Consider the following 1,065,197-nt stretch of genomic DNA (forward strand, 5'->3'; position numbering starts at 1 on the left):
TTCACCAGTAGGTGGCAGCAAGCATTGCAGAGCTACATTTACATAGAATGGAGCTTTCCATTCCATTCTAACACCACCTCTGTGGTGTGGTGGGTATGTAACGCTTGCTGCAGGAAGGGTGGAGTTCTAGTTAGGAGAGAGTCTAGCTTACCCCCCTGTTAGGGGAAGGGAGCATGTGCACGTCCCTGTTGGACGAGCCCTGTCCAAGCCAGCTGGAGCACCTTCAGCTCCGCTGGACGTGGAGGCAGAAGCTTGAAGCCTCAGAAACCAGGAGTAACGTTTTTCCTAGACAGATCTAGAGACAGACCAGATTACAGAGCAAAGTACAGCATAAAGAGGAAGCTGAGTTCTATAGCCAGCCTGATAGCGCAGCAGCGCCAATGAGCAACAGACATAGCAGGGAGCAGTTTGCCTGCCAAAGCCTGGTGGGAACCAAGACAAAGCCTGTAAATTGTTTGGAGGAACGTTTATGCAAAGTAAAGCTGTTATCAACTTCATCACAAGGTCTGGACTCAATTTATTTCATCATCCCCTTCATCAACTACCACCCTTTGTCTGCTTCAGAGCCAACGCCTGGGGTTCCAGCGTATCCAGGTAGGAGCACCGTGACACATGCACAACACTTAAAGGGACATTTAGGCCACCCTACACCACTCTGGCATTCCTACACCTAGGTACCATCCACAGTATCACTAAAAGGGACCCTGTGCCCTTGTTGCTTCACTGCAACTGGCGTCACAAAAAACAAGCAAACATCTCTTTCCTTAAAGGGACCCAAGCACGTCCCCTGGCCTCTGTTGCACATACATAGCTGTAGTGAGTGACTATTTCAGAACAGCATCAGGTGAGCACCCCCTTTCCAATCTACACATTTGACAATTGTCAAACAATATTACCTTACATAGTGCTCATGTTCTTTCAATGATAGAAAGGTGACAGAACACAAACAGCATCATAGCTTTCTGAGTATGGCGGTGCATAGCCACTGTCTATTGGACCTCATCCACCACCAAACACACCTACAATAGGTAGGAGAACATATGAACTGGTCAATGGATGAAGGTGTACTGGTCTGAAATCTTTGACATCATGTGGATGACAGGTACATATAAGTTGCTTACTGGGGAAGAGATAACACCAGGGTATTCATGCATATGTTATTTTCACATGTACCACCTATATGAATATTGTACACCCCTTCATGGCAGCTTTATTCCCTAATGGCAGAGGTTTATTTTAGCAGGAAAATGTACCCTGGCACATTGCAAAAATTGTTTAGGAATGGTTTGAGGAACATGACAAAGAGATCAAGGTGCATTGCTGTGACATCAGGGGAGAGGGGAGACAATCCCTTTGCCACTGAGGAAGAAACCCTTGCGGTTTTGAAACGCGTCTGGCGACAAGAACGACTGCATCCTTTCAAAGATCCTGTGTTATACGACCAGAATACCAAATTCCAGATTGTTACAACTATACAAAGAAGATACAATTTGGCGACTGGAAAATCAAAGTACGCATGCGCGAAGTTTCGATACCAGAGAGAGACAACTCGTGGAGCCGCGAGCGTCTGGAAACTCATACTGCGCAGGTGCATAGTGCCGCCATCAGAGGGAGACCACCTGTGGAGCTGTCGGCGTGCAGCTTGGATCTGAACAGGTACTACTCCGCAGACAGTCACAAGTATCCGGTAAGAAGCGCATTGAGCTAAACGCTATGTGAAAGGAAAGATATCCAGTATACTATATCACACATAAGGCGGATGAGTTGGCGCACACGTGAGTGAACTTGTACCGTGTTATATCAATCCACCACTAACAATACTAGACGCACAGAATATATGTGCGCAGACATACTGGACACTAACCCAAGTCGCATAGAATTTTGTATTTCCATCTACAGTCTAGTTTATATAAAACAGGAAATTGCAACTAAAACTACAAAGGATTGCAGTCATAATAGGAAATTGTGAGATGGGAGAGCTCCGCAGCCTATTATAAAGGAGGGACAGTGACCATTGTAGGATTATTGTTATTTTATGCTGTCATATGTGTATATGTATACGATTATCTTTTAGTGCACCATTTATATATATATGGTTTGATCCATTATAGGTGTGGTTTTACAGTTAGGAATAAATAAGCCATATTTGACTTCTTGTGAGCTGGCCATTTGTTATCTATTATGTATCAATAGCTATGGGATGGTAGCAGGTCGTGCTCTATTCTGGTGAGCTTCCCATCAGTTTGTTTATTTGAGAGGGGAGGAAGCCTTGGGAGGGTAGGGCAGGAGCAGACTGAGGGGAAGGGCGGTGGGCTTGGGCACTTTGAAAAGCAAAGGCTCTGTATACATCCCCTCTGCCACTACTCTGTCTAGGGGGAAGGAGGCTATACTAAAGATGAGCAAATTTCCCAAAATTCATTTTGGGATTTAGTTGAACTGGCCATCATCATAGATTCTGTCAGAAAAAATTCATCCTGAATTGAAGGTGTCCTAACAATCTGAGGTCTCCTAGGACTGTCCCCTTCCCTTTTTAAGCTTTTTAAACACCAGAATAAGATAAAAAAAAAAAATAATTCAGTTAGTTTCCAAATTGATTCTACCCGACTCAGAAGTTCTCCAATTGGCCTGAAAATGAGTATATGACACGCTGAGGTCTCGTAGGGCTCATATTTTTTCTCTCTTGTCTTTCTTTTTTTTTCTTACCCAATTTTTGCTTTCCCCCCTTTCCACGTTCTTTAACGTCAAGACAGCATTAGTAATCTCAAAGTGACAGTGACATATACAGGGAGTGCAGAATTATTAGGCAAGTTGTATTTTTGAGGATTAATTTTATTATTGAACAACAACCATGTTCTCAATGAACCCAAAAAACTCATTAATATCAAAGCTGAATATTTTTGGAAGTAGTTTTTAGTTTGTTTTTAGTTTTAGCTATTTTAGGGGGATATCTGTGTGTGCAGGTGACTATTACTGTGCATAATTATTAGGCAACTTAACAAAAAACAAATATATACCCATTTCAATTATTTATTTTTACCAGTGAAACCAATATAACATCTCAACATTCACAAATATACATTTCTGACATTCAAAAACAAAACAAAAACAAATCAGTGACCAATATAGCCACCTTTCTTTGCAAGGACACTCAAAAGCCTGCCATCCATGGATTCTGTCAGTGTTTTGATCTGTTCACCATCAACATTGCGTGCAGCAGCAACCACAGCCTCCCAGACACTGTTCAGAGAGGTGTACTGTTTTCCCTCCTTGTAAATCTCACATTTGATGATGGACCACAGGTTCTCAATGCTGTTCAGATCAGGTGAACAAGGAGGCCATGTCATTAGATTTTCTTCTTTTATACCCTTTCTTGCCAGCCACGCTGTGGAGTACTTGGACGCATGTGATGGAGCATTGTCCTGCATGAAAATCATGTTTTTCTTGAAGGATGCAGACTTCTTCCTGTACCACTGCTTGAAGAAGGTGTCTTCCAGAAACTGTCAGTAGGACTGGGAGTTGAGCTTGACTCCATCCTCAACCCGAAAAGGCCCCACAAGCTCATCTTTGATGATACCAGCCCAAACCAGTACTCCACCTCCACCTTGCTGGCGTCTGAGTCGGACTGGAGCTCTCTGCCCTTTACCAATCCAGCCACGGGCCCATCCATCTGGCCCATCAAGACTCACTCTCATTTCATCAGTCATAAAACCTTAGAAAAATCAGTCTTGAGATATTTCTTAGCCCAGTCTTGACGTTTCAGCTTGTGTGTCTTGTTCAGTGGTGGTCGTCTTTCAGCCTTTCTTACCTTGGCCATGTCTCTGAGTATTGCACACCTTGTGCTTTTGGGCACTCCAGTGATGTTGCAGCTCTGAAATATGGCCAAACTGGTGGCAAGTGGCATCTTGGCAGCTGCACGCTTGACTTTTCTCAGTTCATGGGCAGTTATTTTGCGCCTTGGTTTTTCCACACGCTTCTTGCGACCCTGTTGACTATTTTGAATGAAACGCTTGATTGTTCGATGATCACGCTTCAGAAGCTTTGCAATTTTAAGAGTGCTGCATCCTTCTGCAAGATATCTCACTATTTTTGACTTTTCTGAGCCTGTCAAGTCCTTCTTTTGACCCATTTTGCCAAAGGAAAGGAAGTTGCCTAATAATTATGCACACCTAATATAGGGTGTTGATGTCATTAGACCACACCCCTTCTCATTACAGATATGCACATCACCTAATATGCTTAATTGGTAGTAGGCTTTCGAGCCTATACAGCTTGGAGTAAGACAACATGCATAAAGAGGATGATGCTAATAATTCTGCACGCAGTGTATAGCTATGGGTACCTATGGGTAAATGGATGGTAGCCGGTGGTAACAATCAGCCTGTTTAATAACACTCTGCACTGTCTGATTCTTATTTTAATGAAAACTGGTCTCAAAATTATCACTTTCTAGTGGCAGAAGCCTTCCTTGTTTTCTGATCTGTAAAAAGGCAGTGCAATTCATGTTGGACAAATCGCGAAAGTTTTGGATTTGCCAAAATTAAAATCTTTTGGGGAAATTTTCAACAAATTTGATTAGTGTACAGTTGTGGCCAAATGACACAAATATTAGTTTTCACAAAGTTTGCTGCTAAACTGCTTTTAGATCTTTGTTTCAGTTGTTTCTGTGATGTAGTGAAATATAATTACACGCACTTCATACGTTTCAAAGGCTTTTATCGACAATTACATGACATTTATGCAAAGAGTCAGTATTTGCAGTGTTGGCCCTTCTTTTTCAGGACCTCTGTAATTCGACTGGGCATGCTCTCAATCAACTTTTGGGCCAATTCCTGACTGATAGCAACCCATTCTTTCATAATCACTTCTTGGAGTTTGTCAGAATTAGTGTGTTTTTGTTTGTCCACTCGCCTCTTGAGGATTGACCACAAGTTCTCAATGGGATTAAGATCTGGGGAGTTTCCAGGCCATGGACCCAAAATGTCAATGTTTTGGTCCCTGAGCCACTTAGTTATCACTTTCGCCTTGTGGCACGGTGCTCCATCGTGCTGGAAAATGCATTGTTCTTCACCAAACTGTTGTTGGATTGTTGGAAGAAGTTGCTGTTGGAGGGTGTTTTGGTACCATTCTTTATTCATGGCTGTGTTTTTGGGCAAAATTGTGAGTGAGCCCACTCCCTTGGATGAGAAGCAACCCCACACATGAATGGTCTCAGGATGCTTTACTGTTGGCATGACACAGGACTGATGGTAGCGCTCACCTTTTCTTCTCCGGACAAGCCTTTTTCCAGATGCCCCAAACAATCGGAAAGAGGCTTCATCGGAGAATATAACTTTGCCCCAGTCCTCAGCAGTCCATTCACCAAACTTTCTGCAGAAGATTAATCTGTCCCTGATTTTTTTTTTGGAGAGAAGTGGCTTCTTTGCTGCCCTTCTTGACACCAGGCCATCTTCCAAAAGTCTTCGCCTCACTGTGCGTGCAGATGTGCTCACACCTGCCTGCTGCCATTCCTGAGCAAGCTCTGCACTGGTGGCACTCCGATCCCGCAGCTGAATCCTCTTTAGGAGACAATCCTGGCGCTTGCTGGACTTTCTTGGACGCCCTGAAGCCTTCTTAACAAGAATTGAACCTCTTTCCTTGAAGTTCTTGATGATCCTATAAATTGTTGATTGAGGTGCAATCTTAGTAGCCACAATATCCTTGACTGTGAAGCCATTTTTATGCAACGCAATGATGGCTGCACGCGTTTCTTTGCAGGTCACCATGGTTAACAATGGAAGAACAATGATTTCAAGCATCACCCTCCTTTTAACATGTCAAGTCTGCCATTTTAACCCAATCAGCCTGACATAATGATCTCCAGCCTTGTGCTAGTCAACATTCTCACCTGAGTTAACAAGACGATTACTGAAATGATCTCAGCAGGTCCTTTAATGACAGCAATGAAATGCAGTGGAAAGTTTTTTTTGGGATTAAGTTAATTTTCATGGCAAAGAAGGACTATGCAATTCATCTGATCTCTTCATAACATTCTGGAGTATATGCAAATTGCTATTATAAAAACTTAAAGGGTTTCTACCACCAGAAATACTGTTATGTAGCTGACTGACATTAGCGATGCGCTAATGTCAGCACTACATAACAGTATGTTTCTAACATTAGTCCCTGCAGCCGTTTTTGTATAAAAAGCACTTTTTTAATATGCTAATGAGCCTCTAGGTGCTATGTGGGCGTAAAATCAGCACCTAGGTCCCCTGTTCTGCCCGCCCCGCTCCTCTTAATTGATGGCACGGTCCACCGCATCGTTGATGAAATCCCGCGCCTGCGCCGTTCATTTCTGTCTTCGGCGCAGGCGCAGTGAGTGAATAATGCGCTCCTGGTGCCGGATTCCTCACTGCGCCTGCGCTGACTACGTCACAGTGAGGAAGCCAGCATCAGGAGAGCGGCCTTCACTCACTGCACCTGCGCCGAAGACAGAAGTGAACGGCGCAGGCGCGGGATTTCGTCAATGATGCGGTGGACCGTGGCATCAATCAAGAGGAGAAGGGCGGGCAGAACAGGGGACCTGGGCGGGATAATGGGTGAGTGGACGGAGCCTCTAGGTGCTGATTTTATGCCCACATAGCACCTAGAGGCTCATTAGCATATAATAAAAGTGCTTTTTTTTACAAAAACGGCTGCAGAGACTAATGTTAGAAACATACTGTTATGTAGTGCTGACATTGGCGCATCGCTATATCAGTCAGCTACATAACAGTATTTCTGGTGGTAGAAGCCCTTTAAGCAGCAACTTTTCCAATTTCCAATATTTATGTAATGCTCAAAACTTTTGGCCACGACTGTAGATTCAATTCACTCATCTCTAGGCTGGAGACTGTACTACAACACTATCCTCTCCATTTTATTCCAGGTGTCATAAAGGACATTGACCTTTTCTGCACTCGACGCAGAAAATAAGGAAGAATGTGCCTCTGTTTTTTAAATTAACCCATAAAAATTTTATACATTTTAAAGCATAGTTAATAAACTCAAGAATCAATGATTTGTATTCTCAACTGAAATGCAGGAAAGCAGTTTCTATTTATTTTATTATTTACAGCTATGCATTTATCACAGATATTATATGAATTATAGAGTATTAAAAACATGTAAACCAGTGTAAGAAATAAAATGCACCACTTTACTCAGCATACAGACAACTGTACTTGTATTCTGTGTAGTTGTACAGTACACTTGAATGTTTTTTTTTTTTATTATTTGTATGTATTTTACATTCTGAAAGTATATGTCTTCCTTCACATCAAATTAAAAAAAAATATATATTCAGTTGCATACACTCTTGATTCATCACGTTACCTGTATGTTTGTGGAGGTAAAAAAAAAAAATACCCACCATCCATACTGAAAACACCACTTTTCAACAGATCCATTGGTTTCATGCTACAAAGAATAGAGAGAAAAATGTACAAGTGTCTCCAAGTGTCCAGGTAACTGAAAGAATACTGGAAATCATAACCATAAAGACAGTACGGGCTTGTATTGTTGCATTATCAGAAGTCAACCTCCTGAATAAAATGTTCCCATTCACAATGAAAAATCGGTGACAGTTCCTCCATGGTACTTCCGTGGTAATATTGCAGAAACTTGATTCCTTTTCATGTCACTTATGCCGACCTAAGGGGGGAAAAAACACATTCTCAGCGTTAGATAGATAATTTTACAGACCGTGACAGTAAAATAATTTTAACACAGTATCAATGGGACCTGACAGGTGGTGATTTATCAAGTATTTCATTGTGCAGTCTGCATGCACTCCTATTATCTGACCTGCTTATGATTAGGGGATAGATAGAGATGATTTGGCTCTTCCTCTCACTGGATGCCTGAATGCACACAGAGGTACCAAGTAGCAACATAGTATATGAGCAGGTTCTGCCCTCCTGAATATAGATGCCCAATGGCATGAGATAGGTATTAATAGGCATCTGTCAGCAGATTTGTCCCTATGACACTGGCTGACCTGTTACATGTGCGCTTGGCAGCTGAAGGCATCCGTGTTGGTCCCATGTTCATATGTGTCCACACTGCTGAGAAATATAATGTTTTATTATATGCAAATGAGCCTCTAGGAGCAACGGGGGCGTTGCCGTTACACCTAGAGGCTCTGCTCTCTCTGCCACTGTCACATCCTCTGCACTTTGACAAAGTATGCAGTGAAAACGTAATCACGCCTGGTCCTGTCAATCAAAGTGCAATGGCAGATGCAGAGAGAGCGGAGCCTTTAGGTGTAAGGACAACGCCCCCGTTGCTCCTAGAGGCTCATTTGCATATAATAAAACATCATTTTTCTCAGCAATGCGGGCAATATATGAACATGGGGCCAACACAGATGCCTTCACCTGCCAAGTGCACATGTAACAGGTCAGCCAGTGTCATAGGTACAAATCTGCTGACAGATGCCTGGACTGAGGTCACATTGCGGGGTAGGTGGGCTCAGAGGTGTTTGGATAAATATATCTGCTAAAAACTTCAGACTTATTAATCATATCAAAATGAGGTATTAGTCCAAATATGACCTTTGTATTCAGTGCTAAGTGAGTGCTATTATGTTCAGTATTTTCCTTTACATGTGGCATTGCACATCTGTATATTTATTTATTATATCGTGCAAGATGTTTTTATCTTTTTCTTTCTGTCAAAAAGCCCAAAAATAAAAGTTTTTTACTTGTTATTAATTAGATTTTGGAGCAGAAAAGTTTCTAATTGGATTTCTTTTCTCTCTGCTTCTGGTCTTCTTGTAAAATTCCATATTATATTCTGATTCAATTTTGGAAATCACTGCTGGATAACTGGATTTTGTGGATTATCAGATGTGGAAAAAGTTATGTCCATCTTTAGGAAACACTGTTTCATAGCATGTAAAATGGAAAAGGGAATCACTTTTGCAATCTGATTTCGCTTTGTGTCTGAAAGTGACCTGACAACCAGCAGATTTGTTGCCGGAATTTCTGCATCTAAAATTTCTGTTCAATATATCGGAATGGGATTACTTTGCTGTCAAGAACAGTGGATCTCTGCAAGCCCCCTTCCGACAATGTGACATTTGCAGAAACCTCTGCAACAAATGTACCCCATGCAAATTTCACCTTTAGGCCCCATTCACGCATCCGCAATTTCGTTCCGCATTTTGCGGAACGGAATTGCGGACCCATTCGTTTCTATGGGGCAGCAATTCCGTTCCCGAAAAAAATAGAACATGTCCTATTCCTGTCTTCAATTGCGGACAAGAATAGGCATATTCTATTAGTGCCGGCGATGTACGGATCCGCAAAACACGTTACGAATGTGTGAATGGAGCCTTAAAGGGGTATTCCGATCCCTGCCATTCCTAGTGTCATTAGCAAGAGTTGGGTGGCGTTATGGAAAGAGCCGAGCAAACTGTGCTATACTGTTTCTATAACTCCCATTCACTTCTGCTGGAGTTATGGATTTATGGATACACCAAAACACAGCTTTCTCACCTGCCTCTGTAACCCCACCAACTTTGGCCACCACATAAAGCCTCATTCACACGTCAGTGTTTTGGTCAGTGATTTCCATCAGTGATTTTGAGCCAAAACCAGGTCTGGAGCCTCCACAGACATCAGGTATAAGGGAAATATCTGCACTCGTTCTGTGTTTAGAGCTGCACCCGGTTTTGGCTCACTGACGTGTGAATGAGGCATAGGCCTCATGCACACGACCGTTGTTTTATTCCGTGTCCGTTGTTCCGTTTTTCGTGATTTTCTGCGGACCCATTGACTTTCAATGGGTCCGTTGAAAACTCGGCTGATGCACTGTTTGTCATCCGCGTCCGTGATCCGTGGTTCCAGTCCGTCAAAAAAATATAACCTGTCCTATTTTTTTTCACGGAAAACGGTTCGCGGACCCATTCAAGTCAATGGGACCGTGAAAAAACACGGAGGCACACAAGATTGTCATCCGCGTCCACGCGTCCGTGTGCGTTTTTTTCCTATCATTTGCATGGCAAACTTGACTTAGACTTTTTTTTACTTTCCTTCATGTCTGGTGATCCTTCAAAAATAAAGGAAGACACACGGAAACAAAAACGGAAACGGATCACGGAACAACGGAACCCCATTTTGCGGAACCGAACACAACAACTGTCGTGTGCATGAGGCCATAGGATGGGTATTTCAATCTGGCGGAGATGCAGACGTATAGATCTCTATGTACAATACTAATGATGTAACCCATTGCCATTTCCAAAAGTAACCCCTGCTTTTCAGGGTCTGAATTCCCAGAAGGCATTAGTAGAATAGACACATTTTACAGACAGTAATTGTTTTGACCTCTACTATTTCAAGTAGAAGGTAAATAGCGAAAAAGTAGCTAAATATCATCTAAAGTTGTGTCGTGCCGCTTTGCCTCTACTGATGACATACCGGGTCTTGGTATAACGAGGTCTGTGCAGTATTCCTGACTCCTGAGTACATGATAGTTTTACTGAGCAGCGCCTTGGCTTGTGTCCGCATGGATTTATGTGCTTGTTTTAGAATATTACACGATGAAGGACTTTTACTGATTTATTGATTCACTTGAGGGATCTGTTTTGCCTGTAGAGCCAGATAAATCTTCCAGTATAAAAATCTGTAGGGAATTTCAAGTAACTGTCTCCAATTTTTCAGCTTTTCATCTAGAATTGTCTGTGAGCTAGAGTCTAGAGAACAAGAAGAAAAACTTCTGAAAGTTCTTCAATCTTCTTACATGTCTAACGCCACAATTGCAACAATTTTTCTTAAAGAGGGCCTCCTGCTATCACTGTATGGTCCTTTATACAGCATCACACAATGGAACATGCCACAAGACATACACTGGTACAGTAGGGAACCTAAGATTTTTGAGGGTCACATATTACAGATAAGAACAGATCCATTATATACATAGCTGTGTGAATGAGGCCAAGACCACTTTACCCTGCATGACCTAATGACAAACATTTGCAAAGCGCTTTTCATACAGGATGTGTGGTGGAGTGACTTCCTGAGAAGTCAGTGCCTCTTTCACACGGGCGTCAATTGTGAGGGCCGGACAAGATGAGGGTGCGTTGCAGGAAAATGCGTGATTTTTCTGCACGAGTGCAAAGCGTTTTAATGCGTTTTGCACGCGTGTGAGAAAAATCGGCATGTTTGGTACCCAGACCCGAACTTCTTTACAGAAGTTCGGGGATCAGTGTTGTGTAGATTTTTATATTTTCCCTTAAACCATGGTTATATGGGAAAATAATAGCATTCTTAATACAGAATGCAAAGTAAAATGTCCATTGAGGGGTTAAAAATAATAAACAAATTTAACTGACCCCATCCACTTGATCGCGTAGCGGATCTCCTCTTCTTTCTACTTTCTTCAGGACCTGGGTAAAGGAACTTTGATGACATCACTGTGCTCATCACATGGTCCATCACACGGTCATCAACATGACGATGGACCATGTGATGAGCACAGTGACATCACCACAGGTCCTTTTCATCAAAAAAGAAAGAAGACATGCCAGGCTGAGCGTTCAAGTGGATTAAGGTGAGTTTATTAATTGTTTTTTATTTTTTAACCCCTCCATCACTATTTTACTAAGCATTCTGTATTAAGAATGCTATTATTTTCCCTTATAACCATGTTATAAGGGAAAATAATAAAGATCGGGTCCCCATCCCGATCGCCTCCTAGCAACCATGCGTGAAAATCGCACCGCATCCGCACTTGCTTGCGGATGCTTGCGATTTTCACGCAGCCCTATTTACTTCTATAGGGCCTGCTTTGAGTGAAAAACACACAATATAGAGCATGCTGCGATTTTCACGCAACTCACAAGTGATGTGTGAAAATCACCGCTCATGTACACAGCCCCATTGAAGTGAATGGGTCCAGATTCAGTTCGGGTGCAATGCGTTCACCTCACGCATTGCACCCGCACAGAATTCTCGCTCGTGTGAAAGGGCCATATAGTTGCTCGACCTCAACATACAATGCACACTAGGGTCAATTTTGGAGAAAGCCAATTTGCCTATTTGTACATTTATGTAGCTTTTCTTGTGCTTTAATACTGAGGAAAAAAAACATTTTTTCTTTGCATCACCATATTCTAACCCCCATAACTTTTTTTTAATATATTTTTACCTAAAGAGTTGTATGAGCTCTCATTGTTTGGGGGGTGATCTATGTTTTATTGATACCTTTTTGGAGTGTGTATGACTTTTTGATCATATTTTATTGGGTGATGAAGAAATGGAAAAGCAGCGTTCACTATACAAGATAAGTACATTTATATTTCAATAGTATGGGCGTTTAGGGATGTGGCGATACCTATGATCTTTATTTTTTATTGCTTATTTTTAATATGGGCAAGGGGGTTGATTAAAATTTTCATATTTTAAATTTTTTTATTTTTTAAAACTTTTTTTTCATTTATTTTAAGACCCTCTAGGGGACTTTAACATGAGATCATCTGATTGCATCTCCCATAGACTGCAATGATTAAACATTGCAGCCTATGAGAGATTCATTGTGTTCCTATGGAGGAACATCTCTGTGGCAGCACATCACACCTTCAGAAGGCCGAGGCTTCCATAGCAGCTGAATGGCTCCCTCAATCTCGGCCACTCAGGCCCTAGGAGCGCAGTGCAAGTGCTTGTTCCTGGAAAACGACGTCACAATATTGCATAATGCTTAAAGATGAGAGAATTTCCTGAAATTTGTTTTGGGTCCAAATTACACGAGTTGGATGTCAGATTCTATTTTGTCCGAATAAAGTTGATCAGAATCAAAAATGCCCCAATTGCATAAAAGTTGTGTATCACATTTTGGCGTCTCCTAGGACTGTATCCAATTAGTAATGTCAAAGTGTCAGCAACATATGTGGCTACGAGTAAACAGATGGTAGCTGGTGGTAACAAACAGCCTCTTTAAAAACACACTGCACTGTTCGATTTAAAAAAAAAAAATTTTTAGAATGAAAAACTGGTCACTGGTCCTAAAATTATCCTTTTTTGGGGACAGATGCCTGCTGGTGTTTATACACACACTGTGGTATCAGAATAAGCAATGGCTTTTTAACAAGTTTTGCATACATTATCTTTTTTGGGGGCAAACAAATAGTCGCTTGGGCACAAACTGACGTATAATGGTACTGTATAAATGTTTGACACAGAAAAATACATACATTTTTGGTAGCACTATACACTATTCAAAATTATGTAAAACAATGAGTGACGTGACATCAATCACCTCTGTATCAGCAGGCAGCAGAACGCTATCAGCACTAGGATTAATATATTATTGTAGAATATTTGTGATGATGTGATAAAGATTGGGGTGATTCACATTAATAAGAAACTGAATTAGGATTAGCTGTAGCAGAACTCCCAGCAATGGCTGCCAGCCTGTGCCTGCTTGACCCTGCCTTTGCCTGCTTGATCCTGCCTGTGCCTGCTTGACCCTGCCTGTGCCTGCTTGACCCTGCCTGTGCCTGCTTGATCCTGCCTGTGCCTGCTTGACCTTGCCTGTGCCTGCTTGACCCTGCCTGTGCCTGCTTGATCCTGCCTGTGCCTGCTTGATCCTGCCTGTGCCTGCCTAAGTAACATACTGACTGAGTCTGACTTCTATCTCCCTCTATCAATAAATAAATTGTAACTCTATCTATTCTACTGCTCCTCACTGTGAAACACACTCACTAACACTAAACTATCGGTGCTCTGTGTTTTACTAGATTTACTATGTCTCTCTGTCAGACGTCCTATCAAAAAACACCATCATTTCCTGGTTAGGATGTTTTATAGTGGCTATGACACATCCACTCATACCTATAGTCCATCATCATTTGCTATGCTAGAGGGGAAGGCTGCCAGCAAGGCACTATGGGCAAGCTCGCCAGTTTGCCGCCTGAGGTCATGATCCTTCCTGTCTTCTGATCTGTAAAATGGCAGCCAAATTTGAAAGAAGTCACGCGGGACAAATCCCAAAAGTTTCAGATCTGCTGAAAACCCAAGCTTTTGGGAAATTTGCAGCAAAGTCAATTAGTGTACAGTTAATTAGTTCATCTCTAATTGTTACCCAATCCTCATTTGTTTCTCTTTTATAACATGGGCTACAGCAGTGGTGGCCAAATAGCAGGCTGTGATCTACTAGTAAAGCTCAAAGTGTTGTAAATTCTGGATTCTAGGTTACCAGGCTTTTCTGAACACAGAAGTGACACAAGTATATACTCATAGGTTCATGTCCCGGTCAAATCAACCTTTTTCTTGTGAGTGCCTCAATGGCAAATAATTTAGGGCCTTATGTCTTCCATGCCATTAGCTGGTGTGGGCCTTACACACCACCTGTAATAGTAGACACTAAGATCCCTTATTTCAGACAGAAAAAAAGTCTGCAGAACTGCGTTTAGTCTTTAATTTTCTGTTCTTTTGACGGATCAGAAGAACAGAAAAATAAACACTGGTGTGAACTCAGCCTTACTCTCACATAGTATTATATCAAGGGGCAGAAAAGGGGTTAATAAATTAAATTGAAAAATTATTGCATTTCACTAGGAGTCCAGATACAAATTCCAACCAGGAAGATCCTCTTTCTTTTGATCCACAAGCAAAGTTGACAATTCACACCAGCTAATTCAAGTTCTAAGCACCACACCTCTACGAGAAAATTTTATGGGGTTGTCCGGGCTACACATATTGATGACCTATTCTCAGGATAGGTAGTCAATATCAGATTGACAGGGTCTGACTCCTGGTCCCCCACCAATCAGCTGTTTGAAGAGACCGTGGCGAGCAGAAGGGACCTCAGAACCTTCATTCTACAGATGAACAGGAGTCCTAAAGGTCAGGCCCAAATGAATGTTATCAGAAGCGAGTATCCCTATAATGGACCATTTTTTATTATTTTATGGAGTTATTTAACCAAATCAGATGCTCTGAAGAGATACCCTAATGCAGGGATGGCCAACCTGAGGCTTTCCAGCTGTTCCAAAACTACAACTCCCATCATGCCCGGACAGTCTACAGCCATCAGCCTACAGCAGGGCATGGTGGGAGTTGTAGTTTTACAACAGCTGGAGAGCCGCCGGTTGGCCATGCCTGCCCTAATGTGATTGTCAGGCTGTATTGATAGTAAATGGAAGATGCTAAAGAAGCTTCAACAGGACTAATTGCAACTGATTATTACTAGCAGTATATACCCTATATTCATCTGCAAAAATGACCATGAATATTTCAGGATGAGGAAAATATAAAAATTGGAGAGAAACATAAGTAAAATAAATAACAACAACCATACTGTAATAATGAGATAATAATAAAGAATAATTATAATTATAATATAAATAGTTTGTAACAACGGTAATAATATAAATAATAATAGCAATAATTATAATATGTAGTGTAATAATAACAGCAATAATAACAGCAGGGATAATGATAATAAAAATAACAACAACAGTAATAAAGATGATAATACCCATAATAATAACAGCAATGCCATAATAATAACAGCAATGATAACAGGGATAATGATAGAAATAATAACACAGTAATAAAGATGATAATACCCGTAATAATAAAAGCAGCAATGATAACAGGGATAATGATAGAAATAATAACACAGTAGTGATGATAATAACCGTAATAATAACAACAATAAAAAGAACAAGAGGGATAATGCTAATAGCAGAAATAATAACAGTAATAATGATGATAATAACAACCGTAATAACAACAGGGATAAGGATAATAGAAATAATAATACTATTAGCAATAATAATATTAATAGCAACAGCGACCAGAACAGTAATAATGATGATGATAATAATACAAACAATAGCAAAATACTTACCCATGCATACCCCGTTGCAAATCCTTCCCCACTGGCTGTTGTCAACTAGCAGCAGTTTGACCCTTCTAGTCCATAGCTTAGAGAAACTGCTTGTGTTCTGTTAGGGCTCATGCCCACGAACGTAAGGGCTCCGTGCCTGTGCTGTGGACCGCAAATAGCAGTCTGTGTGGCTATGTGCAGTCCGTGCTGTGGATGCGGACCCATTGACTTAAATGGGTCTGCAATCTGCAAGATATGGCAAAAGATAGGACATGTCTTAACTTTTGTGGTACAGAAGCATGGACCCGAAGGCCACAGAATCGCTTCGTAGTGTTTCCGTGGGCTTCCGATACGTGCCTCTGCTCTGCAAAAGATAGGACATTTCCTAACTTTGGCCGTATCTTGTATTCAAGTCAATGTGTCCTCATCCACAGCACGGAGTGCACACGGCCAGTACCGGTATATTGCGGACCTGCCGTTTGTGGTCCACAATACGGGCATACAGCTCTTGTGTTTCGGGGCATGATCCCTTACAAGGAGCTCCTAGACAGATCACCCATTAAGGTCCATTTACACGTCCACAAAATGGGTCTGCATACGTTCCGCAATTTTGCAGAACAGGTGCGGACCCATTCATTTTCAATAGGGCCAGAACGTGCTGTCCGCATCCGCATTTGCGGATCCGCACTTCCTTTACGCAAAAAAGTAGAACATGTCCTATTCTTGTCCGCAATTGCGGACAAGAAAAGGCATTTTCTAGGAGAGTGCCGGCGATGTGCGGTCCACCAAAATGCGGAAAGCACATGGCCAGTGCCCGTGTTTTGCAGATCCGCAAAACACATACAGACGTGTGAATGGACCCTTACTGGTGAAGGAAGTATCTATTCTGATAGTAGAGGCGAGATTTATCAAAACTGGTGCAAAGAAAAACTGACCCATAGCAACCAATCAGATTCCAGCTTTCATTTCTCAGAGCTCCTTTGGAAATGAAAGGTAAAATCTGATTGGTTGCTATGGTCAACTGAGCCAGATTTCCTTTACACCAGTTTTCATAAATCTATCTCAAGGAGTATATTAGGGAAATGATATACAGTCAGGGCCGGTGCTACCATAAGGCAGACCAAGCGGCTGCCTTAGGGCGCACCCTGGGGGAGGGCGGAAAAATGAACCTTTTTTATCACTTACTTGTGAGTTGCGCCGCAGCGCCGCTGGCCTCCTGTCCCAGCCTGCGTGCGCCGTGCGGCCCCGGCCCTCACTCACAGAGCGGCATGGGCCCGGCAGCACGGTCACGGGGTCAGACCAGGGGGTGTGACTGGCGAGTGGCGCAGCGGCGACGGGTGGCCGCAGGGACTGGAGCTGACTGTGTCTGTGAGTCAGGACAGGTGGGTAGGTGATCACTGATCAGCGCACTAGCGCCAGAGTGCACGGCATAAATGTGTTTAAAAAAGATTATTACACAAACAACAATCATAAATGGAGGTTGGGGGGTGGTGACCGTGACATGATGGGAGGGGGGACAATGTCTGTAGTCTGTGACATGGGGAAGGGGCCAGGGCCGGCCGGGAGGGGTGGAATAATGTGCCATGGGGGGGCGGGGAGAAATGTGACACAATAGGGGGTAATGATGTGATCATGATGTGACACGAAGGGGGTAATATGAGATGGTTTGGAGGGGGAGAAATGTGACATGGATGGAGGGGGAGAAATGTGACACGGATGGAGGGGGAGAAATGTGACATGGATGGAGGGGGAGAAATGTGACATGGATGGAGGGGGAGAAATGTGACATGGAGGGCTGATGACTGACATTGGGGCATGATGGCTGACATGGGGGGCTGATGGATGGGGGCTGATGTCTGACATGGGGGTCTGATCTGAGGTCTGATTAACATTGGGGGTCTGATTTCTGATTTGACCTGAGGTGTAATGGAAAATATTTTTTTCTTATTATCCTCCTCTAAAGCCTAGGTGCGTCTTATAGGGTGAAAAATACGGTCCTCAAACCAGCGATTGTCTGAAGCAAAGAGAAGATACCAGGACCACACAGAGGAGAAGCCAGCTGCTGCAGACGGGACCAGGGCCAGGGGGGGTGCGAGGGGCGTCCTTCTGCGTGCGTTCTGTATTTTTCTCACACCCATCAATTGCAAGGGCTGTTATCTTCTGAAAGTATGAACAAGAATAGGACTTGCTCTGTAATTTGCAGAACAGTTGCAAAAATTCTTCCCCATAGAAATTAATGGATCAGAAAATGGCGGTTATTTGCCTTCTTATGGTTCTTTACATTGATTTTGGTTTGTTTGTTTTTTAATTGTGCCTTTTATCTTGCTTATTTTTAAGCCATATTTACATAAAACATGAAAACCTCTCTGCTTTCACATAGCCGGACTATTGGAGCATTTTAGCGTCTGTATTACGGCTGCAACAAACGGACAACAATGGGTCAACTAAACCATAGAGTTCAACTTCTGGGGTGGGGTGGGGGGGGGCACCAAAATGTAGCTTTGCTTGCAAAAATCCTTGCACCGGCCCTGTGCGCAGTATATGTAATTCCTTGATATTCAAGTAAAGTTTTAGCACAACAACCTATGCTTCAGGATAAGGCCTCATGCACACAACCGTATTTTCTTTCCGTGTCCATTCCGTGTTTTTTTTTCGCAGACAGTATGCGGAACCATTCATTTCAATGGGTCCACAAAAAAAACCCTGGAATTTACTCCGTGTGCATTCAGTTTCCATATGTCCGCATGTCCGTTCCCCAAAAAAAGAGAGCATGCCCTATTATTGTCCGCATAACGGACAAGGATAGGGCTGTTCCGCTCTGCAAAATACGGAATAGTGCACATGGAAGTCATCCGTATTTTTGGCGGATCCATGTTTTGAGGACAGCAAAATACATTCGGACGTGTGCATTAGCCCTGAGGCTAAACTGTGATTTTTCGTAAGCCTACTGATTGAGTTTAACCACGGATCCAGAATACCTTGGGTTGTACAGTATGTAATGGACAGCAGCTGTCACTCAAGACGTAGCGGTGTAGCCCAGGTCTTATACTCATTGCCAATCTTTGACCAGTTAGCGGTAATGACAGGCTTTGCTTCCCCAAGTGCTGCAGAGCAATCCACACAACATTACAGTAAACTGTCTCATAGTAACAGTAATTTCGCTCTGCATTAGGACTTCTGATTGAAGCTATTTCTGCGCCCAGCATAAACAATCATTTACTCTGCGGCCCTGATTTACAGACCCACACCGTGGGCAGTGCACCACCAGGACCGCTGCCCCGTAACATCCATCCGAACGACGTCTAATGTTATCGTTTTCTTTTTATCAGTTGCAATTTTTGCAAAAGCGTAAATGTTTCCAGCCGTATAGCATTAACATTTAAAAGCGCTTAATGCCGGGAGCGGTACAATCATTATTGCTCTGCGGAATGAGGAATTTCTGTTTTCCCGACTCCTACCTATGCGTCGAGCTGAGCGACATAAATCCGAATGTTTTATCGTTTTTACTGTAAAAGGGCCCTGAGCACATCTGACTTTAACACAAAGACTAAACAAGCAAAGCTGATTTTTATGGGTTGTGGAGCCAAATTCAGCAGCTCTACAGACAGGTAAAGCAGAGCTGAATTTATCATCTGGCACAGCGCATTGTGATGTCAGAAATGTCGCACGAGAGTTATCTCAAAGCAGATCAAAAACCTTCAATTCAGTCTGTAAATGGCTGTGCCTCCAACACCCCTTTAAGGATGGGTTTGCATTTGCGTTTTAAATTCTGTTGTACGGTTCTGTTATAGCAGTTAGTCTGCATTCACACAACCGTATGTATTTTGCAGTCAGCAAAATGCTGATCTGCAAAAAATTCGGATGACGTCCGTGTGACATCCGTGTTGCATCTGTTTTTTTTTTTGCAGATTCATTGTAACAATGCCTACTATCCTCAAAACGGACATAAATAGGACATATTCAATATTTTTCGCGTGGCTACGGAACGGACATACGGGTGCGGACAGCGCACGATGTGCTGTCCGCATTTGTTGAGAACCCATTGAAATGAATGTGTCCTCATCCAATCTGCATGGAACAGACGGACACGGAAACAGAATACGTTTGTGTGAATGTAGCCTTATAACGGAATATAATGGAATTTTAGGACAGAATGCAAACCCGAACCCTTTAAGAGGAATTAAATTTGTTCCACCCAAATACATGTCTATGGGGACAAATAACGGTTCCATTTGGTTCCATTATACGTGTACGGGGGGAAAAAAAGCCCTGTTGAACCCTATAACGAAATTTTAAATGCGAATATGGATATGTCATCAATATCTGATCTGTGGGGGTCTGAATCCCGGCACCCCCTCCAATCAGCTGTCTGAAGCGGTGGACAAGAGCTGCAACCTCTTCTTTGTATACCAAGCACAGCGCCATACGTTTTATAGTGGCTGTGCTTGGTATTGCAGGTCATCCCCATTCCCTTGAATGTCGCAGACCTAGGAAGGGTGCCACAACTTCTTCAAACAGCTGACTGGTAAGGGTGCTGGGAATTTGAACCATCAGAACTGAGAATAGTTCATCAATATTTCAATTCTGGACAACCTTTTTAAGTTTGATGCTGCGATCTTGTGATCTGGTGGTTTAAGACGAGCTTTCATGTACAGCCTGTTGTATATTGGTTTATATCTGATTCATGAGCCTGTATTTAGGTGGTGCACCTAGAGGGGCTGCAGTGGTTGCACTAAGGCTCTGGAGTCTGAGGAGGCGCATAAGGTCCCTCTGTCCCATATGAGAAGACCATTGCTACAAATGAAATGTGACATTATAATTTACTGTGCAGCTTCATTCCACCGCCATGCTGTTCCTCAACAAAGCTTCCAAATATGCTACTGCCTATGTACTGAAGGTGATATGTGGGACACATTCTCTAATGGTTTCATTAAATATACTAACATTAAAAGGGTTTTCCCAAGACTTATTCCACTTATCCACCAGAGGATAGGTCATCAGTATCTGATTGGTAGGGGTCTAACACCCGGGACCCCGCTGATCAACTGTTCGAGACATGAGTAGCACCGCGGCCTTCTCTCAGTTTTCCCTAGGCCAAGTAACGACACATTCATTGGTGACATGGCCTAGGCGCAGCTCAGCCGTTATGGGGCTGAGTTGCATTACCAAGGACAGCCGCTATACAATGTACGGCACTGTGCTTGGTGGGCAGGGAGAAGGCTGTGGCACTCACAGGAGCAGCTGATTGGCGGGGGTCTCAGGTGTCGGACCCCCACCGATCAGATACTAATGACCTATCCAGAGGAAAACCTTGGATGTCTAGGAAAACACTTTTAAGGTCAGTATTTTAAACCTCATTGTAGGGAAAATCAGTGCCCGGCTGGGGTGCCAAGGGCCTATCAGTAAGGGTCCATTCACATGTCCGCATAATGGGACCACATCCGTTCCGCAATTTTCCGGGATGGGTGCGGACCGTTTCATTTTCAATGGAGCCGCACAAGATGCGGACAGCACACTGTGTGCTGTCCGCATCAGCACTTCCGTTCCGTGGCCCCCGCAAAAAAAATTAAAATAGAACATGTCCTATTCTTGTCCGCAGCCACGGACAAGAAAAGGCATTTCTATTATAGTGTCGGCGATGTGCGGTCCGCAAAATGTGGAACACACATGGCAGGTGTCCGTGTTTTGCGGATCCGCAATTTGTGGACCGCAAACCAGTTGCGGACGTGTGAATGGACCCTATAATACATTCTGGGGGCCCACTGTGCAGCTTACATGCAAGTATTACCTGACCTCCATCTGCAAATCTCCAAAACTGCAGAAAGTAGCCTGCTGCCTAGCCTGTGCCAGGAACCTGCTGACTGGTTCTTGCCTTGAACACATGCCCACAAACCGGAGTAGGCAGCAAGGCAAGATGACTGATTATGTGGGTCCCCTTAGTGCCTTTGAGAAGGTTGGACAGAAGATACTGGCTAGCCTGCTTCTGTAGCTAGACGTCATGTCAACCAACCAATTTGTCTATAGTAATAAACTTTGGTTTGTTAAATAATCTATCTAGTTCTTATATGGAGGCATAGGCTGCTAGAGCTGCTGTATGCTGCCTGTCTGTATGTAGTACAGTCTACTTGTGCAGACAGTAGGGGACCAGGGCCAACCATTGCTCAGGGGCTCCCAACCATTGCTCAGGGGCTCATCAAGGGGTTCACCTGTTCCCTTGTGGGCCAGTCCTGTCCTGGGGGAAGAGTTTCTAACTAGTAAATGTAATAGTATATAATAGGGGCGCACTCATTTCCTATTTTATAGAACTTTTACATCTTGTGCGGAGCTTTGGAAATGTATCCACTGCTGCTGCTTTTGTACAAAGAATTCTGAAAAATGATGCATGTGATGCTTCAAATATTCCTCATTATTACAATAATGGGCATGTATTAGAGATCAGCAAATGGGTTGTAAACTAATTGGATTCAACCATAATTTTGTAAAAAATTTGAGTTGCATCCAAATTTTTGAAGAAATTTTTTTTTTAGAGACTAGAGAGAAAAAACACGAGTCCTAGGAGACCTCATTGTGTCAAACACAAATGTTCGGGCCAATTGGGTCACTTTCGATTTGGGCAGAATTAATTCAGTCGAACCTGAACCGAATTTTGAGCAATTTGCTAATTTTGAATATGTATCAAACAGCAGATTACTGGCAAACCTAGAAATCAGTATTATTAATGACACTTAGTATGTGGGAGTCTGTAAAAGATTTTATGTTGGGGCCCAGGAGCTTCAAGTTATGTCTCTACTAAAAGTCTCACAACACTGGAAATAATACATTGTAAATAGGTGATTTGTAGTCATTTCATACTATATTTTTACATGGTAGTGATATTATCACAGAAAAGTGACAATTTAAGAGCTAAGTGACATTGAGAAAGAATATGCAGTGATTTACAGGAAATGCTTCTGTCTCATTGTCAGGTCAATGTGTTACAAAGGATCAGAAAAGAGGTAACTTTTTTGAGCCCCTGTCATGTTTCTTTACTCTCTTAATAGAAACAGTCAACATAGCGTTTTGCAGGACAAATTTTGTGAACTTTTTGTCAATAGTGAGGGCTATATTACCCAATATCTGAATGTGGTGTGCGGGGCATTCAGTTCTCACTGAGCTTCCCACCCTTGGCCGGCATAGTATAGGTACTGAGATGTGAGAATTTAGACACCGAATGAGACTGATGAGAATTCGAAGTTTTACTGACTGTATATCATATCATATATTTTGCAGAGTTATAGGTGTAATGAACATGTAAGGGCACTATCACTATGGTTAACATTGTTATTGGCAATTCAGAGCTGCAATGTCTTTCACTTTATAGGGGCAGGGTGAATGGTTCAGGTAAGGAGGGAGTGTAAAAATTGAGCTATGGCACCCTTTCTCCTGCACAAAGTAATAAACTCTGTGTTCGCAGTGTGGTTTTTATGGGGTTTTAGGGCTCGTTCACAATTTGCGGTCCACAGCACGGGCACCGTCCATGGGGCAGGCGCATGGGGATCGCAGACCCATTCACTTGAATGGGTCCACGATCCTTCCGTTCCGCAAAAAGATAGAGCAAGTTCCGTAGTGTTCCGTTGTTCCGTTCCGCATCCGTGATGCGGAATGGCCACGGAACGGTGCTCGTGTATTGCGGATCGGTAAATGCGGTCCACAATACGGCAAGGGGCATCACACATTCGTGTGAACGAGCCCTTAGGTGCAGAATTTCTACAGATCTTACATTTCCATTGAAAAGGGTGAAATTCGCACGAAAAAACGCAAAAACAATTGACAAGCTGCAGATTTCAAAATCCGCACAGCAGGTTCATAGTGTCCATGACAATTGTCTAATCTTATTCACTTTGCTGGTGCTGTATAAGGGCTCGTTCACACGAATGTGTGCTGCCCGTTGCCGTATTGCGGACTGCATTTGCGGATCCGCAATACACGGGCACCTTTCCGTGTGCACTCCACATCACGGATGCGGACCCATTCACTTCAATGGGTCCGCAAATCCGGAGATGCGGAACGGAAGAACGGAACACTACGGAAACACTACGGAGTGCTTCCTGGGGTTTCGTTCCGTGCCTCCGCACCGCAAAAAGATAAAACATGCTCTATCTTTTTGCGGAACGGACGGATCGCGGAAGCCATTCAAGTGAATGGGTCCACGATCCCAATGCAGCTGGGCAATTTGCGGTCCACAGTACGGGCACGGGCTTCACACGGTCATGTGAACGAGCCCTAACACTGTGGATTTTCTACCCGAAAAGCTGTATGGAAAAAAACGCATGTAATCCGCCAGGGCTGTGGAGTCGGTAGATAAATGCTCTGACTCCAACTCCGACTCCGACTCCTTAGTTTTTGGTACTTCCGACTCCTCTGTATTTAATATGCGAATGTATTTTATACATTCCTTGAAGGAAAGAAAGGCAACACACATGTCATTACCACAGAACTACTGGCTAGGAAGCTGCTGCCTTCTCCTTTGTGCTGATCTTCTGCTGGGGATCCAGGAAGGGGCATTTATTGTAAAACCTGATTTCCCTAGTAGAATCCTATAGTCATGTTTAAAGACCGGAGTGACATCACCACAGGTCCTTTTCCTGCACACAGCAAAAAAGAAGACAGAAGAGATGCCGGCTGCGCGAGCAAGTGGATTAAGGTGAGTTAAATAATTTAAAAAAAATTTAACCCCTCCAGCCCTATTGTACTATGCATTATGTATTTAGAATGCTATTATTTTCCCTTATAACATGGTTAATAATACAATCTACAGAACACCGATCCCAAGCCCGAACTTCTGTGAAGAAGTTTGGGTTTGGGTACCAAACATGCGCGATTTTTCTCACGCGAGTGCAAAACGCATTACAATGTTTTGCACTCGCACGGAAAAATCACGCATGTTCCCGCAACGCACCCGCACCTTTTCCCGCTACGCCCGTCTGAAAGAGGCCTAAGAGACCTCGGCTCTCCTCTAGGTGTCTTCTTTCTTGCTGTGATGCTGTCTGATCAATGCGGACCTCATGATGCAGAAGACATGCTGTTCTTGCTAGATTTAGCAAGTGCACTGGAATCCTGAGACCAACAGGAACAAAAGGTATCAGATTATTTTTTTCATGACATTACCATTAAGCACTTTAGGCACCCGGCCCCTGAATGTATGTGAAATACTGGGAGCTGACAAAATCAGAAAAGCGCCTGGGAATATTCTCTTCACGTGACCATGTGGAGTTTTTTTTGTGCCCAACTATTTATTTCCCGTGTAATCTCAGAATCATTCAAGATATAAGCTTAATGAAGGGCACCTTGGTCCTGAAAGCTTTTTTATGTTTGCTAGCCATTAAAATATATGGCACTCATGGCACATTTTCATCAATTTGACAACAAGCATAGTACACGTGAGAGAAGGTTCTTCACTCATTTCTAGTAAGTGCTACTATCTGTAAGTTCCCAAGCACGTTTCCGAGATTGACCTTCTAGGAGCAAGCATGGGGGTGACGACATCATTAGGTGGTGTTATCTTATCTGGGTGAAACTCAGACACTGACGACTGATGTTCATCATCGTGGCAACACAGGGCTTCAAAAGTCATAGAGGCAGCTTATTCATATTGCGGATCCGCAGAACATGAGTACCGGTCATGTGCATTCTGCAGTTTGCAGAATGCACACGGCCATCCCTATGATAGAAATGCCTATTCTTGCGATTGCGGACAAGAATAGGACATGCTCTTGCGGCCCCTTAGAAATGAATGGATCCGCATCCATTCCACAATTTTGCAGACCCAATTTTGCAGGGGTTTTTCAGTTTGCATCAATATCCTTTATTTCCTGTGATGTTATATCCTTGGGTGTGCCAATCAAGCAACAGGGGCAGTGCTATAGGAGTGTCTATGTAACTAGTTGGGTGGGAGGACCTAAAAACTAGCTGGGTGTTGTCAGGGTTGGGTGAAAACGGGTCAGGGGGTACAAACTGAAAAAAAGAAAAAAAAAAGAGCATGGGGAACATGTACATGAGGTAAGCAGCTACATAAGCATATCTATTAAAAAAACTAATAATCCCCAAAAAAACTCCTTTAAGGAGTGGGAACCAAACTACAGAGTGAAGTAAAACTGGTACTGAGTAGTTTAGGATAATTTGGATTATTAATACCAAACATAGAATAGTAAAGTGATTTGCAAATTTAGTTGCCTTTTATGTTGTATTTAAAATGGTCCCTCAAGTTACAATGTTAATTTGTTCCAGGACGACCATTATATGTTAAATCCATTGTAAGGGTACTTTCACACTAGCGTTTTTGTTTTCCGGTATTGAGTTCCGTCCTGGGGGCTCAATACCGGAAAAAAACTGATCAGTTTTATCCTAATGCATTCTGAATGGAGAGCAATCCGTTCAGGATGTCTTCAGTTCTGTCCTTCTTACGTTTTTTGGCCGGGGAAAATACTGCAGCATGCTGCAGTTTTCTCTCCGGCCAAAAATCCTGAACACTTGCCGGAATGCCGGATCCGGTATTCATTTCCATTGAAATTTCCATTGAAATGCATTAATGCCAGATCCGGCCCCAAGTGTTCCGGAAAGATGGATCCGTTCTTTCCGTCCGCGCATGCGCAGACCATTAAATCTGTGAAAAAAATAAAATACCGGATCCGTTTTTCCAGATGACAACCAGAAAGACGGATCCAGTATTGCAATGCATTTGTGAGACAGATCCGCATCCAAAGCCCCAAAATGTCATCCAAGATAAAACAAGTCCTTCATATAACAGTCAGGAATAGCTGCTACCTAGCACCTAATCCAGCTGTTGTACCAGAGAAGTGGCCTGGATTGGTTGGATCAGAGTCTGAGACATTGTATGTTGAGTCTGGTTTCAATTTACGATGGGTCAGAAAAGACCATTATATAGGCCTCATGCACACGACCGTTCCGTTTTTTTCGTTCCGCAAAAAACGGAAGCCGCCCGTGTGCCTTCCGCAATTTGCGGAAAGGAACGGGCGGCCCATTGTAGAAATGCCTATTCTTGTCCGATGGTTCCACATCCGAGCCGCAAAAACGGCGGCTCGGATGCGGAACCAAACAACGGTCTTGTGCATGAGGCCATACTGAAAATATTGTATCTTGAGGGATCACTGTATGAGGTCATGTTCTCTTTGCGTTTTGACTCCATTTTTCATGCTGTGTACGCTGATGCAGTAGAACGTAGAACCCCCAGACAATAAGTTGGAGAGGATAGGTCATCAACATAAATTCCCGGAGAACCACTTTAGTGGATACCATGGTCACCGATGGACTGCCATGTTAAAAAAAAAAAACAGTATGTTTTAACATGGACACATTTAGGGTGTATGTTGGGAACTTTCCCAGCGATAAATAAATATAATTTAAACACAATGCATCTATCCCAAGAAGAACTTTATATTGGTGAGGCTGGATTCACCCACTCAGTTTTGCAAACAACATCAAAATCTGTGCCAAAAACTGCATTTATGAATCCAGCTTGAAGGGTAAGGATGCAGACACCCCCACAGAAGCTGGGTGGCATACTCCTTTAGCTCCGATGGATTAGACATGTAAGGTACGGCTAAATATTTTCAACATCTCTCTGAAGATAGCTAAATGCTGATGGAAGCTGAACAGGCACAAGACCCAGCTCAGGGGTTCTGGTTTCAAAGAAACCTATCTGATCAACAGTCCTAACTTAATACAGTAGTAGTGCAGTGATCATGTGGTTAAGAGTTAATGCTATAATGTACCATGGTTAACTATGGTTTAAAAGGGTTAAAGGGGTTAAAGGAAATATGAAGAAGGAGGATCACATGACCCCAGGCGGTGAGTGTGTATACACTCCAGCAGGCATTTGCTGGCAAAAAGCAAACATTTTTCTGACAGTGCAGCGTGTTATTAAACAGGTTATTTACCCTTGAAATCTATGTCCCTGTCACTTTAAGATTACTAACGCTAGCTTGGCGTTAAAGGGGTTGTCTCATCATAGACAATGGTGGCATATCACTAGGATATGCCCCCATTGTCTTATAGGTGCGGGTCCCAACCCTAGGCTATTTTCGCCTGCCCATAGAAAATGAATAGAGGGCGGCTGTGCATGGGCAGTGCGCCCTCCTTCGCTTGCGGGGCTCTGTTGTCGATATAGGTGCGGGTCCCAGAGATGAGAACCGCACCTATAAGACAATGGGGGCATATCCTAGCGATATACCCCCATTGTCCATGATGAGACAACCCCTTTAAGGACCTTTAAATCAGTTGATACAGTCCTAGAAAACCCCATAGTGTGTTCCACAGGTTTTCAGGACAATTGGAGTACTTTCGATTATGGTCGAATTTATTCAAACCCAAATTAAATCACCCACATAAAAGGTTAGTATATAAAATGAGAATGCTCGGACTCTGAGAAAACGTCTGTAAGTGGGTAAGTAACTGGCTCAATGATAGAAAACAGAGGGTGGTTATTAATGGTACACACTCAGATTGGGTCACTGTCACTAGTGGGGTACCTCAGGGGTCAGTATTGGGCCCTATTTTCTTCAATATATTTGTTAATGATCTTGTAGAAGGCTTGCATAGTTAAGTATCAATTTTTTCAGATGACACTAAACTATGTAAAGTAATTGACACTGAAGAGGACAGTATACTACTACAGAGGGATCTGGATAGACTGGAGGCTTGGGCAGATTAGTGGCAGATGAGGTTTAACACTGACAAATGTAAAGTTATACACATGGAAAGGAATAATGCAAGTCACCCGTACATACTAAATGGTAACACTGACATGGAAAAGGACCTAGGAATTTTAGTGAACAGCAAACTAAGCTGTAAAAACCAGTGTCAGGTAGCTGCTGTCAAGGCCAATAAGATAATGGGTTGCATCAAAAGGGACATAGATCCCCGTGATAAGGACATATTCCTACTACTTTATAAATCGCTAGTCAGACCACACATGGAGTACTGTGTACAGTTCTGGGCTTCTGTGAACAAGGCAGACATAGCAGAGCTGGAGAGGGTTCAGAGGAGGGCAACTAAAGTAATAACGGGAATAAGGGAACTACAGTACCCTGAAAGATTATCAAAATTAGGGTTATTCACTTTAGAAAAAAGACGACTGAGGGGAGATTTAATTACTATATAAATATATCAGGGGTCAGTACAGAGATCTATCCCATCATCTATTTATCCCCAGGACTGTGACTGTGACGAGGGGACATCCTCTGCGTCTGGAGGAAAGAAGGTTTGTACACAGACATAGAAGAGGATTCTTTACGGTAAGATCAGTGAGACTATGGAACACTCTGCCTGAGGAGGTGGTGATGGTGAGTTCACTAAACGAGTTCGAGCTGGGCCTGGATGTATTTCTGGAGTGTAATAATATTACAGGCTATAGCTACTAGAGAGGGGTTGTTGATCCAGGGAGTTATCCGATTGCCAGAATGGAGTTGGGAAGGAATTTTTTTCCCCTTAAGTGGCGAAAATTGGCTTCTACCTCACAGTTTTTTTTGCCTTCTTCTGGATCAACTTGCAGGATAACAGGCCGAACTGGATGGACAAATGTCTTTTTTCGGCCTTATGTACTATGTTATTATGTTGCCCAATCGAATTAAACCCAAATGAAATTTCAAGAAATTTGCTCATCACTAAAATTTCCTTTTTGTCAATATATTTTTACATAGTCCATAATCGGGTAGTATGCTTGATACCTGATAGTGTCATTTCTTAATTGTCTGTTGCCATAGTATTCACATTTCCTTTTTATTTAATGAAATAACGTGCAAGAATAGTTCCTGCTTAATTAAAAAATTAAATAAATTAATGTTTGGCTTTAACAGCTTAAGGAAACCCTCAAGATTTTTAGTGACATATTTGGAATGAAGTACAGAGGACTGAGAATGAGAACAGTCTTACACCATCTGGCGTAAAATAGAGAAAGTGTTTACAATTATGATATGGTTCATCAGCTTCTTGCTGGACCATAAGATTTTATTTCACTTCACCAATGAAATCCTTAAGTCGCAACCAAATTCAGTAAAGCAGATCATTATTTATTGTCATAAATGAATTCAAACTTTGTAATGCTACTGTACCAGTGATAATCCATTGCTTAAGGGTATTCTAGTCGGATATTTGCCCCTTCATAATTATTTTTGGTCATTTTTCTGTGTCTTAAAGTATTTAAACTATGACATACACAAAAAAAATTGGGATATTTGGCTTGTGGGTAAAATTACAGGATGAAAATAAAATGCACTCTAACCTTTACAGGTGAACTTAATGTGACCTTCTCTAAACTTTTGAATGCACATTTCCAACTGTTCAATGTTTCAGTACATTTTGCACAACTTGTAGACGGATCCGTCTTCAAAATGCGTTCAGTGTTACTATGGCACCCAGGACGCTATTAAAGTCCTGGTTGCCATAGTAGTAGTGGGGAGCGGGGGAGCAGTATACTTACCGTCCGTGCAGCTCCCGGGGCGCTCCAGAATGACGTCAGAGCGCCCCATGCGCATGGATGATGTGATCCATGCGATCACGTCATCCATGCGCGTGGGGCGCCCTGACGTCACTCTGAAGCGCCCCGGGAGCCGCACGTACGGTAAGTATACTGCTCCCCCGCTCCCCACTACACTTTACCATGGCAAACAGGACTTTAGTGTACTGGCAGCCATGGTAACCATTCAGAAAAAGCTAAACGTCGGATCCGGTAATGCGCCGAAACAACGTTTAGCTTAAGGCCGGATCCGGATTAATGCCTTTCAATGGGCATTAATTCCGGATCCGGCCTTGCGGCAAGTGTTCAGGATTTTTGACCGGAGCAAAAAGCGCAGCATGCTGCGGTATTTTCTCCGTCCAAAAAACGTTCCGGTCCTGAACTGAAGACATCCTGATGCATCCTGAATGGATTTCTCTCCATTCAGAATGCATTGCCCCGACGACGGAACTCTATGCCGGAAAAGAACAACGCAAGTGTGAAAGAGCCCTTAAACATTCCTCCTCATCATGCTGTTCACATTTTGACATCATGAGACCAAGACGACAACTAACAATTGATCAACAGTACCTCGCCATTGTGAGGCTTCGAGCAGGATGTTCTCAGACAGAAGTTGCCACTGATCTTAGAGTGTCACAGAGTGTCATCAGCAGGATATATCAGGGATACAGAGAGACTGGAAGAGTCACAGAAAGACACAGAGGTGGACATCTTTGGCCACATCCCACACTAATGACCACTTCATTGTGAACAATGCCCTGCGGAACCGGAAGATGAATGCAACACAACTACAGGCACATTTAAGGGAGGTGAGAGACACCCAGTGTCATGTCAGACCATTCAAAACCGTTTATATCAGCGTGGTCTGCGTTTTAGACGACCTTAAATGGTACCTGACCACTATGGAGGGGAATTTAACAAGCCCCCTCACTCCATAATCCTTGCTTCAAAAAGTCATAAAATAAGGCCTTACAGCTTTTGGGGATTATTTCAGCAAACATTTTGCTTCGCTTGCAAGCTTTTCAGCAGTGAGTTGCTGCCATTCACGTCGCTTTGGCGGGACGCCGCCGCGACTATTTGAATAACTGCAAAGCATATGACTGTTGTCTCAATATGAAAGTAAAAAACAAATAGACTTATTGCAAACAAGTCTTTGGATGTTCACAATAATTGGATCCAAGATTTACAATATTGGACTATTGAATATTTGCTGATTAAACGAATAATAGCCTTTGCTCTGTCGAATATTCATTATATTTATTTGTTAATAACCTATTTATTCTACTGCATTCTTGATTGTTTTATGCATCAAATATATTTATATTATCAATAAAGCTCATCTTTGCTTAAAATACACGGTCGCAGCTATCCTTGAGTGCCCTGTTCACCTATATACGTATGTACTAACGTTCAACGACAGTTTTTTGGTGCAGTCACAGATTTTCTTGTAAGTGCTGTTTTGCGACAAAATATGTGAATTTTCGATTTTTTTCTGACAGGCTAATCAAGTATGGACGGGAGGAGGAAGGCCATGGGCTAGAGCACCACGGCTCAATTCATTTAACAACGTGGACCAGAAAACTGTCATATTTCACCAGAGGTCTGCTCCACCTCCTGGCTGGAGCAGATTTCTGTTCTGGCACACAGACAGCAGAAGATGCAACCAATTTATTAAAAGGCGTGCGCGTCTTAATAAATGTTAAACTTAAAGGGATTTTCCATCTTCGAGGGCCGTCTCGGTCAGACAACACCCACATGGCCGGACCTGTGGAGGGGAAGCATACTTACCTGCTCCCTACTGCTGGATTCCAGCTCCTTTGCTCCCCCACTGCTTCTGAGGGTCCCCGTGTGTCAACATCCAGTTTGATGGCCACTGCAGTATCCCCCTTGTGTCACTTTAAAGGATGCTTCCCACCGCAGGTCTGCCCACATGAATGGGAGGGGGGGGGACCAAATTTGTCAAGCATTCTGTGATATTTGATAGATTTGGCAGAAAATTATGGCAATACTGGATTCTGCAAAATTAAGGCTACTTTCACATTAGCGTTTTTTTGCGGATCCGCTTCAGTTACAATAATACAGCCGCATGCATCGTCATGAACAGATCCGGTTGTATTATGTCTTATATAGCCATGACGGATCCGTCATGAACACCACTGAAACTCAATGGGGGACGCATCCGTTTTCTATTGTGTCAGAGAAAACAGATCCGTTCCCATTGACTTACATTGTGGGTCAGGACGAATCCATCTTGCTCCGCACCACATCGAGGACAAAAAAAAGCTGCTTGCAGCGTTATTCTGTCCGCAACGGGAGTGCAACCAAATGGAACGGAATGCATTCTGGAGCACTCAGTTTTGTTCAGTTTTGTCCCCATTGACAATAAATGGGGACAAAACTGAAGCGTTTTCTTCCGCTATTGAGATCCTATGACGGATCTCAATAGCGGAATTGAAAACGCTAGTGTGAAAGTAGCCTAACTTCTCCCCAATATGTCCAAATTTGCATGTGTGTGCATAGTTATTCACGTGTCTGTGTCCATGACAAGGAGCAAGATACAGTAGATAAGAAGATCCAGTGAAAGGGACGTGGCGCTGCAGTAATATCACCTCTGCTGGCGGGCAAGTATAAACTGTGCAACGTTTCCACATGCAGCAAACTGATGACATTGAAAAGGAACTTCTTATACAAGACAACAAATGTTTTAAATTTTCTTCTGTGAGCCTTAGTTAATCATTTATTTCTTTGAGGTTTTTTTTTCTAGTCATTTTGATTTCAGATGTTCTCTTGAACTATGGGCATATTAGGAGGGGGGTGACTAAACAGTGGAAAAAACTAACTAAAAAAACGTTCTGCCTTAAAAATGCTACTTGTATCAACCACCTCTACCACTTCTGTCTGAAATCCACTCAGACGGAAAAAAAGCCCACCCATCATTGCCAGTGATGTCACCGGGCTCACTGCTAGGTGGGAGCCTCCACCTAGCTTACCCATGGAGAGCGCGGTACGTCACTGGATCTCCAAAAAAAGCTTTTGCCCTGTGCGATTCAGCGCAGGGCAAAGGAGAGCATCAGAGCAATAAATGCCCCGATGCTCATGTCAGAGAGACTGCATGGGGGAAAACAGGGATAAGTCTGATATGAACCGAGATAACCCATTTAAACTCTTAGGCTACGTCTACACGCACTAATGTCGCGCGACAAATTTTATAATGGCAGTCTATGGTGTCGCACTGCAACATGCAACATGCTGCGACTGCGACGCAACAGTCGCAGAAAACCCATTCGGGATGGATTTTTCTGCGACTGTTGCGTCGCAGTCGCAGCATGTTGCATGTTGCAGTGCGACACCATAGACTGCCATTCTAAAAATTGGCGCGCGACATTAGTGCAACAAAATGTTGCGCTACAAATGTTGCAGTGTAGTTGTGCCCTATCTGTCGCGCGACAAATGTCGTCGTGTAGAGGTAGCCTAATAACTGGTGTGTATGGCAAAATAGCCTGAAGCAACAAAAAAAAGTTATGGCTGTTATGGCTATGAATGCGAGAAAGGGTGGCGGAGGGGGGCACATAGTTTGCCTGATGGCAGCCCTAGTGGGGGAGATTATTTAAAAACTAGTAGTAAGGGAAAGTGAAGAAGCGCGACCTCCGCGCGAAACGGCCGACGCACATTGTGGCCATCCCGCTCCCCTGCCTGCGCAGTATGCCGCTCGATTTGCAATAAAGCAACCAGCAACAACCATCGGTGAGTGCCGCGTCTCCCTCTATCTTCTCCATGTGAACACCACTCATTACGCTGAGCACCACTACTTACATGGTCTCCACTGACGACTGCCATCCCTGGATTTGACACGGACGTAACATAAAGGTGTACCTACGTAGTGCCGCTGATTTTTCCTTTTTCTTTTCTCCCGTGCCACGAAAGTGAAGGAGTTGCCCAGGTAATTTTTTGACCAGATTTTTTGTCATTGGTAACTCGTGTTTTGCCTTTCTCTAGCTTTTATAAATCTCCCTCAATGTATAAAACGCACAGTCAAACCATTTAGTCAAGGGTACTTTCACACTTGCGTTAAACTTTTCCAGTATTGAGTTCCGTCCTAGGGGCTCAATACCGGAAAAAAACTGATCTGTTTTATCCTAATGCATTCCGAATGGAGAGCAATCCCTTCAGGATGCATCAGGATGTCTTCAGTTTAGTCACTGTACGGTTTTCGGATGGAGAAAGTACCGCAGCATGCAGCTGTATTTTCTCCGTCCAAAATTCCGGAACACTTGCAGGCATTATTTTCCATTGAAATGCATTAATTCTGGATCCGGGCCCCAAGTGTTCCGGAAAAATTGATCCGGTTTTGTGGTCTGCGCATGCACAGGCCTTTAAAAATGTGGGGGAAAAAATGAATACCGGATCCGTTTCTTCAGATGAAAACCGGAGATACGGATCCGGTATTGCAATGCATTTGTGAGACTGATCCGCATCCGGATCCGGAAACAAATGATACCCGTTTGCATACAGATTGCCAGATCCAACAATGCAAGTGTGAACGTACCCAAAGCTTTATATTTCCATATAACTATACACTTAGTTCTGCAGAAAGTAGAAAATAATATTCCTCTGTATTTATCTTTTTGAAAATGAGGCTTTTATTGTAAAATAAAATGACACTGCCTTTTAAATCCATGTTCTTAAAATGGAAATGTGCTGTTTAGTATTCCATAGGAAATGACTTAGATTATTTTGGTAATATCTTGTAAGCTTCCTGTATGATTGGACATGCATAAATTATGTAGTCGTACTGCTGTTCATTCTTGGCACTGCAGATGGGCATACAGCTCTGCCTATTACTATCATAGCGTCTATTATTACATCCGCTATTATTATAGTTATTATGCATTTGTTAGTAATATTCTTCTTGCATTTATTTTGGAATATTTCCAACATACTTTACCATACACAAGAGATTATTAAAGACTGAACATACGGTAATATATTTTATTGCAAAAAAAAAAAAGTTAATTAAAGCAATTATACTATCTAATTGCTGCAACCTAAATGGAGCATCCAATATACAGTCAATTGGTGCAATATGAGTCTATGGGACATTTATCCTGAAAACAAACTAATAGTCCCAGTCACTAGTGGAGAACTGGATGTGCATGCACATTTCCCCTCTATTAAAATGAATGGTAATAAGGCTACATTGACATGACCGTATGAATGAGTCCACATCCGTTTCAATGGGGCCGTAAAGACGCAGACAGCACACTGTGGGCTGTCTACATCCGTAGTTCCGTTCTGCGGCCTAACAAAAAAATAGAACATGTCCTATTCCTGCCCACAACTGCGGCCAAGAATAGGCAATTTCTATGATGGCAGCGGCATGCGCCTGTACCCGTGTTTTGTGGATCCACAAAAAACACTGCGGTCGTGTGAATGCAGCCAAGAGAGAATCGAGTGATGAGATATGAGAAACTTCTCGTTGGGGTCATGGCACACACTTAAAGGGGCTGTCCCACCAAAAATATTCAACATTTTTCAAACCAACACTTGGGTCTGAATACTTTTGCTATTTTATGCAGTTAAAAATTCGGTATAGCCACCGAGTTATTCAATACAATCTATCTGTATAGCACCATTGCTGAGGTGGTCGCACATGCTCATTTCCACCCTTCAACTGCCACCAGCCATATTTACTGTTAGTAGTTGCGACAATTACAAGGAGCCAGCGGCAGCAGAAAGGACATGCCACGTGGGAGAAGAGCAATTGGAGCAATGAATGGATGAATGGCTTTGTTAGACAAGTACTATACAATGTCTGATCTTAATGTCTTAATTTCTTACATTAATCATTGTATAACCCCTGTAATTGCCCATTTGCATGTAAAACTGATATGGTAGTAATAAGGTGGCCTTTATAAAGTTATCTCCCCAAGAAAATGGGTGCTCTGCAGTGTCATAGAGTGTCATAGACATTGTGACCAGGGGGCCCTGGAGGATGAGGCCCACTTCCTGCTACACTGTAGCAAATACGCACCTGTGAGAACTGCCCACTTCCAGAGACTCTCCACCCGCATCCCGGATTTCACCTTCACAGATGAGAAGAGGAAACTCTACATCCTAATGGGGGAAGAGGAAACAACCGTGCAAATAGCCGCACGATACGTCACTACCTCACTACCTGCCACCAACGGAGAGGAACATGATACCCCATGGACTGTATACCCCTTATACTGCCCCCTATACCCCCCCTCCCCTATGGACTATATATCCCGGCCGCCATACTGTCCCTTATATCCTCCACTCCCTTATGGACTGTAATACGCTAACTCCCTATACCCTTCCCTTATTCCCACAAACGAATCCCCCCCTCCCCCCTTGTTAATGCTTTGTTTTGCCAAAAAAACTTTTGGATTTGGTATGTTAACCTTGTAGAGCTGCTACTTTGTCAGGGGCAGACATTTGGGGGTCTTATTGTTCCTTTTATGTAAAGGACAGAAACATAGAGAGCTAAAGCAGCCCCCTGAATTTGTAGTGGAGTACCGTATTTTAAGCCCCTAAAGTGGGGGAAAAACATCACTGCCTCTTATGGGGTGAATACTAATGAGCGCTTCCATTATGGAAGCGGTGAACGCAGTGCTCCCCAGGCTCTGTACTCTCCGCTTCCTGGTCCTCGGCTGTCAGCTGTGCTGTGGCTGCGCACAGTGTGAGGGCGCTCTGTGACCGCATGCTGAGCGCGTCGGGTTACAGCACAGCCAACGGCAGGAAGAAGAAGACTACAGACGCTGGAGGTCAGGAGCAGAGGCGTACGTGCAGGAGAGGTAAGCAGCAGAGGCTGGGGGCTGCTGAAATGAGGCTGGTGGCTAATATGAGGCTAAAGGCAGATATATAGCTGGGGGCTGATATGAGGTATGGGGGTCTCATCTGAGGTCTGAATGGGGGGTCTTCTTTATATTGGGCTCTGATCTGAGGTCTGAATCGGGGTCATTCACATTGGGGTCGGAGCTGAGGTCTGAAGTCTGTAAGAACACTATAAGGGTTGCCTGTAAATTCCTGGACAATCTGCAAAAATAGACTTAACTCAGTGTCCATCATAGAGAATGGGTGTACCTGTGATGTCTTTAAAGCTGGGGAGCCTGTATAGCAGGGGTGTCGTTAGGTCAAAACATTCAGGGCTTGAGCCCCAGATGTTTTGTCCAGTGCTCCGAATGTTATGCTGGCCTGGTAGTAAATTTTTTTATTTTATTTGTCTATTCCAGGGCCCTTTAATATTGATTGGACCTGGGCAACCCACCACAGATCATCCCCCCACCCCCCTTGTACTTGTTCCGCTGATCCGCTACTTGCACGGGCATAAGTTCAGTCACGTCGGTGCGCAATCTCGTCCTGCGGTGCGTGATCCCGCGGGACCTGCCGCGGGAGGTCACGGGTCTCACGGGATCACGCGCCGCAGGACGGGATTGCGAACCGAAGTGACTGAACTCATGCAGCCCGCAAGTAGCGTATCAGCGGAACAAGTACAAGGGGGGTGGGGGGATGATCTGTGGGGTTGGCCAGGGTCCACTCCCATCAATATTAAAGGGCCCAAGAAAAGATTTCTGCAGTGGTGAGGAAATGAAACCGAATGTTGTATTATATAATGACTGCAGTACTGCACTTCATTTGCGTAAACCAGAACACCCCTTTAAAGCATGCCTTTGATGTGCAATTTCAATACAGTGGGCTTGTGCCCCGGATGTTTTCAGACCCTAGCAGCGCCAATGCTGTATAGGTTATTTTGAGTGTAATTATTGTCATATGATATCACAATCATCACAGTAGATGCTGCAAATGTGCTATATTGCATATGCCAAATGTAGCCATAGTCAAATATGCTTTTCAATGAAGAGGTGTTTAACAAAGAAATATATTCCTCAGAATTTCTCAGTGTAAGCACTGGACATTAACAAACATCGTAATGTGAACAAAACCGTAAAAGAAATTTGTAATCAGAAAACAACCTATTGTAAACCCTTCCTGACATAGTGATTTTCCGTTTTTGCGTTTAAATTTTTTCGCTCCCTGCCTTCCTGGAGCCAGAACTTTTTTAATTTTTCTATTCACATAGCCGCATGAGGGCTTGTTTTTTTGTGGGACAAGTTGCACATTCTAATGGCACCATTTAATATTGCACAGCATATAGCGGGAAGCTGGAAAAAATGTCCAAATTGGGTGAAATTGGAAAAAAAAATGCAATTCCGCCACAGTTTTACGGGTTTTGTTTTTACGGCGTTCACCATGTATGAAAACTGACTTGTGTCTTAATTCTCCAGGTCAGTATGATTACAGAGATACCACATATGCAGGGGCGTTGCTAGGGTCTCAAAAGATCCCAATACATATGTGCCATATTCTCAAAGTATATGCCCTAAACACACACACAAGCTCGCCCTAGGACTAAAGACACTAACAAACATACAGCACTATATACCTCTCACATCCAGTACCTCCCAGGTGATGTCTCCTCTGATGTAGACGTTTTCTTTCCCAATATTCTCCATTCGGGCCAGGCAACTTCTTTCAACCGCATCTAGTCTCTGCAGAGTTTACCAAACAGTCATCTTAGGTTCCTCACTTTTCTAATATCATCATCCTCCCCACCCTGCTACCCCAACAGTATTATCCTCTTGCTGCCCAGAATACTGTGCCTACTGTTCTCCCCAATGCCCCTAAATACTATACCACAGAAAATATACTGCTATACAGATTAGTCCACCTATAGTAATATAAAAGTCCTACTTATAGCAATAATTCCCTCCCAGAGTACCCTTCTTAGTAATACTTCCCCCTACAATGCCCATAATAATGATACTACTCCCCAAGAGTGCCCCTGTTAGTGATAGTGCCCTCCATATTGTGCCCAATAATAATGGCCACCATAGTGCACCCAGCAGTAATAAGGCTCTCTATAATATTAATAAGGCCCCCCTGTAGTACTTATCTACCATTACAGTGTCCCCAGTAGTTATAATGTTTGGGGCACCACAGGAGGGCATCTCTGCACGATGCGCGTGAGTGAGAGATTGTACAAGTGTGCAGTAAAACTACAAGAATACAAATAACATGTATAAGTATTAAGCATAGCGTATCATGTACTATAACATTACATTAACACTGACGAACATGGTAAAATAGCTGCCTGTACATGAGATTGCATGTCTAGGCATGTCTGCTGGGCAGAACATATAATGTCCCCTATAAGACCCCCAGTGGTTACTGTCTAATGCCCCCTATAGTGCCCCTGTAGTTATAGCGCTCCCCTGTAGTGCCCCAGTAGTTTAATGCCCTCCTGTGGTGCCGCCAATAGGTATAATACCCTCCTGTACTTCCCTAGCAGTAAGAAGGCCCTCCTGTGGTGCCTCTATAGGAATAATGCCCTTCTGCAGTGCCCCAGTATTAATAATGCCCTCCTGTGGTGCCCCCAATAGGTATAGAATCCTTCTGTAGGGCACCAGTAGTAATAAGGCCCTCCTGTGATGCCCCCAATAGGTATAATACTTTCCTGTAGTGTCCTGGTAGTAATAAGGCCCTCCTGTGGTGCCCCAAATAGGTATAATATCCTCCTGTAGTGCCCCAGTAATAATAAGGATTTCCTGTCGTGCCCCCAATAGGTATAATATCCTCCTGTAGTGCCACAGTAACAATAAGGCTTATCTGTGGTGCCCTGTATAGGTATAATGCCCTCCTGTGTAGTGCCCCAAAAGGTATAATGCCCTCCTGTAGTGCCCTAGTAGTAATAAGGCCCTCCTGTGGTGCCCCAAATAGGTATAATATCCTCCTGTAGTGCCCCAGTAGTAATAAGGATTTCCTGTCGTGCCCCCAATAGGTATAATATCCTCATGTAGTGCCCCAGTAGGAATAAGGCTTATCCCTGTATAGGTATAATGCCCTCCTGTAGTGCCCCAGAAGGTATAATGCCCTCCTGTAGTGCCCTAGTAGTAATAAGGCCCTCCTGTGGTGCCCCAAATAGGTATAATATCCTCATGTAGTGCCCCAGTAGGAATAAGGCTTATCCCTGTATAGGTATAATGCCCTCCTGTAGTGCCCCAGAAGGTATAATGCCCTCCTGTAGTGCCCTAGTAGTAATAAGGCCCTCCTGTGGTGCCCCAAATAGGTATAATATCCTCCTGTAGTGCCCCAGTAGTAATTAGTCTCTCCTGTTCTGCCCCTGTAGTTATAACCAATTTCCCAGTGGCTCCAGCAGGTATAATGCCAACATTTAGTGCCCATAGCATTCACAAAGCCCCCATTGTGAACAAGATATAAAAAAAATACTCACCTGACTTTCCACTGCCGGAGGTCCAAGTTGCAGGATTCTGGATTTAGTCACCACATCGTCTGTGTTTTGGCGCAGGCATGCGCGATAACATCATCACGCCGCCTGAGATCCGGCACAGGCAGTTGCTTGGCGACTGCCCGCGCCGTTCTACAAGCAAGCAGCCACAGTAATTCAACCGTATCGCCGTCCTTAGGTCGGCGCGGCAGTTGTATAGCTACCAGCCGTAACATTCGGGGCCCTAGACAAAATATCAGGGGCTCAAGCCCTGAATGTTTTGACCTAGCGACGCCCCTGCACATATGTATAGTTTTTCTTCTGTTTTAATTTTTAAAAAAATTATAAACTTTTGAAAAAATTACCTTTTTCTTTTCATTGCCATATTCTGACTCCTTAACTTTTTTATAGTCATGTATACCGAGATGTGTGAAGGCTAATTTATTGCAGGCCAATCTGTAGTTTTTTGGGGCATGTATGACTTTTTGATCACTTTATCTAAAAAATTTGGGGGGAGGTAAAGTGATGAAAAACAGCGAATGAGCCATTTTTTTTCCCCATTACGCCATTCACCATATAGGCTAATTTTTTTAAATCTTTATATAGTACGGGCGTTGTCGCACGCAGCAATGTCCATGATCATGGTTTATTTTAGTATTTTGATTTGGGGGAAAGGGGTCTGATTTGAACTTTTATATATTTTTTCTAAAATCTTTTAAAAACTTTTTTTTTTACTTTTCTTTATTTTTTTTAGGTCCCCAAGTGGACCACAACATGCAATCATCAGATTGCTATGTATATAGGAATAGTCATATTACAATACAGTGCTGCAACCTGCTGGCCTGAATTGTAATATACAAGTTATGAGCCTGGAAGCTTAGTACAGGCTCAGGCTGATTACTGCAGTGGAACGCTTTCCCTGATCTCCGCTGTTTCTGCTTGTGAAGTGTGCGCTCTTTTGACCACAGTTGACCACAGCATCTGAGAGGTTAAATGTCCGTGATCGGCATTACCAACGGACGCGGACATTAGCAGTGGGTGTCTGCTGTATGAAACAGCAGGCACCTGCTAGCTATGGTGCTCACTCCACAGCGGCACTGATGCCATCTTTAAAGACCCAACATCCACCGTACATGTACTGTGGATGTAGTGAAGGGGTTAAATCATGTTTTTATTTTATACACATTTTAAAGAATTTTTGGTGGTTAATTTTAATTTTCCATATCACAATCTATATTTAAACAAAAACCATAAAATCCTTCGGTTTTCGCCCTGGCCACTAAGCCTAATAATAGGCACAACTTCTTGGTCTGTACAGATCACTTCACTGCAGTTATCTGCTTATCTGTCATTCTAATGCTCCCTGTATTGATATCACCTCTGTGTATAGATAAGACAGGATCCTCCGATCACAATAGGCGATTGTCAAATCTTATCTATTTTATCCTTGTTCAATGACCTCTTCACAGGTCACAAAGCATGCCTAGAAAACTCTCTATAGAAGTCAATGAGGTCCCCTCCTGTCCATTGTGTCTATGGACTATGGGGCTGCCCTAAAGCAATTTTCTTAATGCTTTCTACATGGTGTTAGGAAATAGAATAAACAAATCTGCAATCAGAAAATTTAAAGAAATAAAAAAAAAAAGGGTAGGTGTTACTATCTGGTTTTAACTGCCAGAAAAAAAAAATTGTTGACACATTTCCGGTAAGGGGGTAGTCCGATGAGGGAAATTTATGGCATATCCACAGTGGGGACCAGCACCTATTGGACTCTTATGGTATATACTGGGGATATGCTATACATGTCCCATATGGAATACCCCTTTAATCAGATCATTCAGATTCATAAAATGATACCATCATGCATTCAAAGTACTAGGGACAAAAGATCCGTCAACAACAACCTATTGAAAGTTTTCAGGTGGGAAACTTGTCTTCACTGTACAGAGTAAAGAAAGGGTCAAACAATGAAATATTTTTCTAAAACAGTGACGCGTAGGATGTATTCCCACATTACGTTTTTTTGCATTTTTGCAATGATTATTGCAAAATTGTAACATACAATGCTGCAGCTTCATGAAACCACAGCAGCTATGGAAACGGACTTTGATAAAGCACTTAGAGATAATCATGGCGAAAATCCCCCACAAAACAGTCGTGTATGAATATACATAGCTGTACTGTACTTAAAGGGGTCGTCTCACTTCAGCAAGTTACATTTATCATGTAGAGAAAATTATTACAAAACACTAATGTATTGTGAGTGTCCATATTGCTTCCTTTGCTGGCTTGATTCATTTTTCCATCGCATTATGCACTGCTCGTTTCCATGGTTACGACCACCCTGTAATCCAGCAGCAGTGGCCTTGCTTTCACACCACAGGAAAAAGTGCTGGCCTCTCTGGTGGACAGGACTGTGGGAGCTCACATATGTTGGTGTTTTTTTCCATAGTGTGCACTATATATGGAAACGAGACGTGTATAATGTGATGGAAAAATGAGGAGGCAATATGGACAATCACAATACATTAGGGAGTGCTTCTATTAACTTTCTCTACATAATAAATGCCACTTGCTGAAGTGAGACAAACCCTTTAATACCTAGTTTGTCAACCTGTGATACATGTTCTTTTTCAGATGCTTTTTGACATATGAAAATACCAACTGAAATGGAGTATTAGTTACTATATCGAAAAAGCATCTGAAAAAGAAGGACAGATGGAAAAAACAAAAAACAAAAAAATACAAATGAAGAAAAAAAAAAGAAAAAAGGATAGAGGAAGAATAATATCTTAATATACATACATTAAGTATACAGAATTACTTAGATACTTGTAGGGGTGTCTGAAGAACTTATATGCCATTATTTGAGGAATGACTCTTTGCCCATTAGGAAATTATGATCATCGTGTTTAAAATTTGTAATCATGAATTATTTTATAGATTGACACCTTATTATGTATTTAATTATTAATAGGATGAGGGAAATCCATCTAGCAACTTCTAAGTAGCCTAAATGCAATAATTGCATTTAGAACGCACTAATAACGCAGGTGAGTTTTTAGTTTTTTTGTGTCTTTGATTTTTTTGATTTGTAGATCAGTTCCCTGCATTCAAACTACAGGGAGTGCAGAATTATTAGGCAAATGAGTATTTTGACCACATCATCCTCTTTATGCATGTTGTCTTACTCCAAGCTGTATAGGCTCGAAAGCCTACTACCAATTAAGCATATTAGGTGATGTGCATCTCTGTAATGAGAAGGGGTGTGGTCTAATGACATCAACACCCTATATTAGGTGTGCATAATTATTAGGCAACTTACTTTCCTTTGGCAAAATGGGTCAAAAGAAGGACTTGACAGGCTCAGAAAAGTCAAAAATAGTGAGATATCTTGCAGAGGGATGCAGCACTCTTAAAATTGCAAAGCTTCTGAAGCGTGATCATCAAACAATCAAGCGTTTCATTCAAAATAGTCAACAGGGTCGCAAGAAGCGTGTGGAAAAACCAAGGCGCAAAATAACTGCCCATGAACTGAGAAAAGTCAAGCGTGCAGCTGCCAAGATGCCACTTGCCACCAGTTTGGCCATATTTCAGAGCTGCAACATCACTGGAGTGCCCAAAAGCACAAGGTGTGCAATACTCAGAGACATGGCCAAGTTAAGAAAGGCTGAAAGACGACCACCACTGAACAAGACACACAAGCTGAAACGTCAAGACTGGGCCAAGAAATATCTCAAGACTGATTTTTCTAAGGTTTTATGGACTGATGAAATGAGAGTGAGTCTTGATGGGCCAGATGGATGGGCCCGTGGCTGGATTGGTAAAAGGCAGAGAGCTCCAGTCCGACTCAGACGCCAGCAAGGTGGAGGTGGAGTACTGGTTTGGGCTGGTATCATCAAAGATGAGCTTGTGGGGCCTTTTCGGGTTGAGGATGGAGTCAAGCTCAACTCCCAGTCCTACTGCCAGTTAAGAAAAACATGATTTTCATGCAGGACAATGCTCCATCACACGCGTCCAAGTACTCCACAGCGTGGCTGGCAAGAAAGGGTATAAAAGAAGAAAATCTAATGACATGGCCTCCTTGTTCACCTGATCTGAACCCCATTGAGAACCTGTGGTCCATCATCAAATGTGAGATTTACAAGGAGGGAAAACAGTACACCTCTCTGAACAGTGTCTGGGAGGCTGTGGTTGCTGCTGCACGCAATGTTGATGGTGAACAGATCAAAACACTGACAGAATCCATGGATGGCAGGATTTTGAGTGTCCTTGCAAAGAAAGGTGGCTATATTGGTCACTGATTTGTTTTTGTTTTGTTTTTGAATGTCAGAAATGTATATTTGTGAATGTTGAGATGTTATATTGGTTTCACTGGTAAAAATAAATAATTGAAATGGGTATATATTTGTTTTTTGTTAAGTTGCCTAATAATTATTGTGAGAGAAGGATTTATTATTTTATCCATATATAATTGGAATATTCTGTAGTACACATTTTTGTCCACTAGATGGCCGCAAACCATATGTATGAGAAGGTCAATAATGGAGGGGGAAGAGGGGAGTACATTACAGTCTTCAAATACACCTATAGACTCAGTGAAACCACTCCTATCAGGTTAAGGAGCCAATAGTCTCTTCTTAAGGAACACCCCTTTTGTGATGTCATGTCTGCTATTTAAGTGAATGTACTGTGAATAAAAGGCTCTCGCCCCCTCTTCCACCAGGGCTCAAGGAAGATGAGAAGATGCTTTCATGAAACCACCTAGTTTGTCTGGTCTCATTATAAAGCTGTATGGCATGCACATACTTATTCTTCTAATTGATTTGGCACCACACAAAGAAGAAGGAGAAGCGCATGAATTGCGTTAACAAAATGGCGCCGAGCGTGAGGCAGATAGCTTGCGTAACTTCCGATTCAAACGCCACGAGAGCGACTTAAACGGAACCATCAGACGAGATCACATGCCGGCAAGGTAAGAAAGCTTTATTTCTTACAAATCTCCTCTGTAACTTCCGCTTTTGTGGGTTCTCAAGAGTTGAATTGGTGTTATCGCGATAAAAGGGTTCAAGTTATAGCTGATCTGTCCGTTAGAAAGAACCTGTTGAAATATTCCTTCTTTGTGTGGTAGAACATCCTGAAACTAAACGGAAATTGTTAGACAGCTGAGCCGGATATCCTGTGACGTAGAATTAGTTCCCAGCCAAGATTCTGACGAGAATCTGGAGATAAGGGTTAATACCAATTGCCATAGGCAATTGGAAGTTATTAAGATTTTGTATCCCGGTGAATTGACGAGGGGTCTTCACTTTGAGAGATTGTGGGCTCAATACTATTATATCATTTGATCTTTGTGCAACTGCGCTTAAGTTTGTGGGTTCGGTGGCGATTACTTATAGTAATCGGATTCCGTTTGATCTTTGTGCAACTACGCTTAAGTTTGCGGGTTTGATAAGTAGCAATTGTTTGATCTTCGTGCAACTACAATAATGGGAAATTCTAATGTTGCAGGACAGAGTAAAGAGATATTAACAGCGACTCAGTTGATGTGAGAAAAGAAAGGAAAAGTTTCAGTTAGAAATAAAAGTTGAAAGCATTTTGTCATACTAAGTAGCAGCGATTTCCGGTATTATCCGGAAATATGCAGTTTTGTGCAAAAGTTCCCCCTAGATGTTGCAAATGCAGTAGGAGATAGATTAAATTAAAGTTTGTGGAAAAGTGTATATGGAAAGTTGAAAGTAATTGAGGAGAATGGACAATACTGCTATAGTAAAATGGAGGGTTTGGGTGTGGTAAGGGAACAAAGAGAGTTGGCCATGCGGCATTCCCTTCCCCCCCCCCCACATGTGTTGTAACTAAGTAATCCTGGGTCTTGTGGTCCATCAAAGAAGACTACCTATTGCTTTTTCTGTCAGCCCCTCCTCTACACCAGGTGCTGGAATGTGCTAATCAGCACCACCCACTGTGCCTTCTGCTCCCTCTAGCCCTTCCCCATCCCCAAAAACTCTTTCCTTAGGCCTTATGGGGGATGGGAGTGTGTGTGCGAGTAACATGTTGTTTGTTTGAGGACACTATTTCTATCATAGTTCCAACACTGGATTATATCCAGTGATGTCTGAAAATAACCCTTCCCAATTGTATGTCCCATCAGTTAAAAATGTACCTGCAGTAATTATTCCCATGATGCTAGTTGGAAGTGGCCAGTCTACTCAATCTAGATTGCACCCATTCTAAGTCCTTATTCAGGTATGAGTGAAAGTGTAGGGATATCTGCATCATTATATGATGTATGACATATACCACACCCAGTAGTAACATCAATTTTGCCATGATGAATAGAATTCCCAATTCAGAGGACTTACTTATGCTGCTTTATAGAAAATTAGTTAAAATATGGAGAGTTTTCTCATATTATTTATGAGATTTGGAAAATTGAGTCCAATGTAGAGCTGGGGATTTAATGCATAGTGAAGTTTAGTGAGTCTGTAAGGAGGCGTCTAGATCATCAGTCAGTCACATTGTCATCAGGACAGAGTGTGTGGAGAAAGTTTTCACTAGACTCCAGAAAAGTTGGGTGGATTTGGATTTTTGAGATTACCTTAGCTATGCATGAGAAAATCCTAAGTACTGCCTTTGTGTATCATCTTGAGAATTATCTAGAAAGGTCTAGTGTTGGCTAGGCTTGAGAGAAGTTGTTAAAGTTAAATCGAACAAAGACCTAAGGCGGGGGTGGCTGCCTATCAGTCCTCCCCACAAGGGGGGGGGGGGAGACTTTGTAGGTACTTGCCCATTTCCTCGCCTGTGGGAGGAAGACAAATGTTCAGCCCCTTCAAATGAAACACCCTTAGGAAATTAACAACCCAGAATCAAATGCTGGATCCCTGTTATCTATACAGTCCTTAGGATCTAATTACATTGCCTCATAGCAAACATGTTCCATGATCTCTCATGACTGAGGGTAGTATCACATGTGTAGGAGCATCTAGTAATGCAATTCCTACTCCTCTCGCCAATTAATCACCGTCTTAAGGGTGTGCAAAATTAGATCCGATCACTCTGCTGCATCTGGAGGGGGGGAGGCTGGGAGTAGTAAATACAAATACTTTCCCACCTCTGTAAATAAAAATAAAAAGTGCTTTCTGGGAGTAGTAAATAAAATATAAAAATTCAAATTTAATGTCTCCATCCAATTAATAACCACATTTTTGAGTTTCTGGTAGATCATTTCAGGTTCCTGGAAGATGGATCATCTCGGACAGGATATACTGTTCCTACTTAATCTGATGTTGTCAAGAAAGAACCACTCCGTCCAGCAATGGTAGTGCAGGAGACAGAGCTGAAGACACTCACTGAGGTTGGTAAGATGGCTGAGGGTAAGACTGCTAACATCCAGGTATGCCTTCGGTATCACTCATTATTATGGTCTAATCTAGTGAAGCAGAGATTTTGTTTGATCCATGGCTAAGCCCATCAATAATGAATGCTAAGTGTATGAAAGATGTTTGATGCCCTGATGCTGCCTGAGGAGGTAGAGGCTACATTATTACCTGAAGTCTACGCTAAGTGGAAATCTGTGTGATACAGGATGGCTTAAGGCCAGTGGACTTCCAAAAAGTTTGCCTTTTTCAGATACAGGTTACAGAGGCTGAAAGGAAACATCAAAGGATAAAGGTAGAAGTGATAATAGGACTCTGGAGAGTTGGTAATAAACTCTTCCTTCAGAGGGCACTCTACCTAAAGAGGATGGATTTAGAACATGGGCAAATCGAGAGAGAGAAGGTGTGATTGGGTTCTGTGGTGGATGGCTCCGGGGTTCAACAATGCTGCCACTAGGTGAATGCTGTAATAATGATGGGAGAACTATGGGAGTTCCAGGAAGGCATATGCCAAGGTCATCTTACCCATTTCAGAGACTGCGGATTGACTACATTCAGAACAAAGGTGGAACAGTGTGAATATGTCTGTGTCTATATTGATCTCTTTCCAGGATATTCGGAGATTTGGCCTGTAGCGAAGGCTACAGCTAAAAGATACTGACTGAGGTGAGAGTACCTATCCCTGGGGTTTTTCTCCCTCCGATATACATCTAACCGGAAGATAGGCCTAAGGCCTTATGAAGTACTCTTTGGGAATGCTCCTGGATTAGGTGTCTATTTCCCCAATAGTTCCAGGTGCAGCATAGTAGTTTTCCAAATTATGTTGTCTGTTGCACAAGTTATTGTCTAATGTGTATTTCCAAGTTTTAGTTGTTTCCTAGAATCCAGACTGTATAGGAGCGATTCATTCTTCACAATCAGGAGATTGGATAGTGGTGAAACAAGAGACGTGTGGAAAGTCCTAGAGCTACGGTTTGAAGACCTACATCAAGTCCTGATAACCGCCGCCACTGCTGTCGAATTGCAAGGAAAAACTGATCGTATTGCAATCAAGTGCCAGGACTATAAGAGCCATAATGTTGTTTCATGCCTTATTGTTTGTTCCATATTGTACAAAGGGGAAATCACAGTCAAATCAAATTCCAACGGTGTTATATTATCAAGATGAGTCAGGAACAACTAAGTTGACTTTTGCAGTATAGTGGACTGTAAGACAGATGACAGATAGGACACTTGGTTTTGGTCTGATAAGTACATCTGTGTGACGGGGACTGACCCAGTCTATGGTAATTGTATTTAAATATGACCATACCAACTGTGGATATTGGAAATTAACAAGAATGGAGTACTAATCTGAAGTGTTGTGAATATATACCCGTGGAAACTACCTCTAGAGTCAGTAGAGGTGAAGGTATGTTGCAAAGAATGACTATCCTGAAGGGAACATCACCAAACAGTTGTAAACATGATGAGTGTAATCCTCTGTTCCTGTCCATTAGAAATCCTATCCAACAGGATTTGGGGATATATGTGTTAGGAGCGTGTGTAAGTGACAAAGATCCCCTAGGCAAATCTAGAATGTTGGTAAGAGAGAAACCTCAAAGTTCAGTAGCATCTGTGGCTCCTACATCCTTACCTATAGTTGGCATTAAATATTTGGCCAAATTTAAAATATAATGACAAACTGACCTTAGAGACAGGATTTATCCAGGAAAGCCCTTTGGTGTTTTCCCTCCAGGATATTGTTCTTACATAATTCAGCTGAAGAAGACAAGTAGTGACTCTAACGTTTACTCTGACAGTTGGTTTATCAACCAAAATGATCAAAACGCAGATATCTGGTGATTGTGTGGAGATTTGAAACTCCGACCCGGGATGCAGGTGGAATGAAGTGGTCAATGTACCCTGATCAAGTCCTGATCGGGTACTGATGCCATTTGTTCTATTCTCACCTCCTGAGTGGGATCAAATCAGAAAACATTGTCCGGTCACGACTAAGGAGGTCACTGCCTACATCTTTTGACTCACATGTATACATGGATGCCATAGGAGTCTGTAGAAGAGTTTCTGATTAATTTAAAGCAAAAAGTCAGATAGTTGCAGGATTCGAGTCATTAACTCCCATGATTAGTAAAAATAAAAAAATAAATAATTTTTTTGGATTGGATTAACATATCTATTGTCATCAACAGAGATTTGTGAATTATATCTGTGATGCTGTGCAGAGAATGGTGGAACAACTGAGCTCTTTTCCAGTGATGACTCTACAGAACCGACTGGTCCTTGACAGCAGAAAAATGAGGGGTCTACAGGAACTGCTGCATCTACATCCCGGACAACACTGCCCCTGATGGAAGGATCACCAAGGATCTGAAGAAACTGATGGAAGGATCACCAAGGATCTGAAGAAACTGATGAACTTTATCAAATGAACTGATGGGAAAAATTCTGAAATTAATATCATGGCCAGAATAATGTTTTGGGAACTGGTTCAGCGACTACAATGTTATTAGAATTTGGTTTTAACAGGCTGTCATATAGTTCTACATTTTAGGAAGATTGTTTTGGAAAATGTATAATACATCCATGCCCACACTATGTATATGTGCTGTGCCCCTGTCAAAGACACAGATTATTCCATCCTTAAGTAAATAAAACCTTGTTGATGGTTGCGGGGTAAATAGGACAAGGTGAAGGCAAACCCGAAAGGGAGTTGAGGGGACCTGGTGAAGCAATAAGGAAAGTCCAGCTCTTCGCTGTTTAGGGCGTTGGGAGAGTACCTCACTTTGCCTGTTCACCTCTGGTCTATTGCCCGCAAAAGGAGGGATTTGTGAGAGAAGGATTTATTATTTTATCCATATATAATTGGAATATTCTGTAGTACACATTTTTGTCCACTAGATGGCCGCAAACCATATGTATGAGAAGGTCAATAATGGAGGGGGAAGAGGGGAGTACATTACAGTCTTCAAATACACCTATAGACTCAGTGAAACCACTCCTATCAGGTTAAGGAGCCAATAGTCTCTTCTTAAGGAACACCCCTTTTGTGATGTCATGTCTGCTATTTAAGTGAATGTACTGTGAATAAAAGGCTCTCGCCCCCTCTTCCACCAGGGCTCAAGGAAGATGAGAAGATGCTTTCATGAAACCACCTAGTTTGTCTGGTCTCATTATAAAGCTGTATGGCATGCACATACTTATTCTTCTAATTGATTTGGCACCACACAAAGAAGAAGGAGAAGCGCATGAATTGCGCTAACATTATGCACAGTAATAGTCACCTGCACACACAGATATCCCCCTAAAATAGCTAAAACTAAAAACAAACTAAAAACTACTTCCAAAAATATTCAGCTTTGATATTAATGAGTTTTTTGGGTTCATTGAGAACATGGTTGTTGTTCAATAATAAAATTAATCCTCAAAAATACAACTTGCCTAATAATTCTGCACTCCCTGTATTTGAACTTGAAGCTCCACTAAATCCACACTTGTGCGTATGGTATATTAATGTTTTATTTTGACTGCTTTGCGGGACATTAAGGTGTATGACCATTTAACTTGAGAAATCCAGCCCATGTTTTCCATCTGCAGTGGATTGTTGATATCACCTCCCCCCAATTTAAAAAAAACATCCTTTAAAATGATTCACAAAGATGCTCACTGCTGACCACTGAGGAAGGAGTCAGTGACTCCGAAACGCGTCTGGCGTGTAACATACAGGCAGTGAACACAAGAGCGGATATTAATTGGCTGCAGTCTTCCATATTATTGGGATCGTACCTTTGCCTTTATATAATCAACTACCTCTGTGCAACAGGAGCAATTTATACCAGCTAATAAGCCCACGCTGGTTTCCCAGGGTTAAGTACTCACACCAAGGTGCAAGTACGTCGGTTCTCCGCGGCTGATCAAAGCCACAGCTCCTGAACACGTGGGACGCCGGAGAAGTAAAGCCGGCTAGGCTCAGTGGCCATTCCAATACAGCTCTACCCCGGCAGCAGAGGCGGTTTGTAACTAAAAGGATCAGAAAAGTAAACTGCCAAAGTGTTACAACTACTGCATAGTGATCAATATTTGCTATAAATATATAAACTATACTATGTTACTGTCATAAAGGAGACATAATTAATATAGTTTTGATACATATATCAGTGGAACTATAAATTCCAAAAGGTGTTCTAAGCGCTAAACTGGACATCTATTTACAGGGGAGACAGTAATCATCTCTGACACAGTATCCATATACATAATAGTGGAACTACAAACTATACAAAAGGTGTCATAAGTATAATATTGGACATGTATTCATCATTACTACTATTATCAGCCGGTCAAATATCAGTTGAAGCATTTTGCTAATCAAATATCCAACCATCATAATTCTGAGTTACAACCATATTTATATCTATAGTGTTGTTTGAACAATTATGGACAGTTGATTTATATGGAATACATTGTCGATTTGCACCTTCATCACTATGAAGCTGTAAATCCTATGATATATGGTCATCATCAACTAATCATTGTGACAATCATGCTATACTGACTTCTTTTTTGCTATGGTTGCATTCAGATAGATTCCACATTACATGTATTTTATAGATATTTTTCTATGTTTTATTGGTTTTATATTGATTTTCTATTTGTTAATTTTAGAACAAATTATTTAAGCATGATCACCTATTAGATGATTCTGTGCAACATCAGATAATTAAGTGCCCTCCAAACTATATATCTTATAATTTTTGCTATTGAACCAACAGTGGGTGTGTCGTGGAGAGGGCACCTATACTATAGATTTGGGTTGGTAGAGCCACTGTGACAATTTTTATTACTTACAGCGTTCTCTAATACTATTGGTGCTTACAGCTGTCCTCTAATACATTGGTACTTACAGCTGCTCTCTAATACATCGGTATTTACAGCTGTCCTCTAATATATTGGTACTTATAGCTGCCCTCTAATACATTCATACTTACATGTGCCCTTTAACACATTGGTGCCTACAGCTGTCCTCTAATATGTTGGTACTTACAGCTATCCTCTAATACATTGGTACTTACAGTGTCCTCTAATATATTGGTACTTACAACTGTCCCCTAATATATTGGTACTTACAGCGTCCTCTAATACATTGGTACTTACAGCTGTCCTCTAATATATTGGTACTTACAGCTGTCCTCTAATATATTGGTACTGTAGGAGAGTCCCCGGGATAATAATGGACGGATGATACGTGCCACCAGAGGTCCTGGCCTCGGTGGAGTAAGAACCGGATCATTGTGGTTACAGCGGCGAATGCTGCTGGCGCAGCGTGTCCGAGACGGTTCTTACTGGGAACAGGTAAAGAGCAGGGTGGGTGCCTGTTCCCCACGGCCAGCCCAGGTTTTTGGTGGAGCTGGGCCTTTGAAGAACCCAGCCTGCTGAAGATGGGGGGTGGGGTGTGTCTTGCTGTGCTGGAGATTTTGACAGACAGAGTCGGTGCTGGTCAAGGAGAGACTGGGCGCAGCACAAACTGAAGGATAGTCCTGGGACTTGTGGTGCTACTACCCGAAGGGCCTCCGGCCTGAGGGAGACAAAGGCAGGTAGCCTAGAAGCCTGCAGGACCAGTGTGGTCCGTACAGAAACAAGGTGACTCAAACCTGCTGTTTGTTTGCTATGGAAGGACTTTTTGTTCTATGCTCTATGTGGATACGCCCCTGTGTGGTCTGCACATTGCCTTGTTATTCCTTTGTTGTGAATAAAGTGACTGTGTATCACAAAGACTGTGATTGCTTCAATACTGCCGCCACTACCGTAGCCTACCACGAGCACACCCCTACATATGGTGTCGGATGCGGGCATCTCTGCAGTGAGGCAGGCCTGAGGCAAAAGTTGTGTTGGACTGCATGTCATATATCAGGCCTGCAAGCTTTATGGTTCCCGACAAGATGGAGGAGGCCATTAAGCACCTGGTTCAGAGTAATCTACAGCAGCAAAAGGCTTTGCAGGCTCAGAGGGAAAGTAATGAGCTACACCAAAAATTACATGAGGAGGCTATGTGTGCACAGCAGCAGACAAACAATCTCCTAATGCAGCAGCTGGTAGCCATGCAAGAGTCCTTGCGAACATCCCTGCAAGGAGTTTTAACCGCGACAGCCCCGACTGTGTCTACCGCCAGGGACAAAGTCCGATCCGCCCTGAGGAAAATGAGTCCGGAAGATGATATAGAGGCATTCCTGACGGTGTGCGAAAGAACCGCGGAGCAAGCGAGGCTGCCATTGGAGCAGTGGACTGAGGTGGCGGCACCTTTTCTGGTGGGGGACGCACAAAAGGCCTATTTTGACCTCAGCCGCGAGGAGGCCAAGGCCTATGAGAGGCTAAAAGGTGAGGTGTTGGCCAGGTTGGGGGTAAACACCTATGTGCGAGCGCAGAGGGTGTATCAGTGAGTGTTTTCTGAGTCCCGACCCGGCCGGTCACAAGCCAATGACTTACTTCACCTACTAAAAAAATGGCTTCAGCCTGAAATGTTGAGCCCTTCTCAGATGGTTGAAAGGGTCGTTATCGACAAGTTCGTGCGTACCCTCCCGAGAGCCATACAGCGATGGGTGGGACAAGGCGATCCAGGCAACCTGGAACAACTGGTTAGCCTGGTGGAGAGGTATATGGCCACTCAGGATTTGGTGCGGGACTCAGCGGTACTACCGAAGTCACGTCAGCCCCCGTGGCCGACCTGGGATCCTGAAAAAAGGATCCAACCTCATAAGGGGGGAGTGGATCTCCAGTCCGTAGGAGGAATACCCTGGGGAGGAGGGAGGCTGCGAGGATCAGATGTTGGCATTGTCAGGACTGGGGACATGTGGCAGCCAACTGCCCTAGGGCATCCGAACCCATGGACTGCGTTTTCGCTCGCCGGTCCACTTTTTATGCCCAACTGATGTATATAGCTGACCCCCCGCTGGCTGCGGACACCTCTCCGGTGTGTGATGTCGTTGTTAATGGACACTCCGTGCAGGCCCTGCTGGACTCCGGGAGCCTGGTAACTCTGGTCCATGAGTCGCTGGTAACGGAAAAACTCCCAGAAAGGTGAACCCTTACCATTGTCTGTATACATGGGGATCGCCGGGAGTATCCCACCAGTAAGGTTACCCTGGCGGTGTGTGGGAAAGAGGTACCACATGTCGTAAGAGTGGGGAGACGGCTCCCTTATGCCGCAATATTGGGGAGGAACTTTCCCCTGTTCTGGACTTTGTGGAGGAACAGTTTGCCTACCTGTGAGGAAGAAAAATGTCCAGGACCCAAGCCCGAAGACCCTGAGGCAGGGGCACCAGCCATAGGGGTCACCGTAGGGGAGGTGGAGTGTAACCCCGACCGGTTTCCCCTAGATGGATTGGTGGGTGAGACAGTAGAAAGTTCGTCCATCCTGGATCTGGAGGTACCCCAAGAAACCTTAGTGACAGCACAGCTTCAGGATCCAAATTTTTGGTGGGCTAGAGAAGGTGTGTCAGTGATCAATGGCGCCGTCCTGGGGCCGATACCGTATTTCCTCACCTGGCCTATAACCAGGACCTGTTATACAGGGTAGACAAAGTGAGGCAGGAGGTGGTGGAACAACTGGTGGTGCCCCAGCCTTACCGGCGAATGGTCTTGGATTTAGCGCATGCGCATGTGTTGGGAGGGCATCTGGGGGTTCAGAAAATGCTGGAGCAAACTTTACAACGGTTCTATTGGTCTGGGATATATGAGGAAGTCCGGAGGTTCTGTCAGTCCTGTCCAGTGTGTCAGGTGACTGGCCCCCAACTTCAGTATCGCAGTCCACTGGTGCCTATGCCCATTATAGAGGTGCCCTTCAAAAGGATCGCCATGGATCTGGTATGCCCCATTATTAAATCAGCCCGAAGTCACCAAAACATCCTGGTAGTGTTAGACTATACCACGTGGTATCCAGAGGCGGGCCCAATGCCTCGGGTGGATGAGTTGATAAAGCGGCTGGGAAAAGCCAGGTATTTTTCGATCCTAGATCTCATGAGCACACCTCACAGGTATCCCCTGGTACAGTACTTACAGCATCCTCTAATATTTTGGTACTTACAGCTGTCCTCTAATACATTGGTACTTACAGCGTCCTCTAATACATTAGTACTTACAGCGTCCTCTAATACATTAGTACTTACAGCTGTCCTTTAATACATTGGTACTTACAGTGTCCTCTAATACATTCATACTTACATGTGCCCTTTAACACATTGGTGCCTACAGCTGTCCTCTAATACATTGGTACTTACAGCGTTCTCTAATACATTGGTACTTACAGCTGTCCTTCAATGTATTGGTACTTACAGCTGTTCTCTAATATATTGGTACTTACAGCTGTCCTCTAATACATTGGTACTTACAGCTGTCCTCTAATACATTGGTACTTACAGCTGTCCTCTAATACATTGGTATATACAGCTGTCCTCTAATACATTGGTACTTACAGCGTTCTCTAATACATTGGTACTTATAGCTGTGCTCTAATATATTGGTACTTACAGCTGTGCTCTAATATATTGGTACTTACAGCTGCCCTCTAATACATTAATACTTACATGGGCCCTTTAACACATTGGTTCCTACAGCTGTCCTCTAATACATTGGTACTTACAGCGTCCTCTAATATGTTGGTACTTACAGCTGTCCTCTAATACATTGGTACTTACAGCGTCCTCTAATATATTGGTACTTACAGCTGTCCTCTAATATATTGGTACTTACAGCTGTCCTCTAATACCTTGGTACTTCCAGCGTCCTCTAATACATTGGTACTTACAGCTGTCCTCTAATATATTGGTACTTGCAGCTGTCCTCTAATATATTGGTACTTCCAGCGTCCTCTAATACATTGGTACTTACAGCTGTCCTCTAATATATTGGTACTTACAGCATCCTGTATAACATTATTACTTACAGCATCCTGTAATACATTGGTACTTACAGCTGTCCTCTAATATATTGGTACTTACAGCTGCCATCTAATACATTCGTACTTACATCTGCCCTTTAACACAATGGTAATAACAGCTATCCTCTAATATATTCATACTTACAGCTGCCCTTTAACATAATGGTACTTACAGCTGTCCTCTAATATATTCATACTTACAGCTTCCCTTTAACACAATGGTACTTACAGCTGTCTTCTTCATCTGTGAAAACACTGATCACATAACAGGCATAGACAAAACCGATGAGCTGCATAGAGAAAGGAAAAGAGATCTCAGTTAATAGGGCAATTATAACACGGAATTCATAAAGTGAATAGTGTTGGCATTGTTTTATCTGAATCAAAAGGTATTATTAGGTCATTACACGTCCTTATGAAAGTACAGCAAAACGGCTGGTCTATAATAAACTTCTCTGATTACTTGAGAAAGTAGCTTTAACTAAAGAGGTTATTTGCTCTCATCATCAAGAAACCTAAAGAAGACATGACACAAAATGGATGTTGGCTATTTAACTACAACTATAATAGTATCAAGTTATAGTGTTAAATACATGTAAGTTAATTTGAGGATTGTGAATACACAAGGCTGAATTAATCATTAGTCACAGTAGGTTTTTGCTTATAGACAGATGATGTGGAGAGACGGACCTGTTTTCTCCTTGCATGCATAGTAGTGTTTTAACAGTAATTATAACTAAAACATAGAAATAAGCTTAAAAAGAACCCATCAGTAGATAAATGCTACCTTAAATGGAATGCATCAGCAGTAAACTACTGGCATCACTATGTAGGGGTAGGGGAGAGCAGCAGTAACACATCTTTGGTGGAGCTTTTATCATCAGGAGTAGAGTGAATATGAATGTTTTATTCTGCTAGATTCTGTCCCTTCCCTCTGCTCCAAGTGACAGATGTAGTATCCAAGCAGGAGACCACTACATCAGTCACTCAGCAGAGGGGAGTGGCTGTGAAGTAGCTCAATACAGAGAGCAATTCACGGTGAAGATCTACCTCCAGTGCACAAAGGATAATCTGGCAGAATAAACTTTCATATTAACACTACTCCTGATGATAAAGCTTCACAAAAAGTATGTTTGTACCGCTGTCCTCAGCTCATAACTAGTGCTGTCAAAAGTTTAACAAGGTCAAAACTGCTGACAGATTCCCTTTAACCATGGGCAGCATGCATGAAATGCTGATAGGCTCTCGTATTACAAAAAGTTATGGGGCAGATTTACTAATCCTTTCTAATATTTAGGTAGAGTAAATTTAGACCAAGCTGGTGTGATAGCTTACTTGCTGTCTTTCAAAAATGACATCTTGGACATGAGTTCACTCAGTTGGGGATATCACATACTTAAAGGGGTTATCCCATGATTACTCTCTTTCTAACAAAGCCAGAACCAGCCCTGTATGTCAGGATCTCACATGGATCCAAAGATCTCCCCATTCATTGCTCTGCCAATTTATATACAGGTGAAACTCGAAAAATTAGAATATCGTGCAAAAGTCCATTTATTTCAGTAATGCAAATTAAAAAGAATTGCATTAATGCAGCTTAAAATTAGAATTTTGTGAAAAGGTTCACTATTCTAGGCTCAAAGTGTCACACTCTAGTCAGCAAATTAATCCATACCCCCTGAGCAAAGGGTACCCGAGATTGTGACGTTGGGGTTTCATAAGCTATAAGCCATAATCATCCAAATTATAACCAATAAAGGCTTGAAATATCTCGCTTTGCATGTAATGAGTCTATCTCATATACTGTATTAGTTTCACCTTTTAAGTTGCATTACTGAAATAAATGAACTTTGCACGATATTCTCATTTTTCGAGTTTCACCTGTATAGCTTGTAGCTCCAGGGGAGTGTCTTTTCTGCTGCAGCTCAGGGGGCGTGTCCATGCTCTCCCTATCACAGCTCAGGGGGCGTGTCCATGCTCTCCCTATCACAGCTCAGGAGGCAATCAGAATGATACTGAGCATGTGCGGCCTTCTCAGTGAGCAGGACAAAGAAATAAGAAAAAAGAACAAACAGCAGGTGGAGCTATACAGATACATTTTATTAAATAACTCTGTGGCTATACATCAGGAATGGTCAACCTGTGGCTCTCCAGCTGTTGCAAAAGTACAATTCCCACCATGCCCTGTTGTAGGCTGATAGCTGTAGGCAGTCTGGGCATGCTGGGAGTAGTAATTTTGCAACAGCTGGAGAGCCACAGGTTGGCCATCCCTGCTATACATAATTTTTAATTACATGCAATTACAATCGAGGTGCTGGTTTGAAAACTGTAGAATATATTACGTGGGACATGTAAAATTTTGCATGGGTTAATACACTAATAATTTCCATAAGGAAAATGGAGGAAAAGACTGTACTTAAACCATAGGCTGTTGCAAAATGTAATGTTAATGTCCTCTCAGCTGGTACTGTGGATAATATTGTCAGCAACCTGTCTGGTGCTTCTCAGGTTATGTGGGCATGCCAGAGGGCATATATGATTTTACTCCCTCCCTAGATCTCTACCAATACTGATTGCAGTTTGAAATTGGAAGTATATACTGTAATCTGATGCTTTAGTAAACAGGAACCGGGCCTTGCTTTTAACAAGATGGAACTATCACAAGTTTCACAGAGAAACTTTGTTTAGGGAAAAGGGATCAGCTGATAACCGGAAGAAAAGACATGTTCTCTGTTAAAACATATTACAAAGTTTCTTATATTCACCTATACTATTGATTTACACAAAGTTGTGTAAAAGTACAGTGACCATTTACAGGGGTTGTTCTCCTTTGTGAACATTCTCTACAGACTCCAGCCCCCCACCCTCCAGGTTCCAGCTCCATTGTTGCCTTGTCAGCTCCACAGGTCTTAGGTCTCTACGTCAACATCCATTTGATGCTGGGTCATGTGACCACAGACGCCAATGACTGGCCGCAGCGGTGACATGTCACCGATGTCTTACATGATCCAGTGATATGACACATAAGTGACACATCACTGCTGTGGCCAGTCACTGACTGCAGTGGTCACGTGACCCAGCGTCAAACCGGATGTTGACGCTGAGACCCAGCGGGAATCAGGTAAGTTTGATTACCACTGTGGGTCTGGCCACACTGTGGGGTCTGTGGTAAATTTCCACAAGGGTGAACAACCCTTTAAAGTCATGAAGAAATTGCTTACACGCATGGGGTAACTACCAGGGTAGCAGACACAGCAGCTGCTATGGTACCCATATTAACTCAAACATTTGGTGCAGTTGGTAATGAAGTGTATGTAACATGACAATTTTTAATGAGGCCCCGTGGTTAGCTATGCTGTGTTGTGATATTGCTATATTATTCCTGTATTGTGAGTCTTGTATGCATTATACCTACATGTGACATCATTTTTTTGATTGTGTGATGAGGAAACGGTACATGATGCCATTTTTTATGCTGTTGCTGCGCTATGCAATGTTGTATGCCTAAAGGTGTATTCCCATCGCTAGGATATGCCCCCATTGTCTAATAGGTGTGGGTCCCACTTCTGGCATCTGCACCTACACCGAGAACAGAGCCCTGAAAACAGAGGTGGGTGCACTGCGCATGCCCAGTCGTCCTCCATTCATTTCTATGAGGTCGCCGAAAATAGCTGAGCGCTGGCTCGGCTATTTCCGTCGGGCCGATAGAAATGAATGGGCGCGGTGGCTACACATAGGCGGTTTTCTCCTATTCACTTCTATGGGAGCAGCGCTTGGTGGTGGCTAGACCCAGGTGAAACCTGGAGTCCTCCAGCCACCACTTTCCCTACTCCGTTTTGATATAGGTGTGGGTCCCAGCGGTGGGACCCGCACCTACCATATCAGACAAAGGGGGCATATCCTAGCGATATGCCCCCATTGTCTTAGATGGGAATTTCCCTTTAATGCCTGTACTATAACATCACTGTTTGTACAATACATGCGCTGTATCATCACTGAGTAGAATATCTCTGTATTGTGACGTCACAGTGTGCATTTTGCCAATATTCTGACATCACTCTGAGCATTATCCCTGCACTGTGACATCATTGTGTACCTTATTCCTATAATGATAACATCACTTTTACATTGCAGCTGTATCCACACACAGATGCATAAAGTATAGCTTGAAATGCCCTTTAAATCCTCCATTGTTGCAGCGTTATGTAGACAAAGGCTCAGGAGATAAGTTTATACAGTGAAAAACTTGGATGGTTAATCACAAATTTTCTGAAAGCAACATATGGCTTTTTGAAATATATACATGTGAAGTGAAAGTCAATAAAGAACATTGACTTTTTTTAAATATCACAATCAAAGGGAATAGTGAAGTGTGTAAATCTGGAAGGTTAATAGTGCCCTATCTAAAGATGTGACACTTTATTCTTCCCAGTGGGGCTGCAACATTTTACTTCTTTAATCCTTTCTAAGAGTCTGGAAATGGCGGAAGGATGTAACGCTAAACCGTTCACAGGGAAATGTGTGATATTTCATAGTACAAAACACCTGCACCTGAATAGCTTGATATATTTGCAGCTAGCAAGCCAATAAGCCTTAAACTTTTGTAAACTTTACTAAAGCTACTTTTTGCCGCGTGATACTGTTTAGTGGTATTTTCGTTACATTTGTGAAATGTCAGTTCTCGGGTTTTGCATTTTGTACCACTGATTACACTGTTTACAAGGATAACCAAGCACATCTCCCACCTCAGGTTAAAATATTTGGTGTGCTTATTTTATTTATTTATTTTGCAACATGTATATTGTGTTTCCATGTTATTTTTTTTTTGATTGAATCAAATGGAATTTAGTAAGAAATGGTATGGCCATGCTAATTATGCTCTAATGGTAATGGGAAGATGAGAAGGGTATCTAAGCTCAGTCACTGCTGCTGGATCACAGTGTTAGAAGCAGTGGTCAGTCACACCAAAGAGGATGGGCTTTTAATTGGCGCTGTCCCTGAATAGAGGATAGTCTACGAAAGATAGAGCATTCTTTTTTTACTTTTATTGTTGCAATAAAAATAATAAAATGTTTTATAAAAACATACAAAGTTATAAAAAAAAATTATAATGCATTTTGAGCTCAGCCCAAGCACTTCTTCAGGGATCTACTGTAGATTCTTGCACAAAACGTGTTATATGATTTTTGAGCTCTATGCATGGTTTTATAGCAGTTCCATGTTTTTGAGAGCTTTGCTCACCGGGACACCTCAGCCAAGTGAGTGCAGATAACACAGACTGATCATTTTAACTATTCTTTTTTTTTGCTGGCGATATTACACATGGCGCAATTTCAATTTTGTTCTTCAGTGTTGGAAGCAGTGCCAACTCCGCAGTGTACCTGGGCTCTAGGGAGACACACTCGCATACCTTTGTCTATCCTCACCCTCACCCACATAGACCCTAGTTACCCACATCACTATGGGCTCTAAAAGCCCTCTAGACCCTGGCAACTCTCCGTCTCTATGGTCCATATGCTACTCTGTTTGGCATCACGCATTCGGCAACCACCCAGTGCCAGTATGAACAATCTCACATGTCTACCATACAGAGGAGAAATGACAATCTGCCACAAAATCAACATTTTGAAGGAAAACCTTTAGGAAAGGTGGCATGGATATACAACAGGCAGCTACTGTATGTAATACATTTTAAAATGGGATCGAATGAATTAATTACATTTCATCTTACATTTACTACATGAATGCTCATAGGAATTAAATATTAATTATTGTGAATGGCTTTTTCTACACCCTTTAAGCCTTATTTTGCTTTTCATTAATATTGTAATAATCCATTAAATATGTCCACTAACCTTATTAATCACTCTGTTGTTCTACTCTGATGGGAAAGAAGTCTACATTTTATTCTAAGCCTTCTTAAAACAGAGCTTTACTGCGTGGCTTTAATGGGAAACTCAATTTTACCAACGTGTTTTTTTAAGCAGATAAGTTAAATCATTTCCTTCATTAAATATTCAACTTAAAGAGAAATTGCGCTGTTTAAACTACAAGTCTCAGCATTGACAACTCCTCTCATATAGGATATGGTGCAGCGATCAACTGATCACTACAGACCTGGCTCTGACACAACTGCCAACCAGCTAATTATGCCAGGGGAAGCTGCAGCCAACCAGACATGTTAGGAAATGTAGCATTTATGTGAAGGCCACTGAAAAGACTATGTAATACATGGTTGTCTTTAGACTGCCAGAGGGCAGATAGTGGGAGTGCCAGATGGTGCACCCTGCCGTAATAAGACATCGTGATAAGGGTTGTCTTCATTTAAATTCTCCTTTAATAAGCTAATGAGAAGCATATCATGCTCATAAACAGATTTTATTTTTGGGTTGTACATAAAAGTGGTAATATCATGATATGGAGCAGGACCAAAGCAGGAACCATAGAATTGTCCCGGCAGATGGCAAGAGTTTTGGCAGTATACCAGAATTCTAATAAATATTATATTCATACAGTCTTGTTTTAAGACTATTTTACTCTAAAAATTTTCATGGACTTAGGAGGGTTGCTTGAAAACAACAACACAAGTGTGAGAGTAGCCTGAAGGCAGTGAGAATAGATAAAATACCAGGCAACAGACTTTTTGTACCCCAGCTTTATCATCCCTTCTGCAGGTTTCTGACGTTAAGACATTAAGGAAATAACATAACTATGTCGCATTAAAGCACAAATTACTTGTAGACAAGTAAACAGTATATTTCACAGCAGGATGTAGGAGGGCATAAAATGATACCATATGTTATAGAAATTGTCAGTAATTTTCCAAGAAACTATAGACTAAAATTGATATCAACATTTGCTGAAGTAAACTAATCGGTACTCCAAACAATATTCAGAAATAGAAATCATTGGAAATATGAAACATATGCTGTGCTCCTGAACAAACAGTATATAGAAAGAAATACGACGCAGCATGCGCGCAAATAAAAGTGTCAGGAAACACAGGCAAGAGATCCAGCACCAATCTCCGATTAGTTATTGCAGCTTTTAAATGTAAATTCAAATGTGAAGTTTACAGCGCAGGTAATCACAGGCAGTATCATTTCGCCAAAGCATTACTTTGCTTTTTCTTTTGTTTCTTAGATGGTGCTTCCATCTAATTGAATCACATCAGAGAGAGAAAAAGCAGACTTCCACCAACACAGCATAACAATGTAGAAAATCATTTATTAAAACAATAAAATATTTAAAACCACGTATAACGCATTTCAGCTATACATACGTTTGTATCTGAGGAAGGAGGCAGCACGCCACCGAAACGCTTTATACATTATTTTACATATTTTATTGTTTTAATAAGGCTACTTTCACCCTTGCGGTTTTGCTGGATCCGGCAGGGTTCAGCAAAAACGCTTCCATTACTGATAATACAACCGTCTGAATCCGTTATGAACGGATCCGGTTGTATTATCTTTAACATACCCAAGACGGATCCGTCATGAACAACATTGAAAGTCAATGGGGGACGGATCTGTTTTCTATTGTGTCAGATTGTGTCAGAGAAAACTGATCCATCCCCATTGAATTGCATTGTGGGTCATAACGGATGTCCACATCCCAGGACGAAAAGGAAACCTCAGCATGCTGCGGTTCGCTCTCCGGTATGGGAATGGAACCAAACGAAACGGAATGCATTTTGGAGCATTCCGTTCTGTTCAGTTACGTTTAGTCTCCATTTACGATGAATGGGGACAAAACGGAAGCATTTTTTTCCAGTATTGAGACCCTATTACAGATCTCAATACTGAAAAATAGAAACGCTAGTGATAAAGTAGCCTTAATTATTTTACGTTGGTATCCTGCACTGGTGGAAGCCTGCTTTTTTTCTGTTTCTGCTGTGGTGCGACTATCGGGAATACTCTGGATGACCGGCAGGCGAAGCTGCGGATTACCCCGAGTGTGTGAACAGAATTGTGCCTGTAATGGCACAACACCCTTTAGTGAGGTGAATACTTACCCTGTATTTGTGTTTTTTATCTTTAATGGTCCTTCACTATGTAGCACCATATGGTTTAATCTAATTGAATGCAAAAGTTCAAAGATCCAGCTCCACTTCAGTAAAGGAATTCTTTTATTTTTGCTTGCGGTAAAAACACATCCAGTTTACAAAAAGTCTTGACAAGACTTTTTGGATTTATGTTTGCCCGGTTCCTGATATGGGCTTTCCGTGCTCACAGGTGAAGGTGGGGCAGGTGAGAGCTGCTGAACTTTCCTTTATCATAATCTAATTGAATGGTACTGGGGATTAATTACTAATTCCTGAAGCATGTGGCTGAATCATCTACATATGGAGCCATGACAGGGCTCCCATCTAAGTTGAAAAAGGGGTATATACTGTACCTCCATATGCCTCTGATGTCATACAAAAGCACATAGAGGGTTTGTAGCATTCTCCATCGTATTGCTGAGAACCACACATTATACATGTACATACTGTATGCATATATGCACTGTGACAGGTGAAGTGAGTAACAACAGTCAGTTCTTGAAGGTGAAGTAGCAAAAGCAGGAAAAATGGGCAAGTGTAAGGATCTGAGTGACTTAAACATGGACCAAATTGTGAAGGCTAAATGACAGGGTGGAAGTAACTTCGAGTTTGATAGTTTTGTTGGGTGTTCACAATTTATAGCGGTTAACAGCTACCAAAAAAGTGGACCCAGAAAAGACAACCAGTGAACTGTCAACTAGGTCATGGGTGTCCAAGGCTCAGTGAAGCAGGTCTAGCCTGTCTGGTCTGATTTCACAAAAAAGCTGTAGCTCAAATTGTGGAAAAAGTCACAACTGACCCTTGTCTATCACCAAAATCATCTACAATGAGTATGTCAGCATCAGAGCTAGACCATGGAGCAATGGAAGATGGTGGCTTGCTCTGATGTCTCAGGTTTTCTTTTACATCATGCAGATGGCCAGGTGCATGTGTGTCACTTAAGTGGGAAAGAGATGGCATCTGGTTGTACTAATGGAAGAAGGCAAACCAGTCCAATCCATGGAGGTCACACTTCACATAAAGGATCTGCAGCTAACGTCTTGGTGCCAGATATCCATGGTGGTGTCCATGTATTGACTGGTCACAGGTCCTTTGTCAATATGAGGACGAACTACACAATATTAGTCAGGAGGTTTTAAGGTGATGGCTGATTAGTATTTTTTTGTTCTAAATCCCCCCCTATTTCCTTTACATAATAATGGGGGCAGTGATCTTGCCTTATGGGGTGCAACTCATTGGTCAATTTATTAACCAATGTACGCCTGTATAGTGGCATCAAAAATGTGCAAATTTTTTTGTGCAAGCACCGTTTGCACAACAGTTTGCAACTTTTGGGGGTTTAACGTCCCAGTTGCCACTTTCCCAAAAGCAGATGGGCTTAGCCCCAACAAATTTACCATAAATTATGCCACAAATTTCTGCTGTCTCATAATTGGCAAAAATGGAGGGTAAGAGATGTGTCTAAGGTATTTAGAGGCCTGTGTCTCTTAATAAATTAGGGGCATCTCATTCCAGCACATAACTAGATCAAGACTGACCCATGAATGGCCAGTCTAAATAAATGTGTTATATTAAACAATTCTATAAGATGGGAGAGGGAGGAGGAGAAAAACTGTCTCCATCACCTACTGTCAATGGTGTGATCCTGTGTTATCTGCCTCCAGCTGTACAAGTGGAATTATCTTACATTGCAATTCCACCCCATGAGTACACAGCACAAGCAGAGTATTAAAAAATGACCAGCAAAGTAAGCTTGGAAATACAGACATATTTGGAAATAACACAGCCATAATTCTATCTACACTTTATGCAATAGCTAAGAGATTGTATACTGAGAGCTGTGACAATAAAGTTGTATTTCACATCACACTTGGTTCCTTTGCTATAAAAAGAATAATAAATGTATTTAGCAGATAATTCTCATTTTATAAAAGATGATCTCACTAAATATTACAGTAAGAGAGAGACAGCTGAACTCAATATCTGATCCACAGAATGTCATTCAACTTAATGAAGTGCATTATTACTAGCTGTCTAGGCAACAGCAGTTCTTATTGGCAAGTGCTTGCGCAGTTTCCTTATAACTGTATACTTTAGCAAAAGGCTTTCAGAACCTGCTGTTTACACAGCTATGTTGAGTACGTGACACTGTTCATCTCAGGGGCATAGCTATAAGGGATGAAGAGGTAGCAGATGCACCCAGGACACAAAGGCCCCTCTGCCATATAAACCTGCAAGAAAAAGTAAGCAAGCCCTTTGGAATTACCTGTATTTCTGCATGGATTACTAATAAAATGTGGTCTGATTGTTATATAAGTCACAATTGTATACAAACACAATGCAACTAAACTAATAACACAGAACACATGTACCATTCATTTAAAGGGTTTCTATCACCTCGTTTTGACATAATTAGCTATCAGACACTAGCGATCCGCTAGTGTCTGCTCTACCAAACAATGCTATTATAATACCTTTGTGTGCAGCCGTTTGCCTAAAAAACGAACTTTTATTGCTATGCTAATGAGCCTCTAGGTGCTATGGGGGCGTCTTTTCAGCACCTAGAGGCTCGGTCTACTCACACAAAATGCCGCCCCGCGCGTCCCTCCAGCCCGCCCATCTCCTCTGGAATGCGATCCTCCCTCTGAGCCAGCGGACGAATTCTCGCGCCTGCGCCGTGCGCGTCTGTATTCGGTGCAGGCGCCGATGACCGAGATGTCTGTGCAGGCAGCGGTCAGACATTCACTGCGCCTGCGCGGAATACAGACGCGCACGGCGCAGGCGCGAGAATTCGTCCGCTGGCTCAGATGGAGGATGGCATTCAAGAGGAGATGGGCGGGGTTAACGGACGAGCGGGGCGGCATACAATGTGAGTAGACCTAGCCTCTAGGTGCTAAAAAGACGCCTCCATAGCACCTAGAGGCTCATTAGCATATCAATAAAAGTTCGTTTTTTAGGCAAACGGCTGCACACAAAGGTATTATAATAGCATTGTTTGGTAGAGCAGACACTAGCGGATCGCTAGTGTCTGATAGCTAATTATGTCAAAACGAGGTGGTAGAAACCCTTTAATTGACAACATTAAGTAAACCTCCACAGTGCAGGGAAGAAAAAGATAAGTGAACCTCTGTATTAATGATTTCCCCAAGAGATATTTGGAAAAAGGTGTTTTAATCAAGTGGATGAGATTTGATTTTTTTTTTTTTCCTCCTTTTTTTTTAAACACTTTATTAACCGTCCAACAATTAACATTATATAAACATCTCATTATTAACATTTATTATCATATTTTCCTTTAACCCCCCCCCCCCCCCGCGATGCGTCTTCCTTCACCACCAAAGACCGAGGAGTAGTGGTAACGAGTGAGGAGCGGAGAAGTTCTATGAATTCCAGTCTCCCCAAATTCCAATCCATTTTTTCTCCGTATTTCTCTGCCTATACAAGATATATTCATATCTCTTAGTAGTATTCACCAGATTTTACCATGTATTCATAGTGGGACTGTTTCGTGAAAACCAAGAACGTGCTATCAAAAGTCGTGCCCAAAACATTATCTTAAATAAAAGATTTTTTTTATGTTGTTGACAACTCACCTTGGCCAACTCACCCAGTACCCAACATTCAAAGGAGAAAGGGATCCGCACCTTCAGTTTTCCCTCAATGTGTTTATGAATAGCCCCCCAATAATGTTTCAACTCTGGACAGGACCAGAACATATGCAAATAATCTGCTTCAGGGACATCGCACCCAGGAAAGTTAGAGTCTTTCCTAATCCCACATTTATTAAGCCAGAGAGGTGTGACATAAAGTCTATGTAAAATATTAAACTGCACCACCACGTGATTAAAATTATGTGAAACCAATTTTGTCTACTTCATGTTTGAGTTATTTTGGGAATGATATTTTATTTTTTGGAGATGTTACAAGGCTTAGAAGTTTAGAAGCAAATCTTGAAATTTTTCAGAAATTTACAAAAACCCAATTTTTAGGGACCACTACAGGTCTGAAGTCACTTTGCGAGGCTTACATAATAAAAACCGCCCAAAAATGCCCCCATTCTATAAACTACACCCCTCAAGGTATTCAAAACTGATTTTATAAACTTCGTTAACCCTTTAGGTGTTGCACAAGAGTTATTGGCAAATGGGGATGAAATTTGAGAATTAAATTTTTTTGCCTAATTTTCCATTTTAACCCATTTTTTCCACTAACAAAGCAAGGGTTAACAGCCAAACAAGACTGTATATTTATTGCCCTGACTCTGCCGTTTACAGAAACACCCCATATGTGGCCGTAAACTGCTGTACGGGCACACAGTAGGGCGTAGAGGGAAAGGTGCGCCGTATGGTTTTTGGAAGCCAGATTTTGCTGGACTGGTTTTTTGACACCATGTCCCATTTGAAGCCCCCCTGATGCACCCCTAGAGTAGAAACTCCATAAAAGTGACCCCATCTAAGAAACTACACCCCTCAAGGTATTCAAAACTGATTTTACAAACTTTGTTAACCCTTTAGGTGTTTTTTTTCCAGTTACAAAGCAAGGGTTAACAGCCAAACAAAACTCAATATTTATGGCCCTGATTCTGTAGTTTACAGAAACACCCCATATGTGGTCATAAACTACTGTACGGGCACACGGCAGGGCGCAGAAGGAAAGGAATGCCATACGGTTTTTGGAAGGCAGATTTTGCTGGACTGTTTTTTTTGACACCATGTCCCATTTGAAGCCCCCCTGATGCACCCCTAGAGTAGAAATTCCAAAAAAGTGACCCCATTTTAGAAACTACGGGATAGGGTGGCAGTTTTGTTGGTACTAGTTTAGGGTACATATGATTTTTGGTTGCTCTATATTACACTTTTTGTGACGTAAGATGACAAAAAATGGCTTTTTTTATTTTTTATTTTTATTTTTTTATGGTGGTCATCTGAGGGGTTAGGTCATGTGATATTTTTATAGAACCGGTCGATACGGACGCGACGATACCTAATATGTATACTTTTTTTTTATTTATTTAAGTTTTACACAATGATTTCATTTTTGAAACAAAAAAAATCATGTTTTAGTGTTTCCATAGTCTAAGAGCCATAGTTTTTTCAGTTTTTGGGTAATTATCTTGGGTAGAGTATGATTTTTGCGGGATGAGATGACGGTTTGATTGGTACTATGTTGGTGTATATGCGACTTTTTTGATCACTTTTATTACCTTTTTTGGGAAGTAAGGTGGGCAAAATTTCAATTTCCTCATAGTTTTTATTTTTTCTATTTTTATGGCGTTCACCGTGCGGGGAAAGTAACATGACCGTTTTATAGATCAGGTCGTTACGGACGCGGCGATACCAAACATGTGTAGGGAATTTTATTTTTTTCATTTTTAATCAGTGATAAATGTGTTTTTTGATTTTTACTTTTTTTTCACATTTTTTTACTTTTTTTTTGACCCAGACCCACTTGGTTCTTGAAGATCCAGTGGGTCTGATGTCTGCATAATACAGTACAGTACTCTATATAGTGTTTTGTACTGTATTTTACTTACACTTTGTCTGAACAGATCTATGCCTTTAGCGCAGATCTGTTCAGCACCATGGACAGCAGGATTGTGCTGACACCCTGGTATACCCACTGTACACCAACGAATTTTCAAGAGGAGGCGGGCGGGGGATCGCCCCCACCGCCCACAACCCCCCCCCTGCACCACCCGCCGGCAAAAAATCATGCAGGGGTGCAGGAGGGTGCAAAATTGATATTTTAGGCGCACTAAAGTTTCTGATCAGGGACCGCAGGGATCAGAAACTGCAGAAAGCGCAGCAAACCGCAGGTCTGAATTGACCTGCGGTTTGCGGCGATCGGCGATGCGGGGGGGTCACATGACCCCCCCTGGCGTTGTGACAGGATGCCGGCTGAATGATTTCAGCAGGCATCCTGTTCGGAATAACCCCCGCAGCTCCGCGATCTCGATTTAAACTTAGGACGTACCGGTACGCCCTGAGTCCTTAAGGATTTGGGAAATAGGGCGTACCGGTATGCCCTAAGTCCTTAAGGGGTTAAAGGGATTCTGTCACCAAGTTTTGGGCTAAAGAGCTGCGGACATGCACGGCTAGATCACCGCTAGCATGTCCGCAATATACCTGTCCCATAAAGCTGTGTGCTTTTATTGTGCTTAAAAAAAGATTTTATATATATGTAAATGAGTCTTGTATGTGTCCAAGGGGCTGTACTAACCTTCCTGGAGCCCAGCCACGCCTGCCTGTGAAGGAGCCCAGCACCGCCTATATCCTCCGAATCTCCTCCTTTCATCAACGATAGATTGCCGGAATCTCGCGATGCGCAAGCTCGCGCATGCGCAGTGACGGTATAGTGTTCCTTCCCTGTGCTGGCTTCAGCCTCCGGGAAAGAACTGCGCATGCGTGAGCTCGCTCATCATGAGATTACGGCAATCTATTGTTGATGAAAAGAGGAGATTCGGAGGACATAGGCGGTGCTGGGCTCCTTCACAGGCGGGCATGGCTGGGCTCCAGGAAGGTTAGTACAGCCCCTTGGACACATACAAGACTAATTTACATATATATAAAATCATTTTTTAAGCGCAATAAAAGCACACAGCTTTATGGGACAGGTATATTGCGGACATGCTAGCGGCGATCTAGCCGTGCATGTCCGCAGCTCTATAGCCCAAAACTTGGTGACAGAATCCCTTTAAATTCAAAGTTACCTTCTCCTGGTCATCCAAATGAATCATTGGACACTCATTTTGCCAAGTCCTTTGACCAGTAGAGGAAACACCTCCAAATCGAGTTATTAATAAATTTTTATAAAGGTGAGAGATCTTCATCTTCTGTTCCAAATTCCCTATCCACTCATTAAATTGTGTTGAAGTGTGTATTTGCAGCCTATTTTTTTCCTGTATACTCAAAAGTGACGATCTTAACTGTAAAATACCGAAACCATAATAATTTCTGTGCTTCTTCTCTCTGTGATAGTTCTACAAATGAAATAATATCTCCATTACTTACTACCTGTGTCAAATATATAATATTACTTTTTTGCCAATATTTTTCCTTAACTAGTTCTAGAGTTTGTAAATGCTGGTTATACCATAAAGGAGTACATCCTAGTGAACCTTTAACCCCACACCATAGTCTAATAGCCTGCCATGACAAATGATCAGACTCCAATAAAGTAAAACAATTATCATATGGAGATCTGTTCACTAAGTCCCTACAAAGTGGGCTATCTTTCCATTCACGGAGAAAACAAAACTGTGCAGTTAAGAAATACCCCTTGAAACAGAGGAGGTTAACTCCTCCCCTCTCCAGGTGCTTATACCAATGCTCTAACTTGAGTCTTACCCGTTTCCTCCCCCAAAGTAGATCATTAATAATTCTTTTGATTACCTTAAAATACCTATCCGGGATCCAAACTGGAGAATTCCTAAAGAGATAGAGTAACTGAGGGAGAATCACCATCTTAACTAAGGATATTCTATCCGCCTTTGATAAAGGTAATCGAAGCCACGTTGTTATTTTTAACCTTAACTTATTTATCAATGGCATCAAGTTGAGCGGAATAAAATCTTCCGGCCTAGGGAAGACTGTAATGCCAAGATACTCAAAAGAGTCTGCAATTTTCAGGATGTTCAGAGGACTATCCTTGGGAAGTGACAATTTATCTAAAGGCATAGTTGTTATATCTAGTGGCATAATTGTGGTTTTATCCCAGTTTACATCCAGACCTGAGACTTCTCCAAAAGAGTTTATCGTTTGCATAATAGTTAACAGAGTAGATTTTGTCTGTTGAACATAAAATAAAATATCATCGGCATATAAAGAAATGCGATCTTCCGTTCCCAATACCCCAAACCCTAGTATCTTAGAATCTTGTCTAACCCTGGCAGCCAAAGGTTCAATATAGATATCAAATAGAAGAGGAGAAAGTGGACATCCCTGGCGAGTGCCCCTGGTCATGGGAAAACTACTTGTAAGATGTCCATTTATATTTAGTCTTGCAGTAGGGGATCTATAAAGAAGTTTAACCATATTAGTAAACCTAGGGCCAAAGCCCATCCTATGAAGCACTCTCTATAGAAACCCCCACTCAACTCTATCAAAAGACTTAGATGCATCTATAAACAAGATAGATCTTGAAGGCCCTCCAGAAATCTGTATGTTAGAAAAAAGACGATGTACAGTCGTGGCCAAAAGTTTTGAGAATTACATAAATATTGGAAATTGGAAAAGTTGCTGCTTAAATTTTTATAATAGCGATTTGCATATACTCCAGAATGTTATGAAGAGTGATCAGATGAATTGTATAGTCCTTCTTTGCCATGAAAATTTACTTAATCCCAAAAAAAACTTTCCACTGCATTTCATTGCTGTCATTAAAGGACCTGCTGAGATCATTTCAGTAATCGTCTTGTTAACTCAGGTGAGAATGTTGACGAGCACAAGGCTGGAGATCATTATGTCAGGCTGATTGGGTTAAAATGGCAGACTTGACATGTTAAAAGGAGGGTGATGCTTGAAATCATTGTTCTTCCATTGTTAACCATGGTGACCTGCAAAGAAACGCGTGCAGCCATCATTGCATTGCATAAAAATGGCTTCACAGGCAAGGATATTGTGGCTACTAAGATTGCACCTCAATCAACAATTTATAGGATCATCAAGAACTTCAAGGAAAGAGGTTCAATTCTTGTTAAGAAGGCTTTAGGGCGTCAAAGAAAGTCCAGCAAGCACCAGGATTGTCTCCTAAAGAGGATTCAGCTGTGGGATCGGAGTGCCACCAGTGCAGAGCTTGCTCAGAAATGTTAGCAGGCAGGTGTGAGCGCATCTGCACGCACAGTGAGGCGAAGACTTTTGGAAGATGGCCTGGTGTCAAGAAGGGCAGCAAAGAAGCCACTTCTCTCCAAAAAACCTCATCAGGGACAGATTGATCTTATACAGAAAGTATGGTGAATGGACTGCTGAGGACTGGGGCAAAGTCATATTATCCGATGAAGCCTCTTTCCGATTGTTTGGGGCATCTGGAAAAAGGCTTGTCCGGAGAAGAAAAGGTGAGCGCTACCATCAGTCCTGTGTCATGCCAACAGTAAAGCATCCTGAGACCATTCATGTGTGGGGTTGCTTCTCATCCAAGGGAGTGGGCTCACTCACAATTTTGCCCAAAAACACAGCCATGAATAAAGAATGGTACCAAAACACCCTCCAACAGCAACTTCTTCCAACAATCCAACAACAGTTTGGTGAAGAACAATGCATTTTCCAGCATGATGGAGCACCGTGCCATAAGGCAAAAGTGATAACTAAGTTGCTCGGGGACCAAAACGTTGACATTTTGGGTCCATGGCCTGGAAACTCCCCAGATCTCAATCCCATTGAGAACTTGTGGTCAATCCTCAAGAGGCGGGTGGACAAACAAAAACCCACTAATTCTGACAAACTCCAAGAAGTGATTATGAAAGAATGGGTTGCTATCAGTCAGGAATTGGCCCAGAAGTTGATTGAGAGCATTCCCAGTCAAATTGCAGAGGTCCTGAAAAAGAAGAGCCAACACTGCAAATACTGACTCTTTGCATAGATGTCATGTAATTGTCGATAAAAGCCTTTGAAACGTATGAAGTGCGTGTAATTATATTTCACTACATCACAGAAACAACTGAAACAAAGATCTAAAAGCAGTTTAGCAGCAAACTTTGTGAAAACTAATATTTGTGTCATTCTCAAAACTTTTGGCCACGACTGTAGATTATAGTGTGTCCCCTTATTAGGAATAAAGCCGTTTTGGTCTGGATGTATAATTGTTGCCATAACACTAGATGGCCTCGTAGCTAAAATTTTTGAATAAAGTTTAACGTCTGTGTTAAGGAGAGAAATAGGTCTATAAGATCCCAGATCCCTAGGGTCTTTATCCTTCTTTAATATTACTGTTATCGCGGCATCTGTCATTAATTCTGGGAGGACTCCCTCTTTTATTGAATCAGAGAGTGTTCTCCAGAAACAATCTCCCCATATTTACGATAGAACTCATACGGGAGTCCATCCAATCCGGGGGAGGAGTTACCTGAACAGGTCTTCATTGCCTCCTCTATCTCTTGGGGAGACAAATCCATCTCCAAGCGTTCCTTTTGCCCATCTGTAAGAACCGGAAGGGAAATAGAATCCAAGTATGAGTCAATCGCTGCCTCTGGGAGGACACTCTCTGATTCATACAATTCACTAAAATATTTTATAAATACTTCTAATATTCACTCCTGATCTTCCACAGTAGTGCCATCAGCCATACATATACTACGGATCTCTTTCTTTGAATCCTGGCTTGCTATTACTCTAGCCAACATCTTCCCTGGGCGACCTGCCTCTGAAAAATATTTTTGTCCTCTAAAGAACAGCTCCTGTTGTGCTTTATCTAGAAGGAAGTCAGAAAAAGCCTGGCTTGTCCTCTGCATAATCTCTCTACCCTCCTCCGTTTTCCCCTTGGCATACCTAGCCATTCCTGCAGCGGCTGCTTCCTCTAATTCTTTCTCCTTCATCGCATAACGCTTGCTCAGATTTGCAATTGTACTGATAAAAATCCCTCTCATGAATGCTTTAAACGCATCCCAAGTATATTGAGATTTAGTTGAGGCATAGTTCCTATCCCAAAAGGAGATAATTTCCTTTTCTATCTGATTATGGTTATCTATTATTAATAGCCAGTGGGGATTCAATCTAAATGGGGGTTTTGCTCTAGAATCATTCCCTGCCATACCTAGCTCTATTAAAAAGGGAACGTGGTCTGAAACGGATCTAGCCTCGTATTTCATACATTTAACACAATTTAAATAGCCTTTATCAAGGTCAGGTCAATTCTAGACATGGAGCTTCCAGATTTACTAACACAGGAAAAAGCTCTTTTTTCTCTAAATAGATATTCCCAGACATCCACGAGGCCCACCTCTTGGCAAAAACGAGCCTGGGGGGACCCCTGGACCGAGGCACACCCATTCCCTCCCGCAGAGATCCTATCTACCTCTGGATTCATCACACAATTGAAATCCCCATTGACTATCACCAAACAATCAGGCCACTGATCCACAAAGGCCATAAAACAATTCAATACCTGCCTAGAAAACGGAGGAGGGATATATATAAACGCCAAGATACATAGCTTTCCATTAAGCCTACTGTCATGGGGTTCCGAAGGTGCACTTGGTCCCCCATTTCCCGCAGACCTGTTGCTTAGCTTTGGGAATGAGGATCTGTGCTTGACCTCATTCCCAGGGCGGCTTTGCTGTCTGGGTGGCTCCCTGCTCCTAGTCTGCCTTGAGCGCCGAGCTGATCACTCGGTGCTCTACTGGTTGGTCTGTCGGTCATGTGACGCTGGCCACGTCACATGACCCTCACTCCCCACTATAAATACAGGCAGCCTGCTGGTCACAGGTTGCCTGTTAATTTCTAGGTTCCTGGCTATCTGTTGGACTACTGAATACTTACCTGATCCTGTTCCCTGACGATCCTCTGCCTGCTCCTCCTGTACTGCGCATCCATCCTGGTATTGTGACCTCGGCTCCCACCTGACTACTCTCTTAGGACTCCTCTTGTACTTCGCTACTCTCCTGGTATTTGACCCCGGCTTCTCCTGACCATTCTTTGCTTAATCCGTTGTACTGCGTAGCTCTCTTGGTTCTGACCCGGTCCGTTCATGTTCCGTATTTTGTCTTGTCTGTCTTCCCTGCACATATCCTAAGTTAGGGACTGCCGTCCAGTTGTCCCCTGTCATCAGGACTCGTGAGGCAAGTAGGCAGGGCCAGGGGTGAGGGTGGAGCGCAGTGGTCACTACCCTTCCCCCTGTGTGTGTGTGGACGTGACCGTTACACCTACCATGCAGAAAAACATATCTCCCCTGTTTATCGATAGAGGATGCCAAACATACAAAGTGAATCTGTTTGTGAATCAATACTGTGACTCCTGTAGAGTAGGTAGTATATGTAGAGTTGTACACCTGTGTAGCCCACCTCCCCCCAAGTCGGGGTATCCTCTCCTGTGAAAAATGAGTTTCAACCAAACAGACAATAGCTGGCAAATGTCTCCTTATCAGATCTAATACCGCTTGTCTTTTTACCTTCTCCCCTAGACCCCGAACATTCCATGTCAGTATTCTTGTAATCATTAATTACTCCTACAGTCTCCAAGTACCATCCTCCTCAAACTTCACTCTGTTTCCCACTTCAACGTTGGGCGCATCGCAGGACACCCTCCCGTCTACCCCCCCATCCTACCCCCCCCCCCATCGGAGATACTTCTCTTGCACGCCTCAGGATCATGTCTCTATCACAGGCAGCTAACATCTTAATTATTACAGTCCTTGGGGTCTTCCCCGGAATCGGTTTGCCACCCGGAATTCGGTGTGCCCTTTCAATTAGAAACAAAGCTGAAAAATGTTCCTTCCCGAGATTATCAAAGATTATAGATTGTATCATTCCTGACATTTTTTTTTTTTTTTCATCGGGAGTTTCTATTAAGCCCATAATTCGTACATTAGATCTTCTTGACCTATCCTCAAGGTCTACTGTTTTTTTTTCTCAAGTAGTTATAGTCCTTTTTTAAAGTACTGTTCTCAGCCTTTAATATTTTCACTTCTTGTTCCAGTTTATTCACTGTGATTTCCAATTCCTTAATTCTATCGCGAATCTTTGTCAGATCATCTTTTATAATAAGTACATCCGATTGTACTGACCCCAATTGAACAGCAATATTTTGTATCGCTTTACCATTGTTTTTAACAATCAATAAAATCTCCTCTAATGGAGAGGAGTTTTCCACTTGCTTCTCCCCGTCTACAATATCCGGGTCCCCCTCAGGTGGATCCTCCGGTCTAAGCTCAGCGATATTTTTTTTTACATTAATATCTTACCTCCCTTTTTGTCCAGACCTAGTGCTTAAATTCAGTGATCTAAAAAATTTATCAATTTTAGCAGACTCTATTGATTTCTGTCCTGACTTAAATAAAGTTGAGTCCGTCGATCGTCTATTTAGCCATTCTCTCCCCCTTTTTTTTCCCTCTTTCCCGTGTTTTCTTCCTGTTTTTTATATTTTTTTTGGATTAAATTATTCCCCCTTTTTTTTCTGCCGTTAATGTCTTTCTCACTTTTTTTTTTCTTTCCTCCCTCCTTTTTTTCCCTATCATACCTCCCCCTCCCCCTATTTCCTTTTTTTCCAGTACACTTTTTCCTTTTTTTTTTTTTTCCTCCCCCCTTACTGGTGTTAAACAAAGGGGGAGAATAAAAAAGGGGGAGAAAAAAAAGGGAGCACAAACTCCAGAAGCCAATGGAGAAAAATATCAATCCAAACAGGGAGGGGGGGGGGGGGGGGGGCAAGGGTACATCTCACCAAGCCAAGATCTTCGGGGTCTGGGTCCACTGTAGAAGTCCAGAATCTTAGGAGAGGCACTCAGACAGACGGACACAGGAGTTCCAGCCAAGGGGTCCAAACAGGAGGTCCGGAAGATCCAAACAGGGGGTCCATCCAACCGGAGAGGGACAACCAGGCAACGCGTCAGCAGGGAGACCGGACAGGGGGACAGCCGCAGGCACACACAGCAGCAGACACATAGAGCGAGCCGCCACAGCAGAAAGACACGGGGGGAGCGCCCAGAGCACAGCGCTCTCACTCCTCCAAGACGGGAGCAAACCTCGATCTGTAATCCGCGATCCAGCTCAGCATCCTGGCGATGCAGCTCAGCGTCCGGGCGATGCAATTTAGCGTCCGGGCAGCATAGAGAGGTCAGTAGTGGTTTCAAGACCGCAAGCCAGGGAGGCGGTCAGAGCATGTTCGGAAGCATGTTCGGAAGCTACGCCGGCATTAGGGGAGGAGGGAGAGCGCAATGTTACACCATTACGTCATCACGTCCACCACCCGGGGAGATTTGAAGTTTGGGTTTCACAGATGCTATGCCTCTTAAATAAAGGTACACAGAGTCTGGTTACTGACACATCTGTTCTTCTCAAGGAAGATTGCTTAGTGTGATCCATGCCCTGATGCAAACTACTTACAGAAGACCTCAGAAGATATGTTATAGACATGCATGAAGCTGGAAAAAGCAACAAAACCATTGCTCACAACCTGGGTTTACAATTTATCTACAAATTCAGGATCGTTGCTACTTTCCCTAGGAGGGGGTGTCCTGTTAACATCCCTTTAAGAACACAATGCGCAATCCTGAAAGGGGCAAGAAAGAACTCAAGGGTAAGAGCAATCAACCCACAGAAGACTCTACAACGGTCCACCTGGATGTTCCACAGTGCTTCTGGGAAAATGTTTTCTGGACAGATGAAACAACAGTGGGACTTTTTTGCTTAAATGTACAAAGCTATGTGTGGAGGAAAAAGAACATTGCACATCAACACCAAAACCTCATCCCAACTGTTAGCATTGTGGAGGGAGCACCATGGTTTGGGGTTGCTTTGATGCCTCATCTTGTGATTACTGAGGGAACAATGAATACTAAGATGTATCAAAACATTTCACAAGACATTGTAAGGGCCGCAGTCCAGGACCTCAAGCTGAAGAGACAATAGGTTATGCCACAATGACATAAAAGTAAATAAACTAAAGAATAACTGAAGAAGAGAAGAAGAATATTTGTGTTTTGGAATTGCCAAGTCTGGGTACTTACTTTAACTCTACCCCTAAAGGCTTCTGTGGCATGACCTGAAGTAGGCTGTGCACCCAAGGCATCTCAGAATTATTACTGAACTGAAACACATTTGCATGGAGGAATTTGCGACTTTTCCCCACTTACGCTAGGTGTAAAAAAGGGTGTGTGGTGTGAGCGGGGAAGGGGGTGGGCTGGCATGCCTCTCTCATTTATAATTTTCTATGCCTGTTTTAGGAGTAGAAAATGTTCTAAATCTATGCCAGAAAGGGAACTGGCATAGATTTAGACTGTCGGTGGATGTGCCGAAGTTATTTACAGGCCGACGCCTCTACATAACTTTGGCGGATCCACCGGCAGCGCAGGGGTTATTAAGACTGGCATCTAAAACGCTGGTCTTAATAAAGGACCCCTAAAATTTTAACTATTTTTGGCATATTAGTTTAGTTAGATTGTATTTCTCTATAATTGTGACTTAGATAATCAGACCACATTTTATTAGTATTCCATGAAGAAATCCAATTGATTCCAAAGGGTTCACTGACTTTTTCTTGAAACTGTAAGAAGATACAAGGATTGGGTTCTCTTATAGATTTTACATAGGGACTCAGGAGCTTCAAGTGTAATTCATTTCCTAACATCACTGTATGCATTGTATTTTTCAACATCTAAGGATCTGGTGGAATGGCTGTCGGCATGTGGAGAAATGATACATTGAGATATCTATGCATTGCTATACTTTTACATTGAGCCATGAACTCAAAAGACTATATTAGCTAATGAGTTTGTAGAAGATCTTATGCTTTCAACTAACACTGAACTGATTGAAGTACAGTCCAAACGACAAGCGCAACAAAAGCCTTTTCCAGCAGACAAGACATTTTAAAAGCCCGCATATTACTTTTGTCAAGTTTCCCCTTAATTTACAACATCCTGCAGTGGATAATGGGTTTAGTGTCCGTAGGTAATTGTAACCATAAAACCTGTATAATTACCATAATTCAGATTTATGCAACTGGAGCACCAAGTGCAGGCTCTTTCTTCTCAATGAATCCTAAGAATAACTGCTACATCCTCTCTAGTGCTCACAACTTGTTCTCAACGTACTTGTACCAGAATCTATCACAATTTATTACGTATTGCTGTGCTTATCAGTATGAAATGTTTGGAATAGAAATTGTAAAAAATCTGCACTAGAAAACAGATTAAAATATGGTCAAAATGTTACTAGGAAACTTAGAAATTAGCCATTTACATTGCAAACAAATGTTTCATCTGGAACGCTAGTATGAGGCAAAATGAGCTTCAAAGCACTGCTTTTATATCCTGCTGTTACAAAAGTAGTTGATTATTTTACATGAAACCCTTTTTTATTTTAATTGTATTTGCTCCTGTGCACACTCATATATAGAGGAGTTGTTTCAGTGGAAGAATTTCTAAATCAGTTCCCAACCAGAAATGAATGTACAGAAATTTAATTGGAGTCTCTTAAATGTGTTTGTGGCTACAATATTGATGGTCTGCACTTAGGATAGGCCATCCATATCAGATTGGTGGTGGTCTGACTTCCAGCACCCCTTCCATACCTCCATACTTTTAGAAGGGGCAGATCCTGGCACTGCAGGTCACTGCATCTCAGTACCATTCAAGTAAATGGGACTGAGCTGCAACACCAAGGACAGCCATTACCTAAACTATAGATCTACAAATGGTAGTAAAGGATAGAGCTATGTCCTTAATGAATCTATTGTTTACACTTTAGTTCCTTTTGTAGAAACTTAAAGGGTACTGTATGTACACCGTCAGGGGCAATTTTTTATTTATGATTGCATTTTACTCATTTTCGTTAAAAATCATATTTTCAATTGGCCTTTATTAAAAAAAATTATTGAGCCTGTCACAAAGGGTTTACTGTTTTTCTAATCGTGTGACTGGTACTTTCACTTTCACTTTGTGCAGATTATCTAATAACCCTTATCTCTTAACTACTAAGAGATCATAAACACGTATTTAAGCCACATTCTTATCAGTAAGATAAGGATTAAGCTTTAATGTGTGTTTATAAGGTCAGAGAGCAGAGATAAGGAGCCCGTCAGCTCCCCAACTGACGGAGAAGAGAGAGAATCCAGAGGCTGCTACTAGAGGATGTCAGCTCTGTACAGAAAAAAAGGATTCCATGGGAAAGATTTATCAAACTGGTGTAAAGTAGAACTGGCTTAGTTGCCCATAGCAAGCAATCAGATTCCACCTTTCATTTTTCACAGCTGCTTTGGAAAATGAAAGGTGGAACCTGATTGGTTGCTATAGGCAACTAAGCCAGTTCTACTTTACACCAGTTTGATAAATCCCCCCCCCACATATTTTTAATAAAGACCAATTGAAAATATGATTTTTTAGCTCAAAATGAGTACAATGCAATAATAAAAAATAATTGCCCCCAAAGGTGTACATAGCCTTTATTGATAGAATTGAATATAGCAACTGTCACGGGGTTCCAAAGGTGCACTCGGTCCCCCATTGCCCGCAGAACTGTTGATTAGCTTTTGGAATGAGGTTCTGTGTTTGACCTCATTCCCAGGGCGGCTTTACTAGCTGGGTGGCTCCTTGCTCCTAAGTCTGCCTTGAGCGCCGAGCTGATCACTCGGTGCTCGACTGGTTGGTCTGTCGGTCATGTGACGCTGGCCACGTCACATGACCCTCACTCCCCACTATAAATACAGGCAGCCTGCTGGCTACAGGTTGCCTGTTAATTTCTAGGTTCCTGGTATTTGTTGGACTGCTGAATACTTACCTGATCCTGTTCCTTGACCATCCTTTTGCCTGATCCTCCTGTACTGCGCATCCGTCCTGGTATTGTGACCTCGGCTCCCACCTGACTACTCTCTTAGGACTCCTCTTGTACTTCTCTGCTCTCCTGGTATTTATGACCCCGGCTTCTCCTGACAATTCTCTGCTTGCTCCATTTGTACTTTGCAGCTTTCCTGGTATTGACTCGGTCCGTTCACGTCCTGTTGTTTGTCTGTCTGTCATCCCTGCACTTACTCCAAGTTAGGGATTGCCGTCCAGTTGTCCCCTGTCATTAGGACTCGCGAGGCAAGTAGGCAGGGCCAGGGGTAAGGGTGGAGCGCAGTGGTCACTTCCCTCCCCCCTGTGTGTGTGTGTACGCGACCGTTACAGATTAACAGGCCCAATAACCACTGTATTATGAATCCTCTGGTGACCCTGACTGACTATGTCTCTAATCTGACGCAGATGGTGCAGGAGTTAGGGGAAAAACTCAGCTCTTTTGAGTTAGGGCAAGGCTCTTCCACTCATCAGGCCTCCAGTCCACATTTTGAGCCCCAGATTAAGCTCCCAGAAACCTTTTCTGGAGACCGGAAGAAGTTTCTCTCTTTTAAGGAGAGTTGCAAACTTTACTTCCGTTTGCGCCCCGTGTCCTCTGGGCCCGAGAGTCAACGCGTGGGCATTATCATTTCCCGATTACAGGGTGATCCCCAGGACTGGGCGTTCTCTTTACCTGCTGGCGCCAGTTGTTTATATTCTGTGGAGGGGTTCTTTCAGGCCCTAGGTACCCTCTATGATGAACCAGACAGGGCTCTAGTAGCCGAGACGGCTCTAAAGGCACTGGTTCAGGGCAATTTACCAGCGGAGGATTATTGCACCCAATTCAGAAGGTGGTGTGTCCCCTCAGGATGGAACGAACCAGCCCTGAAGAGTCAGTTCAGGTCAGGTCTGTCTGATAAATTAAAGGATCTTCTGGTCAGTTATCAACTTCCAGAGACCTTAGAGGAGATGATGACCCTTGTTGTCCGACTTGACCGACGGGTTAGAAAGAGACGACAGGAACAACAGTTCTCTTCCCAGATGGTGGTCCAGCCAGAGGCCTATCCCAGAGACAATGCTGAGGTCTCCACCGAGGAACCCATGCAGGTTGGCATGACCCGAGGGAATCTTCGCCGCAGACGTGGAGAATGCTTTTACTGTGGAGATTCTGACCATTGGATCAACCAGTGTCCTAAGAAGGTCCTCTCTGTCAAGTCTCCTAAGGCAAGGCAACCTAAAGACCAGGTACACCCTGAATTTTCTAAATGTAAGCTTTCGGTACCCATTACGATTTCTCTGGGAGTAGATAAATGGGCGGGTAAGGCCTTTATTGATTCTGGCTCAGCGGCTAGCTTTATTGACTCTGAGTATGCTGTTAGATTGGGTATTCCTATGTTTGCCTTACCAACTCCTATCCATGTCATGGCAATTGATGCTACTCCTCTTATTGGTGGTACGGTGAGCTTATGTACCTCAGAGATTTCTCTAACCGTGGGTGTGTGCCACTCAGAGAGATGTTCGCTTCTAGTCCTGGAGAACCTACCTGCTGAGGTGGTACTAGGGTTGCCTTGGCTCCGACTACATAACCCCACTATAGATTGGTCCAATGGGGAGTTGGTGAGATGGGGGCCTAAGTGTGACTCGTGCCTGTCCGTGGTACAGGCTGGGGTCTCAGTAAAGTCTGATACTTTACCCTCTGTTGTTAGAGAATATTCTGATGTATTCTCATCACCAACCCCAGAGGTTCTACCCCCCCATAGACCTTATGATTGTACCATAGAGCTAGTAGAGGGGGCCAAGTTTCCTAAAGGACGAATTTATAATCTTTCTATGCCCGAACGCAAGGCCATGGAAGATTATATTAAGGAGAGCCTTGGTAAAGGGCATATTAGACCTTCTGTCTCTCCTATGGGGGCGGGGTTTTTCTTCGTTAAGAAAAAAGATGGTGGTCTTAGGCCATGTATCGATTACCGGAGATTAAATAAAATCACTGTCCAGAATAGATACTCCCTCCCATTGATTCCGGATTTATTTAACCAGGTCCTGGGGGCAACCTGGTTTTCCAAAATTGACCTGAAAGGGGCATACAATCTAATCCGAATCAAGGAGGGAGACGAATGGAAGACGGCGTTCAATACTCCGGTAGGACACTTTGAATATCAGGTGATGCCTTTTGGACTCAGCAATGCCCCAGCTGTGTTCCAAAACTTCATGAATGACATTCTTAGGGAATTCTTAGGTAAATTTGTTATTGTCTATCTTGACGACATTTTGATATTCTCTCCTGACTTCGAATCCCATGTGTCTCATGTTAGACAAGTATTAGAGGTGTTGAGGGAGAATCAGCTATCCGCTAAACAAGAGAAATGTGTCTTTGGTGTGCAGGAGATTCTGTTTCTAGGGCATGTTCTGACTCCTCACGCCTTCAAGATGGATCCTGGTAAGGTACTAGCAATTAAGGAATGGGTAAGACCTTCATCCTTAAAGGCCTTACAACGGTTCTTAGGTTTCGCCAATTACTATCGTAAATTTATTATGAATTTTTCCGTAATTGCTAAACCGTTGACCGACCTTACTAAGAAAGGGGCGGATTTGGAGAATTGGTCTACTGAGGCCATTTCTTCATTTGAAAAATTAAAAAAGGCATTCAGTAGCGCTCCTATTCTGATCCAGTCTGATCAGGAGAAACCTTTTATTGTGGAGGTGGATTCGTCTGAGGACGGCGCAGGAGCAGTCCTTTCACAAGGTCCTGCCAGCCTCACTAATCTGAGACCATGTGCCTTCTTCTCCAGGAAATTCTCTCCCACAGAGAGAAACTACGACATAGGGAATAGGGAGCTGCTGGCCATTAAATGGGCATTTGAGGAGTGGAGGCATTTTCTGGAGGGGGCAAGGCATTGTGTAACTGTTGTCACCTGCTAAGAGGTTGAATCCCCGTCAAGCCAGATGGGCTCTGTTTTTTACTCGTTTTGATTTTTCCATCACGTTCAGGCCGGGAAGTAAAAATGTGAAGGCGGACGCATTATCTCGGAGCTTCCAGGCTTTTCAACCTACCTAGGTACCACCTGAATCCATCCTACCAGCAAAAATCTTCTTAGCAGCTCTTACCCAGGATATCTCGGCTCGCATTAGGTCGGAACAACATCTGGCACCGGTATCCACCCCAACAGATAAGTTGTTTGTTCCCGTACAATTTCGTCTCCAGCTGTTGGGTGAGTGTCACGATTCTGCCTTTTGTGGACATCCGGGTGTTGAGGGCACTAAGGATCTGGTTTCTAGATCTTATTGGTGGCCCACTCTAACTAGGGATGTCAAGTCCTATGTGTCAGCCTGTGAGGTTTGTGCCAGGTCCAAGACACCTAGGACTCGCCCTGCTGGTAACCTACGACCCCTACCCATTCCCAGTAGACCCTGGTCCCATATCTCGATGGACTTTATAACTGACCTACCGCTGGCGGAGGGTAAGACTGTAGTGTGGGTAGTGGTGGATAGGTTTAGCAAGATGGTCCATTTCATTCCCCTGTCTAAACTCCCGAATGCCAAAACCCTGGCGTCTATTTTTGTGAAAGAAATTGTTCGATTGCATGGTATCCCGGAAAATATTGTTTCGGACAGGGGTGTGCAGTTTGTGTCCAAATTCTGGAGGGCCTTCTGTCAAAGATGTAAAATTTCGTTGTCTTTTTCTTCCGCCTACCATCCTGAGAGTAATGGGCAGACTGAACGCCTTAATCAGTCTGTGGAACAATTCCTGAGGTTGTATGTTGCTGATGACCAGCAATTATGGGTCAAATTCCTTCCGTTGGCTGAATTTGCTCTGAATAACAGTGTCAATTCTTCTGCTGGGGTCTCCCCTTTCTTTTGTAACCATGGTTTTCATCCCCGTTTTCATTCTGGGTCGTCCGTCTCCTCCTCTAACCCTGAAGCTGATAAACTCTCCTCCGAACTGTGCACAGTTTGGGCCCGGGTTCAATCGAACCTAGAAAAGGCTCAATGTTCTCAAAAACTCAAGGCCGATAGGAGACGTTCAAGGGGGGTAAACTTTCAGGTTGGGGATAAAGTATGGTTGTCCTCCAAGAATCTATCTCTCAAGGTAACTTCTAAAAAATTTGCTCCTCGTTTTATTGGACCATATAAGATCACGGAAGTGATTAACCCGGTATCTTTTAGGTTGGAGCTGCCTGAGTCATTCCACATTCATAATGTGTTCCATAAATCCCTGCTTAAAAAATATTTTGAACCGGTAGTACCATCAAAAGCCTCGCCTCCGCCAGTTCTTGTTAATGATGCTGTCGAGTATGTGTTGTCTAAAATAGTGGATGTCAGGAAGGTGCGTAATTCCTTGCAGTACCTGATTCACTGGAAGGGGTATGGACCTGAAGAGAGATCTTGGGTACCTGCCAGGGAGGTTCATGCTCCTAGACTTGTTCGTAAATTTCATTTCGAACACCCTGAAAAGCCATCGCCTGAAGTCTTGGGTCCGGTGGCCCCTCGTAAAAGGGGGGTTACTGTCACGGGGTTCCGAAGGTGCACTCGGTCCTCCATTGCCCGCAGAACTGTTGCTTAGCTTTTTGAATGAGGTTCTGTGTTTGACCTCATTCCCAGGGCGGCTTTACTAGCTGGGTGGCTCCTTGCTCCTAAGTCTGCCTTGAGCGCCGAGCTGATCACTCGGTGCTCGACTGGTTGGTCTGTCGGTCATGTGACGCTGGCCACGTCACATGACCCTCACTCCCCACTATAAATACAGGCAGCCTGCTGGCTACAGGTTGCCTGTTAATTTCTAGGTTCCTGGTATTTGTTGGACTGCTGAATACTTACCTGATCCTGTTCCTTGACCATCCTTTTGCCTGATCCTCCTGTACTGCGCATCCGTCCTGGTATTGTGACCTCGGCTCCCACCTGACTACTCTCTTAGGACTCCTCTTGTACTTCTCTGCTCTCCTGGTATTTATGACCCCGGCTTCTCCTGACAATTCTCTGCTTGCTCCATTTGTACTTTGCAGCTTTCCTGGTATTGACTCGGTCCGTTCACGTCCTGTTGTTTGTCTGTCTGTCATCCCTGCACTTACTCCAAGTTAGGGATTGCCGTCCAGTTGTCCCCTGTCATTAGGACTCGCGAGGCAAGTAGGCAGGGCCAGGGGTAAGGGTGGAGCGCAGTGGTCACTTCCCTCCCCCCTGTGTGTGTGTGTACGCGACCGTTACAGCAACTTTAGTTACCTCTACATCTCTGTTTCACTCACATGCAATATTTAAAGGCTATAAACACTTTTGGGGGCATTTCTTTTTTTAACATTTGCATTCTACGCATTTTGGGTTAAAATCATTTTTTCAATAGGTCTTTATTAAAAATGTTCATCAGTTTCTATTTTTTAGCCTTTACTTTCAGTGTATGTGCAGACCAGTGACCTGTGGTCTATGAGAGTGAGCAGCAGGGCATGGGGCAATTGACTCCCTTGTCCTGCAGGAGCAATTCAACTGTATTGTTGTCCTGTGGACGGCAATACAGTTGAACAGTCAGCCTTTTGGACAGTCAGTCTGGACAAAACACCCTGGGGCCAATGCCCCACATGTTTTGACCTAGCGTCACCCATGTGCCACACGGATTTCACTATGAACGGGACTGAGTAGTCTGTAATGTGAACACATTCAGGCTACAGAAGAAAATAATTTTTAATTAAAACAAATGACAAAAATGATTATATCACATAATAGATACAATTTAAAAAAGAAATAGCTTGGTTTGAAGAGGTTCATAGCCTTTAAATGTAGAACTAAAAAAATTTAATATTACTAGCTGTTAAAGTAAAGTTTTAATTGCCTACCATTCATGGGCCTAAAATACAATCAGCCTTTTGTCTGCCGCCATTCACCATACCTCTCCATTTCTCTACAGAAGAAAATCTTGCTAAAAATAATTTGACAGCTAGCAGAGCATTTCCTAGGGTCACAATGGAGCGCACTGCGCCTTTCAACTAAGCCTGGATTGAGCGGCGTAGCTTGGATATTGCTTCTACACTGGCTGTCTTTGAAAACACATTCGTTGTGACCATAGGACCGAGCATGCCTGCAGCTCTCTGGACACCATCTATTATTGGGCTTATAAGGGTGTTGTGCCTAGGTGAGCACCTTCACTCCACACCACCTTCAGTGAGTCCCCGTAGGGTCCTACCTATTTGCGTGCTTCTCTTTCTCCTAGGTGCATCTTGGCGCCTTTCAATAAGCATTCCTATTCACAATCCTCTAAAAATACTGTGAATATCCCAAAGGGGGTTATGTTTTTTCATGTATAATTTACAGTCACAGATAATAACATAGCAAATATGGATCTGAGGATTTCATTGTCCTTTCTTTTCTTTTTTTCTGGTCTTGCAGAGAGAAATACCTCGAGATAATAGTTAGGTCAAATAACCAAAGCCTACCTAAAACTCTTTGAGCTATTGTATCCGGTACCATGGTAGATCCTGTTCTGCTGGGAATTTCATGTGGTGCTGAAAAGAGGCCCCATTTATTCACACAATAGATGAGACGAGTGCGATACAATGTAAAAGTAATAATACATCTGCTGCACATCATGTAAGAGAAATGAACTGGAATGAATGATCTCTTCTACTTCCCGGTGACTATAACATTTACTCTTCACCTCTTCACATATTAAAAGTTGACCAGCCACTGGTAAATCTACCTACACTTCTCAATACTGAAATTGCAACACCAAAATTGTGGAATTATGGAAATCACAGGATGGATTGACATGTTAATGATATGTAAACGGTAAAAAAATGGAAACAAAATATTCACAACATTTCAATTTATTCAATATCCAGTTTTAGGGCCACACACAGAAATAAATGCACTTACACACCTTGACATGCTATCAAAAGACTATTAAAGTGGTTATCCGGGCTTTTTCTATTGATGACCTATCCTCAGGTATATGGGGATACAGCGCGAGCAGTGCGCACGTGCCTTCTCTCTTCCTGTCCTCTGCTGCTTTTCCATAGACATGCAGTAGCGCTGAGCAGGAAGGGAGATGGCACGTGCACACTGCACACACATGTACACACATTCAGCTGATCGGCAGGGCTGCCGGTTGTCGGACCCCTGCCGATCTGATATTGATGACCTATCCTGAGGATAGATCTTCAATAGAAAAAGACTGGAAAACCCCTTTAACCCTTTCAGGACCAGGAGATTTTCCATTCTTGTGTTACCATTTTTTTACTCCTTGCCTTCCCAAAGCCATAACTTTTTTATTTTCCATTCACATAACCATATCAGGACTTGTTTTTTGCAAGATAAGTTATACTTTTTAATAGCAACATTTAATATTGCTGTAATGACCGGCGTCACGCAAAGGGAGGGAAATGGGAAGGCCCTGTCCAAGGGAGAGGGAAAGGTGGTGACCCCTGACTCACCTTACGACTGGCACCTGACTGCCCTGACGTCCCTAGACGGGTTCCTCACCCGTACGCCGATCACGTGCCTAAACCCTCGCTTTCCCTAAGATGGGCCCTGTGTAGTGAACGGGGCAGTGGGATCACTAGTCCGCACCACTGACACTAAAGGAAAACACCAAGGAGAGGACAGACAATACAGACAAAACATATAATCCCAGGTGGGCGACAACAGCAGACCACCAAGGCCCAACAGGGATCCGGAGGGTAACGTTCTGGAACAACAACCAGGGAACACAGCTACACAGCTCCAGTGGGTCAGTATAGAAGTCCAGGCAGGAAGCTCTATATCTGGCAACCAGAGAAGTGGGAGAGGGGAATATAAGGAGGTTGGGAGTGCTGGACAAGAAACAGCTGAGGAGAAGGAGCTACGGATCCCTGAGTGAGCCAAAAAGGGTTGCAAGGCAAACCCAGAAAGCTACCATAAAGAAACAGCACTATGTTTCTACATAGAGCGCGCAGCCACCCGCTGCGACTTCCTGACCCCGGGTATAACAGAGTCAGGCGTGGCTCTTGACACCCTCATGACAATTGCATCAGATGTAGTGGAAGCTGTAAAAAATTCTAACTGAAAATTTTTTAGGGGTTTCATTTTTACAGCTTTCCCTACGTGGTAAAACTCACCTGATCCCTTCCATCTATGGGTGAGTACGATTACAGCTATACCACATTTATAAAGTTTTTCTTGTGTTTTAATACTTAAAAAAAACTGGCAAAAGTTTTTTTCTTTTCATTACCATATTCTAACCCCCATAACTCTAACCCCTAATGTAGACATTACAGAGCTGTGTGAGGGTTAATTTTTTTGCAGGGGCGATCTGCGGTTTTCAGTGATACAATTTTGGGACGTGTATGACTTTATGATAATTTTTTTAATACATTTTTTGGGGCGGTAAAACAAAAAAAAAAAACGGCAAATTGGCCATTTTACATCCCCTTCCCCCCCCCCCCCGGCATTCACTGTAGGAGATAAATACATTTATATTTAAATAGTATGGCTGTTTTGGGATGCGGAGATGCTTATGATGTTTTTTATTGTTTATTTTTTATTGTTTTTATTTTTATTAGGGTGAAAAGGGGGTGATTAAAATTTTTATATTTTTATAAATATTTTTAAAAATGTTTATTCTTTTTAAAACTTTTTTAAGCACCCCTATGGGACCTAAACATCTTCATATCGCTCTTGCCTTACAATGCCTTGACCCCAAAGGCGGTGAAAATGTTTTATAGGTAGACTAATATTTGGCACTGACCCCACAGACAGCGAAAATGTTTTATATGTAGACTAATATTTTAATAAAGGCTACATGGTAGCCATACATGTTGGTCATTCCAACAACACTTAAAGCATAGACGCTTCTGTCCACCTGCTTCTATACAGCAATGCTCCAGTCCAGCTCATAGAGGGAGGTCCCAAGTGAAAGAACTCCCCATAACTCCCCATTTAAAGCATTTCTGTCAGGTCAGTGCTGTCCTATCAATGCTGAGCTCAGTAATACAGTTTTCTATGATTTGATTTAGTTTTTACATGTGAAAATAGTTCATATACTGCCAGGACTTGTAGAGAAAGCCTGTGACTTCTCCCAACCACAGCGGTGGATGGGTAGGAGAGCTGACAATCAGTGGTGTGTGGGTAGGAGAGCTGACAATCAGTGGTGTGTGGGTAGGAGAGCTGACAATCAGTGGCATAGGCGTGCCACGGGGTGTGCCGGGTGTGCCTGGGCACACCCTAATCACACCCCTGTGCTCCACCTCCTGCACTGCCGCTTGAGCCCCGGCTGCCAGCCCCGCACAGCTTCAATGACATACATCTGCTCAGACTGCTCGACTGATGACTCAATACTATATAGGACTGCTCCTGTGCTCCGTCTCCTGGTCACTCACTCCGACGTCACGCACCTGCTCCGCCTGCTTCATTAATAAAGTGGGAGGAGCAGGTGCATGTGGCGTGACGGAGTGAGTGACGTCACGTTACGCTGCCGCCGGCCGGCTAGTTTGAATGTTTGAAGAGCCTGCTTGCCCGCCCAGTGCCCATGCCCAGGCAGCCCAAACTGTGAATCCTAGCTGAAGTCCTGTCCCAGTAAGTTGGTAATAGATTAGATAGTAGTACGTACAACTTGGCACAAGTTTAATTACAACATTTTACATAAGGAACTCGGCGGGGTCTTTCAATAGTTGCCGGCCTCCACCCCCTGTTGGGGGTCACTGTCAGAGACACTGTTATGGGGGTAAGATCTGTGGATGATGACACATATATAGCACAAGATGCTGCTATATATGTGTCATCCACAGATCCCCCCCCGGCCCCCCATAACAGTGTCATCCACAGATTCCCCCCGCATCTGTGTCAGATTCCACACAGATGCCCCCATAATAGTGCCATCCACAGATATCCCCTTAATAGACTGTTAAGGGGATATATGTGGATGACACTGTTATAGGGGCATCTGTGGAATATGACACTGTTATGGGGGTTCTGTGGATGACACTGTTATGGGGGGATCTGTGGATGACACTGTTATGGGGGGATCTGTGGATGATACTGTTATGGGGTATCTGTGTGGAATATGTCACCTTTTATGGGGGATCTGTGGATGACACGGTTATGGGGGGGGATCTGTGGATGATACTGTTATGGGGGATCTGTGGATGACGCACTGTTAATAACAGTGCGTCATCCACAGATGCCCCCATCCACAGATGCCTCATAACAGTGTGTTATCCACTGATGCCCATAACAGTGTCATCCACAGATGCCCATAACAGTGTGTCATCCACATATGTCCCCATAACAGTGTCATCCACTGATGCCAATAACAGTGTCATCCACAGATGCTCATAACAGTGCGTCATCCACAGATGCCCCCATAACAGTGTTATCCACAGATGCCTCATAACAGTGTCATCCACAGATGCCCATAACAGTGCGTCATCCACAGATGCCCCCATAACAGTGTCATCCACAGATGCCTCCATAACCGTGTGTCATCCACTGATGCCCATAAAAGTGTGTCATCCACAGGTCCCCCATAACAGTGTGTCCTCCACAGGTCCCCCATAACAGGTCCACAGGTCCCCCAATGTAGTTTAAAGTTTTTGTCTTTTATTATATTCTGGCTTTTTTTTTTTTTGTTATGTATGATGCTTTTTGATAATAAATAAATGTAGTGGTGCTATAATGTGGACCCCAGGCCTCTCTGATGTCCTGCAGGCTGGGCTGGCGCTGTGGCAGCATACGGTTGGTCAGGCAGCAGAAAGGCTCTGGGGCTGTCATTGTGCTCTGGAACTTTTCCCTTCACAGCCACTGCTATCTCTCTCTCGTACAGTGCAGACTCTGCAAGAGGCTTTCCGTTTGCTCTCCGTCCTCATAAAAGTCTATGGGAATCAAAACGGATCCATCTGGTTCCCGTTATGCAAGACGGAAAACAAAGTCCTGTCGACAGGACTTTGTTTTCCGTCTTGCATAAGGGGACCCAGACGGATCCGTTATGCTTTTTCAAACTTCTTTTAGGACAGAGCAAAACGGAATGCCTCTTAAAGGTTTCCGTTTTGCATTCCATCTGGCCATTCCGTTACATTCCGTTTGAAATGGAACCTATAACGGAATGGCATAACGCAGATGTGAACCCACCCTTAGGAATAGATTGTTTCTGAATACTCAAGCGTACTGAGGAAGAAAGGAAAACTCTTGAAAGCTTGTCTTTTAAGTATTAGGTTAGTACAATAAAAATTGACACAGTGTTATGGAGGATCTGTGGATATAATATATATATATATATATATATATATATATATATATGTATATATACATACATACACACACACACGCGCGTGTGTTTGTGCTTTAGGGTGCACACCCTAATGCAATAGGCTGCGCACGCCTATGATCAGTGGTGTGTGGGTAGGAGAGCTGACAATCAGCGGTGGATGGGTAAGGGTTCATTCACACATCTATAGTGTATTGCGGATCCGCAAATTGCAGATATGCAATACACTCGGCCGGCACCCCCATAGAACTGCCTATTCTTGTCCGCAATTGCGGACAAAAATAGGACATGTTCTATTTTTTTCAGAGCCGCGGATCGGAAGTTCGGGGCCGCACTCTGGAAATGCGGATGCGGACAGCACACTGTGTGTTGTCCGCATCCATTCCTGCCCCATAGAGAATGAATGGGTCCGCACTCATTCTGGATAATTGCGGAACGGGTGTGGACACATTCTACGGACGTGTGAATGGACCCTAAGTAAGTTGACAATCAGTGGTGTGTGGGTGAGAGAGCTGACAATCAGTGGTATGTGGGTAAGAGAGTTGACAATCAGTGGTATGTATGTAGGAGAGCTGACAATAACTGGTGTGTGGGTAGGAGAGCTGACAATCAGTGGTGTGTGTGTGTAGGAGAGCTGACAATCAGTGGTATGTACTGATGTAGTAGAGTTAACACTCATGCTTTCTGAGATTTCTGAGTTGTGTTATCTAAACTAAGCAAATACTTGCTTTTCAATGGCTTTTGTTTCAAGATAACATGGTGATTTAAGAAATTTGAGTTAAGAGTTTGAGTGCTAATCCTGCTACATGTGTGGGTAGGAGAGCTGACAATTAGTGATATGTATGTAGGAGAGCTGACAATCAGTGGTGTGTGGGTAGGAGAGCTGACAATCAGTGGTGTGTGGGTAGGAGAGCTGACAATCAGTGGTGTGTGGGTAGGAGAGCTGACAATTAAAGGTGGGAAGACAATGTAATAGGGCAGCACGAAATGCCAGCAGAATGCTTGGATGTATAGGGAGAGGTATAAGCAGTAGAAAGAGTGAAGTGCTCATGCCGCTGTACAGAACACTGGTGAGACCTCACTTGGAGTATTGTGCGCAGTACTGGAGGCCATATCTCCAGAAGGATATAGATACTCTAGAGAGAGTTCAGAGAAGAGCTACTAAACTAGTACATGGATTGCAGGATAAAACTTACCAGGAAAGGTTAAAGGAACTTAATATGTATAGCTTGGAAGAAAGAAGAGACAGAGGGGATATGATAGAAACTTTTAAATACATAAAGGGAATCAACTCGGTAAAGGAGGAGAGCATATTTAAAAGAAGAAAAACTACCACAAGAGGACACTGTTTTAAATTAGAGGGGCATAGGTTTAAAAGTAATATAAGGAAGTATTACTTTACTGAGAGAGTAGTGGATGCATGGAATAGCCTTCCTGCAGAAGTGGTAGCTGCAAATACAGTGAAGGAGTTTAAGCATGCATGGGATAGGCATAAGGCTATCCTTCATATAAGATAGGGCCAGGGACTATTCATAGGATTCAGATATATTGGGCAGACTAGATGGGCCAAATGGTTCTTATCTGCCGACACATTCTATGTTTCTATGTTTCTATATGTATGTAGGAGAGCTGACAATCAGTGGTGTGTGGGTAGGAGAGCTGACAATCAGTGGTATGTATGTAGGAGAGCTGACAATCAGTGGTATGTATGTATGAGAGCTAACAATCAGTGGTGTGTATGTAGGAGAGCTGACAATCAGTGGCATGTATGTAGGAGAGCTGACAATCAGTGGCGTGCTGGTAGTAGAGCTGACAATCAGTAGTGTGTTGTTAGGATAGCTGACAATCAGTGGTGTGTATATAGGAGAGCTGACAATCAGTGGTGTGTATGTAGAAGAGCTGACAATCAGTGGTGTGTATGTAGGAGAGCTGACAATCAGTGGCATGTATGTAGGAGAGCTGACAATCAGTAGTGTGTATGTAGGAGAGCTGATAATCAGTTGTGTGTTGGTAGCAGAGCTGACAATCAGTGGTGTGTATGTAGGAGAGCTGACAATCAGTGGTGTGTATGTAGGAGAGCTGACAATCAGTAGTGTGTATTTATGAGAGCTGATAATCAGTAGTGTGTATGTAGGAGAGCTGACAATCAGTGGTGTGTTGGTAGCAGAGCTGACAATCAGTGGTATGTATGTAGGAGAGCTGACAATCAGTGGTGTGTGGGTAGGAGAGCTAACAATCAGTGGTGTGTATGTAGGAGAGCTGACAATCAGTGGTGTGTATGTAGGAGAGTTGACAATCAGTGGTGTGTGGGTAGAAGAGCTGACAATCAGTAGTGTGTATGTAGGAGAGTTGACAATCAGTGGTGTGTATATAGGAGAGCTGACAATCAGTGGTGTGTATGTAGAAGAGCTGACAATCAGTGGTGTGTATGTAGGAGAGCTGACAATCAGTGGCATGTATGTAGGAGACCTGACAATCAGTAGTGTGTATGTAGGAGAGCTGATAATCAGTTGTGTGTTGGTAGCAGAGCTGACAATCAGTGGTGTGTATGTAGGAGAGCTGACAATCAGTGGTGTGTATGTAGGAGAGCTGACAATCAGTGGCATGTATGTAGGAGACCTGACAATCAGTAGTGTGTATGTAGGAGAGCTGACAATCAGTGGCATGTATGTAGGAGACCTGACAATCAGTAGTGTGTATGTAGGAGAGCTGATAATCAGTTGTGTGTTGGTAGCAGAGCTGACAATCAGTGGTGTGTATGTAGGAGAGCTGACAATCAGTGCTGTGTGGGTAGGAGAGCTGACAATCAGTTGTGTGTATGTAGGAGAGCTGACAATCAGTTGTGTGTATGTAGGAGAGCTGACAATCAGTGGTGTGTATGTAGGAGAGCTGACAATCAGTGGTGTGTATGTAGGAGAGCTGACAATCAGTTGTGTGTATGTAGGAGAGCTGACAATCAGTGGTGTGTTGGTAGCAGAGCTGACAATCAGTAGTGTGTATGTAGGAGAGCTGACAATCAGTGGTGTGTATGTAGGAGAGCTGATAATCAGTTGTGTGTTGGTAGCAGAGCTGACAATCAGTGGTATGTATGTAGGAGAGCTGACAATCAGTGGTGTGTGGGTAGGAGAGCTAACAATCAGTGGTGTGTATGTAGGAGAGCTGACAATCAGTGGTGTGTATGTAGGAGAGTTGACAATCAGTGGTGTGTATATAGGAGAGCTGACAATCAGTGGTGTGTATGTAGGAGAGCTGACAATCAGTGGTGTGTATGTAGGAGAGCTGACAATCAGTGGCATGTATGTAGGAGACCTGACAATCAGTAGTGTGTATGTAGGAGAGCTGATAATCAGTTGTGTGTTGGTAGCAGAGCTGACAATCAGTGGTGTGTATGTAGGAGAGCTGACAATCAGTGCTGTGTGGGTAGGAGAGCTGACAATCAGTTGTGTGTATGTAGGAGAGCTGACAATCAGTTGTGTGTATGTAGGAGAGCTGACAATCAGTGGTGTGTATGTAGGAGAGCTGACAATCAGTGGTGTGTATGTAGGAGAGCTGACAATCAGTTGTGTGTATGTAGGAGAGCTGACAATCAGTGGTGTGTTGGTAGCAGAGCTGACAATCAGTAGTGTGTATGTAGGAGAGCTGACAATCAGTGGTGTGTATGTAGGAGAGCTGATAATCAGTTGTGTGTTGGTAGCAGAGCTGACAATCAGTAGTGTGTATGTAGGAGAGCTGACAATCAGTGGTGTGTATGTAGGAGAGCTGACAATCAGTTGTATGTATGTAGAAGAGCTGACAATCAGTTGTGTGTATGTAGGAGAGCTGACAATCAGTTGTGTGTATGTAGGAGAGCTGACAATCAGTTGTGTGTATGTAGGAGAGCTGACAATCAGTTGTGTGTATGTAGGAGAGCTGACAATTAGTAGTGTGTATGTAGGAGAGCTGACAATCAGTGGTGTGTGTGTAGAAGAGCTGACAATCAGTTGTGTGTATGTAGGAGAGCTGACAATCAGTTGTGTGTTGGTAGCAGAGCTGACAATCAGTGGTGTGTATGTAGGAGAGCTGACAATCAGTGCTGTGTGGGTAGGAGAGCTGACAATCAGTTGTGTGTATGTAGGAGAGCTGACAATCAGTTGTGTGTATGTAGGAGAGCTGACAATCAGTGGTGTGTATGTAGGAGAGCTGACAATCAGTGGTGTGTATGTAGGAGAGCTGACAATCAGTGGTGTGTATGTAGCAGAGCTGACAATCAGTTGTGTGTATGTAGGAGAGCTGACAATTAGTAGTGTGTATGTAGGAGAGCTGACAATCAGTTGTATGTATGTAGAAGAGCTGACAATCAGTTGTGTGTATGTAGGAGAGCTGACAATCAGTTGTGTGTATGTAGGAGAGCTGACAATCAGTTGTGTGTATGTAGGAGAGCTCTCTGCTTGTCATTGAATGGGAAACTTCATGATTTACTTCCAGACAATCAAAATCTGCCCTGGTCATGTCATCTTCACTTTTTTCTTCATGGTACGAAAATGTGAAATTCAATAACTGCATAGAACTTCCCGTTCCGTAACGGCAAGCTGAGATCTTGAAAACAGTGCAGTATATATGTTTATGAGAAAAAGTATAACTTTTTCTTATATAGCGAATAAGTTGTATCTGGTGAAACAATAATGAATTTAAGATAAGGAATAGAAGGTGTCTCTAAGTATAAAAATCCTACTAAAGTACACATACACAGTGCTTCTTCATTCTTTCAAGCTGACAGCAATTGGTAATCTATTTTTCAAAAGTGGCTGTGGACATTTTCTGGCAGCCTGTTTAGCTTCCTTAGTCTTATGGTGACTTTCAGTGCATTCCAGCTCCAGTCAAAATAAAGGATTACAGCAATGCACTGCCATTTATTCTAGGAAGCTAGACAATGAAAGTCTGTCCGTGTAATCAGGTTCTCCTCCACCTTCACTGTAGTAAGTAAGTGTTCATTTCTACAGATGTAGACACTTTAAAATAGATGTAAGCAGCGTGATTTGTTTCCATGTGGAGGTGAAAATGAAAAGATATTTTTCTTATTCAGGGATCACAGTTTTAGCAGAAGTTGTGAAATAGTGTATAAAACCCTCATCGGGTCACTTCTATAAAACTATCTAGTATGTCCTTGTGCATTGATTATTAGGACTACAGTGGGGAAAATAAGTACCATATTTGATACACTGGCAACTTTGCAAGTTTTCCCACCTACAAAGAATGGTACACTTCAAATGTGAGAGACAGAATCTAAAGAAATAAATCCAAATAATCACATTGTGTGATTTTTAAATAATTAATTTGCATTTTATTGCATGAAATAAGTATTTGATTACCTACCAACTAAAAAGAATTCTGTCTCTCACAGACCTGTTTTTCTTCAAGAAGCCCTCTTACTTTGCACTCATTACCTGTATTAATTGCACCTGTTTGAACGTATTACCTGTATAACAGACAACTGTCCACACACTCAATTAATCACACTCCAACCTCTTCAGCATGGCCAAGACCAAAGAGCTGTCTAAGGACAGCAGGGACAAAATTGTAGACCTGCACAAGGCTGGGATGGGCTACAGGACAATAGGCAAGTAACTTGATGAGAAGGCAACAACTGTTGGTGCAATTATTAGAAAATGGAAACACAAGATGACTATCAGTCTTCCTTGGTCTGGGGCTCCATGCAAGATCTCGCCTTGTGGGGTAAGGATGATTCTGAGAAAAGTCAGGAATCAGCCCAGAACTACATGGAAAGACCTGGTCAATGACCTGAAGAGAGCTGGTACCACAGTCTCAAAGATTACTGTTAGTGGCACACTACGCCGTCATGGATTAAAATCCTGCAGGGCACGCAAGATCCCCCTGCTCATGCCAGCACATGTCTAGGCCTGTTTGAAGTTCGCCAATGACCATCTGGATGATCCAGAGGAGGCATGGCAGAAGGTCATGTGGTCAGATGAGACCAAAATAGAACTTTTTGGTATCAACTCTACTGCCCGTGTTTGAAGGAAGAAAAAGGGTGAGTAGAACCCCAAGAACACTGTCCCAACAGTGAAGCATGGGGGTAAAAACATCATACTTTGGGCTTGCTTTTCTGCAGAGAGGACAGGACGAGTGCACCGTATTGAAGTGAGGATGGATGGGGCCATGTATAGTGAGATTTTGGCCAATAACCTCCTTCCCTCAGTAAGAGCATTGAAAATGGGTCATGGCTGGGTCTTCCAGCATGATAATGACCCAAAACACTCAGCCAGGGCAACTAAGGAATGGGTCAGTTTCAAGGTCCTGGGGTGGCCTAGCCAGTCTCCAGAACAGAACCCAATCGAATTATTTGGAGACAGCTGAAACTCAGTGTAGCCCAGTGACAGCCCCGAAACCTGAAAGATCTGGAGAAGATCTGTATGGAGGAGTGGGCCAAAATCCCTGCTGCAGTGTTTGCAAACTTGGTCAAGAACTACAGGACACATCTGACCTCTGTAATTGCAAACAAAGATTTCTGTACCAAATATTAAGTTCTGTTTTTCTATCAAATACTTATTTCATGCAATAAAATGCTAATTAATTATTTAAAAATCATACAGTGGGATTTTCAGGATTTATTTTTTAGATTCTGTCTCTCACTGTTGAAGTGTACCTATGATAAAAAATTACAGACCTCTCCATTCTTTGTAGGTGGGGAAACTTGCAAAATCACCTGTGTATGTGTGGGATCTTAGCTAAGGGATTACTTTACATAAATTCACATCTTCATTATGCTTCTATAAATACATAAATCTCTAAATATTATGAACATAAAATGGAAGAGATTTATCAAAAACCGATGTTTTACGCCAGTCTTTGATATCCTCCGCACTGCCGGACGATGTGCCTAATTTATGAAGAGGAGCACCCCTTGTCATAATTTAGGTGCATCCTTCAGCAGTCCATGCTCCAGAATGAAATCTAAGGCATCTTGGAGCTGCTGTAGATTTCTGTCTTTATTTGCCCCAGAAAACTGGCACAAATGAAGATAAATGTCTTGCGCCCATGTCTCTGCCCCTGCCCACCCTCGTCATGCCCCCTTTTCAGGAAAGTTGCCAAGGCGACATAAAGATTGTTATGGTGCTGCCACACATAGGTTTTTGGTGGGTGTTGGCCAAGAAAGCATCTAAAAACACTTGACTCACGCAGCATTTTTGTAGCATTTTTATGGTATTTTTGGTTAAGTAGTGTATTTGACCGCAGGTGTTATTTAATGCCCTTTCTTTGCATGCTTTGTTGCATTTTTGTCTAGGAAAATACTTACCCCTTGTAATGTTGCTTCCTCTGTAGAGCACTATGCATAAAGTGCATTGGCAAAAAAAAAAACATAATTCAAAAACGCCCTTAAAAAACTGTACATTGCCACTTGGGATTTTTTTCAAGCAGGGAAAAATGGATGTCTATGGGCAGTGGTTTACCTCTAATAGAGGCAGTCCACGCATCGGCTAAGGGGCCCATGAAGGAAGGGGGCCCAGCCCTGCAGGAAAGCCCCATCCCCAATTACACTTACACTGTGAAAACCTAGCTAGCTTTGCAAAAGGACCTGCAATGATGTCATCAGCATGTGATCAGGACGGCCATGCAGATTACAGAGTCAGTAGTTTCACAGCTGAAGGACCTGTGATTATGTCATTGTCATCTGTCCAGGGCAGGGAGATGGAGCTCAGCAGTGGACAGGAAAATGTTGTGAAACTACATGAGGAGGAACTTCTGTGTGTGCCTGGAGGAGAAGTGGGATGTGTCCTTGGACAGTTCATAACTAGTGTTGATCGCAAATATTCTAATCGCAAATTTTTATCGAAAATATCAGCAATTTGAGAATTCACAAAGATCTAGAATATTATGCTATATCTTCGTAATCGCGAATATTCTAGATTTTTTTTCATCAGTCCCCTTACTGCTTCTAGCTTGTGGGCCAATGAGAAGGCTGCAATATCTTTGTCTGAGCTTAGCAACATCCCTAGCAACCAATAGGAATGTTGCCTACCCCTTACTATATAAGAAACTCCCCAGCAGCCATTTTCTGCAGTTTTATGCAGTTCTGAGAGAAAGAGAGAGAGCAGTGTCATTGCTGGGCTCTGTGCTTTGTTGAGTCATATGGATCCTTATTCAATTACATTAGATAGTTAGGTAGCTCATATATATAATACAGATAGTTAGTGGGAGACAGTCAGTGTAGGTTAGATAGTGATATAGTGCAGGTTCCAGTGCAGGGTGTTAGGTAGTGTGATAGGATTTACTGTGCTATGATAGGGATTAGGGTACTTTCACACTTGTGGCAGAGGATTCCGGCAGGCAGTTCCAGACCAAACGGATGCATTTGTGAGACAGATCCGGATGCGGATCCATCTCACAAATGCATTGCTATACCGGATCCGTCTTTCGGGTTGCTATCTGTAAAAACGGATCCGGTATTTCTTTCTTTCTCATTTCCGTTTATCCGGAACACTTGGGGTCGGATCCGGCATTAATGCATTTCATTAAGGCATTCCGGCAAGTGTTTAGGAATTTTGCAGCATGCTGCGGTATTTTCTCCGGCCAAAAAACGTAAGCGGGACTAAACTGATGCATCCTGATGCATACTGAATGAAATGCTCTCTATTCAGAATGCATTAGGACGGAACTCAATACTGGAAAATAAAAATGCTAGTGTGAAAGTACCCCTAGGCCCCTTTCACACGGGTGAGAATTCCATGCGGGTGCAATGCGTCAGGTGAATGCATTGCACCCACACTGAATCCGGACCCATTCACTTCAATGAGGCTGTGTACATGAGCGGTAATTTTCACGCATCACTGGTGCGTTGCATGAAAATCGCAGCTCTATATTGTCATTTTTCATGCAACGCAGGCCCCATAGAAGTGAATGCGGTGCGATTTTCACGCATGGTTGCTAGGAGACGATCAGGATGGGGACCCGATCTTTATTATTTTCCCTTATACTACAGAATGCTTAGTAAAATAGTGATGGAGGGGTTAAACAATAAAAAACAATTAATAAACTAACCTTAATCCACTTGAACGCTCAGCCTGGCATGTCTTCTTTCTTTTTTGATGAAAAGGACCTGTGGTGACATCACTGCGCTCATCACATGGTCCATCACCATGTTGATGGACCATGTGATGGACCATATGATGAGCGAAGTGACGTCATCAAAGGTCCTTTAGCAAGATCCTGAAGAAAGTAGAAAGAAGAGGAGATCCGCTACGCGATCAAGTGGATGGGGTGAGTTAAATTTGTTTTTTTATTTTTAACCCCTCAATCGACATTTTAGTTAGCATTCTGTATTAAGAATGCTATTATTTTCCCTTATAACCATGTTATCAGGTAAAATAATAAAATCTACACAACACCGATCCCAAATACGAACTTCTGTGAAGAAGTCTGGGTCTGGGTTTGGGTCTGGGTACCAAACATGCCGATTTTTCTCACGCGCGTGCAAAACGCATTAAAACGCTCTGTACTCACGCATTTTCCCGCAAAGCACCCGCATCTTGTCCGGCCCTCACACGCGACGCCCGTGTGAAAGAGGCCTTAGTGTCTAGCAGCTTGAAAAATTTAGCAAAAGTGAGTTACGCCTGTATTGCGCGCACAATACGCGCATATTACGGTACATTGCCGATTTTCACAATTAAGAAAATAATGACTGGAGATCACGAATTCTAGAATTTGCTAATTTATGGCGAACATTAGGCCGAAAATTTGCAAAATATCGCGAAAACAAATATTGCCTATGCTGCTCATCACTACTCATAACATCCTAATACTGGGAGTTGTAGTTTATCCCCCTAAATGTAAAGTTCACTGATTTCCTACAATAACAGTCTGGGCATGCTGGGAGTTGTAGTTCTCTCATCTTAGAATATCCACTGATGCTGTATAATAGAAGTCTGGTAATGCTGGGGTTTGTAGTTCTCTCCTCTTATATCTTCTCCCTCTAATGTCAACTTGTGTTCCATAATAATAGCCTGGACATGCTGGGAGTTCTAGTTCTCTTATTTAACCCCCCCTCCCCCACCCCCACCTCCATGTATTGCCCACTCATTTTCACCTGGTTACACTGCCAGCAGTAGTTCCAGCAAACTGTTCCAGCAGAGAACAGTCTGCTGGAGTTCTCTGGATCTGGCACTGCCTGCCAGCCCCACTGTACCCAGAGAGCTCTGGCAGGCTGTTCTCTGCCAGTACATGTTTTTGCTATTTTATAATTTATTTAACTTCCATGAATCATCAAGAACTGGTATTTTTGCCTAATAAATGGCTGCTATTGAAGCATCCTGGTCTTCCATAACACCTGAGCAGTGGTATAGGCTGATAGCATCTATGCCACGCCGCATTGAGGCAGTAATTGATGCAAAAGTGGCCCAAACCAAGTACTGAGTACATATGCATGATTATACTTTTCAGAGGTCCTACATTTTTTGATTTAACATCCTTTTTTTATTGATTTCATGTAATATTCTAATTTTCTGAGATTGTGAATTTGGGGTTTTCATAAGCTGTAAACCATAATCATCCAAATTATAACAAATAAAGGCTTGAAATATCTCGCTTTGCATGTAATGAGTCTATCTCATATATTAGTTTCTCCTTTTAAGTTGCATTACTGAAATAAATGAACTTTTGCACGATATTCAAATTTTTCGAGTTTCACCTGTATATGACATCAGCCTTAAAAAGGTATCATAGAGGGTGTACCCTACTCATAACCTTCCGCTACTAGCTAGAGATGGGATCTTCTAGAGCAGAGCAGCTCTTGCTGTGGCGGACCCTACCTGTAAATGTATGGGAAAATGTACTGCCCAAACAAATCTTTTCCCTCCAATAATAGCTAATCTTGGGTGATTCTCAAAGTTGGACCCATGACTTCAGATACCATGACTTTAATTTAATAAAGCGTTGACTTCATAAGGAAACTAGTGTTAAGCGAATCGAAGTCCAACAAATTGACTTTGATCTAAATTTCAGGAAAAATTTGATTTGCTGCGAAGCCGAATTTCCTCTCACTTTGTGGTAACAAATAAATTTTCCCTGAAATGGCTGTAAAAACAAAAAAAATACAAACATCTTAATTGAAGATACTGCACGAAATCTCATGCGGGCTGATGTATGAGGTCACCACGCCAGCATGCTGGCCGGGAATAGTGACGTCATCACTCCGAGATTCCGTGTGGTGTCTTCAATCAAGGTGGTGCAAAAGGTGGTGCAAAAGGTGAGTATTTTTTATATATTTTTTTATTTTACCCTGATTAACCCCTGAAAGGCCTAAATAGTAGCCTCAGATGCTGCGATCAGCGATGAACGCGGCATATAAGGGGTTTAATGATGGGGGGGGGGGGGACGTTCCCCGTTATTGCACCTAATACATACAAAGAAATGCGTTTTGTGACAAAGTAACTAGTCATGAATCTAATTTCTTTGTGAAATTCGGCGAAGCAGCTGAATTAAATTTTTCTTAACTTCGCTCATCTCTAACGGCAACGCACAGCTCCATTTACAACACTGCAGCAAGGCAAGGCACTCCCACTGCTAAGGCAACCATAAGACCCCCATTGTGAGTTCTACAGTTTGAGTGGGAGAGACGACATGCTTTATAAGTGGTGCTACGCTTTAAATATCAAGTTCTCATAAAGTATGGTATATAATAGCAGTTATGGAAATGTAATGTCCATATTTTGCAGTTTCTTCTTGTATTTGCAATGTTTACATTTATTTGATTATGATAATTTTGAACTATATTGTGAAAAATTTACGTTTTTACAAACTACTATTAAATAATTGATACATTATTCATATCTTCTCTTACAGACTACAGTCTTTTCAGATCTATATATTATGTACATTTGCTTATTTTCTGAAGTCTTTTGTTAAGCCTTCATAAAAAACACTGGATTTGCATTTCTAAATTGTATAATTAATACTAAGCGCACGCTTGATGATCATACTTGGAAGGCTAGATAAGCAAGAAACATTACATACTATTAAATCAAATAATCAAGTTTCTAGGACTTTGTGGTTTCACAAATGGAAATTAAAACCTCATTATCATACTCTGCCATTACAACACATCAAATGCCTAGCAGACATTAAGGACGAGCTCTGTAGAGAATCTGCGCTCCACGCTTATGACCTTTCACCTTTGTTCACATATTTTTAGCCTTGGATTGTACTCCCAAAAATGACGTTCAAAAAAGATATAAACAAGAACGTTTTTACAAAAGTTATTTTTCCACTTGGAAATACAAAATAATTTACAGAGGTTTCGAAATAGCAAGTCTATGTAGCATGCAGTGATATAGGAGCATGTACACTCACCTAAAGAATTATTAGGAACACCTGTTCTATTTCTCATTAATGCAATTATCTAGTCAACCAATCACATGGCAGTCGCTTCAATGCATTTAGGGGGGTGGTCCTGGTCAAGACAATCTCCTGAACTCCAAACTGAATGTCAGAATGGGAAAGAAAGGTGATTTAAGCAATTTTGAGCGTGGCATGGTTGTTGGTGCCAGACGGGCCGGTCTGAGTATTTCACAATCTGCTCAGTTACTGGGATTTTCACGCACAACCATTTCTAGGGTTTACAAAGAATGGTGTGAAAAGGGAAAAAACATCCAGTATGCGGCAGTCCTGTGGGCAAAAATGCCTTGTGGATGCTAGAGGTCAGAGGAGAATGGGCCGACTGATTCAGGCTTATAGAAGAGCAACGTTGACTGAAATAACCACTCGTTACAACCGAGGTATGCAGCAAAGCATTTGTGAAGCCACAACACGCACAAACTTGAGGCGGATGGGCTACAACAGCAGAAGACCCCACCGGGTACCACTCATCTCCACTACAAATAGGAAAAAGAGGCTACAATTTGCACGAGCTAACCAAAATTGGACTGTTAAAGACTGGAAAAATGTTGCCTGGTCTGATGAGTCTCGAATTCTGTTGAGACATTCAAATGGTAGAGTCCGAATTTGGCAAAAACAGAATGAGAACATGTATCCATCATGCCTTGTTACCACTGTGCAGGTTGGTGGTGGTGGTGTAATGGTGTGGGGGATGTTTTCTGGGCACACTTTAGGCCCCTTAGCGCCAATTGGGCATCGTTTAAATGCCACGGGCTACCTGAGCATTGTTTCTGACCATGTCCATCCCTTCATGACCACCATGTACCCATCCTCTGATGGCTACTTCCAGCAGGATAATGCACCATGTCACAAAGCTTGAATCATTTCAAATTGGTTTCTTGAACATGACAATGAGTTCACTGTACTAAAATGGCCCCCACAGTCACCAGATCTCAACCCAATAGAGCATCTTTGGGATGTGGTGGAACGGGAGCTTCGTGCCCTGGATGTGCATCCCTCAAATCTCCATCAACTGCAAGATGCTATCCTATCAATATGGGCCAACATTTCTAAAGAATGCTATCAGCACCTTGTTGAATCAATGCCACGTAGAATTAAGGCAGTTCTGAAGGCAAAAGGGGGTCCAACACTGTATTAGTATGGTGTTCCTAATAAGTTTTATAAGTTTTATCCTTCCAGGAGATCGGTAAACATCAATGACAACCTCCATCGGATCTGTGATGGCTGTGATATTTGGAAAAGACAATTATTTAGCCAATACATTACTATGTGTTTCCTCAATCTGATCTATAAACATATGGAGTATTTAGAGCAGTAGTCTGTCCAACCTGTACTACCGATCCAGCACCACTACTTTGGCCCCGGTTGCTGTGGTCCCAGTCAGCCCAACAGCAATGATATCATGACCACTGTTCATGTGACCACTGTGCAGTGGCCGGGTTTGGGGTAGCCCCAACACGTCGAGGTGTCACCACGTGTTGCTGCTCTACGGAAGGGATGGTAAGGCATGGTTCACCCCAATGTGAAATAAGTCCAAAGAGTCAGGGTCTGCAGTAAACCAGGGTGCTTCTTTATTGGAGGAATCCAGGTAAAATACAATACAGGTGAGGCATAAAGCTGTCTTCTCCAGTCTCCTCACTGGCAGAAGGGTTTGATGCTGAGGAAAGGCCTTTAGCTAGCTGTCCCTCTTTCTCTTCAGAAAGCTGGTACTCTGGTGCAAGGCTGGTGATCCCTGGTCTGTGGCAGCGTATCCCCGTCTCAGCGTCTTCTTCTGGTCACTCTGGCGGAGTCTCCTCCCTGGCAAAAGAAGGGTTTGATGCTAAGGAAAGGCCTAAGATAGCTCTCTCTCTCTCAGAAGGCTGGCTGTAGCTCAGTAGTCCAGGTGGGTCCTTGGTCACAGGGCTAGTGACCCATGGTCTGTGGCTCAGCGTCCCCATCTCAGCATCTTCTCCTGGTCACTCATGCAGGCTGGCATGAGTCTCCCCTCCAAGAACTGGTACCTAACTGTAGCACACTAGGGGCTTTGACTGCTCTCCTAATCTACACTTTCTAGCAAGACTAGAACCTTCTAGTGGGAGGGGTGGAGTGGAGAAACTCAGCACAAACAGATACATTGTTTCATCTCCCGTCTGATATAGACTTACATTAGAGCTTCAATGATACTTAATGGCAATGACACAACAGGTTTTTCTGACAAAAACAAGTTTCTAGACATAACAACATAGCTAAAACCAGACATCTACAAGGTCAGGCTGTCTGCTTTTTGGTGGTAAACAAGTCTGGTGATTTTCCTTCCAAAACATGGTGGTAAACAAGTCTGAGTGTTGGGCTGGCTGATGGCTTCACTTACTGTGCTCCACTGCCGCCAGCCTGTGCATCCATCTTACCAAGGAGCTCCTGAGGCCACATTTGGGCGGGCTGGCTGCTTCACTTACTGCGCTCTGCTGCCACCAGCCCACGCTTCATTAGTTCATTAGTTGATTTTGGTGAGTGCATCCTGCTACCCACACCTCCACCAATCAGCCGCTTTCCTATCTCCCGCCATACCAGCTATGCTCCTACTGTGTACGGTGGTTTTGTGGATCTAGTCCCTGGGTGAGTCGAGCTCAGGGGCTATAAATGTGTGTCATAAATTACTATAACTATAATACCTGCAGTATATGAATGGATTCCTATGGATGAGGGGGGGGGGGTTATAGTCATATTTAATATAAACACTGTCCAGGTACTGTTCTGTAATTAGCATGTGTTTATGTTAAATAAGACTATAACCCCCTCATCCATAGGAATCCACTCATATACTGCAGTACATGGGTGGATTCCTATGGATGAGGGGGGTTATAGTCATATGCCAATTACAGAACAGTCCCTGGACTGTGTTTATATTAAATATGACTATAACTCCCCTCATCCTTTAGAATACACCAATATACAGTACCTACAGTACATCAGTGTATTATTTAGGTTGATGGGCATTATAATCACATAACAGTGTCATCCACAGTTCCCTCATAACAGTGCGTCATCCAAAGATCCCCATAACAGTGTCATCCACAGATCCCAATAAGAGTGTCATCCAAAGATCCCCCATAACATTGTCATCCACAGATCCCCCATAACAGTGTCATCCACAGATCCTCCATAACAGTGTCATCCACAGATCCTCCATAACAGTGTCATCCACAGATCCTCCATAACAGTGTCATCCACAGATCCTCCATAACAGTGTCATCAACAGATCCTCCATAACAGTGTCATCAACAGATCCTCCATAACAGTGCATCATCCACAGATCCTCCATAACAGTGTCATCCACAGATCCTTCATAACAGTGTCATCCACAGATCCTCCATAACAGTGTCATCCACAGATCCCCCATAACAGTGTCATCCACAGATCCCCATAACAGTGTCATCCACAGGTCCTCCATAACAGTGTTATCCACAGATCCTCCATAACAGTGTCATCCACAGATCCTCCATAACAGTGTATCATCCACAGATCCTCCATAACAGTGTCATCCACAGATCCCCCATAACAGTGTGTCATCCAAAGATCCCCATAACAGTGTCATCCACAGATCCTTCATGACAGTGCATCATCCACTGATATTCTCACCTACAGTGTCCCCATGACTTTGAAGGACACAATACTGACAGTTCTTTTATTACTGTATTTTGTTGTAGAACAGTACTGTACTGTAGTCTCCTGCTGCATCCAAATTTAGAAAGTTGTCAAAGCAGAAAAGGCTTTCATATAAGATCCCTTTTAAAATACGCCAAAGAACATGGAAACAGGGCTGCTGAGAGACATTTTGGGCCACCTCCAACAGAAAAAAATGATACGGGAGTGGAGGAAACAGGAGGATCAGCTGCAAAAAGCAGATAAAAGCAAACACACTTTTCATGGGCGTACTGAAAAATGGCCACAGATTGACGTGGAAATGAAAGAGTGGATCACATGTCACAGAAACAATGGCTTCTCAGTTTCTACAAAAATGATCATATATGAAGCCAAGCGTCTAGCTGAAGAGAAAGGCATTGATGAGTTCACTGGATCCCCATCATGGTGCTACAGATTCATGAGGAGATATGGCCTTGCTATGCGCAACAAAACTAGAATTGAGCAAAGAATGCCAAAAGAATATGAGTCCAAGATTCTCTCTTTTCACAAATATGTGCTGGATGCAAGAAAGAAAAATGGCTATGAAACAGGCCAGATTGGGATTATGGATGAAGTCCCATTAATCTTTGATGTTCCATTGAACAGGACCGTTGATGTGAGAGGTGCAAAAACCATAACATTGAAGACCTCAGGACACGAGAAAACCCATTACACGGTTGTGTTGTCCTGCTGCGCAGATGGGACCAAGCTGCCACCAATGCTGATTTTCAAGAGGAAGAACATGCCAAAAGAGGCGATTCCAACAGGTGCAATTGTGCATATACACGACAAAGGGTGGATGGATGAGAATTGCATAAGAATATGGGTCGACAAAGTGTGGTCCAAACGCCCTGGAGGGCTTCTGAAGAAACCGGCCCTACTTGTGCTTGACCAGTTTAGGGCACATATCAGTAAACCCACAAAAAAGAGGTTCAAGGATGTGAACACTCATCTGGCAGTCATTTCTGGGGGGCTTACCAGTCAGCTGCAACCTCTGGATGTTTCAATCAACAAGCCATTTAAGGTTTTTATGAGAGAGGAGTGGAATAAATAGATGGCTGCTGGGAATCACGATCTTACACCCAGTGGACGGATGAAAAGGCCCACTATCACCCAAGTCTGTGAGTGGGTGAAGTCTTCATGGCAGTCAGTGAAGGATTAAACCGTTCTAAAATCCTTCAAAAAATGTGGCATCAGTAATGCCTTAGACGGTTCTGTGGATGGTGTCCTGTATGAAGACACAAGTGATAGTGATACCACTGATAGTGGGCCACTGAGCTTGAGTTCGGACAGTAGTGTAGAGTTTTTTGGGTTTCCAGATGACTAGCGGTGTATTGTTCTAAATCTTTCCTCATATGTTACCGTTAATTACAGTAATAATGGTTCTTAATGCTGCTGTTGGTAATGTTCAAACATTACATGTTATTTTATTAAAATATTTTAGCCCACCTTTTAGTTCAAACTATTTTTTTCACTATTTTCCTCCCCTGAAAACTAGGTGCATCTTATTATCAGGTGTGTCTTCTAAAGCGAAAAATATGGTATATAAAATGCAGTAACACAGTAATAAACAGTATAAGTTAACCCTTTCAAGAGAAATAAAGTAAGAAGTTTTAACTTTGCATAGAGGATATAGGCAAATGTCCACAAATGTCCAAATGTCAAAGTACTCCCTGCTGCAGGGCACTACAACTGTTGCCAAGCATTGGCCTGAGTGTGTCATTCCATTTGTGCACTGGCCATTGATTGGCTGCAGTGGTCACGAGAAGGATGAATGGCATAAGACCTGCAGCGGGGATTGGAACAGCGGTGCTGGAGCAGTGGAACATTTAAAAGGTTATTAAAGGTTCTTAGTTTATTTTATACTGCCCCTCTGCTGTGCAATTTAAAAAAAAAAAACAACTAGTAAAGGTGCCTCACATGGGCAGATCTCAGGGGCCACTGCTTAGACAGAAGCTGTGCTTCCATCGGTGCCTCTGCTACTCATCTAGGCAGAAAATAATTCATACATTGAAGGCTACGCACGTACCAAGGCATGACCTCTCTTCATGATTATGCGAGACTAATGTGGATATAAACAATGTCTGTGACCGTAGAGCTCTGTCAGTGTCTATGTCTGTGACCGTAGAGCTCTGTAGCAGAAATAGAGCACATGCTCCACATACCCTATATTAAGAAATGAATCAGCACAAAATGTTGGATCTAATGCTTCCATTCACATGGTCTTTTATATGGTGTTTTTTGGTATGTAAAAATGTGAGGAAATTCAAGCATTAATCATTTTTGACAAGTGCTTTTTTCAGGCTTTACCCAGAGTATGCTGAATATTGTGGAAAAAACTACTTTGAGCCAAAAAACACCCGGAAAGTGAAGAAAATTAGCACATTAAATACACTGTTTGTAGTGCATTTTGTAATATACTAATGAATTACACAAATGTGGCATTTAAAAAAACTATGGGTCACATTTACTAACACTGGCGTTTCATACCCCACTCTTAGTAAAGAGTCCGCTGGAGTAAGATGCACCATATTTATTAAGAGGCACAGATTGCAAGAAGGGTAAATGCTTGCAAACTATAGAATCAATATGGTATGCCTAATATTAGCAATTGTTTTACGCCACTTTTGTGGCATAAACTTCTGGTTAAAGAGGTTGTCGTGCTTGAGTAGGAAACCAGACAACACTTAGAATTTGCCTGTATTACCTATCTAGTAGATCCGGCACACACTGCTCCAGTTCTCCTGGCCGGACTCTGTTTACTTGGCTGCAGCGGTAATGTTAGGTTGATAACATGTGACCGCTGTAGCCATTCACTGGCCTTATCGGTGCACTAGTGACTGGCTGCAGAAGTGACATGTTGTAAACCTCCACAAATCCGAGATACTTAATATATCTATACCACATAGCACTGTATCTACATTGCAGTCTTCTTTCCCGTTTCAGTGGGCGAAGGGACACATTAAGTACCTGGGCACAGCAATCCCCTCATGATTAGCTGATCTTTACTCTACCAACTTCTCCCCCCTTAATGAAGAAATTAAAAAAGATCTCCAATCTTGGAAGAAAATCCCTTTGTCCTGGTTTGGTAGTATTCATACTCTAAAAATTAATGTCCTGCCAAGGATACTATATTTCTTTAGAACTATCCTTATCCCCTTACCGAATAAATTCTTTAGGGCCTTTCGTTCAATGTTCTTGGATTTTGTATGGGCAGGCACACCCCCTAGACTGGGTATACGTTTAATGACACGCCCCAAACTTAGGGGAGGAGTGGGACTCCCTAACTTACAAATTTATCACAAAGCAGCAATCCTCTCATACGTATGTTCTGGACTGGTTCCACTGCAGTTCATTGAAAAGATTAACTCAGTTTGAGAGTCAAGAAGTGGGCCGACCTGCTCAAGATCTGCTATGGATTAAAAAGTCAAATAGACCCCCACTTCTCCCCTCGCTAACATGAGGAATACTACAAGTCTGGGATAGACATGCAATGTTTTTGGGTCTTATTACCCTTCTAGGGCCTATGACTCCTGTGTTTGATAACCCAGACTTTCCCCTGGGAGAGGGACAACAGGTGATATTAGGACTTTGAAGGGAGGACAGTCCTCGGATACACCACCTTTTCAGGGACTCCACTATATGCCCTCTTGACTCATTCCCTGGGGGAAAGGGGGGCATGGTATCAATATGCCAGTCTCAAAAGCTTCATCTCTTCTCTGGACCCTCTTTTGGATCTTTCTAGAGAGCTCACCCCTTTCAAATCTACCTGCCTTCCGCCCACCCCACCCACACATCAGGTGTCTTTGGTCTATGGGCTGCTCCAGGAGGGTAGGGGAACCCTATATTCCCTGCCTTATGTGTCGGCATGGGAGAGAGAGTTGGAGAGATCCTTCTTCTCGGACCAATGGGAGAAAGCAGGGGCGTTGCTAGGGTCTGAAAACATCCGGGGCAAAAGCCCACTGTGTTGAAATTTGCATAATAAGAATTTACATACAAGCCAACGTACTTAAATAACAGATTTTATTCTTCCATATAATACAACATTTCTGCAACTTTCCAATATCTGTTATGTTTCATCTCCTCACCACTGCAGAAATCTTTGCTTGGGCCCTTTAATATTGAAGGGAGTGGACCCTGGGCAACCCCACAGATCATCCCCCCACCCTCCTTGTATTGTTCCGCTGATCCACTACTTGTGGGCTGCACAGGCATGAATTCAGTCACTTCGGTGTGCAATCCCTTTTCTGCGGCGCGTGATCCCGCGAGACCCGTGACCTCCAGCGACGGGTCTCGCGGGATAATGCGCCGCAGGACGAGATTGCGCACCAAAGTGACTGAACTCATGCCTGCGCAGCCCACAAGTAGCGGATCAGCGGAACAAGTACAAGGGGGGTGGGGGGATAATCTGTGATGGGTTGCCCAGGTCCAATCAATATTAAAGGGCCCTGGAATAGCCAAATAGAAAAAATAAAATAATACCAGCATAACATTCCAGGCACTGGACAAAACATCCGGGGCTCAAGCCCCGAATGTTTTGACCTAACTGCGCCCCTTAGAGAAAGCATTAATTTTGTCGCACAGGTCGTCCATTAGCTGTGACCTCCAGGAAAAGAACTTCAAGATCCTTTCCAGATGGTATAGGACCCCTGCAATCCTTCACTCATTCTACCCCTCATGCCCGAATCCATTTTGGCGTTGTAACAAGGAGGTGGGTACAATGTCCCACATCTGGTGGAAATGCGACCGAGTGACTCCCTTCTGGAGAGCCTTGAATGATTTGTACAACCAGGTGAGTGGCAGCACCTCACAATGGACCCTTGAAGAGTCTATATTATCTATGCTCTCAGGCTCCATCTCTACACTGAAAAAGGGCCTCCTAGGATTCTTTTTGCAAGCCGCTCGCCTGGTCGTACCTAGGTATTAGAAATCCTCTGATACACCACACATTAAAGATTGGCTAGATACACTCGGGATGATTCGTAGAATGGAAGAACTTTCAGAGGAGGATGAAGGAAGAGATGACAGATACCTCAAAACATGGACCCCTTGGATTATTTTTAAAGGATCACAAGCATATCACAATTGGCTAGCTCAAGCAGATGCTCGGTCATAAGACCCGTGCCCTTTTTCTAAGACACAATATACCAGGTAACATATTCCTCTTCCCTCCCATTTACCTCCCCCCTCATAACGTTGTGCTAACCTAACCACACAATTCTCTCACACACAATATTTACGTGAATTTTTCATGTAAGTTTAATATAATCTATCTTACTCTGAATAGATAGTACTCATACTATGCTGTGACATGCCATTGACTGGATTCACTCTAAAACGTTATATTTTGTACTTTTCTATGTATTTCTCAATAAAAGTATTTTGACAACAAAAGTGACGTGTTGTCGACCTGCCGGGTGAACAGAGCCCTGCCAGGAGCATCGGAGCGCCAGTGCGGGATCTGCTAGGTAAGTGATCATCTATTCTTTATTACTGGCACATGTAAAGTGGTGTCTGGTTTCCTCCTGAAACTGGACAACCCCTTTAATCTGTCCCTATGAGGGATACCGGCCTAAAAGTGACATAATGATAAAAAAAATAAAAAAGTGTCGATTTACTTTAAAGTATGACATCTATGTGTTCTTGGAGTCCTAATGCAAACTCTATTCTTCATCAACAAGGTATTATTCAGGAAATAGCAGTTATTCTGCATCTCATGGATCATAAAGAACCATAAATCTTTGTTCTTAAGATAAGTGATAATTTATTTTCTTACGTCATCTGAAAACCACCAAAAAACAGCATTTACAAGTCCACAGGGCCCATACTGATAAATAAGGGCTTTACTAAAAGAAAATGCACGGCATATAAAAAGGACTTTATCCTGGAATATACTATGTTCACAGTTCTAGACTAACTACAGTATCTAATATAGTAAGAATCATCAGAATAATTATACAGGCATATGATTATTAAAATCAGTGGGTTCATCACAGATTCTAGCCTTGGGAATTACACAATGACGGTTCCCACTGTACAGTGTGACTGCAGAGATCTTGAGAACCATAAGGAATTGCCACATAAAGTATATTAGAAAATGTTATAACTATACGACTATAGATCTTTCTTAAAGGGATTGACTGAAATTTTAAGAAAGTTCCTTTTTACTGACATTGCACATATGCAGCTACAGTTATATAGACAGTCACGTGTGCTGTACATTGCCATAAAGGATACTAGTTGGTGTCCTAACCTAAAAATGGCCTGTCACCTCTCCTGACACATTTGTTTTGTATATAACTGTATTCCCATAAAATAACAAGACTGGCATCATTTTCATATAACTTTATGTTGTGCTATTCCTCTATTATGCCTAACAAGTGTATGAATAAGTGTAAAACTGGGTGTTACCAATTAGAGGTGTGTCTCGCACAGTCTGACAGTGGCAGGGACACGCCCTCAACTGGCAATACCCAGTTGTACATTTATTTATAATCTTCTAGTAGGATTAATAGCTGAATGACACAACATGGAAGAAGAAAAATAGATAGTAATTTACTAAAACAGACATGTCAGGAGTGGTGAGAGGGTGGTCAGAACTGACTAATGTAGCACCACTAGTTAAAGGAGTTGTCCAGAATTTGAAGAAAGTTACCGTAGAGCAGGATTTGGTATTAGAAAATAAATTGCTCACTTTTTAGGTCTCCATTGATCATGCAGTGATGTCATCAAGTACATCATTTATGTGACTGTTGCAGCCAACTACTGGCCTCTGAGGTATGGCACATGACCAATGAGGTCCGTTATTGTCTGTAGTGGTCACAAAAATATTGTACGGTAGGTGACATTATTGCTATGGGACTGATGGAGATCACCAGAGCAGCAGTATTGGAGTGGCGGGGCATTTAACAGGCCAGTGATTTTTTATTTTACACTTATCCTGCTCTTAGGCATCTTTCTTAAAATCCTGGACTCCTTTAAACAGTACTGGTATATTGGCCATTTCTGAAAACACTTCATAACAAAGATTTGAATATTCAAAAATTCTTAGATAGGCACTCGGACATCTAGAGTACATGCAGCACACACAATTTTAATCACAATAATAAAACAACTATCTATAAAAACAATTAAAATGAAGAGTAAGATATGAAATAAATTATTGTATAAATATTGTACAAATATGAACAGTTCATCAAATTATAATTGATCCACCCTGGGATAGATAGTTGCTTATTTCATTATTGCACATAACTCCTCTTACTATTCAGTGCCTTTCATTATGTAGTCCGTCCACTATGTAATCAATGAAATAGTTCAATGGAATTGTTCAATAGAATAGTTCTCTTTTATGTATCTTGTTATATATAGTTTCAATTAACATGGCCCTTTTATTTTTTCTTTCGAAGTTATAGCGTTATATCCAAAGGGGTTAGTGGATCTTATCGATCTAACGGCATATACATAATCAGTATCACACGTTTGTATTCCAGAGGTACTCACTGTTCGGTCGGTCTCTGCGAGGTATATGCACAATAACGTTTCCACACTAATTTTCAGTATGGATGTTTCTCTCTTACCTCCGCTTCCAACCTTATTTTGTTGAGTATCACCTCTATTCTTGTATGAGCGATCGTGTTTTCCGTAGGAATTCGGCGTCCCTTGTGTTACCGACTCCTCCTCCAATCAATCATGTGATGGAGATCAGCCAATTGAGAGGCTCTTTTTTCCCTGCTTGCCGGCTAAGCGGGGATTTCAAATGCTAAATTGTCCGTTCCCACTACTGAATCAGCTGATTGTATAGTAATTTGATGTTGTTTATTCTCTCCAGCGCACACTAAGTACAAGTGTCATGTGGCAGTGTGCGCTGGAGAGAATAAACAACATCAAATTACTATACAATCAGCTGATTCAGTAGTGGGAACGGACAATTTAGCATTTGAAATCCCCGCTTAGCCGACAAGCAGGGAAAAAAGAGCCTCTCAATTGGCTGATCTCCATCACATGATTGATTGGAGGAGGAGTCGGTAACACAAGGGACGCCGAATTCCTACAGAAAACACGATCGCTCATACAAGAATAGAGGTGATACTCAACAAAATAAGGTTGGAAGCGGAGGTAAGAGAGAAACATCCATACTGAAAATTAGTGTGGAAACGTTATTGTGCATATACCTCGCAGAGACCGACCGAATAGTGAGTACCTCTGGAATACAAACGTGTGATACTGATTATGTATATGCCGTTAGATCGATAAGATCCACTAACCCCTACATAATGAAAGGCACTGAATAGTAAGAGGAGTTACTGTATGTGCAATAATGAAATAAGCAACTATCTATCCCAGGGTGGATCAATTATAATTTGATGAACTGTTCGTATTTGTACAATATTTATACAATAATTTATTTCATATCTTTCTCATCATTTTAATTGTTTTTATAGATAGTTGTTTTATTATTGTGATTTAAATTGTGTGCGCTGCATGTACTCTAGATGTCCGAGTGCCTATCTAAGAATTTTTTAATATTTAGTTACTAGTGACTGGGAGGGCATTTAGTCACGATACGAGCATTGGTATCATCCACTTGGAGGTAGAGCCACCCTAAGATTACATTTTCAACACAAAGATTTTAATAGTCTCTTTATGAATGAATACGTTTTAATCACAATTTACAGAGGTGAGGAGAAGGGAGTTTTCTTTCCGATGGAGAGTCCAACTATAAGTCACACCTGAGCACTCCAACAAGAGAGAAGGAGGTCAGACATCAGCTCTTCATCAGAACTGCTTCCACAGGGGTCTGCCTATTTCAGAGGGCTCCGGAGCATGCACTCTCTGCTGTCCCACTCAACTCTTGTTTCCTTCTCATTTCCACAATGTGGGCTCAGCCTCCTCCTTATGTGCCCTCAACTAGATTGGTGCGGTCACCTGATCCACACGCCGATGGTTGTTTCAGCGTGAACCCCTTCTAACATCTTGCTCCTCTCTGGGAACCTCAGATAACTGCCTATTGAGGCTCAGAATGCATCTTAGGGTCCATTCACACGTCCGCTGTTTCTTTCCTGATCTGTTCCGTTTTTTGCGGAACAGATCTGGACCAGTTCTGTACCCATTCATTTTCAATGGGTCCTGAAAAAAAATCGGACAGCTCAATGTCTGATTTTTTTTCAGGACCCATTGAAAATGAATGGGTACAGAACTGGTCCAGATCTGTTCCGCAAAAAACGGAACAGATCAGGAAAGAAACAACGGACGTGTGAATGGACCCTAATAGTGACAGCACATTTCTGCCTCCAGGACAAGGAAAGACACAGACAAGGGAACACACCAGGCATTGTGGTCCTATTTATAGGCAGTAGACTCATAGATATATTCTTCCATATAAATGTGTCAGAAAAAATTAAAGGGAGTCAGTCACCTCCAAAATCTGTTACAAAGTACAGTAAGCATACCAGCATCTAGGCTAGGTGCCCAGAGTCGGTAGCAATCATGTAGGGAAAGCCAGGTGCAACGAATGGATTGGACTCTCCCATGGTGCACCTAAAAAAAGCATTTAATAGGATTAAAGGGACAGATTTTCACAAGAGCATGGTTATACTTTGAAACTGTATTACTTTGAAGCCAAATTTGTAGGTGGCGGACTCCCTATTCTCTACATATCTGAATATTCTCCCCTCTAGAGCAGAATATCTTAGTATACATACAGACCCTCACAATTCCATACAGACTCCATGCCGGTGTGTAGGAGCCTAGATTACATGTCATAAGCTGTCTAATATATGAGTGGGACTCCTTCTAGAAACCAATGAGAGTGTTTCAACATTTTGAGAGTATTAATAGCTTCCGCTATGACACGCTGTAAACAGTCTCTGAAGCCGTTCTCCTACACTGCAAATTACAAAGTGTAATTAGAGCAGGTCCAAGTATGGTTTCTGAAAAGAAGATTTCATCCTAACAGGCTGTACTTACAGATTAATAATGACACAGAAGTCTGCAGGAAGTTAATTGACTATTGCAGCAGCAGCTTATATTTTTTAAATCTCCTTTATGTATCTGACATTCCCTTGATAAGGTTTTAGTTATTGTGTAGGAGACATTACTTTATTAGACCCATTTCTTACCAGCCTAAGCCATGGTATTGGATCAGTATAAGTGAGAACAAATCAGGACAAATTTAAAGGGGTTTTCCAGGATTGCTATGGTTTTGTAACAGATACGCTCATGTAGTTGATGGCCTCATGTACATCTTCCCAAGCGACTCTCCTGACCTGTTTTCTCCATGTAAACACATCACTCTGGTTTGTTTCCATCTTGTATGTAGCACTTCCTGTTCTTGTATCCAACCAAACCCATGATGCACTTCTCCTTTCTCTGCCACAGCTCCAGCACCGCCCCTAACAACATCCAGCTAGTTATAGCTCCTCCCATCCAGCTAGTTACATAGACACTCCCCTATCACTGACCCTGTTGCTGTTTTACACGCCCATGGACATAACATCACAGAAAATAAGAAAGACAGGGACAGGTTCATGTGATGATAGGCTACAACGAAAGAAAGGAGCAATACAAGTAAAAGAATACACTGCAAAATTACAGCTACCTTCATAAATGATTATTTTAAACCCTTCCCAACCTCATGTACGGCGGAAATCGGGTCTTCAAAGTTGGCGCCCACTCTAGAGCACAGCAGACGCCATATCCGCCAGGTTTCCCGATATCGCCAATCATGGAAATTTAACACCTCAGATGCCATGGTCAATTGCGACCATGGTGTTTGAGATAGTTCTCCCCAGAATCGATAAAATACCGGGCTCTGAAAGGATTCCTCACGCTGATATGGGTGAAGCGGTTTGTTCACTGTGGTAGCCTCGGTCTCTCTGAATAATCTGAGGCTACCACAGCAATAGTTCCTATGGAGCCCTGTGTGTAGCAGGGCTTCATAGGAATGTAACTGAACTTCCATATGCTGCAATATAGTTGCAGTCTATAGAACAAACTAATGATTGCATGTTCAAGTCTCCTAAGGGGACTTAATAAAAGTGTAAAATAATGTTTTTCAAAGCACCCTTCCCCCATAATAAAAATTAAAATAAATAAGCCAATAAAAAAAAAGATTTTCACCACCATGTACCAAAACATATTTAGCCCATACGGTGAATAAATGATCAAAAAAAGTCATACACACTATAAAATAATATCAATAAAAGCTACAGATCACCAGCAAAAAATGAGTCCTCAACACAGCTCCATAGGCGTAACTATAAAAAAGTTATGAGGATCAGAATACGGCCATAAAAAGCGAAAAAATTATTTTTGCCTAGCATTTTTTTCAGTATTAAAACACAAACCAAACTATATAAATGTGGTATCGCTGTAACCGTACTGACCCAGAGTATGAAGGTCATAGGTCAGTTTTACCACATAGGGAAATCCATAAAAACGAAACGGAAATGCATTTTGTTTTCTATTCCACCCCATTTGGAATTTTTTTCTAGCCTCTTACTACTTGTTTGCAATATCAAATGATGCTATTAGAAAGTACACCTTGTCCAGCAAAAAACATGCCCTTATACAGCGATGTGAATGGAAAAATTAAAACGTTTTAGCCCCAGGAAGGCTGTGAGTCAAACACAAAAATGCAAAAACGTAAAATCCCAAAGTTAAAGAATGTTAATGCAAACTGGAAAACTTGGAAAAGGCTGTAAGAGCTAATTGTATTTGTCATTTTTCTTTCCACTTCTATTACTATTAATACTGTAATTATATTATAACAGTACACATCAATGGAAATTTTTCACTGCCACGTCTGTAAATAATATTAATATAACGATCACACAAGCAGCACTATATAGACACTACAGAACCAATCTGCATGAGAGTGAAGTACAGTAATAGTGTTCTTTCCTCCTTAGGCTACTTTCACAATGGCGTTTTGGCTTTCCGTTTGTGAGATCCGTTCAGGGCTCTCACAAGCGGTCCAAAACGGATCAGTTTTGCCCTAATGCATTCTAAATGGATAAGGATCCGCTCAGAATGCATCAGTTCAGTCTTCATTCCGCTTTGGAGACGGACACCAAAACGCTGCTTGACGAAACTGAGCCAAACGGATCCGTCCTGGCACACAATGTAGGTCAATAGGGACAGATCCGTTTTCACTGACACAATCTGGCACAATAGAAAACGGATCCCTCCCCCATTGACTTTCAATGTTGTTCAAGACGGATCTGTTTTGTCTATGTTAAAGATAATACAAACGGATCCGTTCTGAACTGATGCATGCGGTTTTATTATCTGAACGGATGCATGCAGTTGTATTATCTGAACGGATGCGTGCAGTTGTATTATCTGAACGGATGCGTTTGTGCAGATCCATGACGGATTCGCACCAAACGGGAGTGTGAAAGTAGCCTTATGTGTGAGTGGGCAGCTAAACATGCACTTCAACTTCTATTGCAAGAATATGGTGAAACCAAGAACAGAAAGAGAACCTTCTTACTATCGTGAATGAGCTTGTGGCAATATGCAATGTAACACATTACAGTACCAAGCCATGCACAGACAGGTGTCGCAGTGTTACAGGTTACATAAAGCATGCCATATAAATGTGCATAAATATACATCCTGTAAGCAGTGGCGTACATAGAGAAGTAAGGACCCCATAGCAAGGATCAAACCAGGACCCCCACACAGGACAGAAGGGTTTCTGCCTAAACCCTTTTCAATGACCTGTGGGCCATTTTTCAATTGCTTAATTTGCTAAAAGTTGTTCCTTTAGAACAGGGATGCTCAACCTGCGGCTCTCCAGCTGTTGTAAAACTACAACTCACTCCATGCTCTTCTGTAGGCTGATAGCTCTAGGCTGTCCGGGAATTATCTGTCCGGAGTTGTAGTTTTCCAACAGGGCCGCAGGTTGGGCATGCCTGCTTTAGAAGGTAGAGTCCTGAACAAGTTCCCCCCCCCTCCCCCCAGTAGAAGAGAAGATGATCCCAACTAAGACTGGGCCCCCTCTTGCCCTGGTCTGCCGCTATGGTAGTTACACCGCTGCCTGTAAGGCTAACTAACACCTTAAAACGTACCAGCGATGCCACGTTACGTCTGGTGAGGATGATGATTACTGATGTGCTGCTTGTCCTTCAGTTGATGTTGGAAAAGATGACTGTTATGAGCTGAGTTGATGATGTCCCCAGGGTCATAGGTAATAAGACACAGTGTCTCTCAGGGGCCACACAAGGAAATAAATGCAGGCCAGCTAGAAACTATTTGAACAATTGGCCATTAGATGAAGAGCTAAAGTACCGTGAATACTAGCACAGAAAATGTACTATACAGCGAGTTTGCTGGAGGCATGACAAAAAGACCTCATGCACTAGAATGGGAGCCTTATTATATTGTTATATGTTGTGTGCATGAATCCAAATGGTCCGTGCATCACTAAATCCCTGCTTCAGTTGCTGGGAGCATTAACATGTCCACATATCATTGGTTTATGGCTCTTACTGACCATTAGCAGAAACAATTACAGCCATGCAAAAAGCATTTTGGGAAAAACAAAGAAAATATTTCTACATAGCACCAACACATTCCACAGGACTTTACATGTACAGACAAAATCAGACATTACATAGTAACAAATTAAAAACAATTCAGCCAAATGGAGTGAGGACCCTGCTCACAAGAGCTTACAATCCATGAGAAAATAGGTTGAAACGAGGTTAAAATGCTTGTTTTGCACATGTGGTAAAACGGCCCTGTTCCCTTCATTCTCTGGGTCCAGTACAATTACAACGATACTACATTTTATATCGTTTTTCTTGTGTTTTAGTACTGAAAAAAAGAAAAAACTTTGGAAAAAAATTTTTTTTTCATCGCCATATTCTGACCACCATAACTTTTTTTCTAGCTCTGTCTATGGAGCTGTGTGAGGGCTCATTGTTTTTGCAGGACGATCTGTAGTTTTTATTGATATAATATTGGGGTGTGTATGACTTTTTGATCATCTTTTTTAAAAAAAAATTGGGGGATGTAAAGCAAAGAAAAAACTGCGAATTTGCCATATTGATTTTTTTTTTCCTTTATGTCATTCAACGTATGGAATTAAAAAAAAAAATATTTTATTAGTGCGGGTGGTTTCAGATGTTTTTAATAGTTTGTATTAAAATTTTGGGAAAATGGGGGTGATATGAATTTTTTTATTTTTTGTTTATATATTTTACTTTTATTTTTGATAACCTTTTTTTTACATTTTTGTTAGGCCCCCAAGTGGACTCCAACATGCAATCATTAGATTGCAAATTGTATAAAGTAATGGAATTGAATCCATTACTATATGCAAAGATCGGTATATTCCAATGCAGTGCTGCCACCTGCAGGCTTGCATTGGGTATACCAGTAATAGGCCTAAAAGCCTAGTACAGGTTCTCGCTTATTACTTGAATGGAACACCTTCCCCATTCTCAGACATGGGGAGGCGTTCCTGCCTGGAAAGTGCGCACTTCTGGGTTTTTTGCCTTTCAGATGCCGTGGTCACATTTGACCACGGCATTTGAGGGGTTAAATGTCCTCGATCAACATTACTGCCAATCGCAGACATTAGCCCTGGTGTCTGTTGTGTGAAACAGCAGGAATCAGATAGCTATCAAGCTCTCTCTGCTGAGTCTTTAAAGACCCAACAGACCTCAGCTCTGTACATCATTTGTGGGGGAGCAGCTATCAGTTAAAGCGGTTATCCCATGACTAATGTAAAAAATGAAAATCAGACATCATATAGAACATGACAACCTTTTTCTAACACAGCTAGAACCAGCCCTGTACCTCACATGGATCCAGAGATCGCCTCATTCATTGCTCTGCTAGATTTATATCAAGCTGGCAGCTCAAGGGGAGTGTCTTTTCTGCTGCAGCTCAGGGGGCGTGTCTCAGCTCTCCCTATCACAGCTCAGGGGGCGTGTCTCAGCTCTCCCTATCACAGCTCAGGGGGTGTGTTTTTTCTGCTGCAGCTGTGTCCCTATCAGAACTCAGGAGGCAGTTGATGGATGATAACTGAGCATGTGCGGCCATCTCAGTGAGCTGGATCAAAGAAATAAGAATTTTATTGAATATCTCGTGGCTATGCAAAATTTTTATTGCATGCAATTACAAAATAATTCAGATCCAGGTGTTGGTTTGAAAAGTGTAGAATATTTTTCATGGGACAACCCCTTTAAGGGTCCATTCACATGTCCACAATTCTGTTCCGCATTTTGCGGAACGGAATTGTGGACCCATTCATTTCTATGGGGCTGCACAATGTGCGGCCCGGATTTAGAAATGCGGACACGCACTTCCGGGTCTGCATTTCCGTTCCCGAAAAAAATAGAACATGTCCTATTCTTGTCCGCAATTGCAAACAAGAATAGGCATATTCTATTAGTGCCGGCGATGTGCGGTCCGCCGGTGGATCCGCAAAACACTTACGGACATGTGAATGGACCCTAAGTGGGTCTACTTCCCCCACCCTTACACTGCGGTAAATAGGCCCAACTGTGCTGCTTTGCTTGTGCCCGTTCACTTCTTTATCCCATTAACCGCCTCCCGACCGCCTAACGCAGGGATGCGTCCTGCGGGCGGTCGGTTTGTTCCTCGTAGACGCATCGGCGCGTCATCTCGCGGGACAAAAAAGTCGCAGGAGAAGTTCGTCACCAGCCTGCCAGCCAATGATCACCGCTGGCAAGTTGGTGATTTTTTTAAAATCGAATCACAAGCCATTTAACACATTATAATTATAAATATAATGTGTTAAATGGCTTCTGTGCTCTCTGCTGTGAGTACACCAAGCACAACACATTTAGCCCCAGATCACCCCCCCATCACCCCAATTAACCCCTTGATCACCCCTGTCAATCACTAGTGAAAGGGAAAAAAGTGATCAGTGTAAACTGTCACTTTTTTTTCCCCACCAGTATTGACTGTTAGGTTTAGATTAGTTTAGGCCCCTTTGGTAGTTAGCTTCAGTTAGCGCCCAGCCCACCGCACCGCACCGCAGTCACTGATTCGCTGATTAGCGTATTGCTAATCAGCATTGGTACTTTTATAGTATCTGTAAGTGATCAGAACTGATCACAGTCAGATCTATAATAGTATTAGTGTCACCTTAGCTCGCCCTCCACCCAAAACGCAGTGTTTGCCCGATCAGGCCTGATCGGTCGCCCACACGTGCGTTCACCCACGCCCGCCCCGCCGCAGTGACAAAATTATAATTTTTTTTTATCACTGCACAATCACTACACAAGTGCTGCGGCGATAAAAAAAAATCAGTTTTGATATTTTTTTATCAATCGCAGCGGCTTCCTGTACTTCGCTAGCCTCCCATTTGTAAGACAGGCTTGCTTTTTTTCTTGGGTAGTCTCAGGGAATACCCCCTAAATTTAGTTGACCAAATGGCAAGTAAGGGGTATTCTTCTGAAGATGCCTACAGGCTTCTGACCCAGTCGGATGAGGAATAGGAACCCTCATCTGACGAATCCAGCGGGTCAGAATATGAACCTGTAGAAAGCAGTGGCAGTCTGACCCAAAGTTCGGACGAGGAGGTTGAGGTCCCTGATAGCACCAGGCGTACCCGGCCCTGTGTTGCTAGACCACAGGTTGCGCAGGATCCGTTTCAAGGGCAGCAGAGTGGGGCTGGCGCTGTCAGATTACGTGGTGAGGCATACATCAGCAGCGCAGCCCATCCTGGACCTAGTACCAGCACTGCCATAGAACATGGTGAAGTGGCGAGCACCAGAAGGGCAGTTGAAGCTGGTACGGTGGCGCGTGCAGTAGTTCCTCCGTCGCAGCCACCGCACAGACAGGCCAGTAGAGCCCCTAGAGTCCCTGATGTGCTGGCAAACCCTGATTGGCAGCCCCTATCTTCGGCCGCACCAATAGTTCCCCCTTTCACCGCCCAGTCTGGAGTTCGGGTTGAGACAGCTCAGATCGGATCGGCACTGGGGTTTTTTGAGCTGTTCTTCACTGCGGAGCTCTTTGACTTAGTCGTGGCAGAAACAAACCAGTATGCCACTCAATTTATAGCCGCCAACCCGGGAAGCTTTTATGCCCAGTCTTTCCGAATTTAAAACTTTTCTGGGCCTTCTCCTCAACATGGGCCTGACAAAAAAGCATGAATTGCGGTCATATTGGTCCACGAACCCAATTTATCACATGCCCATGTTCTCTGCTGCCATGTCCAGGACGATTTGAGACCATCCTGCATTTCCTGCACTTTAGTGATAATAGCACCTCTCATCCCAGAGGCCACCCAGCTTTTGACCGGCTCCACAAAATTCGGCCCCTCATAGACCACTTTAACACCAAATTTGCAGATTTGTATACCCCTGAGCAAAACATCTGCATAGACGAGTCCCTGATACATTTTACCGGGCGCCTTGGCTTCAAACAATACATCCCAAGCAAGTGCGCCCGGTATGGGGTCAAATTGTATAAGCTCTGTGAAAGGGCCACAGGCTATACACACAAATTTCGTGTCTATGAGAGTAAAGATCAGACCCTGGAGCCGGTCGGTTGCCCTGACTACCTGGGGAGCAGTGGGAAAACAGTCTGGGACTTGGTGTCACCCTTATTTGGCAAGGGGTACCACCTTTATGTGGACAATTTCTACACAAGTGTGCCCCTCTTAAGGCATTTGTTTCTAGAACAGATTGGCTGCTGTGGCACCGCGCGACCTAGTTGCCGGGGCTTCCCCCAACGGCTCGTTACCACCCGTCTTGCAAGGGGGGAGAGGGCTGTCTTGTGTAACAAAGAACTGCTCGCGGTGAAATGGAGAGACAAGCGTGACGTTTACATGCTCTCCTCCATTCACGCAGACACTACAATCCAAATTGAACGAGCAATGTAGTGAGCCGTCTACACGAGCGACATTTCCCCAGTGTCGTTTCTGGTACCTCAACCCAAGCGCCACCCCGAAAAAGATGTCGTGTCTGTAGCAGGAGTGGAATAAGGCGTGACACCCGCTATTTCTGTTCTGACTACCCTGACCACCCTGCCCTATGCTTAGGGGAGTGTTTCCGGAAGTACCACACACAGGTACACTTAGAATAGGGATTGCGTTCCACAGGACAGGCACACAGGGCTATTAGGGCCCTTTCACTCACAGCTGCTGCAAACCTCTCCTTTCACCTGGGACAAAGTGCATAATGTACTTCGCCACATCTCTGGCCGATTTGCGCTTTGCACATTGTCCCATGGGGAAGGAGAAGTTTGTCCTATAAAGGTAAAAAATAAAAACAAAAAATCACAGGTAAGCAAAAAAGTTAATGTTCCAAAAGTTCAATAAAGTTTATAAAAGTTAATGTTCTGTTTAAAATGTTATATAAAGTTAATGTTAATAAATGTATTGCGTTGCGGCCTGTTTTTTATTTTTTTATTTATTTTTTTACCTTCTAGGTGGACCAACCGATCAACCAGCTGCAGCACTGATGTGCATTCTGACAGAAGCATTGCGCTGCTGTCAGATTACACAAAAGTCAGTGTATGCGGCGGTGATAGCAGAAACTCCTAATGCTGGCCATACATGTAATGATTGTGGAGACCCTCAAATGCCAGGGCAGTACAAACACCCCAAAAATGACCCCATTTTGGAAAGAAGACACCCCAAGGTATTCGCTGAGGGGCATATTGAGTCCATGAAAAATTGAACTTTTTGTCCCAAGTTAGAAGAAAGGGAGACTTTGTGAGAAAAAATGAACTCGCCATGCCCCTCACTTCGGGGTGTTTTCTTTCCAAAATGGGTTCACATGTGGGGTATTTATACTGCCCTGGCATTTTAGGGGCCCTAAAGCGTGAGAAGATGTCTGGAATCCAAATGTCTAAAAATGCCCTCCTAAAAGGTACTCATTGGAATTTGGGCCCCTTTGCGCACCTAGGCTGCAAAAAAGTGTCACACATGTGGTATCGCCGTACTCAGGAGAAGTAGGACAATGTGTTTTGGGGTGTCTTTTTACATATACCCATGCTGGGTGAGAGAAATATCTCTGTAAAATTACAACTTTGTATAAAAAAATGGGAAAAGTTGTCTTTTACAGAGATATTTCTCTCACCCAGCATGGGTATATGTAAAAAGACACCCCAAAACACATTGCCCTACTTCTCCTGAGTACGGCGATACCACATGTGTGACACTTTTTTGCAGCCTAGGTGCACAAAGGGGCCCAAATTCCAATGAGTATCTTTAGGATTTCACAGGGCATTTTTTACGCATTTTGACAAGTTAGTGGAATATGAGACTTTGTAAGGAAAAAAAATAAATAAATAAATAAAATCATTTTCCGCTAACTTGTGCCCAAAAAAATAATATTCTATGAACTCGACATGCCCCTCACGGAATACCTCGGGGTGTCTTCCTTCCAAAATGGGGTCACTTGTGGGGTATTTATGCTGCCCTGGCATTTTAGGGGCCCTAAAGCGTGAGAAGTAGTTTGGAATCCAAATGCGTAAAAAATGCCCTGTGAAATCCTAAAGATACTCATTGGAATTTGGGCCCCTTTGTGCACCTAGGCTGCAAAAAAGTGTCACACATGTGGTATCGCCGTCCTCAGGAGAAGTAGGGCAATGTGTTTTGGGGTGTCTTTTTACACATACCCATGCTGGGTGAGAGAAATATCTCTGTAAAATGACAACTTTGTATAAAAAAAATGGGAAAAGTTGTCTTTTACAGAGATATTTATCTCACCCAGCATGGGTATATGTAAAAAGACACCCCAAAACACATTGCCCTACTTCTCCTGAGTACGGCGATACCACATGTGTGACACTTTTTTGCAGCCTAGGTGCGCAAAGGGGCCCAAATTCTAATGAGTACTTTTAGGATTTCACAGGGCATTTTTACGCATTTTGATTCCAAACTACTAGGTCCCCTAAAATGCAAGGACAGTATTAATACCCCATATGTGACCCCATTTTGGAAAGAAGACACCCCAAGGTATTCCGTGAGGGGTATGGTGAGTTCATGTAAAATTTAATTTTTTGACACAAGTTAGTGGAATATGCGACTTTGTAAGAAAAAAAAAAGAAAATCATTTTCCGCTAACTTGTGACAAAAAATAAAAACTTCCATGAACTCACTATGCCCATTAGCGAATACCTTAGGGTGTCTACTTTCCGAAATGGGGTCCTTTGTGGGGTATTTCTACTGTCTGGGCATTGTAGAACCTCAGGAAACATGACAGGTGCTCAGAAAGTCAAAGTGCGTAAATTAATTTTTTTGCACCATAGTTTGTAAACGCTATAACTTTTAGCCAAACCAATAAATGTACACTTATTGCATTTTTTTTAATCAAAGACATGTAGAACAATAAATTTAGAGAAAAATTTATATAGAAATGTAGTTTTATTTGAAAAATTTTACAAAAGAAAGTGAAAAATTTCATTTTTTTGCAAAAATTTCGGTCAATTTCGATTAATATCCAAAAAAGTAAAAATGTCAGCAGCAATGAAATACCACCAAATGAAAGCTCTATTAGTGAGAAGAAAAGGAGGTAAAATTCATTTAGGTGGTAAGTTGTATGACCGAGCAATAAACCGTGAAAGTAGTGTAGTGCAGAATTGTAAAAAGTGGTCTGGTCATTAAGGGGGTTTAAGCTAGGGGAGCTGAGGTGGTTAAATAAAATAAAATTACATTTTGAAATTTGCATGAGCAAGTAGTTTGGATTCATCAGAGACCTGTAGCATGGATAGAGAAAGAGCTTTTGAACTAATATGATTGAAATGAAAAATTCAGAAAAAAAAAAAATGTCTGCCCTCACACAAATGATTTTACAAGAATCCCCTGCATTAAATGTAATTAAATAGAAAGTCTTGTCATCTTGACTCACATTCTCCGAGTGTTTAAAGTTACATCCTGCTGCACTGACTGCTAGGAAATGCAAATGATCAAATGCCAAGCAAGATAGAAAGGATGACTGTACTGCATGATCAAGTCAAACTTGAGCTTCCGAGCCAGGTCTGTTTTAATGATACAAACTGGATAAAAATACTAGATGTACAATGATATACCTTTTATACGAGGTAATGATGTTAGTTACAAAGAAGCTAAAAGGAAGAGTACTGTATGTGGATATGTACATGTATACCAATCAGACGTGGCAGTAAAACCACTGACTTAAAGTGCATAATATTGCTTATCTCATTACTAGTGATGAGCAAAGTATTCAGAAATTCGATTCGGCTGCTTCACCGAATATTATACAAAAATGTCCACTTTGTGACGAATCACTTTGTCACGACGTGCATTTCTTTGTAAGTAGTGGGTACACCGATCCCCGTCATTGTACCCCTCAGATGTCGCGTTCATACATGATCGCGGCATCTGATATTAATAACAGAGTGTAAAATAAAAAAATAATAATACCTGATCCATTTGCTCGTGACGGGCCGGCCTCCACCATCTTGCCTGAAGGTCTGGCATGAATTCTTGCACGGCCCCAGATGACGTCATCACGCCGGCAGGCGTGGTGGCGTTATACGTCACTGCGTCCGGTATTTCGGGTGAGATCTTTAAGCAAGATGGCAGCGGCCAGCCCGTCACAAGCAAATGGATCAGGTAAGTTTTTTTTTTTTTTTACACTATTTTAGTTTAAATTGATTCACTATCGTGAACCACAAGGAAATTTGCCTTTGTGGTGAATCGAATTCATCCTGAAATTCGAATTCGCTCATCACTACTTATTACAATGCCACCTGTCAAGTAGTGGGATAAATTAGGGCAAGCATAAGGATTTCAGTGACTTTGAAAAGGGTTCTCTCTGCTCTCCGCCATCATTGTTAGGCCTGTTTCACACTCCCGGCAGGAGTTCGGGCAGGATGTCTGGATCTGGTGCAGCCGGATGTTACCAGAATGCCTGCCTGCCCATTAACTATAATGTGGTCCTGCGGAGATCCAGCTGGCATGCAGCAAATATGCCAGGCAAATACTGCTTCACAGAACAGTAATGTAACGGGAAGCCGAAGGCACACTCAGTCTCCCATCAGCCGCAGACCTGCTGCTTAGCTTCGGGAGCGAGGATCTGTGTTTGGCCTCGTTCCCAGGGCGGCTTTGCTAGCTGTGAGGCTCCCTGCTCCTTGGTCTGCCTTGGGCGCCGAGCTGATCACTTGGTGCTCGACTTGTCTGTCTGTCGGTCATGTGACGCTGGCCACGTCACATGACCCTCACTCCCCACTATAAATACAGGCGGCCTCCTATAGGCTGTGTACTTTATTGTTATTTAGCTACCTCTGGAATTGAACCTCGATCCGCCTCTTGACACCTCTTCTCCATGCTCCTTGTACCTTGACGCTACCTCTCGGATTTTGACCTCGGTTTGTTTACGGATTTGTGTTTGCCTCTTCCCTTGTTCTGACGTGACCTCCTGGACTGACCTCGGCTAGTTGACCCGCCTCGCCTTCCGTTTTTGTTCTACCTCTTGTCCACTTATTGTAACTTCTCAGTAGCTGTCCTCTTCCCTGCTGTCTCTTTCTCTCTGCTTGCTCTTAGTAGGTTAGGGACTGTCGCCCAGTTGCGCTCCGTTACCTGGGGGGGGGGGGGTGCAAGTAGGCAGGGACAGGGGACCGGGTGGCAGCTCAGGGGGTGCACCTCCGCTCTATCTTGATTCCCGTGACTCTACCCGTGACAAGTAAACGGTGCATCCACAATATCACAAAATATCATATCGTCCCATTTTCAGATAACAATAGTGTCAATGGACCCTCAATGGCACAATCCAATTGGCTGGCTAAACCAAGGTGTGGAGTCCAATGAGTTACCAGGTTTTCACTTTTTAACCTCTGTACAGGGATCTGGACTTTGCTGCAAGGAAATTCCACTGTGAAAATCCTCTGAGTAGCCTTGGATTGGCGACTGTGACACTGAAACAGAAGCAGAGTCAGGAACTAGCCATGGCTCGCAAACAGGAAGGCAAGCAGTAAGCTTCAGGCTTAGGATTATTTCAAGTGTAGTCACAAGTAAATAAGAGGTCAGAACTGGAGGAACACGACGATGATACATTAGTGGGGTGGGGGATGAGATCAGAATCCAGGACGCATCAGATGTATCAGGCAGACTAAACTGATGACTTAGCCAAAGATGAGGTCAGGAACAGGGCCAAGGTCAGGGGACAATATCAGTATAGTAGAATGCACATTAAAAAACTTAAACTTCAGGCAATGATTAGAAGGTCAGCTGAGTTGAAATGGTCACTAACTTTTCACACAGTTTTGCATAGTACAAATGAGTACAAGAAACTTTGTAATATGTCTTATCAGAAGAAAATTTATTTTTACATATCAACTCTTATGATCTAACTCATTTAAATAAATAATCTCAAAGATGGAGACAGACTGTCAGATCAGTCCTTGCTCCACTCTCCATAGACTTATAGGTGCAGCATATACAATAATCTGATCCTATAGTGAGCTGAACTTTGTTTCTCTGTCTCAAAGAATTTTAGTTTAAGTGGTGGGAGTAAAAGAGCTGTTATAGGGTTTTCCCAATACTATAAACTGCCCCCCCATATGCCGGGCCTCTCACAGGGAATATACTTACCCCACTCCCTGCGCTGCTCCTGGTCCCCGCACCGCTGCTGCTTCTCCCCGTTCGTGGATGAAAACATCCGGTGTTGGGGGGGAGCAGCCAATGGCAGGCGGGGACGAGCCTCTCTAGCGTCACCCGCGATGCCAGGGAGGCTCCCCCCCGGCCCCACCTGCCATTGGCAGCTCCCCCCGACACCGGATGCTTTTATCCACGCACGAGGAGAAGCAGCAGTGGCGGTGCAGGGAATGGGGAGCCAGGTAAGTATATTCCTGCGAGGGGCCCGGCATATGGCGGGGCAGTTTATAGTATTGGATAACCCCTTTAAGTGGAAAGAGACATTTTCTGTAATAAGATATATCACAAAGTTTCTTATACTCACTTGTACTATTGATTTATGAAAAGATGTGACTATTTACATAGCAAGCCCTGATAACATAAAAAACCTGCCCAGGGAAAACCATCATGTTGCATAATAACAAAGTACAAAACCAAATGAGCTAACACAGCTTCTGCTAAGGCTGCAGGGTGTGGTTGAGCAAGAGAGAAAGCACATAAGACAGTGGAGGAAATGGGCTCCGCCTCACCCACTTTAACCGAAATCTATGTTGGGAAAAAGTAGAACAGGCGCTTCATAAATACCGCGCTCCTGCTACCCTTCATTACACGATAAAACTGGTTGCCTGCAGCCACCAGTAAGCAGAGCCCAGCGCATAGGAATTTATACAGTTTCCATCCAACTTAATGTAAGCTTTAAAAAAAATCTCTATTAACTGAGCACCATCTAGTGGTGGCTGCCTGGAAATGCCATAGATTGATGTAATGGACAGAAGAAGTTCAACACTGGGTCCTCCTCTCCCCCAGACCTCTATGGCAGGTACTCATGACTGGGACCCAGGGAAGGTATGTTTATTTGAAAGGAAGTATCTGCCTGCTGAGTTCACACCAGTGCTACCATTTCCATTCTGCTCCATTATCTAATATATAAAGCTGAATGTATGTGTGTATGTCCACTAAAGGAATCCGTACCATCACATTTACAATCACGAAATTTGGCACACAGGTACATCAGGTGTCTGGAAGGTTTTAGACCAGGTCTCAGCTCTCTAGGACGTACCGTTCCTGAGATGTTCCCAAAAAATGCATTAGCCAATAGAAGCTTGGTCACATGACCCTTATCAGCCAATAGAAGCTCGCAGGTCCTCCAGCCTCCACATACACAGTTTTACCCCAGGTTTCCATAACAACCCAGCTATTTTTCTTCACTGCTGTAGGAGAGCTTTAAAGGAAATCTGTCACCAGGATAATCCCTATTGCAGTAAAGCCATGGCCTAATAGCACTTAGTACCTTATTTTAAGATGTGCCTTTGTTCCAGCAACAGATGTTTTTATCCTCTGAAAATACAGGTCCCGCTAAGCCACGCCCCTCCCACTCCTGAGCCGATGGGGATTGAAAAAATGAAGGTGGAAATCAACTTCTGTCAGCTGCAGGGGTGGGCAGGCCCGTCGCTAACAGACAGGCAAAACAAGCAATTGCTTGGGGCCCCAAGCTGGTTGGTGCCCGAGCTGGCCCGGGGTCAAGCAGAGCCGGTGCTTGTTTTGCTTCCTTTAAGGCTGAGTAACTCAGAAGATACGATGGTATATTCTAACCTGGGGGTTAGAATATACCATCGGATCTGAGTTTTACGAGCTCAGTGAGATCGTAAAAACTCAAATCCGATGGTATATTCTAACCCCCAGGCGTTCCCATGGTGACAGGGACGCTTGCCTGGGGGTTAGAATATACAGGGCCACGCCGCTCACAGCTGTATATTTATAAACTAATCAGTAACTACTTTAACTTTAATCATTGCTTATTGCTGAGCTCTTTACTTGGATTATTTGGATATCTTACTTTGTCTTAGCTCCGGTAATAGCAGGCAGTGCGGGGGGCTCCTCCCACTAGGCGGCGCAGGCGCGTGAAGTCAGTGAGTGAGCGCCGCCCCCCGAACTGCCTGCTATTACCGGAGCTAAGACAAAGTAAGATATCCAAATAATCCAAGTAAAGAGCTCAGCAATGGGCAATGATTAAAGTTAAAGTAGTTACTGATTAGTTTATAAATATACTGCTGTGAGCGTCGGGGAGGGGGATCTGTGGATGGCACTGTAGGGGGATCTGTGGATGGCAGTGCCCCCGCCCCTAAACAGTGCCATCCACAGATCTCCCCCCTAAACAGTGCCATCCACAGATCTGTGGATGGCGCTTTTTAGGGGGGGATCTGTGGATGGCACTTTGCGTGCGTAAGGTGGGGAGGGCGTGGAGGGGGGCCTCCATGTCTATTTTGTTTGGGGCCCCCAAATTCCTTCAAACGGCCCTGGGGGTGGGAGGGAGGGTGACTTTCTCTCTGTAGCTTACACTCAGACAGCACAGTGCTGCTGTCTTAGGCTCCATTCAGACGTCTGTAGTGCAATGCGGATCCGCAAATTGCGGATTCGGAATACACCTGGCTAGCACCCCTATAGAAATGCCTATTCGAACAAGAATAGGACATGTTCTATTTTTTTGGGGGAAAAGCTGTTCAAAAAGACACGCCTCTGATCCAGTTAGGCCACGCCCCCTCGCACTCAGCTGATTGAGATTGAAAAAATGAAGTAAAAAATCTACTTCTAGGTCGCGCTAAGCCTCCACTCCTCAGCTGACAGGTATTGAAAAATTTAAGGTAAAAATAAACTTCTGTCAACTGCAGAGATGGAGGGAGGGATGGTGACTTTCTCCCTGCAGCTCACACTCAGACAGTACAGTGCTTCTGTCATAGAGTGAGCTGTTCAAAAGGACACGCCCCTGATCCAGTAAAGGCCATTATTAAGGGGGTGGGCCCCTGTGGAGGTCACTGTCAAGGGGGTGGTATGCTGTGAAAGTCACTGTTAAAGGGAAGTCTGCTGTAAAGGTCAAAGTTAAGGGGGTGGGCTGGTGTGGAGGCCCAATTTTAAGGAACGGGGCACTGTTGGGGGCTGTGGAGGTCACTGTTTTGGGGCGGGGTGCTGTAGATGTCACTGTTATAGTGAATAGTGTTGATATCTTTTAATGACACACACAAGCATTAAATGAAATAGATTAAATATAGGATATAACAATGAAAATAGTGCTGGAGCCATGAAATGATGTAATGTATGGTGCCCATATGGAGCAGTCAGATTTCATTGAAAAATCTGCATTTTACCAGACCATACAACACAGCATGCTGAGCTATTTTGTTCCTGTACTTGTACCAGAATCTGTGACGGACAACCCTAATGGAGCCTCCAACTCACATGTGAACATTGCCTTAGTGCTCATGTTGCTGATTTTTCTGCCACCAAGTGGCTTTTCCTATCAGTGTTCTTTGGGCGTCAAACATAGTTAGAGAGTAAAATACTGACGGAGGAAGTAACTACGGTAGCTCCTTCTACTTGTGTATTATATTTTTAATAGAAATTAATATAGGTGAAAGCTTGGGACATAAATGCATGAAAACAAAGGTAAAACATGGGAAACAAATGTAGCATCAAGCCTTGAGATACAAACTCTAGTCTGAACATTTTTTCTTTGAATCTCTACTAATTTACCTTAATACTAAACACATTGTATTTGCATGCGATATGTTAGTGATACAAGTTTTATATTCTGGAGCACAGCTAGCAGCATTTAATAGTCATCATCATTATTCAAAGAAGTATGATTTATGCAAGCCTTTCCAAAGTTAGAAACCCAGGTTTAATCACAACCCTAATTGTGCCTGCCCTGCAGAGAAGATCGAGACCCCTAGCAAGAGCGCGTTATACCACAAAGAGCTGGAGGGAGATGAAAAGACTTTCTAGTAACTCAGAACCACAGGAACCGCTGGACTCTTATCAGTACACTGCTTAAAAATACATTGGTGCTGACCGTACAGAGTTCATTACAGGATCAGGACTCGGATAAACCACAGGAGGTCGCACATATAGGATGGAGCTGGAATTGCTCTGATGATACTCAGAGGATGCTATTCCTCACAGCACAGCATCTTCAGTATTACCATAAGCATATTTACAGCACAGTGTTATTTATCAGTTTAATAATGGCACCCGGATCTTTTCTGGAGTGGAAAATAATGTTCTAATATCTCCTTCATTTGGAAGATTACTAATATAACTGTGACCTATTATTGCTTGCAATATTGTTTCATTATTCTTAAAATTATATGTATGTGATTGTTTGTGCTGTAGGGCTTTGTATAGTTTTTAGATTTGTTAAATCAATGAAAATGGCACATTGAGTGTGGGACTGGACTACCAAAGTACTAGGGGGTCCACTGGTGAGCTCAGGCTGTAAGACAATATTGTGCCTCTAATACAAAGGCCATGAAGGTTCAGAAGTGAACATTGTGTCGAGTGAGGGTGCAGTGACCTGGAGGTTCACTGCTAAAGGGTTTAAATTGTATTTTATGTACTTTGTATCCCAAAAGGCTGTATATAGGAGAGAGGGTTAATAACCATGCCTTAGAGACAGTTGGCAGGTGTGGACAGGTCCTACCTTTCCTGCATTGTGCCTGAAGCTAAGCTGTAGTGTGATTCTGGAGAAGACGCAGCAGACAGGGATACACCTGTGATCCAAAAGCAGACAGAAAAGTGACTGTAACAAGTGCCAACCTCTTCAATTAGGGAACCTAAGAGAACGTTTAGCAGCCATACTTAGAGACTGCTAGAAAAATACATGTCAGTGAAGGTAACGCATGTGTCAGGCTGTGGACTGCACTGCATTTGTTTGGGGCTTGAAGCTTCAGGTTGTCCTGCCATACTTAAGAGACAGACTGGCTTTAACAGAAGGCCAGATTGCCCACCAGTTAAGGACTGCGCCCTGCAGCTAGGTAGAAATACTAATTGGACTGAAATACAGTTGCAAGAAAAAGTATGTGAACCCTTTGGAATTATATGGATTTCTGCACAAATTAGTCATAAAATGTGATCTGATCTTCACCTAAGTCACAACAATAGACAATCACAGTCTGCTTAAACTAATAACACACAAAGAATTAAATGTTACCATGTTTTTATTGAACACACCATGTAAATATTCACAGTGCAGGTGGAAAAAGTATGTGAACCCCTAGACTGATGACATCTCCAAGAGCTAATTGCAGTGAGGTGTCAGCCAACTGGAGTCCAATCAATGAGATGAGATTGGAGGTGTTGGTTACAGCTGCCCTGCCCTATAAAAAAACACACACCAGTTCTGGGTTTGCTTTTCACAAGAAGCATTGCCTGATGTGAATGACAGTGAATCAAATAGTCTTAGGGTGGTTCTACCTCCAAGTGGATGGTACCGGTGCTCGTATCGTGACTTACTGCCCTCACAGTCACCAAAATTAAATAGCAGATATATTGTAAATAGATAGGCACTCGAACATCTGGAGTGATGCAGCAAAAGATAGGGTTTTATTCACTAAAATAATTAAAATAGATCACAGCAATAAAAGTAAAAATAAATCACAGCAATAAAAATTATTGACTGTTAAAATACAAAAAATAAAAATAAGTGGTATATGTTGCAATAATTACACTCAATATAATTTTACAGGTGGTCCATAAAATTGAAGGTATCTTAATCCGTTATTGCACTTTAATCCAATAAATATTCAATATGATGGAATAGAGCAAACAGTTCATATACAGTGGCGGAAATAATTATTTGACCCCTCACTGATTTTGTAAGTTTGTCCAATGACAAAGAAATGAAAAGTCTCAGAACAGTATCATTTCAATGGTAGGTTTATTGTAACAGTGGCAGATAGCACATCAAAAGGAAAATCGAAAAATAACTTTAAATAAAAGATAGCAACTAATTTGCATTTCATTGAGTGAAATAAGTATTTGAACCCCTACCAACCATTAAGAGTTCTGGCTCCCACAGAGTGGTTAGACACTTCTACTCACCCTAGTCACCCTCATTAAGGACACCTGTCTTAACTAGTCACCTGTATAAAAGACACCTGTCCACAGAATCAATCAATCAAGCAGACTCCAAACTCTTCAACATGGGAAAGACCAAAGAGCTGTCCAAGGATGTCAGAGACAAAATTGTAGACCTGCACAAGGCTGGAATGGGCTACAAAACCATTAGCAAGAAGCTGGGAGAGAAGGTGACAACTGTTGGTGCGATTGTTCGAAAATGGAAGGAGCACAAAATGACCATCAATCGACCTCGCTCTGGGGCTCCACGCAAGATCTCACCTCGTGGGGTGTCAATGGTTCTGAGAAAGGTGAAAAAGCATCCTAGAACTACACGGGAGGAGTTAGTTAATGACCTCAAATTAGCAGGGACCACAGTCACCAAGAAAACCATTGGAAACACATTACACCGCAATGGATTAAAATCCTGCAGGGCTCGCAAGGTCCCCTGCTCAGGAAGGCACATGTGCAGGCCCGTCTGAAGTTTGCCAATGAACACCTGAATGATTCAGAGAGTGACTGGGAGAAGGTGCTGTGGTCTGATGAGACCAAAATAGAGCTCTTTGGCATTAACTCAACTCGCTGTGTTTGGAGGAAGAAAAATGCTGCCTATGACCCCCAAAACACCGTCCCCACCGTCAAGCATGGGGGTGGAAACATTTTGCTTTGGGGGTGTTTTTGCTAAGGGCACAGGACAACTTATTCGCATAAACGGGAAAATGGACGGAGCCATGTATCGTGAAATCCTGAGCGACAACCTCCTTCCCTCTGCCAGGAAACTGAAAATGGGTCGTGGATGGGTGTTCCAGCACGACAATGACCCAAAACATACAGCAAAGGCAACAAAGGAGTGGCTCAAGAAGAAGCACATTAAGGTCATGGAGTGGCCTAGTCAGTCTCCGGACCTTAATCCAATCGAAAACCTATGGAGGGAGCTCAAGCTCAGAGTTGCACAGAGACAGCCTCGAAACCTTAGGGATTTAGAGATGATCTGCAAAGAGGAGTGGACCAACATTCCTCCTAAAATGTGCGCAAACTTGGTCATCAATTACAAGAAACGTTTGACCTCTGTGCTTGCAAACAAGGGTTTTTCCACCAAGTATTAAGTCTTTTTTTGTTAGAGGGTTCAAATACTTATTTCACTTAATGAAATGCAAATCAGTTGCTATCTTTTATTTAAAGTTATTTTTTCGATTTTCCTTTTGATGTGCTATCTGCCACTGTTACAATAAACCTACCATTGAAATGATACTGTTCTGAGACTTTTCATTTCTTTGTCATTAGACAAACTTACAAAATCAGTGAGGGGTCAAATAATTATTTCCGCCACTGTAGTTCTTTAATCCACTAAGTACTCCATAAACTATCGGGGTCAATAATTCATATGAACATTTCTCCTTATTGTGTTTTTCAATTGATACAACACTGGCTTTCTTTCTCGAATTTAGATAATCGAGTCAGTATAGCAGTATGCGTATATTCGATATGTGTATATTCCATACCACACGATTTCAGAGGTACTCACTGTTCAGTTGGTTCTCTGCGAGGTATTTATGTGTAAAGCGTGACCACACTCCACATCAGTGAGGGTCTTTTCGCTTGTCCTCGTTTCCAGCCTTTCGTGTTGAGTATCACCTCTAGTTCAGTGTGAACAGTTTTTCGATCCACATTCGGCGTCCCTCGTGTTGTCGACTCCGCCTTCAATTGATCACGTGATGAGAGTCGACCAACTGAGAGTCCTTTTTCCCTGCTTGCCGGCTAAGCGGGGATTTCAAATTATGGATGTTGAATCAGCTGATTAAATGTTATTTTTCGTAGCTTTTTCTCCAGCGCATACTTGATATAGATATCCCGAAGCCAAAGTTCCTCCCAGACGCGTTTCGAAGTCTTGTAAATTACATTTTATAACGTATATCACACTCACAGTATTGCAAGTGAGATAGTCCCTTATTTTTAATTTGTTGGAGCTAGCAGGTGACATTATTTCAGTAGTTTTTTTCTCAAAAGTAGCATTTATAACATTATAATATTTAATCAGCTGATTCAACATCCATAATTTGAAATCCCCGCTTAGCCGGCAAGCAGGGAAAAAGGACTCTCAGTTGGTCGACTCTCATCACGTGATCAATTGAAGGCGGAGTCGACAACACGAGGGACGCCGAATGTGGATCGAAAAACTGTTCACACTGAACTAGAGGTGATACTCAACAAGAAAGGCTGGAAACGAGGACAAGCGAAAAGACCCTCACTGATGTGGAGTGTGGTCACGCTTTACACATAAATACTTCGCAGAGAACCAACTGAACAGTGAGTACCTCTGAAATCGTGTGGTATGGAATATACACATATCGAATATACGCATACTGCTATACTGACTCGATTATCTAAATTTGAGAAAGAAAGCAAATATACGCATACTGCTACACTGACTCGATTATCTAAATTCGAGAAAGAAAGCCAGTGTTGTATCGATTGAAAAACACAATAAGGAGAAATGTTCATATGAATTATTAACCCCGATAGTTTATGGAGTACTTAGTGGACTAAAGCACTATATGAACTGTTTGCTCTATTCCATCATATTGAATATTTATTGGATTAAAGTGCAATAACGGATTAAGATACCTCCAATTTTATGGACCACCTGTAAAATTATATTGAGTGTAATTATTGCAACATACTTATTTATATTTTTTGTATTTTAACAATCAATAATTTTTATTGCTGTGATTTATTTTTACTTTTATTGCTGTGATCTATTTTAATTATTTTAGTGAATAAAACCCTATCTTTTGCTGCATCACTCCAGATGTTCGAGTGCCTATCTATTTACAATATATCTGCTATTTAATTTTGATGTGAATGATGCCTCGCACAAAAGAGCTCTCAGAAGAGTTATAAAAGTATCTCCAAAAGTCTTGCTGTTCATCAGTCCACGGTAAGACAAATTGTCTATAAATGGAGAAAGTTCAGCACTGCTGCTACTCTCCCTAGGAGTGACCATCCTGTAAAGATGACTGCAAGAGCACAGCGCAGACTGCTCAATGAGGTGAAGAAGAATCCTAGAGTGTCAGCTAAAGACTTACAATAGTCTCTGGCATATGCTAACATCCCTGTTAGTGAATCTACGATATGTAAAACACTGAACAAGAATGGATTTCATGGGAGGATACCACAGAGGAAGCAACTGCTGTCCAAAAAAAACATTGCTGCACGTTTACAGTTTGCACAAGAGCACCTGGATGTTCCACAGCAGTACTGGCAAAATATTCTGTGGACAGATGAAACCAAAGTTGAGTTGTTTGGAAGAAACACGCAACACTATGTGTGGAGAAAAAGAGGCACAGCACACCAACATCAAAACCTCATCCAAACTGTGAACTATGGTGGTGGGGGCATCATGGTTTGGGGCTGCTTTGCTGCGTCAGGGCCTGGACAGATTGCTATCATCGAAGGAAATATGAATTCCCAAGTTTATCAAGACATTTTTGCAGGAGAACTTAAGGCCATCTGTCCACCAGCTGAAGCTCAATAGAAGATGGGTGTTGCAACAGGACAACGACCCAAAGCATAGAAGTAAATCAACAACAGAATGGCTTAAACAGAAGAAAATACGCCTTCTGGAGTGGCCCAGTCAGAGTCCTGACCTCAACCCGATTGAGATGCTGTGGCATGACCTCAAGAAAGCGATTCACACCAGACATCCCAAGAATATTGCTGAACTGAAACAGTTCTGTAAAGAGGAATGGTCAAGAATTACTCTTGACCGTTGTGCACGTCTGATCTGCAACTACAGGAAATGTTTGGTTGAAGTTATTGCTGCCAATGAGGTTCAACCAGTTATTAAATCCAAGGGTTCACATACTTTTTCCACCTGCACTGTGAATGTTTACATGGTGTGTTCAATAAAAACATGGTAACATTTAATTCTTTGTGTGTTATTAGTTTAAGCAGACTGTGATTGTCTATTGTTGTGACTTAGGCTACTTTCACACTGGCGTTTTGAATTCCGTTTGTGAGATCCGTTTCAGGGAAAACTGTTTATACAATCTATAAAAACTGTGCCTAACTTCACAATTGCCTGTGTGCACTATCTACCAAGTTGTTTCAGTAACGTGCATTTGACTTATTCCACTAAAAATGGCTTCATCATTTTTCTGCACCATCACCTACCCTGACCCAGCGCTACATTGTTTCACTGCTAGGGAACCCTGCATTACGCCCCCAAACCCACCAACACCAAGGACACTCCACCTACCATCAGGCAGGAGACCTCAAACCCGAGGGAAAGAAAGGACGTGTCCCTCCCTTCACTGTACGGCCTGGGAGCGCTACAGTAAGGACTGTCACTGTGAAAACTACTACTCCTTTCCTCCCCACTACCACCACTCTCATCCTCTTCCTGGGCTCGCTGCAATGGGAAAATCGTTTTTAGTGCACAAGGCAAGATCAGAAGAATGTGACCCTCTGCTTCCTAGATAACATGACCCAGCCAACAATGTCTTATGTAATGCAGTGAGGCCTACAGAAGCCATTCATTAAAATCCAAGAAGTAGAGATGGTGCTTTGTCTCTTTTGGTTCCCAATATAACAGATCATTTGTGTAAGCCACTGTTTCCAAAGAACAGGATTTTTGTCCCTATAGGGCCCTCAGGAGATTGTAACAAAAATCAAACCACGCTCACCTGACCAAAAACTCCTTTTAGGGGTCCTATCTATATGTTAAAACTTTAACCTTAATTATTTACTTTTAAAACAAAAATACTCAGAGAAACCAATACTACAAGGTAATTTAAAAATATCAGGTTGCCGTTTTGGGCTAAGTCAGTTAATTTATGTCTTTTTTGGTGCCGCTGTTGCTCGCTTTACATTCTATTTAAGAGGTGAGATTGTAAACAGTTTGTAAATAGATGAGATGTATTCCTATATCCCTATGCGACAGACATCCATCATTCATTCACACATCTCACACACTGGGAGATCAGGCAGTTTGCCTCCGAACATAATTACCCCAACTCCCCTGACGAAGCAGCATTGCGGCGAAACATGTCGGGTGGGGTAGTGACAATCTACAATTTTTAGACAGGTTGCAGTATAGGGCAAGATCCACAACCAGTAGGGTCGCAATCATTGTCCAGCTCAATACATATTGTGCAAATGTTCGGAGGCAAACTGCGTGTGAGATGTGTGAATGAATGAATGATCTCCCCCCTATGCCATATTTTTGACCTAACCCCTTTCTTCCAGCCAGAGAACTTTCTATAATACCAGTCTTCTTAATCACCACAAGGGTCTTTGGGCCCCTGCAGGGTCCTGGGCCCGGTAGCTACTGCTACCTCTGCACCCCCTATATCTACGCCCGCATCTTTTTTTTCACTGAAATGCGTCCATGTATATAGGGATGGGATGACGACAGATCAATTCTGCTGACGAGCACACAGGTCTAAGGCCAGCCTGTTCTAACGTGCGGGCTATCGGGTGACAGAAGCCCGTTAATACCCAAGTGCCCAAAGCATTTTGATCTATTCATCCAGAGCTTGACGTGAGGTGATGAGGTGCCCCGGTTGGTGATGAGGGAGGGGTGGCAGTTTTGACAGAAGTGAGCATATGCTGCTCAGACATTCCCATGGTTGCCCTAACTCCTTCTGTACTTTTTTTTTTACTATTTTTCTAGATTCATAAGACATTTTAAGCTAAATTAAGGCTACTTTCACACTGGCGTTTTGACTTTCCGTTTCTGAGATCCGTTCAGGGCTCTCACAAGCGGTCCAAAACGGATCAGTTTTGCCCTAATGCATTCTGAATGGAAAAGGATCCGCTCAGAATGCATCAGTTTGCCTCCGTTCTGTCTCCATTCCGCTTTGGAGGCGGACACCAAAACGATGCCTGCAGAGGATCCGTCCATGACGGATCCGCACAAAACGCGAGTGCGAAAGTAGCCTAAGCTATATTTTTAAATATTGGCATGGGATATAGCAAATGGCGAAGCCCTCACTATGTTCTCCCAGCTAAGGCGCAAGCAGAAAATGACTGAGATGCCCCACTTTAGACCATCATATTACATGCCGCAGTTGTTGCCACATAAGCCCAGTTTATGAGAACTGTTATGCTCTTAATCGATGTGAACGACGAAAGAAAACCAGTCTATAATACATTGTGAAATTGTTGTATTTCACACATAATTATCTGATTCATGTTCCTCATTATTTATGTATTTCACAAACTTCCATAAAATTGTTGCTTGTGGAAGAAAAGTCCACATTGGCCTCCGGATCGGTTTGAGTGTTTTATCCTTTGCCAAGAGCTGTGTAGCACAATTGATGAAAAAAAACAAAAAACAGAATATAGATTCTCTGCTTTTCATCCAGTAATCGCCCTCCTCTACCGCTTTCGGGCAGCGGTAATTGGCGCTTGTGTTTCTGGCACAATTGATTCATATACAAATGCAAATGGGCAAATCCATAAAGCGTACTGAACGTCGGTTTTGATCTTGCTAACAATTATTAACGCAAAATATGGATCCATAGATGCTATGGTATTGGGCTTGGGGAAAGTTCAGACAGTTTGTATTTTGCAAATGTGACAAGATGGGCTAAAAGGAGATCAAAAGTCCTTCACTATAAAGGCTTTACCGATATAATGTATTCACAGCAACAGTCAGAGGAATATCACAAGCAAAGAAATAGACGTCACTACTGATGGTGGGAGCATACACTGCAGGAACAGTCAGTTACTTCTGCCCCCTAATCCTTCTGCTATCAATGTATAGTTTTTCGGATAGAAGGCGTTTTCTGTATCGGCATAAAGCTGGCAGCCTGTGAGATGTGTTATGTGCGGAGCTTTGGATTTGGTTAACAATGCTCAAAGAAAAAAAAAATCTTTAAAGGAGCGCACATCAGTCAGAACCTTACCCCGACTAAACTGATTCCAGGACAAAAAGCTAATGCCCCCTCACATGATACCAACCTATTTATACCGCAGAAGAGCCGCACTACCGGTCCACAAATAATCATTTGTAATTCCTTTAACTCCTTTGTAGGCCTATGCACTTTGAATAGGAAGCACGCCCCGTGCTGAAAAGCACAGGTTTTACTCGAAGGCTATAAATATTTATAACGTACCATTCCAGCAACATTTCCAAATATGTGATTGATTATGCATCTAGAAAATCTGCCATGGCATAAATATAAGGGCCCATATATTCCTCATCAGCTTGCCGCTACCGCGTGTCTTTACCAGCATGCATGTGCAAAAATAGTCTTTAACAGCACAGTCAGCATATACCAATACATGGACATTAGAAATTTGGGTCATTTATCATGGATTTGCTGCTAACAAAATGTACAGATTTACTATAAGAATATTTTTTAATAATTCAAGAACTGTAGTATACTGTCATCCAGAGGGTACACAGATCTCATAGGGCCCCATAGCAAAACTTAATATTGGCCCCTCTGCCCCATCCAGTTTCCCAGTATGTGTGCATCAATCACTTCCAGTCAAGCGCAACCACCAGATTTCTGATGGATTTATGTGTTTGTTTTTTTTGTTTTTAAGCAAAATAAATTTTATTAAAAAATATGACTAAAACAAATGTCACCCTCTGCTTCACCCACTTTATCCAGCTGCTTTATAAACAGAAAACCAACATCTATTACAAAGCCGCCTGCCTGCAGCCACCACTAGGGGGAGCTCAGTGCATAGGAATTGATACAGTTACAATTGACTGAAATTAAATCTGTAATCCATTTGCACTGAGCTCTCCCTAGTGGTGGCCAGGGGCGGACTGGCCGTAGACCCTACAGGGAATTTTCCCAATGCCCCACAGGGACAACCGAGCCATCCTCCCTCTCGCTGGCCAGGTGCATACTACTGGGGTGTCACGGACGTTCCCGCGACAGGTGACAGGAAATCGATGAGACTGGTTTCCCTGTGGATCAATAGGCGTCTGTGTTGTTTCTGGTAATGGCCACACCCCTTGCCTCAGGTGTTGCTAATGTGGTCATTTAACCTTCCTTATTTAAAGTTGCTTCTTCCACTATGCTGTGCGGTTTATAGCTTCAGTTTCAGTTGTGGATAGCTGGTGTGTGGATCACGCCCGTGTTCCTGGTGCTTCCATAGCCCCTTTGAAGTCTTTCCCTTCCCTTTTTGTATTTTCTTTGAGTTCTGTGTGCTGCATTTCCCTATTGTTTGTATTAGGCCTGAAGGAGACTCCTGTTAGTCCTTACTTTTGGAGGAACAGGTAGTCTCGTCCCTGCCATTAGTACCAGGGTCCTATAGGGCTAGATAGGACTCTAGGTATTCCTGCGTATGAACACACTTACCACTGGGGTCTGTTTATACTGGTAATCAATCAGGATTTTGGTTAGGGTTTTACTAGGAGGTGTCCATCTTCCTTCCCTAGTTCTCAGGCCTGATTCCCTGTTCCCCTCTTCCCTCTTATGCTCAGTGTGGTGTTTCCCTCCCACACCGAAGCATGACATGGGGGCACTATAGCGGTCATTATTGGAGGATGTCCAGGCAGCATGCTAAATATAGGGCTGGCTTGGTGCTATGGCCCACATCTCACCTCCTAAGTCCCCTGCTCCATATCTTAATTAGAGACAACTGGAGGAAGAGGAGGACAGAATGTCGCAGCTATTGATGGCCACCACAGAGGGAAATGCTTCTGGGGAGGTTTTTGTGCTGCATTGTTGTATTTGGTTCTGTGGGATGGTATTCTGGTGCTGCACTATGGTATTGCTAACTCTGTCAATGTGTACTGGCCCCATCTACTTGTGTTGTCCCACCTTCTGTCAATTTGGACCCACCTACAACATTGGGGCCACCTCTAGTTTTTTCCAGGGCCACTTTAAGTTCTCATTCTGGCCCTGGTGGTGGTTGCAAAAAAAATGCAGTGTTTTCACATTGGGAAGAGGTGAAGGCGTTCAGAGCTGGGTTCGCCTTCCCCCAGAGCAGTCATATGGTTCATAGAATATTCATATTGCACACCATATTTCAAGTGCTCTTTCAATAAGGGCAAAGGAGAAAACACAACCAGGATATCAAATGTGAGTACAACTGTACTGCTTTCTGATATAATTTAGTTCCACACATTATCTCTATTACAATTGCTATACGGGATGTCGTCTGAACCCAATGGCGGATTACAATAGGGGCATTCGAGTTGGCAGCCCCGGGCCCAGCATCGCTGGGGGGCCCAACGCCAAACCGAATGCCCACATACTGCAGTGGAGCACATAGTTCCCTGCCCTGCTGCCGATCACCGCCATATGCTTCAGGCCTATGCGGTAGTGAAATCCCGGCGCAGGCTTGCGCGACGAAGTCATCGCGCGCCTGCTCCGGGACGCAGCACAGTGAAGTGTGCGCTCCTGCCATCGTGCGCCTGGACATAGGTGTAGGGGCAAATTATTATGGGAGGGATTACTATGTGGGTGCAAATTATTATGGGAGGGATTACTATGTGGGGGCAAATTACTATATGGGGCAATGTGGGGAAAACTACAGTGTGGGGGCAGTGTGGGGGAAATTGCTGTGTGGAAGCAGTGTGGGGGAAATTACTAGGTGGGGCAGTGTGGGGGAAACTACTGTGCGGCGACAGTGTGGGGGAATCTACTGTGTGGGGGCAGTGTGGGGGAAACTACTGTGTGGGGGAAACTACTGTGTGGGGGAAATTACTGTGTAGGGGCAGTGTGGGGGAAATTACTGTGTAGGGGCAGTGTGGGGAAAACTACTGTGTGGGGGCAGTGCAGGGGAAATTACTATATAGGGGCAGTATGGTGGAAATTACTGTGTGGTGCAAATTACTACGTGGGGGCAAACTACTATATGGGGCAGTGTGGGGGAAATTACCGTGTGGTGGGCAAATTACTATTGGGGGATTACTATGTGGCAACAGTGTGGGGGAAACTACTGTGTGGCGACAGTGTGGGGGAATCTACTGTGTGGGGGCAGTGTGGGGAATATTACTGTGTGGGGGCAGTGTGGGGGAACCTACTGTATGGGGGCAGTGTGGGGAAAACTACTGTGTTGGAGCAGTGTGGGGGTAATTACTGTGTGGAGGCAGTGTAGGGGAAATTACTATATGGGGGCAGTATGGTGGAAATTACTGTGTGGTGCAAATTACTATGTGGGGGCAAACTACTATCGGGGGATTACTATGTGGCAACAGTGTGGGAGAAACTACTGTGTGGCGACAGTGTGGGTGAATCTGTATGGGGAACCTACTGTATGGGGGCAGTGTGGGGGAAATTGCTGTGTGGGGGAAATTACTGTGTGGGGGCAGTATGGGGGAAATTACTGTGGGGGGGCAGTGTGGGGAAAACTACTGTGTTGGAGCAGTGTGGGTGTAATTACTGTGTGGGGGCAGTGTAGGGGAAATTACTATATGGGGGCAGTATGGTAGAGATTACTGTGTGGGGCAAATTACTATGTGGGGGCAAACTACTATATGGGGCAGTGTGGGGGAAATTACCGTGTGGTGGGCAAATTACTATCGGGGGATTACTATGTGGGGACAGTGTGGGGGAAATTACTATATGGGGCAGCGTGGGGGGCATTGCTATTGGGAAGGCACTGTAGAGGCAATTCTATTATTTTTGAGGACACTATACAGGGATTATTACCTGGAGCACAATAGAGGGTGTTATTATTATTACTGGGGCACTCTAGGGGACATTATAGCTGCTGTGGACACTATAGGAACATTTGGGGTAATTTATCAAACTGGTGTAAAGTAGAACTGGCTTAGTTGCCCATAGCAGCCAATCAGATTCCACCTTTTATTTTTGACAGCTCTTTTGGAAATCCAGTTCTACTTTACACCAGTTTGATAAATGACCCCAATTATGTCTACTGGGGTCACAATTTTTTCAGCAGTATAGTACCTGGGACATTGGGGAGCACCACGGGCACAGTATTGGGAGCAGCAGCAGGATGACATTGTTGGGACACCAGGATGGGGAGGTTGATGGAAAAATTGAGAAATCTAACGTGTCTGTGCTGCAAACTCTGTTCCCAGATTCAGGCTCTGACAGAGCTGCAGATGTGTGATGAGATTGTGATTAAAATGGCAGACAAGGGGGGAGCGGTGGTGGTCTTGGACTGGGCTATGTACAATAAACAAATGTTGGATATGTTATCTGATGCATCCACGTATAAGAGACTAGCAAAGGACCCATTAATAGAGTTCAACAGTAAATATCTGATATTGATTCATAAGGGACGTGACATGGTTATGTTTGGGGATGCTGAGTTTAGGTATCTTTGCGTGGATGCACCAGTGACTCCAATAATGCATGCCCTGCCCAAGGTCCACAAATCTGTCCACCCTCCCCCCCTGCGGCCAATAGTATCAGGAATGGGATCCCTGACTGAGCGCCTGGGCAATTGGTTAGATAACATCCTACAACCAATGGTCAGGCATGTACCAGGTTTCCTAAAAGATACAGGTGATGTCTTAAGAGCCATGTACAATCTCAAATGGCAACAAAATTTCAAGTGGGTCACGGCAGATGTAGTGGCGTTGTATCCTTCTATTCCCCACAGGGTCGCATTACTGGCCATGGAATTTCATCTCCATAAGTATACAGGACATAATGACAGCTTTATTGATTATGCATGTGAGATTGCTGAATTTTTGCTAGCACATAATTATTTTATGTTCGATGGTGTGTACTATCTCCAGACACGTGGGGTGTCAATGGAGGCGAAATTCTTGCCCTCATTGGCAAACTTGACCATGGCATATTGGGAGGAGAAACATATCTACAACTTAAACAATCCGTTTGGCCCTGGATTGGTCTGGTACGGCAGATACATCGACGACCTGCTCCTAATATGGGCGGGCGATGTGTCTGCCGTCCCAGACCTCCAGGGGTATTTGAACGACAATGCATACAACTTACGCTTCATGTGTATAGTGGAAGAATCCAGCATCAATTTTCTGGATCTGACACCTACTGGTTTTCCAAATGAGATTATACACACACGAACTTATAGGAAGGAGATAGCAGGGAATTCTATCCTGAATGCAAGAAGCCCACTACATGTCGTTAAAGCGATCCCTGTGGGTGAATATATACGAGCCGCTAGGAACTGTAGCTCTTCTCTTTTTCTTGAAGAGGAATTTAGCGTGGTAGATAAGAGATTGAACGCGAGAAATTATCCGGATTGGATGCTCCAGAGAGGCAGAAATATAGCAATGCAAAAAATTTGATTTCACATGCTCTTTGGGTCGAAGGAGGGTAGAAATAATAACACAAACTGTGTGAAGGATGTGAATGACCATGGTGACAGGGGGCAGGACTGTGTTCCCACTTTGACTTTAACATACAGCAAACAATTTAGTAAAATACGCAATATAGTAAACGGCTGTTTGCCGATTCTATATGACGATGAGATATTATATGATGCATTGAAATCCGGATGCAAAATAGTGCCAAGGAGGGCTCCCACACTGTCCTGCTCCTTGTCACCGTCATTATTCTCATCCAACACAAATGTCAAAAATAGACATAATTGGCTTAGCTACAAAGGTTTCACAAAATGTGGTGGTAGCCCATGTAAAACATGTAACTATGTGATTCCATTACAAACCTTTGAAAAATCTGACCATTCCTGTAGTTTCCCTATAAAAAGTTACATTAATTGCAATACCACAGGTGTGGTGTATATAATTCGCTGCACTGAATGTGACCTTATGTACATAGGAAGCACCATACAAAAATTTAAAAACAGGTTACTTGAACATCTAAATTATATCAGTAATCCTAATGCTGTAAACATCTCCAATGTAGTGAGACACTTTGTGCAGGTTCACGCCCGCAGGACAAAGGGTTTTTGTGCCTTTGCAGTTGAAAGGGTCTTTGCACCTTTGAGAGGTGGCGACCACCGCAAAAAACTCCTCCTTCGGGAGGCGTACTGGATATTTAGATTGAATAGCAGAGTTCCTGCGGGCCTGAATCTAAAAAAGGAGCTGATGTATATCTGACAATAACATGTATTTGAAGGCCAGCAAATGGTTGTCTTTCCAAGCTGGTCATAGTACCCCATTTGAGTCAAATAGGGGTTAATTTTGGAAGAAAGACCTGTGCATAGTGTGATAGGCAACTATAACTTGATTATGTGTGTTTAGGTGACAGGTGTTAATCATGATGGAGTGACCAATGGTGGAGGCCTTTCCCTCCCCTTGACTTTGGAGAGGAGGGATTAGGGCACACTTAAATTCATGCTCTCCATTATGATACTTTGTTACGACTAAGGACGTAGTATTTTGTTTTAGTCTGGAGATGTCATATGGCCTAGGAAGAGACTGTGGCACTCACGAAGCACCACACCGAGGTTCACAATGTTATTTCCTTATTACAAACAGACAGGGGCAGATTTGCCCACCATGCAGACCCCACCAATGTGTGGCATTAGGGGACCATCGGGTAGCGGCATCATTTTCAACTGCATCCATAGCCTCAGGACATAGATACAGATGAATACAGTGGTGAAGTCGGGAGCCATCAGGTCCCTGCTCTGTCATTCACCCTGTGACCTGTGGTCTTAGAATGGTAGGCACCATGAAGTAATATTATTACGCCTGCTGCGCCCAGCTGCCAGACAGACCAGAGCAGATCAGCAGTCATCTCCCCTGGCCGCCGTGGGAATGTAGGCTAGGTGATTATTAATTCTGGAGACACTAAATGGGTTCTATATTGTGTTGGAAGCAAAGTGTCATTATTCTGTGTTACGGTACGTACGGGGGTACCATATTGTGCTAGGGCATATAAAGGACTATGCTGGGGTGCACATAGGGTGCATCATACTGCATTGAAGGCACATGGGGATCATATTGTGTTGATGGACACATAAGAGGACACCATGTTAGATGTGTGATGAGGTGGAACTTATAGGTTCAACAGGGACCCATTGATATAACTGCTTGGTGCAAAGAGACATATGTATACGCATTGGGACCAATTTCAAAGGTAACTAGTTATACTACATATGTTTTTGGAGTATAGAAGGAAACCCGCGCAAACATGGAGATAATATACCAATCCCATGTAAATGCAGCTCAGTATAAATGAATGGGCCATACCAAGACTGTAATTCTGGAAACATAAATGTGCACAGGTTATGTAGCATATAATGGTCCTTGTTTATCCAAACTGTTTAATATTAAGACTGTCTTTGTTGGACATAGCAGCCAATCAGAACTCAGCTTTAATTTCTTAAACTGCACTGGAAGAATGAAAGTTGAGCTTTGATTGGTTTCTGTGGGCAACAATGATAGTCTTACTATTAGACAGTTTTGATAAATGAGGCGCAACTGGTTGAATGTGCTTCTTCTAAGTTGCCCAATAATGTGTCTGTCTTCTCGACTGTCAATATCAAACCTCCAGCTCACAGAAACCGTACATGGCTTCTTGAATTTACTATTTTTATACGATATGATAAATAGCATTTTTTTTACAAAATTGTGTTTTCAATCTTCTCAATTCCTCTAGAAGTGTTATATCTATTGACCACTGTACCATCAAACAACCATCATAAGCAAAGAAAACAGTTTTACGATTTGACAGGATGATAGAGAAAACCCATGAACTGAGAGATATGGTGGCTGTGCCTATGGGTGAACAGAGAAAACAAACTTTTAGTAATCTCACACTTTTAGGCCGGACTGCAGCACAAACTGTACAAAAATCCACAACGAAAGCGCATGTAAAAGCCAGCAGATTTCATCCTCTGGAAGTTGTGGAGTCTTGAAGAATAGTTGGGAGACTGGCTAAGCGAACATACACTAATACTTATCGACACCTAGAATGTTTATTTCTATCCTCATTAAATGCAAATACATTGATGTAATAATTTAACTGCTAAACAGCTCCATATCTGTAATAATTGTGTATTCTGCACTGCAAATGAAAAATAATAACAAGGCACTTACCTTCTCGGGGTTATTCATTTATCTTAACAGGATTGTCAACCTTATGCAACCCTTCTACATATGCCCTGTAAAGATGCCCATGCACCTCAGATACTTCACAGCCAAAAGGCTGCATTGCACCCAACTGCCCCACATACATGCATGCTTGCCCGCTTATAATAGGGAAGTGGTGATAACCACTGACAGACACTTCTGGCAGTAGGTGTATGGCCACCTTTACAGCAAATAAATGTAATAGAGGGAGATTGTTTCCCTTTGGAGGAGCCATCTTGTCCCACCGAAAAGCTTAATTCCAATTTAAAGGGGTTATCCCATGAAAATGCAATGAATAGGGAAATTTAAATTAACTATCACTGCAATATAAATGCAGTATTTCTTTTATGTGCACTACGTTTTTTTCTTTGGTAGTGCCCTCTGCTGTTTATCCTTCTGGACCATCTTCTCCTGCACTCAGTGGTGGACTAACTCTTTTAGTCCCTTCCTACTCTCAGTGCTGGAAACATATTGAGAAGCAGGTGATGTGGACCAGACACCATTCACTCCTTCAGCCCTACTTCTAAATTCAGAAAAATATATAGACATATCTATTAAATAGGTGACACTCCAGCTGTTGTGAAACTACAATTCCCAGCATGCTCCAGTTATTTCTATGAGAGTTCTGAGAAGGACAGAGCAAGTATGCATGCTGGGAGTTGTAGTTTCACAACAGCTGGAGTGCAGCAAGTTGACCACCCTAGACAGTGGAGAAGGAAAGTGTGGAGGTGTTTCATATCATACCTATCTCTGGGGCTTTATGTGAAGAGCTTTAAATACAAGTCAACATCTCACCATCAAAACAATAGCACACCAAAAAAGAGGAAACAAAGTGATGCTAGACCAGGGGTCTGCAACCTTTAAGACATAAAGAGCCACTTGGACCCATTTCCGAAGGAAAAAAAAAAACTGGGAGCCGCAAAACCATTGCGACATTTAAAACAAATATAACACTGCATATATTGTTTCTTACCTTATTGCTATATACAGGATCGTGCAGTCAGCTGTCAATCTAAAGAAAAAAAGGACTTTTTCACTTAACAATGTAAAATATATTTTTGCAAATTAATAGCTAATTAAAATATTTAATTTACCTTTACCAGACCCCCCTCCAATCATGTGCCAGTAATACCAGACCCCCCTCCAAACATGTGCCAGTAATACCAGACCCCCCTCCAATCATGTGCCAGTAATACCAGACCCCCCTCCAATCATGTGCCAGTAATACCAGACCCCCCTCCAATCATGTGCCAGTAATACCAGACCCCCCTGCAATCATGTGCCAGTAATACCAGACCCCCCTCCAATCATGTGCCAGTAATACCAGACCCCCCTCCAATCATGTGCCAGTAATACCAGACCCCCCTCCAATCATGTGCCAGTAATACCAGACCCCCCCAATCATGTGCCAGTAATACCAGACCCCCCTAATCATGTGCCAGTAATACCAGGCCCCCCTCCAATCATGTGCCAGTAATACCAGACCCCCCTCCAATCATGTGCCAGTAATACCAGACCCCCCTCCAATCATGTGCCAGTAATACCAGACCCCCCTCCAATCATGTGCCAGTAATACCAGACCCCCCTCCAATCATGTGCCAGTAATACCAGACCCCCCCAATCATGTGCCAGTAATACCAGACCCCCCTAATCATGTGCCAGTAATACCAGGCCCCCCTCCAATCATGTGCCAGTAATACCAGACCCCCCTCCAATCATGTGCCAGTAATACCAGACCCCCCTCCAATCATGTGCCAGTAATACCAGACCCCCCTCCAATCATGTGCCAGTAATACCAGACCCCCCTCCAATCATGTGCCAGTAATACCAGACCCCCCCAATCATGTGCCAGTACTAATACCAGACCCCCCCTCAATCATGTGCCAGTAGTAATACCAGACCCCCCCAATCATGTGCCAGTACTAATACCAGACCCCCCCCCAATCATGTGCCAGTATAATACCAGGGCCCCCCCCCCATTATGTGCCAGACTGGCAGTTAAAAAAAATAAAATTAACACTTATACTTACCTCTTTGGAGCGATGCGATGCAGGCCTCTTCCGGCCTGTGTCCCGACTCCAGCGCTGTACGGCATAGGCGGCGCGATGACGTCATCGCACCGCCTACGCCGGCCTCTTATAGGCTGCCGGCCTAGTAGTGCCGGCAGCCTATCAGAGGAACAGGAAAGGGACACACCTCCCTGCCCTGCTCCTCCGCACAGCCTTCTGTTTGTATCACTGTCCTGAGGACGGCAATACAAACAGATCACTATGGAGATGAGCGCTTCGCTTCCACAATGGAAGCGCTCATCTCAGTGCCTGCCCAGCCGTCGCCACACAGTGCCTGCCCCGCCGCACACACACTGCTCATGCCCATGCCGGAGCCGCGGCAAAGGTTCAAAAGAGCCGCATGCGGCTCCGGAGCCGCGGGTTGCCGACACCTGTGCTAGACCAAAAATGTACAAAAAATACAAACTTTTTTCCATATTCTATTAAAAAGCCTGCATGTGAAAAATGCAAATACGTCACATGATACAATACAGATCAGTTGAAAATCAACTGTCCAAATAATAGAGCAAAGCCCAAAAAGATACAGGTAATGTAAAAATATATATCATAAGGGTTGTGCAGTGTCATGATATTAATAAACTATCCTCAGGATAGGTCATCAATATCAGATCGGTGGGGGTCCGACTCCCAGCACCCCCACTGATCATCTGTTTAAAAAGCACAGCATTTGCATGAGCCCCGATGCCTTTTCAAGCAGCTGATAGATGGTGGTGCTGGGAGTCGGACCCCCACAAATCTAATACTGATGACCTATCCTGAGCATAAGCTATCAATATCATGACACTGTACTACCCCTTTAAAGGGCAATTAATGTACAGAGAGTACAGACATACCAGGCTCACCCACTACACCCTACATGTATTTTGCCAACATACATACTGTCCCCTGAAACCCACCCTTTCCAAACTGGTTAAAGGTTTTAAATCATGCTTCTTGAATTTCTGTTTTAAAATGGGGTGGTTTCCAGTTAACATAAAAATGGTTGTAACCTAGAGAAATCCATGGCCGACCATTTGTGAGGATTTTATACACATAGGGGGAGATTTATCAAAAGTGTGTAAAGGAAAACTGGCTTAGGGTACTTTCACACTAGCGTTAAAGTTTTCCGGTATTGAGTTCCGTCCTAGGGGCTCAATACTGGGGAAAAAAAAACGCTCCAGTTTTATCCTAATGCATTCTGAATGGAAAGCAATCTGTTCAGTACACATCAGGATGTCTTCAGTTCCGTCCCTCTTACGGTATTAGGCCGGAGAAAATACCGCAGCATGCCAAATTCCGGAACACTTGCCATTTTCCATTGAAATGTATTTATGCTGGAGAGACGGATCCGGTATTTTAATGCATTTGTCAAACGGATCCGGAAACAAATGGTCTCCGTTTGCACATGGATTTCCGGATCGGGCAGGCAGTTCCGGCAACGGAACTGCCTGCCGGATTCCTCTAACGCAAGTGTGAAAGTAGCCTGAGTTGTCCATAGCAACTTTTATTTTTCAGAGCTCTATTAGAATAGATTGATCTGATTAGTTGGAAACTAAGCCAATTTTCCTTTGCACGAGTTTTGATAAATTTCCCCATAGACTGAGATTTAAAAAAATGTGTGCACGATCGACAAGAATACCTCTTTGCATTGCATCTTTATATGGCCACGTGCACATATTGTAGTAATCAAATATACTAAAATCAAGCCAAAATTCATAGTTCACTGAAAATAAATAAAATAGAAACGGTTTTGGTCTTCTCCATTATTTGCAGAGTATAAACAGTACATATACAGGAGGAAGTGACTTACAGACAGCAGTATCTGAAAAGCGCTGTGGATGACCTCTAGGTACTGGAACTCAATGATGCATCCTGTCACCGAGATGAACGAGTGATCCCCGAGGTTCCTGCTGGCTGGAGCAGGCACTACCCGTCTCACACAGCCTGGCCCATGTTCTCTCCACCATGAGCGATGAATGGAAATGTTAAATGTCATAAGATCCGTCTCCTACAAGAAGAAGAAGCACAGAGAATTCATACAGAGCCTGCAGGATATACTGTTTTCTCCTAGCAGGGCATCAAAATACTAGGGTAAAAGTAAAAAGAGCAAATGGTCAAAAAAAACATCACATTCCAAATATTTCCTGAAGCTGTATTATGAGCATAGATGGCATCCACATCTACAAAACTGTGCAAAATAAATGTTGATTAATGGATAGAGAATTATATACTAGGGGATATACACTGTAATTACGCCAGTTATCGCAAAACTCACATCATTGAAATTTATACAGTTGCTTAAAGGGGTTGTCTAGGATTGAAGAAAGTATCTATGCTCTGTGATGGAAACCTGCTGGATCCCTGCCAGACCCCCTCATAGTCAATGGGGATCCGGAGGTGCTGTGCGGTGTCTGGATACGGTAATTACGGCAGTCTATTCCTCTGCCGGAACAGACTACTGGATTTACGAAACAGAGATGTGAACAAAGCCTTACAGAACAGCATCGCTCTTGAGAATGGCTATTGTCTGGTATTGCAGCTCATCTATATAGTACTGAGCTGCAATACCGCACACGACCTGTAGACAGGTGGGGTATTTTCTGAGAGAACAACCCCTCTGAAATAGTGTTTAATATAGTTACAGTGTGCGGTCATTGTCTAGACTAGAGGCTTAGGCTACTTTCGCACTTGCGCTTTCCTTTTCCGCTATTGAGATCCGTCATAGGATCTCAATAGCGGAAGAAAAAAGCTTCTGTTTGGCCCCCATTCATTGTCAATGGGGACAAAACTGAACTGAACGAAACGGAATGCCCCAAAATGCATTCCGTTCCATTTGGCTGCATCCCTATCGCGGATAGAATAATGCTGCAAGCAGCGTTTTTCTGTCCGCGATGTGGTGCGGAGCAAGACGGATCCGTCCTGGCACACAATATAAGTCAATGGAGACAGATCCGTTTTCTCTGACATGATAGAAAACAGATCCGTTCCCCATTGACTTTCAGTGGCGTTCATGACGGATCCATCTTGGCTATGTTAAAGATAATACAAGCGGATCTGTTCATAACGGATGCAGGCGGTTGTGTTATCAGAACGGAAGCGTTTTTGCTGATCCATGACTAGTGATGAGCGGCATGGGCAATATTTGAATTCGCTATTTTTCACATATTTTTGGCCGAATATTCGCCATAAATTCGCAAATTTGAGAATCCGTGATCTCCAGTCATTATTTACTTGATTGTAAAAATCGGCATTGTAATGTATTCGCGATAAAAATTTGTGATTAGAATATTCGCGATCAACACTAAGGGGTAGGCAACTTTCCTATTGGTTGCTAGGGATGTTGCTAAGTGACGATATTCACGATTAGAATATTCGCGATCAACACTATTCGCGAATACGAATATATAGCACTATATTCTAATTATTTGCGAATTCTCGAAGTGCCGATATTCGCGATAAAAATTCGCGATTCGAATATTCACGCTCAACGCTATCCATGACGGATCCAGCAAAAAACGCTATTGCGAAGGTAGCCTTAAAAACATAATGGTACTTCTATCAAAACCCCATGGGGGGAATTATCAACTTCTGTGCGCCAGAAAAGTGGCGCTAAAAATTCTGTAAGCACCGTTTGCACCAGGGTGGGGCTTAAAAGTCCCAAATATTGTTGGAAACAATGGATTTTTAGGAGCATCTTCTTTAGATAACATGTCTATCATCACACAATTTCCCTGTACACCAAGGCAAATCATACAGCTGGTATAGCTTAAAGAAGAGTGCTGCACCCCAGAATATGATGCTTAATATGAGTTCACATTGCATCACTATGAAATGCCTATCTGCCTTAACATTGGGCCTTTTGTTCCTGTTTATATTGACTGTCCTGGAACTGACTTTGGCTCTCCTCTGGATTAACTATTTATGTACTGCATTGAAAGTGTTTGTCTTTTTTCCTGGTTTTGACCCTGCTTGTTTACTTCTCTTTGTACCCCCCTAGTCATTCTGGAAGGTCTGCCCGCGGTAGTTTTCTATTACCAGATCTGCTGACCTATCCTTCGTTGTTAGCAGCCAAGTCCATCCTGGCTTGCAGCGAGCTCTGGTAAGTACCTAGGGCAGTTTCCTACTAATCTGCGAGCAGTTTTGGAGTTCACTGGTTGTGGTCCGAACGGTGACTCTAGTAGTTCCTAACATTGAGACCTTGTTAAGCATGCCTAAAACAAGATGTTTTGGTCTTCAGGGCTTTCCTCAGTTATGGATTCCCACACTGTGCAGAAAAGAGAACTCGACATGCATCTAATAGAACAATCACTGGAGGTCACTGATCCTCCAGCTTGTGCCGTGTTTTCTCTTCTCCACACTGCAGCAATCCATATCTGAAGAAGGTCCTGAAGGCCAACATATCATGTAGTAGTATTGCCTAAGAAAGTATCAAATTACGCATTAGTGGAGTGCCACTAAACCATTTACAACAACTGGTCCTGCAAACATCCAGAGGTCATAGGTAGTGATGAGCGGCAGGTGCCATATTCGATTTCGACAAAATTCGCGAATATTCGATAGAATATTCGTTTAATATTTGTTGAAATCGAATATTCGTCATTATTCTAGTTATCGCGATTATTATGCGATTTAAATAATCACGTATTGCGATTTTAACTTAAGGCTACTTTCCTATTGGTTTGATATCTAGAATTAGCGAAGATGACGAATATGACAAATGCATTCGTCATATTCCTCAAAACAAAGATAACGAAGTATTCTACATCTTCGTTTTAGCTACCTATTCGTCAACTTTGCTAATTCTAGCAATCAAATAGGAAGGTTGACTATAGAGACAGCTAAGTTTAATTCGCTATGCGATTATATTACTTTGCTTTTTTTTTTTTAATTGAATAGTTAAATACTACTTGATTATAATGATTCTATTTATATAAAAAAAAAGCAAAGTAATATAATCGCATAGCGAATTAAACACAGCTGTCTCTATAGTCAACCTTCCTATTTGATTGCTAGAATTAGCGAAGTTGACGAATAGGTAGCTAAAACGAAGATGCAGAATACTTCGTTATCTTCGTTTTGAGGAATATGACGAATATATTCGTCCTATTCGCTAATTCTACCAAGCCAACCATAGTAAACCAGGTCCAAGTTGAAATCGCAATGCGATTAATTCAAGTTATAATAATCGAATTTCGATTTTAACTTAGCACTGCTATATTCCATATTCGTTAATTCTAGCCTAATATAGAATATAGCAGTGCTAAGTTAAAATCGACAGCTGTGTTTAATTCGCTATGCGATTATATTACTTATTTTTTTTTTTTTATAAATAGAATCATTATAATAATCAAGTATTTAACTATTCAATTTTTTTAAAAAAAAGCAAAGTAATATAATCGCATAGCGAATTAAACTTAGCTGTCTCTATAGGGAACCTTTCTATATGATTGCTAGAATTAGCGAAGTTGACGAATATGGAGAAAAACGAAGATGGAGAATACTTTGTTATATTCGTTTTGTGGAATATGATGAATACATTCGTCATCTTCGCTAATTCTACCAAGCCAACCATAGTAAACCAGGTCCAAGTTGAAATAGCAATTCGATTAATTCAAGTTATAATAATCAAATTTCGATTTTAACTTAGCACTGCTATATTCCATATTAGGCTAGAATTAACGAATATGGAATATAGCAGTGCTAAGTTAAAATCGAAATTTGATTATTATAACTTGAATTAATCGAATTGGGATTTCAACATAATTCTCAAATCCGACAGTACATTCTAGTATGGAGACGTTCCCATGGTGATGGGGACGCTCCATGAGCACGGAAGTCGTCAGAAGCGGCAACGGGCACTGACTGGAGCAGCCAGGAAGCCAGGAATCCTAAGGACAGGTAAGAACTACTTTTGGAAAGTGGGAAAGAAAAAAATATAACAATAAAAAAAAAAAAAAAAACGAATATTCGAAATATCGAATTTATAGCACTATATTCGAAATATTCGCGAATTAGCAAAGTGCCGATATTCGCTAAAAAAATTTGATATTCGAATATTCGCGCTCAGCACTAGTCATAGGAGTAAACAGAAAATTTTTTGAGCTAGAGGGGAAGACATTTCTCTGTATGGGCCTCCCTGATCCCTGATCACCAGAAAAAATAGGCAATTTGACATTTTTCATTACTAGGACAGTAAATTAAATAAATCTTTGAGTAACAAAATATACTTTATATCAGTAAAGCTAAACAAAAATATATTATTTCCCACATTTAATATTCTGTGTGATTTAGGCCTCCTGCACACGACCTATTTTTTTCCCGTTTACGTATGCATTCCGTTTCCGTATTTCCATTTTATTGCCCGCAAATCACGTTCCATGGCTCCATTCAAGTCAATGGCTCCGCAAAAAAAAAACGGAACACATACGGAATGTACTCCGTATGTCTTCCGTATCCGTTCCGTTTTTGCGGAACCATCTATTGGAAATGTTATGCCCAGCCCAATTTTTTCTATGTAATTACTGTATACTGTATATGCCATACGGAAAAGCGGAACGAAAAAATGGAACGTAAATGGAAACACAACGGAAACAAAAAACGGAACAACGGATCCATGAAAAACGGACCGCAAAACACTGAAAAAGCCATACGGTCGTGTGCAGGAGGCCTAAGAATGCATCTAGTAAATGTAAAATGTTTATAGCAATATTCCTGCCAGGGGTGGACACAGACAGCAGAGGGTCCCTGTGCAAGGAATGTACCTGCCCCCCCCAAGCCACAAATACAAATATAAACATATACATGCATATAAAAAACATCTTGTTAATATGGGTCAATATGTTTACAGTATGTATATATATTTTTTCAATACTAGGTGACACCTCTAACTGTTCCCAAAGCATAACTATACACAACCAGTCCCCTTAATGCCCACACCTAGTAATTATTCCCCCTTTGTACCTGCACATAGTAGTAAGGCCCAGACTGTGCCCCCTTCACAGTAGCTATGCCCAGATGTGCCCCCTTCACAGTAGTTATGCCCAGAGATGCCCCCTTTACAGTAGCTATGCCCAGAGATGCCCCCTTTACAGTAGCTATGCCCAGATATTCGCCCCTTCACAGCAGTTATGCCCAGCTCTGTGCCCATTTCACAGTAGTTATGCCCAGAGATACCCCTTCACAGTAGCTATGCCCAGACATGTGCCCCTTTCACAGTAGTTATGCCCAGACATGTGCCCCTTTCACAGTAGCTATGCCCAGATATGTGCCCCCTTTATGGTAGTTATGCCCAAATATGTGCCCCCTTCACAGTAGCTATGCCAGATATATACCCCTTTCACAACAGTTATGTCCAGATATGTGCCCCCTTCACAGTAGCTATGCCCAGATATGTGCCCCCTTCACAGATGTTATGCCCAGATATGTGCCCCCTTCGCAATAGCTATGCCCAGATATGTGCCCCCTTCACAGTAGTTATGCCCAAATATGTGCCCCCTTCACATTAGCTATGCCAGATATGTGCCCCCTTCACAGTATTATATAGAGAAGCCACGGCACTCCAATAGATACATTTTCTGTTTCTTTATTACACCTCAATAAACAGCGACGTTTCGACCAGACGGTCTTTATCAAGCTCACATAAAGACCGTCCAGACATGTGCCCCTCACAGTAGTTATGTCCAGATATTGTCCCCCCTTCACAGTAGCAGTGTGATGTCTGACACTACATTGTGCTGATGCTGTGGAGCCAGGGCCATATTTAGATTTTATGCTGCCTCCCCCCACTGAAGTCCATATTTTTTAGATAGCTGACAGTAAAATGCTACCTAGGCTTTCAGCTATCCCTCAGGACTCCCTCATACGCTTGGGCTGTCCTGTTACATGTGCGATTGGCAGATGAAGTCATCTGTGTTGGTCCCATGTTCATATGTGCCCGCATTGCTGAGAAAAATTATGTTTTATTATATGCAAACGGTGGCGTTACTCCTAGAGGCACCACTCTCTCTGTAACTGCCGTGCCCTCTGCACTTTGACATGGCCAGTTGTGATGGCATTTTCACTGCCAGGCCCTGTCAAAGTAGACCAAAGCAGCAGTTGCAAAGAAACCGAAGCCTCTAGGTGTAATGGCAACACGGCAACTCAGGCTTTTCAAAAGCAGATGGAGTTTAGCCTCATCACAATTCACTTACTCTCCACTGAGTTCTACCTAGGGGTGCAAGTGATTAGAGTTGAGCGGACACCTGGATGTTCGGGTTCAACGGGTTTGGCCGAACTTCACAAAAAAGTTTGAGTTCGGAACCCGAACTTGACCCCGAACCCGAACCCCATTGAAGTCAATGGGGACCCGAACTTTTGAGCACCAAAATGGCTGTAAAAATGTCATGCAAAGGGCTAGAGGGCTGCAAATGGCATCAAAATGTGGTTAAGAGCATGGCAAGTGCTCTGCAAACAAATGTGGATAGGGAAATGACTTTAAATAACATAAAATACGTAAAAATAAAAAATAATAATCTTGATCTAGGAGGACGAGGTCCATATGGAGTAGGAGGTTGAGGAGGCGGTGGATGTGGCGGTGTAAGGTGGAAGCGGCGGTCGAGGAGGAGGTAGCCTACACTGCTTTTTGGTTTAAAATTAATTTTTATTTTTTTAAATTAGAGTACACCCCAAAACATTGGGAAATATAACCTGTGATAACCCCCTCCAGTCGTACTAAACTTATCCGCCTCCTCCTCTATGGACATGTTCCCGTCCCCAACAGCAGCTGAGCACAGGGTCACTTGCACTACCCCTCTTTTCTATCATATGTGTCAGGTCAAGCGTTATCACGCTGTGTTGGAGCTGATCGGCCTGAGAGAGAGTAGCCACACAGGTGAGCAGTTGCTCAGGTACATCAAGCAGCAAACATCCTTCTGGCTGTGACCCCGCCGACTCCAACTGGGCAACCTGGTCAGCGACAATGGCCGAAATAACACATGCTCACTGCATGGTGCAAGTCATCAACCTAGTGGTGCAGCGCTTTCTCAATAAGTACACTGGCTTACTCAAGGTGCTGGCAAAGTCCAGGAAACTGTCCAAGGTAAAACAGTGGCAGCTCATCCGAGAAGCCTGTTAGGTGCTGAAGCCCTTCGAAGAAGCCACAAAGTTTGTCTGCAGGGACAACTACAGCATGAATGTTATCCCTCTCATATTTATCTTAGAACAGATGCTGACGCTCATGCAGCAGGGGACCACGGTGGATAAAGAGCAGCTGATGCATTCTGCTGTCCGCCCTATAGCTGTGGGACACACACAAAGGGAATCTGTCATGGATGACGAAGATGAGGATGAAGAAGATGAGGATGAGGTGCTGCCACTGTAAGAGAAGGAGAAGTAGTTGGAGGTGGAGGAGAAAGAGGATGATGATGAAGATGGCACTGGCCAAGACACCCAATCGTGTCAGTGGGGGGTGGGGCTGGAAAGAAGTGTCTCCTCTGGCATGCTGGCCAGAATGGTGACCTGTATGCTTGCTTGCTTACACAGTGACAGGCATATTGTTGACATCAAGCAGTCTAATGATTACTGGATAGCCATGCTTTTAGACCCTTGCCACCAGGGCAAAATGGGGGAATGTTTTCCTCTCACAGAAAGGAAGGACAAATTACATTATTACCAGGAAATACTGTGAATGCAGCTTGCTGCAGCTTATGGTAAGCAGACGCCTGCTGCCAGCGTATCTGCAAGGGAGGTCCCTCTCCACCCACAGCAGAGTCACGCCCTTCTCACCGTCACAAGCAGCAGAATCCGCAGTAGCAGCAGTAGCCATTTCAGTCTCCTCAACATGATGGAGCAGTTTTTCCACGTGCCATGCCAGGCAGCAAACCAACAGCTCCCACCAAAAGGCCCAGTTCAGGCCTACCTAAACTATGGCCAGTCTCTGTTACATACCCTGTTCCCTGACCCCATGAATTTCTGGGCAGGTAGACTGGAACGGTGGCCAAAACTGGCACAGCACGCTCTCTATCTTATTTTGTGCCCAGCCTCCAGTGTCATCTTGGAGAGTGTTTTGAGCTGTCATTGTGTTCTAGAGCTTGGGGAGGGGGAGGGGGAGGGGGGAAAAATGTCATAAAAAATAAACGAAAAGAGATAAAAAGTTTTCCTAAATAAATATGACTCATAGTAGGCTAGAGGCGGTTACATACCAACTTTCAGGGCAATTGAAGCTACTTCGCTTCGGTCCGAACCTTTTAAAAAATGCAGTGAACCGGACCCAAAACGAATCCCGACTGGTTTGCTCATCTCTAATAGGCCGCATTATAAATGTTTGAGTTGTTTGTTCTTTTTTCCTCATTTATAATAGATAATTCCTCTGGCTTCCTTTAGATTGTCTATCAAACTATTGTTTGGTATCACTCTTATGCTAAAATGTTCAGGCCATAAGCCAAAATGTAAAAATGTCCAAATATTAGTAAAAAATAATTGGTTGTCACCTTTGACAAATGCAGGGGAAATATCTGGCCATATGCGGTTTTCCTTTTTGATAATAACTCATTGCTGAGGGTTAGAAAAGCTGGACCTGTGGCATTTGACTGATTGCCCAGCCACTTTCCATTTGAAAAGGGGCTCTCCTCATGAAGCATCCCCTTTAATTTTCACATTTCATGATCTAATAGCATTTGATTATTGTCTTTGAAACTGAATATTTTAATATTAAAAAGCATCAAATTAAAGTACACTCCATGTGCAGTATTTGACCTCTAACATCTGACTTAACAGAAAAGCATCACTAGTATTCTGTCTGCTGTTAAAAGCTTAGCCACAAATCAATACCTGCATACATCAAAATCAATCTGGTCCAAGAACCAGAGCTTGCCTCCCCTTTAACTTCTTGGAAACCTCTTTGTAGGACTGTAAGATGCCATCAAGAAATCTATTACCACATGAATTTATTAGCATTTACAGGAATGTATCTCCAAGAAATCTTCACAAAAATTAATGGGAAATGGCTACAAACTATCTCACAAGGTGGGATGACAATTAAGAAGCATCATAAGTAATTGTGAAAGGTTATAACCTCTGATTATGGTTCACACATTATGAAGAAATATCACAGTGTTCTGGTTACAGATAACTTTCTGGCAACTAAGCAACACCATGAAACTCAATTTATAACACTAGTTTTTACGTATTTCTCTTAAATTACAATAAGATTGAAGGATCTATAATTTCTGACCCTCAACTAGACCTTTACCGAACCTCTAAAATGAGAATAACAGATAAGATTTAATTGAATCCAGACTAGAGCTCGAACAGCCACTATTTCAAATTCCAACAGAAAATAAAGATGTACTTTGACACTCCCATTGTCTTAAAGAAATAATACTGTATATTAAAGCGTCAGTCTCACAATGAGAGATTTTTAAATGAAAATTTGCCTAATGATCATCTAATTTTAGTGGGTCTTGATTAAGAAAACCCTCATGATCAGCTGCGATTGCTGGGGGAGGAGGCTTTTGCTTGCCATACATTTTCTCTGCAGTGACCACTACAGGGAAAATGAAGTATTACATACTGGCGACTGGACTCTGCTGTGGCTCAAAGATGTCCTAGACTTCTTAACCTCTATGACGTCCATATACTGTATTATATAATAAGTCATATGGAGAGGAGTTATTTTCATGAGATTCCTGTAAGCTAATGTTATCTTTGGTTGACTTCTTTTACAATGTAACTTTTCCATATTCACATCCCATTCTATTCTTTTCGACTGTGATTATTTATGACTATCTATGATTTATGACTACTCATGATGAGGTTCCTATATACAGTATATATATATATATATATATATTTTTTTTATGTACTTTTTACATTTTTACAACTTGTTCAAAACTAAATCATCAAAAAACAACATAATCTGATATATAAGTTACCTGTTCTATGCTCCTACCCACCAGCCAGAATTAAGTAAGCTTGGGAAAGACAGCTGTTAACAGTTAAATAAGGTAAAGACTAGGACTATGAATGAAAGCAATGGTAACATGACAGTACAAGGTCATGAAACCTAAAGAAGATGGCACAGGTAACCAGAAGCTCAGGCAACACTCAAGAACAGTAATCCAACACATCAGGCATAAGGCACCGATTTGTTCAGATACATGCAGAAAGCAAGCAATGTTACAAAAAAAAGCAGGGGTCAAGTAAGGGGCCAACCAAGCCTATGAGTCCAAGCTGTTCTTTCAATAAATGGCAAATATAACATGTAAAATGACTCTGTATTTTATGCTCCAGGTACCAGGTAGTTTATTTGAAGTGAACTTTGACTTTATTCAGAATGTAATCAGGAAGAATGGCTATGAAACTTTCCCATAGTAGAAAAAAACTTTTTAACCTGAAGTTGCTTAAACCCAATCCATCTGAAATAAGAATGTGAGCTTGACCAAGAACAGTCTCTGTGGTAGGGCTTGTGGGTCTATCCATTTTTGTAGAATGGCTTTACGAGCTGCCGCAATTTTCTGGTCCATGGATCTCAACAATGTTGCTTCATGTCCACCCACCCAAACAACCCCAAAGTGCATTAAAAGGTACAAAGTTCTACATTTTCAGCAGTGTAGGTAAATCAGCACATTTGAACAGCTTTTCCATAGCCGTCACATAATCTTTAATATACCAGATTAGAATCAGACACGTCTTGTGCCTACTTCTTTTTTGATTTACCTATTTTTAGATGTAACCCACATATCATATCATTCGGAGTATATTTGTTATTCTGTTACCGCCCTTTGTCTTCACCATTCCCTGGCTATACGTCTAGTTTATTTGTCACTCCTGTCATTCTCACCATGTACCTGCTGTGCTTGCATTGAAAAGCAGCATGAGTTCTCCTAATAGTTACGTGTGCAAGTTATACTGTCATCAGTTACTGCAGACATTGACAAACAACCGATTCTGCCATGACATTAAAGGTTATTCTCTTGTTTTCTGGTTTGTTAATGCAATTCCATTGTATCCATGTTATGTATTATGTATCTATCTATCTATCCATTCATCCATCTATCTATCTAATTTAGGCTAGTTTCACACTAGCATTAAAATCTTTTCATCAGAGGAACAGCCTGCCGAAGATCATCATATCTGGCATAGCCGGATACTGCCTTTCCCCGCCGAAGCCCATAGACTATAATGGGACCCGGCGGAGATCTGGGCTTTTCTGGCATTAGTGCTGGGATTTGGCCAGACAAAGAACACTGCAAGCATCAGTTTTTGTGTGGCCGAATCCTGGCACTAATACCGGAAATAGATTGGATCCCCATCAGGTCCCAAATTCTTAGTGACATAGTTAAAGGCTCATATGCCCTGGTGCAAGAGTTCTTGGGGCCCCTTACCTCAGTGCTTTGTGGTCAGGGGTGGGGAAACACATAGCCTTCCTGCTGACTGAGGCAAAAATTTTAACGGCCCCCTCATGCCAAATTCTTGACCTAACCCCTTCCCTCCACGCAGAGGTGTAACTCGACCAGCATGGCGTATGGAAATAAATTTGGTGCAAGTGCAATGTAGTTACACCTATTTAGGTGAAAGTGCGCCTAAATAATCCCTGCCGTGGAGCGATGATTTTTTTCTGAGTTTTAAAAAATTGCACCTCATAAGTGGGACACAAAAATGTTCTACTCTTAAATCCTGACCAAATTTTCACCTTCACATATGTAGGTGGTACTGGTAGGTGTTTTGAGGACTCATGACTCTCACCTGATGGCGTTTAGCAATTACAGAGCAAATCGGAAATAGTTATTACTTTTTAGTAATGATTTGAATTTCTGGAAGTACTTGATTTGCTTTGCTGCAGGGTAAATTGAATGGTTAAAATGACAGGGACACATAGCATAGTAGATGATGATATGGGTTGATGCCAAGTTGGACAGCAAAATAAATGATCCCAATAGATGAGGATTGGAAGCTATGCAGTCCTATGGGATTTAATTAAAAATATAGCAAAGTGAGTTTTGCCAAATGCAGGGCAGCGAGGAGAGAAAGAACGCATAGTTCTTCACAAAGGGATGTCAGCAGTGACATCATAATTAGAGGTTTGCACAAGTCAATGTTTGGCTTGATTACCTAGTAATCAATGATACACGATGTGTCATACATACATGGGATACTGGGGAGGTGAAATCAATAAGTTGGGTTATAGCCAGTGTCATTTGTCTTCTTGGAAAGGATAGAGGTAAGTGAAGAAAATCATTATAAGAAGCAAGCACTGTATTCTTTGGGCAAAATACAAAGTAATGCAATGCAGTATAAGTTTCTCTTTCAGGAAATCCAAAGGGTAATTTTAGGTTTAATTCTAGAAATAGCATGGTGCAACGAGCGGTGGACAGATACTGTATATGTGCAACCTGTGCACCCAGTAGGTCATGTGGGCCGCTGCCAGCTTAAAAGCAGCCCCTTACTGTCTATTAGGGGGCATTCAACCAACTGTATTTTTGGTCCATATCCGCATTTTTTGCAGATTGGATGCAGACCCATTCTTTTGGGGCTGCAAAAGATGTGGACAGCACACCTAGTGCTGTCTGCATCTGTGTGTCCGTTCTGCGGCCCCACAAAAGAACATGTCCTATTCTTGTATGTATTGTGGACCTGAATAGGCATTTCTAACAAAAGGCGGGGCATGCTGATCCCCAAAATGCAGAACGCACACGGACAGTATCCGTATTTTTGAAATCCGCAACTTCAAGACTGAAAAATGGATCTGATAGTGTAAATGCCCCTTTAGACTTCATATAAGGATTGAAGCTGATGAACATCACGGCTCATAATTACTGCTGGATTGTGAAAGAGACATAAGGTGGTCGCCTACAACGAGCTGCGGTTTTGTGTCTGGTCATAAAAATTGAAAACAATCTACCGTAAGTCAATGGTGACGGATCAATTTTCTATGGGGCCTAAAATAAACGGATCCGTCACCCATTGGCTTTCAATGTATTTAGTGACTGATCAGTTTTATTCCGATATTGAGATCCTCTGCTGGATCTCAATACCTGAATTAAAAATGCAAGTGTGGAAGTAGCCTCACAGATACAGTAAAGCTGCAGCCCAGTCACCGGTCACTGTTTTTACAAGCCGGGTAACTCATGCTGCTGTCAGCACAGGACTTTAGTATCTAGCAAGTTTCAGCTATAGAAGCACAAAAATCTGGTAATCCTTTTTTTTCAAGTTGATTGAAGTCTACTCCTGCTCTTCCCATATTGAAATAGAGTGTGCTATTCTATCTCCAGAATGTGGCCCCCGAAGTGAAGAACAGCACACCAAGCATGCACCAGATGCTTCTCACTCACTGCTATGGGACTTCTGAAAATAGTCATCCAACGCACTTGGTTATTTTCAGATATCCCATTTCAGAGAATGGTGAGCAAGCCACATAAGGCTAATATCACACCAGCAAGACATCCTGCAGGCTGTCCCAGCAGAGAACAGCCTGCCAGAGATCTCTGAATCGAGCATAATCGGAAAACACTGCCTGCCTGCTAGACCCCATTGACTATAATAGGAACCGGCGGAGATCCAGGCCCCTCCCTGGCATATATGTTGGGATTTGGCTAGACAAAAGTTTTTATAGTCAATGGGGTGCGGCGGGCAGGTGGTACGATCCAGCTATGCCAGATCCGGAGAACTTTGGCAGCTGTTCTCTGACAAAACAGCCTGCTCAATGTCTCCGAACAATGATGTGAAAATAGCCTAAGGTAGCTTCTGTGTGCATTCAGTTTTTCTTCTCACTTCTATACTCCAATGGGCAATCCACAAAAGTGGACATAGGACATGCACTTCTATGATTCTTAGATTGGGCACATGGATCAGTGAAAAAACGAATGTGTGAATAGCCCCAGTGACTTGTATGAAAACCCTTGCCAAAAACATACAAATGGAGTTGGCACACAATTCACAGTACAAGCTCTAAAGCTTCCTCCCTTGGCAGCTGCAAATAGCCAGAATTGTATCATGTCCATGCTCCTAATGAGGGTCACAGCAAGAACTGTGCAATAAGTTAAAGGGGTTCTCCGGGCTTTTAATATGGATGACCTATCCTCAGGATAGGTCATCAATATCAGATCGGCAGGGGTCCGACACCCGGCACCCCCACTGACCAGCTGTATGAAGGGAAGGAGCTCCCTTCTCTCTTCCTGATCACCATAGACATAGCAGCAGCGAAAAGAAGACGGCACGCACTGCGCACACCTTCCCTTCGTACAGCTGATCGGCGGGGGTGCCGGATGTCAGACCCCTGCCGATCTGATGTTGATGACCTATCCTGAGGACCTATCTTTTGTTTGGTGCAAAAATGCTATTGTCAGATACCAAACGTTGGCCAATAGGAAATAATAAAACACTCTAAAAACAATGTATTTTCAGTACTGGTGCTTTAAGAAAGTTTCCTGGCCCTTTTTTCCTGGCCCTTTTTTAAAAAAAATTGCAGCATACTCTAGGTATCTGGAAAAAGCAGCAAGTAAAACATTGTGAGACTAAATAATGCCATCACAAAAAATGCTTGTACATGAATTTTGCAGCATTTTTTGCAAGCCCAAAATGCCAAGAAAATAATGTAATGTAGCGTGGCGGCATTCTAAGACTACTGATAAATCAGACCTATTCTCCGCCATGCTGCTTATTTCACATAGTGAGAGATAAAGTGAGAAAAATCACACGATTTCTCATAGCATCCGAGACTGTTTTCTACAGTAATATTGCATGCACAGTGTTCACTCCACACTTTCACTCTGCTAATATAAATGGCTTAGATTTGTTAATTACAAAATGCACTAAGTGTATTTTTTCAAGCAACATGAATATTTTATTATTTAATTAAAAAAATGTTAAAACCCTATCTCTCCGATTTACATACACTAGGAGACTACATTTAGACCTTGCCCAGGAGGACACAGGCACATTTTTCTATTCTGAAAGATGTCCATTGCATACGTTGTACTGGAAAACAAATACATTTGCTATCTTTTAGTAACTAGACCAGGGCCTCTTTAGCGTTCCTGCCTCTTTCTTACCTTTGTTTTTCTACTTTGTTCTTGCGTTTCTTTTCACTCTCTCTAAGGGACAATTTAAAATGGGATATCCAGGCAATGCATAAAAGCAGCTATATAACATTTGCATGACTTTTAACCACTTAAGGACCACAGGTTTATACCCCCCTAAAGACCAGGCCCTTTTTTACAAATCGGCACTCCACAACTTTAGCGGTTTATTGCTCGGTCATGCAACTTACCACCCAAATGAATTTTACCTCCTTTTCTTCTCACTAATAGAGCTTTCATTTGGTGGTATTTCATTGCTGCTGACATTTTTACTTTTTTTGTTATTAATCGAAATTTAACGATTTTTTTGCAAAAAAATGACATTTTTCACTTTCAGTTGTAAAATTTTGCAAAAAAGACGACATCCATATGTAAATTTCGCTCTAAATTTTTTGTTCTACATGTCTTTGATAAAAAAAAAATGTTTGGGTAAAAAAAAAATGGTTTGCGTAAAAGTTATAGCGTTTACAAACTATGGTACAAAAATGTGAATTTCCGCTTTTTGAAGCAGCTCTGACTTTCTGAGCACCTGTCATGTTTCCTGAGGTTCTACAATGGCCAGACAGTACAAACACCCCACAAATGACCCCATTTCGGAAAGTACACACCCTAAGGTATTCGCTGATGGGCATAGTGAGTTCATAGAACTTTTTTTTTTTTGTCACAAGTTAGCGGAAAATGATGATTTTTTTTTTTTTTTTTTTTTTCTTACAAAGTCTCATATTCCACTAACTTGTGACAAAAAATAAAAACTTCCATGAACTCGCCATGCCCCTCACGGAATACCTTGGGGTGTCTTCTTTCCAAAATGGGGTCACTTGTGGGGTAGTTATACTGCCCTGGCATTCTAGGGGCCCAAATGTGTGGTAAGGAGTTTGAAATCAAATTCTGTAAAAACTGACCAGTGAAATCCGAAAGGTGCTCTTTGGAATATGGGCCCCTTTGCCCACCTAGGCTGCAAAAAAGTGTCACACATCTGGTATCTCCGTACTCAGGAGAAGTTGGGGAATGTGTTTTGGGGTGTCATTTTACATATACCCATGCTGGGTGAGAGAAATATCTTGGCCAAATGCCAACTTTGTATAAAAAAATGGGAAAAGTTGTCTTTTGCCAAGATATTTCTCTCACCCAGCATGGGTATATGTAAAATGACACCCCAAAACACATTCCCCAACTTCTCCCGAGTACGGAGATACCACATGTGTGACACTTTTTTGCAGCCTAGGTGGGCAAAGGGGCCCACATTCCAAAGAGCACCTTTCGGATTTCACAGGGCATTTTTTACACATTTTGATTTCAAACTTGTTACCACACATTTGGGCCCCTAGAATGCCAGGGCAGTATAACTTCCCCACAAGTGACCCCATTTTGGAAAGAAGACACCCCAAGGTATTCCATGAGGGGCATGGCGAGTTCCTAGAATTTTTTATTTTTTGTCACAAGTTAGTGGAAAATGATGATTTTTTTTTTTTCTTTTTTTTTCTTACAAAGTCTCATATTCCACTAACTTGTGACAAAAAATAAAAAGTTCTATGAACTCACTATGCCCATCACGAAATACCTTGGGGTCTCTTCTTTCCAAAATGGGGTCACTTGTGGGGTAGTTATACTGCCCTGGCATTCTAGGGGCCCAAATGTGTGGTAAGGAGTTTGAAATCAAATTCTGTAAAAAATGACCTGTGAAATCCGAAAGGTGCTCTTTGGAATATGGGCCCCTTTGCCCACCTAGGCTGCAAAAAAGTGTCACACATCTGGTATCTCCGTACTCAGGAGAAGGTGGGGAATGTGTTTTGGGGTGTCATTTTACATATACCCATGCTGGGTGAGAGAAATATCTTGGCAAAAGACAACTTTTCCCATTTTTTTATACAAAGTTGGCATTTGACCAAGATATTTATCTCACCCAGCATGGGTATATGTAAAAAGACACCCCAAAACACATTCCTCAACTTCTCCTGAATACAGAGATACCAGATGTGTGACACTTTTTTGCAGCCTAGGTGGGCAAAGGGGCCCATATTCCAAAGAGCACCTTTCGGATTTCACTCGTCATTTTTTACTGAATTTGATTTCAAACTCCTTACCACACATTTGGGCCCCTAGAATGCCAGGGCAGTATAACTACCCCAAAAGTGACCCCATTTTGGAAAGAAGAGACCCCAAGGTATTTGCTGATGGGCATAGTGAGTTCATGGAAGTTTTTATTTTTTGTCACAAGTTAGTGGAATATGAGACTTTGTATGAAAAAAAATAAAAAATAAAAAATCATCATTTTCCACTAACTTGTGACAAAAAATAAAAAATTCTAGGAACTCGCCATGCCCCTCACGGAATACCTTGGGGTGTCTTCTTTCCAAAATGGGGTCACTTGTGGGGTAGTTATACTGCCCTGGCATTCTAGGGGCCCAAATGTGTGGTAAGGAGTTTGAAATCAAATTCTGTAAAAAATGACCAGTGAAATCCGAAAGGTGCTCTTTGGAATATGGGCCCCTTTGCCCACCTAGGTTGCAAAAAAGTGTCACACATCTGGTATCTCCGTACTCAGGAGAAGGTGGGGAATGTGTTTTGGGGTGTCATTTTACATATACCCATGCTGGGTGAGAGAAATATCTTGGCCAAATGCCAACTTTGTATAAAAAAATGGGAAAAGTTGTCTTTTGCCAAGATATTTCTCTCACCCAGCATGGGTATATGTAAAATGACACCCCAAAACACATTCCCCAACTTCTCCCGAGTACGGAGATACCAGATGTGTGACACTTTTTTGCAGCCTAGGTGGGCAAAGGGGCCCACATTCCAAAGAGCACCTTTCGGATTTCACAGGGCATTTTTTACACATTTTGATTTCAAACTTGTTACCACACATTTGGGCCCCTAGAATGCCAGGGCAGTATAACTACCCTACAAGTGACCCCATTTTGGAAAGAAGACACCCCAAGGTATTTCGTGATGGGCATAGTGAGTTCATGGAAGTTTTTATTTTTTGTCACAAGTTAGTGGAATATGAGACTTTGTATGAAAAAAAAAAAAAAAAAAAAAAAAATCATCATTTTCCACTAACTTGTGACAAAAAAAAAAATTCTAGGAACTCGCCATGCCCCTCACGGAATACCTTGGGTTGTCTTCTTTCCAAAATGGGGTCGCTTGTGGGGTAGTTATACTGCCCTGGCATTTTCCAGGGGCCCTAATGTGTGGTAAGTAGGTAAATGACCTGTGAAATCCGAAAGGAGCTCTTTGGAATGTGGGCACCTTTGCCCACCTAGGCTGCAAAAAAGTGTCACACATGTGGTATCTCCATTCTCAGGAGAAGTTGGGGAATGTGTTTTGGGGTGTCATTTTACATATACCCATGCTGGGTGAGAGAAATATCTTGGCAAAAGACAACTTTTCCCATTTTTTTATACAAAGTTGTCTTTTGCCAAGATATTTCTCTCACCCAGCATGGGTATATGTAAAATGACACCCCAAAACACATTCCCCAACTTCTCCTGAGTACGGAGATACCCCATGTGTGACACTTTTTTGCAGCCTAGATGCGCAAAGGGGCCCACATTCCTTTTAGGAGGGCATTTTTAGACATTTGGATCCCAGACTTCTTCTCACGCTTTACGGCCCCTAAAATGCCAGGGCAGTATAAATACCCCACATGTGACCCCATTTTGGAAAGAAGACACCCCAAGGTATTCAATGAGGGGCATGGTGAGTTCAAAGAATTTTTTTTTTTTTGGCACAAGTTAGCGGAAATTGATTTTTTTCGTTTTTTCTCACAAAGTCTCCCTTTCCGCTAACTTGGGACAAAAATTTCAATCTTTCCTGGACTCAATATGCCCCTCAGCGAATACCTTGGGGTGTCTTCTTTTCAAAATGGGGTCATTTGTGGGGTGTTTGTACTGCCCTGGCATTTGAGGGTCTCCACAATCATTACATGTATGGCCAGCATTAGGAGTTTCTGCTATTCTCCTTATATTGAGCATACGGGTAATGAGATTTTTTTTTTCCGTTCAGCCTCTGGGCTGAAAGAAAAAATGAACGGCACAGATTTCTTCATTCGCATCGATCAATGTGGATGGAAAAATCTCTGCCAAAAAAAGAAAAAGGAGGGGAAAGGCGTCTGCCAGGACATAGGAGCTCCGCCCAACATCCATACCCACTTAGCTCGTATGCCCTGGCAAACCAGATTTATCCATTCACATCAATCGATGTGGATGAATAAATCATTGCCGGGATTTTTTAATTTTTTTTATATATACAAAGTGTTTGCCAAAGTATATGAACACCGCCACCTCCTCAGCTCATATGCCTCGGCAAACGTATCTTTTACTGCAGAGGAGAAATCTCGTCTTGCAGCGCCGCATACACCGACTTGCGTGTAATCTGACAGCAGCGCAATGCTTCTGTCAGAATGCACATCAGTGCTGCAGCTAGTCGATCGCTTGGTCCACCTAGAAGGTAAAAAAAAAAAAAAAAAAAAAAACAGGCCGCAACGCAATAAATTTATTAACATTAACTTTAGAGAACATTAACTTTTATAAACTTTTGAAACAGAACAATAACTTTTTTGCTTACCGGTGATTTTTTTTTTGTTTTGTTACCTTTATAGGACAAACCTCTCCTTCCCCATGGGACAATGTGCAAAGCGCAAATCGCCCAGAGATGTGGCGAAGTACATTATGCACTTTGTCCCAGGTGAAAGGAGAGGTTTGTGGCAGCTCTGTGTGAAAGGGCCCTAATAGCCCTGTGTGCCTGTCCTGTGTCACGCGATCCCTACACTAATAGTGTACCTGAGTGTGGAACTTGCGGAAACACTCCCCTATGCATAGGGCAGGCTGGTCAGGACAGTCAGGACAAAAAACGGTGGTGTCACGCCTTATTCCAGCCCTGCTGCAGACACGACATCTTTTTCTTGGGGAACGTTGAGTTGGGGTACCAGGATAGACAGACGGGAAGTGTCTGCCATGTAGCCGGCTCACTACATCAGGGCCTTGGGGCACGGACCCTCCTGGATACAGGAGTTCCGAAATGATCTCTTCCTGGAATTTTAGGAAGGATCCCGTTCTCCCAGCCTTACTGTAGAGAACAAAACTATTATACATCGCCAATTGAATTAAATATACAGACACCTTTTTATACCAGCGTCTGGTGCGTCGGGAAACTAAATAGGGAGCCAACATCTGGTCATTGAAGTCCACCCCTCCCATGTGAAGGTTATAGTCATGGACAGAGAGGGGTTTCACAATGACTCCAGTTGCCCGTTCAATTTGGACAGTCGTGTCTGCGTGAATGGTGGACAGAAGGTAAACGTCCCTCTTGTCCCTCCACTTCACCGCGAGCAGTTCTTGGTCACACAAGGCAGCCCTCTCCCCCCGTGCTAGTCGGGTACTAACGAGCCGTTGGGGGAAGCCCCGGCGACTAGGTCGCGCGGTGCCACAGCATTGAATTCCGACTAGATGTAAGTGCCGAAAGAGGGCCACGCTTGAGTAAAAATTGTCCACGTATAAGTGGTACCCCTTGTGGAGTAAGGGTGACACCAAGTCCCAAACAATCTTGCCACTGCTCCCCAGGTAGTCAGGACATCCGACCGGCTCCAGTTTTGAGTCTTTTCCCTCATAGACCCTAAAACGATATGTATAGCCTGTGGCCCTTTCACAGAGCTTATACAGTTTGACCCCATAACGGGCGCGCTTGCTGGGGATGTACTGTTTTATGCCAAGGCGCCCGGTAAAATGTACTAGGGACTCGTCTATGCAGATGTTTTGATTAGGGGTATACGCATCTGCAAATCTGGATGACAAATGGTCTATGAGGGGCCGAATTTTATGGAGCCGGTCATAAGCAGGGTGGCCTCTTGGATGACAGGTGCTATTGTCCGTAAAATGCATAAAGCGCATGATGGCCTCAAAACGTGCCCTAGACATTGCAGCAGAGAACATGGGCATGTAATGTATTGGGTCTTTAGACCAATATGACCGCAATACATTTTTTTTTGTTAGACCCATGCTGAGGAGAAGGCCCAAAAAATTTTTTAACTCGGAAACGGTGACTGGTTTCCACCGGAAAGGCTGGGCATAGAAGCTTTCCGGATTGGCGGTAATAAACTGTGTGGCGTAGCGGTTGGTTTCTGCCACAACTAGGTCATAGAGATCCGCGGTGAAGAACAGCTCAAAAAACTGAAGGGCCGATCCTAAATGAGCCGTCTCCACGCGAACTCCAGACTGGGCGGTGAAAGGGGGCAATACGGGTGCGGCGGAAGCAGGGGAGTGCCAATTGGGATTTGCCAGCACCTCTGGGAGACTAAGGGTTCTACGGGCCTGTGAACGCGGTGGCTGCGACAGGGGAGTTACTGCACGTGCCACCGTACCAGCTGGAACTGCCCTTCTGGTGCTCGCCACTTCACCAGGGAATACGGCAGTGCTGGTAGAAGGTCCAGGATGTGCTGCGCTGCTGGTGTATGCCGCACCATAAACAAGATCAGCGCTAGCACCACTCTGCTGCAAATGAGGGTCATCATGCAGGGTAGGCAGAACCCTGACATGGGATCGGGTACGTCTGGCCGTAGCAGGGACCTCTACCTCGTCATCCTCACTAGCGGTTAGAGTGCCACTGCTGTCTACAGGTTCATATTCTGAACCACTGGATTCAGCGGGTGAGTCGTCCCCATCGCTTTCATCCATCAGGGCCAGAATCCTGTAGGCCTCTTCAGCGGAATACCCCTTGTTTGACATTTTGGGTTCACTAAATTTAGGGGGTATTCCTCTGAGACTACCCAGGAAAAAGAGCAAACCTACCTAGTAAAAAGGAGTGCTTGCGAAGTAAAGCTGCGACCGCTAATAAAGATCCAAAAAGCTCAAAAGTGATCTTTATAGCGGCGCAGCGATTTTACTGTGTTTTTGCAGTGATCAGAAAAAAAAAATTCGGTCACTGCGGTGGGGCGGACTGAACGCAAGTGTGGGCACAAGAACAGGCCTGATCGGGCGAACACTGCGTTTTTTGTAGAACCTAAGGTGACCCTAATGTACTTATATAGATCTGATTGCGATCAGTATTGATCACTTACAGATACTATATAGTACTAGTGCTGATTAGCGACAGCGATGACGCTAATCAGCGACTAATCGGTGACTGCGGTGCGGTGCGGTGGGCGCTAAACTACCTAGCAAGTAGCTAACTAACTGGCAGTGATAAGGGACCCTTACAGGGGGGGTGATCAGTGACAGGGGGGTGACAAGGGGGTGATCAGGGTGATCAGGGAGTCTAATATGGGCGATCAGGTGCTAAATAAGGGGTTAAATAAATGACAGGGTAATGTCTAATGTGTAGTGTGGTGATTTGGTGCTACTTACTGAGCTGCCTGTGTCCTCTGGTGGTCGATCCAAGCGAAAGGGACCACTAGAGGACCAGGCAGCAGTTATATCAGACGCTATTTTCAAAATAGCGTCTGATATAACCTTTTCATTCGTCCATTCAAAAATCTACAGCCTGCCAGCGAATGATCGCGGCCGGCAGGCTGTAGAAGAACTTGTGCACTATGCGTTCCTGTGAACGCGCGCTCCTGAGTGCGCGCGTTCACAGGAAATCTCGGCTCACGCGAGATGACGCCAATCGGCGTTAGCGTAGCCTGGGGGAGCCGCAGAGATGACGCCTTTCGGCGTTACAGTAGCGGTAAGTGGTTAAGTACACAATTGTGTTGTAAACGTATGACAGCAGATATCTGTCATACGGAAGCATACATCAAGAGACATTTTAAGGGTGTTCTGTGTACATATCATCCGAAAATGGCCTATTGTTTATTTTTTTAAACTCTTTTATTAACAGAAGAGAAATAACATCGACATCATACACTCCTGTTACATATCATAGTACAACAAAGATAAGGATTCCTTGTTCTCAATTTCTTCAATCTCCCACTGCACTGTTACGAATTCCATATTTCCCCAGTCGTCTCCATGACACCAAGTCCTGAGATTGACTTCCTTCTGATTGGACAGGAAAAACACAGAGAGGTTAAAACCCCCACCCCCTCCTCACATCACCAGTGTTTTTCCTGTCCCATCAGGATAGGAAGCAGGAGAGGTGCACGGAGCTCGTTTGGGCTCACCTGAAGTTATTTTTCATCTGCAGGCCGAGGTCGGATCTGCAGTGCAGCTCTCCCTCCTCCGTTCGGTTAGGCCTGGGCTCGGGCGCATATGTAGTGCCCCTGCGAAGATTCCCTCTGCGGCGGTCCCGGAGGGCTTGATGCAGAGGGAAGGAGGAACACGGCGGATCGGCACTGTGATGTGCCCCTTCCGGCCGTCAGGCAAATGACGTCAGATGCCGGGGGCGGAGCTAAGCGCGCTGACGTCATCCACATGCGCCCCAGGTCCTGAAGCCGGCACGAGGAGGACGCTATAAAAATGCACAGGACCTGTGTAACGGCGCCCTGCATAGCGTGGCTCTCATACTTGGAGCATCTCTGGAGCGGTCTGGAGTCAGGATGAGCACCCCCCTCACGCCGGGCTCTGGAACCGAGCCTACATCAAACCCTGGGACAGTGAGTAACCTGTTCTCAGGCACATGCTTTGTATGGTCGGTTCAGTCTGCTCATCCTTTCCTCCCTTACCATTTCAGGGAGAAAAGGATTCGGCTTCTGCAGCTAAAAAAACTAGAAAATGTGGTATTTGCTGCAAAAGATTGTCTAACACTGGATCCAAGCCCCTGTGTAAAGAATGTACCTCCAGTGTCATCAAGGCTGAGTCTTCTAGTTTAATTGAAGACATTAGGAAAGTGGTAAAAGAAGAGGTTCAGCTAGCCTTAACTGCCAGAGAACCTACTCCCCCCAAAGTTCCCCCCACTCAGGACTCCCGTAGTGTTAAATCACTTATCCTGGATTCCGACTCTGAGGGGCTGGCGGTCTCAGACTCCAAATCTGTGCAAAAACACCCGGTATCTTCAGACGAAGAGGGTGAATATAAGCGCTTCCTGTTCAATCCTGAAGATATTGATGAACTTATCAGGGCCACTATTCAGATGGAGATGCCTAAAGCTCCTACAGTCAGGTCCATAAATATTGGGACATGGACACAATTCTAACATTTTTGGCTCTATACACCACCACAATGGATTTGAAATGAAACGGACAAGATGTGCTTTACCTGCAGACTGTCAGCTTTAATTTGAGGGTATTTACATCCAAATCAGGTGAACGGTGCAGGAATTACAGCAGTTTGCATATGTGCCTCCCACTTGTTAAGGGACCAAAAGTAATGGGACAATTGGCTTCTCAGCTGTTCCATGGCCGGTGTGTGTTATTCCCTCATTATCCCAATTACAATGAGCAGATAAAAGGTCCAGAGGTCATTTCCAGTCTGCTATCTGCATTTGGAATCTGTTGCTGTCAACTCTCAAGATGAGATCCAAAGAGCTGTCACTATCAGTGAAGCAAGCCATCATTAGGCTGAAAAAACACCACAAACCCATCAGAGAGCTAGCAAAAACATTAGGCCTGGCCAAAACAACTGTTTGGAACATTCTTAAAAAGAAGGAACGCACCGGTGAGCTCAGCAACACCAAAAGACCCGGAAGACCACGGAAAACAACTGTGGTGGATGACCGAAGAATTCTTTCCCTGGTGAAGAAAACCCCCTTCACAACAGTTGGCCAGATCAAGAACACTCTCCAGGAGGTAGGTGTATGTGTGTCAAAGTCAACAATCAGGAGAAGACTTCACCAGAGTGAATACAGAGGGTTCACCACAAGATGTAAACCATTGGTGAGCCTCAAAAACAGGAAGGCCTGATTAGAGTTTGCCAAACGACATCTAAAAAAGCCTTCACAGTTCTGGGACAACATCCTATGGACAGATGAGACCAAGATCAGCTTGTACCAGAGTGATGGGAAGAGAAGAGTATGGAGAAGGAAAGGAGCTGCTCATGATCCTAAGCATACCACCTCATCAGTGAAGCATGGTGGTGGTAGTGTCATGGCGTGGGCATGTATGGCTGCCAATGGAACTGCTTCTCTTGTATTTATTGATGATGTGACTGCTGACAAAAGCAGCAGGATGAATTCTGAAGTGTTTCAGGCAATATTATCTGCTCATATTCAGCCAAATGCTTCAGAACTCATTGGACGGCGCTTCACAGTGCAGATGGACAATGACCCAAAGCAAACTGCAAAAGCAACCAAAGAGTTTTTTAAGGGAAATAAGTGGAATGTTCTGCAATGGCCGAGTCAATCACCGGACCTGAATCCGATTGAGCATGCATTTCACTTGCTGAAGACAAAACTGAAGGGAAAATGCCCCAAGAAGAAGCAGGAACTGAAGACAGTTGCAGTAGAGGCCTGGCAGAGCATCACCAGGGATGAAACCCAGCGTCTGGTGATGTCTATGCGTTCCAGACTTCAGGCTGTAATTGACTGCAAAGGATTTGCAACCAAGTTTTAAAAAGTGAAAGTTTGGTTTATGATTATTATTCTGTCCCATTACTTTTGGTCCCTTAACAAGTGGGAGGCACATATGCAGACTATTGTAATTCCTGCACCGTTCACTTGATTTGGATGTGAATACCCTCAAATTACAACTGACAGTCTGCAGGTAAAGCACATCTTATCCGTTTCATTTCAAATCCATTGTGGTGGTGTATAGAGCCAAAAATGTTAGAATTGTGTCCATGTCCCAATATTTATGGACCTGACTGTAAGTCTACCCAACAAGAATTTTTGGGGGTCTAGGTGAAAGGAAGAAGGCGGTTTTTCCAGTCCCTGATAGTGTCCAAAAATTAATTCGGAGACCGTTCCAAAAGTAGACGCGCCAGTGGCCAAGGTGGCAAAACATACGGCCCTACCGTTTGAGGACTCAGCACAGTTGAAAGATCCTCTAGACAGGAAAGCGGAGAGTCTCTTGCGAAAGACCTGGGAGACTACGGCGGCCCTTCTCAAACCAGGCGTCGCCTCTATATGTGTGGCCAGAACACTAAACCTTTGGCTAGACCAGCTGGAGATACATCTGGTCAATAAGACACCACGGGATCAAATTCTAGAGAGCTTGCCTCTATTAAAGATGGCAACCTCCTTTCTAGCAGACGCAGCAGCCGAATCAGTTAAACTATCTGCCCGTACAGCTGTTCTCTCAAATACAGCGAGAAGGGCACTATGGCTTAAAGCGTGGTCCGGAGATATCACATCTAAAAATAAATTAATCGCACTCCCCTTCCACGGTCAGTACGTTTTCGGAGAAGATTTAGACAAAATCCTAGACAACGCGACAAATAAAAAAAGGGGTTTTCCAGAGGAAAGATATAAACAAAAAAGACAGCCCTTTCGTGACCGATTTTTTCAGCCCGAGAATAAAAAAGATAAAGGGAAGACTGGGAGGTGAAGCTATGCGAAGGGAGGCAGGGGGAGAAGTTTCCTCTTCAACCCAAATCGTGCTGAAGCCTCCTCATCCAACAGCAAACAATGACGCCATACCAGTGGGGGGAAGACTCAGCTCCTTTCTAAGATCTTGGGAGCACGTAACAAACAGCCGGTGGATTTTAAGTATTATACAAGAGGGTTATCTGATAGATCTTTTCTCTTCCCCTCCACAGAAATATGTGATCACTACCCTTCCCCCATCTCAAACTACGACCTTAAAAAACGACATAAAAAACCTATTAACCTTGGCAGCCATAGAGCCCGTTCAAAAAAATCAGACAGGACTGGGATTCTATTCCCGCCTCTTCATTATAAAGAAACCAAACGGGAAATCCAGGGTAATTATAAATCTGAAACATCTAAACAAATATGTAAGATATCAAAAATTCTAAATGGAGACCCTGAAGTCAGCAGTGAAGCTCTTAAAGAAGGATGCAGTGATGGCCACAATAGATTTAAGCGACGCCTATTATCATGTCCCAATTCACAGGTCGTCAAGGGAGTTCCTAAGGTTCGCGATAGAATTGGAGGGAAGCATTCAGCATTTCCAGTTCAGGTGTCTCCCCTTCGGGATCTCTTCTGCCCCAAGGGTTTTCACCAAAATAATGGCGGAAGCCTTGACAACCTTGAGAGAAAAGGCAATTTGTGTGATCCCCTATCTGGACGACCTACTGGTAGTGGCAGACAACATAGAGACCATGGAAATCCATCTCGGGTTAGTCCTGGATCATCTACAGAACCTAGGTTGGCTCATCAATTGGGGAAAATCGGATTTAATCCCATCCAAACGGAAGGTTTTTCTGGGCATAACTTTAGACACAGTCTCCCAAAGATCCTTTCTGCCACCTCAAAAGATAGTAAAACTTTAAACAGCTTAGAGGAAGTTCAAGAAGGAGAAATTCTGTTCAATAAGACAGGCCATGAAGGTGTTAGGGAGTCTGTCTGCTTGCATTCCAGCAGTAGCCTGGGCACAGTTCCATCTAAGACCACTCCAGAAGTTCATCTTAGACAAATGGAACAGATCGCAATTAACCCTAGAGAGGAAAATATTCTTAGATGCAGAGACCAAAAAATCACTAACTTGGTGGCTCAGCAAATCCAACCTAGAAAACTGGATTTTCTGGGCACAAGATCTCCCTCTAGTCATTACAACAGATGCCAGCCTCCACGGTTGGGGAGCGGTCGTCCAGGGGAACTCCTACCAGGGAACATGGGGGAATTACGTGAGTCAGCAATCCTCAAATTTCAAGGAGCTGAGGGCAGTGTGGGAAGCACTGAAACACACGAGTCAGCTGGCAGAGGGTCGTCACGTCCTAGTCTACTCGGACAACGCTACAGCCGTGGCCTTCATCCAACACCAGGGAGGCACAAGGCATCGCCTGCTACAGAACCTGGCAAACAAAATCTTTTCCTGGGCAGAAGGCAACATTCAATCTCTTTCAGCGGTACATCTGAAGGGAGTTTTAAACATTCAGGCCGATTACCTAAGCCGGCACAGACTAGACCCAGGGGAATGGATGTTAGCTTCAGAAGCCTTCCACTTAATCACAAAGAAATGGGGCAGGCCTACGATAGACCTGTTTGCATCCAGGAGAAATCATCAGCTAAACCAGTTCTTCTCCCTCAACCCCAGGGATCATCCTCGGGCAGTAGACGCCTTCAACCAGAGTTGGACAACAAACTTAGTCTACGCGTTCCCCCCATTTCCGCTTATCCCCAGAGTGTTACAGAAGTTCCTAAAAGAAAATTGTACACTAATCCTGATAACCCCCTTCTGGCCCAAGAGAAGTTGGTTCTCCCTCTTGAAAGCCCTCAGCGTGGAAGCTCCTCTCCTTCTACCTCGGAGGCCGGACCTTCTAAGTCAGGGGCCCATTACTCACCCAGACCTAAAAATACTAAAGTTAACAGCCTGGATTCTGAAGAATCCAACTTATTAAACTTTGGTTTATCAAAAAAAGTAGTGAACACCTTACTCCTTAGCAGGAAGCAGAGTACCAACGACAAGTACCAAAAAATATGGAAGAAATTTGCTGATTGGTCTGGAACCTCCTTCAACCAGTTCAGAGCCAACATCTCACTAATCCTGGATTTTCTTCAAGAAGGGCTAGATTTAGGTCTATCCCCCAATACCCTTAGGGTCCAGGTATCGGCTTTAGGAGCACTGTATAATACCAAGCTAACGGAACATCCCTGGATATCCAGATTCCTTAAGGCAGCAGATAGGATCAGACCTACGATTAGAAACATGGTGCCACCATGGAACCTTAATACGGTAATAGGGGGTCTAACCTCCGATCCATTCGAACCTCTGGACTCTATTCACACCAGATGGCTTACCATTAAAACTATTTTTTTGGTGGCAATAACCTCAGCCAGAAGGGTCTGTGAGCTGCAGGCCTTGTCCATCCAAGAACCATTCCTTGCAATATTTGAGGACAAATTAATTTTCAAATTAGATCCGACTTTCCTCCCCAAGGTAGTCTCGACCTGCCATAGGTCTCAGGACATTGTTCTCCCTTCGTTCTGTGACGATCCGAAAAATGATCAGGAAACCACTTACCACACATTAGATGTCCGGAGAGCGGTCTTAAAGTACCTGGAAGCTACCAGTCTTTGGAGAATAGACAAAAATCTGTTTGTCCAATTTTCAGGTCCTAACAAAGGGAAGAAAGCGGCAAAAAGTTCCATCTCCAGATGGATTAAGATGGCAATCTCCGAAGCATATAAAGCTCAGGGAAAAGACGTCCCTGCTTCCCTAAAGGCACATTCTACGAGAGGCATGGCTGCCTCCTGGGCGGAAAAAGCCTCAGCCTCCTTACAACAGATTTGCAGGGCAGCAACATGGAAAAGAGTTCATACTTTCACTAAACACTACAGACTAGATGTAGCTGCTAATGATGACCTAAGATTTGGACGTAAGGTCCTGTCTGCAGTGGTCCCCCCCTAATTGTATCTTTGATATTGTCTCAGGACTTGGAGACGACTGGGGAAAAGAGTATTACACTCACCGGTAATCTGGTTTCCTGGAAGTCTCCATGACACCACATATATCCCACCCTTTTTTTCTGCTATTAGCTATTATCCTTTCATCCTGGGGTTCTTCGTTAAAATACACTGGTGATGTGAGGAGGGGGTAGGGGTTTTAACCTCTCTGTGTTTTTCCTGTCCAATCAGAAGGAAGTCAATCTCAGGACTTGGTGTCATGGAGACTTCCAGAAAACCGGATTACCGGTGAGTGTAATACTCTTTTCTTGGTTGAAATTGCGTTATACAATACCTCAGTTGGCCCCACTAAACCGACTGAGCCATGGATCCTCGAGCCGATGACAAAGCTTGCCGCAGTCTCGAGGGTGAGTAGAGTGTGGGCTGACCCACACCAAAGGCCCCAGACCTTGTCAAATTTTTGAGGTTTATTGCGGGGTTTAACCCCTTTAGAACACAGCCTTATTTCACCTTAAGGACCAGGCCATTTTTTGCAAATCTGACCAGTGTCATTTTAAGTGGTGATAACTTTAAAACGCTTTGACTTATCCAGGCCACTCTGAGATAGTTTTTTTTGTCACATATTGTACTTCATGACACTGGTAAAATGAAGTCCAAAAAAATATTTTTTATTTATAAAAAAAATACTAAATTTACCAAATTTTTTTAGAAAAATTGCAAATTTCCAAGTTTCAATTTCTCTACTTCTATAATACATACAGTAGGTGTTTGTGAGATTGTGCTTTTAGCACGACAGCGTCGCGCTGATACTCGGCAACATGGTGCCGAGATCTCGCACTCACTGGAATAGTGACAGCACATCCCAGCAAGCGCGTCATAGAAGCGACGGGAGATCCGACTTGGATTCCCGCCAATTCTACACGTGTGCGGCGTTTGTTATGAATCCTGAGGGGGAAGTCCCCGCCGGATTTTAAATAAAAATCCGGCCTGGGTCCCCCCCTCAGGAGCATACCGGGCCCTTAGGTCTGTTATGGGTTGTAAGGAGAGCCCCCCCTACGCCGAAAAAAACGGCGTAGGGGGTCCCCCTACAATCCATACCAGACCCGTATCCAAAGCACGCTACCCGGCCAGCCAGGAAGGGAGTGGGGACGAGCGAGCGCCCCCCCCCCCCTCCTGAGCCGTACCAGGCTGCATGCCCTCAACATGGGGGGGTTGGGTGCTCTGGGGCAGGGGGCGCACTGCGGCCCCCCCACCTCAGAGCACCCTGTCCCCATGTTGATGAGGACAGGGCCCCTTCCCGACAACCCTGGCCGTTGGTTGTCGGGGTATGCGGGCGGGAGGCTTATCGGAATCTGGGAGCCCCCTTTAATAAGGGGGCCCCCAGATACCGGCCCCCCACCCTAAGTGAATGAGTATGGGGTACATCGTACCCCTACCCATTCACCTGCAAGAAAAGTGGTAAAAACACAAATAAACCACACAGTGTATTAAAATATTTTATTTTTCTGCTCCGGAGGCCGCCCCCTGTCTTCATTATTAGCTATTTTACCAGGGGGGGCTCTTCTTCTTCCGCTATCCCGACGGGTCTTCTCCGCTATCCGGGGGGTCTTCTCAACTCTCCGGGGTTCTCCTTCTGTCTTCTCCGCTATCCGGGGGGGTCTTCTCAACTCTCCGGGGTTCTCCTTCTGTCTTCTCCGCTATCCGGGGGGGTCTTCTCAACTCTCCGGGGTTCTCCTTCTGTCTTCTCCTTCTGTCTTGTTGACTCGGCGCACCCCGGTTCTTCGTCTCGCGAGACGAAGAACCGGGGTGCGCCGAGTCTCGCGAGACGAAGAACCGGGGTGCGCCGAGTCAACAAGACAGAAGGAGAAGACAGAAGGAGAACCCCGGAGAGTTGAGAAGACCCCCCCGGATAGCGGAGAAGACAGAAGGAGAACCCCGGAGAGTTGAGAAGACCCCCCGGATAGCGGAGAAGACCCGTCGGGATAGCGGAAGAAGAAGAGCCCCCCCCTGGTAAAAGAGCTAATAAAGAAGACAGGGGGCGGCCTCCGGAGCAGAAAAATAAAATATTTTAATACACTGTGTGGTTTATTTGTGTTTTTACCACTTTTCTTGCAGGTGAATGGGTAGGGGTACGATGTACCCCATACTCATTCACTTAGGGTGGGGGGCCGGTATCTGGGGGCCCCCTTATTAAAGGGGGCTCCCAGATTCCGATAAGCCTCCCGCCCGCATACCCCGACAACCAACGGCCAGGGTTGTCGGGAAGGGGCCCTGTCCTCATCAACATGGGGACAGGGTGCTCTGTGGTGGGGGGGCCGCAGTGCGCCCCCTGCCCCAGAGCACCCAACCCCCCCATGTTGAGGGCATGCAGCCTGGTACGGCTCAGGAGGGGGGGGGGGGCGCTCGCTCGTCCCCACTCCCTTCCTGGCTGGCCGGGTAGCGTGCTTTGGATACGGGTCTAGTATGGATTGTAGGGGGACCCCCTACGCCGTTTTTTTCGGCGTAGGGGGGGCTCTCCTTACAACCCATAACAGACCTAAGGGCCCGGTATGCTCCTGAGGGGGGGACCCAGGCCAGATTTTTATTTAAAATCCGGCGGGGACTTCCCCCTCAGGATTCATAACAAACGCCGCACACGTGTAGAATTGGCGGGAATCCAAGTCGGATCTCCCGTCGCTTCTATGACGGCTCTGTCTCCATCGCGGCAAGCCAGCTCGGCGCTGGCTCCCGCGATGGGGCTCGTAGGTGCTCAATCTCGCCGAGAAAGAGAGCGAGATTGACACAAAATCGGGTTCACCTACTGTAGTAATACCTCCAAAAATAGTTATTACTTTACATTCCCCATATGTCTACTTCATGTTCGGATCATTTTGGGAATGATATTTTATTTTTTGGGGATGTTACAAGGCTTAGAAGTGTAAAAGCAAATCTTTAAATTTTTCTGAAATTTTCAAGAACCCAATTTTTAGGAACCAGTTCAGGTCTGAAGTCACTTTGCGAGGCTTACATAATAGAAACCACCCAAAAATGACCCTATTCTAGAAACTACACCCCTCAAGGTATTCAAAACTGATTTTACGAACTTTGTTAACCCTTTAGGTGTTCCACAAGAATTAATGGAAAATAGAGATACAATTTCAAAATTTCACTTTTTTGGCAGATTTTCCATTTTAATATTTTTTTTACTTTTACAAAGCAAGGGTTAACAGCCAAACAAAACTCAATATTTATGGCCCTGATTCTGTAGTTTACAAAAACATCTCATATGTGGTCGTAAACTACTGTACGGGCACACGGCAGGGCGCAGAAGGAAAGGAATGCCATACGGTTTTTGGAAGGCAGATTTTGCTGGACTGTTTTTTTTGAAATTTCAAAAAAGTGGCCCCATTTTAGAAACTACGGGATAGGGTGGAAGTTTTGTTGGTACTAGTTTAGGGTACATTTGATCGGAAATATACATGACGTACCGGTACGTCATGTGTCCTTAAGTACCAGGACAACATGCAGTACCTGTACGTCATGTCTCCTGAAGAGGTTAAACACCAACACTATATATGGTAGGATCTGGTTTATCTGAAATTTCCACATGGACAAGTTCGGTGTATTGGGGTTTTACCATCTCAGAGCAATACATTTACGTGCCATAAATAGTGACTCCCTCAAGAATGTTGTCATGTAATGATCCCAGCTATCTTCATTCAGTATTCCTAGAAGGCAAACCTCAGGGGTGCAAGCTACCTGAACTGGCAAAAAATTGGAAAGAAAGGCAGTCACCTCCTTCCAGAATGTAGCAATCGGGCTGCATCTCCACATCATGTGCCAGAAGTCCGCCTCCAGTTCCCCACACCGTGGACATGCCGTGAATGATGCCCTACCCATTCTATATAGCCTAGTTGGTGTGAGATATGTTGGATGAATGATGTAAAGCTGGATTATTTTGTTATTGACTGCTGATGATACTTGTAAATGTGATTCCAATAAAACCGTTATGGATTCTTCTGTAAGTGTGGGTATCAGTCTTTTCCATGTGTCTATTACTGTGAGGGGATTGGTACTGATCTTTGCATGTACTAAGTGTGAGTAGATTACTGATACTAGTCCTCTGGGGCCCTGGGTTTTGACGACTCCTATGAGTGAATATTTAGAGATCGTGGTGCTAGTGTTCAGGAATTTACTCTGTATGGCAGATCTGAGTTGTAAATATGAGAAGAAGTGGGTACGGGGGATGTTATATTTCTGTGATAGTGCCTCAAACGTCATTAACACTCCTTGATAATAAATATCTCCAAGGGTTTTGATCCCTGCCGATTTGTCTGCCCCCATAACCACCTGAATATGCGGCAACAATTGGTTGACTCACAGGGGTATATCGGAGACAACCTCTGTGAATTGGGACAATAATTTAGCCTCTTTCCAGAACTACAGGGAGTGCAGAATTATTAGGCAAATGAGTATTTTGACCACATCATCCTCTTTATGCATGTTGTCTTACTCCAAGCTGTATAGGCTCGAAAGCCTACTACCAATTAAGCATATTAGGTGATGTGCATCTCTGTAATGAGAAGGGGTGTGGTCTAATGACATCAACACCCTATATTAGGTGTGCATAATTATTAGGCAACTTCCTTTCCTTTGGCAAAATGGGTCAAAAGAAGGACTTGACAGGCTCAGAAAAGTCAAAAATAGTGAGATATCTTGCAGAGGGATGCAGCACTCTTAAAATTGCAAAGCTTCTGAAGCGTGATCATCAAACAATCAAGCGTTTCATTCAAAATAGTCAACAGGGTCGCAAGAAGCGTGTGGAAAAACCAAGGCGCAAAATAACTGCCCATGAACTGAGAAAAGTCAAGCGTGCAGCTGCCAAGATGCCACTTGCCACCAGTTTGGCCATATTTCAGAGCTGCAACATCACTGGAGTGCCCAAAAGCACAAGGTGTGCAATACTCAGAGACATGGCCAAGGTAAGAAAGGCTGAAAGACGACCACCACTGAACAAGACACACAAGCTGAAACGTCAAGACTGGGCCAAGAAATATCTCAAGACTGATTTTTCTAAGGTTTTATGGACTGATGAAATGAGAGTGAGTCTTGATGGGCCAGATGGATGGGCCCGTGGCTGGATTGGTAAAGGGCAGAGAGCTCCAGTCCGACTCAGAGGCCAGCAAGGTGGAGGTGGAGTACTGGTTTGGGCTGGTATCATCAAAGATGAGCTTGTGGGGCCTTTTCGGGTTGGGGATGGAGTCAAGCTCAACTCCCAGTCCTACTGCCAGTTTCTGGAAGACACCTTCTTCAAGCAGTGGTACAGGAAGAAGTCTGCATCCTTCAAGAAAAACATGATTTTCATGCAGGACAATGCTCCATCACACGCGTCCAAGTACTCCACAGCGTGGCTGGCAAGAAAGGGTATAAAAGAAGAAAATCTAATGACATGGCCTCCTTGTTCACCTGATCTGAACCTCATTGAGAACCTGTGGTCCATCATCAAATGTGAGATTTACAAGGAGGGAAAACAGTACACCTCTCTGAACAGTGTCTGGGAGGCTGTGGTTGCTGCTGCACGCAATGTTGATAGTGAACAGATCAAAACACTGACAGAATCCATGGATGGCAGGCTTTTGAGTGTCCTTGCAAAGAAAGGTGGCTATATTGGTCACTGATTTGTTTTTGTTTTGTTTTTGAATGTCAGAAATGTATATTTGTGAATGTTGAGATGTTATATTGGTTTCACTGGTAAAAATAAATAATTGAAATGGGTATATATTTGTTTTTTGTTAAGTTGCCTAATAATTATGCACAGTAATAGTCACCAGCACACACAGATATCCCCCTAAAATAGCTAAAACTAAAAACAAACTAACAACTACTTCCAAAAATATTCAGCTTTGATATTAATGAGTTTTTTGGGTTCATTGAGAACATGGTTGTTGTTCAATAATAAAATTAATCCTCAAAAATTCAACTTGCCTAATAATTCTGCACTCCCTGTATTGAGCCAATTTGTGAAGCGGCAACAGTGGTTTCTGGAATTTAGGGGGCATTTCCAAAATTGACCATAGTGTATAGCAATTTAGGTAAAGTTTTAAAAAGTACTCCGAGGTGGGCAGGTTTCAGTTTTATACCAGGTATTAATGAGCCTCAGCTGGCCTAATAGATAATATATATAATAGTCCCGTAGCGCCATACCTCCCTCTGCTTTTGGGCGTTTTATTGTATCTAGTCTAAGTTTAGAGCGGGATCTACCCCAAATAAAAACTCTAGCCAGGGAATCCATTTCTTTGAACACCAATTTAGTTATGGGTACCTCTGAGTGTTGAAAAGCGTAAAGAGCCTTGGGGAGTATAATCATTTTAATTAGGTTTATATGTCCTGCCACTGAAATAGGCAATGTCTTCCAGCTTTAAAGCTTGCTCCGTATATGATCAGTTAAAAGGTAGATGTTGAGTGACAGGGCCTGGGAATGTCGTTCGCCCTATGTACTTGAATGTGTCTACCTTTAGCCGTTCCACATAGAAAGGACCTGTCCAGTCTGCCTTGCCCAGGGGCATGTAAACTGATTTCTCCCAGTTAATTCTTAGGCCCGAGAACTCCCCAAATTCATCTATCAAAGCCACTGCATTGCGAAGAGATGTATCAGGTGAGGACAGGTATAGGATCATATCATCAGCATATAGTCCTATATGGACCTCTCTCTCTCCCATGGGCACTCCAGCTATGTTGTTGCTCCTTGTCACTCTAATTGCCAGTGTCTCAACCGCCAAGGAAAACAAGATTAGTAACAAGGGGGAGCCCTGTCTAGTTTCTCTGTGAAGAGGAACGTTTTCTGATAATTCCCCATTAATCAGTAACCTGCTTACCGGGCTGTTATACAGGATAGTAATCCATCTGAGGAACTGTGGACCAAACCCAAAACCCCGCAGGCAGCCAAGCAAATAAGCCCATTCTATAAAATCAAATGCCTTGGTGGCATCTAATGAGGGCAGGGCCCAATCCGCATTTAGGGAATAGTCCACCTGTGTAACCCCCTGAACCTGTCTGATGTTCTTAGTAGTGGACTTCCCTGGCATAAAACCTGTTTGGTCTTGGTGAACCAGTGACAAAATTACCTGATTGAGGTGAGTGGCCAGAATTCTGGTCAGGATTTTGTACTCCACATTTAGCAATGCTATGGGCCTATAGGAACTGCATTCTAGGGGTTCTTTATCAGGTTTAAGTAAAAGTATTATAGTGGCTTCCATAAATGAGTTGTGCAAGTGCCCCATTTCCAAGGCTGAGTAAAAGGTGGATAGCAATTGGGGGCTAGCACCTCCGCATATTTGGCATATACTTCTTTGGGGAGCCCATCTGGATTTTCCATCATTAAGGTCTGATATGGCTTGTATTATTTCCTCCAGGCAAATTGGTTGATCGAATTGGTCACTTTGTGGTATAGTAAGTTTAGGGAGGGATATGCCTTCTAAATATGTGGTTATCTCTGCTTCAGATGCTGTTATGCTGGATCTACAAACCGGATTCCAAAAAAGTTGGGACACTATACAAATCGTGAATAAAAACTGAATGCAATGATGTGGAGGTGCCAACTTCTAATATTTTATTCAGAATAGAACATAAATCACGGAACAAAAGTTTAAACTGAGAAAATGTACCATTTTAAGGGAAAAATATGTTGAATCAGAATTTCATTGTGTCAACAAATCCCCAAAAAGTTGGGACAAGGCCATTTTCACCACTGTGTGGCATCTCCCCTTCTTCTTACAACACTCAACAGACGTCTGGGGACCGAGGAGACCAGTTTCTCAAGTTTAGAAATAGGAATGCTCTCCCATTCTTGTCTAATACAGGCCTCTAACTGTTCAATCGTCTTGGGCCTTCTTTGTTGCACCTTCCTCTTTATGATGCACCAAATGTTCTCTATAGGTGAAAGATCTGGACTGCAGACTGGCCATTTCAGTACCCGGATCCTTCTCCTACGCAGCCATGATGTTGTGATTGATGCAGAATGTGGTCTGGCATTATCTTGTTGAAAAATGCAGGGTCTTACCTGAAAGAGATGACGTCTGGATGGGAGCATATGTTGTTCTAGAACCTGAATATATTTTTCTGCATTGATGGTGCCTTTCCAGACATGCAAGCTGCCCATGCCACACGCACTCATGCAACCCCATACCATCAGAGATGCAGGCTTCTGAACTGAGCGTTGATAACAACTTGGGTTGTCCTTGTCCTCTTTGGTCCGGATGACATGGCGTCCCAGATTTCCAAAAAGAACTTCGAATCGTGACTCGTCTGACCACAGAACAGTCGATTTTGCCACACTCCATTTTAAATGATCCCTGGCCCAGTGAAAATGCCTGAGCTTGTGGATCTTGCTTAGAAATGGCTTCTTCTTTGCACTGTAGAGTTTCAGCTGGCAACGGCGGATGGCACGGTGGATTGTGTTCACTGACAATGGTTTCTGGAAGTATTCCTGAGCCCATTCTGTGATTTCCTTTACAGTAGCATTCCTGTTTGTGGTGCAGTGTCGTTTAAGGGCCCGGAGATCACGGGCATCCAGTATGGTTTTACGGCCTTGACCCTTACGCACAGAGATTGTTCCAGATTCTCTGAATCTTCGGATGATGTTATGCACAGTTGATGATGATAGATGCAGGGTCTTTGCAATTTTTCGCTGGGTAACACCTTTCTGATATTGCTCCACTATCTTTCTGCGCAACATTGGGGGAATTGGTGATCCTCTACCCATCTTAGCTTCTGAGAGACACTGCCACTCTGAGAAGCTCTTTTTATACCCAATCATGTTGCCAATTGACCTAATTAGTGTTAATTGGTCTTCCAGCTCTTCGTTATGCTCAAATTTACTTTTTCCAGCCTCTTATTGCTACTTGTCCCAACTTTTTGGGGATTTGTTGACACCGTGAAATTTTGATTCAACGTATTTTTCCTTTAAAATGATACATTTACTCGGATTAAACGTTTGATCTGTCATCTACGTTCTATTACAAATAAAATATTGACATTTGCCATCTCCACATCATTGCATTCAGTTTTTATTCACAATTTGTTTAGTGTCCCAACTTTTTTGGAATCCGGTTTGTATATAGATCTTGGTGAAATTGTGTAAAAGTGTGGATAATTGTTTCCTGAGTGCAGAGTTCTTGCCCTGCAGAGTTCCTGACTGCTAATATTGCTGAAGAGTGCGAGTCGTAGCGGATTAGCTGAGCCAGTAATTTAGCTGATTGATTACCCAGTTCAAACGCTGACTGTTTCATAAAAAACAGTTTCCTATCTGCTTTGTCCTTAAGTATTGCTAGATATTGCCTGCCCGTCTGGAGCCAAGCAGTCCTGTTAGCATCTGTCGGGTGGCGGATATATTGCTGCTCCAGTGTAGTACACTGAGATTCCAGCTCCGTCTCCGAGCGTTTAGTGTCTTTTTTTATATAGGATATGCTGGAATGTAAGGACCCGCGGAGAAACGCCTTTAAGATGTTCCACACAAGGGCCTGATCATCTTCATGTGTTTTCAAAAACTCGTTCAGTTGATAGGGGATCCCATCCGCTGAGCCCAGATTCAGCCAGAACTGATGTATATTCATTCTATACATTATTGAGGAGGCGCTACGTATTAGAGTACCTAGTATCGGCGAGTGATCTGATATCCAACTAGGTAAGTATAATATGGAGTGAAGATTTAACATCGCTATCCCGTTGTGTAACCTATAGTCTATCCGGGTTAAGAGAGTTGTGACCACCACTGTGGCAGGAGTACACCCTATCTCTGGGATATTTAGCCCTCCAGAGGTCAAACTATCTAAATTTAGTTAGGAACCTGTTGAATCAGGAGGGACTCCCTACACCTGTCGGGTCTTCTGCATCTAAAAAGTGGTCTAAAGAAGAGTCTAACATCATATTTAAGTCTCCCATGCACCTTGGCATGTGGGTAAGTAGCCGCAAAGGTGGCTGCTAAATGTAAAACCTGCATAGAGCCAAGGAGGAGGATTATAAATGCCTAATAAAGTGTATTGTACATTGTCAATAAGAGAATGAACAAAGACATATCTGCTTTCTGAATCAATGGCTAGGTCTTTTACCTCCCAGTGTAATTGTTTGTGTATCAACAGGGACACCCATCTTGAAGAAGAGGTGTGATAGGAATGTGCGGCCCACTGAACCCAAGGCTTCTTTAGGACTCGAGAAGTGTTGGTGATAAGATGTGTCTCTTGGAGAAACAGAATTTGCGTGCTAGAATTTCTAATAAAGGCAAGCAACATAGATCTCTTTTGTGGCGTACCCAGTCCCCTGACATTCCACTATAAGATTTTTAGCTCAGCCATGGATTCCAGGGCAAACATATGTTGTCAGGAGTGGAACATATTGCAGTGGGTTTAGTAGTGTGTAACAGTGCTACATGAATAACTGTAACTAACTGATAAAACATAATTATCGTAAAACCAGAAAAACAACTTAGATTACCTAACAATGTACTTTGTGTAAATGTAGTGTTAGGTCTGGAGTAGCTTCTTAATTCAGACTATAGGCCAGTAAAACCGGGATGCCTCTGCCTACGATGATGATTGGCAGAAGCATGCAGGCTGTGGCTACAGTAATGGTGTATTTATTTAAATATATGTGTACAGGTATTAAGGCCTTATGTCATTAGCTAAAGTAGATATAGATATAATCAAGAGGCTGCAATTAAATATACAGTATCTGAAACATATGAACTAAACCAAACCAGTCCCTAGTTAATGCCGGGAGTCTCAGCGTCTTGGAGATTTTCACAGTAGGGCCAGCCATTCAGAGACTTCTCCAGGAGAGGTAAAGAAGACCGCTCTGTCGCCATCCACTACTCTGAGCTTTGCAGGATAGCCTATGGAGTAAGGGATGTTGGCTTCTCTCAGGCGTCTCTTCACATCCATGAAAGTGGCACGTTGTTTCTGTAATTCCATGGGAAAATCCGGAAAGATGGAGACTTTGACGTTGTCATATTTAATTTCTTGCCGTCCTCTGGCTAGAGCCAGTATCCTGTCCCTATCTTTGCAGTTAAGAAACCTTGCAAGCATGGGTTGGGGTGGGGTCCCCGGTGGGTGAGATTTTGCTGGTACTCTGAGACCTTTCACCGCATATGCCGGAGAGAAATCGCGAAACCGGGAAAAGTTCTTTCATCCATTTTTCTATAAACTCATCCGGTGTGCGGCCTTCTTCTCTTTCAGGCAAGCCGATGATTTTAATGTTGTTTCTACGGAGCCTGTTTTCTAGGTCATCTGCTTTCTGCTTCCAGAGCTCCGCTTTGGTGTTAAGATCAGATATGGATCTGGGAACAGTGGCAGTAGCATCTTCTATGCATAATATACGCTCTTCAGTGTGTTGAACTCTTTCTCGCAGGTTATGCAGGTCTTGGCGCTGTAGTCCCAGATCAATCTTGAATTCATCTAGTTTCCCTATGAGAGATGTCTTACAGGCAAGTATTGGCTTCCAGGACTTGGGCTGATACTTGTTTAAGAGTGAGCTCATCATGATCCTCCTCATGGGAAGTTATAGGGGCCAATGAATCTGATGCAGTGCTAGCCCTGGTGTGCATATTCCGCTGCGGTAGAGTTGACCGCGCGCACTCATCTGGTTGTCTAGCAAATTCTCACAATTTTTATGTGGCGCTTTGTGTTTTTATGTGGCCCCATTGTTATATCAGGAAAGTAGCAGGTATGCAATAGAAGAAACTGATTTCAGGGCTCTTGGAAGCGCAATGTATTTTCTTATACAGTCCTGATCAAAAGTTTAAGACTTGAAAAATGGCAAAAAATCATATTTAGCATGGCTGGATCTTAACAAGGTTCCAAGTAGAGCTTCAACATGCAACAAGAAGAAATGGGAGTGAGACAAAACATTTTTTGAGCATTCAATTTAATGAAAACAACGAATAAACTGAAACAGGCTGTTTTTCAGCTGATCAAAAGTTTAGGACCACACCTGCAAAAAAAAACTAAACTCCCCCAAAACAGAAATCCAACTTCCAAACATGAACTCAGTAATGAGTAGCTCCGCCGTTATTGTTTATCACTTCCAAAATTTGTTTCAGCATGCTTGATGCAAGCGTTTCCATGAGGTGAGTGGGAACATTTCTCCAAGTGGCGAAGATGGACGCACGAAGGCCATCTACTGTCTACTGTCTGGAACTGTTGTCCATTTTTGTAAACTTCCCTTGCCATTCATCCCCAAAGGTTCTCAATTGGATTTAGATCAGGGGAACACGCAAAAAGAGTGATGTTATTCTCCTGGAAGAAGTCCCTTGTCCTGCGGGCATTGTGTACTGTAGCGTTGGCCTGTTTTAAAAACCCAGTCGTTACCACACAGACGAGGGCCCTCAGTCATGAGGAATGCTCTCTGCAACATCTGGACATAGCCAGCGGCCATTTGACCCCCCTGCACTTCCTGAAGCTCCATTGTTCCACTGAAGGAAAAAGCACCCCAGATCATTATGGTGCCCCCTCCACTGTGGCACGTAGAAAACATCTCAGGTGGGATCTGCTTGTCATGCCAGTAACGTTGGAAACCATCAGGACCATCAAGGTTAAATTTTTAAAAATTTCAGAGAATAAAATTTTCTTCCACCTTTGAATGTCCCATGTTTTGTGCTCTCTTGCAAAGTCCAAACGAGCAGTTCTGTGGTGTTCAAGGAGACTAGGTCTTTAACTACGTTTTTTGTTTTTGAAGCCCTTTAGTCTCAGATGCCATCTGATGGTTATGGGGCTGCAGTCAGCACCAGTAAGGGCCTTAATTTGGGTCGAGGATTGTCCAGTGTCTTGACGGACAGCCAATTGGATCCTCCGACTCAGTGCTGATGGATTTTTTTTGAGTCTTCCACTTTACTTCTTTGTTCCATAACCCTCAGGATCATTTAAGAAATTCTGAATGACTGTCTTACTGCGTCCCACCTCAGCAGCGATGGCGTGCTGTGAGAGACCCTGCTTATGCAGTTCAACAACCCGACCACGTTCAAAAAGAGAGTTTTTTTTGCCTTTGCCATCACGTGTGACTACCTGACAGAAAATGACAATGAATCAACATCTTTGCACAGATTTGGCCTTTTAAAGGCATGTGGTCCTAAAATTTGGATCAGCTGAAAAACAGCCTGTTTCAGTTTAATCGTTATTTTCAATTAATTGAATTCTCAAAAAATGTTTTGTCTCACTTCCATTTTATCTTGTTGCATGTTGAAGCTCTACTTGGAACCTTGTTCAGATCCAACAATGTAAAATATGATTTTTTGCCATTTTTCAAGTGGTCTTAAACTTTTGATCAGGACTGTATAATAAAGCTGCTAGTGAGGTCAAAGGATATTTTCCTGGAGTTGTCTTGTGCTCCTATAGGCGAAACAATAATCTGTATATAGGGTCAGGCAGTCTGAGATTGCGTCTCTAGTGACCTTACACAGGAGGCTGTGGCTGTACTGTGTGATACAGGGGGGTTCTGAAAGCACAGTTAAAGCAGGAGCTTGCGTTGATCTGAGCTTCTTCACCCTTCCTAGAGCTATAGAGGAGCCGATAAGATGGCCAAATGGTGGGAAACTAAAGGGGGCTGCGAGTTTGGCTGGACTCTTTTTTTCTCCACTGCAATTATCTTGCCAGCTAATTCCCGATCCCCTCCCCCTGTTTCTCATCAGGTCAAGTGCGCTGAGCACTTCTCTAGTGGCACAGACTTCTCTAGTGACACACGTGACCTGGTTCCCGGCGTGGCTCCCTCCGTGCTCCCTGAAAGGTGAGTCTGCTATGCGCTCACTTCTATTTGCAGCAGGGCTCAGCCAGGGGTCTAATTTGGCATTAAATGGCCGTTGTTAGTCAGGAGTTGTCCTGTTCTGTAGCGCTAGCCACAGAGTTCCTCTCAAACACGTCCATGCCATCTTGGCTGCTGGCCACGCCTCCCCCTGTTGTTTAAATTTAAAGGCAATGGACACCTTTGGGTCAATTTTATCAGTCAGGCTACTCATTTTTGGGCTAAAGTCATTTTTCAGTTGGTCTTTATTAAAAACGTTCAACAGTTTGTGTTCTACAGCCTTCACTTTAATGTATCTGCAGAGTATCTTGCTTTCTGTTTTGCATAGAATCCATCAGGCAGCTGCTCTGATGGCAAGATCTTTAGCCCTTATTTCTGAACTCCTGGCAGCTCATAAACACTTATTTAAGCCATATTCTTATGAATTTGAATCATACCCACCTTACTAATCCCACGGTCTCTGCTTCCTGGTCCCTCTCGACATGCAGAAAATGACTTCACAATCAATCACTGGGTCATAATGGCAGGCAGTAAGTTTTAATGGGGTTGTCCAGCATTATAACTAGTGATGAGCAAAGTATCTAAAAATTTTATTCTCCTACTTCACCGAATTAAAAAATAAAATAAAATCAGTTTTGTGATGAATTGTTTTATCACGAAGCACCTGTCTTCGCGATTGCGCTGCTCCACGTCATTCTACCCCCTCAGATGCCGCATTCATAGCTGATCACGGCATCTGATATTGATAACAGAGTGTAAAATAAAATTAAAATAAAATAATACTTAACTGATCCATTTGCTCGCAACGGGCCAGCCGACCCCATCTGGTGTGAAGTTCTGGCACGAAATTTTGCGTGGCCCGAGATTTCGGCCGAGATCTTCAAGCAAGATGGCAGCCGAGATATTCAGACAAATGGATCAGGTAAGTATTTTTTTTATTCGCTACTGAGAAGCACGAGGAAATTCGGCTTTGCAGCGAATCTAATTTATCTTGAAATTCGGATTGAAGTTCACTTTGTGGACTTTCATTCACTAATAATTATAACCTCTTTTAAATTTGGTGAGTACTGTGCTGTAACAAAACATAGAAATGGACTCACCTGCTCTCCACCTCTCTGTTCAAGCGCTGATAATCCACACTCATTCTGGTCCACTGTCTGTAGACTTCTGGATGAGGTCACATGCACCACTGCAGCCAATCACTGGCCTCAGCAGTGATGTGTTACCAAGTACAGGCAAAATTTAAAAGGGATTATAAAGCTAGACGACCTCTTTATGATTTGCAGACAACCCATATAAAAATAATTAAAAGCAAATGTTTCAGTCTTTTTACATGTCTTCTTAACCCACACACCTGTACCTACCTGCGAAGAGCACAGGATGGTTGAAAGCAGCTCCACCAAATGGAACACTCAATGAGGTATTAGTAGTTTTGACTGTGATGTCATAAAGCTGACTTAGATTAGCACCAATCAGAGAGCAGCAATGGGTATAAATAGCATGCAGACAACTGTCCTGCTCTGTGTGAAGAAGCATACTATCCAGGAGCAGCAGAACATTCAGAGGCGGTCTGAAGTGCCCCTATACATTACATTCTGAGGTAAGGGAAATATAGCTTTTTTTTAATGCTATACTCAAGTGTTCCTGGTCTATGAGATGGAGTTTGTGACTGCACAGATGATGTTCTTGGCTTGGGTCAAAGCCCAGTATCAGAAGAGCCTACACAATATATCTGCCACCTACAACTGCGATTGCTTGCAGATGTCCAGTAGGATAAACTGCTAAAATGTCACCACAGCACAGGCATCATGCCCCATATCCTGATTCGGGCTGAGTTTCCCTGTTACAGAGCTAATACGTCTTATTGGATATGGGTCCAAGTTTAAGATGGTTGCTTCAATTTGTTTAACATTATGGTAGGGATGCAGACAGTGTTGGACTGGGGTGCCTAGGGCCCACTAGTAAAATTCATTTTGGGGGCCCACCATACGGATACATTCAAATATAATAAATAATCTAACAAGTTTTTAATATGAAAATAGTCTGGTTGAGGTGCTGTACATTGAATATATATATGTAGTGCAGTAAGCCTACTGTGTTATGTGCCACTTGTGCAAGGGGTGGGAGACTAGGGGCCCACCTTGCTCAGGGGCCCATCAGGGGATTCCCCTGTCCCCAGTACCCCAGTTTAGGAAAACTGTGGGCCAGTTCGAGCCTGGATGCAGAGATGTAAATGGTCCTATTAGCAGATCTAGACAGGATCCAAGACTTGATCCCCTCTGCAGGCAGATTTTGAACATTGTGAAGGAGGAGTATGCAGGAAACCAGTGAGAAGGCAGCATTGTGTTGATTAGTGTTGAGCGAAGCATCCTAAGTGCAATTCAGTCCGAAGTTTAGAAATACTTTCGATTCTAAACAAATCCGAATTTCCTCACACTTTGTGGTAACAATTCAGTTTTCCTAAAATGACGTGTTACAAAGCAAAACCAACTGTAGAGGAGAAAAGCCAGGGAACACAAGATCACCCATTATGCTGTGCAGCTAGCCAATCCACAGATAGCCATCCCCTGTGATGTCACAGCCCATTGTCCTATGAGCTGGGCATAGGGAGAGACGTGGCATGCGCTCATGTGCTAGGGACAGTGTTGTGTAAAATGATTAATTTAATAATGTTGGAGAGGGAGACTGCAGGGAGACTTATTCTGCGTCAGTTTTATTTATTTATTCATGCATTTACTTATTCCTACATAAGACGTAAACTAAGATATGTAATTCAATACCAATAAGATGGAAGTCTTTATTATTCCAGTGCCCGTATGCCAACCAATACCATCCAATCTGCAAAGCTTTGGGAGGCCAGGTCTTGATGACTAATCCGTCCTCATCTTTTTCTGGCTTTACTTCTCCCAAATCATCCTAGCCTCCATCTCCTAGAAAACTCAGCAAGATGCATAGAGAGGAGGAGCTGGATGTTCCTGATGACATATTCTCATCGATATTAGATGATGTGGAAAAGGAGGAAAAGCAGATGGCAGAAGAAGGACTCCCACCTGTAGGGAAGGAGAGCGCTGGGGTTGGAGAAGTGGGTATGCCAGAGCTGAATAATATTCAGTGTTTAATGTCAAATAACCTGCAGGAGATTGCAGGCCAGAACAGCAATAATATGCATATTGGCCCCCCCAACCTAACCAGCCAAACCCTGGACCAGCAATAGCCTGTTTAAAGGTGCATTAAAGGTGCCACGTGGCCATTAACAATGAATAAAGACTATACAGTGCGGTCTTCATTATTAAATGAAAGGCAGCTCCAGGATAATTGGCCGTGCAGTTCTTCACCGCAGCATGGCCGCAATCTGCCCACAGCAAGGCCGCTCCAGTGGCCTAGGTATACCTGATTTATAGCAATTTGCGACAAATTCATTTGGAACAGATCAAATCAAAAAGTTGCCAGATCAAATCAAAAACCTCACTCATCTCTAGTGTTGATTAGTGATGAGCAGCAGGTGCCATATTCGATCTCGACGAAATTCGCGAATATTCGATAGAATATTCGTTTTATATTCGTCGAAATTGAATATTCGTCATTATTCTTGTTATCGCGATTAATATGCGATTTAAATAATCGCGTATTGCGATTTTAACTTAAAGGCTACTCTCCTATTGAAATAGCAATTCGATTATTTCAAGTTATAATAATCGAATTTCGATTTTAACTTAGCACTGCTATATTTAATTCTAGCCTAATATGGAATATAGCATTTGCTAAGTTAAAATCGAAATTCGATTATTATAACTTTAATTTTTTTTTTTTTTTATTATTTATATTTTTTTCTTTCCCACTTCCCTAAAGTTGTTCTTACCTGTCCTTTGGATTTCTGGCTTCCTGGCTGCTCCAGTCAGTGCCTGTTGCCGCTTCTGCCGACTTCCGTGCTCATGGAGCGTCCCCATCACCATGGGAACGTCTCCATATACTAGAATGTACTGTCGGATTTGAGAATTACGTGAAAAATCGCATTCGATTATTTCAAGTTATAATAATCGAATTTCGATTTTAACTTAGCACTGCTATATTTAATTCTAGCCTAATATGGAATATAGCAGTGCTAAGTTAAAATCGAAATTCGATTATTATAACTTGAATTAATCGAATTGCGATTTCAACTTGGACCTGGTTTACTATGGTTGGCTTGGTAGAATTAGCGAATATGACGAATGTATTCGTCATATTCCACAAAACGAATATAACGAATGTATTCGTCATATTCCACAAAACGAAGATAACGAAGTATTCTGCATCTTCGTATTTAGCTACCTATTCATCAACTTCGCTAATTCTAGTAATCATATAGGAAAGTTTACTATAGAGACAGCTAAGTTTAATTCGCTATGCGATTATATGACTGCTTTTTAAAAAAAAATATATATGATTGCTAGAATTAGCACGGAAGTCAGCAGAAGCGGCAACGGGCACTGACTGGAGCAGCCAGGAAGCCAGGAATCCAAAGGACAGGTAAGAACAACTTTAGGGAAGTGGGAAAGAAAAAAATATAACAATAAAAAAAAATAAAAAAAAGAATATTCGAAATATTGAATTTATATCACTATATTCAAAATATTTGTGAATTAGCGAAGTGCCGATATTCGCGAAAAAAATTTGATATTCGAATATTTGCGCTCAACACTAGTGTTGATGAAGGAAACTAGGGCAGCAAGGCAAGCTACACAGACAAAGCGGGGAATTTATCCAGCCCTGCACTCCAGAATTCTGGCTTCAAAAATGAGCAAAATAGGGCTTTGCGACTCTAGGATAACTTGCACAGTAATTCTGCGACTTTTTGACCTACACCATTAAAGCCAGTTTTGAGAAGTGGATGGAAAACTGGTTGTGGTGAGCTATGTTAATAAATTAGTTTCACTTCAGATTTATTAACTGAGGCTTTTTAAAGAGTCACATAAAAATTGCAAACTTACTCCAGTAGGGGGGTAGTATAGAAAAAATGGAGTAACATTTCTAGACAAAAGTGTAAGGTTTAAAGACGCACCAAATTTAATAAACAACGTGCAACATTTGATAAATTTGGCAGTAAGCTAATGCAGACTCCAAGTATCTATAATAATAAAAGCCCTCTGTGCCGCATTGTGTCCGTGCGTGTGTGCCGATGTTAAACACGCATGCGCGGCGGCCAATCAGCACACATGCACGAACACCACCTGCACCGCTCATACCTGCGGCGTGTACAGGGGAGAGAGCGCCTGACGTGTAGAGCTGTCCGGAAATAAATGGCCACATAACTTGGGGGGAGGTGGCTGTGTGTACTGCACTGTCAGGGCTCCCCCAGTACCCGACTCTGGAGCAATTGATCTCTCCTGCTCGCTGCAGTCTCTTTGTGAGTGGTGGTGCGAGGCCACATCCATCCCTCTGTGCCGTCCTCTGTCATCCCGAGCTGCAGGCAGCTGACGCGGGGAAATAATAGTGCAACTTCCCTGCCCCCTCCCTACCCCCATTACTCTGACTACATCTGTACACTCGGGCCATGACATTAGAGAGAACTAGGGAGGGGGCTTCAGGGGATATATTATAGAGATGAAGGGGGATACAGGGATGTATGATCATAACATAGAGAGGGAGGGGGTATGTGATATACTGTAGACAGGGAGGGGATACAGGGATATATGATATATTATAGAGAGGGAGGGGGATACAGGGATGTATGATCATAACATAGAGAGGGAGAGGGTATGTGATATATTGTACACAGGGAGGGGATACAGGGATATATGATATATTATAGAGAGGGAGGGGGATACAGGGATATATTATAGAAAGGGAGGGGGATGAAGGGATATATCATAGACAGGGAGGTGGATACAGGGATATATGATATATTATAGAGAGGGAGGAGGTTACAGGGGGTATATGATGTACTGTAGAGAAGGAGGCGTTACAGGGATGTATGATCATAGTATAGAGAGGGAGGGGGATACAGGGATATATGATATATTATAGAGAGGGAGGGGGATACAGGGATATATGATATATTATAGAGAGGGAGGGGGATACAGGGATATATGATATACCTTAGAGAAGGAGGGGGTATATAACAGAGAAAGGATATATACTATAGGGAAGGAGGGAGATATATAACATAGAAGCCCTGTGTGAGTGCTCAGGGCTGCGTGTCCGTGCGTGTGTGCCAATAATTGAACTGTGCATACGTCGTGCGCCATGCAATCAACACGCCGCCAACACCAGCGTGCGCCCAACCACCGCCGCCCAAACCAGCGTGCACGGCTCACCAATCAATCATCACACGGCACTCCACGCACCGCCCACACCTGTACGTTGGCCAATCACTGCTGCCGCTCGCAGGTTATGGTGTGCTCTCCACGTTGGAGTGCCGCCATTACTGTTCGTACATCACACAGCCGCACAGTCCCAGCACTCTCAGCCACAGACAGCAGCCGATGCCAGCAGTCTCAGTCACCAGTCACAGTGCCAGCAGTCTCAGTCACCAGTCGCTGCCAGCCGTCTCAGCCATCATTCAGTGCCACCAGTCACAGTGCCAGCAGTCTCAGCCACCAGTCAGTGCCACCAGTCTCAGTCATCAGTCAGTGCCAGCCATCACAGCAATCAATCAGTGCCACTAGCCACCAGTCACAGTGCCAGCAGTCTCAGCCACCAGTCAGTGCCAGCTGTCTCAGCCACCAGTCACAGTGCCAGCAGTCTCAGCCACCAGTCAGTGCCAGCAGTCTCAGCACCATTAGTCAGTTCCAGCCGTCTCAGCCATCAGTCAGTGCCACCAGCCACAGCCACCAGTCACAGTGCCAGCAGTCTCAGCCACAGCCAACAGTCTCGCCCACTAGCCACAGCCACCAGTTTCAGCCACCAGTCAGTGCCAGTGCCATTTAATATAGACTGTTCCTACTAATGTTTATGCACTACTGTTCTAGCGCCCGTTATTGTAACTGGCTTAATGTCTAGTTAACTTCATAATGGAGATATTGTCTGACAGCAGCTTTCTCCCCTTTCGCCATTGAATACACATATACTGTACATTTAGCCAAAACAGGCATGTATGAGAGAGTCGGGAGGGAATCAGGAGAGATACAGTAGCTATAGTCAAATGGTCTTTTGCTATTGAAAGTTTATAGCAGCCTTAATAGGACACCATACTAGACATGAGGAATAAGGAATCCTCTGTAATGCAAATAATAATTGTGCTGCCAGTGTTGAAGAATGTGACATAAATCAGAATTGTTTTAGGCACTTTTTGCTCTCTGTCAAAATTATTTTAAGTTGAAGCTTTGCATACAGTGGCACACAAGAGCAGACTCAGCCCCTTCTTATGCAAATAATACTAGAAACTGAATAAAATGCATTGACAGGATGGGAACAGTGAAAAGAAAACATATCAAAGCTCCTTTAAAAAGGCTTTCACGCCCGGGGGAAATTATATTTGCAAATATATTCCTGGTGCTTTTGAAATAGATACAATTTTTATCATACATTGGTCAAAAATCAAGCAAGGTATTGATATGCAAATTCAGTTGAAAAAAAAAAGATATTATTTGAAATCAAAGTAGCAGGGAGCTTGTAATCTGGTCTAAAGACATGAAAGATATGATATAATGATAGTGCAGACATGCTAATTAGTCTTGAGCGAATTGAAGCTATCAAAGTGGAATTCGATACGACGTTTAGAAAAAATTCGATTTGCACCAAATTCGAATTTCCTGGAGCTTCGTGTTACAAAGGGAAAGTAAGAAGCCCAGCAATGAGGGATCACCCATAATGCCAAGCAGACAGCCAATCAGCAGCTAGTCAGCCCCTGTGATGTCACAGCCCTATAAAACCCTCATCCTGCTCAGTCTCTGCCATTTCACTGTGAACTGAGTATAGGGAGAGACATGACAAGTGCTAGGGCCAGTGTTTAAGAAAGCCTTTAATTGTAAGATATTGGATAGGAAGATTTCAGGGACAGCGCAGGGACAGTGTAGGAAGATCGTAGGGAGACTTTTTACACAGTATAGGGAGAGCATAGGGAGTGTGCAGGGACTAATTGAACAGTGTCCCCTATGGTTAGTAGATAAGCAATTCTATTACACCTTGATTCACTAACTGGGATGAAAAAAGCGATCTAATACTACTGCAATTGGGATTTCCACATTGTTTTATGGATAAGAAATTCTATTTAAAACAGTTATTTGGTTTTCCACCTTGTTTTATAGATAAGTAATTCCCTCTGGCCTTGATTCTGTAATTGGGGTGAAAAAGCGGTCGATTTTTACAGTTATTTGTTTTTCCACTTTGTTTTATACATAAGCGTTTTTTTTTATGAAAAAGCGATCAAATACTACTGCTATTGTGGTGTATTGTTATAGATTAGTGATTCTATAATGCCTTGATTCTGTAACTCGGGTGAAAAAGCGGTTTAATACTACTACCACTTTGAACTTACAGTTACTGTACAGTATGTCTGACAGATGAGTTCCAAGGCTTTCCATGGTAATGGGCAGTAGCAAAAATGTTTCTGAAGCTGGCAGAAGTAGCAGCAGAAGAAGGGAAGGGGGGTAGCAGCAGTCACAGCAACAGGCCGGAGCTTCCAGTGTCATCCAGCGGTCGTGTTTTTGACAAGCAACCCAGCTGTCCTTGAATGGCTGACTCAGTCTTCAACATAATCTCAAATTATATCAGACACCCACAGCCAGAAGTCAGTGGTTTCCTCTGACACCACGCTTAGTTGGCATGGCCCAGGAACAAGCTCTGTGCCCCCACCTTCCTGAACCTGCCTCTTTCTTTTTCTGCTCCTTTTGGTCGGGAAGTATTGTATGCTGCCAGCTTTGCTCTGCTTTTCAGCAAGGATAAACTTATTGAGGACAGTCAGCAGCTACTGCCCAGCCCAGATTTGAAGGATCCACTGCTCCTTCCTGCAGGCGGGCAAGTAGCGACGATGAGAGTCGCATGGGATGAGGTGTTGCGAGCATTCAGGCACGCGGCAATGAGACTGGTGAGGTTGATATAAGTGACATGCAGACAGCAGTAGACCATGATGTAACCAGTCTCATGTGGGAGCTGGATGAAGAGGGGGCTTTATCATGATCATCATCACGGGGTGAGGGTACATGCCCTCCTTGAGCTCCAAAGACAGAATGGTGTTCCCCAACATCGCCTCATATGCAATGTTTCCACACATTGGAACTCCACCCTCCACATGTTGGACCGACTATATGGGCAGAGGAAGGCCGTGAACGATTTCTTGATGATGCAGGCTGACAGGAGTACTCCCCTGTGTAACTTTGCCATTAGCCAGTGGCAGCTTATGCATGACACCTGCCGTTTGCACAGGCTATTTGAGAAGGCCACTTTATTTGTCAGTTGCCCGGGGTACAGGATGAATGATGTAATTCCACTCCTTCACGTCCTGGAGCAGATGCTGATAAATCTGGTTGGCATGGGGACAGGAGACCTGGCACCTACATCTTATGGCCACCTGAGCCCTGTGGGGGCTGAACTGGTGGATGAGGAGGAGGACATTTACGCACAAGCAATGTATACAGAAATTGGTGGCTTATCAGAACAAGTGATAGGAGAGGAGCAGGAGAAGATGGAAGGCGATGAGGAAGACCAGGCAGATAACCCTGACACACCGTGACAGTATGCAGTGGAGATGGAGGCAGGGAGTCCCTCTAATTCACTTGTACAAATAGCCAGATGTATGCTGAGTTGCTTACATAGTGACAGCTGCATTATCACCATTCGGCAGAGGGATGACTACTGGCTCTCCACCATGTCAGACCCTCGCCACTGGTCCAAAATGAGGGCCTTTATTCCAACTTCTGAGAGGGAGGATAAACTCAACTACTATCAAGACATCCTATGTAGTCAGTTGGACGCTGCCTATGTGCGCCATCGCCCATCCCCATGAAGGTCTGACAGGGGGGGCCCTCTGCGCTCACACTCCACTGCCTTAACTGCTAGAGGGAGGGCAGGAGCAGCACCCGCTCCATCAGCAGCAACTTAAGTTTTGAGTCTCTAATGAGCACTTTTCTTCACCCGGCTACTGAAGAAACCCCCCCAGCAGCAGCACATGGAGCAGAACCTGAACCAGCAGGTGGTGGGATACTTGGAATGCACCGTGGGTCCAAGCAGGAATGGGTCCAAGACATGCAAATACTTCCTTCATTTGTCATCTCTGTTTTGGACCCACTCCTGTTTTTTTTTTTTTTGGCCTTACCAATACTGATCAATTACTAACCAAATACTGACCGGATGCTCAAAAGACAGGATACATTTTTTGTTGGGTTGTTATTCTGATGGATCAGAAGAACGGTATTATAATCCCAGATCCAAGATCCCCTGGACTACTGGGCAGCCAAATTTGATTTGTGGCCGCAACAGACCAAGTTTGCCCTGGACAAGCTTTCCTTTCCAGCCAGTAGTGTGGCATCAGAGTGGGTGTTTAGTATGGCGGGGGCATAGTTGCCCCAACAAGAACTCGCCTTTCAACATAAAATGTTGAGAGACTAACCTTTGTAAAGATGAATCAGGTGTGGATCAGCCAGGATTTCCACATGCCAGTGCCTGTTGCATCAGATTAGATCATTCTGGCTGCCACACCAAAACATTGTGAAAAATGGCCCGTTACTCCTGGCCACGTGCTTTATTATTCTGATGCTGCCACCTGCCTGATGCCACACACCTGCTGCCTCTGCTGCCATCTTCTCCTACTGCCACCCTCTTGTGCTGTTACAGCCACTGCTGTTGCCACCTCACCACTCTGTCACTGGGCCACTATGATGAATCCTCATGCTGTTGCCACCCTCACTACTCTGTGACTGGGCCACTGTGTTGACTCCTCTTGCTGTTCCCACCCTCGCCACTCTATGACTGGGCTACTAGTGTCCCTGTTGGCCTTTTTGCCATCACAGTTTATTTTGATGTTCTCCTGATCCGTCAGAAGTACTGAAAAATGAAAACCACAACGGATCCTGTCTTTGGAGTATCCATAAGGCCTCCCCACTGTCAGTGTTTTCCATCAGTATTTGATCCTGATTTAGAAGCCAAAAGCAGGAGTGGGTCCAAAACACAGAAGACATGCAATTACTTCCGTCACGTGTCATCTCTGTTTTGGACCCACTCCTGTTTTTTTTTTGGCCTTAAGAATACTGATCAATTACTGACCAAATACTGACCGTGTGAAGGAGGATGCTCAAAAGACAGGATCCGTTTTTTGTTGGGTTGTTCTTCTGATGGATCAAAAGAAGGGAAAAATAAACTGTGACGTCAACACAAACTTACTGCTAACACCCTATTCACTCTGTCATCAGTCCACTACTTGTTTCAGTGTGTTACACACCAGCTTTTCAAGAAATCTATGTGGAAACAGGAAACAGTGTTAAATAAGACAGCACTTTCACTTTACAGCGGAGTTTAAGTGGGTAACACAATAGCTTATCTATCAACCAATGTGAACACCCCAACAACAGTGAGATGAGACCACTCTTTCCTAATTTGGAAGAATCATTGTGTAAAACACCAGGTTCTCTAGTAATCTATGTGGAAACAGGAGACAGTATAAAAAGAGACCGCTCTATAGTAGAATCTTGGACATCTGCACGGTTAAGTACATTATACCTGACGCAAAAATTGACCTGTAAAGGTCAGTTCACACTTCAGTCATTTGGTCAGTTAATTCCAGCAGCTACTGTATGGTGAGCCAAAATCAGGAGCCAATCCTTCTCTAAAATAAGGTATCATGAAAAGATCTGCCCCAGTTCTGTGTTTTGGACCCCTAACTGACCAATCAAATAAGAGAAGTGTGAACTGAGCCTAATAGTGACGCACGCCAATATACAAATCCATATACTGTATGTGACCTGCCTGTCATACTGATGCACAGTAACTATTTCACTGACAGAAAAGACTAGCTATGCATGTTGCTGCAATGCACAGTAATGTACACCAACATACTCTCTCTCTGTAGGCCGGGATATAGCTGACTTAACATGTTTCACGATGAATTAATTCGGAACAAAGCAAATTTTTGGGGAAAATTTGGCGAAGCATCTGAATCATATTTTTTAAAACTTTACTCATCTCTAATGCTATTAGTCCCAGGCATGTTCATTGTGTCTGCACTGTCTTGAGCGATGTCTTACTTGTCTTGTTAATCAAATTACCAAAAATAAATCTAAATACTCGATTTTGCAGAAATGGGTGAAGACGATCATATCTGGCAGAAAAATGTGACAACTAGTAGGATCATTTATCATTGTTAGAGTTGAGCGAACACCTGGATGTTCGGGTTCGAGAAGTTCGGCCGAACTTCCTGGAAATGTTCGGGTTCGGGATCCGAACCCGACCCGAACTTCGTCCCGAACCCGAACCCCATTGAAGTCAATGGGGACCCGAACTTTTGGGTAAGTAGGGCAGCAAAAGGCAGCAACATGTAGGTAAATCCCCTGCAAACAAATGTGGATAGGGAAATGAATTAAAATTAAAAAAATTAAAATTAACCAATATCAATTGGACAGAGGTCCCATAGCAGAGAATCTGGCTTCACGTCAGCAGAGAATCAGTCTCTTCATGCCATAGCAAAGAATCTGGCTTCATGTCAGCAGAGAATCAGTCTCTTCATGCCATAGCAGAGAATCTGGCTTCATGTCAGCGCAGAATCAGTCTTCATGTCATAGCAGAGAATCAGGCTTCACGTAACCCACCACTGGAACAGGCCACTGTCACATATTTAGGCCCCGGCACCCAGACAGAGGAGAGAGGTCCCGTAACAGAGATTCTGGCCTTATGTCAGCACAGAATCTGTCTTCATGTCATAGCAGAGAATCAGGCTTCACGTCACCCACCACTGGAACAGGCCACTGTCACATATTTAGTCCCCGTCACCCAGACAGAGGAGAGAGGTCCCGTAACAGAGAATCTGGCCTTATGTCAGCACAGAATCAGTCTTCATGTCATAGCAGAGAATCAGGCTTCACGTCACCCACCACTGGAACAGGCCACTGTCACATATTTAGGCCCCGGCACCCAGACAGAGGAGAGAGGTCCCGTAACAGAGAATCTGGCCTTATGTCAGCACAGAATCGGTCTTCATGTCATAGCAGAGAATCAGGCTTCACGTCACCCACCACTGGAACAGGCCACTGTCACATATTTAGGCCCCGGCACCCAGACAGAGGAGAGAGGTCCCGTAACAGAGAATCTGGCCTTATGTCAGCACAGAATCAGTCTTCATGTCATAGCAGAGAATCAGGCTTCACGTCACCCACCACTGGAACAGGCCACTGTCACATATTTAGGCCCCGGCACCCAGACAGAGGAGAGAGGTCCCGTAACAGAGAATCTGGCCTTATGTCAGCACAGAATCTGTCTTCATGTCATAGCAGAGAATCAGGCTTCACGTCACCCACCACTGGAACAGGCCACTGTCACATATTTAGGCCCCGGCACCCAGACAGAGGAGAGAGGTCCCGTAACAGAGAATCTGGCCTGATGTCAGCACAGAATCAGTCTTCATGTCATAGCAGAGAATCAGGCTTCACGTCACCCACCACTGGAACAGGCCACTGTCACACATTTAGGCCCCGGCACCCAGGCAGAGGAGAGAGGTCCCGTAACAGAGAATCTGGCCTTATGTCAGCGCAGAATCAGTCTTCATGTCATAGCAGAGAATCAGGCTTCACGTCACCCACCACTGGAACAGGCCACTGTCACATATTTAGGCCCAGGCACCCAGGCAGAGGAGAGAGGTCCCGTAACAGAGAATCTGGCCTTATGTCAGCACAGAATCAGTCTTCATGTCATAGCAGAGAATCAGGCTTCACGTCACCCACCACTGGAACAGGCCACTGTCACACATTTAGGCCCCGGCACCCAGGCAGAGGAGAGAGGTCCCGTAACAGAGAATCTGGCCTTATGTCAGCACAGAATCTGTCTTCATGTCATAGCAGAGAATCAGGCTTCACGTCACCCACCACTGGAACAGGCCACTGTCACATATTTAGGCCCAGGCACCCAGGCAGAGGAGAGAGGTCCCGTAACAGAGAATCTGGCCTTATGTCAGCACAGAATCAGTCTTCATGTCATAGCAGAGAATCAGGCTTCACGTCACCAACCACTGGAACAGGCCACTGTCACACATTTAGGCCCCGGCACCCAGGCAGAGGAGAGAGGTCCCGTAACAGAGAATCTGGCCTTATGTCAGCACAGAATCAGTCTTCATGTCATAGCAGAGAATTAGGCTTCACGTCACCCACCACTGGAACAGGCCACTGTCACACATTTAGGCCCCGGCACCCAGGCAGAGGAGAGAGGAACCGTAACAGAGAATCTGGCCTTATGTCAGCACAGAATCTGTCTTCATGTCATAGCAGAGAATCAGGCTTCACGTCACCCACCACTGGAACAGGCCACTGTCACACATTTAGGCCTAGGCACCCAGGCAGAGGAGAGAGGTCCCGTAACAGAGAATCTGGCCTTATGTCAGCACAGAATCAGTCTTCATGTCATAGCAGAGAATCAGGCTTCACGTCACCCACCACTGGAACAGGCCACTGTCACACATTTAGGCTCGGCACCCAGGCAGAGGAGAGAGGTCTTGTAACAGAGAATCTGGCCTTATGTCAGCACAGAATCTGTCTTCATGTCATAGCAGAGAATCAGGCTTCACGTCACCCACCACTGGAACAGGCCACTGTCACATATTTAGGCCCAGGCACCCAGGCAGAGGAGAGAGGTCCCGTAACAGAGAATCTGGCCTTATGTCAGCACAGAATCAGTCTTCATGTCATAGCAGAGAATCAGGCTTCACGTCACCAACCACTGGAACAGGCCACTGTCACACATTTAGGCCCCGGCACCCAGGCAGAGGAGAGAGGTCCCGTAACAGAGAATCTGGCCTTATGTCAGCACAGAATCAGTCTTCATGTCATAGCAGAGAATCAGGCTTCACGTCACCCACCACTGGAACAGGCCACTGTCACACATTTAGGCCCCGGCACCCAGGCAGAGGAGAGAGGACCCGTAACAGAGAATCTAGCCTTACGTCAGCACAGAATCTGTCTTCATGTCATAGCAGAGAATTAGGCTTCACGTCACCCACCACTGGAACAGGCCACTGTCACATATTTAGGCCCCGGCACCCAGACAGAGGAGAGAGGTCCCGTAACAGAGAATCTGGCCTTATGTCAGCACAGAATCAGTCTTCATGTCATAGCAGAGAATCAGGCTTCACGTCACCCACCACTGGAACAGGCCACTGTCACATATTTAGGCCCCGGCACCCAGACAGAGGAGAGAGGTCCCGTAACAGAGAATCTGGCCTTATGTCAGCACAGAATCTGTCTTCATGTCATAGCAGAGAATCAGGCTTCACGTCACCCACCACTGGAACAGGCCACTGTCACACATTTAGGCCCCGGCACCCAGACAGAGGAGAGGTTCATTCAACTTTGGGTTGCCCCGCAATATAATGGTAAAATGAAAATAAAAATAGTATTGAATGAGGAAGTGCCCTGGAGTAGAATAATATATTGTTAAGGGGAGGTAGTTAATATCTAATCTGCGCAAGGGATGGACAGGTCCTGTGGGATCCATGCCTGGTTCATTTTTATGAACGTCAGCTTGTCCACATTGGCTGTAGACAGGCGGCTGCGTTTGTCTGTAATGACGCCCCCTGCCGTGCTGAATACACGTTCAGACAAAACGCTGGCCGCCGGGCAGGCCAGCACCTCCAAGGCATAAAAGGCTAGCTCTGGCCACGTGGACAATTTGGAGACCCAGAAGTTGAATGGGGCCGAACCATCAGTCAGTACGCGGAGGGGTGTGCACAGGTACTGTTCCACCATGTTATTGAAATGTTGCCTCCTGCTAACACGTTCCATATCAGGTGGTGGTGCAGTTAGCTGTGGCGTGGTGACAAAACTTTTCCACATCTCTGCCATGCTAACCCTGCCCTCAGAGGAGCTGGCCGTGACACAGCTGCGTTGGCGACCTCTTGCTCCTCCTCTGCCTTCGCCTTGGGCTTCCACTGGTTCCCCTGTGACATTTGGGAATGCTCTCAGTAGCGCGTCTACCAACGTGCGCTTGTACTCGCGCATCTTCCTATCACGCTCCAGTGTAGGAAGTAAGGTGGGCACATTGTCTTTGTACCGGGGATCCAGCAGGGTGGCAACCCAGTAGTCCGCACACGTTAAAATGTGGGCAACTCTGCTGTCGTTGCGCAGGCACTGCAGCATGTAGTCGCTCATGTGTGCCAGGCTGCCCAGAGGTAAGGACAAGCTGTCCTCTGTGGGAGGCGTATCGTCATCGTCCTGTGTTTCCCCCCAGCCACACACCAGTGATGGGCCCGAGCTGCTTTGGGTGCCACCCCGCTGGGAACATGCTTCATCCTCATCCTCCTCCACCTCCTCCTCATCCTCGTCCTCCTCGTCCTCCAGTAGTGGGCCCTGTCTGGCCACATTTGTACCTGGCCTCTGGTGTTGCAAAAAAACCTCCCTCTGAGTCACTTCGAAGAGACTGGCCTGAAAGTGCTAAAAATGACCCCTCTTCCTCCTCTTCCTCCTGGGCCACCTCCTCTTCCATCATCTCCCTAAGTGTTTTCTCAAGGAGACATAGAAGTGGTATTGTAACGCTGATAACGGCGTCATCGCCACTGGCCATGTTGGTGGAGTACTCGAAACAGCGCAACAGGGCACACAGGTCTCGCATGGAGGCCCAGTCATTGGTGGTGAAGTGGTGCTGTTCCGCAGTGCGACTGACCCGTGCGTGCTGCAGCTGAAACTCCACTATGGCCTGCTGCTGCTCGCACAGTCTGTCCAGCATGTGCAAGGTGGAGTTCCACCTGGTGGGCACATCGCATATGAGGCGGTGAGCGGGAAGGCCGAAGTTACGCTGTAGCGCAGACAGGCGTGCAGCGGCAGGGTGTGAACGCTGGAAGCGCGAACAGACGGCCCGCACTTTATGCAGCAGCTCTGACATGTCGGGGTAGTTGCGAATGAACTTCTGCACCACCAAATTCAGCACATGCGCCAGGCAAGGGATGTGCGTCAAACCGGCTAGTCCCAGAGCTGCAACGAGATTTCGCCCATTATCGCACACCACCAGGCCGGGCTTGAGGCTCACCGGCAGCAACCACTCGTCGGTCTGTTGTTCTATACCCCGCCACAACTCCTGTGCGGTGTGGAGCCTGTCCCCCAAACATATGAGTTTCAGAATGGCCTGCTGACGTTTACCCCGTGCTGTGCTGAAGTTGGTGGTGAAGGTGTGTGGCTGACTGGATGAGCAGGTGGAAGAAGAAGAGGAGGAAGCTGAGTAGGAGGAGGAGGAGACAGGAGGCAAAGAATGTTGCCCTGCGATCCTTGGCGTCGGAAGGACGTGCGCCAAACAGCTCTCCGCCTGGGGCCCAGCCGCCACTACATTTACCCAGTGTGCAGTTAGGGAGATATAGCGTCCCTGGCCGTGCTTACTGGTCCACGTATCTGTGGTTAGGTGGACCTTGCCACAGATGGCGTTGCGCAGTGCCCACTTGATTTTATCGGACACTTGGTTGTGCAGGGAAGGCACGGATATCTTGGAGAAGTAGTGCCGGCTGGGAACAACATACTGTGGGACAGCAAGCGACATGAGCTGTTTGAAGCTGTCTGTGTCCACCAGCCTAAATGACAGCATTTCATAGGCCAGTAGTTTAGAAATGCTGGCATTCAGGGCCAGGGATCGAGGGTGGCTAGGTGGGAATTTACGTTTTCTCTCAAATGTTTGTGAGATGGAGAGCTGAACGCTGCCGTGTGACATGGTTGAGATGCTTGGTGACGCAGGTGGTGGTGTTGGTGGTACATCCCATGTTTGCTGGGCGGCAGGTGCCAACGTTCCTCCAGAGGCGGAGGAAGAGGCCGAGGCTGCAGCAGCAGAAGAGGCTGAGGCGGCAGCAGCAGAAGAGGTAGCAGGGGGAGCCTGAGTGACTTCCTTGTTTTTAAGGTGTTTACTCCACTGCAGTTCATGCTTTGCATGCAGGTGCCTGGTCATGCAGGTTGTGCTAGGGTTCAGAACGTTAATGCCTCGCTTCAGGCTCTGATGGCACAGCGTGCAAACCACTCGGGTCTTGTCGTCAGCACATTGTTTGAAGAAGTGCCATGCCAGGGAACTCCTTGAAGCTGCCTTTGGGGTGCTCGGTCCCAGATGGCGGCGGTCAGTAGCAGGCGGAGTCTCTTGGCGGCGGGTGTTCTGATTTTGCCCACTGCTCCCTCTTTTGCTACGCTGTTGGCTCGGTCTCACCACTGCCTCTTCCTCCGAACTGTGAAAGTCAGTGGCACGACCTTCATTCCATGTGGGGTCTAGGACCTCATCGTCCCCTGCATCGTCTTCCACCCAGTCTTGATCCCTGACCTCCTGTTCAGTCTGCACACTGCAGAAAGATGCAGCAGTTGGCACCTGTGTTTCGTCATCATCAGAGACGTGCTGAGGTGGTATTCCCATGTCCTCATCATCAGAAAACATAAGTGGTTGTGCGTTAGTGCATTCTATCTCTTCCACCCCTGGGGAAGGGCTAGGTGGATGCCCTTGGGAAACCCTGGCAGCAGAGTCTTCAAACAGCATAAGAGACTGCTGCATAACTTGAGGCTCAGACAGTTTCCCTGATATGCATAGGGGTGATGTGACAGACCGATGGGCTTGGTTTTCATGCGCCATCTGTGCGCTTTCTGCAGAAGACTGGGTGGGAGATAATGTGAACGTGCTTTATCCCCTGTCGGCCACCCAATTGACTAATGCCTGTACCTGCTCAGGCCTTACCATCCTTAGAACGGCATTGGGCCCCACCAAATATCGCTGTAAATTCTGCCGGCTACTGGGACCTGAGGTAGTTGGTTCACTAGGACGTGTGGCTGTGGCAGAACGGCCACGTCCTCTCCCAGCACCAGAGGGTCCACTAACACTACCACGACCATGTCCATGTCCGCGTCCCTTATTAGATGTTTTCCTCATTGTTCCCGTTCACCACAATTTTGAGGATGGCAAATTTGGGAATAGTTTTTCAACCCAGAACAAAAACTGTGCTTTTACGGTCACAAAAAATAACTTGACCAGCTAAAACAGTACAGATTTGGTTGAATAGAAATGTGAGGCCTGTTTTTTTTTGCGCTGTGTGACAGGTATAGGTTTAATTACAGAATTAGACTTGTATCTGCACGGTAGCGTGTGTTTTAAGTTTTTCTGAATGACACTATCAGCACCTTGAATCTAAGATATCCTTTTTGGGATAGATTTCAAGTAGGCCTGATATAGCAGAAACTACTTATTTTGAGAATGTCAAATTTGGGAATAGTTTTTCAACCCAGAACAAAAACTGTGCTTTTACGGTCACTACAAATAACTTGACCAGCTAAAACAGTACAGATTTGGTTGAATAGAAATGTGAGGCCTGTTTTTTTTTTGCGCTGTGTGACAGGTATAGGTTTAATCACAGAATTAGACTTGTATCTGTACGGTAGCGTGTGTGTTAAGTTTTTCTGAATGACACTATCAGCACCTTGAATCTAAGATATCCTTTTTGGGATAGATTTCAAGTAGGCCTGATATAGCAGAAACTACATATTTTGAGAATGTCAAATTTGGGAATAGTTTTTCAACCCAGAACAAAAACTGTGCTTTTACGGTCACTACAAATAACTTGACCAGCTAAAACAGTACAGATTTGGTTGAATAGAAATGTGAGGCCTGTTTTTTTTTTGCGCTGTGTGACAGGTATAGGTTTAATTACAGAATTAGACTTGTATCTGCACGGTAGCGTGTGTGCTAAGTTTTTCTGAATGACACTATCAGCACCTTGAATCTAAGATATCCTTTTTGGGATAGATTTCAAGTAGGCCTGATATAGCAGAAACTACTTATTTTGAGAATGGCAAATTTGGGAATAGTTTTTCAACCCAGAACAAAAACTGTGCTTTTACGGTCACTACAAATAACTTGACCAGCTAAAACAGTACAGATTTGGTTGAATAGAAATGTGAGGCCTGTTTTTTTTTTGCGCTGTGTGACAGGTATAGTTTTAATCACAGAATTAGACTTGTATCTGCACGGTAGCGTGTGTGTTAAGTTTTTCTGAATGAAACTATCAGCACCTTGAATCTAAGATATCCTTTTTGGGATAGATTTCAAGTAGGCCTGATATAGCAGAAACTACTTATTTTGAGAATGGCAAATTTGGGAATAGTTTTTTAACCCAGAACAAAAACTGTGCTTTTACGGTCACTACAAATAACTTGACCAGCTAAAACAGTACAGATTTGGTTGAATAGAAATGTGAGGCCTGTTTTTTTTTTGCGCTGTGTGACAGGTATAGGTTTAATCACAGAATTAGACTTGTATCTGCACGGTAGCGTGTGTGTTAAGTTTTTCTGAATGACACTATTTGCACCTTGAATCTAAGATATCCTTTTTGGGATAGATTTCAAGTAGGCCTGATATAGCAGAAACTACTTATTTTGAGAATGTCAAATTTGGGAATAGTTTTTCAACCCAGAAAAAAAACTGTGCTTTTACGGTCACTACAAATAACTTGACCAGCTAAAACAGTACAGATTTGGTTGAATAGAAATGTGAGGCCTGTTTTTTTTTGCGCTGTGTGACAGGTATAGGTTTAATCACAGAATTAGACTTGTATCTGCACGGTAGCGTGTGTGTTAAGTTTTTCTGAATGACACTATCAGCACCTTGAATCTAAGATATCCTTTTTGGGATAGATTTCAAGTAGGCCTGATATAGCAGAAACTACTTATTTTGAGAATGGCAAATTTGGGAATAGTTTTTCAACCCAGAACAAAAACTGTGCTTTTACGGTCACTACAAATAACTTGACCAGCTAAAACAGTACAGATTTGGTTGAATAGAAATGTCAGGTCTATTTTTTAGGCGCTGGGTGACAGGCTCAACTTGCCCCTGATGTAGTATATGGCCAAAAAATAACCACACTATTGATGGTTAAATGCACTTGGGTGACACAGGCTCAGCCTACACCAGATGTAGTATATGGCCAAAAAATAACCAGACTGTTGATGGTTAAATGCACTTCAGTGACACAGGCTCAGCCTGCAGCTGATGTAGTATATGGCCAAAAAATAACCAGACTGTTGATGGTTAAATGCACTTCGGTGACACAGGCTCAGCCTGCAGCTGATGTAGGATATAGCAAAAAATAACCACACTATTGATGGTTAAATACACTTGGTGATAGCTTGTGCTGGCGCACCACAAGCCACAAAATGGCCGCCGATCACCCCAGAAAAAAGTGATATAAAAACGCTCTGGGCAGCCTAAAAAAAGTGAGCAAGTCGATATTAGCACTTCAATGATCCACAGCTGGAGATCGATCACAGAATGAAGTCTTTTGGAGGAGTTAATCTGCCTAATCTCGCCCTAACGTCGCAGCAGCAACCTCTCCCTATGCTTGAATCAGCAGAGTGACGTGCAGCGCTACGTGACCCAAGCTTATATAGAGGCTGGGTCACATGCTGCACTGGCCAATCACAGCCATGCCAATAGTAGGCAAAGCTGTGATGGCCTCTTTGGGCAAGTAGCATGCTTTGCAAGCCTTTCAAAAAGCGCCAAGAAAGCGCCGAACCCGGACTTTTACGAAAATGTTCGGGTTCGGGTCCGTGTCAAGGACACCCCAAAACATCGGCCGGGACGGTTCGCGAACACGATCGCGCAAACAAATGTTCGCGAACCGCAAGTTCACAGCGGGCCCCAATCACTTTAATGCATCCACCAAATACTTAGTAGAAGTGTACAAATAGTCCCACAACATGAACAGTGACACACTAGAGGGGGATCAATGACAAAAATTCCAACAAAAAATATGTATCTTAACCACCTCAGCCCCCAGTGCTTAAACACCCTGAAAGACCAGGCCACTTTTTACACTTCTGACCTACACTACTTTCACCGTTTATTGCTCGGTCATGCAACTTACCACCCAAATGAATTTTACCTCCTTTTCTTCTCACTAATAGAGCTTTCATTTGGTGGTATTTCATTGCTGCTGACATTTTTACTTTTTTTTGTTATTAATCGAAATTTAACGATTTTTTTGCAAAAAAATGACATTTTTCACTTTTAGTTGTAAAATTTTGCAAAAAAAACGAGATCCATATATAAATTTTGCTCTAAATTTATTGTTCTACATGTCTTTGATAAAAAAAAATGTTTGGGTAAAAAAAAATGGTTTGGGTAAAAGTTATAGCGTTTACAAACTATGGTACAAAAATGTGAATTTCCGCTTTTTGAAGCAGCTCTGACTTTCTGAGCACCTGTCATGTTTCCTGAGGTTCTACAATGCCCAGACAGTACAAACACCCCACAAATGACCCCATTTCGGAAAGTACACACCCTAAGGTATTCGCTGATGGGCATAGTGAGTTCATAGAACTTTTTATTTTTTGTCACAAGTTAGCGGAAAATGATGATTTTTTTTATTTTATTTTTTTTCATACAAAGTCTCATATTCCACTAACTTGTGACAAAAAATAAAAAGTTCTATGAACTCACTATGCCCATCACGAAAAACCTTGGGGTGTCTTCTTTCCAAAATGGGGTCACTTGTGGGGAAGTTATACTGCCCTGGCATTCTAGGGGCCCAAATGTGTGGTAAGGAGTTTGAAATCAAATTCTGTAAAAAATGACCTGTGAAATCCGAAAGGTGCTCTTTGGAATATGGGCCCCTTTGCCCACCTAGGCTGCAAAAAAGTGTCACACATCTGGTATCTCCGTACTCAGGAGAAGTTGGGGAATGTGTTTTGGGGTGTCATTTTACATATACCCATGCTGGGTGAGATAAATATCTTGTCAAATGCCAACTTTGTATAAAAAAATGGGAAAAGTTGTCTTTTGCCAAGATATTTCTCTCACCCAGCATGGGTATATGTAAAATGACACCCCAAAACACATTCCCCAACTTCTCCTGAGTACGGAGATACCAGATGTGTGACACTTTTTTGCAGCCTAGGTGGGCAAATGGGCCCATATTCCAAAGAGCACCTTTCGGATTTCACTGGTCATTTTTTACAGAATTTGATTTCAAACTCCTTACCACACATTTGGGCCCCTAGAATGCCAGGGCAGTATAACTACCCCACAAGTGACCCCATTTTGGAAAGAAGAGACCCCAAGGTATTCGCTGATGGGCACAGTGAGTTCATGGAAGTTTTTATTTTTTATCACAAGTTAGTGGAATATGAGACTTTGTATGAAAAAAAAAAAAAAAAAAATCATCATTTTCCACTAACTTGTGACAAAAAATAAAAAATTCTAGGAACTCGCCATGCCCCTCACGGAATACCTTGGGGTGTCTTCTTTCCAAAATGGGGTCACTTGTGGGGTAGTCATACTGCCCTGGCATTTTCCAGGGGCCCTAATGTGTGGTAAGTAGGTAAATGACCTGTGAAATCCTAAAGGTGCTCTTTGGAATATGGGCCCCTTTGCCCACCTAGGCTGCAAAAAAGTGTCACACATGTGGTATCGCCGTATTCAGGAGAAGTTGGGGAATGTGTTTTGGGGTGTCATTTTACATATACCCATGCTGGGTGAGAGAAATATCTTGGCAAAAGACAACTTTTCCCATTTTTTTATACAAAGTTGGCATTTGACCAAGATATTTCTCTCACCCAGCATGGGTATATGTAAAATGACACCCCAAAACACATTCCCCAACTTCTCCTGAGTACGGCGATACCAGATGTGTGACACTTTTTTGCAGCCTAGATGCGCAAAGGTGCCCAAATTCCTTTTAGGAGGGCATTTTTAGACATTTGGATACCAGACTTCTTCTCACGCTTTGGGGCCCCTAGAATGCCAGGGCAGTATAAATACCCCACATGTGACCCCATTTTGGAAAGAAGACACCCCAAGGTATTCAATGAGGGGCATGGCGAGTTCATAGAATTTTTTTTTTTTTGTCACAAGTTAGCGGAAATTGATATTTTTTATTTTTTTCTCACAAAGTCTCCCGTTCCGCTAACTTGGGACAAAAATTTCAATCTTTCATGGACTCAATATGCCCCTCACGGAGTACCTGGGGGTGTCTTCTTTCCGAAATGGGGTCACATGTGGGGTATTTATACTGCCCTGGCATTCTAGGGGCCCTAAAGCGTGAGAAGAAGTCTGGAATATAAATAGCTAAAAAATTTTACGCATTTGGATTCCGTGAGGGGTATGGTGAGTTCATGTGAGATTTTATTTTTTGACACAAGTTAGTGGAATATGAGACTTTGTAAGAAAAAAAAAAAATAATTCCGCTAACTTGGGCCAAAAAAATGTCTGAATGGAGCCTTACAGAGGGTGATCAATGACAGGGGGGTGATCAATGACAGGGGGAGTGATCAATGACAGGGGTGGTGATCAATGACAGGGGGGTGATCAGGGAGTCTATATGGGGTGATAACCACAGTCATTGATCACGCCCCTGTAAGGCTTCATTTAGACGTCCGTATGCGTTTTGCGGATCCGATCCATCTATCAGTGGATCCGTAAAAATCATGCGGACATCTGAATAGAGCTTTACAGGGGGTTGATCAATGACAGGGGTGTAATCAATGACAGGGGGGTGATCAGGGAGTCTATATGGGGTGATCACCACAGTCATTGATCACGCCCCTGTAAGGCTTCATTCAGACGTCCGTATACGTTTTTGCGGATCCGATCCATCTATCAGTGGATCCGTAAAAATCATGCGGACATCTGAATGGAGCTTTACAGGGGGTTGATCAATGACAGGGGTGTAATCAATGACAGGGGGGTGATCAGGGAGTCTATATGGGGTGATAACCACAGTCATTGATCACGCCCCTGTAAGGCTTCATTCAGACGTCCGTATGCGTTTTGCGGATCCGATCCATCTATCAGTGGATCCGTAAAAATCATGCGGACATCTGAATGGAGCTTTACAGGGGGTTGATCAATGACAGGGGTGTAATCAATGACAGGGGGGTGATCAGGGAGTCTATATGGGGTGATCACCACAGTCATTGATCACGCCCCTGTAAGGCTTCATTCAGACGTCCGTATACGTTTTTGCGGATCCGATCCATCTATCAGTGGATCCGTAAAAATCATGCGGACATCTGAATGGAGCTTTACAGGGGGTTGATCAATGACAGGGGTGTAATCAATGACAGGGGGGTGATCAGGGAGTCTATATGGGGTGATAACCACAGTCATTGATCACGCCCCTGTAAGGCTTCATTCAGACGTCCGTATGCGTTTTGCGGATCCGATCCATCTATCAGTGGATCCGTAAAAATCATGCGGACATCTGAATGGAGCTTTACAGGGGGTTGATCAATGACAGGGGTGTAATCAATGACAGGGGGGTGATCAGGGAGTCTATATGGGGTGATAACAACAGTCATTGATCACGCCCCTGTAAGGCTTCATTCAGACGTCCGTATGCGTTTTGCGGATCCGATCCATCTATCAGTGGATCCGTAAAAATCATGCGGACATCTGAATGGAGCTTTACAGGGGGTTGATCAATGACAGGGGTGTAATCAATGACAGGGGGGTGATCAGGGAGTCTATATGGGGTGATAACCACAGTCATTGATCACGCCCCTGTAAGGCTTCATTCAGACGTCCGTATGCGTTTTGCGGATCCGATCCATCTATCAGTGGATCCGTAAAAATCATGTGGACATCTGAATGGAGCTTTACAGGGGGTTGATCAATGACAGGGGTGTAATCAATGACAGGGGGGTGATCAGGGAGTCTATATGGGGTGATAACCACAGTCATTGATCACGCCCCTGTAAGGCTTCATTCAGACGCCCGTATGCGTTTTGCGGATCCGATCCATCTATCAGTGGATCCGTAAAAATCATGCGGACATCTGAATGGAGCTTTACAGGGGGTTGATCAATGACAGGGGTGTAATCAATGACAGGGGGTGATCAGGGAGTCTATATGGGGTGATAACCACAGTCATTGATCACGCCCCTGTAAGGCTTCATTCAGACGTCCGTATGCGTTTTGCGGATCCGATCCATCTATCAGTGGATCCGTAAAAATCATGCGGACATCTGAATGGAGCTTTACAGGGGGTTGATCAATGACAGGGGTGTAATCAATGACAGGGGGGTGATCAGGAAGTCTATATGGGGTGATCAGGGGCTAATAAGGGGTTAATAAGTGACGGGGGGGGGGGTGTAGTGTAGTGTAGTGGTGCTTGGTGCTACTTTACTGAGCTACCTGTGTCCTCTGGTGGTCGATTCAAACAAAGGGGACCACCAGAGGACCAGGTTAGGGGTTAAAAAAAACACATCTCCAGCCTGCCAGCGAACGATCACCGCTGGCAGGCTGGAGATCAACTCTCTTACCTTCCGTTCCTGTGAGCGCGCGCGCCTGTGTGCGCGCGTTCACAGGAAGTCTCGGCTCGCGCGAGATGACGCGTATATGCGTGACTCTGCGCAGGGCTGCCACCTCCGGAACGCGAATCTGCGTTAGGCGGTCCGGAGGTGGTTAATCACGGGACATTTTTTTACATCTTAAAGGGAAATTCTCTGAAATGTGCCCTGTTGGAGTCTAGAAAATTTTTATTTTAGGCCACGGAGTACGGGCCTTAAAAATTAGGCATTCACTTGACATAAAAGAAATTCTGATTATGTGACTCGAGGTACATTATGCGGTCAATGGATAAAAATTTAACTGTAGGCCACTGGACTACAGGCCCCAAACTTTACATAGAAACATAGAATGTGTCGGCAAATAAGAACCATTTGGCCCATCTAGTCTGCCCAATATATCTGAATCCTATGAATAGTCCCTGGCCCTATCTTATATGAAGGATAGCCTTATGCCTATCCCATGCATGCTTAAACCCCTTCACTGTATTTGCAGCTACCACTTCTGCAGGAAGGCTATTCCATGCATCCACTACTCTCTCAGTAAAGTAATACTTCCTTATATTACTTTCAAACCTTTGCCCCTCTAATTTAAAACTGTGTCCTCTTGTGGTAGTTTTTCATCTTTTAAATATGCTCTCCTCCTTTACCGAGTTGATTCCCTTTATGTATTTAAAAGTTTCTATCATATCCCCTCTGTCTCTTCTTTCTTCCAAGCTTTACATATTAAGGTCCTTTAACCTTTCCTGGTAAGTTTTATCCTGCAATCCATGTACTAGTTTAGTAGCTCTTCTCTGAACTCTCTCTAGAGTATCTATATCCTTCTGGAGATATGGCCTCCAGTACTGCGCACAATACTCCAAGTGAGGTCTCACCAGTGTTCTGTACAGCGGCATAAGCACTTCACTCTTTCTACTGCTTATACCTCTCCCTATACATCCAAGCATTCTGCTGGCATTTCGTGCTGCTCTATTACATTGTCTTCCCACCTTTAAGTCTTCTGAAATAATTACTCCTAAATCCCTTTCCTCAGATACTGAGGTCAGGACTGTGTCAAATATTCTATATTCTGCCCTTGGGTTTTTATGCCCCAGGTGCATTATCTTGCACTTATCCACATTAAATTTCAGTTGCCAGAGTTCTGACCATTCTTCTAGTTTTCCTAAATCCTTTTCCATTTGGCGTTTCCCTCCAGGAACATCAACCCTGTTACATATCTTTGTGTCATCAGCAAAAAGACAAACCTTACCACCGAGGCCTTTTGCAATATCACTTATGAAGATATTAAACAAAATTGGTCCCAGTACAGATCCCTGTGGAACCCCACTGGTAACATGACCTTGTTTTGAATGTTCTCCATTGACTACAAGTCCATTGACTACAGTCCATTGACTGAGTTGTCTGTCACTCAGCCACTGCCTAATCCACTCAACAATATGGGAGTCCATGCTCAATGACTGCAGTTTATTGATAAGTCTTCTATGTGGGACAGTGTCAAAAGCCTTACTAAAATCTAGATATGCGATGTCTACTGCACCTCCACCGTCTATTATTTTAGTCACCCAGTCAAAAAAATCTATAAGATTTGTTTGACATGATCTCCCTGAAGTAAACCCATGTTGTTTTTCATCTTGCAATCCATGGGATTTTAGATGTTCCACAATCCTATCCTTTAATAGGGTTTCCATTAATTTGCCTATTATTGATGTCAGACTCACTGGTCTATAGTTGCTCGATTCCTCCCTACTACCTTTCTTGTGAATGGGCACGACATTTGCCAATTTCCAATCTTCCGGGACGACTCCTGTTGATAATGATTGGTTAAATAAATCTGTTAACGGTTTTGCCAGCTCACCACTAAGCTCTTTTAATAATTTTGGGTGTATCTCATCAGGCCCCTGTGACTTATTTGTCTTCACCTTAGACAGCAAACTTAGAACATCTTCCTCTGTAAAGATACATGCATCAAACGATTTATTAGTCATCCTTTCTAGTGGAGGTCCTTCTCCTTTTTCTTTTGTAAAAACTGAACAGAAGTATTCATTAAGGCAGTCGGCTAGCCCTTTATTCTCTTCTACATACCTTCCGTCCTTTGTTTTTAATTTAGTTATTCCTTGTTTTAATTTCCTTTTTTCATTTATATATCTGAATAATGTCTTATCCCCTTTTTTCATAGACTGAGCTAGTTTTTCTTCTGCCTGCGCTTTAGAAGTTCTTATAACTTGCTTGGCCTCTCTCTGCCTAATCTTGTAGATTTCCTTATCTTCATTGCTTTGTTTTTTTTTATAATTACAAAATGCTAGCTTTTTATTTTTAATGATTTGGGCCACTTCTGCTGAGTACCACAGTGGTCTCTTCCTTTTTTTTCTTTTAACTGACAAGTCTAATGCAATTTTCTGTTGCCTTCAATAAGGCACCTTTTAAGTAGTCCCATTTCTCCTGGACTCCATGTAATCCGTTCTAGTCTGATAAGGACTCATTTATGACTAATTTCATTTTTGAAAAGTCTGTTTTTCTAAAGTCTAAAACTTTTGTTTTTGTGTGGTGGGACTCTTTCACAGTTCTTATATTAAACCACACTGACTGGTGATCACTAGATCCCAAGGTTTCGCCTACAATGACATCATATACCGAATCCCCATTTGTGAATACCAAATCCAAAATGGCCTCCCTCCGGGTTGGCTCCTCAACCACTTGTTGTAGAGATAACCCCAGTAGGGAATTTAGAATATCTGTACTCCTGGTAGAACTTGCTATTTTGGTTTTCCAGTTTATATCTGGAAGATTGAAATCTCCCATAATGATAACTTCTCCTTTCATTGTCATTTTAGCTATTTCTTCAACTAGTAGATCATCTAGTTCTTTAACTTGACCAGGTGGTCTATATATCACACCTACACGAGTTACTGCATGGTTAGCAAACTGCAACGTAACCCAAACTGACTCTATGTTGGCCTCACCAACTTGTATTAGGTTAGATTTAATGCTATCTTTCACATACAGGGCCACTCCTCCTCCTTTCTTGCCTTCTCTGTCTCTTCTGTATAAAGAGTACCCTGGTATGGTTATGTCCCAGTCATTTCTTTCATTAAACCATGTCTCCGTAACAGCCACTAAATCTACATTCTCAGATGCCATTATTGACCCAAGTTCATTGATTTTTTTACCTAAACTGCGAGCATTTGTAGACAGGACTCTGAGCTTATCATTTCTTAACCTCTGTGCTTCTGACCTGTTCTGGCATTGTTTCGGGGGGCAATTGGACTCTTTTATTTTCACTCTTTTGCCCCCCCTTCCGAGTTTAAATACTCTTTCTCAAATTCTTGGAGTTGTTCACTAAGTACATTTGTTCCTTTGAGAGAAAGATGCAAACCATCTTTTTTGTACAGTTCCTTTCTATTCCAAGTAGAACTATCATGAGAAACAAAGCCAAATCCTTGCTCTTGACACCATTTACCAAGCCATATGTTGAACTCCTTTATGCGCCTCTGCCTATCATTCTGAACATTATGCACAGGCAGAACTTCAGAAAATGAAATGGTGGATACAAAATCCTGTACGTCATTACAAAGTGTGATAAAAGATTTTTTCACCTCTGACACTTCATTGCAAGCCAGGTCATTTGTCCCTAGATGGACAAGAACATCCACGTCCCCTTCCTGCTTTGCTTGCTTAATGCTTTAGGCATTCACCGGACATAAAAGATCAAGTGATTATGTGACTGGAGGTATATTACAAGGTCAATGGATATCAATTTTACTGCAGGCCAGTACAAATACAGGTCAAATACATTTGTTTTAAAGAACTAAAAATATAAAATTTGATCGAAATCCCCCCTCTTGAAAAAAACCCTAATGATAATAGTTGAAATTCGATAACACGTGGTCGTCACTGGTGTTGAATTCCTCCGAGGCCGCAACAATTATTAATTCACCGTATAGAAAAGAACAAGTAAGTGTGTGGCTGGAGGTAGATTACACGGTCATTGGATATCAATTTTCCAGCAGGCCAGTGTACTACAGGCCCCAATAATTATGCATTCAGTGTACATAAAACAACAAGTAAGTATGTGGCTGGAGGTAGATTACACGGTGATTGGATATCAATTTTACAGCAGGCCAGTGTACTACAGGTCCCAAAAATGATGCATTCAGCATACATAAAAGAACAAGTAACTATGTGGCTTGAGGTAGATTACACGGTCATTGGATATCAATTTTCCAGCAGGCCAGTGTACTACAGGCCCCAAAAATTATGCATTCAGGGTATATAAAAGAACTAGTAAGTATATGGCTTGAGGTAGATTAGAAGGTCATTGGATATCAATTTTCCAGCAGTCCAATTTTACTGAAGGCCAGTACAAATAGAGGTCAAATACATATGTTTAAAAGAACTAAAAATATAAAATTGGATTAAAAACGTGGCTAACGAAAAAAAAACTCTTGAAAAAAAAAATAATGATAATAGATGAGACACGTGGTCGTCACAGGTGTTGAATTCCTCCGAGGCCCAAAACATTAGGCATTCAACGGACAGAAAAGGCCTTTTATGCCGCTGTATTTACCTAAGACAGGGACCAATATTTGTTCTGCGTGGTGGCGGATATTTGTGGGCTGTCATAAGGAAATTCAATTAAACATGGTCGTCACAGATGTTGAATTCCTCCGAGATTAATGCGTCATTAATTTTTAGAAATGTGAGGTAGTCCACACTGTCGTGAATTAGGCGAGTGTGCTTATCGGTCACGATCCCCCCTGCTGCGCTGAACGTCCTTTCGGACAGGACACTGGACGAGTGGCAAGCCAAGAGTTCCATGGCAAATTGTGCCAGCTCTGGCCACAGGTCAAGCCTGCACACCCAGTAGTCCAGGGGTTCCTCACTTCTCAAAGCGTCCACATCGGCCAGTAACCCGATGTAGTCGGACACCTGTCGGTCTAGGCATTCCCTGAGGCTGGATCCGGAGGACGGCTGTCGATGGGTTGGTTGCAAGAATGATCTCATATCCGAAGTGACCAACACTTCTTCAAACCGCCCTCTTCTTGCATGCGCTGTTGGATTGGTACCCGCAACTGTTTCTCTGTGAGTGGAAATTCCTCTACCAGCGACCGCAAAAGCAGAATGCAGCATTTCTTGAAGCAAGGCCTGGAGTGCTGCATTCTGACAGCCCTCTGTGATGCTGGTAACATGTCCGCTATTTTGTTTTTGTACCGGAGTTTTAAGTACGTTGCCACCCAGTACTGGTCCTTGCCCTTCATGCTTTTTATACGGGGGTCCCTCTTCAAACACTGGAGCATGAAGGCCCCCATCTGCACTAAGCTGGAAGCGGTGGAGTGGCCTGGCTCCTGCTCATCGTCCAGGATAATGTCGTCCTCAGTCTCCTCCCCCCAGCCACGGACAACACCAGGGATCTCAGAAAAGTTTAAAGCATGCTCCTCCTCCTCCTCCGCCCTGGCACTATCCTCCTCTGACTCCTCTACAGACTCCTGTTGACTTGTCTCAGATGGAGTAGCCCCCCTAGGGAATTCATCCAGCATTGCGACTTCCTCATCTTCCTGCTCCTGCTCCTCGACGGCTTGATCAATGACACGATGCAATGCACGCTCCAGAAAGAAGCCGTAAAGTACAATGTCACTGATGGCGCCCTGGCTGCGACTGACCAGTTTGTGATCTCATCAAATGGCCACAGAAGCTCCCCAGAACCTTTCCTGCCGCAGAGTTCATACAGGTAGTCGTTAACTGCATGTTTCTGCTGGAGCAGCCTATCAAGCATATACAAGGTGGCGTTCCAGCGCGTCGGGCAGTCACAAATCAGACGTCTGACGGGCAGGTGGTGTCGCCGCTGAACGTCAGCAAGGCAAGACATGGCCGAGTAAGTTCTTCTAAAATGGGCAGAGATTTTCCTGGCCTGCCGCAAGACGTCCTGGACCCTGGAGTATTTGGCAACGAATCGCTGCACGACTAAGTTTAGGACGTGTGCCATGCACACATTTAGGACGTGTGTAATTTTGCCCTGTTTCAGCATGCTCAGCAGATTGGCACTGTTGTCGCACACCATTTTACCAACTGTCAAATTGAGCGGGGTTAGCCACTGATTGGTCTGTGACTGCAAAGCTGAAAGGAGTGCAGGACCAGTGTGGCTCTTGGCTTCCAGGCACAACAGCCGCAGCACAGCATGGCAATGTCTCACCTGGCACAGCAAATAGGTTCTGGGGAGCTTGGGGGGCGCAGAGGAAGAGGCGGTAGCAGTGGAAAAGAAGGAGTCAGCCGCGGAGGAGACGGAGGATGGAGTAGGAGGAGAAGAAGAGGCAGGCCTGCATGCAATCCGTGGCGGTAACACCAAATTCACATGGGTGCCACGAGTTGCATGCTTGACGGCCGTCAAAAGGTTTACTTAGTGGGCAGTAAAAGTTATGTACCTTCCCTGTCTGTGTTTGCTAGACCACGTGTCTGTGGTCAGATGTATCTTGGCACCGACGCTGTGTGCCAGAGATACATTCACTTGCCACTGAACGTGGTCATATAGCTCCGGGATGCTCTTCTGGGAGAAATATTTCCTCCGGAGAAATACAATTGTGGTGTTCCAATGGCCACAAATATTCTAAAGGCCTCCGAGTCCACCAGTTTATATGGTAGTAGTTGGCGGGCTAGCCGTTCCGACAAGCCAGCGGTCAGTCGTTGGGCAAGAGGGTTATCCTCCGTCATCATCTTTTTTCGCTCGAACATTTGGGCCACGGAAGCCTGCCTTTTGCAGATGAACGTGGTGGAAGGTGGAGTGGAGGACAAATGAGAGGAGAGAGGAGAAGGAGAAGAGGCAGGACGTGGAGCACCAGGAGTGTGTCTTTGTGGGTTCTGACGGTGTTGCTCCCACTACGCTCGGTGATGGGAGGCCAGGTGACTTCTTAAGGCGCTCGTTCCTAGGTGAGTGTTGGGCTTACAGGGACTTATGTGTTCACACCACAGGCTGCCGATGGCAACACTATTGTCAGCAGCGGACATGATAAAAAAAAGCCCACACTGCGGAGCAATGCGCCGGCGTCCTGGGGGCGCGAGATGTGACCGTGCATGGTGGATGGCTCGTTCCAGATACATTAGCAGTCTGCTTTTTGCCTCCTGTGCACTGTAAGTTCTGCCTGCTACTCCTCCTTCTCCTCCCTATCTCCTGCTCCGTCTCTCACTTTGAACTGCCCTCCTCTTCATCTCTTGTGGGCACCCACTGTCACGGATGGTGTACAGGAAACAAGACAATGCAATATAATCAATGACTCACTGGATCCACAACTAAGGAACAAAAGGGAGAGCCCTGCATGGACCTGGCAGACTCTCCCTGACTGCTCAGCCTATGCGAACACCCCAAAGGTGAATGGTCGCATATCCACGTACCTCGACTATCAAACACCTGAAGACCCTACAATAGTGAGGGGACACGACCACCGGCTCCCTACACAGACACGGAGGGAGTCAGGGTCACCTGGATCCAGCAGACAGAAAATCACAAATACATATACAGCACTTATCTTGCAGATGACTGGGAACTAGGGACAGCAAGCACACACACTCCAGGAAGTTGTATAAGCCGCACACTACTGCATTATGGGGAGGAATTTAAAGGGAAGCAATCAGTCCAACTGCATGACAGCTGAGATAGGCTAACGAGATGAGGAACTGAAACCAAAACAAAGAAAACTCAAGGAGGAGGTTCTGAACGGTTTCTGACAGAGCTTCTCAGCTGTCTGGTTGTGACAGTACCCCTCCCTCTACGAGTGGACTCCGGACACTCAGAGCCCACCTTCTCAGGATGGGACCTATGGAAAGCCCAGATGAGACGAGTGGCCTTAATGTCCGTCACTGGGAACCACATCCTCTCCTCAGGACCATAACCTTCCCAATGAACGAGGTACTGGAGAGAACCGCGGACAAGACGGGAATCCACAATCCTAGAGACCTGAAATTCAAGATTCCCATCAACCATAATCGGAGGAGGAGGCAAAGGCGAGGGTACAATGGGTTGAACATAAGGTTTCAATAAGGACTTATGAAAAACATTATGGATCTTCCAAGTCTGAGGAAGATCAAGACGGTAGGCAACAGGATTAATGACAGACAGGATCTTGTAAGGCCCAATAAACCTAGGACCCAACTTCCAGGAGGGAACCTTCAATTTGATATTCTTGGTAGACAACCACACCAACCAACATTCATGTCCGGACCAGGCACACGTCTCTTATCTGCCACACGCTTATATCTCTCACTCATGCCCTTTAGATTATCCTGAATCTTTTGCCAAATAGATGACAAAGACGAGGAGAATCTGTCCTCATCAGGTAAACCAGAAGACCCCTCTCCCGAGAAAGTCCCAAACTGCGGATGAAACCCATATGCACCAAAAAATGGTGACTTATCAGAGGACTCCTGACGACGGTTATTTAAAGCAAACTCAGCAAGGGACAAAAAAGAACACCAATCCTCCTGATTCTTCGCCACAAAACAGCGCAGATATGTCTCCAGATTCTGATTGACGCGCTCTGTCTGGCCATTCGACTGCGGGTGGAAAGCAGAAGAGAATGACAACCGAACCACCAAGCGAGAACAGAAAGCCTTCCAGAATCTGGAAACAAACTGCATGCCCCTATCAGAGACTATGTCTGAAGGAATACCATGCAATTTGACAATGTGATCAATAAAGGCCTCGGCCAGCGTCTTAGCATTGGGCAAACCAGGAAAAGGGATGAAATGCACCATTTTGCTAAAACGGTCCACCACCACCAGAATCACAGTCTTCCCCGAGGAACGAGGCAGGTCCGTTATGAAGGTAAATAGTATAGGTTTATAGTGGCTCACCCTTCTGATTACCAGGGTAGGTGCTCTAACTATGATGTGGTTCACCCTGACCACACAAGAAATTAACAGTAAAGAAATAAATATATTATAGTGAGCACTCAATATCTGTTGTCATATATCAGGTCTAATATATTATAACTCATTTATTAAATCATAAAATTATGCATACAATAAAATAGAATAGGATAGAAATAGACAGTATGTAAAATATATGGTATCTTGGTCTATTATAAATAAATAAACAATATAAAAAATCACAGTTTTGTTATACTGATAAAAGCAATTATATATCATTAAAAACAAATAATTGTTAACATATGTCCTTGTGAACGCTGCAACTTTGTTCCTAACGTTATAGAGTCTCAGTTGTATCTTGCGTTAAATGAGGAGGGTATTTCACTGGTTTGTGCGGTATGTCCGTAAGTGTATATATCCAGTGGTACTCACTGTTTGAAGTCCGGCTTGTGTATAACTGTTCGTGGTGGCGTCCCACCACAGGTCAGTGCACTCACCCGGTTTGCTTGTGGCACTATGGGATATCTCCCGATGCTCGGTGTCCGCGGTGTCGTTACGGTGGTTTAGAGACCTGCTCCCAAATAGCCGCTGTGCGTCCCACGTGTAGCTGGCGTCCTGCGCTTTTTGCCGGCACTGCACGTAATCAGGGCACCGGGGAAGTCTTTACCTGTTAGTTGGTTCAAGACTCCTATGGTAAGTGAGGGATAATCTCAATCACTGTCTGTGCGGTCGTGTCCGTAACTGCGCGTGCTGATCAGCTCCAATATGTTAAGGTGTCTTGTCCACTATAAGGGTCCCATCCGCTATACGCATTTCAAGGTCTCTGACCTCTTCCTCAGTAGCTGGTTATGGGATCCAAAAATACTTCCTTATATACCCTAAACGGGTTACACCTTATTTGCTTGATTAGGAATCATTCCAAAATCTGGTTTGGAGTTGGCTTTGAAATCCCTCCTTGTATTTTTAGATAAGGATGTTCAACATTATATACATATATTTATTACTCCTTATACATTGACATTAAATAGACCTGAACTAAAATTCATTATATATTTCTGTAGAAGTTCATTATTTCATAACCCTAATATATTTTGCATAAATTCATATATATTTATAATCAGTACATGTTAAAATTAATAAAAATAAAAATAATTATAAAACTATGCAATTGCGCATCTCCTCTGTATATAATGTTAGGATATTAAAAACATATATATAAACAATATATTAATATTAGTTTGATTAAAATATTAATTTAATTAAAATAATTAAAATCAGTACAAATTCATCTGTGATTTCTTGTTCGTAGTGATGTAAGGGAGGTGGGGGCTCCCAACTAAGGGGAGATCGGGGAGCTGGTATTACAGCTAAAACACTGATGTCCCGTCCGTCGGGAGCACCCACCTCTTGATCTACAGAAAACCAAATATTTCAAAATCTGCGTTAAGACCCTCAGGTAAAAGGGTATTAAAATCGTATATACGTCTTGCCTCCTGTCTTGACATATTAGAGATATGATCACCTCCTCTCCAGTGTATATCTATTTTTTCAAATGCCATAAATTTTAGTAGGGAGGGGTCCTGATTGTGGTGATATTTAAAATGCTTGGATAGTGAATGTTTCTCGTATCCTGTTCTGAACTTAGTCATGTGTTCTGCAATCCTGACTTTTAGTAACCTTTTCGTTCGCCCTATATATTGTTTTTTACAGGGGCATTCAATCATATATAAAACGTTTGCTGTGTTGCATGATAAAAATGTATCGATAACATACGAAAATGAGTTAGATGTGGAAGAGATTAAGCTTGTTTTTTTCGGAAATTTTGTATTTTTGCAATTGCTACAAGTATTACACCTATAAAATCCCTTTAGGTTAAAATAATTTTTATAGACATTTTCCTTTTTATTTTTTACAGTCGGTGCTACTTTGATGGCCAGATTAGACGCTTTTGTATATACTATTTGTGGACCATTGGTCAAATATGGTCCTATTAGTTTGTCATTTGTGATATGATGCCAATGGTTTCGAATAATGGATTCAATCTTCCTATATTGAGCACTATAGGGTAAGACAGTCCTAATTTGATCCCCCGTTTTAGAATCAATTTCTATTCTGGTCCTTGTTTTTTCTTCAAAGAAGATTTTCCTATCCATGTTTTTTACTTCTACTAGGGCTTTTTCGACCTGTTGTAAAGGATATTTTTTTGTCAAGAATTGTCCCTTCATGGATATAGCTTCTTTCATATAATCCTCTTCCTTTGTACAATTACGCCATAGCCTCCTAAATTGTCCCTTAGGGATATTTAGCAGCCATCTAGGTAGATGGCAGCTTGTGTAAAGGATATAGCTATTTTTAGCTATCTCTTTTTGGTATGTTTGGCAAATTAATTTTTTACCTTCCACCCTAATAGTCAGATCCAAAAACTCTATCTGTTCTTTATGTATCTTTGAGCTAAATTTTATATTATTTTCATTCTGATTTATATAATTTAGAAATGACATTAGATCTTCCTCCGTTCCCCTCCAGATGAAAATCACATCATCAATGAACCTTCGCCAGAGCACCAGGTTCGTCCCCAGTGTGGGTGCTATGAATTGTTCCTCCCACTGTGCCATAAAAAGGTTGGCATAACTGGGGGCGAACCTGGTGCCCATGGCGGTGCCCATCAACTGGAGAAAGAAATCAGAGTCATACACAAAATAATTGTGACTAAGAATATGTTGTACCCCTTTCACTATATATTCCACTTGTTCCGGTAGATATTCCCCATATGATGTCAATTGTTGTGTCAGAGCTTCTAGACCCTGATTTATTATGGTATATAAGGAATTGACATCAAGGGTTCCAAGAATCCAATTTGGTTCATATTCAAGATTTTCGATGATCTGGACTATCTGTGTAGTATCCCTAATATAGGCAGATGTCTTCCTTACTACTGGTTGTAGTAATCTGTCTAAATACTGGGATAAGTTTGCTGTATATGATCCTATTCCGGAAATGATGGGTTTCCCCGGAGGGTCCAGTGGGTTTTTGTGGACCTTTGGAATAGAGTAGAAAACAGGTGTACGTTTGGGAGTGCCCATAATAAATGTTGATTCCTGTGTATTTAAAAATCCTTTCCCTAAGCCCTGTTCTACATATACTTCCAAAGATTCCACAAATCCTATCATTGGATCTTTTTGTAATTTTAAATATGTGTCTTTATCTTCCAATTGTCTTCTACATTCTGTGTTGTATTTGCATGTGTCTAAAATAACAATCGCCCCCCCTTTATTAGCTGGGCGTATAGTTATATTATCATTTTGTTGCAATTGTTTAATTGCATGAATTTCATGAGGTTTTAAATTATTGAATTTCCTTGGGTCCTTTTTAATTTTCCTTATATCCGCCTCTACATTTTTCTTAAATGTGATAATATCCTGTCCCATTTCATATCTTGGGTATGCCTTGCTTTTTGCTTTAAGATCCGTATGTGCATATATCCCTTGTGTAGCCCCTATTGTATTTATAGGGTTCTTCAAAAAGTATTTTTTTAAACATAATTTGCGTACAAATTTTTCTATCCCTATGTAAGTGTCAAATTTACTTAATGGTGCCGTAGGTGCAAATTTCAATCCTTTATTTAATAGTGCGTGTTGTGCCTTAGTTAAAGTGACTGAACTTAAATTAATTATGGAGTTGTCCTCCTCTGCTAGTGTCTCCTGTGATTTGTCCTCTCCCTTCCTTCTCTTACCTCTTCGTGTCTTCTGGTTTCTATATTTGGGTTGTGCTGATGTTTGTGGTGTTTCCCTACATAAGTCTCCCTGTTGTTGTGGGGTGCATATTGATTCCTCATTTGATGTGCTCTCTGGGGATATTGATTTTGATTGTTCTTCTGTATTTCCTCTCTGTGTCTCAGGTTGTAATTGTGTCCTGTGGCTGGTGTCATGTGCTGGTGATCCCGTGGTGATTGTTGGGATGACCTTGTGCGAATCCTGTGGTGTGGGGGTGTGCGATCTAAAAAAAGAGGATTATTAAGTGTCTCATATCTATTAGTGATTGGGATATTATATTGTACCGGTCTTTCTTCATTTATGTCTCTTTCTCACTGGTTTGGTGTTCTAATAATATTCAGATGATCTTCTGTTGTATTATATCTGTCAATCTGTCTATCATTTTTTACCAGATTCTGAATTTTTCTACTTTTTCTTTTAGATAATTTCTTGTTCTACTGTGCCTAACTGTTTGCATATTCTATCATGCCAATTTTTAAATATTTCATTTTTTGGGAATTTATCAACAATTTCTTTTAATACTTCTATTTTACCAGATACTTCCTCTAGTATTGTTGTCCTCCTCTTAATAATGAGTTGCACAAGTAGTATAGATTGTGATTTAAGCAGATCTTCCCATTCCTTATCAAAGCTAGCATTGCAGAAATCCTGTGCTGGTACCTTAGAGAGTCTCAGTCCTCTTGGTACAATGCCCTGTTCCAAATGACGGTTCAGGGCCTTGATTTCCCATCTTTGTTTTAACTGTTTAATAAGTAAGAACTCGAGTTCTCTAAAAGTCTCCGTTATGGGTCTATATGCAGCCCTGGCGCCCTGATTACGTGCAGTGCCGGCAAAAAGCGCAGGACGCCAGCTACACGTGGGACGCACAGCGGCTATTTGGGAGCAGGTCTCTAAACCACCGTAACGACACCACGGACACCGAGCATCGGGAGATATCCCATAGTGCCACAAGCAAACCGGGTGAGTGCACTGACCTGTGGTGGGACGCCACCACAAACAGTTATACACAAGCCAGACTTCAAACAGTGAGTACCACTGGATATATACACTTACGGACATACCGCACAAACCAGTGAAATACCCTCCTCATTTAACGCAAGATACAACTGAGACTCTATAACGTTAGGAACAAAGTTGCAGCGTTCACAAGGACATATGTTAACAATTATTTGTTTTTAATGATATATAATTGCTTTTATCAGTATAACAAAACTGTGATTTTTTATATTGTTTATTTATTTATAATAGACCAAGATACCATATATTTTACATACTGTCTATTTCTATCCTATTCTATTTTATTGTATGCATAATTTTATGATTTAATAAATGAGTTATAATATATTAGACCTGATATATGACAACAGATATTGAGTGCTCACTATAATATATTTAGGTCCGTTATGAAGTCCATGGACAGATGTGTCCAAGGACGGGAAGGAATGGGTAAGGGAAGGAGAGGACCTGATGGCAGTGAATGAGGGACTTTGGCACGAGCGCAAGTCTCGCAGGCTGCCACAAAACCCTCAACCGACTTACGAAGCGCAGGCCACCAGAATCTCCGAGCGATGAGATCCAGTGTGGCTCTTGCCCCCGGGTGCCCAGCAAGGACCGTATCGTGGTGTTCCTTAAAAATCTTGTGTCTCAAAGCGAGAGGCACAAACAACCTCCCAGGAGGACAAAGATCAGGAGCCTCTGACTGGGCTGCCTGCACCTCTGCCTCCAATTCAGGAAAAAGAGCAGAGACCACCACACCTTCAGCCAAAATGGGACCCGGGTCTTCAAATTTCCCACCTCCCGGAAAACAACGTGACAGGGCATCTGCCTTCACATTCTTAACCCCAGGGCGGAACGTGACAACAAAATTAAACCTTGAAAAGAACAAAGACCATCTGGCCTGTCTCGGGTTCAGACGCTTGGCTGACTCCAAGTAGGCCAGATTTTTATGGTCAGTAAACACGGTAATAGGGTGTCTGGCTCCCTCTAGCCAATGGCGCCATTCCTCAAAAGCCAACTTGATGGCCAACAATTCCCTATCTCCCACATCATAATTTCTCTCTGCGGAGGAGAGTTTCTTTGAGAAAAAGGCACACGGTTGCCATTTGGCAGGAGAGGAACCCTGAGACAAGACCGCACCCACCCCTACCTCAGAAGCATCAACCTCAACTATGAAGGGTAAAGAAATATCAGGTTGTACCAGGATGGGAGCGGAAGCAAAACTCTCCTTGAAATTAGAAAAGGCCTTACGCGCCTCTACTGACCAGGAAGAAAAATCTACCCCCTTTCTGGTCATATCAGTGAGTGGTTTAACAACAGAGGAATAATTCAAAATAAACTTCCTGTAATAATTGGCAAAGCCCAAAAAACGCATCAGCGCCTTCTGATTCTCAGGAAGCTCCCACTCAAGCACAGCGCGGACCTTCTCGGGGTCCATGCGAAAACCAGAAGCGGAGAGAAGAAACCCCAGAAATTGAAGTTCTGGAACCGCAAACACACATTTTTCCAGTTTCGCATATAATTTATTCTCCCGCAGGATGAGCAAGACCTGACGTAGGTGTTCCTTATGAGTTTTGAAATCAGGAGAAAAAATCTAAATGTCATCCAAATACACTAATACAAATTTTCCCATTAAATGATAAAAAATGCTGTTCACGAAATGCTGAAAAACGGCTGGGGCATTCATCAAACCAAAAGGCATAACCAAATTCTCAAAATGGCCCTCAGGGGTATTAAAGGCCGTCTTCCATTCGTCTCCATCTCTGACCCTGACCAGGTTGTATGCCCCTCTTAGATCTAATTTGGAAAAGACTTTAGCCCCAACAACCTGGTTAAACAGGTCCGGGATCAGAGGAAGCGGATAAGGGTCACGAATAGTGATACTGTTCAGCTCCCTGAAATCCAGACAAGGTCTTAAAGAACCATCTTTTTTCTTAACAAAGAAAAAACCAGCGGCAACAGGTGACTTCGAGGGTCGTATGTGTCATTTTCTCAGACTCTCAGAGATATAAGCACGCATAGCGACCCTCTCAGGTTGGGAAAGATTGTATAAACGAGATTTAGGCAGCTTGGCACCTGGGATGAGATTAATAGGGCAATTGTACTCCCTGTGCGGGGGCAAATCCTGAACTCCACTTTCAGAGAAGACATCCAAAAATTCAGAGAGGAAAGGTGGTACAGTCTTAGTAGAAACCTCTGAAACAGATGTCGTGAGGCAATTCTCTCTGCAAACGTCACTCCAACCATTTATTTGCCTCGCTTGCCAATCAATGGTGGGGTTATGTTTAGTGAGCCAGGGTAGCCCCAACACTAGAGGAGTAGGCAAACCGCTAAGGACGAAACATGACACGTCCTCAACATAAGCATCACTCACAATTAAACGGATATTGTGAACTATGCCCTTTAATGATTTCTGAGAAAGTGGAGCGGAATCAATAGCAAAAACAGGAATATCCTTTCCTAAAGTGCATACCTGGAAACCATGAGTTATTGCAAATTGATTATCAATGAGATTGACAGCTGCTCCACTATCCACAAAAATCTCACAAAAAAATGCTCTTGCTCTCTAGCGCCACCCTAGCAGGCAGGACAAAACGGGAACTACAAGCAAACGGAAAACCTTCAATTTCCGCCTCAACCCTGCCAATAGTAACAGACGGAACATTTTTCAAAGATTTTTTCCTTTTTGTTTCTTTATTACTCCCAGAAAACGGCCTGTATCTCCTAGAGGGACAAACATTTGCCAAATGATTTATACCTCCACAACAAAAACAAACCCTCCCATGCGAGCTGAATCTTCTATTGTCAGAGGCAATCAACCCCAGCTGCATGGGCTCCTGCTCAGAAGGGGCTGACAGTGACTGAGACCCCTGTGCACAGAATGAGACCGCTGCACTGTCCCGGGACTGAGTATGACAGGAAGGAGAGATCTCTCCTCTCTCTCTAAGACGCCTGTCAATACGAACGGCCTGAGACATAGCAGAGTCCAAGGAGATAGGCCTCTCATGAAAGGAAAATGCATCTTTCAATCCCTCTGAAAGACCATGGCAAAATTGACTTCTGAGTGCAGCATCATTCCAACCAGTATCAGCTGCCCATCTCCGAAATTCTGAGCAGTATATCTCTGCGGATTGTTTACCCTGGCATAACAGACATAGTCTAGACTCAGCCAGAGCAATACGATCCGGATCATCATATATCTGACCCAGGGCTAAAAAGAATTCATCCACTGAACGGAGGGGCCGTGCCCCCTCCGGCAGCGAAAAGGCCCAGGACTGAGCGTTACCCCTGAGCAGCGATATAATGATCCCCACCCTCCATTCCTCATCACCAGAGGAATGGGGAAGAAGGCGAAAATGGAGTTTGCAAGCCTCTCTAAAATGCACAAAATTCTCACTACCCCCGGAGAACGTATCCGGGAGCGAGATCTTAGGCTCAGAACAAATTCCATGAACGCAAGCTGAACCGGTCACTTGAAACTGAGAAAAAGTCTTACGGAGATCAGCTACCTCCAATGAAAGACCCTGGAAGCGTTCAGCCAAAAGTGAAACCGGATCCATGCTTGAGACGGTTTTGGCGGCTTATAATGTCACGGATGGTGTACAGGAAACAAGACAATGCAATATAATCAATGACTCACTGGATCCACAACTAAGGAACAAAAGGGAGAGCCCTGCATGGACCTGGCAGACTCTCCCTGACTGCTCAGCCTATGCGAACACCCCAAAGGTGAATGGTCGCATATCCACGTACCTCGACTATCAAACACCTGAAGACCCTACAATAGTGAGGGGACACGACCACCGGCTCCCTACACAGACACGGAGGGAGTCAGGGTCACCTGGATCCAGCAGACAGAAAATCACAAATACATATACAGCACTTATCTTGCAGACGACTGGGAACTAGGGACGGCAAGCACACACACTCCAGGAATTTGTATAAGCCGCACACTACTGCATTATGGGGAGGAATTTAAAGGGAAGCAATCAGTCCAACTGCATGACAGCTGAGATAGGCTAACGAGATGAGGAACTGAAACCAAAACAAAGAAAACTCAAGGAGGAGGTTCTGAACGGTTTCTGTCAGAGCTTCTCAGCTGTCTGGTTGTGACACCCACGTGACGTCCATAGACATTAGAGATCTCAGAGTAGGCAGCAACAGCGGGGACCACCCTTCTTGGGCTGATCTGGGTACTGTCGTCAGACTGCTGGGTGGCAACCGTTAATACCTCCTCTTCCTGATCCGATGCCAAGAATGGCTGCGCATCTGTAAGGTCTTGTAATGGATGGGAAAATAATTCCTCGGCCTCGAGCGGAGGGGATATGGTGGTGGTGTCTTTGGGGGTGCATACAGCAGAGAGTGAAGAGGGTGCAGATAGAGAAGATGAGGAGGGTGCAGAAGCAGAAGGCTGAGTGAGCCACTCAACCAGGTCTGGTGCATCCTTTGACGTAATCGCACGCACCTTCTGCAACTTCCCACTTAGGCTCCAGCCTGGTGCACCTGCCCGACCCCTACCACCCCTGCGGAATAGCCTGCCTCTTCCTCTGCCTGTCATTTTCAAAATGACCCTGTGACAAAAGTCCCTATAGAAGTGCAGTATTTGTGGAAGAAGGTATATAACACCCCTGCTTCAACAGTTTTTTTGGGGGGAACTGGTATATCACACCAGTAGAAATTATTTGTTCCAATGGCGTTTGTCACTCTGTGTAGCTGAGGTAACGCAGCAAAACTGCAAACAATTGCTGCACTACCCAAATGCACTATATAGAAAGTATCTAATTGGTATATAACAATTCTGCTTCAATAATTTTTTGGGGGGGGCAACTGGTATATCACACCAGTAGAAATTATTTCTTCCAATAGCGTTTGTCACTCTGCAGGGACGTTTACAGACATTTTGAAGGGCAGGGGCTTAAGTTAAAAAAAAAGGGCATTTGTCATAATTTCAAAAAATGTTTGTACCACGAAGCTTACTTTTCTAGAAGTCCTACCTTGTTCTCCATTAATTTTTTGATACTATAATTGTAAACACGACAGAATCCACAAATATAACTTTTTTGGTTTCACTGTACATATTATGGTAAAATGATGTCATTACAAGACTCTACAGACTCTAATATGCAAAGAGACAAAGCACTACAACCCCCAGTATGCAAAGGGACAACGCACTAGAACCACAAGTATGCAAAGGGCCAAAGCACTACAACTATTGTTCATTTGCATACTTGTTTTGTTCCTGGACTTTAAATTATATGCAATATATTACCAATGCGGGTACTGAGGGCAGACAGGCACTAAAGGAACTTAGGCAGCAGACGGAGTCACACAGGCCAACGCTTGCTCTCCTGCATTAATCCCTCTGGGGGGGTTATGTGACGTAGCAGACGTGAGTCACACACATCCGCTACCCAGGCAGCCCCTGCGCTAGCTTTAAAGGACCCTGTCACCCTGACCCTGCACTGGTGAGCGGGCGGACTGGTGAATAAATTGTATCGGTGAATAAATTGCGCTGCCTCCGGCGGGATGGAGGGGGGGCGCGTGCGGACTCGCGGCGCGCTTGTAGTAGGTCGGCTTGCCGCTTGGGACAACATAAAAAAAAAAAGAGCATTAAAGGGACAGGGGCAGAAGGGGGCAGGGGCTCAAGCCCCCTTTGAGCCCTATGTGTGCACGTTCCTGAAACTCTGTGTAGCTGAGGTAACGCAGCAAAACCAAAAACAAATGCAGCACTACCCAAATGCAAAATATAGAAAGTATATTATTGGTATATCACACCCCTGCTTCAATCAATTTTTTTGGGGGGGCAACTGGTATATCACACCAGTAAAAAATTATTTTTTCCAATAGCGTTTGTCACTCTGTGTAGCTGTGGTAACTCAGCAAAACCGCAAACAAATGCTGCACTACCCAAATGCACTATATAGAAAGTATATAATTGGTATATTACACCCCTGATTCAATCAGTTTTTTTGGGGGGCAACTGGTAAATCACACCAGTAGAAATGATTTGTTCCAATGGCGTTTGTCACTATCTGTAGCTGTGGTAACGCAGCAAAATTGCAAACAAATGCTGCACTAACTAAATGCACTATATAGAAAGTATATTATTGGTATATAACACCCCTGCTTCAATCAGTTTTTTTGGGGGGCAACTGGTATATCACACCAGTAGAAATGATTTGTTCCAAAAGCGTTTGGCACTCTGTGTAGCTGCAGTATCGCAGCAGAACTAGACACAACTGCTGCACAATACAAATGCACTATAATATACTTTCTATGTTAGAAAGTGTATTACACCCCTCAGTATAGCACACCTATCGATAGCACACCTATACCAGTCCTTAAAAGGACTTTTGTGGCCCTATTAGCTAGAGTTTAGTGTCCCTAACAGTCTGTCCCTACTCCACACAACAACCTCTTCCTACACTGGCAAAAGACTTAATGTAAAATGGCGGCCAGATCGGGTTTATTTATAAGGTAGGGGGTATGTCCATGTGCTGAAACGTCTTAATTGGCTGTCCTGTACCACCTGATGGATGTGTCATGGGTCAAAGTTCTTCACAATGTAAAAGATTATGGCGCCGGCGGACATCGCCTTATGTTCGCCCGTTCGGCGAACCGCGAACTAGCAAAGTTTGCTGTGAAACGACCGCCGGGCGAACCGCAAGGCCATCTCTAGAGCTAGGCATGTATACCTGTTAGTCTGTCAATGATTGCTAAAAGATCTGTAATTACCTTATAAAAACAGATTTCATTAATGTCTCCTGTCCCTTTCCACTGCTCACTTAAAAGACCGCTGCTAGGGCTCATCTGTCTCCCAACTTAATGTAAACAGAAGACAGGGGGCAGTCCTTCACACTGCATGCCTGCATTAGGCTTCAGAGTGAGGAGGAATGTCTTTCAGTAATCCAATTTGATTGGCTGGCAGGAAGCTGCTGGCTACAGCAAGTGTGTATGGAAGGGCAGTTTTGGCTTCAGAGAACTGGCAGAGGAGCCATCTTGAGAAGATCCTCATATTGTAGGATTCAAGACAGCCGTAACTAAGGGGAAAACTCAAGAAAAACGTTTGTATGTGAATAAACTAAAGATTGCTTTATACATAATGCTGCTGCAGCAGTAACATATTCTAAAATAGATTTTTTGATGAAAACATGACAGTTATCCTTTAAATATTTTTTTTCTCCACAGTTTTCACTGAAGAAAATAAACTGTCAGATGAAATGCAGAATGTAAAAGTTAATTCCCTATTAAAAGTGCTCTGTCTGACCCAGGAAGAAGTACAGCGGCGTCTTAAAAGATTAAAATTCACAAATCACCAGGACCAGATGGCATACACCCCCATATCCTAAGAGAATTCAGTAATGGCATAGCCAGACCCTTTTTTCAGATATTTAAGGACTCTATACTGACAGGGAGTGTTCCACAGGATTGGCGCATAGCAAATGTAGTGCCAATATTCAAAAAGTGTCCAAAAACAGAGCCCGGAAACTATAGGCCGGTAAGTTTAACATCTGTTGTGGGTAAACTGTTTGAATGTTTTCTAAGAGATGCTATCTTGAAGTACCTCAATGAAAATAAGCAAATAAAACCATATCAGCATGGCTTCATGAGGGATCGGTCATGTCAAACTAATTTAATCAGTTTCTATGAGGAGGTAAGTTCTAGACTTGACAGCGGCGAATCAATGGATGTCGTATATCTGGACTTCTCCAAAGCATTTGACACTGAACCGTATAAAAAGTTAGCATATAAAATGAGAATGCTTGGACTGGGAGAAAACGTCTGTAAGTGGGTAAGTAACTGTCTCAATGATAGAAAACAGAGGGTGGTTATTAACGGTACACACTCAGATTGGGTCACTGTTACTAGTGGAGTATCTCAGGGGTCAGTATTGGGACCTATTCTCTTCAATATATTTATTAATGATCTTGTAGAAGGCTTGCACAGTAAAATATAAATTTTTGCAGATAACACTTAACTGTGTAAAGTAATTGACACGGAAGATAGATTGGATGCTTGGGCAGATAAGTGGCAGATGTGGTTTAACACTGATAAATGTAAGGTTATGCACATGGGAAGGAATAATGCAAGTCACCCGTACATACTAAATGGTAAAACACTGGGTAACACTGACATGGAAAAAGACCTAGGAATTTTAGTGAACAGCAAACTAAGCTGTAAAAACCAGTGTCAGGCAGCTGCTGAAAAGGCCAATAAGATAATGGGTTGCATCAAAAGGGGCATAGATGCCCGTGATGAGAACATAGTCCTACCACTTCACAAATCACTGGTCAGATCACACATGGAATACTGTGTACAGTTCTGGGACCCTGTGAACAAGGCAGACATAGCAGAGCTGGCGAGGGTACAGAGTAGGGCAACTAAAGTAATAACTGGAATATATGTATAAATATATCTGGGGTCAGTACAGAGATCTCTCCCATCATCTATTTATCCCCAGGACTGTGACTGTGACGAGGGGACATCCTCTGCGTCTGGAGGAAAGAAGGTTTGTACACAAACATAGAAGAGGATTATATATAGTGACTGTGCTTACAGTAGCGCCCCAGCCATCTCGCATCTCAGCCTCGGCCATGTGATGACAAGTTTATCGGTCACATGGGCATTGAAATGAATGGGGATGAGAAGCAATACCAAGCACAGCCACTATACAGTGTCAGAAACCCACCCATCAGATACTGAGGATAGGTCATCAGTATAAAAATCTTGGAAAACCCCTTTCAAAACTTACCCTGAGGCTAGACCATCAATATCAAAATCCCAGAGAACCTCTTTCATGCGCCATGTGTTTATAAGTATGTGTGTTTAAGTATGGCCCATGCTGCTTGGAAAATGATTGTTGGTACATCACAACAGTGCACAAGTATGAGTTAATATCCCAGCATCTTATCTATATTATACGCTGACAGGTATCAGTGCACCTGCAGGTAGCATATTTTTCCCAAATAATCTGTATTAGAAGATTTTCTGTTTTTCACAACTAAGAAATAAAAACTATCGGAATAAACAGCAATCAATTAGATTGTCTCTGTGGTAGAATCCATGGATAAATGACTCTCCATGCATGGAAGCTGTGTGTAAAAATGTCCATCAGGAGACCCATAAAACAAAAGTAAGACTGCAAAAACAGACATAAACACAAACATAAACACATCAAAGTGAACCACGTCACACAATCCAGATAAACGTGCCTCAGAGGGCATCTGCTTGGCAGAGATGAGAGGAACTAACTTTCTAGATCAATAGATTTGAGAACAAGACAAGAAACAGTACAGAAGAATCGTAGAGTAAGAAGTAACCTGTTAATATGGCAGCATTCTGTATCTCTCCACTTAAAGGGGTTATCCCATGATTGATATAAAAAATGAAAATCAGACATCATATAGCACATGATAGTCTCTTTCTAACAAAGCTAGAACCAGCTCTGTACCTCACATGGATCCAGAGATCTCCCCATTGACTGCCTCAATTTCCACTGTCTCTTCTGCTGCAGCACTCTCCCTGTAAATGTCACAGATTGGGCTAATAGCAGCTATAGAATAGAGCTGAGCATGTGCGACCACGTCAGCAAGGTAGACCGAGAAATGAGGAAACAAACACAGTTGGCACTACACGGATATATTTTATTGAATGACTAATTACATGCAATTACAAAAATATTCTGATTCAAGTGCTGCTTTGAAAAATGCTAAATATTTTTCATGGGACAACCCCTTTAAGTGTAATGATCAGCTTGGCAGCGTGGATAAACTATGAGACCAAGTGTCAGGACCACCTCCTGATGACAAATACAATTGAATTAAAGAGTGATAAAGAAAAATGTTTATATGTTCCTTGAGAGCTGTGACATCTCCGGCATTCATCTGTTGGAGATAAGTGTGGCCTTTTAATGTGTAAGTCTTGTTTCAGTTTATTGGAATATAATGCAGAGACAGGGATCTTGAACATTTTTGTCATATATTTTATTAGGTAAAGACATTTCTTTGCACTAGAAAAGATGGTGTAAAGAGTCTTCTTAGCAAAGTTCTAAGTGAGCGTTCCTAAGGTGAGCCAGTCTTCAGTTCTTCTGAGCTGTGAAGACGCCTATGTGTAATAAGTCAGACCGGCAGGGTGATGGGCAGTGATAGTTAGGACACATGTACATAGTCAGGGACTGGGGCAGTGACAAGAAGTGGACTGGAAGACTCTGTATGTTACACACAGGTGTCTTCAGTGTTCAGCAGAACTGAAGACTGAAGACAGACTCTCCTTACCAATGTTCAGTTGAAGCTTTGTTTAGAAGACTCTCTACACTATTTTTTTGCACAAAATAAATATATTTTCCTAATAAAGTATAATACAAAAATGTTTAGCATCTCTGTCCCTACACAATCTTAAAAATGAAAGGAAATGTCAGTAACCCTTAAAAGAATTCTGGGGTTTTGTACCAATGTGTAAGCAGTTTGAATGTCCTGAAGTTTTACAGAGGCTGAAAACCCGCATGCGCAGGAGAGAATCACTTCAACCTCCGAATGAATCAGAGATATTCCCGCCTTGCTATCCCACTCCCGGACATAGTAAGGACTTGGGGTTAAGTTTTGGGAAAGTATGTTACATTATACAGTATATTAAAGAGAGACTTGGCTTGAGGTGCTGGGTCTGAAGTCAGTTTTTGATTTCAGTTTTTTGAGCCAATCAGTTTCCCGAAGCGGGATCGTAATAGAGCAGAAATGCTCTACAGGTAAGTCTGAAAAACAATGTGACAAGGTGACATCCTCCTCTTTGTTCTCTAATGAAAGAAAACTATCAAGATCACAGTCAGCTTCAGTGGTTACCAGCCGTTGAACTGAGGTAGAAAGTTTAGATCATGTAGAGCCATATCTGACTTGCCTCCAAAACAGTAATGGCACCAATGGGTGTACAAGATGAAGGAATATAAAAGGTTTCCAGGTACAGTTCTTGTGGGACCTTAAGAGTACCTTTAGCAACATTGAAGTTTGCTTCTTGGGTGGAGTAGGGTAGTTTAAAGTAATAATGCACCGTTAAATTGGTGTTTGTACAGTAAAAACACATTTTCTTATAGAAATCCCAGCTTGCATGGTCGTCTCAATGTGATGGTGAGATGAGGATAGAAACACATGCTAGAGCATTAAAAGAATTGAAGGAGAGAGAGAGAACACATAGAACACCCACTGAACTCAATGCATGCAGCTTCATAGGCAGGCATGTCCAAGAAAGCAGATTTTGTGAATAACAAAAGCAGTATAGAAATTACATGATGAAATATGGACCTTTTCAATTACACAGATGTATATGTAAAAATCATTAGCACATAAGAAAATGCTTGCAATTGTGACTGAAAGGGGTCGTCCACTTTCAGGAGAAAACCAGACAACATGTGGGATGTACTCCTACAATAGAACTAACTAATAGCCCCAAATAATCACCTCCTGACGAAGCCAGTGGGTTGGCGCAACGCGCGTCGAGGCAGCAGCTGTACCGGGAGCCCCGGGTCACCGGTCCACTATGGGTAATATAATTTGAATTGTTACAATTGCTATTGCCACCTTTATTTGCATTGTGGTCTTTATATCCATGTCCTGCTGTGTATAGTTCTTACCGTGGATCTTTGATATGCGACATTATTTCCACTAGTGTCTTCTATATATTGCAGGACTGGAGGGAATCGCCATTGTTATTGCATAGTCGCTTTTCCTTTATGTTAATACTCTGTATTGGACTAGGCTAAATATATGTGTTATTTATAGCATTTTTATTTATGTATCCCATGGGCATGTGACCTGTAGTTGCTCCCGGGTGGTCTCTGAAACCAGGGGTCTTTTGGTGGAGGTGCCCTTTTTGGGCTTTTCCTCCCCCACTTTTTGTTTTCACCCATGTATTTGTTGAATTATATTCAATAAATATTGTTTTGTTATATATTATATGATATTTTCTGAGTATTTATTTGGGGCTATTAGTTAGTTCTATTGTAGGAGTGGGTCAATGGTTTTCTAGGCCCATATGATTCATTGCTTTATGATATCTGAGGTACTGGCTGGTTCTAAACATGTGGAATGTGCCTGCAATAAAGAATAGATGATCACTAGCGGATCCTGTCCCACTGCTCCTGTTCTCATGGCCTAGCCATGTTTACCTGGCTGCAGCTGTGTCCTCACCTAGATAGCATATGTCCATTGCAGCCAATCACTGGCCTTAGTGGTGCAGTGCTCCCGTAGAAATGTGCCACAGGAACTGATGGGAAAGTGATGATATTTGTTTATTGAAGGCACATCCCCAGTGTTGGCTGGTTTTCTCTTGAAACCCCACAACCCCTTTAAAGGGGTTGTCCACTTTTTACTATTGATGACCTACCGTGTCCTCAGGAGGGGTCATCAATGTCAGATCGGCGGGGGTCTGACTCCTGGCACCCCCGCAGATCAGCTGTTTGAAAAGAAGGCAGTGCTTTTACGAGCTATGCCTTCTCTGCTCTGTTTACCTGCTTGCTTCCGCAATTGTGGTGGTGAGAAGATGTAATTACAAGTATGGCGTCCCCATTCACTTCTATGGGACAACTCTGTCTGTTCAAGTGAATACTACAGAGAAGGGGCGTAGCAATAGAAGAAGCAGCTGCTTTGGGGCCCAAACTCAGAAGGGGCCCACCTAGGAGGAGGACTAAAATATTTTATTGCCAGGGCCTCCTCAACAATATTATACATTGACGATACATGCAGTGAAATTGTAGGGAACAGATGGAACAGCTGCCGGGCCTGGTCTGAGAGAGTCATCTTGACTAGCCACAGGAGTGGGGGTTGTACAGGAGGAAGTGGTTGCAAAGAAGTTTCCGAGGGGGGAGGGGGAGCCTGTTCTAAAATTTCTGCGGGGCCCAGTCACTTCTAGTTATGCCACTGCTACAAAGCCATCCCATAGAAATGAATGGGGATGCCATACTTGTAATTACACCTGCTCACCGCTGCCTTCTCTTCAAACAGCTGATCGGTGGGGGTGCCGGGTGTCGGAACCTCCACCGATCTGATATTGTGACCTATCCTGAGGATAGGTCATCAATAGTAAAAAAGCGGACAACCCCTTTAAATAATGAGCTAGTGTTCCACTACCAAATGGGATTTTTCACTTAAAAGAGAACTTTCTACTGTAATGAAGACAAATATATACGTAGTGTTACTGAAATCCCAATGCTTTGAAAACTGCCTTAATGTCTAAAAAAGTAATCTGCATCCAAGTCATCAGCACTTTATATCAAACAATGAGATTTACGGCTTTCCCCAAGAAATGGATGTATCCACAGTTACAGTGTACAACAATGAGGATTTATGATTTAGCAGAAGACAGAGTCATAGACCGGGGTAAAGAGAATTTGCTTCGACAAAAATAATTGACACTTTTTCCATTACAGTTGTATGAGAATGCACTCATTGACAATAAAACTAACAACTCAAAAGTAGTTGTTGGAATGGAATGAAACTTTCTATGTGTGGATGTAATGATGATATATGTAAGTGATTAAAATACTAGAGCAAAAGGATAAGTGTTTATTTTGGAAAACTGTACAATTTAAGGCAGGCTCTAGTACCATGTTGGGCCATATCTAGCCTGGATAGAAGATGAGTTACTGTTGGGCATCCTCAAACCTCACTTTTTTGAAGCCTTATAATAGCAGAATATATCAATGGAATACAGTTTATATCATTATTACTTTATTGTATTATGTCAGTGTACCTTAACATCCCAGAATATTCACTATCCAGTGTAGTCTGCTTATGATGGAATGAAGAAGCAATCGATCACTTCCCGCTGACAGCTAATGATGAAATACTGTATGAACACAATATATTTATAGCTGTACTGAGAAAAGGATTTCACCGATACAGTGGCGGATGAGGTTCTTACACTTATACGATTGTATTTCACTTGTTTGAAATAAGTTAATTAGATCACTCCAGAATTATTCTATTTTTTTGAGATGTCAGATGTTTCAACAGAATTCGTTTTAATTTTGTGTCACATTTTTAATTACTAAGGTGAATAGTAATAACAGGAATGCTTATTTATAGGCTTCACCATTGTTAATTAGACAGGTTGAACTGATCATACTGGTTGCAGTGTAGTTCTTTACCGCTGAATTATACTTTGAGGGATATTCAATGTACATTAATAGTCCATATGTAAATCTTGAGAATTAACTTACAGACTGTGTCAAGTTTATCAGAAGTAAATCAAGCCATATGCTCGAAAGGTAGCAGAACAATAAATAATAATATAGGTTCAATTAAAAAACTGAGCGGGCTATCTGCATGGCAGTTAAATTGATTCAAAGCAGCAAGCATTCAGTATGAGTGGTATATGGATAATATTAAAGAGGTTGTCTGCTTCTTACTATTGATGCCCTCTCCTCAGGATAGGTCATCAACATCAGATCGGTGGGGGTACGACGCCCGGCACCCCTGCCGATCAGTTGTTTGAAGAAGAGGTGGCGCTCGTACGAGCGCTGCCTTCTCTGCTTTGTTTACCTGCTCACCGGCAGCAATTGCAGTGGTGAGCAGGTGTAATTACAAGTATGGCGTTCCAATTCACTCCTATGGGATGGCTCTGACCTATTCACTTGAACAGAAGGAGCTGTCCCATAGAAGTGAATGGGGACGCCATACTTGTAATTACACCTACTCACCACTGCAATTGCTGCAGCGAGCAGGTAAACAGAGCAGAGAAGGCAGCGCTTGTACGAGCTCTACCTTCTTTTTAAACAGCTGATCGCGGGGGTGCTGGGAGTCGGACCCCCACCAATCTGATATTGATGACCTATCCTGAGGATAGCTCATCAATAGTAAAAAGCGAACAACCCTTTTAACATATCCATCTTTCACACCAACCATGTTCCCAACATTTGCTTACTATATCACAGTAATCAAGTGTTGCACTCAATATATGCCGTTAGCAGACAGTCAGTAAGCACAGCAGTGATCTGCTAACCAAATTGACATCATCTACGAGGCCAGCAACTCACTGCCATTTTCATGTGTTGAATACTTTTAGGCAAATGTTTTACAGCATGGCGGTGTATGCCAGGCGATTATAACCAGGCACGCTGCCAGATGCTGTGCCTGATTTATGACGCCTTGTCGTAAATCAGTCGCAGCAACCGGCAGTCAATGCGCCCCTGGCTGGAGTAGATTTCAATGTTCATCTACTCCAGAAAACTGGCGTAGAAGATCATAAATGTGGAAGGGACAACACCCCTCCCTGCCCTTGCCATGGCCCTTTTTTGGGAAAGTGGCGAGGCCGGCAGAGTAAAAAATTTTGCGCACGTGCTGTTGAAAATGTGGAGTATTTAAATAATACATTTGGCCCAATGTATCATAAAAGTGGTTAGGTAAATAAATATGCACATGGGACCAAAGAACTGTTTCCAGGGTAGCGGAGGAGCGAAAGTGATATGTGACAATTTCATATTTTTATTGTAGCTTCTACTATAGGTTTTCTAAACCCCATTGATCACTTAAAAATCCTTAAATGAGAATGGGGTCAGTGCTGTAGCATTTCTTCACCCAGGGCAAAGATTCAGTGTAACTCCCCCTTTTAAATACTATACCCTATAATCAGAACAGAGCCCGGTATATGGCTGTCTGTAAGAACACTATCAATTAACCCCAAACAAAGAAAAACAGAGCAGCAGATATATAGTACAACAGATAACAAGTTTTTATTAGACTAGTAATTTAAAAGATAAAATTACATACATATATATTAGCAGCATTACATTCACAGGAAAAATGCCCGCAGGACCACTAATCATAATACATCAGGGTAAAATACTCCTGCAAATATAGAGGGATGAAAATAAATCCCAAAGACACATAAATAAAGTGCAAAGTGCCACAGTACCAATAAATACATGCAGGAGACAGTTCATCGCATTAGGTTTTTCCCCCATGTGTATCTAACCAACCTAAATTACTAGAATAATAAAATTTGTTATCTGTTGTACTATATATCTGCTGCTCTGTTTCCCCCTTTTAAATGTAACTTCATACTTTTACAGAGACAGGACTACAGATGCAATTTGGATTACGGTACATAGGGGTGCTATATCACAAAAATAAATAGTACCTCCATAATACACACATACTGTACATCATACTGTTATACCAAACATGCATCATGTCACTATACCAAAAATATGTACTGCTATGATACACACATATCCACCTTACACTGGCATGTATACACAAAACACACATGTACATGCACATTAGATGCACATATAAATAACACTTAAATACATACACAATAACAGGGCTTTTTTTCTCAGAGAAAAGGTGGTGGAACTCACCCTCCCTGGCCACCCCCCTACCCACCCCTAGGACCGCCCCCTAAAACCGCTCCTTTAGAGAACAGGGATGCAAGTAAAATTGCCAGTGACGGTCGTGACAGCCAGGCTGCCAGTGCCCGCGGCCGCCTCCGCCCTAGTCCACACATGGGCAGCGCGGCCTGGCCCCTTCCTTCCCTTCCAGTATAAAATGCCCCTATACAGAGCCCCCATATAAAATACCCCTTCTTTTTAGCCTCTGTAGATGTCCCTATAGTGCCACCCAATAATGTGCCAGTAATAAGTGCCCCAATAGATGCCCCCCAATCATGTACCAGTAAGATGTGCCCCCATATAATGTGCCAGTAAGATGTGTCCCCATAGATGCCCCCCAATAATGTGCCAGTAATAAGAGCCCCCCACCATCATGTGCCAGTAGCCTGAGTTCCCCCTATCATGTGCCAGTAGCCCCCCTATCATGTGCCAGTAGCCCCCCTATCAAGTGCCAGTTGCCCCCCTATCAAGTGCCAGTAGCCTCCTATCATGTGCCAGTAGCCCCCCTTATGTGACAGTAGCCCCCCTTATGTGCCAGTAGCCCCGCTTATGTGCCAGTAGCCCCTCTTATGTGCCAGAAGCCCCTCTTATGTGCCAGCAGCCCCCCTTATGTGCCCTTATGTGCCAGTAGCCAATAGCTCCCCTTATGTGCCAGCAGCCCCCCCCCCCTTATGTCTGTTCCAGCCAAGCAGCCCCCCTTATGTCTGTGCCAGCAGCCCCCCTTATGTCTGTGCCAGCAGCCCCCCTTATGTGCCTGTAGCCCCCCTTATGTGCCAGCAGCCCCCCTTATGTCTGTTCCAGCCCAGCAGCTCCCCTTATGTCTGTGCCAGCAGCCCTCCTTATGTGCCAGTAGCCCTCCTTATGTGCCAGCAGCCCCCCTTATGTCTGTGCCAGCAGCCCCCCTTATGTCTGTGCCAGAAGCCCCCCTTATGTGTCAGCAGCCCCCCTTATGTGCCAGTAGCCAGTAGCCCCCCTTATGTGCCAGTATCCCCCCTTATGTGCCAGCAGCCCCCCTTATGTCTGTGCCAGCCCAGCAGCCCCCCTTATGTGCCAGGATTGTCATTTTTACATATAAAAAAATAATAATAAACTTATACTTACCTCCTCCAGGATGCGATGCAGGCCTCTTCCGGCCTGTGTCCCTCGCTGGCTCAGGCGGCGCAATGACGTCATCGCGCCGCCTCCACCGGCCTCTGATAGGCTGCCGGCCTAGTGCTGGCAGCCTATCAGAGGAACAGGGAGGGGACACACCTCTCTCTGCCCTGCCGCATTACAGACATTTGTATTGCCATCCTGAGGACGGCGATACAGATGAGATGACTTTGGAGATGAGTGAGCGCTTCCACAATGGAAGCGCAGCGCTCATCTCCTGCTGTGCCCTGCCGGCGCCCCCCTTCTGACAGCGCCCCGGGCGGCTGCCCGGCCCTGCAGTAACTAAAGGGGGGCGGGGCGAGTCGGCAGAAAATAGGTGGTGGAACGCCGTTCCGGGGCGTTCCGCCAGAAAAAAAGGCCTGCATATACATTAAACACACATTACAAACCACACCCAATGAACAAATGTACATACACATACACATATCTCATACATAGAAATATAGAATGTGTCGGCAGATAAGAACCATTTGGCCCATCTAGTCTGCCCAATATACTGAATACTATGAATAGCCCCTGGCCCTATCTTATATGAAGGATGGCCTTATGCCTATTCCATGCATGCTTAAACTTCTTCACTGTATTTGCAGCTACCACTTCTGCAGGAAGGCTATTCCATGCATCCACTACTCTCTCTGTAAAATAATACTTCCTGATATTACTTTTAAACCTTTGCCCCTCTAATTTAAAACTATGTCCTCTTGTAGCAGTTTTTCTTCTTTTACATATTCTCTCCTCTTTTACCTTGTTAATTCTCTTTATGTATTTAAAAGTTTCTATCATATCCCCTCTGTCTCGTCTTTCTTCCAAGCTATACATGTTAAGGTCCTTTAATCTTTCCTGGTAAGTTTTATCCTGCAATCCATGTACTAGTTTAGTAGCTCTTCTCTGAACTCTCTCCAAAGTATCAATATCCTTCTGGAGATATGGTCTCCAGTACTGCGCACAATAGTCCAAATGAGGTCTCACTAATGCTCTGTAGAGAGGAAGGAGCAACTCCCTCTTTCTACTGGTAATGCCTCTCCCTATACACCCAAGCATTCTGCTAGCATTTCCTGCTGCTTTATGACATTGTCTGCCTACCTTTAAGTCTTCTGAAATAATGACCCCTTAATCCCTTTCCTCAGATACTGAGGTTAGGACTGTATCACTGATTTTATATTCTGCTCTTGGGTTTTTACATCCCAGGTGCATTATCTTGCACCTAGCGACATAAAATTTTAGTTGCCAGATATTTGACCATTCCTCTAGTTTTCCTAAATCCTTTTCCATTCGGTGTATCCCTCGAGGAACATCAACTCTGTTACAAATCTTTGTGTCATCAGCAAAAAGACACACCTTATCATCGAGGCCTTCTGCAATTTCGCTGATAAAGATATTAAACAATATGGGTCCCAGAACAGATCCCTGAGGTACCCCACTGGTGACAAGACCATGGCCTAAATATACTCCATTGACTACAACCCTCTGTTGTCTGTCCCTCAGCCACTGCCTAATCCATTCAACAATATGGGAGTCCAAGCACAAAGACTGCAATTTATTGATAAGCCTTCTATGTGGGACAGTATCAAAAGCCTTACTAAAGTCTAGATAAGCGATGTCTACTGCACCTCCGCCATCTATTATTTTAGTCACCCAATCAAAAAAATCTATAAGATTAGTTTGACATGATCTCCCTGAAGTAAACTATGCTGTTTTTTATCTTTCAATCGATGGGATTTTAGATGTTCCACAATCCTATCCTTAAGTATGGTTTCCATTAATTTCCCCACTATTGATGTCAGGCTTACTGGTCTATAGTTGCCCGATTCCTCCCTACTACCTTTCTTGTGAATGGGCACATTTGCTAATTTCCAATCTTCTGGGACGACTCCTGTTACCAGTGATTGGTTAAATAAATCTGTTAATGGTTTTGCTAGTTCACCGCTAAGCTCTTTTAATAGCTTTGGGTGTATCCCATCAGGCCCCTGTGACTTATTTGTATTAATTTTAGACAGCTGACTTAATACCTCTTTCTCTGTAAAGACACATGTATCAAAAGAGTCATTAGTCTTCCTTCCTTACTGAGGTCCTTTTCCTTCATTTTCCTTTGTAAAAACTGAACAGAAGTATTCATTGAGGCAGTCAGCTAGTTCTTTATCTTCTTCCATATACCTTCCTTCTTTTGTTTTTAATTTGGTAATTCCTTGTTTTAGTTTCCTTTTTTCATTTATGTATCTGAAGAATGTCTTATCGCTAGAGCGGACACCTGGATGTTCGGGTTTATACGGGTTCGGCCGAACTTGAGAAAAAAGTTTGAGTTCGGGACCTGAACTTGACCTGAACTTGACCCCGAACCCGAACCCCATTGAAGTCAATGGGGACCCGAACTTTTGAGCACTAAAATGGCTGTAAAAATGTCCTGGAAAGGGCTAGAGGGCTGCAAATGCCAGCAAAATGTGGTTAAGAGCATGGCAAGTGCTCTTCAAACAAATGTGGATAGGGAAATGACTTTAAATAACATAAAATAGGTAAAAATAAAAAATAATAATCTTGATCTAGGAGGACAAGGTCCATATGGAGTAGGAGGTTGAGGAGGCGGTGGAAGCGGCGGTGGAAGAGGAGGAGGTAGCCTACACTGCCTTTTGGTTTAAATTTTTTTTTTAAAAATTAGGGTACACCCCAAAACATTGGGAAATATAACCCGTGATAACCCCCCCAGTCATGCTAAACACAAGTTCAGACAATACACTGTCAGTCAGTTCATGTAGGCGTGTGCACACTTACTGCCCCACAATGTCGCACGTCCCCGTGATGTTCACGATCCAATTTGATATCTGCTCTATCAACTTTCGATGTTCTTTTATCACGGGTGGCGGGGAATCAGGGTTCAAGGCCAGAGAGGGAGCGTGAGAAAGAGAGACCACATCCAAGGGAGGATTAATTTTTTCAAATTTAAAATTATAGAGTTGAAATATGGGAGAAATTATTAAAGCGTAAAAGTGTGGCAACTTTTCAAAGTTTAAGCATTGAATGAAAGGATGTGGCGTGCATTAATTACTGAATAATATATGAAATTTTATTCCCTGTCACCTATGCATAGCAGGTGTTTATTCACATCTAAAATTGTATAATGTCAAGCCAAGAATGTAACAGAAAAATTATTGAAATTTATTAAGCTGTCAACTAGGTAGAGGAGGGGTACATTACACCAAAAAAATTTTGAATTTCACCAAAAAATGTAACCGACAATTTTTTTTTTTTTTTCCGGTCTACTAGGTATACGAGTGGTACATCACACCCGAAAATTGGTGAATTTCACAGGAAAATGTAACTGACTATTTATTTTTTTTTTTAACCTGTCTACTAGGTATAGCAGTGGTACATCACACCCAAAAATTTGTGAATTTCACCAGAAAATGTAATTGACAAATTATTATAATTTTTTCGGTCTACTAGGTATAGGAGTGGTACATCACACCCAAAAATTGCTGAATTTCACCAGAATATATAACTGACAATTTTTTTTTTGTTTAACCTGTCTACTAGGTATAGCAGTGGTACTATACACCCAAAAATTTGTTAATTTCACCAGAAACTGTAACTGACAATTTTTTATTATTTTTTTACCGGTCTACTAGGTATAGCAGTGGTACTATACACACCAAAATTGGTGAATTTCACCCTAAAATGTAAATGACAATTATATTTTTTTAACCGGCCTACTAGGTATAGCAGTGGTACTATACACCCACAAATTGGTTAATTTCACCCGAAAATTTTAATGACAAAGTAGTGAAATGATATAAAATAAAATATGTACAAATAAAATAAAAAAATTGGATTTATGAGGTGGAGTTCCATATGGAGTAGGAGTTTGAGGAGGCGATGGACGTAGCGGTGTAGGTGGAAGCAGCGGTGGAGGAGGACGAGGTAGCCAACACTGTTTTTTGGTTTTAATTATTATTTTTTTTAATTAGGGTACACTCTAAAAGAGTGTGAAATATCCAAAATACAAGAATGAGCAATTGCGCTGCAGTATAACAATGGCTGGTTAGTGCCGGTATACATGTCTATTCTGCACAAGGTACGGACAAGTCCTGAGGGATCAATGCCTGGTTCATTTTAATGAACGTGAGCTTGTCCACATTGGCTGTGGACCGCGGCTGCGCTTGTCTGTGATGACACCCCCTGCCGTGCTAAACACACATTCAGATAATACACTGGCTGCAGGGTAGGCCAGCACCTCCAAGGCGTAAAGGGCAAGCTCAGGCCATGTGCACAATTTGGAGACCCAGAAGTTGAAGGGGGCAGACCCATCATTCAGTACGTGTAGGCGTGTTGGTGAAATGCTGCCTCCTGCTAAGACGTTCCATATCAGCTGGTGGTGCTGGTTGTTGTGGCGTGCTAACAAAGCTTTTCCACATTTCGGCCATGCTAACCCTGCCTTCTGAGGTGCTGGCGGTGCCCCAGCTGCGTTGGCGACCTCTTCCTCGTCCTCTGCCTTCGCCTTGTGCTTCCGCTGTGCCCCCGCTGTCAGGTGGGAATGCCACCAGCAGGGCGTCTACCAGCGTGCGCTTGTACTCGCATATCTTACGATCACGCTCCAGTGAGGGAATTAAGGATGGTACGTTGTCCTTGTAACGGGAATCCAGCAGCGTGGCCACCCAGAAATCAGCACAAGTTAGAATGTGGGCAACTCGGCGGTCGTTGCGGAGACACTGCAGCATGTAATCGCTCATGTGTGACAGGCTGCCCAAAGGCAACGAAAAGTTGTCCTCTGTGGGAGGTGTATCGTCTGTGTCCTCTGTATCCCCCCATCCACGCACCAGTGATGGCCATGAGCTGGTCTGGGTGCCACCCTGCTGTGAACATGGTTCCTCCTCCTCCTCCATCTCCTCCTCCTCATCCTCCACCTCCTCATCCTCCAGAACTGTGCCCTGGCTGGACAATTGTGTACCTTGGGTTTGTGGGTGCAGGAACCCACCCTCGGAGCCACTTGGGAATGACAGGCCGGAAACCCTACAAAATGATCCCTCTTCCTCCTCCTCCTCCTGTGCCACATCCTCTTCCATCATCGCCAGGAGGGTTTTTTCAAGGAGGCATAGAAGTGGAATAGTAACGCTGAGAACGGCGTTATCGGCACTGGCCATGTTGGTGGAGTACTCGAAACAGCGCAACAAGGAACACAGGCCCAGTCATTGGTGGTGAAGTGGTGCTGTTCCGCCGAGCGACTTACCCGTGTGTGCTGCAGCTGAAACTCCACTATCGCCTGCTGCTGCTCACACAGTCTGGCCAGCATGTGCAAGGTGGAGTTCCACCTTGTGGGCACGTCGCATATGAGGCAGTAAGCGGGAAGGCCAAAATTACGCTGCAGCGCTGACAGGCGAGCAGCAGCAGGGTGAAAATACCGAAAGCGCACACAGATGGCCCGCACTTTATGCAGCAGCTCTGACATATCGGGCTAAGTTTTAAGGAATCTCTGCACCACCAAATTCAGCACATGCACCAGGCAAACCGGCTAGTCCCAGAGCTGCTATGAGATTTCGCCTTGCCTTCCTTGTCGGTCTACACACTTTCGAAAGCCCCAGCAGTTGGCACCTGTGTTTCGTAATCATCTGAGACGTACTGCGATGGTCCTCCCATGTACTCATCTTGAAAGATAAGTGGTTGGGCATCAGTGCACTCAATCTCTTCCACTTCTGGGGCAGGGCTAGGTGGATGGCCCTGGGAAACCCTGCTAACAGAGTCATCAAAAAGCAGAAGAGACTGCTGCATGACTTGGGGCTCAGACTGCTTGGCTGATTTGCAAGGGGATTAGGTGAAAGACTGATGGGCATCGGCTGCAGGTGCCAACTGTGGTGTTTCAGCAGGAGACTGGGTGGGAGACAATGTGAAGGAACTGGATCCACTGTCAGCAACCCAATCTACTATCGCCTGTACTTGTTCAGGCCTCACCATTCGTAGAGCAGCATTAGGCCCGACCAAATACCGCTGCAGGTTTTGTCACCTACTCGCACCTGAGGAAGGTGTTTCACTTGTGCGTGTAGCTGGCACAGATCGACCACGTCCTCTTCCTGCAACAGGAGATCCACCAGCAGCACCACGACCTGGGCCATATCCCTTATTTGACACTCTCCTCATATTTTTTAAATTTAGGATCTTGCCCTAAATGGGTGTTTTATTAATAGTAGAATAGAACGACAGTATGTAAAGGGTGTATCTCACACGGCCTGAACCAGACTAGGCCTCAATTAAAGATTTTTTTGCCCAAAATGGCTGTATTTCAAATGCCTGTTTTTCAAATGGCTGTATTTCAAATGCCTGAATCAAACCCCTGTATATAGAGGGTGTATCTCACACGGCTTGAATCAGTGTAGGCCTGAATTAAAGATTTCTTTGCCCAAAATGGCTGTATTTCAAATACCTGAATCAAACCCCTGTGTGTAGAGGGTGTATCTCACACGGCCTGAATCAGTGTAGGCCTGAATTAAAGATTTCTTTGCCCAAAATGGCTGTATTTCAAATGGCTGTATTTCAAATGCCTGAATCAAACACCTGTATGTAGAGGGTGTATCTCACACGGCCTGAACCAGTGTAGGCCTGAAATCAATATTGGTGCACCAAATGGCGGTATTTCAAATGCCTGAATCAAAACCCTGTATATAGAGGGTGTATCTCACACGGCTTGAATCAGTGTAGGCCTGAATTAAAGATTTCTTTGCCCAAAATGGCTGTATTTCAAATACCTGAATCAAACCCCTGTGTGTAGAGGGTGTATCCCACACAGCCTGAATCAGTGTAGGCCTGAATTAAAGATTTCTTTGCCCAAAATGGCTGTATTTCAAATGGCTGTATTTCAAATGGCTGTATTTCAAATGCCTGAATCAAACCCCTGTATATAGAGGGTGTATCTCACACGGCTTGAATCAGTGTAGGCCTGAATTAAAGATTTATTTGCCCAAAATGGCTGTATTTCAAATACCTGAATCAAACCCCTGTGTGTAGAGGGTGTATCTCACACGGCTTGAATCAGTGTAGGCCTGAATTAAAGATTTCTTTGCCCAAAATGGCTGTATTTCAAATACCTGAATCAAACCCCTGTATGTAGAGGGTGTATCTCACACGGCCTGAATCAGTGTAGGCCTGAATTAAAGAATTCTTTGCTCAAAATGGCTGTATTTCAAATGGCTGAATCAAACCCCTGTATGTAGAGGGTGTATCTCACACGGCCTGAATCAGTGTAGGCCTGAATTAAAGATTTCTTTGCGCAAAATGGCTGTATTTTAAATACCTGAATCAAACCCCTGTATGTAGAGGGTGTATCTGACACGGCCTGAATCAGTGTAGGCCTGAATTAAAGAATTCTTTGCCCAAAATGGCTGTATTTCAAATGGCTGAATCAAACCCCTGTATGTAGAGGGTGTATCTCACACGGCCTGAACCAGTGTAGGCCTGAATTCAATATTGGTGCACCAAATGGCGGCATTTCAAATCTCTGAATCTAACCCAAATGTATTAAGGGTGTATCTCACAATGACATATGCAGCAAAGGCTGCCAAATAAACTTTTTTTGCCCAAACGGGTGTTTGTTTAATAACTCGATATGGCAGCAGTATATAACCCAGGAATTTCAAACGTGCTTATGCTGCAAGGCCTGAAATATTGTGTATTTTGCCCCAAAAAGGGTGTTTTATTAATGAAATAATATAAGCCCTGTATATACAGGGTGTATCTCACACGGCCTGACCCACTGTAGGCCTGAATTCAATATTGATGCACCAAATGGTGGTATTTCAAATCTCTGAATCGAACCCTAATGTATTAAGGGTGTATCTCACAATGACATCTGCATCAAAGGCTGCCAACTAAATTTTTTATTGCCCAAACGAGCGTTTGTTTAACAACTGAATTTGACAGAAGTATATAAGCCTGTAATTTCACACGTGCTGATGCTGCAAGGCCTGAAAATAGTGTTTTTTGGCATAAAAGTGTGTTTTTAAAACCCCAGAAAATGATGGGTGTATTTCTAGCTTAAATTGCAGATTGACTAATCCAGATGTTGTAGATTGCCCAAAAAGTTTTTTTTTGGTAACAAAATATGAAAGCTGTATATATTAAACTTGAATTTAACACTTGCAGATCAGGAAAATACATTTTTTTGGCAAAAAAGTGTGTTTTTAAAACCCCAGAAAATGATGAGTGTATTTCTAGCCTAAATTGCAGACTGACTAATCCAGATGTTGTAGATTGCCAAAAAGGTGTTTTTTTGGTAACAGAATATGAAAGCTGTATATATTAAACTTGAATTTAACACTTGCAGATCAGGAAAATACTGTTTTTTGGCAAAAAAAAGTGTGTTTTTAAAACCCCAGAAAATGATGGCTGTATTTCTAGCTTAATATGCACACTGACTAATCCAGATGTTGTAGATTGCCAAAAAGGTGTTTTTTTGGTAACAGAATATGAAAGCTGTATATATTAACCACCTCCGGACCGCTGTACGCACAGACGCGTCCTGGAGGTGGTTGATTGATTCCGAGTGGACGCGCCGGCGTGTCTTCTCGCGATGGCCGAGATTTCCTGTGAACGCGCGCACACAGGCGCGCGCGCTCACAGGAACGGAAGGTAAGAAAGTGGATCTCCAGCCTGCCAGCGGCGATCGTTCGCTGGCAGGCTGGAGATGTGATTTTTTTAACCCCTAACAGGTATATTAGACGCTGTTTTGATAACAGCGTCTAATATACCTGCTACCTGGTCCTCTGGTGGTCCCCTTTGTTTGGATCGACCACCAGAGGACACAGGTAGCTCAGTAATATGTTGCACCAAGCACCACACTACACTACACCCCCCCCCCCGTCACTTATTAACCCCTTATTCACCCTTGATCACCCCTGATCACCCCATATAGACTCCCTGATCACCCCCCTGTCATTGATTACCCCCCTGTCATTGATCACACCCCTGTAAAGCTCCATTCAGACGTCCGCATGATTTTTACGGATCCACTGATAGATGGATCGGATCCGCAAAACGCACACGGACGTCTGAATGGAGCCTTACAGGGGCATGATCAATGACTGTGGTGATCACCCCATATAGACTCCCTGATCACCCCCCTGTCATTGATTACACCCCTGTCATTGATCACCCCCCTGTAAAGCTCCATTCAGACGCCCGCATGATTTTTACGGATCCACTGATAGATGGATCGGATCCGCAAAACGCACACGGACGTCTGAATGGAGCCTTACAGGGGCATGATCAATGACTGTGGTGATCACCCCATATAGACTCCCTGATCACCCCCCTGTCATTGATTACCCCCCTGTCATTGATCACCCCCCTGTAAAGCTCCATTCAGACGTCCGCATGATTTTTACGGATCCACTGATAGATGGATCGGATCCGCAAAACGCACACGGACGTCTGAATGGAGCCTTACAGGGGCATGATCAATGACTGTGGTGATCATCCCATATAGACTCCCTGATCACCCCCCTGTCATTGATTACCCCCTGATCATTGATACCCCTGTCATTGATCACCCCCCTGTAAAGCTCCATTCAGACGTCCGCATGATTTTTACGGATCCACTGATAGATGGATCAGATCCGCAAAACGCACACGGACGTCTGAATGGAGCCTTACAGGGGCATGATCAATGACTGTGGTGATCACCCTATATAGACTCCCTGATCACCCCCCTGTCATTGATTACCCCCCTGTCATTGATCACACCCCTGTAAAGCTCCATTCAGACGTCCGCATGATTTTTACGGATCCACTGATAGATGGATCATAGAAACATAGAAACATAGAATGTGTCGGCAGATAAGAACCATTTGGCCCATCTAGTCTGCCCAATATACTGAATACTATGGATAGCCCCCGGCCCTATCTTATATGAAGGATGGCCTTATGCCTATCCCATGCATGCTTAAACCCCTTCACTGTATTTGCAGCTACCACTTCTGCAGGAAGGCTATTCCATGCATCCACTACTCTCTCAGTAAAGTAATACTTCCTTATATTACTTTTAAACCTTTGCCCCTCTAATTTAAAACTGTGTCCTCTTGTGGTAGTTTTTCTTCTTTTAAATATGCTCTCTTCCTTTACCGAGTTGATTCCCTTTATGTATTTAAAAGTTTCTATCATATCCCCTCTGTCTCTTCTTTCTTCCAAGCTTCACATATTAAGGTCCTTTAACCTTTCCTGGTAAGTTTTATCCTGCAATCCATGTACTAGTTTAGTAGCTCTTCTCTGAACTCTCTCTAGAGTATCTATATCCTTCTGGAGATATGGCCTCCAGTACTGCGCACAATACTCCAAGTGAGGTCTCACCAGTGTTCTGTACAGCGGCATAAGCACTTCACTCTTTCTACTGCTTATACCTCTCCCTATACATCCAAGCATTCTGCTGGCATTTCGTGCTGCTCTATTACATTGTCTTCCCACCTTTAAGTCTTCTGAAATAATTACTCCTAAATCCCTTTCCTCAGATACTGAGGTCAGGACTGTGTCAAATATTCTATATTCTGCCCTTGGGTTTTTACGCCCCAGGTGCATTATCTTGCACTTATCCACATTAAATTTCAGTTGCCAGAGTTCTGACCATTCTTCTAGTTTTCCTAAATCCTTTTCCATTTGGCGTTTCCCTCCAGGAACATCAACCCTGTTACCTATCTTTGTGTCATCAGCAAAAAGACAAACCTTACCAGCGAGGCCTTTTGCAATATCACTTATGAAGATATTAAACAAAATCGGTCCCAGTACAGATCCCTGTGGAACCCCACTGGTAACATGACCTTGTTTTGAATGTTCTCCATTGACTACCACCCTCTGTTGTCTGTCACTTAGCCACTGCCTAATCCACTCAACAATATGGGAGTCCATGCTCAATGACTGCAGTTTATTGATAAGTCTTCTATGTGGGACAGTGTCAAAAGCCTTACTAAAATCTAGATATACGATGTCTACTGCACCTCCACCGTCTATTATTTTATTCACCCAGTCAAAAAAATCTATAAGATTTGTTTGACATGATCTCCCTGAAGTAAACCCATGTTGTTTTTCATCTTGCAATCCATGGGATTTTAGATGTTCCACAATCCTATCCTTTAATAGGGTTTCCATTAATTTGCCTACTATTGATGTCAGACTCACTGGTCTATAGTTGCTCGATTCCTCCCTACTACCTTTCTTGTGAATGGGCACGACATTAGCCAATTTCCAATCTTCCGGGACGACTCCTGTTACTAATGATTGGTTAAATAAATCTGTTAACGGTTTTGCCAGCTCACCACTAAGCTCTTTTAATAATTTTGGGTGTATCTCATCAGGCCCCTGTGACTTATTTGTCTTCACCTTAGACAGCAAACTTAGAACATCTTCCTCTGTAAAGATACATGCATCAAACGATTTATTAGTCATTCTTTCTAGTGGAGGTCCTTCTCCTTTTTCTTTTGTAAAAACTGAACAGAAGTATTCATTAAGGCAGTCGGCTAGCCCTTTATTCTCTTCTACATACCTTCCGTCCTTTGTTTTTAATTTAGTTATTCCTTGTTTTAATTTCCTTTTTTCATTTATATATCTGAAGAATGTCTTATCCCCTTTTTTCATAGACTGAGCTAGTTTTTCTTCTGCCTGCGCTTTAGAAGTTCTTATAACTTGCTTGGCCTCTCTCTGCCTAATCTTGTAGATTTCCTTATCTTCATTGCTCTGGGTTTTTTTATAATTACAAAATGCTAGCTTTTTATTTTTAATGATTTGGGCCACTTCTGCTGAGTACCACAGTGGTCTCCTCCTTTTTTTGTTTTTACTGACAAGTCTAATGCAAAACGCACACGGACGTCTGAATGGAACCTTACAGGGGCATGATCAATGACTGTGGTGATCCCCCTATATAGACTCCCTGATCACCCCCCTGTCATTGATTACACCCCTGTCATTGATCACCCCCCTGTAAAGCTCCATTCAGATGTCCGCATGATTTTTACGGATCCACTGATAGATGGATCGGATCCGCAAAACGCACACGGACTTCTGAATGGAGCCTTACAGGGGCGTGATCAATGACTGTGGTGATCACCCCATACAGACTCCCTGATCACCCCCCTGTCATTGATCACCCCCCTGTCATTGATCACCCCCCCTGTCATTGATCACCCCTCTGTAAGGCTCCATTCCGACATTTTTTTGGCCCAAGTTAGCGGAAATTTTTTTTTTTTTCTTACAAAGTCTCATATTTCACTAACTTGTGTCAAAAAATTAAATCTCACATGAACTCACCATACCCCTCACGGAATCCAAATGCGTAAAAATTTTTAGACATTTATATTCCAGACTTCTTCTCACGCTTTAGGGCCCCTAGAATGCCAGGGCAGTATAAATACCCCACATGTGACCCCATTTCGGAAAGAAGACACCCCCAGGTATTCCGTGAGGGGCATATTGAGTCCATGAAAGATTGAAATTTTTGTTCCAAGTTAGCGGAAAGGGAGACTTTGTGAGAAAAAAATAAATAAAATCAATTTCCGCTAACTTGTGCCAAAAAAAAAAAAATTTCTATGAACTCGCCATGCCCCTCATTGAATACCTTGGGGTGTCTTCTTTCCAAAATGGGGTCACATGTGAGGTATTTATACTGCCCTGGCATTCTAGGGGCCCTAAAGCGTGAGAAGAAGTCTGGGATCCAAATGTCTAAAAATGCCCTCATAAAAGGAATGTGGGCCCCTTTGCGCATTTAGGCTGCAAAAAAGTGTCACACATCTGGTATCGCCGTACTCAGGAGAGGTTGGGGAATGTGTTTTGGGGTGTCATTTTACATATACCCATGCTGGGTGAGAGAAATATCTTGGCAAAAGGCAACTTTTCCCATTTTTTTATACAAAGTTGGCATTTGACCAAGATATTTATCTCACCCAGCATGGGTATATGTAAAATGACACCACAAAACACATTCACCAACTTCTCCCGAGTACGGAGATACCACATGTGTGGCACTTTTTTGCAGCCTAGGTGGGCAAAGGGACCCACATTCCAAAGAGCACCTTTCGGATTTCACAGGTCATTTACCTACTTACCACACATTAGGGCCCCTGGAAAATGCCAGGGCAGTATAACTACCCCACACGTGACCCCATTTTGGAAAGAAGACACCCCAAGGTATTCCGTGAGGGGCATGGCGAGTTCCTAGAATTTTTTATTTTTTGTCACAAGTTAGTGGAAAATGATGATTTTTTTTTTATTTATTTTTTTCTTACAAAGTCTCATATTCCACTAACTTGTGACAAAAAATAAAAACTTCCATGAACTCACTATGCCCATCAGCGAATACCTTGGGGTGTCTTCTTTCCAAAATGGGGTCACTTGTGGGGTAGTTATACTGCCCTGGCATTCTAGGGGCCCAAATGTGTGGTAAGGAGTTTGAAATCAAATTCTGTAAAAAATGACCAGTGAAATCCGAAAGGTGCTCTTTGGAATATGGGCCCCTTTGCTCACCTAGGCTGCAAAAAAGTGTCACACATCTGGTATCTCCGTACTCAGGAGAAGTTGGAGAATGTGTTTTGGGGTGTCATTTTACATATACCCATGCTGGGTGAGAGAAATATCTTGGCAAAAGACAACTTTTCCCATTTTTTTATACAAAGTTGGCATTTGACCAAGATATTTATCTCACCCAGGTTCAAAAGTTCTATGAACTCACTATGCCCATCAGCGAATACCTTAGGGTGTGTACTTTCCGAAATGGGGTCATTTGTGGGGTGTTTGTACTGTCTGGGCATTGTAGAACCTCAGGAAACATGACAGGTGCTCAGAAAGTCAGAGCTGCTTCAAAAAGCGGAAATTCACATTTTTGTACCATAGTTTGTAAACGCTATAACTTTTACCCAAACCATTTTTTTTTTTACCCAAACATTTTTTTTTTTATCAAAGACATGTAGAACAATAAATTTAGAGCAAAATTTATATATGGATCTCGTTTTTTTTTGCAAAATTTTACAACTGAAAGTGAAAAATGTCTTTTGTTTGCAAAAAAAATCGTTAAATTTCGATTAATAACAAAAAAAGTAAAAATGTCAGCAGCAATGAAATACCACCAAATGAAAGCTCTATTAGTGAGAAGAAAAGGAGGTAAAATTCATTTGGGTGGTAAGTTGCATGACCGAGCAATAAACGGTGAAAGTAGTGTAGGTCAGAAGTGTAAAAAGTGGCCTGGTCTTTCAGGGTGTTTAAGCACTGGGGGCTGAGGTGGTTAAACTTGAATTTAACACTTGCAGATCAGGAAAATACAGTTTTTTGGCAAAAAAAAGTGTGTTTTTAAAAACCCCTGAAAATGATGGGTGTATTTCTAGCTTAAATTGCACACTGACTAATCCAGATGTTGTAGATTGCCCAAAAAATTGTTTTTTTTGGTAACAGAATATGAAAGCTGTATATATTAAACTTGAATTTAACACTTGCAGATCAGGAAAATACAGTTTTTTGGCAAAAAAATGTGTGTTTTTAAAACCCCAGAAAGTCATGGCTGTATTTCTAGCTTAAATTGCACACTGACTAATCCAGATGTTGTAGATTTCCCCAAAAAAAAGGTGATTTACAATGTCCCAAAAGCTCAGATGCAGTGCTGGTGCCCTGAGCTTGCATAAAATGGCCGCCGCCGCCGCCCACCTATCTAACAGACGGATAAAAGTTGGTTTTTTTTGGTCAATGGGCTCAGGGCAGGGTAAAACGATTGTGCCCTGCACCCACACAACTATTTCTATGTAGATCGCTGAGTTAGATTCTCTCCTATTCTCTCCCTGAAATCACCAGTCCAGCAGCATCCTCTCCCTACACTTGTAACAGCAGAGTGACGTGCAGCGCTACGTGACCCAAGCTTATATAGAGCCTGGGTCACATGTTGCTCTGGCCAATCACAGCCATGCCATTAGTAGGCTTCTAAGGTCACACAGTTAACCGCTTGTTGATTGGCTGCTCTGCAGCCTTTCAAAAAGCGCCAAGAAAGCACCGAACACCGAACCCGAACTTTTACTGAAATGTTCGGGTTCGGGTCCAGGGTCCAAAAATCCTAAAGTTCGGTACGAACCCGAACTTTACAGTTCGGGTTCGCTCAACCCTACTTATCGCTTTTTTTCACTGACTGAGCTAATTTCTCTTCTGCCTGTGCTTTAGAAGCTCTTATAACTTGTTTGGCCTCTCTCTGCCTAATCTTATAGATTTGCCTGTCATCCTCGTTTAGTTTTTTTATAATTACTAAATGCTATCTTGTTTTTAATGATTTTGGCCACTTCTGCTGTTATACAGATGTAGTACAATTTATTGAATTAAACTGGTATATTAAACTGGACAGTATTGTAACACAGTAAAATGTGTTTAAACTGGACAATATATTAGCATAGTAAACTGTGTTGAATTAACTGGTATAGTGACACAGTAAAATGTGTCGAACTGCAGAATTTTAAAGGGTAGCAAAAGTGCAACGGCTGACGAGACAGAGTAGTGATGCTCTGCAAACAGAACATTTTTAGAAAAAGACCAATTGAAAAAATGATTTTTAGCCCAAAATGAGTAAAATAGAATCATAAAATAAATTGCTCTGAAGGTGTCCATAGCCTTTAAGCAGTATTATATTACGTACATCAAGTGATCACATACATTGTTTTTCTTGGAAGATGTGCTGCAGTCATGTCAACAAGTAGATGCCTACCAGCCCCTCCCCCTCAATGCTGGCAGCTTTGCCATGTGGCCTTAATGGTGTTTTTCAGGACTTTGATACTGATGGCCTATCCTTGGGATAGTTCATCAATATCAAATCCATGGGGATCTGACACCCGACACTCTTACTGATCAGCTGCTATCAGAAGCCATGGCCACTGGAATGAACATACCGTAAGGACCTGGAAGCAGACCTGGAAGCAGACTGTGTAGTGTGCATGCCAGGTTCCTGCAGTTAACTAAAGCGTAGGCTGATGTGCAGTAACCCGGCACAGTCACTACAACCTTCCAGCTCTGCACACTGTGTTAGATCTGGTGGCCACGCTTCTGCTATCAGCTGATCAGTAGGGATACTGGGTGTCAGATCCCTAAGGATTGGTCATCAATATCAAAGTCCTGGAAAACCCCTTTCACAACTTTCTTACAATCGATGGAGAGCTCAGGCATATACAGAAGAGCCCGGCTGTAAATAATTTTTAGATAGTGAGTGCATTTTCCAATGCACACCATGGGATGCCTTCCATTAGCAGGAAAGATGTCTGCTGATTGTTTTTTTTAATCATGTCCTAGGTAACCACTCAACAGGATATAAAAAAATAATGCAAGATAAAATGTATCATGTGAGAAAGTATCACAGAAAAGTCTCTACACTACACTACAATCGTGGCACCCTGTATTGTTACATTCCTGCTTCGTTCCCCCATTATTGCTTATAACATAAGACAATCTAATTGTTATCCTTTATCTCCAGCCCTGTTTTTACAGGTTAATCCATGATGAGATGGAAGGTAGCTTAGATGTGGAATAGAATGGATTTTGGAATTTCGCAGAATAAAGTGAATTTGAGAAAAAAAAAACTCAGTTTAATTACATCTTTATGTGATGAGAACTTCCACCTGCTGCTTTCAAAGCATGAAGCTTAGGAATGAATTCACAGTCTTAGAAGTTAAAAGCAAGGACACGAGTTATTCATCACCCAGCACAAATACCACAGTAAATTGTTTTCACTCATTTGAATAAGATTTGAAGAAGCACATTGCATTCTTTCACTGACAGTCTAATGCCACATAAAATATGAATGGCAAGCCTCAGGTTATTGCTGCCCTAATAAAGTATGTATAATAGTCATGTGCTGCAATAACAGTAACTGCCGACATCTAGAGGCAGCCACAAAGGATGGCATTGATCCTGTTCCTCACATCACAAAACCAAGTAGGGTGAATAATGTTCAAAGAACATTTGATCATAACCTCCATATTAATAAGGATCAGGTATCACACACCTTGTACAAACTTCATAAAGCTACAAGCAAACTTTACAAAAAGAAGAAAAGGGGGAAACAAAGCAAATCCCAGTCAAAAAGAAGAATGTTCTAATGAAACTTCTAAAAGGTAGTTCTGATCACAATTGATATTGACACGAGATAATAGCAACTACCGTAGGCATATCCATAGCATACTGTGTCTGGAACTCCCCAACCTATCACAAGAACATGGCCTCATGGCACTTTAGCTTTAGGATCAAAATGAGATAAAGAGCAAAGAAGGGGGATAGCGTTCCTGACAGATTTGAGTGATGACAATCACTGTTCAATGTAAGGATAGAAGCCATGCTCTCATCAAGTACAAATGAGTAGGTGCTAGTTGCCAGTTCTGGACCTTGCTGCCACAGGACCAATAACATCCAAGAATAGAAAGATAAAGCAGCACCCAAACCTCTTGCTGCAAATACTCAATTTATTCCATCAAAATTTCATGATAGTGACTGTAATATGGTATCTGGAAGCAATTTGTTCAGACCTCATGGTCCTTGTTCAGGCTTGGCTAGGTACTGAGAGCCCAAGAGCAGATGGGAACGGAGCACCTTTTCTTTCCTTTGGGGCACACCCTAGTCTTGGGACTCCAAGATGGTACCTGATGGTGGTTCAGGGTGTCCTTGATGATGATAAATTGTGAGGTGCAAGGCAGGGTCCACTGCAGTGTTGGAGGGGGAAATATTGAGACAGTTTGGCAGTAGAACAATTCTATACTGAAGAAAGAAGTTCAGGTATATGAGTTACAGTTCTCAGCATACATGGACAGGCAGTTCTTACACAAAATGCAAATTCCACAGATTTCACAGGTTACATGGATGCACAGGTGTTTAGTAGGACGAGGTGTCTCTTTAAAGTGATTTTCCTCACACTGCACTTCTCTAGCTGACTTTTGCATAAGCATCCAGAAAGATGGATGCAACACTTTCCCTTGTATGATGCAACCACAGAGTGGACCCTAATGTCACACTATGGTTTGCACGCACCACTTACAAAGTATATTTGTAAACCCTTTGCAGAGTATTACTGCCTTGTTCTCCTTGAAATGAGAAATGCTCATGTATTCACTTCTGGGACACCATCCCACTGCGCTCCTAGTACCTGCGTAGACAGAGTTGCCTCATACTCTTCTTTACTATTTAGCCAAGCTTGAAGAAGGATCATTAGGTCCGAAACACTGCTACTGGCTACCATTATTCTGTCACAATCACGAAACTCTGATGGAACTTTGTGTTTTTTAGACAATCACTATTCAACTCTGTACAATTTATTGGCGCTATATAAGCAATGGGAAATAAAACAGAGCTAAAATAAATCTCCCTTGAAGTCATAGGTGAACAGCAGAGTGTGGCAATCTCTTTCCTTTTTATGGCTCTTTTTGCATGCCAGCCTATTCATCTAAATGCAGTTCTCCCAGTAGGATTTGGATATGCCATAATCGTCTTACCTTGGAATACCATTTGATTTATGTTTTAATTGCACCCTACAGTAAATGAAGATGAGAGCAAGAAAAAGTGGGTGCAGACCGATTATTATTAAGTCATAGGACCCGTCCTCACGTAGCAGAATGGCTGTGGAGGACAGAAAATCCTCAGTACCATCAAAGTTAATGAGATTTGCACAAATCTCATCCACACGATGCATACATTTTCTGTAAGGAAATTGACCCGATGATCAGATTTTTTAATCCAGAGCATCTCAATTTCTGTTGTGGAATTGTTGTTGATTTTTTTGCGGATTTTAAAGGGGTTTTCTCATCACGCAGTTTCATACTTACCTGCTCCCGGCGCGCTGTCCACTTCCTGGTTTCGGCAGGGGGCGGGCTCCATCTTGATTGAAGTCTTCTCCCAGCCGGGCCGCGCGCTGGACTGAACGCGCACACCGCCGCGCATGCGCCCTGGTGACTTCTTCCTGGCTAGTATACTATACTGGCGAGGAAGAAATCACCATAGCGCATGCGCGGCCTCGGCGTCCGATTTCGGGACTGCGCGCGGCCGGCCAGGAGAAGAGAAGAAGTCGTCGGAAGACAACAGTCAGGTGAGTATATGTTTATTTTCTTCTAAGGGGTGGGAATTAGTTAATTAAATATATTTAGAAAAATGATCCCTGTTAAATCATTAACAGATTTAACAGTGATCATTAAGATGGGAATACCCCTTTAAGGGTGTATGCACACGACTAGAGATGAGCAAATCGAATCCCACAAAGTGGGATAAATTCTGGATAAATTCGATTCGCCTAGAAGCTGAATTTCCTCGTGCATTTGTGTCAGCGAATCGATTAAACCTGAAGTAATTTAAAAAACAAAAAAATTCAAGCTTACGGTACCTCCTCCAATTGCTTGCGACGGGCCGCCAGCCTCCATCTTGCTTGAAGATCTCGGCCAAAATTCCATGCAGCGCGAGATTACATCATCACGCTGACTAGTCTGATGACATCATACGTCACAACGCCAGCTCGTAATCTCGAGCCGCACGGGATTTCGGGCCGAGATCTTTAAGCAAGATGGTGGCGGCCGGCCCGTCGCGAGCAAATGGAGGCGGTAAGTTTGATTTAGTACGTTTGAATTATTGTTAATTTTATACTGAGATGCCGCGATGTATGAACGCGACATCTGAGGATACAATGACAGGGGTGGGGCTATCGCAGCTCCCTGTCATTGCAACCGCCACTCACCAAAAAATGCGCTTCGTGACGACATAATTCGTCACAAAGCAAATTTTTTTGGTCAAATTCGGCGGAGCAGCCGAATCTAATTTTCAATAAATTCGCTCATCAATACACACGACTATATAGTTTTCCGGTCAACAAATAGCGGATCTGAAAAATACGGATGCGTTCCTTATGCATTCTGTACTTTGCGTGGACCCCACTGAAAAAAATGCCTATTATTGTCTGCAAAAAGGACAGGAATAGGACATGTTCTATAATTTGCAATTTGGCCGCACGATCTGTGTGCTGTCTGTATTTTTTCGGCTCCATAGAAAGGAATGGGTCTGCAGGTGATAAAAAAAAATGCGACTGGGACTTGGACCAAAAATATGGTTGCGCGAATGCACCCTAAATCTGCTACATGTGGACGTACCCCTACAGTTACACAAATATCACTTGGTGTGAAGGTGTGTTTTTACGGTTAAATGATAATGATACAGCATTTCATATTTATTCTGACCAACCAATGGCTTTATGATTTTACGGTAAAATCATGTGGCCATTGGCTGCCTCTGGTGGGTGAAGGCATGAGGCCATCCCCACCCATGGGGGCATGTACCCTAAGATTAGTTTTAAGCAAGTTGAAAATAAGGTGATTTGACTATAAAATACAGTGCATCATTGATTTTACTGCTTATCCATTCAGTTTTGCTGTACGTAGAGTTTACCTCCAATATGCAGCCTCGGCTTTAAAATACAAAGAAAATAGTTTTATGACGCAAACTATGAGCATTTAATGGATCAGATTAGTATTATACGGGATTACTAGAATGAGAACACAGCAGCTTCTTTTATATACTTTACGTTACTACATATCAAGAGGGTCTCAATAAGCTTAACATAAATCTGCTTTCAGGGTTTTCTTTTATATGCAAGAACCAGAACAGACTGTGTCGGGGGAAGGTTTCCTAGTTATAAGAAGGCATCTAGCGGAAAATACGTGGAATCAGATATGTTTTCTGTTTTAATACCATGGAAACCCAAGGGTTGTATTACATCTTATGGAAAATGGACATCATAGAAAAGAAGAGCTGTTAGGCACTAATGGTCATGGACTCCTGTTCTACACCCCAGCAGATTCTATCAAAAGATAACTGGTGGTTGATCCCTGGAGATCACCTTTAAACTCTGCTTTGTGGATTCAAGTTTCATTAACTATATGCAAACTCTCCGACTCTGATCGAGGAGGCCATTTGCAGGAACCTTGTACTGAAGAGCTCCTTTAGATGTCCATGCGTGTGCGGAAATGACATGGTAGGAAAATACGGCCCCCCGCAATTTTCTTCTCTAATCCTGTTTTGAATTGTACTTTTTTGATATTGAGCTACCCCTACATACATAAAGGGATTGTCGTGATGAAACATGTTTTTGTTGAAATCTGCTGATCGGCTTCAGAAGTGCCTATGATCAGTTTTCATCACAGGAGGCGGCTCCGACTGGCCAGAGAAAATGTATTAATACACACTTTTAAAGGGCATCTGTCAGCAGATTTGCACCTATGAAACTGGCTGACCTGTTACATGTGCACTTGGCAGCTGAAGGCATCTGTGCTGGTCCCATGGTCATATGTGTCCGCATTGCTGAGAAAAATTATGTTTTCATTTATGCAAATGAACCTCTAGGAGCAACAGAGGCGTTGCCGTTACACTTAGAGGATCAGCTCTCTCTGCAACTGCCGCGCCCTCTGTACTTTGAGGCCAGGCAGTGTAAAAGTGACCATTTCTGCCTGGTCCTGTCAATCAAAGTGAAGAGGGTGCGGCAGTTGCAAAGACAGCAGAGCCTCGTTGCTCCTAGAGGCTCATTTGCATATATTAAAATATCATTTTTCTCAGCAAGGCGGGCACATATGACCATGGGACCAACTCAGATGCCTTCAGCTGCCAAGTGCACATGCAACAGGTCGGGACGTTTCCTAGGTACAAATCTGCTGACACATTCCCTTTAAATGAATGGCCGTGAATGTAATGGACATGAACAGATTTGGTCCACCATTTCATGCTCCGATGCTCTCCCTTGCCCTGCGCTGTATCGCGCAGGGCAAGGGCTTGTTTGTTTATATTTTCACACTGCTAGGTGGAGGCTTCCGCCTAGCATGTTGCCGGCAATGATGGGTGAGCTTTAGCACTGCCCTAGCCGTTTTACATCACCGGACTCACTGCTAGGCGGAAGCCTCCAACTAGCTTACCCATGTGGAGAGCTCGGTACGTTACTGGATCCCCCAAAAAAGCCTTTACTCTGCGCGATTCAGCATGAAATACGCTGATGCTCATAACGGGGGGGGGGGGGGGGGGGGGCTCCCTGGATGAAAATGGGAATATGTCCGGATTCAGAGTTTTATCCCTTTAAGCTTCTGCAGTCCAATTTACCTAACTTACAAATTTTGGGTGCGTGCCATTTTTGGGGGGATAGACAATTAAGGACATTGTTCTGGGAAGACCATACCATTTATAAAATACTCTGCTTTACTTTTACTTGCTCTTCGCATAGCAGATATATGCCTATTCTTAAATCTTTGACATTCAAAACTTTTAAAACAATTCTAAAAATAATTCTAAAACTCTATCACACCCTAGGACTAAAAATCACGTCAACCCAGTTATAATGATAAAATAAATAATAAAAATGTAAAACATGTCAGAATACAGAACAGAGTTTGTCGACTTTAAAAGAAATAGAAGAACATTTTTCACATTTTGAAGCAAATGAACTCTGCCCTTCTTGTTCCAGCCAGGAGCCCACACGTCTGATCTCTGCCACGAGTGCTTAAGTGAGTGTGAACAAAGCTCTGTAAGGAACGATAGCTAACTGCACAAGTACAATCATTTCTTATCATTTACTAATAATACATAGAGACAGGGAAATTAGACAGACCTCATTTATTTCCACGTTGTTAAATGTTCCTCTCTTTCACCATGATGAAAGGGAACATGTCAGTAGACTGAAGCTGCCTAATCACTGCCTGCAAGAAACAGACACAGGCTCATACTCAATAAAGAACTACGGGGAGGGGGGATTTATCAAGTCCTGCACTTCAGGAAAAGAACTGAACATTTTGCCGTTTTTGACTCCTCACTCTAGTTTTGAAAAGTGGGTGGGAAATTGTGTCACCTCTCCTGACTTGAGTTTTAGCAACTACTTAGATTCCCCAATGTAATAACAACTCTGGAGCATCTATTCTCATGACTCTGTGTTGTGGCAGTCCTCTGTTATTCCTACTTGAAGTTTATTAATGAATTACCAGCGGTCTGCAACAAGAGTACAACTGGGTGTTACCAGTTGGGGGAGGGTTGTCCCTGCACAGTCTGACGCTGGCAGCAATGACTGGATGGTGTCAAACTGTGTGCAGGGACAACCCCTCCTACTGGTAATACCCATTTGGACCTTTGCTGTAAACTGCTGGCAATTCATCCATAATCTCTAGAAGGAATAATAAAGGAATGGTACAACATAGACTCCAGAATTGTTATTACATGGGGAATACATTTAGCTACTAAGACAGACATGTCAGGACCACTTCCTGAAATCAGCTTGACAGGCTAACCATACTCACCTTCCCTCCCTCTTTTTAAAACGCCAACGTTTCACAATTTTTGGGGAAAAGCCCTATTTTGGGACTTTTTGAAACCAGAATTCTAGAGTCTAGGATGTGATAAATTTCCCCCATAGTTTTCAATAGAGCCGAGTAGGGGGAGAAAAGTCCACAGGGCAGGTCTCCTCCAGCTTCTCCCAGCCTGCCTCTGCTTAATTGACAGGTCTCTCCCTCCACAGTGAAACATGGTTCGTTGTAATGAGGAAGCTTGTCTGTATTTCATGCTGTCGTAGTTAGGGTGTCACAAATCTACTGACAGGTTCCCTTTAAAATGTATACCTGTCATTGAAGAAGAATTCCTGGAGGAAGTACTTACTGAAAATTTTCCCTGTTATTACCATTATTATTTCTTCTCCTATTATTTTTCAGCCTTATTTTGCCATTTAAGGCATTGACCTATAAAAAATATTCCAGATTTTTCAAACCAGCACCTGGATCTTTTTTTTGCAATTGCATGTAATTAAAAATCTAGTATAGCCACTGAGTTATGCAACAAAACCAACTGTATAGCGCCACCTGCTGTTTGCTCTTCTTCAAAATTCTTTGTCCAGCTTACATGCTTGGTTTTATCCTTCAACTTCAGCAGAAAGGACACACCCCCTGAGAAAGGACACACACCCCTGAGAAAGGACACACACCCTGAGAAAGGACACACCCCCTGAGAAAGGACACAAACCCTGAGAAAGGACACACCCCCGAGAAAGGACACACCCCCTGAGAAAGGACACACCCCGAGAAAGGACACACCCCCTGAGAAAGGACACACTCCCTGAGCTTCTAGCTTGAAAATAAACTAGCAGAGCAATGGGAGCCATGCATGGGGAGATTCCTGGGTCCCTGAGAGTTACAGGGCTAGTTCCAATTCTATTAAAAAGAAACTAAACTTTAAAAATTATAACAGAATTTTCACTACTCGGTAGGTGACATAAAGCGAAAATACACACAGGGCTATGGAAGCTTTCATATGTCAACACAAAGTGACTTGAATTCCATTAGACCATGTTATCGTGTAGAAAACTGGTTGCAGATATTTAGTATGGATTCCGTGTTGAAAATCCAATACAAAGCACAGTACAAGGTAAGTTGTTCTCCAGAAAAGAGTACCTTATTTTTCGCCCTAAAAGACGCACTTAAGTGGGGGGGGGAAATGACACTGCATCTTATGGGGCGAACACTAATGAGCGCTTCTGTCACGATCCCTACTCAATAGGTCATGTCACTGGGGTGAATTATACTAGTGAGCTCATCAAGTTACCCCAGAAATTCCCACTCACCTATTCTAGATAACGGAATTATGCTTACTTACTCCCCTAGATTCTAACACCCCAATATTTTCTATCACAATAGCTGCCACCACCTATACTATAAGGCAATAGGGGCCTATACTCAGATATTCTCTCAACCCAAATTTAACACAGTAACACAGGTTATCTTAACCTAAAATCCTCTGAAACACTACTGGTAACGTTATTCCCTCCGAAAGAGCAAGTTCTATAAGACCACAAGGAAGGGACTTATTAATGTTTAAATTTAATACACAATAGTGCAGTGCAATACAAAAAGAAAGTGTCAGAAAAAAGATAAAAACTAAATATACATACAATAACAGGGCAGTGAACAGATAAAATAAACGGGATAAAATACGGAATATTGACTTACTGAGATGCAGCAGTTATATTCCGGCTGTGGGGACAGCTGAAGATATGGACAGTCACTCCAAACGATGTGGATCCCCAAAATGGCTGACAATTACCTGTTCCCAAACACCCATTTTTATCCCCCCTCAGCCAAGGGGTGGGCTGTGAGGGAACCCCCCTCCTTTCGGTCCGGCCTTATGGGACGTCTGATATTATTCAGGTTTCTGCCTCACCTTCCCAGAAGACTGACTGAGGTGGCAATATGAATCACGGCGATTCCTCGCTGTATGACAGGTAAGATCCCATAATCTAAGTCGCTTTGTCCCGGTCATACAGACACCAAATATGATTGAGTTATGATTTCCAGAAGGCCAGATCCTGAATACAGAGAAATGCCTCCTGTCCAGTATGGCGCGCATAGACTCTGCCCGAAGCCCATGTCAGGCTGAACACAATTATTAGGGTTCTGAGGCTGTGGGTGCCATGAGGTCGGAGTTATGGCTTCTGATATTGTTTCATTTATCTACTGAATGGGTTAGACCACCCACTGGTCTAGCAGCCAACATGTCTATGGTGGCTGTGCATTTTAAGTATCCCCCTCCCAGGTCTTCATTAGGATGCCCAAATGGTTTGCAATTAGCAGGCCTGTGCTAAATGGGGCTTCCTCTGAGAATGTGGAGTTTCTCACCTAGTCTTTAGACGGGCTGGCATCTAGAGGCACCATTTGCATTTGCTTAATAGATCAATTAGCCACTGCTATACAATTAGCTATTGATAATGTAAGTTTAGGAGAATATGAGATCTATCTATCTGTCTACACTCACCTAAAGAATTATTAGGAACACCTGTTCTATTTCTCATTAATGCAATTATCTAGTCAACCAATCACATGGCAGCTGCTTCAATGCATTTAGGGGGGTGCTCCTGGTCAAGACAATCTCCTGAACTCCAAACTGAATGTCAGAATGGGAAAGAAAGGTGATTTAAGCAATTTTGAGCGTGGCATGGTTGTTGGTGCCAGACGGGCCGGTCTGAGTATTTCACAATCTTCTCAGTTACTGGGATTTTCACGCACAACCATTTCTAGGGTTTACAAAGAATGGTGTGAAAAGGGAAAAACATCCAGTATGCGGCAGTCCTGTGGGCAAAAATGCCTTGTGGATGCTAGAGGTCAGAGGAGAATGGGCCGACTGATTCAAGCTGATAGAAGAGCAACGTTGACTGAAATAACCACTCGTTACAACCGAGGTATGCAGCAAAGCATTTGTGAAGCCACAACACGCACAACCTTGAGGCGGATGGGCTACAACAGCAGAAGACCCCACCGGGTACCACTCATCTCCACTACAAATAGGAAAAAGAGGCTACAATTTGCACGAGCTCACCAAAATTGGACTGTTGAAGACTGGAAAAATGTTGCCTGGTCTGATGAGTCTCGATTTCTGTTGAGACATTCAAATGGTAGAGTCCGAATTTGGCGTAAACAGAATGAGAACATGTATCCATCCTCTGATGGCTACTTCCAGCAGGATAATGCACCATGTCACAAAGCTAGAATCATTTCAAATTGGTTTCTTAAACATGACAATGAGTTCACTGTACTAAAATGGCCCCCACAGATCCCAACCCAATAGAGCATCTTTGGGATGTGGTGGAACGGGAGCTTCGTGCCCTGGATGTGCATCCCTCAAATCTCCATCAACTGCAAGATGCTATCCTATCAATATGGGCCAACATTTCTAAAGAATGCTATCAGCACCTTGTTGAATCAATGCCACGTAGAAATAAGGCAGTTCTGAAGGCAAAAGGGGGTCCAACACCGTATTAGTATGGTGTTCCTAATAATTCTTTAGGTGAGTGTACCTATCTGTCTATTCACCTCAGATTTCGTTACAGCTTCCATTATGGATCGCTCATTAGTACAGGTCCCAGGCTTTGTTCTCACCGCTTCTGGGTCCGCGTCCACTTGCTGGGCTGTGACTGTGAAGAGCAGGAAGACTGGAGGTATCCAGAACAGGAGAGGTAAGTTGATTTATTGCTTTTATTTGAGGTCTCAACATTGCGGGTCTGATCTGAGAGTCTGAAAAGGGGTCTTATTAACATGCCAGACTGATATAATGTCTGAATGTGGGTCTTAACATTGGGGGTCTCATCTGAGTGTCTTAGGCCTCATGCACACGAACGTATTTTCATTCCGTGTCCGTTTCGTTTTTTGGGCTGACCGTATACGGAACCATTAATTTCAATGGGTCCGCCAAAAAACGGAAGGTACTCCGTGTGCATTCCGTATGTCCGTATTTCTGTTCCCCAAAAAAATAGAACATGTCCTATTATTGTCCGCATTACGCACAAGAATAGGACTGTTCTATTAGGGGCCAGCTGTTCCGTTCCACAAAATACGGAATGCACACGGATGTCATCCGTATTTTTTGCGGATCCGTTTTTTTGCGGACCGCAAAATACATACGGTCGTGTGAAAGAGGCCTTAATAGGGGGTCTTATTAACATGCCGGTCTGATCTGAGGTCTGAATATGGGTCTTAACATTGGGAGTCTCATCTTAGTGTCTGAATAGGGGTCTTATTAACATTGGGAGCCTGATGTGAGGTCTAATTGGGGGTCTTATTAACACTGAGGGTCTGATCTAAGGTCTGATTGACATTGGGGCTCTGAACTGAGGTCTGATGCATTTTTTCTTTCTTATTTTCTTCCTCTAAAATCTAGGTGCGTCTTACAGGGCAGGGCAAAAATATAGTATGTTCTCCAGAAAAAAATGTGCACACCTTTTTGAGTTGAGGGCCTACTGAGTATTCTTAAATCCCTCTTGTACCCCTTTATGTGGCAGTTTTTTTCTGAATTTGATTCTCCCCATTGCAATAGAAAAGGTGAAATGTAACACATGCATGCAGTATGGTGCTGCTCTCAGAGTAGAAGATACTCACAGCAGTTGGAAATCCACATCATTTAATAACATTTTGCAGTGAAAATCTATATAAAAGGTTGATTCACTAATTGTGTTAATTCATATATGTTTTTTTATTTATATGCAGAACCACTATAAAAATTCAGCTGGTTACTCTTGGAAGGAGATGCAGATTGCCTCTGCTCTTCTGTCAGACATGAACTAACGCCGTCATTGTTACCATAATTGGAAAAAACTCAACCCAACGGCGGAGCTCTTCTTCTGATGTGCATGATAAAAATAATTCTAAACAATTCCATACCCTGCAAACAGTTTGAGCAGTTATTGGGCTAATTGACGTCATTAAAACCTTGTTTCAACTCTTTCCTTTACATAGAGAACTCTGTGTATGACTGCAACCTTTGTAGACAGCCTGTCACCTCTCGAGACATGTCTGTTTTAGTCACTACTTGCTTTCTCCATGTAATAAAGATTTCTTTATTTTTCCTGCTAGAAGTTATGAAGGAATTACTAGCAGTCTGTAGTGAAGGTCCAGCTGGGGGAGTGTCCCGGAACAATCTGTCAATGATTGGATAGTGTCAGGGACACACCCTCAACTGGTAACACCCTTCTGGACCTTCACAGCAAACTGCTAGTAATTCCTAAATACATTCTGGCAGGAATAATAAAGGAATGGCACATCACAGAGTCATAAGAAGAGATGCTCCTGAATTGTTATTACATGGGGAGTGCAAGTAGTAGTATTAAAACAGAAATATCGGAGGAGGTTGCAAGTTTTCTTTAATTTTATTTGAAGGGGTTGGCCACTTCCTGATTACTGTTGACCATTGTGTTTGTAAGATGATTATATGGCACTTACTAATAGGACCTTTGTTGGAATTCTGCGTCATTTGCTGTATTTCATAAGTTATGTCCCCTTGTTCACAAAGTCTTTTGTGCTGTCCACACACAGATCCTGTCCATAAAATGGCTGCTGACGGAGGGTCCTGTGACCAGTTGTAGATGGCAGGTGCAGTGTATCTGAACAGAGGAGACATCACAAGGAGGTGATTCGCCTGGTCACAGGACCCTCTCTCAGCTGCCATCTTATGGACAGGGTCATCCTGTGGACAGCACAAAAGGGGACATACCTTATGAAATTTATAAACAAGGGGGCATACCTTATGATATATAGAAAAAGGCTGTATTAGTAAGTGCCATATAATCATCTTATAAACACAATTTTAATAAAATCCGGAAAGTGGCCAAACCCTTTATTTTTTTTTTATTGGGGCCTGGATTATTGTATTTATAATGGAAAGAGCTCCCATTTCCGGCATCCTTTAGGGCACAGACCCAGGGGTGCACCTAGCCTTTCTGCTGCCTTAGGCAAAAAACTAAAATTGCCCCCCCCATCCCCCTTCAATACCAATTTCTACCTGGTGCTGCCTGAGGCGATCGCCTCACCTGGCATCATTAGTGGTGCACATTATCTGCTCTCCATGAAGCCTTCTCTTGGTGGTCAGATTGTCTCACACCAGTTATATATTAAGGCACCCCTGTAACCAGCAACTGACAGCCAATGAGGATTGCAACACTACCTGGCAAAGAAAAAGGCACTTCCTCAATTCCTTTTCAGCTGGAAGCCAGGCAGAGTGTATTATCCACAAAATTCAGATTTTGGCAAGGGTACTTTGGGTTTAAGTCTTTATGGGCATTTTATAGTTCCTTTCTAAAGAACATCTGACAACCTCTTTTTATTCGTACTGAAAGTCATTTATAAAAGTGCCGCATAATGACATTCTCATTTAATCATTTCGAAGTATTTTTTCATAACTTGAAGGAACAAAAATCGAACCGAAGACGTAATTAATTGTTCTCCTTTATTGCCTTAAGAGCTTACCTCAATTGGACCAATTGAAAAGCATCAAAGAAAAATGGGCAATGACCAAAGATGTATTAGCTTCTTAGCCACAAATGAGTACTTCAATACATTACTTAATCAATACATGGAAGAGTCTCAATTTAATTCCCTATCTTTGGGAAGTTGCCATATACTAATTGTGAGAATTACACGTCCGCTCGACTTGAGCTTTTGCATGCAGGACTTGAAATGGTGGGATGTCAGTATTGAGAGGTTTCATTAAAGCAGCGCAGAAGGACGTTTTATGAAGATCAATAGGAAGGTTACATAATTTCCAATAATCTGCTTTTGATGTTAAACTATTTATTGCAATTACTCTCTAGGCACAAACGTGTCCTTTCCATAAAATATTTATTCGGGAAAGGGTATGCTGTAACTGCTAGAAAACCGCCCAATTAATACTCCACTTGACCGTCATACTGTGAGGTCACTGGGCAGTGAGTTCAATTCACCTCCAACCCATACTACATACACCTCCGAACACCATACACACTGTTTTCACAAAAATGCATTTAAAAATACTTTAACACTTTACATCTATGTCTGATTTGCCAAATATATTTCGACCACCACCATTAGTCTAATCAGGCTCTGAAACCTGTTATGTAAATATACTGCAGTTAACAGTAACAAAAATTCTAATTTTAAATTGAAAACAGCTACAAAATAATAATAGTACACACCCTCCAATAATGAATACTAATAAAATTAACTCAGAAAGATTCAACAAAATGCAGCTGATGTACAGATATGTCCTTCCTTTTGGCTGGGTGTGTCCTGATATCTGTGTCATGACATGACCAGCTTTTCCAAACAATATGATTTTGTGATATTGTGTCACGAGATTGCTATCCTATCTGTCTGTTAGAAGTGACCACCCGATGGTTATATTGTGAGTTGCAGTCTGTTAAGGGTGTGGATAACATGTTGTGATATTGTATTGAATTGGCTTCATGAGAAGTCGGAATCATTAACCTAATTACAGTTAAAGTAAGAATGGACACATAATTGTAAAGGTTATTTACCAAATTATTGCTTAAAGGAGCTGAACCCGGAAATACCCATATTATCACCCCCGCAGCCCCCCTGATGTTAGCATCGGAGCATTTAATGCTCCGATGCTCTCCTTTGCACTAGGCTGAATCCCACAGGGCAAAGGCATTTTCAGGAGATCCGGTGACGTACCGGGCTCTCCATAGGGCTTCCAGGCGGAGGCTTCAGCCCAGCAGTGAGCCTGGTGACGTCACGGGCACTGATGCGGGGGCTTTAGCACTGCCCTAGTCTGTAAAACAGCTAGCCCATCAAAGCCGGTGATGTCATCGAACACACTGCTGGGTGGAAGCCTTCGCCTAGCAGTGTGTTAGTATAAATAAAAAAGCCCTTGCGAACCAGCGCAGGGCAAGGGAGAGCATCGGAGCATAAAATGCTCCAATGCTAACATCAGTGGGGCCTGCCTAGGTGAAATTCTGGGTATGTTGGGGTTCAACTCTGAACCCGGACAACCCCTTTAAAGGCTATGTACCCCTTTGGAGGCAATTTTTGTTTAAGATTGTATTTAACTCATTTTTGGCTAAAAATCATATTTTCAATTGCCCTTTATTAAAAAATATTGAGCCATTATGTCACAAAGGGTTAACTGTTTTTCTAGCTATGTGACTGGTACTTTCTGCTTCACTTTCTGCCAGTCATCTAATTACCCTTATCTCTAAACTACTATGAGGTCATAAACACTTATTTAAGCCACATTTGTATCAGTAAGATAAGGATTGAGCTATAATGAGTGTTTAGTTAGAATAATTTTTATTGAAATATCATAAGTATACATCTATTCCATCATAAATTATATACATTACATGTGGATTATTCATTACAAGTTATTGTTTGCATAACATTAGAGTTCCCACATTATGATATATTTTATATCATGTCTTGTCGATATATCTATATATTTTATTTTTTTAAAGAAGGTAGAATATAGTTAACCTACCAAAACATTTTAACATTTTGCTGTTGCAAACTTTCTTATGTCATTTTTAACATATAAAGATGTTACATATTGTTACAAATTGTTACAGGATCAAATGACCTGTAATTTTTAACTGTATATAACTGTACATACAACAGTGACTTCAGATTGATGATGAGTGTTTATAAGGTCAGAGAGCAGAGATAATGAGTCTGTGAGCTTTTCAGATGATGGAAAAGACAGAAAATCCACTGCCAGCTAGTAGAGCATGTCAGCTCTGTACACTATTTTTTTTAATAAAGACCAATTGAAAAAAATATTTTTAGCCCAAAATAAGTACGATGCAATAAGCAAAAATTTGACCACTAAGGGGTTAAGTGTCTGCGATCAGCATTATCACCAATCGCGGACATTAGCCCCGGGTGTCTGCTTGTATAACAGCAGAACCCGCCTCGCAAGAAGGTGCCATTTTTAAAGACATGGACAATGGAGGTCCAGAAAGGGTTTAACATGAAAGACTGCACATATCAAGGCACTTTTTTGTCAACAATAGGGAGCATGTGTCCCATTGTCAAGAATGGTGAGGTACCCAGCGGTCATACCTCAGACTTTCATGGTAAATGTATGTACAGTATATGCTATATTACGCCATTCTGATATTAGGGCTGTGTCTGAGGGCCCAAAGTCAAAATGTGGCCCACAGTCAGATACCTTAACGATTTGAAGAAAGATTTATAAAATGAAAAAAATATATATACAAACTGCTAAAAACAAAAATTACTAAATAAAATTATAATATAATTACTGCATTGTGTTAACCCAGCTCAAAGGTTTTTGTAAGGGCCTTATAACCATTGTTGCTTAGGTGGTGAGGATAGGAGGACATTTGGTTCTAGGCACTGAGCTTGGCGAGAGCTGGGAGCTAATATGGCTGACAAAAAATTGCTGAGGACAGCAGATGGGATTTAGGGGGACAGTTTACATTTTTGTCTGCAAGTACATAAGATAAAGATAAATATTATATATTGTAAATGATACATTGTGTTACATATTGTAAAAGTCTCAAATTATCAATCATTTTAAAAATAAGTTGGTTTGAGACTCAGGTTCCTACAAGTCAGGTCCATAAATATTGGGACATCGACACAATTGTAAAATTTTTGGCTCTATACACCTCCACAATGGATTTGAAATGAAACAAGCAAGATGTGCTTTAATTGCAGAGTATCTGGTTTAAATTGAGGGTATTTACATCCAAATCAGGTAAACGGTGTAGGAATTACAACAGTTTGCATATGTGCCTCCCACTTGTTAAGGAAACAAAAGTAATGGGACAATTGGCTTCTCAGCTTTTCCATGGCCAGGTGTGTGTTATTCCCTCATTATCCCAATATAATGAGCAGATAAAAGGTCCAGAGTTCATTTCAAGTGTGTTATTTGCATTTGGAATCTGTTGCAGTCAACTCTCAAGATGAGATCCAAAGAGCTGTCACTATCAGTGAAGCAAGCCATCATTAGGTTGAAAAAACAAAACAAACCCATCAGAGAGATAGCAAAAACATTAAGCGTGGCCAAAACAACAGTTTGGAACATTCTTAAAAAGAAGGAACGCACCGGTGAGCTAAGCAACACCAAAAGACCCTGAAGACCACGGAAAACAACTGTGGTGGATGACCGAATAATTATTTTCCTGGTGAAGAAAACACCCTTCACAACAGTTGGCCAAATCAAGAACACTCTCCAGGAGGTAGGTGTATGTGTGTCAAAGTCAACAATCAAGAGAAGACTTCACCAGAGTGAATACAAAGGGTTCACCACAAGATGTAAACCATTTGTGAGCCTCAAAAACAGGAAGGCCGGATTAGCGTTTGCCAAACGACATCTAAAAAAGCCTTCACAGTTCTGGAACAACATTCTATAGACAGATGAGACCAAGATCAACTGGTACCAGAGTGATGGGAAGAGAAGAGTATGGAGAAGGAAAGGAACTGCTCATGATCCTAAGCATACCACCTCATCAGTGAAGCATGGTGGTGGTAGTGTCATGGCGTGGGCATGTATGGCTGCCAATGGAACTGATGTTCTCTTGTATTTATTGATGATGTGACTTCTGACAAAAGCAGCAGGATGAATTCTGAAGTGTTTCGGGCAATATTATCTGCTCATATTCAGCCAAATGTTTCAGAACTCATTGGATGGCGCTTCACAGTGCAGATGGACAATGACCCAAAGCATACTGCAAAAGCAACCAAAGAGTTTTCTAAGGGAAAGAAGTGGAATGTTATGCAATGGCCAAGTCAATCACCTGACCTGAATCCGATTGAGCATGCATTTCACTTGCTGAAGACAAAACTGAAGGGATAATGCCCCAAGAAAAAGCAGGAACTAAAGACAGTTGCAGTAGAGGCCTGGCAGAGCATCACCAGGGATGAAACCCAGCATCTGGTGATGTCTATGCATTCCATACTTCAGGCTGTAATTGACTGCAAAGGATTTGCAACTAAGTATTAAAAAGTGAAAGATTATTATTGTGTCCCATTACTTTTGGTCCCTTAACAAGTGGGAGGCACATATGCAAACTGTTGTAATTCCTATACCGTTCACCTAATTTGGATGTAAATACCCTCAAATTAAAGCTTACAGTCTGCAGTTAAAGCACATCTTGTTCGTTTCATTTCAACTCCATTTTGGTGGTGTATAGAGCCAAAAATGTTAGAATTGTGTCGATGTCCCAATATTTATGGACCTGACTGTATGAATAAAAGAATGCGTCACCCTTTCTGACACTTGGTTTAAAAAAAATTTGCCAGTTATATAAGGAAACGAGTCTAATCCTTTCCGTAAATTGCTGCCTGCGGTATTGAAAGACACAGGAGATTGCTGACAAGGGACACTGCAAGGATAACCTGACTTTTACAACTTAACCATCTCTTAAATAATTCATGTATATTATTCAGACTTTATGCAGTTTGACAGCAATTGATTTCTCTGAGACCCTGCCGTTCCATGCACAGAAAATACACCATTTCTGAGAAGAATGAACAATCTGTAGTTTGGTCGGAAATTTAGTCAACTTAGGAAAGATACAAGTGACAACAGAAAAATCAGAACTATTTCATGAGACCCAACCTGCTGTTTATGTCATGTAGAGGGAATGGCATCAACGCAATAGTTCTTAGTAGTTTAAAGAGGAGCGGTCACCTTTCCTGACATGTCTGGAGCATCTATTCTTATGAGTCAGTGTTATGCCATTCCTTTATTATTCCTCCTAAAAGGTACAAATGCATTTCTATCAAATTGCAATAAAGTTCCTGATGGGTGTTACCATCAGGGAGTCTGTCCCAGCATAGCCTGAGACTTTCCAATCCAGTCTGCCGCTAGTGTCAGACTGTGTAACACCCATTTGGACCTTCAGTGTAAACTGCCACAAATGTATTTGTCACATCCAGCAGGAATAAAAAAGGAATGCCGCAACATAGAGTCATAAGAACAGATGCGCCAGAATTGATATTACATGGGGAATGCAAGTAGTTACTACAACAGACAAGTCAGGAGAGGTTACAAGGCCTTTGTAAGGGGTTCTCACCAGTCAACGTACAATATACTATCCTTATCTTCTAATTGTTTTATCTGAATAGTAAAAAATAAAATCGCATTTAAAAAACAACCTGTTACATATTTGCACCTAAGAAACTCTAAAGCCTGTCTCCAAAAAGTCACACATCCCCGTCAGCTGTGTTCAGCTCTGTGGCATAGCTTCCATTTAGGATAGAATCCACAACACTGTTCCAAATCCGTTGTACGACACTGTCACTACCTGATGGATGGGGGTCTGACACCCTGCCGTAGCACCAGAAGTCAGCGCCATCCATTGTGCCGTTGATGGAGCTGGTTACGGCAGCACTGCTCCCATTCACACTGTATCCCGAGGACAGCCATCACTTGTAAAGGGTTGGACAACCCCTTTAAGGTTATATCATATATGATGGCTATATGATGACAGATGCCCTTTTTTTAAACATGTTCTTATGTTTTCAATACTTTTTATGATCAAGAACTCTCCTTGCGGAACAAAAAATGTACTTCTCATTTTCTATAATAGTTTCTGTGGCTTACCTTAGAGAGTCCTCCTACTTCCAAATAGAAGCAGATGACAAATACATTCCACGCCACCCAAAATGCTGTCCAGACTGTGTACTGTGGAGCAAAAAGGAAAGTTGTGGGTTTTCTTAATACAAACTACAAGTCATTATAAATAACATTGAGAAAAAACCCCGGCACTCGAATTCTCATAATTGAGCTTACTTTATTAGTATTTCCAGCAATCACACAAGCAGAGCAGTGTGTGGCAGGGAAAGTCTAGAGCTCCTCCTGCCACACATTGCTTGGCTGTGACCAAAGTCCGGGAAGGACCGAATCACTGGCATCAGCCTCCATGTGTGATTTGCTGGAAATATTAACAAACTAAGCTCAATTATTGTTGGAGAATTTCAATGCCGTGACCACTTTCTCTATGTGGACACGAATGTATTCCTTCTTACCACTGAGCACCTCCCTAGATAATACCAAATGATGATGCTATTATGGTTTGAATAAAAGTCTCTTCATATCGTCGAGAAAATGAGTGCCTGTCCTTCTTCGCTATATACTAGTGGGATGCCTTCCCTGGACACGTGCACCACATGAAAACCGCAGTGCTAACCCATCGTCTTTGATAAATAATACCAGATTGCCGCCCATTATTATACAATCATTATACAGTAAATAACATTGTTCTCTATTTGATGACCACTTGGACTGCATGTATGGGTGACATCACTGCTAATCACTGTGCTGAGATGTAATTTCATCCTTTTGGGACTAAAATAGCCTCTTGTGGCTGTATATAGGTCAACATGAGCTGCACAGTGTGAACTATGTGCAGTTCTCCCCCTTCCTTCCCAAGCCCAGCATTCCAATTTTCAGATATAGGCCTCGTCAGGCGGAGGGATCTCATAGACATGTGCATTCGTTTTTTGCTACCAAATATACCAGACATCCCGATGGAAACCCAGATGGACCACATTACTATAAATGAGATCACAACCTACCAGGTGCAGCTGAAGAAAGCAAAGACTATGCATGAAATGGTTTCATAGAAGACACCTTTTCATATAAAACAGAGCACATTCATTCCATATTATTTAAAATAAAATATTCTACTATTCTAATATTCCTACTAAATTAACAATTGCTAATGCGATTTTCCCTTGTGCTTAAAGGCTATGTAACCTTTGGTAGCATTTTTTATATTATTATTATTGCATTGTACTAATTTTGAACCAAAATAATTTTTTCAATTGGTCTTTATTAAAAATATTGAGCAGTTTTCCCTGCACAGCTTTGAGTTTATCTAGTAGCTTGTTCTCAATTTTTTTTATATTCCGACAGCCAGCTCACCTGACGGCTCCTTATCTCTGCTCTCTGACCTTATAAACACTCATTAAAGCTCAATCCTTATCTTACTGATAAGAATGTGGCTTAAATAAGTGTTTGTGTGTGTATTAAGTAGTTTACAGATATCAAAGTGAAAGTACTATTCATACAGCAAGAAAAACAGTTAACCCTTTGTGACAGAACGGCTCAGTATTTTTTTTTTTATAAACACCAATTGAAAAGATGATTTTTAGCCCAAAATGAGAAAAATACAATTATTAAAAAAATAGCGCCATAAATGTACATAGTCTTTAATGTAGATATGATTTGATGATTAGAGTTATTATGACATTAGTACGTTCCGGCAAGTTCTCAACTAATATTTCTGTTTAACTCTTTAAAGACCAGCTACTTTTTTTTTACATTTTTTATTATTTTTATTTTTTACAGCATTAGTGTTTTTAAATGCTAGGTAAAAATGATTCAAGTTTGTATTTCATGCTTATTTTTGCTTTCAGGTTGTGAGATTACAGTTTTGCTGTGTCAAAATAGCTGGGGGAAAAAACTTCATAATTTTTTTTTTTATGACACGCATGACATACATTCGAGCTGTGTGTGCAATTTTATACTCTGCATTTTGATATATGCCATGTGATGTCAAGGATATGGGTATGGTTAGTTGTCATCTTCTCTGTTATATAGCCATACCATTTCTATCTTGTTTTTCACATTTCATGTTTTATAAAATGTAACTACCAAAGCATCAAATCAAAAAGATTTTTGGGGACATTTTAATTAGATATATACATGCAAATTTCTATATAACAGTATACCTATGAAGCTGAAGAACCCATAGCAGTGCCGGTTACAGGCAGAATTCTATATTGCGATTTGTCAAAGTCGTTCAACTACTGAAGGTAATATTCACTTTTGTCAAAGGATCGTACAGAGAGAATATCATAAAATCCCTTAAAGGGGTTGTGTCACTTCAGCAAATGGCATTTATAATGTAGAGAACGTTAATACAAGCCACCTACTAATGTATTGTGATTGTCCATATTGCTTCTTTTGCTGGCTGGATTTATTTTTCCATCACATTATGCATTGCTTGTTTCCATGGTTACGACCACTCTGCAATCCATCAGCGGTGGCCGTGCTTGCACATTATAGGAAAAAGTGCTGGCCTCTCTGGTGACCGGGGCCATGGAAGGTCACATAGGCTGGTGTTTTTCTTCTATAATGTGCAAGCACGACCACTGCTGCTGGACTGCAGAGTGGTCGTAACCTTGGAAACGAACATTGTATAATGTGATGAAAATATGAATCCAGCCAGCAAATGAAGCAATATGGATAATCACAATACATTAGTAAGTGCCTTGTATTAACTTCCTCTACATAATAAATGCTATTTGCTGAAGTCACACAACCTCTTTAAGTATCCTAAGGCTTTACTCAAATTACATTAGCAGTACATGTTAAGTGTAGGAACAGCCAATACACAGTGCTTGGAGCTTTCTGCTACCAACTCCATTAACTCTGTTGCTTAAAGGGGTTGTCCCACAAAAAATGTTCTTCAGTTTTCAAACCAGCACCTGGATCTGAATACTTTTGTAATTGCATGTAATTAAACATTTTGTATAGTCACTGAGTTATTCAATAAAATGTATCTGTATAGCGCCACCTGTTGTTTGTTTTTTCTTATTTCTTTCTCCGACTCACTGAGAAGGCCGCACATGCTCAGTTTCATCCTTTAACTGCTTCTTGAGCTGTGATAGGGAGAAATTAGACACGCCCCCTTAGCTGCAGCAGAAAAGACACTCCCCTTGAGCTGTCAGCTGGATATAAATCTAGCAGAGCAATGAATGGGGAGATCTCTGGATCCATGTGAGGCACAGAGCTGGTTCTAGAATTGGTAGAATGGTATTGTCATGTATTATATGATGTTTGATTTTCTTTTTTTTACATTAATCGTGGCATAATAACTTTAATGGAACCAGAGACTGCAGCAAACAGCTGATTGTTGGGGGTGCTGACTGTTGGACCCCCAGTGACCAGATATTAATGACCTATTCTGAGGATAGGTCATCAATATCTGGAACCTGAAAAAACCCTTTAACCGCCTCCGGACCGCCTAACGCAGGATTGCGTTCCGGAGGCGGTCGATTCATTCCTCCTAGACGCGCCGGTGCGTCATCTCGCGAGACGCGAGATTTCCTGTGAACGCGCGCACGCAACTGCAGGTAAACGAGCTGATCTACAGCCTGCCAGCGGCGATCGTTCGCTGGCAGGCTGTAGATCCAATTTTTTTAACCCCTGAAAGGTATATTAGATGCTGTTTTGTTACCAGCGTCTAATATACCTGCTACCTTGTCCTCTGGTGGTCGCTTTTGCTTGGATCGACCACCAGAGGACACAGGCAGTTCTGTAAAGTAGCACCAAACACCACTACACTACACCCCCCTGTCACTTATTAACCCCTTATTAACCCCTGATCACCCCATATTAGACTCCCTGATCACCCCCTGTCATTGATCACCCTCCTGTCATTGATCACCCCCCTGTTAGGCTCCATTCAGACGTCCGTATGTTTTTTTGCGGATCCACGGATCGGATCCGCGGATCCGCAAAACACATACGGACGTCTGAATGGAGCCTTACAGGGGGTGATCAATGACAGGGGGGTGATCACCCCATATAGACTCCCTGATCACCCCCTGTCATTGATCACCCCCCTGTAAGGCTCCATTCAGATGTCCATATGTGTTTTGCGGATCCGCAAAACACATTCGGACGTCTGAATGGAGCCTTACAGGGGGGTGATCAATGACAGGGGGGTGATCACCCCATATAGACTCCCTGATCACCCCCTGTCATTGATCACCCCCCTGTAAGGCTCCAGTTAGACGTCCGTATGTGTTTTATGGATCCGCCTATAGAACATGTCCTATTCTTGTCCGCAATTGCGGACAAGAAAAGGCATTTTCTATATAGTTCTGGCAATGTGTGGATCCACAAAATGCGGAAAGCACATTGCCGGTGTCCGTGTTTTGCGGATCCGCGGTGTCCGTGTTTTGCAGATCCGCGGATCCGCAAAACACGGACACCGGCAATGTGCTTTCCGCATTTTGCGGATCCGCACATTGCCAGAACTATATAGAAATTGCCTTTTCTTGTCCGCAATTGCGGACAAGAATAGGACATGTTCTATAGGCTTTACAAAAAACGCAGTGTTCGCCCGATCAGGCCTGATCTTGTGCGCACACTTGCGTTCAGTCCTGCCCACCACAGTGACAGAATTTTTTTTTTTCTGATCACTGCAAAAACACAGTAAAATCGCTGCGGCGCTATAAAAATATCACTTTTGAGGGGCATGGCGAGTTCATAGAAGATTTTTTTTTCGTCACAAGTTAGCGGAAATAGATTTTTTTTTTATTGTTTTTTCTTACAAAGTCTCATATTCCACTAACTTGTGACAAAAAATAAAATCTCACATGAACTCACCATACCCCTCACGGAATCCAAATGCGTAAAAATTTGTTGATATTTATATTCCAGACTTCTTCTCATGCTTTAGGGCCCCTAAAATGCCAGGCCAGTATAAATACCCCACATGTGACCCCATTTTGGAAAGAAGACACCCCAAGGTATTTCGTGAGGGGCATGGCGAGTTCATGTAAAATGTATTTTTTTGTCACAAGTTAGTGGAATATGAGACTTTGTAAGAGAAAATAAAAATAAATAAATACATTTTAAAAAAAAACATTTTCCGCTAACTTGTGCCAAAAAAATAAATATTCTAGGAACTCGCCATGCCCCTCACGGAATACCTTGGGGTGTCTTCTTTCCAAAATTGGGTCATTTGTGGGGTATTTATACTGCCCTGGTATTTTAGGGGACCTAAAGCGTGAGAAGTAGTTTGAAATCCAAATGCGTAAAAAATGCCCTGTGAAATCGTAAAGATTCTCATTGGAATTTGGGCCCCTTTGCGCACCTAGGCTGCAAAAAAGTGTCACACATGTGGTATCGCCGTACTCAGGATAAGTAGGGCAATGTGTTTTGGGGTGTATTTTTACATATACCCATGCTGGGTGAGAGAAATATCTCTGTAAATGACAACTTTTTTTTATACAAAGTTGTCAATTTACAGAGATATTCCTCTCACCCAGCATGGGTATATGTAAAAATACACCCCAAAACACATTGCCCTACTTCTCCTGAGTACAGCGATACCACATGTGTCACACTCTTTTGCAGCCTAGGTGCGTAAAGGGGCCGAAAGTCCAACGAGTACCTTTGGGCTTTACAGAATTGCTCACAATTTAGCCCCGCCCAAAATGCCAGAACAGTAAACACACCCCACAAATGACCCCATTTCGGAAAGTAGACACCCCAAAGTATTCGCTGAGGGGCATATTGAGTCCATGAGAGAGAGGCCAAGCAAGTTATAAGAACTTCTAAAGCGCAGGCAGAAGAAAAACTAGCTCAGTCTATGAAAAAAGGTGATAAAACATTCTTCAGATATATAAATGAAAAAAGGAAATTAAAACAAGGAATAACTAAATTAAAAACAAAGGACGGAAGGTATGTAGAAGAGAATAAAGGGCTAGCCGACTGCCTTAATGAATACTTCTGTTCAGTTTTTACAAAAGAAAAAGGAGAAGGACCTCCACTAGAAAGAATGACTAATAAATCGTTTGATGCATGTATCTTTACAGAGGAAGATGTTCTAAGTTTGCTGTCTAAGGTGAAGACAAATAAGTCACAGGGGCCTGATGAGATACACCCAAAATTATTAAAAGAGCTTAGTGGTGAGCTGGCAAAACCGTTAACAGATTTATTTAACCAATCATTAGTAACAGGAGTCGTCACGGAAGATTGGAAATTGGCAAATGTCGTGCCCATTCACAAGAAAGGTAGTAGGGAGGAATCGAGCAACTATAGACCAGTCAGTCTGACATCAATAGTAGGCAAATTAATGGAAACCCTATTAAAGGATAGGATTGTGGAACATCTAAAATCCCATGGATTGCAAGATGAAAAACAACATGGGTTTACTTCAGGGAGATCATGTCAAACAAATCTTATAGATTTTTTTGACTGGGTGAATAAAATAATAGACGGTGAAGGTGCAGTAGACATCGCATATCTAGATTTTAGTAAGGCTTTTGACACTGTCCCACATAGAAGACTTATCAATAAACTGCAGTCATTGAGCATGGACTCCCATATTGTTGAGTGGATTAGGCAGTGGCTGAGTGACAGACAACAGAGGGTTGTAGTCAATGGAGAACATTCAAAACAAGGTCATGTTACCAGTGGGGTTCCACAGGGATCTGTACTGGGACCGATTTTGTTTAATATCTTCATAAGTGATATTGCAAAAGGCCTCGATGGTAAGGTTTGTCTTTTTGCTGATGACACAAAGATAGGTAACAGGGTTGATGTTCCTGGAGGGAAACGCCAAATGGAAAAGGATTTAGGAAAACTAGAAGAATGGTCAGAACTCTGGAAACTGAAATTTAATGTGGATAAGTGCAAGATAATGCACCTGGGGCGTAAAAACCCAAGGGCAGAATATAGAATATTTGACACAGTCCTGACCTCAGTATCTGAGGAAAGGGATTTAGGAGTAATTATTTCAGAAGACTTAAAGGTGGGAAGACAATGTAATAGAGCAGCACGAAATGCCAGCAGAATGCTTGGATGTATAGGGAGAGGTATAAGCAGTAGAAAGAGTGAAGTGCTTATGCCGCTGTACAGAACACTGGTGAGACCTCACTTGGAGTATTGTGCGCAGTACTGGAGGCCATATCTCCAGAAGGATATAGATACTCTAGAGAGAGTTCAGAGAAGAGCTACTAAACTAGTACATGGATTGCAGGATAAAACTTACCAGGAAAGGTTAAAGGGCCTTAATATGTATAGCTTGGAAGAAAGAAGAGACAGAGGGGATATGATAGAAACTTTTAAATACATAAAGGGAATCAACTCTGTAAAGGAGGAGAGCATATTTAAAAGAAGAAAAACTACCACAAGAGGACACAGTTTTAAATTAGAGGGGCAAAGGTTTAAAAGTAATATAAGGAAGTATTACTTTACTGAGAGAGTAGTGGATGCATGGAATAGCCTTCCTGCAGAAGTGGTAGCTGCAAATACAGTGAAGGGGTTTAAGCATGCATGGGATAGGCATAAGGCCATCCTTCATATAAGATAGGGCCGGGGGCTATCCATAGTATTCAGTATATTGGGCAGACTAGATGGGCCAAATGGTTATTATCTGCCGACACATTCTATGTTTCTATGTTTCTATGTTTCTATGAAAGATTTAACTTTTTGTCACAAGTTAGCGGAACGGGAGACTTTGTGAGAAAAAAAAAAAAAAAATCAATTTCCGCTAACTTGTGCCAAAAAAAAAAAAACTTCTATGAACTCGCCATGCCCCTCATGGAATACCTTGGGGTGTCTTCTTTCCAAAATGGGGTCAGTTGTGGGGTATTTATACTGCCCTGGCATTTTAGGGGCCCTAAAGCGTGAGAAGAAGTCTGGATTCCAAATGCCTAAAAATGCCCTCCTAAAATTTACTCATTGGAATTTGGGCCCCTTTGCGCACCTAGGCTGCAAAAAAGTGTCACACATGTGGTATCGCCATACTCAGGAGAAGTTGGGCAATGTGTTTTGGGGTTTATTTTTACATATACCCATACTGGGTGAGAGGAATGTCTCTCTAAAATGACAACTTTGTATAAGAAAATGGGAAAAGTTGACTTTTACAGAGATATTTCTCTCACCCAGCATGGGTATATGTAAAAAATACACCCCAAAACACATTGCCCTACTTCTCCTGAGTATGGCGATACCACATGTGTGACACTTTTTTGCAGCCTAGGTGCGCAAAGGGGCCCAAATTCCAAAAAGTATCTTTACGATTTCACAGGGCATTTTTTACCCATTTAGATTCCAGACTTCTTCTCACGCTTTAGGGCCCCTAAAATGCCAGGGCAGTATAAATACCCCACAAGTGACCCCATTTTGGAAAGAAGACACCCCAAAGTATTCCATGAGGGGTATGGTGAGTTCATGTAAAATTTTATTTTTTGTCACAAGTTAGTGGAATATGAGACTTTGTAAGAAAAAAAAATAATCATCATTTTCCGCTAACTTGTGCCAAAAGAAATATAATTTTAGGAACTCGCCATACCCCTCACGGAATACCTTGGGGTGTCTTCTTTCCAAAATGGGGTCACTTGTGGGGTATTTATACTGCCCTGGCATTTTAGGGGCCCTAAAGTGTGAGAAGTAGTTTGGAATCTAAATGCGTAGAAAATGCCCTGTGAAATCCTGAAGGTGCTCTTTAGAATTTGGGCCCCTTTGCACACCTAGGCTGCAAAAAAGTGTCACACATGTGATATCGCCGTACTCAGGAGAAGTTGGGCAATGTGTTTTGGGGTGTCTTTTTACATATACCCATGCTGGGTGAGAGAAATATCTCTCTAAAATAACAACTTTGTATAAGAAAATGGGAAAAGTTGACTTTTAGAGAGATATTTCTCTCACCCAGCATGGGTATATGTAAAAATACACCCCAAAACACATTGCCCTACTTCTTCTGAGTACAGCGATACCACATGTGTGACACTTTTTTGCAGCCTAGGTGCCCAAAGGGGCCCAAATTCTAAAGAGCACCTTTAGGATTTCACAGGGCATTTTTTAGGCATTTTGATTCCAGACTTCTTCTCACGCTTTAGGTCCCCTAAAATGCCAGGGAAGTATAACTACCCCACAAGTGACTCCATTTTGGAAAGAAGACACTCCAAGGTATTTCGTGATGGGCATAGTGAGTTCATGGAAGTTTTTATTTTTTGTCACAAGTTAGTGGAATATGAGACTTTGTAAGAAAAAAAAGAAAAAAATCATCATTTTCCGCTAACTTGTGACAAAAAATCAAAACTTCTATGAACTCACTATGCCCATCATCGAATACCTTAGGGTGTCTACTTTCCGAAATGGGGTCATTTGTGGGGTGTTTTTTTTTTACTGTCTGGGCATTGTAGAACCTCAGGAAACATGACAGGTGCTCAGAAAGTCAGAGCTGCTTCAAAATGCGGAAATTCACATTTTTGTACCATAGTTTGTAAACGCTATAACTTTTGCGCAAACCAATAAATATACATTTATTGCATTTTTTTTAATCAAAGACATGTAGAACAATAAATTTAGAGAAAAATTTATATAGAAATGTAGTTTTTAAAAAAAAACTACAGCAGAAAGTGAAAAATGTCATTTTTTTGCAAAAAGTTTGGTCAATTTTGATTAATAGCAAAAAAAGTTAAAATGTCAGCAGCAATGAAATACTACCAAATGAAAGCTCTATTAGTGAGAAGAAAAGGAGGTAAAATTCATTTGGGTGGTAAGTTGTATGACCGCGCAATAAACCGTGAAAGTAGTGTAGTGCAGAATTGTAAAAAGTGGTCTGGTCATTAAGGGGGTTTAAGCTAGGGGAGATTGAGGTGGTTAAAAACCCTTTGAAGACCATAAGATTACTGTCATCAATATAAAAATAATTATATTTTTTTCTATTTAAGAATGTATTTGAACAATAAATAAAACCATTTCCACAGTTGTGTCATTTTTGGGGGAGAAGTTATGACACGGGACAAATGTGAATATTTAGGTTACTTTTAATGGAAGGCCAAAAGAAGCTCCATTTTTTTTTTTACAGCAACTGAAGTTCGTACACTTCAGTTGCTGTAACTAAGCCATTTCATGAAATAACTGGCAAAAAGCTAGAACCATTTGTTGATAAGAACTATTTTGACAAAAAAAAAAAAAAAATATTTTAAGTTCTTAATCAGACGATACAGGTAATTAAAAACATGAGACAAATACGTCCCTTGGTCCTCAAAGGGTTAATTAAAGGCTGTAACACTTAACAAATGCTCTGATATCTTACTTAAAGGGGTTATCTCATGATTAAATTAAAAAAATTAAAATCAAATATCCTACAGAGCTCCCACCATTCATTGCCCCAAATGCTCTGCTACATTTATTTCAGGCTGGCAGCTCATGTGGCGTGTCCTTTCTCGGGGGTTGTGTCCTTGCTGCTGAACCTCACTCACTGTTACTGTCACAGCTTCTAACAGTAGATCCAGCTGGTGGCAGTTAAAGGATGGAAATGAAAAGGTGTGATCACCTCACTGATATTGAGATAGATGGAGAAATATGTTCCCGCATTGCTGAGAAAAATAGTGTTTTAATATATGCAAATGAGCCTGTAGGAGCAATGGGGCGTTGCTGTTACACCTAGAGGCTCTGCACTCTTTGCAACTGCTACGCCCTCTCCACTTTGACAGGACCAAGCAGTGAAAATGTCATCAGGCCTGGTCCTGTCAATCACAGTACAGAGGATGCAGAAGTTGCAGAGAGAAGCCTCTAGGTGTAATGGAAACCCCCACATTGCTCCTAGAGGCTCATTAGCTGTACTCATTTGCAATGCTTGCAATGCAGGCACATATGAACATGGATGGACAAATGAGACGCGCATTTTCCCTCCTCTTAAATTCCAGGTGTATTCCCTCTCACCACGTCGAGAGAAGACCGGGGTCCACAGACGCCCTTTCCTTTACAACGTCCTGTAGAACAGCAAAGTGCGCTAATAGCGAAGTACCGCTACTCAGTTCTTATTGGAATGCGCTATTATACTCACAAGCGCAAGCAGGTTAAGGCGCATCAAGTGAAGTCAAGTCTCCTTTTCCCTTTGTATCAACTCATATGATATATAATCCTAGGGAAAGGGTTGGTTCCATAGTGAAATACCATCAATGAATGTATAAAAAGCAGTTTATTATACTAACAAGCGTCTTTTTAAAACATGCATATAATAAAAAATATTCTGCGTCCTCAAACAGCCCAATATAGTATAATAATTTGTATTATAGTATTATAGTATAATAAACTACTTTTTATACATTCATTGATGGTATTTCACTATGGAAGCAACCCTTTCCCTAGGATTATATATTGTATGAGTTGATACAAAGGGAAAAGGAGACTTGACTTCACCTGATGCGCCTTAACCTGCTTGCGCTTGTGAGTATAATAGCGCATACCTGGAATTTAAGAGGAGGGAAAACGCACGGTCTCATTTGTCCATTTATGCTCCATGTGAACTGAATGAACCCACATCACATTGGAGACTCGCTGCACATTCCAACTATTTACGGACTGGAAGTATTTTATTGTTTTACATATGAACATGGGACCAACACGGATGTCTTCAGCTGCCAAGCGCACATGTAACAGGTCAGCCAGTGTCATAGGTAAAAATCTGATGACAGAAACCCTTTAAGACCCCTAGCAATGTCCTAAATTAAGGGATCCTGGGACAAAATAAATAAAATCCATTAAACTTTATATCTCCTTTTATATTTCAGTATATTTGACATATAAAAATAATAATTTTATTTCATATAATCATATTACTCTTTTCTAACATGTTTTCTTTTAGAATGTAATATAGTAAAAAAAAATGTCTGAAACTTACCGCCACTATGTACCGCGGTCTGTACTGTATAGTGCCAAATAATCCCAATATAACAACTATTATATGAAGAAAATTTGCCAGGATTGGGGCCCACTGGTATCCAAGAAAGTCAAATATTTGTCTTTCCAATGCTGCCAACTGTAAGGAAACAGAAATAAATTAATCCTGAATATTGTGACATACTATCATGTAAAATAATGAAAAGAATAGTAAATGATTGGCTGCTGTATACAAAGCACAGTAAATGACATTTTGTTTTCACCACCACTCTCTGGCTAAATCCGACACAGGGAGACAGATGACAATCTATAAAAACACACACACATCCTAAAGTAAAATGTCCGCATAATAAAATTTCCACAACAGAACTCATTCATGATTAAGCATTTTATTTGTTAGAAAGCTCCACTGAACATTAGCACATGATCTAATCACAAATGGCAAATTTACCCCAAGACAAGAGAATTCCTTTTACTTGGCAATGATGCCTGCCTGGTCATAGGCTTGGTAGTGTTGCCAGCAACTGGGGCCGACTGTTGCTTCAAGATCGCCTAATTACTAACTTTGCTGGGCAGTTGCTATGCAACTGCCTTGCATCTAATCTGGGTTTGGTTATCATCTAACCTTGCCTGTGTAAGACACTCTCCTGTTTCGCGGTCCACTGGGGCCCCCAGGAATTCTCGTGGGGCTCGGCCTGTGGGGGACCCCATTGGAGTAGCGGAACAGGTCACGCATGTGCCTGCGAAATTTTCGGTTCCGACTCCTTTGCGGGCGGACGCGGTTCCGGCGTCCGTGCCGACGCGATCACGTATCCATGCTGAGCCGCTTGAGCGTCTGTGTGCATGCTTGAGAGGAGGTTCACAAAGGGTTACGTAGCCGAACATACGCGCAGCTTATTTGCTATGCCGGCCACTGACGGGGAATATACCTGTACATAAACTCTAGTAGATTAGAGGGCAGGCATGGGTTAAGTGATCAATGACCAGCCAAGGTCAGGGACTAGGATAATCATGAGGAATAGACACATGGCACTCTGTGATTGGCTAGCAGGTGTTTAAGAGGTGATCTCCCTGGCTGGTCAGTGCCCACTGTTGTTTTGACAACCCGGGTGTATGTTGCTGTTCACATTCTTCCAGACTTACCTGTGCATGACCTCTGACTTCCTCAATCCATCTCTAGAGACTGCCTGTGGGAAACTTCTATGCGGAACAGTTTCTCTCGTGTTGGACCTCGGATCGGACCCTGGCAATGTCTCGTCCCTAGGTACTACGTTACACGGACTATTTCTGTGCATATGAACTTTGGCCTGGTCTGGCCGTCCCTTGTGAGTTTTCCTGCACAAGTTATTATTTGGATTGATTACCTGCATATGATTTCTGGTCTGGACTGTACTGCGTCATTTAATAAATCCACCATTGTTTAAACTCTGTCTGGTTGTGTAGGGTTCTGCACCATTACAGCCTGGTTGATTAATGTGGAGTGCTAATCGTTGAGTCTATTTATCTATCGTTGAGTCTAGTTATTGATAATATCTATTTATATTCAGGCCTCACATCATTCTCATGTATAGTGTTTGCTATATGCATGTCCTCCCAGATTCTGCTATTCTTATTATTCATGGTTTTGTGTGCAGATGAAAACACGATCCATTCAAAGTATAGTAAATGTTGCAGGTTTCTTCAGTTGCCAGTCAAGTGAATTAGGTTTATGCTCAAAGGGGTTATCCCATCATAATGATCACTGTTAAATCTGTTAATGATTTGACAGTGATCATTTTTGTAAATATATCTGATTAACCAATTCCCACCGTTTAGGAGAAAATTAATCCCCACTTATCTCATTGTTGTCATTCGGTCTCCCCTGGTTACGGCCACCGCTCTTTTCCGAAATCCCGGTGGCTGCTCTTGCACAGAAGACTCCTTTTCTCCCGGCCGGGGCGCTTGCTGCCCTGAAAGCACACGACGCCGTGCATGCCCATGCGCGATGGGGACTTCTTCCTGGCCAGAATAGTACAGAGCCGCGAATGCACACGGCGGCTCTGTACTATACTGGCCGGGAATAATTCACCATGGCGCATGCGCGGCGGCATGCGCATTCTGTCCAGCGCTTGGCCTGGCTGGGAGAAGACTTCAATCAAGATGAAGCCCGCCCCCAGCCAGACTCCAGGAAGTGAACGGCGTGCTGGCAGCAGGTAAGTATGAAAATGCTAAGTGGGATAACCCCTTTAAGACCCTCCACCATTTTTGCAGCCTCTTTTATTTTATCAATGTCTTTTTACCAACGTGGTCTCATTAGAACTCTCTACAAAGGGAGTCCAATCTGCCTCTTTCTACTAGTTATTCCTCTAGCTTTGTACCTCCACCCCACACTAGTGACTCATTTTGAGGCTGTCAAAAATCAGGACCCATAAATTCTTCACTTCTGAAGTCCTCGCTAACACTGCTAATGTCAATGTATTACTCAGACAAAGGATTCATTCTCCCCACATTCATATTTTTCTTTTGGAAACATTGAACTACAGGTTATATCATTTTCCAGGTTACAGACACCTCCAGAAATGTCAACCCTATTGCACACTTTTGAGTCATCAGCAACAACAGGCAAACCATACCTTCCAAACCTTCTCCTATGTTACAACATATTTTAAATAAATGACACTTTACAACTAAATAAATAAATGGTGGAGGAGGGGGGGGGGATTTATCAGGTCATGTACTCCAAAATTCTGTTTTCAAAAGGTCATAAAATATGGTTTTGGGGATTTTTTTTTAGCTCATCTTTTATAAATTTTTACATTTTTACACTACTCTCTCCCATGTTGAAAAGTGGGTGAGAAAGTGGACAAGGTTAGCCCGTCCAGCTGATTTAAGCCAGATTTATCAACTGCAATGTTTTAAAAACTTCCAAAAATTATTTCAGTCTTACTCTAGTAAAGGGATGGCATAGAAAGAGGAATAACATCTCAACACAACAGAAGTGTTAGTCTTAAAGGGGTTATCCCACAAAAAATATTGTACAGTTTTCAAACCAGCACCTGGATCTGAATACTTTTGTAATTGCATGTAATTAAAAATTTAGCATAGCCAGTGAGCTAGTCAATGAAATGTCTCTGTATAGCACCACCTGCTGTTTGTTTTTTCTTATTTCTTTGACCTGCTCACTGAGAAGGCCGCACATGCTCAGTTTAATCCTTCTACTGCCTCCTGCGCTGTGATAGGGAGAGCTGAGACACGCCCCCTGAGCTGTGATAGGGAGAACTTAGACACGCCCCCTGAGCTGCAGCAGAAAAGACACTCCCCTTGAGCTGTCAGCTTGATATAAATCTAGCAGAGCAATGAATGGGGATATCTCTGAATCCATGTCAAGTACAGGGCTGGTTCTAGCTTTGTTAGAAAGAGGTTGTCATGTGCTATATGATGTATGATTTTTATTTTTTCATTTTTTTCATTAGTCATGGGATAAACCCTTTCAAGATGCACCAAATTTATGACACTCAAGATGCACACATTTTGACAACGTGGACTCCTGTAAAACTCTCATGATAAACCTCTTGCAATGACTTGGCACTCCAGTCCTTCAGCTAAGCGCTTAGTGTCTTCTACACAATTCATACTATGGTTCTAATTTTTTATGATAAATAACCTTTCCAGGGCTCAAACCACTATCTTTTCATTCACACTCCGCATTTTGTGGTATCCTGTAAAGATGTACAACCTGTCAGTTTTTCACAGCTAATAAGTATTATAATGAAAAATAATGTATTTTCTCCTCCATTTGAAATGTATGACTACAAATCGTTCTATTCACCAGAGAGTTGGCAAAATGAAAATATAGCATTAGTCAGCAGCATGAAAGTCAGCACGCCATAATATAGGGACAATGTAAATGTTAATTACGCTCTGTAGTGCTAATGTATCATTTGCTAAGCCTCATTGCTTTGCTTATAATGAGCTGCTTAATCAGTCAACATGAAAACTCTGCATTTCTGATCAAAAACGTTTTGTACGAAGAAGCCAAACCTGTGAATTGCAGTAATGTATGGCACATGAAGTCGTGTCACCATGCCGATCGGTGTGAGATCAAAGACAAAAGGGGCACATTTTAAATACAGAGCAGAGAAAAAATAACACTTCCCAGTAGCTGATAATTATGTGATCTTGATCGATTGTGGCTACTGTTTCACACCATGAAAGCAAAGCTTCATACCTAGTGATGAGTGAGCATGCTCGGCTAAACTGCTGTTCGGCTCGAGCATCGCTATGCTCGGCAGATCCGAGCGCTCGGCCGAATAATTCGGGTGCTTGAATACAATTTAATACAATGGAAGTCAATGGGAGACAACCAGGCACCCCCTGCTCGGAAGAGAAGAGAGTGTCTGGTTCATAAAAAAAGGCTCAAAATTGATGGAAACCCCATGAAAATGGTTTGGCAACAGCATTAAGAGGATAGCTGGATGCGTCTTAGACTCCTATTATGTATGACATACAATACACAACCACACAAAGGCTATATGTCAAAAGCCAGGTATGTGCCCAATCTTTTCAGGAGACAGATAACAGCCAGCATACTTTACAATGGCAGCCTTGTGCACTATGAGATATTCCAAACCAGTGCTCATCTGACTGAGAACCAGTAAACCTCAAAGTTATTTTGCATCTGTTGGATGACTTGGGTGGACCTGAACACCTAGATCAATATCATTAGGGCGACAGTTTTCTGATTGTCCTAACATAATATTCAATAACCTTTCTATACAGTTTTGTCATGTAAAAACTCATTTGCATAAACATGGGCATATGGGAAAACATGCAAATGAGCAGAATCTCTCATGAATAGCGCCCTCTATTAGTTGCATAGTGTTATGACAAGACTATTCGCTGAGATCATATTCGCTATATTGCTCTATATTCGTTTTTTAGAATATTCGTAATATTCTAAACTAATATATAGCAATATAGCGAATATTATGTAATAATTATGTTGTATGTAGTAAGTCAGTAATAATATCTGACACTGGAAAAGCTTGGTAATAACTCAGTGTAGATCGCTAGATATTACCCAGCTTTCTGAGTGTCAGATATCATCCTAGTGTAGATCGCAAATATTCTAATCGCAAATTTTCCATGCAAAAGGCTACAATAATATGCTTGTCATAAGACTCAGTTTAATATACTTGTCAGAAGATTATAAAACCAATAGATGGTGTTATTTAGTTATGAACAGCGTCCTCTATTGGTTTCATAGTCTTCTGACAAGAATATTAGTCTTGTCATAAGACTGTAAAACCGAGGGCGCTGTTCATAAATCAATAGCGCCATCTATTGGATTTCATAGTCTTATGACAGCTGAAAAACAAGGCATATTCTGCTCATTTACATGTCTTTCCCATATGGCCATGTTTATGCAAATGAGTTTTTACATGACAAAACTGTATAGGAAGGTTATTGAATATTATGTTAGGACAATCAATATCATTAGGGTGACAAAGTTTTCTGATCTAGTTGTGTAGGTCCACCCAAGCCATCCAACAGATGCAAAATAACTTTGAGGTTTACTGGTTCTCAGTCAGATGAGAGCTGGTTTGGAATATCTCATAGTGCACAAGGCTGCCATTATAATGTATGCTGGCTGTTATCTGTCTCATGGATGGATAGATGGATGGCTTGTAGATACCTGGCTTTTGGCATATAGCCTTTATGTGGTTGTGTATTGTATGTCGTACATAATAGGAGTCTATGACGCATCCAGCTATCCTCTTAATGCTGTTGCCAAACCATTTTGATGGGGTTTCCATCAATTTCTAACCTTTTTTTATGAACCAGACACCCTCTTCTCTTCCAAGCAAGGGGTGCCTGGTTGTCTCCCATTGACTTCCATTATACTCGGGTGCTCGGCCGAGCACACGAATATAGCAATGTGTTTGGACCGAACACCCGAATACTTTGGTGCTCGATCATCACTATTCATAACCAGTCATTGTAATCTCTTAAGGTGAATTGATCACCTGTATTTTCCTTACTTGCTAAAACCAGAGAGTGACACAAATAATTTTCCTTCAATCTGTTTCATTTTCCAGTTATTCATTTTTAACATTTAACATTTAATTTTTTACGGTGATTATGAGGACAGTGCAAAAGAGTGTGTGTGGGGGGGGGGGGGTTTCAGGTGCTCGCTACTATGGCTGCAATTTTTTATAATTATGCTAGCAGCCATTTGATTGGTGAGTCTCGGTGAGAGCCGCGCCTCCAGATGAAGGTGTTTTGGCGAAACGCGCGTTGGGGTGTGCGGTTCTCCTGAGGTGATCTTCCTATTTATGGGTATGTTATAAGATTGGTATTACATTGTGTCTGTTACCTTTGTAAATGAGGGCCTAATACATTTGTATTCAGGATACTGATTTTGATTTACTTGTCAATTATATTCTCCCATTGACCATTATTTTTGGCCAAGAGAGACAGAACTACAGTATCCCCCTCTGTAATAGATACTTTTATTATGTTTTCCCTCAGGTGTATATCACTTTTCTTCTGATGTATTTTGTCTCCATTTTTACAGCATTTTATACATATATACAGTACAGACCAAAAGTTTGGACACACCTTCTCATTCAAAGAGTTTTCTTTATTTTCATGACTTTGAAGGCATCAAAACTATGAATTAACACATGTGGAATTATATACATAACAAACAAGTGTGAAACAACTGAAAATATGTCATATTCTAGGTTCTTCAAAGTAGCCACCTTTTGCTTTGATTACTGCTTTGCACACTCTTGGCATTCTCTTGATGAGCTTCAAGAGGTAGTCCCCTGAAATGGTTTTCACTTCACAGGTGTGCCCTGTCAGGTTTAATAAGTGGGATTTCTTGCCTTATAAATGGGGTTGGGACCATCAGTTGCGTTGAGGAGAAGTCAGGTGGATACACAGCTGATAGTCCTACTGAATAGACTGTTAGAATTTGTATTATGGCAAGAAAAAAGCAGCTAAGTAAAGAAAAACTAGTGGCCATCATTACTTTAAGAAATTAAGGTCAGTCAGTCAGCCGAAAAATTGGGAAAACTTTGAAAGTAAGGGCTATTTGACCATGAAGGAGAGTGATGGGGTGCTGCGCCAGATGACCTGGCCTCCACAGTCACCGGACCTGAACCCAATCGAGATGGTTTGGGGTGAGCTGGACCGCAGAGTGAAGGCAAAAGGGCCAACAAGTGCTAAGCATCTCTGGGAACTCCTTCAAGACTGCTGGAAGACCATTTCAGGGGACTACCTCTTGAAGCTCATCAAGAGAATGCCAAGAGTGTGCAAAGCAGTAATCAAAGCAAAAGGTGGCTACTTTGAAGAACCTAGAATATGACATATTTTCAGTTGTTTCACACTTGTTTGTTATGTATATAATTCCACATGTGTTAATTCATAGTTTTGATGCCTTCATAGTCATGAAAATAAAGAAAACTCTTTGAATGAGGTGTGTCCAAATTTTTGGTCTGTACTGTACATTAAATAAAGATTTATATTTATTTTGAGCTATTCTAGACTCAGCTTTTTTGTGTAGGTATATACTCATGGCTACAATATAAAAGCAAACAAGAACTAATGCACAAAGACACATGCAAATGCTAAAAGCATGACTAAAGGTAAACTGCATTAATGCTATTCTTACTATATGAAAATTAGAAGCTCTTTGCGCACTTTTTAGATCAAAATTGTGTCGCAAGGAGCTTCTAATTTTCATAAAATAAGTATAGCACTAATGCAATTTATCTTTAATTTTTTTAGTGTTTGCACGTGTCTTTGTGCAATAACCCTTAAGATACTGGAGGTTTTTTCGTTTTTGCGTTTTCGTTTTTCGTCCCCGTCTTCCTGGAGCCATAACTTTTTTTATTATTTTTTTATTTTTCCATTCACATATCCATATGAGGGCTTGTTTTACTTTCCAATGCCACCATTTAATATGGCATACAATGTAGTGGAAAGCGGGGGGGGAATTCCAAATGGCATGGAATTGGAAAAAAAAAAGTTTTTTATGGGTTTTGTCCCTACAGTGTTGCCTTTGCAGCAAAACTGACCAATGCCCTTCATTCTCTGGGTCAGTACGATTACAACTAGAGATGAGCGAATCGAATCAGATGAAGTGGAATTCGATCTGAATTTCAGTAAAAATTTGAGTCGCAACGAATGCGAATTTCCTTGCGCTTCGTGGTAACGAATCGCAATTGTTCCTAAAATGGCGGCTACAAGTGTGAGGACATGGGGCAAGGAACTCCAGGAAGGTGGGCTGACCCATAATGCCATGCATGCAGCCAATCAGCAGCCAGCCAGCCCTGTAATGTCACAGCCCTATAAATACGGCAGCCATTTTAGATTCTGCCATGTTCAAGCGTTCTGAGTGCAGGGACAAACGTGAGAAGGCGTTAGGGACAGCAATTGGAAAAACCTCATTGTAAAAAAACTGAAAAAACTATTTGTGCAGGGAAAGGATAGGGAGAAATCATTTCACAGCATCTTAGTGCAGGGAGAGACATCAGAAGGCGCTAGGGACAGTGCTAGGAAAGCGATTTACAAGTGCAGGGAAAGATTATTTGGGAATCCAAATAGCCATTATACAGCTCTGTCATTCAGGCAATTTGTTGTTGGGGTGCAAGTGCTAAGTTGAAAAGCCTTTAGTGGCTTATATCTTTTCAAACAAGAAAAATATATACACAGTTAACTTCTGCAGTTACAGTCAGGTCCATAAATATTGGGACATTGACACAATTCTAACATTTTTGGCTCTATACACCACCACAATGGATTTGAAATGAAACAAAGAAGATGTGCTTTACCTGCAGACTGTCAGCTTTAATTTGAGGGTATTTACATCCAAATCAGGTGAACGGTGTAGGAATTACAACAGTTTGGATATGTGCCTTCCACTTGTTAAGTGACCAAAAGTAATGGGACAATTGGCTTTTCAGCTGTTTCATGGTCAGGTGTGTGTTATTCCCTCATTATCCCAATTACAAGGAGCAGATAAAAGGTCCAGAGTTCATTTCAAGTGTGTTATTTGCATTTGGAATCTGTTGCTGTCAACTCTCAAGATGAGATCCAAAGAGCTGTCACTATCAGTGAAGCAAGCCATCATTAGGCTGAAAAAACAAAACAAACCCATCAGAGAGATAGCAAAAACATTAGGCGTGGCCAAAACAACTGTTTGGAACATTCTTAAAAAGAAGGAACGCACTGGTGAGCTCAGCAACACCAAAAACCTGGAAGGCAACAGAAAACAACTGTGTTGAATGACCGAAGAATTCTTTCCCTGGTGAAGAAAACACCCTTCACAACAGTTGGCCAGATCAAGAACACTCTCCAGGAGGTAGGTGTATGTGTGTCAAAGTCAACAATCAAGAGAAAACGTCACCAGAGTTAATACAGAGGGTTCACCACAAGATGTCAACCATTGGTGAGCCTAAAAAACAGGAAGGCCAGATTAGAGTTTGCCAAAGGACATCTAAAAAAGCCTTCACAGTTCTAAAACAACATCCTATGGATAGCTGAGACCAAGAACAACGTGTACCAGAGTGATGGGAAGAGAAGAGTATGGAGAAGGAAATTAACTTGTGTTGAGGAACGGTTGAGATGTATGCATATATATCCATGCATGCCTGCAAACACGTGCGGGCATGTATGGTATATATGTGCATACATTAGACATAGCATCATGGGACGATGTGCGCAAATGTGCCCAGCATCTGCGCACGTCTGCCCATCGTGATCCGCAGGGGCTCATGGTGGCCCCTGTAGGAAATATGTGCCCCCTTATGATGTAGGGGCTTGTGCCCCCTTATAGTGTAGGGGCTTGTGCCCCCTTATAGTGTAGGGGCTTGTGCCCCCTTATAGTGTAGGGGCTTGTGCCCCCTTATAGTGTACGGGCTTGTGCCCCCTTATAGTGTAGGGGCTTGTGCCCCCTTATTTGTGCCACCTTATATATCCCCTTATATAATCCCCCTTAGATATGATTAATGTATACATGTGTATGGATGTGCCCCAAGCATCAATACACATGTATATTATATATATCCCCCCCCCTCCTACAACTGAAACCAGGTGCATCGGTGTGAATGTGCCCCAAGCATTCGCACCGATGCAATCTGGCTAATTGCATCAGAATGACCAGACAAGGGTCCGGTCATCCTGATGGATACAAAGAGCTCAGATTCAACAGAATCTGAGCCCTTTGTTGTAATTACCCTCAGCGCTGCTGGAGATAATTACACATGATAGAAGAAGGGGAGAAGCCTCTCCTCCTTCTATTATGTGCATTCCGACAGTGCGATTACCATCGCACTGTCCGGAATGCGAGGTGCAGCAGGCGGGAGATCAAAGGCTTCTCCCGCCTGTCTGCAGCGCGTCCCCGATGTGCTGGCCGGCGCAGTGACGTCATATCACTGCGCCGGCCCACGTGGAGGATGGGGGCGCGCGCGCGCCCCCTGGTGGCGCGGGAGTGCGGGCCGCCGGGGGATAAATATCCGGCGGCCCCGGCACTCCAGAGTTAGGAGAGGGCCCCCCATCTTGAGAAGCGCATCGGCGCTTAGGCTCTGGGCCCCCACGTGGAGGAACGCGTCTCGTCCTCCGAGGGGGTGAGGATCGGGGCCCCCACTGGAGAGCGCATCGGCGCTCAGGACATCGGGACACCCCCCCCACTCACCTTATAGAGGAGCGCGTCCTGCGCTGACCCGACCGGACCCAACCCCTGCAGCCCTTACCCCCCCTTCAGGAGGAGAGCGCATCCTGCGCTCAGGAAGAGGGACCCTGCCGGACATCTCCACCCCTGGACGGACGAGCAGAACCCTAAGTATCACCCCCTTTATCCTAACCCTGGTTACCCCTGGTTACCCCTGGTCTCCCCTGGTTACCCCTGGTTTCCCCTGGTTACCCCTGGTCACCCCTGGTCTCCCCTGGTTACCCCTGGTCACCCCTGGTCTCCCCTGGTTACCCCTGGTCACCCCTGGTCACCCCTGGTCTCCCCTGGTCTCCCCTGGTCTCCCCTGGTCTCCCCTGGTCACCCCTGGTCTCCCCTGGTCACCCCTGGTCACCCCTGGTCTCCCCTGGTCACCCCTGGTCCCTGTGTGCCTACTCTCCCCTGGTTCACCCCCCTATAGACCCCTGTACCCTGAATAACCCCTGATCCACCCCTATCCACACCACCTCCCCTGATTAACCCTTTATTACCCTGATCCCTGGTTAACCCTATATCCCCTGATCCCCTACTGACCCCTGGAACCCTAACCCTGATTAACCCCTAGTGGTTACCCTGGTCCTGTAGAGCATGCTTCTGCTCTGCAAACAAATCCTTTTAACCCTTCGTCATACCCCGTAGGGACAGTGAATAGTCAGGTGGGGTGGGTTCATATACTTGAATGTGTGAATTGTATAGTTAGTTGATGGGTGGAATTGGGAATGTGTAGTGTAGTTTAGGATTGTATATTTAGTGCTGTATTGTAGTGTACTGCGTGCGTAGTGTATTGTAGTGTACTGCGTGCGTAGTGTATTGTTAATGTATTGCTTGGTGTAATAAATACTGTTATATTTATACCCTTTTGTGTAGCGTGTACTTGTTAGCGGTAGCGAGTTAGTAAGGCGCATGCAGTTAGCATAAGTGATCAGTGTAGAGCATAGCGAAAGTATTGTTATTATTTTATAAAGGCATAAATGGGCGGAGTTATCACTAGATGGCTCCTCCCATTTATGAATATTAATTATCGATATCTGCATAAATATTGATGATTAATATTCCCCCTTTACATTGGCGAGCCAGGCCCACTGCGTGGATTTTGCGTTTATTTTTGGTATTAAGGCTGAGGGTCGCTGGTACTGTGAATTAGCGGGCAGGAGAGACGCGGTCAGCGGAGTGTCTGAGCGTCTAGGACCCGATAATTCGTACAGGAGAAGCGATACCTCCCTTAGAGTACCAGAAATGAAACAAAACCTTTTGCAGAGAATCTATAATTGTTCTGTGAATTAATATTTTTGTATTTGCTTTACACGGTCACCGTCGCTGGGGTAAGAGAAGAAGACACGGAAAAGTACAGCACCAACAAGCATCGCTCAAGTGATTGCAAGGGAGAAGAGCACACGTCACTGAAGGAGATCCATCTTCGTGGGAGCGGCGTACAAGTCCGGCTGGGGAAGAAGCGATCCGGGAAAATGGACTTCTTCCAAGCAGCTGCAAGGACGAAGAGGTACGGCCCCAAGGAGAAAATGGACACTCATCAAACGGTGAGTATGAACTTCCCCACACTGCAACACTTAGCCAAACACAGCACATTTAACCCCATCCTCCCCACTACATACAAGTCAGCAGAAATGCTGTGGTCCGATTTGTTAGCACAGGCTTGTAGTTACGACAAGCTTTGTGTTAACAAACGGACGGTTTTGAACAAGGCCACCAAACGGCTTCGGATGCTAGCCAAACTCGTTCATACGTTTGAGGCTAGCATCTGTAAGCCAAAGGAAGTGGCGCTGGTGTCTCGGTCAACGGAGACAATTCCTCCGGCCATTCACTGCCAGTGCTGTGCCAGTAATTCGGACCAGGTTTCGACATTGCAGGCGCAGCTGGCAGAGAATGTGCAGTCTACTGTTGACCGAGATGCGCAGGTGGCTAGGATAGAGTCACAGTTGGTAGAGCTGCAGAGGCAGAAGGAGGAAATTGAGGCTAAGTTGACTCAGTCTTATACTGAAGTCAAAGCCTTCAAGGAGCGGACTGCCTCTACTGACGTGACGGTAGCCAAATTGAAGGCTCAGGTTGCTGTAAGGTCCCAGCTAATGTCTGGCATGCAACAGGTAATCACTAAGTTGGTGCCGGCCCTTTCTTTTTCAGTAAAGCCAGGGTCGGAATCTCCCAAAATGTTGCCCTGTGCAGGGCCACAAGGGGGGAGAGTAGTCTGTGACCGGTCAAATCATCAGGTCAAGCCGGTCCAGACTAACAGAGATTTTTCCCTGACTTTAGGAAAAAGAACTGTGTTGAAGAGTGCGTCCCTGAGGATGGTACAATTCAGGAGAAGGGAGCACGACTGCAGTGTAGATGGACCTGGGCCATGCAGAGCAAACATCAGATGTTTTGCATGTGGTGGCCTAGGTCACATAGCGAGACACTGCAAAACACACAGGACAGGAAACCAAGTCACGTGTTTCAGGTGTGGGAACAAAGGACACATTGCAAGGAATTGCCCTTGTGCAAGTAATTGCAATGTGTCCAACAGTATCAGCCAGGTAACAAATTGTGCAGTGGGGTCTAGTCAGCCTGGCCATAACGGGGTTACCTCTCGGCAGCATCACCAGCTGCTGAGGGGTCAGAGTGGCCAAGCTAGGCTAGGCAACATTTGACACCCCTGTACAATTTGTTACACCGTTTGTTCCCTGTGTATGTCCATGTTGTGTGTTTTTGTTATCTGTTTGTACGTTCTTCTTGATGTTGATGGTGGTAGTCCTTGTCTACGGATGTGTTCTACCATGCTGATTTATGTAGTGTGTAAGTCCCGTCTGCTGTCTGTTTCATTCTGTGTCCCCTTGGAGTGGAACAGTGTTATACTGTGGATCGAGAACGTATAGGTTTGCGAGCAGATAATATCACACGGGAAATCCTGCTGGTCGGGAGAAGGCATAAGGACCTTCTCCATGCAGCACACAAAGGATGATGTGATATTATTCTGGGCAACCAGGGTCTCAGATCGATACAGATAGCACTGTTGTGCTCCAGGTTTTCGGTAGGGCTGTGTTGCGCTGGGGACTGGGGCGGACAGACAACATTGGTGTAATGTTGTGCTGCGCCCTTAATTCTAGTCCGGTCAGGTAGCACAGCTCTGATAGGGATTGGACGCAGAGTGTTTGGCAGCAGAATGTGGACTGTGTTCTTGTGTTGTGGGGTCCTGGGGAGCCAGGGCATGCCTATGCCATTGGTTCTGCGGGCCTCCACAAGACGGGATCACAGGGGGAGGTCAGCCTGGGTGCACATGAGTGGACAGGGATGCGGTGCCATCAATAACAAGATGGTGCTTTGTCCACAGTACTCCAGTTATCCTAACCTAGTAGGGTGGCCATCCTTATCTGTTGGTGCAGAGGGATGTGCAGCAGAGGACTCAATCCTCTGAAGATAGGATGTTCAGACAACAGTGTTGGGATGACGAGGGGTCCTGTGAGACAAAGGGCAGCCCAATACCTTTCTCTACCCATGGGTCAAAGGTATTGGTACTGGAAATTTTCACATTAATTGCACTGTTAGGGGAGAAATTCCCCTGGGAGCGCCTGGTGTTTTCTTCTGCCATAGGTGTGATTTTATATGGAGCGGAAGAAAAACCTAGGAGATGCCACAGAAGAGGCCAGCTATTCCCCCTGACACTGTTGTGAATCTCCAGAGGATCCCACTGGATTTTGGCAACAAAGCGACCTCTGCCTAGAGGTGTTATAGCAATGAAGACTGCCACAATCCAGCAGGAGCATTATTTAGGCTCTGGAGGAAGACTTGGGAGACGTTCGGGTGGAAGAACTTATCACTTGTTTCACCCAGTGAAACTTCTTCTGGTTCTGGTCATCGTAATCGGAGGGTCAAGGGACTTATTGACCAAATACACCAGAACCAGACAGAACTTTACAGAACTATCCGGAGGAGGCTCAGGACATAACTCAAACATTGTTCCTGTAGCCAAATATTGTATGGACACACTTTGTTTCCTATGAGGGTTCGGGACGTATAACTTGTACTACCCTGAAACCCCATAGCACATTGTATTTATTGATTGTGTTTGTTGTTCGATGGTGTACCCATAGACACTCTAGGTACAAATGTGTGACAGCCTATATTCGGCTGTACACATTTGCATCCTATAGTCGTTTCCCATTGACACAGGGGTCTGCGACCTACCTGTGTCTTTGGAGGTGTAGAGATATGCCAGGTTGCATGAGTCTCTATGGGTACACATACATTAATGATTTTGGTGGTGTTGGGAGGGATGTGACCTGTATTTTGTGTGATAGGGACAGGCATCATTCATTTGCCACCTTGAACCCTGGAACGGTGAGGTTCTTAAGGGAAGGGCTGGAGGTGTAGTGTGGCGGAGGTGTTCTCCGCAGTAGAATTTAGGTACCATGACATCACCGCTTAAGAGTTTGACCTGCCTTGTAAAGACCTATTAATCTGTCCACGGGAGAACCGCACCCATCAAGATGGAAACAGACGTTGGATAGAAGAAAGTTGGGACAAAGACTGTAAGGGTGAACCCGCTCCAGAATTGGGGGGGGCGAAGATACCTGAAGATCGGCAGAATTACCGAGAGACTGTGGGGGTGTGGCCACTCCAAAGTGGGGGTGGCCAACACCAAGAGACTGTTATAGAAAGGTAAAGACTGTAAGGGTGTACCCGCTCCAGAATTGGGGGGGACGAAGATACCTGAAGATCGGCAGAATTACCGAGAGACTGTGGGGGTGTGGTCACTCCAAAGTTGGGGGTGGCCGACACCAAGAGACTGTTATAGAAAGGCCAGTTAAAGACTGTAAGGGTGAACCCACTCTAGAATTGGGGGGTCGAAGATACCTGAAGATCGGCATAATAACCGAGAGACTGTGGGTGTGTGGTATCCTAAAGATGTCAAGAAGAAGACGGTGTATCCTGTGGACGGAGGAGGAGGTTACGGTGAAGGGCAGGTCGGAGGAAGCTGGATGAGGGATGTCTAAGTACCTAAAGATCAGTGTGCACTACAGTTCTTCCTGAACTTCCACCAAAGATGGGGTTGAAGGGGGGCAAATATAGCTCAACCCGTTCCCCCATTATATTGTCGTATTATATTCCGACAACAGGGGGATTGTTGAGGAACGGTTGAGATGTATGCATATATATCCATGCATGCCTGCAAACACGTGCGGGCATGTATGGTATATATGTGCATACATTAGACATAGCATCATGGGACGATGTGCGCAAATGTGCCCAGCATCTGCGCACGTCTGCCCATCGTGATCCGCAGGGGCTCATGGTGGCCCCTGTAGGAAATATGTGCCCCCTTATGATGTAGGGGCTTGTGCCCCCTTATAGTGTAGGGGCTTGTGCCCCCTTATAGTGTAGGGGCTTGTGCCCCCTTATAGTGTAGGGGCTTGTGCCCCCTTATAGTGTACGGGCTTGTGCCCCCTTATAGTGTAGGGGCTTGTGCCCCCTTATTTGTGCCACCTTATATATCCCCTTATATAATCCCCCTTAGATATGATTAATGTATACATGTGTATGGATGTGCCCCAAGCATCAATACACATGTATATTATATATATCCCCCCCCCTCCTACAACTGAAACCAGGTGCATCGGTGTGAATGTGCCCCAAGCATTCGCACCGATGCAATCTGGCTAATTGCATCAGAATGACCAGACAAGGGTCCGGTCATCCTGATGGATACAAAGAGCTCAGATTCAACAGAATCTGAGCCCTTTGTTGTAATTACCCTCAGCGCTGCTGGAGATAATTACACATGATAGAAGAAGGGGAGAAGCCTCTCCTCCTTCTATTATGTGCATTCCGACAGTGCGATTACCATCGCACTGTCCGGAATGCGAGGTGCAGCAGGCGGGAGATCAAAGGCTTCTCCCGCCTGTCTGCAGCGCGTCCCCGATGTGCTGGCCGGCGCAGTGACGTCATATCACTGCGCCGGCCCACGTGGAGGATGGGGGCGCGCGCGCGCCCCCTGGTGGCGCGGGAGTGCGGGCCGCCGGGGGATAAATATCCGGCGGCCCCGGCACTCCAGAGTTAGGAGAGGGCCCCCCATCTTGAGAAGCGCATCGGCGCTTAGGCTCTGGGCCCCCACGTGGAGGAACGCGTCTCGTCCTCCGAGGGGGTGAGGATCGGGGCCCCCACTGGAGAGCGCATTGGCGCTCAGGACATCGGGACACCCCCCCACTCACCTTATAGAGGAGCGCGTCCTGCGCTGACCCGACCGGACCCAACCCCTGCAGCCCTTACCCCCCCTTCAGGAGGAGAGCGCATCCTGCGCTCAGGAAGAGGGACCCTGCCGGACATCTCCACCCCTGGACGGACGAGCAGAACCCTAAGTATCACCCCCTTTATCCTAACCCTGGTTACCCCTGGTCTCCCCTGGTTACCCCTGGTTTCCCCTGGTTACCCCTGGTCACCCCTGGTCTCCCCTGGTTACCCCTGGTCACCCCTGGTCTCCCCTGGTTACCCCTGGTCACCCCTGGTCTCCCCTGGTCTCCCCTGGTCACCCCTGGTCTCCCCTGGTCACCCCTGGTCACCCCTGGTCTCCCCTGGTCACCCCTGGTCCCTGTGTGCCTACTCTCCCCTGGTTCACCCCCCTATAGACCCCTGTACCCTGAATAACCCCTGATCCACCCCTATCCACACCACCTCCCCTGATTAACCCTTTATTACCCTGATCCCTGGTTAACCCTATATCCCCTGATCCCCTACTGACCCCTGGAACCCTAACCCTGATTAACCCCTAGTGGTTACCCTGGTCCTGTAGAGCATGCTTCTGCTCTGCAAACAAATCCTTTTAACCCTTCGTCATACCCCGTAGGGACAGTGAATAGTCAGGTGGGGTGGGTTCATATACTTGAATGTGTGAATTGTATAGTTAGTTGATGGGTGGAATTGGGAATGTGTAGTGTAGTTTAGGATTGTATATTTAGTGCTGTATTGTAGTGTACTGCGTGCGTAGTGTATTGTAGTGTACTGCGTGCGTAGTGTATTGTTAGTGTATTGCTTGGTGTAATAAATACTGTTATATTTATACCCTTTTGTGTAGCGTGTACTTGTTAGCGGTAGCGAGTTAGTAAGGCGCATGCAGTTAGCATAAGTGATCAGTGTAGAGCATAGCGAAAGTATTGTTATTATTTTATAAAGGCATAAATGGGCGGAGTTATCACTAGATGGCTCCTCCCATTTATGAATATTAATTATCGATATCTGCATAAATATTGATGATTAATATTCCCCCTTTACAACTTGTAACGGGGTTCCGAAGGTGCACTCGGCCCCCCATTGCCCGCAGAACTGTTGCTTAGCTTTGGGAATGAGGATCTGTGTTTGACCTCATTCCCAGGGCGGCTTTACTAGCTGGGTGGCTCCCTGCTCCTAAGTCTGCCTTGAGCGCCGAGCTGATCACCCGGTGCTCGACTGGTTGGTCTGTCGGTCATGTGACGCTGGCCACGTCACATGATCCTCACTCCCCACTATAAATACAGGCAGCCTGCTGGCCACAGGTTGCCTGTTAATTTAGGTTCAACCTGTGATTTGGTCTTTCCTGGCGTACTTACCTCCTGCTGAATTCCTGACGATCCTCTGCCTGCTCCTAGTGTACTTTGCTGCTCTCCTGGTATTTATGACCCCGGCTTCTCCTGACAATTCTCTGCTTGCTCCCTTTGTACTTTGTAGCTTTCCTGGTATTGACTCGGTCCGTTCACGTCCTGTTGTTTGTCTGTCTGTCATCCCTGCACTTATTCCAAGTTAGGGATTGCCGTCCAGTTGTCCCCTGTCATTAGGACTCGCGAGGCAAGTAGGCAGGGCCAGGGGTAAGGGTGGAGCGCAGTGGTCACTTCCCTTCCCCCTGTGTGTGTACGCGACCGTTACATAACTGCTCATGATCCTAAGCATACCACCTCATCAGTGAAGAATGGTGGTGGTAGTGTCATGGCGTGGGCATGTATGGCTGCCAATGGAACTGGTTCTCTTGTATTTATTGATGATGTGACTGCTGACAAAAGCAGCAGGATGAATTCTGAAGTGTTTCAGGCAATATTATCTGCTCATATTCAGCCAAATGCTTCAGAACTCATTGGACGGTCCTTCACAGTGCAGATGGACAATGACCCAAAGCATACTGCAAAAGCAACCAAAGAGTTTTTTAAGGGAAAGAAGTGGAATGTTATGCAATGGCCAAGTCAATCACCTGACCTGAATCCGATTGAGCATGCATTTCACTTGCTGAAGATAAAACTGAAGGTAAAATGCACCAAGAACAAGCAGGAACTGAAGACAGTTGCAGTAAAGGCCTGGCAGAGCATCACCAGGGATGAAACCCAGCGTCTGGTGATGTCTATGCGTTCCAGACTTCAGGCTGTAATTGACTGCAAAGGATTTGCAACCAAGTATTGAAAAGTGAAAGTTTGATTTATGATTATAATTATGTCCCATTACTTTTGGTCCCTTAACAAGGGGGAGGCACAGAAGCAAACTGTTGTAATTCCTACACCGCTCACCTGATTTGGAAGTAAATACCCTCAAATTAAAGCTGATAGTCTGCAGTTAAAGCACATCTTCTTCGTTTGATTTCAAATCCATTGTGGTGGTGTATAGAGCCAACAATGTTAGAATTATGTCGTTGTCCCAAAATTTATGGACCTGACTGTATGTGTTGAAAGCATACAGAAAGAAAAACATATACGCACTTCACTGGTGAATTTATTTGTGGCAAAAGCGTTTAGCGGCCTATTTCAGTACAAAAAGAAAAATATATTCTCACAGTGATCCAGACCCAAAAAAATACCTAGAACCCATTGGCTACTGAACTGAAAAATTTAGTCGCCAAATAAAATTTTTAGTCGCCAAATTTAAATACATATAATTATAATTAAAAAAGACTTGGAGGAGAACATGAGACAGTAGTGAGCAAGCTCTACATACAGCATACTTCCTGCCAGAACTAGGAAACATATAGGAGTCTACAGCAACACATACCTCTTCCATCCATTGACATCCTTTGTTTGACCCAGACTGCCATGACATATTCTTTCAGCCGCATCTAGGCTCTGCAGAGTTTGTTAAAAACATGTTAGATTTCTTAATTTTTCTATAAGCCCCACCCTGGTTTTCCAACAATGTCCTCCTGCTGTCCCTCCCAGCCATGTGCCCACTGTGCTCCCCAATGCCCCTGCTGAAAAAATAGTGACCCCAGTAGACATAGTGTCCCTATGGTGCCTCCAGCAATTATAATGCCCCCTAAAGTGCCCCCCCCAGAAATAATAATGTCCACTAAAATGTCCCCAGTAATAATAATACAACCCTATATTGTGCTCCTAGTAGTAATGCCTGTATAGTGTCCCCTGTTATGTCCCTGTAATAGAAATGCCCCTACAGTGCCTCCAGCATTAATATTTCCTATTTCAACCCCCCCCCCCAGTGCATCCAGTAATGCCCCATATAGTGCCCTCATTAAAAAAAATGCCCTGGTAATGCCCCTATAGGGCCTCAGTGTTAAAAGTCCCCAGTGCCACCAGTAATGGCCCCTGTATTAAAAATTCCTCTAGAGTGCCCCAATTATGCTACCAGTTATGTCTCCCACCGTGCCCCCAAGTATTAATGTCCCCCAAAGTGCCTCTCCATTAGTAATGTCCCCCACAGCGCCCTCCACTAGTAATGTCCTTCACAGTGCCCTTTCAACAGTAAAGCCCCCCACAGTTCCCTTCCAGTAGTAATGTCCCCCAAAGTGCCCCTTCAGTATTATGTCCCCAATGCCCCCTGCAGTGTTATCCTTCCTGTTAGTAAAGGCCCCCAAGTTGGCAGTGAAAAAAAAACAACTAATACTCACCTGTATCCCACGTTTGCCGGTGTTCACGATGCAGGCCACAACCTCTTCTGGTCTATGGCCACATCGCTTCACTGTGTCCCGGCGCAGGCAGGCGTGATTATGTGATCACACATGCGCCGGCCGTGATGACATCATCACGCACGCCTGCGTGGGTATTTACTACCTCATAGGCTTCAGACTTTCTAAACCTGAAGCCTATGAGGTTGATCGGCAGCAGGGCAGAGAACTATCATCTCCTGTGCCCCGCCGCAGTATTGAACTGCAGAGCTGCAGAGACGGGTCTAGTCACAAATGGCGACGAGACTAAAAAGTCTTGTCGCCATTTGTAAATTCTAAGTCGCATTGGCAACCATTCTGGTCGCCATCTGGAGCACTGTTCTCAGTTCACTTTTGCAGTTATATGTGTTGAAAGCATTTACTGGATTTTCTCAGTTCACTTCTGCAGTTAATTGGGGTGCAAGCGTACGGAAAGAAAAAAATATACGCACTTCACTCGTGCAGTTATTTGTGGCAAAAGCATTTAGCGGCCTATTTCATTATAGAAATAAAAACATATACGCACTTCACTGGTGCAGTTATTTGTGGCAAAAGCATTTAGTGGCCTATTTCAGTACAAAAAGAAAAAAATATTCTCAGTTCACTTCTGCAGTTATATGTGTTGAAAGCATGGCTGGGAGTCAGCAGGGTGGCAGCAGTGGGAGGTCGGGAGCCAAATGTGCCCAGGGTAGACTAAATGCTTTGCAGCAGCCTACCTGCCCGTGAAGTAGTGGTGCAAGGGTAGCAGTCAGTCAGTGCGGACTGTTGGAGGGTAAATCACCTACTCGGTGGTGTGGCAGTTTTTGTTAAGCTGCCGGAGGTTAACATGGCCATATGTAGAATATGTGGGCAGAAGGTGAAGCGTGGCCAGGGTGCCAATGTTGGCACCACAGCCCTGCATCAACATATGCAGCGTCACCATATGTGGTATCCTGATGCTGCTACTGCCATCTCCACACTATGTCACCTTGCCACTCTGTGGTATCCTGCTGCTGCTGCCATCTCCATACTAGGTCACCTTGCCACTCTGTGGTATCCTGATGCTGCTGCTACTGCCATCTCCACACTTGGTCACCTTGCCACTCTGTGGTATCCTCCTGATGCTGCTACTGCCATCTCCACACTTGATCACCTTGCCACTCTGTGGTATCCTCCTGATGCTGCTGCTCTCGCCACCTCCAGACTCGGTCATTGTGCCACTCGGTGGCCTCCTCATAATGCTGAAACCTCCATACACTGTCAGTGTGCCACCCGGTGGCCTCCTCATACTGCTGACACCTCCACAATCTCTCGTTGTCGTGCTACTCTGGCCTCCCAGTCCTCATGCTGCTGACACCTCCACACTTTGTGTTCGTGTCACTCTTTGGCCTCCTCATGCTGCTGCTACCTCCACAATCACGCATCGTTGTGCTACTCTGGCCTCCTCATGCTGCTGACACCTCCATAATCTCTTGTCGTTGTGCCACTCTGTGGCCTCCTGATGCTGCTGCCTCCGCCAGACTCTGTCATTACGCCACTCTATGATCTCCTCATGCTGCTTCTACCTCACCACTATGTCATAGGTCCACTATGTGGACTTCTCATGCTGTTCCCACCCTCCCCACTTCATGACTGGGCCACTATTTTGCCTTTCGGCCTGGCTGACATGATTTAATTGACCTTTCTTCTTATCTGTCATAAGGAAGGAAAAATTAGATGCACAACGGATCCTGTCTGTGTAGCAGCTGTAAGGCCTGTATGGTCCCATCAGAATTGGCTTATGATTTGGTAGCCAAAAGCAGGAGTGGGTACAAAACACAGAAGACATGCAAATATTCCATTCACATGTCATCTCTGTTTTGGATCCACTCCTGTCTTTTTTTTTGGCATTATCAATACTGATGGATTATTGAGCAAATGTTGACCGAGTGAAGGCAGATGCTCCACAGACAGGATCTGTTTTTTTGTGGGTTATTATTCTGATGGATCAGAGGAAGGGCAAATTAATCACTGACGTCAACACAAACTTACTGCTGACACCCTCTCCACTCTGTCAGGGGGGCTCTACTTGTATACGTGTTTAATTGAACAGGTTCTGTAGACATCTATGTGGAATCAGTTGACGACGGTGTAAAAGGAGTGCGCTTCTTCTTGACGCTAACATCGACCTGTAAGGCTGAGTTCATACTTGAGTTATTTGGTCCGTTTTGGCCCCGTGACTGCCCAAATAAGTGAAGTGTGCAGTGATTCTAAGAGTGACGCCTGTCATCTGCATGTCATACGGACTCACAGTATTATTTCACTACCAAAGCACACTCCCTATGCGTGTCAATGCAAGGCACAGCGTTCTACACCACTATAAAGGCTCTCTGCAGCCAGTAAATAGTCGTTTTTTTACTTCATTTGTCACAAATATATTTAGATCGAACCAAATTTTTCCAGAAAAATTCGGCGAACCGAATTTTTGAAAAATTAGCTCATCTCTAATTACAACAATATCACATATGTATAGGTTTCATATGTTTAAATACTGAAAAAATAAATGAAAACTTCAGACATTTTGATACTTTTTTCCGTTCCGCAATTCAACGTATTGGAAAAATATCTGTATATTTTAATTAAAAGTTAAATTTTTTGTATATTTTTTAACATTTTTTAACATTTTTTTGTAGCCACTCTAGGAGGCTAAAATGACCAATACTTTGTTTAAAAAAAAATATTACTGTACTCCCATAAAGAGTATAGTAATACGTGGATTGCGGTTCTTTTATGTTGGCCTGTTTGAAATAGCAGAGGCTCCGCGCGTGCAGCGGGAGCCATGTTTAAAGACCACACCAACGCCGTACATGTATGCCGCAGGTAGCAAAGGGGTTAAGCAGTGTGCTAATTATGGGGAGTTAAGCTGCCCATGTAAAAGGGCCCTTACTATATCTTCTTTAAATTGCTTGATTTTTCATTACTCCCTTCCTGGGGATGATTATTTTTAATTCCATGTACACTTCTTAAAATCATATCAATTTGCTCATTGTCTTAACAGTGTTCATATAAGCAGATGTCATTGTATATGCGAAATGGCTATTTGTTTCCCTCATTTTTCGGGTTCAGTCACATGAAAATTTGGACGATTCTCTTTGAAAGCAAACAGCAAGTGAGCTGTCCAAAAATGCAACTTTCACTAGGTTCATTAACTCTTCTTACAGCCGCTCATGTCCACTTCTATCTGGGGATCTTCCACATGAGTGCTCTGGCAGAAAACCAGAAGTAATACGGCATACTTTAGATCTCTGCAAAGAAACGCTTGGACCATTCACACAGGCGACACTATATACATATATATATATATATATATATATATATATATATACACACACGAGGCACAGAGGCTCAAAAAGTATACATCTGTTGCTATATAATAACTTTATACAACATCTTAGTGCATAGTGACTGGATAAGAAAACAATCAGACTCTAGTCACATGTAAAGTATGTAAAGAAGGTATACGTACAGTCAGCAAAAAATTCAGACATACCCATGGGCCAAACATATCCCAAAAGCACATATTTTTGGTACACATGTAAAATTAAATAAGATGTCGCACTAAGAACACTCAAACGACACCAGGTGCTCCTGTAAATGGAGGCCACTCACTCAATTTAGAAAAGCATATACGTATATAGTGCCCTGTTCACCTATATACATATTTTTGATACACGTTTGACAGGTTAACAGCTGGATATTTTTATTTAGTCACCCATGCTTTTCAATACTGTAAAAACACACATTAAAGGGAATGTGTAACCTTACATTTTTTTCCTGGCAGTTAAAACCCAATAGAGATACGTATCTTTTTTTTTTTATCTTTTTTTATTATCCGATTGCAGATTTTTTATTTTATTTCCTAAACATGATTATGGGGGCAGCCATCTTGCCTGAGCTGTTCTTAACAGTATTTCGAACGATGTTTTACAGCAGTCACCATGGTCCATAGACACAATAGTCTGAGGTGGACTCATTGACTTCTATGGGAGAGTTTTCTCTCTCTGTGCAGAGGTCAGGAGGGAGTAGATAAGCTGTGATATCACCTCTTGTGATTGGAGGATCCTCCATTCTCTATATAAAGGTATTATCTGTCATTGTAATCCTGTCTATCGCGATCATGATGAAAAGTGATCTGTACAGAACAAGAAGTGACGCCTATAATTAGGCTTGGTGGACACTGTGAAAACTGCATGATTTTAGGATAAAAAAAATAATATATATATATATATTGTAAGCATTCAATGGGTAAGGTCGTTGATGGTAAGTATGTATCACTGAGGCTGCTGCCCTCAGTGATATAAGTCCCGGAGGTAGGTTGTGACCAGTGATGTTAGATCACTGAGTTTGTGGTAGCTGGAGTTTGGGTCCGGGATTTAGGAGTGACTGAAGAGTTTGGGTGGGAAGGTCACTCCCATACTCCATCCCGGGTGTTCCTACCACAACCAGGTGAAAGACGAATTAAAAGGCACGCTGCCAGCAGTGTGTGAGTGCTGGTCTGAGAGAAAGACCCACGGACAAGACCACTATTCAAAGTGGAATATCTTTGTGAAACCTACAAGCTGGTCTGAAGCCTATATCACCACATTTTTTTGTTTGTTATTTTCATGAACTGTCATTTTGTTTGCTGAAGCAAGCCTGTATCGTTTTGCCGTGTATGTCCAATAAATCCTGGATAAAGAGACTGTTTGAATGGTCCTGTCTCACAATATATACAGTGGGATGCAAACGTTTGGGCAACCTTGTTAATCGTCATGATTTTCCTGTATAAATCGTTGGTTGTTACGATAAAAAATGTCAGTTAAATATATCATATAGGAGACACACACAGTGATATTTGAGAAGTGAAATGAAGTTTATTGGATTTACAGAAAGTGCGCTATAATTGTTTAAACAAAATTAGGCAGGTGCATAAATTTGGGCACCACAAAAAAGAAATGAAATCAATATTTAGTAGATCCTCCTTTTGCAGAAATTACAGCCTCTAAACGCTTCCTGTAGGTTCCAATGAGAGTCTGGATTCTGGTTGAAGGTATTTTGGACCATTCTTCTTTACAAAACATCTTTAGTTCATTCAGGTTTGATGGCTTCCGAGCATGGACAGCTCTCTGTAAGTCACACCACAGATTTTCAATTATATTCAGGTCTGGGGACTGAGATGGCCATTCCAGAACGTTGTACTTGTTCCTCTGCATAAATGCCTTAGTGGATTTGGAGCAGTGTTTAGGGTCGTTGTCTTGTTGAAAGATCCAGCCCCGGCGCAGCTTCAGCTTTGTCACTGATTCCTGGACATTGCACTGGCCCCACAGCCCCACAGCATGATGGAACCACTACCATATTTTACTATAGGTAGCAGGTGTTTTTCTTGGAATGCTGTGTTCTTTTTCCTCCATGCATAACGCCCCTTGTTATGGCCAAATAACTCAATTTTAGTTTCATCAGTCAACAGCACCTTATTCCAAATGTGCTTTAGCCCACCTCAAGCGGCACTTTTTGTGCTGTGGGTGGAGAAAAGGCTTCCTCTGCATCACTCTCGCATACAGCATCTCCTTGTGTAAAGTGCGCCGAATGGTTGAACGATGCACAGTGACTCCATCTGCAGCAAGATGATGTTGTAGGTCTTTGGTGCTGGTCTGTGGGTTGACTCTGACTGTTCTCACCATTCGTCGCTTCTGTCTATCCGAGATTTTTCTTGGTCTGCCACTTCGAGCCTTAACTTGAACTGAGCCTGTGGTCTTCCATTTCCTCAATATGTTCCTAACTGTGGAAACAGACAGCTGAAATCTCTGAGACAGTTTTCTGTATCCTTCCCCTAAACCATGATGGTGAACAATTTTTGTCTTCAGGTCATTTGAGGGTTGTTTTGAGACCCCCATGTTGCTACTCTTCAGAGAAAATTAAAAGAGGAGGGAAACTTACAATTGACCCCCTTAAATACTCTTCTCATAACTGGATTCACCTGTGTATATAGGTCAGGGGTCACTGAGCTTACCAAGCCAATTTGAGTTCTAATAATTAGTTCTAAAGGTTTTGGAATCAATAAAATGACAACAGTGCCCAAATTTATGCACCTGCCTAAATTTGTTTAAACAATTATAGCACACTTTCTGTAAGTCCAATAAACTTCATTTCACTTCTCAAATATCACTGTGTGTGTCTCCTATATGATATATTTAACTGACATTTTTTATTGTAACAACCATTGATTTATACCAGAAAATCATGACGATTAACAAGGTTGCCCAAACTTTTGCATTCCACTTTATATATAGAAAGTGACATGTAAGACTAAGAAAAAACACATGTTTTAAAAATATATTTAACATAAAAACTTAAAATAGTCAATTTTCTGTTGACACATTCCTTTTAAGGTATATCTTTGATAATTAAAGTTAACCCCTTAGTGACCACCGATACGTGTTTTTACGGCGGTCACTAAGGGGCCTTAGGCTGGGCCGCCGCTTTTTTACGGCTGCCCAGTCTAACGCTGCATGGATCCCCCGTGCAGCGGGGAGTGGGGACCCAACTCTCACATGAGAGCCTCGGCCCTGCTCTAACAGTCCGGACCGGCAGGAGTGCCGATCGGTGCTGTTTAACACTTTACATGCCACGGGCATGTAAAGTGGTGACAGTGGGAGCGGACTCCCTTTGTCTCCCATCGGCACCCCGCAAATGCGATCATGGGGTGCCGATGTGTGTGAAGGCTGGCAGGGGTCTGATGTAGGCCCTCTCTGGCGCAGCCTGCTGGTCCATGTTAGAGTAGCATTGGTATTAAAATTTAATGCACTATAGAGATAGTGCATTGCATTTTAAAAGCAATCAAAATACTGTCTGTTATAGTCCCCTTGTGGGACTATTAAGTGGTAAAAAAAACAAAAAAATAACACATTTATTAAATAAAATTATTCAAAAAATTGCTAAAAAATCTCCTCCATATGTTTGGTATTGCCACGTCTGTAATGACCTGGACTACATAAATATCATGTAAATTATACCTTGTGAACGCCATAAAAAATAAAAAAAAGACAGAATTGCTAATTTATCCTTAGTTGCCATGAAAAAAAAACTTAACAACAAGCGATCAAAAAGCGTCATTTACTCCAAAATGATACCAATGAAAAATACAAGTCGTACCGCAAAAATCAAGCCTTCACACAAGGGGTTTTATTGCAAAAAAAGTAGAAAAACGTAAAAAAACACTATATGTATTTGGTATTTGTACTGTAATTGTACTGACCCAGAGAATAAAGCTATTATGTTATTTATACCCGAAAAATGAACGCTGTAAAACTTATAACGTAAAAAAGCAGTGGCAGTATTGCCAGAAAGAGTTAATAAAAGTTCATCAGAAAGTTATATGTATCACAAAATGGCGCCATTAAAAAGTATAACTTTTCTCACAAAAATCAAGCCCTCATACAGCTGTATAGACGGAAAAAAAAAAAGTTATAGCTCTTGGAACGCGATGATGAAAAAAGGAAGAAAAACGATTGGTCAGTAAGCCCCAAAACAGGCTGGTCACTAAGGGGTTAAAGGGGTCAAGCCATTAAGATTATTCAAACTCTTTCAAGACAGTGTCTGGATCTGAATACTTTTGTAAATACGTGTAATTAAAAATTGAATATAGCCACTGAATTTTTGAATAACCTCTAGCACCACCTGCTGTTTGTTTTTCCCTTATTTCTCCATCCAGGCCGCACATGCTCACTTTCATCCGGCTGTATCTATTGTATTTTGATAAGCTGTTACAGTTATAGACAGAGAGCTGCAGCAAAAAGGACATGCCCCCTGAGAAAGGACACACTCTGAGCTGCGAGTCTGAAAAAAAATCTAGCAAAGCGATGAATACAGGGATCTCTAGATGCAGGTGAGATCCAGAGCTTTGTTGGCAAGAGACAGTCATGTACTATATGATGTCTGAATTTCAGTTTTTACATTAATCATGGGCCAACCTCTTTAATGGCAAGACATGCAGTAGGTTACTACATAGGCATACAGCTGAATACTCTTTATGGATATATTTTTTAGTTAGAAATTGTGAAAAAAAAACATGCACAACTTAAAGGGGTTCTGCACTTTGTTTAAAGTGATGATCTATCCTCTGGATAGATCATCAGCTTCTGATCGGCGGGGGTCCGAAACCCGGGACCTCCGCCGATCAGCTGTTTGAGAAGGCAGCGGCGCTGGCAGTAGTGCCGCGGCCTTCTCGCTGTTTATCGCCGGCCCAGTGATGTCACAACTAGTATCACTGGCCTGGGCGGGGCAAAGCTCCAATCAAGTGAACAGAGCTTAGCCCCGCCCAGGCCAGTTGATACAAGTCGTGACGTCACTATGCCTGCGGTAAACAGTGAGAAGGCTGCGGCGCTGCCTTCTCAAACAGCTGATCGGCAGGGGTCCCGGGTGTCAGACCCCCGCTGTTTAGAAGCTTATGATCATCTATCCAGAGGATAGAGAATCACTTTAAACAAACTGCAGAACCCCTTTAACTCCTCCAGGCTAACTAGTATTCACACATTCTGCATTTGGTGCATATTTTTGCACAAACTTCTCATCGGTAAATTCATGTGAATAGAGTGTGAAGCTGATGTCCTATGACTCTGCAAAGTTTACACATCGGGGGAGATTTATCAAACTGGTATAAAGTAAATCTGGCTTAGTTGCCCATAGCAATCAATCACCTTTCATTTTCCAAAGGAGCTGTGAAAAATGAAAGGTGGAATCTGATTGGTTGCTATGGGCAACTAAGCCAGTTCTACTTTACACCAGTTTGATAAATCTCCCCCATAGTGCCTGCGTATACACCGTCTGCGGTGACCAAGATCAGAAACGTCTCTGTTAAACTTATGTTCTACTAGATTGCTGTCTGTTTGCACTTTCTGTATTTCTGTCAGATTTCTTAAACCCTCAAGGACATTAAAATTCTTTCTCCCTTGCAGAGAGCTCCAAAGCTATTGAAAGTGTATTTCAGATCTGTTCATGTCTTTAACTTCAGTAGCTGAGTAAATTGAATCTACAGCACTTTTAAAGTGACACCAAAAGAAATGCATAAAAGTGTAGAATAAAAATAAAATAAAAAAAGTCTCTTCTGGATTGAGATATAATCAGTTGAATGTTACAGACCAAAAGCCTGAGATTGCGTTCTAACTTTTATGGAGCACGATGTTCATATCAAAGACGTTAGGAAGACTCCAAATCATTTACATTATCCATTCCTTTTGGGGGGAAAAAGAGTAACGCTGGGTATTTTCTGAACCAGTCTGAAAGAAATCTGCTTCTTAATGCACCCTAGTTCTTCCTTTTGTCTCCAAATACAGGTACCTGGAGAACTATCTCAATACGATACACACAGACGTGTTTCTGAAACAGTTCTGATTTAATCTTGACCACACGGGCCTCTTATAGACATACATCCACACATATTTCTCAACCCCCCAACAGACCTATGTATCATGATCAATGGCTGTACACTCTCTCCGGTCAACCATGTCCGCTGCCTTGGAGTGACCTTGGATTCTGCCCTCTCCTTCCGACCGCACATCCAAGCACTTTCCACCACCTGCCGCCTCCAACTCAAAAACATCTCCCGCATCCGTGCTTTCCTTAACTTTGAATCTGCGAAAATTCTTGTACATGCCCTCATTATCTCCCACCTAGATTACTGCAACACTCTCCTCTGTGGCCTTCCATCAAGCACTCTCGCACCCCTCCAATCTATCCTCAACTCTTCTGCCCGACTAATCCACCTCTCACCCTATTACTCCTCTGCCTCTCCCCTCTGCCAATCCCTTCACTGGCTCCCCATTGCCCAGCAAATTCACTTCAAAGTACTAACAAATACATACAAGGCCATCCATAACCTGTCCCCTCCCTACATCTCTGAGCTACTTTCCCGATACATCCCCACACGCACTCTCCGATCCTCACAAGACCTGCTTCTCTCCTCTCCTTTTATCGCCTCTTCCCACAATCGACTCCAAGATTTCTCCAGTGTATCCCCCATACTCTGGAACTCGCTACCCCAACATATCAGACTCTCACCTACAGTGGAATCCTTCAAAAGAAACCTGAAAACCCACCTCTTCAGACAAGCCTACAACCAGTGACCCTGCTGCCTCTATACCACCATGACCAGCTTCACCCGCACCTACTGTGTCCTTCTCCCATACCATGTAGATTGTAAGCCCTCACAGGCAGGGCCCTCTCTCCTTCTGTACCAGTCTGTAACTCGTCTTGTTTATGATTAGTGCAATTGTCTGTATTATGTATGTATACCTCTTCTCATATGTACAGCGCTATGGAATGAATGGCACTTTAATAATTAATAATAATAATATTGGAAACAGATGTGATTCACATAGTCACTTGTTGCTGGGCAGAATCCATTCCCTATATGGACATAAGGCCAATGTAAACATATTCTCCCTCTAGTATGATGTCACCCAGCATCCTGTCCTTCATACAGATCATATAGCTTATTCTATTTAACCCTTCACAATCTAAGGGTACTTTCACACTTGCAGCAGAGGATTCCGGCAGGCAGTTCCGTCGCGGGAACTGCCTGCCGGATCCAGCAATCCGGACGCAAACTGATTACATTTGTCAGACAGATCCGAATGCAGATCCGTCTGACAAATGCATTGAAATACCAGATCCGTCTCTCCGGTGTCATCTAGAAAAACTGATCTGGTATTATTATTATTTGCCTTTTTAAAGGTCTGCGCATACGCAGACCGGAAAGCCGGGTCTGTTTTGCCAGAACACTTAATGGCACTAATACACTTCAATGTAAATTAGATCTGGCATTCCGGCAAATGTTCAGTATTTTTGGCCGTAGAGAAAACTGCAGCATGCAGCGGTATTTTCTCCGGCCAAAAAACTTAAGAGGGACTGAACTGATGCTTCCTGAACGGAATGCTCTCCATTCAGAATGATCAGTTTTTTTCCGGTATTGAGCCCCTGTGACGGAACTCAATACCGGAAAAGAATAACACTAGTGTGAAAGTACCCTTACCTAAATTGCAGCTTACAGATTGTTACATTGTATAACAGACATTCCTACAATGTTTAAGATGGATGCACACAAAACATTAATGCAATTTAAGGAATCTGGTCTTAAAGGGGTTGTCTCATCTCACTATTACTAAGGTGAGATCGGACACAGTTCCAACCACCTCCCGGCTGGGAAACAGCAGAGTGCTCCAGAGCTCTGCTGTTTCAGTAGCTCTCATTGCCGTGCATGAGAGCTACAGATACAGTGTAGCACAACAAGCTATGTTGTTTCCTTAAAGGGGTTGGGCCATCATAGACAATGGGGGCATATCGCTAGGATGAGATCAGACAACCACTTTAAAGAGGTTTTCCAGGATTGTTTGACAGTCTGTTCAGTGGGTGTCCATCATCCAGGACCCACACCGAACAGCTGCTAGAGAAGGCGCAGCGGCTTTTTCTAGGCCATGAGATGTCATGTTCATCAGCCACATGGCCTAGGCACAGCTCAGCCCCAAAGAAGTGAATGGGGCTGAGCTGTGATACCAAGCCGCTATACAATATATGGTGCTGTGCATGGTGAGCTGAGAGAAATCTGTGGCGCTGCTGCGAGTGTTGATTCCTTCTCAAACAGCTGATTGGTGGGATCCCAGGTGTCGGATTATAATAGGGTCGTTTGGGTCGGTAGCCTCGGGCCCGGCATCCCTGGGGGCCCAAAGCCGACCCGAACGCCCACATATCAGTTTGGGGGGCAAATTATTAAATGGGGGCAAATTACTTCATGTGGAGTAGATTATTACTTGGGGGCAAATTACTTCATGGGGGAAGTGTGGGGGCAAATTATTTCATGGGAGTGCAGTGTGGGGGCAAATTATTTCATGGGAGTGCAGTGTGGGGGCAAATTATTTCATGGGAGTGCAGTGTGGGGGCAAATTATTTCATGGGAGTGCAGTGTGGGGGCAATATACTTCATGGGGCAGTGTGGGGGAAATTACTATATGGGGGCAGTGAGGGGGCAAATTACTTCATGGGGCAGTGTGGGGGAAATTACTATATGGGGGCAGTGAGGGGGAAATTACTATATGGGGGTAGTGTGGGAGAAATTACTATATGGGGCAGTGAGGGGGAAATTACTATATGGAGGTAGTGTGGGAGAAATTACTATATGGGGCAGTGAGGGGAAAATTACTATATGGGGCAGTGTGGAGGAAATTACTATATGGGGCAGTGTGGGGGAAATTACTAAATGGGGGCAGTGTAGGGGGAAATTACTAAATGGGGGCAGTGTAGGGGGAAATTACTATATGGGGCAGTGTGGGGGAAATTACTATATGGGGCAGTGTGGGGGGAATTACTATATGGGGTAGTGTGGGGGAAATTACTATATGGGGCAGTGTGGGGGAAATTACTATATGGGGCAGTGTGGGGGAAATTACTATATGTGGGTAGTGTGGGGGAAATTACTATATGGGGCAGTGTGGGGGAAATTACTATATGGGGCAGTGTGGGGGGAAATTATTATATGGGGCAGTGTGGGGGAAATTACTATATGGGGGCAGTGTGGGGGAAATTACTATATGTGGGTAGTGTGGGGGTGTTTCTATTAGGGGACATTATTTTTGGGGACACTATACAGGCATTATTACCTGGAGCACAATATAGGGTGTTATTATTACTGGGGGCACTCTAGGGGACATTATAATTGCTGTAGACACTATAGGGACCTTTGGGGTAATTTATCAAACTGGTGTAAAGTAGAACTGGGTTAGTTACCCATTGCAACAGATTTCACCTTTCATTTTTCACAGCTCCTTTGCAGAATTAAAGGTGGAATCTGATTGATTGCTATGGACACCTAAGCCAGTTGTACTTTACACCAGTTTGATAAATGACCACAATTATGAGAAATCTAACGTGTCTGTGTAACAAACTCTGTAGAATCGAGATGCGGCTGAAAGAATTTGTCATGGCGGTCTGGGTCAAACGGAGGAGAAGAGGAAAGAGAAGATCTACATGACAGGATATGTCACTGGATGTAACAGGTATGTGGTGCTGTATTCCCCTATATGTAGAGCTGGCTGACTACTGTGACCTGTGTCTCATCTTCTCCAAGTCTTTTTTTTATCAAAATTGTATGTATTTTAAATTTGGCAACTAAAATTTTAATTTGTCACCTGCAGTCCTATGTAACAGCCCAGATAACAGTGCTAACTTTTTGTGTGCAGATAATGTAGTATATGTTCCATGCAGTCCTATGTAACACCCCACATAACACAATAGTTCACTGTGTTATGTGGGGTGTTACATAGGACTGCAGGTAACATCTATGAAATCTGTACTCAGAGAGTTATGAGATGGTGGGGGTCTGACTCCTGGCACCCCCACCAATCAGCTGTTTGAGGAGACCGCGATGTTAAAGTGAGCGCCGCAGCCTCTTTGCTCCTTACCAAGCACAGCGCTGTCCATTTGATAGCACTTTGCTTGGTATTACAGATCAGACCCAATCTGGGTCATATGGCCTAGGAAGAGACTTTGGCGCTTACGAAGCACCGCAGCCTCTTCATACAGAAAAAAAACGGAAATTAAATGAGGGGGGGGTGGGCAAGTTGGGTAGACAGCCCCGGGCCTATCATGCACTTAATCCGCCCCTGGTCGGACCCCTACGATTAGACACTGATGACCTATGTGGAGGATAAGATACTAGTGAGAAAATCATGGAAAACCCTTTTCACATGAAACACAGTTTATAGAAAATAAATATATAAAAGTCTAGCCAGCTCACCGTGCTTACATAAGTCCTCCCCAAATGTGTGTGTGGTGGCCTCAGAAGCCAATGATATGAAATACATTTTTATAAAAGCCGGCACCAATCAAGAGGCAATGTTTTAGAGTATTATTAAATGATCCATGCTTCATACATAAGGTCCCATAAAAAACACTTATGCTTTTCGATCAATCCTAAATCTTAGTCACAGCTTGCATCAAAGCAGATCCAGCATTACATACCCCACCAGGCCTCAGCCAATCTTTTTCGGCAGAACGGTTACAAATAAGATTCATGCATATTATAAAAAAAATAGAAAACAACCCCTACCACATTTATTCAAAAATATGAACATTACAAAAAACAGAAAACAAGCCCAGATATTCCACTGTGACTCATACTATGAGTAACATCAAGGATTGATCGAAACGCGTAAGCTTTTATTTTCTGGGATCTGACGTATGGATTAAACCTGAAAATGCTGGATCTTGAGTAGTGTTGACTTCTCTATAAATTTACTTTACAGAAGATGTAGCAGAACAATACAAATTATTATTATTATTTATTATTAAAGTGCCATTCATTCCATAGCGCTGTACATATGAGAAGAGGTATACATACATAATACTGAAAATTGCACTAAGCATGAACAAGACGAGTTACAAACTGGTACAGAAGGAGAGAGGGCCCTGCCCCTGAGGGCTTACAATCTACATGGTATGGGAGAAGGACACAGTAGGTGTGGGTGAAGTTGGTCATGGTAGTATAGAGGCAGCAGGGTCACTGGTTGTAGGCTTGTCTAAAAAAAGGTGGGTTTTCAGGTTTCTTTTGAAGGATTCCACTGTAGGTGAGAGTCTGATATGTTGGGGTAGCGAGTTCCAGAGTGTGGGGGATGCATGTGAGAAATCTTGGAGGCGATTGTGGGAAGAGGTTATAACAGGAGAGGAGAGAAGGAGGTATTGTGAGGATCGGAGAGTGCGTGTGGGGATGTATCAGGAAAGTAGCTTAGAGATGTAGGGAGGGGACAGGTTGTGGATGGCCTTGCATGTATTTGTTAGTATTCTGAACTGAATTTGCAGGGTAATGGGGAGCCAGTGAAGGGCTTGGCAGAGGGGAGAGGCAGAGGAGTAACAGGGTGGGAGGGGGATTATTCGGGCAGAAGAGTTGAGGATAGATTGTGGCCTTCCATCTAGCACTCTTGCACCCCTCCAGAGGAGAATGTTGCAGTAGTCTAGGCGGGAGATGATGAGGGCATGTACAAGCATTTTTGCAGATTCAAAGTCAAGGAAAGCGCGGGTGCGGGAGATCTTTTTGAGTGGGAGGCGGCAGGTGGTGGAAAGGGCATGGATGTGCGGTCGGAAGGAGAGAGCAGAATCCAAGGTCACTCCAAGGCAGCGGACTTGGTTGACCGGGAAGAGAGTGCAGCCATTGATCGTGATAGATAGGTCTGTTGGGGGGGTTGAGCAAGATGGGGGAAAGATGATGAACTCTGTTTTATCCATGTTAAGTTTTAGAAAGCGAGAGGAGAAGAAGGGGGATATGGAAGATTGTGGGATTCTGGATAGTAAGGTGGTGATGTCAGGACCAGAGAGGTAGATCTGTGTGTCATCAGCATAAGAGTGATACAGAAAGTCATGGGACTCTGAGATGTCCCAGGCCAAAAGTGTAGATAGAGACGAGCAGGGGTCCTAGGACAGAGCCTTGTGGGACACCAACAGAGAGGGAATGAGACAAGGAGGTGGTGCGAGAGTGGGAGACGCTAAACATCTGGTCTGTGAGGTATGATGTGATCCAAGAGAGGGCCAGGTCAGTGATGCCAAGAGATGAGAGAGTTTGCAACAGAAGGGAGTGGTCGACAGTGTCAAAGGCAGAGGACAGGTCAAGGAGAAGGAGGACAGAGTAATGTTTTTTGTTTTTGGCTGTTAGTAGGTCATTGGTGACTTAGGTAAGGGCAGTCTCAGTCGAGTGGTGGGGTCGGAAGCCAGATTGTAGGCGGTCAAAGAGGGAGCAGGAGGAGAGATGAAAGGACAGTTCAGAATGGACATGTTGGTTAATTAGCTTTGAGGCATACGGAAGAAGTGATATGGGGCGATAACTGGACAAAGAAGATGGGTCAAGTGAAGGCTTTTTGAGGATGGGTGTAATAGTAGCATGTTTAAAATCAGAGGGGAAGACACCAGAGGTTAGTGATAGGTTGAAGAGATGAGTTAGAGCTGGGATAAACACTATGGTGAGGTTAGGGATGAGGTGGGATGGGATTGGGTCAAGTGCACAGGTGGTGAGATGTGATCTGGAGAGTAGAGTGGAGAGTTTTTCTTCTGTAATGGTGGAGAAGCAGGTTTTGGGAGAAGAGGACCAAGCAGTTGTGTAGAGGGTCTGTGGGGAATGTGTACTGAAGCTTTCTCTGATGTTGACTATCTTTTGTTTGAAGTATTTGGCAAAGTCCTCAGCTGAGAAGAGAGGAGAGGGTAGGGCACTGGGGGACGGAGAAGGGAGTTAAAAGTGCTAAAAAGTAGTTTAGGGCTGTGGGCCAGGGAAGATATGAGAGATGAGAAGTAGGCCTGTTTTGCATCAGCGAGTGAGGATTTGAATATGAGGAGGGATTGCTTGTATGTGGTGAATTGATCTTTAGAATGGGATTTCTTCCATCGCCGCTCAGCAGCCCTGGAAGCTTGTCTGAGTTTTTTGGTCAAATTGGTGTGCCAGTGTTGTCTGTTGATTTTTCGGGTTTTGTTGTGTGTGAGGGGGGCAACAGTGTCCAGAGCTGTACTTATGGTGGTGTTATATAGGGTGGTGGCAGCATCTGGGTCTTGGAGGGAACAGATGGTAGAGAGTGGGAGAAGGGAGAAGATACAATGTCATATGCAGTGCTTTAAGTGGGCCAAAAGAGGTGCCGGTACTCTATTAGGCGCCGGTGCTCCCCCCCCCTGCACATCAGACCCCCCCATCACACACATATATATTAGTTCCTCTATGTACCAGTACAGTACCCCGCCCACCACCGCACATTCGTTCCTCTCTGTACCAGTACCCCCCTGCACATCAGACCCCCCCCCCACTCATCACACACACACACATTAATTCCTCTCTGTACCAGTACCCCCCTGCCAGGGGGGTACTGGTACAGAGAGGAATTAATGTGTGTGTGTGTGTGATGAGGGGGGGGTCTGATGTGCAGGGGGGTACTGGTTCAGAGAGGAACGAATGTGCGGTGGTGGGGGGGGGGGGGTACTGGTACATAGAGGAACTAATATATATGTGTGTGATGGGGGGTCTGATGTGCAGAGGGGTACTGGTACAGAGAGGCACTAATGTGTGGTGGTGGTGGTGGGGGGGGTACTGGTAAAGAGAGGAACTAATGTGTGTGATGAGGGGGGGGGGGGGCTGATGTGCAGGGGGGTACTGGTACAGAGAGGAACGAATGTGCGGGGGGGGGGGGGGGGTCCTGGTACATAGAGGAACTAATATATATGTGTGTGATGGGGGGGTCTGATGTGCAGGGGCCCCCTACACATCAGACCCACCCATCAGACACATATATATTAGTTCCTCTATGTACCAGTACCCCCCCCCCCCACCACCGCACATTCGTTCCTCTCTGTACCAGTACCCCCCTGCACATCAGACCCCCCCCCCCCCTCATCACACACATTAATTCCTCTCTGTACCAGTACCCCCCTGCCAGGGGGGGGGGGGGGGGGGTACTGGTACAGAGAGGAACTAATGTGTGTGGGGGGAGGGGGGGTGCCTGTCACTCACCAGTACTCTTCAGAAGTTGGATTCCAAAGCAAAGTCGATGTTCTTTGCTGCACCGTCCGACTCCTGACTCCAAGGAGGACCAGTCACTGGTCGCCGCACTGATCGCTCCTCAGTCACAGGCGCGCGGGAAGGAGTTGACGTCACCTAACGTGAGGTCAACTCCCTGCCTGCGCCAGCCTGAGCCGTACTCTGCAACGACCCGCCCCCCTCCACTAGCTGCCCAGCCAACGACATTAGGGAGGAGATACTGCCAGCTCTCCGCTGCGCTCCGGTACCGGAAACCCACGTACTGGGCGCACGGAGAGGTGCTGGTACTCTCCAGGGCAATTTTTGGAAGTGGCGGTACTGAGTACCGCCGCGTTCCGGCCCACTTCAAGCACTGGTCATATGTCAATGAATTGTGTCCCACTGTAAATTACATGAACCTTTCATCAGCAGAAGCTGTTCTCTGAATATTCACACTTCCTGACCCATGAGACATGCAAATGTCTGACTCCTGACAAGTCCTGATATACGAGGTCAGGAATCTGCATACCGCATTGGAATGGCCTTTTTTTGCTCTTGGAACGGAACATAATGCTTTTAGAAATAAGGCATGCAGATCCTCTCTGTAACATTGTCTATACTAAAAATCAACCTATCTAAGGCTACTTTCACACTTGTGGCAGGATGGATCCGACAGGCTGTTCACCATGTCGGATCCGTCCTTCCGCTATTTCGCTGTGCCGCCGGACCGCCGCTCCGTCCCCATTGACTATAATGGGGATGGGGGCGGAGCTCCGGCGCAGCTAAAAAGTCCTGCATGTCTGACTTTTTAGTCCGGCGGCTTTCGCCGTGCACAGCCGTGCTGCGCCAGAGCTCCGCCCCGTCCCTATTATAGTCAATGGGGACGGAGCGGCGGTCCGGCGGCACGGCGAAATAGCGGAAGGACGGATCCGACATGGTGAACAGCCTGTCTAATCTGTCCTGCCGCAAGTGTGAAAGTAGCCTAAGGGTACTTTCACACTTGCGTTGTTTGATTCCGGCAGGCAAACTGTATGCAAACGCATGTCATTTTTTCTGACTGATCAGGCATTTTTCAGACTGATCAGGATCCTGATCAGTCTGAAAAATGCCTGATCAGTCAGAAAAATGCATTGCAATACCGGATTCGTTTTTCCGGTGTCATCAGGCAAAACGGATCCGGTCCTAAAGGACAGATCCGGCATTCCGGTATTTTGACCGGCACTAATACATTCCTATGGAAAAAAATGCCGGATCCGGCATTCAGGCAAGTCTTCAGTTTTTACGGTTTTCTCTTTTGCCTGATCAGTCAAAATGACTGAACTGAAGACATCCTGATGCATCCTTAAGGGATTACTCTCCATTCAGAATGCATGGGGAGATGCCTGATCAGTTCTTTTTCCGGTATAGAGCCCCTGTAACAGAACTCTATGCCGGAAAAGAACAACGGTAATGTGAAAGTAGCCTAAGGATATACAATTCTAAAAGACTAGAACCATACTGGATCTGTAAAATATGGCCATATTGCAAACAAATCTGCACTTTACTACACAGATTCTAGTTACTTCATTAAAATCAAGCTTAAAGTGGTAATAAAGGTTCAGAAAGTGTTAAAGAGTAACTAAACCTTTGTGTAAAATTTGAATAAGATGTCCCTAATGCCCTAATACTAGTTTTTCTAATATACTTTATTAATTAATATTTTTTTAGTATTATACTTTTTTCTCCCTAAAGCACGCCATTCACTGGTGCGCTTAAAACTCTGTTCTGACAGCTCAGCGGAGTAAGGAATACATTTTATCAATGGGGTCGCAGCAGCGCAGGGAGTACAGGCAGGAGCGCATATTGCTGCTCCTGCCCGTGCTCCCTGGACGATTACTAACTCCTGGCATGGCACATAGGTACCCTGTAACCATGTACCAGGATTAGGGTACTTTCACACTAGCGTTTTTCTTTTCCGGTATTGAGTTCCGTCACAGGGGCTCAATACCGGAAAAAAATGATCAGTTTTATCCTAATGTATTCTGAATGGAGAGCATTCCATTCAGTATGCATCAGTTCAGTCCCTCTTACGTTTTTTGGCCACAGTATGCTGCAGTTTTCTCTCCGGTCAAAAATCCTGAACACTTGTCAGAATGCCGGCATTAATTTCCATTGAAATGTATTAATGCCGGATCCGGTACTAAGTGTTCCGGAAAACCAGATCCGGTTTTCCGATCTGTGCATGCGCAGACCTTTAAAAATGAGAAAAAAATTAATATCGGATCCGTTTTTCCGGGTGACAAATGCATCCGTTTGCGTCCAGCTTGCCGGATCGGCAGGCAGTTCTGGCGACGTAGTACAATACCTTTCTAAGAAAGCTAGAACCAGCCTCTACCACAAATCGATCCATAGATCTCGACATTCAGAGCTCCAACTGCTAAGCTAGATTATCTTCAGCCTGGCAGCTCACGGGGCGTTTCCTTTCCGCTGCAGCTCTGTCCCTGTAACTGCCACGGCTTCTAACAGATCATATGGCTGGTGGAAGTTGAAGATTTAAACTGAGCATATGCGACCAGCTCAGTGAGATGGATAAAAAAAATAAGGAAACCAACAAACAGCGGGTGGCGCTATACAGATACAATTTATGGAATAACTCATTGGCTAGGCTACATTTTTAATTACATGCAATTACAAAAGTGTTCAGATCCAGACGCTGGTTTGAAAAATGTAGAATATGTTTAGTGATACCGCCCCTTTAACTATTCAATACTTTCTAGAAGCATCTAATGATGGAATATAAAAAAAAAGAAAAGATGTTACAGATGATAGTAATGATGAATATGTTTCTTTTTGATCTCTATGTGACGTTATATTTGTGAAAAATAAGTGAAGGGATTAAAGTAAACGTTTCTCTGCGTGATACAGCCAGGTGACAAAGAACGAACAGCTTGAACAGTTTGAATCAATAACAGCATATTATAATTTTTCCATTTTCCATTATTATACCGGTCTGATACACAGTGGGGTATTTTATGTGGGAAAAGTGTTCATTATTATAAATCATTATTACATTTTGCAAATGATATACCGTACAGCCAATAGATACAATGTAGCCAAGCATGGTCCATCATGCTTAAAGAAGAACTACCAGAAATCCCTTCTTATGGGAGATATCAGTTCTTGAAGTTGGAAGTGAAGCCAACATGGGGAACTATTTAAAGGGAACCTGTAAAGTTGAGCATGTAGTCTGATCTGTAGGCACAGGAGAAGCTCAGCAGATAGATAGTTTTGTTGGAAAATATCACCGTTCTACATTTAAAAATTTTTTATGCTCACCTATTTGTACAGATCTTACACAATTTGAAGGGACAGATTCCAAATATCAAATCAGAAATGATGCATCAGGTCAAAAAATTTGACAACTAAAATATTTCTTTACATATGTTTAGTTTAATCTGAAGTGATATTGAACTTTGTGAAGGACATAGTAACACATAATATTGGTGAGGTGTCCTACAAAAACACAATTTACATTAGTTTGTAAATTAACCAAAAGGTGAATAGTTCCATAAATAACTAATTAACAAAAATGTTCTCTTTTTGGACTTTCTTGAATAGCTATGGTCAGGGTTGTCCCATTGTAAACACCAACAGTAGTTTGCCATCATGTTTATGTTCCACCTGCTATTATATTGTTCTTCCATGGTTTTAATGTCCTGATGGAAGCATCCTCCTTGCTCTTCACTTAGAGCTCCGAGATTTGGGAGGAAGTAGTTTAGATGACTATGGAGGAAATGCAACTTGACACTCATACTTGCTCCCAATTTGTAAAAAGTAGTCAACAACAAGTTTGAATCATTTTCGGCCCTGATATTGCCAAGAAAATTTGTTGAGATGTCAGAAAAAAGTACCCACGTGTAAGTTTGTGTGTAGCAATGAGCTTACAATTATGAAACTTGTAGAAGGAATTTAGCCTAATCAATAAAATGTTACTTAATGAGAATTTTTTGCCAATAGGTGACCAGTATCTGATCGGCAGGTGTCCCCTGCCGAGATGAATGTGATGTTGCATGGCCTAGGAAAAGCTGGAGAAGGCTGCAGCACTACGGCGAGTGTTGCTGCCTTCTCCAAAAGCTTATCGGCGGGGGTCCCAGGTTTTAGACCCCCACTGATGAGATAATGATGACTTATCCAGAAGGTAGGTCATCAGTAATAAAAACTCTCAGAAAATCCCTTTAATCATGTAAAGGGAAAAGTGTCGGACTGCACAATGATGTAGACAATCAGCGCAAACTATGACTTGTATCTACAGGCCCGGAAGTGCCCCATCAGAGTAGATATGCCAAGGTATATGCTCCCTTCACAGAAGATATGCCAAGATTTGTGCGCCCTCACTGTTTCAGTTTTCACCTCAGGCAGCAGAAAGGCTAGGTGCACTCCTGATGCCAAGATATGTCTCCCCTTCACAGGAAGTGAAGAAAACAAACAGTAAATACTCACCTGGTTCCTCCGATGATCTGCGCTCCCCAGCAGCAGCAGGATACCATCATGCTGCTGTGTAGGAGGAGCAATGATGATTTCCTGCCTGCCCCACGCCTCCTCCTACACAGACCAGCAGCGCGATGTGTGAGGATGTCGTGCTGCTGCTGTGGAGCGCCAGTGGCTGAATACTGAAGCAGGGAGTGGACGGCTCCCTGCATCACCATTACAATCAGCTGTCGGTCCCCCTGGAGCAGTGCGCCCCAGCACTTGCCAGGGTATGCTGGATGCTGATGCCAATCTGCTCAGCTTCTCCTGTGATATAACAAGATGATAGCTGATTAGCACTAGGTTCATCATGACATGATCCATTTAACAATACTGGTACAAAAAATGAAAGATTGATATATTGGCCCCATGACAAGGACGAATAAACCCTACACTATACGGCCCCTGATATAATTCTTTGTTTAAAGGGGTTGTCTGGGTTATATAAATATATTTCCATATGCCTTTAAGCCTATCTAATAGTACCTTTCTAATGTAGTTGTTTTATCCCTATTATCTTGTTTCTGCGGTGCAGATGTGGGTCACGTGACCCGCGACGTCATCCACCAGGCTCCCTGTTGCGATGCTTCGTGTGCAAGCTAATCCCTTCCTGAGGGAGTGGCCCGGCTCCGTACACGAAACGTCAGAGCCTGTGTGCCCGCCCCTCTCTCTGTGATCTGGCTGCTGGCCGCTCCTGTGAGGCCAGTGCCGGCAGCCGTGTGAAAATACAATGTCTGGTAACAAAAGCTCGGGCCTGCGAATTGCTATTACCCCACGGGCCAATAAAGACTCTGGTGTTTATGCTGGTGGGAACTCAGGGAACAATGAAGGGGTGACTGCGGATCAGCTGCGGGACCTGGGCTGCGAGATCTGCCTAGGAAACACCTACCACCTGGGGATGAGGTCGGTAAGAAACGCATGGAGCGAGCAGGAGTCTGAACTGCGGCATATTTTACTCTCTGCTGTTCTAGTTCCAGTCTGTTTATCGATTTTTTTTGTTAGCTCACTGTTAGTATTAGAAACAAATAACCTAATATCTAGTCCAACAAAGCATGCACCTTGAATCTGCGCTATCGGCACGGTACCGCTATAGCACCAGTACATTATCCACTAATAGGTTAGACCCTACCGTAGTCTGTTTTGGAAATAGTAGTGCCTTTTTTACGTATCCCCAGATAGCACCTTGGTAACACTTGGAATATTCAGCATGACATCAAGCTTATCTGAGAATATGCATCAGTAACGATATACCGTATTTTTCGCCCTATAAGACGCACCGGCCCATAAGACGCACCTAGGTTTTTGAGGAGGAAAATAAGAAAAAAAAATTTTTTAACCAAAAGGTGTGCTTTTGGTGGGTTTGAACTAATGGCTGTGGGGGATCTGTGGATGATGCACTGTTATGGGGTGGGGGATTTGTGGATGGCACTGTTATGTGGGGGATCTGTGGATGGCACTGTTATGGGGGGGAGATGTGGATGGCATTATGATGTGGGGGTCTGTGGATGGCATTATGATGGTGAGGGGGATCTTTGGATGGCATTATGATGGTGGGGGGGATCTGTCGATAGCATTATGATGGTGGGGGGGAACTGTGGATGGCATTATGATGGTGGGGTAGTGGATCTGTGGATGACACTGCTATATGTGTCATCCACAGATCCCCCCATAACAGTCCCATCCACAGATCCCCCCATCATAATGCCATCCACAGACCCCCCCATCATAATGCCATCCACAGATCCCCCCACCCTCATAATGCCATCCACAGATCCCCCCATCATAATGCCATCCACAGATCCCCCCATCATTATCCCATCCATAGATCCCTAAGGAGGGGCTGTAGTAGGCGGGGAGAGCGGCGGGCAGTGCAGGCACTGTACTCTGGCCCCACCGCTCAGTATGTACTGTATTATACCTAGTGTTAATCATAATATCTAAACTGCTCCCCATCTGTACCATACTTACCGGTACATGTCACACTCCATCTCCTGTAGTAAGCACTAGCAGGCAGGTCGGGCTGCAGGTGGCCGTAACTCACTGAGGTCACGTGCCTGCTCCACCTGCTTCATTCATAAAGTAGGCCGAGCAGGCACGTGACCTCAGGGAGTTACGGCCGCCTGCAGCCCCACCTGCCTGCTAGTGCTTACTACAGGAGATGGAGTGTGACATGTACCGGTAAGTACGGTACAGATGGGGAGCAGTTTAGATATTATGATTAACACTAGGTATAATACAGTACATACTGAGCGGCGGGGATAGAGTACAGTGCCTGCACTGCCCCGCCGCTCTCCCCGCCTACTACAGTCCCTCCTCCCTCCTCACTAATACATCGCAGTCTGCTATGCTGCAGTGTCGCAGACTGCGATGTAAATTGCCAGCATTCGCCCCATAAGACGCAGGGGCACTTTCCCCCGATTTTTGGGGAGGAAAAAGTGCGACTTATGGGGCAAAAAATACGGTACACATTATTAAGAGAGATCCTCCTTAGATTTTAGATTTAAAATTGTAGTACACTCTGGACCTATCTCGAGTTAGTATTGTGGCAGCATTATGAATACACATTAGAAGTGAATATTTCACACATAAGAACTGAAACTCTGAGGTGGAAAACTAGGAGCGGGAGCGCTCCGGAGGTAGAATTGTTGGGGTTTCGATCCCAGGATATAGCACTAGATGATAGGGATAGTGGCCAAAGCTTTGAGAGCATCGGAAGTATTTATGACATAGCATAAGAGATGTGGTTATTGAAATATAGCAATATAGCACTATGAGGACTCATAGGTTTTAATTTAGTAATATGGCTTTATCAACCATTGGACCAGATGGAAAATGCAGCCAAAGATGGTGGAAGCAATTATGTGTTGATTATAGTGGATAGTTTGTATTTTAATAAGAAATAAAGTAATAAGATAAATACCACCCATATCTGCGAGGACAATTAGGACGCCCCAGATGAAGCAGGAGCAAAACCCGGATCGGGCATTGTTTTATATGTGATGTTGAACTCAAGACTACAATCTTGTAAGTAAAATAAAGTGTACTGTGAACTTTTAAAACTGGTCTATGCTATGTCAATACTTCTTTGAAGGTAGTGGCAAGACCGATCCTGAACAGCCCATGGGTTTACAGACACAGGCGCTGCAGCAGTTGAAGGTGGTAGTAGCGGATCTCATTACCGGAAAAAAAAAATCAATTTTGTCCCATGCATTCTGAATGGCAAGAGATCTGTTCAGGATGCATCAGGATGTCTTCAGTTCCGGCAGCATTCCGTTTTGTGACCGGACACAAAACCGCTGCAAACTGCGGTTTTGTGTCTGGTCATAAAAACTGAAAAAAAGTAAGTCAATGGTGACGGATCCGTTGTTGTAGGTTAAAAAAACAGATCCGTCATCCATTGACCTTTAAATGTATGTAGTGACGGATCTGTTTTTTTCCCGTTTTGATTTCACACAACCACATCCTAATGGAACGGATGCATCCAGATGTGCAAAATCAAAAGGGATCCATTTAATTGTGGTATTCAGATCCTCTGCCGGATCTCAATACCGGAATAACAAACACAAGTGTGACAGTAGCCTTAGACTGGTGGAGGTATGACTGCGGAAACCTCCGCCAATAACTAAAACGAGGAGAAAGAGGCACTCGCACAGGGCACCATCTCTCCTCTCTGCAGGAAATGAGCTGGAGACAGCATCGCAGACTTTCTACTGAACCCATCTTCAGCAGGGAAGACAGACAGCTCTTGGTGTGAGGGCTTCTTTCTTCTCATTTTAGCACTCAAAACCTTTGATATGTCACCAGTTTTTAAGTACATATCTCATATCCATGCAACCTCACATAACAATTTTAATATCACTCATAGTTTCATACCCAGTTTGAAACCACATTAGCAGCCTGAATAAAGCTTGGAAACCACATTTGGAAACCACATTTGCTGCCAGCACCTGAATAAAGCTTGGAAACCACATTTGGAGCCAGCACCTGAATAAAGCTTGGAAACCACATTTGGAGCCAGCACCTGAATAAAGCTTGGAAACCACATTTGGAGCCAGCACCTGAATAAAGCTTGGAAACCACATTTGGAGCCAGCACCTGAATAAAGCTTGGAAACCACATTTGGAGCCAGCACCTGAATAAAGCTTGGAAACCACATTTGGAGCCAGCACCTGAATAAAGCTTGGAAACCACATTTGGAGCCAGCACCTGAATAAAGCTTGGAAACCACATTTGGAGCCAGCACCTGAATAAAGCTTGGAAACCACATTTGGAGCCAGCACCTGAATAAAGCTTGGAAACCACATTTGGAGCCAGCACCTGAATAAAGCTTGGAAACCACATTTGGAAACCACATTTGCTGCCAGCATCTGAATAAAGCTTGGAAACCACATTTGCTGCCAGCAACTGAATAAATCTTGGAAACCACATTTGGAAACCACATTTGGAGCTAGCACCTGAATAAAGCTTGGAAACCACATTTGGAGCCAGCACCTGAATAAAGCTTGGAAACCACATTTGGAGCCAGCACCTGAATAAAGCTTGGAAACCACATTTGCTGCCAGCACCTGAATAAAGCTTGGAAACCACATTTGGAGCCAGCACCTGAATAAAGCTTGGAAACCACATTTGGAGCCAGCACCTGAATAAAGCTTGGAAACCATATTTGCTGCCAGCACCTGAATAAAGCTTGGAAACCACATTTGCTGCCAGCAACTGAATAAATCTTGGAAACCACATTTGGAAACCACATTTGGAGCTAGCACCTGAATAAAGCTTGGAAACCACATTTGGAGCCAGCACCTGAATAAAGCTTGGAAACCACATTTGGAGCCAGCACCTGAATAAAAGCTTGGAAACCACATTTGCTGCCAGCACCTGAATAAAGCTTGGAAACCACATTTGGAGCCAGCACCTGAATAAAGCTTGGAAACCACATTTGGAGCCAGCACCTGAATAAAGCTTGGAAACCACATTTGCTGCCAGCACCTGAATAAAGCTTGGAAACCACATTTGCTGCCAGCACCTGAATAAAGCTTGGAAACCACATTTGGAGCCAGCACCTGAATAAAGCTTGGAAACCATATTTGGATCCAGCACCTGAATAAAGCTTGGAAACCACATTTGGAGCCAGCACCTAAATAAAGCTTGGAAACCACATTTGGAGCCAGCACCTGAATAAAGCTTGGAAACCACATTTGGAGCCAGCACCTGAATAAAGCTTGGAAACCACATTTGCTGCCAGCACCTGAATAAAGCTTGGAAACCACATTTGGAAACCACATTTGCTGCCAGCACCTGAATAAAGCTTTTCAAGAACTAAAAAAATACCATAACGTATTCTTTATGAATATTTCCCTTTAAAACACACAGTAAACATGGACCCATGAAATTAAATGTGTGTTCTGAAGAGCCTGTCACTTTATAGTCCTGTTCATCATCTTAATAGTAGCAAACATAATAAATAAGTGCAGTAAAAAAGACAAATCGTTAAAAACACCTTTCAAATAAAAAGCAGGTACTTAAGGAGAGCAACATAAAATGTATGCTATCTCAGCATTTCTGCCTTGGCTTCATAAAAAGGGTCATTGCAGACATTGAAAGCAGCATTCAGCCATCTGTAAACTGGTAATACAAGCACATTATTTGCATTCTGACCTATTACTTTTATCCAAAATTTGGTCTCTATTTCCAAAATAAAATAAGTACCAGTTACAGATTTCATCAACTGAATGACCTTTTCATACACCTCACATTCTTGACACTCCTTACTTGTAAAATGGTGTCGGAGTATATCTGCCACTTCATCTGGAATGATGAATGCTGGGACGTGCCACGATTTCGCTCCTATTCCACAGTGTGGTGCAAGTCACTTGTCAGGAACTTCCCCCCCATGTTGGAGGTGAACAGGCCCTGCTGGGAAGACTACCTGCTGCAGCCAAAAGGAAGCAAGCACATGCTTAGCATCCCCAATATGTGAGTAGACCAAGTACTAGGTTTGCAATGTAGTTCCTGGCCTGGGACATGAGCAGTGGTCACCACACCTGACAACGCTGCAGAGGAGACAACTGGAGACATGTGACACTGACCACTGGGTCGCAGACCAGACCCAGTGACCATGCCATCATGAATATGATGACAACCAAAGTGCCAGGGGAAAGCCAGTGCCCTCAGAGAAGAGGCAGTAAGGGTCAGTGCTGCCAGGCAGAACTGAAGCCAACACTCTGCCCATGCATCAGCCCTAGGATAGTCAAGTTACTTACACAGTATCCTCTCTGTGACAGGAATCCAAGCCATGGTTAAAAAGACTGCAAGTGAGTGGAGACTGTGAGCTGGACAGGTGACCTAATATCGTCTTGTTACAGGGAGGTCCCTCTTACATCTAGTATATGGACTGCAAATATGGGCTGTAAACTGTCAAAGAATGTGCCTTTAAGTGAGCATCAATACACTTATTTTTCCTGTGTACTACAGACGTTTAGCTACCAACAGTGCTGTGCCCTTTAAGAGACTGTAACTGCCACGTGTTTGTGCCTTCACTTGAGAGACTGCAAATGTATACCGAACAAAAAAAACAGTCCTGTGACCTGCATTCTACAGCCGCTGTAGTTCCAGAACAATGCACACAAAGTCCCTCTACTCTCCGCTTTCTTTCACAAAATCAATATTGCTCCTTGATTTTTATCAAAATTATGCCAAAAACACATGTACTGTACAAAATTCTATATAAAAAATGCTAAATTGCTAAATACCCTCAAAATACCCTCAGAAAATGGTCATGTAAAGATTACTTTTTTTTTTAAATAACATAAACTAAATACAAAACAATTATATAAATTTGGTATTTTTGGCACACAACGAACAGCGTAAAAACAAAACCCAAAAAACAATGGTGGAATGAGTTTTAGTTTTCAATTTAAAGAATTTCTTCCAATTTTTTTTAAATGCATGACATGGTAAATTAAATGGGGTCAGACAGTAAAAAAAAAAATAGAGGGGGGGAAATAAAATGAAAAAATTAAAATGGTTTAAGGTGGGAAGGAGTTCATAAATCTATTGCATCTTTTAGTTGTCAATGCACTAGAAAGGCAAATCTGTGCCTGCTATGGGCAAGTGCAAAAGTGGCGTATATCTGTTCTTAAATGACCCCCTTAGAGTTAGACATAAAGGAAATTTGATTTTCTACTGTTCTCAATGATAAACAATTAGCTACTAACCGGTTTCAGTACAAAGAAGTATTATCTTGGTATAATATTATTCTGGTATGTTTCCTATAGGAAAAATCTGTATGGGAGCTGAAAACACCTGAAAAAATAAGCATATAGTTAAAAAAAATAAAAATAAAATGGGAATGCAGATGGTAGCAGGCGGTAACTAACAGTCTGCCTAAGGCCTCTTTCACACGGGCGTTGTGTGTGTGGGCCGGATAGGATGCGGGTGCGTCGCGGGAAAATGCACGAATGCAAAGCGTTTTAATGAGTTTTGCACGCGCGTGAGAAAAATCAGCATGGTTATAAGGGAAAATAATGGCATTCTTAATACAGAAATGTAAAATGTCCATTGAGGGGTTAAAAATAATAAACAAATTTAACTCATCCCATCCACTTGGTCGCGTAGCGGATCTCCTCTTCTTTCTTCAGGACCTGGGTAAAGGACCTTTGATGACGTCACTGTGCTCATCACATGGTCCATCACCATGGTGATGGACCATGTGATGGATCATGTAATGGAACATGTGATAGGCGCAGTGACGTCATCAAAGGTCCTTTACCCAGGTCCTGAAGAAAGAAGAGGAGATCCACTACGCGACCAAGTGGATGGGGTGAGTTAAATTAGTTTATTATTTTTTAACCCCTCCATCCCTAATTTACTTAGCATTCTGTATTAAGAATGCTTTTATTTTCCCTTATAACCATGTTATAAGGGAAAATAATAAAGACCGGGTCCCCATCCCGATCGTGTCCTTAGCAACCATGCGTGAAAATCGCACCGCATCTGCACTTGCTTGCGGATGTTTGTGATTTTCACGCAGCCTCATTCACTTCTATGGGCCCTGCGTTGCGTGAAAACGCACAAGTGATGCGTGAAAATCACCGCTCATCTGCACAGCCCCATAGAAATGAATGGGTCCGGATTCAGTGCGGGTACAATGCTTTCACCGCACGCATTGCACCCGTGTGGAAAACTCGCCCGTGTGAAAGGGGCCTAATAATACACTGCACTCCCAGTTTTTTTTTTTTTTTTGTAAATTAAAAAATGGTCAACACTTCATGGCAGCACTGCAGTGTGGGTCTGATGCTTGGCAGTGGCAGCTCTGTAGAGTGGGTCTTATGGTGGCCATATATATAAGTCTAAAACTGAACAAAACTGATGATTTCATCCAAAACAAATGTTTGTCTGTTGAATTTTAACGACAAACAATAATTTTAGCAGACCAATGACAGGCAATTATCGTCTGAAAAGGAGTTGACCGTGTTTAATATTTTTTATCTAGTAGTTGGACGAAAGATCTTTGTTCGAAAAAACAACATCGCCCCGTTTCGTTGAATGCTTTATAGGTAGTTTGAACGACTGTAATGGCCGGTATGGATGAAAATGTGTGTGGCCATGTCTGTGAAACGAACGTTCACCAGATGATTACTCAACTGCTGTTAAACCATCAACCAACTTCTATCTAATGTGGCCAGCTTTACACCAGGGCACTCAGGGTGACATATTGAAGTTACATGGTTTTGGCACATAAAATATATTAGATTCTGCTCATTGCTTTCCTTTCACTAGCACAGCCAACAAACATAAAACCAAATAGGGAGATTTAAAAGATATATAAGGCTGTAAACAGGGAACATGATATGTGAGACAACAGAGTGTAATAAAGCGGAGATCAGAAGTGAGGTGTGTGCCACTTTGTCTGCACAATTCTACCGCCTCAAATCCCTTGCCATCCAGATGTTAATTATGTAGTCAAAGGATGGCAGGAAAACATCTGATGTTCCCATTTAACAGATGGCATAAAAGGGTGTTCATAACTTCTGCTGGCAACTGTCATTGACAACAATACTTTCTGAAAAGTCGCATTAATTGCTGGAAATGGTACAAAACTTTAGAAACAAATTTCACATGGATAAAAATCACATTGTGACCATAAGCGTGTGCATTCATGAAGAGAACATTCTTACAAAACACAGATGTCACTTTTGTTATTGGATATCATGTTCCACTAGAAAGAGAAAAGTTATGACTGGTTGCAAAAAACACGATATAGCAAATTCTCAGAATCATTATCAGAATGATTTGCATCAATGGGACCAGTCTAGTCTAGGTAGTCTAGTGATAGGAACCCATGCCACACTGAGATACCTTGACGGTGGTGCAAAAGGGCTCCGATATGTTCCTGACAGGAATACATTGGCTAAAGTCTCAGTTCTTAACATCAGCCTGAGGGATTAGTCAGTGTTGTCAGTTGCATATCATTGTGGCGCACCTTTCGAAGTGATTTATGTATCATTATCTCCCGTAAAAACAGATATTCAAATTTAGAAAATAGAGAATTTTTAAAAATGTTCTGTAAATGTAGATTTTTTTTTTTATATATAAATAAAGGTACAGTGGATATAAAAAGTCTACACACCCCTGTTAAAATGTCAGGTTTCTGTGCTGTAAAAAAATGAGACAAAGATAAATCATTTCAGAACTTTTTCCACCTTTAGGCCTCTTTCACACGACCGTTTACGGGCCGTTTTTTGCGTTCCGTATACGAAGCCAAATGGTTCCACAAAAAAAACGGAATGTACTTCATATGCATTCCGTTTCCGTATTTCCGTTCCGTTGAAAGATAGAACATGTCCTATTATTGCCCGCAAATCACGTTCCGTGGCTCCATTCAAGTCAATGAGTCCGCAAAAAAACTGAACACATACGGAAATGCATCCGTATGTCTTCCATATCCGTTCCATTTTTGCGGAACCATCTATTGAAAATTTTATGCCCAGCCCAATTTTTTCTATGTAATTACTGTATACTGTATATGACATACGAAAAAACGGAACAGAAACGGAAACAAAAAACGAAACGGATTCGTGAAAAACGATCCGCAAAACACTGAAAAAGCCATACGGTCGTGTGAAAGAGGCCTTAATCTGACCTGGAAACGGTACAACTCAATTGAAAAACAAACTGAAATCTTTTAGGTAGAGGGAAGAAAAAATATTAAAATAAAATAATATGGTTGCATAAGTGTGCACGCCCTTAAACTAATACTTTGTTAAAGCACCTTTTGATTTTATTACAGCACTCAGTCTTTTTGGGTATGAGTCTATCAGCATGGCACATTTTGACTTGGCAAGATGCCCACTCTTCTTTGCAAAAACACTCCAAATCTGTCAGATTGCGAGGGCATCTCCTGTGCACAGCCCTCTTCAGATCACTCCACAGATTTTCAATCGGATTCAGGTCTGGGCTCTGGCTGGGCCATTCCAAAACTTTAATCTTCTTCTGGTGAAGCCATTCCTTTGTTGATTTGGATGTATGCTTTGGGTCGTTGTCATGTGGAAGGCTGAAAAGTCAGCCTGAATTTGTGGGAGGGGCATATTACCTTTTTAAGCTCCAGCCCCCAGCTCCTCAGGGCGCTTCTGTTCACACGCTGGATAGGTAGTACCACAGCTGCTGCCGCCTTGTACGTCGCAGTTTTCTCCCCAGGGAAGGTATCGTATGCAGGCACTTCTTGTTCCCTACACTGGGCTCCCCGAGCAGCGGCACAGGCTCCGGCTTCCGGTCACGAGGTCGGCGTGCGTTCCAGCTTGGAGCGCACGCCGGAATTCAATCTAGGCCCGGCGGTCTCTCCACGGTCAGGCGGCTTCAGGACAAGTAAGCGCTGTCCCCATAAGCTATTTCCCCCCCACAGGAGCCCTCCGACCCGGGCCCCCATGTTCCAGGCTTCCGGTCGCGGGTCCGGCGTGCGTTCCAGCGTGGAACGCACGCCGATATCTGCTCTCAGACCCGGTCCCCGCTACCCACACACGGCTCGTCCCGCAGTTCACCCCCCTCCACAGGGCTTCACCCGTCCCGTCCTCTGGCTTGGGCGCAGTCGCAAGGCCGCCGTGCGTTCCAGCGTGGAGCGCACGCCGGAACCCTCGTCCAGGCCTAGGCTTCCGGTCACATGTCCATCCTGCGTTCCAGCATAGAGCGCACGCCGGAATCCTTGCACAGGCCTGGGCTTCCGGTCAAATGCTCGGCGTGCGTTCCAGCGTGGAGCGCACGCCGGAATCCTCACTCAGGCCCGGCAGCTCTAATCGGCCAGGCGGCTCCAAGGCAGGTATGCTCTGTCCCCACTGGGTTCCCCCTTACAGGAGTCTACGGGCCCCAGGTCCCGGGCTTCTGTTGATCGAGCTAGCGTGCGTTCCAGCGTGGAACGCACGCCGATAGCTGCTCCCACATCGGGGTCTCCCCCTCCACAGGGCTTCACCCGTCCCGTCCTCTGGCTGGAGTTGTTTGGCGTGGAACGCACGTCAGACAAATCCATATACGAAGTAGGCAGGGGTGTCTAGCTCCTGAGCAACAACTGTTCATGTCTTTAAAGCGGCCATTTTATAAATTGTGGGCACAAAAAAAAAAAAAAAACTCAGCAGAGTTACCCAGCAACCAAAACAGTCAGAAGCGCACACCCGCCGTACCGCGGTGGGATGAAGAAAAAGTTATCCTCTGTCCCCACTCTTAGGGGATCAGGGGGAGGGCTCCTGGGTCCCCGTTAGACCTGGTAGGGCACTAGCTTTAGTTCTGAGGCCGAAGAGAGCTGGGGGTCTCACCAGGTGTAGGTTAGGTCTTTATCGCACCCCATACGCGATCATCCGTCACTAATCGTTCACTGCAATTATCTGTCGGCCTTACTATTAGGTCTACGGCCCCCAGACTGGCACCCCCGTCGAAACAGGCCACACGCGGCAAGCAGGGGTATCTAGCCCCTGGGCAACGACGACCCATGCCCACAAACAAAACAAAAAATAAAAAAAAAGAATAAAAAATATATACAATGAAATCGGTAGGTTCCAATCACCAGCCATTTCATACGCACTCCCGCCGTGCCGCAGCAGGAGGAAGGCAAGTCATCCTCGGTTCCTCATTTAGGGGGAGGGCCCCGGGGTCCCTGCTGGGTGGAAGGGACCTAGTTTCAGCTCGGCGTTCAAAGAAATCGGGTTCTCACCACTAGTAGGCCAGGTCATCATTGCACGCCATACCCATTCAGCGGTCACTAAACGCTCACTGCAGTCATCTATTCTATGGTGGCAACAGTGCCATGGGTTATATGTATGTACTTCACGTTATATGCTGCTGTCTCATCTACTAGTTCGCCAGGCTCACACCTACTTCTGTCTCCTGGTTCGCTCAGGCTCATACCTGCCTCTGTCTCCTGGTTCGCCCAGGCTCATACCTGCCTCTGTCTCCTGGTTCGCCCAGGCTCATACCTGCCTCTGTCTCCTGGTTCGCCCAGGCTCATACCTGCCTCTGTCTCCTGGTTCGCCCAGGCTCATACCTGCCTCTGTCTCCTGGTTCGCCCAGGCTCATACCTGCCTCTGTCTCCTGGTTCGCCCAGGCTCATACCTGCCTCTGTCTCCTGGTTCGCCCAGGCTCATACCTGCCTCTGTCTCCTGGTTCGCCCAGGCTCATACCTGCCTCTGTCTCCTGGTTCGCCCAGGCTCATACCTGCCTCTGTCTCCTGGTTCGCCCAGGCTCATACCTGCCTCTGTCTCCTGGTTCGCCCAGGCTCATACCTGCCTCTGTCTCCTGGTTCGCCCAGGCTCATACCTGCCTCTGTCTCCTGGTTCGCCCAGGCTCATACCTGCCTCTGTCTCCTGGTTCGCCCAGGCTCATACCTGCCTCTGTCTCCTGGTTCGCCCAGGCTCATACCTGCCTCTGTCTCCTGGTTCGCCCAGGCTCATACCTGCCTCTGTCTCCTGGTTCGCCCAGGCTCATACCTGCCTCTGTCTCCTGGTTCGCCCAGGCTCATACCTGCCTCTGTCTCCTGGTTCGCCCAGGCTCATACCTGCCTCTGTCTCCTGGTTCGCCCAGGCTCATTCCTACTTCTACCTCCTGGATCGCCCAGGCACGCACCTACTTCTGCCTCCTGGATCGCCCAGGCACGCACCTACCTCTGCCTCCTGGATCGCCCAGGCACGCACCTACCTCTGCCTCCTGGATCGCCCAGGCACGCACCTACCTCTGTCTCCTGGTTCGTCCAGGCTCATACCTACCTCTGTCTCCTGGTTCGTCCAGGCTCATACCTACCTCTGCCTCCTGGATCGCCCAGGCACGCACCTACCTCTGCCTCCTGGATCGCCCAGGCACGCACCTACCTCTGCCTCCTGGATCGCCCAGGCACGCACCTACCTCTGCCTCCTGGATCGCCCAGGCACGCACCTACCTCTGCCTCCTGGATCGCCCAGGCACGCGCCTACCTCTGCCTCCTGGTTCGTCCAGGCTCATACCTACCTCTGCCTCCTGGATCGCCCAGGCACGCACCTTCTTCTGTCTCCTGGGTCACCCAGGCTCACACCTACTTCTGTCTCCTGGATCACCCAGGCTCACACCTACTTCTGTCTCCTGGATCTCCCAGGCTCACACCTTCTTCTGTCTCCTGGATCGCCCAGTCCCGTCACCCTCCTCAGTTATGTTCTCTTTTCCTTCCGAACCTTATGATTTGCCCTCTCAGGAACGTGTCCTGATCGTTCACTTATGCGACATTTGGATCAAGGTCAGGTGACCCAACACATCGATACAGGTAGTAACCTCTAAGCCAGGTACGTTGCCCAGACCGACTCAAACCTTCTCGTAGGCACCAGTCGTACTACGTTCCGATCTCATATCCCTCATTGCTCACGCCAGGAACCTGGTTCAGCACTCCCTCTCCCTCAATACCATCAGGAACTACCAAGCCGGTGTCAGGGTTTACGAAGGTTTCGCCAGGTCCCACTTGCAGGTGGCTTGGACGATGTCTCCTACACCCTGGCGGTTATAGCCCACTGTCACCGCAATCTCAGGCTGTCATTCAACACCATTAAGCTGTACCTAGCGGGGAGACAGCACTGCGCAATGCTTCATAACCCGAATGGAGGTTCCATTTCTTCAGTGCAGGCGGTAAAAGCTGCCCTTAGGGGGATCCAGAAGTGCGGGGACGTCCCTCCCGCCCGTGGGCAGCCTGTCTCCGGCGAGATGTTTAGGCGACTCTCGTCCGCGCTGGATGGATTTCCTTTTTGGCCACTCTCCTAGTTTGATTATTAAGGCAGCCATGTATCTCGGGTTTTACGGGTTCCTCAGGCCAGGTGAGTTCACCAGCACCTCCCCTAAACGTCAGAGGTCGCAGGTGCGACAGTTGTCCTGGGCCCGTGTCCATTTCATCCTCTGGCTCCCTTCCACGAAGGCCAATCAACATGGACCTCCCTCGGAGGCCAGGTTTTAAAACCTCCAACGATTGGTGGCCAGTCATGGTCCTCCGTCAATTGCTGGCCCTGTTGCAAGATGCCTTCCCAGAGGCCCCGCTGCTTCCTTGGCGTGGGGGGGGGCCCCTGTCGTCAATCTAGTTTGTGTCCCACATCAGAACGCTGGCCTCAGGTCTCGGTTATAACCCGCTGGCCATCACAGGACACTCGCTCCGAACCGGAGCCGCGTCCTCAGCATCAAAAACGGGGTCCCGGCGCACGTGATTAAATGCATGGGTAGGTGGCGCTCTTCTTGCTTCACGAGATACATCCCGAACCCGCATGTTGAGATTTCCCAGGCATTTTGTAATCTTGCTCTCTGGGTGGTATTAAAGGCTTTTGGTCACTTCTCTGCTCTCCTCGTTTATTTTGCCCACTACTAGGCTTACCCTCGCTCCTGGCTTCCGGCACAACACAGCCAGCTAGGTCAGGGGAAGCGCTTCACCCACTCATCACAGTTAAGCCTCTCCCATAAGTGGAAGGCTGAAAAGTCAGCCTGAATTTGTGGGAGGGGCATATTACCTTTTTAAGCTCCAGCCCCCAGCTCCTCAGGGCGCTTCTGTTCACACCCACCCACCCCCCCTGCTCTCAAACACTCCCCTTAGGGTACGCCCACTACTAGGCTTACCCTCGCTCCTGGCTTCCGGCACAACACAGCCAGCTAGGTCAGGGGAAGCGCTTCACCCACTCATCACAGTTAAGCCTCTCCCATAAGTGGAAAGATGAAGTTCCTCTTCTTGTTCAGCTTTCTAGCAGAAGCCTGAAGGTTTTGTGCCAATATTGACTGGTATTTGGAACTGTACATAATTCCTTCTAGCTTAACTAAGGCCCCAGTTCCAGCTGAAGAAAAACAGCCCCAAAGCATGATGCTGCCACCACCATGCTTCACTGTGGGTATAGTGTTCTTTTGGTGATGTGCAGTGTTGTTTTTGCGCCAAACATATCTTTTGGAATTATGGCCAAAAAGTTCAACCTTGGTTTCATCAGACCATAAGACCTTTTCCCACATGCTTTTAGGAGACTTCAGATGTGTTCTTGCAAAATGTAGCCTGGCTTGGATGTTTTCTTCGTAAGAAAAGGCTTTCGTCTTGCCACTCTATCCCATAGCCCAGACATATGAAGAATACGGGAGATTGTTGTCAAATGTACCACACAGCCAGTACTTAGCAGATATTCCTGCAGCTCCTTCAATGTTGCTGTAGGCCTTTTGGTAGCCTCCCAGACCAGTTTTCTTCTCGTCTTTTCATCAATTTTGGAGGGACGTCCAGTTCTTGGTAATGTCACTGTTGTGCCATATTTTCTCCACTTGATGATGACTGTCTTCACTGTGTTCCATGGTATATCTAATACCTTGGAAATTCTTTTGTACCCCTCCCCTGACAGATACCTTTTAACAATGAGATCCCTCTGATGCTTTGGAAGCTCTCTGTGGACCATGGCTTTTCAGGAAAGACCAACTAGATCAGCTGAACTTTATTTGGGGTTAATCAGAGGCACTTTAAATGATGGCAGGATTTTGAATGTGATTGCTTAATTCTGAACACAGCTACATCCCCAGTTATAAGAGGGTGTGCACACTTATGCAACCATATTATTTTAATTTTTTTTGTTTTCTTTCCTCCACCTAAAAGATTTCAATTTTTTTTTAATTGAGTGGTACAGTTTATTGGTCACATTAAAGGTGGAAAAAGTTCTGAAATGATTTATCTTTGTCTAATTTTTTTTACATCACAGAAACCTGACATTTTAACAGGGGTGTGTTGACTTTTTATATCCACTGTACATCAACAAAAAATTATCACATGAAGTATGTGGGGGGGGGGGAAATCCCAGAATGAGTAAAAGCATTCCAAAGTTATTACCACATAAAGTGACACATCAGATTTACAAAATAAGGCCTCTTTCGCCGTAGTGCTCCCGTGGCCGTATTGCAGGCCACATATGGCGGTTCCGCAATACACGGGTCACCAGCCTTGTGCATTCCGCATCACGGATGCATACCCAGTCACTTGAATGGGTTCGCAAATCCGTACATGCGGAACAGAACGGAAGCACGGAAAGGAACCCTACGGAAGCACTACGGAGTGTTTCTGTGGTATTCCGTTCTGTGCTTCCGTTGCACAAAAATATAGAACTTGTTCTATCTTTTTGCGAAAGGGTCGGATCGCGGACCCCATTCGAATGAAAGGGTCCGCGATCCGCATGCGGCTGCCACGCAATTTGCGGTCCGCAGCACGTGCCCGGCCAGCACACAGTCGTGTGAAAGAGGCTAAGGCAGCGTCAGAAAGGTAAAAAATGTCAGGGTCTGGAAGCATTTGCAGCAGAATGTATGGTGCAGGTAATAAGCCTAAGAACTGCAGAAACTTGACAGCCAGCTGGCTGTCTATATACAGAGCGAAGTGAGTTTGTGGCAGGATGGCATATGAACTATGATAGAACTTACCAGCAAGATATGTGAACTATAAGGCTGGTTTTTCACGGGCTTTGCGGGAAAAGGTGCGGGTGCGTTGCGGGAACATGCGCGATTTTTCCACGCGAGTGAAAAACATTGTAATGCGTTTTGCACGCGCTTGAGAAAAATCGGCATGTTTGGTACCCCAACCCGAACTTCTTCACAGAAGTTCAGGTTTGGGATCGGGGTTGTGTAGATTGTATAATTTTCCCTTATAACATTAGCGCTGGAGGGGTTAAAAAATAAATAAAAATAATTTAACTCACCTTAATCCACTTGTTCGCGCAGCCGGCATTTCTTCTGTCTTCTTCTTTGCTGTGTACAGGAAAAGGACCTGTGGTAACGTCACTCCGGTCATCACATGGTCCATCACATCATCTTTTACCATGGTGATGGATCATGTGATGGACCATGTGATGACCGGAGTGACGTCACCACAGGTCCTTTTCCTGTACACAGCAAAGAAGAAGACAGAAGAGATGCCGGCTGCGCGAACAAGTGGATTAAGGTGAGTTAAATTATTTTTATTTATTTTTTAACCCCTCCAGCCCTATTGTACTATGCATTCTGTATTAAGAATGCTACTATTTTCCCTTATAACCATGTTATAAGGGAAAATAATAATGATCGGGTTCCCATCCCGATCGTCTCCTAGCAACCGTGCGTGAAAATCGCAGAATATAGAACATGCTGCGATTTTCACGCAACGCACAAGTGATGCGTGAAAATCACCGCTCGTGTGCACAGCCCCATAAAAATGAATGGGTCCGGATTCAGTGCGGGTGCAATGCGTTCCCGTGTGAAAGAGGCCTAAAGCAGCAGCTTCCTCTGATCAAAGCCCTAAATCTATCCAATCTCCCTGTTCTCTCTCTATAGTATCTTCCTGGCACAGCTTGATTACTTGCTTGTGTCTGCTCTGCTTTTTTGGCAGACACAGCCACAGCAAATGCTCTTTGGTTGTAAGGGAAGCACAGAATGGCATTCTATTGCGTTCTCAGCAGCATTCTGCCCCTGATTAGCTGATCGGGCTGTCAGCCTCTAGGCCAATCAGGGCAAGCCCCCATGCCCCTCTCCTTCCAGGCTTATGTGATCGTTCATACACCATGGCTTTTAAAAACAAAAACAAAAAATAACTAACAATTAAAGTTGCAAAAACACAAAGAAAAATGCAGATAAATGTTGTGAAATTCTCCCTTGAAGGAGTTGTTCTGGATTGTTTTTTTTTTAACTGCCCCCCACACACACCTGGGAAATGATTTATGCTTACTTGCTAGCCACTGCTCCTTTCCAGCTCCATAGCTATCTTCATCTGACCCCCGGTCCTTGCCTGTCAACATTCTCATGGAATAAGTCACCTATGCCACTGCAGCCAATGTCTGGCCTCAGCAGTGAAGTGTACCTAAGAAGTATGTGAACCAGCAATGGCATTACTCTTGGGGACAAGTCACCACTAAGACCAGTCATTGGCTGCACTGGCAAACGTGACCCCATCTGTGTGGAATTTGACAGGCAGAAACCAGAAGTCCAGTGGACAGCCACTGAGCAAAAACGGAACAGCGGGGAGCAGTTAAGTGTAAATCTCTTGACAGATCTGGCTGAGGAGAGGAGGGGTTTAAAAAAACTGGACAGCCCTTTTAAGGCCACATTTTTCTAAGTCAGTATTTTTCATCAGCATTTGTAAGCCAAAACCAGTAGTAATTCTAGAACATGGACGAGACAAACTTTACAAATTACTAATTTTTCCATTGGAATATTTCTCTGTAGGTTCCATTTTTGGTTTTGGCCTACAAATACTGATGCAAATTACTGACCAAATACAGGCCTTCATAAAAGAGCTGACCATAGCAACCAACCAGATGGCTTCATTCATTTTCACAGCTGGATTCTGATAGGCAACAGCTCCACTTCTCCTTTATACCAGTTTTGATAAATTTCCACCATTGTTAGAATTACTTGGAGCAGAAAGAGCACGTTAGGGAAGTCCTCTGAATAAAAAAATATAATAATATAACATACTATGAATTCTGGTGGCTGTGCCCCGTTACTGCAGTTCAGCTACACAGCCACTACAGTCTGAATGCCGCTGTTAGGGGTGTGTCTATCATCAAGCTTGTCCACTGTTTCCAATATGAACCAGCAGATTTATAAATACAGCTCTGGGGCAAGAAGAAGCTCAGGATTTCCTAATACAATGCATTAAACTTGAATATATATATTGTAAAATGGTCTTGAAAAGGTTGGCATACCTTATAAGTCTAGTTACCCTCTCTATTTCTCAGCAGGCTATAGGCTAAAGTCTGTGGCTGAAAGCAAAGCATATGTTCACCTCACCTTAGGCCCCAACATCCGAAACCCCCATCGATCAGCTGTTTTGGGCAGCCGTCGGCACAGAAAACTATGCGGTACATGAAGCTAGAAGCAGACAGCTCAGTACGCTGTGTAGTTGCGGCACCAGGGTACTGCAGCTCTGATTCCATTCAAGTGAATAGGAGCAGAGGTGTAGCATGACCGTGCTGGAAACTACACAATGTACAGAGCCATCTGCTTCCACCCCACACACTGTATAGTTTCTGGCACAGTGGCTCCCCCAACCAGCTGATTGGTAGGTGTGCCGGGTGTCAGACCCCAACCGATCTGACATAGGTGACCTATCCTGAGGATAACTCAATCAATATCAGTAGCCCAAATAACCGCTTTAATTGAGTATGCCATACTGATGTATACAACTAGACATACGTCATATAGTCTCTTTTTAGCATATGTTTGGCAAATGGGCATTTCAAGAAATGTGTCGACAAGTGTATATTGAAACTGTGATATGAACAGAGGCTAAAGTAACTTGAAATCAGGAAGAAAACTAAAACAATAGTAATTTAGCAAAGTTACTCAACTTTAAATTTATATTTCAAATGTGTTAAACGGTGCAATTGTGCTTTAAGGAAATACAGTATCTGGGAAAAATAGACCTCAGGAGTTAAGATTTCCTGTGGCTAGTAGTAGAACTGTCTTGGGATAAATGGGGCACATGGGAGCCTTAAACATGATCAGCAGCCAGCCAGTGCATTTTACAGGTTAGTTAGCAGAGCTGCCCGTGGCATTTAAAAAGCAGTCATTTGCTTCACTACACATCTTTGTTAAGAACCTGTCTTGACCAATCAACGTATGACAGGCTCCAGAGAGATGGGCTTGTAAAACTACAATTACTTTAACTGGAACGGACATAGGAGGATTATTGATCCTGGTTTATCAGATAATATGTCAAGATGAGAAACAAGGCAAGACAAATCACTGAAAAGAAGTACCAATGCTCCAATTTCACTCAAAAAGCCAAGAATTTAGCTATTTTTATAGCCTGAAAATCTGCAATTTGCAGCAAAAAATATTTGAAAAATGTAACTAACTAAAAAGTAAAGGATACTTTCAAGAAAGTTTTTTTATTTTTATTAAAGGGGTTGTTCAACCCTTTACAAGTGATGGATATACTCAGGCTAGTGAATGGGATCAGTGCTGCAGTAACCAGCTCCGTCCACTACATAACTGATAGAGCTCAGTAGTTCCTGCGCAGAGTTCTGATGCCAGAGCTACTGCAAAATGGCTGTTCACCTGAGGTGCGGGGCGTCAGACTCTTGCAGATAAGACAGAGATGGCCTAGCCTGAAAATAGGTGATCACATTTAAAGGATTTGACAAAACAAGGGTAACACATTTTAATTGCTCCAATGAATATAAAACTAAACATTTCTCAACAACCTTCAGCCTACAACTCCTATGCGGACCATTGTATCTCCAAAATAATATGCAACAAATAAGCTTTCCAAAAAGTATAAGAAAGGTCGAAGAGTATGACTACATAAAGTTAGTCTGTTATTATCTATATCTATTGAAAATTTACTTACAGATGTATCAAGACAAATTGAACTGCTAATTTTTGATGCATTAGACTGTTATATACCTGGCTCGCCGCCGTAGGGAAGGCTTGGGTTCCATCAGAATAATGCAGTTGGGGCACCAAGATGGTGAGTTTGTGTTAAGAAGGTGGGGAATATGATGGGAAAGTGAGGAATCCAAGACATCTTTGTGGAAAACTCTGAAGGGACGGGACGTGGCTGAAAGAAGTCATTCTGGGCGGAATGGAGAAGATGAGGAAAGGGAATGTCTACATCAAAGGAAACATCACTGGATGTAATAGGTATGTAACGGTGTATTCTCCTGTATGTTTGATAGCACTGAAAGACCAGCAGGATTCTGATGGTAGTGCACACTTAATGCTGTGGCTCATGTCTCACCTTCTAAGACCCCTGCTCCATATCTAATTTAAAGATGACTGAGGAGGAGGGGGAAAGAACGTGGAAGTTGGTGCAGGCCACTACCACGGGCAGCTTCTGGGGAGGTATTTTGTGCTGCTGGTGCAATACTTTGTGCTGCACTGTGGCATTTGGTTCTGCATATATGGTATTGATGGCCCTGCCTACTTGTATTGCCCCGCTTTCCATCAATTTGCAACTGCTTACAACATGGGGCCAATTTTAGATTTTTTTCCAGGGTTACTTTAAGCTCCAAGTCTGCCCCTGCCTTCTCGTGAACTTTTTGTCATAGGAGCTTTTTTGTGCTGTCTTACCAGTTGACTATACAGCTTTAGCAGCTGCACTACACTTTTATTTAGGGCCCCATTATATTACAGTTTGCTTAAAATGATGCCCTAATCTTTTATTAATTGCATGAAATTAGTTTTTATGATTAATTTTCATGTTTACGTTTCCACTAAATTTAGTATTTTTTTTCTCCTTAAGCCCCTTTCACATGGTCAGTATTTAATTGAATCTGGGACAGAGGTCTCTAATGGAGCCTCTGACACAGATGTGAATGATGCCTTAAGAGGGAAAAAGGGGAAGTCAGAAATACAATTCTATGATTTTCAAGATACATGGTTGAGTAATGTAACAAAACATAAACTTATATTAACCATTACCTAAATTTAAGAATAATTACTGCATTTTCAGACTATAAGACGCACCTGAAAATAAGATACCCCCAAATTGTGAACAACAGAAATTTAGAAAATAAATATGTTCTACTAATTAACACTTCCTTGATAGTTTAATAAAGTGGAGGGGTCAATGTCACTAACTTTAATAACTAGAGTAGAGGGGTTAATAGTTTACAGTCAGCTCCTAGTGTGTCATCTGGTGACCATTGAAACTAACAGCAATGGTGCATGTGGTCACAGGATAGGAGCATCAACATCACAATAAGCATCACAATTTACAGAGTACAGTACAATACAGTACTTACTGTGTATTCCTCTTCTTTTTACGGGCCTAACTCCTTCCACTGGTGACACGTCAGAGCTTTCATGTATTTTCTTGCTGCCTGGGGACCTTCATCATAGGGAGGGAGGTGTTTCTTACAGTCCTCTTTATGAGCTGAATGATCAGTTATCCTCCTCTCCTGCCTGTACTGATCACACAGATTGGTGCCGGGCAGGGAGATAGAGGGATGTGCAGACGTATAGTTCTATCACTGATCTAGCAAAATGTGGTATGGGAACTATGCCAGATCATTAAAGATGCAGTTAGGGGAGCCTGGCATTACTGGATCACTCTGACTGCAGACTATAAGGCACAGGCATTTTTAGCAAGATTTTTTCCCAGGCTAAAAAAGTGAGTCTTATAGTCCAAAAATACTATATATTTGGGTGAAAATATTATTTTGCACCAGACTAACATCAATATTAAAATCTTTCACTTCCACTAGGGGTATACGCATCCACAACTAGCAGTATTTTTACAACTTCCTAATAATAATAATAATAATAATACCTTCATCCTAATGTTTTAAGACAACTTTCTACAGGGATACACAGGGGGTCACAGTATAAACCTACTGCCAGTGTTGCCCACAACAACTCATCACTGCTCTGGAAAACTAAATGCGTAAATCTGATTTGTTGCTATAAGCAAGAATGACACCATTTTTTTTATCGGCCCACTGCCAATACACATCTTATATAAAGGGCCACTACAATAAGGACATAACATTTTCAGTTATAATGGAACTACACGTATGGAGCCCTGGTCCCAATGTATTTTTCCAAATTACAATATTGTGACTTTTTACTAATAAATTCATTCCCCGATGCTTATAATTTTAACCTGATAGTTGTGTGCAACCTAGGTAAAGATGTTTTGAGAACGTTTTGTGGCTCGGTGCAGAGGTTGTCAGGGTTTTCAGAGAGTAAAATGCTAATATCTGATCAGTGAGGGTTTGACTCCCGGCACTCCCATGAATCATCTGTTTAAGGCCTCATGCACACGACCGTTGTGTGCACCCGTGGCCGTTGTGCCGTTTTCCGGAAAATGCACCGTTTTGCAGCCGCATCCGTGATCCGTGTTTCCTGGCCGTGAAAAAAATATGACCTGTCCTATTTTTTTCACGGCCAACGGTTCACGGACCCATTCAAGTCAATGGGTCCGTGAAAGAACACGGATGCACACAAGATTGGCATCCGTGTCCGTGATCCGTGGCCGTAGGTTAGTTTTTATACAGACGGATCCGAAGATCCGTCTGCATAAAAGCTTTTTCAAAGCTGAGTTTTCACTTCGTGAAAACTCAGAACCGACAGTATATTCTAACACAGAAGCGTTCCCATGGTGATGGGGACGCTTCTAGTTAGAATACACTACAAACTGTGTACAAGACTGCCCCCTGCTGCCTGGCAGCACCCGATCTCTTAGAGGGGGCCGTGATCAGCACAATTAACCCCTTCAGTTGCGGCACCTGAAGGGGTTAATTGTGCTGATCACGGCCCCCTGTAAGAGATCAGGGCTGCCAGGCAGCAGGGGGCAGACCCTCCCCCCCCTCCCCAGTTTGAATATCATTGGTGGCCAGTGCGGCCCCCCCCCCTCTATTGTAATAATAGGTTGGTGGCCAGTGCGCCCCCCCCCTCCCTCTATTGTAATAATTCGTTGGTGGCACAGTGTGCGCCCCCCCCTCCCTCCCTCTATTGTAATAATTTGTTGGTGGCACAGTGTGCGCCCCCCCCCTCCTCCCTCCCTCTATTGTAATAATTCGTTGGTGGCACAGTGTGCGCCCCCCATCGGCCCCCCCTCCCTCTATAGCATTAACAACATTGGTGGCCAGTGTGCGGCCTCCCATCTCCCCCCCCCCCCATCATTGGTGGCAGCGGAGTTCCGATCGGAGTCCCAGTTTAATCGCTGGGGCTCCGATCGGTAACCATGGCAACCAGGACGCTACTACAGTCCTGGTTGCCATGGTTACTTAGCAATAGTACAATAGTAGAAGATTCATACTTACCGGCTGCTGCGATGTTCGTGTCCGGCCGGGAGCTCCACCTACTGTTAAGTGACAGGTCTGTGCGGCGCATTGCTAAATGAACTGTCACTTACCAGTAGGAGGAGCTCCCGGCCGGACACAGACATCGCAGCTCCCAGGTAAGTATGAATCTTTTACTATTGTACTATTGCTAGTAACCCGCTGCCACCAATGATCAGGGGGGGGGGGTAGATGGGAGGCCGCACACTGGCCACCAATGTTGTTAATGCTATAGAGGGAGGGGGGGCCAATGGGGGGCGCACACTGTGCCACCAACGATTTATTACAATAGAGGGAGGAAGGGGGGGGGGCGCACACTGTGCCACCAACGAATTATTACAATAGAGGGAGGAAGGGGGGGGCCGCACTGGCCACCAATGATATTCAAACTGGGGAGGGGGGGGGGTCTGCCCCCTGCTGCCTGGCAGCCCTGATCTCTTACAGGGGGATATGATAGTACAATTAACCCCTTCAGGTGCGGCACCTGAGGGGTTAATTGTGCTGATCACGGCCCCCTGTAAGAGATCGGATGCTGCTAGGCAGCAGGGGGCAGTCATGTACACAGTTTGTAGTATATTCTAACTAGAAGCGCCCCCATCACCATGGGAACGCCTCTGTGTTAGAATATACTGTCGGAAATGAGGTTTCACGATCTAACTCATATCCGACAGTATATTCTAACATAGAGGCGTTCCCATGGTGATGGGGACGCTTCAAGTTAAAATATACCATCGGATTGGAGAAAACTCCGATCAGATGGTATAAAAGGGACTCCAGACTTTACATTGAAAGTCAATGGGGACGGATCAGTTTGAAATGGCACCATATTGTGTCAACGTCAAACGGATCCGTCCCCATTGACTTGCATTGTAATTCAGGACGGATACGTTTGGCTCCGCACGGCCAGGCGGACACCAAAACGACTTTTTTTTCATTTCCGTGGATCCTCCAGGGGATCCTCCAAAAATCAAGGCAGACCCACGGACGAAAAAACGGTCACGGATCACGGGAAAACGGAACCCCGTTTTGCGGACCGCAAAAAAATACGGTCGTGTGCATGAGGCCTAAAGAGGCCGGGGCGCTCTGTTGAGTGCTGCATCTCTTCCTAGGCCAGTGACATCATATTAATCGGTCAGATGTCTTATGTGCAGCTCAATCCTATTCAAGTGAATGGAGCTGAGCTACAAAACTAAACACAGCCACTATACAATGTACAGCGCTGTGCTTGGTATGCTGGGAAGAGGCCACAGTACTCATTGGAGCACTGGAAATTCTTCAAATACTTGATCGGCGGGGATACCAGGAGCTGGACCCCCACTGATCAGATATTGTTGGCCTATCCTGAATTTATACTGCACTACAATCTATGCATAAGTGATCTAAATAATTTTCATTTCTGCTTGAAGTTGTTCTTGACACATAATTTGCACATTAAGAAAAAGTATCATAACTTGGGAATGGATAACTTGGAAGCAGAAGAAAACAGCATTTTAATCAGGTGAACCACAGCTATGTGTCTTTGCAAACATTCGGATAGGGAGGTAGCTGGTGACAGATTCTCTTTAAGCAACTGGTTAAAATGATAAGTTCTCTTCATAGAGGTTATCTCAATAAAGATAATCCCTTCTGTCAACATAGCCGTTAGCCATGGGTCAGTCTGGGAAAACATATCAGATGTAATGGTGCGGGCATATCATGCAACCATAGATTTTAAGAAGGTTTTCCAAGGGAATCATAAAAAAAAATGAAGCAGAATAGGTTAAAAATAAGAAATAATTATTACTCACCTCTCTGATACCCTGCTCCTGCCACTCCAATGCTGCTCTAGTCAACACTGCTCTTCACTTCCTGGACTTGGCCCAAGAAGAAATGGCTTGGACCTCCCTGCTGAACTAATCACTGCCCATAGCGGTGACCTGTCTCATTCAGTGATTGGCTAAGTAAGTAGTCTAAACAATTTCCTGTGTGTCAAGCCCGGGACCAGAAAGTGAACAAACACTGAACAGCAGCAGCCAATGCATCATTAGAATGGCAGTGGTGGGGGAATCGGTGAGGTGAGCAATGATAGGTATCTTTTAACCCACTGTGACCACTTTAAAAAAAACAAAAAAAACTTTAAATGAATGGCTGACCATGTAATAATAGGTACCGCTGTTACTTAGCAGCATTTTGGTCTGTCTAAGGGAGGTGCCAGGCTGGAGACCCCCAGTTATCATGTCCATATGCCCAAACTGCCGAAATCTCTTCATGGGGCATTCTCTTTAGGACAGATTGGACACTTTATATATAAAACAGTAACCTTGTTCTTACATATTTTGAAGCTTGGTTGTATATTCAGTAAAGTAAATTATCCAATTTTCTTTATAGGCTACCTGCTCACGTTGCGGATTACGTGTGGTTTTTCTGCATGGATTTTTGTCAAGAAAAAACACTGCATTGTACACATTTCATGTATACTTTGCTTTCTCCTTCCGTGCATGTCTATTGCTTGTGCGATTCCACACCTTCTGTAGAGCTGTTTTCCACCACAGACTTCAATTGGGGATGTTAATATAAACAGAAAATCCACACAAAAACTGCATAAAAACAGACAAAAAAGCACCAAGAGCATAAAAAATCTGCACCGTGAGCAGGTACCTTTAATGTAAAAAATTCTAGAGTTGTTATGATGTGGAATAAAACATATTCATATGTATTCATTCAATCAACACTCAGACTTACAGAAGCCTGAAACACACTCATTACCCCTTCAGCAAAGTGTTGTAATATTTAGTCTTCAAGACATTTTTAGAATGGTACAAGATAGAGGACGGCCTTCACTGTGGAATGTTAATAATTTAAAAGAAATCCATCAGCTGTCCCCAAGAGAAACCTTCTGACAAGTATATCAAGTGCCTCTTATCACATGTCCCAAAAATGTCCTTCATTGCTGCTATGGAGGGTGGATGAGGCCATGCAGGGCTTAAGTTAACAAAGTCTGTAAGCCAGAATTAATTAAAAGTATACTTTAAAAGGAAAGCTTCCGAATCACTACATTTAATGACACTTTGTCACGGTATTCGTAACACATTTTAATACTGTAGCTCTTTTATGTATAACTGTTTAATTTGTATAGACTTAAATATACAGGATGATGTAAAAGTCTGGACACACCCTTTTATCTGGTGTAATTTGTAGAAAAATTACTTCTAATGTATGAAAGTATTGATTTGGAAGAGGCTGCATTAATTGGTGTTGGAAACGTATTTAAGCAACCATTTTGAATACTGCCATATAGAATTTAGCTCAGGTTTTTCCAATGGGAAGTAGTCATGCAATATATCAGTCTAAGGGTCCATTCACACGTCTGTAATTTGGGTCCGCATTCGTTCCGCAATTTGCAGATCCGCAAAACACTTACGGACGTGTGAATGGACCATTAGGCTACTTTCACACTCGCGTTTTGGCTTTCCGTTTGTGAGATCCGTTTAGGGCTCTCACAAGCGGTCCAAAACGGATCAGTTTGCATTGTAACGCATTGTGAATGGATCCGCTCAGAATGCATCAGTTTGCATCAGTTCAGTCTCCATTCCACTTTGGAGACGGACACCAAAACGCTGGTGTCCATCTGATGAAACTGAGCCAAACGTTTTTTTACTGACACAATTTGGCAAAATAGAAAAACGGATCCATCCTCCATTGGCTTTGAATAGTGTTCAAGACGGATCTGTCTTGGCTATGTTAAAGATAATACAAACGAATCCGTTCAGAACGGATGCAGACGGTTGTATTATCTGAAAGGATCCGTCCACGACGGATTCGCACAAAACGCGAGTGTGAAAGTAGCCTTAGCTAGAATGTACTCAGAAACAAACTGGAGGTGTCTGTCTTGACCTATCTTTACCTGTTTAGGAATTAAGCAAGGTCAAAGTTTACTACAGCGCTTTACATGACGTGTTCTATGTGGCCACCATTCTGCCGGACGCTCATGGTTTAACGTTTGATCCAGTCTTCGTGAACATGCTGAAGAACGGTAGGTGATACTACTTCACAGCACTGCAGAATCTGCTATTTCAGGTCAGCCATACTGCACATACTTCCAATGATGTTTCCTCCACCAAATAATGCAACCTCACTCCCAATTAATACTTTCACACACTGGAAGTAAATTTTCTGCAAATTACTCATCCTGTAAAATCTGAAATTGAATGATACATGCTACACATGACTTGTTAGGAAGGTACATGATCTGCCCAGCAGGCTTAGAAAATGATTCTATTTCATTCTGCCAGGGTTTTGGTATTTTTCAAGTGTTTAATGTGGTAATAGCACCATCTAGCGGTGTTACGTTGTATTCAACTTTGTTTTTCTTGTTACAAAGACTGCTGCATTGTGGGTGTTGCAAAGCATTGTGGGAGTGCAAAGCATCCTAAAAAAGAGAAGTCTCCAGTCACCAGGACACCTCATCAGAGCAGTCCTTTTGCATATCTCCTTCTCAAACTCCACCATCCTTGTAAAATCATATCTGGTGAGAGATCTATCTTTCTTTCAGGGATATTATGTTATGCAGAACTGTTCAGTCAGTTGTAATTGTTACTCAGAGAGTTGTTACTACTGTTAGACATGTAGTCCTATGTTAGGCAGTCATTTTACCATGTGCTTCAGTGTTATGCAAATGTTACAGTACATGCTTGTCATGCCCTGCTCAGACGATGTGCGGAGGTCTGTCAGATTAGCAGCACGTGTCTAATCATTTGTTTTGTTTTGGAGTCGTGCTACATCCGCCTTCCTTCAGGTGCTCTGGGTGGGGTCATTGGCTTAAATTACTTTCATTCCCAGGGTGCCGTGCGGGTTATAGCTTCAGTCAGTCTGTGGAAGTAAGGAGTGAAGGATTGGCTTTTCCGGCTCAGATAAGATAAGTTGGTTTCTTATTTCTTTGGTTTGCTGTCTTGGCTTTTGTGTGTCGTCTGTCCCCTCCTGGTTCTGAGGGAGCAGGCTGTCCCTTTTTCCCCTTTCACTATCTCAGGGATTCTAGGGTATTCTCAGCCCAGGCACAAGGACACATTATTCCTACCTTCAAGGTCTGAATGTGGGCAAAGCAGAATAGGGAGAGAAGTTAGGGATTAGCCTAGAAAACTTGTTTTGTGATTTATGTATCTTATATCCTGTCCGCCGTGACAATGCTATTCTGTACATTATACTTATACATGTTATTTGTATTCTTGTAGTTTTACCGCACACTTGTACAATCTCTCACTCACGCGCATCGCGCAGAGAGTACAACCTGTTGACCAATAAACAAGTTAGACTACAAAGAACAGTCCTCTTATTTGGAAGACAGGAATGGTTTATGCTGAATGTCAGACTGCACACTGTGTGAACGTGTACGCATGACCCAGCTGAGGACCAGAAGGGAGTGGATAACTGACAATTTAGTGAAGGTTACCTTCACAAAAATTTACATCATGTACCTTTTTAATGGAACACAGAATAAACATTTTTGTTAATGTTGAGGTGAATTAATTGGTTCCACAACCTGCGGTCGTATCTAATACAAAAGCCTTGACAAAACCCCGGTGAAAGAGCTCAAGTCATGGACAACGTCCAATATTTATTGTTTCAACTAGGTTATTGCCTTGGATTTGTCCCTCACCATCACCAAACTCTACATTTGGTACTCAGTATAAGAAGTACTCCACCTAAATAAAATGACTATGGTTAACATGGCAGTAAGAAATAAAGAAAGGTGTTGTTTAACCCCTTAATGACCAAGTCTGGAAAAAACTTAAATGGGTTATCCGGGAATTTATATTGATGACCAGTGGCGGATTACAATAGGGACGTTCGGGTCGGCAGCCCCGGGCCCAGCACCGCTGGGGGGCCCAGCGCCGACCCGAACGCCCACATACTGCCTGCCGTGCCGACAGCGAGGAGGCTCCTTGGCTGGTGTAGTATATTACACAGAGTGACTGACAGAGAGAGGAGCCCGGCCCCGCCCCCAACAGCAGGCTCCAGCACAGACATTGCCCGGAGCCTGACTCCTCCCACACATGTGACTGATCACATGATCATGACATCACGGAAGGTCCTTTAGCAATAGCCTGCTAGCTGCTGCTTGTGCAGAGCTGTCATCCGGCTGTTCAGGGCTGTGTATCAGGTAGGAGGCTGAGTACAGAGGCTGGTGATTTTCAATATCAATAGGAGTTTCAATAGGAGAGCGATTGTTTCAGCAGTAAAGAAAGACTTTGCATACAAAGACAGTTATGTGCGTGGTTTAGGACACATGAGGGGACATTAATAAAGTAATGCTGTGACACATAGGGCCATGAGGGGGACCAGCATAATATGCTATATGTGTGTCATTCACACATATAGCATCTTATGCAGGCCCCCCTCATGGCCCTATGTGTCATAGCACACATCCCCTATAACAGTGCATCATCCATAGGTCCCCCATAACAGTGCCATCCACAGATCTCCATAACAGTGCCATCCACAGATCCCCATAACAGTGCCATCCACAGATCCCCATAACAGTGCCATCCACAGATCTCCATAACAGTGCCATCCACAGATCCCCATAACAGTGCCATCCACAGATCCCCATAACAGTGCCATCCACAGATCCCCCATAACAGTGCCATCAACAGATCCCCCATAACAGTGCCATCCACAGATCCCCCATAACAGTGCCATCCACAGATCCCCTCCATAACCGTGCCATCCATAGATCCCCTCCATAACAGTGCCATCCACAGATCCCCTCCATAACAGCGCCATCCACAGATCCCCCATAACACTGCAAATAGACCTCTACCACAATTCCCTTAAAATATCGCATCGCATATCGTTATCGCATCCGGTTTGGGAAAAGCTGGTCTACTGTGATAATATAAACAATGGGGGTTCTACAAAAGAGCTATTGTGGGGCAATGCTTTCTCCTATTATAAACAAGTAAATAATGACGCAATGCTGTGGGGCTGGTATGCAACTTTTTCCAGGGCTGGTTTTTATCCCCAGTCCGGCCCTGCGCATAGCTCCCTGTCCCGTCGCCTATCACCGCCATAGGCTTCAGGCCTAGTAGGCCTGAGGCCTATGCGGTAGTGAAATCCCGACGCAGGCGTGCGTGATGACGTCATCACACGCCTGTGCCGGGACACAGCACATTGACGTGTGCCTGCCTCATCCCGCCTTCGTCTGCGATCAAGTGCCTGGCCCTGGACGGTAAGTATTTAGCTTTTAATTTTTTTTTTCCAATTTTTTTTTTCATGTGCCTACTTTGGGGGACATGTGGGGGACGAGACACAGAGGAGGACATATTAGGGAAGGGACCTCGAGTACATAGGAGGGGGAATGTGGGGCTAAATTTTTATGGGAGGGACTACTATGTGGGGGCAAATTATTATATGGGGCAGTGTGGGGGAAAATTACTATGTGGGGGCAGTGTGGGGGCAAATTACTATATGGGGCAGTGTGGGGGCAAATTACTATGTGGGGGCAGTGTGGGGGCAAATTATTATGGGAGGGACTACTATGTGGGGGCAAATTACCATATGGGGGCAGTGTGGTGGAAACTATTGTGTGGGGTAATTACTATGTGGGGGCAGTGTGGGGGCAAATTACTATATGGGGCTGTGTGGGGCCAAATTATTATGAGAGGGACTACTATGTGGGGGGCAGTGTAGTGGAAATTACTATGTGGGGGCAAATTACTATGTAGGGGCAAATTACTATGTGGGGGCAGTGTGGGGGGAAACTATTGTGTGGGGGTAATTTCTCTGTGGTGGCAGTGTGGGTGCAAATTACTATGTGGGGGAAATTACTATGTAGGGGCAGTGTGGGGCAAATTACTGTGTGGGGGCAAAGTACTATATGGGGTCAGTTTGGGGGAAATTACTGTGTGGGGGCAAATTACAATAGGTGAATTACTATGTGGGGGCAGTGTGGTGGAAATTACTATATGGGGTGTTGCTATTGGGGAGGCACTGTAGGGGCAATTCTATTATTTTTGGGGACACTATACAGGGATTATTGCCTGGAGCACAATATAGGGTGTTATTATTACTGGGGCACTCTAGGGGACATTATAATTGCTGTAGACACTATAGGGACATTTGGGGTAGTTTATCAAACTGGTGTAAAGTAGAACTGGCTTAGTTGCCCATAGCAACCAATCAGATTCCACCTTTCATATTTGACAGCTCTTTTGGAAATCCAGTTCTACTTTACACCAGTTTGATAAATGACTCTAATTATGTCTATTAGGGTCACTATTTTTTCAGCAGTATAGTACCTTGGACATTGGGGGGCACAACGGGCACAGTATTGGGAGTGGCAGCAGGATGACACTGTGGGGACACCAGGATGAGGAGGAATTGAGAAATCTAACGTGTCTGTGCTACAAACTGCAGAGACGAGATGCGGCTGAAAGAATTTGCCATGGTGGTCTGGGTCAAATGGAGGAGAAGAGGAAAGAGAAGGTCTACATGACAGGAGATGTCACTGGATCTAAGAGGTATGTGGTGCTGTATTCTTCTCCATGTCTTTTTTTATTACAATTATATGTATTTTAAATTTGGCGACCAAATTTTTCAGTTTAGGACCCAAAGTCCTAAGATGTCATATGATGTCATATGAAGATGTCATATGGCCTAAGAAGAGACTGTGGCGCTCATGAAGCACCGCAGCCTCTTCATACAAAAAAAAAAACTAAACTAAAATGGGGGTGTGGGGGGGGGGCCAAGTTGGTTAGACAGCCCCGGGCCTATCATGCACTTAATCCGCCCCTGTTGATGACCTGTCTTCAGGATAGGTCTTCAATATCAGATTGACGGGGGTCTGACACCATCGCTGATCAGCTGACAGAAGAGGCTGGCCCTCAGTGAGCACCATGACCTCTTCCTAGGCCATGCTTCACCGTACATCGGTCACATGGCTTAGTTGCAGCTAAACCTCATTGAAGTCAATAGGGCTGAGCAGCAATACCAAGCGCAGACGCTATACAATGGATGGTGCTGTCCTTGGAAAACTGCTGGGAGCTCTCACCAGAGCTCCAGTGAGCGCGGCGGCTGCCTGAAACAGCTGATTGGCTGGGGTGCTGGGACTTAGACCCCTGCCGATGTGATGAGGATAGGTCATCGTTAACAATTCCTGGATAACCCCTTTAATGACTTTAGTCTTTTTTTTGTTGTGCTTTAGCCGAAGTGTTGTTTTAAAGTCGCTAACTTCTATTTTTTGCTATGTTTTTTAATGTGGCGTGCAGATTTCTTTATTGATATATTTTAGAGAACTTTTCTTTCCTTTTTCAGTTATCTGTGGAATACTTAAAAATAAAAATTAGATTTGCAAATTGAGACGCTTTAAAATATACCTTATTAGGAGATCATCTAAAAAATATGGCTACCCGCCAATAGAAGCACACGAATCAGGCTCAAGTATGGAAGAGTGGCTCATAAAAATAACAGAGCTTGTCTCTCCCACACCAAAAAAGTGCAGTGTATCCTGTTGGAGGAATATAGTGGCTTATTTACCTCCAGATAGCCTGGAACACAGCACACACTTGAACTAACCTTGCTAGCTGTCATAAATAGTGTCTGAATGGCAGCTAAAAGGATACATCAGCTTCTTAATAGAGGACAGCAAGCCATAGGAGCAACTGTATCAAGGGGAAGTGCTATGTACCTTATGCACTAATTAATTACAACACCCTTGCGGCTCCTCGTACTGAACAAAACTGTCCCCTATTTAGATTCTTAATTATTAAATCCCTACTTAACGTCTGCTCGACGCGTTTCTGTGTCATCCCAAACTGGGTGACATTTCATCAGGAGCATAAGGAACTGATTACAGGTGGGAAATGCCGCTTGTACTAAGCATTTTCAGCCACCCGTTCAGGTACAGGGAAAACGCAGCACGCTTGTTTTGGCGCGAGTGCAGCACAAAGTGTAGCATCCGGCTCTGTTTCGGCCGTAGCGCGGCCGCCAAGAGCCGAGCTAAAATCAAGTTAACCAGGCCCCTTTTGGGCAGGGCCATAACAAGTAAGCCACACCCCCTCTGGGCAGAGCCAGCAGCAGCAGAGTAGGCAGTGGATGGACCGGTAAGTCTTATCACAATACTAGGGCACCAGAGGGAGTTGTAAAATCATAGGCATATAAATGCTGCAAGGACAGATGCTCATATTAAAGATAAAAGTCACCCACTAAGGCAATTGTGGGAAATCTGACAAAGGGGCCACAATCAATGCTGTAGATATACACTCACCTAAAGAATTATTAGGAACACCTGTTCTATTTCTCATTAATGCAATTATCTAGTCAACCAATCACATGGCAGTTGCTTCAATGCATTTAGGGGTGTGGTCCTGGTCAAGACAATCTCCTGAACTCCAAACTGAATGTCAGAATGGGAAAGAAAGGTGATTTAAGCAATTTTGAGCGTGGCATGGTTGTTGGTGCCAGACGGGCCGGTCTGAGTATTTCACAATCTGCTCAGTTACTAGGATTTTCACGCACAACCATTTCTAGGGTTTACAAAGAATGGTGTGAAAAAGGAAAAACGTCCAGTATGCGGCAGTCCTGTGGGCAAAAATGCCTTGTGGATGCTAGAGGTCAGAGGAGAATGGGCCGACTGATTCAAGCTGATAGAAGAGCAACGTTGACTGAAATAACCACTCGTTACAACCAAGGTATGCAGCAAAGCATTTGTGTAGCCACAACACGCACAACCTTGAGGCGGATGGGCTACAACAGCAGAAGACCCCACCGGGTACCACTCATCTCCACTACAAATAGGAAAAAGAGGCTACAATTTGCACGAGCTCACCAAAATTGGACTGTTGAAGATTGGAAAAATGTTGCCTGGTCTGATGAGTCTCGATTTCTGTTGAGACATTCAAATGGTAGAGTCCGAATTTGGCGTAAACAGAATGAGGACATGTATCCATCCTCTGATGGCTACTTCCAGCAGGGTAATGCACCATGTCACAAAGCTCGAATCATTTCAAATTGGTTTCTTGAACATGACAATGAGTTTACTGTACTAAAATGGCCCCCACAGTCACCAGATCTCAACCCAATGGAGCATCTTTGGGATGTGGTGGAACGGGAGCTTCGTGCCCTGGATGTGCATCCCTCAAATCTCTATGAACTGCAAGATGGGCCAACATTTCTAAAGAATGCTATCAGCACCTTGTTGAATCAATGCCACGTAGAATTAAGGCAGTTCTGAAGGCAAAAGGGGGTCCAACACCGTATTAGTATGGTGTTCCTAATAATTCTTTAGGTGAGTGTATATATACATCTGATGCCATAATGTTATGTGTATTTACACACCGTTGCCAATGGCAACAAAACCCTAGTAGTGAGGTCAAAACTGAAAAGGACCATCACAGATACTGAGGTATCATAAAAGAGGATTTGAATATCTATGGACAAATTAAGTCCACAGATATAAGATATATATGGACAGGTTAAGTCCACAGTATATCATAAACTCACAATGAATCCCCTCGGATGATCGGAGGGAGTATAGAACAAACACCTGAGGAAAGAGACATACTCCCCCTATACCCGAAACAAGTTAGATAAAACAGGTATAGGAAATCATTGAGACCAAGGGGTTTAACCATCTGAAGTGTGAAGGTCCACTGGGTCTCTTTCTGTAAAAGGAGATTGACAATGTCCTCACCCCGTGGTGACGTCCGTACGTATTCCATACCTTGGAAAGTCACACAATCTTTTATTCCCGGATGGAATTCCATGACATGTCGGGAGATGGGGGTATCATCCTCATTTTTTATGCTCAACAAATGCTTTCCAATCCGTCTCCTAAATTTTCTTTTCGTCTTCCCCACATATTGTCTCTGACAGACTCATGTAGCCACGTAAACTGTAGCTGCGTCCCGTTGTAGTGCATTTGACTGTATCGCCCTTTTTAAAGGCCCTACAAGCAATGTAGTTACCACATCTGTGCGTACCATGTGGACTGAGTTGGGGGACTGTACATACTATGCACAAGCTGGTCTCGTAGGTTACTACCTCTTCTGTATGTAATCAGGGGGTAATCACCTACAAGGTGACCTACCATAGGGTCTGACTTGAGGATGCCCCAGTATTCTTTCAGGATGTCTCTGACTTCTCTGCTGGCCGGGTCATATGTGCCAAAAATCCGGACCAAATTGTCATTAGACACCCGTTTTTTGGGGACCAGAAGGTCGTCTCTATTTCTTAGTGAAGCATGCTGATACGCTTCTGCAAGACAACCTCTGGGGTAACCCCGCTGGTGGAACCTCTTTTGTAAGTCAGATGCTGCCTGTTTGTAGTCAACCCACCAGAGCAGTTACGTCGCGCCCTCAAGTATTGTCCCTTGGGGATACCATACTTGATTTTGCTTGGGTGTGCACTTTCCCATTTTAGTAGCGTATTGGTGGCAGTTGGTTTACGGTACATTTTGGTCGTTATTTTTCTGGATTCATCAATGCTTATTGTTAGATCCAGAAATGTTATCTGAGTTTTCTGGATTTCACTCGTGAAGAAGAGACCCAGGTCATTCTGGTTGAGTAGTGACACAAATTCATTGAACGCCGTGCTCGTGCCATTCCATAGGATGAACACATCGTCTATAAATCTTAGCCAAAGGGCTATAGACGATGTCCACCGCTACATATCCTCACAGAATACATACTTCCTTTCCCACCAGCCCAGGTAGAGGTTGGCGAATGTAGAAGCACAGGGGCTCCCCATGGCCACTCCCCTGAGCTGGTGGTAAAATTTACGGTTAAATGTGAATACATTATGATTTAAGATAAACCAAAGCAGTGTAATCACAAATTCATTGTGGGCAGATAAGTGTGCTCCTCTTTCTGCTAGGAATGTTTTTACTGCCTGGCAACCTTTCTCATGTGGTATGGAGCTATAGAGTGCCTCAACATCTATACTTGCCAATAATGTGTCTGTGTCACAATAGATGTAATTAAAACATCTAAGGACATCCATCGAGTCCCTCACATAATGATCTTAACACCTCGTCCACATAGATACTGATTTTTTCCGTGAGGCTATTGACTCCTGACACAATGGGCCTTCCCTTTAAGGGATTCAGGCCTTTATGAATTTTTGGCAAGCTGTAAAAAACTGCTGTAACTGGGTATTCAGGTAGCATGAAGGCAAACTCTGTTTTATCAATTAGATGTTGACGCATGGCCTTATTTAGGATGTCATTCGGTTCATTCCTGAACGAGTTCATGGGATTTTCCTCAAGTTGTTTATAACATGATTTATCTTCCAACATCTGCATACACATCTCCACATATCTATTGTCGTCAAGGACAACCACATTCCCTCCTTTGTCCAAGGGTTTTATCACTATATTGCTCAACATGTTTAAATCCACTCTCTCTACGTCAGTGATATTAGATGTGGGAGGTCTGTGTGATTTTGTTTTCTCAGTAGTCACTGTTAGAAAAGCGTCCAGAGGGGAATAGTCAGTAACTGGAGGATTTTTTCTCGATGGTAGTTGAAGATTCGTATACGGAACCTCACTGACCTGTCTTTCACCTTCTTCTAGGAGATCAGCCAGTAGTCTTACATCTTGTAAATCCTCAGGTTTAATACCAAGTTTTTGGCATTGTTCCCTGTCATTTGTAAGGAATTTTTTTTTTCATTTTAGCTTTCTTATAAATAAATTCAGGTCCTTGACCCAATTAAATGGATTGCAGTGACATTGGGGGACAAAGGATAGGCCTTTGCGTAGCAGGTCCATTTCACTCTTATTTAGGGGATGTTTGGAGATGTTAATAATTTGTAACTCATCCGTGTCCCCTCTCTGTTCTACATGCCCCTCCTGTTCCTCAGCTGATAATCGGAGGTTGTTGGGATTGGCCCTAAAAAACCATCCCTGGTGCCTCTATAACTTCCACCACGTCCGCGACCCTAGCTGCTGTAGCGTCCTCTCCCTCTTCCTCTCTGGGTGTTAATATTTCTGGACCGACTCTCTGATTCGGTGTCACAGTCAGACGACGACTGGTCCACCTCACTTTCAGTAATCTCTTTTGTGTCGGGCTTTGCAAAATCAAAGATTTTGCCTTCCTTAAAGTCCTTGGTGTCCCTAATGTACTGAAAGTGCTTTTTTTCCTTGAGGAAACCCGTGAATCGTTCAACCGATTGCTGCAACGTCACATCCCTCTTTTTAAACTCAGCAGTTGCAGCAGACTTCTTAGCTGATTCTATACACTTCTGAAATTCAGCTATATTTTTGTCTAATAGATCTCTCACTTCATCCAGGAGTAGCTTCATAAGACGTAATGAGGATTCAATAGATTCCCTTTCCCATTTCTTCTTGAAAGCCTCAGATCTTAATCTCCCATTAGGTAAAATAGGATTTCTTAGGCCACGTGGAACTATTTTATTTTTCAAGTAGGTTTCAAGTGTTTGTACTTCCCACCATGAGCGTACCTGATTTTTATACACTCTGGTGAGATTTTTGAACACTGATAATACACTCAATGTCTTGGGTTATGTAGGTAACTCTTTGTCAGAAAATACTTCCTTAGGATTGCCTAGCCATTTATCAGTTAAAGTCCCCTGGCAAGAAGCCTGCCATATCTAATGCACAGTATATGTGATGGTCCTTTTCAATTTTGACCTCACTACTAGGGTTTTGTTGCCATTGGCAACGGTGTGTAAATACACATAACATTATGGCATCAGATGTGTATATATATATATATATATATATCTACAGCATTGATTGTGGCCCCTTTGTCAGATTTCCCACAATTGCCTTAGTGGGTGACATTTATCTTTAATATGAGCCTCTGTCCTTGCAGCATTTATATGCCTATGAATTTACAACTCCCTCTGGTGCCCTGATATTGTGATAAGACTTACCGCTCCATCCACTGCCTTCTCCGCTGCTGCTGGCACCGCCCAGAGGGAGTGGCATACTTGATATGGCTCCGCCCAAAAGGGGGCCTGGTTAACTTGTTATCAGCGCGGCTCTCGGCGGCTGCGCTATGGCCAAAACAGAGCCAGAGACTACACTTTATGCGTTTTCCCTGTATCTGAACGGGTGGCTGAAAATTCTTAGTACAAGCAGCATTTCCCACCTGTAATCAGTTCCCTATGCTCCTGATGAAATGTCACCCAGTTTGGGATCACACAGAAACGCGTCGAGCAGACGTTAGGCAGGGATTTAATAATTAGGACAGTTTTGTTCACTACGAGGAGCCGCAAGGGTGTTGTAATTAATTAGTGCATAAGGTACATAGCACTTCCCCTTGATACAGTAGCTCCTATGGCTTGCTGTCCTCTATTGAGAAGCTGTTACGATGTATCCTTCTGTCATTCAGACATTATTTATGACAGCTAGCAAGGTTAGTTCATAGCAAGTGTGTGCTGTGTTCCAGGCTATCGGGAGGTAAATAAGCCGCTATATTCCTCCAACAGGATACACTGCACTTAGTTTTGGTGTGGGAGAGACAAGCTCCGTTATTTTTATGAGCCACTCTTCCATACTTGAGCCTGATACATGTGCTTCTATTGGCGGGTAGCCATATTTTTTAGATGATCTCCTAATAAAGTATATTTTAAAGCGTTCCATTCAGGCAGTTAACCCTATCAATTGTGCTTAACGCTAACGGTCCTTGTTAATAATAGTAAACATTTTCAAATTGAGACCAAAGTAAATTATTCAAAATGGTTCCCTATATAGTGTTTTGATAAATATGTAAAGTCTTGTTTTTAATTTATGTATATATATATATATATATATATATATATATATATATATACACACACAGTTATGTCCATATATATTTGTAAACTAACACAAATTTTCTATTTTTTTACCGGTTTACTAAAACATTTAAGTTATAGTTATATAATGGACATGGATATAAAGTATAGACTTTTAGCTTTCATTTGAGGGTATCCACATTAAAATTGGATGAAGGGTTTTGGAGTTTCAGCTCCTTTACATGTGGCACCCTGTTTTTAAAAGGACCAAAAGTAATTGGACAATTGACTCAAAGGCTGTTTCATGGGCAGGTGTGGGCAATTCCTTCATTATTTAATTCTCAATTAAGCACATAAAAGGTATGGAGTTGATTTGAGGTGTAGTGCTTGCATTTTTAAGATTTTGCAGAGAAGTAAACATGCGGTCAAAGGAGCTCTCCGTGCAGGTGAAACAATCCTTCATCTGCGAAAACAGAAAAAACCTATCTGAGAAATTGGTACACTATTAGGGGTGGCAAAATCTACAGTTTGGTGTATCCTGAGAAAGAAAGAAAGCACTGGTGACCTAAAAAATGCAAAAAGACCTGGACGCCCAAGGAAGACAACAGTGGTGGATGATCCCAGAATAATTACCATGGTAAAGAGAAACCCCTTCACAACAGCCAACCAAGTGAACAACACTCTCCAGGATATAGGCGTATTAATATTCAAATCTACCATAAAGAGAAGACTGCATGAAAGTAAATACAGAGGGTTCACTGCACGGTGCAAGCCCCTCATAAGCCTCAAGAATAAGAAGGCTAGATTGGAATTTGCTAAAAAAACATCTTAAAAAAACAGCACACTTCTGGAAGAACATTGGACAGATGAAACCAAGATAAACCTCTACCAGAATGATGGAAAGAAAAAAGTATGGCGAAGGCATGGTACAGCTCATGATCCAAAGCATACCACATCATCTGTAAAACACAGCAGAGGCAGTATGATGGCTCGGGCATGCATGGCTGCCAGTGGCACTGGGTCCCTAGTGTTTATTGATGATGTGACACAGGACAGAAGCAACCAGAAGAATTCTGGGGTTTTCAGAGACATACTGTGTGGTCAAATCCAGCCAAATGAGCCAAAGTGATTGGTCGGCGTTTCATAATACAGATGGACAATGACCCAAAACATAAAGCCAAATCAACCCAGGAGTTTATTAAAGAAAAGAAGTGGAATATTCGTGAATGGCCAAGTCAGTAACCGGATCGGAACCCAATCGAGCATTTCACTTGTTAAAGACTAAACTTCAGACAGAAAGGCCCACAAACAAACAACAACTGAAAACCACGGCAGTAAAGGCCTGGTAGAGCATTAAAAAGGAGGAAACACAGCGTCTGGTGATGTCCATGAGTTCAAGACTTCAGGCAGTCATTTCCAACAAAGGGCTTGCAACCAAGTGTTAGAAATTAACATTTTATTTACAATTATTTAATTTGTCCAATTACTTTGGAGCCCCTGAAATGAAGGGATTGGGTTTAAAAAATGCTTTAGTTCCTCACATTTTTATGCAATCATTTTGTTCAACCGACTGAATTAAAGCTGAAAGTCTGAACTTCAACTGCATCTGAATTGTTTTGTTCAAAATGCATTGTGGTAATGTACAGAACAAAGATTAGAAAATTTTTGTCTCTGTCCAAATATATATAGACCTAACTGTATGTATATATATATATATATATATATATATATATATATATATATATATATGATCTCTAGGGGACACTTACACTTTTTTTATATTTCCACTGTAACAACTGGGGAATCCACTTTTTAAGGCTAAGGATACACAGTGACATTTGTGGCACAAAAGGGGTACAACTACATTGAGACATGAATAGCGTCACATTCATGTCACACCAATATTGTGCAACATTTATTGTAATGATAGTCTATGGTGTTGCACTGCAACATGCTGTGACTGCAACAGTTAGCCAAAAATCCAACCTGTAGTGTCGAAGTCGCAGCATGTCATATGTCACAGTGCAACACCATATACTAAATTACAATAAATGTTGTGCGACATCGGTGTGACATGAATGTCGCACGACACATGTCGCCATGTGGCCCCAGCCTAAAACATAGAAGAATGTTAACTATAAAATATAGAAAAAAAAAATATAGCAATAGGAAAAGAAAACAATCTCAGTTTAAAACGAGGATTTATCACACTCACTCAAAATGTTTGCAGTGGGTAGAATGTGCACTTATCTGCGATCTCAGAGACAATTTTCAATGTATTTCACTCTCATCGGAGCACTTAAGAATCATCTATAACTAAGAAGAGTTATGTAAATTAAATACAGGATTGTAACTGCAAATACTTACTGCTAAGTGTACGGGGAATATAAAACACATTTTTGGTCGCAAACAAGTTCCTGTTACATAACCGTAGTGAAAAACAGAACAACGCCTAAAGGCCCCATATACATTGGTGTTTTGAGGGTCAAACCCACCAAGAATGGCTGGTTCTGCTAACAACCCATGTGTATGGGGAGCTCCAGACTTTATCCCAACAAATGATGTGGGTGGAAATTAATGATTTCACCCAATCCTCTTGTTCTCCCTGCAGATAAGTCACCTCCAGAAGTGTCTGGCAGCTCGGCCGAACATCTATTATGTGTATGGAGGAGATGGGAAGGAGTTGAGAAAGACATCTGTCACCCAACTACTGTGTTATTCGACCGACATTGAATGGCATTCAATGTGTATGTCCAGCTAAAAACAAGGACTGGCATTTCCATATGCCTGTCTTGATCTACGGTATGTGCGCCAGAGTGAGACGTGCCTAATTTATTAAGAAGCAGATGCCTCTTAAAGGCGTTGTATGAGCTTTTCTTTATTCTTTCACTACATATAAGTGGAAGGTGCAAGGAAATGCTCTGGTGCTCCCCCTTGCCTTGCACTGCATTGCGCAGCGCAAGGTCTGTATACTACCCGTGACGTACTGGGCTTCTCCTCACTATGCTAGACGGACACTTCTGCCTAGCAGTGAGCCTGGTGACATCATCGGCACAGATAAGCGTTCTATAGTGCTTCCGGAGGCTGTTTTGGAGGCGGATACTATGCCGAGAAGCCCGGTACTTCACCGGCAGTAAACAAACAGACCTTGTGCTGCGCAATGCAGTGCAAGGCAAAGGGGAGCATTTCCTTGCTCTGATGCTCCACTCATGTATAGTAAAAGAATAAAGAATATCCGGATTCAGCCCTGAACCCGGACAACCCCTTTAACACATTGCATTTCTGGCAGTCCATGCACCATAAACTGAAGTCTAAGTCAGCTAGGAGCTGTAGTAGACGCCAGCTATGAGTTAAAAGTTTTTTTTGAGATTTTAATACTGATGATCTATCCTCTGGATAAGTCATCAGTATCTGATCTGTGGGGGTCTGACACCTGGGACCCCCGCTTATCAGCTGTTTGATAAGGCACCAGCACTATGACAACTGTGAGCTGTGATTTATAGTTATAAATCAACCATTTTGTATTGTCTAATGCATTTTATGCTGCCATTCTGTTCACCAGCACTGAGGTTGTTACATGGGTTAGCGACTTTATTGCTAACGTAAAACAGTGAATATTATTGATGATTATATGCCACCTACTAATGTATCCTTTTTTTTTTTTTTCATTTCTACAGCATTCTCTACACTTGCTTGGCCAGTCTTCTGTGTTACCCAAATAGCACTCTTGTCCATAAGATGGCAGCAGGTGGGATCTTGTGATGAGACACATCATTCATCCTCCTACACTGTATGTAGAGTCTTACTATGGAGGAGGCCAAATAATAAAAGAGTCCAATTGCCCCCCGAAACAATGCCAGAACAGGTCAGAAGCACAGAGGTTAAGAAATGATAAGCTCAGAGTCCTGTCTACAAATGCTCGCAGTTTAGGTAAAAAAAATCAATGAACTTGGGTCAATAATGGCATCTGAGAATGTAGATTTAGTGGCTGTTACGGAGACATGGTTTAATGAAAGAAATGACTAGGACATAACCATACCAGGGTACTCTTTATACAGAAGAGACAGAGAAGGCAAGAAAGGAGGAGGAGTGGCCCTGTATGTGAAAGATAGCATTAAATCTAACCTAATACAAGTTGGTGAGGCCAACATAGAGTCAGTTTGGGTTACATTGCAGTTTGCTAACCATGCAGTAACTCGTGTAGGTGTGATATATAGACCACCTGGTCAAGTTAAAGAACTAGATGATCTACTAGTTGAAGAAATAGCTAAAATGACAATGAAAGGAGAAGTTATCATTATGGGAGATTTCAATCTTCCAGATATAAACTGGAAAACCAAAATAGCAAGTTCTACCAGGAGTACAGATATTCTAAATTCCCTACTGGGGTTATCTCTACAACAAGTGGTTGAGGAGCCAACCCGGAGGGAGGCCATTTTGGATTTGGTATTCACAAACGGGGATTCGGTATATGATGTCATTGTAGGCGAAACCTTGGGATCTAGTGATCACCAGTCAGTGTGGTTTAATATAAGAACTGTGAAAGAGTCCCACCACACAAAAATAAAAGTTTTAGATTTTAGAAAAACAGACTTTTCAAAAATGAAATTAGTCATAAATGAGTCCTTATCAGACTGGAACGGATTACATGGAGTCCAGGAGAAATGGGACTACTTAAAAGGTGCATTATTGAAGGCAACAGAAAATTGCATTAGACTCGTCAGTAAAAGCAAAAAAAGGAGGAGACCAATGTGGTACTCAGCAGAAGTGGCCCAAATCATTAAAAATAAAAAGCTAGCATTTTGTAATTATAAAAAAACCCAGAGCAATGAAGATAAGGAAATCTACAAGATTAGGCAGAGAGAGGCCAAGCAAGTTATAAGAACTTCTAAAGCGCAGGCAGAAGAAAAACTAGCTCAGTCTATGAAAAAAGGGGATAAGACATTCTTCAGATATATAAATGAAAAAAGGAAATTAAAACAAGGAATAACTAAATTAAAAACAAAGGACTGCCTTAATGAATACTTCTGTTCAGTTTTTACAAAAGAAAAAGGAGAAGGACCTCCACTAGAAAGAATGACTATTAAATCGTTTGATGCATGTATCTTTACAGAGGAAGATGTTCTAAGTTTGCTGTCTAAGGTGAAGACAGATAAGTCACAGGGGCCTGATGAGATACACCCAAAATTATTAAAAGAGCTTAGTGGTGAGCTGGCAAAACCATTAACAGATTTATTTAACCAATCATTAGTAACAGGAGTCGTCCCGGAAGATTGGAAATTGGCAAATGTCGTGCCCATTCACAAGAAAGGTAGTAGGGAGGAATCGAGCAACTATAGACCAGTGAGTCTGACATCAATAGTAGGCAAATTAATGGAAACCCTATTAAAGGATAGGATTGTGGAACATCTAAAATCCCATGGATTGCAAGATGAAAAACAACATGGGTTTACTTCAGGGAGATCATGTCAAACAAATCTTATAGATTTTTTTGACTGGGTGAATAAAATAATAGACGGTGGAGGTGCAGTAGACATCGCATATCTAGATTTTAGTAAGGCTTTTGACACTGTCCCACATAGAAGACTTATCAATAAACTGCAGTCATTGAGCATGGACTCCCATATTGTTGAGTGGATTAGGCAGTGGCTGAGTGACAGACAACAGAGGGTTGTAGTCAATGGAGAACATTCAAAACAAGGTAATGTTACCAGTGGGGTTCCACAGGGATCTGTACTGGGACCGATTTTGTTTAATATCTTCATAAGTGATATTGCAAAAGGCCTCGCTGGTAAGGTTTGTCTTTTTGCTGATGACACAAAGATATGTAACAGGGTTGATGTTCCTGGAGGGAAACGCCAAATGGAAAAGGATTTAGGAAAACTAGAAGAATGGTCAGAACTCTGGAAACTGAAATTTAATGTGGATAAGTGCAAGATAATGCACCTGGGGCGTAAAAACCCAAGGGCAGAATATAGAATATTTGACACAGTCCTGACCTCAGTATCTGAGGAAAGGGATTTAGGAGTAATTATTTCAGAAGACTTAAAGGTGGGAAGACAATGTAATAGAGCAGCACGAAATGCCAGCAGAATGCTTGGATGTATAGGGAGAGGTATAAGCAGTAGAAAGAGTGAAGTGCTTATGCCGCTGTACAGAACACTGGTGAGACCTCACTTGGAGTATTGTGCGCAGTACTGGAGGCCATATCTCCAGAAGGATATAGATACTCTAGAGAGAGTTCAGAGAAGAGCTACTAAACTAGTACATGGATTGCAGGATAAAACTTACCAGGAAAGGTTAAAGGACCTTAATATGTATAGCTTGGAAGAAAGAAGAGACAGAGGGAATATGATAGAAACTTTTAAATACATAAAGGGAATCAACTCGGTAAAGGAAGAGAGCATATTTAAAAGAAGAAAAACTACCACAAGAGGACACAGTTTTAAATTAGAGGGGCAAAGGTTTAAAAGTAATATAAGGAAGTATTACTTTACTGAGAGAGTAGTGGATGCATGGAATAGCCTTCCTGCAGAAGTGGTAGCTGCAAATACAGTGAAGGGGTTTAAGCATGCATGGGATAGGCATAAGGCCATCCTTCATATAAGATAGGGCCGGGGGCTATCCATAGTATTCAGTATATTGGGCAGACTAGATGGGCCAAATGGTTCTTATCTGCCGACACATTCTATGTTTCTATGTTTCTATGTAGTCCAGGATCTGAATATCGATGGCATATCCTCACCGACACCCCACACCCTTGACAAACAGGTTTTTAGAATAGTGTCTGAAGTTGGCACCAGAACTACACAGCAATGTTCATTGTGCAGTGGACAGTGCTGGTAACTGCAGTGCTGCTCCCGCTGAAGAGAATGGGAGCAGTGCTGCTTTAACCATCTGTAGAACAACCGATTGGTGGGGATGTGGGTTCTCGGACCCCCTGCCAATCAGATATTGATGACATATTCTGAGGATAGGTTATCAATATTAAAACCCTGGAATACTCCTTTATTTCTGATTAAATTAACTATGTAATAAGACATGGGATATTAACTTAAGATATTACTACTTTTATTATACCACAGGAAAAAAAAATATCTTCCTTTTAACTGCATAAGCCAAACCACAAAAATGAGTTGACCATAAAGGACCCATCCATTAAAAGTAAAACTCATAAAAAGGTCTATTGAAAATACAGTAAAAATAAAGCTCAAGTGCATCTCGTATATCCTCATAAAACACATGAGAACCATTACAACACTGCCATTTAAACACAGGGAAGCAGAGGAACATAGTAAATCATATATATGCTGTAAAGCGCAGCATTTAATGTACGGCTTGTAACTTGTCATGTTGACTATGGCCTGCTCGTGACTGTAAAGGGATAGAAATAGCTGCTTAAAGTGAATATTAACCTTGGAGAACCACAGGGTGCTGATGGAAAAATCTATGGATTCTGTAGGTGTTCATTGATTTTAGTGCCCACCTTGCCATGCTTCTGTGAAGCAATACAGAGAAGACAAGTATCTACGGTATATCATAGTACCCTATAAATAGCAGATAATTGTGGGGGTCCACAGAAGCAGGACCCTATGTGATCACAGCATCTGAGAATCATAGTGAGGGCTTTCAGGGGTTAATCCATTAAATAATAATAATAATAATAATAATACTCACTTTATCCATTTGAACGCGAAGAGTCTGCCACGGCCATCTTGATTGAAGATCCCACGTGAAATCGCACACAATGCGTTATGACGTCATCCCGCTGGCCAGCATGGTGACTTCATACGTCACCGCGCATGAGATTTCGCTGGGGCTCTTCAATCAAGATGGCCGCGGTGGCCTCTTCGCACTCAAATGGATATGGTGAGGTTTTTTTAACGCCTTTTCATGGAAAATTGATTTGAAGCAGGAGGAAATTCGGCTTCGTAGTGACTCAAATTTTCCCTGAAATTCAGATCAAAGTCCACTTCAGATACATCGCTTCGCTCAAGCCTAGTCATCATCCATCATCATCCCTCATCCATTAAATACTCTCCAACCATAGAAACATTAAACCGCTCACTAAAAGTTTACCTCTTCCTCCAAGCATACAAAGCCTAAAGAGTCCTTCAACCGACTAACACTGATCCTACATATGCAGAGCTGGTCACTCCTTCTCTGTATTTCCTATTCTTTATAGTTTGTAAGCTTATACGGAAGGGCTTCTTTAATTTATCTTGTAGACACTTTGACTGTGTAGACTATTTTTAATTGTTTCAATGTGTTACCCTAAAATTCTATAATTTATGCATTATATAGGATGCTATAGGGGAATCAATGGGGGAAACTGCACAGGTTATCATCCAGCCTAAGGTTGGCTCTGCTTCATGTATAAGCAGTAATGATACGTAATGTTCAGTGCTGATGAGAAGTTTCTACATATTTGTTGATTCTTACTACCCACACTACAAGAGGAACCAGCTGGTTGGACATGTGTGTCTACTGACACATTTTTATTTCTATATCATATATATTTTTTTTCTTTTATCTTTTTTCTTTTTCCAAACATTTTTATTTCCACACTATTATAAACATGAATTTGTTATATCTCAATTTGACCCTATTTGACCCTACCTCATCCATCCTTATATCATCATTTACAATTCACAATTTATTTTATCTCTATTGCCCACCTGGCACAAATCAATGTGTCTATATATATACCATCTATCCATTTCATTCCAACTGAATTGAGTCTTCCAAGTCAGCCTCCACCTATGAGAGGCAAGCTTCACATCGCAAGTGTTCCCCATCACCATGGGAACCACCCATCCTTAAAATGTACTGTCGGCTCTGAGAGGAGGGACAGCAGAAGTCACGATCCTCCTCGGGCATGTCCCAGCCTCCCCGAGGCGCATACATGCGCACCACACTGTGTATTCCCTTTAGACAAGCGTCCCCATCTCTAAGGGAATGCCCTATGGTTAAAATGTAGTGTCGGATCAGAGGAACGCGCTGTAAAACGCTCAGATCTGAACCGGCTGTAAGCTTTTATGCCACTATTGAATGTTATTTTAACATGATCACTTTGTTTTTAACAACAAATCCAGCATTCTGACCATTCCTATTCTTACTTGGGGATTCCCCCCCTGGTTTTCTGGCGCCTTCTGCACCGGGGTATTTATTTCCACAGTCCACACATTACTTTGTATGCAACCCTGACCTGAGGAAGGGGACCTGTTGATCCCTGAAACGCGTTGTCTCTCATTTTTATTTTATTATATTTATTTATATTTTTACAACTGAGAAAATAAAAGAAGAAGATAATTTCCTATGCTGGTCGTTATGGTTCCTTGCACCAGAAAAAGGTGAATATTTCTGAATACTGCCACATTTGGACATTCTGAGAAGGAAAACCATTGTTCTTATTCTTATTGACATTCTGGGGGCTTCAGAATCAGTTATTAGATTTCTAAAGGTTTGGTCCTAAAGTCCATTACTTGTAAAGGGTTCAACAAACCATTTAAAAGGGATGGCCACCTTGTCAAAATCTTTTTCCAACAGTTCTGTAAAAAACATACTCATTTAATGGAGCAAATTATGTTACATCTGCAATCTTCTATTGGGAACATTATTCACTGAACTACTGCTACTTCCATTTTTGCCCTCACCACCACTCCCCTCCTCTCCTTGCTCTGTGTGCAGTTGAACGACTGCTTCTAATTGTTAATCAGCTTCTGCTATAAACGCTGGACTGCCCTCTCACTCTTTGTCTGAGCTAAGGTTTCTATTTTACCAGTAAAGGCTTGCTATTCTGATTGTCTGCCCTTGTACTTAACTTCTGCCTGTTAACTGACTCTGATACTCTCCTGCCTTACCTAAAATTAGCCTGCCTACTGTATTGACCCTTTGCTGCCTGCCCTCAGATTAGTTTCACAGAATTGTACCTACTCTGCCTGCCCTGACCTTTGCCTTTTTGCTGACTACAAATATTGCATGACCCCATTGGTACTTCGCAACTGTGTCCCCCACAAATACACCTGGACTATTCCAAGAGGTAGCGGCCTGGTGGCTCCCCTGCAGCAAATACCAAATCCCTGTAAAGGGGTTAAAGGGTGAAATCCAGGTGATAGCTAGGATAATGCCCTTAGAATTAGCCAAAAGTCAAACCAGTTAGTTGGTACAGTGGTTCTACACCCACTGCCTATTACAGACAGATCTGGTCACTTGCCCCTCCATCAGTGGCCATGTTCCATACAGAATAAGCAAGCAGTCAGTGAAAAGACTGTACTAAAACAATAGGAAAGGATTTCTGATATGAGGAAATCGGGGCAGATTCTATTATTATGCTATATGTGTAAGTCACTTATAGTGCTGTTTATATTTTTTCGATAAGATGGCCAACCCCCTCAAATTACATTAGTTTCAAGCCACAGTGGTGGTTCCAGGATAAACAGATCCTGTAAAGAGAGTACTTCTACATTAAGTTATCTAAATGTTAGTAGACATTTGTCAGAAGCAGTTAGAATACATACAAACATAAAAATTTTCCCTGCACTGCATCAGATATTAGTCCATTTTTTTTTATAAATCCCTCATGGGTAGGTGTTTCCTCTTGTGACCATTTTAAAGCAGACAAGGTAGTGTCTGAAAATACCCGAAAGAAGAAAAAGTCACATTTCATTTCCATTCACCTGATGTGTGGTCTCTTCTCTGAAGGTAATGGTGGGAAAATAATTGCAGGATCGCTGCTCCTTGCTCATCAGAGATGTAACTTGACATTACCAGTAGCAGAAAAGGTGAAGGCACAAGCTAAAGCCCTGTCACTCAGGTACGGTTCTATCACAAGGACAAATGTGTTGTGTTAACAGTGCAGTGATAGAAAGGATCCAAAGGGATTTGAGCATCACAGTAGAATTTCATCTGATGGACAAAGATAAAATGGCAAAAACTTTTGTAAGTGCTCACAAAACTTGACCTCTAAGACTTTGAAGGATTCAGTCATTTATAACAGTTTCCATGCTTTTATACACAGATGGATTATTATCTGAGAAACTATAAGGCTGAAAGCAGACACCAAAAGTAAAGCTTTATATACAAATCATATTGAAGGACAATTTTGTTGAGATTCGCCAAACTATAAATACATAAATGTATTTTATATCAGGATAAAAATCATGTCCTAAAATGTACAGTCATTTTACTGCCCATTCAAGGATATATGGTAGATTTAATAATATTGTAAGGTTAGATAGGGTGGACTGCCTACAGAATGTTGCATTTAGCGCCACTTGCCATAGGTGCTAGATGCTTTTCCATATACTACCCATGGCTGAAAAAAATAGCACACACCATTAATAAACTTAATGCCAATCGTAGCCAAGCCAGATTTGTTTTCCAAGTATTTTGAGAGATTGTCTTGAAACAGTGCACAACGACCAATGATATAGTTTGCAAAATTAGAAAAATCATCTCAAAAATATCTACTTTTAATGATGAAGTGTGCACCTTTACTTCCTCTTGTCTCAATGTGTTGAAAGTTTAAAGAAATTTTCCAGGAGAAAAATACAGATGGTATATCTTCAGGCTAGGTCCTTAATAAACACCCATTATAGCTAAATTCTTATCAAACTGATAAGGATATGGCATAAATGAGTGCTCATGGGCTATCAGGAGTTCAGAGGTAAGAGCTACACATACAGCTGTCAGATAAGTTATCTAATGGAGTCTCTGCAAAACAGAAAGCAAGATAGTCTATAGATTCACTGAATGGGAAGGCTGTTGAGCAGAAACTGTTGAAAATGTTTAAAAAAGACCTATTTAAAAATGATTTTAGCCTAAAATGAGTAAAATGCAATGATAAAAAAAAAAATCGCCCCTGAGTTTTTTATAGCCTTTAACCTACATCATCAATGTAATACCCAAGAACAGAGGTCCCTATTTTTATTTCTATGTGCCTCCTGTCATTAGTTGGTTTTAGGGCTTGCTTTGAGGGCTATGCTTGGCACTTTTAGTGACAGAGAGGTGACCATTTTAACTCTGTTGCTTCAAAAGAACTGGACTGAAAAAGTATGAGCCAAAATTCTTTAATAGCACGATGCTATACAGCAAAATTTGCTAATAAAGTGGACAGATATGTACATCCTAGCCAGACACTATATGCCATAAATGTCCAACAGATACGAGTCCCACCTCTGGGACTAGCACCAACCTCGAGAACAGCTTCTTTTTTTTTTTTTAAAGTGAATAGAGAAAGCCACATATGCACAGGCTATGGATAGCAATGGATGGCAGGGAACAGGGCTAACCACCCTGTTCTTCCCCTCTTGGAAGGAGTGGACTGGTCCAGAGTAAGGAAGGAGGAAGGAGAGGAAACACATGCCTGAGCTCCTGCTCCTAAGAAGGATTCAGCAGACAGCAGAGTGAACAGCTACAACCAGCATTAAAGACACTGCTGTGAGGTGAGGGACTATGGCTAAGACACCCATCGTCTAAAATACTACTAGGCCAGTACAATACAAGTGCTAAACTGCTACCATCCAAGCTACCTCCATATTCCTTATTGGCACCAGAAAATTGCACTAGAAATCAGCTTTTATTTGTCACAGTGCAGTTTATCGTGACAGTTTTCTATGTAGGCTAGCTGCAAGCTCCCTTGCGTACTAGCTGCAGGCCGTTACCTGTGCAGGCTGGTTGCTTGGGGCTTTGTGCTGGCTGCGGTGTCTTGAACTCGCCTATGTATGTTGCTCTCCCTGTGTCTGTTGTGTCTCGGGATATTTGCTCTTCCCGATATGCTTCCCTGGTTGTCTGTGGTGTCTCGGGTTGGTTGTGCTCTGGCTGCGGATGTCTCCGTGTATGCTGGTTGCCAGCGTCAACAGCCAGTGCCGCAGCCTGTGTGTCTGGTGTTCTGTACTCCGGTTCTGATAGGGTTAACTCCCCTGATCTGTTCCTGGGTGGGGATTTCCAGGTGCCCTCGTTATCCAGCCTTATCCTGCTCGTGGCTTTGGGGTTCTGTTAGTTCTGTTCAGTCTTGTCTGTGCCTGACTAGGTGTAGCACCTCGCTGCTGTCCTGGGGTTCCTGTTACCCTTCTGCGTGGTGTCATCTGGTTTTGCATTGTTGGTCTTTGTTTGTCTGCACCTGCTCTGTTATGGTGTTTTATGCCATGTCCTGTTCTGCTCTGTACCTGCCCTGTATTATGTCATGTTATGTTCCTGTTCTGTTCCTTGTTCGCCTAGCAGTGCGTAACTGCGTCCGATAGCCTGGCAGTGCTTAACTGCTTCCGTTTGTTGTCTGTTCTGTGTCTGCCTTTGTGAGAGGGTCCCTGGCTTCCCCGGAGGGGGAATCTCTAGTCTGTGTGTATACCTTGTCTGTGTCTGATCCGTTGCTCCTGGTTTTGTCTCTGCTCATATGTCTACGCTTCCTGCCGGTCGCCCCTGGCAACTACCTGTCACGGCCATGGCTATTGCCGTGACTCCTTACCGCATGCGGTTGCCTGCGGTTTAGTTTGTGTGTTCAACCACAGGTGAGGGTCGCTGTGTGTGGCCTCACTTGTGGTTGCCGCGGGCAACTAGTTGTGTTCTGTTATTGTCAGCAGAGCAGCCTGAGCGGCGCTAGGCAGCTTGCTGCTTTGGCATGCGGTCTCACCTGACTTCCTTTATGTTAGATGTGTGTGTATGTATGTTTGGTGTGCACTGTTTTATGTTACCTGTGCACTGGGACCTTTCCCCTCACTGTGGCTGTCCGTGGCAACGTTTAGTATGTGTACATGTGGTGGCAGTGTCCCGGCCTTCGGGCTGACTCCCAGGACACGCTTGCCACCCATGTCGTTGCCTGCGGCAACAGCCACAGTGTGTTTGTAGTTTGGACACTTCCCTTTTTATGTTTCCCTTCCCTGGTGCTGGAAGGGTTAACTCCCTTTCAGTGTGTGTGAGTCACGGGGTGTGTCTGACTGTTGGGTGTGGCCTCTTGGCCTATAAAGCCTCAGTGTTTGGCATGTCTCAGTGGGTTGCTTCAGCCATGTGTAGCTGGAGCAGCCTCCTGTGTATATCACCTGCCAGTGGGGGCCACCCTTGTGGTTATAGGTTTATCTGTGAAGTATAAGTTATGTTTGCATGATGTTCAGTTGATGTTTCCCTTTGTTTCCTGTTTAGTGCAACTATGGATTTCCTGGTTACCTGTGTGTTATGTGTTCTATGTCCCTTTGTGTTCTGTGGACATGAGTAGTGCATGCATGGGTTCCAGTCAGCGTGGCTGTGACAGGTACGTGTGGAACTTGTTTAGTTCGCCTGTCATATCTGTATGTTGTATGTGTTCCCCCATTCCTTGCAGCTTGGTCAGTGAGACCCCTGTTCCTCCGTGTCCAGAAGGAACAGGCAGTCTTGGCCCTAACCTAGGAGCAGGGTATCTTGAGGGCTAGCAGGGACTACAAGGTTACGGTGGATGAGCCCTCCTACCATCAAGGTCGGCTCATGTAGCTAGGAGTCAGGGTCAGGTTAGGGATGCGTTTAGGAGGTGACCTGCTCCCTAATCCTGCTGTCCTGGCCGAGCCGCCTAACATCATCTGGCATCGCACGGCTGAGGATTTCCCCCATCCTCAGCCGTGACACTACCTTACTGGCTGAAGTCTATCCTCACCATCTGAGGCTCTAGTGAATACCAGGGAGTTGTTTAGTTACACCCCTCCAGAGTATTGCCAGTTACACCCCTCCAGAGTATTGCCAGTCCGTACGTCTGTATAGCTTTAAGCAGCTCTTGCTATTTATTGCTGCTGGTCTGTGTTGCCGTGTCCTGATTCCCTGACGTCCCGGAGGTCTGCCTTGGGCCTCCAGCACGTGACATTATTGAATGTATTTAAAGTTCTACATTGCACTTACAGTAGTAAAAGAGACTTTTATATTTTTTATTCTGGCCTCATTCTTAAATACTAAATTTCCACTGCACCGATCCCCAGGGAGCAACGGCCTGAGAGAGTACTCCATGACTCAACACCTCATCAGGGCAACTATCACTCCCATCCTCTATACCTGCTACTCCGGGGCTCACTACAAGTACTTCATAGGTCAGAGAAGCTTAGCTGCCATTACTGTAGGTCAGTGATTTTAGAAGCCTGACAATGATTTTGGCTTTATTACACTTTGAAGAATAGGTAAGTAAACTGTAATCAGAACATGGCTGTCAAACATAAAGCACAAGGAAAAAAACTTAAAAATCCAGCACCTCTTCTCTACAACATGTTGCTTGCATATTTTGAGCTGTGATTAGTAAGTGGGAGTTGACCTGCAGTACGTCATTAATGGAAACGGCACAATATATGGAGCCTTCTGCTTCTGCTCCATACCCTATATAGTTTCTGTTGCCGTGGCTGCCTAAATCAGCAAATCGGTGGGGGTTCTGGGTGTAGCACCCCCACCAACCTGATACTGATGGCCTATCCTGAGGAAAGGTCATCAATATTTGTAGCCTGGACAACCCATTTAACTTCTGTAGAAGACATTTATGTGTTCAATGATTCCAACACATGAGAAGTGATCATTTTCACATGTTAATGGATAGGTCATGAAAATAATTTAAAAAACCACCTTTGACATTTTATGTTGCTGTTGTTGAGATTTCAAAAAAAATATTTACCATATTTTTTACTTTCCAACAAAGATGGGCATTTTGCCTGAGATTACTCAATTCACATACTCTAAGCAGTATATAAAATGGTTATGTCCAGAGTTCGCTCCAGGCTTATAATTTCTTCTGAAAGATTTACTGCATCACTGGAAAGAAGAAATATGCAATGTCAGCGATGCAGACCTATCCACAACCGTGCTGCCATAGCGGTAAGATTGTAAATGGTATGTTAGCCGTTACCCCAAGATCCATATATTAATATGTTTTGTAAAGTAAAAACTAAGAAGTTCGTCATACATCATTTGATGATTTAGAGTCTGAGCTATATTTGACATGGTAGTGGTGACCTTCGCTGTGTCTACTTGGAAATTATTTACAGTCTATGGAATTGAGTTTCTACAAAAGCTGAGACAAGAGTTAGTGTACCAGCTAGCTAAAATAATAGAAGGCACACATTCAGTATAGAAAATGAGGGAATGCAATAGAACTGAATCGAGTCATCATTTATTCAGTAGGAAACATAAGCCTTTCATTCTTCTTGAAGTAGTAAGGCTCCCCATGAAATTTGTCTTAAAGTGTGCAAGCGCTTCAAATAGGGAAATTAGATTAAGAACCCCACTGGGGACTGGAGCTGTAGTGAGTACATGATCTACATAGTGCTGGAAAGTAAAGTAGCCTTAAAAAATAAATGGAATTGGGATAAAGAAAAACGAGACCCCAGGCACAACCTATTCAATTAGTTTTATCCCCTGTTTGTGCTTGATGACCAACTTCAAGGAAGACACAAAAGCCATGTATAACAACTAGTACTTTAGGTTGAGTCATGATGACCATGAAAACAATTGAATTTCTCATTCTGTATATTAGAAAATAAATGCTCGATTTTCTTCTTTCCATTTAGTATGTATAAAATTTTTCAAAAGCCATAACTTTGACTTTTCTCTGATAACGATTCTGAGTGAGCCAAGTAAGCCCCGGTAGGTCCTAATACAATGACATAAATGAAAGCAGGGCCATAGCAAAATGATCAGTATTACCAACCAGGAGGAAAGGACTAATGGGAGAATTTATCAAGAGTGTTGCTTCTCATATAGTCCCTTAATAATTCTACTAAATCTACTCCAGATGTGTTGGAAAGCATAGGCCCCACTCACCTGTGCTTATTTTTTGACAAAATTGACGAGGGCCAGGTAAAAGGACAGATAATTGCTAATTTTTACGCAAATCGGGGCTTGAGCACAGAGCTTGATAACTATCCCCCTATATGTTTGTTTCCCTCTTCCCACCCATTCTGTGACTGTTCAACCAATTCTCCATCTACTTCTTTGTCTCAATACAGTTCCTCTTGAGCAGGGTGTCTGTCGAAGGTTGTCAACATCTAGTACTAAAAAATACAGGACCTACGAGGGCTGGGCCCCTTCAAGGATCCACCGTTTACAAATCAGTGGTAATGTGGAAACACTGTGTCAAGTAATCGGTTTGACATTAGGCCAAGCCCTAAGGTTGTTATTCTGGCACCTAGCCGGTATTAACCCTTAAACCCCTATACAGGAATATGAACTTCACTGCAGGTTAGCGACCAGACCGCTACCTCCTGGGATGGTCCCAGTATACTGGCAGCTGACCCTCAGACTCAGAAACACAGGAAGATCGGGAAATGCACAAAATCACAGGAACAGTCTGAACAGGAACTAAGACTAAAACACAGGTCTCTGGAACACCGCAACAGGCAGACTGAAACAAGAGCAGAAACACCAGACTGGATGACAAGACATTAACAGAACTTATTGTTATTGGGAGCAAACAAGCAGAGTACCACAGAGAGAACATGGCAGCAACTCAGGCAGGGTAACGTTAGGAATGACAATGGACACTGATCAGACATACAGACTGGCAAAGACTGCAGCAACAGAACTACAGGCTCAGATACAGCAGCTGTTGCTCAGCAAAGGGGCGGCATACACAGACAGAACATATAGCAGAGCTTATTAGCCCAAAACACACGCAGTGCACACAAACAGAAAGAAGTCTTAACCAGTTGTGGTAATGTGAACAGTGGTGGAAGGCGTTTATGTCCTACTCAGGTACCTCAGATGGGTGAGACAACTAAAATCCAGAGAGTTGCAGTAGTCTCAGCAAAGCATAGGTATTCCCTGGATAGATTGGAGGCTTGGGCAGATACGTGGCAGATGAGGTTTAACACTGACAAATGTAAGGTTATGCACATGGGAAGGAATAATGCAAGTCACCCGTACATACTAAATGGTAAAACACTCGGTAACACTGACATGGAAAAGGATCTAGGAATTTTAATAAACAGCAAACTAAGCTGCAAAAACCAGTGTCAGGCAGCTGCTGCCAAGGCCAATAAGATAATGGGTTGCATCAGAAGGGGCATAGATGCCCGTGATGAGAACATATTCCTACTACTTTACAAATCATTAGTCAGACTACACATGGAGTACTGTGTACAGTTCTGGGCTCCAGTGAACAAGGCAGACATAGCAGAGCTGGAGAGGGTCCAGAGGAGGGCAACTAAAGTAATAACTGGAATGGGGCAACTACAGTACCCTGAAAGATTATCAAAATTAGGGTTATTCACGTTAGAGAAAAGACGACTGAGGGGAGATCTAATTACTATGTATAAATATATCAGGGGTCAGTACAGAGATCTATCCCATCATCTATTTATCCCCAGGACTGTGACTGTGACAAGGGGACATCCTCTGCGTCTGGAGGAAAGAAGGTTTGTACACAAACATAGAAAAGGATTCTTTACGGTAAGAGCAGTGAGACTATGGAACTCTCTGCCTGAGGAGGTGGTGATGGTGAGTACAATAAAGGAATTCAAGAGGGGCCTGGATGTGTTTCTAGAGCGTAATAATATTACAGGCTATAGCTACTAGAGAGGGGTCGTTGATCCGGGGAGTTATTCTGATTGCCTGATTGGAGTCGGGAAGGAATTTTTTATTCCCCTAAAGTGAGGAAAATTGGCTTCTACCTCACAGGGTTTTTTTTCCCCTTCCTCTGGATCAACTTGCAGGATAACAGGCCGAACTGGATGGACAAATGTCTTTTTTCGGCCTTATGTACTATGTTACTATGTTACCTGAGGTGATCGCAGGTGAGGCTGGCTGTAATCAGGCCGGCATAAAGCACCTCCCAGTATGTCAGTCTGAGGCTCTCTGTGAGTGGTCTCAGCTGGGTTGGCTGAGGGGCCACGAGGCTAGGCGATAGCCTGAACTTTGGGGTACGAGGTGACGCCTGTGAAACAAGGATCACGAGGCCAGAGTCGGGAGGAGTACTGGGCCACAATCCCCTTAAAGGTATTGAAGTGTCACAGCCTGGAGGTTGTTGGACTGTATGGCTGAGGAAAGTCGCATTTGTGTTCCATGTGTGAACAGGGCTCTCTGGGTGAGTCAGGGATACGTTTATGTGTTTAGTTAGAGCCTAGCCGGGCAAGGGTTTGCTATTTTGTGTGAATGTAACATGTGATAAGTTGAAGCTGCAACTTCGTAACCTGTGCTTTGCTGAAGTGTCTGAAATAAACCAAGAGTTTGGACATTATAACCGTGTCTGCGAAGATATCTGTGAGTGTAACCCCCCTCCCCCCCGAAAAGAGATGATCCCTTACACAGTACATGGCACACAGAACACAGAGCAAGCAAGAGGCGATTAACCCCTGCCCTACAGAACAGGGAGGAGAGACATACACAATAGTCATGTTCACATCACAAAGTATCCCTGGTCAGTACACACAACAAGGCAACCAGTCCACACAGCATACAATGGGACACCGCAAATATCGGTGGCCAGTTCGCACAACAAGGCAACCAGCCCACAAGGCATTTAATGGGACACCGCAAATATCCATGGTCAGTACACACAACAAGGCAATCAGTTCACATGGCATACAACAGGACACCACAAGTATCTGCGGCCAGTACGCACGAGACAGAGAAAGATATGCACTGCCACACATACAATGGAAGACGTGAACAGATATAGTAACAGCGGCTTTATAGACATGTAAACGCTTGCCTCAATACTCCAATTTTTTTCTGTATGCAATGACTTGTATGAACCTTCATAAACCTCACTTCTTTGCTACCACCTGCAAACAATAGTTATCAGTAGCATAACAAAGTGCAGCAATGGAAGTGCTACTGACTTTACATACAAGTTGTTAGGGCATCTTCAGTGGCATAAACTATTAACTCCTCTACCTGCTAAGGATATTGACATGCTGGAAATATACTGTACAGTCAGTTCTACAGTATATTAAAGAGGCTCTGTCACCAGGATCAATCCTATTAAACCTGGTAAGGCTCATCGTGCTGATTAAAACTATACCTTTCTTTTGTCTGTACGATAAATAGCTGCAGAGCTTTCTGTGTTTTTATTCATATGCAAATGAGCAATTGGAGCACCAGAGGCTGAATCCTTGGAGCACTGCTTAATAACACCCCCTGTGCTCTTCATACTCCCCCTCCCCTTGATTGACAGGGCTAGACACCAGCACACTGATGGCAGAGCTGTGTCCTAGCATCTACATATCATACACTCGATGTACTATAGCTTCACCATACTGAGATCTGCTCTTTCTAATAAAAATATTACTGCTTAATTCATAAGTATAATATGTAAAAAAAACATGCATCTCTATGTGGTAATGCTATAGCTTAGTCATAAGTGGTATGTCATACAGTACAGACCAAAAGTTTGGACACACCTTCTCATTCAAAGAGTTTTCTTTATTTTCATGACTATGAAGGCATCAAAACTATGAATTAACACATGTGGAATTATATACATAACAAACAAGTGTGAAACAACTGAAAATATGTCATATTCTAGGTTCTTCAAAGTAGCCACCTTTTGCTTTGATTACTGCTTTGCACACTCTTGGCATTCTCTTGATGAGCTTCAAGAGGTAGTCCCCTGAAATGGTCTTCCAACAGTCTTGAAGGAGTTCCCAGAGATGCTTAGCACTTGTTGGCCCTTTTGCTTTCACTCTGCGGTCCAGCTCACCCCAAACCATCTCGATTGGGTTCAGGTCCGGTGACTGTGGAGGCCAGGTCATCTGGCGCAGCACCCTATCACTCTCCTTCATGGTCAAATAGCCCTTACTTTCAAAGTTTTCCCAATTTTTCGGTTGACTGACTGACCTTAATTTCTTAAAGTAATGATGGCCACTTGTTTTTCTTTACTTAGCTGCTTTTTTCTTGCCATAATACAAATTCTAACAGTCTATTTAGTAGGACTATCAGCTGTGTATCCACCTGACTTCTCCTCAACGCCACTGATGGTCCCAACCCCATTTATAAGGCAAGAAATCCCACTTATTAAACCTGACAGGGCACACCTATGAAGTAAAAACCATTTCAGGGGACTACCTCTTGAAGCTCATCAAGAGAATGCCAAGAGTGTGCAAAGCAGTAATCAAAGCAAAAGGTGGCTACTTTGAAGAACCTAGAATATGACATATTTTCAGTTGTTTCACACTTGTTTGTTATGTATATAATTCCACATGTGTTAATTCATAGTTTTGATGCCTTCAGTGTGAATCTACAATTTTCATAGTCATGAAAATAAAGAAAACTCTTTGAATGAGAAGGTGTGTCCAAACTTTTGGTCTGTACTGTACATGTAGAAATTTGAAGTTGAAGTCCATGGAGAGACTAATATAAGCTTTTTTCAGTTATTTGTTTTTCTCTCTTTTATTTAACTTATAATGAAAGGCTATACTATAATATATAATATATAATCATAGAATAATTATAAACATGAAAAGGTCTTACTATATTTTTTCTTAGAAATCTGAAACATATTACTACACTGAACAAAAATATAAACGCAACACTTTCGGTTTTGCTCCCATTTTGCATGAGCTGAACCCAAAGATCTGAAACATTTTCTACATACACAAAAGACCCATTACTCTCAAATATTGTTCACAAATCTGTTCACAGATTTTGTTCACAAATTGTTCACAAATCTTCTCCTTTGCCGAGATAATCCATCCCACCTCACAGATGTGGCATATTAAGGTGTTGATTAGACAGCATGAATATTGCACAGGTGTGCCTTAGACTGCCCACAATGAAAGGCCACTCTGAAATGTGCACACTTTTGCCTTACTAGGGGAAGGGAGGTCAGAAAACCAGTCAGTATCTGATGTGGCCACCATTTGCCTCACATAGTACAACACATCTCCGTTTCATAGAATTTATCAGGTTGTTGATTGTGGCCTGTGGAATGTTGGTCCACTCCTCTTCAATAGCTGTGCGAAGTTGAAGAATATTGGCAGGAACTGGAACACGCTGTCGTATACGCCGATCCAGAGCATGCCAAACATGCTCAATGGGTGACATGTCCGGTGAGTATGCAGGCCATGCAAGAACTGGGATGTTTTTCAGCTTCCAGGAATTGTGTACAGATCCTTGCAATATGGGGCCGTGCATTATCATGCTGCAACATGAGGTGATGGTCGTGGATGAATGGCACATTGACAATGGGCCTCAGGATCTCGTCACGGTATCTCTGTGCATTCAAAATGCCATCAATAAAATGCACCTGTGTTCATTGTCCATAACATACGCCTGCCCATACCATAACCTCACCGCCACCATGGGCCACTCGATCCACAACGTTGACGTCAGCAAACCGCTCACCCACATGACGCCACACATGCTGTCTGCCATCTGCCCTGAACAGTGAAAACCGGGACTCATCCGTGAACAGAACGCCTCTCCAACGTGCCAGACGCCATCGAATGTTGGCATTTGTGCACTCAAGTTGGTTACGAAGACGAACTGCAGTCAGGTCCAGACCCCGATGAGGATGACGAGCATGCAGATGAGCTTCCCTGAGATGGTTTCTGACAGTTTGTGCAGAAATTCTTTGGTTATGCAAACCGATTGTTGCTGCAGCTGTCCGAGTGGCTGGCCTCAGACGATCATGGAGGTGAACATGCTGGATGTGGAGGTCCTGGGCTGGTGTGGTTACAAGTGGTCTGCGGTTGTGAGGCCGTTTAGATGTACTGCCAAATTCTCTGAAACGCCTTTGGAGAAATGAACATTCATTGCACGGGCAACAGCTCTGGTAGACATTCCTGCAGTCAGCATGCCAATTGCACGCTCCCTCAAACGTTGCGACATCTCTGGCATTGTGCTGTGAGATCAAACTTCACATTTCAGAGTGGTCTTTTATTGTGGGCAGTCTAAGGCACACCTGTGCAATATTCATGCTGTCTAATCAGCACCTTGATATGCCACACATGTGAGGTGGGATGGATTATCTCGGCAAAGGAGAAGTGCTCACTAACACAGATTTAGACAGATTTGTGAACAATATTTGAGAAATAATGGGTCTTTTGTGTATGTAGAAAATGTTTCAGATCTTTGAGTTCAGCTCATGCAAAATTGAAGCAAAACCAAAAGTGTTGCGTTTATATTTTTGTTCAGTGTGGTTTATTCACAGTCACAATCTATGATTATAAAGAAAACAGTAATATTTATTAGCTTTGTAAAAAAAAAAACCATTATTCTCAATATGATAAGGATATAGACTTTTATTATGGGTAAAAAGTGGAAGAAAAATATCTGAAGAGAAAAACCTAGAAGTCTTTCCTAGGATTGAAACCTGGCATCTCTACATGCAAAACCAAGCACTTACTACGAAACTGTAGCATTACCACATAGAAAGGTAACTTTTTTCTATGCTTATAGGCGAATACATATTACTGGTGCCTTTCTTACCATATCTTGTGCCTGTGAATGAAGCAGTAATATGTAGATTAGCTTTCTGAGCAGATCTCACTGTGGTGAAGCTATAGTACATAGTGTATATATCTACAGTCAGGTCAATAACTATTGGGACATCGACACAATTCTAACATTTTTGGCTCTATACACCACCACAATAGATTTCAAATGAAACGAACAAGATGTGCTTTAAAGAGGACCTTTCACCTTGAAAAACATTGCGAACTAAGTATACTGCCATGGAGAGTGGCGCCCGGGGATCTCACTGCACTTACTATTATCCCTGGGCGCCGCTCCGTTCTCCCGTTATCCCCTCCGGTATCTTTACTCACTAAGTTATAGTAGATGGTATCTGCCCTTGTCCTGTGGGCGTCTCCTTCTCCTAGGCTGTAGCGCTGGCCAATCGCAGCGCACAGCTCACAGCCTGGGAGAAAAAAAATTCCCAGGCTGTGAGCTGTGCGCTGCGATTGGCCAGCGCTGCAGCCTAGGAGGGGGAGACGCCCACAGGACAAGGGCAGACATAAGGGATAATAGTAAGTGCAGTGAGATCCCCGGGCGCCACTCTCCATGGCAGCATACTTAGTTCACAATGTTTTTCAAGGTGAAAGGTCCTCTTTAACTGCAGACTGTCAGTATTAATTTTAGGGTATTTACATCAAAATCAAGTGAACGGTGTAGGAATTACAACAGTTTGCATATGCTCCTCCCACTTGTTAAGGGACCAAAAGTAATGGGACAGAATAATAATCATAAATCAAACTTTCACTTTTTAATACTTGGTTGCAAATCCTTTGCAGTCAATTACAGCCTGAAGTCTGGAACGCATAGACATCACCAGACGCTGGGTTTCATCCCTGGTGATGCTCTGCCAGACCTCTACTGCAACTATCTTCAGTTCCTGATTGTTCTTGGGGCATTTTCCCTTCAGTTTTGTCTTCAGCAAGTGAAATGCATGCTCAATCGGATTCAGGTCAGGTGATTGACTTGGCCATTGCATAACATTCCACTTCTTTCCCTTAAAAAACTCTTTGGCTGCTTTTGCAGTATGCTTTGGGTCATTGTCCATCTGCACTGTGAAGCGCCGTCCAATGAGTTCTGAAGCATTTGGCTGAATATGAGCAGATAATATTGCCCGAAACACTTCAGAATTCATCCTGCTGCTTTTGTCAGCAGTCACATCATCAATAAATACAAGAGAACCAGTTCCATTGCCCACGCCATGACACTACCACCACCATGCTTCACTAATGAGGTGGTATGCTTAGGATCATGAGCAGTTCCTTTCCTTCTCCATACTCTTCTCTTCCCATCACTCTGGTACAAGTTGATCTTGGTCTTATCTGTCCATAGGATGTTGTTCCAGAACTGTGAAGACTTTTTTAGATGTCGTTTGGCAAACTCTAATCTGGCCTTCCTGTTTTTGAGGCTCACTAATGGTTTACATCTTGTGGTGAACCCTCTGTATTCACTCTGGTGAAGTCTTCTCTTGATTGCTGACTTTGACACACATACACCTACCTCCTGGAGAGGGTTCTTGATCTGGCCAACTGTTGTGAAGGGTGTTTTCTTCACCAGAGAAAGAATTCTTCGGTCATCCACCACAGTTGTTTTCCGTGGTCTTCTGGCTCTTTTGGTGTTGCTGAACTCACCGGTGCGTTTCTTCTTTTTAAGAATGTTCCAAACAGTTGTTTTGGCCATGCCTAATGTTTTTGCTATCTCTCTGATGGGTTTGTTTTGTTTTTTCAACCTAATGATGGCTTGCTTCACTGATAGTGACAGCTCTTTGGATCTCATCTTGAGAGTTGACAGCAACAGATTCCAAATGCAAATAGCACACTTGAAATTAACTCTGGACCTTTTATCTGCTTATTGTAATTGGGATAATGAGGGAATAACACACCTGGCCATGGAACAGCTGAGAAGCCAATTGTCCAATTACTTTTGGTTCCTTAACAAGTGGGAGGCACAGATGCAAACTGTTGTAATTCCTACACCGTTCACCTGATTTGGATGTACAAACCGGATTCCAAAAAAGTTGGGACACTAAACAAATTGTGAATAAAAACTGAATGCAATGATGTGGAGATGGCAAATGTCAATATTTTATTTGTAATAGAACGTAGATGACAGATCAAACGTTTAATCCGAGTAAATGTATCATTTTAAAGGAAAAATACGTTGATTCAAAATTTCACTGTGTCAACAAATCCCCAAAAAGTTGGGACAAGTAGCAATAAGAGGCTGGAAAAAGTAAATTTGAGCATAACGAAGAGCTGGAAGACCAATTAACACTAATTAGGTCAATTGGCAACATTATTGGGTATAAAAAGAGCTTCTCAGAGTGGCAGTGTCTCTCAGAAGATGGGTAGAGGATCACCAATTCCCACAATGTTGTGCAGAAAGATAGTGGAGCAATATCAGAAAGGTGTTACCCAGCGAAAAATTGCAAAGACTTTGCATCTATCATCATCAACTGTGCATAACATCATCCGAAGATTCAAAGAATCTGGAACAATCTCTGTGCGTAAGGGTCAAGGCCGTAAAACCATACTGGATGCCCGTGATCTCCGGGCCCTTAAACGACATTGCACCACAAACAGGAATGCTACTGTAAAGGAAATCACAGAATAGGCTCAGGAATACTTCCAGAAACCATTGTCAGTGAACACAATCCACCGTGCCATCCGCCATTGCCAGCTGAAACTCTACAGTGCAAAGAAGAAGCCATTTCTAAGCAAGATCCACAAGCTCAGGCGTTTTCACTGGGCCAGGGATCATTTAAAATGGAGTGTGGCAAAATGGAAGACTGTTCTGTGGTCAGACTAGTCACGATTCGAAGTTCTTTTTTTAAATTTGGGACGCCATGTCATCCGGACCAAAGAGGACAAGGACAACCCAAGTTGTTATCAACACTCAGTTCAGAAGCCTGCATCTCTGATGGTATGGGGTTGCATGAGTGCGTGTGGCATGGGCAGCTTGCATGTCTGGAAAGGCACCATCAATGCAGAAAAATATATTCAGGTTCTAGAACAACATATGCTCCCATCCAGACGTCATCTCTTTCAGGGAAGACCCTGCATTTTTCAACAAGATAATGCCAGACCACATTCTGCATCAATCACAACATCATGGCTGCGTAGGAGAAGGATCCGGGTACTGAAATGGCCAGTCTGCAGTCCAGATCTTTCACCTATAAAGAACATTTGGCGCATCATAAAGAGGAAGGTGCAACAAAGAAGGCCCAAGACGATTGAACAGTTAGAGGCCTGTATTAGACAAGAATGGGAGAGCATTCCTATTTCTAAACTTGAGAAACTGGTCTCCTCGGTCCCCAGACGTCTGTTGAGTGTTGTAAGAAGAAGGGGAGATGCCACACAGTGGTGAAAATGGCCTTGTCCCAACTTTTTGGGGATTTGTTGACACCATGAAATTCTGATTCAACATATTTTTTCCTTAAAATTGTACATTTTCTCAGTTTAAACTTTTGTTCCGTGATTTATTCTATTCTGAATCAAATATTAGAAGTTGGCACCTCCACATCATTGCATTCAGTTTTTATTCACGATTTGTATAGTGTCCCAACTTTTTTGGAATCCGGTTTGTAAATATCCTCAAATTAAAGCTGACAGTCTGCAGTTAAAGCACATCTTGTTTGTTTCATTTCAAATACATTGTGGTAGTGTACAGAGCCAAAAATGTTAGCATTGTGTTGATGTCCCAATATTTATGGACCTGACTGTAGATGCCAGGACACAGCATTCCCCTCATCCTGCCATGTGGCCCTGTCAATCAAGGAGAGGAGGGAGTGTACAGACGACAGGGGGTGTTACAAAGCAGTGCTCAAAGGATTCAGCCCTGCCTCCTGGTGCTCAAACGTGCTCATTTGCATATGAATAAAACACAAAAATCTCTACAGATGTAGCAGGGTTAGCACTCAAGCTCTTAACTCAAATTTCTTAACTTATCGCGTTATCTTGAGACAAATGCCATTGAAAAGCAATTGAAGGTGTTTGCTTAACTCATTTAGTTTAGATAACAAGTCTCATAAATCATGAGTGTTAACTCTACTACATCCGTACATCTGTTTAGCATACAGACAAAAGAAAGGTATGAGTAATCAGCATGATAAGCCCTACCAGCCTCAAAGTGATGTTTGTAATGAATTTAGCAGTTTTTTTTACCTGGTACCTTATGAATAATGACATGCTAGTAGGCCAACCTAGAGAGAAGGGTATCGGCCAACCCACCCCAATGTTTTAGTGCAGGGGTCAGCAACCTCCAGCACTCCAGGTATTGTGAAACTACATCTCCAATCATGCACAGTTGCTTGGCTGTTCTCTGAACTCTCACAAATGTGAAAGGAGCATGCTGAGAGTTGTCGTTTCACAACAGCTGGAGTGCCGAATGTTGGTGATCCCTGCTTTAGTGTATAAAAACAATGGTTTGATCAACCTTTGGTGACACGAGTTAGGGGCCCAATTCAATTGGATTTGTGTACACTTTCTGCCCACGTCTAAAGGGAACAGACAAAGGTTTTTACTAGGGATGGCCCGATACCGATACCGGACATTTGCACGAGTACTTGTACTCGTACAAATATCACTGATACCACTGCCGATACCTGATGGCCGTGCAGCGGTGAGTCCCGTGTCCCAGATAATCAGCGGTGGGGACAGTGTTCCATGAAATTTTCCTACCCTTGTCATTTTCTGTTGTGAGGCGGCCGCACCGGACATGACGTTCCCAGCTTTGGAAGGAGGTGTGCCGCGCTGCACAGGTGCACAACGACGGGTTAGGGAAATGTCACACCAGAGTTGGGGAGAAGGGGCCACCTAATGCGCTTGCGCCTTACCTCTCAGTTGGCTCCAGATAAACAACGGCAGCTGGTCCCGTGTCGGCTGCGGCGGCGGGTCCCGTGTCGGCTTCTGTGCGGCGGTGATCAGCGTGGGCAGCGTGTCCCAGTTGATCGGCGTGGGGGCGGGACTTCTGTGCGGCGGCTACCAAGTCTCATTAGGTTGCCTAGCACTGGGAGGAAGTTAAAGCTACTTCCTCCCAGTACTCTGGTGCTTCCGCATGGGAAGGATTACACCGGGCCAGGTGGGTATGGTGCATGAAATGGAGGAGAAATTCTGTTAATTTCTCTCCATTTCATGTTCAACGAGTGAATATAAAATAAGGTGTGGGGGGGGGGGGGGGGGTGGGAATGGGCATATATTAGTGATTCTCCCTTCATATGCCCATTCCCCTCCTTATGCCCATTTATTAACCCTTGTACAAAGGAAAAGTAAAGCAGTTGTTCATAGCAACAAAATTCCAGCTTTAATTTTTTTCATTTCTATCAGCAACTGCTGTTTCTTTGTACAAGGTTTGATAAATCTCCCCTATGACTAAATTAAATTGAAATTTGCTGTAAAAACATTACTACACCATAATTGGGATCGGCAATTGGTATTGGTGAGTACTTAAATAAAAGTATCGGTACTCGTACTCGGTCTTAAAAAAATAGTATCAGGACATCCCTAGTTTTTACCACATAGAAATACTAATGGGGTCATTTATCAAACCAGTGCAAAGTAGAACTGGCTTAGTTGCCCACAGCAACCAATCAGATTCCACCTTTCATTCACAAGGAGCTGTCAAAAATGAAAGGTGGAATCTGATTGGTTGCTGTGGGCAACCAAAACAGGAGTAGAAAATGGTAAATGAGACGGGCCTGCTGACCCATCCCATTCCCCGCCTAGGCCATGACGTTTTTAGACCTGGCGTGAGAAGGGAGAAGTCGCAGACTGCGACGCAACTAAATGCTGAGCCGCAATCTACGCCTGAAATACGCCTAATATAGGCGTATTTCAGAATAATAAATGACCACCATGGTGTTCAGAATAAGTATCTGCTGTTTTATCCTAGAAGTCAGGGAAAGTGCGCAGAAGCGTGACTTTTTTTTTTCATTCAAAGTTTCCTCCACCAATTAAAAAAAAAGTTAAATAATCAGAAATCTCACTGTGGGGTCCATACCAAGTTTTACTATTGGGCCCTACCATATCTATGGTACACCATGGCACCCAGGTCACAATGGCAGAGAGGGGCAGTGAGTGACAATATGGCATAGTACAATTGTATTACAAAAGGTCACCTTAGCCAGTTTATTGCCCACGAGCAGCTGAATATGGTCATTTTCTGTAACTATTGATATCTCTGCATCTTTTAGTTTTTTATAGATCTAATTCCTTTCTATGGGGATTCCATTCAAACGGCGCCCATGTGGTAATAAGGAGCGACAAATGGGACAGTAAAGTGTAAATCAAGCCCTGGACATATTGTTATCCGTTCAGATGGCTCTGTGGCATTATAAATTTGAAGGTTAATTGTAGTATAAATTCCACATAAGTATCGAAGACCATTGCCTATTCTCTCTGGGAGTTTGAAGGGGTTTTTTGTGCTGCATAATGATTAGTACATCTGTGTTAGCAGTATGCTTTGCCTCCTAGTGTATGGGTTTTGTGGCAGTCATTTAGGAGGATGAGTTTTTCGAAACTATTAAGAGTGGCATATGGACGGGACAGCATCATTTATTCAAATGCTATTCTCAATATCCCTAGGCACAACAAAATGCAAATTATCATGTGTAATGGTGTATGAACTTAGCACTTTCCAAGTGTTATTTAATGTGTAATTGATCTCACGCTAACTGCAGATGGGGAACAGAATCCAAGTAATCAAACGCCATAAGCTCTATACAGAAAGATAGCTTCCCTACTAGTTTTATATAAAGCCATCCTGGCATCAAATCAATGAGCAGTCAAGGACTTTGGGACTATTTACTGACAATTCTGATTGGATCTCCAATAAATACATTTGAATTGTGCTTCAAAGACTAAAGTAAATGTAAGTCGCTATCCTGGATTTCAACCATTGTTCCGTATAAACAGGTAGGCCTAGGACAAGTACGGTATGTACTGAACTGAAGCCAGTAAGAATGGTGGTCACCTTTAACACAACCAGTGGCATCACAGAATATGTCCCACAGAGGCTTGGACTGGCCTACAGGGGAACAAGTGAATCCCCCGTTGGGCCCCTGAGCAAGGTGGGCCCCTAGTCCCCCACCCCTTTCATAGGTGGCACAGTAGACTGACATATATTATTATATATTAATTAGCGGCTCACCCCTCTGCTATTATAGATAAAAGGTGCTCTGACGTTTGGCTCACCCTCCGCCAAAAATATATTGTAATAAATGACTAATCATTGGCAGGCACACTTACCTAGACTATATCCATAGGCATCAATTAGGATTCTATATGGACATTTATTGTTTCTTTAAAAATAAAATAAAAACAATAAAAAATGAAAATGAAAAATGTGTGTGTTATATTTTTCTTTTCTTTTTCATTTTTAAAGAAACAATAAATGTTCATATAAAATCCTAATTGATGTCTATGGATATAGTCTAGGTGAAAGTGTGCCTGCCAATATTTTGTCAGACTGATTATATATATATACATATACACTGACCAAAAATATAAACACAACACTTTCGGTTTTGCTCCCATTTTGCATGAGCTGAACTCAAAGATCTGAAACATTTTCTACATACACAAAAGACCCATTACTCTCAAATATTGTTCACAAATCTGTCTAAATCTGTGTTAGTGAGCACTTCTTCTTTGCCGAGATAATCCACCCCACCTCACAGGTGTGGTATATCAAGGTGTTGATTAGACAGCATGAATATTGCACAGGTGTGCCTTAGACTGCCCACAATAAAAGGCCACTCTGAAATGAGCACAGTTTTGCCTTACTGAGGGAGGGGTCAGAAAACCAGTCAGTATCTGGTGTGGCCACCATTTGCCTCACGCAGTGCAACACATCTCCGTCACATAGAGTTGATCAGGTTGTTGATTGTGGCCTGTGGAATGTTGGTCCACTCCTCTTCAATAGCTGTGCGAAGTTGCAGAATATTGGCAGGAACTGGAACGCGCTGTCGTATACGCCGATCCAGAGCATCCCAAACATGCTCAATGGGTGACATGTCCGGTGAGTATGCTGGCCATGCAAGAACTGGGATGTTTTCAGCTTCCAGGAATTGTGTACAGATCCTTGCAATATGGGGCCGTGCATTATCATGCTGCAACATGAGGTGATGGTCGTGGATGAATGGCACAACAATGGGATCTCGTCATGGTATCTCTGTGCATTCAAAATGCAATCAAATACAGCCACCACAGGAGCTGTTTCTACTCATAGAACAGGGTTTAGACCTACAAGACTACCGCAGTATACAGAAAACCAAAATCTAAAAAGGGCAGTAGTAAAACTTAGCTTTTAATAATGTCTAAAAGGTCAAAAAGCACACAATGTAACCATAATGCCACGCCAATTAGACAATGAGTATCACAAAATCCATATCAGACACGTGTATGTTTGAATACTTAAATAAACCAGTATTCTATAATGTACACACCGCTTACCCGAACAGATGTATGGGTAGACGCAGACAAAGTCAACGTCTACACAATTTGGTTCACGTCCTCACAGATGAATTGGTTTTCCACAATCCTCAATCACGTCACCCCTTCATTGTCTAATTGAATGGTGTATAGTATTTGAAAGGGCAGTAATGGGATAGAACCCTATCACTAGTGATTCAAAGGGTGCTAGGAAACCTACCCACAGGTGCTCAGGTATATCGAAAATAATGTCCCCCTTGTGGAGTTCACTGTTAAAGGGGAGGGGTACTGTACAGTTCACTGTTAAAGGGGTGGGGTACTGTACAGTTCACTGTTAAAGGGGTGGGGTACTGTACAGTTCACTGTTAAAGGGGTGGGGTACTGTACAGTTCACTGTTAAAGGGGTGGGGTACTGTACAGTTCACTGTTATGGGGGATACTATCGAAACATTAAATGAAATATACCCAAGCGAAGCCGGGTCCTTTTGTTAGTATATTATAACACTGGGTAGTGTGGACAGGTAATACATGCATGCAGCTTTACAGTGGGCCCCCAGATTGAATTTTACCGGTGGGCTCTAGGCACCCAGTCCGACACTGGTCCCACATATAGCTCTGCATATAGATTGGTATTTCAAAGTGTATTCTCATCATCAGCCATTTAAAAGTGAGCAGGGTTACAGAATCAGCAGAGCTATGATGTTTCTGAAATGGGAGTTACAGAAACAGTATAGCATTTAAAGAGCCCCGGATTTAAAAAAAACAAACTTTTGCTATGTCACAAAGATATATGAAAAGTTTTGATCAGTGTTTATACCCCCATCAATCTCTAGAATGAGAGGAAGTGAAGCACTCACATAGTGGGCTCTCTTTTCTCACTCTATGAGACCATCTCGATTTCATCCAAGGAGAGACAGCCCTCTATGCAAGCGCTTCTCTTGTCTCGTTCTGTAGATCAGCGGGGGTCTCACCGCTCAGATCAAAACTTTTGACATGCCTCTATCTTTCACGTCTGGGGCACAGCTCTCTGGTATATTTGCTGGGGAGCGGCCGGATCTCCACCAGGTCCCATAATAGTCAATGGTATCCGGCGGGCAAGCGGCACTATCCAGCAATGCCGGATCTGGAGAAGCTGTGCCGCAAATGTGAAACTAGACTAAATCACACCACTTCTATGGAAGCCTATACTGTTTCTCCATATGACCCTTGAGGCATATAGAGGCCTTGAGAAGTTTCTGTCTCAAATTCATACAGAATTAGGGCTTATGCACACGACATATGTATTTTACGGTCCGCAAAAAACGGATCTTCAAAAAATACGGATGATGTCCGTGTGCATTTCGTATTTTGCGGAACGGAATAGCTGGCCCCTAACAGAACAGTACTATTCTCGTCCGTGATGCAGACAATAATAGGACATGTTCTATTCTTTGGTGGAACGGACATACGGAAACGGAATGCACACGGACTAACTTCCGTTTTTTTTATTTATGAATTGTTCCGCATACGGTTAAAAGAAACAAAACGAAACTGACATGGAAAGAAAAGACGTCTGTGTGCATGAGTCCTAGCATAGAAAAGAATGATGTCATGTCGCACTCTATACTGTTTTATGGAGATATTTTCCCAGAGGCACCATATGACTGCGCATGGATTGCCTACGTTTTTTTTATAGTATAATGTAGGGGCTCTGTGGACACAACTCTGCTCTTTGCATGAGGCTTTAACACCCCCCAATACGGAATCGCACCTCTGAGCATAAATAATACCGTCTCACATTTACTAGACATTCTAGTAAACTGCAGAACAGTATGCAGAGAAATCTTCTGTGTCTAGCTCTAGTGGGTGTATTTGATCAGAAAGGGGGTGTGGCTTATCAGGAAGGGGTGTGGCTTATGATGCAACAATTAGTGCCACAATTATGGACTAAAATTCTTTTGCAGACTAAGCCAGCCATTAGGTGGTACAGAGTCAGAGACAAGTGTCCATCCCCGCACCACATTTATCATCCAGCCTGACCCTAGCTGGGGTCTAGGCAGCCGTCTACAGGATTAGGAGGACTGCCTCAGAGCTTCCAATCTCCGCATGTTACAAATGTAGTGGCAGTGGATGCACAAGTGGCAATCATATTAAGAAATCCACAATGACTACCCAACTGACCACAATAAAGAACAGAAAATGAGTCAAAGTGTAATACTTGTGTAACACATAACATCCCGTATGCGGGTTGTCCCGACGTTTCAGAGAGGATACTGGAGCATTTGTCAGACGGTGAGAAAGAGGGCACGAGAAATCGCAACACTGCCCTCTGGAGTGCTGGAGTGTTATGTCTCTAAGTACAAAAGACAAGGAAGTAGGAAGCAGACCCGGTCACATGTGGAGATGTGTTGGAGATCTCATATTCGTGAATTATGCGAAAGAAATTTTTTACTTGATTCATTAGTTAACCAGCAGTACACATTATGGGGGGGGGGTGTTATTAAAACTCGAATAAAAGAAAACTGGCTTAGTTTCTCATAGCAACCAATCAGATTCCACCCTTCATTTTACAGAGTTTCTTTGGAACATACAAGATCTAACAGTGAGTGAATCACTAAGGTGAAAGTAAACAAGTCTGTAGACGTAGTCAATCTAGAGTTGCACCGGGTATCAAAGTATTGATACCCAATCTATACTTTTAGACCCAGATCGATACGATAACAGGTTTTACTATTTAACAATAAGCGCAGCCTAGTATCAGTTAGTGGAGATGGCACGCGCCGCTCTCAGCACGCGCTATGTTCTCCTCAGCAGCACAGTGGAGAAGGAGGCTGCCGCGGCTGCCGCTAATAAAATGATAATACTGAGGAGGAGGGGCTGTGGCCATTGCTTGACCAATCAATATAATTAACCCATTAATTCAAGTGTAGGCTGCGGGTGCTGGCGGTGATATCACATACCTGGCACCCGGCCTCTATGACAGGGCGCTGCGATCCCCCGTCAATTAACCGTGGTTCGGTGGATCGTATGCCCTGCTATTGAGGCCGGGTGCCAGGTATGTGATACCGCCGCTGGCACCTGCAGCCTACACTTGAATTAATGAGTTAATTATATTGATTGGTCGCGCAGTGGCCACATCCCCTCCCCTCCTCCTCAGTATTATCTTTTCATTAGCGGCAGCCTCCTTCTCCACTGTGCTGCTGAGGAGAACATAGCGCGCGCTGAGAGCGGCGCGTGCCATCTCCAGTAACTGATACTAGACTGCGCTTATTGTTAAATAGTAAAACCCGTTATCAAATCGATCTGGGTCTAAAAGTATCGATTGGGTATCGATACTTTGATACCCGGTGCAACAGACTTGTTTACTTTCACCTTAGTGATTCACTTACTGTTATATCCTGTATGTTCAGGAGGTTGTCCACCTTTTAGATATTGATGACCTATCCTCCCGATTGGTCACGATTAGATTGATGGGGGTCAAACCCCCGGCCGGCACCCCTACCAATCAGCTGCTGGAGACATAACAGTTGCCAGAGTCAGAAGCAGAAGGCTCCATTCACCGTGTAGTGGCCATACCGGGGTACTGCAGCTTAGCTGCCAAAAGCACAGGTTTGCAAAGAAAAAATTCTCAAAACGTGTGAATGCTGCCTACCTTTATGATATTATACTGAAAGCAAATCCATTGCCCAGCCATTTGGGCTCCCACAGGCACAGGGTGACAGCTAGCGCTGCACCCGGAGGCATGGCATAATGTGGCACGCACTGAAATAGGCCTAATAAATTCCTGTACTTTACTTCTGTAAGCCGTTCCTGTTTGTTTAGCATTCATTTACATTCAGAATATTGTACTTTATAAATATGTTAATCATCTATCATTGAACTTTTTTATGGCTCTTATAAAGGTACATTTCCAAAGTCAGCAGATTGTCGAGCGTATTATACAAATCAGAGGCAAACACCTCCACTCGTTTAGCTTGCAGAAATACCCCTGTTATCCTGTAAATCACATCAAGAGGGATGTTAATGTAATCTTAAAGTACCTGAATACAAAATACTATAAATCGCACAGAAGAGGTTTTACTTCAAGAACCCATAAAAATTATTTAACTTCCTTTCCAGTTTTTCAAGATGCAAAAGTTAATGGAATAGGAAAACAATTTAACAAATTTATAGTCTACTAATAAATCTTTATTGCATTATGCCAGCGATCTGTGATACCCTTATGCAATACAAAATGTAACCCTTTATGATGCTACCAAGTACTTAGAATAGGTTGGTCATATAGTTAGGTACAAGGATTGAAAGACATCTGTCAGTAGGATCAACCTCTATGGCTATCAAAAGGCTTGCAGCGTTTTGATGTCCGCCTGACGATACGGAGCCAAACGGATCCGTCCTGACTTACAATGTACACTGACACTATCTGGTGCAATTGAAAACTGATCCGTCCCCCATTGACTTTCAATGTAAGTCAAGACGGATCCGTTTTGACTTAGACTTTTTTTTAAAAGAATAATGCAAACGGATCCGTTCTGAACGCAGATACAAGCATTTGCATTATCGGTGCGGATCCGTCTGTGCAGATACAAGACGGATCCGCACCGAACGCAGGTGTGAAAGTAGCCTAACTCTGGTGATTAATATTATACATTTCTTACCGCAATCTGTAGCACAGTTTTGCAGAAATCAGCATTTTAAAGATTATATATATTAGGGCTTAAAGGGGTTGCTCAGTTCAATCCAGCAACAGTGGTCGGGCCACCACATTATAGGAAAAAGCACCGGCCTCTTTGGCGGCCGGAACCATGGAAGTGCGCATAGATTGTCACTTTTTCCTGTAGTGTGCAAGCATGACCACCGCTGCTGGATTACAGGGTGGCCGTAACCCTTGGAAACGAGCAGTGTATAATTTGATGGAAAAATGAATCCAGCCAGCAAAGGAGGCAATATGGACAATCACAATACATTAGTATGTGTCTTGTATTAAAGAAGAACTCCCGCAAAAAACGTTATTCTCTGACCTAGTAGAAAAGTACATGATGTAATTTGTAGTGAATGCAATCTTCTTACCAGTGACTGAGTTATAACCTCCCTTCTGATCATCAGCTGTGTCATGTGACAAACACTCTGCATCTTATGTGTGTACAGGAAGCCAGTTTCTCTATGTATTCCTATGGGAGCCTCAATGTCTGTCTCATAGGAATGAACAGAGAAGTATCTGACTTCCTGTCCTGTGTCAGCTGGAGATCAGAGAGTTGGTCACATGACACAGCTGAGGATCAGAAGGGAGATGATAGCTCACATCTACAGTCACTGATGAGAAGATTACCTTCACTACAGATCACATCATGTACCTTTCGAGTAGGTCAGAGAATAAACATTTTTGTGGGAATGCTACTTTAACTTTCTCTACAAGATAAATGCAATTTCCAAACACATGATGCATCATCTTGCCTGGCACCATAATCCCGTGCCTGTGCCATTCGGTCCATTCAGTCTTACTACAGTAAGTTTCTGGAACAGTTGCAAAGTAAACTACTGTGCATGCGCTGATAATGAACTGAACGGTGCAGGCACAGGAATATAGGGCAAAACAGTGAAGTCCACATCTCTGGGTGGGTACAGGAATTAAAGGGTGAATACCAGGGGTGCGCCAGAATAACTTCCTTCGAGTTAGCCCAAAGTCAAATCAGTTAGTTGGCACAGTGGATCCCAACTCACGGCCCTGTTGCATTGCATTTATAGCCATATACTGTATGTCATTACTAGATAGACGTTAAAAAGCTGAGAGACTGCATAGTGTCATACCCAACCTTTCAGGCAAATGGAGCACTTTCGATTTGCTCAAACCCAAATTTAATCCAACTATTTTGACCGAATCAAATCCTAACTGAGTTTCAAGAAATTTGCTCTTGAATATTTGGCAGCAATCAAGTGTTATCTCAAGCTCCAGAATCCACCATGTTTGTACTTTATTTTGACATTTATATAAGAGGAGAGAGAAAAGCGCACTGAAGGATGATAAGTTATACGCTTAATTAGCCTTAAAGTTTTTTTTTTATCTAGTATAAATTAGAATTGAAATTGAGTGATTTTTCTTGACTTGATTAACCTTATAGTCATGGATGATGGGAGAATGCCCTTTTATTAAAGGATGATGCCGACTTTATCATTTAATCAAATCATCATGGTTTATATCATTCCGTGCACAATAGCTTTATGGGAAATCCATACGTTCTCTGTGTATCAAAAAATAAATCAGTCTATTTCCATTTCTGGAAAAATAACATATTGATCTGTACAGAAGGCAAATGACTTATAGTGAGTAATAAGAATGCTTAAAATGTGTCACATCCCAAGCAGGCCAAGCACATCATCCATTTACAAAGCAGTCTCGGGGGGTTTTAAGGTATTAAATACTGGTTCTCGTTAATGTCAATCATAAACAAAGGGATTTTCTAGCATTATTATTAGTGATGAGCGAATTATTGAAAAGTTCAATCCGGCTGATTCGCCAAATTGTACAAAAAAATTTGCTTTGTGATGAATTACTTCATCACGAAGTGCATTTTTTTGTAAGTAGTGGGTGCAATGACAGGGAGCTGCGATAGCGCTGCTCCCCATCATTGTACCCCTTAGATGCCGCGTTCATACATGATCGCGGCATCTGAGTGTAAAAACTGTGCAAAATTAACATAAAAAATTAATACAAACTTATGGCCTCCATTTGTTCGCAATGGGCCGGCCGCTGCCATCTTGCTTGAAGATCTGGCACGAAATCTTGCCCGGCGCGAGATGACATCATGCCGGCGGGCGTGGTGACATACATCACAACGCACGGGATTTCAGTCGAGGTCTTCAATCAAGATGGCGGCTGCCAGCCCGTCGCGAGCAAATGGAGGCGGTAAGTATAAATTTGTTAGTTTTTTACACTATTTCAGGTTTCACACTAGCGTTTTGGTTTCCGTTTGTGAGATCCGTTCAGGGCTCTCACAAGCAGTCCACAACGGATCAGTTTTGCCCTAATGCATTCTGAATGGAAAAGGATCCGCTCAGAATGCATCAGTTTGCCTCCGTTCAGTCACCATTCTGCTCTGCCTGCAGCGTTTTGCTGTCCGCCTGACGAAGTGGATCCAAACGGATCTGTCCTGGCACAAAATGTAAGTCCGTCATGGTTGTAGAAGACATAATACAACCGGATCCGTTCATGACGGATGCATTCGGTTGTATTATTGTAACGGAAGCGTTTTTGCAGATCCATGACGGATCCGCAAAAAAAGCTAGTGTGAAAGTAGCCTTAAATCGATTTGCTAACACGAAGCACGAGGAACTTCGGCTTCGAGGCAAATCGAATTTATCCTGAAATTCAGATCGAATTCCACTTTGTGGGATTCAGTTGGCTCATCTCTAATTATTATGAATGTATTATGCAGCAATAATTAATTTTTACTAGATATTGGTGCAAAAACAATCATCGGTATTCATTGGTTTTGCAGAGAATCAAGCCACCAGACACACAACAGGACCACATCATCATCGTTCTGTTTAGTGTTGAGCGAATTGAAGTGTTGTGCGAATTAGAGTTCGTTCTGAATTTCAGAATAAATTTGATTCGCCGTAAAGCTGAATTTCCTTGTACTTCGTGGTAGTGAATCGATTTAAGCTGAAACAGTGTAAAAAACAAAAAAAAAATGATCCATTTGCTTGCGACGGGCAGGCCGCCACCATCTTGCTTGAAGATCTCGTACGAAATCCTGGGCCACCTGACATGCAAGATTTTTTATTTTTATTTTTTATTTTACAAGGTTTATATTAATGCCGCGATCATGTATGAATGCGCCATCTGAGACATGTTATCTAAACTAAATGCAACTAAATGCATTAAGCAATTGCATTTTTAATGGCTTTTGTTTCAAGATAACGCGATGAGTTAATAAATTTGAGTTAAGAGTTTGAGCGCTAACCCTGCTACATCTGTAAGTATAAAAAAGTTATGGAGGTCAAAATATGGTGATGTAAAAAAAAAGAAAAATGTATCAAAGTTAAAATTTAGTTTTACACTATTTAGACATAAAGATCCTATGCATATGGGGTATCGTTGTAATCGTACTGATCCAGAGAATGAAAGTCATGGGACAGTTTTGCCATAAACAAAACGCCGTGGGAAAAAAAACCGTAAAACGGTGGGGGAATTGCTATTTTTTTTCAAGTCCACCCCATTTGGAATTTTTTTACCGCTTCCCATTCCACTTTTTTTTGCCATAATTAAGGGCGGCAATAGAAAGGACAACTTCTCCCGCAAAAAATAAGCCCTCATACAGCTATGTGACCGGTGAATTATCCTGCTGGAATTAGCCATCAGAGGAGGGGTACATGGTGGTCATGAAGGGATGGACATGGTCAGAAACAATGCTCAGGTAGCCCGTGGCATTTAAACGATGCCCAATTGGCACTAAGGGGCCTAAAGTGTGCCCAGAAAACATCCCCCACACCATTACACCACCACCACCAGCCTGCACAGTGGTAACAAGGAATGATGGATACATGTTCTCATTCTGTTTACGCCAAATTCGGACTCTACCATTTGAATGTCTCAACAGAAATCGAGACTCATCAGACCAGGCAACATTTTTCCAGTCTTCAACAGTCCAATTTTGGTGAGCTCGTGCAAATTGTAGCCTCTTTTTCCTATTTGTAGTGGAGATGAGTGGTACCCGTTGGGGTCTTCTGCTGTTGTAGCCCATCCGCCTCAAGGTTGTGCGTGTTGTGGCTTCACAAATGCTTTGCTGCATACCTCGGTTGTAACGAGTAGTTATTTCAGTCAACGTTGCTCTTCTATCAGCTTGAATCAGTCGGCCCATTCTCCTCTGACCTCTAGCATCCACAAGGCATTTTCGCCCCGAAATCTCGCGATGCGCAGTGTCGGCATCATGTTCATTCCCTGTGCTGGCATCAGCACAGGGAACAAACTACGCATGCGCTAGCTCGCGCATCGCGAGATTTCGGCGCTCCAGCTCTGTGACATCAGCCAGCAAGGAGGAGATTCGGAGGACGCGGGGCGGTGCTGGGCTCCTTTCCGCTTGACTCATCTCCGGATAAAGGACTCATATCAGGTCATTTGCATATTGATCAAAACGTTTTTTTAACACAATAAAAGCGCAGAGAGCTGTGGGGACTGGGTATTGCGGATGTGCTAGCGGCCATCTAGCAGCCCATGTCCCCAGCTCTATGCACAAAATCCTGGTGACAGGTTCCCTTTAAGACGTTAACTCAAAACAATGCTTAAAAAAAAAAATCATTAATACAGATAAAGCATGTTATTACAAGTCAGAAAGAGAATCACTCTCTATGCTGAGCACAGGCGCCTTTTCATGGTCGTGTACAATACAGAAGGGAGTATGTTGTATGTGCCATGTACACTTATTATGATCTTAACAGTGTGAGAGTCAAGCACTGAGGCTTTAACTTCTTCAGGACAGGGGGCGTACCTGTACGCCCTGTGTATTTCTGAGCACCGGCGGGCGGTGATCGGAAGCCGGTGCCTGCTCAAAACATTGAGCAGGCACCTGGGTTAAATGCGCGGGGGGGGGTCCGTGACCCCCCCATGTCGGCGATCGCCGCAAACCAGTTCAGACCTGCGGTTTGCGGCTTTTACCTATTTCGGTGGCGGCGGGCGGCGTGCCATCGGGTCACCATGCGGCTGTAGGGGGGACCCGATGGCATGGAAGGCATCGCGCTGCCTTCCAGTGACGAGCCTGTGAGATCCAGCCCCCTGAATCTCACAGGCCGGAAGCTGTATGAGTAATACACACTGTATTACTCACACAGACAATGCATTCCAATACAGAAGTATTCGAATGCATTGTAAAGGATCAGACCCCCAAAAGTTCAAGACCCAAAGTGGGACAAAAAATAAAGTGAAAAAAAAGTTGAAAAAATAAAGTTTTCCCCCCCAAAAAGTTTCAAGTAAAAATAAACAAAAACGTAATTTTCCTCAAATAAAGTTAAAAAAAATTGGTAAAAAATAGAGAATTTTTTTTTTTACATATTAGGTATCGCCGCCTGCGTATCGATCAGCTCTATAAACATATCACATGACCTAACCCCTCATATGAACACCGTCAAAAATAAAAAATAAAAACTGTGCTAAATAAACCATTTATTTGTCACCTTACATCACAAAAAGTACAAACAGCAAGTGATCAAAATGGGCGTACGGCCACCAAAATAGTACCAATCTAACCGTCACCTCATCCCGCAAAAAATGAGCCCCTATCTGACACAATCGCCCAAAAAATAAATAAACTATGGCTCAGAATATGGAGACACTAAAACATAATTTTTTTTATTTTAAAAAAGCTGTTATTGTGTAAAACTTACATAAATAATAAAAAAGTATACATATTACGTATCGACCGGCTCTATAAAAATATCACATGACCTAACCCCTCAGATGAACACCGTAAAAACTAACATCACCTTACATCACAAAAAGTGTAATAGCAAGCGATCAAAAAGTCATATGCACCCTAAAATAGTGCCAATCAAACCGTCATCTCATCCCGTAGAAAATGAGACCCTACCTAAGATAATTGCCGAAAAACTGAAAAGACAATGGCTCTCAGAATATGGAGACACTAAAACATGCTTAAAATTTTTTTTTTAATGATATTATTGTGTAAAACTTACATAAATAAAAAAAAGTATACATATTAGGTATCGCCGCGTCCGTATCGACCGGCTCTATAAAAATATCACATGACCTAACCCCTCAGATGAACACCGTAAAAAATAAAAACTGTCCTAAATAAACCATTTTTTGTCACCTTAGATAACAAAAAGTGTAATAAAAAGCGATCAAAAAGTCATATGCACCCCAAAATAGTGCCAATCAAACCGTCATCTCATCCCGCAAAAATAATACCCTACCCAAGATAATCGCCTAAAAACTGAAAAAACTATGGATCTCAGACTATGGAAACACTAAAACATGATTTTTTTTTGTTTAAAAAATAAAATCATTGTGTAAATCTTACATAAATAAAAAAAAAGTATACATATTAGGTATCGCCGCGTCCGTAATAAGTTACTATATAAAAATATCACATGACCTAACCACTCAGGTGAACACCGTAAAAAAATAAAAATATAAACGGTGTACAAAAAGCCATTTTCTGTCACCTTACATCACAAAAAGTGTAATAGCAAGCGATCAAAAAGTCATATGCACCCCAAAATAGTGCCAATCAAACCGTCATCTCAAAATTGAGACCCTAGCTAAGATAATCGCCCAAAAACTGAAAAAACTATGGCTCTCAGACTATGGAGACACTAAAACATGATTTTTTTTGTTTCAAAAATGAAATCATTGTGTAAAACTTACATAAATAAAAAAATTGTATACATATTAGGTATCGCCGCGTCCGTGACAACCTGCCCTATAAAAATACCACATGATCTAATGGTGCCAAAACAGCTATTTCTTGTTACCTTGCCTCACAAAAAGTGTAATATAGAGCAACCAAAAATCATATGTACCTTAAACTAGTACCAACAAAACTTCCACCCTATCCCGTAGTTTCTAAAATGGGGTCACTTTTTTGGAGTTTCTACTCTAGGGGTGCATCAGGTGGGCTTCAAATGGGACATGGTGTCAAAAAAACAGTCCAGCAAAATCTGCCTTCCAAAAACCGTATGGCATTCCTTTCCTTCTGCGCCCTGCCGTGTGCCCGTACAGCGGTTTACGACCACATATGGGGTGTTTCTGTAAATTACAGAATCAGGGCCATAAATATTGAGTTTTGTTTGGCTGTTAACCCTTGATTTGTAACTGGAAAAAAAATATAAAAATGGAAAATCTGCCAAAAAAGTGACATTTTGAAATTGTATCTCTATTTTCCATTAATTCTTGTGGAACACCTAAAGGGTTAACAACGTTTGTAAAATCAGTTTTGAATACCTTGAGGGGTGTAGTTTCTAGAATGGGGTCATTTTGGGGTGGTTTCTATTATGTAAGCCTCACAAAGTGACTTCAGACCTGAACTGGTCCTTAAAAAGTTGGTTTTTGAAAATTTCTGAGAAATTTCAAGATTTACTTCTAAACTTCTAAGCCTTGTAACGTCCCCCAAAAATAAAATGTCATTCCCAAAATGATCCTAACATGAAGTAGACATATGGGGAATGTAAAGTAATAACTATTTTTGTAGGTATTACTAGGTATTATAGAAGTAGAGAAATTGAAACTTGGAAATTTAATAATTTTTCCAAATTTTTGTCAAATTTCGCATTTTTTTATAAATAAAAATGATTTTCTTTTACTCCATTTTACCAGTGTCATGAAGTACAATATGTGTCGAAAATGGATAAGTCAAAATGGATAAGTCAAAGCGTTTTAAAGTTATCACCACTTTAAGTGACACTGGTCAGATTTGCAAAAAATGGCCTGGTCCTTAAGGTGAAATAAGGCTGTGTCCTTAAGGAGTTAAAGCTTACAGATGTGGGACAGCGCATGTACTGTTGCGCAGTTAGAGAGCAGTACAGCACATGTAGCACAAGTAAAGAGCAGTACAGTGCATGATGCACATTTAGACCGCAGTACAGTACAGTACATGAAGTACTAGTAGACATCAGTAGAGTACATCTAACACATTTAGAGAGCAGTACAACACATGTAGTACAATTGGAGTGCAGTATAGTGTATGCCGCAGAGGTAGACAGCAGTACAATACACGTAATACAGGTAGATATCATTTTAGTACGTGTGGCACAGAGCCATACAATACATGACGTACATAGACATACCACTACAGCACATGTACAGTTAGAGAGCAGTACAGTACATGTAATACAGCTAGACAGCAATACGGTATATGTAGTACAGGTCGATAGTGTTAAAGAGCATGTAGCACAAGTAGTGACTAGTGAGCTCTACAGTGCATGAAGTACAATGTGTTTAGATAGCAGTACATTACACGTAGTACCGTTGATAGTACATTACACGTAGTACAGTTGATAGCAGTACATTACACATAGTACCGTTAATAGCAGTACATTACACGTAGTACCGTTGATAGCAGTACATTACACATAGTACCGTTAATAGCAGTACATTACACGTAGTACCGTTGATAGTACATTACACGTAGTACAGTTGATAGCAGTACATTACACATAGTACCGTTAAGAGCAGTACATTACATGTAGTACCGTTAATAGCAGTACATTACACGTAGTACGGTTGATAGCAGTACATTACACGGAGTACCGTTGATAGCAGTACATTACACATAGTACAGTTGATAGCAGTACATTACACGTAGTACAGTTGATAGCAGTACATTACACGTAGTACAGTTGATAGCAGTACATTACACATAGTACAGTTGATAGCAGTACATTACACGTAGTATCGTAGTACAGTACATTACACGTAGTACCGTTGATAGCAGTACATTACACGTAGTACAGTTGATAGCAGTACATTACACGTAGCACCGTTGATAGCAGTACATTACACGTAGTACCGTTGATAGTACAATACACGTAGTACAGTTGATAGCAGTACATTACACGTAGTACCGTTGATAGCAGTACATTACACGTAGTACCGTTGATAGCAGTACATTACACGTAGTACCGTTGATAGCAGTACATTACACGTAGTACCGTTGATAGCAGTACATTACACGTAGTACAGTTGATAGTACATTACACGTAGTACAGTTGATAGTACATTACACGTAGTACCGTTGATAGCAGTACATTACACGTAGTACCGTTGATAGCAGTACATTACACGTAGTACAGTTGATAGTACATTACACGTAGTACCGTTGATAGCAGTACATTACACGTAGTACCGTTGATAGCAGTACATTACACGTAGTACAGTTGATAGTACATTACACGTAGTACCGTTGATAGCAGTACATTACATGTAGTACCGTTGATAGCAGTACATTACACGTAGTACCGTTGATAGCAGTAAATTACACGTAGTACAGTTGATAGCAGTACATTACACGTAGCACCGTTGATAGCAGTACATTACATGTAGTACAGTTGATAGCAGTACATTACACGTAGTACAGTTGATAGCAGTACATTACACGTAGTACAGTTGATAGCAGTACATTACACGTAGTACCGTTGATAGCAGTACATTACACGTAGTACCGTTGATAGCAGTACATTACACATAGTACCGTTGATAGTACAATACACGTAGTACAGTTGATAGCAGTACATTACACGTAGTACCGTTGATAGCAGTACAGTAGCAATGAGACAATTAGTACATGTACTTTAGTAACACACGCAATGGAAACTCTACTTGCCTCCAAAGTGCATCACATGGAAGGTTTGTATACGTCTGATCATATATCCAAGTCTTGGTTTTTACATGCCATCTATAGCTTTTATAAAAGTGTTTTCTAACATCAAATTCCACTGCACTTCACCTCCTGTATCAAATGTTCTGCTTTCTCACCCATAATTCTTATGCATGTTAATATAGTGTAACTTTACAAAAATGTATATTTTTCGGCACAACACGTCAAACATGAGAAAAAGAATCTGTATAAGAGTCTGTCGGCTCATGAAGTTTGGGATTTGTTTATCATTTTACATTTCACATTATTTTAGTGCCTCTTGGCCATGTTGGAAGGTCTTTATGGGTGGGTAAACATATCCCTGGTACAACCTAGTTTTACATTTTCATTACTTTAGTTCCTCTTATAACATTAAAATGCTCCATTTATTTTCTTTCCATAAATTATCTTTCCCTCTAGAGCAAAAATGATAATTGGGTTTGCCCACACTGAGCTTGCATAGCCTGCCATTCCGTTATAATGCACAGCATGATAACTGTCTTCTGCTATAAATCTTATGTGTCGCATGCCTCATCTGTGGGAGTTTATTCATTACCATAATGATAGAAGGTAATGATAGGTTACACCTTAGTGCCTCAAGATGGTAGAGAAAAAGTAACACATGCCTCAACAGTCTTTGTAAGAACACTACTAAACATTTAGAAATGGCTTTCCTAAATGGAAAACTTCTTTCAGAAACAGTGTCACGCCTGTCAGTTGGTTGTGTCTGGTATTGCAGTTCACCTTCTTGGGGATGGACAACAATACTACTTACAATCTAGGGACAGGTGTGGTATTGTTTTTGAAAGAAAAAAGCCATGTTTTTCTAATCCAGGACAACACTGGTAATTATATTATTGATTGGTCTTTTACTTTGATTTTAAAACTTTATAGTACTGTACTTATTAACTACTTGTCCCTTTATCAGACTCCTACCAAGACTAGATGAACAGTAACTCATTTAAATGAGGGTCCCATGACATTAAATAATTGAGAGAAATGTCAAGTATGTGTAACGGTCACGTACACACACACACAGGGGGGAGGGAAGTGACCACTGCGCTCCACCCTCACCCCTGGCCCTGCCTACTTGCCTCGCGAGTCCTAATGACAGGGGACAACTGGACGGCAATCCCTAACTTGGAATAAGTGCAGGGATGACAGACAGACAAACAACAGGACGTGAACGGACCGAGTCAATACCAGGAAAGCTACAAAGTACAAAGGGAGCAAACAGAGAATTGTCAGGAGAAGCCGGGGTCATAAATACCAGGAGAGCAGCAAAGTACACAAGGAGCAGGCAGAGGATCGTCAGGAATTCAGCAGGAGGTAAGTATGCCAGGAAAGACCAAATCACAGGTGGAACCTAAATTAACAGGCAACCTGTGGCCAGCAGGCTGCCTGTATTTATAGTGGGGAGTGAGGGTCATGTGACGTGGCCAGCGTCACATGACCGACAGACCAACCAGTCGAGCACTGAGTGATCAGCTCGCCGCTCAAGGCAGACTAGGAGCAGGGAGCCACCCAGCTAGTAAAGCCGCCCTGGGAATGAGGTCAAACACAGATCCTCATTCCCAAAGCTAAGCAACAGGTCTGCGGCTAATGGGGGACCGAGTGCACCTTCGGAACCCCGTTACAGTATGGCAGTAAAAATCCTAATAAATATAATAAAACTTGAATGTATTACTTATCTGCACATTATATAGGTTTGTGCTCACTGTATCATTTGTTAGGTGACTTGTTATCTTTACTGCTGGAGTTATACTTAAGCAAAATCGCAACAATTTATCCAGCCACATTCCAGTTGTTGCACTGGTCTCCTGTGCCCTCTGCTTCCCTGCTTCTCCTTGAATCACTCACACTGATGGCTACTGCTTCCAGGTTATATCTCTACGGTTGGTGATCCCTGGGTATTTAAGGTGCTTTCCCCAGTGAGTGGGTGCCTGAGCTTTAGGTTCTTAGTTTCTTTAGTGTGGTATTCTGTCTGACTGTTTATGTACCTACCTTCTGCCTGATAACAGACTTTGATTCTCTGTTATCTGCCTTGATCTTAGCCTGTTTTTGTATTGACCCATTGCCTTCTGCCCTGACCTCTGACTTGTTTCACTGATATGTTTGAACATAGCCTGGCTCAACCTCGGCCTGTCTCCTGACTACAAATATTGCCTGACCCCTGCCTGACCCTTTGGTGATTCGCTCATGGGTCAGCCACCAACTACATAGGGACTATCTCAACAGATAGAGGCCTGGTGGCTCCCCTGCAGTGAATATCCCTGTTTCGGTGTTAAAGGGTGAAAACCAGGGGACTGACAGGTAAACATCCTTAGAGATAGCCCAAAGTCAAACTGGTTAGTTGATACAGTGGGCCCACACCTACTGCCTAATACCATTGCACAAATGTTCTAGGTGGGTTACCATGCTGACCAGACAAGCTCTGGCAGTGTGGATGTTGGGCAAATCAGGTTGGTGGCTCAGTGTTCAATTTCAGAGCTAGAGCTGGAGGGGAATTTAAGTCAGGTAACTTCTGTTTGTCTTTTCATGACAGCACAGGACTCTACTATGGAATATTGAGGTGCTAATATCATCAAGGCATCCCTCCCCTTGGACCCCCAGTGAATGATATCCGATACTAAGATTAACATATGGTCTGGACTCTAGGTCCCAGCATATCACCAGCTTTCAGCATATCACCAGCTTTCTACAGAGCAGTGTGTATCACATGAGAGGCAGCCAGGTAACGTGGGACGCTGCATTTGAGACCTGCTAACCGCTCGGGACGCCGGGTGAGTTTAAGCGGCTGCTGCTGGAGGAGTCCACAGGAATAGAAGAGGGGTAAAGTACTCTGCCCTATGGGGCTTATTTGAAGTTATTACACCAGTGACTCCTATTGCATGTGGACGTCTGAACGGGTGATCTAGTGCGGACAATCATAAGTGACTCACGCGCCATTCGGCGATTATATCTAGTGTCGTGTGGACATTTGCGAGTGACGCCGATCTGGCGATTATATCCAGTGTGGACATTCACGAGTGACGCTGATCTGGCGATTTTATATGGTCACAGCACTACATGGACATGTGTATACTGTATGTTTTATACCAATATTTTATATTTTATATGTATGTAGATTTTATGAGTTTTATGCCATTATATTAGCTTTATGCAAATAAAATAGGATTATTGATATCCTGCCTTGAATGTTGTCAGATATTTGAGTGCGCTCCAACCACTTTATCTATTTGCAACCTTCTGTTTGTCTTTGCCTGTGATTTGTATGTGTCTTGGTTCCTGTTATTTTATATCTGCATTGTGCTACTTTCAACCCCTGTTTAGAGCTTCGGGTGAACTTATTTTGGCTTGTCTTTGGATTAACCCATTGTCTAATGCTTTGGCTTCAATTTTCTCTCTTGGTGAACTGACTTTGGCTTGTCTCTGAATGAAAAACCTGTTGGTTCTGATGCTGCTTGCTGACTATTCTTCTGTACCCCTTGGTCATTCTGGTAGGTCTATTACCAGTGATCTTCCACCAGTTTTCTGCTGCCTTACTCCACAGACATAACCTAGGTCCCTGGCAGCCAAGTCCATCCGGCCTTGCAGTGGGCTCTGGTGAAGAACCTAGGGGTAGCCTTAGTTTCTACTAACAGGAGTGGTGAAGGGAGACTGGTAGCAGTTTTTGAGTTTTGATGGCTGTGGCTCTGTCCTTTATACTCACTGACTTTGTATGCAGCTCAAAAAGACCTCCTGAACTCTAGGGGGACTATACTTCATCACTTGGAAACTGTCCTACAAATATATTTTTAATTGCTCTGTTAGACCATGCAAATTGTAACCATTTTTCTATTGGAATTACTCAAAAAATGCTCCTGTGTGTAGATATCATTTTACATTCTTGTTTTGTAGCACCCCCTGCTGTTTTTCTATTCCCTCTTAGAATGTCCATCTAAAGTGTCAGAGCTGGTGGTCACTGATGTACCATAGTTAAGTTCAATTTTCAGGATTCTTTTTTACAGGGGCAGAGTGATTTCTGGTATTGTGCAGGCCAGCCAATAAGAATTAACACTCTATCAACAGCTTTTCTCACCCGCAATGGACCAATAGAATAATCAATAGAACACCGGGGGCGCCATAGCTAGCATGTTTTTATTCATATAAATTAATATTTTATAAATTCATTTTTAGCATTTTAAATCCTTTATTATGCATTTATTGGAGTTGCCATGATTTCATGATATTATTGGAATCACTTCCTTATAACAAACATGGTTTGGTTAATTCCAATTATTTTCAATACTATAGCTGCACTGCTAGAGTGATTCAAACACAGACCAATGCAGTCATTGAAATTTGAATGGATTGTGTTGTTACGAAGGTCATGAAGCTTTAGGTTAATTTACAGCCGTCTACAGTATGTGCTTCATTTGTTAATATAGAATGGTGATGTGAGCCTAGGACAACTGCAGGGAATTTCAATTCTTCTCTCCTGCCCTGCTGTTTTTTCTCCTTGGTTCTGAAGGCAACGAGGGTGATTCCATTAAGAACAATAAATTAGGCTTGCATTGAGATCTAGTCAGCCCGTTAGAAGCTGCTGTTGTATATTCTGCAAATAGGATTAAGTCTTGTGAAACCATCTATAACTTTCTGACTGACAGGAACGCTGCAGGGAATTTAAACTACCCATGGCTACCTGACTCTATATTAAATTCAGAGTGATTCTGCTAATAAGCATTAGAAAAACAATCCAAAAGACAATTCAAAATGCCGCAAAAGTTAAGATCCTAGTTTAAAGGGGTTTTCTTTTCTTTTTTTTAGCAGATATGCTCATGTTGTTGCTTACCTTATGTACATCTTTCCCATGCTTTTTTTTCAATTTGGACTCCCCTGATCTATTTTCACCATGTAAACAAATCACTCTGATTTGTTTCCATCTTGTATATTGCACTTCCTGTTGCTGTATCCAACCAAACCCATGATGCACTTCTCCTTTCTCTGCTATAGTTCCAGCACCGCCCCTAACAACACCCAGCTAGTTATAGCTCCTCCCACCCAGCTAGTTATAGCTCCTCCCACCCAGCTATTAAATAGACACTCCCCTATCACTGTCATTGTTGCTAGTTTGGCACATCCATGGACATAACATCATGGGAAATAAGAAAGAGCTGCATGGACATGGTCATGAGACCAAAGCCTATAACGGAAGATGGGAGCAATAAAGGTAAAAGAAATACATTAAAAAATTACAGCGACCTTCATAAATGATTATTTTAAAGGAAAGCACCACACCTGTGGGTTGTGTCTAGTATTGCAGTTCTCTTGGCTTAGCTACAATATCACACATGACTTTAAACAGGAGAGGTGCTGTTCCTGCAGAAAGCAGCCATGTTTTACTAATTCTTTAAACCTTTGTATTCATAGATAAAGCACTATATCATCACACAGAGACATCAGAACTATATTTCCAGGCCCACACTTGAAGAAGACATAGTTCTTTTTGATGAGCAGGTTGCTGGAGTCTTGTCACTAAAGACTAATTATCCAAAGTGCCATATAGACATGTGTTCTCTTACAAGTGGAATAGATTACACAACCGTTCATTTTGCTTATTTAAAATGCACATAGGTTGAAGATAACCGAGGGCCCTTTTACACTGGCTAAGGATTGTGTTAGTTATTAGGAATGAACGTTCATACAAACGCTCATACCCTATAACTGTCCCGTGTCGATGTGCCACCAATCACCAATAAAATGAACACCTGTTTGTTGGGTGATTGCATCTTTAATTTTTTTTTGGCGGCTCATCACCCTGTGCAAATAGGATTTTGTTAGGGATGGATGATCACACAAAAGATCATTCATCCCCATACAGCAGTCATCATTACTGCATGTAACTGTAACTAACGAGAAGGTAAAGAATGTTCCTCATTCCCAATCACTGCCCGTTCTATTAATCTGTGTAAAAAGGTCCATGAGTTTTACTCTCTTATACCCTCTAGAAAGCTAGGTACTTCTGCCCCTAGGTCAGTAAAACCTGATGGAAATTAGTGGTGTACTCAGTATCTACTGCAGTGGTGGTCAAATGTTATAGGAGCTTAACGTCATCTGAGGGCTGCATAACATTCAATGTCCTGTGTCCTCCATCACTTCATATTAAAGCCTATGGGAAATACAGAGACAGTGGCATACAATCTATGTACTGAAGAGTCGAGAATGTGGGGGTTACTGCTGGATATAGTGTTCAGATGAGGAGTAATGTAGAAGGGGGAGAACAGAGAATAGTTAGAATAGATGGGTTAAGCACAGAAGAGTTAGATTGGGGAATGTGCTATGCCTGCCTAAAAAGACATGTTTTTATGGCAAACCTAATACTTTGAATATTGGGAACTAACATGATTGTTTGTGGTAGTGCAGTATGGCCAGACTAGAGGGCGCAGCCTGGGGGGAGGCCAGCGAGGAAGGTAGGAATGGGATTGGGGGGTTTAAATGCTGGGAAGGAGTGAAGGAGGCGGCAAAGGGGCCATTTTAGAAGTTCAGCCAGATAGGGAGCAAGGGAATGCGCAGGTAAGCTCACCTTATCATGGCTGACATTGACGGGCTGCTGTCACGGCTGAGGATGGGGAAAACCCTCAGCCGTGCGGTATCAGCAGATGGAGTGGTCGCTGCTCGACCAGGACAACAGGATTAGGGAGCAGGTGACCTCCTAATCGCATCCCTAACCTGACCCTGACTCCTAGCTACATGAGCCGACCTTGATGGTAGGAGGGCTCATGCTCCGGAACCTTGAAGTCCCTGCTAGCCCTCAAGATGGCCCTAAACTAGGAGCTGGGTAGACAGCCCGTTCCTCCTGGACACAGAGGAACAGGAGTCTAAAGTGGCCAAGCAACACAGACAAGGAAACATAAACAGACATATGGCAGTGACAGGTAAGTGAGCCTAGTACCACACTTACCTGCCACAGACACACAACCTGGAACCCAAGTGCTGCTGTCCACAAACACCAAAGACAGAGCACACCACACACATCACAGGAAACCAGGAAACCATATGCTGCAATAAGAAACGACCAAACAAACATCTACCAAACACCATACATGAAGTAAACACACAACCTCATAAACATAGAGAATCACAATTTATGACCACAAGGGTGGCCCTCACTGGCAGATGGAAATGTGACCAGGAGAGTTCCTCCAGCTTACAACAAGGCTGGAGTACCCCTCAGACATCAGGTCTAAACTGAGGCTATATAGCCCATGCAGCCACACCCACAAACGGACACACCCAGTGCACACACACACTAGGAAGGAAGTTAACCCTTCCAAGCCAGGGAAGGGAAACACACACTTAAAAGAGAAGTGTCAAAAACACGAGACACACTGTGGCTGTTGCCGCAGGCAACGACATGGGTGGCACTCATGTCCTGGGAGTCAGCCCGAAGGCCGGGACACTGCCACCACATGTACACAACGACTAAACGTTGCCACGGGCAACCACAGTGAGGGGAACATGTAAGTGCACACCACACATATCACAGAGTGCACACAAACATACCAAAGTGCATACAAACATGCACACAACTCCAAGGGAACCACACACATAGCTGTTGTCCGCGGCAACCGCACTTGAGGCTAACAACCTTATGCCTCAAGCTGCGGTTGACACTACAACCCAAAACCGCGGGCAACAGTATGCGGCTCCCAAGGAGTCACGGCCAAAACCGTGGCCGTGACAGCTGCTTCGTCAGCTACGGGAGAGGGTAGTAGCGCAGGGACCAGATTGGCTGCAGGCTCAGCTTCAGGGCTTGCTTAATGAGGAAGCTAGTGGGGGCAGGTCCATGCTGCAGGAGGCACGCCGGCCACAGCGGTCTCGGCCGCCGGTGCGCCTTAGTCCAGAACAGGTCCCCAGAGTCCGGCGCCGGGTCTGGAGCCCCTCCGGAGACCCTCCACATCGGGCAACAGAGCTGCATCCTCCGGCTCGATCATCCCACCGTGTAAGGAATTCATGTGCACGGCGGGACTCCAACAGAGGCTGGGACATCACCAGCGCTACCCCTGCTGGTGGTGCAGGACCGGATTCTGCGGATCCCCTGCCAGTTACAGGGGGGACTGCCAGGCGCAACGATGGGAGCGAGGATGGGGCTTACTCCGCTTGTAACAATGGGGGGAGCAGGCCGGTGCAGAACAACTGGCAGCTGGACAGTGGCCCCCCTTTTTAGTGCCAGTGCCAGAATGAGGTCAGTCATAGAGAACGGGCAGCATGCTGCTGGCCCCGCCCTTACATCACTCAGTGCCAGCACTTCTCCTTCTGGACCTCTGGGATTTGCATTCATCACGGGCACTGGCACAAATGGACACAGGATCCGCGGCTGGACTGGACACAGCACCCAGGCAGCCTGGTGAGTGACAATGGGGAACTCTCCTATCTATCTTCAGTACCATGGGGGGGTGGAAGGGTTGGGGGACACTATGGGGACTTGGGGCAGGGGCTTACCAAAATTTTGGGGGGGTTTGGCGTCGTTAGCAGCTGGATGGGGGCCATTTGCGGGGTCGCCGCTCCCTGCCTGGGTGTCACGGAACCATGAACCAGACGTACAACAAGAGATAAGTGAAAATAAGAAGGCTTTATTGAAAATAAAGCTGTAAAGCAAAAGTCCAAACGAATGGTGAAACCGAAGCAGAGTCTTTGAGAGGCCAGAGATCAGGAACCAGAAGGGTAGTCAGACGAAGCCAGGATCAGGAACCAGCAGGGTAGTCAGACGAAGCCAGGATCAGGAACCAGCAGGGTAGTCAGACGAAGCCAGGATCAGGAACCAGCAGGGTAGTCAGACGAAGCCAGGATCAGGAACCAGAAGCAGCAGCAGTCTTAGAAGCATGTGAACACAGGAGGACCAAGCAAGGAACTGAAGCCACAGACCTCCTATATATATGAGCTAGGCATCCAGCTCCTCCCAGTGGGAAGGAGGAGCCGCAGGGTGGAAGGCTACAAGAAACCCAGAAACCAAGATGGCCGCCAGCACATGTCAAACGAAGGAGAACAGCAAGAAGGTAAGACCATGACAGTACCTCCCCCTCAAGGGCCCCTCCTCCGCGGAGCAAAAAACGGTTTCTGAGGGAAGCGTGCGTGGAAGGCTCGGAGCAAGGCAGGAGCATGGACATCTGCGGAGGAAACCCAGGAACGCTCCTCTGGACCATAACCACGCCAATGGACCAAAAACTGCACCCGACCGCGGACCAGGCGTGAGTCCAGGATATTGCTCACCTCATACTCCTCATGATTGCCCACTCGGACCGGACGAGGCCGAGGAACCGAGGAAGTGAAACGATTACACACCAGTGGCTTCAACAGGGAGACATGAAACACGTTAGAGATCCGCATGCCAGGAGGAAGCGCAAGGGCATAGGCTACCGGGTTTACCCTGCGAAGCACTCGGAAGGGACCAACAAAGCGAGGCGCCAGCTTGGGAGTGGGCACTCGAAGGTTGAGGTTGCGGGTGGACAACCATACACGGTCTCCGACCTGGTAGGAAGGAGCAGGCGCTCGTCTGCGATCAGCCTGGAGTCTCTGGCGCTGCGCAGAGGCCTCAAGGGACTTCTGGATCTGTACCCAAGAAGCACGTAGGACGGAAAGGTGATCCTCCACAGCCGGAATATCCTGGGGAGAGAATACCTCCGGTAACACGGCAGGTTGGAACCCATAATTGGCCATGAAGGGAGACATCCCAGAAGAAGAGTTCACCGCCGTGTTCCTGGCAAACTCAGCCCAAGGCAGAAGGTCAACCCAATTGTCTTGGTGATCGGAGACATAGCAACGAAGGAATTGCTCCAAGGCCTGATTGGATCGTTCTGCGGCCCCATTGGACTGAGGGTGGTAGGCCGAGGAGAAGGAGAGATGAATCCCCAACTGGGAGCAAAAGGCGCGCCAGAACCTGGACACAAACTGACTCCCCCGATCCGACACAATCTCCTTGGGCAAACCGTGCAACCGGAAGACCTCCCTGGCAGAAATCGTGGCCAACTCTTGTGCAGAGGGTAACTTCTTGAGAGGAACACAGTGGCACATTTTGGAAAACCGATCCACAATCATGAGAATGACCGTATGGCCTCGGGATGCAGGGAGGTCCACAATGAAATCCATCCCCAGGTGTGACCATGGGCGCTCCCCGGTGGCTATGGGTTGCAGAAGGCCCAACGGAAGGTGCCGAGGGGACTTACTCTGGGCACAAACGGAGCATGCCGCTACATATGCGGCGATGTCGGAACGTAGGGAAGGCCACCAGAACAGACGTGAAACAGCCCAGGACAGCTGATTCTTTCCAGGATGCCCCGCGGTCTTGGAGTTATGGTAGGTTCGCAACAACCGAGTGCGCAACTCCTCAGGCACAAAACATCTGCCGTTGGGTCTCCCAGAGGGAGCACCAGATTGAGCCGCCAAAATCTGCTCACCCAGGGGAGAGGTCAGGCTGGTGCGAATGGCGGCCAGGATCTGATTCGGAGGTATGACCGAAGTCGGAATCGACTCCTCCCTGGACAGCTCGGAGTACTGCCGTGATAGGGCATCCGCCCTGATGTTCTTGGAACCGGGTAGGTAGGAGACCACGTAATTAAAACGTGACAAGAACAGAGCCCATCTGGCCTGACGTGGTGTCAATCTCTTGGCCTCAGAAAGGTAGGTCAGATTCTTATGGTCCGTCAGGATGAGAACCGGAACCACCGAACCCTCGAGCAAGTGCCTCCATTCTTTAAGGGCCTGCACGATGGCCAATAACTCCCTGTCACCAATCTGATAGTTGCACTCCGCGGAAGACAGTTTCCGGGAGTAAAACCCACAAGGAAGCAGAGGACCCTCTGGTGTTCTACGCTGAGACAGAAGGGCGCCTACTCCCGTCTCAGACGCGTCCACCTCGAGGACAAAGGGCAACCCAGGGTTGGGATGCGACAGAATCGGAGCCGACACAAAAGCGGACTTTAGGGCCTCAAAAGCTCGGATGGCCTTGAGCGGCCAGACCTGGGAATTACTGCCCTTCCTGGTCAGATCCGTGAGAGGCTTGGCCAGCATGGAAAAGTCCCTGATGAACTTCCGATAATAATTGGCGAAGCCCAAAAAGCGCTGCAGGGAACGAAGACCACTGGGCTGGGGCCACTGTAAGACAGCCGAAACCTTCTCAGGATCCATGGAGAACCCCTCAGCGGAAATGATGTAACCTAAGAAGGTTACCTGGGATCGGTGAAATTCGCATTTCTCAAGCTTACCGAACAGCTTGTTCTCTCGTAACCATTGCAACACTCGTCTGACATCCAGAATGTGGGCCTCCATGGATTCAGAATATACCAAGATGTCATCCAAATAGACCACCACACACTGCTGCAACAGGTCACGGAAAACATTGTTGATGAATTCCTGAAAGACTGCGGGCGCATTGCACAACCCAAAGGGCATAACCAAGGATTCATAATGACTGGTCCTGGTGTTAAACGCGGTCTTCCACTCATCGCCCGCCTTGATCCTTACCAGGTTATATGCCGCCTTCAGGTCGAGTTTGGTAAAGACCGTGGCCCCTTTAAGGCGATCGAACAGCTCGGAAATCAAGGGTATCGGGTAAGCGTTCTTGATCGTGATGCGATTGAGACCCCTGTAATCGATGCAAGGCCTCAACTCACCGCCCTTCTTTTTCACAAAGAAAAATCCAGCCCCTGCCGGGGACGAGGATTTGCGAATGTGTCCGCGTGAAAGCGCCTCCCTCACGTACTCCTCCATGGCCTAATTCTCCGCTACCGACAGTGGATAGACTTTGCCACGAGGAGGAACGGCACCAGGTTGTAACTCTATGGCACAATCGTATGGGCGGTGCGGAGGTAGGGCAACCGCGCGCACCTTATCGAATACATCCCGGTACTCCTCGTATTCAGGAGGCAACAGAGAGTCCGAGGAAGTACACAGCAACTTGACAGACCCATGGATGCAACTAGCCCCACACTGCGGTGACCACGAGAGGATCTCGGCCAATCTCCAATCGAAAGTCGGATTATGCTTCTGGAGCCAGGGGTACCCCAAGACCACCGAGTAGTGTGGAGACGAAATAACCTGGAGGCAGACCGACTCTCTGTGAACGGCACCAATGGCTATCCCCACTGGAAGGGTCTCATGAGTCACGTGTGACGACAGAAGGGGTCTGCCGTCTATCGCCTCAAGAGCCAGTGGGGAACCTCGAGCCTGCAGAGGAATGGAATTGGCGGCAGCGAACACACTATCAATGAACAAACCACCAGCACCAGAGTCCACCAACGCCTGGGTCGTCACCGAGCCCCCGACCCAGGAGAGGACAACAGTGATCAGTGGTTTGTCAACACGGGAAACCGGGGACGAGGAGACTCCACCCAAGATCTGCCCCCGACAGGATCTCAGGTACGAGCGTTTCCCGGACGGTTCGGACATGCCAACCGAAAATGCCCACCGAGACCACAGTACATGCATCGACCCTCGCGTCTCCGGAGTACCCTCTCCCCCTCGGACAGGCGAGCAAACCCCAGCTGCATGGGTTCACCCCCAGACAAGTCATCCCCAGGAGGCGTGGGAGGAGAGGGAGGCACGGGTGGGACAGCAAACGTAGGCGCCAATCTGTTAGAAGACCTCCGCAGGCTCTCCTTAAAGGAAGGTCGCTCCCTGAGTCTGGTGTCAATCAAAATCAGGAAAGAAATAAGAGACTCGAGCTCCACTGGTAGGTCCTTAGCTGCAACCTCATCCTTCAAGGCATCCGAGAGACCATGAGAGAAAGCAGCGACCAGAGCCTCATTATTCCAGCCCACCTCTGCTGCCAGGGTACAAAACTCAATGGCGTATTCAGCTACGGATCGTGAACCCTGTCTGATGGACATAAGGAGCTTCGCGGCAGAGGCAGCACGAGCCGGCACATCGAATACCTTCCGAAGAGAAGCAACAAAACCGGAAAACTCGGCAACCACCGGATTGTTGTTCTCCCATAAAGGGCTGGCCCAGGCCAAGGCCTTGTCCGAGAGCAGCGAGATCAAGAAGCCCACCTTTGATCTCTCAGTAGGAAAGGCATGTGGCAGCAACTCGAAATAAATGCCCACCTGGTTAAGGAAACCTCGGCACTGAGTTGGCTCTCCCCCAAAGCGCTGTGGAAGAGGGGCAGAACCGGTCATACCCCGAAACACCGCAGGCGCAACAACAGGTGTCGGGGTAGACTCTGGCGCAACAACCGGAGCGGCAGTAGGAGCGACAACCGACCCATCGGCAACGGGAGCGAAATGAGCCGTGCGTTCAAGCAGGGTTTGCAACGCCACAGCGAACCGACCCAACAGGTGATCCTGCTGATCAAGTCTGGCAACCAGCATGGGTAGCGAGGATGGCCCTGTACCGTCAGAACTCATGGCTTGGTCCTAATGTCACGGAACCATGAACCAGACGTACAACAAGAGATAAGTGAAAATAAGAAGGCTTTATTGAAAATAAAGCTGTAAAGCAAAAGTCCAAACGAATGGTGAAACCGAAGCAGAGTCTTTGAGAGGCCAGAGATCAGGAACCAGAAGGGTAGTCAGACGAAGCCAGGATCAGGAACCAGCAGGGTAGTCAGACGAAGCCAGGATCAGGAACCAGCAGGGTAGTCAGACGAAGCCAGGATCAGGAACCAGCAGGGTAGTCAGACGAAGCCAGGATCAGGAACCAGAAGCAGCAGCAGTCTTAGAAGCATGTGAACACAGGAGGACCAAGCAAGGAACTGAAGCCACAGACCTCCTATATATATGAGCTAGGCATCCAGCTCCTCCCAGTGGGAAGGAGGAGCCGCAGGGTGGAAGGCTACAAGAAACCCAGAAACCAAGATGGTCGCCAGCACATGTCAAACGAAGGAGAACAGCAAGAAGGTAAGACCATGACACTGGGGTATAAGGGGGGTGGGGACCAACATTTTTTCCTGTGCGGGAATAGGTGCAGTCCATACACCATTGGGAGGCGTTACAGGTGGGCACTCCGCGTCGTCTACGGGATCGGGTTCTGTGTCAGTACAGATGGAGACTGAGGGTTCACTTGAGGACGAGCCAGTTAGGATGGACAATGCTGCACGTGGGGAGGTTTATGTCTGTTTTGAGGGCCCACTAGGAGCACACTTGAAGCAGGACGTGCGGGAGCGAATTTGGAAGGAGGAGTATGTTGAAATTTCTTCACTGCTCCCCCTCGAGTGCTTTAATTTGGATAGGGCCAAGAAAGACAACAGTAAAAAAGAGGAGGAAGAAAAGCGCCGGTATCGATTGATTCCGCACACATTTTCTAATTGGCTCCAAGCTTTTGCTATTTTGGCTAGTGTTATTGGTGAAAAAGCGCCCGAATGTTGTCTGTTTGTTTTTTGCTACCTTGACGCGATCGGCGGTTTATGGGGTTCAAGCCTGGCTCCGCTATGACGAACAATTTCGTCAGCAGAAGGCTGTGCGTCCCAACATTTGTTGGAACCACAAAGACATTGCGTTGTGGTTAAAAGTCACAGCACCAGTTAGAATAGCTCAGTCCTTTGGGGGGGGGGGGGGGGGGGAACGGCAGGATCCAACCAATCCACTTTTACAACAGCATCTGCAAAAGGATTGTGCTTTTTGTTTAACGAAGGCGGATGCAAGTTTGGGGCGAAGTGCAAATTTAAGCTCAAATGGGGGCGCAAATTGGGCCAGTCATTGTTTAAAAGGAAATAGGCAAAGGGAATCCAATTCAAAAGGGGGTGACGCCAGTTCGGCTGGAAAAGATGGCGCCCTTTCTAAACAGGTTCCCCGATCAGGAGGCTGCATGCGTGTTAAGGGATGGGTTTCAGTTTGGTTTTTGTATTCCGTTTGTTTCAAGGGAGGCGTTTTTGTTAAAGAAGAATGTGCATTCAGCGCACGAGCACAAAGAGGTAGTCACGAAAAAGCTGTTTCAGGAAGTACGGCTGGGACCTTTTTGAACCCCCCCCCCATCCCCCCCAATAAGGAGCTGAATACATTTCGGCTCATTCATCATTTGTCTTTTCAAAAGGGTTCGTCGGTCAATGATGGGATAGACCCTGACCTCTGTTCGATGGTGTATACAATGATTTTGGCTGCTGGCACCGGAGGGGGGAGAGGTCCCCTTGTCCTTCTTGACTTTTATTTGGGATCTGCTGGAGGAACAGTAGCTGGACTGATCCAGTCATCGTTGGCCCCAAATATGTAGGACGCCTATGCTGGAGTGGTTGGAAAAATTGGTGTAGTATGTTGGGGGTAGGTGACGACAGCATAGAAGTTGATTTGCAGGTCCCTATGCTGTTGTTTCTGGGGCATTGCAAGGATGAGGGCTGTTCAGTAGCGAAGTTAAACAGAGTCGTGGTTTGTTTAGTCTTTGGTTTTCCAACTACGTGGTCTGCCAGACACCACAAAATCCTTTTTGGTGGCTCAGGCTTTGAAGGGTTGGAGGCGCCAAAGGGGAGGTGAGGATGACAGGCGACCGGTGTCATTCGCCTTCTTGTTGGATTTGGGCATGCAGTTTGAGACCGTTTGCCGGTCGACATTTGAAGTTTCTTTGTTCAAGATAGCTTTCTTGTTGGCCTTTTTTGGGGCATTGCGTTTGGGGAATTAGCGGTAGTGTACAGTGACTGGGTGGTTTGTTACAGGAAGATGTGGATCTCTATCCTGATAGGTTAGAATTTAGAATTAGACAGTTAAAGACAGACATGAATGGGAGGGGCTATAGAGTTGTCCTTTATGCGGTCCCGGGATGTGCAATGTGCCCAGTACGGTGTTTGGGCAATCATTGGGCAGTAAAAAAAAGGGGCGTCTGCCCCTCTGTTGGTTCACGACGACGGTTCTTTCCTGTCCCGTTTTCAGTTTCTCGCTGAGGGCGCAGCCTGAGGGAAGGCCAGTATGATGAGGGGAGGTATAAGCGAGAAAGGTTAGGAACGGGATTGGGGGGTTTAAATGCTGGGAAGGAGTGCTGAGGGGGGTCTTAAATAGGTTTCTGGAGGCAGGAAAGGGGCCATTTTAGAAGGTCAGCCAGATAGGGAGCAAGGGAAAGCGCAGGCAAGCTTCCACCCATCCTCTCCTATTTTGTTTTGGAAGTCGCAATTATGGACAGTTTGCGGTGCAGGTTGTTTTTGTTTTTCAGGTCACAGCCAGCGGAAGGGTGAAGTTTTCATCATGGCAGTCAAGGCGGTGGGAGGTCCTCGGAGTTGGTGGAATAATAGGTTCTGGTGGATGGAAAGGCTCCATGGTTTGGGCTGGACTGTCAGTGTCAGTGGTGGCTCCTAGCTGGCGCTCATCGGCTGGGGGCTGATGGAGTACCCCGCGGAGGCGGGTTTAACCAGTTGGGGTTTCAAGGACCTCCCTCTTCCTTAATATATGTTAAACATAATATATGTTAAACATGTTTGGTGGGTGTGTTGTTATATGACTTTGCATATGGGTTAGTTGAACAGTTTTGGGAAAATTTAAATATTTATAATAAAAACGGCTGCTGTGGCCGATTTAATCCAAACTAGTGTCAGCGTCATTTTTTCTGGGACAGGGCCCGGGGGGAGTGGGGTTAGGCATGGTCTCGAAATCGAGCGCGATAGCCAATACCTATGTCATGACACAGCGTGAGATAAATCTTGGAGAAGGGATGGAGAGATTCAGATTCATGTTAGTCTTAGATGAATTTGGGAATGGACAGCATGGGTAGGGTTGTAGATAGAGATGAGGGAGGAAATGTAGTGAGGTGCAGCACTCTGGAGAGCTTAATGGGTGAGAGTAAGATGTTTAAATTGAATTGTATACTGTATGGGCAACCAGTATATTGACTGGACATGGTGGGGGCATCGGTGAAGCGGTTGGACAGGTAGATGAATCTGGCTGCTGCATTCAGATTGGAAAGGGGAGGGTTTATTGAGGAGAACATCGAGTAATGCGTTGCAGGAATCCAGACAAGAAAGGATCAGCACAACAGTAAATTTTTTGCTGTTTCCATATTAAGAAAATGGTGGACTGTAGAGATATTTTCTGAGGTGCAGGTGACATAAGCAAGCATGTGAATGAATATAGGGGGTGAAGGAAAGATCTGAATGCAACATCACCCCAAGACAGCGGGTAAGCTGCCCAGGAGTTATGGTAGTGCCCAACATGGAGATGAAAATATCAGGTTTTCTTCCTTCCCCCCTGATATCACGGTGATGCGTCTCTAAATATTGCACAGGAGCCCTCTGCTGCGCTTCCGGTGCATGCGCTCTACATTCTCTTTTGTAGGCACTGGGAGCCTCAGAGATACGTTCTGTGCAGGTACCAATGCGTGATTTGGAGATGAATCATCGTGAAGTCAGGGGAGAGAAAGCCTTGGGAGGTTAGGGGAGGAGCAGACATCGGGCGGCAGGTCGGGGCACTTTGAAAAGCAAAGCCCACCCAGCTGGGCACTGGGAGCCGTTTTGCATATGAATAAAAGTTTTTTTCCTGGACAATCAATGAACACCCAAATGACAGACTCCCTTTAAGACCTGTGAGATCATGTAATCCCTGTTAGTCAAGTGGTAGGTTACCTTTTTTGGTGTTCAGCAAATTGGGAGAATAAGGATAAGTTATGTTCTCCTACATCCAGTGAGTAGGGTCCAGTTGATGAGGGTGGTTGAACTTTACCACATGTCAAGCTTTGTAATAAATATATAACTATCAAAAGATTTTTTACAGAACAATAAAAATAAAATAATCACAAAAAACACTCAAAAATATGTTCTTCGGCTCTTCACTGAACATAACAGCTGGGTCCAAAGATAACAAACTGAGCTATTTATCTGTCACAAAAAGTCATTACTGTAACAATTTTGATTGAGGATTATTTTATGTAAAATTACAAAACCACAGGGTTTAATAATAAATCATGTTTGGAATTTAGAAATTTATTTTTCTTCTGCATAGTTAAATTATAAGTTTGTGTTAGGTTTCGAATGACTGAATTATGGATGGCAGGGATAAGTTCCAATGTGTAAATTGTCAAGTACACAGAATAAACAAAAATAGTTTGGTCTGTTCATGTTCACGGGAGGAAGCGGATTAGATTGAATTAGCAATGTGGAATTATGGGACGGAAATCGGACAATTGCCCTAGGGGTTCCTTCCACCTGGGGGTCTAAAGGGACTGCAATCACCCCTCATTGAAAAAATTACACAGAACTTCCAATAGAGTTCTGTCAAATTATTATGCATTCATTTTGTTCAAATGGCTAGCTGTAGTCCCCAGATAGAAGGGGTTTTGATTAATCCAAGATGTATGCCTCTACCAACCCAAATTAATTTTACCTATACTTTAAATGAAATGTGTCACCAAAAATTGTATCTGCTAGTTAAAACCAGATAGTAACACATCTCATTTTTGTCTAATCTGTTTTTATTTTCTAATTGTAGGATTTTTTATTTTATTTCCAGAACATTATTATGGGGGTGGCCATCTTGCCTGAGCTGTTCTTAACAAAGCATTAAAAAAATGTTTTACGGCAGCCCCATGGTCCATAGACCACAATGAAAAAAATAAGTGGTCCCTGGGGGGAGAAGGTGCCGAGGCACTCTCCGTAATGTACTGCTCTGAGACAGAGAATATGAAGGAGAATAAGGGGCAGTAACGTAGTATAAAAAACGAAGGTTTATTAAGAATTAATTAAGATCCCTGATGGGGAAGACACGCCCCTACCAAACAAACAAGACAGACAACATTATGGGGCCCAGAAATGAGTCCCCAAGGGATGGGTCACTCGTGCAGAGCTAGCCCACAATAAACACAAAAATATATAACAATAGATCTTTGGCGAGTGCCGTAGATCTTGATTATGCCATACGGCAGGATGCAGGGTAGATCTTACCGGTATGCCAATCAGGACAGTTATAGTCCAAACGACAGGAGGTGGAGGAGCTTCTTGTGTTCTGAAGAGCGTCCTCTTGTTGGTGACAACTGGGTTCCAAGGGGCTGCAGGGAAAGTCTATCCCTGTTTCTGCCCTACTTGGCCTGTAAATCCCTATGGTGTCAACCTAACACGAGGTCCTGTCCCCGCAAGGGGTGGCCACGTCCGGAACCTAACCCTATTACGTCACCCTAGATAGCCCTAAAGGAGCAAAGAGCTGGTCCTGATGGTAATGGGGGTAACCAGGGTGAGAGGGAAGAATGGGTGTGGAAGATATATATATAACGGAGTCCCTACGCGTTTCGTTATCTCGGGAATATATCAAAAATATGGAAGGTACCTCCACTTTATTAAAGAAGGGAGACCCCTTAACTCTTCAGGGGACAGGGGTCATAAGTGGAGGATGTTGTCTCTACTCCTATCACCGTATAGTGATATGTCTAGATCAAGGGGAGGGCCTGTGGGTTATGCAGGCCTAGCTAGGCCGATGTGGTCAAGGTCAGCCCAGGTATAGTTATACTCATGGAGCGTGTGTGACTTGTACCAAGACAAGCAGCGCTCACAGCCCGATTTGATGATCTAGGTGGGAAGGAGGAATGACAAAGGAAAACCCTGTGGGTTGCGCAGACCTGATAGGACTATGAAGTCCAAATCAGCCCAAATACAGATTATGAATATGGGGTGCGTGTAGCGAATCCCATACAAAGCGGCAGTCCAGGTTAACTTGCCGCCTGTGTGTCGGCGTCTGGCCGCCGACAATGGTCAGGAGGGGACCACATTGACTTCTATGGGAGAGTTTTCTAGGCATACTCTGTGACCTGTGCAGAGGTCATTGTACAAGGAAAGAATAGATATGCTTTGATAATCACCTATTGTGACTGATGGATTCTGTCTTATCTATACACAGAGGTGATATCATTACAGGCAGGATTAGAATGACAGATAAGCAGATAACTGCAGTAAAGTGATCTGTACAGACCAAGAAGTGGTGCCTGTTATTAGACATAGTGGCATGGATAATAAAAAATAACAGCATCAAAAATTATTTAAAAATATGTTTAACATAAAAATGTGATTTGAACAGTGGGTCATCTTCTGATGACACATTCCCTTTAGGTCTATTACGTTAGTGATATCAAATACCATCCTTGATCTAGCCTATTAGTATTGGACTTTAAAGGGAACCAGTCAGCACCAAAATGGACCATAAACCACCAGCATTACCTTACCTGACATGAGGTCTCAATAATTTTCTTGTCTAAGAGGCGCCTGATCGCTGTAAAACAACTTTTATTCCCCTGCAGGTCATATGAAAATGAGGTTTCTGAAGTCAACGGGGCAGAGGCTTCCAAGCTTGAAGTCAAGCTCGGCGTGCCCTCTTCCTGGCCATCCGCATTTGATTGATTACCTTTTGGATTCTTTCAGGCGCGATTCCATCCTGACATCTAGCACCTGTGCCGTAAGATCTTGTTTCCGATGCCTGCGCATTGATCCCCACTTTAGTGTACTAGCAGGTGAAGACTCACGTGAACTAGCGCACTAGAAAACACTGCCGTGCATCAGCGTCAGACACAGGACCAGGAGTCAAGTACACTACAGCAGGGATCAATGTGCAGATCATATGGCGTATGCGCAAGATCTCAGAATGGAATAGCGCCCAAAACAATCCAAAAGACCATCAACCAGATGCGAAAGATTCGGAGGGGGGCACGGCGAGTTTGACTTCAAGTGTTAAAGCCGCTGTCCCTTGACTTCAATACCTTAATTTGCATGTGGCCTGCAGGGGAATAAAAGTTGTTTTACAGCGATCATGCGCCTCGGACATCTTAGACAAGAATATTTATTAGAAACCTGATGTCAACAGCGGTAAGGTAGTGCTGGCGGTTTATGCTCCATTTTGGTGCTGACAGGTTCTCTTTAATGTTTGATAAATATTGGTGCATATTCATACTGTACATAAAGTAACCCTCTATGTGCTTAAAGAGGACCTGTCACCTAGTCTGTTTTAGCAACCACCTGCATCCCTCATGTAATAGTAATTCTGGAGCCTCTATTCTTATGACTATGCTGAATCACTCATTTATTATTCCTTCTAGAAGTTATTAATGAAATAGTAGAAGTTTGCAATGAAGTTCCAGATGTGTGTTACCAGTTGGGTGTGTGTCCCTTTATAGTCCGACACTAGCAGCACCGATTGGATAATGTCAGAAAGTGCAGGGACACAACCCCAACTGGTAACACCCATCTGGATCTTCACTGCAAACTGCTAGTCATTTCTTCACAACTTCTAGCAGGAATAAAAAAGGAATGGCACAAAAAAGAATCATAAGAAGAGAAAGATGGCGACCTCTGCACAGTCTAGATTCCCTCAAAATGTTTAAAGAGTACCATATTTTCCCCTTTATACCTTAAAAGGAGTTTTCCCATCTTCGACATTTTTGACATATCCACAGGATGCCTGCACCTATCTCCAGAAAGGGGAAGCCCTGCCCCACTTGGCGAGGCAGCTGCAGTGAACACAGAGGTGGCTCATTCCATTTACGTCTATGGGGGTTCCAAAAGGAGCCGATATATCTCCTGTGGATATGTCACAAAGATGGAAAACCCCTTTTAACTCACACTGGTTCTAAATCACAGCCTGTGCTGCGAGCAAGAGCAGCATTTATAATACTACAGGCTTCAGAGCTGAAATCTCCCAGTTTCTGGTTCAATGTTCCAAGAACTACAGGGAGTGCAGAATTATTAGGCAAGTTGTATTTTTGAGGATTAATTTTATTATTGAACAACAACCATGTTCTCAATGAACCCAAAAAACTCATTAATATCAAAGCTGAATATTTTTGGAAGCAGTTTTTAGTTTGTTTTTAGTTTTAGCTATTTTAGGGGGATATCTGTGTGTGCAGGTGACTATTACTGTGCATAATTATTAGGCAACTTAACAAAAAACAAATATATACCCATTTCAATTATTTATTTTTACCAGTGAAACCAATATAACATCTCAACATTCACAAATATACATTTCTGACATTCAAAAACAAAACAAAAACAAATCAGTGACCAATATAGCCACCTTTCTTTGCAAGGACACTCAAAAGCCTGCCATCCATGGATTCTGTCAGTGTTTTGATCTGTTCACCATCAACATTGCGTGCAGCAGCAACCACAGCCTCCCAGACACTGTTCAGAGAGGTGTACTGTTTTCCCTCCTTGTAAATCTCACATTTGATGATGGACCACAGGTTCTCAATGGGGTTCAGATCAGGTGAACAAGGAGGCCATGTCATTAGATTTTCTTCTTTTATACCCTTTCTTGCCAGCCACGCTGTGGAGTACTTGGACGCGTGTGATGGAGCATTGTCCTGCATGAAAATCATGTTTTTCTTGAAGGATGCAGACTTCTTCCTGTACCACTGCTTGAAGAAGGTATCTTCCAGAAACTGGCAGTAGGACTGGGAGTTGAGCTTGACTCCATCCTCAACCCGAAAAGGCCCCACAAGCTCATCTTTGATGATACCAGCCCAAACCAGTACTCCACCTCCACCTTGCTGGCGTCTGAGTCGGACTGGAGCTCTCTGCCCTTTACCAATCCAGCCACGGGCCCATCCATCTGGCCCATCAAGACTCACTCTCATTTCATCAGTCCATAAAACCTTAGAAAAATCAGTTTCAGCTTGTGTGTCTTGTTCAGTGGTGGTCGTCTTTCAGCCTTTCTTACCTTGGCCATGTCTCTGAGTATTGCACACCTTGTGCTTTTAGGCACTCCAGTGATGTTGCAGCTCTGAAATATGGCCAAACTGGTGGCAAGTGGCATCTTGGCAGCTGCACGCTTGACTTTTCTCAGTTCATGGGCAGTTATTTTGCGCCTTGGTTTTTCCACACGCTTCTTGCGACCCTGTTGACTATTTTGAATGAAATGCTTGATTGTTCGATGATCACGCTTTAGAAGCTTTGCAATTTTAAGAGTGCTGCATCCCTCTGCAAGATATCTCACTATTTTTGACTTTTCTGAGCCTGTCAAGTCCTTCTTTTGACCCATTTTGCCAAAGGAAAGGAAGTTGCCTAATAATTATGCACACCTAATATAGGGTGTTGATGTCATTAGACCACACCCCTTCTCATTACAGAGATGCACATCACCTAATATGCTTAATTGGTAGTAGGCTTTCGAGCCTATACAGCTTGGAGTAAGACAACATGCATAAAGAGGATGATGTGGTCAACATACTCATTAGCCTAATAATTCTGCACGCAGTGTATAAATGCAGCTCTGAGCAGTATAACAAGCAGAATAAACAGAGGTTATGCCATATAAACTTTGCCTTTACAGTGGTGTTCCAATGTGAGGAAGAGCTTTAACATAACATACAAAATTGGGTATTATTTAAGATTTAGCTGGTATTTTATTTCAACTTCCCATGGAAGACATTGATTTGCTGCAGATACCCTAGATAGTCACTTATTTTAGTTCCTTTTCCACCTACCTAGAAGAAAAGCAAATCTAATGCTGTAGTTTATGTGTCCCTCTAATAGTATGGCGAGAGTTGTTATCATCGTCTGGAACTGAAATGAGCAAAGCTTCTCGGTGATGCCACCAGCCACAGCGCAGCAATAAAGCAATATTACACCAATGCAGTCAAGTTCCCGGGGTAAATTGCAGAGATAGATTTTCCAAAATGACACTGTAATTCACTCATGAATGTGTCCCTGTATATTTAAAGCTGCCCTGGCTGTACAGCACATTGGTGTTAACAGCTGGTTACAATACATAATAAAGGCAAAGTTACAATAACTTGCTTCATCCACATCTATGCTACCCTAGGTAATTCAGTTGCCCGGGAAAAAATATAGTTTGTCGACTCCGCAGCACAAGTTAATTTTTAAAGAAGAGTTAGCTGGCAAAGTCTAGCCCACTGCTTATAAAATATATACATGAGTACAGAGACTTATGTACATAATGCTCTAATGACGTTTAAATAATGTAAAGCAATGCAAATACAGCACACTGGTCTGGATTTCACAATCTAATGCCATCTATTACTCTAATGGAACTTGACTTCATCTCCAGCAAGTCGTAATTAATGGCTCTTGGTATTCAGATACCCCCAGGAATGGGGTAGAGCAAAATTACGTAACAACTGGACATTCACAAAGAAAGATATATGAAGCACGTATCAGACAAGAAATAAAGAATAATAAACTCACCAACAGATGACAGCAAACTGGATGAGGATGGCAATGGATAAGGGAGATGGAGTCCAGCAATGGAACAGACAGTAGATAGCGATGGTGTACATGTGGAGAGCAGTAAATGGGGGAGAGAGGAATAAACCTAGCAGAAGCTGTCCAAGTAGACAGCACCAAAATCACAAAACCCAAACAGCAACAGAAAGCTGAACCCACAACAAACACAACAACTACAATACACACAACAAAAAGACCTCGGAACCACAAATCCCAAGATGCAGTCCGATAAAGCAAATGGAGTAGGATTAAAGACTCTGGAAAAAACTTTACATCGCATTCACTATACCCAGTAAAGAGGCGCAGAAACTCAAGATATTTAGGGACATAATAATAAAAAACTACCCTCTAAACACACAACAAACTTAGGGTATTTTCACACTTGCCGCAGAGGATTCCGGCAGGCAGTTCAGTCGCCGGAACTGCCTGCCGGATCCGGCAATCCTGACGCAAACGGATGGCATTTGTCAGATGGATGCGGATCCGTCTGACAAATGCATTGAAATACCGGGTCTGTCTCTCCGGTGTCATCCGGAAAAACGGATCCAGTATTTATTTATTTTTTGCATTATTAAAGGTCTGTGCATGTGCAGACTGGAAAACCGGATCCGTTTTGCCGGAACACTTAATCCCGGCACTAATACATTTCAATGGAAATTAATGCCGGATCCGGCAAGTGTTCAGGATTTTTGGCCGGAGAGAAAACTGCAGCATACTGCGGTATTTTCTCCGGCCAAATACCGTAAGAGGGACTGAACTGAAGACATCCTGATGCATCCTGAACGGATTGCTCTCCATTCAGAATGCATTAGGATAAAACTGATCAGTTCTTTTCCGGTATTGGGCCCCTGTGACGGAACTCAACACCGGAAAAGAAACATGCTAGTGTGAAAGTACCGTAAGCAAGTTGATAACAGTAGCAGATAAAGTGAGAAACAGGCATGAAGTCCTTGCTGCTCATAATGGCAGCATATTTACCTACGGTATATAGTGTATAAATGTGTGGGAAAAGAAGTAATGGTGACCAAAATATTCTAAAAGGGGTTCTTTCATGAAGCTCTCCATTTAAAATAGAAGCAATTAGCTAACTGCAGTGGGTCTGGCTTCAGGAACCTCCAGTGATCACCCGTAGAGGACAACATCTGCATGGAGTTTGTATGTTCTCCCCATGTTTGTGGGGGTTTCCCCTGGGTACTCCGGTGTCCTCCCACACTCCACACTCCAACAAAGACATACTGATAGGAAACTTAGATTGACAGCTCCATTGGAGACACCGAGATGCTAATGTCTGTAAAGCGCTGCAGAAAAATATCAGCGCTACATAAGTGAGGAAAAATAAGTAAACGTATTACAGTCTCTCAAAATATAACTTGTGGTACTCGGTCACCAGGTCATGAGGTAGGGTGGCAATTAAACAGCACTTGTGGATATAGGTGTCCACAGTGGGATACGGGCCTGGAGTTTGACTGGCCTGGAAGAAGTCTAGGTGATGGGTATCTAAGCCCTATTCGTACCAAGCATAACGCATTTGCTGGAGTACAAAAGATAGAAACATGAAACATTACAATGCATAACAAAACTGCAGGTACCCCCAGATCTGGGGTATTGCATGTGCATAACCCTTTCTGGTCCACTGGCCACATTGTAAGGTTGTACTATACTTATCCCAAGGTCCATAATAAAACTTCAAGGGGCTATCCTAGGCCTTCATGGAATATCAGCAGTATATACTATTAATGTCAACAGATGGAAGTTCTACTTCTCTGCTCTTTGGCGTTCACTTACTGAGAGAAGGCTGGTCCCCTGTTTGGTATCGCAGAAAAGTAAGTAGAATTAATGGAAACTTCTATGCCCAAACCTTGAAATACATTACTTCCACTACTCCATAACTGCAAAGATGAGGTCAGGTTTAGGCCTCTTTCACGCGGCGGCATACGGTGGGTCTGCAATACACGGGGCACCGGCCGTGTGCATTCCGTATCACAGATGCGGACCCATTCACTTGAACGAGGGGTTCTGTGCTTTCGTTCCGCCAAAAAAATAGAACTTGTTCTATCTTTTTGGGGAACAGACGGATCGCGGACCCCATTCAAGTAAATGGGTCCGCGATCTGCATGCGGGTGGCCCACGGTCGGTGCCCCTGCATTGCGGACCGCAATTTGCGGTATCCAGCACGGGCATGGCGGGACAACGGCCGTGTGAAAGAGGCCTTAGGCTCAGATAGGAGTGTCAGCTATTTGTAAAGCACACTGTTTTACACTCACATAGACATGATCAGACTGACCACTGACTCTACAGGGGGCAATTCCTGTAGGCCAGTGAGGTTCTGATGTCATGAGGCTGGCCCCTCACAAAAATAGGCCTGCGTGTGTCACAGAAGTCCTATACACCAGTACACTTTGCAGTAAATCCCTACTTCTGCTCCTCATTCATACAAACATTACATTAGTTATATGCAATTGTAATAATAACGGGTAGTCTATGAATGAGCCAAAATCTCACAAATGACACAGTCTTGTACCACACACAACTAGGGCTGTTCTCCAGACGGTGCTTGGAGCCTGTCCTTGCGCTTAGAAGATTGACTAATTCTTCTGAGGGTCCAGGAGACCACCCCCTTTTCGAGGAGCCCCCTAGACGTTCCTGGTAAATTTGGCAAGTATGACAATAGGGTGCTTAGAGGTAGTAATTTCACAGGAGACTGAGAGGGAGCAATGGTTCTTGTTCCACATACCAAGGCATAAATTGTACATGGTTGGTGGTGGCCATGTAAATTTTGCACTGTTGTCCAGGAACAATATGCTACATTTCAGCTTAAATGGTCACTTACTTATAACTTTGTCATAGGGACAAATCAAAAGTTTAGATCGTGGGGGTCTGAGCGCTGAGACCCCCACCAATCCCTAGAACAAGGGGAGAAAACCACATGCATATTGTGCTCTCTCTCCTTGCTGCAGGAGACAGAAACAAAACAGGCCCATAGACTTCTATGGAACACATCTCGTGCGTCGACGAGATAAGTTATGGTCCATGGTAGCGGAATCCATAACGAAATTCTTAGATAACGCGAACCTTGTACGCAGAACTTAAAAACAAAGGTTTGCTCAACACTACTTATTACTAAAACACATCTGTGTACTGGATATGTTTATTTTCATACATATATTTTGCATTTAACTGTAGAAAAACATTGGGTGCTGCTCGGTGCTGGGCTTTCTGCATTCCTGGTTAATGTATTGTTGCTATGGGGGCAGTATGCCATACCACAGGTGTATGAGATGCAGTATGAATTCATTCAGGAAATCATGGTTACCCAAAGCAGTCAGCTACATCATCAGTAATCAGTGGATGCAGGCTTTACTATATCTCGGTGTGACATTCAGCTCTTCTGTTATATTTGCAAAATCTCTAAAAATACATGATTTTTAGGAGTGCTGACACATCAGTTCTGCTCTGTCAGAAGAGTAATACAATCGGGTTACTTGTGACTTAGAATCGCCCTCGGCTTGTTTCCAGAGAGGCTGAGAGTTATTGTTGCTCCAAGTGAGTTTACTTTGTATTATGATTGGCTTTATCAATCTAATCTCAAGATTTCCAGACAAAGACTGTTCTGTTCCTGTCCTGCTGACTCAGAAGATGAAGCTCTACAAGACAGGGCGACGGCATTTCAACGTTTCTGAGTATCCCATTGACTTGAAGGAAGAATTATCAGGACTAGGACTAGATAGATAGATAGATAGATAGATATAGATCATATAGCTGACTGCTCATAAACACTCATTATAGCTAAATTCTTATTAAACTGATAAGAATATGGCTTTAATGAGAGTTTAAGAGCTGTCAGGAATTCAGAGATAAGGGCTATACAGGAGCCGTCAGATCAGCAACATGACGGGACTCAGTGTGAAATTTACAGTCTGCACATATACTGACATTTAAAGGGGTTCTGCAGTTTTTCTTTCAGATGGTCTATCCTCTGGATAGATTATCAACATCTGATCGGCGAGGGTCCGACACCCAGCTGTTTGAGAAGGCAGCAGCACTCCAGCAGCGCCGCAGCCTTCTAGCTGTTTAAGGCAGGCCCAAGGATGTCACGATTAGTATCATTGGCCTGGGCGCGGCTAAGCTCTGTTCATTGAATGGAGCTTGGGGTGGGTTCACACTAGCGTTAGGGATTCCGTTATGGCTTTCTGTTATAACATGGTTATAACGGAAAATAATGAAATCCATAAGACGGAAGGACGGATCCGTTCTTCTGCCCATAGACTTGTATTATGACGGAATGCAAAACGGAAGCCTTTAAAAGGCATTCCGTTTGCTTTCCGTCCTAATATGGGAATCAAAACGGATCAGTCCGGGTCCCGTTATGCAAGACGGAAAACAAAGTCCTGTCGACAGGACTTTGTTTTTCGTCTTGCATAACGGGACCCAGGCAGATCCGTTACGCTTTCCCATAGACTTCTATTAGGATGGAAAGCAAACGGAATGCCTTTTAAAGGCTTCCGTTTTGCATTCTGTCTGGGCATTCCGTTATTTTCCGTTATAACCATGTTATAACGGAAAGCCATAACGGAATCCCTAACACTAGTGTGAACCCATCCTTAGCTGCGTCCAGGCAAGTGATACTAGTTGTGTCGTCACTGGGCCTGCGGTAAACATTAGCGCCACAGTTGTGTTATAGTTCGTTACTCCAGTTCAGGGTAGACTATAGAGATTCTTCCTTATGTCTAAAATGTGGTAGAAGGGGGCAAATTTAATACATCTTCTCTGGCAATGTCCAAAGCTCAAATTACACTGGCAGGATCCATTAAAGTGTATAGAGAGCAGATATGGGGTGCAACAGCCTGAACCCTGTTTAATGCATTGTGGGAGACATGAGAATTTAGAATGCACTTTATAACCAAATAAAAAAAAAGGCATCTCAGATGTTTGGATATCTTATAAATCACCTCTCCTTCTGAATGGGATAAGAGAAGTTAATATGGTTGAATGAGCTTATAGGATTACAAAAACATGGTTTAAAAAATGAGTTCACTATAGAACCCTTGTTTTTAACTTATTTGCCAGTTTGTTTGTTTTTTACGTTGGCTTTTTTGCACTTTTTTTTATGTTTTGCTTTTTTTGTTGTGATGCCTATCACCTACAGACCTGGGTGGGTAGCGGGAGGGATGAGAGTTGATGTATGGACCTGTGGAAAAAATGTAATAATTCTTTTTTGTGGGTGTTGTTAAAAAAAAGTAATTAAAAAGTGCTGGTTCACATGTAGATGCCGCAGTTTGAAAACTGCTGTTTTGCAGTTAAAGCACACATCGGCTCAGTTTTCATCCACATGAAGGAGTAGCTAAGACAGAGCCCAGCCTGCTGGCTCTAACAACTAAATGATGTTCTGAATTGGAAGTGTACTTTACGACAAAAATCCTTTTTGAGATTCCCCACCTCCACCTCATTTAGGGCCTGCACACACAGGTTTGATTTAGTGTTTTTGCGGCCTAAAAATATGGCATAGAAACCGCTTAAATTTTTCCATACCGCATGCCATACCGTAACCATTCTTTCAATAAAAAAGTGTGATGTTTCTTGTTCAGTTTTTTTCCCTCATAGAAACATTCTCCAAAAAAGCCAAAAGCTTCCACATGCTGTGTTTAAAAAAAATAAAAAAGCCAAACATAAAAAATGCCGTCAATTAAAAAACATGTTTTTCCTCCATTCCATATTTCTCATAGACTTTCAGCTAACATATGGAGCTGGAGTTTTACCTAAAAAAAACGCACTAAGACCACATGTCCATAAAGTGCAGCTAAAACCCCAAATGCTTTTGGGAAACATGATGGAAATCACTGTCCAAACACTGAACAAAGCACTTGTGAATCAGGCCTAACCATCATAGCTTCTAGAAGTAGATAGGGCTGGTGGCAGTTGAAGGATGGAACTGAGCATGTGTAACCACTTCAACAAGGTGGACAGAGAAATAATGAAAAAAAAACAGCAGGTGGCGCTATACAAATATATTTTATTGAATAACCTTTTAATTATATGCAATATTCAGATCCAGGTTCTGCTTTTCAAAATTTTGAATATTTTTTTGTTGGACAACTTCTTTAAGGAAATCTGTAGCATGGATCCCATGCAGACTAGGGTCTACAGTGAGAGAAATTTAGCCTTTTACTGTAAACGGTTGTGAAATGACAATGTCACATTTTTCTTCCTCCAGGAAAAAATTAACTGCTTTCATTTCAAGGTGCTTTTTTTTCTTCTTCAGAGAGCAAAATATTTATGGAGTAAAAAGCAGGAATGATCTAAAACACTACAAGGCAGAATAAGAGACGCTTGTCTAATTGGATTAGGATCATTTTATGTGCCAGGAGATCGGAAGTTTAATAAAAAAAAAATAAGTAAAGCATAAATAATTAAGCTGTGGAGAAAAAATATCTTCTGCATATTCTGTTACCACCTTGTTACTTAGAAGTCACATTTATAATGTGCAGAATTTTAATGTACAAATTGAGTCTATGTTCCATATTAAAAAAATATAATAATTATCATCTCTCTGCGTTTATTTTGCAATCTTTTTTATTAGTTTCAACTAATTAAATTAATGTGGCATCCAACCCCTGAATGGTTTTTCCAATTAATCTACTTCCTAGTGTCAGAATCTAAGATGTAAACAAAATCATTTATATTTATACCCGCATGAAATTAATGTGCTGTAATTACTAAAATATTCATAAACTTCATCTCAGGACATCGCAGATAGAAATAAATGTGTCTCTGGGAAATATATATATATATATTTACATTTTTCTTTTAGCTTTGAACAAATGCATTCCCAAACATTGGGGGGACTCGTGAAGCCTTGTAGGCCAGGCGTACAAATGTTGCAAGTTTTAGCGCACACCATTTTACGCCAAAAATTTATATTTTTATTTATTTTACTACTTTTGAAAAGTGGATGTAAAGTAGGCATACCCAAGATTTAACAAATGAAACTTTTTGAAAAAGTTGCGAAAAAATTGCAGTCTCACTGCAGTAAGGAAGGCTGCGTTCACAAGGGCGAGATTTCCGCGCGGGTGCAATGCGGTAGGTGAACGCACTGCACCCGCACTGAATTCGGACCCATTCATTTCAATGGGGCTATTCAGATGAGCGATGATTTTCACGCATCACTTGTGCGTTGCGTGAAAATCGCAGCATGCTCTATATTCTGCGTTTTTCACGCACCGCAGGCCCCATAGAAGTGAATGGGGTTGTGTGAAAATCGCAAGCATCCGCAAGCAAGTGCGGATGCGGTGCGATTTTCACGCATGGTTGCTAGGTGACAGTCTATTCACTGTATTATTTTCCCTTATAACATGGTTATAAGGGAAAATAATAGCATTCTGAATACAGAATGCTTAGTAAAATAGCACTGGAGGGGTTAAAAAAAATAAACAAATTAACTCACCTTCTCCTCTTGATCGCGTAGTTCCCAGTCTCTTCTGATGAGCTGTCGGCTAAAGGACCTTTGGTGACGTCAGATCACATGCTCCAATCACATGGTCCATCACCGTGGTGATGGACCATGTGATTGGAGCATGTGATCTGACGTCACCACAGGTCCTAGCCTGTAGTTCATCATTAAAGAAGTAAAGAAGAGACCGGGAACTGCGCGGAGGAGGTGAGTTAATTTTTTTAATTTTTTTTTAACCCTCAATTGATCACCTACTATGCATTCTGTATTCAGAATGCTATTATTTTTGCTTATAACCATGTTATAAGGGAAAATAATACAATCTACACTACAACTAACCCAAACCTGAACTTCTGTAAAGAAGTTCGGGTCTGGGTACCACAGTCGGTTTTTTATCACACGCGTGCAAAACACATTGCACCTGCGCGATAAAAACTGGACATCGGAATGCAATCGCAGTCAAAACTGACTGCAATTGCATTCCTACTCGCGCGGGTTTTCCGCAATGCACCGGGACGCATCCGGACCTAATCCGGACACGCTTGTGTGAACCCAGCCTTACCCATCTAGATGAACGTGACAAACATCATGTGACATTTGATTACAAAATTCCCCTCATGATAAATCACTCCCTAAGTGCCCTTTAAAAACTAGAACTCCATTCAATTTTTATCATACAGATTTCTAAGGGGTGGGATTAGTTATCTGGTTTTCTATTGCATACAGAACAGTGGAAGGGGGGGCTAACTTTTTCTACAAACAGTTATCTTAAAAGGGTTATTTCAAGATGACATACCCTCTCCATATGGGCCATTTTTCATTATAATAGAATTGGTGCCCCTGCTTGAGACCCCCTATTGTGGCAGATCTGGCAAGTCCTTGAATTAAATGCATGGCAATTTTTTAACTGCTGCGATGTTACGATACATTTCAACAGTGTACAAGTATGTGCTACCCATAGCTTTTCACATAATTCATAGCTGACTGCCATATGTGAGAGAAGTTGAACCCTGAGCCAGCTTCATAATAAGAAGTGAGACAGATTTATGAACGCTAGATGGATGATCACCTAGGACACACAGAATTTTTTACATTTTTTTTCACCGTTTTGTTTGCATCATGAGCAAAATTAAGCCTCATTCACAAGTCCACGTCCGTGCTCAAATACGTGAGAAGGTGGTCAGTGATGCATCCGTGAAGCTGTCTGTGAAGGATTCCAGTGTGGTCTGTGTGTCCGTTTTTGCTGTCCGTGTGCCATCCGTGTTTCACTGACTCTGCACAGCTGAAAAATTATTTTTAAAGCATCTCTTCCTAATGATCCGTGAAACACGGATGCAACACGGATGGCTTTCACGGACTCAGACTATAATGGGCATGATGGATTCATGAAAACGGACAAAATAGAGCATGCATCCGTGCTAAAAACATGGACCCACAAACACACGTTGAAATGAATGGGGACATGTGCTGTCCGTGGAGAACATGTACAGCACACGTCCGTGGAACACTGACGTGTGTATGAGGATTTAGGATCAAACTAGAGGAGGCTATCAAAGAGGTCTTTGATACTGATGACCTATCCTTAGGATAGGCTGTCAATATCAGATCAGTGGGGGGTCTACTCTGAGCACCCTCGTCAAACATAGCTGAAGAACCACAGGGCCATGGCAACTTATTTTCCCTATCAGTCTTTGTAGCTAGTTAGCCCTGAAGTTAGCAACCTGGGCACTGTTCCTTCTAAATAAGGTTATCCAAAACTGCTGCAAATAAATATTACTGTGTAGTGCTAAAATGCCATTATTAGGGTGGTTGATTAGTTATCTGCAACCTCGGTGGTCTAAGACACAAAAGTGTCTGCCACCTGTGTGGTCTAGTGCAGTGAAGGGGTTAGTGGAGAGTTTAGTGTGTCTGTAAGGGAGCAGACTTTCCGAGTGGAAGGAATTATGCTGGGTGAGAGAAATATCTCTGTAAAATGACAACTTTGTATAAAAAAATGGGAAAAGTTGTCTTTTACAGAGATATTTATGTCACACAGCATGGGTATATGCAAAAAGACACCCCAAAACACATTGCCCTACTTCTCCTGAGTACGGCGATACCACATGTGTGACACTTTTTTGCAGCCTAGGTGCGCAAAGGGGCCCAAATTCCAATGAGTATCTTTACGATTTCACAGGGCATTTTTTACGCATTTGGATTCCAAACTACTTCTCACGCTTTAGGTCCCCTAAAATGCCAGGGCAGTATAAATACCCCACAAGTGACCCCATTTTGGAAAGAAGGGACCCCAAGGTATTTCGTGAGGGGCATGGCGAGTTCATGTAAAAAAGAAAATTTTGTCACAAGTTAGTGGAATATGAGACTTTGTAAGAAAAAAAAATAAAAATAATCATTTTCCGCTAACTTGTGCCAAAGAAATATATATTCTAGGAACTCGCCATGCCCCTCACGGAATACCTTGGGGTGTCTTATTTCCAAAATGGGGTCATTTATACTGCTCAGTACTTCTCTGTAATGTCCTATAGGGTGCTTCTGAGTGATTCAGAGAGGAAGAGTTAAAGGGGTTGACACATAGTTATATAGTCAATACGGTTGAAAAAAGATATAAGTCCATCAAGTTCAACCAAGGGATAGGTGGGGACGTGAATCCCAGAAAGGAAGTGAGAATCAGATTTCTACACATTGTCATAAGCGTTAATTTCATTTACTTTTAAGAATTAATCTAAACCCTTTTTAAAACTATCCGTTGTTCCTGAGGAAGTATATTCCACAGATTCACAGTTCTTACAATAAAGAAGCTTTGACTCTTCTGGAGACTGAACTTTTTCTTCTGAGGGCATTTTACATGGAACAGCTTTTCAGCATATTTTTTTGTACGTCCCATTTATATATTTGTTATAGGTTAATCATGTCCCTGTCACGGACGTACAGAGACATACGGAAGTCCCCGCGACAGTGAGTGGCAGGAGATCTTTCAGACTGGCAACATGTGGTTTGGTTTGACATGTTTACCTTGTGGATCAATAGGCGTCTGTGTTGTTTCTGGTACTGGCCACACCCTTAACCTCCAGGTGTTGCTATTGTGGTCATTTAACCTTCCCTATTTATAGTTGGCTCTCCCACAATGCTGTGCGGTTTATAGCTTCAGTTGGACCTGTGGATAGCTGGTATTTGGATCTCGGCTGAGTTCCTGGTGCTGCTATAGCTTCTTGGAAGTTAAGTGATACCTTTCCCTTTGTATTTTGGCTTTTCTGTGTGTTGCATTTCTTTGTTGTTTTGTATTAGGCCTTAGGGAGACTCCCGTTCATCCTTCCTTTTGGAAGAACAGGATGTCTCATTCCTGTCATTAGTACTAGGGTCCTTTAGGGTTAGATAGGACTTTCGATACTCCTGTGTAGGAACTCACCTACCTCTGGGGTCTGTTCATACTGGTAGTCAGTCAGGGCTTTGATTAGGGTTTTCACTAGGAGGTGTCCATCTTCCTTCCCTAGTTCTCAGGCCTTGTTTCCTTTTCCTTTTTCTCAGGCCTGTGTATGAGAGCTTCTGAAACAGTGTAGCACAACAAGGTATGCTTTCTCCCTAACTCAGAAACAGCATAGCTTGCTGTGCTACACTGTTTCAGTAGCTCTTATACACAGCAATGAGAGCTACTGAAACAATAAAGTGCCCTGCTGTTTCCCAGCCAGGAGGTGGTCGGAACTGTGGCTCATCTAACCTTCGCAACGGCGACATGAGACAACCCCTTAAGGAGCAGAAAAATTCTGTAATTGACAATACCATGTGTTTTTTTTTTTTTTACTGAAGAATGTATCTTATTTACATTTGTATGAGATAACATGGTATTTCAATAAAAAAAAATATTCTATAGTAAAGATAACAGTCTAGTCGCCATGTTTTGTAACAGCAGATTGCGGCAAGAAGAGTAGGAGCTGGATCTCAGGAGCAGTGTTGGAGTCTGAAGCAGTAAGTTGCTTTTTTTTCTGATCTGAGGTCTGATTAACATGGGGGTCTCAACTGAGGTTTGATAAGGGGTCTTATAAATATTGGGGGTCTGACCCGAGGTCTGATTGGGGGTCTAATTAACATTAGGGGTCTATTCTCAGGTCTGATTAATATTGTGGCATAGACTGGGGCTCTGAGAGAAGTTCTGATTAACATTGGTGGTCTGATTGGGGCTCTGAGCTGAGGTCTGATGAAAAATATTTTTTTCTTATTTTCCTCCTCTAAAATTTTGGTGCGTCTTATTGGCAGGCGCGTCTTATATGGCAAAAAATGCGTGTTTTTTAAAAATATATATTATGTGACAAAAAATCTGTCTTAACATCTGTTGTAGAATCATAGATCTTTTGTAGCACAAAGATCAGGTGAAGAATGAACCAAAGCATACAGAGGTATTCCTTCGACTACAAAGTAGTAATTATGGACAAGAGATGGGACACAGAATTCAGTCAATATGGTCTTTGCATTTGTTCAGGGTCACTAGATGGCAGCAAATAATGGATCTAATAAATGGTCTCCTGCAGATAACCCTGTGTTTCAGCAAATATTAACACGTGGCTTACATGGAATGTACTGTGTCCAGATCTTGTAACGTCCATAGATCATCTGTAACTGTAACACTGACCAATGTTTAATCAATGATTAACCAGTAAAGTCAACATAAGAAACCATCTAGTCTGGGCAACACACACATACAATGATGTTCTGTTATACTGTAGATCAGGAATATCACTTGTGCCATTTGACACGTCTGATTTTCCATAAGTTGCATCCATCACTTTTTCTTTTAAAAAGCATGAAACCTGGAATCTTCCTAACTATGCTTTTTGTTCAACATTCTGGTCATCAATATCAGATCGGTGGAGGTCCGACTCCCGGAATCCCCGCGATCAGCTATTTGAAGAGACAGGAGCGATACGTTCTCTTCACTGCTCCTTCATCACATGGGACAGAGTAACTACAAATGCTCCTTCCCATTCAAGTAATTAGACAACAGCCTGAGAAATCTGTGATACAGATTACACTTTGATCATCTGACAGTTAAAGGGGTTATCCTGGTTCAGAGCTGAACCCGGATATATACCCTTTTTCACCCAAGCAGCCCCTCTGACATGAGCATCGAAACATTTCATGCTCCGATGCTCTCCTTTGCCCTGCGCTGAATCGCAGGGTAAGGGCTTTTTCTGCAGATCCAGTGACGTTCTGGGTCTCTGCTAGGCAGAGGCTTCTGCCTAGCAGTGTTCCCGGAGATGTCACCGGCACTAATGGGCGGGCTTTAGCGCTGCCCTAGCCTGTAAACAGGCTAGGCAAGCGATAAAGCCCACCTATTAGTCCTAGCCTCCACCTAGCAGTGTAAAAATGTAACAAAAAAGCCTTTGCCCTGCGCGCTACAGCGTAGGGCAAAGGAGAGCATCGGTGCATGAAATGCTCCGATGCTCATCTCAGAGGGGCTCTCTGGGTGAAAAAAGGGGACATGTCTGGGTTCAGCTCTGAACCTGGACAACCCCTTTAGGTCCACCATGGGTCTTTATATCTGGGCTAAGGAATAATGTTTTTATCTACACTTGGGATGTCCAAAATGATCTACATGCATATACATGATCCTATGATGTACCCGCCTACTTATTTGGAGGAAGTGGAACCAATGTTTGTTTTATCATCAATAGAAATAAACAAACCGGTTACCCATCATAGGTATCAGTATTGTATGGACTGTGGTTATCTCTGGCATCCAGCTAGTCACATTTTGACCTGTGTACTTTTGTCTTTGTATCATCCCCTGAGGAACCAATAATATTGAGGAAACATCTAAGATCGTTGAGAGAGGACCCTCATTACCCTGACGCCTTTTGGTAAATATTTTATCTATCCATTGTCTCCTGCAGGCTTTTGTGGACACCTCCTGGATTTTTTTCTGACCATATAGTCATTTTTATATTGCACATAATCACATTTTGAACACATTATGTCTGTGTTGCTGTGCGTTATGATCTGAAACAGTATCCGCAATATCTGTAACACCAATTATACCATTACCTTGGTTACGACCTGCAATCCATTATCCCTAGGTCTATCTTAACCCATCAAGTTAAATTAAGGGTTCTTCTGTGATAATTGGCTATGCTTTATGTCTGTAGTCTACATGAGTAATTATTATACAGTAGTTACTGTACCTTCCACTGAAATTAAAAGATCCCAATGATTCCCAGGGTATATATTGACTGTCATGTTGGTTTGTTAGTGTAGACTTCCCCTTGTGTACTGTTTAAGGAGGCACCGAAGGCTCAGGATATGACTATGGGAGTAATATACACAAGACTGACACATACAGATAAAGTCCTCTCCTCCATTACAGTAAGAGCAGCAGCTCTGGAGCACAAGCTGCAGCTGTGCCAAGTGAAATACTGTGAAGTACATCATTAATTATTTTTTTTAACTAAATTAAACAGTGGAAATTGTTAATGTTCTTGATGCCCCAATATTTTATCTCTCACAAAGTGTCTAGAGATTCATGTCACAGCTACATCAACTTGTGATTTGTAGTGAGAAGAATAAAAAATTTACCAAGTTGTGATCAAAATTACTAATGACTTTCTGCTTCCCTCTCTGGATTCGTCTGAATTTCAACACAAGCCAGAATGCCGAGTATAAATAATGACAAAGTAATGCTGTATGCTATCAGCTTTATTGGAAAATCTATTGCGCTGTTAAGCAAATTACCTGTCACCCTTGTTGCAGTACATTAAATTTTACATTAACAAGGATCTTGCTTTGTATCCTTGTTTTAGATGCTTTTGTCCCAGGACTTGGCACTAGGAATGGCGGAATTAATTTGGGAGTTAATGGACATGAAATGCCATCTGCAGTAGCGGGTTAGAAAGACTGGCCATAATAAATTCAACTCATTAGCACCCATTACCATTATTTATATATTATATTAGAAACTATGGGAATACCGAAGCCCTGCTAATTATCTGTGACTTTGGAACCCTGCGACAAAGAATCCATTATATCAATATGTTCCTACTGAAAAATGGTTCAATGTTGTAATTACAGGCAAGTAAAACACAGACCTGGAGCAGCGATAAGTCATTTACAGTACTAGTAAGCAGCGGCTAAAAATAAGATAAATACCTGTAAATGGAAGTCATTGATTTCCCTGCCTGTAAAGGCTTGTATTACACATTCATCTATTTCTGGGTTATCAATCCTGCCTGCTAGTACCTTTAAAGGGGCAAAGCCTTTATTATGTAGAGAAAGTGCTGCATACAGGATGGAAATAAAACCGAGTGATTGGTTGACATGGTGAAAACAGGTCAGGAGGGTCCAAACTGAAAAAGGAGAGCATCAGGAAGGCGAACAACTACTTGAGCATACCGTCTGTGTTAAAAACCATAGTAATCCCAGAAACCCCCTTTAAAGGGAATCTGTCACCTGGTTTGAGCATATTAAGGTGTTACTACTCCCATGTACAATAAAATACCTTATTTCTTGCTGTAGTTTTTATTTTTTGTTTCATGGTTTCATTAGCGATTTTTATGTTATGCAAATGAGTGTCCAAGGTGCCCAGAGGGGCGCTATTATCCTTCTCTGGAGCCCAGTAACTCCCCCATACAGTGCCCAGCCCGCCTTCCTTTAGAGCCCAAGCACGCCTCTTCCAGCATAAGTAACTCTTTACCGCCGCCCCCCTCCGCTATGTGAAATCTCACGCAGGCGCAGTACCGCAGACTGCCTGCGCCATGTAGAAGCTCCTGAGGGCAAAAGCTTTAAATTGGCCACTGGGCTCGGCGCATGCCCAGTGACACATTTGAAGCGGTTGCCCTCAGGAGCTTCTACATGGCGCAGGCAGTCTGCGGTACTGCGCCTGCGTGAGATTTCACATAGCGGAGGGGGGCGGCGGTAAAGAGTTCGGGTGTGGGCAGTTACTTATGCTGGAAGAGGCGTGCTTGGGCTCTAAAGGAAGGCGGGCTGGGCACTGTACGGGGGAGTAACTGGGCTTCAGATTAGGATAATAACACCCCTCTGGGCACCTTGGACACTCATTTATATAACATAAAAATCGCTAATGAAACCATGAAACAAGGCAAGAAATAAGGTATTTTATTGTACATGGCAGTAGTAACACCTTAATATGCTCAAAGAAGGTAACAGATTCCCTTTAAAGAGAACAGGTCTGCTCTCCTGACACGTCTGTTTTAGTAAATGCTTGTATTCCCTATGTAATAGCAATTCTGCAGTATCTTTTCTCATAGCTCTGTGTTGTGCCATTCCCCTTGTTATTCCTCATGGAAGCAGGAATAAATTGTCAACTATTTCCCTTATCAAAGGGGTGTTTCTAGTGGTGTACCTAACATGGGGGCAGACTACATGACTGCTATGGGGCCCTGGCTCTGAACTGCTTCTCCTGTTCCCAGCATAGATTCATGGCATTTTCCTGCAATCATCACTAGGGGGAGCAGAGTGCATAGAAGATTTACAGCTTCCACTGAGTGCAATGGTAACTATAAATCCTTAGTGATGTATGCAGGCAGACAGTTTTAAAAAAATATTATGTAATGGTAGGCAGTGATTTAGAGATATATGTCAGAGATTTATTAGTGCATTCATGTCAGTTGTCTGGTGTATACACATTGTGAAAAATGGTGTTTAGAATAAGTGCCATATTCACGAGGCACAGGTAAAGTGGGGAGGCAGAGCGTGACTTTTTTTGTTAAAATAATTCCTTCATTTAAAAAATAGAAAATTGGCAGAAATCTCACTGGGGATGGGAGGTCCATGGTATATAGTGCTGTGGGGCCCTATGAGATTTGTGTATACCCCTTGGTTTGACCCTATAAAGTCTGACACTGGTAGTACGTACTGGACCTTGTGAGATGTACAGTGATTACACCATCTGGTAAATTGAATTAATAAATTTGTAGTAGAATATTAAAGAGCCTCTGTCAGCATGATCAACCCTATTAAACCAAGCACACTGCCTGTAAGGTGGTTCATGTTGATTAACACTATAACTTTCTTTTGTCTGTATGTTAAACAGCTGCAGAGACATCTTTGTTTTTATTCATATGTAAATTAGCATGTTGGAGCACTAGGGGGCTTGGCTGAATCCTTGAAGCATTGCATTTGTAACACCCCTGTGGTCTGCACATTTCGCTGTCCTCTTGACTGCCAGGGTTTGGCATGAACATGCTAAGGGTAGAGCTGTGTCCTAGAGCTGTGTCATAGCATGTACATATCATATACAGTACTTACTATAGCCTTACCATGCTGAGAATAGAGGTTTTCTATGCTTTCATATTACCTCTCTGAATATGATAAGGCTGTAGCTTGGAGGTAAGCGGTCATCCTTGCATGTAGATGTCATGCTTCGGTGTGGAAGGGAAACATCACACCGAGCAAGAGGGAAGTGGGGAACAGGGAATCAGGCCTGGGAACTAAGGAAGGAAGATGGACACCTAGTAAAACTCTAACCAAAATCCTGACTGACTATCCGTATGAACATACCCCTGAGGTAGTTGTGTTCATACCCAGGAATACCTAGAGTCCTATCTAGCCCTATAGGACCCTGGTACTAATGGCAGGGATGATACTACCTGTTCTTCCAAAATAAAGGACAAGCAGGAGTCTCCCTCAGGCCTAATACAAACAATAGAGAAATGCAACTCACAGAACCCAAACAAAATACAAAAGGGAAGGAAAGACTTAACTTCAAAGAAGCTATGAAAGCACCAGGAACTCTGCTGAGATCCACACAGCAGCTATCCAAAACTGAAAGTGAAGTTATAAACCGGACAGCATTGTGGGAGAAGCAACTATAAATAAGGAAGGTTAAATGACCACATTAGCAACACCTGAGGCAAGGGGTCTGGCCATACCAGAAACAACACAGACGCCTATTGATCCACAGGGAAACCTGTCAGATAAAACCACGTGTTGCCAGTCTCACCGATCTCCTGCCACCTGTCACAGGAACGTCCGTGACAGTAGATGTCTCAAGTTCAAATCCCAAAAAAAGACTTCTAGGTTTTTTATTCACTTATTTTTCTTTTATCCACTCATTTAACCTATAATAAAAGACTATAGCCTCACTATATTGAGCATGGAAGTTTTCTATACTTATGAAGCTAATGTATATTTCTGGTGTCTTTATAATCATATATTGTGCCTGTGAATAAACTAGCAATATGCATTACCTTTATATGCATAGAAAACCTAAATTCTAGTGTATATGATATGTACATGCTATGACACAGCTCTAGTACACAGCTCTGCCCTCAGGATGTTGATGTCTAGCCCTGTGAATCAGGGGGAGAGGGAGTGTGCAGACTACAGGGGTGTTACAAAAGCAGTGCTCCAAGGATTCAGCCCTGCCTCCTGGTGCTCCAACACACTCATTTGCATATGAACAAAACCCCACATATCTCTGCAGCTGTTTAACATACAGACAGAAGAAAGGTATTAAAGGTTTTAATCACCACTACCAACCCTATCAGGCAGTATGCTTGGTTTAATAGGGTTGACCTGGCTAAGATATCATGTTAAAAACAATTTACTATTTTCAGGAGTGGTGACAGATCCTCTTTAAGATAGATGTTGGATCGCTCCTGATCGCCCCATACACATTCATACTCTACTTGCCCAAGCATGCATGTGTTCTCAGTAGGAATAGGGTAGGAAGCTGCTGCCAGACTCCTTTTCTAGTTTCTTATCTCCCCAAGAACAAAAGCGTCAACCAGTGGAAATCCAACATGACCAGTCCATATCCCCCCACCTCCAGACATCTGATGCATCTTGATGAAATTGGCAGCTTTGGCAGACACCGCTCCATTGAACTCCATGGAGACAGCTGCTGATGGGAACTGGTGAACGGGGTGTCACAGCCAGAGATAACACCTGCACCTGGTGACACCTCTTAAATCAAATGACATCACACTATACAGCATTTAAATTCCAGAGAAATTAGAAAATTTTTCATCTATCAGGTCCCACGGATTCAAGGAAATTCCTGCAATTAGTCTATATCAGGGCTGCTCAACCTGCGGTCTACCAGCAGTTGCAAATCTACAACTCCCAGCCTGCCCTAATAGTCGTAATCTGTCACGGCATACTGGGAGTTGTAGTTTTGCGACAGATGGAGGGCCGCAGGTTGGGCATCCCTGGTCTATATACCAAGGTAAGTTCATTCTGATAAACTGGTACTGTAACTTGTGATACACTACCTCTACACGATAGACCAGCCACTAAAATATCTGTGGCCGCCCTGTTTTGCACAGTAAGCAGATGTTAATGGAAATGTGCAATTTTGGCACATGATGCTCAAAGGCTTATTTTACTAGTCCTGACATCAGCGAAATCAAACTATTCAACACACTGATGCAGTGTCAATATAAAACAAACACGGCCGCATAAAAGATAATTGCAAATAAGCATGCTACGCTGGTGATAGAGGCTGCTCTAACAGCAACATCTTCTGCTGGCGTCTTATTAGCTGGAAATATCATTTTCTTTTACTCCTTGAAGCAAAACACAATAGGGATATAATTCTAGCTCCTCCACCTTAACCAGGCTACGGTTCCTAATAGATTTACAGGAGCAGTGCTCAAGCTAATCTCCTGCATTTTGCCTCCAGTGAACTGAGGTCAATACGTTATCCTGGGACCCATATAACTCAATTATTTTTCTTGGTGCTTAGCTGGAGGTAGAGACAAGGTGACAAGATGACACTCACTCTGCTTCAATAGATGTGGAAAAGGAGCACATAAAAAAAAATAAACATATCATTTAACATATAGCATTTACACAAGTCTTTTGATTGTGTTTTCAGCCTGGTTTTTACACCTTCTATTCAGCTGTTAGGTGACCACTCCAGCGGCAACTATTACTGCTTTCAGAAGGGTTGTCTCCCAGCTTTTTCATACTCCTGAATGGCAGCTCTGCCTAGTTATGCAATAGTATGAAAGTGGGAAATGTATAACTCCATAGCTACAAAGCCAGATTTCCCAATCAAGTTTGCCTAAAGGGATTCCCTGGGAATTATATAAGATGGCCTCTAGCAACCCATCCTAGAATGTCAATTGGAGCTGTCTGGAGGAAAATCGCAATACACTGTAGTATATACACACTACACATTATAGTAATGATGACATCCTGCTCCCGGTTCCTGTCAGGCTGCTCAGCCACAAAGGCAAAATGTAGGCAGGATTGCATCAATACTGTCTATTCTATAGTAGAGTTCCCACAGTACTTAGAGATCCAGTGTGTGATATGCCATCAGGCTATTCAGATAGGAAAGCTTAGAACTGTGAAGGCAGGCACCAGAGTGCAGTGTATAGTGAGACCCAGACAGCTCTGCAAGTGGACCCAAACTGTCTTATTCACATTCTAGGATGTGTTGCTGGATGCCATCTTGTAAATTTCCTGGAGAACCCCTTTAAGATGGGTGACTGACAACCCATATGGAAGGTGTACTGATAAGCAAGTAGATTGTCACCAAGTTTTCTCGGAAAAAGCCCAAAATGTTTTATTCCTTTGAAAGAAAATGACCTTAACTTACTGTATTTTTCGTTTTATAAGACACAATGTTTTCCTCATTATGGAAGCGCTCATTTGTACAGTAGTACAGTAGAGGAGTAGTGAGTGTAGTGCTGCTAGTGCAGGTATTACTCACCGCTCTGTGGTCTTCTCTGGGCACAGCGTACAGCGTCAGGACATAATGCACGTAAGCACACACTATGACCTGACACTGTGCGACGCCAGGTCACAGTGCAGCAGGAGGAGAGAGCTGGATCTCCAGAGTGGCGGCTCAGTCTGGAGCAGGAAAGGTAAGTTTATTAATTTTATGTCTGATCTGAGGTCTGATGAAGACTGAGGGTTATCTGAGGTCTGATGAAGATTGGGGGTCTGATCTGGGGCCTGGTGAAGACTGTGGGTCTGATCTAAAGTTTAATGAAGACTGGGGGTCTGATCTGAGGTCTGAGGAAGATTGGGTGTCTGAACTGTGGTCTGATAAAGACTGGGGGTCTGATCTAAGGTCTGATGAAGATTGGGGGTCTGATCTGAGGCCTGATGAAGATTGTGGGTCTGATCTGAGGTCTGATGAAGATTGGTGGTCTGATCTGAGGTCTAAGGAAGATTGGGGGTCTGGACTGTGGTCTGATAAAGACTGGGGGTCTGATAAAGACTGGGGGTCTGATCTGAGGTCTGATGAAGATTGTGGGTCTGATTTGAGGTCTGATGAAGACTTGGGTCTGATCTGAGGTCTTCTCCTCCTCTAAACCCTAGAAGCATCTTATAGAGTGAAAAATATAGAAAACATAACTTCTACAATAAATGGATTTCCCCCTATTCATGTCCTCCAATAGAGTAAACTCTTGTGATAAAGTCTATGAGTCAGAGCAGAGAGACGTTCATAAAGAGTGGCATTCAGTCTGGCAGACCAGACCTATCTATGTCTTACATTGTTGGCCATTTGAATGAATGTAATACTACATCTTCGCTGTAGTGGATGGATCAGCTGATAACTAAGTGGTTTCTGTTTACAGGGGCTGTCCTCAAGAGCCAATCTCTTTAATATCACAAATCATATAATCTGATTAGAAAGGGCATCACTGGTTTAGAGATACATTTTAAATAAAATATTTGGGAGGAAATGAAGAAAAAAAAACTGCACGCAACAGAGGAGACATGAATATGTTGCCCCTGTACATTGTACAAAAAATTCATTTCCTCCCTCCTCCCCCTCACAATCCAGGGTCTTTGTAAGCTCTGCCCCCTCAGCCAAAAATAGAGAGGAAAATAATCTTATTCTCTACAAGATTTTTATGAGACTTTAGTTTAGGCACATTCATTAGGCTACTTTCACATCTGAGTTTTTGGTGGATCCGTCATGGATCAACAAAAACGCTTCCGTCATGATAATACAACCGTCTGCATCCGCTTTTATCTCTAAAATTGCCATCAGGTGCAGAGAAAATATCCATCTTGCTCCGTATCCCAAAACGCACTAAAAAACGCTGAGTTTTTCTGTCCGGTATGGGAACACAACCAAACAGAATCGAATGCATTCTGGTGCACTCCGTTCAGTTCAGTTTTGTGACTATTGACAATGAATGGGGACAAAACTGAAGCGTTTTCTTCCGGTATTGAGATCCTATGACAGATCTCAATACCGGAAAGGAAAAGCGCAGATGTGAAAGTAGCCTTACTCTGACAAACGCTGTTACCTCCTGTCTACTTTTATCATTCAATTCAAAGTTAGTGTCCCTTAAAGGTCAAAAAATATACACATACAGTACCTAAGGGAATGGTGCATCACAAAAACTCTATATATGGTGTTCCTTCAGTCTCTGTCATGTTTAGCGCTGCACTAGGTATAACAGTATATAAAAATAATGTGAGATGTGATAACAGGCAAAAAAAACTAAACTGCTGTCTGCCGATAGGGCTCTTTTCCTTCTAGAGAACATTCTGGCTTACTCAGGTTGCAAGGTCTATTAAAGGTCAGACATTGACTTATAGGGTCGATCTCCCCAATAGGTGGTAGTTCTTCCTAGAGGAGAGCTACTTTGCATACTTTTTTCCCAGGCAGCATTGCCTGGCCTATAAGACACCCTATGCCAACTACAGTAGGCAGTGCCCTCAAGGAGCGACCTTACCCCCCTTCCAAACCATACAGCAGTGTAGAAATCGGGGAGCCCTCTGATACCAAACCTAATGCATTTTCTGACTACCCCTGTATAGGTAGATATTTAAAAGGCTGTTAAACATCTCAGCTTCACAAAAGGACATTTTTAGATGTTATATCAACCTCTACGTTACGGATCAAACACACGAGTTAATAAAACTCCACATGGCTTCCTGGGTTCCTCGACAAAGCTTCATACTTTATTCTTATGACTACCAATATAATTTTAATGACACAAAAAGCCATCACTGATAGATTTGTAACACCATAATATTCACTGTAAAAAGACTGTGTCTTTCAGAAATAAAAAGACCTGAGGGATTTTTAAATCTCATAGACCATATCCAGTGTCTATTATTCAGTAACGTGCAGTGAAAGAATGGCCAAATAGGAAGTGTCTGTTCGCAGGCAGTACAATCCCCCATATACCCTTTCAGTTCTCATTTGGATATCACACAATTTCTTTACTTCTACGTTAAGAGATAGTTTATAAGTAACATTAAAGATGACCTTTCACCAATCCTGACAGGTCCCTTTTACTACCTACTTGCATTCTCCATGACAAGTAATGACAACCATTCTGGGGCATCCTTTCTTATGACTCTGTTTTGTGCTATTCCTATAGTATTCCTGCTAGAAGTGTCAGAGACTGCATGGACACCCCCCAACTGGTAACATCCAGCTGGACCTTTATTGCAAACTGCTAGTAGTTCATTCCTAACCTGCAGCAGGAATAGTAAAGGAATGGTAAAACATAGCGTCATAAGAATAGATGCTCCAGAACTGTTAATACATGAGGGATGCAAAGAGGTCTTTTTTCAAGGAAGAGAACCATCTTATTAGTGTCATCTAGAAAGTGGCTTCCTATGAACCAAAATCTGACTTTTTAACAAGTCTTGAGACATGACAAGGGAAAATAGACAGCTGTTTTATGGTGCTTGCCCCTCATCAGTACGGAGCAGGATTCTGTCTGGCTGGGTGTGATGCCCTGAAGGCAAGGTGCAAATAGCTATTAGCAGTGATGGTCAGTTCGCAGTGTTCGCCAGCGAACACATGCGGGCTGCCATCTTGACTCACCCGTCCGGCGATGCACAGGTAAGCCCTTACCTGTGCCTGTGTTGGGAGCCAGTCTGAAATCAAATGCGGTCAACGCGAGCAGGCAGTTCCGAACAGCCCGAGGAAGGCCCCCAGCTGCTGTTCTCGGAACTGCCTGCTCCGGGTGACCGCATTTGATTTCAGACCGGCTCCCGACACAGGCACAGGTAAGGGTGTACCTGTGCATTGCTGGACGGGTGAGTCAAGATGGTAGCCCGCATGTGTTCGCTGGCGAACACTGCGAACTGACCATCACTGGCTATTAGTCTTTAATAATGATATAATTCTGCATAACTGAACTACACTGACATCTGTACAGTTCTGCTAGCTGAAGTCAATGTACATGCTTGATATACTTCTTCACTTGATAACAGAAAATTACATTTAGGAAACATTTAGTAATACGCCACAAACACACAATAGTCATGAGGTTGTATGGAGTCACTGCGGGGTCATTTACTAAGACCAGCGTTTTAGACGCTGGTCTTAAGCTTCTGCCCTGACAGTGGATCTGCCGAAGTTCCCTGGCATGAGCGGGGAAAAGCCCCTGATTGTGGCACAAATAACTTTTGCGCTGCATTCTGCACCAGAAATACCCCAAATATAGGCATATTTCTCTTGGTGTGTTATTTTATGGTAATCTATATAGAGCCCCATCATGGAATTATTCTCCCCTATAAGCAATGCTTCTAGGGGACAAGACTCTGTAATATAATATCCGATTATGAAATCTGAGACATACAAAGTTACAGCAGGGTGTCATAATCCCGCGCCTGCGCTGTCCCGTTTAGTATTCGGCGCAGGCGCAGTGAGTGAAGGAGACTTGGGTGCTGCCAGCTTCCTCACTGCGCCTGTGCTGATTACGTCACAGGCCTCCCCGGCAGGCCTGCCTGGCAGCAGCCGAGTGTCCTTCACTCACTGCGCCTGCGCCGAATACTAAACGGGACGGCGCAGGCGCGGGATTATGAGGACGATGCGGGGAAGAAGGACGTCAATCAAGTAGATGTGAGCGTGCCAAAAGGCGAGTAGACCAAGCCTCTAGGTGCTGCAACAACGTCCTCATAGCACCTAGAGGCTCATTAGCATATTATAAAAGTCTGTTTTTTAAGAGAACGGCGGCAGGCAGGGAGTTATAAAGCACACTGTTATGTCCTGATGACGTTAGCACATCGCTAATGTCAGTCAGCTACAGAACGATTTTTCCCATGACAGAAACCCTTTAAAAATGAGTGAGAGCTTCTCTCCTCCACCATCAGTAAGTATATGGTTGGTCGGGGGGGTCCCCCATATAATGGTCCCATATTCAGATTCTGGGAAGCAGTGACAAGCTTTACTATTCGTAAATATTTGCCAGAAAGCTATTTTTCTAAAAAGTCGGATACCTCTTTAAGCCATGCAGGTCAGGCAGTGACATTGAGAATTTTGGGACAGAGCTAGTAAAGGCTTATGTCACGTACTGTATTTGTGTTATATTACTTTCCTGTATGGCTCGGCACACTCAGCGCTTCAGCTTTGATTTTTTTTAATTTATCTGGACTCTGTGCAAAAAAGGTTGCCGACCCCTGCTATACCGCATAATCATGAATCAATCCACGTTGTTGAACAGTGTTACCTTCTTAGCATTTATTCATATTAAATATGAAAATGAAAAAGCATATACCAGGGGGCATGGCACAGCAACAGCCCATGGTCACCATCTGTGCTTACATGTTATTTAAGTATATCCTTTAATTTATAGAAAAGCATAAGCATGCACATGGCTGACTCCAGCTCTCCTGTACATAATGTAGGCACAGGCAGTACTGCTTCCAGGTCTGTCCCAGTAAATGATGTAGAAACAGATAGTACTGCCTCCTAGTATCTCTATGGAAATGATGCAGGAACTGCACCATGTTCTTTTCTTGTAGATGATGTAGGCACATGTAGAATGGCCTTCCGGTCTCCCTGTAAATGATGTAGGTAAATAAACTCCTTACAAGTAATGGCCTATGGGTACTTTCACACTAGCGTTAATATTTTCCGGTATTGAGATCCGTCATAGGGTCTCAATACCGGAAAAAAACACTTCAGTTTTGTTTTTATCAGTAACGAAAGCGTTTTTGCCGAACCCTGCCGGATCCAGCAAAGACGCTAGTGTAAAAGTAGCCTATCCTCGAGCCAATCGGGTGTTGTGCAGTAGCTCCAGTCCAGGAAGTCCGTGCCAGAACTACACAACTCTGTCCACTATGCAATGGCCGGAAGTTGGTCACTGCAGCACTGCTCCCATAGAAGTGAATGGGAGCAGCGCTGCAGTGACCAGCTCCATCCACAACACAATGGACGCATCTGTGAAGTTCCAGCACCTACGTTCTGCGCTGGAACTACTGCAGAACACCTGACATAATGGCCTTTTTACCTTTGCGGAAAATTTTTATAATATGCCCTATTAAAACTTTTTCTAATATACTTTGCTAATTAATTTTGTATTTTTATTATACTTTTACCTCCCTGTGCGCTTAAAACTCAGTTCTCTGTACACTGCTAGCAGCTCAGCGGTGTACAGAGTATGGACTGTGAAATTTAGGAATGGGGCCGCGGCAGTAGTGAGTACGGGCAAGAGCGCACATTGCTGCTCCTGCCGGTGCTCCCTGGAGGATTACTAACTCCTGGCATAGCACATCGGTACCCTGTAACAATGTACTGTGTCAGAATTAGGCAGGAGCCCGCTCCGCTAAGCTAATCCTGGCATAGCACATGGTTAGAGGCTACCCATGTGCTATGCCAGGAGTTAGCAATTGCCCGTACTCCCTGCTTATGCGGCCCCATTCATACCCTGCAGAGCCCGTACTCCATACAGTGCTGAGCTGTTAGCGGTGTACAGAGAACTGAGTTTTAAGCACACAGGGAATGGTGCGCTTTAGGGAGGAAAAAGTGTAGGAAAAATACAAAATTAATTCCTAAATTACCTTAGGAAAAGTTTTAATAGGACATTAAAGGACATCATATAAAAATTTTACACAAAGGTTTAGTTACTCTTTAATGATAGTATATGCCTCTCTACCTGTAAATATAAAAAAAGGACATTTAAAAAACACAACCACGTTTTTATATGCGGTCTTGCAATGTGTTTTTTTAAGACAGCCCCAGGAACATTCTCCTATGCTACAACCATCCCTTTAAAAAGAGCTACATTTCTGATTAGGACAAAATGAATTGCACTTTAATGAGGGCATGCATTACGCACAGGGACCAATGTCTAGTCTTAAAAAGACTTGCTAATGTCACACTGCTCGACCACATGTCACCTTCAGAAACGTGTCTAACGGCTATGTTAAATCATTATGCTCAGATAAAGAATAACCTGCACCAAATCACTTAATCAAACATAATTTTCATAGCAGCAGAAAATGAGCACGAGAAAAGAAATCTGTGTCATGTCAAGGGCAAAGTAGCTTCATCTTGATAATACATATCTCGGTTTCCTTTGTAAAGCTGCCTGATTCACTTACTGATTTTGGCTGATGGCACAAGCCCAAGTCCAGATCTTTACAGATTTATTTGTCGCATCAAACTCCAGATGGCACCAGAAGTAAACAGTAAATTCTCTGCATTGTTGATTTACCCATGGAACCATTTTAAATTCTAGTAAGAGCCATATTTTTGTCACAGCACTGGGTTATAAAATGATAAAAAGGGATCTTGGAGCATCCACCACCTTGGAACCTTCACCAACTGTTACGAAGCCCGGAAGGCCCCTTCACTGTAGTCAAATTCTGCTCTACTATCAGCCACTAATCAGCAGCCAAGAGATTTAAGGGCACTCAGATTGCTACTGGGTGCACTATAAAGCCCATCATGGCAACAAAAAGTGATGTTATTAGCCTCAAACATCTAGCGATTGAGCATTTCTCCATTTAAATAAATGTGCGCTATACTAACTGATGTCTAAGAGAGCCTATAGATTCATGGATCTTCTTCAGACATCCTTGACCATTACTAGTGCTCCCAGTACTTAGTGGTGATGATACTACTACTAAGATACACTGTAGTATGTTGTAGTGGTACAATATTCATCTCTTACCTAAACCCAGGATATGTGGTTTCCCTTTTCCAAAAATGTGGAGTGTTGGCCAATTATTTTACCTTGGTCAATCATTCCAGATACAACTAAGTAGGCATGGATATATGTACTAGGCCGCAGCACGTGCAGAGAGACATGGCCGAGTGGTGAAGATTCCACCTAAAGACCATGGAAGGCCATGAGGAGAAAACAAACACCTGCAGGTCACAGTTGGCTAGGGCTGTAGAGGCGTTAACTGAAACCATATGTGCATCCCTTTTACTCTTTGCTATATGACCCCTTTATATGCTAAGCATGGTCTTTGCTTCAAAAACCACTTGGTTCAATGCAAGTTTATTCTCTTTCTGTCTCTTCATGTACCATTCTACCCAGCGTCGGACTGAAGTCCCTTGGGCCCAAGAGAGAAAATTATTTTGAGGGCCCACCCACTGTGTACATAAGACTTTAAGGGCTCTATTTTATTAGGGGTCCATTTTTGTCAGAGCTTGGGCATACCGGAGGAATCCTCTGGCCAGTTCAACCCTGATTCTACACTAGTACCCCTTGCACATCCACAGTAAATGTTCTTTCTATCATAATCTGGTTCTACTCTTCAGTGAAAAGAAATTGTATTTTCTATTGATGGCCTTATGTGACACACAAGTGCCTTTCAGAGTGTCCAAGCTGAACAAATGCTCTTTACAGTAATCCGAGAAATCTTATACTAGAGGAAAGCTTTTGTACAAGCTGGTTGCCTCATCTTGGGAGAGTGCAAAAATACTTTCAGCAGAAAGCTTCTCTTTAGGATATAATGGTGCAGATTTAGTATTTAATATATGTCAGAATTTTGGCGCCATTTGTTCTAAAAAAAAAAAAAAAAAACTGGGCATTTTAGATATTTTTTCCTCCTCAACCAACTAAAGGGGTGGCTTAGTGGAAAGGGTGGGACTTAGATTTGACACCATGTGTGGAAAGAGTGTGACTTAGATGTGACACCATGTGGCGTTGTAAGGAAGTGGTATGACTTAGATGTGACACCATGTGGTGTTGTATGGAAGGAATGTGACTTAGATGTGACACCATGTGGCGTTGTAAGGAAGTGGTATGACTTAGATGTGACACCATGTGGTGTTGTATGGAAGGAATGTGACTTAGATGTGACAACATGTGGCGTTGCATGGAAGGAGTGTGACTTAGATGTGACACCATGTGGCGTTGCATGGAAGGAGTGTGACTGGATGTGACACCAGGTGCCGAAAATATGCAAAATAAATTGTCACAACAACTAAAAATTTGGTTAATAAATAGTTGGTGTAAAGTTAAACTGGAGAATCTACACCAATCTACAATGCACCAGGGGGGGGGTAAGTTATTATCCAGAAATATGCTTATATTAGGGATATTTCTGGTGCAGATTGTGGCACAACGGTTAGTTGCCCAGCCAGGCCCATCTCATTCACTAATTTCTATGCCTGTTTTTGTCACTAATGATGTTGCAGATAGCTGGAACTTATGAATAAACGTCCGACTGCCTTGATCCCAAACTAAGGAGCATATAGGTGAGCCCTATAAAACCCTAAGAGCTCTCCCTGACTGCTATGCCCATGCAAGGGTCTCAATGGTAGACGATTGCATGCCCACGTACCTAAGACTGTGTGACACCTGAAAACCCTATAATAGTGAGGGGACACGACCACCGGCTCCCTGCACTCAATATGGACGGAGTCGGGGTCACCTAAATTCAAGCCAGCAAGGAAACACAATACATGAAAAGACTTATCTGAGTAAACAGAAGCAGCAGCCTCCAGCAGTGAACACTTCATCCAGGAAGTAGTATAAACGGCAAAGTGAGGCAGTATGGGAGGGAATATAAAGGGAGACGATTAGTCAAAATAGGTGACACCTGGGAGAAGAAAAGGAGATGACAAAGTGAAACCAAAACAAAGAACATCATGCAAGAGATAGAGAAGGACGTCTGCCAGACCTTCTCACAGAACTGGCGGTGACAGTACCCCTCCCTCTACGGGTGGACTCCGGACACTCAGAGCACATCTTCTCAGGATGAGACCTATGGAAAGCCCTGATGAAACGAGTAGCCTTAATTTCCGCCACTGGGACCCACATCCTCTCCTCAGGACCATAACCCTCCCAATGAATGAGATACTGGAGAGAACCGCGGATAATGCGAGAATCCACAATCCTAGAGACCTGAAATTCAAGATTACCATCAACAACAATCGGAGGAGGAGGCAAAGAGTAGGGTACAGTGGGTTGGACAAAAGGTTTTAATAGGGACCTGTGAAAAACATTATGGATCTTCCAAGTCTGAGGAAGATCAAGACGGAAGGCAACGGGATTGATGACGGACAAGATCTTGTAAGGCCCAATAAACTTAGTACCCAACTTCCAGGAGGGAACCTTCAGTTTGATATTCTTTGTAGACAACCACACCAGATCACCCACATTCAGGTCCGGACCAGGCACACGTCTCTTATCCGCCACACGCTTATATCTCTCACTCATCCTCTTCAGATTACCCTGAATCTTTTGCCAAATAAATGACAAAGACGAGGAAAATCTCTCCTCATCAAGTAAACCAGAAGACCCCTCTCCAGAGAATGTCCCAAACTGCGGATGAAACCCATATGCACCAAAAAATGGTGACTTATCAGAGGACTCCTGGCGACGGTTATTTAAAGCAAACTCAGCAAGGGACAAAAAAGAATGCCAATCCTCCTGATTCTCCGCCACAAAACAGCGCAGATATGTCTCCAGATTCTGATTGACTCGTTCGGTCTGACCATTCGACTGCGGGTGAAAAGCAGAAGAGAACAGAAGGCCTTCCAGAATCTGGAAACAAATTGCGTGCCCCTATCAGAAACGATGTCTGAAGGAATGCCATGTAATTTAACAATGTGATCAACAAACGCTTGCGCCAACGTCTTAGCATCGGGTAACCCAGGAAAGGGAATGAAATGTGCCATTTTGCTAAAACGGTCCACTACCACCAGAATCACAGTCTTCCCCGAGGAACGAGGCAGGTCCTTAATGAAGTCCATGGACAGATGCGTCCAAGGACGGGAAGGAATGGGTAACAGGAGGAGAGAACCCGATGGCCGTGAATGAGGGACCTTGGCACGACCGCAGGTCTCGCAGGCTGCCACAAAACCCTCAACCGTGTTACGAAGAGCCGGCCACCAGAATCTCCGAGCAATGAGATGCACTGTGGCTCTACTCCCCGGGTGCCCTGCAAGGACAGTATCGTGGTGCTCCTTAAAAACCTTGTGTCGTAAAGCGAGAGGCACAAACAACCTCCCAGGAGGAAAAAGATCAGAAGCCTCTGCCTGGGCTGCCTGAACCTCTGCCTCCAAATCAGGATAAAGAGCAGAGACGACCACCCCTTCAGCCAAAATGGGACCCGGGTCTTCAAAGTTCCCCCCTCCCGGAAAACAACGTGACAGGGCATCCGCCTTCACATTTTTAACCCCATGGCGGAACGTGACAACAAAATTAAACCTAGAAAAGAACAAAGACCGATTCCAAGTAGTCCAGATTCTTATGGTCGGTAAACACGGTAATAGGGTGTCTGGCTCCCTCTAACCAATGGCGCCATTCCTCAAAAGCTAATTTGATGGCCAACAACTCCCTATCTCCCACATCGTAATTTCTCTCTGCAGAGGAGAGTTTCCTTGAGAAAAAGGCACACGGTCGCCATTTGGCAGGAGAGGGACCCTGAGATAAGACCGCACCCACACCCACCTCCAGAAGTGTCTACCTCAACAATAAAAGGTAGAGAGACATCAGGTTGTACCAAAATAGGAGCGGAAGCAAAACTCTCTTTGATACTAGAAAAGGCTTTAAGCGCATCTACCGACCACGAGGAAAAATCTACCCCCTTTTTAGTCATATCAGTGAGTGGCTTAACAACAGAGGAATAATTAAAAATTAACTTTCTGTAATAATTGGCAAAACCCAAAAACCGCATCAGCGCCTTCTGATTCTCAGGAAGCTCCCAATCAAGCACAGCGCGGACCTTCTCAGGGTCCATGTGAAAACCAGAAGCGGAGAGAAGAAAACCAAGAAATTGAATCTCCGGAACCGCAAACACACATTTTTCCAGTTTAGCGTACAATTTATTCTCCCGCAGAACCAGCAAGACCTGACGAAGGTGGTCCCGATGAGTCTTGAAATCAGGAGAAAAAATCAAAATGTCATCTAAATATGCAGTACGCAGCCCTGCAGGGTATTGCGATAGTGAGGTCACGGTTAATAGGCAAACGAGGGTTGCTCTTAGTTACTCACAGTTTATAGGAGACCCTGGGCAGGCGCACAGCAGTGATGGAGAGGCTGGCACAGAAGTCCTCTGGGGCACTCTCAGTGTATAGGGACCAGGCCGGTGGTAGGTGAGGTGCCCTGGGTGTTGCAGGATTAATGTGCCGGTGTCAAGATCCCTTTAAGATTCGTGAAGCCAGTGCCGGTAACGGTGGCACACCGATTTATAGTAGTAAGAATTGAGGAACACAGTTTGCAGTGAACCAAAACTTTCTTTACTGGAACAGTTAACTATATACAGTTCTTTAGCAAAGTTCCATATGGCAGTAGCAAATCACAAGCAGGCTTTTATAAATGGCAGGCACAATGTTCTTGCAAGATACTCAGAGGGTTAAACATACTCACAGATCAGGCTGCAACTTTTCCTCAGAAATCCTGTGCACTATCCCTCAGAACTCCTGTCTGTCTTGATCCCAAGGCCCCTATGCCCTATTGGTGGCTGTATCCTTGGTAAAGAAACTTCCTCAGGTATATATCTCCTTGCTTTGTCTTTATCCTTCTGCCCTTCAGCTCTGTTGTTTGGCTGGAAACGCTTCTGCTCTGCTCTGTGCTGTACTTTGTAGGAACTGCAGGTTTCTCAGGAGGTAAATCTTCCCCTGGTAACAACTAGAAGCCTGGGCTGTCTAGCTGCATGTCAGAGCCTGCACCTAAGCTCCTCTCTGGCTAATAGTGTCTTCTTGCTTCTGACTCTTCACACAGACCTCTTCCCTGAACAGGACCGGACTATATATATATTAGGGGTTCCCTAGCTCCCTCTACTGTCTTGGAGGTGGAACTACACCCTAAAAGGCCTGATACTCAGATAAACATGGAAACATTCACATAAAAGCATAGCAATACACATTAAAATGTGAGGTAAAATACCATGCCACTGTTCCACAGGAGGTAGAGAACAACGTGGCCCAATTGACCCTTGTGTAGTGCCCACATTTACCTAGTGGGACACTACAGATACACCAGAACAAATTTCCCCATTAAATGATAAAAAATGCTGTTCACAAAATGTTGGAAGACGGCCGGAGCATTCATCAAACCAAAGGGCATAACCAAATTCTCGAAATGACCCTCAGGGGTATTGAAGGCCGTGTTCCATTCGTCCCCTTCCCTGACCCTGACTAGGTTGTATGCCCCTCTTAAATCCAACTTAGAAAAAACTTTAGCCCCAACAATCTGGTTAAACAGGTCCGGGATCAGAGGAAGCGGATATGGGTCACGAATTGTAATACGGTTCAGCTCCCTGAAATCCAGACAAGGTCTTAAAGAACCATCTTTTTTCTTAAAAACAAACAAACAGCGGCAACAGGTGACTTCGAGGGTCGGATGTGTCCCTTTCTCAGGCTCTCAGAGATATAAGTACGCATAGCGACTCTTTCAGGTTGGGAGAGATTGTATAAATGTGATTTTGGCAGCTTGGCGCCTGGGATGAGATTAATAGGGCAGTCGTACTCCCGATGAAGGGGCAACTCCTGGATACCACTCTCGGAAAACACATCCAAAAATTCAGAGAGAAAAGATGGTACAGTCTTGGTAGAAACCTCTGAAAGAGACGCCGTGAGGCAATTCTCTCTGCAAAACTCACTCCAACCATTTATTTGCCTTGCTTGCCAATCAATGGTGGGGTTATGTTTAGTGAGCCAGGGTAGCCCCAACACTAGAGGAGTAGGTAATCCGCTTAGGACGAAACATGACATATCCTCAACATGAGCGTCACCCACAGTCAAACGGATATTGTGAACTATGCCCTTTAACGATCTTTGAGAAAGTGGAGCGGAATCAATAGCAAAAACAGGTATATCCTTTTCCAAAGTGCATACCTGTAAACCATGCATTATTGCAAATTGATTATCAATGAGATTGACAGCTGCTCCACTATCTACAAAAATCTCACAAACAATGTTCTTGCTGTCTAGCGCCACCCTGGCAGGTAGGAGAAAACGGGAACTACAAGCAAACGGCAAACCTTCAATTTCCGCATCAACCTTGCCAATAGTAGCAAATGGAAAGTTTTTAGAAGGTTTTTTTTTTGTTTTGTTTTTTTATTACCCTCAGAAAACTCCATGAATCTCCTAGAGGGGCAAACATTAGCCAAATGATTTATACCCCCACAACAGAAACAAACCCTCCTCTGAGAGCTGAATCCTCTACTATCAGAGGCAAGCAAACCCAGCTGCATGGCCTCCTCCTCAGAGGGGATTGAGAGAGACTGAGACCCCTACGCACTGAATGAGACAGACCCACTGTCCTTGGGCTGAATATGACAGGAAGGAATAGTCTCCTCTCTCTCTCTAAGATGCCTGTCAATACGAACAGCTAGAGACATGGCAGATTCTAACGAGGCTGGTCTCTCATGAAAAGCAAATACATCTTTCAATCTTTCCGAAAGACCATGGCAAAATTGACTTCGGAGTGCAGCATCATTCCAACCAGTATCAGCTGCCCATCTCCGAAATTCAAAACAATATATCTCTGCGGACTGTTTACCCTGGCATAAAAGACACAGTTTAGATTCAGCCAGAGCAATACGAACCGGGTCATCATATATCTGCCCCAGGGCTACAAAGAATTCATCCACCGATTGGAGGGGCTGTGCCCCCACCGGCAGCGAAAAGGCCCAAGACTGAGCGTTATCCCTGAGCAGCGAGATGATGATCCCCACCCTCTGCTCCTTATCACCAGAGGAATGGGGAAGTAGGCGAAAATGGAGTTTGCAAGCCTCTCTAAAGCGAACAAAATTCTCACTACCCCTGGAGTATCCAGAAGCGAGATCTTAGTCTCGGAATAAACTCCATGAATGCCAGCAGAAACGGTCACCTGAAACTGAGACACAGTTTTACGGAGATCTGCTACCTTCAGCGAAAGACCTTGCATGCGGTCAATCAAGGCTGAAACCGGATCCATGCTTAAGACGGTTACGGCGGTTTATAATGTCACGGATGATGTTGCAGATAGCTGGAACTTATGAATAAACGTCCAACTGGCTTGATCCCAAACTAAGGAGCATATAGGTATGCCCTATAAAACCCTAAGAGCTCTCCCTAACTGCTATTCCCATGCAAGGGTCTCAATGGTAGACGATTGCATGCCCACGTACCTAAGACTGTGTGACACCTGAAAACCCTATAATAGTGAGGGGACACGACCACCGGCTCCCTGCACTCAATATGGATGGAGTCAGGGTCACCTAGAATCAAGCCAGCAAGGAAACACAATACATGGAAAGACTTATCTGAGTAAACAGCAGCAGCAGCCTCCAGCAGTGAACACTTCATCCAGGAAGAAGTATAAACCGCAAAGTGAGGCAGTATGGGAGGGAATATAAAGGGAGACGATTAGTCTAAATAGGTGACACCTGGGAGAAGGAAAGGAGATGACAAAGTGAAACAAAAACAAAGAACATCATGCAAGAGGTAGAGAAGGACGTCTGCCAGACCTTCTCACAGAACTGGCGGTGACAGTTTTAGGCATAGAAAATGGTCTAAATGTAAGACATATAGGAACCCCAGAGTTGTGTTACTACACGCCTCTACCCCGCTACTATCTTCTAAGAGCCTGTATATTGTCATCCGAAATAATTTACATTATGTTAAATACAATTGTTTCCTTGTAATTTTTGAGGTTACCAGCAGGTGGCAGCAATGCATTGGCAAGGTACTAGTCCTAGTTTAGTATATCTAGGCTGGAATGGTTCATTCCAGCTTAGCTGCCCCTCTGTGGAGGTGTGGACTGGTCCCACATCCTGCAGCTTGGGTGGAGAAGGAAGTTAGAGTCAGTGTGCCAGCCACCCCTGTTATGGAATGCTGTGTGATAGCGTTCAGGAGATCCCCTGCAAAGGGAAGACAGCAAGGATCTGGTCTCGTCTGAGACCTGATTATATACCCAGGCTGAGCACCTGCAGCCTCAGCTGGATGAAGAAGCAGAGAACCACAAACAACCCACAGAGTTCCAGGAAGAAAGCACCCCCTGAGAATATATCTGAGAGATAAGTCCAGAGACCTAGGAGTAAAAAAACTTTTGAACTTCATCTAAAGGTCTGGACATCATTTCTGCTGCAAAATCCCTCTATTACTCCTACTACCATTATGCTAAAATTTATTGCAAGTGAGCCAGGAGTCCAGCCGTACCCAGGTAGGAGACACCGTTGACACAATTATCACCACCCTATAGAGACATTATAGACCATCACACCACTCTGGCATTCCTAATCTGGGACGTGCATTATAACACCTTGGAAGGGCCCTGGGGTAGTACCCTGCGCATTCTGCAATTGGCGTCATGACTCATGACAAATACAGAACTTTAAATACCCGTATCCTGGCCCACTGCATAAGTGGCGTCAGCATTACCCCAAATCCTGCTCTATTGCACATTTAAACTGGCACGGGATCCACTGAAGCTATGTAGAGGCCTGTACCTCTTCATAACTTATGCGGATCCACAGCCAGATGTAGGCGTTATTAAGACCGGTGTCTAAAACGCCAGTCTTAATAAATGACCACCCAGATTTATCATCCAGCATCAGCCGCTGTGCTAAATCTGGCCCAGTTTAAGGCTGTCTGTCTCAGTTTATGCTGTTTTACTATTAGATATTAGTAAATCTGCTTGCTGTATTTTCATACTGTTTTAACCACCCTCGTAAGCTACTGTGTAACAGAACCATCCCAACAAAACCGCTAATGTGTATTAATCCTAAGTTCACACAGACAAACAAGGGTCAAAGTTAGAATACAAATGTGTTCGCACTCTATATCCAGCATTCTGCCCTGCCTCCATGCTGGATGAGACATTGGTGTACATCTTGGCCAAAGCGTAATAAGCCACTCACCGCGTCAAGGTTGCCTCCATTTGAGTGGTCCCTATCACTAGTTCCTACCTGTTCATGGGCCATGACAGCCACACAAAATCCAGGGAATGCAGGTCAGCGTGCACGCCAAGCACACTCTGCTTTTAACCCCGTCCGGTGCCATTACAGCTTTCATCGGATCCAGGGATGCAAGTACCAACATGCACGCTGAGCCCACCATATACTTCTCCTGGAGCCAAATCGCTACTGGTAGGTTCTATATAAGCAGACTCAGTTTTATACTGACTTTAAAACCAGCCTCCAGGACAGATTGACTGGTCAGGTGTGCTTGACTCAAAGGAGATCGCCACGCCTCCAATACATACTACAAAGAAATATTTTTGGGAATTGAGTCAGCACAACCTGTATATAGGTGCAGATCACTATGGCGAAATACATATACAAACGGAGAATACAAATGTGATCGCACTCTATATCCAGCATTCTGCCCTGCCTCCATGCTGGATGAGACATTGGTGTACATTTTGGCCAAAGCGTAATAAGCCACTCACCGCGTCAAGGTTGCCTCCATTTGAGTGGTCCCTATCACTAGTTCCTACCTGTTCATGGGCCAGATGTGTCTAAAACGCCAGTCTTAATAAATGACCACCCAGATTTATCATCCAGCATCAGCCGCTGTGCTAAATCTGGCCCAGTTTAAGGCTGTCTGTCTCAGTTTATGCTGTTTTACTATTAGATATTAGTAAATCTGCTTGCTGTATTTTCATACTGTTTTAACCACCCTCGTAAGCTACTGTGTAACAGAACCATCCCAACAAAACCGCTAATGTGTATTAACCCTATGACCAAGTTCACACAGACAAACAGGGGTCAAAGTTGTTTACTTCCTGTGCTAAGTGCGTAATTTATTCAAGCCTAGTCATAAATTAGGCACACCACCATCAGTCCGTATACCTGGAGAGAAAACTACTCCAGCCCCTGACTGAAGTAGTTTTCACTCCGCTTTTACACCTGTTTCCAGGCAAAAAAAAATCTAACTGTTTCGGCCCAGTTGTCCCAACCTCGACTCCCGCCATGCTCCCGTCACTTTCAAGTAGCTGGCACTGTGCAAAAATGCCCATGTGGCACAATATTGTAAGTCAAGTATAGCTTTCAACTGCAGGCACAGTGTACTATCTATTTTTGTACTATACCCAGCACACAATAGCCGTGTGCGAGGCAAAGGTAAAAACTGAATAGAAATGTAATATTTCACAGACAATAGTGATTTTATTTTAATTTGAGGGATGGAAAAGTTAAAAAGCTCAAAAATAACACTTCGGCCCATTAGGCGACTCAACATCCTACATCATAGGGATCAGCAACTCCAGCTGTGGTGAAACTACGACTCCCAGCATGCTCCATTCACTCCTTTGGGAGTTCTGAGAACAGCCACAGAGGTGCGCATGGTGGGAGTCGTAGTTTCACCACAGCTGGAGTGCCGAAGGTTGCTGATCCCTGTCCTATATCTTAAAGGCACAAGTACAGGCTCACCTGCTTTAGGCCTCATGCACACGACTGTGTTGGGTTCCGTGTCCGTTGTTCCGTTTTCCGTGATTTTCTGAGGACCCATTGACTTTCAATGGGTCCGTTGAAAACTCGGAAAATGCACCGTTTGTCATTCGCGTCCGTGATCCGTTTTTCCAGTCCATCCAAAAAATGTGACCTGTCCTATTTTTTTCACGGACAACGGTTCACGGACCCATTCACGTCAATGGGTCTGTGAAAAAACACAGAGGCACACAAAGATTGTCATCCGCGTCCGTGATCCGTGTCCGTTTTTTTCCTATCATTTTCAAGGCAAACTTGACTTAGGAAATTACTACCAAACATTCTAATTTTTACCTGGATACTTTGTCACAATAGTTTTTAGAGTAAATTAAATAGAAAGTGTGACTTAGATTTTTTTTTCACTTTTCTTGTCTGGTGATCCTCCTAAAATCAAGGAAGACACACGGAAAAAAAAACGGAAACAGATCACGGAACAACGGAACCCCGTTTTGCGGACCGTGAAAAAATACTGTCGTGTGCATGAGGCCTTATTATGTGATTTATTACAAGCTGACTGACTGTTCAATGAAGGGTTCATTATGGAGACTCAAACAGAGTCTGATTCTACGCCCACATATTATTGTGTGTATTGATTACTACTATAAGTGCTGGCCATCTAGGTCAGAAGGATATATGTAGACACAGTTCATTGGTTTCTAATTATGGTGTGTCAGAGTTTCAATTAAATGGCAAATCCATATTAGTAAGTGCAGTTTATAAGTGGAAATTAGAGATCGGTGTTCTTTCTACGGAAAACTCCTCTTACTTTGATTTGACTCAATTACTCAAAAAACCCTTAACATAGGAAATGGATTGTTTTCTTTTTAGCCAAACATTTTTAAAGAGGATCTCTCACCAGGACAGACCTTTATAAAGCATTGCTATCAAAAGATATGATAAAGATTTAAAACAGTAGGTAAGGGCTTATTCACAGGTCAGTTATCCATGTTCTCCACGTTCAGCACACGTACCGATTGATTTGAATGTGTTTGTTCAGATATCCTGATATACCCATGGACCAACATTTTGGTCAGTGTTCCAAACCAAACATATCCATTTAAGAAATTGGGTGGAATTTATCATGAAGGTAAAATCAGAAGTCAGTTTTGCTTGTGTCTGCGTTGGCATATTTTGCCTCATATTTATCGCCATATTTATGTCGCACGTTGTCTGCGAAATTTGGCGCATTGCCTAGAAATGCTAGGTCATGGAAGGCCATGATGAGAAAACAAGCACCTGCACGTCACAGGTGGCTAGGGCTATGGAGGTGTTAACCAGAACCATATGAGTGTCCAGTATTTGTTGTGCAAGGCAATAAAGTTTTACCAAAAAAACTAAAATGAGTCAATAAAAGTAATGAAGGTGACCTGATAATCTTATTAGGCATTAAATGTATATATTCCAAAGAATGTCATTGCTTGGGGACAAATATACATAGATGTCTTGGTCATTTCTTAAGAAACTGGTTTCGTCCATACTAGTGTAGTCCACTAAGGTATGCCACCTGGAAATAACAGTATACCATGGCTGGCACATACAAAAGAACAAAGCCCACTTTTGTTACAGAACAAGATACAATCTCATCGTAGAAGGTCCAGAACTATTCAGCCTGTGCAAGACAGTAAGGTATTCGCTTGTTTATGGCAGAAAGGCTTTGCTGCTAATGAGTTAAAAGGGTTGTGCAGGCACTTTGCATTGATAACCTATCCTCAGAATTGGTCATCAATATCTAATCTGCAGGGGTCCTATATACGACACCCCCTTGGATCAGCTGTTTGAAGACGAGGCAGCACTCCATGCGAGCGCAGCTTCCGCTCCATTGCACTACTCCTACACGCCTGTACTCGTCGTCTCCCTTGCAGCGGTGGTGTTGTACTGTATAATTACTAGTGCTCGCTCCATTCAAGTACTTGTGATTACACTGCACCTCCCAGATGACAGGCAGTGTAATAAAGAGAAAGCAGCGCTCACATGGAGCGCCACCTACTCTTCAAACAGCTGATCAGTGCGGGTGCTGGGTGCTGGACCCCCACCAATCTGAGAATAGGTCATCAATATAAACTGCCTGCAAAACCCCTTTAATAAGGACAGCATACCGTAGCATGGCTGTGGTTATCTTTGGAAGATAGAAAAGTATTTGAAGTCAGACTCATGGAGTATTACAACTACCATTACTGTTGTTGCTTCTACACTGCTACTGAGAGAAGATAGCACAGTGATATACTTTGGAACTGTTCTTTGATGCTATATGTACTACTACTACTCCTTCCATCCATTTACTAAAGAGACTTTGCAACCTGCGGCCTGGTTACTGATGCTACACTCCGCTGTCCACTTCATCCACACTCCTGCCTTACCTCTAGACAAACATCCTGCATGAAGGGCACACCAGCAACCACTAGGCAGGATCCCCAATACCAGGATTTGCATCAAGGGAAGTAAGGGTGTGTCCTCCATTCACCAGGCAGCCACAGAGGGAGGATTGCAACTGTGAACTGTGAGCATTACTACCCCCCTCAGGGCCACAACCACCACTCTCATCTTCTCTGCCCTGTGCCTCCCCTCTGGGTTGATGCATATGGGCCAATGATCACCTCAATTATCAGGAAGGAGCAATCCTAGGAAAGCCTTGGGTGAAGGTGCCATCAGAGAACAACATCACTGATGTGGTCACCGAAATCCTCATTTCTAGGCAGCAGATTGTTCTGTGTAAACAGTGATCTGCTGCCCAGAAGCAATGATTCTCTGTGGGGATGAACAATCACAGAAGCGATCGTTCATCATCATACGGACGAGATGACTGCTACATGTAAATGCAACTCTCACTTCCTCTGACGAGCAAGCAATTACCAGGAATAGATGGTTCATTCCTGATAACTGCCTGCAAAGGGGGCCTTAGATAAATGGTTCTGGTAAAACACAGGTTCCCATAAAATTGCTAAAAATGCAATTGCAAAAAAACTAAACACCCAAGCACATACAATCAATGCCAAGCAAATTCACTCTTCGATCTACCTTAGAGAGCCATCTGCTTGCAGCGTACTCAAGTTGTGTTTAGAAATGTTCCTGGGTGTTGTAGTGCAATAGACACTAACCTGAGACGGCTGACTCTCTGCAAGGGCAGGTGATGGTAAGAAATGTTCGTGACGCCAGTGCCAATTAAACGGTGGCACGCCGTTTGCTGATAGCAGGAATAACTGAGGAACCACGTGATGTTAAAGCAGAACTCAAACTTTAGTAGTTATCAAACAAGGCCATAGCTGGAAACGCAGTTCCTTTGCAGACAGTTTGTTGCAGTACATTTGATGCAGGCAATACAGATATAGCAAGGTGACTTCAGAGTGTTAAACACAGGACTTGCAGTACAGGCAGCTTGCACTCTATTCCTGACTGATCCTGGAACATAGAAACTCTTCTCCAAGGTCCAATGCCCTAGCTCTGGCGTATATCCTTGGTTTTATCTCTATCAAGTACCTCCTCTGTTGTCTTGAGTACCTCTTGCTTTTCTTTGCTTGCCTCTGTCTCTCTCAGCTTCCTCAGGCTCTAGAAACTTCTGAACTCAGGTGTTCCTGCTTCTGCATATGGGAACTTAGGAGGGGAACCTTCTCCTTGAATCTGGAACCCGGTTACAGGGACTGCAAAACCCTCTCCTGGACTGCAGGCTTCAGGCCTGGACTTGACTCTGACATTGTCTAATCTCTGGTTAGACTAGACTACTTCTTCCTAGACTCCAGACTGCAGACTCCCTTTCCCTTCCCTGACTGGGCCTTATATAAACTAGGGCTCCCTAGCTCCCTCTAATGACTAAGAGCTGGAATGACACCCCTAGCAGGCCTGTACATGCAAGTTTCACAGTAACAGGGAAATACATAGCATTACATTCAATTACATTTTATAACCAACCTCCCCATAAATAAGAGGACACGACAGCACACAAAGTGACCCTTTGGTAGTGACGGGCATTACCGTCCCCGTACACTACATGCTGACCAGAAGATACAAAATAATCCCGCATGATGGTGTCTGTTGCTTTTAGTTTGCTTCTCCCAGGGAGTTTAGACTGTGATCACATTCTCTGAATAAGCCACAGAAAATTGTTAGTAACAACATGTGCTGAATGTTAAAGAGTAGGGCTACATTGATCTGGGATCAAAGCTGAGCAGTATTCTCTCAATGAAGAAGAATTTTGTTAGCCCTAATTGATAATCTCATCATTTCAGCTTTGTATCAGCCAGAGAATCAATAGTGTAGTCACACAGAATCTCTCGATTACTGTATCACATAATCAATGACTGTTATAAAACGGTTCTATGGCTAAAAGGGGTTTTCCGCTTTTCATATATTGCTGATGACCTACCCTCAGAATAAGTCATCAATATCAGATCAGAAGGGACCCGTCTGCCAACGCCCCGCCGATCAGCTGAATGAAGACAACGTGTTCTCCTCATTGTTTACCTGGAGGGGCGAGCAGTGTAATTGCAGCTCCTCCATCCCCATTCACTTCCATAGGACAGCTCTGGCTTCAAGTGAATGGGGACGGCGGAGTTGTAATTACACCTGCTCGCCGCTGCAATGTCCACAGCGAGCAGGTACAGTGAAGAACACTGCATTCTCTTCATACAGCTGTTCGGTGGGGTGCCTGCAGTCAGGGACCCGCTGACCTGATACTGATGACCTATCCTGAGAGTGCCAAACCTTTATAACCCACCAGGTGCATTCAGACAGAACAATATCATATTGTGGACAAAAAAAATCTAACATTTCCTGAACATTTCATTGAGATGAAGGATCTACAGAGGCTTATATGTGGCGGGAGGACTTCACAGCTCACTGGGAATTTATCAAAGACAGCCATTTTATGCTGGCCTTTGAAATATTCTGCGCCATTGGAGGGTGCTCCTAATTTATGATGAGGTGCATGCCTCGTCAGAAATTAGGTGCATCCTCTGGCAGTCTGTGAGCCTAAACTAAAGTCTACCCCAGCCTATGGCTGGCATAGAGATCAGTCTTCATTTACTCAAGAAAACTGGCATAAGTAATGATTAATGTGCTGTGGCAAGGGTGACATAGAAACACGTCTTACACCTAGATTTAGGCAATCAACCAAATTATTGTGTCCCCGCCTCAGGTTAGACCACCATCACGCCCCACCACATGGTGGTAGTCTGACCTAAGGCGGGGACACAATAATTTGGTTGGTATTATATAGATATTTGCGTATATACTTTGTATTGTACTGGATCGCTTATATATATATATATATATATATATACACTGCTCAAAAAAATAAAGGGAACACTTAAACAACACAATGTAACTCCAAGTCAATCACACTTCTGTGAAATCAAACTGTCCACTTAGGAAGCAACACTGAGTGACAATCAATTTCACATGCTGTTGTGCAAATGGGATAGACAACAGGTGGAAATTATAGGCAATTAGCAAGACACCCCCAATAAAGGAGTGGTTCTGCAGGTGGTAACCACAGACCATTTCTCAGTTCCTATGCTTCCTGGCTGATGTTTTGGTCACTTTTGAATGCTGGCGGTGCTTTCACTCTAGTGGTAGCATGAGACGGAGTCTACAACCCACACAAGTGTCTCAGGTAGTGCAACTTATCCAGGATGGCACATCAATGCGAGCTGTGGCAAGAAGGTTTGCTGTGTCTGTCAGCGTAGTGTCCAGAGCATGGAGGCGCTACCAGGAGACAGGCCAGTACATCAAGAGATGTGGAGGAGGCCGTAGGAGGGCAACAACCCAGCAGCAGGACCGCTACCTCCGCCTTTGTGCAAGGAGGAACAGGAGGAGCACTGCCAGAGTTCTGCAAAATGACCTCCAGCAGGCCACAAATGTGCATGTGTCTGCTCAAACGGTCAGAAACAGACTCCATGAGGGTGATATGAGGGCCTGGCGTCCACAGGTGGGGGTTGTGCTTACAGCCCAACACCGTGCAGGACGTTTGGCATTTGCCAGAGAACACCAAGATTGGCAAATTCGCCACTGGCACCCTGTGCTCTTCACAGATGAAAGCAGGTTCACACTGAGCACATGTGACAGACGTGACAGAGTCTAGAGACGCCGTGGAGAACGTTCTGCTGCCTGCAACATCCTCCAACATGACCGGTTTGGCATTGGGTCAGTAATGGTGTGATGAGGCATTTCTTTGGAGGGCCGCACAGCCCTCCATGTGCTCGCCAGAGGTAGCCTGACTGCTATTAGGTACCGAGATGAGATCCTCAGACCCCTTGTGAGACCATATGCTGGTGCGGTTGGCCCTGGGTTCCTCCTAATGCAAGACAATGCTAGACCTCATGTGGCTGGAGTGTGTCAGCAGTTCCTGAAGGCATTGAAGCTATGGACTGGCCCGCCCGTTCCCCAGACCTGAATCCAATTGAGCACATCTGGGACATCATGTCTCACTCTATCCTTCAATGTCACGTTGCACCACAGACTGTCCAGGAGTTGGCAGATGCTTTAGTCCAGGTCTGAGAGGAGATCCCTCAGGAGACCGTCCGCCACCTCATCAGGAGCATGCACAGGCGTTGTAGGGAGGTCATACAGGCACGTGGGGGCCACACACACTACTGAGCCTCATTTTGACTTGTTTTAAGGACATTACATCAAAGTTGGATCAGCCTGTAGTGTGTTTTTCCACTTTAATTTTGAGTGTGACTCCAAATTCAGACCTCCATGGGTTGAAAAATTTGATTTCCATTTTTTTATTTTTGTGTGATTTTGTTGTCAGCACATTCAACTATGTAAAGAACAAAGTATTTCAGAAGAATATTTAATTAACTCAGATCTAGGATGTGTTATTTTTGTGTTCCCTTTATTTTTTTGAGCAGTGTATATACACTCACCTAAAGAATTATTAGGAACACCTGTTCTATTTCTCATTAATGCAATTATCTAGTCAACCAATCACATGGCAGTTGGTTCAATGCATTTAGGGGTGTGGTCCTGGTCAAGACAATCTCCTGAACTCCAAACTGAATGTCAGAATGGGAAAGAAAGGTGATTTAAGCAATTTTGAGCCTGGCATGGTTGTTGGTGCCAGACGGGCCGGTCTGAGTATTTCACAATCTGCTCAGTTACTGGGATTTTCATGCACAACCATTTCTAGGGTTTACAAAGAATGGTGTGAAAAGGGAAAAACATCCAGTATGCGGCAGTCCTGTGGGCAAAAATGCCTTGTGGATGCTAGAGGTCAGAGGAGAATGGGCCGACTGATTCAAGCTGATAGAAGAGCAAGGTTGACTGAAATAACCACTCGTTACAACCGAGGTATGCAGCAAAGCATTTGTGAAGCCACAACACGCACAACCTTGAGGCGGATGGGCTACAACAGCAGAAGACCCCACCGGGTACCACTCATCTCCACTACAAATGGGAAAAAGAGGCTACAATTTGCACGAGCTCACCAAAATTGGACTGTTGTAGACTGGAAAAATGTTGCCTGGTCTGATGAGTCTCGATTTCTGTTGAGACATTCAAATGGTAGAGTCCGAATTTGGCGTAAACAGAATGAGAACATGTATCCATCCTCTTATGGCTACTTTCAGCAGGATAATGCACCATGTCACAAAGCTCGAATCATTTCAAATTGGTTTCTTGAACATGACAATGAGTTCACTGTACTAAAATGGCCCCCACAGTCACCAGATCTCAACCCAATAGAGCATCTTTGGGATGTGGTGGAACGGGAGCTTCGTGCCCTGGATGTGCATCCCTCAAATCTCCATCAACTGCAAGATGCTATCCTATCAATATGGGCCAACATTTCTAAAGAATGCTATCAGCACCTTGTTGAATCAATGCCACGTAGAATTAAGGCAGTTCTGAAGGCAAAAGGGGGTCCAACACCATATTAGTATGGTGTTCCTAATAATTCTTTAGGTGAGTGTATATATATATATATATATTTTTTTTTTTTTCTTACGTGTTATTTGATCTGTACTCTTCATAGCCATACTATTAGGCTGTGTGTATAATACTCGTTTATGGACTCTTGAATCTGCACGTTATAGTACCTCCCTAAAAATACTTTTTGCACTTGCACTTTATTATGCTTATCCTGCCGTTTGGTCACCACCACTGTGTTGGTGTTTTTAACCGTTTTTAAAGGGAACCCGTCACCAGTTTTATGGTGTCCTAACTAAGGGCAACATAAATAAGTGACTGATTCTCTTAGCACAATGCTGGGTCACTTTCTTTAATTGACCCAGTCAATCTGCCAACATCTTGTATTGAAAAGCTCCAGCTGATAATGATGAGTCATGAATATTCATGAGCTCCTGACTCTCCCCGCCCACCTGCTGCTGAATGACAGTTTTTTTCCATATGAACCAGCAGCAGGTGGGCGGGGGAGTGGCTATAGCTCTGAATTAAATATACACTGGACTCAATGACATCACGCTGGACTCAAATCAGCTCATTAGCATGCGGCATGTGGCATCTTTGTGTGTATATTATGAGGTAACCATCTGTCACACCAGTAAGTGAATACATCTAAGGCACTTTTTAGTAGTTAATGATTGTATATAATTAGTTAGATTATAATCAAATATCCACATGACAGGTTCCCTTTAAATTTATTTGTGTCTGCCAATCATGTCTGTAATACATTTTTAATAAAAATGTGATACTATAATCATAATGGATGTGTGATTAGCTTGCTGTTTATTGTTGAACCACATATACTTCTATTGGTGTTCCATCACTTAATAAAGCCCAGACAACCCATTCAAGTTGTTAAAATGTTTCTGCAATCTAGTGAAATCTGTATAAAAGATGCACTGGGTATAATGACAAACATTAAATCAGGAAAAGCAACATGGTACGTTTAATGAAAATCATCTGTCTTTTGATATAAAAAAGCAACAGCTATAATTAAATGAAACAACATGTGTTAATTGAACATGATAGCTCGTGCACGCACGCACATTATTTTACAAGTTGTTACAACCCTCATCTGTGCTTTAATATTCTGCTGCACTGTAAACCGGATGCAATCGCTCCTGGTCCCCAGTGGGGCTTCGCAATCTAATTTCCCTATCTCAGGCATGCACACATACAGACATACACTAGCGCTAACTCCCTATTCACCTATTATCTACAGGCTGTCAAAAACTTCCTCTGGATCAACTTGCAGGATGACAGGCCGAACTGGATGGACAAATGTCTTTTTCGGCCTTATGTACTATGTTACTGACATTTCCCTACAGGGTTGCTAAAATGTAAAGCAAAAAAAAAAACTGAATACCAGATCTGACAAAACGAACTACCGTCTGATTATAGAGCAGCATGGCTGCTGGGTGTATACAATGAGTCACTATACATTCAAAATAAAAAAGAAGCATTACTCACCTCCACTTGTCCCCTGCTGCTGCTGTTCTGACGCTGCTCTGGTCTCTACTGCTCTCCAGTCTGAGCTGTGAACAAGAAGTAGAAAACAGCGGGGACTAGCACAGGGTTGGAATAATAGCAGCGGGGAATCGGTGGAGGTGAGTAATGCTTTTTATTATTTGCACCCCCTTCTGACCTGTTTCCAAAATTTATTCACCCTAGAAAACCCTATTTAAATAAGCAGCTCTTAAAAAACAACTCTTACATTTTCTCTTTTGAATGGGGCAAAAATGTCACAAAAGACACAACTTTATACAGTAATATGTCAACTTTGGTAAGTTTGCTCCTGAGACAGACCATTCCTGTTTAAAGAGGACCTGTGACCATGAAATGCAGTGTAATCTGCAGGCAGCATGTCATAGAGCAGGAGGAGCTGAGCAGAGTGATAAATAGTTTTGTGGGAAAAGATTCAGTAAAACCTGTAATTTAGGGCTCATTCACACGACCATGGCTTGGTTCCGCATCGGGTGCGGACCCATTCACTTCAATGGGGCCGCAAAAGATGCGGATAGCACTCCGTATGCTGTCCGCATCCGTTGCTCCGTTCCGTGGCCCCGCAAAAATTATAGATCATGTCATATTCTTGTCCGTTTTGCGGACAAGAATAGGCATTTCTATAAAAGGCCATCTGTTCAGTTTCGAAGGCACACAGGCGGTATCTGTGTTTTGCGGATCTGCAATTTGCGTACTGCAAAACATGGCACGTTCATGTGAACAAGCCCTTATGCTCGGAATGCTCGTTAGTGATTATTTGTTGGTGTAAACGTGCAGCCGATTACCAGCCGATTACATGCAGTCACCTAAATCGTTGTTTGGCAGCAGATTCTCTGCTGCCGGCAAACAATTCTGTGGATGCGATCGCTGTAAGTAATTGCAGCAGTCTCCTTCACTGACGAACATGCGCTTGCTGGGAAGGAATACTTCCTTCTTGACAACTGCCTGCTAAATTGTCAACGGGACTTTAAGGCCCCTTTCACACGGGCGAGTATTCCGCGCGGATGTGATGCGTGAGGTGAACGCATTGCATCCGCACTGAATACCGACCCATTCATTTCTATGGGGCTGTTCACATGAGCAGTGATTTTCACGCATCACTTATGCGTTGCGTGAAAATCGCAGCATGCTCTATATTCAGCGTTTTTCACGCAACGCAGGCCCCATAGAGGTGAATGGGGTTGCGTGAAAATCGCAAGCATCTGCAAGCAAGTGCGGATGCGGTGCGATTTTCACGCACGGTTGCTAGGAGACGATCGGGATGGTTATAAGGGAAAATAATAGCATTCTGAATACAGAATGCATAGTAAAACAGCGCTGGAGGGGTTAAATATTTTTTTTAACTCACCTTAGTCCACTTGATCGCGATGCCGACATCTCCTTCTGTCTCCTTTGTTGAATAGGACCTGTGGTGAGCATTAATTACAGGAACAGGACCTTTGATGACGTCACTCCGGTCATCACATGGTACGTCACATGATCTTTTACCATGGTGATGGATCATGTGATGACCGGAGTGACGTCATCAAAGGTCCTGTTCCTGTAATTAATGCTCACCACAGGTCCTGTTCAACAAAGGAGACAGAAGGAGATGCTGGGCTACGCGATCAAGTGGATTAAGGTGAGTTAAATTATTAATTTATTTATTTTAACCCCTCCAGCGCTATTTGACTATGCATTCTGTATTCAGAATGCTATTATTTTCCCTTATAACCATGTTATAAGGGAAAATAATACAATCTACAGAACACCGATCCCAAGCCCAAACTTCTGTGAAGAAGTTCGGGTTTAGGTACCAAACATGCGCGATTTTTCTCACGCGAGTGCAAAACGCATTACAATGTTTTGCACTCGCGCGGAAAAATCGCGGGTGTTCCCGTAACGCACCCGCACATTTTCCTGCAACGCCCGTGTGAAAGAGGCCTAAGAGTTTACGCAGAGATGGCTGTCATTCACTGATAAGACAGCCCCTGTGTACAACTGAACTGAGAAAGAGCAGATGTACGTATTTTTGGTCTGCATCCAATCTGCATTTTTTTCAGGTCGGATGCGGACCCATTCACTTCAATGGGACCGCCAAAGACGCGGACAGCACATGTTGTGCTGTTCGCATATATATGTCCGTTCCATGGCATCTGCAAAAATATAGAACGTGTCCGATTCTTGTCTGCATTCCGGACATGGATAGGACTGTTCTATTATGGGCTGGATGTTCCGGTCTGCAAAATGCAGAACGCACATGGTTGGTATCCGTGTTTTGTGGATCTGCAATTTGCGGATCGCAAAACAGACATCGTTTGTGGGCATGAGCCCAAAGGATGCATTCACACGACCGTATGTATTTTGTGGTCTGCAAAATGCGGATCCCCAAAAATCTGGAAAATGTTCGTGTGACGACTGTGTTTTTGGCAGATCCTGCAAAACAGACAAGAATAGGGCATGTTCTATCTTTTTTGCAGGACTCCGGAACGGACACACAGATGCGCCGTTTGCATTTTTTGAGGACCCATTAAAATTAACGGGTCCGCATCCAATCTGCAAAAAGTGTGGATCAGATGTGTACTAAAAATACGGTCATGTGAATGGGGCCATAAACGTATAAATTATAAGTATCCTACAAAGCTATCAAGCTGCTCAGCTCGTCCTGCTCTATACCATGCTGCCTGCAGATTACACTGCATTTTGGGATGACAGGTTCTCTTTACCAAATGCTATAGGACAGAGTCTTTTCTAAAGCAAGAAATTAAATCTCTTCTGTTTTTTTCTCACGTAATGATCTGTTGTCCTCTGTATGGGTTAGGAAATGAATATGTATGCCAAAAAGGTTTTGGTATTAGCAGCTGAAGACATCTGCCAAAAATACAATTATACTTGAATCTTCAGCACAGAGCAGGATAACTGTAGTCATCGTCATCACTATGTAAGGAGAGAGAAGTGACAATCACATTTCTGGCTGCAATGAATGTCACTTCAACAATTACCAGGTCAATATTGTTGGGGGAGGAAGGGGCAGGAATGCAGGTTTTACTTGTACTGAATAGCTTGAAGCACCAACTGAGCATTCATTCCTATCATGAATCTTGGTATATATTGAAAACCCATAAATGTGTTTGCTCATCTTCATATGGATAAGACAGAAGAAAAAACTCTGGCATGTTCCAGAGGACTCTATATTATGGAGATATTTCAAAATACGACATACAGGGCACTTTAAGGGGGGTTTCCGAAAAATATTAATAATAAATATATTATATTTAATATGTTGTGGTAATGTGAACAGTGCTGGAAGGTGTGTTGTCCCCCTTCAGGTACCTCAGATGGGTGAGACAGATAAAATCCAGAGAGTGGCAGTCGTCTCAGCAAAGCATAGTTTGCTGAGACAGTTTTGTATACATTTTCTGGGGTGGATTTTACTTGGACTGGTGGCTAGGCTTGGTAGAGGGAGTTGCCAGTCCACACCCTTCCAGTACGGGTTTTCCTTTCTACCTGAGGTGATCGCAGATGAGGCCTGCTGTAATCAGGCTGGCATAAAGCACCTCAGAGTAGGTCAGTCTGGGGAGAGATACGCTGTGAGATACAGAGACCCAGAGCAGAGGCTCTGTGCGCGGTCTCAGCTCGCCAGGCTGAGAGACCCCGGGGCATTGTGTCAGGACTGGAATAGTGGATCAGGTATGGAATCCTTTGGCAGGGACGAAATAATCCCAAAAATTAGCGTAGTACAAAAAAGGTCAATCCAATCGGGTAGTCGGTTCCAGTTCCAGGTCGTGGCGGGCAGCAGAATTCGTAATCGAGGAAACAGGCAAGGAGTCGGTAGCTGGGAAGTCAGATTAAACAACAGGTTCACAGGAGGGAGCTGGGTGTTCACCATAAGGTTGAATAACTCAGCAATGAGTCAAGGCTCTGACTGGCTTTAAGTACACAGTGAACCCAGGACCGCCCCCCTGGTTGCCGGGCAACCAGGAGGCTTCCTTAGTCAGAAGCCAATCATAAGGCTGAGGGCGGTGACGGAGGCTGAAGCCCTCCCCCAGCCTGTGTAGCACCTGTGGTCTGGAGTGGAGCATGTGCACTACGCTTGTATCCCTGCGCACGCGGCTTGTGTACCGCGTACGCGCACCCGGCGTCCGACTCGCGCAGGCGCACTGGCCACATTGACGTCAGGTGTCCTGTCAGGAGGAAGAGGAGGAGCTATCTGCGCCCGCCGCCCGCGCCTGCAAACCCGATGCGAAACGGTCCCTCTGGTTCCCTGACAGAGCCCCCCACCAAGGAGCGGCCGCCGGACGCGAACCTGGAATGGCAGATCAGGATGAGCCCTGTGGAATGCGCGGACCTTGGCGTCTGCATGAAGGTTACCTGCTGGTTCCCAGGAACGCTCCTCTGGCCCATATCCCTTCCAGTGGACAAGGTATTCCAAGACTCCACGGCGTCTGCGGGAGTCCAAGATCCCCTGGACTTCATATTCATCAATTGTTATCCACCTGAATGGGAGCGGGTGGCACCGGCACTCTGCCCACAAGGGTGTTGGCACGGTAGGGTTTCAGTAGTGATACATGAAACACCGGATGGATGGTAAATGAAGTAGGCAGGTTTAGTCTCGCCGCGACGTCGTTGGCCATTGAGGCGAAGGTGAATGGTCCCAAATAGCGAGGGCCCAATTTTTTGGACGGGCAGGTCAGTTTAAGGTGCTGAGAAGATAACCATACCCTATCCCCACTTCTGTACTTGGGGCTCTCGGTGCGTCTCCGATCGGCCTGAGTCTTTTGCTGTTGCTGGGTAGTGCGGAGCTTCCGCACTAGGGTACGTAGCAAACCCCGGAGACGACGGAGGCGCTGGGCCACTTCAGGTACGGGAATATCCACCGGAAGGTCTGGAAGAGTCAAGGGATGGTACCCGTAATTCGCATAAAAGGGCGAGAGTCCCGTAGAGGTATGCTGCTGTTGATTGTATGCATATTCTGCCAGAGGGAGAAGGTCCACCCAGTCGTCTTGTAGGTATGACGAATAGCAGCGGTGATATTGCTCCAAGGTTTGGTTCGTCCTCTCTGTCTGGCCGTTGGACTGGGGATGATAAGCAGAGGACAGGTTGCGGGTGATGTGGAGGCAGCGGCAAAATTGGCTCCAGAAACGGGAGGTGAACTGCGAACCCCGATCAGATACAATAGAGGAGGGGAGTCCATGTAGGCGGAACACGTGCTGTAAAAACAATTTTGAGGTATGTTGGGCTGTTGGAAGGCCGGTCGTTGGAATAAAGTGGGCCATCTTGGTGCATCTATCTACTACAACCAAGATCGTAGTGTGGCCCTGTGAAGGAGGTAAGTGCACCACGAAATCCATGGCGAGGTCCCTCCAGGGCACTGTTGCCACGGGTAGAGGTTGTAGTGGGCCGACTGGCCGGGTGTGCGGTCTCTTGTGCATGGCACAGATGGTGCATGAGCCCACAAAGGAACGTACATCCGCCGCTAGGGAAGGCCACCAGAACTGCCTTTGCACGTACTCTAAGGTATTGCGTATTCCCCTGTGACCTGCGGTTGGGTGGTCGTGATGATGTTGCAGGATCGGCACCCGATGGGAAGTAGGCACGTAGATCTTTCCCTGATGGTAACGTAGACCCTGCCTTTGTGGCAGGTCTGCTGCTTCTGACGGTACGGTCACGCTGGCTTGTCGGATCTCTTCGAGTAATGAATGTTGTGTGGCCAAAAAGTAGGTGCTTGGAAGGATGGTTTCTGGAGGTGAAAACACGGCATCAGTGTCGTAAAGACGGGAGAGGGTATCGGCCTTCCCATTCTTTGATCCAGGACGATATGTTATCTGGAGGGTGAAGCGGGAAAAGAAGAGGGCCCACCTGGCTTGCCGGGGCCGTAACCTCTTAGCAGTACGAAGCTATTCTAGGTTACGGTGATCAGTATAGACAGTTACCGGGTGCTTGGCTCCCTCCAGCAGATGCCGCCACTCCTCCAGCGCATTTTTTATGGCCAGTAGTTCCCTCTTGCCCACATCGTAGTTTTGTTCCGCCTTGGTTAACTTGCGGGAGTAGAATGCCACTGGGTGTAGGAGTTGTTTCTCCCCTTGTCTTTGGGAGAGAACTGCCCTGACGGCTTTCTCTGAGGCATCTGTCTCCAGGTAGAAGGGGAGAGCAGTGTCAGGCTGCGCCAGTACCGGAGCTTGTGTGAAAAGCCTTTGGAGGGTTTGGAAGGCCTTATGAGCGGCAGGGGTCCATACAAATGGAACGTTGTTCCCGGTTAGGACCGTAATAGGAGCGCATATGGCCGAGAAATTCCGGATGAAGCGACGGTAAAAATTCGCGAAACCGATGAACTGTTAGACCATTCGTCGGTTTCGTGGGATAGGCCATTCTAGGACGGCCTGAACCTTCTTGGGGTCCATCTCCACTTTTCCGGGGGACAGTATGTATCCCAAGAATTCAATAGAAGGAACCTCAAAAATGCTCTTCTCCAGCTTCCCATAGAGTCGGTGTGTCCGAAGGCGCTGGAGGACTACCTTCACATGTCTCTCATGCTGCTGGAGTGTGTGGGAAAAAATAAGGATGTCATCCAGATACACTACCACATATGTGTCCAGAAGGTCACGGAAGACATCGTTGATAAAGCTTTGGAAGGTAGCTGGGGCGTTGCAAAGCCCGAAGGGCATCACCAGATACTCATAATGGCCGAATCTGGAACGAAAAGCCGTCTTCCATTCATCGCCCTCACGGATCCGCACAAGATTATAGGCCCCCCGGAGGTCGATCTTGGAGAAGACTTTGGCATCCTTCACTCGGTCCAGGAGATCAGGGATGAGAGGGAGAGGGTATTTATTTTTCCTGGTGATGTTGTTAAGGCCCCGGTAGTCCACACAGGGCCGAAGACCCCCGTCCTTCTTCCCCACAAAAAAGATACCTGCACCGACTGGGGAGGTGGACGGGCGGATGAAGCCTTTCGCCAGGCTTTCCTCAATGTAATCCCTCAGCGCCTGGGTCTCGGGCTCAGACAAGTTGTATAACCGTCCGTACGGCAGCAGGGCCCCGGGGAGTAGATCAATGGGGCAGTCATAAGGTCTGTGGGGAGGTAAGGTGTCTGACCCTGCTTTCTCAAAGACATCCGCATATTCTTTGTATTTAGCAGGTAATACCCGGGAAGATGAGGCCAGGACCAGCAGAGAGCCAGGAGCGGAGGAGATGCAGTGGGAGATGCAATAAGAGGACTGAAATGTGACACGTCCCAGGGCCCAGTCTATTTGGGGGTTGTGCTTTCTAAGCCATGGGATGCCCAAGATAACAGGAAATAAAGGAGAGGGTACGATGTCCCACACGATCTCTTCACGGTGGTGGAGACCAATGGAAAGGGTAAGAGGGTGTGATTCCAAAGAGACAGGTCCGGTTTTTAATGTACTGCCGTCCACCATGTGGAGTCGGGATGGGTGTTCCTTGGGGCGCAAGGGTATTCCTAGCTGCGTGGCAAGTTTGGAATCAAAAAAACAGCTGCTTGCGCCCGAATCGATTAAGGCCGTGAGTTCATGGCCAGTTCCGTTCAGCTGCAGAGAAACACATAGAGTTAGATGTGAAGAACCGTGGTATACAGGTATGTTCAAGAACACAGCGGAACTGACAGTCCTACCTGTAGGTGGTTTGACAGGACAGTCTCTCAACATATTCCCGGATTTGGCACAGTAGAGGCAGAGATTGAGAGTCCGCCTTCTGGACCTCTCAACTGCTGAGAGTGGACCCCTGACTACTCCGACCTGCATTGGTTCGTCCGGGGTGATGTCTCCCACTGTGGAGGATTGCCCAAGGACTGAAACGGGAAGAGGATTGGATCGCCGTGCAGGAGGAGGCAAAGTGTGCTGTCTCTCCGCCCTTCGTTCCCGGAAACGGCGGTCCAGTTGGGTAACCGTGCTCATCAGCCCTTCCAGGACCTCCGGGCCCTTGATACGGGCGAGTTCGTCTTTTAATTGGTCCGACAGTCCGATCCGGAACTGGTCGATAAGGGCCACTTCATTGAGTCCGGTATCTGGTGCGATCTCCCGGAACTCCGTAATGTAGTCCTCCACTGGACTCCTTCCTTGTCGCAGGGAACGGAGAGTGTCCCTAGAGGTGGAAGCACGCAGGGGGTCGTCAAAGAGTGCCTGCATGGCGGAAACAAAGGAGCCCCAAGAGGACAGCACTGGGCTATCAGTTTGCAGGAGCTGATGGGCCCAGGTCTGTGGGGGTCCCGTGAGCAGGGAGATAGCTGTCCGTACTTTGACGTAGTCTGAGGAGTAAGTGCGGGGTTTCAAGGAGAACAGTAGCTCGCAGGAAATAATAAACGAACGGCATTTCTTCCTGTCTCCAGAAAAGCGTTCTGGTAGAGCTACGGCTGGTTCACTGTTCACCACTTCTAGTGAGGTGCGTGGAGCGGGAGGAGGTGAGGGTGGTAGTGCAGTGAACTGGGCCTGGCGCAGCTCCTGGGCACGCATTCTCCCTAATAGGTGTGCATGGCTGGCCTGCATGTCCTGAAGGGCTTGCGCCATCATCGTCAGTTGTTCGGACAAAGAAGGGGCACCGTCTGCAGGTCCCGCGGATTCCATGGTTTGGCTGAGTTATTATGTCAGGACTGGAATAGTGGATCAGGTATGGAATCCTTTGGCAGGGACGAAATAATCCCAAAAATTAGCGTAGTACAAAAAAGGTCAATCCAATCGGGTAGTCGGTTCCAGTTCCAGGTCATGGCGGGCAGCAGAATTCGTAATCGAGGAAACAGGCAAGGAGTCGGTAGCTGGGAAGTCAGATTAAACAACAGGTTCACAGGAGGGAGCTGGGTGTTCACCATAAGGTTGAATAACTCAGCAATGAGTCAAGGCTCTGACTGGCTTTAAGTACACAGTGAACCCAGGACCGCCCCCCTGGTTGCCGGGCAACCAGGAGGCTTCCTTAGTCAGAAGCCAATCATAAGGCTGAGGGCGGTGACGGAGGCGAAGCCCTCCCCCAGCCTGATTAGCACCTGTGGTCTGGAGTGGAGCATGTGCACTACGCTTGTATCCCTGCGCACGCGGCTTGTGTACCGCGTACGCGCACCCGGCGTCCGACTCGCGCAGGCGCACTGGCCACATTGACGTCAGGTGTCCTGTCAGGAGGAAGAGGAGGAGCTATCTGCTCCCGCCGCCCGCGCCTGCGAACCCGATGCGAAACGGCCCCCCTGGTTCCCTGACACATTGTGACAGCCCAAAGTTTGGGGAACGCCGGGATTCAAGGGTCACAAGGCCGGATTCGGGAGGACTATTGGGCCACACTTTCCCATGCAGGTACGGGACTGATTACAGTGGGAGAGGCTGGGGAACTACGGGCTGAGAAAAATCCGCATAAGGGTTCCGTGTGTGAACAGGGTTCTGTAGCTGAGTCAGGGACACGTTAACAGGTGTAGTGAGAGCCCAGCCGGGCAGGTGTTTGTTTTATTTTGATGTATGTGGGACTGTTCCGTGTATGAAAAATGTCCCAATAAATGCAATGTTTGGCCCTGAAAGCTGCGGTGGACGACGATTCTTGTGAGAATGACCCCCCCCCCCCAAGTACAGCCATCCCTTACAATGTGTGTGTATATATATATATATTCTTATTGTCTGATTGCACAATAGCAGTAATCACTCCTCTACTCATGTACAAGATGATCCAGCCAGTGGGATTGAGCTACTGAGCATGTGTGACCACCGGCATTCAATAGGCAAACTTTCTGAGATGGAATCAAAAGAACAGCAGGAGGTGCCATAACAACTATGCGTAATAATTCCAGTTGTTCGCTATACTAGTCGCCTTTCCCAGGTATTAATGGTATCGCCTTTCCCAGGTACTAATAGTTTGGCCCTACAGTAGGGCCAAACTATAGTGTATAACAACGGACGGTTGAAGAAAAATATCATGGAGCATATATGAAAACTAACAGGCTTTAAATCTATAGAAGTAAACACACCAATAGATGAAGGCGCAGAATGGTGATGGCAAAGAGACAAAGAACTGATGAATGACGCTGAACAGAGATAAACAACACTGACAGAAACTGACCCAAACCTGAATACTAGCAAAACCAGCAAAACAACAAAAAGGGTCTAGAGTCAAAAATAAAAATAAAAATACAAACAACATAGCAAGTAGACAATAACAGAATCAGGAAAACAACTGACTACATGGCTGGCAGCAACAAAGGGAAGTGGGACTGCAGATCCCAGGCTACACTGACACAACTGAACATACAAAACAGGATACTAGGAATACAAGGATTCTGTATACAAATACACAGAGCTTATGCTATACCAGCAACAAAAGCAAAACACATAAACATTTAAAGAAAGGCTAACCAATCAAAACCTTGTCTTTATAGAGGATCCGTCACCACAAAATGCAATGCAATCTGCAGCCGGCATGTTATGAAGCTGAGCAGATTGATATATAGTTTAGTGAGAAAAGATTCAGTAAAACCTGAAATTTATACATTTATATCTTAGATTTTTCTAACACCTATTGGTACAGGGGGGAGGAGTTATCAATGACTGAGCTACTTTCCCGATACATCCCCACACGCAATCTCCGATCCTACAAGACCTCCTACTCTCCTCTCCTCTTATCATCTCTTCCCACAATCGCCTCCAAGATTTCTCCTGTGCATCCCCCATACTCTGGATCTCGCTACCCCAACATATCAGACTCTCACCTACAGTGGAATCCTTCAAAAGAAACCTGAAAACCCACCTCTTCAGACAAGCCTACAACCAGTGACCCTGCTGCCTCTATACCGCCATGACCAACTTCACCCGCACCTACTGTGTCCTTCTCCCATACCATGTAGATTGTAAATCCTCGCCGGCAGGGCCCTCTCTCCTTCTGTACCAGTTTGTAACTCAACTTGTTCATGCTTAGTGCAATTGTCTGTATTATGTATGAATACCTCTTCTCATATGTACAGCGCTATGGAATGAAGGGCACTTTAATAATACATAATAATAATAATAATAATGGCTGACAGCTATCTCTCTATACACACTTGTACGCACAAGTCTATTACTCACTGTTAACACCTCCTCCCTGTACCAATGCTGTTCACAGGAGGTAGAAAAAGCAGAGCTATAAATATATAAATTACAGGTTTTACTGAATATTTCCCCACAAAACTATATATCAATCTGCTCCGGTCTTCCTGCTCTATAACATGCTGCATAAACACCAAATACGAACAGTTAAGTGTTCATAAAGATCTCCCAACAAAAATCCGACCAAAGCAAACAATATCTCAGAAGAGGAAAGAGGGAGATAAAACTTAACTTTTAATACTTATCAGATAAAATGTGCTAATAATGCACTACACCAATATGCCAGAAATCAAACATAAATAAAAAAAAATCATACTTAGCCAACCATGAGATGGAGGCGCAACCAATCCAATGATGCAGTGAATAATCGCATGCTGTCAGTTATGAAAGTAGTAATAATTGGAAAGTTCTTACCGAGCCGATGTCATTCAGATACATATGATTTCTGCTGCAGATGCAATTCGGTTGTATATAGTCCAATTTCCACTTCAGGTGGCCAGACCCCTCATGCATAGATAGGTAGCGGGAACAACTATCTCTAATGCACCCTATAATGTGGAAAGGGCCTAATGATACCCTACCTATCTACACAGAGCACTCGCCCCGAAAGGGGCGACCCAGTCCGGATACCTATCCCTAGACCGGGTGGTATCCCTATTGAGCTCTATAAGCAATTCCCGACGTGCCACATTTTGTTCTGGTAACTTTTCAGGGGAAACAAAACTTAGGGTATCTTGAAAGTATAGAAAAATGCGGGGACAAACAAAAATTATGTAATACGATCACGCCAGTCAGGCCTAGAACCCTAAATGGATGTAAAGATTGGGGAACTCCCATCCAGGTCAGTGGACCTATGGTATAGGGAGAGAAAAAACTAAGGAGAGTGCGCCCCTCATCTAAACTAGTCCTACCATGCTATATGGCAATCCGCAATGTACGGCGGGCGGTGCAGCTATTTAAAGATCGTGCCAGAAACACCCATCTCCCGGCGCTCCTGCCCGATCACATGAGCGGGCCCACGTGACACAACTTGACGCGGCATCGCATGAAAAGCAAGATGGGTCATGTGGGGCGGAGCCGGAATGAATCGAGAGGGGCGGTCACAGTGCCTAGCAACCAGGACGCCACATAAACCATGGAGCGCCGCGGCTGGGACAGATATAAATGTAATACGCCATATTGTTTCTGTATTAGACCACAGGTAGGTCATAAAAAGAAGTTTTTTAGGCAGTACACAAACTACACAAAAATATGGAATTTAGAATTATACAAAGTGTATCAACAAAAGAAGTAAAGGATTAAGATGAAGAAATAATAATAACCAAATAAACATGGAAGGAGGGAAATAAGAAATAAAACATAAAAAAAAAAAAAGTAAAAGTATATATAAGGCACCCTACTGTTAAGATTGGGGCTCTACTGGGAAAGAGGGGAGCATCAAATGAAACATCCAAAGTTGAATTGAGTTTGCCTCTCTCTGGAGGATAACTTTGTCCCAGTTGCCCCCTCTACGTGGTGGTTGAATTCTGTCAATGCCCATGAAAGAGACACTAGCCCTACCATTATGAAAACCATGTATGTGTTTAGCAATGAGGGTATCCCTCATGTTTGCAATGTCATTGAGATGTTCACCCACTCATCTGCGAAATTCGCGTATGGTTTTAGCGATATATTCTTTCTCACATTCACAAAGAAACCGATAGATCACTCCACGGGTTTTGCAGTTAATATAGTCCTGTATAACATATTGTCTTCCAGTTACATTACTCATAAAGGTTTTACCGACCTGGATGTGTCTGCATGCTACACAGCCGCCACATCTAAAGCAGCCCTTGGCTCTCATCTGGAGCCAAGAGCTGCCTGAAGAAGCTGGCGGTACAAATTCACTATGAACCAGTCTATCTTGTAGGCTCCTTCCGCGGCGATAGGTTATCTGAGGATAATCACCCACCACCTCTTTTAGGTCTGAGTCTATTGTCAAAATGTCCCAATACCTGTTTACAATCTCTCGGATTTATTTAGCGGCCTTGTCATAAGTAGTCATGAGTCAAATCGTTTTAATATAGAGTGCAGATCTCTCCTTCTGTAAATCCCCCTTAAAAACTGGTCTGATAACCGTATCTGGGTAGCCATGTTGTAGAAATCTCTGACGCAAATCCAAGGCCTGCGTAAGAAATTCCTTTTTAGATGAAAAGTTCCTCCTGAGGCGGAGGTACTGACCCTTAGGAATACCTCTCCTGAGTGGGAGTGGATGTCCACTCTCCCACCGCAGGAGAGAGTTGGTGGAATTAGGCTTCCTATAAACTGAGGTAGCAAGCTCAGCCTTGCTGTTTCTTGTAATCAACACATTAAGGAAAGGAAGAGACCTCCCATCTGATTCACATGTGAAACGAAGGCCTAATTGGTTATTATTTAAATCCTTAACAAAGGAGTCAAAGGCCACTTTATTACTGTTCCAAATGATGAAAACATCATCGATATACCGGGCTTACAGTCCGATTGGAGAAGTAGTTTCCCAAGACTCTTCAGGAAAAACTAAAGTCTCTTCCCACCAGCCCAGGAACAAATTTGCATACGACGGGGCACATGAACTCCCCACCGCTGTGCCTCTGATCTGGTGGTAAAGTCTATTGTTAAACGTAAAAATATTCCCGGTTAGGGTAAATTCGAGGAGACAAAGGACAAAAAGGCTGTGGGCCCGGTATTGACAACCACGAGTCTGTAGAAAATTATTCACCGCCCTCATCCCCAAAGCGTGTGGGATGGAAGAATAGAGGGCCTCCACATCGATGCTGGCAAGTAAACTCCCCTCATCTATGTGGATCCCCTCTAGGTGTTTCAACAGGTCCGTGGTGTCACGGGTATAGGAAGGTAAAGCCATGACAAAAGGGGCCAATATTTTATCAATATAAATCCCCAGGTTTTGGCATAAGTTTCCCACTGTATAACATGCTGCATGCAGATTGTACAGCATGTTGTAGTGACAAGTTCTCTTTAAATTAACCAAGCTGAGCAAGGTGTTCATCTGATCAGAGCTCAGCTGTAAGGCAGCTCCACAGCAACTCTCCTAAACAATGTCAATAAGCAAGAGAAGATGCAAGGAAAGCCCTGCTCTTCATAAGAGTATGTAGACACACGGGGACATTCTAATTTTAAGGATTCCAATTGCTCTGTTCTGCACGATCTAACAGAGTAAAATAATATTTATTCTTGGAACAAGTCCTTTAAACATCTAACAGAGTAAAATAATATTTATTCTTGGAACAAGTCCTTTATAAAGGGCTTTTCCAGGATTTTACCCTGTTTTAATTCATGTGTTACCTACTGAAAGATTCATACCAGCTCCCCACTGCTCCGCTCCAGCGCCCTGGCTTCTTTGGTGATCTTCTGGTCCCTGGATTGTTTACTTCTGGCCAGGGTGCAGACATGATTGGCCTCAGTGATGACATGTTCTGAAGTGTGAAGACTGCTAAGACCAGTCACTCAAGGTGGAGACCAAAAACAGAGCCGGGGTGCCAGAACAGAGTGGCGGGAAGCAGGGGAATATAATTTTTTTACTGGGTACTAAAAAGGTAGAAATCCTGGAAACCCCCTTTAAAGAGCTTGTCCCACAAAACCAGCACCTGGATCTGATTACATTTGTAACAAATGTAATAATAATTTTTTTATATAGCCACTGAGTTATTCACTGGAAACTACCTGTATACTGCCATCTGCTGTTTGCTCTTGTTCTAACTTCTCTGTCCTGCTCACTGAGATGGAAGCACATGCTCAGCTCCATCCTTCATCAACTGCCACCAGCTGCAGTAGAAATATGACCCCCCCCCCCCCCCGGAATGTGCACCCCCCCCCCCCCCCCCCCCGCAATGTGCACACCCCCTAAACTGCCAGCTTGAAATAAATCTAGCAGAGCAATTGGATCAAAGAATAAGGATTGGATCTATATGAGGTACAGGGCCGGTTCTACGTTTGTTAGAAAGAGATGGTCAGATTTTCATTTTTTACATTAATCATGGGATAACCCCTTTAAGGTCAGATATCTGGGAAGTACTATAGCAGTATAGTTTTTCTGCATCATCCTGTATTTAGAAATAACAGATAACTTTAGCAGTGATCTACATGTTCAGTTTCACTGGGAAAGGCACAGATGGTCCATTCATTCGTCTGCCATGTTAGGCTTCTATAGTAGTGGGATCATTGGCACGCCATGTGCTGCATATGGCGCTTCTAAACAGCACAGTATTGCTCAGGGATTCTCCTCAAGAAGCAATGCCTTTAGAGGAGAATACCTCCACAATACCGAACCTAATAATTTAAGCATGAATCAGAGTAAGGGCTCATGCACACAAATGTATTTTCTTTACGTGTCCGTTCCGTTTTTTTGTGGACCATATGCATAACGCTTCATTTCAAGGGGTCCTCAAAAAAAAAGTTATTCCATGCCCATTCAATTTCCGTATGTCCGTTCCGCAAAAAAATAGAACATGTCCTATTATTGTCCGCATTATGGACAAGGATAGGACTGTTCTATTAGGGCACAGCTGTTTCGTTCCTCAAAATACGGAATGCACACGGAAGTTATCCGTATTTTTTGCGTATCCGTTTTTTGTGGACTGCAAAATAAATACGGTCGTGTGCATGAGCCCTAAGAACCTTGTATGCCCCCAAAGACATATCGCAGCTGTGTGCACAAACCCTTCGCAGGACATGGTTCTCACTGGTGATGTGCACTGCAATGGGCGCACTATAAAGCGCAATCGGACAGATCCATATTCATAAAAAAAAATGAAAGTTTCAAGTAAAAAAGGAAACAAAAAAAAGAAAAACACACATATTAGGTATCACCGCGTCCATAACGACCAGCTCTATAAATATATCACATGATCCACCCCGTCCGATAAACACCATAAAAAATTAAATAAAAACTGTCAAAAAAAGCTATTTTTGTCACCTTACATCACAAAAAGTGCAACACCAAGCGATCAAAAAGGCGTATGTCCCACAAAATGATACCATTAAAACCATCACCTCATCCCACAAAAAATGAGCCCCTACATAAGAAAATCATTTAAAAAATAAAAACACTATAGCTCTCAGAACATGGAGACACTAAAACATCATTTTTTTGTTTCAAATATGCTATTATTGTGTTAAAGTGAAATAAATTAAAAAAGTATACATAGGTATCGACGCGTCCGTAACAACCAGCTCAATAAAAATATCACATGACATAACCTCTCAGATGAACACCGTAGAAGAAAAAAAACATGCATAAAAAAAAACATTTTTGTCACCTTACATCACAAAAATTGCAACACCAAGCGATCAAAAAGGTGTATGCCCCCCAAAATAGTACCAATCAAACCGTCACCTCATCCCGCAAAAAATTAGACTGTACCTAAGACAATCGGTCAAAAAAAAAAAAGCTATCACTCTCAGACAATGGAGACACAAAAATATTATTTTTTTTTGCTTCAAAACTGCTATTATTGCGCTAAAGTGAAAATAAAAATAGAAATTGACATATTAGGTATGGCCACGTCCATAACAACCTGCTCTATAAAAAAAAACACTTGACATAACCCCTCAGGTGAACACCTTACATCACAAAATTTGCAACACCAAGCGATCAAAAAGGTGTATGCCCCCAAAATAGTATCAGTGCATCAGGGGGGCTAAAAATGGGACATGGCATCTAAAAACCAGTCCAACCAAAAACCATATGGCGCTCCATTTCTTCTGCGCCCTGCTGTGTGCCCTTACATCAGTTTACAACCACATGTGGGGTGTTTCTGTAAACCGCAGAATCAGGGTAATAAATATTGAGTTTTGTTTGGCTGTTAACCCTCAATGTGTTAAAGAAAAAAATGGATTAAAATGGAAAATTCTTGTGGAACACTTGAAGGGTTAACAAAGTTTGTAAAATCAGTTTTAAGTAGCTTGAGGGGTGTAGTTTCTACAATGGGGTAATTTATGGGGGGGGGGGTATCCACTATGTAAGCCTCACAAAGTCACTTCAGACCTGAACTGGTCGTTAAAAAGTGGGTTTTGGAAATTTTCTTAAAAATTTTAAGAATTGCTTCTAAAATTCTAAGCCTTCTAACGTCCTAAAAAAATTAAATGACATTTACAAAATGATGCCAACATAAAGTAGACATATGGGGAATGTTAAGTAATAAATATTTTATGAGGTATCACTTTCTGTTTTAAAAGCAGAGAAATAAAAATTTAGAAAATTGTGAATTTTTCAAAATTTTTGGTAATATTTTTTTTTTCATAAATAAAGGTGAAATATAGTGACTCAAATTTATCACTATCATGAAGTACAATGTGTCTCAATAAAACAATCTCAGAATGGCTTGGATAAATAAAAGTGTTCAAAAGTTATTACTACATAAAGTGACGCATGTCGGATTTGCAAGAAATGGCCTGGGCAGGAAGGTGAAAACTGGCCCAGGGTTAAAAGGGTTAACCCAATGAATCAGCAACATTTACCAGTTCATAACAAGTAGCTGGCATTTCTGGTTAAAAAGAGAAAGTTCTTTGTGACCTTCTACATGCCCACAGGCGCTCACTGCACTTCCATTTCTATGCTGAAAAGGGCGGTGGAGTTCAATTCTGATGCCAATAGCTGTGCCCTTGGCAAATTACAAAGTATTACACAGTTCACGATATTAATGCATTATGAGGGGATGCTACAAAAAGAAATTGGGGGTCATTTATTGAACAGAAATACGCCTAAATTAGGCGTATTTCTGGCTCAGTTTGTGGCACCAAGGTCCTTTGCACCACAATCTGCGACTTCTCCCCGCTCACGCGATGTATTAAAAAGGGGGTTGGCATGGGGGGGGGGGGGAAGGGGACGGGCCGCCTAGTTTAGGCACAGAAAATGGTCTAAATATACGACAGGTACATTTAGAATCGTGGTGGATCCGCTGAAGTTACGTGGGGGCCAGCGCCTCTTCATAACTCCGGTAGATCCACCGCCAGCACAGGGCCTTATTAAGATCAGTGTTTAAAACGCCAGTGTTAATAAATGTGCCCCATTGTGTTATTCTTAGATGGATACCTGCTCATGCTTTACAGCCTATATCCCAATGATATCTATTCACATGCTTTCTATCAATATTCAGTAAACTATACAGAAGCACCAAGCATTTCCTGATTTTAAAAAAAAATTCATTAAAATTAATAATCGAGCCCTGGTTCTAATTTCCAGTTGCTGCATATTTCCTGTAGGAATGGACCTCTGGGGACTGGTTTTTTACAAAAAATGTTATTGCTTACCCAGGGGTGCACCTAGCCTTTCTGCTGCCTGAGGCAAAAACTGAAACAACGCCCCAAACCCCAAATGCCAATTTCTTAACCTAACCCCTTCGCTCCAGCCCTACTGTTGAAGAAATACTTGGAAAACATTACATAGAGAGCTACAAAACATACAGGGTAATACATAATGTGCCCACTGTGCTTCCCAATACTATACTACAGAAACAGATAATCCCCCCTTTTGCTGCCACGTGTAGGCATGTGGGCTATCATGTGGACATCTCCACTTCAGTGCCTACCCACGACGCACAGTCAGTCTTGTATATGTGTTTGTGTACACTGTACTTTTAAGTTGTCGGTGACTACACACAGCTATGCATATAATTGTAGACATATCCAGCTAAGGCCATCTTTGGGAGCATTTTGTTTTACTGAAATTCATGTATTTTTATCTAAACGTCATTTTTGTAATAGTTTTTCTAAAAAGTTTTTAACTATTTGGCCTTTGCCACCTGCATGTATTCCAATACATAGCAAGCAGAAGAATACCACAAACTAGTTGTCTGACAGCTTGGTCTTCAGTCCCTCTCTCTCTTCTCCTGAATGATCATCTAAGCTGATTCAGCTGTGGGAACCGTTCATCTTGTTGCTGGCTGTCCTCTTCATTTACTTTTCAATGGGTTTTCCAGGAGTAAAATATTGATGACCTGTTCTCAGGATAGATGATCAATATCTGATCGTTGGGGGTCCGACTCCCAGCACCCCCGCTGATAAGCTGTTTGAAGAGAACTCTGCGCTCGGGTGAACAGCCACAGCCTCTTCCTAGGCTAGTGAGGTCACGTTCATCAATCACATGTCCAATGTGCACCTCAGTTCCTTTCAAGTGTACGGCGCTATGCTTGGTACAATTTGAGGAGGCCGCAGGGATAACATGTGTGTCACAGCCTCTTCAAACAGCTGATCGGCTGGGGTGCTGGGTGTCAGACCCCAATCGATCAGATATTGATGACCTGTTCTGAGGATAGGTAAGGACTCTTTCTAGCATATTTTCCTATGAGCAGGGTAATTTGTGGTCATTTATAAAAGGTCACAGCCAATATTCTTCAGTGGTGCAGAAAGTGGGCATGTGGGTATTCTTTATTTATAGCATACTCCATTAATTTTTCAACTCTTGACTGACATTTTTTAGTTTGAGGTGCTCGTCATTTTCAGCCATGCAAACACGTGCATCATTTTCCCTCATCTGTTGACCGGCTAACGGTAGCTCTGAGCGGTCATCCATTCTGGTGAAATGTCTCATGCTGCCCAAGTGATGTGGGACTTTTCACTTATTTTTTGACATTCATTCATACACATATACACTAGGTGTATATTGCCGTCAGGTATGTGTGAAGGAAATGTTAGAACACGTCAAACCATAGAAAACATGACAGCTTTGCTGTTACCGTTGCCCTTTATGTCCTGAAAAGCGATTAAATAATTTTTTGGGGTTTTGGGCAGTATATAGTACTTGGAACGTATTCAGGCATATGACATTTGTACTTTGAATGAAGAAGTGGAAGAACAGGGTTGATTTGGCAATTCCATTTGTTTTTCTTCTCACCTCACAGCTCCAAGCCATCAAGAATTTCCATGAATTTCCATGTCTCACTTTTTGAATTTCCATGTCTCACTTTTTATTGTCTTTATTACTTTACCTATAGAAACACCACAAGGGTGGGTTCCCACATAGGTTCTTTATGGTATTTTTGAGCACTTTTGAGGTGTTAGTGGTGTTTTTTTTTTCTTTACAGCAAAAATACCAGCTCCAGATGTTAGCTGAAGGTCTATGTGAAATATGAAATGTGGGTTATGTTTATTCCTACAGGACATTTGTTAATTGAATGGTGTTTTTTGGGTCTTCAGCTTTTTAAAAAAATGCTGCTTGTTGATGCTTTTGCCATTTTTTTTCCCGGGCATTTTGACATCTCCTTCTGTATAGGGAATAGAATGTAAAAAAAGGTGTTCATACAGTCATTTAGAAAGAAAAATACCACAAAAAATACCATAAAAACCAAATGCAATCCAGAAAAAAACGGTTTCTACAGCATTTTCTAAGTGAGCAAAAAACACCAGAATAAATTTGTGCACGAAGGGACCCTTAGGCCAACTGCAAACAAGTGACTGAAAATCTAGCGGAAAAGATCCACGAAAAACCGCAACAGAAAAACCAGCAGATTTCACAGTTAGATTTCACTATGAAGCACTTCCATGGGATTTCGATCCGTGCCTTCGCAACGCAAAAAAATAGAACATGTCCTAATTTTTTGCGGTGTGCCCTAACTTTCATCTGAGCAGTGTCTGTGGAATATGGATGACACACGGAGGGCAAAAAACGTACACACGGATCAAACACAGACATCTTCATTGGATGAAGACGCAGACATCAAACAGACATGGAAATATGAATGACGCCATTGGCCTGTTTCACACTGTCAGTTTTTGATCAGTATTTGTAAGCCAAAATCAGAAGTGGAACCTACAGAGAAAAGGTATAGAAATATTTGTGCCTCTTCTGTGTTTTGGACCCACTCCTGGTTTTGACTTACAAATACTGATGCAGAAATACTGACCAAATACTGACTATATGAAAGAGGCCGAAGGCTGGCTTCACACACCACGGGGGTTATTTATTAAGACTGGTGTTTTAGATGTCAGTCTTAATAAGGCCTTGCGCTGGTGGTGGATCCACCGAAGTTATGAAGAGGCGTATCCTGTGCCAGTCTAAATGCAAGCTAGCTTCCTTGCTGGCATAGATTTAGAGCATTTTCTACGTCTAAAACAGGCGTAGAAAATAATCAATGAGGCAGGCCGCCCTCTTTCCCCGCCCTACCCACACCCACTTTTGTAGAAATGGCGTGAGCGGGTAAAAATTCGCAGATTGTGTTGCAAAATCATGTGTAGGAAAACCCTAAATGGGATATGTTGGCTATCTTAAAGTATCTTTATAAGTGAATACTTTTATTTTTCATGAAATAACTCTGGAACATCTTTTTTTTAGAACTCTTTATTGAGTCATTCCTCCTAGAAATTTATGAATAAATTGACAACTTATCAAAGAGGTGTGTCCTTGCCCAGCCTAATACCAGTAGTCTGTGTAGGGACACACCTCCAATTGGTAACACCCAGTTGTCAATTTATTTATAAAATTCTAGGAAGAATAAACGAGGAACTATGCAACTCAGAGTTGTAGGGAAAGTTGTTCCAGAATTGGTATATTCAACTATACTAAAATGACTTTTCTTTATAACATTGAAAAATGGCCAAAAAAAGTAACAAATGTGACAAAATAAAAAAAGTTGCCAAACACTTGTAAAAAATGCTATGGAAAAAATGAATAAAATTCATAGCATTTTTATAAACATTTAAAAAACCTGAAGTGTATGAAGGAGTCATTGGTGTGTTTTTGTGGCACCATGGCTGTATTCACACTGTGTTTGCAGTTTTCTGTTTGACATACATGTTGGAACGATCCTTGTGTGTATGTCAAAGGTGTGTATGTACAGATTCACTCAATGGTGTCATTTTGATTTTAATAGAGCTGGTAGAGAGAGTGCGTTTTTTTTTTGGCCACATCAATCAAAATCTACATTGTCTATCTGTGGATTTTCTGTGTATGTTAACAACCCCCTAGAGGTGGATGGGGAAAAACTGCAATACATCAGCTGCACAAAAAATTGGACATGCTGCAAATTTTAAAAGCTGAACCACTGGTCAATTTCTGTGCGCACAAAATATTCACTTGTAAATATGCAGATATGAAAATATGCATTTGTAAAATCTCATTAAAGGGAGTCTTTCACCTAAACTGACCATTATAGAACACTAACACCATGATCTGCATTATAGGCCCCATATTGGAATGCTACTTACCGTATAGCTGTCCGTCGCTTATTTTCGCTAAAAAACATTTTTATTCAATATGTTAATTAGCTCTGAGGGTGCCCAGGGGCGGCGTTCAAGCGGCCGGTGCCCAGGCCCCTCGTCACTTTTCATATGAAACCCTCACCTTTCACCCCTCTGGCCCACCCTAGGTTCTTCAGAAATCCAGCACCAGCGCCGTTCACAAGATTCACCGCGCCTGCGCACTTCATTCCCCATTATGGGCAGAGGCACAAGAGCGTTTAATGCGCATGTGCCGGCCTGTACATCTAGCCGGCTTTGTGCCTCTGGCCATAATGGGGAATGAAGTGCACAGGCGCGGCGAATCTTGTGAACGGCGTTGGATTTCTAAAGAACCTAGGGCAGGCCTGCTAATTCCAGAGGAGCATGTATGTCCTATAAGTCTTCTCACACTGATTAAGGTGCTCTCTCCCTAAGGAGAGTTAGTTCCCCCCTTGCTCGGACAGAGGCCTCCTACCCAGTTAAGCCAGTACTCTCTGCTCTGCACTGATGAGGGGCAATCACCCCGAAACAGCTGTCTGCAGATGAGGTGCTGGCTTATTTAATATACAAGTCATGTCTCAAGGCTTATTCTAAGAGCTGAACATTGACTTATAGGATAGCTGCCTTACATCTGGTGGCATTAGAGGCAGAGCTTGTTAAGTGCTCATTTGCATTTCTTCCCTCCCAGAATTCCAGAGGAGCATGTTTGGCCTATAAGTCTCCTCACAGTGATTAAGGTGCTCTCTCCCTAAGGAGAGTTAGTTCCCCCCTTGCTCGGATATGGGGACTATAATGCAGATTATGGTGTTAGTGTTCTTTAATGGTCAGTTTAGGTGAAAGACTCCCTTTAACTTTGCTGGTACTGTATTACAGTGGAGATTTTCTGTACAAAAATCAATGCAGAAAAAAACGCTTTTAGTATTCATTGTGTGCATATACGCTAAAACCGGGGGTGCACCACCAATGAGGCCAGGTGAGGCGATCACCTCAGGCAGCGGAAGGGCCATGGGCTAAAGGGAAGGGGTTAGGTTAAGAAATTGGCATTGGGAAGGGGGCGGGTGCAGTTTCAGTTTTCGCCTCAGGCAGCAGAAAGGCTAGGTGCACCCCTTCCTAAAGCTGCAGAAAGTCAACTTATGATGTTGATTTCTGCCCCCTATTTCACCTATTAATATGCTGAAGGTGGAATCTGCGGCAAACTGACATCATATCGGCAACATTTGGTGTGGATTTTGCTCCGTGACTCCATAGACAGCAAAGGTATTCCTTCCCTCGTGACTCCATAGAAGGGTAATTACATCATCTTTTTATGCAGTGTATATACTTCAGCCGGTTTCGATGCCGCCACAGCTGCTGCCACCTGCATTAATCATTGTCCTCTGAGAATCAATCAAGAAAAAAAGAGAAACCTGCAAAGTGATATAATTAATCCAAAATATCTCTCATCGTTAGATGGAGCTGCCAAGTCTAATCATGCTCCGTCTCTTTGATTTCTTATTTTAAGAAAGACAAGCCCGACACAAAACATCCCATCTCCCGTATTGTAAGCTTTCCAACGAAACTGCCATCAAGTGCAAAATGATTTAATCATCAGCCATTCATTCGCCACACACTTTCCTTTTCGGAACTGTTAACCTCCTCTTATTGAATTAACCGCATTCTTCACTGGGAAATCTTACATTTTCAGACACAAATGGACATTTTTCAAAATGATTTTGCAGATGCTAAACCAGCTTGTTAAAGGGGTTATCCAGTTTCAAACCATCCCCTCTCCCTGTTATCCCCCTGTCAGGGTCTGCAACTCACTAATTCCTTTCCGCTGCTTATCTTCTTTCAGTCCGGAGATTGGGGGAGTGGTCACGTGACGGCACCCGTCCTGTAGACTGTATTCCATCTGACGTCATCCGTCTAAATGCCTGCCCGAATGGTGGTGGCGTCAGTCCCATGTGATACTGGCAGGGGCTGGATGACACTTGTCAGTATCAACGCATGCGCTGCTCCTCCGCCGACCTCTATAACGCTACTACGCATGCGCTGCTCCTCCACCGACCTCTATTACGCTACTACGCATGCGCTGCTCCTCCACCAACCTCTATTAGGCTACTACGCATGCCCTTCTCCTCCACCGACATCTATTAGGCTATTACGCATGCGCTGCTCCTCCACCGATCTCTATAACGCTACTACGCATGCGCTGCTCCTCCACCGACCTCTATTAGGCTACTACGCATGCGCTGCTCCTCCACCGACCTCTATTAGGCTACTACGCATGCGCTGCTTTTCTAACACAGCATGCATGAGCCTGTAAATTACACTGATCAGGACTTGTAACACATGTTCATTAAGCAGGGTAGACGGAGTTCACTGTTTAGCAAATCGAGGCAGCGTGTGACAAATTGTTGGGAGGAGGCAGCAAGGGGATGAAAGAGGGTTTATTGGGTTGACTTTTCTGGTGTAGTAAGCGTGAACTTTTCGGCAAACGCTTGCAGTGCACGGCACTATGGGAATTGTTGTGGCTGCAGCCAGGGGCGTAGCTAAAGGCTCATGGGCCCTGCTGCAAGAGTTCAGCTTGCGCCCCCCCTTTCCTCAGTGCTTTGTGGCCAGGGAAGCACATAGCCTTCGTGCTGCCTGAGACAAAAATTAAAACAGCCCCCCCCCCATGCCAAATTCTTGACCTAACCCCTTCCCTCCAGCCAGAGGTGTAACTTGTCCAACATGCACTTTCTACAAACCGGATTCCAAAAAAGTTGGGACACTAAACAAGTTGTGAATAAAAACTGAATGCAATGATGTGGAGATGGCAAATGTCAATATTTTATTTGTAATAGAACGTAGATGACAGATCAAACGTTTAATCCGAGTAAATGTATCATTTTAAAGGAAAAATACATTGATTCCAATTTTCACGGTGTCAACAAATCCCAAAAAAGTTGGGACAAGTAGCAATAAGAGGCTGGAAAAAGTAAATTTGAGGATAACGAAGAGCTGGAAGACCAATTAACACTAATTAGGTCAATTGGCAACATGATTGGGTATAAAAAGAGCTTCTCAGAGTGGCAGTGTCTCTCAGAAGCCAAGATGGGTAGAGGATCACCAATTCCCACAATGTTGCGCAGAAAGATAGTGGAGCAATATCAGAAAGGTGTTACCCAGCGAAAAAATGCAAAGACTTTGCATCTATCATCATCAACTGTGCATAACATCATCCGAAGATTCAGAGAATCTGGAACAATCTCTGTGCGTAAGGGTCAAGGCCGTAAAACCATACTGGATGCCCGTGATCTCCGGGCCCTTAAAACGACACTGCACCACAAACAGGAATGCTACTGTAAAGGAAATCACAGAATGGGCTCAGGAATACTTCCAGAAACCATTGTCAGTGAACACAATCCACCGTGCCATCCGCCGTTGCCAGCTGAAACTCTACAGTGCAAAGAAGAAGCCATTTCTAAGCAAGATCCACAAGCTCAGGCGTTTTCACTGGGCCAGGGATCATTTAAAATGGAGTGTGGCAAAATGGAAGACTGTTCTGTGGTCAGACGAGTCACGATTCGAAGTTCTTTTTGGAAATCTGGGACGCCATGTCATCCGGACCAAAGAGGACAAGGACAACCCAAGTTGTTATCAACGCTCAGTTCAGAAGCCTGCATCTCTGATGGTATGGGGTTGCATGAGTGCGTGTGGCATGGGCAGCTTGCATGTCTGGAAAGGCACCATCAATGCAGAAAAATATATTCAGGTTCTAGAACAACATATGCTCCCATCCAGACGTCATCTCTTTCAGGGAAGACCCTGCATTTTTCAACAAGATAATGCCAGACCACATTCTGCATCAATCACAACATCATGGCTGCCTAGGAGAAGGATCCGGGTACTGAAATGGCCAGTCTGCAGTCCAGATCTTTCACCTATAGAGAACATTTGGCGCATCATAAAGAGGAAGGTGCAACAAAGAAGGCCCAAGACGATTGAACAGTTAGAGGCCTGTATTAGACAAGAATGGGAGAGCATTCCTATTTCTAAACTTGAGAAACTGGTCTCCTCAGTCCCCAGACGTCTGTTGAGTGTTGTAAGAAGAAGGGGAGATGTCACACAGTGGTCAAAATGGCCTTGTCCCAACTTTTTGGGGATTTGTTGACACCATGAAATTCTGATTCAACATATTTTTCCCTTAAAATTGTACATTTTCTCAGTTTAAACTTTTGTTCCGTGATTCATGTTCTATTCTGAGTAAAATATTAGAAGTTGGCACCTCCACATCATTGCATTCAGTTTTTATTCACGATTTGTATAGTGTCCCAACTTTTTTGGAATCCGGTTTGTATAATACCGGTGTCTTCTTATGCGGCACAAGGGTCTTTGGGCCCCTCAGGCTCCTGGGCCCGGTAGGGACTGCTACCTCTGCACCCCCTATAGCTACACCCCTGGCTGCAGCTCATCTAGTTTGGTGCGTAAACAAAAGAAGCGCAGCGGGAGCATGGAGGACGATGTTAGGACGCAAAATTAGTTGAACGGTACATTGTTATGTTCTACAGCACTCTAGATGATGTCTGCCTAGTTATATTACTTTTTTTAAAGGGCATCTGTCAGAAGATTTGTACCTATAAAACTGGCTAACCTGTTACATGTGCATTTGGCAGCTGAAGTCCCATGTTCATATGTTGCCCGCAATGCTGAGAAAAATAATGTTTTACTATATGCAAATGAGCCTCTAGGAGCAATGGGGGCGTTGCTGTTACACTTAGAGTCTCTGCTCTCTCTTTGATTGACAGGAACAGGCAGGCGTGACGTTTTCACATTATATCTGTTGGAGGAATGGCGGTTATCTCCAAGAGTAGGGAGGCACCTGTACACGTGACATGGTCAGCCGGTCCAGCCAAAATCAGTGGGCTTGGCAGGCATTACTCTAATGTGTTTCCCTGACTACGTGTATATACACGTCTTTATCCTAACTGTATAGGAGTCTAATATTATGTGACTGAAAAAGTCAGTTTGATGTACAGATCACTTTTTTCTCAGTAAAGATGTCAGTTGTCAGAATTTTTTCACCTTTTCAAATGATCAATGGAATGATATCTAATAAATTCACAAGCCAACCTTTCTGCTCCTCGGTAACTTCAGCGCTACAGATCTGACAGTGAAGAAGAAGCAGACACGGGTGGCCTTTGCACAGTGTGGCTCCAGGGACTAGAAGTTTCTTTCCTTATCTCTGAGATACACATGGATGAACTAAGAGGATTGCACTGCTTTCCTGAAGCCTACACAGACTTAAAAATAAACTGGGAGCTTTAAAAAGAATACACGACATCCACAAATAATAGATTCTCGCCGGCGGCAGACCATTTATCAAATAAAGCAAAAGGTGATTCATTTGGTGCTGCAAAATTCTGGAAGGTGTCTTCGTTTTAATAAAAAAAAAAAAAAAGAAAATAAAGAATTATTATTTTTTTATCTACAGATATAATGAGGGTCATTTACTAAAGAAAGGCATTTCACACACCACTGGGGGGAGATCCAACCAAGAGGTGCATGCGCCAGAACAGCCAGTTGTCTAGAGCATGTTGGTAAGTGAGTCTGCTCCCGCCTACACCCAGCCATTGTCTTTGCAAACAAAAGTTACGACTATTCTATAAAGAAAAACTGTCACAGAACGTTAGTACAGGACCCCCAATGTCCTGGAATGACTGGCTTCTTTTTGTCTTGGAATAATCGCACCTGAGAGACGCCTGGATGAAACATTACTGCCTGGTAATTCGGAGCCGCGACTGAGTGGTTATGCTGTTACTATGACAGTTCTAAAGAGTTTGCTTTTGTCTTATCAGATCCCATTGAGAACCTTTTTATATAGATATGCAGGGTAGGTCATCTTTTCCTCACTGTGTATGTCTTATGTATGATGCTTAAATAGCGGCATGCTTAAAAGTAACTTTACAGATGGGTTCACATAAGGGAACCAACTATAGCGTCCAAATAACAAACCTGACACGGAACATTTTAACGCACGTATACACATAGTTTTTGGTACGATATAGTGGAATCTTTTTGCAGACGCTGACAGCAAAAATTTGGCAATAACATTACAATACATGGTACATATCAGTCCCATATTCTGAAAAACAAAGCATGGTTCAAAATAGAAACTCGAACAAAAAAAATAAAAAAATAAAAATAAACTGAAATTAATTCTGCCAATATAGAGAAAATTAATATACTGTATATATACACTGATGAGCAAAAGGGTAACGAGGTTTTGAACTTTTGACTTTCAGGCTCTATATCCTCTACAGCTTTCAACATGAGACTACCATCATTTTATAGACAATCTCTTGGCTATCTCATACATAAATTGGACTTGCAACTACTTTGCACATGATTAGTTATGTAGATTCTAGTTATGTAACTGCATTGTTACTGTTTTGCTCCTAAAATTGTAAATTTTAATTTGTATTATTTTGTTAGTATTTTGTAAATCCACCTTTGGCTTTTAACACTGCCTGAATCCTTATGGGCATGCTCTCCATCAGATTCAAACATGTCTGGACCGGAATCTACAAGTTTTCAATGTTGGTGTGGTCGACTCACTTGGGTACGAATACAGCTTTTTCTTCAACTTCTACCCACAAGTGTTCTATTGGGTTGCTGTCTAGAGACTGTGGGGGCCATTCCAGCACCTCTACTTCATTGAACCATTTCTTCGCCAGTCTTGATGTATGCGTTGGGTTGTTGTCCTGTGGGAACACTATGCTGTCCTTTTCATACCCATAGTACTCGAGTGGACGAAGTAACTCATCTTGTAGGATACTCACATAGAGCTGAGCATTGAAACCAACATCCATCCTGGTCAAGTATCCAACTCCTTTGGCTGTGAAACAACCCCATATCATCAGGCTTCCTCCACGTAACTTGACAGTTCCTTCAATTTCTTGATCCGTTAGCCCCTTTTTCTCTTGTTTCTTCCAGACCCTCTTGCACCTATAAGAGCCCAGTCTATTCACTTTCATCTCATCGCTCCAAATCACCTGTTTCTAATCTTCTACTGTCCACTGTTCGTACTTTTTTTCAAACTCGAGCCGACGCACCTGCTGACGCTATTAAAGTCGAGGCTTCTTCACCTTTTCTTCGGGGCACCATTCCAGACTTGTGTTATGCGCGTTGCACCGTTACTTTCATGGACATCTGTGATCTCACTATTACGAAGCATACGAGCTACCTTCACTGTTGTGTTTGTCGTGCCAGAACTGATAGACTTTGTGATAAGCAGACTTGTTGACTCCGATAGTTTGCCTGGACGTCCACCTCTTGGCTTTGGAATGGATGGACGGACTTCATTTTGTATTCTTCCAACTTAAATGGCACTCACATGATGCAGTTTGGCAAATTGCTTGGCTGAGATACCGCTTTCGATGAGCTGGATGATGCTGTTTCTCTTTTCATGAGAAATCTTCTTCATGGCTGCTCCTCAATTCGAACCAGTGACCTTTCACTTTTGAATCAATCTAATAACACACTGAGCTATTAGGGAATGTGAGAACAGGTTGTAATTTGTTGTATACAAGAAGAAAAAGATTGTTCTACCACCAGGAGCAAAACAGTAACAATGCAGTTACATGACAGGAATCTGCAGAACTAATCATATGCGAAATAGTTGCAAGTCCAGTTTATGTAAGAGATAGCCAAGATGATTGTCTATAAAATGATGGCAGTCTCATGTTCGAAACTGTAGTGGATGGTGAGATATGAAGCCTGAAAGTCAAAAGTTCAAAATATTGTTACCCCTTTGATTGTCAGTGTATATATATATATATTAGAGAAAAGGATAATGGAGGTAATATTGCTGGAATCTACATTGCTCTGAATTTTGTAGGCTTAGGCCCAGGAGAGGCAAGTCTGATAGTGTAGGTCCCATCTGTACGTGCCCCTGTTTCGAGGTGCTGGCCTAACTTTATTTTTTGCTATCCTCAGGATAGGTCATGAATATCTGATCAGTGGGGGTCTGACTCCATGCTCCGTTGCTGATCAGCTGTATAAAGAGGCCGCATTGCTCCAGTGAGCGTTGCGGCTTTTTCCTACTCTGGTCAGGGACGGACTGGGAACTTATAGTGGCCCTGGAAAAAAAATACTAAAAGCAGCCCCATTTTGTAGTCAGGTCCAAATTGTTGGAAGGCAGAGCCAGCAATACCATATTGTGGCACATTATACCACCGCAACAGAGCCAAATACCACAGACCATCACAAAATACTGCCAGCAGCACAAAATACATTCTCATAAACTTCCAATGGCCGGCCGTGAGGAATACCCAGGTGGCCCATGTGGCATCGGCCCACTGGGAAATTTACCTATAAGGTCTATGGTCAATCGCCCCTGACTCTGGTGACTTCATTGGTCACATGGCCTAGGTGCAGCTCAGTCCAATTCAAATTAATGGGCCTGGGCTGCAATGCCAAGCACAGCCACTATATAATGTACAGCGCTGTGCTTGGTAAGCTGTGAGGAGGCCACAGTGGTCACCAGAGTACCACAGCCTCTCCAACTAGCTGACCGGCCTAGGTGCTGGGTAGTGGACCCCACCAACAGTGATGACCAGTTCGCAGTGTTCGCCAACCTACACATGCGGGCTGCCATCTTGACTCACAAGTCCGGCGATGCACAGGTAAGCCCTTACTTGTGCCGGTCTGAAACAAATACGTTCACCGGGAGCAGACAGCCCGATGAAGGCCCCCGGCGGCTGTTCTCGGAACTGCCTGCTCCCGGTGACCGCATTTGTTTCAGACCGGCTCCCGTCACAGGTAAGGGCTTACCTGGGCATCGCCAAACTTGTGAGTCAAGATGGCAGTCTGCATGGGTTTGTTGGCGAACACTGCGAACTGGCCATCACTGCCCACCAATCAGATATTGATGACATTCTGAGGATAGGTTATCTATGTTAAACTCCCAGTAAACCCCTTTTAGGCATCCCTCAGTGCACCTCAACTCCTTAGCTTTCCAGTGGTGGTCACACCGCTCAGTGCACCGAAGCCCTAATTTGCATAGAGAATATATAACGTATTTGTTGGGAACGCCACAACCGATTTTCACAAGACAGGTATCGTTTTATTTAGTAGAATCAACCTTACCAGGCAGTACACCTGGTGTCATAGGGTTGATCCTACTGCCAGGTGCTTTTTAATGATTAATATTCCAGAAATCTATACTGTACTTTCCATATTCTACTTTCTTTTAAAACCACATTGTCAGGGGGGTGCCATAACTTGTCCCTAAATGTGGAAGTGCTGAGCGTCATACTGAGAACAGGAAACAGCAGAAGCGGAGGAGCGGGCATGCAGAGTTTCCCTTTTTACCACTAAATGAATCAGAGCTCTTTGTTATAAATAAGAGGAGCACAGCTTCCCTCACACCCCGCAGTAACTCCTACATGCTAAATGTGATGGACCAAAAGAAAAATCTATAAAACTCTCTGCATGACTTTATTGATTTTTGGAAAAAAGAAAAGTAAGATTTCCACCCCTGATAGGTTCCATGAATTTTTAGCGCTGTCGCCTTTCCTCTTCATTGACGCTGACGCTGACCATAAGATGGAACAGAGTGTGAACTTTCAAACCCTGAATTCCACCAGCTGTGTGACACCATGTTTCCTCATGACCATACATGATCATATGTAGTGTATCTCACGGAAAGTCATCTGTCGTCTGCTTAACTACACTTTTCAAACTCGCATTGTTTAGAATGTGAAATACATACTTTGACATTTTAATGCCTAGAAAGAGGTCCTGCCAGCTCTTATCGCCTCTGTTCTAAACACTTGCGTTCTTTATAAAATAACCATTCTGGAACATCTTTTCTTAGAACACTGAATTGTGCTGTCCCTCTGTTATTCCTGTTTGAAATGTGTGAATAAACAGACAGCTAGAAAATTCTTCATTCCCCTTGTAAATGGAATATGTCAAAACCCAGTGAGATAATGTCAGAACTGACTGGACACAGAATATTCAGTTTATTTTCCCGGAGAAAAGATGCTCCAGAATTATTTCATGGGGAATACAAGTATTTAATAAAACGGACATGCCAGGAGAGCTGGCCTAGGGCAGAAGTATACTATCATTTACTAGTATACTATCATTTTATACATTTGCATTTCCATATAATATAAAGAGGTTGTCTCACATCAGCAAATACCAATTATCTTGCAAAGCAAGTTAATACAAGGCACTTACTAATGTATTGTGATTGCCCATATTGCTTCCTTTGCTGGCTGGATTCTTTTTTGGTCGTAACCATGGAAACGCCAGCACAGCAAGCAATATGGATAATCACATTACATTAGCAAGTGGTTTGTATTAACTTCATCCACTTAATAAATGTCATTTGGTGAAGTGAGACAACCCTTTTAACTTAAAGCCTTTCTTTATCAACCTTCTGCCGCAGATCCACTGTTTCCTGATTCTCCCCTAAATCAATGGCTGCCAGCTTCTCAAATGCCCATTATGCTCGGCAGTCTTAAGATGTAGTGCCTTGGAGCAAGGGTACTTTGGAGTCTGGACATTTGTGGACATTTGCCCCTATTAGTGCTATGCAAAGCCATCAACTTCCTACTTCTTTGCAGGGTTAACGGATACTATGGTTTATGCTGTTATGTACAACTACACTGTTTTATATTATTGAACTGCATTTTATATGTTTATGGTAATGTAGCCATGTTGTTGCACTTTATTTGCACTGCACTGTGGAAAGGGTTGATGCAAAGCAAGCTAAGGGTACTTTCATACTTGCAGCAGAGGATTCCAGCAGGCAGAGGATTCCAGCAGGCAGATTCCAGCAGGCAGATCCTGATCCGTCTGACAAATGCATTGAAATGCCGGATCCGTCTCTCCGATGCCAATCAAACCGTCATCTCATCCCACAAAAAATGAGACCCTACCTAAGATAATCGCCCAAAAACTGAAAAAACTATGGCTCTCAGACTATGGAGACACTAAAACATGTTTTTTTTTGTTTCAAAAATGAAACCATTGTGTAAAACTTACATAAATAAAAAAATTGTATACATATTAGGTATCGCCGCGTCCATGACAACCTGCTCTATAAAAATACCACATGATCTAACCTGTCAGATGATGTTGTAAATAACAAAAAAAAACTGTGCCAAAACAGCTATTTCTTGTTACCTTGCCTCACAAAAAGTGTAATATAGAGCAACCAAAAATCATATGTACCCTAAACTAGTACCAACAAAACTTCCACCCTATCCCGTAGTTTCTAAAATGGGGTCACTTTTTTGGAGTTTATACTCTAGGGGTGCATCAGGGGGCTTCAAATGGGACATGGTATAAAAAAAAACAGTCCAGCAAAATCTGCCTTCCAAAAACCGTATAGCATTCCTTTCCTTCTGCGCCCTGCCGTGTGCCCGTACAGCAGTTTACGACCACATATGGGGTGTTTCTGTAAACTACAGAATCAGGGCCATAAATATTGAGTTTTGTTTGGCTGTTAACCCTTGCTTTGTAACTGGAAAAAAAATATTAAAATGTAAAATCTGCCAAAAAAGTGAAATTTTGAAATTGTATCTCTATTTTCCATTAATTCTTGTGGAACACCTAAAGGGTTAACGACGTTTGTAAAATCAGTTTTGAATACCTTGAGGGGTGTAGTTTCTTAGATGGGGTCACTTTTATGGAGTTTCTACTCTAGGGGTGCATCAGGGGTCTTCAAATGGGACATGGTGTCAAAAAAACCAGTCCAGCAAAATCTGCCTTCCAAAAACCATATGGCATTCCTTTCCTTCTGCGCCCTGCCGTGTGCCCGTACAGCAGTTTACAAGCACATATGGGGTGTTTCTGTAAAACTACAGAATCAGGGCCATAAATATTGAGTTTTGTTTGGCTGTTAACTTTTGCTTTGTAACTGGAAAAAAAATATTAAAATGTAAAATCTGCCAAAAAAGTGAAATTTTGAAATTGTATCTCTATTTTCCATTTATTCTTGTGGAACACCTAAAGGTTTAACAACGTTTGTAAAATCAGTTTTGAATACCTTGAGGGGTGTAGTTTCTAGAATGAGGTTTTTTGGGTGGTTTCTATTATGTAAGCCTCACAAAGTGACTTCAGAACTGAACTGGTCCTTAAAAAGTTGGTTTTTGAAAATTTCTGAAAAAATTTCAAGATTTACTTCTAAACTTCCAAGCCTTGTAACGTCCCCCAAAAATAAAATGTCATTCCCAAAATGATCCTAACATGAAGTAGACATATGGGGAATTTAAAGTAATAACTATTTTTGTAGGTATTACTATGTATTATACTGTAGAAGTAGAGAAATTGAAACTTTTGGAAAATTTGGTATTTTTTTATAAATAAAAATATATTTTTTTTACTTCATTTTACCAGTGTCATGAAGTACAATATGTGACGAAAAAACAATCTCAGAATGGCCTGGATAAGTCAAAGCGTTTTAAAGTTATCACCACTTAAAGTGACACTGGTCAGATTTGCAAAAAATGGCCTGGTCCTTAGGCCTCTTTCACACGACCGTTTTTTTCCCCCCGTTTACGGGCCGTTTTTTGCGTTCCGTATACGGTCTGTATACGGAACCATTGATTTCAATGGTTCCGCAAAAAAAACGGAATGTACTCCGTATGCATTCCGTTTCCGTATTTCCGTTTTTCCGTTCCGTTTAAAGATAGAACATGTCCTATTATTGCCCGCAAATCACGTTCCGTGGCTCCATTCAAGTCAATGGGTCCGCAAAAAAACGGAACACATACGGAAATGCATCCGTATGTCTTCCGTATCCGTTCCGTTTTTTGCGGAACCATCTATTGAAAATGTTATGCCCAGCCCAATTTTTTCTATGAAATTACTGTATACTGTATATGCCATACGGAAAAACGCAACGGAAAAACGGAACGGAAACGGAAACACAACGGAAACAAAAAACGGAACAACGGAAGCGTTTAAAACGGACCGCAAAACACTGAAAAAGCCATACGGTCGTGTGAAAGAGGCCTTAAGGTGAAATAAGGCTGTGTCCTTAAGGAGTTAAAAATGAGAAAAAAATAAATACCGGATCCGTTTTGCCTGATGACACCGGAAAAATGGATCCGGTATTGCAATGCATTTTTCTGACTGATCAGGCATTTTTCAGACTGATCAGTCAGAAAAAATGCCTGATCAGTCAGAAAAAATGACATGCGTTTGCATACAGTTTGCCTGATCAGGCAGGCAGTTCAGGCAACGGAACTGCCTGCCGGAATCAAACAACGCAAGTGTGAAAGTACCCTAAGGGTCCTGATCAGTCAGAAAAATGCCTGATCAGTCAGAAAAATGCATTGCAATACCGGATCTGTTTTTCCGGTGTCATCAGGCAAAACGGATCCGGTATTTATTTTTTTCGCATTTTTAAAGGTCTGCGCATGCAGGCAAGTCTTCTCTTTTTTTCGCCGGAGATTAAACCATACCATGCTTTGGTTTTATCTTTTGCCTGATCAGTCAAAATGACTGAACTGAAGACATCCTGATGCATCCTGAACGGATTACTCTCCATTCAGAATGCATGGGGATATACCTGATCAGTTCTTTTCCGGTATAGAGCCCTTGTGATGGAATTCTATGCCGGAAAAGAAAAACGCTAATGTGAAAGTAGCCTTAGTTATCTGCTTATTTTTCTTAAATCTTCATTTTCTCTTATCTTGGATGACATTTTGGGGCTTTGGAACCGATTACTCAACTTACAATGGTTTCAACATACAATGGTCGTCCTGGAACCAATTGATATTGTATCTTGAGGGACCACTGTACTTGATTCCTTTTTGTATATATACTGTTTGGTACTTTATAACCTTTATTTCACTCTGTTACCAATTATTAAAATCATGTTACAGAAATTGCAATTGTCTCATTTAATCTTCTAATTGTAATTCATGTTCATTTCTTCTTAAAATCTTAACCACATTCTCATATTATCACTTACTGCATTACTAATAGTTACATAGGGCTTTTCCCTTTTATAATAGCTTCACGCACACTTAATCTAGCCTTGTGGGGAAATCTCCTGCTGCACAGTTTGGAAATCTGACTAGTCTGGCATCTCGAAATATAATGGCGCAGATTTACTATAAGCCAGACAGGGAGTCTTTACATGTGACAGAATTATTACAGTGGCTCAGGTTGTATGATAGATCTGGCGCATCTACCGTCTGCCTGTCTAAGGCTACTTTCACACTGGCGTTTCTATTTTCCGGTATTGAAATCCGTCATAGGGTCCCAATACCTGAAAAAAACGCTTCCGTTTTGTCCCCATTCATTGTCAATGGGGACAAAACTGAACTGAACAGAACGGAGTGCTCCAAAATGCATTTCGTTCCGTTCGGTTGTGTTCCCATACCGGAGAGCAAACCGCAGCATGCCGTGGTTTTCTTTTCGTCATGGCCCACAATGCAAGTCAATGGGGACGGATCCGTTTAACACTGACACTATCTGACACAATAAAAAACGGACCCGTCCCCCATTGACTTTAAATGGAGTTCATGACGGATCTGTTAATAACGGATGTAGACGGTTGTATTATCAGTAACGGAAGAGTTTTTCCAAACCCTGCCGGACCCAGCAAAAACGCTGGTGTGAAAGTAGCCTTAAGCAGGACATACACATTAGATGTGTAACAGCCAAACAATTGGATTTTGGCAGTTTCGATGTTAGGGAAGACAAGGATCGGGCACATTGAATTTCAACGCTACTCCTGATTCATTCATCCGAGCACGCATATGTATGGAAGGATCTGGAGAGATAGCGGTCGGCTGAATAAGCATTCAGTCTACAGCTGTCTAATGTGTATGGCCTGGTTAAAGGTTAAAGTCAACTTTCATTTACGTTATTTTCAAATTTTTACAGTGGAAATATTGGGGCAAAAAGTCGCATTTTAGGTCGTGCCTCCTTTCCAAGCAAGAAAAGTTTAGACAAAGTCAAGGCGCAGAGTCAATTGTGAATTTGGACCAATGTTCCTAGATTTTGGAATAGGTGCAGGGGAACAAGAAAACACAAAAAATTCCTTGTGTAAAAATGTGATTGCCAGATTTTCATATCTTCAGTGCTGAGGGATAGCCACTTAAAGTTACAGGTTTAACTGACTCTTGGCCGCTTAGGTTCCAATGACGTTCTTGTTTCCGTCAGGTATAGTGTTGTCAGGGATCTTGTGGGAATTTTTAAGAAATCCTAATTCCCAAATAATAGCAGCGGAGGAGACAGCTGCTATTACATGCAGCGATCTCCTCCACAGCATGGGGAGGAGCAATCATTATGCCATCACTTGTCCTCATCCTGTATAGTGGTTTCCTGGCGGCAGATCGTCATTAGACACCACAATCGGAATAATTTTTTTATATGTCATCGGGCAATCGGCGGCAGTATTACACTGCAAGATGATCGGTAGGTAAAATACAGGCTCCGTAGTGGCACTGTAAGTACTGATATCTGGAATCGCTAGTTCTAAAAGCTCACACATAGGCCTCATGCACACGACCGTAGTTCTGGTCCGCATCCGAGCCGCAGTTTTTGTGGCTCGGATGCGGACCCATTCACTTCAATGGGGATGCAAAAGATGCAGACAGCACTCAGTGTGCTGTCCGCATCCGTTGCTCCGTTCCGTGGCCCCGCAAAAAAAATATAACATGTCCTATTCTTGTCCGTTTTGCGGACAAGAATAGGCATTTCTACAATGGACCGCAAAAACGTCACGGTCGTGTGAATATAGCCATAGAGGATATAACTTAACAGGGAAGAGAGGAGTAAATAAATGCTTTATATTTCTTGTCATGTTGGTTCCCATCCCAACATAATCTTGTTTATTTTAGCCTTTATTGCTTTTACTGTACGGTATATGGGGAGCTAAGCTCCATTTCTCATTTGGCCACTGCATTATCAGCCCACACAGCCTCATCTGCCATAGCAGGCTTGTGTAATGTTACTGGTACTATTGTTTCCTAGTAGGATTGCTCCAAATTTCCTAAACTTGTCAAGTTGCATCCATTTTGAGGCATTTTTTTAAGCAATAAATATTTAAGACAGTTGCGCTTTAAATATGTTCCTAATAACCAGGGGTGCACCTAGCCTTTCTGCTGCCTAAGGCGAAAACTGAAACGGTGCCCCCCCCATGCCAACTTCTTAACCTAATCCCTTTGCCACAATGAAAGCACTCATTACTCATGGCCCTTATGCTGCCCCCCTCTCTTGCCCCTTCCTGGTGCTGCCTGAGGCGATAGCCTCAACTGGCCTCATTGGTGGTGCACCCCTGCGTCCGTGTTGCATCAACATTATTTGCACACCCATTGACTTCAATGGGTCTGCATTTTGAGGCCAAGTATAATACATGTTCTATATTTCTACAGGAGACTGACTTTCCACATCTGACTTTCTGTGCTTTCCACATCTGTATGTCCGTTCCGCAAAAACATAGAATATGTTCTCAAAGTGTAGACCACGGACCCACTAAAGACAGATGAGACCAAGATCAACTTGTACCAGAGTGATGGGAAGAGAAGAGTATGGAGAAGGAAAGGAACTGCTCATGATCCTAAGCATACCACCTCATCAGTGAAGCATGGTGGTGGTAGTGTCATGGCGTGGGCATGTATGGCTGCCAATGGAACTGGTTCTCTTGTATTTATTGATGATGTGACTGCTGACAAAAGCAGCAGGATGAAATCTGAAGTGTTTCAGGCAATATTATCTGCTTATATTCAGCCAAATGCTTCAGAACTCATTGGACGGCACTTCACAGTGCAGATGGACAATGATCCAAAGCATACTGCAAAAGCAACCAAAAAGTTTTTAAGGGAAAGAAGTGGAATGTTATGCAATGGCCAAGTCAATCACCTGACCTTAATCCGATTGAGCATGCATTTCACTTGCTGAAGACAAAACTGAAGGGAAAATGCCCCAAGAACAAGCAGGAACTGACGACAGTTGCAGTAGAGGCCTGGTAGAGCATCACCAGAGATGAAACCCAGCGTCTGGTGATGTCTATGCGTTCCAGACTCCAGGCTGTTATTGACTGCAAAGGATTTGCAACCAAGTATTAAAAAGTTCAAGTTTGATTTATGATTAGTATTCTGTCCCATTACTTTTGGTTCCTTAACAAGTGGGAGGCACATATGCAAACTGTTGTAGTTCCTGCACCGTTCACCTGATTTGGATGTAAATACCCTCAAATTAAAGCTGACAGTTTGCAGTTAAAGCACATCTTGTTTGTTTCATTTCAAATCCATTGTGGTGGTGTATAGAGCCAAAAATGTTAGAATTGTGTTGATGTCCCAATATTTATGGACCTGACTGTATACTACAAGAAAACGCCCATCTACCTGGGGCTTCAGAGCAGAGTATAAATGTAGCTGGTTCCTACACTGCCCTGAAAATTGTAGGCTTAGGTAAGTCCCAGAGAGGCGGTTTGATAGTGTTAGGTACCCATCTGCGGAAGCCACCTTGACACCTGGTAGATGGGCCCGTCACACGTTTGATCAAAAATGCGTGCAAAGAGCTTCTATTTTTCCATTTATAGTAGGTATAATACCACTTTAATTTAGAATGATACCCATTTCTCAGCTCTATTGTTTGTATGTGAAATGTTGCGCAAAACAGATATGATCATGTGCATGAGGCCTAACAGCAGTGCGCCTGTGCTCGAACAGTAACCTCTGCAAGTATTGTCAGCGGTGTTTATACTCACATTACGCTATTATTTGCTGAAACTTGGAACAATATCATTAAAGGGGTTTTCCAAGACCAGCACATCCTTTTCAGATGACTAGGCAGTGTGCATTCTCACGAGTGCTTCCTTCTCTTCCGCTTCTGAGATGCCGTCCACAGGCAGATCAACACTGCCGGCCAATCAATGGTTTCAGTGGAGATGTGCGCAGGTACGGCACGTGAACGCTGAGGCCACTGATTGGCCAGCAGCAGTAAAGTGCGTTTAGATGGGACGTCCACAGCAGTGGAGAAGGGAGCACCAGTAACAGATCTTTTTTTTATTTTTATTCTTGCACCCTTCCTGGTGGTCTGAAAAGGAGTTCACAGTCTACGAGAATCCCTTTAACATCCATTTACAACCATTGTGCAAAAAAGTTAACAGCAAGCAACATACCTACCCAGACAAGAACTTGGATCAAATCATTATCCTTTACAGCATCCATATGAACTGACTATATATATTTGTCTACCTACATGGACTTACAATATATGTATATATTTTATATTGCACTTTATGGTTTAGTATCGCTCTCCTATTTGCCCTCACTCATTATCTGCCAGGGCCCCACAGCAATAGAGCAGTCTCCCGGATGGACTATTCTAATTTAGATATTACTCTGATACATTCTATCTGCCATTATGGTCTAATATACTTTTTATCTTTTTTATACCTTTACACATTTTATACATTCTTCATAATGTAAACTATATTTTTAAGAAGACATATTTACTATTCCTATAATACCCTCTATAACATCTATATTCCTCTGTAGTGCACATGGGCAGGAGTTAGTACGGTGGAACAGTCACTTACCAAAAGTTTTAGGGGTCATTTATTAAGACCGGCATTTTAGACACCGGTCTTAATAACCCCTATAGCTGGCAGTGGTTCCGCCGAAGTTACGGAGAGGCGCCGGCCTCTACATAACTTCGGTGTACCCAGCGCCAGTTTAAATGTAAGACAGCTTCCTTGCTGTAGAGGGAAGTGTTAAGTAGGCGTATCTATAGATATACAGTACAGACCAAAAGTTTGGACACACCTTCTCATTCAAAGAGTTTTCTTTATTTTCATGACTATGAAAATTGTAGATTCACACTGAAGGCATCAAAACTATGAATTAACACATGTGGAATTATATACATAACAAACAAGTGTGAAACTGTAACGGTCGCGTACACACACACACAGGGGGAAGGGAAGTGACCACTGCGCTCCACCCTTACCCCTGGCCCTGCCTACTTGCCTCGCGAGTCCTAATGACAGGGGACAACTGGACGGCAATCCCTAACTTGGAGTAAGTGCAGGGATGACAGACAGACAAACAACAGGACGTGAACGGACCGAGTCAATACCAGGAAAGCTGCAAAGTACAAATGGAGCAAGCAGAGAATTGTCAGGAGAAGCCGGGGTCATAAATACCAGGAGAGCAGAGAAGTACAAGAGGAGTCCTAAGAGAGTAGTCAGGTGGGAGCCGAGGTCACAATACCAGGACGGATGCGCAGTACAGGAGGATCAGGCAAAAGGATGGTCAAGGAACAGGATCAGGTAAGTATTCAGCAGTCCAACAAATACCAGGAACCTAGAAATTAACAGGCAACCTGTAGCCAGCAGGCTGCCTGTATTTATAGTGGGGAGTGAGGGTCATGTGACGTGGCCAGCGTCACATGACCGACAGACCAACCAGTCGAGCACCGAGTGATCAGCTCGGCGCTCAAGGCAGACTTAGGAGCAAGGAGCCACCCAGCTAGTAAAGCCGCCCTGGGAATGAGGTCAAACACAGAACCTCATTCCAAAAGCTAAGCAACAGTTCTGCGGGCAATGGGGGACCGAGTGCACCTTCGGAACCCCGTGACAGAAACAACTGAAAATATGTCATATTCTAGGTTCTTTAAAGTAGCCACCTTTTGCTTTGATTACTGCTTTGCACACTCTTGGCATTCTCTTGATGAGCTTCAAGAGGTAGTCCCCTGAAATGGTTTTCACTTCACAGGTGTGCCCTGTCAGGTTTAATAAGTGGTTTTTTTTTGCCTTATAAATGGGGTTGGGATCATCAGTTGCGTTGAGGAGAAGTCAGGTGGATACACAGCTGATAGTCCTACTGAATAGACTGTTAGAATTTGTAATATGGCAAGAAAAAAGCAGCTAAGTAAAGAAAAACGAGTGGCCATCATTACTTTAAGAAATGAAGGTCAGTCAGTCAGCCTAAAAATTGGGAAAACTTTGAAAGTAAGGGCTATTTGACCATGAAGGAGAGTGATGGGTTGCTGCGCCTGATGACCTGGCCTCCACAGTCACTGGACCTGAACCCAATCGAGATGGTTTGGGGTGAGCTGGACCGCAGAGTGAAGGCAAAAGGGCCAACAAGTGCTAAGCATCTCTGGGAACTCCTTCAAGACTGTTGGAAGACCATTTCAGGGGACTACCTCTTGAAGCTCATCAAGAGAATGCCAAGAGTGTGCAAAGCAGTAATCAAAGCAAAGGGTGGCTACTTTGAAGAACCTAGAATATGACATATTTTCAGTTGTTTCACACTTGTTTGTTATGTATATAATTCCACATGTGTTAATTCATAGTTTTGATGCCTTCATAGTCATGAAAATAAAGAAAACTCTTTGAATGAGAAGGTGTGTCCAAACTTTTGGTCTGTACTGTATATATGTATATGCCCCTTCATTGAGATATATATATATATATATATATATATATTGACCCCTTATATGGCCAATATGGATATATATATCCCCTGTATTGCCATGTATATATTAGCCCTGTATGGCCAGTGGGGGGAAGGGGTGGTACGAGTATATGTATATATATATATGTATATACAGTACAGACCAAAAGTTTGGACACACCTTCTCATTCAAAGAGTTTTCTTTATTTTTATGACTATGAAAATTGTAGATTCACACTGAAGGCATCAAAACTATGAATTAACACATGTAGAATTATATACATAACAAACAAGTGTGAAACAACTGAAAATATGTCATATTCTAGGTTCATCAAAGTAGCCACCTTTTACTTTGATTACTGCTTTGCACACTCTTGGCATTCTCTTAATGAGCTTCAAGAGGTAGTCCCCTGAAATGGTTTTCACTTCACAGGTGTGCCCTGTCAGGTTTAATAAGTGGGATTTCTTGCCTTATAAATGGGGTTGGGACCATCAGTTGCGTTGAGGAGAAGTCAGATGGATACACAGCTGATAGTTCTACTGAATAGACTGTTAGAATTTGTATTATGGCAAGAAAAAAGCAGCTAAGTAAAGAAAAACGAGTGGCCATCATTACTTTAAGAAATGAAGGTCAGTCAGTCTGCCGAAAAATTGGGAAAACTTTGAAAGTAAGGGCTATTTGACCATGAAGGAGAGTGATGGGGTGCTGCGCCAGATGACCTGGCCTCCACAGTCACCGGACCTGAACCCAATCGAGATGGTTTGGGGTGAGCTGGACCGCAGAGTGAAGGCAAAAGGGCCAACAAGTGCTAAGCATCTCTGGGAACTCCTTCAAGACTGTTGGAAGACCATTTCAGGGGACTACCTCTTGAAGCTCATCAAGAGAATGCCAAGAGTGTGCAAAGCAGTAATCAAAGCAAAAGGTGGCTACTTTGAAGAACCTAGAATATGACATATTTTCAGTTGTTTCACACTTGTTTGTTATGTATATAATTCCACATGTGTTAATCCATAGTTTTGATGCCTTCATAGTCATGAAAATAAAGAAAACTCTTTGAATGAGAAGGTGTATCCAAACTTTTGGTCTGTACTATATATGTATGCCCCTATATTTACACACATATCTGTATATACTTTGTAAGAAGGTACAAGGAATCATCGTGGATGATAGGTACGTGTCACCCAGGTTCCTGGCCTCGGTGGAATAAGAGCCGGTTTTTATGTGTCAGCAGCAGTTGCTGTTTGACACCTTAATGGTTAGTATAAATAAATATATATAGATATAGCAATAATAATAGACTGTAGACGTGTTATTGTGTAATAAATACTTTATTGTTCAAAGCACAGCGTATAGTCTCTTTGAAGTCGCCGCCGTAGTAGTCACATAGCACACGTAGTTCAGGGAAAGGGTAAGTGCAACAAGGAAGTTTAATTAGTTTGTATTTCTAGTATAAATAGGCGGAGTCATCAATAGATGACTCACGCCTATTTATGAATATTAATTATTAATATTAGCCTAAAATATTAATAATTAATATTTCCTTTAACATTGGCGAGTCAGGCCCACTGCTAAAAATTTGTGTCTGTGTTTGGCTTTGGTGAGGAAAATCGCTTCAGGCAATAGGGACGCGGACAGTGGTTTTCTGTGTGTCCAGGGACTGATAGTTCGGACAGGTAAGGCGTTTTTTTTTTCAAACAGAGCTCAACACAGAGCAATCTCTACAGCAGAGAACCTAAAATCTTTAGATTTTTGGATTTTAACGATTTTCTGTTGCCTTTTACGAACCTCGAACACGTGCGAGCATCCACTGAAGAAGTCATCGCATACCATCACCGTTGGAGATGATCAGAAGAAGTCCGGCTGGACGGGAGAAGGCATAAATGGTACTAGAGGACCTCCTCCACACAGCAAGGACAGGAAAAGTCAGCTCCAAAGAAGATGGTCTCTCAACAAAACGAAAGTATGGACTTCTCAACACCTAGCAAAATATAGTACATTTAACCCCATCCTCCACCTCACTTACAAGTCAGCAGAAATGCTGTGGTCCGAATTGTTAGCACAGGCTTGTAGTTATGACAAACCATGTGTTAACAAAGGACGGTATTGAATAAGGCAACCAAACGGCTTCAGATGCTAGCCAATCTTGTGCATACATTTGAGGTTAGCTTCTGCAAGCCAAAGCGTGTTGTGCTGGTGTCTCAGTCAACAGAGACAATTCCTCCGACCATTCATTGCCAGTGCTGTGCCAGTAATTCAAACCAGGTTTCGGCATTGCGGGCACAGCTGGCAGAGAATGTACAGTTTACCATTGACCGAGATACGCAGGTAGCTAGTAAAAAGTCACAGTTAGTAGAGCTGCAGAGGCAGAAGGAGGAGATTGAGGCTCAGTTGACTCAGTCCTATGCTGATATCAAGGCCTTCAAGGAACAGATTGCCTCTACTAACGTGACGGTAGCCAAATTGAAAGATGAGGTTGCTGTAAGTTCCCAGCTAATGTCTGCCATGCAACAGGTCATCAAAAATTTTTCAAAGATGGTGCTGGCCCTCTCTTTTTCCTTATAGCCAGGGCTAGAATCTCCAAAAATGTTGTCCTGTCCAGGGCAAAAAGGGGGGAGATTAGTCTGTGACAGGCCAAATCTTCCAAAATCCGAGCCTGTCCAGACAAACAGAGATTTTTCCCTGACTTTGGGAAAAAGAAATATTGTGAAAAGTGCATCCCTGAGGATGGAACAGTTCAGGAGAAGGGAGCACGACTGCAGTGTAGACGGACCTAAGCCAAGCAGGGCAAACATCAGATGTTTTGCATGTGCTGGCTTAGGTCATATAGCGAAACACTGCGAATCAGGTAAGAACAAAACACACAGGACAGGAAGTCAAGTCAGGTGCTTCAGGTGTGGGACAACAAAGGACACATTGTAAGGAATTGCCCTTGTGCAAGTAATTGCAATGTGTCCAGCAATGGGATCCAAGTAACAAATCGTGCAGTGGGGTCTAGTCAGCTTGGCCATAAAGGGGTTACCTCTCAGTGGCATACGCCTCCCCAGTCACTGAGGGGTCAAAATGGCCAATCTAGGCTAGGAAATATTTTACACCCCTGTACTATTTGTTACACCGTTTGTTCCCTGTGTATGTCCATGTTATGTGTTTTTGTTATCTACTGTGTGTTTTTCATTGCACCGTTAGGGGAGAACTCCCCCAGGAGCGTATTGTACTGTCTGTCGTCCTAGGTATGGATACAATGGAGCAGGAGAAAAGAGCCCTAACTACGCCAAGCTAAGAAGATCTAAAAGTCCTATACTCATGAAGTTAGGGATCAGGGACTCGACTCTGATTTGGTCCTGTGACCCCGAAAGTGTTACCTTTTTTATTTGTATGTTTGTCAATTGTGTACCCACATTTGCACTCTAGGTGCAAATGTGACAGCCTATACTTCAATATGGCTGTACACACATTTGCATCCTATAGTCGTTTCCCATTGACACGTGGGTCTGTCATCTACCTGTGTCTTTGGAGGTGTAGAGAGATATGTCTGGTTGCATGAGTCTCTATGGATACACACACTAAATTTAATTTGGCGGTGTTGAGAGGGGGAGGAATGTGATTTGTTTTGTGTGAATGTGGAAAAGAGTAGATCCCCAAGGGATCCCCTGCGTATCTGTCCATGGGAGAATCTCCTCAACAACAGATTCTTCAATCAAGATGAAAGGAGAAGTGTCGGTTGGAAGTCGTGCCTATGAAGATCAGCACTGACAGAAAGCAGAAATGAAAGAAGCCCAGTCCACGGTTGCTACATGGATTGACCTAGAGTCTGTGAGGGTGAAGCCATTCCAGAGCACATTGGGAGTGGCTGATATCTGAAGATCGTACGAAAGGTGCCAAGAAACTTCCAGTCAAAGATCCAGAGAGAAGAAGATGGTGTATTCTGTGGATGGAAACATTTGGTTATGTTGAAGGGCAGGTCAGAGGTGTCGGTCGTGATGGGTGATGTCTAGGTACCTAAGGGCCAGAGTATACTTCAGTCCTTCCTGCACTGTAGTGTTGTTAATGTATTGCAGTGTGCGTGTCTATATGTATCTATATTTAAAACCATTTACACTGAACAAAAATATAAACGGAACACTTTCAGTTTTGCTTCCATTTTGCATGAGCTGAACTCAAAGATCTGAAACATTTTCTACATACACAACAGACCCATTACTCTCAAATATTGTTCACAAATCTGTCTAAATCTGTGTTAGTGAGCACTTCTCCTTTGCCGAGATAATCTATCCCACCTCACAGGTGTGGCATATCAAGGTTCTGATTAGACAGCATGAATATTGCACAGGTGTGCCTTAGACTCCACACAATAAAAGCCACTCTGAAATGTGCAGTTTGATCACACAGCACAATGCCACAGATGTCGCAACGTTTGAGGGAGCGCGCAATTGGCATGCTGACTGCAGGAATGTCTACCAGAGCTGTTGCCCATGCAATGAATGTTCATTTCTCTACCATAAGCCGTCTCCAAAGGCGTTTCAGAGAATTTGGCAGTACATCCAACCGGCCTCACAACCGCAGACCACGTGTAACCACACCAGCCCAGGACCTCCACATCCAGCATGTTCACCTCCAAGATCGTCTGAGACCAGCCACCCGGACAGCTGCAGCAACAATCGGTTTGCATAACCAAAGATTTTCTGCACAAACTGTCAGAAACCGTCTCAGGGAAGCTCATCTGCATGCTCGTCGTCCTCATCGGGGTCTGGACCTGACTGCAGTTCGTCGTAACCAAGTTGAGTGGGCAAATGCTCACATTCAATGGCGTCTGGCACGTTGGAGAGGCGTTCTGTTCACGGATGAGTCCCGGTTTTCACTGTTCAGGGCAGATAGCAGATAGCGTGTGTGGCGTTGTATGGGTGAGTGGTTTGCTGACGTCAACATTGTGGATCGAGTGGCCCATGGTGGCGGTGGGGTTATGGTATGGGCAGGCATATGTTATGGACAACTAACACAGGTGCATTTTATTGATGGTATTATGAATGCACAGAGATACCGTGACGAGATCCCATTGTTGTGCCATTCATCCACGACCATCACCTCATGTTGCAGCATTATAATGCACGGCCCCATATTGCAAGGATCTGTACACAATTCCTGGAAGCTGAAAACATCCCAGTTCGTGCATGGCCTGCATACTCACCGGACATGTCACCCATTGAGCATGTTTGGGATGCTCTGGATCGGCGTATACGACAGTGTGTTCCAGTTCCTGCCAATATTCTTCAACTTCGCACAGCTATTGAAGAGGAGTGGACCAACCATCCACAGGCCACAATCAACAACCTGATCAACTCTATGCTATGGAGATTTGTTGCACTGCGTGAGGCAAATGGTGACCACATCAGATACTGACTGGTTTTCTGACCCCCCTCATCCCCCAGTAAGGCAAAACTGTGCACATTTCAGAGATGTCTTTTATTGTGGGCAGTCTAAGTCTAGTTTCACACTAGCGGCATGGGAGTCCGGCAGGCTGTTCCGGCAGGTGAACAGCCTGTTGGATCCATCCTGCCGCTAGTTTACGTGTGCCCCCGGACTGCCGCTCCGTCCCCATTGACTATAATGGGGGCGGGGGCGGGGAAAGAGCTCCGGCGGCAGCATGGCAGCGCACGGCGAGAGGCAGCCGGATTAAAAGTACTGTATGCAGTACGACGCAGATGAATTCTAAATGGAGGAACTTAATTTTACATTCAACCACTTCTCTGCTGTTCAGCACGGTATTTAGCATTCTATGCATAAAGTTCCACTTGATCACAAATCCCAAGTCTGTCTATAGTAAGTGCTGTCAGTGTATTCGAGAAGGCACGCGGCTATCAGTCAGTTCTTTTCCTACCTTGTAGACATATGGAAGAATTAGAAGTTGCTGCTATCAGCACCTCCTGTCATCCAAACTAAAGATTTCATCATGAAGCGGACAGATCTCTCTAATAAAATACAGGTAGAATGCAAATGTGAGCATATTTGTGTCATCTCTGAATGCTAATGGCAGAAACGAGCTGGGGATTCGGCTTCTACTGCATTTTACACCTTCTCTCTTGTAGATGAAGCACATGGAACATCTTGTACAATAATGAGCAATGGACCTGCAGTGCTTGGGAGTTTCTAACAATTTCAGATCTTTGCTGAAAAGTGCAAAAAGGTCTAATTAGTTGCTGAAACTTCAGTCCTTAAGAGTGTGAAACAGAAAAATGTGTTCAGTTACTTTCCTTTAACCTATTGAAAATGAAACACAGATTCCAAGATAAAGCAAATCACAATTTCACAAGAAAGGCACATAGTTTTCCCGAGATCTTCCAGTGAGGCTGCTTTTATACAGAGGTTTTAGCAGTCATTTTTCTGCACTTTTGCCTTTTTTGCTGCATTTGTTTGCTCCAGATTTTACCTGTAGGTCTATGGGAAATATAAAACACAGAACGCACACTTTGCGACTGGCATTTTTGATAATTAGGTGGCATTCTTTTTACAAATGCAACAAACTCTAGCGCTTGCCATTTTTTCAGGCGTTTGCACATCACCTTCTCTATAGGGAAAATGCCATTAAAAATGTTATTGGGCAAATGCACTGTTAGCAAAAAAAATCCCAAAAAATGACAGAAAAAAATTTAGTAAAAAAACACACAAGAAATTATTTTGCCATTTTACAGCTCAAAAAAACAAACAAAACAAAACAAAAAAAAAACACCAGTGCAAATTTGTGTGTAGGGACTCTAGTTTTTTTGCCAGAGGAATTTGGCACAGATTCCACACCAAAAAGCTTTTGCACTATGTGAACAGGGCCTAATTATGGCAATCTGACCACACCATGTCAATGTACCCTTACTATTAATCTGGGGGACAAGTGATTTCTGTGTTTTTCACCCTTTAGATGCCATGATCACACTTGATCACGGCATCTAAAGACTGTAATGACCGCGATCGGCATTATTGCTGGTCGTGGTCATTAGCTGCAGGCCTCTGCTGTTTGAAACAGTAGAGACCCGCCGGCTATGGCGCCCGCTGCATATGCGAAGAGGCACAATGTTTAAAAATCACTCTACATGTACGGCCCTGGTAGTGAGCGGGTTGAATTAACTATAGATGATAAGAACATGCCTGCATTCTTTCAGACCTTTGTAATAAGGTACAACTCCTTCACAAATTCTCATGCTTCTGATCAATAAATGGAAATAAAGCTGGGTTGGAAGTTTATTAAAACTGGGGCACAGAAAAAAATGGTTGATGTTTTTCAGGATTTTGCTGTGGACTTGCCACAAATTTCACCAAGTGCCTTGCAAATGGTGAAATCCATAGTGGAAATGTGCAGCATAAATTGCAATGATTTTTTAAAATCTCATCCATTTCCCTAGTGCTGTAATATGTTCTATATATGGAGTAAGTGCTTGGGGACACCCCAGTGTATTTAAATTTTATCGAATCTAGCCCGTATTTCAGAAAAGTTTCTGCTGGGATTTGAACTCACAACCTTTTGCATTAGAGGCAAGGCACTTTAACCACTTAGTTATAATAGCTGCATAACCAGTTACTTAAAAAAAATATATATATATGAGACTTCTACTGTACTGTACTTCTACTGAGACCTACACAGTAGAAGTCTAGTATTTTCTTTTTAAGGAATTTTTTTTAAGGAACAGGGACTCCTAAGCCGCGGACTCACACCGAGGGATTCCCTCACTGTACAGCGATCTTCTGCAGAGAAATAGAGGCTAAATTAGATTTAAATACACTGACTCGAGCATCCCGCTCGAGCAAACAAGGTGTTCGGCTAAACTCCGCGATGTGCCGAGCATAGCGATGCTCGAGCCAAACTGGTGTTCGGCCAAGCATGCTCGCTCAACACTAGGAGTCAGTGTACAGCTTGTATAACAGTATAAATTTGGTGTGCCCTCAAAATACCTCACACAGCCATTAATGTCTAAACCGCTGGCAACAAAAGTGAGTACACCCCTAAGTGAACATGGCCAAATTGTGCCCAATTAGCTATTTTCCCTCCACGGTGTCATGTGACTCATTAGTGTTACAATGTCTCAGGTGTGAATGGGGAGCAGGTGTGTTAAATTTGTGTTATTGCTCTCACACTCTCTCGTACTGGACCCTGGAAGTTCAACATGGCGCCTCATGGAAAATAAGTGTCTGAGGATCTACATAGAGATGCCAGCTATGCTGCAGAGGTTAAAGAGGTGGGGGTCAGACTGTCAGTGCTCAGACCATACTCCGCACACTGCATCAAACTGGTCTGCATGGCTGTAATCCCAGAAGGAAGCCTCTTCTAGGCACAAGAAAGCCCACAAACAGTTTGCTGAATACCAGCAGACTAAGGACATGGATTACTGGAACCAAGTAAACTTAGTTGGTTCAGATGGTGTCAAGCATGTGGGGCGGCAACCAGGTGAGGAGTACAAAGACAAGTGTGTATTGCCTACAGTAAAGCATGGTGGTGGGGGTGTCATGGTTTGGAGCTGCATAAGTGCTGCTGGCTGTGAGGAGCTACAGTTCATTGAGGGAACCATAAACGCCAACATGTACTGTGACATACTGAAGCAGAGCATGATCCCCTCCCTTCGGAAACTGGGCCTAGGGCAGTATTACAACATGATAACGACCCCAAACACACCTCCAAGATAACCACTGCCTTGCTAAAGAAACTGAGGGTAAAGGTGCTGGATTGGCCAAGCATGTCTCCAGACCTAAACCCTATTGAGCAACTGTGGGGCATCCTCAAACAGAAGGTGGAGGAGCGCAAGGACTCTAACATCCACCAGCTCCGTGATGTTGTCATTGAGGAGTGGAAGAGGATTCCAGTGGCAACCTGTGAAGCTCTAGTGAACTCCATGCACAAGAGAGTTAAGGCAGTGCTGGAAAATTATGGTGGCCACACAAAATATCGACACTTTGGGCACAATTTGGCCATTTTCACTTAGGGGTGTACAACTTTTGTTGCCAGCTGTTTAGACATTAATGGCTGTGTGTTATTTTGAGGGCACACTAAATTTACACTGTTATATAAGCTGTACACTGACTACTTTACATTGTATGAAAGTGTCTCCTAAATGGGAACAACCCCAGGCACTCAACATATAAAACATTACACAAGAAAAATATATTTTTGTGTAATTTTTTTATAGGTTGAGTGCCTGGGGCTGTTCCCATTTAGGAGATATTGATATTTGGCACCTACGATTTACTTGTGCTGTATAAATTTGGACCCTCATTTTACCTTGTTTATTGGTACATTGTATAAAAGTGTCAGATCTTCAGTGTTGTCCCATGAAAGGATATAATAAAATATTTACAAAAATGTGAGGGGTGTACTCACTTTTGTGAGATACTGTATATAGCATAAGGACACCCCCTATCCTAAAACCTTTGTTTCTTTAATCCCAGTAGTACTATATTTCTGGTAAGCACAACAGCAGCAATCACTCGGCTGCCGGGGTGGTAGCTACTGGGCATGTGTGACCACAGGCACTGGACACATTAAAGGGGTTGTCCAAAACCCAAAATCTTTTGCAGGAAGGCTGGATTGAGTGTGATAGCTAAAGACAAAAAGCCCACTTGCCTTTTCAACAGATTCCTGTCCCAGCCTATAACTCCTGTCTCCGTTCAGGCACATGCCAACACTGAGGAAGGTGATTGGCCAGCAGTGGTAACGTGCATGCACATGGCACATCCCGCTTTCAGTCCAGTGAGGAGCAGAAGCCGCGGTTCATTTTTGTTCATTCAGGTGTACAGTTTAGGATGACCAACTATAGTATGTGTCATCCGCGTGCTTTCTGCATCCATGAGTCCGTTCTGCAAAAGATAGAACATGTCCTATTCTTGGCCGCAAAATGCGGTTCATGTACCCACCAAAGTCAATGGGTCTGCAAAATAAAATAGATTCAACAAGGACGTCATCCATATTTTGTGGATCCATGTTTTGCAGACCGCAAAATACATACGGTCGTGTGCATGAGGCCTAAGGCCAAATTCACACAAGCATATTACATGCAAGTGTTAAGGTCCAACTGTGGATCTGACTGCACAATCTAACAGTATTATAATGTATAGTAAAAAAGTATATATATATATACTTTATTTGTCAGTTTAGGTCATTAGGACCACGATCAGGCCATAATACAGGACAAAAGTGTGTCTATAATACGTTTGTATGAAACTGGCAGTATAGTTATTAACCCCTGTAGGACCGGGGCAATTTTCTCTTTTTTCGTTTTTGTTTTTTACTCCCAGCCTTCCCAGAGCCATAACTTTTTAATTTTCCATTCACATAGCCATACGAGGGCTTGTCTTTTTGTGGGACAAGTTGTACTTTCTAACAGCACCATTTACTGTTTCATACAACAAAAATTTCGAATGGGGTGGAATTAGAAGAAAAACATAATTCCACCACAGTGTTATGGGTTTGGTTTTTACAATGTTTCCTATGCAGTAAAACTGACCTGCTAGCTTCATTTTCTGGGTCAGTACAATTACAAGGATACCACATTATATAGTTTTTCTTGCGTTTTAATAATTAAAAAAATAATAATAATTTTGTAAAAAACTTTTTTTTCCTTTGCATCACCATAATATGACCTCCATAACTGTTTTACTTTTATGTGTATAAAGGAGTTGTATGAGGGATCCGTTTCTTGCGGAATGATCTGCAGTTTTTATTGATACCATTTTGGAGTGTGTATGACTTTTTGATCCCTTTTAGTAAATTTTTTTGGGGAGGTGAAGTGACAAAAAAATCAACAACTTTGATGTTTTTTTTTGTATTCCGCCATTTGTCGTATTGGATAAATACTTTTATATTTGAACACTACGGGCATATTCGAACGGGCAATGCCTATGATGTTGTTGTTTTTTATTGTTTATTTCTTTTTATTTTGGGGAAAGGGGGTAATTTTAATTTTAATATTTTTTAAAACTTTTTTTTCTTTTACACTTTTTAAGAGTTCCCCTAGGGAACTTGAACAAGCAATTATTAGATTGTTTCTCTCATAGACTCTAATGCATTAGCATTGGAGTCTATAAGCATTTCACTATGTTCCTATGGAGCTCTGCCACAAGCGGGGTCTCTATAGGAACCTATCTTCAGCAGCCTCGAATCCGTCAGGAGCACCAAGTCTGCCACACACACTATCCGGGTACCCTGATCCCCAATAGGGGGAGCCTTTGTACATCCGGGAGTGCATGCTCCTGGGTTTTTGAGCTCCCAGATTCCGTAGTCACTGCGGCGGCGGCATCTAAAAGGGTTAAATGTGTGCCATTGAAGTTATCATTGATTGTATACATTATCTCCTGGTGTCTGCTGTTTAAAAAAGCAGGAACCTAGCGGCTATGGCACTGGCTGTGCTGGCTAGTAGGCGCCATATTTAAATACCTGCCTTCTGAGGTAAGTTTACTGCGATCGGTCGGCAAAGAGTTAATGCACAAAAGCCTGTTACCACTGATTAACTGGCAGACTGGCATTCGCTGTAGTACGATACCATTCAGATTACAGTTATGCCATACTCTACAAATATTGAAATGACAATTACCGAGACATGAGAAAAAAATGTTCTTTTCTTTCTGACAGTAAATCTCAAGAAAGCAATTATATCTGTTTATTAGACTCAAAGCATAATACGGAAACACTGCGACAAAAGAAAATCCGCTCCTTCCCATGTTGCTCAAACATCAGCATTTCTCCACTGACAGGTGACAGACTCGTAACAGGCTCCATGTAATACGCCATTCCTGACAACTTTCTGTGACTACATCGGAAATGTTCTGGAGCTTTCGTGGAAATAGTGTTTACCGCTATTCCACTTGTAGTCTTTAAAATCACCACCTGCTTATCTGTCATTTATAGTCTTCGGCTGTAAAGGGGTCGTCTCACTTCAGCAAACGGCATTTATCATGTAGAGAAAGTGAAAACAAGGCCCTTACTAATGTATTGTGATTGTCCATATTGCCTCCTTTGCTGGCTGGATTAATTTTTCCATCACATTATACACTGCTTGTTTCCATGGTTACGACCACCCTGCAATCCAGCATTGGTGGCCGTGCTTGCGCATTATGAGAAAAGGTGTTGGCCTCTCTGGTGCCTGGGACCATGCATAGGCCATCACTTTTTCCTGTAGTGTGCAAGCACGGCCACCTCTGCTGGATTGTAGGGTGGTCAGATTGGATTTGTATTGCAACTTTTTTTTTTTTTACATTTTACTAGGGGTCAAACGGCCTAGATCTATGCTTTGCAATGATAACTTATATATACTGACCTTACTGTAAGTGGACTTTAGCAGGTGATCTTTTGATCGCTTCTATAATGCACTAGTGCTTGTGCAGTGCAGAGCATTATACTGTTAGTATTATACCAATAGGCCAGATATACTGCAGGAGGGCCTGGGGCCTTCCTACAGTTCCAAGTTGCCATGCAAAGACATCGGCACACTGCAATATCATTTGGGGGGGGGGGGGAGCGGTTGATAGGAGACAGAGGGAAGCTCCCTACTTCTAAAAAACACTTAGATCCTGTGTTTGCTATTGACTGTGGCATCTAAGGAGTCAAACGGCCCAGATCTACGCTTTGCAATAATAACTTTGTATTATACTGACCTTACTGTCTCCCAACTATTACCATCACCTTTAACGGTGACTTCACTATGGAAAAAATGTCAACAGCGATTGGTCTTCATCATGGTTATTTGACGATTTATTACTACAAATGACAGATTGACAGTATCATGCAGCAGCAAAGAGTCTATAGAAGAGTGGGGGTATGGGAGCAGGCAAGTAAATACCAAAGGAATAACCCAGCATCCAATGTAGCATAAACTCAAGGTTTAAAGTAGCACTCCCACAAAAAAATGTATTCTCTGACTTGTTAGAAAGGTACATGATGTAATCTGTAGTGAATGTAATTTTCTCACCAGTGACTGTATTTGTGATCTACTCCCTCCCTTCTGATCCTCATCTGTCATGTGACTAACACAGGACAGGAAGTCAGTTACTTCTCTATTCATTCCTATGAAACTGACATTGAAGCTCTCATAAGAATACATAGAGAAACTGGTTTCCTGTCCACACATAAGATGCTGTGTCATTTGGAAAGTCAGAGTGTTAGTCATATGACACAGCTGAGAATCAGAAGGGAGGTTATAACTCCTCAATAGAGTCACTGGTGAGAAGATTACCTTCACTACAGTTTATATCATGTACCTTTCTAACAGGTCAGAGAATAAGAATTGTTGTGGAAATGCTACTATTATTGAAATTCCAAGCTATGACTAAGGGCCTGAAACGCGTAAGCAGCTTGTCTTGTGTGTAACAGCTGGATCTTTTGGAAACTTCGATAAAGCCTTGAATTTACAATGCATTACACTGGATGATGGATTTTTCCTTTGATTCTTCAGTACTAGTTTCTTTCCTGTACCTCTGGGTATCTGTGGTGAGCTGAAACCTGAACTTTCTAGGTAAGTAAGTAATGTGTGCATTTTACAAAGTATAGTCTTTTTAATGTTAGACCCTTTTAACATCAAACCTTGAAAAGAAGATGTGGATGAAACTGATAAAAAACGGTGTTATGCCTAGTGCAGAACCTAACGAGTAAGTTCATGACACAGGGAATCAAAGAACTCAGGCTCCGCACAAGGCAAAATGCGGCATATGATAAGTTCACTATATTGGGTAGACCCAATGGTATTAAAATAACTGTTTAAAGGGATTCTGTCACCAGAACGTCAGTTCTTCTCAGTGCCATAATCTCGCACAGGCGCAGTGGACACTGTAGTCTGCGCCCGTGTGGACTACTGGCACCGGCCGGCTCCCTCTGCGCGAGATTACGACACTGAGAAGAACTGACGTCAGGGATAGTGGAGTGAATACATTAAGTGGAAGGCGGTGCTGGGCTCCGGATCGATGGGCGCGGCTGGGCTGCAACAGATCGTGGGACAACCCCTTGGGCTCCTGACAGAGGTGATTTACATATCGATAGGATCGATTTTTATAAGAATATAACACACAGAGCATAAACAGTGGGATCATTTTAAACATTGCATGGAGACTAATGGGCACATATAAATATCGCTATATCATTAATCCTGGTGACAGAATCCCTTTAAAGGGGTTTTCTAGTTTGCAAAATCCTTTAAAATAATTATTCATGAAGGTAGCTATAATTTTGTAATGTATGCCTTTTACCTTTATTACTCTGTTCTGGGCTGTGATCACATGACCATGCAGCTCTTTCTTATTTCCTTTGATGTTATGTCCATGGGCGTGACGAGGCATAAATAGAGGCAGTGATAGGGGAGTGTCTATGTAACTAGCTGGGTAGGAGGAGCTATAAACTAGCTGGGCGTTGTTAGGGGCGGTGCTGGAGCTGTGGCAGAGAAAGGAGAAGTGCATCATGGGTTTGGTTGGATACAGGAAGAGGAAGTGCTACATACAAGATAATAATAATATAATAATAATAATCTTTATTTATATAGTGCCAACATATTCTGCAGCACTTTACAGTTCAGGGGTTCATGTACAAACAGTCACAAATAACATAGCAACAGACAAGTCAATAATTACAACAAGAGGAATGAGGGCCCTGCTCGCAAGAGCTTACAATCTATGAGGAGATAGGGGTGACACAAAAGGTAAAAGTGCTAGCTTTGTGCAATGGCCCAGCCATCTTGGGAAAATAGGGGAGCAGATATAAAGCTGCATGAGCCAGTCACCAGGCGATATATGAAGTGATTCTGGGTGCGGTGGAGAATTTGGTGGAGGTTCAGGTTCAGAAAATGATAAATGGGCTTTATATGGAGAGGAGTTAGATCAGGGGATGTGATGGCCACCCTAAAAAGATGTGTTTTTAGGGAGCGCCTAAAACATTGTATATTGCGAATTTCGTGGGGTAGGACATTCCAGAGAAATGGTAAAGCACAGGAGAAGTCTTGGAGCCGGGAGTGAGATGTTCGGATTTTGGTGGATGTCAGACGTAAGTCATTTGCAGAGTGTAGAGCACAGGTAGGTTGGTAGACAGAGATGAGGGAAGAGGTGCAGGGGTGCAGCACTGTGGAGAGCTTGGTGGCTGAGGACGAGTAGTTTAAATTGAATCCTGTACTGTATAAGCAACCAGTGCAGTGACTGGCACAGAGTGGAGGCATCGGATGTCACGACCTATCGCTGACCCTGTTGTGCCTGGGGTCAGAAGGTCACAGAGGGTGGCTACTCGCTTGGTTTCTCAAGAGATCGCTACATGACCTAGTGGTGGGAATGGGTTCCGGTCCAGGTTTTCCTGCTTAGGTTTGCGATTCTTTTTGTCCCATTTAGGAATCTATAGCTTTTCCTGTCAGCTGTTCCCCGTCAGCCACTCCCAGCTACTATATATTCTCCCTTTCTGCTTCCCTTGTTGCCAGATTAAATAACTCCATTCTCCTCCTCCCTCTAGTTTGTGTGGGGGAGGTGGAGCTGTACCTTGGGTGCGGTACACATTTCCTTTAACCCATATGTGCCCGTGCTCTATTTGACAAACCAACATATAAATATATAAATTACTATATTTCCTACCTACATAAGATAAATATAACATTATTATGTTTTAACCATGAGCATCCACTGTTTCCTTATAGGCGTGACCCGGTCCGTAGCAGTCATCCCATTGGGAGACACTTTTCTGGAGCGGGACAGAACCGCATGGTGTGAACATGGCCATTATCTTAAAATGCATATAGGGAGATACAACTTCCTAAATGTATTGTATGTTGTACAAACACTTAAAATAGCATTAATAACAAAGAAAAACTAACGAAAAATGGCTGTAAAGTTTTATTTTAAGTATAAATACATGAGTTCTTTTCTCATGTTCAGGCCTTGGGGATACCTAGTGCCTAGCCTGAAAATCCAATACGCTTCGCGTTGTAGTATCTTTTCTTTTATATTTCCTCCTCTTTTTGGTAATGTGACCTTTTCTAATGCGAACGTTACCAGACATTTCACACTGCGGTTATGTTCGTATATGAAATGATTGGCGGCATTGGAAACATTAATGATCGTAGGGTTTATTATATAGTTTAAATATTCCCTGAGTCTTTCTTTGAAATTTCTGCTGGTACTGCCTATGTATTTTAAATCGCACTTGGTGCATTGTATCAGACTACTCCTACTGTATTGCAGTTTATATAATTTTTAATAGGAAAAATCTCATTGTGTGTTGCATTATCAAAAGTTTTAGTGGGAAATGCTACTTTGCATGTTTTACAGGGATAAGTACCACACTTAGTAAATCCTGTGTATTTAAGCCAAGTCTCCGTTGTCAATGGTTTCGGACATATGTACATGGATGGCCATAGGGTTTTTGCTAGTGTGTCTGAGCGCCTTGAGACTATTCTACCCCCATTTTTTTGTATCCTATGCAATATGTTATCCTCAAATAGTATCGGGAGACATTTTTGAACTGCTTTTTGAATTAGTGGAAATTTTCGACTGTATGTTAAAACTAGGGTAGGTTTGTTTAAATTGGTATTTTGCTGGATGTTTTTTTTTTATTCGCATTGAAATCCAAGGTGAACCTGCACCTGTCCCTGCACTAAGGGTAGAAGAAAGGTGAGCTGGATTTACTTTTTTCAGTACTAGAGTACAGTGCCTTGCAAAAGTATTCACCCCCCTTGACTTTTTTCATGTTTTGGTGCCTCACAACCTGGAATTAACATGGATTGTTTGAGGATTTGCATCATTTAATTTACAGAACATGCCCACAACTTTGAAGATGTTTTTTTTTTTATTGTGAAGCAAACAACAAATAGGACAAAATAACAGAAAAAGTCAATGTGCATAACTACCCTAAAGTCAATACTTTGTAGAGCCACCTTTTGCGGCAATCACAGCTCCAAGTCGCTTTGGATAAGTCTCTATGAGCTTGCCACAGCTTACCACTGGGACTTTTGTCCATTCATCCTTGCAAAACTGCTCCAGCTCCTTGTTGGATGGTTTGCGCTTGTGAACAGCAATCTTTAAGTCTGACCACAGATTTTCTATTGAATTGAGATCTGGGCTTTAATTAGGCCATTCCAACACATTTAAATGTTTCCCCTTGAACCACTGAAGTGTTGCTTTAGCCGTGTGTTTGGGGTCATTGTCCTGCTGGAAGGTGAACCTCCATCCTAGCCTCAAATCACGCACAGAGTGGTACAGGTTTTGCTCAAGAATATCCCTGTATTTAGCACCATCCATCTTTCCCTCAGCTCTGACCAGTTTCCCAGTCCCGGCTGCTGAAAAACATTCCCCCAGCATGATGCTGCCACAACCATGTTTCACTGTGGGGATGGTGTTCTTTGGGTGATGTGATGTGTTGGGTTTGCGCCAGACATAGCGTTTTCTTTGATGGCCAAAAAGTTTAATTTTAGTCTCATCAGACCAGAGCACCTTCTCCATACATTTTGGGAGTCTCCCACATGCCTTTTCGCAAACTCACAACGTGCCTTATTGTTTTTTTGCTGAAAGTAATGGCTTTCTTCTGGCCACTCTGCCATAAAGCCCAACTCTATGGAGCGCACGGCTTATTGTTGTCCTATGTACAGATACTCCAGTCTCTGCTGTGGAACTCTGCAGCTCCTCCAGGGTTACCTTAGGTCTCTGTGCTGCCTCTCTGATTAATGCCCTCCTTGCCCGGTCCGTGAGTTTTGGTGGGCGGCCGTCTCTTGGCAGGTTTGCTGTTGTGCCATGTTCTTTCCATTTGGTTATGATAGATTTGATGGTGCTCCTGGGGACCATCAAAGATTTTGAATTTTTTTTATAACCTAACCCTGACTTGTACTTCTCAACAACATTGTCCCTTACTTGTTTGGAGAGTTCCTTGGTCTTCATGGCAGTGTTTGGTTAGTGATGCCTCTTGCTTAGGTGTTGCAGCCTCTAGAGCCCTTCAAAAAAGGTGTGTATAAGTAATGACAGATCATGTGACACTTAGATTGCACAAAGGTGGACATCATTTCACTAATTATGTGACTTCTGAAGGTAATTGGTTGCATCAGAGCATTTTATGGGCTTCCTAAGAAAGGGGGTGAATACATACGCACATGCCAATTTTCTGTTTTCTATTTCTAAACAATAGTTTTATTTATATATTTTTCTCATTTCACTTCACCAACTTAGACAATTGTGTTCTGATCCATCACATAACATTCTGATTAACAAAACATTGAACTTAAGGCTGTAATGTACCAGAATACAGGTGGTGAATACTTTTGCAAGGCACTGTATATCTGTTAAAAAGCCTAGTAATCCCTGAAAACCCCTTTAAAGCTCTTCTCAGAAATGTGTTGTGGCTTCCGTTCATAAAGGAAACCACTACTTTGCTGCGTCTGACCCAGTTAACATTGAATCCCACTGTGACATGTGTTATCAGAGTCAATTTTAGTTTGGCTACATCTGTAGTATTAAGAAAAGACCTGTCATAGATGCTTGTAAGCACAGACAGCATATCTATTATCTCAGTAATACTTTTATAGTCTAACCTGTTTTACATGTACTAAGATCTGAATATCATTAATATTCTGTAGTATCAAATGGCCCATGGAAAAAAGTGGGAAGAATTTATGTCTGAGTATGAAGGCAGCAGAATGAGAAATGTCTGGATTAATGATTTATGCATTCTCTAATGAGCAATTAATTTGTAAAAGATGAAACAAATTTGAAACCCCAGTTCCAGGCTAATTCTGCTCACTTTGTATCCCATCTAAAAGATGGCACTTTGGTGCAGGAACTAATTAAACATAAAATGAGCACAAACTCCGAGGAGATTTGACAGTGTGTGCAATAGAAAAATCTTCAATTATACAAAAGTAATAAAACAATCTTCTGTATCGGCATTACTTTTTATAAATCTGGATGCATCTGAATTTACAGGACAGCTTGCATTGCTTTTGTCATATCAGTACTGTGCAAAAATGTTTAGACAGGTGCAGAAAAACTGCTGCAAAGTAAGAATGCTTTCAAAAATCCAAGTGTTACTAGATTATTTTTATCAGTTCAAAAAAATGAACAAAAGAGAAATCTAAATTAAATCAATATTTGGTGTGACCTATAGTGTTGAGGGAATCGAGCTTCGGATCACCGATTCGAAAATGATTTGTTGTCTCCGTACAGCATTAAAATGTATTGCCTCGGTGGAGGCAAAATTAGTTTCAGCCTAATTTTAAATGTTTTTAAAGATGTAGAAATTAATACTGAATTCATTCACCAAAGTCTTGCGCGACTTCGGCTGAAATGAATTTTGCCTCCATGGAGGCAATACACTTTAATACTGTAAGGAGACAGCATTAAAGAGGTTCTGCAGTTTGTTTAAACTGATGATCTATTCTCTGGATAGATCATCATCATCTGATCGGCGGGGGTCCGACACCCAGGAACTCCGCCGATCAGCTGTTTGAGAAGGCAGCGGCGCTCCAGGCCTTCTCACTGTTTACCACAGGCCCAATGACGTCACGACTAGCATCAACTGGCCTGGGCGCGGCTAACCTCTGTTCACTTGAATGGAGCTTAGCCCCGCCCAGGCCAGTTTATACTAGTCTAGTCATGACATCACTGGGCCTGCGGTAAACAGTGAGAAGGCCGCGACACTGCTGGAACGCCGCTGCCTTCTCAAACAGCTGATCGGCAGGGGTCCCGGGTGTCGGACCCCCGCCGATCAGATACTGATCATCTATCCAGAGGATAAATCATCAGTTTAAATAAACTGCAGAACCCCTTTAAATTCAAAGTGTTTGAACGAAGCTTGATTCACTCAAGACTAGTGACCACCCTTTGCCTTCAGAACAACATCAATTCTAGGTACACTTGCACTAAAGGGAACTTGCCAGGAAGGTTGTTCCAAACATCTTGGTGGATGTAGGCTTGCTCAAATCCTTCTCTCTCTTCATGAAATCTTAGACAGACTCAATGTTGAGATCAGTGCTCTGTACTGGCAGGACTCCTTATTCTTCGTTGCACTGAAGACAATTCTTAGACCGCGTTCACAGGTCCGTTTTCAGAACCAATTAAAATCAATGGGGCTATTCACATGGACATTTTTTTTTAACAGCCAGTGAAAGAATATATGTCCTATTTTGGGCCAACATGGCCAGAAAGTCGCCACTGAAATCAATAGGCCTGTTTCCAACTGCCTTTCAGAGAGAAGTGCACCTGTCCAATGGCCATTAAAAATTGGTACACTATGTAAAAGAATGGGTCTTTCAGGGGTTAAAATAAAAAAATACCTCATCCACTTGCACATAAGGGAGCACTTGCTCCGCATTAGAGGCAACAGGACTTGATGCTCCAAGCATTGTGACATCACATGGTGTGATGTCACAACGCTAGGAGTGTCAGGTCCTGGTGCTTCCTGTGTGGAGCAAGTGTCCCCTTGTGTGCAAGTTGATGAAGGATTTTTTTTAAAAGGATCTCTCGGCATTACCAGGGGGGAGGTATTTTATACACTGGGGCACTAGTTGGGGGCCATTATATATCCTGGGAAACTATGAGGGGCATTTATATATATATACTGGTGCATTATAGGGGAGGTCACTGGATGTCCAGGGGGCACTATGGGGGGCATTATGTATACTGAGGGCACTGTAAGGGTTGGGTTTGAAAATAAAAATTAACTACATCCGTTAAAAATGGATGCAAATTGACTATTAAAAACCGATAGTCATAAAATGGATGTACACACAGATGCAAAATGACCATAAAAAACAGCATATCTTTTTTTTAACTGCCTTTTTTTTCTTCATGTGAATGTAGTCTTAATGACATTGGCTGTATGTTTGGGGTAGTTGTCCTGCTACAGAATAAATTTGGACATCAATAGTAAAAGCCCGGAAAACCCCTTTAAGTAAGAAAAAACCTGGATAAACCCGTTAAGAAGCGGATATATAAAATATTTTAATTTCTATGTCAGAGCCAACAATGAACCTGCCGGTGTAGGCCACAGCTTTTACACTTTTACGTGGTGATAACTTTTGAGAAATACAGAAGCAGCAATTCGCCTGACACAAACTCTGGCGATCGAGTAGAACACTTTGGGATACTCGGGTGCTCTACAGAACACCAGAGCACAATGGAAGTCAATAGGAGAACCCACCCCCTGCTCTGAAGAGGGGAGGGTGTCTGGTTCATAGGAAAAGGTCAGAAATTGATGCAAACACCACTGAAGTGGTTTGGGAACAGCATGGGGAGGATGTCTGGATGCATCTTGGACTCCCAGGTCGCTGCTGGGAACAATGTTGTCCGAGTAGTACGCCACTTTTACAGACTGACAATAATACGCACCAAACCTAAGATAAAATCAATTTTAGAGGAAAAATTGTTAGGAAACATTCTTTCCTGTATATTTACTTGTATATAAAGTTGTATCACTAAGTTGAACACGTGGGCTAGGCATGGTATGTGTGTGAGCTTGCTGAGCTCCAAAACCGCCACCAAGTTACGGCCATTATCAGACACAACCATGCCTGGTTGTAGGTTGAGTGGCAAGAGCCACAGCTCAGTCTGGTCCCGTATACCCTGCCACAGCTCTGCGGCGCTGTGCTGTTTGTCACCTAAGCAAATAAGTTTCAGCATGGCATGTTGCTGCTTCCCCACTGCAGTGCTACACTGCTTCTAGCTACTGACTGATGGCTGACTGCAAGATGAGAATTCAGAGGTGGAAGTAGAGAAGGGGGGCTTGCAGCCACTAATGTAGGTGGTGGCAGAAATCCTGATGGAAGTAGGGCCTGCAATCCTTGGCGTCTGTAGCACCTGTGCCATCCCAGGATACGACTTGCTCCCGGCCTCCACAACGTTCACCCAGTGTGCCGTCAGGGAAATGTAGCGTCCCTGGCCAAAAGCACTTTTCCATGTGTCAGTTGTTAAGTGGACCTTCCCAATAACTGCGTTGGTCAGGGCACGGGTGATGTTACGGGACACATGCTGGTGTAAGGCGGGGACAGCACACCGGGGAAAATATTGGCGGCTGGGGACTAATGAGGGACGGCTGCCGCCATCAGGCTGCGGAAAGCCTCAGTGTCCACAAGCCTAATTGGCAACATTTCTGGGGCCAGCAATTTGGAAAGGTGCGCATTTAGTGCTATGGCGTGTGTTAATTGCGCTTTCGTTCAAAGGCCTGGGGTATGGACATCTGTACGCTGCGCTGGGACACAGAAGTGGATGTGCTAGCTGATGGTGCTTGCGAAAGTCCAGGTGCAGGGTGGGAGGCATCCGGGCCTGTGTCTTGGACAGGGGATTGGCCAGCACTTAACACGGGGAAGAGGAGGTAGTGGTGTGACCCGCAGACACTGATTGTGGAACCAGGCGTTCAGCCCACCTATTAGGGTGCTTTGATGCCATGTGGCGGATCATGCTGGTGGTGGTGCGGTTGCTAGTGTTCACGCCCCTGCTCATTTTGGTACGGCACAGGTTGCAAATGACAATTCTTTTATCATCCGCACTTTCCTCAAAAAAGCGCCAGACTGCGAAACACCTACCCCTTGGCAAGGGAGATTGCCTCAAGGGGGTTCTCCGCTGAACAGTTGTGGGCCTGTTTGGTGTGGCCCGCCTTCTCCCTATTGCCACCCCACTGCCTCTTCCAGCCTGTTGCGGTGCTGCGGATCCCTGCCCCTCTATACTGCTGTCCTCGCTCGACTTGCCACCTTCCCAGGTTGGATCAGTGATTTCATCGTCCACCACCTCCTCTTCCTCACTCTGGTCATCCTCCTGACTTGTTGACCTAACAAGAACCTCACTTATTGACAACTGTGTCTCATCCTCATCATCAACCTCTTGAGTCATTAATTGCCATTGACTTATTGGCAACTGTGTCTCATCATCATCCACCTCATGAAACACTAATTGCCGTGGTGTCCTGCGCCGCCCTGCAAACTGGGACATGAAGGTAGGTATCGTGGATGAGTGTGTTTCTTGTGCTCTGGCAGCAGGCGCAGTTTCACCGCACCCAGGGCCAAGGCCTCTGTGTGCACCATCAGCAGCGTGGCCACTTCCCCGTCCCTTACTGCTCGCCATGAGCATATGAAATGATATATATGCTTGCAAGTATGTCACACATACAGTAGCGCAGGTTGTATAAGTGTATGCGCAAATAAATTACACTGAATGTCACAGATATTTAGGATGCACAAACGTTATACAGGAGATGTAGCGCAGGTAATGTCGCTGTCACCAGCAGGGAAAAAATTTAACTGAATGTCACAGATATTTAGGATGTGCAAACGTTATACAGGAGATGTAGCGCAGGTAATGTCGCTGTCACCAGCAGCTAAGAAAAAATTACACTGAATGTCACAGATATTTAGGATGCGCAAACGTTATACAGGAGATGTAGCACAGGTAATGTCGCTGTCAGCAGCGGCCAAACAATTGCACGCAATTTAGTGCAGGTTGCGCTAATAATATATATTGCAGCCAGATAAAGCAATAGTCCTTAAGAGGACTTTTGGGTCTCTAACAGCTTTCAACAGTAAGCCCTGCCTAAAAAAAAAAAATATTCCTGTCCCTACACTATCTGTCTCTTCTGCTAGAGCTCTCCCTGACAAAGACTGAGCCGAACCACGTGTCATCGGGTGCTATATATGCACCCGATGACGTGTTCCAGCCAGCCAATCACTGTAATGCCAGTAACCAACATGGGTACGGCATTACAGTGAGTGCGTAGCAGCCAACAAATGTGCGGGGAGGAGACTCGAGCATCGCGCTCGAGCACACGCAGTGTTCGGCCAAACACCGCGATGTGTCGAGAATCACGATGCTCGAGTCAAAACGGTGTTCGGCCGAGCATGCTCGCCCAACACTAGTCATAATAGAAAACCTCATTCATGTCATAATTTTGGCCAGAGGCAAAGGACTGCTTGTGTACTATCTACTCCAAGGCTGATGCACTTTACCTTCTACTAGCACAAAATGTGAAATAATTTAAGCGGAGAAACATTTTCCACTGAATAGATCTCCGTCACTGAGTCATTTTCAATCTCACGTAAAATTCATCCTCATTAACAAATTCATGAGGTTGAGAGTAAGTGGGGGTTAATGTGCAGAAAATATCATGTATTATAGCTAAGGCTCTGTCCAAGAATATAATTGATGGGTTTGAAACTCATTCGAAGTGATGGAACTGAGATGGTGTGGTTGGAAGAGAGTGCTCTGCTCCCTGCTCTATTCAAAGCTCTCATTTCAGTGCTGGAGTTTAGAAATGCATATTCCATGGTTATTTCCTCACTGAAGTTTGACACAAAGATCTGCGTTGTTCAGACTCTAAATAACAAGAAGAGGAAAAAACAAAAAGTGTTTAATACCTTAAGGACACAGCCAGTTTTCACCTTAAAGGGGTTGACCCATCTCATACATTGGGGGCATATAGCTAGAATCTGCCGCCAGTGTATGATAGGTGCGGGTCCCACCTCTGAAGAACAGAGCCTGCAAAAAAAAGTAGATCCAACTGCATTAATTTTGATGGGAGTGCCCGAAATAGCCTAACAGCCTGCTATTGGGAATGGGAAGCGCACCATGCAAGTGCGGCCACTGCTCCATTCACTTCGATGGGGCTGACTGAAATAAAAAATTACAATGTATTTTAATTTTACATAGTTTTAGCTTCAAATGTTTCATTTTCACAAGTCAGCCCAAATTTTCTTACATAATTTTTTGAGGGTATGACAATACCTCCTGTGGTCGTAAACTGCTGTTTGGGCATACTGCAGGGTTCAGAAGTGAAAGAGCACCACGTGCATATGTGGCCTAGTTTGGTGATTTATACAGCACTGGCCGACAACTGCAAAGGTTCCTCGACTGCATCACGGGGAGCTTAAAGTTTGGAAAACGTGGAGTCTAAGGGGTTAATCTATGCTGGTGGATACAGCAGGGGCCTGGCTGTCAGTAACAGCCAGGCCCCTGTGCTGAGGATAGGTCATCAATAAAAATAACTAGGACACCCCCTTTAAAGCTACATTCACACGACAGTGAAAAAAGTTTTTTTCACTGATGCCTTTCTGAGAAAAGGATGTTAAAAAAAGTCCCCTTCAATTGTATAGTGGTTGTCGGTCAATAAAACCAGGACAGGATAATACATGTTCTACGTATTTTTCAACGTCCGTTATTCATTGGCCGTCAAAAAAAACATCCATGTGAATAACCCCATAGACTACCATTATTCTTAAAACGGACGTGACGGCCATTATAAAAAAGTCTGTCACAAGTCTGTTTCTCAATGTCGTGTGAATATAGTCTTAGAGCCCCAGAATAGTGATTGTCGACCTATAAAACACGCTCTGTTTGCTGCATACTGAAAGATACATTCTGTTTGCTGTACAATAAACGATAACCTTAAAGTAGGAGAAATCTATCATAAATTTTTTTTTCGAGCCGGCTTGAGTGAGGTTGTTACAGTGCGAGACAGAAATGAGTGGGTAAGACAGAAACTTGGAATGAGTGCGAAGTGAAACGTTAAACAATACATTCAGTCTGGTTAGGGTCGTATTAAAAACAGCAGGGTTTACATAAAATGTTCTCAAGGATATCGCGTACAAGAAGAGCGATCCGCAGATACAAGAAAATACATGCACTTTTGCCAGTCATAATCAATGCAATCATAGTAATGCTACCATAAAATGCACCCATCTCAGTGCCAGTCTATGCTGAGGGTTTGCACAGCGGAGTTCGATGCTGTCTAAATCCACCGCGGTTATTCACTTTGAAAGCCACGGACATGGTTGCAGTTTACTGAAAAGAGCTAAACAGCAAGTAGACATCAGCCACCATTTCAAGCGGCGTACATCAAGACACCATGCCAAGAAGGGACATGTCCCTTCTAAGCTATTTCTGACTACTTTTGGACAAAGTTTTTTTAGTCAATATTATATTCAATTAGAAATTGCACTATCCAAGTTAATGGACCTTACATGTACGGCGCTGGTGGACGTGACTTAAGGACCAGCGCCTGATCAGCGGCATGGACCTGGCAGTCACTGAAAGCCGGGACCCTGCTGTATACACCGGCATCAGTGAAAACACAGATGCCGGCATGTTAACCCCTTGTATGCTGCGGTCAAAGCTGACCGCGGCATGCAGAGGGTTCACGGAGGGTACGGGTGTCCTCTGCTTTCCCATCGGGTACCCGCGCTGCAGTTGCGGGTACCCAATGGCAGAGAAGGCAAGCCCGATGCCTTCCATATGCATCGGAGCTTGCCTTCTACAGAAGCCTGTGAGATCCCAAAATAACACACATAAAATTGTAAAGAAAAAGAGAAAGCCAGACATATTGGGTATTGCCACATCCGTAACGACCGGCTCTACAAAAATATCACATGATAAACCCCTCACCTGAACGCCGTAGAAAAAATACAATAAAAACTGTGCTAAAACAATCATTTTTTTGTCACCTTACATCACAAAAAGTGCAACACCAAGCGATCAAAAAGGATTATGCCCCCCAAAAATAGTACTAATCAAACCATTACCTCATCCCACAAAACATGAGCCCCTACATAAAACAATCGGGCAGAAAATAAAAAAAACTATGGCTCTCAGAATATGGAGACACTAAAACATGATTTTTTGGGGTTTAAAAAATGCTGTTATTGTGTAAAACTTAAATAAAAAAAGTATACATATTAGGTATCGCCGCGTCCGTAAGAACCTGCTGTATAAAAATGTCACATGAAATAACCCCTCAGGTGAACACCGTAAAAAAAAATTAAATAAAAAACGGTGTAAAAAAAGCAATTTTTTTGTCACCTTACATCACAAAAAGTGTAATACCAAGCGATCAAAAAGTCATATGCACCCTAAAATAGTACCAATCAAACCATCATCTCATACCGTAAAAAAAATTAGCTCCTACATAAGACAGTCGCCCAAAAAAAAACAAAAAAAAAATATGGCTTTCAGAATATGGAGACACAAAAAATTTATTTTTTTTTTTCAAAAATGCTTTATTATGTAAAACTAAAACAAACAACCAAAAAAAGTTTTGATATTGGCTATTGTCAAATCCATAACAACCTGCTCTATAAAAAAAGCACATGATCTAACATGTCAGATGAACATTGTAAAAAACAAAAAATAAAAACAACAATTTTTTGTTACCTCGCCTCAGAAAAAGTCTAATGTAGAGCAACCAAAATTCATATGTAGAAAAATTATGAATATAGTAGCTCACCCCTCCTGATATCATGAACAGGTGCTCACACTAAGGTGTGGTTCACCCCAACCACAATATAGTATAGAGAAGATAATTGTATAGTGGGCACTCAATATCTGCAGCTACACTCAGGGTACAACACGTTTATTACATAATATAATATTAAATAGCATTCAATAAAACACATAAGAATTATTTTAAGAGTTAATGGCAATTTTGGTTAAAAAATTTTTAGTTATATAAATGACAATCTAATAATACAAAAATTCATAACCTATATTGTTAATTCATTAAGACCATCCTAAAAGTTCCTTAAAAATCCTTCACACTAATTGATATAGTGTATAAAAATGTGGTTTTTCTAGTCCCGATGTTTCAAGCACTTATTGTGCTATGTCCGTGCTGTTCACAGGTTAAAAAGTCTCAAGTATAGATGATCAGGGTGGTATTTAGTATTTAGGGGTTAATTTCATGCAGTGTATAGGTTGTACTCACTGTCTGTGATCCGGTCTTTTTCTATTACTGACTGTAATGGCGTCCCACTACAAGTCAGGGCACTCACCCCTCTTCTTCTATCCAGCAACGTGTGTAGATCTGCGGTTTGTCCTAGTCACAGCTACCGCGTCTGCTTGGTAAGGTAGTTCCCGTTTCTGCTCAGCGTCCCACGTGTTGATGGTATCTCACGTGATCGGAGCTTGAGGAAGTTCCACGTGATCTGTGTTCTGTTCCGGAGGCGGTACCAACCTCAAATGTTTGCACAGATATTTCCTGGAATTTTTCGCAATAATGCCGGTAATTGAGATGCTGTACAGTGTCTTCTTAGTGTGGGGATCTCATCCGCTATCGCTATACGCGTTTCGGGGTCACCTACCCCTTCATCAGTAGCTAGTTTATGAGATCCATCTTACTTCCTTATATAGTCATATAGGTTCCACCTTTTGTTTTAATTGAAGTTCTTTGTAAAATCTGGTTCGGAACTTATAGGATTTTGAAGTTAGTTTCGTTCTTCATATCGGAACATATTCGTACAATATATTCTTATAATATGTTGTAATATATTCGTACGATTTTTTTCTTTAATATTCTTATGTAACTATAGAGCTATAGATTTCATAAAACTATAAAATTCCATATTTATTATATTTACTATCTCCATCCACAATCTATTATCAAGATTGTGGGTATTCCCTACTCCATATATAATTGCTATCTAATATTCATTAAAATTATGGGTATTTTCTGCCACAATTCATAAAATTACTAATAAAATGATAAATAGATAAATTTATAAAAGGTTTTATTTTATTAGAATTTTTATTTAAAAAAATTCTATAAAAAAATTTCATTCCATGGTATATCTTCATTTCTCGACTATATATTTTCGGCTATATACTTTCTGAGGGAGTAAAGGTGAGGGGCCCCTCATCAAGAGGAAATCGGATGTCCATAATATAATAAGAACACCGATATCCCATCAACGAGGGGCACCACACCCATATAGGAATCCAAATATCTCGAAGTCCGCATTTAAACCTTCAGGTTGCAAGGTGTTAAAATCGTATATACGCCTTGCTTCCTGTCGCGACATATTCGAGATATGGTCCCCTCCTCTCCAATGTATATCAATCTTTTCAAATGCCATGAATTTCAACAAAGTAGGATCTTGATTATGAAAAATTTTAAAATGTTTAGACAGTGAATGTTTCTCATATCCTGACCTGATTTTCGTCATATGTTCTCCTATTCTGGTTTTCAGTAATCTTTTCGTACGTCCTATATATATTGTTTCCAACAAGGACATTCAATTAAATATAGGACGTTAGATGTATTACAGGATAAAAATGTGTCAATTTCATATGAAAATGTACTTGTAGTAGAGGAGGCTTTACTTGTTTTTTTGGGGAAATTTCGTATTCTTACAATTATTGCACTTGTTACATCTGTAAAATCCCTTTAAATTAAATATATTCTGTTTAGTATTCTTCTTCCTATTTTTTATTGTTGGTGCTACCTTTAAAGCTAGGTTTGGGGCCTTCGTATATACCATTCGCGGACCATTAGTTAAATATGGTCCTATTATTTTATCTTTCACGACATGGTGCCAATGATTTTTTATGATGGTCTCAATTTTCTTATATTGTGCGCTATAGGGTAGAATGATCCTCATTAGATCATCTGTTTTCTTATCTATTTCTTTATCTATCCCTAAGCTTTCTTTTTCTTCAAAGAATACTCCTCTGTTCATATTACATACTTCTTTCAGGGATTTATCCACCTGTTTGATGGGGTACTTCTTTATAAGGAATTGTTCCTTCATATCTGCCGCCTTCCTGATGTAGTCTTCTTCCTTTGTGCAATTTCGCCTTAGCCTTCTAAACTGCCCCTTGGGAATGTTCAGCAGCCACCTTGGTAGATGGCAGCTAGTGTATAGAATATAGCTATTTCTAGTCACCTCTTTCTGATGTGTGACATATTAATCTTTCATTTTCCACTTTGATAGTCAAGTCTAAAAACTCTGTTTCTTGCTCGTACTTAGCTTAAATCTTATATTATTTTCATTCATATTTATTTTATTGAAGAACAGTGTTAGTTCTTCCTCTGTTCCCTGCCATATAAAGATCACGTCATCTATAAATCTTCGCCAGAGCACCAGGTTCTCCCCCATCTTTGGCGCTATGTGTTGATCCTCCCAATGCGCCATAAACAAATTAGCGTAACTGGGGGCGAACCTGGTGCCCATGGCGGTTCCCCTTATCTGGAGATAAAATTCGTAATCATATGAGAAATAATTGTGAGTAAGGATATGTTCAACTCCTTCCATTATAAAGCTTACTTGTTCCGATGCATATTCCCCGTATACTGTTAGTTGTTGCATTAACACTTCTAATCCTTGGTCATGTCTTATTATTGTGTACAAGGAGGTAACGTCAAGAGTACCAAGGATCCACTTAGGGTTATATTTTAGACTCTCAATGATTTGTACAATCTGAGTGGTATCTCTAATGTATGAGGGTGTTTTTCTGACTGCTGGCTGTAATAACCTATCTAGGTATTGGGACAAGTTAGAGGTGTATGATCCTATACCTGAGATGATAGGTCTTCCTGGGGGGTTAAGTGGGTCTTTATGTATTTTTGGTATCGTATAAAAGACGGGCATGCGTTGCGGGGTTCCCATAATGAACTTAGATTCCTGTTCATTAAGGAATCCCCTTTTGTGGCCCTGCTCTACATATAATCCCAAGCATTCATTGTATTCCTTTATTGGGTCCTTTTTCAATTTCTTATACGTCTCATTGTCTCCCAATTGTTCCTTACATTCACTGTCATATTTACATGTGTCTAAAATAACTATAGCTCCTCCCTTATCTGCAGGGCGTATAGTTATATTGTCATTCTGTTGTAATAACTTAATTGCCTGAATTTCATGTGGTTTTAAATTGTTGAATCTCCTAGAGTCTCCTTTAATTTTTCTTATGTCCATTTCTACATTTTTCTTAAAAGTAATTAGGTCATGTCCCATTTCGTGTCTTGGGTACATTTTACTTTTTAATTTTAAATCCGTGTGTATATACAATTCCTGTTTTTCCTCTCTTGATAATATGGGATTCCTTAGGAAATACTTTTTTAGGCAAAGTTTCCGTACAAATTTTTCAATACCAATATAGGTGTCAAATTTACTTAATTGTGTTGTGGGTGCAAATTTTAAACCCTTATTTAACAGTGCATATTGTGCTGGTGATAAAATAATTGAACTTAAATTAATTACTGAGTTCTCTTCCTCAGTTAGTGTCTCCTGGGGTTCCCCCTTTCTCTTCTTTCCCTTCCCTCTTCGTGTTGTCTTTTTTCGGTGTTCTGACTGTGATAGTGTTTGTGCTGATTCCCTATATATATTTCCTTGTTGAAGTGAGGTGTATATTGGTTCTTACCTTGGTGTGTTCTCTGAGGGTGATATTCCTGATTCGTTTTCTGCATCTCCTCCCTGTGTCTCAAATTGTAATTGTGCCCCATAACTGGTGTTGTGTAGTGTTGGTCTTGTGGTGATTGTCGGGAGGATTCCGTCCGTATCCTGTGGTGTGGGGGTGTACGGTCTAAAAAATGGGGGTTACTTAGTGCCTCATATCTATTTGTGGTTTGGATATTGTATTGTACTGATCTTTCTTCATTTTGCTCTTTATCTTTCTCTTTTTCCCTTTGATTTATAGTTTTATTGATCTGTATTCTATCCTCTTTTATATATTGTCTGTCCACTGGTTAGAGGTGGCTAGAAATAGCTATATTCTATACACTAGCTGCCATCTACCAAGGTGGCTGCTGAACATTCCCAAGGGGCAGTTTAGAAGGCTAAGGCGAAATTGCACAAAGGAAGAAGACTACATCAGGGAGGCGGCAGATATGAAGGAACAATTCCTTATAAAGAAGTACCCCATCAAACAGGTGGACAAATCCCTGAAAGAAGTATGTAATATGAACAGAGGAGTATTCTTTGAAGAAAAAGAAAGCTTAGGGATAGATAAAGAAATAGATAAGAAAACAGATGATCTAATGAGGATCATTCTACCCTATAGCGCACAATATAAGAAAATTGAGACCATCATAAAAAATCATTGGCACCATGTCGTGAAAGATAAAATAGGACCATATTTAACTAATGGTCCGCGAATGGTATATACGAAGGCCCCAAACCTAGCTTTAAAGGTAGCACCAACAATAAAAAATAGGAAGAAGAATACTAAACAGAATATATTTAATTTAAAGGGATTTTACAGATGTAACAAGTGCAATAATTGTAAGAATACGAAATTTCCCAAAAAAACAAGTAAAGCCTCCTCTACTACAAGTACATTTTCATATGAAATTGACACATTTTTATCCTGTAATACATCTAACGTCCTATATTTAATTGAATGTCCTTGTAGGAAACAATATATAGGACGTACGAAAAGATTACTGAAAACCAGAATAGGAGAACATATGACGAAAATCAGGTCAGGATATGAGAAACATTCACTGTCTAAACATTTTAAAATTTTTCATAATCAAGATCCTACTTTGTTGAAATTCATGGCATTTGAAAAGATTGATATACATTGGAGAGGAGGGGACCATATCTCGAATATGTCGCGACAGGAAGCAAGGCGTATATACGATTTTAACACCTTGCAACCTGAAGGTTTAAATGCGGACTTCGAGATATTTGGATTCCTATATGGGTGTGGTGCCCCTCGTTGATGGGATATCGGTGTTCTTATTATATTATGGACATCCGATTTCCTCTTGATGAGGGGCCCCTCACCTTTACTCCCTCAGAAAATATATAGCCGAAAATATATAGTCGACAAATGAAGATATACCATGGAATGAAATTTTTTTATAGAATTTTTTTTTATAAAAATTCTAATAAAATAAAACCTTTTATAAATTTATCTATTTATCATTTTATTAGTAATTTTATGAATTGTGGCAGAAAATACCCATAATTTTAATGAATATTAGATAGCAATTATATATGGAGTAGGGAATACCCACAATCTTGATAATAGATTGTGGATGGAGATAGTAAATATAATAAATATGGAATTTTATAGTTTTATGAAATCTATAGCTCTATAGTTACATAAGAATATTAAAGAAAAAAATTGTACGAATATATTACAACATATTATAAGAATATATTGTACGAATATGTTCCGATATGAAGAACGAAACTAACTTCAAAATCCTATAAGTTCTGAACCAGATTTTACAAAGAACTTCAATTAAAACAAAGGGTGGAACCTATATGACTATATAAGGAAGTAAGATGGATCTCATAAACTAGCTACTGATGAAGGGGTAGGTGACCCCGAAACGCGTATAGCGATAGCGGATGAGATCCCCACACTAAGAAGACACTGTACAGCATCTCAATTACCGGCATTATTGCGAAAAATTCCAGGAAATATCTGTGCAAACATTTGTCCGTATGGAGGTTGGTACCGCCTCCGGAACAGAACACAGATCACGTGGAACTTCCTCAAGCTCCGATCACGTGAGATACCATCAACACGTGGGACGCTGAGCAGAAACCGGAACTACCTTACCAAGCAGACGCGGTAGCTGTGACTAGGACAAACCGCAGAGCTACACACGTTGCTGGATAGAAGAAGAGGGGTGAGTGCCCTGACTTGTAGTGGGACGCCATTACAGTCAGTAATAGAAAAAGACCGGATCACAGACAGTGAGTACAACCCATACACTGCATGAAATTAACCCCTAAATACTAAATACCACCCTGATCATCTATACTTGAGACTTTTTAACCTGTGAACAGCACGGACATAGCACAATAAGTGCTTGAAACATCGGGACTAGAAAAACCACATTTTTATACACTATATCAATTAGTGTGAAGGATTTTTAAGGAACTTTTAGGATGGTCTTAATGAATTAACAATATAGGTTATGAATTTTTGTATTATTAGATTGTCATTTATATAACTAAAAAATTTTTAACCAAAATTGCCATTAACTCTTAAAATAATTCTTATGTGTTTTATTGAATGCTATTTAATATTATATTATGTAATAAACGTGTTGTACCCTGAGTGTAGCTGCAGATATTGAGTGCCCACTATACAATTATCTTCAAAATTCATATGTACCCTAAAATAGTACCAACAAAACTGCCACCTTATCCCATAGTTTCCAAAATGGAGTCACTTTTTTGGAATTTCTACTCTAGGGGTGCATCAGGGGGTCTTCAAATGTGACACATGGCAACTTATCCCAGTGAAATCTGTCTTTCAAAAACCATATGGTGTTCCTTTCCTTCTGTGCCCTGCCGTGTTCCCGTACAGCAGTTTACAACCACATATGGGGTATTTCTGTAAACTATAGAACCAGGGTAATAAATATAGAGTTTTGTTTGGCTGTTAACCCTTGCTTTGTTACTGGGAAAAAATGGATTAAAATGAAAAAATTTGCCAAAAATGTGAAATTCTGAAATTCATCGAATTTCATTGAATTCTTGTGGAACACCTAAAGGGTTAACAAAGTTTGTAAAATCAGTTTTGAATACCTTTAGGTGTGTAGTTTCTAAAATGGGGCCATTTAAGGGTAGTTTCTATTATGTAAGCCTCACAAAGTGACTTCAGACCTGAACTGGTCCTTAAAAATTGGGTTTTGGAAATTTTATTAAAAATTGTAAGATTTGCTTCTAAACTTCTAAGCCTTCTAATTTTGGGTAAATTTGGTATTTTTTTATAAATAAAAATGAAATATTTTGACTCAAATTTACCACTGTCATGAAGTACAATATGTGACAAGAAAACAATATCAGAATGGTTTGGATAAGTAAAAGCGTTTTAAAGTTATCACCACATAAAGTGACACATGTCAGATTTGCAAAAAATGGTCTAGTCCTTAAGGTGAATAATGGCAGGGTCCTGAAGGGGTTAAAGGGCTTGTTGAGGTGATTTTTTTTTTTCAAAAATAGGGTCGGAATGGCGTGATAAAAAACAAAGAAGCTACTCACCTCACTGATCCCTCATCGCGCCTGTTCCGATGCCTCCCAGGTCCCCACTGGTATCTACTTCCTGTTCCGTCTCCACACATGGAAAATGTCACGGATGGTGTACAGGAAACAAGACAATACCATATAAACAATGTCTCTCTGGATCCACAACTAAGGAACAAAGGGAGACCCCTGCAATAGACCTGCCGCTCTCCCTCACTGCTCAGCCTATGCGAACACCCCAAAGGTGGATGTCCGCATATCCACGTTCCTCGGCTATCTATTACCTGAAGACCCTACAATAGTGAAGGGACACGACCACCGGCTCCCTACACTGACACGGAGGGAGTCAGGGTCACCTGGATCCAGAAAAGACAAAATCATAAATACATAAACAGCACTTATCTTGCAGACGAATGACGACTGACGACTGGGAACAGGGAACAGGGAACTGGGAACAGCATGCACACACACTCCAGGAAGTTGTATCAGCCGCACACTAATGCATTATGGGGAGGAACTTAAAGGGTAGCGATCAGTCTGACTGCATGACAGCTGAGATAGACTAACGAGATGAGAAACTAAACCAAAACAAAGAAATTCAAGGAGGAGGATCTGAGAAGCTCCTGTGAGCGCTTCTCAGCTGTCTGGCTGTGACAGTACCCCTTCCTCTAGGAGTGGACTCCGGACACTCAGGGCCCACCTTCTCAGGATGGGACCTATGGAAAGCCCTGATGAGACGAGAGGCCTTAATGTCCGTCACTGGGACCCACATCCTCTCCTCAGGACCATAACCCTCCCAATGAACAAGGTACTGGAGGGAACCGCGGACAAGACGAGAATCCACAATCCTAGAGACCTGAAATTCAAGATTTCCATCAACCATAATCGGAGGAGGAGGCAAAGGCGAGGGTACAATAGGTTGAACATAAGGTTTCAATAAGGACTTATGAAAAACATTATGGATCTTCCAAGTCTGAGGAAGATCAAGACGGTAGGCAACAGGATTGATGACAGACAGGATCTTGTAAGGCCCAATAAACCTAGGACCCAACTTCCAGGAGGGAACCTTCAATTTGATATTCTTGGTAGACAACCACACCAGATCACCAACATTCAGGTCCGGACCAGGCACACGTCTCTTATCCGCCACACGCTTATATCTCTCACTCATGCTCTTTAGATTATCCTGAATCTTTTGCCAAATAGATGACAAAGACGAGGAGAATCTGTCCTCATCAGGCAAACCAGAAGAGCCCTCTCCCGAGAAAGTCCCAAACTGCGGATGGAACCCATATGCACCAAAAAATGGTGACTTATCAGAGGACTCCTGACGACGGTTATTTAAAGCAAACTCAGCAAGGGACAAAAAAGAACACCAATCCTCCTGATTCTCCGCCACAAAACAGCGCAGATATGTCTCCAGATTCTGATTGACGCGCTCTGTCTGGCCATTCGACTGCGGATGGAAAGCAGAAGAGAATGACAACCGAACCCCCAAGCGAGAACAGAAAGCCTTCCAGAATCTGGAAACAAACTGCGTGCCCCTATCAGAGACTATGTCTGAAGGAATCCCATGCAATTTGACAATGTGGTCAATAAATGCCTGCGCCAGCGTCTTAGCATTGGGCAAACCAGGAAAAAGGGATAAAATGCACCATTTTGCTAAAACGGTCCACCACCACCAGAATCACAGACTTCCCCGAGGAACGAGGCAAGTCCGTTATGAAGTCCATGGACAGATGTGTCCAAGGACGGGAAGGAATGGGCAAAGGAAGGAGAGGACCTGATGGCCGTGAATGAGGGACCTTGGCACGAGCGCAAGTCTCGCAAGCTGCCACAAAACCCTCAACCGACTTACGAAGCGCAGGCCACCAGAATCTCCGAGCGATGAGATCCAGTGTGGCTCTTGCCCCCGGGTGCCCAGCAAGGACCGTGTCGTGGTGTTCTTTAAAAATCTTGTGTCTCAAAGCGAGAGGCACAAACAACCTCCCAGGAGGACAAAGATCAGGAGCTTCTGACTGGGCTGCCTGCACCTCTGCCTCCAATTCAGGAAAAAGAGCAGAGACCACCACACCTTCAGCCAAAATGGGACCCGGGTCTTCAAAATTCCCACCTCCCGGAAAACAACGTGACAGGGCATCTGCCTTCACATTCTTAACCCCAGGGCGGAACGTAACAACAAAATTAAACCTTGAAAAGAACAAAGACCATCTGGCCTGTTTCGGGTTCAGACGCTTGGCTGACTCCAAGTAGGCCAGATTTTTATGGTCAGTAAACACGGTAATAGGGTGTCTGGCTCCCTCTAGCCAATGGCGCCATTCCTCAAAAGCCAACTTGATGGCCAACAATTCCCTATCTCCCACATCATAATTTCTCTCTGCGGAGGAGAGTTTCTTTGAGAAAAAGGCACACGGTTGCCATTTGGCAGGAGAGGAACCCTGAGACAAGACCGCACCCACCCCTACCTCAGAAGCATCAACCTCAACTATGAAGGGTAACGAAATATCAGGTTGTACCAGGATGGGAGCGGAAGCAAAACTCTCCTTGATATTAGAAAAGGCCTTACACGCCTCTACCGACCAGGAAGAAAAATCTACCCCCTTTCTGGTCATATCAGTGAGTGGTTTAACAACAGAGGAATAATTCAAAATAAATTTCCTGTAATAATTGGCAAAGCCCAAAAAACGCATCAGCACCTTCTGATTCTCAGGAAGCTCCCACTCAAGCACAGCGCGGACCTTCTCGGGGTCCATGCGAAAACCAGAAGCGGAGACAAGAAACCCCAGAAATTGGATTTCTGGAACCGCAAACACACATTTTTCCAGTTTCGCGTATAATTTATTCTCCCGCAGGATGAGCAAGACCTGACGTAAGTGTTCCTTATGAGTCTTGAAATCAGGAGAAAAAATCAAAATGTCATCCAAATACACTAATACAAATTTTCCCATTAAATGATAAAAAATGCTGTTGACGAAATGCTGAAAAACGGCTGGGGCATTCATCAAACCAAAAGGCATAACCAAATTCTCAAAATGGCCCTCAGGGGTATTGAAAGCCGTCTTCCATTCGTCTCCTTCTCTGACCCTAACCAGGTTGTATGCCCCTCTTAGGTCTAATTTGGAAAAGACTTTAGCCCCAACAACCTGGTTAAACAGGTCCGGGATCAGAGGAAGCGGATAAGGATCACGAATAGTGATACTGTTCAGCTCCCTGAAATCCAGACAAGGTCTTAACCACCTCAGCCCCCAGTGCTTAAACACCCTGAAAGACCAGGCCACTTTTTACACTTCTGACCTACACTACTTTCACCGTTTATTGCTCGGTCATGCAACTTACCACCCAAATGAATTTTACCTCCTTTTCTTCTCACTAATAGAGCTTTCATTTGGTGGTATTTCATTGCTGCTGACATTTTTACTTTTTTTGTTATTAATCGAAATTTAACGATTTTTTTGCAAAAAAATGACATTTTTCACTTTCAGTTGTAAAATTTTGCAAAAAAAAACGACATCCATATAGAAATTTTGCTCTAAATTTATTGTTCTACATGTCTTTGATAAAAAAAAAATGTTTGGGTAAAAAAAAAAATGGTTTGGGTAAAAGTTATAGCGTTTACAAACTATGGTACAAAAATGTGAATTTCCGCTTTTTGAAGCAGCTCTGACTTTCTGAGCACCTGTCATGTTTCCTGAGGTTCTACAATGCCCAGACAGTACAAACACCCCACAAATGACCCCATTTCGGAAAGTACACACCCTAAGGTATTCGCTGATGGGCATAGTGAGTTCATAGAACTTTTTATTTTTTGTCACAAGTTAGCGGAAAATGATGATTTTTTTTTTTTTTTTTTCCTTACAAAGTCTCATATTCCACTAACTTGTGACAAAAAATAAAAACTTCTATGAACTCACTATGCCCATCACGAAATACCTTGGGGTCTCTTCTTTCCAAAATGGGGTTACTTGTGGGGTAGTTATACTGCCCTGGCATTCTAGGGGCCCAAATGTGTGGTAAGGAGTTTGAAATCAAATTCTGTAAAAAATGACCTGTGAAATCCGAAAGGTGCTCTTTGGAATATGGGCCCCTTTGCCCACCTAGGCTGCAAAAAAGTGTCACACATCTGGTATCTCTGTATTCAGGAGAAGTTGAGGAATGTGTTTTGGGGTGTCTTTTTACATATACCCATGCTGGGTGAGATAAATATCTTGGTCAAATGCCAACTTTGTATAAAAAAAATGCGAAAAGTTGTCTTTTGCCAAGATATTTCTCTCACCCAGCATGGGTATATGTAAAATGACACCCCAAAACACATTCCCCAACTTCTCCTGAGTACGGAGATACCAGATGTGTGACACTTTTTTGCAGCCTAGGTGGGCAAAGGGGCCCATATTCCAAAGAGCACCTTTCGGATTTCACAAGTCATTTTTTACAGAATTTGATTTCAAACTCCTTACCACACATTTGGGCCCCTAGAATGCCAGGGCAGTATAACTACCCCACAAGTGACCCCATTTTGGAAAGAAGACACCCCAAGGTATTCCGTGAAGGGCATGGCAAGTTCCTAGAATTTTTTATTTTTTGTCACAAGTTAGTGGAAAATTATGATTTTTTTTTTTTTTTCATACAAAGTCTCATATTCCACTAACTTGTGACAAAAAATAAAAACTTCCATGAACTCACTATGCCCATCAGCGAATACCTTGGGGTCTCTTCTTTCCAAAATGGGGTCACTTGTGGGGTAGTTATACTGCCCTGGCATTCTAGGGGCCCAAATGTGTGGTAAGGAGTTTGAAATCAAATTCTGTAAAAAATGACCTGTGAAATCCGAAAGGTGCTCTTTGGAATATGGGCCCCTTTGCCCACCTAGGTTGCAAAAAAGTGTCACACATCTGGTATCTCTGTATTCAGGAGAAGTTGAGGAATGTGTTTTGGGGTGTCTTTTTACATATACCCATGCTGGGTGAGATAAATATCTTGGTCAAATGCCAACTTTGTATAAAAAAATGGGAAAAGTTGTCTTTTGCCAAGATATTTCTCTCACCCAGCATGGGTATATGTAAAATGACACCCCAAAACACATTCCCCAACTTCTCCCGATTACGGAGATACCAGATGTGTGACACTTTTTTGCAGCCTAGGTGGGCAAAGGGGCCCATATTCCAAAGAGCACCTTTCGGATTTCACAGGTCATTTTTTACAGAATTTGATTTCAAACTCCTTACCACACATTTGGGCCCCTAGAATGCCAGGGCAGTATAACTACCCAACAAGTGACCCCATTTTGGAAAGAAGAGACCCCAAGGTATTCGCTGATGGGCATAGTGAGTTCATGGAAGTTTTTATTTTTTGTCACAAGTTAGTGGAATATGAGACTTTGTATGAAAAAAAATAAAAAATAAAAATCAGCATTTTCCACTAACTTGTGACAAAAAATAAAAAATTCTAGGAACTCGCCATGCCCCTCACGGAATACCTTGGGGTGTCTTCTTTCCAAAATGGGGTCACTTGTGGGGTAGTTATACTGCCCTGGCATTTTCCAGGGGCCCTAATGTGTGGTAAGTAGGTAAATGACCTGTGAAATCCTAAAGGTGCTCTTTGGAATATGGGCCTCTTTGCCCACCTAGGCTGCAAAAAAGTGTCACACATGTGGTATCGCCGTATTCAGGAGAAGTTGGGGAATGTGTTTTGGGGTGTCATTTTACATATACCCATGCTGGGTGAGAGAAATATCTTGGCAAAAGACAACTTTTCCCATTTTTTTATACAAAGTTGGCATTTGACCAAGATATTTCTCTCACCCAGCATGGGTATATGTAAAATGACACCCCAAAACACATTCCCCAACTTCTCCTGAGTACGGCGATACCAGATGTGTGACACTTTTTTGCAGCCTAGATGCGCAAAGGTGCCCAAATTCCTTTTAGGAGGGCATTTTTAGACATTTGGATCCCAGACTTCTTCTCACGCTTTGGGGCCCCTAGAATGCCAGGGCAGTATAAATACCCCACATGTGACCCCATTTTGGAAAGAAGACACCCCAAGGTATTCAATGAGGGGCATGGCGAGTTCATAGAAATTTTTTTTTTTGGCACAAGTTAGCGGAAATTGATATTTTTAATTTTTTTCTCACAAAGTCTCCCGTTCCGCTAACTTGGGACAAAAATTTCAATCTTTCATGGACTCAATATGCCCCTCACGGAATACCTGGGGGTGTCTTCTTTCCGAAATGGGGTCACATGTGGGGTATTTATACTGCCCTGGCATTCTAGGGGCCCTAAAGCGTGAGAAGAAGTCTGGAATATAAATGTCTAAAAAATTTTACGCATTTGGATTCCGTGAGGGGTATGGTGAGTTCATGTGAGATTTTATTTTTTGACACAAGTTAGTGGAATATGAGACTTTGTAAGAAAAAAAAAAAAAAATTCCGCTAACTTGGGCCAAAAAAATGTCTGAATGGAGCCTTACAGAGGGTGATCAATGACAGGGGGGTTGATCAATGACAGGGGGGTTGATCAATGACAGGGGGGTTGATCAATGACAGGGGGGTTGATCAATGACAGGGGGGTGATCAATGACAGGGGGGTGATCAATGACAGGGGGGTGATCAGGGAGTCTATATGGGGTGATAACCACAGTCATTGATCACGCCCGTGTAAGGCTTCATTCAGACGTCCAGATGCGTTTTGCGGATCCGATCCATCTATCAGTGCATCCGTAAAAATCATGCGGACATCTGAATGGAGCTTTACAGGGGGGTAATCAATGACAGGGGGGTGATCAATGACAGGGGGGTGATCAGGGAGTCTATATGGGGTGATAACCACAGTCATTGATCACGCCCGTGTAAGGCTTCATTCAGACGTCCGGATGCGTTTTGCGGATCCGATCCATCTATCAGTGCATCCGTAAAAATCATGCGGACATCTGAATGGAGCTTTACAGGGGGTAATCAATGACAGGGGGGTGATCAATGACAGGGGGGTGATCAGGGAGTCTATATGGGGTGATAACCACAGTCATTGATCACGCCCGTGTAAGGCTTCATTCAGACGTCCGGATGCGTTTTGTGGATCCGATCCATCTATCAGTGCATCCGTAAAAATCATGCGGACATCTGAATGGAGCTTTACAGGGGGGTAATCAATGACAGGGGGGTGATCAGGGAGTCTATATGGGGTGATAACCACAGTCCTTGATCACGCCCCTGTAAGGCTTCATTCAGACGTCCGGATGCGTTTTGTGGATCCGATCCATCTATCAGTGCATCCGTAAAAATCATGCGGACATCTGAATGGAGCTTTACAGGGGGGTAATCAATGACAGGGGGGTGATCAATGACAGGGGGGTGATCAGGGAGTCTATATGGGGTGATAACCACAGTCATTGATCACGCCCGTGTAAGGCTTCATTCAGACGTCCGGATGCGTTTTGCGGATCCGATCCATCTATCAGTGCATCCGTAAAAATCATGCGGACATCTGAATGGAGCTTTACAGGGGGGTAATCAATGACAGGGGGGTGATCAATGACAGGGGGGTGATCAGGGAGTCTATATGGGGTGATAACCACAGTCATTGATCACGCCCGTGTAAGGCTTCATTCAGACGTCCGGATGCGTTTTGCGGATCCGATCTATCTATCAGTGCATCCGTAAAAATCATGCGGACATCTGAATGGAGCTTTACAGGGGGGTAATCAATGACAGGGGGGTGATCAGGGAGTCTATATGGGGTGATAACCACAGTCCTTGATCACGCCCCTGTAAGGCTTCATTCAGACGTCCGGATGCGTTTTGCGGATCCGATCCATCTATCAGTGCATCCGTAAAAATCATGCGGACATCTGAATGGAGCTTTACAGGGGGGTAATCAATGACAGGGTGTCACGGATGGTGTACAGGAAACAAGATGATACAATACAAACAATGACTTACTGGACCCACAACTAAGGAACAAAAGGGAGACCCCTGCAATCGACCTGCCGCTCTCCCTTATTGCTCAGCCTATGCGACCACCCCAAAGGTGGATGGGCGCATATCCACGTACCTCGGCTATCTTAGACCTGAAGGCCCTACAATAGTGAGGGGACACGACCACCGGCTCCCTACACAGACACGGAGGGAGTCAGGGTCACCTGGATCCAGAAAACAGAAAATCATAAATACATAAACAGAACTTATCTTTGCAGAACTGGGAGCTAGGAACAGCATGCATGCACACACACTCCAGGAAGTTGTATCAGCCGCACACTACTGCCTTATGGGGAGGAATTTAAAGGGAGGTAATCAGTCTGACTGCATGACAGCTGAGATAGACTAACGAGGTGAGGAACAGAAACCAAAACAGAGAAACTCAAGGAGGGGGATCTGGACGGCTCCTGTCAGAGCTTCTCAACTGTCTGGTTGTGACACAGGGGGGTAATCAATGACAGGGGGGTGATCAGGGAGTCTATATGGGGTGATAACCACAGTCATTGATCATGCCCCTGTAAGGCTTCATTCAGACGTCCGGATGCGTTTTGCGGATCCGATCCATCTATCAGTGCATCCGTAAAAATCATGCGGACGTCTGAATGGAGCTTTACAGGGGGGTAATCAATGACAGGGGGGTGATCAGGGAGTCTATATGGGGTGATAACCACAGTCCTTGATCACGCCCCTGTAAGGCTTCATTCAGACGTCCGGATGCGTTTTGCGGATCCGATCCATGTATCAGTGCATCCGTAAAAATCATGCGGACATCTGAATGGAGCTTTACAGGGGGGTAATCAATGACAGGGGGGTGATCACCACAGTCATTGATCATGCCCTGTAAGTCTTCATTCAGACGACCGGATGCGTTTTGCGGATCCGATCCATGTATCAGTGCATCCGTAAAAATCATGCGGACATCTGAATGGAGCTTTACAGGGGGGTGATCAGGGAGTCTATATGGGGTGATCACCACAGTCATTGATCACGCCCCTGTAAGGCTTCATTCAGATGTCCGGATGCGTTTTGCGGAACCGATCCATCTATCAGTGGATCCGTAAAAATCATGCGGACGTCTGAATGGAGCTTTACAGGGGGGTAATCAATGACAGGGGGGTAATCAATGACAGGGGGGTGATCAGGGAGTCTATATGGGGTGATCACCACAGTCATTGATCACGCCCCTGTAAGGCTTCATTCAGACGTCCGGATGCGTTTTGCGGATCCGATCCATCTATCAGTGGATCCGTAAAAATCATGCGGACGTCTGAATGGAGCTTTACAGGGGGTTGATCAATGACAGGGGGGTAATCAATGAAAGGGGGGTGATCAGGGAGTCTATATGGGGTGATCAGGGGCTAATAAGGGGTTAATAAGTGACGGGGGGGGGGGGGTGTAGTGTAGTGTAGTGGTGCTTGGTGGTACTTTACTGAGATACCTGTGTCCTCTGGTGGTCGATCCAAACAAAGGGGACCACCAGAGGAGCAGGTAGCAGGTATATTAGACGCTGTTATCAAAACAGCGTCTAATATACCTGTTAGGGGTTAAAAAAAACACATCTCCAGCCTGCCAGCGAACGATCGCCGCTGGCAGGCTGGAGATCAACTCTCTTACCTTCCGTTCCTGTGAGCGCGCGCGCCTGTGTGCGCGCGTTCACAGGAAGTCTCGCGTCTCGCGAGATGACGCATATATGCGTGACTCTGCGCAGGGCTGCCACCTCCGGAACGCGATCCTGCGTTAGGCGGTCCGGAGGTGGTTAAAGAACCATCTTTTTTCTTAACAAAGAAAAAACCAGCGGCAACAGGTGACTTTGAGGGTCGTATGTGTCCTTTTCTCAGACTCTCAGAGATATAAGCCCGCATAGCGACCCTCTCAGGTTGGGAGAGATTGTATAAACGAGATTTAGGCAGCTTGGCGCCTGGGATGAGATTAATAGGGCAATCATACTCCCTGTGCGGAGGCAAACTCTGAACTCCACTCTCAGAGAAGACATCCAAAAATTCAGAGAGGAAAGGTGGTACAGTCTTAGTAGAAACCTCAGAAACAGATGTTATGAGGCAATTCTCTCTGCAAAAGTTACTCCAACCATTTATTTGCCTCGCTTGCCAATCAATGGTGGGGTTATGTTTAGTGAGCCAGGGTAGCCCCAACACTAGAGGAGTAGGCAAACCGCTAAGGACGAAACATGACACATCCTCAACATGAGCATCACTCACAATTAAACAGATATTGTGAACTATGCCCTTTAATGATTTCTGAGAAAGTGGAGCTGAATCAATAGCAAAAACAGGAATATCCTTTCCCAAAGTGCATACCTGGAAACCATGAGTTATTGCAAAATGATTATCAATGAGGTTGACAGCTGCTCCACTATCCACAAAAATCTCACAAAAAATGCTCTTGCTCTCTAGCGCCACCCTAGCAGGCAGGACAAAACGGGAACTACAAGCAAACGGAAAACCTTCAATTTACGCCTCAACCCTGCCAATAGTAACAGACGGAACATTTTTAAAAGATTTTTTCCTTTTTGTCTCTTTATTACTCCCAGAAAACTGCCTGAATCTCCTAGAGGGACAAACATTTGCCAGATGATTTATACCTCCACAACAAAAACAAACCCTCCCCTGCGGGCTGAATCTTCTATTGTCAGAGGCAATCAACCCCAGCTGCATGGACTCCTGCTCAGAAGGGGCTGACAGCGACTGAGACCCCTGTGCACAGAATGAGACCGCTGCACTGTCCCGGGACTGAGTATGACAGGAAGGAGAGATCTCTCCTCTCTCTCTAAGACGCCTGTCAATACGAACAGCCTGAGACATAGCAGAATCCAAGGAGGTAGGTCTTTCATGAAAGGCAAATGCATCTTTCAATCCCTCTGAAAGACCATAGCAAAATTGACTTCGAAGTGCAGCATCATTCCAACCCGTATCTGCTGCCCATCTCCGAAATTCTGAACAGTATATCTCTGCGGATTGTTTACCCTGGCATAACAGACGTAGTCTAGACTCAGCCAGAGCAATACGATCCGGATCATCATATATCTGACCCAGGGCTAAAAAGAATTCATCCACTGAACGAAGGGGCCGTGCCCCCTCCGGCAGCGAAAAGGCCCAGGACTGAGCGTTACCCCTGAGCAGCGATATAATGATCCCCACCCTCCGTTCTTCATCACCAGAAAAATGGGGAAGAAGGCGAAAATGGAGTTTGCAAGCCTCTCTAAAACGCACAAAATTCTCACTACCCCCGGAGAACGTATCCGGGAGCGAGATCTTAGGCTCAGCACAAACTCCATGAACGCAAGCTGAACCGGTCACTTGAAACTGAGAAAAAGTCTTACGGAGATAAGCTACCTCCAAAGAAAGACCCTGAAAGCGTTCAGCCAAAAGTGAAACCGGATCCATGCTTGAGACGGTTTTGGCGGCTGATAATGTCACGGATGGTGTACAGGAAACAAGACAATACCATATAAACAATGTCTCTCTGGATCCACAACTAAGGAACAAAGGGAGACCCCTGCAATAGACCTGCCGCTCTCCCTCACTGCTCAGCCTATGCGAACACCCCAAAGGTGGATGTCCGCATATCCACGTTCCTCGGCTATCTATTACCTGAAGACCCTACAATAGTGAAGGGACACGACCACCGGCTCCCTACACTGACACGGAGGGAGTCAGGGTCACCTGGATCCAGAAAAGACAAAATCATAAATACATAAACAGCACTTATCTTGCAGACGAATGACGACTGACGACTGGGAACTGGGAACAGCATGCACACACACTCCAGGAAGTTGTATCAGCCGCACACTACTGCATTATGGGGAGGAACTTAAAGGGTAGCGATCAGTCTGACTGCATGACAGCTGAGATAGACTAACGAGATGAGAAACTAAACCAAAACAAAGAAATTCAAGGAGGAGGATCTGAGAAGCTCCTGTGAGCGCTTCTCAGCTGTCTGGCTGTGACAGAAAATGGCTGAAAGTTAATTTCCTGTGTGTGGTGTGGGACCAGAATGTACAGACCAATGGGAACCCAGAACGTGGTGGGTCTAGACTCAGATACAGTAATATATTCTTCATACAATAGGGTCTTTAAGGTCCAGCTGAAATCTATCCAACTTGGAGCTGACTTTAGAGCCAATCATTTACCATCAGTGTGTCTATTTCTTATGCAATTAAATTAAAAGCACATGTTTTGCACAGATGGATGGTGGGCCATCAGAGCATTAGCTCCAGTGGACCGGATTAACCCTAGTCGAAAAGTAAGCAGCAGGGAATCGTTGTGATGAGTATACCTCCTTTCGTCCTTTTTTCTCCTTTAACATCTCCTTTTATGCAGCAATAAGGGTATGTGAGGCCCAGTATGAAATCCATTCCATGGTTATATGTACCTTACCAGTCCTCTGCATAGATTAATACTCAATACTCATAAACAGCAAGTAAACTTGACTGACATCACCCCTTCATAAATAAACCAGTAATCTCCAGCGCTCCAACTGTTACAAACTTACAACTTCCAGCATGCTCAATTCACTTCCACGGGAGTTCTGAGAACAACCAAGTAACTGTGCATGCTGGGAGCCATAGTTTCATCACAACTGGAGTGCCTGAGGTTGTCTGTTCTAACACATACTATTCAACACAAACTTTGATCAAACTCTGAACCAACCCACTTTCCAGCAACTGACCATAATTATTGAAATTCACCTTTGAACCCTTTTTGATTTTAGTAAATTAGCTTATTTTATTTTTTTACTGCCCATTGGTTCCATATCCATATGGAAGAAGTTTTCATCTAAGTGCAGCATACCTACTGCATACAGAGGTAACATATTTCATTCACGTATTTTCTCCCTAAGGCTGTGTATGGGGAGATAGTTACAGTTGCTGGGTGTGGGCTGGATCCTCCTCTGTTTGACTATGAATGAGCAGCAAGCAGCAGAGGTGAACAGGGGAACTTTTGCCCTGTGAACCAGGAGCAGCCAGCAAAGCAGCAGTATATGTGCCACAGTGTCAGTCCCCTAAGAGAAAGAACTGCTGGAAATAACAGAAAGTTTAGCAGCCACACAAGGAACAGTGCGGAATATCTGTCAGAGACGGTAACACCTTTGGCTATAGATTTCCCTACATCTTGGTTAGGGCGATAAACCTCAGGGCCCTTACCATATTAAAGAGACAAACTGTCTATCAGCTGAAATACTGCACCCCGCTGAGGGTACTGTAGAAATACAGAACTAGAGAGTGAAAGAGAGAGACATTGCAACCCTTGGCTGAGTTACCTGTAGGAAGATTGAACAATTATCAAGAAAGGGACTCAGAGGGGAACTTTAGGCAGTTTGAACCCCCTGTACCCAGCCTTGTGAAAGCTGCCTCTGCATATGTATGTGAATTGTGCCTTCCTATGCCAGCTTGTGTTCTTGTAAAACAGTCCATTTGTTACCTCCAAAACTGGCTTCATCATTGGATGCAATAACTCCTACACTGCTACAGCACTGTGTGATCTGCCACCATTCGGGACTCCATCTACACCAAGGGCATCCAAAACCAGGGTGTGCCCAAAGGGGAGGAAAGAGACTGCCGCTGTTAAAACTGCCACCCTGAGTACTACTACTTCTATCCTCGCCATCACCACCACTCCTGTCCTCTCGCACTCCCTGAGGACGGTAAAGGTTATTGAAGATTGCAAAGATAGAAACCATCTGGGGGCTTTATTCACATCTTCACTAAATCATTCTGGATGCTTATTTCACTCACCCGGGACAAGGCATTTGTTATTAGGCATTGTGTCAGGGATCGAACCGGGAGACTCCAGCATCTTAGGCTGTAGCCTTGCTCACTAGACCACAGAGCTTCCTGGACAGTTTCTGTTACCTTTTTGAACCATCTCTTTGACCTGAATGTTCCTGCTTTTGGTTTTGACCAATCAGATCTGTGTACGCCCTATTTAAGGAAGACCATGTCACTTCCTCCCTTGCCAGATTATTGAGCTATCTCAGCCTTAGTCTTGCTTCAGCCTCTCAGCATTTTGTCTGCTAACCTGCTCGTGTACCGAACTCTGCCTTCATCGACTACTCTCCTGCCTCATCCTGAATCCTTGCACCTGCCATCTCGTGTACCGAACTCTGCCTCCATTTGACTACTCTCCTGCCTCATCCTGAATCCTTGTACCTGCCATCCCGTGTACCGACCCAGGACTGCCTGACTACTCTCTTGCCTTCCTCGTTCTTCGGCACTCATCTACCACGTGCACCTTATCGGGTCCATTGAGCCACCGCCATTCCTGCATATCTGGATCATTCATCCATTCTGTTTCCGCGCTCCTCTGTTCCTGTGTCGCTGCCATTGGACTCCTTCCCCTCTTCGAGTAACCTCTACAAGCAATTGTGCAGGTAACCTTAACATAATAATCTGGCCTCAAAAATGGAGTCCGCGGTGACGCTCCTGAAACAACAAGTTATAGAGCTACAAGAATTCGGAACCACTTATCAGGAAAAATTTTCCCAGTTACAAAGTGTGGTACAAGATCAACAAGGGGAAATAATCGCCCTACAGAGACAACTCCTGGAGGGGCAGGCCCCAGCTGGAGATACTCGCATGCCACTCCCAGCAAGGTTTAATGGAGATCGACGCCAATTCCGAGGTTTTTTGAACCAATGTCGAATCTATTTTGAAATGAATCCAGCCCGGTTCACTACTGGAAAGATGAAGGTATTGTTCATCATCAATCTTTTGTCTGATGAGGCTCTCGCATGGGCATCTCCTTACGTGGAGACCGACAGCAGCCTTCTGCGGGATCTGGAGACCTTCATCTCCGCCATAAGTCAGGTGTTTGATGATCCTAATCGTTGTGCTACTGCGGAACTAAAACTACATAATCTACGCCAAGGAAATCTTTCAGTGGCCGTTTACACAGCCGAATTCCGCCGCTGGGTGACCGACACCACCTGGAATCATGCCGCCCAAAAGAGTCAGTTCCGGTGGGGGTTGTCTGAGCAAATGAAAGATGAACTTGCTAGGACAGATATTCCAGAGGACTTTGAAGACTTCATTCAACTTTGTATCAGAGTCGACCAGAGACTTACTGAAAGGAGAAGGGAGAAAGCATGGGCGCAGGAAAACCGACCCACCTATTCTTTCAGACCATCAGCTCCCCGTAATCCTGAACCTGCACCGGAACCTATGCAAATCGATGCATTACGGAGATCCATAACTGTAGCGGAAAAGGAAAGACGCATCTCAGAAGATCTTTGTCTCTACTGCGGAAAACCAGGACATTATGCGATCGACTGCCCTAGAAGGGTCCGTAGAATAAACGTGGTCAGAGAGATAGAAGAACAATTGGAATCAGAAATTCCATACTCCATACACTCTGAAATAAACTCTATTTCCCCTATTGCTTGGAAGAAAGACCAAACTACTATCCCCGAGTCTCATTTCATGGTACCCATTCAGATCTTCACTTCTGAACTCGAAATCTCCTGCTCTGCTATGCTGGACTCTGGGGCCGGGGGCAATTTTATGGACTTAACATTTGCACAAAAAAACCATATCCCACTATTAAAGAGAACAACACCATTGGATATGGAGACTGTGGACGGCTCACCTCTTTCCTCAGGTCCAGTTACGCAAGAAACGGGAAAGCGCCAAATACGCATCAACACGGATCACCTTGAGGACATCCATTTTTCTTTGATCTCTTCACCCAAATTTCCCATAATCTTGGGGATCCCATGGTTGGCGATTCATAATCCATCCATTGACTGGGAAAATCATGTACTACACTTCCCGTCGGAATTCTGTCAGTGTAATTGCCTGCAAGACACTCAGTCTTCGGCTCCAGCGATCCCTCTGGTTCCGGAACAGTCTACAAGTGAGTTATTACCTCTGCCGTACAAGAATTTTCAGGATGTTGGCGACAAGAAAAATGCAGATAAGCTTCCTCCTCACCGTTCTTACGACTGTCCGATTGAACTATTACCGGGAGCGGAAATACCGTTTGGCTGCATTTATCCGCTTTCTGATCCTGAATTGAAGGCTTTGAAAAAATATCTAGATGAAGATATAAAAAAGGGGTTTATCCGACCCTCCACCTCTCCAGCTGGTGCTCCTTTTTTCTTTGTAGAAAAGAAAGATTCCTCTTTACGCCCCTGTATAGACTACCGGAAACTTAATAGTATCACTGTAAAAAATCGGTATCCCCTTCCTTTAATATCTGAACTTCTCGAAAGACTGCGCACTGCCAAAATATTTACGAAACTCGATCTCAGAGGAGCATATAACCTGGTCCGTATTCGTCCGGGTGACGAATGGAAGACTGCTTTCCGAACTAGGTATGGACATTTCGAATACCTCGTTATGCCTTTCGGACTGTGTAATGCGCCAGCTACATTTCAACACTTTGTTAACGATGTGTTCCGGGACATGTTGGATCAGTTCGTAATAATATACTTGGACGACATTCTAATCTTTTCTGAAAGTCTGGAGCAACATCGTATGGACGTCTGCAAGGTTCTACAGAGACTTCGAGAACACCAACTCTACATTAAACTTCAGAAATGCGAATTCGAAAAAACAACTGTTCAGTTTTTGGGATACATCATTTCTCCGAAGGGTCTAGAGATGGACCCCAGCAAGATTAGAGCTGTAACGGAGTGGCCTACTCCCAGAAATGTAAAAGACATACAAAGATTCATCGGTTTTGCCAATTTCTACAGGAGATTCATCCGGAATTTCTCCAGGGTCATCAAACCAATCACACAACTCACAAAGAAAACCGTACACTTCACCTGGACTCCCGAGGCACAAGACGCATTTAGTCAACTAAAGACTCTGTTCACAGGCGCACCAATACTAATCCATCCAGATCCAGAACTACCATTCACGGTAGAAGTGGATGCATCTGATTCAGCAATGGGGGCGGTTTTGTCACAACGTGCAGGAGATAAAGAGTTGCTTCACCCTTGTGCCTATTTTTCTCGCCAAATGTCCCCAGCCGAGAAAAATTACGACATCGGGAATAAGGAACTACTTGCAATCAAGGAAGCTTTCTCGGAGTGGAGACACCTTTTGGAGGGGGCCACCATTCCCGTAACCGTCTTGACTGATCACAAGAACCTTGAGTTTCTGCATAACGCCAAAAGATTATCCTCCAGACAGGCCAGATGGAGCCTGTTCTTTTCTCGTTTTAACTTTATTATTACCTACCGTCCAGGTTCTAAGAACGGCAAAGCAGACGCGCTGTCCAGAATGTTCTCTGACTCCTCCCAAGAAAATAAGAATCAAACCAAGATCCTGCCTGAAAGAAACTTCTTGGGGGCCACCCATTCGGGGGATTTATGGAAACTAATTAAAGACGGATATCAGAGTGACTCTTTCCTTAGCCACCCCACTAGTGAGGTAAACCTTCACTTCCAGGATGGTTATTGGATCAAACCGGATCATCAACTATATGTTCCCGAAATAGCTCGACTTGAAGTCCTTAAACTGGCTCATGATTCCAAGTTGGCCGGTCACTTGGGCATAAAAAAGACTCAAGAACTGTTATCTCGTTCCTTCTGGTGGCCCAATTGTAAAGGGGATGTGAAAAGGTATGTTTCTTCATGTTTGACCTGTGCACACTACAAGACACCACGTTCTTCCCCTCTGGGATTATTACAACCACTTCCTGTTCCATCTCGCCCTTGGGGCTCAGTTTCTATGGACTTCGTGGTCGATTTACCTCCTTCTCAAGGAATGAACACTATCCTTGTTGTCATAGACCGTCTTACCAAGATGGCACACTTCATACCATTCAAAGGAATACCATCTGCAAAACAGACAGCAGAACTCATGATCCGTGAAGTGTTCCGGCTACACGGGATTCCAGACAACGTGGTCTCTGATCGTGGGGTACAGTTCACGTCCAAATTCTGGAAAAACTTCTGTTCTGCCCTTGGAATCAAAGTAAATTTGTCATCAGCTTTTCATCCACAATCTAATGGTCAGACTGAAAGAACTAATCAAACCCTCGAACAGTATCTACGCTGTTTTATTACCCATTTACAAGATGACTGGATGGAACATCTCTCCACTGCAGAATTTGCATACAATAACTCGGAACACAGTTCGACTTCTTTCAGCCCGTTCTACGCAAACACAGGCCTCCATCCAGTCTTCATTCCTCATCTGCCAATCACCACGGCCCTCCCAGCAGTAACCGAACGGTTAACTAACCTGCAAGAGGTACGGGGAAAAATCATGGAGAATTTACACGAGGCCCAAAGACGCTCCAAACAAGCTGCGGACAAACACCGTAAACCAGCACCAGTTTTTCATATTGGAGACAAAGTGTGGCTGTCTACAAAAAATATTAAGCTGAGAGTCCCTTCTCAAAAACTGGGTCAAAGATACATTGGACCATATCAGATTTCGGCTCAAATTAATGATGTCACATTTAAACTCAAACTCCCGGATTCGCTCAAGATACATCCAGTCTTCCATTGTTCACTCTTCAAACCATTTGTCGAGAATACTTTCCCTGATCGCTTTTTGATGCCACCCCCACCAGTCAGGGTGCATTGAGAAGAGGAGTTCGTTGTAGAAAAGATCCTGGACTCTAGAATTTGTCGAAGAAAACTGCAGTATTTGATCCGTTGGAAGGGTTATGGTCCTGATGAGGACTCGTGGGAACCCAAGGAGAATGTACACGCTCCCAGACTGGTCAGTGAGTTTCATCGGCAATACCCCGACAGGCCTATCTTGGAGATGCCCGGAGGTCATCGTGGAGGAGGGGAGTACTGTCAGGGATCGAACCGGGAGACTCCGGCATCTTAGGCTGTAGCCTTGCTCACTAGACCACAGAGCTTCCTGGACAGTTTCTGTTACCTTTTTGAACCTGAATGTTCCTGCTTTTGGTTTTGACCAATCAGATCTGTGTACGCCCTATTTAAGGAAGACCATGTCACTTCCTCCCTTGCCAGATTATTGAGCTATCTCAGCCTTAGTCTTGCTTCAGCCTCTCAGCATTTTGTCTGCTAACCTGCTCGTGTACCGAACTCTGCCTTCATCGACTACTCTCCTGCCTCATCCTGAATCCTTGCACCTGCCATCTCGTGTACCGAACTCTGCCTCCATTTGACTACTCTCCTGCCTCATCCTGAATCCTTGTACCTGCCATCCCGTGTACCGACCCAGGACTGCCTGACTACTCTCTTGCCTTCCTCGTTCTTCGGCACTCATCTACCACGTGCACCTTATCGGGTCCATTGAGCCACCGCCATTCCTGCATATCTGGATCATTCATCCATTCTGTTTCCGCGCTCCTCTGTTCCTGTGTCGCTGCCATTGGACTCCTTCCCCTCTTCGAGTAACCTCTACAAGCAATTGTGCAGGTAACCTTAACACATTGGCTCTGTTAGGAAACCTATCCGAGGAGATAAATGTATGTAATAGCTCTGGTGTCTCAATGTCACCCGTCCCCAAATTACTTTTTATATTGTTTATGGCTTGTTCACTACAATATTGGGATTTTATTGGGATTTGTTTTACTATTTAAAGGGGTTGGCTCATCTCAGACATTGATGGGACATTGCTGGGATATGCCATCAATGCCAGATAGGTCGAGAACAGGCTTCACCGAGTGAACGGAGAGCAGCCACCCTCGATTCATCGGTATGAACAGCAAATGGCCAAGCGCTGGCTCAGCTATATCCGGCAGTCCCATAGCGGTGCGCTTGCGCTGTGTTCTCTCCATTCACCACACGGGACTTCAAAAAACAGCCGAGTGATGTCTAAGATGAGCCGACCCCTTTAAGAATTTGCTTCTGATTTTGCTTTTGCTAGCTCAGGAATGCAAATTGTACACCAAATTTCTTTTTTTATTATATGAAATATGGAATTTAAATCCGAACCATCTTGGATTCATGGCGGAAAACCCATGTCAGAAGATTTGTCTATATGAACATAAGCTTAGGAAGGCAGCAGGAAGGCCGGCAGAAATTTGGTGCGGGCATGTTTTGCCACCACTGTACCAAGAAGGGACATGTCCTACTTGCCACCCTGGATTTTCAAATCGTTTGTAAATCGTAAATCGTTTTACAGTACCAGCAAAGTAATGAGAGTTTAAGAAATCTTATCCACACACAGCAAAAAATCTGCAGCATAAACTGACTTATGATTTAGACTACATGCACACGACCGTTGTTTTGGTCCGCATCCGAGCAGCAGTTTTTACGGCGTGGATGCGGACCCATTCACTTTAATGGGGTCCGCATCCGTTGCTACGTTCCGTGGTCTGCAAAAGAAACATAACCTGTCCTATTCTTGTCCGTTTTGCAGACAAGAATAGGCAGTTATGTCAATGGCTGTCCATGCCGTTCCGCAAATGGCGGAATGCACACGGACGCCATCCGTGTTTTGCAGATCCGCAATTTGCGGACCGCAAAAACACACAACGGTCGTGTGCATGTAGCCTTAGGCCTCATGCACACGACCGTTTTTTTTTGCGGTCCGCAAAACGGATTTCCGTAGTTCCGTAATCCGTGACCGTTTTTCTTCCGTGGGTCCTTCTTGATTTTTGGAGGATCCACGGACATGAAAAGTGAAAAAAAAAAAAGTCAAGTTTGCATTGAAAAGGATAGGAAAAACGGACACGGATCACGGACGCGGATGACTATCTTGTGTGCATCCGTGATTTTTCACGGACCCATTGACTTGAATGGGTCCGTGAACCGTTGTCCGTGAAAAAAATAGGACAGGTCCTATTTTTTTCACGGATTGGAAAAACGGATCACGGATGCGGAAGCCGAACGGTGCATTTTCCGATTTTTCCACGGACCCATTGAAAGTCAATGGGTCCGCGAAAAAAAAACAGAAAACGGAACAACGGCCGCGGATGCACACAACGGTCGTGTGCATGAGGCCTTATACTGCGGATTTCTACTGCAGATGTCACCTTTTGCAGCGGAAAGGGTGAAATCCACAGCCACTTTCGCTCAAAAACTGCATGTAATTCATCAGTTTTTTGTCTCAGATCTGGAGCAGAATCCACAGTGCTACACGTTAGGGCCTTTTCACAGCATCCGCTGAGTACTCTGCGGCAGATACAGCCGTGGTTTCTGTCTCGGTTGTTCACTTTGAATCCCGCTGACCCATTCGCGGCTTATCTCTACTGAACGGAGCTAAGCCATGAGCTGACCGCTCGAAGCGGCGGCTGCCTGCACAATGTGCTGACAAGGGACATGTCCCTTCTTGGTACAGTGGTGGCTTTAAACCGGGTCGAAACATGCCCGCACCAAAATTCTACCGGCGAATTCCACTATATTTTTTCAAATGCTCTGCTTTTTGTATTTATTTAGCTTTTTATCTGAGTTGCTTTCAATGATTCGTTTTCCTCAGATAAACACATGCCCTTGGGAACATTTACCTTTATAAAATTTTAAGGGGTTTTCCCATTAAAAACATTTATCTCCTATCGACATAAATTCACGTACAGTCTGCAGAGCTTGTGTGATGACCTCGTATCACTATATGGTCACTGTATGGCAGTACTGACGGTTATATAGATGCTTCTAAAGAGCTATCACCCAAAAGAACAAGAGTATGACTGTCTCTGACTGTGGGACTTGATGTTTCTATGTTACACCCTTAGGGCTCATGCACATGAACGTATTTCTTCTCCATGTACGTTCCGTTTTTTTTTGTGGCCCATATGTGGAACCATTCACTTAAAAGAAAAACGGAAATGACTCAGTGTCTGTGTCATGTCCGCATAGCCGTTCCGCAAAAAAATAAAAACATGTCCTATTATTGTCCGCATTGTACCCGTGTACACTGTGTCTGTGTTTTTCAGATCTGCAAATTTGCGGACCGCAAAACAGCCAACCTTCGTGTACATAGGTTTATCGATGTCAGGGTGCAGCACAGAAAGTGTCCAAATAGACCACAATGTGACCACGAATTTCATTCTCCCCTCCAGATAACAATTTTGGAATTTTAATCCTAAAAAACACACAGTAAATCCAATTAGCATTTGAATTCCATTGTTTAAACTGGTGATCAGAAAACACAAGACGTAGTAACCTTTTATAGAAGCAAATCGTAATAATGCAATTGCTTTGTGCCTTCTTACAGAAAATATCAATGAGAACAGAAAACTGTGGGCGCTGTCAGAATGGAAGCATGAGTAAATGCTAAAAACCGTCATATTATTAAAAACCCTAGCACAGGGGATGTCTGCAGCCCAGCGAGGCATGGCGTCTCTCAGACAGACATTTAATCAGAACCGTTCACATCATAATGTTTGCCCCATCATTTCTCAACCCACCAGAGTAATTAAGGGACCAGAGAACATGACTAATCCATGATTCATCCTCTCCCACTGTGCATTATACAGTTTACATTTACCTGATCATTATCACTTGAGCATTAAAAATAAATATGCAATATGTCAAAATGTATTCCCACAACTAGTAATAACATAGTAATAGATATATTATATAGTATTCATACACTAGCATATAGACATATATATAAGTCGCAAAAATCCAAGGCACTCCTTAAAAGTGAAAAATGTGCTATTTATTCACACATGTCATAAAGCAACGTTTCGGGTTCTCAGAACCTTTCTCAAGCCAAGTGAATTACAAGGTGCAACAGTGCTTACATTTATACATCATGAAATCAATCAGTACTAATTGATCATCCTATAAAAAACTGTGGACGCCCCTTTAAGGCTACTTTCACACTTGCGGCAGGACGGATCCGACAGGCTGTTCACCATGTCGGATCCGTCCTGCGGCTGTTTCGGCGTGCCGCCGGACCCCCGCTCCGTCCCCATTGACTATAATGGGGACTGGGGCAGAGCTCCGGTACAGCACGGCGGTGCGCGGCGAAAAGGCCGCCGGACTAAAATTACTGCATGTCAGGCTTTTTAGTCCGGCGGCTTTCGCCCCCGTCCCCATTATAGTCAATGGGGACGGAGCGGCGGTCCGGCGGCACGGCAAAATAGCCGCAGGACGGATCCGACATGGTGAACAGCCTGTCGGATCCGTCCTGCCGCTAGTGTGAAAGTAGCCTAACAATGTTAAAATTCATTCAACCTAAAACACTCCTCAGTGTGGACCAAAGCATAAGTGCAGTGTACACGGTCAATAGCAACCACATTGGTAACCATATCTACAATACTAATCTTAGTGTCAATGTATTATAATAGTGACATTGTTATATAAAGTGCATCGTGCTTAAAAACAACTCAGCCATATACATTAAAAAACTACCTTGCTGGGACATTGTGGCTGTACTTCGCATGATCCATAAGGGTAGTCAGATCTCAATGGTGAATAGTAGGACTGCACGTTTCTTAATTCACAATGCGCATGCGTCAATCTATCACCCTCCTCCCCTATCAAGTGTAATGAATGCGCGTCGCTCAGGGCGAAGACGGAAAAGGCGCGATGTTGAGCTCATGCGCAATGTCTATCTACACAATGCGCACGCGCATATACGTAGACAAAAAAACACATGATGCGCATGCGCATATTTAAACCTCATCGAGCAGCGCGCACCCCACTACTTTTCATGTGTATATATATATATATATCCAGCTTCTCACGGGTATATTTCATCTATTTCATTTAATGTTTGTGTGTGTCGTTAAAAGATATCAACAGTATCCACTATAACAATGACATCTACAGTACCCCGCCCCTTTAACAGTGAACTCCACAGTGGCCACCCCTTTGTTAGTGACCTCCACAGTACCCCGTCTCGTTAACAGAGATTTCCACAATAACCCGCCCTCTTAACAGTGACCTCCACAGAGTTCCGTTCCCTTAAAATGTGACCTCCACAACACCCCGCCCCCTTAACAGTGACCTCTACAGCACCCTGCCCCCTTAACAGTGACTTCCATAGCGGACCTTCCCTTTAACAGTGACCTCCACTGATCCCTGCCCCCTTAACAGAGACCTCCACAGCACTCGCCCCTTTAACAGTGACCTCCACCGCATCCCGTCCCCTTAACAGTGACCTCCACAGCAGCCTGCCCCTGACATTTTTTAAACAGCAAAAGTGAAGCGCTATTACTATTCGGAGGTCCGGCGTGGCCAAGCACACAAGGTGCATGAGTAAAGATCTTCTTGCTGGCACGTTGAGCGCTGCAAACGCCGCGACAGGACATAGAAGTGCGGTAAGATACTATCGACTTCAAACTCCAATTACCCTCACCAGCAGAAGCGCGGTAAGACAAAATAATTGAAATATAAAAGCGCATTCTGGATTAATGAGTATATTATATAAACAGCGCAACGTGGATGACTGACACTATTAACTGAATGGCACACTGACTATCTCCATTAAAGGGAGTCTGTCACCTCCATATGGCCATATACAGTGCTTACATGGCTCTGTAGCACATCTATACAGGATTGTAACGGTACCTTTGTTCTTTTCTTTAGACTTGCACCAGCAGGAAAAAACGAAGTTTAATTCAGATGCAAATGAGCACTCGCAAGTGCCCAAGGGCGGGGTTCAGTGTATAGGTGCCCAGGCTGCTCTGCCTTCTTTTCACTTTACTCCTCCCCAGCCTCTGCCCGCCCTCCAAGTCTCTTGCCTCATTGATAGGTCTGGACTTGGAGGGCGGGCAAAGGCAGAGACTGGGGAGGAGTAAAGTGAAAAGAAGGCAGAGCAGCCTTTATATATTAGCTTTATATATTAAAATAAAATATATATATATATATATATATATATATATATATATATATATATATATATATATATATATACACACTCACCTAAAGAATTATTAGGAACAACATACTAATACGGTGTTGGACCCCCTTTTGCCTTCAGATCTGCCTTAATTCTACGTGGCATTGATTCAACAAGGTGCTGATAGCATTCTTTAGAAATGTTGGCCCATATTGATAGGATAGCATCTTGCAGTTAATGGAGATTTGAGGAATGCACATCCAGGGCACGAAGCTCCCGTTCCACCACATCCCAAAGATGCTCTATTGGGTTGAGATCTGGTGACTGTGGGGGCCATTTTAGTACAGTGAACTCATTGTCATGTTCAAGAAACCAATGTGAATTGATTCGAGCTTTGTGACATGGTGCATTATCCTGCTGGAAGTAGCCATCAGAGGATGGATACATGTTCTCATTCTGTTTACGCCAAATTCGGACTCTACCATTTGAATGTCTCAACAGAAATCGAGACTCATCAGACCAGGCAACATTTTTCCAGTCTTCAACAGTCCAATTTTGGTGAACTCGTGCAAATTGTAGCCTCTTTTTTCTATTTGTAGTGGAGATGAGTGGTATCCGGTGGGGTCTTCTGCTGTTGTAGCCCATCCGCCTCAAGGTTGTGCGTGTTGTGGCTTCACAAATGCTTTGCTGCATACCTCGGTTGTAACGAGTGGTTATTTCAGTCAACGTTATCAGCTTGAATCAGTCGGCACATTCTCCTCTGACCTCTAGCATCCACAAGGCATTTTTGCCCACAGGACTGCCGCATACTGGATGTTTTTCCCTTTTCACACCATTCTTTGTAAACCCTAGAAATGGTTGTGCGTGAAAATCCCAGTAACTGAGCAGATTGTGAAATACTCAGACTGGCCCGTCTGGCACCAACAACCATGCCACGCTCAAAATTGCTTAAATCACCTTTCTTTCCCATTCTGACATTCAGTTTGGAGTTCAGGAGATTGTCTTGACCAGGACCACCCCCCTAAATGCATTGAAACAACTGCCATGTGATTGGTTGACTAGATAATTGCATTAATGAGAAATAGAACAGGTGTTCCTAATAATTCTTTAGGTGAGTGTATACATATATACACACACACACATTGTATTATATATAGTATAAAGTACTGTACAAAGGTTTTATGCAGGTGTGGGGAAAAATTATGCAAAGTAAGAATGCTTTAAAAATAAAAGTGTAGTTTATTTTTATCAATTAACTTAATGCAAAGTTAATGAAAAAAAGAAAAAATCTGAATCAAATCAATATTTGGTGTGACAGCCTTTGCCTTCAAAACTGCCTTCTAAACAGGCATGGGATTCAGCCCATAGCTGGAGATGTTTGCTTCCATTGCTTTGTGCACAGTTGATAGTTTAGCTCCTTAGTTGGGTGGTGTGTGTGTAGTGTATATATAGTGTATTTATGTATGTGTACCATGTATATAATGTATTTACCGTATGTGTATGTGTGCTGCATATATATGGTGTATGTATACGTAAACATGTGTCGTGACGCTATGTGTTCGCTGTTGAGTAGGGAACCTGTTGATAAAAATTTGAATCCCACCCCTGCTTCTAAGTACACTTGCACATAGGTTTTGAAGAAACTCTGCAGGGAATCGTGGAGGACTATCCACAGATCTTCTATGGATGCAGGCTTGCTCAAGTTCTTCTGTCTCTTCATGGAATCAGACACAATCTGCAGTATGATGTTGAGATCAGGGCTCTGTGGGCGTCACATCATCACTTCCACTTATTTACATCAAAGATAGTTCTTAAGCTGGGTTCACATCGCGTTTTTCCCATCCGTTTAACATACATAAAAAAGTATACGTTAAACGGATGCCTCAGACTGATGCCACACATGTTCACCATAGAGTTATATTATAAAAAAAAAAGTATACGTTTTTTATATCGGACTGTGCAGGATAGAAGGTGTGCTACGTGGTGTGCTACGTTTTTGTATCCTTTTTTTCGAACGTATACGTCTAACGGAGGCAAAAAAAGTGATGTGAACCCACCCTTAATGACATTGGCTGTATGTAAATGGGTCGTTGTGCTGTGAAGGATTAATTTGGAGCAAATCAAACTCCTTCCTGATGGTTTTGCATGATGGATAAGTATCTGCCTGCATTTCTCAGCCTTGAGGATAACATTAGTCCTCACCAAATCCCCAATTCTGCTGAAATGCAGCCCCAAACTTGAAAGGAACCTTCACCATGCCTCACTATTGCCTGCAGACAGTCATCGTTGTACCTCTCTCCGGCCCATCAGTGAACAAAATACCTTCTGTTACAGCCAAATATTTCACCATTTGTCTCATCAGTCCATATCACCTATTATCAGCCAGCCATTATTCTGCACCTTGTTCCTCTATTTTCGTGCATAGTTGAGTCGCTTGCCCTGGTTTCCACTCAACTATGCAGAATAACATAGGAACTGGGATGCAGAAAAATGGCAGCAGGATGCCAACGTTCACTGCCAAACCCCACTGACTATCATGGAATCCAGCGGGGATTTGTCCGGTTTCCGACATGATTGGCGTTTTTTAGCCGGACAAGAACCCCTGCATGCATCATAGTCAATGGGTTCCTGAACAGACTTCTGGATCAGGTACAACAATGTGAGCATTCCCTTACTTGGAAATAACAGAAACGAATAGGGATTTACAGAAAACCTTTTGCTGGTATTTTATGCATAGGAATATCAAATATAGCAGCTTCTTAGCAACTGCAGTAATCTGCTCCTTTGTTGGTAACAGTGGGTCAGATTTATTCATACTGACACTGGGAAAGATTTTGATGCTGTGAAAAAACTCATTAATTTGGGCAGTGTCCCTAAGACAAGCAAATGTGGTAAATCAGTCACCAGGTTTTCATTTACTGTCACACGTTTACTCTGTATGACAGAGCTGGAATACTAGCGACTTTGATAAGAAGTGAGCATGTGATGAATAGCTCAGAGGAGAGGAGTGCGCCTTTATCTTAAAAAAAGCATGTACGGGAGTTGTATCAGTTCTGCATTTTAGATGAAACAGTATCAGAGCGTGTTTTCTGTGGGCTGATACGACATTAGATAAAATATTAGATCACGGACACTGAAAACGTCCACATTAGAGTTGAGCGAATCGAATCCAATGAAGTGGAATTCGATCTGAATTTCAGGATAAATTTGATTCCCCGGAAAGCCAAATTTAACTGTGATTCGTGGTAGCGAATCTATTTAATCTGAAATAGTGTATTAAAAAAATAAAATAAATCATACCTCCTCCATTTGCTCGCGACGGGCCGGCCGCTGCCATCTTGATTTAAGATCTCGGCTGAAATCCCGTGCGTGGTGACGTATGACGTTACCACACCGACTGGCGTGACAATGTCATCTACAGCCGCATGAGATTTCGGGAGGACAGATATTCAAACAAGATGGCGGTGGCCGGCCCGTCACAAGCAAATGGAGGCGATAAGTATGATTTAAAAAAAAATTCTGTTAATTGTACACTGTTTTTACTCTTAGATGCCGCGATCATGTATGAACGCAGCATCTGAAGGGTACAATGATGGGGAGCGGCGCTATCACAGCTCCCTTTCATTGCACCCGCCACTTACAAAAAAATGTGCATCGTGACAAAGTAATTCTTCACAAAGCTAATTTTTTTTTTTGCCGAATTTAATTTTTCAAAACTTTGTTCATCTCTAGTCCACATCATTGCAAACTCTACCTATTTCCATATCTTGAATTAGGTTGTTAACATTCGCACCAAAATGAAAATGTATACATACGCATATGGTATGCACATCCATTTTGTTAGTTTAACAACAATTTGCAGTTAGACAGTACTTTTTGCTGTGATGTCAGATGTCTCCCTTTGCTGCTTTCTTCCGCATTCCCCCTTATGCAGTCTTACAAACAAGCAGAGCCGCAGAGACCGAAACAAAAACCGCCTCTCCCTTCTCACAGCACACACAATGAAGGAGAGAACCTGCTGCAGCTTCCATTTCATTCTCATCTTTTATTTATTGCATTTTCTGGAGAGTCAGGACATTTGTAAGCATTTACAGAGAACCTGCATGCATGGAAAGGGGCACTTACAAGCAGATGAAACTTGAGTCAAATGTCACATTCCCCTAATTAGTTACATTACAAAGTTTTCATGTATTCAGATGTACTACAGATTTATGCAAAAATAAAATTATACTCATATTTTAATGCAAGAGGGGTACAGCAATAATTCCCTTTTTTTCTAGTGATTTCTGGATAACTCAACTCATGGAACCCATTAAATAACATGTTATATTCAGTGAACATTCACTTAAAGGGATTGGCCGGTGAAGACCGTCACCACTTTAACACACCTGAGCATGCATGTCTGTGGTAGATTACAAAAATAGAATAAACTTCTAGAGAAGCTCCACCAGCAAGCTACTGGAGCACAGCCTATCAGTTACCAGCTGATCAAACGGGAAATAATTCTATAAATTAGGCTGGCTCACAGTATATTTGCATACACAAATTTATTATAACAATATTAAAATATTAAAACATGACCTTATTTCATAACGGCATATACACATATAGATAAATATAATGCGGAGCTCACGCATATATCTATAAAACTGGAGTACTCCAATAAATGTGACCTCTTTGCTTTCAGATGTTATCGATTTTTTTCCCATATATAAAATAATTCGACAATTTAAGATTATAACAATCATATAACTGTGTGCGATTTTACCGGTAGTTGGAACCTTTATGGTTCAAAGGAAAATGTCCTTGTTGCAATTTTCGATTGGTGGATAATTCGCGCTCAAACAGCGCTTGTAGATGGTTAATACCTTGCTTTCAGCCCGTGTTTGTCCGCTCCCGCCTCGTTCTACGTGGCGTCCCATGTGACGAACCAGGGAAAGGATTCGCTGACCCAGATAGATGTAATAGAATACGCGACTAACTGATGTCTGACGTAGCCGGTATAGCTGGATCCAATTAGCGTAATCAATATGGCAGAGGCCGATGTAGCAGAGTTCGATTTGGTATAAAATTCGATTCGATGTAGCAGAGTCAAATCGGCATTTAAAATACAGACACAGGCGGATCAGCTAAGATGGTATTTTGGCCTGATATCACTTGATGACGGTATTGGGCTCACCACACTCGATGTATATAAATTCGATAGAATAAAAATATTCGATAAAATAATCGCAAAGTCTTTTTAGCGATACTTAGGAAAAAAACGCACAGAAAGCTGGGTCAAATTCACCCTAGACGCGTTTCGGAACACAAGTTCCTTCCTCAGTAGTGAAATATAAAATGCTGAAATGGAAACCTACTGGTCATGCCTATAAATACCCTATTTGGGCATATTGCAATATATGGACTGGACTCTGAATCGCACAATGGCAAACTAATGCAAATGACACACACGCAATCAATACTATGGGTGTAAGAAAAAAATATATAAAATAAATAAGATAAAGTAAAATTACATATTATAAAACATGAAAATGCAACCATACAAACATTCAAAAATTCAAAGATTTGAAGACTCCAGATGCCCATGGGTGGGGGGAAAGATGCAGAGGGAGTCAATGGGCTGATACACGGCCTGGCATCGACTCCCCGTGCAATCCATCCCACCTCCCACTATAAAAAAAACAAATATTTCCATCTCTGAGTTTAGTCCCAGAGGCATCAGAGATCCAAACTCAAAAATCTTATTTGATTCTTGTCTGGACATTTTAGCGACAAAGTCACGCCGTCTCCAGTCTCGCTTACCCGATTGGATGGCCATATATTTCATCTTACTAGGGTCACCTGCATGATGTAATTTAAAATGCTTAGATAATGGATGTGTTTCTGACTGTTTCTTAATATTGTTAAAGTGCTCCGTAATTCTAAACACTCTTTTTGTACGCCCTACGTACTGTTTTGGGCATGGGCATTGGATTATATAAATCACTGCTTTGCTATTACACGACAGGATTTCTTGTACGTAGGGCGTACAAAAAGAGTGTTTAGAATTACGGAGCACTTTAACAATATTAAGAAACAGTCAGAAACACATCCATTATCTAAGCATTTTAAATTACATCATGCAGGTGACCCTAGTAAGATGAAATATATGGCCATCCAATCGGGTAAGCGAGACTGGAGACGGCGTGACTTTGTCGCTAAAATGTCCAGACAAGAATCAAATAAGATTTTTGAGTTTGGATCTCTGATGCCTCTGGGACTAAACTCAGAGATGGAAATATTTGTTTTTTTTATAGTGGGAGGTGGGATGGATTGCACGGGGAGTCGATGCCAGGCTGTGTATCAGCCCATTGACTCCCTCTGCATCTTTCCCCCCACCCATGGGCATCTGGAGTCTTCAAATCTTTGAATTTTTGAATGTTTGTATGGTTGCATTTTCATGTTTTATAATATGTAATTTTATTTTATCTTATTTTTATTTTTATTTTTTTTCTTACACCCATAGTATTGATTGCGTGTGTGTAATTTGCATTAGTTTGCCATTGTGCGATTCAGAGTCCAGTCCATATATTGCAATATGCCCAAATAGGGTATTTATAGGCATGACCAGTAGGTTTCCATTTCAGCATTTTATATTTCACTACTGAGGAAGGAACTTGTGTTCCGAAACGCGTCTAGGGTAAATTTGACCCAGCTTTCTGTGCGTTTTTTCCAAAGTATCGCTAAAAGGACTTTGCGATTATTTTGCGATAACATCTGAAAGCAAAGAGGTCACATTTATTGGAGTACTCCAGTTTTATAGATATATGCGTGAGCTCCGCATTATATTTATCTATATGTGTATATGCCGTTATGAAATAAGGTCATGTTTTAATATTTTAATATTGTTATAATAAATTTGTGTATGCAAATATACTGTGAGCCAGCCTAATTTATAGAATTATGTCTGTGGTAGAGTCCTAAGAAATAGCTGTTCAGCTAACAGCTCTCCAGGGTAAGGCCAGCTATAGCTATCGCTAGGTTCATCCTGTACTCATAGACCCACAGTGAGCAGAGATTTCAATTAATACATTCATTTTTATGGTTATACTCAATATTTGCCCAAATATTACACATCACTTGTCTCCGCTCTTCCTGCTCTACAACATGTTGCCTGCAGATCGGACCACATGTTGAACGTGACAGGTTCTAGCATTTTGTAAGCTCCTCATCTTGATTCTTAAACAAATGGCAAGAAACTTTTAAATTGCTTTTTCGATGGTTTTTGTGATATCATGGAGAGATGCGATATCACTCTCAAGTTTACAACTGCATAAATATTTTACTCCCGGTAAAGGAGGAAATTTCTTTCCCATAATTGTAAACCTTTGCTTTCTAGAAGTCTTAAATATTGCAGAGTGCCATAATGGCTTGATGTAAAGTTTATGCTCAGTTCATGGTTAGTTAATGGTTTCAGGTCTGGCGGGTCTCTGAGTAAATGAAGCCAAGAAAATGTATCCCTGTAATATCAAGAAACAAATTAAATGTGTGACCTTTTAAAGCGTTTTTCACAACAACCAAATCTAACAGCGTGAGGAGCTGTCTGCTGTCCGCATGAATGGAAAAGCCTATTCAGTGCGTATCCACATCTGAAAAGATTGAGTGCAGGACTTGTACAGCAGGAAATTGCTTACGAGACAAAATCTGCCAATGGCGAATGCAGTTCTGACCACGGCTACAGATGAGAAAAGGCTGCAAAAACGGTAAATATAAAATCTGCCCATGCAGCCTTCTCATTTGTAAAAAATGCCTGCTGCTTCTTAAGATGTCCAGGTATTGAAATACACACCATTTGTAGACATAGATATACTATAAAGCGCAGCACCAGTGGCATCCAGTATTTACTGTCTTAGATCTTCATGTGAAAAACCTTCAGATGTGCATCCATAAGCAGCCCCTTACACGTTTCAAACCCGGCATGGGGTCTTACTCACAGCAAGCAAGTACAAAAGATTAATGTGACTGTAAAGGCCGGGGTTTAACGCCGCCTTCCCCTTCTCACCACACAGAAAGGGACAAACGATGTAGAATTATACTCAAAACAATACATCGCTATAGATACATAGGGGGTCATTCATGAAATCAGATACGTCAGTTTTGTGGCATTATAAAAGTCGCAAGTCACAGCAACTGCAGCATTTCTGTGACTTTTTATGATCCTCACCACTTTTCACAGTGGTCTATGTTAAACAGCTAAAAGCAAAATTAGACCTGGATTATGGCCCATTTACTATGTGTGATTTTTGCAAAAGTCACAACCCACGCCAGGCAACCCCCTAGTGTACTTTTACTCCTGAAGGTGTAATCCACATATATTAGGGTGAACCAGTTTATAAATTTGGTGCAGGCACACAAAGCAAAGCCAGACTTAAAATTTACATAATAACAACCTTAAAGGCTATGTACATCTTTGGGGGCAATTTTTTTTTATTATTGCGGTGCACTCATTCTGAGCCAAAAATATATTTTGAATTGGTCTTTATTAAAAATACGGCATCCTTTTTTTCTGTACAGAGCTGACAAGCTCTAGCAGCACCCTTTTGGATTTTCTGTCTTTTCCATCATCTGGGGAGCAGATGGACTCCTTATCTCTGTTCTCTGACCTTCTAAACACTCATTATAGCTCAATCCTTATCTTACTCATAAAAATGTGGCCTAAATAGGTGTTTATGATCTCTCAGTAGTTTAGAGATAAGGTTTATTAGATGACGGCACAAAAAAGTACAGTAAAGTGAAAGTACCAGTCGCACGGCTAGAAAAACAGGTAACCCTTTTTGACAGAACAGCTCAATATTTTTTAATAAAGGCCAATTGGAAATATGATTTTTAGCCAAAAATGAGTAAAATGCAATCATAAACAAAAATTGCCTCGAAAGGTGTACATAGCCTTTAAGTTATGCTGAAATTATTAAAACCCTAGATGTCAATTTCATGACTAAATAGGTAAGCGATTTAGAGTAAGACTGAACTCTAATAAATGGAATAGTAGAAAAAATATATGTAAGCAATTTCCCATGTTAGAGACAAATATATTACATAGAGCATATCTAACACCACATGGTCGGGTTTCTCAGCTTTGTCTCCTTTTATGGTCCACTCCGGATTTTGATTTCCAAAACTGCATGCAGAAACCTGACCATGTAGCTGTGCCCTAATTCGAATATTAGCTCTTTTTAAGCATGTGGGGATAGGGGCACGCGGAAACATATGTGGTGCTACAGACAGTTATGAGATTTTCAATGAATCTCGTTCTGGCAGTATTTCTATTTGGTGAAAAAATAGAAGCTGCCTCAGAGAAAGAAAATAAGCTGTTCTGATACATTATTTCAGGTAGAGTTTATTTAGCAGAGAAATTGAAAAATTGCAACATAAATGGGAAGATGTGGGGGACATAGTTAATATGAAAAGATGTGAAGATGGACTACAGGCTATAAGGCTTGATAGGTTGAGTCACTATGAGTCAGAGTAGGTCTATTTAAAGAATAAACATTATGACTAAGGTGGGGAATATAGAAGTACTGTGAAATCTGTAGAGCAGGGACAGACGAGGAAAGTGAATCCCTAAACAATACTCACCCCAGTGTCCCTAACTATTTCCAGTATAAGCCCAAAATGGCAGAACTGCAACTGGATGACGGTCACTACTTTATATAAGTGCAGAGACGAACAACAAACAGACAAACAAAGGGCGAGTCAACAAAAAAGGGTAAGAACCAAAAGGGCTACGTAGTACCAAAACCGAGAGACAAAGAAGGGTCAGAAGACAAGCCGGGGTCAGAAACACAAAGTATAAATCAGAGAACCAGGAACAACGCTAGTGAACCAAAAGACTATCACTGTCAATGGCTCCATAACAATAGGAGATTTAGATAGAGAGCCAGGTCCAGCGACCTGACCAATGCTTATCACTTTTTATAGTATAAGGACAGGAGAGAATACAGGAGTGATTACCTATCACCACTAGTATAAGGAAAGGAGAGAACACAGGAGAGGTTAGAACTGATTTTCTATCATAACTAGAACACCCTGCTTATCACTTTTTATAGTATAAGGACAGGAGAGAAAATGGGAGAGGTGAGAACTGATTATCTATCACCACTAGAACACCTTGCTGCTTATCACTGTATTTGATAGATAAGGGCTTAGATTTAAAGAACATAGAATATATTTCTGATTAACATTTCTAAACTTTTATAACATCCAGTGTCGGGGGTGGGGGAGCGGTGACTGGACGAGCCGCCCTAGCGTCACCCGCGATGCTAGGGAGGCTCGTCCCCGTCTCCGTCTGCCATTGGCTGCCCCCCCCCCCCTTCAACAGCAGATGTTTTTATCCGCGCACGGGGAGAAGCAGCAGCAGCGGTGCGGGGACCAGGAGCGCTGCAGGTAGCGGAAAGCCAGGTAAGTAGATTCAGTGTGAGGGGCCCGAGCATATGGGAGACATTTTTTAGTCTCGGATAACCCCTTTAATAAATTAATTACACAATATTAATAACAGATAATACTTTTCTTAAACTCGGAGTTGGTACATTTCCACCTCCCCCTCTACAGCCCTGCTTTCTCAGACAGATTCTCAGATCAAGTATATTAGAAAATTCCATAACTTTTCATTATTCAATGAATATGCCCTATGTGCTTATATTATAGTACACTTTCAAATTGCCCATTTGTGTACACTTGCATTCCTCTTGAGAATACTGGTAGGTGTAATCCGATTGGAGCTATTCTCCCCCTAGAAAGGAATACAGCACAGTACAGAGGCACTATATGAAGGCATGTGAAGTGGGACTCTGTGTGCCTCTGGGACTAAAATACTGATTGCCCATCGTTAGGACAGAACATCAATGTCAGATTGATAGTCTGAGTAGCTGACTGAACAGACGCTGCAATTTGCACTTTATTGTTTACTAGTCACAGCTCCGCACAGTTGGTAGTGGCCAGGCGTGGTATTGCAGCTAACTGCAGCTTAGGGTGCATTCACACGACCACATAAATTGATCCGTTCCGCAATTTTGTGGAATGGGTGCGGACCCATTCATTTAAAGATGCGAACAGCACATGGTGTTGTTCCGTTCCGCAGCCCCGCAAAAAATATAGAGCATGTTCTATTCTTGTCCACAACCACCAACAAGAATAGGCATTCTCTATGTAGTGCTGGCCATGTGCGGTCCGCAAAATGCGGAATGCACACCGGCAGTATCCGTGTTTTGCAGATCCGCAATTTGCGACCGCAAAACACTTACGGTCGTGTGAATGTAGCCTTAGTCTCATGGGTTTTCTGAGATTTTTTTACTGATGACCTATCTTCTGGATAGGTCATCAATATCTGATCGGTGGGAATCTGACATCCGGGACCCCCGCCGATCAGCTATTTTGAGAAGGCAGCAGCTCTCACAGCATAGGCCTTCTCACAGCTCACCAAGCATAGCGCCCTATACATAGCACAGCGGCTGTGCTTGGTATCGCAGCTCAGCCCCATTCATTTGAGCTGCTCCTAGGCCACGTGAAAAATGAACATGACGTCACTGACCTAGGAAAAGCAGAGAGAAGGCCGCGGTGCTCACAGGACATTTCTCCAACAGCTGATCGGCAGGGGTCACGGGTGTTGGACCCCCACCGATCAGATACTGATGACCTATCCACAGGATAGATCAGTAAAAAAAATATTTTTGAAAAGCCCCTTTAATGGAACAGAGCTGCAATACCAGGCTGAGCCACTACTAAAACTAAAAGTGTCCATAGACACATAGCTGTGGTTCACCTGATTAAACGCTGTTGATCCCAGGCTCCGTTCTCGAGTTATAATACTTTTTCTCAATATGCTAATAAGGCTTTGGTGCAATGAGGGCGTCACCATTACTTGTTGAGCCTAAGGCTGCCTTGCCACTGCCAAAGCAGCCGGGGAGGAGCTGTGAAAAGAGCAATGGTGACACCTAGGGATTAGGATTTTTATCGCGAATATTGGCACTTCGAGAATTCACGAATATCTAGAATATAGTGATATATATTCGTATTTATCACTGGAAAAGGTTAACCTACTTAAAACGTAACTTTTATATTTATTTCTTGAAATAATTAATAAAATTGACTGCAAAGGTAGTCTGGAAAGTCATATAAAGAGGAAAAACTGCATTAAGTGAATATTTTACCCCCTGGATCTCCAAGTCTGCTTACATCCAGCCGGCACATCGTTGCAGCTATCAAGCTCTATTATATCGTTTTCATCCCCTGGTGAATCTGTCCTCTACTTTGACAAAGGAAACGCGTCGGGATGGTATGCCTGGAAAGTAGTATGGTTACTGCTTGGGAGCAATGCATTTAGGAAGGGAAATTTATTGCTAGGGTCAGCCACCGATAAGTGGGGCCGCTTCCTTTGGGGCGATTCTTTCGCATTTAGGCGGGAGACACCTCCGCTTTTAGGCAGGGTGTGATAGTTCAAGTAGCGATTTATCTCTCACTACCCAGCCAAAAGCCTCTATTATACAAGATTACAAAGTGAAACGTGGACTTGGAGATCCAGGGGGTAAAATATTCTTGTATCTAAAACCTCTGGACCTACCATACCCTACAGTGTCTTATCCAGCAATCAAGCGAAAAAGACAAGGTGAAAACCAGAAACGGAGTCACCCACAAAGACGCCTTACCCTCCAACACTAAAGCTCAGAGCCACCACATAATCCTGGACTCAACCAGCACCAAAACCGTGAGTGGCTACGAATGTAGCATAAAAATTGCATTTGCTGTTCACTTAATGCAGTTCTTCCTCTTTATATGACTTTCCAGACTACCTTTGCAGTCAATTTAATGAATAATTTCTGTGGGACTTATTTTAAGAAATAAATATAAAAGTTACGTTTTAAGTAGGTTAACCTTTTCCAGTGATAAATATTTGATACAAACCTACATATATTTGCATTTAACTATACCTGTGAAATACTGATATATATTCGTAATCGCGAATATTCTAGATTTTTTCTTTCATCGGTACCCATGATCCCTCACTGCTTCTTGCTTGTGGGCCAATGAGAAGGCTGTAATATCTTTGACTTTAGGAGTAGTGTTGGTCGCGAATTTTCGTATAGTGAATTTTCCCAATTGCCAATTTTCGCAATCAAGAAAATAATGACCGGAGATCACGAATTTGCAAATATATGACGAATATTCGCCCAAATATTCATGAAATATCGCAAATTCGAATATTGCCCCCTGCCGCTCATCGCTGCTAGGGATGAGCGAATCGACTTCGGATGCTTCAGCATAAAACTTCGTTGCAATACTGTACCTTGGAACCGAACCCGAGTTCGGTATCAAGGTTTTTCACAGTAATAATTAATTCACTAAGTTCACAAGTCTCGCGAGACTTTGCGAAGTAATAACTTCAGCTCATCGGAGCCAATACAGTCTAATACTGTACGGAGCTACCTGTTCGGAGCTACCGCTCTGTACAGTATTACAGCAAAGTTTTATGCGAATTCGCTCATCCCTAGTGGCACCTTTATTGCGCCAAATGCCTCATTAGCATATTAAGAAAAAGCATCATAACTGGGGAACGGAGCCCCAGATCAAAAGAAAAACAGCGTTTACTCAGGTGAACTACGGCAAACAGTTTTACAGGGAGGTCACTAGTTACAGATTCCCTTTAATGTGTGTTGTCATGAAAGTAACAATCCCAAAACAATTATAATCCAGAAGTTTAGATATGACTATTATTTTTGCTATTTGACCGTTCTGCCCATTCATCATCATATACACATACACAGAAAAGTGTGATTAATGAGGTCCACCAAGGATCCAGCCAATATTGAAATCATCTCATGTAAAATAATGTTGAAACTTCAGCACAATATAAAAGACATTCCAGTATAAGTGACTGTGTATTGTGCTGATGCATACTTACGTCAGCCGTTTTGCAAATTTCATTTTAATTATGATCTAATTAGTCACTAAGGGTTTTCCAGACCTTGCAAGTCAGCTGAGAGTATTATCAGGGTATACAGCAGACTTATATGATGGGTACCAATTACTAATGATCTTCTGGTACAAGTCTCTACCCCCAGGGCTGCCATCAGGAATTTCAGGGGCCCATACAGACTAAGGGCTCTTTCACACAACCGTATGAATGGGTCCGCATCCGTTCTACAATTTTGCGGAACAGTGTGGACCCAGTGTGGGCACTGTGTGCTGTCCACATCCAAATTCCGTTCCGCGGCCCAGCAACAAATATAGAGCAAGAATAGGCATTTCTATAATGGGCCGAACGTTCCGTTCCGCAAATTGTGAAACGTACGCGGGCAGCATCCATGTTTTGCGGACCGGCAAAACGCGGCGCGGTCATGTGAATGCGCCCAAATTGTCTAAAGAAGTGGAGGTAAGAGTCACTGCTATAGCTATCATTAAAGGGGTTGTCTCACTTCAGCAGATGGCATTTATTATGTATTGGAAGTTAATACAAGGCACTTCGTAATGTATTGTGATTGTCCATATTGAAAGCACCGGCCTCTCTGGTGGCTGGGACCGTGGGAGCGCAGATAGGCTGGTGCTTTTCCCTACAGTGTGCAATCACGACCACCACTGATGGATTACAGGGTGGTCATAACCATGGAAACAACCAAAGTATAATGTGATGGAAAAATTAATCTAGCCAGAAAAGGAAGCAATATGGATAATAACAATACATTAGTAAGTGCCTTCTGTTAATGTCCTCTACATAATAAATGCTATTTGCTTAAGTGAGACAACCCTAGTGGCAAGTTACTAGCTTCAAATTATTTTTCTCTTGGACCTTTGGGGCTCACTATGGTATAAGACCTTGGACCCAATGGAGGATCCTCTGGTAATCTGGTGGGCCAGACTCCTAACATTTAAGTAAAACTAGCTGTAGTGACTAAGCAAAAAGAACAGATACATTGACTTTAGGATACCTATATTCATTAGAGGACGCCCAACTGTTTGCTGTATGTTATTTACAGTGTTGAGGGTGACAGGACGTAAAAGAACAGACTGTATATGAATGCATCGCATAGATAAAGGGCTAAGCATGCCTCACAGCAACATAAATGGACAAGGTGTGATGAGTTTTTGAAAACCTAGATAAATATTAATAATTACAAAGTCAGGAGAGAACACAATGTTTGATGCAGAGAAGAGAGGTTATGAGAGAAGGCAGGGAGACAGAGAGGCACCATGAGCCATATCACATCATAACACTAGTGACAGGTCAGGGATTTGATCGCAGGCTTAGTGAGCGCCTATCAGATTCAATAAACCACCATATAAATTCAATGCAGTTTCCAGACTCCGCTGTCTGTAAAATTTTTGAAACAATGATAAGGGTTATAATAAAGTTCTAATAAATTGTGCAACATAAATGCATAGAAAAAATAAATAAATAAAACCCAATAACATTAAAATATTTAGAAAATCTCATCAGTTTGTCAGGCTCTTCATCAAGCTTAGGGGGCGAGTATTACGTTCTACCTGCTGGTAAACAGGAAATACTGTATATGACTTTCTCTCATCCGTAGACATGTGACGTTGTCCTTCCATATTGTAGACTGACATAGGCAACATTTCATGATGAAGCATCTAAGGCCTCTTTCACACTTGCGTTGTTGGGATCCGGCGTGCACTTCCGTTGCCGGAGGTGCCCGCCGGATCCGGAAAAACGCAAGTGTACTGAAAGCATTTGAAGACGGAGCCGTCTTCAAAATGCTTTCAGTGTTACTATGGCAGCCAGGACGCTATTAAAGTCCTGGTTGCCATAGTAGGAGCAGGGAGAGGGTGAGCGGTATACTTACCGTCCGTGCGGCTCCCGGGGCGCTCCAGAATGACGTCAGAGTGCCCCATGCGCATGGATGACGTGATCCATGCGATCACGTCATCCATGCGTGTGGGGCGCCTGACATCACTCTGGAGCACCCAGGGAGCCGCACGGACGGTAAGTATGCTGCTCCCCCGCTCCCCGCTACACTTTACCATGGCTGCCAGGACTTTAGCGTCCCGGCAGCCATGGTAACCACTCTGAAAAAGCTAAATGTCGGGTCCGGCAATGCGCCGAAACGACGTTTAGCTTAAGGCCGGATCCGGATCAATGCCTTTCAATGGGCATTAATTCCGGATCTGGCCTTGCGGCAAGTCTTCCGGATTTTTGGCTGGAGCAAAAAGCGCAGCATGCTGCGGTATTTTCTCCGGCCAAAAAACATTCCGTTCCGGAACTGAAGACATCCTGATGCATCCTGAACGGATTTCTCTCCATTCAGAATGCATTAGGATAATCCTGATCAGGATTCTTCCGGCATAGAGCCCCGACGACGGAACTCTATGCCGGAAGAAAAGAACGCAGGTGTGAAAGAGCCCTTACACTGTCATTTCAGAAGTCACTGAGCTTAAGGCAATACCTAATCATCATCAATAGTGTGTCCTGTGCGGACACCAGGAGGAAATCTCGTATTAGAAATTTCTTGGGCGCTTCCTAAAACAGTTGGAATGAAAAAATTTAATCTCAGATTCAGTAAAAAAAGAGTAAAAAACACCAAACGTGGTGATCCAAAGCGATGAACATACACACACACACACATATATATATTAACCAGTTCATCACCAGCCTATTTTGCATGGTTAATGACCAGGCATAAATGTATTTCCACTTTCCAAATGTTAGGCCTCTTTCACACGGGCGTCATGTTTTTGGCCCGGATAAGATGCGGGTGAGTCGCGGGAAAATGCACGATTTTTCCGCGCGAGTGCAAAACATTTGAATGCGTTTTGCACGCGCGTGAGAAAAATCGGCATGTTTGGTACCCAAACCCGAACTTCTTCACAGAAGTTCGGGTTTGGGTTAGGTGTTGTGTAGATTGTATTATTTTCCCTTATAACATGGTTATAAGGGAAAATAATAGCATTCTTAATACAGAATGCATAGTACAATAGGGCTGGAGGGGTTAAAAAAATAATAAAAAAATGTAACTCACCCCATCCACGTGTTCGCGCAGCCCGGCTTCTCATCTGTCTTCATCTTTGCTGTGCAGTAGGAATAGGACCTTTTATGATGTCACTGCACTTATCACATGGTCCATCACATGATCCATCGCCGTGGTCATGGATCATGTGACGGACCATGTGATGAGCGCAGTGACATCACCACAGGTCCATTTTCTACTAATCAGCAAAGATGAAGACAGATGAGAAGCCGGGCTGCGCGGACAAGTGGATGGTGTGAGTTAAATTATTTTTGATTTTTTTTTAACCCCTCCAGCCCTATTGTACTATGCATTCTGTATTAAGAATGCAATTATTTTCCCTTATAACCATGTTATAAGGGAAAATAATAATGATTAGGTCCCCATCCCGATCGTCTCCTAGCAACCATGCGTAAAAATTCGCACGGCATCCGCACTTGCTTGCAGATGCTTGCGATTTTCACGCAGCCCCTTTCACTTCTATAAGGCCTGCATTGCGTGAAAAACGCACAATATAGAGCATGCTGCGATTTTGATGCGTGAAAATCACCGCTCATGTGCACAGCCCCATAAAAATGAATGGTTCCGGATTCAGTGCGGGTGCAATGCGTTCACCTCACGCATTGCACCCGCGCGGAAAACTCGCCCGTGTGAAAGGGGCCTTATAAAGATTTTTCTCATTCAGTTATTAAAAGCATTTGTGCATTTTTTGTTTGATATGTGGGGCTTTTCTCACTTAATACTTTTAATATTAGTATTTATTGGTGAAATTAAAAAACATTATGTCCATTTTTCGAAGGCCACTAAAATACATGCATTAGACATGTCCTCCATTTTGTACTAGTCATTTTTATTGCAGAATTTTGTTGCAGAATTTTTCCATTCACTTTAATGGGGCTTGAGATATCCCTGTACTAGCCGTCTCATTTAAAGAGGACCTTTCACCGATTATTACACTATGAACTAACTATACAGACATGTAGAGCGGCGCCCGGGGATCCCACTGCACTTACTATTATCCCCGGGCGCCGCTCCGTTCTCCTGCTATGCCCTCCGGTATCTCTGCTCACTAAGTTATAGTAGGCGGAGATTCCAGTCACTAAGTTATGGTAGGCGGAGTCTGCCCTTGTTCTGCTCTAGCGCTGGCCAATCGCAGCGCAGAGATCACAGCCTGGGAGGTTATTTTCTCCCAGTCTGTGAGCTCTGCAATGCGATTGGCCAGCGCTAGAGCAGAACAAGGGCAGACTCCGCCTACCATAACTTAGTGAACGGAAATACCGGAGGACATAGCAGGAGAACGGAGCGGCGCCCGGGGATAATAGTAAGAGCAGGGAGATCCCCGGGCGCCGCTCTACATGTCTGTATAGTTAGTTCATAGTGTAATAATCGGTGAAAGGTCCTCTTTAAATGAATGGAACAGATTTTTAAAGGGAACCTGTCAGCGGCAAAAACCACCCCAAACCACCAGCAGTACCTTCAAGTAGCCAGCAGTGTGTTTCTAATGATGATTTTCTTTCTGCAGTCAGAGGCGATAAAAGTAGGAAAAAACTTTTTTATCCCCTGCGTGCACAATTTTTCAGTCATGCTTGAAGTCAAGGGGGTAGCGGCCACTGCCACTCTATACCTTAAAGAGGACCTTTCACTTGGTTTTACCCGGTGAAACATGTTGGAGTAATTAGGGTTTATACTCTAAGAGGGTTTTCTAAATAGGTCCGAGGTTCCAGCTGTCTGGGGGTCGCTCTTCTCAGGGCGGGTGCTCTGACTACAGCCAATTTGCGGTGCTCCCCCTTGCTAGACTAGAGCTTAATAAGGAAAGCACAAGTAGGCTAGCATACCAATAGCACTGCCTTTGTTATGATGAACAGCCACTAAAACTATATTGACCCCGACCAGTTGATGTTATCTGTATTGAGACCTGACACTTAACCCTTCATGATCTGCCAGCACTATTGTTATAGTAAAAGTTAAGTTTTACAACACTTTAGAAGGAGGTCCCAGTTGTTATCTACATTACCCTCTACTCCCTGGGCTATTCACTGACATTCGAGCACTTTATTAGTCAGTTACGTTTTGGTAGTGGCCTCCATGCTTGAAGTCAAGGTAACCGTGCCCCTTCCCTGCCCCTTCGCCTGTGACTGACAGCGCTTATGCAGAGTTCGGCTTGCTTTGCCAAACAGCTGTCTGTCAGTCACAGGTGAAGGGCAGGGAAGGGGGCAAGGTTACCTTGACTTGAAGCAAGTTGGCCGCTGTCCCCTTGACTTCAAGCATGACTGAAAAATAGCGCGCAGGAGATAAAAGAAAGTTTTTTCCTGCTTTTATCGCATCTGACTCAGAAACACACTAATGGCTACTTGAAGGTACTGCTGGCAGTTTGGGGCGGGTTTTTGCCGCTGACAGGTTCCCTTTAATTGTGGGAAATTTGTAGTGTGAAGGCATCCTTCGCTGTAGTCTGTGCTGGTGGTGGAATACTTTTTTTCCCTGTTGTATTTAATTTTATTTAATATTTTTGTGTTTATTTTGTATTTGTTTATTTTTATATACAGTTGCAAGAAAAAGTATGTGAACCCTTTGGAATGATATGTATTTCTGCACAAATTGGTCATAAAATGTGATCTGATCTTCATCTAAGTCACAACAACAGACAATCACAGTCTGCTTAAACTAATAACACACAAATAATTAAATGTTACCATGTTTTTATTGAACACACCATGTAAACATTCACAGTGCAGGTGGAAAAAGTATGTCAACCCCTAGACTAATGATATCTCTAAGAGCTAATTGGAGTGAGGTGTCAGCCAACTAGAGTCCAATCAATGAGATGAGATTGGAGGTGTTGGTTACAGCTGCCCTGCCCTATAAAAAACGCACACCAGTTCTGGGTTTGCCTTTCACAAGAAGCATTGCCTGATGTGAATGATGCCCCGCACAAAAGAGCTCTAAGAAGACCTACGATTAAGAATTGTTGACTTGCATAAATCTGGAAAGGGTTATAAAATTATCTCCAAAAGCCTTTGCTTTTCATCAGTCCACGGTAAGATAAATTGCCTATAAATGGAGAAAGTTCAGCACCTAGGAGTGGCTGTCCTGTAAAGATGACTGCAAGAGCACAGCGCAGACTGCTCAATGAGGTGAAGAAGAATCCTAGAGTGTCAGCTAAAGACTTACAAAAGTCTCTGGCATATGCTAACATCCCTGTTAGCGAATCTACGATATGTAAAACACTAAACAAGAATGGATTTCATGGGAGGATACCACAGAGGAAGCCACTGCTGTCCAAAAAAAAAACATTGCTGCACGTTTACAGTTTGCACAAGAGCACCTGGATGTTCCACAGCAGTACTGGCAAAATATTCTGTGGACAGATGAAAATTGAGTTGTTTGGAAGAAACGCACAACACTATGTGTGGAGAAAAAAAGGCACAACACACCAACATCAAAACCTCATCCCAAATGTGAAGTATGGTGGTGGGGGCATCATGGTTTGGGGCTGCTTTGCTGCGTCAGGGCCTGGACGGATTGCTATCATCGAAGGAAAAATGAATTCCCAAGTTTATCAAGACATTTTGCAGGAGAACTTAGGGCCATCTGTCCACCAGCTGAAGCTCAACAGAAGATGGGTGTTGCAACAGGACAACGACCCAAAGCAACAGAATGACTTAAACAAGAAAATACGCCTTCTGGAGTGGCCCAGTCAGAGTCCTGACCCCTGACCTCAAGAAAGCGATTCACACCAGACATCCTAAGAATATTGCTGAACTGAAACAGTGCTGTAAAGAGGAATGGTCAAGAATTACTCCTGACCGTTGTGCACGTCGGATCTGCAACTACAGGAAACGTTTGGTTGAAGTTATTGCTGCCAAAGGAGGTTCAACCAGTTATTAAATCCAAGGGTTCACATACTTTTTCCACCTGCACTGTAAATGTTTACATGGTGTGTTCAATAAAAACATGGTAACATTTAATTCTTTGTGTGTTATTAGTTTAAGCAGACTGTGATTGTCTATTGTTGTGACTTAGATGAAGATCAGATCACATTTTATGACCAATTTGTGCAGAAATCCATATCATTCCAAAGGGTTCACATACTTTTCCTTGCAACTGTACATTGTAAACTTTACATTAACATTATTATTTTTTTTATTTAACTTCCTGACAAAACTGCAGAGCGGATCTGCTAAGAACCAGCAGCTCCTGCAGCTACTCAGTACCTTGCAATCACATGATCACTAGAGAGGACTGTGTACTGTGACTGCTTCTGACTTCTCTATAGGGAAGAAGAGGGAAAAAGATTCCAGCACTCTCAACAAAACTTTGTTGCGCTTTATTTCTTCTTGTAGCAAATAACTCACAAAGACATAGTCCCCACCCCAGCAACAGTTGACACGTTTCGAACATGGGGTGTCTGCAGAGACTTTTAGAAGCACGCCAGCAGTTCTATGTGAACTATCCTGATGTTTTAAGAAGTTCTGTGATCTGCAAATAGTTACAACTATTACAGGGTTTCTGAAAATGTCATAGGTGAATAAGATATGAATTCTGGGCACTACAAAGAGTGAAACGTGCTTCAAATCTGCATCAAAAATGGTAAAATGTGCAGTGCCTGAACATACCCTTTGCTCTTTCCGACTGTGTTTTAGCTTTCCATTGGAGGTATGCATCAGGAATATTTTTGGACACATAGACTAAGCATAACGCAATGTAAACACAGCCTTACCTTCATTGATTTCATTCTAGTCAGTCGTGGCTTTTGGTCCATCTCGGTTTTCATTCTATTTGACCACTCATTCATAGTTTCTTTCTCTTGGGGTTCTCTTGACCTTTTGGACATCATGTTTAAGGGAGCATTTGTGGCTAGCATGAGGCAAGTCACTCTGTTTTGAGGTTATACACATTGTGATGCCAGCAATCTGTCCCCTCCCTGTTCCCAGCGGGTATGGCCCTGAAATACTTACCCCATTTCCAGCTCCAGTGTTCCGGCGGCCTGTGCCCATGGGTGTCTTCCTGTTTATTATGGAAGGCATAGCTGCTGGAGGAGTGCTGCTCTGTCCACTCCATGTTGGCTGTGGCCTACTCCTCCTGCTTGCAGCACATCAGGCTGGCAGTGGGGCATGCACATGCACTTACTCCAGCTTTTAAAGGGCCAGCACACACATTCTAATGTGTCAATCCTATGCTAGCCTCCCTAGGGTATTTTAGGCACCTTCCATCTGTGGGAGGGTGTCTGAACAACAGGTACTGTAGCTTGCTGGCCCATGTTCTATATCCCATTCTGATTTCCCATGCTTGACTTTTACCTGTTTACTGGATCTGACCTGCTACTGCCTAACCCGACTACTGACAGACTCTCTTATTTACCCCATGCTGCCTGCCTTAATCCTTGGACTGATAATTGTAATAAATGAACTCTGCTTGCCTTGACATCTTTTGACTACAATCTTGCCTGTCCTCTCAGTTCTAAGCACTCAGTTCTAGGCCATTTTAAAAGGTAGCGGCCGGGTGGTTCCCCTACAGCAGAGTTCAGATCCCTGAATAAGGGTTAATAGGTGAAGAACAGGGGACTACCTAGTAACACCCTTAGAAGTAGCGCCAACTCAAATCTATTCAGTGACGCAGTGGGTGCACATTAGCTTCCTGACACATATAATATATAGCAACGAGTATGTAAAGAGAGGACTTGTAATTATATTTGAATATTGGACAATATGGATTTTACTTGAGGCTTATTGTGAATAGCAGTCTTTAAGTAGGGCAGAAGAGTTCAGGCATGCTAAATGGTGTTGTAGACAATGCATTGTGGGAGACTTCCGGTTCCCACGGTGGAATGTAAGGCTGTGAAGTGAGAAGCTCCTCTACACCCCCCCTCCTTAACTGCTCAAAGCTCCCAACCCAGCCATCAGCTACACATAAAAGCTGTGGCCGATCATCTCCTGGCGACTCCGTAGTAGAGGGAGACTTACAAATACACAGGAGAAGGTGGTGGGTGAAGGAATCAAAATGCCGCCGGAAGAGCATGACTCCACAGCTCACTTCCCGGACTTGTTCATGGGAGAAATGGAGATACAAATATGGGGTCCCTACTGGATTACCAAAAATTGGCCATAGAAGTGGCGAAGCACTTAGCCCCAGACATCAAAGACTCACTTATCACAGCAGTCTCGGCCTCACTTAAGGGGATCCGAGCAGAAGTTGAGCAACACTCCTCTAGAATGGGGGAGATAGAACAAAGAATATTGTTCCTGGAAGATGACGCTACAGGGGCATTTATTAGCATGAAGGAGCTATGGAAAACGCTAAGCTGCGCAACCGCATGGCAGTGATATATTATGGAGATTCCTGACTCATTTGGCTAAGAAAGAACATTTTGCTTTACTGCTCAGGGGATGGTGGGAGGAATATGACATGGACAATACAGGGCACAAAACAAATGCTAATTTATTTTGGGACACTGCAAAAGCTATCTTATGGGGCAGGATTACCTCTCATGTATCGGTGGGAGGGGGGAGAAATGTGGAATAAATACCTACAATCTAGCTGGGTGCTGGGAAATGCCTACTCTGAATATGTGGGTTCCCCCTCCTCTGCCCGCCTTCAGATATGAAAGGAAGCACAACAAACCTTTAATATATGGGCAGCGGAGAGGGAGAACTACTATAGAAAGGAATGGGAGGCCACCTTGTATAGGTATGTGTCACGAGGGTGTCACGACCTATCGCTGACCCTGTTGTGCCTGGGGTCAGAAGGTCGCAGCGGTGGCTACACGCTCAGTTTCAAGGGATCGCTCCATGACCTAGTTGTGGGAATGGATTCCGATCCAAGTTTTCCAGCTTAGGTTTGCTATCATTTTTGTCCTATTTAATTTCAATTGGATTAAAAATATGGAAACCCTATCATAATTACAATATGTTGCTTAAACAAACTCAAAGAGGAACTTCAGATATGAAAGGAAGCACAACAAACCTTTAATATATGGGCAGCAGAGAGGGAGAACTACTATAGAAAGGAATGGGAGGCCACCTTGTATAGGTATGTGTCACGAGGGTGTCACGACCTATCGCTGACCCTGTTGTGCCTGGGGTCAGAAGGTCGCAGTGGGTGGCTACACGCTCAGTTTCAAGGGATCGCTCCATGACCTAGTGGAGGGAATGGATTCCGATCCAAGTTTTCCAGCTTAGGGTTGCGATCATTTTTGTCCTATTTAGGAATCAGTAGCTTTTCCTTTCAGCTGTTCTTTGTCAGCCACTCCCAGCTACTATATATTCTCCCTTTCTGCTTCCCTTGTTGCCAGGTATAGACCTTTCTTCCAGATTTTCTATTCAGGCCTCTGGTGGAGTTGGAGTTGCTGTGGAGCTGTTGGAACAGTTGGAACTGGTGCTGTCGGATCTCCGGTTCTCTCCTGTTTGTTGTCTCCCTTCGGGGATTATATGTGGTGTTGGTGTTGTTTGTCCTTTTCCTGTTGTTACCCTAGGTGTCAGTGGTGAGGACTAGTGCTCCCATCGCCCTACTCACTACCTAGGGCTTCTTTCATGGTAAGCCAGGGACGAGGCACGTGATCGGCATAGGGGTCAGCAGCCAGTCTAGGGACGTCAGGGCAGCCAGGTGCCAGTGCTAGGTGAGTTAGGGGTCACCACTTCTCCCTCTTCCTAGTAAATGGGTACTCCCCTTCCCTCCTGTCTGCGCCGCACGTTTGTTACCTGCCATATCAGACGTGATAGTATGAAAACAAATCTGGGAAATTACTAGCAAATCTATCCAAAGATAGACCCCCAGTTGCTCATATTGGGGTCCTGGCTGATGAGCGTGGTAACATAGCAACAGACACAGAAACCATAAGTAAAATATTAGGAGACTTCTATAAGATATATAATCTGGCAAGATATAGCCGATTTAGCCGCTAATATTAAAGGGCAGATTTGTACCTATGAAACTGCCTGACCTGTTGTATGTGCACTTGGCAGCTGAAGGCATCCGTGTTGGTCCCATGTTCATATGTGCCCACATTGCTGAGAAAAATTCTGTTTAAATATATGCAAATGAGCCTCTAGGAGCAACGGGGGTGTTGCTGTTACACCTAGAGGCTCCGCTCTCTCTGCAACTGCCATGCCTCTTCAAACTCTATGGCAGCTGTGGAAAATTACCAGCTTCTTATTCAAAGTCCTAGCAGTCTCTCAGCATTCATCAACCCTTTCCACAGAGCCTTGCAAATAAAGCGATAATGAACAGGATATACAGTATATATACACACACACACACACACACACGCACACACAGTCGAGGCACATTATTTTAACCTCATCCAACTAATATCCAGCAGTGTGCAGCGTGGACAGCAGCTAGACGGGCTGAGAGTGACTCAATAAGGTCCTGGTAGGTTGTCACAGGTATCCGGAGCCATGCTGACTGCATAGCATCCCACAGTTGCTGGAGGGTGCATGGCGGAGGATCCATAGACCGAACATTATGAGGTGGTCCCACAATTGGGTTCAAGTCTGGGGAATTAGTGGGCTACTGCCCTGGCCCTTTTTAAATTCTTGGTCATGCTGTCACAAAAAGGTAGGGATAAGTGCAGCCCTAAACTCCACCCACTCCTCTATCCCTACCTACTTGCACGGTCCGTCCTAACCGACGGGGTACAACTGGGCGGCAGTCCCTAGCTTACGTACGTGCAGGGGCCTACAGGGAGGAAACAACAAGGGGAGAAAACAAAATACAAGGACAGAAAACACAGAAGCAACAAGCTTCCCAGGCTGGGTAAAACCACAATGGAAGCCAAGGTCTAGACCCAGGAGGTAACAAGGGCACAAAGGGGTAATTCAAGATCGAAGTCAGTACAAGCCGAGGTCAGGAGCCAAGAGGTCGCGTGAGTACAAGGGGTAACACAAGTTCGAAGTCAAATACAAGCCAAGGTCAAACAAAAGTAGTCACACATGCAGAGAACATTAGTGAGGTAACAAGACCAATCACAGGCAACCTGTGGCCAGCAGGTTACCTGTTTAAATAGGTCTAATTGATGGGTCACGTGACGTGGCCAGCATTATGTGACCCATGTCCAGCACATCAATACACCTGAGCGCCGACTCATTGACATCGGCGCTCAGTTCCCCCCTGCTCGTTGTTTAGGGGACGAAGGAAGCCGGCCACACTGAAGAGGCGTGCGCGACTGGGTCCTCTCCGCCCCCTTGTTACCATGGAGACGAGGATGCCGGCTGTTTCCTCGCTCCTCCTTACAAATGGGATGCGGCAGCGCTGCAGGGAGAGAGCGCGTCGCCGGCTCCCCGTTACACATGCTCTTCCAACCAATGTCGGCCATTTCTAGCCATGTGACAGACTAGACATACTGTATTGCTTTTCTAAAATATCCTGTGTGCCCCAGGGAAGACAATCAGCATGTATGGGTATGTGATCTACATGGAAATTTTTGGAAACCACAGCAACTCAGCCACAAAGTGGAAGACCACGTAATGTTACAGAGCAGGGTGATGAGGCGCACAGTGCATTAAAGTCACCAATGCTCCTCTGACTCAAAAATTGCACTGATCCAGACCTCCTCTCGCTGCAACATCAGCACAAAAATTGGGAGGGAGCTTCATGGGTTTCATTGACTGAGCAACTGCATGCTAGCCCTATATCACCAAACACAATGCAAATTGCCAGATGGCATGGTATAAAGCGGGTAGCTACTGGACTGGAGCAGTGGAAACGTGTTCTGTGGCATTACTATTTGTTCCTACTCATGGCCAAATCATAACACAAATAAATCTTAGCATTACTAAAAATGTTTAGTAATGCTATAACTTATCAATAAGTAAGAGCAATATGGACTCGTAAGGACAAAATTATATTTATAGTACTCCCTCTTTCTAAAGACACCTTGCAGTCTCTCCGCAGAACCACAGACATCAAGTTCCAAGACTGAGGAACTTTAGATAGAGATGGCCAGTCTGTCTCAAAGCGTGAGATATGTTTTGGCAATATAGCCCCTTCCTCAGCAGCAAAGCCTTTTTGCCATAAACAAGCACAATATCTTACTTTCTGAGTCCAATGCATGGCCTCGTGAGTTCTAGACATTCTCAGATGTATGGGCTCTCTCTCTCAGGAGTACTTTGGTGGTATGGCTGCTTTCTGGGCAGTTGTAGGGTTAGAGATTAAGGTTCTCTGAATGGACGAGTTGTGGTGGAGGTTGAACAGACATGTCTTCCCTCCAGGCTGGTTCAGTCTAGACTCACTCGACACTAGTCAGGGAGCCGACCTAGTCCATCTCCTGACAACCTCCTGACAACACATTTTGCCAAGCTGTTAACCACATATTGGCCTTGCAGTAGTCCTTCAGGAAATATGTAGGCAAAAACATGTATTGGCAAGTTTTTGAATGTGTGAACTAAATATACTGGATTTTAACCCTAATGGTGCTGGACCTATGATAATTTTCCTATAAGCAGAGATTATATCCCTGAAGCACTTGGATGACAGTATCCACCAAGGATCCTCAGATTGTTGTCAGCCCATTTTTGTTGTCCATTGATGTTTCATATTATTAATCATATATGCTTGATTTCAGTGTTGCAACTCCTAAGCTTTGCCCTTTGGTGTAAAAGTTGTTGATGCTGTCACTATTTTTAGGAAATGGTTTTCAATGTAACATATTTTGATGCTAATACAATTTTTTGGGTATAATTGGTCTAACTACTGTATATACTGACCAGGCCTCCGAAGCTACTGAATGAGTCTTTATTAACTGATATGTTTATTCATTATGATTACTGTGATAACTGGGCCTGGTATCCATCTTCTCTCCTGTGTTTCTGGTCAGATTATCTAAAGATCTTGCAATTTGGAGATCTGCTTAAATAATATCTTACATTTCACTTTCAGCCATCTAATTAACACCTGCTGTTATCTCTGCTGCATACATATTCCTTGAGGATGAATGTTAATTAGGCCTGCTAAAAGCAAGTCATTCCTTTTTCTTTCCTAGTCTACAACTACATTTAATCAAAATATTTTGAGCGGCCGTTAGTAAAATTCGCGCCACTGTAATTTATATCCGTATAAACCCAATACAAGGCACAGTATGATGACCAACCTCTTCATACTCTCTTCTACTGTAATCGGTAGTGGACCTACATTATTGTTGAGGACTGCTTTTATAGAGGGGCAGGAGACAGAGAGAAGAGCACAGCTGAGATTTAAAAGAGTTTTCCAGGAGTTTAGTATTGATGGCCTGTCCTCATGATAGGTCATCAATATCTGAGTGGTGTGGGTCCGACTCCGGCGAGTACTGCGGCCTCTTCCTAGACCAGTGATTCCACATTCATTGGTCACATGGCCAAGTGAATGGCCCAGGGCTGCAATACCAACCACTGCCACTATACAATGTATGGCACTGTACTTGGCATGCTATGAGGAGGCTGCAGCAGTCACCAGAGCTCTGCAGCCTTTTCAAACAGTTGATTGGTGGGGGTGCCACTGGTCGGACTCCCGCCAATCAAATATCTATGACCTATACTGAACTCCCGGAAAGCCCCTTTGATGGTCACCCAGTTCTCTTTATTGTCAGGCATGAGCTGCTTGACTTTTGGAACTGACAGTGGAGATGAGGGCTATGCTTCTCCGGTCTCAGGTTACTCATAGGGTTCCCATCCTTGAGGGCTTCCTAGGAAATGAGGGTGCTGTGTAGTTTCCCAATATGCCACCCTCTAAAACTACCTGACTATTTTGTATAACTCTTGCAGTGTAGATGTGGGAGCTCTCTCTGAAATGTGACAATACCTATTCTGATGCCTCCCAGGTTTTTTATGCTTCCTGATATTAGTTGTGTGTTTTAAAAGCATCTAGTAGTTAATTTTTCTTAGGCTACTTGCACGCCTGCAGTAAGGTATCCAGTAAGCTGTTCTGCTGGAGGAGCAGCCTTCTGGAGTTCACCGTGCCGGCATCGCGCCTTTGACTATAATGGGATCTGGAGGGGATTTGGTCAGTTTCTGACTTGAGCGTCGGGTTTTGGCCGGACAAGAACTGGTGCATGCACCAGCTTTTGTCTGTCTGAAACCTGGCGCTCAGGCTGAAAACCGTCCGGATCCCTGCCAGATTCTATTATAGTCAATGGGCTCTGGCAGTGAACACACTGGTATCTGGCTGTTACGGATCTGGTGAACTGTGCTAGACTGGAACTGCTGGAACAGCCTGCCAAATACCTTAGCCGGTGTCAAACTAGCATTAGGGCACCCGTTGGATTTCCAAAGCTAAATAGGTCAATCGAGTTACCAAGAACATGATTACATCGTTTTAGGGATTGGTGGCTCTAATTGAACATACCCTTTAAGGATGGCACTTACATGCAGATTTACATGCAGATTTTGCAGTAGATTTTTCCCAAGGTTTCCACTCATTACAAGGGTAAAATCTGTGGTCTTCAACACAAGACGATATGGCAGTTTTTCTATAGCATGCCCTAATATCAGCATGGATTCTGTCTGGTGCCTGTAAATGGTGTTCAAAGATTCTTATTCACCGTTTGAGCTTATCCTCAGACATCATAAAGCAGCTGTTGTTTTTCATGTCATTTAAGGTCTAAACAGCTATGTAAAGCGCTTTCCTGAAAATGATGGTGGTAGCAATCACAGCGCTAGTCTGTAGCGGTAGTCTGAGACACTCATTACACCATGCTACCTTAAATTAGATGTTATCACAGTGTAAGCATCTGCCCGCCAACTCCCTCATATTAGTCACTTTAACGACAATATAATGACATACAAGCAATGTTACACTGTACTATATACGGTACAATATAATATAAGTAAGCTGCTATTACTGTACTGTTTTCTGTAAATTGTTTTTCCCATTACCCTGCTCTGAGGATTCCATCATAGTGATAATTTTGCACAATATTTATTCAATATTTTATTTTTCCTTGAACTCAAGCATTTTTTTCTAGTAAGATTCCTGCGATGTTATACCCTTTCTTTCTTTGATATCACACTGGCAGTAAGCATCGGTCTATTCTGTGCTGATTATGGACTTACTTCAGTCTTTGTGAGAAAAATCTAATTAAGATCAGGAACTTAATGGTGGAAAAAAAATATCCTGCGGAGTATGGTACGTGATATAATGCTACTTTCCAGAGCCATTGCTTTTAGTGTAATGCATTTAGAAAGTATCATTACAGCAGTAGATTAAATATACTGTACTTTCCGAATTTCTGAATTGCATCATATGTGCATATGAATAGTTATATATCACAGCCTGTCATATAACGCTTTTAAGGCGTAGTGTTTGCACTTAATTCCGTATAATTCAGAATTAAAGCTTAGGTAGTAGAAGTTTGGCATTCAAGACATCCATTGAGGCCAACATTGCAATCATATATTGGATCCCTTTGGCATTCTATATTATGAATGATATGTTGCTGAAAATCAGGGGTGCACAAACCGAGGCTTGAAATAATATTCTGCGCTCCCCCAGCCGTTTCTGGGACCACCATATGTGGTAACTCCTCTGTGTCCCCCTGCTTTCTGAAATTTTGAATTGTGGAGCAAGAAACCATAATTCACCTGATATCTGAAGTCCTAGAAGTGTAATACTCTTATAGTGCCCTGGAGCAGGGGGTACTTTGACTTTTTGACATTTGTCTATTTTCTCTACGCATAGATATAAACTTCTTACTTATTTTACTTGAAAAGGTTAACTTGCACTGTTTAATACTGTGTTACTGCATTTTATATGTTGTGATATACACTCACCTAAAGAATTATTAGGAACACCATACTAATACGGTGTTGGACCCCCTTTTGCCTTCAGAACTGCCTTAATTCTACGTGGCATTGATTCAACAAGGTGCTGATAGCATTCTTTAGAAATGTTGGCCCATATTGATAGGATAGCATCTTGCAGTTGATGGAGATTTGAGGGATGCACATCCAGGGCACGAAGCTCCCGTTCCACCACATCCCAAAGATGCTCTATTGGGTTGAGATCTGGTGACTGTGGGGGCCATTTTCGTACAGTGAACTCATTGTCATGTTCAAGAAACCAATTTGAAATGATTTGAGCTTTGTGACATGGTGCATTATCCTGCTGGAAGTAGCCATCAGATGATGGATACATGTTCTCATTGTGTTTACGCCAAATTCGGACTCTACCATTTGAATGTCTCAACAGAAATCGAGACTCATCAGACCAGGCAACATTTTTCCAGTCTTCAACAGTCCAATTTTGGTGAGCTCGTGCAAATTGTAGCCTCTTTTTCCTATTTGTAGTGGAGATGAGTGGTACCCGGTGGGGTCTTCTGCTGTTGTAGCCCATCCGCCTCAAGGTTGTGCGTGTTGTGGCTTCACAAATGCTTTGCTGCATACCTCGGTTGTAACGAGTGGTTATTTCAGTCAACGTTGCTCTTCTATCAGCTTGAATCAGTCGGCCCATTCTCCTCTGACCTCTAGCATCCACAAGGCATTTTTGCCCACAGGACTGCCGCATACTGGATGTTTTTCCCTTTTCACCCCATTCTTTGCAAACCCTAGAAATGGTTGTGTGTGAAAATCCCAGTAACTGAGCAGATTGTGAAATACTCAGACCGGCCTGTCTGGCACCAACAACCATGCCACGCTCAAAATTGCTTAAATCACCTTCCTTTCCTATTCTGACATTCAGTTTGGAGTTCAGGAGATTGTCTTGATCAGGACCACCCCCCTAAATGCATTGCAGAAACTGCCATGTGATTGGTTGACTAGATAATTGCATTAATGAGAAATAGAACAGGTGTTCCTAATAATTCTTTAGGTGAGTGTATATATATATATATATATATATATATATATATACCTTTAAACTTTTGCTATGGGACCCTATGATTTCTGCATAGGCCCCTAGAAGAGGTACATATATTTAAACAGTCAGCATAAGCAGCAAACAGCCATCCAGAAAAAAACTGGTTACTCACTCATAAATCAGTATTTTTTTTAACGTAGAGGATAATTAGAAATCATCTAATGCTCTTTTTTTAGCTCTATTATTACGTTCCTGGAGAGACCTTTTAAAAGACATCACGCTGGGTAGTTGATAACAAAATTTTAAAAATGCACTGAATTTGTAAGGATGTTAACGTTTCTATGAGAAAACCTCCTCCACATAATAACATGCTTTGCTTGCAGCTGAAGGTACAGTGTGCCTGTCACTAAGAGCTTCTATAGAAAAAACTAATTGAGTTAAAGGTTTTACATAAAAAGGAAAAGCCCCTTCTATACATTACACCCAATCGATAGCTATAAATAATGCTCCCACCCGCCGTCTTGCTACATTTTACAATACCTATAGGTTTTATGATTGATTCTAAAACTGTAAATGCATCATTATGTGTTAAGTAGACGATATTGCTTCTATAAACAAAAAGACTGAGCGATATCTAATAAAAGCAGCTGTGAGCATCAAAAAGATTCCAGGACCACTGGCTAAATGTATTAAATGAATCATACTACTATAGCTTTAAAAGAGGTTTTTTTTCAGGATTTTTTAACTGATGACCTATCCTCTGGACCTATCCTCAGCATCTGATCGGTGAGGGTCTAACACCCGGGACCCCACCGATCAGCTATTCTAGAAAGCATCAGCGCTCACCCTAGCGCCGTGCTTTCCGACAGTTTTGCCTAGGTCACATCACATACATTGGTCACATGAGCTAGCGCAGCTCATTCCCATGGGTGAGCTGAGAGAAGGCCACGAGACTTTTGCGAGTGCTGATGTCTTCTCAAATAGTTGATTGAATGGGTCCCGGGTGTCAGACCTCTACCGATTAGATACTGATGATCTATCCAGAAAACCCCTTTAATAAATGGGCAGTAGGCTTCCATTAAAGAGATTTTTCTAGGTCCTTATTTATATATTCACCCCACCTATCCCCCACCGCTCTTGTTTTGTCGCTTTTCAGGTCCCTGTTGGTTTCTACTACCTAGTCCCACTCAACACACAGAAGTTGACTGATCAATCAATCACTGGTTGAGCAATCATTGGCTGTGTGTCGAGCGAGACCAGGAGTGGCGGGGTGTTGGTGAGGTATCATTTTTGTTTTTTATGCCATTCTAACCCCTTTTCAAAACATTACAGACCAGACAACTCCTTGAAGGATTCTGATGAATTCTTCGATGCAAATATCTTAATTTTCATACTGGTGTAAAGAAAAAAGTGACTTAGTTGTCCATAGCAACCAATCCGATTGATCCAAAGCAGCTCTTAAAATGAAAGGATCAATCTGATTGGTTGCTATGAGCAATTAAGCCAGTTTTCCTTTGCACTCGTTTTGATAAATCTCCCTCAATAGATATTAAGACGTATGAAATAGATGTCATCCTTCTGATAACCCTTGTTCTGGGAACTCAACTAAAACTGACAGTGATACCTCCGTCAACAAACTTGTCGATGGTTTCCAGTAACAACCAAAAGAACTGTGATTGCAGCTCAAGTAAAATTTAGTTGCAGATTTTATTAATGCAAAAACGGAAACAATTATGTTTCTAGGTGACCATACATGTCTTTATAAAGACAAAGGGGTAGATTTATTAAAACTGGTGTAAAGTAGAACTGGCTTAATTGCCCATAGCAACCAATCAGACTCTACCTTTCATTTTTCACAGTTCCTTTGGAAAATTTTCCTTTACACCAGTTTGATAAATCTCTCCCAATATGTGAATTTAATTTTACAAAAATCCCATTCTGAGTATCTATCATCATGTTGTCTCGGCAGACATTTATGTCTAACAGCAGAAATGTACTCTTTATTCTCACTTTATTTAATCTGACCAAATAACTAAGAGTTGATAAAAGGTAATAAAGAGCGCTGACAGCTTCATGCCATGAAATGACTAACTATGTCATATACTGGATGATATAATAAAACCTGTTGTCAGCAGCAAGCAATTTCAATTCTGATTACACTTTCATCTTATTTGCTACGTGTTGCTCACAATGATCAAAATCATATGTTTCTTTGATCAGTTGATTTTTGCTTCAGGGACGTTTGTCACATCACCACAAATTAAAATCTTCTGTAAAAAAAATGACAATCAGCCAAATTAACAAGGAACAGTATTGATCCAAGAGTAATGCTTGTAATGGTAACCAGTTGGGAATCCTCCAAACTCCCTCATGAATCATTTTACAAGTGTTGTCCTGCTAGTAGTCGCTTATATTCTGGTAGCTGCTTAGCAAATGTGGTCAGTGGTAATGGCTGACGTTACCAAGTCCACATGCTGCTGCCACTTTATCTGGAGAAAAGAGGGTTTCAGGAAAGCTCCAGTAGGACAGTTAGAATTGCCACCCATTCCCATCATCCTTCTCATACTACAGAGAATGCCTACTGGAATTAGTGTAAATGCTGCAGTAATCACAGGACTTTATTAAAGGGGTTATCCCATGATTAATGTAATACATGAAAATCAGACATCATATAGAACATGACAATCTCTTTCTAACACAGCTAGAACCAGCCCTGTACCTCATATGGATCCAGAGATCTCCCCATTCATTGCTCTGTTAGATTTATATCAAGCTGACAGCTCAAGGGGAGTGTCTTTTCTGCTGCAGCTTAGGGGGCGTGTCTCAGCTCTCCCTATCACAGCTCAGGGGGGGTGTCTCAGCTCTCCCTATCACAGCTCAGGCGGGCGTGTCCAAGCTCTCGCTATCACAGCTCAGGAGGCAGTTGAAGGATGAAACTGAGCATGTGTGGACAAAGAAATAAGAAAAAGAACAAAAAACAGGTAGCGCTATACAGATACATTTTACTGAATAGCTCACTGGCTATACAACATTTTTAATTACATGCAATTACAAAAGTATTCAGATCCAGGTGCTGATTTGAAAACTGTAGAATATTTTTTGCGGGACAATCCCTTTAACTAGCGAAGATCCCTTTACAGACACATAAACATCTTGTAATACTAATGCGCTTGGGTATAGATACAAGATAGGAGAAGTTATAGATATAGTTTTTTTTTTGTGTTTTAGAAGAAGTTATAGATATAAGCTTTTTAATGTTTTTTTTTTTTTTGTATTGCATGATGATGTTTTTATGCGTAGTAAGTAAAGATTTGGAGTTTTTAACGACAACTGCCAGAAGTTGCCAAGTGCCAGACTTCACAGTATAAAGGGTGGACTGAACTGACATAGCCAAGCACTGTGGAGATCCAAGAGGTGCAGTACTGCAGACACCCGATGGACTGATTATAATTAGTCAGTGGGGGCAAAACCTGGATCATAATGAATCTGGCTTAACCTACAGTATGTGTCTATTGATGCTATAAAAGCATACACCATGACACCAGAGTTTAGTCATTACAGCCATTTTCTGATAGCAGTTTACTTTGCCACAAGTACAATTTATTTTTCTATTAAAAAAGTGCAGGAGAAGCGTCCCCAGTTCTCCTACTCTTTTTTATATACTCTATAAAAAGGGTATTATGCAAAGCTTTACAGAATAAGGTTTTCTACGTATTTCTGTAGTCTTGAGTAAATCTACATTGTAAAAGAGTTGTCCTTAGCATAGACAACTCCTTTAGCCTTGGATGAATGTACTAAATGGACAACTCAAGTATACCAGAAAAAGCTCTCTGGTCCAGATTTATTAACCCTATAAATGGTGTAAATAGACGTGCTGCCTAGACCTGCAGCAGACTTATCACAGGGGCTCATGTTGGATCAGAAATGTGGTGCAGGGATGGACACTTTTGTCTAGCTCTATTCCGACTACTGGTTGGCTTACTTTGAGACAGAATTTGGTGCTAGACTTGCGTGGAAAATTTTGAAACAAAATGGCACATCATATGCCACATCCTATTTCTGTTAAGCCCCACTTCCAAGTCAGAAGACTGTAGAAACCCTAGTTGTGCTAAATTGCACCAAAAATGTGCCAATTTACGCCACTCTTTAGAAAGATTTTAGGAGCAGACACATTAGTAATCTGGGTCGCTGTCTCTCCCCTGTTTATTTGCCCTAATGACATATAGATAGGGGTTGTCTTAGATGATAAACCCCCTTTAAATGTATTGGGGTATTCCAGCTTTTGCATACTGGTGACCTGTTCTCAGGATTAGTCATCAATATCAGATTGGTGGGGGTCCAACACCTGGCATTCCCACTGATCAGCTGTTTTCAGCAGAGGCCAGAAACTAAGCAGTAGACAAAGCTGGCAGCAGAAGGCACCGCGGCTCATCTCCCATTCCAGTGAATAGATGGCTGCTTACTATCAAACTCTATGGATGCCACATGGTGTCATATAACCCATAAATAATAAAGTAGACACATCTTGAATAAATATTTAAGTTTATTTATTAATGGAATATAATTGGCCACGGTGCCTAATGTTACCTGTATTTATTACATAAAACTCAATGGTGAAAACCAACCAATTAATATATATGAATAACCAACCACAATTAGCCCGCCCCCGAGGGCGACTTTACCCCATAATAACCAACCACAATTAGCCCGCCCCCGAGGGCGACTTTACCCCATAATAACCAACAACAATTAGTCCGCCCCCACATTTTTTAAAGGAATAAAAGAAAAGGGGGGTTGGGGGTTGGGAGGGGGTTTCTTCACTGCCACTTAGGCCTCATGCACACGACCGTTTTTTCTTCCGTGGGTCTTCCTTGATTTTTGGAGGATCCACGGACATGAAAAATGAAAAAAAAAATTTAAGTCAAGTTTGCCATTGAAATGATAGGAAAAAACGGACATGGATTATGGACACGGATCACGGACGCGGATAACAATCTTGTGTGCATCCGTGATTTTTCACGGACCCATTGACTTGAATGGGTCCGCGAACCGTTGACCGTGAAAAAAATAGGACAGGTCTTATTTTTTTCACGGCCAGGAAACACGGATCACGGATGCAGCTGCCAAACGGTGCATTTCCCGATTTTTTTTCACGGACCCATTGAAAGTCAATGGGTCCACGAAAAAAAACGGAAAACGTAACCACGGACACGGATGCACACAACGGTCGTGTGCATGAGGCCTTACTTGAGTGAGCAGTAACGGTCTTTTCTCCTCTTTTATAGGTACCGTCATGTGATCAACAGATGCTGTCTCCTCCAATCAAGATTCTCCATCGCTGACGTCTGTCTGTACCATCCCCATCTGTATCCAGGTGGGTAATAAAAACGACTGTAATACTTGCACATGTAAATAGGGGGTTCATGACACCATATCCCCCCTATTTGCAACCGCAAATATAGATTAGCCAGAGTAGGATTTTCTGAAACCAGACTGGCTGAGCACCCAGCTGACTTTACAACCAACAGGAAATTCGCTTTAAAGGGGTTGTCTCAGTTCAGCAAATAGCATTTATTATGTAGAGGAAGTTAATACAAGGCACTTACTAATATATTTTATCCATATTGCATCCTTTACTGGCTGGATTAATTTTTCCATCACATTATACATTGCTTGTTTCCATGGTTACGACCACCCTGCAGTCCATTAGTGGTGGCCGTGCTTAAACACTACAGGAAAAAGCCCTAGCGTATGTGCGCTATCACAGTCCCGGCCACCAGAGAGGCTGCCGCTTTTTCCTATAGTATGCAGGTATGACCACCATTAATGGATTGCAGGGTGGTCATAACCATGGAAACGAGGCAGTGTATATTGTGATGGAAAAATGAATCTAGCCAGCAAAGGAAGCAATATGGACAATCACAATACATTAGTAAGTGTCTCATATTACCTCTGCCTACATGTTTAATGCCACTGAAGTGAGAAAACCACTTTAATAACTAATGCCTGTGTCCCTTCCCTGCCCCTAGGACGCAGACACTCTTCTTCCAGCTCTTGATAGGCCAGCACGTGGGCATCCTAAACAACACCAGCCACTGGCTGCCTAAGCACCTTCCCCTAAGCAATAGGTTCTAGTCCGTGTTTTGAAAAAGTGTATGTTTGCTTGCCCCTGACCGACTTCTGCCTGTTTCTCCTGGATTTGACTCAATGCCTGAGCTGAACTCTGTCTGATTTCTGTACTGACCCGAACTGTACACCCTAATCTTGGATTGTTTATCGGACTGCACATGCTCTGCCTGCCCTGACCTCAGCCTGTCCCTGACTACATCTTGCCTGACCCTTAAGTGCTCCACACTGGTGTCTCTTGACCCGCATGGGACAGCTGTCAACCAAACAGAGACTACTCCAGAAGGTAGCCGTCTGGTGGTTCTCCTGCAGCACAGTCTAGATCCCTGTAAATGGGATTAAAGGGGTTTTTGAGATTTTTTAACTGATGAGTTATCAGTATCTAAGCGGTAGAGATCCAACCCCTGCCTATCGGCTGCTCGAGAAGGTACCAAAGCTTGCAGTAGCACAGCAGCCTTCTTGCAGCTTTGTCTAGGCCACGTGTCGTTAGGTTCGTCACACGGCCTAGGCACAGCTCAGCCCCATTGAAGCGAATGGGGCTGAGCTGTGATACCAAGCACAGCCGCTATACAATGTGTGGTGCTGTTCTTGGTGAGCTGAGAGAAGATGGTGGCGCTACTGCGAGCACCGATGCCTTCTAAAATAGTTTCGGCCCCCCACTGATCAGATACGCAATGATCCACCTTTCATTTTTCAGAGCTCTTTTCGGTGTTGGATCCCCCACCAATCAGATACTGATAACCTATCTAGAGAATAGGTCATCGGTTAAAAAAAATCTCAGAAAACCCCTTTATAAAGGGACTGATGGGAGAACGCATTTTGGAATAGCCTTAAACCAAATCTGTTCATTTGACACAGTGGTTCCAATCCCATTGCCTAACAGTATGCTTCACTGAGCCAACCTCAAAAAATCTATACGATTAGTTTGTTAGAACGGTATTCGATATACTGACATCTGGGCTCTGAAAATTGCATCTGAACTATCTTGCATCAAGAGGAGGCACAGAAGTTGTAAAGCCAAGCTTTGATCTCAGATATCAGCCTTTATATTGTAATTCTCTGAGGATATCACACTAGTGTAGAGGTTTTTTAATATATTTTCATTACCTTCAACTGCCGACTGCTACACTCAACACAATGCATTACAAAAGGATAACTAATATGCAGCCCGGGGAGACTGTGGTGGAAGATACTAATAAAGAAGATGGAATAACGTAGGAAAACAAAGATTCCTTCAGTGCGATTATGTACTGTAGACATCAGGTTAAGATTACAAGATATTACACTATTTTTTTTCTCCCGTTGACAAATAGTCTGACTTTGCAAAGGTCACAAAGACTATAAATTTCATCTTCACATGGTAAGTTGTATTACTCTACTAATTAACAATATTTATCTGGCAAATCGATATCAGAGCTTTAATACAGGACATTATGTGGTTAATCGATAGTGACCCAATTCCACGAAATGTATCTGGGCATGCCCTATAAAAGTATATCAGATTTACCAAAGGTGAAGGCTTTCTGACCACTGAGAGTTACATGTGAGTGGCAGAAGGCCCTGAAGAAATCCATTTCATCGCTATTATTTTACAGGCAGGAAAGTGAGACTTAGTGGTAAAAGCTTTTAGGCATTTATTAGGCTCTTCATTCTGAAGAAGGCGAGGATGTACGGGGAAGTGTATTATGAAGTGCCTTTCAGAGATTGCTGAGAGTAGAAAGGTGGGCAAAACCAGCCACCCACTTCTATGCGAGATCACGGCTTGAACACAATCTTGTAAGATTTGCTCGGGATTGCCTTTGCTGGGGTCAAAGGACACGTGTCTGTTTTCATCCAAATGGGGCAAACAGCCAAGAATAGGTTTAAACTGACACGTAGTCAGGTTTATTGAGAAAGTCGCAAACAAAAAATAAAAAACTGGGAAAAAAAAGCCTTGCCTGTCCGGAACTTACTATACTACAGATGTCCCACTCTGACAACAGGAGAGCTTCTATCTGCCAGCCTACCAAAACCATACTTCAACAACCTTTCTCATAGACTTCTCCACTCAGCTCTCACACAGATCTCCTTCTAGCTGCTCCACACCCATCTTTAAAGCTTAGGCTTCATTCACATGTCTGTGTCCGTGCTCAAATCCGTGAAAAAGGTGCTCAGTGATGCATCCGTGAAGCTGTACGTGATGGATCCGTCTGTCTATTTTTTGCTGCCCGTGTGCCATCCATGTTTCATTGACACTGCACAGCTGCAAAATAATTTTCAAAAAATCTCTTCCTAATGATCTGTGAAACACGGATAAAATAAAGCATGCATCCATGCTAAAAAAACGGACCCACGGACCGTGCTAAAACACTGATGTCTGAATACACACATTAAAATGAATGGGGACGTGTGCTGTCCGTGGAGAACACGTACAGCACATGTCCGTGGAACACTGACGTGTGAATGAGGTTTTAGTCACAGGTTGGTTGATGGTTGAACATCAGTCGAACAATAATCTGGTGAACGTTCCTTTCAGAAACATGACCATACACATTTTAGTCCATATTGGCGATTACACAGTGACATAACTAAAAGTGACTGGGCCCCACAGCAAATTTTTGAACTGACAATGCTCCCCCCCCCCCCCCCCCCCCCCCCCAGCAACTTGTTTGCAACCCCCTCTTCTCGTGCTATCAGATCCTTGTTCCTGGTCCTCCAGAAGACCAACACTGAGGAGATTCATGTTACATGGCACAATATAATAATATACAGGGGCCGACTGGCTATAGACCATACAGGGAATTTTCCTGGTGGGCCAACGCCTATAGGGGCCCCCGAGCTTTCCTCACTGCCGCTGGTCAGGTATCTACTACTGGGGGGATGATAAGGGGTCATTATTAGAGAAAGTCCAGGCAGCATGCTGAAGGTATGGCCAGCTTGGTGTTGTGGCCCACATCTTACTTCCTAAGCCCACTGCTCCATATCCATATTAGAGACAACTGGAGAAAGAGGACAGGAGGTGGCAGCTATTGATGGCCACCATAGAGGGACAACTTTTAGGGAGTTTTGTGTGCTGCATTGTGGTATTTGGTTGTGGGATGGTATGCTGTGCTGCACTTTGGTATTGCTGACCCAGCCAACTTGTATTGGCCCCATCTACTTGTGTTGCCCCACCTCTGTCAATTTGGACCCACCTACAACATGGGGGCCACTTTTAGTTTTTTTCCAGGGCCACTTTAAGTTCCCAGTCCGCCCCAGATAATATACATACATGTCCCCAATGTCAATTTCTTGTGAGAAAGTAATAACGAATCAGAAAGGGTGCCACAAAGGCATGCCAATCCATATAAACTATTACCAGTTTTATAATGCCCTACCAGAGAGCAGCATAAATTGGTGATCCTGGGTCACTTACGTGAATTGATCCATTTATTCTTCTAAAAGCCGTATTAATCATCTGGAGTCCGCTCAATACACCATGCACATGTTCAGGAGTCCTCTAATCTATGATCTCCTGGCTCTCCCCATCCTTGAATCTGCTCAATACAGATCTGACCAAAATGACTGGGTCAAGTCAAGAAAGTGGCCCAGGGTCTGCCCTCGGATACAGCAGCATATAGCGGGTGCCAAATTCCGTTTAATAGGTACTCATTTTGTCATAGAGAAAAGCAGCCATTCCGAGCACACTTGCAGCACAACAATTTTTTGAAGAAAGAGGGAATCAGAGTACTGGGGGCAAGATAATCAACAGAATGCAACCCTACTGAATTATTGAAAGATGGGAAGCAACAGAAAGTGCGGGTTCAAATTTCCACTGTCTTCAAAAACTGCCAGCTAGGATAGACATAGCTGTATCTGTAAGTTACGACTTTGTCAATGTATTGACTGTGACACCTGGTGAATTTTGAATCTGCATTCACCTTTAAAGTTGCTACTACACATTTGAAGCTAAACCACGGACCACGTGCACATTACCGCTAATTGCCATGCTGCATCTGTACTTGCCACCTGTAACCATGACATGTACCGGTGCAGCACAGCAATTAGCGGCAATGTGCACGTGGTCACCATTATTTGGCTGCACTCAAAGAAAGCTATCAAATACAACTAATTCCAATTGTAGGTCTTTACCCCCTTGGCAATATAAAGCCTTGCATATACGGCATGCTGGTGCCTGGGGAGAATAGAGCAGGCTTAGGAACTGAGCCTGCTCCATATGTGATGGGTTCTAGCTGTGTAATACAGCTCACACCCACCAGCAGTGACTGGCATTGGAGATAACTGTGATCCCTGTCATTTAACCACTCAACAGCCATGGTCAATAGCGACCTGAGCGGTTAGGGGGCTCGCTGAAGGGGGCCTGTATTTAAATCGTCAAATTTAATAGCAGCCTTTGGGCCTTGTGAAGGTCCCCAGACCTGCCACTGTGAACTGCCTCCGGTGGGGCCTAACAGGGCCTCCGCAGGATCCTCATAGCCTACAACAGTCAACTATTGCAGTTTATGGCATGAGCGCCCTCTAGGGGACTAAAAATAAGAGTAAAATTAAAAAAGTTTTAAAAAATATAAAAAAAACTTAAGTATTACAAATTCAAATCACTCCCTTTCAAAATTTTACATATAAAAATAAACAATATAAAATAATCACAATTGGTATTGAAGCATCCGAAAATGTCCAAACTATTAAAATATAAAAGCATTTATCCTGCACGGTGAAGCCGTAACGGCAATAACGATTGATGCAGCACATATCATGTACCAAATCAGAATGCCCTTTATTCAGCGTGACTGTACATGTTTGTACTTTACTTGATACGGTGCAGTTGTGTGCTTTGCTTGGTGGCTGTATAACAAAAACTTAAAGAGGAACTTTCATTACAATAAAAAAGCTAAACTAAGTATACAGACATGGAGAGCAGCGCCGTTCTCCCGGTATAGGCTCCAGTATCTTCAGATTTTTGGCTCAACTGGGAGGAGCCTGCTCTTGTTCTCCTGGGCGTCTCCTTCTCCCAGGCTGGAGTGCTGGCCAATCGCAGCGCTCAGCTCATAGCCTGGGAGAAAAAAACCTCTCAGGCTATGAGCTGAGCGCTGCGATTGGCCAGCGCTTCAGCCTGGGAGAAGGAGATGTCCAGGAGAACAAGAGCAGGCTCCTCCTAGTTGAGCCAAAAATCTGAAGATACCGGAGCCTATACCAGGAGAACGAGCGGCGCCCAGGGATAATAGTAAGTGTAGGGAGATCCCTGGTCGCCGCTCTCCATGTCAGCATACTTAGTTTAGATGTTTTATTGTAATGAAAGGTCCTCTCTAAATAGAAAGCAAACATTACCATTGGCAAAGGAACAATGAGCACCAGGAAATGCAAAAAAGACCAGTAAAACCAATTTAGCAGATATTGATGTTTTTATCTAGTCTACAATTCTCTCGAGTTCTGTGCAGTGAAGTCATTAGACAGTATCTTTATTTAGAAAGCCTCAATAACGGGTACATTCTGCTGTCTGTTCTTTATACGGCATGTATAGACAGTAAAGTGTTTAAAGTTGGTGGACTTCATCAAAGCTGATGAGCCACTATCCTCAGATAAGTAAGACTTAATTTAATAAATATAATAATATACTCTAATTACATAATAAGCCTCATGCACATGACCATATTTCTGGTCCGTGACCGATCCGCATTTTTTGCAGATTGCACATGGACCCATTAATTTCTATAAAGGTGGAGGGTAGTAAGGAAGCATGGGACCCATGTTTGTACTTGCAACCCTGACTTCACGGCTTTAAAGATTATTTCTAACCAGGGGTGTAACTGTCCACTTATCATTGTGGATCTTGTTCAGCACTTACTGCTGGGTGGAACCGTTCTGCCTCCCTTTGGTTCCCTGGGGAATGTTTTGATCAGCAGGATTACAAGACCACTCCTTCTTCCTGTCTTAGAAAGAAAGCCTTTTCCTGTATCTCAGATGCCACATGTTAGCTGTCTGCATAGGATTTCATGGAAGATGTCTGCAGAAAATCCCTAAAGCTTAAAGTTTGTACCCCCCTTGGCAAGTGGATCGAGGTATGCAGAAAAGTGTGCATTGTTATAAAGGTGTATATGTTTTAGAGATAAACCCTGTTCATGCTGTTTGGTTTTAAATACGCTATACTGTATAATCCAAGGCACTTTGCATGTAACCATGTTTCTTTGAATGTTCAATGTAATTAGATGTGTGTGCAGACAACTGTAATTAACCCTGTAACCCCCTTTTTGGTGACAACTGTAAATAAGTGTGTTGTATGTCATTTACAGTTTTCACGGTGCTATGGTGCTATGGTGCTATGGTGCTTACGATATTCATGTTTACGGTGCTCAAGGAGATAAAGAAAATATTATTCAACCCTGCTGCGCACCTTTGTTCCAAAAGAATAAAACTACTGCACCCGTCAGAAGCTCTCCTCTTGTTATTTATTCGATGCCAAAGGGGCCGTAACAGTGAAAACTCGTCGCTGCGGTGGAGACTCGACATCACCAGCTGCGTCGCTGTCTTCATCGAACTGTGAGTAAAGGCTTCCCAACGCCTCGCAAGACACGTGCGGACGCCATCTTGGCAACAGAGACTTGGCTAAAAAAGTAAACGTGTCACGTGGACTTTTAAATATAGCGGGCTCTTTATATGTGATCCGGAAGCCGCCCTTAACTACTATGCGAGCCAAATAGTTAATATTTTGCTAAACCAGTGATCAAGTTATTATATTCGTGTTTAGAGGCCTAGTGTCAGATTTAAAGCAACGCTATCTTCCAAGTTCCTAATCCACTAAACTGCAGTTATTTACAGAAAGGGTTAATTGTCTGGTTAGAAAGTGTCAGCAGTATATTCGTTTAAAACATTTTGTAGTACTGTATGCATTGTTTGCTAATCTTTAGTTACAAGTGTGAACACCTGTTATCTGTCGTAGCCCTTAGTAGCAAGTTTGAGCCAACACTCATTCAAGTTAGGTTTCAGGCACACTCACACTTGAAAGGCAAAGGCACACTAGAACAAAATGTTGTCACCTGCTGAAGAAACAGACAAACCCACAGAGCCACAACAGGTACGATCCAGCTCTAGAGAGCGAAGCCTAACAGAAAAGGGCAAAGAAATGCACGAAGAAACAGTTAAGAAAAATGAAAAGGCATTCAACAAGGTGTGCAACTCTTGGAAGGAGCTAGCAAAGGAATGTAGGACAAAGTTAAAAGGTTTCTGCTCAACTGAAGACCTTAATACAAGATTGAAAGAGATTAAAGCCAAAGAAGCGTTAGTGCACCAACAGTATGAGTCCATGTGCCGAAATAATTCCACTACCCCGTACGTTGTTAAGAAAATGGATGCATGCACCGCGTTAACGGCTGAAATCTGCAACCTCATCAGCAAGCGGCTAGAGAATGTAGATGAAATCTTTAACGATCAACTTGAGAAGGAAAGGGTGAGGATGGTGCTTAATAAAGAAGAGCATGAGTCAGTCTTTGGAAACTCAGAAACAGATACTGTCCTCTCAGAGTCATTACCAGACTCCAACGCAAGCTCAAGAGCTACTTCCAGATCTAGCAAACGCGCTGACGCAGAAGCAGATCTTGCAGCCAAAATAGAACAGGCAAAGGCGACGCAACAGATGCGCGAGGAGCAAGCTAAGCTGAACAAACTAGAGGCAGAAATTAAACTGAAGTTGGATGAGGAAAAGACAAGACTACAACAGCTACAAGCAGAAAATGAAGTCAAGGTAGCTGCAGCAAGAGTGAAAGCCTACAACGCTTATGATAGTCTTGAAATTTACGAACAGGAGACAGACCACAATGTGCAATACCTCTGCCAAAATAATGAACCACGAAACTCATTGAATCCAAAGGCTGTGCCATTTCAACCTTCAAATACACCACTTGGGGTGTCAAGACCAAATGAAGAAGTTAGTCTAACCCCAGGACTTGCAAGTCTGCTTATCTCCAACCGTCTCCCTATACCTGAACCAACTGTATTCACAGGTGATCCTTTGAAGTTCATAGATTGGAAGATATCCTTTATGGCGCTGATTGATCAGAAACCACTCCCTGTGTGCGAAAAAATGCTGTACTTGAAGAGGTATCTCGGTGGTGAAGCTCGTAAGGCAGTGGAAGGGTTCTTCTACCGAAATTCAGAAGATGCCTATCTAGGTGCTTGGGGAATCCTACAGGACAGGTATGGAGGTCCATTCATAGTGCAAAGAGCCTTCAGAGAAAGGTTGGCTAAATGGCCAAAGATATCAGCAAATGACCCTGTAGCATTAAGAGAGTTTGCAGATTTCCTTCAAGGTTCTGTGGAGGCCATTCCTCATGTTAAAGGCCTAGCTATTCTAAATGATTGTGAAGAAAACCACAAGCTTCTCAAGAAACTGCCTGAATGGATCGTGCGCAGATGGAGTCGCATCGCCGTGGACGAGCTGGACAAGTCCCAAGAATACCCAACCTTTGCTCGTTTCACAGAGTTCCTGCAAAGGGAAGCTAAGATTGCATGCAACCCCATTGCCTCTCCTTTTCTCCTCAGTACCAAGACTACAGATGAGAGAATTCCCAAGAGAGCCAAGGCGCTCAACACAAGCACTCAAATGAAGCCCTCTACCTTCAACGTTCCAAATATCTCAGCTTCAAGACCGAAACCACCTTGCCTAGTCTGCAAAGACGAAACACACGGTGTCGCTAAATGTCCGACTTTTGCGGTAAAAACCATCGATGAAAAGAAGGCTTTTATTCACGAAAACCATCTCTGTTTTGGTTGCTTAAGAAAGGGCCACACTACAAAAGACTGCAAAGGAAGACACACGTGTAGCATATGCAGTCGACGTCATCCAACCTGTTTGCACATACAGAGAGACACTGAGCCTGTCAAGGCATCAAACGATGATTCAGTAGGCATGAGAAATAAGGCAAACGACAACGTTCCCAAAGTTATGTCCCATACTTTGACAAGACATACGTCTGCCACATCCTGCATTGTTCCAGTTCTGTTGTCAGCTACTACGGAGCCCCATAGGGAAATCCTCACTTATGCCTTACTTGACACACAGAGTGATTCAACCTTTATTCTGGCAGACCTGGTATCGAAGTTAAGTGTGAGCACCAAGCCATTACAGCTAAGGCTCAGCACAATGACAGCGGTTGACACAGTTATTTCAAGCCAAATTGCTCACGGTCTGCAAGTGCGTGGCTTCAACTCCGAAGTTCAAGTCCAACTCCGTCAAGCCTATACAAGAGATTTCATTCCAGTAGATAAGTCTCACATCCCCACTAAGGAGACTGCACTCCAGTGGTCACACCTCAAACACTTGGCAAACAAGTTACAGCCACTTCAAGATTGCGAAGTAGGACTACTGATCGGTTATGACTGCCCATCAGCACTGGCCCCTTTGGAGGTTGTTATCGGCTCCGAAAATGAACCCTTCGCTCAAAAAACTATGCTCGGCTGGAGCATTGTAGGATCAGCAAATCCACATCTTGATAGACAGGGTAGCCAGAGCTTCGTACACAGAGTCGCAGTGAAAGAAATGCCAATGCCGCCGGTCGCTGATGTGTTAAAGGCTTTAGAAATGGACTTCATTGAAAGAAATTATGAAGATAAGTACGTGTCTCAAGATGATGTTCGCTTCGTGCAGTTTCTCTCGGAAACTATAATGAAAAGGAAAGATGGACACTACGAGATGCCGTTACCCTTCAAAGACAACAGTCAACTGGCACTACCAAACAATAAGAGGCTGGCCCTTATTCGACTTCATCATCTAAAGAAAAGATTAAAGGGAAATAGACAGTACCATGAACACTACACTGCATTCATGGAAGAAACAATCAGAAAAGGTGATGCAGAACCAGCCCCTTCATTATCAGAGGAAGAGACAGTGTGGTACATCCCACATCACGGGGTTTATCACCCCAAGAAGCCAGACAAGTTAAGAGTTGTCTTTGATTGTTCAGCAAAGTTCAAAGGCATCTCCCTAAACGATACCTTGCTGACAGGTCCCGACCTGATAAACTCTCTAGTGGGAGTCCTCTGTCGCTTCAGGAAGGAAGCAGTTGCTGTGATATGCGACATTGAAAAGATGTTCCATCAGTTCTATATCCCCTCAGAAATGCGCAATTACTTAAGGTTCCTTTGGTGGGAGAACGGTCAGTTGGAAACAGAACCGAAAGAATACAGAATGGCAGTTCACCTTTTCGGTGCCAGCTCCTCTCCAGGATGTGCCAATTTCGGCCTTAAGTATCTTGCACGACAACACAAGTCAGAACATCCCTCAGCATCAGCCTTCATCGAGAAGAATTTTTATGGCAACGACGGCCTAACTAGCGTTCCAACAGTCAGCGAAGCTTCGAATCTAATCCTCGAAACTCAAGGATTATGTAAAAATGCCGGCCTACGACTGCATAAGTTCAACTCTAATAAAAGGGACGTCCTGTCCTGTATTGCTCCGTCAGAAAGAGCAACAACTAGTGTACCTGTCAAACTTAGCCCAGACTCAACAACAGAAGGACAAGTACTTGGCATTCAGTGGTCAATTGAAAACGACACCTTCAGTTTCAGTGCTGACATAAAGCATCAACCCTCAACTCGTCGTGGTATCCTGTCAGTCGTAGCCTCCCTTTATGATCCTCTAGGCTTCATAGCCCCCTTCATACTGAGTGGCAAGTGCATTCTCCAAGAGCTTTGCTGCAGAGGCATCAGTTGGGATGAAGCACTTCCTGAGAGCTTATGTCCACGGTGGGAGGCTTGGAAGAGTAGTCTGCAAGCTTTAAGGGAAATCAAGATACCCAGATGTTACCATCCCCCAGACTTTGGTAACAGAATGAAAGTGGAACTACACCACTTTTCCGATGCCAGCAACATAGGATATGGTGCCTGTTCGTACCTTAGGTACAAAAATGACAGAGATCAAGTCCATTGCAGCTTCGTAATGGCCAAGGCAAGAGTTGCACCAACGAAGATTGTGAGCATCCCAAGGCTTGAACTCTCAGCTGCCGTCACTGCAGCAAGGTTGAGTGTCATGTTGAAGGCAGAACTTGAAATAGAAGCTGACAAAGAGTTCTTCTGGACAGACTCCCAAGTAGTCTTAGCCTATATCAATAACGAAGCAAGAAGGTTTCACGTGTTTGTAGCCAATCGTGTTCAACTCATAAGAGAGATTACAGATCCAACCCAGTGGCATTATGTGGATACGACACAAAACCCAGCCGACCATGCATCCAGGGGTCTACATGTAGCGGATATCTCCACCTCAAGTTGGTTATCTGGGCCTAGTTTCCTTTGGAGATCTGAAGTGCACGCATCTTCAAGCTCTTCAGCAGAACTAATTGTAGGCGACCCTGAAGTCAAACCTGTTACAACCCTTGCATCACAAGCCAATGAACAAACTGATACTCTAAATTGTCTGAGCAGGTTCTCCAGTTGGTCAATGCTCATTAAGGTGATTGCAAGAATCAGGAGAATAAAAACGAAGACGTATCACTGCAGCAATCTTGTGTCTGTGGAGGAACGTAAGGAGGCCAGGGAGGTAGTGATAGGTCTAGTTCAACAGCAAGTTTTCCCCCAAGAGCTAAAACTCCTTCAAAGAGGAGATAGTCTCCCAAGTTCAAGCCCTCTTAGCTGCCTTGACCCCATTCTGGTTCAAGGACTTCTTCGTGTTGGTGGAAGGCTGTCAAGATCAACTCTTAGTCAAGAAACAAAGCACCCAGTCATCCTCCCAAAAGAAGGGCACATTACCCAGTTAATCCTGTCCCACTATCATGCAGCCATTCATCACCAGGGCCGCAGCCAAACTCTAACAGAACTCAGAGCAAATGGATTTTGGGTGCTTGGTGGAAGCAAGTCAGTCGCCAAGTTAATACATAAATGTGTACAGTGTCGAAAGCTCCGGCGTCCCACAGAGGAGCAGCGTATGTCAGAGCTCCCCGAAGAACGCATAGAAGTTTCAGCTCCCTTTACATACTGTGGTATGGACTGTTTTGGTCCCTTTATCACCAAACAAGGTCGAAAGGAATACAAGAGGTATGGTCTAATCTTCACATGCTTCTCCTCACGTGCAGTCCACATCGAAATGCTTGAAGATTTATCTACAGATTCCTTCCTCAATGCCTTAAGGTGTTTCATCAGTTTAAGAGGAGCCGTTTGCCAACTTCACTGTGACCAAGGCACAAACTTCACAGGAGCAAAGAACGAACTTAAAGAAGCCCTGAAGCAATGTGACACAAAGGCACTAGAAACTTTCCTAGCTGATAAACAGTGTGAGTTTATCTTCAATGCTCCTTCCGCAAGTCATGCAGGTGGAGTCTGGGAACGTCAAATTAGAACCATTCGTAATGTGCTAAATGCTACAACAGTCCAATGTTCAAGTAGACTAGACGATGCTTCTCTTAGAACGCTATTTTATGAAGCCATGGCCATTGTTAACAGCCGTCCTTTAACTGTCGATGGAATCAATGACCCCAAGGCGCCAGAACCTCTAACTCCAAACCACCTCATCCTGATGAAATCCAAGGTTGCATTACCTCCACCTGGGAAATTCGTAGAGGAAGACGTATATGCAGCTAAACGGTGGCGTAGAGTGCAATATTTAGCAGAACAATTCTGGAGTCGGTGGAAAAGAGAATACCTCATGAGTGTTTCCACAAGACAGAAATGGCACACACCTCGACGTAACCTCAAAGTAAATGACATTGTCATAATCAAAGATGATATGTCTCCCAGATGCCAGTGGCAACTAGGACGTGTAATTGAAACTACAATAGAAAAGGATGATCTAGTTCGTCGAGTCAAGGTGTTAGTAGGTGACAGAAGATTGCAAGATAAGAAGGACTATGTATCAAAACCTTCAATTATTGAACGTCCTATTCAAAAGCTAGTAGTCCTCATAGAAAGCAAATAAGTTCAGTTTTAGTGATACACTAGCATACCACCACACAAGACAGTAGCCAGTCACAGAGGTACCTATAAGCTAAATTGTGTATGATGTACCATGTTTTATAGCGGCCAAGGTTATGTTCCGTAAATTATGTATGACTTTTAGGTTATGTTCATCATAACATAATTTGGTGGGAGTGTAACTGTCCGCTTATCATTGTGGATCTTGTTCAGCACTTACTGCTGGGTGGAACCGTTCTGCCTCCCTTTGGTTCCCTGGGGAATGTTTTGATCAGCAGGATTACAAGACCACTCCTTCTTCCTGTCTTAGAAAGAAAGCCTTTTCCTGTATCTCAGATGCCACATGTTAGCTGTCTGCATAGGATTTCATGGAAGATGTCTGCAGAAAATCCCTAAAGCTTAAAGTTTGTACCCCCCTTGGCAAGTGGATCGAGGTATGCAGAAAAGTGTGCATTGTTATAAAGGTGTATATGTTTTAGAGATAAACCCTGTTCATGCTGTTTGGTTTTAAATACGCTATACTGTATAATCCAAGGCACTTTGCATGTAACCATGTTTCTTTGAATGTTCAATGTAATTAGATGTGTGTGCAGACAACTGTAATTAACCCTGTAACCCCCTTTTTGGTGACAACTGTAAATAAGTGTGTTGTATGTCATTTACAGTTTTCACGGTGCTATGGTGCTATGGTGCTATGGTGCTTACGATATTCATGTTTACGGTGCTCAAGGAGATAAAGAAAATAATATTCAACCCTGCTGCGCACCTTTGTTCCAAAAGAATAAAACTACTGCACCCGTCAGAAGCTCTCCTTTTGTTATTTATTCGATGCCAAAGGGGCCGTAACAAGGGGTGCACCTAGCCTTTCTGCTGCCTGAGGCGAAAACTGAAACGCTGCCCCCCCCCCCCATTGCAAATTTCTTAACCTAACCCCTTTGCCACAATGAAAGCACTGATTCCTCATGGCCCTCACTTTGGCCCCTTGTGGAGGTCCTAGCACTGGAACCTTCACTACATCTTCCAGACTAACTTCTGTATGGCATTCAGGAAGACAGAAAACTGTTGAATACACCCTTTTTAAATATACTACAGCTTAGTGTATACAGGTACTTTTCAGATCTACATGTTTTCATGGTCACAGACTACAAGTGAACTCTAGCCTGGTCCTACCACCACAAAGAAAGAGTAGAGGGAAGGAAATAAAACATCACTATTGATTCAGGAAACACATAGGATATCATTCTAGTTTGTAACCATTGAGACATATAAGTCTGCATAAGTGCTGTATACACAAAACTGCAGGATATTTTTAATTAAGACTACTTGCAAAGTTGCTAAACTTTTATATTAATTGCAGCAGCAAAAACAAGGCAAGTGATACCAACTTTTTTTTAAAAGTTCAAAGAGTTCTGGTTGAAAGGGATTACAGAATACAAATTCAATTTTATCAGCGACGTACTTAAAGGCTATGTACAACCTTTGAGGGCAATTTTATTTTATTATTGCATTGTACTCATTTTGAGTTGAAATCATTTTTTCAATTGGTCTATAATAAAAGTATGGAGTCATTTTTCTGTACAGAGATGAGATGCTCTAGTAGCAGCTTCTGGATTTTCTCTCTTTTCCATCAGGGAGCAGATGGGCTCCTTATCTCTGCTCTCTGACATTATAAACACTCATTATAACTCGGTTCCTATCTTACTGATAAGAATGTGGCTTAAGTAAATGTTTATGACCTCTTAGTAGTTTAGACATAAGGTTTATTAGATGACCAGCACAAAGTGAAGGTACCAGTCACACAGCTAAAAAACTGTCAACCGTTTGTTAAAGAACTGTATTGTAAGGGTATTTTTTAAGTACTGATTGGTTGTGTCCCTTTAATTCTGTTTTTATTCCTTTTATTATTACCATTCTGTGTGATGATGTGCCTTGTAATCTAGTATCCATCCTCCATTGTGCTGATAAAACCACAATCCTGAGTGATCTCAGAGACATGCATGCTACACACTGGGACTAACAGGTTTAAACTGTGGCCCACATACATTTGGGGCACTCCACCTGAAACTTCATCCTAGGTAGGATGTAAGAATTTATTTGCCCTATCTCATGTACACCCTTGGGTGTCGGTCATGTGTTATAACGTGGTAGACAGCTATGTGTTATAGCATGATCGACGGAGTCTCACCCCATATTGCATGTTGCATATTTAGGCTAGTGATGTCTGTGTTATCTTATATTTAATCACACTGAGTAAATATATGTATTCACTTAGCCTGCGGAAGCTTATTCATTCTCAAATCTTTTGAATTCACGTTACATTACAAGAACGGCTCAATATTTTTAATAAAGGAAAATATGATTTTTAGTCCAAAATTTGTAAAACGCAATCACAAACAAAAATTGCCTCCGAAGGTGTACATAGCCTTTAAACATCTTCTATCAGCTTTAATTAGAGGAGGCGTTATACAGGTTTTATTATTCAATGTAAATGTTGTCTTTGTAACGGGCAACAAAAATGCTATATAATAATTAGAAGAAATCCTAGTCCTCTCAGATACAGATTTCCTTCTCTTCTCATCATAAGTTTAGCATTTAGCACAGCATACATGCATTTAGAGAGACTGGAAGACAATTTTAGTTCAGCACAAAGCCAAGTGGTTAATAATACATGATAAAGACAGCCAGCATGGTGTTAGAGTCTGTGCAAGGTTCAAACATTAAACCCAATAGTACTGCATTCTGGATGACTTCTAGAATATCAGCGATATTACTCACAGAGACAGGAACACGACATCTCTGAAAAGATGATCATAATCAGGTTGACCAGTGAAGGTTGGTCCAAACCTTGACACCCCCTCCCCCCACCTCAATAACTTATTCTACAAAACAACAGAAATACCGTAATTCAGGCTGGACACATAATTGTGTTTTGGTATTCTATTATTTTTATTTATAACCGATTATCACTTTTTAAAGGGCACCTGTCAGCAGATTTGGACCTACAGTCATGTGAAAAAATTAGGACACCCTTTGAAAGCATGTGGTTTTTTGTAACATTTTTAATAAATGGTTATTTCATCTCCGTTTCAACAATACAGAGAGATTAAAGTAATCCAACTAAACAAAGAAAACTGAAGAAAAGTCTTTTCAAGATCTTCTGTAAATGTCATTCTACAAAAATGCCTATTCTAACTGAGGAAAAAGATAGGACACCCTCACATGTATTCCCTCTTAAATTGGCTCAGATCTCACACCAGGTGCACATAATTAGTAGATCGTTACTCTGCATGTTGAATGAGGCTTGCCCTATTTAAACCTCAGACATTTAGTTTGGTGTGCTCCTGACTGTTGAAGTGAGAGTGAGCACCATGGTGAGAGCAAAAGAGCTGTCAGAGGACTTCAGAAAAAAGATTGTAGCAGCCTATGAGTCTGGGAAGGGATTTAAAAAGATCTCCAAAGATTTTGAAATCAGCCATTCCACTGTCCGGAAGATAGTCTACAAGTAGAGGGCTTTCAAAACAACTGCCAACATGCCCAGGACTGGTCGCCCCAGCAAGTTCACCCCAAGAGCAGACCGCAAGATGCTAAAAGAGGTCTCCAAAAACCCTAAAGTGTCATCTCGAGAACTACAGCAGGCTCTGGCTACTGTTGATGTAGAAGTACATGCCTCTACAATCAGAAAGAGACTGTACAAGTTTAACTTGCATGGGAGGTGTGCAAGGAGGAAACCTTTGCTTTCCAAGAGAAACATCGAGGCCAGACTGACATTTGCCAGAGATAAAGTTGACAAAGACCAGGACTTCTGGAATAATGTTCTTTGGACAGATGAGTCCAAAATTGAATTATTTGGACACAACAGCAGAGGACATGTTTGGCGTAAACCAAACACAGCATTCCAAGAAAAGAACCTCATACCAACTGTGAAGCATGGAGGTGGAAGTGTCATGGTTTGGGGCTGCTTTGCTGCAGCAGGACCTGGTCAGCTCACCATCATAGAATCCACGATGAATTCTACTGTGTATCAGAAGGTGCTTGAAGAACATGTGAGACCATCAGTTAGAAAATTAAAGCTGAAGCGGAACTGGACCATGCAACATGACAATGACCCAAAACATACTAGTAAATCAACCAAAGATTGGCTGAAAAAGAAGAAATGGAGAGTCCTGGAATGGCCAAGTCAAAGTCCAGATTTGAATCCCATTGAGATGCTGTGGGGTGACTTGAAAAGGGCTGTACGTGCAAGAAACCCCTCAAACATCTCACAGCTGAAAAAGTTCTGCATTGAGGAGTGGGGTAAAATTTCCTCAGACCGATGTCGAAGACTGGTAGATGGCTACAAGAACCGTCTCACTGCAGTTATTTCAGCCAAAGGAGGTAACACTCGCTATTAGGGGCAAGGGTGTCCTATCTTTTTCCTCAGTTAGAATAGGCATTTTTGTAGAATGACATTTACAGAAGATCTTGAAAAGACTTTTCTTCAGTTTTCTTTGTTTAGTCGGATTACTTTAATCTCTCTGTATTGTTGAAACGGAGATGAAATAACCATTTATTAAAAATGTTACAAAAAACCACATGCTTTCAAAGGGTGTCCTAATTTTTTCACATGACTGTATAATACTGTCTGACCTGTTACATGTGCACTTGGCAGCTGAAGGCATCTGTGTTAGTCCCATGTACATACAGTACAGACCAAAAGTTTGGACACACCTTCTCATTCAAAGAGTTTTCTTTATTTTCATGACTATGAAGGCATCAAAACTATGAATTAACACATGTGGAATTATATACATAACAAAAAAGTGTGAAACAACTGAAAATATGTCATATTCTAGGTTCTTCAAAGTAGCCACCTTTTGTTTTGATTACTGCTTTGCACACTCTTGGCATTCTCTTGATGAGCTTCAAGAGGTAGTCCCCTGAAATGGTCTTCCAACAGTCTTGAAGGAGTTCCCAGAGATGCTTAGCACTTGTTGGCCCTTTTGCCTTCACTCTGCGGTCCAGCTCACCCCAAACCATCTCGATTGGGTTCAGGTCCGGTGACTGTAGAGGCCAGGTCATCTGGCGCAGCACCCCATCACTCTCCTTCATGGTCAAATAGCCCTTACTTTCAAAGTTTTCCCAATTTTTAGGCTGACTGACTGACCTTCATTTCTTAAAGTAATGATGGCCACTCGTTTTTCTTTACTTAGCTGCTTTTTTCTTGCCATAATACAAATTCTAACGGTCTATTCAGTAGGACTATCAGCTGTGTATCCACCTGACTTCTCCTCAACGCCACTGATGGTCCCAACCCCATTTATAAGGCAAGAAATCCCACTTATTAAACCTGACAGGGCACACCTGTGAAGTGAAAACCATTTCAGGGGACTACCTCTTGAAGCTCATCAAGAGAATGCCAAGAGTGTGCAAAGCAGTAATCAAAGCAAAAGGTGGCTACTTTGAAGAACCTAGAATATGACATATTTTCAGTTGTTTCACACTTGTTTGTTATGTATATAATTCCACATGTGTTAATTCATAGTTTTAATGCCTTCAGTGTGAATCTACAATTTTCATAGTCATGAAAATAAAGAAAACTCTTTGAATGAGAAGGTGTGTCCAAACTTTTGGTCTGTACTCTATGTGCCTGCATTGCTGGAAAAAAATTAGGTTTTAATACTTGCAAAAAAAGCCTCTATGAGCAACGGGGGCGTTGCCGTTACACCTAGAGGTACTGCGCTCTCTGATACTACTGCGCCGTTTGCACTTTCATTGACAGAACCAGGCAGTGAAAATGTCATAACACCTGGTCCTGTCAATTGAAGTGCAGAGGAAGTGGCAGTTGTAGCGAGCTGAACCTGTAAGGTGTAATGGCAACTCCCCCGTTGCTCCTAGAAACTAATTTGCATATATCAAAACCTCATTTTTCTCAGCATTGCGGACACATATGAACATGGGACTAACACAGATGCCTTCAGCTGCCAAGCGCACAGTTCAAAGGGACAAACCTGCTGACAGATGCCCTTTAATTCTTTTTCAATATACTGTAGATGGTCATAGGGGGTAAGTCCTTGTCCTGGGAACCCTTCTATGAGCTAAAATTGAGAGACACATTGAAATAGTGGCTTCTGATCCGGTGGACTTGAGGTGTCCATTTACTACATCACATCCAGCCAGGTCTGGATCAAGGTCTAGTCACACACACACTCACACTATATGACTTTTGTACACAGCTGTATTGTGACCAGCATCCCCCCCCCCCCCCCCCCAATATAATACAAAACAGAGCACAAGCATCTAAAAAAGCCCATACATAGTCATATAAACATAACAACAATACAACTTTTGGATATGGAAAAGACACCACAGTGGCCTTATAACTGAGGAGAAAACAGAGGTCCTGTCCCTTCTTTTATAGCTGACTAAAGCACTAACTCCTGATCATCATCCCGGGAGAGGCAGCGGCTCCATATGAATTTGCCATTTTCCTGGGGTAGCAAAAAAGGTAACAGTAAAAGTGATGCACGGCAAGGTACAGTATATCTTTGCCTCTCCTGCCTAGTCTAGGTCTTTATAATAAAAGGGCTCATGCACACTGGCACGGAGTCTGACTGCACTGCTATATTTGAGCCTTTTTCCATTTTACTCCAAAATAGTATTTTTTTTCCTGCTGTGGGACACACACTGTATATTAACCATTTGTACCATGGATATCAGTGTGTAAAAGTGGAGTGACAAGAGATGTGGCTTGAGGCTTGGCCAGGATTTAGATGTATTTATGATTTGCGAATTTTTAACATGTTACAAAAATTTTTGTCTGGCTCTCACTCCAATCGGTGAGAGAAGTGAAAACTGAACAAACAACTCTAGACACATTTAACCCCTTGCAGACTGCCCGTTGATTATGTACATCCAAAAAATGCTGAAAAAAACACATGGCATCTTTTTGATACAGAAAAAAAACACAGACATAAAAATATGACTGATGGAAGGCTAAAGAGGTGGCTTGAAAAAGACAATAAGGACTCGCGCACACAAAACGCCATCCATTCACTTCAATAAGGCCGCAGAAGAAGCGAAAAGCACACCCTCTATGTACGTTCCCCGCAAAAAAATAGAACATGTCCTATTCTTGTCTGCATTACGGACAAGGATAGGACTGTTCTAATTAGGGACATCCGTTCCGCACCGCAAAAAGCAGAATGCACATGGTCGATATAAGTATTTGCGGATCCGCAGTTTGCAGACCGCAAATCAGCCAATGGTCGTGTACATGAGGCTCAAGGCTGAGGCGACAAAGTGACTTTGGCTGCCACATGCCTCGCATGACCACAGATCACTGGGTAGTAGAGCAGCTATTAAACTGAATGGGATAGCAGCAGGACTTGCAAGTTGCCACGACTGCGACCCCAACGCTGCTCCAACATGGTCATGACAACTTGACAGTTGTGCTGCAATGGCTGCAGTGATAGACAGCAATCTTTGGTTACATGTCATTGCCTCAGAAGTCACCGTGTAGTCCCTGACTAAGGCCTCATGCACATAGCCGTATTTTCGGTCCCCATCCGATCTGCTCTGCATTTTTTTTGCGGATCAGATGTGGACCCATTCATTTCAATGGACCCACACCGTGTGCTGTCCATATCCGTGTGTCCGTTCTGCAAAAAAGATAGAACATTTGTACAAGAGTTTGAAAAAAAATAAATGGTGGAATGCATACGGCCAGGATCCGTGTTTTGCGTATCCATGATTTGTGGACCGCAAAACGGATACGGTCGTGTGCATAAGGTCTAATACTTGTGGAGAAAATATAAAACAAGTAGGGGTGCTTACTCCTGCTGTCTCTGCTGTAGAAAGGGGAATTCTTGTATTTGAGAAGTTGCTGGGTACGGACTGGTTGATGGCTTATATAAACACGTAAAGCAACCGGTTTAATATACTGCATTTGTGGATGAAACCCTGCAGGTTTCTGGAATTGAAGTGTCACATTGTATTACAGGACAGATCAGCACTCGCGACCTAAACAACAAGCGCACAATAACCCAAGTAACTTTGCTCTGATTCCATTACAGCCTCGGGAAGCTCCACTCACCTTTATCTGCCCGCGGAGACAGCTCCATGGCATTTGTGTTGCCGGGAGTACATATTATCTAGGCCGAGGAAAGCGGCTGAAAATATAGCGTCGCTCTGAAGGTATGACGGTGTCTTTCATGTACTAATACATAAAGAGAAGACTAACTAATGATAACCATACTAGCAATGACACAATAACGTTTCTATAAAACTATAGATACTGCAGTTGTATCCAACTAGAATAAATGCAGTAAACGCAATGACACCATGTCTTTGCCTGCTAAAGCGGATCTGTCAGTGTAATATACTGCCTTTAAGCAACAGCAGCATATTATAGTTACAGGCTCATACTACTTGAAGACAATACAGAACAAACAAGTGCAGCTTAAAGCCTCGTTCATATTTGTGTCGATTTGAAGTCCATGGAAAAATCAGTCCGTGTTTCATTCATGAAGATACAGTATCTGTAAAGTATCTGTGTTTGCTCTATGCGTCGGTTTTTTGACCTCCGTGTGTTATCGTATTCCAGTTAAAAATTAATTTCAAGAGCAATGACCTGTGCAACACGGATGCCCTCCATGTTGTGCCAGTGTTTTTCTCCAGACTATAATGGCCGTGCTTGGTCCAAATCACAGACCAGATTAGTCCATGTCTCCGTGATTTTTTACTGACCCACAGTCATTAAAAAACTAGTGATATTTGAACAGACACATTAAAATCAATTAATATGTGTGCTGTCCGTGGAAAATGCAGTTGGCACACGTCAGTGAAAAACGGAAATGTAAATGACGATAAAGGCCTCTTTTTACATTACAATGTCCATTTGATGTTCGCGGAAAAATCCATGGAAAACACCAAACCCAGAGCATGCTGCGATTTGAAAACACAGCACTGACTCAAAAAAACACACCTCACTAAATTCCCCAGTGACAGAACAAGAAATTCTTGACGTCATTGTGAAATTACCTAATAATAAAGCTCCAGGACCAGACGGGTTCTCAAACGAGTACTATAAGGTATTTCAAAAAGAACTTTCTCCCTACTTATGGCAATTCTTTTTAGAAATGGTGAGAACTAGCTGTCCCCCAAAGGAGACGTTGGAGGCAATTATAGTTGCCATACCGAAAACCGATCCCCCCTCAGATGATGTGGGGAGCTATCGCCCGATCTCGCTGTTAAATACAGATGCAAAAATATATGCAAAAATTTTGGCGGGTCGTATAGCTCCTTACAGTAGGTGAACCCGATTTTGTGTCAATCTCGCCGTATTTCTCGGCGAGATTGAGCACATACGAGCCCCATCGCGGGAGCCAGCGCCGAGCTGGCTTGCCGCGATGGAGAGCAAGCGCGTCATAGAAGAGACGGGAGATCCGACTTGGATTCCCGCCAATTCTACACGTGTGCGGCGTTTGTTATGAATCCTGAGGGGGAAGTCCCCGCCGGATTTTAAATAAAAATCCGGCCTGGGTCCCGCCCTCAGGAGCATACCGGGCCCTTAGGTCTGTTATGGGTTGTAAGGAGAGCCCCCCCTACGCCGAAAAAAACGGCGTAGGGGGTCCCCCTACAATCCATACCAGACCCGTATCCAAAGCACGCTACCCGGCCAGCCAGGAAGGGAGTGGGGACGAGCGAGCGCCCCCCCCCCCCCTCCTGAGCCGTACCAGGCTGCATGCCCTCAACATGGGGGGTTGGGTGCTCTGGGGCAGGGGGCGCACTGCGGCCCCCCCACCTCAGAGCACCCTGTCCCCATGTTGATGAGGACAGGGCCCCTTCCCGACAACCCTGGCCGTTGGTTGTCGGGGTATGCGGGCGGGAGGCTTAACGGAATCTGGGAGCCCCCTTTAATAAGGGGGGCCCCCAGATACCGGCCCCCCACCCTAAGTGAATGAGTATGGGGTACATCGTACCCCTACCCATTCACCTGCAAGAAAAGTGGTAAAAACACAAATAAACCACACAGTGTATTAAAATATTTTATTTTTCTGCTCCGGAGGCCGCCCCCTGTCTTCTTTATTAGCTCTTTTACCAGGGGGGGCTCTTCTTCTTCCGATATCCCGACGGGTCTTCTCCGCTATCCGGGGGGGTCTTCTCAACTCTCCGGGGTTCTCCTTCTGTCTTGTTGTCTCCTTCTGTCTTCTGTCTCCGGGGGGGGCTCTTCTTCTTCCGCTATCCCGACGGGTCTTCTCCGCTATCCGGGGGGGTCTTCTCAACTCTCCGGGGTTCTCCTTCTGTCTTCTCCTTCTGTCTTGTTGTCTCCTTCTGTCTTCTGTCTCCGGGGGGGGCTCTTCTTCTTCCGATATCCCGACGGGTCTTCTCCGCTATCCGGGGTTCTCCTTCTGTCTTCTCCTTCTGTCTTGTTGTCTCGGCGCACCCCGGTTCTTCGTCTCGCGAGACTCGGCGCACCCCGATTCTTCTCTCTGTTGTTGACTCGGCGCACCCCGGTTCTTCGTCTCGCGAGACGAAGAATCGGGGTGCGCCGAGTCTCGCGAGACGAAGAACCGGGGTGCGCCGAGTCAACAACAGAGAGAGGCGAAAACAAGAAGAGAAGACGAAGAACCGGGGTGCGCCGAGACAACAAGACAGAAGGAGAAGACAGAAGGAGAACCCCGGAGAGTTGAGAAGACCCCCCCCGGATAGCGGAGAAGACCCGTCGGGATATCGGAAGAAGAAGAGCCCCCCCCGGAGACAGAAGACAGAAGGAGACAACAAGACAGAAGGAGAAGACAGAAGGAGAACCCCGGAGAATTGAGAAGACCCCCCCCGGATAGCGGAGAAGACCCGTCGGGATAGCGGAAGAAGAAGAGCCCCCCCCGGAGACAGAAGACAGAAGGAGACAACAAGACAGAAGGAGAAGACAGAAGGAGAACCCCGGAGAGTTGAGAAGACCCCCCCGGATAGCGGAGAAGACCCGTCGGGATATCGGAAGAAGAAGAGCCCCCCCTGGTAAAAGAGCTAATAAAGAAGACAGGGGGCGGCCTCCGGAGCAGAAAAATAAAATATTTTAATACACTGTGTGGTTTATTTGTGTTTTTACCACTTTTCTTGCAGGTGAATGGGTAGGGGTACGATGTACCCCATACTCATTCACTTAGGGTGGGGGGCCGGTATCTGGGGGCCCCCCTTATTAAAGGGGGCTCCCAGATTCCGTTAAGCCTCCCGCCCGCATACCCCGACAACCAACGGCCAGGGTTGTCGGGAAGGGGCCCTGTCCTCATCAACATGGGGACAGGGTGCTCTGAGGTGGGGGGGCCGCAGTGCGCCCCCTGCCCCAGAGCACCCAACCCCCCATGTTGAGGGCATGCAGCCTGGTACGGCTCAGGAGGGGGGGGGGGCGCTCGCTCGTCCCCACTCCCTTCCTGGCTGGCCGGGTAGCGTGCTTTGGATACGGGTCTGGTATGGATTGTAGGGGGACCCCCTACGCCGTTTTTTTCGGCGTAGGGGGGGCTCTCCTTACAACCCATAACAGACCTAAGGGCCCGGTATGCTCCTGAGGGCGGGACCCAGGCCGGATTTTTATTTAAAATCCGGCGGGGACTTCCCCCTCAGGATTCATAACAAACGCCGCACACGTGTAGAATTGGCGGGAATCCAAGTCGGATCTCCCGTCTCTTCTATGACGCGCTTGCTGGGATGTGCTGTCACTATCCCAGTGAGTGCGAGATCTCGGCACCACATCGCCGAGTATCAGCGCGACGCTGTCGTGCTGAAAACACAATCTCACAAACACCTACTGTACATCACAACCCTCACTCATGTAGACCAAGTGGGATTTGTAAAAGGTAGGCAACTACAGGATAATACTAGGCGGACATTAAATATTATGGATTATGTTCAGAAGCTGAAAATTCCGTCTCTTTTGGTCACTCTGGATGCCGAGAAGGCGTTCGACCGTATTAACTGGCAGTTCGCCTTCTCGGTATTGTCAAGGATGGGATTTTCTGGGGCCATCCTGGCGGCTATCAGAGCACTTTATACCCAACCAAGCGCTAGAGTGTGGGTTAATGGGGCGCTTTCAAATTCCTTTGGTATATCTAATGGTACCCGCCAGTGCTGCCCCCTATCCCCCTTGATATTCAGTTTGACCATAGAGCCGTTAGCCCAAGCCCTACGTCAATCCTCGGAGATAGAGGGAATTAATATAGGGGACACGGAACATAAAGTTAGTCTATATGCAGACGACATTATTTTGACGTTGTCAAATCCCCAGGTATCCCTCACAGCTGTGATAGATATCATATCCAGATTTGGAGACCTTTCCTTTTATAAATTAAATCCCGCTAAATCCCAGGCTCTTCCAATAAATATCTCTGTTACCCAGATGAAGATACTTAAAGATATCTTTGATCTAGATTGGCAAGATAGCCAGATTAACTACCTGGGAATAAAGCTGACAGACTCATTTAAGAAGTTATACGCTGCAAACTATCTTCCACTTTTGGGGGTTTTAGAGAAAGATCTTGACAATTTGGGTAAATTTGAGATGTCCTGGGTAGGCCGTATTGCATCCTTCCAGATGTTTACACTTCCTAAACTACTGTATATATTTAAGACATTGCCTATTACCCCTCCAACTAGTTTTTTTAGGAAGTGTACTCAGCTAATTAATGCTTTGATCTGGAAAAGGCACAAGCCCAGGATAGCAACTACAATAATGCAGAGAGCCAAGGTCCGAGGTGGGCTGGGCCTTCCGAATATTTATGAGTACTTTTTGGCCACGCAGATATCTCAGCTAAGAGAATGGTGGATGGATAACTACACTAAACAGTGGGTACATATTGAAACAACCTTATCTCCTGTTAATAGCCTGAAAACTTTTTTATTGGCAGTTCTTTACCCGACATTTAACCGCCCACCGCTTCCGACACTAGTATCCATGGCATTGGACAATTGGTCCCAATTCCATAAAATATGCCCACGCGAACCGGGACCATTCCCACCCTTTACCCCTATAACGGTACTTAATTACCTTATTCCAAACATTTTGATTTCCTCTTGGGCGTTGAATGGACTAGATCTTTTATCCAAGCTCTTTGTTTCAGATACCCTTTGCTCTTTTGAATACCTTCATAGACGGTTTCTGATTCCACATACATATTTTTATAAATACCTATGCATTAGGCATTTTTTTTATTGCTAATGCTCCTTTTAATCCTGTGTGTAATCAGGAAGTCTTTAAATTATGGTCACTTGCCCCCCCACAAGGGACACGACTGCGGCCTTTGTATATGATGCTCGGAGATAAGGGATCCTTTGTTAAAACGACCCCACTGCTTACCTGGGAAAAAGATCTGGGGTTAATCTTCTCTGATGAGCAGTGGTCTTCGGCTTTTTCCTTTATCTCTAAGAATACTCGATGCGCTTTGCATTATGAGTCCCTGATTAAAACCATACTGAGGTGGTATTATACCCCTGACCGTTTAAGTCATTTTTTCCCTGGTTCCTCATCCTTATGCTGGAGGGGATGTGGACAAAGAGGTACGTTATACCATATCCTGTGGTCCTGCCCTAGGCTACAGGATATATGGATTGCTACATTCTCTCTTGCCTCGGACCTGTCGAGTCTCCGGCTCCTGCCCTCCCCTTCACTGGCCCTTTTATGGATCGATTTGATTAAGATACCTTGTGATTCAAGGGTGGTACTCGGTCATCTTTTCCTTTCAAATATAAAGCAAGATAGACCAGGCACTCTATATATGATGTCACAACCGAGATATTTATTTAATATATATAAAATCGGTATATAAAAGCAGTATATATCTAACGAACATCAATATAAATTCACATAAGCAGTCATAAATATGTCACAATGTCAGTAAGCAGCAATATGGTATAAGCGCATCAAATGTTAGTCCAAGCGGTACCGCTATAGTATTCAAACAAAAACCGCAAATTGGTTCTGCATCCACTTGTATAGTGGCAGCACAAATGGTTTTATGAATGATCCAGACTTCAAAGGATATTTGAATGTGCGTGATTCCGTTATAAGCTTTCAATGCCAGTGAGTATAACAATAAGACCAGTAGGTTTAAATGCAATAAGCTTTTATGGTGGCGTCCCAACCATTCGCAATTGCTGTTGCGCTGTTACCTTTAAACTGGTCGATCCACTCCTCTAGACGCCGGTTATGGTGGTCTGATGGATGTCGGCTGACTGTGCTTTTTATCATCAGCAAATAAAATGTTCCATAGGACCAGGCGTCGTCCAAGTGTGTTCTGTAGTTTCCAAGGTTTAGTTCAAGTCTAGGGAAGACTCTTTGCCAACATGCCGGTTTAAGGTGCAGCCCATAGGCGTTTCGGGGGTGTGCCCCTTCATCAGTGTATTTGGGGGTGTGCCCCTTCATCATATTAAACTGTGTTCTGGATCATAATCCCTGACAAGGAGAGGAGACTGTTGTGAGGTAACTTGTCCTGCTGTGTGATTAGGACAGGTTTTCTCCGTACTAATAGGATGGCGACCATTTTATTTCTGCTGATTGCTCCCCTCACATTAATTTATTTCATTGATGCCTTTCTGAGAATCAGACGGTAAAAACGATACCCTTCAATTCTATGGTGGCTGTCGGTCAGTGAAAACGGACAGGATAGAACATGTTCTACTGTACTTTTTGACATCTGTTTTTTACTGGCTGTGCAACATACAAACAACAGTGAAAAACAGATGTGTAACACAGCCCTGTGAATAACCACACAGACTACCATTGTTCTTAAAACAGACATGTGACAGCCGCTAAAAAACATCTATTACACATCTGTTTTTCACTGTTGTTTGTATGTTGCCTAAAAAAACAACAGAAAAAAACTCTACAGTACATGTGGCACCAACCAAATAACAATATATTAGGTAATTGTTGTTTTCTGCTATCACATTACTTATTTTATCATTTATTTTTGTGATATCTTTCATAAGGAATGAATGACTGTCCAAGGCTCCAGGTTCTGTAGGTGACAAGAGCGTCCCCTCCCTGCACTTGCTAAATATGAGTGTCGTCAGGACTTCTGTTCTGCTTTGTGTAACATACTATACAAGGCCTGAAAGTTGTCATGCTGAGAAAATCCCGCTAAATCACATTAAGCATAGATTTGTATAAAAGATCATTTTACAAAAAAAATATATCGTGGAGCTGCGGCTTTCATCTTTGATAAAACCGCTTCTTAGGTTTCTCATCTTATGGGAAGAAAAAGACTAATCAGTTAAATCAGTAATCCGGCCTCCAATCAATGTGCCTATAAAGGGCGTGGGGGAGGACTTATTAATACTGGCAATTCCGGCATATGAGGCATCTAAATAAATAATTAAGAGGCACAGACCTCCTAATAATTCTGGTGCATCCTCGGGAGGTCTGTGCACCAGGAAATAAACTCTATGCCTACAAAATAGCTAGCACAGATTTTAGATTAAAGGGGTTGGCCACTTTAAAAGAATACCTGCAGAATGGGCACTCAAAGCTTTGCAGGTCCCCTGAGCTGCTTGTTACCAGACCCCCGGCTGCTCATCCCCCAGTTATGTAAACATCTCACTGCCGCGACTGCCATGTCCATGGAAACCAAAATGGCAGTGGTCACGTGGTTTAATCACATGACTGCTTTCTGAGCCAACCACGGCCACGCTTTATTATGTGAAGGTGCTGGATTGGCCAAGCTACACCTGCACAGAAGAAAATGTGGCAGTGGAAGGGTAAGAAAGCGGTCATGTGACTAAACCAAGTGACTACTGCCATTTTGGTTCTCATGCACATGACAGCTGTGTCGGTGGGATGTTAATGTAGCCGGGGGACAGGCAACTGGGGGCCTTGTGACAAGTACAGGTACATGATTAGTGTGGCTCAGCATGGACTTGTGTGCCCATTCAGCCTGGATTCTTTAAACATGGCCAACCATTTTGATATGTGCAGGTATTGTTGAAAGTGTCAGGCCGCAGAGGTCCCATATGTGGCCTGCCCCCTTCTGCCCATGCCCCAAGCCCTTTTTTTTCAAAAGTGGTTAGGGGGTCGAAAAAGAGAGAAAAATGGGACTTGAGGCAAAATTTTTAACTTTTTTACGCCAGAAAACTGGTGAAGTTTAATACATTTCCCCATGGTGTCTAATATGATAAACAGTGTGTATGTATATATATATAAAAGTAAAAAAAGCGGGCAGCACTCCATGAGATAAAAAGTTGAAAAATCTTTATTTACCCAGACTGGACATGCAACGTTTCGGCTCTATGCTGGAGCCTTCCTCAAGCAGTGAGCAAGTTTTCCTTTATATATATATATAAAATGCAATGAATGGCAGCACCAACCTTTAGATTTGAAGATTGGGTGCAAGCTCCAATAGGAAAAGCGTCCCAGGATAATAAAAATAAAAAATAGAGCAGCACTTTATATATCTATAATATTCTAAATTAGAGGGGCATTTTTTATTACAGAATTTTATTGTAATGTTTATCCAAAAGTGAACTCAAACATGACATGTAAGGCCTCTTTCACACTTGCGTTGTCCGGATCCGGCGTGTACTCCACTTTCCGGAATTACACTCCGGATCCGGAAAAACGCAAGTGTACTGAAAGCATTTGAAGACGGATCCGTCTTCCAAATGCTTTCAGTGTTACTATGGCACCCAGGACGCTATTAAAGTCCTGGTTGCCATAGTAGGAGCGGGGAGCGGGGGAGCGGTATACTTACAGTCCGCGCGGCTCCCGGGGCGCTCCAGAATGACGTCAGAGCGCCCCATGCGCATGGATGACGTGATCCATGCGATCACATGATCCATGCGCTTGGGGCGCCCTGACGTCACTCTGGAGCGCCCCGGGAGCCGCACGGACGGTAAGTACACTGCTCCCCCGCTCCCCACTACACTTTACCATGGCTGCCAGGACTTTAGCGTCCTGGAAGCCATGGTAACCACTCTGAAAAAGCTAAATGTCGGGTCCGGCAATGCGCCGAAACGACGTTTAGCTTAAGGCCGGATCCGGATCAATGCCTTTCAATGGGCATTAATTCCGGATCCGGCCTTGCGGCAAGTGTTCCGGATTTTTGGCCGGAGCAAAAAGCGCAGCATGCTGCGGTATTTTCTCCGGCCAAAAAACGTTCCGGTCCGGAACTGAAGACATCCTGATGCATCCTGAACGGATTTCTCTCCATTCAGAATGCATTAGGATAATCCTGATCAGGATTCTTCCGGCATAGAGCCCCGACGACGGAACTCTATGCCGGAAGACAAGAACGCAAGTGTGAAAGAGCCCTAAGTCAGTACCTACAGGGGAAAATAACCTGTTATTTACTCAGTTTTATTAAAGGCTATGTACACCTTTGGAGGCAATTTTTTAAATGATTGCAGTTCCCTCATTTTTGGCTAAAAATCACATTTTCAATTGTTTATTAACAACAAAGGGTTAACTGTTCTTTTAACTGTGTGACTGGTACGTCATCTAATAACCCTTATCTCTAAACTACTAAGAGGTCATAAACACTTATTTAAGCCACATTCTTATCTGCAAGATATGAACTGAGCTATAATGAGTGTTTATAATGTCAGAGCACAGCTATAAGGAGTCGGTCTGCTCCCCAGATGATGGAAAAGGCAAAAAATCCACAGCTAGTAAAGTATGTCAGCTCTGTACACAAAAAAGGACACCGTATTGTTAATAAAGACCAATTGAAAAAATTATTTTTAGCTCAAAATAAGTACAATGCAATAATTGCCTCCCCATAAAAATTGTCCCCAAAGGTGTACATAGCCTTTAAGGCAGAGCAGTGATCTGCGACTACAGTTTAGCCACAGTGCTTGCAGGGAGTTTGGGGTAGTCTGAGACACACACACCCTTTCAGTTTTACTGCATTTCTACCCTCTTGAATGTGGAGGGTCATTTTAACATTTTAGTCATCCCTTAAATAAAGCCAAACCTCCAGTAACCTGGACAATTAACAGATCAATACAATTATTATCACACTTCAAAGTATTGTTCTTACCATTACTGCCAGACCTGACATATATACTGAGGAAAAATACAATGCATCAGCACTCTGCCAACCAAATAAAGTGCAAAAAAGTATTCTAATGCTAATGCTATGCTTATTATGTAAATTGGAGATGCTTGGCAAATACATTTTGTACAAAATATATTTGCCAAGCATCTCTAATTTACATAATAAGCATATCATTAGCATTAGAATACTTATTTGCACTTTATTTGGTTTGCAGAGTGCTGATGCATTGTATTTTTTACTTTGTGTTTTCAGCCACGGCGGCGTGCACCTGCGCATTGGGATGTGCTGACTGACCCCCCTTTTTTTCTTTGCAGTTTGTACCGGAGGTGTGGCTGACACCTCAGTCGTGCACTCCTGACCAGCTCGTCTGCCCCATAGGCTGATTTTAATTAGTATGAGTATAAAGCTTAGCCTGCTCTCCCTCATTTACTGGAAGCCATTTGGCACCAGGAGAGGTATAGGGTGGACTCTCATTGCATTTGTTGGTGGAACCTACACTCCCTTAATTGTATGGTAGCCATCATGGCACATAACAGGTAGAATTTAGTGTTAGGTTCCAGTCTTAGAGATCGCCTTGACGTGTGGCAGACGGGCCCAAATAATTTTGTACAAAATGTATTTACCAAGCATCTCTAATTTACATAATAAGCATAGCATTAGCATTAGAATACTTCTTTGTACTTTATTTGGTTTGCAGAGAGCTGTTGCATTGTATTTTTTACTTTGTGTTTCCAGCCACGGCGACGTGCACCTGCGCATTGGGATGTTCTGACGGACCCCCCCTTTTTTTCTTTGCAATATATACTGAGTACACTTACTGCCATGGCAGGGTATGAAGAAGACCAATATTAAAGGCCAAATAAAATATTCGATCCTGGATTCAGTTACGGTATGTCCGTCCCATAATATCATCTAGCTTAGCACTTGACAAGTCTATTATTTTTTTATTATTTTGCTCTGCCATGTTGTAAATGATGCGGCACTTCTTGGAGATATCCCCATACATTCACACAGAATGGCTCTGCATAATATTTGCATCGAGATTACATTGAGATGATGTATTAGAATTGGAGGTGAGAGGGTGTTGGAAGCACATTAGCGGAGACAGGGCTGTATTAAAATATAAATGTCTGGGAATGGGAGCATGAAGGTTCATTTCCGGATAAATACTCCATCAGTGAGTCAGATAGGTGCGCGACTGGCCGTTCATTCTGCATGCTTCAAGCTTAATCTGTATCACGGTGAAATGAAAGCTGTGCATGGACCACATGGCAGGATGCTGGAGTCACACACCTGTAATGTCCTGATAAGTGCTAAGTGATGAATAAGAAGGCAAAGAACCAAAATGCTTTTTACCTGCAAAGCCACATAGCTATTAGTAGTTAATAAGAAAAATGCATGCTTTGCATGTCGGCTGAGCTTTTCCCAGCATTAGGGCACATCTCTGCCCTCCTACGTGTGTCTCTACCCTGACACTGTCAGCTCTTATCCCAGGGGCTTTGCTAGGTTAAAACATTTGGGGCCTGGGCAGGGCTGTGGAGTCGGAGTCGTGGAGTCGGTGTCCATTTTGGTGGAGTCGGAGTCGTTATAAAATGGACCGACTCAGACTCCAAAAATATGGAAAAATGATGAAATGCCCTATAAATGTCTGATCTAAGGAGCTAGGCTTTTAGTTGAGATGACTATATGCTGCCCTTTATGTAGATGCTCAGTAGTGAAGCTCCTCCGCTACAGATCAGAGGAAAAAGGCACTGGGAAGGAATGGCTGCACTCCTCTCAGATCTGCTAGAGAAAACAGGATTAAAGAGGTTTTCTCACTAGTTACAAAGATTAGCTTTCAACATAAAGGGACAGTTAAAAGAAGACATTTCCTAAATCCATTGGTTAGTTGATGTTACTTTAGTCATGAACTATAGAGTCTAGACCAGTGATTGGCAAACTACGGCCCGGCGGACCTTTTTATCGGGCCCGCAGAGCTGTCCGGAGGCAGCAGGAGTGGAGATGAGCGCTTCCATTGTGGAAGCGCTCATCTCCATATTCGTCTGTATGGCCGTCCTCGGGACAGCGATACAAATGAATGGTGCGGAGGAGCAGGGGAGATGCGTCTCCCTTGCCCGTTCCTCTGATAGGCTACAGGCCTGGTGTCTGTAGCCTATCAGAGGCCGATGCAGGCGGCGCAATGACATCATCGCGTCGCCTGAGCCGTACAGAGCGGAACACAGGTCGGAAGAGGCCTGCATCGCATCACTGACAGCAGTATAAGGTAAGTATATGTGTTTATTGTTTTTATTATTTATAGTATACTGTGGCAAGAAGGGGAGTGGGGGCCATATATACTGGCACAATATGGAGGGGTACTATGGAGAAGAGGGGAAGCACTATGGGGGCCACTATTGAGAAGAGGAGAAGCACTATGGGGACCCTACATACTGCCAAAATATGGGGGGGGGACTATGGAGAAGAGGGGGAAGCACTATGGGGGTCACTTTAGAGAAGAGGGGAAGCACTATGGGGGCCCTATATACTGGTACATTATGGGGGGCACTATATACTGGCACAGTATTCTGCGAATTGCAACAACAAAACTAACTCCAGACTTTGATGCCTTAGCAAAAAAAGGAGACCAACAACACTGTTTCCACTGAAATTAAAGGTGAGTTATACATACTATGTTATGAAAGCAATACATATATGCTAATAACTGCTGGAGACCCCCGAGGAGACAGTGAGTGCAAACTGCCTGTCGGCCAATGAGAAAACCCCTTTAAGGCAAATGCTTCTTAGTATATATAAACTTTCAATGAACAGTGCATACATCATTTCTCCAGTTCATGTTCTCTCTGTATGCTTTATGTTTTAGTTTGCTCCTCTGAGCTCATGTTTGGAGAGGTTAGCTGCTCTGATGGCTTTTATATGCTATACATAGGACATAAGGGGGAAAACTGTTTTCTAATATCTCAAATTCAGAAATACAGAAGCCATTGCCAGCCTTTGTTATCTAGCACTGCTAGTACTTTCACTTTCTAGACTGTGAAGCAGTATAATGTAAAACACTTAGGGCCTTATGTATGAAAGCTTTGTTGGAGGCAATACTATTTCTCAGAACAAATTCATAGACTCACCCCAGAAATGTTATTCAGGACGTTTTTGTTGAGAACTGTTTTTTTTCCCACTTACTGCAGCGTTTTGCATATTTACAATTTGTTAGAAAGTTATTTGTGTTCTAAAGTTGTATCCAATAAATATATTTTATGTTCTACCTAAATAGCTTGATTATTGTTTCATAAGGGTGATAAAAAGCTTAAATGAAGTTATCGCTTAAACATGCGCCTTGTATGAGGGAGTGGGAGTCGGAGTTAGGGGAAATTGAGGAGTCAGAGTTTGGGCTTTGGCTTACCGACTCCACAGCCCTGGGCCCTTGATGTTTTGTCCCAGGCCACGAATGTCCTGCCTTCCAGCTAGAAACGACTGTATTGCCATCCTCAGGACGGCAATACAATTGAATCAAATGCACCGGAAGACCTGAAGGACCTGTGATGACATCACAGGTCATGTGACCAGTTAAACAGGCAGTGGTTGAAAAGGACCTGCGATGATGTCACCATCATGTGACCAGTGCAGGAGAGGAGGGCAGTGAAGAGGAGAAGTCCTGGAAGAAGAAGCTGTGGTGATGTCTGCTACATGAGGAGAGGTAAGTGAAGGGAGAGGCAGAGCAATGCTGAGAGTTGTGGTTATTTAACTGGGACTGTATGTTAGGGCTGAAGGGAGGGATGTTATTTACATGGGACTGTATGTTGGAGGTGACTGGGGAGTAGGGTTGCCACCTTTACCAAAAAAAAATACCCGCCAAGTTAAGCCACACTCCCAAGGGTGTGGTTGTGGGGGTGTGGCTTAACACAGGGTGTTAAGTTGCTATCATACTGTGGCTCCCAATAATATTAATGCACCCATTAGTGCTGCCCCAAAATTAATAATGCCCCCAGTAATAGTAATGCCCCCATTAGTGCCCCCCAATAATAGTAATGCCCCCATCATGCACACCAGAATTAATTCCCCCCCATTAATGCCCCCCAGGAAGAATCATGCCCCCCATTTGTGCTCCAAGGAAGAATAATGCCCCTATTTGTGTCCTCTAGGAAGAATAATACACCCATTAGTGCCCCCCGGGAACAATAATGCCCCCATTAGTTCCGCCCAGGAACAATAATGCCCCCATTAGTGCCCACCAATTAGAATTATGCCCCATTAGTGCCCCCACTGAGAATAATGCCCCCATTAGTGCCCCCCAGGAAGAATAATGCCCCAATTAGAGCCCCCCAGTTAGAATAATGCCCCCATTAGCGACCCCAGTTAGAATAATGCCCCCAGTTAGAATGATGCCCCCATTAGTGCCCCCAGTTAGAATAATGCCCCATTAGTGCCCCCAGTTAGAATAATGCCCCGATTAGTATAATTCCCCCAGTTAGAATAATGCCCCCAGTTAGAATAATGCCCCCCATTAGAATAATGCCCCCCATTAGAATAATGCCCCATTAGGACCCCCAGTTAGAATAATGCCCCCATTAGTATAATGCCCCCAGTTAGAATAGTGCCCCCAGTTAGAATAATGCCCCATTAGTGCCCCCAGTTAGAATAATGCCCCCAGTAGTATAATTCCCCCAGTTAGAATAATGCTCCCAGTTAGAATAATGCCCCCATTAGTGCCCCCAGTTTGAATAATGCCGCCATTAGTGCCCCATTAGAATAATGCCCCATTAGTACACCCAGTTAGAATAATGCCCCCATTAGTATAATGCCCCCAGTTAGAATAATGCCCCCATTAGTATAATGTCCCCAGTTAGAATAATGCCCCATTAGTGCCCCAGTTAGAATAATGCCCCCAGTTGGAATAATGCCTCCATTAGTATAATGCCCCCAGTTGGAATAATACCTCCATTAGTGCCCCCCAGGAAAAATAATGCCCCCATTGGTGCCCACCACTTAGAATAATGCCCCATTAGTGCCCCCAGTTAGAATAATGCCCCACATTAGTGCCCCCCAGGAAGAATAATGCCCCCATTAGTGCCCCCAGTTATAATAATGCCCCATTAGCGCCCCCAGTTAGAATAATGCCCCCATTAGTATAATTCCTCCAGTTAGAATAATGCCCCCATTAGTATAATTCCTCCAGTTAGAATAATGCCCCCATTAGTATAATTCCCCCAGTTAGAATAATGCCACCCATTAGTGACCCTAGTTAGAATAATGCCCCCAGTTAGAATAATGCCCCATTAGTATAATGCCCCCAGTTGGAATAATGCCTCTTCTCTGTTTCTGATGTTATTTACATAGGACTGTATTTTGGAGGTGGCAGGAGAGATGGTGTGATGTTATTTACATGGGACTGTATGGTGGAGGGAGGAATATAACTACAGGGGGCACTGCAGGGGGCTTTATAAATACTGGGGGCACTTAAGGGTGAGCATTATAACAGTAGGGGGCAGTATAAATACTGGAGGCACTGTAGGGGTATTATAAATTCAGGGGACATTAGGCGTTCTTATTACTACTGGGGGCTCTATAGGAGGGACTTATAGATCCACCTTATTTCTACTAAGAGCACTATGGGAGCCTTATTACTGCTGAGGGGTCTGTAGAGAGCTTTATTATCCCTGGTAGAACAATAGGGGGCCTTATTTCTACTGGGGGCTCTGTGAGGGTATTATTAATACTGGAGGGCTCTTCTACTAATGGGGGAACTCTTGGGGAGCGTTATCACAGTTGGGGCACTGTAGGGGGCAGTATTACTAATGGGGAATTCTGGGGGAGCGTTATCACTGTTGCGGGCACTGTAGGGGGCAGTATTACTAATGATGGCATTCTAGAAGGGAATTACTAATGGTGGCACTATGAGGAGCACTATTACTATAGGGGGCACACATTTTTCTTAAGGTAGTAATGGATGTGACAGGTATGTGCTGCTGTGTAGCAAGTACAGCAAAATGTTCTTGTGCGGGGGGAGGGGGGCCATATTCATTGGGGCTTGGGCCCCGGATCTTTTGAGACCCTAGAAACGCCCCTGTCTTATCCCATGGACATGTCTCATTGACAAGTGGAATGGTAACACCCAGCTGTCAATTTATTCATACATTTCCTGAAGGAATAATAAAGGAATGGAACAATGCAGAGTTTTAATTAAGGATGGATCACAATTGTTATTTTATGAGGATTTCAAGAAATTACCTTTATAATTAATCTACTGTATATATATATAAAGAAGGACGTATACTGTATATGTGTGTGTGTGTGTTCTGCGATCAAAAACGCAACCATCGATTTCAACAAAACTTGGTATACACATCACTTGCTACCTGGAAAGAAATCCTGTGGGGGTCACAGCTCTCTAGGACGTACCGTTCCTGAGATATTCCCCAAAAATGACCTGCATAAGCCAATACAAGCCTGCAAGTCTTTCTCTTCATATCCCAACTGCCATACACAAGGTCACATGACCCTCATCAGCCAATAGAAGCTCACAGGCCCTTAGTCTCCACATACACCCAGTTTTAAACCAGGTTTCCATAACAACCCAGCCATTTTTCTTCACTGCTGTAGGTCAGCTTTAGGCTAGGGCTGCACGACACAGAGGGCACAACTACACTGCTACATGTGTCACGCGACATTGATGTCGCACCAATGTAGCGCGACAATTTTTATAATGATAGTCTATGGTGTCGCACTGCGACATGTGACATGCTGCAACTGTGACGTAACAGTCGCCGAAAAATCCATCTTGGATGGATTTTTTGCGACTGTCGTGTCGCAGTCGCAGCATGTCACATGTCGCAGTGCGACACCATAGACTATCATTATAAAAATTGTTGAGACAAAATGTCGCACAACACATGTCGTCGTGTAGCCCTAGCATTAAAGGGGCAGGGCGGTGTGGAGGTCACTGTTAAAGGGACAGGCACTGTGGAGGGAGGTTACTGTTAAAGGGGCGTTCACTGTGGATGTTACTGTTAAGGGGCAGGCCGCTGTGGAGGTCACTGTTAAAGGGTCGCACACTGTTAAGGGGGCAGGGGCCACTATTAAAGGGGCAACTGCTGTGGAGGTCATTGTTAAGGCAGCGGGGTACTGTGGAGGTCACTGTTAAGGGGGCGGGCCCCTGAGGAGGTTACTGTCAATGGAATGGGGTGCTGTGAAACTCAATGTTAAAGGGGCGGGCTGCTGTGAAGGTCAAAGTTAAGGGTATAGGCTGTTGTTGAGGTCCCATTTTAAAGTGGCGGGGCACTGTAGGGGGGCCAGTGTTAAGGGTTGGGGGAATGTGGAGTTCACTGTTAAAGGGGCGGTGTGCTGTAGAGGTCACTGTTGGGGGACACTGTCGATATTTTTTAACGACACACACAAACATTAAATGAAACAGATGAAAAAGCCAAATGCCCAACTTAATTTTGACAGTCACACAGGACAATATGAGCCATGATGACAGTGCACATGAAGGCGACTATGACAGCAAAGTAGTTGAGAGGTGTAGAAAGACGATGGAGAAGATGGAGTACAGCAGGAAAGTGCCTATGTGCTGGAGACCGGGTGACGACGCTTGCTTTAAGACGGGCGATGTTTCCGTCTGGGTGCTGTTTGAGTTTAGAACGGACAGCACCCTGGCTGAACACTGACCCATAAAACTGAAGGGGTATATTCACATAGGAGATTTTCTAAAAAAAATCACAGAATGTTACATATTAGATTTTCCTGCAAGATGTACTCATTCAATTGAATCGATCTGCAAGAAAAACCCACGGCGCGCGGACTCCATCCGGACAGAACATGGACGAGTTTCTTATGGTTCGTTGGCGAGGGGGCGAGTAATGTAAAACTCATCCATTTTCCCTCTGTGTTGAAACAGTATTGTCTCTGACTGCGTTCTGTTTGTTCGGTTTTTCTGTCTGTACAGCTTCAGCATGTCATCTGACTTTCATGTCCGTCCAAAAAACCCAAAAACTGAAGAATGCACCCCCACCTTCCCAGCAAACATCAACGAAAAATGGACCGCGCGTCGTGCATTGTCAGTTTTTTTGCTGCCCACTGGATTGAACGGGCGATTTTTGCATGAAAAATGGACCAGAAAAGAGCATGGCATGAATTTCTTTGAATGGATCAATGACTTAGCCCGCTGACCTTAAAGGGGTCACATGAGATATATAAAAACGTCGGGCAACCCTTGCAAATGCCCCAGAATAACGAATTACCGGATACTCACCTGTTTTCTCTGCTTTTTCTTCATGAGCTGCCCTCCGGTCATCCAGGGGCTGACGTCATCTTCTTGGCTGAAGTGGTGAGGTTCTGTGCACAAGTCACCACTGCAGCCAATCAAGCCCAGTGACTGGCTGCAGCAGTGACCTATGTGCACAGAACGTCACTGCTGCAGCCAAGATAATGACATCAGCAGCGGAAGGGCCAGAGCGCAGCTCATAAAGAAACAGGTGGATCGCTCCACCCTCCCGGCTCAAATGCGTCCTGCATCCCATAATGTTAAAGTTAAGCATGTGATGGAATCTCTGTCCTTGGCGGATACCTGGAGGGAGCACAATGGCCCCCAAAGGGGATATACCTATTATTCTCCTTCTCACCAACTATACACCCGGATTGATTTAATCCTAGCCTCCACCTCCTACCTCTCCTCACTAACCTACTCCAGACATGTTGTGTCCTCCTTGTCAGACCATGACATGGTTATAGCTGAATTCGCTTTAGTCAACAATTCTAGTGTCCCTTTTACTTGGCGCCTGAATGAGTCATTACTGACTCGACCGGTTGTGTTTAATGCGATATTAGACGAGCTTAAACAGTTCTTTTTACTAAACAACACTCCGGATGCCGACCCTATGAACTTGTGGCTGACTCACAAGGCTTTCATACGGGGCAAACTCATTCAGGTAGTGTCACGGCCATGGCTATGACCGTGACTCCTGAACCGCATGCGGTTGTCAGCGGTTTTCTTTGGTGTTCAATCACAGGTGAGGGCTGTGGTATTTGCCTCACCTGTGGTTGCCGCTGGCAACAGTATGTATGTGGCAGCGTAGCAGGCTGAGCTGTGCCATTGCAGCTCGCTACGCTGTGCATGCGGTTTTGTGTGTTGTGTGTATGTGTGCACTTCCTTTTTATGTTATTGTGTGCACGTCCCCTTTAAGTGGTGTTTTCCCTTCCCTGGTGTTGGAAGGGTTAATCTCCTTCCTAGTGTGTGTGTGCACTGGGTGTGTCCGACTGTGGGGTGTGGCTTCTTGGCCTATAAAGCCTCACTGCTTTTGCAGGCCTGCAGGTTGCTTCAGCCATGCTTAGCTGAGAGCAGCCTCATGTCATTATTACCTGCCAGTAAGAGCCACCCCTGTGGTCATAACCATAATGTCGCATTAAGTTATTTCTAGTTATGTGTGATGTCCGTGTGATGTTTTATATGTGATTTTGTGCAGCTATGGATCTGGGTCCCTGTGTGGGGATGCGATTGTGATCTGCACCCTGTTTACACAGGGATCCAGTCAGCAAGGCTGTGGCAGGTAGGTGGAACTCTTTGTTCACCTGCCATATCCATAGAGCTGTTTATGTTCCCCCTTTTACAGCAGCTTGGCCGTTGAGACTCCTGCTCCTCCGTGTCTAGGAGGAGTGGGCTGTCTTACTCAGCTCCTAGCTTAGGGCCATCTTGAGGGCTAGCAGGGACTTCTAGGTTCCGGAGCATGAGCCCTCCTACCATCAAGGTTGGCTCATGTAGCTAGGAGTCAGGGTCAGGTTAGGGATGCCTTTAGGAGGTGACCTGCTCCCTAATCCTGTCTTCATGGCCAAGCAGCCGTAACATCACCGGGCTCCACACGGCTGAGGATTTCCCCCATCCTCAGCCGTGACAGGTAGCTTCAAGGCTCAAAAAGGACAGATCCTCAGCTCAGGTTGCACTAGAGTCTAAATTGGCTAAACTGGTGAGAGCCCATCAACAAACACCAACCCTTTACCTATTGAAGGAAATAAAAGACACTAAAACTCAGCTGAATGCCCTACTTTCAAATAATACTGAAAAAGCACTCCGCTGGACGTCCTCCTACTATTACAAATATGCCAATAAACCGGATAAGATGTTGGCACGCCAACTCAAAGCCACACAGAGACTTAACCAAGTCTACCAAATCCGTACACGGTCTGGTAGAACTACCTCCCACCCAGACATCATATATGACACCTTCCAATCCTTCTATAAACAACTACACTCGGAACAAAAAGGTGACCCCAACATTAAGGCAGATGACTTCCTTTCCTCTGCTTCCCTCCCAAAGGTCTCATCTGCAGCACTAGAAGAACTCAATAGCCCCATCACACCTGACGAGGTGACTTACACAATTAAGGCCCTGAAACTGGGAAAAGCCCCCGGTCCAGATGGCTATACAGCACTTTACTTTAAAAAATTTGCAGACCAGTTAATCCCCTTCATTACTAAATACTGTAACCATTTATTGCAAGGCTCCACACCCCCACCCGAGTTCTTAGCAGCCAAAATGACTGTGATCCCCAAACCTCATAAAGACCCTCTTTTACCCTCCAACTATAGACCCATTTCACTTTTGAATATAGACAACAAGCTGTTCACCTCCATCTTAGCGCGTAGACTTAATAGAATTCTCCCTAGCCTGATACACAAAAATCAGGTGGGTTTCATCCCCAGCAGGGAAGCCCCAGATAATATACGGAAGGTCTTGAGGTTAGTTCATGAGGCGAACAGGACTTCAACTCCAGTAGCTATACTAGCGCTGGATATAGAGAAGGCCTTTGATACAGTCTCCTGGACCTATCTTTGGCGGACTCTCTCCCACTTTAACATTAGAGGCCCTTTTCTCTCCGCTATTCAAGCTTTGTACTCTTCGCCTCAGGCTAGTCTCAAATTACCTTCCTCACATCCGTCATCTATACCAATTTTTATAAACGAGCTCGTATTTCTAAGCTTGTTATGTGTCGTCATAAGGCTTGTGGTGGCCTTTCAGTGCCAGACTTAGCTCAGTATTACAGGGCTGCCAGATTAGCTCAACTATTTCTGACTCATCTCCCTGCACAGGCTCAGCCTATATGGGTTTCCCTTGAACAATCGCTGCTGGGGCCGTTCTCCTGGAGAGCCCTTATTTGGACCACCTCCTCATTACCCTCCTCACTCCGTTCCAAATCCCAACTCTCATATTACGCTTTGCTCCTATGGAGATCCATTAGGTTCAAGCGCTCCCTCCAATCTAAACCGTCCCCCTTAGAATATCTTTTGGGTAATCCGGCTTTCTCCCCTGGACTCCAATCTGGGGCTTTCTCATGGTGGGTCGAAAAAAAATTGTGCTCCCTCCGGGATTTCCTAGTACGGGGTAAAATCCTAACTATGTCTGATTTCCTTGAGAAATTCACCCCTCCAGTTCGTGAGCAATTCAATGTCCGGAGAGTATTCTCCTTCCTTCACTCCCTAAAGAATGGCTCACATAATATTGATTATACACCTTTTGAAAGGCTAATGTCCTTCTCTCTACATAAGCAGGGTTTATTGTCCCGGATTTACTCGGCTCTCACTGCACCTCCAGAGGATTCTAAGCTTCGTTATATGTTGGAATGGGAGGCTGATCTGTTAGAGGAATTTAGTGTATCTAGGTGGCACCAACGTTCCCAGACACTCTCTAAAGGGTCGTGGCAAACTACCCTGGCAGAGACCTCTATTAAGATTCTCCACCGGACATATTTGGTTCCTGCCAAATTGCACCACTTCTACCCAGAAGTCCCCTCTACTTGCTTCCGGGGTTGTGGGGAGGAGGGCACGATGTTCCACACGTGGTGGACGTGTCCCATGGTTTCCAGGTTATGGGGTCGCATTTGTGATCTGCTCTCATCCTTGTTGGAGCACACCCTCCCCCTTACACCCCCGGTATTTCTGCTTGGAGACAAGCCATCTAAACTAACGATTGCTAGGTTCAAGTTAGCCCAATTCATCCTGCTTGCTACTAGGATACATATTGCTTCTCAGTGGCGTTCCTCAATTTTGAGCTACCAAGCGGTGATTGATAGAGTTAACAGGATTTACCAATACGAACGGATGTCAGCTATCCGCTCTGATACATTTCCCTTGTTTGAGACTGTCTGGGAGCCTTGGTCGTCCTCTCCCCACTCTGCCAATCTTTCGCTCTACTCTGAACTTTGATAGGTTACAATATATATCGTATGCAACTAAGGGATGGAGGTAAATATGGGCCTGCTTTTTGCTGATCGCCATCCAAGACTTAACTCATGTAATTTTGAACTGCATGACTGCTACCCCTGACTACTTGATATTTTCCTTATTTTTGATTAATTTATTCTATGTCTTTTTGTTCTTTGTATTATTTGTTTATGCCTACTTGACTGGACGCTATGTCCTTTATTTTATGCACAATGTACTGTGTACCTTATTATTGTGAAAAACTTTAATAAACATCATTGAAACATAAAGAAACAGGTGAGTATCCATTCATTTGTTATCTGGGTGTTGCCAGTTACGGGTGTGTTCCTGCACAGTCTGCCACTATCCAATCAGTGCTACCAATGTCAGACGGTGCAGGGACACCCCTCCCCCCAACTGGTAACACCCATCTGGACCTTCATTGCAAACTGCTAGTAATTCAATAAAGGAATGGCACAACATAGAGCCATAAGAATAGATGCTCCAGAATTGTCTATGGGTCCGTCTCACTCCTGTTTCGTGCAGCGAGGAGAGAGAGAGCGCTAAGTGAGTGCCTCCCTACACGCATATAGAGATCAGTGGTGGTCTCAGACTTTGATATGTCCCTATGACATATCAAAAGTTTACTGAAAGTACGGGGCCACTTTAAACTGTGTTCTGATCATTTATGCAAAAAAGAGAATTAGTCTGTGACTATAGGCAAAGGCCTTTGTTTTCCTAAAACCTCCACAGCGCGTTTCAGCTATCTGGAGTAAGAGATTGTGTTCATGTTAATAAATGTGTATTAAACACTAACACGACTTTGAAGCAAAGCCAATCTGTCATTCTCAATATGTGATGACGCATGTTCACAATTTCATAAGTCCCAGCACATGCTGATTCATATTTCTACTGCAGAAACAGAAATACATTACCATTTGCATATTGCAGAATTCAGCGCGAGGCTCGATGCTGAGACGTCCTGCCGCGCGACCTTTAGGTAAAACAGATTTATGGATCTGCTGGCAACTCATGAACGCTCGCACATTCCCATCTTCAACATTATAGAGATTGATAGAATCGAAACAGTAGAGGTGTCCGCCATTGAAATGAGTTCTGGTAAATGTAGGGAACACGGTACGTATGAAAAACTGTGGATACATTAGAAAATACAAGCAGTAGGGCAGCATGGCGCATGAGCAGCAGGTTCTGGTGAGGAATAAGGAAGCGCTGACTGCAAACAGTCCCAGTCCTCTGGTCAAGGATGTGCCCTGCAGCTCCATTCACCTCTATGGGACTGCCGTAAATTGTACTCAGCTGTCTCTAACAGTCCCGTAGAGAGTGTGCACGCTCAACCTGCCTCTCCATTCATTGTGGTCAATGGGGGTCACAACAAGAAGACCCCCTCCAATCTAATAGTTAGTCCCTATTCTGTGGATAGGGGATAACTTGTTACAACTTGAACACCCCTTTAAGTGCACTGGAGGCGGTACTTCACTGTGAAGTGCTCTCTGCTCTCCATTAATCTGGTTCAGGAACCCTCCCCTCTGCTTTGAGTGACAGATGCAGTGGTCTCCGAATAAGATGTCGTGACACATATCAACACAAAGAGCACATCACAGTGAAGCCCCACCTCCAGGCTCTGCTCTAACAGCTCGGATCGGCAGGAGTCGCCGTCGCCTCTGTAGTGGTGAGAAGGTGTAATTACACCTAACCGTCCCATTCATTTCAATGGGACAGATCGTTCCCATACACTTGTATAGAAGCGATCCGTACCATTGAAATGAATGGGACGGTTAGGTGTAATTACACCTTCTCACCACTGAAGAGGCGACGGCGAGAAGGTAAACAGTGAAGAGGAGGCAGCGCTGGCACGGCGCGCGCCTCCTCTTCAAACAGCTGATCGGCGGGGGGTGCCGGGTGTCGGACCCCCGCCGATCTGATATTAATGACCAATCCTGAGGATAGGTCATCAATAAATATAACTTGGACAACCCCTTTAACATAGTCAAGACGGATCCGTCATGAACTCCATTGAAAGTCAATGGGGGACGGATGAGTTTTCTATTGTGCCAGAGAAAACTGATCCGTCCCCATTGACTTGCATTTTGGGTCATGACGTTTTGCTCCGCATCCCAGGAAAGCAAACTACAACATGCTGCGGTTTGCTCTCCGGTATGAGAACAGAACGGAATGCATTTTGGAGCGTTCTGTTCAGTTACGTTTTGTCCCTATTGACAATGAATGGGGGCGAAACCGAAGCGTTTTTTTTCCGGTATTGAGACCCTATGACGAATCTCAATACCGGAAAATATTAACGCTAGTGTGAAAGTAGCCTAAAAAGACGAAATAAAAGCTGAAGGATGAGAGAACAGAAAACCAGACGTGCACATGATACCAACCCCATCTACATACAGGCTGTAATATATTGCAATGTAAAATGGTAATGAGGTCCACGGACTGAGAACCACAGCGAGTAAACCTCAAGAAGCTGCCATCAGCAGCCCCATAAAGACGGTAGATCAGATTTAGAAATAATAAAGGCAAAAAAAGGAACAAATAGGCTGCAAAAAGCAGGACTTGTATAGGTGTAGGCCGAGGCCGCTCCAGATAATACTGTACATAACAGCAGTTTTCTAAAAAAAACTGTAACCATGCGAAATATCACCACCACGGAGCAGAATACATGACACCTGGGCCGTGCCAGCAAAACAGAACATCTTTATTTAAATGATTTGTATGCATCGTTAACAAGCTCATTTGGATTTGATTTGGCCATACCAGCAGCCAGATGCTCATCTCCACATGAATGGATAAGCATTTCTGCTCCTGCTCCATCACTACACCCGGTGACAACACGTCCTTCATAGGAACACTGACATCAGCATCACACCGGCTGAAACCAAACATCCATCTTTGTAAAAAAAATCACTGAAATGATCTTTCTTTTAGGCTACATGCACACGACCGTATGTGTTTTGCGGTACCCCCCAAAAAAACGGATGACATCCGTATGCCATCCGTTTTTTTTTTTTTGCGGATCCATTGTAACAATGCCTAAAATGAACAAGAATAGGACATGTTCTATTCTTTTCGCGGGGCTACGGAACGGACATACTGATGCGGACAGCACAGTGAAATGAATGGGTCCGCATCCTATCCGCAAAAAAAAACAGAACAGACACAAAAACAAACAACGTTCGTGTGCATGTAGCCTTATACCGAGCATAGAACATGTAATGGCACTGGACACCTTTGGGAATCTTTTTTTTATGATTGAATTTTACTCATTTTGGGCTAAAAATCTATTTTTTCAATTGGTCTTTATTAAAAATGTTCATCCATTTCTCAACTACAGGGGTTAAAAATCAGTCTGTTTGCAAGCTGCCACTTTCTATTTTCTTTGAATCCCGTCATCTGATCTCCTGACCTTTTAAACGCTGATTATAGCCTTAGGGTACTTTCACACTTGCGGCAGGACGGATCCGACAGGCTGTTCACCCTGTCGGATCCGTCCTTCCGCTATTTCGCCGTGCCGCCGGACCGCCGCTCCGTCCCCATTGACTATAATGGGGACGGGGGCGGAGCTCCGGCGCAGCACGGCAGTGCACGGCGAAAGGCTGCCGGACTAAAAGTCCTGCATGTCCGACTTTTTAGTCCGGCGGCCTCTCACCGTGAACTGCCGTACTGCGCCGGTGCTCCGCCCCCGTCCCCATTATAGTCAATGGGGACGGAGCGGTGGTCCGGTGGCACGGCGAAATAGCGGAAGGACGGATCTGACAGGATGAACAGCGTGTCGGATCCGTCCTACCGCAAGTGTGAAAGTACCCTTCCTTCTTATTAAAAAAAAATATTAAGTGTTTATGAGGCAGGAGAGCAGAGATAAGCACTACACATGAGCCGTCAGATGACGGGATTCAAAGGAAACAGAAAGTGATAGTTTGTAAACAGGCTGATTTTTATCCCCTGTATCTCAGAAAAGGATGAACATTTTTAATAAAGACCAATTGAAAAAAAGGATTTTTAGCCTAAAATGAGTTAAATGCAATCATAAAAAAATGCCCCTGAAAGTCTACATAGCGTTTAAAGGGTATTCCAGTAACAAGTTAGCTCCGATCCACTGGATAGAGTAAACCTGTTAGATCGGAGGGGGTCTGACCAAACAAGAACTGGGGTCCCATGTGCCCCATTTGAATGGCGCTGCGGTCTAGCTGGCACACTGCCAGTCCATTCAATCTGGTACAGCTGTCCTCCACTATTTTCCGCAGTCCCAGAGGCTTTGAACAGAGCAGTGGTGCGTTCAAACACGAATTTAGGAGCCTCAAGATTCGTGGAGCTTACAGGTCACATCCCCCGACAGTTATCCCTTTTCCAGTGCATATTCTGTATTTTAGGAAATAGCAGGGATCACAGCCGCAGACTCCATCAAGGTAATGCTCTGATGTGTCTCTATCGCATGTCTAATGATCATTTCTGGGTGGATTTCCCCTCTAAGAACACATCACCAGCTTGTATGAGCGGCACAATGTATACATGTCACTATATGTGGCATTATATGCAGGCCTGGGCAATTCTTCAGCTAGAATATGACCTAATAGGAGGGGGAACGCCATAGTATTCGTATCCGTCACAATACTACCTGTCCCCTGCACTCGCTGATTATCACATTCATGTAACCCCTACTGTCATACAATGTCAAAATCCATATACGATAATGATGACGGCATCAAAGCTGTGATTATTCAGTAGCATTGACATACCTGAATCGCCCTGCTGTACCCTGCAGCACTTACTGTACCCCAACCATAATCAAGTCATCTCATAGGGTCATCACAATAGCTACATCCCCCCATTGCCCACCAAAGTTAATTCCCTGTAGTTCCTTCCCAATAGATGATGGGGGTCGTTTACAATCAGAAATACGCCTATATTAGATGTTCTGGCGCAGATTGCGGCGCAAAGGTTATTTGCACCACAATCTGCAACTTTTCCCCGCTCACGGCAAGTATAAAAAAGTGGGTGTGGGGTGGGCAGGGAAGGCGACGGAACGGTAGGCCCCTCTCATTCATCATTTTCTATACCTATTTTAGGTGTAGAAAATGGTCTAAATGTAAGACAACTCGGAAGCTGGCTTACATTTACACTGGCGCTGGATGCGGTGAACTTTTGGAAAGGTCGGCGCCTGTCTATAACTTGTGCGGATCCACCGCCGGCTAAAGGGACTGTTAACGCCGGTCTTAATAAATGACCCCCAGTGTCTTTAATAGTCTCTGGTAGTAGCAGGTACATTGCCCACATATGGTCCCCCAGCAGAGTCCCCATTACAGTCCCTATAGTACTCACAGTGCCCCCGTAGTGCCATCACAGTACACGCAGCACCCACACACTAGTTACAGTTTTTTCCATAGTACCTTCGTGCAGCCACAATATTCCCATAGTGCGCCAACAGTAATTAAAGGGGTTATCCCATGATTGATGTAAAAAAATGAAAACCAGACATCATATAGAACATGACAATCTCTTTCTAACAAAGCTGGAACCAGCCCTGTACCTCACATGGATCCAGAGATCTGCCTATTCATTGCTCAAATTGTTCTGCTAGATTTATTTCCACCGAGCAGAAATGTGTGTCCTTTCTGCTGCAGCTCTCACTATCACAGCTCAGGAGGGGTGTCCTTTCTGCTGAAGCTCTCTCTCTATTACAGTCAGGAGGGGTGTCCTTTCTGCTGCAGCTATCACAGCTCAAGGGACATGTCCTTTTTGCTGCAGCTCTCTCAGTGTCACAGCTTAGGCGGTATGTCCTTTCTGCTGCAGCTATCACAGCACATGCGGTATGTCCTTTCTGCTGCAGCTCTCTCACTATCACAGCTCAGGAGGGGTGTCTTTCTGCTGCATCTCTCTCCCTGTCATAGCTCAGGGGGGGGGGCATGTCCTTTCTGCTGCAACCCTCTCCTTATCACAGCGTGGGGGTGTCCTTTCTGCTGCAGCTCACTCCTTGTAACTGTCATATCTACTAACATTAGGTATAGCTGTTTGCAGTTGAAAGATATAACTGAGCATGTGTGACCACCTCGGTGGGGGTACGTGCACATTTCTATACATATTAAACCCCAGGGGGCTCCATTATAATGAAGTAAAGAGAATATCTCACAAATGGAGTAACAAAGTAAATTACAAAAGTGACTCGTTTTTCATGCTGAATTATATAAAAATAACATTTAACCCCTTTAAAGTAGTCCTATTGTGCTCACACTGTCTCCCCAGAGCCCCCCCCCCCACAGCAGTCATATCGTTTACCCAGTAGTCACAGTGCCCCCATAGTAATTAATGGATTCCTCCAGTGCCTTATAATGCTGCCACAGTTATTTCCTACTGTGACCCATCATTACTTACAGTGCCCGTATAGTGCCCACCGTGTAATAAAATAATGCAAAGCTTTAAAGGGAACCTGTCACCTGGATTTTGGGTATAGAGCTGAGGACATGGGTTGCTAGATGGGCACTAGCACATCCGCAATACCCAGTCCCCATAGCTCTGTGTGCTTTTATTGTGTAAAAAAAACGATTTGATACATATGCAAATTAACATAATAGTCATATCTTACTGTGTGACCAGAGAAGAGTCATATTTTCAAGCTCTGACTCATCTCAGGTTAATTTGCATATGTATAAAATCGTTTTTTTTACACAATAAAAGCACACAGAGCTATGGGGACTGGGTATTGCGGATGTGCTAGCGGCCATCTAGCAGCCCATGTCCTCAGCTCTATACACAAAATCCCGGTGACAGGTTCCCTTTAAACCTATAAAACATATGTTTAGACGTCACGGCACGTTCCAGGAAGCAGATGGCGGCAGTGCGGTGAGTGACGGGCACTGGTTAGGAGCCCGCTGTGCTGTAAGCTGAAGACATAAATATTCATGGTGCAGGTTTACAATCTCTCAGTGATTATCACACATCACTACGGACGGTTCAGGAGGGTCTCCACCAACAAGTGAGTATTACCCCATGTACTCCGAGGATAAAGGGGGCAAATAACATACATGCATCATACCCCCATCTACACACCAGAAGCAGCAGTCCTCATATATATACATCTGGGGTATAACTGGTGAGGGGGTGGGACGGCCTTAGGCTGGATGGTGCCCTGCCTGTCCAGTCCTTTTATAATAATGGCCTATCCTTAAAGGGGTTCTGTTATGAAACATATTCTACTTTTCATATTTCCTATTTTTCAAACCAGCACCTGGATCTGAATACTTTTGTAATTGCATGTAATAAAAAATGTGGCATAGCCAGCGAGCTAGTCAATAAAATGTATCTGCATAGCGCCACCTGCTGTTTGTTCTTTTTTTTATTTCTTGTCCGTCTCACTGAGCTGGTCGCACATGCTCAGTTTAAAACTTCAACTGTCACCAGTCATATGTTACAGGAAAAAAGCTGCAGCAGAAAGTACACGTCCCCCTGAGCTTCCAGGCCGAAGATAATCAAGCAGAGCAATAGGAGCAATGAATGGGAAGATCTCTGGACCCATGTGAGGTACAGGGCTGGTTCTAGCTGTGTTAGAAAGGTATTGTCATCTACTATATGATGTCTGATTTCCATTTTTTACATCAATCATGGCATAACCCTTCTACATTTGGTCATCGATACCTGATCAGCGGTGGTCTGATACCCCCAGCAATCAGCTTCAGCGCTAGTAATAGGCACCTGACACAGCTCCATCCGTTGTGTAGTGGCCAGCCACAATGGATGGACCTCTGTAGTTCCACCAACTATTTTCAGCACCAGAGCTGCTCTCAAACAGCTGATGGGAGGGGATGCGCGGTGCTGGACCCGCAGTGAGCAGAATCCCGAGGATTGGCCATCAATATAAAAGGACGCCTGCCAGTTAAAACCCGGTAAAGATACATATTCCTTTTTTCCTGTTTTTATTTTGTGATTGTAGATTTTTTTTATCTACTTCCTATACATGCTCGGGGGTGACCATCTTGCCTGATCAGCTGTTTAACAGCATTTAGAAATATGCTTTACGGCAGCCACTGTGGGAAACAGCCTGGGGGGGACTCATTGACTTCTGTGGGAGAGTTTTCTGGGCATGCTCTGTGACCTGTGCAGAGGACATTGTACAAGGAAAGAATACATTGGCAATCACTTACTGTGAATTTTGGATCCTACGTTATATATATAAATATTACCTTCCATTGTAATCCTGCACATGATGATAATAGGAGGACTGACTAAAAGTGATCTGAACAGACAAAGAAGTGGTGCCTACTACTAAGGATTATATCAACCAAGAATTCATCATCATAACCCAAAGGACTACTCATCTACCTGGTAACTGACTTTTGCTCTGTTTAACCCTGTTTGTACCGCAGCATCTGTATTTGCACGCCTGACCATTGTATATATTCTGTGTGTATATAGTGTTATGTCTAGTGCGCCCTTAAAGGGAACCTGTCACCGGGATTTGGGGTATATTGCTGAGGACATGGGCTTCTAGATCGCTGCTAGCACATCTGGAATATCCAGTCCCCATAGCTCTGTGTGCTTTTATTGTGTAAAAAAAACGATTTGATACATATGCAGATGAACCCGAGATGAGTCCTGTCCCTGACTCACCTCACATACAGGACTCCTCTCAGGTTAATTTTCATATGTATCAAATCGTTTTTTTTACACAATAAAAGCACACAGAGCTATGGGGACTGGGTATTGCGGATGTGCTGGCGGCCATCTAGCAACCCATGTCCTCAGCTCTATACACAATCCTGGTGACAGGTTCCCTTTAAGGCAATTAAATATATAATTTAATCTTGCGCTGTTCTTGTATCTCGATCACGAACCCTCGCGTCCGTGTTTCGGCATAGTTATAAGCTACCTGGGGTTGGTTTCTGACCCAATATAATCCCGCTAGCAGACCGGGCTTATATCTAACAAGGAACTGGTGGCAGTCTACCCGGCTGGCAGGGTGCTGATTTACTGGGGGCAGTGAACAGACTCTCTCAGCTTGTCAGGGTTGTGAGGTAGCGTAGACCACCCTCACTCACTCCTCGTGCCTCCCTGTGCCTGCGTGGACAGGAGGTGTCTGTGTAAACTGTGCCAAGCTCCCAGGGAGAGCGTAACGTCACGTCTTGGTAACCAGTGACGAAACTGTACCACATGAGCTCGACGTAGTTGACGTCAGGCGGGGCTGCGAGGTGCGGTATTCGTCACATACTACTACTGTGTCCTTCCTCCATACCTTGTAGATTGTAAGCCCTCACGGGCAAGGCCCTCTCTCCTTCTGTACCAGTCTGTAACTCGTCCTGTTCATGCTTATTGTCTGTATTATTATGTGCACTCCTTCTCATATGTATAGCGCCATGAAATTAATGACCTGCGCTCCCTGGATTTTGTGTGGCTGTCATGGCCCATGAACAGGTAGGAACTAGCGTTAGGGACCACTCATAGAGGCGACCTTGACGTGGTGAGTGGCTTATTATGCTTTGGCCAAAATGTACACCAATGTCTCATCCAGCATGGAGGCAGGGCAGAATGCTGGATATAGAGTGCGAACACATTTGTATTCTCCGTTTGTATATGAAATAAATGACGCTTTAATAATAATAATACTATTAGACTTAGTGACCAGGGCAAAAACGACAGGATTTTAGCTTTTTTTTTTTACATATGAAAATATCTTTGTAACTTGATTTAAGCGATAGGGGATTTTCTGATGACACATTCCCCTTAAGATGTACCACATAGTGCTCAAATAATACAAGGCTAAACTTTACAAACAATATTGCTAGAAAGTTGCGGCATACACCCCTGTGAGAGGATTTGCTAGTGCAGAGACAGGGTCTGGTAAGACTGTCCACTACATTTTGAAGTATGTATACAGAAAATCACTACTGCGCACATCCGCCGTGTAAATGTACGTGAAGATACCAATAGTAATAGTTGCATAGCTATCTGATTTTGCTCCTAGAAGTTTCCACCTTGATGGAAAGATGATACCCTATGACAGTTCTATGACTGAAATGACTACAATTACGCACATTAGATAAGTGTCAGATAAACACTCCTTCAGCACACAGCAATCTTTTCTGACCACCTCATGCACATGCACACTTGGAAGAGCAGTCTTAAATAGTCACTAACTTTTTACACAATTTTGCAAAAATCAATAGTGTGAGTGACCAGAAGAAACTCTGCAATATGTTTTATCAGTGAGAAATGTCTAGTTCTATGGAGAGGGGAGTAGTGTCACGCCCTGCCCTGTGGGTTTTCTGAGGAGATCTGTCAGAGTTGCTGCACGTGACTCGATCTGACAGTTTGTTTAGTTGTGTGTTTGAGCTGAATCCCACCTCCTCCCAGGTGTTGCTATTTAGGTAATTGGTGAGGCTATTTATTCCTCCCTCTCCTTATAGCCTTTGCGGGTTATAGTTCTGCCTTGTGTGAGCTCTGGGTGTTTGGTGGATCGTCTGCTCCAACACATCTTCAGATAAGTCCTTTTTCCTTGTTCCTTCTGTGTCTGTTTTGACTAGGCCTCTAGGGTGACACTAGCTCCTTCGGTTGTTGAAGGAGCTGGGTGTCTTTCCCTCTTCCCTACAGCTGAGGTTTTGGTTCAGTGTATCATAGTCTTATGTACGTGGGCATGTGCATATCTACCATCGAGGTATGCACATGGGCATAGCAGCTTAGGGAAAGTGTTTTAGGGATTGCTAGGAGGTGACCCCTTTGTTCCCTAGCATTTGGGGCCTAGTCAGTTGTTTTGTTTGCCTTGCCGTGTTCTGTTTCCTTCCCTTATCTTACCTACCGTGACAAGTGGGTAGGAGTGAGGAGGACACAGACAAAGAGACACAGCAAAGCTACATAGGAAGGTTATAGCTCATCACAAGTGCTTAATTCACAAAAATACAGGTCAGTACTTCTTAGTAATGTCCTCCATTACCCTGGGGCTGCTTCTGAATGACTGAGAGACAGTTAGGAAGGATATTTCCTTCAACTTTCTGTATGTGCAGTGGATGGGAGCTAGTCTCCACTCACCATGTCTAAGAGATATTCAGCAAGTAAAACTGCTAAAAATGCCAGATACAAGTGATATAACGGGCAGAAGTCGTGTAATTACTCATGTACACACACTGTACTACTGATTAATGCAAAGTTTATTGAAAGCTCAGCGCCGCTTTTACAGGTATAGTAGAGTTAAATAAGTCCCTGTCAGACACGTCTGCCAATGGATTATCTCCTGAGAACAAAAGGATAGGGCATGTTGAAAACTAACAGCCCAGTCCTTCTCTCCCATCTGGGAAGACTCATTAGAAGGTTGGCCATTCCCACCAAAATTGACATTTAATTACTGTGTATGGCCAGTTTGAACTTTTTAGGAGCAGCACAATCTACTGCTAATGTTTGCCATGGAGATGGCATTGGTGAGAGCCCGCTTTGATGCACCTGTTAGCAATGGATACGGCTGAAATCGTTTCTTAGAAAAAAAAGTATCCCATTGCGAAAAAAAAACATCCCTGCAGCTAGGGCCATTAACATGTAAATATCCATGTTAAGTAACATTCTGGCCAAAGTGCAAAATTCTCCATAGAGATAAGAGGAGCAGGAGTTTGGCCGAAACTTAGATTTTGAGTTATGGCCACAGAATGTGCTTTTAAACAGGTTATCCCACGAAAATAATTTATCGCTTATCCACTGGAAAAATCTGCAACTAAGGCTACTTTCACACAAACGTTTTTTGCGTTCCTTATACGGAATCATTCATTTCAATGGTTCCACAAAAAAACAGAATGTACTCCGTATGCATTCCGTTTTCGGATTTTTGTTTTTCCGTTCCGTTGAAAGATAGAACATGTCCTATCATTGCCCGCAAATCACGTTCCGCGGCTGCATTCAAGTCCGCAAAAAAAGGAACACATACGGAATGTACTCCGTATGTCTTCCGTATCCGTTCCGTTTTTGCGGAACCATCTATTGAAAATGTTATGCCCAGCCTAATTACTGTATACGGCATATGGAAAAACAGAACCGGAGACATTACTGAAACAAAAAACGGAAAAACGGATCCGTTAAAAACGGCCCGCAAAACACTGAAAAAGCCATACGGCCGTGTGAACGAGCCGGCCCTAAATCTGCGTTTGCAACTGCAGAATCAGTTTCCCATTGAATTCAAGAGAGGGTGTCTCATACAGAAAATCCACAACACATTATTTACGCTGCAGAATGTGGGGATAGACAATTTTCAGCCCCATAGGATAAGATGGGGGAAGTCTGGATGTTGCGGATTTCGCCAAGTGTGAGGGCACCTGTATTGGACTGATGGATCGTTGTCTAGGTCAGCCCCCAAAAAGTGAACGGAACAGAGGATGACATGTGCACTACCTGTCCAATCAGAGAGGGGGCTTGTGGACCCCTAGCTGTTAGGATTGTGGGAGGTCCCAGCAGGTAGATCCCCAATGATCCAATTTTTATCAATTCTAATTTTATGAATGTTAGAAATCATAGAAATGTATAATTGTATAAGTTATCTTTGTGAAATAACCCCTTTAATTAAACTACGTGGATGTTTATGCATCAACAAGTTTATAATTAGGATAGATGAAGCCATAAGAAGATCAATCAGTGGCAGCCAGCCTACTTGCTGACAGTTTCAATGCAACAAAAGATTAACAAAGTAAAAACTAAATATAAAGTATAATAAGCAAAAATAACAAAACAGCAGTGATACATGTCTATTGCACATTGAGGTTAGAAAAAGGAAGAATTCTGCTTAGGTCTGTTTCACATCATCGTTCTTCATTTCTGTATTTCTGCTCTGTTATAGTGATGAGCGGCATAGGCAAAATTCGCAATATTTAGTGAATTTTTGGCCGAATATTCGCCATAAATTAGAAAATTCGAGAATTCGAGATCCCCAGTCATTGCTTGCTTGATTGCGAAAATCGGCAATGTAATATATTTGCGATAAATTCGCGATTAGAATATTCAACTCTATTCGCGAATATGAATATATAGCACTATAGTCTAAATATTTGCGAATTCTCGAAGTGGCGATATTCGCGATTTAAATTCGCAATTCGAATATTCGCACTCAACACTACTCTGTTATAGGAGCAGAACAAAGAAAATAACAGAAATGCCGGATTTGGTACATTACTGACCGCAACGGAGTCAAACAGATCCCATGGAGTATAATGGGCTCCATTCAGTTTCCTGTTTGGGAGCCATTTTTTAAGTGGTCCAATATTTTTGACGAAATCTGTGACGGAGCCCCCAACTGAGCCTCCGACGCAGATGTGTTCATGTCCTTAGATCTTTTTTCACACAAGCGATATGGATCTGTTCAGGAAAAAACGGATGGTTTTGCACCCAAGTTCAATCAGATTTTCCTGCTATTGCGTTCAATGTTTCCGTTTTTTCCCCAGCTAGATTGTATCCGGATTGCATGCATGTGAAGAAAAAACTGAAGAATAACAATCTACATCTTGTAAAACCATCAGTGAAAAACGCATTGCATCCGGATGCCTTGAGTTTTTCACACAAGCCCCATTCACTTCTATGGGGCGAGGGCTGCGTGAAAAACGCACAATATAGAACATGCTGCGATTTTTCCTGGACGCAGAGATGGTGTATAAAAAACTACGCTCATGTGCACAGACCAATGGAAATGATAGAAGCTACACACATCCGGACGGAAAAGGACTTAGACCCCTTTTACACGGGCGAGAATTCCGCGCGGGTGCAATGCGTGAGGTGAACGCATTGCACCCGCACTGAATCTGGACCCATTTACTCCAATGGGGCTGTGCACATGAGCGGTGATTTTAACGCATCACTGGTGCGTTGCGTGAAAATCGCAGCAAGCTCTATATTGTGTGTTTTTCACGCAACGCAGGCCCCATAGAAGTGAATGGGGCTGCGTGAAAATCGCAAGCATCCGCAAGCAAGTGCGGATGCGGTGCGATTTTCACGCATGGTTGCTAGGAGACTATCGGGATGGGGACCCGATCTTCATTATTTTTCCTTATAACATGGTTATAAGGGAAAATAATAGCATTCTTAATACAGAATGCTAAGTAAACTAGGGATGGAGGGGTTAAAAAATAAAAAACAATTAATAAACTCACCTTAATCCACTTGAACGCTCAGCCTGACATGTCTTCTTTCATTTTTGATGAAAAGGACCTGTGGTGACGTCACTGCGCTCATCACATGGTCCATCACCATACGATGAGCGCAGTGACGTCATCAAAGGTCCTTTACCCAGGTCCTGAAGAAAGTAGAAAGAAGAGGAGATCCGCTACGCGATCAAGTGGATGGGGTGAGTTAAATTCGTTTATTATTTTTAACCCCTCAATGGACATTTTACTAAGCATTCTGTATTAAGAATGCTATTATTTTATAAAATAATACAATCTACACAACACCGATCCCCGAACTTTTGAAACGCTTTGCACTGGCGCAGAAAAATCACGCATTTTTCCGCAACGCACCTGCATCTTGTCCGGCCCTCACACGCGACGCCCGTGTGAAAGAGGCCTTACAGATACGTATACAAGAACATAGACGTTATTGGAAATTTTTGCTAAAAAGAAGCAAAGAAATAAAGTTAATCGTTACCTCTACACCCGAGCTGTCAGAATATTCCGTACTCTTATTGTTTTAATAAACTTTTTGTAAATTGCCCCTAATTCCCATACACTAGTTACACCGAGACAAGTCCCACTGCGGAGGAAAGGAGAATAAATCTTTCTTAATGACCCTAAAACGAGTGGATGTGATTTAGTAATAAGTACTTTCCAGCTAGAACTGAAATGACCTCCAGTAAGGGATTATAAATCTACAGTTTGGCTTCTAAAATATCATGACCTTGCTGGATAGTTCAATGCACAAGGTATTAATCAGCGAGCTCCACAGCTCAACATGAAAAGGTCGGTGGGATTCGGAAGCGCTGGCGTGGAGAAGACCACAAGGTAAAGCAGGTAATATGGTCTTCTAAGTCCTGCTCCTCTGGGAGAGGAGATTATTTGTAAAAGACTCCCCAAAGTGCTGTAAGAGGGCTGATTTCTGGGGTGTGGACCTTCCAATAAATGGACCCAGAAGACACATGGGAAATCACGATAGGACATTCCCATTCACACAGAGCCCCTTCCATGTTTCATCTATCCCTGGTGGTTTGTAGCCTCCGTTGACTTCAACAGGAAAAAAGAACGCTAGGGGTTCTTCATCCATGAAGAGAGCCGACCTTCACATCTGGTATCGCCTTTCCCTGGTTTTCCGGACTTTCCTGGTTGCTGCTTAGGGTGTAAAATATAAGAGTAGGCACATATTAACCCTTTAAAATCCAACTGTGTGGTGGTCCTGTTCACACCGCTAAAGCAATCATGTGCCGTACTAAAGGCAGTTGCTGCAGCCAGAGCTTGGGGATGAATTAAGGTTGGAAAGCCCCTTTAAAGAGGACCTGTCACCTCTCATGAAGTGTCTGTTTTAGTTTGAATCACCTATTTTCATAATTGTAGGTTGTTCAGTTCCTCTGTTATTCCTCCATTAATGGATGCTACTATTCCCCTGTTCAGAGGGGCGTGACCCTACACATTCTGACACTGCCAACCTTATACTATGTGGGGGACGCACTCACACCCTGTGTCGTAACACCCAGTTGTCAACTTATTCATGCATTTCAAAAAGGAATGGCACAGCATAACGTTCCAAGAAAAGATGCTCCCCGACTGTCATTAGTTATTAAAACAGACATGTCAGATGAGATGAGAGGTCCTCTTTATTCATTTATATAGTAGGAAACAGTCCTATGTTATCAATAGTCCATATGTAAATCTAGTCTAAGCGGCACAATCCGTGACTACTCCCATTCTTTTGACTGATGAGATTGGATTGCTCAGGGTCCTTTTTTGCCGCCATCACCATTGTCCTAATGTCACCTGATATTTTTATTTCTATTCGGTCTCAAATCTGCCGTGTGTCTGGGGGGGGGGGGGGGGGGTCTTATCACTATGGAGTTTACCCACAAAATCTCAACCACGAAGGTCTCTGCATACGGACCTGCACCGATCAAAATTCATTTTTCATAAGATATCAAATATATCCGAGATCTTCTCTATAGTCAGTGCTGAACATCCCCCAAGATGTCTATTTTTACTAAAAGAAGTTAAAAGTTTCACTAAAGCGACCCTCCGGTTCAAGAAAAATAATTGATATTTACTGGGGATGGAACAGAACATGTACACGGTGCCCTTCTTTTCTCCACTTCTGCCATCCAAGATGGCTGCCCTGTTTCTCGGACTACCTGAAGCACCCTGTGGATTTAGTAGTCCAAGACACTCCCTGCTGCCCTTGGATTGGTCATCTCTGCACACATGAGCGGTGCTGGCCAATCCGAGAGCAGGGCTGAACAAGCAGGAAGTGCACCGCGTGCATCAAGTAGTCTGAGAACCAGTGCGGCCGTCTGGGATGACAGAAGAGGAGCATGGGAACTGGTGAAACTGTGACTAAAAGGTGAGTACCAGGTAAGTGTTCTGTTTGTTCCCCAGTAAATGTGTTTTTTTTTTTAAATCTTGAGCTGGAGGGTCTCTTTAAAAAGGTTGTCTGGGTTCAGAGCTGAACCTGGACATATCCCCATCTTCACCCCTCTGGCCCCCCTGATATGAGCATTTCATGCTCCGATGCTCTTCTTTGTCCTGCGCTGAATTGTGCAGGGCAAAGGCATTTTTTTTAAGATCTGGTGATGTACCAGGCTCTCCATAGGGACTGCTAGGCAGAGGCTTCTGCCCAGCAGTGAACCCAGTGATGTCACTGGCACTAATGGGCGGGCTAGGGCGGTGGTAAAGTCCACGGGAACACTAGGGGGTGGAAGCCTCTGCCTAGCTGTGTGCCAATAAAAGTAAACAAAAAAGCCCTGGCCCTGCGCGATTCAGAGCACAAAATGATGTTCATATCAGGCGACCGAAGGGGTGAAGATCGGGATATGTCCGGGGTCATCTCTGAACCCAGACAACCCCCTTAAATTTCATATACATAACCAGCTGCCTGGATTGGCCAGCACTGCTCACATGAGTGGTTCTGGCCAATCCAAGAGCAGAGCTGAAAAAGCAGGAAGTGTCTTGGGCTACCGGTGCACAGTGTGCATCAGGTAGTCTGAGAAGCAGTGCCGCCATCTTCGAAGAGTTGCCTGGGAACTGGTGGACCTGTAACTAAAAGGTAAGTGTTCTGTTTGTTCCCCAGGTAAGGTGAGATTTTTTTTTTTTTCATGAACTGGAGGGTCCCTTTAAATTGTATATACAACATGGGTATATATTATACCGTGCTGTCCTATAATCTAGTTACATTCAACCATCTATTCATTATGATTGGATTGCAGATAAATCCAGATGGTTATGGCTACCGCAGACGTTGTACCAGGTCAGGATAAAAAGCCCTAAATACACTGGTACTGTGCAAATACAACATCCCACTCTCTCTCCCCCCCCAATCACACAATTGTAAAGCAATTTCAGAAGTGTTGGAGGGCAGCCGGCACACAATGCAGCCGTGAGCAGCCGCAGGAAGAAAAATGACATCTCTCTTTTGTTAGATTTATGCAAACTAGAGGGTTGTCAGAGAGATAAGGCTACAACACAATCCCAGAAGTGACAGCTCCTTCCACCAGCAAACAATGGACCGTGTACACACTCATCCAGACCGGGGACAGGTAGTGAAGTGTCCAGGACCCAGCAGGACAATATCTAGCATTGATCACAATAACCCCACATGAAAATCATATGCTGCTGAATGCTCGGGTAAGAATGGGGCACAATCCATGAGGGCGACGGGCTATCACATGCTCGGGTACGAATGGGGCACAATCCATGAGGGCGATGGGCTATCACATGCTCGGGTACGAATGGGGCACAATCCATGAGGGCGATGGGCTATCACATGCCTGGGTAAGAATAGGGCACAATCCATGAGGGCGATGGGCTATCACATGCCCGGGTAAGAATAGGGCACAATCCATGAGGGTGACGGGCTATCACATGCTCGGGTAAGAATGAGGCACAATCCATGAGGGCGACGGGCTATCACAAGCTCGGGTAAGAATGAGGCACAATCCATGAGGGCGATGGGCTATCACATGCTTGGGTAAGAATGGGGCACAATCCATGAGAGCGATGGGCTATCACATGCCTGGGTAAGAATGATGCACAATCCATGAGGGCGACGGGCTATCACATGCTCGGGTAAGAATGATGCACAATCCATGAGGGCGACGGGCTATCACATGCCCGGGTAAGAATGGGGCACAATCCATGAGTGACGGGCTATCACATGCTCGGGTAAGAATGAGTCACAATCCATGAGGGTGACTGGCTATCACATGACTGGGTAAGAATGGGGCACAATCCATGAGAGTGACGGGCTATCACATGCTCGGGTAAGAATGAGTCACAATCCATGAGGGTGACTGGCTATCACATGACTGGGTAAGAATGGGGCACAATCCATGAGGGTGACTGGCTAGCACATGCTTGGGTATAAATGGGGCACAATCCATGAGAGCGATGGGCTATCACATGCTCGGGTAAGAATGATGCACAATCCATGAGGGCGACGGGCTATCACATGCTCGGGTAAGAATGAGGCACAATCCATGAGGGCGACAGGCTATCACATGCCCGGGTAAGAATGGGGCACAATCCATCAGAGCGACGGGCTATCACATGCTCGGGTAAGAATGAGTCACAATCCATGAGGGTGACTGGCTATCACATGCTTGGGTAAGAATGGGGCACAATCCATTAGGGTGACGGGCTATCACATGCTCGGGTAAGAATGGGGCACAATCCATGAGGGTGACGGGCTATCACATGCTCAGGTACCAATGGGGCACAATCCATGAGGGTGACGGGCTATCACATGCTCGGGTAAGAATGGGGCACAATCCATGAGGGTGACGGGCTATCACATGCTCGGGTAAGAATGGGGCACAATCCATTAGGGTGAAGGGCTATCACAAAGCTACCCAGTTGGACATTTTTGCCCATTATGTTAAGGTTATGGACAAGTGGTGAATGACATTCAATGGATGGAGAATCTCACCTGAAAGTATTTTTGAAGATGCACTTGAATGTCTATGGGCACCTCCAATGGACCATGTTGGTTCTTAGTTAAAGCTTCACTTCAGCAAACGGCATTTATCATGTAGAGGAAGTTAATAGAAGGCACTTACTAATGTATTCTGATTGTCCATATTCCCTTCTTTGCTGGCTTGATTCATTTTCCCATCACATTATACAATTCTCGTTTCCAGGGGTTACGACCAACCTGTAATCCATCAGCGGTGGTCGTGCTTGCACACGATTGGAAAATGCATCGACTTCTCCTGTGGCCAGGACTGTGGGAGCACTCATAGGCACGCATGCGCAGTAGATCCCGTTCTGACCACCTCGTATGTACGGTGCTATTTCCTATAGTGTGCAAGCACAGGGTGGTCGTAACCCCTGGATACGAGCAGAGTATAATGCGATGGAAATACGAATCAAGCCAGCAAAGGAGGCAACATGGACAATCACAATACATTAGTAAGTGCCCGGTATTAACTCTGCCTACGTGATTTGTCGAAGCGAGACAACCCCTAGACTTTGCTACACTTTCATGGGTAAGCTTTGCAGACAGAATCAAGCATGCATCCAAATCACTAGACGGATTTCAGACGGCGATAACCTCTGCGGATAGTCACATGGAGGTGTCAAACCGCCTCCTGGAACCTAAAACCACTTCTGTGGCCAGATTAGATACGGCGTATCAGCGTTACCGTAGTCGTCGGACAGGAGGCACATCAATTTGACAGCATGTCAGGGAATACATTACATCCAGCAGTCTGGAGCCCTGATACCAGACACAGACAGGACATTGAAGGCAAGTTGACTGATCTCCTTCCAGCAGGAGGTCCATAGGAAAGTGCATGTATGGGGTGTACTCACCATCTGTAAAGTGCAGAGGAAAATCAGTGTACACCGTCCTGTACAGCAGCCCATGGCGAGGACTAGCACTCCCAATATTAGTGTCCTGCGGAGACAGCCTCAGGAGGAGGGTGGCTGGACAGCTCCTTAAGGCGTAGCTGCACTTTCTTAGAGATTCAGCACCTGCAGTGCCCTACAGATCCCTGTGTAGTAGTATCTCCTCCAGAGCTTCATTCAGCAGCTCCACCACAAGTGCAATCCTGCTGCCTAATCCCAGGACCTGAGCAGAGATCCCACAGAGCGGCCAAAAAAATCCCAAACACGGACCAAGCAAAGCGCAGATCTCCACAATCCAGACCTCTCCTTCCTTTCTTCTCGCTCACATTTGACTTTTGATGGCTATGGGCCGGATGAAGGTTCTCTGCCGCCATCTAGTGGACACCAAGGGAACAGCCTCAGCAGGCACCTGTGTTACAACTGGTCGATTTAATTAGGCTACTTTCACACCAGCGTTTTTTTTTTCCGCCATAGACTTCCGTCCTAGGGGCTCAATACCTGAAAAGAACTGATCAGGCATATCCCCATGCATTCTGAATGGAGAGCAATCCGTTCAGGATGCATCAGGATGTCTTCAGTTCAGTCTTTTTGACTGATCAGGACAGAGATAATACCGCAGCATGCTACGGTTTTATCTCCGGCCAAAAAAACGGAACACTTCCCTGAATGCCGGATCCGTCATGCGCAGACCGAAAAAAAAATGTGAAAAAAATAAATGCCGGATGACCGCGGAAAGACGGATCCGGCATTTCAATGCATTTGTAAGACGGATCAGGATCCTGATCATTCTTACAAATGCCATCAGTTGGCATATGTTTTGACGGATCCGGCAGGCAGTTCTGGCGACTGAACTGCTTGCCGAATTCCTGTGCCACAAGTGTGAAATTACCCTTACCGTATTTTTTAATTTTTTTTTGCATGGAGTTTTATTTCATTGATACAGTAGGGGAGATTTAGTAATCCTATAGCTGGAGTAAATTTAGACAGGTTTTCAAGACTTTAGAGCTATCACAGCGGCTCAGGCTGGATGATAAGTTTGGTGCAAGGCTTGGATTTGGGGGGCGCTATCTCTCCTAGCAGAGTGCGCCTTAGTCGCCGCGAAGAAGCCTATAGGCAATACATACTACTCTGGAATTCTGCGAAAAAGGGATTCATTTTATTTATTATCCAAGTCATGTTTCAAGATCTATTAAAAGGGTAGAACATTATAGGGGTTGTCCGGGATTGTTCTACCCTTAATTGTACATACATGCCTGCATTACCTTTATTTTGCTTTTCTGATGCCCCGTTTTCTAATCTCAAATTCTGAGCCGGAAGTGAGGTTTCTCTACAAGTTAGTGACGTACCGGACCCCCTTGTGGAGAGCGAAGCCTCTTCTTTCGCTTCGCAGGGAGCCCGGTGAGGTCACCGGCACCCATGGACATTATTCAGAGCGCAGGGAGGGCGCGTAGTGGGCGGCAACAGGCTGCGCTAAGTAATGGCCCTCTGGTCCGGTGAGGTCACCGGCAGACAAGAATATTATGCAGAGCGCAGGGAGGGAGGTTTGTAGGAGGTAACATCAGGGATATCTAATGCCCCTCTGGTCCGGTGACGTCACAGGGCATTGCGCAGCCTTATCTATGAAGAAAGAGAGGAGGGATATGCGGGCAGGAGGCGGAATATCAATGAGGGAGGAGGATGCACGGAGGAGTGGAGACTGATATGACTGACAGCCTGGGCGCCGCGATGCTGCGCTGCCTTGTGGGACCCAGTGCGACAGGAAGTTACCGCAGATATACACAAACATGTCAGTATTCTGGGGGGGACCGTGGGAGCACTGGAGAAGTGCTAAAAATACAGGAACACAACAGGGGGACCTTGAATCAGCCAGACATGGTAAAATATCATGTTTTTAAAAATCTATTTGATCCCGGACAACCCCATTAATTTATAGGATAGCTACGTTACGTCTAGTGGCATTAGAGAAAGTGCTAGGCTAGACACTTTGGGGGTCATTTATTCTTCATATCCATAGGAGGATGCGATAAGTTTATGACGAGCATGCCGCATCATAAATTAAAGGGGTTGTCCAAGTTATTTTTATTGATGATATCAGATCGGCGGGTGTCCATGACCCATCACCCCTGCTCATCAGCTGGTTGAAGAGAAGGCGCGTGACGTGCCAGCGCTGCCTTTTCTTCATTGTTTACCTGCTCGCCTTCGCAACCGCAGCGGTGAGCAGGTGTAATTACACAAAGCTGTCCCATTCACATCAACGGGACGGCTCGTTCTTATACACTTGAATAGGAAGGAGCCGTCCCATAGAAGTGAATGTGCCATTTGTCGGCCCTCCGCCCGATCTGATATTGATGACCCATCCTGAGGATAGGTCATCAATAAAAGCAATTTGGACAACCCCTTTAAGTATATCCTCCTTCTGTCCCTGTGCCGGTAATGAAATGCTTGTAGCTGGTGTAGATGTCTTCTTCATTTATGTAGTTTTATTTATTTATTTATTTATTTTATTTATTTTACTCACTTATATAGCACAGACATACTCTGGAGCAGACGGGCCTGCTCAAATCCCACCATTGCCATGCCCCCATTTAGGAAAGTGACGAGCGAGGTGTAGAAATGTCACTGGTGCCATGATCTAGGGGCAATGGTGTTTAAAAAGTCCCATCATTTGCGATTTTTTTACACTGGTAAAGCAGCGTAAGGGAGTGAGAAATCTCCCTGTATAACTTGAACAAGCTTTTTCTACTTTATGGCTTAATTTGAGACACAATTTTACACCAGAATTGCGGCATAAAATTTACCATATTAGGCCAGGTCCCTTTTCCAGTAAACCAAACCTCTTATTAGAGTAGGCTCAGATAATATCTCTACACATAGAGGCACCAAATTGCACCACATTTTGGTGCAATTACCACCAAAATCTAGTTGCGCTGGTGAGCCACTATATATATGTAAGCTCTGAGCAAACATTACTATAAAAATATCAGAGCAAGTAGCAGATTTACATCATATGTATTCACCTATATAGCACCAACATATTCTGCAATGCTGTACTGAGATTGTTCTCCCTCTCGGTCCCTATCCCCATTGGAGTTGATAATCTAAATCCCTGTATGTTTGCGGGACAACCAGAGCGCCTGCAGGAAAGCCAAGCAGAAGGAAAAACATGCAAACTCCATGCAGATGTTGCCCTTAGTGGGATTTGAACCCAGGCCCCCCAGCTGCAAAGCAACTATGCTCGCAACGGAGCCATCATACCGATCAGTGCCCTGTCCGTCATACAGTGATGTGACGTGAGTAATGACAATCTCTGGCAAAAGAAAATAAATCCATTAATAAGGAAATCAGGAAATATTATTCTGATGACCAACATGCTCCAAATGTTTGCGCCATCTTCCTCTCAAACAAACCAGACAGCTAATAGGTAGTAATTCAGTACAGCCGTTATGTGCAGCACACTAATGGCATACAGAAGTAACAGGCTACACTAATTATACAGGCCTTCTGTCCCCAATGCAAGATGCAAAAAAAAAAATGCAAAAACATCACATGTAGCCCACTCCTTCTCCTGGGGTTGCAAGCATCTTTCTTTCTTGACAATTTAGTCAAAATCTGCAAACAATTTTTTTTATCCAAAATGAATCATTTAAAGATGTATGACAATATCCTGAAAGTGTCTGCCATATTTGTGTGTTCTCTATGTTATGTGCAGTAAGTTAAAGCCTTACTGAGTTTTCCAAAAATGTTGTCAAAATGGTTGTGTTTCTTTGTACAATCATAGCTTCTCTAATAGAGAGAATATTATTCCCTGTTTCAGCTGCACAGCTAGATGCATCTCACTCAGAAACAGTGGACGTCCTTTCCCTTACTATGTTTTCAGTTCCAGATCTTACAGAACAGATAAGGAGGGATAAATCAAACTTACAGACAGACAGAAGGCTCCTGTGATGTTAGAAGCAGATCTTTTATCAGGCACACATTCTCAGCTAGCTCTGACACTCCCCCATTTCCTCTCAGCCATCTTCTGAGTCTCTGTTAGCAGGGATGGATCTTGCTTGGCAGCAGTAAGAGGACTGCAAATTAGGTGGAAGTGAGACCCCTAGTGGCCAGACTTTATAACTTTTTTTTCAGGTGGATGCAGGCAGATTTTTTAAATGAAGCGATTTAGAATGTGCTAGATACACCTGTAACGAGGGGTCAGCGACGTGTGCTTCCTTCGCAGCACCGCCGGCGCCCTGCGCATGGAGAGGGGTGAGGATGCAGCCTGCGTCCTCATCTACATGGCAGCAGGCAAGCAGCAGGAGAGCTGAGCGCCGATAATGATGATCAGTGCTCAGCTGTGTTGGGCTGTGTATTGTGAGTCACGCGACGCTGGCCATGTCATGTGACTCATCAGCCAGGGCTATTTAAACAGGCAGCCTGATGCCAAAAGTTACCTGTGATTGGTCTTCCGTCCTTCACTAGCGTATTCTGTATTGTGACCTTGTGTGTTTTGACCTCGGCTTTGCTTTCTGACCTTGACTTTGAATCCTCCCTGGTATTGACGTTACCTCCTGGCTTCTGACCTCGGCTTTGTTTGTGACCTCGACCTTGCGTCCTCCTTTTGTATTTATGTGACCTCCTAGCTACTGACCTTGGCTCGTATTTACCTTGTATTTTTTACCCCTCTGTGCCTGCCTGTCAGTTTGTTTGTTGTTTTCTCCCGTATTGCATTCTTACCTTTAAGGCCCTGCACGTACTCAGTTTAGGAACCACCGTCTAGTTGTACCCCGTCGCCTAGGGCGGATCGTGCAAGCAGGCAGGGACAGAGGTGTGGGTGGAGCTTAGGGCTGCGCACACTCCATCCCACCGTGAGAGAATCACAGGCTATACCAAATACCATGGAACCTATGCGATTCCTCACAGATCAGGTACACAGTCTTGCTTAGATGGTGCAGGAGTTGGGAAAGAGGCTACAGCAGCAGGAGTTGCATCAGGCTCCACCTATTGAGGCTTCCTCCATCCAAAATATTGAGCCCCATGTTAAATTGCCTGACCGTTTTTTAGGAGATCGTAAATATTTTTTGGCGTTTAAGGAAAGCTGTAAGCTTTATTTTCGTTTACGCCCTTTTTTGGAGGGAGCCCAACATTGTGTTACTGTTCTGACTGATCATAAGAATTTATTGTTTTTAGAATCTGCTAAACGTTTGAATCCCAGACAGGCGAGGTGGGCATTGTTCTTTACACGTTTTAACTTTCGTATTACTTTCAGGCCAGGAAGTAAAAATGTTAAAGCAGATGCTCTATCCTGAAGTTTTTGTGCTTTTCAACCTCCTGATACTCCTCCAGAACTAATATTACCAGCAGGCATCATTGTGGCTTCAGTCTCCTCCGATCTGACGACTGAAATAACTGAGGGACAACATTTTGCTCTGGTACAATCCCCTGCAGATAAATTGTTTGTCCCTGGCCATTTACATCTCCAACTGTTGGGTGAGTGCCATAATTCCGTGTTTAGTGGACATCTGGGTATCAATGCCACCAAAGACCTCATATCCAGATTTTATTGGTGGCCCACTCTGGCTAGAGATGTCCACTCGTATGTGTTCTCATGTGAGGTGTGTGCCAGGTGCAAGACTCTTAGGTCCCATCCGGCGGGTGAGTTACGTCCACTACCCATCCCTAATAGACCTTGATCCCATATCTCCATGGACTTTATCACCGATTTTCCAGTTTCAGAGGGTAAGTCAGTGGTATGGGTGGTGGTTGACAGATTTAGTAAGATGGTGCATTTTATCCCTCTGTCAAAGCTGCCCAATGCTAAGATTGTGGCCTCCCTATTTGTAGAGCATGTGATACGCCTACCTGGGATTCCTGAAAATGTAGTTTCGGATAGAGGTGTTCAATTCGTATCTAGATTTTGGAGAGCTTTTTGTCCGAAATTTAACATCTCTCTGTCTTTTTTTTCGGCCTTTCATCCTGAAACCAACGGTCAAACTGAACGTTTGAACCAGTCTCTGGAGCAGTATTTGAGGTGTTATGTCTCCGACAATCAACAGTCGTGGGTGAAACATCTGCCCCTGGCTGAGTTCGCCATTAACAACCAGGTTAACTCATCTACTGGTATGTCTCCTTTTTACTGTAATCTTGGTTTTCATCCACGATTTACTTCTTGTTCGCCGTCCTCTTCGCAAATTCCAGACGCTGATGTAATGGCTAGAGAACTTTGCACAGTCTGGGCCCAGGTTCAGTCGAACCTGAGAAAAGCCCACGAGAGTCAAAAAACTAATGCTAATAAAAAACACTCTCGAGTAGTGGATTTTGGGTTGGGAGATAAAGTGCGGTTATCCACCAAGAATTTATCTCTGAAAGTACCTTTGAATAAATTTGCACAGTGGTTTATTGGTCCTTATGAAATTATTGACATAATTAACCCTGTGTCTTTTAAGTTACGGTTACCTGATTCCTTTCATATCCATAATGTTTTCCATAAAGCCTTGCTCAAAAAATATGTGTCTCCTGCAGTCCCTAAACAGGCATCTCCGACACCAGTGGAAGTTGTCGGTCAACTAGAATTTGAAATTTCTAGAATTATTCATGTGAGAAAGGTCCGAAATTCGTTGCAATATTTGGTTCACTGGAAGGGTTTTGGTCCTGAGGAGAGGTCTTGGGTACCAGCTAGTAAGATGCATGCTAAAAGGTTGGTGAAGAAATTCCATCTAGCTCCCCCGGAGAAACCCAATCCAGTGATTATGGGTCCGGTGGCCCCTCGTGGAAGGGGGGGTACTGTAATGAAGCCTGCGTCCTCTTCTCCATGCCAGCAGGCGAGCAGCAGGAGAGCTGAGCGCCGATAATGATGATCGGTGCTCGGCTGTATTGGGCTGTGTATTGTGAGTCATGTGACTCACCAGCCTGGGCTATTTAAACAGGCAGCCTGATGCCACAGTTTACCTGTGATTGGTCTTCCGTCCTTCACTAGCATATTCTGTATTGTGACTTTGTGTGTTTTGACCTCGGCTTTGCTTTCTGACCTCGACTTTGAATCCTTCCTGGTATTGACGTTACCTCCTGGCTTCTGACCTCGGCTTTGTTTGTGACCTTGACCTTGCGTCCTCCTCCTGTATTTATGTGACCTCCTGGCTACTGACCTCGGCTCGTATTTGCCTTGTTGTTTTTTTTACCCCCCTGTGCCTGCCTGTCAGTTTGTTTGTTGTTTTCTCCAGTATTGTATTATTACCTTTAAGGCCCTGCACCTACTCAGTTTAGGAACCACTGTCTAGTTCGTGCAAGTAGGCAGGGACAGAGGTGTTGGTGGAGCTTAGGGCTGCGCACACTCCATTCTACCGTGACAACACCACTCTCTATTAACCCCTTAAGGACTTAGGACGTATCGGTACGGCATGGGTCCCGAATCCTTAAGGACCCATGACGTACCAGTACGTCATGGCTTTAATCCGCGATTCCGGCACCACGGGGGTTAATCGGAACGGGATGCCGGCTGAAATCATTCAGCCGGCATCCCGTAACAACGCGGGGGGGTCATTTGACCCCCCCGTATCGACGATCGCAGAAAACCGCAGGTCAATTCAGACCTGCGGTTTGCTGCGCTTTTAGCCGATTCTGATCCCCACGATCAAACTTTAAAATGCCCCAAATAAAGTTTTATTAACCCCCCCCCTGCACCCCTGAATGATATTATGTGGGCGGGTGGTGCAGGGGGGGTGTCGCAGGTGGTGCGGGAGGTGCGGGAGGCGGGCGGTGCGGCAGGCGGGATCTCGATCCCCCGCCCGCCTCCCCTTGAATAATCGTTGGTGGACAGTGGTTATGCCAGGGTGTCAGCACATTGCTGACACCCTGGTATAAACGGCTGACATCGGTGATGCGATGTCAGCTGTTTAACCCTTTCCATACAGTGGTCAGTACGGACCGCTGTATGGAAAAGGTTAACAGCTCAGGGAGCTCCCTCCCTCTCCCATCAGGGGGCTGCTGTGCAGCCCCCCGACAGCCCCGTCCTTACCCTTTCCCGCCTGCGAAGTTCTGACCAGTACTGAGCAGACGGGGAAGGTTCCCATGGCAACAGGACGCCGTCTCAGGCATCCTGCTGTCCATGGTGCTGAACAGATCTGTGCTAAAGGCAGAGATCTGTTCAGACAAAGTGTAAGTAAAATACAGTACAGTACAATATATATTGTACTGTACTGTATTATACAGACATCAGACCCACTGGATCTTCAAGAACCAAGTGGGTCTGGGTCAAAAAAATGTTAAAAAAAAGTGAAAAAAGTTAAGATTAAAAAAAAAACATTTATCACTGAATAAAAAAAAAAAAAAAAAAAAATACACGACACATATTAGGTATCGCCGCGTCCGTAACGACCTGATCTATAAAACGGTAATGTTACTTTCCCCGCACGGTGAACGCCATAAAAATAAAAAAATTAAAACTATGAGAAAATTGAAATTTTGCCCACCATACTTCCCAAAAAAGGTAATAAAAGTGATCAAAAAAGTCGCATGTACGCCAAAATAGTACCAATCAAACCGTCATCTCATCCCGCAAAAATCATACCCTACCCAAGATAATTGCCCAAAAACTGAAAAAACTCTGGCTCTTAGACTATGGAAACACTAAAACATGATTTTTTTTGTTTCAAAAATGAAATCATTGTGTAAAACTTAAATAAAGAAAATAAAAGTATACATATTAGGTATTGCCGCGTCCGTATCGACCGGCTCTATAAAAATATCACATGACTTAACCCCTCAGGTGACCACCGTAAAAAAATTAAAATAAAAACGGTGTAAAAAAAGCCATTTTTTGTCATCTTACGTCACACAAAGTGTAATAGCAAGCGATCAAAAAGTCATATGCACCCCAAACCGTCATCTCATCCCGCAAAAAATGAGACCCTACTTAAGATAGTCGCCCAAAAACTGAAAAAACTATGGCTCTTAGACTATGGAGACACTAAAAAATTATTTTGTTTTAAAAATGAAATCATTGTGTAAAACTTACATAAATAAAAATTGTATACATATTAGGTATCGCCGCGTCCGTGACAACCTGCTCTATAAAATTACCACATGAGCTAACCTGTCAGATGAATTTTGTAAATAACAAAAAAAAAAAACGTGCTATTTCTTGTCACCTTGCCGCACAAAACAGTGTAATATAGAGCAACCAAAAATCATATGTACCCTAAACTAGTACCAACAAAACTGCCACCCTATCCCGTAATTTCTAAAATGGGGTCACTTTTTTGAAGTTTCTACTCTGGGGGTGCATCAGGGGGGCTTCAAATGGGACATGGTGTCCAAAAATCCAGTCCAGCAAAATCTGCCTTCCAAAAACCGTATGGCATTCCTTTCCTTCTGCGCCCTGCCGCGTGCCCGTACAGCGGTTTACGACCACATATGGGGTGTTTCTGTAAACTACAGAATCAGGGCCATAAATAATGAGTTTTGTTTGGCTGTTAACCCTTGCTTTGTAACTGGAAAAAAAGTATTAAAATGGAAAATCTGCAAAAAGATTGAAATTTTGAAATTGTATCTCTATTTTCCATTAAATCTTGTGCAACACCTAAAGGGTTAACAAAGTTTGTAAAATCAGTTTTGAATACCTTGAGGGGTGTAGTTTCTTAGATGGGGTCACTTTTATGGAGTTTCTACTCTAGGGGTGCATCAGGGGGGCTTCAAATGGGACATGGTGTCAAAAAACCAGTCCAGCAAAATCTGGCTTCCAAAAACCATACGGCGCACCTTTCCCTCTACGCCCTACTGTGTGCCCGTACAGTAGTTTACGGCCACATATTGGGTGTTTCTGTAAACGGCAGAGTCAGGGCAATAAAGATACAGTCTTGTTTGGCTGTTAACCCTTGCTTTGTTAGTGGAAAAAATGGGTTAAAATTGAAAATTAGGCAAAAAAATGAAATTCTCAAATTTCATCCCCATTTGCCAATAACTCTTGTGCAACACCTAAAGGGTTAACGAAGTTTGTAAAATAAGTTTTGAATACCTTGAGGGGTGTAGTTTATATAATGGGGTCATTTTTGGGTGGTTTCTATTATTTAAGCCTCGCAAAGTGACTTCAGACCTGTAGTGGTCCCTAAAAATTGGGTTTTTGTAAATTTCTGAAAAATTTCAAGATTTGCATCTAAACTTCTAAGCCTTGTAACATCCCCAAAAAATAAAATATCATTCCCAAAATGCTACAAACATGAAGTAGACATATGGGGAATGTAAAGTTATCACAATTTTTGGGGGTATTACTATGTATTACAGAAGTAGAGAAACTGAAACTTTGAAATTTGCTAATTTTTCAAAATGTTTGGTAAATGTGGTATTTTTTTATGCAAAAAAATTAACTTTTTTGACCCAATTTTAGCAGTGTCATGAAGTACAATATGTGACGAAAAAACAATCTCAGAACGGCCTGGATAAGTCAAAGCGTTTTAAAGTTATCAGCACTTAAAGTGACACTGGTCAGATTTGCAAAAAATGGCCAAGTCCTTAAGGTGAAATAGGGCTGAGTCCTTAAGGGGTTAAATGAAATTGTGTGAAAGTAGAGTGACCCTTTAAAGTGTTAACTGTAGTTTCACTTATTTTCTTGAAGCTGAATTCCATTTATATGTGTTTCTCCTTGTTAGTATCTTTTTTTTATGAAGCTGAAAAGAAAATGGCCTTGGCTATATCTTGGCATTCCACTCATCTTTATACGTCAAACAGAGGCATAAAATGTGATGTGAACCCACCCTAACAATGGTATTAAGACACTGTATGATGGTTTTATTTGAGCACTGTGATAGTTGTATTGACCATTGTACAGTGCTATTTTATGGACACTGTATAGCAATACTAGTTGGTCACTACATGTTGGTATGATTTGGTATGGAAGTTTTTTTATGCACTGCATGAACAGTTTCACAATATTGGTCAGACATTGTATGTCCACAAGATATGCCACCTCTGGGACCCTTTCCTGTCTTGAGAACAGGCCCCATCTCAAGCCTCCTTGAATGGAGAGGTGCCGTGCATGCGCAGCTCTCTGCTTTCATTTCTATGGGACTTCCGAAAACACTCAAGAGCGCTTACTCAGCTATTTTTAGAATTCCCATAGAAGTGAATAAAGACAGCGTGTGTGACGACCTCTCCATTCACTGTGGAGCAAGACAGGGCCCCATTCTTGAGATAGGAAAGGTCCCAGATGTGAGACACACAGATATCAGACATTTATGACATATCCACAGGATATCCAATAAATATCCAGATGGGAGTACCCCATTAACCCCTTAACGCAAAACGCCGTACATGTTCAGTGGGGGAAGCTGTGCCAGAACACATTCCGCCGTACATGTACAGCGGGCTGATCGGGCGGCTGCAGAAGCTGCGCCCACCCGATCACTGCAGGGGCTAAGAAATGGAGAAGAATAAAGATTGACTCTACTGATATGTCATAGATATCAGTGGTTGGAAAACGTCTACAAGCACACCGCCACTGCACTGATAATAAAGTCTGTAAACATGGGGGTTCACTCACACCGCTGAAAAGTATTTATATTCCTATAGCTATTTTTTGCTTTCTGTGGGAAAGCAATCCAACTTTTAACAAAAAAAATAAATATATGGCTATGTTAACCCCTTGGATACTGGAGGTTTTTTTTTTTCATTTTTGTGTTTTTATTTTTCTTCCGTATTACTGGAGCAATAACTTTTTTATTTTTACATTCACATAGCCATACGAGGGCTTGTTTTTTGTGGGACAATTTGTATTTTCTAATGACACCATTTAATATGGCATACAATGTAGTGAGAAGTGGGGAAAAAATTCCCACCAGAGGTATTTTCATTATTGTGTTTTCATTTTTTTTCCCGGTTTTCCTGGAGCTATAACTTTTTTTTATTTTTCCATTCACATAACCGTATGAGGGCTTGTTTTTTGTGGGACAATTTGTATTTTCTAATGTCACCATTTAATATGGCATGCAATGTAGTGGGAAGTGAGAAAAAAAAACTCCAAATGGGGTGGAATTGGAAAAGAAATGCAATTCTGCCACAGTTTTACGGGTTCATCCTCTGGGTCAGTACAATTACAGCGATACCACATATGTGTAGCTTTTTTGCGTTTTAATACTGAAAAAATTATAAAAACTTTTGAATCGCTATATTTTGACCCTCATAACTTTAGTTATGTCTACATAGAAACAAAGAACGTGTCGGCAGATAAGAACCATTTGGCCCATCTAGTCTGCCCAATATACTGAGTACTATGAATAGCCCCTGGCCCTATCTTATATGAAGGATGGCCTTATGCCTATCCCATGCATGCTTAAACTCCTTCACTGTATTTGCAGCTACCACTTCTGCAGGAAGGCTATTCCATGCATCCACTACTCTCTCAGTAAAGTAATACTTCCTGATATTACTTTTAAACCTTTGCCCCTCTAATTTAAAACTATGTCCTCTTGTAGCAGTTTTTCTTCTTTTAAATATTCTCTCCTCTTTTACCTTGTTGATTCCCTTTATGTATTTAAAAGTTTCTATCATATCCCCTCTGTCTCGTCTTTCTTCCAAGCTATACATATTAAGGTCCTTTAATCTTTCCTGGTAAGTTTTATCCTGCAATCCATGTAGTTTAGTAGCTCTTCTCTGAACTCTGTCCAAAGTATCAATTTCCTTCTGGAGATATGGTCTCCAGTACTGCGCACAATACTCCAAATGAGGTCTCACTAGTGCTCTGTAGAGCGGCATGAGCACCTCCCTCTTTCTACTGGTAATTCCTCTCCCTATACACCCAAGCATTCTGCTAGCATTTGCTGCTGCTCTATGACATTGTCTGCCTACCTTTAAGTCTTCTGAAATAATGACCCCTAAATCCCTTTCCTCAGATACTGAGGTTAGGACTGTATCACTGATTTTATATTCTGCTCTTGGGTTTTTACGCCCCAGGTGCATTATCTTGCACTTATCAACATAAAATTTTAGTTGCCAGATTTTTGACCATTCCTCTAGTTTTCCTAAATCCTTTTCCATTTGGTGTGTCCCTCCAGGAACATCAACCCTGTTACAAATCTTTGCGTCATCAGCAAAAAGACACACCTTATCATCGAGGCCTTCTGCAACTTCGCTGATAAAGATATTAAACAATATGGGTCCCAGAACAGATCCCTGAGGTACCCCACTGGTAACAAGACCTTCGTCTGAATATACTCCATTGACTACAACCCTCTGTTGTCTGTCCCTCAGCCACTGCCTAATCCCTTCAACAATATGGGAGTCCAAGCCCAAAGACTACAATTTATTGATAAGCCTTCTATGTGGGACAGTATCAAAAGCCTTACTGAAGTCTAGATAAGTGATGTCTACTGCACCTCCGCCCAGGGGCGGACTGAGCGGTCGGGCACTTCGGACGTGGTCCGAGGGCCCGGCAGGGAAGGGGGCCCGCGGCCGCCGGCCGCAAAAAAAGCAATGCCTTTTTGTTTTTTTTCACCTGTGAGTGTGACCTGTGATGACCTGTCACTGTCACCTACTTGAACCCGCCACCCTCCGGCGCTCATCGTAGACGTCACGACTCACGTCACTTAGTCAGGACAACAGTCAGGGCTACCTTCCGCCCGCCCCCCCCAGCCTGCGTGTGAGTCTGAGGCAGAGTCTGTCTGAGATTCATTCATTGGCGCTCAGTGGGCGTGGCTGAAGGTGGAACATGGGTGGGGCCTGGAAGGGGGCCCTTGATTTATTTTGCCCGGGGGCCCTGAGGGTTCTCAGTCCGCCCCTGCCTCCACCATCTATTATTTTAGTCACCCAATCAAAAAAATCAATAAGATTAGTTTGACATGATCTCCCTGAAGTAAACCCATGCTGTTTTTCATCTTTCAATCCATGGGATTTTAGATGTTCCACAATCCTCTCCTTAAGTATGGTTTCCATTAATTTCCCCACTATTGATGTCAGGCTTACTGGCCTATAGATGCCCGATTCCTCCCTACTACCTTTCTTGTGAATGGGCACAACATTTGCTAATTTCCAATCTTCTGGGACGACTCCTGTTACCAGTGATTGGTTAAATAAATCTGTTAATGGTTTTGCTAGTTCACCACTGAGCTCTTTTAATAGCTTTGGGTGTATCCCATCAGGCCCCTGTGACTTATTTGTATTAATTTTAGACAGCTGACTTAGAACCTCTTTCTCTGTAAAGACACATGCATCAATAGATTCATTAGTCTTCTTTCCTAACTGAGGTCCTTATCCTTCATTTTCCTTTGTACAAACTGAACAGAAATATTCATTGAGGCAGTCAGCTAGTTCTTTATCTTCTTCTATATACCTTCCTTCTTTTGTTTTTAATTTGGTAATTCCTTGTTTTAGTTTCCTTTCTTCATGTATCTACTTCATGTATGGTCTACTGAGCTGTGCAAGGGCTCATTTGTTGCAGGGCGATCTTTAGTTTTTATTGATACCCTTTTTGAGTGTGTGTGACTTTTTGATCACATTTTATGAATTTTTTTGGGGTAAGTGAAGCAATGAAAACATGGTGAATCGGCCATTCACCGTATGTGATAAATATTTTTCTATTTTAATAGTATGGTCGTTTACAGATATGGCGATGCCCATGATGTTTATAATTTTTTATTATGTATTTAACATTTTATTTAAAGTTTTTTTTTAACCCTTTTAGGTAACAATACTGACTAGTCAGATTTCTTATAGCTTGTACTATATTTCCATAGAACTACAGTATAAGCTGAATTTGCTGTTATCCTATGTTGGCCACCTGCAGTTCAACATAGGAACTGCAGCTCTAATATGCTTGGCCTTTTCAGAGAGACTTAGCGTATTAGAACGAAGGACTGACTTCTCCGAACGCTGCTAGCGGAGTGACGGTCTTAACCAGGAAGTGCACGCTTCTGTTTTTTTTTTGCCATTTAGACACTGTGGTTGTGCCTGCTGCACACACGAGAGGACGCCACATTTAAAGACCCTCCCAGCGCCGTACATGTCTAAGGGCTAAAGGGGTTTGACGTTCTGTCACCTCTCCCAACATGTCTAATTTAGTAAATAGCTGTTTTCCTCATGCAATACCAATGTTGGAGCCTTGGAACTCTGTAATATCCCTCTTTTATTCCTGCTGGTAATGTATCTATAAATTGACAACTGTGCGTTACTATTCCTCTTGCCAATATGGTGTGTCTGCAATTGATTGGATAGTCAAAGTGTGTGGGAACATACCTTACTGACAAAGGCACTGGTATAACTCAGTTGTGAATTTATTCAGCCAATTCTCAGAGGAATAACAGAGGAATCGTACAATGCAGAAGTTTAAGGAAAGGGGCTCCAGAGTTGTTATTTTATGGCAAATGTAATTTGCCATAAAACGGACATATCAGAAGACCCAACAGAGCTGCAAAATATATTATTTCTTTATTCACGCCACTCCTTAGTAATGGCTTCTTTCTTTGTTCATTTTGCATCACTCTGATACAATGGAAAATTTGGTAAAAGAAGAAAAAGTTGCTAATGCTCAAAAAAAGTGCTAGTTTATACTCAGTTCTCAGATATATTAAAGACAAAATCCATGCAATTCTTTCAGACATATGAAAATCTCCTAAGGGTGAGAAAACTACAAAGTCAGTTGGTTTATGAGAAAAGAACTTGATGGATCAATGAAAACCTATCCCACAAGTAAACATCATAAACAAGAACGCAAAGCAAAAAATAGGTTACTCAAAAATATTTCCATTTCAATTAAAAATGCCACAGAAAAAGCAGGCCAGACAAGAGGCTCAGCACCAGTGGTCTTCACATTGACAGCTATATACAGTGTTTACTTCAAGCAGGAAAAGAACCTAGTAGGAGATATATCAAAACAGAAGCATAGGAAGAGTGGCAACCAATCAAATTGTAGGCTATGAATTAGTGCGATGGTACCAGTTGTCGCAGGCCCTGTGCTTGTGGTGAGTTCGGCAATGATGGACTTCGGGGGTTAAAAGTCCAAACAGCTTTTATCTTTTATCCAACACAAGACAGTGGAATGAAAGTTCATTAGTCACTTTTACATATCCATAAGTGCGTGACATACACAAAATAAATCACCATGCCTGTCTGCACGCTAACTATACATCAAGTTTCATCACCTGTACTTCAACTCCAAATACACGGGGATTGACCTTTTCACAGCCACCACAGATCATGCAGCTTCCAAGCTCTGATCTTGAATGAGGCTCTCAGCCCTGTCATTATTCTGCAGCTACACCTGGGTTCATCTTAAGCTAGGGGGAAATGTCGTACTGGAGCCGGAGAGAATGACAGGGCCCTCTACCAACCTACCCACCATTCTATAAAAATCCAGGCCCATGAAATATTTGAAACAAACATGCCTCAGCCAACTACACTATGAAATCTATACAGCTTTCCTGGATTATTTTAGGTCACCCTTCTGAGCATTCTGAGTGAGATATACACCCCGTCCAATACTTTACCATACACAGTGTTACACAGTTCATATTTAGCACTTTCATGGTGAATATGGCTGGGAAGAACTAAAATAGGGAGGCAAGTACACTCTGGGCCACCAGGTGAGATAAGATTAGCCTCATGTTACTTATTATGTCTGACAAAGGTGCCTACCTTCTGTCTTACAAATGGAAGGCAGGAAAAGTATGGCACACAGAAAAAACTGTTGCTTTATGAACTTTGCAAAGTTCTGAATAAATAAAGAATTTAAACAGAAAGCGGAGTATACAAGACAAGAACTACATACACACTGTTGGGCCTTTGTGTTTGTTCAGATTTCCTACTTGCACATGGGTTACATTCACAGATAACTATGGGCACACGGAGGACATTTATAAGGACCAGTATTTTACACACATCTCCATTGGCGTCAATAGCGCCAGACAAAAAAGAGGAGCAACTCTTTTTTTTAAATAAAATTAATTTTTATTTTTCCTTCATAACATAGGGATTTAACAAAATTTAGCAAACATAACATTACAAAATTACAATACAAAATATGCACGATTAAGATACATTTTTCTATCATGAGTGCTAGACAAAAAACACAGTTAAACCAAATTCCCCCCCTCCCTCATTATGATAATCGCTGTCTGGGGGCACATCTACAGCAGTGTTAGACCTTACGACCATGTCAGCCAAGTTCTATCCCATCTAGCTTTCTGACTCTTATTATGAATAGAAATTCTTTCATATTTTCTCACCTTATCGACCAGGTGGTACCATTCAGATATCTGTACAGGGTTTTTTGAACCCCAGTTCCTAGCAATTATTACCCTGGCCAACATAAGGTGCACCTCTTAATAATATTGGCACATTATCTGCAGGTCCATGTGCTAGAACTGAAAATGCACAAAGAAAGTCCAGCTCACCCAATCATCCAAATCACCCGCGTGCACGGAACAGGCTGGTGAGTGAGCCTATATATCCTTGATATGAAAACAAATAAAGTTCCAGCACTTTCTTGGTAGCTAAAAATCTTCGTCTTTATTCAGGCAGTAGAAAAAAGTGTACAGGACATCCACCCACTAGTGCAGCAACATTGACGCGTTTCGAACAGAGTTCTTAATCTTAACTGTGAATAGTGTCTATTCTAATGATTAAATACTGGTCTGGGGCACATGATTCCACCCCCACCTGGAGGGCGGGGGAATGGAAGGGAAGAAAAAAGGTTGAACTCTCTACTCCCTAGATGAGGCACTGTTCACATTGTTCTACAATGCGGATGCACTTGGCATCCATATGAAGTCACTGATCTTAAATATATAACGTGAAAATTTCCATAAACAAAACAGTGAACATACATATCATATATCCTATGCTAAAATAAAATAAAATACACAATATACATACAAATATTGATATAAATTGTCATGTATGGGTATTTTTAATCGCATATGCTAATTTCAACATAAATAAGTAAATAAATCCTATATCTCCATTGCCATTCGAAAGGGAAAAAGGGAGGAGAGAAAAAGAAAAATCGAGTCAGTAAAAATGCATGAGTTCATTTTTCATATTGAGACCATTCGGATATCTGGTATCCAACTTAAAAATCCAAAAGGCCTCTCTCAATCTCACCAAACGCTTTAAATCTCCTCCCCTTTTCGGTAGTCTCACTTGTTCGATTGCAAAAGCCTTGAAATTTCGCACTTGCCGTTCATGTTTGCAAATAAAGTGCTTAGCCGCATTGGATGTGTTCACACTTTCCGGATTATTTATGTAGTTGAGATGCTCCAAAATTTGAACTTTGAATTTTCTAGTGGTGCATCCCGCATACATCATATCGCAGGCTACACATTTGATGACATATATTACCCCTGTTGAGTTGCAATTAATATATGATTTTATCGGGTATATGTGGGAATTATTCGCACCATGAAAGGTTTTCGTATTCACTACATATGTACAAGTGCGGCAGCGTGAGCTTCTGCACCTGGTAAAACCTTTGTAAATGAGCCAAGAATCCTCTTTTTGTTTAACCCGTTGCATGTACATGGAGGGGGATATGTCATTCCCTATAGTTCTAGGTCTTCTAGAGACAATTCTACAACCTTGTCCCAACATACAGCGCAGTACTTCATCATCATAGCGAATGGGCAAATATTTTTTAATTGTTTGCTGAATTATTTCGAACTGCTTGCTGTATGTTAAGACAAGTGTAGGTATACTCTCCTTAATATCACCTTTCTCGATCGTTGAGGTTGTAGGATTGAAATTCCTCATAAAATCGTGACATACTGTACTTTTTTGTTTATAATTTCTTCTCTTTTTACTTTCATTCTTATTTCCAGAGGGAAATAAGAGTTGGAAAAAGTAATTCCTCTCTACTTTTATTCCTAGTTATAGCTAAACCTCTAGATATCATCCATTTTGGGTAGGCTCTCTGTGCTAACCTCCTTTTGATAATCTGAACTTCCCTTTCGAATGCCGCAGAAGTACTGCAGTTTCTGTAGGCACGTGTGAATTCTCCCACAGGGATTGATTTAATCGTAGGTGATGACTATCCGCACTAAATATTTTATTTCCTGTCACTTCTTTATGAAATGTTTTAGTTTGTATGATCTGATCGGGTAAGGTCCAGGAAATTAACATATTCGGAGTGCTGAGTATATGTGAATTTTAGATTATAGGGATTGTTTTCGAGGTATTGCATAAAGTGTTGTATGGCAGGCACATCGCCGCTCCAAATCAGGAGCATATCATCGATGTACCTGCCATACCAGACTATGTACTCTGAGAACGGATTTTTGGTATTATAAACATATGTTTCCTCCCAGTAGGACATAGTCAAGTTAGCCAAAGATGATGAATTTTTCGCACCCATTGATACACCTGAGATTTGTACATAGTATGTAGAATTGAACGTGAAGTAATTGTGGGACATGAGGAATTGAGTTACAGCCAAAATATAATCGATGAAATCATCGGAAAAAACACTATATTTATACAGATGGAATTCGAGTGCAAGCATCGCCACTGTCACGGATGGTGTACAGGGAACAAGACAATAATATAAACAATGACTCACTGGATCCACAACTAAGGAACAAAAGGGGAGACCCCTGCAAGAGACCTGCCGCTCTCCCTTATTGCTCAGCCTATGCGACCACCCCAAAGGTGGATGGGCGCATATCCACGTACCTCGACTATCTTACACCTGAAGACCCTACAATAGTGAGGGGACACGACCACCGGCTCCCTACACAGACACGGAGGGAGTCAGGGTCACCTGGATCCCGAAAACAGAAAATCATAAATACATAAACAGAACTTATCTTGCAGACGACTGGGGACTGTGGACTGGGAACAAGGAACAGCATGCACACACACTCCAGGAAGTTGTATAAGCCGCACACTACTGCATTCTGGGGAGGAACTTAAAAGGCAGCAATCAGTCCAACAGCATGACAGCTGAGATAGACTAACGAGATGAGAAACTAAACCAAAACAAAGAAATTCAAGGAGGAGGATCTGAAAGGCTCCTGTCAGAGCTTCTCAACTGTCTGGCTGTGACAGTACCCCTCCCTCTACGAGTGGACTCCGGACACTCAGAGCCCACCTTCTCAGGATGGGACCTATGGAAAGCCCTGATGAGACGAGAGGCCTTAATGTCCGTCACTGGGACCCACATCCTCTCCTCAGGACCATAACCCTCCCAATGAACGAGGTACTGGAGGGAACCGCGGACAAGACGAGAATCCACAATCCTAGAGACCTGAAATTCAAGATTTCCATCAACCACAATCGGAGGAGGAGGCAAAGGCGAGGGCACAATAGGTTGAACATAAGGTTTCAATAAGGACTTATGAAAAACATTATGGATCTTCCAAGTCTGAGGAAGATCAAGACGGTAGGCAACAGGATTGATGACAGACAGGATCTTGTAAGGCCCAATAAACCTAGGACCCAACTTCCAGGAGGGAACCTTCAATCTGATATTCTTGGTAGACAACCATACCAGATCACCAACATTCAGGTCCGGACCAGGCACACGTCTCTTATCTGCCACACGCTTATATCTCTCACTCATGCTCTTTAGATTATCCTGAATCTTTTGCCAAATAGATGACAAAGACGAGGAGAATCTGTCTTCATCAGGTAAACCAGAAGACCCCTCTCCCGAGAAAGTCCCAAACTGCGGATGAAACCCATATGCACCAAAAAATGGTGACTTATCAGAGGACTCCTGACGACGGTTATTTAAAGCAAACTCAGCAAGGGACAAAAAAGAACACCAATCCTCCTGATTCTCCGCCACAAAACAGTGCAGATATGTCTCCAGATTCTGATTGACGCGCTCTGTCTGGCCATTCGACTGCGGGTGGAAAGCAGAAGAGAATGACAACCGAACCCCCAAGCGAGAACAGAAAGCCTTCCAGAATCTGGAAACAAACTGCGTGCCCCTATCAGAGACTATGTCTGAAGGAATACCATGCAATTTGACAATGTGGTCAATAAATGCCTGCGCCAGCGTCTTAGCATTGGGCAAACCAGGAAAAGGGATGAAATGCACCATTTTGCTAAAACGGTCCACCACCACCAGAATCACAGTCTTCCCCGAGGAACGAGGCAAGTCCGTTATGAAGTCCATGGACAGATGTGTCCAAGGACGGGAAGGAATGGGTAAGGGAAGGAGAGGACCTGATGGCCGTGAATGAGGGACTTTGGCATGAGCGCAAGTCTCGCAAGCTGCCACAAAACCCTCAACCGACTTACGAAGCGCAGGCCACCAGAATCTCCGAGCGATGAGATCCAGTGTGGCTCTTGCCCCCGGGTGCCCAGCAAGGACCGTATCGTGGTGTTCCTTAAAAATCTTGTGTCTCAAAGCGAGAGGCACAAACAACCTCCCAGGAGCACAAAGATCAGGAGCCTCTGACTGGGCTGCCTGCACCTCTGCCTCCAATTCAGGAAAAAGAGCAGAGACCACCACACCTTCAGCCAAAATGGGACCCGGGTCTTCAAAATTCCCACCTCCCGGAAAACAACGTGACAGGGCATCTGCCTTCACATTCTTAACCCCAGGGTGGAACGTGACAACAAAATTAAACCTTGAAAAGAACAAAGACCATCTGGCCTGTCTCGGGTTCAGACGCTTGGCTGACTCCAAGTAGGCCAGATTTTTATGGTCAGTAAACACAGTAATAGGGTGTCTGGCTCCCTCTAGCCAATGGCGCCATTCTTCAAAAGCCAACTTGATGGCCAACAATTCCCTATCTCCCACGTCATAATTTCTCTCTGCGGAGGAGAGTTTCTTTGAGAAAAAGGCACACGGTTGCCATTTGGCAGGAGAGGAACCCTGAGACAAGACCGCACCCACCCCTACCTCAGAAGCATCAACCTCAACTATGAAGGGTAACGAAATATCAGGTTGTACCAGGATGGGAGCGGAAGCAAAACTCTCCTTGATATTAGAAAAGGCCTTACGTGCCTCTACCGACCAGGAAGAAAAATCTACCCCCTTTCTGGTCATATCAGTGAGTGGTTTAACAACAGAGGAATAATTCAAAATAAATTTACTGTAATAATTGGCAAAGCCCAAAAAACGCATCAGCGCCTTCTGATTCTCAGGAAGTTCCCACTCAAGCAAAGCGCGGACCTTCTCGGGGTCCATGCGAAAACCAGAAGCGGAGAGAAGAAACCCCAGAAATTGAATTTCTGGAACCGCAAACACACATTTTTCCAGTTTCGCGTATAATTTATTCTCCCGCAGGATGAGCAAGACCTGACGTAAATGTTCCTTATGAGTCTTGAAATCAGGAGAAAAAATCAAAATGTCATCCAAATACACTAATACAAATTTTCCCATTAAATGATAAAAAATGCTGTTCACGAAATGCTGAAAAACGGCTGGGGCATTCATCAAACCAAAAGGCATAACCAAATTCTCAAAATGGCCCTCAGGGGTATTGAAAGCCGTCTTCCATTCGTCTCCTTCTCTGACCCTGACCAGGTTCTATGCCCCTCTTAGGTCTAATTTGGAAAAGACTTTAGCCCCAACAACCTGGTTAAACAGGTCCGGGATCAGAGGAAGCGGATAAGGGTCACGAATAGTGATACTGTTCAGCTCCCTGAAATCCAGACAAGGTCTTAAAGAACCATCAGGTGACTTCGAGGGTCGTATGTGTCCTTTTCTCAGACTCTCAGAGATATAAGCACGCATAGCGACCCTCTCAGGTTGGGAAAGATTGTATAAACGAGATTTAGGCAGCTTGGCGCCTGGGATGAGATTAATAGGGCAATCGTACTCCCTGTGCGGGGGCAAATCCTGAACTCCACTCTCAGAGAAGACATCCGAAAATTCACAGAGGAAAGGTGGTACAGTCTTAGTAGAAACCTCAGAAACAGATGTCGTGAGGCAATTCTCTCTGCAAAAGTCACTCCAACCATTTATTTGCCTCGCTTGCCAATCAATGGTGGGGTTATGTTTAGTGAGCCAGGGTAGCCCCAACACTAGAGGAGTAGGCAAACCGCTAAGGACGAAACATGACACATCCTCAACATGAGCATCACTGACAATTAAACGGATATTGTGAACTATGCCCTTTAATGATTTCTGAGAAAGTGGAGCGGAATCAATAGCAAAAACAGGAATATCCTTTCCCAAAGTGCATACCTGGAAACCATGAGTTATTGCAAATTGATTATCAATGAGATTGACAGCTGCTCCACTATCCACAAAAATCTCACAAAAAATGCTTTTGCTCTCTAGCGCCACCCTAGCAGGCAGGACAAAACGGGAACTACAAGCAAACGGAAAACCTTCAATTGCAAATTGATTATCAATGAGATTGACAGCTGCTCCACTATCCACAAAAATCTCACAAAAAATGCTTTTGCTCTCTAGCGCCACCCTAGCAGGCAGGACAAAACGGGAACTACAAGCAAACGGAAAACCTTCAATTTCCACCTCAACCCTGCCAATAGTAACAGACGGAACATTTTTAAAAGATTTTTTCCTTTTAGATTCTTTATTAATCCCAGAAAACTGCCTGAATCTCCTAGAGGGACAAACATTTGCCAAATGATTTATACCTCCACAACAAAAACAAACCCTCCCATGCGGGCTGAATCTTCTATCGTCAGAGGCAATCAACACCAGCTGCATGGGCTCCTGCTCAGAAGGGGCTGACAGCGACTGAGACCCCTGCACACAGAAAGAGACCGCTGCACTGTCCCGGGACTGAGTATGACAGGAAGGAGAGATCTCTCCTCTCTCTCTAAGACGCCTGTCAATACGAACGGCCTGAGACATAGCAGAATCCAAGGAGGTAGGTCTCTCATGAAAGGCAAATGCATCTTTCAATCTCTCTGAAAGACCATGGCAAAATTGACTTCGGAGTGCAGCATCATTCCAACCAGTATCAGCTGCCCATCTCCGAAATTCTGAGCAGTATATCTCTGCGGATTGTTTACCCTGGCATAACAGACGTAGTCTAGACTCAGCCAGAGCAATACGATCCGGATCATCATATATCTGACCCAGGGCTAAAAAGAATTCATCCACTGAATGGAGGGGCCGTGCCCCCTCCGGCAGCGAAAAGGCCCAGGATTGAGCGTTACCCCTGAGCAGCGATATAATGATCCCCACCCTCCGTTTTTCATCACCAGAGGAATGGGGAAGAAGGCGAAAATGGAGTTTTCAAGCCTCTCTAAAACGCACAAAATACTCACTACCCCCGGAGAACGTATCCGGGAGCGAGATCTTAGGCTCAGAACAAACTCCATGAACGCAAGCTGAACCGGTCACTTGAAACTGAGAAAAAGTCTTACGGAGATCAGCTACCTCCAATGAAAGACCCTGGAAGCGCTCAGCCAAAAGTGAATTCGGATCCATGCTTGAGACGGTTTTGGCGGCTTATAATGTCACGGATGGTGTACAGGAAACAAGACAATAATATAAACAATGACTCACTGGATCCACAACTAAGGAACAAAAGGGGAGACCCCTGCAAGAGACCTGCCGCTCTCCCTTATTGCTCAGCCTATGCGACCACCCCAAAGGTGGATGGGCGCATATCCACGTACCTCGACTATCTTACACCTGAAGACCCTACAATAGTGAGGGGACACGACCACCGGCTCCCTACACAGACACGGAGGGAGTCAGGGTCACCTGGATCCAGAAAACAGAAAATCATAAATACATAAACAGAACTTATCTTGCAGACGACTGGGGACTGTGGACTGGGAACAAGGAACAGCATGCACACACACTCCAGGAAGTTGTATAAGCCGCACACTACTGCATTCTGGGGAGGAACTTAAAAGGCAGCAATCAGTCCAACAGCATGACAGCTGAGATAGACTAACGAGATGAGAAACTAAACCAAAACAAAGAAATTCAAGGAGGAGGATCTGAAAGGCTCCTGTCAGAGCTTCTCAACTGTCTGGCTGTGACAGCCACGTGATGTGGTATCGAAGGGTATAACGATATTACATCTATCGTCAGCCATCTGAAATTCTCAGCCCAGGTCATATCATAAAAGGATTTTAAAATCGATGCAGTATCTTTAGCTACCAAGAAATCGTGAGTGCTGGAACTTTATTTGTTTTCATATCAAGGATATATAGGCTCACCAGCCTGTTCCGTGCACGCGGGTGATTTGGATGATTGGGTGAGCTGGACTTTCTTTGTGCATATTCACACCGCTGGTGTAATCCGTGACTCACCCTCATACCCGATGGTTAATTAGCTATCGCGACAGGCAACACAGCTTGCAGCTGTGAGGACAAGACCCCACGTGAAGTGTTTGCAACTTGTTTTACAATGGCCTATTCTCTATTGCCGGATCGAATGTCTAAAGCTGACCAGGTATTTTCCGAAAGTGATAAGCAAATCCAGGATGTCTATGATGTGAAAAATAAGATGTCTGAATTGGAGAAATTACTATCACAGGAAACAAGATTATGGTGGGACCATACCACCTTGGTCAAATACCTACAAAAGTCCATGATACCAAGAGGCCTTAGGATCAAAATAAATAAATAAAATTCCTACAACAGTATATTCGGCCGATTTTATAATACAATGGAATCAGTTACTTTCGGACTGTTCGCTACAACTCATGTCACTTATAGTAAAATGTGAGAGTGAAAAACTGCTACAGTTACAAGATGAAATTGAAGTCTGTAAATCCTCTCTCGAACCCTTTGAATCGACTAGTGACTTCAAAAGTCTGGAATCAGAAATGTTGAACACCATAAATCAAATGGAAGAATATATTACAAATATTAAGCACAAAAAATTCCAGAGAGATCTTTATGATTACAAACATGATCAAGTATATGAATGGGGCAGGAGAGGAAACATATACTCCACCCCCAGATCTATTCTCAAAAATAAAAATAAAAATAAAACAAACAAAGGCAGACGGAATACTAGATCAAAGCCATCGAATATATCACCAAGAGTGAGCTTTTCCTCTGAATTAGACACTGTCGATACTTCTGATGGCTCACAAGATTCATTACAGAGTCTTCAACAACCTATAGAGTATGGAGCAAGACCCAAACTATCGTATTACAAGAGAAATAAAGGCACCATTAAAAATCTAAACACGGAGAATGGAAAAGAGGACAATTCGATAATATCTTCATCAAAAAACGAATGCGCCGTGCGGGACGAAAACATAAGAATTCCGCAAACCAGGTCTACACGTCAACAGAAAAGATAGTCGACTGTGCACAATTAGATGTAATTAATCTGTCTGCTACAGTCCTTACGACTGAACAAATGGGAGTCCTCAAGCTAGGTTTAAATTTTGTACCTTCTGTTAATTTTGATTTGTTTTCAACCTTGCTAGATATAAATAAGTTCATAAGACAATTGACAGTTGCTAGACATTTCAGTGATATTGGTGCGGATGAACCCGTACAAGATATCGCTCAGACATGCCAAAGGGGAGGTTTTGAAAATGAGTATTGTTACTTGTCATTCCAAGAACAACTATCCCTTGCATGTCTCAGCGATCTTCATAGGGAATCGTCTGACCACAATACAGATATCCACGTTCAGAAGTTCAAAATCTACAATCCTGAGTTTTATCCAATTATGTCCAGAACAACCAATATGGACATTTTTCAGGATATTATGGAGAGGGAATTGAAGGAGATACATAGTCGCAGCCAGGAAGTGAGCGGACACAATAACTTGTCGACCAGCCATAAAAAAGCACTCACGGAATTATCCGATATTAATCGTATTATTACCAAATTGGCCGACAAGGGAGGGTCCGTTGTCGTCCTGGATAGTGACATGTATTGCCAACAAATGAACAAGCTTCTCTCGGATTCCACAGTGTACCGTAGGTTGGATACAGATCCCACGCCACGGTACAGGGTGGAATTCGATTATATTTTGGCTGTAAATCAATTCCTCATGTCCCACAATTACTTCACGTTCAATTCTACATACTATGTACAAATCTCAGGTGTATCAATGAGTGCGAAATATTCACCATCTTTGGCTAACTTGACTATGTCCTACTGGGAGGAAACATATGTTTATAATACCAAAAATCCGTTCTCAGAGTACATAGTCTGGTATGGCAGGTACATCGACGATATGCTTCTGATTGGAGCGGCGATGTGCCTGTCATACAACACTTTATGCAATACCTCGAAAACAATCCCTATAATCTAAAATTCACATATACTCAGCACTCCGAATATGTTAATTTCCTGGACCTTACGCTCTCGGGAATACGCGATCAGATCATACAAACTAAAACATTTCATAAAGAAGTGGCAGGAAATACAATATTGCGTGCGGATAGTCATCACCCTGCCCACACGATTAAATCAATCCCTGTGGAAGAATTCACACGTTGTCACGCCGGTCACAGGTTTGAGAAGGTCTGAAAGAATATCTGCACATTAGTTATCTGACAGCCTCTTTTGGTTTCACTTTGTCTGTGTGTTGCTGGTATGTCCACACCCCCTGTTCAGGTGTGGATCCTGTGACCTTCACCTCCCCCTATTTAGTCTGACTTTACCCATCACTCCTTGCTCTGGATAGCTTCATTTGGTTTTTGGAAGAGCTGGAGTGTGGTTCATGGTGAAGTCCTGTTCGTCCATCATCCATCAGCCTCAGAAGTTAAGTGTTCCGCTTGTTGTGTTTTGTAATCCCCCCCACCTTTGTTGTTTACTAGTCCTCAGCGAGACGCTGGGTCCTTCACCAGGGAAGGAGCGGGTTGTCTCTGCCCGGTCATTACTATTAGGGGAACTGAGGGCCACCAGGGTTTCCTAGGTTCCTGTGTATCGGCATCTCTACCATCGAGAGGTGCCCATACGGATAGGAGTTAGGGCCAGGAGCAGGGTTTTATAGGTGGTGACCCTTTTCCTTCCCTAGGCTTAGTGTCTTTTCCCTTCCTTCTTGTTGTCCTTTGGTGTTCTCCCCTACAACATCTGTTGCACACGTGCCTACAGAAACTGCAGTACCTCTGCAGCTTTCGAAAGGGAAGTTCAGATTATCGAAAGGAGGTTAGCACAGAGAGCCTACCCAAAATGGATGATATCTAGAGGTTTAGCTATAACTAGGAATAAAAGTAGAGAGGAAATTTTTTTTCCAACTCTTACTCCATCTCCCTCTGGAAATAAGAATGAAAGTAAAAAGAGAAGAAATTATAAACAAAAAAGTACAGTATATCACGATTTTATGAGGAATTTCAATCCTACAACCTCAACGATCGAGAAAGGTGATATTAAGGAGAGTATACCTACACTTGTCTTAACATACAGCAAGCAGTTCGAAATAATTCAGCAAACAATTAAAAAATATTTGCCCATTCTCTATGATGATGATGTACTGCGCTGTATGCTGGGACAAGGTTGTAGAATTGTCTCTAGAAGACCTAGAACTATAGGGAATGACATATCCCCCTCCATGTACATGCAACGGGTTAAACAAAAAGGATTCTTGGCTCATTTACAAAGGTTTTACCAGGTGCGGAAGCTCACGCTGCCGCACTTGTACATATGTAGTGAATACGAAAACCTTTTATGATGCGAATAATTCCCACATATACCTGATAAAATCATATATTAATTGCAACTCAACAGGGGTAATATATGTAATCAAATGTGTAGCCTGCGATATGATGTATGTGGGATGCACCACTAGAAAATTCAAAGTTCGAATTTTGGAGCATCTCAACTACATAAATGTGTGAACACATCCAATGCGGTTAAGCACTTTATTTGCAAACATGAACGGCAAGTGCGAAATTTCAAGGCTTTTGCAATCAAACAAGTGAGACTACCGAAAAGGGGAGGAGATTTAAAGCGTTTGGTGAGATTGAGAGAGGCCTTTTGGATTTTTAAGTTGGATACCAGATATCCGAATGGTCTCAATATGAAAAATGAACTCATGCATTTTTACTGACTCGATTTTTCTTTTTCTCTCCTCCCTTTTTCCCTTTCGAATGGCAATGGAGATATAGGATTTATTTACTTATTTATTTATGTTGAAATTAGCATATGCGTTTAAAAATACCCATACATGACAATTTATATCAATATTTGTATATTGTGTATATTATTTTATTTTAGCATATGATATTTTATATGTATGTTCACTGTTTTATTTATGGAAATCTTCACGTTATATATTTAAGATCAGTGACTTCATATGGATGCCAAGTGCATCCGCATTGTAGAAATATGTGAACAGTGCCTCATCTAGGGAGCAGAGAGTTCAACCTTTTTTCTTCCCTTCCATTCCCCCGCCCTCCAGGTGGTGGTGGAATCAGGTGCTCCCAGACCAGTATTTAATCATTAGAATAGACACTATTCACAGTTAAGATTAAAAACTCTGTTCGAAACGCGTCAATGTTGCTGCACTAGTGGGTGGATGTCCTGTACACTTTTTTCTACTGCCTGAATAAAGACGAAGATTTTTAGCTACCAAGAAATCGTAAGTGCTGGAACTTTGTTTGTTTTCATAGCTAGAACTGAAAGTCTCATCAGCAGGGACCTGGTATAGATTTCCAGAATAATTTAGGGTAGTCTCCTGGCGTAGGATATGATACATGTGCCGGGCTGACCAGACCCAGCTCCACAGCGTCCTTTCACTTTTTGTAAATGCGGTAAGTAGGGTTTTGAGCCACCAAAATGTGTGGCATGCGCAAAATTTTGAGACTTTTTGATGTCATAAAACTGGTGTATGGAAATAAATGCCACCCACTAGGTCTATATAGGCATCAAGTCAATAGATTCTAAGGCCCCCAGCTGCAGTTCCCGCATAGACCTTTATGAGGTTAGGATAAAACCTTTCATTGTGTTTTTCCTTATGATTTATCCCCGATATTCACCATATAGGCTCTTACCTGTGCTATTATTAAAGGAATTTACGAGAAGTACCCACTGTGGACTGCCGTTCTTCCTGAGATTCTACGAGCGATCCAGGCGAGGGAGGTTAGTTTTGTGGGTGTCTTGAGCTTCATCCCACAAAACACCTCCCTGGTGAAGTGAGTGTTTAGCCACAATTATTTTCTTTTAACATGTTTTTATGTATTTATCTTACCAATGGCACCTACTAATTTTTAGGTAGGTGTGAAAGCAAGAAAGTTGATTATCATTTAGTACACATTGATTATTAATTTTATTTTCTATCTATTTTAGTATTAATAATTTTAGTAAATACCATTAGAGCTTTGGCGCCATTAGTGGGGTTTTATTCTTTTTGTCTTTTTTTTCTTTTTTTTCCTTTCACTCGTCCTATTATAATCAACAGGTTTGAAACATTTCTTCAACAACGACTTATGAAATACGTTATGAATTTTCAAAGCCTAAAGAAGTTCAAGACGGAAGGCTACAGGGTTAACAATCACAGTGATATTATATGGACCAATAAATCTTGTGCCCATCTTCTAAGAAGGTACCTTAAGCTTAATGTTTCTTGTGGACAGCTACACAGAATCACCCACTCTCAGGTCCGGATCATTCATACGTCTCCTGTCAGCCACACGCTTATACCTGTTGCCCATCTTTTTCAGGTTATTTTGAATAAAATCGAAGACAAAGAAGAGGAAAATCGTTCTTCCTCAGGAATACCGGAAGTTTGAGAACCAGAAAATGTGCCAAACTGCGGATGGAATCCATATACCCCAAAAAACGGCGACTTATCAGTGGACTCTTGTCTATGATTATTAATGGCAAACTCAGCTAACGACAAGAATGAAGACCACTCCTCCTGGTTCTCCGAAACAAAACATCTCAAGTAAGTCACCAGATTCTGATTGGTGCGCTCTGTCTGTCCGTTGGACTGAGGATGAAAAGCCGAAGAAAAGGACAATTGTACCCCCAGACGAGTACAGAACGCTTTCCAGAATCTGGAAACAAACTGAGTCCTCCAATCAGAGCAAATGGAAGTGCCTGGGACATTATGGAGGGATACACATGGCAATACTTGCATTGCCTATGGTTGGGGTTCTGGTCACTGGTCAGTCAGTTTTCTGCCCAGTGATCAGAGGCTATTTTTAGTCTGTAGAATTGGAGGGAAAAGTTTCCCGCTGTTCTGTTAGGATCACTGGCCAGAATATTATTTCATTTGGATGACCTATGAGGTCAAAGGGATCGGGCGAAGTTTGTCTGAGCCCTGGTGACAGATAGTCATTGGTGGGTCAGTTGGGGATAAGGGCTATAAAAGTCCAGGCTCCCTGGGCCGGTTTGCCTGTTTGCCGCACCTGCCCGGGGAGCCTGGACCAAGCGTTCCTGTACAAAGTCGTCCGTTCTCCGATCGTGCCTGCTATGGAATCGCTAATTGAGGAACTCACCAGCCGCGCTTTTGACCAAATGCCCCGTCCTGGATTTGCGAGTGCCTCCGCCAACTGAGTCCTCCGATGCCTGCTGCGATGGAGCCATGTACAGTGCCTGCCTTTCTGCCGGTTGAAGACGTCCGGGAAGTGCCTGCTGCTGCTGTTCTGGAGGCTGTCCTGCTGCGGAGTCCCGACGTGCCTGTAGCTGGAAGCGCCGTGGGATCTCGCGAGAGGAGCAGGAGGACCCGGCGTCAGAAAAGAAGATTTTCTCTGTCGCCCAGTGCGCATGCGCGGTCCCTCATGTGTGAAGATGTACATGGGGACGTCAGCATTGCGAGAGGACGTCGCGTTTCTTCTGGACCCGGATGCCCAGCGCTTTCTTCAGTCGGTAGGAGCAGGGCAAGCCTGGAGCGGGTTTCTAACTTCCCTCTGCAGACCCTTCGCCGTGGGTTGCAGGGTAGGGAAGGACCCGCTGGAGGACACATATTGCAGGGAGCTGGGATGTCCGGTGGATCGCCTGCCAGAGCTACAGGGACCCCACCACCGGCAGCTGCTGCAGCACCTCAGCCTGGACCAGGTCTTCAATCGGGTGAATGGACTGCTGCACAGCTGGCCCCAGTCATTTCCTCTTTGTCCAAGGTTTTGTCTTCCCTGGGGGTGGGGGTTAATCCCTCATCCTTCACCCCTTCCCACACTTCAGCCTGCTGTTTCTGAGCCTGTATTTTCTAATGTAGCTTCTGCTTGGCTCGCAGCTAAAGGTGAGGGTGGGGGCGACGTGGACAGTGTGTTGGAACCTTTAACAGTTCCTCACTGTTTGCCGTTGTTGGACAAATCTAAAGGGGTTAATGAAAATTGTTTTAAGGAAGTTTTACCATGTAATATTTCCCCTTTGGGTTTTCATTTGTCAGCAACGGTAAAAGAAAACATTTGGAATGGTGAATATGTTGACGTTTTGTCTCTACTCCCTGCATATAAGTATTTTGTTTCTAAAGTTGAACGCAAGGAGGAGAGATCTGAGGAGGATAGGCGCCGTCCGATTCCTCGCTCGTTTAATAATTGGTTACAGGCTTTTGGTATTTTGGCTAGTGTTCTTGGGGAGAAACAGCCTGAGAAATTTTGTTTCAGCATGTTGATATTGTTTTGGAGGCTTACAAGAGTTTTGGTGGTTTTGGGTGGTTTCAGTATGATGAATATTTCCATCAGAAATTGGCAGTGTATCCTCATTTACAGTGGGGCACCAAGGATGTGGGCTTATGGCTCAATCTTTTGGTTCCTCAGAGGCCACTTGTTGTTAATCAGAAAGTAGCTGTGCCAGGTACTGTGATAAAACGTGGCTTGTGCTTTGCTTACAATGAGTCGCAGTGCAAATGGTTCAAGTCACCCTATGTTCAGATGCTTTAAGAAGGCTAGTTTGCCGTCGCAGCCGAGGGCAAAGGATTTTCTTTCCAAAAGCATGGACATCGGTAAATTTATCGAAAATGCTGCCTTGGTTAAGCAGGTTCCCAAATCGTCAGATAGCTGATTTATTGGTGGCAGGTTTTTCTGAAGGTTTTATTTTGCCTGCATTCTCTGGTCATGGTTGTCCAATAGTTAGGAATTTGCCCTCTGTTCAGCAGCTACCTCAAGTGGTGGCGGCTAAGTTGCAGAAGGAAATAGAAAATGGGCAGAGTGGCAGGTCCTTTTGAGGATTTTTGTTTATCTCTTCTTGGGGTGGTGCCAAAGAAAGAACCCAATTCTTTCAGGATTATCCATCATTTGTCTTATCCTTTTGGTCAGTCATTAAATGACGAGATTGACAATTCATTGACTAAGGTTAGTTATGCTACTTTTGGTTCTGCGGTTGCTGTGGTGAAGTTGTTTGGTAAGAGGGCGTTAATGGCCAAGGCTGATATTCTGTCAGCTTTTCGCCTCCTTCCCATCCATCCGGCAGCTTTTAATTCTTTAGGATTTCATTTTCAAGGTTCATTTTATTTTGACAGGTGCCTGCCTATGGGTTGTTCTATCTCCTGTTTCTATTTTGAAACGTTCTCTACCTTTCTTGATTGTGTGGTTTCAGTGCGTACAATGAAGGACAGCATTGTTCATTATTTAGATGATTTTGTTGGTCCTGTTGATTCTCCAGTCTGTTCTGAGTTAGAATGTTTTTATTCAGTTTGTACAGAGTTTGGTGTTCCCCTTGCTTTTGATAAAACTATTTTGCCTTCTAGTTGCCTTGAATTTTTGGGAATAGTTATTGATGCTGGTGTTGGCGAATGTAGATTACCTATGGAGAAGGTTTTGAAGGCAGTTTTAGGGATTAAAGGTTTTTTGTCCCGTCATAGTGTCACTGTTAAGGAAGTGCAATCATTGTTAGGTTTGTTAGCATTTTGTTGCAGAATAATGCCTATGTGACGTATTTTCTGCAGGCAGTTATCCTAGAGTTGCTGGTTTGCGTAATCCTTGTTTGCATGTGTCCATGAATAAGGATATCAGAGATGACTTGTTGGTTTGGTTGAGTTTTCTGCAGGATTTTAATGGTAAGTCTATGTGGCAAGGGGAATTTATTGATGCTGCTCAGTTGAATTTGTTCACGGATGCGGCAGGTAGTGTTGGTTTTGGTGCATACTTTGACGGTCATTGGTGTGCTGCTGCTTGGCATGAATCCTGGGTTGCAAATGCTGTATTGAGGAATCTGGTTTTGTTGGAGCTTTTCCCGGTAGTGGTAGCATTGGCCTTGTGGGGCAGATTTTTTCAGAATAAACAGATTTGTTTGTATACAGTCAATAAAGGAGTGTTATTTGCTGCAAATTGCTTGTCATCTAAAAGCTCATTGGTGTTGAAGCTCTTAAGGCATCTGGTGTTACTTTGTTTAAATATAAATATTTGGATTAAGGCAGTCCATATTCCTGGTTGTAATAATGACATTGCTGACGCCTTGTCACGTTTTCAGATGGATCGTTTTCGCAGTTTGGCTCCAACAGCGGATGTCTGCGGGATTCCTTGTCCAGAGCACCTATGGGGGTTGATTTGGTCTTAGCACTAAATTTGCTTAGCCGTTCAGTGGCATCTGCAACGTGGAAGAGTTATATGTCAGCTTGGTTATGCTGGGATATTTTTACATCCGGTTTATCCGTATCGCCTTTGCGAGTAGACGAGTCTTTAGCTTTGTCATTTTGTTTGAAATTATTTGAAGTACCAGGCATGGCTTTACGAACGTTCCATGTCTTTTGTGCAACACTCATACGATAAATTTACCAAATTATTGTCTGCATGGACATCTTCCAAATATTCGTCTGCTCAACCTGATTAATAGTCCGGACTTTAGTCTGTACCCTGAGGAATTGTGCTAGTTTTGTGTTTCTTTTTGTGTTTATTTTGTCAATTTATGTGCACATGTGTTTCTTCAAAAAGAAAATTTTCGTACTAATGTGCCGAAAATTCTATGCGCATTATAATCTCTATGTACGATCAGAAGTATTGATGGAAATTATTTGAAGAAAAGCTGGCGCATAGCTCAGTGTCTAGGATTTTGGCTGGTGTTTCCTTTTTTCTGAATCTATTTGGTTCTAGGTTGTTTTCAGATTTCTTTTTGATTAAGCAGCTTCTGAAGGGTTACAAGTCTATTGGATATCTACCACATGGTAGGTGTCCTATCTCTCCGGAGTTATTGATCCAATTGTGTAAAGTTACCAGCTCTGTTTGTTTTTCTAGCTTTGAAGCTTCGTTATTTTGCACAGCGTTTACTTTGTTATTTTTTGGTGCTCTGAGGATTGGTGAATTGTTACCTCGTTCTTGTTTTGACCAGTCTGGTTTAAGTTTGAGGCATGTCTCCGTTAGAGGTTCTATTTTGTCTATTTTTATTGAGAGGTCTAAAACTGAACAGGCGGGGAGAGGTTATTATGTAAGTCCTGTTAATGCGGTCTTGAATTATTTGGCTATCTGTCCCAGGGTTAGCAACGCAAATTTTCTCTTGCACCAGGATCTGTCTCCTTTGTCTCAATTTCAGTTTAGGGCAGTTCTAGCTAAATGCCTGGATAGACTTGGCTTGAGTGTGCATTTTTTTTCTTCCCATTCTTTTAGGATTGGAGCAGCAACTTCTGCTGCTCTTGCAGGTTTAGATGAGTCAGTCATTAGACAGGTTGAGAGATAATCATCTAATAGATAACAACTGTATGTCAGACCCCATTTGCTGATTGATTAATATGTTTTTAGTTTTTACAGGTTGTACGGTATGGATTCTGGGCCATTCTTATGTCCACTGGGCGAATAGGAGGGCCGCAGAACGCTGCTATGGACTAAATTTATCGTTACCTACAGATTCTCTCAAGATCTTCTGGGCTGGAGTTCGGGGTCTTCGGTGGTCAGGTTTGATCGATCTAATTTTTCACCTGCATGATGTGTTTCCTAACCCGGACATTGTTATTATTCATCTAGGTGGTAATGATGTAGGTGGCGGGGACACCATGGATCTGATTTTTCAAATGAAGAAATCCATGGCAGACCTGCATTGCCTCTTCCCTGACACGAGGCTAGTTTTCTCCGAAATTATCTCTAGGTGGTGTTGGACGGTTTATCCTGCATTAAGGTTTAAAGACAAGGTACGGAAGCGGATTAACCGCGCTATGTCAAAGTTCATGCCTTTATTATGGGGTTTTTCCTTCCGACATGTGGATTTGGAGAGGCAGGTCTGTTTTTCAGTGATGGTATACACTTGTCAGATATCGTTTCTGATATTTTTAACCTCAACCTGCAGGCTAAGGTAGAGATAGCTGTGGGTGGGGTGGGTCACTTGCTGCTTTCTTGAAGGCGCTGCGGGCCGGGTGGGTGGTTGATATAGTCATCCCGTGATGGGATGGACTCTGATGTATTGCTGGTTTAAACGAGTCTGAGTTTAAGACTAGGCTCATGGTTTTATATGGTTAATATTTTGGTTATATATTAAAGTTGTATTTAATTATAAATAAACAGGCCTCAGCTTATCTCCACTCTCTAGTCTGGTGTTTTATTTCATTAATGTGATATTTAAGAAATTTTATTACGGGTTTTGGTAAGCATATGCCATGTATTGCCATGGAAGTGCCACGGACATTATGGAGGGGTACACATGGCAATACTTGCATTGCCTGTGGTTGGAGTTCTGGTCACTGGTCAGTCCGTTTTCTGCCCAGTGATCAGAGGCTATTTTTATGTTTCAAAGAGTATTTATTGTTTTTTTGCATAGGTAAGCAAGAATTTATAATGATGATTGACAAAATATGTTACATAGAACAATTACATCTCTTGGAGGTATGCATAACAGTTAACACATCCTTTGATATATCCAGATAGGAACAATATACTTCTGAATCTGAGGAAAAAGTGCATTAATCCAACAACTTTGCGTTAGGTTACAAAATGATATAAGACTCAAAGGGAGATACTATAACGCAAATCTGGGGAATGGGAGGAGGATAGCCAAGGTTCCCACACCCTCTCGAAAGCGGAGAATGAGTCAGTGCGGATAGCTGATCATTTCTCAAATAACAGGATTTTATTGATCCGATCTAAAACTGCTCGGAAGGATAGCGAGTCTGATCGCCATCTAAAAGCAATGTGGATTCTAGCCGCTAATAGTATAAATTGAGAAAGTTTGAATCTGACATAAGTTAACCAGTGAGGTTTGTCCCCCAGAAGGCATAAGGGTAATGTTAGTGGGTAGTTACATTCTAACACTGACGATAACAGATTTGTTATTTGAACCCAGAACTGTTTAACAACAGGACAAGACCACCAATTATGTAGCATTGACCCTTCCTCATTACAACCTCTAAAGCACATAGGGGATATCTCGGGATATAGGCAATGGAGTCAGGTAAGGACCTTGTAGGTTCTGTGGAGCACTTTTATTGAGGTTTCTGCCAGTGTAACTTGCCATGATCCCTTCGTAAGGGTCTGGGAACGTTGGAACCATTTGGAGGATGAGTACTCCTGCTGTAGATCCTCCTCCCAAGCTTTCATATAGGGTAATTTATGACCTTCGGGAATAGTGTTGAGGGCCCCATACATTCTTGACAACAGACCTTGTCTATATACACTGTAGTGAGTAGGTAATAGGACGCTCGAACGGTGTAAAATCCACAGTTCGGTTAGGCATTTGTACAGATCTTAAATAGGAGAATATTTGGTTCATGAGAAGGTATTCCCTGATAGGGGGAGAGTACTTTTCTTTGAAGTTCGTAAGGGAGATCAATTTGCCTCTAATTAGGAACCTGTGTAGCGTACACAGATGATTGGTTGACCACCAATCAAGGTTGTGATGTTGAAGGTCCGGCGGGAAAGCTGGGTTTCCTATAAGATACACTAACGGTGATGGTTTGGATTGGAGTGTGAATTTGAATCTGACTGATCTCCAAAGTATCAGCGAGTAGTATGACAAGAGGGAATAAGTACGCAAGGTCTGAGGGATAGGAAGGGCATTCCAAACCAGAGCCTTCCATGTATAGGGGTTAAGATTGGAGTGCTCTAGCGCGATCCAAAGAGGATGCTCTCGTGAATCCAGATGGGTCAGGAACATCTGGGCCAATCTAGCTGCTTTATAATATTTCACAAAATCTGGGACTGATAACCCCCCTGAGACTTATGTCTGCACATGGTAGCCTTGGATATACGATGACACTTGTTTGCCCAAATAAACCTCAACACATCTCTTTGAATGGATCTTAGATCCTTTATTGGGATTGGTGTTGGTAGAGCCCTAAACAAATAGAGGAGTCTTGGGAGGACCACCATTCTGATAATGTTTATCCTACCCACCCATGAGGTCTGTAGAGCTTGCCAGGCAACTAAATCTTGGCGTATCTTTCGATACATAGGTAAGTAGTTAGTTTTATAAACCATGTCAAGAACAGTCGGTAGTAAAACTCCTAGATAAGAGATGTGTTGAGGCTTGTACTGGAAAGGGAAATTTTGTAGTAGCAATGATCTAGTGGAGGCAGGAATATTACATAGGAGCATTTCAGATTTGGTGTGGTTTATGGAAAGGCCTGATGCTTTAGTGAAGGATTCTAATAGTTTTAAAAGGGAAGGGAAGGAGATAATGGGATTGATAATAGACAGTAGTAAGTCGTCCGCAAAGAGACTTAGTTTATATTCCGTCCCCCCAATTGATAATCCCTTAATGTCGGAATGAGATCTTATGTGGATTGCTAGGGGTTCAATGGCTAAAGCGAATAACGCTGGGGAAAGAGGGCATCCTTGCCTCGTACCTCTTCTGATTGGGATAGGGGAGACCCTCGTGGTGGGAAGTTTAAGACAGGCTTCTGGTTTGGAGTAGAGAGCTTGGATAGCTGCCAGGAAAGAGCCCTTAATTCCCATTGTTGAAAGGACTTTGTAAAGATAAGGCCAGGTGACAGTGTCAAAAGCCTTCTCAATATCAAGGGCCAACAGGGCTAATGGGACTTTAGTATTATTAGAGGCTTGTATAATGTTAAGGATTTTTCTAATATTGTCAGGTGCCTCTCTGCCTGGTATAAATCCAACCTGATCCTTATGGATAAGGCTCGGGAGGAATCTGTTGAGTCTACCAGCCAAAATAGAAGTAAAAAGCTTGTTGTCTATGTTTAGTAATGATATTGGCCTGTAGGTAGATGGGAGTAAAGGGTCTTTGTTGGGTTTAGGGATAACCGTGATTGAAACTTTGAGGAATTCCTCCGGAGGTATAGATCCTTGCATCAAATGATTACAGTAATTTGCTATATGGGGGATAAGCAAAGGGGCAAATTTTTTATAGTACAAGGCGGAGTAACCATCTGGGCCCGGGGCTTTGCCTAATTTTAGGGACTTAATGACGTGTTCCACTTCCTCTACTGAGATAGGGTTACATAGCTCAGACTGGGACTCTGGAGACAATACAGGCAGGCGTATTGATGATAGAAAATCATTTTTCTGTGAACCAGAGTCTCCTTCAGGGGTAGAGTAAAGCTGTTTATAATATTTTTGGAATGTTGTATAAATGGTATCTGGGTTGGAGGTGGTTTGGCCTGACCGCGTACTTATTTGGAAGACATGGTTAATCCTTTGTTTAGCTTTGAGCTGGTTAGCTAGTAATTTGTCCGGTTTATTGGCATATTTATAATAGAAGGAGTTCGTCCATCTAAGGGCTTTTTCTGTATTGTTTGTGAGGATCATGTTTAGTTGCTGTTTAACATCTTTTATTGCTTTGAGCAGGTACAGTGAAGGGGATCTTTGATGGGCCCAGACTAGTCTGCTCAATTTGGCTTCCAGACCTACTTGGGCCTGAGTTCGTTCCCTCTTTCTTTTGGAAGCTATACTTATTAATCTGCCCCTCATGTAAGCTTTGTGTGTCAGCCACAGTGTCATAGTGTCAATTTCAGAGGAGATATTCTCAGTGAGGAAGTTCGAGAGGTCATCCTGCAGCTGAGTAAATAAAGCCGGGTGGGTCAGGAGCGATTCGTTTAGTCTCCAATGAAACGAGGTATGACTATGATGAGGGGCTGTAAAGTCAGAAATGACCATATCATGGTCGGACCATGAAGATACAACATGTCTAGAGTAGGACAAATAGGGGAGGAGAGAGGTGGATGCCAGAATCATGGGAAAACTCTGAGACAGCTTGGGATAATTCCGCTCTGAACAGAGCCGCTATGTTCTTGTATAAATCGTCCTGACCTGTGCAGCGATCAGCCATGTCTGGAGAGGGCCCGCCACCATCCGACGAGGTAGGACTGGCGAGTTCTGTTGTTACGTCCGCCATGACAGTCTGTCTGGTCTGTCGGAAGATCTCCGGCAAAGTCTGCGACGGGACGGGAGTACCCGGTATTTTAGGTCTCCCTTTGGTGCGGCTCATCTTCGGGGTTCCTTGCATCAGTTTCAAGGCTTAGTGGAGCCCGGAGAAAGGCGCTAAGATCAGGGTTAGCTCGATAAGCGGAGCGGAGCTCACTGAAGCATGACCTCCTCGTGAGCCGCGCGCATGCGCCCCCCAGAGGCTATTTTTAGTCTGTAGAATTGGAGGGAAAAGTTTCCCGCTCTTCTGTTAGGATCACTGGCCAGAATTTTATTTATGCCCAGTGATGCTCTTTTATTGGTCATTTGTATGACCTATGAGGTCACAGGGATCTGGCGAAGTTTGCCCGAGCCATGGTAACAGATAGTCATTGGTGGGTCAGTAGGGGATAAGGGCTATAAAAGTCCAGGCTCCGTGGGCCAGTTTGCCTGTTTGCCGCACCTGCCCGGGGAGCCTGGACCAAGCGTTCCCCACCCCCTCTCCCCTTTATTTTTAAGGTCGAGGTCTGTTCAGGGTGGTTGATATAGTCATCCCGGGATGGGATGGACTCTGATGTATTGATGGTTTAAACGAGTCTGAGTTTATGACTAGGCTTATGGTTTTATATGGTTAATATTTTGGTTATATATTAAAGTTGTATTTAATTATAAAAAAACAGGCCTCGGCTTATCTTCACTCTCTAGACTGCTGTTTTATTTCATTAATGTGATATTTAAGAAATTTTATTATGGGTTTTGGTAAGCATATGCCATGTATTGCCATGCCATGTAGTTTCACAATGTTATCGACAAACACCTGTGCAAGAGTCTTGGCATTAGGTAGAGCCGGCCAGGGCCGGCCTTAGGCCTTTAGGCGCCCTGTGCGAGAAAGCTTTACAGCGCCCCATAGTGACCACGCCCCCTCAGTAACCATGCCCCCTCAGTAACCACACCCCTCAGTGACCACACCCTTTCAGTGGTCACACATTTCTCCCTGTCCCCTCCAGATGGGCAGCATCAGCACATCCCTGTCCCCCCCCACCCCCGCATCACCATGGCATTGGCACATTTCTCCCTGTCCCCTCCAGATGGGCAGCATCAGCACATCTCTGTCCCACCCCCGCCCCACCATGGCATTGGCACATTTCTCCTCCAGATGGGCAGCATCAGCACATCTCTGTCCCACCCCCGCGTCACCATGGCATTGGCACATTTCTCCCTGTCCCCTCCAGATGGGCAGCATCAGCACATGCTGATGCTGCCCATCTGGAGGAGAAATGTGCCAATGCCATGGTGACGCGGGGGCGGGACAGAGATGTGCTGATGCTGCCCATCTGGAGTAAAAATGTGCCAATGCCATGGTGACGCGGGGGTGGGGACAGAGATGTGCTGATGCTGCCCATCTGGAGGGGACAGGGAGAAATGTGCCAATGCCATGGTGACGCGGGGGTGGGACAGAGATGTGCTGATGCTGCCCATCTGGAGGAGAAATGTGCCAATGCCATGGTGATGCGGGGGCGGGGGTGGGACAGAGATGTGCTGATGCTGCCCATCTGGAGGAGAAATGTGCCAATGCCATGGTGACGCGGGGGCGGGGGTGGGACAGAGATGTACTGATGCTGCCCATCTGGAGGAGAAATGTGCCAATGCCATGGTGACGCGGGTGGGGGGGGGGACAGAGATGTGCTGATGCTGCCCATCTGGAGGGGACAGGGAGAAATGTGCCAATGCCATGGTGACTGGGGGGGGGGCAACAGAGACTCTGTCCCCCCCCCAGTCACCATGGCATTGACACACTTCTCCCTGTCCCCTCCACTTGGGCAGCATCAGCACATCTCTGTCCCGTCCCCCCATCCCCCATGGCACTGTTGGCACATTCACATAAATCATAATCATTTCTCCAAATAAAAAATACCTATATGTTCTCTAGCTGTAGTGCTGCCGGCTGCCGCGTGGGCCTTGCTGTGTCTGCTGGCTGGGCGCGCTCCGTCTTCTCTCTGGGGGCGGAGCTCAGAGGCTACGCTCCAGCAGCCACTGGTCTGCTCTCTTAAAGAGACAGCAGGCAGGCCAGCCAGGCAGCAGAGCGGAGCTCAGAGCGGCCCCGAGCCCCGCCCCCTCCTCACTCCTTCAGTCCGGATCGGAGCGCAGTGTCACACTGTGAGTGTGACTGTGTAAGTCCGCCGCCCGCCCGCAGGCCCTGCAGAATAAAGATTCGCGTCACGGCGGGCTGTCGGCCGCCCGGCGCCCCTGTTGCTATGGCGCCCTGTGCGGCCGCACAGCCCGCACACCCCAAAGGCCGGCCCTGGAGCCGGCAATGCTATAAAATGCGCCATTTTGCTAAACCGATCAACTACCACCAGTATCACGGTTTTTCCTGAAGAATTCGGTAAATCCGTGATAAAGTCCATGGACAAATTCGTCCAAGGTCTGGACGGCATGGGTAATAGAAGAAGAGATCCAGAAGGCCGAGTATGTGTCACCTTAGCACAAGCACAGGTACAACAGGCACATAGTCCTTAACACACTTACGCAGCCCCGGCCATCAAAATCTGCACGAGATGAGATTGACTCCCAGGGTATCCAGCCAAGACAGTACAGTGATGTTTCTTAAATACCTTATGACGCAAGTCTGAAGGAACAAACAATTTCCCTGGAGGACAAAAGTCCGGTGCATCCTCTTGGGCCTCCAACACCTTAGCCTCAAGGTCAGGATATAAGGAAGATATGACTATACCTTCAGACAAAATAGGAATAGGATCTTTAGAATCAGCCCCCCCATCCCCAGGAAAGCTGCGCGACAAAGCATCCGCCTTGACATTCTTAAACCCAGGGCGGTAGATGACAATGAATCTGGTGAAAAACAGCGACCATCTGGCCTGCCTTGGATTCAGTTGTTTAGCCGACTCAAGGTAAGCCAGATTTTTGTGATCACTAATTACCGTAATAGGATGAATTGCTCCTTCCAACCAATTTCGCCATTCTTAAAAAGCCAACTTAATGGCCAGCAATTCCCTATTACCCACATCATAATTTCTTTCAGCAGTTGAGCATTTTTTAGAGAAAAAAGCCCATGGGCGCTATTGACTAGGTGAAGGACCTTGCGACAAAACTGCTCCCACGCCTACCTCGGATGAGTCAACCTCTACAATGAATGGCTGAGACACGTCCGGTTGCACCAGAATAGGGGCTGAAGCAAAACATTTCTTCACAGCAGATAAGGCTTGTAATGCCGCCTCAGACCAAACAAAGAAATCGACCCCCTTCCTAGTCATGTCTGTTAAAGGTTTAACCACAGTTGAATAGTTCAAGATGAATTTACGGTAGTAGTTGGTGAATCCCAAAAACCGCATAAGCGCTTTCAGATTTTCGGGTCGATCCCGGTCCAACACCTCACTGACTTTCTCATGATCCATATGAAAACCTGAGGGTGAAAGTAGGTAACCCAGGAATTGCACTTCCTGAACAGCAAAAACTAATTTTTCCATCTTCACATACAATTTATTCTCTCTTAGGATCTGTAACACCTGTCTCACATGATCCTTATGAGTCTCCATGTCTGGAGAATAAATTAGTATGTCATCCAGATATACAACAACAAATCTCCACACCAGATGATGAAAGATGTCATTGATAAAGTGTTGAAAAACCGCTGGAGCGTTGTTTAACCCAAAGGGCATGACCAGGTTTTCAAAATGACCCTCAGGGGTATTAAATGCGGTCTTCCACTCTCCCCCTCCTTGATCCTTACCAGATTATATGCCCCCCGAATGAAATTGCCACTACCACCAGAAAATCTGTCCGGGAGGGCAACCTTAGGTTCAGGTCAGGCCTGGTACCCACCATCGGAACCAGCCGCCTGTGGTCTCTGAATCCGTAAGACTGTCGCGCGGAGGTCAGCTACCTCCAAAGACAGTCCCTGCAGCTGTTCGACCAGTACAGACATAGAATCCATAGCTGCACTGACCTGAACTAAATGACGGTTTAAATGGCGGTAGATAATGTCACGATCAGTGTGGGGGGAAACGCCACGCTCAACACAGGAGGGAAGGGTAACAGTAACTGGACCTGGAAACTAGGGAAGAAACAGGTCACCTCCTAGACAACCCTAATCCGGGCCCTGACTACCTATCAATATGAATAGACCCTGAAGGTAGGAATATTCATATGCAGTATACCTAGGCCTTTATATCCCTATAAGGCCCTGGAAAAGGTTAGGACAAGAGACAACCCATTCCTCCCCAGATGGACGAATGGAAGTCTCTGTCTCAGGCCCATATACAAACAACAGGGAATATAACAAACACAAACAAACGCAACACTTTACTTCTGTAGAGACGGACGAGCAGGAACACCAGAGACAAACTCACACCAGCTCAGCCAAACCCAAATGAAGCTATCTACCGCATAGTCAGAAGGGTGGGGTCAGACTATAAAGGGTAGAAGTGATGACCACTGAGCAACAGCTGAGAAAAGGGAATTGGTCATTAACCCTATTAACACTGAATCAAGAGAAATCAAGGAAGCTGTTAGATTCCTCCAAGCTCAGCAAATCTACTTGATTTCCTGACATCAGTCACCTGAGGGACCGTGACAGCTCACATTTGACCACGGCATCTAAAGGGTAAGATGTATGCGATCAGCCTTATGGCTGATCGCATACATGTGCCGCGGGTCTCTGCTATTTAAAATAGCAGAAACCCTGAGGCTAAGGCGCCCATGCACGTGCAAGGGGGCGCCATGTTTGGGGACCGGACCTCCGCCGTACATGTATGGCAGAGGTCCTTAAGGGGTCTACTGAGAGGAAAATATTGATTACCTATCTACCATCAAGAAAGGTTATCAATATCAGATCTATAGGGGTTCGACTCCTGTACCCCCACAATCATCTGTTTGAAGAGGCCATTGTGCTCCGGTGAGCACTGCGAGGAGGCCATAGTATTCACCTGAGCACCGTGTCCTCTTCAAACAGCTGATCAGTGGTGGTGCTAGGTGTCGGACCCCCGCCAATCACATACTGATGACCTGTCCTGAGGATAGGCCATCAATATTATGCTCCTGAAAAACTCCTTTAAAACCACGGAAAGGAGTTGCATATTTCTTAGATTTAACCAGCTGAAATATTCCCAGGCCTCTGGTAGATTGGTTTTGTAAACTGCTTATTTACCTTAATAGTTTGTAATTTACTTCTATCTAGGTACAAGACCAAAACTCATCTCGTTTACTGCAAAATCATTACAATTCGTACGAGTCCCAAAGCAAACAATATAGTGTAATTTGAGCTGTAAAGAAACATGTAAATTTCCAATATCTCGTAGCAGTTTATCAGACTTATGAGAAAGAGTAACAGTTAGTGGGAAAATCAATGGATGGTTAGAAAGCAACACAGTGGTTTGTTCCCCTTCATAAACACGATTAGCTTAATGTCCTGTTTGTTTAATAATAGCTGAGCAATTATAGGCATCTATGACTGCAAGCCACGTTCCATAGAATAGTATGCATTTATCACTTTACTTTATTGCCCACATACCCAGTAACCAGCAAAAACACACACATCAAAAGGCCTCTTTATACAGAAAGACACAGCAGGCAAATATCAGGAATGAACCGTTTGTCCAAATAATTGCCTGCCAGTTACATTTATATACAGCAATCATCTCCACTGTAAGCGGAAGAGCAATCGCTTGAGTGATTGGTCATCTCCATGCACATTCATTATCTCTGCACAATCTGCTACCCAGAAATGATGATTTAACCCTTAGGCTCCCAGCACCGTACATGGGAGGGTCTTTAAACATGATGCCTGCTCGCACTTGCAGCAGGCGCCATAGCCGGCAGGTCTCTGATGTTTCAAACAGCAGAGGCAGGCAGGTAATGTCTGCAACCGGCAATAATGTCGATCACAGTCATTTAAGTCTTTAGATGCCGTGGTCAAGCGCGCACTTCTGGGTTAAGACCGGCATCCCCGTGCGGCGATCGGGGATGCCGGTCAATCATTCTAATATGCTCAGTCTCTCTGTAGATGTCAGGCCAACACAGGATAAGTTGTCATCAATCTGAGTACTGTATTTTGTAGCCTCCTAGAGGGGCTATAAAAAAGTTTCAAAAAAAGTTTTAAAAAAATATAAAAAAAATATTTTTAAAAATATCAAAATTTAACTCACCCCCATTTCCCTAGAATAAAAAAATAAAATAAATACATAATGTGGTAAAGTGCACAGTAAAGTCCTGGAAGGGGTGTATATCCCACCCAGGTTCCTCAACTGGGTGAGGTAAGTAAAATCCATAAAAATGGCGCTGGCTTCAGCAAACTAAGTTGCTGGAGCTGTTGTTGAAGTTCCATTGCTGGATATTATTTGGACTGGGAAGGTAGGTTTGGTAGTGGGACCTCCCCAGTCTACCCCCCTTCCAGGGTATGTTTTCCCCTAGCCTGAGGGATCCCCAGGTGTAGTCCAGCTGGGATCGTTAGTGGGAAATAAAAGCCCATCCCAGGCTGTCAGTCTGGGGAGTTATGCCTGGAAAAGCCTAGGAAGTTGGCTATTGAAGCCTGATTCCCCGTGTGTGACCTGCGTTCAATAGGTGAGCTAGAGATAACTTTTGTGTTAGCTAGAGCCCAGATGGGCAGGAGTTTATTTTGTTTTGCTTATGTTTTGGTGGTGCTGAAACCTCGCCTCACCCAGTGAGTTATAACTGGGAAGGAATAACCTGTCTTTGCTGAGGTGCCTAAAAATAAAGCACATTTTGGACATAAATTTGTTGTCTGAGAAGGAATCTGTCATTGCTGCCCTGCTTGAGAAAGCGACCCCTTACAATAAACAAAAAAAATATAAACACCATCGGCATTGCCGCATGTGAAAATTCTCCTACTATTAAAATAGACTTATCCCATACGGTGAATGGCGTAACAGAAAAAAGGATCAAAATGGCCAATTCATAATTTTTTCTTCGCTTCTCTTATCCAAAATAAAATGTGATCAAAAAGTCACACACACTCCAAAATGGTATCAATAAAAACTAAAGATAGTCCCGCAACAAATGAGCCCCCACATAGCTCAGTAGACATAAGTGTAAAAAAAGTTATTGGGGGTCAAAATATGGCAATTTTTTTATTATTTTTTTAAAATGCAAAAAAAAATACATATATGTGTTATCGTTGTCCTCATATTGACCCAGAGAATGAAGGGCACAGGTCAGTTTTTCTGCATAGAGAACGTCCTAGGGACAAAACCCATAAAACTGTGGCTAAATTGAGTATTTTTTCCAATTTTACCCCATTTGGAAAAAAAATATTCTACTTCCCACTACATCGTATCCCATATTAAGTGATTACATTAAAAAGTAAAACTTATCCTGCAAAAAACAAGCCCTCAAGTGGCTATTTTAACGGAAAAATAAAAAAGTTATGGCTCCGGGACAAAAGTGGGAAAAAAAACGATTCACCTAGCGATTGAGCAATTGCTCGTTCATCGAGAGATTGGCGGCCCCTTTACACAGGGCAATTTTCGAGAAGGAGCATTCCTAGGAAATCGCCCAATTGTTGGCCTGTGTAATGAGGCTTAAAGGATGGGATCTGACATAAGGTATAGTAAAAGGCAGGCCATGAGCAGTCCCTTTGCTGTTTGTTCCTAATAACTGCCTGCTCGTCAAATGTGAGACCTACATTATATGCAAACTACAAATTGGCGTGGTATTAAAAAGCAGGAAGTGCTCAACCCCATATGCAGTGGTGCATCTATACCGGGGGGGGCAGATCCTTCACTTGTGGTCCGCTGCTAATGGCAATCCCCAGCAAAAATGCATACAATGGAGGATGCCCGCAGCGGACCACAAGTACCACAATAGACATCCTACACAGGATAGCAAATGTGTGGATGTGATAAGCAATAAAACAAAATAACAATAACTTTTACAAAGACAGGTGCACTCTGCGGTCTTACCAAACCCTCATACTGATGTTAAAATTTAGAGATTAGCCAACATATTCTACTGTGGAGGACATGTCTGAGCCCGAGCACCGCGGCAAGGTTTCTCAAGTAGCTCAGGAATTGTTTTGAGGTGTAAAAACTCCTAGTCTGAATGTGCCTTTATTTCCATCTATAGGCAACATTCTGGTGCACATGTGAGGCCTGGGCTATATCAGCCAGTTTTGGGTGAGGCTCAGAGCTCTCTCCCTCCTCCCATTGTAAGCATGGCTGCATGCTGTAGGTAACTGGGAATTTGCTGTGAGTCAGACCTTGCACTCCTGTAATTTACCCACTGGCTCCTGGTATTGCCCATACGGCACTTGTTGGTTTAGCGTTAGGTCCTGAGCTACTTGAGAAAGCTTGGCGGGGTCCTCCACAGTAGAATATGTTGGCTAATCTCTCAGTATGAGGGTTTAGTAAGACCGCAGAGTACACCTGTCTTTGTAAAAGTTATTGTTATTTTGCCTACATTATATGCAGCAATCACTTCCTCTGTATGAGGTGGAATGATCACTCCTGCCATCATGTGTTCTCATAGAGAATCTCTGGCACCAGATCACTGTTTATGACTCCTAATGGGGGCATTCACACTTGTCAGATTTTGCTGCAGAAAAGCTGAACTGAAAATGAGTTCTATCTATCGGAATTGGGTTGTTTTGGTAGGAAGCACATACTGTAGATTAAAATGTATAGCAACCCCCCCCAAAAATAAAAAATAGAAAACATTCCCAAAATGTTGGGGAGTGAAAATTTGAGGCACTTGAGTATGTATGAAAGAGTCTGGAAAAATGCCAAAATGCATTCCCAAATGCATCCCTTCTAAAGGGGGATGTAGAACAAACTACACCTGGAAAAACTAACCCTAAAGGGGTGAGCGAAAGGGGATGAAATAATAAGAACAAGAATGGGTAAGAAAAAAAAAAAGGTGGTGGTGGGGGGGTCCTGATCCCATGTTTCAGACCTAACTAAATGCTCAAAGGGGGGTCTTACAGGAGATTCTGCTGCCTGTATTGCATGTACTGAATGTATACTTAGCACCTGCACTAAAGAGAATACAGCTAGGGGCTGCTGAAGAAAGCATGTAACCACCGCCATCCTTCATTCTATCTGGAGATGCATAATCTCATACATGGGCCGCAGGGGGGACCTTCATTTGCAGAGCTGGGGTAAGGCTATTATAGTTGAATCACCACAATATAATGGATTATGTACTTTTTTCCTGTAAAGTGGCTGTGTTATTTGGAAAATCTGAGTGTTGGTCACATCACACAGCTGAGGATCAGAAGGGAGGTTATAACGTGCAAATACAGTCACTAGTAAGGAGATTACCTTCACTACAGTTTACCTTATGTGCCTTTCTAACAGGTCTGAGAATATCATTTTTTGTAGGAGTGCTTCTTTAATGAGGGAATATACAAGCTTGTTGTCAAAGGGACAAAGTGTACTGAAAAGCAGGGAGTTGACTAAAATAAATTCTACAGCCAGACTGTGGATAATTTTTTACTTACCCCCTATAAGGAAACTGTCTGAATATCACTTCTATTCTAATATTCAATTCTAATACAGGGTGGCCCACGAAAAACTAGCCCGCCTCCAGCAATAGTATGACAAGATGAATGAGCAAGTGGTGATTTATTTTTAATCACAGAAGATGCTGAAAGTGGTCTTCGCTCACGTCTATGCATCTTAGGGAACGTCGGATTATGTTGGCTGATACTGTTTGTAGCTCTTCAGCAGTGATGCTGTAGAAGAAAAAATGTCCTGCTTTTTCCAACAAGATAGGACAACATTCCGCACCTCACGGACCTCACTGGCACGGGTTAATGAACTGTTTACAGAGGAGTGAACTGTGAGCAAGGGGCTATGGCCGCCACATTCCCCAGACTTGTCCACATGCAATTCTTATCTGTGAGCAAATTTAAAACAGAAAGTGTCCACTAACAATCCACAACCCCCTGGATGAACTCAAGGAGAACATCACAAACACCATCCGCAGCATCACAAGCAGTATCAGCCAACATAAACCGACGTGCCCAATGATGTATAGACGTGAGCGGGGACCACGTTCAGCATCTTTTGTGACTTGTGGGTAATTAAAAAAAACAATCCACTTGGTCGTTCATCTTGTCATACTATTGCTGGAGACAGGCTACTTTATCATGGGCCACCCTTTATACGTCACCATCAAACATCTTCCTTTAGCAGGAGTAATCTGGTAATTGTCAGCAGTATGAGGTCTGTTAACAGGCTCCAAGCTACAGTGAAACAGGCTCCTTCCTCTGATGGATAGCAGGGTAATGATGGGGAGTTTGCAAACTAATAATAAAAACATTATCGGAATGGAAGCAACTCTACTATCAATTAGGTTCTCCAAAGATAAACATTACAGTAGGGCCCAGTGGAGCCATCACTCCAGAGACCACATTTCCATTCCTCCAGAGCCTAGGGACAGTGTGCTTTACAACCCTCCTGTCAACACTTGGCATTGTAATCTCGGACAGATCTCAGACTCATTTCATGAAGCTCCTGATGGGTAGGTAGTTCTTGTGCTGCTGTCACTTCCAGAAAATGACTATGTAGGGGCAGTGTGAAGGGAAAATGACTATGTGGGGGCAGTGTGAGGGGAAAATGACTACGTGGGGGCAGTGTGAGGGGAAAATGACTACGTGGGGACAGTGTGAAGGGAAAATGACTATGTAGGGGCAGTGTGAAGGGAAAATGACTATGTGGGGGCAGTGTGAGGGGAAAATGACTATGTGGGGCAGTGTGAGTGGAAAATGACTATGTGGGGGCAGTGTGAGGGGAAAATGACTATGTGGGGGCAGTGTGGGGGAAAATGACTATGTGGGGCAGTGTGAGGGGAAAATGACTATGTGGGGGCAGTGTGGGGGCAAATGATTATGTGAGGGCAGTGTGAGGGGAAACTGACTATGTGGGGGCAGTGTGAGGGGAAACTGACTATGTGGGGGCAGTGTGAGGGGAAAATAACTATGTGGGGGCAGTGTGGTGGCAAATTACAATATAGGGGGAAAATAGCATTTCATATGGGGGCCTAAGCATCTCATATGGGGGTCTGAGGATCTCACATGAGGGTCTGAGGATCTGATATGAGGGTCTGATCTGATATGGGGGTCCGAGGGTCTGATATGCGGGTCTGAGGATCTGATATGGAAGTTTGATTTGAGGATCTGATATGGCAGTTTAATTTGAGGATCTGATTTGAGGTCTAATAAGTTTTTTTACCCAAAATGGGTGATTTTTAATAACAGGATATAACAGCAGTATATAACGATTGAATTTCACACATGCAGATGCAGTAAGGGCTGTAAAATAGTGTATTTTGCCCAAAAAGGGTGTTTTATTAATAGCAGAATAGAACCACAGTATCTAAAGTGTGTATCTCACACGTACAGATGCAGACTAGGCCGCAATTATAGTTTTTTGCCCAAAATGTCTGATCTGAAAGGAAGATATTTTTGTACTAGTGCACATTATAAGTGTGCATTTTTCTACTGGCAATCATTGTAGGGAGAATTATTACTACTGGGGGAACTACGGGGAACATTACTATTGGGGGCACTATTAACATTGAGTGCACTCTGGCAGATAATTACACCCCTGCCTCTTGCAACAAAATGTTGAGGGAAGGGGGGGCCCAGGCACATTCTTTGCAAAGGGGCCTCTGCTGTCTGTGTCCGCCCCTGTCAAGGTCTGACCATTTTCTAATTGTAGAGATCGCTTCTTCTTGGCCCAAATCAGTATTTTCATTTCAGTAAATCCGTACGAGATAAGTTTTCTTGGAGCTAAGCTGATCCCGAATGAATGGTTGCTCTACTAGGCAATGTTATATTTATTTAGCAAGGAATAAGATCAAACCGCTAATTCAAGTTTAGATAAGGAACGGTTTCTAGAACAAAAAAAACTTAATGAATTCTTACATTGTGGATAGAATCAATCCTGCGGCTCCAAATGAGTTTTGTTGCTTTCCAGCTACATCTATTGACCTCAAAATGATAAAGGGGTCATACACTTTAAATAGAGATTTTTTTTTATTACCAACTTAGAAGAAAGCCAATGGAAACCTCCTAGCTACCGAGAGATTTATAGAGCCATATAAATGGCAACCGAATGGACTGAAAATAGTTTATAACCCTATTGGCATATTTTGCTGATATATGAGTATTTCAAGAATTCACTTAAATTCATAAACTCACTAGTTTTCCATCACAAACTATGCAACACTGAATACTGCTATCTTGACACCTGACTGAATTTACTTTTACGTTCACAATTTACATTGCAGCTTAAAATTCTTGCAGAAATTAGTTTTTTGGGGGGAGATTCAGAATGGAACCAGAAACCGATACTCTGCCTTAGTTAAGCAAAAAAGAAAACAATTAGCTGCACTCACCTGAATTAAATGGCAACGGACCACGCTGGGAATAAGCGTAACAATATATAAGAAAAAAGAGAAAAATCCAGCTTCCAAAAAGTCACAGCCTTTATTCAGATATTCACATGATCTGAACTGGTTTTTACTGAGCACTTGGAATAAAGGCGGTCATTTTTTGGAAGCCTGATTTTTCTCTTTTTTCTGCCTTAGTTAACAAATATGTACACCTTCGGGGGGAATTTTTTGTTTATGATTGCATTTGTACTCATTTTGGGCTAAAAATATTTATTTCAGTTGGTCTTTATTAAAAATATTGAGCCGTTCTGTCTAGGGATCGACCGATATTGATTTTTTTAGGGCTGATACCGATAATTAGTGAACTTTCAGGCCGATAGCCGATAATTTATACCGATATTCTGTGAAATTTCATTTTTTTAAAAAAATAAATCCTACACAAATCTGCTTAAAATGAATATTTTTATTGTTAATGTGTAGTTGTTTTTTTTTGTAAATCTTTCTTTTTCATTTATACCTAATAATTTAGTGTTGTTTTTTTAACTAACTTTTAGCCCCCTTAGGGACTAGAACCCTTGTCCTATTCACCCTGATAGATCTTTATCAGGGTGAATAGGATCTCACACTCTCCCTGCTGCTCTGTGCTTTGTGCACACAGCAGCATGGAGCTTACCATGGCAGCCAGGGCTTCAGTAGCGTCCTTGGTAATGGTATCAGCGGTATTATTATTTGCACAGCCAAATAATAATTATACCGCTGATCAACTGACAATTTTAAAATCCACAGGCTAAATTGGCTGAGAACTAACCCAGGGGCAATTGCACTGCTGATGAACTGAGATTTTTAACAGCTGAGAAACAGTGGCTTTGCCCTAGGAGGGACAATCTTGAATATTATATCACCGCCAGTGATACAGTTTTCTATTTATTGTTTTTTTTACTTAAACCTCCATTTTACACATCCTGGAGGATCATCAACTTTTTTAATTTTTTTTTTGTTTTTTTATTCATTCATCATTTTTTTTCACTTTTTATATCTCCTTCATTTTTTATCTACATGTTTCTTGCACTTTGTATCTATATATTTGAATTTTAATTATAAGAGGGAAAATAAATTAATTTATACCAAATACATTCTGTCTGCTCTCTATTTGTTTCCAGATATAGTGTGCCAGTCAATCAACCACATCTATCCTTACACATTTTTCTACTGACTGGGTGGGTCAGTCAGACTTAGAGCACCTTACATGACAATAGACGGGAGAGCATCTATAAAACTCATTGTCCCTGTACTGAATGAACTGTGTATCTTAACAAAGTATGACATTTTGTGGCTACTGTTTAGTAAGAATCTGGAGGTGACAGTCACGGTCTACATTGTTACTCGCCTCCATTGGTTGCATTCCTTTTAACCTGGGTGGCTTGTTTGAGTCTGCTCTACTAAGTCAAAAAAATATTACAGTATTCCTGCTGCAGTCCAACTCTGCTGTATCTCTATGTTTTGCCTGAACTTCTCCAGAAAAGTTATGGTTAACTTTTTTCCTGGGACCGAACTGAATTGCTATGCAACATCATGCTCTCCCATTAGTTGTATCAGGTGAACTGTATATACCCTGTTTGATATTGAAGTCACTGCTTGAGGATTAATACATAGTCCACCGTATTGCTCTTGATTTTGACCCCTGGTCTTGTATCTTAGTTCTGTCTGTGTTGTCCTACTGTAGTACCCCAAACCTGGGGGTACTACATTTTGTACGTAGTTTGCATCGTTATGTATTTTATTGTTTACTTCTGTCCCTTTTACTTCTGTCCCTTTTACTTCTGTCTCTTTAACAACTTACCGTATTTTTCGCCCCATAAGACGCACTTCCCCCCCCCAAAATGGGGGGAAAATGCCCCTGCGTCTTATGGGGCGAATGCTGACATTTTTACATCGCAGGCTGCGATGTATGCGAGAGCGGGGAGGGACTGGGAGGAGGAGCTGGGGGCCGGCAATTGCGGCGGGGCGGTGCAGTCACTGTACTCCGGCCCCACCGCTCCAGTGCTGCACTATACAAATATAAAATGTCTCATTCTATTAAAAGTGATTAAACATGCCCCCCCCACTTTTAATATTACCGTACACCCTAACCACTTCTGTAGAATGCAGGCAGTCAGGCCGGGCGGCAGCGTAACTCCCTGATGTCACATGCCTGCGCCGCCTACTTTATGAATAAAGCAGGCGGCGCAGGCATGTAATGTCAGTGAGTGACGCGCCGGCTGCCCGGCCTGCCTGCCTGCGTTGTACAGAAGCTGTTAGGATGTACGGTAATATTAGGAGTGAGGGGGCATGTTTAATCACTTTTAATTGAATGAGACATTTTATATTTGTATACTGCAGCACTGGAGCGGGGGGGGGGGGAATCTGTGGATGACAGTTTTATGGGGAACATCTGTGGAAGGCACTGTTAAGGGGAGGGGGGTCTGTGGATGGCACTGTTATGGGCTGGGTGGTCTGTGGATGGCACCCACAGATCCCCCATAACAGTGCCACCCATAGATCCCCTATAACAGTGCCATCCACAGATCCCCCATAACAGTGTCAGCCACAGATCCCCCCTGTAACAGTGTCAGCCACAGATTCCCCCTGTAACAGTGTCAGCCACAGATCCCCCCTGTAACAGTGTCAGCCACAGATCCCCCTCTAACAGTGTCCGGCAAAGATCCCCCTCCATAACAGTGTCCGTTACAGATCCCCCCCCCCATAACAGTGTCCGTCACAGATCCCCCCATAACAGTGTCCGTCACAGATCCCCCCCATAACAGTGTGTCATCCACAGATCCCCCCATAAGTGTGTCATCCACAGATCCCCCCATAACAGTGCGTCATCCACAGATCCCCCCTTAACAGTGCATCATCCACAGATCCCCCATAACAGTGCCATCCCCAGATCCCCCCATAACAGTGTTCTTCACAGATCCCCCATAATTGTGCCATCCACAGATCCCCAGTAATAGTGCCATCCACAGACCACCATTAGTTCCAAACCCACCAAAAGCACACCTTTTGGTTAAAGATTTTTTTTTCTTATTTTCCTCCCCAAAAACCTAGGTGCGTCTTATGGGCCGGTGCGTCTTATAGGGCGAAAAATACGGTATATCAAGCCCCTTTTCCTTGATCACAATCAACATTACTGGGAAATGCTTACTCTATCACATCACTCAAATAAGTAACCAAAGCTTTCCAGTTCCCAATAAAATCATATACTTTATTATCAATAATTAAAAACACACATATAATTGGAGAAAGAATCTGGTCCAGAGGAGAGATCATGGTTGTCAGTGAATGATATGCATGCTGACAGATTACTAAAAAGGTTTCATGTTCTGTAACCTGACAAACCTGCTTCTCTGAAGAAGGGTCCAGTGGTCTTTAGTAGAAGGGGGTACTGTCAAACAGGCTCAGACTGGCCCACAGCGGTACAGGTGAATACCCCGGTGGGGCCCCTAGTCTCCCACCCCCTGCACAAGTGGCACATAACACAGTAGACTTACTGCACTACATACATATATTCAATGTACAGCACCTCAACCAGCCTATGTTCATGAAAAAAACTTTATAGATTATTAAAGAAACCATCCAGTTTATTTTTATAGACAAAATCAGAGCTGAGATGACTTCTAGGTATAGAGGAAAGCTGCCAGTGTTCTCTTTTCCCCAGACCTATCTTCTTAAAGGGGTCGTCTCACTTCAGTAAGTGGCATTTATCATGTAGAGAAAGTTAATACAAGCCACTTACTAATATATTGTTATTATCCATATTGCTTCCTTTGCTGGCTGGATTCATTTTTCCATCACATTATACACTGCTCGTTTCGATGGTTACAGACCACCCTGCAATCCAGCATCAGTGGTCGTGCTTGCACAATATAGGAAAAAGAACTACCCTATGTGCGCTCCCATGGTCCCAGCCACCAGAGAGGCTGACGCTTTTTCTGATGGATTTGGGGGTGGTCTGTAACCATGGAAACAAGCAGTGTATAATGTGATGGAAAAAATGAATCCAGACAGCAAAGGAAGCAATATGGATAATAACAGTAACAGTAGTGCGTGTGGAGTTCAGGGCTTAAATCATCAGCTACCCTATATATGCTGGGCTGTTTGCTCCACCTCAAGCTTGAGAAATATATTTCTTTTGGTTTCTGTCACCGCCAGCTCTCTGAGAAGCTCTGGTAGACGTTCTTCTGTACCTCTTGCATGATGTTCTTTGTTTTGGTTTCACTTTGTCATCTCTTTTCCTTCTCCCAGCTGTCATCTATTTACACTGATTGCCTCCCTTTATATTCCCTCCCATACTGCCTCACTTTGCGGTTTATACTACTTCCTGGATTGTGTTCACTGCCAGAGGCTGCAACTGCTGGTTCCTCAGATAAGTCTTTTCCTTTATTTGTGTTTCCGTGCTGGCTTGATTCTAGGTGACCCTGACTCCCTCCGTATTAAGTGCAGGGAAACGGTGGTCGTGTCCCCTCACTATTTTAGGGTTTTCAGGTGTCACACAGTCTAGGTACGAGGGCATGCAATTATCTATCATAAAGATCTTTGCATGGGCAAAGCAGTCAGGGAGAGCTCTAGGGGTTTTATAGGGCTCACCCATATGTTCCTTAGTTTGGGATCAAGTCAGTCGGATGTTTATTTATAACTTCCAGTTTTCTGCAACACCATCCGTGACAGTTTCACTTGCTTGCTAGACCCTGAAAAAGAGCTATAATCTGTTTGTCTGTGTACTGACTTCAGCCTGTTTCCTGGATCCTGACTCTTTGCTGCCTGACCTGACCCATGCCTGTTCACCGTACTGACCCTGAGCTGCCTGCCTGACCTCTAGACTGTTTCCTGGATACGCACAAACTCTGTCTGCCCTGATCTCTGCCTGTTTCCTGACTATGTGTATTGCCCGATCCCTTGGTGCTTGGCACTGTCGTCTCTGAACCCAGTGGGACAGCAGCCGGCACACTGAGACCAGCCTACCATACTATTCCAAGAGGTAGCAGCCTGGTGGCTCCCCTGCAGTGAACTCTAGATCCCTGTATGGGGATTAAAGGGTGAAAATGAGATGACTGCCAGGATAACACCTTCAGGATTAGTCCAAAGTCTAACTCGTCAGTTGGCACAGTGGGTCCACACTCATTGCCCATAACAACCCATTTAAAGTCTCATGCAAACCACCATATTTTAGTCTGTGGCTGATCCGTATTTTTGTAGCTGGGAAAGTCACCCCTTCATTTCTATGGCACAGCAAAAATGCTGACAGCACACAGATGTCATCTGTGTGCTATCCACATCAATATCCATCCCACAAATTATAGACCATGTCCTATTCTTGTCTGTTTTGCGGACAGTAATAGTCATTTCCACTATTGAGTTTGCAAAAAAAGAGGCATGCACACGGCTGGTATCCATATTTTGCGGATCTGCGGCTTGTGGACTGCAAAATGCCTATAGTCGTGTGCATGAGGCCTAAGAGTTTTATTAAAAAATAATCTATGCTGTGTCCCACAGAGTTGAGCACCCATACATTATACAGAAAAGCTTTCTCCGCTATGTCATTATCACAAACTGATACATTTAGACATTGTCCCATTCACTGCACAGGCTGTGAGGGAGAAGGTGGCAATGTCCTGGCACTGCTATAATCAGTTGGCATCAGCCACCATTCCATTAGATGTCAGGTCCTTAGGGAATACAGTCAAATTTTAATATCTGGCTAGTAATATAATTTAATAATTTAAATTTTGTTTTCATGAGTTAGAAGAGAAGTACAGGAAATTTCATAACATGCAATAATAGCACTGAAAGCCTCTTTATTAGTAGAAAGGTCAAAGCAACGCTCTCATACCTTACTGATGAATTATAAAGACTTTGTTCTGTAATTGTTCTGCTACTGTTTTATAGCAGTATCAATGTGATCATTCCACTCCTGACTAGTGTTAATGATAAATGCTGGAAACCAAATCTTCTTAAAGGGATTCTGTCATGACATTTTAGGCCTATAACCTAAACATATGGCCAGGTCCGTCCAAATAGCATGAATACGAAACTGTACTTATTAAATCTGCCTGTAGCTCTATTAGCACATAAAACAGGTTTTTATAACCTGTTATTCACCTACCTAAGGTGTCCAAGGGGACGTCGCTTCATACAGGGTGCCTGGCTGCAGCCATCTCCGTCTGGTGCCCAGCGCCGCCTTCCCAGTTGAAATCGCCTCCTTCCTCACCTCAGCCCCGCCTCCGCAATGGTCCGGTCCCTCTGCCAGATCCCGCGCGTGCGCACTAGGCACAACCTGAGGGACCGGATGATTGCGGAGGCGGGGCTGAGGTGAGGAAGGCGGCACTATAGACAGGGAGGGCGGCGATTTCTAGTGGGAAGGCGGCGCTGGGCACCAGACGGAGATGGCTGCAGCCAGGCACCCTGTATTAAGCGACGTCCCCTTGGGCCCCTTAGGTAGGTGAATAACAGGTTATAAAAAACTGTTTTATGTGCTAATAGAGTCACAGGCACATTTAATAAGTACAGTTTCGGATTCATGCTATTTGTACTGTACATGAGAATTTATTTCTAACATGAACCTAGAGCTCTTCTCGTTTATTGCTCTGCTAGACTTATTTTAAACTGGCAGCTGGGGGTGGTGGTGCATGTTCCCGCGACGCACCCGCACCTTTTCCCGCAACGCCCGTGTGAAACCAGCCTAACGGTAATGGCCCCTTTCAGGAGGATACTGTACCTTGCCACAATACAAAAAATGTTTAGGATTGGTTGTGGAACAGGGTGTTGACTTGACCTCCAAATTCCCCAGATGTCAATCTCATCGAGTATCTGTGGCATGTGCTGAAAAAAGTCCAATCCACTAAAGGACATAAATGATCTGATGCTAAACTCTTGGTGCCAGAAACCACAGGACATTTTCATGGAACTTGTGGAGTCCATACTTTAATGTGTCAGAACTGTTTGGTTAGCACGAGAGGGACCTATATATTATAAGTAAATGTTTTATCAATGTTTAGTACGTGAGCATCATAGTATACAGGTGAAACTAGAAAAATGAGAATATCGTGCAAAGTTAATTTATTTCAGTAATGCAACTTAAAAGGTGAAACTAATACAGTATATGAGATAGACTCATTACATGCAAAGTGAGATATTTCAAGCCTTTATTTGTTATAATTTGGATGATTATGGCTTACAGTTTATGAAACCCCAAAGTCACAATCTCAGGTACCCTTTGCTCAGGGGGTATGGATTAATTAGCTGACTAGAGTCTGACACTTTGAGCCTAGAGTATTGAACCTTTTCACAAAATTCTAATTTAAGTTGCATTACTGAAATAAATGAACTTTTGCACAATATTCAAATTTTTCGAGTTTCACCTATACAGTGTATATGGAATGGATTCATGCTTTTTTATATACAGTCCTGATCAAAAGTTTAAGATCACTTGAAAAATTGCAAAAAATCATATTTTACATTGTTGGATCTTAACAAGGTTCCAGGTAGAGCTTTAACATACAACAAGAAGAAATGGGAGTGAGACAAAACATTTTTTGAGCATTCAATTAATTGAAAATAACGATTAAACTGAAACAGGCTGTTTTTCAGCTGATCCAAAGTTTAGGACCACATGCCTTTAAAAGGCCAAATCTGTGCAAAGATGTGGATTCATTGTCATTTTCTGTCAGGTAGTCACACGTTGTGATGGCAAAGGCAAAAAAACTCTCCCTTTTTGAACGTGGTCGGGTTGTTGAACTGCATAAGCAGGGTCTTTCACAGCGCTTCATCGCTGCTGAGGTGGGACACAGTAAAACAGTCATTTGGAATTTCTTAAATAATTCTGAGGGTTATGGAACAAAAAAGTCAAGTGGAAGACCCAAAAAAATTTCATCAGCACTGAGCCGGAGGATCCAATTGACTGTCCGTCAAGACACTGGACGATCCTTGACCCAAATTAAGGCCCTTACTGGTGCTGACTGCAGCCCCATAACCATCAGACAGCATCTGAGACTGAAGGGCTTCAAAAACAAAAAACGTCTTCAAAGACCTCGTCTCCTTGAACGCCACAGAACTGCTCGTTTTGAACTTTGCAAGAGAGCACCAAACATGGGACATTCAAAGGTGGAAGAAAGTTTTATTCTCTGATGAGAAAAAATTTAACCTTGATGGTCCTGATGGTTTCCAACATTACTGGCATGACAAGCAGATCCCACCTGAGATGTTTTCTACGCGACACAGTGGAGGGGGCGCCATAATGGTCTGGGGTGCTTTCTCCTTCAGTGGAACAATAGAGCTTTAGGAAGTGCAGGGGCGTCAAACGGCCGCTGGCTATGTCCAGATGTTGCAGAGAGCATTCCTCATGACTGAGGGCCCTCGTCTGTGTGGTAACGACTGGGTTTTTCAACAGGACAGCGCTACAGTACACAATGCCCGCAGGACAAGGGACTTCTTCCAGGAGAATAACATCACTCTTTTGGCCCATCCTGCGTGTTCCCCTGATCTAAATCCAATTGAGAACCTTTGGGGATGGATGGCAAGGGAAGTTTACAAAAATGGACAACAGTTCCAGAGAGTAGATGGCCTTCGTGCGGCCGTCTTCACCACTTGGAGAAATGTTCCCACTCACCTCATGAAAACGCTTGCATCAAGCATGCCGAAACAAATTTTTTCAAGTGATCAACAATAAAGTCAGAGCTACTCATTACTGAGTTCATGTTTGGAAGTTGGATTTCTGTTTTGGGGGGTTACGTTTTTTTTGGAGGTGTGGTCCTAAACTTTTGATCAGCTGAAAAACAGCCTGTTTCAGTTTATTCGTTATTTTCATTAAATTAAATGCTCAAATTTTTTTTTGTCTCACTCCCATTTCTTCTTGTTGCATGTTGAAGCTCTACTTGGAACCTTGTTAAGATCCAGCCATGCTAAATATGATTTTTTGCCATTTTTCAAGTGGTCTTAAACTTTTGATCAGGACTGTATTTATTCGTTATGGACAACCGACCAAACCATTTCTCTGTCAGCAGTATCTATACTGAACCATGGTAAGAATACAATATGTTGTACAGTAGTCAGTCTGGCGTGTCTTGGTTTCCAGCCTCCCAAGGGCAGTATTGTGAATTTATGTCTATTTACCATAATGTTATTATAGCCACAAGTACCATTTGGAAGCCATATAAAACTCTGAGCTGCTTAATCACTATTCAAGGACAATATGCTGCTGATCTAATCCCGGGGGCTCGAGGGTTCAAAAGCGTCTGTGGAAAAAATGTAAATAGTAAGGTTTAAAAATCTAAGCTCCTCGTTGATAGAGATAGCAGAATATATGAATAGAAATGTACTACATTTGTTTCTACATATTTTGCAAACAGGTGATCTGAGATCCTTTATTACATTAAAGGGTCATTCCAGGACACAGCGGGCCCCACAAACCCACCTTAATTATTCACATCTTGCCTGTGGAAGAAAGCTTCTAATTTACTTACAGTCTCAAAGCTACGTGGATCATCTGCTCGGGAACCCGGTCATGTGATGCTCCTCTTCTGAAAGTCCTGCTTCCGCAGCCCAGGGACGGGGCCAGAACGATTCTTCCCTGACGTATGCGCAGATGAGGTGAATTCAGAAGTTTGCACGAGCACCAGCACCTCCCTCATCCTGGGGCTGTGTGAGTGTTGTCCCTGTCCTTCAACCAGACCGGAAACACGCTAAAGGAAATTCAGAAGTGGGGTGTCAGGTTCCTCAACGGCCCATCCATGCAATTTAGGCTACTTTCACATTAGCGTCATGGATCTGCAAAAACGCTTCCATTACAATAATACAACCGCATGCATCCGCCATGAACAGATCCGGATGTATTATGTCTTCTATAGCCGTTTTCTATTGTGTCAGAGAAAACGGATCTGTCCCCATTGACTTACATTGTGTGTCAGAACGGATCCGTTTGTCTCCGCTTTGTCAGGCGGACAGAAAACCGCTGCAGGCAGCGTTTTGGTGTCCGCCTCCAGAGCGGAATGGTGACTGAATGGAGGCAAACTGATGCGTTCTGAGCGGATCCTTTTCCTTTCAGAATGCATTAGGGCAAAACTGATCCGTTTTGGACCGCTTGTGAGAGCCCTGAACGGATCTCACAAATGGAAAGCCAGAACGGCAGTGCAAAAGTAGCCTTAGAGGCGGTAATTATATTAGAAACGTTGGGGCACATTAATTAAAACCGATGGTCTTAATAAAGCTCTGCACTGGAGGTGGACCCGCTGAAGTTATGATGAGGCGCAAGCCTCCATATAACTTCGGCGGATCCACCACCGCTTCTAAATGACTATTTAGACCATTTTCTACCATTGTAGAAAATGGTAAATGAGATGGGCCAGCAGGGAACACACAGTTTTTTTTAGACCTGCCGTGGGTGGAGAAAAGTTGCAGATTGCTGCGCAAAGGACCTTTGTGCTGCAGGACCTTTGTGCTGCAATCTGCGCCCGAAATATGCCCAATTTAGGGGTATTTCTGTTTAATAAATGACCCCCTTTATTTTTCTTTCTTTCTTTATATTAGAAACTTTAAAGTGTCTTATTTTAATTTTTATAAATCATTAGTATATGTCAATATATAAAACTATGTAATATATGTTAAGAGAGCCAAGTAGCTTTTCTTCCCCACATTCCCGCTGTCTTTAGTTCCCCCTTTTCTACCTGCAGGCCATCAGGAATTTCAGGGCTCTATACAGGAACACCATGTGCCCTCTGTTTAAATTTTTATTGGAGCTGTTTACCAAACACCATAAATAATATGTTCATAATCTGGAATGTGTACATGAACACCACTTTATTATGTCTGACACAACAAGTAAACTAAAAAAACAATAACAGCAATACTATATGATATTGTTGAGGGACGTGTTGGATTTAAATATATATGTATATATGCCCTTACATATATGCATGTATATTGGCCCTTTTGCATGGGCCGGTCCAGGTGGTATGGGTGTATACATGGAGATGTATGTATGGCCTCTTGTCAGCATACATCTCTATGTATAATATATCCATATGCAGGTGGGCTTATTACTGCCCATTTATGATATTGTGTATATGGACATGCATGTAGATGTGCCCCAAACATCTATATGGATGTATATACCTAAGTGCCCCCAGGTTGGGTAGTGTGTATATGTGTACATATATATATATTTTGATCAGCCTGGTTCGTTTATGACGTGGGAGTGTGTGATGTTATGTTGTAGCAGCTGGGGGGGGGGGGAGGCTTACAGCTTGGGCAGGAAGTCCTTTGTTTCAGTTCTAGCAATCCCCCCCCCCCCCCTACGATGATGTCATCACCCTCCTGTTGAAGAAGGAGGAGGGGGCTGCTTTTGGGCTATATTAGCCCAAACCGGACAGAGGTGCGGGCTCTTGAATCCAGACTACAATCAGAGACACATGGGAATAGCTCCCTGAAGGAAGAGAGGCCACATGCCCTTGGAGATGGCTGAGTAACCCTTTCCCTCCAGACCCCTAATTCCCCTGCCCTGATTCCCCTGCATTAACCCTTACACCACCAACGGACCCTAATTCCCTTGTGTTCCCCTATAGCCCCTGCTTCCCTTGGTTTACCCCTAATCCCCCTATAACCCTTGGTAACCCATACCTTCCCCTGCAACTCATTTCCCCCTATACTCCTAATATCCCCTGTGTTCCCCCAGGATTGTAGATCCCTCATATCCCCTGTTACCCTGGTATTGCCCCTTTGCTTCTACCCCTTCACGCCTGCCCTGCTTACCCCAGCAGCAGCAGTGTCCGTAATAACCCCTTGTTATTCCCCGTAGGGATAGTATATTGTCAGGATTGGGTGGGCTGCTGGTAAAGTGTACCCCTTCCCTGCCACCAACACATCCCATTGCAATCCCTATCCCTGCAGGCCCTGTCCTCACCAACCATCCCCTTACCCTGTCTGCTGACCTCCTGCAGCATTAACCACAGCCCCAGCTACCCCTGTAGCTGCCCTGTAATCCTACCCCTTCACTGCCCTGTAGCTGCCCTGTAATCTTACCCCTTCACTGCTGCCTGCTTACCCCAGTAGCAGCTGGGTGTGTGTTTTGGGTGGGCTGCTAAGGAATGTATGTATGTGTTTTGTACAGCTAGAGTGTGGGGTGGAATTGGGAATTGTCTAGTGTAGTTAGGTTTGTATTGTGGTGTGTGCGTCTATATGTATATATATTTAGAACCATTGATCTATAAATATATATAGATTTAGCGTATAATTAGACTTGAATTATTGTACACCTCCTCACTGTACACTTGTAGGGTATTAACCCCTGCATTGCTGTACATCCCTGAACACCCCCTTTATCAACCCTTACCTACGCTGTCCCACCAATGATCCCTGAAGCCCTGATCACCCCCCCCCCCACTGTACCTCACCCCTATTACTGTATTTGTTTCTGTGGCCTGCATACACCCCTGCAGTGCCACCATTAACCCTTGTCGTACCCCATAGGGACAGTAAGTAGAACCAGGTGGGTGGGCTGCTAATATAAACGTGTGAGTGTATTGTATAGTTAGTTGGTGGGTGGAACTTGGGATTGTGTAGTGTAGTTTAGTACTGTATGTTTAGTGCTGTATTGTAAGTGTATTATTGTAATTGTAGTTAAAACCGTATTAGTGTATTGTTATAGTGTGTTTACTTATATTGCTGTGTGCTGCTATAAATATATGTATCTATTCCATTGATATAGATATATATAATTATAAGCAAATATTAGACTGTGACGTATAGTGTGTTAATAAATACCTTTTATTTAAGCACAGTGTGTAGTCTTTTGTAGAAGTAAGGCGCTGCATCAATAGTCGCACGTAGTGTAGTTCAGTGGAGTGTATAGGTAACAGAGGTAGTTAGCTAGTTAACATAGCTAAATAGGTTAGGTAGTTTATTTATGTTATGATTTAGGCATAAATAGGCGGAGTCATCACTAGACGACTCCTCCTATTTATGAATATGAATTATCGATATTTGCATAAATATCAATAATTAATATCCCCCTTAACAGATATGAAAAATCTCATCATTACAGCCAAGCTTTTCTATAGAGGAGTGGGAGAGGCACCTGCTTGCTGTGCAGAACGTCTGGGGCTTCAAATTTCACTGGGACTTGTAAAATAATTTTTACAGTAAAAGTCATGGCAGAAGAATTGAATTCTTGCTTTATAGCTTTTTTCTTTTATGGTAAAAGTTAAAATTTTCTGCAGTTATTGTTACAAAAAAAAAATACAATATAGTAAACATGTTATACAGTTGCAAGAAAAAGTATGTGAATCCTTTGGAATTATATGGATTTCTGCACAAATTGGTCATAAAATGTGATCTGATCTTCATCTAAGTCACAACAATAGACAATCACAGTCTGCTTAAACTAATAACACACAAAGAATTAAATGTTACCATGTTTTTATTGAACACACCATGTAAACATTCACAGTGCAGGTGGAAAAAGTATGTGAACCAGTAGACTAATGACATCTCCAAGAGCTAATTGGAGTGAGGTGTCAGCCAACTGGAGTCCAATCAATGATATGAGATTTGAGGTGTTGGTTACAGCTGCCCTGCCCTATAAAAAACACACACCAGTTCTGGGTTTGCTTTTCACAAGAAGCATTGCTTGATGTGAATGATGCCTCATACAAAAGAGCTCTCAGAAGACCTACGATTAAGAATTGTTGACTTGCATAAAGCTAGAAAGGGTTATAAAAGTATCTTCAAAAGCCTTGCTGTTTTTCAGTCCACGGTAAGACAAATTGTCTATAAATGCAGAAAGTTCCGCACTGCTGCTACTCTCCCTAGGAGTGGCCGTCCTGTAAAGATGACTACAAGAGCACAGCACAGACTGCTCAATGAGGTGAAGAAGAATCCTAGAGTGTCAGCTAAAGACTTACAAAAGTCTCTGGCATATGCTAACATCCCTGTTAGCGAATTTACTATACGTAAAACACTAAACAAGAATGGATTTCATGGGAGGATACCACAGAGGAAGCCACTGCTGTCCAAAAAAACATTGCTGCACGTTTACAGTTTGCACAAGAGCACCTGGATGTTCCACAGCAGTACTGGCAAAATATTCTGTGGACAGATGAAACCAAAGTTGAGTTGTTTGGAAGAAACACACAACACTATGTGTGGAGAAAAAGAGGCACAGCACACCAACATCAAAACCTTATCCCAACAGTGAAGTATGGTGGTGGGGGCATCATGGTTTGGCAATATAACAAAATAGTAGCAAAGACAGGTGCACTCTGCGGTCTTACTAAACCCTCAAACTGATTTTAAAATTGAGAGATTAGCCAACATGTCCCACGGTGTAGGACATGTCTGAGCCCGAGCACCGCGCCAAGGTTTCTCAAATAGCTGGGGACCTAAAACTCACCTACCTGTGCCTATGTGGGCAATACCAGGAGCCAGTGGGCAAATTACAGGAGAATGAGGCCGACTCACAAACAACTCACCAGTTACCTCCAGCATGTAACCATGCTAGCAATGGGAGGAGGGAGGAGTCTGCGAGTCCCACTCAAGACTGGCTGATATGGCCCAGGCCTCACAGGTGCACCTAAATGTAGCCTGTAGATGGAAAACAGGCACATTTAAATTGGAGTTTATACACCTCCAGGCATCTCTATATATACAAACTGAAAAGAATGTTGTGGTATTAAACAAGCAGGAAGTGCTCAAACCCACATGCAGTTGTGCATATATATAGGGGAGCAAATCCTGCACTTGTGGCCCGTTGCTAATGACGATCCCCAGCAAAAATGCATACAGTGGAGGATGACTGCAGCGAACCACAAGTACCACAATAGACATCCTACATAAGATAGCAATTATGTGATGTGATAATCAATATAACAATATAACAAAATAGTAGCAAAGACAGGTGCCCTCTGCGGTCTTACTAAACCCTCAAACTGATTTTAAAATTGAGAGATTAGCCAACATGTCCCACGGTGTAGGACATGTCTGAGCCCGAGCACCGCGCCAAGGTTTCTCAAGTAGCTCGGGACCTAACACACACCTACCTGTGCCTATGTGGGCAATACCAGGAGCCAGTGGGCAAATAACAGGAGCATGAGGCCGACTCACAAACAACTCACCAGGTGCCCACTGGCTCCTGGTATTGCCCACATAGGCACAGGTCGGTGAGTGTTAGGTTCCGAGCTACTTGAGAAACCTTGGCGCGGTGCTCGGGCTCAGACATGTCCTACACCGTGGGACATGATGGCTAATCTCTCAATTTTAAAATCAGTTTGAGGGTTTAGTAAGACTGCAGAGTGCACCTGTCTTTGCTACTATTTTGTTATATTGTTATATTGATTATCACATCCACATAATTGCTATCTTATGTAGGATGTCTATTGTGGTACTTGTGGTTCGCTGCGGTCACCCTCCACTGTATGCATTTTTGCTGGGGATCGTCATTAGCAACTGGCCACAAGTGCAGGATTTGCTCCCCTGTATATATGCACAACTGCATGTGGGTTTGAGAACTTCCTGCTTGTTTAATACCACGCCATTCTTTTCAGTTTGCATCATGGTTTGGGGCTCCTTTGCTGCGTCAGGGCCTGGACGGATTGCTATCATCGAAGGAAAAATGAATTCCCAAGTTTATCAAGACATTTTGCAGGAGAACCTAAGGCCATCTGTCCACCAGCTGAAGCTCAACAGAAGATGGGTGTTGCAACAGGACAATGACCCAAAGCATAGAAGTAAATCAACAACAGAATGGCTTAAATAAAAGAAAATACGCCTTCTGGAGTGGCCCAGTCAGAGTCCTGACCTCAACCCGATTGAGATGCTGTGGCATGACCTCAACAAAGCGATTCACACCAGACATCCCAAGAATATTGCTGAACTGAAACAGTTCTGTAAAGAGGAATGGTCAAGAATTACTCCTGACCGTTGTGCACGTCTGATCTGCAACTACAGGAAACGTTTGGTTGAAGTTATTGCTGCCAAAGGAGGTTCAACCAGTTATTAAATCCAAGGGTTCACATACTTTTTCCACCTGCACTGTGAATGTTTACATGGTGTGTTCGATAAAAACATGGTAACATTTAATTCTTTGTGTGTTATTAGTTTAAGCAGACTGTGATTGTCTATTGTTGTGACTTAGATGAAGATCAGATCACATTTTATGACCAATTTGTGCAGAAATCCATATCATTCCAAAGGGTTCACATACTTTTTCGTGCAACTGTATATGCTGATTCCCCCTAATTACAGTAATATACTATTTATTTAGTACCATGCCTGTGAAGAAAGTAGCTTTTTAAGAAAATTCCAACACAGCAGGTCTGTAGTATAATGATGACACTTCTGCCTGCCATACAGAGGTCGGGGGTTCAAATCCTGATGAAAAGCTGTTAAGTAAAATCTATGTGCTGGAAGATGGCCCCTTCCCCAGCAAATATGCAGAACAGCTTCATTAGTATTCACTGATGTATTCACAGCTTTATTAGTATCTCTGATGTTCCAGGTAAAGGAGAGGCAGACACCTCATGCTGACATCCCCTGTGAGTCTTGTCCTGGGATGTAATCACAGGGTGCAGTTCACAGATCGTAATTATGATGGAGGAGTCAAAATGAACTCAGAAATTCATCATCTGATTTATATAATGCAGTAAGGTTCAATGCTGGTGTTATCTTTTTTTGTAACTGGAAAACACAATTAAGGCAGAATTGAGCAAGAGCTGGAATCTTAGCCCTGTTTTTAAGCTGACAATCTAAGTTTTAAAGTAATATAGCAGTTCTAACTGCTATAAAACTGGACATGCAGCCATAAGAAAGGGTCCTAGTGCACTCCTGAGCCGATTTCTAAGGCTGTATATCCGGTATTAAGGAAGCTAGCATCATACCTTGTTTTAAAGGGCCCCTGTCAGCAGACTTGTACCTATAAAACTGGATGACCTGTTGCATGTCTGCTTGGCAGCTGAAGGCATCTGCGTTGGTCCCATGTTCATATCTGTCTGCATTGCTGAGAAAAAGGAAGTTTTAATATATGCAAATGAGGCTCTAAGAGCAACTGGGGTGTTACCTTTACACCTAGAGGCTCAGCTTTCTCTGCAATTGCTGCACCCTCTGCACCTTGATTCACTGGGTCTAGCCTAATGATGTTTTCAAAAACAGTGCCAATGAAAATTACAAGTGGTCCTGAAAAAAAAAAACGTCCTCAGATTGTTATGCTATCAGAAACATAAAAATGCTATCGGTCTTGCAATTCAATGACACAATATACAAATTACAACGGTCCCTAAAGTTACAATATTAATTGGTTCCAGGATGGCCATTATATGTTGAAACCACTTGAGATATCGGTTCTAAAGCTGCAAAATGTCATTCAAGATAAGAGAAAATGAAGATTTAAGAAGATAACTAAGACAGATAAAACAAGTCCTTACATATAACAGTCAGGAATAACTGCTAACTAGCAACTAAGTCTACTTTCACACTCGCGTTTGGTGCAGATCCATCATGGATCTGCACAGACGGATCCGTTCAGATAATACAACCGTCTGTATCCGTTCAGAACGGATCCGTTTGTATTATCTTTAACATAGCCAAGACGGATCCGTCTTGAACACCATGGAAAGTCATGGAGGACGGATCCGTTTTCTATTGTGCCAGATTGTGTCATAGAAAACCGATCCATCCCCGTTGACTTACATTGTGTGTCAGAACGGATCCGTTTGGCTCAGTTTCATCAGACGAACACCAAAACGCTGCAAGCGAGTGTGAAAGTAACCTAATACAGCTGTTTTACCAAAGAAGTGGCCCGGATTGGTTGAAGCTGAGTCCGGGATATTGTATGTTGAGTCTGGTTTCAACATACAATGGGTCAGAAAAGATCACTGAATATTGAAAATATTGTATCCTGAGACCATCGTATCTTGAGAGATCACTCTATTTTGTACAAAAACTGTTTTATTGTGCATGTAGTATGACATAAAAAATATATAAATTTGGCATCTTCTTAATCATAATGTTGGCATCATTTTGTAAATGTCATTTTATTTTTTTAGGAGTTTAGAAGGCTTAGAAGCAATTTTTCAAATGTTTAACAAAATTTCTAAAACCATTTTTTTAAGCACCAATTCAGTTATAAAGTGATTTTGAGGGGCTTATGTAATGAAACCCACCCAAAAATGACCCCATTTTAGAAACAACACCCCTCAAATTATTTAAAACTGATGTTTTTTTAACATCAGTGAGGTGTTCCACGAGAATTAAAGCAAAATGGAGGTGAAATTTCAAAATGTCACTTTTTTGGTAGATTTTTTTATGTTAATCAATTTTTTTCTTGCAACACAGCGGTTAACAGCAAAATAAACCTCAATATATATTACTCTGATTCTAAAGTTTACAGAAATACCTCATATGTGGCAGTAAACTGCTCTATGGGCACGTGGTCAGAAGGAAAGGAGCGCCATATCTGTTTTGAAGGCAGATTTTGCTAGAATGTTTTTTAGGCAAATTTTGTATTTGAAGAGACCCTGACGTACTCCTACAGTGGAAACCCTCAAAAAGTGACCCCATTTTGGAAACTACACCCCTTAAAGAATATATTAAGGGGGGTACTGAGCACTTTGACCTCTTATGCGTTTTACTGAATTTGGAAGCACTTGGCTGTGAAAATGAAAAGTATCATTTCTTCCAATAAAATGTTGCCTTATCCCTAAATTTTTCATTTTCACAAGGGGTAACAGGAGAAAAAGCTCCCCATAATTTGTTACCCACTTTCTCCTGAATACTACAACACCCCATATGTGGTGGTAAACTGCTGTGGGGGCACATGGCACGATTCAGAACGAAAGGAGCGCCATATGGCTTTTGCAGTGCAGATTTTGATGGATTGGTTTACGGGTGCCATTCATTTTTATTTTTTAAGTGATTGTCTTATGTGGGGGCTCATTTTTTGCGGAATGAGGTGACGTTTTCATTGGTACAATTTTAGGGTACATAAGACATTTTGATTGCTTGGTATTACATTATGTGTGAAGGCAAGGTGAAAAAATCTGAATTAGTCTTACCGGCAATAACTTTTCCATGAATCCACCATGACAGCATATAATAGGAGATTGACCCCTGACCTCTGTAGGTGCAGGAAAACAGAAAAATATTAAATTGCCCCCTCCCACCACCCACCTCAGTGTTTATCAAATTACTATAGTGCTCGTGAAAAATTATTCACTTCTACACTTCTACATTCATCTTTTTTTTTATTTATTTATTCATACTTATTGAAACTAGATAATTACGTATATTGATATCTATATATAACCATATGTTTATTTATTATTATAATTATTTTTTTTTTGGGTGGGACGTCCGTGCCGTCATGGTGGATTCATGGAAAAGGAATTACCAGTAAGACTAATTCAGATTTTCCAATTCACCACCATGACGGCATATAATAGGAGACCTACCAGATCATCAACTAAGGGGGGCTATGGCTTGGAGGACCTTTCTACCAAAGAATAGATCAGAAGATCCTGACAAGTCAACCCTATAATGCTTAATGAAGGTATGCACATTGGACCAGGTCGCAGTTTTGCAGATCTGTTCCAAGGATGCACCCGCTTTTTATGCATAGGACGAGGATACGGCCCTGGTGGAATGAGCCCTAATCTTAACCGGACACTGAAGACCCTTAATACAGTAACAATTACAGATAGTCTGTTTTATCCACCTAGCAATGGAGGCTTTAGATGCTGCTTTCCCTTTATTTTTTCCTCCAAACTGGAGTAAAAGATTGTCCATCTTCCTATAGCTTTTGGAAATCTCCAAGTACTTTAGTACTGCTCTCCTAACATCCAAAGAATGAAATTCTTCCTCTTTTGGATTTTTCGGATTATTACAAAAAGAGGGAAGAATTACCTCCTGATACCTATGGAAGTGAGAAACCACTTTTGGAAGGAACCCCGGATCTGGCCTAAAGATAAATGTATCATCTAGAATTGTTAAATAGGGATCCCGGATAGACAGGGCCTGTATTTCACCTAATCTTCTAGCGGAAGAAATTGCTAAAAGAAAAGCTGTCTTAAAGGAAAGAATTTTAACTGAGGCATCATCTATAGGCTCAAAGGGAGGCCCTGTTAGAGCTTTTAGGACTATATTTAAGTCCCAGGTCGGGACTCTAGGTCTAATAAAGGGTTTTAGACGAGAGGCTGCTCTGAAGAACCTTTTGACCCATTTGTGTTCAGCCCAATCCGTGTCAAAGAAGACACTGAGAGCCGCTACCTGCACCTTTAGGGTAGAAGGACGGAGACCTAGATCTAACCCCTGTTAAAGGAAATCCAGGATCTTCTGGCTATTTGGATCTGCACAATTCAGATTTGATTCACCCAACCAGGAGCAGAATTTCTTCCAGAACTTTAGATAAATCGCTGATGAGACCTTCTTTCTACAAGATTTTTTGCGGCTCGGGTGCGGACCCATTCACTTCAATGCGGCAACAATCCGTTGCTCCGTTCCGTGGCCCCGCAAAAAAAATATAGCATGTCCTATTCTTGTCCGTTTTGCCAACAAGAATAGGCATTTCTACAATGGGCCGCCTGTTCCGTCCCGCAAATTGTGGAAGGAACATGGGAAATTCCGTTTTTTTCGGATCTGAAGTTTGCGGACCGCAAAAAACTGAACGGTCGTGTGCATGAGGCCTAAGGCTGGAGCTTACACAGCAATCTTGGGCATGATAGCTGTCGCACGACCAAGGGTTGCAGAGTAGTACTGCAGCCATTGAAATGCATGGGGTCAGAGAGCAACTTGCAAGTTATTTGCAATTCTGGGGTCTCGTCAAATTTGAAAGTCCAGCAGTGACCCCATTCATGATTGGGTGACTACTGTTGCCTTCTAGAGAACCATCTCTGCTTTAGCCTCAGCAATACACATTAAGGGTTCATATACACGACCGTGTTTTTTTTGTCCTCATCCAATCTGCATTTGCTGCGGGTCGGATGCGGACCCATTCACTTCAGTGGGGCTGCAAAAGATGAGAGCACAGCGTCTGCTGTTCGCATCTGCATGTCCATTCTGCAGCACCCGCAACAAAAAGGAGCATGTCCTATACTTATAGGACTGTTCTATAGAGGGGCGGATGTTCTGTTCTGCGAAATGCGGAACCCACACGGCCAGTATCCCTGTTTTGCGGTGGCATTCAAAAATTTGCTATGGGGCCAAGAAACATAGAATGTGTTGGCAGATGTGTTCATACGCTGTACCAGGCAAAGCACTGTACAGAATTATAATCAAGCAATACAGCTGATAATACGTTGATCACAAAGATGATGTGGTGAATGAAAGATCTGTGTGAGGCATGGAATTAAAGCTGGCTAAGTAAAATATTGTTAGTGTGACATCTAGTGTTTGCAAACAGAAATATTATTAGAATTAATGAAATTTGGTCCATTGAACGGGCTGCTTGTGACTGATTATTACTTGCTCACTATTACTTGGGGAAGCCATATTTGCCCACTAATTTCCTCTGCGGTATCTGCTGCACGGGAATTATATGTAGAGATGAGCGAATTTATAAAAAATTCGATTCGACCAATTCGCCGAATTAATCGAAAAAATGTGATTCGATCCGAATTTATTCACGGCGAATCGTTTTAAAAAATGGCTATTTCCTGACTGCAAGAGAGCCTGTATAGTGGTGTAGAACACTGTGCCTTGCAGTAACACGCACAGCGAGTCTGCTGTAGTAGTGAAACAATATTGTGAGTCAGTATGACATGCAGATGACAGGTGTGGCTCTTAGAATCACTACACACTTCACTTATTTGGGCAGTTACGGGGCCAAAACTGACCAAGTAACTCAACTGTGAACTTACAGGTCAATGTTAGCGTCAAGAAGAAGCGCACTCCTTTTACACGTCGACAGCTGATTTCACATAGATGTCTACAGAACCTGTTCTATTAAACGCTTATACAAGTAGAGCCCCCCTGACAGGGTGGAGAGGGTGTCAGCAGTAAGTTTGTGTTGACATCACTGATTCATTTGCCCTTCCTCTGATCCATCAGAATAATAACCCACAAAAAATGGATCCTGTCTGTGGGGCATACGCCTTCACTCGGTCAGCATTTGGTCAGTAATCCATCAGTATTGCTAAAGCCAAAAAAAACAGAAGTGGATCCAAAACAGAGATGACACATGAATGGAATATTTGCATGTTTTCTGTGTTTTGTACCCACTCCTGCTTTTGGCTACCAAATCATAAGCCAATTCTGATGCAAAATAGGGACCTTGTCATGCAGGCCTTACAGCTGTTACAGGATCCGTTGTGCGTCTCATTTTTCCTTCCTTCTGACAGATCAGAAGAAGGGTCAAATAAATGATGATGTCAGCCAGGCCGAAAGGCAAAATAGTGGCCCAGACATGAAGCAGGGAGGCTGAGAACAGCATGAGAAGTCCACAGAGTGACCCTATGACATAGTGGTGAGGTGGTAGCAGCATGAGGAAACCACAGAGTGTCCAAATGACAGAGTCTGGAGGTGGCAGCAGCATCAGGAGGAGGCCACAGAGTGGCACAATGACAGTGTGGAGGTGGCAGAAGCATCAGGAGGCCACAGAGTGGCTCAATGACAGAGTGTGGAGGTGGCGACAGCAGCAGCAGCACCAGGAGGAGGCCACAGAGTGGCACAATGACAGTGTGGAGTTAGCAGCAGCAGCATGAGGGAACAACAGAGTAACACAATGACAGAGTGTGGAGGTGGCGGTAGCAGCAGCATCAGGAGGAGGCCACAGAGTGGCACAATGACAGTGTTAAGGTGGTGGCAGCATCAGGAGGCCACAGAGTGGCACAATGACAGTGTGTAGAGGTGGCGGCAGCAGCAGCATCAAGAGGAGGCCACAGGGTGGCACAATAACAGTGTGAAGGTGGCAGCAGCAGGAGGAGGCCACAGGGTGGCACAATGACAGATTGTAGAGGTGGCAGCAGCATCATAAGTAGGCCACAGAGTGGCACAATGACAGAGTGTGGAGGTGGCGGCAGCATCATCAGGAGGAGGCCACAGGGTGGCACAATGACAGTGTGGAGGTGGCAGCAGCAACATCAGGAGGCCACAGAGTGGCACCATGACAGTGTGGAGGTGGCGGCAGCAGCATCAGGAGGAGGCGACAGGGTGGCACAATGACAGTGTGGAGGTGTCAGTATCAGGAGGGCACAGAGTGGCAAGGTGACATAGTGTTGAGGTAGCAGTAGCATCAGGAGACCACAGAGGGACCCGGTGACAGAGTGGGGAGGTGGGTGGCAATACCAGTACCAGGTGAAAATGGTGGGTGAAAGAAGGAGCACTTGGCATCAGATGTGTGGCATCATGCGGGTGGCAGCATGAGAATAGTAGCTGAGGTAGGTAGCCAGAAGAAACCGGTCTCTTTTGTCAAAGTGTTGGTGTGACACCATGGATGATCTAGTCTCATGCATCAGTCATTGGTGGGTGGAAATCCTGGCTGATCCATGTAAAAAACAAATAAAAGCGGCCAAACTAGAGACCGAGAGAATAATTGCCAAAGAGAGTAAAACTAACCCTAAAATGTTCTTCAATTATATAAATGTTAAAAAGTATAAATCTGAAGGTGTCGGTCCTTTAAAGAGTAATGAGGGGGGAGTCGCAGAGAGCGACGAGGAGAAAGCAAAGCTGTTAAATATTTTTTTCTCCAATGTATTCACTGAGGTAAATAAACTGTCAGATGACATGCAGAATGTAAAAATAAATTCCCCATTAAAAGTGTCCTGTCTGACCCAGGAAGAAGTACATCAGCGACTTAAAAAGATTAAAATAGACAAATCGCCAGGACCGGATGGCATACACCCCCGTATCCTAAGGGAATTAAGTAATGTCATATCCAGACCCTTATTTCTGATATTTGCGACTCTATACTGACAGGGAATGTCCCACAGGATTGGCGCGTGGCAAATGTGGTGCCAATATTCAAAAAGGGTCCAAAAACAGAGCCTGGAAACTATAGGCCGGTAAGTTTAACATCTGTTGTGGGTAAACTGTTTGAAGGTTTTCTAAGAGATGCTATCTTAGAGCATCTCAACGGAAATAAGCAAATAACGCCATATCAGCATGGCTTCATGAGGGATCGGTCATGCCAAACTAATTTAATCAGTTTCTATGAGGAGGTAAGTTCTAGACTTGACAGCGACGAATCAATGGATGTCGTGTATCTGGACTTCTCCAAAGCATTTGACACTGTATCACATAAAAGGTTAGTATATAAAATGAGAATGCTTGGACTCGGAGAAAACGTCTGTATGTGGGTAAGTAACTGGCTGAGTGATAGAAAACAGAGGGTGGTTATTAACGGTACACACTCAGATTGGGTCACTGTCACTAGTGGGGTACCTCAGGGGTCAGTATTGGGCCCTATTCTCTTCAATATATTTATTAATGATCTTGTAGAAGGCTTGCATAGTAAAGTATCAATTTTCGCAGATGACACTAAACTGTGTAAAGTAATTAACACTGAAGAGGACAGTATACTACTACAGAGGGATCTGGATAGATTGCAGGCTTGGGCAGATAAGTGGCAGATGAGGTTTAAGAAATGTAAAGTTATGAACATGGGAAGGAATAATACAAGTCACCTGTACATACTAAATGGTAAAAGACTCGGTAACACTGACATGGAAAAGGATCTAGGAATTTTAATAAACAGCAAACTAAGCTGCAAAAACCAGTGTCAGGCAGCTGCTGCCAAGGCCAATAAGATAATGGGCTGCATCAAAAGGGGCATAGATGCCCGTGATAAAAACATAGTCCTACCACTTTATAAATCGCTAGTCAGACCACACATGGAGTACTGTGTACAGTTCTGGTCTCCTGTAAACAAGGCAGACATAGCAGAGCTGGAGAGGGTCCAGAGGAGGGCAACTAAAGTAATAACTGGAATGGGGCAACTACAGTACCCTGAAAATATATCAAAATTAGGGTTATTCACTTTAGAAAAAAGACGACGGAGGGGAGATCTAATTAACCGCTTCACGTCCGCCCATAGGATATAAACGTCCTATGGGTGGACGTCTATTTCTGAACGGACGTTCCAGAACGTCCTTTCAGAAATAGCAGCTGCACGCTAATCGTGCAGCTGCTGATCGGGTTGCCCGCTGTCAGTGACAGCAGGGCAACCCTAAGACAAGGCAGGGACAGTGCCCAGGTGTCCCTGCCTTCTAGATCGCTGCAGACACAGCGCTCACCGGCTTCCTGTTCCGGCCCGGCGGTCATGTGACCGCCGTGACCGGAGAGTGCAGGAGCTGTGTGAGGTCTTTCAGAGACCTCGATCAGCCCTGCTCTGAGGCTGTACAGCGCTGGATTGCTGCTGTACAGCCTCTCTAGGGGTGCATTTGTCCTGTAACTGGGGCTACTATGTCAGCCCCAGTTACAGGAGAAATCAACAGTGAAAAAAAAAAGAAAAAGTGAAGCAAATGTCCCCCAGAGGTCTTGTATGACCTTATGGGGGACGAAAAGTGTAAAATAAAATAAAAAAAATAAAGGGTTGAAAAAATAAAATAAAAAAAGTTTCACATGTAAAAAAAAAAAAGTTCCCATGTAAGGAATAAAAAAAAAAAATTAAAAATAGAAAAAATTAAATAAAATAGACATATTTGGTATTGCCGCGTCCGTAAAAAACATCTCTATAAAAATATCACATGACCTAACCCCTCGGGTGAACACCGTAAAAAATTTTTTAAAAATACTGTGTCAAAACAAGCAATTTTTGTCACCTTGCATCACAAAAGGTGCAACACCAAGTGATCAAAAACGCGTATGTCCCACAAAATGGTACCAATAAAACCATTACCTCATCCCGCAAAAAATGAGCCCCTACATAAGAAAATCTCTCAAAAAATAAAAAAACTATAGCTCTTAGAACATGGAGACACTAAAACATCATTTTTTTGGTTTCAAAAATGCTATTATTGTGTTAAAGTGAAACAAATAAAAAAAAGTATACATATTAGGTATTGCCGCGTCCGTAAAAACCAGCTCTATAAAAATATCACATGACCTAACCCCTCGGGTGAACACCGTAAAAAAAACTTTAAAAAAAACTGTGTCAAAACAAGCAATTTTTGTCACCTTGCATCACAAAAGGTGCAACACCAAGTGATCAAAAATGCGTATGTCCTACAAAATAGTACCAATAAAACCGTCACCTCATCCCGCAAAAAATTAGCCCCTACATAAGAAAATCTCTCAAAAAATAAAAAAACTATAGCTCTCAGAACATGGACACATTAAAACATAATTTTTTTGTTTCAAAAATGCTATTATTGTGTAAAACTTTAATAAATGAGAAAAAGTATACATATTAGGTATCGCCACGTCCGTAACAATCTGCTCTATAAAAATGTCACTTGACTGAACCCCTCAGGTGAACGCTGTAAAAATAAATAAATAGAAACTGTGCTAAAACAACCAATTTTTTGGTCACCTTGCCCCATAAAGTGTTATAATGAATGATCAAAAAATCATATGTACCCAAAAATAGTACTAATAAAACTGTCACCTTATCCCCTAGTTTCCAAAATGGGGTCACTTCTTGGGAGTTTCTACTGTAAGGGTGCATCAGGGGCTTCAAATGGGACATGGCATCTAAAAACCATGTGGAGTTCCTTTTCTTCTGCGCCCTGCCGTGTGCCCATACAGCAGTTTATGACCACATGTGGGGTGTTTCTGTAAACCGCAGAATCTGGGTAATAAATATTGAGTTTTGTTTGGCTGTTAACCATCGATGTGTTAAAGAAAAAAATTGATTAAAATCGAAAATCTGCCAAAAAAGTGAAATTTAAAAATTTGATCTCCATTTTCCTTTAATTCTTGTGGAACGCCTAAAGGGTTAACAAAGTTTGTAAAATCGGTTTTGAATACCTTGAGGGGTGTAGTTTCTACAATGGGGTCATTTATGGGGGTATCCACTATGTAGGCCCCACAAAGTGACTTCAGACCTGAACTGGTCCTTAAAAAGTGGGTTTTGGCAATTTTCTTAAAAATTTGAAGAATTGCTTCTAAACTTCTAAGCCTTCTAACATCCTAAAAAAATAAAATGACATTTCCAAAATGATGCCAACATAAAGTAGACATATGGGGAATGTTAAATAATAAATATTTTATGAGGTATCACTTTCTGTTTTAAAAGCAGAGAAATTGAAATTTAGAAAATTGCAAATTTTTCAAATTTTTGGGTAAATTTGTGTTTTTTTCATAAATAAAGGTGAAATATTTTGACTCAAATTTATGACTATCATGAAGTACAATGTGTCACGAGAAAACAATCTCTGAATGACTTGGATAAATAAAGGCGTTCCAAAGTTATTACTACATAAAGTGAGATATGTCAGTTTTGCAAAATTTGGCCTGGTCAGGAAGGGGGCAAATGGCCCAGATGGGAAGTGGTTAATATGTATAAATATATCGGATGTCAGTACAGAGATCTATCCCATCATCTATTTATCCCCAGGACTGTGACGAGGGGACATCCTCTGCGTCTGGAGGAAAGAAGGTTAGTACACAAATATAGAAGAGGATTCTTTACGGTAAGAGCAGTGAGACTATGGAACTCTCTGCCTGAGGAGGTGGTGATGGTGAGTACAATAAAGGAATTCAAGAGGGGCTTGGATGTATTTCTGGAGCGTAATAATATTACAGGCTATAGCTACTAGAGAGGGGTCATTGATCCAGGGAGTTATTCTGATTGCCTGATTGGAGTCGGGAAGGAATTTTATATTCCCCTAAAGTGGGGAAAATTGGCTTCTACCTCACAGTTGTTTTTTTTGCCTTCCTCTGGATCAACTTGCAAGATGACAGGCCGAACTGGATGGACAAATTTCTTTTTTCGGCCTTATGTACTATGTTACTATGTTACTATCCACACCTCATTCATCTTGACAAAGTTCACTCTCTCAACATTTTGGGTGGACAGGCAAGTTCTTCTTGGGGTAACTATGGCCCCCGCCACACTAAACACCCGCTCTGATGCCACACTACTGGCCGGGTAGGACAGCTTTTCCAGGGCAAACTCTGCCAGTTGCGGCCACAAATCCAGTTTAGCTGCCCAATAGTCCAGCAAATCTTCAATGTGGGGTGGCAGGGTGCTGTCCAAGTATGCCACCACTTGCTGGTTCAGGTCCTGCTCCAGGTCTAGCTGCTGCTGGTGAGTAGTAGTAGTAGCTGCTCATCAGCATCTCTAGACTCAAGTTGCTGCTGATGGAGCTGGACCTTCTCCTACCCCCCCCCCCCCTCCCGCCACAGCAGCCATGGCAGAGGAACGTGAGCGCAGAGGGTCCCCCCGATCAGACCTGCGAGAGGATGGACGATGGAGCAGATAGGCAGCGGCCAACTGACTACATAGGATGTCTCTATAATAGTTCAGTTTGTCCTCCCTCTCAGCGGGTGTAAAAAAAAGCCTCCATTTTGGACCGGTAGCGAGGGTCCAACAAGGTGGAGAGACAGAAGTCATCCCTCTGACAAATGATGACAATTCGGCTGTCACTACGCAAGCAAGTGAGAATGCATCGGGCCATTTGTGCAAGTGACTCGGAGGGAGTCCTCTGCCTCCTCTTCCTCATCGCCCTGTAGCTCCTCTGGCTGCTCCTGCTCCTCCTCTCCTGTCACCTGTGTAGAAAAACCACCCATTTCGCTACACATTACTTGTGCTCCAATGTCCTCCTCCTCCTCCAGTTCAGCCCCCACAGGGCTCATATGGCTGTGAGATCTAGGCGCCACGTCTCCAGTTCCCTGACCAGCCAGATTTACCAGCATCTGTTCCAGGACATGAAGCAGTGGAATGACGTTGTTCATCCCGTAGTCCTGGCGACTGACAAATAACGTGGCCTCCTCAAAGGGCCTGAGAAAACAGCAGGTGTCACGCATAAGCTGCCACTGGCTGACATTGAAATTACACAGGGGAGTACTCTTGTCCGCTTGGATCATCAAGAAATCATTTATGGCCTTTCTCTGTTCGTATAGTCGGTCCAACATATGGAGGGTGGAATTCCAACGGGTGGAAACGTCGCATATCAGCCTATGTTGGGGGATACCTTTCTGCAGCTGCAGCTGAACGAGGGTGTGCTTTGCGGTGTACGAGTGGCTGAAGTGCATGGGTGGAAGACTTCAGGAACCGCTTGACAACCAGATTGAACACATTCCCCGGTGCATGGCTCAGCCTTCCTTGATGCAGCGCCGACACCATGTTCTTCATGTTGTCGGTCCCCATGGTTCCGATTTTCGAGTTGTCGTGGAGAAAGCCAGGATTCGATTTCTTAAAGAAGGACCGGAGCAGTTTCTCCCCTGTGTGACTCCGTTCACCCAGGCAAATAAGGTGCAGAACAGCGTGACACCGCCGTGCCCTGCACATGTGGCATGCTGGAGGGGCACTGTGAATTGTCTCTGCAGTGGAGGCGGAGGACACGGTGGAGGATGAGGAGGCAGAAGCGAACATTGTCGCAGCACCAACAGCGTGAGAATGTAGAGGCAGAAGCAGCGTCACCTGGCCAAGTTGCTGGTGTGGCTGTGCAGGAACCACATTCACCCAGTGGGCCGTAAAGGACATGTATTGTCCCTGACTGTAGTTACAGCTCCACACGTTGGCCCTGCTGTGCACTTTGGCAGACACCGACAGACTCAAGGACTGGCCCACCTTCTGTTCTACATACGTGTGCAGGGCTGGTACTGCCGTTTTGGCAAAGAAATGACGGCTTGGGACTCTCCACCTCGGCTCAGCACAAGCCATCAGTTCTCTGAAAGGTGCAGAGTCCACCACTTGGAAAGGGAGGGACTGCAGCACCAGCAATTGGCCAGGATCACATTCAGCTTCTGTGCCGTTGGATGAGTGCACGCATATTGTTGTCTCTTGGCAATCGCTTCGGTGATCGATTGCTGACGGAATGACTGACGAGCAGTAGGAGGAGGAGCAGGAGCATCAGGACCAGCAGATGGTGGGAAGGACAGACAGCTCCCTTCGGCTGAAGTGGTGGAGCCTTGACTGCCTGAAATCGGGTGCGTGCCACTGGGTGATGCAGCGGTTGCTGCGGCAGGCTGGACCACCACATCTGAGCCACGGTTCTTCCGTGCCACTTTATGATGACGCTGCATATGTTGACGCAGGGCCGTGGTGCCAACATTGGCACCCTGGCCAAGCTTCACCTTCTGCCGACAGATTCTACAAATGGCCATGTTCACCTCCTTTGGCAGCTTAACAAAAACTGCCACACTGCCGAGTAGGTGAATTTACCCCCAACATTATGTACTGACTGACTGCTACCGCCGCTGCTTCCGTGAACCCCTGCACCACTACTCTCCGGGAAGGTAGGCTCCTGCGAAGTGGGTGGTCTACCCCAGGCACGTTTGGCTCCCAACCTCCCACTGCTGCCACACTGCTGACTCCCGGCCACGCTAGAGACTTGCTGGCTTTGTCGCTGCCTCACAGGCAAGCTGCCACCCTCTTCTCCCGATGATGATTGAAGCCCCTAGTTCACACGGCTCCCAAGTGCGATCAGCTACATCATCATCATTGAGTACTGTCTGCACGTCACTGATGTCCTCCTCAATGGTCTCTGGGTCAGGTGCCTGACCGCTCGCAACACCATCTCCAACGCCACTCTCCTTATCACTTCTTGCCCGCCTACTGGAGGAAGCGGCGGATGTCTCCTCCACATCTTGGCTGGCCAGTAGCTGCTGAATAGTGGAGCTGAGCCCACAGGATATAATACTTCTCTGGCTGAGGGAACAGAAAAGGACAGAGGCAGGTTTAGGACAGGTGAGGGCACAGGGCCTGCTACCAGGCCATGCCCACTAAGGGTTGTGTCTGACGAACCCACCGACTCTTGGCTGAGGGTGTCTGATATCACTTGGGATGAATTGGATGACAGAGTCAACCATTCAAGAACAGCTGCGTTGCTGGTCAAGACACAACCGCTAGATGATACCGGAAGCTTAGGCCTCTCGCTGCGACTCCTGTGCCACGCCCCCTTACTCTGCTGTGACCTGTGACTGCGCCAGAAACATTTAGGCCTCTGCCACTCCCCTATGCAGGGCCTGGCACTTCTCTGTCTGACATACTGTTAGATCAAATAAATAAATAAAAAGGAAATTAAAACACCCTAAAAAAGTGTGTAATTTTCTGACTTCACCACACAATGGCTAATAAGCCCTTTTTTTTCCCCACTAATAAATCCCAAAAAGGGCTTTAGAACATATAACTGAACCGTTGAACGGCAAATAGGCCCTTACTTTTTTCCACTTATACACTCCACAAAAGGCTTTAGAACATATAACTGCTCCGCTGAACGGCAAATAATATACTGTATATGTTTTTTGCCACTAATACACGCCAAAAAGGGCTTTAGAACATATAACTGCACAGCTGAACGGCAATTTATTTATTTTTGCCACTAATACACGCCAAAAAGCCCTGTAATTTTCTCACTTCACCACACAACAGCTAATAAGCCCTTTTTCCCCAATAATACAAGCCAAAAAATGCTTTAGAACATATAACTGCACCGCACAAGGGTAAATAAGACGTATAAATATTTCCTTGTAATGAACCCTGTTAATGGCTGTATCAAACAGCACTTGCAACCCGATAACAAGAACGGTTTGCTGGAATTACAGAGCTGTATAATGGCAATTTGGATCCGCAGTCAGTGCAGCAAGGTGTAATAGGATTGTTCCTATTACCCAGGCTGTAAACTCCCCTACTGAACCCTGTTCTGCTTCAATACTGTGTAATAATTCCTCCTTATCCTTTCCCTACACTTGTAATGCTCTTTCCCTGAACTTCTATTGAGCAAAATATACGTTTTCAAGTCTTTCCTAGCACTGTCCCTAGCGCCTGCTAACGTCTCTCCCTGCACTAAGTATACTGGAAAATGGCTGAATCTAAGATGGCTGAGGCTATTTATAGGGCTGTGACATCACAGGGCTGGCTGGCTGGCTGCAGATTGGCTGCATGCTTGGCATTGTGGGTGATCCCTCGTTCCCAGAGTTCATTGCTCCATGTCCTAACACGTGCAGCAGTCATTTAAGGAAAAAATTTATTCGTTACCACGAAGTGTGAGGAAATACGGATTCGGTGTGAATCGAATTTTTCCTGAAATTCGGATCGACTTCCACTTCGTCAATTTCGATTCGCTCATCTCTAATTGTATCATTACATACTGGCCGTTTCCAAAGGCCCCCATACATATTAGTCTAGAGTCAAGACTATGAATCGGCTGCCTGTCTAACGTGTATTGTGTGCTGCCGACTCTCCCCAACAGATGAAGCCGGAAGAGAGAAGGACTGGGTGAAATGTATTCTCCCAGGAGATAAGCCGCCACCAGAGGTGCCTGGAACCCGCATTCTCCTCTCTTCACATTGACAGCACCACATGTTCGGCCAAACTGAATACTTGGGCTCTTAGCAGTTTTTAGTTCTTTATATAACATCTTCAATAACATGACTTAGTGCACATCTGTGATAAAATTCCAATTTATGTGTATGGGAGAGTCAGGAGAGACAGCCGTCAGATGGATAATAGTTTAGCCAACAGCTATTGAATGTGTATGGAGGTCATTAGAATGGCGTGTTCCGGCATGGACAGGTCAGGGCCGCCCCCTAATGGAGCCCCCAATGCAGATGTGAACAAAGTTTAATGTTTTTGTATCTTATACATTTTAGAATAACGGAATAGTCATTGGAACTAACGAGTACAAATGAAACTATACAGACATCAAATGGGGTTATTCAATTCGAACTACCTTTTATTTTAGATCAAGGTATTTACTTTTTGCCTTGATAACAACATGGCATAATGTATGAAGTCTCTTAGTCAACTTTCTGTGGTCACCACCAATTATGTTCTTCTAAAAGTCTTGAAGCAGTTGCTATGTATGCATTTTTTGTCTGCTTTTCCTTGACTCTCTGAACCAACTCATTCCAAACTACCTCTATTGGGTTGAGGTCAGAAGACTGTGGAGGCCTGCTCATGTGTGCTAGCACTGCAGCCTGTGCGCATTGCTGTCTCGCTCTCCCGAGTTGGCACAGGCACCACCTAACTCACCTTCCCCATCCAGCTTGGCGGCCCAGACCCACTGCTCCTCTTTTTCATTCCCAACTGGCTTGGCAAATGGAGTCTATTCCTTATTCTGCAGGCTGCAGCCTGCGCCTCTCTGCACAGCTTGTTCTCCCCACTCATAGGGTGCATTCTTCCTGCAGCCTATACTGGCTGTCTCAGGATATCTAAGGCAACTTCCACAGTGAGAAGGTGCCTGAGTTTTAGGTTCTCTAGCTTGCTAGTTCCAAGTGAAGGTGTTCTGTTCCTGTTTTTCTGCCCCTGTACCGACCTCTACCTGATTACTGATTTAGACCCTCTGCTGCCTGACCTGTTATCTGCATGTTTACTGTATTAACCCTACACTGCCTGCTCTGACCTTGGACTAGTTTCAAGGCTTTGCACGATCTCTGCCAGACCTGATCTCTGCCTGTTTCCTGACTATGAGTATTACCTGATCTCTTGGTTCTTCGCACCGGTGTCTCTGACCTCCATGGGTAAGCAGCCAACCACACTACTACTATTCCAAGAGAATACCAGTGGGTGAATACCAGTGGACTGCCAGGATAATGCACTTAGGACTAGCACATAGTCAAACAGGTTGGTTGACACAATGGTTCAATTTCCACTGTCCATAACAATGTGACACAGACTTCTTCACTCTTGTCTGTCACGTAGATACTATACAGTCTGGAGGTCATTGTCCTGTTGAAGAACAAATGATGGCCCCACTAGGTGCAAACCAGATGGAATGGCATGTTGCTGTGGTAGCAATGCTGGTAAAGTGTGCTTTCAGTTTTGTAGAAATCACACAGTATTACCAGCAAAGTATAACCACACCATCCCAACCCTAACTTTATGCTTCATGGTGGAAACCACACATCTAGACATCATCCTTCTACCTTCTCTCTGTCTAACATGACATGATGGTTAGAGTCAAAAATCTTAAATTTGGAATCATCCAAACAAAGGAAAGATTTCCACTAGTCTGATGTCCAATGCCCGTGTACTTTGGTCCAAGCAACTCTCTTCCTCTTGTCTTCTAGTAATTTTCTTGCAGCAATTCTACCATGAGTATCTGATTCACAGCTTCCATAGCTCTAGTAAGCAACATTACCATAGCCACGGAGATGCTGTAACTATAATCAGCATTAAAGATACACATACACCAATAGTTAAGAAAAAAACTAAACATTATTTATATATTAAAGGGATATTCCAGAGGAAACTTGAAAGAAGACTATATGGTCATTACACACAGATCAATGAGCAGACATGTATAAATTTTTGTTACACTGCTGCCCCCTATCTGCTGTCTTTGGAAGAAGCTATGATGAAAAACGTGCCAGGGGTGTGAGGTCACAGTTATTTTGTCTGTATGACTATGTGATACTGTAACCATATTTTTAGATTTTTTTTTTGATACTACCTGGTTAGGATTCAACAGTGTCGTACTCCTGGACAAGAGGGGCCGTATATGAACAGTTTGGTGGTGCTCAGTCCATATTGCCAAGAATAGAGGAAAAATTTGATATTTTTGATCTAAGTGTTTTTCTATAGTGCTATATTTTGATACGTGTGTTGTTTTAATTCATGATTGACATCAGAGATGTGGGTGTATTTTCCACACCCTTGAGTTTATGGGACTGTAGAAGTGTATAGTCGCGAATCGGCCTTTGCCTGTACCGCATCTTTTGTATGTTCATGTACCTGATTTTAATGAATTAATAAAGAAGTAGAAGTTTTTACATTGGTGAGTGCCGCGTTTTTCCTCTGTTCCTGGAGCTAGGTGATACTGTTTCTTCTTTGATTTGCTGGCAATAGGGATTTTCTCAATCCTCGATGCAAAAAAATGTAAATTCTAGGTCAGTTATCAGATAGCAACACATATGAGGTTTTATTGAGGGATCCAGTTTTTGACATAAAACATGAATTGCAGATTCTTATACAGGAAAGCCAGGAGAAAGCCATTATAGATAAGAAAGTTGGTGAGTTTTTAATAAAACAATACCCTATTACTCCTGTGCTTTATACCTTGCCTAAGGTACACAAATCTATGGAACGCCCACCTGGGCGACCCATAGTTGCTGCATCCGACTCCATACTCTCTCCACCTGCTATATTACTGGAAAAAGTTCTTACCCCACTCACACAGAAAGCTCCATCTTACCTCAGGGATACACAGCACTTTTTAGATGAACTCAGTCAAGTACACATTGATGAGGGCTGTATTTTAGTGACCTTTGATGTGTGCAGTCTGTACACCTCAATCACGCACACTAGGGGCTTATCTGCTGTTAAAGCCCTGTTAGATAACAGTGAATACTCACAAGGTCAAAAGGATTTTTTTCTTGCTCTCCTGACTATTGTCCTGGAACGTAATTATAAAATTTTTCAGGACACGTATTACCAACAGCGGTGCGGGACCGCGATGAGGTCCAATGCCGCACCGCCATTCGCAAATTGCTATATGGCGCAGTTTGTACAGGATCATATATACCCTAGTTTGGTTTATCAGCAAAATTGCATCTTTTGGAAGCGTTTCATCGATGATGTGTTTTGCATATGGCGGGGCGGCATTGAGACCCTATTAGATTTTACTGCCCTCATCAATGGAGTACGAACTGAACTAAAATTTACCCTACATTAGGATCATGACAAAATATCCTTTTTAGACACTTGGGTTATCAAGGGTGCGGATGGCAAATGTATGACGGATCTTTACACCAAAAGCACGGACCGTAATAGTCTGCTTAGATATAAAAGCAACCATCCACCTGCCATCAAAAAATCCCTACCCTTTTCCCAATTCCAAAGGGTTAATAGAATTGTGAGTGATCCATCCATTCGTCGTGATCGTTTAGATGAGATGACTGACAAGTTTAGACAGAGAGGGTACCCTGAAGAATTGTTACAGCAGCACAGAATAAAAAGTGAAACATCTTCTACAGGCAGTGTGAAATCCCAACAGAAAAGACTTCCTTTCATTGTGAGATACCACCCGTGGATTAATTGTGTGAGGTCCATTATTAATAAACACTGGAGCATAGTCACTAAATCCTACCCACAGGTAGTAGAATTCCCAAATCTTTCAATGTTGTGTCACAAACGGGCAGGTAATATAAGAGACAGGGTCATAAGAGCTGATATTGGCACGAATAAAAGGAGCCTTAACCCCTTTGGGACACAGCCTTATTTCACCTTAAGGACCAGGCCATTTTTTGCAAATCTGACCAAAGTCACTTTAAGTGGTGATAACTTTAAAACGCTTTGACTTATCCAGGCCATTCTGAGATTGTTTTTTCGGCACATATTGTACTTCATGACACTGGTAAAATGAAGTAAAAAAAAAAATATTTTTATTTATCAAAAAATACCAAATTTACCAAAAATTTGTAAAAAATTGCTAATTTCCAAGTTTCAATTTCTCTACTTCTATAATACATAGTAATACCTCCAAAAATAGTTATTACTTTACATTCCCCATATGTCTACTTCATGTTTGGATCATTTTGGGAATGATATTTTATTTTTTAGGGATACAAGGCTTAGAAGTTTAGAAGCAAATCTTGAAATTTTTCAGAAATTTTCAAAAACCAAATTTTTAGGGACCAGTTCAGGTCTGAAGTCACTTTGCGAGGCTTACATAATAGAAACCACCCAAAAATGACCCAATTCTAGAAACTACACCCCTCAAGGTATTCAAAACTGACATTACAAACTTTGTTAACCCTTTAGGTGTTCCACAAGAATTAATGGAAAATAGAGATACAATTTCAAAATTTAACTTTTTTGGCAGATTTTCCATTTTAATAATTTGTTTCCAGTTACAAAGCAAGGGTTAACAGCCAAACAAAACTTAATATTTATGGCCCTGATTCTGTAGTTTACAGAAACACGCCATATGTGGTCGTAAACCGCTGTACGGGCACATGGCAGGGCGCAGAAGGAAAGGAATGCCATACGGTTTTTGGAAGGCAGATTTTGCTGGACTGTTTTTTTTGACACCATGTCCCATTTGAAGCCTCCCTGATGCAACCCTAGAGTAGAAACTCCATAAAAGTGACCCCATCTAAGAAAGTACACCCCTCAAGGTATTCAAAACAGATTTTTACAAACGTTGTTAACCCTTTAGGTGTTCCACAAGAGTTATTGGCAAATGGAGATGAAATTTCAGAATTTAAATTTTTGGGCAAATTTTCCATTTTAATCCATTTTTCCCAGTAACAAAGCAAGGGTTAACAGCCAAACAAAACAAAATTTTTATTGTCCGGATTCTGTAGTTTACAGAAACACCTCATATGTGGTCGTAAACTGCTGTACGGGCACACGGTAGGGCGCAGAAGAAAAGGAATGCCATACGGTTTTTGGAAGGCGGATTTTGCTGGACTGTTTTTTTTGACACCATGTCCCATTTGAAGCCCCCCTGATGCACCCCTAGAGTAGAAACTCCATAAAAGTGACCCCATCTAAGAAAGTACACCCCTCAAGGTATTCAAAACAGATTTTACAAACATCGTTTACCCTTTAGGTGTTCCACAAGAGTTATTGGCAAATGGAGATGAAATTTCAGAATATACATTTTTGGTCACATTTTCCATTTTAATCCATTTATTCCAGTAACAAAGCAAGGGTTAACAGCCAAACAAAACTCAATATTTATGGCCCTGATTCTGTAGTTTACAGAAACACCCCATATGTGGTCGTAAACTGCTGTACGGGCACACGGCAGGGCGCAGAAGGAAAGGAATGCCATACAGTTTTTGGAAGGCAGATTTTGCTGGACTGGTTTTTTGACACCATGTCCCATTTGAAGCCCCCCTGATGCACCCCTAGAGTAGAAACTCCAAAAAGTGACCATATTTTAGAAACTACGGGATAGGGTGGAAGTTTTGTTGGTACTAGTTTAGGGTACATATGATTTTTGGTTACTCTATATTACACTTTTTGTGAGGCAAGGTAACAAGAAATAGCTGTTTTGGCACCGTTTTTTTTGTTATTTACAACATTCATCTGACAGGTTAGATCATGTGGTATTTTTATAGAGCAGGTTGTCACGGACGTGGCGATAAGTAATATGTATACAATTTTTTTATTTATGTAAGTTTTACACAATGATAAAAATTTTTAAACAAAACAAATCATGTTTTAGTGTCTCCATAGTCTGAGAGCCATAGTTTTTTCAGTTTTTGGGCGATTATTTTAGGTAGGGTCTCATTTTGTTTCGTTGCAATCAGCTGTACACTCACTGTTTGACAAAGGCACATGTACGTGCTGAAACGCGCGTCACTGTATTCATGAGTGACCAATAAAGAGAATCATTCAGCAATTTATTGGAGTGCCGGTTTTCTCTTCATCTACTTATCTGGGATGACACCCGCTGACCGAGCACCCACAACGCAACGCAGTGCCGCCCGACATTTTCGCATAAGCAGCACTGTGCTGTCTGAGCGTGAGCTGTAGGGAGAAAGTCACCCTCCCTTCAACCCCTGCAGCTGACAGAAGTTGATTTTTACTTTCATTTTTTCAATCCTCGTCACACGCGGAGTGGGAGGGGGTGTGGCCTTACCATGCAGGGGCATGGCTTAGCAGGACCTGAGGTTTTTAAGTACGTCTTTTGAGGGTAACCTGAATGGCCCCCTACCTGCCCCCTTGTCTGTGATCTGCACAGCACTCTGCTCCCTTAACAGTGTCATGCACAGCGCCCTGCCCCTTTAAAGCTGACCTACAAAAGTGAAGAAAAATGCCTAGGTTGTAATGGAAACCTGGTGTAAAACTGTGTGTACAGTCGTGGCCAAAAGTTTTGAGAATGACACAAATATTAGTTTTCACAAAGTTTGCTGCTAAACTGCTTTTAGATCTTTGTTTCAGTTGTTTCTGTGATGTAGTGAAATATAATTACACGCACTTCATTCATACGTTTCAAAGGCTTTTATCGACAATTACATGACATTTATGCAAAGAGTCAGTATTTGCAGTGTTGGCCCTTATTTTTCAGGACCTCTGCAATTCGACTGGGCATGCCCTCAATCAACTTCTGGGCCAATTCCTGACTGATAGCAGCCCATTCTTTTATAATCACTTCTTGGAGTTTGTCAGAATTAGTGGGTTTTTGTTTGTCCACCCGCCTCTTGAGCATTGACCACAAGTTCTCAATGGGATTAAGATCTGGGGAGTTTCCAGGCCATAGACCAAAAATGTCAACGTTTTGGTTCCCGAGCTACTTAGTTATCACTTTTGCCTTATGGCACGGTGCTCCATCGTGCTGGAAAATGCATTGTTCTTCACCAAACTTTTATTGGATCGTTGGAAGAAGTTGCTGTTGGAGGGTGTTTTGGTACCAGTCTTTATTCATGGCTGTGTTTTTGGCCAAAATTGTGAGTGAGCCCACTCCCTTGGATGAGAAGCAACCCCACACATGAATGGTCTTAGGATGCTTTACTGTTGGCATGACACAGGACTGATGGTAGCGCTCACCTTTTCTGCTCCGGACAAGCCTATTTCCAGATGCCCCAAACAATCGGAAAGAGGCTTCATCGGAGAATATGACTTTGCCCCAGTCCTCAGCAGTCCATTCACCATACTTTGTGCAGAAGATCAATCTGTCCCTGATTTTTTTTTGGAGAGAAGTGGCTTCTTTGCTGCCCTTCTTGACATCAGGTCATCTTCCAAAAGTCTTCGCCTCACTGTGCGTGCAGATGCGCTCACACCTGCCTGCTGCCATTCCTGAGCAAGCTCTGCACTGGTGGCACTCCGATCCCACAGCTGAATCCTCTTTAGGAGACGATCCTGGCGCTTGCTGGACTTTCTTGGACGCCCTGAAGCCTTCTTAACAAGAATTGAACCTCTTTCCTTGAAGTTCTTGATGATCCTATAAATTGTTGATTGAGGTGCAATCTTAGTAGCCACAATATCCTTGCCTATGAAGCCATTTTTATGCATAGAAACATAGAATGTGTCGGCAGATAAGAACCATTTGGCCCATCTAGTCTGCCCAATATACTGAGTACTATGAATAGTCCCTGGCCCTATCTTATATGAAGGATAGCCTTATGCCTATCCCATGCATGCTTAAACCCCTTCACTGTATTTGCAGCTACCACTTCTGCAGGAAGGCTATTCCATGCATCTACTACTCTCTCAGTAAAGTAATACTTCCTTATATTACTTTTAAACCTTTGCCCCTCTAATTTAAAACTGTGTCCTCTTGTGGTAGTTTTTCTTCTTTTAAATATGCTCTCCTCCTTTACCGAGTTGATTCCCTTTATGTATTTAAAAGTTTCTATCATATCCCCTCTGTCTCTTCTTTCTTCCAAGCTATACATGTTAAGGTCCTTTAACCTTTCCTGGTAAGTTTTATCCTGCAATCCATGTACTAGTTTAGTAGCTCTTCTCTGAACTCTCACTAGAGTATCTATATCCTTCTGGAGATATGGCCTCCAGTACTGCGCACAATACTCCAAGTGAGGTCTCACCAGTGTTCTGTACAGCGGCATAAGCACTTCACTCTTTCTACTGCTTATACCTCTCCCTATACATCCAAGCATTCTGCTGGCATTTCGTGCTGCTCTATTACATTGTCTTCCCACCTTTAAGTCTTCTGAAATAATTACTCCTAAATCCCTTTCCTCAGATACTGAGGTCAGGACTGTGTCAAATATTCTATATTCTGCCCTTGGGTTTTTACGCCCCAGGTGCATTATCTTGCACTTATCCACATTAAATTTCAGTTGCCAGAGTTCTGACCATTCTTCTAGTTTTCCTAAATCCTTTTCCATTTGGCGTTTCCCTCCAGGAACATCAACCCTGTTACATATCTTTGTGTCATCAGCAAAAAGACAAACCTTACCATCGAGGCCTTTTGCAATATCACTTATGAAGATATTAAACAAAATTGGTCCCAGTACAGATCCCTGTGGAACCCCACTGGTAACATTACCTTGTTTTGAATGTTCTCCATTGACTACAACCCTCTGCTGTCTGTCACTCAGCCACTGCCTAATCCACTCAACAATATGGGAGTCCATGCTCAATGACTGCAGTTTATTGATAAGTCTTCTATGTGGGACAGTGTCAAAAGCCTTACTAAAATCTAGATATGCGATGTCTACTGCACCTCCACCGTCTATTATTTTAGTCACCCAGTCAAAAAAATCTATAAGATTTGTTTGACATGATCTCCCTGAAGTAAACCCATGTTGTTTTTCATCTTGCAATCCATGGGATTTTAGATGTTCCACAATCCTATCCTTTAATAGGGTTTCCATTAATTTGCCTACTATTGATGTCAGACTCACTGGTCTATAGTTGCTCGATTCCTCCCTACTACCTTTCTTGTGAATGGGCACGACATTTGCCAATTTCCAATCTTCCGGGACGACTCCTGTTACTAATGATTGGTTAAATAAATCTGTTAGCGGTTTTGCCAGCTCACCACTAAGCTCTTTTAATAATTTTGGGTGTATCTCATCAGGCCCCTGTGACTTATTTGTCTTCACCTTAGACAGCAAACTTAGAACATCTTCCTCTGTAAAGACACATGCATCAAATGATTTATTAGTCATCCTTTCTAGTGGAGGTCCTTCTCCTTTTTCTTTTGTAAAAACTGAACAGAAGTATTCATTAAGGCAGTCGGCTAGCCCTTTATTCTCTTCTACATACCTTCCGTCCTTTGTTTTTAATTTAGTTATTCCTTGTTTTAATTTCCTTTTCTCATTTATATATCTGAAGAATGTCTTATCCCCTTTTTTCATAGACTGAGCTAGTTTTTCTTCTGCCTGCGCTTTAGAAGTCCTTATAACTTGCTTGGCCTCTCTCTGCCTAATCTTGTAGATTTCCTTATCTTCATTGCTCTGGGTTTTTTTATAATTACAAAATGCTAGCTTTTTATTTTTAATGATTTGGGCTACTTCTGCTGAGTACCACAGTGGTCTCTTCCTTTTTTTGCTTTTACTGACAAGTCTAATGCAATTTTCTGTTGCCTTCAATAATGCACCTTTTAAGTAGTCCCATTTCTCCTGGACTCCATGTAATCCGTTCCAGTCTGATAAGGACTCATTTATGACTAATTTCATTTTTGAAAAGTCTGTTTTTCTAAAATCTAAAACTTTTGTTTTTGTGTGGTGGGACTTTTTCACGGTTCTTATATTAAACCACACTGACTGGTGATCACTAGATCCCAAGGTTTCGCCTACAATGACATCATATACCGAATCCCCATTTGTGAATACCAAATCCAAAATGGCCTCCCTCCGGGTTGGCTCCTCAACCACTTGTTGTAGAGATAACCCCAGTAGGGAATTTAGAATATCTGTACTCCTGGTAGAACTTGCTATTTTGGTTTTCCAGTTTATATCTGGAAGATTGAAATCTCCCATAATGATAACTTCTCCTTTCATTGTCATTTTAGCTATTTCTTCAACTAGTAGATCATCTAGTTCTTTAACTTGACCAGGTGGTCTATATATCACACCTACACGAGTTACTGCATGGTTAGCAAACTGCAACGTAACCCAAACTGACTCTATGTTGGCCTCACCAACTTGTATTAGGTTAGATTTAATGCTATCTTTCACATACAGGGCCACTCCTCCTCCTTTCTTGCCTTCTCTGTCTCTTCTGTATAAAGAGTACCCTGGTATGGTTATGTCCCAGTCATTTCTTTCATTAATGAAGGCTGCACGCAGGTCACCATGGTTAACAATGGAAGAACAATGATTTCAAGCATCACCCTCCTTTTAACATGTCAAGTCTGCCATTTTAACCCAATCAGCCTGACATAATGATCTCCAGCCTTGTGCTCGTCAACATTCTCACCTTAGTTAACAAGACGATTACTGAAATGATCTCAGCAGGTCCTTTAATGACAGCAATGAAATGCAGTGGAAAGGTTTTTTTTGGGATTAAGTTAATTTTCATGGCAAAGAAGGACTATGCAATTCATCTGATCACTCTTCATAACATTCTGGAGTATATGCAAATTGCTATTATAAAAACTTAAGCAGCAACTTTTCCAATTTCCAATATTTATGTCATTCTCAAAACTTTTGGCCACGACTGTATGTGGAGACTAAGGGACTGCAAGCTTCTATTGGTTGATAAGGGTCATGTGACCAGGCTTCTATTGGCTAATGCATTTTTTGGGAATATCTCAGGAATGGTAAGTGTTACAGAGCTGAGACCTGGTCTAAAACCTTACCGGACACTTGATGTACCTGTGTGTCAAATTTTGTGATTGTAAGTGCCACAGTGCGGATTCCTTTGGCAGGCATACACACATACACTCAGCTTTATCTATTAGATGCATGCCTCTATGTGCCCTATAGACATTAATAAATTACTCTTTTGTATCCCCTATTAATGATCCCTGTGAGCGCTCTAGAACAGTGCACTTTCTACCCCTAGACAATAATAATGCCAAATGTATGTAATAATGTCCCATTAGTGCCCCCTAAAAAATAATAATGCCCCACTACTCTGCACTACATACATACAGTATATTTGGGGTACAGCAACTCAAGCAGCCTATGCATACAGATCAAAAACTGGGTAGAATCTTTAAGAAACTTAGTTTATTATAGACGGACCAGGTGGCTGAGATAACTTCTAGGCACAGAGACACAGTCTGAGGTGCAGGTTACTACTGAAAATAAATAGAAACACCAATAAGAGAACAACAACGCAGTGCTGTGATGAATACTACACCTGGTGCCCGCTTGACGTCACCTACGTCGAGCTCGCGAGATGTGGTATTGTCACGGATTACCAAAAACGTGACGTTACGCCCTCCAGAGGAGCAGGTAATGTCAGCTTGGTACAGTTTACACACACACCTCCTGTCCACGCAGGCACAGAGATGCAACAAGCTGAGAGAGCCTTTTCACCGCTGCAGTGAAAACAGCGCTGTCTCAGCCAGGGAAATCTGCTACCAGCTTCTCGTTTGATATAAGCCCGGTCCGCTAACGGGATTATATAAGGTGAGAAACCAACCCGCGGTAGCTTATAACTAGGCCAAAACACAGACGTGGCGATTCGTGATCGAGATACAAGACAGCACAAGATTAAATTATATATCTAATTGCCTTAAGGGCACACTAGATATAACACAATATACACAGAGAATATATACAGTGGTCTGAGGTTACAGATACAGATTATATGGGTACAACAGGGTTAAGCAGTGTAAAAGTCAGTTACCGGGTAGATGAAAGTTCCTTTTGGGGGTGAGGTGTTCTTTGCTGCAGTCCACATGAAGGGCCGTGATTTCAGCTAGTTCCTGGGTCCCTCTAAACACATTACACGATGTGACCCTTCTTCAGAGAAAGACACCGCCCTCTGGCTTGCATGGGCTTATGACCTGTAGCCGGCCACTCCCTTCCCCGCCTATGGGTAGGGCCCACCCCTCCTTCTATGGTTGGGTAGGGCCCACCCCTCCTTCTATGGTGCTGGGAGCAAATGACCCATAAAACCCCTTAGGGGTGATAGCCCCAGACCAGAATATCGCAGGAAGATGATTCCGGGCACAATTGATCCGCCTGGATTCCGGCTACAACTAGAGTCTAAGCATGGTACCGTCATTTGGTTTATGTGGGGAGATAAGTAAATCTCCCCTCCCGGGCATCCTAGCATCAAGCCAGGACCACGTAGATGTTTGGCTTTGCCCCAGGACCGCAAAAATATAACCGAATTATGCCTGGGATGGATGGACGATTCATAATTCCTTATAACTCGCCGGCCCCAATATGTCTGCTAATCTGATTGGACTGGGGAAGGTTTGAGACCCCATACTGAGAGATCCTTTCTGTTACCTTGGCCTGGCTCCTAGCTGCTGGGCTTTCTTTCTTGCCAGCTGACACTCAGAAGGCTGGGGGTGGAAACTTATTTTGCATGTACACTGATGAACATGCCAAGAGGTGAATCAAATGACAATCAGGGCTGGGGCTTTGAAGCAGGGCCCTCCTGTGGAGATCACTACCTCCGCTATCTGTCAGCAAATGGGGGTTTGAGGACATGGCTGACAGTAAATATTAATCCATATTCTTAACAATGTCAAAAATATATATATAATCTTTATTTATTCACACAGATATATAAAAAAACTTTAGGTGGCGATGACAAACATACACAACTACATAAAATACACTGTCAGTAGTAACATAGTAAATAAGGCCGAAAAAAGACATCTGTCCATCCATTTCGGCCTGTTATCCTGCAAGTTGATCCAGAGGAAGGCAAAAAAAAAACCCTGTGAGGTAGAAGCCAATTTTCCCCACTTTAGGGGAATAAAAAATTCCTTCCCGACTCCAATCAGGCAATCAGAATAACTCCCTGGATCAACGACCCCTCTCTAGTAGCTATAGCCTGTAATATTATTACACTCCAGAAACACATCCAGGCCCCTCTTGAATTCCTTTATTGTACTCACCATCACCACCTCCTCAGGCAGAGAGTTCCATAGTCTCACTGCTCTTACAGTAAAGAATCCTTTGTGTACAAACCTTCTTTCCTCCAGATGCAGAGGATGTCCCCTCGTCACAGTCACAGTCCTGGGGATAAATAGATGATGGGATAGATCTCTGTACTGCCCCCTGATATATTTATACATATTAATTAGATCTCCCCTCAGTCGTCTTTTTTCTAAAGCGAATAACCCTAATTTTGATAATCTTTCAGGGCACTGTAGTTGCCCCATTCCAGTTATTACTTTAGTTGCCCTCCTCTGGACCTTCTCCAGCTCTGCTATGTCTGCCTTGTTTACAGGAGCCCAGAACTGTACACAGTACTCCATGTGTGGTCTGACTAATGATTTGTAAAGTGGTAGGACTATGTTCTTATCACGGGCATCTATGCCCCTTCTGATGCAACCCATTATCTTATTGGCCTTGGCTGCCTGACACTGGTTTTTACAGCTTAGTTTGCTGTTTATTAAAATTCCTAGATCCTTTTCCATGTCAGTGTTACCGAGTGTTTTACCATTTAGTATGTACGGGTGACTTGCATTATTCCTTCCCATGTGCATACTTTACATTTGTCAGTGTTAAAACTCATCTGCCACTTATCTGCCCAAGCCTCCAATCTATCCAGATCCCTCTGTAGTAGTATACTGTCCTCATCAGTGTAAATTACTTTACACAGTTTAGTGTCATCTGCGAAAATTGATACTTTACTATGCAAGCCTTCTACAAGATCATTAATAAATATATTGAAGAGAATAGGTCCCAATACTGACCCCTGAGGTACCCCACTAGTGACAGTGACCCAATCTGAGTGTGTACTGTTAATAACCACCCTCTGTTTTCTATCATTGAGCCAGTTACTTACCTACATACAGACATTTTCTACCAGTCCGAGCATTCTCATTTTATATACTAACCTTTTATGTGGTACAGTGTCAAATGCTTTGGAAAAGTCCAGATATACGACATCCATTGATTCGCCGCTGTCAAGTCTAGAACTTACCTCCTCATAGAAACTGATTAAATTAGTTTGGCATGACCGATCCCTCATGAAGCCATGCTGATATGGCGTTATTTGCTTATTTCCGTTGAGATGCTCTAAGATAGCATTTCTTAGAAAACCTTCAAACAGTTTACCCACAACAGATGTTAAACTTACCGGCCTATAGTTTCCAGGCTCTGTTTTTGGACCCTTTTTGAATATTGGCACCACATTTGACATGCGCCAATCCTGTGGGACATTCCCTGTCAGTATAGAGTCTGCAAATATCAGAAATAAGGGTCTGGCTATGATATTACTTAATTCTCTTAGGATACGGGGGTGTATGCCATCCGGTCCTGGCGATTTGTCTATTTTAATCTTTTTAAGTCGCTGTTGTACTTCTTCCTGGGTCAGACAGGACACTTTTAATGGGGAATTTATTTTTACATTCTGCATGTCATCTGACAGTTTATTTTCCTCAGTGAATACATTGGAGAAAAAAATATTTAACAGCTTTGCTTTCTCCTCGTCGCTCTCTGCAACTCCTCCCTCATTACTCTTTAAAGGGCCGACACCTTCGGATTTATACTTTTTAACATTTATATAATTGAAGAACATTTTAGGGTTAGTTTTACTCTCTTTGGCAATTAATCTCTCGGTCTCTAGTTTGGCCGCTTTTATTTGTTTTTTACATGTTCTATTTTTTTCCTTATAGTTTTTCAGTGCTTCTGTGCTACCCTCCTGTTTTAGTGATTTATATGCTTTCTTTTTGTCATTTATTGCTTTCTTCACAGTTCTATTTATCCACATTGGTTTCTTTTTGTTCCTTAACCTTTTATTCCCGTACCTCTCACAATGAGATTTTAGGATGTTTTTAAAGATATCCCATTTTGTGGCTGTATTTTTATTTTTGAGGACTTTGTCCCAGTTAGTTAGGCCTATGGCCTCTCTTAGTTGGCTAAATTTAGCTTTTTTGAAGTTTGGTATTTTTGTTCCTCCCTGTAGAAACGCTCTTTTGAATGATAATTGGAAGGTTATTACTTTATGGTCACTATTTCCCAGGTGTCCCCCAACCTGCACGTCTGTTGTATTGTCAGGCCTATTTGTTAATACTATGTCCAGTATGACCGTCCCTCTAGTCGGGTTCTGAACCAGTTGGGAGAGGTAATTGTCTTTGGTTATTGCCAAGAACCTGTTTCCCTTATGAGATATACAAGTTTCAGTTTCCCAGTCTATATCTGGGTAGTTGAAGTCCCCCATAATAACCACCTCATTATGATTTGCCGCCTTGTCTATCTCATTTAGTAGTAGATTTTCTGTGGATTCTGGTATATTAGGTGGTTTATAGTAAACTCTGATTAGTAATTTATTGTTGTTTTTAGCTCCATGTATTTCTACCCACAGTGACTCCACATGTTCATGTCCCTCACTTATATCTTCACGGAGTGTGGGCTTTAGACAAGACTTTACATAAAGGCATACCCCTTCCCCCCTCTCCGGTTTTGACGATCCTTTCTAAACAGACTGTAACCCTGTACATTAACTGCCCAGTCATACAGTCAGGTCCATAAATATTGGGACATTGACACAATTGTAACATTTTTGGCTCTATACACAACCACAATGGATATAAAATGAAACGAGCAAGATGTGCTTTAACTGCAGACTGTCAGCTTTAATTTGAGGTATTTACATCCAAATCAGGTGAACGGTGTAGGAATTACAACAGTTTGCATATGTGCCTCCCACTTGTTAAGGTCCCAAAAGTAATGGGAAAGAATAATAATCATAAATCAAACTTTCACTTTTTAATACTTGGTTGCAAATCCTTTGCAGTCAATTACAGCCTGAAGTCTGGAACGTATAGACATCACCAGACGCTGGGTTTCATCCCTGGTGATGCTCTGCCAGGCCTCTACTGCAACTGTCTTCAGTTTCTGCTTGTTCTTGGGGCATTTTCCCTTCAGTTTTGTCTTTAGCAAGTGAAATGCATGCTCAATCGGATTCAGGTCAGGTGATTGACTTGGCCATTGCATAACATTCCACTTCTTTCTCTTAAAAAACTCTTTGGTTGCTTTTGCAGTATCCTTTGGGTCATTGTCCATCTGCACTGTGAAGCGCCATCTAATGAGTTCTGAAGCATTTGGCTGAATATGAGAAGATAATATTGCCAGAAACACTTCAGAATTCATCCTGCTGCTTTTGTCAGCACTCACATCATCAATAAATACAAGAGAACCAGTTCCATTGGCAGCCATACATGCCCACACCATGACACTACCACCACCATGCTTCACTGATGAGGTGGCATTCTTAGAATCATGAGCAGTTCCTTTCCTTCTCCATACTCTTCTCTTCCCATCACTCTGCTACAAGTTGATCTTGGTCTCATCTGTCCATAGGATGTTGTTCCAGAACTGTGAAGGCTTTTTTAGATGTCGTTTGAGAAACTCTAATCTGGCCTTCCTGTTTTTGAGGCTCACCAATGGTTTACATCTTGTGGTGAACCCTCTGTATTCGCTCTGGTGAAGTCTTCTCTTGATTGTTGACTTTGACACACATACACCTACCTCCTGGAGAGTGTTCTTGACCTAGCCAACTGTTGTGAAGGGTGTTTTCTTCACCAAGGAAAGAATTCTTCGGTCATCCACCACAGTTGTTTTCTGTGGTCTTCCGGGTCTTTTGGTGTTACTGAGCTCACCGGTGCGTTCCTTCTTTTTAAGAATGTTCCAAACAGTTGTTTTGGCCACGCCTAATGTTTTTGCTATCTTTATGATGGGTTTGTTTTGTTTTTTCAGCCTAATGATGGCTTGCTTCACTGATAGTGACAGCTCTTTGGATCTCATTTTGAGAGTTGACAGCAACAGATTCCAAATGCAACTAGCACACTTGAAATGAACTCTGGACCTTTTTATCTGCTCATTGTAATTGGGATAATGAGGGAATAACACACACCTGGCCATGGAACAGCTGAGAAGCTAATTGTCCCATTACTTTTGGTTCCTTAACAAGTGGGAGGCACATATGCAAACTGTTGGAATTCCTACACCGTTCACCTGATTTGGATGTAAATACCCTCAAATTAAAGCTGACAGTCTGCAGTTAAAGCACATCTTGTTCGTTTCATTTCAAATCCATTGTGGTGGTGTATAGAGCCAAAAATGTTAAAATTGTGTTGATGTCCCAATATTTATGGACCTGACTGTAGCTATCATCCAGCCATGTAATAATATGAAATCTCTGTTGGCTCAGTTTAACAACAATAAGATCCCACATCTCTGAACCGCTCTACCATACGGTAACATTACATAATAAAGTGTATAGTGCAACACATATTACCTCTACAGTAAAGTCACGCTTAATCAAGCGGTAGGGAGTCACATCGGTTAAAGTCTAAACCTACAAGCAGCAGAGATACATAAGTAAACATATTACCGACCAGTGATCAGACACCCCGACGCAGGTTTCACATCACGCTTCTTCAAGGGGATAGTGTGCTGAATGAGCTACCCATGTATTTATATACTGGTGCTCCACTTAATTCACAACAGGTGAACACTTACATAACAGGAATCCAGAATATGTCCGCCCCATATGCTCCGGCGTGCGTTCCACCCTAGAATTTGCTAACAGGGGCCAGGTAATATTTGCATGTAGCTGTATAAAGGGCCCCCAGAATGAATTTAACTGGTAGGCCCTAGGCCCCCTCAGGCTGACACTTTTTCTCACTATGGTTGTGCAATGAGAAGGAACAGGCAATGGAGACCCTCAGTCTTGTAAGCAGTGGGGGCCCTAGTGATCACTTATCACCTATCGAGGATAGTTCAGTATGTTGGAAGCAGGAAAAATAGGCAAGTGTAAGGATCTGAGCGATGTCACCAAGGGCAAAGTGTAACGGCTAGAGGCCTGGGTCAGGGCATCTCCAAAATAGCAGATCTTTTGGGGTGTTTTCGGTTAGTTTCACTATATGTTGCTAGAGACGAATCCTATTCATTCATTATATTCTTCGTCTGTGACTGAGAGACTGTCTGTATAGCGATATTAAAACGTATTCTTTCCGATGAGGCTAGAATAAGATGGCCGACAGGCCTCGCAAAAGCATCCTAATCTGTGAGTAGTGTCACATGCAGGAATATGCTTCATTACAAATTCAAGCCTGGATTCGTTATGATTGTGGCGTATGCCACAAATCCCAGGTATACTGGGAGTCACCATGGGGTCTGTTATATATACTTGTGGGAACTATGGAGGCCATTATCTATACTGGGGGACATTATATACACTACTCACGAAAAGTTAGGGATATTTGGCTTTCAGGTGAAATTTATGGAAAACGTAAAAAGTTCACGATACAGTGATATTATATCATGAAAATAGAGCATTTAAGTAGAAGCAGCAATGGTGATTTCCTAATCTCAAAGAAGTTATTGAAACAAAAGTCAACAACAGTGGTGGGTATACCCCCAAAAATGTCAGTGTCTTAATAACTTGTTATGTGGCCTTGAGAATCAATTACAGCTTGACAACGACGTCTCACGCTGTCTGCTGAGGCATGGCATCACACTCTTCTTGAAGGGCGACCCTCAGGTCAGTGAGGCTCTGGGGTACAGAGTTAGGAGCCTGTACACGGCGACTGAGCTGATCCCATAGGTTTTCAATAGGATTCAGGTCTGGAGAAAGTGCAGGCCACTCCATTTGACGGACCCCAGTCTCCAGCAGCTTTTCCCAATGTGACCTCGATGAGCTGGCGCATTGTTATCCATGAAGATGAAATTAGACCTGTGTTGTTCATGCAGAGGCACAATGGCTGGATTAATGATGTTATTCGAGTAGTATGGGCTTGTCACTGTACCATTCACAAAGTGTAGGGCAGTTCTGTATTGACTAGACATACCTGCCCACACTGTAACACCACCACCACCAAAGGTTGATGCATAGCGCTCTCCTTGACGTCTCTAACATTGTTGGCGGCCATCATTTCTGCTCAGCGTGAATCAGCTTTCATCAGTGAACAGCACTGAGGCCCAATGGTCCCTGCAAGATGATGAAGCCTGTGGTCAGGTACCCTTACAGGTCGTCTAGCACGCAGACCATGCTGATGTAAACGGTTTTGAATGGTCTGACATGACACTTAGGTGCCTCAGACCTCCCTTAAATGTGCCTGTAGTTGTGTGGCATTCATCATCCGGATGATCATTCGCAGGGCATTGTTCACAATTAAGCGGTCCTCAGTGTGGGATGTGGCCAAAGGATGTCCACCTCTGTGCCTTTCTGTGACTCTTCCAGTCTCTCTGTATCCCTGATACATCCTGCTGATGACACTCTGTGACACTCTAAGCTCAGTGGCCACTTCCATCTGAGGACATCCTGCTTGAAGCCTCACAATGCGAGGTACTGTTGATCAATTGTTAGTTGTCGTCTTAGGCTACTTTCACACTTGCGTTCGGGGTTCCGCTTGTGAGTTCCGTTTGAAGGCTCTCACAAGCGGCCCCGAACGGATCCGTACTACCCCAATGCATTCTGAGTGGACGCGGATCTGCTCAGAATGCATCAGTTTGGCACCGTTTGGCCTCCGTTCCGCTCAGCAGGCGGACACCTGAACGTAGCTTGCAGCGTTTTCGTGTCCGCCTGGCCGTGCGGAGCCAAACGGATCCGTCCAGACTTACAATGCAAGTCAATGGGGACGGATCCGTTTGACGTTAACACAATATGGTGCAATTGCAAACGGATCCGTCCCCCATTGACTTTCAATGTAAAGTCAGGAGTCCCTATTAATATACCATCAGATCGGAGTTTTCTCCAATCTGATGGTATATTTTAACTTGAAGCGTCCCCATCACCATGGGAACGCCTCTATGTTAGAATATACCATCGGATTTGAGTTACATCGTGAAACTCAGATCCGACAGTATATTCTAACACAGAGGCGTTCCCATGGTGATGGGGACGCTTCAAGTTAGAATATACTAAAAGAACTGTGCACATGACTGCCCCCTGCTGCCTGGCAGGTGCTGCCAGGCAGCAGACCTCCCCCTCCCCTGTATTTAACTCATTGGTGGCCAGTGCGGCCCCCCCTCCCTCCCCTGTATTTAACTCATTGGTGGCTAGTGCGACTGGCCCTCCCTCCCTTATATTTAACTCATTGGTGGCCAGTGCGGCCGGCCTCCCCTCCCCCCCGTTTTTAACTCATTGGTGGCCAGTGCGGCCGGCCCCCCCTCCCCTGTTTTTAACTCATTGGTGGCCAGTGCGGCCGGCCCCCCCTTCCCCCCTAATTAAAATGACCGACCCCCCATCATTGGTGGCAGCGGAGAGTTCCGATCGGAGTCCCAGTTTAATCGCTGGGACTCCGATCGGTAACCATGGCAACCAGGACGCTACTGCATTCCTGGCTGCCATGGTTACTTAGCAATTTTAGAAGCATTATACTTACCTGCGATGTCTGTGACCGACCGGGCGCTCCTCCTACTGGTAAGTGAAAGGTCTGTTCTCCTTGTTAGAGAACAGCAAGTTGTGCAAAAAGTACTGAAACATTGAACAGTTGGACATGTGTATTCAAAAGTTTAGAGAAGGTCACATTAAAGGGATTGTCCGAGTTATGAAAAAAAAATATATAGCACTGAAAATCTGATGGGCAGCAATATATAACTAAGCTAGGCAAGTTTTATGCAAAAAAAATATATATATTTCCTCATTTCCCTGGTTATTTTCTGGCCCTTGTTTACATGCAATAAAAACAATCTCTGCCCCTCCCCCTGCTCTGCTAAGGGATTGAATACAAGAGCTGCCCTGAGTGACATGTCTGCCTGCTGGGAGACTCAGCAGCATGTTGTATGTGTAGGACTACAAGTGCCAGCTGTATAATGACACTGCTAATGGAGTGGCTACAAGAGCTGCCCTGAGTGCTGGGAGAATCAGCAGCATCTTGTATGTGTAGGACTACAAGTCCCACCTGTATAATGACACTGCTAATACACACAGGATCTTCCCCCTACCTTCTTGTGCAATGCTCTCTCTAGTCTGTCAGATCCTGTGCCCAGAATTGTCACTGCCTGCTGCTACCCAGTCTGTGCAGCTGAAGGGGTTAAGAATCCTATGAGAGAGCAGACAGCCGGCAGTGAAGGGGGCGTGGCCAGCACAGTGACGTTTCGTTTACAGGCTTGTAAACGACCTTTATCAGAGCAGGGAGAGAAGCTGACATCACAGGTCATGTGACCCTCAGTCAAATCTGAGAAACCAGCCACTGGAGATAAAGTGAGTGAATTGTAAAGTTGTTATATTTGCCCAGTTAGGAACATAGAAAGAACAAAAAAATAACTCGGACAACTCCTTTAAGTTCATCTGTAAGGGCTCTTTCACACGAGCGGATGCCGTGCGGGTAATCCACTGCGTAAATGACAGCCAAGCCCCGCTCCGGACAGCAGAGGCATGGAGCAGTAACATGATTGATAATGCTCCGTGCCGCTCTGTGATTTTTTTACTATAAAATCACGTGGACGACTTTATCTCACTGTGATTTTCTAGTATAAAGATCACAGAGAGGCACAGAGCATTATCAGTCATGTTACTGCTCCGTGTCTCTGCTGTCCGGAGCGGGGCTTGGCTCTCTTTCATGCAGTGGATTCCACGCACAGGATCCGCTCGTGTGAAACAGCCCTAAAGGTTAGAGCGCATTTTACTTTCATCCTGAAATTTCACCTACAAGCCAACTATAACTTTTTGTGAGTAGCGTATATACTTGGGGGAACTATGGGGGCCATTATCTATACTGGGGGCACTATTATGTGCTGTGGCCACTGCAGGGGCCGGGATTTAAGAAAAATTATAAATTTCATCAATTTTTTTAATGGGTGAAATAAAGCCAAAAAATGGATGCCCGTACTGTTGCAAAATGGCTATCAAATACTGACATCTTATCCGTTTTTTCACTGTCCTGTGAATGTAACGTATGGAGATTACACAGGAGTCCTGGAGATATGGATATGGATAGCAACACCTTGTGTGTGTCTGCTATGCAGGATCAGCATCGCCCGCAGCCACGGCACAGACACATTAGGCGGGGAAATGTCTCCGTTCATGAAATCTCGCGAGATCTCCGAGGCTTCCATGTTGCCACGTTCAACGCTCTTGGAACGCAGCGGGAACACATAAGCGAAATCTCAGCACTAGGTCAAGCCACGCCCACTATTGTGCTCTATTCGGGTCAAGGCTTAGTGAATGTGCGCTTCCCGGGGGCGTATCCACTAGATAAACCACGCCCTCTCAGGATGGCTATTGGCGCAGGGCTCTTGTCAATCAGGAAATTAGGCGTGTACCACCGGGACGGAGAGATAGGGGAGGTGGGTGGTCACGTAACGAAGCGTGCTCGGTTCATTCTGTAAGCCAGGGCTGGGGAGCTGAAGCTGCTGTCACTGGGAAAAAAAACCTTTGCTGTGCTTCCATTTACCTCTAATACCTACACAGAACAAGCATGGCTCCCAAGAAAGCCAAAGCAGCGAGAAGAGGTCAGTATGTGCAGTGCTTGGTGTTGCCCCAGGGCATTATGGGATTTGTAGTTCTCCCCCTTTAATGAATGGATTCTGCCATTGAAGTGTATGATATGAGTTATCTGCTGATGTGTATAATACTCTACTATGTGTAAGGGGGACTTGGTGACAGTTCTTGCAACAAAGTTGCAGCAAGCTACTTCATGCAACTTTGTTGCAACACAATATCTTCATTTCCCACCCACATGAACACATGCGTCAGTGTGGCATCAGTATTATATGGTACGGGTACTTGGCATGCCATCACCTATATACCACACTACTTGCCTGAAGATTTGGGTTAATTTAGCCATAATTCTCTTAGAAAAGTGGCATTTCACGATTTCACACTTGCAGCCATGTTGCGCCTACTATTCTGCACAGTGAAAATGAATGAGTCACTTAGCAAAGTTGCCTGTTGGCGCCTCTCCAACATAGTAGGCGCGTGCGAGAAGTCACCGTGTAATCAGGGCAAGATAACCACCTTGCCTTGATTCAGAATGGCAGCTGAATCGTCTTCCGGGGTAGTGACCAGCTTTGCCCAGTGATTGGGCATCGGGAATTTGCACGTCGTGATCTCCAGATTGCTGATTAAGTCGGGGCAGGACAACTCCCAGCATCCGCTCCTGATAGAAACCAGCTTCTGGCGCCTGCATTGATGTCTGTGAAGATATGGCCACCCGTAGTCCAAATTCACACCGCCTCTCCTGTTAGTACCGAGTTGTTGTAGATGGCAGGAGCTCAGATGCCTCCAATGCAAGACGTGGACAATGTGGTCCATGGAAGTAAAGAATGAATGGGACTGCTGTGTCTCCAGGTGGGAGGCCCTGCTCACGTGTCACTCTGGGAGAGGGTCTAAGGAGATTCCAGAGGAGGAGTTGAGGGGAGAGCAGATGTTTAGGATCTGGCACCTCCCTGCTGTGTAGTAGAGCTGGGGGGGACTAAGCTGTGACCCAGATGTTGCCGTGACTGAGGACACGGAGCGGGTGGCAGAGATGGATTCCTTCTGGTTAAACGTTAACGAGGACAAGGTCGTGGAGGTTCTTCTGCTGCCTTGACAGATCGGACCTTCACCCTTCATCCACTTGCTATCTGTTTGCATTTATGGCCTCTGATATTTTCTTGTCTTGTCATTTGCATGTAAAATCTGTCTCTGGATCTCTTCGACTCGTTCACAGTTATCGGGGGAGATTTATCAAACGGGCTTAGTTGCCCATAGCAACCAATCAGATTTCGCCTTTCATTTTCCAAGGGATCACTGAAAAATGAAAGAAGGAATCTGGTTGCTATGGGCAACTAAGGCTTCCTTCACACTTGCGTTGTTTTTTTTTTTTCCGGTATTAATATCCGGCAGAGAAAAAAAAAAAAGGTTTTGTTTAGGCCTCCTGCACACGACCGTTGTGTGCACCCGTGGCCGTTGTGCCGTTTTCCGTTTTTTTTCGCGGACCCATTGACTTTCAATGGGTCCGTGGAAAAATCGGAAAATGCACCATTTTGCAGCCGCATCCGTGATCCGTGTTTCCTGGCCGTGAAAAAAATATGACCTGTCCTATTTTTTTCACGGCCAACGGTTCACGGACCCATTCAAGTCAATGGGTCCGTGAAAGAACACGGATGCACACAAGATTGGCATCCGTGTCCGTGATCCGTGGCCGTAGGTTAGTTTTTATACAGACGGATCTTCGGATCCTGGTGCTGCCAGGCAGCAGGGGGCAGCCCCCCCCCCCCTGTAATTAACACATTGGTGGCCAGTGGGCCCCCCCCCCTCCCCTGTAGTTAACTCGTTGGTGGCCAGTGTCATGTCACTTACCAGTAGGAGGAGCTCCCGGCCAGACGCAGAGATCGCAGCTCGCAGGTAAGTATAATGGTTCTACAAATTGCTAAGTAACCATGGCAACCGGGACAGCAGTAGCGTCCTGGTTGCCAAGGTTACCGATCGGAGCCCCAGCGATTAAACTGGGACTCCGATCGGTACTCTCCGCTGCCACCAATGATAGGGGGGGAGATTTTATTTAGGAGGGGGAGGGAGGGGAGAGGGCCCACTGGCCACCAACGAGTTTACTACAGGGGAGGGAGGGGGGCCCACTGGCCACCAATGAGTTAACTACAGGGAAGGGAGGGGGGCCCACTGGCCACCAATGAGTTAACTACAGGGTAGGGAAGGGGGCCCACTGGCCACCAATGAGTTAACTACAGGGGGGGGGGGGCGGCCGCACTGGCCACCAATGTGTTAACTACAGGGGGGGGGCTGCCCCCTGCTGCCTGGCAGCACCTGCCAGGCAGCAGGGGGCAGTCATGTACACAGTTATTTTAGTATATTCTAACCTGAAGCGTCCCCATCACCATGGGAACGCCTCTGTGTTAGAATATACTGTCGGATTTGAGTTTCACGATGTAACTCAAATCCGACGGTATATTCTAACATAGAGGCGTTCCCATGGTGATGGGGACGCTTCAAGTTAAAATATACCATCGGATTGGAGAAAACTCTGATCCTATGGTATATTAACTCCTGACTAAACATTGAAAGTCAATGGGGGACGGATCCGTTTGAAATTGCACCATATTGTGTCAACATCAAACGGATCCGTCCACATTGACTTGCATTGTAATTCATGACGGATCCGTTTGGCTCCGCACGGCCAGGCGGACACCAAAACGACTTTTTTTTCATGTCCGTGGATCCTCCAAAAATCAAGGAAGACCCACGGACGAAAAAACGGTCACGGATCACGGAAAAACGGGACCCGTTTTTGCGGACCGCAAAAAAATACGGTCGTGTGCATGAGGCCTTAGTCCTCAATGGAAAAAAATCAGTTCCGGATGCTTCTGTTCTGTCAGTATTCCGTTTAGGACTGGACACAAAACCGCTGCAAGCTGCGGTTTTGTGTCTGGTCATAAAAACGGAAAAAAATGGATCCGGTACTGAAAACAATGTAAGTCAGTGGTGACAGATTTGTTTTTTTTTTTTTTTTTTTTTTTTTAGGAGCATAAAAAACAGGATCCGTCCCCCATTGACTTTCAATGTATTTAGCGACGAATCCGTTTTTTGATATCAGACAACTGCATCCTAACAGAACGGATGCCTCATGATGTGCAAAATCAAAACGGATCCGTTTAATTCCGGCATTGAGATCTCCTGCCGGATAACAATACAGGAATTAACAACTTGGGCTACTTTCACACTCGCGTTTTGGTGCGGATCCGTCATGAATCTGCACAAACGCATCCGTTCAGATAATACAACCGTCTGCATCCGTTCAGAACGGATCCGTTTGTGTTATCTTTAACATAGCCAAGACGGATCCGTCTTGAACACCATTTAAAGTCAATGGAGGACGGATCCGTTTTCTATTGTGCCAGATTGTGTCATAGAAAATGGATCCGTCCCCATTGACTTACATTGTGTGTCAGAACGGATCCGTTTGGCTCAGTTTCGTCAGACTGACACCAAAACGCTGCAAGCAGCGTTTTGGTGTCCGCCTCTAAAGCGGAATGGAGACTGATCGGAGGCAAACGTATCCGCTCAGAATGCATCATTTTCCATTCCGAATGTATCAGGGCAAAACTGATCCGTTTTGGACCGCTTGTGAGAGCCCTGAACGGATCTCACAAACGGAAAGCCAAAATGCCAGTGTGAAAGTAGTCTTAAGGCCTCATGCACACAACCGTTTTTTTTTTGCGGTCCGCAAAACGGATTTCCGTTGTTCCGTGACCGTTTTTTCTTCCGTGGGTCTTCCTTGATTTTTGGAGGATCCACGGACATGAAGGAAAAAGTTATTTTGGTGTCCGCCTGGCCGTGCGGAGCCAAACGGATCCGTCCTGACTTACAATGCAAGTCAATGGGGACGGATCCGTTTGACGTTGACACAATATGGTGCAATTGCAAACGGATCCGTCCCCCATTGACTTTCAATGTAAAGTCAGGAGTCCCTATTATACCCTCGGATCTGAGTTTTCTCCAATGGTATATTTTAACTTGAAGTGTCCCCATCACCATGGGAACGCGCATTGCTTATAGCAGTAGCATCTTGGCTGCCATGGTAACCGATCGGAGCCCCAGCGATTAAACTGGGACTCCGATCGGAGCTCTCCGCTGCCACCAATGATGGGGGAAGGTGATTTTAATTAGGGGGGGGGGGGGGAAAGGGGAGGCCGCACTGGCCACCAATGATGGGGGGGGGGGGGGTGATTTTAATTAGGGGGGGGGGGGAGAGGGGAGGCCGCACTGGCCACCAATGAATATAATACTGGGGAGGGAGGGAGGGGGGGCCGCACTGGCCACCAATGAATTTAAAACTGGGGAGGGAGGGGGTCTGCCCCCTCCTGCCTGGCAGCACTTGATCCCTTACAGGGGGCTATGATACGCACAATTAACCCCTCAGGTGCGGCGGGGTTAATTGTGCGGATCACAGCCCCCTGTAAGAGATCGGGTGCTGCCAGGCAGCCATGTACACAGTTCGTAGTATATTCTAACTTGAAGCGTCCCCATCACCATGGGAACACCCTGTGTGTTAGAATATACTGTCCGATCTGAGTTTTCACGAAGTGAAAACTCAGATCTAAAAAGCTTTTATGCAGACGGATCAGCGGATCCGTCTGTGTGAAAGTAGCCTACGGACACAGATGACGGACGCGCGATGACAATCTTGTGTGCATCTGTGTTTTTTCACGGACCCATTGACTTGAATGGGTCCGTGAACCGTTGTCCGTCAAAAAAATAGGACAGGTCATATTTTTTGACGGACAGGAAACACGGATCGCGGATGTACAACGGTGCATTTCCCGAGTTTTCAACGGACCCATTGAAAGTCAATGGGTCCGCAGAAAATCACGGAAAACAGAACAACGGACACGGATGCACACAACGGTCGTGTGCATGAGGCCTAAGTGTGAAAGTGGCCTAAGGGTACTTTCACACTTGCGTTGTTGGATTTCGGCAGGCAGTTCAGTCAGATACCATTTGTAGAAGGCCCCGGATGCGGATCAGTCTCACAAATGCATTGCAATACCGGATCCGTCTCTCCGGGTTGTCATCCGGAAAAACGTATCCGGTATTTATCTTTTTCACATTTTTAAAGGTCTGTGCATGCGCAGACCACAAAACTGGATCAGTTTTTCTGGAACGCTTGGGGCCAAATCCGGCATTAATGCTATTCCGGCAAGTGTTCCGGAATTTTGGACGCAGAAAATACCGCACCATGCTGTGGTATTTTCTCCATCCAAAAACCGTACAGTAACTGAACTGAAGGCATCCTGATGCTTACTGAACAAAATGCTCTCTATTCAGAATGCATTAGGATAAAACTGATCAGTTCTTTTCCGGTATTGAGCCCCTAGGACGGAACTCAGTGCCGGAAAAGAATAACGCAAGTGTTAAAGTACCCTAAGCCAGATTGCTTTTCCACCAGGGGTTTTCTCATCTCAGACAATGGGGGCATATCGCTAGGATATGCCCCCATTGTCTTATAAGTGCGGGTCCCACCACTGAGACCCGCACCTATATCGATAATGGAGCCCCGAAAGTGAAGGAGAGCCCAATGCGCATGCGCAGCCGCCCTCCATTCATTTCTATGGTGCCGCCGAAAATAGCTGAGCGCTGGCTCGGCTATTGCCGTGTGCCCCATAGAAATGAATGGGAGCATGGGCCGCGCATGCGCGGCACGCTCCCATTCACTTCTATGGGAGAGGCGGGGATTAGCGCTTGGTGGTGCACGGACCACGGGAAATATGGGGTCCTCCAGCCACAGCGCTCCCCGCTCCGTTCTCGATATGGGACCCACACCTATCAGACAATGGGGGCATATCCTAGTGATATGCCCCCATTGTCTAAGATGGGAATACCCCTTTAACAAATCTCCCCCTTAGTTTTATATTTGCGTATATCTATATAAACTTTATTTATATGTATCCATTCTCATTTACCAATACCTCGTTATGTATTATTTTTCACCTTACGTGGACAATGGTCACTGTTGATCTTTGTTACATTTATGCTACGTATTTGATCTTCTCCAAATCTCCATCGGTTGAACGTGCATCGGCTTTTTGCACGATTGTTCTACAACTTTCTGCAGAGAGTATTCCATAGAGGCAAAATATTCAAAACCTTTTCATTTATTCAGTATTGAGGGTGAGGGCCGTGTAGGGCTGAAACGATTGCTCGATTAAATCGAGTAACTCGACACCCAAAAATCCTTGATGTCAATTTTTTGCATCGAGGATTCGTTTGTGCCATGTGACCACGGAGCGTGAGTGAAGCGCTTGCTGTTACTCGCCACTCCGTGGTCACCTGCCGGCCCGTACCACGCTGCACTATATCCTATCATACACACATCGTCAGGATGTAGTGCACGTAAGCACGCACTATGACCTGATGCTATGTGACGTCAGGAGGACAGTGCAGTGCACGAAAAAGAGGAGTGTCGGCGGAGCCCATACAGGAAAGGTATTTTATTTCATTGGCTCTGGGGACTGATGGCTAGGAGGGGGAGATGGTGGCACTGGGGAGGGGGAAGCCTGATAGCGTGGGGGAAAGCTGATGGCACTGGGGGCAGCGGACTGATGGCACTGGGGCGGGGGAGCCTGATGGCGCTGAGGACTGATGGCATTGGGGGTCTGATGAGTTTTTATAAAGGAAAATGTTTTTTTAATTAGTTTTTTCTTATTAGATTACTAGACTAATCGTTGGATTAATCGGTAGATTACTTGATTCAAAAAAATAATCGATAGCTGCAGCCCTAGGGCCATGTACAGAAATACCTGCATTTACATGCCTTGGCATCCTATCAGTCAGGTTGTCTGAGAAATATTCTGCCACGCTGAGTACTCTTGAGCATGCAAATCATCAAGATCCTCTGCTGGCAGCTCACTTTGCAATTGGCAAACAATGATGTCCCAGATGTGCTCAAGACAAGTCCGGAGATGCTGCAGGCCATGGTATCAAGTTTAGGCCTCTTGCACATGAACATTTATTTTTTCCCGTTCTGTTTTTGCGGTTTGCGGTCCGTATGCGGAACCATTCATTTCAATGGTTCCGCAAAAAAAAAAAAAAACTGAATGTAATTTCCGTATATATCTGTATTTCTGTACATTATAGTAATGATTGCAAATTTTATGTTTCCGTTTGCGATCCGCAAAAAACGTATCGCATACGGAAACCTTACAAAGATATATATTTTTTTTTTTTGCCGAAAAACGGAACGGAAATAAAAATGGAAACGCAACGGAAACAAAAACCAGAACAACAGATCTGTGAAAACCCAGCAACAGACATAGGCCTCTTTCACACGGGCGTTGCTGGAAAATGTGCGGGTGCGTTGCGGGAACACCCGCGATTTTTCCGCGCGAGTGCAAAACATTGTAATGCGTTTTGCACTCACGTGAGAAAAATCACGCATGTTTGGTACCCAAACCCGAACTTCTTCACAGAAGTTCAGGTTTGGGTTCGGTGTTGTGTAGATGTTATTATTTTCCCTTATAACATGGTTATAAGGGAAAATAATAGCATTCTGAATACAGAATGCTCAGTAGGTGATCAATTGAGGGTTAAAAAAAAATAAAAAAATTAACTCACCTTCTCCTCTTGTTCGCATAGTTCCCGGTCTCTTCTTTACTTCTTTAATGATGAGCTGTGGGCTAAAGGACCTTTGGTGACGTCAGATCACATGCTCCAATCACATGGTCCATCACCGCGGTGATGGACCATGTGATTGGAGCATGTGATCTGACGTCACCACAGGTCCTAGCCGGTAGTTCATCATTACAGAAGTAAAGAAGAGACCGGGAACTACATGAACAAGAGGAGAAGGTGAGTTAATTTTTTTAATATTTTTTTTAACCCCTCCAGCACTATTGTACTATGCATTCTGTATTCAGAATGCTATTATTTCCCCTTATAACCATGTTATAAGGGAAAATAATACAGTGAATAGACTGTCACCTAGCAACCATGCGTGAAAATCGCACCACATCCGCACTTGTTTGCGGATGCTTGCGATTTTCACGTAACCCCATTCACTTCTATGGGGCCTGCGTTGCGTGAAAAACGCAGAATATAGAGCATGCTGCGATTTTCACGCAACGCACAAGTGATGCATGAAAATCACCGCTCATCTGAACAGCCCCATAGAAATGAATGGGTCGGTATTCAGTGCGGGTGCAATGCGTTCACCTCACGCATCGCATCCGCGCGGAATACTCGCCCGTGTGAAAGGGGCCATACGGTTGTGTGCAAGAGGCCTTAGGCCACACAAGCTTCTCACAGAAGCACAAGGAACATGCGACCTGACCTGGTGTTGCCCTGTTGAAAAACAGTTCCTGGGACACTTTGGAAAAATGTTGTACCGCTGGTTCCATGACCAAATCAATGTAACACCGAGCTGTTAGCGTATCTGAAATGAAGAGGTCCAGCGATATTACATTATGCCACTCCACACTATAATCCAGGGGGTAGGATCAGTGTGACGTTCCCTTGTGAAGGCCTCTTCGTGATTTTGCCCACGTGGTCTCCACACCAGTCATCAGCTACTACTGCTTCCAAGACAAAAGCAGGACTTATCGCTGAAGAGGATAGACCTCCATTGCTGTCTCGCTGTTCACCATGATTGAGAGCGGTGGCGTGAGGTCAATGGGACACCTATATCTGGACGTCTGTCTTGTAGTCCAGTGTCGTACAAACACTATCTGATGGTTTGTGTAGACACTGTTTGCCGCCCTAGGCTTGGGATGTGACGTCCAATTACGTTTGCAGTACAGAATGGATCTCTACACGCCATTCTTCTAATCAGATGATTCATCAGTGCAGAGGTTCGCCTCTCTGCACCTCTTGCTGTCATTGCAATTCATTGTTGTTCTTCCAACCATCAGAACACACAATGTTGATCAGTGCTGACATCTCAGCCTAGGTGTGAAGAGATCTGCCCCAGTGATAAACCAAGGTCTCTCAGTTCACTGATTCTGTCGTTCTTAGTTTGTGACGATAGCTGGCACATCTATGAACATGAGGCGTCACATAATCATCGCACATGACTTGATCCAATTTTTGAGGTTTCATGTGGCTTAGGCCTCATGCACACGACCGTATGTATTATGCGGTCTGCAAAAAATACGCATGACGTCCATGTGCATTCCAGAACAGCTGGCCCCTAATAAAACAGTACTATCCTTGTCCATAATGCGGACAATAATAGGACATTTTCATATTTTTGCGGTACGGAAATACGGATATAGGCCTCTTACACTTTTCTATTTACGTTCCGTTTTTTGCATTCCGTATACGGAACCATTCATTTCAATGGATTCACAAAAAAAAACGGAAGGTACTCCGTATGCCTTCTGTTTTTCGTATTTCCGTTCAAAGATACAACATGTCCTATTATTGTCCACATAACGGACAAGGATAGTACTGTTCTATCAGGGGCCAGCTGTTTAGCTCTGCAAAAAACAGAATGCACATGGATGTCATCCGTATTTTTTGCAGATTAATTTTTTGTGGACCGCAAAATACTGAAAAGCCATACGGACGTGTGCAAGAGGCCATACGGAATGCACATGGAGTACCTTCTGTTGTGTGTTTTTTATTTTGCGGACCCATAGAAATGAATGGTTCCATATACAGTCCGCAAAAAAAAAACGGAACGGACACAGAAAGAAAATACGTTTGTGTGCATGAGCCCTAAGAAAAACTTTGCTTTCAATCAGTTTTTTTTTATGCCCCTCCCACATGCCTGATATTGGCGCTAGATGCTTGAAAATGTGATTATCTGCAGATCTTAGCGTCACCTGCTACTTCCTCAATTTTCTTAACCTTACGGCTGCTGGTCCTTCTTTGTGTTGCAATTTCAGTATTTGTGCTCATGCACACGTGTTTTTTTTGCGGCCTGTATGCGGAACCCTTCACCTCAATGGAGCCGCAAAAGAAAACTGGAAATGACAAAAAAATCAATAAAATAGAACATGTCCTATTATTGTCCGCATTACGGACAAGGATTGGACTGTTCTTTTAGGGCCAGCCGTTACGTTCCGCAAAATGTGGAACGCACACGGCCAGTATCCATGTTCTGCAGATCCGCAATTTGCGGACTCCAAAACATCCAACGGTCGTGTGTATGATCCCTTTAAGAGTGTTGCTTACTGACAGCCATACTTATCTACTCTCTCTCTGATCCTGCACGCTGGCTCTCGTTCCTCTCTCTTTCTTCTGGTTGGGTGTAGATGTGCCGCTGTAGCCAGTGACTGGCTTCAGTGGTGATGTGCCGTGAAGCGGCATGTCACTGCTGAAGCTAGTCATTGGCCTCAGGTGACCATGTCTGTGCCCCGAGAAGAAGGGGGGGGGGGGGGGGTTATGGATAGGGTCTGGTGCACTGCTGCAGCCAGCGAGCGGAGCAGTGGGGTTCGGGTAAGTATTGAGCTTTCATTAGGTGATGCGGGTTACAGGGCATATGAGTATAATTACTGGAAAACCCATTTTAAGGAATATTGCTCTGCTCATCCGTTTTCACGTATTTTTGTACTCTGAAACAAAGCGTCCCCTGATTAGACTTCTAATTTGTTCCACCGCGGCCGATGCTCCAGTAATTTGCTCTTATGAAAGCTGGGCTCACTAAGGTGGCAGTAATATCGTGATGTGTGGTTCAGTGCATCACAAAACAGCCCCACGTACAAGAGCTGAATCAGCCGAATCTTAGCTGGGAAAGAACATAGGACATTCCTCCTTTGAATAACATAAAAAGGGCTTTATTAACCCTTTTGTGGCCTCAGGATTGAGAAAATGTCGTTCATGGTTAGCAGAGATCAACTTGTGCCTTCCCAGCTGTGACGAAACTACAACTCCAAGCATGCTCACACTTGGGGCTCATTCACAGCGGGTCCGCAATATAAGAGCACCATTGACTTGAATGGGTTTGCAATCCGCAAGATATGGAGTGGTGCGGAGCAGAAGCATGGATCGGAAGCCCACGGAAGAGCTTCGTAGTGGTTTCGGTCCGTGCCTCCGCACCGCCCAAAAAAAAAAAAATTGCGGTCTAGAACGTATCTTGAGGACCACAGACCCATTCAAATGAATGGGTTCACATCCGCAAACCGTGTGCACACGGATGGTGCCCGTCCAATGTGGATCGCTTTTTGCGGCCCTTAGCACAGGGCACACACGCTCATGTGCATAAGCCCTTAGGGCTCATGCACACGACCATATTTTCATTCCGTGTCCGTAACGTTTTTTTGCCGGCCGTATACGGAACCATTCATTTCAATGGGTCCGCAAAAAAATTGAATGTACTCCGTGTGCATTCTGTTTCCTTTATTTCCGTTCCGCAAAAAAATAGAACATGTCCTATTATAGTCCGCATTCAGGACAAGGATAGAACTGTTCTATTAGAGGCCAGCTGTTCCGTTCTGCAAAATACGGAATTCACATGGATGTCATCCGTATTTTTTTTACGGATCTGTTTTTTGTGGACCGCTAAATACATACGTTCGTGTGCATGAGGCCTTATGCTGAGGGCTGCAGTTTCACCACAGCCTGAGGGTCACAGGGTAAGTACAGTACTGCTTTTTCCCTAGAGTTCCCCTTTAATTTACCCACATGTCTGCATAGTATTGCAGTCCTCTTCCTGTCCATTTTTTTTGGTCTGGGGACTGCCTTAATGAAAATGGTAGATTTATGTTTGTCATGGTAATTGGGATCCGAAGTGCAGGTTGTAGCAATAAAATGCTATAATTAAGCTAATTTCGCACAAGCATTTTCGATCTGGATAACACTCTCCGTGTGATTGGCGCATCTCCCAGACTGAACTCACAGCATCATAATGCCTTATTCTGTGAGTTCAGAGGACAGCGTTCGCATTCACGTGGCGCCTGTTTTCTGGGCTGAACACGCTCGTGTGAAGTAGCCGTAGGCCTAGTTCACATGGAATTTTTCACCTGCGGAATTTGGAGCAGATTCTGCCTCAAAACTGCACTGCTGTTTATGCGGCCATGGCTTATTTTCCGTGACTGCACCAACACGTTAGGTGTCCACTCGCAGTTTAACCCCTTTCTGTGGGGAAGGGATTAATGCTGTTTAAAGGACAACCCCTTTAAAAACGAACAAAATACCGCAGCTGTCCGAGGGCATGTTTGAACAGCAGATTTTGGCCTCATGTACACGACCGTTGTGTGTTTTGCGGTCCGCAAAACACGGATGGCATCCGTGTGCGTTCCACAATTTGCGGAAAGGCACGGACAGCCATTAATAAAACTGCCTATTCTTGTCCGCAAAACGGACAAGAATAGGACAGGTTATTTTTATTTATTTTTTTGCGGACCACAGAACAGAGCAACGGATGCGGACAGCACACGGAGTGATGTCTGCATCTTTTGCAGCCCCATTGAAGTGAACGGGTCCGCATCCAAGCCGCAAAAACTGCGGCTCGGATGCGGACCAAAACAACTTTCGTGTTCATGAGGCCTTTGTGCACAGATATCTGTGCCGAAAACCACATGGAATCCGCCAGGTATTAATGGAAAGCCACACTGCCACTCTTTCAGCCGCGGATGATTTTTCTGTGGATTTCCAAACGGCATAAGGGAGGTGCATGTTCCTTCTTGGCGCAGAATTTGCGGGGAACCATGGTAGGTGCTTGCAAGTTGATCAGCCCCACTGAATGGCACTAAAACTGCAGGAGAATCCGCGGCTTGCAAAACGGCATAAACCTGAGGGTCAGTCTCTGATTTCTGCCGCTGTTTCCACTCCGTCCGCAAAATGGACAAGAATATGACATGTTCTATTCTTTTTGCGGGGCAGCGGAACAGACTTACGGATTCCGACAGCACACTGTGTGCTGTCCGCATCTTTTGCAGCCCCATTGAGACGAATAGATCCGCATCTGATCCGCAAAAAAAATGTGGATGCGAAGCAAAACTACGGCCATGTGCATGAGACCTAATGCTGTGCGATCCTGTTGGAGGAGCAAAGTTCAGAACGGGGCCTCGCACTGACGCTGCGAGTTTCTCACATTCAGCTCGCCGGTGTGTGTCTGGTCTAAGATCGCAGCATTCACATAGGAAGTACGTGAATGGGACATCTGATTTTCTGCTTTCCCATCTGCGCTTTGGTTATCCCGTTTTGAGATCCAGCATAGGATCTCAAAACCGGACCAAAATGGTTCAGTTTGATTTACCACATCAGGATGCGTCCATTCCGTTAGGACGCGGCTGTGTTAAATCAAAACGGAACAAGCCCCATCCGTTGCTAAAAGCAAACAGACCCGTGAATTACATTGTTTTTAGTGACTGATCCGGTTTGTTCCATTTCGATGACCGGACACAAAACCGCAGCTACCGGATCGGAGCATACCCCAATCACAATACATTGGCTCTAAACCGAACCGTTTTGGCTCGGAGAACCTCTGCCGGATCTCAAAACTGGAATGCCAAAACGCTGATGTGAAAGTGGCCTAAAAGAAGATTAACACCTGGAACTTTGCCGGGGTGTATTATCCTCTTGGTATATTAGGTTCCCACGGTTGTCATGTACATGAACTTGTTGAAGCTGACAGTGGTATTATTCATGCTGGTTATAGTTATGTTACCTCTTCCAAGTGAGTTCTTATCATACTGATCAGTATTAGAGGCTAAGGCCTTAACCTCTATGTTGCAGCTTCTCTGCCCTTGACCCCCCCCCTCCCCCAATGCTCAGCAGGTAATGTCACCGTAAATCAAAAGTAGTAATTTTTTTATTTGCGTTCTCTTGCCTAGCTCTTTGCTGCACCTTTTTCTTATAATGTCATCACCAGTCCCATAGACGTTGCCCCTCTTTTACAATGACCTGCATGCAGCTCTAATTATTCATACAACCGCGCTCTACCATTCTTATGGACTGCTTGTAGATTGTAAGCCCTCTCTCTCCTTCTGTACCAGTTTGTAACTCGTTTTGTTCATGCCTATTGTAATTGGCTGTATTATGTATGTATACCCCTTATCGTATGTGCAGCGCCATGAAATGAATGGCACCTTAATAATAAATAATCATAATACAGTGAAATTTGCTGCCCAGCATGTGAAACACAATCTCTCCAGAGACAGGAAATGGGGAAACTCACGACTCTGCAGAGATGAGGCATCAGCAAGAGGAGAAGTAGCCATGTGTCATGGGAGGTCACACAAGCACCCTGTCAGTCAGATACTTGTAACATATGTTTTAAACCACCGATAATTCGTCATAATGTTAGAATATTTCTCTTTGTAGGTACAGCCTAAATCGCTGTGATGCACTGAATTCAGGTCCGTGGATCATCCATAGGTCTGAAAGATGCAGCCGACACACAGGTCATGTTTCCTGGACCCAGTACGGTTGTGTGCATGAGTCCTAAGGCTGGGTTCACACGGGCGTTACGGGAAAAGATGCGGGTGCGTTGCGGGAAAATGCATGATTTTTCTGTGCGAGTGCAAAGCGTTTTAATGCGGGTTTAGGATCGGTGTTGTGTAGATTTTTATTTTTATTTTCCCTTATAAGGGATAGATGGGGTTAAAAAAATAAAATAAAATTAAACTCCCCTCATCCACTTGTTTGCGCAGCCCAGCTCATCTTTCTTTCTTTTTTGAGGACCCGGGAGGAAAAGGACCTTTGGTGATGTCACTGCGCTCATCACATGGTCCGTCACCAAAGGTCCTTTTCTTCCTGAGTCCTCAAAGAAGAAGAAAGAAGGCGAGCCGGGTTGCACGAACAAGTGGATGAGGTGAGTTTATTTTTATTTTTTTAACCCCTCCATCCCTAATTTACTTAGCATTCTGTATTAAGAATGCTATTATTTGCCCTTTATATCCATGTTATAAGGGAAAATAATAAAGACCGGGTCCCCATCCCGATCGTCACCTAGCAACCATGTGTAAAAATCGCACCGCATCCGCACTTGCTTGCGGATGCTTGCGATTTTCACGCAGCCCCATTTACTTCTATGGGCCCTGCGTTGCGTGAAAAACACACAATATAGAGCATGCTGCGATTTTCACGCAACTCACAAGTGATGCGTGAAAATCACCGCTCATGTGCACATCCCCATTGGCGTGAATGGGTCCGGATTCAGTGCGGGTGCAATGCGTTCACCTCACGCATTGCACCCGCACGGAATTCTCGACCGTGTGAAAGGGGCCTAACTGTTCAATCCAGTGCCTATTTAGGGCCTACAGTTCCCTGCCCACCCCTCTCATCACAAAGCAACCACTGTCCACCTGCTTGTCCATGTACTAAGAAAAACTGTCCTACACTGTGCAGAACAGGTATACTGCCCTCTGGGCAGCACCCAGTACCACAAGTAATGTCTCTAAGACTGTATTCCTTGGGGTGGGCGAGGATAGGGTGCGCAGAGGCTAAAACCTTGACTGTCCCACTGGTTCCAGGACACTTTGAAGCCTTCCTATGTGTGAGAAATGCATCTCGGTAAATTCTCCCTATTTCTGAGACTCTGTGTTGGAGTACTGCACTGCCTTGACAGAGGCCCTATAACTAAAGACTGTACCGTCATGTTTTATTACAATGTATGTTGTTCCTCATATTCAGATGTTGTTTTCAAGCCAGAAGACACCTTCACGATGAAGAGTCCAGTCTGGTAATTGTGTGGCCTTGGTGTGCCTCTTGGTAGATGCTATAATTCTGCACCCTTTTTGTATTTTGCATGATATCTGTAATATCTTTGGAGTCTTTGACCTGAATATGCTGGTTAACTATGCATGGATTGAGGAGTATGGGATTGATATTGATCATTTAATTTTTTTCCTTAGCCTTAGTTCACATATGCTTTGACAGTTCTGGTAGCGGAACAGACTGTCGGAGTTCACTGTATACAGCATAGCCAGATCCCCACTGACTACAATAGGATCCGATGGGGACCCAACCACTTTCCGGTATAAACGTCAGCTTCCAGATGGACTTTTTGTCCGGCCAAGAGCCAGCATTTATGCCAAAAGGCAGTCTGATGCTATTGTAGTCAATGGGGATCCGGCGATGCGCGACCAGACTCTGGCAGTCTGTTCCTCTGCTGGAACAGGCTACGGGAGTTCACAATGCATATGTAAAATGAGGCTATTGTGTGTTTTTTCTTAATTTTTTTATTTAGTATAATTATGTCGTTGGTGCCTTTTTTTTTTTTTTTTTTTTTTTTTATATAGGTGCCTTGTGTGGCACAAGAAATCCTGGACACTAGATCCGTCCTTCCTACTATATCGAAAGTGAATACAGCCAATATTGGCGTTAAATGGAATCTGCTTAGCGTATGTGAACTTAGGGTTTTGTAAATTATAATTTGGTGCAGTGATTAGCTACGTTGCGTGCTTTACGTACGTGCATGCGATTACACAATCTAGGAGCATTCCGGATACAGTTGGACAGATTTACGAAGGTTTACTAATTTCAGATGCCAAACTTGGTGCATCTTACCACATGGTCTTTTTGCCAAGTTCACAAGTAGGTACAGGCTTCTTATTTTGAGTATATTGAAAGGATGCAAAACGTGCTCTTTCGAATAGTTGTATTGTTTTTATGTTTGTTTGTTTTTTAGTCTTTTTCCCCGTATATGATTTTTTTTTAACACTGATTTCGTAGTGTATATAACACTGAAATCAGAGTGCTAGCCACCTGTATTCCACCTCCCTTTGTTTTCAATGAGAACGGCGCGATAGTTCATACGGTGCCGCTTTGAAATCCACTTTGGCCGCACACATAAGATATTCGCCCGTAGTGCCGCAGTCTTTCTATGGGTTCATCCTTACCAGTGATGCCAGAGGCTGAACTGGTTGATCAGAAAGTGAGTTAAAAAAAAATATTAAAAAAGCTGATTTCCTTTCCAGCAACTTTTGCCAGTCATGCCATTCACGTTAAATAGACTGGCGGATCACATTATCGTCGGCCATTGCAAATGATCAATCGTCCATACTAGTTTTAGGGTACTTTCACACTAATGTTTCTATTTTCCGGTATTTAGATCCACCATAGGGTCTCAATACCGGAAAAAACGCTTTTAGTTTTGTCCCCATTCATTGTCAATGGGGACAAAACGTAACTGAACCGGACGGAGTGCTCCAATATGTATGCTGCAGTTTTCTTTCGGTCCTGGGATGCGGAGCAAGACTGATCCGTCATGACCCACAATGTAAGTCAATGGGGACGTATCCTTTCTCTGACAAAATAGAAAACGGATCCGTCCCCCATTGACTTTCAATGGAGTTTATGATGGATCCGTCTTGGGTATATTAAAGATAATACACTGCTCAAAAAAATAAAGGGAACACTTAAACAACACAATGTAACTCCAAGTCAATCACACTTCTGTGAAATCAAACTGTCCACTTAGGAAGCAACACTGAGTGACAATCAATTTCACATGCTGTTGTGCAAATGGGATAGACAACAGGTGGAAATTATAGGCAATTAGCAAGACACCCCCAATAAAGGAGTGGTTCTGCAGGTGGTGACCACAGATCACTTCTCAGTTCCTATGCTTTGAGTGTGACTCCAAATCCAGACCTCCATGGGTTAAAAAATTTGATTTTCATTTTTAAATTTTTGTGTGATTTTGTTGTCAGCACATTCAACTATGTAAAGAACAAAGTATTTCAGAAGAATATTTAATCAATTCAGGTCTAGGATGTGTTATTTTTGTGTTCCCTTTATTTTTTTGAGCAGTGTACAACCGGATCCGTATTGTATTATCAGTAACTGAAGCGTTTTTGCTTAGCCCTGCCGGATCAGGCAAAAACGCATGTGTGAAAGTAGCGATGGTCGGTTGACTATCGCTGTGTTTGGCCAGCATGCAGCAACATCCTATGCAACAGGGCATGACATGGCGGTATTGAATGTTCTCAGTCTGGCTGCATTGCATTCATCACACTATAAATAATGAAGATGCAATGCTGTGTGTGAAGCATGCGTGCATATTTCACTATGGATTACACCCCCCCGTCCTATTGAAATGAATGGAGACATTCTGCTTTAGAAAAACCGCAACATACCATTATTTATACAGCAGAACATACAGGGCAGGGATTGACGCTTTTCATCTCCCATAGGATAGCAGAAGTCTTTATGATGCAGATTTTCTCCATGTGTGAAGACAGCCCTATATGTAGATTGCTGCCAGCAGATGGGCAGCACGGAGGTGCCTTGCAGCGCTGGGGTCCTAGGTTTGAATCCGACAAAGGACAACATCTGCATGGAGTTTGTATGTTATCCACCTGTGGGTTTCCTCCAGGTATTCCGGTTTCCTCCCACACTCCAAAGACATACCGATAGGGAACTTAGATTGTGAGCCCCATTGGGGATAGCGCGGAATATAGCGGCGCTATACAAGTGCGAAAAATAAATAGAGTGCGAAACCTCGGGTGACATCCGTGGCCAGTCTCCTGTTTCCCAGGATGCAGAGCATTTGCTGGACCTGTCACCTCTCCTGACGTACATGAAATGACAGTTCTGGGGCATGTATTTGTACATGTTGAGATTTCCCTCTGTTATTCCTACTGGATGTTTATTAAAGGGGTTATTCAAGACTTAAAGTCCAATTCAGAGAGTGGCCAACCAGCGGTGAGGTTCATACTTGCTGGTCCCTGCCACTGGGCCTGACTCCACTGCTCCCCAGCCATCTCTGCAGCTCGGTCACCGCTACATCCAGTGATTGGCTGCAGTGGTCACGTGGCACTCGTCAAGTGGAGCTGCAGAGATGGCAATGGAGCCGGGACCAGGTATGTAGGAACCACACCGTGACTCGGCCACTTCCTGAGGTCTTTTTTTTTTTTTTTTTTTTTTAAGTCTTGATAACCCCTTGCCAATTGGATGTTACCAGTTGGGGTTTGTCCCTGCGCAGTCTGACACTGTCCAATTAGTGCTGACAGTGGCAAACTTCACAAAGATGTGCCCCTTGGACAAGGGGAATGGTGATGCCCAGTTGACAACTTATTTGTAAATTTTATAGTCTGAATAAGGCCTCATGCACATGACCGTTGTTTTGGCGGCTCGGATGCGGACCCATTCACTTCAATGGGGCTGCAAAAGATGCGGACAGCACTCCGTGTGCTGTCTGCATCCGTTGCTCCGCTCCGTGGCCCCGCTAAAAAAAATATAACCTGTCCTATTCTTGTCCGCGCTTTGCGGACAAGAATAGGCAGTTATATTAAAGGCTGTCTGTGCCGTTCCGCAAATTGCGGAACGCACATGGACGCCATCCGTGTTTTGCGGATTCGCGGTTTGCGGACCGCAAAACACACAACGGTCGTGTACATGTAGCCTAATATAGGAACAGGACAATGCACAAATATGCTCCAGAATGGTTATTGATGGGGAATGTGAGTAGTTAGGGTCCATTCACACGTCCGCAAAATGGGTCCGCATCCGTTCCGCTATTTTGCGGAACAGGTGCGGACCCATTCATTTTCAATGGGGCCGGAATGTGCTGTCCGCATCCGCACTTCCAGATTCCGTTCCGCAAAAAAATAGGACCTGTCCTATTCTTGTCCGCAATTGAGGACAAGAAAAGGCATTTTCTATGAAAGTGCCGGCGATGTGCAGTCCGCAAATTGCGGAACACACATTACCCGTGTCCGTGTTTTGCGGATCCACAATTTGCGGGTCTGCAAAACACATACTGACGTGTGAATGGACCCTAGTATGTCAGTAGAGGTGACAGGTCCTCTGTAAATAAGGGTCCATTCACACGTCTGTATGTGTTTTGCGGAACCGCACATCACCGGCACTCTCATAGAAAAATGCCTTTTCTTGTCCACAATTGCGGACAAGAATAGGACATGTTCTATTTTTTTTTTTTTTTTTGCGGATCTGGAAATGCGGATGCGGACAGCACATTCCGGCCCCATTGAAAATGAATGTGTCCGCACCTGTTCCGCAAAATTGCGGAATGGATGCGGACCCATTTTGCGTATATGTTAATGGACCCTAAATGTCACTGCTTCTCTTTCAGATTTTGTGGACCCAGCCCTGGTCAGGGGTAAAGTGGTTTATCAGCTAAATGCACAAAATTGTAGGATATTTTGAATCCATTTGCACAAAATCCTGATTTAGTACTAGGACGCTAGGGCGAAAAAGTCTGGGTAAAGTCCGGGACAGATACACATTCAGCTACTACGGGTAAACTCCAGAAAACATCAGGGTTAGGCCTCATACACACGACAGTTTTTGCGGCTCGGGTGCAGACCCATTCACTTCAATGGGGCCACAAAAGATGCGGACAGCACTCCGTGCCTGATGATCAGGCAAGATGTTCTCTATAATTGATTGACATGAGTTACGACCACCCTGCAATCCAGCTGTGGTGTCCGTGCTTGCACCATGGAAACAAGCCGTGTATAATGTGATGGAAAATTGAATGCAGCCAGCAATATGGACAATCCACAATATATTAGTAAGTGCTTTGTATTAACTTTTTCTACAAGATAAATGCCACTTGCTGAAGTGAGAAAACCCATTTAAGGCCTCTTTCACATCCGTATCTGTGATGACATCCATGACGCAATGGTCAATGGCTCATCCGTGAAGGATCCGTGTTTTTTTAACTTCTGTGTGTCTTCTGTATTCCACGTACTTTGCTAGGCTAAAAATTTAATTTCCAGAGTATCTTCTACCAATGGTCAGTGAAAATCACTGATAGAACATGGATGCCAATTACGGACCCAGAGACTTCAAGGGGCATGTTTGGTCAGCATCAAGGACCAACGCAGTGCATGTCTCTGTGTTTTTTCCACTGATGTGTGAGCAAACACATTAAAATCAATGGGTACTGTGCTGTCTGTGGAGAACACAGACAGTTTTAGGCCATTACCGTGCTTCCTGTGATTCCATGTCCTGGTGGAAGGCTATATACTGTGTAAGAAGGTACCTGGAATCATCGTAGATGGAAGGTATGTCCGCAGCAGCTATTGCTAATTGACACCAAAAGATTTTGCATGGCTGTCATAACTGATCCGGGACGGCTCTAACTGGGAGTAGTCAAAGTGCTGGGTGGGTGACTACTCCCCATGTTCCAGGCCGGGTTTTGCCAGGCATAAAAACCAACCAGCACTGCCAGGTGTGGTGGATTTACCTCCCTCTGACAGTGGAGCTCAGGAGTCTGTGTGCTGTGAACTGAGGGCTGTGCTGGGATTTGAGGTTTGAGCCGGGTTTTGAGCCCCCTCTAAAGGCGAACAGACTGCCTATGGACTTGATAAAGGCTAAACGGCTAACAGGGTGTGAATTAACACCCAGGAGAAAAGGTGACTTATTGTTTATGGACTTTCCTTGTGTGTGAACAAACACCAAGCCACCTGCGTTTTGTGATACACTTTATCTGCATTTTGTTATACACCAATGTGTGAATAAACACCGCTGTTTGATTCAAGAACTGTATACTTTGCCTCTATACTGCATCCGCTAGTCCCAACTTCTAGAGCGAATCCCCACAACTGTTATGTATTGAACACTAAAGCTGGCCATACACGAGAAAACTTCAGCCAGAAGCTCTCTTCTTCCGTTCTACCCATACATATGGAGCGTGGATGGGGTAGGTTCACACCTCCGATTTATCAGATCCGGCAGGCTGTTCTGGCAGAAAACAGCCTCCCAGAGTTCACTGCTGGACCCCCATTGACTGTAATGGGATCCGGTGGGGATTCAGATGCTCTGGCATAAGTGATGGTTTGGTTTTTTGAAGGACAGAAAACACTGCATGATCCCATTTATAGTCAAAGGGGTCTAGCGGTGAACGGCAGTATCCTGCAAGGCTGGATCCAGTGAACTTCCGCAGGCTGTTCCTCTGCTGGAACACCTTGCCGGATCTGATAAACTGAGGTGTGACCCTACCCTTATGTAGTCAGTGAGGACAGGGAAGAAAGCACTATGTCTAGGGATGAGCGAATCGACTTGGGATGAAACATCTGAAACCGATTCGCATAAAACTTTGTTTCAATACTGTATGGAGCGAGCGCTAGTATCTCGAGACTTCGCGTAATAACTTCATAAATTGATTTCTACCACTTGGAAACGAACCTGAGTTCGGGATATGTGTGTTCTTTTTTTTTTTTTTTTTTTTTTTTACAGCAGAAATCAATTTATGAAGTTTTTAACCCCTTAAGGACCGGGCTCATTTTCACCTTAAGGACCAGGCTCATTTTCACCTTAAGGACCAGGCCATTTTTTGCAAATCTGACCAGTGTCACTTTAAGTGCTCATAACTTTAAAACGCTTTGACTTACCCAGGCCGTTCTGAGATTGTTTTTTCGTCACATATTGTACTTCATGACACTGCTAAAATTGGGTCAAAAAAGTTAATTTTTTTGCATAAAAAAATACAATTTTTACCGTAAATTTTGAAAAATTAGCAAATTTCAAATTTTCAGTTTCTCTACCTCTGTAATACATAGTAATACCCCCAAAAATTGTGATGACTTTACATTCCCCATATGTCTACTTCATGCTTGAATTGTTTTGGGAATGATATTTTATTTTTTGGGGATGTTATAAGGCTTAGAAGTTTAGAAGCAAATCTTGAAATTTTTCAGAAATTTACAAAAACTCAATTTTTAGCGACCAGTTCAGGTCTGAAGTCACTTTGCGAGGCTTACATAATAGAAACCACCCAAAAATGACCCCATCTAAGAAACTACACCCCTCAAGGTATTCAAAACTGATTTTGCATACATTGTTAACCCTTTAGGTGTTGCACAAGAGTTATTGGCAAATGGGGAGGAAATTTGAGAATTTCATATTTTTGTCAAATTTTTCATTTTAACCCATTTTTTCCACTAACAAACCAAGGGTTAACAGCCAAACAAGACTGTATCTTTATTGCCCTGACTCTGCCGTTTACAGAAACACCCAATATGTGGCCGTAAACTACTGTACGGCCACACAGCGGGGCGTAGAGTGAAAGGTGCACCATATGGTTTTTGGAAGGCTGATTTTTATGGACTGGTTTTTTGACACCATGTCCCATTTGAAGCCCCCTGATGCACCCCAAGAGGAGAAACTCCCTAAAAGTGACCCCATCTAAGAAACTACACCCCTCAAGGTATTCAAAACTGATTTTACATACGTCGTTAACCCTTTAGGTGTTGCACAAGAGTTATTGGCAAATGGGGATGAAATTTGAGAATTTCATTTTTTTGCCTAATTTTCAATTTTAACCCATTTTTTCCACTAACAAAGCAAGGGTTAACAGCCAAACAAGATTGTATCTTTATTGCCCTGACTCTGCCGTTTACAGAAACACCCCATATGTGGCCGTAAACTACTGTACGGCCACACAGCGGGGCGTAGAGTGAAAGGTGCACCATATGGTTTTTGGAAGGCTGATTTTTATGGACTGGTTTTTTGACACCATGTCCCATTTGAAGCCCCCTGATGCACCCCAAGAGGAGAAACTCCCTAAAAGTGACCCCATCTAAGAAACTACACCCCTCAAGGTATTCAAAACTGATTTTACATACGTCGTTAACCCTTTAGGTGTTGCACAAGAGTTATTGGCAAATGGGGATGAAATTTGAGAATTTCATTTTTTTGCCTAATTTTCAATTTTAACCCATTTTTTCCACTAACAAAGCAAGGGTTAACAGCCAAACAAGATTGTATCTTTATTGCCCTGACTCTGCCGTTTACAGAAACACCCCATATGTGGCTGTAAACTACTGTACGGGCACACAGTAGGGCGTAGAGTGAAAGGTGCGCGGTTTGGTTTTTGGAAGCCAGATTTTGCTGGACTGGTTTTTTGACACCATGTCCCATTTGAAGCCCCCCTGATGCACCCCTAGAGTAGAAACTCCATAAAAGTGACCCCATCTAAGAAACTACACCCCTCAAGCTATTCAAAACTGATTTTACAAACTTTGTTAACCCTTTAGGTGTTGCACAAGATTTAATGGAAAATAGAGACACAATTTCAAAATTTCACATTTTTGGCAGATTTTCCATTTTAATATTTTTTTTCCAGTTACAAAGCAAGGGTTAACAGCCAAACAAAACTCAATATTTATGGCCCTAATTCTGTAGTTTACAGAAACACCCCATATGTGGTCGTAAACCGCTGTACGGGCACACGGCAGGGCGCAGAAGGAAAGGAATTCCATACGGTTTTTGGAAGGCAGGTTTTGCTGGACTGTTTTTTTTGACACCATGTCCCATTTGAAGCCCCCCTGATGCACCCCTAGAGTAGAAACTCCAAAAAAGTGACCCCATTTTAGAAACTACGGGATAGGGTGGCAGTTTTGTTGGTACTAGTTTAGGGTACATATGATTTTTGGTTGCTCTATATTACACTTTTTGTGCAGCAAGGTAACAAGAAATAGCTTTTTTGGCACGTTTTTTTTTTTTGTTATTTACAACATTCATCTGACAGGTTAGATTATGTGGTATTTTTATAGAGCAGGTTGTCGCGGACGCGGCGATACCTAATATGTATACATTTTTTTTTATTTATGTAAGTTTTATACAATAACTTCATTTTTAAAACCAAAAAAATGTTTTAGTGTCTCCATATTCTAAGAGCCATAGTTTTTTCAGTTTTTGGGCGATTATCTTGAGTAGGGTCTCATTTTTTGCGGGATGAGATGACGGTTTGATTGGCACTATTTTGGGGTGCATATGATTTTTTGATCGCTTGCTATTACACTTTTTGTGACGTAAGATGGCAAAAAATGGCTTTTTTTACACTGTTTTTATTTTTATTTTTTTACGGTGGTCATCTGAGGGGTTAGGTCATGTGATATTTTTATAGAGCCGGTCGATACGGACGCGGCGATACCTAATATGTATACTTTTTTTTTATTTATGTAAGTTTTACAGAATGAGTTCATTTTTGAAAAAAAAAAATCATGTTTTAGTGTCTCCATAGTCTAAGAGCCATAGTTTTTTCAGCTTTTGGGCGATTATCTTGAGTAGGGTCTCATTTTTTGCGGGATGAGATGACGGTTTGATTGGTACTATTTTGGCGTACATGCGACTTTTTTGATCACTTTTATTACTTTTTTTGGGAAGTAAGGTGGGCAAAATTTCAATTTTCTCATAGTTTTTATTTTTTTATTTTTATGGCGTTCACCGTGCGGGGAAAGTAACATGACCATTTTATAGATCAGGTCGTTACGGACGCGGCGATACCTAATATGTGTAGTTTATTTTATTTTTTTAATTTTTATTCAGTGATAAATGTTTTTTTTTTTATCTTAACTTTTTTCACTTTTTTTTACATTTTTTTGACCCAGACCCACTTGGTTCTTGAAGATCCAGTGGGTCTGGTGTCTGTATAATACAGTACAGAACAATATATATTGTTCTGTACTGTATTTTACTTACACTGAACAGATCTATGCTTTCAGCATAGATCTGTTCAGCACCATGGACAGCAGGACGCCTGAGCAGGCGTCCTGTTGCCATGGGAACCCTCCCCGTCTGCTCAGAACTTCGCAGACGGGGAAGGGTAAGCACGGGGCTGAGGGGGGCTCTCTGGGGGCTCTCTCCCTCTCCATCGGGGGGCTGCAAAGCCACAGCAGCCCCCCGATGGAGAGGGAGGGAGCTCCCTGACCGATGACAGTTAACTTTTTCCATACAGCGGTCCGTACGGACCGCGGTATGGAAAGGGTTAAACGGCTGACATCTTCACAGATGTCAGCCGTTTATACCAGGGTGCCAGCAATGTGCTGGCACCCTGGTATACCCACTAGAAGCCAACGATCGTTCATGGGGAGGCGGGCGGGGGATCGCGATCCCGCCTGCCGCACCGCCCGCCTCCCGCAACGCCCCCACCGCCTGCGACACCCCCCCCGCACCACCCGCCGGCATCAAATCGTGCAGGGGTGCAGGGGGGGGTGAAAAATAATGATTTTAGCCACTCTAAAGTTTCTGATCCCCGCGGTCAGGGACCGCGGCGATCAGAAACTGCAAAAAGCGCAGCAAACCGCAGGTCTGAATTGACCTGCGGTTTGCTGCGATCGCCGATACGGGGGGGTCAAATGACCCCCCCCTGCATTGTTACGGGATGCCGGCTGAATGATTTCAGCCGAAATCCCGTTCCAATTAACCCCTGGGGCGCCGGAATACAGATTTTAAGTCAGGACGTACCGGTACGTCCTCGGTCCTTAAGGACTCGGGAAATAGGGCGTACCGGTACGTCCTAGGTCCTTAAGGACTCGGGAAATAGGGCGTACCGGTACGTCCTAGGTCCTTAAGGGGTTAAGCAAAGTATCACTAGACTTCGAAGTAATAACTTTGGTTTATCGGAGCCAATACATTCTAAAACTGTACAGAGCGCTCACTCCGTACAGTATTGAAACAACAAAGTGTTATGCGAATCGACTTTGTATGTATCATCCAAAGTCATTCACACATCCCTAATTATGTCCCTGAGAACAAAAGGATCGGGCAGCTTTCCTCCCCTACAACTGCTGTCAGTGGAGAATCCGGAGGCCCCGTTAACATTAGATGGTTGGCTGACATACTTTTAAGACTACTTTCACACTTGCTGCAGAGTGATCCGGGAAGCAGTTCCGGCAAAACGTATGCCAACTGATGGCATTTGTAAGACTGATCAGGATCCTGATCAGTCAGAAAAATGCATTAAAATGCCGGATCCGTCTTACCGGTGTCATCCGGCAAAACTGATCCGTCATTTATTTTTTTCACCTTTTTTTTTTTTTTTTTTTTTTTTTTTTTTTTTTTTTTTTGGTCTGCGCATGCGCAGACCGGAAGGACGGATCCGGCATTGTGGTATTTTTTCCTATTGCCTGAATGCCGGATCCGGCATTTTTTTTCCAGTCTTCAGTTTTGGATGCTGCCGTTTTATCTTTTGCCTGATCAGTCAAAAAATACGGAACTGAAGACATCCTGATGCATCTTGAACGGATTGCTCTACATTCAGAATGCATGGGGATAAAACTGATCAGTTATTTTCCGGTATAGAGCCCCTAGGATGGAACTCTATGCCGGAAAAGAAAAAAGTACCATAAGGCCTTGTTCACATTTCCGTTTTCTGCGGACAGCACACATACCTATTGATTTTAACCCCTTAAGGACCGGGCTCATTTTCACCTTAAGGACCAGGCCATTTTTTGCAAATCTGACCAGTGTCACTTTAAGTGCTCATAACTTTAAAACGCTTTGACTTACCCAGGTAGTTCTGAGATTGTTTTTTCGTCACATATTGTACTTCATGTCACTGCTAAAATTGGGTCAAAAAAGTAAATTTTTTTGCATAAAAAAATAAAATTTTTACCAAAAATTTTGAAAAATTAGCAAATTTCTAAGTTTCAGTTTCTCTACTTCTGTAATACATAGCAATACCCCCAAAAATTGTGATGACTTTACATTCCCCATATGTCTACTTCATGTTTGTAGCATTTTGGGAATGATATTTTATTTTTTGGGGATGTTACAAGGCTTAGAAGTTTAGAAGCAAATTTTGAAATTTTCAGAAATCTTAAATTCCACTTTTTATGGACCAGTTCAGGTTTGAAGTCATATTGTGAGGCTTAGATAATAGAAACCTCCCAAAAATGACCCCATTCTAGAAACTACACCCCTCAAGGTATTCAAAACTGTTTTTTCAAACTTTATTAACCCTTTAGGTCTTCCACAAGAGTTAATGGCAGATGGAGAAACAATTTTGAAATTTTCTATTTTTTGGAAAATTTTCCAATATAATCAATTTTTTCCAGGAGTAAAACAAGGGTTAACTGCCAAACAACACTCAAAATGGGTTGCCCTGATTCTGTAGTTTGCAAAAACACCCCATATGTGGTCGTAAACTACTATTTGGCTAAACGGCAGGACATAGAAGAAGGGGAACACCATATGGTTTTTGGAAGGCAGATTTTGCTGGACTGGTTTATTTACACCATGTACCCTTTCAAGCCCCCTGATGCACCCCTAGAGTAGAAACTCCATAAAAGTGACCCCATCTAGGAAACTACGGGATAAGGTGGTTGTTGTTTTGGGACTATTTTTGGGGTAAATTAGATTTTTGGTTGCTCTATATTACTCTTTTTTGAGGCAATGTAACAAAAAAAATTTAATTCTAAAATTGTTTCTACATTCACTATTTGGTTTTGTGGAACACCTAAAGGGTTAACATAGTTTGTAAAGTAACTTTTGAATACCTTGAGGGGTGTAGTTTCTTAGATGGGGTCACTTTTTTAGTTTCTAGTCTAGGCTACATCAGGGGGTGCTTCTAATGGGACATGGTGTCAAAAAAAAAAACTGTCCATCAAAATCTGCCTTCCAGAAACCATATGGAGTTCCCTTCGTTCTATGCCCTGCCGTGCGGCTATATAACCATTTACGACCACATATGGGGTGTTTCTGAAAACTACAGAATTGGGGCAATAAATATTTAGTTTTGTTTGGCTGTTAACCCTTGCTTTATTACCGGCAAAATGGATTCAAATTGAAATTTTGCCCAAAAATGGGTGTTTTGGCACAGTTTTTATTTTATATTTTTAACACCGTTCATCCGAGGCGTTTGGTCAAAAGTTATTTTTATAGCGACGACTTTTACGCACGCGACGATGCCCAATATGTATGGCTCTCAGTCTTTGGAGACACTAAGCAGGCATCCTAAAACTGCGGCCCTCCAGATGTTGTAAAACTACAATTCCCACCATGCCCTGCTGATGGCTGTAGGTTGTCTGGGCATGCTGGGAGTTATAGTTTTACAACATCTGGAGGGCCGCAGTTTGAGGATGCCTGCACTAAAACTAATATTTTTTGGGGAAAGAAAAATTGTTTCCGTGTCTCCAAAGTCTGAGAGCCATAGTGTTTTATGTTCTCTAGTGGACTGTTGAGGATTATAAAAATGTAGTACTCCATGGAAGTGTGATACTCCCTGAAGCAATTGATAACGCAGAGGCCCGGATGATCGGGGCACGTGTCACATTGAGTAGTGGTGTCCTTCCGTATCCCCCTCTTGTGACACACTCTGCACTTTTTTTGGGTTCGTCCCTTCTTTCCAATATGGGGGACCACACCTGGAAAATGTTGGCCAGGGACGATCCGGGCGCCTCCAATTCCCGAGGTACTCCGGCCTGCTCTTTCCCGGTCCGAAAAGATCAGGTCCTTGAGGACTGCCTCATAGAACTGGAGGAATGTCCCTGTGCTGCCAGCGCTTCGGGATAGTACAAAAGAGTTGTACATGGCAACCTGCACCAAGTAGACCGCAACTTTTTTGTACCATGCCCTGGTTTTGCGCATGGCGTTATATGGCGTGAGGACTTGATCAGAGAGATCAACTCCTCCCATATACCGATTGTAGTCGACGATGCAATCGGGCTTGAGGACCGTTGCCGCGGTACCTCGCACAGGGACTGGGGTGGTGCTGTTACCGTGGATTGTGGACAGCATAAGGACATCCCTCTTGTCCTTATACCTGACCAGCAACAGGTTTCCACTGGTAAGTGCACGGGTCTCGCCCCTGGGGATAGGTACCTGGAGGGGGTAGGCAGGGAGGCTGCGTTGATTTTTCCGCACGGTCCCACAAGCGAACGTGGATCTGGCGGCAAGGGACCTGAACAAGGGAATGCTGGTATAAAAGTTATCCACGTGCAAGTGGTAACCATTATCCAGCAGTGGGTACATAAGGTCCCACACGAGTTTCCCGCTAACACCCAGAGTGGGGGGACATTCTGGGGTTTCAATACGGGAATCTCGCCCCTCGTACACACGAAATTTGTAAGTGTACCCTGAGGCACTCTCACAAATTTTGTATAGCTTCACGCCATACCTCGCCTGCTTTGTGGGAATATATTGGCGGAAACTGAGTCTCCCCTTGAACGCAACGAGAGACTCATCAACCGCGACCTCCCTTCAAGGTACGTAGGCCTGCTGAAATGTGGCCCCAAAGTGATCGATGACCGGCCGTATCTTATACAGCCGGTCATAGGCAGGATCACCTCGGGGTGGACATGCTGCATTATCGGAATAATGCAGACATTTCCGGATGGCCTCAAACCGGTGACGTATCATGACCATACTGTACAGTGGGGTCTGGTATAGGACGTCCCCACTCCAGTATTGCCTGACACTGGGTTTTTGGACTAGACCCATATGCAGCACGAGGCCCCAAAATGTCCTCATTTCGGCTGCACTGACCGGCGTCCAGCCACCGGGTCTAGCCAAAAATGAGCCTGGGTTTTGAGCGACGAACTGTTGGGCGTACAGATTCGTCTGCTCCACCATCAAATTCACCAGTGGGTTACTGAAAAAAAACCTAAAATAGTCTATTTCAGTAAACCCCACTGTGGGAATATGGATTCCAGGATTGCCAGCAAAATCTGGAATCTCAGGCTCAAAGTCCACTGGGGGACACCAGCTAAGTTCATCGGCAGGGGGCTCCGGTGGACTTATTTGGTGGGCCGGGAAACCAGTACGAACCCCAGGGCGGCTCGTACTAGGGTGGGCCACAGGATCCCTAGCATGTGGGGCCTGCTGGTGGGGGGGGGGTCAAGTGGGTGGGGGGGTCTGGGTTAGGGTTAGATGGATAGATGGAAGTTTGGAATAAAAGTACTTTTTCTTTTTTTTTTCCTAACTTACTTTTCCCTTCTTTCCCTGCCTAACGGTGCCTCTCCCTCACTGACCCTAACCTACCTGGGTGGCGATGGGTGCAGGAGGGTGATGGATAACGATTAGGGGGACACAGGAGCTGGTGCTGGACGATGCTGCACGGTCAGGGTGCTGGACAGGAAGAGGAGGGGAGAGAGGAGCGCAGGAAGTTTGAATCTCGCGCCTCTCTCCCCTGCACCAATCAGCACCCTGGACAGCGGCATTCAACACCAGAGCCAGCACCGCCTCTTCAAATCCTCGGACTGCGATAGGTGGTGTATAATTACGCCACCGATCGCAGTCTTTTTCCGGTTCATCGGGTCACAGGACCCCCGAATGGACCGGAAACGCAGAAAACCGCAGGTCTGAATTGACCTGCGGTTTTCTGCGATCGCCGATACGGGGGGGTCAAGTGACCCCCCCCCTGCATTGTTACGGGATGCCGGCTGAATGAGTTCAGCCGAAATCCCGTTCCGATTAACCCCCGCGGCGCCGGAATTCCGATTTTAAGTCAGGACGTACCGGTACGTCCTGGGTCCTTAAGGACTCGGGAAATAGGGCGTACCGGTACGTCCTGGGTCCTTAAGGACTCGGGAAATAGGGCGTACCGGTACGTCCTGGGTCCTTAAGGACTCGGGAAATAGGGCGTACCGGTACGTCCTGGGTCCTTAAGGACTCGGGAAATGGGGCGTACCGGTACGTCCTAGGTCCTTAAGGGGTTAATGCTCACATATCACCTTTTTTTTTTTTTTTATGTTAGTCAATGAAAAAAAATCAGAGACATGCACTACTGACCATTGTGTCTATGGCCTGCCCATGTGTCTGCCGTAAAGCATTTTTCTAAATGTGGTTAACAACTGCTGAACCAAGTTGGCCACCCCCATGATCCTATTCAGGAAATAGGCTAAAAAATCTGCAATCAGAAAATAAAAACAGTTTAGAAAAAAAAAGGATGTGTCGCTATCTTGTTGGCAGAAACCTTTTCAGTGTCACGTTTCCTTTAATGTGTACGGGCAGCTTTCGGCTGGACCTGTAACATGGCAGCAGGGCAGGCAGTCAGTACCAGGCTCGCCCGTCGTCAGCCTGTACTGAACCAGCAGGGGGAGCCCTGTGTAAGGATAACACGCAAGATTATGTATGTAACGCTCTCCCTTGTATTGATTTTCAGGAGAGGTTAAGTATGCCGAAATACGTTTATGCTTTGCTTCAGAAGCTGAAATATTTGCCTACTTTCTTTGTTGAGAAAAGTAATTTCCCAGCGTGCTGAATCGCTGCCAGCGGACATAACTACCAGATTAGAGGATTCCTAAGCTTTCTCCTAAGAAAGTTCTTCAGTAATGAAATAAAGAGTAACTTTGTAATCTGAACGTTATTTCCGTCATATGTCGTTCCCGTTCTTCAGCATTGTAATGTGTTTATACAGGTGGCCACCTCTATGACCAGCGAGGTGCAGATACTACAGTCGTGGCCAAAAGTTTTGAGAATTACATAAATATTGGAAATTGGAAAAGTTGCTGCTTAAGTTTTTATAATAGCAATTTGCATATACTCCAGAATGTTATGAAGAGTGATCAGATGAATTGCATAGTCCTTCTTTGCCATGAAAATTAACTTAATCCCAAAAAAACCTTTCCACTGCATTTCATTGCTGTCATTAAAGGACCTGCTGAGATCATTTCAGTAATCGTCTTGTTAACTCAGGTGAGAATGTTGACGAGCACAAGGCTGGAGATCATTATGTCAGGCTGATTGGGTTAAAATGGCAGACTTGACATGTTAAAAGGAGGGTGATGATTGAAATCATTGTTCTTCCATTGTTAACCATGGTGACCTGCAAAGAAACTCGAGCAGCCATCATTGCGTTGCATAAAAATGTCTTCACAGGCAAGGATATTGTGGCTACTAAGATTGCACCTCAATCAACAATTTATAGGATCATCAAGAACTTCAAGGAAAGAGGTTCAATTCTTGTTAAGAAGGCTTCAGGGCGTCCAAGAAAGTCCAGCAAGCGACCGGATCGTCTCCTAAAGAGGATTCAGCTGCGGGATCGGAGTGCCACCAGTGCAGAGCTTGCTCAGGAATGGCAGCAGGCAGGTGTGAGTGCATCTGCACGCACAGTGAGGCGAAGACTTTTAGAAGATGGCCTGGTGTCAAGAAGAGCAGCAAAGAAGCTACTTCTCTCCAAAAAAACATCAGGGACAGATTGATCTTCTGCAGAAAGTATGGTGAATGGACTGTTGATGACTGGTGCAAAGTCATATTCTCTGATGAAGCCTCTTTCCGATTGTTTGGGGCATCTGGAAACAGGCTTGTCCGGAGAAGAAAAGGTGAGCGCTACCATCAGTCCTGTGTCATGCCAACAGTAAAGCATCCTGAGACCATTCATGTGTGGGGTTGCTTCTCATCCAATGGAGTAGGCTCACTCACAATTTTGCCCAAAAACACAGCCATGAATAAAGAATGGTACCAAAACACCCTCCAACAGCAACTTCTTCCAGCAATCCAACAACAGTTTGGTGAAGAACAATGCATTTTCCAGCACGATGGAGCACCGTGCCATAAGGCAAAAGTGATAACTAAGTGGCTCGGGGACCAAAACGTTGACATTTTGGGTCCATGGCCTGGAAACTCCCCAGATCTTAATCCCATTGAGAACTTGTGGTCAATCCTCAAGAGGCGGGTGGACAAACAAAAACCCACTAATTCTGACAAACTCCAAGAAGCGATTATGAAAGAATGGGTTGCTATCAGTCAGGAATTGGCCCAGAAGTTGATTGAGAGCATGCCCAGTCGAATTGCAGAGGTCCTGAAAAAGAAGGGCCAACACTGCAAATACTGACTCTTTGCATAAATGTCCTGTAATTGTCGATAAAAGCCTTTGAAACGTATGAAGTGCGTGTAATTATATTTCACTACATCACAGAAACAACTGAAACAAAGATCTAAAAGCAGTTTAGCAGCAAACTTTGTGAAAACTAATATTTGTGTCATTCTCAAAACTTTTGGCCACGACTGTAGACCTCCAGTTTAAGCTCTGCCCAGGAACGCCCCAAAATAGCATAGAACTGCCACTCTATGGAAATATGAATAAGCCGCACCCATTTCAGTCCTGATAGTTTCCATGATAGTGTTCAAAATCTCTGCTTGCTGTCCTTAAGTTGCAACCTTCATTATTTAAAAGTTATCGGGTTGGGAGATTTGTACCTATGACACTGTCAGACTGTTCCATGTGCACTTGGCAGCTGAAGGCATTTGTGTTGGTCCCATGTTCATATGTGCCTGCATTGCTGAGAAAAATGATGTTTTAACATATGCAAAAAAAGCTTCTAAGAGCAATGGGGGCGTTGCCATTACACCTAGAATCTCTGCTCTCTCTCTTTCAGCAACTGCCACACCCTCTCAACTTTGATTGAAAGGACCAGGCAGGTGTGATGACGTTTTCGCTGCCGGGCAGGAATATTGCTAGAAATTCTGGTGGACCAGGTCTTACCTTGCATTACATTAACCCCTTAGTGACCAAGCCTGTTTGGGCCTTTATGACCAAGCGTTTTTCTTCCTTTTTTATCGTCGCGTTCCAAGAGCTATAACTTGTTTATTTTTCCTTTCTATATAGCTTTATGAGGGCTTGTTTTTTGCGGGACAAGTTGTAGTTTTCAATGGCTCCATTTTGGGGTACACAACTTTCTGATTAACTTTTATTAAAGGGTTTCTATCACTTCATATGACATAATTAGCTGGCAGACACTAGCGATCTGCTAGTGTCTGCTCTGGCCAACCATCCTACTATAATCACTTGTGGGGCAGCGGTTTTGCTAAAAAACTAACTTTTATAAATATGCTAATGAGCCTCTAGGTGCTATGTGGGCGTCATTAGCACCTAGAGGCTCCGTCTACCTTCATACACAGCGGCCGCCCAGCACGTCCCTCCAGCCCGCCCATGTCCTCCTCCGTGTGACGCAGCGGCCGAATTCTCGCGCATGCGCCGTGCGCGGCTGTATTCGGCGCATTAGAGATGTCTGAGCTCGGAGCGGTCAGACATTCAATGCGCATGCGCGGCTGTATTCGGCGCATGCGCATCGAATGTCTGACCGCTCCGAGCTCAGACATCTCTAATGCGCCGAATACAGCCGCGCACGGCGCATGCGCGAGAATTCGGCCGCTGCGTCACACGGAGGAGGACATGGGCGGGCTGGAGGGACGTGCTGGGCGGCCGCTGTGTATGAAGGTAGACGGAGCCTCTAGGTGCTAATGACGCCCACATAGCACCTAGAGGCTCATTAGCATATTTATAAAAGTTAGTTTTTTAGCAAAACCGCTGCCCCACAAGTGATTATAGTAGGATGGTTGGCCAGAGCAGACACTAGCAGATCGCTAGTGTCTGCCAGCTAATTATGTCATATGAAGTGATAGAAACCCTTTAACTCTTTCTGGGACGGAGATGGAAAAAAAAAAAGCAATACTGCCATTGTGTTTTTTCCATTTTTCGGTACAAATAACATCTTTATTCTCTGGGTCAGTATGATTACAGTGATACCAAATACATTGATTTTTTTTTTTAATGTTTTACAACTTTTTTGCAATAAAATTTTTTTTTTTACAATGCCACTTCCTTAGACCCATAACTTTCTTTTTTATTTATTTATTTTTGAGTTTTGGGAGGGCTTGATTTTTGCGGGACGACTTGTATTTTTCATTGGTATTATTTTCGAGTAAATGGCGCTTTTTGATCGCTTGATCGTCGGTGGCAACTAAGAATAAATTAGCAATTCTGTCTTAATTATATTTTTTTTTTATGGTGTTCACCGTAGGGGATAATTTATGTGATATTTATGTAGTCTGGGTCCTTACGGACGCAGCAATACCAAACATATGGGGGAAATAAATAAAAAAATATTTAAAAAAATAAATAAAATATTTGTAATAAATTGGATTTTTTTTTTATACCACTTAGAGTATTCTGATTGCTTTTGAAATGCAGTGCATTATCCCTATAGTGCATTGCATTTTAATGACAATGCTATTCTAACATTCAAGAATATGGCGATAATTATTTTTTTTCCAAAGTTTATTATTTTATTTTTTTTCAGTATTAAAACACCAGAAAAACCTATATAAGTGTGGTATCATTGTAATCACACTGACCCAGAGAATGAAGATAATGGGTCAATTTTACCCTATAGGGAATGTTGTAAAAACAAAACCTATAAAAGTGTATTTTATAGCCTCCTAGTGGGCTATAAAAAAAGTAAAAATAAAAAAAGTTTTAAAATATTAGTAATTAAGTGATTAGGTTCATAATATGGTGATTCAAAGTTTTTATATTTTCAGTATTAAAACAAAAAAAAACTACACATATGGTGTCAATGTAATCGTACTGACCCAGATAAAGAACCCGTAAAAATGTGGCGGAGTAGAATTTTATTTCCCATTCCATCCCATTTGTAATTTATTTCCAGCTTCTCACTATGTTGTATGCAGCAGTAAATGGCACTTTTAGACAGTACAGCTTGTCCTACAAAAAACAAGCCCTCATACGGCTATGTGAAATGAGGAAAAATAAAAAAGTTATGGCTCTGGGAAGGCAGGAAATAAAAAATTGAAAATCCCCAGGGGTAGAAGGGGTTAAAGGCAATTCTGACTGTAATCGATAAGGGCTTACTGGCAGGATTTCAGAGGCTGAATCCTCAGCTGCTGAGACCAGACACCACGACAGCCAGGGCCACATGATTTGACTTTACAGTTTGGCCTCATCCATATTGTATCAACAGATGTTTCTCAGTAAAATGAAACCCTTCCTTTTTTATTTTTAAGAACCAGTTATTTTACATTTTCCACAAAATAACAGTTGAACAGGAGAAATTTGCTCATTGTATGACTAACTATAGGAGTATTGGTTTTACTCAGTTCCGTCTTTGCAGAATATGCATGCAGTATTCACTTTTCGATCAGTATCTGATCGGTAGGGGGTCAACACCCAGGACCCCCGCTGATCAGCTGTATCAGCGCTCGCTTGATGCGCTCAGAGGATCGCCGGTGTCTTCTCAAACAGCTGATCAGTGGGATGTCTGATCAGAGGGTAGATCATCAGTGTTTAAATCTCGGAAAACCCTTTAAAATTCTTTTTTGTCCCTTTTCTCATTCGACATATGTGATTGGATTGTACTTTCCACTTGGATTTCATAGTGGATGTCACATGTTGAAAGGTTCTTGCTGGGAAGAATAACCTTGTTAGACTGGTTTGTGTTTGGCTTATTGTCCACAAAAAAGATTATTGTGGAGCTATGAAATAATACAGGGTGGCCCACGAAAAAGTAGGCCTTCTCCAGCGATAGTATGACAGGATAAACGTGCACGTGGAGCTGCAAGTAGTATCAGCCAACATAGGCCTCTTTCAGACGGGCGTCCCGGATTTGCTCCGGATGCGTCCCGGGTGCATTGCAGGAAACCCGCGCGCGAATTTCAGTCAGTTTTGACTGCGATTGGGTTGTTCAGTTTTTAGCGCGCGGGCGCAATGCGTTTTGCACGCGCGTGATAAAAAATTATATATATAACATGGTTATAAAGGAAAATAATAGCATTCTTAATACAGAATGCTTACTAAAATGTTGCTTGAGGGGTTAAAAAAAAAAACGAACTCTCCTTATCCACTTGATCGCGAAGTCGGCATAGTCTTCTTCTTTGAGGACTTGCAAAAGGACCAATCGCATTGCATCCACACTTGCTTGCGGATGCAATGCGATTTTCATGCAGCCCCATTCATTTCTATGGGGCCTGCGTTGCGTGAAAAATGCAGAATATAGAACATTTTCGATTTTCACTTGAATGGAGCTTAGCTCTGCCCAGGCCATTGGATACTAGTTGTGACGTCACTAGGCCTGCGGTAAACATCAAGAAGGCCGCGGCACTACTGCCAGCGCCCCTGCCTTCTCAAACAGCTGATCGGCAGGGGTTCCGGGTGTCGGACCCCCGCTGATCAGATGCTGATTATCAGTTTAAAAAAACTGCAGAACCCCTTTAACTAGGGTTTGCCTGACCCATCTATGACCTTCATCAATGTCTCCTGATCTAATGGGTGAGCAGTTACTGAACCGAGACTACTCCAGGAGGTAGAAGCCTGGTGGTTCCCCTACAGCAGAGACCAGATCCCTGTATAGGGTTGAAAGGGTGAAGACTAGGGGGTATTCTGGTTATGTGAAGTTATCCCCTAGCCACAGGATAGGTGATAACTCTTAAATTGAGAATCCAATATACAAGAAAAAGGAAATATTGGCACTCCCCTTCGGATGTAAAAATTTTTCTTTATTCTTCCATTGTTAAAAAATGGGTCAGCGGGACAGACAACATAAAATGCACATGTAAAAGATCGGCAACAGCCGTTTTGCGCTTGGATGCGCTTCCTCTGGCCTCGGTCTGCATGTGAGTGCAATGCAGGTCTTAATACCACACCTGATGCTCAACCCGCCCACAGGTGATATCGTCACTCCCTATACTGGGTCGTTACTAACAGTAAAGACCGCATTGCACCACATATGCCAACCTGATATCCAAAAACGACATAGAAAAACGATCTACAAAAACACTCCCATGTCCAGCTTATCATAGGGTCCCGTCGCTCCAGAACAGAGTATCCACCTTCCTTCTCTCCTCAGTAATTCCTGTTCTCTGTCGCCCCTTGTGGTAGAGGTGGCGCTACCTCTACTCCTGCAAACCTCAGGACTCTGCGATCTCCACCGTGGGCCTCATTCACATGTTGTACAAGGCGGGGGACCTCTCTGCCAGTATTTAAGGTATTTAAATGTTCGCGAAACCTCTCAAAACATACTGCGAATGTTTTTTCCGATATAGAATCTCCTGCAAATACAGGATATTACATACACCACAAACTTCGTTCGGCAAGTAATCAATGTGTTCACCCTGTGCCTCAAATCCCCAAAGGACACCACGTCTCACCGGGGGTTAAAGGCCTTGGGCTGAAAGCTTGTCAAGCCACATAATTGCCCCACGTACAGTGAAGCGACTCCGAACCAACCTGTCTTTCAGGCTATGACATTTTCTAAACTCAATTAACGGGCGAATATCCCTTATACTCCCCAAGCTCTTGTCCTGCTTCAGCTACTTTTTTAATAAGAGCCGCCATCGGACTGAACCTAAATGAGAAAACAAAAGGTTTTGAAATAATACGCCCTTCTTTTTTTAACTTGTTTTTCACGGATTTTCCTGAACCCACATCAGTAACCCTAGAAAGGGCCTCATTCAGCAGGACCGAGGGATAGCCCCTAGCAGACAGGCGGCCCCTTAGGTCCAAAGCCTGTCTCCTGAAACTCGCCTCGGTCCTGTTGATGCGCCGCAATCTGACGAACTGACCATAGGGGACAGCCGCCTTAACATGAATCAGGTGGTAGCTAGAAAATTGTAACCGAGAGTTGGTTGCCGTGGGCTTGCGGTGGCCCTCAGCAACCAACTCTCCCCCCTGTACAGATATGAGAACATCCAAGAACTCAAACCTATCATCTCGATATTTGTATGTGAACTTCATGTTCATGGCATTTACGGTATTAAGATGTTCTACAAAATCCATGAATAAGACCTCCGTCCCTGACCACGCCATGAACACGTCATCCACATACCTCAGGTATAACTTAATGTAAGGGAGGAAAGGGTTGGTTGTGGAGTAGATGTAACGATCCTCGAACCTTGCCAAAAATAAATTGGCAAAGGTACATGCGACGGGAGTCCCCATCGCCGTACCAGACTTTTAAGTATACCAGGAATCCCCGAAGACGAAGGCATTATTTTTCAACACCAGGCATATGCCTGCTCTAATAAAATTCAGAAAGGCTTCACTTTTATCCGTATTTTTTAGAATCGTAACTACGGCTTCTATACCTTCGTCTTGGGGGATCCGAGTATATAGGCTTTTCACGTCCAGGGGCACCAACCGATACTCCCCCTGCCACACAAAAAAGATTTTAGGGACTGGAGGGGTTGTCCAAGTTATATTTATTGATGACCTATCCTCACGGTTTACCTTCTTGCCGTTGCATCTGCAGCGGTGAGCAGGTGTAATTACACCTAACCGTCCCATTCATTTCAATGGGACTGATCACTCCTGTACAAGTGTATGGGAACGATCCGTCCCATTGAAATGAATGGGACGGCTTGGGTGTAATTACACCTGCTCACCGCTGCAGATGTAACGGCGAGAAGGTAAACGGTGAAGAGGAGGCAGCGCTGGCACGGCGCGCGCCTTCTCTTTAAACAGCTGATCGGCGGGGGTGCCGGGTGTCGGACCCCAGCCGATCTAATATTGATGACCTATCCTGAGGATAGGTAATCAATAAATATAACTTGGACAACCCCTTTAACAATCAATCAATGTATTTGCTCTCAAAAGAGTATTCTGTTACAGAGGCGCGAAGGCAACTCGATGACACGAGCGTCTAGGCGAAATTAAAGTCAGATCTGACCATTAAGATTCAGAACACACTACGCGTTTTTTTACACAAACAGGTTGTGGGAGGTGTATTATCTAGGAAAAAAGTTGAATCTCTCCTCCTGCTGTTCCCTAGAAAGCCAGCGTGGTATTTTCTCCTAAAGATCCACAAGTCGCCGACCCGGCCCCCGGGCAGACCTATAGTCTCGGGGGTCGGGTCGGTGACTGAACCACTCTCAAAATACCTTGATTGGTGGTTAAGGCCTACGGTCAGTAAGGCCCCTTCATACCTCAGGGACACCGCCGATCTCCTCCAGTCACTGAAATCTTTTGTGTGGCAGGGGGAGTATCGGTTGGTGTCCCTGGACGTGGAAAGCCTATATACTCTGATCCCCCAAGACGAAGGTATAGAAGCCGTAGTTACGATTCTAAAAAATACGGATAAAAGTGAAGCCTTTCTGAATTTTATTAGAGAAGGCATATGCCTGGTGTTGAAAAGTAATGCCTTCGTCTTCGGGGATTCCTGGTATACTTAAAAGTCTGGTACGGCGATGGGGACTCCCGTCGCATGTACCTTTGGCAATTTATTTTTGGCAAGGTTCGAGGATCGTTACATCTACTCCACAACCAACCCTTTCCTCCCTTACATTAAGTTATACCTGAGGTATGTGGATGGCGTGGTCAGGGACGGAGATCCTATTCATGGATTTCGTATAACATCTTAATACCGTAAATGCCATGAACCTGAAGTTCACATACAAATATCGAGGTGATAGGTTTGAGTTCTTGGATGTTCCCATATCCGTACAGGGCGGAGATTTGGTTGCTGAGGGCTACTGCAAGCCCACGGCAACCAACTCTGTTACAATTTTCTAGCTACCACCTGATTCATGTTAAGAAGGCTGTCCCCTTTGGTCAGTTCGTCAGATTGCGGCGCATGAACGGGACTGAGGAGAGTTTCAGGAGACAGGCTTTGGACCTAAGGGGCCGTCTGTCTGCTAGGGGCTATCCCTCGGTCCTGTTGAATGAAGCCCTTTCTAGGGTTACTGATGTGGGTTTAGGAAAATCCGTGAAAAACAAGTTAAAAAAGAAGGGCGTATTATTTCAAAACCTTTTTGTTTTCTCATTTAGGTTCAGTCCGATGGCGGCTCTTATTAAAAAAGTAGTGAGGACCCACTGGGAGTTGCTGAAGCAGGACGAGAGCTTGGAGAGTATAAGGGATATTCGCCCTTTAATTGTGTTTAGAAAATGTCATACCCTGATAGACAGGTTGGTTCGGAGTCGCTTCACTGTACGTGGGGCAACTATGTGGCTAGACAAGCTCTCAGCCCAAGGGCAATAGACGCTGTGGAAATTGTTCGTTCTGTGCCTTTAACCCCCAGTGGGACGTGGTGTCCTTTCGGGGTTTGAGGCATAGGGTGAACACATTAATTACTAGCCGGACGAAGTTTGTGGTGTATGTAATATCCTGTATTTGCAGGAGATTCTATATCGGTAAAACCATTCGCAGTATGTTTTGAGACGTTTCGCGAACATTTAAATACCTTAAATACTGGCAGAGAGGTCCCCTGCCTTGTACAACATGTGAATGAGGCCCACGGTGGAGATCGCAGAGTCCTGAGGTTTGCAGGAGTGGAAGTAGTACCACCTCTACCACAAGGGGGCGACAGAGAACAGGAATTACTGAGGAGAGAAGGAAGGTGGATACTCTGTTCTGGAGCGATGTTGTTTTGTGTAAAGGGTCTGTTGGTATATGTGGTGCAATCCGGTCTTTACTCTTAGTAACCTCCCAGTATAGGGAGTGACGATATCACCTATGGGCGGGTTGAGCATCAGGTGTGGTATTAAGACCTGCATTGCACTCACATACAGACTGAGGCCAGAGGAAGCGCATACAAGCGCAAAACGGCTGTTGCCGATCTTTTACATGTGCATTTTATGTTGTCTGTCCCGCTGACTCATTTTTAAACCATGGAAGAATAAAGAAAGTTTTTTTACATCCGAAGGTGAGTGCCGTAATTTCCTTTTTCTTGTGCACTGGATTCTTGAAGACCTTGTCTGTCAATGCCGAGCACCACCGGATGATTTACCATATGTGCTTTGGTTTGCATTTGTGACGCTATTAGTATAAGACTGTTAAGATATTCACGTAGTGCCACTCAAACTTTTTCTACGGTCTCATAACGCTTAAATTTGTCAAGGTCCTACTGTTTAGACCCCCACCAATCAAGAGAATGGGGACCCATACCCTGTGAAGCCCTCTGAAATGAACGCATCAGCTGGTCGGTCATGTGTGCCGACACTCCATTCATTTCTATGGGTGTTCCTGACAGTATAGCACTCTGCTATCTATGCAATAGAAATGAATGGAGTGGCTGCGCACATGTCTGACCAGCTGCTCTATTTGGGGGAGGGGGGCTTCACAGGGTACAGGTGCCCCGTTCTAATGATCAGTGGGGGTCCTAGAGGTAGGGCCCCGACTGACCTAATAGTTATCCCATATCCCGTGGATATGGCATAGCTTCTTATAACTGGAATACCACTTTAGGAAAGTTAATAATGAAAACAAATAATTATTAACAATAGTGTAAAATAAACATTCATTAACACAGAGAGAACTTTATTCCTAAAGGGTTTGTCCCATCAGGCCATATGGACATCATAGACACAGGTCCCCCTCTCGAGACCTTTCTCCTATGAGCCAGATCGGCATCAGCAGTTCTCATTTCGGCAGACCCAGCCTTGTCTGTTACACGCATGGCTGTTCATTTGACCCACTGCCATGTAATACTTCATCTGTCCTGCAGAAGCCAATTTCTGGGAGGCATTGGTTTTGGAATACTCCTCCCCATTTCAGCTTGTTAACCTACACCAGGGATCAGCAACCTCAGACACTCCAGCTGTTCTAAAACTACAACTCCCAGAATCCTCCTTTCACTTCTATGGGAGTTACAAGAACAGCCAAGGAAGTGTGCATACTGGGAGTTGTAATTTCACTGCAGCTGGAGTGCCGAAGGTTGCTGATCCCTGACCTAGACAGTTATTTAGCTGACTGCCATTAGTCATGTACTCAGTCGCTGCTGCTTGTGCCCGTTATATCTCTAGGTTACGTGTGCATGTAATATCTTTCTGCACGGTTGTATCTTGCTGCATTATAGGAATAGAAGGAAAAGAGATATATTATATATGATATATATATATATATATATATATATATTAGTTGCAAGAAAAAGTATGTGAACCCTTTGGATTGATATGGATTTCTGCACAAATTGGTCATAAATTGTGATCTGATCTTCATCTAAGTCACAACAATAGACAATCCGTCTGCTTAAACTAATAACACACAAAGAATTAAATGTTACCATGTTTTTATTGAACACACCATGTAAACATTCACAGTGCAGGTGGAAAAAGTATGTGAACCCCTAGACTAATGACCTCTCCAAGAGATAATTGGAGTGAGGTGTCAGTCAACTGGAGTCCAATCAATGAGATGAGATTGGAGGTGTTGGTTACAGCTGCCCTGCCCTATAAAAAACACACACCAGTTCTGGGTTTGCTTTTCACAAGAAGCATTGCCTGATGTGAATGATGCCTTGCACAAAAGAGCTCTTAGAAGACCTACGATTTAAGAATTGTTGACTTGCATAAAGCTGGAAAGGGTTATAAAAGTATCTCCAAAAGCCTTGCTGTTCATCAGTCCACGGTAAGACAAATTGTCTATAAATGGAGAAAGTTTAGCACTGCTGCTACTCTCCCTAGGAGTGGCCACCCTGTAAAGATGACTGCAAGAGCACAGCGCAGACTGCTCAATGAGCTGAAGAAGAATCCTAGAGTGTCAGCTAAAGACTTACAAAAGTCTCTGGCATATGCTAACATCCCTGTTAACGAATCTACGATACGTAAAACACTAAACAAGAATGGATTTCGTGGGAGGATACCACAGAGGAAGCCACTGCTGTCCAAAAAAAACATTGCTGCACATTTACAGTTTGCACAAGAGCACCTGGATGTTCCACAGCAGTACTGGCAAAATATTCTGTGGACAGATGAAACCAAAGTTGAGTTGTTTGGAAGAAACGCACAACACTATGTGTGGAGAAAAAGAGGCACACTAACATCACAACCTCATCCCAACTGTGAAGTATGGTGGTGGGGGCATCATGGTTTGGGGCTGCTTTGCTGCGTCAGAGCCTGAACGGATTGCTATCCTCGAAGGAAAAATGAATTCCCAAGTTTATCAAGACATTTTGCAGGAGAACTTAGGATACTTTCACACTTGCGGCCGGACGGATCCGACAGGCTGTTCACCCTGGCGGATCCGTCCTTCCGCTATTTCGCCGGACCGCCGCTCTGTCCCCATTGACTATAATGGGGACGGGATGGAGCTCCGGCGCAGTACTGCAGTTCGTGGTGAGAGGCCGCCGGACTAAAATGTCGGACGTGCAGTACTTATAGTCCTGGCGGCCTTTCGCTGTGCACTGCCATGCGGCGGAGCTCCGCCCCGTCCCTATTATAGTCAATGGGGACGGAGCGGCGGCACGGCGAAATAGCGGAAGGACGGATCCGACAGGGTGAACAGCCTGTCGGATCTGTCCTGCTGCAAGTGTGAAAGTAGCCTTAAGGCCATCTGTCCACCAGCTGAAGCTCAACAGAAGATGGGTGTTGCAACAGGACAATGACCCAAAGCATAGAAGTAAATCAACAACAGAATGGCTTAAACAGAAGAAAATACGCCTTCTGGAGTGGCCCAGTCAGAGTCCTGACCTCAACCCGATTGAGATGCTGTGGCATGACCTCAAGAAAGCGATTTCACACCAGACATCCCAAGAATATTGCTGAACTGAAACAGTTCTGTAAAGAGGAATGGTCAAGAATTAGTCCTGACCGCTGTGCACGTCTGATCTGCAACTACAGGAAACGTTTGGTTGAAGTTATTGCTGCCAAAGGAGGTTCAACCAGTTATTAAATCCAAGGGTTCACATACTTTTTCCACCTGCACTGTGAATGTTTACATGGTGTGTTCAATAAACACATGGTAACATTTAATTCTTTGTGTGTTATTAGTTTAAGCAGACTGTGATTGTCTATTGTAGTGACTTAGATGAAGATCAGATCACATTTTATAACCAATTTGTGCAGAAATCCATATCATTCCAAAGGGTCCACATACTTTTTCTTGCAACTGTATGTATGTATGTATGTGTGTGTGTGTGTATATGTATGTGTATGTATGTGTGTGTGTATATATATATATATATATATATATATATATATATATATATATATATATATATATATATATATATATAATCTCCTATCTAATTTTTTTTTATTTATTTTAATTGCGACCCTTTCCCTGACTGCTCCCTAGACCTCTGCCTACTTCGGCTGCACATCACCCTGGTCCTGGTCAGCTCACTTCACCAGAGCAACTACATCACTGAATTATTGTGTCTTTCCCTTTTAACGTCTTTCATAGTTGAATGATTGTTTTAGACTGGCAAAAGAAAATGCCAGCAGAGCGTTTCATTCTGGGCAGGTTCTGCAGCTGCTGTTTAATCGATGCGCTTTAGCAGTAAATGGATTGACGGAATATATGTGGTCTGGAGCCAGCTGTACAGCAGTGTGCGCTAATCCGCTCTCCAAATAGTTATGGATTATTTGGTGCGGCGCTGATTGAACGTGTTCGTCATCGTCTGCTATAAGTTGTGTTTGTGAAGAACAGTGGCAGTCATTTTCCGTGGGGATGAAGGGGTTAATGCCTGCAAGTACTCGTTACTCGTAGCGCAGGATTTCCATATGAGTGCCTGCAAGAGTTTGGCTTTGGAAGGCTGGGCTATTAATAGAGATATTCGGCAGCCTCGCTGGGCAGGTCTAGTTTCGGAATCTAGCTGACTTAACTGTGCAAAGCCATTTCACCCCTCCTGGATGGGGCATGCTGGTTCCCTCCTTTGGTGTTATTGATCTGAGAAGACGGAGTAATTTTTCTTAGCATTCATTTTTGTTGATCTTCATGGGAGATGAGTGCTGAAGGCATGATGGAGGACCCAGGTACAGTAATCAAGCTTTTTTATGCTCTCCAGATTTGGACTAAGAGTACACCAGGCTGTTGTAGAAGATGTTGTGTGCTACTCGATCTACTCGCTGTTGTACAGGGGGTTTTACATATAGGTCAGGTTAGAGTAAACACGGACTGTCTATAATTCCAAAAATTCTAAAGGGGTAGGGTCTTCTTCGTCTGTGTCAACCCAGCCCCCTCCTTCTCCAGACACACAAACTATAACTGCATTTGAATGTCTCCTATTGCAGCAGGAACTCTTGGAAGGACACGAGGGTACAGGTCCAGCCTCGGGGCACCCTCTCATGAATATCATGGAACCCTACTGTCTGACCATAGATTTGTTGTAATTTTGTAATAAATCTTCATATTCTTCGAATGTGTTGATTAGCAGAACTGGTTTTCAGAAGACTTACGTTCTTACCTATCTCGCATACTCCTTAGTTTATATGGGACTAGGAAGAAAAGTAAATTTAGAATGGCCTCTTCTGATGTTACATTTGCTGGCAGATCGACTGCTTATGTCAAAATAGCATCATGAACGGAGAGCATTCTGTATCAGTCAGCGAAATACGGTGCACTAAAACGATTCTTTATAAAGTCAAGGGATGAAGAAATCAAAAACATTACCTGTTTTTATAATTTTATCAACATTTTATAAGTCTTCTGAAACCGAAAAAATATCAGCTGGTCACAGACCCGTATCCTCAATGATGTAAATTGTACTAAATATTGTCTGTTCCAGTTAATTGAATCTCCATTATTGGTTTTTATCCTTTTTTGTCCATACACAACACAAATGGAGGGCAATGTAAATTCACAGTATGGCCCACAATGCAAACAATGGTCACTGGTAGAAATAATTCATATTGTGGAAAATTAGTAATGAATACAACTACAGCATCAGGATTTCGATCTTGATAGTAGAGTATTTTATTTGACGTATGAATACTGCCCTTTGTCAAATTAAACTCTCTACTATCCAGATCGAAATCCTGATGCTGTAGTTGTATTTATTACTACTTACGGGGTTGGAACCCTTCTTACAGCAAGATCCACAGTGTGCGACAAAGAGTTAGTACAACCTATTGTGCAAAATTGCGTTTCCCCGTGGGCGTTCCAATATAACCGTGGTTTTGGTCAGCATCTGATCCACTTTTTTTTTTTTTTGCGGGTTGGATGTGAACCCATTCACTTCAGTGGGGAGGCAAAAGATGCAGACCGCGCACTGTGTGCTGTCCGTTCCGTCCGCAAAATTTTAGAACACGTCCTAATCTTATCCGCATTATGGACAAGGATAGGACAGTTCTATTTAGGGGCCGGATGTTCTGTTCCACAAAATGCCGAATGCACATGGCCGGTATCCGTGTTTTGCGGGTCCGCATTTTGAGAAACGCAAAACGGCCAACAGTCGTGTGCATGAGCCCTAAAAAAGAAACTTGTAGGACCTAATCTTAATTTTCATACTGGAAACAGGGTTTTCTCTCTGCCATTTTCATGGTATCTGTGATCGAGACCCCAAACTGAGCCTCCAAAGCAAATGTGAACAATTCCATAGGTGTATACGTGTTTCATGTATGTCAACCCGCTGATTTTGGTGGTATGGACCAACTGTATATGTGGTGCCTCCAGACTCTTCTCTGATGACAAATGTCTGGGGAGATGGGAATAGCTTTTAGGCAATACTTATCTTATGGCCGCCCTTAAAGGGGTATTCTGGTTGTTACAAGTTATTCCCACATGGTAGGGTATAACTATTAGAACAGTGGGGGTCCTACTGCTGGGACCCCCACCGTTCATGAGAACGGAGGCCTTGTACACCCTGTAGCACCCCTGAAAAGAACGGAGCAGCCAGTCACACATGCGCGTGGCCGCTTCATTCCTTTCTATGGGAGTTACGGAGATAGGTGAGTTCTTTACTTGGAACTCCCGTAGAGATGAATGGAGCGGCCGGCAGCTCCATTCTTTTCAGGGAGGCTATAAGGGGTACTGGGCCCCCGTTCTCATGATCGGTGGAGGTCCCAGTGGTAGGACCCCTAGCGATCCAATAGTTATCCCCTATTCTGTGGAATACTGGAATACCCCTTTTAAGGCGTGATATTATTTTGCCACCAGGGGACAGCTGAAAGTGCCAAGATTAATGTCATATGTTTAGGCAGCTGTACAGATTGCATATGTGTCACCAGTCTCCAGTGCTCACGTTATTTCATATTGAATCATGCCTAATGAGAGATACGGTCAATTGAAATTTTACTTCAACATACATACATTTCCGAATGTGAAACCCCACAAATATGATGAAAACTGGATGTGATAGGCTAGATTTATCTTGTGCTTACTGTCTGATACTGTTATTCATTCAAAATTAATTCAAAGACTGTTTTCCTTTATAAAAACTCATCAGACCCCCTGCCATCAGTCCCAACAGCCTTCGTTTCCCCCTGTGCGATCAGCCCAAGTGCATCCGTTCCCCCCCGGTGCCATCAGCTCTGTTCCCTACCCCGGTGCCATCAGCTCAAAGCCTGGTGCTGCGCAAAGCCTCCCGCAATGTGACTTATCTGCCAGTTCCACTGACTTCAATGAATGGTCCTAGATTTCACAGGATGCCACCTTCATACATAAAAGATAAATGAACTAGAAACCCGAGGGGACCCCCCGACAACTCTACCTCACTAGGACACATCTTGACAACTCGCCCACAGTAGCCACAGTGTCAGTCATCCAACTTGTACTGCTGCTGGCCCTCCGGGCAGGGAGGGGAGCTTTGCCCACATCCAGTCAGTGCCAGGCACCTGTGGCTCAGGCTGTCGACCCCCCCCCCCCCCATTTCCACTCCTTTGCTGGCACTTCTAGAGCCAGACCCGGCTTTCACCGGCCCGCCTGTCTCCATCGGTGCGATCTGTCAGCATCAATCCGCCTCATGATCCCGCCTATTTCTCGCAGAGGCGACTCTGATTGGCCCTCCCCACAGTCGATCACTTTTTTTCAAGGAGGCCCAGCCACAACACGCATCCCATTCCACAGTAACCCACCCATGACTTGTCACAAGCTGCACCCAAACAGCGGCATACAGCCACAAATCACCCGCCCACTTCCTTGTCGTTCCAACAAGATGAGTATTTGGAGCTAGAGATGAGCGAACTTCTGTTTTAAGTTCGGCGTCTAAAGTTCGGCTTCCGGTTAGCGGAGGATCCCGATATGGATTCCGAATTCCGTTGTGGTCCGTGGTAGCGGAATCAATAATGACCATTATTGATTCCGCTACCACGGACCACAACGGAATTCGGAATCCATATCGGGATCCTCCGCTAACCGGAAGCCGAACTTTAGACGCCGAACTTAAAACAGAAGTTCGCTCATCTCTATTTGGAGCGCATTGCGGGCCATGGGGAGACCACTGAGCGGGAGTAATAGCAAGCGCTTCACTCCCGCTCCGTGGTCACGTGACACAAACGAATCCTCAATGCAAAAAATTTGCATAGAGGATTTTTTGGTGTCGAATTACTCTATTTAATCGAGTACTCGTTTCAGCCCTATTCTGTGGTTTTGACCTGCACCTGGTTTTGGCTCACAAATCGCGGATGGAAATCACTGACCAAACACTGAAGTGGGGACGAGGCCTAATACTGCTGCCGATTACCCGATGAACGAGCAAACGCTCGGGATATTTTACGCCCCTTGCAGACGAGCGAGTCTGCAGCGAGGCACCCGGCCTGGACTTCCAGCACTGCCGGGGTCACATAGCATTATATTGATTTATGATGCTATGTAACCCTTAGAGTTCTGGAATGTATTGGATAACAGTGACAGTATTATGTTAGTGTCATCCAATACATTCCAGAACTGTAAGGGTTACATAGCATCATAAATCAATATAATGCTATGTGACCCCGGCAGTGCTGGGAGGTTAGGCTGGGAGCTGCGCTGCGAGTCCGGAGCGAGACACTCGCTTGTCTGCAAGGGGCCTTAAAATTTTGAATCGGGATCTTTTTAACCTGCTTTCCTCCCGACACTCACCTGGCTGATCTGTCAGTGTAAGAATACCTTTTGTTAGATGCTTACGGCCTGGCTCATGTATGTTAAATGCAACCTTCCGATGTATTGCATACATTCTTTGTGGTATACTTATGTATACCGGCCAGATGGAGACAGAAATAAGTCTCTCAGCCGCCATCTGGCTAATGTTACCCTGTGGACATGTTTAGTTTGATGTCAGGAGCCTTCTGGCATACATGCTAGATGCTAATTGTGACCCCAGCTTTACCGGGGAAATGAGCAGAGCCGTCGCTGTTGCACTTGGCGTTTTGCACACAAAAATTTTAGGTGTCCTCAGAGCTAGTTGTTTGAGTCCTGCAGATTATTGCTCCCTAGCAGCAGGCAGAAAGTGTTTGCGAAGGAAAGTAGAGGGTTTTGACCCCCGACACCCTATAAAGATGTATTGCTCAAGGAATCTAGGCAGCGTTGTAATCACATTTAGATGAGGATTCCCAAGAAAATGAAAGGTAACAGAAAATGATTAAATAGTCCTTTTCTGTAAATATTCATTTGGGTTGGGAAAGCCATTGATTTATGCAATTAATTAGCTTATTCCTGGTTATATAGGTACATAGTTAATGATTTTGATGAGTATTCAGGCCCAAGGTTAAGTAGAAGAATCTGTGACATAATGTAATCAGATATAGATATGACGGCACCCAACCCGTTTTGCACATCTGATTTGTCGGTGGTATTTGCATAGCGCGCCTACTGCCGAACTGCTTATTATGTTTATACTATGTCTGTCTGTCTGTCTGTCTGTCTGTCTATCTCGTCTGTCTGTCTATCTCGTCTGTCTGTCTATCTCGTCTGTCTGTCTATCTCGTCTGTCTGTCTATCTCGTCTGTCTGTCTATCTGTCTGTCTCATAACTAAAGTGGTTGTGTAGCCTGTTTGTATTTTTGACCTCTCCTTAGTCCTTAGGGTTATGTTATATGTAAAGATTCAGCAGGCCATCGTTGGAAGGGAAGCGTTCCTTCCTGGCAATTGCCTGCTCGCTAGCGGAGGAGACAGCTGCTATTACATCATCTCCTCAGTATAGGGAGGCGTGATCACTAAGGCCATTGCTCATCACCATACTGAACCACTGTTTGCTGGCAGCAGATCGTAATTACACGGCATTATCTGCCGCTGACAAACAAGGATTTTTAAACCTGCTAAAAGAATCCAGTTACCCAATGAATGAGCGTTTGTGGCAGTATTACACTGCCAGATCATCGCTAACAGGCATTCCTACAATGATCTTCTGGTGTAATAGGGCCTCTAGGAAAGGTCACTAATATCTGATCAGTGGGGGGTCCGACACCCATCACCCTCACCGATCGCCTGTTTGACGAGGAGGCGGCACTCCACGTGAGCACTTCTTTCTTTTTATTACACTGCCTGTCGTCTCTGAAGTGCAGTGTAGTGACAGATACACAATCCATTCACTTGGATGGAGCAAGTGCTTGTAATTACACTACAAGGGAGACGACACGCAGTGTAATGAAGAGGAAGCAGCTGATTGGCCGGGGTGCTGATTGTTGGACCCCCATGGATAAGATATTGATGACCTATCTTGAGGATAGGTCATCAATGTATACTGCCTGCACAACACCTTATAAAGTCAGGATTGTTGACTTCAGTGGGAGCAGTGCGGTGGACTGAGCGCCTCACTGCAGCAAAGTAGATGGAGCTGTCTGCATAAAGAAGGGTCAGCTGGTTCTGCTCAGACACAGACATTTGCTTGTTGTCATATATAGGGATGAGCGAACTTGTGTTTTCAAGTTCAGTGTACAAGGTTCAGGTTATCTAAGGATCCCGTTATGGATCCTGCTACCACGGACCATAAGTTATGTGGTCCGTGGTAGTGGAATCCATAACGGAATCCTTAGATAACCCGAACCTTGGACACCGAACTTGAAACCACAAGTTCGCTCAGTCATATATAAACCTGGATGAACCACGCCGGTGAACATGTGGATTCTGCACCAAATCCACTTGAAAAGACCACTGTGAACTGACCGTCTGCCTTGATAGACATGACTTCTCTCCTCTCCTTTTGTGGCAGGTTGTCCCCCACAATCTCGTAGTTCTTGTACTTTCTTGGTTATATGGTTCATACATGTAGCTGCGTCCTGGAAGTAAGTGGCCCTATAACATGACAGCATTTCTGAATACCTCGATGAGCAGATCTTGTACAATTCTCGGCTGCTGACATCACTTGACTGCACAGTTTTGTGAAATACATTTTACAGAATTGTGTGGGAAAGGCGACATTGCTGTCGGCTATAGTCAGTGAGAGACGCCTTTCATTGTCCTTAGAGCTTGTGTTGTCTGCTTTGTATTCAGGGTAAAGTTGACAGTGCTGAGAGCTTGTCACATATAGTGAGGTCCAGAAAATAGTGCACATAAAGTTAATATTCGGGAATACTAAACCTAATGTATGTATTCATGTTATCAGATATTTTAGGCTGAGTCGAGAGCAGCAGTCGCAATAACGCCTGTACAAGCGTCATAGACTCCTGTTTAGGCCATTTTACTAAAGGAAAAAAGGCTCATGAGTATTTCTTCGCATGGTCTTTTTCTAGTCCGGAGCACAGAATCTGCACCCTGCGAGGTCTGGCGCAAAGGAAGCCCCGCCATTTCCCCGAGAAGCTCCTCCCCTCACCAGGGTCAGCTCAATACAAACACCACATTGTGTGTACAGGACCTGTGGTGACATGGTCAAGGAGCAGAGCCATGTGTGTGTGTGTGTGTAATGGCCAAGGAGCAGAGCCGTGTGTGTGTGTGTGTGTAATGGTCATGTAGCAGTACTACATATCAAGCTTTGCTATTGGTAGGGGGGCTGCTGATTTGCCAATTTGGGTTGGCTGCCTGGCCATTTGCTGCCCCCCTCTGAGACCACCATGGAGGATGCCTGTACAGGAGCACCGCCATCTTCACCAATACTGCTAATGGACTGGTGGCCTGGTGTGGTAAGCAGCCTCTTGTAAGAGGTGCCTTAAGCAATGAGGGCACCAGTAGACCTATAAGCCCCTGGGGTCTGAGGTGAATACACAGCAGGAAATGGGCAGTTATGGCCAAATTACAAAATAGTCTTGGGAGCGCTGTTTATGGCTCTGTTATGGGGGCACTATGGAATCATCACGTCTGACTTTATAATGGAGAAACTGCATATGAAAGTACTGTGTATGGCAGTGTTATGTGGGCATTGTTTATCTAGCTCTGTTACATTATAGAGGAGACTAGTAATGTTTCCCTGAATATATATGTGTGTGTGTATATAGATAGATAGATAGAAATGGACAGCACATCCAGTAGAAAAAATCAAATCAAAATTTATTCAGCCACAGTGGCACAAAGAGGTGACGTTTCGGCTCAAAACCCAGAGCCTTTCTCAAGCTCTGGGTTTTGAGCCGAAACGTCGCCTCTTTGTGCCACTGTGGCTGAATACATTTTGATTAGATTTTTTTCTACTGGATGTGCTGTCCATTTCTATCTACATACCTTGGGTAAGCAGTGACAACCCTGGACATAGCACCCATTACATTGTTGTGCATTGGTGCTGCCACACTTTTCCTTGAGAGAGATTATATATATATATTGCCTCAAAATTTGTAACCCTCCTCGGCTAAAAATTCTCCTCAAAATTGCTAAGAGTATTTTTACTCTTCTAGTAAAAAATGTGGTGCGACCTCTGGTCGAAGGTGACTGACAGGAATTTCAGAAAATGACCACTACTTCATCTTGAACGTGGCTGTGTCTGAGAAGCCGTGGCTATACTGACATATATTTTCTGCTCTTACAAAGGTCAGCTATTACTACAGTTTGCTCATTTCCGAGCTGTACTAATGATCGTTGGTGTTAGTGCTGAGAAACGTCAACGATAAAACTATGGTTTATGTTTCTGATCGATGACTGTGCCATAAAATTCATTGTTGTCAGTGACTCAATGTTTGTGTCATGGACATTTACACAAGGTGTTGCTGCCCAATGCATGGCTCTTGCCAAAGCTGTTGCTGTACTACGGTGATGTTCTTTAGTTCACTCCTGCTCTTCTCGGTTGTCAAATGTATTCAACGTTAGAACTTCTCGGCACTCCTGTGGGGCGAGTAGGGTTGCACCAGGTATCGAATTATCGATACCCAATCGATACCAGGATTTGCCATTTACCGATACTAGGCTGCGCTACTGTGCGCCCCAACCCCCCCAGTATTAAATCATTGGTGGCAGTGACCACAGAGTCCCCTCCCCTCCTCCCCATTGGTGGTGCAGTGGCAGTTGTGATCGGAGCCCCAGCAGTGTAATCCTGGGGCTCCGATTGGTTACTGTGGCAGCCAGGACACTACTGAAGCCCTGGCTGCCATGGTAAGCTCCCTGCTGCTGTGTGTACTATGCACAGGGCAGCAGGGAGAGTGTGAGGTCCTATTCACCCGTATAGATCTCTATTAGGGTGATTAGGACAAGGGATTAAAAGATCCCAGGTTTTAGCCCCTAAAGGGGAAAAAATTATTAAATAAAATGCGGAATGCACGCGGCTTTTTTTTATTTTATTATTATTATTATTATTTATTTATTTATTTTTTTCATGGTATCCAGTATCGCAATACTTTTTTATGGTATAGAAATTGAATCAAAATTTTGGCATGGTGGCAACCCTAGCGGCAAGTGCTCTGAAACAGTACTTAAAGGGGATCTGTCGCCTAAATTTGGACCATTATCTACAGTAATACATGAGTAGTCCTGCAGATATGAAGTCCAGATCACTATTTTGTATTTTCCTACAGTCCTCTGATCCCCCGCTGTCAGCACTCAGATCTGTGCTGAAATACATTGTCGGGACTGCTGTGCATGTGGCTATGAGTCCTCTCCATTCTGTTAGAACAGCACACTGTGTATTTCAGCACAGCTATGAGCGCTGAAGGTCGGTGAACTGGGGGCGGTAGGAAAATAAAAAATAGTCATTTGGATTCCTTATTTCCCACTGTAGAGGGGAAACTTTTTGTCGTTCCCCCCCCTCCTAAAATAAGAGTCTGGTGTCAAATTCACTTTTAAAGGTAACTTGTCACCATGAAAATGCTAAATAATCCACAGACTGTAGGTTACAGAGCAGGAGGAGCTGAGCAGATTGCTATATAGTTTTATGGGAAAAGATTCAGTAAAATTTGTATTTTATACTTTTAATTTCCTGCTCTTTCTGGTCTTTGAAGTCCAGGAGGCGGCCCGATCAGTGACTGACAGCCTTCTCTCTATGACTGTATATACAGAGATAGCTTTCAGTCACTGATAGGACCACCTCCTGGACTTCAAAGCCCAGAAACAGCAGGAAATTGAATATATAAAATACAAGTTTTCCCATAAAACTATATATCAGTCTGCTTTGCTCCTCCTGCTCTGTAACATGCCGTCTGTAGCTCAGCTAACAGGTTCAGCATGACAGGCTCCCTTTAATGGTTTTCATAAAGTATGTCTGCACAGTCGAACGCTGACCAATACTATCCTTTGAAATATGGGGTACAGAATTCTGAGAAAGATGCTGCAGAATCATTATTTCATTAGGAATTTACTGTTCAAGCACATGCTCACTTTAATTGACTTTATTCAGTCCCGGAGAAGCCCACTTTAGTTGGACTAAGCACTAAGGTCTCATTCACACATCCCTGTCCATGATGACATCCATGACAAGATGGTCAGTGGTTCATCCGTGAAGATGTCTGTGAAGGATTCATTTTTGGTCCGTGTCCACTTTTTTGCTCTCCGTGTGTCATCTATATTCTGTGGGCACTGCTCGGCTGAAAATTCCAGAGCATCTCCTACCAATGGTTTGTGAAAACCACAGACCAAACATACGGCATCCATGACCCACAGACTGTAATGTGCATGGGGGATCTGTAATCATGGACAAGGGATTTTTCCATGGTCCAAGGACCCATGGTCTGTGAAAAACCATGGATGTGTGAGTACACACAATGTATTTTACCTCGCAACTAGAGCAAATGTCCACTTTGAGGCTAGCAATCAAAGTAACCGTCATCCCAGACAGGTTTGGTCTCCTCAGAGGGCTCTCTCGTGTACGTTATGCACCTTAATAGCCCAGTAATGAGCTGGACTTTGTTACAATGAAAACTTGTACTGGCCAGGAAGGGAATGATAGGCCCCACTAGCAAAGTGTCCTTCATTCCATAAAAATCCAGTCTTGAAAACAGGACTTACTAAAGCCCTTAGCAAACTACTCTTTAATTGAATACTCAGCTTTCCTTGATTCCTTGTATCTCATCTAGCTTTTCCTGGAAGTGATACCTACTCTCTGGAACCTAGTACACATATCTTGAGAAACTATAACTATCCCCAAATACTTTTCCTGTTGCTGTCTTACAAAAGATACAACATAGACTACAATGCATTTAATGTGTTATCCTGTATTAAAAACTTTTTTTTACTTATATTGTGTTTTATATTCTTTTTAAACAGAGCAAAAACATGGAGGCAAGAATGGGAAAAAGGAAGGCCTGTCCGGCAGCTCATTCTTCACTTGGTTCATGGTTATTGCTCTGCTGGGTGTTTGGACATCCGTTGCTGTCGTGTGGTTTGACCTTGTAGACTATGAAGAATTTATTGGTAAGAACTTGGGTTGGCTTCTTCATGATTGTCATTGTCATTTAATTTTTTTCTAATCAACTGAAAGAATGTTTAGCTTGCCATATGCTTATATGAACTGTCTGGTTTATTGGAACAAATGTTAAAGGGGTTGTCTGCTTTTTTTTTCTATTGATGACCTATCTTAAGTATAGCTCATCCATATCAGATCGGCGGCGGTCCGACTCCCGGCACCCCAGCCGATCACATATTTGAAGAGAACGCAGTGCTTGTACGAGCGCTGCCCTCTCTGCTCTGTTTACACCTGCACGCCGCTGCAATTGCGAAGGCTAGGAGGTAATTACAACTCCGCCCTTCCCATTTCCTTCAATGGGACGGCTCCTGCCTGTTCACTTGAATTGGAAAGAGCTGTCCCATTAAGCAGCAGGAAGACACAGGAGCAGTTCTGGTCAACATGTTGACGGAACAGCCTGCAGCCAAAATTAGGCGGTCACATAAGCGCAGTCTAGATTGCGGAATTAGCGGTAGGTAGTGGTGAGACGGTCTTCTCCTTCTACAGGTTGTCTGAAAGTTGCTGAAAGCACCGAAGAACACTTTTAACGTTGTATTATGCTTTTGGTTTTTTGGTGTTGTGGGAAGTATTTAATTCTTGTTACTGAAGGTAGTTAACAAGTAAAAAACAAAAAAGTGCCTTATGTAAAATAAGTCTCCAGATAATCACTGAACATAAAGGTTTATGGTATGCTCATACGGCTAAAATCTGCCTCTGATTCATCAGCGGAAAACGGTTTTCTGCTGCTAAATCCACAATCAACACTGGCCAACAATTCCCTGTTGACTTTAATGTAAAGGACTCCACCTTGTGCACACGTGTAAAATGGTTGAGGTTCTTTCAGTAGCTGATTTGAAAGACACTTGAGAAGTGACATGTTATGTCTTGGAAGCAGATTTGATTGTGGATTTCATGGAAGTCAATGGGGAAACAGAGAAACCTCCAGCAAACACTTTTCTTATACTTCTCTAAAACCTTCACCAAATTACAAATCTGACACCAAAAATGACATGTTTTCAGCAACTGAGTCTGCTGCTGATTTTTCTGCTGTGGATTTTAACCGTGTGAATATACCCTTAGGCCTCTCTCACACAAGTGAGTTTTGACCCATTCATCTCAATTGGTTATATGCGTAAGCATTGTTTTTCACTGATCATCTCTGCGTTCAGGAAACATTGCGGCACGGCCCTGGCCCTATAGAAATAAATGGGGCTGCATGAAAAACCAAAGGCATCTGAATTCAATATGTTTTTCACGGACGGCTGCTAGGAGTTGTGTGTTTATTCATTCGTTTTTTTTAATAACGTGTGAAAAATGCATCAAAAACTGCATCTGTGTGGGTGCAGGAAAAATGCAAGAAATGAACAAATTTGCAGAAAACTCTGAAGGAAACTGAAGGAAAACTCTGTTTTTCACTGACAAGTTTTGCATCACTCGTGTGAAAGAGGCCTAAGGCCTCTTTCAGACAGGCGTTGCGGGAAAATGTGCGGGTGCGTTGCGGGAACACCCGCGATTTTTCCGCGCGAGTGCAAAACATTGTAATGCGTTTTGCACTCGTGTGAGAAAAATCACGCATGTTTGGTACCCAAACCCGAACTTCTTCACAGAAGTTCGGGCTTGGGATCGGTGTTCTGTAGATTGTATTATTTTCCCTTATAACATGGTTATAAGGGAAAATAGCATTCTGAATACAGAATGCATAGTAAAATAGCGCTGGAGGGGTTAAAATAATAATAATAATAATTTAACTCACCTTAATCCACGTGATCGCGGAGGCCGGCATCTCCTTCTGTCTCCTTTGCTGAACAGGACCTGTGGTGAACATTCATTACAGGAAAATGACCTGTGGTGACGGCGTTAGGTGAAAGACGCAGAATATAGAGCATGCTGCGATTTTCACGCAACGCACAAGTGATGTGTGAAAATCACCGCTCATGTGAACAGCCCCATAGAAATGAATGGGTCGGTATTCAGTGCGGGTGCAATGCGTTCAACTCACGCATGGCATCCGCGCGGAATACTCGCCCGTGTGAAAGGGGCCTAAGTCTATCTTAACACTGGTTAGTTACACAACCTCAATATGAGTACAAGGGATAACTGTCCCACCATGTCATTCACTTAGGGGATGGATCAGAAAATACTTGCTTGTCTATAGATACATCATTTTGTGTTAATGCTTGACTATACCTTCTTGTACATTTTTTTTATTTTATTTTATTTTTTAAAGGGAACCTGTCACCGGGATTTTGGGTATAGAGCTGAGGACATGGGTTGCTAGATGGCCGCTAGCACATCCGCAATACCCAGTCCCCATAGCTCTGTGTGCTTTTATTGTGTAAAAAAAACGATTTGATACATATGCAAATTAACCTGAGATGAGTCCTGTATGTGAGATGAGTCAGGGACAGGACTCATCTCAGGTTCATTTGCATATGTATCAAATTTACACAATAAAAGCCCACAGAGCTATGGGGACTGGATATTGCGGACGTGCTAGCGGCCATCTAGCAACCCATGTCCTCAGCTCTATACACAAAATCCTGGTGACAGGTTCCCTTTAAGTATGAGCAGCAATTTTCTCATTTGAAATATCATCTTTATGGAACACACATGTTTTTGTTTTTTCTGTTGGAATGAAACTAATGAATTAAAGGGGGTTTTCAGGTCTTAGATATTGATAACTTATCCTCAGGATATGTCATCCATATCAGATAGGTGGGGATCCAACACTCAAAACCCCCACCGATTTAGTTGTTGTTTTTGGGTCGCTGCCAGCTTAGGAAACCATTCAGTGTAGAGCTCTGTACACTGTGTAGTTTCCGGTGCCGGCGTACTGCAGCTCAGCTCCCATTCATTTGAAAAGGATGTGAGCTTCAGTACCCTGGCCTGGCCACTACACAGTGTATGGAGCTGTCTGCCACCAGCTCCGTACACTGCCCAAAACAGCTGATCGGTGGGGACGCCTGGTGTCAAACTCCCACTGATCTGAAATTGACGACCTATCCTGAGGATACGTCATCAAAATCTAAGCCCTGGAAAACCACTTTAAAGGGGTTCTCCGGGAATTAAAAAAAATGAAAATACTTAAATATTACTTTATTATAAATATATTCTCATATACAATTCATTATTTATAATGGATCGTTTTGTCTGGGGAGCAATCATCAGGGGAAACAAAATGGCCGCTGTCCCATTAATTCACACACAAAATCTGTCCTGATCACACAGGAGGACAAGTTACTTTACAAAACTGAGATAAAGAGCTGCCTTATGCTCTTCCTCCTCTCTACTTGTCAGGGATTATGATCCTGAATACAGATGATAAGAACTTTAACTGAATCTCTGGGGAATTTAGTTCATGAGGAGACATGAAGTACAGAGAGGACGGACAGGACAGGCTGTGGTAATGGAGACTGTAAACAAGTGCTGCTGCTCACTCTCCTCTCATAATTTCCATTCCCACAGAGATTCACCTGTGTTCAGGGTCATTATTCCTGATGAGCAGAGAGAAGGATGAGGCAGCTCTTTAGCTCAGTGTTGTGAAGTAACTTGTCCTCATGTGTGATTAGGACAGGTTTTGTGTTTACTGATAGGATGGCGGACATTTTATTTGTCCTAATGATTTCTCCCTAGACAAAACAAGTCATTCTAAGTAATGGAAGTGAATATATTTATTATAAAATATTTAAGTTTGTTAATTTTTTTGATTACTGGAGAACCTCTTTAAGCTGCCAAGATTTACTCAAGAATTTTTGCTATTTTTAAGTTTACGTTGTGTTGACATCATTGCTCTGATATCATCATGCAGTAAGAAACTGCTTCCAGTACATTCTCCCCAGTGAATACTTGCCTGTTGTGGGACTATGTTATTTTCTTCATTTGGCAGGTTTTATAAATTGTAGAAGGCTTCTCATGTGAATATAGATAATGTATGATGTTCAGGTTAAAGTTGTCAGATTTCACAGGTTATGATATATACTGGTGTATATACCGTATATATTCAATATATGTACAACTTTTCTATATTTTTATCACACATGCAGCCAAGGCAAAGGATTTCCGTTATAACTTGTCAGAGGCTCTTCAAGGTAACAAAGTTGTTGTTTTTTACCTTCAGTAGACGTTTTACAAGTCTCCTGTAGATCTGGGGGACCTGTTGTGTGTTTTTTTTTTTTTCTTTTTTTTTTTCTTTCACCCTTCTACATTACCTTCTCCAAACCATGTCTTCCTTTTAAAACTTGCTGGAGCAAAAATGCTTTCTTGATGGAGAATCGGTGGAGGTCCCAGAGGTCTAACCTTCACTGATCATAAAGTGATGGCATGTCCTTGCAATACACTATCACTTTACAAGATGAGAGGAGAAGAGCGGTAATTTCACTTTAAGCTTGAGCTGGCCTTGCACATTAAATAAGCATCGTCCAACCCAATGATTTCGGTGGGAGGACCAACTAATGTGTATACAGGCTTTCCCTCGACAGCAGATAAAGGGCATCAGCTTTCTCCCCAATTCAGGACACATCCGTGCTCGAGGAGTTGGGAGAGACAGCTGTCGATTGGACACCCCATCTGATCGGTATGGCCAGCTTTAGCTCTGCTTAGGCACCATTTAAGGGGGGGATTTTCCGTTCTGAGTGCAGTCACCAAAAAGATGAAAAAAAAATTTGGTAGCACTCCAATAAGAAGTGAAAAAAGTGGATGTCTTTATTCACCCATGCTAGTGCAACATTTCAGCTCAACTCAATGAAGCCTTTGTCAAGAAATGCAACATGTTCCAAATCAAGGTTTATATACACACGTGATCATTATCATACATAATACACCATTATACAATAAAATGCTGTAAAAAGTAATTTCCAAAAACATGACCCTGTGACCATGATAAAATAGATAGAAGTGTCATAAAACTATCAGAATTCATAATATGAATATCGCCCAAATATCCTTACAGTGATTAAAAAATATAAAATGCAAATTATTAATTGGAATTACATACAGGGCTCACCCTAACTTATACTCCATAGACATGTAAACAGTAGGGGAAAACAAGAGGGGCCCCCACAAACCTGATTACTAAAGCATCTCCAATCCACAAATGTATAAATACTAACAACAAGGGGGAGTAGGAGGAACCCAATCACTCCACCCCATGTCACTGCCTCCGTTTTTTTCATCTTTTGTGACTTTTGGATTTTGCTCCTGGATCCAGAGAGAGATTGCACCCTGCATTTAAGTGTGCTGCTTTTGCTTTCTCTTTTGTACAGGTTTTAAAAGAAATATAGGTATTAGTTTCCTACATTTGTGATTAGCAAATGACTGGCATATGAGACTTAAAGGGGTATTCCCATCACAGAAAATGGGGGCATATCGCTAGGATATGCCTCCATTGTCTGATAGGTGCGGGTCCCACCTCTGGGACCCGCACTTACAAATCATACATTGGAGGCATATCCTAGCGATATGCCCCCATTGTCTGTGATGGGAATACCCTTTTAAAGCGGCTCTGTCACCAGAATCAGCCTTATTAAACCAGACATACTGGTTGATAGGGCTCATCATGCTGATTAAAACAATACATTTCCTTTGTCTGTATGCTAAACATCTGCAGAGAAATCTGCATTTTTATTCTTGTGCAAATGAGCTGTTCGAGCACCAGGAGGCAGGGCTGAATCCTTTGAGCACTGCTTTGTAACACCCCCTGTGCTCTGCACACTCCCCCCTCCCCTTGATTGACCGGGCTAGACATGCTGAGGGAATCTACATATCATATACACTATGTACTATAGCTTTACTACACTGAGATCTGCCTAGAAAGCTTATATTGATAATAATGCTTTATTCACAAGTAGGGATGTCCCGATACCGGACATTTGCACGAGTACTTGTACTCGTGCAAATGTCGCCGATACCTGATGGCCGTGCAGTGGCGGGTCCCGTGTCCCAGATGCTCAGCGGTGGGGACGGCGGCTGCGGCGGCAGGTCCCGTGTCAGCTTCTGTGCGGCGGCGCTCCCAGCCGATCAGCATGGGGACGGGACTTCTGTGCGGCGGCTCCCAAGTCCCATGTGGTTGCCTAGCACTGTGAGGAAGTTAAAGCCACTTCCTCCCAGTACTCTGGTGCATCCGCATGGGAAGGATTACACCGGGCCAGGTGGGTATGGTGCATGAAATGGAGGAGAAATTCAGTTAATTTCTCTCCATTTCATGTTCAAACAGTGAATATAAAATAAGGTGGGGGAATGGGCATATAATAGTGATTCTCAACCAGTGTGCCTCCAGCTGTTGCAAAACTAAGGCTGTGCGGGCATGCTGGGAGGCTTTAATTTTTTTTCATTGCTATCAGCAACTGCACCGCTGTTATAATTGGTATCGGTGAGTACTTAAATAAAAGTATCGGTACTCGGTCTTAAAAAAAAATGGTATCGGCACATCCCTATTCACAAGCACAATATATGATTTTAAAGACACCAGTAATATATGTTAGCTTATAAGCATAGAAAAAACATGCATCTCTATGTGTAATGATATAACTTGGTGGTAAGTGTGTGGTTCTGCTTGTAGAGATTGCAGGTTTAAATCCTGGAAAAGACTTTTAGAAACTTTTTTTTTTTTTTTTTTTTTTTGCTTAGAAACCTGAAAACTATTACTGGTTTATTCACAGGCACACTATATGATTATAAAGAAACCAGCAATATTAGCTTTTTAAGCGTAAAAACATTATTTTCAATATGATAAAGTTTGGGGGTCATTTATCAGAACTGGTGTAAAGTAGAACTGACCTAGTTTCCCATAGCAACCAATCACATTTCACCTTTCATTTCTCAGAACTGCTTTGAAAAATGAAAGGTGGAATCTGATTAGCTGCTATGGGCAACTAAACCAGTTCTACCTATACACCAGTTTAGATAAATGACCCCCCTAGACTTTTATTACGGGTTAAATGTGGAAGAAAAACCTGGAAGTCTCTCCCAAGATTCAAACCTGGGATCTCTACATTCAACCATACACTTATTATCACCATACCTTACTACCACTGGAGAAGTTTTAATTTTTTTAATTTTTTTTCTATGCTTATAAGCAAACACCTACTACTAGTGTCTTTCTAATCACATTTTGTGCTTGTGAATAAAGCATTATTATATATATTAGCTTTCTGAGCAGGTCTCAGTATGGGGAAGCTATAGTACAGTATAGAGTATATGATATGTAGATTCCAGGACACAGCTCTGCCCTCAGCATGTCTAGCCCTGTCTATCAAGAGGAGGGGGAGTGTGCAGAGCACAGGGGTGTTACAAAGCAGTGCTCAAAGCATTCAGCCCCGCCTACTGGTGCTCAAACTTCTCATTTGCATATGAGTAAAACAACAGATTTCTCTGCAGCTGTTTAGCATACAGACAAAAGTGGCATTTTAATCAGTATGATGAGACCTACCAGCCCGTATGTCTGGTTTAATAGGGTTGATCCTGGCGGCAGAGGTGCTTTAAAGGGCATCTGTCAGCAGATTTGTACCTATGAAACTGGCTGACCTGTTACATGTGCGTTTGGCAGCTGAAGGCATCTGTGTAGGTCCCATGTTCATATGTGCCCACATTGCTGAGAAGTTATGTTTTAATATATGCAAATGAGCCACTAAGAGCAACGGGGATGCATGCGCAGTGCACCTTCCACAACTTTCAGGTCTCCGTTTTCTGTATAGGTGCGGGTCCCAGAGGTGGGACCTGCACCTATCAGACAATAGGGACATATACAGGGAGTGCAGAATTATTAGGCAAGTTGTATTTTTGAGGATTAATTTTATTATTTTTTACAACCATGTTCTCAATGAACCCAAAAAACTCATTAATATCAAAGCTGAATATTTTTGGAAGTAGTTTTTAGTTTGTTTTTAGTTTTAGCTATTTTAGGGGGATATCTGTGTGTGCAGGTGACTATTACTGTGCATAATTATTAGGCAACTTAACAAAAAACAAATATATACCCATTTCAATTATTTATTTTTACCAGTGAAACCAATATAACATCTCAACATTCACAAATATACATTTCTGACATTCAAAAACAAAACAAAAACAAATCAGTGACCAATATAGCCACCTTTCTTTGCAAGGACACTCAAAAGCCTGCCATCCATGGATTCTGTCAGTGTTTTGATCTATTCACCATCAACATTGCGTGCAGCAGCAACCACAGCCTCCCAGACACTGTTCAGAGAGGTGTACCGTTTTCCCTCCTTGTAAATCTCACATTTGATGATGGACCACAGGTTCTCAATGGGGTTCAGATCAGGTGAACAAGGAGGCCATGTCATTAGATTTTCTTCTTTTATACCCTTTCTTGCCAGCCACGCTGTGGAGTACTTGGACGCGTGTGATGGAGCATTGTCCTGCATGAAAATCATGTTTTTCTTGAAGGATGCAGACTTCTTCCTGTACCACTGCTTGAAGAAGGTGTCTTCCAGAAACTGGCAGTGGGACTGGGAGTTGAGCTTGACTCCATCCTCAACCCGAAAAGGCCCCACAAGCTCATCTTTGATGATACCAGCCCAAACCAGTACTCCACCTCCACCTTGCTGGCGTCTGAGTCGGACTGGAGCTCTCTGCCCTTTACCAATCCAGCCACGGGCCCATCCATCTGGCCCATCAAGACTCACCCTCATTTCATCAGTCCATAAAACCTTAGAAAAATCAGTCTTGAGATATTTCTTGGCCCAGTCTTGACGTTTCAGCTTGTGTGTCTTGTTCAGTGGTGGTCGTCTTTCAGCCTTTCTTACCTTGGCCATGTCTCTGAGTATTGCACACCTTGTGCTTTTGGGCACGCCAGTGATGTTGCAGCTCTGAAATATGGCCAAACTGGTGGCAAGTGGCATCTTGGCAGCTGCACGCTTGACTTTTCTCAGTTCATGGGCAGTTATTTTGCGCCTTGGTTTTTCCACACGCTTCTTGCGACCCTGTTGACTATTTTGAATGAAACGCTTGATTGTTCGATGATCACGCTTCAGAAGCTTTGCAATTTTAAGAGTGCTGCATCCCTCTGCAAGATATCTCACTATTTTAGACTTTTCTGAGCCTGTCAAGTCCTTCTTTTGACCCATTTTGCCAAAGGAAAGGAAGTTGCCTAATAATTATGCACACCTAATATAGGGTGTTGATGTCATTAGACCACACCCCTTCTCATTACAGAGATGCACATCACCTAATATGCTTAATTGGTAGTAGGCTTTCGAGCCTATACAGCTTGGAGTAAGACAACATGCATAAAGAGGATGATGTGGTCAAAATACTCATTTGCCTAATAATTCTGCACTCCCTGTAATAGCGATATACCACATTGTCTCAGATGGGGAAAACCCCTTTAAATGACAAGTAAACTATATCTTATTATAAGCACTGTATTGTCTCTTACATCTGTGTAGTAAAATTCTTACTGGGTTGTCCGAAACACACAATAGTGTTTCAATCTTGTGAAAACAGGTGCCACGAAACCCCTCAAGATTTCTGTACATGTCGTGAGATGTTTGACTTCTATGAAGGAGCTTTCTGGCCATGCTCTATAACCTGTGCAGAAGTCCAAGGGGCTGTGCAAAAGTCATTGCACAGGGAGGGGACTAGATAAGCTGTGTCCATCACCTATTATAAATGGTGGATCCTCTAACCTTTCTTTGTAATTTTCCTGTGATGTCTACAGAATAGGAATTGTCACCCTGTTATTAGGCGTAGTGGCTACTGTAAAAGATTTTATTGTTTTAAGATATATATTGAAATGGAAACAACTTTCCCAATAATTCTTAAAAAATTCACTTGATGTAAATAATGGGTAATTTTCTGATGACCCATTCTTGTCAAGCCGTTTTGTTAACCCCTTAAGGACCTCCGTCGTACAGGTACGGCGGAAGTCCGGTTTTTAATCATGGCGCCCACTCGCACGTGCAGTGGGCGCCATAGCCTCCGGGTTTCTGCTATTTTAAATAGCAGAGACCCGCGGCACATGTATGCGATCAGCCATAAGGCTGATCGCATACATTTTCCCCTTCAGAAGCCGTGGTCAAATGTGACCATGGCATTCGAGCAGTCCGGAAGTGGAAGCGCGTGCTTCTGCTCCGGTAACAACGTTCCCTGGCTGAGATCAGGGAACCTGTTACATTGCTGAAATAGCCCGAAACCTCAGCAGGCTTGGGAGTCTATTTCAGGAATATACCAATACAGGCCACTAGGTGGCAGCATTGTATTGTTATATTGCAAATGAAGTGTTCAATGATGGCTATATAGCGATCAATGAACACAATGGGCAATCTAATGATTGCCAGTTATTGTCACCCAAGGTGACGTAGGGGAAAAAAGGGGGGAGATAATGAAGTAGATATACTGCAGATCACCAATAATTGCAAAAAATATACTAAGAAAGCGATCCAAAATTCATTAAGTATACATAAAACATAACTTTTAATAGTATTATCTTCTAAAATAGATGGCCCTCAAGGTAAATAATATTAGTACAAATAAACAAAAATAAAAACCAAAGGCTTCCGTCAAAATGAATTATCACGGTACCAATGGACAACAAGGAGAAAAAGCTTTTTGTGTAGTAGGAATAATGGTGCACGGCGGCACACTAAAGTGAAAACCGTTTGTCATACCACTCCGTCGGTGAGTTCCAAAAAGCATCAATTCTCCCGGCAAACAGGATGAGGATGTCCCTGGGAAAATTTTTATTGCTGCATATAAAGCAGGGATTGAGACTACATATCCCTGATGCCCTAGAGTGGGGGTGCTATACTGGCCCTTATAGCCTAACCACAGAGCACCCGCCCTGACAAGGGCGACCCCTAGTTCGCCCTATTCTAGTTAATCCCTTCATGCATGTTTCGCTTTCAAATGAAAAGAAATAGGCTCATCAGGGGAAACACAAGGATACGCATATGCGGTTCTAACTTCCTAAGTTGCCGGGTAACTAAGACGCTCCCAGCATAGTGACTCAAGTGGTGTATGATGTCGTCACCGCGTCAGGCCGTGCTAAGACATACACAGTCCTGACTGACTAGGTTGCCGGGACGCGTTCCCGGCTCCTGTCAGTAGCTGGGCTGCGCAGTATGGATATTGGCATTTATTGAAGTGACCTGAACATCATGGCACAGGAATACTGAACATGGTACATTAGAATGATATGGCCTTTAAGGAAAAAAATAAACCAAATGAAAAATAAAATACAAATAAAAAAGGGAGAAGGATGAAGGGAATATAAAGGGGAGAAAAGGGGGGGGTTGAAAGGCTAGAGGAGCACCTCAGCCCTTAGGTATTAGAAAAAAAACTTTTGTAATACAGTTGCAAGAAAAAGTATGTGAAACCTTAGGACTGATATGGATTTCTTCACAAATTGGTCATAAAATGTGATCTGATCTTCGTCTAAGTCACAACAATAGACAATCACAGTCTGCTTAAACTAATGACACACAGAATTAAATCTTACCATGTTTTTATTGAACACACCATGTAAACATTCACAGTGCAGGTGGAAAAAGTATGTGAACCCTTGGATTTAATAACTGGTTGAACCTCCTTTGGCAGCAATAACTTCAACCAAACATTTCCTGGACTTGCAGATCAGACGTGCACAACGGTCAGGAGTAATTCTTGACCATTTCTCTTTACAGAACTGTTTCAGTTCAGCAATATTCTTGGGATGTCTGGTGTGAATCGCTTTCTTGAGGTAATACCACAGCATCTCAATTGGGTTGAGGTCAGGACTCTGACTGGGCCACTCCAGAAGGCGTACTTTCTTCTGTTTAAGCCATTCTGTTGTTGATTTACTTCTATGCTTTGGGTCGTTGTCCCGTTGCAACACCCATCTTCTGTTGAGCTTCAGCTGGTGGACAGATGGCCTTAAGTTCTCCTGCAAAATGTCTTGATAAACTTGGGAATTCATTTTTCCTTCGATGATAGCAATCCGTCCAGGCCCTGACGCAGCAAAGCAGCCCCAAACCATGATGCCCACACCACCATACTTCACAGTTGGGATGAGGTATTGATGTTGGTTTGCTGTGCCTCTTTTTCTCCACACATAGTGTTGTGTGTTTCTTCCAAACAACTCAACTTTGGTTTCATCTGTCCACAGAATATTTTGCCAGTACTGCTGTGGAACATCCAGGTGCTCTTGTGCAAACTGTAAACGTGCAGCAATGTTTCTTTTGGACAGCAGTGGCTTCCTCTGTGGTATCCTCCCATGAAATCCAATCTCGTTTAGTGTTTTACGTATCGTAGATTCGCTAACAGGGATGTTAGCATATGCCAGAGACTTTTGTAAGTCTTTATCTGACACTCTAGGATTCTTCTTCACCTTATTGAGCAGTCTGCGCTGTGCTCTTGCAGTCCTCTTTACAGGACGGCCACTCCTAGGGAGAGTAGCAGCAGTGCTGAACTTTCTCCATTTATAGACAATTTGTCTTACGGTGGACTGATGAACAGCAAGGCATTTGGAGATACTTTTATAACCCTTTCCAGCTTTATGCAGGTCAACAATTCTTAATCATAGGTCTTCTGAGAGCTCTTTTGTGCGAGGCATCATTAACATCAGGCAATGCTTCTTGTGAAAAGCAAACCCAGAACTGGTGTGTGTTTTTATAGGGCAGGGCAGCTGTAACCAACACCTCCAATCTCATCTCATTGATTTGGACTCCAGTTGGCTGACACCTCACTCCAATTAGCTCTTGGAGATGTCATTAGTCTAGGGGTTCACATACTTTTTCCACCTGCACTGTGAATGTTTACATGGTGTGTTCGATAAAAACATGGTAACATTTAATTCTTTGTGTGTTATTAGTTTAAGCAGACTGTGATTGTCTATTGTTGTGACTTAGATGAAGATCAGATCACATTTTATGACTAATTTGTGCAGAAATCCATATCATTCCAAAGGGTTCACATACTTTTTCTTGCAACTGTGTATATAAAAAAATATTTAGATTAGTTAAAACAGCTGAAATTAAGCTGTTCATTTAAACCCAAGGGAGAATGTATGCAAGATGAAAGTCCAATTGGCTTCATGTTGTAACAGAGTGCGGTCCCAGTCACCTCCTCGAATTAGGGGTCGGACTGCTTCTATGCCCATGACCTTGATACACTTGGGGTTGCCCTGATGGCATTCATGTATATGTCTGGACACAGCAGTGTCCCTCATACTTTCGATGTCCCCCAAGTGTTCCCTATGCGTCTGCGTAATTCATGTCTGGTCTTGCCTATGTATTCTTTTTGACAATCACAAGTGATTTTGTAAATTACTCCCCAGGTGCGACAGTTGATGAAATCCCTGATGGGAAAGGTACGTTGTAAATTGTTACTATAAAAGATTTGCTGGTCTGTATTGTACTGCTGGCCACGCATCCACTACACCTAAAGCAGCCTTTAGGTTTACGGTCCACTTTGGGGAATAGGGGTGTAGTGGCTGTGAATAAGGAGGTCCTTCAGACTACTTACTGTCCTTTTATAAATGTAATCTGTGGATATTCATAGATTATGTTCATAATGTCGGGATCCATAAGAAGGATGGGCCAGTGTCTATTTAGGACCCCTCTGGCTTGGTCTGCAGCGCCATCAAAGGTAGCGATCAGACGGATATTTTGATCAACATTAATTTTTCTTTTAGGTACCAGTAGTTCAGTACGAGCTGTAGATAAAGCTGTTTGATAGGCTGTTCTAAGTACATTGTCCAGGTACCCTCTGGACAGAAACCTAGCCCTTAGATCGTCCGCTTGCTTAACAAACTCAGTCTTTTTGGAGCAATTCCGGCATAGGCGCAGATATTGTCCACATGGGATACCTCTCTTAAGAGGGGTAGGATGACTACTACTCCAGTGGAGGACAGAGTTGGTTGAGGTCTGTTTTCTATAAATGGTAGTAGATAATTTTTCCCTGAGTTTGATATTTTTTGGCATGGCAGCTTTCCTGGCTGGTGACCTTAATGCTGATTCATGGCTTAATGAGGCCAAGGAAGTTTTTTCTGACAAAACATACATTCAAAAGAAGTTCACTCCATCTTTTAAAACTGCATTTAAAGAATTGAATAAACTATACAGGGAACATCTATCTAGTTGGTTGGAGGTCCAGAGCCTTAACAACTATATCAAACCACGGGATCGTCGCTAGAGGTCTCATAATCTCATTAATCCCTGTCTACAAACAAAGAAGTCCGGGGTTTAATAGTCGGTGGGAACAGTTAGCTACCACTAGTTCCTTGCAATTCATGACATTATTATTGGAAGAAGAGAAAATTAACTTGGAGAACCTCAGTGGTAAATTAAAAGCCCAAATTGAGGTCACCAAAACATTTTCCCAAGACCCTGACTTCATTAATAAAAAGAAGTAATTACAGATCTCTATTGAAAAATATCAATGTTATTTGAGAGAACGCAAGCACAGACAGTTCAATAGAGCCGTAGCTGAGTTCAAAGAGAACAAGGCTTATTCAGATTTAAAAGACAAACTACCTAGCAGAGAAATGGTTTCTGATTTGTCTACTACAGAGACTGACCTCTCTGACAGTGAACGTGAACAAACCACAAAACCCACTAAAAATGTAATTAGAAACCTTTATAGGAGAGGTAGGGGGAGAGGAGGTAGAGGGCAATCCTCAGGCTCCTTCAATAATTTTTTAGACCAAGGGATAACTTATCCCTTGAGAAATCTATCAAATACATGGGAGCAACATGCCCAGAAATAATTAATCTATCAGACAGACCCTTGCATCCTGTAGAAATGGCTCTTCTAAGTAAAGGTCTTTCCTTTGTCCCGACACGTCGCTTTGATGTCATTACCTGGGTTAAGGACTTACACCTTTTTGTCCGTAAGCTTAAATTGCACAAATTCTTTAAGATTATTGGTGTCAGTGGCAGGACTTGGGAATACCTTTGGATCTATTATGTGATGTTAAATTACTACACAGTTTGGCTGAAGGGGGAAACCATCCTGAGGGGGAGGGCCCATTCCCCTCTTTAAAAAATTAAAGGTAGAAAATGCCCCTTTCAAGTGATTTATCATGTCTTGATGTTTTCCTTCAAGTTATATCGGCAGATTTATCTAAACTATCTTTAGTCACACCATCACAAAACTGTACAGGGGAGGAATGGGAAGCAATCGCTTGCTTGAGAAATGATTCTTCAATTACTATTAAACCTTCTGATAAAGGGGGAAATACCGTAACTATGAACTCTGACGACTCTAAAATTATGTGCGAACATATATTACGGGATAGGGCGAGTTACGATATACTTACCTCCAACACCATGGAATCATATCTGGTTGAACTTAGGGACATCCTCTGACACCAAAGTTAGAAGACTCATTTCTCAGGAGGAATATGATTTCCTTTATCCGAAATTCCCAGTAACCGGGAGGGAGGCCGATTGTCTCTGGGGTTGGCAGTATTGGTCAAAATCTGAGAATTTATATCGATCGTATCCTCGTGCCTTTCATGGTGTCTCTACCGTCATACACTAGGGACACCATGGACCTCCTTAAGAGACTAGACAGGATCACTATTGATAGACAGTCCATTCTAGGAAGTATTGATGTGGAAGCACTCTACTCCTCTATTCCCCACGAGGCCGAACTTAATGCCGTAAAGCACTATTTAAGTATGAGCACAATAACTTTGTTCTGAGACTCCTCCAATACTTACCCACAATTTCTTCCTTTTTAATGGCAAAATATACCACCAGCTCAGGGGCACAGCAATGGGCTGTTCCTGCGCACCATCCTATGCAAATTTGCTCCTGGGCTGGAGGGAATCCACCAAAGTCTTCGGCGATGGATCATTGTCAGGTACCGGGGATATTTCATTCTGGGCCCGGTACATTGACGATATTTTCAATATTTGGAACGACGCCAAATCTGCCTTCTCAAACTTTGTAGAGAATCTAAACATCAGTGACATTGGATTGAGATTCACATATGAGTCCAGTACAGAAACCCTCCCTTTTTTGGACATTTGCATTTCCAGGAAGGGATCAGAGGAATTATCTACTACCATTTATAGAAAACTGACCTCAACTAACACTGTCCTCCACTGGAGTAGCAGTCACCCTACCCCTCTTGAGAGGTGTGACAGGTGCACAATATCTGCACCTATGCCGAAATTGCTCCGAAAAGACAGTTTGTTAAAGGGAACCTGTCACCAGGATTTTGGGTATAGAGCTGAGGACATGGGTTGCTAGATGGCCGCTATCACATCCGCAATACCCAGTCCCCATAGCTCTGTGTGCTTTTATAGTGTATAACAGGGATCAGCAACCTTCGGCACTCCAGCTGCTGTGGAACTACAACTCCCAGCATGCAAACATACTCGGCTGTGCTTCTAACTCCCTTAGAAGCGAATGAACATTCTGGGAGTTGTAGTTTCTGAACAGCTGGAGTGCCGGAGGTTGCTGATCCCTGGTGTATAAAAACTGATTTGATACATATGCAAATTAACCTGAGATGAGTCAGAGCTTGGAAATATGACTCTTCTCTGGTCACACAAGTAAGATATGACTCTCTTATGTTAATTTGCATATGTATAAAATCGTTTTTTTTACACAATAAAAGAACATAGAGCTATGGGGACTGGGTATAGCGGATGTGCTAGCGGCCATCTAGCAACCCATGTCCTCAGCGCTATACCAAAAATCCCAGTAGCAGGTTCCCTTTAAGCAAGCAGATGATCTAAGGGCTAGGTTTCTGTCCAGAGGGTACATGGACAATGTACAGTCGTGGCCAAAAGTTTTGAGAATGACACAAATATTAGTTTTCACAAAGTTTGCTGCTAAACTGCTTTTAGATCTTTGTTTCAGTTGTTTCTGGGATGTAGTGAAATATAATTACACGCACTTCATACGTTTCAAAGGCTTTTATCGACAATTACATTACATTTATGCAAAGAGTCAGTATTTGCAGTGTTGGCCCTTCTTTTTTAGGACCTCTGCAATTTGACTGGGCATGCTCTCAATCAACTTCTGTGCCAATTCCTGACTGATAGCAACCCATTCTTTCATAATCACTTCTTGGAGTTTGTCAGAATTAGTGGGTTTTTGTTTGTCCACCCGCCTCTTGAGGATTGACCACAAGTTCTCAATGGGATTAAGATCTGGGGAGTTTCCAGACCATGGATCCAAAATGTCAACGTTTTGGTCCCCGAGCCACTTAGTTATCACTTTTGCCTTATGGCACGGTGCTCCATCGTGCTGGAAAATGCATTGTTCTTCACCAAACTGTTGTTGGATTGTTGGAAAAAGTTGCTGTTGGAGGGTGTTTTGGTACCATTCTTTATTCATGGCTGTGTTTTTGGGCAAAATTGTGAGTGAGCCTACTCCATTGGATGAGAAGCAACCCCACACATGAATGGTCTCAGGATGCTTTACTGTTGGCATGACACAGGACTGATGGTAGCGCTCACCTTTTCTTCTCCGGACAAGCCTTTTTCAAGATGCCCCAAACAATCGGAAAGAGGCTTCATCGGAGAATATGACTTTGCCCCAGTCCTCAGCAGTCCATTCACCAAACTTTCTTCAGAAGATCAATCTTTCCCTGATGTTTTTTTTAAGAGAAGTGGCTTCTTTGCTGCCCTTCTTGACACCAGGCCATCTTCCAAAAGTCTTCGCCTCACTGTGCATGCAGATGCGCTCACACCTCCCTGCTGCCATTCCTTAACAATCTCTGCACTGGTGGCACTCCGATCCCGCAGCTGAATCCTCTTTAGGAGACGATCCTGGCGCTTGCTGGACTTTCTTGGATGCCCTGAAGTCGTCTTAACAAGAATTGAACCTCTTTCCTTGAAGTTCTTGATGATCCTATAAATTGTTGATTGAGGTGCAATCTTAGTAGCCACAATATCCTTGCCTGTGAAGCCATTTTTATGCAACACAATGATGGCTGCACGCATTTCTTTGCAGGTCACCATGGTTAACAATGGAAGAACAATGATTTCAAGCATCACCCTCCTTTTAACATGTCAAGTCTGCCATTTTAACCCAATCAGCCTGACATAATGATCTCCAGCCTTGTGCTCGTCAACATTCTCACCTGAGTTAACAAGACGATTACTGAAATGATCTCAGCATGTCCTTTAATGACAGCAATGAAATGCAGTGGAAAGTTTTTTTTGGGATTAAGTTAATTTTCATGGCAAAGAAGGACTATGCAAATCATCTGATCACTCTTCATAACATTCTGGAGTATATGCAAATTGCTATTATAAAAACTTAAGCAGCAACTTTTCCAATTTCCAATATTTATGTAATTCTCAAAACTTTTGGCCACGACTGTACTTAGAACAGCCTATCAAACAGCTTTATCTACAGCTCGTACTGAACTACTGGTACCTAAAAGAAAAATTAATGTTGATCAAAAGATCCGTCTGATCGCTACCTTTGATGGCGCTGCAGACCAAGCCAGAGGGGTCCTAAATAGACACTGGCCCATCCTTCTTATGGATCCTGACATTATGAACATAATCTATGAATATCCACAGATTACATTTAGAAAGGACAGTAAGTAGTCTGAAGGACCTCCTTATTCACAGCCACTACACCCCTATTCCCCAAAGTGGACCGTAAACCTAAAGGCTGCTTTAGGTGTAGTGGATGCGTGGCCAGCAGTACAATACAGACCAGCAAATCGTTTTATAGTAACCATTTACAACGTACCTTTCCCATCAGGGATTTCATCAACTGTCGCACCTGGGGAGTAATTTACAAAATCACTTGTGATTGTCAAAAAGAATACATAGGCAAGACCAGACATGAATTACGCAGACGCATAGAGAACACTTGGGGGACATCGAAAGTATGAGGGACACTGCTCTGTCCAGACATATACTTGAATGGGCAACCCCAAGTGTATCAAGGTCGTGGACATAGAAGCAGTCCGACCCCTAATTCGAGTAGGGGACTGTGACCACACTCTGTTACAACATGAAGCCCATTCGACTTTCATCTTCCGTACAGTCTCTCCCTTGGGTTTGAATGAACAGCTTAAAGGGGTTCTGCAGTTTGTTTAAACTGATGATCTATGCTCTGGATAGATCATCAGCATCTGACTGGCGGTGGTCCGACACACCGGACCCCCGCCGATCGGTTGTTTGAGAAGGCAGCGGCCTTCTCACTGTTTACCGCCGGCCCAGTGACGTCACGACTAGAATTAACTGGCATGGGCGCGGCTAAGCTCCGTTCATTTGAATGGAGCTTAGCCCCTCCCAGGCCAGCTGATACTAGTTGTGACATCACTGGGCCAGCGGTAAACGGTGAGAAGGCTGCGGCGCTGCTGGAGCGCCGCTGACCCCGGACCCCTGCCGGTCAGATGCTGATCTATCCAGAGGATAGATCATCAGTTTAAATAAACTGCAGAACCCCTTTAATTTCAGCTGTTTTAACTAATCTATATATTTTTTATATATTACAAAAGGTTTTTTTTCTAATACCTAACGGCTGAGGTGCTCCTCTAGCCTTTCAACCCCCCCCCTTTCTCCCCTTTTATATTCCTTTCATCCTTCTCCCTTTTTTATTTGTATTTTATTTTTTATTTGTTTGTTTTTTCCCCCCTTAATGGCCATATGATTCTAATGTACCATGTTCAGTATTCCTGTGCCATGATGTTCAGGTCACTTCAATAACAGTCACGCTAAAAGTGCCAATATCCATACTGCGAAGCCCCGCTACTGACAGGAGCCAGGAACGCGTCCCGGTTGCCTGGCAAGCTAGTCAGTCAGGACCGCGTATGTCTTAGCACGGCCTGACCCGGTGACGTCCTCATACGCCACTTGCGTCACTATGCTGGGAGTATCTTAGTTACCCGGCAACTTAGGAAGTTAGGACCGCTTATGCGTTAGTGTGGCCCGAGGCGTCACCTACGTCATTACGCCGGGAGCCAGGCCTCATTCTGAGGCCATCACGAGTTTAAATACCGGCGGGCTGAGCATCTTGTTAGGCCACACATAGCCTGCGGGTTACATCGGGCCCCTGTTCATGGAGGAGTGGGGCGTTTATCTGTTGCTACCACCCCCCTCCATTTACTTTTTTTTAACTTAAACCACATCATAGGTTTACTTCTTTGATAATTGGAACATATAGGTGCACTGACAAAAACCTATGGTCTGCACCGCTGCTCATTAGTACTTATTTTTTGTACTCTTTATGATAATCCCAGCTTCCTTGTGTTTCCCCTGATGAGCCATTTTCTTCTCATTTGAAAGCGAAACATGCATGAAGGGATTAACTAGGATAGGGCGAACTAGTGCCAGTTTATTTAGGGAAAGGTTCTGGACGGGGTCGCCCTTGTCAGGGTGGGTGCTCTGTGGTTAGGCTATATCAGGGCCGGTATAGCACCCCCACTCTAGGGCAACATCAGGGATATGTAGTCTCAATCCCTGCTTTATATGCAGCAATTACATTTTGCCCAGGGACATCATCATCCTGTTTGCCGGGAGAATTGATGCTTTTTGGAACTCACCGAGGGAGTGGTAGGACAAACTGTTTTCACTTTAGTGTGCCGCCGTGCACGATTATTCCTACTACACAAAAAGCTTTTTGTCCTTGTTTGTCCCTCTGTACTGTGTATACTTTAATGAATTTTCGATCACTTTCATATTTTTCACCAAAGGTGACTTAAAAAACAGTTAAAAAAAAAAGTTTTTACGAATTAAAAAAAATATTAAAGTTCAAATTGCCCTCCTTTCCGTAAAATAAAAGTACATTTTTTTTTATAAAAAGTGATCAAAAAGTCGCACACACTTCAAATTGGTATTACTGAAAAGTACAGATCGCCCTGGAAAAAATGAGCCCTCACACAGCCCTGTGCACATAACTACAAAAAAGTTATAGGGGTCAGAATATGGTGATAGATTTTTTTATTTTTTTTCTCAAAGGTTCTCAAGAACAAATTTACAAGTGTGGTATCTTGTAACTGTACTGACCTGGAGAATGAAGATAACAGGTCAATTTTACTGCATAGTGTATTGTGTAAAAAAATTTATAAAATGAAAACCTTTGTCAGAATTGCATTTTTTCCCAATTCTACTCCATTTGGAGATCCATATTTGGAAAAGATTACCATTATCAATGATGGGTCAAATTAATTTGGTAAAGATGGTATTTCTTCCCACTGTTCTGTTTGTATTACAGAACGCTCCAGTGTGGTTGCCGAAAAACTTTTTTAGGACGATTGACAAAGAAATTAGGGAGTTTATTTGGAATGGAAGGGGGGGGGGGGAATACCTAGGATGAAAAAATAAATACTGCAATTACCTGTTAAAGAGGGGGGTTTGTCGCTTCCAAATTGGTACTTATATTTTTTGGTGGCACAATTTGGCAATATGAAGGAAGGGGAGGTTGAGATGGAATCTAATGAGAATGGGGGATAAGGCTAAACAGGGTAAATTGGTGGAGGTTTCAGAATCTGGTATCTTGGTGAACACAAGCAGTGATAATCAAATATTTAATTTAATGGACTACACTTGTTAAGAAATAAAACATTAAATTAAAAAATAATGGGTATAAAAAGTTATTTTTAGAATACACTCCAATATGGAATAATATTACTGTAATTTGAGTGACATTCAGAAAATCGGGCAGTATGCAAATTGGGAAAATAGAGGAATATGTTTGAGTCACATTTTTGAGGTGGTTACATTGAAGGACTTTGAAAAATGAATTTGGGATCCAAAAAAAAGATTTTTTCTAAAGTATTTACAAATTAGGGATGCAATTAATTCATCAGTTGAAATCTAAAAAAGCCCCTTCTGATAATATTAGTCACTTTCTCGGGAATATAGAAAAGTTAAAGGTAGTATTTCAAGGAGATATAAGATAAGGATAATAATGGTAGCTAAAGAATAATGGAAAAAAGATGTTGATGGTTTGTCAGATGATAAATGGAAAGATGCATTAAGTAATAGGCCTTTGGTGTCATTAAGAGCCTCACACAGGGTTTCTCAGTTCGTTCTTATACATGGGTTACATCGCCCACCTTCCCTATTAAAAAAAAAATGGGCTTAAGAGCCACAGATGAGTGTTCAAGATGTGGCGAAGTTCAGGCAGGTCTGGTTCATTTAATATGGAGATGTGTCAAGTTATTTAGATATTTGTCTGAAATAGCAGCTGTTATTGAAAAAGCTTTAGGAGTACAAATACACGGTGACCCTGTGGCTTGTATTTTGGGGGGGTACAATACTTTTGGGTTTGCGGACGGTGGTGAAGGATTGCTTATTTTGAGAAAATGGATGGAAAAAGACCAGCCTTCTGTGAAGGAATGGAAGATATCTGTGAATAACATGATAAAAATGGAAAGGATAATATTTAATAGGGGGATGAAGGACCGTTTTTGTGAAATATGGAACCACTGTCTTAATAAAATATAAGTTTATAAGTTTGAGGGAAAATGGGATTAATTGTAAAGGTGTGTGTTTGTTTGTTTTTTTTAATTTTATTATTTTTTTCTTCTTCTCTTTTCTGTTTGCTCTCCTCTCTCTATGGGGACGGGGTTGGGTAGAAAATAGGGGTATAGTGTTTTTTCATTATTTTTTTTTTTTATGTATTTGAAATTGTATAAATAAAACTTAAGAAAAAAAAAGTTCAACTTGTCCCGCAAAAAATAAGCCCTCATGAGGCTATGTGAATGGAAAAATAAAAGTTAGGACTATGGGAATGCAGGGAGTGAAAAACAAAAATGGAAAATCTCAGGGTGTCACAGCCATACGGACCTCCCCGCGACAGTGGGTGACAGAAGATCTGTGAGACTGACAACACAGGCTTTGATCTGACAGGTTTCCTTGTGGATCATTAGGCTAGGCGTCTGTGTTATTTCTGATACTGGCCACACCTCTAGCCTCCAGGTGTTGCTATTGTGGTTATTTAACTTTCCTTATTTATTGGTGCTTCTCCCACAATGCTGTGCGGTTTATAGCTTCAGTGGTATCTGTGGTCTGCTGGTGTTTGGTTCTCGACTGAGTTCCTGTTGCTGCCATAACTACTGGAAAGTTAAGCGTTTCCTTTTACCTTTTGCATTTTGTTTTGTTTTTTCTGTGTGTTGTTTTTCCCCTGCCCTTTGTTGTAGGCCCGAGAGAGACTCCAGTTCGTCCTTCCTTTCTGGAGGTACAGGTAGTCTCAGTCCTGTCACAATCGCCAGGGTCTTATAGGGTGAGTTAGGACTCTAGGTACTCCTGCGTATGAACTCTCCTACCTTTGGGGTCTGTTCATACTGATAGTCAGTCAGGACTGTGACTAGGGATTTGACTAGGAGTTGTCCTTCTTTCTTCCCTAGCTTTCAGGTCTTGTTCCTTGTTCCCTCTCCTTCGTTTGTTGTGGTGTTTCCCTACCATACATGGGCGTGACACAGGGTCCTCTAAACCTTAAATGAAAACTCAAGTTTTAGTATTTGGGTGGAACTTGGGTTTCTGCCAATTTTGAGAAAATAATAAATTGCCCTACCACTTAATGGGGTCCAGTATTTTTTCTCTAACATTTTCTGTTCTTATGATTTCAGTCAGTCTCTTGTAGTAAATGAATGCAACTTTTCACTCTGACTTTTCGTTCTGAATTTCTTAACCAGGAAAACTGGGAGATTACGACGCAGACGGTGATGGAGATTTTGACGTGGACGATGCCAAGGTTTTGCTAGGCAAGTACAGCCTTCTTTGTGGTTTCGAGACCTAATTCTGCAAGCAGTTTACTACCTAGCTTGCCTTTGTTATGTTTGCTCATGTCCTAAAATAAAGTGCTAAGAGCATTATACCCAAAGTAATGTGGCAAGTCGTACATCGGTTATCTTTATAATGCAGTGTATGGTTTTATTGCAAGTTCAATGTGTCCACAATGTGCCTGCCTGTTTGTTTCATCCCATGCATGCTTATACCCATCATGTTTAAGCGCTTGTATGAACATAACTTGTGTCTCCATTACATCTTTGAATATGAGAAGTTTCATAAAATGGAAATGAAATCTGCTTTATTTCCATTTGTTAACTTAAAGGGGTTTTCCAGGGATAAAAAGAGACGAGATACTATAGTACTAATTTTGAAAACTCCTTTAATTTACATGAACTCCTGTGTTAAACTGAATTTTATGTTTGAAATAATGAGTTATTCCTTCGCTCTTGATGGCTGGCATTCATGCATGTTTGCTCATATCATTATTTTAATAAGCAGCTTAATAAAGCATAGCTACTTAGGTTAATGGCAAACTGCTCAAATAGTCATTCAGAAGTATTTGATATGTACATTTTATTTGCAGGAGCAATCCAAAAGACTAGAGATGCAGGCTGTTAGCAGTACAGTTTAGTCTTTGTGGTTCAAAATATTATTTTTATGTTTTTGAGATTTATAGAGCTATAAGGGACACTATCTCTAAATATTCCCTCCTCCTTACAAATATGCAAAGATACATCTCCCAAGAAAAAGAACCCTCTCACCAGCACCACCTCTTGGAAGTGGCTCCCTATGAGTCAAGATTCGACTTTCCAAGAAGTCTTGCGTGAATATAACCAAGCCAGATGTCCAATCGTAGACAGCTGTTTCAGGGTGCTTGCCCCTCATCAGTACAGAGCAGCATTCTGTCTGGCTCAGTGCGATGCCTTGTAAGTGGATTTGGCAGGGTGCTGAATCTCCTTAAAGAGACCAGTCCTGTGTAGAGACTTACTGGAAGTTCTCCATGAAATGGAGACTTATTGGAAGTTCTCCCTGGCATGGAGACTTATTGTCAATGCTCCATGGGAAAACAATAGGCAAAGAGGTAACTCTGGTGAGATGGTTCTGTTTATTGAGAGATACTGCTTTGCATATTAATTTCCTATGGAGCATTGCCAATGGGTCTCCATACCATGGAGAACCTCCAGTAAGTCTCTGTACAGGACTTGTCTCTTTAAGGAGATTCAGCACCATGCCTGAATTCTCTCCCCCCCCCCCTCCATACAATATATACTCCTTTTTTTTATCGAAAAGGGTTGTCTTTATATATATATCATAAAACATGTCTTAAACTCCCTTATATTTGTCGGAGCAGAGATCTGCTTCTAAGGAGCAATTTTGCTTATTCTGGTCCATCTGTGTATTAGGAGGTAGGCTACTTGGTTGAATGTCAATACAGGGCAGCAAGAAAACAGTTCTATGTGATATGTATTTTGTTATGTGTATATTAAAGAGCATCAGTCTCCATGATCAATCCTAGTTCAGATCCTCAGAGAGTTCTTTGACATGAGGTGCCATGTTGAACTTATGTGAGAGCGATAACACAAAATGTAACACCCCTGGTCCCCATTCACACCTGAGACCTTGTAACACTAACGAGTCCCATGACACCGGGGAGGGCAAATGGCTAATTGGGCACAATTTGGCCATTGTCAATTAGGGGTATACTCTCTTTTGCTGACAGCAGTTTAGACATTAATGACTGTTATTTTGAGGGCACACCAAATTTACACTGTAATACAAGCTGTACACTGACTACTTTACATTGTATCAAAGTGTCATATCTTCAGTGTTGTCCCTTGAAAAGATATAATAAAATATTTACAAAAATGTGAGGGGGGTACTCACTTTTGTGAGATACTGGATATTCATATGACAATGGGGTGCTTGGAGCACCGTGGGGCAGGCCTGGCCCCTTGGATTACCGCTTCACCGCCTCTCCCCAGGCATCCTCACTGTTCCAATTCCTGGCCCTGAAATCTTGCAATCTACAATCTTGTGATTTGTAGTTTCACCAGTGCACGCACAAGATTTTGGTGCCAGACACTGGAACAGTGAGGATACTTGGCCCTGAAATCTTGCAGTGCAGTAGCATATTAATAAATGTTAATATTTCTCTGCAACGGAACATCCCGATTGCAAAAAGCAAGGCGCGTTGAGCTCACCATGATCAACCCTACTAGGCAATATTCCTAGTTTAATAGGGTTGATCGTGCACAATGGGTACAAGTTTTTTTTTGTTTTTGTTTTTTTTTGTGTTTTTATTTTTGTTTTTTAACCCCACTTGGGGACCCGTTTATGACTTCACCACATAGTACATGTATTTTTATTGTGGTTGTATTTATTTCACAATATTACCTCTACATTTTAGATCCCCCTTTATGTGAATTTTTAACTCCTATTGAATTAAATTTTTGAAGAATTCAAAAAGACGTTTTCCTTGCCCTAACCCTTTTCAGTACCCTCCAACATTTAAGCTGTCTATAATGTTGCATTATTAGTCAAACAGTGGCGTTGCCCGGTCTCTGTACAAAGAAGGGTGTATTCTCTGTTTACTTGGCGTTGTCTGGTGCCATTCATCCTCTATGCCACTATTTACTTTCAAATGCACTGCTCGTATTTACTCTGGGATGTTTAATAATGTTTAGAGCATGTCGGGGTGTAGCCTTAACCTTTAGGCTACTTTCACACTAGCGTTTTTTGCGGATCCATCATGGATCTGCAAAAACGCTTCCGTTACAATAATACAACCGCACGCATCCATCATGAACGGATCCGGTTGTATTATGTCTTCTATAGCCAAGACTGATCCGTCATGAACTCCATTTGAAAGTCAATGGGGGACGGATCCGTTTTCTATTGTGTCAGAGAAAACTGATCCGTCCCCAATGAGTTACATTGTGTGTCAGGACGGATCCGTCTCGCGCCGCATCCCAGGACTGACAGCAAAACTCTGCAAGCAGCGTTTTGGTGTCCGCCTCCAGAGCGGAATGGAGACTGAACGGAGGCAAACTGATGCATTCAGAATGCATTAGGGCAAAACTGATCCGTTTTGTGCCGCTTGTGAGAGCCCTGAACGGATCTCACAAATGGAAAGCCAAAACGCCAGTGTGAAAGTAGCCTTATAATAATAAAAAAACAGAATTAGATTGTATCCTCATTAGGGTACATTACAGTGGATATTTCATGTTGAGCTCTGTTCATGATATAACAGTAGGCGCCTGTAAAGATCATGACTTTGATAGAAAATCCTCCGCCAACTCATAAGGATATATTAGGGCAAGCCTGTCACCATGCTGTGGAATCTGCCGCATGTTATAGAGCAGGAGGAGCTGTGCAGATTGATATATAGTTTTATGGGAAATCATTCAGTAAAACGTGTAATTTATACATTTAAGTTCCTTCTCCTTCTGGGCTTTGGAGTAAAAGGGTGTTCTTATAAGTGACTGACTGCTATCTATATCAAGATGAAGAGCAGTCGGCACTCGACTTTTTAAATTAGTCCGCACGAAGAGGAGAACTTCCAGAGCGTTTGTATAATAAATCTCGGCGGACGCGTCCTTATACTATTATCCGTGAATCTATGGAATAAAAGCAAGCATACTGATAAGAGATAACGTCCGCTGAGATTTATTATAAAACATGACGGCTATGTATGTCACATCGTCACTGATAGGACCCCAAAGTCCAGAAATGAATAAAATACAAGTCTAACTGAATCTTTTCCCACAAAACTTTATATTAATCTGCTTCGCTCCTCCCGCTCTATAATATGCTGCCTATAGCTCAGTCAACATGGTTCAAAGTGACAGTTTCCCTTTTATGTCACTTATAATCCAAAAGTAATCCTGGTTTTTTTTTTGTGTTAAGGGTTTTGATAGCTTGTTCTTACGATAGGCTTTCAATCTTAAAACGATGGGTGTTCTACTCTGAGTACCTGCACCGATCAGCTATTTAATGGGGCTGCAATGCTTTTCACGTGCTGCGTCCTCTCCATTGTTTTCGGTGGTTCATTAGTGCCCGAGTGAGATGTTTCGTCCGTGGTCATGTGAATGGCTGTAAATGTGCACGTGACGATGGATGAGATGGGATCGGCAGCGCTGCAACGGAGTTGCTCAGAGGAAATTGGTGGTTTTCTTTTTTTATGGTGCACACATTCTGGCCATTATTTATTTTTATTTTGAATTAGGGACTGGACAACCCTATAAAGATTATATGCCAATGAAATGTCAGTGAGCGCTATTCTAATTTTGTTGCCTCCCGTGGCCTACAATGAATGGAAGTATTGAATAAGCTGCAGGAATTTCTGGCCCTTTTTCCTAAAAATGAACACTCAAATTTTTGGAATATTTTGTACAAATAGAATTCATTTACTGTAACTAATGTGGACATATTTTCTCATGGTCTCAGGAGACCAATTAAAAACTTTTTGGACTACTTTTCACTCTAAAGTGTTTTTTTTTTTTTGTTTTTTTTTTTATTAATGGCTCTACTCCTATTCCTCCTTGGATTGTCCCCCCCCCCCTTCCCCTTCCCCAAAATTTACCTCATTTGCAGTTTTGTCTTATCCCCCATGCTTGAACCCTACATTCTGGTCTGTTGTTCCATTGGGAGCTGTAATAAAATGAAATGGCTTTTCCTCCAAAGTGCTATTTAAGGGATATATGTACTTTTATGAGCACAATGGCCCAGATTTACTAATGTGTCTGCACCTAGAATTGTCTGAAAAGTACTGCAAAGTGGTACAACTAGGCTTTTACACTTTTTATTTTTTTCCAACTTGCTTGAGAAAGAGGCAGGTGTTACTGTACTTTGTTGTGGTTTTCTATGCGGAATCTACAAGATATCCAAGTGAACATGACCTAAGAGTGATTTCTGATCTTTGCATGTAAGGCTACTTTCACACTGGCGTTTTGGTTTCCGTTTGTGATATTTGTTCAGGGCTCTCACAAGCGGTCCAAAACGGATCCGTTTTGCCCTTAATGCATAATGCATTCTGAATGGATAAGGATCCGCTCAGAATGCATCAGTTTGGCTCCGTTCCGTCTCCATTCCACTTTGGATGCGGACACCAAAACGCTGCTTGCAGCGTTTCGGTGTCCATCTGACGAAACTGAGCCAAACTGATCCGTCCTGACACATAATGTAAGTCAATGGGGAAAGATCCGTTTTCTCTGACACAATCTGGCACAATAGAAAACGGATCCGTCCTCCATGACTTTCAATGGTGTTCAAGACGGATCCGTTTTGGCTATGTTACAGATAATACAAACGGATCCGTTCTGAACGGATACAGCCGTTTGTATTATCTGAACGGATCCGTCTGTGCAGATCCATGACTGATCCGCACCAAACGCGAGTGTGAGAGTAGCCTAACCCCGTCCTTTATGTTGATGTGGATGGAGTGCTCCCATATTGCCTGTTGAACATCTGCATGATATCTTTTGAGTTTCACATTTTCTGTTAAACCTTCATTCAGTTTTCCTTTACACTTCAAACCTTCATTGTCCTAGAGAAGTGAGTGGATGAAGCCATTTGCACGTCCCTTCTCTCCTCAGACCTTGTGCCTACTTAACTGCTCCTCTTTTTTTTTCTCTTTCTTTCCTTTTTTCTTTCCTTTACCCTTGTGTAGGCCTCTCCAAAGATGGCAGTAGTGTGAATATTGATTCTCTAGAGGAAGTCCTTAATATTTTAGCTGAGGAAAGCTCTGATTGGTTTTATGGCTTCCTCTCCTTTCTTTATGATGTAATGACTCCTTTTGAAATGGTAGAAGAAGAAGAGAACGATCCCACAGACGATGTTGATGGTACGTCACAGAACGAAGGGGTTCAGGGAAAAAAGACCTGTATCATACTGGATTTGCAGAACCAATAACCTCTCTTCACAGACCAGATACTAATTTCTCTCTGTGGTTTTGTTTTTTTCTCATAAGTAAAGCCACAAGCTACGGGATCTCCCACTTCATAGTGGACAGTCTGGATTGAAGGAGCCATGTGGTGCCCACATAGCTGAGTGTCCTACTTGGCAGATCATGTACACAATAGAGTGGTTAATAGTACGGGTTGGTCTTAAATCCCAGTGAAGATTTCAGCAGTCCAGGTCTTATGTGTTTTTGCATTAGTTTGATTTATTTTCATTAAGCTTTGCACAATGACCCTTCCATGGCTTGGGAGGGAAGCACTGATGGAGTTCAATTACTAATAGCATTGGACCATTTGGCACATGCTTCCATGTCCTTACATTCCATGTTCTTTATAGGCCCAAGGCACCAAATTCTACAAGTTCAACTAAAATAGTGTTGCTCAGAAATCTTCTTGCATCTTCATCTGCCTCATTAGTTTTTATATGTCCATTGAGCATTGCAAGTAAGGACCATTCCTGTTTGCAGAACTTTCTCTATTAAGAACGGTGCCTGTGATGGGACCACGGGAGAGCTCAGCTTGCACTTGCTTGGCTATGGCACGATTCTCAGGTCATACCTTTTGCTTGGCTGTATAATGCATCTTAACAGTGCTGATCGGGGCGTATGTCAGTTTTACAAATGAAACTACTTGATAACTTTTATCCATTTTGTGTTGTACATAAAACTAAAGAGATTCCATTAATTTTATTCTGTTCTAACTATTAATTAAAAAATGGTTTTGATGCAAATAAAATGTTTCCCAATATGTTCTGAGTAGTAAGTTTGTTAGTGTCCATGTCTTATTGATTTGAAATCTAACCAAGTTCCATGTTTGGTTTTGGAGAAATTTATTTAGGGAACGATAGAAAATATGATTCCTGTGTTTTAGAGTTTTGAATGTAATATGTTACATAATTAAAGTGACGTTAGTGAACCCCATATTGCGACCTGGTTCCAGCACATGGCCTGGTATCCATTTCATGACTTTTCAAACCTAAACTAGTAAGTAAATACCCCCTGATGTGCCATTGAGAAGAACCAAGACCCCCTCCTAGAGTCCAGGCTGCAGGGAAGTATGTAATGTGGCCCATTTTGACATGGTGGGGTTCATGTCATCCAAACAATGCTATGGGTGCTTCTCATCATTTCACAAATTGCTCTAAAGGGCAAATGAAATGAGGGTGCCCATGCAATTACACTTGGGTAATTGGGTTTCCTGGAATTCTTCGCGACGGCACCTATTCCCCCATCCCCCCCCCCCCCATCTCTTTTTAGGATTTAAGTATTAAAGTTTTGCATAACTTTTGTCTCGGGGATTCTTGGTAAATTACTGAAGGTGAAAGGTAGGGAAGGTCCTTTTAACCTCTTTACATATGTTTTTCCTGTGCCATCACGGAGTGCTGTCCGCATCTTTTGCGGCCCCATTGAAGTGAATGGGTCCGCATCCGAGCCGCAAAAACTGCGGCTCGGATGCGGACCAAAACAACGGTCGTGTGCATGAGGCCTAAAGCAGTATACGTAACCTGTATGTATACCATATACGGTACTCGCCCAAAAATCTCCATTTCATATGCCCTATTAGTTTAGGACCCTTCTTCCTTACCGAAAGCCACTGACAAAGAGCTGCTCTCCAGTGAGCTTGGCCAATATACAGCATTTCGTGGTTGCAGGGGAAATCTTATTCCAGACTGGCTTCAGTTTAAAAAAAGGGGGTTGTCTTGATTAGACAAACATTTTAATGGCAAGATATATTACTTGGAGGTATTGGCAAGCTTTATCTTACAAGATGATAATGCAGCACTTCTTGTAACAATTGGCAGCTATATTTTATTTATTTTTTTGCGTTTGTTGCATTTTTATAATCCAAGATTGCATTTTTGATTGGTGTATGATTATATATATATATATACTGAGTGCCATCTATTAAACGCATAAACGTATGCATGCAGCATGTGCTTGCTCTGCATTCTTGTAACCTATTTATATGAAGGAAAAGAACCCCTGAATTCTGTGACAACCTTCAATGTTTGGGGATAATCCATTTTTTTCAGCGTTAAAAAAAGTTGAGTGATTATACCTTCTAGTTTAGAATCTAGATGTATTCTCCTGTGAGATGTACAGTAGTCATTTTACTTGTGCGTGAGTGTTTATTTGTATGAAGGCATGATTTGCCCTCTCGCTCTCCTGCAACCATTATCCTCTTATTGCCATTACTTTATGAAAGGCTTGTACATTAGTGCGGTGAATAAATCATATCAGGTAGCGGAGAGGTTTCAGCATAACAAGATCTGTCCTTCATGCACTGTTCCTCTTCTCCGCAGAAGCTTGCTGGGGGAAATAGTTCTGAAACTAAAGAAATGTTGCAGCTTTGGTGTGCCAATATTTAAAGGAAAAGTATTCTCTGAAAATGTTGTAGTTAAATCAAGTTTTTGTTTATTTGAATTTTTTTCGGTCTGGTGGTAATGCCAGTATTATGGACGTGACCGCTGAGGCCGTTGATTGGCTGCAGTGGTCACGTTATTGCTGGCAGCTTGTAAACAGCATCTTCGCTGGATCGGCATGGATTGAAGAGCTGTTTTTTTTTTATTAATATTTTGTTCTCCCATGAAGACCGGACTCCCCATTTTTGCTTTATTTACTTTAATGCATCTGACATAGGCTTAAATATCAACTATAGCACAGCTATTAATATTGTTTTTTTTATAGATTCCATTTGTAACGATCTTTTATTTTATAAACCTCAGGATTTGCCCAGTCTCCAATAACGGAGAAAGCTACCATGGCACCAGGTACTTTGGTTTTCCATAACTGTTTTCAGACGGTTTTGGTGTATTACTAACCATTGCATGCTTTGGTTGAATAAGCATAAAATGTGCTTTGGGCAATCCTTTGGGTAGATTTCCACAATGCTTTTAAAAAGGGGCACAGAGCAGAAACTTTATTATTATTTATTATTATTATTATTATGTATATAATTTCTAAAAGGCTGTGTATACCTTTGGGGACAATATTTTTTATTATTGCATTGTACTTATTGCTTTTTCAGTTGGTTCAATTTTCCAGTTTTCCCTGTACAGTTTAGAGCTTATGTGTATATGCAGACTGGCAGGCTCCCCTTTCACATGAATTCTACGCTGCTCTGACGGCAGGATCTGTAGCCCTTATCTCTGAACTCCTCACAGCTCACAGTAGAATGTAATTATAAAAAAAAAAAGTGTCCATAGCCTTTAAAGAGTATCTTTCAGCATGATCAACCCTAATAAACCTTTGCTTAGTGCAACAACCCTTCTCTTGCAGCCGTCTGAGAAATTCATGCTTTTATTTTTATGCTTTCTCCCCAATGAATTGATAGGGCCAGGCACCCTCACTGTTTCGATGCTTGGCCCTGATATCTTGTGCATGCGCCGCTATGAGTACAGTCGGCACATGCAGAGTTCAGAGCTCAGATCGGGGGCAGCTGAATGGTTTACTGGGGTTTATCATGCTAACACGAATAATAGAGGAACGGCACAACATAGAGTCACAAGAATAGATGCTCCAGAATTGTTATTACATGGGGAATGCAAGTAGTTACTGAATCAGACAAATCAGGAGAGGTGACAGCTCCTCTTTAAAGGCTATGGACGCTCGTGCACTAAAATATTTTGGGTTATTTATTTGCTTGCTAAAAGCAAAGTTATGCAACATTCTAAACTGTCCTAACAATTGACTACCATTTTGCTGTAGTAGAGTCTGTGCAGCTCCTTCACATAGCTGCCTGTCCTGTTGCCCCTGACTAGAGCTCTTCTGCTCTCCCCTTCCTTCTTTCACTATTGGATATAGCAGCAGGAAGTTGAAGACAGCAGATCAGAGGGTGGAGTGGTAGAGCATACAGTGCGTGTCTTCAGGCAGGACAGATGACAGTGCAGATATGGAGGAAAGCGCGCACAAGGCCGTGTCAAAGGAAAGGGGAAATCAATGCGAAATGATGCTGTGCTGGTATACAGTGGTAGTAAAGGCAGCAGCATCACATTCAGCATATATTACTGGGAGGAGCGCCTATGAGAAAAGTCTGAAACTAGTCTAAATTTTAACCACCGCGATATTTAAAAATAATTGTTCCTCGTGTTTATATCGTGTAATTGTATTTATACAGAACGCTTTCATTAAAACCTGAGATGTTTGGAATTGCCAGTGTCGGCCATCTGCATGTGTTGGAAGTAGATTCGACAAGTAATGGCTGTTCTTAGAGAAGTAATGCTCCCAACCAGTTAAAGAGAACTTGTCGCCACTCTGGACATGTCTGTTTTAGTAAATGATTGTACTCCACGTAAAATGACCATTCTGGAGCATCCATTTTTTATGACTATGTTTTGCTATTTGTCTATTTCAATTAAACATTTATCCCCAACAAGGTGTTACCGGTTGTAGGCATGTCCCTGCACTGTCTGACACTGTCCAACCAGTGCTGCCAGTGCTAGACTGTGCAGAGGCACAACCCCACTCAGTTGGCGGATTCATTCATAAACTTCTAGCAGGAATAATAGGAGAACGGTGCAACACACATTCATAAAAATAGATGCTCCACAATTGTTATTAGATGCAAGCAGTTACAACCTGTCAGGAGTGGTGGTTTGGACCTCTTTTAAAGGGGTTATCCGAGACTAAAAAATGTCCCCCATATGCCCGGGCCCCTCACACTGAATCTACTTACCTGGCTCCCCTCTCCCTGCGCCGCTCTTGGTCCCCACACCGCCGCTTCTCCCTGTATATGGATGGAAACGTCTGCTGTCGGGGGGGCGGGGGGGGGGGCCAGCTAATGGCTGACGGGGACAAGCCTCGCTAGCCTTGCGGGTGACATTTTTGTTAGTCTCTGATAACCCCTTTAGATAGTCCTACTTGCACTCTGTTTCTAAGATTTGTGTAATCATCTAGCATCCCTCTCGTTGCTCCCGATTCTTTCTTTTGGCATGGATAGTGCTGCCCAGTCTGTCAAAGCTTTACTGTATGTGTTTTGATTAGTGCATTTTTTTAATTATTTTTCTAATACTTTCCAACTGTAAACGCAGATATAGCAGGAGGCATAACCAAGCCAAAATCCAAAGCAGAAGGTATTTTGCATTCTTTGTCGATCTGCTCCTTGGTGCATGCTCATCTTGGAAAAAGGACATATTTTCTGTTTTAAGGTCCATTCACACGTCCGCAATTTCGTTCCGGAACGGAATTGCGGACCCATTCATTTTTATGGGGCAGCACGATGTGCTGCCCGGATACGGAATTGCGGACCTGCACTTCCGGGTCCGCAATTCCGTTCCCGGAAAAAAATAGAACATGTCCTATTCTTGTCCGCAATTGCGGACAAGATTAGGCATTTTCTATTAAGTGCCGGCGAAGTCCGTGTTTTGCGGATTCGCAAAACGCACGCGGACATGTGAACGGACCCTTAATGAATGAGTAAAAATCCAACACTAAGGCTACCTGTGCACGGGGGCGGGATTTTTTCAGTGTTTGAGCACCAAATTCCACGTGTGTGACTTGCAGATTTTGTTGTAGGTTTTGCCGCGATCCCACCATTTGCATTGCAAGGGGTGAAATCCGCATTAAAAATCAATTGATGTGCTGCAATTTTCATAATGTGCACGGCAGGTCATTTTCCGCACAGAACAAATACGCAAAGTATACATGAGATTTGTCCAATCGCTTTCTCTTGACTGGTACTGCTTTTTTCCTCGCTTATTTCTTCATGGAAAAACTTGCACTTAATCTGCAAAGTGTGCAGGTAGCTTAAGAAATCGGCAACTGTAATATATATATATTTTTTCAGTATAGTTAACAGAATGGTGGTGAAAGAACACTGGATACTAAAGGCACCTAAATCTATACGCACCAACTCCTCTGGATTACCGTATATTTTACTGAATACTTAAAATCCAAGGAAGAAACGTCTATTTTCTATCAGTATATTGGTAGTCCACCAAATCATCCTTGGTGTCTCTAAAGTGTACACGCCGTCCATTATTTTCTGTAAAGACATGCCAAGCGTGCATGTTAATAGGGACAGATTACTATGACCAGATCACAAAAAGCTGGCGACTGAATTGTTTTGTGGGGACTGCTGGCAATTAGATTGCATCAAACACTTGACACTTACAGTAATTTTATTGGTCAATACTCTAGGACAGGGGTCTGCAAAAAGTGGAAGAGCTCTTTGTGCCGTACAATACAGGACAGTCATATAACAAAAACTGTATGTGACATAAGACCAGTGTGCCCCTTGTCCCTTACTTTCTTTGCAAACCAGATGAGGAGGCTTTCAGGTCCCTCTGGCAGTCACATGTAAGCTCGCTATCTTCCAAATCCCCCAAAGTTGTCAGAAGCTTGCTCCACATCATCTCCTTATACCCCCGCTATCACATGCAGACTCACCATCCTACACCCAGCCCCAAATTAGTCACACTGCTTCCTCCATTCCCCAAGCTCACCATCATCCTTCAGTCTGTCTGCCCCAGCAGACCATCCCCTGATGTGACCTGTGCCACTACTACTCCCATCACTGTCACTTGTGTCACCACTAATCCCATCTTGTGCAGGGCGGGCGGGGCAGGCCTAGCAGATACACCCTGTGTTGGCGCCTCTGATTTTTAATTTTTTTTTATTAAAGATGTAGTGTGGGGCAGCGCCAGTGAAATATGGCCTGCGGGCCATCACTGCCATGTGTGCCGGGGGGTTGCCAACCCCTGCTGTAGGGTGATAACATATCTGCTGTGCTGTTCTCCAATTGGCTTAAGAAGTCAGACAACTTTTTTAGCTTTATTGTTTGCATGTATGCCTTTTTTTTGCATGGTGTGTGAGTAAAAAACTCAACCCCATTTGGAGGTTATATAGAACATCCAAATTTTCATGAAAATGAAAAATGAACCGCAAACCTTCTCATGGTGCATGACACTGCAATGGGACAGGGACTCAAAGCACAGGAGTTGATGTGTGTCAGTGGCTGACATATAGGTGCTCAACTCCAACGCACACTAGGGTCAATTTTATAGATAGCCAGTTTGCCTATTTGTATATTTTTGGAGAGTGGGAGGAAACCGGAGTACCTGGAGGAAACCCACCCAAACAGTGGGGGTTTGCCCCTGATCAGACCCCAGTGCTGCACAGGATCGGTGCTTACCTATAGCCGATTGAGGTCTCTGCCACCGTGGGGAACCGGAAATTGTAACTTCTGAATTTTACAGTCGTTATATAATTGAACTGTGTTTTGAGCAATTAAAGGAGTTTTCCAGTACTTGGGTCATCAGTATGAGATCGGTGGGGGTCCAACGCCCCTCATCCTCACTGATCAGCTGTTTCAGGCAACTCCCAGTGCTGGAAACTATAGAATGGATGGAGCTGGAAGCACAAGGTTCCATCCACCCTTTAGATGTCATGCCCGGGTAATGCAGCTCAGCTGCCATTCAAGTGAATAGGAGCTGAGCTTCAGTACGCCGTCCACTATATGGGTTTTCGACAGCTGCCCGAAACAGCTGATTGGTGGGGTTGCCAGGTGTCACACCCCCACCAATCTGATATTGATGACATATCCTGAGAAAAAACACTTTAAAGGGCTTCTGTCACCCCCCATTGTGCAATTTTCATTAGCCGACATTAGCTATTTGCTAATGTCAGCTGAGTGCAATCATACATGTCCTACCTTTTTGTCTGTGGCTTATTTCTTGTAAAAATCATACTTTTATCATATGCAAATTTTTTCACTACCAGCAAGTTGGGCGTGTACTTGCTGGTAGCCGCTTCTAGACACGCCCCATCTCCTGTTGATAGACAGGGCCAGCGAGCGCTCTCCTCCTCCCGTTGGCCCCGTCTGCTGCTGAATTCCCGCACCTGCGCCGTAACGTTCCTCGATCGGCGCAGACGTACTGAGTGAAGGACGTGCGCTTGCCAGCTCCTTCCTCAGTGCGCCTGCGCCGATTATGTCACACTACACCCAGAAGAGAAGACTGCCAGCATCAGCGATAATCGGCAGTCTTCTCTTCCGGGTGTAGTGTGACGTAATCGGCGCAGGCGCACTGAGGAAGGAGCTGACAAGCGTGCGTCCTTCACTCAGTACGCCTGCGGCGATCGAGGAACGTTACGGCGCAGGTGCGGGAATTCAGCAGCAGACGGGGCCAACGGGAGGAGGAGAGCGCTCGCTGGCCCTGTCTATCAACAGGAGATGGGGCGTGTCTAGAAGCGGCGGCTACCAGCAAGTACACGCCCAACTTGCTGGTAGTGAAGAAATTTGCATATGATATAAAAGTATGATTTTTACAAGAAATAAGCCACAGACAAAGGTAGGACATGTATGATTGCACTCAGCTGACATTAGCAAATAGCTAATGTCGGCTAATGATAATTGCACAATGGGGGGTGACAGAAGCCCTTTACTGTATGCAGAGGAGTAGTTTAATTGGCAGTGATATTTTTTGGCAGAAGTGCTATCACTATTTTAAAAGATTTTTTTTTTTTAAAGGGCATCTGTCAGCAGATATGTACCTATGAAACTAACTGACCTGTTACATGTGCACTTGGCAGCTGAAGGCATCCGTGTTGGTCCCATGTTCATTGCAGAGATAAAAGAAGTTTTAAAGGGGTTCTCTGGGCTTTTAATATTGATGACCTATCCTCGTCAATATCAGATCGGCTGGGCTCTGACACCCGGTAGCCCGCCGATCAGCTGTATGAATTGAAGGTGCATGCGTCGTCTCCCTTCTCTCTTCCTGCTCATCAGAGAGAAGGGAGATGGCATGCGTGCGCCTTCCCTTCATACAGCTGATGGGCGGGGGTGCCAGGTGTCGGACCCCCGCCGATCTGATATTGATGACCTATCCTGAGGATAGGTCACCCCCAGACGAAGGTTCGCTGAAACGCACGTCGGGGCTGGCGCCATGCCGGAGAAAGCACAGTATGGGTAATGTTTTTTTTCTGCTGTAATTGTGATGTATTCTTTGCACTTGCACTTTAAACTGTTTATACATGGCCATTATATGTGGGCATTGTAATTTACACCCATTTCCCCTGTGTCTTCCTTCTGTGGATAGCGCCTTTCCCTGCACTATTTTCTTTGTATGCATTATTCTATGTTACTCTATTTATTAATAAAGTGAATTTATTTAGTATGCGGTCTGGTAGTTCTTTATTGGATTGCATCAATATTAAAAGCCCGGAGAACCCCTTTTAATATATGTAAATGAGCCTCTAGGAGCAACTGGGGCATTGCCCTTACACCTACAGGTTGTGCTCTCTCTGCAACTGCCGCACCCTCTCCACTTTGACCGGACCAGGCAGCAAAATTTATCATGCTTGGCCCTATCGCTCAAAATGCAGAGGGCACGGCAGTTGCAAAGAGACCAGAGCCTCAAGGAGAAAGGGCAACGCCCCTGTTGCTCTTAGAGGCTCATTTGCATAAATTAAAACTTCATTTTTCTCAGCAGTGCGTGGCTTAGGGTCCATTCAGACGTCCGTAGAATGGGTCCGAATCCATTCCGCAATTATGCGGAACTGGTGCAGACTCATTCATTTTCAATGGGGCCGGAAAAGATGCGGACAGCACACAGTGTGCTGTCCACATCCGCATTTCCGGTCCGCGGCTCCGCAAAATAATAGAGCATGTCCTATTCTTGGCCTCTATTTAGTGCCGGCGATGTGCGGCATCAGTGTTTTGCGCTCTGCAATATGCGGACCGCAAAACACTACGGACGTCTGAATGGACCCTAACACAGCCTTCAGCTGCCAAGCGCACATGTAACAGGTCAGCCAGTGTCACAGGTACAAATCTGCTGATAATGAAAAGGCACGGTAACTCAAGCAAACAACTTTTTTTTCTTTTCAGTCTAAATGCACATTGTGTAAACTCGCATGTGAGAGCAGTGTCTTGTAGACCATCTGGGGTACCTTTCTCACCTCCACATGGGGTCAAGTGTGCAGTGGAAGTTGCGTCATTAGTAAATGGCTTCCTTGGTGACTGATTTTTCTTTTCTTTACAATGCAAGTTAAAGAGGGTATTAAAGAGCAACTTAAAAAGGTAAAAGAAAAATTTGTAGGTCATGACCAAGAACAATCGAAGGAGAAACCCACCAAAGAGTCTGACCGGGAGAAAAAACCGGTAGAGAAGAGTGAATCGAGGAGCAAAAGAGATGAGAAACCTAGGGAGACTACAAGGAGGACAGCAAGCGGCAGGACCTCCAGTGGAGACCGGGGGAAAAAGACTGAGAAAAAGGTGGACAAATGATGGAGTCCAGCGCAGGATGCAGAGGAACCTTCTGTCCTAGAAAAATCAGCTGGGAAGGAATTGTATCAATGATCTGCATTTCGCTCTGTCTGCTTAAGTAGTACTTTGGATTTGGAATAATAAAAAATTACTATATTTAATGTGCAATATAATACAGTGAGTACTGTAAATTAGCTTGTGAATGACTGGAACTCCAGTGCTACATAGGAACATTAAGCCACTTTAGATTTTTATTTATTTTTGCCTTTTTTTTTTCCCTTGCTTTCTTTGATATTTCATTTTATTTAAGTGGTAGTTTCTGCTGTAGTAATATATGAGATGTAACTGAGATGTTGGTTGCACTTGTGTAATGTTTCCTTGCATGACTACGTATTAGGGGTTGAAATAAATTCAGTTGTTTTAATCCTTGTGTTTCCTTACCTGTCTAGCTAACACGCGCCTTATCCTATTTATTTAGTCATTTGCCTTGGGAAAAATAGTGTTCTTTGGTGCTCAAGCCCTGAGCAGTGCCTTCATTCATTGAATTAATGTAGACATTATTATTTTTTGATTAATTCTTTAAAATATACCGTGCTCTCTTCTGCAGTGTTTTTTGGGGGTGTTTTTTGTTTCCTTCATGTTCTGGATCACGATGGCCAATATGACAATTCAACATGAGTGAAGTGGCCTTGAGACACAATATTTTTAACTTACAACGGCTTTTCCTGGGTCATCATAAGTTGAAATTAGACTTCGTTACCCGACTGTTCCATGCATTGGGGACCACAATCCGTGCGTCTGCCGCAGATGAATCCAGACATATTCAACTTGAATGGGTCTGTGATCCGTCTGCACCACCAAAAAATAGGACATGTTAAATTTTTTTGCTGTGCCTCCGTTCCACATCGCACCTGCTGGATTGCGGACCCATTCAAGTAAATGAGTCCGCATCCGTGATGCAGTGTGCACGCAGCTGGCGCCTGTATATTGCAGACCCACTGTTTGTGGGCTGCAATATGGGCACGGCCAGGCAACAGCTGTGGGCATGAGGCCTTAACATGTACTGTGCCTCAGACTGAGATCTAACTAATTGACATGGCCATTTCACTGGTAAAACCCCTGTATCAGTTGTCTAATAGCTCCTCTGTACAGTACACTGTGGTACTACATGTCCTGTATTGCCCTCTGTCTATACCAGGGTAAGCTGCTTCTTGGGATGTCAGTTGAGGGCGGCTCTGTAGTATTTTTCTGGTTCACCGTGTGCTATACAGGAAGTTCCTGTCCTCCTCATAGAAAGTGATTTACAACTTCCAGCATCTATTCCTGACTGATATGTAAGGACTTGTTTGATCATTCTTGGTTATCTGCGTATTTTTCTTAAATCTTCATTTCTCTTATTTTGGGATGACATTTCATGGCTTTGGAGCGACTAGATTTCTATAGACTCAAAGTTACAATGATTTTAACTTACATTCGTCCTCTTCAAACCAGTTAAAGAGGTTGTCCAGGATTTTTCTATTGATCACCTATCCTCAGGATATATCCTCAATATCAGATCGGCAGGTGTCCGACACCCGGCACTCGCCCCACCGATCAGTTGTTTGGGGAGACAGCGCGCGCAGTGCACACGTGCAGTCTCCCTTCTCTCCTCCTGTTCAGCGCTGTGGTCTCATAGACATACAGCGGAGATCATGAAGGGAGACGGCACGTGCGCACTGCGCGCGCTGTCTCTTCAAACAGCTGATCGGTGGGGTCCGATAGGTCATTAATAGTAAAAGCCTGGACAACCTCTAAAGGGGTTCTGCAGTTCTTTTAAACTGATGATCTATCCTCTGGATAGATCATCAGCATCTGATCGGCAGGGGTCCGACACTGTTTGAGAAGGCAGCGGCGCTGGCAGTAGTGCCGCGGCCTTCTCGCTGTTTATCACAGGCCCAGTGATGTCATGACTAGTATCACTGGCCTGGGCACAGCTAAGTGAACAAAGCTTAGCACCGCCCAGGCCAGTGATACTAGTCGTGACGTCACTGGGCCTGAGGGAAGCCGAGAGAAGACCGCGGCGGTCCTGGAGCGTCGCTGCCTTCTCAAACCGCTGATCGGCAGGGGTCTTGGGTGTCTCGGACCCTCGCCGATCAGATGCTGATGCTCTATCCAGAGGATAGATCATCAGTTTAAAAGAACTGCAGAACCCCTTTAATATTGTCACTTGAGGGAACAGTGTATTTGGATATTAAAGAAGAGGTCAGCTATAAAATGATGATCACAGTTCAACTTATGCTTCGAGTCTAAGCTGCCATTGATGATTTGGACTGGAGATCTGTAGACTTGAGTCATTGCCGGTCATTTTATTTCAGGAGTCAAGCGGTCATCTAAATCCTTTTTTAACTGTAATACTTCCTGCATAAAAAGCGCAACTTAACACATCTTAACACCATATCCTTGCTAATGGAAGTTGGGTTTATTTTATCTGCACTCTAGAAGTTCGCTTTTAGTCTGATGACATTTCCTATCAAACAGATAGAAGACACATGGAAGGCCAAGTTCTTATCGTGGCAAATACAGTAGACCTCACTTATGAAAATTGTCAAAGAATTTTGTCCATAGAAACCAATCAAGCTCTTGAAAAATAAGAGCTGCGCTGTGATTGGTTGTTTTGAACAACAGTCATTTTTTTTCCCTTTTAGACCATTTGGATAAATCTGCTACAGTTCAGAAATTGTCTATGATGCCATAGTCATCAAAGTGGGTGCAAGGGCTGCAACAGAAGTCCATATACTGTATTTTGCACTACCATAAGAAATATGTAATTGAGTTATCTTGGTATATTAAAGAATTTGTTTAAATTTTAAATTGTGTTACTATGGGAATTGAACCACAGTTTCATTTTATCCTCTAATTTATTTTGGAAGATTTCCTCAGGGGTAGGGTGCCTTGTTTGTGACAGCATATCAAATATTCAGAATGCATACATGATACAAATGTATGGTACGCACCTGTATACATGTTTGCTGTATATTAGCATAAATGCAAGCTCTGTAAGCATACATGCCTAAATGGCATTCATATAGTTCCCAAATCAACTGCCAACCGATCTTCAGCAATTCCATATTTTCTTCCCAAAGAAGTTTTACCATATGTTAAAGGGGTTGTCCCGGTTCAGAGCTGAACCCGGACATAAATCGTGCAGGGCAAATTTTTTATTTTTATTTTTTCTGGAGATCCAGTGACGTACCGCGCTCTCCATGGTTAAGCTAGGCAGAGGCTTCCGCCTAGCAGTGAGCCCGGTGACGTCACCGGCACTAATGCGTGGGCTTTAGGGCCTGTAAAACTGCTAGGGCAGTGCTAAAGCCCTCCCATCATTGCTGTGTCACCGGGAACAATGCTAGGCGGAAACGTCTGCCTAGCAGTGTTAAAAATACAAATAAACAGCCCTTGCCCTGCGCGATACAGCACAGGGCAAGGGAGAGCATCGGAGCATGAAATGCTCCGATGCTCATCTCAGAGGGGCTGAGTGGGGGAAGTTGGGGATATGTCTGGGTTCTGCTCTGAACCATGACAACCCCTTTAAGGGAGTTTTACAAGCAATGGCCTGTCCTCAGGAATAGGCCATCAGTATGTGATGGGCAGGTATCAGACACCCCACACCGCCACCGATCGCTGTTCTGCAGTGGCTCTGGTGCCGGAATTACACAGCTCCATCCACTGTGTAGAGAGCAGAGCTCGTTACTGCGGTGCTGCACCCATTGAAGTGAATAGGAGGACACAATGGATAAAGCTGTGTAGGTCCTTTACAGACTTCCGCTGTCAGAGCTACTTTGAAAAAGCTCAGCTTTGACACTGATCAGTGAAGGTGTAGGGTGACTTTCGCCAATCAGACATAGACACTGAGGATAGGCCATCACTTGTAAAATCCTGAACACCCTATTAAAGGGCATCTGTCAGCAGATTTGCACCCATGAAACTGGCTGACCTGTTACATGTGCGCTTGGCAGCTGAAGGCATCTGTGTTGGTCCCATGTTCATATGTGCCCGCATTGCTGAGAAAAATTACGTTTTATTATATGCAAATGAGCCTCTAGGAGCAACTGGGTGTTGCAGTACACCTAGAGGCTGTGCTCTCTCTGCAACTGCCGGGCCCTGTCAAAGTGTTCAGAGAGCAGAGCCTCTAGGTGTAAGGCCAACGCCCCCGATGCTCCTAGAGGCTAATTTGCATATATTAAACCATCAATTTTCTCGGCAATGCAGGCACTATGAATATGGGACAACACAGGTGCCCTCAGCTGCCAAGCACACATGTAATAGGTCAGCCACTTTCACAAGTGCAAATCTGCTGAAAGGTGCCCTTTTAAGTATATACTCGGAGTGGTAGCTCCATAACAACAGCTGGAAGCACAGAGGTTTAGTTGCAGTACTGGTAGATACCTGTTGCTGTTCCTTTTCAGACTCTGTTCACATATTTATGGTTCTGATTAGTGTTGAACGAACTTGTGTTTTAAGTTCGGCGTATAAAGTTCGGGTTATCGAAGAATCGCGTTATGGATTCCGCTACCACGGACCATAACGAAATTTAGAATCCATAACGCGATTCTTCGATAACCCGAACTTTAGACGCGGAACTTAAAACACAAGTTCGCTCAACACTAGTTCTGATCTGTCAATATTCTGGTGCCCATGACTGGCGTAACGGTGTAGTCTGATGCATTGTTTCAGACAGTAGAAAAAAAGCTGACTGTATATCCTTTAAAAATGAAGCCCAAATTGTCACAATATGTAGTAATTTGAATTTTGGTGACATGAGCAAACATTCATGGAAATTTGTGTTATTTGCATTTTAATCTTTGCATATGACATTTTATATTAATAAACTGTATAACTGGGAAATGCAGGCCTGAAAGAAAGATCCGTGTCTAAGAAAATTTCTGAAGACCTTGATGAGACGGACTCCCTACCATCAGGTAAGTCAATTTCCGACTCCAGTCTTGTATTACGCTTCGACTTTTCTTCCCCTCCTAACTTGAAGTGGTGTTGTCACCACATCACACTTTTCCATAATGTATGGCTGTCTGTTCATGATTCCCTGTGCGCAGGGTAATGTACTTATCTGTAGATATGCAAGTACATTATTATGTAAAATTATTATTAATAAACATACCATTATGGGACTTAAAGGAGTATTCCCATCTCGGATCTTTATGGCATATCCAGGAAATCTGAACTCCTATGGAAGTGAATGGAGAGGGCTATGCATGCATGACCTCCTCTCTTTACACAGTGACTAGGAAACAGGGCCCCATTTTCGTGACATAGGCTGGTTCCAAAGGTGTAACCTACACTCACCTAAAGAATTATTAGGAACACCTGTTCTATTTCTCATTAATGCAATTATCTAGTCAACCAATCACATGGCAGTTGCTTCAATGCATTTAGGGGGGTGGTCCTGGTCAAGACAATCTCCTGAACTCCAAACTGAATGTCAGAATGGGAAAGAAAGGTGATTTAAGCAATTTTGAGCGTGGCATGGTTGTTGGTGCCAGACGGGCCACTCTGAGTATTTCACAATCTGCTCAGTTACTGGGATTTTCACGCACAACCATTTCTAGGGTTTACAAAGAATGGTGTGAAAAGGGAAAAACATCCAGTATGCGGCAGTCCTGTGGGCAAAAATGCCTTGTGGATGCTAGAGGTCAGAGGAGAATGGGCCGACTGATTCAAGCTGATAGAAGAGCAACGTTGACTGAAATAACCACTCGTTACAATCGAGGTATGCAGCAAAGCATTTGCGAAGCCACAACACGCACAACCTTGAGGCGGAGGGGCTACAACAGCAGAAGACCCCACCGGGTACCACTCATCTCCACTACAAATAGGAAAAAGAGGCTACAATTTGCACGAGCTCACCAAAATTGGACTGTTGAAGACTGGAAAAATGTTGCCTGGTCTGATGAGTCTCGATTTCTGTTGAGACATTCAAATGGTAGAGTCCGAATTTGGCGTAAACAGAATGAGAACATGTATCCATCCTCTGATGGCTACTTCCAGCAGGATAATGCACCATGTCACAAAGCTCGAATCATTTCAAATTGGTTTCTTGAACATGACAATGAGTTCACTGTACTAAAATGGCCCCCACAGTCACCAGATCTCAACCCAATAGAGCATCTTTGGGATGTGGTGGAACGGGAGCTTCGTGCCCTGGATGTGCATCCCTCAAATCTCCATCAACTGCAAGATGCTATCCTGTCAATATGGGCCAACATTTCTAAAGAATGCTATCAGCACCTTGTTGAATTAATGCCACGTAGAATTAAGGCAGTTCTGAAGACAAAGGGGGTCCAACACCGTATTAGTATGGTGTTCCTAATAATTCTTTAGGTGTATATCTATCAGACTTTATGGTGCATCCTGTGCATATTCCATAAATGTTGAAAATGGAAAGACTTCTTTAAGCTAAGTTCTTACAAGTTTAATGCAATTTTTGCTTAAATGAGTTTACAAAATCGCAGAAGTGCAGAGATGAGGACTCTAGCGTGAATTCAAGAGATTTGAGAATGAATAAATGTACACAGGCTAAGTGAATAAATATATTTACCAAGTGTAATTTAAATATTCGATAACGCAAATAAACCACGTACAACATGATAAAAAGTAAATAATCATCACCAGCCTAAATATGGGGTAGGGTTCCGGTCGATCATACTAGAACACATGGCTGTCTACCACATTATAACACATGACACCCCAGGGTGTACAACAGAAAGGGCAAATCAATACTTACATCCTACCTAGGATGAAGTGCCTGGTTGAATCCCAATTAATTGTTAGTGCAGACCAGTTATTCCCATCAGCCCCTCCTCCAGTGTGTATTACTCTGAGATCACTCAGGAATGTGTTCTTATCAGCACAGTGGGGGATAGGTATGATCTCTAACAAACTACATTACAAGGCACATCATTACACAGAATGGTAATAATAAAAGGGAACAGAATTAAAGGGAAAGAACCAATCAGTACTTAAAAAATACCCTTACAATACAAGGACGGCAGAACAGACGACAGCTTCTCTGTCTGGAAAATCACTTTTTAGAATCTTTAAATTAACCGGTAAGACAGATGTGCCCAAAAATGGCACACAACTAGTTCCGAGAACAAACGAGGCCTCATTCTAATGTCAACCTAAAATTAAGAACGTTACAACTACTGGAATATCTCTAGGCAAAAACAGGAAATATTGAACTATAATAGGGTGTTCTCAAAAAAAATTACTTTTAAGTGATGCCCACAGCCTGCTTATGCTATTGAAATTTCATAGTTACCTGCTCACTTCCGCTCCGGTCTGTCCCGAGTGACTGGCTTCAGCGGTGTTGTGTCTAGAAGTTTCACGTCACTGCTAAAGCCATAGTATTTCTTCGAAGTCCAGGCTGTAGGCATCACTCAAAAGTTAGTTATTCCCAGAAAAACCCTTTTAGAATAAAATTACTCAATCTCCAAATGGTTAAAGGGGTTGTCGTCTTATCTGAGACATTGGTGGCATATTGCTAGGATATGCCACCAATGTCAGATAGGTGCAGGTCCCACCCTTATCTTTAGAATGGGGGCTCCAAAGTGAATGAGAGTGAACTGTGCAAGTGCAGTCTTCCTCCATTTATTTTAATAGGAGTTACAAAAAAAGCCGCGCACTGGCCATGCTGTTTTCGGCAGTCCCATAGAAGTGAACGTAGAGTGTCTCAGATTACACAACCTCTTTAAGTACGCAAAAAAGGTTTTAAGGGGTTTTCCGAGATTTTAATACTGGTGAACTCTGCTCAGGATAGGTCATCAGTATCTGATCGGTGGGGGTCCGACACCCAGACCCCCCTTCCCCAGCAGAACTTGTAGCTTTTCCTAGGCCAGTGATGACACATTCATCAATCACGTGGCCTAGGCACAACTCTGACCCATTGAAGTGAATTGGGCTGAGCGCAATACCAAGCATAGCCACTATAAAATGTACGACTTAGTAAGTTGCGAGAAGCCAGCGGCGCTCACAGGAGCCCTGCTGCCTTCTTGAACAGTGGATCGGCAGTGGTCCCGAATGAAGCACCCCCACCGATCAGATAGCGATGATCTATCCAGAGGATATGCCATCAGTATCGGGAAACTCTTTTAAATAATAATTTTCTAGTGCTAAATGAAGACAATTTATACACTTGTGATGCATGGACTTGGAGGAAATATTATGAACGTTTGTCTTGACGATAAAAAAGGCCGCGTTTTATATTTTTTTGCCCACGGTCACTTTATAACTTTTAAGGTATGTCTATACGAGATGGAAAATACAGCAGAAAACTCCACTGTGGGTTTTGCCATAGATTTGCTGCAAAAATCGTATATTATATGTTTTTTGCCACAGAATTGGCTACGAATTTCTCCCTCTTCTGTTGCAATGGGCCGCACCACAGGTCAAATTGCACTACACTAGAGATAACCGAATCGATTCGTCTCCTCATGAGGGCTTCTTTACCTGTGAGGGGCTGTCCCTGCAGCTGAAGAAGAATCCACCTGCTGTGAGATTGTCAGGGTGGATATTTAGCCCAGCACTGCAGCTCAAGGGCACAGGCGACTTGCGGCAGGTGGGCATTTCTTCACCTGCACATTTTTCTTATGAAGTAGTATAGTATTGCACAGTTTTCAAACCAGAACCTGGATCTGAATACTCTTGTAATTGCATGCAATTAAACATTTTGTTATGGAGTTATTCAATAAAATATATTTTTATAGCACCACATTCTGTTTTTTCTTTTTCTTATTTTTTGTCCACCTCACTTTGGTGGTCACACACGCTCAGTTTAAAATCTTCTACCGTCACCAACCCTATATTTTGTTAGAAGCTGTGACAGTTACAGGGAGAGAGCTACAGCAGAAAAGACCTGCCCCCCGAGCTGCCAGCCGGAAATAAATCGATCAGAATAACTGGAGCAATGAATGGAGAGATCTCTGGACCCATGTGTGATACAGGGCCACTTTGAGCTTTCTTGGAAAGCTCATCCACTGCTGGTACTGTACACAGCTTCAAATTGGTCACACGAAAATCTGCAACAACAAATCTGCGGGGTGTGAACATTCAGACGGGCGTAAGTGTTTTGTGGACTACACATGGCCGGCCCTATGATAAGAAAGCCTACTCTTGTCCACGATTGCTGACAAGAATAGGACATGCTCTATCTGGTCTGCGGAGCCGCGGAGCGGAACTACGGATGCAGGCAGCACACGGTGTGCTGTCCGCATCTTTTGCAGCCCCATTGAAATGAATGGGTCTGCACTCGTTGCGGAACGGATGCGGACCCATTCATGCGGTCATCTGAATGAGCCCTTAGGCTTAGTTTCCACTCTGTTTTCTAAGGCTGCTCTTCTATATCCGATTGATGCCAGCTTTCAAGAACCCAACAATTTGCTGGCATTGTTGGAAGAAGATTACAAGGTGACCAAAGGACTTTTTTTTTTTTTTTTGAGGGGAGGGTCCTTTTCTTTGATGGCCAACCACCCTAATATTGCATACGTAGAGGAGTTGCCTGTTAATTGTTGGCTAGAACTCACTGGCAAGGGGATTCAAGATCTGTCATTGAAATAAACACACTCAACCGAGCCTAGGATTGCACACAATTTACAGAAATAATTTTTGACTGAAATGAAGGCACTTTTTAAGATAAAATGTGTTCCAGACCTCCTGTTTATATCCATGATAAGGTTTTCTGATCTGATAACTAGCCGATCACTAGATCCACAGTAATCACTACAGGCCGATGATGGTCATTGCAGCTGAAATTGCTGCATGTAAATCCATTGTTAGCACTAATGACTTTCATGATGTTTGACCGTCTTAGTGCCTGCGCTTTGGAAGCTTCACAGCGTGCCAGGATATTTCATATAGGGATCATAGGTTTACATTACTAATCCCAAATGTAAATGTTCACATCCCCTGTGCCATGTTTACACTTGTGGAACCAGTCCGGTTGTGTACATAGGGCTGTGTAATGATATACAGTGACCTTAATAAGACACGTTAATCCTGTGTAAATGGCACGTGTACACAGTTACCGAGAGAACATTCTGTTGTACTTTATTTCTTTTTTTCCCCAGATATCTCTGATGCAGAACTGGAGGAAGCTATTAATGCTATAAAAGATTCCCTGACACCTGATAATGGTAAGGGTATGTCCGGATTCCTCCAATAAATGGCAATGCCAAGTTCAGCTGTTATCTCATTATGTCCACAGAAAAATTCCTTGACACTTGAAATGCTTTCAGTTTGATAAATCACTCTCATTAAAGGTTCATTTATCAGATCTGGACAATGTGATCTTAGGGGTGGAGGATGGGGTAGCCCGGCTCCTGCGAGACACAAGAATCAGTAGTTATTGGTCAGGGGGGAAGCACATTGTAAACACCTTTACAGGGTGACCATTGATATGAATAGGCACCTAGATTTATCAGAACTGGTGTAAATGAAAACTGGTTTAGTTGTCCATAGCAACCAATCAAATTCCACTGGTCATTTTTCAGATCTCCTTTGCAAAATGAAAGGTGGAATTTGATTGGTTGTTATGGACAACTAAGCCAGTTTTCTTTTTACACCAGTTTTGATAGATCTCCTCTCTAGAGCAGAAGTCTCCAACATTTTTTTTTCTACCAGGGATCGGTTTCATGCAAAAGAATTTTCCTGTGGACCGATGGGGGTAAATCACGCACATAATAAAACACCGTAATAATCCTGTCTAGGCAGCCACTGAGTGACTTACAGTTGATGTCTCCTCTTGCTGGAGTCCTTCTTTCCTTTTTTCTCAGTCCTGCACAGGTAACTCTCATGATGTCTCTCGACCATAACTTTTCTGCACACACCTATTTAGTTTAAATGCCTCCATTTATGCCCCCACTTGGAAATCACGGCCATTTAGGCCCCTGTAGATATAATACCCCCTCCCCCCCCAGTAGTGCCCTATGTACATATAACTCTCCCCAGTAGTGCGGTCTTCTCATATAATGCCCCTCAGTTGAGGACTCTTCTCATATAATGCCCCCAGTAGTGGCCTCTTCTCATATAATGCCCTCAGTAGTGCCCTCTTAACATATAGTGCACCCCAGTAGTGCCCTCTAAACATATAGTGCACCCCAGTAGTGCCCTCTTTATATAGAGTCCCCCTAGTAGTGGCCAGTTTCCATCCCCACTATTGCCTCTTAACTCTTAGTGCCCAGCCTCCCCCCCCCCCAATATATAATGCACCATCCCCCCCTAAAACAAAAAAACTAATACTCACCTTCCTGTGGTGGTCTGTGCTGCAGGCCTCTTCCAGCTTGCTGCCCCGGCTCCCTATGTTATGCAGTCATGAAAATGATTATGACTCCCTGCGCCGGGTCTCTGGTGACACGATGATGTCGTCACCCCACTGTTGACCCATCGCATGGGGTCTCGATGATGTAATTGTGATCATCCTGCACCTCAGCAGTACCTCATAGGCCTCAGGCCTAGCGGCCTTCAGCCTATGAAACTAAACGGCGAGGCAAAAGAGCCATTAGTTCCCGTCCCACACCGTTCAACTCCGGTGCTCCCTGTGGGCCAGTACCAGATGATCCTCGGCCTGGTGGTTGGGGACCACTGCCCTGGAGAATTCTCAAGAAGCCTGGGGTCCTCCAGGTTTAAGGAAAGCTACAGACTTGACCTTATTCTTCGGCCAATAGCGGGGGTCCTGAGAGGGGACCCTATCCGATTCTAGTAGTGCAGTATGCACTAATACGGCAAATAAGTGCAAATTAGACAAGCTCTTTAAAGATTGCCCTGTGTTAAATATTATGAGTTTTGGCTATAGACCCATCTTTCTCACACCTAGTGTGAACTCGCAAAATATAATTTTTGTTGTACCATATTATCAATCCAGCACACACAGAAGTGGGATACGGTAGTTGTTGAGACCTGTATGTAGTTTATCTAGTAGTGCAAACTCCCTGATCACTAGCCCTAGATGCCAAATCTGTACTTATTGCCCTTTGGTATATTAAAGGGTTGTTTTGCAGTCGTGACTGGTATGCAGGGCTGCATCAAAATCTGTGAATGCCCTTGGGTAAAACAAGGAGCATTTTTAATGAGAGGAAGAATACAGTGCTAAATAACAGCACCATGTATTGTCTACGGAACGCTGCCATGCACTGCTTACATAAATGCCAGTGAGTGGCCAAATAAAGTGACCATGTAGCGCAATGCTGCACTATTCTTCCCTGGTGGAGAGTACATACCATGATGTGACCATGAAGTAAGTTCACCACAAGGCCTCTTTGTAGAGAAGATGTCCTCTGGTTCTGCTAGATATAGAAGCTATCTTTTACTCAGATGTAGAAGAAAACAAGGAAAACTCCTTTCCCTTTTGTGCTCCTTGATGTGGCTCTCTCTGGTGTAAATTATTTCTGTTTTGAAACTTTATTTTTATTTTTTTAAAGATGTGTTTGACATAGAAGATGCTCTGGATGATCATGAAACACAAGATGGTAAGTACCTTCCTCTAAATCAGGGGTGGGGACCTTTTTGCTGCCGAGGGTCATTTGGATATTTGTAACATCGTTCGGGGGCCATACAAAATTCTCAATGTAAAAATTTGACTGCTATATTTGGTCAAACCTATAAGTGACTTAGGGTTAAGTTACAGAAACTGCTCTTCAATTAAAAAAAATCTAGAGTGCTGTATTTTTGCAGCACAAAATGGCATCTGCACTATATAGTACAGGCGCCATTTTGACCAAATATAGCAGTCTAATTTTTAAGTTAAGAATGCTATATATATTTAGTTCTTTATTTGGCATTACCGGCAGCCAAGCTAAACCCAGGGGGGTCCAGAGAGGGGTTCGCCCAGCTTTCACTGTCCTTGCCTCTTTCCTGGCAACTGTCCCTGCCTTTGTCCCTTTCTCAGCCTCAGATCTGCCCCCACCTTCCTCACCCTTTAAATCAGCCTCCTATCAGACCCCCCAGCCTACATCGGCCTCAGATCAGACCCTCATCAGACCTTCTCCAGCCTTTGATCAGACTTCCCAACCTCATATCAGTCCACATCAGACCCCCAGCTTAAGATCAGACCCTCATAAGACCACCCAGCCTACATCGGCCTCAGATCAGACCCTCATCAGACCCTCTCCAGCCTTAGATCAGACTTCCCAACCTCATATCAGTCCACATCAGACCCCCCAGCCTCAGTTCAGACCCCCCCAGACTCAGATTAGCCCCCATCTGACCCCCTGCCTCAGATCACACCCCCGTCAGACCTCCTAACCTCAGATCAGACCCTCCATAGCCTCAGATCAGCCCTCATCAGACCCCCCAGCCTCAGAACAGGCCCCCTCAGCATTAGACCCCCCCCCCCCCCCAGCCTGACATTAGACCTCCCCCCCAGCCTGAGATGAGACACCTCCCCCCCAGCCTGAGATGAGACACCTCCCCCCCAGCCTGAGATGAGACACCTCCCCCCCAGCCTGAGATGAGACACCTCCCCCCCAGCCTGAGATGAGACACCTCCCCCCCAGCCTGAGATGAGACACCTCCCCCCCAGCCTGAGATGAGACACCTCCCCCCCAGCCTGAGATGAGACACCTCCCCCCCAGCCTGAGATGAGACACCTCCCCCCCAGCCTGAGATGAGACACCTCCCCCCCAGCCTGAGATGAGAACCCCCCCCCAGCCTGAGATGAGAACCCCCCCCCCCCCAGCCTGAGATGAGAACCCCCCCCCCCCAGCCTGAGAACCCCCCCCCCCCCCCCAGCCTGAGATCAGACCCTTCCCCTAATCAGACCTTTTAAAAAAATAAACTTGCCTCTCCAGCTCCAGACAAAGCTGCCACTTGACAGATTCACTTACCCTCCCTGGTCTTCTCCCCGCCGCGCTGTACTGTGACCTGACCGCGCACAGCGTCAGGTCATAGTGCGCGTCTACGTGCAGTACGTCCTGACACTGTACGTGTCGGGACACAGAGCGGGGCTGGAAGAAGACCAGGGAAGGTGAGGACAGCCAGTGCAGCGCTGTTCTTATCTTCCTGTGGCTCCCGCATGCTAATGACCGCTTCCATAATGGAAGGGGTCATTAGCATTTTCATAGTATTTTCTGGCAGGGGGCCGGGGGCCACATGAAATGGTCCCGTGGGCTGCATAAGGCCCGCAGGCCGGAGGTTCCCCACCCCTGCTGTAAACTATCAGTTTTGTGCAGTAGTGCAGATTTTGGCTTTAACAAGGACCTGTCTGCTCTCCTGATGTCTCTTTTAGTAAATAACTTTATGACCCATGAAATAGCAATTCTGGAGCAACTCTGCCTAGTGCTGTTCCTCTGTTATCCCTCTTAGAAATGTCAGAATAAATTGACAACTTGGTGTTACCAGTTGGTGATGACCTTATAGAGTCTCACACTATGCAATCAGTGCGGCCAGTTTCAGACTGTGTAGGCACACGCCCCTATCGACATGGGGAATGGTGACACCCAGTTGTCATTATATTCTTAAATATTTTGAAGGAATTACAGGAAAGCAGAGATCTAAGTAAAGATGCGTCAGAATTGTTATAGTCTTTACCAAAACAGACATGTCAGTAGAGGTGACCGGTCCTCATTGTCCTCATTAAGGGACGGTAATTTGCCAGATTGTCATTTTCCAGTCTTTGAGGAGCTGTCACCTCTCTTGACATGTCCATGTAATGACAACTCTGGGGCATCTATTCTTGGGACTCTATGTTGTACCATTGTTTCGTAACGTCTAAAAGGAATAGTAAATGAATGGCCAACGGTTTAAATGAAGGTCCTGATAGGTGTTACAAGTTAGGGGTGTTCCCTGCACAGTCTGGCACTGGCCATTTAGTGCTGCCCATGTCTGACTGTGCAGGGACACTCCCCCAGTTGGTAACGCCCATCTGGACCTTTATTGCAAACGGCTGGCAATCAGTTTGTAACTTCTAGAAGAAATAAAAGAAGGAACAACATAGTCATAAGAATAGATGCTCCAGAATTGTTATAACATGGGGAATGCATCTAGTTACTAAAACAGATAGGTGACAGGTCCCGTTTAAAGAGTTCGTGGATGACTTGGACTGGAGGATACAGTCCCCTCTGCAGCTTGTATATGTAAACAAAAGTTTTCTCATTTGTAGTATATATCTTGGTGAGGAATTGAAGCATAAAGTATATTAAAAAGTTTTGTTTGTGTAAATACGTATACCGTATTTTTCGCTTTATAAGATGCACCTGATGATGAGACGCACCTAGGTTTTAGATGGGGACAATAAGATAAAAATATTTTTAATTAGACCAGCAATCAGACACCCAATGTTAAAGGGGTTGTCCGGGTTCAGAGCAGAACCCGGACATACCCTTATTTTCACCCAGACAGCCCCCCTGAGGCTAGTATCGGAGCATCTCATGCTCCGATGCGCTCCCGTGCCCTGCGCTAAATCGCGCAGGGCACGGGCTCTTTTGTTTTCAATAATACACTGCCGGGCGGTAACTTCCGCCCGGCAGTGTGTTCAATGACGTCACCGGCTCTGATAGGCGGGCTTTAGCGCTGTCCTAGCCATTTTACTGGCTAGGGCAGAGCTAAATCCCGCCCATCAGTGCCGGTGACGTCACTGGGGTTCCTGTCAGCCCCATGGAGAGCCCTGGTACGTCACCGGAACTCCTAAAAAATGCCTTTGCCCTATGCAATTTAGCGCAGGGCAAAGGAGAGCATCGGAGCATGAACTGCTCCGATGCTCATGTCAGGGGGCTGCCGGGGTGAAAATGGAGGTATGTCCGGGTTCAGCTCTGAACCCGGACAACCCCTTTAATCAGACCTCATCTGACAGCCCCAATGTTAATAAGACCCTTAATTAGACCTCAGATTAGACCCCCAATGTTAATAAGACCCCAGCAAGACCTTAGATCAGCCCCCATTATTAGCCCCAGTGCTATTTATGAGCCCACATGCCATTTATGAGCCTCCATTATGAGCCCCCATGCCACAGATCAAATAAAATAAATAAAAAAAACGTACTTCTCCTGCTCTGGACTCCGCTGCTCCTCAACTCCAGCACACTTTGTCTTCTTCCTGCTGCGGCTGTGCTGTGACCCGACACACACAGAATGCCCTCACGCTGTGCGCAGCCACAGGACAGCCGAGGACCAGGAAGCGGAGAGTACAGAGCCTTCACCGCTTCCCGGTCCTCCGGTACTAGTATTCGCTTTATAAGACGCAGGGCCATTTTCCCCCACTTTTGGTGTGCGTCTTTTATAATGCAAAAAATACTGTATATGGTATTTAAATATTATAATTCAAATTCATGAAGTATTATTAATTCTAATTCCTTCAGTATATTAATCCAAATTAAACCATCTAAACCAGCTATATAATATCACACACAAGAACGACCTGTAAGATTATAGTTCATAATTATTTGTATGAAAATCCACATTTAATAAGGGAGAAAATATTCGCTTTATTGCTTCCCTTAGATGCAGTAAGTGAATTCTCCTTAGAAGATGCTGTGGAGCCCAATGTTCATGAATCACTTCGCTCTGAACCAGGTATGATATAAATGAATGAAGCTGTAAACATTAAAGATAAATGTGTTGTGCTTGCTTCTGTTTTACAAAGTGCCACATGATGTCGTTAACATACCCTGTTCATTGGAGAAAGCTTCTCAAGTATAAACGTTTTTATCGTCTGTGTTTGTCTCGTTTTCTATACGTGGTCACAGCAAGCATGTTCTTTTGTGAATTTAAATAGTAAATGCTATGGACACCTTTGCATTGATATTTATTTATTTATTTTCCTTTACTTCCTAAATGCACAATTTACTAATTAATCTGATATGAAAATGTCCTACTGAAGCAGGAATGCTCAACTTGCGGCCCTCCAGCTGTTGCAAAACTACAACTCCCAGCATGCCTGGACAGCCTACAGCTATTAGGGCATGTTGGGATTTGTAGTTTTGCAACAGCTGGAGGGCTGCTGGTTGAGCATCCCTGTACTATAGTATAGTCTGTGTAACACCTTCACATAGCTACTGGTGCTGCTGCTTCTAACATAGTGCTGGCAGCACACAGCTCCTGGTTTGTGTTCTCTCTATCTCTAATCTCTAATCTCTCCCCTGTTTTCTTAGTGTTAAGATACTAGCATGGAGGATGTACAAGTCAAAGGGTAGATTGGGAGACGCAAACTGATGGCATTCTGCCGGTGGTAGAATTAAATGCTCGTTAAGTGTTGAGCGTACTTGTGTTTTCAAGTTCGGCATACAAGGTTCGGGTTGGGGTTATCTAAGAATTCTGTTATGCATTATGCTACCATGGACCATAAGTTATGATCCATGGGAGCTTAACCCGAATCGTGTATGCAGATCTTGAAAACACAAGTTCACTCAACACTACTCGTTAGTATCAATGTCTGAGTCAATGGTAATTGTTTGTATTGTCATTAGTTGCCAAACACTTAAAGGGGTTCTCCAGGAATTAAAAAAATGAAAATACTTAAATATTATTTTATAATAAATATATTCACAAATACCTTTCATTACTTAGAATAGGAGGAGAAATAAAATGGCCGCCGTCCTATCAGTACACTAAAAACCTGTCCTAATCACACAAGAGGACAAGTGACTTCACCACAATGAGCCATAGTGCTGCCTCATCCTCCTCCTCTGCTCTGCTTGTCAAGAATCATGATCCTTAATACAGGTGAATCTCTGTGGGAATGGAGATGATGAGGAGACATGAGAGGAGGGTGGGGAGTGGCTAATGAGCAGCAGCACTTGTATGCAGTCTCCATTACCACAGCCTCACATTACCACAGTCTGCCCTGTCAGTCCTCTCTGTACTTTATATCTCCTCATGAACTAAATTCCCCAGAGATTCAGCTAAAGTTCTTATCATCTGTATTCAGGATCATAATCCCTGACAAGTAGAGAGGAGGTTGAGGCAGCTCTTTATCTCAGTGTTGTAAAGTAACTTGTCCTGCTGTGTGATCAGGACAGGTTTTGTGTGAACTAATGGGACAGCGGCCATTTTGTTTCCCCTGATGATTGCTCCCCAGACAAAACGAGTCATTATAAATAATGAAAGGTATTTGAGTAATATTTAAGTTTTCTTTTTTTCTTAATTCCCGGAGAACCCCGTTAATAAACCTTTACTTATTTTTTTAAACATCTTAGAAGTAAATAAAGAGCCAGAAGAAGAGCCAGTGATAGAAGAACCCATAATAGAGGAAGAGGTTTATGCTGAAGAACCTGTGGTTGAAGAGCAAGAAATTGATGATGTTACTGAGCAGGTTTTGGAGAGAGAACCGGCTGCTGGTGATGGTGGTGATGATGATGATGATGATGATGATGATGATGTGGAAGAAGAAACATTAACACAAGAAGATGAGCAAGATCCAGCAGAGCATCAAGAACCAGAATCTGTATATGAGCAAGCGGTAGAGGAGACAGAAACTGAATTCCTGAATGCTCCTTATACAGAAACAGAACAGCCTGTAGACTTAGAAGATGTTGAGTATGACGCTGTTGAAGAAGCAGAAGAAATACCAGCACATGTAGAAGATGAACAACCTGAAGTGGAGGTAGCAACAGAGGAAGAAGACCCTCAGGATGACAATTTTGAGGATAACCAAGATGCTGAAGTGCCAACAGATGAAGAAGAATCTGATACACCTGAAAAAAAAAAATTGTCAGTGGAAGTAGACTTCAGTGTCGACCCAGAAGTATATGAAACTGTGTCTTATGATGAAGGTATGTTATAAACCCTTTTCTTAAAATATATAAAAAGAAAGGTTTTTACTCCAAGATTAAGATGTGGCTACACATATAGGGACTTGTGGTAGTGCAGTCTTGGAGCTTATTTTACAGTAATTTAGTATTTTTCGTTCTTTTGCGTCAGTGTACAGCACTTGACTGTAAAATAAGCTCCAATACTGCACTACCACAAGTCCCTATATGTGTAGCAAAGAACATAAATAGTTGACACATCTGAGGTGGGGTACTGGGTCTTATTGAAAACATGCAGGTGGTGTATAGAGGTTGACTTACAGGTATTGCACCATGGGAGAAAAAAGTATGTAAATTACCACATTTTTCGCTTTATAAGATGCACCCGATGATAAGACGCACCCCAGATTTTAGAGGAGGAAAATATTTTCATCAGACCTCGTATCAGATCCTCAGATCGGACCCCCATAAATATCAGGACATCATATCAGACCCCCATATCAGCCCTCCATGTCAGAACCCCGTCAGCCCTCTGTCATACCACCTTCAGACCTTATATCAGTCCTTTATTTATGACCCCAATCAGACTTCAGATCAGCCCTTAATGTCATACCCCCATCAGACCTCAAATCAGCCCTTTATTTCTAACCCCTTCAGACCTTATATCAGCCCTTTATTTATGACCCCCAGTCCCATCGGACCTTAGATCAGCCCTTAATGTCATACCCCCTTCATACCTTATATCAGCCCTTTATTCATGACTCCAATCAGACCCCAGATCAGCCCTTAATAATATACCCCCATTACACCTCAGATCAGAATAAAATAAAAAACTCCTCTTACCTCTCCTGCGCCGCGGCTCCTCTTACTCTCTGGCAGCAGTCGCGCTCCCCTGTCTTCTCCAGCCGGCGCTGCACTGTCACCTGACAGCGTGCAGCGTCAGGTCATAGTGCGCGCACTACGTCCGGACGCTGTACTGGGTCAGGATAGTGCAGCGCCGGCCCCATCAAAGAAGAGCAGGGAGGGTGAGTACCAGAAGCGCTGCCAGCACTTCTTCCCCGTTCGCGGACCTAATGCATACTAGTGAGTGGAAGCGCTCACTATTATTCACTTTATAAGACACACAGCAATTTTCCCCTCACTTTTGGGGGGAAAAAGTGCAACTTGTAAAGCGAAAAACACGGTACCTTTCCTCCAGGAGGAAGGAAACTATTCCCCATCGGCCTAAAAGAAAACACTGCAGACAGTGGTCCCATCGGCCAAAAAGAAAACACTGCAGACAGTGGTCTTGTGCCATAAACCAGGACCTCACCATTGCAGCCAAAATAATGAGGGACATCTACAAGTCTTACACTATTGTGGCATAAAAAAATAGCAAATTATGGCGCATGCTATAATTGTGCAATAATTTGCAACTTTTCACTTGTCTCATCACTTTTAAAAAGTCAGCAGGGCTTTGCTGGAGGGGGCATGGCCTCGTATGGCCTTCTGGATTTACAGAAACTAGTGTAAATAGTAGTTCAACTTTACACCATAAAAGCCTGGCTCTTGGCTGCCTAGAAGTGCTGCAAATTTATTAAGAGGCCAGAGAGGTAAATTTAGGTATGTTTATTGTTTCAGCAGTTTGCTTGAAGTTTTGCTAACTAACTAAAAAAAATAAAAAATCACCAGAATGGGGTCCTCGGCACCCCCTTTGAATGGAGCAGCAGCTGCCACTCCATTCCGCTCTATGGGGCTGCCTGAATGTCCATCTGTCCCATAGAGTTCAATGGAGCTGTGGACATGCATGTACGTCTGCTGCTCCATTGAAATGGGGAGCGTGATCAGCGGGGACCCCAGTGGTCGGACCCTGCCCATCATACACTTATCCTATATTCTGTGGATAGGGGATAAGTTGTCCTAATGGGACAGAATGAAGCCTGTTAAAGTCTTCTCTAAACCTAAAGTAGAAAGCCTGTAGAAGTGTTGTAGTTTATACTGTTAATATGCTTTACTTGTAAATGTAAATTCTGGAGGTGATGATCAATAAGGTACATTCCTGATGAGATATGTCATCACGGAGATACATTTCTGTGGACTTGTCTCTTCATTGGAGAACACTGTAGTGAGTCTCTCCAAAATTTGGCGCCTCTTAATTTCAATGACCAATTAATGTCATTTTTCAGAAAATAAATTGATTGGTGCAATCTGATATCTAATGTAGGCCTCTTGCACACAAGCGTATTTTCTTTCCGTGTCCGCTCCGTTTTTGGTTTTTTTGCGGACCGTATATGGAACCATTCATTTCAATGGGTCCGCAAAGGTACTCCGTGTGTATTCAGTTTCCGTATTTCCGTTCCGCAAAAAAATAGATCCTGTTCTATTATTGTCCGCATTACGGACAAGGATAAGACTGTTCCATTAGGGGCCAGCCGTTCCGTTCCGCAAAATACGGAATGCGCACAGATGTCATCCGTATTTTTTGCGGATCCGTTTTTGCTGACTGTAAAATACATACGGTCGTGTGCATGAGGCCTTATATTGATGGGACCAAATAAGATGCCTAATACGGGCTCTTTAGTCTACCGTAGAATTTGAAGGCGAGCACCACCAGATGTCAGTATTGTTTTCCTCATAAACATTGCCAAGCACATAATCATATTATTAAATTAGCAATATCTTTTATTTCACAGTTTTGTATATAATTTGACTTTATTTATTTTCTTTTTAAGAAACTAGTCCTCAGACAGAGCTGGAAGAGGAAGAACCAGCTGAATTATCCGGTATGTAGGGAGTCATTTTTACCATACATAGATGCCAAGAGAACTCCTAAATCTTGTACACAAAATTGTACCTGAGACTACTTTCACACTCTCGTTTGGTGCGGATCCGTCATGGATCTGCACAAAGGCATCAGTTCAGATAATACAACCGCATGAATCTGTTCAGAACGGATCCGTTTGTATCATCTTTAACATTGCCAAAACAGATCCGTCCTGAACACCATTGAAAGTCAATAGGGGATGGATCCGTTTTATCTATTGTGCCATATTTTGTCAGTGAAAACGGATCCGTCCTGGCACACAATGTAAGTCAATGGGGACGGATCCGTTTTCACTGACAAAATATGGCACAATAGATAAAACGGATCCATCCCCTATTTGGTTCAGTTTCGTCAGATGGACACCAAAATGCTGTAAGTAGCGTTTTGGTGTCAGTCTCCAGAGTGGAATAGAGACTGAACGGAGACTGAACTGATGCGTTCTGATCGGATCCTTAACCATTCAGAATGCATTAGGGCAAAACTGATCCGTTTCGGACCGCTTCTGAGAGCCCTGAACGGATCTCACAAACGGAAAGCAAAAACGCGAGTGTGAAAGTAGCCTAATTTTAAACTAGCTAATTTTTATTTGCCGACTTCTGCTGTGTTTTTTTTTAATGTATGTATGTATTTATTTATTTATTTATTTTTTTGTAGTGAAATACTTTTAATAATTTTTTTAATAACTTTCTGTTCACTGGGTTTTTGTAGATGTTCCAGAGGCAGATGGGGAAGCTGCGCCAGAACAAACAGAGGAATCTGCAACAGAAACGTTAGGTAACCGTGTTTTTTATCTTTATATATTATAAGCCTGAAAGCCTTTAAGATGGTCATCCAGATTAGATAATATGTGGAGGAGCTGCTGATTTTACCAGGGCTGGTCCAGCATCTAATGTGTGTGGACGTGTGCCATCTACAGATATAGAGGACTGCTACTGGTTTGTGGGCAGGGACATAATAAGTTGGGTATGCCCGAAATTCATTCTTTTGTGGTTATTTTATTTATGTATATAAAAAAGAAGAAAAGAAATGAATTGCACATCCAGCTACTATGATCTCATCCCTGCTACTTTAGCAGAAGACAGTACTAAATAGCGCATGTGTACCGCCTCCTATGCTAAATAGGGCATTAGTGTACATTTTGATCAAAAGGCATAAGCCCACTCACCACGCCAAGGTTGCCTCTATGAGTGGGTCATAACCTAAAATTGGCACGGCGACCACCGGCGCTGTGGTGCCATCCCGGCCAGCGGCAGGACCCAGCAGCCAAACAGCACCCCTGCTGCCTGACTATGCCTCACCTAGCACTGGGCCCCACCAACCAGCCAGAAAAACAGCACAGTGGCCCCCGCGCAGCACCGCACCATGTGAACAGTTGTCAAAGTTCACCTTGCCTGAAGCTCTCAGCAACTCCAACTGAGAGCATGGTAGGTTATTTTAACCCCTACTGCAGAATACTAGGCACTAATGCCTCATTTAGCATGTAGCATAGGAGGCGGTACGCATGCGCTATTTAGTGCTGTCTTCTGCTAAAGTAGCAGGGATGAGATGAAAGCATAGTAGCTGGATGTGCGATTCATTCCTTTTCTTCTTTTTTTATATACATTATTTTATATTATTGGCATTCTTTTGTATAAGGGAAAGTAAAAAATCTATCTACAAAATGTCTGTAATACATAACACACTAACACCCCGCTGATCACCCCACAGCCTCTTCCTAAGGCTAGTGTCACACGGCTACTTTCACACTCGCGTTTGGTGCGGATCCGTCATGGATCTGCACAGAAGGATGCGTTCAGATAATACAAACGTCTGCATCCATTCAGAACGGATCAGTTTGTATTCTCTTTAACATAGCCAAAACGGATCCGTCTTGAACACCATTGAAAGTCAACTGAGGACGGATCCGTTTTCTAGTGTGCCAGATTGTGTCATAGAAAACGGATCCGTCCCCATTGACACCAAAGCGGAATGGAGACTGAACTGATGCCTGCTGAGCGGATCCTTTTCCATTCAGAATGCATTAGGGCAAAACTGATCCGTTTTGGACCGCTTGTGAGAGCCGTGAACGGATCTCACAAACAGAAAGCCAAAACGCCAGTGTGAAAGTAGCCTTAGTGAGATCCGGCAGGCTGTCTCAGCAGTTAGCAGCCTGCTGGATCTCTCTGGAATAACTATAATGGGGCCAGGAGAGATCCAGCCACAACCTGGTAAATATGCCGAGAATCGTCTGGACTAAAAATGATGCTCGCGTATTGCCGGTTTGCGCCCAGATCTCCGCCGGTCCCCGTTATAGTTAATGGGGTCAGACGGAAATCATGTAGTTTCCGGCAATGCAGGATCCAGATCTCACTACTTCACTACACTAACGCCAGTGTGAAAACTAGACTAAGCAGCTGATGTCACATTTATCAGTCACATTGTTCAGTATTCAGAAGATTGCATGTACAAGTCCTCTAGGGGAATTAAAAAAAATAAAAAATGACACAAAAAAGTCCTCAGTTCCACTGGCCCTCTCATCCTCCTCCTTAGGGATTAGCGAACTCGAACTGCAAAGTTCGGGTTCGTACCGAACTTTGAGAGTTCGGGTACCTGGACTTTTTCACTGAGGTTTGGGTGATTTTTATTATTTTCCGTTATAAAGTGGTTATATCGGAAAACAATAGAACGCAAAAGAATATGGCCATTTAGGGGTTAAAAAAACGACAAACAACTCACCTCATCCACTTGATAACGCTGCAGCAGCTTCTCCTATCTTCACTGAACAGGACCTGCAATGTGCGCAATGACCTCGCCACTTGGGAGAGCGCCTTGACTTCCTCGCGCACATGGCAGGTCCTGCTGAGTGAAGATGGAAGAGACTGCAGGTCGATCAAGTGAATGAGGGGAGTTGTTTTTTAACCCCTAAATGGCCATATTCTTTTTGCATTCTGTCTTAAGAATGCTATTATTTTCCGATATAACCATGTAATATCGGAAAATAATAAAGTGAAGTTCCAGTCCCCATTGACTTCAGTGGGGTTCAGGTCCCGAATACGAACTTTGACCTGAAGTTTGGCCGAACAATCGTGGACAGTGGGAATCGCAGGAGAGGCTATATCCCTCAAACACAATGCTGAATTCACCATGGCTTTGTAACAATTCATATTTACGTATAACAACATCAAGTAAAGTGAATCCCTATGATAATATGCACAACACCCACCACTGGCCATTACAACTACTACTCCCACTGTCCAACACCCCCAACGTGCTCTCTGCACAGGCTTCGGCAGGGTTTAGTCATCGAATTACATTTACATTGATCCTGATGCTTCTTTTTAAACCTGCTCTACAGATGATGTAATAATTCTTTGTACAGTCGCCTTTCTTTTTGCCGACTTTACAAGAATCAATGCCAACTCGCAATTAGCTTTGTGTTGAGTTGGGATTTTCATCTTTGAGTTTATCATCATCACTTTTCTTACCAATGAGATCAGGGTGTTACACATGACTCTTCCATTAGAAATTTTATGTTTCTCAGTCTTTCAGTCATTTTATTTTTTCTTTCCCTTCTATCTACAGAAGACGTTGCCAGTGATGACCATGAAGATGAAGAAGAGGTTAATGGTAAGGACTGCTTGTAGTAATTATGTGATGATACCACAATACATCTCTAAGCAATGCTTGTGATGTGGATTTTGTGCAAGTTACACAGAAATAATTAGATATGTCAGTAAATGATTAATAACCTGTAGATGGCATCTTGCCTGTCTAGATAAGATGGTACCAGAAAATACCAGTGAAGAAATTCATAAGCAGAGTCCTCATTATATTTAATGTATTTGCCGAGTAACCTCTTTTGGTGTGCCCTCACAGGTCATATAAGTAGTGTAAGTAATACAAGATGATCATTGTCAAATAAGGGGGCAGGGGGGAGCACCTTTCAAACTGAAATCTTTTATTGTCTCCTAGTGGGTTGAAGTGGATGAACTGGTAGCAGAGGTTGTGCTACATTTTTTCTGTAAGAGTAAAAATTCTCCTCTTACCATATTTGAGGAGTATTTTTAGCCGAGCGGAAGAACGAAAGTTGTAGTAACTTTAAATACATAATATGTAGCCTGCACTTGTTCACACCTGTGTTGTTCGTGTCACAGATTCTGTCCAAAAGACCGGACAAAAAAATCCTTGCATGCAGGACTTTTTTGTCCGGTAAAAAGACAGGATCCTGAACGGACTCGGTCAGTTGGTGGAGTCTGTTCAGCTCTGTTCCTGTCATTTAGGCCGGGTCCCCATCACGTTTTTGTTATACGTTGAACATACATGAAAAAGCTTATACTGTAACGGATACCTGAGACAGATGCCATACTGTGGCATCCATCAACGTAGAGTTCCATTGTACAAAAAACATACATTTTTGGTTTCTGGACTTTGCTTGGAATAACGTGGTACACTACGCTTTCCCATCCTGCAGAGTGCTGCAAAAAGACGTGTACATTAACATATATGATTTTTATTTATTTTTTTACAATGGAACTCTATGGTGACGGATACCACAGTATGGCATCTGTGTGAGGCATCCGAGGATAGGCCATCAATATAAAAAAATAAAATCCTGGAGAACCTCTTTAATTGGTCACTAACTTTGCATAAATAAATAGTGCAGGCAACAACTAGAAACTTTGTACTATATTTTATCAGAGAAATTACTAGTTGTTATGTTATCAGCTGATTACCTCTCTACCCCAGATCAGCTTCAGTGAAGCATTATATTAGGCATGTCAGTACAAGTCTATTGAGAGGGTAGGGGGAGGAGCGAGCAAGAAGTGATTGAGAGACACACTGGCAATGAGACTGCTGTCTAAAGAGGCAGCTAAATAGGAAGTTTATATCTTAGCCCAAATGCTTTATTAACATCAGTACAAGTCAGTACTTCTCTGTAATGTTCTTTATAATCCTGGAGCTGCTTCTGAGTGAGTAAAAGAAGGTTAGGAAGCAGATTCTCTTCTACTTTCTGTGTGCAATGGAACTACTCTCCACCATCTTTGGGAGAACTGCAAACTAGACATTCAGCTCGCACAGGGGAAACTGCGGAAAAAAAAGCCAGATACAAGACATATAATGAACAGAAATAGTATTATTATATGCACACACAAGTTAATATTAATTAATATAGAGTTTATTGGAAGGTTAAGTACGCTTTAAATGTGCCTGAAATCCAATATTTTATCCCTCTCATAGGTGTACCTTATTCTAAATACGTATTCATGTTAAGTATAGCTACTATAGATATAGATGTTAAATGGTGTCTCTACCTTTTTAAATAGATGTTAGATTAGCTCTACATAAAAGTTGAGAAACTGGAAGCTATACAGTCCATCAAATTCACTGTCATGCTCGAGAAGACGTGCCCTTTTTTTATATGGGTGATATTAACCATTAGGTTTAGTTGAGGCCATAAAGGGCTGTGGCATTTACACAATACTCAGGTGTTCTAAAGCTCCTAACTTGTTCCAATAAAACCTGGCATATTCCATTACATCTCCATCATCCTTAAAGGGGTTGACCACTTTCTGGTTACTGTTGACCAGTGTGTATGTAAGACGACTATATGGCTCTTACTAATATAGTTTTTGAAGATTTCGAGAATTCTGTGCCATTTGCTGCATTCCATAAGCCGTGTCCCCTTCTGTGCTTTGCGCACAGAGGTCCTGTTTATAAGATGGAAGCTGACAGTCGTGTAATCTGACACATCGATCAACCTCCTGAGTGATCTGCCTGGTCACATGACCCTCCATCAGCAGCCATTTTATGGACATGACCTCTGTGTGGACAGCAGAAAAGATTTGGCCAACAAGGGATCTCGTACCTTGTTAAATATAGAAAATGGCACAGAATGTCAACAAAGGCTATAATTGTGATATTGTCATCTTATAAATGTATTGATCAGCTGCAGCCAGAAAGTTGCCAAGCCTGTTAACTCTTATCAGTAGATAGGATAGATCCACTCCCTCTGTGCACTTTGCTGCCATCTGTTGGCCAAAACTGGAATTGAAAATGGACTTAAAGGGACATTCTGGTTATATAAAGATATCCGCTATCCAAAGGGTAGGGGATAACTTAGATCAGCGGGAGTCCTCCCGCTGGGACCCTTACAATCACGAAAACGGCCCTGTACCTTGAGGAGCTCCATGTAATGAACAATGCGGGCGGGATGGCATGTGTTCAGCCACTCTATTCATTTCTGAAGGGGTTCCAGAGGTAACTGAGCGCTGTACGTGTTCCAGAACTACCATGATCTTGTGATTAGCACGGGTCCCAGCAGTAGATAACATTATATAACCAGAATACCCCTTTAAGTTAACAGACTTTAGGAAAATCACATCTGCAACGTGATAAATCGCCAGCAGTTATCTTAAAGGGGTTAGCTAAGAATTTAATGTTGATGGCCTATCCTGATGGTCAACTGTTTGAAGAAGCAGGAGCTCCGGTGAGTGCTGTGGTCTCTTCACAGCTTATCGACCACCGTGCCTCCTGAGGATAGGTCATCAATATCCAATTCCTGGATAAGCCTGCGTCTATGGTTTTGTTTTCCTGTATACTGCTGAGGTTCATGTTATGGTTGGATGTGCTTTACATTCAGAGATGTCCTTGTGCAAACCATTGTTTTTATAGATTTAGAATTTGTCACCTTCTTGTCTGGCCAAACGTGCATGTGGTGTCACTGGAGTGCGGGGAGAAAGTCACTGCTAGGCAGACCTAGTTGTGCCTCGTCTCCCCAAGAACAAAAGAATTGGGCAATTTCCTTATCTCGCCCAGCGTCTTTTGTCAGGGAAGTTCACAAGGCACCCGTACACATTAGATGGTCGGTTAGTCCCGCCAACATTGGTGTGGTCAGCCAACATCTAATCTAATGCGTATGGCCGGCTTTAAACTAATGTCTCTGGGTTCCTTAAAGGGGTTGTCTCACTTCAGTAAGTGGCATTTATCTTGTAGAGAAAGTTAATACAAGCCACTTACTAATGTATTGTTATTATCCATATTGCTTCATTTGCTGGCTGGATTCATTTTTCTATCACATTATACACTGCTCGTTTCCAACGTTACAGACCACCCTGCAATCCATCAGTGGTGGTCGTGCTTGCACACTATAGGAAAAAGCGTCAGCCTCTCTGGTTGCCGGGATGAGAGCGCACACAGGCTAGGGATTTTTCCTATAGTGCGCAAGCACGACCACCACTGATGGATTGCAGGGTGGTCTGTAACCATGTTAACGAGCAGTGTATAATGTGATGGAAAAATGAATCCAGGCAGCAAAGGAAGCAATATGGATAATAACAATACATTAGTAAGTGGCTTGTATTAACTTTCTCTACATGATAAATGCCACTTACTGAAGTGAGACAACCCCTTTAACCGTCCCAGTTGATCATCACTTTCTGAGATACTCAAATAACCCCATCTTGTAACCACCAGTCATTTGATGGCCAACGTTGCTTTCCCTTTCATTCTGTTTGGTCTATGGAACAACTGATGCCCTTGAGCATCTACTCAACCTCTCGACTGTGCGCATGCTGTTATACACAAAATGACGGTCACGTAATTGGTAGATATTTGCATTTACAAAACCATGGAAAAACACATGCACTTTGCCGCACTGCATGGCACACAACATACATGTTTGAACCCAGCCTGTTACTTACGTCTCACCAGGAACTCATGGGATGTTTGCGTTGCGGCACACAAGGATTTATTCCAAAATCTTATTTGCTTCTTTATTACACTCTTCACATTTGGTTTTTCTGTTGCTGTAATGTTTATATTGTATTTTCTTTTAGCACATGAACATATTGAAGCAGAACAGAATGAAATTCCTGGTAAGGACCGAATCGTGCCTTAATAACACGTATGATGTGTTTCAGGTCTTACCGGATTTATTTGCTATGAACAATAAGTTTTTTTTTTTGTTTTTTTTTTATTTCCTACATGATCTAAATTAAAAACTGGGGCAGATTTACCAATACTCCGTGACTGTACACTGTCTAAGAATAGGAATCGCAGTCTTGATACTAGACAGTGTTTATAAAAATGCTACTATTTTGTCGCATGGACCTTTGTGAACTTGGAGTATCAGACGTGCTGCACCAGATTTACGCTAGAATTTTGTCTGTGAGTGAGACAGTGCGCCTAAAAAAAACTATCTAGTCTAACTTTATTTATACCACCAATAAGTTGGAGTAGTTTTACTCCAAAAATGCGTAAAACTAGGCGTAATAACTTGGCAAACGTAGTGCAAAGCCCATACGTGAGTTTTTTTTTTGTTTTTTTTTGCAAAATGAACCAAAAAACTGGTGCATTTTCTAGAGTAAATCTGCCGAGGTCACAACTCGACCAGATTGAAACCATTTGCAGTAAATGAACAGTAAAAAAAATAAAAAATTCAGGTATCCACAGCCATAAAGGGGTATTCTCTTCTCAGAAATGTTTGGCATATGTGCAGGATATGCCATTAGTATCTGTCTGAATTTTTACATTCCTGACAAAACTCCCTTTAAGTATCGGGGGTGTCTTCACCCACACCCATCAGGACATTTATGGTGCATCGTAAGGTTATGCCGTTAGTGTCTGAATTGAGAATACCTCTATACGTTCTGTTAGACTGTAGCCACTTCTCTACTGCATGGTACTGGTTCTACTTTGTTTTGGCATAAGGTGATTTGTCTTACACAGAGGATATTGTGTTTTTTCGGTGTAGCTGATAGCAGTATGTTGAAGATTCTCTCGGACCAATCACTAGTCAGCAGTGTGGTCACGTAACTTCATGGTACCGACTTGACTCGCTTTAACTCCATCAGATCAAGTGCCACAAAGGTACCAGGTACTATTTTCAACTTTGACCTGGTGGAAAAATGGAAAAACAGGGTAGAGTCGGGTAAAGTCAAGATGGTTCCATACAGTGGAAAAGGGGCTTGTTGCATACCTATTCTGTGAGGCTACACATCTGCTTGTCTATAAGTATATAACATGATTGTGTATTATACTGTTCATACCAGTTGAAGTATACCAGTGATCTCTATGTATTATTACTTGACCTATAAGATAATTGATGGTGGTGCACGTATATTCCAATGTAGAAAAGAAACACATTTTAGGATTACCTCCCCATCTTATAAAATGATTTTATTTTTACAGAAAATCCAGTCGTGGACGACAGGCCAAGTGAAAAGACAGAAGGTATGTACATCCAGGTGGATAGCTAAAAGTTGAAAGATAACAATAAAAAAGTTTTTCACTCCTAGCTGGCCCCTAAAACAAAAACTCACTCAACCCCTTTTGCATGTTTCTGTGCACTTGGAATTTCTTTGGTTTTCTGGAGGAGGAGGATTTGCAGCTTGAGCCGCCTACAGAACTGTTTTGTAGCTACTGGTTTTCAAGAACATACCAGCAAGATAGCTGTTGTAAGTGGCTACTGTGCAATCTGTGAAGGGAAGTCCATCAATCTGCCAGCCTGGACCACATCTACACAAGCATAACAATGCCTCTTACGACATTGCCTACTGTTTCCATCCAGGAGGTCTCAGAAATGATCCCCTGAGTAGGAGGTGGTGCAGAAGACAAACTGAAGCTTAGTGAAGGACCCTTTACACTGCTCGATGGAGCAGACAATTGTCTGGAAGAAAGCGTTCCTTCTGGACAATCGCCTGCTTTTCAGTGGAGGTGACCTCTGAATTTACATACATCAATCTCCTCCACAGTATGGGGAGGAGTAATCGCTAATGCCATTGTTCAGCCCCATACAGAATTATTGTTTGTGGACAGCAGACTGCTGTTTAGACGGCATGATCTGCTGCCCAGGAAGGGTGTGCACACAACAGATCTATTACCTATGAACAAGTGTTACGCCCCGTTAGTGCCCCCTCACAATAGTTCTACCCCTTTAGTGCCCACCCTACAATGGTGTTGTCTCCTTAGTTCCCCTGACAATAGTGCTGCCCCTGTAGTTTTAGCTTCATTCCTCCAATGAATGGAGCACATCATCCCCCGGCTTGTGCTCTACTCAGATCAGCAGGCTCCATTACGTCACCGCATTGCCCCTGCCTGTTGCGGTGAGCACAGGCCAGTGAATGGTGGAGCAGGGAGCTCATGGCGTCCTGCTTCACCATTATATCCAACTGTTTCTGAATCCCGTTGTATTCGGAAAGGTTGGCAGGCATGATCAGTGATGTGACCTGCTGCTTGTGGGCCCGGTGTATTTTCCCTATGGTTGAAGTAGACCTGAGCGTGCTAGGCAAGTAGCTAAGCGCTCTATGACATGGTACACAATTAGAGTAGCATGCCGTTTGGTAAAGGGGTTGTGCAGTGATTTATATTGATGACCTATCGGGATAAGTGATCAATATGAGACACCCGGGAGGCCCGACGATTGGGTGTTTGAAGAAGAGGCAGCGCTCCATGAGAGTGCCGCATCCTGTTCATTACTCTGCACTTCGTCTCGGAAGGGCAGTGTAACGAGTACTCGCTCGGAGACGACGTGTAATGTAATAAGCAGGAAGCATCGCTCGCATAGATCTTCGCCTCTTCGACAAGCAGCTAATCGAGGAGGGTCCTAGGTGTCATACGCCCGACGATCTGACATTGACTACTTATCCTGAGGATAGGTCATCAATATAAATCACTGCACAACCCCTTTAACAAACAGCATGCTACTCTAATTGTGTACCATGTCAGAGCGCTAAGCTACTTGCCTAGTGCGCTCAGGTCTACTTCAACCATAGGGAAAATGCACAAGCAGCAGGTCACATCACTGACGCTGCCTCTTCTTCAAACACCTAATCGTCGGGGCTCCCGGGGGTCTCCTATTGATCACTTATCCTGAGGATTGGTCATCAATATATATCGCTGCACAACCCCTTTAAGCTGACACTTTTTACATCTGTATTTTTATGTAGGAGTATCTGGTTCAGTCATTTGAGAGTCATTTAGACCTCACTGAACAGTTCTACTTCCACAATTAACATGAAGCCGACAAGGGCATATCTTTGTAACTCTTCATTGAAAATATCAGAAATTCTACAAAATGTGGCAAAGCACAAACCTTTAATGGATTACAGGAACCTGACTTTAATATGGAAAGCTGGCTGCGCTACAAGAGTGCTGTCATGGACCAGGCTGAGATATCAGGAGGATTTAATTTTAATTTTGAGGCAATCCTTGCATTCACTAAGGATCTTCATAACAAATTGAAATCTCTATAATATTTCTTCCAGAACATCATGCAGAGACTTCAGAGGGTCAGCAAGGAGAACATGCAGGTAAATAAAACGCTTTTTCAATGTTTTTCCGGCGCTTGATATTTTGGTACCAACTACCTTGGTAAATTGCTTTTTGAAGGTTACACTCTATTGAGGTACCTATGTGGAGTGAAGCGCCCTCATATTGTCTAGGAGGCACAGCTGCCTAATATGACAGGCAGGAATTGCCGACACGTAAGGATTTTGACTGTTCTACCTGACTTATGAGATCCGTTTAGCCATATGACACTAATCTTTCCAAATGGCTGCCACTGGGGAGGGGGTAGGAGGGATACTTAAGAATGTACCCCAAGACTGGGTGATAACCCCTAGGGACTACAGACCAAACAGAGCTCGACTGAAGGATTTCTCACTGAACGGGACTGAGCAGCCTGGAAAGTATGAGAATACGTGCAGTCTGCAGAAGACAAATGGTTAAAAAATGTTTAATAAAAGCCAATTACAAAAAAAGGTTTTAGCCAAAATTATGGCACTTGCATTTCAGTAAAATAATAAATAAAAAAAATAAATTAAAAAAAGCCCCAAAATGTGCCTATTGTCTGTAAGCTTATGACTGTGTGATTGAGGAAGCAGGGGATTTTGGGATACATACAAATTTTGCCCCCACAATTTCCCTTTTTGGAATTTGGAAATATGGGGTGAAATTCATGAATTCATTATTCCCCCTATGACTTTTTTTGGCGAAGAAAATTTGCAAATCTACCGGATTTGCGACTTTTTTTCAATGCCATCGTGACTTTCGTAGCCACAATTGGCATTCTACGCCACCCTTGCCAATTTTATGAAAAGGGACCTGGGGAAGGCAGCGTGTTGGAGGGCCATTGGCCCCAGCTCATTCATCTCGATTTATGCCAGACATTGGCGTAACCAAGGACTGAAATACACGGATTTAATTCTGCCACACGGACAGCTGGAGGAGCCATGTCATTTCTGATGAGGCCTGCGTCTAGTCATAAATTACACGGCTCCTCCGGCAGACTGGCGCAGCAGACACTGGTCTTAATGAATCGGGGCCATTGTCTTTTTATGCAATAACTTGTACAGTAATCAGATATAGGAAAAACTGTCCGCTAACATTATCGTATTAGGGATACATCTGACAACTTGCTTGTCAGTTGTTTCCATTGACCATGGAGAATTGACATGGCTCTGGGATATCACATTAGCTCGGGGTCAGTCACAATAAATAAAGGTCAGAATTTATTAAGACTAGTATTTCCTGTGCCAGTCTTAACAACAAGTGCCATGTAGTAAGATCCACAAGATTACTGAGAATTTGTGCACCAGAAAATCCCATCTACTCCAGCTTTGAGTTGGTGTAGATTTGGGCTATAGTTTCTGCCAGCTTCTGGTGTAAATTATACAGTAGTCAGTGGAAACTTTGCCTCCCCCATCACACCTACTGTTCAAAACGGCCAATAGTTGCACCAAAATGTATGACTCTTTTTTAAAGGGGTTGTCTCGCTTCAGCAAGTGGCATTTAACATGTCGGCAGAGGTAATATGAGACACTTACTAATGTATTGTGACTGTCCATATTGCTTCCTTTCCTGGCTGGATTCACTTTTCAATCGCATTATAAACTTCTTGTTTCCATGGTTATGACCACCCTGCAATCCAGCTTGCACGCTATAGGAAAAAGTGCCGTTCTGTGTGTACTTCTACAGTCCCGGCCACCAGAGACTTTTTCCGGTAGTGTGCAGGCTTGACCACCACTGCTGGATTTGCTAAAGTAAGACAACCCCTTTAAGGCCAGTTTCCTGGTGTAAAGCCAGTGATAAATTCCTCCCATCGTGTCGCATTTACAAAGTCCCTCAAATTGTGATGTAAATTGTATTGTATTTTTGTGCTCATCTTCTGTACATATTTTAAAGTATATGTAAGGGTGTGTTCACATCTACGTGGGAGCCTCACAGATTCAGGCAGATTTAGAATAGCACTGCTGCATGTCCAAATGATGAAACCCAATTACAAGTCAGTAGGGTGCATTTGATGGCAGAGGTACCTATCGTGCAATGGATCCATCAATTTTCACATTCGATTCGGTTGCTTCACCGAATTTCACAAAGAAATTTGCTACGTGACAAATTACTTCATCACAAAGCGCACTTCTTTGTGAGTAGCGGGTACAATGATGGAGAATGGTGATTGCGCCGCCCCTGTCATTGAACTACTTGGATGCCTCGTTCATCGCTGATTGTGGCATCTTAGATGACAATTGAGGTTTAATCTGTTTAAAAAAATATATATTACTCACCTTATCCATTTGACCTAGAAGAGTCTGCCGCGGCCATCTTGATTTGATTTGAAGATTCAGCATGAAATCTTGCACAAGATTTTGTGCGGGATCTTCAATCAAGATGGCCACGCGCAAATGGATGCAGCGAGTATGAATTTTTTTTTTACCGCCATTTTAGGGAAAATTTATTTGTTACCACGGAACACGAGGAAATTCGGCTTTGCAGGAAATCAAATTTTTCCTAAAATACGGATAGAAGTCCACTTTGTGAACTTCGATTCTCTCGACACTAGTTTTCGACATAAACCGAAACCATGGCGGCGAATACATACGTTTCATCTTGATATAGATAATAAGGCAATGCTGAGGTCATCCAAAGCTAGAATCAACTAATCTGCTGCTGTGTCACCAAGGGGATTAATCTGGTGTCTCTGGACGGCCTTGGATACGGGAATGAATTTGTTGTTGCTGTGTTGTGTTCTGATGGATAATGAGACTGATGCTTGCCCAAAGGATAGCAAATTAATGTTCTCTGTCCCCAAGGAAACTTAATTTGGCCCTGCTTTCTGTCCCAGAGGTTCTTAACGTGGTTACATCCGAGAAAGGATTATAGGTTATGTCTGTGAGTTACAGCTGAGATGGTGATCACTAACCTCACCGCGGTATGGCTAAATGAAGCTGAGTGATGGATCGCACAACGCCTGTAATATAATGCAGATGAGAATTAACCTGCTGTACAGCAGACTTTACTGATGGGTTGTCGGCAAGCCCCCTAACAATCAGCCTTTCTGAATCGTGATGATTATTGTCAAATATAACCAGGTAGCTTTGCCAGAAAGAAATGCAAACGCTGTGAGGGGGCACGTGTGAGCATTACATCTGTGAAGAGGGAACATATCTTGGCATAATTACTGTGAGGGGGCACATATCTGGGCATAACTACTGTGAGGGGGCATGTGCGAGCATTACATCTGTGAAGAGGGCACATATCTTGGCATTATTACTGTGAGGGGGCACATATCTGGGCATAACTACTGTGAGGGGGCACCTATCTGGGCATAACTACTGTAAGGGGGCACATATCGGGGTATAACTACTGTGAGGAGGGCACATATCTGGGTATAACTACTGTGAGGAGGGCACATATCAGGGCATAACTACCGTGAAGAGGGCACATATCTGAGCATAACTACTGTGAGGGGGCACATATCTGGGCATAACTACTGTGAGGGGGCATGTGCGAGCATTACATCTGTGAAGAGGGCACATATCTTTGCATTATTACTGTGAGGGGGCACATATCTGGGCATTACTGTGAGGGGGCACATATCTGGGCATTACTGTGAGGGGGCACATATCTGGGCATAACTACTGTGAGGGGGCAAATATCTGGGCATAACTACTGTGAGGGGGCACGAGTGAGCATTACTACTGTGAAGAGGGCACATATCTTGGCATTATTACTGTGAGGGGGCATGTGATATATACATGTGTGTAATGTATGTAGTGCAGTATGTGATGATCACACACTGCACTACATACATTACACACATGTATACATCACATACTGCGCTGTCACCTTCTTCTGCAGGTCTACCTTGATGTCTGGTCTTTAGGCTTCAGTCAGGGGCGTAGCTAGAAATGACTGGGCCCCATAGCTTACCAATCAGGGGCGTAGCTAGAAATGACTGGGCCCCATAGCAAAAAAAATTATGGGCCCCCCCCCCTCCCGGATCTCCCACCCCCACATACCTATCTGACCTCCCACCCCTTCCAGAGCTCCCACCCCAACATCCCCACACCCCTCCCTAGATCCCCCCTCAGTGTCATCCACAGATCCCCCCTCAGTGTCATCCACAGATCCCCCCTCAGTGTCATCCACAGATCCCCCCTCAGTGTCATCCACAGATCCCCCCTCAGTGTCATCCACAGATCCCCCCTCAGTGTCATCCACAGATCCCCCCTCAGTGTCATCCACAGATCCCCCCCTCAGTGTCATCCACAGATCCCCCCCTCAGTGTCATCCACAGATCCCCCCTCAGTGTCATCCACAGATCCCCCCCTCAGTGTCATCCACAGATCCCCCCCTCCGTGTCATCCACAGATCCCCCCCTCAGTGTCATCCACAGATCCCCCCCCTCAGTGTCATCCACAGATCCCCCCCCTCAGTGTCATCCACAGATCCCCCCTCAGTGTCATCCACAGATCCCCCCTCAGTGTCATCCACAGATCCCCCCTCAGTGTCATCCACAGATCCCCCCTCAGTGTCATCCACAGATCCCCCCTCAGTGTCATCCACAGATCCCCCCTCAGTGTCATCCACAGATCCCCCCTCAGTGTCATCCACAGACCCTCCCCCTCAGTGTCATCCACAGACCCTCCCCCTCAGTGTCATCCACAGATCCCCTCCTCAGTGTCTTCCACAGATATCCCCCCTCAGTGTCCTCCACAGATATCCCCCCCTCAGTGTCCTCCACAGATATCCCCCCTCAGTGTCCTCCACAGATATCCCCCCTCAGTGTCCTCCACAGATATCCCCCCTCAGTGTCCTCCACAGATATCCCCCCTCAGTGTCCTCCACAGATATCCCCCCTCAGTGTCCTCCACAGATATCCCCCCTCAGTGTCCTCCACAGATATCCCCCCTCAGTGTCCTCCACAGATATCCCCCCTCAGTGTCCTCCACAGATATCCCCCCTCAGTGTCCTCCACAGATCCCATCCCCCCTCAGTGTCCTCCACAGATCCCCACCCCCCTCAGTGTCCTCCACAGATCCCCACCCCCCTCAGTGTCCTCCACAGATCCCCACCCCCCTCAGTGTCCTCCACAGATCCCCACCCCCCTCAGTGTCCTCCACAGATCCCCACCCCCCTCAGTGTCCTCCACAGATCCCCACCCCCCTCAGTGTCCTCCACAGATCCCCACCCCCCTCAGTGTCCTCCACAGATCCCCACCCCCCTCAGTGTCCTCCACAGATCCCCACCCCCCTCAGTGTCCTCCACAGATCCCCACCCCCCTCAGTGTCCTCCACAGATCCCCACCCCCCTCAGTGTCCTCCACAGATCCCCACCCCCCTCAGTGTCCTCCACAGATCCCCACCCCCCTCAGTGTCCTCCACAGATCCCCACCCCCCTCAGTGTCCTCCACAGATCCCCACCCCCCTCAGTGTCCTCCACAGATCCCCACCCCCCTCAGTGTCCTCCACAGATCCCCACCCCCCTCAGTGTCCTCCACAGATCCCCACCCCCCTCAGTGTCCTCCACAGATCCCCACCCCCCTCAGTGTCCTCCACAGATCCCCACCCCCCTCAGTGTCCTCCACAGATCCCCACCCCCCTCAGTGTCCTCCACAGATCCCCACCCCCCTCAGTGTCCTCCACAGATCCCCACCCCCCTCAGTGTCCTCCACAGATCCCCACCCCCCTCAGTGTCCTCCACAGATCCCCACCCCCCTCAGTGTCCTCCACAGATCCCCACCCCCCTCAGTGTCCTCCACAGATCCCCACCCCCTCAGTGTCCTCCACAGATCCCCACCCCCCTCAGTGTCCTCCACAGATCCCCACCCCCCTCAGTGTCCTCCACAGATCCCCACCCCCCTCAGTGTCCTCCACAGATCCCCACCCCCCTCAGTGTCCTCCACAGATCCCCACCCCCCTCAGTGTCCTCCACAGATCCCCACCCCCCTCAGTGTCCTCCACAGATCCCCACCCCCCTCAGTGTCCTCCACAGATCCCCACCCCCCTCAGTGCCGCTTCCTAGAGAAGCGCCGTAATCTCGCACAGGCCAGGAAGACGGTGCATGCGCACTTCAATGCCTCTGCCAGTGCGCCTGTGCGAGATTACGGCGCTTCTCTTCAATTTCACAGAGGCAAGTGCAGTGAATAAATTTGCTAGGAGGAGGCGCTGGGCGGGGAGATTGCAGGCACAGGCAGCATCGCTTTGCTGCCTGTGCCGTTCGCAGCGCTCTCTGCGCGGGCCGCATGACACGGCTTCGCGGGCCGTAGGGTGGGCATCACTGATCTAGGAGAAGGCAAGAGATCCACTGGTCTCAGCTCTTAAAGAGCATTTCTGCTAACATGCATAGTTATGATATGTTTCGTGTATACATTTTGGTATAAAAAAAATGCTTTTTATGTGCGGAAATGATTCTTTTTTGTAACGATGGCCATGCCCATAAGATATCAGTTGGCCGAATGCTCGGTTGACCAATTGCTGCCTCTCCTGATCCGCCCCATACACATGCCCACTTGGCCGTTCCATTTTAGCTCCCCTAACTGGTGTTTTGGTCTCAGTTCCTATGAGTGTCCTAACAGATGAGGTCATTTTGCCACTATAGCCAATGACTGTCCAGTTGTAATTACACTGTGCCGCCTAAACAAAGGAGACGACGGAAGCAGCACTGGCATGAGCTCTGCTACCCCTTCAAACAGCTGTTCGGCGAGGGTGCCAGGAGTTAATCTGATATTGATGACCTATCATGAGGATAGGTAATCAATGTTAAAGGCTATGTATACCTTCAGGGGCAATTCATTTTTTTATGATTGGATTTTACTCATGTTGGACTAAAAATTATTTTTTCAGTTGGTCTTTATTTAAAATATTAAGCCGTTCTGTCACAAAGGGTTAACTGTTTTTCTAGCTGTTTGAATAGTACTTTTCTTTTACTTTGTGACGGTCATCTAAGAAACCTTATCTCTAAATTACTAAAAGGTCTTAAACATTTATTTAAGGGCTGTATTAAACCTGCAGATCAGCATTTCGATTATCAACAATCGCCCGCTCATCAGTGAAGGAGACTACTGCATTTACCTACAGCAATGTCCTCCACAGTATGGGAAGGAGCGATCGCTAATACCATCACTCTTCCCTATACAGATTCATTGTTTCCCGGCAGCAGACCATGATTAGAACACTCAGTAACATAAGAACTGAGCTATAATGAATGTGTATATAAGGTCAGAGATGGGGAGCCATCAGCTGAGCTGCCTGATGGAACACAGTGCAAATTCAGATCCTGCTACTAGAGAATCTCAAGCCTGTACATGTAAATGTTTAATAAAGACCAATTGAAAAAATGAGGTCAAAATGAGTGCAATGTAATAAAAAATCTCCCCCAAAGGTGTACACAGCCTTTAAGCTACTACCCAACCCTTTTCATTGTGGACAGTTGTGATTTATTAGTATCACACCTTCATGGCTATAAGATGCTTTAAGATTATGTTGCTGTTATGATGGATGCAGTATATGGTTTAGCATTTTCTTCCTGTAATATGCAAGGTCTTAACTGAAAGAGACGTCCAGATGGGAGCACATATTGTTCTAAAACATCCTATTCAGAAACAATAGTGGCTTTCCAGATGTGTACGCTGCCCATACCATAGGCACTTATGCAATCCCATACCATCAGAGATGCGGTCTTTTGAACTGTGTGCTGATAACAAGCTGGATGGTCCCTCTTCTCTGGAGCCCACAGACCATGGCATCCGTGGTTTCCAAAAAGAATTCCAAACTTTGATTCATTTAACCACAGAACAGTTTTCCATTTAGCCTTAGTCCATTTTAAACGAGCTTTGGCTCATTTTGACATATGGCTTTTTCTTTGCATGATCCAGATTCAACTTGTATTTGAAGATTGCACAGAGAATTGTGTTCAAAGGCAATGATTTCTGGAAGTGTTCCTGAGCTTATGCAGTGATTTCTAATGCAGTGCTGCCTGAGGGACTGTAGATCACGTACATCCAATGTTGACCTTCGACCTTGTCCCTTGTGCACGTGGATTTTTCTCAGAATCTTTTGATGATGATATGTATTGTAGGTGGTAGGATATTCAAAGTCTTTGCAATTTTACGTTGAGGTACATGTTTCTGAAATTAACAAATTTCACACAATGTTTAGATTCCGTTTTTTGCCGGTTGGCGAACCTCTGATTATTTTCTGAGAGACTCTGCTTCTCTGACATGCTCCCTTTATACTCAGTCATGTGATTTAGTAGCAAATTGCTCCTACAGCTGATTTTTATTAGTACCTCTTCATTTTCTAGCTTATTGTTGCCCCTCTTCCAACGTTTTTGAGATGTCTTGCTGCCATCAAGTTCTAAATGGCGAATAGTTTTTTCAGTAAATGGTAAAATGTCTCACTTTCAACATCTGATATGTGTCCTACAGTCTATTGTGAATACAATATGAGTCTATGAGAGTTGGAAATCATTGAATTCAGTTTTTATTTGCATTTTTTTTACATACAGTTGGGGTTGTGGTTTAGATTAATATATGCCAGGTATCACTCATTTGAGTATTGCATTAACATTTAGTCTTTTTGTTTTATTAGTACTGTCTCTTGTCCAGGTTAGAATGAAATGATGGATGCACAGGTTCAGCATACAGAATTGGCTTTTTGAAGGGATGTTGGGTTGGGTTGGCTTGTTATCAACATATTAGACCTCAATATAGTTATACAGGTAGCTGGATGTTGGAATCATGTTCACGCCTTGAGTGTGGACACCCTAAATAGCACCTTTTAGCAAACATTGCCAACTAATTAATGTAAACAGGCAAATCAGTCCTGTATATGATTTTTTAAATTTATTTCATATGTATTTGGTTGGTCCTTAATTTAGATCTCCCCTTATTTTTACAGATACTTAAGAAGTTCAAAAAGCCTGCCCCTTCATCAGGAGGACCAGCCCCAACCAAATACTTCTCAAGGGAACAGAGGGTTTAATGGAACCCATGAAGTATATTACAAAGCAGCAGTTCCTGAGTCTCTGGGAGAGAACACTATCACATTAGTCCATATTTCTAGGTTTTTTAGGGTACACTTTTTTATGTTTAACTATCTTTTTTCAAACTTTAGGTAACTTTTTTTTATTTATTTTTTTGGATTTTAATTTCATTCCAATCTAGCCGAGATCTGTCTGGGATTTTACTTGTGTGTTTCTCTGTTTTGTTGTTGCATTTGTTTGTATCTACCCTTCTTAATGGACAGTTTGTTAATAATCTATTTATGAGGTAGAAGCAGTGGGTCTGTTTTTTAGATGTTAATATATAACTTATGTTGTGGGTACATACCAAGACTTTTGGTAGGCTTTGCGTGAGCCTTATGTGCGCTTGTGTAATTTATAATGACTAAATGGATATTATACGAAACACTAACAAAGCAAAATTCATTATTTTTATGTAGGAAAATAGTGTGTGATCTCTCTCGTTTGTGTGTTTTACCAACACACTTTCTACGTAGATGTTTGTGTACTGAAATAACATTTAGGCTATTATACACTACAACATGGGGGTTTATGGTGTAATCGACACGGAAAGTTGACCCATGTGTTCTTCTGCTTTCCCGTAATAGTAATCGAGTATCAAATAATTGCACCTTCTCTTGGGTTATGCATAGACAATCACTGCTTCTGCTATTAATGATCTAGCAACTGTGTTCTGAGGTAGTTCTTAGATTTGTAGTATTTTTCTACTGATCTCTTCCTCTGTCAGGCTGGACAGTACTCAGGGGTAAAGGACACATACTTGGTGTGAGTTGCATGTTCTGATATTGAGCCAATATTAACAGTGCAACATAAACCTTCAAAGTGGATGATGCCTCGTATGTTCTCCTTGGCAACTGTGAAAAGTATTCTGGATTCATTGCCTTGTATTAGGGCTGTGGATGGCTGGAGATCGGCATGATGTTTGTTTTGCGTTCCACAACATAAGCTATAGATGTGTGTACACTGGTGTTGTGCCCTGTAAGTGTGGCTAAGTCATGTTCCTCCAGAACTAAAATGAACATCTTCTGAAACGTGGTATTTGTAGAAACTAAAACTTGAACAAACTAAATTTGTTGTCGCAAGGAGCACAATTTTTTGTTGGGCAGTTTTTGGAACATGAAAGATCTTAGTTTCCACACACTACTTATTTTGGACCCTCTTTTGAAGTACCTCCATTCTTTGTTTTAAGGATTTCCCATTGCATTGATTGGGTTAAGACTGTTACCCAGTACAAACATATTATCTTTTTATTTTGCATACTGCCTGAGGTAGTACTTGGGCTTGACATTTGAAATGTCACGTGCTTCATATCATCACAACCTCTAAGCAAGTTGGTAGGCTATAAATTCCTTTCCTCAATAATTCCTCCTTCTTCTATGTGAATGTGACTGATGGGTAGATGTCTGGTGCGTATTTTTATGGGGCTCTCCTGGAATTGATATTTGTGACCTATCCACAGTGGTTGACCACTGAACGCCCCACCACTGGGACCCTCACCGATCAAGAGAACAGGAGTTCTGATTCACATATTCCTCTTTGCTGTGGTGAAAAGGGGATTTTAAATGTTTTCAAAGTCCATGGTAATCATGAAGATAGCTGAGCATTGTTCTTGGTGGTCTTCATCAGTCATGTAGACAGTCTTGTAGACTTTGAATGGAGCACTACTCCACCATTTAAACTCTTCTTTACTGCAGTCATGGGACCTCCATTCTCGCGATCAAGGGTGTCCCAACGCTAGGACCTCCAGCAATCACTGATCAGCTATCCCGTAGATAAGTGTTAAATGTCCATTCTAGGAAAACCTCTTTAAAGCAGATTTTATTTTTGTTTAAAGGGTTATTTACCACTAATCGCTACTTACCAGAAACCCAATGCCACAATGATGTACATGGTAACAGTTTTTACTATAGACAGTAATGCTTAAAATGTGGCCATTGGTCGTACTTACATGTATAACTCCAGGGTAGGAAAGACTAGCAATAATCTTCCAAAGATGTGATTTTTATTATTATGTAGGGTAAAGGAACAGTCAAGTTTATTTTGTAATTTACTAATGTGTTTTTATCAGAGCCATATTTTGAGAGGGATCAAAGATAACAGTTTGCAGTTGCTTATTTTTATGTCTTCGATTGAAAAAAAAATGGGGTTTACATTCTTGCCTAATACATTATATAGCTAATTCTTGATGAATGATTGCGTGAAATAAGTTGTCTAGTTTGTATGTGATAATAAACATAGGTTGCTGCTGAGGTTAGGAATGCATTATGCTGTGAGATGATTTTACTTGGAGCTTGTTTATCCCATACTGAATTTTTTAAAGCTTGGTGTTTTATGAAAGTGTGCCAACCTTCACGAGGTTTATAGGATTTTCAAGATAATGTACAGTAATCCTCTTTCGTATGTTTGTCTGAAATAAAATACAGAAGAGTAAACCAGCTCTGTGTCATTATTGGAATACAGAAACCATGAAATGTGGCGGGACGGTGTTTTTTTATATTTTTTTTATCATAGTCTCTTTTATTTTAAAGGGGTTTTCCAGGATTTTCATATTGATGGCCTATCCTCGGCAGGGATCTGACTCCCGAGATCCCGGCTGATCAGCTGTACGAACAGACCACAATGCTTCAAGAGCGCTTAGGCTTCTTCCTAGGCCATGTAGCTTGTCACATGGTCTGGGCTCAGCTCAGCCCCATTCAAGCACTGGCGCTATACAATATATGGTGCTTTGCTTGATCGCAGCGAGAAGGCCGCGGTGCTCAAACAGCTGATCACCACGGTTGTCGGGAGGGGGAGCCCTGCCGATCTCACATTGATCATCTATCTTGAGGATAGGTCATCAATATGTAAATCCTGGAGAACCTATTACAGCCTCATGGTCATGGTCTGAGGCTAAGTTCACATCTGCGGTGGAGGATCCAGCTAAAAAAAAAAATGAATCCCATTGACTTTATTCAGATTCGATCTTGGTTGATGACATAGTGGTTGACACACACTGAAAGGAACATTTCATCACAAAATGACTTATTGTTTGAATCACATTAAATTTTTATTTATTTAAAAAAAAATGTGTTTTATCTATTTTAAAAAAAATACATCCTGAGGCTAAATTCACATCTGCGGTGGAGGATCCAGCAAAAAATGAATTAATTAAAGAATGAATTAAATACCGCTGCATGCAGCATTATTTTGTCCAGCAGAATGGTGGTGTCCATGATCAAACCCACACGGACCCCGTGATAGACAGTGGGATCTGATGGGCACCGGCATATGCCGAAATCAGTGACTCTGGTATTCTGTTGATATTTTATGCTGGAAAAGAGTACTGGAATTTCAGTGCACATGTGAACTTAGTCTAGCCTTGCTATATTGCTCTGTTTCTATGTAGTATGAGCCATATAGCAAGGTTTGGGTCACAGCCCTAGCTTTTGAGTTCTTTACTGAGAGTGACTTATGAGTCCACATAAACCTACTGCAGACTGGTTGTCATCTCCCCTGACTCCATGTACTGAGTTCTTAGGGATAACTGAGTGTCACAAGCTCTAGTGGTCACATTATATTGTTGCTCCCATTTGTATACTACACAAGGAATATGGTACTGCAGTTAATAAACTTGCCATCTGACCTGCATCTAATCTGTATTCCCAATCAAGAACAAGTCATTGCTGCATACACACGTTTGTCACCAAAGCATGGTATAAAATGAATATTAAAAAAAATCCCATTGACTTCATTCAGATTGAATCTTGGTTAATGACATAGTGGATGACACACTGAAAGGAACATTTCATCACAAAATGACTTATTGTTTGAATCACATTTAATTTTTTATTTATTTTTTTTACATTTTTTGTGTTATCTATAGTAAAAAATACATCCTGAAAGTGTTGACAATAGCCACTGCTCATCATCATAATAGACTGACACTTTAAGGAGTCTTTCACATGCTGGATTACAGTGGTTACACCTATGATATAGTATATAGATCACACTTTAGGTAATAGTGCATCCCAGCTGATCCCATAAATGTTCAATTGGTGATAAATTTGGCAACCAGCCAAGACAAGGAAGTGGTGTAATCTGGTGGAGACATTCCTGTGAAACGCTTGCTGTTAGGCCTCCTGCACACGACCGTTGTGTGCACCCGTGGCCGTTGTGCCGTGTTCCGTTTTTTTTCGCGGACCCATTGACTTTCAATGGGTCCGTGGAAAAATCGGAAAATGCACTGTCTTGCAGCCGCATCCGTGAGCCGTGTTTCCTGGCCGTGAAAAAAATATGACCTGTCCTATTTTTTTCACGGCCAACGGTTCACGGACCCATTCAAGTCAATGGGTCCGTGAAAAATCACGGATGCACACAAGATTGTCATCCGCGTCCGTGATCCGTGTCCGTGATCCGTGTCCGTTTTTTCCTATCATTTCAATGGCAAACTTGACTTAGATTTTTTTTTTCATTTTTCATGTCCATGGATCCTCCAAAAATCAAGGAAGACCCACGGACGAAAAAACGGTCATGGATCACGGACCAACGGAACCCCATTTTGCGGACCGTGAAAAAATACTGTCGTGTGCAGGAGGCCTTAGTGTGAGCATTATTCTGCTGAAAAGTGGTATTTGGAAGCCCTGCCATGAGAGGCAACACATGTGGCCGTAGGATGTCTTGCACATAAGGCTGAGCTGTTAGTGCCCCTTATGTCACTTCCAGAGGTGACCAATTGTCATATGCGATAGCTCCCAGATCATCACACCAGCAGTTGGGGCAGTTGTGTCGCTCCACAGCAAAGGCAGGATTGAAACCCTCACCATGAGGCCTCAATACTCGTACCCGGATCCGCTTGTTGGCGGATCAGAAAATCCTCTCTACTGGTGGTCTGTCTGGGGCATCCGAAGCCTGTTCACTGTGTATGCATGCCATGATATAACCACTGCTCCCAACACCTCCTAACAGCTCAGTCAGAATGGTCTGGATGGCGGGCAATATGTCAAAACCAAACTTTCTGCTCTGGAGCAGAGGTAAGTTATGATGTTATATACAGGTGTATGTCACAGAAGAAAATAGATTAGGACCTCTTACAAAATATTTATAGGAATTGACCAACCCCTCCCCCACTGACCATTCAGAACGTTGTTCGTTCAGGCAGACTAGGACAATACTGTTTTGACCGAACAACATTCTGGGATTGTGTAGCTACAGAAGAGGGGGGGGGGGGGGGCTATATCTCAGGATGTGAATGGGCTTCAGCCATTCTTGTTGGAAAGCTGACAATCTAAGCTTCAAAACAAGACTATGATCGCTGCACTAGCAATGATACATCGTGAGTTACAGCCCTTAGAAATGGGTTCCAGTGAGAGCTGCCTATACTGTAGCATTCTCTCCCAATGCTTTATCTTCTGATGTAGCTCAGCTAGCACGGCAATTTTGTCTTGTTTAAAAACTTAAGGCCTCCTGCACACGAACGTGTGCACCCCGTATCCGTATTGCGGACTGCATTTATGTATCACGGATGCGGACCCATTCATTTCAATGGGTCCGCAAATCCGGAGATGCGGAATGATACGGAACCCTACGGAAGCACTACGGAGGGCTTCCGTGGGGTTTTGTCCCGTACTTCCGTTCCGCAAAAAATTAGAACATGTCCTGTCTTTTTGCGGAACGGCCGGATCGCGGACCCATTAAAGTGAATTGGTCCGCGATCCGCTGTGGCTGCCCCAGTAAGGGATGGCGGGCCTCGTGAGTTTGGAAGTCAAAGTATCAGGCAGCCAATATCCTTTTGGTGGACTTCTAAACCGTGAGACAGACATTTATATAGACATCTTTTATCTGTCTATTTTTGCCATTTTAGTATTTTTTTTGTATCTATGTTCAGCATCTTACTGCTTCAGCCTTATTGCATAAAGTTAAAATTACACCCTACCCCCTGATGAACCCATTTTAGTGGGGGAAACGCATCGGGTTTTCTGGGGGGGGTCATTCCCCCTGAACACCTTTTAGGGTTAATTAGGGAATTATAGTTGAGGAACGAGGACAGAGTCTCCACCATTAGGATTCTTCTCTGGGCTGAGGGGTACTACAGGGTGATATTAGGGTAACTTTATCCCCCTCCCCTGAGACCCCCTTCCGTCCCTCACTATATATATATCTCCTATGATAGTTGAGTTATCAAGTGTGGTATTTGTGAGATTGGTATCCTAATCCAATCATAGTTTGGGCATTAGGTTTTACAATGGTCATATTAAACATTATAGTTTTAAGGGTCGTTATTTTGTGGACATAAATAAAAAAATAATACAAGTTATGTTATACATTATATGTACCCCCAAATTATTTCCTATAAAAACTACAACTTGTTCTGAAAATGTAAGGTTTCATACAGAGGGGGAGAATTGTTACTAGTCCTTAAAGGGACTACACGGACGTCATCCGTATTTTTGGTGGACCGCAAAACACAGAAGGTTGTGTGAATTCAGTTATGGAAATTATACGACGAGGCTGCGTACTTTGCAACAATACTGCCCAATATTCTGTGTATCCTGCTGTCAAGGTTAAACTTAGAGCACCTGTCAGCAGGATCAACCCTATAAAACCAGGCATACTGCCCGGAAGGTTTATCATGCTGATTTAAACAATACATTTCTAGTGAAAATAAGTTGTGGTTGAAGACTTGTTCTTTATGCAAATGAAGGCTTCAGTGCACCCAGGGGTGTGCCCTATCCCCTTGGTGCACCTGAGCTCTCTTGCTTTCTAATGCTAGCTACACCCCTCGTGTGCTGAAGGCCTCATTTGCCTAGAGAATTAATGTCTTTTTTTTCCCACTGGGAAGAACACAACCATTTTATACAAGACGGGTATGATATTAATCAGACAGATTAACCCTACCAGCTACAAGGAGGTATTCTTTATGTTCCTGTAACTGATGTAGAGGAAATGCGTACTGCAGTATTTTCTCCGTCCAAAATTCCAGAACACTTGCCGCAATGTCGGATCCAGCATGATTTTCCATTGAAATGCATTAAATTGGCATTAATACCATGCCGTTTTGCCGGCATAATACCAAGTGTTCTGGCAAAACGGAACCGGTTTTACGGTCTGCACATGTTTGATTTCTGCCCTGTACAAAAATGATAATTATCTTTAGAATGTCCTTATGTTCTCTTTTCTGTAGGAGGTGAATCGGCATCACAAGAGAAAAGGGAGACAGGTACAGCAATTTCTTCATGTATAGTGTATGTGTTTTCTCCACTAACGCTCACGACACGTCAGAGGAGTTATCTAGGTAGCATTAGTGAGGGGTTAATAGACTAGGCCCGAGGTTCCTAAGGCTGGGGATCGCCCTTTTCAGGGCGAGTGCTCCAACTACAGCCACGCCAGGTTTTCCCGAATCTAGACCTGATTTCCTCAGGGACAGGTGACTGAGACTGCAGAAGTATTTAGGTGACACTCGCCATTTTTGATCATTAGGACGACCTAGCCATCTGAACCACTATAATGGGACCTAGCTACAAATTTCTACCTCCACTATTATTATTTTAAACAATTACCTTCAGATTTATCTAAATTGTTAGAAGTAAAAGTTATGTTTTAACCTATTTAAGGTACACTCAGATTACAATAGAGATAAAGCCCAGAATGAGCAGGAAATTAAATGAATGAAATACAAGTTTTGCTGAATATTTTTCCATAAAATTCTATATCAATCTGCTCAGCTCCTCCTGCTCTATAACAAGCTGCTGGCAGATCAGACACCGTGTTCAACACGACAGGTTCCTTTTAAGTCTGCAGTTTGATGGCTGATGACTTTTTTAATACGACACTGTAAATTCCTGGTCCAAGCAGTCAATGTCACAACTTGATGTGATAGAAATAATGTCCTTGTTAGAACGTATTCACACTTGCGGCAGGACGGATCCGACATGCTGTTCACCCTGTCGGATCCGTCCTTCCGCTATTTCGCCATACCGCCGCTCCGTCCCCATTGACTATAATGGGGACGGGGGCGGAGCTCCGGCGCAGCACGGCCGTGCACGGCGAAAGGCCGCCGGACTAAAAGTCCTGCATGTCTGACTTTAGTCCGGCGGCCTCTCACCGCGAACTGCAGTACTGCGCCGGAGCTCCGCCCCCGTCCCCATTATAGTCAATGGGGACGGAGCGGCGGCACGGCGAAATAGCGGAAGGACGGATCCGACAGGGTGAACAGCATGTCGGATCCGTCCTGCCGCAAGTGTGAAAGTAGCCTTACTAAAACGACACAAATGTCACCACCTGTAGAAACAAACACATAATCTCCCACCTTATAAAAAGAAAAATCATAAAATAAGGAAACAAAAATTAATAAATCAAAGTTTCTCACCCTCCAGTACAGGCATACCGGTACATTTATCATACATCCTTCATAAAATGAATGCCCTGTCCAGGATGCCAATGCCCATAACATACAGGATGGTGGTTTTCCAAGTGGATGTGAATAACGTACAATTTTTTTTGTAGTAGATCGGTAAAGAACCAAAGAAACTTGAATTCATTAAAAAAATAATTCTATTCCTCCTTAAATAATGCAAACAAACCATAAAGTCAGAGCTTCCATTTTTAATGCTGTAAGAAAGACAGACCTGTTTTGAAAAGAAAAATTAAAGGAAAGAAAACATTTTTAGTAAACTCAAAAATATTAAAAAAAATCATCTTTAGAAAGCATCATTTCAAAACCTATTAATGACCCTTGATCCTGAAACAGTTAAATCTTATCAAACTTATAGTAATCGCTTGCAAGCCGCGTAGAGGAGAAGCCGTGAAAAAGGGGGAAGCAATTATATTAGTGGCATGGTGCGGTGACCATTTTTGAGGTTTCATGTGGCTTAAAAACGTTGCTCTCAATCTGGCTTTTATGCCCCTCCTACATGCCACAGATTGGAGCTAGAAATTTTGCTCAAAATTAATCAAAATTGCTTGCAACTTTGATCATCTGCAGATCTTCGCGACACCTGCTGGTTCTTCGATTTGCATAACGTTATGGCTTGTCCTTGGTGTTTCATTTTCCATGTTGAGGAGTGTATTATAAGGTTATATTATGCCCGATGAAGAGACCGGCGTTGTCTTGCTGTTGGCCATTAAAAGGTATCATACAATAAATCGGAATTACTGCCTCTGCTGAGCGACCCTCAAGACTCTATTGTTTTGGGTGCTGTGTGATAATTATGATGCCTTCTGTCTTGATTGGCCACAGGCATTGAAGAACATTATGATGTCCATATAGATTCCCTTTAATATTTGTCAAAAGAATCACTTTAAAAGTACACCCCCATCGTTCCGTTATGTACAGTATTAGTAAATTACATGAGACTTTAAAGAAGTTATCCAGGAATTGATGATGACGACCTAGGGCTGAGCTACAACTAGGCCATCTGACCAATGTATGGTGACCTCACATGACCTAGGAAGAGGCTGTGGAGCACATGGAACACTGGCCTCTTCTAACAGCTGATCTGCAGGGGTCCCTGGTTCCCAGGTGTTGACCCCCACCGATCTGATATTGATGATCTATCCAGAGCATAGGTCTTTAACCCCTTTAAGAAATCTCATCCTCCCTCATGAAAAATCTCTTGTATACTGACCTGTGGTGCACGTTAGAAATCTACAGCCTGACAATTTATGCTGCATATCTCCGCTGTGGATTTCACTTTTTAGGAGAATACTGGTTTCACACGTTATCATGGACTGTGTTCGCCAGAATTCAGTAAATCACATGGTAGATCTGATGTTCTTGAGTCGTGATGTAGCAGGATAAATCCTCACTAAGAATGTGTACATTCCTAAAGTGTCCAGTAGGTGGCCCCAGCAATCAAGTTGTGAGCAGTAAATGGTACATTTCCAGGTGCTCAGTGCAGTGGATCAGCTGCATTTTATTCTTTGTCCTTTGCGTATGTATTGGAAATAAAAGTAAGGATGTACTTGACATGTCTGCACTATCTTGTATCCAAATGTCATGATTGAGGTGTACAGTAAGTCATGTCTCATGAGTGGTTTAAATTTTTTCCCCACATATGGTAAGTTGCTGAGCAGGAACCGTATACACATATTGGGATGAAGAAAGAAATACATCCAGTCGCAGTTATGAGATATTTGTGGAACATACTTTCAGAGATCTTTCAGATCCCAGTACTACTAAAAGCGCTGAAAGAAATTACAATATCGGAGGCAGTGGCAGGGGCGGACTGGCCATAGACCCTACAGGTCGCACAAACCCTTCTCATGGCTGCTGGCTGGGTACATAATGATCTGATGCTTTTAGCATTAATTTTATGAACATCAGATACTTGTGCACCTGGCCAACGGCTGCAGGTGCCCTCCTGATCTCAACTGTATCGCCATCCTCAAGACATTGATACAGTTAAATACGGTGGTGAGGGCGGGGAAGTATTCCTGTGCTGCACTGTGGTATTTGTTTCTGTTGAGGCAGTATTCTGTGCTTCACAGTGGTATTTGTTTCCGTTGAGGCAGTATTTTCTGCTGCACTGTGGTATTTGTTTCTGTTGAGGCAGTATTCTGTGCTTCACAGTGGTATTTGTTTCCGTTGAGGCAGTATTTTCTGCTGCACTGTGGTATTTGTTTCTGTTGAGGCAGTATTCTGTGCTGCACTGTGGTATTTGTTTCTGTTGAGGCAGTATTCTGTGCTGCACTGTGGTATTTGTTTCCGTTGAGACAGTATTTTCTGCTGCACTGTGGTATTTGTTTCTGTTGAGGCAGTATTCTGTGCTGCACTGTGGTATTTGTTTCTGTTGAGGCAGTATTCTGTGCTGCACTGTGGTATTTGTTTCCATTGAGACAGTATTTTCTGCTGCACTGTGGTATTTGTTTCTGTTGAGGCAGTATTCTGTGCTGCACTGTGGTGTTTGTTTCTGTTGAGGCAGTATTCTGTGCTGCACTGTGGTATTTGTTTCTGTTGAGGCAGTATTCTGTGCTGCACTGTGGTGTTTGTTTCTGTTGAGGCAGTATTCTGTGCTTCACAGTGGTATTTGTTTCCGTTGAGGCAGTATTTTCTGCTGCACTGTGGTATTTGTTTCTGTTGAGGCAGTATTCTGTGCTGCACTGTGGTATTTGTTTCCGTTGAGGCAGTATTCTGTGCTGCACTGTGGTATTTGTTTCCGTTGAGGCAGTATTCTGTGCTTCACAGTGGTATTTGTTTCCGTTGAGGCAGTATTTTCTGCTGCACTGTGGTATTTGTTTCTGTTGAGGCAGTATTCTGTGCTGCACTGTGGTATTTGTTTCCGTTGAGGCAGTATTCTGTGCTGCACTGTGGTATTTGTTTCCGTTGAGGCAGTATTCTGTGCTGCACTGTGGTATTTGTTTCCGTTGAGGCAGTAATCTGTGCTGCACTGTGGTATTTGTTTCCGTTGAGGCAGTATTCTGTGCTGCACTGTGGTATTTGTTTCCGTTGAGGCAGTATTCTGTGCTGCACTGTGGTATTTGTTTCCGTTGAGGCAGTATTCTGTGCTGCACTGTAGTATTGCTGGCCCCGCCTACTTGTGTAGCCCTGCCTTCTGTCAATTTGGATCAGCCTACAACATGGGGCCACTTTTACTTTTTTTTCAGGACCACTTTAAGTTCCCAGTCCGCCCATATTGACTATAATGGGGTCAGGCTGAGATTAGGCCTCTACCCGACAAATATGCCGAAATTCGGACAGACATGCAGCCTTTTTTGTCCGACTGATTTTCGCCATATTTGCCGTGCCCGAATTCCCAGCCGCAGGTGTGAAAGAGGCCTCAAATGAATGGTTACATCCACATAAGCGATTTTCCGCACAGACCATTGGTCCATCCAGAAAAGAGGACGGCATATTCTGTATTCGTCTAGTTTCCCTGTAAGGCTCATTTATTCCCATGAATGGACCGCACGTGGATGTCCATTCTAAAACTCTTCTGTGTTTCTGGTTGGAACACAGACACGTTTCCCTATAGTCTGTCTGCAAGGAGCTTCTCTGCCATATATTAAGAGGGCTTCATATAATATACTGTGTTACATATTGGAGAAAGGATCACACTGAGGAAAGCCTGACCTTCCGCTGATATCACAGGGCACATGGATTGAGTATATTACAATACAGAATGCCTCATTTTTATTTATTTTTTCCCCTTCATATGCACTTGCCCGACTGCTGTCTTAGGCTCTGTTCACACCATATTTGAGCTTTCCATTGGAGTTATGTATCAGGAGTATTTCCCAAAGTATACCTCAAACTGAGGGCTCTGATGGACACCACTGTACAGGCATGCAGTGACGTACTATATCTCCATACTTGCCAACTCTGCCAGAATGTTCAGGATGCTCCCAGAAAAACTGAGACCTCCCGGACTTCTGGGAAAGCTGGCAAATCTATCGGGAACAGCATGGAGGGCTGCAGGTAGGTACTTTAGATGTGTACAGTGCCGGGATGCAGCCCTGCAGGTAGGTACTTTAGATGTGTACAGTGCCGGGATGCAGCCCTGCAGGTAGGTACTTTAGATGTGTACAGTGCCACGATGCAGCCCTGCAGGTAGGTACTTTAGATGTGTACAGTGCCAGGATGCAGCCCAGCAGGTAGGTACTTTAGATGTGTACAGTGCCAGGATGCAGCCCTGCAGGTAGGTACTTTAGATGTGTACAGTGCCAGGATGCAGCCCAGCAGATAGGTACTTTAGATGTGTACAGTGCCAGGATGCAGCCCTGCAGGTAGGTACTTTAGATGTGTACAGTGCCAGGATGCAGCCCTGCAGGTAGGTACTTTAGATGTGTACAGTGCCGGGATGCAGCCCTGCAGGTAGGTACTTTAGATGTGTACAGTGCCGGGATGCAGCCCTGCAGGTAGGTACTTTAGATGTGTACAGTGCCAGGATGCAGCCCTCCAGGTAGGTACTTTAGATGTGTACAGTGCCGGGATGCAGCCCTGCAGGTAGGTACTTTAGATGTGTACAGTGCCGGGATGCAGCCCTGCAGGTAGGTACTTTAGATGTGTACAGTGCCACGATGCAGCCCTGCAGGTAGGTACTTTAGATGTGTACAGTGCCAGGATGCAGCCCAGCAGGTAGGTACTTTAGATGTGTACAGTGCCAGGATGCAGCCCTGCAGGTAGGTACTTTAGATGTGTACAGTGCCAGGATGCAGCCCTGCAGGTAGGTACTTTAGATGTGTACAGTGCCAGGATGCAGCCCAGCAGGTAGGTACTTTAGATGTGTACAGTGCCGGGATGCAGCCCTGCAGATAGGTACGGTACTTTAGATGTGTACAGTGCCGGGATGCAGCCCTGCAGATAGGTACAGTACTTTAGATGTGTACAGTGCCAGGATGCAGCCCTGCAGGTAGGTACTTTAGATGTGTACAGTGCCAGGATGCAGCCCTGCAGGTAGGTACTTTAGATGTGTACAGTGCCAGGATGCAGCCCTGCAGGTAGGTACTTTAGATGTGTACAGTGCCGGGATGCAGCCCTGCAGGTAGGTACTTTAGATGTGTACAGTGCCGGGATGCAGCCCTAACACACAATTGTGCATAGAGGAGGTGCGGTGCCCAAGAAAGGGATTCCATAAGAAAAGGGCTGTGTATGTAAAGTGGCAGGGGCAGAGTAATGTCCCCTCCCCCAGTGTGTGATGCCTGTATAGGAGGTTAAATAAAAAGCAAAAAATAAAACATACTGTCTTTTTGGCGTCCATTCGATAAATGGGGCCTTTTTGTTGTGTTGGGCGTATGCTGCACAGTGCCAAATATGTGGGGAGAAAGGTGATGTGAACATAGCCTTATGTGTAGGGTCAGCACATTATTCTGTGTTTTAGACACTCCCATGATAAGTCAGCTCTGCATTATAAAAGCTGCCTAATTGTGCCCATACTGTGCCCATATAGCAAACGTATCGGACAGTAGACATATGGGTAGAAATATCATTATGTTTCAGAGATACTTTTGAGTGTTATCTATTTAATACTTTCACACTGGCGTTTTGGCTTTCCGTCTGCGAGATCCGTTCAGGGCTCTCACAAGCGGTCCAAAACGGATCCGTTTTTGCCCTAATGCATTCTGAATGGATAAGGATCCGCTCAGAACGCATCAGTTCAGTCTCCGTTCCGCTTTGGAGGCGGACACCAAAACGCTGCTTGATGAAACTGAGCCAAACGGATCCGTCCTGGCACACAATGTAAGTCAATGGGGACGGATCCGTTTTCACTGACGCAATAGAAAATGGATCCGTCCTCCATTGACTTTCAATGGTGTTCGTCTTGGCTATGTTAAAGATAATACAAACGGATCCGTTCTGAACGGATGCAGACGGCTGTATTATCTGAACTGATCCGTCCATGACCGATCCGCACAAAACGCGAGTGTGAAAGTTCAAAAGACGTCTTACTATATCATTTTGTTACTACAGTATATAGTTTGGGCCGTGTACCTGCTGAATGGTTGGTTACATCTTCTGATGCCTTGTGCTCCCCTGCCATGCATTATGTGCAAGTTAAGGTTTACCATCCCAGCCTTTAACAGCTAATTGCCCATCACTAATGAGCTATTTACATAACTCTAGATAAATATTGAATTACTAGTAATTAAGAAATTAACATGTACTTGTTAAATCCAATGCCGAAAGAAAATCAATATTTAATTACATGAAATTATTAGCTTTTGCACACATTTTCTAATTAGGCCTCAGATAATAAGTCAGATTAAAAAGAGCGTTACTTTCTTCTTCAGGAGTTGCTCAATTGTCCTAATTAGACAAATTGGTAATTAAGCAGTTAGGCATTACAAAAGGAAGGAGTAATCTCCTGATTTGTGCTGCCAGCGACTGTAACATCCTCTGTTTGGTGGAGGAATATTTTATCCGGGGTTAGGTATAGCACCGCTGGGTTTTCAAGTAATTGTTCGGTTTTGGAGAGCCTTCACACAGTCTGAGTACGGTTCAGCAAGTCTTCACCCATCATTTGGCGCTTGTCTTGAAAAATTTACAATTAACAATTCCTCAGTATGAAATTGTGATCATAGTCAGAGCCATCAGGAATTTCAGAGGTCCATACAGGCAAACCATGTGGGCCCCCTCTACTGGCCCTTCTTACATTCATAGCTGCAATAGCCGTATCTTTTTGTTAGTTTTTTTATTTGCATCAGGCTAGACCATTTTTCTTTATGTAACATAGTAACATAGTACATAAGGCCGAAAAAAGACATTTGTGGTCAGGACCTAATCGAGTGGAAGATGCCCAACCACCACCCCCCTACCTAATTGGCCTGAGGTGTGCCTTGGCCTCACTAGGTCGGTATGCCTGAAAAAGGGGGCATACCCTGAATGTGATGGTTGAATGACTGAATGAAGAATGGGAATGGGTGGGCAGGGGACGTCCGAATGCCGACGTGCTGCCTGGGAGAGCCAGACTGCTTAAGACAGGTACCGGCCCCTCCCACAAATCCAGGCTAGCCTGCGGCCAGCCTTAACACTTGTGGTCAGGACCTAATCGAGTGGAAGATGCCCAACCACCACCCCCCTACCTAATTGGCCTGAGGTGTGCCTTGGCCTCACTAGGTCGGTATGCCTGAAAAAGGGGGCAAAACCCACCAGTGAGGGAAGGATTGGCCTGAGGTGCTACTCTGCCAATGTACTGAATGCTTGGACCAGCTCCGCTTGTGGCTCCGGGATATACCGTACAAAGCACCCCGAGCGCCAGCGCCCCAAGTGTTTAATGATATGCACAGGGACTCCATGCTTGGACGCTGCGGATGCCGCACCGATGCGGAAAGAATGCCCCGAGAATTGAGCCGGATTCAATCCTACACTGGTCAACAGGATGCGAATATGTTTGAACTGACTGGACGTCAGTGGACCAACAGGGAATGGAAGTAATGGGTCGGTGGGGCTGTGAAGACTGAGGGCCAGCAAGAGGTTGTCCAAGACTGTCACTGGACACCATGCGTTTGTGGTCTGGAAGAACTTAACTACATGGCCGGGACCTACCTGCCTTGTTCTGTTGTGAGGCAACTGCAAATGAGTTACTGCCCATCCTGACTAAATCTCCCTTGCAGAGAGCCACCGCCCCTTGTCTGGCCTGTGTCACTTCACCTGGTCTTAAAAACCCGTAAAACGCCAAGTACATCGCCGCCTTGATCACCAGGCTGGGAAGGACTCCGAATGGTGACAATGTGAGAACTTCCGACAGGCTATGAAACGTGTCCCCCTAAATAGGTCGACGGACCAACTTGACCGTGACCTGGCTTTTTTGAATGCCTCTGAGGATGGCCTTGATCGGGTGAGATGAAAATATAGAGGGTCTGTCTGGCTCTTGAAGTGCCAAAAAAAATGCTGCCCCCAGCCAAATATAGCCTAATGGTGTTGTAGGATAAAGCCAATACCGAATGACAATAAGACACGAAAGCCACCATATACTTGACCTGACCTGTGTCACCTCTAGGATATGCCAACTTAAGTTCGAAAAAACCACCCACGCTCGGCGGTACGACCGCAACGTACTGGCCGACAAAGACTTGGTAATGAGTGAACTGGAGACCCCAATCAGAGAGTCTAATCCAAGACCAGCAGCCGCCAGTCCGGTACCGGGGTGCCCACTGAGTCTGCTTCTGGGTTCTGTAAGAAAAAGCGAGAAAATCAAAACGAGATAAAGCATCAGCTGCAACGTTGCTGACCCCGTCCAAAAACAGGGCATGAAAATGAAACCCCTGTCCCAGAGCTATCCAGGTCAATCTACGCATGAAAGACCTGATGAGTAACGATTTAGATCTGCCCTTGTTAATGATCTCTGCGGTCGCCATGTTGTCAGTGTGGAAAACCACCGTGTGACCCGACCACCTATGCCCCCAGACTATAGCAGCTGCTATGATAGGATAGATCTCGAACAATGCCGACATCTGAGAAAACCCCGGCAACTGTAGCACGTGTGTGGGCCATGAGCCGGCGCACCAATGTGAGCCAAATATGGCCGCGAAACCTACCGAGGCAGCCGCGTCTGAAAATACGTGTGGAGAATCAGAAGTGGCCCTCGGAATAACCATGGAAATGCCGTTCCACCCACTGAGAAATCTGTCCCACATGAACAGATCTGCTCGGGCGTTCGCATTAAGATGCACTGATGCGTCCAAATCACTGGTCTGTTGTAATAAGACTAGCAATCTTGAAATGAATGATCTACCCTGAGGAATGATCCTCATGGCAAAGTATAACATGCCCAACAGAGACTGCAATTCTCTCTTGGTGCAAACCTGAGACATGAGCAAGGAACGGACACCTGATTTGATTATGTCGAGTTTGTCTTGTGGCAGACTGGCTGACATGGCACGTGAATCCAGAGAGATCCCCAAGAACGTGACAACCTGCGCAGGCCCTTCTGTTTTGTGTTCGGCCACTGGAATGTTTAACTCCTTGAAGACCTGCAAGAGAACCTGCAAGTCAACAGGTGCCTGTGAGGGTTCTTCGATCAACAGAAAATCATCCAGGTAGTGAATGACATACTGGCAACCCTGTTCCAACAAAATCCATTCCAGTGCCTGCGCTAACCTGTCAACAGACTGGGGCTGCTCTAGGAACCAACGTCAACTTGGTGGCGAATAGTACGCATCTCTCCATTTGATGCCATGCCACTGCCAGAGAGATGGGCTAATGGACAGCAGTTTGAACGCATCAGAGACATCTGCTTTGGACAGCCAAGCCCCCATGCCTGTCTGAAGAATGACCTGGATAGCCTGGTATACGGAAGTATACTTCAAGGAAAATTCCTCGGACGGAATCAACGAGTTGAGACTAGGAAGGTGGGAAGAATGTGTAGCAGACAAATCATGAATCAAACAAAATCTATTGGAATATTTTCCCTGCACCACCCCCACCGGGCTCACCCTCCAAGTGCAGAAAGGAGGGGACTGGAAAGGACAATGATGAAACCCTTGTCCAGCTCAACTGCCAAGAGTGAATCCACCAGACCAGCATGTTTAGAAGCCGACTGCAAGTTGGGGCATTCATGAGTCTGCTGGGGCAGGTTGATGAGCCCAGTGTGAAACCCCCGTGAAAACCCTTCCACCAGGAATGTACGGAACGGCTGAACCGGATGAAGCTGCAGCAGCTGGTCTAGTACCTCCACATTCACCCGGCTCAGTCACGCCGGCTTCGATGTGCAGACCGTGACCGGATGTGCCCTAAAACATGTGGCACAGACATGCAGGAGCCTGCACTGGCTGAAGTTGCAGATGGCGTAGACCACTGCAAACAACACAACAACACCACAAAACAACAACAATAAAAAACAAAACAAAAAAACAACAACAACCTGTTAACCCTACGACCTGCTGCCCGTAAGCTGACAAACAAAATGACGGAATCTAATCCCCTCCCCTTCCCCCCCCCCCCCCAGCAGCGTGAAACGATTAAACGAAAAGCCTTCGAGGCTGACAGGGAGTATGATAGTCGTTTCCACTGACGTATGAAGTGAGCCCGAGTTTGTGTGAATCTGTGACGTGGCAGATTAATTAAAAACGAATACCGCGGGCTAAAGAACCTACAGACGTGGTAGGTGATGTATGTAAGTATAGGATTTGTGGAAAACAGACCGTATGACACTAGTCTACGAGATGAAACGGGGTGTGTATGTCGTGCGAGCGTGTAGCTGTATTGGCGGGTGTACCTATGCTAGAGGTGTATGGTTGAAGCTTGGTGGATAAAGTTTTTTTTTTTTTTTTTTTTTTTTTTTTTTTAACAATCCACTTGTACCCTTTTTTTTTTTTTTTTTCATTTGAACAACCCACTTTTTTTTTTTTTTTTTTTTTTAACTTTATTTAACAATCCACTTGTACCCTTTTTTTTTTTTTTTTAACTTTATTTAACAATCCACTTGTACCCTTTTTTTTTTTTTTTTAACTTTATTTAACAATCCACTTGTACCCTTTTTTTTTTTTTTCTGCAAACTGCCTGATGTGCGAACTATGTGTCTAAGGTATGTATGTAGTGTATGTGATGAGTGTCAAACATGTGCACAAGCAGCAACTTTGTAAGTAAGCAGCGTGAAACGATTGAACGAAAAGCCTGCGAGGCTGACAGGGAGTATGATAGTTGTTTCCACTGACGTATGAAGCGAGCCCGAGTTTGTGTGAATCTGTGACGTGGCAGATTAATTAAAAACGAATACTGCGGGCTAAAGAACCTACAGACGTGGTAGGTGATGTATGTAAGTATAGGATTTGTGGAAAACAGACCGTATGACGTATGACACTAGTCTACGAGATTAAACGGGGTGTGTATGTCGTGCGAGCGTGTAGCTGTATTGGCGGATGAACCTGTGCTAGAGGTGTATGGATGAAGCTTGGTGGATAAAGTTTTTTTTTTTTTTTTTTAACTTTATTTAACAATCCACTTGTACCCTTTTTTTTTTTTTTTTTTTCGTCAAACTGCCTGATGTGCGAACTATGTGTCTAAGGTATGTATGTAGTGTATGTGATGAGTGTCAAACATGTGCACAAGCAGCAACTTTGTAAGTAATCAACTCAGTAATGGCACCAGGACCCAGCTGCCAGAGTTTAACCTGCTGAGCCCAGATGACTCGCAGCCCCTGTATGAACTTAGATACAGGTTATGCTGAGACAGGCAATGAGCTCCAACTATGTGACAATGCTGCCCATTGGTGCCAAAACTTGAATTGCATGTGCCTGAACGCAGTGAGGAGAAGCGATCCTCCGGCACACTTCTCCCTCTCTACACACCCTCCTACCCTCCTCCACGTTGCCACGCTCCCCAAACAAACCAGTTATCTTGGAAAACGACCTGAACAGCTTGCAGACTGAAGGGAAAGGTACACCCGGCTTCTCTGAGATCCGACTCGTGCAGGACGCTTGCTGATGACGTCACACCCGGAAGTAGCAGACGTCCGAATGCCGACGTGCTGCCTGGGAGAGCCAGACTGCTTAAGACAGGTACCGGCCCCTCCCACAAATCCAGGCTAGCCTGCGGCCAGCCTTAACACTTGTCCATCCAGTTCGGCCTGTCATCCTGCAAGTTGATCCAGAGGAAGGCAAAAAAAAACTGTGAGGTAGAAGACAATTTTCCTCACTTTAGGGGAATAAAAAATTCCTTCCCGACTCCAATCAGGCAATCAGAATAACTCCCTGGATCAATGACCCCTCTCTAGTAGCTATAGCCTGTAATATTATTACGCTCCAGAAACACATCCAGGCCCCTCTTGAATTCCTTTATTGTACTCACCATCACCACCTCCTCAGGCAGAGAGTTCCATAGTCTCACTGCTCTTACCGTAAAGAATCCTCTTCTATGTTTGTGTACAAACCTTCTTTCCTCCAAACGCAGAGGATGTCCCCTCGTCACAGTCCTGGGGATAAATAGATGATGGGATAGATCTCTGTACTGACCCCTGATATATTTATACATAGTAATTAGATCTCCCCTCAGTCGTCTTTTTTCTAACGTGAATAACCCTAATTTTGATAATCTTTCAGGGTACTGTAGTTGCCCCATTCCAGTTATTACTTTAGTTGCCCTCCTCTGGACCCTCTCCAGCTCTGCTATGTCTGCCTTGTTCACAGGAGCCCAGAACTGTACACAGTACTCCATGTGTGGTCTGACCAGTGATTTGTAAAGTGGTAGGACTATGTTCATATCACGGGCATCTATGCCCCTTTTGATGCAACCCATTATCTTATTGGACTTGGCAGCAGCTGCCTGACACTGGTTTTTGCTGCTTAGTTTGCTGTTTATTAAAATTCCTAGATCCTTTTCCATGTCAGTGTTACCGAGTGTTTTACCATTTAGTATGTACGGGTGACTTGCATTATTCCTTCCCATGTGCATAACTTTACATTTGTCAGTGTTAAACCTCATCTGCCACTTATCTGCCCAAGCCTCCAATCTATCCAGATCCCTCTGTAGCAGTATACTGTCCTCTTCAGTGTTAATTACTTTACACAGTTTAGTGTAATCTGCGAAAATTGATATTTTACTATGCAAGCCTTCTACAAGATCATTAATAAATATATTGAAGAGAATAGGGCCCAATACTGACCCCTGAGGTACTCCACTAGTGACAGTGACCCAATCTGAGTGTGTACCGTTAATAACCACCCTCTGTTTTCTATCATTGAGCCAGTTACTTACCCACTTACAGACGTTTTCTCCGAGTCCGAGCATTCTCATTTTATATACTAACCTTTTATGTGGTACAGTGTCATGCTGTTTACCGATCACCATGAATAATATGTTCACCATATTGCACAAGTTACTATGATTACAGGGATACGAAATAGTAAGTATGTCACAAAAACACATTTATTGTAATGTTCTTTGCTCCCTTATTTTTTTTCTTTATTAACATTAACTTTGCAGAAAAATTTTACTTTTATGTTCCAGCTTTTCTTTCACCATAAAAGAAGAGCTGGAAAGTAAAAGTGACATTTTCCAGCAATGCTGTCTACTAAATAACTTATTTTACAAGTGTCTGTTGGGAATTTACCAGGAAAGATTAAAGGACCTTAACATGTATAGCTTGGAAGAAAGACGAGACAGAGGGGATATGATAGAAACTTTTAAATACATAAAGGGAATCAACAAGGTAAAAGAGGAGAGAATATGTAAAAGAAGAAAAACTGCTACAAGAGGACATCGTTTTAAATTAGAGGGGCAAAGGTTTAAAAGTAATATCAGGAAGTATTACTTTACTGAGAGAGTAGTGGATGCATGGAATAGCCTTCCTGCAGAAGTGGTAGCTGCAAATACAGTGGAGGAGTTTAAGCATGCATGGGATAGGCATAAGGCCATCCTTCATATAAGATAGGGCCAGGGGCTATCCATAGTATTCAGTATATTGGGCAGACTAGATGGGCCAAATGGTTCTTATCTGCCGACACATTCTATGTTTCTATGAATTGAACCCCAGACCTTCGGTATGGCAGGCAGCAGGTTTCCCACTACACTATACAACTACACAGTTATAAGGATAGGATTTTCTGTACATATAAAGCTACTAATCAGTAATGCTATTTTTTTAATATTATGCCTGTGAAGGCCTGAGGTTCAGTTCCTAACAGAGACCTGTAAAACACATTCTTTAGTACAGGTTATGGCAGTAAAATGTAACTTTTACTTTCCAGCATTCCTTTTATGGTAAAAGAAATGCTGGAAAATGAAAGTTACAATTTTCTGCCATAAACGGTAAAATAAACTGCTTAGAGGGCCATATTGTGTGCTGGGAGAGGGCCGTATTGAATTAAATGGCTCCACAGTTTCATTAGTATTCACTGCTCTATGGTGAATACTAATGTAGCCGATGATGCCACAGACCAAAGTGCAGTCCCTCCAGTACTACCCTGATGGCGGCCCTAGTCATAGTCACATGGTGCACACCCAGTACTAAAATGAGTGGTTTAATTGTCTGACCATCAAGCGAATACACGTACATACTGAGATTTGAATCTTAAGCTTTATCGTAATTATATGTTTGTAAATAGTTAACACGCACTCTACCATTCGGAGCCGCATAAAAAAACGGAATGTTTTTTATTTAAATGTAAACTTCAAAACAAATGGAAACTAGAAGTATAGGTACCATTAATAAAATAATTTATCAAAAGATTTTCATCAAAAAATACATCAACCCTAGTACATCATTTCATAAAAAAACTCATAAAATATAATATAAAAAGAAAAGGTATAAAAAATATATCAATATATGTTCATTCAGACTTTACAAGTGAAACATATTCGGATCGTGTTTGCTATTATATAGTTACATTACCGCCTTGATGTCTGTAGCGGGGGCAGCTTGTACAGGAACCACTTCACTTCATATGCTCATTAGCATACGGTGTTGACTTGAGTCGTTTGGATGCTCCCCTTTTAGTGGGGCATCAATAGAATGAGGACTGAGCTGCAGTTACCCAGAACGGCCACTACACAGTGTATGGAGCCGTCTGCCTGCAGTTCAGGTGATCGCAGATCCCGCTAGCTACCAGTTGTTGGTGTTGTCGAATGTCGGACTACCACCCATTTTATCATCCATATCAAAGTCCTTGAAAAGCCCTTTAAAATGTGCGCATTCACCATGGAGCTAGCCATATATTAATCATACTTTAATAATCAAATCTAATGAAGTATATATTTTTTTTACAGCCAAGAAAAAAAAGCCCAAGCTGTTAAACAAGTTTGATAAAACAATAAAGACTGAACTTGATGCTGCAGAGAAATTACGCAAAAAGGTAAGTCTTTGTACTTTTTTTTTTTCAGCAAAGGTCCTCTTCCCGCTCCAGTTTTGGGGCTGTACGATACCGTAGTTTGCTGGCTGAATTAGTTAAGGTGGAGTTACAGCGTGAGGGAATCCCTGTCTGATATCCTGTTCTAAGAATGAAAGCCCTTTTAGGGTACATCCACACCAGACCGATAACGCCAAGGATTTAAGGATTTGCTGCCATGACTTTTTGTGCAGCAAATCCACAGTGTTTTCCCGTAGCAGCAAAGTGGATGAGATTTTAAGAAATCTAATGCATACCCTGCAAAAAAACGACAGCATTAACTGGACGGTGATGGGGATTTTAAATACACATGTCAATTTACGGTTCCGCAGATTTCACCGTTTGCAATACAGAGGGTAAAATGTGCAACAAAATCTGCCATGGAAATTTTTCTGCAGAAAATACTAGTGCGGCAGTACCTTTACACCAGCCATCGATCGCTACCCGGTGTAATTATACCCTATGAACAAACGAGAACTCATTTGTCATTGATTACATCACTCATGTAGACATTGTCTGGTGCACATCAGTTATACAGGTTATTACCTTTCAGGTTATTTAGGGCATGTAAAAAGTCAACATTTTTCTACCTGATTTTTAGTTATTTTTTCCTGAAGTCCAAATGGCAGTACAGAATGGAAATGGGTTAAGTTCCTCTGGTGCCCGATTGGACACAAGAAAAGAAGACCCATTAATACATATAATTGATTAATTAGTTATAATTAAAGGGCATCTGTCAGCAGATTTGTACCTGAAAACTGGCTGACCTGTTACATGTGCACTTGGCAGCTGAACGGTATTTGTGTTGGTCCCATGTTCATATGTGCCCGCATTGCTGAGAACAATGATATATGCAAATGAGCCTATAGGAGCCATGGGTGTGTTGCTGTTACACCCACAGGCTCTGCTCTCTCTGCAGTTGCTGCATCCTCTGCACTTTCATTGGCAGGGCCAGGCCTGATGACATTTTCACTGCCTGGTCCTGTCAATCAAAGTGCAGAAGAGAAAACTGAGCCTCTAGGTGTAATGGCAACGCTCCTAGAGGCTCATTTGCATATATTTAACCTTCATTTTTCTCAGCAATGCGGGCACATATGAACATGGGACCAACACGGATGCCTTCAGCTGCCAAGCGCACATGAAATAGGTCAGCCCGTTTTATAGGTACAAATCTGCTGACAGATGCCCTTTAATCCCTATGTTAGTAACAAAGAAACAGATGTATATTTTTGAGCAATGATAATTTATTAAAGCTGGGTAACCTGCATGGCCTTCCGGACTTCAAGAAATAAAACATCTCAAATGTTGACTTTCCTGTTCTTCCTTCAGTAGCAGCCTTAGGCAGGGAACATGCATCCAGTTAGCAAGGGATTTTTGCTTGCCTTATTCTCTCTTTAGGAACCTTGGAATAAAACAGAAGATCATTTCAATATCCTAAATGGTTAAGTTTCTTGAATATAGTTAAGAGGTTTACCAGGCTCCTGATATTGATGACCTGTCCTCAGGGTAGGTTATCAGTATCCGAACGGTGGGGGTCTGCACCCAGCACGCTACCCATCAGCTGTTCCCTGCGGCCTCCAGTGCCAGAACAAGTGAATGGGAGATGAGCTGCAGTAACCCGCCACTACACTTTGAATGAAGCTGTGCTTCCAGCTGTGTTCAAAGTGCTAGTTCCAGCGCAGGTAGCTGCAGGTGACAGTTCATCTGTGTTGTGGCCCGGTGTCTGACCCCTACAGATCTCATATTGATGACCTATCTTGATTGTCATCAATATCAGGAGTCCAGTGTACCCCTCTAACAAACAGTAGATGAATAGACTCTTGATCATGATGTACAATAGGGCTGGAGGGGTTAAAAAAATAATTTAACTCACCTTAATCCAGTTGTTCGCGCAGCCCGACTTCTCTTCTGTCTTCATCTTTGCTGTGCAGTAGGAAAAGGACCTGTGGTAACGTTACTGCGCTCATCACATGGTCCGCCACATGATCCATCACCATGGATTTTATTTATTTTTTTAACTCCTCCAACCCTATTGTACTATGCATTCTGCATTAAGAATGCTATTATTTTCCCTTATAACCATGTAACCATGTTATAAGGGAAAATAATACAATCTACACAACACCGAACCCAAACCCGAACTTCTGTGAAGAAGTTTGGGTTTGGGTACCAAACATGCCGATTTTTCTCACACACGTGCAAAACGCATTACAATGCTTTGCACTCGCGCTGAAAAATCGCGCATTTTCCCTCGACGCACCCGCATCTTATCCGTCCCAAAAACATGACGCCCGTGTGAAAGAGGCCTTACCGTTCTGGAATGTATTGTATATCACTGGCATAATGCTGTCAGTGTTATACAATAGATTCCAGAACTCTAAGGGTTACATAGCATCATAAATCAATATAATGCTATGCGACCCAGGCAGTGCTGGGAGTTCAGGCCAGGAGCTGCTGAATACTCACGCTGCGAGCCTGCAGCATGAAACTTGCTTCTCTGAAAGGGGCTTTAGAGTCCTACAAGCTCTGGAAAATGGACCTCATTTAGCAATACACTTTGTTAATGCTTGCTTTCCTAGATGCCAACAAAGTATCTACCACAAGTTCAGGTACACCAAATTCTATGAAATGCTGCCAGATGGAATGAGGATGGGAACGAATGACTGAGTTCTCTCTGAAAGCCCACATAAGATACCATTGGGAGGTTCTAACAAGAGAGGGGACCATGTCTTTCATGGCCAGAATGGACCCACAATTGTGCATGCTTTCTCCTGTTTGATTTTCTGTAGTACTCTGGAAATCAGAGTATTGGAAGGAAAGACATACTCTCATTCCACTTAGTCAAGAGGCAAGACGTCTATCCAAGCTGGGGGAGCAGAATCTGGGATTTTTGGCATTCTGTTTGAATACAAGAGCATCTACGTATGTTGGAGGTCCCCTACTTCAGAATGATCTGAGTAAAAAAAACTTACAGCTGAGACCTCCATCCCAGACCTGAGGAGATCACGGCTTATCCAGATATACTGATTACATTCTTCTCTAACCAAGTCAAGATTTTCTCTCATTTCTTGGCAAGATGGACGCTCCTGGTGCCACCCTGCTTGATAAGAAGCATAAAATATGCTTTGGGATTTAATTTTTTTAAGGCGTTGTCTGGCTTACAAATGATCTGCTAGATAATTCTGAGTTAATAGATGAGCTCGAACATTCAGGACTCTCACTTACTGACCATAATGTAGACCTTCCGCCAGCAGCTGTAAATGTGCTTAAATAACAGAAGAAACCATACTTGCCACTTTTCTCCCCTGCTGCTTCCAGTGTCTTACTCTGCTCCTGCCCCACTGATGCAATCTTCCTGGCTGCAGTGGTCATGTTCCATGAACACCAGGTCACCATGAAGCTAATCACTGACTTCAACAGTATACGGGACACCAGTGATTGGCTGCAGCAGTCACATGGGGTGATATTGCTTCTTTTGTTATATCGTGTAGTTTGCAGTTGCTGCTCTAGTTTTTCTTTAAAGGGAACCTGTCACCTTTGCTATGCTACCCTCACTGAGCGTTTCTAAATGTTCATTGTGTTACCCTAAACATCTGAATTACACTTTTAATTTAATTTGCAGAGGAATTCAGTAAGTATTATGCATTTTTGTACTTCCCGCCTTTTATGCAAATTAACATAATAGTCATATCTTACTGTGTGACCAGAGAAGAGTCATATTTTCAAGCTCTGACACATCTCAGGTTAATTTGCATATGTATCAAATCGGTTTTTATACACAATAAAAGCACACAGAGCTATGGGGACTGGGTATTGCAGATGTGCTAGCGGCCATCTAGCAACCCATGTCCTCAGCTCTATACCCAAAATCCCGGTGACAGGTTCCCTTTAACCACCTCAGCCCCCAGTGCTTAAACACCCTGAAAGACCAGGCCACTTTTTACACTTCTGACCTACACTACTTTCACCGTTTATTGCTCGGTCATGCAACTTACCACCCAAATGAATTTTACCTCCTTTTCTTCTCACTAATAGAGCTTTCATTTGGTGGTATTTCATTGCTGCTGAATTTTTACTTTTTTTGTTATTAATCGAAATTTAACGATTTTTTTGCAAAAAAATGACATTTTTCACTTTCAGTTGTAAAATTTTGCAAAAAAAACGAGATCCATATAGAAATTTTGCTCTAAATTTATTGTTCTACATGTCTTTGATAAAAAAAAAAATGTTTGGGTAAAAAAAAAATGGTTTGGGTAAAAGTTATAGCGTTTACAAACTATGGTACAAAAATGTGAATTTCCGCTTTTTGAAGCAGCTCTGACTTTCTGAGCACCTGTCATGTTTCCTGAGGTTCTACAATGGCCAGACAGTACAAACACCCCACAAATGACCCCATTTCAGAAAGTACACACCCTAAGGTATTCGCTGATGGGCATAGTGAGTTCATAGAACTTTTTATTTTTTGTCACAAGTTAGCGGAAAATGATGATTTTTATTATTTTTTTTCTTACAAAGTCTCATATTCCACTAACTTGTGACAAAAAATAAAAACTTCTATGAACTCACTATGCCCATCACGAAATACCTTGGGGTCTCTTCTTTCCAAAATGGGGTCACTTGTGGGGTAGTTATACTGCCCTGGCATTCTAGGGGCCCAAATGTGTGGTAAGGAGTTTGAAATCAAATTCTGTAAAAAATGACCTGTGAAATCCGAAAGGTGCTCTTTGGAATATGGGCCCCTTTGCCCACCTAGGCTGCAAAAAAGTGTCACACATCTGGTATCTCTGTATTCAGGAGAAGTTGAGGAATGTGTTTTGGGGTGTCTTTTTACATATACCCATGCTGGGTGAGATAAATATCTTGGTCAAATGCCAACTTTGTATAAAAAAATGGGAAAAGTTGTCTTTTGCCAAGATATTTCTCTCACCCAGCATGGGTATATGTAAAATGACACCCCAAAACACATTCCCCAACTTCTCCTGAGTACGGAGATACCAGATGTGTGACACTTTTTTGCAGCCTAGGTGGGCAAAGGGGCCCATATTCCAAAGAGCACCTTTCGGATTTCACAGGTCATTTTTTACAGAATTTGATTTCAAACTCCTTACCACACATTTGGGCCCCTAGAATGCCAGGGCAGTATAACTACCCCACAAGTGACCCCATTTTGGAAAGAAGACACCCCAAGGTATTCCGTGAGGGGCATGGCAAGTTCCTAGAATTTTTTATTTTTTGTCACAAGTTAGTGGAAAATGATAATTTTTTTTTTTGATTTTTTTTTTCATACAAAGTCTTATATTCCACTAACTTGTGACAAAAAATAAAAACTTCCATGAACTCACTATGCCCATAAGCGAATACCTTGGGGTCTCTTCTTTCCAAAATGGGGTCACTTGTGGGGTAGTTATACTGCCCTGGCATTTTCCAGGGGCCCTAATGTGTGGTAAGTAGGTAAATGACCTGTGAAATCCTAAAGGTGCTCTTTGGAATATGGGCCCCTTTGCCCACCTAGGCTGCAAAAAAGTGTCACACGTGGTATCGCCGTATTCAGGAGAAGTTGGGGAATGTGTTTTGGGGTGTCATTTTACATATACCCATGCTGGGTGAGAGAAATATCTTGGCAAAAGACAACTTTTCCCATTTTTTTATACAAAGTTAGCATTTGACCAAGATATTTCTCTCACCCAGCATGGGTATATGTAAAATGACACCCCAAAACACATTCCCCAACTTCTCCTGAGTACGGCGATACCAGATGTGTGACACTTTTTTGCAGCCTAGATGCGCAAAGGTGCCCAAATTCCTTTTAGGAGGACATTTTTAGACATTTGGATACCAGACTTCTTCTCACGCTTTGGGGCCCCTAGAATGCCAGGGCAGTATAAATACCCCACATGTGACCCCATTTTGGAAAGAAGACACCCCAAGGTATTCAATGAGGGGCATGGCGAGTTCATAGAAATTTTTTTTTTTTGGCACAAGTTAGCGGAAATTGATATTTTTAATTTTTTTCTCACAAAGTCTCCCGTTCCGCTAACTTGGGACAAAAATTTCAATCTTTCATGGACTCAATATGCCCCTCACGGAATACCTGGGGGTGTCTTCTTTCCGAAATGGGGTCACATGTGGGGTATTTATACTGCCCTGGCATTCTAGGGGCCCTAAAGAGTGAGAAGAAGTCTGGAATATAAATGTCTAAAAAATTTTACGCATTTGGTTTCCGTGAGGGGTATGGTGAGTTCATGTGAGATTTTATTTTTTGACACAAGTTAGTGGAATATGAGACTTTGTAAGAAAAAAAAAAAATAATTCCGCTAACTTGGGCCAAAAAAATGTCTGAATGGAGCCTTACAGAGGGTGATCAATGACAGGGGGGTGATCAATGACAGGGGGGTGATCAGGGAGTCTATATGGGGTGATAACCACAGTCATTGATCACGCCCGTGTAAGGCTCCATTCAGACGTCCGGATGCGTTTTGCGGATCCGATCCATCTATCAGTGCATCCGTAAAAATCATGCGGACATCTGAATGGAGCTTTACAGGGGGGTGATCAGGGAGTCTATATGGGGTGATCACCACAGTCATTGATCATGCCCCTGTAAGGCTTCATTCAGACGTCCGGATGCGTTTTGCGGATCCGATCCATCTATCAGTGCATCCGTAAAAATCATGCGGACATCTGAATGGAGCTTTACAGGGGGGTGATCAGGGAGTCTATATGGGGTGATCACCACAGTCATTGATCATGCCCCTGTAAGGCTTCATTCAGACGTCCGGATGCGTTTTGCGGATCCGATCCATCTATCAGTGGATCCGTAAAAATCATGCGGACATCTGAATGGAGCTTTACAGGGGGGTAATCAATGACAGGGGGGTGATCACCACAGTCATTGATCATGCCCCTGTAAGGCTTCATTCAGACGTCCGGATGCGTTTTTCGGATCCGATCCATCTATCAGTGCATCCGTAAAAATCATGCGGACATCTGAATGGAGCTTTACAGGGGGGTGATCAGGGAGTCTATATGGGGTGATCACCACAGTCATTGATCATGCCCCTGTAAGGCTTCATTCAGACGTCCGGATGCGTTTTGCGGATCCGATCCATCTATCAGTGCATCCGTAAAAATCATGCGGACATCTGAATGGAGCTTTACAGGGGGGTGATCAGGGAGGCTATATGGGGTGATCACCACAGTCATTGATCACGCCCCTGTAAGGCTTCATTCAGACGTCCGGATGCGTTTTGCGGATCCGATCCATCTATCAGTGGATCCATAAAAATCATGCGGACGTCTGAATGGAGCTTTACAGGGGGTTGATCAATGACAGGGGGGTAATCAATGACAGGGGGTGATCAGGGAGTCTATATGGGGTGATCAGGGGCTAATAAGGGGTTAATAAGTGACGGGGGGGGTGTAGTGTAGTGGTGCTTGGTGCTACTTTACTGAGCTACCTGTGTCCTCTGGTGGTCGATCCAAACAAAGGGGACCACCAGAGGACCAGGTAGCAGGTATATTAGACGCTGTTATCAAAACAGCGTCTAATATACCTGTTAGGGGTTAAAAAAAACACATCTCCAGCCTGCCAGCGAACGATCGCCGCTGGCAGGCTGGAGATCAACTCTCTTACCTTCCGTTCCTGTGAGCGCGCGCGCCTGTGTGCGCGCGTTCACAGGAAGTCTTGCGTCTCGCGAGATGACGCATATATGCGTGACTGTGCGCAGCGCTGCCACCTCCGGAACGCGATCCTGCGTTAGGCGGTCCGGAGGTGGTTAACTGGGACATCCCCTTTATTATTTAAAGGGGTTGTTCAGTATACAGTTTTTTTCCTAAAGAAGAGGAGCACCCTAAATTAAAAAAAATACCATACTTTGGGCTGCAGCTGCTCCAGCTCTGCTGCTGTTCCTTTTAGGCCTCATGCACACGACCGTTGTTTTATTCTGTGTCCGTTGCGCCGTTTTTCGTGATTTTCTGCAGACCCATTGATTTTCAATGGGTCCGTTGAAAACTCGGTTAACGCACCGTTTTCCATCCGCATCCGTGGTTCCAGTCCGTCAAAAAAATATAACCTGTCCTATTATTTTCGCGGAAAACCGTTCGCGGACTCATTCAAGTCAATGGGACCGCTAAAAAACGCGGAGGCACACAAGATTGTCATCCGCGTCCGTTTTTTTCCTATCATTTGCATGGGAAACCTGTCTTAGACTTTTTTTACATTCCTTTATGTCTGGTGATCCTCCAAAAATAAAGGAAGACACACGGAAACGGATCACGGAACAACGGAACCCCATTTTGCGGAACGGAACACAACAACGGTCGTGTGCATGAGGCCTAAGACCAGTGATCACTTCTTGGAAGTAAAAATATGATCTGAGTGTTTGATCAGCAGCTTATACGTGTACTTGTTATTTTATTGTCACAGCCTTTAGCGCAAAAAAAAAAATTCTATCCTGGACATCCCCTTCAGTTCCTCTCGTGTGATAGCGCTGCAGGGACATTGAGCGCTTGTTTGGTGGATTAACCTAATAAAAAAAAAAATTTTGGAAAATGGATAGCCCTACTAATGTCAGTAATACATGATGTATCAAGACGGTTCTGCTGTAGAGATAGCATGATGCTTGGATTCTCAAAGATGAAACCAGGGGGCCTCTGTATGTAGAGGTCTACCAGTGCTAACCACCTCTAATCACCAGTGTGGGGCTTACTTAGCGTTCAGGAGATTGCCGTATATCGCGTTACCCAGAGCACTGACATTACAGAGGCATTTGTGATCTCATTACTTTCTTACAGAGACTAAATATTGGCTCTACTTGACCTATGAAATGGGTGGGGGGGTGTTTGTTACATGCATGAAATGTTTGTTAAGTGTTGCATGCTAATACCATATACTTTAGGCGGATTTATTGCGGAGTAGGACTGTATTACTGGTGGTAAACAAAGGCATGACTTCTGGGATCTTGGATTAAGTGATCGCATTACATCACACACAGTGTAATCCTATTTGACCATATCTCCCAGTTATAACCAGCCGACCTAAATGAAAATAAAGCTTCATTCGTTTCCCCTTCATGGAGGCCTTTGCTCCAGGCTGAATTTGGCTTCAGAACATGTCATTCTCCAAGCGACAGCTGTGCCGTTTCATAGCAGCTCAGTGAACGGTTATCTTGTCATAGTTATTGCATTTCACATTTCTATGGCTCTCGCTGCCATATAGAAGTGATACGTCAGAGTCTGTCTGTGCATATCAGCAGCTGGAGAAATTATATTCCGTTTATGCATCATTCTTTCATTGAATAAGAATAGTATATTCCTTGCATCTCCATGTCCTCCACTATGAAATATCAACATCAAGCAGTTAAAGTAAAATAAAAAAAAATCATGGTTTTCCCCCCTTTTTGAATGCACATGGCATGGGCTCAGGTGGCCAGCTACCAAAATAACGGGTAACTGGAGACACAATAGCGACAATATGGTATTAGCAAGTGACGAAGGGATCTAAAGCTGACAGTGCTGGCTGCCCCTTCTCAAGGTAGGGGAGATGGATGCATTTTGTGCTAAGTGCCTAGTCCTGTGTGCACATGTTTCGTGTTAGTTCTATAAACAGTCAATGGGAAGCCAAGAGTTTTCCCTTTTTATTGTGCCATCTCTAGCAAACTTTGTTGGTCCTGAGTTCAACAATTGCCCTTAGTCACACCATGAGGAGCTGCTCTGGAGCTTAAGTGTCTGGTCTGACAAGTGACAATCAGGGGCGGACTTGCCATAGACCTTACAGGGAAATTTCCCAGTGGATCAAAGCCCAGGGGACTGCCCAAGCCCTCCTCACTAAGCCTTTCCTGATCCATGGGGCTACTTTTAGGTTTTTATCCAAGTTCACTTTATTATCACATGGTGAACGATGTGAAGAGTACAAGAAGAGGAACATTCATAAGTGCTTGTAGGTTTTATTTGGATGGAGATCCACTTTACACTTCCGAAGAGATCGTTGAGAAATATCATTAAGAGTCTTCACACACATTTTTTGTCCTGTGATTATACGAGGTCTTTTGCAGCCATAGTCCTGCAGCTGTACAACTTCCCATTGTCGCATCGTTATTACTGTCAACATGTAAATCAATCGGAACATACAGAAGAATCAATATTTTAAAGTTATCAAAAGCTTTGCACTATTATTTTTATTATTTATTTATTTCCAAATTGAAAAATATAAGCACCTTTCTATATAGTGTTCATTATAGATATCCAACCATTTTGCATCTGCAAAGTGTGTACGTTTTTCACCTACCTACTGGTAGTGCTCCGTCTGTGATAAATCCATCCCTCAGAGAACTGCTACTGTTTCTCACAGCTCTCTATTTTCTGTCTCCCCTATCTCCCAGTGTTGGTGTACAGCAAGACTTTGTACATGGTAGATCAAAATGTGGAGAGGGGGAAAGCATCCAACCATTTTGCATTTGCAGAGTGTGTAAGTTTTTCACCTACCTACTGGTACTGATCAGTCTGAGATAAAGCCATCCCTCAGAGAACTGCTCCTGTTTCTTACATCTCTCCTTGCTCTCCCTACCCCATCGCTCAGTGTTAATGAACAACAGGACTTTTTACATGGCAGATCAAAATGTGGAGAGGAGGGTAAGCATCCAAGAAGGGCAGTTCACACATGATGTAGATGGGGAGAAAAGAACACATAACTCAATTTTCATTTACATGTATTAGTGGGAGAGACACACACATGAGATGAGTCTGAAACTAGGGGAAGGTTGCAGACTGAACATCAAGGGAATGCAGCAATGAAGATTGCAGAATCAAACTTATGGCAATTTTTTTTCCCACTACCTTGTGTAATTTGTTTTCCACGTGAAGGTTCCCATAGACTTAAGACTTAGCAGTTTGTTTTCAGTGATCTGTAAGTGAACTGGGCCTGTTCTTCCCAAGTTTTGAGGATTTAATAAACTTCTTCCTGAGAATCATTGCTCTATTTATAGCATGTCTAAATCATATCCTTTTCTTCAACTGCTGGCTTGTTCAGCGGCACCTGGGATTCTGGATGATACCGATGCAAGGTCACACAGCTAATCCACCTCTGGTGATATGGAATAATATGATTTGTACTCAAACTGAGAGCTCAGGGTGAATTTTATATGAATCTCCACATTTAGCAGAAGCAGTCAAGCTGCTTTCTAATGCAGAGAGGTTTATCAGAAGGTCCACCTTTGAGGTGGTCATTTGAGGGCTCTTTATTCTGAGCACGGCTTACTTACCTTTGCCCACTGGTTCTGTCATTTTTGCTGTTATGACATATTTGTGTGTTTTGCCAGTTTTATGCCCCGTTTACTTTTGAGATTTACATTGAATATTGACACTAATTATTACCTTCTTTATGATACACAGGGAAAAGTGGAAGACGCTTTAAAAGCTTTTGAACTTCTGGTGACAAAATATCCCCAGAGTCCAAGAGCCAGATACGGGAAAGCTCAGGTATGTTATTTCAATAAGAACATTACATTACGCTTTGTCTGTACAGTCTAACAAGGTTGTATAATAAGGTGGATTTTTTAAGGTAAGAAGTTGGTAGTGTCTTAGAAAAATCTTTTTCTGGCCTTGTTTCCCTTCTATAGTCTTATAGAAAATATGCGAATGTCTACCATGGTGTGACTAAATGATCCGCACATCGAAAGGCTACCACTGAACACCCTTTTTAACTTAAGTAGGTTCAAAGTTTTGCTCTGATTGTTGCTTAGAATATCTTGATAGTGATTAAATTTCCATTTTCCTAATAAAGCGCACCCAATTCCCTTAAAATAGTTTTCCAGGATTTAACAATCAATGACCTTTGGCTAGGATAGGGCATCAATATCAGAGTGGTGGGGGCTCCAACATCCCACACCCTTGCCGGTCAGTTGTTTGGGAGTAGCTCCGGAGCTGGAACTACGCAGCTCCATCCATTGAGTAATGGACGCAGCTGGTTACTACTGCTCCCATTTACTTCATTGGGTGCATCACTTCTGGAATCAGCTCCATCCACTACACAATGGATTCTCCCGCTAGTGACTACCACAGGCAGACAAAATTTTATTAATTAATTCTATGTCTCTGTTAGGGAATTGGAGACCTATATACTAGAGTAAAACCTTTAAATATATGATAAAAGTGATCAGTATATTGTGTTCAGCATTCACTTTAGGCTGCAAAACAGTCATCATTGGAAGCTACACTAGAAATATCCATCTTACTGTATACACATGCCTCTTGTTTCCTTTTTACATCCTTTGTTTTAAACCAGCCGTGGAGGAGCATTTTATTTTTTTATTTTACTTCACCATATCCTTATCCATTGGAGTGCTGCCTCTCTTCTTTTTTCTGTCCTAGAAGCATGGTTGTATTGAAAGCACTCAAGTTCTTGTTAATTCCATCTAAAACTAAATTTATACATTGATTTTATAAAGGGAATACTATATGACTGATTGTATTGACTTTGTGAAATTGTTACGGCTGTGACCTTTTTGTGTCACTGTCAACCAAACGTCTAAGTATGTCTATGAAACAAAGCAGATGTGGATCCCTTGTGGCATTTACAGTGCCTTGCAAAAGTATTCCCCCCCCCCCCCTTGACTTTTTTCGTGTTTTGTTACATTACAGCCTTAAGTTCAATGTTTTGTTAATCTGAATTTTATGTGATGGATCAGAACACAATAGCCTAAGTTGGTGAAGTCAAATAAGAAGAATATATAAATAAAAGTATTGTTATGAAATAGAAAACTGAAAATTGGCTTGTGCATATGTATTCACCTCCTTTGTTAGGAAGCCCATAAAAAGCTCTGGTTCAACCAATTACCTTCAGAAGTCACATAATTTAGTGAAATTATGTCCACCTGTGTGCAATCTAAGTGTCACATGATCTGTCATTACATATACAGCCAGGTCCATAAATATTGGGACATCGACACAATTCTGTCATTTTTGGCTCTTTACACCACCACAATGGATTTGAAATGAAACAAACAAGATGTGCTTTACCTGCAGACTGTCAGCTTTAATTTGAGAGTATTTACATCCAAATCAGGTGAACGGTGCAGGAATTACAGCAGTTTGTACAACAGAATAATAATCATAAATCAAACTTTCACTTTTTAATATTTGGTTGAAAATCCTTTGCAGCCAATTACAGCCTGAAGTCTGGAACGCATAGACATCACCAGACGCTGGGTTTCATCCCTGGTGATGCTTTGCCAGGCCTCTGCTGCAACTGTCTTCAGTTCCTGCTTATTCTTGGGGCATTTTCCCTTCAGTTTTGTCTTCAGCAAGTGAAATGCATGCTCAATCGGATTCAGGTCAGGTGATTGACTTGGCCATTGCATAACATTCCACTTTTTTCCCTTAAAGAACTCTTTGGTTGCTTTTGCAGTATGCTTTGGGTCATTGTCCATCTGCACTGTGAAGCGCCGTTCAATGAGTTCCTTAAGCATTTGGCTGAATACGAGCAGATAATATTGCCCGAAACACTTCAGAATTCATCCTGCTGCTTTTGTCAGCAGTCACATCATCAATAAATACAAGAGAACCAGTTCCATTGGCAGCCATACATGCCCACGCCATGACACTACCACCACCATGCTTCACTGATGAGGTGGTATGCTTAGGATCATGAGCAGTTCCTTTCCTTCTCCATACTCTTCTCTTCCCATCACTCTGGTACAAGTTGATCTTGGTCTCATCTGTCCTTAGGATGTTATTCCAGAACTGTAAAGGCTTTTTTAGATGTCGTTTGGCAAACTCTAATCTGGCCTTCCTGTTTTTGAGGCTTACCAATGGTTTACATCTTGTGGTGAACCCTCTGTATTCACTCTGGTGAAGTCTTCTCTTGATTGTTGACTTTGACACACATACACCTACCTCCTGGAGAGTGTTCTTGATCTGGCCAAGTGTTCTGAAGGGTGTTTTCTTCACCAGGGAAAGAATTCTTCGGTCATCCACCAAAGTTGTTTCCGTGGTCTTCCGGGTCTTTTGGTGTTGCTGAGCTCACCGGTGCGTTCCTTCTTTTTAAGAATGTTCCAAACAGTTATTTTGGCAGCACAGAGACCTAAGGTAACCCTGGTGGAGCTGCAGCATTCCACAGCAGAGACTGGAGTATCTGTACATAGGACGACAATAAGCCGTACGCTCCTCAGAGTTGGCCTTTATGGCAGAGTGGCCAGAAGAAAGCCATTACTTTCAGCAAAAAACAAAAAGGCACGTTGTGAGTTTGCGAAAAGGCATGTGGGAGACTCCCAAAATGTATGGTGGAAGCTGCTCTGGTCTGATGAGACTAAAATTAAACTTTTCAGCCTCAAAAACCCAACACATCACATCACCCAAAGAACACCATCCACAGTGAAACATGGTTGTGGCAGCATCATGCTGTGGGGATCTTTTTCAGCAGCCGGGACTGGGAAACTGGTCAAAGTTGATGGAAAGATGGATGGTGCTAAATACAGGGATATTCTTGATCAAAACCTGTACCACTCTGTGCGTGATTTGAGACTAGGATGGAGGTTCACCTTCCAGCAGGACAATAACCCCAAGCACACTGTTAAAACAACACTTGAGTGGTTTAAGGGGAGACATGTGGGTATGAACCGCCGTCATGACAGTCTATTTAATGACTGGTCCACAAAGGAAAAGTGTAATCAGAAAATGACATATGGTTTAAATCAAGTGTCAATATTTTTTAAGTGCACTGGTCATAAAGTTGACAAAAGTTGACAAAAAGCGCAAGTTTAAAGGGCTAACAACCACTAAGCCTAATAATAGGTTGAGACTTCTTGTTCTGTACAGATCACTTTTCAGCAGTCATCTCATTATCATAAAGGAGTGTGTTGACAGATTACACCTATGTATAGATAACACAGAACTGACCATTCACAAAAGGGGATGGTCATAGCTTATTTACTCCCCATCCTTGTACAGTGACCTCAGCAGAGGTCACAGAACATGCCTAGAAAACTCTCCCAAGTCAAAAAGCCTTTTGTGTCTATGGGCCATGGTGGCTGCTGTAGCATATCTCGAAATGCTAACATTCCAAAGAAAAGAGAATTCCTTCTCAGCACAGTTCACATTACTTCTAAGCATAATTAATACTATACAACATCATAGAGTAGGTACCCATTCGAAATTGGTAATCTTGAGGTGGTGAGTGGGCTTATTAGTTTTCATCACAATGTATACAAATGCCTAGTGTACAGTTTATTAGCCCTTTCAGAACCAGACAATTTTCCATTTTTGTGTTTCCGTTTTATACTCCTCAGCACGAGAAAGCCATTTGGGCATTGGAAGCGCTGCCTCAGATGCCATGGTCACAATTGAAACGGCATCTGAGGGTTCAAATGTCTGCGAACGGCTTTATCACAGATCTGCTGTTGAAAACAGCTAAAACCTGGCAGCTATGGCTCCCACTGCGCTCGTGAGAAGGCGCTATTTTTGAACCCCGCATTTCTGCCATACATATATGGTGGAGGTGCTGAAGGGGTTAATTATGGCAATGTATACTATTAATTATGCTGAGAAGCAATGTAAATTATGCTGAGAAGCAATAGATCAATGTATAGCAATGTGAATGTACTATCCACAGGGGTGCACCACCAATGAAGCTAGGTGAGGCGATCGCCTCAGGCAGCACCAGGTAGGGGCAAGAGAGGGGCAGCAGAAGCGCCATGGGCAACGACCGCTTTTATTGTGGCAAAGGGGTTATGTTAAGAAATTGCCGTGGTGGGGGTGCAGCCTTTTTAAGTTTTCGCCTCAGGCAGCAGAGAGGCTAGGTGCACCCCTGACTACCTGACTATCCGTTTTCTTTTTTTTTTTTTTTTTTTGGTTCCTCTAAATGCTGTTAACAACAGCTCAGGCAAAATGGCAGCATGCATAATCTTACATAAAATCTGAATAAAAAAAATCTAAAATCAGAAAATAAAAGATTAGAAAAAGAACATATCACTAAATCTGTTTTAATTGGCAGATATAATTTTAGGTGACACATTCCTTTTCAGACTATGCAGCATTTAACATGCAGTTGTATGGAAACCACTTACATCGTGGTGTAACTCAGATGCTATACAGGTAGTCACATCCTTTTAGATTATACTAACAGCATGTATTGTATGTATTTTTTCAGTATGTCTAATGTTTCATTCTCTTCTTTTGGCGGTCCTACTGCATTGTGTGATATGGGTAGGTGATAATATGCCACAATGTAGACTTGTGTTTGCATCTGGGCTATTGACTTGCCTACTGTATAGTATTGTAATACAGAAATGTACCGGTATAAATGTTTCTTTAATGCTGTTAGCCACGCAAAATCTAGAGCCTTTAACATCCAATGATATTTTTTTGTTGCTGAGAGAATCTCCGAAGTTTCTCAGACCGGTCCTTCTACTGCAAATATCGAGAGGACACCCCAGATATAAAATAGTCACAATGACAGAATCTATTGCTGTTTTACTATAGAAAATGCCTGTTCTAACACTGCATGTAAACTGGACATGAATGTGGATTCAACTGCTGTTGGATATTTTGATGGCAGCATTTTCTGCCGACCTCTGCTTGCCTTTTTTAATCTGGCAATCCCAGTGAATTGATTCGATAGTACGGTTTCATAAAATAGGCGTTATTGTTTGTACAATGAAAGTTATACAACAAGTTATTCAAATTTTCAGTATACAGTGTATGGACAAAAGTATTGGAACACACATCTTAGTCATTAGAGTCAGGTGCTTCATTCAGTCCCATTGCCACAGGTGTATAAAATCCAGCACCAATCCATGCAGTCTGCCAGAGCCCTGATCTCATTCCCACCAAACACCTTTAGGATCACCTTGAACAGAGATTGTGAGCCAGGCTCTCTCACACAACATTAGTGTCTGACCTTTGGATGAATGGGCAAAAATTCCAACAAACACACTCTATTATCTTGTAGAAAGTCTTGCCAGAAGAGTGGAAGCTGTATTAACTACAAAGAGTGGGCTAACTCCATATTAATGCCTATGAATTTAGAATGGGATGTCAAAAAACCTCCTGTAGGTGTAATGTGCAGGTGTCCCATTTGAAGATGAGCGAATTAAAATTAGTTTCAGTTCCAATTGGCCAAGAAATTACATTTGTTTAAATTTAAGTTCTTAAATTCCTGAAAAATATTTCTCTCGAAAAATTCTACTCAAACGTATCTGTATTTTCTATATTATTTGTGAATATACTATAATTTGAAATGGACAGGCACTCATACAGATGGGATCACGGGAGAAGTATCTCTTAATTAGGTTCTATTTAATGTAATTCAAACATTTTTAAAATATAAAACATGAAATATAAAATGTGTATATACACAAAAACTAAGATAAAATCATAAACATAAAATATACAAGAGGTATAGTATATAATGAAGATCACTGAAAAATGAAACCTACTTTAAAACGTAACTTTTATAAAGATATTATTTAAAATAAATCCCACAAGACAATATATGTTTTGGATAATTTTGCAGAGTGCACCTGTCGTTGTTGTTTTGTTATATTGTTATATTAATTATTACATCTGCACTTGTTACCTTGTGTAGGATGTCTATTGTGGTACTTGTGGTTTGCCGCGGGCATCCTCCACCGAATGCATTTTGCTGGGGATTGCCATTAGCAAGTGCAGGATTTGCTCGCCTATATATATGCACAACTTCATGTGGGTTTGAGCACCTCCTGCTAATGCCAACCTGTCTTCTTAGTTTGTTTTGGATAATCCAAAACATATATTGTCTTGTGGGATTTATTTTAAATAATATCTTTATAAAAGTTACGTTTTAAAGTAGGTTTCATTTTTCAGTGATTTCCAGATTATATACCTACCCAAATATGCATTAATATTACTGTGAATTGTTTAGGTATAGTATATAATGCATAATTGCATTGTCAGATGTCAAAGGTCAAGTATCTGTATTGTCTTGGCCATATGACACCGCTGCAAAAGTTGTTTCACCCAACTAATCGTTATAATTCTACTGGCATATATACAAAATGGAGAATAAGAACGCAAGACATCTGGTTTAAGCATAGATGAGGAAATGATCCATGATGGTCCCAGTACATTGTTCCATAAGATAAACTGTATTCCAACTGTTCAGATTATACGCAAAATAATTCGCAACTATGTCTTTCACGAGACCATTCAAATACATATAGTGGCAAGGTGGTATACTCTCCCCTGTTTCAACAGTCCACAACCATGTCATTCACAGGACTTTACAGTTCGCAGGATCATTATAATAGTTTCGACATACAGTTATTAGACTGTACTCACGATTGAGATGTGCAGGGTACTTCTCTGTAGTGGCCTGAATGTGGGCGCTTACCTCTCCCTATATTCAAGGGGCGGGCGGGTAGCCGACATGTAAGTTTGGCGTCTCGTCTGTCCCGCTCTATGCTCCCGTTATAGGCTTCTCGCGAGATTTGAAGGACGTCTACGTTCTCGCGTAGTCTTCTTTAGTGAGAGGTATTTGGGTATAAGTCCACTTACTTTGGATCTTTTTCAGTTTTTTGTTGCATGGCCATGCTTATATTTTATCCAAGTAGTTTCCAAATAAGCGTATATAGTATTTATGGAACAATGTATTGAGACCATCATGGATCATTTCCTCATCTATACTTAAACACGATGTCTTGCATTCTTATTCTCCATTTTGTATATATGAGCCATCTCACAAAATATTAAAAATCCTATATTATTTGTGGTTTTCAAGATATGTGCTTGTTGTTATTCAATAGGAAATCCCTTGCATACTTCCAGGGGATGCAAATCTATCCTAGTGACATAATGGATAGACATGAGTATAGCTGGTTACAAGATACGACTGTGATAACTGCACTGTAATCATAATGAGCCATGCACCTGTGTGGCCATCATATGACCAGGACAGTCATTCCCCTGGAAATAAAGAATGAAGCTTCCTTTTGAATGACTACAAGCAAAGATCTTGAATGCCATCAAATGATCACTGTACTTTAAATAAACTTTGCATAAATCAATAGTACACGTCAGGCCTCATGCACACGACCGTTGTGTGCATCCGTGTCCGTTGTTCCATTTTCCGTGATTTTCTGCGGACCCATTGACTTTCAATGGGTCCGTTGAAAACTCGGAAAATGCACCGTTGTTCGTCCACGTCCGTGATCCGTGTTTCCTGTCCGTCAAAAAAATAGGACCTGTCCTATTTTTTTGACGGACAACGGTTCGCGGACCCATTCAAGTCAATGGGTCCGTGAAAAAACACGGATGCACACAAGGTTGTCATCCGCGTCCGTGATCCGTGTCCGTAGGCTACTTTCGCACAGACGGATCCGCAGATCCGTCTGCAGAGAGCTTTTTCAGATATGAGTTTTCACATCGTGAAAACTCAGATCCGACAGTATATTCTAACAGAGGCGTTCCCATGGTGATGGGGACGCTTCAAGTTAGTATATTCTAAGAACTGTGTACATGACTGCCCCCTGCTGCCTGGCAGCACCCGATCTCTTACAGGGGGCTGTGATCAGCACAATTAACCCCTCAGGTGCCGCACCTGAGGGGTTAATTGTGCGTATCATAGCCCCCTGTAAGAGATCGGGTGCTGCCAGGCAGCAGGGGGCAGACCCCCCTCCCTCCCTCCCCTGTATTAAATTCATTGGTGGCCTGTGCGGCCCCCCCTCCCTCCCCTGTATTTAATTAATTCGTGGCCAGTGCGGCCCCCCTCCCTCCCCTGTATTAAATTCATTGGTGGCCAGTGAGGCCCCCCCTCCCTCCCTCCCCTGTATTAAATTCATTGGTGGCCAGTGAGGCCCCCCTCCCTCCCTCCGCTGTATTTAATTCATTGGTGGCCAATGCGGCCCCCCCTCCCTCCCCTGTATTAAATTCATTGGTGGCCAGTGCGGCCTCCCCTCCCCCCCTAATTAAACCCCCCCCCATCATTGGTGGCAGCGGAGAGTTGCGATCGTAGTCCCAGTTTAATCGCGGGGCTCCGATCGGTTACCATGGCAACCAGGACGCTACTGCAGTCCTGGCTGCCATGGTTACTTAGCAATTTTAGAAGCATTATACTTACCTGCGCTGTCTGTGACCGGCCGGGCGCTCCTCCTACTGGTAAGTGACAGGTCTGTGCGGCACATTGCTTATAGCACAGCCCCCTGTAAGAGATCGGGTGCTGCCTGGCAGCAGGGGGCAGTTATGTCCACAGTTCTTAGTATATTCTAACTTGCAGCGTCCCCATCACCATGGGAACGCCTCTGTGTTAGAATATACTGTCGGATCTGAGTTTTGACGATCTAACTCAAATCCGATGGTATATTCTAACATAGAGGCGTTCCCATGGTGATGGGGACGCTTCAAGTTAAAATATACCATCGGATTGGAGAAAACTCTGATCCTATGGTATATTAATAGGGACTCTACATTGAAAGTCAATGGGGGACGGATCCGTTTGCAATTGCACCATATTGTGTCAACGTCAAATGGATCCGTCCCCATTGACTTGCATTGTAAGTCAGGACGGATCCGTTTGGCTCCGCACGGCCAGGCGGACACCAATCGACTTTTTTTTTTACTTTCCTTCATGTCTGGTGATCCTCCAAAAATCACGGAAGACACACGGAAACAAAAACGGAAACGGATCACGGAACAACGGAACCCCGTTTTGCGGACCGTGAAAAAATACTGTCGTGTGCATGAGGCCTCAGTATGAGAAACTTTGCGATATAGGTTATAAAAATGCCTCATTTCCCTCTGGCAGCTCACTCCTTGTCACCACCCCCTCTCCTTAGACTTTTATGGGCAGTATTTCTGTGTTTGTCTCTCTGCACTGCTTCCCCCTCTTTTCCCTTGCATTGTCCATCGACTTCTATGGACAGCATGGAATATGATCCTTCAGTGAACTGGGAGTCCATTTTGTATTTCCAGAGGGTTCAGCAGAGAATTTTAGTTTAGAAAGGGAGGAGAAAGAGAGATTTTTCTCAGATAAGATGTAATACAAAGTTTATTATATTCACCTTTTTTTTTTTTACAAAGCTTGTTGGAAAGAAAGTTTATTATAAAATGTTATAATTTTGCCTGATACAATGAATAATCTTTATTTTCATGTTATAGAGCAGGAGGAACTGAGTAGATTGATATATAATTTTGTGGGGAAAGATTCTGGGCTTAGGAGCCCAGTGGACAACCCTACTTAGTGTCATGATGTATCTATACTTACTCATGCTAAACCCAGAATGAGCAGGAATTAAAATCAATAAATTACAAATTATAGTGAATCTTCCCCACAAAGCTATCTATCAATCTGCTCAGCTCCTCCTGCTCTATAACATATTTCCTGTAGATCGAAGTGTTTAACATGACAGGTTCTAGAAGTCAAAGTCTCTTACATGTGAGCAGAGGAATAGTACAGAAAATACAATACACTTACTGTAGCTGCTCTCAGTCACGTCACACAGTGTACACCACTGCTTAAATAACAGGAATCATCTCTGTATTGATTCACATTAGCCATTCCATAGCTGTGAAGGGAAAAAATGGGGAGTGAGAAAGTTAAATGGAGTGGAAATAAGAAGGCTAGAGAACTGACAGATGATGAATTACAAACATATATTTTTTTTTTAAATGACTGTTTTTGTAAGAAAGTCAAGCAACAAAAGTCTATTTCTAGATAATACTTTGTTCACATCCAATGTAGTACTTTCTATAAGAGTTTCATTGAGATTTCCACCACTTTTGGTTGTAAATATTGCAGAGGATTTTATGCTATTCTTGCCATCAAGACACAAATAAAAACTTTGACCGAACCCCAATAGACCCCATTATGGGTCAGTGGGGCCTGCCAAACACTATTTAGGTATGTCACATGTCAGATTGGGCACGTTATGGCTTCCATTATACACAGAAACTCTAGCAGAGATATGAACAGATCTTAACTTAGATATGTCAGGTTGAACAAACTTCACCCACCCATAAATCTCCTTGCAGTCTGAAGATGACGTGGCTGAGAAGCTGAGGAGCAATGAGATTCTGTTGCGTGCTATTAGCTCATATGAAGAAGTGGCTGGGTTGCCCAATGTTCCTGCTGATCTAGCGAAAGTTGCACTAAGGAGAAAAGCCAATCGCCAACAATTTTTGGGTAAGTCTTCCCAACGTGAAGCAGTAATGGTGTACAGATATGATCTTTATCTAAAGCGTCAATACTAGTGACATTTACCTGACAATCCATGGTCCAGATCTGGGGGCCCTCAGTTATGTTATGTAAGGCTGAGGGCACACATGCTCGGGATGTTGGTTCTTCTGCTGCATAATGTGTGACCTACCTGGCATGTGGATTTTCAGTTGTGTCAACTTATTGGCAAGCAGAGCAATTGCTAGGATTTATCAAGAAGACCGAAAGACTTTTACTTTATTTTCAAACCAAATCCTATTGACGTTGAAGAACAGATAACGGGATTATGTATCATTCTGCTACACATCGTTAACGTGTATTTATAAGACCAATGAATGTGAGGCCATAGTTCTACGGTGAACATAATGCCTTCTTATACACATCCAAGAAGGGATGGCATAGTTCTCATCAATCACTGATTACCATTAAAGAGAGCCTGTCACCATGAAAATGCATTGCAGTATTCAGGCAGCATTTCAATATAACATATAATATATTAATTTAAAGGGAGTCTGTCACCAAAATATGACGTTATACACCACTTACATGGTTCTCTAGCACACCTATCCATGATTCAAATGGTACCTTTATAATTTTCTTCTGACTTTCACCAGCAGGAAAAACACAGTTTAATCCATATGCAAATGAGGGCTCGTTCAGTGTGTAGGAGCCCAGGCTGCTCTGCCTTCTTTTTATATTACTCCTCCCCAGCCTCTTCCTTGGCCCGCCCTGCAAGTCACTTGCGTCATCCACAGGACCAGCCGATATCCCGCGCATGCGCAGTGCATGCGCCAGCAAACTGCGTGAACAGGGGCGGACACAGACAGCAGAGGGCCCCTGTGCAAAGAATGTGCCTGGGCCCCCCACCTGCTGATTCTCAGCATTTTTGCCAGATTGTGGCCGGATCTCTGCCAGACCCCATTATAGTCAATGGGGCCAGCGGGCATTCTGTCTACATCCAGCAGTGCCGGATCCAGTGAATTCCGGCAGGCTGTTCTCTGCTGGAAAAGCCTTCCAGAATCACTAACTCAGATGTGAAAGTAGCCTAATACATCGCACATACCTCTTCCATCCAGTGACATCTCCTTTGATGTAGATGTTCTCTGTCCTCATCTTCTCCTTTCAGATCAGACCGCCATGATGATTTCTTTCAGCCATCTCTTCTCTCTGTGAGTTTGACAGACATCTTAGTTTCCTACTTTTCCATCATCCTCCCACCTTCTGAACACCTCCATAATGTGTGCCAGTATAATTTCCCTATATAATGACCCCCATAGTGCTCCTCTCCCCCCTTCTCCATAGTGCCCCCCATTTGTGCCAGTATATAATATAGGGTCCCCAGTAGATGCCCCCATAGTGCTCCCCCTTCTCCATAGTGCCCCCCATGTGTGCTAGTATATAAGATAGGGCCCCCAAAGTGCTCCTCCCCTCCATAGTGCCCCCCATGTCTGCCAGTATATAAGATAGGGCACCAGAAGATGCCCCATAGTGCTCCTTTCACCCCCTCTCCATTGTGCCCCCCATGTGTGCCAGTATACAAGATAGGGCCCCCCATATGTCAATTGCTCAGGGCCCCCCCCCATATGTCACTTGCTCAGAATCCCCCCTTCCCTTCATATCAGTTGTTAATTATTTATTCAGGCACCCCCATATGCTCATTCAGGCCCCCCCATATCGATGTGACAGACCCCCATCAGACCTCAGATCAGACTAAATATAAGTAATTAAAACTTACCTCTCCTGCTCGGCTGCTCTCCATGTCTGCCGGGGTGTCCTGATATGAGTGCCTGCCTTGCTGGTCTACAACAGCCTGCGCTGCACAGTCACGTGACCTGACTGCGTACAGCGTCAGGTCATAGTGCGCGCTGTATGCTGTCAGGCTGGAGGAGACCAGGGAGGAAGCGGAGCCGGAGGGGTAAGCAAGCGCTTACTGCCACCTACTCCGCCTCTCTCTTGCATACCAGAGGGGGCCCATTCATACTAGTGAGCGCTTCTGAATGCGCTCACTAGTACGATACTAGTGAGCGCTTCCAGAAGCATTCGCTAGTATGAATGGGCCCCCTCACAAGCCGGACCCCTGTGCAGGTGAACCGGCTGCACAGGCGATATGTCCTCCCCTGGGCGTGAAACCAGTGATTAGGGGGCGGACCAGAAGCAAACAGGAGGACTGGAGCACGCGCGGGATATCGGCCGGTCCTGTGGATGACGCAAGGGACTTGCAGGGCGGGCCAAGGAAGAGGCTGGGGAGGAGTAATGTAAAAAGAAGGCAGAGCAGCCTGGGCTCCTACACAGTGAACGAGCCCTCATTTGCATATGGATTAAACTGTGTTTTTCCTGCTGGTGAAAGTCAGAAGAGCCACGTAAGTTGTGTATAAAGGGAATCTGTCACCATATATCCCAATAGTAAACCAATTGTGAAATCTGACGAACACAAGATCAAATAGCAAAGACACATAAGAAGATTATGTTACGTTTTGCTAGTTCTTTTTTTTTTTCTTTGCACTCTGAGTTTAGTGGCCCCTTAAAGAGAATCTGTCACCACATACCTGAATAGTAGTGAAGCGTTAGATGTGTTATGGTCTCCTGATTACAACATTTTTGTCCCCATCCAGATCAATGTGCATTCCAGAGAAATCTTAGATTTTGTGATATTCAAACAAGCTGTTTGGTGCACCGTTGCACCAATAGCTCCACTTTTTAACGCTGCCTGCCCCACCCCAACTACTTTGAGTGACAAGGACATTCAGTCACAGTGGAAATGTAATCTTGTCTGGCCCTGTGGTCTTGTGTATGCGCCATTGCTTCAGCAGTTGGTACACACACCCTGATGATTGCCAGGGCTGAAATCATCTGCAGTGCGCAGCCCTGGCAAGTATCAGGACCATACATGCGCTTGCACTGACTGCCAAAACAACGGTGCATGTGTTGGAACACAGGGCCAGGTGAGGTTACATCTTCACTGCCTGGCCCTCACAATCAAAGCTGGAGGGGCAGGGCAGGAAGTTATACGGTTATGTCCTCGTTCCATCGGACAGCTCATTTGCCTAACACTAAATGTAAGATTGTTTTGAGATGCAGGCACCGATCTGGATGGGGTCAAAAATGTTGTAATCAGGAGACCATAACACATCTAACACTTCGCTACTATTCAGGTATGTGGTGACAGATTCTCTTTAAGGGGCCACTAAACTCAGAGTGCAAAGAAAAAAAGAACTAGCAAAACTTAACATAATATTCTTATGTGTCTTTCACAATTAAAGACCATAAAAAAATGCAATAGAAAAGCAGTGATTTGTTCTCTCAGACTGCAGCCATTGCTTCTCCTCCCTGCTTTTCCTCCTTTAATGCTAGTGCACGCGAGTCATAAAGTTAAGGAGGATGAGGCTGGGTTTAGTCTGGATAATTTTTGTCTACAGAGTGACTGTGGCCAGCTTGTTGGAAGAAATCTCCTAATACTAATAGTACAGCATAGATTTGGTGACAGCACCAGTCATAGTACCAGATATAAGACATACAGCTTAATAGCTAATCTTCCAAGTTACTTAGTGATAATTCCTCCCTTCACTGTCTAATTGTGCAGATTTGTCTTTCAGCAGGTTTTTAAAGCTTGAATACTCAGGGACCCCTAGCCATTGACTGGGGAAGGATTAGCAAGTGTGCACATTGGCTGTTTAAGAGGCCAGAGGTGAGCAGGGGCATGTTCTAAAGAAGACAGGCTGGAGCAGTGGGCAGCAGTATGGAGGTGGTAGCATGCAGGGAATGCCAGGAAGCAAGACTCCGATGGCATCCACACCCACAGCGTACTGTAGGACTGCCATGGGCAAGGACCGTGGGAGTAACAGCACATTAGGACGGTTTGTATTTTATATAACCAACATGCCCACATCACCGCCTCATAGAGACAGCTGTCCCAGACTGCAGAATGTTCGATCAGCCTGTTTATGAATTAGTAAATCCCCAGTATTGTAGAGTACCTAGCTGGATTTGCTTAGAAACAGCCTGAAAAATCTGAGTAAGAGTCCCAGTGATAAAACCCTCTATACTGTAGCATAGCTAGACAGATTCGTCATTCAGGGTCCCAGGAAAGCTAGGTAACAAGTTAGTGATGATAATGCATGTAAAACTATAATAAATATGTTGGCGCCATATATGTGAGATGCAATAGACTGCAAAATACAAAATCAACCAAGATAAATCTCGCTCCCCATTCCTAAATAGTGCCATAGCTAGGCAGATTGGTCTTTCATGGTCCTTGGAAAGCTGGGTCACCACCATGAGAAAATGTAATAGACTGCAGAATACTAAATCTACCAAGATAAAGCCCCCTCCTGTCTTCTAAATAGTGCCACAGCTAGGCAGATTTGCCTTTGAGGTTTTTGAGAAAGATGGTCTATCACCATGTGGTGCTGTAATAGACTGCCGAATAATAAATCTACCAAGTAAAATCGTTTACAACCATGTTGAGCAGTAATACAGACTGCAGAATACTAAATTTACCAACACAAATCCCCCTCATTACTCCTAAATAATGCCATAGCTAGGCAGATTTGTCGTTCAGGTTCCTGGAAAAGCTGGTCTATGACTCTGTGGTGCTGTAATAGACTGCCAAATAATAAATCTACCAAGAAAAATCCTACTCCTCACTACTAAATAGTGCCATAGCTAGGCAGATTTGTCTTTCAGGTTCCTGGGAAAGCTGGGTTATCACCAGGGGAGCTGTAATAGACTGCAGAATACTAAATCCACTAAGATAAAGACTCCCCAACACTCCTTAAAGGGGTTGTCAGCTCTGAACCCGGACATACCCTTATTTTCACCCAGGCAACCCCCCTGAGGCTCTTTTGTTTTCAATATCACACGGCCGAGCGGAAGCTTCCGCCCGGCAGTGTGTTCGGTGACGTCACCGGCTCTGATAGGCAGGCTTTAGCGCTGCCCTAGCCGTTTTACTGGCTAGGGCAGCGCTAAATCCCGCCCATCAGTGCCGGTGACTTCACCAGGGTTCTTGGCAGCCCCATGGATCTCCAAAAAAATGCCTTTGCCCTGTGTGATTTAGCGCAGGGCAAAGGAGAGCATCGGAGCATGAACTGCTCCAATGCTCCTGTCAGGGGGGCTGCCGGGGTGAAAATGGAGGTATGTCCGGGTTCAGCTCTGAACCCGGGCAACCCCTTTAACACTTCCATAGCTAGACAGATTTGCCTTTCAGGGTAATATTATACGGACAGTATGCACAGATTCACACGACTTGTAATCCAGGTCTCCAGCACTGATGAATGTCAAATTTGCCTATACAGGCATTGAGAAATCCCTTCCCGGTATATCCTTGACAATCAAGCACCTGGGAACATTGGGTAGCACTTTCTTGTAGTATCAGTGGTGTGGTATTGTGTAGTATCCCTGCAGATATACAGGGGAGGTTTTGTAAAAAGCTGCTGAAGTTTTGCATCTTCCATACTCTTTCACAGTATGTGACTGTCTTTTGAAGTGAATGCAACCCTGCCCAAAATTCCTATCTGCCAGTGAGCTAATGCTAGCGCACAGAGCCAGTCTCCAGCTGAAGATGGAAAGTCAGGACGAAAGAAGGCACATCTATGACTGCAGTACATCTGTTTCAGAGTCTTTTTTCATGTTTTTCTGGGTTTAGTGGTCCTTTAAACCTCTGCTCATTCTTTTTTGAGTAGTCATGTGGGTGGTAACATCAGCTAACTCTGCATGACTAACCATAGAGAGCTAGCTGTTAATCAGAAAGTACCACCCACATGACTCCTCAGCATAGAATGAACAGATGTATAAATGAATACATTTTATGTCATATTCAGTCTTTTGCTATAAAGCTATCTGCTGCGCTCCACCTGCATTATAATATGCTATCTGCAAATTGAAGTGTGATCCATGGTGACATGTTCCCTTTAAGCTGCTCTGTTTGAAATGAAGTTCCGCTGAAGATGAAACGTAGAATTACGGAAAAATTTACCCTGTAATGCATACTTACTCAAGAAAGAGGAGTTTCAAGTCATGCTAAAATATTCCCTACAGTAGTCGTAACGTGGATAAGGCTACATGCACACGAACGTTGTTTGTTTCCGTGTCAGCTCCGTTTTTTTTGCGGATAGGATGCGGACCCATTCATTTCAATGGGTCTGCAAAAAATGCAGACAGCACACAGTGTGCTGTCCGCATCACTATGTCCGTTCCGTAGCCCCGCAAAAAAAATAGAACATGTCCTATTCTTGCCTGTTTTAGGCATTGTTACAATGGATCCGCAAAAAAAAAACAATGGCATACGGATGTCATCCGATAGGTCATCAATATCAGATTGGCGGGGGTCCGACACCCGGCACCCCCAACGATCAGCTGTATGCACGCGCCATCTCCCATCTCTCTTTCTGCTCACCGCTGCTTTGCCATAGACATACAGCAGCAGTGAGCAGGAAGAAGGGAGATGGCACATGCACACCGCGTGTGCCGTCTCCTCATACAGCTGATCTTGGGGGTGTTGGACCTCTGCCGATCTGATATTGATGACCTTGATATTGATCAATATAGAAAAAAATGGAGAACCCCATTGATATCCTTGTCATTTGGATATCGTTTTTGCAAATGAAGCTGAAGTATTACCCTCTACTGTACAGTTATATAGCTGTTCTGGCATCCGGTATTATTTACATGCATGTCAGTAGTAGATCCTGCTTTGACGTGAATTATACAGATATTAGTTCCGTGTTTATGGATAATTATCACCTTTATATTCAGATCAGAAACAGCTGAAGTTGTCTACACATGATTTTAGATGCATGTACCTACATTGACAGATAAAGACACACCTAAAAGCCCATGAAAACATTCAAATCTTTACTGATTGAGAATTGAAATTTGTTGGGGATAATGCTGCGAAGTTCTTCACTCTGTAATTACCAAGTGACAGGTACTGGAGACAAGGCGTTTAGACAGTGCTTCCGCGGCGGTGACATGATGGGTCACTCAGCCTGATTACTTAGTGGACTCAATGTTCCCTCCCTGGATACATTAATAACACAGCTGTAATGAAAATGACAAAGTTACCGGAACAAAACATTTCCATTATCACCTGTAGTCATTCTCATTTATGCAACCAGAGAAGGTTGTGCTGTTAAGATGCATTATGATGAACTCATATATTCTGTGCTGCAGTGAAGCAATACTGGAGCGAATGAATGGTCTTTTTTACGATCTTCTAACCATACGCTATACAAAACAATACAACCTTTTATTGGTCTGCCTATATGGATGTACATATCATGAAGCTTCACACCCCTCCTCCCCCAAATCCTCATAATTTATTACAGGCAGTAGCAGAGAAATGAACTACAAGTGCACGCAATGATTAGCACCAGTACAGCTTTGATAGAACATTGATCTCACAATGCAGGAAGCCTTTTCTAAAGACACCATACCGTTAAAAAAAACAACCACATGATGTTGCTTTCTCTGTTTATAACGAAATCAATTTTGTATATTAACTTTTCAGCTTGTTTTTTTTTTACACCCCAGGCCGCATGCGAGGATCTATACTTACTCTTCAGAAGTTAGTACAGCTTTACCCTGAAGATCTATCACTCAAGAACGAACTTGGTGTTGGCTATCTTCTGCTTGGAGAAAATCAGCAAGCCAAACAAGTGTATGAAGAGGTAAATCAAGTGCAATAAAATAGTTTTTACAATGGGAAGCTGTCTTACATTTAGAACTGATGGAGGAACTGCCGAAGTTATGAAGAGGCCACCGCCAGGTTAGGGCTTTATGAAGACCAATGTCAACAACGCTGGCCTTAATAAATGTGCCCCATAATCTTTATGCCTAACGTTCGAATAAGCCATCAATATGTGACTTTGGGAGCCCGATCCTTTGTACTCTCACCAATCAGCACACCCAATCAAGAACCCCTTCCCTTCTATCAATAAATGCAGCAGCTCCCTTTCTGGTGGACTCGAGCTGCCCATTTATTGCAAGGGTGAATATTCATCTGGATAACCATAGGTCTGGCTGACTTTGGCTTCTCTTGGCATAATCGGCTGTTTTTTGGGCCTACCTTCTAAAAGGTATACAACACCTTTATACTCTGCTCATAAAGCAGAATACGAAAGTCATGTATGGCTTTAAATGTTTGCTCTATCAAAATACAGTAAAGCAGAAAATGGCAGCCTTCCCCTTTTCACTTCTTGGGTGTTACATAGGTTGAAAGATACAAGTCCATCAAATTTAACCATTCTCAGAGCAATTATACATCATTAGTTGTTAGATGAGTTATAACCTTCTTCCATTTGCTATTAGATAAGCATCTAGATGTTTTTAATTGCTGCCATAGTATTTGCCATTACTACCTCTTCGGGTAGGGCATTCCATAGTTTGATTGCTCTAACTATAAAGAACCCTCTCCCTTATCGATGCCCAAATAGCCTTTCCTCCACAAGTAATGAATGTCCTTGGAAAATATAAATCATTTGCGATTTCTTTTTATTGATCATTCATATATTTATACATAGACCACCTCTATTCAGCCTAAGGGCTCATGCATACGACTGTTTTGCGTTGCATGTTTTGCGGTCTGCAAATTGTGGATCTGCAAAATACAGATACCGACCATATACGTTCTGCAAAATGCAGCGGAATGGCCGGCCCCTAATGTCCGTAATGTGGACAGGAATAGGACATGTTCTATAATTTTTTCGATCGGCATGGAACAAACGTGTGGACGTGGACAGCAAACGGAGAGAATGGGTCTGCATCCGATCTGCATTTTTTGCATGAGCCCTAAATCTTCATTCACACGTCAGTGATTTCCATCAGTGACTGTGAGACAAAACCAGGATTGAAGCCTCCACAGACATAATGTATAAGAGAGATATCTGCTTCTGTTCTGTGTTTAGAGCTGCACCTGGTTTTGGCTCAAAATCACTGATGGAAATTACTGACCAAAACACTGACGTGTGAATGAGGCATAACAGAGATCCTTGTGGTACCCCACTGCTGACTTTTGCCCATTTTAAGAATATACCATTTACAATGACTTTGTCCTCTTTTCATTACCATATCACTATCATTGTATAATTAACATATACACACCTACTGGGCCCACGGGTACATTTGGCTCTGGCCATGCCCTTTGGTCACACTCCACTCCGTTTCATTATTAGGCTTTGTTCACATCTGCAAGAGTCTATGTCGGCAATATTTTTCCTGTCGAAATGATGGGCCTGTTGGCTGAACCTGATGAACCTAAATGAACCCTGATTGGGTGCTGGCGGTGTGCATTAGGCAATGGATCTGACTACCCTGTTTCCCCGAAAATAAGACAGTGTCTTATATTAATTTTTGCTCCCAAAGATTCGCTAGGTCTTATTTTCAGGGATGTCTTATTTTTCCATGAAGAAGAATGGCACAGGGGTATCAGGGTGGGGAGGGGGATCACTTAAAATGGCACAGGGGTATCAGGGTGGGGAGGGGATCACTTAAAATGGCACAGGGGTACCAGAGTGGGGAGGGGGATCACTTAAAATGGCACAGGGGGATCAGAAGGGGGAATCAAAATGGCACAGGAGAATCAGAGGGGGGATTACCGTACCATTTTAGTACCCCCTTCTGATCCTCCTGTGTCATTTTGATTCCCCCCTCCGATCCCCCTGTGTCATTTTAAATGACCCCCCTCCCCACCCTGATCTCCCTGTGTCATTTTAAATGATCCCCCTCCCCTGTGCCAGTGGACAGTGGATTACCGTATTTAGTCTCCCCCCCACCTTCACCAGACATCCCCCACCTTCCATCAGATATTTCCCCCATCCACCCCTACCTGTCACCCCTGTGTGTCCGTGCCAGCCAAGTTGTGAGTCAGCCAGACTCCGTCAGGGCAGAGCGAGCAGCGGGCGGAAGAAGGCGGCAGCTTGTCCTGGTGGCGGCGTGGGCTCTCTGATTTAAAGAGACCTCGCACCGCCTTTGCTGCGGCCAATCAGTGAGCTGCGTGGCGGCGCCCGTAGCGTCCAGAGGAGTCAGACGCCTTACAGTACCGTAGCTTCGGGGGCCTTATATTCTGGTGTGGCTTTATTATCGGGGAGGCCTTATTTTCGGGGGATGTCTTATTATCGGGGATATCTTATTTTCGGGGGATGTCTTATTTTCGGGGAAACACGGTATGTGCTGTGGTTTATTTAATGAATGGAATCCACGATTCAAGACCTGTGGATCCTGGGACAAACTGGTTAGCAGGGACTTTTTTTCAAGGCTTTTTAAAGTTTTTTTTATTTTTCTGAATCAAGTTTACTCAGGTCAGTGTTTTTCTTCTTCCAGGTTTTATTATCAGATGCTAAGAACGGTTTTGCCAAAGTACATTACGGATTCATCCTGAAAGCAGAAAATAAAATCGCTGAAAGCATTCCTTACTTAAAGGTAAACAACAACATTTCTAAAGAAAAAGCTTTGTTGCGCTCATCGTTGCATTCGTTGCCTCTTTCTAAATTAATTTACACACATTGGAGGTCGTTATTTTGATTCTCAACCAACTTGCATTAGTGCAGAAGACCATCAACAAATAAGGAAATGCTGATCTTATTAAGACAAAAAGGGGGTCATTTATTAAGACTGGCGTTTTAGACATCGGTCCTAAGAAAGACCTGCACTTGCGCTTGATCCCCCAGAGTTATGTAGGGGCGCCGGCGCCCCTACATAACTTCAGCGCATCCAGCGACAGTTCTAAATGTAAGACAGCTTCCTAGCGGTCTTACATTTAGACCATTTTCTACGCCTAAAATGCCGGCCTGTCCCCTTTCACGCCCACGCCACGCATCCTTTTTTTAGGCCTGGTGTGAATGGGGAGAAGTCACAGATTGTGGCGCAAAGGACCTTTGCGCTGCGATCTGCGCCTGAAATATGCCTAATTTAGGCATATTTCAGATTAGTAAATGACCCCCTAAAGTGTTAAGTATTGGTGCAGCTCATGGTCCAGCTAACAAACGCTGAAAGTTTGACTCCATGGATTTGCATGTGAAAAATCTGCAGTGTTCAGCATCAGCAATGTGGATGAGATTTTAAGAAATCTTGTGCACACACCGTATTAAAATCTGCAACCTAAATTGACCGGATTTTACATCTGCAGCATTTCAATTTATGCTGCTGATTTCCTCCATCTTTTTCACCCTTTGCAATGGATGAAATCAGTGCCAGAACTGCAGCAAAATCCACAAAGCAGGCCTGGTGTTTATTCTGTATGTTGAATTTCATTTCATTATGGCATCACATGTGTATAAATTGCAGAGCTGATGCTCTTTGGTGTGAATCCACGATGGTGTTTCTATTTCAGGAAGGCCTGTTGTCTGGTGAGCCTGGAACTGATGATGGTCGGTTTTACTTTCACTTGGGGGATGCATTGCAGAGAGTTGGAGACAAAGAGGTACGAACCGTAGTTCATTAAAACAAAAAAATGGGGATCACTTGTCATCATGAAACACTTCTGTGAGGGAAGTAATCAGATGCCTTCTACTTAGAGGGACACGGTAGAATATGTGAAACATTATATTGCCATTACAATCACTAAAGCCAGCCATACACATAAGATAAGAATGGAGCCAATCAGTCGTCCGTTGGATCGTTTGTAACATTGATCTGACCATCAAATGTTTATAAGGCAATGAGTATTTTTCTCTCTGACTTTAAACTTATGCACAGTTTGGCATTTCTACCGTACAAGGACTGCAGTAACAATATGAATGTTTTGTGGACTCCATACGGCAGCGCAACATTTTGTAATTGAAAATCGGTTCCATCTTTCTAAAGCATTTTAATGCTAATAAAGTTCTACTTATTCTCTGCTCATCTCTTTATACGAGTTCGAAGAGTCTGAAATGTTATACGATTTTTTTATATAGGCATATACATGGTACGAGGTTGGCCACAAGAGGGGACATTTTGCTTCTGTCTGGCAGAGGTCACTTTACAATGTGGATGGACTCAAAGCTCAGCCATGGTGGACCGCAAAAGAAACTGGTTACACTGACTTAGTGAAGGTAAGCCTTGAAAAGTCAAGCATCAAGCACAGCAGAATCAGTTGCCATACGTCTTTGTGCTCTCATACTCCTATGTCCAATAGTGACTGATTATATATTGTTTGAGCCAGTTAGAATAGTTTCACATTTGAGGCACAGCATTTCAGCATTTCGGCAGAGAACAGCTTGCCAGAGTTCTCCGGATCTGGCATTGCCGGATATTGTAGAAATACCTACCAGCCCCATTAACTATAATGGGGTCCAGCGGGTATCTGGCCACTACCTGGCAAATATGAGATTCAGCCGGAAAGAAAAGGTCTTTGTCTGGCTGATTCTTAGCATTCCTGCCAAAATTCTGCACCGCATATGTGAAAGGAGCCTTAGCTGGGTGTTCCATTGAAAAGACACAGGGGTCTATAGAGACTTATTTTTCAGGAAATGTCCTATGGTTAAAAATGTATGCTTCCAAGTTAAGAAGGAACAGCAAGGCACTTGCCGTAGGACAAATTCATCTTCTTTTATTTTCCCCACAATGGGCACATATCACGGGTATAACTTGAAACACATAAACCGGCTTACATCCATTTGACATCAATCAACGCTCTCCCAAGGCCTTTAGAAAGTGTTGATTGATGTGAAACGGCCATAGGCCAGTTTGTGGGTATCAGGGTTTACCTGTGAAGGTGAATTTGTCCTAAGGCAAGTGCTGTGCTGTTTCTTTCTAACTTGGATGTATTGCAGGATCTTTTATTGTGCACAGACAGTACCCTGTACCCACAGACATTGTGCAATCAAAAGTCTCAGGATATCCATTGAGGTAAGTGGTAGTGCCTGTTTTAAGTCTTTTTACTAGATTAAAAAAAAGTGTGCTACTTAACTCCAACCAAACCAGAGACATCCATCTATAGACAGTTCTGTTTCTGAGTTTTTGCCCCTCATCAGTGTCTCTTGTATGACTGGTATAAATTAAGGTGCATACTTGTTTTCCTCCATGGAGCATTCGATGAAAAATATGTGTCCAACCATCACTGTGCCAAACATTGAAGGCATTTTATCTAGCAACCAGTATTCTGCCTTGCACTGATGAGGGGCAAAAATCCAGAAAGTAGAAAGGGCTATCTACACATGGGTGCCTCTGGTTTGGCTGGTAAGTTGCAGGTATTTTCAAGTGGAAAGAAATTAATTCACATCTTTGCAGGTTTTCTCCTTTGTATATCCTACATCTTCCGGCCTTGTTCTTTTGGTAGAGTAAAGGTTAATCTTTTTAATAAAGATTGCTAAGTTCACTATGCAGGAGCTTTGTAGCTCCATATCATATAAACATAGTTCCAACCCTGATAAAAACATATTAGAAAGATATATTAAGAAACTAAACAGCACAGAAGGTTGAACCTAAAAACAGCCCAAGGTGAAAAGGTGGACATTCGCTTTCAGCCACACACTTACATAAAGCTTCTTTTTCTACTCTCGGTCCGCATAGGGACAAGTACAGTCCTGATCAAAAGTTTAAAGGGACTCTGTCATGAGATTTGAGGCCTATAACCTAAACATATGGCCTTCGTGCGGCCGTCTTCACCACTTGGAGAAATGTTCCCACTCACCTCATGGAAACGCTTGCATGAAGCATGCCGAAACAAATTTTTGAAGTGATCAACAATAAAGGCAGAGCTACTCATTACTGAGTTCATGTTTGGAAGTTGGATTTCTGTTTTGGGGGGGTTTAGTTTTTTTTTGGAGGTGTGGTCCTAAACTTTTGATCAGCTGAAAAACAGCCTGTTTCAGTTTATTCGTTGTTTTCATTAAATTGAATTCTCAAAAAATGTTTTGTCTCACTCCCATTTCTTCTTGTTGCATGTTAAAGCTCTACTTGGAACCTTGTTAAGATCCAGCCATGCTAAATATGATTTTTTGCCATTTTTCAAGTGGTCTTAAACTTTTGATCAAGACTGTATTTAATTGTGCTTGCTGCACACAAGTGGCAAGATAAAATCATCATAGATCATAGAGAAATGTTATCATGTGTCATGTGTCACTAGGCTACAATACAGACAAAATTATTCTATGTGTATCTGGGATACTGTACAAGTATGACAATGAGAATGTAATTCAGGAAAATTATGATTTGTAGGTTTGATATCCTGGGAAAAAATTATGTATTATTCGGGTTAACCAGTGATTAATATTGTTGACCTATCCTCTGGTTAGGTCATCAAAATCAGATCGGCGGAGGTCCGAATCCCCACACCCTCGCCGATATGCTGTTTAAAGAGAAGGTTGTGCTCATTGCGAGCGCTGCCTTCCCTTCATTGTTTACCTGCTCGCTTCCGCAACTGCAGCGGTGAGCAGGTGTAATTACAAGTAAGCTGTCCCATTCACTTCAATGGGATGGATCCTTCCTATTCACAGAGTGTGGCCTTCTCTTCAAACAGCTGATCAGCGGACATGCTGGTGGTCAGACCAATGCCGATCTGATATTGATGACCTCTCCTGAGGATAGGTCATCAATATAAATAACTTGGACAACCCCCTTTAAAGAAGAACTCCCCCCAAAAAAAATTATTCTCTGACCTGCTAGAAAGGTATATGATGTAATCTGTAGAGAAGGTAATCTTCTTACCAGTATTTTTGAGTTATCCCCTCCCTTCTGATGCTCACCTGTGTCATGTGACCAGCAATCTGACTTTCCAAATAACACAGCATCTTATGTGTGTACAGGAAGCCAGTATCTCTATGTATTCCTATGGGAGCCTCAATGTCTGTCTCATAGGAATGAACAGAGAAGTATCTGACTTCCTGTCCTGTGTCAGCTGGAGATCAGAGAGTTGGTCACATGACACAGCTGAGGATCAGAAGGGAGATGATAGCTCACATCTACAGTCACTGATGAAAAAATTATCTTCACTACAGATCCCATCATGTACCTTTCTAACAGGTCAGAGAATAAACATTTTTGCTGCAGTTCTTTAAGTACCAAGCCTATTTACGGAATGTTTAGAGCCATAACTTTTTTGTCCTGATGACGTAGCTGTATGAGGGCTTGTTTTCTGTAGGATCAGTTGTCTTTTTAAATGAAACTACTTGGGGGTACATACAACTTATTGATTAACTGTTTATTAACTTTCTTTTGAGAAAGAAAACTCTACACTATAACTTTGCTCCCTTTATATGACCTGGAGAATAGAACTGTCGCCCTGACGAGAGCAGTGCTGCATCAGCACTTAACCTTTTACACCCTAGTTTGCCCTTATCCTTACTACATGTTTTCCTTGGGTTCTCAAAGATTCTTCTGGGGAGATCAGAAGCCTGCCAGGGTAGAAAATTCTTAACACAGGGCACAAATCTGCAGTCATGTAGTTACTGTATTTGAGGTGTATCAGAACTCCCGATGTCCACAAGGTACCCCCTGAACTCCCTCCTGCATCAGCAGCAGCGTAGAAGAGAATAGGGATGGCTTCTTGTGGTTACACCTGCTCACCACTGCTATATCGACAGCGAGCAGGTAAACAACGAAGATAAGGCTGCGACGGCGAGCAGGGAAACAGTGAAGAGAATGCAGAGCTCATAGAAGAGCTGCGTTCTCTTCATACAGCCGATCGACAGGGGTGCCGGGAGACAGACCTCCACCGATGTGAAATCGATGACCTGTCCTGAGAATAGGTCACCAGTATTGGAAACCAGACAACCCCTTTAAATGAGGAAGAGCTGCAATGCCAGGCATTAACTATGGAGAAGAGTGGCACTGTTTCACAGCAAAACAAAATATTTTACCCATTTCAATTAGGAAAAATCCACTTGCTTTATTATGAAGACATTATGTATGAAGGCAAGAACAGAAGCGTGTCATTTTCCTCTCTGGCAGCACTCCCTGCTGTTTCTCATGGGGCAAAATTCTGCTCTCCCTCCTCCTGCATTCAGTGATGGCTTCCCTGCTCCCTTCCTCCTCTCTGGCACAGTGATCTCATAGAGAAGCAGCCTAGATAGCGTTCATTCATCCATCCCTACTTCTAAATTCACAGAAGTATATAGCTATATGTCCTTCTAGACAGTGGAGGAGGTACCTGTAATTGTGAGGCTGGGGGCACAGTACATACTATAGTGCTATTTAATAGTGGAGTCACTGGGGCTGTTTGTGAGGGACTATCTTCTATGCAGGAGCAGAAGCCCAGAAAAGTGGTAATCAAGAGCTGACTGGCGGGCACACCTGGGAGATGCAGATGCTTGATTTGTTACATTGAATGAGCTGCTACCCACCCTCAGAAAGTGAAGGGACCAGAGATAGAGAGAGCTGAGTAAAGAAGCTAACAAAGGTGAAAGATATACTGGAGAGCAGTGATTTTTTTTTCCATTGATACAGTTAAAATAATGGTGTGCATTACTCCAGACATTTTATTAGTATTTTTTTAATTCATGGGATAACCCCTTTAAGTTTGTTTACTCCTTTTTTTTATTTTATTTTTTTATAATTTAACCACTCAGAGTATAGTGATTTCCAGTGTGATTTATTCATACAAGAAATTGAGATTTTTGTAATCAGAATGGTATTGTTCTGTGCCTGAATAGGAAAGCAGCTGGAGAATAATGTAGTAAGCCATACTTTTCACATTTTCCATTGACGCTTAAAATACCGGTAAAATAGATATTTCTCACTTTGAAACATTGCCTTTGAGTAATGAACATCTTCTTATTCAGGAGGTTGATTAGCAGGCATTCAATTCTTCACAGTATGCTGCTCGTTCTGCTGGTGAGACTGGCATTGAATTTCGATATATTTTATGCCTGGCCGATGAATACTCTCACTGCTTTATTCTATGTGTGAAAACTTTAAAGGGGTTGTCCATAATTTTGATATTGATGGCCTATCCTCAGGATAGACTATCAACATCAGATCAGCGAGGGTCTGACACCCTGCACCCTGCTGATCCGCTGTTACCTTGTAGTTCCTCCACTGGAAGTTGTCACCAGATCTAAACAGCTCCATTCATTGTATTGTGAACAGAGCTGGTAAATGCAGTACTGCTTCCATTATAGTGAATGGGTGCACCTCTGCACTTACCATCCCCATCCATTGCACAACGGACAGAGCTATGTACTTTCAGCAGCACAGCTACAAGGTAACAGCTGATCAGCAGGGGTGCAGGGTGCCGACCCCTAATTATCTGCTATTAGAGAGTGAATTGTTAAAAAGTTCGATTAGCTGGTTTCACCAAATTATTTGGGAAAAATTTGGTTCAATCTGAATAAATTTGCGGCAAACTACGTAAAAAAATGGCTATTTCCTGGCTGCAAAGAACCTTTATAGTGGTGTAGAACACTATGCCTTGTAGTAACACGCATAGGGAGTCTGCTTTGGTAGTGAAACAATAATGTGAGTCCGTATGACAGGCGTCGCACTTAGAATCACTGCACACTTCACTTATTTGGGCAGTCACGGGGCCAAAACTGACCAAATAACTCACATATGAATTCAGCCTTACAGGTCAATGTTAGCGCCAAGAAGAAGTGCACTCCTTTTACGCCGTCATCAGCTGATTCCACATAGATGTCTACATACCCTGTTCTATTAAACGCTTATACAAGTAGAGCCCCCCAACAGAGTGGGAGAGGGTGTCAACAGTAAGTTTGTGTCGACGTCACTGATTATTTTGCTCTTCCTCTGATCCGTCAGAACAATAAACCACAAAAAACGGATCCTGTCTGTGGAGCATCCGCCTTCACTTGGTCAGCATTTGGTCAGTAATCCATCAGTATTGCTAATGCAAAAAAAAAAAACAGGAGTGGATCCAAAACAGAGATGACACGTGAATGGATTATTTGCATGTCTCCTGCTTTTGGCTACCAAATCATAAGCCAATTCTGATGGGACCATACAGGCCTTACAGCTGCTACACAGAAAGGATCCGTTGTGTGTCTCATTTTTCTTTCCTTCTGACAAATCAGAAGACGGGTTAAATAAATGATAATGTCAGCCAAGCCAAAAAGGCTAAATAGTGGCCCAGTCATGAAGTAGGAAGGGTGGGAACAGCATGAGAAGTCCACACAGTGCCCCTATGACATAGTGGTGAGGTGGAAGCAGCATGAGCAGTCTGGAGGTGGTGGCAGCATGAGGAGGCCACAGAGTGGCACAATGACAGTGGAGGTAGCAGCAGCATGAGGAGGCCACAGAGTGGCCCTGTGACATAGTGTGGAGTTGGGTGGCAATACCAGTACCCGATGAAGATGGTAGGTGAAAGAAGGAGCACTTGGCATCAGATGTGTGGCATCAGGCGGGTGGCAGCATCAGAATAGCAGCTGAGGCAGGTAGCCAGAAGAAACCAGTCTCTTTTGTCAAAGTGTGATGATCTAGTCTGATGCATCAGGAATTGGTGGGTGGAAATCCTGGCTGATCCATGCCTTATTCATCTTGACAAAGGTCAGTCTCTCCACATTTTGGGTGGACAGGCGAGTTCTTCTTGGGGTAACTATGGCCCCTGCCACACTAAACACCCTCTCTGATGCCACACTACTGGCCAGGCAGGACAGCTTTTCCAGGGCAAACTCTGCTAGTTGTGGTCACAAATCCAGTATGGCTGCCCAGTAGTTCAGCGGATCTTCAATGTGGGGTGGCAGGGTGCTGGCCAAGTATGTCACTACCTGCTTGTTCAGGTCCTGCTCTATGTCTAGCTGCTGGTGAGTAGTTTCTTCACTATGCGGGTGAAGGAAGCAGCTCATCAGTGACTCTAGACTCAGGCTGCTGCTGATGGAGATGGTACTGCTCCTGCCACCCCACCCCTCCCCAGCAGCCATGGCAGTGGAACATGAGCTCAGAGGGCCCCCCCGGTCAGACCTGCGAGAGGATGGACGATGGCGCAGATAGGCAGCGGCCAACTGACTACATAGGATGCCTCTATATTAGTTCAGTTTGTCCTCCCTCTCAGCGGGTGTAAAAAAAGGCCCCAATTTTGGACCAGTAGCAAGGGTACAACAAGGTGGAGAGACAAAAGTCATCCCTCTGCCGAATGATGACAATTCGGCTGTCACTACCCAAGCAAGTGAGCATACAGCGGGCCATTTGCGCAAGTGACTCATAGGGACTCCCTGTCTCCATCTCCACTGCATACTGCCACGGTGTGCCTGGGTCATCTGCCTCGTCTTCCTCATCTCCCTCTTGCTCCTGCTCCTCCTCTCCTGTCACCTGTGTCGAAAAAAACCACACATTTCGCTACACATTGCTTGTGCTCCAATATCCTCCTCCTCCTCCAGTTGAGCCCCCACAGGGCTCATGTGGCCGTGAGATCTAGGCGCCACGTCTTCAGTCCCCTGACCAGCCAGATTTACCAGCATCTGTTCCAGGACATGAAGCAGTGGAATGACATTGTTCATCCCGTAGTCCTGGCAACTGACAAATAACGTGGCCTCCTCAAAGGGCCTGAGAAAATGGCAGGTGTCACGCATAAGCGGCCACTGGCTGACATCGAAGTTACACAGGGGAGTACTCCTGTCCGCTTGGATCATCAAGAAATCGTTTATGGCCTTTCTCTGTTCGTAGAGTCGGTCCAACATATGGGGGGTTGAATTCCAACAGGTGGAAACGTCGCATATCAGCCTATGTTGGGGGATGCCGTTCTGCCTCTGCAGCTGAACGAGGGTGTGCTTCGCGGTGTACAAGTGGCTAAAATGCATGCAAAGTTTCCTGGCTATTTTTGCGATGTCTTGCAGATTGGTAGAAGACTTCAGGAACCGCTTGACAACCATATTGAACACATGTGCCATGCAGGGCGCATGGCTCAGCCCTCCTTGACGCAGCGCTGACACAATGTTCTTCCCGTTGTCAGTCACTATGGTTCCGATTTTCAGTTGTCGCAGAGAAATCCAGGATTCGATTTCTTGCTGAAGGACAAGGAGCAATTTCTCCCCTGTGTGACCCCATTCACCCAGGCAAACGAGGTGCAGAACCGCATGACACCGCAGTGCCCTGCACATGTGGTATGCTGGAGGGGCACTGTGAATTGAACCTGCAGTGGAGGCTGAGGACACAGCAGAGGATGAGGAGGCAGAGGTGGACATTGTCACTGGACTAACAGCGTGGCAACGTGTAGGCGGAAGCGGCGTCACCTGCCCAAGTTGCTGGTGTGGCTGTGCAGGTACCACATTCACCCAGTGGCCCATAAAGGAAATGTACTGTCCCTGATCATAGTTACAGCTCCACACGTCGGCGCTGCCGTGCACTTTGGCAGAAACCGACAGGCTCAAGGACTGGCCCACTTCCTGTTCTACATGTGTGTGCAGGGCTGGTACTGCATTTTTGGCAAAGAAATGATGGCTTGGGACTCTCCACCTTGGCTTGGCACAAGCCATCAGTTCTCTGAAAGGTTCAGAGTCTACCACCTGGAAATGGAGGGACTGCAGAAGCACATTCAGGTTCTGCACCGTTGGATGCGTGCACGCATACTGTTGTCTCTTGGCAATCGCTTCGGTGATCGATTGTTGACGGAATGAGTGACGAGGGGGAGGACCAGGAGCATCGGAACCAGCAGATGATGGGAATGACAGACAGCTCCCTTCGCCTGAGGTGGTGGAGCCTTGACTGCCTATAACCGGGTGCGTGCCACTGGGCGATGCAGCGGTTGCTGCGGCAGGCTGGACCACCACATCGGAGCTACGGTTCTCCCAGGCCACTTTATGGCGACGCTTCATTCTGCCCACAGATTCTATATATGGCCAAGTTCATCTCTTCCGGCGGCTTAAGAAAAAACTGCCACACCGCAGAGTAGGTGATTTTACCCCCAACACTACGCACTGACTGACTGCTACCGCCGCTGCCTCCATAATCTCGTGCACCGCTACTTCCCAGGCAGGTAGGCTCCCGGGAAGTAGGTGGTCTACCCCAGGCATGTTTGGCTCCCAACCTTACACTGCTGACATCCTGCTGACTCCCGGCTACGCTAGCGACTTGCTGGCTCTGCCGCTGGCTCACGGGCAAGCTGCCACTTTCTTCTCCCGATGATGAAGCCCTGTCGTCACCGAGTACTGTCTGCACATCACTGATGTCCTCCTCAACTGTCTCTGGGTCAGGAGTCTGACCGCTCGCTACACCAGCTCCCACGCCACTCTCCTCATCACTACTTGCCCGCCTAGCGGTGGAAGCGGCGGATGTCTCCTCCAGATCTTGGCTGGGCAGTAGAAAGTTTGTGCATAACAAAAAAAACTTCACCTTGTCGGCGGTTCTGCCTCCAGCAGTCAAATTGCAGGCTTTAGGTGGCCTGCTCTCCCAATACACAGGTTTTTAGCTTTTCAGCCCAGAACAGGGCTCAGTTCCCACACCAGCAATTGCCAGAGCTCCTCTGTCAGAGAGAGCTAATCACTCCCAGCTGACATTGCTGGCTGGGTTTTTTATAGGCCAGTCAAGACCCGGCCTGAAACGCGGGGAGTAGTCACCCACCCATCACTTTGACTACTCCCAGTAGGAGCCGTCCCGGATCAGCTATACAGCCATACTAAAATAGCAAAGTGTCAATCAGCATTAGCTGCCGCTGACACCTGAAAATACCGACTCTTACTTCACCGAGGCCAGGAACCTCGGTGACACATACCTTCCATCAGCGACGGACCCTTGAGCCTTCCTACAGTGCTAACACACGTCACAAAAGGCTTTAAAAGAAATAACTGCACTGCAGAGCGGCAAATATATTTTTCCTTTTTCCACTAAAACACCCCACAAAAGCTTGTACTACAGATTACTGCACAGCGGCAAATGTATTTTTTCTTTTTACGCTAATACACGTCACAAAAGGCTTTACAAGAAATAACTGCACTGCTGAGCGGCAAATATATATATATATATATTTTTTCCGCTAAAACAACCCACAAAAGCCTTTGCTACAGATAAGTGCACCGCACAATGTCAAATAAGACGTAGAAATATTTCCTTGTAATAACCCTTGTTAATGCCTGTATCAAACAGCACTTGAACCCTAATAAGAACGTTTTGATGATATTACAGAACTGTATAATGGCAATTTGGAACCCTAGTCAGTGCTGCAAGGTCTAATAGGAATGTTCCTATGACCCAGGCTGTCACCTCCCTGAATGAACCCTTTTCAACAGAAAAGCTGTGGAATGATTCCTCCCTATCCTTTCCCTACACCTTGAATAATCTTTTCCTGCACTTTAAATTGTTGTTTTTTTTAGCACAATGACGTTTTTTCTATCACTGTCCCTAGCGCCTGCAGACACGTCTCTCCCTGCACTAAGTACACTGGTGAATTGCAGAATCTAAGATGGCTGCCGTATTTATAGGTCTGTGACATCACAGAGCTGGCTGCTGATTGCCTGCATGCATGTCAGTATGGGTGATCCCACCTTCCCAGAGTTCCTTTCTCTATGTCCTCACATGTGCAGCCGACATTTTAGGAAAAAATGTGATTCGTTACTACGAAGTGCAAGAAAATTCGCATTCGGTGCAAATCAAATTTTTCCTGAAATTCGGAACGAATTCCACTTCGTCAGCTTCGATTCGCTTATCTCCATCTGCTATCGATGGCCTACCCTGAGGACAGGCCATCAATATCAAAATTCTGGACAAATCCATTAAGCTCTTTACTTTAAAGAGGACTGCCATGTTAAAATAAATATCCATGTACAACTTTGAGGCGTCCCAGAGCCTATCTTTACCAACATGACCACCATCTTGAAAGCCACCATATTGGATCAAGGGCAAATTTTTCCAATGGTAAGAGGGTCATGTAGCATATCAAAGAGGACCAGAAATTGATTGCCACAATCAGATTTGCAATATCTCTTTTGGTTCAAAAGCTATCAACACAGAAAGTTGCAACAATAGCCAGGAACGTTCCCTGTGATGCACAGCTATTTGTGCTGAACACCGAATTTTAAAGTTTTGAACTTTCTGTGTTGATAACTTTTGAACCACAAGAGATATTCCAAGTCTGATTGCGGCAATCATTGGAGGTCTTCTTTGATATGCCACATGACCCCCTCCCATTGGAAAACTTTGACCTTGATCCAGTATGGTGGCCTTTAAGATGGCGACCATGTTCTTTACATAGCCTAATACATAAGCCCCCTCACTCATTACTTGCTGGGATATTAAGATATTTAATTTTCTCTTTCTTTTCTAAAATAAAAGGATGTCGTGTGACTTTTGACTCACCGTGTACATTTGCTCAACATACAACTACAATGTCCCTGCTCTCACTGAAAGTGTATGAAAAACAGGTGCACTTGTCAGACAAGCATTAACATCCATTCAGTATGCAGTTGCTCAGCATACAACTATGATGTCCCTTTGGTAGTAGATGGGGTCCAGATGAAAATCGCTACTAAAAACCAAATAAGAACATGTAATTCAGTCTGGTCAGTCTGATCAGATTTGTTTGGCACTTGGGGTCAGGTTAGTTCATGCATTATGGATTTCCTACCCTACTCAGTTTAGCCATAGTCATTCCCTGCATCCACAGCCTCCCCCTTCTCTTGAGTGAACTTGATGGACATATGTCTTTTTTTAAACCATACTGTGTTAGTAATTGCTAAACATACAATATCCATGCACTAACTAAAATTGTGTCAAAACCAGCACTGCATTCATAGCGTAATATACATTCAATGTTAAACAGCACTTGGGCGGTCATTTACTATCCAGAAATTTGCTTATATTAACCTTTGCGCCACAATCTGTGACTATTCTCCACTCATGCCAGGTCTAAAAAAGTGGGCGTGGCCTGTTTTAGGCGTAGAGAATGGTCTAAATATAAGCCAGCCGGGAGGACTGGCACAGGATACACCGAAGTTATTTAGCGGCCGGTGCCTCTTCATAACTTTGGCGGATCCGCCACCAGCTAAAGGTGTTATTAAGACTGGCGTCTAAAATGCTGGTCTTAATAAATGACCCCCTTGGTGCTTTGGATAGAGAACATAGTGCTATGATCCGCAGCGCACTAGTGAGATGCACAAAATTGTTCACATAGCGCATGTGGACCTCATATGGGGACCTTCCTAACACCTTCCTCTATGAGAGCAGGTAGTTAAGAGCAGCCCCCGTTTTTGTGTACTTAGCCCGTCGATGGTGTTCCTTTTTAGTCATGTGCTTAAATGTATGTCCTTGGAAAAGAGGTAATATCACTTGGCTGACAAACATAGAACACGGTGGTTAAACATATGGATCAATGTAGATCCTACTGGTCCATTATGTCCATCTGTGACCTGGTGTAAACAACATATCTATCCCTGTAGATAGAACCTGGTAAAAGAAAATTAGGAAAGCTGAAAGAACTCTAAAATGATGGATGAACCTCAAAAGCCTTCAAATTGTCCACTGAAAATTAGGTAGTTGCCCTTTAGCTAACACTTTATCTTAGCATTTCCATTGGGAAATAACAAATTACAGATGAGTCATGAGTAAAGATTTAGTGGAGCGCTGTCTTCACTGATGGTGAATTCTAGATATGAGCCCAAGCATAATCACTTTACCTGTTTACTGTATCAAGTGTGTCATGTCACAGTCCAGCACATACATAGAGCAGGAGCTGTTGGACATCAATCATATGTTACTGAGCTGCTAACATCTAGGGATATTGAATTATGCTTCTTCTCATCTCACTTAAGTTCATCCTTTCCTTTTATTAATATTTTTCTACATTTGACAAAAATTGGATATGCTGGGTTTTCTTTGTTATGTTTTTTTCCTATAATCCTCCAGCTCCACCCTTTCGATGACGAGGGTGTAGCTTGATAACGTTCTACCAACAGATATTTCTTCCAACTCCTTTATATACATAGATGGTCCGTTTGGCTGTGGGTGCATGTGTTTTCTATGTGTGCTTTTCCATTTCTCCCCTGACATCATCGTTGAGGAGAGTCAGGAGCTCCCCATACACATTAGATTATTGTCCGCTTCTGCCAAAATAAGGGGGGTTTGACTGACAATAGTATAAAGCGTATGAGACTTTTACGATGCAGCTTCTGAGTAGAGAGTTGCTAGTCAATGTTATGGTTGGCTCTATTGATATTACAAATCGTTCAACTTTAGCTTTTTACACTTTTGATTGCTTTTTCCTCTAGAACTCTCAGTGTAAAATGTATAACTTACCATGGCAGGCAGATACATGATGTAAATGTTGTTTTGTAGGATCATTATGTTCCTCAGAAGTGACTGTTTATGTGGCTAGAGAATAACATTTTATGTAATGTATTTTGAGAACTCTTTATAATATTTCATAGCCATTGAACATCTCTTCCGTAATGAATGTTAGCCCAAGTTCAGCGTAGGTGTTAAACTGCTTTGGGGACACGTTACTGACATTACATGAAGCTCGTTAGCTCCTCGGAGACAAAGCCTCTGTCTTGCTATCACTTCTCAAACGACAATCTGAGTTTTTTCATCTACAGTCAAATCATGACAATTACTATGTTTAAATGAATCTGTCACCTACATACAATGGAGGCAACCGTGTGCTGAGACAATATTCATGAGTATGTAATCTGTGTACAAAGCCTGTGCTGTCACCAAGGCTTTGGGTCGATATTTACTTGTGGTACGCTATACAGTGTACTTTCATTTACATGACAGAAAATCGGTACTTCTGTATTGGGGAGAAGAAGATGAGGTTTTCAGTTCTGTCAGATAGGACAGATTTCCAATGTAAAGGACAAAAGTGATCAGATGAATGCTTGAGACGAGTATACTTAAAGAGGCTGAGTCTTAAGATTTGATGTTTTCGAACATGTAGTTCATTGCAGTACATGAGAGTAGATGATGGAGACCTCTTGACATTATTGGGCAAAATCATGTAAAAATTAGGAGCAAACTCAAGGAGTGCATCCATTGGCAGTAGAAATGTATGCGTAGAGTGATTCCAGTAGTCTCCCTTTAGGCCTATTGACTATGTGGCTATGAATGAAAAGTCTGCAAAAGGGTGCAGAGTTGTGTGTAGAGTGCAGAACTGGTAGCCTGCTCTCAGTGGGCATGGCTGTTTGAATGTTCACCTGTCTCTTTGCTTTGTTTCTTTGGCAGTCTGTGCCCGCCACCAGCTTTCTACTCCGTTTGGCAAGGCCACCAGAATGGTGTTCTGCCTTTCCACTCCACACTGGGCTGCAGCTTTCCTCTTCCTGTCTCCAGTTCCTCTCTCTGCCCATAGGGCGGGCGCTTATTCTGGCTCACAAACAGAATCTCTCATCAGCGACTTCCATATTCAACAGTTTGCATCGACACATAGCTGTGGTTCCCCTGTTTATAGTTTTATTTTGTTGATCTAAGGCTCCTTTCCCACGTTATGATACTTTTTCTTAATATGCAAATTAAGCATTTGGTGCAATGAGGGCATCACCACTGCACTTGTTGCTCGTTAGCTCCGCTTCTTACTGTGGCCTTTCCCTCTTTAGCTGCTTTGATTGACGGGGCCAGGAAGTAGCATCACAGCGAGGGAGGAGCTTGCCAAAAAAAGGAGCAGAGCTTGGGTGCAGCAGAAGCAATGGTGATGCGCTTATTGCACCAAAGTCCTAATTTGCAAGTTAAAGAAAAAGTATCATAACTCGGGAATGGAGCCACAGGTCTACAACAGAAAAACTGTTTTTTTAATCAGGTGAACTGCAACTATGTGACTATTGAAACAGTTGGATAGAAAGGTTGCTGGTGACAGATTCCCTTTAAAAGCAGGGCTGGGGAGTCAGTAAGCCAAACTCCTGCATTTTATCAAACTCCAACTTTAGCTCTGGCTCCTAATCGTTCATAAATGGGGAATAATTTAGTAATAACAATTTATTTAGATACCGTGCTTATCACTGACTATAGTATAAGGACAGGAGAGAACACAGGAGCAATGAGAACTGATTATCTATCATTACTAGAACACCCTGCTTATCACTGTTTATAGTATATGGACAGGAGAGGTGAGAACTGATTATCTATCACCACTAGAACACCCTGCTTATCACTGTTTATAAAAAAGAAAAAAAACATACAGTATGGGTACTCATGACCAATCAAGTAAAAAATCTGGTAAATATATGTTAGAGTACCTATATAACCAACTATAGTACCTGGTATGACTCCAAAATTAGCATAAATAACCTACAAAAACTACATACCGTAATTATACAAAAATATGAAAATCTTTATTGAATTGATATTGTTATTTAAAAAAAGCACAGTACATAAAATAAGGATGAGAAGCAGGGTGAGGCGTCATCACTGGAAAACACATTGCCTTAAAGGGTAGTACCATTATTAGTAACAACATCAGTATTCATATGGTAGCAGACAATAGAAGGCAGTGGCCAAGTGCAGCGGTTCCAGAAAGTAAAGCAGCAACCTCCAAACATAAGGTCAATTTCAACAGAAAAAAGTATATATGTAGATGCCAAAAGTATGGTGAAGCATACAGTGAGGAACTGAAGTATTTGAACACCCTGCGATTTTGCAAGTTCTCCCACTTAGATATCATGGAGGGGTCTGAAATTCACATTGTAGGTGCATTCTCACTCTGAGAGACAGAATTTTAAAATAAAATTCAGGAAATCACATTGTATGATTTTTAAAGAATTTATTTGTCTTGCACTGCTGAACATAAATATTTTGAACACCTGAGAAACAGCAAGAATTCTGGCTCTCGAAGACCTGTTACTGTGCCTTTAAAAAGTCCACCTCTGCTCCACTCATTAATCTAACTTAGTAGCGCCTGTCTGAGCTCTTTAATGACCCCTGTCCACCCTACAGTCAGTCAGACGCCAATTACTACCATGGGCAAGACCAAAGAGCTATCTAAAGACACCAGAGACAAAATTGTGGACCTCCACAAGGCTGGAAAGGGCTACGGGGCAATTGCCAAGCAACTTGGTGAAAGTAGATCAACAGTTGGAGCAATTGTTAGAAAATGGTAGCGGCTAAAGACGACTGTAAGTCTCCCTCGGACTGGGGCTCCATGCAAGATCTCACCTCGTGGGGTATCACTGATGATAAGAAAGGTAAGGAATCAGCCCAGAACTACAAGGGAGGAGCTGGTCAATGACATGAAGAGAGCTGGGACCACAGTTTCAAGGGTCACTGTCGGTAGAACACTACGCCGTCATGGTTTCAAATCATGCATTGCACGGAAGGTTCCCCTTCTCAAGTCATCACATGCCCAGGCCCGTCTGAAGTTTGACAATGACCATCTGGATGATCCACTGGAGGCATGGGAGAAAGTCATGTGGTCAGATGAGACCAAAGTAGAACTTTTTGATCTAAACTTCACTCGTTGTGTTTGGAGGAAAAAGAAGGATGAGTTGCATCCCAAGAACACCATGCCTACTGTGAAGCATGGGGGTGGTAACATCATGCTTTGGGGGTGCTTTTCTGTGAAGGGGACAGGACGACTGCACTGTATTAAGGAGAGGATGAATGGGGCCATTTATTGTGAGATTTTGAGCAACAACCTCCTTCCCTCAGTCAGAGCATTGAAGATGGGTCGTGGCTGGGTCTTCTAACATGACAACGACCCGAAGCACACAGCCAGGATAACCAAGGAGTGTCTCTGTAAGAAGCATATTAAGGTTCTGGAGTGCCCTAGCCAGTCTCCAGACCTAAATACAATAGAACATATTTTGAGGGAGCTGAAACTCTGTGTTGCTCAGCGACAGCCCCAAAACCTGACAGATCTAGAGGAGATCTGTGTGGAGGAGTGGACCAAAATCGCTGTTGCAGTGTGTGCAAACCTGGTCAAGAACTACAGGAAATGTTTGACCTCTGTAATTGCAAACAAAGCTTTCTGTACCAAATATTAACACAGATTTTCTCAGGTGTTCAAATACTTATGTTCAGCAGTGCAAGACAAATACATTCTTTAAAAATCATACAATGTGATTTCCTGAAAAGAAAATGTTATTATGTCTCTCACAGTGGGAATGCACCTACAATGTGAATTTCAGACCCCTCTAGGATTTCTAAGTGGGAGAACTTGTAAAATTGCAGGGTGTTCAAATACTTCTGTTCCTCACTGTATATGCAGCCAAAGTACAAGGAACAAGGTTAATCTTACCCGCGGTGTGTGTAGCCAGGATGACATCAGCCCCGATGCGTGTTTCGGCATATCTTTCTCTGGGTGTCGATCAGCAATCAACTTCTAAGAATATTTTGGTCTTCTTTGATGCTACATGACCCACTTCCCCATGGAAAAATTTGCCCTTGATCCAATATGGTGGCTGTCAAGATGGCAGCCATGTTCCAGACATAACCTAAAAGATAGGCCCCTTCACACATTATTTGCTGGGGTATTCAGATATTGCATTTTCCTTTTAGTTTCTGAAATAATAGGATGTTCTGCGTCTTTTGACTCACCCTGTAGTATAAGAGATAGGAGAGAACACAGAAGAGGTGAGAACTGATTATCTATCACCACTAGAACACCCTGCTTATCACTATTTATAGTATAATGACAGGAGAGAACACAGGAGAGGTGAGAACTGATTATCTATCTCCACTCAAAACCCCTGCTGCTTATCACTGATTATAGTATAAGGACAGGAGGAAACACAGGAGAGATGAGGACTGATTATCTATCACCACTAGTATAATGACAGGAGAGGTAAGAACTGATTATCACGTCTATAACACTCTGCTTATCATTATTTATAGTATAAGGACAGGAGAGATGAGAACGTATTATCTATCACCACTAGAACACCCTGCTTATCACTGTTTGATAAATAAAGACCTTCGATTGACAGAAAATAAAATATATTATCATTAACATTTCTAAACTTTTCTACATTTATATGAGCATTAATAAATTATTTAAACAATAAGTTGGAGTTAGTACATTTCTACTGACTCCACCCAAAACGAGCTTTGACTCTGACTTCATGACTTGTCCCTTGACCTGCCGGGGTTATCCATCATTGAGTGGAGACTACTTCAAGAGGTAGTGGTCTGGTGGTGTCCATGCAGCAGAGGCCAGATCCTTGTATTGGGGTGACAGGGTTAAGACTACTTGGGCACCTAGATAATGCCCTTAGGTGTAATCCATTCAGTGACACAGTGGGTCCACGCCTGCTGCGTAACACTACTCTTTAGTGTCTGTTTAGATCTGTATTCTGTCCCCAACCACCTTAAATATAGTGTTAGATTCTGAGCACATAATACATACTGTATAAGAGCTCACATGCATTGGTATGGAACATTCTGTAGCCGTAAGTAATCTATAAGCACTGTGGGGATTCGCTCTGGTAGTTAGGACTAGCGGATGCAGTATAGAGGCAAAGGACACAGTTCTTGACTCAAACAGCGGTTTTTATTCACACATTGGTGTATAACAAAATGCAGATAAAGTGTATCACAAAACGCAGGTGGGTTGGTGTTTGTTCACACACAAGGAAAGTCCATAAACAATAAAAGTCACCTTTTCTCCTGGGTGTTAATTAACACCCTGTTCACCTTTAGAGGTGCCTGAGTCCTCCAGCCCGGCTCAAACCTCAAATCCCAGCACAGCCCTCAGTTCACAGCACACAGACTCCTGAGCTCCACTGTCAGAGGGAGTTAAATCCACACACCTGGCAGTGCTGGTTGTTTTTTATGCCTGCCAAAACCCGGCCTGGAACATGGGGCGTAGTCACCCAAACAGCACTTTGACTACTCCCAATAGTAGCCGTCCCGGATCAGCTATAACAGCCATGCTAAATCTTTAGGTGTCAATTAGCAATAGCTGCTGCTGACACATAAAATACCGGCTCTTACTTCACCGAGGTCAGGAACCTCGGTGACACATACCTTCCATCCACAATGATTCCAGGTACCTCCTTACAGCACTTTCTATGTGATTATTTTATGGTCACTGTTAAGTGGCTGGCACAAGGCAGTTCTGTTTGGTGGGTGAGATAAATATAGGTAATTCTGTGTGGGGGGTGTTCTCAGGACGGGTTCTATTTCCACCAAATGTACTCAACCTTTAGGTATAAAATTATTATGTTCTGGTTAATTTTATATTATATCCAAATAGATAATCTTTTTTTTTTTTTTTTTCTGACTTACCGTAATAAATTAAAGGGAATCTGACAGCAAATCTAACTATATGTAACCGAAGCCAATGCTACATGGTGCTGCTTAACACAATGAAAAACATACTGTACCTTTCTTAATATTATGTGTATTTCCATAGTGCAGAAAAACAACTTTGATTCATATGCAAATGTTGTCTCAAGGTGCCCAGTGGGGCGTGTATAACTGTTATAGAAGCCCAGGCACTGCCAGAACCAAAGCCTTCCTCTTCACTTGTTCCCTTTACCTCTCCTTGCTCCATCCAGCCCACCCCCTCCTCTGTGATGTCACGATCCTCCTTCATCTCCGGCCAGCTTGTCGCAGGCGCACTAAATATACTGAGGCGGATGCCCACCGCAGGGCATTCACTGTGCAAGGACAGAAAGTTGAGTTTGCCAAGAGACAACGTTAACCAGCCGGCTGGAGTTGAAGCTGACATATTCCCTTTAAATCATTCTGGCTACATGCAGCCACCACTAGGAGGAGCTCACTGTATATGGAAATATATATGACTCAGATGGAGCCATATAAATCTGTGTTCAGGAAGCTCCCAATAGACACAAGGCATGCAGAGGAAGAAACGCAGTGTTAGGTCCCCTCCAACCATGGCCCTTCCCACCCTCATAGCGGTCATCTTCTCTGCCTAGTAGGCGCTCACTCTGTGAATGTTATTACTTTACTAGCACTACTGCCTAGTGACAGACGGTTTAATATGAGCATTACAGTTCGGAGACATCACTGGCATCACTAGGCCTTGAAATGTAGATTTCTGAGGTCACTACAAGATTTGACTGTAGAGGTATAGCCAGACAGCAGGGCTTAAAGGGGTTTTCCAGGCATTAAATATTGGTGCTCTGCCCTCGGGATAGGTCACCAATATCACATTGGTGAGGTCTGCCTCCCGATTCCCCAGCCATTTGGAAGGAGTAAAGGTGGTGTGGTGAGCGCTGCTGCCTCTTCCTAGGCCACTGACGTCACATTCATCAGTCCTCTGTTCTTCGTGAAACTCTGTCCCATTGAAATAATTGTGATTTAGCTACAGTGCCAAGCACAACTGCTATAGAATGTACAGCATTGTGCTCGGTACACTACAGGGAGGCCACTTCACTCGTCTGAGTGCGGCTACCCCATTAATCAGCTGATTGCTGGAGGTGACAGCAGTCACACTCTCAGCAATGTGATATTGATGGCCTATCCTGGAGATTCTGTGCAGCAGATTGCGCCATTCCATGCAGTGTGGGCACCTTTGGGGGGCAGATGCCACTTAGTGGCATCTGTATTATGGGCCCATTTAATGGATGCGCTGGAGGCTTTCATGGCGCACATGGTAAGCGAACAATCAAGACATACTTGGAAAAGTCTGAAATATTTGCTGCAGCATTTGTTTCCATGCCTCTATGACTTTTACTCCTAAACGAAGATAATCATTATTGTGCCTCCAAAACGATAGCTTGTTTTTTGTCACAAGGTTATAGTCAGAGCAGTCTTGAGCTGGTGTAAGTAATAGTGTCTAACTCCATGCAAAGTTCTCAAAGTCTATCACACAGCATGCCCCATTGTGGTAAACACTGTCTGACAGTTAGCACAAGTAAATGTCCCCTGTACTCTCCACGATTTCCACTCAAATGATGTATACACAGCCATTATTAAATAGGATTACTGTCAAAGGGCCTAAAAGTGGCCTCATGTTGTAGGTGGGTTCAAATTGACAGATGGGCCAAAGCAAGTAGGCGGAGACAACTGAAGTAGGTGGGGCCTGCAATACTATAGTGCAGCGCAGAATTCCGCCCCAGCAGAACCAAATACCACAGGACAGCACAAAATACTGCTGCCCTCACCACAGTATTCAACTGTATCACCATCATGAGGACAGTAATACAGCTAAGTTCAGGAGGGCACCTTGCAGCTGTTGAGCATCAGATCATTATGTACCTGGCCTGCAGCCATCAAGAGGGCTTGAGTATCCCCCTTGGTATCAGCCCACTGGGAAATTTTCCTGTATGGTCTATGACCAATCCTCCCCTGGCCATCATGTTATCTCACGTATCACTCGACCTCCAAGAACATATCCATGAAGAAGAAAGTTCTGCACTTGCTGAAATCTTTTATAATTTATTAATCTTCAGGACACATGCAAAAGGTTAAAATGAAATCCGCTTATGTGTTTTGAGTGAAAATGCACTTAGTCCTAAATGTGTAAGCAGACTTGATTTTAACCTTCTGTAAGTGTCCCAAATATTAATAAAGTACAGAAGATTTTAGCAAGTGCAGACCTTTTTCTTCACAGATATTTTCATTCTAGGGCCAGCTCTGTTGTTTGAGCACCGCACCATTTACCTAATATCAGTTGAGCTGATCTAATCTTTATACATCAGCTTCTTAAAACAGTCACAAAGATATATGCGAATGATATTAGCATCTCTATTATAAGCTGTGTTTTTACAAGACTTGAGGATTAGGGCAGAAACAGTGTCCTGAAATATATTACCAACCTTTTTTTTCAATAGAATATGTAAATTGTCCTTCACTTTCTCCTACAGCGAATGTAATATTTGTAGGCAATGATAAGATTTCTCCTTAGGTGAGATGCTTACTGCATACCAATGAGCCGAGCTGGAGGAGCTGCATCCAGGAAAACATCAGTCGTTCTTATTATTCACAGCTAGTTACCTGCTTTACACCCCCGCCAACACTTTGATTCAGTGAGAACCCCAGTAACTGAAGCATTTCTTGCATTCTGAGTTCCTTGTTGAGATGTGATACCTACTGGATCTATATTATTTTTAGATAATGACTGTGCTATGTAGAAGGAACAGTCTGTTTCCTAGGATGTGGAGATGCTGTGTGTGTTGCCTTAATGATCTTGTTCTTTTTCCCCTCACAAAGGCTTTGGAAGCCAACTGGAAGGTGATCCGTGATGAGGGCCTTGCTGTCATGGATGAAAGCAAAGGCCTTTTCCTTCCTGAAGATGAAAACCTGAGAGAAAAGGGAGACTGGAGCCAATATACCTTGTGGCAGCAAGGTAATCTTTTAGAGCAGTGCTTCTCAACCTGTAAAGCAGACCTCATCAGACCCTATATATGAGATGAATAAAATGGCTAGATTTATCCCAGGTGGCCAGTTGGCATCCTAGTGCCGGGCACTAGTGGTGTGTGGCAGCGCTCTCTTAGCTATACTTGTGCACACCAGTAGCTCCTGATGATTCATTCCTGAAGAAACGCGTCAAGCCTAGACGCAAGATGTGGCAGTTTTAGCTAGCTATTTTCCTTAAGATAGTTAGGGTGATTGTTCTTACTTCCCCTCAGGTATATTGACACTTAAACCCTGGTGACCACTAATCCCTGAGAGGATTTACCTTATTGGGGCTGTTACCCGAGGGCTGTGAATTATATTGCCCATGATGGGAACACATTAACCCTCTACACCCTATCTCACTTGTGTTTTTTGCACCACGCGGCATTACCCAGTCAACGGTGTCCCTTCACTACCCCGGATTGGAATTTTCCTTTGTGACCGTGTGGGTTCCTTGGCACTTTTTTGTTGAGCACTCTCTCAGTGGCTCCGAGCTATATATACTGGACCACTCCCATTACTCTGGACACACATAACTTATATGTTGACAGTCTGGTCCGGTTTATATGGGGTTATTAAGTGCCATTGAGGGTTACTATATACCCCCTTCTGTTTGTTTAAATTGATTAGTAATAATAAAGATTAGCTTTCTATTTTAGCGCCTCACCATACCGCTCAAAAACACATTTATTAAGACCGGCATCTAAAAGTTCTTAATAGACCTCTAAACTGGCCTCTCCTTAGCTTTGGCAGATCCTCCGCCAGTTCTAAATGTAAGACAGCTTCCGAGCTGTCTTACATTTAAACCTTTTTCTATGCCTAAAACAGGTGTAGAAAATAGTAAATGAGACGGGCCTGCCAGTCCATCCCCTTCCCTGCCGCACCCACTTTTAGAGATCTGGCGTGAGCGGGGAAAAGTTGCGGATTTCACCTGAAATATGCCATAGTCTTTTTCTATGCTTAGGTGTTCAGTGGGCTGCCTACATAGTGATTTACAGCTATCCCTTTATGCACAGTCATACAGGAAATATTGTCATTCACCAAATAGGACTGCCTTCTGGACTCTTAATCATAGAAAAAAAATTGAAGTGAGGAAATATTTGCAGATTTTTCCAGCAGCTTCTCTTTACTTTAAACTAATTTATCTCTTCAATAGGACGAAAGAATGAGAAATCTTGTAAAGCCGCACCTAAAACCTGTGCTTTGTTGGAAAGATTCCCAGAGTCCACGGGATGCCGCAGAGGACAGGTAAAGGATGATTATGAATACGTGTCTCACAATTTTTTGAGCAAAGAAAATGAATATATTCTGATATCCCAGTATCCTCAGTCTGTTCTGAATTTTTTTTTAATTTTCAGTATTTCATTTCAATGAACCATGCTTTTGTTATTAATTTTTATGGTGTTCACTGTGTGGTATAAGTAATTTGTTAACTTTATTCTATGGGTCGTTACAATTACAATGAATAGAAATGTATGTTTTTTTTTAATGTTTTACATGTTTTATATTTGTGCATGATAAAAACAGTATTTTTTTTAATTTTTTTTACAAAAGAATTTGCTTTTGTGTCTCCACATTCCAAGGACTGTAACATTTTCATTGATGCGGCTTTATAAGGGCTTGTTTTCTGCAAGAAGACTTGTAGTTTTAGAGTAATTTTCGAGTCCATACAGTATAATGCATTTAGAAAGTGTTCAGACCCTTTCACTTTTTTCACATTTTGTTATGTTGCTGACTTGTGCTAAAATAAAAAACTAAACAAATCCGCACTTAACACCTCATAATGAGGGAAAACAGAATTTTAGAAATTGTTGCAAATTTATGAAAAAGAAAAAACTATTTCAGATCCTCTGCTATGACACTTGAAATTTAGATTTGGGGGCTTCCTATCTCTCTTGATCATCTTTGAAGTGTTTCTACACCTTGATTGGAGTCCACCTGTGGTAAATTCCGTTGATTGGACATGATTTGGAAAGAAACACCACTGTCCATATAAAGTCTGACAAGAATGACCCCTAGAGCTCAGAGACATGATTGTGTGGAGGCACAACTCTGGAAAAAGGTAAACAAAATTATCATCTGTTAGACTGTATAGCACAATGGTTCTTAAATTGAAGAGGTTTGGAACAACCAGGACTTTTCCTGGAGCTGACTGCCCTACCAAACTAAGCAATCAGGGGAGAAGGGGTTTGGTAAGAGAGGTGACCAAGAACCCATTGGTTACTCAGACTGAGCTCCAAAGTTCCTGTGCAGATGAGAGGAACTCAGGTCAACCATCACTGTAGCTAGCACTTCAACAATAAGGTCTTTTGGAAGTGTGGCCAGGAAGAAGCCTCTCTTCAGTAAAGAAAAAAACATGAAAACTCACCTGGGATTTTAAAAAAAAGCACCTTAAGAACTTTTGATCTGTGTAAAAACAAGATTCTCTGGTCTGATGAAACCAAGATTGAACTTTTTGGCCTCAATTCTAAACATCATGGAGAAAGCTAGGCAGCCATGACTGGTCAGGGTTAAGTGAAAGCTGAATGGAATAAAGTACAGATATATTCTTAATGAAAACCTGATCCAGACCTCAGACTGGACTGCAGGCTCATCTTCCAACAATACAGTGATGCTAAGCACACAGTCAAGACAACACAGGAGTGGCTTAGGGACAACTATTTGAATGTCCTTGAGTGGCCTAGCCAGAGCCCTGACTTGAATCCAATCAACTGTCTCTGAAGTGACCTGAAAATGGCTGTCCACCGATGATCCCCACCCAAGCTGACAGAGCTAGAGAGGATATGCATAGAAGAATGGCAGAAAATTCCCAAATCCAGATGTGCAAACCTTATGGCATCATACCCAAGAACACTGGAGGCTGTAATCCCTGCCAAAGATGCTTCCACTAAGTCCTGAGTAAAGGGTCTGAATACTTATGTCAGTGCAAGATTTTCCTTTTACTTTTTGATAAATTAGCAAAGATTTCTAACATTTCTAACACTTTGTTATTATGGGGTACTGAGTGCAAAACAATGGGAAAAAACGTCATTATTATTTTTATTTATATATTTTTATTTTAGCTCAAGTCCGCAACGTAACAAAATGTGAAAAAAGTGAAAGGGTCTGAAGACTTTCTGAATGCATTGTACCACTTTTTGATTTCTGTTTTTGAGAGGCAAGATAAACAGAAAACGACTATTCTGGCATTTACCTGCAGAATAAATAATGTTTTTATTTTATACTACGAGTCTTTATGGATGTGTTGATAATAAAGCATTTCCAAATGAAAGAAAGATATTTTTTCTTAAACTTTTAGACACTGAAGGGCTGTTTCACACGAGCGGATGCCATGCGTGTCATCCGCAGCGTGAATGACAGCCAAGCCCCGCACCGGACAGCAGAGACACGGAGCATTGACATGATTGACAACTTTATCTCACTGTGATTTTGTAGTAAAAAGATCACAGAGAGGCACAGAGCATTATCAATCATGTTAATGCTCCATGTCTCTGCTGTCCGGAGCGGGGTTTGGCTGTCATTCACGCTGCGGATGACACGCACGGCATCCGCTCGTGTGAAACAGCCCTAAGACTTTTCTAGTTTTAGAAGGGAACTTGAACCTGCAATGCTTTAATACCTTAAATAACACACTGCAAAACTTCTGTGTTGCAGTGTAATATGCCCCTTCCCTCATTAAAACCATTTAAAGGGGTTATCAAAAGTCTAAAATATTCCCCCCAATGCCCTGGCCCCTCATATACATTATACTTACATGCTTCCCAACAACCGTGTCGCTCCGGATCCCTACACGGCTGCTGCTGCATCTCCCCATCTGGCGACGGGGAAGAGCAGCAATAGCAGGCCACGACAGACATGAGCCTCCCTAGCTGCAGCAGGAGAAAGCGGCTGCTATGAATGCGCACCCTGGGGGGGTTAAAGAGGCAGTATGCAAGTAACTATGTTGTAAAGCACATCTTATTGACTATAACAACCTGCCTTCAATTTTGGGCTTCACTCTGAGTTGAATTTTGAAAAAGTTGCTTTCTTTATTGCTTTTGTTATACTGCAAAAAAAAACTGTAAGGAGGCTTATCTCCAAATCGTCAGACACCTAGTTTTTGTTTTTTTTGTAGGAAAGAGAGCTCAGCAGAACCTCACAATGGGCGTTTTCCCTTTATATTGCATCTTTTAGCTATTTTTCTCAATAATGACCAACTTTATGCTTTGGTAGAATCTGCAAAAAGTGGGTAATAACGAGCATTGTGCTATTTTGCTTGCAGCTGTACACCTGAGTTTGACCTGTTGAAATAAATTTAGGTCATGGCTTGATTGTTGAGCGTTGTCTCCAGATAAACTCTAGATGCAATCTGTTCCCTAGTTTCTGAAGGCTTTGTGTTTTCTCCCATAGATTAAATATTCTGTAATGCACCCAGGGACTCACGTGTGGCCTCACACAGGACCAACAAATTGTAGACTACGAATGCATTTGGGTTTAGTTATACCGAGTCAAGGCTGCAGGATAAGATGTGCTAATGATACCAGGTATGTTTTACCACTAGCATATTAGTATAATGCATCTTTTGTAGTGTCATTATATTTCCTGTTACTTTCTTTAAAATATTCCCTACGCAGTTTCTACACAATTCACCAAGTTTTTTTTACAGTCTTCTGGATAGATCTGAAAGCATAGCTGCTACTGGGATGAATACTGATAAGTTTTTACATTTGAAAATATTAGGCTACATTCAAATTTGCAGGATGCAGCAGATCCTGGCAAATCCTGATGAACCCTGTGACTTATAATGGGGCCTGTCAAGTTTCTGTTGGGGTTCTGGTATTTTTGACAGCAAAAAAAAAATGGCCCAGACTGTTGTTAGTCTTTGTTAAGGGAAATATGGCTTTCAGCCAGAACCTCATCCTGATGACCACACAAATATGCCTAATAATTGGACCCAGTGGTATTCACCCATTCAGTATGGCCAGTAGCATTGTGTCCCTTGTTAGCATATCTAAGGCACTTGAAAAACATCCTCTTGACCAAGAGATGGGGGAAGATATTTGGGTGGAGTCTATGGTGGGGGGGCTGGGACACAGCAAGATATAGGTGAAAGTTGGGAGTGAGGCTGGGGCTTCTCTTCCTGGACACCGATGGATGCAGGAGCAAGCTAAGTTATATGTGTGGGTATGTATATAAGTATAATATCCCAGTAGACTTTATATGTGTACATATAGATATTAGCAGTCTGCAATTGTATTACCAGTTAGAATATATATGCTGTTTATGCATGAGTTTCTATATGTACAGTCGTGGCCAAATGTTTTGAGAATTACATAAATATTGGAAATTGGAAAAGTTGCTGCTTAAGTTTTTATAATAGCAATTTGCATATACTCCATAATGTTATGAAGAGTAATCAGATGAATTGCATAGTCCTTCTTTGCCATGAAAATTAACTTAATCCCCAAAAAACCTTTCCACTGCATTTCATTGCTGTCATTAAAGGACCTGCTGAGATCATTTTAGTAATCGTCTTGTTAACTCAGGTGAGAATGTTGACGAGCACAAGGCTGGAGATCATTATGTCAGGCTGATTGGGTTAAAATGGCAGACTTGACATGTTAAAAGGAGGGTGATGCTTGAAATCATTGTTCTTCCATTGTTAACCATGGTGACCTGCAAAGAAACGCATGCAGCCATCATTGCGTTGCTTAAAAATGGCTTCACAGGCAAGGATATTGTGGCTACTAAGATTGCACCTCAATCAACATTTTATAGGATCATCAAGAACTTCAAGGAAAGAGGTTCAATTCTTGTTAAGAAGGCTTCAGGGCATCCAAGAAAGTCCAGCAAGCGCCAGGATCGTCTCCTAAAGAGGACTCAGCTGCGGGATCGGAGTGCCACCAGTGCAGAGCTTGCTCAGAAATGGCAGCAGGCAGGTGTGAGCGCATCTGCACGCACAGTGAGGCGAAGACTTTTGGAAGATGGCCTGGTGTCAAGAAGGGCAGCAAAGAAGCCACTTCTCTCCAAAAAAAACATCAGGGACAGATTGATCTTCTGCAGAAAGTATGGTGAATGGACTGCTGAGGACTGGGGCAAAGTCATATACTCCGTTGAAGCCTCTTTCCGATTGTTTGGGGCATCTGGAAAAAGGCTTGTCCGGAGAAGAAAAGGTGAGCGCTACCATCAGTCCTGTGTCATGCCAACAGTAGTAAAGCATCCTGAGACCATTCATGTGTGGGGTTGCTTCTCATCCAAGGGAGTGGGCTCACTCACAATTTTGCCCAAAAACACAGCCATGAATAAAGAATGGTACCAAAACATCCTCCAACAGCAACTTCTTCCAACAATCCAACAACAGTTTGGTGAAGAACAATGCATTTTCCAGCACGATGGAGCACCGTGCCATAAGGCAAAAGTGATAACTAAGTGGCTCGAGGACCAAAACGTTGACATTTTGAGTCCATGGCCTGGAAACTCCCCAGATCTTAATCCCATTGAGAACTTGTGGTCAATCCTCAAGAGGCGGGTGGACAAACAAAAACCCACTAATTCTGACAAACCTCAAGAAGTGATTTTGAAAGAATGGGTTGCTATCAGTCAGGAATTGGCCCAGAAGTTGATTGAGAGCATGACCCGTCGAATTGCAGAGGTCCTGAAAAAAAAGGGCCAACACTGCAAATACTGACTCTTTGCATAAATGTCATGCAATTGTCGATAAAAGCCTTTGAAACGTATGAAGTGCGTGTAATTATATTTCACTACATCACAGAAACAACTGAAACAAAGATCTAAAAGCAGTTTAGCAGCAAACTTTGTGAAAACTAATATTTTTGTCATTCTCAAAACTTTTGGCCACGACTGTACATGTACTAATGGTCAGGTACTGGATGTGAGTTGGTTAGAAGAGTAGATCCAGTAGACTGTATATTGGTGGACTCTGGATATACTGTATTATTAGCCACATTTGCTTAGCATCCAGGGTGGACAGGAACTGAGGTGGCTGTGTGTGGTGGTGTCCTCTATGTATTGTGTTATCTGTATCTTTATGTATAATGTCCATTGCTTTGTCATCTCTATGTTATCAGTAAACTATTTTTATATATAAGTATCTCCGAAGGTTGTGTGTTGCTCCTGGGATATATGAAGGACTGGAAGAGGTGTAATTATACACAGGATATTCGGGCTGTATGGGAAACAAAGGCAACATGCTAGGAATAGAATAGAAGGGCTGGAAAATGGAGATATACATAAATCTCCATTTTCCAAGATACAAAAATCCCCTCTTCAGTCTTGCTTTTAAAAATTCTGGGACCCTGATGAAGAACAAAATTTGCCCATGTGAACAAAATCTTAGTACTATACACTTCTACAGTGTTATACATATAATGTATCTATGAAATTCCAAAAGACGAAAGAGCCCACACACATTATTTAGATGTCGGTTTAAATGGTCTGTCTCACTTCAGACAAATGGCATTTATTATGTAGACAGTTAATACAACACCCTTACTAATGTGTTGTGATTGTTCATATCACAATAGCACACGGCCACGACAGAGGCTGGCGCCTTCTCCTATAGTATGCAAGCATGGCCACCACTGCTGAATTACAGGGTGGTCGTAGCCCCTCTAAATGAGCAGTGTGTAATGCAATGGAAAAAAGAATCAAGGCAGCAAAGGAGGCAATTTGATCAATCTCAATACATTAGTAAGTGCCTTGTATTAACTTTCTCTACATAATAAATGCCATTTGCTGAGGAGAGACAACCCCTTTAAAGTTTATGGGCTTCCGATTGCAGGTATTGAGGGTAAGAGGGATTTGACATGTCTGAATGAACATCTTAAATGTGTGACCAGCTTTAGACCTTCTGTCAGGCAACTTTGCGCAGTACAGAATTTGTGTCCGGTAGAACAACGTAACAGATGGGAGGGGATCATTCCAAGGATTGTTTTTTATACATTTTGTTGAATCGTAGAAGCACTTTACTCTCAAAATAGTTGTCTGTGATGTTAAGAATATTGCCTACCAGCAGGAGATTGTATGCAATAAAAATAAAAATAAATTACTTAGGGCTCTTTCACACTTGCGTTGTTTTGTTCCGGCATAGAGTTCCGTCGTCGGGGCTCTATGCCGGAAGAATCCTGATCAGGATTATCCCAATGCATTCTGAATGGAGAGAAATCCGTTCAGGATGCATCAGGATGCCTTCAGTTCCGGAACGGAACGTTTTTTGGCCGGAGAAAATACCGCAGCAGGCTGCGCTTTTTGCTCCGGCCAAAAATCCTGAACACTTGCCGCAAGGCCGGATCCGGAATTATTAATGCCCATTGAAAGGCATTAATCCGGATCCGGCCTTAAGCTAAACGTCGTTTCGGCGCATTACCGGATCCGACGTTTAGCTTTTTCTGAAAGGTTACCATGGCTTCCAGGACGCTAAAGTCCTGGTTGCCATGGTAAAGTGTAGTGGGGAGCGGGGGAGCAGTATACTTACCGTCCGTGCGGCTCCCGGGGCGCTTCACAGTGACGTCAGGGCGCCCCGCGCTCATGGATGACGTGACGCATGGATCACGTCATTCATGCGCATAGGGCGCTCTGACGTCATTCTGGAGCGCCCCAGGAGCCGCACGGACTGTAAGTATACTGCTCCCCCGCTCCCCACTACTACTATGGCAGCCAGGACTTTAATAGCGTCCTGGCTGCCATAGTAACACTGAACGCATTTTGAAGACGGATCCGTCTTCAAATGCTTTTAGTACACTTGCGTTGTTACGGATCCGGCGGGCACCTCCGGCAAATGGAGTGCACGACGGATCCGGACAACGCAAGTGTGAAAGAGCCCTTATCCATTAATGCTTGCCGGTTCTTCAGTGATGACGTTAGGTACAGCTTTCACTTGACAACTGCAGCCAATCACTGGCCTCAGCGGCCTTGTGCTGTACATGCAAGCATTAGGCCACTGATTGGCTGCTGAATAGGTGACCACTGCTTCGGAATCTGCAGCAGCATCAGATGAATTGAAGAATTGGTTATTTTTTATTTTATACCAGCAAAAATCCAGGACAACCCCTTTAACTGTATTTTAAAAATAAAAATAAAAACAAGAAAATAAAAATATTAAGACTGAAGAGGACTTCTGCAGCTTCAATAATCTTTTGAAGAATCTGACATTGCCATTTTCTGTGTCTAGCTGGCATTGCAGATGTTTGTGTGAAGAGCTGTCTTCTCAAGCATGGTTGTATCCGGCTTAAGTAAAGCATGTACGATACCTTATAAATAAGTCAACACCGCTGGAAGCATGAAAGCTGTCCTTAAGGCTTCCAATTAAGCTAAGATTTTATTGTATTAGTCCTTGCAGTTGATGGCATGCTGTCTCAGCTCATCTTTTACTTCCCCCAGTGGTTTTATCTGTCTTTTCACATTTCGGCTTTCTAACAGAAGAGTAGAAATGTGTTTGAAGCTATAACAAGCAGGTCTTGTGATCTTTCCACTGGTAGCACACTCCAAATACATTGGGTATCATAATTTGGGCACTCCTTGTCAATTTTCTGTAATTTCTTTTTCTTTTTAATGTAAGGAACTTAAAGGGTCACTATCGTTTTACAAAATCTTTGATATGATATTGAGTGCTGAGACCCCCACAATCCCTAGAACGAGGGGAGAGAAGCGCGCACTTAGCGTAGTCTCTACGATCTGCTGAGGACAGAATCGAGACAGGCACATAGACTTCTGTGGAGCCCATCTCATGCCGCACGTGTTTCTCTCCCTCGGTGGAGGTTTCCGCGCTCGGAGCCCCACCGATCTAAACTTTTGATATGTCTCTATGACAAATGATAAGCTTCTCAAAAAGTTAGTAGCTTGTGAGGCTTTAATAAAAGTCGAGTGTAGGCAGCTCTGGAATCAAATAAATTCTGTGACCTTTCAACCCTGTCTGGATGTTGTAGTCATACTCGTCATCCATGAGCTCCTCAAAACAGCTCTGAAATAAAGATAATGGATTCTCATACGAAGAGAAAAGGTTAGAAAAAAACATCTAAATGTACTGTATCTCACTGATGTATAATTCATAATGGTAAGTAGGAGGAATTGTTGATGTCAAGGCAAGATCTGACATATTTCTGACAGAACTGCTCATAGACTGGTCAGATGTACGAAGAGACGCACCCACATTACATAAGAGGCATACCTCCCAACTTTATAATATAAATATATTAACAGGCACTCAATCCCCAAGGAATGTATCCAGGACAGATATATATCAAAAACAGATCTTTATTGTATCCACATATGTATAAACAAAATCAAGACCATAAACAAATTAGAAATAAAATAAAAGGTACTAAAAATTGTAAAAAAATAATAATAGTAAAATCTTGTAAAACTCCCAACTTTGTAAACGAATAAAGAGGGACACATTGTGCGGCAAATTTTTTCCACACTAGGCCTCGCCTCTAACTCCGCCCAAAACATAACTATACACCTAATCCCACCCAGTCCCCTTAATGCCCCCATATAGTAATTATTCCCCCTTCATGCCACCGCTCAGTATTTATGCCCATATTGTGCCTTCACAGAATTATGTCCAGCTGTGCCCCCAGTAATATGCCCAGCTGTGCCCCGTGTAATATGCTTACATTGTGCCCCCTGTAATATGCCCACATTGTGCCCCCAGTAATATGCCCACATTGTGCCCCACAGTAGTATGCCCACATTGTGCCCCCTAGTAGTATGCCCACATTGTGCCCCTCACAGAAAATAAAAAAATAAACACCACATACTTACCTTCTTCCAAGCAGCAGCAGGACAGCTCTAGTCTGTGAAGGAGGCAGAGCCAAGGCTGACTGCCAACTGTCTCTGCCCCCGCACAGACTAGAGGAGTGGAGAGCCAGCAGGGGGGAGGGATGATGAAGCAGGGAGCTGATGCTGGCTCTCTGCTTCATCATAATATAGGCAACTGTCTCTGCTTCCTATGGACGCAGGGACAGCTGCCAGAAAGCAGGACATACTTCCCACATGCCGGGCAGCAGGACAGCCACTGCAATCCGGGACTGTCCCGCCAGATCTGGGACGGTTGGGAGGTGTGTAAGAGGTCATTTGCATACTTTCTTTCCAGAATTTCAGAGGAGCGTTGCCTGGCCTACAACACTCCTCACAATGTTTAAGGAGATATTGTATTCCCCAAAGACCAAGGACCATAGTAGTGGTACCAATGCACCATGCAGTGTTCCTTGCACCAGCATGGCCTTGCAGTCATGAGCAGAAAAACTTACCAGTAATGCGTTCACAAAAGTCATCGTTCTGCTATGTTTTGGACTTGCTTGCTAACTATTTGCACTGGGAATATTGTGATAATAGAGAGAAGAATGGATTCAGTGAGGAAGCTAGTGTCCCAGAATCGGTGAGGTGTCCTAAATCCAAAAATAGGTGCAATATTCAAGAAAATGGCCCCAAACATATCTGAAATGAACACTGTACTACAAACATGAGTATGATTGAAACTCTGGCGGTGCAAGAAGAACAAATAAGAAAAAATAAAACTAAGGCAAGAAGAGGCTTAGGCTGTGTCCACATCAAGTTTCTAACATCCTCTTAGCAGATCTAGCCAGCAGATACCAGAAAACCAGATGCCAACACAAGTGCACCCGTTTTACATAGATTTCAGTGTTACAAAAAAACATATTTGTCACTGTCCAGCTTTTTACTAGACACAAATGAACAGTGGCGGAGATATGTTTTTTGTAACATTTGAGTCTGTATAAAATGAGTGCAAACAGATGCCCTTACGTTAGCATCCATTTGTATCTGTTTTTCAGGGATCTGCTAAATGGATGATACAAACGTGATGTGAACCCATCCTTACCTATGTACAGAAGTATAACGAGACTCCTCTGGGCCCCAGGGCAAATTTTGCAGACTGATATTTTAAGTGCAGAGAAGCAGAGGGCGGTGAATGTTGTGGGCGTTGCAGCAGAGGGGACGGAATTATAATCGCAAGGGAAGGCACTGGCACAAAGTGAGAAAGCGGTCTGGGGCTTTTGTAAGGGGTGGGCTTGGGCTCTTGGAGGAGGCAGTCTTGGGCCCCTTGAGCAAATGATAATGCCCCGCTGGGCACTTTAAGACAAAGTGGAATATGGATAAAAGTCAGCGTGAGAAACGAGGATAAACAAAACAAAGGTATGGTTGGAATGATGTGTGAGGGCACTGCATTGGCATGCGTTACAAGTAGGTGACAGATTCCCTTTAAGTGCAAGGACCAAAATGTAGCAGCCTTTTAACCAGCTACCGTTATTTTACAGGTCATGGAAAGAAGGCAAAGTGCTCATATTTGATGATTCTTTTGAACATGAGGTGTGGCAGGAAGCTGCTTCTTACCGCCTGATCTTTATCGTGGACGCCTGGCATCCGGAGCTCACACAGCATCAGCGGCGGACACTGCCAGCTATCTAGTCACCTGCAGAAGAGGTTCCCAGGGTCCAGTATGTGAAGGAGAATAGGGCCACCTTCTAAAGCCCTAAAACTTTTCCCCTTGTTGCTGCCTATTTGTCTATTTGCTGCCTATCTGAACAAGATGTAACTGATTTGTTTTAGTATGAAGACTAATTGAAGGAGTTTCATATATATTTTCTCTTTTCCCGTTTTTTTTTTTTTGTGAAAGAAGAAAAACCACTATAATTGTTTCTAGAATTGTATTTTTATATTTAAACTGTTTTGTACAAACCAGCCTCACCCTTTACACAGATCCTCACTACCAATATTTACTGTGATATGTAACGGAAAAATATTCAGCTGTTTTTTTTTATCGATAATGATTCACATTGCTCACCATTTTTGTAATATATAATCATAACCATATAATGCTTAAAATATATTTACTGTAGCCATTGTGTGAGCAGGAACCTGGTGCAATTACTCTGAATGCCTTGAATATAATGTGCCAAAACTGTATAATTTGCTCCCCTGTAGCTTATTTTAAGGATACAGATGGAAAACACCCTCCCTATAGCTTTAAATAAAATACACTTTAATGTACATAAAAAAATGTCACTACTTTACTTTTAGGTCTTGATTTTAAAGGGGTTGTCCAGGGCTTTTGCTATTGATCACCTTTCCTAAGGATAGGTCATCAATATCAGATAGCTGGGGGTTCAACTCCTGGCACCCCCGCTGATCAGCTGTTTGAGGAGTCGGCACGCGCATTGCGCACGTGCCATTTCCCGTCTCTCTTCCTGTCCGTTGCTGTATGTCTATGACAAAGCAGCAGACAGGAAGAGAGACGGGAAACGGCAGAGGTCATCAGAGTAAAGGCATAGACAACTTCTTTAAATAGGTTTTTCCATCAAGTGACATTTATGTCTTATCAATAGGATATGCCAATAATATCTGACAGGTGCAGGTCCCACCTCTGGGATTTGCTCCTATCTCAAGAATGGGGTCTCACAGTGAATGAAGAGCGCACAGCGCATGTGCCACTTTCTCCATTCACTTCTATGAGGTTTAGGACAGTAGCTGAGCAGAGGACATGAAGTGTGGTCTTGAGTTCAGACATTGAGCCGTAACATAAATTACTAAATTAAACATATTTTTGGACTGAATGCTATTATTATACCACAAATGGAAGTTCACCTTTAACAACAACGTTTTGATTGCTTTAGTCTTATAATCATTGCTGATTATTGCTAGATTATTGACAGAAGGACTCAGCATGACAGACTCCAAAGACATTGTCCATCAAGGTCCTAAGGCACAACATCTCATACAGAACAAATAATATTGACACCAGTCCTGTATGTCTAAAGTTTTTTGAGTTTTTCTTAAAAGATTTGCATTACTGCTACAAAATGAATAACCCCCTGTTCCGTTACATTTCCCTACCTCGTGAGATTTCCCTACCTCGTCACTTCCGGTCGCACCAAACATGACGTGAGGAGGTGTGCCGCGCCGCCAGCGGTTAGGGTAGGGAAAAATTACGGGCCAGTGCACAGGCGCGGTGATCGGATGGATGTTCTCAGCTGGACACCGGCCGACACTGCGCATGCGCTGGGAGCCTCACCAGCGGTTAGGGTAGGGAAAAAGCACTGCCCCGTAATTTTTCCCTACCCTAACCGCTGGCGAGGCTCCCGGCGCATGCGCACTCTGCTGTGAAATTTCCCTACCCCGTCGTGCGCCTGCGCGGCACACCTCCGGCACACCTCCTCACGTCATGTCCGTTGCGACCGGAAGTGACGAGGGTAGGGAAATCTCACGAGGTAGGGAAATGTAACGGAACACCCCCCTCCCCTGAATAACTTAAACATGTTGGGCTGATTATTTTAATAAAATATATTTACAGAGATCAGAGCTCCACTGAGAGCTTCGGTTCCCTATGTAGGCATGCATAGGATTATAAAATATCATCTTGATAACCAACCGCCACCACTGTCAGTAGCGTAAGAGACAACTGTGTACCGGGAAAGGGAACCTGTCACATTGAAAATGCAGCACAATCCGCATGCATCCTATTAAAGAGCAGAAGAAGCTAAACAGATTGAAATATAGTTTTGTGGGAAAAGATTCAGTATAACTTGTAATTTATTGGTTTAAACCTTTGCTCTTTCTGGACTTAGGAGTCCAGTGGGTGGTCCTAATCACTGATTGACAGCTAACTCTGCACGACTAAGCATAGATAGCTGTCACTAAGTAGGACCACCCACTGGAATGGAATGCATGTTCATGAGGACTGGTTCCCTTTAAGATAGTTTGCAGTAAGCCCCATTCTCCCTCTAGTGGCATCAAGTATGTCATCTTTCACTCCTATGGCATTAAAGTGAATTTGAAGCTCTGTGCAAGAACATCAGAGCTCTGATCACTATAAAGACTTGATGATATTAATCAGCAAAAGATTAAAATTTGATGATAAAAAGTTGGAGCTTCACTCTTAGCTGCTATGCACTGAGGCTAAGGCTATGTACACCTTTGGGGGCAATTTTTTATTATTGCATTGTACTCATTTTGAGCTAAAACTCTTTTTTTCCCATTGGTCTTTATTAAAAAATTTGAACCCTTGTCTCTGTGCAGCCTTGAGTTTCTCTAGTAGCATGCTTTGAATTTTCACACTGTTCCGTCAGGTAGCTCAGCTGACGGCTCCTTATCTCTAAACTTATAAACACTCATTATAGCTCAGTTCTTTTCTTACTGACAAAAATGAGGCTTAAATAAGTGTTTATGACCTTTTATTAATTTAGAGATGAGGTTTATTAGATGATAGGCACAAAGTGAAAAGGAAAGTACCATTAGCACAGCTAGACAAACAGTTAACCCGTTCTGACAGAAGGGCTCAATATTTTTAATAAAGCCTAAAATCAGTAAAATGCAATCATAATTTTTTTTTCCCCCGAGGTGTACATAGCCTTTAAGTAGATGATTGCAGATCCCAATAGGTTATTGTTTGACCTGTTGTTTTTTCCTGATGTTGCCTTTTGGATTGATGACAGTTATTAAAGACTTACTACTATAAGAATGTAATATAAGATGAACGTGTTACTGAATCTGAATGTTACTGAATTTCATTAGGTCCATGTAGTGTAGATCTTTATATGTTCATAAATTTAGGATGATATGAATATCATATACTATTTATTTCCTCATTTTAAAGGGCATCTATCAGCAGATTTGTACCTATGAAACTGGCTGACCTGTTACATGTGCACTTGGCAGCTGTGTTAGTCCCATGTTCATATGTGGCTGCATTGCTGAGAAAAATTGTGTTTTACTATATGAAAATACGATTTTAGGAGCAACGGGGGCGTTGCCGTTACACCTAGAGGCTCTGCTTTCTCTCAATCAAAGTGCAGAGGGTACAACAGTTGCAGAGAGAGCTGAGCTTTTAGGTGTAACAGCAACAAAACATCATTTTTCTCAGCAATGCAGGCACATATGAACATGGGACCAACATAGAGACCTTCAGCTGCCAAGTGCACATGTAACAGGTCAGCCAGTGTCATAGGTAAAAATCTGCTGACAGGTGCCCTTTAAATTGAAGTTGCTTAGTCATATCCATTGTCTATTTAGAAGAGTAATTGAATGGTTTTAAGGATGTTTTATAAGAATAAAAACTTCTTATTGGAGAACGTCCACATAGGCAGTATAAAATAACATTTGTCCAACCTTCTTATACTTTCGGGCTATGACTGCTATAAGAAGGCCAGGTAGAACCTAGAATCTCGGTAGCCAATGTGCCCTGAAATCAGAAAAAGTGCTTCTTTAGTTTGTTTGAGACATTGAAGCTGTTCATACTAGGTCACTATAAAGCCTTGTATATTTTGAGGGATTTTTTACATGGCCTTTGTGTGAATTCTCCTTTAGTGCTCATTTACACGAGCGTATGGGCTCCATGCCCTTATTGCGGACTGCACACGGCCAGTGCCCATGCATTGTGGGCCGCTATTTGCGGTCCGCAGGACGGGCACAGAGCCCTTGCATTCGTGTGCATGAGCCCTTAAGAGGTTATACAGGATTACACAATTTATTTATTTTTTTACTAGAAACAACACATGTAGTCCATAGGTTGTTTGGTATTGCAGATGATCTCTATTTGCTTGGATGTACCAGACACAGCCTGGATTTACCACAAGAGTGGCGCTATGGATACTTTTATATTTTTTTCCTGGATTTCTCTTTTTTTTAAGTGGGAGTTTTCATCATTTGCACACTAGTTTTTCATGATAAAATTGTTAAAATTCTGTATAATGCTCATTAGGTTTGATGTACAGTAGTCTGCAGGATACAGAGTCAGGTCAGTTTTCTTCCAGTATTCTAGGTCTTGCCCTAACAACTTCTCACGTACGGTTCATGCACCTTACAATGGCAGGTGATTTGGTAATGAATGTGTTGTGTAAATATGGACATTACAGTATATTTCTTTTGTACAAACATGAAGAAATGTACTGTAGGTGAAGGAAGGAATTGAGGAAATTGAGAAGAACTCATCACTGGAGAAAAAAAATACCATTTCTCAAAATCTCAATATCATGTCTCATTCACTCTTGTGGGTTTTTATGGAGAGACGGTATATAGATAGAGGTGATGTGATCACTGTATGTTGAATTTCTGTAGATAAATGCATCAAATAAATCCGTTCTGCAGTGTCTTGAAATTGAATGCCTTGCGAATAAAATACGTTCACAAATATACTTTGTGTAGAGGTCCTGCTTCCATTATTCAGTTCTAGGTTGTGTTCCTTTCAAAAGGTTTTCAGGATTTCAGTATTTACTCTGCAAAATTTTTAAAATAAAAAGTCCCTTCCTTCCCCTTCATTGGCATCCACAGAAGTGAGCGCCACAACCCATTTCATCACTACTCATCCCACACACAGGGGCATATATACTAAGCCTGGCGTTACGAGTGCCAGTCTTAGCTTGAAGTCAGGCAGCGCAGAATGCACCAAATTCATTAACAGTCACAGGCCTCTTAATAAGTTTGGGGCATCTCCAGGCAGTCCATGTGCCATATTTAAACTATCATTAACTTCTGGATCTGGCATAAATGGCAGTAAATTGTTGGGTAGCTGAGGCCACCCCCCTCCTGTTACAACCCACCCACTTTTCTTGCCATATTTGAAAATCAGCAAGAGAAAATTTGAAAATAAAGTCACAAATAGTGTAACCTTTGCAGTGTTGGGGCACTGTAATGTTTAAATGGAGCGGTGCTCAGTTATATAGATGGGGAACCCTTAGAGGACCAGGCAGTGTAAACATCATCACAACTGGCCCTGTCAATCAAAGTGCAGCAGTTGCAGAGACAGCAAAGCCTCTAGGTGTAACGGCAACGCCCCTGTTGTCCCATTTGCATATATTCAAACATAATTTTTCTCAGCAATGCGGGCACATATGAACATGGGACCAACATAGATGTCTTCACCTGCCAAGCGCACATGTAACAGGTCAGCCAGTGTCATAAGTACAAATCTGATGGCCTTTAACCACCTCCCGACCGCCTAACGCACGGATGCGTCCGGAAGGTGGTTGATTCATTCCTCCTGGACGCATCCGTGCGTCATCTCGCGAGACGCGAGATTTCGGGCATTGCCGGCCCGCACATGCGCATCGCGGGCCGGCAAAAGTTAAAGAACAATTTCGTCACCAGCCTGCCAGCAACGATCATTGGCTGGCAGGCTGGCGATTTTCAAAAAATCCAATCACAAGCCATATAACAGATCATATTAGTAAATATGATCTGTTATATGGCTTGTCTGCTCCTGTGCTGGTCCTTTTCGTCGGTTGGATCCAGCAGAGGAGCAGACTGAACTGTGAGTACACCAAACACTACACCTTAGCCCCAGATCACCCCCCTGCACCCCAATTAACCCTTTGATCACCGCTTTGATCGCCCCTGTCAATCACTAGTGAAAGGAAAAAAAGTGATCAGTGTAAACTGTCACTTTTTTTTTTTCACTGGTATTGACTGTTAGGTTTTAGGGATAGTTTAGGCCCCTTGGTTAGGTAGTTTAGCGTCAGTTAGCGCCCAGCCCACCGCACCGCAGTCACTTTTATTCGCTGATTAGCGTATCGCTAATCAGCATTTGTACTTTTATAGTATCTGTAAGTGATCAAAACTGATCACGGTCAGATCTATAATAGTATTAGTGTCACTTTAGTTTGCCCTCCACCCAAAACGCAGTGTTTGCCCGATCAGGCCTGATCGGTCGCCCACACGTGCGTTCACCCACGCCCGCCCCACCGCAGTGACAAAAAATTATTATTTTTTGATCACTGCACATTCACTTTATACGCACTGCGGCGATAAAAAAATCAGTTTTAAAATTTTAAATCAACCGCAGCGGCCTCCGGTACTTCGCTAGCCTCCCCTTTGTAAGACAGGCTTGCTTTTTTTCTTGGGTAGTCTCAGGGAATACCCCTAAATTTAGTAGTCCAAAATGTCAAACAGGGGGTATTCTTCTGAAGAGGCCTACAGGATTCTGACCCAGTCGGATGAGGAGTGGGAACCCTCATCTGACGAATCTAGCGGGTCAGAATATGAACCTGTGGAAAGCAGTGGCTCTCTGACCCAAAGTTCGGACGAGGAGGCTGAGGTCCCTGATAGCACCAGGCGTACCCGGCCCCGTGTCGCTAGACCACAGGTTACGCAGGATCCGCTTCAAGAGCAGCAGAGTGGGGCTGTCGCTGCCGGATCACGTGGTGAGGCATACACCAGCAGCGCAGCCCTTCCTGGACCTAGTACCAGCACTGCCGTACAACATGGTGAAGTAGCGAGCACCAGAAGGGCAGTTGAAGCTGGTACGGTGGCACGTGCAGTAGTTACCCCGTCGCAGCCACCGCACAGACAGGCCCGTAGAGCCCCTAGAGTCCCTGAGGTGCTGGCAAACCCTGATTGGCAGTCACCAACTTCAGCCGCACCTGTAGTTCCCCCTTTCACCGCCCAGTCTGGAGTTCGGGTTGAGACGGCTCAAATCGGTTCGGCCCTGGGATTTTTTGAGCTGTTCTTGACTGCGGAGCTCTTGGACTTAGTCGTGGCAGAGACAAACCGGTATGCCACACAATTTATAACCGCAAACCCGGGAAGCTTTTATGCCCAGCCTTTCCGGTGGAAACCAGTCCAAGTTTCCGAAATTAAAATTTTTCTGGGCCTTCTCCTCAACATGGGTCTAACTAAAAAGCATGAATTGCGGTCATATTGGTCCACGAACCCAATTCATCACATGCCCATGTTCTCTGCTGCTATGTCCAGGACACGATTTGAGACCATCCTACGTTTTCTGCATTTTAGCGACAACACCACCTCCCGTCCCAGAGGCCACCCAGCTTTTGACCGGCTCCACAAAATTCGGCCCCTCATAGACCATTTCAACCAGAAATTTGCAGATTTGTATACCCCCGAGCAAAACATCTGCATAGACGAGTCCCTAATACATTTTACCGGGCGCCTTGGCTTCAAACAATACATCCCAAGCAAGCGTGCCCGGTATGGGGTCAAATTGTATAAGCTCTGTGAAAGGGCCACAGGCTATACCCACAAATTTCGTGTCTATGAGGGAAAAGATCAGACCCTGGAGCCAGTCGGTTGCCCTGACTACCTGGGGAGCAGTGGGAAGACAGTCTGGGACTTGGTGTCACCCTTATTCGGCAAGGGATACCATCTTTATGTGGACAATTTCTACACAAGTGTGGCCCTCTTTAGGCATTTGTTTCTAGAACGGATTTGCGCCTGTGGCACCGTGCGACCTAGTCGCCGGGGCTTCCCCCAACGGCTCGTTACCACCCGTCTTGCAAGGGGGGAGAGGGCTGCCTTGTGTAATGAAGAACTGCTCGCGGTGAAATGGAGAGACAAGCGTGACGTTTACATGCTCTCCTCTATTCACGCAGACACGACAATCCAAATTGAGCGAGCAACCCGTGTCATTGAAAAGCCCCTCTCAGTCCACGACTATAATTTGCTCATGGGAGGGGTGGACTTCAATGACCAGATGTTGTCTCCGTATTTAGTTTCCCGCAGAACCAGACGCTGGTATAAGAAGGTGTCTGTATATTTGATTCAATTGGCGCTGTATAATAGTTTTGTTCTCTACAGTAAGGCTGGGAGAACACGATCCTTCCTCAAATTCCAGGAAGAGATCATCGAGAACCTCCTGTATCCAGAAGGTTCCGTGGCCCCATCCACCAGTGTAGTTAGCCGTCTACACGAGCGACATTTCCCCAATGTCGTTGCTGGTACCTCAATCCAACCGTCACCCCGAAAAAGATGTCGTGTCTGTAGCAGGAGTGGAATAAGGCGTGACACCCGCTATTTCTGTCCTGACTGCCCTGACCACCCTGCCCTATGCTTAGGAGAGTGTTTCCGGAAGTACCACACACAGGTACACCTAGCATAGGGATCACATCTCACCAGGACAGGCACACAGGGCTATTAGGGCCCATTCACTCACAGCTGCTGCAAACGTCTCCTTTCACATGGGACAAAGTGCATAACGTACTTCGCCACATCTTTGGGCGATTTGCGCTTTGCACATTGACCCATGGGGAAGGAGAGGTTTGTTCTATAAAGGTAAAAAAAAAAAAAAAACACCAGTAAGCAAAAAGGTTAATGTTCAGTTCAAAAAGTTAAAGTTTATATGTTCTCTTCCAAAGTTAATAAAATTATTGTGTTGCGGCCTGGTTTTTTCTTTTTTTTTTTTTTTTTTACCTTCCAGGTGGACCAACCGATCGACTAGCTGCAGCACTGATGTGCATTCGGACAGAAGCATTGCGCTGCTGTCAGATTACACGCAAGTCGGTGTATGCGGCGCTGCAAGACGAGATTTCTCCTCTGCAGTAAAAGATACGTTTGCCGAGGCATATGAGCTGAGGAGGTGGCGGTGTTCATATACTTTGGCAAACACTTTGTATATCTAAAAAAAAAAATCCCGGCAATGATTTATTCATCCACATCGATTGATGTGAATGGAGAAATCTGGTTTGCCAGGGCATACGAGCTAAGTGGGTATGGATGTTGGGCGGAGCTCCTATGTCCTGGCAGATGCCTTTCCCCTCCTTTTCCTTTTTTTGACAGAGATTTTTTCATCCACATTGATCGATGCGAATGAAGAAATCTGTGCCGTTCAATTTTTCTTTCAGCCCAGAGGCTGAACGGAAAAAAAAATCTCATTACCCGTATGCTCAATATAAGGAGAATAGCAGAAACTCCTAATGCTGGGCATACATGTAATGATTGCGGAGACCCTCAAATGCCAGGGCAGTACAAACACCCCACAAATAACACCATTTTGGAAAGAAGACACCCCAAGGTATTCGCTGAGGGGCATATTGAGTCCATGAAAGATTGAAATTTTTGTCCCAAGTTAGCAGAAAGGGAGACTTTGTGAGAAAAAAATCAAAAAAATCAATTTCCGCTAACTTGTGCCAAAATTTTTTTTTTTCTATGAACTCGCCATGCCCTTCATTGAATACCTTGGGGTGTCTTCTTTCCAAAATAGGGTCACATGTGGGGTATTTATACTGCCCTGGCATTTTAGGGGCCCCAAAGCGTGAGAAGAAGTCTGGTATCCAAATGTCTAAAAATGCCCTCCTAAAAGGAATTTGGGCACCTTTGCCCACCTAGGCTGCAAAAAAGTGTCACACATGTGGTATCTCCATATTCAGGAGAAGTTGGGGAATGTGTTTTGGGGTGTCATTTTACATATACCCATGCTGGGTGAGAGAAATATCTTGGTCAAATGCCAACTTTGTATAAAAAAATGGGAAAAGTTGTCTTTTGCCAAGATATTTCTCTCACCCAGCATGGGTATATGTAAAATGACACCACAAAACACATTCCCCAACGTCTCCTGAATACGGAGATACCACATGTGTGACACTTTTTTGCAGCCTAGGTGGGCAAAGGGGCCCACATTCCAAAGAGTACCTTTCGGATTTCACTGGTCATTTACCTACTTACCACACATTAGGGCCCCTGGAAAATGCCAGGGCAGTATAACTACCCCACAAGTGACCCCATTTTGGAAAGAAGACACCCCAAGGTATTCCGTGAGGGGCATGGCAAGTTCCTAGAATTTTTTATTTTTTGTCACAAGTTAGTGGAAAATGATGATTTTTTTTATTTTATTTTTTTCATACAAAGTCTCATATTCCACTAACTTGTGACAAAAAATAAAAACTTCCATGAACTCGCCATGCCCATCAGCGAATACCTTGGGGTCTCTTCTTTCCAAAATGGGGTCACTTGTGGGGTAGTTATACTGCCCTGGCATTCTAGGGGCCCAAATGTCTGTAAAAAATGACCAGTGAAATCCGAAAGGTGCTCTTTGGAATATGGGCCCCTTTGCCCACCTAGGCTGCAAAAAAGTGTCACATCTGGTATCTCCGTATTCAGTAGAAGTTGGGGAATGTGTTTTGGGGTGTCATTTTACATATACCCATGCTGGGTGAGAGAAATATCTTGGCAAAAGACAACTTTTCCCATTTTTTTATACAAAGTTGGCATTTGACCAAGATATTTATCTCACCCAGCATGGGTATATGTAAAAAGACACCCCAAAACACATTCCCCAACTTCTACTGAATACGGAGATACCAGATGTGTGACACTTTTTTGCAGCCTAGGTGGGCAAAGGGGCCCATATTCCAAAGAGCACCTTTCGGATTTCACTGGTCATTTTTTACAGAATTTGATTTCAAACTCCTTACCACACATTTGGGCCCCTAGAATGCCAGGGCAGTATAACTACCCCACAAGTGACCCCATTTTGGAAAGAAGAGACCCCAAGGTATTTCGCTGATGGGCATAGTGAGTTCATAGAACTTTTTATTTTTTGTCACAAGTTAGTGGAATATGAGACTTTGTAAGAAAAAAAAAAAAAAAAAAAATCATCATTTTCCGCTAACTTGTGACAAAAAATAAAAAGTTCTATGAACTCACTATGCCCATCAGCGAATACCTTAGGGTGTGTACTTTCCGAAATGGGGTCATTTGTGGGGTGTTTGTACTGTCTGGGCATTGTAGAACCTCAGGAAACATGACAGGTGCTCAGAAAGTCAGAGCTGCTTCAAAAAGCGGAAATTCACATTTTTGTACCATAGTTTGTAAACGCTATAACTTTTACTCAAACCATTTTTTTTTTTTTACCCAAACATTTTTTTTTTATCAAAGACATGTAGAACAATAAATTTAGAGCAAAATTTATATATGGATCTCGTTTTTTTTGCAAAATTTTACAACTGAAAGTGAAAAATGTCATTTTTTGCAAAAAAATCGTTAAATTTCGATTAATAACAAAAAAAGTAAAAATGTCAGCAGCAATGAAATACCACCAAATGAAAGCTCTATTAGTGAGAAGAAAAGGAGGTAAAATTCATTTGGGTGGTAAGTTGCATGACCGAGCAATAAACGGTGAAAGTAGTGTAGGTCAGAAGTGTAAAAAGTGGCCTGGTCTTTCAGGGTGTTTAAGCACTGGGGGCTGAGGTGGTTAATAAACTGTAATGCAAGAAAACCGCTTGCATAAGCCCAGATTTACTAATGTGTCTGTTCCAAGAATCAGTATGTCACAGAAATTATAAGCTATTCAATTAAAATTTAACTTTTAATAGATAATATTAAGAGAGGTATAATTTTCCAAAATTTCTTGATATATAATCACTTGATATGTTATCAATTGCCAGAATAAAAGGTAGAATCAAGACCCACCGTGGACTTCAGTGCAGTAGGTCATATGATAAAGAAGGTAAGAGGTGTAGCACTTACAGTTGGATGTTTCCTAAGTGAGATCCGGTGAGGTCAGGAGGAAAAAGTATCCCTATTGATACCCTAAGGTGTCTACCCCTGCCTACAGGCAGAGCACCCGCCCCGAAAGGGGCGACCCCACCTCTCGGTGGCTAAACCCTTTTCTTACCCTCACGTGACCCTGGATGTTACCTCACGGTGGGTTCAAAGGTTCTCCTCTGTTAATTAGAACAAAGATGTCAGTCCTAAATGATGGAAGTTTTGTAGTTGTCCCGACGCGTTTCCCCAAGTCAGTCCTTGGTTCCTCAGGGGACCATGATGGTTATATTCACGTAGCCGAAGGATGGTGGCTGTATGCTGGCAGTGGCTGATGATGCGCAGCCTCTATGTCTGAAAGCAGGGTTTAAATAGCAGAGTTTTCGCGCCGGAAAAGCGGGGCTGCCCCTTTTGATTAAGGAGTGATTGAAGTCTGCCATGGCCAATCGTTAGTGATGCCCCATTATGTTAGTTAAGTCATTGGTCTAGGGTCAGGGTTATGGGATAGTAACATACCTGTCAGCCAGTCCCGCTTGCTAGCTTCCTCCGAGAGCGCCGGTAAACCTATGCGTCATGTCCGGTCATGTGATCGGGAGCTCCCCCCCCCCCCTTCAGCCCCTTCTTCTCCTCCTTTCCCCTCCTTTCTCTCCCCCCTTCTTTCCTCCCCCTCCTCTCCCCCCCCCCCCCTCCCCCTTGTTCTAATTATGTCTCCGGTTAAATTAACTATTGAACACGGGATCCGTAAATGTACTAATAAGACCAGGACTCCATTGTGTTCCAAGAATCAGTCTGAAAAGTGGTGCAAATTAGTGCAATTTGGCGCATCTAGAGTATCTACACTTTTTTCCAACATGCTCAATAAGGGGTGTGGTAGGGTCTTAGATGCACAATTTTGCACCTCAAGTCTCAAAGTAAAGCAGCGTTTTGGTGTCCGCCTCCAGAGCGGAATGGAGGCGGAACAGAGCCAAACTGATGCATTCTGAACGGATCCGCATCCATTCAGAATGCATTGGGGCTGAACTGATCAGTTTTGGGCCGCTTGTGAGAGCCCTGAACGGATCTCACAAGCGGACCCTGAAACGGCAGTGTGAAAGTAGCCTAAGCCAGCCAATAGTTGGTATAGTCAGAGAAAAGTGTCTATCCCTGCACCATCATCCAGCCTGAGCCACTGTGATAAACCTAAGCTAATGCCATCTTTAGGGCCCTTTCAGATGAGCATGTCCTGTGTTGAAATCACGCTCCACGTGTTTGATCGTGATTCCCTGTTATAGACACTGCTGGTTTCGCAGGAGCGCACGGAATTATATTGATTTATAATGCTGTGTGTCTCTGCATGACCTTAATTCTACAGAATTATACTGACGTAATGCTGCCAGTATAATTCAGTAGCAGTGAGGTCATGCAGGCAATCAGTAAAATGCCTGCGAAACCAGCAGTGTCTATAACAGGAAATCACGCTGACACACGAAGTGTGATCTCCGCACAGGACATGCTCATCTGAAACAGGTCTTAGAATAATTAAATCTGGGGCTGGGCTATAGTATTTTTCTGGCATTTTGCCAACTTTTGCAGTGTTTTCCATGTTTCTTTACATGCCTTTTTTAGATTTTTTTAATTTTCTTTTATAAAACACCAGCTCCAGATGCAGCTATAGGTTTATGGGAATTATGAGATACGGTACACAAATACATTTTTTTGTCCCTGGGGTGTAAACCAAAAATGCATGGAAAAATGGATGTGTTTTTCCCAGCATTTTTTTAGGGTGTAAAAAAAAAAATACTAGACAAAATTGATGCGTATAGAAGCACTTTGAGTGGCTTCACCATGTTTTTTAGTTTTTTTTAAATACTGCCTTTTTGTAATATTTTTCCTATTTTTTATTTTTCAGGGAAACCACTTGATCAAAGTTCTCTATAATATACACACACCAGAGTACACAACTCATATGAAAACAGCTTCTCATGAAAATGACATCTTAAGATGTAAAAGATGCATTAAAATGGTAAATGTATGAGCGGCCATTATCTTTTCATGCTGCTGTATATGTCAGTTGTATATTCTGCATTTTATAAATGTCTTTTTCAATGTTAGAGGGTAAGTAGATTGAGCACTTCGGTCAGGATTACTATATAAGCTATTTATCATATACAGTGAAATTGCTTTCATTTAGATTGCAGGGTGAATATATTGCATGCAGTTTATCTTATGTTTACACCCTTCGCAGCGGAAATCTTGTTCTATTTGATGGTAATCTTATATATTTCTGTTTGATCTTTTAGTAATACAAGTGTGGGCTGCTTCATCATCTTAAATCACAGCTGAACTAAGGCTCATAAGGCAGCCATTAGAAAACCATGAGTATGTTATTATCCACGTCCTCTGCTCAGGCACTCAAATTAAGGAACCCATTACCAACAAAAACAGAACGTAATTGTGTTTTATTCTTGCGATCTAGGCTTGGGATAATGCGCTCAGTCCCATGACTGATGCTTTGTACTGTAAATTCAGTTTCTATCTCAGTGTAAAAAGACAGATTTGTCATTTAGGGTTTTAAAAAACTGATGTTGGGAGCAGGAATGGTGCTCATAATGTTCGAGGAGGACATGATAGTGATGAGGTCACTGAAACATATCAATTAGAGATGAGCAAATTTTAAAAAAATTCGATTCCCCGGTCCGACAAATTTTTTAGAAAAAAATTGGTTTGATCCGAATATATTCTCGGCGAATTCTGTAAAAAAAATGGCTATTTCCTGGCTGCAGAGAGCCTTTATAGTGGTGTAGAACACTGTGCCTTGCATTAACACGCATAGGGAGTCTGCTTTGGTAGTGAAATAATACTGTGAGTTCGTATGACATGCAGATGACAGGCACCGCTCTTAGAATCACTGCACACTTCACTTATTAGGGCAGTCGCGGGGCCAAAACTGACCAAATAACTCAAATGTGAACTCAGCCTTACAGGTCAATGTTAGCGCCAAGAATAAGCGCACTCCTTTTACACCGTTGTCAGCTGATTCCACATAGATGTCTACAGAACCTGTTCTATTAAACGCTTATACAAGTACATTCCCCCAACAGAGTGTTGAATTCCTCTGAGATCCATGCCTCATTTATTTTTAGAAATGTGAGGTAGTCCACTCTGTTGTGAGCTAGCCGAGTGCGCTTATCGGTCACGATCCCCCCTGCTGCGCTGAACGTCCTTTCGGACAGGACACTGGACGAGGCGCAAGCCAAGAGTTCCATGGCAAATTGTGCCAGCTCTGGCCACAGGTCAAGCCAGGAGTCCAGGGGTTCCTCGCTTCTCAGAGTGTCCACATCGGCCGTTAACCTGATGTAGTCGGACACCTGTCGGTCTAAGCGTTCTCTGAGGCCGGATCCGGAGGGCAGCTGTCGATGGGTTGGGTGCAAGAATGATCTCATATCCATAGTGACCAACACATCTTCAAACCGCCCTCTTCTTGCATGCGCTGTTGGATTGATACCCGCAACTGGTTCCCTGAGTGGAAATTCCTCTGCCAGTCCCCGCAAAAGCAGAATGCAGCATTTCTCGAAGCAAGGCCTGGAAGTGCTGCATTCTGACAGCCCTCTGTGATGCTGGTAACATGTCTGCCATTTTGTTTTTGTACCGGGGGTCTAAGTACGTTGCCACCCAGTACTGGTCCTTGCCCTTTATGCTTTTTATACGGGGGTCCCTCTTCAAACAAGCATGAAGGCCCCCATTTGCACTAAACTGGAAGCGGTGGAGTGGCCTGGCTCCTGCTCATCGTCCAGGATAATGTTGTCCTCGGTCCCCTCCCCCCAGCCACGGACAACACCAGGGATCCCAGAAAAGTTTAAAGCATGCTCTTTTTGCTCCTCCTCCGCCCCGGCACCATCTTCCTCTGACTCCTCTTTAGACTCCTGTTGTTGACTTGTCTCAGATGGATTAGCTCTCCCTGGGAATTCATCCAGCATTGCAATTTCTTCATCTTCCTGCTCCTACTCCTCGACAGCTTGATCAATACCACGACACATGCACGCTCCAGAAAGAAGGTGTAAGGTACGATGTCACTAATGGCGCCCTGGCCGCGACTGACCAGTTTGGTGATCTCATTAAATGGCTGCAGAAGTCTGCATGCGTCGCGAATGAGCAGCCACTGGCGCGGTGAAAAAAAACAAGATCCCCAGAACCTGTCCTGCCGCGGAGTTCGTACAGGTAGTCGTTAACTGCACGTATCAAGCATATACAAGGTGGAGTTCCAGCGCGTCGGACAGTCACAAATCAGACGTCTGCCTGCTTCTCCTCCTTCTCATCCCTATCTGCTGCTCCGTCTCTCCCTCTGAACTCCCCTCCTCTAACTTTCTTGTGGGCACCCACGTGACGTCCATCGACACGTTGTCATCGTCACCTTCATCACCACTGACATTAGAGATCTCGGAGTAGGCTGCAACAGTGGGGGCCACCCTCCTCGGGCTGATTAGAGTACTGTCGTCAGACTGCTGGGTGGCGATTGTTGATACCTCCTCTTCCTGATCCAATGCCAAGAATGGCTGCGCATCGGTAAGGTCTTGGAATGCATGGGAAAATAATTCCTCTGACTCAAGCGGATGGGATATGGTGGTGGTGTCTTTGGGGGTGCACACAGCAGACAGTGAAGAGGGTGCAGATAGAGAGGATGAGGATGGTGCAGAAGCAGAAGGCTGAGTGAGCCACTCAACCAACTCTGGTGCGTCCTATGACGTAATTGCATGCACCTTCTGCAACTTCCCACTTAGGCTCTGGCCTGGTGCACCTGCCCGACCCCTACCACCTCTGCAGAATGGCCTGCCACTTCCTCTGCCTGTCATTTTCAAAATGACCCTGTGACAAAAGTCCCTATAGATGAGCAGTATTTGTGGACAAAGGTATATAACACTCCTGCTTCAATCAGTTTTTTTTTGTGGGGCAACTGGTATATCACATCAGTAGAAATTATTTGTTCCAATAGCGTTTGTCACTATCTGTAGCTGCGGTAACGCAGCAAAACCGCAAACAAATGCTGCACTACCTAAATGCACTATATAGAAAGTATATTATTGGTATACAACACCCCTGCTTCAATCTGTTTTTTTGGGGGGCAACTGGTATATCACACAAGTAGAAATTATTTGTTCCAATAGAGTTTGTCACTGTGTGTAGCTGCGGTAACGCAACAAAACTGCAAACAAATGCTGCACTACCTAAATGCACTATATAGAAAGTATATTATTGGTCTATAAGACCCCTGCTTCAATCAGTTTTTTGTGGGGCAACTGGTATATGACACCAGTAGAAATTATTTGTTCCAATAGCGTTTGTCACTATCTGTAGCTGCGGTAACACAGCAAAACCGCAAACAAATGCTGCACTACCTAAATGCACTATATAGAAAGTATATTATTGGTATATAACACCCCTGCTTCAATCAGTTTTTTTGTGGGGCAACTGGTATATCACACCTGTAGAAATTATTTGTTGCAATAGCGTTTGGCACTCTGTGTAGCTGCAGTATCGCAGCAGAATCACACTCAACTGCTGCACAATACAAATGCACTATAATATACTTTCTATGTTAGAAAGTATATTATAAGTATATTTCGCCCCTCAGTAAGTCACACCTATCGATAGCACAACTATACCAGTACTTAAAAGGACTTTTGTGGCCCTATTAGCTAGCGTTTGGTGTCCCTAACATTCTGTCCCTGCTCCACACAGCAACCTCTCCCTACACTGGTAAAAGACTGAATATAAAATGGCGGCCAGATCGAGTTTATTTGTAAGGTAGGGGGTATGTCCATGTGCTGAAACGTATCAATTGGCTGTCCTGTACCACCTGATGGATGTGTCATGGGTCAAAGTTCTTCACAATGTAAAAGAATATGGCGCCGGCGGACATCACCAGATGTCGAAACAACCGCCGGGCGAACCGCAAGGCCATTTCTATTGACAACCAGA

General features: G+C 43.5%; 2 protein-coding genes across 4 annotated transcripts; one reads left to right on the plus strand and one right to left on the minus strand.

Annotated features, from left to right (window-relative positions):
* Positions 1 to 7,066: 7,066 nt before the first annotated feature.
* NKAIN3 (sodium/potassium transporting ATPase interacting 3) lies at positions 7,067 to 710,170 on the minus strand. The gene is made up of 6 exons (XM_040432963.1): positions 709,774 to 710,170; positions 306,644 to 306,781; positions 294,805 to 294,885; positions 158,056 to 158,253; positions 57,208 to 57,268; positions 7,067 to 7,671 (listed from the first exon to the last, which is right to left on the minus strand). The coding sequence occupies exons 1-6, from the start codon at positions 709,825 to 709,827 to the stop codon at positions 7,658 to 7,660; spliced, it is 546 nt and encodes a 181-aa protein (XP_040288897.1). The 5' UTR covers positions 709,828 to 710,170; the 3' UTR covers positions 7,067 to 7,657.
* A 106,831-nt stretch (positions 710,171 to 817,001) lies between these two features.
* ASPH (aspartate beta-hydroxylase) lies at positions 817,002 to 914,139 on the plus strand. Of its 3 annotated transcripts, XM_040432964.1 has the most exons (6): positions 817,005 to 817,181; positions 873,722 to 873,868; positions 897,459 to 897,527; positions 906,238 to 906,282; positions 908,542 to 908,583; positions 913,498 to 914,139. In XM_040432964.1, exons 1-6 carry the CDS (start codon positions 817,148 to 817,150, stop codon positions 913,734 to 913,736), a joined length of 576 nt encoding a protein of 191 aa, XP_040288898.1. In that variant the 5' UTR covers positions 817,005 to 817,147; the 3' UTR covers positions 913,737 to 914,139. The 3 variants fall into 3 exon arrangements, 2 of the variants coding, with proteins under 2 accessions (XP_040288899.1, XP_040288898.1); XM_040432965.1 differs by lacking the exon at positions 908,542 to 908,583 and having other exon boundaries at positions 817,002 to 817,181; XR_005779130.1 differs by lacking the exons at positions 817,005 to 817,181; positions 897,459 to 897,527; positions 906,238 to 906,282; positions 908,542 to 908,583; positions 913,498 to 914,139 and adding an exon at positions 862,912 to 863,227 and having other exon boundaries at positions 873,722 to 873,869.
* The last annotated feature ends 151,058 nt before the right edge of the window (positions 914,140 to 1,065,197 follow it).

The sequence above is a fragment of the Bufo bufo genome, chromosome 5 (genome assembly GCF_905171765.1).
Source record: "Bufo bufo chromosome 5, aBufBuf1.1, whole genome shotgun sequence".
NCBI classification, from domain to species: domain Eukaryota; kingdom Metazoa; phylum Chordata; class Amphibia; order Anura; family Bufonidae; genus Bufo; species Bufo bufo.

Excerpts from the sequence above, each read along its gene's own strand:
- NKAIN3 (XM_040432963.1), bottom strand. The coding sequence starts at position 709,827 with ATGGGCTGCTGTACAGGACGGTGTACACTGATTTTCCTCTGCACTTTA. Across the intron at positions 294,886-306,643 it reads GACCGCGGTACATAGTGGCG|TACACAGTCTGGACAGCATT; the intron begins GTAAGTTTCAGA and ends TTTGCTCCACAG. Across the intron at positions 57,269-158,055 it reads CTTTTCAGATACTGCTGTCT|CTCATCGGTTTTGTCTATGC; the intron begins GTAAGTCACTTC and ends TTCTCTATGCAG.
- ASPH (XM_040432964.1), top strand. The coding sequence starts at position 817,148 with ATGGCTCCCAAGAAAGCCAAAGCAGCGAGAAGAG. Across the intron at positions 873,869-897,458 it reads AGACTATGAAGAATTTATTG|GAAAACTGGGAGATTACGAC; the intron begins GTAAGAACTTGG and ends TTTCTTAACCAG. Across the intron at positions 897,528-906,237 it reads CGATGCCAAGGTTTTGCTAG|GATTTGCCCAGTCTCCAATA; the intron begins GCAAGTACAGCC and ends TATAAACCTCAG.